The sequence below is a fragment of the Schistocerca cancellata genome, chromosome 5, assembly GCF_023864275.1.
Source record: "Schistocerca cancellata isolate TAMUIC-IGC-003103 chromosome 5, iqSchCanc2.1, whole genome shotgun sequence".
Taxonomy (NCBI): Eukaryota; Metazoa; Arthropoda; class Insecta; order Orthoptera; family Acrididae; genus Schistocerca; species Schistocerca cancellata.
Window position 1 is genome coordinate 163,006,702 of NC_064630.1, and position 1,153,433 is coordinate 164,160,134.

At 43.4% G+C, this 1,153,433-nt stretch overlaps 3 protein-coding genes, 1 non-coding gene and 5 pseudogenes across 7 annotated transcripts in view; 4 read left to right on the forward strand and 5 right to left on the reverse strand.

Annotated features, from left to right (window-relative positions):
- The window catches only part of LOC126187555 (40S ribosomal protein S23), a 3,890-nt gene extending 3,415 nt beyond the window's left edge, over window positions 1-475 (reverse strand). The window contains exons 1-2 of the mRNA XM_049928708.1: window positions 353-475; window positions 1-148 (exon numbers count right to left, since the gene is read on the reverse strand). The exon at window positions 1-148 is cut by the window's left edge and continues 12 nt beyond it. Of these exons, the coding sequence (XP_049784665.1) occupies window positions 1-148; window positions 353-356 (152 nt within the window). The 5' untranslated portion in view covers window positions 357-475. The remainder of the gene's footprint in view (window positions 149-352) is intronic.
- Window positions 476-100,994: 100,519 nt separating this feature from the next.
- On the reverse strand, window positions 100,995-261,615 carry LOC126187664 (xaa-Pro aminopeptidase 1). Of its 2 annotated transcripts, none has more exons than XM_049928890.1 (13): window positions 261,529-261,615; window positions 231,846-231,975; window positions 218,537-218,705; window positions 187,637-187,873; window positions 176,514-176,609; window positions 172,458-172,654; window positions 150,672-150,813; window positions 141,252-141,378; window positions 141,013-141,162; window positions 131,473-131,602; window positions 125,784-125,961; window positions 105,012-105,187; window positions 100,995-101,759 (listed from the first exon to the last, which is right to left on the reverse strand). In XM_049928890.1, the coding sequence occupies exons 2-13, from the start codon at window positions 231,960-231,962 to the stop codon at window positions 101,640-101,642; spliced, it is 1,839 nt and encodes a 612-aa protein (XP_049784847.1). In that variant the 5' UTR covers window positions 231,963-231,975; window positions 261,529-261,615; the 3' UTR covers window positions 100,995-101,639. The 2 variants fall into 2 exon arrangements, with proteins under 2 accessions (XP_049784847.1, XP_049784846.1); XM_049928889.1 differs by lacking the exon at window positions 261,529-261,615 and adding an exon at window positions 261,334-261,522.
- Trnat-ugu (transfer RNA threonine (anticodon UGU)) lies at window positions 221,570-221,644 on the reverse strand. Its single transcript has one exon. It is a non-coding gene; the product is annotated as a tRNA-Thr (tRNA).
- Window positions 261,616-309,060: 47,445 nt separating the features above from the next.
- LOC126188938 (protein TANC2) lies at window positions 309,061-881,142 on the reverse strand. Of its 3 annotated transcripts, none has more exons than XM_049930679.1 (25): window positions 880,974-881,142; window positions 371,328-371,507; window positions 366,791-366,927; window positions 363,497-363,623; window positions 357,891-358,025; window positions 357,477-357,599; window positions 353,474-353,737; window positions 351,932-352,069; window positions 351,731-351,838; window positions 351,221-351,469; window positions 349,880-350,004; window positions 349,394-349,513; window positions 342,173-342,462; window positions 341,694-341,952; window positions 340,696-340,902; window positions 339,822-340,172; window positions 339,460-339,618; window positions 338,670-338,930; window positions 335,868-336,026; window positions 332,565-332,733; window positions 328,715-328,896; window positions 326,930-327,099; window positions 315,088-315,283; window positions 314,806-314,906; window positions 309,061-309,755 (listed from the first exon to the last, which is right to left on the reverse strand). In XM_049930679.1, the coding sequence occupies exons 1-25, from the start codon at window positions 881,059-881,061 to the stop codon at window positions 309,542-309,544; spliced, it is 4,512 nt and encodes a 1,503-aa protein (XP_049786636.1). In that variant the 5' UTR covers window positions 881,062-881,142; the 3' UTR covers window positions 309,061-309,541. The 3 variants fall into 3 exon arrangements, with proteins under 3 accessions (XP_049786636.1, XP_049786637.1, XP_049786638.1); XM_049930680.1 differs by lacking the exon at window positions 880,974-881,142 and adding an exon at window positions 563,821-563,968; XM_049930681.1 differs by lacking the exon at window positions 357,477-357,599 and having other exon boundaries at window positions 880,974-881,141.
- Window positions 393,139-393,256, forward strand: LOC126189933 (5S ribosomal RNA; annotated as a pseudogene).
- On the forward strand, window positions 464,935-465,052 carry LOC126189290 (5S ribosomal RNA; annotated as a pseudogene).
- LOC126189237 (5S ribosomal RNA) lies at window positions 466,958-467,075 on the forward strand (annotated as a pseudogene).
- On the forward strand, window positions 524,647-524,764 carry LOC126189126 (5S ribosomal RNA; annotated as a pseudogene).
- On the reverse strand, window positions 615,613-615,730 carry LOC126189168 (5S ribosomal RNA; annotated as a pseudogene).
- Window positions 881,143-1,153,433: the final 272,291 nt, after the last annotated feature.

Below are 1,153,433 nucleotides of genomic sequence, written 5' to 3' on the forward strand. Positions count from 1 at the left end.
ACAATTCCTTTCGCGTGGGACGCACCACCAAATGGGTTGGCCTTCCATCTAGTACCAAGATGAGCTTTCTTATAATCGTTATCTGCCCACCTCTGTTCTCGCCTGTGATTTACATGCTTGCGAGCAGTACGAAGACCGCGTGGTTTACCTGCACGATAAATGTTAAATTATATACACGAAATCGGAAACAAACATAACTCCAACGAATACAGCCACGTGGTTGAATCAGTGGAACAATTACATCTGTTTTCCTCCAATCAAACAAGAAAATATTTTCCACGTCCATCAAAATTAATATAAAACACGTTTGCGTTGGGAAACAATATAAAAATAAAACATACACAATACGTACCCATTCTCTTAACTAGAACAGACCCACACCTCCGGAGGCAAGGAACTGAAAGATAGAAAATCAAAGAGAGTGCAAAACGCTACTTGGAACGCCTACCATCTTTGGTATAGTGCTACTACACCAAAGAGTTAACAACATTCCATGCACAAGACTGTGCACATCGTATTTGCACAGAAAGACTTATAGCGTGAGGACAGGAGGTTTGCACACATATACGTTGAGTGCAAACGTAAAATTTGGAGAGTTGATCAAAATTCCTCATAAGTAAACAGACAAATCGTACAGTGTGGACAGAAGACTGCCGCAAGCATGGTGCACAAAACGCGTTTGAGTCAATTATGGTTTAGTATAGTTTTCCTCATTCTTGGGTACACAGTAAAATCTAAAATGATTGATTCGCGTCAGTGCTTCAGGGTGCCTATTACTGAGTTTATTGAAATAATAGGACTCAGGCATGATTGTGAAAAGTTAGGACCAAGGAACACAGCAATCGAGATAAGAAAGTGGTTACTTATTATTCTTTAAAAGAGGATATAAGAGAAGTTGATACTACGACAAATGAAGAAACTTTAATTAAAAAAAAATCGTTGCAGGCTTAACCAAAATTATTACTCACTCGATGCTGTCTTTTGCCATAATCTTTCATGGTACTGTAGATAAAATAAAAGTATCTGCACTAGGGAACAGTCCAATCAAATTGCTGTGTTCAGTTGACAAAGTTAAAAAATGTTGACATCTCATTGCTGCATCATTAGCTCATCCGTTTAACGGTTCTTTTCAAACTGGACAAATCAAGAAAACTAAAAAGAACAAAGTAGCTAATTTCAGGCCCAATGCTCCATTATATATATTCTGAAATATCGTACAAAAGATTTTTGGAGGAAAGTAGCAGATTTCCTCGAAAAGTTTAGATTACTATCTATAGCACAACATGGTTTCAGGAAGGGCTGATCAACTGATACAGCAATTTTTTAACTTTTAAGTAAAATGCTTCAAAAACTACATGGAACATCAACGGAATATGTTTACATCTGTCTAACGTTTTTGATATCATAGACACACTAAACTATTGCTTACGCCTGACAACATCAAGAAATTTATCATGAGAATTAAAGGAAGATTCAACAACTGCAAAAATCAGGAGTAAGCAGATGAAAGCAATTATTGAAGTATGTAACCACAATTTAATATTATTCATCCCATGATGCCTTTAAATATGGAGCGCCAGAAGGCTCAGCACAATGACCTCTTCTATATCTATTGTACATTGAGACTGATCACCTCAACAAATTCTGTAACAGCTTGATTCAGTTTGAAGACAATGCTAGTGTGCTAGTTAATGGGAAAGAAATGGAAGGACTACAATCAAGTTATCTCATGGTTATTTCAAACTGTAAAACAATTAACAAGGTTCTGCAAAGGCAAGAAACTGCAACTGGCTATTCATATTCTACTCTTGCAATGAATGTAGCCATGTGGACGGTTAACAATGACACTTAAGAAAAACAGTGAATGTCACTCAATTACATTAAGAATGTAGATAGTGCCATCTTTAACCCTAAAGAAACATGTGAAGCATTGAATAACCATCACTGCAACACACAACCCAAATTGGTACAGCAACGCCCCCCCCCCTCCCCTCGATCAGACCACGCCTTCTTACTAGCTACATTTGCTTGATCCAGTCTCACTAGGTGAGTCTTATAAAACAAAAACCAAATTCTCATGTGGTATTGATGGCATATCTGATAATCTGTCCGGAGAAGTCTATCAAAACACTAACATGTGCATACTTTGCACATTCACACTCATATTAGATTTCATATTGGGGCATCTCAGATCAAAAACTATTCTGAATGTAGAGAACAGAACAGTGTAAGGCATGTGGGAGCTTTACATACACAAGTGACCAAAAACAAAGAGACAGAAAGATTCAGGGAAAGTAAAAAATCTTCAAGAATTTCCATGTAGCAAAATAATTAATTGATAAGTAAAATAAAATGAGTGTTCTTTCAGTGTTTTTACAGCAGTTCATTACTTATGAACATAAAATCAAAAAAGAAATACAGGTTCCAGTAACTGTGGTACAACAGCTGATCACTATGTTTTATTTCAAGAAATAATAACAATGAAAGTTTACTGAAGCATTTCCTTTGAGATGCTGATAATTTATGAATCACTAACTTTCATCTGAATGCAAACCCACCAAAATTTATGAGCCTTCAGTTATGTAAGCAACAAGCCATTCTCTAGAGATTGCATCAAAATGATACAGTATTTTTAATCATAGTTCAATGAATTGCTCAACATAGAAATTCAGAATACATGACGTCTATTTGTATAAAGACGTTACAATTATACAGTGAAATATGGATTAATCTGTCAATGATTCTAAAAACAATGATAAGGATTTTTCATCATAATAAAATGAAGAACAGCTCAAAATATACAGACAGAATATATAAAGTTTATTTGCATAAAACATTACAATCATACAGTGGATTATGAAATAATCTGTCAGACAGGGAATTCTATAAAATAATAGACTTCCTTTAGATCATCTGAGTTATTTGTACTCTTTAAATGTTCGCCACAACAGCAGTGCATTTAATGATATGACATTATCTGAATAATGAGTAATTATCTAAGCTTATGAAAAACATGACATCTGTAAAACTGACAGCAATGTTTTAATTAATTTAATATGAGCCTTTAGAAACAATCCTTTACACCACTTAGAAAGACAGTACCTAAAGTGCTATAACAAGTGCATTACAACATTTTTAGGACCTTTTCTTATCTTGCTGTAATTCAACACAAACAGCACATTGTATATTTAATGTAAGTGAATCATTAGCCATGACTCACTGCCAGAGGTGGGATTAAACAAACTGGGCCCATATTTCTTGCCCCACATACGAAAATGCTCTTTGTGAAATCAAATAAAGGTCACAGGTAGGGCCTTCAAACCTCTCATATCAATAAATATTGCAGCATAATCTGGTACTTCTGCACACTCAGCGCATTTTTTAAAGTGTTAGTATGAGTCTCAAACATACGTTCATAGTTTACAAATGTAGAATGTTTGTGTTTCAAATCAACATCATTATATCATGAGTAGAATAGTATAGTCAGTTGCATAGTTTCCTTTACTTTTGGGAATAGGAGAGTGATAGTAATAATGAGTTCATTGCCGAGTGGTCAATCTCAGCAAAACGTAGATCAGATGTAGAATGGTAGTTGGTTGTAGTTGTCTTGAATAGGCCAGCCGAAGGTTGATATCAGTAAAATGACCCTCAGGAAGGATCAGCAACATCTTGGAACAGCCCATCTAGTACATGAAACATTTGCAAATACATGAACACCACACAAAATCTGAATATACCTAAAAAATTAACATCATTAGTAGAGGCAGGGGTACCTCTTTTTACAAAGTCAATGTTATAACCAAATTAAACTCCAATTGGTCCAGGAGACCCAAGGGGGGGGGGACATATTAGTTTTTACCAGATCACTGCGTGCATTTCAATGACTCAACATTTCGGCTTTAGAGGATTAGTGCTCTTCTTTAATGCTAAAGTACCGGGTGATCAAAAAGTCAGTATAAATTTGAAAACTGAATAAATCATGGAATGATGTAGATGTTGTTGTTGTGGTCTTCAGTCCTGAGACTGGTCTGATGTAGCTCTCCATGCTTCTCTATCCTGTGCAAGCTTCTTCATCTCCCAGTACCTACTGTGCAACCTACATCCTTCTGAATCTGCTTAGTTTATTCATCTCTTGGTCTCCCTCTACGATTTTTACCCTCCACACTGCCCTCCAATACTAAACTGGTGATCCCTTGATGCCTCAGAACTACCAACCTATCCCTTCTTCTAGTCAAGTTGTGCCACAAACTTCTCTTCTCCCTAATCCTATTCAATACTTCCTCATTAGTTATGTGATCTACCCATCTAATCTTCAACATTCTTCTGTAGCACCACATTTCGAAAGCTTCTGTTCTCTTCTTGTCCAAACTATTTATCGTCCATGTTTCACTTCCATACATGGCTACACTACATACAAATACTTTCAGAAACGACTTCCTGACACTTAATCTATACTCGATGTTAACAAATCTCTCTTCTTCAGAAACGCTTTCCTTGCCATTTCCAGACTACATTTTATATCCTCTCTACTTCGACCATCATCAGTTATTTTGCTCCCGAAATAGCAAAACTCCTGTACTACTTTAAGTGTCTCATTTCCAAATCTAATTCCCTCAGCATCACCCGACTTAATTCGACTACATTCCATTATCCTCGATTTGCTTTTGTTGATGTTCATTTTATATCCACCTGTCAAGACACTACCCATTCTGTTCAACTGCTCTTCCAAGTCCTTTGCCGTCTCTGACAGAATTACAATGTCATCGGCGAACCTCAAAGTTTTTATTTCTTCTCCATACATTGTAATACCTACTCCGAATTTTTCTTTTGTTTCCTTTACTGCTTGCTCAATATAGAGATTGAATAACATCAGGGAGAGGCTACAACCCTATCTCACTCCCTTCCCAACCACTGCTTCCCTTTCATGCCCCTCGACTTTTATAACTGCCATCTGCTTTCTGTACAAATTGTAAATAGCTTTTCGCTCCCTGTATTTTACCCCTGCCACCTTTAGAATTTGAAAGAGAGTATTCCAGTCAACATTGTCAAAAGCTTTCTCTAAGTCTACAAATGCTAGGAACATAGGTTTGCCTTTCCTTAATCTGGCTTCTAAGATAAGTCGTAGGGTCAGTACTGCCTCACGTGTTCTGATATTTCTACGGAATCCAAACTGATCTTCCCCGAGGTCGACTTCTACCAGTGTTTCCATTCGTCTATAAAGAATTCATGTTAGTATTTTGCAGCCGTGACTTATTGAAGTGATAGTTCGGTAATTTTCACATCTGTCAACACCTGCTTTCTTTGGGACTGGAATTATTATATTCTTCTTGACATGTGAGGGTATTTCGCCTGTCTCATACATCTTGCTCACCAGATGGTAGAGTTTTGTCAGGACTGGCTCTCCCAAGGCTGTCAGTAGTTCTAATGGAATGTTGTCTACTCCCGGAGCTTTGTTGCGACTCAGGTCTTTCAGTGCTCTGTCAAACTCTTCCCGCAGTATCGTATCTCCCAATTCATCTTCATCTACATCCTCTTCCATTTCCATAATATTGTCCTCAAGTACATCGCCCTTGTATAGACCCTCTGTATATTCCTTCCACCTTTCTGCTTTCCCTTCTTTGCTTAGAACTGGGTTTCCATCTGAGCTCTTGATATTCATACAAGTGGTTCTCTTTTCTTCAAAGGTCTCTCTAATTTTCCTGTAGGCAGTATCTATCTTACCCCTAGTGAGATAAGCCTCTACATCCTTACATTTGTCCTCTAGCCATCCCTGCTTAGCCATTTTGCACTTTCTGTCGACCTCATTTTTGAGACGTTTGTATTCCATAATGTAGATAGAGAGGTACAAATTGATACACATGCTTGGAATGACATGGGGTTTTATTAGAACCCAAAAAATACAAACGTTCAAAAATGTCCGACATATGGCGCTTCATCTGATCAGAATAGCAATAATTAGCATAACAAAGTAAGACAAAGCAAAGATGATGTTATTTACAGGAAATGCTCAACATGATCACCAAAGCATGTCTGGAGTTATGGTGAGGCATTGGCGTTGGATGTTGTCTTTCAGCATCCCTAGAGATGTCGGTCGATCATGATAGACTTGCGCCTTCAGGTAACCCCAAAGCCAATAATCGCACGGACTGAGGTCTGGGAGACTTGGGAGGCCAAGCATGATGAAAGTGGCGGCTGAGCACACGATCATCACCAAACGATGCACGCATTAGATCTTTCACGCGTCTAGAAATATGGGGTGTTTTTTTTCAGTTCTAATAAAACCCCATGTCATTCCAAGCATGTGTGTCAATTTTTACGTCTCTATCTAAATTATTCTGTGGTTTATTAAGTTTTCAAATTTATACTGACTTTTTGATCACCCGGTATTTACATTCTACAAGAACTTACCTATGACATTTATACTACATAGTTTCTTTTATTATATCTGATATATCACAGAAGCATTATCAGCACAGATTCAGCAGTACTACAATACTGTCATGCTGTACGTAAGTAAAAAGAAATATACAACATTAACCATACTCGAATAACTTTATTTCTTAGCAGAGAAACAGAAAATATCAATCAGTGTTCAGAGCTGGTATTACATTTGTGATTCTCTTATATTATTTCATGTTATTCAAACTTATTCAAAGTTTTCCAGTCAGTTGAGCAATTATCACTAATTACAGTAAGTGTGATAAAGCATGAATAGGATTTGTGATCAACCTAAAAATATTAAAAAACATATAACAAACAAGTAAACAGTGAAGATTCCAAGAACTACTACAAATAAACTCAAACACCCATGAAAATACAACCAGAAGATATAAAGCCATCAGCGAGTCATGAAGTATGAAGGTTAAAGGGTATAAAAACAAAGCATGTTAAGGATATTAAACATTTGCAGAACTGTGTAAAAATGCACAGAACCAGCAAAAAGTGCATCTGGAACAAATAACTACCAGAACATTGGACTGTGGCTACTATATATCTGTGACAAAATGAAAAAAAATCATAACTAGAGTGATATCCTTCTTCAATCGCACACCAAGTTTAGTCAGTTTTGTACAATCACTGTACATATGAAGTTGGAAAGAAACTAAGAGATTCCCAAGGAGTTCATAGACCCTGGAGAAGCTAACAACAACATTATTTTGAAACTAGTAATGGATGTCTACAAAAGATGACTGAAAGAAGTGATAACCTTTGAAGGCGTCAGTAAATCTTATGAATACACCCATATCTCTTGCAATATTGGACATATAAACTTAGAATTTAATCCAAAATTAGTCAAAATTATAAAATAAATCTTCATAAGCATAAAATATGAAGTCAAGTCCAGGAGAACTATCAGAGCCATTAATGATTAAAACAGGGTGATGGTCTATCACCATTATACCTCAGCCGTTTGTAGCACTTAGTGAATAATACAACAAAAACGTTAAGAAAATACAAATTTGAAACATGAAATATCAAGCACTTAAATTGCTTGGGATTTACAGACTATTCACCATTACTTACTATTAATATAAAGTCCAGAGACAGAGAAAAAAATATAGCACAAAATCAGGCTCCCAGATATCACTGGAAAAGAATATAATGGTAAGAAAAACTAGTAAAATAAGAAACAGAGGTGAAAATAGTGAAGCAATTTGAATATCATATTTAGGAGAAATTATAACATACAACTTGAACAGAAAACCTGCTTGGCAAGAAAAAACCAATACAATATAATGGCTCAAAAACTACTATGGTCTATATTTAAAAATAATAGTAAAAAACACTCAAAACAATTATGACAATGCAGTGGCTCATCTACAGAACATACACAAGTTAAAATTTTTTAAAAGCCTTTCAGAGACTCAGAACCTCTAGATACCACTGCCAGACAGTATGCCTATAATTTAAATAGCTGAGCTGAAACCAGATACTTAAAGAGTTCCAGTATTACATTCTTTAACATTATTTGTTTCTTAAAGCAATTATTCAATATGGAAATACTTTAACTGATTGTTGTGTCTAAAACTTTTACTTCAATTTATATGCCTTAGCTGTTGATTATTCTGGGACAGCCCTTCATTCATCGTCCATAGCCTGTAGTTGGCTTTCTTCACATTGAGCTTCCATGTGTTGTTCATGACAGCGTATCCTAACATCCACATCAATGATACTATCTACAGAGGGAAAAAAATCCAAATGTATTGCAACCTCAGTAAAGTATGTTTTATGCTTCTGTCAGTCAAGGAACTGATGAGTATAAATATCTTATTGTCAGTGTACCTTGCTCTTTTTCACTCAATCCTAACATATGGCCTCATATTCTGCGGCCACGGTTCTGAGTCCAATAAAATATTTAAGCTCACAAATAAAGCTCCCTGGATAAAGTTATTTCTAAAGCAAAGAGGCTATTCTAAACAACTATTCCTAATACTAGGTATTCTTCCACTGCCATGCCATTTCATATTGGAGATACTAATTTTTACCAAGCTAAATATCAGCAACCTGAAGCAGAATCTGGACTATCACCAGTGCAACACTAGAGGGAAATACCTGCTGACACAGTTGCCCCATTCCACCAAATTATATGCTGATAGGGTAAAATGCATGTGGATTTAGCTTTATAATCATCTACCACTAATCATAAAAAACCACAATCCAGTATATTTTAAAATAAGGCTTAAATCGATATTATTAAAATACTGTTTTTATAACTTACATGAACATTTTGAATGCTATTTTTCTATGTAATATATCTGCACACTTATCTTTCTATACTATAATTTATCTTCAAAATGTAAATTTCAATAAGGCCTAACCAACTGTTAAAAGTTGCTCTACTTGTATGTACTTCTTATATTTATCTAGTAAATCTTAACTATTGTATAAATTACGTAATGCTTATCTGTACTTAATTTGATTTTAAATGTATCCACAAATTTTAATTTTAATTTGGCATTGTTGACCTTAATTTTCAACGACTTATGAATATACTAATACTGTATCCTGTAATCTATAATTATTATACAATTGTGTAAGTCTAGGTGTATTTGATTTTGTGTTATGTACTTTTTAAATGTTTAACAAGTATAATGATTTGTCCCATATCATGTACTCTCATCATCATCATTTTTGTGAGGCCTCATTCCTACAATAATGCAGGATCGGCATGGTTACTATTGACTTGGTAGTGTTAGTTGCAGAGGGTGGCCGGATGCCCTTCCTGCCATCACCCCAAACCCCATGCGATGGAATTAGTGTACTCCAGCTGTCTGCATCTAGTGTAAGCCATGGAATAGTGCGAACATGTTTCAAACGTCTGTGAGTCATGTAACTCAGGCGGAATGTGGGGACCAGCCAATATTCACCTAGTAGGATGTGGAAAACCACGTAAAAACCACATTCAGGCTGGCTGGCATACTGACCCTCGTCATTAATCCCCCGGGCAGATTCGATCCGGGGCCGGCGCACCTACCTGAGTCCAGGAAGCAGTGCAGTAGTGCTCTCAGCTACCCAGGTGAGTATATCATCTACTCTCTTTACACAAAATGATTCAGTGGATCAATAAAGAATGAATGTATGAAATTCTTAGACACTGAACATTAAACCTTCAGATTTGTAGTAGGGTTTTAAATACATTTGTTGCCATATGTTGGTGATGGCGCATCTGGTCCTGCATTTACATTTGTTCCTCTTTGCAATAAAGCTTTTGTCATCTCTGTTGTAGAAGTCAACTGCTGGTTCTTCAGCTGGTGCATCAACTTGTTCACCTGAGTGGATCAGATACTTAATACACTCAAAAGAATTACAAGTTAATGGTATATTAAGCTTATGACAGTTGTTGTCGTTATGGTCTTCAGTCCTGAGACTGGTTTGATGCAGCTCTCCATGCTACTCTATCCTGTGCAAGCTTCTTCATCTCCCAGTACCTACTGCAACCTACATCCTTCTGAATCTGCTTAGTGTATTCATCTCTTGGTCTCCCCCTATGATTTTTACCCTCCACGCTGCCCTTCAATACTAAATTGGTGATCCCTTGATGCCTCAGAACATGTCCTACCAACCGATCCCTTCTTCTGGTCAAGTTGTGCCACAAACTTCACTTCTCCCCAATCCTATTCAATACTTCTTATATTTATCTAGTAAATCTTAACTATTGTATTCAATACTTATGACAGTAGCGTTTACAAAATTATTATAAACGTAGTAAAACTCCAAGTTATCTTCCACGGAAAGTGTTTTGACTTAGGTCTTTCAGTGCTCTGTCAAACTCTTCACACGGTATCATATCTCCCACTTCATCCTCATCTACATCCTCTTCCATTTCCATAATATTGTCCTCAAGTACATCACACTTGTATAGACCCTCTATATACTCCTTCCACCTTTGTGCTTTCCCTTCTTTGCTTAGAACTGGGTTTCCATCTGAGCTCATGATATTCAAGTGGTTCTCTTTTCTCCAAAGATCTCTTTAACTTTCCCGCAGGCACTATCTATCTTACCCCTAGTCATATACCCCTCTACATCCTTACTTTTGTCCTCTAGCCATCCCTTCTTAGTCATTTTGCATTTGCTGTCGTTCTCATTCTTTAGACATTTGTAATCCTTTTTGCCTGCTCCATTTACTGATTTTTATTTTTCTCCTTTCATCAATTAAATTCAATGTTCCTTTTGTTACCCAAGGATTTCTACTAGCCCTCATCATTTTACCTACTTGATCCTCTGCTGCCTTTACTATTTCATCTCTCAAAGCTAACCATTCTTCTTCTACTGTATTTCTTTCCCCCATTCTTGTCAGTCGTTCACTAATGCTCTCCCTGAAACTCTCTGGTTCTGTCAGTTTATCTCGCTCCCATCTCCTTAAATTCCCACCTTTTTGCAGTTTCTTCGGTTTTAATCTACAGTTCATAACCAATAGATTGTGGTCAGAGTCCACATCTGTCCCTGGAAATGTCTTACAATGAAATGTCTTACAATGTAAAACCTGGTTCCTAAATCTCTGTCTTACCATTATATAATCTATCTGATACCTTTTACTATCTCCAGGATTCTTCCATGTATACAACCTTGTTTCATGATTCTTGAACCAAGTGTTAGCTATGATTAACCTATGCTCTGTGCAAAATTCTACCAAGCGGCTTCCTCTTTCATTTCTTACCCCCATTCCATATTCACCAACTACGTTTCCTTCTCTTCCTTTTCCTACTATCGAATTCCAGTCACCCATGACTATTAAATTTTCGTCTCCCTTCACTGTCTGAATAATTTATTTTATCTCGTCATACATTTCATCAATCTTTTCGTCATCTGTTGAGCTAGTTAGCATATAAACCTGTACTTCTGTGTTATGAGTGGGCTTTGAGTCTATCTTGGCAACAATAATGTGTTCACTATGCTGTTTGTAGTAGCTAACCTGCAATCCTATTTTTTTTTTTCATTATTAAACCTACTGCTGCGTTATCCCTACTTGATTTTGTATTTATAACCCTGTATTCACCTGACCACAAGTCTTGTTCCTCCTGCCACCGAACTTCACTAATTCCCTCTATATCTAACTTTAAGCTGTCCATTTCCCTTTTTAAATTTTCTAACCTCCCTGCCTGATTAAGGGATCTGATATTCCACACTCCAATATGCAGAACACCAGTTTTCTTTCTCCTGATAACGACGTCCTCCTGAGTAGTCCCAGCCCAGAGATGCAGATACCACTGGAATATTTTACCCAAGAGGACGCCAACATCTTTTAACCATGCAGTAAAGATCCATGCCCTCAGGAAAAATTACGGCTGTGTTTCCCCTAGCTTTCAGACTTTCACACTACCAGCACAGCAAGGCCGTTTTTGGTTAGTGTTACAAGGCCAGATCAGTCAGTCATTCAGACTGTTGCCCCTGCAACTACTAAAAATGCTGCTGCCCCTCTTCAGGAACCACATGTTTGTCTGGCCTCTCAACAGATACTCCTCAGTTGTTGTTGCACCTATGGTAAGACGATTTGTATCGCTGAGGCACGCAAGCCTCCCCACCAATGGCAAAGTCCATGGTTCATGGCGGCAGGCTTTTTCACTTAAAAAAGGTTATTTATTGAAAATAGCATCATCAGTCTATGTTCTTCTTTACACATAGCATAGGCATCGCCTCTGTGTAGTTAGTGTGAAACCTAAATCATTTCTTATGGAATAACACTCAAAGCAAAAAAAGCCAAGTTGTGGCGAAACACTTTGCAGTAAATCACGAAAAAATAAAGCAAAGACTAAGAAGATGCAAAAGCACTAAATTGTTTTTATTTATTTAATCATGCCAGTAGAATCAAACAGAATATGTATAACAACAAAAACATATTTTTTAAAACAATAAACTGTGTAGAGGAAACACACTATGGCTCACCGTCCACATGCCTTTATTGGCAAATACTTCATGAGAGGTACTGTTACAGTCTAACATAATCAGTCGCGACACTCACTGCTGTGAAAATTGTTACTGTCTGACAGTTGGACAACACTAGCGACCCTAGCGACGAGAAAGCAGCGGTAAGATTAACCTTCGTTTTTAATTATGTTTCTACTTAATTAACAAAATAGTTACTACATTTTTGTATTCTGAGAACTAGTAAGTTACCGATAGACATGAATGATACTGAAATAAATGTAAAAACAGCCAAATCTCACTGATTCAGTGCCATAAGCTACAACTTATTCATGAAGAAATAGTATGGACTTTTTCTTGCCACATTTATACTGTGGTTTATTTCAGTGTGTTAGTGAGATTTATTGTGCAGAAAACTCCCTTTCCATTTAGGTCAGCGGTGGGACGACTGGCATACAGACAAGGGATATTCTACTGAAATAGAAAATACCATTGTTTTTGGCATTACTTGGTACTTAGAAGGAAAAGAAAACCAGAATGGAAAAAAGAAAAAAGCCCTGTGTTTTACCTTGCAAATATTCCTTTCTACACTCCTGGAAATTGAAATAAGAACACTGTGAATTCATTGTCCCAGGAAGGGGAAACTTTATTGACACATTCCTGGGGTCAGATACATCACATGATCACACTGACAGAACCACAGGCACATAGACACAGGCAACAGAGCATGCACAATGTCGGCACTAGTACACTGTATATCCACCTTTCGCAGCAATGCAGGCTGCTATTCTTCCATGGAGACGATCGTAGAGATGCTGGATGTAGTCCTGTGGAATGGCTTGTCATGCCATTTCCACCTGGCGCCTCAGTTGGACCAGCGTTCGTGCTGGACGTGCAGACCGCGTGAGACGACACTTCATCCAGTCCCAAACATGCACAATGGGGGACAGATCCGGAGATCATGCTGGCCAGGGTAGTTGACTTACACCTTCTAGAGCACGTTGGGTGGCACGGGATACATGCGGACGTGCATTGTCCTGTTGGAACAACAAGTTCCCTTGCCGGTCTAGGAATGGTAGAACGATGGGTTCGATGACGGTTTGGATGTACCGTGCACTATTCAGTGTCCCCTCGACGATCACCAGTGGTGTACGGCCAGTGTAGGAGATCACTCCCCACACCATGATGCCGGGTGTTGGCCCTGTGTGCCTTGGTCGTATGCAGTCCTGATTGTGGCGCTCACCTGCACGGCGCCAAACACGCATACGACCATCATTGGCACCAAGGCAGAAGCGACTCTCATCGCTGAAGACGACACGTCTCCATTCGTCCCTCCATTCACGCCTGTCGCGACACCACTGGAGGCGGGCTGCACGATGTTGGGGCGTGAGCGGAAGACGGCCTAACGGTGTGCGGGACCGTAGCCCAGCTTCATGGAGACGGTTGCGAATGGTCCTCGCCGATACCCCAGGAGCAACAGTGTCCCTAATTTGCTGGGAAGTGGCGGTGTGGTCCCCTACGGCACTGCGTAGGATCCTACGGTCTTGGCGTGCATCCGTGCGTCGTTGCGGTCCGATCCCAGGTCGACGGGCACGTGCACCTTCCGCCGACCACTGGCGACAACATCGATGTACTGTGGAGACCTCACGCCCCACGTGTTGAGCAATTCGGCGGTACGTCCACCCGGCCTCCCGCATGCCCACTATACGCCCTCGCTCAAAGTCCTTCAACTGCACATACGGTTCACGTCCACGCTGTCGCGGCATGCTACCAGTGTTAAAGACTGCGATGGAGCTCTCGCAGTGTCCAGAGCAAGTATGGTGGGTCTGACACACCGGTGTCAATGTGTTCTTTTTTCCATTTCCAGGAGTGTATTTTCTATGTATATTTTTTCTTTAATAAATAAATGTCGACGTTTTGAAAAGTGTTGTATCAGTATTTAGCTGTTCATCACACTAACTTTGCCAAGACCATCCATCACAAATATGAATTTTGTTTTGTCTAGTAATAAACTGTATAATCCATATTTCCTTTAATTCTGACACTGTATATCGCCTTATTTGTGTAATCTAACTTTAACCGTTTTGCACTGGGCTAAGCACAGTGATGAGGTTGTGTTGATGTTCTGCCTAGTGTGGATACACCACGATTTGAATGTGATGTTGCCTTTAGTTACACTTACATCCAGCGTCAATCTGGTTTGAACACCAAAACAGGATCTATAACGGAATACCTTGAGCTGCATTTTCACAAAAAAAAAAGATAGTGTACCTATATCCCTCCATCACCACAGTGACTATACAACTTGCCTCTGGAAACTTGTTACTGTCCCTCATTTGGACGACCCTAGTGTCAAGAAAGCAGCTGTAAGATTAACCTACGTTTTTAGTTATGTTTCTACTTAATTAACGAAATAGTTACAATATTTTTGTATTCTGAGCACTAGTAAATTATCTATAGACATGAATGATACTGAAATAAATGTAAAAAGGGCGAAATCTCACTGATCCAGTGCCATGAGCTACAACTTATTTATGAAGAAATATTGTGGAATACGTCTATAATTTCAGCTTAATCCGCTGAAATAAGAGAATATAAACACACATATCATGCATGAAGAACATATATTTGTCTGCTATGACAGGCAATTTCTTAATACGTAACCATTCTGTATGGGATCTAACAATTTGCACATTCTTAGATTTTACTCGACTTTCCAATGCACAAATATTTCTGTAAAAGTAACTGCTTTTGCTTCTAAAGCAAATGTGCTGATTTTTGCCATTTGCGACACAGAAGCTGCCCACTTCATACTAGAATTGGTTTCTTCTGGTAACTTGGGAAATAGTTTTAATACTTATGACGTTTTATTGTCACATCTGTGTTATTTTCCCTTCCAATACAGCTGTGATGGTTTGTTTGGCACGATATATAACGTATATATTGCATTCTATACAAGTTTTCTACACTCCATATTCAGTGATTTGAGTGGAAGTTTTCAGTGAAGAAAACTACATGTTGTTGAGTAGATATACGATATCTTTGCGCAAAAAGTCTGGTATTCTACTGTTTATTAGCTATTTATCATTCTTAAAAGAAAATAATATTATTCTTTAAATAACTGTAGCTTACAAGAAAATCGAAAATAAATTTTTCTTCAAGGACCTTAGTTAACTAAAGAAAGACAAATGTTAGTCATTTCATAGTTATTGACGATTTTTATAGCACTACATACTATGCAAACAAATCAATATAAATTACAAATGAATATAAATTACTCATCCAGTTCCATATTCAGAAATGTAACTTACAGGCCGCCTGGAGCGCTGCTGTCACACTGTATAACAAAAATTAGCAGTAGTGTCACGACAGTGTATGTTTAGACTGTGGTGCTGTGGTTGCACTCCTCAATAAGATATACTTTGGATTTCTGTTGTTCCTGTTGTCGTGACTGTGGTAGCAAGTCCAGCAGGCGAATTAAAGCAGAAGTTATTTATATGTTTAGCTGCTGCGTTCACTGCAAATTTCGGGACTATTGCTATAATTTCTTTCTTTGAAAGTGAAAAGCTGCCCACTTCATACTCGTTATTTAGATAGCAGTATGTAGTATGAGAAGTACTTAGAAAACTCCCCCAATGCTAAATAAATGTGCTGGGTGTGTGAAGTGTATTTTAATTTGTGCTACAAGTTACGACTTTTGCTGTATTACCATTCTTTTAAAGTGAGAACCTGTCAACTACATTTTAGTTACTTACAGAATGGCATGTGTCACAAAAAGTACTTTAAAAAGGAGCGCTCTACTGCTAAATAAATGTGCTGGTTGCGTGAAGAATGTTCTAAATTGTGCGACAAAATGCTGCCATTAAAGCAAATTCTTTCCTTTGCTCATGAAAGTAACTGAAACAAGGAGAAACAATACCAGCAGGTACATGCCTGCACAATACCATAATATGTTTTGTCTGTATATTTTCTTTATTTGGAGACGTTTTGGCTGGAAAAGAAATTTCCTAAAAATAACTAATTTGTAAATTTTCTGGTATACTTCATAGGTGGCTGCTGCCACCTTTCAATTCTTTCACACATGGGTCAGTTCTCGTTATGTTTCTTGTTCTGACAATGAATGGTAGTTTGTTTTTACCAGTCAATCAACGTATTTTGAATATCTGCTCGTGCTTCCGTGTTACATGCTTAATTTGAAAATTACTGACAATTACAAGTAATAGCATGACAGGTATATTTTCGTCGTGTAGAGCTACTCGTACTTAATAAATACTCAAACAAGCACTGAAAATATACTTGAACTGTTTATTACTTGGTATTACAGCAAAAGAAGCACAGTTGCTACAGCTAACTTGTAAAACAACAAATACAGTAACCAAGGAACAGAATAACCATAAAAACTAAAGTTATAAGTCCAAAGAGTAGGCAAGAACACTATTCAGCGTTCCAGGCGGCGGTTTCAAACTTGGCGGTTTACGCCATTCATTTGTTGCCGTGCCGTCACTGAATTTGGGACACAACTGTATCTATGGATGGCGCGAACGGAACTAACGTGTGCGGACGCAGCAGTCGACGTGAGTAATGGTCGGTACAGGAGCCGCCTTGGTGAAAGCGGGGCATGGTGCGTCTTCTCTGAAAATGGCCGGGAAATGGACATGTCCGGAATGGGTGGTGCGTGTTGGTTCTGCATCGATGTGTTGTGGCGGCGGTGCCGGAAGTCGAGGTGTTGCATCTGTCAGGCGTTGAGCTCTTGACCATAAGGATGGTGATGCCTCCTTGAAAATGTAAGCTGGCTTCACTCTGCTGCTGGCCGGAGTGGCCGAGCGGTTCTAGGCGCTACAGTCTGGAACCGCGCGACCGCTATAGTCGCAGGTTCGAATCTTGCCTTGGGCATGGATGTGTGTGATGTCCTTAGGTTAGTTAGGTTTAAGTAGTTCTACATTCTAAGGGACTGATGACCTTAGAAGTTAAGTCTCATAGTGCTCAGAGCCATTTGAACCATTTTCACTCTGCTAATAGATATGGTGGCCTGTTTGACATTTACTATGATGAACATCGTGTGTGTCTCTGCACAGGACACAATGGACTCCAGTGTACGGTGGCTGCAGCAGTGGCTTGACGTAGTCTGTATGTAACGTAATGTGTGAACAGCTTTTGAGGTTGTGCAAAAAAGTTGTTGGACAATCATGCCTGGAGGCCTTTGTGGGTTTGATTTGGCTTACATGTTCCTGTAACTTGCAAAGGAACTGTGGATGGTCGTCCGTTTCTGACAGTAGGCCTGTGTCGACAAACTCCCCTGGTAGGCGCAGAATCTCACCAGAAACAAATTTAGGTGCCAAGGCCTGGTTTGTATGTGACTTGTAGACCCAGCAGGACTATGGGAAATGCAGACGTCCTAGATGTCCCATGGCACATTAGCGCAGCCTTCAGCACTTGGTTCAAAAATGGTTCAAATGGCTCTGAGCACTATGGGACGTAACATCTGAGGTCATCAGTCCCCTAGACTTAGAACTACGCAAACATGACTTACCTAAGGACATCACACACATCCATGCCCGAGACAGGATTCGAACCTGCAACCGTAGCGGTCACGCGGTTCCAGACTGGAGCGCCTAGGAACGCACGGCCACACCAGCCGGCTCAGCATTTGGTGCCAACGTTCAAGCATGCCATTGCTGGCTAGATGATAACTGGTCGTTTTGTGATGAACATAGCCACATAACTTTGCCAACTGTGTGAACAAATCTGAGTCGAACTGTCGGCCCCTGTCGATGGTGATATGGAGCGGACAGCAGAATCTCGACAGCCAGGTTGATGTGAAGGCGGTGGCTAGCGCTTCCCTGGAGATGTTGTCTGTAGGTACTGCTTCAGGCCATCACGTGTATCTGTCAATCATTGTGAATATGTACTGCTGTGCTGGCCATCCAATGGAGGAAACAGTCCTACCACATCAAGATGAAGATGGGCGAAGCATGAAGAAATGTCTGGGAACTCTCCTATTGGGGGATGAATGTGGCGAGAGATTTTGCAAATTTGGCAACGCTGTCAAGTTCTCGTCCATTTGCGGAAGTCTCTTTCTATCCCTGGCCACACGAACCTTTGAGACACTAGCTTGAATGTCGACCGGACTCCTGGGTGGCAAAGATTATGTAAGGACTCGAATACTGGCCTGCAAAATGCAACAGGCTCAAAAGGGCTTGATCTGCCATGTGACACTTCACAGTACAATTTCATGTTCTCGCCAGGAATGTCGACTTGCTGTAACTTGAGTGCTGCAGTGTCGTCATGCAATATGATGTGTAGCTTGGAGTCTTCTTGTTGCTCCCTGGCAAGCGCCATGATGTCCACAGGCTGCGAGACACTGGCCACTCTAAAGAGGCAGTCCGCAACCACATTAGTGATGCCTGATATGTGGTGGATGTCTGTACTAAACTGGCTAATAAATTCCTTTTGGCTGTATTGTCGTGGAGAGCAAGTGTTGCTGTTTTTCGTGAAGGCATATGTTAAAGGCTTGTGGCCAGTGTATATCACAAACTCTTGTGCCTCAACCTGTGGCCGAAAGTACTTGATTGGTTGATATATGGCTAAAAGTTCCTGATCATATGTGCTCCATCTTTGTTGTACAGGTGACAGCTTCTACGAGAAATACGCCAGCGGCTGCCAGGTATTGTCCACCCATTGTTGGAGGGCTGCACCAATGGCAAACTGATTGGCATCCACCACTAATGCCAGTGGAGCTTCGAACTTAGGGTGCGGCAGCAGTGCTGCTTGTTCTAGGCTCTTTTTGCTTATTTCGAAAGCTGCATTCATCTTTCCGGTCCACTGCACAGGAGAACTGCTCTTAACCTTGAGACAAGCCAGTGCTGCGTTCAATGGCGCCTGTTATTTAGCAGTGCGAGGTAAATGATGGCAGTAAAAACTGAGAATTCCTATGTATCTGCGTAGCTCTTTTATTGCAGATGGCTTGGGTAATTGCAATATGGCTTCAACCTTCTCAGTGAGTGGTAATGAGTCTGATGAAGATATTCGATGACCCAGGAAATCGAGTTGATGTTGGACAAACACACATTTAGCTGTGTTTAACTCCACGCCATACTTCTCTAAAAGCTCAAAAACTTCTCTCAGGTGCTGGCGATGTTGCTCCTTGGATGATGAATACACTAACACATCGTCCAGATGGGCAAAACAAAAGTTCAATCCATGCAAGATAGACTCGATGAACCTCTGCCAGATTTGAGCAGCATTACGCAGGCTGAAGATCATAAACTTGCTTTTATACAACTCAAATGGTGTAATAATAGAGGTCTTTGGAATGTCCTCTGTTGCCACGGGAATCTGGGTATACGCTTTTGCTGAATACAGTGTTTCCATGCAGTGCATGGCTATAGTCTTTTAGTAGTAGCACTGGGTAGCGATCAGGCATGGTCCATGAGTTGAGCACTCTGTAATCGCCACACGGGCGCCAGACTCCTCCCTTTTTGGATACTAAATGTAGTGCAGGTGACCATGGACTACTTGAGGGTCGGATGATACTTTCTCGTAACATAATGTCGAGTTGTGTTTTAGCAATGGCAATACATCCTGGAGCCAATCGTCTCGGCCAGCAAGACACAGGCGACCCGTCCGCAGTTTTTATGTGGTGGACCGTATCGTGCAAAACTTGCTGTGGCGCGCCTGGAGGCCTCGTTAAGGTCGGGAACTCATGCAGCAGCGAGTGATACTCTTCGTCTGCAACCTGTATAACCTTGATGTTTTATGTTCTGGCATCACGATGATACCCAGTGGTTGTAAGTCTGGAACATTGTCTATTAGGCGGGAATTCGCTACATCTGGGAGGAGCTGACAGTGAGCTAATAAATCAGCACCGATTATTGGCTGGCTCTGAGCACTATGGGACTCAACTGCTGAGGTCATTAGTCCCCTAGAACTTAGAGCTAGTTAAACCTAACTAACCTAAGGACATCACAAACATCCATGCCCGAGGCAGGATTCGAACCTGCGACCGTAGCGGTCTTGCGGTTCCAGACTGCAGCGCCTTTAACCGCACGGCCACTTCGGCCGGCACACCGATTATTGCTTTGGCCATGTATGCTACAGTGAAGTCCCATGTGAATTAACAGTGGAGCCCCAAATCAAATTCTTCAAGCTGCGTGCCATACGTCGCAATTGCTGAATTATTTGCGGCAGACAAGCTAAATGTAGTGGGTGGCCTGCAACAGTGCAGTGACGCTCTCGGCAGGATACTAAGGTCGGACCCTGTGTGTATTAAATACTTCTGGCCTGACACCCTGTCAGTAATGAATAGGCGACAGGATGTAGTTGAGCAGTCAGTGGCGCCTACGTCCAACTGCTGTATGCATTTGGGTAGGTACTGGGGCTAGTGCACCTTTTAGACTGCTCACCAAATCTTCTGTGGTACCAACAAGTGGTCGCACCAGCATCTGATACAGACTGAGTCGAGGAACGGCTCCTAGATAGTCTTCTATAGCGACTAGGACCTTCTTGTGACAACAGTGTGCCAATCTGTACGCTCAGTGCATCAATTTGGCGGACAGAGCATCGTAATCTGCGCGTGAAACGGGAAGGGCCACGGACGCACACTACCAGACATTGTCGCAGAATTAACCCGTTGGTCCGGAACAAAGGCATCTTGGATGCAGTCAGCCAGTTCCGCAACAGCGTCCAGGGGCATCTCTGTCTGCAATGCGACGATCGCCTTTACATGTGGTGGCAGATGGCTGCTTCATAGTGTATGCAGAAGATTGTCGGGCACTGTTCCGATGTCCACCTTGCTGCGGAGGTGACGCAGGTACTGAGACGGTTTTCTGTCACCTATATCTTCCTGAGTCAGCACTTGTCTGATATGGTATTCCTGCGATGCTGCAAATCTACGAATAAGCTCAGTCTTTAATCTTTCGTATGCATTCTTGGTTATTGGTGCCGTGATTATATCTTGAACTTCGGAAGCGTAGTGTTGCTCTAGCTGACTCACTATTAATGCAAACTTAGTCGCATCTGCTGTAATTCCGGAGTAGCAAAAGCTGGCCTCAACTTGCGCGAATCATAGAACTGGATTATGTGGCCAAAATGGCGGGAGGCGAACAGCTAGTCTCGATACTGCAGGCGATTCCATTCTGTAATCAATCTTGGCGCGGTACCGGTTTTCTCCGAGCGAATCGCTTCTGGTTCAAATGGTTCAAATGGCTCTGAGCACTATGGGACTTAACATCTTAGGTCATCAGTCCCCTAGAACTTAGAACTACTTAAACCAAACTAACCTAAGGACATCACACACATCCATGCCCGAGACAGGATTCGAACCTGCGACCGTAGCAGTCCCGCGGTTCCGGACTGCAGCGCCTAGAACCGCACGGCTACCGAGGCCGGCGAATCGCGTCTGGGTCACAACTGACGGGTATATTTTCGTCGTGTAGAGCTACCCGTACTTAATAAATATTCAAACACGCACTGAAAATATACTTGAACGGTTTATCATTTGGTATTACAGAAAAAGAAGCACAGTTGCTGTAGGTAACTTGTAAAGTAACAAAACCAGTAACCAAGGGACAGAATAAACATAAAAACAAAAGTCATAAACCCAAGGAGTAGGCAACAACATTATTAAGCGCTCCAAGCGGTGGATTCAAACTTGGTTGTTTACGCCATTCATTTGTTGCCGTGCAGTCACCAAATTCACGACGCAACTGTATCTATGGATGGCCGAACTGAACTAACGAGTGCGGACACAGCAGTCGACGTGAGTGTGCTACAAGCACATCTCGGAAATGTGTAGATGAATAACAAAATTCTTGCCGATGGCAGTACGTGATCACAGTGCTAATATACAATTTGGAACTTAGCCCTCTGTCATTTGCCTTCCGAAAACTTTATATGACGATAATTCATTATCTGATATTTAATATCAATAAATTGTCTCTTTTCTAGAGGTTGGCACTGTGGTAATGTGTTGGGAAAACATTTATTTATAGGACATAAATTACAACGTGGTTATAATACACTCCTGGAAATGGAAAAAAGAACACATTGACACCGGTGTGTCAGACCCACCATACTTGCTCCGGACACTGCGAGAGGGCTGTACAAGCAATGATCACACGCACGGCACAGCGGACACACCAGGAACCGCGGTGTTGGCCGTCGAATGGCGCTAGCTCACCACCACCTAAAGAGAAGGCCGCGGCGCGCTCTTGTGACGTCACGCAAAGCGGGCCAGGGTTGGCTTGGCGCTGCGCTTAAAGAAACGAGACGCACGGCCTGCAAATCTTTGTCAAACGGTTTTACAGAACCTATTCCGTAAAAAATAATTAATTTCTGAAATACTTTTAGCTTTATATGGCAGCTTCATGATGAAGTGCCAATCATTTCGATAATGGTCATAACTATTGTGGTATTTCACAGATAAGTATCAAATTTGAGAACGTTGACATAAAAAATAGGGGTCGCTATGAATTTGTGTTTGATGCACATTACACATTCTATTGCTGAGTATGAAATACAGATGAGGATTTGAAATTTTCGTAAAACTTTGGATTAATATCTGCTTCCAATCTCGAAAAAATTGAGCATCTGCAGCAACTTCACTTCCGATCGCAGCGCGCGGGAATGAAATATTCATAACGCCTGTCATATCTCGTAAACCGCTGGAGATAACGAAACGAGATCTTGGCAAATGATACCACGCAAAGAGGAGAGTACTTTGCCGAATGGTTAAAATAAGTAACTTTATCAATCGCGATATAGCAGAAACTATAGTTTATAATTCTTTTTTACCGGTAATGTAATTGCATAAGGCTTATCAATAGCCAGTGAAAACGTACGAGTGCGGGATGTAAATAATATTGCGATATACATGATAAAACAAGGTACATTTGTGGAAAATGCACTGTGATAAAGTACCTTCTTTCTGGGCCAGACAACTATTATTTACACTCACTTGAAAAATTCTGCACTAATACAGTGTATAATATTAAATTCCTCTGCCTTTAGTATCCTAAATAAGTATTGTGTAGCTATTTATAGAGCTCCCTCAGGAAAGCTGAGTACATTCCCCAAGCAAACAATCACTTTTAACTCACCTCACAAAAACAATTATGCGTTGTTATTGTAATGTAAATTTTCTTTCCTGTAAAAATAAGGCAGATTTTGAGCATAAGTCAACAGTGAAAATCTACAAACCTTCAGCAGACATTTGCAACAGTTGGAATGAGACAATGTGTCAAGCTAAAAACGTCAATAATAAATTTAGCCTATTTCTAGATTAATTTGTTCCATTGTTTGAAACATCGAAAAATAAAACAGATATGCTTCATACAGAGAGATCGCTTTTTAAACATGAAAACAGCAGTTTCAACATTCGTTAGCATTCATGCTAACTAATGCGAGAGTGAAAAACAACACCCACTCACAAATAGAGAATAAAACGTATCGGTAATGCGTAACAAAATACGAACTGCAGAGAAATTTAAACACGAATAAAAAGTAACATGAGCCACAAATTTATATTTCGTTTTCAAAATCAAAATAAAGCCACTTGATAACGAATACTAGGCCTATTTACTGCGAACTTTTGCTCACAATTTTAGTCAAATGTATCCAAAATGCAAGATATTCCACCAGAAAAAAATAATAATTGTACTAGGTATATAGCTTTTACATACCTTCGTGTGCTCAGTGGGTTGGAAATTGACCCGATGAATCGCTGAAAGACATTTCCAACGCAGATTCGCATCTTTTGGAAAGGAAAACAACATTACTTTCGGTCGAGTTCCGTAATTCCCACGACACCTTGGCACACAACACTTGTAAACCGTGTTCACAGTAGCTTCACTACACGTAAACACTGTAATCGCTAGTTTTAAGCACGAATATAGCACTCGATCCAACAAACGTGTAGATAAACAAACGCTTCGAAACACAATATGGTAGCCCGCTTGAAGTGACGTCACGGCCTGCTATGAATTTCGCGCCGCGGCCTTGTCTCTAGGTGGTGGTGGCTAGCTGCGCAGCATTTGTGCACCGCCGCCGTCAGTGTCAGCCAGTTTGCCGTGGCATACGGAGCTCCATCGCAGTCTTTAAGACTGGTAGCATGCCGCGACAGCGTGGACGTGAACCGTATGTGCAGTTGACGGACTTTGAGCGAGGGCGTATAGTGGGCATGCGGGAGGCCGGGTGGACGTACCGCCGAATTGCTCAACACGTGGGGCGTGAGGTCTCCACAGTACATCGATGTTGTCGCCAGTGGTCGGCGGAAGGTGCACGTGCCCGTCGACCTGGGATCGGACCGCAGCGACGCACGGATGCACGCCAAGACCGTAGGATCCTACGCAGTGCCGTAGGGGACCGCACCGCCACTTCCCAGCAAATTAGGGACGCTGTTGCTCCTGGGGTATCGGCGAGGACCATTCGCAACCGTCTCCATGAAGCTGGGCTACGGTCCCGCACACCGTTAGGCCGTCTTCCGCTCACGCCCCAACATCGTGCAGCCCGCCTCCAGTGGTGTCGCGACAGGCGTGAATGGAGGGACGAATGGAGACGTGTCGTCTTCAGCGATGAGAGTCGCTTCTGCCTTGGTGCCAATGATGGTCGTATGCGTGTTTGGCGCCGTGCAGGTGAGCGCCACAATCAGGACTGCATACGACCGAGGCACACAGGGCCAACACCCGGCATCATGGTGTGGGGAGCAATCTCCTACACTGGCCGTACACCACTGGTGATCGTCGAGGGGACACTGAATAGTGCACGGTACATCCAAACCATCATCGAACCCATCGTTCTACCATTCCTAGACCGGCAGGGGAACTTGCTGTTCCAACAGGACAATGCACGTCCGCAAGTATCCCGTGCCACCCAACGTGCTCTAGAAGGTGTAAGTCAACTACCCTGGCCAGCATGATCTCCGGATCTGTCCCCCAATGTGCATGTTTGGGACTGGATGAAGCGTCGTCTCACGCGGTCTGCACGTCCAGCACGAACGCTGGTCCAACTGAGGCGCCAGGTGGAAATGGCATGGCAAGCCGTTCCACAGGACTACATCCAGCATCTCTACGATCGTCTCCATGGGAGAATAGCAGCCTGCATTGCTGCGAAAGGTGGATATACACTGTACTAGTGCCGACATTGTGCATGCTCTGTTGCCTGTGTCTATGTGCCTGTGGTTCTGTCAGTGTGATCATGTGATGTATCTGACCCCAGGAATGTGTCAATAAAGTTTCCCCTTCCTGGGACAATGAATTCACGGTGTTCTTATTTCAATTTCCAGGAGTGTATAAAACACTCCAAATACGAGCTTGACTAAATCCAATATGGCCTCTGCGAGATGCTTCAGTCAATATATATCTTTGAAAGGAGCACAGCCACAGTACCTCTCGTAACGTATACGCAAATAAAGGAACTTTCGCTACTGTGTCAGCTGACACTAAAGCCAGGTTCATACACGTGACGAAAGTATCACCACAGCTATGATATACTGCAGTTGCATGTGTGAATTCACAGTTTAGTGGCGCAACTTAAGAAACGCAACTTTTGTCACGTCACAAAAAGTTCAGCTAGGTTGTACTGCCTGGTGGAAGTATTTCGAAACATGAGCATTTGTCACAGTTATCGTGGTGTAATTGAGACTGTATGTCGATTTAAGACTCAAAATCGCTATATTAAGAGAGCGTTGTGAAGAGCCCAATAGTCGTAAGTGTAAAATGTCCAGAAATTCAAATATCTGTGTGTCCTAAGTTTAAATCCACACCAGTTGGAGCCCACTTGCTACCGTAAATTTAGAACCCAAGAGCCCACATGTACAAGGGTTGGTCCAAAAGTAAGGTTCCCGAAGAGCTCCAGCCACACAGGAAGGTGCTAGGCAAAATCCATTGACACCACTGTGCATGGCAGTTCCCCCACTCTCGATTCCGTCCGGATGCTCTTCGCTGCGCCGTTCAGTATAGTCTCAGCAGCCGCCCGCGATGGAGCTGCCTATTGTTGATTCTGCCAAGTACGAAATTTGTTCTGCAATTCGGTTTTTGTGCGTGAAAGGGACTCCACCTGTGTATATTTATCGTCAGTTCACACAAGTGTATGGCGAAAATGGCGGGGGAGGTTAGTGCTTGTCAGAAGGATGTCCACGATGAAGAATGGAGTGGAAGACCTTCAGCTTTTGAGGCATTGATCAAGATGGACCAACGCAAAATGCTTCAAAACAGGAGGGTACCATCCGGGAACTTGTTGCTTGGATTCCTGGGAGTTCTTATGGTACAGTTGAAAGACCTTTGACGGAAAAATTGGGATATCACAAGTGTTGCGCTCAACGAGTACCATGGAGAAACGTCTTCACTGCACTTGCCAATTTCTCCAAAAGTGACAAGAAGATAAAGAAGGATTTTTGGGTTCCATTGTTACGGAAAACGAAATATGGGTGTTTCATTTCACTTTCGAAACGGAAGAAAAATCCAGACAATGGCGTCACTCAGGATCACCAGTCACAAAGAAGTTCAGACAAACTCCTTCTGCTGGAAAAGTCATGACCACTGTTTTGGTATCATAAGGGGATACTGGTGATTGATTTCATGCAACCTGGGATAACAATCAACTCAGATACTTATTGTGAAACACTACGAAAACTAAGGCAAGCTGTCCAGAACCGCCGGAGAGGACGACTGACAGAAGGTGTAACGTTAGTTCATGGTAAGGCCTGACCTCACGTCTGCTTCCCAACCCAGGAACTTCTGACAAACTTTGGTTGGACTTTCATGCCCCACCCACCTTACAGTCCGGACCTCACACCTAATGATTATCACTTGTTCCATGCCAACGCTTCCAGAGCGATGATGAAGTCAAAGAAGAGGTGAAACGCTCCCTCAATGGGTTAGCAGCGGAGTTCTAGGACATGGGGTTACAGAAGCTGGAACACCATCTAAAAAAAATGCATAGAAAACGGTGACAATTATGTAGAAAAATAGAGCTAAGTAAAAATTTATATGAGAATAAACAATGTTGTCATATTTTTAAAAATGAAGGGAACCTTACTCGTGGATCAAGCCTCATACTAAAGTGTCTAATGGTTAGATGTTTAAAAAAATCGACTTTTGGTAGTGTAAAATGGGGGGAAACTAAAAAAATTCACAAGTCCTAAGATTGAAATGGTAGAATATTTAAAAAATTCACTTGTGTAAGTTTAAAATGGGGTGAAACTCAAAAAACTCACAAGTCCAAATTTTAAAATGGCGAGAAATTCAAAAATCCACCTACCCTGAATTGAAATTGGCTGGAAGCCCACTCGTGCAACCTTCATGGTTGACAGAACTAGATCACTTTATTTAAAACTGTATGGCTCACTGGTGGTTTGTCAAATGATTATTATTGCTATGCATGTGTGTAGTAGGACAGAATAGGAATATGGGGAGATATGCACTTGTGTTTTATTTGTTTAAACGTTTGCCATTCACACCACTCAGCTTGCAGAATTCAGAAGGACTCTGCATCTGCCACTGTCATCAGTGTCAGAAAGATTACAGTGCACGGTGTTATGTCCTACCATTACACCACCATATTCGTAACTAAATATGAGTAGTAGTATGGTGAGGTCCCACTCACTATCCCCTCCAACACACCCAGGCCATGTGGTCCAGCATACCCAGCTGCTTTTGCCTGCATGGTACATATTGGAGTTCACAGGGTGTTTGTCTTGCTATGCCACAGCACGCAGGTTAGAATTTGGGCAGATGCCTATCGCTATGGGCAGAGGTGATGCTTTAAAACACACTTCTAAGGCTACACGAATTTACACTTAACCTCACTCTAATTTTAGAAATGAATAGCATCCTACTGTGCTAGAGGAATGCTGTGTTATGGTATTACATAGCTGACTCAGACTGCTTGGTTGTTTGCAGAGTGTAATTCAGTTTTCAGCCAGTAAACATTTGCTAAATAAAATATATTTATTTGACGATTCGATATCACAAGTAGTACAACATACGTTTTTCTCGACCAATTTCATTTTAGAAAATCCGACATTTGTTGTGGGACATCGAGGATAACTTCCGCTGCAGCCCCTATTGTTTTGTGAAGTTCCAATGGTGTCATCACTATACAGAGCCTTCAAAATGGCGTCTGTAACGGAGGAGCATTCTAAGCAAATAGCTGTCATTGAGTTTTGTAAATATTGATAGGTATTTGCAGAATGTCTGTGGAGACCTGGCAGTGTACAAAAGCACGCGTAAGTTGTTGGGCGAGGTGTCTGTCGTCGTTGCAACGATGTCATACCAACCTGTCCGATCTCTCGCATGCCGATTGCCCACCCACAGCTGTGACTCCCGTAATGTTGGAACATGCAGACACTGTCATTTGAGGTAACTGACAGATCACAATCGAACACCTCCCTGCTCAACTGGACGTTTTTGTTGGTAGTGCCAACCAGTGTCGTAGTGTGAGGGGAGACTTTGAGACTTAGTTTCCCTTTATTCGTGCATAAAAAAGATGCAATAGCAATTCATAACAAAAATATAAACAGCTTTGTACTAAGAGCACTAAATGTGCGAAGACATCAGTTTTGTAACCCGCGCCGCCGCACCCTGAGTATTGTTGTATCTGCCTACTTGAGACTCGACTACTCTCAGTCTCTGCCTCCCTTCCCTTACCTGGCTGTGTGCACCTGAGCGTTCTCGGCTCCCCTCCACTTCCCCTCTTCCACGAAGACCGGCGCGCTGCACTTGATAGCAGGCATCGAGACTAGTCTCTGCTGTTTCTATGCTGGCTTTTAACACGGAAGTGGACAGTCACACGATTTGTGTTCATAGTCATTCTTGGGTGATTTTAGTGCATATTTTCGTTGTGTCGCCAACATGAGTGAGCCATCAACTGTACACCTTATAGAATTTTTTATTATAAACGCCTTTTTCTACATTAACGTACGAAAAATAGTGCGAATTGAAGGACAAACGACCTACTCCTAGCCCGCATCTCGTGGTCGTGCGGTAGCATTCTCGCTTCCCACGCCCGGGTTCCCGGGTTCGATTCCCAGCGGGGTCAGGGATTTTCTCTGCCTCGTGATGGCTGGGTGTTGTGTGCTGTCCTTAGGTAAGTTAGGTTTAAGTAGTTCTAAGTTCTAGGGGACTGATGACCATCGATGTTAAGTCCCATAGTGCTCAGAGCCATTTGAACCATTTTTGACCTACTCCTATACTCAGTGTAGTTTTAAGTGAAGCCAAACAAAAACGCTCTTTTCAGACAGCCTGGTACGAAAAGTATGCTTGACTGACTGCGAATGCAGTTAATAACAGATTATATTGTTATATGTGTCTTCTGTTTGGTGGTGAAAAGGAATGATGCAATGAGGGCATTTGTACAATAAAGAACTTTGTCAGGAAAGCACAAAAACACCAGACATCAAAAAGTCACCTGCGGAACAAAGAATCATTTCAGTTATTGGGCAAAAGTAGAATTGAGCACGGCCTATCTGAAGCCGCAGGTCTGACAGCAATAAAATACAATGAACAAGTTGCATCCAGCAGGAGAGTATTGGCTCGTCTTATTCAGGTAATTGTATTTCTTTGTAAAGAAGAACTAGCCTTTCGCGGCCAACGAGAAGACGAATCCTCCAGCAACAAAGGTAACTATCTGGAATTGTTGGATGTGCTAGCTCAAGGAGAGCAGTTAATCCGAGACCATCTGTCATAATCCTCAACCTTTAAAGGAACGTCACCAGATATACAGCATGATGTAATAGAAATGATAACTCTGGCGGTTAATGAGAAAATAAAATCTGAAATTCAGAACTGCAATTTCATTTCGATTGAGGCTGATGAAACATTAGACGTATCATGTAAGAGTCAAATGAGTATAATATTCAGGTACTGTATTGCAGACAAAATTGAGGAAAGATTCGTTGGATTCTACGATGTTTCTGGAGATAAAACTGCTGAAGGTTTGTCAAACATTGTTCATGCAGTATTGAAAGAGTGGAATGTTTAAGTAAAAGTGGTTAGTCAAACATATGATGGCGTTTCAGTAATGGCGGGCAGAGAAAGAGGACTACAACAAATGGTGAAGCAGTTCTGTCCCTATGATTTGTTTCTTCATTGTTACGCACACCAACTGAATGTGGTACTGTTACATGCCTCCAAATTCATACGACAAGTACGCATGTTTGTAAGTGATCTTACTGCATTCCATTTGTTTTTCAGAAAATCATCAAAACGAACTGTATTGCTACTGAGACAGGATATAAACTACCACATGCAAGCAACACTCGCTGGAACTTTCGTTCCAGGGCAGTTTCAACATCTAGTCATTTCTCAGGACTATATAGTGTTTTTAATTATATATTTGATGATACAGACTCTCAGTGGGACCCAGAATCTTTGAGCTGTGCTTTGGTAATGAAACGACGGATGAATGATCCTACGTTTGTCTACTTGCTTTGCTTCTACAGACGGTGCTTTGTTTATGTTGATCATCTCTTTAATGTTATACAGTCAAAATCTGTCAGTATAACTGCTTGCCACGACGAAATAAGATCTGTTTTGAGAAACTTACGACAATTAAGAACGGAAACATTTGTTGTTGAATACATTAAATGCAGCTTGTGTTTGATTGGCAACTTATCGTTCTGTGACATTCAAAAGACATCTCTCAGGTCACTAACTTACGAGATACTGGATTTGCAAATTGTTCAGATATAAAGAAGGTTTCAAGACTTTCCCCAAATTCAGTTTGTTGAACTTTAGTACGAAAAGTGTTTCCCGAACTACCAAAAAAAATTCCCAAAGTTGAAACTGCTTCACTTATTAGAACAGTACCCTTTTTTCAAACAACAAGAAGTTGAAAATGAACTGTGTAACATATACACTGATGATAAAAAACACTTATCTCCAAGAATCCTCTTAAAGTACATTGTCAACAATGATTTAGATTCCGTTTATGAAGAAACAACGAAGTTCCTGCGCTTGGTTTTGACAGTACCTGCAACTACAGCAAGCAGAGAACGAAGCATGAGTACTCTTAAACGAGTGAAGAATTATTTAAGGAATTCAATGTCCAACATCTGGTTGTCGTGTTTGAGCACGTTAGCAATAGAAAAGTCACTACTTGGAGAGCTATCCAGTTATCAGATCTTTGTAGACCGAGTTATAGACTTATTCGTGGAAAGAAAAGACAGGCGCATTGCACTTGTGTACAAGAAAATGTAAGTGCTTCTTCTACAAATTTATCATCGTTTCTTGAACAAGTTAGTTATTATTATTATTATTATTATTATTATTTGTGGCGGTGGTAGTGGTAGTAGTAGTAGTAGTAGTAGTAGTAGTAGTTGTTGTTGTTGTTTTATTTGAAGCGTTTTGTGTCATTTGTTTAAATTTAAATTATTGTTTATTGTACTATTTTGTCTCCCTATAATAACTGCAGAGTCTCCCCAACTTTTCCAACCACGCTACGCCACTGGTGCCAACACACTCATCCACCAATTGGGGTACTCAAAGGAGTGCGCCCGCTGGGTTCCTCGCCGCTTAACTGTACACCATAACAAAGGACCATCTGTGTGGAATTACTTGGGCATTACAAAGCTGATTGTGACAATTCTCTGTCGAACATCATCACAGGCCATGAAACTTGGGGTAATCGCAACAAACTGCGAACAAAACGGCAATACATGGAGTAGCACTACACCATCTCTCTCCAAAAGAAAAAATTCAAGGCCACACCCTTCGCTGATAAAGGCGTGGTGACAGTCTTCTGGATCTCTGAAGGGATTATTCTGTTTGAGATCCTCCCTTATATTACAATGATCAACTCTGAAGTGTCTCATGCTACCGTCATGAAACTGAAGAAACGACTTCAGCTTGTCCACCACCACAAAAATGCAGATGAACATCTCCTTCTCTATGACAATACAAGCCTCACACAAGTCTGTGCACACAAGAGGAACTCACAAAACTTCATTGGCACGTTCTTCTTTATCGACCCTATAGCCTGGATCTTGCACTTTCCGATTTCCATCTGTCTGGCCCAATGAAGAATGCACTCCACGGGAAGCTGTAAGTGGACGGTAAGAGGCTATTGTAGCAGCAAGACGATGGCTCCAACGTCGACTGCTAGTGTGGTATCATGCAGGCAGCCAGGTCCTCCCACTAATATGGCGTAAAGTCGTCGCATTGGTGGAGATTATGTTGAAAAATAGGTTTTTGTAGCCAAAATAATAGGGAATAATATGGCGTATTGGAATCCTGAATAAAAACCGACCGCCTTTCAGAAAAAAGTGTTGAATTACGTATTGAGTGCCCCATGTATATTAGAGAGCTGTTAAATGCAGTATAGTTTTGCTTCTTTAACATAGTTTTGGCCACTTTTAAATGTCCTCATTCAAAAAAACCCACGAAAATTTTCAAACATAAAAGATTCTATTGGGATTTGTGATGGAGATAGGAAGAATTTTAATTTCATGCTTCTTATTTCCTGCATTGCTAAGACAATCAGCATCCCCATTCTGTAGCATCCAGTTTGGTAATATGTGATTCTTTAGCCTAGCACTTCCCACCCAGCTATCTCATACATGTCATGTGACCAGCAGCATCTCATAGCAGCTGCAGGAGAACAGACTCTAACCACTCTTCCAGAAGATACTCAGCAATTTTCGATGATACGTCTACAGCACTCACTGAAGCAGTTTGGAATGTGGGCACAAAGTAGCTATCATCTGCACCAGCTATTAATAAATGCAGCATCACAGTTTTCACAAATGTCAGTCACACGATTGATGTTATAGGTGCCACTGTTCTAGGGACTGAAGCGACCAGACTACAGTCTGATCCATGAACAATGATGGTTTGTGCAGCTTGAGACACAGGCAGGGATTGCATTTTTGACGGTTCCAAGCAATGGTTGCGCTAAGTGCATACATGTGTACTGTGCTTGAAGAAACCCTGTATACTGCAAATTACGTCTCTCACTTATTTTTGCAGAATTTAGCACTTACCACCACCATCAGTCATGACAGTTCGCAACAAATGGAATAAAAATCCACTAAATAACATGCTACAATCACATTTAATGCCCACATTGGCTACGACATTCACAGCAGAGAGCCGAGAACACTATGGAATGCTCATTGGCTGTCAGAGAATGCGTGACGTAGATGCACAGAACAAGCTGAAACTCGACCGCCAGTTTTTGAGATTCCAACTGTAGTGTCAGTGTGGTCATGGCACGCCACGTATTTAACTAACACAGATTTTGCTGCAGGTAGGCTTTGATGGGACAGAAAATTGTCAGTACTCGTGGAGAGCAACATAGCATTTGTTGTCAGGGCACACTTCCGTGGTGAATAAATGGCTAGTAAAGTCCACTCTTGAAACTACAAACGTTTTTCATAATCAAATTGATCGACTCCATGTCGGACTTCTGTTTGATGGCCAAGTGTGTTCTTAAGAAGCTTACATGGGAGAGTCATATGTTAAACTTCCAGGGCTGTTTCACGAACACACAAGATCTAATTTTCATCTATCTATTTGGACATGATAATGAAAGAATGTTGCACATCAGTCCTTTATGGTCATTGTTGATGATATTGCTACAAATCGTAGAATCCACCCTGTAATGAGTAGTATTTTCCAATAAGAGCTGTACGTTGTGAAGTCGAAGACCACTTCCATAGAGCTTATGACAAGCACTTGATGATGTACCTTTTGCATCTCTGAAAGTCTCAAGAATGGTGCTGCCTTCTGAGGTTGAACATCATGAGAACCTTTGAGCCATGGAGATACCTTTCACTGTAAGGAATATGAACAAAGGTACTTTACAGATAGTCATGTGGGTAGATCAGTGAGATTGTCTTGCTTAGAACAGTGGAAGCAATGAGATAGAAAGGTGCTGTTTGTGACTTCAGTCAGTGAATTACTTTTTACTTATCTCCATTTTCTCTTCTTGTTGTTGGCTGCAGTTATTGCATCTACGGGGAACATTCTTGTGACTGAAATTTTGATTTATAACATTGTGGTTTCCTGATGACTAAATAACTGATGAAGATTTGCCTGTACTATTCTTGAATTTTATTCTTTGTCACATTTTTCAGTACCACACCGTCTTTACAATTTCCAGTTCTATCACACCACAAATTACATTATTAGTCACACAATGAAAAACACGTCTGATTCCATCAGAGGCGTGCCCACCACTACTTACATTCTGTGGTACTTCCACTATTCCAAAGCGTTTACAAAGCAAAAGAGTTTACAAACTTTCTTGACAAAAGAAGAATGATCACCAAGATATAACATTATTTTATAAACGAATACAGAAACAAATTTAATAATTAGTGTTAGATTGTGCAATTAATAATAGAAATTTTAAGTGCGCCAGAAATTTTGTAATTTCAAGTATTTCTAAAAGAAGAATAATTTTAACCGTACTCACAGAGTGTAACAAATTTATTTCTTTTTATAAATTTTAGTCTGAAATTTAATAAATCTTATACAAAATCAAATGACATTCTTTCAGTCAAACATCTGAGAATGTTCACCTATACAAGAATCGATAGTATAAATGGTATTGATTATTTCTATTAAAAAAAGGCAATGTTAGAAAAGGGTGTCCCATTACAATATCCGCCTCATAAAATTTGGAAACAGTGAGTTTACAGTATTTTGTGCCTGGCTATAAGGTTTGCCAAACATTGCAAAATATTATGCCCAGGATTGCATAGGTGTATAGAAGTTCTGATACATACCATATTACAGAAAGTATAAGAAAAATATCTACTATACAAATCATAATCTATAGATATAGATATTGAGATATATTCAGATTTTCAGATCGATGGAACGTATTGTCACAAGGCAAATAATACAAGGTCAAACTACAACATTACACCACTAAACTACAGAAATAAATACAGAGACAATGTAAATTACTATAATTATAAATTGTAAGTTAACATCCATACTGTCAAACCTTCAGAAGAGAAGAGAAAAAGTTCAGAGCTTAAGTCTACGATGAGTGGGCCCAGTTGAAAAACTCACAACGATGGGTACAGACCAGAAGAATATACTCAATCATGAGTAGGAATATAATACAAAATCGATTAGTCACATAAACCAGAGTATTCAAGTATATGTTGACTCATAAAAAAACAAAATAATGGAAAAATATTAGGGCCTGAGTTTATGATGTGGAGACCGACCCATGAATCCAAACCACACCAGGTATAAACCAGCAAAAAATTTTGACGCAACAAAATGAATAAAGCTCATAATCATATCAATAAGCATGAGTCTGTCCACAACTCAAGTTCCAATCAGATACAGTATTGCAATATTCAGGATAAATACATGTAAAGAGTCATAGTTAGCTTTAAATGAAAACACAATCCAGTAGCTTGAGAACCAAAATCAGAGCATGAAAGCAGACAAGCATGCACCTTGTTATATTGTCCATACTAGTGAATGTCTTCCACACTATTTGCCAGTTGTCCATACCAACTAACCTACATACACAAAGACCTAGAAGATTCATTTACTAATGATTAAAAAAAATCATACTATTTAAAGTTAAATAATGTATTGGAAAGTCAGTCCCCCTACTTGAAAAAAAGTGCATTTATGCTGAATAACTATGTCTTAAGCAGTCTTGGCTAACAATTCTCAAATATCAATCACAACACAGATCCAGTCAACAAATGCTCGAGTACGTTACCAGGCACCCAAGATCTCTTGCAAGTTGATAGGTCCAGCAGGGTACAGCCATACAGCAGTGTGAGGAGTGCACCCGCCAACATTTTTCAGCTTCCTCCTTAGGGGTTCTCATCACACCCTCCAACGGATAGGTAACTTCCTGTCTAGTAATCACATAAAATCCCGAAACATTGTTTTGTGTACTAAATATGCATTTCAATACCTTCTTCACATCACACAAGATATGCTCTCCTTAGTCATTTATCAAAGGCGATTATTTGGGATTTATGTCAGGTGCAATTAAAAAGTGTTCACATATGAAACATTAGGAAACAAAGTTAAATGCAATAAAAAAATGGACTATGAAGGTATTACACACGGATATGCTCAGATACTATTCCAAATTTTTTTCTTTGCAGTACAAATTATGAATATTGTTCCATTTCAAAACTGTAAAAAGATCTACTCATTTAGTCTCATCTCATACATGTATCAAGTTCTAAAGCACAACTCTATCACAGAACACAACTATATAGTGTATCATAGATTTTTAACATAGTCAATAGATAAGACAGAACTTTAGGAATCACATCATCTCACATACTAAATTAATGACAAACAAAACACAATTATATGGTCTTAAAAATCTACAGATAGATTTAAACTCAGTCAATAGATAAGATAAAACTCTAGAAATCACATCATCTTACATACTAAATTCATGGCAATGAAAAAAGAACAAACAAACAAAAATTGGATATTTATGGATCATGTCTATATGCTCTCAGTTCAGTGATATTGTATAATCCAAACAACTTCTTAGATTGTGGATACTCAAGTCTGTATGCATTAGGATGTGGATTTTCAAGAATTTTGAATAGCCCAATATAAATATCAAAAAATTTCTTTATCTCAGATATCAACACTTAGATTTCTCTTTGGCTTTCACCATCATAAGATCTCCTACTTCAGATTTAGAAAATCTACCTTTACCATCATGTCTCTGCTTTCTCCTATCCCCCTGTTTTATCATCATCCTCCTAACATACTTTTCCCTCTCTTGTGGTGACAGAATTTTACATAGTGGAAACTCAACTTTTTCAGAAATAAACTTAGCTGGTCTGTGATTAAACATGATCTCAAATGGTGAAAAACCAGTTGAAGAATGTTGTAAGCTCTTCATACGATCCTCAAAATCACTGACATAATCTATCCAACTGCGATGATTCTTATTAAGTATGTTCTAAACAGTCTTCCAATCTCTCTCATATATCTTTCTGTAGGAATACCCACCCGAGGAAAATATGTGTTTTCAAATTTGGAGATGATTTGCTTACTGGTAGTTTTCTTTAGGGAAAACAACTTTATGAACTTCGAAAATGCATCAACCACCATTCTTAGCGTTAGGTAAGGGTCCATAAACAAACACAGACACAAGATCTAGGTTACTATCAGGCAGTATGTTTTGCATTTAGCCTCTACTTGTTTTTTTTTTTTTTTTTTTTTTTTTTTTGTCACAGTTGGCAATCTTCTTCTTGATTCTTCTTCTTATGTTATAAAAATAGATGTTTTCCTGGATCTTTTGTGTGCATTTGCTTGACCCACAATGACTAAGACTTTCATGTGTATAAGTAATTAAAGTATCAATACACTGTTCCGGCGAACATAATTTCCAATCCTCGGAGTCAGTCTTATGTCTCCTGAATAAAATACCTTATAATACTGTTCTGTCTTTTCTCCTCCTTTCTTACCCAATATGCTTTTAACCAATTTCCAGTTTTGATCATGATTTTGATACCTATGGATGTCTTTACAGATATTCAAGATCACTTTTTCCTCTTTCACACCTCTCTAGCACATTAAGTTTAAACTCTTTTTCTCCTTCTTCAAAGTTGTTGGATGATTCACTTCCTAAAGGTAGCCTAGACAAAGCATCAGCAACTACATTGTCTGTGCCCTTAATGCATCTGATTTCATAATTGAACTGCTGTAAAAACCAGGCCTATGAGTAATTCCTTTATGGTATAGCTTATACACCTGAAAAACTTCTCAATTACAATGTATGTCTTTTCATGTTTCTGCAATACTCTACTAGCAAATGCAAGAGATCTATGTTCAATAACACCATCAACTTCAACCTCCACCCAAACCAACATCACTACTGTTTGTCATAATACAAAAAGGAAGAGACAAATCTGGTCTGAACAATATCTGACTTTGACACAACTGTCCTTTGATCTCATTGAAAGCATCCTGACACTCCTGATTCCAGTCCCAGTCATCTTCAAAAGTTCACACAACCATGGAGCATTCAAAGTTTGGCTGCTACAAAATTTTCTATAAAATCCAATTAACCCAAAAAATGATTTAAGCTGTTTCTTGTTGTGAGGAGTAGGAAAATTAGCAATGGCATCAGGTTTCTCTTTATTGGGTACAATTCGTTTTTCCAATATAACATGTCCCAAAAATTTAACTTCTTCTACACCAGATTTACAGTTACCTATTTTCAAAGTCATGCCTCCTGATTCTAATTTTGAAAACACATCTCTTAACAGATCCAAATGTTGTTCCTAAGCCTTTTCAGTGACCAGAATGTCATCAACATATGCAATTAATTTTGAACTCACTTCACTTCCTACGACAGAACCCAGAGCTCTTATACAAAAATGCTACATACTTTTTAGAATTAATTTCAAGTGGGATCTGGTGAAATCCAGAAGTAAAATCGAAACTACTCATGTGTTTTACATTATCAAATTTGTATAACAGCTTGTCCATGCTCTCAGGATGGTCATTCTCTCTGATAAGAAATTTATTAAGCTGTCTAGAGTCCAAAACAATTCTCATTCCATCATTTCTCTCACTTACCACAACTAAAGGATTATTGTAACCACTCCTACTTCTTCGGGTGTTAATGACCATAGCAGTTTTGCGCCCTAAAAAAAAAACTCCTACTTCTCTCAATTACACCCCATGTTTCCATTTTCTGAATTCCTTTCTCTACATCTTTCCTTTTTGAAAATGGTATATTATATGGCTTGAGAAAGAAAGATTGATGATCTTTAAGGTAAGGTAAGCATTGATAGTCTTTCACCTTCCCTGGTTTTTCACTAAACACATTTCTAAACTCCAATAACAAATTCATAAGTTGTTCCTTTTGTATGTCATTAAGAATTGTAGCTTCCCGTACTTTAGAATCTACTACACTTTCAAAATCTTGATCCTCAGTCTCATAAAAATCTATATCTTCATCAAACACCTGATACTCACCTTGCGTCACAATGTTTTGCAAATAGTTACAAATTTTCCCACAGTTTAAAATACAGAAATTAGTTTTGTGTATTACTTTTAGATTCTCTCTATAAAAAAAAAAGCCAACCTCGGGTGTGCTACGTGCTGATTTGGTGAATGGCTGTTGAGGTAAAACAGTTTCTAGCTTCCAACCACTTGGGCACCTCTGCCCACAGTTGTATAAGGCTTCCTCAGGCATGCAGGGCTCTGCCTGGGTCGATGGTTGCTTCCATTGTGTCTCGTGTGATTCCAATGGAACTGTCTCATCAAACTACTCCTCCTATCGGGATGGGTGTACTGTCAGGCAGTACCTGCACCGACTCCTCATAGAGAGTTTCGGTTGGTCAATCCTTCCGAAAAGAAGTCTGAGAATCATAGTAACAGGGCATTCATGTGCCCCAACACTTAAATTGTAATCAAGTGAACAGGGGGAACCTTTGAGAAGATCTCCCCTTTCTATTTTCACAAGGCATTAGAAAGTATTGCTGGGTCTCTGAAAACTGTCAAACAACTTCGTAATGAAACACTTTTAGTTGAAACTGCTAATTCCAACCAAATATCTAAGCTTCTGGGATGTAAGGCCTTAGATGAATACCCAGTTGAGACTGAGTTGCATAACACCCTTAACTTTAGTAAGGGTGTGGTTACATGCTCCTATATAATGTAAGTGGACCCTGCAGAGTTATGTGAAGAATGGAAAAATATGGGTGTCATGGAAGTGCAGAATTATATGAAGAGAGTCAATGGCAAATTGGAAAAATTGGCAACATTTATTCTAACGTGTAGTACTTCAGAATTACTTGAACATAAACTTGCAGGCTATATCCGTCTTAAGGTTCGCTCGTTTCTTCCTAACCCAATGCGGTGCTACAAATGTCAAAGATTTGGCCATACCACTATGGGATGTAATGGGAAGGTTACGTGTGGCAATTGTGGAGGCTCAGCTCACAAGTCAGTCAATTCTGGTACACTTCTTCCGAAACGTGTAAACTGCTCTGGAGATCACCCAGTGTGGAGCAGAAAGTGTGAGGTTTACAACGTCACATACAGGAAGGGCGATACTACTGGAGACAGGGTGAAAGGTGGAGTGGTTATTTTCTTTGATGATGGATGCTAATCCTCTTCTGTCCCTCTTACCTTGACCATTGCTGTGAAAGTTCTCACACCCTTCAATATCACAGTATGTTCTTTGTACTTGCCCCTTAATGATGCTTTGGATGCAGACGCACTGGCAGAACTCTTCCGGGCACTCCAAGGCAAATTCCTCCTTGTGGGGGACTTCAATGCACGCAATGTGCTGTGGGGCTCAGCTACCACTTGTTCCGGGGTTGGAAGATCGAGCGACTCGACCATTCTGAGAATATCTGCCTTTTGAACATGGGTCAGATGATTCACTTTTCCACAGCTAAAGGGTATTTTTCAGCCATTGAGCTTTACTTTTGTTCTCCAGCTATTGCCGACTCAGTTCAGTGGGAAGTGGCCCCAGATTTACATTCTAGTACCCACTTCCCAGGGTGGATCCATATGCCAACTAGGACAGTGGCCAACAGGAGACCATGTAGATGGATGATACAAGGGTTCAGTACAGTCAACAGGCTATTTTTGAACAAAAGGATTGTGCACAGGAGGCGGTGACTCATATCACTTGTGAGATCCAATGGGCTGCTGCAGAGTCCATCCCCAGGTCTAGTAGCCACCTCAGATGAGAGCCTGTACCTTGGTGGAATGACAACTGTCGATTGGCAATCAGGGCCAGATGAACAGCTTTGTGGAACTTCAAACACTGTCCAACTACAGACAACCTTCATGCCTTCAGGTCTGCGAGAGCACATGCGAGGTGAGTGATAAAAGAACAGAAGAGGACTTCCTGGAGGGAATTCGCAATGTCCTTTAATCATCCCACTTCCACTGCACAAGTTTGGGAATCAATAAGACAGATTTCAGGCAAGGGTAGTACACATCCCCTTATGGCCTTGTCAAATAATGGGGTCTTGGTGTACACGCCAGAAAACATGGCTCAGGTTTTAGCTGAACACTTCTTTACTGTTACTACATCATCCAGACAAGCTCCCACTTTTAAGGCGTTCCGTAGGACTGCAGAGATGAGAAAGCTCAATTTCTTCTCACATAGTGAGAAGTCTATAACCTTCTGTTATCCATTTTGGAACTGGAACCAGTTTTGCTGCAGCCAGAGGCACTGCTCCAGAACCTGACGAGATCCATTATGCCATGCTTTGCCCTGAATCGAAAGGACATCTCCTCTCTTGTTTCAATCAGATGTGGTTTGATGGACAGTACCCCACAACTTGAAAGGAAGCAATATTAATTCCATTCTGGAAACCAGGTAAGGACCATAGCACCCCTAACAGTTATCGGAGTGTCGCCCTTACCAGTTGTATGGGTAATACTCTTGAACGCTTCGTAAACTGCCACCTTGTCTGGCTGCTCGAATCCTGAGGTCACCTGAGTCGCTGCCATTACAGTTTCAGGTGGTACCATTCCACCCTTGACAACAATTCTACTGGAGATGGTGATACGGGAGTCCTTACACCGAAACCATTTGTTTCGTGTGTTTTTTGACCTCGAAAATGCATGTGACACTACTTGGAGATATAACATCCTTCACCAACTTCATGAATGGGGACTAAGGGACGCCTGCCGCTTTTGATCTAATCCTTTCTCAAGGACCAGCACTTTCATTATCGCGTTGGCAAAGTCATGTCTGATTCCTATGTTCAGGAGAATGGGGTGCCCCAGGACAGTGTCCTCAGTGTCACATTGTTTGCCATCACTATATCAATGGCATTTCGTCTTCAGTCAGGAGCCCTGTCAAATGCTCTTTGTTTGTGGATGACTTTGCAATCTGCTACTCTTCCTCTGATCTTAAAACGACAATGAGACAGCTACAGCTGACCATTAAGAGACTGGAAACCTGGTCCTCGACAAATGGTTTTTGGTTCTCACCAGAGAAGACTACATGTGTCAATTTTAACCAAGCTCATCAGAGTTTTAACCAACCAGTGCTCACAGTGGGGGAGAATATTTTACATTTTCAAGACACTGTACACTTTTTGGGTTTATTATTGGACTCAAAATTAACTTAGCTCCAACACCTGAAAGACCTACAAACAAAGGGCTTCTACTCCCTGAATGTTTTGAAATGCCTCAGTGGAAAAACATGGTGAGCTGATAGGTCCCACCTCCTGCAGTTTTGTAGGGCATTTGTTTGATCACACTTAGATTATAGCAGCATGGTGTAGGATCAGCCCATCCTTCCTACTTCAGGATGTTAGATGCTATCCACCATGGGGGCATTCGGATATCAACTGGAGCCTTTTGGACCAGCCCAGTTCCGAGTCTGTGTGCATAGGCTGGTGAACCAACATTCTGGATTTGGTGATGTATCCTTTTGGCTTGACAGGCGCTGAAAGTTTCAGCATCACTTCAGTCATTGGCATTTAGTTCAATGGTCCAACCCACCTCTGAACAACTGTTCAGGAATTGGCCCCTAGTGATCAAGCCATTTGGTATACGTGTTCAAGGATCTGGATCTCTCAGGCATCAAAATACACACCCAGGGATGGAATGCATTGCCGCCTTGGTGTCTTCTGAGGCCCAAAGTGATTTTCAGCTTGACAATATACAAGTAAACTTTTACTCCAGATTTTATTTTTACAACTTTGTTTTCTTCTACTTTAAGTATGTACCACAGTTCTATCATTATTGATACAGAGGAGAATGTTCTCAATCATTCTGCTGTTTTCCCTGATAGGGTTTTTAAAGTGCATCTTTCAGAACAATTTACAAATTATGGCACTCTGATGGCACTGGAGAGGGTTCACAGACATCACCGTACAAGGTTTCTTGTCTGTTCCGACACTCTTAGTGCACTGCAAGCATTTCACAAAATCTATCCAGTAGACCCACTGATTCAGCTCGTCCATGACTCCTTACAGTGGCTCCAACACCATGGCAAGGAGGTGATCTTCTGCTGGGTAACTGGCCGCAGTGGGATACAGGGCAACAACAGGGCCGACAATGCCGCCAAGGAAGCATGTTGGGATAGTGCTGTCCATCAATGTCCCATCCCGCTGCATACTATCATCTCATTTTTGACAGATGCATCATGCGTCAGTGGGAGACTGAATGGTTGCAGGTGACAGACAACAAACTGCAGTCACTCAAATCAACCACAAAGGTTTGGCAGACTTCATGTCAGCCTCGCCACTGGAAGGAGGTTCTGCTAACCAGACTGCGCATCGGGCATGACCCTTTAACACATGGCTTCCTCCTCCAGCAGGAGGATCCACCACTCTGTGACGTTTGTGGCATGCCACTTTCAGTTCATCATGTTGTAGCTATGTGTGTCCTCTATACTGATATTAGAGCAACCCTCAGTCTCTCTGGAGATCTACCCACTATCCTCACAGATACTAATACCAGTGTGACACAGGTGGTGAAATTTTGTGAACTGTAAGGCCTCATCCCTAAATTGGTGGGAAAGGGTGGCAGACTTTAATACATTATAAACTGCTCTGCATGGGGGAGAGGGGGGGGGGGGGGGCACCCTTCGTCCCCACCTTCGAGATTTGCATGCTGACTTTTCATCAGGGCACTGATGACCATGATGTCGAGCACTCCCTCAACCCAAATCATCACATCATATCACAAACAATTCTTTAGAATTCCATCCAAAACAAGCCTCCACTTCCACTACCCAATCTATACTGAGAATTATATTTTCTTCCAGACTACGGATCACAAAGCATCCATGTTCAAAGGTTTTGCCTTCTATTTGAATGTTAAAAGTACCTGAGGTTTTACCAATTTGCTTTACTTACCTGTAGCTCCTCTTATCTTTACACCTAAAATGGGCATTTCCACAAAATTCTCACTATATTTAATCTTGACCCTAAATTGTTCAGATATACCACAAATTGGGCTACCTGTATCAATCAAACAGTTCCCTTCCCACTGATCAATTGTAATCTTAATCTTAATGTATGGACATCCAAAATCTGAATCATCATCTCTGTTATTAGACACTTCATGCAAAAGATCACTTTCAATTTCATCAAATGCTACCTCCACATTGTTTTTACAGGGTTTAACAAATTTACTAGTGTCATAGGATTACTTTGATTACTCATGTCAACAGGTAAAGATTGAATACACTGAATGGGTTCCATAGCACAACTAACATCATTTATTACAGAAGGAACACAAAATCTATTACTGTCAAAATTACATTTCCTACTTAGATCTTCTTTCACTTCATTCCACCAATTTGGATACAAATTTGGACTATCCACAGCTAACTTATTCCAGAATTATGTTTATCTACATTGTCATCAATTTGGTCCCAAACAAATTTCAAAAAGTTTTCACCTTTATTCTCTAGGCTTACAGATAACTCACTTTTACTGTTTGGATCATTACTGTGCATGACATTAATGAAAAACTGCTTTGACTGGACTGGTATTCCATGACTCTCACTTACATCATCATAAAGATCACTTACCTTATCTGTATTCACAAATAACTCTGAAATTTCGTTATTTTTAAACTCCACAAATACCTGATACTCATCATCATCAACAACAACATCATATTCTTTCAAAATTACTTCATCAACAATATCATTAACAACACAAGTCTCATCACTACCATTTGTCACACACCTCACCTACCTATATTAATTTGCAATAAGCTACCAGTGTCAGACTTACCAACCTCAGTCATTTTACTGCTCTCATTCACATCTACATCAAAAATAACATCTGATGTAGATCCAATCCAGTCATCATCTGTTTTACATACATCAATAACACTGTTTTCTGACCAACAGAAGAATCATTAGTTCACACTACATCAACATTCTCATTACTCTCACATTCTGATTTGTGATAGTATCTATATCATTGTAATTAAACACAGTATTCCAAAAATTTTGATCAAAACACAAACAAGAAATCATTCCAACTTCAGATACCTGTGCCACATTATTAATACTGTTGTTCTTGTACAAATACAACTCTAAATTGGGTGTCCTGTACTTGCTGTGTTTCCTTGCCACAAAACTGTGGACCTTCATTCAGGCAGACCGCCATTTCCCGAATAGTTGCCTCTATGATTATTTTTCCTACTAAGTTGCCCATAGTTATCCCTGTTATTCCTGTTCTGCTGATGTTCAAAGTTTCTGTCTCTGTTATCATTTTGACCCTGATAGAAGCTACCACTATCTCTGTTTCTGTAGTTTTTACCACTGTGATCTCTATCATTATGATTGTTATGGTACATGCTTCTTCTACTGCCCTGTCTAGCCCATCAACATATCATAAAAATTGTTCAAGGAAATCGTCAGGTCCGTGTACTAAATCCCACTGCTATCTCTCTGGTAATCTCCTTTTTAGAGCATCAGTCAATGTCATTTCGTCAAATGGTTTGTCAAGATGTGTTAATTTCCTAAGTTGATTCTTACAAAACTCTTTCAGGGTATCATCCCTATTCCTATAATTTGGACCATTCAGAAATTCACTTCTAATTCTTCCTTGTTCAGCTTCTGATCAAAATTTATTTAAAGAACTTTTTTTGAAACTATGATATGTTTCCCATTGACTTAAATTTAGATTTATCCAAAACAGAGATTAACCTTCAAGACATCTTTTAAAAAATTTAATCTTTTGACCATCACGCATGCCCGACACAAAACTATCTCTACAGTGGCGTAGAAAATCCACTGGATGTAAATTGTCTGATGGAAAACTTTTGATTGGAATGTTGGACCACGCAATACCATTGTTTGAATACAGATTGTTGTGAAAGCAATTTTCCTGAGCTACTGAAATTTTTTGAGCAAAAACATTTAAATTAGTTCGCATACTGTTTCCAACATTTAAAATTTTTTGATCTAAACTGCTAAAGTTCTGTTCCATTTTTTCCTCTATGGCCTTCTGTTGAACTCTGACATCATTAACATTCTTCTCCTGATTTGCAGATTGTGCAACTAACTTCTTCCAAAACAATAAATTTATTTTCTAATACATCAACTTTTTCATTCACACATCCATCTGACAACCCATTTTTTAGCTCCAAAACCTGGTCTCTAACTTGGTCTATTTGGTATTGTACTCTGTCCATTTTATCATTGTTTTTGGTTTGTATTTCCATTAACTGATCACTCATCATCATCATCATCATCATCATCATTTAAGACTGATTATGCCTTTCAGCGTTCAGTCTGGAGCATAGCCCCCTTTATATAATTCCTCCATGATCCCCTATTCAGTGCTAACACTGGTGCCTCTTCTGATGTTAAACCTATTACTTCAAAATCATTCTTAACCGAATCCAGGTACCTTCTCCTTGGTCTGCCCCGACTCCTCCTACCCTCTACTGCTGAACCCATGAGTCTCTTGGGTAACCTTGCTTCTCCCATGCGTGTAACATGACCCCACCATCTAAGCCTGTTCGCCCTGACTGCTACATCTATAGAGTTCATTCCCAGTTTTTCTTTGATTTCCTCATTGTGGACACCCTCCTGCCATTGTTCCCATCTACTAGTACCTGCAATCATCCTAGCTACTTTCATATCCGTAACCTCAACCTTGTTGATAAGGTAACCTGAATCCACCCAGCTTTCGCTCCCATACAACAAAGTTGGTCGAAAGATTGAACGGTGCACAGATAACTTAGTCTTGGTACTGACTTCCTTCTTGCAGAAGAGAGTAGATCGTAGCTGAGCGCTCACTGCATTAGCTTTGCTACACCTTGCTTCCAGTTCTTTCACTATGTTGCCATCCTGTGAGAATATGCATCCTAAGTACTTGAAACCGTCCACCTGTTCTAACTTTGTTCCTCCTATTTGGCACTCAATCCGTTTATATTTCTTTCCCACTGACATTACTTTCGTTTTGGAGATGCTAATCTTCATACCATAGTCCTTACATTTCTGATCTAGCTCTGAAATATTACTTTGCAAACTTTCAATCGAATCTGCCATCACAACTAAGTCATCCGCATATGCAAGACTGCTTATTTTGTGTTCACATATCTTAATCTCACCCAGCCAGTCTATTGTTTTCAATATATGATCCATAAATAATATGAACAACAGTGGAGACAGGTTGCATCCTTGTCTTACCCCTGAAACTACTCTGAACCATGAACTCAATTTACCGTCAACTCTAACTGCTGCCTGACTATCCATGTAAAGACCTTTAATTGCTTGCAAAAGTTTGCCTCCTATTCCATAATCTTGTAGAACAGACAATAACTTCCTCCTAGGAACCCGGTCGTATGCCTTTTCTAGATCTATAAAGCATAGATACAATTCCCTGTTCCACTCATAACACTTCTCCATTATTTGCCGTAAGCTAAAGATCTGGTCCTGACAACCTCTAAGAGGCCTAAACCCACACTGATTTTCATCCAATTGGTCCTCAACTAATACTCGCACTTTCCTTTCAACAATACCTGAGAAGATTTTACCCACAACGCTGATTAAAGAGATACCTCTGTAGTTGTTACAATCTTTTCTGTTTCCATGTTTAAAGATTGGTGTGATTACTGCTTTTGTCCAGTCTGATGGAACCTGTCCCGACTCCCAGGCCATTACAGTTATCCTGTGTAGCCATTTAAGACCTGACATTCCACTGTATTTGATGAGTTCCGACTTAATTTCATCCACCCCAGCCGCTTTATTGCACTGCAATCTACTGACCATTTTCTCCACTTCCTCAAATGTGATCCTATTTCCATCATCATTCCTATCCCATTCTACCTCGAAATCTGAAACATTACTGATCGCATTTTCACCTACATTGAGCAACTCTTCAAAATATTCCCTCCATCTGCCCAAGGCATCCACAGGATTCGCCAGCAGTTTTCCTAACCTGTCCAAAATACTTGTCATTTCCTTCTTACCTCCCTTTTGAAGACTGCTAATTACACTCCAGAATGGTTTTCCAGCAGCTTGACCCATAGTCTCCAACCTGTTTCCAAAGTCTTCCCACGATTTCTTCTTGGATGCTGCAATTATCTGTTTGGCTTTGTTTCTTTCTTCAACATAACTTTCTCTGTCTACCTGGGTTCTAGTATGCAGCCATTTTTGATACGCCTTCTTTTTCCTTTTACAGGCTGCCTTGACTGTATCATTCCACCAAGCTATTTGCTTCATCCTACTTTTACACACTACTGTTCCAAGACATTCTTTAGCCACTTCTAGTACTGTGTCCCTGTACCTCGTCCATTCCTTTTCCAATGACTGTAATTGACTACATTCAACTAACTGGTACCTTTCTGAGATCGCTGTTATGTACTTGTGCCTGATTTCTTTATCCTGTAGTTTCTCCACTCTTATCCTCCTACATATGGACCTGACCTCCTGCACTTTCGGCCTCACAATCCCAATTTCACTGCAGATTAAATAATGATCAGTGTCATCAAAGAATCCCCTGAATACACGCGTGTCCCTCACAGCCTTCCTGAATTCCTGATCTGTTATTATATAGTCAATGACAGATCTGGTTCCCCTGCCTTCCCAAGTATACCGGTGAATATTCTTATGTTTAAAAAAGGAGTTTGTGATTACTAAGCCCATACTGGCACAGAAATCCAAGAGTTGTTTCCCGTTCCTGTTGGCCTCCATATCCTCTCCAAATTTACCCATAACCTTTTCATACCCTTCTGTTCGATTTCCAATCCTGGCGTTAAAATCACCCATGAGCAGAACACTGTCCTTGTCCTTTACTCTAACAACTACATCACTGAGTGCCTCATAAAAACTATCCACCTTATCTTGATCTGTTCCTTCACAATGCGAATATACTGACACAATCCTAATTTTCTTGCTAGACACTGTCAAATCTATCCACATCAGTCGTTCGTTTACATACCTTATTGCAACTACGCTGGGTTCCATTTCTTTCCTGATGTAAAGCCCTACACCCCATTGTGCTATTCCTGCTTTGACTCCTGACAGGTAGACCTTGTATTCTCCCACTTCCTCTTCTTTCTCACCCCTTACCCGAATGTCACTAACAGCTAAAACGTCCAGCCCCATCTTACTTGCAGCCTCTGCCAGCTCTACCTTCTTCCCAGAGTAGCCCTCATTGATATTAATAGCTCCCCATCTCATTACCATTTGTTTGCCAAGTCGTATCTTAGGAGTCCCTGGTTTGTCAGTTAGAGGTGGGACTCCATCACCTCCAAAGGTCCGAGGCATTTTGCTCTGATTGTTGCCAGCATCATATTTAAAGTACCAGGGAAGCAGGTTGCTAGCCTTACTTGCCCCGAGTCCCATTGGGTTTTACCCCTAACGGCTGAGGGACTAACCGGTGGATTTGGTAGTCTTTGCCGTATGAGCACAAAGGTGACCACGACTCAGAATATGTCCGAGATGCCCAGCCTTATTCCAAAGTAACTGGTATCCCGACTGTCGGGACCACTTACTTGGCCACTCATACATTGCCCGTGGTTCATGAACTAGGACATGACTACAGGAACCCACACCATGAACCACTAACTGCACTAAATTTGCTATTGTTATCTATTTTAATTTCTGTTAATTGATCATTAACTGCACTCAATTTTGCCAAAATCAACTGCATAACATCAGTTTTAAATGTTTATTTGCTGACTACACTTTCACTTGGTTAAAACATGTCTAGGCTGTGTCCTACAATTTTCACTTTATGGGAACGGATCAGTAATCGTGATATAGAAAACTTAATTCAAATATATGTCGTAGCTCGTATATATTTACACTTGACACTGCCTCCATACAGAATGAAGTATAACAAAGAACTGACTAAAATAAAGCTAAGGGGTCAAGAAAAGGAGGTTGAAGAGGCTGCCTAACCGCATCATCATGCAGCATGACGTGGGAGCAGTCAGAGAGTGCGGTGGGAACATAAGTCTTGGGCAGTGAGTGACTGATGGGCAGGTGCAAACACATTTGTTGAAAATGTGTGTGCATCCGGCTAATGAAATCTGGTGAGGGGGGAAGATCCTCACTAACCTGGGGTAGAATAAGTTCCCCCCGTAGGACCGGATTCTCAGTGAAAACAAATTCGGATATAGTCCCCTGTAGGTCAGGTTTATAAGTCGAGCGTAGATCAAGTAGCACCCACGGGAGAGCTTCCAACCAGAGACAATTGTGGCATCGAAGGGCCGTCTCGAGGGTGCGGTACCATCTCTCCACCAACCCATTGCTTAGTGGGTGATAGGCAGTAGTGCGTATTTTTTTAATACCGCAGATATTGCAGAGGATGGTGAAAAGGGAGGATTCAAACTGTTGATCCTGATCAGTAGCGATAGTTGTCAGGCACCCGAATCGAGTGATCCGCAAGCCAATGAAAGCCTTGGCTACCGTCTCGGCAGTAATGTTAGGGAGAGGGACCCAATGAGACAAACGATCAATAGTTGATAAGATATATCTGTGGCTCTCCGAAGGAGGAAGAGGCCCATCAGATCAATATGCTGGTCGAAGAATCACACCACACCTCGTCAGAAACGCAAGGAAATTTAGCCTTTGTGAAAACAAGTGATGTTTGTGGGTCTCGTAGGAGAGCTTGAGAATCTTCGTCAGAAGATTTGAGGGGGCCCAGATCAGAAAGATCAATGATGTGGAAAACAGCATTGATCCACGAGAAGAAATCTGCAGTAACGTTATCTGCACCCTTGATGTAACGGATGTACATGGTGAATTGAGAAACCAGGTCAAAGTGGTGATAACGTCGAGGGGGTGGGTCCTCAGATGGGTTGCAGAACACTTCTGCCAGTGGTTTGTGATCGGTGAGGACAAAAAACTAATGTTCCTTGACGTTGGGGCGGAAATGTTTGATTGCCTTGTGAACAGCAAGGAGCTCTCTATCGAATGCACAATATTTTCTCTGAACCGTAGATAGTTTCTTGGAGAAGAAATGAAGGGGAGAAACAATGCTGCCCTTGCATTGTTGCAACACAGACCCCACCGTGATGTCACTGGCATCCGTAGTGATGAATAACTCAGCCGAGGGGTCGGGGTGGGCGAGTGTCACAGCGTGAGCTAAAGATGTCTTCAGAGCCTTGAAGGCCTCTAGCATTGGAGCAGTCCAAGAGATGGGTTTGATACCGGAAGTTTGTTTGCCTGGTAGCGCGTCCGTCAGGAGTGCCTGAACAGCAACGGCAGATGGCAGGTGGTGACGATAGTAACTGATCGTGCCGAGGAAATGGTGTAGCTCTTTGTAAGTAGCTGGGAGTGGCAGAGACGTGATAGCCTGCACACGAGATTGGTTAACGTCCTGGAGCCAAGTCTTCGGATGAGTAGGGTGTGACGATGCGTAGCCGTTAGTGTGAGTGGGGTAGGGTAGAACAAAAGTCACATATCTCTTACAGGAGCACTGCATGCACTTGTGTGGAGGGGGTGAGTGCATGCACAGCGCTGAGTGAAGGGGTACGGGCAGCAACTGTCTGCTGTTAACCTAGCACTGGACAATCGGCACGAGCGAGAGCAGCGCTGACATCGCACGTGGGGCCACAATGGCCGCTGGGCCATGTGGCCGGTGAGTGAGAGAGGGGTAATGTTTATCAACACGTGCGATAGCTGTCTGAGAGGTGGGCGTGGCCGCAATGCGTGCATGAATATCATTAGTAGCACTGTTTGAAACACACGGCCCTAATGAGGCGAGCACGATGGGGGGGTTGGAACGTCACATGCGAGTAAAGTTTGTGGACTCACCTGGTGAGAATTCGAGCTAGGCTCAGCTGAGCAATCTTGTTTAGGTGGCGGCGCCGTGGGCTGCAGTTGCAGAAGCAAGGTACGAGCCGTGACGAGCTTGCTGTAAGTGGATGCCATGCATTGTTTCAGCTTCTCGTTGTCATGGCGGAGTTGTGTTGCCCAGTCCTATTCTGACAGCAGATCAGTAATGCAGGTCACAATGTTGCCTGCGAGGGTGGAGCACTCACGTATGATATCATATGTTGTGATGGAAACAGAGTGTTGGAAATAGGTGCGGGTGCACAGTATGTGAGGCTTTATAGTATGGTGGAGCACTGAATCGTGTATGATGTTCGAAGATAGTTCATAATGAGACAAAAAATCCATACTGAGGATTGGTTCATCGATGTTGGCAATGTAGAACGTCCACGGAAAATGTAGAGACGGAGATGGGGTCACCATAACCTTTACTGAGCCTGAGGTAGGTAACGTCGACGTGTTGACAGCTCATAGAAGTGAATTTGTCTGTGAAGAAGTGGGTGGAGCCATCAAAAGAGGTATGATTGACACGTCAGCACCACTGTCGACCAGAAAAGCTAGACCTGATGCAATGTCAGTCACACAGAGACGACCACTCGGCCGGCTGGACAAGTGAACGGAGTGTAATCTAAGAGGACACCTGTTAGGTTCCCCACAGCACTCGGCATACCTTAGTTCCTGCGGTCGGCATTTGGGTGTTGGCATGGCAACCTACACTTCTTGGCATCGCCGATGAACACTTTGTGGTACCAGCAGAAAGGGTGAGCAGGGTGAGGAGGAGGTGGCAACTGCGACAGTGGGGATGCCTTGTCCTTGTTGATTTGTTCCAGTAAATAGACTGGTATGTAAGGTGTGTGGCCGATCCTGGAGTGCTCGGACAGCAGAGAGAGTGAGCCGACACTGCCAGGAGAAGTAGACAAGGTGACGGCAGAGCGAGCCCTGCCTCTGCTCACCAAAGGTTGGTATGTGGGGGCAGCTGTGCCAATGAACAGTGTGGAATGAACTGGCTGATGTTGCCACAGCAGCGAATACAACTGGTCAGCGATGCATAGGCAGGAGCCAATGGACTCACATGAGTGTGGTAACTGATGGATCCATAGATTGGTAGGTAGTTTGGCTGACCACACAGCCCATAGCATGGCATCAGGCATGGTATGCTCATTCATGAGCCATCAAAGGCAGCGCCAGAGTTGTGAGGGGGTGCGTTCCCCCAGGTGCTCCTTGTAGAGAATCTTGATTATTAACACTTCCGCTGCGGCATCGGTGCAAGCGCGCAACTCTCCAGTGCGGCCGGGCAACGCTCGAGTGCGGGCCGGTAACACTCCGAAAGTGCAGGTACCGCTCGTAACCGACGCTCCTAAGCACACCTGAGTTACAGGCTGACGTCAAGACCTTGTAAGATCTGTAGGGTCATGTTATATACTGACTTAATGATGACACCTTAGATGCATTACTTCAAATAAGCTTCGTCTGTATTGTGGTCTTGTTTTAAAGTCTCTTTGCTGTCTGACACCTATACGGGTCACACAGGCGTCATTCAGATGTTCATTAGCCGCCATTACGAACAATATACATTCGATAACTGATCACAGAAAACAAAAGTTTACACGCTATGATGCTAGCTTAGACACTGCAACTAGACTGAGTAATCCGATAGTGAGCGCGGACGCTTCTAAGCGTCAGCCGCACTGGCTCATGGCTTGTTGTGATGCTTATAAGCGTCAGCCACAGCGAAAGTGTTAACTCTTGTGGCGAGCAGGCAAGTCGTTCCATATAATCTTCTTTGCAGACTCGTATTTTGGTACAGGCAGTGGCGAAAGGAGCAGGTCACAAATCAAATCCAAGTGGTCATGGAGGTGTGTGACGAGGCAGAGAAACTTTGAGTTGTCGTCAGACACATGATGTAACTTGAACAGATGCTCAACGAGCATGAACCACAGTGCCAGGTTGTCCTCATATAAGGGCAGTAGCTTCGGCAGGCGGACAGGAGGGGATGATGATGGCAACTTTGGTGTCACCTGGGTTAGCAACTGAACTGAGGTTAAGACAGAGGCCGGCACAGTAGGCCCGGATTTAAACCAAGCAAGTGAATCCGTAGTAGCGGCAACTGGCATAATTGACTGTGTGTCATGAAAACGCTGCGCGGTGGGCACAAACGGTACAGTGGAAACGGGCGGACGGACAACACACGAGGGGGGCCCGGCAACTAGGCCATGAGTGATGAGTGCTGGATGAAAATGACCCAATTCCAGAACAGGGTGAGAGACCAGTGCAGCAGAAACAGGCGGGGCTGTGGGAGATGCAGGCGGTTGATCTACCGGAAACAGGGACCCCCACAAGTGAGGGGGAGGGTGGGGGGGGGTTGAGAACTATCCGATGCATAACATGCCTGTGGTGTGTGTGGCGGGCCACTGAGGTGAGGTAAGGGGTCCATGTTATGCGAAACACTGAATGGTGCGTGTAAATTAGACACAACTGGAGCACCACGTGCGTGGAATGGATCCGGAACAGTTTGTAGTAATGGCGGCATTGCACGCAGCCTGGCAGTAACTGATGTAGCGTGCCGGTGGGTGGCTAATGTTGGAATGGAGATCACTTTGTTCGTGAAACACTCGATTTAAAGAGACACAATTTGAAATATTGTTCAGTTCACATTTCACTGTCGAATGGGCATAATCCAGTGACGCGAAGCCTGAGTCTATTCTTCGCTCTAACGGCATAGTTGTCGACCGTTGAAAACTAATGAGGTTAGCACACGGTGTTGGTTGAGAACGTGAATCACTGTGCGGAAACGATGAATACACCGTTGGCGAAGAAACAACAAAACTCGGTGAGCGGAGTTGTGCTTCCACATCTTCGAACAAGGCATTGTTTGGCATGGTCACTGCGTAGTGCATATAACCTGTTGCATAAACACTGGTGCGGAAGATGCGAAACATGAACGAACTGCAGGGTCGCCACTATGGGAAAGGGATCGGTAATCGGGATATAGAAAACTAAATTCCCATATATGTCATTGCTCATATACATTTACACTTGACACTGTGTCCATACAGAATGAAGTATAACAAAGAACTTAATACAGTAAAGTTAAGATGGAGGCTCGACAGAGCACTTAGAGTTCACAGATATTAAGTTTCATGGTTGATCCAAACTATTGATGCCACAACTTCATCACTACTACCCTCATCTCTATTCATTTTCCTAACAATCACATGAGTATTTCACAAATAGTTTGTATTTATCTTTTTTCTTATTGATGTCCCTCGTTGTATTTGTAAAATCCTCTTTCAATTCATCCAGTCCATCATTGTGGATATTATCTCGTCACTGTTGATCCAACTTTGTTGGGCATCTCTCAGGTCTTCTTTTGTCGAGTGACTGAAGTTTATGTACATAATAACTGTAAATACACAAATAATTGCTCTTCTTCTGTAACAGACAAAACCTCGTTATCAGTCAACAGATCATGGCTGACGCCCACACTTGTAATCTTACCCTCCCACACATCACTATTAAAACTCTGTACAAGTTTTGAAAGCTTAGTGAGGCATAAGGTATACAAAAGAAAAACTTTTTACTAATCTTCATTTTCTCTTGTTGTTGTTGGCTGCAGTTATTGTGTCTAGGGGTACATTCTTGTGGCTGAAATTTTGATTTATAACATTGTATGTTCCTGATGGCTAAATAACTGATGAAGATTTGCTTGTATTATTCTTGAATTTTATTGTTTGTCACATTTTTCAATATCTCACTGTCTTTACAATTTCCACTTCTATCACATCACAAATTACATTATTAGTGACACAATCAAACACACGTCTGATTCCATCAGAGGCATGCCCACCACTACTTACATTCTGAGATTCTCACACTATTCCAAAGAGTTTACAAAGCAAAAGAGTTTACAAACTTTCTTGAAAAAATAAGAATGATCACCAAGAGATAACTTTATTTTATAAAAGCATCCAGAAATAAGTTTAATAATTAGCGTTAGATTTTGCAATTAATTCTAGGAATTTTAAGTGTGCCAGAAATTTCGTAATTTCAAATATTTCTAAAAGAAGAATAATGTTACCCATACACAGGGAGTGCAACAAATTAATTTCTTTTTATACATTTTAGTCTGAAATTTAATACATTGTATACAAAATAAAATCAAATGAAATTCTTTCAGTGAAACAGCTGAGAATGTGTTCATCTATACAAGAATCGCTAGTATAAATGGTATTGGTTATTTCTATAAAAAAAAAAAAAAAAAAATCTGTACCTACAAGTGATGTAAATAGTTTTAGTCATGGCAGAGTAGCCTCTGTATGGTGAAGTATTGTCCTGCTACATACTACATAGTTCAGTCACATTAATTTGACCACCGCCTATGTTCGATGTCAACATGCAATAACCACACACAGATGGCATGTGACAGCGCTAGTAGTGGAGGATATACAAAGTATGTTGGGGATGTGGAAAACAGTGTAGTCATTGTCATAATGTAGAAATGGAGCAATTTATCTGGTGTCCATATGGACATGATCATTGGCTTTTGGGTGAAGGATGGAAGCACTTACGTAACAGTTAAGTTCGTAAACTATTCACATGCCACTGAGCATGGCAAAATGGTCCTATCTGAAACCTGCACTGAGGCAACTGTGGTACATGACAGGCCATAGATAATAGGGGTTAATGATGGCTGTGGACTTGTTTCCGGGTGATAGATGTGCAACTGATGAGTAACTGATGAATCAGACGAACCAAGGGCTACTAACAGTGTCTCCTCAATGACCTTTCAGCAAATGTTGCTGCATAAGGGCCTCCACAGCAGGTGCCTGGTTTTTGCACCCATACTAACTGATGGAAAATGGCAACAAAGGCTGGAATTTGCACACCAATACCACAAGTGGATGCCCACTGAGTGGTGACAGATGGTCTTTGCAGATGAATCACATGTTATATGGTCCATTAGGCAGATGCCCTTTGGCATGTATGGCCTTGCAAGAATCGTGAAAGGGTCCAGGCCAGAGGAGAGTGCATTATGGTCTGGGGAACGTTTTCATGGCATCACCTGGATGATCTTGTCATTCTTGAAGGCACACTGTATCAACACAAGTATCCATCTATCCTTTGGTATCATGTCCAACCCTACAAGAAGTTTCTTTTTCCTCAGCATGATGGCATATACCAACAGGACAATGGAACACATCACACAGATTGTGCATGGTTTTAAGAGCACCAGGATGAGTTTACCATACTCCCCTGGTCACCAAACTCCCCAGATTTAAACCTGATCAGAAATCTGTGGGACCACCTCGATGGGACTGTTCACACCTTGGATCCTCAGCCAAGAAACCTAGTGCAGCTGGCCCTGGTACTAGAGTCAGCATGGCTTTACATCCCTCTCCGTACTCTCTAGAATCTCACTGGCAGTCTTCCTACCTGTCTGTGCTGCAAAAGGTGATTGTTCAGGCTGCTGACAGTTGGTCACATTAATGTCACTGGACCATGTGGATGAACAGAAATAAGTGTCATGGATTTGTGACTGAAAATAATTGATGGCACATATGTCTATTTGGAAGCACCACTGAAGACATGCAGATCAGTGGTACAAATCCATGGAGAGATGTTTTTCTCACAGAAAACCTTGACGTCTGAACACAGAGCCACCAGTGATGCATGTTCTTGAAACACAAAGTCTCTTTCCACATGGCCCAAAACTATTTCTGGAAATTTCATTCATCTCTGGAAACATAACCACCCATTAGCAGCTAACTGTCATCATATCCAAACATTATAGATGTGAGAGTAATTGCCATACATGTTGTTGAATGGAACCTTGGACATGTAAACCTTACATAAGGCTGAAGAAAATTTATAGTGAGGCCTGTAAAAAATAAATGGATGCTGCTTTTTTGTGGAAAAATCTGACTCAGTGTGTAGAACTACTGCCTTCATGACTTAAATGTGCTCAACATGACAGCATAGGATTATCAGTACATTAAGCATACTAGCTGATTGATGCTACTGTGGATTCTCCTTCTAAGTTTCCAAAGGTAAGTGGTGTAAAATGTTTGCACAATTCCTGTAAATTGCAGACATCAAGTAGCATCCCAGACATATTCTGATAAGACAAATTTGGTGGTGTTGTCAATGTGGGTCCATTAACAAGACTGCTACAGATTAATACACTCATCAGTGTGAGTTAGCATTTTGTCTCCAATGATTTTGATGTAGATGGTACACTAAACTCAAATTGCCCTTCCTTCGAAGAGAAAACAATCTAGCATTTAGTCAAAATTTGCAATTGTTAATTACTTTAAGTGATTCTTCATATAACTTGCAATGAAAGGCTAACTGTTCATATGAGTTGCTTGAAGCATGCCAGATGGGACAGAAAAATGGTGTAGTTCAGTTCTTTGTTGAACAGACTCTGTGTTGAAATTAGTGAATTTTGTCACAGTCATTGAATTTAGTGTCAAAATCAGAGAATGAATTGACGGAATTGTGTGTCAAAGTCAATGAATTTTTGTGTCAAATCTGCTCTCCCTATCGTTGAACCCATACGTTGACGAACCAAATATAGTTATTCACCTGGTTTTAAACTCTGCAAACAACATTTACAGCGCTATGTCACAGACCACTTACATAAAAGGATTCCTGCATCACTGTGTGTTTTGAGTTGTGCGTATGACATCAGACATTTCCACAAGGTTTCTAAATCATTTCTAACAAAAGCAGCTCAGAGTGATAAGAAATAGTTGCATCAGTCTGCTGGAGATGCATCTGTAAGCATGGTATAGACATAGGATGTTTCCACAGTATTTCTAAATCATTTCTGATGAAACCAGCCACAGTTCCTTCAACAAAGGCACTTGTGTGGGAAATCCATGCTGGCCAAGCTTGTGGCAATCTGATGGTGAGTGCAGGGAGATGAGCAGTGAAATGGCTGCACATGTGGTCTTGGAGAAACTACAAGTCAGATAGTTCGTGAGATTTCGAAATATTCCAATTGCAGTTGGACTTTAAATAATTATTTCCGACAAATTAGAGTTATGTGAGATCAGAGGGATTTTTATTTTATGAAGGCTACTCATAAATATTTTGGATGACATTCAGAATTTAAATATTTTATGTGAAGCACGTCATATTACATTTCAAAAGCTTCTGTTCTCTTCTTGTCTGGACTGTTTATTGTCTACATTCCACTTCCTTACAGGGTTGCACTCCAGACAAATATCTTCAGAAAATACTTCCTAATACTTAAGTCTATATTTGATGTTAACAAATTTTTCTTCTTCAGAAAGACTTTTCTTGCCATTGTTTTGCTTTTTTTGATGTTTATCTTTTCTACTCCTTTCAAAACACTGTTTGTTACATCCAGTTGCTCTTCCAAGTCCTTTGCTGTCTCTGACAGAACTACAATGTCATTGGCAAACTTCAAAGTTTTTATTTCTTCTCGCTAAACTTAAATTCCTTCACCAGTTTTTTCTTTGGTTTCCTTTGCTGCTTACTTAGCATACATCGGCGATAGGCTACAAACTTGTCTCACACCCTTCTCAACCACTGTATCTCTTTAATGCCCCTTTATTTTTATAACTTGTGTGGTTTCTATACAAGTTATATACAACTTTTCTCCATCTGCTCTCCCAGCCATTGTCAGCTTGCATGACTGGGGCTGCTAGTTCTCAATCAAGTAGCTCCTCAATTGGCCTCAAAGGGCTGAGTGCACCCTCACCAACAATGCTTAGCAGAGCAAAACAGTCACCCATCCAAGCATTAGCCAAGCCCAACAGTACTTAACTTCAGTGATCTGATGGAAACTGGTTTTACCACTGTGGCAAGGCCATTGGCAGATAACATCTCATGTATTTTGCTCCTGCTACCTTCAGATTTTCAAACAGTGCATTCCAGTCAACATTGTTAAAAGCTTTCTCCAAATCTACAAAATTTGTTAATGGAGACTTGCCTTTCCTTAACCTACATTCTAAAATAAGTCAAAGGGTCAGTATTGTCTTGTGTGTTTCTACATATCTCTGGGATCCAATCTGATCTCTCCTGAGGCCAGCTTCTACCAGGTTTTCTGTACTTCTTTAAATAATTCATGTTAGTATTTAGCATCAATGACTCATTAAACTTTAGGGCACGTGGGGTAGCTGCGTGGTCTGAGGCGCCTTGTCACAGTCTGCGTGGCTGCCCCTGTCGGAGGTTCGAGTCCTCCCTCGGGCATGGGTGTGTGTATTGCCCTTAGCATAAGTTAGTTTAAGTTAGATTAAGTAGTGTGTAAGCTTAGGGACTGATGACCTCAGCAGTTTGGTCCCGTAAGACCTTACCACAAATTTACAAATTTACTAAACTTTAGTTCAGTAATATTCACACCTGTCAGCACTTGCTTTCTTTGGAATTGGAATTATTACATTCTTCTTCATCTGTCTCATGCATCTTACATACCTGGTGTAATAGTTTAGTTATGAAGAATGCGGTCTATTCCAGGGGCCTTGTTTTGATTTAGGTCTTTCAGTGCCCTCTCAAATTCCTCTCTCAGTTTCATGTCTCCTGTCTCAACTTCATCTATGTCTTCTTCTCTTTCTATAATATTGCCTTCAAGTACATTTCTCTTGTATGTCCCTTCTATATACTCCTTTCACCTTTCAGCTTTCCCTTCTTTTCTTAGTATTGGTTTTCCATATAAGCTCTTGATATTCATACAACTGCTTTTCCTTTCTCCAAATATGTCTTCAGCTTTCCTATAGGTGGTATCTATTTTCCGCCTATGTATAGGAGTCATTCGTTTAGTCATTCCTGCTTAGCCATTCTGCATTTCTGTCAATCTCATTTTCTAGATATGTGAGTATTGCTGCACCTGCTTCAGCTGCTGGATTATACTATTTTCTCCTTTCATCAGTCAGATTCAGTATATCCTGTGATATCTAAGGATTTCAACTACGCCTTCTCTTTTTACCTATTTAATACTCTGCTGCATTCACTATTTCATCTCTCAAAGCTATCCATTCATCTTCTACTGTATTCCTTTCCCCTATTTCAGTCAGCTGTTGCCTGATGCTCCCTACCTCTCAACAGCCTCTGGTTCTTTCAACATATCCAAATCCCATCTCCTTAATGTCATACCTTTTTGCAATTTCATCAGTTTCAATCTACTGTTCATAATCAATAAATTATGGCTGGAGTCCACATTGGTCTCTGGAAATGTCTTCCAACTTCAAATCTGGTTCCAAAATCTCTGTGTTACCACTACATATTCAATCTGAAACATCCAGTGTCTCCAGGTCTCTTCTGAATGTACAATTTTCTTTGGTGATTCTCAGGCCAAGTGTTAGCAATGATTTAATTATGGTCTGTGCAAATCCTCTTTCATTCCCATTCCCCAGACCATATTCAGCTTCTATTTTCCCTTCATTTTCTTTTCCTAGTCATTCATCACAATTAAATTTTCCTGTAACTTAACTAACTGAATAATATCTTTTATCTTTTCACACATTTCTTCAGTCTCTTCATCATCTGTGTAGCCAATTGGCATACAAACTTGTTCAGCTATGGTGGGTGTTGGCTTTGTGTCTATATAATCCATTCACTATGCTGTTCGTATTTTGTTATTCATTATTAGATCTAATCCGGCATTACCCCTGTTTGATTTTGTATTGATAACCCTGTACTCAACTGACCAGGAGTCCTGTTTGTCCTGCCCCCATGCTTCACTTCTCACTTAAACTCTCTGGCCTAGTTTCTGAATAAAGGGAACTAACCTTCCATGCTCCAACCCATAGACTGCCAGTCTTGTTCTTCCTAATGATGATACACTCCTGAGTAGTCCCCAACCAGAGACCCCAGTAGGGGACTGGAATATTTTATCCAACAGGATGCCATCACATTTAACCATACAGTAGAGCTGCAGGCCCTTAGGAAAAATAACAGTTCTAGTTTTCCCTTGCTTCCAGCCATTTGCAGTACCAGCACAGCAAGACCAGTTAGTTGATGTTGCAAGGCCAGATCAGTCAATCATCTGGCCTGCCTGCCCCTCCAGCTACTGGTACCCCTCTTCTTAACATTATGCTGCAGATATTTTTCTAATGTCACAAACAAGAACAGAATAATTGTGCATCATGATTTTTTGCAATAACTGTTGAGTAAGTAGCTAGAGACATATTCACACAGGGCTGATACAGTCTCATCACTTCCTTCACAGACTCAAGGAACAGATTTGGTTCTTTATCTTTCAGTGTATCTACTAACATTATGGCGCTTTTAATGAATTATAATATTAGAATTTGAACAAAGCAAATAGGGGACAGTCGCAGCAAATCTGCTACAAGTATATACTGATGACATTGCATCAAGTCTTAGGAGATCATGCATTATTCAAGGGAAAACTTCATCAGCTGAATGCAACAAAAAGAGTGGGCAGGAACTCCGTAATGCATAAAGCAGTGTATGGAGCATTTTGTTATAATTTCACTTTAATATAGGGGCAGTGTGTTACAATTTTGCTTTGACATGGAGAATTTTATTAAAGTTTTTGCTTTAATATGGGGTAATTTGTTACAGTTTCTCTGCAACAGGGGCATTTTATTACAATTTTGCTGTAGCACATTGATGTATGGGCCAAGTGTCATGAAGTTGCCACTATGTGACTGATTAAGCTGGCACTGTCAGCAGAAGATGACAAATATTTTATACTGAAAAATGAAGTTATTACTCTAGCACAGAGACAGTACAGTGTTTATGTGACTTTGAAAGGTAGTTCAATGTGGGTAGTTGAAGGCATGGCAACACTCTTTTCCTGCCTACACAAATGAGTATTACTAGTGTACAGCGTGCTATTACATTGAAGTTTTATGCAGTTTTCATTGCATGACAGCATAAGTCAATCATCAACAAATGCACTTTAACTCAGAAGTTAGGTAAGTAGTAGTGCCATGTGGGGTCTTATAATGCTATACAACAAACAATGGAAAATCCAGGATGGAATACAGCAATATTGTGAAAAGAATAGTTGTTACTCACCATGCAAGGTCTATTCAAAAAATTCTGGAAAATTCGTAATTTCGCACCAGTGGTGTGTTAGAGTGAAATGCAGATGGTCTCCCTGCACATACACCTGTGTTTAATGTGTAACTGATGGAAGTTTCATTGTTGTATTTGTGTTAGTTATTGTGCAATGCTGTATTGAGTCGAACACAATGTCAAACAGTTTGCGAATTTTATGATGGCAGAGTTAGAGGTGTAACTTTTGCATTAAATTTTGCATGAAACTCAAGAAAACATTTACAGAGACACACGAAATGATGCAGAGAGCCTATGGTGATGAATGCTTAAGCCATACTCAGTGTTGTGAATGGTTCACACAGTTTAAAAATGGCTGGACAGAAGTTTAAGACGGTTGTTCAGAATGCCCATCGATGGCTACCGATGATGCTTGTGTCAGGAATGACAATGAAATTGTGACTGTCTGACAGATTTCAGTTGGATCAGGTCATGAACTCCTGACACAACATCTTGGAATGCATCGTGTTGCCATCAAGTTCATCTCATGGTTCATGAGTCAAGACCAGAAAGACCTTTGCTTTGTAATCTGTGAAGAGGTTTTGGATCACATGAGTGAGAGACCTGGCCCCTGTGTACCTTTCTTTATTTCCAAAGTTGAAAACCCTGTTGAAAGGACAAATATTTGCAATGATAGACAAGCTAAAAGAAAATTTGCAGATGGTGCTTCACGCAATCCAAGACTGATTCTGGAAGTGGAAATGGCATAGGGGGTTGTGTATAATTGTCGAGAAGAGTATTTCAAAGGAGACCATGCACAATAAGTAAAAGGTAAGTGTAGAAAAATTTTGTGGTCAAAGTTCAGAATTTTTTAAACAGATCTCATATAGCGGAGATGCTGAATCACAGATAGGCACAACAAAAAGACTGTCAGAAAATGCACTTTTGGCCAACATGGCCTTCATTAAAAATAGCAACATACACACACACTCATGCAAATGTAACTCACACATACATGACCACAGTATCTGGCTGCTGAGGCCAGACTGTGAGCAGCAGCACATGATGGGAGAGGAAACTGGTTGGTGGGGCTAAAGAGGTCACTGGGATGGGGAGGGAGAGGGATAGAATGGTAGGGGTGGAAGATGTTAAAGTACTGCTTTTGGGAGTGTACAGGAGCGAGGTTGAGAGAAGGTAGGGCAGCTAGGTGCAGCCAGGAGGTTAGCGGAGGGCTGGGGAGGGGGAGGGGGGCAGGTAGTGCAAAAGGAGGGTGCATTGGTGAAGTAGAGGGCTGTGTAGTGCTGGAATGGGAATAGGGAAGGTGTCTGATGTGTAAGGACAATGACTAATGAAGGCTGAGGCCAGGGGGGTTACGGGAACTTATGAGATATTGCAATGAGAGTTCCCACCTGCCAATTCAGAAAAGCTGGCGTTGCTGGGAAGGATCCAGATGGCATAAGCTCTAAGGCAGTCATTGAAATGAGGAACATCATGTTGGGTGGTATGCTCAGCAGCAAGGTGGTCTAGCTGTTTCTTGGCCGCAGTTTGACGGTGGCCATTCATGTGATCAGACAGCTTGTTGGTTCTCATGCCCACATACAATACAGCACAGTGGTTGCAGCCCTCTACTCCCCCAATGCACCCACTGGCTTTTTACTTCTCTCCTTTTCCACTACCTCCTACCCCCTCCCACACTTCATCTAACCTCCCACCTGATCCCTGTATGCTCCCACATGCAGTACTTTACCATTCTCCACCACTACCCTGCTACCCCTCCACTTCCCGCCACAGCCTCCTCCTTACTCCCCACCACCTGGCTGCGTCTCCCACCATGTGCTGCTGCTGGCAGTCTGGCCCCTGTAGCCAGAGAGTGTGGTCTTGTGTGTATGAGTTACATTTGCATGAGTGTGTGTTTGTGTATGTTGTCTATTTTTGATGAAAGCTCACTTTCTGACAGTCTTTTTGTTGTGCCTTTCTGTGGCTCAGCATCTCTGCTATATAATGAGTAGAAACTATCCTTTTCATAATGTTACACAACCATTTTTTAAGTATTTTGATGAGTAATATATGAAACTGTAACTGTATACATATATGGTCATGAAATAAAAGATCTTGGAGATAGATTTTCCAGTATAGATTCTTGCAGTTGAATCCAATAGTTGGCCATTATTGGACATAATGCTATCACATTCATGCGGTGGTTGGACGAGTCTACAACATATCTGGTTGTCAAGAGAATAGGATTCCCAGTGAGTTAGTTAGTTGAAATTCTAAGAAAAATAAGCATAGGCTATAGGGAAATATTGGTAATAAACAACATGTAGAAGAAACTGTACAGTATCATAAGAATGTAAGTTCAAGGGAGATGTGCTCAAACTGTGATATTCCAGGCAGTTGTTTCATCAGAACACTCATTTTATTGGCAGCCAGTTCTGCTTTGCATGGTATGGTCACAATGGTTTTCGATGCATCTTTGCTGATTTTACCCAGTATTCCCCTTGGTATAATATTGTCATAGTATCTCTGCCTTGACACCATCTCTCACAGACATGAACTTGGAGAATTTACCACATAGATAGCTGTTAAATGCACCTCACATATTTCCTTCTCTAACCTGATGGACCCTTCCCTAATTTTTCATAGCAATTGTAATGAGACAAACCGGGTATATCAACTGAATATTACAGTTCCACATATTAGTATACAACCTGATACCAAATGCCTCACATCTCTATATATTTTAATACACATGTTGCCACAAACTATCTACATCTACATCAACATCTATACTCTGCAGACCACCATGAGGTGAATAGCAGAGGGTACACCTCACTGTACCAGTTGCTAGGGTTTCTTTCCACTCCACTCATGTATGAAGCACAGAAAGAAAGATTGTTTGAATGCATCTGTGTGTGCAGTAATTATTCTATTCTTATCCTCATGATTCCTATGTAAACAATACATAGGGAAATGTAGCATATTCCTAGAGTTGTCGTTTAAAACTGATTCTTGAAACTTTGTTAATAGACTTTCTTCAGATAGTTTACATCCATCTTTAAGAGTCTTCCAGTTCAGTTCCTTCAGTATCTCTGTGACACTCACCCACAGATCAAACAAACCTGTGACCATTCATGCTGCCATTCAATACACCCTATCCCTGTTAGTCCTCTTTGGTGTGGGTCCCATACACTTGAACAATAGACTAGAACTGGTCACACAAGTGATTTGTAAGCAATCTCCTTGAACTTTCCCAGTATTCTACCAATAAGCCAATGTCTGCCACCTGCTTTACCCATGACTGAATCTATATATATGTGATCATTTCATTTCATATCCCTACAAAGTGTTACACCCAGGTATTTGTATGAGTTGGCCAATTCCTACAGTGACTCATTGATGCTATAGTCATAGGATATTGCATTTTTTCATTTTGTGAAGAACACAATTTTACTTTCTGAACATTTAAAGCAGCTGTAGCAGTTTGCCTACTTAGTTTCTTCGTTTGCTGTCCTCAGTGTCAGCGTACTGGCTGGAAAAAATAGGGGGTGGACATGCAGTACTGTCTTCTGTAAATGATGTAGCCAACAGATGCACAGTTGTGTTCCACAGTCTTTTTTTACTTTAACTTTTCACAACCCCCTCCCTCCCCCCCCGCCCCGCAGTTATATATGGCCAGTGCACTACTATTGTTACTGTTGAACATCTACGAGAAATAAAAGCCTAACCACAAAGTTCACAGTTCTTGAAGAATAGAAAAGTATGTTTCGAGCAGACACTGTCACTGTTTTAACAGATGGCCTAATTGTTTAACACTTATTACACTGTTAAGTTGTTGCATTGTTGTCATTTTAACCAACACAGGTTCATCATCTGAATCTCTGCCATGGACTGACTGACTCATAACCAAAAATCAGGCCCTTACATATCTTCACAATAATAGGTGGTGAAACTGCACATTGTTTGAAGTTTAATTTACAGAAATTACAATTAAAACTTAACTAATTAAATTAACTGAATACATTGAAAAATTCCATCTTTTAACAGTTTCTTCTACTACAACATTTAGGCCAAATTATTTGTTTAAATAGTGAAATTAACAAATATAGTTATGCAGACAATACTTTTGACAAAACTGTTAATTACTTTGGAATTAATTAAGAGCTGGCTTCGCTAACATGTTTTCAAATAGAGCCAAACAGATACTTTAAGATTCCTAGCATTTTGTCTTCCAGATGTTTACAATTAGTACAGAATTTGTATTTGTTTATACGTCAACAACAGTATTTAAGTTACAAAACAGTTACTGATTTTGCTCTATAATAAAAGATACTAACTAAGATTTAGTCAAAATAAATTAGAAAATCAATTACATACATAAAACTAAGCACAAAATTAGATCTGGTGTTATATTCTATAAAACTGAGGGCCAACCTTTCTCTTTTCTGAGAACGCAGATTATATTCATGTTTGTTAATGGTAATTAGTTAAAAGTGAAAAAATGAATTTTAAGGAGGCACATGGCAAAAAAAGAGGGGAAGTAAAAAATCTCCAAGCTTGTTTTGTCACACAGTCTTTGCAGCACTTTGAAATCTTATCAAGATCTGACTGAATATTTACGCAGCTTCTTTCAGGCAGTGCTTCATAACAGATAACTGCATCATCTACAAAACGTTGGAGGTTCCTAATAATATGGTCTGCAAAGTCATTGATATACAACACAAACAGCAAGTGTGTCGAATGAAAAAGAGCCCACAGTTGAACTAATTACGTTTATTTTAAACCTTGACCATGGTTTCTGCTATAATAATATAGCCTTCTTTAGAAGTCCTAAAAAGTGATCAAAATAACATATAGATCAGTAATACAATCTATACATGAACTTAAAAAATTACATACATGATAACATTTTACTTACATAAGCTTTTAAAAATGAAAAATGTCTTAGCCCAGCGGCTGCATCAAAATCAGTAAAATAAAATAACTTTAACAGACATAGGCCTGTTTTGATCATAAGTAAAATTACATATGGCACTGTATGTCCTCCACCACTACATCTGTTATACTAGGCGCACAGTCAACAATGTGCTATACCCTGTGCGCCATAGGTGGCGCTCACAACAGTGAGCTACATTGCACCGTTTATCAGGAAACTAGTTGATATCTATGATAAAATGTTAATAACAAGCCTACAAGTGAAACTGAAGGACCATATACTTATTAATATGACTGTCCAACAGTTAAAATGCTGTTGCATACAATCATTAAAGTGGCCAGACATTAACAAATTCATATAACAAAGTTTGCATCACTATTTAAAGCATCATTCAGAAACTGGGCTATTATATGCAAATATAACTCCAGCTTACATTATACACTCTAACGGCTTATAGGGCTAATTGTGTCAGCCGTCCTTAGTCGTTGTACATAGCCACACTACTAAATGATTGACAATAGTTCTACGAATAGCAGTCTAGTGCATAAGTGCGGTAACATGGGACAAGACAATGAAAGGCACATTAACATAACTGTCTCAACACAAACTACTGTTAACATAATAACAGCTCATGGCTTTACGACAATTTCCTACTGGGGTATTGTCCTAAAACAGTAGTTTATCTCAAATAATCATATAATAATATGGTACAATCAAATCACCACTAGTACCCATCTCCTATACCCAATATGGGCTGAAAACCTTGAAGGAACCTGGAACTTTTCAAATAACACTGATCATTCAGTAAATTCCTATAGTCACACATTTTGTGCTTATATATCTGCACCTCCTCAAGTAAATCTAATTTCATACCCTCGGCTTCTTTACACAATAGCTCGGTGTCAGTAACAGTTTGGAGCATATGTCCTAACTCAATGATGTGTTCGGCATACGTTGACCCATTCTTATTCATACCCATCCTCAACAGCATATTTTCTTTATATCTTATGGCTATAGGCCTACCTGCCTGCACTATGAAATCAGCCGGGCAATCATTACATTTCAATTTATAAACTCCTGATTGCAATAGCTTATTATAATTGTTATTGCTAAAACATACAAAATTCCATTTTATGCTATTGTTTTTGGAGCACACATTGAATTTTATACAATATGCTACCTAGAAATGGAATAGCTATAAATCTCTTATGTTCATGGACTGCGTCAATGTGGAAACTGTCTTTCTCGTTTTGCGCTCAATTATATCATCAAATATGTTGGGGCTATAACCATTATTACTGGCAATCTATTTTAGGGTACACAATTCTTTTTGAAATTTAGCCTGGGTAAGAGGTAAATTTACTGCTCTGTGTACACTCAAATTGAAAAAAGCCATTTTCTACGCCCAAAGATGTGACGACCCATTGGGAATGACGCAATCTGTAAATTTAGACTTTCAGTAAATATTAAACTATATCCCATCATTGACAACCAATAAAGTCAAATCCACGTAATTAATCTCTCTAGTACCATTGTGAATTTCATTTTTTCATGCATCAAATTGAAATGAGTATGTAACTGCTCCAGCTCCTTATGGGACCCATCTACCACAAACAACAAATCGTGAACATATCTTTAACATCCATAATGCTGTTGAAAAACCTGATTTCTTTTGAATTAATAAAAATGTTGCCCATAAGCCCAGCAAGCAGGCCATATGGTTGCTCATAAATCTTCCCATTAAATTCAAAATAATTACACTTCAGTGTTGTACATAGAAGCGTCATCATCTCAGTGGTTTCCTGCAGTGTTATTTTTTTATGATACCATAGGTTTTGTTCTATGATATCGAGTGTGATGTCAACTGGGACATTGGAATATAAATTAACTATGCTGAATAACACTAACTTAGTCATAGAAGAGCATGAGATAGTTTTAAGCCTCTCTACTAACTCCCAGGAGTTTTTTATCATGTAAACATGTTTGAATACATACATTTCCTTTAAATTATTTTGCAGAAAACCAGCTAATTTATGATGAGCACTATGGGAACTGTCGACAATTGGATGAATCAGATGGTCCTTTTTATGAACCGTAAATTGGCTACGTAACTTAGGTGGCTTCAGATTAATGTTGATTAATGTCTTCTTTTTGTATTCACCTATAAGGCATTTTGTGTTACTAAGAGCATCCCTGATGCCTTTTTGCAAACTATTCTTGGGGTCTACCTGGAATTGTACAATGTTACTCACATTGAAAAATTTCATGGTCTTGTCGATATACTCGTTAACATGTGCTGCAATAACTGAGTTTCCCTTGTCACCCTTGATGAGAATGGCCTCATGTTGCTTCAACTTCATATTAATGCACCTTATAATCCTATATTCTTCATTATTTTTGCTAACCGTCTTACGTTCTTTTTCTATTAATTTTGAATATTCATGTGCAATACGCACAGTTCCCATAGTGCTCATCATAAATTAGCTGGTTTCCTGCAAAATAAGTTAAAGGAAGTGTATGTGTTTGAACATGTTTACTTGATAAAATACTCCTTTTAGTTAGTAGAGAGACTTAAAACTATCTCATGCTCTTCTATGACTAAGTTAGTGTCATTCAACATAGTTAATTTATATTCCAATGCCCCAGTTGACATCACTCTCAATATCATAGAATAAAACCTATGGTATCATAAAAAAAATAACACCGCAGGAAACCACTGAGATGATGACACTTCTATGTATAACACTGAAGTACAATTAATTTGAATTTAATGGGAAGATTTATGAGCAACTGTATGGCGTGGCCATGGGCCGCCCGCTTGCTGGGATTATGGCCAACATTTTTATCAATTCAAAAGAAACCAGTTTTTTCAACAGCGTTATGGATGTTAAAGATAACATTAGATTCTACGCATGATATGTTGATGATTTGTTCTTTGCGGTAGATGGGTCCCGTAAGTGGCTGGAGCAGTTACACACTCATTTCAATTTGATGCATGAAAAAATGAAATTCACAATGGTACTAAAGAGACTAATTACTTGGATTTGACTTTATCGGTTGTCAATGATGGGATGGAGTTTAATATTTATCGAAAGCCTACGTTTACAGATTGCGTCATTGCCGACGGGTCGTCACATCCGTGGGTGCGGAAAATGGCTTTTTTCAATTTGAGTGTACACAGGGCAGTAAATTTACCTCATTCCCAGGCTAACTTTCGAAAAGAATTGTGTACCCTAAAATAGATTGCCAGTAATAATGGTTATAGCCCCAACACAGTTGATGATATAATTGAGCGCAAAACGAGAAAACAGTTTCCATGTTGATGCAGTCCGTGAGCAACAGGGATGAATTTAAGAGATTTATAGCTATTCCATTTCTAGGTAACATATTGTATAAAATTCAATGTGTGCTCCAAAAACAATGATTGCCCAGCTTATTACATAGGGCGGACAGGTAGATCTATAGGTATAAGATATAAAGAACATGTGCTGTCAAGGATGGGTAAGAATAAGAATGGGTCAACGTTTGCCGAACACATCACTGAAGAAGGACATAAGCCCAAACCTGTTAATGACACCAAGCTATTGTGTAAAGAATAATAAACAGTAAGGTCCCAACACACTTTTCTGGGGCACATATGAAGTTACTTCTACGTCTGATGATGGCTCTCCATCCAAGATAAGATGCCGTGTCCTCCCAACCAAAAAGTCCTCAATCCAGTAACAAATTTTACTTGATCCCCCATATGATTGTACTTTTGACAGTAAATGTAGGTGTGGTACTGAGTCAAATGCTTTTCAGAAATCAAGGAATACTGCATATATCTGGTAGCCTCGATCCGAAGCTTTCAGCATGTTATGTGAGAAAAGTGCATGCTGGGTTTCACATGGTCAAAGTTTCCATAATCCATGATGGCTGGCAAACTGAAGAGGTCTTTCTGTTCAAGATATCTTATGTTTGTTTGAGTTCAGAATGTGTTTTAAGATTCTATAACATATCAGTGTCAAGGATATTGGATGGTAGTTTTGTGGGTCGCTTCTACTACCGTTCTTGTAGACGGGTGACCTGTGCTTTCTTTAAAGAACTGGGCACGGTTTTTTGTTACACAGATCTATGAGAGATTATAGTTAGAAGAGGGGCTTATTCAGACACATATTCAGTATATGATCTGATAGGGATTCCATTGGGTCCTGGAGCTTTGTTTGGTTTTAATGATTTCAGCTGTTTCTCAACATCACTGACACCAATACTTGTTTTGCTCATCTTTTTGGTATGAGGATTAAATTGGGGCAATTTTCCTGGATTTTCCTTTGTAAAGGAACATTTGAAAATAGAGTTCAGAATTTCAGCTTTTGCTTTCCTTCCATCAGTTTCAGTTTGTCTCATTCGCTAGGGACTGAACACTAACTTTTGTGCTACTAACAGCTTTTATATATGACCAGAATTTCTTTGGGTTTTGTAAAATATCATTTGACAATAACCTCCTATGGTAGACACTGAAGGCATCAGGCATTGCTCTCTTGACAGCCAAGCATGTTTCATTCAGCATCTCTTTATCTATAACTCTACACTTTGTTCTACACCTATTATGCAGTAATCTCTGTTTCTAAAGAAATTTCTTTACAGGACTGTATACCATGGAGGTTCCCTCCCATTATGAATTGTTCTACTGGGTGTATAATTATGCATGCATGGTCAACTATTCTTTTAAGCTTAAGCCGTAATTCCTTTACATGCTCCTGCCTTGTGTTGAAAATTTTAAGTCCCTCATTGAGATATGATGCTATTGATTTTTTATCTAAAATCTCATTCTGGATCTCAGTCTGATTTTTTATCTAGTTTACTGAACATTTGTATCTTTCTGTTTGTTTTAGTTGTCCTTTGTACTTTGTTAATCATTGTTGCCAAAACTGTGTCATGGTCACTGATACCAGTCTTGATGTGAACATCCTCAAAGAGGTCAAATCTGTTTGTTGCCATTAGATCCAATATTTCCAACATAAGGGGATTCCTGTTCTAGGTAGTTTCCAGAGAAAGTGTTTAGTAATGTTTCACAGGGTCTCACCACCAAAAGAACTGTAATTTTCCCAATTAATTGTTGGATGATTAAAGTCTCCACTGATTGTTACAGTATGATTGGGGAACTTGCATACAAGTGAACTGAGGTATTAGTCTGGTGGGTGATAGAAGAATCCAATGGTCACCCCTGATACCAAGCCTTGCCGAAACAATCTCACATGTAGCTTCAATTTTTATCTCATTGGATCTCAGTTTCTCGTTTGCTGTGACAAATATACCACCTAAATTTCCCATTTCCCATTAGCCTATCCTTTTGATATACACTTAAATTTTCCCCAAAAATCTCACTGCTATTAATTCCAGGTTTCAATCAGCTTTCTGTATCTAGTGAGTTTCAGTGCCATGAGTGCTTCAAACTCTGGCCCTTTGTTGAGAATGCTTCAGCAATTTACCATTAGGATTTTAATACTCTCACCTGTGGGAGGCATTTCTTTCAATCTTACACTGATCCTTCTAGGTTTCCTACAGCTATTGTTACCTGGATTTGATGAAGAGTAGCCTGATCTAAAAAACCTCTGTGTGCACCCCATACACAGTCCAGTCAGCTACCTGAGTAGCAGCCTCTGATGTGTAGTGCACACCTGATCCAGTTAGGGCAACCCTAAAATTCTCAACCTTATGGCACAAGTCCAGGAAGTCACAGCCTAGCTTGTCACAGAACCTTCAAAGTCTCTGGTTCAGTACTTCCACTTGACACAGAAACAAACTCAGTTCCGAGGACAGTGCTGCAAATTGTGAGCTTTGATGAAACTCCATGTGTAAGGCCAGTCTTCTCAACTTACTCTGCCATTCACTGGAATGACCCAAATATGACCTCAGAGCCCAGATGACATGTATCACTTGTTCCAAGGTGCACCACAAGCTGCAGTTGGTTCCACTCTGTTCACTCAATGGCAGCTGGAATAACCTCTTCAGCATGTTGAATGAGACGCCCAGGCACACACACTAAGTGCACCTGGTGTCCTTTCCTCTCCCTTGCTGCACCATCATTCACTGTATGTTTGAACTGCCTATGATTGATAAACCACTACCCTTTTGCATTTGCCTCCTCATGATACCAAACAAAACAGCTTTTCCCAAAACAGATGAAGTGTGTCCCACTGGCTCAGTTTCAGTGACAGACTGCATCTCAAACAGGTTGGTTAGGAGGATCAGTACAATACCCTGAGTCCTCCTGGGTCCCCATCCACACTGTACAGGATGCCTAGATCTGCCACAACATGCCACTTGCAGTCAAGTGTACGAGTAATGACATATCCTGTACTTTCTGTAAAAGAGACAGGATCCATAGGAGAGGACAGTAATTGAGGTATCTCTGGTACTGGTATCACAGGTACATGATTATCAGGAGCTTTTTCACACACCAATTTGCAACAGGTGCCAATTGTTTGACAGTAGTCAGGACGAATTCCATCTTCTTACAAACATCAACCAACTCATCCCATGTTGAAGAACAGCATTCACAGTGGGGCTGCATTTTGGCTGGTGTGCAGTATATTAAGGGGACATTGTGTGTCCTATGCTGCCAATGTTAAATTATTGACTTTGAAACTTTTTAAGACATCAACTTACAATTTTCCATATTTATTGAATGTACCTTTCTAGGTACACTGAACTGGAATTACTAAAATTGTATTGTGGGGCATGTTATCTTTTTTTTCAAATGCTCAATTTTTTTACAGAATTTTGTAAATAAGTGAACATAATAACAAAACAACTCAGGATATTTTAATTATTCTAGTTCCATATGTGTTGAATCTCACACTTGGCATGCCTTGAAAATGTCTCTACCAGGTACTTTTTTTTAGGAAATGGATCATTTATTGCCAAAAACTTAGTTCAGAGATATTGAGGTTTAAATTTTTTTTATTACACTTCTTATAAAAACTTACATTTCTCTGTCTTTTATGCACTAGGATTGCCCTGGCTCATAGTCTATCTCTTCTTCAGTGTCATAACAGCCCAGTGCTTGCTCCCTCCTTTTCTTCCTTACTTCTTTTGTCATTTGCAGAGCAGCTAACTCTGCTTCATGTATACGAAGCTCATCCAGCCCCACAGTCCTTTAGCTGTGTTCTGTCCAAATCTTACCCCGTAACTTCTCCAGAATCTTAAGTCTTTCATAGTTCCCACCATTAAAAGTTATTACAGCATCAGACACTGCTAACTTTAGACCCATAAGGCCAACAAATACATTTTTAGGCACACGGCACCACACAACATTATTGAAGGACTCATTCACATTCTGGGTCTTCCCATGTAAACACTTCTTTAGTAGCTCAGGATTTGCCAAATCTCTGTAAATACGTTTGATTGCCTCCATTACTGCCAAAGGAAGAGAATGTTTAAGTGTAAATTCATGCAGGGTGCCAGAAAATTCTGCTTGCCTATATTTACACCAAGTGTTTGGTGGATGTGGACACAAAGCATGACATGGCTTTTCATTGGTTGATATTTGCTGAAAGAAAGTGCTCCACACAGCTCTTTTCATTTTCTCTAAATTTTCACAGTTATCTCTAATGGCCTTCCCATAATATTCTTGTAATTCATCAATTACTTTGTGTGTTAGTCTTCCAGCACATTTTATTGTCTTGCCATCAGACAGACAGTATCAGAAACAAAGGACTGACTTGTTTATTTGTAATGCCAACTTCTGAGACATAGCAGTAGGCACAAAACAAAGCAATTCAAAGCCTTCTAGACTGTGTAATTCCCAAGATATGACTGCTCAAGTGTGGCAGTATACGCGAAATTTGACAGTCACATGTCAACATTTAAAATATTATTTGAAGGTCTCACAGTTGTCTGGTTTTAATGTATTATATACCAAAATGTTCATGAAAGTCCAAAGTACATTACGGAGTAGAAAACAGAAATTGTCAAATTTCAATGAATTTCACGTACATTGTCCCCTTAAAAGGCAGTGAACAAACAACTTTACATTAAGCCCACTGATTATCTTTTAATCTGGTGAGATAAAAAGTTGCTAATCCCCCATAAAAATTGAAGCTATTACACAAATGTGATTTCTAGTAAGGCAACACAGAAACCTGTGGTAAAAATTACTAGTTTCCTAAAACATTTTTAGATTAATTATAGTTGTTAGCAAACTCGAAAACAGAACAAGATAAATGCAGATAATATATACAGCTGCTCCTCTTTAAAGGAAAATTATGTAACACAATATGTTAGTTAGAATATCTGCTACAGTAACCAAATCACAAATGTCGAGTTACCACAATTTGGTCATTTATTATGCAAAGGACAATGGTAGCCCCAAAAAATCCTCAAAAACGCACATTTATTTGCATTGGTATACAATGAAATTTGGGGGTGTTGTATTCTTTGGTGGAACTGTGAACCACAAACATTGATTTGCTATGAAACAGGTTACGTATCCAAATACTCATACCAATAGCTTAACAAAAATATAGTTTTGTAAGCATCTGAATATTCTTAGAAATAACCATTTTGCACTGCATGGTGGAATTCAATGTTATTAATACCTGTAAAGCCTTGAGTAGCCAATCAAGTAACAGAGAACTATTCCAAAAGTAATTTCTTGAAACAAATTGTAAACAAACAGCATATTACTGTAGTTTGAAAAACCTGTACATTAAAAAAATCTTAAAGATCATATCAAGCAATATATTTGGAACAACATCTGAATTACGAAGGAAATCATTTTTATACATTTTGTATTATAGGATCTGACTTAAAATACATTTTTGTTTGAAATCCAAGACAATCATTATTATGTGTTAGTTTGGTAATTTACTCCATGTAAAACCACAATAATAGAAACTTTTAATTACAAACTTACAAAATATATTGTAAATATATTTCATAATTTCATATTTTACCAAAATCTGTTCACATCACCCAAAAAAAAAAAAAAAAAAAAAAAAAAAAAAAAAAAACTGAATGAGGGCATCTGGAATTCACGAAACGTTATCCAAAAAAATTAATTTGTAATTAAAAATAAAATCAGTATTTTATATTTTGCATTATTGTATCAGATATAAAAGATTATTTTGCACAGTAAATTACAAAATCCACAATTATAATCACTATGTATCAATTTGGGAATTTATTTAATGTACAACTACTGCTGCAATAACTTTTGTAATTAACTTTTTTAATTGTGAGTCATGTATTAGGCAATTTCAATAATTACTGTTTAGGTTACTTGACTGTTGAGAAGATATATACAGGATGGGGGAAATAAAATTTACCCCTGAGGTATGCAAACATAAACTGCCTGCACTTACTGCAAGAATGGAATTCCACTCAAAAATTGGAGTATATATTGGCAAAGATGTCTGTAGGTGGAAGGTTACATCCATGAGTGCCACAGAACAAACAGATGGTCTGTAAGGGGGCAGGGGACTGGACTTGTGAAAAACTCAGACATTTTGTACATCAATAGTGGAGAAGACTCCAAAAATATGGACACTCTTGAAGTTGCAGTTGATAGCTGTCAACAAACACTACATTGCTCCTTCATTCATGCTACTGACCATACTGTTGAGCTAGAATGGTTCTCAGATGCAACTACAATAAATTTCTGTCATATCAAGGCATGCCTTTGTTGGAAATCGGAGTTAGCTAAAGAACAGTACTGTCATCTATCAACAATGTGTGTGGCCAAAGTAGTCCTCATGCAATAACTGCATAGGAGTTTTATCTCCTTTAACTTCCCCCCTGTTACAGAATTTGTACTGCTCTCCAAGAAAACACTTCAATGATAATCATTCCCTGACTCTTTGGGATGTTCTTGCACTTAATTTGCTAGCTAAAGTGCCCACGTGGCACCACAACTTTTCCTTTGAGTACTATAACATTATTAAATGCCTTCATTGAAAAGTACCTATAACAAATAGTTCGAAAGCTCACTCACCGAAATATTAGGCTGGTGCATAAGTTCACAGTGTTTTTGTTTTGCATGTTGGTATTCCGGTTGCTACAGGTTTAGTTATTGGTTTTCATATTTTTTGTTTCTTTGTAGTTCACTGTTGTTATTTAGGTTTACTAATTGCCATTTTGTGCTGCTGTCAGTGCTAGAAAATTGCGCGACAAGTGGAGAAATTGAAACATTTTCAACATAGTCTTCTGTCTGAGTTCAACAGAGGGGCAACAGCAGCAGAGGCAGCCAGAAGTGTTTGTGCCATTTATGGGGATAATGCTGTTAGACAAAGCATAGGAGAAACTGGTTTTCTCACTTTAAGGACTGTTTTGACATAAGTGCCAATGGCCTTGCTCTAGTGGTGACACCGGTTCCCATCATATCACTGAAGTTAAGTGCTCTCGGGCTTGGCTAGCACTCGGATGGGAGGTTGTCTGGATCTGTCAAGCACTGTTGGCAAGTGGGGTGCACTCAGCCCTTGTGAGGCCAACAGCTGCTTGATTGTGAAGTAGCAGCTCCAGTTATGAAAACTGACAACAGAGTGCTGACCACATACCCCTCCATATCCGCATCCAGTGATGACTGTCAGCTGAGTATGACATGGTGGTTGGTTGGTACCGATGGTCCATCTGAGACATGTTCAGATGGAGAGTTTAAATTTTGACATTAGTGATTTTCCATGTTCAGGAAGACCTTCATGGTTCGATGAAGATTGTTTGGATGAATTAATCCAGAATGATCCATATCATTGTACTTGAGAACTGGCAAATGTGTTGAACTGTGATAATTCCACCATAATGTGACATTTGCCTGCAATGGGGAAGGTTCAAAAATTGGATGTATGGATACTGCAAGCTCCAAGCCAAAATTATAAAAGTCAGTGGGTGGCCATATGTGCATATCTGCTTGCTCGTCATCAATTGGCTCATGAACAACAGTGAGCATTGCTGTCTTGCATCATTACTGGCGACGAGAACTGGTGTTTTTATCCCAACAACTCCCAGTACAAATGCCTGTGCACATTTACAAAAGATAATGTTATGCATGTGGTGGAACAGCAACAGTGTTGTGTACTATGAATTGCTTCTGGGATTTGTAACCATTACAGCTAATATTTATTGTCAACAACTGAGACATCTTACAGATGTAGTCCAAGAGTAAGGACTAGGAAGCTTGCACTAAGTGTTGCCACTCCTCGATAATGCTTGCCCATGTTCTGCTAGACTGACAAGAAACACTATACATAAGTTGAGTTGGGAAGTCATTCCTTACCCACCTTATTCAACTCATCTTGTGCCCTCAGATTTTCACCTTTTCTGCTCTCTATCAAACAATCTTCAAGAAGCTTCCCTTCCAGATGAAAATGCATTCTGAACATGGCTCAACAAGTTCTTTGGCTCAAAACCACAAATAACCCTCATACATGGGAGTTGTCCTTCATTTCCTTAATCCTCCTGGTCTGTTTCCACTAGCCCCCTCCTCTAGGACCCCAACCATGTAATCACATCCTCTTTCCTGCAATCTGTCTTTCCTCTCTTGTGTTCCCACCCCACAACCCCTCCCCAATCCACTTCTCCAGACCACTGCACCTCTACAGATGCTGTGTTGCATTATTATCCTATGCACCTGTTACCTCTCCCTGCTGCTTTCCTATCCCTTGCACCCTCTTGGCCCTCACAGCTCTCGCCATCCTTCCCCAACCCTCCCCCCTGCTCCCACCTCTTTTCTCCCCTTATCCACACCATCTGACATGAACCCTCAACCCAGTCAAGTTGCAGAACTGCAGTCCTGGCAGTATATTCAGCTGACACAATGTAGCTATACAGGTGTGTGTTTATGTGCTTATGTGTGTATGAGTACATATATTCTAGCCTGAGAAAGCATTTGTCCAAAGGGTAGCAAGGTTTCCAGTCTTGTTTATGTGCCTGTTGAGAACTCATCGCCTCTATTGTTTCGTGAGGTGCAACCTTTATTCCTAAATTATTTATGAAGACACCAATAAATGAAGTACATACAAGAATCACTAAAACAGAACACAGTGTACCATAGACACTGCAGACAGAAACTTTAAACATTGTTAAGTTTCTGTAATGTATTATTGTGCTGTGACTCCTCTACGTAAAAAGTATTTGATTTACATATTCAGAAAATGTAATTATGTGTAACATTCATAAATGTGGATATTGCAAGAGTATATTTCAACAAGTAAATACAGTGTACAAGGTGACCCAAGGTCACAAACATGAGTAATTTTTATTATTTTAATTTTACAAAGAGGCTGCATTTTTCATCCATCATATTTCAAGTGATGTGACAACAATCAAGTGGTTCATGCCATAATAGGCCAAATTATTGTCAGCAAAGGTACTTGCCAATCAAATCACATTTCAGGATCATCTGTCTTGTGGGACAGAAATCACTTGGAGCCACAACTGATAAATGTCTCTCTCCTCTTTTCTGATCTGCCAACTATAGATATGCTGAATGGCTTAGTTCCTTTAATTTAGCAACCTTCCCTTCTCCTCCAAGATGAGTTTGAGGCACTGAAGCTATCTTCTGTCATCCTCCTGCCAATCCATACCAGGTAATCTCCATGAGCAAATGAATTGATACAGTTTACTTTTCTAAATATGAGTAAATATATTAATTACAAGTCTATATAGCTTTCCAATCCTGATTACATCCTCGAGGGGTTGTACAAATTGTGTCAGAAATGGAATGCTTAATTTGCCCCATTTTTGGCTTTGAGGTGCCATATACAAATTAATAAGACATGAGCAGATGCTTGAAACCATTGTGCGGAGCTGTCCAGCTCTATGGCTCTATGCTGTGATGTGATGGATGTGTGCATAGTGCAATCAGTCTCAGCTGCCTTCTGCATTCTACCCAGAGCCACTGCCGCCACCACCACTGCAGATGTGCGAGTCCATCTGACATCGCCCATTATCTTTGCCACCTTCATACAAGGCCACATCATGGATATGATGACAGAGCACCATCCCTATGCTAGGCACCAGTGCTGTGTCACTGCCTGACTCTGCCATGCCATTTGTCAATCAACACATGTAATCTTTAAAAATAATTATCACAGTATAGATTGCAAGGCATATTCATTCAAAGATGATGAGTTCCGATCATCACATGATCATCTTCAGACCTACATCTATTATGATGGACAATGGCTGTGTATGGAGCATGAACTACTGAATGACGATGGTCAACAAGTAAATATGGTGAGCAGTTGACTATCATCATTCAGGAGTTCCTGCTCCATACACAGCCATTGTCTGTCAAAATGGTTGTAGGTCGAAGATGATCATGTGATGATTGAAACCGGTCATCTTTCAATAAATTTACCTTGCAATCTAGACTGTTGTAACTATTTTCAGATGATATAATCAGATCACTGATATCTCCAACAATGATTTCAAAAATAATCAACACATGATGTTGAAGACTTTTTGTTTGTTTTGATGTGTGTTATTTAAAGGGATGCCCACCACCGGGTTACAGGGACTGCTGAAGATGGATCAAGAAATGCAAGCAAGGTTAGATCAGATCTGGATGGTGAAGGAAGACCTGAAAAGGCACCTTAATGGGGCACTAATGAATGCAGTGCTGCAAAGCAGCACTGTGCCCACAGCTACTCTCGCTTTCCCATTTTCGAAGTTGCCACAGCTGGTTCCATCTCAGCCTGTAATTGATGTTGCAGTATGTTCACTGGTGACCACGTTCATGGGTAAACCAGGCAAAAATGGCTACACTTTCATGAAAAAGTTAACAGATGCAGGGAAACTGCCCACATGGGATGATGAAGTGTTGATAGGGGATGCTAATCTGAAGATGCAAGGACAGACTCATTCTTATGTAAATTCTGTGAAAGGGCTGAGAAATACCAAGGCATCTGACAGCCTTGCAAAAGAGCTATGGGACAGATATGGGAATAAGCAAAACGTAAGCTTCTATAGGGACAAACTTTGCATGCTACACAAAAATTCTGGAGAGGGTTTAGAGCACTTTGTTGACTTTTAACACTGTTACTGCAAGTTTGCGTCAAATACAATGCTCTATTGCAATCTAGCATTACCCTCTGGAAGGATTTTTTGAAGTTTGACCATGTGTTAACCTAATGGGCAGAGGGTATCGAACAGTATTTTCATTTCTATGGCAAGTAATAGAAAGGCTAACAGACTAAGTTTTGGAGATAATGAAAGTAATAAAATGCTTACAAATGAAATAATCAATGGTAATTAGGCATAATGCTTTGAAACATTAAGTTTAAAGAAAAATGAACATGGACTGCTAAGTGACTTTCGTTAATGCTCCTTTTAAATAGTGCAATGGATACACACAACTAACGAACGAACTAAGTAGTGTTTAGCAGTAGATAGCTTTTACATAAACCAGAAAACATACCATAAACATAAACCAGAAAACATACCAGAATACTTCACTCACAGCAATAAAAGTTACTATTGCAATCATTAATTGATTCAGTACTACTTCAACATTAAGATTTTACTAAAGATACACTGAACCAAAACTGGGCATGGAAAGAGTTCTGATTTCAGTTAACACATACATACCACAAATGAAATTAAATAATCCTACACCTATACTTGTTATGCCTTCATTATTAGCAATGTCACAGATTTCTTTTAATAGCAACAAAAAAACCAATTATCTTTCAATTTGAGAATAGATTACTGTGGGGACCCATAAACTGTTACTTTCTCTATGTGCAAACTCTGTAATTATTTCGGACACCAACTGCAATTTAATAACATTAAATCTTTAGCCCCACTTGCAGCAATTTCTGCTTTAATGTTTTAACACAAGTTAGTCAAATATTAAGCTCAACCAATTTCAGAAAATAGTTCATAATACTAATCAATGCACGTTACTTTTCACCATAGTCCAATATATGTGCCTTTCTTACCACCTGTGAGGCAGGTAGCTTGGATAACAACGTTCAGATATTTTAGCACTGAAATTTAGCACCTACAGTGCAACAACAAACCATTATTTTTCAGAAACAGGATGCTTGGTTATCTGTACGTTAAGAACAGGACCCTGCATTTGTTTGCAATTAGGCCAAATTTTAAGGTGCAAACACAGTTTTATGTCATTGGCATTATTATTGAAAAAAAAACACACACACACACACACACTCACATCAATATACTGGTCCAAACTGTTACACACATCTGAATTCCTGCAATTGGTGGAGCAGAGACGCAATAGTGGTGGCAAGCATGTGGTCCCATGCTCTTTGAGTTGGATGCTCTTTCTAAATTCTTCTTGACAACGTGTTTCCTTCATTTCAGAGCCATTCCATGATAACAAGAGCACCATACGCCAGTCAAAACCACATCCGAGGCAATTTCAACATAAATTGGCTTCCAAATGCCTCACTTGGTACCCGTGTTGTTAACAGTACAATGTCTAGCCACTGACAGCATAATGTGCTCTCTCTCTCTCTTGCTGCCCAGATTGACCTTTTCCCATGCGTCAAGCCCCTTCCGTAGTGGAAGGGGTTCCCTACGTCTTTTAAGTTACATCATACAATTTCCGGAAGTATGAACCAGTATTCAGATTACAAATTTTCTTTTATAAACATGAATAGTTTACAAAATTTCATTAATTTCAAACATCTTTAAAGTTTTTTTATTACCTATATTATACATATCAAATTTCCTTTCACAACTCAATGAACTTAATCAGTAAAGAACAACTACTTCATACTTACGCACACATAATTACATTGTATAAACTACTTACAATCAATACTGGTATTACAGACTGAATAAGGGCCATGTCATGTCGTACATATGTACTAGGCCAAATTAATGAAAGAAATGAGGTACTACTGAGTGAATCAGAAGCCCATTGTGTAGATGTATTCATTTGTAGGATTGACCCTCAGGTAGGTGCTCCACAGAGCACACTAAGAGAGGTTGTACAACTTGTGTTTCTATGAAGGAGTCCCAACATTTCATCCACTTTTCCAGGGTAAAGTCCACTAAATGCACATTCATTGGGGAAGTTCACTGCACATGTTGCAAACACCCAGGTCACAAGGCAGCTGAGCATTTAGCACCGGCATGTGCGTGTTGCGGAAATAGTGGACACGAGAAAGCAAATGATCAGTCTTTACTGAATCAATTGGTTGACCACACAGGTTACAGCCACGATCAAAGGAAATGTGAAAGGGACTGATTCTGCCACTGCTCCTAGTTCCCCTTCTGCAAAGCAAATCCAGTAAGAGGGGTAGGACCTGCTCAGGTGACAAACGTTACTATCCAAGATAAAATCAGTAGTAGCCAGTCTACCTTTATCAGTGATCAGGTGCACAAATAAGTGTTTTGTTCTTTAAATCTGCTCACAGGCGAGAATTAAAACTACCACTTTGTAGACTCGATGGATTGGGAAAAAGGTAATTTACCTAACAGGTTTTCAAAATGTGGAACTGCAAATAGATGGAAGTAACAACTAGTTCACAGTTGAAGTGGTATGGAAGCATGACCACAATTCTGATGACATTTTAGCCAACAATTCCCTGCTCCATTTCCAAGGCATAATTAACTTCTGAACATAAGAAATCTAAATTGGGGGACATGTCCACCATTTTGACTGTGTTCCCACTACAAAGACCCAAGCGAGTCCAGAATGAATGGTTAAGTCCTGACAACCCACTAAACCATGTAGCATAATGTTGAAGATAAACAAAACTCAGAAAATGTTGGTTGGTACCTGGAAAATCATTTAGATAGAGATCCATTAAAAGAAGTTTTATACAATAAACAGACACATGTGAAGTGCAGTTTATCTTGAATCAGTGTGACAGAAGAGGGTACATTTTTACCACTGACAATAGATAATTTTGGAAGCAGAGATATTAAAATTCCCTGCGGTACAATACTCACCACAGTGTATGAAGTAAATAGTGATGAGATACCAAGAAAATGAACAGGCTGAAAGAACTGTTTACATACACTCCACCTCATTAATGTCACATATAAAAGTAGAAACTGAAAAGAAACTTGAAGACCTGTGGAAGGTGGATCAGGAAGTACTGTATCCTGTTGTAGCTGAATTTGTGTTTGAAGAAAAGAAAAAGCTTCTGGCAACCTCCTTAACCTTCCATGAGATCCCTACAGGTGATGCTACACCTATAGCCAAGAAACAATATCACTTACTGTATCACTTGCAGCCTACAGTAGAGACAAATATTTTAGATTTGCTAGGAGCAGGATTACTAAAATTTTTTTTAATCCCATAGTGATAGTCCCAAAGAAAACCAATAATGGGGAAAATGCTTTCTGCATTTGTGTGGGCATGAGAGCAATAAATGTCATGGAATCAGATACTTATTCCCTACCAAAGACTGACAACATTTTGCATCTCCCTGGCAAATGCAAATTCTTCACAGCCTTAGATACACACTCTGGATACTATCGAAGTCCTATAGCTCTAAAAGATCAGGAAATGCAGCTTTTGTTGTCCCTCCCCCCCCCCCCCCCCCCTCCCCCAAAGACATTATGATTATACAAGCATGCCTTTTTGCCTTTGAAACACCACAGCTATGATTCAACATTTTGATGACGTACTTTTACGAGTTTTAAAGCTGACCATGTATCTAGTATACCTGTATGACATAACTATATTTTAAATTATGATGAGAGAACGTGCAGAATGACTGAGAAATATGCTAACTTGTTTTAGTGACACTAATCTAAATTTGAAATTAGAATAGTATAGTTTTGCACAATCACAAGTGCACCATCTAGGCCAGATAATTTCGGCAAATGGTGTAAGACCAGTTACACAGTTAGGATGCAATGAACAATATTCTAGTGCTGAGGAATGTTAAGGAATTGCAATAATTTCCCGGATTAACAACTTATTATTATTGCTTCGGGGTGAACTGTGCAACCACCACAAAACCCTCACAAAATTATTGGAGTAAGGAATTCCTTTTGTCTGGACAGTGGATTGCCAGAATGTTTGTTAAAATAAAAAAAAAAAAGTCTTACAAGGTCATCTGTCTTGGCTTATCCAGTTTTTGCGCTACCTTTCATCTTTTCGTGTGACGCTAGCAATGTAACCATTGGGTGCATTTTTTATCAAACTCTGAAGACGGTGAAAAAATGCCAAATAGTTATGCATAACATCAGCTGAATTAAGCTGAGAAAAGCTATAACACCACAGATACGGAACTTCTGACACTTGCTTTTGGCACTTATTACTTTCAGTATTACCTATACAGAGGATAGTGCACAAAAATTATGGATCATGCAGCTTTACAATGGCTTCTGGATTTAAAAGGTTCCAGCAGGAGACTTGTTAGATGGGCTTTAAACCACAGTGAATATGACTAGATAATCAGAGACAAGCCTGGTAAGCTGAATCAGAATGCAGGTATCTTAGGTAGGAAAATTAAGAGCCTATAAGTAGGCAATATGCTTACTGAGGAATTAAAAAAAAAAAGGATTCGATGCTGGGTGTAAGAAATAGGCTATCTCCCCAGATTTTATTAAGAGAGACTTTTTTATATAAGAAAACACCTCTTGAAAAAATGGACAGTAGTGCACCACTGTCACGATAGCATACAGTGTGTGTCATAATGGGAAAAATGCTGTGCAAGGGTGCATGACAGGCCATTATAGGTGGACGTAACAAAAGAAACATGTAGAAGAATACATTCAAAATTGTCTCGTGTGCATTAGGAGAGCACAAGGATGAAGACCAAATACAACTCTACAGACTTTGCCTGGGCAGCAGGACTTTCTGAAATCATAGCACTTGATATCGTCAGATCGCTCCCCATAATGGCCCAAATTAAGCCAAGGTCTTTCATCTATCATTGCCCATTTCTCTCACTATCTTATTATGACACAATTGAAGACATAACCACTGAGACAGTTATGAAAGCATTCATCACTCACTTTATACTATCATTTAGAAGTCTAGAGGCTATTATAAAAGACCAAGGGACAAACCCTATGTTCAGTCTTATAATACAGGTAGTAAATTGCTTAAAATAATGAAGTAGAGAACTATGCCGTTTCACCCAAGGGTAATGGCAGGGTTGAACACATTCAAAAATAGTTGTTAAAATAATGTCTTACTACTTCCTTTGAGGCTGTTTGTGGCTGCAAAATGCACTCCCCAATCAAGATCAAGAAGTTGCCACCTGCAATAAATTCCAGAAATGCGAAGCACATGGCTAAAAGATTAAAGCATAACAATGTAACTGTGACATGGGAGCAACAGATCCACAATCACAAGAATGCTAGGATACTGCTTTATCAACTAGAAGGTTACATGATGTTACAACAAACCGCCATGAAACTGGGCAGAACTAAGAAATTTACTTGCATCTGCGATGGACCATTTCAGATGTTGCATTTCATGTCACCTTTCAATGCCGAATTACAGTTCCCAGATCGGAAGATTATAGTTCATTTTAATCATGTCACCAAGTATAAAGGTAGCCAGTCAAGTATCTAGCGGAACTTGTGAAAAAACCATTTGCCACAAAAGCCAATGAGCACTAAAACTATTAAACAGCGACCAGCAAGTTCCCATCACTATCTTCATGTTCTGCCTCTCCATACAATTTAAATCTTACATGAGAGATGTTAGTCTTTTCTATGTCAAAATATTGTTTAGCCACATTGATGGTTCTGCTCTGTGTTTTCGTCCCATCAGACCCATGATTAAGTAGAATATTTTGCTTAAGTGTTGTGCTTTTGCCATGTTTGTAAAGTTGCGTCTGTGCCTTATAGGTTTTCAAGCATGTTAGTTTGATATTACTGCTGCCTGGGCAGAACTACTTGCACAATGGATTGTTGCTGTGAGCAATAGGCTCCTGTTGTGGACATCTGGCCTCTGCTAAATGATGCCAGCCATACAGCTGTTGTCTTTTCTCTGCTGCGCACCATTCTGTGCTGTAATGTGGTTGTTATACGTCAGTTTCACATGACTAGCAGGCGCCTGTCCTACTAATGCATCACTACTTTTGCATTTGTATGTTACATACCCCCGTTATTCCAAAATTAATCAATATGCCCTTTTCAGCCTACCGTATTTACTCGAATCTAAGCCGCACTCGAATCTAAGCCGCACCTGAAAAATGAGACTGGAAATAAAGGAAAAAAAAAATTCCCGAATCTAAGCCGCACCTGAAATTTGAGACTCGAAATTCAAGGGGAGAGAAAAGTTTTAAGCCGCACCTTCAAATCGAAACAAAGTTGGTCCATTGTAATATGAGACACGATTTAGGTCGAATGAATGACGATACAGCTACAGTAGTTGGGTTCGAGTTGTAAGCTTAGCAGTTAAGCTTTACCACGTAGCCATTGCTATGCGTCAGGCGCTCCATCCGTATTTATACAGGTACCATTCCTTTTTCACATGCTTCGTCTGGTTTGAGTCGATTGCTTATTTTGCTTTGATCTGATAAGTGCCGTTTTCTTTGTTATAGGTGTTTGCGTCACTCTAAGCTGAAAATGCATTACTGCATTGTGTCACGCATTGTTTGTCGCATTCTGATAGTGCGTGTTTATGGCCTGTCACGGCTCGCGGCATGGCTTGCTTTTGTGCGCGCTACCGCCGTGTACAATTTAAAAAAAAAAAAAAAAAAGAGGAATCGTCTCATTAGCGAAACAATGGCAAGAGACTGCTATTTGTTGTTACTTACACTGCTGCTTTCTTTGATAATGATCAACAAGAATCAAATAATAGACTGCGTATGATAGAACATGTTCTGAACGAGAGTTAGGCGAAAATTTTTCTCCGTTTGAAAATCTTTGCGGCCGCTTCTCTATTACATCACATTCTGCACAGAAATTAGTCATCTTAGATTTAAAAATCTAGTCACTTGCCGTGCTTCATTTCTGACTGTATCACTATTAGGCATAAGAATAATACGAATATAAACATGATACAATACGTATATTCTTCCGCGTTTGCTGTTGTCTCACTCTAGTTTCGTAGTTTATTAGGCAGACAGGATTTAAATGAGATAGCAGCAAACACGAAAGAATACATGGCAAAATGTTTATATTCGTATTATTCTTATGGTGAAGAGAATACTGTATATGATTCAAATTTCATCAGGTTCCTGTTAGCAACCATCTCTCCTCACAGATAGGAAAAAATTCAGAACGTAGAGTTGGCCATATTGACAAACATCCAAAACAGTCTTGCCAGTCAGTTTTTCGTAGTACACTGAAATTGTGCTACATTCGAAGATGAACAATACGGAATTTGTATTTACTTCGTTGGATTATGTATGAAAATGCAGTGGTTGAAACTCGCGGCAGAGAAAAAAAACTCGTCTCCCACTTTTTTTTTTAATTCATTTACTGACGCAGAGGTTTTGGCGCCAGTATTTATCTTTGTGCCTACAAAGCATGCCTGTGTAGCGCTACACTTATTTGACGGCAGAAGTTAGTTGTGGCGGCACGTACCAACATTTTTCATAACTTCCGCTATCTTTGCACTCGATTCTAAGCCGCAGGCGATTTTTTGGATTACGAAAACCAGAAAAAAAGTGCGGCTTAGATTCGAGTAAATATGGTAGTTTTGCTCTTATTTATTCCTATATATTTTATTGTCTGGTCCTAGTATTGAATGGTTTAGTCATATGCTTGCATTATTTTGTTATTTTGAGACACTGTCAGTACATAGAATTCATCGTTGTCTGGTGTAGCTAAGTTACGTTCAAAGTTTAAGAAATTTGAAAACTAGCATTACGAAAGCGCAGATCACAAGCCATTACTGTGGACAAGGCTGCTGTGTTGTTTTCAAGGAATATGCAGAAGTAAGACCTATTCTCCGCTGAACTGAACCACCTATTGTTCAACTGCCATTGAGTAAGTGCCACCCAGCACTGCTCCAATCACCCAGTCTCCATGTAGGCATGGGTGGCAATTCAGCATCTTTTGTAGACTTCATTTCTCCTTTGAATATCCTGAAGACAATTTCTCTCATTTATAACAAATTCGACTGATGCCCAACTGATAGTTGTATTAACGCACCATTCATTCCATCATATAAGAATCAGCTAGTTATACACTACCCTGTACATCATTCACTTTTTGGTTCCAATCAGAATTTCACTCTACACACATACCAAATAATGTTACATAATAGCAGACTACTATTCAAAACATTCCTTTGTGATATCCTGAGACCTCACTTTTGGTTCTCTGCACAATTGAAACAAACTTTGAATGCCACTATCAAATAATTCCTGATATTCATTATGAAATTTGTGTTCTCTCTCAATACGCATCCTGTCTCAACGTTTCTAGATGATACAGAGAATGCTGATTTGTTCACATCCTTGTATTAATTGATGGCACACGAGTAACAACAAGCCACTATATAGAGAACTGCCCCTATTATGGCATTCAGCCAGTGCGATATTTTACTTAAAGTAACTGTTCCTCCAGTGACTTGAGTCTGCTCACTATTCTGACATGGAGCATGACTATATATTGCTATTTCATGGGCACTCCAATGGTGAAGTCTTTTGGCCAAGTTTCAGTGCAAAAGTTGATGACAGTTATTTTTCTACTGTCACAAAATGTAAAACCACCAAGTATTGTTTTCTTTAATTAAAACTGCTTACTTCTACGATTGTTTCAAACAACAGTCTTTCATTATTGCACTTATTTGTTCATTTGATGTTTTATTGTCATGAATTATGTTTACAATATTTCTATTCAATTCATTCATTTCTATTCAACCCATCTTTTGAGATCACAAAAATTTGGGTCGAACCATCACCTTTCAGTAAACTATTTATTATTTGTTTATAAGGCACATCAACTTAGTGTGAATTGTCATGTTTTGTAGTAGTTGTTTTGTACTTGTGTTAGGCAAATGTATTTAATTTCATTTATCATCCTAATTATTTAGAAAGATTTAATCAAGTATATGACTAGGTGCTTGGTGCTTTCCACACATTAAGGTATTTTCCATATAAAACTTTTCTGTGGTCAATTTAATATTTACATCATCACTTAGAGGATGTAATTAGTGGTGCTAGCAAACTTGAAATAAATTTTACTTTCATTGCATCAGTCATCCCTGATTACAGTTAGATTACCTGCTGCACTTCAAAATTCTTTTCCATGACTACAATCAGTCTTATTGTCAGGTTGGCAACCAATTGGTACCAGCCTGGTGGTTACCCAGTCACTGTAAGGACAAGGGACACAGTGAACATGTCTTATTAATAAATAAATAAGTAAATAAATAAGTAAACAAATTCTGTCTGATAAGGAGGCTTTTCAGTGTCATGTGGCCCCTATGCTATAATGAATTATACTGCACCCATTACCTCCTCCAATAAGAGAAGTCAATCATTCAGTTCCTTTATTCATCATAGAAATCGACCTATAAACCTGTATTTATTGTTTTTATGTTATGTTCTGATCCTCATCATATGAGTTATTTTGGTTGTTTGAAGCACTTAAAGCTTTCTTTGAAACCCACGTCGGTTATCTCGGTAACGGAGCCACCATCACAGTCGTGTTGCCAACTTCAGTCACTGCATGATTATGTACTAACCCTACACACATTTCAAGATCTGAATTGTAAATGAAATTATAATACTGAGTTGTTAAATGAAAATCAAATAGTTACCACTAGATGTAAGCCCCTACCGAGATTTCTAAATTCACACATGGTGAATTCTTTCAGGGAGAGGAGAGGTGTACATGGTACCTCCAGGCCCCAAATGTAATTTTTATTATTTAAATTTTACAAAGAGGCTGACTTTTTCATCTGTTGGTCACATTTCAGCAACAACAATATACCACTTCATGCCAGTATAGGCGGAATCATCATCAGCAAAGTTGGCTTGCCAATCAAATCATGTCGCAGAACCATCTGCTTGGGTAATCAATTGCTCTCGAAGCTGTAACTGAAAAACTCACTCTCTCTCTCTCTCTCTCTCTCTCTCTCTCTCTCCCCTTCTCCCCCCTCCCACCCCCCTTTTCCTGGGCTGGCACCTTGGGCACACAGTACAAGCTGTAGTTCCTTTACTTTGGCGTTTTCCCTTCTCTTCTGATGTGGGTCTGGGACTACTGAAGTTATCTTCTCTAATTCCCTTGGAAATCCTCACCATTTAATCCCCATGAGGAAAGAACCGTATGGTTTCTTTTTTGAAACATGAATGCCATACATTAATTGCAAGCCCACAATGTTTTCCTATCACGACGACAACCCCAAGGAGGTGCACAATGGAAAATTCAGGTACCTATACAAGGATAAATTACTATTTGTTGAAGGGATGAGTACTTGCCAGTTTTTTTTATTCCTCTTCTTTTCAATAAGAATAAGTAGTTTTCAAAAGGAAACTGTACACCATCTTCTGCTTCTGCTATATTTCCCACTGCCTTTAGAAACATTGACGACATGATTGTAAAAATGATTACCTACATATACAGTTGAAGCAAATATCTGACAGTCAACAAAACTATATTTAAATGTACCCTTGATAAATTGTTGTAGTGTAGTGTGAAATTCCCCCCCCCCCCCCCCCCCCCATGAACCATGGACCTTGCCGTTGGTGGGGAGGCTTGCGTGCCTCAGCGATACAGATAGCAGTACCGTAGGTGCAACCACAACGGAGGGGTATCTATTGAGAGGCCAGACAAACGTGTGGTTCCTGAAGAGGGGCAGCAGCCTTTTCAGTAGTTGCAAGGGCAACAGTCTCGATGATTGACTGATCTGGCCTTGTAACAATAACCAAAACGGCCTTGCTGTGCTGGTACTGCGAACGGCTGAAAGCAAGGGGAAACTACAACCGTACTTTTTCCCGAGGGCATGCAGCTTTACTGTATGATTAAATGATGATGGCGTCCTCTTGGGTAAAATATTCTGGAGGTAAAATAGTCCCCCATTCGGATCTCCGGGCGGGGACTACTCAAGAGGATGTCGTTATCAGGAAAAGAAAACTGGCATTCTACGGATCGGAGCGTGGAATGTCAGATCCCTTAATCGGGCAGGTAGGTTAGAAAATTTAAAAAGGGAAATGGATAGGTTAAAGTTAGATATAGTGGGAATTAGTGAAGTTCGGTGGCAGGAGGAACAAGACTTCTGGTCAGGTGGCTACAGGGTTATAAACACAAAGTCAAATAGGGGTAATGCAGGAGTAGGTTTAATAATGAATAGGAAAATAGGAATGCGGGTAAGCTACTACAAACAGCATACTGAACGCATTATTGTGGCCAAGATAGATACGAAGCCCACACCAACTACAGTAGTACAAGTTTATATGCCAACTAGCTCTGCAGATGACGAAGAAATAGAAGAAATGTATGATGAAACAAAAGAAATTATTCAGATAGTGAAGGGGGACGAAAATTTAATAGTCATGGGTGGCTGGAATTCAAGTGTAGGAAAAGGGAGAGAAGGAAACGTAGTAGGTGAATATGGATTGGGGCTAAGAAATGAAAGAGGAAGCCGCCTGGTAGAATTTTCCACAGAGCACAACTTAATCATAGCTAACACTTGGTTTAAGAATCATGATAGAAGGTTGTATACATGGAAGAACCCTGGAGATACTAAAAGGTATCAGATAGATTATATAATGGCAAGACAGAGATTTAGGAACCAGGTTTTAAATTGTAAGACATTTCCAGGGGCAGATGTGGACTCTGACCACAATCTATTGGTTATGACCTGTAGATTAAAACTGAAGAAACTGCAAAAAGGTGGGAATTTAAGGAGATGGGACCTGGATAAACTGAAAGAACCAGCGGTTGTACAGAGTTTCAGGGAGAGCATAAGGGAACACTTGTCACAAATGGGGGAAAGAAATACAGTAGAAGAAGAATGGGTAGCTTTGAGGGATGAAGTAGTGAAGGCAGCAGAGGATCAAGTAGGTAAAAAGACGAAGGCTAGTAGAAATCCTTGGGTAACAGAAGAAATATTGAATTTAATTGATGAAAGGAGAAAATATAAAAATGCAGTAAATGAAGCAGGCAAAAAGGAATACAAACGTCTCAAAAATGAGATCGACAGGAAGTGCAAAATGGCTAAGCAGGGATGGCTAGAGAACAAATGTAAGGATGTAGAGGCTTATCTCACTAGGGGTAAGATAGATACTGCCTACAGGAAAATTAAAGAGACCTTTGGAGATAAGAGAACCACTTGTATGAACATCAAGAGCTCAGATGGAATCCCAGTTCTAAGCAAAGAAGGGAAAGCAGAAAGGTGGAAGGAGTATACAGAGGGTCTATACAAGGGCGATGTACTTGAGGACAATATTATGGAAATGGAAGAGGATGTAGATGAAGATGAAATGGGAGATATGATAATGCGTGAAGAGTTTGATAAAGCACTGAAAGACCTGAGTCGAAACAAGGCCCCCGGAGTAGACAACATTCCATTGGAACTACTGACGGCCTTGGGAGAGCCAGTCCTGACAAAACTCTACCATCTGGTGAGCAAGATGTATGAAACAGGCGAAATACCCTCAGACTTCAAGAAGAATATAATAATTCCAATCCCAAAGAAAGCAGGTGTTGACAGATGTGAAAATTACCGAACAATCAGTTTAATAAGCCACAGTTGCAAAATACTAACATGAATTCTTTACAGACGAATGGAAAAACTAGTAGAAGCCGACCTTAGGGAAGATCAGTTTGGATTCCGTATAAATACTGGAACACGTGAGGCAATACGGACCTTACGACTCATCTTAGAAGAAAGATTAAGGAAAGGCAAACCTACGTTTCTAGCATTTGTAGACTTAGAGAAAGCTTTTGACAATGTTGACTGGAATACTCTCTTTCAAATTCTAAGGGTGGCAGGGGTAAAATACAGGGAGCGAAAGGCTATTTACAATTTGTACAGAAACCAGATGGCAGTTATAAGAGTGGAGGGGCATGAAAGGGAAGCAGTGGTTGGGAAGGGAGTAAGACAGGGTTGTAGCCCCATGTTATTCAATCTGTATATTGAGCAAGCAGTAAAGGAAACAAAAGAAAAATTCGGAGTAGGTATTAAAATCCATGGAGAAGAAATAAAAACTTTGAGGTTCGCCGATGACATTGTAATTCTGTCAGAGACAGCAAAGGACTTGGAAGAGCAGTTGAACGGAATGGATGGTGTCTTGAAGGGAGGATATAAGATGAACATCAACAAAAGCAAAACGAAGATAATGGAATGTAGTCGAATTAAGTCGGGTGATGTTGAGGGTATTAGATTAGGAAATGAGACACTTAAAGTAGTAAAGGAGTTTTGCTATTTGGGGAGCAAAATAACTGATGATGGTCGAAGTAGAGAGGATATAAAATGTAGACTGGCAATGGCAAGGAAAGCGTTTCTGAAGAAGAGAAATTTGTTAACGTCGAGCATAAATTTATGTGTCAGGAAGTCATTTCTGAAAGTATTTGTATGGAGTGTAGCCATGTATGGAAGTGAAACATGGACGATAAATAGTTTGGACAAGAAGAGAATAGAAGCTTTCGAAATGTGGTGCTACAGAAGAATGCTGAAGATTAGATGGGTAGATCACATAACTAATGAGGAAGTATTGAATAGGATTGGGGAGAAGAGAAGTTTGTGGCACAACTTGACCAGAAGAAGGGATCGGTTGGTAGGACATGTTCTGAGACATCGAGGGATCACCAATTTAGTATTGGAGGGCAGCGTGGAGGGTAAAAATCGGAGGGGGAGACCAAGAGATGAATACACTAAGCAGATTCAGAAGGATGTAGGTTGCAGTAGGTACTAGGAGATGAAGAAGCTTGCACAGGATAGAATAGCATGGAGAGCTGCATCAGACCAGTCTCAGGACTGAGGACCACAACAACAACAAACAGTGTGAATTCTAGAGCCACTCGGCCTTCCACTGTCTCGAACTCATGATATTTTAGATCTGAGTGGGAAAAAGGAGCCCTATCTATTGCGCGTCACCTGTCGGTGTGTGCATGTTCGAGATTTATCTTGAGAAGACTGTAGACACAGTGGTCGAACGGCACCGACAAGTACTTGTCGGTCGGTCCATGGAAGTCGTAATGAAAGCGCACGGCAAAAACAAGGAACTTCTGTGTTATTCCATGCTGTTTTGTAACTGTGACTATTATTAGTGATGAAAGAACAGTTGACTGGAAGAAGATTTTTAGTGACTTAACGTGAACTTGCTAGAGGTAAGACGGGTGTATGATTTCTGTATAACAGAGTCGTGGTTAGCAAGCCAACTCTGTTGTATATATAACTGTGTTTCTAACATTTGGACACAAGGGGAGACTTACTTAACACTATTTATTCATGTGGAGAGTGAGATTTGTAAAAGTTTGTTGTTTAAATATACCTCATTAAGTGAAGCAAAAGAAACTGTGTATGTCTACTTATTTCTATAAGCAGAAAGAGCCTTGAGAAATTCCTGTTCCCAGAATATACTGCAGAGAAGTCGTCCAAAACGTTAGGCCATGGCGACCAGTGAAAAAGGACTCGAAAAACAGGATTTCTAAGACCAAAAATGAGAAAAGTGGATGTTGTATGTTGCCATAGCAACTAAATCAAACATGATAAAGAATTTGCTCTGAGACTTCGGGATATGCCTGAGTATTAAAAAGATAAAAAATTTGAATTGAGAAATAGTGAAGAAGATGCCAGCGTGTTTCTCTAGGAACAAATATGCCGAGACCACTTTGACTAATAAGATCTGGTGCGGGGAGTGGATAGCTCTCCCACACATCGAGGGGACGCAGATGCGGAAACCAACATCTGATGTCGCTGGCACCAATTGCTGTTCACTGGTGCCGATTACAGATCCGCACATTGACACAGCCCAAATTCTACGCCAGATGAGTGTAAAACAGAACTTTATTGTTTGAATACAATGTGGTATATACTGATGCATGAACTATATTAGTGTAGTTATTATACTTAATTTTTAAATGCTCACAAGGTCCAAAGCAGGTAAAAACATGAATAACGAACAGCAAGTTGGGAAAACTTCAGAACCAGTCACAGCTATGAGAGTTACAAAAGAAGGACCTGACTGGCCTGAGTTAGTAAATCTAATTAAAACTCAATTAAAAGTGACTAAGTGAAGAATTAGGCGTAATGAGTTCTTGATTAGATGATCAAAGTAAAACTTTAAATACTGAGTTAGATGACCCGAGTGAGCAGTCAAATGCTCAAAATGAAACTCTAGGGAAAGAAATTCTAGTTTAAATGCTCAGAGCGAAGTTCTAAATAACCAGAGTGAAACCTTGAATAGTCAAGCAACAAATCTAGGTTTGTTAAATGCCAAAGTTGACACAAAGAGCAAAGAAATTAGTAATCTACATGAAGGCGTGGATGTTTTAAAGACTGTATTTGACATCTTAAATAGTAAAGTAGAAAATTTGAAATTAGATTTAAAGAAGGAATTGACTGATTCTTTAAACGTTCATGTAAATCAAATGTTTACTGACTTCAATAACAAAAAAAGAAGGATATTTTTCAGAAGCTGACAAAAAGATTAGAATTGAATATTGAGGAGAAATGTAATAGTGTATAATTAGAGATTAATGAAAAGTTAGGATCATTGGAGGATGTAGGTAATGCTAAGTTTAATGCTGTAAAGAAGGGATGGTATACTTTAAAAAGAGCATTGATAAGCATAACGAATTAATGCCTGTAATTCAGTAGCAAATTACAGGTGTAAGTACACGAGTAGACAGTGTAGAAAGAAGCTTCAAAGAGAAGATAGTAAGCTCTGATATTATAAATGTATGTAGTTTGGAGGAACCATTTTAACAAATTATATATCGAGAAGTTACCGAGGGAATAACCTCCGGAAACATTTCAACTATTGCTTCTTCCAAAATTAATGATACCAGCAAGGTTATAGATGACTTGGGGGAAGAATTCAAACTTATCCAGGATAGAGTCGGATATAGAATAAATTCACCTAACGTGGTATTGACTAGTGAAGTGGTGAATGTTTTGCAGTGGGGAAGACTTTCAAAGCAGATTTAAAGAGAATTACTGGTTTGCCAGTGCACAGGATCCATGGGACCCGGGCAGCGTCATATATCCCCCAGGGATGTTAACATTCTGAGTTAATGGGCAGAGTGACGACCATCTGATCCTGAGTTGTTTTCAGTGTATCTTCCAAAATAGTTTTTCTGCACCAAACTCCTTGCAAATCAAACTATTCTGTCATCTATTTTGAAAATCTTAAACTATCCTGTAATCTTTACTTGGAAAACTGGATATGACAATAAAACCAATACCGATTTAGATGAAATAAACGGAATAAGAATATTATGTTTGCGAAAAATATAATGTGATGAACTGAATGACTATTATACCAGTATAATTTTCTAATTTGTATAGGATATTTTATACCTTTTATGAGATGTGATGTAAATGAGAGGGTTTGTATCAATTTTGAAAGGGATGGGTATTGTAAAGCATGATTTACACCAACCAATATGTCTTGGCTAACACAAGACACACATCACACCTTTCAGACAACCCTCGCAAACAAGTGCGACTGATTCTTCACCATTTGCCATTCCCATAAGGTTGCTAAGATTTCCTTTGGGGACTCTCACTTAAATACCTGCAAGGTAGGGATCCTGGGAACAGGGGTTGGGAAGGGTTTCCTGTCTTTCGGACTATCTTCTTTCTCTTCTTCTATCTTAACAACCATTTCTTTTTATTTCCTTTCTTACTTCTCATTAGAGGACCTATCTATTTTTTCCATCTTTCCATATTCACATACTTCTATTACAGAAGTCCTTCCTCCTTTCCGTAGTTTCCAATAACCTACATCTTATCTTCCGACAAGAAGGCCGAAGAATCACACTACATGAACACACATCTGCATACACACAACATTACATTTATACACAAACATTAAAATTACAGACTAGAAACCTGTGGCGATGTGAGAACTGCCAGATATTGTAGGGGAAAGAATGTGTGTACCTGGGGAAACATACAGCTTCTGTCACGATACTGTCCCCTTCTCCTAGGATCAGTACCTATATCTTGCATGTGGGTTGACCTTTGAGAACACTTCCACTTTCTGTTCTGGTACGTACACCCCTTCACAAAACATTCCTATTTTTCAGGCCACAGGTCATCTTATCTCCATGTAGGTACACCTGCCCTATTTACTTAGCAAAAGCCGGGTACACCCCCCTTATCCTTTCTGAGTAGGCCTCATAGTTCATGACCCTAGCATACATTTCTATGTATACTATAATTAAGTATTTTCTGGTAAAGCTACAAATCTATTTTACACTTCACATTCACTTTTATAATACATCATTTAGTCCCTGGAGTCCTCTACTTCTTAACTCCTGTACCCTTAGTATATGCTAGGTCTACCTATAATTCAAGTCTCACTATCCTCTTGTTCATCAATTTATCAGAGTATTTGCTACACTGACTTTTCTTAAATAAGCATCATGATTAACTCCAATCTTGCTTCCATTCTCTTTCATTACTTATGCCTCCTTATTACGTACACTCAATGTAGAATCATCATAGTTCTTGTATATACCAGAATGGAAAGGAGAAGTGCTCTCCAAGGTCAACCCACATGCAAGGTATAGGTACTGGTCCTGGGAGAAGGGGACAGTATCTTGACAGAAACCACACATTTTATAGGGATTATTCTGATAAGTTTGAATTCTATGCACAACTAGCATTATTACATTTTATGGAAGTTTACAAGTGTCAAAAAAACACTTTCATTTTGCCCAGAATTCCTCCAAACTACACAAAAATACTACAATTAGTACACACTTAGGAAAAGTAGCACAAAAGGTGAGAACAGAAAGTAAATTACTCATGCGTCAAACAACTGAAATTTACGACTGAAAAGAAATGTACACTGTTGAAATGTGGATTTTTTATTATGTGATATTAATGTACCTAATGATTGTGTAAAATATCGCGTGTTCGTTCTGAGGGGGGGGGGGGGGATATTTTAGATGTGAGTGGGAGAAAGGAACCCTATCTACTGTGCGTCACCTGTGTGTGTGTGTGTGTGTGTGTGTGTGTGTGTGTGTGTGCACGCGCGCATCGTGAGAAGACTGTAGCTATGGCGGTCTAACGGCACCAACAAGTACTTGTTGGTCGGTCCATGGAACTTGTAATGAAAGCGCACGGCAGAGCTAATGAACTTCTGTGTTATTCCGTGCTGTTTTGTAACTGTGACTATTGTTAGTGATGAAAGAACAATTCACTGGAAAAAGATTTTTGGTAACTTTTAACTTTAACTTGCTAGAGGCAAAGACAGGTGTATGATTTCTGTATAATAGAGTCATGGTTAGCAAGCCAACTCTGTTTTATATGTAACTGTATTTCTTATGTTTGGACACGCAAGGAGACTTTCATGTGAAGAGTGAGATTTGTAAAAGTCTGATCTTTAAATATACGTCATTTTGTGAAGCAAAAGAAACTGCGTACATTTACTTATTTCTATAAGTAGAAAGAGTCTTGAGAAATTTCTGTTCCCAGTAATAAACTACAGAGAATAAGAGAAAGGGAGTTTGCAGCAGCAGGCTAACCAGCTAGGAAAGTCGGCCGACCATCTAAAGTAAGTCATATTGTTAAAGAAGTTTAAGTTTGCACACATACTATACCACTTCAAGTTGCCCAAAACGTTAAATTATTAAAGAGAAATATATAGCTTTATCCATGCTGGTTCTTGTTTAACTATTTAATTCATGACTCAGGTTTAGGGAGTTGCTACACATTTTATGTTCTTTTATTCATTACAGTTGTTTCTTAGGTCATTTATATGTAATGGTTAATACAGTACTAGCTTCCAGCTCATCCTTTGATTACCTTCTTCCCCTTGGTATTGGTATATTCTGCACACTATTTGGAACAATGTGAGATACCAAAAGTTTCAATTTCATTAATTTTTTTTTTCAATTTCTTAGTTTTTCAACAACATGAAAACATGATCATCATTACGTATCTTATATTGAGTTGGATTTTTTTCAACTGGCCAAGTTTTAAATGTAGAAATAAATGAACAAAGACTATATTTTGTAAACTGAAATATTTATTATGAAAGAATATAATATGGTACAGACTCTACATGTAAAACAACTTCTAAAATTTTACTGATATGTACAATTGTTTTTGTGTGTTAATTGTTAAGTACAAAATTGCAAACTATGTACCAGTAATCAGTCTGTTACCGTTTCAAAATGCACATTAATTTTGTTTCTGCACCCATCATAATCACAGTTAAAGACTCAATATCCATTCATCATATAACTTTACTCAATATATGGCACAGTCAAATCATTTATTTTTGCTGAAAATATGATATGTATCATTTTTAAAAAGAACACTCTTATTAAAAATTACAAGAATATACCCAAATACGAGCTGTAAAAAGAATATGAATGGCATATATTACATTTTAAGTTCTTTGGGATTTCCATAGTTAAATAATGTATGAATAAAACACAGTTTGAAATTGCCTTTGCCAGTAAAATTATACCAAACATACTTTTCGTTAATATAAATGCAAGAGAAATGATCACACATTTTAACATTTATAAATGCGTAATACTTCTAGACAGCAATACAACCAAATGAGATATGCCACCATATCTGAACTGTAACCCTTTGGCTCAAGACAAAATTAATTGAAATGGAAGACAAAATTTGTAGCAATCAAACAATTGGTTCTGTTTCACGACAAAGCCATTCCCATGCTTCGTGGTGACCCATCTTCTTCAACAGGGGACCAACCTTTTCACGACACTGCTTATGGTAGTCATTTAGGTAGGCCACCTAGGACAAATTTAAAAATAAATATTCCTTATAAAATTAGGCATATTCCATATACATTTCCATTGCCTATAAATTCCTGTGTGTTTAAATAATTTTTCACAGGAAGTGTAAACTAATCTTGTAAAAAATTATTTTCTTATGTGGCTACTGCTTAGAAAAACTATTACTTCTCTCCATATTTCATGTAAATTTATTGCCCAATGGCATAACTTAGAAATACAATCTAAGACAAAGAAAATGACACACCATGTAGGAATTATCCTAATGGGGTGGAAATTGGTTGACAACATGTACATGCTCAAAGAAACAAATGATTACAATTTCAGAAAAATTTGATGATTTATTCAAGAGAAAGAGCTACAGAAACTGAGCAAATCAATAACACTTTGGTCCATCTCTGGTCCTTACGCAAGCAGCTATTCAGCTGGGCATTGATTAACACAGTTGTTGGATATACTACTGACATATCGTGCCTAATTCTGTCCAAAAGTTTGAGCTGGTTGGATGGCCCTGACCATAAAGCTCCAAACGTCCTCAACTGGGGAGAGATCTAGTGACCTTGCTGGCCAAGATAGTGTTTGTCAAACACGAAGACAAGCAGTAGAAACTCTCACCTTGTGTGGGAGGGCATTATCTTGCTAAAATGTAAGCCCAGGATGACTGGCAATGAAGGTAAAAAAAACTGGTTGTGAAATATTGTTGACATACCGCTGTGCTGTAAGGGCCCCGTGGATGACAACCAAAGACCTCCTGCTACGAAACGAAAAGGCAGCCCAGATCATCACACATGGTTGTCACGCCATATGGCAGACAACAGTCGGGTTGGCATCTCACGATTGTCTGGGACATCTCCAGAAACAACTTTGCTGGTGATCGAGGCTCCATTTGAAGTGGAACTCATCACTTAAGACAATTCTACTCAAGTAAGCAAGATTCCAGGCTGAAGACGTATCTGGAGCAACCCAGACAGCAACTTGACTGTCACCTGCCATACATCTTGACTACTAGGAGTGATGGCCCATGTTGCAGTACCTCTCATAGTAGGACCCCTTTGGTTGTCATCTGCAGCACCCATACAGCACAGCATTATGCTGACAATATTCTATGCCCTGTTTTGTTGCCCTCCATGGCTAGCTCACATTTCAACAAGATAATGCTCACCCACACACGGCGAGAGTTTCTACTGTTTGTTTTCATGCTTGCCAAACCTTACCTTAGCCACAAAGGTCACCAGATCTCTCCCCAACCGAGAACCTTTGGAGCATTATTGGCACCCCTCACCAACCAGCTTGCAATTTTGATGCACCAATTGGACAGAATTTTGCACAGTATCCATCAGGACAACATTCAACAACTATCAATCAATGCCACATCAAATAACTGCTTGCATAAGAGCCAGATGTTGACCAATGCATTATAGAGTTGCTCAATTTGTGAAGTTCTGGGTTGAATAAATCATAAATTTTTTCTGAAATTGTAATCCTTTGTTTGTCTCTTCATGTACATCATTTCTACCATTTTCCATCCCATTCAGTTTCCTTTATGGTGCACCATTGTGTTTTTTTGGTCCTAGAGTGTACTGTAGAGAACAGTTCAGGAATGCGAAATGTGAAATTTAATCGATGTGCTGTGACAATTGAAAATTTGTGCCAGACCAAGACTTGAACCCATATTTCATCACAACATATTCATTACATATGTGCTCCCAAAGTTGCTATTAGTGTATGTCCTGTGGGATGACCACTGGTAGTAGTGTCAGCAAATCATAGGTAGGAACATTAGTGATAATTAAAGTTTGAGGCTAGCCTGGAATCACGTTCAGATAGCCTAACAGTTAAAGCAACTGCTTGCAGAAATCAGGAAATCTGGTTTCAAGTCCCAAAATGGCATAAATTTTCAATTGTCAGAACATTTTCATACTCTACATTGTCAAAATATGTGGAAGTTTTCTTCAAGCAATTTCAGATGCAGGCACACATAATAAAGAAACTTGTTGAACATAAGAAATGTAAAAATACTTTAATAAAAAATGCAGAAGCAGAGCATAAATCACTTGCTTCAGCAAAATACCTAAAACTTTTCTCGATTTCAAACTCATTAAGTCATATCTTTACTGTAAGAAGTGTTGGTCTTCTGCAATTTATGCGCAGGTTCTTGCTGGGTATTGATCTCATTTTACATCACCATCCATCCATTTATTCATCCATTCATTCATTCATTCATTCATTCATCCATCCATCCACTGTTTTCTGTAGACTCTATCAAGAAGATTAACCTTCCAGGATGTGGACGGAGTCACAGTACATTAACATTAGGGGTAGACATTGTAGAAACTTTATATGGCTCTGAGCACTATGGGACTTAACTTCTATGGTCATCAGTCCCCTAGAACTTAGAACTACTTAAACCTAACTAACCTAAGGACATCACACACATCCATGCCCGAGGCAGGATTCGAACCTGCGACCGTAGCAGTCGTGCGGCTCCGGACTGAGCGCCTAGAACCGCTAGACCACCGCGGCCGGCAAACTTTATATATAAACAGTATTAATAATAAACTATCACTAAACTGCTTAATGCTATTCACACTTATCCCACATAAATTTAATTGAGTAAATTAGTAAGAAATCTATTTTGAAAAAAGCTTCTGCTTCCTCAGTTTTACTTTACAGCTTCTGTTTTCCTGCTACTAGTAGCTTAATATTTACTTGATTAAAGTGGTATTTTCCAAAGAAAATATTTTACCTCTATACATACTGACAATTCTACTTATAATATTGCCATGTAGCTAATACAACTTTTCAATCCGTGATTCTAGATATTGAGAAAATTTGTAGAAAGAGTGGCTAATAAGAGTTTTTGTTTTATATTACATGGGAGCTAGTTGAATATCTTAACACAAGAGTATGTAACTCCATTCTGAACTCTGGATAAGAAGGGGAAGTTTACGTGAAAATTTCTCTCTTGTAATGTGATTGTGTACATCACAGTACAATTGATATTAATCTTTATTTATTAACAGCAACAAAAATCATTAAGGAGGAAATCCATTAGGAAGTGAGTGTAAGACTCCTGAGATCCTTAAAATGTTTCTACAAGGTTTAAGATTATTTATCTGACAAAATAGTTTTACGGCACACTTCTGCTGAACAGCACTTCAGTTACCTGAAAGGGCGAACAGGCAAGCCGAATAAAATGTACTTATTAACATACTAAACCTTTCGTCTTAAAGTTTGAATAATAGTGACCTACCTCTTTATCAGTCAGCATTTCACGTACTAGCATTTTCGTCTGTATTGGGACTAAAGTTACTGTTTCAAATGTGAGGAATTTGTGATCTTTAAATTTATATGGCACATTTGCTGGAACTATTCTGCAAATATTCTCCAAGCGAATTCCAAATTTTCCATCTTCATAGAAACCTGGTTCTAGTGGAAGAAACAATACAAAGAGGTACAATTAACAACCACAAATGTAACACTGAATACAACAGAATATAAACTAACATAGAAATTGAAACGTAGAACTCGATACTTTATTTTCAAGCTACAAGAATCATTTTAACACAGTTATTGTACTGGTGCTAACAGCTATTTATTCCAGGCAACAAAGAATTCATGAAACAAGTGGACTGTTCTTGGATGACAATCAGTATTATATATTTCAGAAATAACTTCCCTTCAAACCCGAAACATTTTTTCTGCTAGAATTAATAGGCAACTGTACATCATACAGAAACATAGGTTTTACAGATATAAGAGTAAAAATATGACACAGGACAGAATGCACTATGCATTCCTAATGTCCTAAAAGTGAATGCACCCAACAATGGAGAAAGACAGAAAGATCCCAAATCCAAGTACAAACCAGATAAACTGAAGATCTGATGTGTAAAGCTAAATCAAACAATAGCAAATCCAAGATGGAATAAAGACAGTATTATGGAAAGGAGAGATTGCTACTCACCACGTAGTAGAAATGCCGAGTCTCAGACAGGAACAACAGTCTTTTTGTTGTGCCTGTATTTGACCGGACATTTCCACTATATGGTGAGTAGCAAATTCTAACATCTAAAGCTAATGTTTTGCTTTCTATTGTATGCCTGTCACTTTTTCACATTTCACATTGCTGATGAAGAAGACTATATGACTACTTCAACTCTGTTTGCTGGCACCATTTGCAGTCAGTTACATCAAAATTATGTTTCAATTACATTCATGTACCCCTTTGAGACTAAATTGTTACTCTCTACCCCAGTACTTCACAGGGCACTTCGGATTTCAGGCTGTTAAGCATTACACCTGAAACATGTTCATGATGAACTCATGGAATTAATCACAATTCATAAAAGCCTCCCATAACATATGTTTTAGCAAAATTGAAATGGAAAGAAAATTGGCAGCATACATCTCATTAAAAAGGGGTGACAATATTAGGAAAGCCTGTCTGCAGACTCTAAGGGACATTTCTACTGTAAGTAGGAATCTATCATTTTCCTAATGTTGTTGATATTCGAACTTGGAGTTTATATTGATTCGAAAAGTAGTAAAATTACTTACTTAGAATCTGAGGTTTCATCAAGCAAAGTGAGAGGTAATGTCAGGCAAAAATGAAAATATTTTAGGAGCACACGTACCTATATGACTAAGAATCCTTGCCCAAGGAAGAGACAGCATCACAGACTGGGACTGAAAATCATTTTATAGAAATAAATTCTCCCTACCAGTAAGCATTCTCATCCTGTATGGGTGTATAATATTTTAAGTGACTTTCCTACTTAATCTCCATATAATGTAATGCAGATGCCAGGATTAGATCTTGGAAAAGGAAATGAACAATATCCAACCACATTATCCTCAGTGATACATTAGAGCATTATACCTTATCAGCTTCCCCCTACTAGGAGTGTGGTATTTATGGGAGGTACATGGCACACTTCTAGTACCCGATTCAAGCACGACACCTAGCACGCAGCAGAGACAGAAATTCTGACCACACAGTAATTAACTCTTGAATTACAGGTTTCACCAATGGCAGCACTATGTGTGAAGGACAGAATGCCAGTGCCCCTATCAGCCACAGAGGTTTGTAGCAATGACAGCCATATCCACGTTGTCCTAAGAAGTATACATTGGTACTTCATCTTGTGAGGTGCCTTGCTAATGCACCTTCTCACAAGGGAACCTTCCCATCGCACCCCCTCAGATTTAGTTATAAGTTGGCACAGTGGATAGGCCTTGAAAAACGGAACACAGATCAATCAAGAAAACAGGAAGAAGTTGTGTGGAACTAAGAAAAAAATAAGCAAAATATACAAACTGAGTAGTCCATGCGCAAGATAGGCAACATCAAGGATAATTTCAGTTCAGGAGTGCCGTGGTCCCATGGTTAGCGTGAGCAGCTGCAGAAGGAGAGATCCTTGGTTCAAGTCTTCGCTCGAGTGAAAATTTTAATTTTTTATTATCAGACAATTATTATCTGTTCGTCCGTTATGTTTTCATCACTTTTTTGGGAGTGATTATCACATCCATAAGAAAACCAAAATCGGGCAAGGTAGAAGAATCTTTTTACCCATTCGCCAAGTGTACAAGTTAGGTGGGTCGACAACATATTACTGTCATGCCGTCACCAGTCTCGTATAGAATATATCAGACGTGTTTTCCTGTGGAGGAATCAGTTGACCTATGACCTTGCGATCATATGTTTTCAGTTCCCATTGGAGAGGCACGTCCTTTCGTCTACTAATCGCATGGTTTTGTGGTGCGGTCGCAAAACACAGACACTAAACTTATTATAGTGAACAGAGACGTCAATGAATGAATGGACAGATCACAACTTTGCGAAAATAATGAAAGCAATATTTTCACTGGAGGGAAGACTTGAACCAAGGACCTCTCCTTCCGCAGCTGCTCATGCTAACCACGAGACCACAGCACTCCTGAGCTAATACTATCCTTGATGTTGCCTATCTTGCACATGGACTACTCAGTTTGTATATTTTGCTTATTTTTTTCTTAGTTCCACACAACTTCTTCCCGTTTTCTCGATTGATCTGTGTTCCATTTTTCAAGGCCTATCCACTTTGCCAACTTATAACTAAATCTGAGGAGGGTGCGATGGGGAGGTTCTCTTGTCAGTGATTACGTAGTCAGCATAGTAGTCTTCATGAGCTCATCATGCCCTAAGTTGTCACTAATGCTGTAAGTTGTCACTATCTACAATACCCTGAAAGAGCTTCACTCTATTAGTGTAGCAACCTTTCATGAGCCCTTTCCAATACCATACATCAAACTTTTCTGCAACACACCGCAGAACACGTCCACCTCACCACCACCATCCCTTCTATCGCCCAAGTGCCAACCAGGAATGTGATGCCATCTTTCAGAGTAGAACATGCAGACAAGGAATGGATGCAACATTCAGCTGTCATTTTCCCTTGTACAGGGACACAAGCCATATGCACCCCGTATATTGTATCTGTGAACCTTAGTTTCTCTCATAGTTAACTATTACAGTCAATATCAGCAAGTCCACTTAGGAGCAGGCTATTTTTAAGTCATTTCAAAATTTATTTTTGTATAATATTTATTAAACTTTGTAGTTGAACAAAGCCTATTAAATTAATGTTGCAAGACATGGCAACTAGAAAAAGGTAGAAATGAACTCGTGTGAACTTGTAACCTCAACATTTAGGAATAAAATCTTTTAATGGTCCCCTGTGTTACAGTTGTTAATAGGACATTAACTATCACCACGGTGCCACAAGGCAATTCACAGAACCAGTGCATTGATTGCAAACATATACACCACAATATAGGCAATACAAACTGTGATTTTATCATGTTTCAGGACAACGGTAGATGCAAAATTGTGGAACAGTTATTGACACATTCCATCATCTTGCTGATTCAGCAGACGCTGCAGCAGTCTTAACACTTATGGCGAGAGATGGAGAGCTTCAAATAATTGCTGGCCCAGGAGATCACCACAGCTCACTCTCAGCCCAAACTCATTGACTGAATTATTTCCATCAGTTTTTATGGAATTCAAGCAAACATCTTAGTGGGAAACCAATTTTTTTTTGTCTGATCAGTATTTGAAGTATCCTGCTGAAAAGGTCATTTTTCCCTTCACGATATTACTTAACTGGATTATACTCAAAGGGAAAGCTGCCTCAGTGTTTTGAGCAAAAATGCCATGTAATAGCTGTGTGCTACATTTTTCTGAAAACTAAGAAAGGCAATCAATCCTACATTTAGCTGGCTACTGAGTTCAAGGCCTATAACATTTCAGACTGTGTAATGGATACTTCTATACTGAATCAGATAGTACAACACTGTGTGTCAACTTTTGCACTATATGTTTGTGTGCTCAAATGTGGCCATGTAAAACCCATACATTAAGTAATAATCAGTGGGCTACTATCTTTGACGCCTTTACAAACTAACTGCAACAATGTTTGTTTGTTTTTATTTTATGGCGCAAAAACAACTGGGGTCATACGCGCCCAAGTCAAAACTAGAGAACACAAAGACAGGGAGGAGTTAAAAATCCCAGTTGACATAAAATAAACACAGGGATGTGGAGAAAGAGCTACAAAAGACACAGTACAGAAACAGAGGTCCAAAACTAATAGTTAAATGGTCTTCACCATACTGCATTGATGGATAAAAAGTAAAATGTGGTCAACAGCCTGTGCATCATTTGCTAAAACGACTGGTAACTCAGACGGCAAGCCCAAGTGCAAACGTAAGCTGTTAAAAAATGGGCATTCCGCCAGGAATGCGGCGGACAGTTAAAACTTGGGTGCAATGTGTACAAAGTGGTGGGGCAGCACCACTAATCAAATGACGATGGCTAAAAAGGCAGTGCCCAATATGCAACCTAGTTAAAATGATTTCCTCCAGGTGGGAGGGCTGAGAGGAGATCGTCCAAGCCACTGGGAGAGGTTTAATAATCCGGAGCTTATTCCCATGAAGGGAGGGCCAATGGCGATGCCAAAGGGACACCACCTTCTGACATATGGCAACACAGCAATCACTGGAGGGAATACAGGAACTAGTGGGCTGAGGTACAAGGGCTGCAGTCTTGGCAGCAGCATCAGCAGCCTCATTTCCTGGTAGACCAACATGACCAGGAACCACATAAACATCACAGTTGCTCCACCAAGAGTGAGCAAGTGGCAGTTTTCCTGGACCCGTTACACTAATGGATGGGCGGTGTACAGTGCACATAGACTTTGAAGGGCACCAAGAGAGTCGAGGCAGAGGACACAACTGAAATGTCCGTGTCGCTGGATGTGCTCTGTGGCCTGATACAGGGTGAATAGCTCAGCTGTAAATACTGAACAGTGTGCTGGAAGCCGAAACTGAAAGACATGGATGCCAATGACAAAGACATACCCAACACCACGGGTCAGTCCGAGTGCCATCAGTGTACACAAATGTACTACTGCGAAGTTCCACTCGAAGGTTGTGAAACTGAAGGTGATAGAGAGAGGCTGGAGTAGTGTCCTTAGGAATGGAATGAAGAGCAAGGTTAACAGAGGCCACTTCACGAAGCAAAGGTGGTGAAGGGTTCACACCCACCAGGAAAGTTGCAGGTAGTGTGAAGTTAAGCTTCTGGAGCAAGTGATGAAAGTGGACTCCAGGAGGTAATAGAGAAGAGGGATGCGACCCATACTGGCAATGAAAGGCATCCCGAAGGAGGCGGCACAGGATGGGTTGCCACGCTTGGCAGACAAACGGCATACATACCTGCTGAGGAGAAAGCCACAGCGATAGGACAGGGGTAGTTCAGCAGTTTCAGCACACAGACTCTCAACTGGGCTAGTGTAAAATGCACCAGTGGCCGAACAGATGCCACGATGGTGGGTAGTGTTGAGATGGCATAAGAGATGGCATACGAGAGAGGGATGTGCAGACACACAAACAAATCGTCAATAGTCTAGTTTTGAACAGACAAGGGGCCAGTACAGACTGGAGGATTGTGGTTCGATCTGCACCCCAGGAAGTACCATTGAGGGCACACAGGACATTGAGGGACCGCATACAACAGGCTGCCAGGTACAACACATGGGATGACCAAGAGATTTTCCTATCTAGCATGAGCTCCAGGAATTTCATAGTTTCAACGAACAGAAGAGCAACAGGCCCATCATGCAAAGATGGTGGGAGAAACCAATTGCGCTGCCACAAATTGATACAGACGGTTTAGTCAGTGGAAAAATGAAAGCCACTGTCGATGCTCCAGGAGTAAAGACAATCAAGACATCACTGAAGATGCTGCTCTGTGAGACAGGTCCATAGAGAACTGCAATAGATGACAAAATTGTCAATGAAAAGGGAGCCAGAGATGCCCGGCGTGAGACAGGTCATTATAGGGTTAATGGCGAGAGCGAAGAGGACGACATTCAGGACGGAACTCTGAGGCACAACGGTTTCCTGGATAAAGGTGTCCAAAAAGGCAGAACCCATGTTGTTGTTGTTGTGGTCTTCAGTCCTGAGACTGGTTTGATGCAGCTCTCCATGCTACTCTATCCTGTGCAAGCTTCTTCATCTCCCAGTACCTACTGCAACCTACATCCTTCTGAATCTGCTTAGTGTATTCATCTCTTGGTCTCCCTCTACGATTTTTACCCTCCACGCTGCCCTCCAATGCTAAATTTGTGATCCCTCGATGCCTCAGAACATGTCCTACCAACCGATCCCTTCTTCTAGTCAAGTTGTGCCACAAACTTCTCTTCTCCCCAATCCTATTCAATACCTCCTCATTAGTTACGTGATCTACCCACCTTATCTTCAGCATTCTTCTGTAGCACCACATTTCAAAAGCTTCTATTCTCTTCTTGTCCAAACTATTTACCGTCCATGTTTCACTTCCATACATGGCTACACTCCATACAAATACTTTCAGAAATGACTTCCTGACACTTAAATCTATACTCGATGTTAACAAATTTCTCTTCTTCAGAAACGCTTTCCTTGCCATTGCCAGTCTACATTTTATATCCTCTCTACTTCGACCATCATCAGTTATTTTGCTCCCCAAATAGCAAAACTCCTTTACTACTTTAAGTGTCTCATTTCCTAATCTAATTCCCTCAGCATCACCCGACTTAATTTGACTACATTCCATTATCCTCGTTTTGCTTTTGTTGATGTTCATCTTATATCCTACTTTCAAGACACTGTCCATTCCATTCAACTGCTCTTCCAAGTCCTTTGCTGTCTCTGACAGAATTACAATGTCATCGGCGAACCTCAAAGTTTTTACTTCTTCTCCATGAATTTTAATACCTACTCCGAATTTTTCTTTTGTTTCCTTTACTGCTTGCTCAATATACAGATTGAATAACATCGGGGAGAGGCTACAACCCTGTCTCACTCCTTTCCCAACCACTGCTTCCCTTTCATGCCCCTCGACTCTTATAACTGCCATCTGGTTTCTGTACAAATTGTAAATAGCCTTTCGCTCCCTGTATTTTACCCCTGCCACCTTCAGAATTTGAAAGAGAGTATTCCAGTCAACATTGTCAAAAGCTTTCTCTAAGTCTACAAATGCTAGAAACGTAGGTTTGCCTTTTCTTAATCTTTCTTCCAAGATAAGTCGTAAGGTCAGTATTGCCTCACGTGTTCCAACATTTCTACGGAATCCAAACTGATCTTCCCCGAGGTCAGCTTCTACCAGTTTTTCCATTCGTCTGTAAAGAATTCGCGTTAGTATTTTGCAGCTGTGACTTATTACTCTGATAGTTCGGTAACTTTCACATCTGTCAACACCTGCTTTCTTTGGGATTGGAATTATTATATTCTTCTTAAAGTCTGAGGGTATTTCGCCTGTCTCATACATCGTGCTCACCAGATGGTAGAGTTTTGTCATGACTGGCTCTCCTGAGGCCATCAGTAGTTCTAATGGAATGTTGTCTACTCCCGGGGCCTTGTTTTGACTCAGGTCTTTCAGTGCTCTGTCAAACTCTTTACGCAGTATTGTATCTCCCATTTCATCTTCATCTACATCCTCTTCCATTTCCATACGTACCTCAAAAACTCAGTCTTTTAAAAATTCCTGAAGGAAACAGGGCAGGTGGCTATGAAAGTGCCACGTGTATAGAGTACAGAGGATACCAGTTCTCCAGCAGGTGTTGTAGGCCTTCTCCAAATTGAAAAAAATGGCCACAGTCTGGGATTTCCACAGAAAGCCATTCATGACAAGGGCGGACAAAGTAACGAGATGGTCAGCTGCAGAATGCCACACTCAAAATCCACATTGTGCAGTCATTAGTAAATTGTGAGACTCAAGCCACCATACCAGCTGAGCATGAATCATATGTCCCATCACCTTGAAAATGCAGCTGGTGAGAGAGACAGGGTAGTAGCTAGAAGAAAGGTTTTTGTCCTTACCAGGCTTAGGTATGGGTATGACAGTGGCTTCATGCCAACATCCGGGAAATGTGTCCTCTGCCCAGATATGGTTGTATGTATTAAGCAGAAAGTTCTTCCTGCAGGAAAAAGGTGTTGCAACACCTGAATGTGGACAGCATCTGACCCTGGGGTGGAGGATCGGGATGAACTGAGAGCATGATCTAGCTCCCTCATAGTAAAGGCGGCATTGTAGCACTCACGATTCTGAGAAAAGAAAGGTATCACCTGAGCCTCCTCCGTTCATTTCCGATGGAGGGAGGCAGGATGATAGTGGGAAGAGCTCAAAATTTCTGCAAAATGGTGGCCCAATGTGTTGGAGATAGCAATAGGGTCGACGACAACATCGTCTGCTACTTTCAGGCCAGAAATTGGCAAATGGATCTTCATCCCAGAGAGCCATCGGAGGTTGGCCCACACTACAGAGGATGGGGGTGGAACTGTTAAAAGAAGTAGTGAATCAAATTCAGCTAGCTTTTTTGCTATCCCGAAGAACGTGATGACACTTTGCACACATCTGTTTATAATGAATGCAGTTTGCCACTGAAGGATGACAGTTAAATACGGGGAGAGCACGTCTCCGCGTGCAAATTGCATCGCAGCATGCCTTAGTACACCAAGGGACTGGGGACACAGCGCGATAAACAGGAAGTGCGAGGAATGGAAAGTTCTGCAGCAGTAAGGACAGCGTTTGTGAGATATTCCACCTGGTAATCACAACTGGGGAATCTTGTTCTTCAAAGGTCACCACGGAGGAGTAAAGCTGCCAGTCAGCCTTAGTAAGCTGCCATTTGGGTGTGCACACAGGTGGGGTAGGAGTCAGCAAATGGATAGCACATGGGAAACATTCACTTGAGTAGGCTTCAGGCTCAAGACGATGTGCACACTGGGCAGTGCAGAAGGATCTGTCCAAATGAGAAAAGGTGTGCGAGGAGTTGGAAAGGAATGTGGGTGCTCCTGTTAAGGCAGAAAAGGTTGAGTTGATTAAGAAAATCAGCCAAGAGGGCACCTCGCTGACAGGTTCTGGGAGAACCCCAAAGGGAATGGTGCGCATTAAGGTCACTGAGTAGCAGAAATGGAGGCGGTAGCTGCCCAATAAGCTGAAGGAAGTCTGCCTTGGTGACATCGAACGACGGAGGGACATATGGTACAGTGGGAAAGAGTCATGTGAGGAAGGAAAAGGCGAACTGCAACAGCTTGAAGATGGGTAGCTAGGGAGATGTGTTGACTATGAATGTCATCCCGTATGAGCAGCATGATGCTCCCATGAGATGGAATGCCGACCTCAGGAGGAAGGTCACAACGAACTGGGAAGAAATGTGAAAGCTCAAAACGGCCACGAGAACACAATTTTATTTCCTGAAGGCACAGTAAAAGGAGACGCTGCAATTCTAAAAGCAGCCGTAAATCCTCTTTGTGGGACTGAAGGTCATGAACATTCCATTGGAGGAGAGTCATGATGAGGAAGAAATTAAGGGGTGGGGGGGGGGGGGGGGGCGCACCTCGGAGGTTGCTGAGTAACAGCCTGCGAAGACTCGCTGCTACAGGGCACAGAAGCACGAGGATCCTGCTCCACAAGGTCCACAGAAGCATTGGATTGCTTGTACTGTCAGTCTGTGGAGACCAACGCAGAAAAACAGTTGGTGGTGCACACTGGCGACATGGAGGCCGGCCGGGATTAGGTACCACGTGGCAACACTGTCTAAGAGAATCTTCAAGTCAGCGAAGGAGAAGACTGTTTGCCTTTGTTGGACTTCTTCACGCCTTTTCGGTTAGCAGAGGAATACTCAGGTGTTGGTTGGCTAGAGGGACGCAGGAAGTCTTCACGGGAGTACTACTACTATCCTTTCCGGCCTACTGGTTGGGTAGCTGGTGGCTTCACCATTTGAGGTGAAAGTTTGATGGCATTTTGCACAGCTGGATGGGGGGAGGTGGCAATGCTACCTTCACACTGGGTGATTTCACAACCTCAGAGCTGAATTTGAGGTCGCATGTCTGCGCGGCCATAGAGCAAGAGGTAACAAGAACAGAACTGTAAGTGCCAGATGGGAGAATGCAGCAACTGAGTGAGGCACTTTTTCATTTATACAGATCTCCTGGACAGCCCACTCATCAAGATACATGGGACAATCTTGAGCCAAGGCGGCATGGCCGCCATTGGAGTTGATACAGCAGGGAGAAGGAGGCGGACAATCACCCTCATGCGCATCCCTACCACAGGTTACACATTTGGCTGGGTGTCGACAAGACGTTCTAGTGTGGTTGAAACGATGACACTGGTAGCAGTGCATTGGATTTGGAATGTACAGTCGGACTGTGAAAACTTCATAGCATGCTTTGATCTTGGACAGAAGCACCACACTATCAAAGGTGAGAAAAGGAGAGCGGGTGGGCACTAAGGAGGAATCTTCCTTTTCCACCACCCGATGGACGGTAATGACACCCTGATCAGAAAGGTAAGATTGGATTTCGGCCATGGTCAGACTGTTGAGCAGCCTAGTGTAAATAACACCACAGTAAGAATTCAGAGTTCTATGGGCCTTGAGACGAACAGGATAGCCATGGAGAAGCGAGGCGGCAAGCAGTTGTTGTATCTGAGAATTACAAGTAGTCTCCAAAAGCAAAGTGCCATTCCATAAATGAGAGCAGGATTTCACAAGGCTGGCAATGGAATCAACACCTTTCTGAATAATAAACGGATTTACCATTACAAAGGACTGATAGTCTTCAGTACATGAAACCACGAGGAACCGTAATGCAGCTGGAATTGTCTCTGAATTGTTAGCCTCATTCCGTTTACGTTTCGTAGATGTTGACTGTGAAGATGATTGGCTCGTCGCGGGAAAATCCCCCATGATATCCAGCACCTCCAGTGGTGCGCTCTATGCAACTGGGGGCCTCCTTCACAAGGGGGCACACGCACCTTAGGTGATTGTTCACACCTCAGGTCAATCTCCCACATACCTGAGAGAGGGGCCAATTGGCAATTTGGGAAGGTATCAGCTCCCTGGGCTTGGCCTGCTGGCCTGTACCAGGGAGTATGTGCGAACTCTACCAGTCGACCCGGAGAATTATGCTTTACCCAGACACCTGTAACACGTCAGACGTGTGGACCAGCCGTCAGGAGCACACAGGGGGAGGGGGGAGGGGGGGGGGGGAAGAAGAACTTTTCTTTTTGGCGCAAAACTGCTATGGTCGTAAGCATCCATTCTGTGGCTTAGGGAAGGATAAAAAACCGAATGGGGAATCAGCAGCAATGGGAGCTAAACTCAAAAGGAGGGAAACTAAAAACAGAAGGAAACCTTAAAAAAACTACTACTGAAGGGGGGGGTTGTTTTCCTCAAAAAAGAGCTTCAAATGAGTGATGTCATCTCACTGACACTGATAAGCGCGTGTCATCTGCTAAAAGGGAAGATATATCAGGCGACAGCTGTAAACGGGCGCGCTGCGGATTAAAATAGGGGCACTACGTAAAAGGTGTCTCACCGTCCATGGTTGAAAGCAGTGGGGACAAAGCGGTGGAGGATCATCACTTAAAAGATGTCAATGGCTAAAAAGACAGTGCCCTATCCCAAGTCTAGTTAAAATTACCTCCTCCCGACGACGAGGTCAGGAGGAAGAGGTCAAAGCACAGGAAAGGGGATTCATGTCCCATAATTGGAAGTATAGACCAATGTGCGTGCCATAAGAGTAACATGACAACATAAAACACACCGCAGATCGGCTAAGGGAACCATACAAACAGTGTGCCGAGGAAGAGAGACTGCAGCCTTGGCCGCTACATTGGCTACCTGGTTTCCACAGATACCAACGTGCCTTGGGTTCCAGAGGAATGCCACAGACCCCCCCCCCCCCCCCCCCCAAGTCAAGGAAGTGGAGGCAATTAGAATTATGGACACTCGAGTGGGTATCAGCAACAGCGAACCATTCAAAGCATTGAGCTAGCTGAACAGTACCGACTGAAAGGTCCAACTAAATTTGATGTGGAGGCAGACAAAAATGTATGTTCCCCAGTGTTGAGGCAAACAAGATCTGCTTGGTGGAAGACGTCAATAATAGAGAGCCTCGCGGACAAGGACATGGAGATCTCCAAAGTGAGTGGTGGGCACTGAAGTCCCCAACCAGCAAATAGGGGGACGGGAGCTGACCAAGGACATGAAGGAGATCGGTTTTTTTCCATGTGTGTGGATGATGGAATGTATACGGTACAAAGAGAGATGGTGTATCCAGAAAGCGAAAGACGAACAGTGACAGCTTGGAAGGATATGTTTAAGGGGATTGAGTGATAATAGACAGTATTATGGAGAAGAATCATAAGTCCCGTGTGTGCCGGAGTGTTAGCAACAGAAGGGAGATCAAACCGGACTGATTGGGAATGGGGGAAAAAGCGATCATGGGGACGTAGCTTTGTTTCCTGAAGACAGAAGATGACCGGGGTGTAGGATCATACGAGGATTGACAATTCATCCCGACTGGCCCGAATCCAATGGATAAGTCACATAGGGTGGACAGAAAAGGGAAGAATCTCAACATGGTTGCTGTCAACTCAACAACTGCTGAGAGACAGCAGCCAACAGCATGGTATGGCATTCAGCCAAAGGCAGAAGATCCTGATCCATAGGTTGTTCAGGGGCAGCTCCTGCTGCCAGCGATTGGCCAGTTGATCGGCTGCCAGCAGTGCATCTTGGTGACATGGAAGACGGCCGAGAGCAGTTACCGCTGGGTGGTGCTGTAGATGAGACACACCATGACAGAGAAGGAGAGGAACTGTTTCTTAAGAGCCTTCTTGGAAGCAGGATGTTGAGATGGAGGATTCGATGGTTGTGAAGTCAGAGTATGTAAAAAATTTTCATGGGTCGGCTCCTTTTTGGAAGTCTGGGCATCCGATTTTGGGGCCATTGATTTAGCAGGAGCCGATAAAGGGTGAGCCTTAGAGTGAGCTGGTGATAGTGGGGAGGCTGAACGGGCGATCCGATAAGTGTGGCACTAAAGGCGAGATTGCAAGTATGCGTGGCTACCTCCTCAGTAGGCTGAGGAGATACAAGGTCAGTGCTGCTGGGGGCACAGTGGGCTTTCGACTGGCTAGTAACTTACAAACAACAAATGTAGACACCTTTTCCTTCACTCTGATTTCCTGAATAATTCGTTCAGCTTTGAAAATAGGGCACTCTCAGGAAGCAGCGTGGTCGCCCATACAGCTGATGCAATGAGGGGATGGAGGTGGACACTCATTCCTGCCACATGTAACAGATTTGGCTGGATTGGAACACGAATGGCTGGTATTATTAAACAAACTGAAATTATCTCATATTCCACTTTAATGTTTGATGGAAGTTGAACTCTGTCAAACGTCAGGAAGAGAGTATGGGTCGGTACCAAGTCCTTGTCAACCCTTTCCACGACTATGTACAGCCTTTATACCCTGGTCAGACAGGTAGTTTTGAAAGTCCTCGCTGGACAATCCGTTGATTGACCACGTATAAACCACCCCGTGTGGTGAATTTAAAGAGCGGTGTGCTTCCACCCGGACAAGGAAGGTGTGTAGCAGCATAGTTTGCAGCAATTTTTGTGCCTGGAGGGCACTGACTGTTTCTAACAACAAGGTGCCAATTCATAATCGGGAACAAGACTTTACAGGACCTGCAATTGTGTCAACACCTTTCTGAATAATGAAAGAGTGACTGTGGAGAAGTTTTTACCTATGTCAGACCGAGAAACAACTAGGAACCTTGGCACTGAATGAAGAATTGTCCGTGGCTGAGACTCATCTAGCTTTCTCTTGTGGGCAGAAGTTTTAGATGTAGAGGAAACCATTGCGAAAGTATCCCCCATGATTACTGGTGTCTCCAATGACATGCTCCTCCCTCATGGGGGCCCTTGCTGAGGGCACTCCTGCTTTAGGTGATTGTCCACACCTAAGGTAACACCTCCTGAGAAACGGACGGAGGGACCAATTGGCACGTTTGGAAGGTACCAGCTCGGGTAATCACCCCTCCCTGGGAATGGCCTTTGCCAGGGGATACATGTGTGTCCTACCTGTCTACCCAGGGCAAGGAATTACGCGTTACCCCATTACCGGCTATGTGTGGGGATGCGTGGGTCGGCCTTCAGACACACACAGGGAGGAAAGAAAGAGAAAGGAAGGAACAAAGAAAAGAAAAGAAAAGAAGAGAGGTCTCAAACGCCGCAGTGGAGAAGAGGGTAAAGAGAAGAAGCAAGGAAAAGAGAAGGGCAAAGGGAGGACAGAGACTTTCTAGCATAGAGAGCAAAGAAGAGAAGTGAAATGTGCCGCGAATACATAGAAAGATCCTTTATCATTTAGCTACAATTTAGCAGGTCAGCAACTGGAAGCAATTAATTCCATAAATTATCTGGGAGTAGGCATTAGGAGTGATTTAAAATGGAATGACCATATAAAATAAATTGTCTGTAAAGCAGATGCCAGACAGATTCATTGGAAAAATCCTAAGGAAATGCAGTCCGAAAACGAAGGAAGTAGGTTACAGAACACTTGTTCACCCACTGCTTGAATACTGCTCACGAGTGTGGGATCTGTACCAGATAGTGTTGATAGAAGAGATAGAGAAGATCCAATGGACAGCAGTGCGCTTCGTTACAGGATCATTTAGTAATTACGAAAGTGTTACAGAGATGACAGATAAACTCCAGTGGAAGACTCTGCAAGAGAGATGCTCAGTAGCTCAGTATGGGCTTTTGTTGAAGTTTCGAGAACATACCTTCACCGAGAAGTCAAGCAGTATATTGCTCCCTCCTACGTATATCTCACAAAGAGACCATGAAGATAAAATCAGAGAGATTGGAGCCCACACAGAGGCATACAGACAATCTTTCTTTCCACAAACAATACGAGACTGGAATAGAAGGGAGAACCGATAGAGGTACTCAAGGTACCCCCCACCAAACACTTTCAGGTGGCTTGTGGAGTATGAATGTAGATGTAGAACCAGGTCTTACAGTTACACGTGACCGTCTCCGGATGTAAGCACGAAACATACTCACAAAGAGAGGGAAAAGAGGAAGCAAAGAGGTGGGGTAAGGGGAGGGGGGAAGGATGGGGGATGGGGAAGGATGAGGAAAAGGAAGGTATGCAGCCTGGAAAGGAAAAAGAGCTGCACTAACTCAGGGTCCCGTGCTCGCCATGCATCCACAGAAGAGTTGTGGACCCCCTGGAGGTGGAACCTCAAATACTGTAGCGGAGGAAGGAGAGGAGAAGGGAAACAAAGAAAGGAAAAGGGAATGAGAAAGAGTGGCGAGTCTGTTCTTATGTCTGCGAGAGACAATGCGGAACATTCCCAATAACACCCCAGACATGCTCCCCAAGAGGGGGAAAAAGAATAGCAAGAGGATAGGCATGCAGCACGGAAGGGAAAAAATGCTGCAAAGGCTGGGGCCCTATGGTAGCCAAGCATGAACCCGCCAAAGAGTGGGAAGTCCCCCGGGGGGAAACAATGTTTGTGATATGTAGAGACCTAAAAATAATAGACTGTGGAGCAATTTAACTGTAGATAATACTTCATTTACTTCAACAATGACCACACTTGTGTAAATGCCGAAAAGCCATCTAAACTATTCATGAATATGAACTGATCCATAACCTGATGAAACATTTCGCTTGGAAATTTACATATTTATAAAAGGTCCTTACCTTTTGAAAATTTATAGCTCAGTGTTCGTAGATAAATTTAAAATTTAGGTTTATTATGTGAACTGTAGTGATGTTATGTTGTGCACAATATTATGGCTTACACAGCAGTGTGCATGAAGTTGATAATTATGGAGCAAGAACCTTAAGTAAATCCAGGGTACTGTTGAAATGGATAGCCAGCTTTTTCATTTATGACACCTGATTCCATTTTCTCCTTAACTGCAAAGCTGAGACTACAGGCCTGCAGAAGATAACTGCACAATATTGACATCTATGAAACCTTCAAGAACAAAGCTAAGTCACAAGATTTCCAGTAAAGACCACAGGCCACATAAAAAAATGCAAAGTTTGTTTGATAAAAACCAGGATGTGTCATATCACGTGAAGACATTATGATTAGACATAGTTTTATGTTGTGTACCTCCAAATAAATAACTTTGCTGAGAAGCACTAAAGCTTCTCAGTCTTCAGCTAAATGACATTCTGGAACAAGTTCACATGCATGAAGTTATTTAAAAAGCATATTGTGAAATGAATAACTCCTGATATGTAGCCCAAATTAAAACTGTGTGTCAACGTAACTGCATGGCAGGTTCTCTTCAAAAGGCTTCCTCAATATCGATGGGACATTAAACCCAATCCTCCTCCTTTCAAAAGGTTTCACATTTCAAAAAAGGGCAGAATTCTGTACACATCACTTGTCACACACAGAATAAGTGAATGTTGGACTCATAATGTACGTTGTGCAAAGTGTGGCAGGCTGGGCCATCTCACGTAAGTATGTCCTAACAAGAACAGAAAACACGTAAACGTGGCTGTACAAAGTCATCAACATTAGGGAAGACACTGTGACAAGACAAACCATCTGTTTATCACCCTGTGTATTCAAAGCCATTCAATTAAGTTCTTAGTAATTACAAGAGCATCAGTGACTCATCAATTCAGAAAATTACACTTTCTCACAGTGCCACTCCACTGATGGGTTTTGGTGCAGATGACCTTCAGGTTAACAGTTTGTTCACAACTGAAGCACAATATAAACTGGTCATGTATCCAATCACATTAATAATAGTGGATCAGCAAAGAGCTCTGGTCAGCCTCTTTGAGGCAAACATAGTTGGGGGCTCCAAACTGTCTGCCTCCTTACTGGACCGTACTACCCCACTATCAAATTATAAAACGACCATAGGGACTACTGATGGCTTTTTTGGTACAATATGGAAGAGGTAAGATGATTGCAACAATTGTCACTTTAATCCCTTCATTTCTGGGACCATGAAAATGGCATCTCTTCAGTACAATCCGTTTACAGGTGTGGTTACTGTTACTGCATTCTTAATTAACTTTACATAATGGTATATGAGTCTACACCTGCAGTTCTTTCCGATTGTAACACAATGAAAAATTTTCATCATATAGAGATGGGTGTCCATGGGTAATATGTCACTTTTCTTTCGGTAAGAGGTTTTCAAACTTTTTGAGTTAACAGCTCCCTTGACCTAACTATAAACAGCTGTGGCTCCTTTTGCACTTGACAGCATACTCCCAAATGTGGGGTAAATAAACTTCGGTTAAAAAAAACGAAAAGACTAGTTATTTCTTTTTTAACTATTGACATAACACATTTTAATCAACTTTTAATGTTTTTACATCTTATTCTTGCTACAAAATCAGTGGTAAGGCTGAGCTTGGTTCTTCCCCATCAGTTATTGTAATATCTGAACAAGATTGGAAACTGCAACTCACATCTGTTTCTCCTCATCCACTCATGATCTCTATTTTGTGTTGTTGACTGCCAATGCTGACAAATCTATCTCAAATAACTAGGATGTTACAAACTATCAAATGGATATTCCTGTTTCAAGCTCCAAAACTCTAGTAGTGATACAAACTTACTTCAATTTCAATGTGGAGTCTGAAAAAATATTGATAAACTGTTCTTGTCCTTCAGCGGCAAGTCTTGATAAAAGTTCTGTACTGAAAAAATCCTTTGGCATAGTTGTGCTGATCAACTTCTTCTGGAAAGTACTTCGGGAAGGAATCACTGGGTTTACTTAAATGATTCATGAACACAGACTTAACTTCTTCACTCAACTGAAAGTCAGTGTTTTCTAAAACTCTGAAGGGCATGGTAAATGTAATGTGTACCCTTATCATCCAGCTTTTTCTTTCACAATATTAGTTTCTTTCTGAAGGCTGAAATCTTGCCCGACATTACATTGAACGAATGCATTCAATGAATTAAGTTTTTTAACGACGTCACAAAGGTATGGCATACTCCAAACAATCACTGTCTATGAACTTCTTAGAACTTTGAATGTTTCTCATTAACAAAGTACCACTAAAGTTCGTTCCTGAGTTCATACACTCTTTTCGAGACACTATCATGTGAAAGTCAGTGAGAGTTATTGTCATACATTAGAGAATTATGTTCAACCTGCTTATCAACATACATTCATTGCAAACATCTCAACTCAAGTGGCAGAATCTTAATGATGTTTACAACTTTGATAACTGGTAGTCTGACATAATGGCCAGCTATACTATGACCCACCTGTACACATGTACACACAAATTTCCAATCCATGTTTTTCCTTTCATAAAAGAGTGTAGTATTTCAAAGTTTTTGCTTTTGTTCCAAGAGTTATTTTCCTACAGCAAAGAAGGTCTTCATGAAATCTGTAGTTATGTATGAACAGCATTTAACAAATTAGTTGGGAATCGTTTTAGTTGTCTGCAGTTTCAACCATCTGATCCATTAATGACATCAGCCATATTGAGTATTTGATGACTAACAATGTTGTCTGATAAAGGCACATTTGCTAGTAGTTCAGCATTTGACTCAGTTATCTAGTAAATACCATTTCCATAGAAGCTGGTAAAATAAGGTTTTTTGGTATGGTGTGAGGTGTCTGGTGCTTTGTTACATGGTAAACAATTTTATAAGATGAAAACACAGCCTTTGTGGGAATTGTAGGTTGTTTACTGAAAGTTGTTTTAAGTTGTGGGAAAAGCAGTCTCACAATCTGTTTGTCAAACTACCATTATTTGATTCCAAATGTAGTTTCATGTTATCAGAAAGTAGCCTTTGATACAAATGACACACTGCGGTCATTTTGTTGTGGTTGGCAAGAGAGCCAACACCGTGTTTCTAGAGGAGGTCGAAATGCACGCGTTTTAGCTCACGCAGGCTGGCGTGAGGTCTGGACCAGGACAAGGAAATTAGAATTTAGAAAAACGGACGTAGCTGGTGGAATACTTAACTTTAATCCATTAATGATGAACGTCGCTCTTGACGGAACATGATTCACAATATCAATAGTAACGGATAATGGCGCCTTGCTAGGTCATAGCAAATGACGTAGCTCAAGGCTATACTAAACTATCGTCTCGGCAAATGAGAACGTAAGTAGGCAGTGAACCATCGCTAACAAAATCAGCTGTACAACTGGGGCGAGTGCTAGGAAGTCTCTCTAGACCTGCCGTGTGGCGGCGCTTGATCTGCAATCACTGATAGTGGCGATACGCGGGTTCGACATATACTAACGGACCACGGCCGATTTAAAGGCTACCACCTAACAAGTGTGGTGTTAAAAGGCACTTTTCAATTTCAGTTGTAACCCATTTGTCTGTAATGTTTCAAATGAAACAAGAGGTTTCTGCTTTTAATATAACGTGAAAATTAATTGTCTAGGTAGTCTGGAATTTTCCCTGTAATCTGTTTGAGATAATGCTGAAATACTGCCAGAGCGCTAGCTACCCCAAACAGGAACCAGAGCTGTTGACATAAGCCACAGGAGACTAAGTGTTGCTTTAACTATTTGTCAAAATGGCAGCTGCAAATATCCCCCTGACAAGTTTGTCTTCAAATACCTTCAGCCTGCTGATTTTCAAAGGTTCGTTAACTCTACCCTGGTGGACACGAAAAGCCCAGCAAAGTTAATCCATAATAGATAGTCTTGGATACTGTGACCACCCTTTCAAAATGAGACAAGTTTCGGAGTCCCCAATACCAATTACCGCTGATTCAGATTCTATACAGAACACTTGTGATATCTAGTAACAAAGATGATGAGCAGTACATCAAGAAACTAAGAGAGATGGAAATTTTTACCAAACAGTAATGGAGTCACCAAATTACAGCCCTCACAAACAATAGTACTATGAGTGAGGACAGAGTAACAACATCAGCATCCTCAACAGCCCAACACTACATAACAACTCTGGCCTTGTCCACTTTATGCCAAGAAGTCCTTACAGTTACTTTATCTACAGGCTACTTTGCCAATGCTATTTTCTGACTGATTAAGTGCTGAGTTTGGCAGGCTGTCTGATCCCACTGTGCCCAGAGTCATCACCAAAGATGACATCCAGTTGGACATCCACTCTGCTAGTCATGCAGTTATTGTGAAAATTTTGCTTCAATGAGCCCTCAGCACTACTGGACATTGGACTTCCCCGTATTATATCATCAACGAGGTCTGCAAGTCCCTCTAGTCGTCACTGTCTCTTCTGCCACCCCCTCACCCTTTCTCCCACAAGGGTCAACCAGGAAAGTAACATCTTTTTACAGGGGATCGTGCTGATAATGGATATGGCATATGCTGTTGCCATTTTTCCTTTCACAGCAACACCATACCATGTACATTGTGTTTACATGGTCTTTGAACTTTTGTTATCCTTATGGATTAAGAAATGCTTTAGTTTGTTGCAGCAGTACTCTTCAACGCCAAAATACTTTTTAGTTCACTTGTAATTTTTATCTGTGATGTGACACAATAAGGCCCTGGAAATTATTGCAACAACATCTTTTCATTTCAAACTTTTCCCTCATTACTTAAAACTAATATAACATGACGTAGCATAGTTTTTTATTGCTGGAGAGGCAGCAAAATATACATCAATAAGTAAGAGGCAAGAGGTACCCAAGCTACTTACCATTCGATAGAAACATTCCCTCTTGCAAGCCTGGATCTTCAGGATAAATTCGCCAAGAGATGCCCATAGGTCCCTCATGAACATTGAGAAATGACCCAATACCGTGACCTGTTCCATGCAAATAGTCTAATCCAACATCCCACAGATATTTTCTCGCTAATGTATCCAAGCAGTTTCCCTAAAGAGTGAAATAAATATTGCTATTAGCACAAATCAACTTCATCAGTGTCAAACTGGTTTAGATTCACCAAAAGTTTGCTTATATTCTATGGCCATGTAATGATCTAGTATGAAAAACACAGGTTACAGCTACTTTTGCATGCACTTTCTTGGGTGTGCCTTGTGGTATGCTAACACTTCAATATAATTCTTACAGTTGTCACATTATGAGTGGAAGCATGTAACACAATTACTTGCTTGTGTCATGACTGGACAGGGAGGATGAGATTCATGTACAAGTTCACATACTTAATCGACATAAATATTTCTTTGACTGTCTCTATTACTGCAATGTAACACTGTCATGCCATACTCAAAGTGTTCCCAGAGTTGGTTGGGGTCCTTTATCTGGAGCCGAGTGGAGGGCCTCAACCAAAGACATTGTCGACTCTGACAGTCTTGGCTGCAGATTTATGGACCTGCATTATTGGGTGGGGATTTGTTGGACTCCTTAGACAGGTCAGGGATGCACTACGCAAATGAAGCAGCTACACAGGGAGTAGACTACTTATGGAGTGCAAATGGGCTGCTTCTTGGTTAGGCGGTAGTTTGAGTTGCTCTAATGAACACTCGCTAGTTAATAAGCAGGTAGCAAAGTGAGACCGCACTCAGAGTAAAGAGACTTAATGTCAAAATTTTATCAGTAAATTGCTGAAGTATTTGTAACAAAGTTCCTGAGTTTACTGCACTCTAGGAAAGTTCTCAAGCTTACATTACTCTTAGGACCAAGAGCTGGCTGAAACTGAAGCAGAAAAGCTCTGAAATATCTAGGGAGTCATGGAATGTATATATTGGAAAGGCAGATTAGATGCCACAGAAGGGGGAAGTGCTCAATGCAATCGACAAAAATATTGTCACTATTGAGGTCAAATTTGAGTGTGACAGTGATGTTATTGGGTCGTGTATAACACACTTAGGCGAAACTATGTTGATTGTTGGATGTTTTTACTGGCAACCCAGTTCCACTGTGACAGTTACAGAGTCACTCAATAAAAGTCTACAGTCAGTATTACATAAATACTGAGATCATGCAATACTAGTTGGGGACTACTTTAACCTACCAAATGTAGACTGGGACATCTGTGGATTCATTGGAGGGTGTACACAAAGACAGTCTCGCAAAATACTTCTGAACACTTTTCCGAAAACAGTCTCAAGCAGCTAATTCAGTAGCTCACATGCAATGATCTTGTAGCTACAAACAGGCCATACCTTATCGACAGTGTCAGTATACAGGTGGGGATTAGTGATCATGACATAGTGAATATGGTGGCAAAAGTTAATAAATCAGTCAAGAAGGCTAGGAGGGAGTTTCTGCAAGAAAGAGCAGGTAATCAGTTGCGAGCACTCACTCAGACAATGAAATGACATTACTTAGTTGCAGTAAGATAGGCACAGAGGAATCATGGGAAAAGTCTACACAGACTGTAAATCACAGTCCAAAAGAGAACACACAACTGACTACATGCAAAGTTTAGTGCATTTGTGAAAAGATCTATGCAAGAAGCATAGAATTACTACCACCTCATTCCTTAACACAAGATCTAGCTGAGAACCCGAGAAAATTCTGGTCCTATGTAAGATCACTAAGAGAATCTAAGGCTTCCATCCAGTCATTGGTTGACCAGTCCTGTTGGGGCAGTTGAAGGTAGAAAAACAAGGACGAAGTTTTAAACTTTGTGTTTAAGAAATCACTCATGCAGGAGACCCTCACAAACATACTTGTCATTTGACCATCAAGTAGAGTCCCATACAGATGACATAATAATAAGCATCCCTGCCATAGTCAAACAACTGAAAGAGTTGGAAACAAATCACCAGGTCCAGCTGAAATCCCAATTTGGTTTCACAAAGAGTACTCTACAGTATTGGCCCTTACTTAGCTTGCTTTTATAGTGAATCTCTTGCCCAAGATCAAGTCCCAAATGTCTGGAAGAAGACAAGTCATTTAAATTGGTTTGCTGTAGAATTCTTGAACATGTTCAGAGTTCCAATGTAATACATTTCCTTATGACCGAGAAGCTTATGTCCAAGAATCATCACAGTTTCAGAAAGCATCACTCAAGTGAAACTCAGCTTGCCTTTTTCTTACGATATACAGTGAATTATGGCTGAATAGCAACAAGCAGATTCCATATACTGTATTTCTGAAAAGCATTTGTCACTGTGCCCCACTGCAGACTTGATGAGGGTACGGGCATATGGAATAGGTTCCACGATATATGAGTGCTTCAAAGACTTCTTAAGTAATAGAACCCAGTATGTCATGTGCTTTTCTCGGCAGTAATTGTCCATCAGAGACAAGGGTACTGTCAGGCACTGCCACAGGGAAATGTGAAAGGACCGCCAGAGAGGGTGATCAGCAATCTGCGATTGTTTGGTTATTTGCTGATAATGCTGTGATGTAGTGGAAGGTGTCATTGTGTGACTGTAAGAGGATAAGAGATGACTAAGACAAAAGTTCTAGTTTGTCTGGTGAATGGCAGCTAGCTCTAAATGCAGAAAAATATAAGTTAATGTGAATGAGTAGGATACAAACCCTTTGGGCACAGCATTAGTAGTGTCCCACTTGACACAATCTAATTGTCTAAATACTTGAGCATAACACTGCACAGAGTTATGAAATGTAATTTGTATGTGAGGATTCTGGTAGGGAACGTGAATGGCTGACTTCAGTTTATTGGGAGAATTTTGGGAAAGTGTGGTTCATCTGTAAAGGAGACTGCATTACAGGACACTAGTGAGACATATTCTTGAGTACTGCTTGAATGTTTGGGATCTGCACCAGATTGGATTAAAAGAAGACAATGAAGCAATTCAGAGGTGGGCTGCTAGCTCTGTTACCAATAGGTTCAAACATCTTCTGGAGATGCTTCAGGAATTGAAAAGGGATTGCCTGGACAAAAAGGTGATGTTCTTTTCAAGGAACACTAATGAGAAAATTTAGAGAACCAGCATTTGAAGCTGACTGCAGAATGATTCTACCGCTTCCAATATATATTTCATGTAAGGACCACAAAGATATAAGAAATTAGGACTCATACAGAGGCATAAGGACAGTCATTTTTCCCTAGCACTATGTGTGAGTGTAAGAGGAAAGGAAATTGACTAGTAATGGTATGGAGTACCTTCTGTTATGCACTGTATGATGGTTTGTGGAATACGTATGTACATGAAGAAAATTAAAGTTTTACAAAAATGCAGTTTTAAAAACTCCACTAAAAGTAAAAATGTAGAAAAGTGCAGCACAGCATAATAACCCCTACTAAAAGTGTTAATGTACATTTTATCAGGAGACTCACAGAAGTATTATGAGTTTCAACAGTCATCCCAATTATCACACCTCTTTGCAGTAACATATGAAGAGAAACCATTGCCATGCTTCAACAGAATCCCAACATACAATTTCTGACAAAAATCAAGAAGAATCGTGTGGTTACTTTGTGCTTACTGAACAGTATAGATCATGAGATGGGACAACTGAGCACACTGTGTTAATAAATCTCACCAGCACAGACAGGTACCTGAATTCCACATTCCACCATTTCCAATCCAGAATATACCGTGTATCAAACATTGACCAGAGTACCCTTTGGATCTGCAATACAAATGACAGCTGACCTACACAAGCAATATCCCATATCTACTGTTGTGTCCAAAAGAACAGACACCACACATTAATATAATTGATTCACCTCGATGGGCAATGAATCCACTAGCTTCAGAGCGGATGCACAATTAAGTCTACCTCCTGCACAAATCTCAAATTAATGAGCATGAAGGACATTGATAGGGACTGTGGATAGGTGACACTAGGTGGAAATGTGGGTCAGATGAGAAGTGTGCCAAGACAGTCTGTGCAATTGTGATAAACATTGCATTTAGCTGCATCCATGTGGCGCATTGGTTAACACAACTGCCTAGTAGCAGGAGGTCCCTGGCTCGAATCCTGGTCTGGCATTCGTTTTCACTCGTCAATGCTGATTCTGCCTGCATACAGTCTTGATGCAGTTGATATCAACAGCTCTTCCTCTTCCTGGCCTCAACAGCTTCTCTCCCTTCCATTTCACTTGGTCATGACCTCCACCTCTCTGATGGCTCCACAATATGCATCAAGCCTACCAATGCCAACAATTCCTTCACTCTGACAGTGTCTAAAAAACCCTTCACAGTCACTCTTGTATATTCCACTAACAGTGCTCTGGTGTTGTACACTTCTATGTTGTCAATACCTATGCCACACATGTAAGTCAGATCCATGGGATAAACCCCTCCTCACACACAACCAACCCAGGATAGACTATCTGAACCACACTGTATACTACGGTTTAACTGCTTATACTATGGTTAAATTGCTTATCATCATTCAGTGAAATAAGGGAATATTCTCTCCAAAATACTGAAATATTCTTATGCAGCCCCTACATCATATCTCTTGTCTCTTGGATCATATACATGTAAAGACAAGTGCAACACCTTTTTTGTTGTCCACTCAGCATGTTCCACTCCAGTAATCACTGATATAAGCCCACCACACAAAATATGAGTCACCCCCTTAAAAGAACACACAAGTCACTATAGAGTGCTGCAGATGGTGTAAAATTGATACCAGGCAGTCATGTCACCCTCCGCTGCTGACTAAATGCATGTGTGTACCAGCCAGCTGTATGGCTAAGGCAGAAAGATGCTTCAACATGGAGACATGACAGAATGGCAAAAATAGAGCCTTAGTGTTTGAACATGACCATGACCACAACACAAATGAAGTTGTTCAATTTATTGGCATATTACTGTGGACTGTCCAATGTGCCTGCAACGAATGGTTACCACTCACAGTCACACATGGTGTAAGAAAAGTGAGCATAAAAACACTCTTACAACAGGGACCAGTTTCATGTCTTTTCCATGACAATTGATTTCCAATTTGCCAGGAACTGCTGGCCATCAGTAAATACAGCCACATGTCCACCAGTTTCTGAGTGAACATTTCAAAGGGCACTGCATGCAATGGACATTTGGAGTTAGGTACTTTGCAAAAGGCCATTGCTCACAGTGGCACATAAAGCAAAACATCTTCAGTGGGCCAAACAGCACAGGGGAAGGATGTAGCTGACTGGGAGCATGTAGTGTGGTCTGATGAGTTGTAATTTTGTCTTGTTTCAAATGATGCAATGTAATGAATGCACTATTGTATGTTGTGGCACTTGACCTGCACTGTGTGGAGGGTCTAGTTCAGGATGGCAATGGTTCTGTGATTTTTTTTTATTATTTTTTCTTCATACCATGAAATGGATATACTCATTCAGGTTACTGTGCACATGAATCATTATGTTTATTTTGAAATTCTCAGCAATCAAGAGTATACATCTTTACAAAAGTACACTGTGGACTATGCATGGTGAAAAGATCACTGAATTTTCTCCTGACCATTATATTATTTTAACTGATATTTTACTGACGTTTTAGTTACCTTTATTTTAGTTGGGAACACACTTGTCCCCATGAAAAACTGTCCCTTGAAAACACGAGTAAAACATTCCTTTTCAAACTGAGTAGGGGTTCCAAAATGAATTGTTCTAGTAACATCAGTAGTACCGTCCCTGAAAAAAGAAATGCAAATAAATACATAAAAATGTATCTTTATGTTGCTGACTCTTATTATGTAATCCAAAGCTAGTTTTAGTTAATTGCATTACACCATAACCACCCAAATTGAGTTCTTTGAAAGCAGCAGTTCAACATTTTCTCACAGAGAAGGAATAATCTGTCATATAATCAGAATTTGTGACAATGGCAATCCGGCAACAGCAAAATTTCTGGTCACAAGTTATGGGACTTACTTTATAGACACAGGGCTTAAAGCTATCCATTAAGGGTAGCATCTTTAACAACCAATCCAAAGGTCCTAGGTTCAACCTTAGCCACTGCCTAGATTTTGTATTAAAATTCAAACTGCCTCTAATGGTGGAAGAATGAGCAACAAATTCTGAAGAATTCTACTAGTTCCTCACTTTGATCTCTGGGTGAGGACAGCCTATGAAGTTATCAGGAAGAGATCGCATAAGGTATGAATCAGAGTGTGGAATGTTAGGAGACAATGACGTAAGGGAAAACTAAGAATCAGAAGAGAGAATGAACAGGACAAAGTTAGATTCAGAAGGGATAAGTGAAGTGAAATGGGAAGAAGACAGAATTCTGGTCAAATGACTAACATGATGATAACAGCAACATCGGTAAATGGTGTAAAGCTTTGGTTTGATCCCCACAGAAACATTTCCAACAAAGATAGGAGACCATGCTACAACAGCAATTGATAATTTATTTCTAAATCCAACTGTTTTTCATGAAATAGATATGGGCCTCATATGAATGGTTTATCAGATCACGATGGTCAAATTGCAGCAATAATGCCATCAACCAGATTGAATTAAGAATGGGAAGGTAACATTTTACATAATCGTAAATGGTACACACTACTCAGAGAATTTACAGGATGAAAAATAGAAAGAATATGATGAAGGGCACACAATAGATGCAACAATTAATTCTTTCCTAAAAATATTCTTACAGCATTATGAATTCTTTACTATGGGACAGGGAAAATTGCAGTAGAAGCCAAGAAAAAGGGGGTTCAAAGTACCTTTTGTTAAGAGGAGGAGAGGAGGAGATTAGTGTTTAACATCCCGTCGACAACGAGGTCATTAGAGACGGAGCGCAAGCTCGGGTGAGGAAAGGATGGGGAAGGAAATCGGCCGTGCCCTTTCACAGGAACCATCCCGGCATTTGCCTGAAGTGATTTAGGGAAATCACAGAAAACCTAAATCAGGATGGCCGGAGACGGGATTGAACCGTCGTCCTCCCGAATGCGAGTCCAGTGTGCTAACCACTGTGCCACCTTGACCTTTTGTCAAGAAGAGAGAGCTTTATTTAATGCCAGTGACTAACAAGTCAAGGCTTAAAAATGTCTTACAGGCAGTACTGCAAAATTCTTCACTGTCATCAAAAAGACAAAATTTCATGACAAAAACAAGGCCAGCTTGGTATTTTATTAGGAATAAAAAAATAAACCTGGAATGATATGCAGTTTCCTTAAATCATTGCCCACTACACTCAACGAATTCTTGCTGACAGCAATTCAAAACACAGGGAGACAAAATGAAAGCAAATTCATTTCATTCACTTAGACAAACAATGCATGCTCTACCAGCAACATCAGTTTTCCAATCAACTGTCAAAGAGATCATAAAAATCATGAAGTCAGTAAAATGCCATCTCTCTTCTGGTGATACTATTTCAACCTAAGTATCAGTCTTGTTCCGATTTTATAGTGCCCTCTTTGAATTACCTTCGTAATCTGTCAAGGTGAATATTCTAAAAGATTTATGTATACAATAGTAGGACTCATTTATAAGAATGAAGATGTTCAGTAAGTTATTTCTATTAACATTTCTGCATTCTTTTTTCTTATTTATTTTGTTTCAGGCTAACTTAGGACCACATCAAGATAACTATTTCTTTCTTCCTTCATCCTTCTACAAAACTTTCGTTTTCTCAGAATGAGGTGTTTTCACCTCATCTGACCACTTTGCTCCAGTTTTTCTGTTTTTCTTTGTGTCCTGTGCAATCTGCATTTTTTCTAAGTCCTTTTTTGTCTTGCCTTCCTATCCATTCCCTTTGTTTACATCATGTAGATGAAAGTGTGGATCTCCTTTGTTAATCTTTTTTAATTCTCTCTATATGTACATGGAGTGTAGCATGTGTTGCACCAATCTCATATGTTATTTTAGGGAAGAACAAGTGTATTTCCATACTTGGCCTCAAACTGTCATTTTTGTTCTCGACTGGAGTTAATATTTTTTGCAAGGTTATTCTTTCTTCTCTAACTCTTCGATGCCATTCTGCATCCAGATAAAAGCAACCTCTCGACTCTGGGGAATTCTAGTTTCACAACTGTATTACGCCTTAATTTAATATCTTCAGGAAGACATTTTTAATATACAGATTTCTCATTTTCATGTACACTCTTTCATTTTCTCAATGCAGATTTTAATTGTTTTTTTTTCACTTTTTATGCTTATATTTTTACCCAGATATTTAAAGCTGACTGTTTTGTTTTTGTTGCCATACTTTGTTTTTAAAATTCTTGCTGAATTACTTTCACTGATCACATATTCAGTCTTTTGAAAAGATATTTGCAGACTGCCTCTTCAGCTGTCTTTTTCTTCTGTAGTTCTAGTACTTGCTTTGCATTCTCTAGGTTCCATCTATTATTACAGATTGCCTGTAAAAGCCAAGCAATTTATTGGATCTTTCAATCTGCCACGTTTTATTTAGTTATTCACATTCTGTTTTTCTTCCCCTATTTTCCATTCATTTATAACCTTTCCAGAACACAATTTAATAATAAAGGTGACAAGAAGTCTCCTTGCTTGATTTCCGATGCAATCTGGAATGGACTGGATGTTGTCAAAAGAAATTTAATTTTAAATACTGTGTGTGTAAAATAGTGTTTAGTTATTTCCAGAGTTTTCCCATCTACTGCAAATTCCTTCACGGTTTCGAGGAGAGTGTCTGTCTATTGAATCATATGCCTTTAAAACCAATCTTTGATATTTTCATATATCTAATTTTTTGCTAATTGTAAATCATGCTTAATACTTTCCAATTTGTTTATTTAACGAATGACTTAATTTGTTCAGAGTGGCTTTCAATAAGATTTTGTATTCTAAGGGTGGAAACAAAATTACTCTGTAATTGTTGATAAGCATTGAGTCCCCATTTTTATGAAGTGGGCGAATTAAGGCAATCTTCCAGTTTTCTGGGATTGTTTTAGTGTTTCAGATCTTAAAAAGTTTTCCTCTTCTAATTTTTACATCTACACTTTTAAGTGAGAAAATGATGTTGAATAAAAAGTACATGTTGGTAACACAACATAAAAAGATTAAGGTAATCAAGCCGAATGAGAACGACAAACTCTCTGAGCGCGAAATAATGGTGCACTTAAAATGCGATGAAAAAAAAAAAAAAATTTTACGATACTTTTGGAAAAAGGATAAGATACAGGATGAACGGATTAAAGAAAACAGGCATATCAAAAGAAAGGCAAAGAAGATAGGAAATTAACAAGATAGTATGGGAATGGTTAGTAAGAGTACAAGCAAAAAACTTAACTTTGTCTGGACGCATATTGCAGTGTGAGGCTCCAAAAGTCGCTAAAGAGCTGGGAACTGTGGAGTTTAAGGTATCCACAGGATGGTGGGACAGTTTAAAAGCTAAGCACCTCCTCTTGTGGGATGCAGTGTGTGGGGAAGCTAAGGTTGTTGGTTGGTTTGTTGGTTTAAAAAAGGGGTGGAAGGGACCAAACTACTAGGTCACTGGTCCCTTGTTCCTAATAAAACAATGTCACAAGTGTGAGAATAAAACAGACAAGACCTATAACACAAAACAGAAAGAAAGTAAAGACCACAAGAACAAAGTAAAGGCATCTAGCACTAAAAGGAACAAAAGGAAAAGAAAACAGAGAAATGCAAGAAACAGAAGAGAGTAAAACAAGGAAGCAGATTACAGTGGCTGGCCGACCACGAAATAAAATAAAAAAGAAAAGCCAGCCAGCCACCCTGCAACACATTAAAACCTCCACCCTAAAAGCAATAGGGTGGAGGACATAGAGGGACAAAGGATGTGCACTAAAACTCATATTGAATGAGAAAACCCACCCTCACGGATGAAACGTAAAACCAAATCAGCCATGAGGTGTCTGCTAAAATCAATGATAAAGAGTCTGGCAATCGAAGATGAAGTCTCAGGGCAGCCAAAGAAGGACAGAGCAGAAGAATATGGGCCACTGTCAACAGGGCACTGCACCGACACTCAGGCAGGAGGCAGCTGTGGGTCACCCAGACACAAGCAATGCGGAGCCGGAAGAGAACCACGGAGCCTCTGCAAGAGGCCCTCATCGAGGACTTCCACACATTCATGGTCCCATTAATGGCTCACAGTTTGTTGTGTGTACTGAGATTTTGCCATTCCGCCTCCCAGAGCTGAAAAACCTTGCAGCGTAAAAACGAACGCAGGTCAGTTGCGGGAATGCCCATCTCCAGAAGTGGTTTCCATGTAGCCTGTTTGGCCAGCCTATCAGCAAGTTAATTTCCTGGGATTCCGATATGACCAGGGGTCCAGATGAACACCACTTAATGACTGAACCTTTCCAGGGTATTGATGGGTTCCTGGATGGACACTACAAAAGGATGACGAGGGTAGCACTGGTCGATAGTTTTCAGGCTGCTCAAGGAGTCAGTACATAAAAAGAAAAGACTCCGCAGAGCATGAACAGAGAAACTGAAGTGCACCAGAAACGGCCACCAGCTCCGCAGGGAATACACTGCATCCATTGGGTAAGGAATGCTGTTCAATATGGCTGCCGTGAACATAGGCAAAGCCAACGCGACCATCAGCCATCGAGCCATCGGTTTACATCACTTCAGAGCCTCGGAAAACGTGAAGAATCGAGAGGAAGTGACAGCGGAGAGCCACAGGGTTAACGGAGTCCTTAGGACCATGTGAAAGGTCCAGATGAAGCTGCGGCTGAGGTGTACATGAATGGACCACAAGTCGAGGTGGTGAAGAGAAGGACTCCAGCTCGCACTGAAGGGACCGCACGCGAACCGCAATCATTAGCCCTGACCTGGGTCGCCGATGCGGGAGATGGACAGCTGCGGGTGGGAAAAGGAGACAGTAATTTGGACGCTCAGGAGAACTACGAACATGTGCTACGTAACTGGCGTGCAGTTGTGCTCATCTGGTTTGCAATGGAGGGACCCCAGCCACCAGCAGTACACTGGTCACCGGACTCGTCCTAAAAGCTCCTGTCACTAGTTGAACCCCGCAGTGGTGCACAGGGTACAGTAAATGCAATGCTGAGGGCACTGCCGAACCACAAACCACACTCCCATAGTCAATTTGGGATTGGACAAGGGCTCTGTAGAGCCGCAGCAGCATAGAGCTATCTGCACCCCAATTTGTATTGCTCAGACAACAGAGGGCATTGACGTGCTGCCAGCACTTCGGCTTAAGCTGACAAAAATGAGGAAGCCAAGTCAATCAAGTGTCAAAAACCAGTCCTAAGAATCAATATGTCTCCACTACAGTGAGTGGATCATGAAGAAGATAAAGTTCTGGGTCCAGGTGAACGGTATGAGGCTGACAGAAGTGCATGGCGCACAACTTTGTGACTGAAAACTAGTAACCGCTATGAAGCCACTGTGTAATCTTATTATTAACAGTTACTTGGTGGAAACAGAAGCTGTGCGAAAAAGTAAAATGCAAACTATAATTTCTATAGTGAGGCAGACAACAGCAACGTACTTGCTAGAGTCAACTTTCACTTCTGATCAAGCTACGGATGTTCCGGGAAATTGCACTGGCGGAAGAATGTGCAAGGAAAGACTCACTGTAGTGCCATGTGGAAACATGTTATGGGCAATGGAGAAGCCACTGGTGATCAGAAAGGCGGCAAAACCATGTTGTTTCAAAAACATGACAGTTAGCTTCTAGTCACACGGTGGAGCAACAGACAGACATGGATGGTGAGTGGTCTTATGGAAGAATGGCTGAGCTCTTTCAGTGTCAAAACAAAAATACGAAATTACCAAATTTTCCTAGACAATGCGACCTACAATCCGAAAGTAAAGTTATCAAATGTGAAACCAACTGGATTCCTGCCCAGTTCAACCAACCTCCCATGGACCAAGGGGTTATTTACACATCCAAGTCACATTAGAAGCACATATTGAAGCAGTCTCTTATTTTCAGTGTTGAAGAAGCTAAAAGTGCACTTGCACAGTCAGTTTCTGTCTTGGATGCAGTAAAGTGGATTGGCTTGTCAGTATGGGAAATAAAGCCCAAAACGGTTACCAAGTGCTTCAACAAAGTGGGGTTTGGAGGTCAAGAACAAGACTTTTCTGATGGCCATCGAAACTCAAGAAAATGCAGCAGCAATTGCTGAATTATTAAAATACAAAACATTTCATGTAGTGCAAATGACTATATTCGAAGTGATGACTTTCTTTCAACTCAGTCCACTTTTACTTCAGCTACAGATTTAATCGAAATCTTCACCACAGAAGATGATCAGGAAGAAACAAAGGAAGAAAAAGAGGAGCAACATGATGCCCTTAGAAAAATTAATAGGCCTGAAGAAGCTATGCATAAACAATGTTATGCAATTTGCAGCACACACAAATTTTCCCAAGTTGTTGGAACTTTCAAAATAGTGTGCAGAAAAAATAATTTTGAACAGGAAATTCAAACATGTTTCCTTCCTTGACATGTGGCAAAAAGTGTGAAATTCAAAGCAAACAAATGAAGTAATAATATGTATATACGTATGGCAAACAAATTTGGAGTAAAAATGTAAAAATTCTGTATTATTTATCAGTTAGTGTAATAGTTTAGTGTTCTACTGTACAATGTACAGTAAATGAACATCTACTGTGCAAGAGTGTGAATACGTACATAATTGTAAGTTTATATCTAAAAACAAAGATGATGAGACTTACCAAACAAAAGTGCTGGCAGGTCAACAGACACACAAACAAACACAAACATACACACAAAATTCAAGCTTTCGCAACAAACAGTTGCTTCGTCAGGAAAGAGGGAAGGAGAGGGAAAGACGAAAGGATGTGGGTTTTAAGGGAGAGGGTAAGGAGTCTTTCCGCTCCCGGGATTGGAATGACTCCTTACCCTCTCCCTTAAAACCCACATCCTTTCGTCTTTCCCTCTCCTTCCCTCTTTCCTGACGAAGCAACTGTTTGTTGCTAAAGCTTGAATTTTGTGTGTATGTTTGTGTTTGTTTGTGTGTCTATCGACCTGTCAGTGCTTTTGTTTGGTAAGTCTCATCATCTTTGTTTTTAGATATATTTTTCCCACGTGGAATGTTTCCCTCTATTATATTCATATCATTAATTATAAGTTTATATTTTTGTGCATGATATCTGAAAATTTTATGTAGCCTAGTAAGTTGTATGTAATCCCGAAACCTGTCCAATCTGGAAAATTATTTTAGCCCCATGTGATTCGATTTTGAGCAAGTTTTACTATATTTGATAATTTGTTGTAGGAAAGATCTTGTAAAACTTAAATGATATAGGATTAAAGGAGACCACTCACTGAAAAGTGGAAGCATTGATTTGTCAATAGGCACATAGATGAGCTCATCAAAGGATAACACTGAAAGTTAGCAAGTTTTCTTTCTTTTATGTGTGGGTGCCTATCGACAACTCAACACTTTCGCTTAATGGTGAGTGGTCCTCTTTAATCTTAAATTGCAACTCAGAAAGCTGTTACAAGCTCAGCATGCCGAACTGTTTGCAAGTACCCAAGCAAATGTCAGTTCGTGTGACATTATCAAATCACTGCCTCAGATCGCAGTCACTCTGATGTTTCATGGAGCTTGTAGTGCAGAAGAGTTGGCACTGTTTTCTTCATTTAACACTAAGGCCCATCACCTCTTTTAATTTCAATATTACTATTTTTTGTTGAAGTTAATTCTGTTATTTTGAACTTCTATGGCTCCTCTTTGCATCTTAGCATTGTAATGATTAGATCTTGATAAAACCATAGCATCTGAGAAATGAATTTTTGGTGGATCCCGATCCTATTGCATGATCTGCCACTGCTGATTTGTGTGTGTTGCCTGGATGACAACTGCTCATTTTCCTTAAGGTGGATGTTAATGCTTCTCTTGGTGGTTTTTATGTACACTTGATTGCATGCGATCTTTATACTATTGCTGTGGCAAATGGCAGGTATAAGTTCTTTGCAATGTTCAAATATTTGTACACTTTCTTGTTGGTTCAACCACTGTGGCAATACCATGTCATCTGAGTGCTCTACTGATGCTATCTATTCTTGAAAGATCAAGTTCATCCCCCAAGGAATATGGCTCACAGATTCTTTTAAGCCAGTCCATCAATGTTTTGGTCACTTTCCTTTTCTACCTGGGATGGTGATTGGAATTTCTGTGAAAACATCTGTCTCTGTGAGTGGGCTTTCTGTAGACTTCGTGCCCCAAAGTTCCACCGGGTTTTGGAAGCACTTGTACATCCAAAAATTAAATTGGGCCTCCTTTCTCTTATCCATAGCTACTATCTGGCAGCTTTGAAGATAAAATACAATAGTCAATTTACTGAATATCAGAATTCTACATTGCTACGTTTGTCATGAAAATTGTGGTAAGAACAAACTGAGAGGTAGATATGGCATATCTTTACAACACACAGCACCCTGTTAATTGATATGCTCTGGAATTTCAAAGTATGTCCCTGAAGAGGTTTATTTCACTATAGTGAGAAAATTCCATAGCTGGAATCTTCTTCTGCAGAATCTACATCTCTTCAAATTTTCAAACTGTCCTTATCTTTTTCCCACAGGATTGACTAGTTTAAAAACCTACTTTGATTTCGTTTCATTTATTTCTTCTTTCTGTCAGCAATATATCTCATTTGTATATTAAAAATTCTCTCTCTTTCTTTTCTTACTACTGCCTCATTATTGTGCTTTGTTTGAGACAAACTACAACATTTCAAGCTATCAGTGTTCAATTGCTTTCTTATGGAAAACTGTTCATATATCAACGCATGTAACATTTTCTGTACACAAATATCACCAAAGAAAACACTATTACAGCATCTGCCACTTGTTAAATTACACACATGATAAAGCCAAAATATAGTTTTAACAAATATAACCACCATTGGTATGGAAAATAAAAATTTAATGATATTTAAGTGACTATACTGTGACTTAATTCTGTAGTAATACTTGAATTTGATCACTCAAAAGATAAGCAAGAACACGACGAGAATGAAAAGAATTTTAAGTATACAATTTTCAAAGACAAAGAGTCGGAAAACAATTATTTTTGTCACATAATCATTATGAAACTTCCTGGCAAGTCAAACAATTCTATAAAAAGGTGATCTATAATGAAGCTGAAGATTAACCTCACTTGTACTGTCCACCAGAATCACACAGGTACAGTTCATCAACAGTTAAGAGTCTGTCGCTTTCTGGTGAAGGTGTGTAGTGAATAATGGCTCCATTTGGACCAGACGATGAAATTGTTTCAAAACTTGGGCCAACAAAATTCTCTTGTTCCCTGAAAAAATAGATATCTAGTAATTATATTCACATATTATCAAAACAAAACAAAAAAAAAAAAAAAACTCTTCTGCTAGTGTGACATACCTTCTAAATTCTTCAAGTCTGCTAGCTCCAGACACTTCAGATACTGTGCCCTTCACTACCTCTTTCTCCAGCCATGCAAAATAGCAACAAAGTGCTGCAGCATCCCTTATGTGAGCATTAATCATACCTGCACAAGCAGCATCTCAAAATCAGAATCAAACAGGCTCATCAACCAGACAAACTTAAAGCACTATGACAAACAATAGATTTAGCTAACATTATTTTCAATACATTTTTTTAGATGATGTTTAGACAGTTCTCTCTTCACTAATTGGGCACATTTAACGGAGAATATTGATAATGTTAATTTACAAAGCTTTTTCTCCTCATGGAACATCCAAAGTACCATTCCATCAACATATAACCTCTACAAGAAACCTAACTACCATCTACAGTGCATGTTTGCCATTACCTTTGGTACAATCAATCTATTTCATCCATGGAGCACAGTAACATACAACAGAAAACAGCATTCACACTAGCTTTCTAGCACTACCTCTTTTTCCAGCAATAGTACACGCACACACGACCACCGAAATGCACACTCCCATGGCCACAGCAAGACTAACTGTTAGTTCTGCCTTGGCCACTGGAGTGAGTATCATAAATTCTCAGAAAAGTCTGAGACAGTTTACTTTTCCATAACAAAAATTTCAAAGTTTGGCTCCTCAAATTGATCCCATATGCCTTATTTGTCAAGCAGCCACATTACATTGAAAATATATGTTTCTTGGTCCACATTGGTACATGGTTTTGTAGTATATGCAATAACTTGTCAGTTTCTTGCTCTGCTTATCTCCCAGGATTCCATAGCTGCCACTTTCAGATTGACTCATTATGACACTGCCCCTTCTACCACGTCAGCTTGAAACTAATGGTAAATTAATTAATTTAACATCTGTAGTCTTTTACTTTTTTCCTTATGAGAAAAACACAACAGGTGCCATAACCATATTTCCCAGAAACTTTGTTCAGTGTGAAGGGGAGTCGAAATAAACAAACACATGTTTTGCTCATCTGTAGATACACGATGATTTCTGAGAAAACAATCATCCAAGTTTTTGACGTAATTTAGAGGTCAATAAACTCAGCTCACCTGGAGATACAGTGGCTAGCATCATGGCCTTTCACTTTTGCACCCCATGTTCGAAACCTGATAAATGCTTATATTTTATTTTTTTCATTTATCTACTCATGTCCGTATGTGATTACTATATGAATGTTTCTTATCAAGTTAGGGGATACAAGGGTGTTATATTAATTGTAAAATTACAACTGCGTTTCACAATAAGTGTGATACATTTATTATATAATGTATGTGTGTATCATATTTTCATGAGTTACTATCTATTTAAATTCTCAAATCAGTGTATTTCATTCTTATATCAATTCTTAATTCTTATATTGTATTTTCATGTTTATTCCTCAGGAAAATTTTGATATTGATGATTGTCAGGATGGCCAAATATAGGATTTAGAGGGGGGATTGAAAGGTTTTCCTGCTGACAAAACTAGTGACACTTTAGATAAGCTGTATGTCAATAAAGTAATTTCTGTATGTTCGTGGAGATGACAAGAATTACATTGGATTGTTCTACTGTTTTGTATTTTGTTAGAATTTGGCTCTTTGGTTGTAACAGGGTTTGTGGGAATCAGAACTGTTTTCCCTACATTAATTTGTGGATGGTTTGCAATTTTCTGTTCCTTTTCCACATTAATGGACTTAAAAACTAGGTCCCTCAAGCCACAAAGCAACTTGAATTGGCTTAGGCACTGTTCTTGAGGAGCAGATCGAACATACATAATCCAGTTTTATAAAGCTTTTGTGAGACCCAGGTTAGATGTTGATTGTACAATGTGAAGTTCTACGAGTCCTATGTATGTGAAGATATTGATCCTACTCACCATTACAGAATTAAGTTAACCACATGTAACTATAAGACTAGATCCATATCCAGTATCTGAGTTGTGGATTGCCAGCTGCCTCTTTCCATTTACATGGAGCTCCTAATGATGCATTAGTCATACATGTTCTTAGCTGTTCCTGAACCACTGACATTCCAGACCACTGTTCGCTCTGCTATAAATGAGTGAGCAGTGAAGCCATTTGTGATATACGAGGGGGGGCCCAAAAGACACCGGATTGTTGTCATAAAAAAATTATTGATGAACCTTTTTACAAAATTACTTCAGTCACCTTCAAAATACTCTCCATTACATGCGATGAACTTGTCAAGTCTCTTTTCCCACTGTTAGAAGCATGTTTGGAACTCTTAAAGTTTGATATTGTCCAATGCCCTTTTCAAAGCTGTTTTTGCCGCCTCCACATCATCATAACGCTTCCCTTTTAGCGTTTTTTTTTTCATTCATGGAAATAGAAAAAAGTCGCACGGGGCTAGGTCCAGTGAATACGGAACGTGGGGAACGACAGATCATCTCTGAGATGCCAAATAGTGGGTCACTCATAAGGCCATGTGTGCTGGAGCATTGTCATGATGCAGAAACCAGTCACCTGATTGCCAAAGTTCTGGGCATTTCCTCCTCATATCCTCTTGCAGACACCTTAAAACATCCAAGTAAAAGTGCTGGTTAACAATCTGGCCAGGGGGTACGAATTCCCGATGCACAATTCCACGAACATCAAAAAAGTCAATGACCATTGTCTTCACATTTGACTTCACTTGCCTTGCCGTTTTTTGGTCTGGGAGAGTTGGGAGTCCTCCACTGCTTGACGCTTGCTTGGTTTCTGGGTCATACCCGTAACACCAACTCTCATTCCCTGTAATGACTTTGTTCAAGAAGTTTGGATCATGTGCAATCTCTGTTTTCAAGTCCTGACACACATTCATGCGGATGGTTTTTTGCTCCTGTGTGAGAAGATGCGGAACAAATTTAACAGCAACATGTCTCACGTGCAAATTCTCACTCAAAATCCACTGGCACGAGCTCCAACCGATTCCTGTCTCTGCTGAAATTTGTTCGATCGTTTGGAGATGATCCTTGTTGATCTTTTGGCGGACCTTTTCAATGTTCTCCTCATTTCACGATGTTGAAGGGCGTCCAGAACGAGCTTGGTCTTCAACACACATCTCACCACGTTTAAAGCACCCAAACCACTCGAAAACCTGTGTGCGGCTCATAGCATCCTCCTGGAAAGCTTCCTGAAGCATTTTGTGTCTCCATTGCAGTTTTTTACAGCAGGAAACAAAATTTCACACACACTCTTTGTTCTTTTAAAGTTGCCGTAACGACTTCGCAGAGGTAACCCGCCAACAGTCAGAGAAACACAATACCACACTTGCACCTTCAGCTCTACAATGACGCCGTCTGCACATGTGTTTCATGAAGGTCTCTACTAACACCATCTAGCGTGAGAACCCTGCACTGCCTCAACAAGTGGCAGCGCCCTCTGAGTCTGGTTTCTTTTGGGTCCCCCCTCATATAAATAGCCTGGTGTAGAACAAATCTCAGTCCTAACACAAGGCTGGAGATGATTCCTACCCTGTTTACTGAAGAGGTTCACAGTTGTTCAAGATGTAGTGCAAAAATGAACAGTATTCCTTAATTCATTTTTAACATAATATTTTGCAAAAATTTTAAATGAATGCCACACTATTTATTTAAAAATATAATGTAATTCAACAATGGAAAATCCAGGATGGAAGGTAGCAACATTATGAAATGGATAGCTGCAACTCAGCATATGCTGAGTCACAGGTAGGCATAGTCTTTCTGATGTGCTTATCTGCGACTCAGTATCTCTGCTGTATAATGTAATTGAATAGATGAAAACATCTGCTCACCAAGTGGTGGCAAGAAAACACACATATAAAAGGTGTTAAAGTGTGCATGGTTTCACAGCCAGTGGCTCCTCCTCCTGGCAGAAAAGTTGAAGGGGAAGAAAGAGGTGTGAAGAAAAGTACTGGTGAGGTTTACGGAAAGTGGTAGCATTCAGAAAAGTCACTCAGAAGCCTAGATCAGAGGAGAACAACTATGTGGGATAAGAAGGAAAGACTGATTGTTTATGCTCTTATTTGTCATTCACAAGCAAACAGTACAAAACACAAACATGCTCAGCTTAACCAATGAGGAGAACACAGCAGGTGCCATAACCCAATTTCCCGAAACTTTGCTCAGTGGAAGAGGAGACAAAATAAGCAGACATGTCTCGGCTTACATGTAGATACTCGACTGTTTCTGAGAATACAATGGTCAAAGTTTTCGTGGCATTTTACATCCTCTGAGTGAGTAACTGCTTCATACAAAGTGGCCGCGTGGTGGCTAGCATCAGTGCTTTACACTTTTGTGCCCTGTGTTCGAAACCTGATTATTGTTTTTATTTTGTTTTTTGTTTATCTACCCATGTCCACAGAATGTTTTCCTGTGTATATAGAAATAACGTTGTCCTTGTTCATCCGCTAATAGTATGTCTGGTGCATGAATTGGCTAGAGTTGTGTAAATTCTGGCACATTTTCATAGTCCTAGTACCCTTATGGTTATCAGTTTGTCAGTCAATAAGGTATACAACAATTTTGTTTCATTTCCTCTTCAGTTCACTTAACAGTGTGATGTTCTCCCTCATGCAAAAGACTGATAAGTTCACATCGAAAAAATGTGTGCTGGGACACTGCAGATGAAACTGATAATCCAATTGCAACTTTTTTGTAGTGTAACTGCCCTGAATGTGTCATATATGAAATATACTTTTGGCTTTCGTCTCCCACATAAACATGGAAAAGTCCATTCTTGACATTAAAATGTTTCCTGGGTATCTCACTCCCTTGTTTCTTCTTTTGTTGACAGTTTCTGGATGTCTGCAGCACTTGTCTTCATACTGTTTTCTTCTTGCAAAACTTTCTTAAGTGCAACAATCATGAAATATTCCTTGTATCCATTCTTTGGAATTTCCATAGCATTGCACAAAATCACACATATTATCACAGCCAGAGCCACAGACTCTTGGTGATATTTGATGTGCGAGACAAACTAAGTGATGTAATGCTCTGTCAATTTAACTGGAAACATTAGTGGACCCAAATTAATTCTTTGCACTACCACAACTTTAAAACTGGTCAATATGAGGGTCACAAACCTTGCTTTGACCTGCGAAACACACTCCAAATTCAGTAATTTAAAGCCCTGTAGCAATCCAACTACTTTCTGAAAGATTCTAACAGCTGATCACTGGACTGGGATATGTACACTGCTTCAAGTTCCTGCACTGCCTCCAACTGGCTTCTAACAATTTCTGCCAATAATCTTCATATCACAACATTGCAAGTGTTGCGGATTAGCTAGCATGGACTTGTTCGGTAAAAAGAGCAACCTCAGAGCAGAGCATGGAGTCGTTAGCTAGCTTTTCTTTCTAAGTACCAAATAATGTCAAACACAACAGTATTTTACTCCTTTGAAAGGGCTCATTTTTTGCTATTAATTTTTTTTAATGTTTCATCAGTTCATGTTCATAAATATGCACAGTGTGGATTTTTCCTTGTAGATGTATTGTGAATCATCACCATCATCATCAATATGGTCATCGCATCTCCCAATTTAAATGTCTGAATCATTCTTACACTCTGAGTGCAGAAGGAAGAAAATTACAACTATTTCAGACATAAAAATAAGCTAAAATAACACATGTTAATCAAAAGGTATCATGATTATAAACTAATGCTAAGTTTATTCTGCATGCACTAAATGAGTATGAGAGTATTCTACAAATAAAAGAACGTTAATTATTGTTCTTCAACCAGTATCAGAGGTGAAAGCAAATACTTAATGCCAAGGTTTGTAATAATAAAACCTTTTTCTATTGTGATCAGCCATTACACTTCTGTAATGAGAACTCTATATCTTCTTAGCAAGTATAATTACTCTATTTCACATTAACCTCTGAATTTGTGTGCTAATTTGCACACTGAAATGTGTGGTACAGCAATAAAACATGAACTACATATGCAAACATTCATTTTGAGATGATTTTATTTAGAAAAATCTCACAAATCCATTCATATTTGCTTGAAAAATAAAAATATTTTGAGGATTTTACTGCGAGCAGTACACAGTTTCTTGTTTCTACTCTCTTTACTCACATGTTTGTTGGAGCTTAAGAGTTTATCGTAAACGGTGGAACAGTTCATGTTAGAAAATGTGGATATCATCATCATCAACAACAACAACAACAACAACAACAAAATTGCAGAAGACAACTCATGTTTAAGTATCAGCTGTACTGCAGAACCCAGCCAGACAGCATATGAACAACAAAATATTCAGTTAAGTACACAAAAAGCAGCACCACACCAGAGAGGGGAGGTGGGGGGGATGGAGGGAGGGGGGGAGAGGGAGAGGGGGGGGGGGAGAGAGAGAGAGAGAGAGAGAGAGAGAGAGAGAGAGAGAGAGAGAGAGTTATCTGAACGGGATGGAAATCTGTAGATGCGATGTACATATATGAGCAAACAAATGATCACAATTGCAGACAAATTATCACAATTGCAGACAAATAGGAAGATTCATTCAAGAGAAAGAGCTTCACAATTTGGGGAGTCAATAACATACTTGTCAATCTCTGGTCCTTATGCAAGCAGTTATTTGGCTTAGCACTGATAAGAGTTGTCAGATGTTTTCTTGATGGATATCATGCCAGATTCTATCTAGTTAGCAAGTTAGATCATCAAAATCCTGAGCTGGTTGGAGGGCCCTGCCTATAATGCTCCACACATTCTCAACTGGGGGGGAGATAGGGTGACCTTGCTGACCATTGTAGTGTTTGGCAAGCATGAAGACAAGCATCAGAAACTCACTCTGTAAGTGGGTGGGTGTTAGCTTTCTGAAATGCAAGCCCAGGATGGTTTGCCATGAAGGGCAACAAAAAGGGGTGTAAAATATCAAAGTTCTGCTGTATTGTAAGGGTGCCACTGATGACAAGGGGTCCTGTTATGCAATTAATAACACCTCAGATCATCACTCCTGATTATCAGGCCACATGGCAGGTGACAGGTTGGTACCCTAACATTATCCGGGGCATCTCCAGACATGTCTTCGTTGATCACCAGGACTCAGTTTGAAGTGGATTGTACTCCTGTCAATGGGACTCCTGGCTGAATATGCCCCACACCAAAAACAGGTTTGTTCGTGTACAGGGGTCAATGTAGTCAGTGCAAGGTGCACTGTGAGCTCAGGCCCCCTTTCCATGAGCTGCCTACTGATGGTCCTTGTGGCCAATGAAGCATCATTTGTATGGCAGATTGATGATAATTATGAATCTGGGGATCTGAGTGCCTCTCTGACTTTTGCTCAGTCCTAATGTTGTCATCTCACCAGGTCGACCGTTTCCTTCTTGAGGCTGCGTTCAGATATGGTTCACCCATTCCGGCGAACATCATTGAATAGTGGCATCACTGCTATTCAAATGTACTGATTCACCAATTACTCCAACTGGTTTCTTTGATCCCAACTACACATCCTCTACTACAAATGCTGACATCTGCTTAACATCTGCTTATATTGTCAACACACCCTATCTGTAAGGCACACTTACTGTGCAACTGAACACACAGAATGAAATTCGCAAACACTCTGTGCCCTGGTATTGACATATTTACTATACTTGCCAGCTGTCTGGTGAGACTGCACTGTGGCATCACACTTTTATCCACTGGCCATCAAAACTTACAGTTTTGCATTTTCCATCAATACCTGTACGAATACCAATTTGTTAACAATTTGCATAACTCCTTCATGGTGCATCTTTTTTCTTCCCTGTCTTAGACTGTATAACAATGGACTAACACCACCAAATAAATAAATAAAATATGAGTATGAATCAGTTGACCATACCATAAATCCCTTGTCAGCACTCTAATAGAACTCTGACTTGAGCAGAAAACACATAAGCTCATTAAACTGACACTCTCCAACACAACCTCTAAAGTAAAATTTATGGGGGAAATCTCAGAATGTTTTGAGATCGATGACCTTGCAGTTTTGACAGACAATGAACAACATGCACTATACTAAATAGAAACACTAAAGGAATGCGCAAATTTCTTTGGAGAAAACGGAATTTATGTGCACACTCTTAAACATACAGAATCTCACCACAAAATATGGACAGATAAACAGAGTTCCACATTTTAAATACCTGGGGGAAATTTTGGAACCAATTGGACTAGGAAAAAAATTCGAGCACAGAAACTGAAGAGAGCCTATGGTCCAACACACCAACTTCACAACAAAAAGTGCATGTCCATGCATGCAAAAATCAGGCACTACAGCTCTGTCATTAAATCTGAGGTGCTATACACAGCAGGAACCTTGTCACTCCATAACAAGATGCTACTACAAAATCTACAAACAGAAGAACGAGAAGATCATCAGGAAAATCTTTGGACCACGAAAAATTGAAGCTGGATATAGACTGCAAACCAACAAAACTACAGAGTAAATTTCAAATATTGCTGCTGACATTAGAAAAAGATGCCTTAAATTCTATGGACACATACACAGACTCCTTGAGTATAGACACACACACACACACCAGATACTCACAGCCACTGAAAATCTTAAAGGTACATCATGGGCCGAGCAAGTACAAAGAGACCTTACTGATGCTCAACTCACCATTCAGGACACTGCAGACTATAACATCTACAGAAGCAAAATAGACAAGTGGGAAGTCCAGCCGGAGACAAAAGCCAAAAAGACTGGTACAAAGTGGACAGATGAAAGAAAGAAAGAAAGAAAGAAAGCCATGAGCAAGAAAATGAAAGTCTAATGGAAAAACTGCAGGAAGAACTGTAGATGCTTCACATTATCCACAAAGGGTCTATTATGTGTATAGTAATAATAATAACGTAGTTGTGCAACATTACTGAATTGTTTCCTTTATTGTTACCTGAAGTCTAAGAAACCAAACCAGCCTGTTGATAGATAATGGCCAAACCGAAACTGCTATGCATACATTATTTTTGGTGCGTAAACAGAGACCAAGTTATGTATACAAATGTTTCCAAATAATACATACAGCTTTGTCAAATGGCATGAATACATGGTGAAGAGATTCACACCAAGTTATGTGTTGTGATTGGAGGAGTGCATGGCATAGATTTCAGCCATGTCAGACTGGCAGCAGACTATCTATGAAAGTCATTCTTGTTGATGATATATAATTAGTGCAGTTAAGAGCTTCATTCAGTTTCTTGGTTTATGCATAATAAGTGGTGTGTGTGTGTGTGTGTGTGTGTGTGTGTGTGTGTGTGTGTGTGTGTGTGATTTATCATCTCATTAATTCTACATACTTTCTCTTTGTCCGAGTAGACAACTAGACAAGAATTCCTCAAGCTGTACTATTTCAAACACAATATTATAAAACTGCAAGCACACAGGTAATGTGCAGACTAAATACAGTACGGAAGTACCTTGGATTTCAACATTATTCTTGATAGCTTTCATGAGTGCAATAGGTGTTGCTTCTGATACACGTTTCTTATCAGGAATAAGAGATGTGAGAGCATAACTTGCACCAGCACTTATCCAGACCTTTCCCTCCTGCTCTGAAATCTGAAAAAGAACCACTTAATGATCACTAAATATTTTAAGAAAAAACCTCATTACTGATAACTGAAGTCATTAATAATTAATATCTTAAACACACTATAAAATTAATTTTAATGAGTACATTTATTTTTATCAAAAATTTTTGCTGCCCTCTGCCCCTCCCACCTCTAACCCCCCACAACCACCCACCACGCTTAAATGATTGTATGTCCTCCTTGGATGAACCATACTGCATCATTTATTTCCAAGTTTATCAATCTCATCTTCATCACTGTCATTGTACCACCCATTTGTCATTTACTGTTAAATAAAGGCCTCCATCAGACTTGCTGAATCACTGTATTAAGCCATATACATTCACCACATGTTTTCTAATATCAGTTAGTCATTTTCCAGTATGTTGGCTCCTCTATCATTTCTTATCTCTTGCAATCCTACGGAGTACTTCATTGGCAGATTGTCCACCAGCCTGCCTGGCTATACATGCCGTCCACCTCACTTTCATTACATTTTGTTGTTTGTTGTGGTCTTCAGTCCGAAGACTGGTATGATGCAACTCTCCATGCTACTCTATCCAGTGCAAGCCTCTTCATTCTGAGTAAGTACTGCAACCTACATCCTTCTGAAGCTGCTTAGTATGTTCATCTCTTGGTCTTCCTCTACGATTTTTACCCTGCATGCTTCCCCCAATACTAAAATGGTGACCCGTTGAGGCTTCACAACGTGTCCTACAAACCGATCCCTTCTTCTAGTAATTGTGCCGCAAATTCCTCTTCTCCCCAATTATATTCAGTACCTCATCATTAGTTACGTGATCTACCCACCTAATCTTCAGCATTCTTCTGTAGCAACCACATTTCAATTCTCTTCTTGTCTTAATTATTTATCATCCATGTTTCACTTCCATACATGGCTACACTCCAAACAAGTACTTTCAGGAAAGCCTTCCTGACACTTTCCTTGCCTTCACCAGTCTATATTTTACATCCTCTCTACTTCAATCATTGTCAGTTATTTTATTGGCCAGGTAGCAAAACTCATCTACTAGTTTAATTGTCTCATTTCCTAAACTGATTCCCTCAGCATCACCTGATTTAATTTAACTACATCCCATTATCTTCATTTTTCTTTTGTTGCTGTTCATCTTATATCCTCCTTTCAGGATACTGTACATTCCGTTCAACTGCTCCTCCAAGTCCTTCACTGACAGAATTACAATGTCATCAGCAAAACTCAACATTTTTATTTCTTCTCCCTGGATTTTAATTCCTACTCCAAATTTTTGTTTGTTTGTTTGTTTGTTTGTTTGTTTGTTTGTTCCCTTTACTACTTGCTCAATATACAGATCTAATAACATCAGGGACAGGCTACAACGCTGTCTCAATCTGTTCTCAACCACTGCTTCCCTTCTGTGCCCCTCAACTCTTATAATTGCCATCTGGTTCCTGTACAAATTGTAAATAGCCTTTTGCTCCCTATATTTTACCCCTGCCCCTTCAGAAGTTGAAAGAGTATTCCAGCCAACATTGTCAAAAGCTTTCTCTAAGTCTATAAAAGCTATAAATGTAGGTTTGCCTTTCCTTAACATCTCTTCTAAGACAAGTTGTAGGGTCAGTATTGCCTCCTGTGTTCCTACAGAATCCAAACTGATCTTCCCCAGAGGTCAGCTTCTAACAGCTTTTCCACTCGTCTGTATAGAATTCGTGTTCATATTTTGCAACCATGACTTATTAAACTGATAGTTCAGTAATTCACACACCTGTCAGTACATGCTTTCTTTGGAATTTGAATTGTTATATTCTTCTATAAGTGTAAGGGTATTTCCCCTGTCTCATACATCTTGCACACCAGGTGTAAGAGTTATAGTCACAACAATTGAGTCTTCCATTTCAACTCATTCTCTTCTCAATATATTTGGATTCCTGTTTCTCCTCTTAATTCTAAACATCTATCTCTCCATTTCTCACTGAGAGATTCTCAGTTTTTTGCACTGCAAGACCATGTAACACTGCCATTTGTCCATTTCAGACACAACAAAGTTTGTTTTTGAGAACTATTTAGTTTACCACAAACACTCCAAGTCCACATTTACTCTTCTGCTAATTTCTTCTGCTCTATGTCCTATCAAAAAACCTCATCAACTTGTTTAATGACTTTGTCGTTAATTTTTACAATTCTGTTTTCAATGTACATTTTCTTAGCCTTATGAACCTCAATTTTCAAGCCTAATTTCACATCCTTTAAATCACTTTTTAATTTTACCAACAACAAGAGCAAACAGTTCTATGATGTCAGCAAAATGAAGGTGGTTCAGGTATATTCATTTAACATATATTTCTTTTTCACAGAAACCATCCTCTATGGCTTCTGAAGAAAGTTTTGGGCACATGGACTCTCTTTGACTGACTACTTTCATCTGTCAGGTACTCACTACGCTGATGATGTTTAAAGTAGACTGTGTATATTTTTTGGTGAACCAAAACAGGATGAAGCAATGCCTTGTTTCTAAAGAGCTCTTTGTATAGATTTTATGAAAACTGAGTCAAAAGTTCTAAAAATCTGTGAATCCCAGAGGATTCCTGTGCTCTGTTATGTAACTATTACAAAATATTCTGACACACAACATATCACACATTTCTTAATGTGTTCTCTGTTGAAATTTCTAAGTATAAGTTTCTAAGTATGGATCCATCCTCTCAGCTTCAAGCCCCTGTTATTAGTTACTGCATCACTCAAGGGGCACAAGACCTTGTTTTGGTTTTCAGTCTTTAGACTAGTTTGATGCCAGTTCCTATTTCTCCCTACCATAATTACACAAATAACCTACCTATACCCGGGCCGCTGAAACATTGCACTTGACGTTTGCGTATCAAGTTGGCAGAGTAACAAGTGAAGAACGATAGGCGCTAGGTGTTCAGCGTGGGGCACCAGCCAATCACAGCGCAGTGAGCACTGCTGTTATTCACGTGCTGTGACGTCAAAGTACCCGCGTTGCCGGCTTTGTTTAGTGAATGTGTATACAACGTGAATTGTATGTTGTTTACCGCGTGTTTTTGTTGTACTGTGTGCTATATCGTTGTGACTTTTGTTATGTTGTGAGTATACATACTTGGAAAATGCACCGAAAAGACTTCGTTCACCTAGTGACAATCCTTTGCATCGAGGGGTGCCGCTAAACAGCCACGCGCTGGAGTTACTACACACAACTCTTGAGTTTTACGAGCAGGAGAAAAACTATGTAAGCATTCATGGACAGCCATCAATTCCTGCCGACAAAGTGGTGGAACGTACGTTGAAAACTCTTGGTATTAGTGCTAGAACCGTAGTAAGTAAGGGAGTATTACTACAAAACTTGGAAGATACTGAAGTGAGCCGTAATGACTCCGAGCTGTCTGGATCAACCCCAGGAAAGAAGAAAAAGCGGCCTAGTCCTATCACAGATTCAGATTCTTTCCAGACTGATGCAATTCGTAGGCATGTTTATGCTTACTACAGCAGAAAAGAGTATCCGACTGTAGCTAAGTTATTAATCTCTTTAAAGAAAGTGAACTCTTGAGGGGTGGTAAAACATCACTAAAAATTGTGCTAAAAAACATGGGTTTCCGTTACAAAACACTAGATGGACACAAAGTACTGTTAGAGAGGGCACATATTGTTACCGCTCGTAGCATTTTCTTGCACAAAATTGTGGGCAGAGACATTCACTCCATAATTTGGCTAGACGAAACGTGGGTTAATGCCAGGGAAGCTGTCAGTAAATGTTGGACGGATATAACACCCAGCAGTAGTGGCCATCAGCCGACGGGAAGAGGAGCTAGATTAATTGTGGTCCATGAAGGCTCCTCCAGTGCTTTTGTCCCTGACAGTTTTTAGATCAAAAAAGACTGGTGATTACCATGAAGATATGGATCACACACGATTTGTTGAGTGGTTCAGGAACCTTTTAAAACAATTTCCTGTCCCTACAGCAATTGTAATGGACAATGCTCCATATCATTCGGTGATACAGAACAAAGCCCCAACCACAAATGATCAGAAAGAAGTTATGGTGCAGTGGTTACAGGCTCGAAATATTGCAGTGGATATGAGTATGACAAAGGTTCTACTATATTCTCTTGTTAAAGAAAATAAGCCTACGACACCTACATATGTAGTAGACAAAATTGCCAAGGAGCAAGGTCATACTGTAATAAGGCTGCCACCATATCACTGCCATTTCAACCCTATTGAGTTAATATCGAGTGACGTAAAAATGTATGTAAGGAACAACAACAAGTCCTTTACAATAACAGAGGTGGAAAAGCTGTTGCGTGAAGCTCTTGTGACTGTGGATGCAGCCTGATGGAGAAAAAAAGTAGAGCACGTCGAGAAGCTTATACGAGCAGCACAGACAATAGAAGGCATTATCAGTGGCCATGAACAATTAATGATTTGTCTTGCTGACGACGATGATGAAGACGGTTTTGGCGATGAATCAGGCAATAGTGACGATGGCGAGCTGGATGGAATTGCGCCATTATCGCTGTAAATTGGTGAGTGAAAAATTACTAATATTGGTTATTTATTGCAATCTCGGTTATTATTTATTTTGTAAACTACGTACATTATTGATTTTAAAGTACCAGTCGTCAGATGCTTGTTTTTTGTATTTCTTTGCTCCATTATCGAAAGGCTGCGCATTTTTATGCTTTTACATGCATTATTATACGGTTGTTTACTTCCTGTCATTGTAGTACAACTAAAAACGAGTTTTTATATACACTGTAATTGCTCAATCGCTTGCATTTACGAGACGGGACGGAAAACTGTATCGTCTGCTGTGTGTATAGAGGCTGCTGTTGCAACATTGCTATTACAGTATAGCCAACCTAACTAGACAAAAAGCGAACTGCCAAGTGCAATGTTTCGCCGGCGGGGGTATAGTACCCAATTAACCATTTGTGAATTTCCTGGATTTTTATAACAAATGTTCAATTAACTTGTTTTGATATGGGCTTCACATAGACCACTTTTTTCCCTACTCTTCCAAATCTCTTCAAGTAGCTCACCTTTTTTTTTAACATCTTTCTATAGCACTAAATTTCACACAACTTGATACCCTATTTTGATTTACAATCATCCCTAAAATGACTTACTCCAGACATACATTTTTATGGAAGATTCAACTATTTTAAAGCAAGCACAATATACCTGGTGCAAGTAATAGCACAAAATATCATGCCTGTCATCCATAAAATGCTATTATAATCTATTTAATATTGGTAATACTATTCCATCAATTATGAAACTTTAACTTTGGGAATCCATCAACTATCTTACTTACTGTTGAATATCTTACACACGTTTCTGACACAGCACACAATTTCTTTTGTACCTACTCACGAAACATATGTGGAAGAAGTATATGTACAGCTTTACCTGTCACTGTAAGGAACAATTATATCATCACTGGCATACACCAATGTGTTACACATGTTACTGTAGTACAAAAACCTATCTTTATAGAAGCATAAACACATGGTGCATAATGAATAAATGAAGGGATGCTTTAGGTTGTTGATTTATGTACAGGTTATACACGATTCTACGGGGGAGAACTAATTTTCGATATTCAAGCACAGAGTAACTGTGTATACACACTACCTCGACATATAATAAATAATCATGCATAAAACACAAAGCATCCATAACATGCACATAGAATCTATATTCCCTGTGATATAAACATGTCGAGTCTCAGTCAAGTACAACAAAGAGACTGCTAAACACTTGAGCTTTTGGTCAAAAGGCTGCCTCCTAGGCTGTTGTGTGCACGCACGCACACAGTCTACTGTCTCTTGCCACTGATGGAGTGGTAGGGTTAAGGAGACCGGGGCAGGGGGGGGGGGGGTAGGGGTGGAGAACGGTAAAGTGCTGTTTGTAGGAGTATGCAGGGACATGGTGGAGGAAAAGATAGGACAGCAAGATGCAGTGGAAATGTTGGGGAGGGGGGGGGGGGCGGGTTTGAAGGAGAGAATTAGAGGAGAGGAAGAAGAAAGAAGACAACCAGCAGGTGCTTTGGTGGAATGGAAAGCTATATAATGGTGAAGTGAGAACAGGGAGGGGTGAAGCACAGGCACTAACAAAGGCTGAGGCCATTGAGGACAGGAAGGTTATGGGAGCACAGACTTTACTGCAGGAAAAGTTTCCTCCTATGCAATTAAAAAAAAAGGTGGTGTTGGTAGGAAGGATCTAGATGGTGCAGGCTGTGAAGAAGTCATTGAACTGAAGAACATTTTGGTGGGCAGTATGCTCAGTAACTGGGTGGTCCAGCTGTCTCTTGACCACAGTTTATTGGTGGTCATTCATGCAATCAATAATCTAGTTGGTTGTCCTGCCCACATAGAATGCAACACAGTGGTTGTAATTTAGCTTGTAGATCACATGACTGCTTCTGATTGGATAGGTGATGCTTGTGACTGGACTGGGGTAGTTTGTGGTGGGAGAATGTATGGGACAGATCTTGCATCTAGGTCTATAACAGGGATGTGAGGAATGAGACAAGGAGTTGGAAGCATGTTTGGAAAAGAGCTGGATGAGGATATTGCACTGGCTCAGGGAGTGGCTGGTGAGAGGATAGTTGGCGCGATATTCCTAATTTCAAGGCACGACGAGATGTAGCAAAACCCTAGTGGAGAATGTGATATCCAATGTTCTAGTAACCCCTCTGGCCTCAACCTTCATTAATGCAAGTCCTTCACTTTCCTATCCCCTTCCACTGCTCCCACTCCAGCACTACACAACATTCTATTCCACCATCACATCCACAGAATTTTTTTCCCTCTTCTACTTCTCTCCTTTTTCACCCCCACCCCCACCCCTCGGGCTCCAGCTTTTTAAGCTCCTGCCTGCATCTACTCTGACTCCACCATGTCCCCAGCATGCTACCACAAGCAGCAGTTTACCATCCTCCACTCCTACCCTGCTAACCCTCCCCCTTCCCACCACAGCCTCCTCCTTACCACCCCCCCCCCCCCAAAAATCAGCTTCTCCCATCATGTGCAGCTGCTGGCAATGTGGCCTCAAGTGGTCAGAAACAGTGTTCTGTGGTCTGTGTGTGCAAGCTATACTATCATGACTGTGTGTGTTGTCTACTTTAGAAGGAGGCTTTTTGGCCAAAAGCTCACATGTTTATCAGTCTTTTTGTTGTGTGTGTGTGTGTGTGTGTGTGTGTGTGTGTGTGTGTGTGTGGAACTCAACATCTCCTCTATATGGTGAGTAGCAAAATTTATTTTTCATAATATTGTACCCAAGTAAAGCTTTACTAGACACATTTTGATTTGAACTGCCCCGTAAAATCCCTAAAATTACAACACATCCTATAAAAATATACCAACAGAAACAATTACTCATATTCCATGAGCTAATATCAGATTTTGATAATTATAATTATCACTGCTAAGGTTTTGTAACTGACTAATTATAGTACTCTACAAAAATACAGTACTCTACAAAAGACAGAAACTCACCTACAGCAAATCAATGCATGGAGAACAGAAACACATAACAGAAAACAACATTCTTACTACTCTTTGAACATTAGCTCTTTTTCTAGCAATAGTAGTAGTGCCATCGGTGGAGTGGCTTGCACGCCTTAGCAATACAGATAGCCATACCGCAGGTGCAACCACAACGGAGAGGTATCTGCTGAGAAGCCAGACAAATGTGTGGGTCCTGAGGAGGGGCAGCAGCCTTTTCAGTAACTGTGGGGCAACAGTCTGGATGATTGACTGATCTGGCCTTGTAACATCATTCAAAAAGGCTTTGCTGTGCTGGTAATGTGAACAGCTGAAAGGAACGGGAAACTACAGCCGTATTTTTTTCCAAGGCATGCAGGTCTATTGTATGGTTAAATGATGATGGCATCCTCTTCGGTAAATTATTCAGGAGGCAAAATAGTCTCCCATTTGGATCTTCGAGTGGGGACTACTCAGGAGGGATGTAATCATCAGGGGGAAACAAAACTGGCATTCTACAGATTGGAGTGTGGAATTTTAGATTCCTTAATCGGTCAGGTAGGTCAGAAAATTTAAAAACAGTAATGGAAAGGTTGATGTTGCATGCAGTAGGGATTAGTGAAGTTCAGTGGCAGGAGAACAGAACTTCTGGTCAGGTGAATACAGGATTATAAATACACACACAGTCAAATAGGGGTACCACAGGACTGGGTTTAGTAATGGATAACAAAACAGAAATGCGGGTAAGCAACTATGAACAGCATAGTGAATGCTTTATTGTAGTCAAAACAGACATGAAGCCCATGTCTACCACTGTAGTACAAGTTCATATGCAAACTAGCTCCATTGAAGATAAAGAGACAGAAGAAATGTATGACAAAATAAAAGAAATTATTCAGATAGTTAAAGGAGATGAAAATGTAATTGAGACGGGGGACTGGAATTCATAGTAGGAAAAGGAAAGTAAGGAAAAATAGAAGGTGCATATGGACTCGGGGAGAGGAATGAAAGACGAAGCCACCTGGTAGAGTTCTGCACAGAACATAACTTAATCATAGCTAACACTTCGTTTAAGAATCATGAAAGAAGGTTGTATACTTGGAAGAGGCCTGGAGACACTGGAAGGTTCCAATAGATTATATAATGGTAAGACATATTTAGGAACCAGGTTTTAAATTGTAAGACATTTCCATGGGCAGTTGTGGACTCTGACCACAATTTATTATTTTTGAACTGTAGATTAAAACTGAAGAAATTGCAAAAAGATAGGAAATTAATGAGATAGTACCTGGATAAGCTGAAAGAAGTACAGGTTGCCAAAAGTTTCAAAGTGATCATTAGACAATGATTGACTACTACAGGGGAAAGGAATACAGTAGAAGACAAATGGGTAGTTTTACAAGATGAAATAGTAAACGCAGCAGAGGATCAAATAGGTAAAAAGACAAGGCCTAGTGGAAATTCTTGGTTAACACAAGAGTTATTGAATTTAATTGATGAAAGGAAAAAATATAAAAATACAGCAAATGAAACAAGTGAATACAAATGTTTAAAAAGTGAGATTGACAGCAAGAGCAAAACAGTGAAGCAGGAACTGTTACAGGACAAATGTAATGATTTAGAAACATATTTCACTAGGGAAAAAGTAGATACTGCCTACAGGAAAATTAAAGAGGCCTTTGTGAAAAAGAGAAGCAGCTGTATGAACATCGTGAGCTCAGATGGAAAACCAGTCCTAAGCAAAGAAGGGGAAGCTGAAAGGTGGAAGGAGTACACAGAGGGTCCATACAAGGGAGATAAACTTGAAGATAATATTATATAAAGGTAAGTGGATGTAGATGGAGATGAAATGGAAGATATGATCCTGTGAGAAGAATTTGATGGGGCTCTCTAAGATCTAAGTCAAAACAAGGCTCCATTCTATCAGAACTACTGATGCTCTTGGGAGAGCCAGTCATGACAAAACTCTTCCCCTCCGACATCCAGAATAATGTTATAATTCCAAGTTAAAAAAAAGCAGTTGCTTGAACTATCAGTTTAATAAGTCATGGCTGCATGATACTAATACAAATTCTTTACAGATGAATGGAAAATCTGGTAGAATCTGACCTCTGAGAAGAACGGTTTGGATTCCCAGAGAAATTTAGGAACATGCGAGGCAACATCGACCCTACGACTTATCTTAGAAGACAGGTTGACTTAGAGAAAGCTTTTGAAATTGTTGACTGGAATACTCACTTTTAAATTATGAAGGTAACAGGAATACAATACAGGGAGCGAAAGGTTATTTACAACTTGTACAGAAACAAGATGGCAGTTATAAGAGTCAAGGGGCAAGAAAGGGATGCAGTGGTTGAGAAGGGAGTGTGAAACAGGGACAGGGTTGTAGCCTATCCCTAATGCTATTCATCCTGTACATTGAACAAACAGTAAAGGAAATTAAAAAAAAAAAAAGGAGTAAGAATTAAAGTTCAGGGAAAATAAATAAAAACTTTGAGGTTTTCTGATGACGATGTAATTCTGTCAGACACAGCAAAGGACTTAGGAGGGCAGATGAACAGAATGGACATTATCTTTATACAAGATGAACATCAACAAAAGCAAAACAAGGCTAATGCAATGCAGTCGAATTAATTCAGATGACACTAAGGGAATTATATTAGGAAATGAGACACGTAAAGTAGTAAGTGCGTTTTGCTATTTGGGCAGCAACAAAACAACTGATGATGGCCGAAGTAGAGAGGATATAAAATGTAGACTGGCAATGGCAAGAAAAGCCTTTCTGAAGAACAGAAATTTGATAACATCGAATACAGATTTAAGTGTTAGGAAGTCTTTTCTGAAAGTATATGTATGGAGTGTAGCCACATACGGAAGTGAAACATGGATGATAAACAGACAAACACAATAGAAGCTTTTGAAATATGGTGCTACAGAAGAATGTTGAGGATTAGATGGGTAAATCATGTAACTAATGAGGGGGTACTGAACAGAATTGGAACGACAAGAAATTTGTGGCACATCTTGACCAAAAGAAGGGAACGGTTGAATAGGACATGTGCTGAGACATCAAGGAAAGACCTGTTTTGTATTGGAGGCAAGTGAGGGAGGGGTAAAAAAATGTAGAGGGAGATCAAGAGATGAATACAGTAAGCAGATTCAGAAGGATGTAGGTTGCAGTACTTATTTGGAAATGAAGTGGCTTGCACAGGATAGAGCAGCATGGAGAGCTGCATCAAACCAGTCTTCGGACTGAAGACCACAACAACAACAGTACACACATTCTCACACACACAACCACACAGACACCCAAACACACTCTCCTGTGGCCATAGCAAGACTGTTTGGGTGTTTGTGTATGAATGTGTACTACTGCTAGAAAAAGAGCTAGTGCTCGGAATCTAGTGTGAATACTTTTCCGTTGTGTGTTTCTGTGCTTTATGGATCAATCCATTATAGGTGAGAGGCTGCCTGTCCTTATTTTACATATTGGACCATCCAAGAATTTCCTTTACTCTTATATAATATTTTGTAATGACATCTTATGTAAGTAGATGGCAATTTGTGTAGTATGCACAGCACACACTGTATGTACAGAATCAGATAGTCTCATGCATTTCTCCATTGTTATACAAATTGGCAGTTGATGACCACATTGACTGAAATTGGAAACGAAGTGTTAATAATTCAGCAGCTTCTGGTTTTGTAACATCCACTTGATATTTACAAGTTGTTGTGCACTACCTGTGTCGGCTATTATGAACTTATGGTCTTCATCACTGCAGAAGCCAGATGTGGGTACAGTGCAGTAGTCCTCCCATGCCAATGAAAATCTCTGTACATACTAAAACCATGGACAGTGCCTCACTCACCTTCATATGGGCAAGAACTTACCGATTTAGGCTCAACAGTTAAAGGCCCTTTCCAAATGCTTGGTTGGTTGGTTTGGGGGATGAAAGGGACCAGACTGCTACGGTCATCGGTCCCTTTTTCCAAATACAAAGAACACCCACAGAGAATAAAAACGAGGAACAGAATAGATCACAGAAGATACAGAACAAGAGAAACGGAGACAAGGACAAGACAAAACGAACTAAAACCACACAGAGTGTGATAGTGGTTGGCCGACCATAGAAATAAAAAAGGAAAAGCCAACCACTTAGGAACACATTAAAAGATCAGTTTAAAATCATAGGCCAAAGGCCAGAATCAACACAAAAAATAAAATAAATCAGAAACACTCAGATGAAAGAATAAAAACTCCTTGCCCTAATAAAACGTAAAACTAAGGCAGCCATAACAGGGTCATCAGATAAAACGGCAGGGAGCGTATCAGGCAGTGCAAATGTCTGCCTGACCACAGCTAAAAGGGGGCAGGCCAACAGAATGTGGGCCACCGTCAAAGCCGCCCCGCAGCGACATACAGGAGGGTCCTCCCGGCGCAGTAAATAACTGTGTGTTAGCCAGGAGTGGCCAATGCGGAGCCGACAAAGGACGACTGAGTCCCTGCGGTTGGCTCGCATGGAGGACCGCCACACAGTAGTCGTCTCCTTAATGGCACGGAGTTTATTGGGTGTAATCCGATCGCGCCATTCAACGTCCCAAAGCGCAAAAACTTTTCGGCGGAGGACTGCCCGCAAATCAGCCTCTGGGAGGCCAACATCCAGAGATGGTTTACTCGTGGCCTCTTTCGCCAGGCGGTCAGCATGTTCATTGCCCGGGATACCGACATGACCGGGGGTCCACACAAAGACCACAGAGCGGCCGCAACGCGCAAGAGTATGCAGGGACTCATGGATAGCCATCACCAGACGAGAACGAGGAAAACACTGGTCGAGAGCTCGTAAACCGCTCAGGGAATCGCTACAGATAACGAAGGACTCACCTGAGCATGAGCGGATATACTCTAGGGCTCGAAAGATGGCGACTAGCTCAGCAGTGTAAACGCTGCAGCCAGCCGCCAAGGACCGTTGTTCGGAATGATCCCCTAGAGTTAGCGCATACCCGACACGACCAGCAACCATCGAACCGTCGGTGTAAACAATTCCAGAGCCCTGATACGTGGCCAGGATGGAATAAAAGCGGCGGCGGAAGGCCTCTGGAGGGACCGAGTCCTTCGAGCCCTGTGCCAAGTCGAGCCGAAGGCAAGGGTGAGGGCGAGGAACACACCACGGGGGTGTACGCAGAGGCACCCGGAAAGGAGGTGGAACAGGGAAAAACGCAAGCCCGCAGAGAAGCTCCTTGACGTGTACGGCGATCGGACAACCCGACCGGGGCCGACGGTCTGGCAGGTGGACGACTGACTGCGGGAACAGGACACGATAATTTGGATGCCCGGGCAAGCTTAGAACATGGGCAGCATAAACGGCCAGCCAACGTTGGCGCCGGAACCGCAGTGGAGGTACACCTGCCTCCACTAGTACGCTGTCCACAGGGCTGGTGCGGAAAGCACCAGTGGCAAGGCGTATCCCGCTGTGGAGAATTGGGTCCAGCACCCGTAACGCAGATGGGGATGCTGAACCATAAGCCAGGCTCCCATAATCCAGACGGGACTGGATTAACGCCTGGTAGAGCCGCAACAGGGTAGAGCGGTCGGCACCCCAGCGGGTGTGGCTCAAGCATCTCAGAGCGTTGAGATGCCGCCAACACGTCTGTTTAAGTTGCCGGATATGAGGCAGCCAAGTCAACCGGGCATCGAAAACCACCCCCAAAAACCTGTGGGTCTCCACCACAGCAAGGAGTTCGTCGACAAGATAAAGCCGCGGCTTAGGATGGACTGTTCGGCGCCGGCAGAAATGCGTAACGCGGGTCTTGGCTGCCGAAAACTGAAACCCATGCGCTACAGCCCAAGACTGCGCCTTACGGATAGCGCCCTGTAGCTGACGTTCAACAGCTGCAATGCCAGTAGAGCTGTAATAAAGGCAGAAGTCGTCAGCATACAGGGAAGCAGAGACAGAATTTCCCACGGCCGCAGCGAGCCCGTTAATGGCTATTAAAAACAGGCAGACACTTAAAACAGAACCCTGTGGCACACCGTTCTCCTGGACGTGGGTGGAACTATAGGAGGCTGCGACTTGCACGCGGAAGGTACAATACGACAGGAAATTGCGGATAAAGATCGGCAGAGGGCCCCGAAGACCCCATCCATGAAGCGTAGAAAGGATGTGATGACGCCATGTCGTATCGTACGCCTTCCGCATGTCGAAAAAGACAGCGACCAGGTGCTGACGGCAGGCAAAGGCAGTACGGATGGCCGACTCCAGGCTCACCAGATTGTCGGCGGCGGAGTGGCCTTTCCGGAACCCACCCTGAGACGGAGCCAGAAGGCCCCGAGACTCCAGTACCCAATTCAAGCGCCGGCTCACCATCCGTTCGAGAAGCTTACAAAGAACGTTGGTGAGGCTAATGGGGCAGTAGCTGTCCACCTCCAGAGGGGTCTTTCCAGGTTTCAAAACGGGGATGACAACGCCTTCCCGCCATTGTGACGGAAACACCCCCTCGACCCAAAGACGGTTGTAAAGATCGAGAAGGCGCCGCTGGCAGTCCACTGAAAGGTGTTTCAGCATCTGACAGTGGATGCCATCTGGCCCAGGAGCGGTATCAGGGCAAGCAGCTAGGGCACTGCGAAATTCCCACTCACTGAATGGAGCATTGTAAGATTCTGGGTGGTTGGTGCGAAACGAAAGGCTCCGACGTTCCATCCACTCTTTAATGGAGCGGAAGGCCTGGGGGTAATTCGCAGAAGCGGAACTCGTAGCAAAATGCTCTGCTAAGCGATTGGCAATGACGTCGGAGTCAGTACAAACTGCTCCATTCAGTGAGAGCGCAGGGACGCTGGCAGGGGTCCGATAGCCGTAGACGCTTCGAATCTTGGCCCAGACCTGCGAAGGAGTGACATGGAGGCCAATGGTGGACACATACCGCTCCCAGCACTCCTTCTTGCCTTGGCAGATAAGGAGGCGGGGCCGCGCACGCAGCCGTTTGAAGGCGATAAGGTGGTCTAAGGAGGGATGTCGCTTGTGACGCTGGAGCGCCCGCCAGCGATCTTTAATCGCTTCAGCGATCTCAGGCGACCACCAAGGCACAGCCTTCCACCGAGGGGACCCAGAAGAACGGGGAATGGCAGATTCGGCGGCAGTAACGATGCCGGTGGTGACCGATTGAACCACCGCATCAATGTCGTCATTAGAGAGAGACTCAAGAGCGGCAGTGGAGGAGAACAAGTCCCAGTCAGCCTTATTCATAGCCCATCTGCTAGGGCGCCCAGAAGAGTGACGTTGTGGTAGTGACAGAAAGATCGGAAAGTGGTCACTACCACACAGGTCGTCATGCACACTCCATTGGACAGACGGTAAGAGGCTAGGGCTACATATTGAAAGGTCAATGGCGGAGTATGTGCCATGCGCCACACTGAAGTGTGTGAAGGCACCATCATTTAAAATCGAGAGATCGAGCTGCGACAATAACGATGGCGCCTCGACCTGTTGCCACTGACCCACCCCACAGAGGGTTATGGGCGTTGAAGTCGCCCAATAGCAATAAAGGTGGCGGCAATTGGGCTATCAGCGCAGCCAGGACATGCTGCGAGACATCACCATCCAGTGGAAGGTAAAGACTGCAGACGGTAACAGCCTGTGGCGTCCACACCCGAACAGCGACAGCCTCTAAAGGTGTGTGGAGAGGGACAGACTCGCTGTGCAGAGTGTGCAGGACATAGAGGCAGACGCCACCCGACACCCTTTCATATGCTGCCCGGTTCTTATAATAACCCCGATAGCCACGGAGGGCGGGGGTTCGCATTGCTGGAAACCAAGTTTCCTGAAGAGCAATGCAGAAGAAAGGGTGAAGGCTGATAAGTTGTTGGAGCTCAGCTAGATGGTGGAAAAAACCGCCGCAGTTCCACTGGAGGATGATATTGTCCATGGCTGAGAAAGGCGTGAAAGGACTGGGAAGGCAATTTACGCCGCTTGTTCACTCACTGCCACCGATTCAGTACCCGTACAAGAGGCATCCGTGGCGTCTGAGGGACCAGCGAGATCAAGGTCCTCAGCGGACGCTAGAATCTCTACTTCATCCTCAGACGCAGAGCGCGAAAGGTGCGGTGGGGTTGGTGCCACCGCAAGTTCTTTGGCCTTAGAGGTCTTTCTCTTGGACTCCTCTCCCTGAACCTTGGGTTGCACCGGCTGGGAAGGCTTCACCGATTCAGTCTCCGGGACAGAGGAGGATCGTGAAGCCCTATGCCCGGCCGCTGGTGAGAACTTATGCCACTGGCGGCCGTCATCCTTCCCGCTGGTGGAACCCTGGGAAGGGAGGGTCCCAAGGGAACTCTTACGGGCGAGAGTAGCCGAAGAAGTTAGACGCTTCTCCGGCTGAGAAGCGGGGACAGATGTCTCCGACGGGTGGGAGGAGGTTGCTCCTGAGGTAGGTGGTGCAGGAGCAACCGGTTGGGTAGAGCCCCCCACAGGCAAGGGGGCAGGAGGAGTCTTACTGCTTATCGAGCTGGCTGGAAGTCTCGAAACTGATGGGGCTAGCATAGTTGTCGTAGCAGCTGCATAAGAAGATGTCATTCTCACAGGATGGAGTCTGTCATATTTCCTTTTGGCCTCAGTATAGGTCAGCCGGTCCAGGGTCTTATATTCCATAATTTTGCGCTCTTTCTGAAAGACTTTGCAGTCAGGTGAGCAAGGTGAGTGGTGCTCCCCGCAGTTGACACAGATGGGAGGCGGGGCACATGGAGTATCGGGATGAGACGGGCGTCCGCAATCTCGACATGTGAGGCTGGAAGTGCAGCGGGAAGACATATGGCCGAACTTCCAGCACTTGAAGCACCGCATCGGGGGAGGAATGTAGGGCCTGACGTCACATCGGTAGACCATCACCTTGACCTTTTCCGGTAAAGTATCACCCTCGAAGGCCAAGATGAAGGCACCGGTAGCTATCTGATTTTCCTTCGGACCCCGATGAACGCGCCGGACGAAATGTACACCCCTGCACTCTAAGTTGGCGCGCAGCTCGTCATCAGACTGCAAAAGAAGGTCCTTATGGTAAATAACTCCCTGAACCATATTTAAACTCTTATGCAGCATGATCGTAACAGCAACATCCCCCAACTTGTCACAAGCAAGCAACCGTCGTGACTGGGCAGAGGATGCCGTTTGGATTAGGACCGATCCAGAGCGCATTTTTGACAAGCCCTCCACCTCCCCAAACTTGTCCTCTAAATGCTCGACGAAGAACTGAGGCTTTGTGGAGAGAAAAGACTCCCCATCAGCTCTCGCACAAACTAAGAATCGGGGCGAATAACTATTACCTCCATCCTGAGACTTACGCTCCTCCCACGGCGTGGCCAGAGAGGGGAACGTTTTCGGATCGTACTTTTCAGCATTAAATTGAGCCCGAGAACGCTTAGAGACTGCTGGCGGCTGGCCGCCAGCGAGAGATGATGTACCACACTTCATTGCGGGTCATCCGCCCTGATGCCACCTACTCCGACCAAGGGCCCTCCCCACGGGCGCCACCCAGCCGCAGCAATAGCCACCTGGCAGGATGTCCATTGCCGGGAGTCCTGATGCCCCAGGGAGACGGGCATCTACTCCTTGGCATACGTGGGGAGTTAACGGCGCAGGCATCAGTAGAGCGATCCCTGTGTTGTCAGGGGGCTACAACCAAGAGGGTACATGGCGGCCCCACCACAACGGACTGGCTACCGTGCTGGATCTTAGGTGCAAAACTGTCCAAGTTCGTCGTCGCAGTTAAAAGAAAAACTGCAGAGTGCAGCGTGGGAATCGCACCCAGGGACGTATCCTCGCCCAAGAGATGGAAAACGAGCGGGACACCATTGCAACGACGAAAAAGCCGGCTAAAGGTCTCAATGCACGACAGATACAGTGCACCACGTAAGGCGCCCTTCCCCAATTGGCTCGCTCTTCGGAATAATTTAAAAAGATGGAGGTCAAACCCGAGAGGGGACCATCACGTAAGGTCGAAACATGTGAGACTCCTTTTAGTCGCCTCTTACGACAGGCAGGAATACCGCGTGCCTATCTAACCCCCGAACCCGCAGGGGGGTTTCCAAATGGCTAAGAAAAGATGATAGTTAGCTACTTTGCAACACAGTGCGAGGCTTAAAGATTATACAGCCTGCGCACACTGCAACTCTGCAGCCTATGTGCATTCTGCACGAGTTTCGTGTGACTATGCAAGCTGTGTAGCAGGTTTATCATTAGGCCAGATAGGGTCAGTCATCTTCAACTTCCGCCAAGCTCTTCCTCAACTCTTAAGTGACACCAGGCAAATTGGGTACAGGCCTGCAGTTCTCTAGAACACACTACCCTCCCCATCTCTGCCATATGTTCATAATGGAACTCAAGCACCCACTGATCATACCAAAAGAGCACTTGCCACATTCCTCTCAGCAAGATCCACAGCTGGAACAACCAAACCACAACCTAAAATTAAAAATATTTTATCCCTGCTTTAGAGGCTTCAGGTGGATAACCTCTACAGTCGCATGATTGAGTTGAGGTGGTGGGTTGTCGTCAGGATGACTGGCGGAATCGCTGTCTTGGGAGTGTGCTGGTGATGGTGGGTGTGGCAGAGCTGATGCAACAGGTGGCCAGTGGCCTGTTTGACATGAACAGCTCAGCAGGACAGCTGATGTGTGGAGTCCGCAGCAGCACATCTACCATCTGGGAACGGGTCTGCAGCTCAAGCATGGTCTGCCGAAGTCATCACACCTTCGTGATAACTTGACAATTCTTGTAATGGAAGACAGTCCTTAGCAGTGATGTCTGCCCTTGCAAGTGGGGCTGTACAGCATCAGTATTCCCACCCAGAGATGGGTGGTTAAGCGGTTGCACTGGCTTGGTCTGGAGTGAGCCCGACGGTCGCCTACCAGTTAGAATGTGCCAGGTCCATCGTGGTGGACTTAGAACCAGCAGTAGGCCCATAGTTGGAGGAGGCCAAGTCTCATAGTGGCTGCTCACAAAATCTTGTCACCTTGTTGCTCATAGAAGGCCTCCCCTCATAGATGGTATTGCCAGAATGACATCCCTTTGCAGACTGATATCTCTTTGGCTAAAAATGATGGGTACTCATTTTGCTGAAACACTGCTTCTGACCATATACACCAAAACAAGCCCTTAGCTTGGAGGCGTAGTAACAAGCCTGTTCATACTGTAGTCGCTCTGTCTTTCTGCTGTATTGACATTATCAAGTTGCTGGTCCCTTGCTCAGGCACTATGTGGACATCAACTGGTAGCATTGCTGCATCTGATGTAGTGCTGTTTTGGTTGGCTCTGCACTTTCCGACTTCCATGGCCTTCTGCAACAGCTGTGGCATTGTCACTATTTTACTCAGTAGAGCCCAAAAATACTGACAGCACAACACTGCAGAGTATCATCCTCATAACACTATTCCTACAAAAACCTATAGCTCCAAGGGTCATACCCCTTTGAAAAATCTGGGTAGAATACCTGTTGCCTGTAGCTGCTTTCTTCTCTTATTACAGAGCTGTTTCTACAGCATGCTGTGTCCCATTATAAGCAGAGCTGTTTTTAAAAGAAGACGTGGTTTGTTAATTCTGCTGCATATGCTGGGCAATTTTCTATGTTGGTACTCTACGGCACCAACAGTCCACACAAATGAAGTCACCACAAACTATACACTGACAAGTATGGAGCATGTACATCAGTACAAAACTGTCAGTAACAACTGTTTCAAAGGCTATTTCACCTTCATTCTTATCACAACAACATTTGTAATTGCATATGTGGGGGCTGTCCCTCAAAGACATTGTACACACATGCAATCACCCTAGGCTCTGTCTCCAATAGTTCCTGTCCTCTATGTATCACTATTCCTTCCATTCTCCTCAAACTAGCTTTGACTACTCCATCACTATCTTTCTTTGATTATATCTCTGTCACTGTTATTACCACTCTTTTTACTCCCCTCATCAGCCCCAGCTGAAACCATTACTCCCCACTGCCACACCACACGACTCCACACAAATAGATAGAGAGAGAGAGAGAGATAGAGAGAGAGAGAGAGAGAGAGAGAGAGAGAGAGCGAGCAAGTGTGATATCTGATGTACAATTGTGCATAATTTTTAGTGGCATGTATGTCAGTCAAGTTTTCCTCTGTAAAGTAACAGTCTGTTCCCACATCTAACACAATTATTCAGTAAAGTAAAGCTACTAATTAAAAAATCAATAATATTACAAAAAGGATTGACTGCTACTCATTGTAAAGATGACTCGTTGAGTTGCAGACAGGCACAACGAAAAGACTGTTACACAGTATAGCTTTTGGCCAAAGCGCGCGCACACACACACACACACACACACACACACACACACACAGATTCACACCTCGTGCACACATGTCCCGCATGTGCGCGCGCGCACACACACACACACACACACACACACACACACACACAAAAGCAAGCACACCTCGTGCACACATGTCCACTACCACTGGCAGCTCTGATCGCAATGAGACTGTTGTGGGAATAGTTGTGGGGGGGGGGGGGGGGGGGATATCTGGTGGGGCATGCAGGGCTACACAGCGGCCTGACAAAACTGCCAGGAATGGTGCTGGGAAGTGGGGTGCAGGAAAAATTGGGAGCAGGAGAGGAGAGGAGAGGAGAGGAGAGGAGCAAGTAAGGGGCTGCTGGCGGTAGCAGTCATGTGCATAAGGTACACTTGTGTGTCTCTGTGTGTGTGTGTGTGTGTGTGTGTGTGTGTGTGTGTGTGTGTGTTTTCTTTTCTGAACAGGGCTTTAGCTGAAAGCTATAATGTGTAACAGTTTTTTCATTGTGCCTGTCTGCAACTCAATGGGTCATTTTTACAGTGATTAACGTTCTATCATATTGTTTATAGCTACTAAATAAACCTTTTCCCTAAAAATAATGCAAATAATAATGACAGAACAAATTAACTATATCACAGTTTTAGAATTACTCTTTCAGTTATACAAAAATGTGCTGTAAATACTTTGTTTGTATTTATTCATTTAACAAAGGAGACCATACAAAATTAATGCTAAGTCATTCAACAAGGAAATGGGTTACCTGTCCTGCAGGGAAAACAAGTTGTAAATATTCTTTACTTTAAAACTGTTTGCCTGACTAGACATAAATCCCGATATTTGCCTTTCTGAAATATTTGATCCAGTTTCACTGGAGAATAAATCAAATGCTTTGTATTTATTCAGCTAAAATTACCAATTTACAAGGTTAAGCACAGTGGGGAGAGTGAATTAGAATTCCTTTCCTAAGGAAAGATAGGGTAATAACAGTTTCTCCTTTGCTTCTAATACACACCATTCAGACATAATTGACCAACTATCTTTCACTCCACAGCAATAGTTAAATTAAAATGTTTGTTTTCATAAATGCTGTTATCTGGGCAACAAATATTTGATTGGCTGCACCACAGCTGTCAAAACTACAGTATTTCACTGTCCCTTTACATACAACCAGTTTCAGGCTTTACACTTATTCTCATGTACAGTACCAGAACAGGAGATGTGTTCAGTATTTCACAATTACGCACTTATCAGAGCAGCACACAAATATTACAAATTCATACAGGCGATGGAATGTGGCATTACACATATGACTTGGAAGCCAAGCAAAAGTGAAGTTGTGGAAAAAAGCTTCACCATCATTACAGAGGAAAACAAAACAAGTGAGGATCAACATGAAAATAATGTTGGTTTGTATTTCAACATGAAGGGAATAGTCTAAAAATTATGGCATTCACTGTGATGATCAAAAGCTATGCCAGACCATCTGGAACTACTTTAGGTCAGGAACTTCACATTTAGGCCACTCACATGATACAGGCCCATATGACCTTCCTGTTCTCTAGAATGAAAAGCAGCATAAAAGGGAATTTCCAGAACACACAACAGGTGAAACATTTTGTTAGACAAAAAACACAGTATTTATGAAAGCAAGCACTCCAACTTAACTTACGGTTCCATATAGATGATGGTTGGTCAGTTGATATGAGGCAATGTGTAGGAACGACACTCAGCAAGAGGAGAACCTGTCAGTACCACTCCTCTGCCCACAGGAAAGCAATTATCAATCTGTTGCACTTAATGATACACTCTAACAAAGCACAATAAATGATAAGTACCTGCTCAGTAAGTACATCCTGTATTTTTTCATATGGGTGGATCGTGATGCACAGATCTTCCTGGTTAAAATGTTGCCGCACAGATGGTGTCAGCTTACATTCATCCATGAAGAGGTGCACACTGTGCATCGTGACAAGAGCATACGAGAAGAACACTGGATTATATGCAATATCTGAGCCACGAAGATTTAACAGCCCTGTCAAAAAGAACAGAAACATGGATGTGAATGTTGATGACTTACTCAATGCTGCAAAAGTTACTAGGCACTAACATTACATAATTATGATGGAAACCTAAAAAAAGTGAAACCTAAAAATGGAAATTAATATTTAGGTACTAATCTTTTCCCAAAAATAATTATTTTTCACAATTTCCTATACTTCCATTTACCGTGAAGCAAGAACGTAACAAATTGGAAAAGAAAGAGAACAGTATTTTGAAAGCAATATGTCTTTCAGCCCTTGCACAGTCTGTACTGAAATATAATTTAATCAAACTGAATACCTGGAAAGCTGATGAAAGAAATCGCAAGACTGAAGATTAATTGTGTTAAAGTAGGTAACATCTCACATTTGATGAGATGGGAGCATTGTCAAAGCTAAAAAAAGACAGAAAATCTGCCACAAAAATGAATACAGAAAAGGGAAATTCCATAGAACAAAGGAGGATATGACAGGGAAGTAGCAAAGGGAAGATTATGAAGTTGTTTTTGTACCTACGGATCACTCTCAGTTGACTTCAAGGCTATGAATCTGACAACACAGACTATTGGGAGATCATGATCTCTTCCTAAGAATATGCTGCTTATATACTTCTTGAGAATGCAGTCTCTCCCTCTCCCTCATTCTCATTCTCCCCCCCCCCCTTTTCTCTCTCATTCTTTTTTCAAAAATGCCCTCCTCTGAGGGGCTGTGAGACAGTTAAAAGGTTGCTGGGCTTGACTCCATACAATATGGCATATTGCAAGCATTGTAAGGTCAGATTGCACATTATTTGACAATCCCTTAAACAAATGCTTACTGCAATAGAGAACCCCAAAAGCCATGGGAACTAGTACAGAGTGTCATACTAAACCGAGGTAGTGATAAAGACTTCACACTGGCAATGCTTTACAAGAGAGATTGCTTCCCAAAAAACTAAGAGTTAAGAGGACTGAAAGTACCCTAAATTAAAACAGTTATAGAGTGCATTGACAAGAATATTTTGATGTACTGCTTCCTTTCTCACTGCAAGCTAGATTGCTGTACCTTTTAGGAACTGCATTAATGTTTATAACAAAAGCTCCCACATCATTAGTTACACTATACATAATTCTTCACTTGACCAAGCAGAAACTTTCATTATTCAGGATTTTCGAAGAAGGAATAACATGCGTGACTTTTGTAGCACAAAGATGAGGGAAAGCTAAATAAATATGCTGGCAAGTGATGGCAACATTGTGTAATATGCACACAACTGGGCATGTTGTTTAGCATTTCTGCTAAATGATATTACTTAAGATTATGATTTTGAAGTCCACACACATTATAACAAGAATCAGTAATTATTATCCTCTGAGTGGATGTCACACTACAATCTGAAAGTCCAGGATTTGGTCTTGGTGGTTCTACGTATATTTTTCCCTCTCTGGTACTTGACCGAATTGAAATCCCACACTGCATTGTGTACATTAAAAATCTACCATTATAAATGCTAGGTGCCTACAAAGCTGGGCAGGTGTGCCACTTTTTGTGTCATGAGCCATGGTGTACAGAGACTACCTTTCAGGACAGCACAAAAATCATTTGTTGTACATCCGAAGATTTACAGCATTAACAAGACACATGGGGAAGAATAGATAAAAAGAGGCCACCAAGGTCTTTTGTTGTTTATCTTAATATCTATGGTTTGATCTTTATCATTGCTAAGATTTATAATAAAAAACACATGTAAAAGCAATTGGAGTCTAAAGTCATCTGCCAAGATCTTGTAGATAAGAAAGGAAAGAAGCACACACAATTTCAAGGTACACTTTTATCCGTTAAGGTTGAAAACTCCCCTACAGATGGATACTTGTACAACGATCTATGAGCTAGGCATCAGAAGGTAATGAAGTAATTGTATTAAATAGAACACTATGGCATTTAATTTTGTATCCAATGCAAAAATACGTTCACATAAACTATCGCACAACTGAGAATTTTGGATGTGAACTGCTTAAGAATGAGTTTTCAAGAGAACAGTGAATAGAAACTACATTCCACAAAATAAAGTGGAATTTTAAAAGTCTTTACATCACATAAAAACTGAATACTGTTTTCAATAGTCACAAGAGGAGGAGGAATATTTGGAAAAGGTCAGGAGATACCAGTATGAAAAAATTCCAGTTAGTTTACATCATGGCCACACAGATTTCAAGATCAGAAATGAGAACAGCGAGAAATTTATCAGAATTGGGACTCACAAAGTAGATGAAACTGAGAAATTCTGCTACGTAAACAACAAAATAACCCAAGATCAATGAAGCAATGACAAAGCAATCTAGCACTGTCAAAAAGGGCATTCCTGGTCAAAAAGTGTACTAGTACCAAAATTAGGCCTTAATTTGAGGAAGAAATTTCTGAGAATGTATGTTTGGAGCACAGAATTGTGTAGTAGTGAAACATGGACTGTGGGAAAACAAATGGAAGAGAATTGAAGCATTGAGATATGGTTCTACAGAGGAATGTTGAAAATAAAATGGACGGGTAAGGTAAGGAATGAGGTGGTTCTTCGCAGAATCGCTGATGAAAGGAACATGTGGAAAACACTAACAAGAAGAAGGGACCGGATGATGGGACGTCTGTAAAGACATCAGGAAATAACTTCCAAGGTACCGGCAAAAGCTGCAGAAGGTAAAAAATGTAGGGGAAGACAGATATAGGAAAAAATGTGGAGGAGGATTTTCACAGGCTGAAGTTAAGCTTAGTATATATTAATGAGGTGAAAAGAAAGAAATAACCACTTCTTTTAGGAAATACAATAACTACCACAACAAAATACAAGATGCCAAGTAAGTAGGCACAGTGGTTATGGCACTTTAATCATTTTTTTGAGGAACAGAATTCAAGTCTCCATCCAGCCTTCCAAACTCAGCCACTTCTGGGATTTCCTAAATCTATCAAGGCAAATGCCAGGATGGTTCCACTGAATTTCCTCACCAATCCTTGTCCCACCACACTTGAGCTCTGCCTTTGGTAACCACATGATCGACAGGATGTTCACCTAATCTTCCTTTCCTCGTGGCATAGTGTAATAGTTGTTGGCATGGTTTATAAGCAGGAAACTGGTAATACAATGAGCTCCCTTGAGAAACAGGCAAAAAATTATTGATATAAAAAATATAGTGGTGAACACCAATCTACAGATTTCCAACTGACATTGCAAGCTGATTAATTATAGGCTCTACGTGAGGAAATTTAGAAAGCAATAAAATATGAAGATCAGATTTATGAGCCAATGGGGAAACAACAGGAAAAGGAGGGAAATACAGCAATCTTATTGGAGAAACTGGGAAAGAGGAAATGAGTGAGAAAAAGAAAGGATTCTGTCACTTTCCAAGATCTTTCAGCTAGTTATTGCAAACATACTAAAAAAAAAAAAAAATCACAATGATGGAAGATATACCTGAAAAAAATCATTGTGCTGACAAAACTTAAGAAACCACACATTGCCAAAGAAAGCATATCAGGAAACAAACTATTAGTGATGAAAATAAATTTTAAAAAGGGAACAAATAAGAAGCTACAATTTCCCTAGATACTTACAATTAAATTTTGAATTTTTATTGTAATTTTGAGATGCTATTCACAATTTGTTTGTATCAGTTGCCAGAAACATTTTTTTCTACTCTGGAGTAAAGGAAGATCAGCCAGCAAAAAGAAAAAAACATTGAGTCATTGACAGGCATGCAGAAATAGCCTCCACTGTTCCTACATTATTTACATTCCAGCAGAACTTCACTACAAAATTAACTTAAAATAATCATTTCATTGTTTCATAAAAATGCATTAATATATCTGACCATTATTACTTACATGCTACTTCATCTAGGGCTGTCACAACTAATAACGTAGCACCTTTCTCTGCTAGCATTGTTCGCACTTCCTCCACCTTTGTTTTTGATGTCTTCCCTGAAAAAATTAGAGGCTGGTTTATTAATTATAATGGAAACAACGGATGGGGCATTAAGAAAATATCACAATCAGTAACATTATTACATTGTTGAGGTGAATGAGAAATAAACTTGAGACATTCAAAAATTGCTATCTACAAAAATAATGGGAGTCGGGATAATCCCTCAGTATATACTTGAGGAATTGAGTGGTCAACAGATGAATAAATAAGATTGAAAATAATGCTGCAGAAGATCCCTCGATTCCAAAACTTAGAGATGGCGACTTCATTTACTTTTATGTGTGTATATCAGCTGTAACTGTGCCTCCCAAAAATTAGAACTGACAAGCTCATCTGCCTTTTAGTGATGTTAATAGATTTCTACATGTAACTGTACTTTCTAAACAGTTCAAAAAGTAAAAATACGGAAAAATAAGGAAGGGCGACAGTTCACTTATAGTTGATGAATGTGTGATGGATAGACGCATAGCTCACACACACAACACACACACACACACACACACACACAACACACACACACACACACACAACACACACACACACACACACACACACGAGCACTCATGAAACTGCACTTGCCTGTAGCTGCAGCAACAATGACTGTTTATGTGCATTTCTTCAGCCTGACAATAGAGGAAGGGAGGGCAGAAGGGGGAAGGGAGTTAGGAAGGGTATGCAGAAACTCGACAGGAGTCAGATGTATGGGCTGGGTAGGTAATTGGAGATATGAAAAAGGTGGAGAAAGTGGCTCTGAATGCAAGATGATGCTGTTGTTTATTGTCTCGTAGAGTCATCAAAAGATCAAAACCAATTGCAAAAAAAAATTAAGACAAGATATCTGTATTGCGTGAAAATTGGTAATTGACCCTAAATAATGAAAGTGAGAGGTCATCCACATGAGTGCTAAAAAGAATCTGTTAAACTTCAGTTACATGATAAATCAATCAAATTTAAAGGCCATAAATTCAACTAAATACCTAGAAATTACAATTATGAACAACTTAAACTGGAAAGAAACAGAAAATGTGAGGAAGGCGAATCAAAGACTGCATTTTTTGGAGGAACTCTTAGAAGACTGAAGAGATCTTCTAAAGAGACTGCATGCACTACGCTTGTCTGTCCTCTTTCGCAGTACCGCTGCGTGTGTGGATCCTTGCCGGATAGAGGTAACGGAGTCCATCAAGAAAGTTCAAGAAGAGCAGCACGTTTAGTATTATTGAGAAATAGGGGGGGGGGGGGGGGGGGGGAGAGTGTCATGCACACAATACAGTACAGTGTGTTTCAAAATGAATACACGGCTTTTAAGAATTTGTAGCACATATTACATTCACCTTACAATTATAAATAATACATCAAATGAAAGAGAAACAAACAGTTTTTCTTACAAATATTCAGTGTGAACACCGATCACACATTGAGTCGATATGCGAGTTGTTCCAAAACCTTAAGAAAGTGTCAGGAGTAGCTCTCGCAATAACACTGTTTCTAAAGTCAGTTAGATCAGCTGGTATCGGAGACACATACATATGATCGCATCAGATCGTGTGTGAATGTGGTCATGGATAAAATGCTGTATCAACTGGCCCCTTGCACCCAATCCACCAGTCGGATACAACAAAATTTAACCAGTCACGTATTGAGTTATGCCAGTGAGGCGGCGCACCATCTTGCTCCCAAATACAGATGTGTTGTTCAGCTTCTCCCCATTGAGGCATGGGATATAGCTGTAGCACATCAAGATAAGAAACATCAGTTACAGTTGATTCACCGAAAAAGCAAGGCCCGTTAACTCCCCCGCGGGGATATTTGTTGGGGCTAAGTGTGAAAGACTGGCACTTGTTCAACATGTTTTTCAGTCACTCTTTGTCATTTCATACTCTACCCATTGCACACAGGTTCATGCCATCTTAGAGGGAGGGAAGGAGGGAGGGAGGGGCGAGGGAAGGAGGGAGGGGCGAGGGAAGGAGGGAGGGGCGAGGGAAGGAGGGAGGGGCGAGGGAAGGAGGGAGGGGCGAGGGAAGGAGGGAGGGGCGAGGGAAGGAGGGAGGGGCGAGGGAAGGAGGGAGGGCCAGGGAAGGAGGGAGGGGCGAGGGAAGGAGGGAGGGGCGAGGGAAGGAGGGAGGGGCGAGGGAAGGAGGGAGGGGCGCGGGAAGGAGGGAGGGGCGAGGGAAGGAGGGAGGGGCGAGGGAAGGAGGGAGGGGCGAGGGAAGGAGGGAGGGGCGAGGGAAGGAGGGAGGGGCGGAGGGAAGGAGGGAGGGGCGGAGGGAAGGAGGGAGGGGCGGGGGGAAGGAGGGAGGGGCGGAGGGAAGGAGGGAGGGGCGGAGGGAAGGAGGGAGGGGCGGAGGGAAGGAGGGAGGGGCGGAGGGAAGGAGGGAGGGGCGGAGGGAAGGAGGGAGGGCGGAGGGAAGGAGGGAGGGCGGAGGGAAGGAGGGAGGGGCGGAGGGAAGGAGGGAGGGGCGGAGGGAAGGAGGGAGGGGCGGAGGGAAGGAGGGAGGGGCGGAGGGAAGGAGGGAGGGAAGGAGGGAGGGGCGGAGGGAAGGGCGGAGGGAAGGAGGGAGGGAAGGAGGGAGGGGCGGAGGGAAGGAGGGAGAGGGGGGGAGAGAGAGAGGGAGAGAGAGAGAGAGAGAGAGAGAGAGAGTTCCTAGAAATTGTCATTGCCATCAGTAATATTTTCAGTTAGGAAATTGTCAGTTTTCTTTAATTAACAACCCAGACTCACCTACATCTACATGATTACTATGCAACCCACACTTAATTGCTTGGCAGAGGATTTTCCGAACCTCTTCCGACTATTTCTATAACACCCGACTCAAATAGCACACTGGAGAAATGAACACTTAACCTTTCCATGCAAGCCCCCGATTTCTCTTATTTTATTATGCTGGTCATTTTTCCCAATGAAGTTTTAAGATTTTGCACTGACAAGATTCACATCCTTGTCTCCCTCCATATGTCTTGTATAGGGAAAACTACTTTTACAGTTGCAAATCATTTCAGTGAATGAACTGTGTAGTGAAGAAAACACATCACCCTGAGATTCCTGTTCTGGCATACATACATGAGTTGCAGAAAAGAATGATGTTTACTGTTGGGCTGACAATATTCTCAAAGAAGTGTCTAAGCATAGTGCAAATATCATCTGCCCTTTCCAGGTGACACTTTCATCACACTTGTAAAATACTGAGGTTGAGTCTGACAATACGTGTGTTTTAAAAGAAGGTTTTATCAAACAAAAATCAAAAGAAGGTTTTATGTATGCAAGGCTTTTGGAGCTAGTGGCTCCTCCTCCTAGCAGGAGGGTTGAAGAGGAAGGAAAAGCAGTGAAGGAAAATGACTGCAGAGGTTTAGGGAAAGGAGTAAAGTTCAGAAAAATCACCCAGAACCCCGGGCCAGGGGAGACTTACCGAATGTGATGAGAAGGCAAGACTTTCCTTCTCATCCCATCTGGCAACTCTCCCCTGACCCTGGGTTCTAGATGACTTTTCCGAACTCTCCCCCTTTTCCTAAACCTTTCCAGTCCTTCTCCTTCACTCGTCTTCCTTCCCCTTAAATCCACATGCCCAAAGGAGGAGCTACTGGCTTCAAAAGCTTGAACAAGTAAAACCTGTTTTTAATGTGTGTGCTCTCTTGCCACTGCTTGGTGAGTAGAGTTTTTATCTAGTCAATTACACTATATTGTCAAAAATTGATTATTTTTGTTGTTAAATATGCGTGTATTGAAAGATATGAAACAGCTGACAACAATATTACAAGTAAAATGTGGTTATGTAATGAGTAGGCAGATTTTTTGAAAATCAATAGTAATTGCCTCAATTTCTTCATGTTTTCGGGATTCTTTATGACCACTTCTTTTGACTGAATAAAACTGCGTACACGTCTTTTCAAGGATATTCAAAAGAAGTAGCTATTTTTCTATGTTACAAGTATGGTTGGGATTGTTGTTAGTCTGATTGATTATAACATTTAAATAGCATTTATGGTCAATATTCTCACTATATATATATATATATATATATATATATATATATATATATATATATATATATATATATATATATATATATATATATATAATCAAAGCTTAAAAAATCACTAAATATCACGATCTGGTCACCTGATCGAAAACGCTCTGTTATTGGCTAATGCTCTGGTGACGTAACAGAGTAGGAGTTATACGAAGCTGTACTTGCCTTATAGGAGCATTAGCCAAAGTTACGAGGTATTTACATGCTTTTAATGCAAACAGCTTAGCTATTTAGTGATGGAAAATGCAATTAAAACTTTTAAGTTAACAACAGGAAGGAATTTTGTGAATGCTGATAGTTGAAGCCCTGCGAAAGTTGATGTGTTTATGCTCCACCCATTTAGAGCGGTGATATGTGCTATGTCGGACATTCTTTTCCCTGCTCCCTGCAACATCATTAAACTCGCTTAAAATTAACTAATTTTAAAACTTTTACAAATGGGTCTGTATGTTATAACTAGATTCTTGACTATCAGTCACGAACTACAACTCAAAGCACCAAAAAATTAGTCTTGGTAAAACATAGTGCTGATTTTCTGTGCTGTGTAGAAGGCACTCAGCAGTGACACAGAATATATCAGGCGTTCCACACCACAAAGGACAATGCATTTGACCATAGTAAAAGAGGGCATATGTTTGAATCCTGGAAGAGTCAAATATTTTTTAAAGTTCTACATGAAATACGGAAATAGCTTTAGCAAGAACTGATTGTAGAAGTTGTTCCGGTTGCGGGATATATTACATACAGCTATCATTAGTTTTAGTCTGAGAAATGGACAACAGAGGATAAATGCATTTACTTTGCGAACATACAAGTCACTTTTTTGGAAAGCATTGCTAGTGGTGAAGATATAACCATACGTCCACAGTACAACAAAACATAGGATGATGAAGTTATACAGAAAGATATAAAGCGTGTACAAAATGCAGGTGACACAAATGTAACAGCTCTGATGTTTGTGAGCATAAACTAAAGTTAGCGTCTGAAGCAGACTTACTTCACCTTTATGTAAGACGATGAAACTGCAACAGTTTCAATAAGGATTCTACCTAGACAGCAAGGAGATAACACAGTTTCTAATAAAGTAAAAAGTGTGTGGTCACATTAACTAGAAAATATCTTTTTGAAGGTGACGTGTGTAAACAGCAATTGCAAATTTAAGTGCATGTAAACAGCGAGGAAAACACAGTAATATTCTGTTTCTGATTGGTGTGGCAAAGTTTTATAATTGTTATTTGGTTTTCATATGAGAGGACTGTTGAGTTGTTCTACAAATAAGTTAAACTGTTCTTTTGGGTTAGATTCGAACCAGTGATCTAGGAACATCATCTTATGAAATTCAACGCTTTACCGCTCTAACAACAGAGCAACCAAATAATTGAGGTGCAGTTATGTAAAACAACAATTATCACTAGGAGTTTTAATTTTGTTAAATGACACTATCCTTCGTTGTAACAGTGGAAGACCATATCTCGAAGATAAGTTAATGTTAACTTCACAGTGAAACACATTTTTAATTAAGTTAGTGAACTTGTGTGTTGATGTGGTGGCAATATGCTGGTACAGTGCAACCACATTTCATTTCATGTATCTTCTCATTCTCTGGAACACCCAAAAACAACTTTTCAGGAGTTTTTGTAGATGTATTTTTACAGTGTGGTACTGCACATGATAAGCAACCCATTTTCTGGACAAAACAAGACATAACTCTGAATTAACATTATCACAGAAGGAGCAGCAAGCTAGCAAGCCAGTGACATCACATGACTAATGGAGTGCTTTAGCGAGCATTCAAATTATTTGAATTTCATTTCCATTTTTATACAGAAATTCAAGAGGAAAAAAAGCATGTTAGGAACATAAAATGACTTGATTAGTCATTTAAGACAAATGCCCTATCGAAGTTTCCATCAAAAGTGTCCTGGAAAGTTGTCAAAACAACAGTGTGCTCCTTGTTAGAATCATTGTACATTGTAGTTTGGCTTGAACTAGCTCTTCAGATAAGTACCTTGTTGACGTATCCTTTAAAGAATAGAGTGATCTGCATGGAGGGGAGCAAATGGACCTTGATCTTCCTTGCCTTCTGGCACACAGACTGATAATTCTTCATCGTTAGCCCCAACCGTTTCCCTGTTACAACTCGGGGACTATGATCTTCCATGCCTCAATCGTATCACATTTGCCTACTGTCTGTCATTAGCTACAGTTACCATGGTGGAAAAATGGACTTTGATTGTTCTTCCCCGTGGCCCTTGAATTGCAAAATGATTTGGACAAGATATCTGTATGATGCAAAAAGTAGCAATTGACTCTAAACAGTAAAAAGTGAGAGGTCATCCACATGAGTATTAAAAGGAATCTGGATATTTTCTGTTACAAGGAAAACACAAATTTAAAGGCTGTCATTTCAGCTAAGCAGGTAGGGACAACAATTACTACCAAGTTAAACTGGAACAATCACATGTAGTGGAGAAAGTAAACAAATGATTGCATTTCATTAACAGAACACTTAAGATGTTCAGATCTACTAAAAGGACAACCTACCTTGCACATGTCTGTTGTCTTCTGAAGTTCTGCTGTGCACTATCGGATCCTTACTGTATAGGAATGATGGACAACATCAAAACAATATTATGAGAATGAAAGCTGCCACTCACCACACAGCAAAGATGCTGAGTTGCAGACAGGCTCAACAAAAAAGAGACTCACTATCATAGTTTTTGGCCATTAAGGCCTTCATCAACAAACGCAAACAAATTTTCCATTGTTGGAAACATCAGAAAGTTCATAGAGCAGCTCATTTTATTTTATTGGGAAAAAAGGAAGTGTGTAATGAATATGATATGCAGTTGGGGTTGTAATCACTAAAACAAAAACATTTCTTGTTGCAATGAGATCTTTTCATGACATTTCAATCACCACTTTTCCCTCCAAATGAGAAAATATTTTGTTAACTCCTACCTTCATAGGGAGAAATGACCACCATAATAAACTAAGAGAAATCAGAGCTTGCACAAAAAGATTTAAGTGTGTATTTTTTCGGTGTGGTTTCAGAGTGGAGCATTACTGAAAAAGTCTGAAGTGATTTGGAGAACCCTCTGTAAAGAACTGAAGTGTGAGTAAGAGAGTGATCATGTAGACGTAAATGATAAATGAAACTGGGTTGTTAATTACAAAAAACTGATAATTTTCTAACTTAAAATATTACTGAGAGCAACAAAGATTTTCGAGTTTAGCTCATTTTGGATAGTTTTTAAGGATCTTTCTGTTGTTAACATTACTTTCTCATTAAATACCAAAAACATTTTTGGGGCAGTCGCATTCCAGAAGAAGCACTACTCTGCAGCGAAATTTGTCATGCATGTGTAATTATGAGGTTTGTACCAAAAGTAAGGTACCCAATGAGCTACAGCCTCGACGGAAGGTGCTAGGCTAAATCCGACGACAGTGATGTGCGCAGTGGTTCCCCCACTCTCGAGCCCACCCATCCGTGATTCGCTATGTCACTCAATGTTGGCTTGGCAGCCATCAAGATGGAAGCGTTGATCACTGCTCCTGCCAAGTGCGAGGTTTGAGCAGTAATCAGGTTTCTCCACACAGTGAAGTTACCGCTCGTGGAGATTCATTGGCAACTGACTAAGGTTTAAGGTGAAGAGAGCATGTCCGCTCAGCACATCCACAAATGGTGCAGGGCTCTTGCTGAGGGTCACACAGGGCTCTTGCTGAGGGTCACATGGAAGTTCACGATGATGAATGGAGTGGGAGACTACTGGTTTCTGATGTGATTGTCCAGAGGATCAATAATGAGCTGCTCAAAGATCGGAGGGTCACTGTCCGTGAACTTGTTGAACACATTCCTGAAGCTTCCCATGGCACAATTGAAAGAACTTTTTAACAGAAATGTTGGGTTATCGCAAGGTGTTGATCACTGGGTCCCCTGGACGCTGACTGGCGGACACAAGGAGCAATGTCTTGACTGTGCTCGCAAGTTTCTTCAACAATGTGACGAGGGAGGCAACAAGGAGAAGTTATTGGACTCTACTGTCACGGGAGATGACAAGTGGGTGTTCCATTACACCCCTCACACAAAACAACAATCTCATCAGTGGCGTCACTCCAGTTCACCGCCACCAAAGAAATTCAGACAAATGCAGTCAGCAGGAAAGGTTATAGTGACTGTGTTTTGGGATCGGAAGGGAGTACTCCTTATTGATTTCATGCGACCTGGGATGAATAAACTCAGACAGATATTGCGAAACATTGACCGAACTCCGGCAAGCAATCCAGAATCACCAGAGAGGATGACTGACGGGAGGGAGTAGTGCTGCTTCGCAACAATGCTCGACCCCACACCACTCGTCAAAAACAGGAGCTTTTGAAGAAATTTGGGTGGACTGTTATGCCCCATCCCCCGTACAGCCCAGACTTAGCCCTCCAGAGATTATCACCTCTTCCCGAAGCTAAAGGAACACTTAGGTGGCAAACGCTTCAAGAGCGACGGTGAAGTCCAAGCAGAGGTCACACACTTCCTCAACGGGTTGGCAGGAGACTTCTTCAACTTAGGAATACAAAAGCTGGAGCACACCGTCTTCTAAGGTGTGTCAAAAAAAAAAATAAAAAAATAAATAAATAAATAAAAAATAAATAAATAAAAAATAAATAAATAGAGACTATGTTGAAAAATAGACAAAAGTGTAAGTTTTTCAATGATGTATAAATTAATAACAATAAAGAATGTTTCTATTTGTAGAAAATATGGGAACTTACTTTTGGTACAACCCTATTATTAAACCTGTACGGAACAACAATCATAATTAATGGTGGCACAAAGGAAGATACACTGAGCTGAAGACAAGTGAAAATAATATAACTCCTACCTTCGTATTTCACACATTTCATATATCTTTTCTTCCAACTAAATAAACCATTAATTTTAAGATTTTCGTTTCTTAATTAATTCTACAAGTATTTTAAGTTGAAACGTTATTGCTCATTATTAAAAAGTAAGAAGTATCAGATAAGTTTCACATTCCGTACATGTAAAATTTCATATTGGGAAAATATGACCTGTCTCAGAAACAAGATGGCAGGTCATTTGTAAATGGCAGCATATAAAATAAAAAGAAAATTTTAAAAAAAAGTTTGAAAATGTTACACCTACATCCGCAAGGCACATGACAGTGTGTGGTGGAGGATAGCTCTAATTTCTCGAATTTTCTCATTATGGTCATTTTGCAAGACACATCTCTGAAAAAGTAATATGTTGTCCGATTCTTCCTGGAAAGTATTCTCTTGAATTTTCAATAATAAACCTCTCCTTGATGCACAATGCCTCTCTCGTAGCGCCTGCCTCTGGAGTTTGTTGAGCATCTCAATAATGCTCTCGCGCCCACTAAATGATCCTGTGACAAAAAGTGTCAAGTCTTCATTAGATCTTCTCTCTCTCTTCTATCAGTTCTTCCTGGTAAGAGTCCCAGATTGATGAACAATAATCAAGAACTGACCAAATAAGCACCTTGTAAGCCACTTCTTTAATGGATGAGTTCCATTTCCTTAAGATTCTTCCTCTGAATCTCAGTCTGGAATCTGCATTTCTTAGTATTTGTTTAATGTGGTCATTCCACATAAGGCTGCTCTGGATAGTTACTCCTAGATATTTTATGGCAGATATTGTTTTCAGCAGTTTGTCATCCAAAGTGTAGTTGTAAGTTGTACAATAGTGGATTTCTTTTCTTATGTATGCACAATATTTTACATTTATTTACATTCATGGTCAACTGCCAGAGGCTGCATCATTCATCAATCTTCTGTAGGTTATTCTAAAAATTGATACTGTCTTCTGGCATTGTCACTCTTTTACAGACAACTGTATCATCTGTGAACAGTTTTACGGTGCTTCTGATGCTTTCTGTACATTGTAAAAAGTAATGGTCCTATCAAACTTCCTTGGGGTATTGCATTAATTACCTTTACATCTGACAATTTTGCTCATTTAGAGCAATGTGTTTAGTTCTGTCTGCAAGGAAGCCTCTAATCCTGTCACAAATCTGGTCCAATAATTGGTAAGCTTGTATTTTTTTCACTTAACAGTAGGAGAGTGATAGTGTCACAGGCCTTCCTGAAGTCAAGGAATATGGCATCAAAGTGAGTGTCAGCATCTACAGTGCAACGTATCTCATGGAGGAACAAAGTGAGCTGAATTCTACAAGATCTCTATTTGCGAAATACACAATGACTTTTGTAGAGAAGATATGTTATGCTGTTCCCTTGTTATTTAACATTGAAATTAGCCAATCAATTCATCACATGAGCAAATTTAAGCAGCCTGCCAGGAACACTGTCACCAAATGCATTCTTCGTTTGGTTTCCTCAAATCAAACAAACATAGCTTCTGCTCACTTAGCTTAAATTTACTACTTCCGAAAAAGGCACATTTTAACTGGGAATGGTCATTTGAACAAGTGCACAAACCTACAAATGTCTGTTCGTTACTGCATTTTAGCACATGCTTGTGCTTGAATTTGCAGACACAATTACCCAACTGGCTAACTTCAATGATAAATAACTTGGAAACAGCACAATGTACCAAATTTTTTCTTAATTATTTCTCAGAATAACCTCCCCTGCAACAACCTTACAAGCTTTTCAGGCTGCTTCTGGCCACCCTGCATAAATATACATACTAGTAAATACATAGTTGATATGGATCTTTAGATGACGACCTCAAACAACCCCCTCCCCTTTTCCCTCAAATTTTTCTTCTTTTCTCCGATCCTGGCCGCCTCTTCTTCCAACGCTTAAAAAAAAAAAAAATCATTCTGTCATTCTGTTATTAATGCTTTTTGCTGTAGGTATTTCCCATGGTGACTTATTTGTCATTTTCAACTGTTGCAAATATCTGAATTCCTACAAACAATAATATCTGTTAATCATTAGAAAACAAATCTGTATCTCACAAGTACTGTTGGTTATTTACTGTGTCTGCAGAGTGCTGTTACCTGTGTACACAAGTGGTAAAGGTTCCACAGTGCCTTTAGGTGGAGCTGGTCGGTCGTCCCAGATGAGATCAATCAAATTGGTGGCAACAGGCACAAGGCTGTGACCTGCTGCCTCTAGCTGCGTCTGAAGTGGTTTCCATGCACTGTATGATATAAGTTTGGGATCAACTCCCACACGAGATCCTGCTGGCAGTGCCTTTGACAGCCATGCCCCTTGTGTTGGTGTTGTTGGTATTCCTAGAACAGATTAACTTATTTAATTTGTAAATACTAATAGAATTAGCTTGATTCAAGCAAAATTACACATACACACTGTATTTAATGCTTGAAGGAAAAGAAAGAAAAAACTGCATAATGTGTAGTATATGCAGTGCTGGGCACCTGCATACTCAACCATGCCTGTTCTGGCATGACACCTGCGACCTGTGGGTTACCGATCCTGGGCCCACAGGTGCTCCTCCTTCATAGAGATTTTATGTGCCTCACTAGTATATTGTACATTTGGAAGTGGTGCTATCATTACAAATATTATGTTTAAAGGCTGAATACTAGCAGGCGGCACCAGAGACCACTAGGATCATGCACACACAGTGCACATAGCAACTACAGTGGCACTGCTATCATGGACTAGCTTGCATCTACGGGTCCTTCTGAAGCAGAAGGAAGATTACCATTCCTGGACATCATGGTCAAAAGAAGAGCAGATGGCACCCTGGGCCACGGGGTATACAGGAAGAAAACGCACACCGACCTGTACTTGCAAGCGGATAGCTGCCACCACCCTGCACAGAGTAATGGGGTGCTAAATACACTGGCGAACAGGGCGCGCACCACCTCTTACACAGAGAGTCTGCCCCAAGACCTGGAACAACTCAAAACTGTATTCCTGAAAAATGAGTAGGCAGAATGGCAGATCAGGCGCGCTCTCCATCCCACCTCTACAGTACAGCATGTGGAGACGGAAGGAGTCACGGAGAAAGAGACAGCCACTGCCTATACACCGTATAACTGGCGCACTATCAGGGAGAATAGGACGAATATTGAGGAAACACCGAGTAGGAACTGTCTTTTGCCCACCAAATAAAACAGTGAGCATTATTGGGAAGTGTCAAAGACGATCTCAGTTTGCAGAAGGTCGGCATTTACCAGATACCGTGTCAATGTGCGAAGACTTATATCGGACAGACAGTGCGCACCATCGAAGATTGTTGCTGAGAACATCCGAGGCACACTCGACTTGGGTACCCCAACAAGTCGGCGATTGCAGAGCACTGTTTGTCCGAAAATCACGAAATGGACTACCAACATACCAGGGTTCTGGCACAGACATCTAAATACTGGGCAGTGTCGTTAGAGAGGCTATCGAAATTCGTACCAGGGGCGGATTCAACCGAGACTGCGGCTACAACCTCAGCAGGGCATGGGAACCTGCACTGAGTCTAATTAAAAAGACGCTCAGCAAAGGAAACGAATGGGCAACTAGGGCAGATGAGGCAATTACACCAACGCCACCACAGACGCCGATGCCAGCGTCTCACTGACAGCTGACGCATGGGTGCGGACTGTGGAGAGATCGCCTCGCGAGGGGAGGGGATTTAAGACAGGTGCCCACCATCAGGAGCTCAGTTCATCAGCGCACCTGACGACGGCGACATGTCTGATCGCTGAAATATTGTGCCCGTTGGACACTATGGACCAGCAGTACACCCGTGGACTGTTCAAGCAAGGACATAATTATTGAACTTGTAAACTTCACCACATGCAACAGCTGACATGTGAAGACTGATTGCACAATGGAGTATAGGGAGGCAATGCTGGATTGGCATGAAGACTGGACTCAAATTATTTAATAACATCTTCTGGAGTGAGAAGGCCATATTCCATGCGGGAGATTTTGTCATTCAACACAACTGCCATCATTGGGCAGAACAGTATTGTGGTAGTACAGTGGAGAAGATGCAGTCTCACCCAAAAGTGACCCATCTTTACATATACTACACTCCTCTCCCTGTAAAAAATTAGGGCCCCACCAGGAAAGAGTCTGGCAGCAGCAGGGTGGCTGCAGCAGACATGAGGTGCAATGGGTCATCATGCATGGAGGACAGTCAGGCCGTCATGGTGGGAGCTTGGAATAAAACTTCCAAAAGAGCTTCTCTGAAAGTACCGAACAAAACAGTTGGTGACCAGCTGGGGGTGGCCAGGGCCAGCAGCTGTCCAGAGCAGTGCAGGGTGATGACCTTTGGGACACTAGGGAAACAGTGGAATCACTGGTGGTGTGAGCAGGAAGTTATGACTGCAACAAATGTTATTGTGTCATTTATCCCGCTTGATGCAATGAACGCAGAACACTACCAGCAGATGCTTAAAAATTATGTTTGCCCTCAGTATCTGTGTGGGATAACAATGAACACATGTTTGTACAAGACAGTGCACCACATCACTTTGCAAATATTGTGTGTGCATTGTTGGATGAAATGTTTCCAGGACATTGCCTGGGAAGCAAGGACCTCATAAGTGGCCTGAAGAAAACTAGACCTGACACCATGCAACTTCTTTTGATGGCTGGGCAAAATGATCTACCGGACGAAACCTCACACACTGGAAGAACTGGAAGCATGGATTTGGGACATTATCCACAATATGCCACGCAACTTCATACAAAGGACTGTGGATTCTATACCCGGCTGTATGAGATGATTGGTTAACATCACACACACCTACATTGAAGTTTAAAGTATGCATCCACATTCTTGTACAACAATGTATGCATGATATTAATTTCAATAAATCAGCATTCTAAACGTAGAATTTATTTGCCTTTTTCAATGCCTAGTTACTTTTCAGACATCCAGAATGTGAAGGGTGTCAAGAGTCGAGCACATTTTCTCTATTATTTCAGCAGATATTTGCAATTTTATTTTTACCATTTGTAGATGGTATCACCCTATACAAATACAGCTCCTCGTATGATTTTACTAATGTACATGCAAGAAAGATAATGTCAATAAAAACTGATAAATGAAATATGAAATATACATATGACCTGATAAAATCTGCTATACAGTTTGTTAGAAGGCAGACACCATCATCCCAGGTAAACCATTTTTATTCATACAATCTTACTATCAAGGATATTTGTTGTGCTTCTCCTTTTTAATAAAAAATACAATGTTTGATCTTATCAACTCCGTTCCCACTTAATGCAAGCGTATAATGAATATATCATCTTTCTCACATTCCCAGTTGGACCATTGAGTACGCCAGCAATTTCTACAAATTATATTTCTTTTCCTTCAGAATTTGTGCTATGGATCTCTTGAACCCCAAAAGCAATAATGATACCAATATTCTTTTATCAGCAATATTACATTCTCTTCAGACCACTCCTTCACTCATGTGACCATGTCAACGCAAAATTACAAAAGATTGCAAATGAAAGCTTTCTGTACTGCTAGCGCCAAGGTGGAGAGGATGCAAACTTCCATTGATAATTCGCCATAAGAGCGACAGCCAACTGCTTTATCAAATAAGCATATAAAATTCCAGTTTAGACAAGATTTTGTTTGTAATGAGAAACAAATCAACATTATCAGTTAACAGAGGATGTTTTGGGAAATATGTGATGGACAGTATTTGTCTGCAGCAACTATATTTACAAATTGCAAAAACAAAATTGTAAATACTTGTCTCACCACCAGAGAAAATGTGCTTGGTGGCTTAAAAGACACACCTGCCACTCACATTTGAAAGAAGTAACAAACTGGGAATATGATCACTGCAGGCGTAGTACACAAACTGGATGTATGGATTGAAACAATGTAGATTTTTCTTTTCTCTTTTTACTTCTGAATTGTCCCACAATTATTTGATCTACTTATACTGCATAAAAAACAGACACCCCCCCAATGCCCACACTGGACTCAGTCAGTGAAGAATGTTGGGATCAGCAAGTGGCCTCTCATTACAGCCAGCAGGAGACATCACCCTGGGCAGAGTGTGGCGGTCATGTGAGGCAACGTCGTCAGCACTTCAGCAATATAAAGCTGACACAGGTCGCACTTGAGCAGTATCGTGCTGACTCAGGTCCCAATGCAGGGCAGTATGCAACACCTGGAGTAACCAGCCATGCCGATTGATATAAATGTGCAGTTCAGTGTGGGGTACATCACGACAAGAAGAATACAACTGTGGACCCCAAGACAGATTGCAGCAGCTCAGGTGGCAAAGTGTGCCTGCAAAGGTGATGAAATACAGCAACAATTTTCCCACATAGGTAATGATGGCTGCGTGGCTAGCTGGTCCAGGTACAAACTATGGACCCCCAGTACAGGTGGCCAGCAGTGGATGAAAGTAGTCAGAAGGTGGCCCATCAATTGGAAGACACACAGTCAGCAGCATTCAGACTTAGTGCAGACAGCAAAACCCGCAGCTCAAGCAGACAGTGTCTGGTGGTGACAGCAACTTGTTGACCCCATTTCTAGTCAGACTGGCACAGACCTTGCTAACCTTCAGTTTGCAGCTAACTCAGGCATATTCAAGTTTTACCTGTGCTGAGTGGGAAAATAACCTACACTTCAGCCACCTGTTCATTCTCTCTCTGTCCTATATCTCTATATCTAATGCGAAACATTGAAAATTTTGTAATAAAAATTAATCACCCAGTTGTTTAGGAACTCAGAAAAATCAATAATGAGTCACAATTATCTGTAAATTACAATATTATTATTATTATTATTATTATTATTATTATTTCTTTCCTTTCTCAGACTTGTCTGGTTAAAAATGGAAATTGACGCGGACCTTGATCAAGTGTGACTTCCTTTTAACTGTACGGTATATGTTACATTGCATTTAGGAACTTTCGGGTCATTGAACATGTATCAAGAATTACAGATTTCTGTAGCTGTATATATAAGTTTGGATGTAGCTGTACTGCGTTGATGTATTGGTGGATATTGTGTGGTATGACTCCTGTAGTTGATAGTATAATTGGTATAATGTCAACTTTATCCTGATGCCACATGTCCTTGACTTCCTCCGCCAGTTGGATGTATTTTTCAATTTTTTTCTCCTGTTTTCTTCTGTATATTTGTTGTATTGGGTATGGATATTGCAATTAGTTGTGTTAATTTCTTCTTTTTATTGGTGAGTATGATGTCAGGTTTGTTATGTGTTGTTGTTTTATCTGTTATAATGGTTCTGTTCCAGTATAATTTGTATTCATCATTCTCCAGTACATTTTGTGGTGCATACTTGTACGTGGGAACGTGTTCTTTTATTAGTTTATGTTGTATGGCAAGTTGTTGATGTATTATTTTTGCTACATTGTCATGTCTTCTGGGGTATTCTGTATTTGCTAGTATTGTACATACGTTTGTGATGTGATCTATTGTTTCTATTTGTTCTCTGCAAAGTCTGCATTTATCTGTTGTGGTATTGGGATCTTTAATAATATGCTTGCTGTAATATCTGGTGTTTATTGTTTGATCCTGTATTTGCAATCATGAATCTTTCCGTCTCACTGTATATATTGCCTTTTCTTAGCCATGTGTTGGATGCGTCTTGATCGATGTGTGGCTGTGTTAGATGATACGGGTGCTTGCCATGTAGTGTTTTCTTTTTCCAATTTACTTTCTTCGCGTCTGTTGATGTTATGTGATCTAAAGGGTTTAGAAGTGGTTATGAAATTGCAGTGGTGTAGCCGATGTATTTATATGAGTGATTGCTTGGTGTATTTTGCTTTTTGCTAGTTTCTGCTCATTCTAGAAAGAATTTTCTTAAATTGTCTACCTGTCCATAATGTAGGTTTTTTATGTCAATGAATCCCCTTCCTCCTTCCTTTCTGCTTAATGTGAATCTTTCTGTTGCTGAATGTATGTGATGTATTCTATATTTGAGGCATTGTGATCGTGTAAGTGTGTTGAGTGCTTCTAGGTCTGTGTTACTCCATTTCACTATTCCAAATGAGTAGGTCAATATTGGTATAGCATAAGTATTTATAGCTTTTGTCTTGTTTCTTGCTGTCAATTCTGTTTTCAATATTTTTGTTAGTCTTTGTCTATATTTTTCTTTTAGTTCTTCTTTAATATTTGTATTATCTATTCCTATTTTTTGTCTGTATCCTAGATATTTATAGGCTTCTGTTTTTTCCATCGCTTCTATGCAGTCGCTGTGGTTATCCAATATGTAATCTTCTTGTTTAGTGTGTTTTCCCTTGACTATGCTATTTTCTTACATTTATCTGTTCCAAAAGCCATATTTATATCATTGCTGAATACTTCTGTTATCTTTAGTAATTGGTTGAGTTGTTGATTTGTTGCAGCCAGTAGTTTTAGATCATCCATGTATAGCAAATGTGTGATTTTGTGTTGGTATGTTCCATTAATATTGTATCCATAATTTGTATTATTTAGCGTGTTGGATAGTGGGTTCAGAGCAAAGCAGAACCAGAAAGGACTTAATGAGTCTCCTTGGTATATTCCACTCGTAATCTGTATTGGCTGTGATGTGATATCATTTGAATTTGTTTGGATATTAAGTGTGGTTTTCCAATTTTTTATTACTATGTTTAGGAACTGTATCAATTTAGAATCTACTTTGTATATTTCCAATATTTGTAGTAACCATGAATGGAGTACACTATCAAAAGCTTTTTGGTAATCAATGTATGCGTAGTGTAGCAGCCTTTGTTTAGTTTTAGCTTGATATGTCACCTCTGAATCTATTATCAGTTGCTTTTTACATCCTTGTGCTCCTTTGCAACAGACTTTTTGTTCTTCATTTATAATTTTGTTCTGTGTTGTATGTGTCATTAATTTCTGTGTAATGACTGAAGTTAATATTTTGTATATTGTTGGTAGGCATGTTATGGGTCGATATTTAGCTGGGTTTGCTGTGTCTGCTTGATCTTTAGGTTTCAGATAAGTTATTCCATTTGTAAGTGTTTCAGGGAATGTGTATGGGTGTGCAATGTAACTGTTAAATAATGTCTGCTGGTGTCTGTATATGTGCGGATGCGCGAGTGTATACCTGTCCTTTTCTCCCCCTAAGGTAAATCTTTCCGCTCCCGGGATTGGAATGACTCCTTACCCTCTCCCTTAAAACCCACATCCTTTCGTCTTTCCCTCTCCTTCCCTCTTTCCTGACGAAGCGAAAGCTTGAATTTTGTGTGTGTGTTTGTGTTTGTTTGTGTGTCTATCAACATGCCAATGCTTTCGCTTGGTAAGTTACATCATCTTTGTTTTTAGATATGTTAAATAATTTAGTTAGATATGAATGTGTTGAGGTGAACTTCTTTAGCCAGAAATTTGCTATTTTATCTTTTCCAGGGGCTTTCCAATTATGAATAGAATTAATTGCTTGGGTGACTTCATGCTGCAAAATTATCACTTCAGGCATTTGTGGTATCATCTTGTATGAGTCTGTTTCTGCTTGTATCCACCGTGCATGCCTGTTATGTTGTACCGGGTTTGAACATATGTTGCTCCAGAAGTGTTCCCTGTCTGTTATGTTTGGTGGATTGTCTATTTTAATGTGTGTGTTATCTATTGTCTGGTAAATTTTCTTTTGGTTTGTGTTGAATGTTTGGTTTTGTTTCCTTCTATTTTCACTTTTTTTGTATCTTCTAAGTTGTTTGGCCAATGCTTGTAATTTCTGCTTCTTTTCATGTAATTGCTCTATCGCTTCTTGTTGTGAGATTTTACCTAACCTTTTTCGTTTTTTGTCTGATATTTCATTTCTTATAAATTGTGTTAGCTGTCCAATATCTTTTCTCAGTTTTTCTAATCTGATCTGTAGCCTGTGTTGCCATGCTGGTTTTGTGGGTTTCTTCTGTGTGTTGGTTGGTTCTGATCTCTGCCTAGTGTGTATATTTAGTGTAGCGAGTGCTTTATTATTATTATTATTATTATTATTATTATTATTATTATTATATTATTATATCTGAAAACAAAGATGATGTGACTTACCAAACGAAAGCACTGGCAGGTCGATAGACACACAAACAAACACAAACATACACACAAAATTCAAGCTTTCGTAACCAACGGTTGCTTCATCAGGAAAGAGGGAAGGAGAGGGAAAGACGAAAGGATTTGGGTTTTAAGGGAGAGGGTAAGGAGTCATTCCAATCCCGGGAGCGGAAAGACTTACCTTAGGGGAAAAAAGGACACGTATACAATCGCACACACACCCATATCCAACCGCACATACACAGACATAAGCAGACATTTGTAAAGGCAAAGAGTTTCGGCAGAGATGTCGGACATCCCTTAAAACCCACATCCTTTCGTCTTTCCCTCTCCTTCCCTCTTTCCTGATGAAGCAACCGTTGGTTACGATAGATTGAATTTTGTGTGTATGTTTGTGTGTATCGACCTGCCAGCGCTTTCGTTTGGTAAGTCACATCATCTTTGTTTTTAGATATATTTTTGCCACGTGGAATGTTTCCCTCTATTATATCCACATTATTATTATTATCTTTTTTTTCCTCAGACTTAAGTCTGGTTAAAAATGGAACGTGACGCGGACCTTGGTCAAGCGTGACTTCCTTGTAACTGTATGGTATATGTTATATTGCATTTAGGAACTTTCGGGTCATTGAACATGTATCAATAATTACAGATTTTTGTAGTTGTATATATATGTTTGGATGTAGCTGTATTGCATTGATGTACTGGTGGATATTGTGAGGTATGACTCCTGTAGTTGATAATATAATTGGTATAATGTTATTATTATTATTATTATTATTATTATTATTATTATTATTAACTAATGCAACAATGGAAACTCCAGGTAGGAATATCAACAATGCAGAAAAGATGGATTGCTACTTACTGTAAACCTGACACATTAAGTTGCAGACAGGCACAATTAAGAGACTTACACTTAAGCTTTCGGCCTCAGCCTGAGTCAGAAAAAGGTGTCATCGTGTGAATGAATGGTGTGCGTTTCTCTTTTTCTGATGAAGGCTCTGACCAAAATCTTATTTGAAAATGTCTTAATTGTGCCTGTCTACAACTTAACATGTCATCTTTATGGTAAGTAGCAATCTCTCTTTTCCTACATTGTTAATAACTATTGTATTTATATTAAAACCAAATTAAATCAAATGTGCTTTTGTTAACAGGCACCACCCAACACTTTACTGATCTTACAGTGTTTTTCTCTTCCTCATCATCGGCACTACTGCTACCCTTTCATACCTCATCGTCATTCACACACACTCCTCTCTCACCACCTCTCCTCCATTGATGTTTGTCATACACATATTTAGGCTTTTAATAGTTATTCTGAACTTGTTTAGCTCATTCCTAGGTATATTGTTTGTAACTATGTTCAGTAACTGGAATGTGCCAGCATTCCCAATTAGATGCATCATTTCACCTTGAGGGGTTCATGTCTCCTAGCTTCCACTTGGAGTGTGCATGTGAACATCATATGCTCAGCGGTTCGCGAAACACCACAGTCACAAAATGCTGACAGTTCCTTTCCTACTCTAATGTACGTATTGGGGGTGAGGGCTGTGTCCTGTCAAAGTGAACCATACCTCCGTTGGGAACAATATAGTTCATTTGTAGTCCCTTTCTGATGTTTGGAAGGAGACTATACCCAGTGTCCTGTATTTCCACTGTACCAGTCCCACTGCAATTCATGAATTTCCAGTTTTGGAGAGCTAACTTGTTAGTTATCCTGGAACCTGTAATTACTCATACTTCATCTACGAGGGTGGTTTAAAAAGTTCTTGGAATGGAATAGAAAAAAGTACTTACATCACTGAAACTTCTTTCATTTTTCAATGTAGCCTCCTTGTAGATTAATGCACTTGGCCCAACGATGTTCCAGGGCCTTGATCCAATTTCAAAAATGAGTTTTCTCCATGCCTGCAAAATAGTTGTCAACTCTGGCTCTCAATTCTTCGTTTGAAGTGAATCTTCATCCATCAAGAAAAATTTTCAGTTCTGGGAAGAGGTGGAAGTCTGACAGAGCCATATCAAGTGAATAAGGTCAATGTGGCACCAATATTCATACCTGAGTTTGTGTAATTTTGACATGCCAATGGCACATATGTACGGGCAGGCATCAAGAGTCGCAGCATCCATCCTACAGGTAATTTTTTTCATTTCTAATTCTTCAGTTAAAATGTGATATACCCTTTCAGATGACATCTGGCAAGCGTCAGCAATTTCACGCACTTTCAATTGGTGATCCTCTATGATCATTCTGTGCACTTCTGCAATGATTTCTGGAGTAGTGACACATCTGGCCGACCATTGCACAGATCATCATATAAGCTCTCCTGACCAAATTTAAATTCATTTGTACACTTGGCAACAGCTGAATATTAAGGAGCAGAATCCCCCAGTATATTCTGGAAATCGGCATGAATGTCCTTTGCTTTCATACCTTTCTTTATGAAGTACTTAATCACTGCTCAAATCTTGATTTTTCCCTCTTGGCAAATCACTACGTGGGAACAACAACAGAGCCACATCACCGTCACAACTCTCTTCCAAGAGCACTGATGTGGCATGTGTTTAGAGGCAACAGTCCAATGAATATCACGTGAACAACTCATTTCGCTAGCACTGACCTCTCATGGTGATTTCGAGAACTTTTAAAACCACCCTCGTAGGTTATCTCACCACAAGCAATATGCTGCAGCAAGATCTTGTAGTGTGATATCAGCAGGACATATTCCCAGAATGATGAGAAGAGCCTCTGCCAGTGTAGTACTATACTCTTCCATCATCATTAGGAGGACCCCTCACTGTGATGTCTTTGGGTGGCTGTGTCATACAACGTGGAGCCAGTGAGCCCAAGACTAAGTTCACAATGACAATCAGTATTGCAGTGTAGTACAATTTTACAGCCTCCAGGGCTTTATTGGCAGTTCCAGCACTGGCAATTCTGTGCACAATTTCAGTAGCCTTTAGGCATACTGTATCTACATGAATGGAGGAGTTTCTTCTGCCATCAAGGAAAAGTTCTGAATATCTGCATGCAGTGCATCTAGTAATTGGCTGTTATTTAACATAAAGGCTAGATTCCTCTTTAGCGACAATTTGCCCTTAAATAGAATGTGTGTAATTTTATTTGCAGCTATTGTTACTCTGTTGTTCATGCATCTTGCAAATGGTTTGCATTTTCTTTGAGCTTACATCTGTATTCTCCAGAGATCACAACCAAGATGTCATCAGCACACATCACAACTCTATTTGTTTCATTAGTCCAATCCAGCAGTTCCAGCAGTGGCTTGATTATTAGGTACCAAACATCTGCCCACATATCAAGCCTTGTGGACAGCCCTTTGCAATCTTTTTTATTAGCTTCTGCTGCCAAGCAGGTCGTTCAACTGTGCAACCCTTACAGTAGTCCACAATTTTGGGACCTGAAAACAACTTAGGCAATTTAACATCACAGGCCACCATAAATTGTCGAATGCACCTGCAATGCCAATGAATCAGCATGGTTTTAGAAAGCATCACTTGTGTGAAACTCAGCTTGCCCTTTTCTCACATGATACACTGCAAACTGTGGATGAAGAGGATAGACATATTGCATATTTCTAGATTTCCAAAAAGCATCTGACATGGTGCCCCATTGCAGGCTGTCAAAGGTATGGCATATGGAATAAGCTCACAGATGTGTGAACGGTTCAAAGACTCCTTAAGTAACAGAACCCAGTATGTTGTCCTTGACGGTGAGATCATCAGAGAGACGGGTATCATCAGGAGTGCCCCACGACAGTGCGATAGTACGCTGTTGTTCTATACATAAATGATCTGGTGGGCAGCAATCTGCTGTTGTTTGCTGACAATGCCATAGTGCACGGTAAGGTGTTGACATTGAGTGACTGTAGGAAGACAAGATGACAGACAAAAATTTCCAGTTGGTGCGATGAATGGCAGCTAGCCCTAAATGTGGAAAAATGTAAGTTAGTGTGTACGAATAGGAAGATAAAATCTGCCAGATACAGTATTGCTAGCATCCTGCTTGACACAGTCAAGTTGTTTAAATATCTGGGTGTAACACTGCAAAGCAATATGAGATGGAACTAACGCGTAAGAACTGTTGGTCGACTTTGCTTTATTTGGAGAATTTTAGGGAAGAGTAGTTCACCTGTAAAGGAAACCACGTATAGGACACTGGATCAACCTCTTCCTGAGTACTGCTAGAGTGTTTGGGAATCATACAGGTCACATCGAAGGAAGACACTGAACCAATTCAGGACGGGCTGCTAGATTCATTACTGGTAGGTTCGAAAAATACATAAGTGTTATGAAGATGCCTCCGGGAACTCAACTGGGAATCCCTGGAGGCAATGCAATGTTCTTTTTGAGAAACACAGATGAGAAAGTTAAGAGAACCAGCATTTGAAGCTGATTTGCAGAACAATTCTACTGCCACCAATGTACACTGTGTATAAGGACCAGAAAGATAAGATACAATAAATTAGGGCTCATATGGAGGCATATAGACAGTCATTTTTCCCTCGCTCTACTTTTACATGGAAAAGGAAAGGAAATGACTAGTAGCAGTACAGGGTTCCCTCCGTTACACACCGTACAGTAGCTTGTGGAGTATCTATGTAGATCTAGATAATTGCAGCACAGTATTTATTGTTTGACTGCCTATGATATGAAAACATTGGTTAAGGGTGTCATCTGTCGATCTATCTCTATGGAAACCAAACTGAAATGTGCCGAGAACCTGAAGTGCTCTGTGTTCTTGAAGACATTTGCAGAGTAGCTGCACCTTAACTTTTGCTAATGTATTTACTGGACATATAGATGTACAGCTCTTCGTTTCTGAGGGAGCTTTATTGAGGCCTTCTTTACGATAACTACACATACAGTTTTATGTCTTCAGTACCCTACCCTATCTCAATGCCTTGTTCAACAGATGTGTTAAGAATGGCACTATGACTGGGGCTACTTTTTGTATCTCTTAACAAATACCACCTCAACCTGGTGCCTTACCACATTTAAGCATGGCTACCACTATTGCTACTTCTTCCTGAGCAAACGGGAAGAGGACATCATTGTTAGTATATTTATAGTTCATCTGGTCATGGTGCATTGATTGATGGGTCTTGTCTGTATTTGGAGTCATCTGGAAAAAGGGCATTCAGTTGATATTTGCCAGAGTCCTTCCAGACATTTGTCACTGTTCTGTCATTCTTGAGAAGGGAGGACAGAATGGTGGAGGCCTTTAATTTGTCAGTTTGAAGATTGTTTGGCAGACCCCACAAGTCTTACTACACTTGTTCATTCGGAAACTGCTTCCAGTTCTTCTTAGTGTCTTGAATCTTGTCTCTATATATTTATTCCAGATGTCCATAATTATTTAGCCTTCTATCTCTTTCGCAACTCCCTACCGAGTGCTGATAATTCCTCCTCGCATTATGAACTTTTCTGCGCAACTCTGTCAGTTCCCTACTCGTAGGTGTCTTAGGACTAGTTCTATATTGTCATTTGCCTGTGCCCATGGCAGGAGCTCAGTAAAAGCACACACATGGAGATCTATGCTTGCAGGTAAATGGTCTAGACTGAAAGAAGCTGTATCAGCAATAAGTGTATTCCAATTGGTACTCTTCAAATCCCAGCCTTCTGGTTTCCTACCGGTTTCATTCTTTCTAAAGTTTTCAGTTACTCTTCTGATTTTTAAGGTTACGGCAGTACAATAAAAAGGATACACTGTTACTCATCATATAGTGAAGATGTTAAGTCACAGACAGGGAGAACAGAAAGACTGCTAAACAAGCAAGCTTTTGGCAAAAAGACATTCTGAACTAGACAACATACAAACACACAGTCACGTTCTCTCTCTCTCTCTCTCTCTCTCTCTCTCTCTCTCTCTCACACACACACACACACACACACACACACACACACACACAGAGAGAGAGAGAGAGAGAGAGAAGAGAGAGAGAGAGTCAAGGCCAGACTGTGTGCAACAGCACATCATGGGAGAAGCAATCTGGGTTCTTGGTGGTGTGAGTAAGTAGTAGGCTGGGGTGAAGGAGGCATAGTAGGGTGGGGGTGGAGGATGGTAAAGAGCTGCTCGTGGGAGCATACAGAGATGAGGAGGGCAGACAACTCTAGGTACAGTTGGGAGATTAGAAGGGTGGTGGTGGTGGAGGGGGTGAGGGGAGCATAAAAGGAAAGAAGTGAAAAGACTAAGTGCATTGGTGGAACAGAAGGCGGTGTAGTGCTGAAGTGGGGACATGGAAGGGGATAGGTGGGTGAAGGAGAGTGCCTAACAAAGGTTGAGGCCAGGAGGGTTACGGGAATATACGATATTGCAAGGAGAGTTCCCACGTCTGCAATTCAGAAATGCCGGTGTTGGCAGGAAGGATTCAGATGACACAGGCTGTGAAGCAGTCATTGAAATAAAGAAACCACTGTGTTGCACAGCATGCTCAGCAACTGGGTGATCCAGCTGTTTCTTGGTCATTGTTTGTTAGCGACCATTCATGCAGAGAGACAGCTTGTTGGTTGTCATGCCACGCAGAATGCAGCACAGTGGTTGCAGCTTAGCTTGTAAATCACATGACTGCTTTCACAGATAGCACTCCCTTTGATGGGATAGGTGATGCTTGTGCCCAGACTGGAGTAGATAGTGCTGGAGGATATATGAGACATGGAGTTGGAAGAAGGTGCTGTGTAGAGATGGATGAGGATATTGTGTAGATTTGGTGGGTGGTGGTATACAACTGTGGGAGAGATAGGAAGGATAGGGAGTAGGACATTCCTAATTTCAGGGCACGACAAGAGGTAATCAAAACCCTGGCACAGAATGTGATTCAGTTGCTCCACTCCACAGTAATACTGAGTCATGAGGGACATACCCCACTGTGGCTGGATGTTCGGATTTTAAGGGGTGGTGGGTGAGTAGAAAGATAAGGCATGGGAGATCAGATGGCCGTGGGTGGCTAGGCTGTATGATGGAGACTTTTTGGTATGGAATGGGTGACCAGAAGGGAGATTGTAGGTCTGGAACCCGTCGGGCATTGGCAAAGGTAGTGTTCAACCTCCTTCCTGGTCACCACGACTGACTACATCTTCACTCGCAATTAAATCTCCTTTGAAAACATCATCTACAAACAAATCCAGGTGTGGCAATGGGCACCTGCATGGCACCATCCTATTCCAACCTTTTCATGGGTCATCTAGAGGACTCCTTCCTAGCCTCCCAGAATCCCAAACTGCTTAGCTGGTTCAGATTCACTAATATCTTCGTGATCTGGACTGAGGGTGAGGACACCCAATCCACATTACTCCAGAACCTCAACACATTCTCCCCCATTCACTTCAGCTGATCCTCCTCAACCCAAAAGGCCACCTTTATTGGTGTTGACCACCTTAATGACAGCTACATCAGTACCTCTGTCCAGATCAAAACTACGAACCACCAGTAGTATTTTTACTTTGGCAGCTGCCAACCATTCCGTACCAAGGAGCCCTTCCACAAAGCCTAACCACCCATGGCTATAGCGTATGTAGTGACAAGCAGACCCTCTCTAAAATATACCAAGGGAATCATGAGGCCTTCACAGACTGAAATTATCTTCCTAAATGTCTACAGAAACAGATCTCCTGTGCCTTATCTCTCCATTTGCCAACCACCTGCCAAAGCCTTACCGTCCCGGCACAGAGGAGCATTCCCTTCATGACTCAATACCACCCAGGACTGGAGCAACTGAATCACATTCTCAGTCACGGTTTCAACTACCTCTTGTCATCCCCTAAAATGAGGAATATCCTACTCACTATCCTTCCCTGCCCCCCTCCCCCAGCGGTATTCTGCCACTGACCAAACCCACACAATACATACCCTCATCCATCCCTGCTCAGCCCCTGCTCCCAACCCCTTGCCTCATGGCCCATATCCCTGTAGTAAACCCAGATACAAGATCTGTCCATGCATCTTCCCATCATCACCACCACCAAGGCCAGTCCAGTCACAAGCATCACCTACCCTGTTAATGGCAGGGATACCTGTGAAAGCAGTCACGTGATCTAACAGGTAAGCTGCAACCAATGTGCTATGCTGAATGTGGGCATGACAATCAACAAGACTTCTGCTTGCAAGTACCCTCACTGAGAAGCTACAGCCAAGAAACACCTGGACCGCCTAATTGCTGAACATGCTGCCCAACATGGTATTCACTTCAATGACTGTTTCACAGCCTCTGCCATGTGGATCCTTCCTACCAACACTAGCTTTTCTGAATTGTGCAGCTGGGAACTCTTCCTGCAATAAACCCCATATTTCCATAACCCTCCTTGCCTCAGCCTTCCTTAATCACTGTCCTTCACTCAACTATCTCCTTCCCTGTTCCCACTCCAGCACTACACAGCATACACAGCCAATGCATCCATATCTTTTTACATCACCCCTTTTTGGCACCCCCCCCCCCCCCCCCCCGATCCACCCCACCTAACCTCCTGACTGCATCTAACTGCCCCGACCTCTCCTCACCTAATCCCTGTATGTTCCCACAAGCATCACTTTACCATCCCTCGATTTCATAATATTATCATTATTCAATCCTGGATTTTCCATGGTTTGATTTTGCTATGACAATACAGTCACTAGTGGTTATGTGTTGTTTAACCTCCCAAGATAAAATGTTATTAGCCACTGCCCGATTTTGCAGGGCAGTGTATATTGGTCTCTGCACCAGTACTATTTGCAAATTTGCTAGTCTACCCTTCTTTACTGACCACTTCAGGTCTAGGTCTTGGACCAACTCTTGCAGCATTACTCCCCATTAATTTGTCATTCTCCTAGGCCAAAGAACTGACTGTTTTCACCTCAGCCCCTATTACGTGATATTCATCAGACTGTACAGTATTGCAACTCTTGATTTGTCAAGTTACGGATCATTTACGTGGGTAGACTGCAGTTTTAGGCAGGTAATAAACACTTGCATTGAGGAATATACATCTCTACTGTTATAGCACACTCATCACATAACTGTGCGACTTAAGTAAAGATGATGCCTAACTGTTGTGGTCGTGAGTGTCAGTAAGTGCAGAAGTTTCCCATTCCTCACATATGGTTCCCAAACTAGCATGACACTGACAACCAATTCCACTAGGATCTTGGTAGGTTATAGGCCAGGTGCACTTTCGTTTATTTATCTGACCCATACACCAAATGTTTTGTCACAATCACAATGGTAGTCCCAGTTACAGTAGCCATGAAGTGAAAAGGTGGTTCTTAGATGTCAAAAGTAGTACCTTTCATTATCACACCACTGCCTTGCAACAACAGTTGTACCACACTCCTTAGTCAACCTTTCTGGCAACAACTACTTCAGCACAGCACAGCACAGCAGCTACTGTTTCCTTTTTTTTTTGTGGTTTTAGGGCGCACAACTTCAATGGTCATTAGCGCCCTGACTACTCTAAGAATGCACCGCGAGGCACAAGTTGACAACAACAACTAAAAGGGAAAACACGATAAAAGACAGACGGACAGGCATAGGATTAAAAAACAACATCATCAAATGTCCTTAGCGAGGGTTGTCAAATTGATAAAACAAAGAACACGAGCAGCTGCTCGTGGGTCATCCGCTAAAATGGCATCGAAAGTATTAGGCAGGTTAAGATCGAGGCGCAGTGTGTTAAGATCTGGACAGGACATTAAAATGTGTCTAACCGTCAGCAAGTGCCCACATGGGCAGAACGGCGCCGGCGCAGCCGTCAGCAGATGGCGATGGCTGAACCGGCAGTGTCCAATTCTTAACCGGGCTAAAACGACCTCCTCCCGCCGAGAAGGGCGTGAGGAGGACGTCCAAGCCACGGGAAGAGGTTTTAAGGCCCGAAGCTTGTTGTCGGTAAGTGCAGCCCAATCGGCATGCCACAGTGACACAATGCGCCGACAAATGACCCTGCTAAAATCAGACGAAGGGACACAACAAGAAGCTGTCCGAGGCTGGAGGACCGCAGCCTTTGCCGCGGCATCTGCAGCTTCGTTCCCAGGGATACCGACATGGCCAGGAACCCACATAAAGCTAACCGGAGAACCGACGTCCACCAGCTGCTGAAGAGAGCGTTGGATCCGGTGTACAAAAGGGTGAACCGGGTACGGATCACTGAGGCTCTGGATGGCGCTCAGGGAATCTGAGCAGATGACATAAGCAGAATGTCGGTGGCGGCAGATGTAAAGAACAGCCTGGTAGAGGGCAAAGAGCTCAGCTGTGAAGACCGAACAATGGCCATGGAGCCGGTATTTGAAACTTTGTGCCCCGACAATAAAGGAACACCCGACCCCGTCATTGGTCTTAGAGCCATCTGTATAAATGAAAGTCATGTTGATGAACTTCGAACGAAGTTCCAAAAAACGGGAGTGGTAGAGCGAACCGGGGGTGACCTCTTTTGGGAGCGACCTGAGGTCAAGGTGAACGCGGACCTGAGCCTGGAGCCAAGGTGGCGTGCGGCTCTCGCCCACTCGAAAGGTTGCAGCGAGTGAAAAATTAAGGTGTTGAAGGAGGCGACGAAAGCGAACTCCAGGTGGTAGCAGGGCAGAGACATACAACCCGTATTGACGGTCAAGAGAGTCGTCAAAAAAGGAACGATAAGATGGATGGTCGGGCATTGACAGTAGCCGACAGGCATACCGACAAAGCAGTATATCGCGCCGGTAGATGAGTGGCAATTCGCCAGCGTCAGCATGAAGACTCTCTACGGGACTGGTATAAAATGCTCCGATCGCAAGTCGTAAACCCCGATGTTGTATGGAGTTGAGGCGGCGTAAGATGGATGGCCGTGCAGAGGAGTATACGAAGCTCCCATAATCCAGCTTGGAGCGGACGATCGACCGATATAGACGAAGTAGGACGGTTCGATCCGCTCCCCACGACATACCACTGAGAACACGGAGGACATTTAAAGAACGGGTACAACGGGCGGCCAAATATGACACATGTGGAGACCAGCTAAGTTTCCTGTCAAAGGTAAGGCCTAAAAATTTGGTTGTCTCCACGATTGGGAGAGCAACGGGACCGAGTCGTAAGGACGGTGGGAGAAACTCTTTGTAGCGCCAGAAGTTAATACAGACCGTCTTCTCAGCAGAAAAACGGAAGCCATTGGCGACACTCCAGGAGTAAAGACGGTCAAGAGAACGCTGAAGACAGCGCTCCAGGACACGTGTACACTGCGCGCTGCAATAGATGGTAAAATCGTCCACAAAAAGGGAGCCTGATACATCAGCTGGGAGGCAACCCATTATTGGATTGATCGCGATGGCGAAGAGAGCGACGCTCAAAACTGAGCCCTGTGGCACCCCATTCTCCTGGCGAAAGGTGTCTGACAGGACAGAATCCACACGTACCCTGAACTGTCGATCCATTAAAAAGGAACGAATAAAAAGAGGGAGGCGACCGCGAAGGCCCCATGTATGCATGGTGCGGAGAATGCCCGCCCTCCAACAGGTGTCGTAAGCCTTCTCCAAATCAAAGAACACAGCCGCGGTCGGGCGCTTCCGCAAGAAGTTATTCATAATGAAGGTCGACAAGGTAACCAGATGGTCAACAGCAGAGCGGCGCCTACGAAATCCACATTGTACATTGGTAAGTAGGCGTCGAGACTCGAGCAGCCAAACCAATCGAGAGTTAACCATTCGCTCCATCACTTTACAGACACAGCTGGTAAGCGAGATAGGTCGATAACTGGAAGGCAAGTGCTTGTCCTTCCCCGGCTTAGGAATCGGGAGAACAATAGACTCGCGCCAGCATGCGGGAACATGTCCCTCAATCCAGATGCGATTGTATGTACGAAGAAGAAAACCTTTACCCGCAGGAGAAAGGTTCTTCAGCATCTGAATATGAATAGAATCAGGCTCTGGAGCGGAGGACCGTGATCGGCCAAGTGCGGTTTCGAGTTCCCGCATGGTGAATGAGGCATTATAACTTTCACAATTCGAGGAGCGGAAGTCAGGTGGCCTAGCCTCCTCTGCCTGTTTGCAGGGGAGGAAGGCAGGGTGGTAATGAGCGGAGCTCGAAACCTCTGCGAAAAAGCGGCCGAAGGCATTGGAGACAGCCTCAGGGGCCACAAGGACTTCATTCGCGACCTTCAAGCCAGAAACTGGGGAGTGGACCTTAGTGCCAGATAGCCGGCGCAGGCTACCCCAGACAACAGAAGAAGGAGTAAAACTGTTGAAGGTGCTTGTGAAAGCAGCCCAGCTGGCTTTCTTGCTTTCTTTAATAATACGATGACACTGAGCACGTAATCATTTATAATTAATACAATTCGCCACTGTAGGGTGGCGTTTAAAGGTGCGTAAAGCACGTCGAAGAGCACGTAAAGCGTCTCTACATGCTGCGGTCCACCAGGGGACCGGTACGCGACGTGGAGAAGAAGTAGGGTGAGGGATGGAATATTCAGCAGCAGCGAGAATGACTTCCGTGAGGTGTGCGACCTGACGATCGCAGCTTGTGAAGGTTTGATCCTGAAAGATCGCCCTGGAAGAGAAGAGCCCCCAGTCTGCCTTGGAGATGGTGCAACTAGAGGAGCACGGAGAGGGAGTATGCTGCAGGAGATGGATAACACACGGGAAGTGGTCGCTCGAATATGTATCAGCAAGAGCATACCACTCAAACCGGCGTGCAAGTTGGGGAGTACATATAGAGAGGTCTAAATGGGAATAGGTGTGAGATGTGTCCGAAAGAAAAGTAGGGGCGCCAGTATTGAGGCAGACAAGATTGAGCTGGTTGAAAAGGTCTGCTAACAAGGAGCCCCTCGGGCAGGATGCTGGAGAGCCCCAAAGGGGATGGTGGGCATTGAAGTCTCCAGTTAACAAAAATGGTGCAGGTAGCTGAGCAATAAGTTGCATCATGTCTGCCCTGGTAACGGCAGATGACGATGGAGTGTAAACGGTACAAAAGGAAAACGTAAAAGTGGGGAGAGTAATGCGGATGGCAACTGCCTGCAGGCTGGTGTGCAACGTGATGGGATCGTAGTAAACATCATCCCGGACCAGCAACATAACCCCTCCATGAGCTGGGATACCTACCACAGGGGGTAGGTCAAAACGCACAGAGGTGTAGTGTGCCAAGGCAATTTGATCGCATGGGCGTAGCTTCCTTTCCTGGAGGGCTACGACGAGCGGACGATGCAAGCGGAGCAGCAACTTCAAGTCCTCTTGGTTGGAGCGAATGCTGCGAATATTCCAGTGAATAAGTGCCATCGTAAGAAAAGGAAGATGAGAGAAGGGGTCACCTCGAAGGCCGCTTAGGGCCTGGCTTCGAGCGAGCACTGCCGCCGCTATCAGTAGGCGGACAGTCATCGTCCATGGGGTCTATAGGGTCATCGGCCATCTCGGGAGGATGGCCGGGAGGGGGAGCTTCCTCCGCCGGTGAACGGCCAGATGTACGGCTACCAGTGGTGCGGCCAGGCGAAACGGATGACGGCCTGGGGCGGCAACCGCTGGGTGGCGCAGGAGAAGAAATGCGCCGTGGCGGAGAAGGAGAACTGTGCTTCCTATGCGCCTTTTTGGAAGGACGTTTGGTGGAAGTACCGGTCGAAGGCTGGGAGGTCGAGGGACGGAGGAAGTCTGCACGGGATGGTTCCTTCTTGAAGGCCCATGCATCTGACTTCGGGGTCTTCGACTTAGCAGAAGCTGAGGAAGGGGCTGGTGTCTGTGGGGTAATGGGAGGAAGAGGAGACGTCGACCGCGCGATCTTAGCACTGGCCGAACGGACGACCGTGGTGCTGAAGGTCAGATCGCATGTCTGGGTTGCTACCTCCCGGGTAGTCCGAGGAGAGGCGAGGACAGTACTGTATTTCCCCGCTGGGAGCAGCGTGGGCTTCCTACTAGCCAATAGCTTGCGAGCAGCCGAGGTGGACACTTTTTCTTTGACCCGAATTTCTTGGATACAGCGTTCTTCCTTATAGACAGGACAGTCGCGGGAGGATGCGGCATGGTCACCCTGACAGTTCACACAACGAGGAGACGGAGGTGGACAGTCACCCTCATGGGCATCCCTGCCACAAGTGACACATTTAGCCGCATTGGAACAAGACTGTCGAGTGTGATTGAAACGCTGACATTGGTAGCAGCGCGTAGGTGTCGGGACATAGGGGCAAACAGAAATAACCTCGTAGCCCGCCTTGATGCGCGATGGCAGCTTAACACTATCTAAGGTCAAGAAAAGTGTCCGGGTCGGTACAAGGTCATTGTTGACCTTTTTCATGACCCGATGGACAGCCGTCACGCCCTGCTCAGCGAGGAAAGATTGAAGCTCCTCGTCAGTCAATCCGTCGAGGGAGCTAGTATAGACTACACCACGAGACGAATTCAAAGTTCGGTGGGCCTCCACCCGAACAGGGAACGTGTACAGGAGGGTGGCCCGAAGCAGTTTTTGTGCCTGAAAGGCACTCTCAGTTTCTAGTAATAAGGTGCCGTTACGCAACCTGGTACAAGATTTGACAGATCCGGCTATGGCATCTACGCCCTTCTGAATAACGAAAGGGTTGACAGAGGAAAAATCCTTTCCGTCCTCAGATCGAGAAACTACGAGGAACTGTGGGGCAGGCGGTAGTACTTTTGTCACTGTTGGCTGGTCATGTTTCCGTTTTTGGGTCGAAGTCGAGAGAGATGGAGTAGAATCCATTGCGGAGGAATCCCCTATGGTTGCCAGCGTCTCCGATGGCGCGCTCCTTCCTTGTGGGGACCCTCTCAGAGGGCACTCCCGCCTTAAGTGAATGTTTACACCTCAGGTCACACGTCCCGAGAAACAGACGGAGGGACCAATCGGCATGGTCAGAAGGTATCAGCTCAGGCAATCACCCCTCCCCGGGCCTGGCCTTTACCAGGGGGTACGCGCGTGCCTTACATGTCTACCCAGGGCGGGGACTTACGCGTTACCCCGTCACCGGCTACGCGTGCGAACGCGTGGGTCGGCCTTCAGGCACGCACAGGGAGGAAGGAAGAAGAGGAAAAAGAAGAGAGAGGGAGAAAGAGGACAGACTGTCTCAAACGCCAAGGCGGAGACCAGAGAAGCCAAGGAGAAGAAGGCAATGAGAAGGCAAGGAGAAGAAGGCAATGAGAAGGCAAGGAGAAGAAGGCAATGAGAAGGCAAGGAGAAGAAGGCAATGAGAAGGCAAGGAGAAAAAGGCAATGAGAAGGCAAGGAGAAAAAGGCAATGAGAAGGCAAGGAGAAAAAGGCAATGAGAAGGCAAGGAGAAAAAGGCAATGAGAAGGCAAGGAAAAAAGGCAATGAGAAGGCAAGGAAAAAAAGGCAATGAGAAGGCAAGGAAAAAAAGGCAATGAGAAGGCAAGGAGAAAAAGGCAATGAGAAGGCAAGGAGAAAAAGGCAATGAGAAGGCAAGGAAAAAAAGGCAATGAGAAGGCAAGGAGAAAAAGGCAATGAGAAGGCAAGGAGAAAAAGGCAATGAGAAGGCAATGAGAAAAAGGCAATGAGAAGGCAAGGAGAAGTCAAGGGAAAGAGTAAGGAAGACAGTGAGGTGGAGAAGAGCAAAGAAAGGAACCAACAAAAGGAAGGAAGAAACGAGAAGTGAAAAACCAAAAAGACCACGATTATAGGTCGTGGAACCGTCCGTCTCCAGACGCAGGCGCTAACTACCCCCGTGAGGGGGATGGACTCCTTTTAGTCACCTCTTACGACAGGCAGGAATACCTCGGGCCTATTCTAATCCCCGGACCCGCAGGGGGGACTGTTTCCTTGCTGAATTGCCAAAAGTATGCTCATCTGCAATCCCCTGCATTCGCCACAACCTCCCGTGCATTGCTCACATAAGATGACTCTTTGTTCCACTTTGGGGTCAATTCAAAATCACGGCTGTCTACAAAAAGGTCACACGACAACTCTGTTGTCGATAGTTACTCAGTCAACAACATTTTCGGTCTGCCACGGTTCCTTCCCAGGAGCTCAGTCTCCTGGTGTTTGGACACAGGCCCCATCTCTGCTGGGTAACGCCCAATCCAGTCTCCTTATGGATGACCGTTAAACTGTAACTATTACCTCCATGAAGTTGTGGTGGCTCAACCTGTAAAACTAACACTTTGACCACACCCCTGGTAGTGGCCAAGAAACCCAATGGCTTCTTCCAGCGATGCTGAGACTTGAAATCAACAATCGATGCCCAGGCACATGTGGAACCTTACCCCACATCATATCCAGAGGACCTCCTTGTCGGAAGTGAATATTTTTCTAAGGTAGATCTAGCAGACGCATGTTTGCAGATTCCCCGGAACGTGGGGTTTATTGCAGGAAGAGTTCCCGGCTACACAATTCAAAAAAGCTAGTGTCGGTAGGAAGGATCCAGATGGCAGAGGCTGTGAAACAGTCACTGAAGTGAATACCATGTTGGGCAGCATGTTCAGCAATTAAGCGGTCCAGGTGTTTCTTGGCCGTAGCTTGTCAGTGAGGGTACTTGCGAGCAGAAGTCTTGTTGATTGTCATGCCCACGTTCAACATAGCACATTGGTTGCAGCTTAGCTGATAGATCACGTGACTGCTTTCACAGGTATCCCTGCCATTAATGGGGTAGGTGATGCTTGTGACTACGCATCATGATTATTAACACTCTCTTCGGCTTATAAAAGTGTAAGTGCTTGCCTTTTGGGATCTTGTGTGCTCTGGCAATCTTCCAGAGATACCTGGAACACCCAATCATTTCATTATTGCTTTCACAAACAATCTTGATGACTTAACTGTCATTTGAGCTACATGTCAGGACCACCTGCACAACCTTTGCACCCGTCTTGCTACATTGCATGACAGGGCTGAAGTGCTGGTTACACAAAGGCCAATCTTTTCAGAAGCAAGCTGAGCACCTGGGACACTTGTTCAGCACAGAAGGGGTCCAGACCTCTGACCACAACATTGCAGCTATTGATACTTCTCTGCCTCAAAAACTTTAAGCTGCATGCTTTTTTGAGAAGGTGTATTATGATTCTAAGCTCCTCACACAACTGGCCCATTTTATACATCTGTTTAACCATTTGTGAAAGAACAGTGTTCAGTATAGTTGGACAGTTGCCTGTGAGTATGCTTTCACACAGCTGAAGCACTTGCACTTATCACATTGCCTTATATACTTCTCCACATCAGACCCTCTGTTTTGGCTGCAGGTGCTTCTCCGTGTGGCATTGGTACATTTCTGGTGTGTAGGAACAATGACAGTAATGAGCAACCAATTGCCTAGTGTTGAAAACGCTGACACTCACTCAAAAGAATTATTCACAGATAGGAAAAGAAGTCTAAGTGATTATTTTTGCAATTAAAAAATTCCATATTTACCTATTGGGAACTAAGTTTACACTCATTACAGACCACAAACCGCTGGTGGCACTCTTCGGGCCATGTTCCTGCCTTCCACAATGGGCAGCACAATGGCTCCATCATTGGGCACTTTCCCCTCAGCTTCTATACTGCTACCATTAAATACAGGCTCACAGCACAACACACAAGTGCTGACACACATTCTCACATTCCCAGTATTGTCACATTCTGGCCACAATAGTAAGTATATGAAACCTTCACAAAAAATGCATTTAATTACTCTCTCCCCTTCCCTCCAAGTGTATCATCCACATCCCACATCCTCAACTATACTCCTGAATAGACTCTAGTAACATCATCTGGAACACGTGAGGCAATACTGACCTTACGACTTATCTTAGAAGAAAGATTAAGGAAAGGCAAACCTACGTTTCTAGCATTTGTAGACTTAGAGAAAGCTTTTGACAATGTTGACTGGAATACTCTCTTTCAAATTCTAAAGGTGGCAGGGGTAAAATACAGGGAGCGAAAGGCTATTTACAATTTGTACAGAAGGCTATTTACAATTTGTACAGAAACCAGATGGCAGTTATAAGAGTCTAGGGACATGAAAGGGAGGCAGTGGTTGGGAAGGGAGTAAGGCAGGATTGTAGCCTCTCCCCGATGTTATTCAATCTGTATATTGAGCAAGCAGTAAAGGAAACAAAAGAAAAATTCGGGGTAGGTATTAAAATCCACGGAGAAGAAATAAAAACTTTGAGGTTCGCCGATGACATTGTAATTCTGTCAGAGACAGCAAAGGACTTGGAAGAGCAGTTGAACGAAATGGATGGTGTCTTGAAGGGAGGATATAAGATGAACATCAACAAAAACAAAACGAGAATAATGGAATGTAGTCGAATTAAGCCGGGTGATGTTGAGGGTATTAGATTAGGAAATGAGACACTTAAAGTAGTAAAGGAGTTTTGCTATTTGGGGAGCAAAATAACTGATGATGGTCGAAGTAGAGAGGATATAAAATGTAGACTGGCAATGGCAAGGAAAGCGTTTCTGAAGAAGAGAAATTTGTTAACATCGAGTATAGGTTTAAGTGTCAGGAAGTCATTTCTGAAAGTATTTGTATGGAGTGTAGCCATGTATGGAAGTGAAACATGGACGGTAAATAGTTTGGACAAGAAGAGAATAGAAGCTTTCAAAATGTGGTGCTACAGAAGAATGCTGAAGATTAGATGGGTAGATCACATAACTAATGAGGAAGTATTGAATAGGATTGGGGAGAAGAGAAGTTTGTGGCACAACTTGACCAGAAGAAGGGATCGGTTGGTAGGACATGTTCTGAGGCATCAAGGGATCACCAATTTAGTATTGGAGGGCAGCGTGGAGGGTAAAAATCGTAGGGGGAGACCAAGAGATGAATACACTAAGCAGATTCAGAAGGATGTAGGTTGCAGTAGGTACTGGGAGATGAAGAAGCTTGCACAGGATAGATTAGCATGGAGAGCTGCATCAAACCAGTCTCAGGACTGAAGACCACAGCAACAACAACAACATCATCTGATATTATTTATCATCTTAACAGCACACATACAGTTAAAAATAGAACATCCTAGTATACTCCCCTATTTCCATGGAATGCATATGGATTTTCACTTGAGATTTGCGCGAGTGCTTTTGATTTTCTATTCTTCTTCTTACCCCTCCCTCCCTCCTTAGGGAGGCAATGAACTCGGCACACGTTTAAACTGATGAAGGCTCCTTCTGGCAGAAACTGATACTGCCTGTCTAAAATTGATAGTATTTATATGAACTCAGTCCATCATTGTTTCTGAAACAGTAGCACTTCTCTCCTAAGTCACAACAGAACTGAGACACAAGGCATGGCCATTGGACAACTGTGAAATCACTGCCCCAGCCTTTTCGTTCTGCCAGCAACTTCACAGCCCCGACTGTGCCATGGAAATGTGGCAATTTCACCTTACAGATATGATTTCTGCGATATCAGCATAATGCACTTGGCCAAATGCTCCACAGTGTGCAGACGTGCGGAAGTGCTGCACATGTGCGCACGTGTGTGACAGCGAGTGATAGCGACATCTGTTATTAGACATATGTCCTAAATGAACGGCGACGACTCCACTTCCCTTTTTATGTGGTACAAGCAAGAGTGCAACATACCCAGTCTCGTTTACCCTTGGTGACCGTAACCTTAACAGAGGTACTGAGAAATGGCAGGTACTGTAGCAAAGGACAGGAGGTCTATGTCCTCAGTTGTTCAAAAATGACTGGGAACTGCAATTCTTTTTTGTAGTTGTTGGCAAAAACTCAGTGTTTGCTGTGCCGCCGAATAATAGGCAGCCAGTGTAAGTTTTCAATTGAAAGACACTACAATACGTATCACAAGGACGAGTGTAGTGTACTCAACAGTGAAGAATGGAAAGCAAAATTAAATGTCCTTAAGAAAATGGATGACACACAACTTGATTTTACTGTACGTCAAAGTAACTGATACTACTTGAGCTCTTAGTTTCTTATGTTACATTTATGTCTATTTTACTGTATGCTGTACAATGTACTGTTTTCAATTTTCCACAATGACAACCACACTAAATCTTCGCTGCGAGCAAGTTCTAAAATCGCATTAAGAATTGCACAATCTGGGAAACCCTTTTTCGAAGGGGAGTTTGTGAAAGGGTGTCTGATTAATGCTGCAGAACTTGTGTGTCCCATGAACATTAGCAGGTTTCAAGAAATCAGTCTATCCAAACAAACAGTGACAAGACGTATCAGTGTTATGGCCGGCGATGTGCACAGGCAGCTAATAAATAAGGCTAAAGACTTTGTTGCTTTCTCTGTTGCGCTCGATGAAGCGACAGATCTTACAGATACAGCCCAGGTTGTGATACACATACGAGGTGTCGATAACGCACTTTGTGTAACAGAGGACATTTTGGACTTAGTACCTTTGAAAGAGACTACTACAGGTGCGGACTTACTCCAAGCTGTCGAGCAAGCGACTGATGGTGTTGGTATGGACTGGAATCGGTTAGTCTCAGTGACTACAGTTGGAGCACCATCAATGCAAGGCCACCAGAGAGGGCTCATAGCATGGATGCGCAAAAAGCTAGGACACACAGACGAAACGTTGTATGGAATTCACTGCATTCTGCATCGAGAGGCACTTTGTACAAAATCAGTAACGTTAGCAAACGTCGTGCACATTGTTGTGCGTACTGTAAACTATCTGAAGACACGTGGGGTTACGCATCGCCAGTTTCGGCAGTTATTGGAGGAATTAGGAACGGAGTACAGCGACATACCTTACTATACCGAAGTACGCTGGGTCAGTCAAGGTAAAATGCTGAAAATATTTTTTTATTTACGTTTGGTCATAGTAACATTCTTACATGAGAAGAGAGAAAGTGAACCTATGTTGGAAGACCCTTGTTGGATATCAGCCTGCCTGTCAGTTTGCAAGGTGAAAATAATTTAATTTCTGACATGTTGGAAAAAGTAAATGACTTTGAAAGGAAGCTTGCACTTTGGGAGAGTCAGCTATTGACACAAAACACTGCACAATTCCCAACTCTTGGACTGGTCCATCAAAGTGCTAGATTTCAAGAATAAGTGTCAATAATTGTAAAAATTAAGGAACAATTTCGAGCACAATTTGCAGATGTTACGAGTTTGTCTCCTGTCATTCGCCTCTTTGCTCGACCTTTCTTGTCGTCAGTTGAAGATGCTCCGAATTATCTACAGATGGAACTGATCGACCTACAGTACAATACAAGACTGAAGGACAAGTTCTTTGCAGTGCAAAGTACAAAAGAATTCTATGAAAATTATTCACAACAAGAATTTCCACACCTGCACCGAGAAGTCGCGAGCGTTATGTCCATGTTTGGGACAAAATATGTTTGAGAGAGATTTTTCTTGGGGATGAAAATGAATAAATCAAGGTTTAGATCAAGCATAAGTGATGAAAATCTTCGAAACTGCTTGCGTTTGTCAATGAGCCATGCTTTTGTGCCCAATATTAACTATATCATTTCTCATGACCAGTGATAAACGTGTTTGGATTTATTCCTTTCATAATTAAAAATTATTGTTTACTAACTGTGCATTATTGCCTCATTCTGCTCCATATTACATTATTATCAGGAAAATTGGTCATTAAACCAATTGTTCAATTGTATGTTTACATTTAGGATTTCTCTCTCTTTTTTTTTTTTTTTCTCCTTCTTCTTCTTCTTTAATGTGTGAAGGGCTACACTCAGCTGAAGTCAATGAAACATAACATTCATCTAATTGTCGGTTATTATGCAGATTTCAGATGGAACTGATGAAAGATATAGCAATAATGGTATTGAAATAACAGGTGATCATTGAGAGGTCTGTGGTTATCATTCTGTTCAGAGGTCAGTGAGACAGAAATTGTGTGGGTGTAACTGAGGGCACCGAGGATTAGTTATAGGAAACCTTGCATTAGTTTAATGTTATTTGAAATCATGAATAAGGTTCCTTGGAATTCGCTAAGTGCTCTCTTTCTTAAATACTAGATCAAAAACATTACGCATATTTTCGTGCCGTCAGTCAAGCTGCCTTAATAAAAACCCACTGTTGTTAACTGTATTACCTGTCTTACTGGGTTAAACTGTCAACACAAAAGTAAATGTCTCAATGAGTAGACTGTGACAGTATTTTAAATGTTTAATACGCGAAATACCTTCCCATGGTTGGCCTGCAAGCTGTGGAAAGAGAACTAGAATGCGCCGGTACAGAGTATCCCAGCAAGTGGATAAAGCGACATCTGTGCGTAGAAACATGCACTACATGAACACTGACGGCTGCGGCATGCACGCTGTGACCCGGAAGTTGCACATGAGCAGGAGCACCGCACGCGTTCAGAATTTCTGGTCAGCCCTGGCTTACAGTGTCTTAAGCAAAAACACCTAACTGGCCTCTGTACTGCAGTTTCTTGTATCATTCTGCTGTAACATTTTCCACTAAGTCAATCAAGGCATTGTTCTGCTGGGACAGGTAAAGCTTTCTAATTACTGCCAATTATTAATAATCCCAACACAATGTGTATCTCTTACACTAAACTTCTTATCTGAACAATGAATATTTGAATGATTCTGAATAAAATGCCAGCACGAGTTGCAATTTTTGTTTTAAAAACCATGACTGGTTTCAGTCGCCCCCCCCCCCCCCCCCCCCCCCCCCCAAAGGACAATTTCACATCCTGGCACATACCACTGGATAATGGCCTTTGAGAGCAAAACTGGTTGTGGTCTCTAAGTCAAACAGAAAAGTGCTTGCATTTTATTCAAAATCAATACAACAGTTGAGGAATCCATATGCCAAACAAGCAAATTTTTAATGTGTTCATATCGTCCAGTTATCCAGTAAACATTGCTTATAAACAAATTACTCTCAGGATATCTTGGCTAATTCAATAATCTTAACATCCCACCTATGCCTCAAGTAAAGCGTAGTAGTTCACCTGTAATCTACCACCTAATTGTGTACATGATGGTTGTGATTATTTAATGTTATATCCTCAAATGGCAGTCACCACTCAAATTGTTAGCATCATACTTATGCTATTTTCAGCAATGTGACATGTCACTGTAGCATACCTTCCTTCATAAGTGTCCAGTTATCATCCATTTGCTTTGTCGCTTGGAGAAAATAACGTCCATCTGTCCACAAACAAGCCTGTGTTTCTGTAATAACAGCAGTCCCAGCAGATCCAGTAAACCCTGATATAAATGCTCTTCTTTTATCACATTCTGCAAGGTATTCACTCTGTAATAAAGAGTTAAACATGTATCAGCCTTAAAATCAAGGACAAAAAAATTCATTGTATATACTACACTAATTGCTTATATGAATCAAAGCTAAGATCAACACCACACTTTCAGGACAATTCATTCATTTCTGGAAGTTGGGTTAAGAAGGTGGAAGAGTACCACATGCCCCTGAATGACAAATGACAAGCTATTCAGAATCAAAAGCTCAAAGAATGCAAATACACATTGTAGAAGTATGAATTGTGCACTACAGAACAAAGGTACTTATCCACAATTGTCATTTACCAACGAAAAAACACAAAAGTGAAAAATGTCATTTTAACAGTAGTGCATGTGTCATACTTTCTCACTTGTATGTAAAAAGTTTTTAAATAAAAAAACTTTATACAGATTAGAATCTCGCAAGAAGGAAAAATCTTTGTTTTATATTTACAAGAAACTTTGCTAAAAGTCAGTCATTTTACATCAGCTACACAATCAAAACCTTTAGATGCACTCTTAATTTAATGCTTTCAGAGCTGTAGTCAATTTCCAATTTGTAAAGAACAATAAAGGCCATTACGCCAAGAGGCGGCTTAATTATGAGTTACTATGGAAGTGGGAGAGCTGAAGAATGGTATAAATGGGGCTGTCATCTCTTACTCGGTGATCACTCTTTTGTTAAATCATCTAACACACTGTTTTCCCACTCTTCCTGCAGTTCCTTTATTCCTGTGAGTATCAAGCCTCTGTGTGAGAAATAACATTGCTACAACTGAGAACATTCTGCAATTCCACCTCTACTATGTAGCTGGAATGCACGTCCAGTTTTTGAATGTATCAAGCTTGATGTCATGTACCTACCTCCACCAAATGTGTGCAATTTCTGAAGAAATTAATAAACTTCAGCATATCTACCATTAATAGCATTCCTGTACATACATAACACTACAATCATCCATTTTCATAAGCAGCTATGGAAATGAAAGTTTATTCTAGGAAAGTGATGTAGCACAGCTCTGACATGGCAGGTGGCACAGAGAATATAACTTAACAACTGGTTAGCATCACATCATAAATGCCACCAATATTCTGTGTATGCTGCAGTTGCAGATTTTTGTACAGGTTTCCCCTATCCTTGCTATCTGGTATATAAAACTAAAATCCTCGATTCCTAAGACACACATTACTCCACTGCTACACAGAAGATTGGTTGTTGATTGCAGGAACACAGGACTGGCAATGCTGGTCATCACTCAGCTCATTTACTGAAGTGCTCACAATTTGCACCACCAGGAGGTGCTTGTAGCTTACGGTAAGAGAACTACAGATGTACTGACCCTTTCCTTTGCTATGGCACAAAATAGCGAACTTTGAATAACTGCATAAAAATTATGACACCTTCCCTTCTAATGCAAGACAGCACAAAATGGAGGACTGTTAAGCAAAGCCCTAGTTTGGGGCACTGAACCATCTGGCATCAATGCACCAAAACAACACCCTAAGCTGCGAGGTTCTGTCACTGTGGTGACCACACACTAAGAAGTAAAAAGACTTAAGAAGGCAACGCTGCTTATTCAGGAACCTAATGGAGCAGGAGCAACTAGCCACTGAAGAGTGAAGTTGCGTAATATTACACCTCTGCCTAGGTGCCTTCAGACGCTGACTGAACACAACTAGCAGAGCAAATGAAGTCAACAGACAATGGAGACTGCTGGCAACAATGACCTGCTGCCCACCTGTGTGGGACTGCTGCTGTGAGAGGGGTACTGACCAGCAGACTCATTAACATCCCCCAAATCAGACACTCATTCTCAGTTTTGCTCAGCTTGCTCAGATTTTCTCAGATGGTCTCGAAGTGGGCACATCATGCTGAGGTAGGCTATCAGTGCCAGACTAATTCTGCTTTGAACAACATTTACGTTTGCAGTACATGATGACGCAGCCAGTCACCTACTCCGCACTCCAGAAGCTGCAGGCATCCGCTTGAACAGAGGATTTCATGCAGACGATCGGGTATCTTCACAATGCCAAATCACCTACTGGGTGATTTCCTCCTGAGGACATCCACCTCCCTGGTGGGGTGTGTGTTTAGATCTGGACTGGTAGTAGTTGTTGTCTTCCAGCCCTCATCTACCACCTTGTTGCTGACCAACATCCAGAGTGGCACATGCGTTTGACATCTAGCATGCTGTGGGCAAACATCTGAGTACCGTCCTCTCCTGCACAAGGCAGGTCTGCAGCCTGGTCGAGACTATCAGGCATTGGTGCACAGTCTTTGACAGCATCACCAGTTCTTCCGGCTACAGCAAATGATGCAGCTTGTGCACTGCTGCCCAGACATACTTTATGACCATGGCTCGCTGGACTCTGTAGTTCACAAAGTCATTCTTGGGTTGCTGCCCTATCCTCCAGCAGCGACCACGCCACTGTATCTATCATGAATAAAAGTCTGATTCAACCAGGGATGTTTTACCACAGTTCACTACTTGATTCTAGTCACCACAGCCCACAAGTCATGTCCTGGCAAAGGAGATGATATTACTTCCTGACCTTTGCACAACTGTTTCCTCCATCCCAGTAGGGGTCACATTCGTGATGTCTACCCTTTGATTCCAGAGATGTTCACTGTCTGAATGACGATCAAGTTGTAAGACAACTCAATAGGTATATTCAGTTCCCATAGATGACATGTCACAAGACTAGTTGATAGCCTTCCAAACTGAATATGAAGCTATATATGACGGTAGTATCTGTTCCCGAAAGAACAGTTACCGTGGATGACCATGCAGTTTCGCTAGAAATGAAATGATAATTAAATGGACACCCTAGCTGCAAACAGGCGTTGATGTACTTCATTGGGGACATGATGAAAATGTGTGCCCCGACCGGGACTCGAACCCGGGATCTCCTGCTTACATGGCAGATGCTCTATACATCTGAGCCACCGCGGGCACAGAGGATAGTGCGTCTGCAGGGACTTATCCCTTGCACACTCCCCGTGAGATCCAAATTCCCAACATGTCCCCACCACTACATTCGTAGTGCGCCTAATAGATGTTTGCCCTTCAACATGTCCCCAATGAAGTACATCAACGCCTGTTTGCAGCTAGGGTGTCCATTTAATTATCATTTCATGAATATGAAGCACTCATAATTCATCCGGGTAGAGATACAAAATATTAATTCTGATGTATCATGAACAATATTTTATTTAAAGTAAACCAGATCACCATTACACTTGCAAAACAATCCAAACATACAATGAAATAAGATAAGTAGAATAGTTACAGAGGCGGGTATATCACCAAAGCTTGATTGGTAAATAAGTGAAAATTTTGTTGGAACAAAACAGTCAGAGCATCGCACTGCAGCAAAGACAAATTCAGTCATAACACTGCTGGCAGCCAGTGCAAGAACTCTTGACAGCTCCAGTGACCAAATCAGCTGAGGATGTGTGTAGATGTCTGCCACTACACCAGCCCCCCCACTCCGAGAAGTGACACACCGCAAGAACAACATTGGGTACGACCTTTCTGCCATACATCCCCTGGGTGATGGAAAGAATTGGTCATATACTGTACAAACATGGCATAAAGATTATTTACAAACCAACCAAGAAGTTCAAAGAGTGTCTCAGATCGGCACAGGACAAAATGGACCCACTTGAAACATCAGAAATATACTGCATACCCTGTACATCTGGAAAAGTATACTTGGGAATGATTGAATGATCCATTAACACCAGGATCACCAAACATAATGACATTGCAAGTTGGGACAGGTGAAAACCAACTGTGGCAGAGCGCACACTGTGTGATACCGACCAAATATAAAAATTTGTCAACATGGAAGTACCTGCTGTGAAGAAGAGCTACAATACGTGCTTGTTCAGATAAGCCATAAAAAACCATAAAATGACAACTGCTTCAAAAAATAAAGAGGAATGTCTCAAACTAAATGGATCATGCACCGAACAAACATTGCAGGTAGCAAAGGGAGAACTACAGCAGTAATGAGCAAGGAAGAGCTCTCAGATGTTGGTGTGACAGCTACAGAACTCTACTCCAGTCCACCACTAGCAATGGCGAAACATCAGAAAAACTGTCAAACAAATGTCAGCCAAAGAACTTGAGACAGAAGCCAACAGGCAATCGGATTGGTCTGATCATGTTATTTCATGTTTTCAAATGTACCACATGATGATGACTATTTCTGTATGTCCTTCTAAGATATGCTATCTATATAAATTGCTTTGTCTTATTGTATTTATGTTCTTGTCTTTGAACTTAGCCGTACATTAACACTTTCTTCCGCTGACCCCTTCAATGACATATGGCAGTGTTAAGCTGCAACTGGGTGGGGGATGGGAGGGGGGGGGGGGGAGAAAAAAAAACAGTGCAGTTCACAAAAGAAAATAAATTATCACAGAAAAACACACCTGCCATCAAAAGTATTTGAATAAAGTGAAGACTAATGGATCTGAAACATTTTTTGAACATCCAAACAAATCACTATATCTGACACACACTTATTTCAACTTTTAGAAACATATGTGGCTAGATTCAAATTCTGAGTCCCATGAAGAGACAACAGCAACTTAGATAGGTATTTTGCAGACCTTACAGAATCTTATTTCAGGAGTGTATTCTATTTACCAGAAGAAGTGCATAACCTTAAAAATGCTCTAAACATGATTGCATTTAGACTTAAAAAAATAATCTTTCACTTACAAATGGACAAATTTTCTTCTCGTCCTTGTAGCGATGGTATGTGTTGTACACTGGTATTGTGAGGACTACATCTTCTGTAACTTCACAAACAACACTCTTTTCATTTTACTCACTGATTCAATACTCATGAGGTGCTATATCATTATATGAGTCTACCAGTTCATCCCTAGGATGCATCAGCATAAGGTGTCATGTCTCACAATGAATACTACCCCACACAGCACACAACATAACACTGAATACCAACATGCAAGACCTCACTTGGTATGCACCTTGAAGATGTGACTAAACACAGAGCTGCTTACCTGCCTGCTCCTGCAATGCCTATTTTACCGTAGTTGTCACCCCCGCCAACTGGTTTAACACTTACCACAAACACATACAGGAAGAAAAGTGAGACAAATGTATCACAAAGTTGAAACAACATAACCACACCATACTTTTAACAAGATGATTTCTGGTGGTCATTTCTTACATCTTTAGATTCTTCACCTACATAAAGCAATACCTGATACCAATCCTACCGCGTTCTCCTATTTTGATATGAAACTTCCTGGCAGATCAAAACTGATTGCCGGACTGAGACATGAACTCGAGAACTTTGCCTTTTGCGGGCAAGTGCTCTACCAACTGCCCTCCCCAAACATATGACATGTCCTTACAGTTTTACTTCCTTTGTACCAAGTCCTACCTTCCAAACTTCTCAGACACCCTCTTGCAAAACTTGAGGGTCTTGCACTTCTGGAAGAAAGGATATTGCAGAGACGTGGCTTAGCCACAGCCTCAATGATGTTTCCAGAATGAAATTTTCATTCTGCAGCGGACTGACGAGTTCATTTCAGTCAAGAATTTGGACATTTTGAAGAAGTTAAGCATAGTCTTAGATTTCTTAAATAAGGTTCCTTTACCTTTAGATTCAGTTACTTTTTACCCTAGTGCTGAAGAGGCTAAAAAATGTTAAGGTAAAATATTATGTTATCCTTTCTTCTAGGAGTTTAGTCCCAAAAGTTTTGCAGGAGAACTTCTGTGAAGTCTGTTAGGTAGGAGATGTCGTATTGATAGAAATAAAGCTTTGAGGATATGTCGTGACTCATGCTTGGGTAGCTCAGTCAGTAGAACACTTGCCTGCAGAAGGCAAAGGTCCTAAGGCCCTGAGTTTGCCTCTCAGTCCGGCACACAATTTTAATCTGCTAAGAAGTTTCATATCAATGCACACTCTGCTGCAGAGTGAAAGTTTCATGCTGGAGTATGATAACAGCCAAGCACATGTATACACAGTAATAAACAAAACGACATGACATGACAACTTCTCTGACACTATGGCATGGGTTCCTCATCTTCAGTTTCAACGAAATAGGTTTTAAAACTCTTCTTGAAACAAACGAAGACTAGGGGCCACGCATAAAGAAAAACAAAATTAAAAAGCTAATGACCACCCTATTGTACACACTAAGCACCACATAGTGTCCCATTAGATACATAATGGCAGCTCTGCCATGGCACCTCTACCAACCACCCAACCCCCCACCCCTTTCAAGAAATGGTTACTGCTGTATGAGGAACATTTCACAACTTATCAAAAATACCATCAGTCATACAATTCTCAATGTGAGTATTGATACAGATGCAATCATTTGGAAATAGGTGTCTTCTCAGGAAACTTGGTCAAAATTTGCACATTCTCTCTCCTTTCAGAAGCTCTGTATAGTACCGTGAGAACAAAATCTGTCTGACTTACAGTTTGCAGAACATGTTTGTGCCATGGGTAACGGGTTCATTTTAGACTATCATACTTCTAGTCTGCCTGTGAGCTTGGCAACATACATCATCTTACACTGTAACACCAGAACTTGAATGATGATGTAGAATGTGGCACATATTTTTGAAGCTCAAGGTGCTAAACACCATGACCATGTAGAAAACAGACAGCATTAATATTTTTTCTTAGTACACACAGGACAACCCCTCTAAATGAGAAATGCCCACTGACAATATCTGCTGCAACCATCCTCTGCACTTTGACGAGAGGGAACATTTTAACTTCGCAGATCCAGACACCAATAGCCCAGGCACAGCCTTAATAACCATCACACGGTCATTGCTAAGACAGTAATATCTTCCTTGCATCACATGTAGCTGCCTACATAGTGCCCTAGCGCACTCAATGCTGCTAAGCAGTAGCCAATTCAGTCCTTTGCTTCAAAATAGTAATTCAAACATCATACCAAGATATTAAAGATTTTCCAATGGAAGAGTGGAGATGCAGTATAAGTACCTGATCCACCATGGTATGAATGGAACAACCACCCAAGTGAAACAGTACATACGCTCAAGGACAACAGTGATAAAATTCAGAGAGATTAGAGTACATTTAGAAATAAGAGAATTTCCTATCCCGGAAGCAAATTTAGCCAGGATAGCTGAAGCAAAGAAGCTATCAGAAATAGATATAGATGGAGAATGCTTTCCTCAGCAAAAGAGCCCTATCTGTATCAGCTAATGATAAGAAAATAAGGAAGGAATTCTTGAAAGTGTGTGTCTGGAGCATAGCAGTATATGGAAGTCAAACATGAACGATCATAAATGCAGAAAAGAAACTAGAAAAATGAAATGTGGCATTACCAGAGAATAGTAAAAATTAAGTGGCAGGTAGGCCAATGGCCTTGCCACAGTGATAACACCACTTCCCGTCAGACCACTGAAGCTGAGTGCTGTCAGGCTGGGCTAGAACTTGGATATGTGACCATCTGGTCTGCAGAGTGCTGTTGGCAAGCAGGGTGCATTCAGCCCTTGTGAGGCCACTTGAGGAGCTACTTAACTGGGAAGTAGCAGCTCCAGTCACGAAAACTGACAATGACCGGAAGACCAGTGTGATGCCCACATGTCTCTCAACATCCACATCCAGTGCCGCCTGTGGGCTGAGGATGACACGGCAGTCTGTTGGTAACATTGGGCCTTCATAGCCTGTTCGAATGGAGTTTAGTTAAAGTGGCCTGATTGGCTATGAAATGAAGAGGTAAGAGAATGACCAAAGTAATATATCTGATCATGTGACTGTATTTTGTGTGTGCAAATAAAGTCATTTTAATTAGTAATAAGTGTAATGCATATATAAAGACCAAAAATCTCCTTAAATATTACACTTATTACTAATTAAAATGACTATTTGCACACACAATATATATCATTCCACGTGGGACAAATATGTCTAAAAACAAAGATGATGTAACTTACGAAACGAAAGCACTGGCACATTGATAGACACACAAATATACACACAAAATTCAAGCTTTCGCAACCAACGGTTGCTTCATCAGGAAAGAGGGAAGGAGAGGGAAAGATGAAAGGATGTGGGTTTTAAGGGAGAGGGTAAGGAGTCATACCAATCCCGGGAGTGGAAAGACTTACCTTAGGGGGAAAAAAAAGGATGCACGCATGCGCGCGCGCACACACACACACACACACACACACACACACACACACACACACAAGGCAAATAATGCAAATAAAACACAATTGTATGGAAATTTATTGATCACTGGACAGTGAAATTTATGCCTACTTGCACGTATTTGGAATGTGAAATTCAATCCATATTAAAATATATCTTCATGATCTGGACTCACAGTGAAGAAGAACTCCAGAATTTCCTCTCCAACCTCAACTCCTTTGGTTCCATCAGATTCACCTGGTCCTACTCCAAATCCCATGCCACTTTCCTTGACATTGACCTCCATCTGTCCAATGGCCAGATTCACACGTCCGTCCACATCAAACCCACCAACAAGCAGCAGTACCTCCATTATGACAGCTGCCATCCATTCCACATCAAATGGTCCCTTCCCTGCAGCCTAGGTCTTCATGGAAAACGAATCTGCTCCAGTCCGGAATCCCTGAACCATTACACCAACAACCTGAAAACACCTTTCGCATCCCCCAACTACCCTCCGGACCTGGTACAGAAACAAATTACCAGAGCCACTTCCTCATCCCCTCAAACCCAGAACCTCCCACAGAAGAACCCCAAAAGTGCCTCACTTGTGACAGGATACTTTCTGGGACTGGATCACTCTCTGAATGTGGCTCTCCAGCAGGGATACGACTTCCTCAAATCCTGCCCTGAAATGAGATACATCCTTCATGAAATCCTCCCCACTCCACCAAGACTGTGTTTCCACCGTCCACCTAACCTTCGTAACCTCTTGGTTCATCCCTATGAAATCCCCAAACCACCTTCCCTACCCTCAGGCTCCTACCCTTGTAACCGCCCCGGTGTAAAACATGTCCCATGCACCCTCCCACCACCACCTTCTCCAGTCCTGTAACCCGGAAGATCATGAAGATATATTTTAATATGGATTGAATTTCACATTCCAAATACGTGCAAGTAGGCATAAATTTCACTGTCCAGTGATCAATAAATTTCCATACAATTGTGTTTTATTTGCATTATTTGCCTTGTGACAATTTTCCACTTAATATGCTATATAACTTAAAAGTTGACTGTAATGTAAAGGGCATTAGTTTTATTAGTTGGCCCAGGTTTCCGTATTGTTTTTAAACTAACATGGACATGAAGTGTGTTAAGCTACTGCAGAAAAATTTTATGAGGCACAGTATAAATCCAAATATAAATGGAAAATGCAAACTGGCTGATAGCAGAATCTTTAAGAGAGACACTGCTACTCATGGGTGACTGCCTGCAGTCAATTAGTGAGGACAGTTCCTTTTTTAGGGTAAACTCTAATTTTATTAAGTTACTGGAGATTAGGTGTGGAGAAAGGTGGAGTTGCCTCTTATGATGGGATACAAATACAAAAACAGTGGTACCACAGATTTCGCAGTGATCAGCATTCTGAAGCTTGTGCCACAGAAGCAGATTTTCATGAGAAGGTAATAATAATACAATGTACTGTACATGAAAGCATATGAGAAGAGTAATTTAAAATAATTTATGAAATAACTTGATGGATTATTAAACTTCTGGCTGCAAAACAGAATGTGATAATATTTAGTGGAAATTTCAATTTAATTTTCACAAAGAATAGCTATTCTGCAGCTATGCTTATATCCCTCACTATTTTACATGATCAAGTTCCTCTTATGCACCAACACTGAGTTTCACAACATTTTTTTAGATGCACCAAGACTGCAAATTCATAATGTAATTCCCATAGTTAATGGTCTCTCACAACAGTATGGTTAACTGGTGATGTTTAATATCAAGGTGAACAACCCAAGTGAGAAGAATGAAAAAACTACAAAGGGATTGAAAAATGAACTGAGTAATTCAAGAGAAATCTGAGACTGGAAAAATGTCTACAGCACCACTGGTGTTAATGAAAGAAAGTATGCACTTTGTAACCTAGTCAAGGGCTACGTTGCACACTTATATTAAGAAAATAACTGGGGGAGGCAGATTAAGTGTTAAATCCCGCGTCACAAATGGAATCAGAACACTAAACAAGCATGGCAGGACACACATCACATTAAAGAATGCACTGTAAAATTATAGTCAAAATTGTCAAAGCGAGGAAATATATGCCATTTCAACAAAGAAATGAGCTCCTCTAGCAACAAGATAAGACAATTCTGTCTCACAATATTTGGTTTTCTCATGAGGGACAAATGAGTAGAGCATCTGCCACATTACCCAGGAATAATCCACTTAGTACTGGAAGTGCAGCATAGGGGAAAGACTACAAAACATATTATAGAGGTTGTTGGGTATAGTAATTAGCAGATGTACATCAAATTCACACATGCTATAAACGCAAAATGCTTTGAAAGTGTAAAAAATTGTTACTTCAACACTTCTTGGGCACAGAGCTTCATGTTTTCAGTCAATTTCAAAGTGCAATAAAATGCAAAATAGGTATATTTCGGGAAATTAGTATATTTCAAAGAAATTTATTACTTCAATGCTACAATATCTGAATGCACAGGTGCTAGCCTTGTACTGTTTTTAATATACTCCTGATTATATGTGAGATCACCGAATAAGGATGACAAAAGAGCAAAAATTATGCTAGATACAACATTCTGCTAATCTGTACAACATATATTTACGCACTAGCATGTTACAAAGGAGTTGATAAAATAAGGTACGTCTGTGATACTTTACGCCACTGAAAAGTAAACACTAAACCAAAGATGTTTTATTTATACCTGGACAGAATAATGAACAAATAAAAGTGAGGCAAAGTTGAGATACATAGTAGAAAAATCACCATCAACTGCTTTCAAAACTTTACTAGATGACTTCTAACAGTACGTTTCTTGCTTTGTTGTATGTGAAAGTATAGTATTGTAGAAGTTTTTTTTATTTGATGCTTACTAATTTTTCGGTTCACTTTTATTTGCTTCATTCCCTAACCAGACATAAATATAATACCCCCACACTAAACACAGAAATGTTTGTTAAGAGTGTGGCAAACATACGTCAGTCACTTCAACTTTGGAATTGTTGTTTCTTTCTGTCATTTGCTGTATTCTTTACTCTTATTTGTCAATTACTGAACAAGATTTTAAAAATCCAAGTAAAGCTATATTTTTTTTGTAAATATTTTGCCAGATAAATACGCCATCACTGGAATTATATACAGGTCGGGGAAGGGGGGGCGGGAGGGGGGGCGATGGGAGGTGGTGGGAAGCAACGTAAATGATAAATTTGAATTTCAAAATGCTAAGTTTTCAAAGTTTATTTGCTAATTTCACTTAATTCTAGTAGTAGTTAAAGACAAAAAGATTGGCATTTAATTAGAAAACATGGAAGCCAGCCTCAAACCAGTCAAAAAACTGATGACATTAAAAAAGTGGCTCTTAATTTCTCTTATGAACATAACAAAGAATAGGAATGGCAAATAATACTGTCAGTGGTTAACTTTTACAATATGCCATATAGTGGCTTGTGCCATAGAAATCTAGCTGCCCACAGCTTCTCAAGAAATAGTCATCACTTGCTTTCTTTCTTGTTCGAAGGATTATACGTAATTCTACATAAATAACCCCAAAACTTCTTCCTTGAAGCCTACAAATTGTACAAAACATTAACATCGATGGAAACATTTAAATCGAAGAAATAAATTCAGTAACAACATAGTTAAAGACTCTCCTTACCTTTTATATAACATGAATTATTTAAATTATGAAAGAAGAAAAGGTAACAACTTGCTATATATTTGAGGCTTCACACACACACACACACACACACACACACACACACACACACACACACCTGCATCGCCTCAGTCGACTGCAAAGTGCTGGCACTGCATCTCGACTATGGTGGGAGATTGAGTCAGGTGGAGCAGGAATTGAGAAAGGAGGTGAGTAGTGGGGAGGGGAGAATTGGGGAAGGGTGGCTAGTGCCCAGGAGGGAGAGACAGCAATTGCAAAGTATAGGACTGTGGCACTGGTGAACTAGTTCTGGTGCAAAGACAAGGGAGTTATGCACAGCACACAGTAATGAAGAGGATGGTTTGGAAGGGGAAGACAGAATGCAGGAAGATGGAGACACTATAGGAGGTGTGAATGCAAGATGATAAAGGTTAAAGTCATGGGATGAGGGCAGAGGTGGGTGTGAAGCAGGGGCTAGCAGTAGTCCTCTGAAGAAGGATTTGTCTAAAAGCTAGTAACATTCTGCTTTATTTATGAGCTTATAAGTGACTCCATGTCTCAACTTTATGATGAATTGTTATCTTTACTTCTTCCACTATTACTACTTATCATTATCACATGAGTTATTAAAGTTATTTATGAAAAATAATCTCTCTCCAGCAGTTAAGCTTCTTCAATTTACAGTCTCCTCTTTCTCCCTAATTTACAGTCTCCTCTTTCTCCCTATTTCTTTCTGCTCCACATTTTCCTTTATAGGATGTATTTATCAATTCTTTTACTCACCAGAGTGTTGTTTACACTGTCAATATTCCTTCAAGACAATCCTAAAAACTTAACTTTTGTATGTTTTTGTATTTTCATTTTACTTTTCAACAATAATAGCATTTCCCCTATCATCTTTAGATACTCTGTTAAACCATTCACCATTCCATACATTACCATGAAGTAAACTCAATGGGGTTAGTTATCATAAAAATGAAATTTCTATTTGTTCATTATTAAAGAGCCTTTAGAAGGGTTGTCGTGACTGCATTTCATTCATAAATGGAAATGTTGCTCAGTTAAGATTTTAATGTTCCCTTTTTGCATTCTCTGGCATGCTAAGTAACCATTTCTTTTTTATCAGTAAGTTCCTATCAACAAACTGTACTCTTAGTACCCAACTTTCAGTTTCATTACTTATCAGCATTAACACTACAGCTTCCTTTCAGCCATTGAATCTCTCTAGCTTTGCCCCTATGTCTATTTTTCACAGATGTATCTAATAGTACAATGTCATTAGTAAGCTCTTACAAGATACACACCTGATGGGCATCATCAGATGGGACGACATATCCCTGAATAGGCTCAGGAACATATTTCAGATTTTTAAAGAGACTCCTTAACTTCACTAGGTTGTTCACATGTTTCATATGAGCCATGTTCTGATCCCCACTGTAAATGGACAAAACAAATTATTAATATTTGGAAACAAGGAATTAAAAAAACATTATTCAATTATGTGAATCTTCATTTTAAAACATGTCACTCTTAGTACAGGTACTGTTTCATCATTAAAGTAGCGACATCAACATATTAATTTTCCTACAAACAACAGTTATTCTCAAAGAATGAAACTAAAAAAGAAATGAGATTTAACATTTACTGTCTCATTGAAGTCAAGGCCATTACAGATAGTATGGGTGTGGAGTTGAGAAGGGAAGCGATAGATGCAGCTTTTTTGAAGCAACCATTCTATATTAGATGTGGAATGATTTATGGAAACCATGAAGAATTTGAAGCAGAACAGCTATATGGAGATTAGAAATCCACTACTCCAGAATATGAATTCACTATGCAATGCTACTTTTGATGAGCCCCACACATTTTTGGATATTGTAACACACACCTATCATAGAAAAAGCACACATATCATATTTGTAAGACAACATTATAAAAGTTTATTTACTGAAACTGGTGTCAGTATGCATGGACTGTGATACCCTACGGCAAATATATTCCGGTCTGATTCATCTGCATCTTCAGCATGGTACTGATACAGTTGGGCCACCAGCAGTCTAGATAGCTTCGACAGGCTTTTCGGACTAAAAAAGGGGGGAGGGGGGCGGCAGCAATAAGTGTGGTATCTTAGGCACACAAGAGAGAGCCTTGTACAGGAATTTTCAGAAAATTTAAAATACTTATACCACCTACTCTGTGTACATCCTACAGGCAGTCATGTTAGTGAAACTAAATCCAGAACATAACCTGATGAACAGTAATGTACATAACTACAACAGACAGGCAACTGCAAACTTTCACAGAATTAAAAGTAATAAAAAGACTGCAGACTGTAGACCACACGCAATAGCAACAATTTTTTACACGAGACTACCATCTGATCTCAAGGTAGCTAAATTAATACCTTAAAGAATGAACTGGAGCATTTACTAATAGATAAATGCTATTATTCAATAGAAGATTTCAAATGTAAAGCCTCCTGGTAAAACTGTTAATGTATACAGACATAAGTTTGTTTTTGTAACAAAAAACTGATAATTTTGGATTGCCACTTTTTATGCCAAGGTATGCGTTTATATTTCAGTGGTAAGAGAAGTACAGTTAGTGCAACCTTGTCGTTCAGTGTATATGTGAACTACATCCATGATAATGTCTGAAAACTGATTTTTATATGGACAGCAATTCAATAAATACCAGTAAATAAGTTCAATATGCAAGGATCAGTCAAATGAAAACGAGACATGCAGAAAAAGTATGTAAACTTTTTATTATTTCAAAATAAATCACTATAACTGTTAACATACACTGAAGAGCCAAACAAACTATTACACGTGCCTAATATCGTGTAGGGACCCTGCGAGCATGCACAAGTGCCGCAACATGATGTGGCATGGACTCTACTAATGCCTGAAGTAGTGCTGGCGGGAACTGACACCATGAATACTGCAGGTTTGTCCATAAATCCATAAGAATAGAAGGGGAAGGAGATTACATTCGAGTTCATAGACATATCACGGCACTGCACTGAACAGATATTTGAATGTTGTGCAGGGGAATTATTGTTTATAGGTCCCCTAACCCTGGCTTCAGAGCATTTCTGTTCAAGCTAGAGAGGGTTCTTGATTGACTTTGTAGGAAGTACCAGAAATTAGTTATATGTGTGACTTCAATATAAATTTTGTATATGATGGTGCAAGAAAAAGGATTTTGGTAGATCTCACAAATTCATATGATGTGATGCAGACAGTGTTTTTTTCCCAACTAGGGTACAGAGGAACAGTAGCAGAGCCATAGGCAATATTTTTATTCATTCTTCATTACTAGATGGGCATTCTGTTAGTAAAAGGTTGAATGGCTTTTCAGACCTTGATGCACAAGTTTTAACACTAAAAGGCTTTAGTACTCAAACAAATGTCACATTTGATTACAAACTATGTAGGAAAGTTAATCCAACAGCAACAGAGTTTTTTAAACCTTGTCAAGGAACAAGAGTGGCAGGATGTTTATATTGCCAATAACATAGATGATAAATAGAAGGCTTTCCTTAACACATTTCTCATGCTCTTTGAGAGCTGCTTTCCATTAGAATGTTCTAAGCATGATACTAGCAGTAATAGGCAGCCTGGGTGGCTGACTAGTGGGATAAGGATATCATGTAGAACACAGTGGGAATTATATCAAAATTTTACAAGAACTCACAATCAAGCTACAGTAGCCCATTAGAAACAGTATTGTAAGGTGCTTAAAAAATGTTATCAGGAAGGCAAAGAGTATGTGGTATGCAAATAGAATAGCTAACTCACAGGATAAAATTAAAACCATATGGTCAGTTGTGAAGGAAGTGTATGGTCAGCAGCACAAGCTTGACAATATAACGTCAGTTCGTAGTAAAAATATTTCTGTTACTGATAAATCAGCTATATGTATAATATTTAACAATCATTTTCTAAGCATTGCTGGTGAATTAAATAAAAATTTAGTTTCTATAGGGGATCATAACTCTCTTGACAAATGCCTTTCCAAGATGATGTCTGAAACACTCCTCTGATACAGACAAGAGGGAGATTGAGTCAATAATTAAATCACTGAAGACTAAGGACACTCATGGTTATGATGGGGTGCCTACCAGAATATTAAAGTACTGTGCTGCACACGTTAGCGCTGTATTTAGCCATATTTGTAATTTTTTCGTTTAGGAATGGTCAGTTTCCTGCACGATTAAAATACTCAGTAGTAAAGCCGCTTTATAAAAAGGGAAAAGGGATAATGTAGATCATTTTAGATCTATTTCTAGGCCATCAGTGTTTACTAAAGTTAATGAAAAGGTTGAGTATGTAAGGATAATTGATCATTTTATATCACACCATTTACTATCAAATGTACAGTTCGGCTTTAGAAGTCATTTAACAACTGAAAATGCTATATTCTCTTCTCTCTCTCTGAGGTACTGGATGGGTTAAACAAAAGGTTTTGAATGCTAGGCATATTTTTTTGATTTAACTAAGGCATTTGATTGTGTTGATCACAAAGTAATGCTCCAGAAGTTGGACCATTACGGAATACAGGGAGTAGCTCACAATTGGTTCACCTCTTACTTTAGCAACAGACAGCAAAAGGTCATTATTCACAATGTTTATAACGGCTGTGATGTGGGGTCTGAGTGGGGTACGTCAAGTGGGGGTGTGCCCCAGGGATCAGTGTTGGGGTCACTCCTGTTCCTTATTTATATAAATGATATGCCCTCTAGTATTACGGGTAACGCTAAAAGATTTCTGCTTGCTGATGACACTAGCTTGGTAGTAAAGGATGTTGTGTGCAACATTAGCTCGGTTTCAAATAGTGCAAAACATGACCTAAGTTCATGGCTTGTAGAAAATAAACTAACGCTAAATCACAGTAAGACTCAGTTTTTACAGTTTCTAACACACAATTCAACAAAACCTGACATTTTAATTTCACAGAATAGGCATATGATAAGTAAAAAAAAAAGGTTCAAATGACTGAACACTATGAGACTTAACTTCTGAGGTCATCAGTCCCCTAGAACTTAGAACTAATTAAACCTAACTAACCTAAGGAAATCGCACACATCCATGCCCGAGGCAGGATTCGAACCTGCGACCATAGTGGTCGCGCGGTTCCAAACTGTAGCGCCTAGAACCGCTTGGCCACCCCGATTAGTGAAACTGAACAGTTCAAATTTCTACGTGTTCAGAGAGACAGTAAGCTGTTGTGGAAAGCCCACATTCAGGATCTTGTTCAGAGACTTAATGCTGCCATTTTTACTATTCGAACAGTATCTGAAATGAGTGATCGTTCGACACGAAAATTAGTTTACTTTGCTTATTTTCATTCACTTATGTCATATGGTATTACATTTTGGGGTAACTCTTCCCATTCTAAAAGGATATTTTTGGCTCAGAAATGGGTGGTTCAGGCAATAAGTGGTGTAAGTTCACAAACTTCCTGTCAACCCCTGTTCATGAGTCTGGATATTTTGACACTGGACTCTCAATATATATATTCCTTACTGTAAATTCTTGTTAACAATACTAGCTTATTACCAAGAATAAGCAGCTTTCACTCAGTTAACATTGGCAGAAATAAAACATGCATCGTGCAGGAAGATGTGTACTATATTGCTGCATCCATTTTCAATAAGCTACCACTCTAATTCAAAAATCTTAGCAGTAATCCATACGCTTTCAAATTGAAACTGAAGAGGTTCCTCATGGGTCACTCCTATTCTGTCGAGGAGTTGCCTGAAAAATTAAGGTGATTCTTGTTGTATAGTAAATTGTGTTTACTTAAACTTATGGACTGACTTTTTATGGGTTTATAAACATTTATTTTTGTCTGTTATTACTTTTATGTTGTAATTTCATGTACTGTCAAGTTCCATGACCTTGGAGATTTGCTCCTCAATTTGGACCTATGGAACTTGACATGTAAATAAAATAAAATAAAATCTCTTCTGAACAGCACGTTGCAAGGCATCCCAGAGACACTCAATAATGTTCATGTCTGGGGAGTTTGTTGGCCAGCAGAAGTGTTTAAACTCAGAAGAGTGTTCCTGGAGCCACTCTGCAGCAATTCTGGATGTGTGGGATATCATACTGTCCTGTTGGAATTGCCTGTTGGAATGCACAATGGACATGAATGGAGGCAGGTGATCAGACAGAATGTTTGCATAATGTGTCACCTGTCAGAGTCGTATATAGACGTATCAGTAGGCCCATATCACTCCAACTACACATGCCCCACACTGTTACAAAGCCTCTATGTTGATGATTAGATATTTTACGAGATTCCTGATATTCACAGTACACTTGTCAAGTGGTCATATGGGAAAATCCCCACTTCATCACTATCTTGGAAATGTTGAGCCCCATCACTCACGTGCCAACTATAACGTGTTCAAACTCACTTAAATCTTGATAACCTGCCATTGTAGCAGCAGTAACCAATCTAACAACTGTGCCACACACGTTGTCTTATATAAGCGTTGCCAACTGCAGCACCGTATTCTGCCTGTTTACATATCTCTGTATTTGAATACGCATGACTATATCAGTTTGTTTGGTGCTTCAGTGTACTCATCCCACTGAGGGACAAGACAGTCAATGTCTTCATGGTAAAACATTTGTCATTGCCAATGGAACCACGACTCTACCCAAGCAAGCATTTCTTTGTCTGAAGCATATCAATGGCCCCAAATGTCTTTCTTCAGAGCTCCAAAACTACGGACATTACATGGGGAGAGATCACCGCAGGCGAACACGACATATTATTCTTACTGCTCACTTTTATGCAATCAATATTTTTGTTCTAAGTGTTGAGTTGCCCCAGAAAATTATTCCTTGAGATACTGTTGAGTGACAATATGCAAAATATGTCAGGTGGTTGATTCGCTTGTTTTCAAATTAGCGCTTATAGGAAGAGTAAAAGTGGGTGAACCAAGCATATATTTTCATGTTGAAATTCGTTGGCTTCACCATTGCAGAAGCAAATTATCACATTCCAACATAACACATGCCTCATGCTTTGCTACAAGTCAATCTTTCAGCACTTCTAGTTCTTTCCGTTCACCAAAGAAATACAAAAATCAGTAAACAACATTAAAATTCATAACAACCAAATCAGTAAAAGTTATTCCACTACATTCCATGTCAAAACAAATCCTCCTAGTTGTGCAGTTGTTATGACCATCTGATTTACCATTAAGTGGTATTTCAAACACTCCTTGACAAGTTGAATAGTTAAACAAAATCTCTGTTGTGGGTAGACCAATGAGGCTGGATGCATAAGAAATGTTCTGTATGAAGTGTGTCTCACTATCTGTGAAGTCAAACAGGCATGAATCCAGTTATGTAAAAGGCCAACAAGTAGCCATGTTTTCAGGGAGAAAAAGTACCTTGTTTGTGAATGCACTGAAACATTTTACATCATGACAAGATGTCTCACGCAGCATCCATGTAACAGGTGAAAATCTAAACTAAATTAAACTTAACCTTTGGACATGCAACTACGTCAAATGTGTACCATGAACACCTTAATCTGGGTAAAACCAGTGCCGCCAAAATCAAGTAAAACTGCCAAAACAATATGGTGAGGAATTACTATTAGATAATTCTGATTATAGAAATAAACAGGCATGCCACAGTGCTATACACAATAATTCTGCAATTCAATGCTGGGCAGCAACGTGCCTTGCTAATTTTGGTATGAAAGCATCAGAAAATAAGCTTACTTTGCAGACTTCCATTCACATATGGCTTAATTTTCTGGGGACAATTCTTTACACAGAAACATTTTATTTATAACACAGAAGTGTGCTGCAAGGATACACTTCATGTAGGGAACTGCGTAAACAATTAAGCTTACTACCAATAGCTCCAATTACATTTATGAGGCATGTTCAAAAAATTTTGAAACATTCCTAATTTCACACCAATGGTGTATTGAAGCAAAATGCGGTTGGCATCCACGCACATGCCTGTGTTTAATGTGTAACTGCTGGAAGTTTCATTGTTGTGTGTGCTGTATTGAGCAGAACTCTGTGACGCACAGTTACCATATTTCAAGATGGCAGAGTTAGAAGAGCAACGCATCTCCATTAAATTTTGGGTGAAACTCAAGAAAACCTTTCCAGAGACACACCAAATGATGCATGAAGCCTATGGTGATGAGTGCTTAAGCCATACTCATTGTTACAAATGGTTCACACGGTTTAAAAGGGGCACACGGAAGTTAAAAATGACCCTTGTTCAGGACACGATTTGATGGCTACCGACAACGCTCATGTCAGGAATATCAACAAAATTGTGTGTGCCAATCGAAGATTGACTGTCCAAGAGAATGCAGAGGAATGTATCACTTCAACTGGATCATGTCATGAAATCCTGACACAGCCTCTTGGAATCCATCGTGTTCCACCAAGTTTGTCCCATGGTGCATTAGTCAAGACCAAAAAAGATCTTTGCCACACAATCTGCTGAAAAGCTTCTGAATCACGCAAATGAGAACGAGATGTTCCTTAAGAGAATCTTAACTGGTGATGAGATGTAAGTCTATGGATGTGATGTTGAGACCAAGGTTAAATCTTACAATGGACCAGAAAAGGTTTTCCAAGGCCAAAAAAAGCCTGTCAGGTCAGGTCAAATGTCAAAGCCATGCTGATAGTTTTCTTTGACTTTGAAGGATTAGTTCATCATGAATTCATGGCACAGGAAAAAACTGTTAATCAATGGTACTAGCAGGACGTGTTGCAACACCTGAGAGAAAATATGAGAAGGAAATGGCCTGAAAGGGAAAGGGAGATTTCATAGCTGTAGCATCACGATAACACACCTGCACATTCATCCCTGTTGGTGCGTGACTATTGCATAAAAAATTAAATCACTGTGCTCTCTCATCCTCCACACCTGGCTGTGGCCATGGACGTGTACATGAATGGACCTCGAGTATACCATGGTAAAGGCAAGGACTCCATTTCAGACAGATAAGATCAGACACTAACCACAATCTTAAGCCCTGAACTGGGTCTCCGGTGCGGGAGATGAACTGCCGTGGGTGCAAAAAGGAGACAGTAATTCAGATTCCCAGGAGAACTACAAATATGTGCTTTCCTTGTGCAGCGTCCTGGTGGAGGCCGTAATCCCTCCATTGAAGGTTGGGCGTGCACAACTGATCACCATTTACGTTGCCTCCAAGCTATTGAACAGTGCTACCCCTGCCATCCTTTGGCAGTGACCATCCAGGAGTCCATCTATGCCCTGGAACAGTCCAGTCGTACTGTGGTGTTCGTGTGGATCCCAGACCACGTTGGAATCTAAGGAAAAGGAACTTGCCGACAGGCTGGCCAAACAGGCTACACAGAAACCGCTCACTGTAGTGGAGACTTATTGATTCTTAGGACTGGTTTTCAACACCCTGATTGATGTGGTTTCCTCATCTTCGTCAGCTGAGGTGGAAGTGCTGGCAGCACCTCAATGCCCTCTGCTGCCTGAGCAACACCAATTGGGGTGCAGATCACTGTATGCTGCTGCAGCTCTACAGAGCCCTTGCTCAATCCCACCTTGACTACGGGAGTCTGGTTTATGGTTTGACAGCCCCCTCAGCATTGTGTTTACTCGACCCAGTGCACCACTATGGCATCTGACTGGCAACGGGAGCTTTTAGGACGAGTCCGGTGTACGCCTAGGCCAAAGCTTCACCGGGACCTTTGACATGAGCCTAAGGACTCAGTTAACCCCAAGGCTCTCTGCTGTCACTTCCTCTCGATCCTTGGCATGTACCGGGACCATGAAGTGGTTTACTCCGACGGCTCGATGGCTGATGGTGACGTTGGCTTTGTCATTACCACACAAGTCATTGTGGGCTCTACAGTGGACAGATGGGAAAAGCCCTAGGCTGCAGAGGGATAGATCAATGGCTGAGTAAATGTCATAAGCCACACTGAAATGTGTGAGGGCCCCAGTATTTAAGAGGCAGAGGTCAAGTTGTGACAGGAAAGTTTCAACATCTCTACCTCGGCCCGTAAGCACGGTGCCACCCCACAACTCTCCCAAAAGTAGGAAAGGTTTAGGGAGTTGATGAATCAGTGCAGCCAATTCGTTCAGGGTACTGCACCATCTGGAGGAAGATGTGTGTTGCAGACAGTTATTTCCCGCGTCATCTTCATCCTGACAGCCACAGCTTTAAGAGGGGTTAGAAGGGGCCCAGGTTCACTGCATACTGAGTTCAGGACAGACACAAACTCCACCTGACACTTTATTATAGTCGCTACGGTTCTTGTAATATACCATATAGCAGTGGAGGGCAAGGGCCCGCATTGCCGGGAACCAGGTTTGCTGGAGGGCAATGCAGAAAGCAGTTGCCTTAGCTCAGCCAGGTGGTGGAAAAAATGGCAGCAATTCCGCTGGAGGATGACGTTATCGTGAGGCTGGGAAGGCATGAAGCACCAAGGAGGCAGGTTACACCTCAGGGTCACCTGCTGCCACTGATGGAGTATTTGTATCCATTCCTATTGTGGATGATACATCTATGAATCCAGGTCCTCAGAAGATGCTAAGATCTCCGCCTCATCCTCAGGTGCAGAATTGGTAGGGAGTGGTGGTGTTGGGGCCACTGGAGGGTCCTTTTTCTTACAGACATCTTTGTTTGCTTGCCCTCTTGCTTCTCTTTAGGGTCTTGCTGGAAGGACTTCTCCGAAGTAGCTTCAGGCATGGAGGAAGACCGTCATCCACCAGCTTTTGGCTCCTTTAGCCACTGGCAAGTGTCCACTGTGGCATTAGTGGAAACCTTGGGAGAAAAGGTCCCAAGGGACCGTTTCCACAAAAGAGGAGCTGGAGAAGGCTGTTGCTTCTGCAGCTTGGGGGGGAGCAATGTCCCCTGGGTTAGTAGGTACTTTGGGAGCAACGGAAGGAGATTTTCCCCCTACCCCCTACCACCAAGGGGACGGATGTATTCTGGAGGCCCAGAGGGTCCACTGTTCGTGGTACAGAGTGGGGTACAACTGGTACTTGTGACGGTGATGGTAATGTAGCTGCAGCATATGTGGACATTGACCGAACAGAATGTAATTGTTCAAATTTGTTTAGCTTTTTGGTAAGTTAACCGGTCCAGAGTTTTATGATGATGATGATGTTTGGTTTGTGGGGCGCTCAACTGCGTGGTTATCAGCGCCCGTACAATTACCCAATCTTTGCTCAGTCCAATTGCGCCACTTTCCTGGATGATGATGAAATGATGAGGACAACACAAACACCCAGTCATCTCGAGGCAGGTGAACATCCCTGACCCCGCCGGGAATCGAACCCGGGACCCCGTGCTCGGGAAGCGAGAACGCTACCGCGAGACCACGAGCGGCGGACACCAGAGTTTTATACTCCATGATTTTCCACTCCTTTTGGAGTACTGTGCAGTCTGCAAGCAGGGGGAGTGCTGCTCTCCACAGCTGATACAAGTGGGAGGAGGCGCACGTGGAGTATCTGGATGCAGTAGACGTCCGCAGTCTCACCATGTGGCACTGGAAATGCAGCGGGAAAACCCATGGCCGAATTTCCAGCACTTAAAGCACTGTATGGGGGAGGAACGTATGGTTTAATGTCACAGAGGTAAACCATCACCTTGACCTTTCCAGGCAATGAATCACCCTCAAAGGCCAAGATGAAGGCACCGGTAGCAACACTGTTGCCTTTGGGTCCCTGTAAACGCACCGGATGAAATGAACACTCTCCCATTCTAGATTGGCATGGAGCTCATCATCATACTGCAAGAGGAGGTTGCGATGGAAAATAATCCCCTTGACCATGTTGAGGCTTTTATGGGGAGTGACTGAAACAGGAATATCACCCAGCTGGTCACAAGCAAGTAACGCCCGGGATTGGGCTGGGGATGCTGTCTGAATCAAGACTCCACTGCTTCTCATCTTGGACAGCACTGTCACTTCCCCAAACTTATCTTCAAGATATTAAACAAAAACTTGAGGCTTTCTAGGTAGAAAGGAGACCCATCCATTATGTTACAGACTAAATACCAAGGCGAATATGGCTCTCTTCTTTCTGTAGCCCTATGTTCCTCCCATGGTATAAGAAGGGAGGGAAACGATTCAGGGTCATATCTGTCAGCATTATACTCGATCTTGCCCTTCTAAGAGATTACTGGTGCCGTATGGTCACCAGCAAGAGATGCCTTGGTCCGCATCATTGCAGGTCATCCATCCTGACGCCACCCACTCCGATCAGGGGCTCTCCCATGGGTGCTACCCAGCCACCGCACGAGGCACCTGGCACCTGGCACGATGGCCATTGCTGGGAGTCCTGATGCCCCCGGAAGACAGGCATCTACTCCTCGGCATACGTGGGGAGTTTACTGTTCAGACACCAGCATTGCGATCCCTGTGTTGTCAGGGGGCTACCACCAAATGGGAACATGATGGCTCTACCACAATGGACTAGCAACATTGTTGGATATTGGGCGCAGAGAAATCCAATATCGTCATGGGGGCGAAAGAGGACAGGAGACAACGGAAGAAGATTACATGCCCCGGAAAGTGTCCTCGCCCAAATAGTTTAATTACAGATGGAGATGCAAAGCCATGACAAGAGGTTCAGGAGATCGAATCTAAGGGCACTACGGATAACTCATTCACCACGTAAGGCGCCCTTCCCCATATGGCCCACACTTCTGTAGAATTTGGAAAGTGGCAGGTCAAACCATAAAATGGGACCTGAACTTATAGGACCAAAAAGTGCGAGACTCCTTTTAGTCACCTCTTACGACGGCGCGGTAAAGATGAAGTGCAGGGAATGGAAAATTATGTGGCACTATGGATAACGTTTGTAAGGAATTCTACCTGCTCATCACAACTGAGGAAAAGTTGTTCATCAAACGTCACCATGGAGGAGTAAAGCCTCCAGTCAGTCTTAGAAAGCTGCCTTTTGGGTTTGCACAAAAGTGGGGTAGGAGTTAGCAAATGGATAGCACACGGGAAATGGTCACTGAAGTACATGTCAGAGAGAATGGACCACTCAAGATGATGTGCAAGCTGGGCAGTGCAGAACAAGAGGTCCAAATGTGAATAGGTGTGCGTGGAGTCTGTGTGGAATGAGGGTGCTCCAGTGTTAAGGCAGATGAGGTTGAGTTGCGAGATGGTCAGCCAAGAGGGCACTTCTCTGACGGGTTCTGGGAGAGTCCCAAAGAGAATGGGGCACATTAAAGTCATCAAGCAGCAAAAATAGGTGAGGGAGTTTCCAATAAGCTGGAGGAAGTCTGCCCTGGTGACACCAAATGAAGGAGGAATGTAAACAGTACAAAGGGAAAAGGTGAAGCGAGGAAGGAAAATGTGGACTGCTAAGTTTTGCGGCTGGGTTTTCAGGCAGGTGGTTTGACTGCGAATGTCATACTGGATGAGTGGTGTGACTCCCCCACAAGATGGAATTACGTCCTTGGAAGGAAGCTCAAAGTGAACTGGAACAAAATGCAAGAGGTCAAAGGGGTCGTGAGGATGTAATTTTGTTTCCTGCAATTCCAAGAGCAGCCGTAATTCCTCCTTGTTGGATCTAAGGCTGTGTATGTTCCATTAGAGGAGAGTCATGACAGGGAAAGTGGAGGACGAAAAAAATGAAGAGGCTGCCTAGTGCCGCCCTACAAAGACTCGCTGCTACAGGGTGCAGAGGCTGGATAATCCTGCTCCATGATATCTACAGAGGTGTCGGCATTCTACCTCGATCAGTTTGCTGCATCCAGGGCAGAAAAACGGTTGGCGGTGTACACTGGCAACACTGAGGTTGGTTGGGTGAGGTTGGTTGGTTGGTTGGTTTGGGGGGGATGAAAGGGACCAGGCTACGACGGTCATTGGTCCCTTTTTCCAAAAAAGTAAAACCACCCAAAGAGAATAAAAAACGAACAACAGGAAAGACGTCAGACGACACAGGACAAGAAATACCCCTACAGAGATCAGACGAAACAAATTAAAATCACACAGAGTGTGACAGTGGTTGGCCGACCATAGAGATAAAAAGGAAAAGCCAACCACCGAGAACACATTAAAAACTCAGCGTAAAATCGTAGGCCAATGGCCAGAATCAACACAAACGAACAGAACAAACACTCAGAGTAAATAATAAAAACCCCCTGCCCGAATAAAACGGAAAACTAAGTCAGCCATACCAGGGTCATCACATAAGAGGGCAGGGAGCGTATCAGGCAGCGCAAATGTCTGCCTGACCACAGCTAAAAGGGGGCAGGCCAACAAAATGTGGGCCACTGTCAAAGCCGCCCCGCAGCGACATACAGGAGGGTCCTCCCGGCGCAGTAAATAACTGTGTGTCAGGTGGGAGTGGCCAATGCGGAGCCGACAAAGGACGACAGAGTCCCTGCGGTTGGCTCGCAGGGATGACCGCCACACAGTCGTCGTCTCCTTGATGGCACGGAGTTTATTGGGCATGATCCGATTGCGCCATTCAGCGTCCCAAAGCGCAAAAACGTTTCGGCGGAGGACTGCCCGCAAATCAGTCTCTGGGAGGCCAACGTCCAGAGACTGTTTACTTGTGGCCTCTTTCGCCAGGCGGTCAACATGTTCATTGCCCGGGATACCGACATGACCGGGGGTCCACACAAAGACCACAGAGCGGCCGCAACGCGCTAGAGTATGCAGGGACTCATGGATAGCCATCACCAGACGAGAACGAGGAAAACACTGGTCGAGAGCTCGTAAACCGCTCAGGGAATCGCTACAGATAACGAAGGACTCACCTGAGCATGAGCGGATATACTCTAGGGCTCGAAAGATGGCGACTAGCTCAGCAGTGTAAACGCTGCAGCCAGCCGCCAAGGACCGTTGTTCGGAATGATCCCCTAGAGTTAGCGCATACCCGACATGACCAGCAACCATCGAACCGTCGGTGTAAACAATTCCAGAGCCCTGATACGTGGCCAGGATGGAATAAAAGCGGCGGCGGAAGGCCTCTGGAGGGACCGAGTCCTTCGAGCCCTGTGCCAAGTCGAGCCGAAGGCAAGGGCGAGGAACACACCACGGGGGTGTACGCAGAGGCGCCCGGAAAGGAGGTGGAACTGGGAAAAACCCAAGCCCGCAGAGAAGCTCCTTGATGCGTACGGCGATCGGACAACCCGACCGGGGCCGACGGTCTGGCAGATGGACGACTGACTGCGGGAACAGGACACGATAATTTGGATGCCCGGGCAAGCTAAAAACATGGGCAGCATAAGCGGCCAGCAAACGTTGGCGTCGGAACCGCAGTGGAGGTACACCTGCCTCCACTAGGACGCTGTCCACAGGGCTGGTGCGGAAAGCACCAGTGGCAAGGCGTATCCCGCTGTGGAGAATTGGGTCCAGCACCCGCAACGCAGATGGGGATGCTGAGCCATAAGCTAGGCATCCATAATCCAGGCGAGACTGGATTAATGCCTGGTAGAGCCGCAACAGGGTAGATCGGTCGGCGCCCCAGCGGGTGTGACTCAAACAACGCAGGGCGTTGAGATGCCGCCAACACGCTTGTTTAAGCTGCCGGATATGAGGCAGCCAAGTCAACCGGGCATCAAAAAGGACACCCAAAAACCTGTGGGTCTCCACCACAGCAAGAAGTTCGTCGGCAAGATAAAGCCGCGGCTCAGGATGGACCGTTCGGCGCCGGCAGAAATGCATAACGCGGGTCTTGGCAGCCGAAAACTGAAAACCACGCGCTACAGCCCAAGACTGCGCCTTGCGGACTACGCCCTGTAGCTGACGTTCAGCTGCTGCAATGCTAATAGAACTATAGTAAAGACAGAAGTCGTCAGCATACAGGGAAGCGGAGACAGAATTTCCTACTGCCGCAGCGAGACCGTTTATTGCAATTAAAAACAGGCAGACACTGAGGACAGAGCCCTGGGGTACCCCGTTCTCCTGGACGAGGGAGGAACTATATGAGGCCGCGACTTGCACGCGGAAGGTACGATACGACAGAAAATTTCTGATAAAGATCGGCAGAGGGCCCCGAAGACCCCATCCATGAAGCGTAGAAAGGATGTGATGACGCCATGTCGTATCGTACGCCTTCCGCATGTCGAAAAAGACAGCGACCAGGTGCTGACGGCGGGCAAAGGCTGTACGGATGGCCGACTCAAGGCTCACCAGATTGTCGGTGGCGGAGCGGCCTTTACGGAACCCACCCTGAGACGGAGCCAGAAGGCCCCGAGACTCCAGCACCCAATTTAAGCGCCGGCTCACCATCCGTTCAAGCAACTTGCAAAGAACGTTGGTGAGACTAATGGGACGGTAGCTGTCCACCTCCAGAGGGTTCTTTCCAGGTTTCAAAATGGGGATGACAATACTTTCCCGCCATTGCGACGGAAACTCACCCTCGACCCAGAGACGGTTGTAAAGGTCGAGGAGGCGTCGCTTGCAGTCCACTGAAAGGTGTTTCAGCATCTGACAGTGGACGCGATCTGGCCCGGGAGCGGTATCAGGGCAAGCGGCAAGGGCACTCTGAAATTCCCACTCACTGAATGGAGCGTTGTAGGGTTCAGAAGCGTTGGTGCGAAAAGAAAGGCTCCGACGTTCCATCCGCTCTTTAATGGAGCGGAAGGCCTGGGGGTAATTCGCAGAAGCGGAACTCATAGCAAAATGCTCTGCTAAGCGGTTTGCAATGACGTCGGAGTCAGTACAAACTGCTCCATTCAGTGAGAGCGCAGGGACGCTGGCAGGGGTCCGATAGCCGAAGACCCGTTGAATTTTGGCCCAGACCTGCGATGGAGTGACATGGAGTCGAATGGTGGACACATACCGCTCCCAGCACTCCTTCTTGCCTTGGCGGATAAGGAGGCGGGCCCGCGCACGCAGCCGTTTGAAGGCGATAAGGTGGTCCATGGAGGGATGTCGCTTGTGACGCTGGAGCGCCCGCCGGCGATCTTTAATCGCTTCAGCGATCTCAGGCGACCACCAAGGCACAGCCCTCCGCCGAGGGGACCCAGAAGAACGGGGAATGGCAGACTCGGCGGCAGTGACAATGCCGGCGGTGACCGATGTAACCACCGCATCAATGGCATCAGTTGAGAGAGGCTCAATAGCGGCAGTGGAGGAGAACAAGTCCCAGTCAGCCTTATTCATAGCCCATCTGCTAGGGCGCCCAGAAGAGTGACGCTGTGGTAGTGACAGAAAAATCGGAAAGTGGTCACTACCACACAGGTCGTCATGCACACTCCAGTGGACAGATGGGAAGAGGCTAGGGCTACAGATTGAAAGATCAATGGCGGAGTAGGTGCCATGCGCCACACTGAAGTGTGTGGAGGCACCATCATTCAAAATCGAGAGATCGAGCTGCGACAATAAATGCTCAACGGTGGCGCCTCGACCTGTTGCCACTGACCCACCCCACAGAGGGTTATGGGCGTTAAAGTCGCCCAGTAATAAGAAAGGTGGCGGCAATTGGGCTATCAGCGCAGCCAGGACATGCTGCGCGACATCACCCTCCGGTGGAAGGTAAAGACTGCAGACGGTAAGAGCCTGCGGCGTCCACACCCTAACAACGACAGCCTCTAAAGCTGTTTGTAGAGGGACAGACTCGCTGTGAAGAGAGTTAAGGACATAGATGCAGACGCCACCAGACACCCTTTCATAAGCTGCTCGGTTCTTATAATAACCCCGATAGCCACGGAGGGCGGGGGTGCGCATTGCTGGAAACCAAGTTTCCTGCAGAGCAATGCAGAGGAAAGGGTGAAGGCTGAGAAGTTGGCGGAGCTCAGCTAGATGGTGGAAGAAACCGCTGCAGTTCCACTGGAGGATGGTTTTGTCCATGGCTGAGAAAGGCGTGCCGGGACTGGGACGGCAGATTACGCCGCTGGGTCACCTGCTGCCTCCGATTGAGCACCCGTGCTAGTGCTATAGCTATTCACGGCGTCTGAGGGACCGGTGAGATCGAGGTCCTCAGCGGACGCCAGAATCTCCACCTCGTCCGCAGATGCAGAGCTAGAAGGTTGCGATGGGGTGGCTACCACTGCGCGTTCCTTGGGCTTAGAGCTGCTCTTCTTTGATTTCTCACGCTGCGCCTTGGGTTTAACTGGCTGGGAGGGCTTCACCGATTCAGTCTCCGGGACTGAGGAGGATCGGGAAGCCCTGCGACCTGCAGATTGTGGGCACTTACACCACTGTCGATCGTCAGCCTTCCCGCCGGTGGAGACCTGGGAAGGGAGGGACCCAAGGGACCCCTTGCGAGCGTGAGAAGCCGAAGAAGTTGGACACTTCTCCGGCTTAGAAGCGGGGACCGACGTCCCCGATGGGGGGGATGGTGTTGCTCCTGAGGTAGGTGGCACAGGAGCAATCCGGTGGGTAGAGCCCCCCACTGGCAAGGGGGCAGGAGGAGTTGTACCACTCGTCGATCCGGCCGGAAGGCGCGAAACTGATGGGGCTAGCACAGGTGTTGTAGCAGCGGCGTAGGAAGTTGTCATTCTCACTGGATGTAATCGGTCGTATTTCCGTTTGGCCTCAGTATAAGTCAGTCGGTCCAGGGTCTTATATTCCATGATTTTGCGCTCTTTCTGGAATATTCTGCAGTCTGTCGAGCAAGGTGAATGGTGCTCCCCGCAGTTGACGCAGATGGGAGGCGGGGCACATGGAGTATCGGGATGAGATGGGCGTCCGCAATCTCGACATGTGAGGCTGGAAGTGCAGCGGGAAGACATATGGCCGAACTTCCAGCACTTGAAGCACCGCATCGGGGGAGGGATATAGGGCTTGACGTCACATCGGTAGACCATCACCTTGACCTTTTCCGGTAACGTATCACCCTCGAAGGCCAAGATGAAGGCACCGGTAGCAACCTGATTGTCCCTCGGACCCCGATGAACGCGCCGGACGAAATGAACACCTCTACGTTCTAAGTTGGCGTGCAGCTCGTCATCAGACTGCAAAAGGAGGTCCCTATGGAAAATAACACCCTGGACCATATTTAAACTCTTATGGGGAGTAATAGTAACGTTAACATCCCCCAACTTGTCACAAGCAAGTAACCTGCGTGACTGGGCGGAGAATGCCGTTTGTATCAGTACTGAGCCAGAGCGCATTTTAGACAAGCCCTCCACCTCCCCAAACTTGTCCTCTAAATGCTCGACGAAGAACTGAGGCTTTGTGGAGAGAAAAGACTCCCCATCAGCTCTCGTGCAAACTAAGAATCGGGGCGAATAACTGTTACCTCCATCCTGGGACTTACGCTCTTCCCACGGCGTGGCCAGGGAGGGGAACGTTTTCGGATCGTACTTCTGAGCATTAAATTGAGCCCGAGAACGCTTAGAGACTGCTGGCGGCTGGCCGCCAGCGAGAGATGATGTACCACGCTTCATTGCGGGTCATCCGCCCTGATGCCACCTACTCCGACCAAGGGCCCTCCCCACGGGCGCCACCCAGCCACAGCAAAGGCCACCTGGCAGGATGGCCGTTGCCGGGAGTCCTGATACCCCAGGAGGATAGGCATCTACTCCTTGGCATACGTGGGGAGTTAACGGCGCAGGCATCAGTAGAGCGATCCCTGTGTTGTCAGGGGGCTACAACCAAGAGGGTACATGGCGGTCCCACCACAACGGACTGGCTACCGTGCTGGATCTTAGGTGCAAAACTGTCCAAGGTCGTCGTCGCAGTTAAAAGAAACACTGCAGAGGGCAGCGTGGTAATCGCACCCAGGGACGTATCCCCGCCCTAAAGATCGAAAACGAGCGGGACACCATTGCAACGACGTGAAAGCTGGCTAAAGGTCTAATTGCACGACGGATACAGTGCACCATGTAAGGCGCCCTTCCCCAATTGGCTCGCTCTTCGGAATAATTTAGAAAGATGGAGGTCAAACCCGAGAGGGGACCATCACATAAGGCCAAAACATGTGAGACTCCTTTTAGTCGCCTCTTACGACCGCAGGGGGGGGGTTGGGTGAGGGTATCACACTGTGACACCATTGAAAAGGCTCTCCAAGTCTGTGAAGGAAGAGATCGTTTGCCATTGTCTGATTTCTTGGAGCCTTTGCAGTTGGCAGAAGATGATTCAGATGTATGTTGGCTGGAGGAACGTAAAAAATTTTCGCAGAAATATTCCATCTGCCCTTTCCAGCCTGCTGGTTGTGTAGCAGGTGATTTCACCATGTGAGACGAAAATTTGATGACTTTTTGCACAGCTGGAGGAGGAGGAGATGGGATGCTACCACGACACGGGGTGATTTTACAACTGCGGTGCTGAATTTGAGGTTGCATATCTGCATGGCCATATCCTTCCTGGAGTGAGATGTAGCATGAATGGTGCTGTAAGTGACAGATGGAAAAACACAGGGTTTCTGACTAGCCGACAATTTGCGAGTGACAGGATAAGACACTTTTTGCTTCACCCAAATCTCCTGCACAGGCCACTCTTCAAGATACACAGGACACTCTCAGGAATAGGCTGCATGGTCACCATTGCAAGTGATACAGTGGAGAAAAGGAGGTACACAATCACCCTTGTGGGCATCCCTACCACAGGTTACACATTTGGCCGGATGTCGACAGGACATTTGAGTGTGGTTGTAACGATGACAATGGTAGCAGTGCATCGGGTCCAGAATGTATGGCCATACTGATAACTTCATAGCCTGCTTTAATTTTTGATGCAAGCACTACTCTATCAAATGTGAGAAAGAGAGAGAGAGAGAGAGAGAGAGAGAGAGAGAGAGAGAGAGAGAGTGTGTGTGTGTGTGTGTGTGTGTGTGTGTGTGTGTGTGTGGAGGGGGGGGGGGGGGGCACTAATAATGCAGCTATCATTTTCATCACTTGACGGACTGCAATGACAACCTGATCAGAGGTGTAAGTTTGGATTTCTGCCTCAATCAGATCACCGAGCAGACTAGTGTAAGTAAAACCACGAGAAGAATAGAGTACTTGACTGTTTTCTGGAAATTGTCTTAAATGATTAATTATGTCATTTTATGCTCCTAACACAATTTTTTCCTCTTGAATTTCAACATTCTTTTATAAAAATGGAAATGAAATTCAAATAATTTGAAAGCACATTAAAATGCCCCATTTGAGTCATGTGATGGCTGTGACGTCACTGGCTAGCTCGCCGCTCCCACGTCATAATGCTAATTCACAGTGATGCCTCGTTTAGGAGTTTACATTTCAGAAAATGGGTTACAAATGGTTTGCAGTACCATACTGTACAAATACATCTACAACAACTCCTGAAAAGTTGTTTTTGAGTGTTCTAGAGAATGAGAGGATGCATAGAATGTGGTAGCACTCTAATGGCAAATCGCCACCATGACGAGCACAAGTTCACTAACTTAATTAAAAACATGTTGCACTGTGAAGTTAACTTATCTTTGAGATATGCTCTCCCACTATTACAACTAAGGATAGTGTCATTCAATGAAATTAAACTCCTCACAAAAATCATTGTTTTGCATAACTACACCTCAATTATTTGGTAGCTCAGTTGTTAGACCAGTAAACTGTTAAACTTCATAAGACGATACCCATAGATCACTGGCTAGAATTTCATCCAAAGAACATTTTAACGGGTCGACAGAAGCGTCCGATCTCACGCGTCGGCTTTGACCCGTGACGTAAGGGTGTTGTGGTGTGCGACGTCATTACAGCGCGGAGTTTGGTTTGTGAGTGTGGCGTGTTTGTAGATGTCGTCGTGTTGTGGTTTGTTGTGCCCTCTGGTGGTATGTTCAGGGTTTTCGTTTGTTTGGTGTATTGAGCTCAGTTTGCTGTTGCTCAGTGGTGAGTGCTGCTTGCGTATTTTTGAAGCGGAATTTGTATCAGTGAGTTAACGGTTTTGTGTGAAGGTTAATGCAGTGATGATTGCTGTACGTCGGGTGGGTTTGTTATTAAGTGTAATCGGTTGTGGTTTTTTGTTCAGGAATGGATATGAAAGACAAGATCAATAGTTCTCGGTTGAGGGTTACGATGGGGGACACGGCTTTAGAGCTGATTAAGTTTCTACAGCTTTTTGGCTTAATTGCCGTGGTGGTGAAGTGCGGTGTGTGCCGTGAACCAATGAAATTGGTTAAAGTTCCAGCCTCTCAGACCAGGGACGGTTATATGTGGCGCTGTCGCAAAGATGACATATGGCGTTCCATAAGGCGCGGTACCTGGTTCGAGAAGTCTAGGTTGGGCATGCGTGTGATTGTGCTTGTTACATATTATTTTTGTTATAGATCCCCACAGAGTTTTTGCGCGCATGAGACTGGTGTGAGTGAGAGGAGCGTTTTAGATTGGTATTCCTTTTGTCGTGAAGTGTGTTCGGAATTTATTAAGTACAGGGGTAAGTTGGGGGGGCATGGGGTTGTTGTGGAGGTTAACGAGTCACAGTTTGGGAAAAGGAAGTATGGGAGGGGGAAGTCTGTGGGTGTGGGGGGCTGTTGTTCCGGGGGGTGGGGGTTCCGAATGTGTTTTTAGGGTTGTGGAAGGGAGGTCCAAGGCTGAATTAGTGGGGTTAACTGAGGAATATATAGAGCCGGGGTCCACAATAGTTTCTGATGCTTTTTCTTCTTATAGGGGGTTGGGTGAGAGGGGATTTAATCATTTAGTAGTGAACCATAGTTTAGAGTTGTTAGTTAGGGTGGTCTGGGTAGGTGGGTGGGTGGCTGTGGTTCAGGGTGGGGTGGGTGGTTTATTTTGTTGTATAGTGTTTGTTAAGGTGGGGGGGGGGGAGAGAGGGGGAGTGTGTTTTTGTTTTAGTTGTGGAGGATCTATTTTGTTGAAGTTTTTGTTGAGTTGTAGTGTGTGATTGAGATGTTTTTTATGTTGCATTTGGTTTTTGTTTGTCGGTTTTTTATTTTGTGGTCAGGGGAGGGGGAGGGGGTTGAGGTGTGGGTGGGTTGGGTTTTTCTTTTGGTTCAGTATTTTTTCGTTGGTTGTGTGTGTGTGTGTGTGTGTGTGTGTGTGTGTGTGTGTGTGTGTGTGTGAGAGATTGTGGTGGCCAATCTAGTTTGTGGGGCTGGAACTTCCTTGTAGTAAGTTCTCATTTTTTTTTGTTTTTGGTGTATGTGTTGTGTATTGGGGTATAGGGAAATGTTTCATTGAAATTTGTGGCTGTGAACGTTGGTATTGGTATTGGGAGATGTTTTTGAGTTACATAGGTCAAGGGTAGTGGTCGATCCTAATTTATGGGATTGGGAGCTGCTATTGAGCTATATAGTTGGAGGGAAGTGTTCAATCTCAATGTTTGGTGGAGTATGTTGGTTTTTGTATTGGGAGATGGGATCGGGAGTTGCTGTTGAGCTATATAGGTCAAGGGAAGTTTTCGATCCCAATTTATGGGATCGGGAGCTGCTGTAGATCTATGTAGGTCAAGGGAAGTGTCCGATTCCAGATAATAATGTGTTTTGTTGTATTTGGTGAGTTGCGATGTCGATTTTTTTCGTCATTTTGCATGGTTTTGTATGGGGGTGGGTGGCTAAATTTGTTTATATTTAGTTTCTCCCCACCTAAAACCCCCCAATTTCCCACACTTGTCCCATTAGAGTCATTAGGCTTTTTGTGAAACGTGTGTGCGCTTGTTCTTCGATGTATTTTCGTCTTTATGAAACGTATGCAACGATTTTATATCCGCCATATTGGAATTGTCGTTTATGGTCGTTTCGTCCATATTTGTGACGTCATGGGTCAAAGCCGACGGGTGGGATCGGACGCTTCCGATTTCCCATTTTAACTTATTTCTAAAACTACTCGACACTCCTCTCCTATAAAAAACAAATCATAATTACAGAACTTCACCATACCAATCAGAAACAGGATATTATTGTGTTTTTCTTGCTGTTTACATGCACTTACATTTGCAATTCTTCACACATGTCACATTCAAAAGGGTATTTTCTAGTTAATGAGGCCACAAGCTTTTCACTTTATTAAAAACAATGTTTCTATCTTTGCTCTGTCTAGCTAGGATCCTTATTTTTTAAACTTATGCAGTTTCATAATCCTATATAAAGATGAAGTAAGTCTGCTTCAGACACTAACAGACATCACAGTCCTTATGTTTTATCACCTCCATGTTGTACATGCTTTATATCTCTCCATGTAGCTTCATAGTCCTACACCTCATTGCACTGTGGATTTATGTTGATACCTTCACTACTAGCAATAGTTTCCAATATAGTTAATTGTTTATTTGCAAAGTAAATGCATTTATCCTTTGTTATCCATTTCTCAGACTAAGACTAATGTAAAGCCACATGTAATACATTCCACAACAGAAACAACTGCACAGTTGGCCGCAGAGCATGATCAGAATTATTGATACGAATATGGTTAGGTTTAGCGACGAAGCCCACTTTCATTTGGATCAGTTCATCAATAAGCAAAATTGGCACATTTGGGGCACTGAGAAGCCACATTTCATGATCGAGAAGTCCCTTTACCCTTAGCAAGTGACTATGTGTGTAATGTCCAGTCATAGAATAATCCGTGTGATATTCCTTGATAACAAGGTGACTGCCAAACAGTATGTGAAGGTTTTGGAAGATGATTTCATATGCATTATCCAAAGTAACCCAGATTTCATGATATGGTTCATGCGAGATGGAGCTCGACCCCATCGAAGCAGGAGAGAGTTTGTGTCCTGGAGGAGCACTCTGAAAACAGTCGCTCAGGAGGTCAGCAACAGCACCAATGTTCCAACACTTCAGCGGGTCATACAGAATTGCGCTGCTCGTCTGTGCCACATCACCACCAATGATAGCAGGCATATCAAACATGACATAATCTAAATTCACATATCTGTAGTGATGTTTGACTGTTGAATAAAGTTTGCACACACTTTTTTTTTATATAGTTAAATAATTGTCACTTTTGATATGACCCTTCCAGGATTCGGACTTCTGACCTATCTTTACAGTCAAATTCACTATCCGTTGTGTCACGGGATGTCTGATGAATGCAGTATATCTGTTGAGTGCCTTTGACACAGAAAATCAGCATTAAGTTGTACCAAGACTAATTTTGTTGTGCTTTGGGTCATAGCTCATGGCTGATAGTTGACAATCTGGTTACTACACAGATCCAGTTGCAAAAGTTCGACAAATCCTTAGTTTTGAGTGAGTTTAATGATGATGCAAGGAGCACGGTAAAGAATGTCCATCGTTGCACACATTGTCACTCTAAATGGGTGGAGCACAAATGCATCAACTTCCACTATCAGCATTCACAAAGTTCCTTTCTATCAATACTTAAAAGTTGTAATTGTGTTTTCAATCACTAAAAAGCTAAACTGTTTGCAGTAAAAGTACGTAAAAACCTCTTAACTTTGGTTAACGCCCCTATAACGCAGGTATAGCTTCATCTTAATCCTAGCCTGTGACGTCACCACAACATTAGCCAATACCAGAGTGTATTCAATCACATGACCAGATCTTTATCTTTAATGATTTTTAAGCTAATTACACAAAAATAACATTTTGTGACAATACTGACCATAAATGCTATTTAAATGTTAAAATCAATCAGAATAATAATAATAATAATAATAATAATAATTTGAACCACATATTTTTAACATAGGAAAACAGCTATTCAGCATTAGATGGGCCTCAACCAGAACAAGACAACCATGGAGGAGCAAAGCTGCAAGTAGCTGTTGTGCTTGAGAATCACTAGTAGTCTCCAAAAGCAAAGTGCCATTGCACAAACGACATCAGGATTTCATAGGGCCGGCAGTTGCATCAACACCTTACTGAATAATAAATGGATTAACCATAACAAAGGACCGACAGTCTTCAGTATGTGAAACCACAAGGAATCGAGGTGCGGCTGAGAGGATCTTTGAATCATTAGCCTCATTCCATTTACATTTAGTAGACATAGACTGAGAAGACAATGATTGGCTCATTGTGAGAAAATCCCTCACGTTTGCCAGCATATCCGATGGTGTGCTCCTTCCAACTGGTGGCCTCCTGAGGGGCGCTCACCCGCCTTAGGTGGTTGTTCACACCTCAGGTCACACCTCCCGAATACATGACAGACAAACCACCTGGCGGTTTGGGAAGGTAACAGCTCAGGCAATCACCCTTCCCTGCGCCTGGCCTGTACCAGGGGGTATGGGCAAACAAGCTGTCGACACAGTGCTGGGAATTATGCATTAACCAATCACATGTTATGTGTCAGAGGTGTGGGCTGGCCTTCAGGAGCGCACAGGGAGGAAGAAGAAAAACAGGAACCTCAAACACTGAAGTGGTGGAAGGATAGGAGAATGGGAATGAAAAAATAAAAAAAGAATGAAAAAAGTGGTGGAACTGTTCTGATGTCAGACTACTGAAAATGCAGAACACATTCCTGAAAATATCCCAGACATGTTCCCCAAGGGAAGGGAAAAAGAACAGCAAGAGGACAGACATGCAGCACGGAAGGGAAACGCTGCTGAAAGGCTGGGGCCTGTGGTAGCCAAGCACGATCTTGCCAAAGAGTAGAAAGTGCCCTCGGGGTGGGGGGTGGAGGGAAGTGTGGGTGGTAAAAATTATAGAGGGAGACCAAAAGATGTATGCGATAAGAAGATCCAGAAAGATGTATGTTGCAGTAGTTATTCAGAGATGAAGCAGCTCGCAAAAGATAGAGTAATATGGAGACCTGCATCAAACTAGTCTTCAGACTGAAGGCTAGAACAACATCTTTGGAATGAACAGCAACAGGTGCTTGGGGACATTTGACCACATAATGTATCACATTCCAAGAGGTTAGTGTGAGCAATATTCAGGCACTGATGTAGCTATAGTGAATAGGCTCTGACACTCATGTTAAACATTTGCTGGCATTTGTACTATTTTTCTATGTTTATGCTTGACAGAACATGTAGTTTAAATCTTATTCAAAAGACAGCAGGTGCAGGGGAGGGGAGGAGGCAGAAAAGGGGACACTAATCATTTTCTCATTCATAGCTAAATGAACTGTATTGCACTAGCAGTCATGAGCATTTGATAGTGAAACATATTTTCTGTATATGTTCTGTTTTAGGAAGAAATTGGGCTGCCATAACAGAACTTATTTCATTTTCCAGAGAAGTCACATTCTGGGACACCATAGACAGGCATATTTTCTCCCATGGTTCACTATCTGATCCACTACTTCAATTTGTTACTACCCTGTGCAGAATTCCTTCAGTAATGGACAGCTAGCATGGCTGTGATACCATAGTGCATGATTAAACTTTAGAATTCTGTCAACATTAAAAAAAAGTTCTTATAAATGCAGTACCAACTTCGATAATACACAGAGAGGAATCAGGTCAAATCCTTTTCAAGGGATGCCTCCTAAAACCCAAATATTTATGTACGGAGGACAATCTGAACCCCATTTCTACTGAATACAAGTCTAGTAGCAATCTTAAACTATGCACCGCATTGTTCAGTGTCCTCTATACCAGGTGCTTTTGAACAGATACAGGGATATGCATACAAAAAAGGGAAGAGACTTCTTTGCTGCCTAACATTTGTTGATCATATTTTCATTCTAAATGATTAGGTAATGTCTATCACAGGTGATTATCTCTTAAATTTCATAACAGGTGCCTGTTACCTGTGTGTGTATGTGGGGGGGGGGGGGGGGGGGGCACTCGCGAGTGTATACCTGTCCCTTTTTTCACCCCAAGGTAAGTCTTTCTGCTCCCGGGATTGGAATGACTCCTTACTCTCCCCCTTAAAACCCACATCCTTTCGTCTTTCCCTCTCCTTCCCTCTCTCCTGATAAAGCAACCGTGGGTTGCGAAAGTTTGAAATTTGTGTTTGTCATTGTTTCTATTAACGTACCAAGGCTTTCGTTTGGTAAGTTACAGAATCTTTGTTTTTAGATACATTTTTCCCACGTGGAATGTTTCCCTCTAATAAATATACCTTACTGTCATTTCTTGTTAATAATATTAGCTTATTCCCAATAATAAGCAGCTTTCACTCAGTTAATACTAGGCAGAAATCAAAAATAGTTCACTTTTAATTGTAACTGTATATAGATCCCCACTGGGTAATTTTTAAGTGTTTATGAGAAATCTGGATTCCTTACTGTGCTGTCTGTCAGACAGCATCAAGCAGTTAATAGTCTTTGATGACTTAAATTTTCTAAATGATTTTGATAGGAAAAATAATCTGGAACCTTATTTGGAGCCTGCAATTTGCTCTCAGTAATTAATAACCATTTACCCAGTAACAAATGCTCTCTCTGATCATGATGCACAGTTAGGATAACTAATATAGTGCCTTACAGTGTGGATACACCTCAGTGGAAGTCAGAATAATTAATGACTCCAGGCCAAATGGTTTTAAGAATAGTTTACAGAGATGATTTGTTATGGAATTTATAATGAACCAAATGGTAACAAAATTTAATATATTCCATGATAAATTTATATCATTATCTGAAAACAGCAATCCACATAAGGTAATAAGAAAGGACACTTATCAGCCTTGTATGAAACCATGGATCACTAGAAGGATTGAAGTATTTTGTGAAAGGAAAGGGAAGTTTATCTTTTGGCAAGAAGAAGTAGGGATCCTGCAGAAGCTGCACAGTATAAAATCATTCAAAGTTACTAAGAAAGAGTATAAAAAAAGGAATATACACATATCAGGAACCAGTAATTTCAGTGACTGACTTAAGGCTATATGGAATGTAGCAAAATGACAGACAGGACAACCAGCCACAGAACAGGATAATGCTGCTATTGAACTGAAGGGCTACTAATGATGAGTCACAGGTAGCAAATGTACTTTATAATCATTTCTTAAATACAGCAGAAAGCATAGGGACAAAGAGTCGAAGAGAAAAATCACAGCTGTATACTGAAAAAGTAACTAGTAAAATTCAATCATATAGATATATCAGCAACTTCTTTACAAATTAAGAAAATTATACACACACTCAAAAATAAAAGCTCATCTTGTTTCAATGGTTTTTCCAATGGAGTACTAAATGTCTGTTCCCACATAAGCAGCCCAGTCTTATCTGAAATGTGTTTTACATCACTTTAATCAAGGCATTTTTCCACAGACAAATGTACTGTTGTTAAACCACTCTTTGAGAAAGATAAAAGAGATGTCAATAACTACTGACCTCTTCCGCTGCTGTCATTTTCCAAAATTTTTGAGATGTATTCTAGAATAGTATATCATGTTGGCAACAATAACATCCTCAGCAAACCACAGTTTGGGTTCCAGGAGCATTGCTAAACTGACAACACCATTTAACTGTTCACTCAGCAGATTTTACAAGCATTAAATATTAACACAGCACCAGTCTATTTTCTGCGACCTGCTTAAGGCATTTGACTGTGTGAACAACAGTATTCTCCTAAATAAATTGAAGTTTTATGGGACAGATGGAATAGTCGACAAATGGATAATGTCATATCTAACCAGAGTAATGGAGAAAGTTGTACATAGTAATTCAACCAATACAGTCTGGGGACATAATTTTTACTGGGGAAAAAATCACACATGGCATTCTCAAAGACTCATTCTTAGGTCTATTATTATTCCTTATATGTGTAAATGATCTTCCATCTAATTAGTTCTTTTTGAAGAAGATGACACCTGTATAGTAATCAGCTCAATCATACATACCAAAACAGAAGAATGGCAAACAAAGTTCTTAAACATATCATTGACTGGTTTTCTGTGTATGGTCTTACCCTCAATTTTAAAAAGAGACATTGTATTCAGTTTGCACATCTAGGGGTACGTAATAAGTGTAGCACATGGGAAGGAAATAATAAATAGGGAGGAAACTTCAAAACTCTTGATCAGAATATAAACTGGAAAATAGCACATTCTAGAACTTCTAACACAATGTAGCTCAGCCACATTTACACTTAGAAGCATTGCAAATCTTGGGGAGACACAAATCAGTGAGCTAACGTATGCATTTTACATATTTTCATTCAATAATGTCATATGGAATAACGTTACGGGGTAACTCATCTTTAAGAAAGAAAGCCTTCATTGCACAAAAACATGCTCACCCATGATCATCTTGCAGACATGTGTTTAAGGAATTGGGCATTATGACTACTGCTTCACAGTATATTTAGTCCCTCATGAAGATGGTTGTAAATTACCCACTACATTTCAAAAGGGACAATAATGTACATAATTACAATATCTGAAGGGAAAATGACATTCAATACTCCACATTAAGGCTGTCTTTAGCACAAAAGGGGTGAACATTGCTGCAACAAAAATTTTTGATCACTTCCCCAGTTACAGTATATGAAATGTCAGACAGCAAAGTAAAATTTGAAAACAAACTGAGAAATTTCTCCTTGACAACTATCTCGTAGAAGAATTTCTACTACTGTAATTCGTAAAAGGTACTGTGCAGGACTTACTAACTCATAGCATCTGTCTACCATTCTGGGAAAAAGAAATGAGGAAAAAATTTAGCTATCTTTAGAATGTAACCGTATGTACCGATTAGATTGTGACGTGAATGTAAAACGACTTGTTCCACATCATTACAACCTATCGTGATAAATGAGCCAAGTAGCATTAAACTAACTAGCCTAACTAATCTACAACAGTTAGACACACACTGCTCTAGAGTTATCAGTCTAGCAGTCAATGGAATCTAAGATGTCAAAACGTCGCAGCACTTGATTGTGCCGTTATTTTTTATCTGGAAAAATAAAAGGTACTCTTTTCCCGAATTTGATTCTATATGACAATGACAAATCACTGCTTTTGAAATTCATGTTCTAAAAATTTTCTTAAACTACATGAGTAAGTTTTATGTTAGTACTGATCGAATTTGACATTTCAGGCCTGTCAGCGGTAAGTCTGTTTTTACCTTCCCATTTTTCTTGAGCTGATTTCAGTTGGGAGAAACAGTATAAATAATAAACCTTCTGCTACGCATGCACATGCACTGTACTTTGTAATCAGGTGGCGATAACTCCAAGATCAAAGACCATATTACATGGTAGTGTTCTTATCGTTTGTTATCCTAAGCTGTTCCAGATTACCCTTCAGTCGTATACATTACCATACACACGGCAAATTACCGGCAGCACTTCACGTGTTTCAACAATTCCGATCGATTACTATTAGGTATCGAATTTTACCTGCAGCTATCGATAGATGTATATCGCAAAGTTAACGTTATCGGAATGCAAAGCAACACGGAACACGGTGTTGTGTTGGAATGCCGTAAAGGCGTAAACAACTGAATGAGAAAGTGCTAAACTGGAATGTGTTTGTCGCTGTGCTCTGTGTGTCAGACATCTAAATATGCAACAGAAATGATTGTATTTCGACACATAACTTCACTGGCACGCAAAGCAAATGAACCTAACCACACATCCCGTTAACGTAGTGCACATGTAACTGGTTGCGCCTGATGATCGCAGTTATACTAATTTATATATGAGTAAAAATTGACTGAAGCAGTAGAAATTATTTCAATAAAATAACGCTGTAAGATGTTGTTAATTGCAGGGCTGGTGTAACAAACTTGCCTCAAAGAAATTCCAGTCGAAGCACCAAGAGAGCAATTACTTTACACAACCGACACCAAGGTGACAGAGTAATTATACGAAAATCACCATTCCACTAGTTGTCCTTGTGTAGTGTTGCTGTTGTCTTCAGTACGAACACTGATTTGAGGCAGCGCTCCATGCTAATCTAATCCGTGCAAACTTATTAATCTCCAAATAACTATGCAACCTTCATCCATCTGAACATGCCAAGTTTATTTTTGCCACAATTTGGTTCGGAACAACCCATTAGGTAAGCAGTCTTCCAATCCAATCTTCAGCATGCTTCTGTAACACCACATTTCAAAAGTTTCTATTAACTTGTCTGAACTACTTACCATCTACACGTCATTTCTGTACAAGGCTACACTCCAGAAAAATATTTTCATAAAAGTCTTCCTAACACTTAAATTTATATTTGATGTTATATTCTCTCTCATTCAGCCATCATCAGTTATTTTGCAGTCTAATAAATAGCAAAACTCATCAACTACTTTTATTTTCTCTCTTCCCAATAAAATTCCCTCAGCACAACCTGATGAGGTTTGTCCTATAACCTCTTCTCAGGATACTAGCCATTCCATCCAATTGCTCATCCAAATCCCTTGCTATCTCTGAAAGAATTATGATATCATCAGCAAACCTCAAAGTTTTTATTTCTTGTCCCTGAACTTTTAACTCCTCCTTCAAATTTTTGTTTAGTTTCCTTTATTGCTCAGTAAATGTGCATATTAAATAACATGGGGGACACACTACCACCGTGTCTCATTCCCTTTTTAAATATTGCTTCCCTTTCATGTGCTTCAACTCTATAACAGCAGTCTGGTTTTTATACAAACTGTACGTACCTTCTGCACCCTGAATTTTATCCCTGCTGCCCTTAGAATTTCAAAGAGTGTATTCCAGTCAAAATTGCCAAAATCTTTCTCTAAGTCTACAGATGCTGTAAATGTAGGTATGCCTTTCTTTGAATCTATCTGTAAGATAAGCTGTTGGATCAGTATTGATTTGTGTGTTCCTACATTTCTGCAGAACATAAACAGGTCTTTGCCAAGGTCATCTTCCCTACCAGTTTTTCCATTCTTCTATAAATAATTCATGTCAGTATTTTGCAACCACAACTTATTAAATTGATAGTTCCATAATATTCACACCTGTTAGCACCAGCTTTCTTTGGAAGTGGGGTTAGTACATTCTTCTTGAAGTCTGAGAGTATTTCACGTCTCATACATCTTGGCCCCCAGGTGGAATAGTTACACCAGATCTTGGGCTATTAGCAAGACAGCCTCCACCATCCAGTGCTGACCTCCAATGATCTAATGATATCCTTCTTTTGGCTGACATTGACTTGCAAATCTAGGCCTCAGACTAAGCATCACTATTAGGGCTCCATTACACACCTTCAGCTGAGTTACCAGCCTGGTGATATCTCCTCTTGTAATTCCTTAGATGGTTACTTGCTAAGTGCTATGTTTTCCTGTAACCTACCAAGCCTGTACAGTTACTTGACAGTTTTATTTCTTCCTCTAACTGTATCCAGAATAATATGGTTATAATAGAAGGAAACATTCCACATAGGAAAAATATACCTAAAAACAAAGATGATGTGACTTACCAAATGAAAGTGCTGGCAGGTCAACAGACACACAAATGATCACAAACATACACACAAAATTCAAGCTTTCGCAACAAACTGTTGCCTCATCAGGAAAGAAGGAAGGAGAGGGAAAGACGAAAGGATGTGGGTTTTAAGGGAGAGGGTAAGGAGTCATTCCAGTCCCGGGAACGGAAAGACTTACCTTAGGGGGAAAAAAGGACGGGTATACACTCGCACACACACACATATCCATCCACACATATACAGACACAAGCAGACATATTTAAAGATGTTCGTGACCAGACTGGAGTAGGTGGTAGTGGGAGGATGTATAGGACAGGTCTTGCATCTAGGTCTGTTACAGGGGTATGAGCCATGAGGTAAGGGTTTGGGAGCAGGGGTTGTGGAGAGATGGATGAGTATATTGTGTGGGTTTGGTGGACGGTGGAATACCACTGTGGGAGGGGTGGGAAGGATAGTGGACAGGACATTTCGGAGTTAATAAAATGTCTTCAACTTTCGCACAAGACAAAACTTCACGTGTGCTGGTGATTATTAGCATTATGAAACTCATATTAATGACCTGAACCATATGGAGCCTCCCACAGTGCCTTTACGGTTGAACAACAATGGCCCATGCCATACCACTCCATCATTCTGTTTCATCATTCATCTGCCAACGGACAATGAGATCAAGGTTTACATCACCTTTCAGTACCTTTGCATTCCAATTTTCCAAATCTGGTTCTGAGCATTGTAAAAAGCGATGTAAAAAAAAAAAAAACATGGAGTCCATAGTTGGTCTGTTTGCGAGACAGACTATGATGTCAAGGTCCGCAAGACAGACTGTGATGCATTCATATCCCAGCCACACCACACATCACAACTGATTTGCTTCCGGTCCAGCATCATTATTTGCATTTGCATCACCTGTGCCCAGCACCAAAACTCCATGGTTTTTTTTTTTTTACATCGCCTTGGCAAGTTCAGATACAGCTGCCTCCCAGTTCGAATGATGTCACAGTTGTGTCAGCCGTGTCGTGAACAACTGCAAGTCCGCATGAACTCCAAGAGATGTGGACCACACTGTTGGATAATAAATGGACCGTGCCTTCCTTCTTTATGGTGCCAGGACCTCACGTGCACTCTTACGTACATTTTTCACTGTTGTAGACATCTGACACTGGGAAAGTCGTACCTACTGTGTTGGCTCTGAAACTTCAGTCACATGCACGAAAATTATTCAAACACCTACTCAAGCTCTTTGCACATCACCACATAGCGCCATTGTCATCTGCACTGTGATGGGACTCACCTCATGACCATATGTTGGGCTGCATTTCCTGTCCATTTCGCACACTGAAGCATCCGTGCCTCCTGCATGTGTCACGCTGTGCCATGCCCATCTCGCAATGGTGCCTTACAATCAAACTACTGACAGCCATCATACCATACACCACTGTCTGGTGCCATGTTTTGTGCAGATTCTCCCACGACGTGGTTTGCCTTCAGTGAGTATTTGATGTCAGCCAGTGGCAATACTGGGCACAATGAGAAGTTCGCCACTCTCCTTAACCACCTCAGAGACACTGCAGATGTTATTAGTCACTTGCTTTTGGACATTCCAGCTTCTCACAAATATGAAACTGCCAACACAATTCTACTATAATGACTAATACACACACCTGAACAGCAGCTACATCTCGTGTCATCAACTACTATGGGCAACAGCACGCTGTCTTCACTCTGGCACTGCCTGTGAGTTCTAATTAACCCTATGCTCCTACCTGTTAGCATACTATGGACACTTTGTATCCTAAAACTGCCACAGAACATCCAGACAGCAATGCTAGCATGGGAGGAGGCACCACTGGAGTTTAAACTTTGACTTGCTGACAAAATGCAAGCACTATCACAACACTGCATCCTAATCAATAATCAACAGTGCTACGCTGCAGTCAATGCCCAATATGCCTGCACCAGAACTGATTTTTCCTGATCCCAGCCAAATTTCCCTGATATTCCAAGAAGCAGCTGTCCCCCCCCCCCCCCCCCCCCTCCCCTCTGATAGCCATGCCCCATCTCTGTGTATAAACAAAAGCCATGCCGACCAAGTGCATTGCCTGCTTCCATGCCAAGCACACAGCAACGTTCCACACTAGATTTGAGCAGGAGGCACTATGCTGCAGACAACCTTGCACCTACCCAAACTAGAACGGTGACCTGACATAGCACACCAGGTCACTCTTCATTAAAAAGACACCTCTGCACACCACCGCAAAACAGCACAAATACAGCATATCAATGGGCAGATGGTTCCCACTATTCGTCCATGACAGGCACCAGGATCCGTATTTCTTCATTGATACCAGGGCTGATGTGCGCACTTTACCATCTGCTCTCATGCCTACTACACAATTGCCATTGCCGCTTCAGCTGCATGTGGCCAATGACACTGTACTCACAGTTGCTGAAACTGCACACATCACGCTTGACCTCGGCACAGGTATGCAAATACCTTGGACACTCGTAGTGTCAGAGACAACTGTACCAGTCCTGCGAGGTGATTTCCTTCAGCACTACCAGCTATTGCTGGATTTAAATCATGCCCTCCTATTACGAAGGGATGGTCAGCAACTGATTTGTGTTGGGGTCAGTGATACATTACCTGCTGGCACTGTAACCCCATCGGTCATGCTGCTGCTGCTCGACACACCACTCGACCTGAAGCTACAAAGTGAAATACTTTTCAGCTGGTTACACTTAAAGGCAATTGAGTACTCGTCATTACATCATATCAATGGGCTCACAATCTTCACCAACGATCAACTATGGAGACGAATCGAGGACACCATGTCATCACTACATGCTGATTAACAGCATCTTGATGACCTATCTCATCTCGGCACCAATGACTGCTGTGCCACCGCTGCTAGAGACATTTCTCATGTTAGCGAAGGATCACAACCCCCACTTGAGTGCGCTCCTGAGACAATGCTGTGTGATGTTAACATAAATGATCAATCGTGTCGTGCCTCTCCTCCTGGATCCGCTTCATGCTCCCCCATTAGACTAAATACAATATGTGCCATGTGGGATTGTACCACATTACAACCACACCAGGTCCCCTTGTCCATCACTGTCTCTGTTGTCTAGCTCCCTGCAAACTTAAAGCAGCTAAGGCTGTGGTGGACGAACTTTTGTAAGCTGGCACTGACAGGCCATCAGATGGTCTTGGGCTTCCTCAATTGAACTAGTTCCTTAGAAGAATGGTACTTGGCATTTAGTTGGTGACTACTGCTTCCTCAATGCCCATACAATCATTGGCAGCTACCCTGTTCTGAACTTGCACGATTTTTCCCACGTCTTGGCCAGAGCAAAAATTTTCAGAGTCAGTTGCAAAACAGTATACCTGCAAATTCTTATGGCAAATGAAGACATGCCAAAAACTTGATAATCATGCCATTCAGTATCTCTGCATTTCTCTACATGTTGTATGAACTAAAATATGCAGCACAGACATGGCAAAGACTTACTGATAGTGCACTGTTCAATTTGCCTTTTATTATGCCTATCTAGATGATGTCATAATCTTCTTGCAAAACAAACCAGACCAGGACGATAATCTGTGTATTGTCCTCGACAAGCTTGCCTCGCATGGGGTCATGATAAACAGTGACAAGTGCCAACTTTGGTAACCCTATGTGACCTTTGTGGGACAATGCCTTAATTGTTTGCCACATCATTGGGCCAACCTTGCGTCACTGCCAATGCCAAGCAATGTCTGGGGTGCTTCCTACTCCTGTGAAAAGCTGCATTTGTTAAGAAATCAACTTAGAATGTGTTCAAAAATGTTCAAAAACCAACAGGGATATGTTTCAAAATCATACGAATAATTGATAGACCAACACGTCCTGGATGCCAGGCACTTTGTAAAACAGGGTTGATTTCTTCAAGAATATGAACTTAGTGTCCCCTAAAATTTCTGATGCTAGCAATCACGCAATCAGGGCTACTTTACAGCAAGAGATCGGTGGAATCACATAGTCGCTCATTTTTTCTCATGCTAAAGTACCAACTCCCAGAAAAAATCATCTACATTTGACCATGAACTACTAGCCATAAATAAAGCAGCTCGTCATTTTCAAGAAACAGTTGAGGGGAGACCCCTTACCATACATACGGATCATTGCCCATTGGCAGATACATTCTGCAACCTGTCAGCAGTTACTGCACCCAGGAGATTTCGTAGCACAGTTCACTATTGATGTGCAGTACCGGTACATTAGAGATGCTGATAATATTGTGGTGGACTATCTTTCCCATATTGCAGCTACCTCCTCCCAGCTAGACTATAATATAATTTCAGATGCATGAGTGACAGCTTTCCACATTTTGTTTAACAAATCAGACACTGGATTCCAGTTGCAACAATGCATGACACCTGTTGCAACCAAACAAGTTTGGTGTGACATTTCAAATGGACGGGTCTGACCAGTTGTCCCTCAGCCGTATTTCTGGACAATTTTTGACCTTCTCCACGACCTTGCACATCCAGGTGTGTGCCCTACTGTATGCCTCATCCTGTAATGGTTTGTCTGGCCTAACATTAAAAAGGGTTGTGCCATGTGGGACAAGACTTGCATTCCATGCCAGCAGGCAAAAACTGGCTCCCTCGAATAGCCCCCTTTCATATATTTCTGATCCAAAGGGGTGGTTCCAGCACGTCCACATTGACATTGTAGGACCACTTCCAGAATCATATGGTTACTATTACATTCTGTCAATGTTAGATTGCGTGACATGATGGGTGGAGGCCACACCCATTTCTGAAATATCAGCACAGACAGTGGCAAAAACTTTCATCAACAGTTGGATTGCCAGATTTGGCTGCCCAGCCTCCTTAACATCAGACCAGGGTTGGCGGTTTGAATTCCAACTGTTCAGTGACTTATGCCTGCTATGTGGATGCCACTAGTTCCACACAATATCTTGTCAGCCCCAGTCCAATGGCCTTATGGAACAGTGGCATTGAACAATGAAAGCTGCTCTGATGTGCCACTCAGAATTGTGGTTGAAGGTCCTTCGATGGGCTCTGCTGGGCATTTACACTGCACATAAAGGTGACCTCACTCTACCCGCTGAATTCGTAGCAAATGAAACAGTCCCCTCAGACCAGAACTTACCCCCATCCCATCACATCACACAAAGAAATTTTTTTTTTTTCATAAAGATCAGGCCACATATTCTCATGTTATGTTACATACAGATGCAGTGAAAAATACTCTACAACTGCCATTTACAGGACCACACCAAGTGTTGAAACACGATACAGACACTTTTGTTATCAAAATTGCTGGAAAACAAACAACAGTGTCGGTGAAGTGACTTAAACTGCTGTGGGCTTCAGTAGACCTGTCACAACAGACACTCCCCATCCCACTGCCTCCTACGCAACCTTTAGTTAATTTATAAGTGCATGTGTGTCTCCTTGATTTTCTGCCTGATGACATATCCATCACATTTCGCAATACTGTCCTCATGATTACTGCTACCCACATAGACAAGCAGTCAGGTGCAAACACTGTCACACACAGTTTTGTGGACACCACTCATGTCCCACCAGAAGTTGATATGGCAGCACTCACATCCCGTTATCCCGTTTTTCAGCAGATGGGACACTCACTGTCCCCGCCCCGGCTTACACTGCGACAGGCTCTGCAATGCATCCTGTGGATGCAACAGTGCAAGGCAACACTGCCAACATGCCTCCCTCTTCACATACTGCCACTGAGCCAGCAACAATTAAAGATGCCACTGAGACTACAGCGTTATCTGCTAACAGTGCCAGCACTGCCGACTTTGCACTTTGGATGTGCCCTGCACCCCTCGACCCGACCCCCCCTGCACACCTTGCTGACTACAATGTGTATTCCACTGCAATCCGCCATCACACAGCCCCGTACATCACTTCTGACAGATGATGCCCCCCCCCCCCTCCCCGCAGCCTCTCCTCGTGTGCTCCGCACTACGGAGGGGATCGGGGGGCAGGGTGGGGGAGATGTGAGGTGGAGGGTTTCTGTGGTCGTGTGACATCACTGATTCAGTAAAAGAAGTATTGTGCCCCATGAAGCAGAGAAGAGATAGTATGCCCTGTATGCTCAATAAACAGTATGGAAATCATATCTCTATGCTGTGCTACTAACTATTTTATTTAAGATTCATTCAACATCAACAATTCAACAAGTTTGTTGTTACCAGTCACTGTAATCAGTAACAGTGGCTGGTAACAGTGAACTTGTCATTTCATTCGATATCAATAACGGTCACAGCAAAGTCTAACCTAAAATGTGCACCTTTAAAGAAAATCAACAATTCAATTTTTATGATCTTATTGATGACAGAATGTACTCCTGAGTAACAGCCTTAGCCTGTGCCTGTATGGTAAAATACATTTCCTCACTTCAGCTTAAAGTGATTCTCTTTCTTTCTTCACAGCTCTGATAACCTGCTGAAATTCCATTTGCTATTATTCAGCTTACTTTCCCATTCCAGTAGACTAGCTTCAGTCCTAAGAATCCTGCAATTTATGGATCCTATACAGAGTGTGATAGAAGTTGTCAAGTATTTGTGAACTATGATATTTTGTTTCATCCACATTTCGTGTAGCAAGATGTAGATCTAGAATTACCTGAGTGTGCCAAGTGTTATGAATACACTGCCTGAGTCTGCTTGATCCACTTCTTTCAATATGCTTTAACCCTAGCTGATATACCTACATCCCAGGAACTTTTAAATAGCAATTGGCCTCCAACAGTTCTGTCAACTGTCCATTAGGCTGCCAGGCCTGAAAAATTTGGTGTGATGCATGTCCAGTGACAAATCTCAACAGAACAGCTCACAGGTGTTTTTGTTGAGGATGGACATCTACGTGACAGTTCATATGCTGAACATGTGGCAATGAAGGGCTACCCATTAATAGTTAGTATCAGTCAGTTAGTTGGTTTTAAACTGCAGAAAGTAACGCGATCTCTGTGGAAGATTGCAGGTTGCAGGCATCTGTTCTCCACAATGTCTGCAGTTAGAGTCAGATATGTTTTTGTGTCTGCTTGGGTTGCTGTCATACAGGGCTGTGGTGTGAATGGTTAAGAGAGTCCAGAGGGGGGGGGGGGGGGGGGGGGGGGGGGAGACATTGTGAGTCATGCTTTGTCTGTTACATCTACTGGGACCTGTCTAGCTTGGGAAGTCCAACCAGTGACTATCAGACGCTAATGTAGCTCTCAGCTTGAAATTTCTTTTTATTTTTTTATGTCATAAAACATGTGCCTCTATCCTGTTCCCTTCTTCTGTCAGTATTTATTATATGTTCTTTTCTTTGCCAGCTCTGTGGTGAACTTCCTCATTCATTACCTTACCAGTCCTCTTAATTTTCAACATCTCAGATCCTTCAATTCTCTTCTTTTCTGCTTTCCCTGCAGTCCATGATTCACTACCGTACAATGCCAAGCTCCAAACATACATCATTAGAAATTTCTTTCACAAATTGAGACTTGTGTTAGATACCAGCAGACTTCTTTTGGCAGAATGCCCTCTTTGCTTGTATTGATCTGGTTTTTATATCCTCCTTGTTTCATCTGTCATATGTTGTAATGCTTCCTAGGTAGCAGAATTCCTTAACTTCATCTGCTTCATGGTCACCAATTTTGATCATAGGTACATGGCAGGTAAATGTGAAGAAATCTTGGGTAACAGTAGAAGTCTTCAAATGTTCAATGGAAGAATGAAGTACAAAAAAGTTCAGGGAAATTCAGGAATACAATACTTAGGATTGAAATAAATGGGAAACGCAAAGAAGACAACCAAAAAGGCTATAGGAAAAATGTGAGAAAATAAAAAAAAGAACTGGTCATCAGAAGGATTGATTCAGCAAGTAGAAAAGTCAAAGTAGTCTGAAATTAAAAGCAAAGGCATCAACATGAAGAGTGCAATGGGAATTCTACTGTTAAGAGTGGAAGAGACAGTGGATAGCTGAAAAGAGTACAATGAAGACTTCTATGAGGGGGAAGGCATGATTGAGGAAGAACCAGGAGTTGATATAGAAGACATTGGGAATCCAGTGTTAATAGAGCTTTGGAAGACTAGTGTTCAAATGAGGTACAAGGGATAGATAACATTCCTTTGAAATTTCTGAAATTATTGGGGGTAGTGGCAAACAAATGGCTATTTAGGTTGATGGTAGAATCAATTAGCCAGGAGACATGCTGTCAGATTTTCAGAAAAATATCATCCACAAAACCCCACAGATACCAAGGGTATACAAATGTGAGAAGGATCGTGCACTCAGTGTAACAGCTCATGCAGCCTAATTGCTGACAAGGATGATTTACAGAAGAAAGGAAAAGAAAATTGTTAAGTGGTGATCAGGTTGGCTTTTGGAAAGATAAGAGAACCATAGAGGAGGTTCTGATGTTGTGTGTGAATGGAAGCAAGACTAATGAAAAATCAAGACAGTTTCATAGGATTTGTCAATCCAAAAAAAAGCATTTGACAATGTAAAATGGTGGAAGATGTTCAAAATTCTGAGAAAATTAGGAGTAAGATGGACGATATACAATATGTAGAAGAACCAAGAGGGAACAGTAAGAGTAGAAGGCCAAGAACAAAGTGCTTGGATTAAAAAGGGTATTTGGCGGGTATATTATCTTTTTTCCCGTACTGTTCAATACATACACTGTAGAAGCAGTGATGGAAATAAAAGAAAGGTTCACGAGTGGGTTAAAATTCAGGCTGAAAAGATATCAATGATGAGATCTGAGATTTGCTGATGACATTTCTATCCTCACTGAATGTGGAAAAAAATTACAGGACATGTTGAGTGGAATTAATAAAATTCAGAATATGGATTGAGAGTAAACTAAAGAAGACAAAAGTAATGAAGAATAGCAGAAATGAGACTAGTGATAAAATTAACATCAGAACTCGGGACAACAAATTAGGCAAAGTTAAGGATTATGCTAGCTTTAAAGCAAAATAAGACATGATGGAAAAAAACAAAGAGGCCTAAGAAGCAGATTAGTGCATGCAAAGAGGGCATTCCTGGCCAACAGAACTCCATTTGTATCAAATATTGGCCTCAACCTGAGGAATAGATTTCTGAGAATGTACATTTGGAGAACAGCTTTTTTGAGGAAATGAATCACTGACTGTGGGAAAAACAGTTGTTTTGAGTTTTCCATATGGTGCATCAGTCCTTCCAAGGACCATTTCTTTCCAAATTTGTTCACATTTTTCCTGTGGCAATTTTACCTTGCCTAACCTGCACTTCCTATTTATTTCATTCCTAGGTGACTTACATTGCTGTATTCCTGTCATTACTTGAACATTTTTGTGCTTCCTTCTTCCATTGACCAATTGATATATTTTTTATGTTACCCAAGGTTTCTTCACAGTTACATTCCTTGTACCTAAATTTATCTGTCAAACTTCTGTGACTGTGCTGTTTAGAGATCTCTAGTCCTCCTCAACTTAAATGCAAATTTTGGTTATTCAGTATCACAGAACCTGTAGTAACTCTGTTCACGTTTTACGTCGCACTTCACTTAGCGTAGACCGGGACTGTGTCCTAGGCATGCCCGATGTTAACTGACTGGGCAAGGCCCATGCTGCCTGAGTTGTTGTTGTTGTTCCGCCGGCAGAGGTCGCGTCCGAATTCTCACGGGTCCTCTGGTGGACAGGACTCTACTTGCGGCAACTACCATCCGTTACGCGCCGTGCTGATGTGTGCCTCCCGCGGTCTTTCTGGTGGCTACTGCACTCCTCATCCTTCGGGGGGTGAAGCCACTGTGATCCACTGCATCAGAAGGTGGAACGTCGGGCAGGAGCGATGACCTCCACATCCATTGGAAGGTTGGAGTCGAGGGGATCTGCCAACCCTCGAGCCGGAACCTTCGAATACGGCTGGAAGTGACCCACACGAAGAGGCCCCCGTCGTCCCACCACCGGAGCCCGGGACAAAACGGGCGTCAAGCTGTCGAACTCCAGATCTTGTTCCACCTCGGGAGGGGCAAGACCCAGTGGCGGGGACGATGGGGAAGGGACAACCACAGGTGAACCAGCCTCCTGAGAAACCGGACCTGCGAGGGGGGCCGGCTCTCGTCGGGGCATCTCTAACAATGGCGATGGTGGTGCTGGAGCTACTGGAGGCTGCCAAGGCTGAGAACCATCACAGTGCAGCGGAGTCCCAGCGGGGAGAGGTGGTAACGTCCCCTGAGAAACCAACATGGGTGCTGGCAATGGGGAAGCCGGTGTCCGAGAGGTCGGAGGGTGGGTGCCCAAACGTGGACGTAGCTGATTTTGATGACGACGTACCACCCGGTCCCCCGCCTGCGAGGTATAGAGCCGGCGGCCATTTCGGCACAGGACCACCACTGGTATCCAACGTGGATTGCGACCAAACCCACGTGCCCAGACCGACATACCCAGTGGAAAGCCAGGTACTCCATTTTATGAAGACTGGCGAGGACCAGGCCAGAGGAGGTGTAGCAGAGTCCTAGGTTGGCGCCCATGGAGGAGCTCTGTGGGGCTGCGTTCTCCCATTGGTGTGGTCCGGTATGCCGCCAGGAAAAACGTCAATGCCTCCTCCGCAGGAAATTCGTGCACATACTTTTTCATCTGCGTCTTAAATGTGCGCACCATGTGCTCAGCTTCCCCATTCGATTGTGGATGGAAGGGGGGAGAGCAAACGTGCCGAATACTGAAGCGCCTACAAAAATCCTGAAAGGTCTGCGAAATAAACTGCGGTCCATTGTCCGAGACCAGGGTGATTGGCAGACCTTCCACAGAAAATATTTTTGCTAGTGCCTGGATTGCAACTTCTGAAGTGGTTGAGGAGCAGCGAACCATATGGGAATCGGGAATAAGCATCAATGACAATGAGCCAAAAGCCATTGAGAAACGGGACCGCAAAATCGATGTGAACACGTTCCCACACTTGGGTTGCCGGCGGCCATGAAGAGAACGCCCATAAGCCGTTAACATCATTATTTGGCCCCGCCTCTCAGATTCCGGATAGGGCGGCCACCAAGTGCTCAATTTCTCTGTCAATACCAGGACAGTACACATGTCTGCGAGCCAAGGTTTTAGTATGGGAAACACCCCAGTGCCCCACATGTAATAACGTGAGGACCTCCCTTCGTAAACTTGCAGGAACAACCACGCGAGGAGCTGTATCATCGGTAGCCAGAGGGAGAACTCCTTCCAAGACCGAGAGGCGGTCTCATAGAATAAAATAATTACGAAGAGGGTCCGAGGCCTGGCCTGGAGGGCAGGATGACCACCCCTACTGAATGAGGCGAACTACTTGCCGGAGAACCGGGTCAGCTGCCGTTTCCCTGGCGCCTCGAGAACTAGTGATCGGGAAGCCATCAACCGCTTGGCAGGACGCCACATCCAAATGAAAACGCATAATCCCCTCTTGATTGAACTTAGGATCCGGGCCCACCGGAAGACGGGAAAGAGCGTCGGCGTTGGCATGCTGTCCGGTAGGGCGAAAATGAATGTCATAATGGTACTTAGAGAGGAACAAGGCCCAGCGCTGTAGTCTGTGGGCCGCCCTATCCGGAATCTGAGAGGTGGGGCCAAATAATGATGTTAACGGCTTATGGGCAGTGATTAACTGAAACTTCATGCCATACAGGAAAGGGTGAAACTTGGTAACAGCGTAGACAATGGCCAAAGCCTCTTTTTCCACCTGGGAGTAATGGGCCTGTGCAGGACTAAGAGTTTTAGACGCAAACGCCAGTGGTTGCTCGGAACCATCTGCATTGCGATGGGCCAGGACCGCCCCCCACCCCATACTGCGAAGCATCTGTAGCCAGGACCAATGGCTTATGGCGGTCAAAAGTAGCCAAACAAGGTGCTGATGTGAGGAGGCCCTCCAACGAGGTGAACGCTCGCTCGCATGCAGGCGACCAATCAAAAGGAACACCCTTGCGCAGAAGGCAGTACAGGGGGCGGGCTATGATGGAAGCCCTGGGAATGAACCGGTGGTAATAGGCTATCTTGCCTAAAAAAGCTTGTAACTCTTTCAGCGAAGCGGGCCGAGGAAGGTCGACGATACCTTGGACCAAACTTCCTAGTGGCTGGACGCCGTGCCGAGAGATGGTGTAGCCCACATACTCAATAGACGGTTGGAAGAAGTTTGACTTATGCAGGTTGCAACGCAAGCCCACAGACCTGAATTTGAGAAAGAGAGTGTGAAGGTTGTGCAAGTGTTCCTTCGTGCTGCGGCCTGTGACAATTATGTCATCCAGGTAATTAATACAATGAGGGATTGTCGACGTGACGTGCTCAAGATGGATTGTCGACGTGACGTGCTCAAGATAACGCTGGAATATCACCGGGGCACTGGATATTCCGAAGGCCAATCGCTGGTATTGGTAAAGGCCAAATGGGGTGTTGACAACCGCCAGACGTTTGGAGTCCTCATCAAGAGGTACCTGATGATAAGCCTCCGAAAGATTGATTTTCGAAAAATATTGGCCTCCCACCATGGCGGAGAACAATTCATCAGCACGGGGCAATGGATAGGTGTCCACCACCAATTGGGAATTAATGGTGTCCTTGAAATCGTCACAAAGACGTAATTTTCCTGAGGGCTTCCCGACAATAACGATAGGCGAAGCCCACTCACTAGAAGAAATGGGAAGAACGACCCCTAGGGCTGTCAGCCGGTCTAGCTCTTCCTTTACCTGAGGGCAGAGAGCCAAGGGGATCTGCCTCGAGCATAGAAAACGCGGGCAAGCCGACGCCTTCAACGTTAAGTGAGCTTCAAAATCTGAAACTCGCCCCAGGCCCTCCTCAAAGATATCTGGAAAGTCTGAAATCAAAGATTCCAATGATTGATAGGGAACGTCTTCGGAGACCAATTGTATGGTGTCAGCGATAGAAAAACCGAAAGCTTGAAAGGCATCCAGGCCAAAAAGGTTAGCGGAGCTCGCATCACTGACAACAATAAAAGTAATAGGCCGAGTGACTGATTTGTAAGTCACATTGGTAGTGAATTGACCCAGTAGGGGAATGAACTGTTTACCATAACCGCGTAGACGCCCGTAAACTGGCGCCAACGGGGGCGATCCAAGGTCGCAATAAGTTTGTGCATTCAACAAAGAAACTGCCGCGCCCGTATCTACTTGCAGTTGTAACTGGTGCGACCAAACCGACACCTCGATAAAGAGTTTGCGTGCCAATGCGTCGGGAGCCTGGCACAATGAAACTTCCTGAATGTCAATGTCCATGTCCCCTGTACCTGCTTCCTTCGATTCTTTTGAGGCTGAGCGGCAAACTTTAGCAATGTGACCTTTTTTATTACAGTTGTGACAAACGACTCAACGTTGGGGGCACTCTGACCGATCATGATGTATATAGCATGACACGCAGGACGGCAATAGAGGCTGGTGGCCGGAATTCTGTTTACACGCCGTGCGGGAGCGGCCATAATGGCCGGATTGTACCGCTCGCACGTCGTCCACCCCGGACACAGTGGATGTGGATGCGCCGCCCTGAACCGCCGCGACGTCGCACCATGCTTCCAGTTGTTGACCTGCGGCGTGGGAGACTTCATACGATTGAGCAATGGATAGGGCTTCCTCAAGGGAAGGGTCTTCTAACTGCAGCGCTCGTTGCCGGACCTCCCTATCAGGGGCCGAACGAACAATGGCGTCGCGTACCATAACGTGGGCATACAACTCTCGCAACAGCTCTGTGACAATATGACACTTGCGACTAAGACCATGCAGGGTAGCGGCCCACGCCCGGTAAGACTGATGGGGCTGTTTCTTGCATTGATAGAACTCGACCCTAGCCGCCACAACATGCGTGCGGCGGCTATAATATGAAGACAGCAATGAACAACAATGCGTCAAAAGACAAGGACGAGGGTTCCTGCAACGGCGCTAGCTGCCGCAAAACTTGATACAGCGAGGGAGATATCCAAGATAAGAAGAGAGCACGACATACCTTCGCATCGGCAACATGAAACGTCTGGAAATGCTGCTGAAGGTGATGTTCATATGCATCCCAATCCTCCGCCGTCTCGTCATACGGGGGAAAGGGAGGAGGGAATCTTTGGCGCTGGAGCAGACTGCATGGAGAGCAACGCCGGAAGCACTTGTTTCATGGTGGCCATGAGCTCCGTCTGCTGCTCAACCAAAACCCGCACTAAATCCTCCATGCCGTGGGTAAGCTGCGAAACCGGAACAATGGTGCAACACACGAAAGAATGACCCTACTCATCGCCAGTTGTGTAGTAACACTGTTCACGTTTTACGTCGCACTTCACTTAGTGTAGACCGGGACTGTGTTCTAGGCATGTCCGATGTTAACTGACTGGGCATGGCCCGTGCTGCCTGAGTTATTGTTGTTGTTCCGCCGGCAGAGGTCGCGTCCGAATTCTCGCGTGCTCTCTGGTGGACGGGACTCTACTTGCGGCAACTACTGTCCGTGATGTGCCGTGCCGATGTGTGCCTCCCGGGGTCTTTCTGGTGGCTACTCCAAAACCATCAGCCTTAGATGACTTCAAACATATTTTATTTCTTCTTGGTACTTCAGTATCTCATTTCCTCCCACCTAGATTCTTCCAGATGATTTTCCTCAGTATCTAACTTTTTTTCATGTTGATATTCCAGATGATACTCTTAAACTTCATGCTACTCTTCGTCATTACAAAATTGTGATCTGAGTCTGTCTGTCTCTGGGTGTATATTACAGTCCAATATCTGATTTTGGGATCTCTGTCTGACCATAATGTAATCAATGTCCCATGTCTACAGGCCTGTTCCAAGTATACCTTCTCCTCTCGTGGTTTTTGAATAGTGCATTAACTCTCAACCAATGTAATTTATTGCAGAACTCAATAGTCTTTCTCCTCTTTCATTTCTACCATGAGCGTATATTCTCTTATAACTGTGTCCTTTATTCCTTTACTATTACAGTGTTCAGTTACCCATAATTATTAGATTTTCATATCCCTTTACATACTGAATAGATACAATACCCTCACATACTTTCTCTACCTCTTCATCTTCTGCTTGTGATGTTGGAATCTCTGAACTATTATTTTTGGTGTTGGTTTGCTGTTAATTCTGATGAGAATAATCCTATCACAGTAATTCACTCCCTGCTTTACCTTCCTGCCCCTGTTACACCATTCCCTGCTGCTGCTGCTGCTGCTGATGATGATGATATCCTTTATTCATCTGACCACCAGAAAGCCTTATTTTCTTTCCATTTTGCTATATCTAGACTGAGATTTTGCCTTTCACTTTTCAGATTTTCGAACTTCCCTACCACATCCAGACTTCTGAAATTCCATGTTCTCACTTGTAGAATGTTAACCTTTTGTTGTAACTTTTTTTTTTAGTCATCAGTCTCCTGACTGGTTTCATGCAGGCCACCACAAATTCCTCTCCTGTGCCAACCTCTTCATCTCGGAGTAGCACTTGCAACCTACATCCTCAATTGTTTGCTGGATGTATTCCAGGCTTTGTCTTCCTCTACAACTTTTACCCTCTATAGCTCCCTCTAGTACCATGGAAGTTATTCCATGATGTCTTAATAGATGTCTTGCCAATCTTGTACCTCCTTCTTGTCAGTGTTTCTGATATATACCTTTCCTTGCCGATTCTCTAGAGAACCTTATCATGCCATCTAATTTTCAACATACTACTGTAACATGATATTTCAAATGCTTGTATTCTCTTCTGTTCCAGTCCATGTTTCACTACCATATATCGCTACACTTGAAACATACATTCTCTGAAATTTCTTCCGTAAATTAAGACCTATGTTTGATACTAGTAGACTTCTCTTGACCAGGAGTGCACTTTTGCCAGTGCTAGTCTGCTTTTAATGTTCTCCTTGCTCTGTCCATCACTGGTTGTTTTGCTGCCTTGGTAGCAGAATTCCTTAACTTTGTGACCATCAATCCTGATGTTATGTTTCTCGCTGTTCTCATTTCTGCTACTTCTTATTACATTCATCTTTCTTCGGATTTACTCTCAATCCATATTCTGTACTCACTAGGCTGTTCATTCAATTCAGCACATTCTTTAATTATACCTCACTTTCTCTGAGGAGAGCAGCATCATCATTGAATCTTATCATTGATATCCTTTCATTTCGAATTTTAATTCCAGTCTTGAACCTTTCTTTTATTTCCGTCATTGCTTATTTCATGTATAGATTGAACAGTAGGGATAAAAGACCACATCCCTGCCTTACATCCTTTTTAATCTGAGCACTTTGTTCTTGGTCTTCCAGTCTTATTATTCCTTCTTGGTTTTTGCACATATTGTGTATTACCTGTCTTTCCCTGTATCTTACCCCTATTTTTCTCAGAATTTCAAACATCTGAATGTGTCTTGGTTTTTTTTTTAGTCTTGCTTCAGTTATCAACTGCAATATCAGGATTGCCTCTCTGGTGCCTTTACCTTTCCTAAAGCCAAACTGATCATCATCTAACACATCCTCAATTTTCTTCCCATAGTTACGTACCTCCAAAGCAGCCTGCTCCTGAAGATTTGAATGGTGGACTAACCTGCAATATTTTGCCAATGGAGACTTCATTATGACACTTTAATTACAGGTCACATGTCCTATAGATATTCATTATACGTTTCTAATGCAGTGGTTTCCCTTGCATTGTGCATCCTCATGCCACTGATCATTGCTGATTCTTCTGCCTTTTGCACACAGTTTCCTACTCTAAGAGCTACAGGTTGCTCTTAAACTCTCTTGACTCCTCCACTCACTTTCACAATGCCAATTACATAACGAGTGTGACTCCATATACCAGAAGTCTTTGGCAGCATGCTCGTGAGTTTTATTCATAATTTAAGCAGTGGTTGGGATTGAACCTGGAAACCAGGATTTCTTTACTTGGAAATCATTCGATAGTGCCACCTGGTGGTGTTAGCATCTTGCAAAAAGTTATTTTGTCATATGAAATTCTTTGTACTTGCAAATCCAGTATAGCTTTTTTTGGTGTCCTGTAAGTGTCACCTAAAAATGTTGTGCACTTTTATGTAAAGTAGTGTAAAGTGTACTTGTGTTGGATGAAAGACAATTTTGAGTGTTGTTTATATGTCGCAAAGTATAAAAATGTGTCAAAGTATATAAATAAAGTCTCAAAATTTTGCTGATCTACAGAATTTACTTTATATAAGCAGCACACCCTGCTGTAACAAGGAAAAGAAGGGAACCAGCTGAAAAATGCTTCTGTCAGAGCACGAAAATGTAAGACTCTGACAGAAAAGTGGGGAACCAGTTGCCTCAATCCTCATTACACCTTCTTCACCAAAAATTTTGGGATGTGAACATATTCGTGAGTGAGAGAAAGGTATGAAGACAGTGACAGTGGGAGAGAAAGAGGAGAAGGAAATGCCAGTGGGAGAAAGACACCTGTAGACAGTGGTAGTGAGAATTACTTGCTGAGTATAAAGACTTCAGTACAATGGGAGACTCAGTAAAAGAATTTAGAATGTTCTGTATTAATAGAGTGCAAATATGTTCACAAGCCAAATCTTTGGTGAGGAAGGTTGAATGAGGATTGAGGTAGAGCATATCTGCCTTTTTTCTCCATCTCTGATCACCACACAGTACAGCTTCAGTTAGAGGCAAATGAGATGCCCTCTGTCACAAAATTTATGTAACTGTATGGCTAGGGTGCCCCCGTCGGGCAGGCCGTTCGCCGGGTGCCGATCTTTCAATTTGATGCCACTTCGGTGACCTGCAGTCGATGAGGATGATAGGATGATGATGAGGACAGCACAACACCCAGTCCCTGGGTGGAGAAAATTCACTGACCCAGCCGGGAATTGAACCCAGGCCCAGAGGACTGACAATCTGTCATGCTGACCATTCAGCTACTGGGGATGGACAGTCACTAAATGAAATTATATGTGAGCAATAGAGTTACGTATAACGATACCATCAACAGACTGAACTGCATGTTAGCACACATAACTTTTCCTGTAATGGTTTTGCTGCTGAGATCTACTCTTTTGATGCCACATGCCTAGTTGTAGCCACAGAAGTTAAACAAACAAAAAATATAAACGAAATATCTGGATAAATAATGTAATTACTGATGTATAAACAGTTTTAGAATAGGCAAAGACAAAACCTCTCTGGATAATATAATAATTATTGACCACAGTGGGATGGCCATAAAAAACCAAATTGCAATTACAAATACTTCCAATAACATTTTTCTTCTGTGGGGGAACCTATCAATGATAAATATAATAATAATCTGCAGCATAATTTTAAGGTTAATCCATCTGAGCATAGGATACATCTAGTCCCCAAAAATTGCAAAGAAATGATGAACATCATTAACTCTTTAAAATCTTCTAGTTCTGTAGGGCATGATGGCCTCAATATTAAAGTATTAAAAGTGTGTGAAAAAAAAAAAACGTCTCTGCACCTCTGTCTGCAGCTTTAAAGAAGGTAACAAATACAAAATTCAGAACTACTGACCAATCTCAATACTTCCTGTCTTTCCCAATATACTTGAAAAAGTCATTTATAACAGAATTATAACCTTTCTCAGCAAGCACAATCTAATGTTCGAAAATCAAAATGGATTCTTAAAATGTAAATCAGCCAGCACAGCAGCTGCTCAGTTAATGAAGGGGTAATAAGTGACATCAAGAGCAAGCAACATGGTGCAGGTATATATCTCAACCTTGAGAAAGCTTTTGACTGTGTGAACACTGTTACCCTATTAGATGAGCTGTGGAACATTGGCATCAGAGGCACAGCTGACCTGATAAAGTCTTACATGAGTAACCAAAAAGGCAACAGCCTTGCCGCAGTGGATACACCAGTTCCGGTGAGATCACCAAAGTTAGGCGCTGTCGGGCGTGGCCGGCACTTGGCTGGGTGACCATCCAGCCGCCATGTGCTGTTGCCATTTTTTGGGGTGCACTCAGCCTTGTGATGCCAATTGAGGAGCTACTCGACCGAATAGTAGCGGCTCCGGTCAAAGAAAACCATCATAACGACCGGGAGAGCGGTGTGCTGACCACATGCTTTTCTTTTCTTTTCTTTTCTTTTTTTTACCAAAAACATTTTGTACTGCTTAGAACTGAACATGATGTTAACAAATCAAAAATCACTAAAAATATTGAGCGCCTCATGGCTCAGTATTGGGTCGTCTTCTATTTTTGATTTATGTAAATAACGTAAAATATTGCACTCAGAGTTCCTAGAGGCCCATTTTAATAATGTGACAAGTGAAATTGTTCAATACCTTAATGAAAGCCACATAAATGTAAGCATCAGTACAACATACCTCATGGAGTCAACAACACTAGTTTTAATGACAAAATTAAGATATACATTGGCAATGAATTAGTAAAAAACGAGTTTAGTGTAAAATTCCTTGGTTTAACAATACAAAACAATCTAAAATGGGACTGACATGTTGACATTCTAGCATGTAAGTTGTCTAAGAATATATCTGCAGTTAATGTGATTAACAATTTCTGCAAAGACAGTATTGTCCTAAAGCCTGCATATCATGCTTTATTTTCCTCTCATCTGAAATATGGGATAGAAATTTGGGGAGGAAGAACCAAAGCAAATCTAAATAAGCTATTGCTACTTCAAAAAAGAGCTATCTGTGGAGCAAAATATAAGGAATCATGGCATGGCTTGTTTCCAAAAACTGGTGTGCTAATCCTAGTAAACAAGTACATTCTAAAAGCCATATTACATATTAAAAGACTGCAGCCCAAGGTTTGTTCTAATTTGCGTCAGCACAATACCAGAAATAAAGAAAATTTTTACATCAGAAGCCACAGGACAGTGCTCTATGAAAAGAATCCACATTACACAGGTTTAAAATTAGCCAATGCACTGCCCATTGCAGTTATGACCCTTCCCAAAATGAAGTTTAAATTTCAGCTAAAGAGATTCCTATTACAAAATTCCTTTTACACAGTATCATATTTACACGCAGAATAAGAATTGCTTTGAAAAAGTATATAAATATGTTAAGCAAATCATTTTACTTGTAATCTCATAATTTTGTTAATCACTGATGTAATCAGAAGAATGTACCGCATTATTGTGTTACATATCAAGAACTGTAACCTGTTTTTGTACATTTGCAATGAATCATTCAATGTTGAATAAAGTATTATTATTATTATTTCTTTCTTTTCTCAGATGTTATGTCTGGTCAAAAATGGAAAGTGACGCAGACCTTGATCAAGCGTGACTTCCTTTTAACTGTACGGTATATGTTATATTGCATTTAGGAACTTTCGGGTGATTGAACATGTATCAATAATTACAGATTTCTGTAGTTGTATACAGGGTGTTACAAAAAGGTAAGGCAAAACTTTCAGGAAACATTCCTCACACACAAAGAAGGAAAATATGTTATGTGGACATGTGTCCGGAAACGCTTACTTTCCATGTTAGAGCTCATTTTATTACTTCTCTTCAAATCACATTAATCATGGAATGGAAACACACAGCAACAGAACGTACCAGCATGACTTCAAACACTTTGTTACAGGAAATGTTCAAAATGTCCTCCGTTAGCGAGGATACATGCATCCACCCTCCGTTGCATGGAATCCCTGATGCGCTGATGCAGCCCTGGGGAATGGCGTATTGTATCACAGCCCTCCACAATACGAGCAAGAAGAGTCTCTACATTTGGTACTGGGGTGGCGTAGACAAGAACTTTCAAATGCCCCCATAAATGAAAGTCAAGAGGGTTGAGGTCAGGAGAGCGTGGAGGCCATGGAATTGGTCCACCTCTACCAATCCATCGGTCACCGAATCTGTTGTTGAGAAGCGTATGAACACTTCGACTGAAATGTGCAGGAGCTCCATCGTGCAAAAAGCACATGTTGTGTCGTACTTGTAAAGGCACATGTACTAGCAGCACAGGTAGAGTATCCCGTATGAAATCACGATAACGTGCTCCATTGAGCGTAGGTGGAAGAACGAAACTAAAATGAGCTCTAACAAGGAAATTAAGTGTTTCCGGACAAATGTCCACATAACATCTTTTCTTTATTTGTGTGTGAGGAATGTTTCCTGAAAGTTTGGACGTACCTTTTTGTAACACCCTGTGTATAAGTTTGGATGTAGCTGTATTGCATTGATGTACTGGTGGATATTGTGTAGTATGACTCCTGTAGTTGATAGTATAATTGGCATAATGTCAACTTTATCCTGATGCCACATGTCCTTCACTTCCTCAGCCAGTTGGATGTATTTTTCAATTTTTTCTCCTGTTTTCTTTTGTATATTTGTTGTATTGGGTATGGATATTTCGATTAGTTGTGTTAATTCCTTCTTTTTATTGGTGAGTATGATGTCAGGTTTGTTATGTGTTGTTGTTTTATCTGTTATAATGGTTCTGTTCCAGTATAATTTGTATTCATCATTCTCCAGTACATTTTGTGGTGCATACTTGTATGTGGGAACGTGTTGTTTTATAAGTTTATGTTGTAAGGCAAGCTGTTGATGTATTATTTTTACTACATTGTCATGTCTTCTGGGGTATTCTGTATTTGCTAGTCTTTATTGTACATCTGCTTGTGATGTGATCTGCTGTTTCTATTTGGTGTTTGCAAAGTCTGCATTTATCTGTTGTGGTATTTGGATCTTTAATAATATGCTTGCTGTAATATCTGGTGTTTATTGTTTGATCCTGTATTGCAATCATGAATCCTTCCATCTCACTATATATTGCCTTTTCTTAGCCATGTGTTGGATGTGTCTTGATCGATGTGTGGCTGTGTTAGATGATACGGGTGCTTGCCATGTAGTGTTTTCTTTTTCGAATTTACTTTCTTCATATCTGTTGATGTTATGTGATCTAAAGGGTTGTAGAAGTGGTTATGAAATTGCAGTGGTGTAGCCGATGTATTTATATGAGTGATTGCTTTGTGTATTTTGCTAGTTGCTGCTCATTCTAGAAAGAATTTTCTTAAATTGTCTACCTGTCCATAATGTAGGTTTTTTATGTCAATGAATCCCCTTCCTCCTTCCTTTCTGCCTAATGTGAATCTTTCTGTTGCTGAATGTATGTGATGTATTCTATATTTGTGGCATTGTGATTGCATAAGTGTATTGAGTGCTTCTAGGTCTGTGTTACTCCATTTCACTACTCCAAATGAGTAGATCAATATTGGTATAGCATAAGTATTTATAGCTTTTGTCTTGTTTCTTGCTGTCAATTCTGTTTTCAGTATTTTTGTTAGTCTTTGTCTATATTTTTCTTTTAGTTCTTCTTTAATATTTGTATTATCTATTCCTATTTTTTGTCTGAATCCTAGATATTTATAAGCATCTGTTTTTTCCATCACTTCTATGCAGTCGCTGTAGTTATCCAATATGTAATCTTCTTGTTTAGTGTGTTTTCCCTTGACTATGCTATTTTTCTTACATTTGTCTGTTCCAAACGCCATATTTATATCATTGCTTGAATACTTCTGTTATCTTTAGTAATTGGTTGAGTTGTTGATTTGTTGCTGCCAGTAGTTTTAGATCATCCATGTATAGCAAATGTGTGATTTTGTGTGGGTATGTTCCAGTAATATTGTATCCATAATTTGTATTATTTAGCATGTTGGATAGTGGGTTCAGAGCAAGGCAGAACCAGAAAGGACTTAATGAGTCTCCTTGGTATATTCCACTCTTAATCTGTATTGGCTGTGATGTGATATTATTTGAATTTGTTTGTATATTAAGTGTGGTTTTCCAATTTTTCATTACTATGCTTAGGAACTGTATCAATTTAGGATCTACTTTGTATATTTCCAATATTTGTAGTAACCATGAGTGGGGTACACTATCAAAAGCTTTTTGGTAATCAATGTATGCATAGTGTAGTGACCTTTGTTTAGTTTTAGCTTGATATGTCACCCCTGCATCTATTATCAGTTGCTCTTTGCATCCTCGTGCTCCTTTGCAACAGCCTTTTTGTTCTTCATTTATAATTTTGATCTGTGTTGTATGTGTTATTAATTTCTGTGTAATGACTGAAGTTTTATTATTATTCTTTCTTTTCGCAGATGTTATGTCTGGTCAAAAATAAAAGTGACGCGGACATTGATCAAGCTTGACTTCCTTTTAACTGTACGGTGTATGTTACATTGCATTTAGGAACTTTCGGGTTATTGAACATGTATCAATAATTACGGATTTCTGTAGTTGTATATATACGCTTTGGATGTAGCTGTATTGCATTGATGTACTGGTAGATATTGTGCGGTATGACTCCTGTAGTTGATAGTATAATCGGTATAATTTCAACTTTATCCTGATGCCACATGCCCTTGACTTCCTCAGCCAGTTGGATGTATTTTTCAATTTTTTCTCCTGTTTTCTTCTGTATATTTGTTGTATTGGGTATGGATATTTCGATTAGTTGTGTTACTTTCTTCTTTTTATTGAAATAAGAACACCGTGAATTCATTGTCCCAGGAAGGGGAAACTTTATTGACACATTCCTGGGGTCAGATACATCACATGATCACACTGACAGAACCACAGGCACATAGACACAGGCAACAGAGCATGCACAATGTCGGCACTAGTACAGTGTATATCCACGTTTCGCAGCAATGCAGGCTGCTATTCTCCCATGGAGACGATAGTAGAGATGCTGGATGTAGTCCTGTGGAACGGCTTGCCATGCCATTTCCACCTGGAGCCTCAGTTGGACCAGCGTTCGTGCTGGACGTGCAGACCGCGTGAGACGACGCTTCATCCAGTCCCAAACATGCTCAATGGGGGACAGATCCGGAGATCTTGCTGGCCAGGGTAGTTGACTTACACCTTCTAGAGCACGTTGGGTGGCACGGGATACATGCGGACGTGCATTGTCCTGTTGGAAAAGCAAGTTCCCTTGCCGGTCTAGGAATGGTAGAACGATGGGTTTGATGACGGTTTGGATGTACCGTGCACTATTCAGTGTCCCCTCGACGATCACCAGTGCTGTACGGCCAGTGTAGGAGATCGCTCCCCACACCATGATGCCGGGTGTTGGCCCTGTGTGCCTCGGTCGTATGCAGTCCTGATTGTGGCGCTCACCTGCACGGCACCAAACACACATACGACCATCATTGGCACCAAGGCAGAAGCGACTCTCATCGCTGAAGACGACACGTCTCCATTCGTCCCTCCATTCACGCCTGTCGCGACACCACTGGAGGCGGGCTGCACGATGTTGGGGCGTGAGCAGAAGACGGCCTAACGGTGTGCGGGACCGTAGCCCAGCTTCATGGAGACGGTTGTGAATGGTCCTCGCCGATTCCCCAGGAGCAACAGTGTCCCTAATTTGCTGGGAAGTGGCGGTGAGGTCCCCTACGGCACTGCGTAGGATCTTACGGTCTTGGCGTGCATCCGTGCGTCGCTGCGGTCCGGTCCCAGGTCGACGGGCACATGCACCTTCCGCCGACCACTGGCGACAACATCGATGTACTGTGGAGACCTCACGCCCCACGTGTTGAGCAATTCAGCGGTACGCCCACCCGGCCTCCCGCATGCCCACTATACGCCCTCACTCAAAGTCCGTCAACTGCACATACGGTTCACGTCCACGCTGTCACGGCATGCTACCAGTGTTAAAGACTGCGATGGAGCTCCGTATGCCACGGCAAACTGGCTGACACTGACGGCGGCGGTGCACAAATGCTGTGGAGCTAGCGCCATTCGACGGCCAACACCGCGGTTCCTGGTGTGTCCGCTGTGCCGTGCGTGTGATCATTGCTTGTACAGCCCTCTCGCAGTGTCCGGAGCAAGTATGGTGGGTCTGACACACCGGTGTCAATGTGTACTTTTTCCATTTCCAGGAGTGTATTTAGCATGTTGGATAGTGGGTTCAGAGCAAGACAGAACCAGAAAGGACTTAATGAGTCTCCTTGGTATATTCCACGCTTAATCTGTATTGGTTGTGGTGTGATATTATTAGAGTTTGTTTCGATATTAAGTGTGGTTTTCCAGTTTTTCATAACTCTGTTTAGGAACTGTATCAATTTAGGATCTACTTTGTGTATTTCCAATATCTGTAGTAACCATGAGTGGGGTACACTATCAAAAGCTTTTTGGTAATCAATGTATGTATAGTGTAGTGACCTTTGTTTAGTTTTAGCTTGATATGTCACCTCTGTATCTATTGTCAGTTGCTCTTTACATCCTCGTGCTTCTTTGCAGCAGCCTTTTTGTTCTTCATTTATAATTTTGTTCCGTGTTGTATGTGTCATTAATTTCTGTATAATGACTGAAGTTAATATTTTGTAGATTGTTGGTAGGCATGTTATGGGGCGATATTTAGCTGGGTTTGCTGTGTCTGCTTGATCTTTAGGTTTTAGATAGGTTATTCCATGTGTAAGTGTATCAGGGAATGTGTATGGGTCTGCAATGTAACTGTTAAATTATTTAGTTAGATGTGAATGTGTTGAGGTGAACTTCTTTAGCCAGAAATTTGCTATTTTATCATTTCCAGGGGCTTTCCAATTGTGCGTAGAATTAATTGCTCGGGTGACTTCATGTTGCAAAATTATCACTTCAGGCATTTGTGGTATCATCTTGTATGAGTCTGTTTCTGCTTGTATCCAACGTGCATGCCTGTTATGTTGTACCGGGTTTGACCATATGTTGCTCCAGAAGTGTTCCATGTCTGTTATGTTTGGTGGATTGTCTATTTTAATGTGTGTGTTATCTATTGTTTGGTAAAATCTCTTTTGGTTTGTGTTGAATGTTTGGTTTTGTTTCCTTCTATTTTCACTTTTTTTGTATCTTCTAAGTTGTTGTGGCCAATGCTTGTAATTTCTGCTTCTTTTCATCTAATTGCTCTATTGCGTCTTGTTGTGAGATTTTACCTAACCTTTTTCGTTTTTTGTCTGATATTTCATTTCTTATAAATTGTGTTAGCTGTCCGATGTCTTTTCTCAGTTTTTCTATTCTGATCTGTAGCCTGTGTTGCCATGCTGGTTTTGTGGGTTTCTTCTGTGTGTTGGTTGGTTCTGATCTCTGCCTAGTGTGTATATTTAGTGTAGTGAGTGCTCCTACATAAACCAGTAGTTGTAACTCTTCCATAGTTGTGTTTTCATTTATTTTGTTGTGTATGATTGTATTGATAGTTGTCATTGTTGTTTCGACTTGTGGGTTATTTGGTGGTCTATGCAAGAATGGTCTAATGTCTGTATTTGTGTCTTTGTATTCTATATATGTCAGCTGAAATTTTTCTTCTATATCTAACATGTGTGTCACTTCGTGTTCTATTTGTGCTTGTTCTGGTGGCTGTCTTAAGATGTCGTTTCCCTCTGATTGTGTAATTGATGCGTTTTGTTCTTTGTTTGTTTCCTCTGGGATGCTTGAGTCCGTTACTGTATTTTCTTCTTCTTCTGATTGCACATTATTTTGTTCTAGTATTTGTTGTACTTGTTGTTTGATGTTTTCTAATTCTGACTGGGGTATCCTGTTATTTTTGATTATTACACGGATCTGATCAGCTAGTCGTTGTTCTGTTAAAAATTTTAATTCCGGGTATCTGGTAATAAACGTTGTGTATACTTGTGATCTGTATCCAGTTGTATTGGTTCCTAGGTTTGTTGCTTGGTAGTAACAGAACATGAGGTGTCGATTAACTTCCATCTCATCCTCTGTCTTTGTTTTCCTTCTACGGTTGTTGCAGGAAGCATATCCTGCAAAACACTTCTATTTGGATTTAAATCATTTTCCAGTTGGCTAGCAGTGTCGTTACCATTGTGGGCGGGCATAGGGCTCAAGCGTCGTCCCCGACCATGACGGCGCTTGTCCGAGGCTTCTTTAGTTCTGTCCTGAACCAAGTAATCACACTAAAAGGGGGGTCAGCCCTATTAGTAGTTTGTTCTTTTCGTCGGCTTTTACGACTGGCAGAACATACCGGAGGCCTATTCTTTTCCCGGGCCTCCAAGGGAATTATTATTATTATTATTATTATTATTATTATTATTATTATTATTATTATTACTATTACTATTATTATTATAAGCAGTCCACTACTGGGAATAATTGGCAATTGTATTTAAACAGTTTTTTCTACACCTGGAACACAATCATACCATGGATTTAGAGTAAGTATAACAAGTAAAACATTTTGTCATTCAAGTGCGAAAACTGTAAGTAGCTCCTTAATACACTGTGGGAAGAGGGGTATTGGCGGTGTGGCAGCAGAATAGAGATACAGCGTAGAGAGAAATTTTCCACACTATTTATGAGGAAGCACATATACATAAAAAATGTAGGTTTTGCGAGTGCAGAGTATACTAATTCCCATTGCCTTGCTGGGCACAGATTCTCATTTGCAGAGGCCCTCTCCCCTAGTGCGAAGCAAGTAAGGAGAGGCTGCAGCAGGGCATCATCTGTCTGAAGTGATGTAGGCACCTGTGTGATGGTGGATGGGATGGAAGACACATCATAGTCAGCGAGGTGTGCTGGGGGCACAGGACATGCCCAAAGTGGCTGCATTAGCAGATACAGAAGTAGTCTTGATAGTGTCTTTAATTGTTGCTGGCTTGGCAGTGCCGTTTTAAGAGGGAGACATGTTGGCGGCATTTCCTTGCATTGTTGCATCCACATGAGGTGCTGTGGGGCCAGCAGCCATGTAAATCAGGGTGGTGAGTGTATCGTCTGCCGATAAACGGGAGGTGAGTCTGCCATGTCAAGCTGTGGTGGGACAGGAGTGGTGTGAACAAAAGCTGTGTGTGACAGTTCTTGCACCTGACCACCTGTCCATGTAAGTCGTAATAATGAGGTCAGTATCACATAACATGAGGATACGTCATCATCTTGAAAATCATGTAGATTCACAAGCACTTGGAAATTGACTAACAAACTGTTGGTTGTTTTTTAGCAATTTTGATATCAAAAGTGTTTTTATCGCATTTCACCATGCGGTATGAGCCTGCAAATGGTACTGTAGGGTGGGTTTCACTGCGTCTGTAGGTAGCATCAAATGAGAACACATGGCCATATCTTTATGAATAAAAATTTGATGTGTCATGTGATGGGAGGTGTTGGCACACAGAAGTTTTGTATATGTGTTTGTGCACATGCACAATTAAGTCTGGTGAGTCCTGGTCTGTGAGGACTGTTTCATGAGCTACGAATTCAGTGGATAGAGTGAGAGGCTTATTGTATAGTACCCTGGTGAGCAGTGCATCCAGGTCAGCTTTATGTACAGTGCGAATACCTGGGGGAAACCTGTGGAAGGGCCTTCACCCAATATTCCAAGTGGCACATTAGAGTAGCTTTCATCGTCCAATGCCACCATTACATGAGGTCATTGGCCTGGGTGTGGTAGGCGGTTGTGTGGAACCAGTGACATCCACATATATGGTATAAGTCATTGAACAGTTTGGATTCAAACTGCCAAACTCTGGTCTGATGTTAAGGAGGCCGGGCAGCCAAATCTGGTAATCCAGATGTTGTTGAAAGTTTTTCAAAAATGGTTCAAATGGCTCTAAGCACTATGGGACTTAACACCTGAGGTCATAAGTCCCCTAGACTTAGAACTAGTTAAACCTAACTAACTTAAGGACATCACACACATCCACGTTCGAGGCAGGATTCAAACCAAAATGTAGACTTTCACGGCCAGAAATATCATGTCCATTATAATTATCCGGGCTGTTATGCCATGGTCGGTTGATGAATTTTGTGGTGATTCCCAACGTTTCGTCTCCGACTGCGGGAGACATCTTCAAGGGGGTCTGTAGCTCGATGGAAGGTCCAACACACCCACTGGCTCGCTACTGACTGCCGCTAAATTCCGTGTCCGTGTTTTCCCGTGGCGCGGCGTGACGTCACGTGTTTTGAAAACGTCAGTGCAATTGGCCGCTGTCCGTCACCGTCGATCGCCGTTGCCATCACCCAGTAGTGGACGGGTGATACACATCTTCTTTAACACCGGCATCCATATACCGTTTAATTTGATGCCCTCCTCCTTTCGGTTGAAATTATTTGGGTGTTTAGCGATTTCAATTGCCTCCCTGTAGAGCCTTTCGTAATATCCGCTCGTGGCCGCTAGTACTTGCGTCTCCTCGAAACGAATACTGTGGTTCCCTGGCTGGAAAGCATGCTCCACAACAGCTGATCGTTCCGTTTCTCCTCTTCTACAATTTCCCTTGTGCTCTTCCAAACGTTTAGAAACAGTTCTTTTAGTGGTACCCACATAAACATCACCACAGCTTTATGGGATCCTATACACTCCAGCTTTTTCCAATGGTTTGCGAGCATCCTTTGCAGGCTTAAGGTATTCCTGTATCTTCCTGGTGGGCTTGTAAATTACGGTAATATTCCACTTCGTCAAGATCCTCCTTATTCTTTCTGTTATATTTTTAACAAATGGCAGGAAAACCTTAGATGTTGCAGTAGCCTGTACGTCAGTATGATTTCTGCCTGGCTGCCTCAACGCACGTTTTATTTCGGCGGACGAATATCCGTTCTTCATTAGTACATTGTGGAGATGTTCCATCTCAGCGTCGAGCAACTCAGGTTCACAAATATTTCTAGCTCTGTCCGCTAACGTCTTGATAACACCCCGTTTCTGTTTTGGGTGGTGGTTCGAATCCCGGTGCAAATAATGGTCCGTGTGCGTGGGTTTGCGGTACACTGAGTGGCCCAAACTATCATTTTCATTTCTAAAAACAAGCACATCGAGGAAATGTAATTTGCCGTCTACCTCCTCCTGAAGAAATCCGTATAGAAACAGTGAGAATATTAGCCAATGCAAAATCGCCGAAAAGTAATATAACTGTGGGTGAGAGAAGAACTTTAAAACTCCTTAATGACGACGATAGTATTTTGGTTCTTCCAGCTGAGAAAGGAAGCGCAACGGTGGTTATGGATGTGGCCGACAGAGAAAAATTACTGATCTACTGGATCCGCAAGCATATAGGAAACTGAGTAAGGACCCCACTAACAACGTTCTCAGAACTGTGTTGCGGTTAATAAAAAAGTCCTCCATTGAAGAGAGTGTACAGAAAGGTCTCTGCAATTTGGTTGCACTACCACCGAGGCTTTATGGATTGCCCAAAATTCATAAAGAAAATGTTCCGTTAAGACCGATACTAAGTGCCATTGGTTCGCCCACCTACTCGTTAGCCAAGTTTTTGACTATGCTGTTAAAACCACATGTGGGCCGTTCGGACTCTTATATAAAGAATTCGACACATTTCATCAGCAGATTGAATGGCATAGTGGTCCAGCCGGAGGACATATTGGTCAGCTTCGATGTGGTATCGCTGTTTACCATGGTTCCACTTAATGATGTATTGGAACAGCTGGATCGAATTTTTCCTGCCGATATTTTAGAACTGTTGAAGTGAGTGTAGAAGTGTTGTTTGACGACCACATACTTCAAGTGGAATGAACAGTTTTATGAGCAAACGGTTGGCGTTGCAATGGGAAGCCCCCTAAGTCCCGTAATTACATACTTCTTTATGGAGAAATTCGAAGAACAGGCCTTAGGTACTGCCAGCAAGAAACCAAATGTATGGTTCCGATACGTGGATGACACGTTTGTGCTGTGGAGACATGGCAGGTAGGAACTAAGCCGGTTCCACGAACATCTGAACAGTATAAACTCGAGAATTCAGTTTACAATGGAGGAGGAGGTAGACGGCAAATTACATTTCCTCAATGTGCTTGTTTTTAGAAACGAAAATGGTAGTTTGGGCCACTCAGTGTACCGCAAACCCACCCACACGGACCGTTATTTGCACCGAGATTCGAACCACCACCCAAAACAGAAACGGGGTGTTATCAAGACGTTAGCGGACAGAGCTAGAAATATTTGTGAACCTGAGTTGCTCGACGCTGAGATGGAACATCTCCACAATGCACTAATGAAGAATGGATATTCGTCCGCTGAAATAAAACGAGCGTTGAGGCAGCCAGGCAGAAATCATACTGACGTACAGGCTACTGCAAAATCTAAGGTTTTCGTGCCATTTGTTAAAAATGTAACGGAAAGAATAAGGAGGATCTTGATGAAGCGGAATATTACCGTAATTTACAAGCCCACCAGGAAGATACAGGAATACCTTAAGCCTGCAAAGGACGCTCGCAAACCATTGGAAAAAGCTGGAGTGTATAGGATCCCATGAAGCTGTGGTGATGTTTATGTGGGTACCACTAAAAGAACTGTTTCTAAACGTTTGGAAGAGCACAAGGGAAATTGTAGAAGAGGAGAAACGGAACGATCAGCTGTTGCGGAGCATGCTTTCCAGCCAGGGAACCACAATATTCGTTTCGAGGAGACGCAGGTACTAGCGGCCACGAGCGGATATTACGAAAGGCTCTACAGGGAGGCAATCGAAATCGCTAAACACCCAAATAATTTCAACCGAAAGGAGGAGGGCATCAAATTAAACGGTATATGGATGCCGGTGTTAAAGAATATGTGTATCACCCGTCCACTACTGGGTGATGGCAACGGCGATCAACGGCGACGGACAGCGGCTAATTGCACTGACGTTTTCAAAACACACGACGTCACGCCGCGGCACGGGAGCGCGCGGACACAGAATTTAGCGGCAGTCAGTAGCTAGCCAGTGGGTGTGTTGGACCTTCCATTGAGCTACGGACCCCCTTGAAGATGTCTCTCGCAGTCGGAGACGAAACGTTGGGAATCATCACAGAATTCATCAACCGACTACATCATAACAGCCCGGATAATTATAATGGACAGGATTCGAACCTGCGTCTGTCGCATGTGGTTCCAGACTGAAGTGCCTAGAACCACTCGAACACAGCAACCGGCTGAAAGTTTTTGCAACTGGCTCTGCTGATACATCAAAAATGGGTGTGGTCTCCACCCATTGTGTCACGCGACCTTTCATTGATAGAATGTAACAGTAACCATGCGAGTCAGGGAGTGATCCTACGATGTCAGTTTGGACATGCTGGGCATGGAATGCATGTCCTGGTCTACATGACACAATCCTTCTTATTGTTAGGCCAGACAAACTGTTCCATGATGAGGTGTACAGTAGGGTGCATGCCCAAATGTGCCAGTTTACAGAGAAGGTCAAAAATTGTCATGCAATACAGCTCTGGCACGATTGGTCAGACCTGTCCATTTGCAACAAGACATCAAACTTGTTTGGTCATGTTGGTTAGTGGGTGTTTTTAGGAACTAATTTAATTTGGGAGGTCCAAACACTGTCTGATGGCCTGACTATCCCAGCTCACAAAAGTTCGTCCATTGCAGCTTTAGCCACTTTAAGTTTGTGGGGAGCTTGACAACAGGGATGGTGATGGACAGGGGAACTTCATGCGGTTGTAATGTGGTGGACCGTACCACCCCGCATAGCACAGATTGTATGTGGTCTAATGGGGGAGCATGGAGTGAGTCCACGAAGTAGGGTGCGATGTGATTAACTGCCACTGTTAATGTCATATGACATTGTCTCAGGAGTGCACTCAAGTGGGGGTTGTGATGCTTCACTAAACTGAGAAGTGTCCATTGTAGTGGCACCATGGTAGTGATGTGTTGAGATGACAAAGGTAATCGAGATATAGTTGAGCTGCATGTAGTGATGTGTGTGCATCCATGATCTGTCTCCATAGTTGTCCATTGGTGAGGCACGTGACCTCATTGTCATGATGCATTGATGAGTACTCAGCTGCCTTTAAGTGTAGCTGGTTGGAAAGTGCTTCACTTTGTAGCTTCTGGTTGAGTGTTATATAGAGCAGTGGCAGCGTGACTTGAAGGCATGGCAGCATTGGCAGGTAGTGTATTGCTGAACACACCATGGATTGACTGATGGTCATCCCATCATAATAGGAAGGCATGATTTAAATCCAACAGTAGTTGGTAGTGCCAGAAGAAGTTGGCTCCCAGGACTGGTTCAACTGTCTCTGCATGTAGGAATTTCCAAGGTATTTGTGTATCTGTGCCAAGGTTGAGTGTGATGAGTACATTTCCATCAACTGTGTTTATAGTGTAATTATCCACGCACACTTGCAGCAGTGATGGCAACAGTTTAGTAGGCATGAGAGCAAATGGTAGAATGGTCACATTGGTCCCAATATCAATAAGGAAATATGTGTGCAGACACCTGTAATGGACTCTTACTCAGGGACCATCTGTCCATTGAAATGCTGCATTGGTGCTGTTTTGCTACAGTGTCTTGTTAATGAAGAGCGGCCTGGTGTGCCTACATCAGGTCACCATACTATTTTGGTAGGTGCAGGGTTGTGTGCAGCACTGTGCATCCTGCCCAAATCTGGTGTGAAACGAGCAATAACATTGTTGGGTGTTGGGCATGGTAGCAGGCGATGTTCTTGGTGGGCATGGCTTTTATTTATACACAGGGTTGGGATGGTGGCCAGCTGGAAGGGTGACAGTCTTGGCTGTTGCGGTAGGCATCTGTAATCCAACAGAGCCATGAAAGGCACTTGCTGTGGTAGAAACAGGGGGCACAGCCCAGTCTGGATTGGTGCAGCCATCATCAGGTGGTCTGGAGCTGAATGGAATGTCAGGGCAGCTCAGCCAGTATCATGCAAAATTGATTTCAATGCATCCTACCAGGCATTGACTGCAGTGTAGTGTTGTTGGTTGTTGATTAGAATGTGGTGTTGTGATAAGGCCTACATTCTGTCAGGAGGTCGATGTTTAAACTCCAGCGGTGTCTCCTAAAGTGCTAGCATCATTGTTTAGACGTTCTCTGGCAGTTTTAGGTGCCAAAGTGTCCATAGAATGGGGTCATGCAGGAGTGTTGGGTCAATGAGAGCTCGCAAATGGTGCCAGAGTGAAGACGGCATGCTATTTCTCAAAGTAGTTTCATTGATGATGAAATGTAGCTGCTCAGGCATGCATGTTAGTCACTGTAGCAGTAGTGTCTTGGCAGTTTCGTATTTTTGAGAAGCCAGAACAGACAAAAGCTAGTCACTAAGAAGGTCTGCACTGTCTCTGAGGTAGTTAAGAAGAGTGACAAAATTCTTGTCATCCCCAATGATGCCACTGCCTGACATCAAACACTCACTGAGGGCAAACCACAGAACAGGAGAATCTGTGTGGAACAGCAATATTTCGGACAGTGGTGAATGGTATGATGACCATCAGTGGTTTGATTGTAAGGCTCCAACATGAGAAGGGCATGGCACAGCATGGGAGACACAGGGCCAGCCAGGGTGGCCAAGCAGTTCTAGGCGCTACATTCTGGAACCGCGTGATCGCTACAGTCGCAGGTTCGAATCCTGCCTCGGGCATGGATGTGTGTGATGTCCTTAGGTTAGTTATGTTTAAGTAGTTCTAAGTTCTAGGGTACTGATGACCTCAGAAGTTAAGTCCCATAGTGCTCAGAACCATTTGTACCATTTATTTGGAGACACAGGAGCATCAATGTGTGAGGACGTGTAGGAAATGCGGCTTGACATAGGGTGGCACATGATGAGGCGGGCCATGTCGTGGTGCAGGTGGCATTGGTGTCATCCAGTAATGTGTGTAGAACACAGTTGGCTGTTCAAAGAGTGGCCACACATGTGAGTAAAGTTTCAGGGCATATGCGATAGGTACAACTTCCCAATGTCAGATGTCTGAGATGGCAGAAAATGCATGTGAGAGTGCATATGAGGTCCTGCCATCATAAAGAAGGAAGGAATAGTCCATTTATTATCCAAAGGCACTGTCAGTGTCCCATAGAGTTCGTGTGGATGTGCAATCATTCACAGTGCAGCTGATGCAGGAGTGATGTCACTCGAAGGGGGAGATAGCAATTGCTGACATTGCCAAGGTGAGTTCATGAAAAACACATTCTCAGAGTCCATTTTGATACTGGGAGCGGGTGATGCAAATGTGAAGCACATTGCTGGAGCAGAAGTGAGTTGGCTGTGGTGCCCAATGTGGATATGAGTGACATCATAATCTGTCTCACGGAACTTGTATTTAATTTCTATGGTCAGAACAGGATTTGGAAAATTAGATGCACAGGTACTGAAAGTTGATGCAAACCTTGTCCAGTGGTCCATTGGCAGATTGATGAAAAAACAGAATGATGGAGTGGTATGACAGGGGCCACTGTTGTTCAACCATAACGGCACTGTGGGAGACATCCGTGTTGTTCACATTGCTAATGCATGTGTCATTAAACTGATAATCATTAGCATTGGAATCTGTGATGTTTTGTCCAGTGCAAAAGTCAAAGGCGCTAAGATTAATATTTGTTATGGAGGTGGCAGCCATTGTTTATTGTGACACTCTGATGCACTTTTGTCTGGAATGCCAGGAATAGACTCATAGTGTCAAATCTGGAATGTTTATCATGAAGTACCTTGGTGAATTGGACACTCATCATGGTGCAGTTCACTGCTTGGCATTGGCAGCAAAGCGATGTTGGTCTGAAGATGTGGCGAAAATGAAGGCATTGTCACTATGTCATTTGGCACTCTAGTATCATTAAAGCCTTGGCGGATATTTAGCGATTTTGCACGCGGGACATTCGTGAGCACTTGTTGAGCGATGTTGTCGACATTGTTGAAGAAATGGTGAGGTTGCACCATTTGTAACAGCAGCATCCTCGATGATGTAACCAGCATGGTAGACTTTCTACTTAACAGCAAAATCACAGAGTGACACAGAAATTCTGGGTCACCGCTGTAGGAAGTGAGTAACTGACAGTGTGATAGCAGAATAGTGGCACACCACTGAGATACAATTTCTACACTGTTTATTAGTAACCACACATACATAACATGTGTAAGCTTTACAAGCATATAGAGCATACTAACTCCCACTGCCTCACAGAGCGGTGGTCCTCATTTACAGAGTCAGAGACGTTACACTGCCTCAACACCAATAATCACATCATTTATTCAAATTCATGTAATGTTTCCAGAATGAGATTTTCACTCTGCAGCGGAGTGTGCGCTGATATGAAACTTCCTGGCAGATTAAAACTGTGTGCCCGACCGAGACTCGAACTCGGGACCTTTGCCTTTCGCGGGCAAGTGCTCTACCAACTGAGCTACCGAAGCACGACTCACGCCCGGTACTCACAGCTTTACTTCTGCCAGTACCTCGTCTCCTACCTTCCAAACTTTACAGAAGCTCTCCTGCGAAGCTGTACCGGGCGTGAGTCGTGCTTCGGTAGCTCAGTTGGTAGAGCACTTGCCCGCGAAAGGCAAAGGTCCCGAGTTCGAGTCTCGGTCGGGCACACAGTTTTAATCTGCCAGGAAGTTTCGTATCAGCGCACACTCCGCTGCAGAGTGAAAATCTCATTCTGGAAACATCCCCTAGGCTGTGGCTAAGCCATGTCTCCGCAATATCCTTTCTTTCAGGAGTGCTAGTTCTGCAAGGTTCGCAGGAGAGCTTCTGTAAAGTTTGGAAGGTAGGAGACGAGGTACTGGCAGAAGTAAAGCTGTGAGTACCGGGCATGAGTCGTGCTTCAGTAGCTCAGTTGGTAGAGCACTTGCCCGCGAAAGGCAAAGGTCCCGAGTTCGAGTCTCGGTCGGGCACACAGTTTTAATCTGCCAGGAAGTTTCATATCAGCGCACACTCCGCTGCAGAGTGAAAATCTCATTCTGGAGATATCCCCTAGGCTGTGGCTAAGCCATGTCTCCGCAATATCCTTTCTTTCAGGAGTGCTAGTTCTGCAAGGTTCGCAGGAGAGCTTCTGTAAAGTTTGGAAGGTAGGAGACGAGGTACTGGCAGAAGTAAAGCTGTGAGTACCGGGCGTGAGTCGTGCTTCGGTAGCTCAGTTGGTAGAGCACTTGCCCGCGAAAGGCAAAGGTCCCGAGTTCGAGTCTCGGTCGGGCACACAGTTTTAATCTGCCAGGAAGTTTCATGTAATGTTATTTGTATCACATGCTATGACTTCAGTGTTACATAAGAGTAATGCTGAGGACTAATGAGAGCGCTTCAATAATTTTTACTTCTATTACAAGCTTCAATTTCTTAATTTTTCTTAGAGAACAAGGTTTTGGGGGCACTGAGACTGCAACATAAAATTGTATCCCCCAAATTTGTCATAAAAAAGAAAAATGCCCTGTTTCTGTGTAAATGGCATTGCAACTTGTTGTTTCTGCAGTTCCAGATAAAACTGTTGTGAACTTCGTACCAAATGTTCTCAGCAGTAAGGAAACATGCTGAAGTTCCTCGACTATCCATTATGACGCGCGCTTTACACTTGATGTAAGTGGGTATGCCACAAATTATGTCTCTCACTTGCTTGTGTAAAATATGTCACTTACCGCCATGACAACTCGCAACAAACTGAATAAAAATCCACTAAATAACTCACTGTAATCACATTAAATGGTCGCACTGCATACAAAATTCACAGCACAGCACTCAGAACTCTGCTGTATGCTCGTTGGCTATCATAGAATGCATTACTTGCATGGTTTGCAGAATGACCCTAAACTCGACTGCCATCCTTCGTTTTTGTTTTGAATGACCTTTCTTGTCATATACCTGAATATCCATCCACACATGTATGTGTGAATGGATATGTGTGTTTGTGCGAGTGTATACCCGTCCTTTTTTCCCCCTAAGGTAAGTCTGTCCGCTCCCGGGATTGGAATGACTCCTTACCCTCTCCCTTAAAACCCAAATCCTCTAGCCTTTCCCTCTCCTTCCTCTTTCCTGACAAGGCAACTGTTGGTTGCGAAAGCTAGAATTTTGTGTGTATGTTTGTGTTTGTTTGTGTGTCTATCGACGTGCCGGCGCTTTCGTTTGGTAAGTCACATCATCTTTGTTTTTAGATATATTTTTCCCACGTGGAATGGTCTTTTTATCTACTACCTCATACTAAATATTTATGTAATTTTACTGGTTTCAGTGACCACCATAGAAATCTATACAAAGGAAAAGTTAAAAATTATTTAAGGACTGCCAATAATGTACTCTATTTTTTTTAAATATCTGAGGGCTTCCAAATTCCTATCTGGTGTCTCTGGGTAACCCATAATAGAGTTTTGCATCAGAATATAAAACTTCTTTCCGGAACCTAAACAAGGATCCATATGCTATAAGGAAATTACTTTTACTTCTAATATGATGAATGTGAATTTCACAGTTCATTCCTTTTATTAACAAACATTATGATTACAGAATAAATGTATTGGCACGTAACTGTAGAATCCCCAGGTACCTGAAGACGCCTCTGTAACATGTTTGGTTATTAATTTAACATAAGAATCTCTTTTGTGTACTTCTGTAGAATAAACATTTTTTTTACCTTAGCTGCATTGCCTCAGAAGATTATAGCATAGTGCATCCCTTCGCTCCCAGCTTCAGGCAGTGTTGGCTTCAGTCACACAGCTTGAGGCTGTTGCCAATAGGCATCAATGTGGGGGTCCGGATGGGGGTTTGTTGGGGATGGCCAGCTCGTCCCACGCATCCCCCGATCGGACTACGACTGTGGCTGCCCAGGATACTGCCCACATTGAGGCTGACCCCTCACCTGTGGTAGAGTGGGAGGTCGTCTCGAGGTGTGGCAGGGGGCGAAAGACATTCCGGAGGGCTAAACGGAAGGCCTCTCCAGTTTGTCTGACGAACCGGTTTCAGGCTCTGTCTCATGCTGATACTGATCTTCGGCCGGACATGGCTGCTTGTCCTGTTCCAGAGGTTGCCCCTCAGTCTGCAAGATCTGGGCAGTCGCAGAGGGTGGGCTTACTGGTAGTTGGGAGCTCCAACGTCAGGCGCGTAATGGGGCCTCTTAAGGATATGGCAGCAAGAGAGGGGAAGAAAACCAATGTGCACTCCGTGTGCATACTGGGGGGAGTCATTCCAGATGTGGAAAGGGTCCTTCCGGATGCCATGAAGGGTACAGGGTGCACCCATCTGCAGGTGGTCGCTCATGTCGGCACCAATGATGTGTGTCGCTATGGATCGGAGGAAATCCTCTCTGGCTTCTGGCGGCTATCTGATTTGGTGAAGACTGCCAGTCTCGCTAGCGGGATGAAAGCAGAGCTCACCATCTGCAGCATCGTCGACAGGACTGACTGCGGACCTTTGGTACAGAGCCGATTGGAGGGTCTGAATCAGAGGCTGAGACGGTTCTGCACAGTGTGGGCTGCAGATTCCTCGACTTGCGGCATAGGGTGGTGGGGTTTCAGGTTCCGCTGGATAGGTCAGGAGTCCACTACATGCAGCAAGCGGCTACATGGGTAGCAGGGGTTGTGTGGCGTGGACTGGGCGGTTTTTTAGGTTAGATGGCCTCGGGCAAGTACAGAAAGGGCAACAGCCTCAAAGGGTGTGGGGCAAAGTCAGGACATGCGGGGACCAAGCAGCAATTGGTATTGTAATTGTAAACTGTCGAAGCTGCATTGGTAAAGTACCGGAACTTCAAGCACTGATAGAAAGCACCAAAGCTGAAATCATTATAGGTACAGAAAGCTGGCTGAAGCCAGAGATAAATTCTGCTGAAATTTTTACAAAGGCACAGACGGTGTTTAGAAAGGATAGATTGCATGCATCCGGTGGTGACGTGTTTGTCGCTGTTAGTAGTAGTTTATCCTGTAGTGAAGTAGAAGTAGATAGTTCCTGTGAATTATTATGGGTGGAGGTTACACTCAACAACCGAGCTAGGTTAATAATTGGCTCCTTTTACCGACCTCCTGACTCAGCAGCATTAGTGGCAGAACAACTGAGAGAAAATTTGGAATACATTTCACATAAGTTTTCTCAGCATGTTATAGTCTTAGGTGGAGATTTCAATTTACCAGATATAGACTGGGACACTCAGATGTTTCGGATGGGTGGTAGGGACAGAGCATCAAGTGACATTATACTGAGTGCACTATCCGAAAATTACCTTGAGCAATTAAACAGAGAACCAACTCATGGAGGATGACACGCGTAAAGCTGAAATACTAAACACCTTTTTCCAAAGCTGTTTCACAGAGGAAGACCGCATTGCAGTTCCTTCTCTAAATCCTCGCACAAACGAAAAAATGGCTGACATCGAAATAAGTGTCCAAGGAACAGAAAAGCAACTGGAATCACTCAACAGAGGAAAGTCCACTGGACCTGATGGGATACCAATTCGATTCTACACAGAGTATGCAAAAGAACTTGCCCCCCTTCTAACAGCCATGTACCGCAAGTCTCTAGGGGAACGGAAGGTTCCAAATGATTGGAAAAGAGCACAGGTAGTCCCAGTCTTCAAGAAGGGTCGTTGAGCAGATGCGCAGAACTATAGACCTATATCTCTGATGTTGATCTGTTGTAGAATTTTAGAACATGGTTTTTGCTCATTTATCATGTTGTTTTAGGAAACCCAGAATCTACTCTGTAGGAGTCAACATGGATTCCGGAAACAGCGATCGTGTGAGACCCAACTCGCTTTATTTGTTCATGAGACCCAGAAAATATTAGATACAGGCTCCCAGGTAGATGCCATTTTCCTTGACTTCTAGAAGGCATTCGATACAGTTCTGCACTGTCGCCTGATAAACAAAGTAAGAGCCTATGGAATATCAGACCAGCTGTGTGGCTGGATTGAAGAGTTTTTAGCAAACAGAACACAGCATATTGTTATCAATGGAGAGACGTCTACAGACGTTAAAGTAACCTCTGGCGTGCCACAGGGGAGTGTTATGGGACCATTGCTTTTCAATATATATCGTGGATGATGCTGTAGTATACAGAGAAGTTGCAGCATTAGAAAATTGTAGCGAAATGCAGGAAGATCTGCAGCAGATAGGCACTTGGTGCAGGGAGTGGCAACTGACCCTTAACATAGACAGATGTAATGTATTGCGAATACATAGAAAGAAGGATCCTTTATTGTACAATTATATGATAGCGGAACAAACACTGGTAGCAATTACTTCTGTAAAATATCTGGGAGTATGCGTACGAAACGATTTGAAGTGGAATGATCATATAAAATTAATTATTGGTAAGGCGGGTACCAGGTTGAGATTCATTGGGAGAGTCCTTGGAAAATGTAGTCCATCAACAAAGGAGGTGGCTTACAAAACACTCGTTCGACCTATACTTGAGTATTGCTCATCAGTGTGGGATCCGTACCAGATCGGGTTGACGGAGGAGATTGAGAAGATCCGAAGAAGAGTGGCGCGTTTTGTCACAGGGTTATTTGGTAACCGTGATAGCGTTACAGAGATGTTTAGCATACTCAAGTGGCAGAATCTGCAAGAGAGGTGCCCTACATCGCGGTGTAGCTTGCTCACCAGTTTTCGAGGGGGTGCGTTTTTGGATGAGGTATTGAATATATTGCTTCCCCCTACTTATATCTCCTGAGTAGATCACGAATGTAAAATTAGAGAGATTCGAGCGTGCACGGAGGCTTTCAGACAGTCGTTCTTCCCGCAAACCATACGTGACTGGAACAAGAAAGGGAGGTAATGACAGTGGCACGTAAAGTGCCCTCTGCCACACACCGTTGGGTGGCTTGCGGAGTATAAATGTAGATGTAGATGTAGAAGTAGATCATGTGTGAAGTTAGAACATGTATGTACTGTTCTGTCCTGAACTACACAGAATGGAGAGAGCTGGATCTGTAATTAGAAATTACTTGCTAATCTCCATTTTTTTATAAATGTGTGTTAGCTAACTGCCATATACTTTAATCTTTGAGGAAATACACTTTGGCACATCTGTTGGTTACAAAAGCCCCTCAAGAGGGACACTATCCAAGCAACACAGGATTTTAGTATGTTGTAGAATATATCTGACATTGTCAGAACAGGAGAAAGTGATCATAAGCAGATAGTCAATAGTAAAATTATAAAAATTTTGAAAACTTTTTAAAACAATCAGAATTTTGCTATATATTGTCTCAATTGCATTTAACATTAATAAATTGTTTACCAAGTGATGGATGACCAATTTTGGTGGTTTCACTACCATCCTCATATCACATGTAATATTATAAATGCCCTCACAGTGTACAAAACCATTGTACCATACATAACATTCTTATTTTAAATCTCCAAGTAAAATGTGCTATGTACAGCCATGTTATCTATGACAGTAACTGAAACACAAAGCCTGTACAGCACCATATTTTTTTTTCTTTTTTATACATTGAAGAGTCCATGTCATTATTTCTGTTACATACAGTAACTGTAAGCAGAGATTTGCCATGTAAGCTGTACTTGAGGTCAATGGTAAAACATAAAATATAAATTACTGTTGACTTAAAGTACAACTTACATGGCATATCACTGCTTGCAGCTACTGACTGGCACTACAAAGAATAAAAAATTTTCTACAGTGCTGTACAGGCTTCGTGTTTCAGTTAACGTTGTAGATAATGTGGCTGTACATATTTTGCTTTTTCCCCACATTTTCAGGTACTGTTAGGAAGGGCTCATTTACATCAGTGAGCAATGATTTGAATTTAAGATTATCAGTGGGGGTGGTTTGAATATAATTTGACTTACCTAGTTTGTGTGTCATGTCTAACAATGTCTTTACTTTGATCTTGAGGTTTTTTTTTGTGTCACTTTATGATTTTTATCTTTTGGGATCATGTAGTAAAGAGTTTTTCAGGGATGCCCCAAAACTCTGCACATGTGCAGAGCTCTTGCAGGTTTGTGGGTCTCTTGTGGCTGACTGCACACTTCCTCCACTACCATTCCAAACTGCCTGTGAGGGAAGATGGCCTAAACTATGAACTCACTGCATTGGATTGCTATGCAGTCACCAAGAAACAATGAATGGCTTGTTGCAACTTTGTTTTATATTATGCTGTATTAGAAAATTCAAACACCTGAATCTCTATACAACTATAATAATAAGGAGCAATATTAGACTGTTGCAGACTGTCAGTAAAAAAAAAAAAAAAAAAAAAAAAAAAAAAAAAAAAAAAAAAAAAAAAAAAGAGAGAGAGAGAGAGATAGAGAGAGAGAGAGAGAGAGAGAGAGCTGGGTTACTTCTTTCACATGTAGGTAGAATCAAATTTTATCGTCTAGAATTACTCTGCCAACATTCCAATGGGTACATTTCTCAACATTTGCCACAAATAAGAACAATTTTCAGTATTATTTCTGGTTCGCTGAATACATAATGAAATTTATTTGTGGCCCAAACTGTAAGCACACAGACAGGTACAAACAGTTCTCTGTTTTCCATGTCTCTCAGGTTTCTACATAAATGTGACATATTTAGGTTCGTAATGGGGGGGGGGGGGGGGGGGGATGGGGAAACCACTTTGATACATACAGTGATCAAAACATTGTTATCATTTTTGAAGTCCCATTATGGAGATTTGGAACTCGTCCAGAGGAAAATTTCCTAGTTCTTCTGGGAAGTTTTGACATAAAATAACTTGTCTTTAAAATGAGATGCATAAATTGCAGATCATTCAGCTCCATCTGCAAATGCACAGGGGTGCCTTCAAATGAGGTGGCAAAGGGTCAAATACAAATGTGAGACTGGTAGTATCATGAAAATGTTTAGGGAATTGTCATTCTAATTCTTTCAACATTGCAATGAACTAGTCAAAATTCACATTTTCCTTATCACCAGGGAGACTAGAGAAATGGGCATTGTTCTTTGTCAGAAGTTGTCCCAATCACAATGCAATTTTCTTATAAAGTGCTTACACTTTCCCCATAAAATAATAAGAAAGTTGATTTTCATGTTTCAATGGGCATTCAACTGTGCAGTTTAAGTCCACTAAAAATGTGAGGTCTTGGACCTTCGGATTATGGTTCCTGCTTTCCTTTGTCCATCAGAATTCAACAATATCAGTGTTAATCTAAAAAGTCATTTTAGGCCTGCCCCCTTGACTTCACCAATGTACTTTGCAGTAATATAGAACATCTGACGAGTCTCCTGTACATAAAATTCTGATTCTGATTCTCCAGACACTTAGTTCATTTCCATCAAAAAACGGTGGTGCAGTAATGCATGTGAATTCAGAAAATTTACTAGTATTATCATGTGCTCCATGTTTGCAAATTTAGCATGAAGTGCTTCGTGTTGTACAAATGAATGAAACCCATGCAAATTATCTATTGACCATTGTCATTTTTTGCACATTCAGCACTGAATAAGTCTTTAAATTCATTATATATGGTGTAAAGCCATCTATAGCAAATTTGGAATGCCTGGTGATTATACAACTGCATAATAGACGTTGAGAATTCTCGCCCTTCTCTTTGAAAAAGAACTGTGATTCTTGTTCATTTTTATAGGTCACTAGACTGCCTTTTTTTGAGTGTATGTCCCATTGCAACAGCCACTGGACCTTTGAACTTCCTTTATACCATGAGCAGAATGCCTGGGATAAACAGCACTGTCACCATGAACAGAAGAAAGTAATGCTGACTGAAAAATGTTGCACCAGATGCCTGAAGAAAGAGTAACATATTGCACTGTTAAATGAAACATCACACCATATCGAGCAGTTTTGAGAGGGATTGAGCATAAATCAGAAGGACCTAACAAAGCCAATACATATGGAGTAATGCCAAGACAGGGTGAGACCTGGACTGTACACATGCAGCACATTGTACACAAGTGCATGTTTGGGCACTACCTCTTTCTTTGTAACATATTTCCTTACCCAAGATGTTAGCAACTATTTCTCTCAGCTTTCACTGTGACTGTCCATGACACGCTGCAAAGGAAAACTGGATTCATAGTGTTGCAAGAATATTTTTAGGAAAGAATTAAATGTTTCAACTTATATGTGCCTTTCGTGAACTACTTCCCATTTTCCACCATTAATTTCCTTCCGGATATCACCACTAAGTCAGGTTTTAGAGTTCTGTAAAACTGCACTTTTCCCTTCTCAGCTAAACCTGGCTGATGCTTCACATATGGCCTAGGCTGAAGCTCTCAACAAACATGGATGCTTCCCAAGTTTTCTAGGTAAGCATATATAACATACAGGCTTTTGCTGAAGGGTTAAAGGGGAATGAAGAGGGGTGAAGAAAAAGGACTTGAGATATCTAGGAAAAGGGCTAGATTTCGGAAAAGTCACCCAGAACCACAGGTCAGGGGAGACTTAATGGACGGGATGAGAAGTATCCCCTGACCCATGTTTCTGGGTGACTACCGAAATCTACCCCTTTTCCTAGACCTCTACAGTCCTTTTCCTTCACCCCTCTTCCTTCCCCTTCATCCCTTCTGCCTGAAGAAGGAGCCTCTGGCTCCGAAAGCTTGCCTGATTATAACCTTCTTTTATGTATGTTCTGCCACTGCTTGGTGAGAAAATTTGTTACCTATCCAGTTACATTATATTGTCAAAAATTGACTGTTCTCATTGTTATATTAGGCTTTTGCTGTAATATGTCTGCAGTGGGATTTGAAACACAAAACGCATCCCAGGTCACTTGAAGTATTTGAATATTGGAGACAATTTGCAATTTCTCACCCCAATTTTGGTAGAGCTAAAGAGAACAGGAGATAGCAGGAAAGAAAATGAGTGAACAATAACAGAAATAAAACTCACCATTTTTATTTAAATGAAATCACTAATTTTCAGTTATTAACACCATCATATATTTTTCTGGCAAGATATCAATTTTAAGGTCCTTGAAACCAGACCGACTTTGTAACTACATACAGTTTAAAAATAATTCATTACATATTACAGAAGAAATATATTAGAAATGTAGGAATCAGCATTTGTTACATTTTAGTATAAAAGTACAGCTACACCAGCAGAAACAACTGATAACCTCTTACCAGACTTTTTACAATGAAATTACAAAGAATGTATACAATTGCATTGTCAGAGTCATAAAATAGATACAATTTATGATACTGTGGCAGAACAGCAAATGATTTAACTGCCAGCTCAGTCTTAACATCTCGAGATACTCGATCATCATGCAGCACAATTGTGCAGTATATATCCACCAAGCTCCCTGCTTGATGAGGTGCAACTGGGTGCCATAAAGAGAGAAAATTACACTCTCACTTAAACCCTTGTCTCTGGTTCATGAAGAGTATCAACAGATGTTGCAGTTCCTAATGTCAAGGAAGACAAGGGAGCTCCAGGGCATGCCCCAGTTGCTGCCATCTCTGTACGCAATTCCTCTCGTACTTTGCAAAGGATACGTCGAACATCACGATTCTGAGCTGGTGCCACACGTAGAGCATCCTGTACATCCTCTAATGCCTCATCAAGAAGCCTGAAACATAAATCCAAATTACTGTAGCAGCATGCACATTCCTTGAATCAGCTACAATACATATTATGAATTATTTATAAAATGGAAACTCGGAACACCACAACAATAATTGCAGGGCAATGTTCAGATAAGATACATGAAAAAAAAAAGAGGTTACCATTACTAGAGAAAGAAATTTAGCTTTCAGTGATAATTAGCAATGTGCTGCTATAGTCTCTACCCCATGTTCTGATCAATAAGGCTGATTTGAAAGTTAAGTGCCTCAGATCTTCCATTGCAATACAGTAATAATTCACTACTTTTTGTGTAAGAAAAGTAATAGCATGTCTTACCACATACAGTACAATAATTAAGTGAACTGGAAGAACTGAATTTGATCTAGAACATGGCTGTTAGCAGCAGCTGTGAGTAAGTTTCCAATAACAAAATTGTACAGCCAATCAGTTACCAATTTTTATTCACTTTTTGACATGACCCAGGTTTTGGTGCCACTAAGGGGATTTTCTTCATTTTGTAAAAGATTCTGTAAAAGATGTTACTTCCATCACAAGCTGAGGTACTCAAGTCTGTATGTGACTTGACTGCATCAGCTCATGATGGATGTAACATGTTTTGTGTAATATAATCCAAGTAACTTTTTGTTCTTTTGAAGTAGATACCTTTCATGGCATTAAAACCTTGGCCATGTCTAAAAATAAATTTAAAAATTGGCAACTGTTGGCTACATACTTTACTAATTGAAAAAGTCATAGTATGGTCAAAAAAGATTCTTTGAAATTCAAAAGGCATTCTGCAGTGAAAATGAGAGAAGGCAAAAACAGAAGATTGACAATGTTGAAATGGGGGGGAATGAGTCCCCAAGGAGCTCATTTCAAGGAACACACACCCTCCATCAGACATAAGCAAATGAGCTTAAGGGAATCCTCAATTTAGAAATGTTGTCCATGAATGTGTTTGTTTGCCACAGCTGAACTGCGCTCTGCTGTCAGACAATGGCTTCATATTTATTGTTAATATTACAGTAAAACTTGCTCAAAACAGAATCGAATGGGACTAAAATAATTTTCCAAATTGAACAAGTTTCCAGAGTACACAAAATTCACTAGGCTACATAAAATTTGTCAAGTATCATGCATGAAATTATAAATTTCTAATTATGCAGGTATTTATGTGCTTTCACTCCTGCACAGTAGATGTTCATTAACTGTATATTGTACAACAGAACACCAGACTACCACACTAACTGATAAATCATATGGCATGTCTATATTTTTATACTAACTTTAAAATTTTTAATGGTTATATGTACACAAATTTTATTCCTGTGTTTATTTGCTTTACTTTTCACCTTTTTCACCACATGTCATGGAAGAAAACCTGTTTGAATTTCCTGTTCAAAATTGTTTTTCTATGCAGTTTTTTGCACTATACAATTGTTCCAACAGCTTGGGAGACTTTGGGTGTGCTGAAAATTGCAACATTTATGCATGCAATAGATTCTTCAGGCATATTAATTTTTCTAGGGACATTATTTTCCTACCCTTTCCCTTCCTTCGTTTCTTCTTGTTCATCTTCTGTGTTGCAGATTTCTATTAAATCTGTTTCTGAAGTAAAATTGGGGTGAGCTGACAGAAAGTATCACTTTGAAAGTAGTCATCTGTACTATATGAAATGTTTCGCATTTTAATTAATTCAGCAACTGCTACTGCATTTTCTTGAACTTCAATGGGCACACAACAAGTTTTTGACCTCCAAACCCCACTTTACTAAAGTGCTTGGTAACTGTTTTGGGCTTTATTTCTCTTACTGCAAAGCCAATTCAGTACAGAAACAAATGCTCTTTCGGCTTCTTCAACACTAAGAATAACAGACTGCATCAATAATTGCCAATAATGGGATTTCATGTTTGTTCACATGATTTTCAGGAGACAGGTTGCATTGTCTAGGAAAATGAGAGGTTGGCAATTTCCTTTTTTCCATTTTGGCTCTGAAAGGGCTCAGCCATTCTTCTGTTAGACTGCCACGCGGGATTAGCCGAGCGGTCTAAGGCGCTGCAGTCATGGACTGTGTGGCTGGTCCCGGCAGATGTTCGAGTCTCCCTCGGGCATGGGTGTATGTGTTTGTCCTTAGGATAATTTAGGTTAAGTAGTGTGTAAGCTTAGGGACTGATGACCATAGCAGTTAAGTCCCATAAGATTTCACAGACATTTGAACATTTTCTTCTGTTAGACTACTCAACATCCACACCTTTTTATTGCTTTGCCATGCAACTTGAAGCTTACTGACATCTATGTTTCAGAAACAATGCAGTTTTCCCACCTTACCAATCACCAGTGGCTTCCCTGTTTCACTTAACATGATTCCACACAGAGTAAAGTCTTTCCTTACACATTTTTCTGCCAGTGCACTTTTCACTTCGAATTCCTAGATTTTGAAGGCACCAGGCAATAAAACAGTCCTGCTTCATTGACACTGAACACACATTTCAGGTCATCATTCACAATTAGGTTGTACAATACTGTCTTCCATTCTGTTGCTACACTTTCCTGCACACCCTTAGCCTCCCCACACATTTCATTCTGCATGATATTGCAGCCAGCTTTGAAAATATCCAGCCATCATGTGGATGCCTCTCAAACTCCATATTTCCAAGCTCTTCAGTGACTTTCAGAGCCTCACTCTGTAACATGGATCCAGACAAAAGTAAGTTTTTTGCCCACACACTTATGAACCATTCCCACACTATCTCATTAATTTCTTTATTTCCCGTCTTCTTTGACTTCCTTTTATTTTCTCATTCCCTTTCGTCCATTCATCTTGTATCTTATAGTTGCTTATTAAAGTATTGTAAATTTGTGTTTAAAAGTATTTGAAACAAAACATTATTTCACACAGAGAGTTTGTTTTTCTTGCTCACCTGAATTACCTTAATCATTTAATTTAGTGTTAGTGACCCGTACTTTTTATTTGACATCATTTTCTCACTTAATGTTCTACTAGTCAACTGAAACTGGCAGAAATAATGCAGGTAGTGCATTTCTTTAGAATTCTTGACCTTGCTGTGTAAACCACTGCTTAACGGAACAACATCCCCCTTTCACTGAGCGCAGCAGTAGTGATCATAGGTGCGCAAGAATGTTTCAGGACAAACCTGCTCACATCAATAATAATGGAAAATGAGAAATGCTGACTAACAGTGCGCCCACGAATGAACTATTTCCTTTGAAGTACCGACACTGAGCATAATTGTTCATTGTTGCACAGAGCAACATGGTTTGACGTCCAGTCCTGCATCACTGTGTTGCGCCGAACCTCTTTTCTTGGTTTTGTGCTGCTTAATAGCATTGTCATAGTTGTACAATCTTTGTGTTAAAAGTAGTATCCTCATAGGGTCATGAATAACTAATGTATACTGTAGTACTGTATAAGCTCTATTCTGCATTATACAATGAATTATTAATCTGCATTCTGTTTCTGTGTTAGGCACGTTACACTTTACACAAAAAATGGCAGATAAAAGTGTATTGAATGTTTTAGCACTGAAATACTTCTGCGGTTCGGATAGTTCTATGAATTATACATGGTCTGCTTTGATCAAGTTGTACCACACTAAATAATTTTCCATTACAGTATTTTCACTGGACATTGCAACTAAAGCTGACACAAAAAAGCAAATGTTTCAATTTACAGAACTGACTATAGAATGTACTGCTATTTAATCATAACTTTTACAAGGTGTACAACTTTGCTTCCGCCGTTTGCTGATAGGTGGCGACAACAGTAAGTAGCGGTCGAAAGAAACAGATCACAGACATCAGGCAGTTAGTTTGGACCTCAGTCAGCACAACCTCATTCAAACATTAGCCGATTTGTGTCTGCATCATAAAGTTGTACTTGATTGAAAATGTCAGTTTACAAGCCAAATCCTCATAATTTGCAGGAGGTCTTACTGTTTTGTTTCAATATGAAGAAAACAGCGGCCGAGTCTCATCGAATGCTCTCAAGTACGTATAGTAAGGACGCTGTTAGTGAAAGAACATGTCATAAGTGGTTTCAATGCTTCAAGAATGGTGATTTTAATGTTGTAGACTGGCATAGTGGTGGAAGAGAGAATGTTTTCGAAGATGCAGAATTGAAGACATTGCTGAGTGGAGCCTTACGTCAAACTCAAGAAGAATTGGCACAATTAGTGGGAGTGACACAGCAAGCCATTTCAAAACATGTCAAGGCTATGGGCATGATTCAGAAAGAAGTAACTTGGGGTCCTGTGTGAGCTGAAACCAAGAGACATTGAACGGCGTTTGTGTGTTTGTGAACAGTTACTTCAGAGGCAAAAACAGAAGGGATTTCTGCAATGCATTGTGACTGGGGACAAAAAATGGGTTCATTACGATAACCCTAAATGCAAAAAATCTTGGGGATATCCCGGTCATGCTTCCACGTTGAATATTCATGGATCCAAGATCATGCTCTGCATTTGGTGGGGCCAGCTAGGTGTCTTGTACTATGAGGTGTTAAAACCAAGTGAAACAATCACAGGTGCTCGTTATCAAATGCAATAAATGCATTTGAACAGAGCATTAAAAGACAAACGGCTGTACTACAGCGTGAGGCATGATAAAGTGATTTTGCAGCATGACAACGCTCGATCCCACGTTGCAAAAGAGGTCAAAATGAACTTGGAAACGTTAAAATGGGAAGTCCTATTCCACATGCCGTATTCTCCAGACATTGCTCCCTCTGACTATCACCTGCTTAGATCAATGGCATATGGCCTGGCTGACCAACACTTCTGATCTCATGAATAAGTCACAAATTGGATTGATTCATGGATTGCTTCAAAAGATGAGCAATTTTTTCGATGCGGGATTCATACATTGCCCGAAATATGGGAGAAATTAGTGGCCAGCAATGGAAAATACTTTGAATGATACATGTGCAACCAATTTGTTTCATTAAAGCCTCAAATGTTGGGGAAAAAACTGTGGAAGCAAAGTTGTACACCTTGTATATTCATTTACATATTTACAAAATGTAGTTTCCTGTTTACCTCAGTTCTATTCTGGCTTTGGCTCTGGCATAAAATGCTTCAAATGAGTCAGGTTTCATCTTCAAAACTTGGTTGGCTAGTTCTACTGCTTCAGTATTTTCCTAAAAATAAAATAAAAGTGACATTACATTACAAAAACAAATGCTTGAAGCAGAAATGAAAATAGTTTGTATTCACAAGTTACAGTAAAATGTTTAGGGACAGAGAAAGGTACAAATTTTTTATTGATTGCAGTACACAAACTATGAAAAAAATGTGTATGCTATAAAGTGTTTAACTTACATTCATTTTTCTTTTGCATCGTGACAGGTTGAGTAGAAAGTTTATCCGTAACTGTTCAAATGTGGCCATATGTTCTCCTAAATCCTCTGTGGGGAATTTCTTCAGTGCGTAATGATACCTATGAGCAGCTTCTTTCAGACGGTTCTTTCTATAAAGAACATTGCCATCTTCCAGCAATTTGTTCAACAAGATCAGCCTGAAAAAGAATAAGAATTATTATGGAACAGAACAATTCTACACAAGTTTTATATCCATATCATTTACCAGGCACATTACTTATTTAAAAACACATAAAGAAGTGCATATGCTAAACATCATACATTAAACTTTTGTAAATTGTGCTTTTAATGCTACATTAATAAAATTTTTATGTGACTACCAGATTCTTCAAAATTCATCCTGTTTAATGCGATGTTCAACTTACAGAAGATGCAAGATAGATACAAAGCTAATAAACATATTTTGTTTTGGCTTATCCAGAAGAGACAAGTGATGGTTAATAACTTCATCAGTATGTGCCCGTTACTGTGAGTTCACATGTGGTTCACAATTCAGAATAACTTGTATTGCACAGCAACAAAACTATTCATTCAGCAGGTAATGAACATTTCAAATGGATGATCGATAAGGAAAAGGATAAATAAAAAGCAGGAGGTACAAGCATTGGTGGCAAGTAACATTTGTTCCAAACCAGGGATCACAAGTGACACAAAGTATAGTAAAAGAAATGAAATAACAATAGGCTAAAGGTCAAGATTAAAATTTCATTGCCTTTTCTGAAAGACTTTTCTTCCAACACATACATTTTACCTGTTATTTTTTCTAGCCTTTCATCATGAAAGAGGTATTGATTAAAAGTTTTGAAAGCTAAAAATTCTCATATTTGTATCAATATATTTTGTATGCTTGTGCCAATCTAGGTAATTCTGTTAACTGTTGGTAAGCAGGCACTTCTCTTGTCTGTCTACATCTACATCCATACCCTACAACCACTTTAAAGAACATGGCAGAGGGTAATAACCATTGTACCACAGATTAGGGTTTCTTCCTGTATTACTTGCACATAAAGCATGGGAAAAATGTCTGTTTAAATTCCTCTGTGTCTGTCTTATTAGTCTAATTTTGTGTTTGCTATACTACAGAAGTTACAGGGCCACAGAATTTTCCCAGATTCTTCATTTAATATTGATTCTTGAAATTTGATAAGTAGGCTTTCACGGGGTAGCTGACATCTATTTTCAAGTCTGTGCTACATCAGTTTACTTCTAAATTTGCTGATTGCTCTCCATCCAGGAGAAAATGTTGCATCTTCCCTATAAAGAAATCCTGAATGCAGTCACTAACTTCATTTGGTGCTTAATATGAACATAGTTTTATTAATAACGACTGTTGTGTTACTGAGTCAAATGCTTTTCAGAAGTCAAAAATTGCTGCATCCATCTGGTTGTCTTGATCCAGGACTTCCAAGATGACATGCAAGAAAAGCGTGAGTTGAGTTTCACATGACTTATGTTTCTAGAATCCATACTAGTGGGCATGGAGGAGGATATTATGTTGGAAATATCTCATTACATTTGCTCAGAATACATTTTAAGATTTTGCACCAGATGGATGTCAATGACACTGCACAGTAGTTTTATGGAATTTTTTTTTTTTTTTTTTTTTTTTTTTTTTTTTTTTTTTTTTTGCTAAAACTCTTGAAGACAGGTGTAATCTGAATTTTCTTTCAACTTTTGGGTCTAGTTTTGTTTGTTTGAGGAATCTGTCATGGTTAATATGATGGAGGGCTAACTCATCCCCTTTTTAAGGGGGGAAGGACTAAATCCTCTCAAAATTATATACAGCAAGTGAAGAGGTTCCATCAGCCTCTGCAGCTTTGTTCAGTTTTTTACGATTTAAGCACTTTCTCAATGTCACTAGTTCCAATATCTACACTGGAGTGCCGAAGAAACTGGTATAGGCATGCGCATTCAAATACAGGGATATGTAAACAGGCAGAATACGCCATTGCGGTTGGAAATGCTTGTATAAGACAAGTGTCTGACGCAATTGTTGGATCGGTTACTGCTGCTAAATGGCAGGTTATCAAGATTTAAGTGAGTTTTAACATGGTGTTATACTCGGTGCATGAGCAACGGGACACAGCATCTCTGATGTAACAATGAAGTGGGGATTTTCCTGTACTGACAATTTCATGAGTGTACCATGAATATCAGGAATCCCGGTAAAACATAAAATCTCCGACATCACATTGGCCAGAAAAAGATCCTGCAAGAATGGGACCAACGATGACTGAAGAGAATCATTCAATGGGACAGAAGTGCAACCCTTCCGCAAACTGCTGCAGATTTCAATGCTGGGCCATGAACAAGCATCGGTATGTGAACAGTTCAATGAAACATCATCAATATGGGCTTTTGGAGCCAAATGCACACTTGTGTACCCTCAATGGCTGCAGGGCACAAAGCTTTACGCTTTGCCTGGGCCCATCAATACCGACTTTAGACTGTTGATGACTGGAAATATGTTGCCTGGTCAGACGAGTCTCTTTTCAAACTGTATCGAGCAGATGGACGTGTACAGGTATGGAACAACCTCATGAATCCTTGGACCCTGTACATCAGCAGGCAACTGTTCAAGCTGGTGGAGGCTCTGCAATGGTGTGGGGCGTGTGACAGACTTTGGAAATTCCAGCAGGACAATGCAACACTCCACACATCCAGAATTTCTATGAAGTGGCTCCAGGAAGACTCTTCTGAGTTTAAACACTTTCACTGGCCACCAAACTCCCCAGACATGAACATTATTGAGCATATCTGGGATTGCCTAGCAACGTGCTGTTCTGAAGGGATCTCAACCCCCACATACTCTTATGGATTTATGGACAGTCCTGCAAGATTCATGGTGTCAGTTCCCTCTAGCACTACTTCAGACATTAGTCGAGCCCATGCCACGTCATGTTGCGGCACTTCTCTGTGCTTGTGGGGGACCTACACACGATATTAGGCAGTTGTACCAGTTTCCTGGGCTCTTCAATGTATATCACTCATCCTTGCAGTATTCCAAGAATTAACTAGAGCATTATTCCTTTATCTTACTTTGTAAAGGAAATTTTTTTAAATGAAATTAAACATTTCCGGTTTTGCTCTGAAACCTTCAATTTTGTTTCTTTGTCATTCATGAGTGTCTGGACACTGTCCTATCCCCTGCTTTACTTATATATTGGAGCACACTCTGTTTCCTTAGCAGTTTTTTATAGAGACTGTTCACCATGGAGAATCATCATGAAATGTTCTACTACATACATATCGTTCATTGCTGTGATATCTGTAACCCAAGAGGGACTTTGTAGTATCACATTTTTTTATCATGTAGCACAAATGTTTATGCATAACCAAGCAAGTGATTTATATGGCCCAAAGACTCATTATGACTGCAAGAGACAGATTATCTCTGACTTGCAATATAAAGACTCTATGGATATAGTGTGGAACATTAAACATACAATGGAACTGTAATTAGCAGCATTGTTGTAAGCTGCCATCTTGAATATGGAACGAAATTTGATTAATTGCGGTAACATTTCATCTCATACAGGAGGATGATGTATACTGGAATATAGCTAGGAAAATCATTTATGGAAAATTAGAATTTCATGTACATTTAGTTCTTTGGTTATTTTAACTTCTGCCTTAGCTGTGGCTCGGAACAATATTTGGCATTTCATAACTTGTACGGAGCTTTGTATCCTGGGAAATCATTAGAGCCTGCATCACTGTCATTTATGCTCTATTTTCAAACATTAAATTCTGGACTTTATCGAAACTGATACACAACTTGGACACTGATTCCCATGCTGCAGAGTGAGTACATCATAGCACCTAAGATGGCTTCCCCATGGTGTACAATTGTGCCTCTGGTTAGTTTAAGAATTTTCAGAGTCAATGATTGCCAGAATTCTGCAAAGTGACAGATTTTATTCCAGGTTCTAACTTTGATGACAAGAGTCAGAGAGAGCATGATTATTAACTGTACCTTCTAATCATTTTGTTTTATAGACTTAAGGTTTCAAAATAATAACAAAATTTGTATCTGGAAGAGTGGGAGATAGTTGTGTAAAAATATTGGGGGAAGCAACTTCTCTTGCCCACTCGCCCAAACGTTTCCATTCATTCTGTCATAATAATTTAATTTAATTTTCAGAGGGGGAGGGAAGTTGAAACTTCTCATTTCCATCTTCTCAAGATGTCAATGTAGACATTAAACAAGAAGCTGTTACTCATGTCTATGTTCACCTATCGTTACTTTTGTTATGATGAGTGATGGATTAAACACATTGAGGATTGTATAAGCATTGTATTCTGACTTTTACACATGGCTGCACTCGCGTATCAGTAAAATGGAATGAAATATGTATGGCTTTAGTGCCCAGGAAACCCTGGTTGGGATGTTTGGGAGCTTGGTGCAAATCCTTTTATTTGACTCCATTTTGATGACATGCACATCAGTTGTGATAAAATGATGATGAGGAAAACAAACATCCACAAGTGAGCAGGAAAAACCCACTGATTCACTTGCATATCAGTTGTTTTTTTATAATAAATGATGAAGTGTAAGCAAGCTAGTAATTTAACAATACGTCTGCGTGTATAGTGGTGCAGACATGTATGTGTAACAAATGTATGCAGTGCTGGAATGTAGGTGCATAACGAACGTATTTCTATTATTTTGTTGTTTGGCAAACCTGAAAGCCTGCATTATATTTTCTAAATACATTTACATAATCCCTCGATTCATTACATTCATGCAGAAGAAGAGTTTTTAAGAGTTTCTCTGGCTCATATGGTAAGGGATGTGAGATTTTGCCACCTGAGCAACACATACCAACCATTTCTCCCTTCCATTTTAATGCGTTATGGTGCCTACAAAATTGGTTCAAATGGCTCTGAGCACTATGGGACTTAACATCTATGGTCATCAGTCCCCTAGAACTTAGAACTACTTAAACCTAACTAACCTAAGGACATCACACAACACCCAGTCATCACGAGGCAGAGAAAATCCCTGACCCCACCGGGAATCGAACCTTGGAACCCGGGCGTGGGAAGCGAGAATGCTACCGCACGACCACAAGCTGTGGACTATGGTGCCTACATTTTTTTATCCACCCCCTATAATAACTAATTCATGGTAAACATAGTCAGTTAATAGATCATAATCAAATGCAGCCTCACCAATAGCCTCCAAGTTCCACATGCAAAGGTATGATTCTCGGTTTTCATACAGTCTTTATTTAAATAACACCGCAATTGTGAGTCTTCAAGCGTCTTGGAAGCTGTAAGAGACATGTAACACTCAGCATCTAAAATGATGGGCTTGTGACTGTTCGAATGTCTCTATAGCTGTTAAAGCCACCTGATATTCTGTATCCAAGTTCCAGCAGACTTGAGCTCTCTTAGAACTATGCACTAAATAGGACTTTATGTTTGCATAGCTTATAGTAACAGTTTTAAATATGGTTCTCAAGCTTACTGTACAATTTTAATGTTGTATCTCCACCAAAACTCTCCATCTATGCTAGGTGGTGTAGGAATTCAATACCATAAATCACATGCACAGTCATGGAATAATCTACAGACACTAAGAGTCACCATTCATTGCCCCAGTGTTGTCTGCATACCACCCATGTTTACAGATGTAAATAATACTCAGAAAGATACAATTTTCTAAAGTAGTTATGACATGTACGTAAGCATCCTCCCTGACTTCCTGCATCCATTCATGTCCATTGTGCATTCTGACAGACTTGGGCAATTCCAGCAGGGCAATGCAACACCACAAACATCCAGAATTGCAAGAGAGTAGCTCCAGGAATACTCTTCTAGGTTTGAACACTTCCGCTGACTACCAAACTCCCCAGACACGAACATTATTGAGCATATCTGGGATGCCTTGCAGCGTGCTGTTCACAGGAGACCTCCACCGCCTCGTACTCTTACAGGTTTATGGACAGCCCAGCTCCCAAACATCCCAACCAGGGTTTCCTGGGCACTAAATCCATACATATTTCATTTCATTTTACTGATACGCGAGTGCAGCCATGTGTAAAAGTCAGAATACAATGCTTATATAATCCTCAATGTGTTTAATCCATAATTCCATGATAACATTGTAAATGCAAAAGTAACTCTGTCTGTTACGCTTTCATTAAACTGACATCCATTAAATTTGGCATGAGATAGCTTGAACCCTGATGTAGAAGACAGGCTACTTTACAGAGTGTGTATACAGGATTTTAATTTATTTGAAGAACATTATGCAAATTAAGGAAAAATATTTACTATTTGGAAAAGCTATTTACTCTTTCACTTTTGAACTTAATCATATTTGTTATAATATATGTTCTATGTAATAGGATTCAGTGTAATCAGCAGGAAAAAAAAGCTGACCTCAGCAGGAACTGAACGGGGCAATCTATCATCATTAAGTCTACTATGCTAACCACATGACCATAGCTATTAGCGCAAATGAATGTGCTGCAAAGAAATTATAAGTGACACCTGACACTCAGTGGCTTAAACTGATGGGTTTGTGACTGACATTAGTACGGAAGTATTGATTAAACATGAAGAGGATTATATAAGCATCATATTCATTGTGTTGAATCGTATTGTGTACAATAAACCAAATAATAAAATCATTTTCACAGATGTGATAAAGTGCAGAAGTCAAAGAGTAAATAGCTTTTTCAAAGAGTAATTATTGTTCCATATTTGGTGTTATATTCTTAAAATCAGTACATACTTTCTAAGGTAGTCTATGTTCTTCCTCAATGTTCAAGCTATCTCCATACCAAATTTTATCAAAATCTTTTCAGACAGAGTTACTTTCATATTTATAATATTAGTACGGACAGAAAGATAGATCAAACATATTGAAGATTGTATAAGCATTGTATTCATTATATTAAATTGTATTGTGTAAACCATAACAATCAATAAAAGCACTATCACAAGTATGATAAAGTTCAAAAGTCAAAGAATGAATAGCTTTTCCAAAGAGTAAATAATTTCTGTAATTCGCATAATATTCACAAATGAATATATCTTTTACTACACACTTTCTTAAGTAGCCTATTTCCATAGTAAATTTCATCCATGTCAGTTTAACAGTTTAGTGATGACAAGATAACAGACAAACACACTTTCATATTTATAAAACTTTAAATTATGATCCCTTTTTTTCCGTGAACCAATTTTGATGAAATAGCCTATGCATTGTCCCAACCTACGCTCAAGTCAAACATGAAAACCTCATGAAATTTATCTAATAGTTTTGGAAATTAGTGTTTTCAGACAGACAGACAAAATGGATTTACACTTTCTCAAAATGGGGTCCACGGACCCCTGAGGGTTCGTGGTAACTAGACAGGGGGTCTGCGATGCCTAAAACTTGAAATGTGCGGTAAGATAATGTAATTCACAGCTGTTACGCAAGAAGTATTTTTTCAGCTACTAAAAAGAAAGCAATTAGAAACTACACCTAAGTTTGTAAATTTAAATGTTTCCCTACTTTGCTAAATTTCTGCCCTGAAGCTGGTCAACCATTATATAGGACTACTTCAAGCAAGAGAAATTCTTTCTTTGTTGGGGAATTTTTTACAGGTTGGAAGACAGGCCTAAAGGCTCGAGTGAAACCTTTAGTATCAGGAATAGTGTACTCACTGCTTCATATATAGAGAAGCTTTAGCAGTAAGAAAAAATGCCTTTGGATTTGAAATGTGTTCTGGATGAAGTTACAGAACTTGTTAATTTCCTCACATTGTGGTCTCTAAACGCCTCTCTTTTCACAGTTTTATGTGAAGAAATTGGCAGTGAACACACTCAACTTTCTTACACAGTGAACTGCACTGTTTGTCAGAAGGGAAAGTTCTCTGTCACTTCCTTGAGCAGCATAATGAAGTGTGCTTGTTTCTTTTAGACAAGCAACATTGTTTTTCAAGCAAGAAATTGTTTGACTTAGACTGATAATGTAAAGCGGCCTGTCGGGGGTGGATATTTTCTTCTTTTTCAACAAATTTAACTTAGGCCTGCAAGGAAGACATGTTAATATTGTGCAACAATTAACAAACTGCAGCTGTGGGCAGTACAAGTACACAATAATAATGATTTATCATTTATGGTGCTCAGGGACTTGACTGATACTCCAGGTGAGAAATTTTCTGCTGAAGTGCAGAGCACTTGTAAGAGACTTGATATAATCAGCTGTAAGTTTTCGAGAATATCTCCCTAGCCCACAACCTGGTAATTGTTAGATTGAAGACCCTTTCACTAGTGGTGAAATCTCTCTGAAACAGGACAAGAACAGCTATTTGAACTACCCTGCAATACTTCATGGAAAAATGTTTTCAAGGAAAATGAACTTTGTAGCTTTTGGTTGCATGTGCGTTGTGAGTATTAAGATTTGTGTAAAAAGGCATTGCAACATTTGATGCCTTCTTCTACCACTTAGTTACTTGACCAGTCCTTTCCCACTCTTTGCAGTATTAAAACCTTAAAGCAAAATTGTCTTAATGTGGAATCAGACCTAATATTGATGGTGACAAAACTTATTCCAGATTTTACTGGAATTGTGGAAAAACACAAAGAATTTCATCACATTAGTGACTCCCACATTGTACAGCATTGTTTATCGAGTGGATTTCTTAAAAAAAGTAAGACACTGATTTCCAGTTACTGTAATTATTGTATGGTATTACTGTATTTTCTGTATTACTATATTGTCACCATATTAACTTACTGTATTTTCTATTGAAATTTTGTTCACTCAACAACAATCACATATCTTTAGAATAAATTACTAATCACATTATTTTTCTTTATATATTTGTGAGTAGCAATTCTAATTAACAAGTTTTTTTTTTCTTTTAATACCATGTGAACTTTCAGACTGCATTGCAAGGGGGTCCGCAGATCACTTTCCGAATAAGCAGGGGATCAGTGTTATTGGAAAGTATGAGAACCACTGTTACAGATGTTAGTGATAAACTGCCCTCTTCTCTGACTGCCTGATTCACAGCTATCATATCTGAAATTCTTGCATCTGTTCCAATCATCATTTTAGTGTCTGTGAACACATCTTTCAGGATGTTTATGATGTGTTTAAGATAAACTAGTTTCTCTAGTATGCTCCACTGTATTTGCCTATTTACGCAACTGAGGCATTTACAAAATCTATAAAGGCTTTATGCATTTTTATATGAAATTCATACCTTTTTCTGTGAATTGTTTTATAATGAGTACATGAATTGTGCATTATCTTCCCTTCCTCAAACCATTCTGTTCTTCTAAAAGGAGTGTTTCACATATAGCCTTTAGTCTCTTGCCAATCATTCTAGCATATATCTTACATGGTGTCTCTATCAAATTTATCCCTCTCTATTTATAACAGTTATTCAGTTTTCATTTATTTTTTTTTTTAAAAAAGGAGGGATGACTCTACTTCACAATGTGCTTGATATATGCTAATTCTTCCAGCACACATTAAACAGACAAAGCATTTTTAATTTTAGTGAAGTACCACCATGTTCTATGAGCTCAGCATTTAGCCCATTCTTCCTGGTCACCTTTCTATTTTTCATTCTTGCCACAACTTCATCAACTTCTTTATATGTCAAAAGATCACATTCATATTTGTGACATTCTCTACTGATTCTCCTGTTTTTCAATGTACCATAATCTCTCATAATATCTTTCCCTATATTTTCCTGTTATTGACTTTATATTGGCTGTATCCTTGTCTGTCTTATTAAGATGTTTCATTATTTTATATGCTAGTGTTTGCCTGCTGCGTACCGATCCTCAACATTACTAACAAACCTAGTGCTTAATCTTTAGCTTCACTTACAACTCTTTTTGCTATGTTTCACTTTGTATTACATTTATCTTCATTGCTATCCACTTTTGTTTGTAAATATAATACACATTATGAGCTTTCTTTTTCTTCTCTGGCTGATGCTATTTCGTTATTCAATATTCTCAGACCTCTCTTCTTCCTCAGCTTACACTTTTTACCAAGTGCTTCAAGTGCAGTAATGTGAATGAAACAGCTAATCCTTGCTCATGCTTTTTCAATATTTTCACTGGTTATTTGACTTTGGAAATAAGTGCTTAGCCTAATGCAATAAATACCCTAATTTCTTGATCTTGTAGTGAGTATGCAACAAATACCCTAATTTCTTGATCTTGTAGTGAGTATATTTTATACAGTTCTTCATTTTCTCTATTAATTTTATGAATCAGCCTTCCCTTCTCCATATAGTTAGTAAAGGAATTTCTGACACCAGCAGGAAATGATTGGGATTTATGTAGCTGCCATGAAACACCAAAATCCTGTATCAGTTTACTGAGTCTGCTATTGGTAATGCCATAAAATTTTACTGACCTCCACCACAAGCACTCCAACTTACGAATCTCTTTCTTTTTCAAAAGTATGCTAGCAACTGTTAGATTGTTGCTGGTTGCAAAATGTATTAGGTTTCCTTCATTGTTGTTGATAAGCCGTTCTCCTTTATGACCCATAACGTTCAGTGCTGGGTTATTTCCTATTCTTGTATTAAGGTCTCCCATTATGGTAATATGATCTGTGTTGTTAAACTTGTGCAGCTCTCTCTGAAAGATTTCATAAAGCCCTTCTGTTTCATCATCTTTTCCTTCCTGAGCCCATATAATCTTATAATTGTTAGATGACTTCTGTCTCCAGTAAATCTGTCTATAATCATTTTTTGACTTACATAAATATAACTTTATATTATTGAGCTTTATTTTCTATCTGCCACCACTGCCACTCCTTCCCCAGCTTGTTTATTTGTTTCAACACTGCTATATATCACTGTGCATCCTTCAAACTTTCTTTTACCCTTTAGGTTCTTCTTGGTTTGTTAGTGTGCACTTTCCTATCCTTAAGCATCTTAAACAGTTCTGTTTCCTTCATACCCAGACCTGTTACATCCCAAATTGCTAGCTTAAGACATCCCTTTATTCAAAAACTCTCACCCTTGTTATAGCTTGGTAGTTTCTGTCGAGATCCAACAGGGATCTGTTATTTCATTATCTCATCCCCTTTCTTTTCATTTGTTTTCTCTCTCTTTTTTACCTTTTCACTTCATTTCAACTCCCATGCTCACAACAGGCCCACTTGTTTGTTAATACTGTTACTTCCCTTCTTTGCCTTTCAAGACTATCATCTATATAGTTTGTCTTCATGTCCTTTGGCATATATGCTAGGTATATTTGCATCTTTCTTGAATCCAATTGAAGTGTCTCAGTTTGAAATAATATTTTTCTAATTTGTAGTACCTCATCTTCTACCACATATTCTGCTCACCATTTAAATTGCTTATCTCTACACAACATTAGGAGAATAACATCAATAGTTCATCAATTTAATAGATCTAGAAAGGGACACCATCTAGTTAGTGAGTTCCAATAAAGCCATGCCCCTCTACCTTCAACTAAAATGTAAATGGTTAACATCTCATCTTACAGTTACCACAACATCTACATCTCATCTTACAGTTACCATAACATCTATTCTTAACTATTTGAATAACTTATGAAACATATCTATTTTATTTACTCTGTTTTTAACACACTTTGACATTTATTTGTAGGATTTCTTAAAGCCTCATCAAGTATTAAATTATCATCAATACTTTTAGAGTGTGTGTGTGTGTGTGTGTGTGTGTGTGTGTGTGTGTGTGTGTTGTGTGTGTGTGTGTGTGTGTGTGTGTGTGTGTGTGTGTGTGTGTGTGTGTGAACAAAAGAAGCACAAAGTTACTTACAATATCTCTGGCTTGCCAGCTGCCATTGCCCATGTTGCTGGTCCCAGTTTTGCCCCCTTCCTCAGAAAACAGTGAACCACTTGTGTATTTCGACATCCAACTGCTCTATCCAATGGGCGCATTCCGTTGATGTCAACATGTTCTATTATTGCTCCTTTTTCCATCAACAGCTGCAACAGAGAATAGTTTATAATATAAGCAAATTTATCAAGTACAAAAGATAGAATTCTCATAAATAGCTTGGAGAGGGGCCAGCCAAAAAAGAGGATTCAACTGTAGAAGGCTGCCAGACTTTGTCATTCACAGTTCACTAAACATTCCTTGCAAATGACATTTACTCTCTGTCTTTCCACTCATTTCCAACGAATGATTTTTATTATTTATAAAAACTGATTCCTTCTTTCAAGTACTGCTTCTGGTAGAAAGACAGAAAATTAATTTACAGAAGCTGAAAATTTGACAATCATTTTCTTATCATCAGAATCATTTATATGACTATTTACCTGTTTCAAATAATGACAATATTAACCTAATTACTTTCATTTCAGCTTTTAATAAAAAAATTCAATAGACAGTGAGTGAGGAAGTAAGTGGCACTGGTTAAGACCAAAAGTGATAAAGGAAGACACACAGACAGAAAAGAAAAAGACATGATTACAGTTGCTAAGGGAATAGACAAATGGAGTACACAGACAAGGTATAAGTTTTTGCAGTGAGAGGGTAAATTGTAAACCGTCTTTTGCAAACCAGGACTCTTCTTGCATACTTCTTCATTCAGTTGGTTCAGATCTGCATAGTATTCCCCAGTTATAGTTCTACCCTTTGCAAAAAGAATCCCTTTTGCATGCCAAAAAACACCAACCATAACTTTCATGTTATATGAAATCAAGTCACCTTTTATTGATGCATAGCTGCAGCTCCCACTCATTGCTCGATTGCTGTTTTTATTTCTTGTGTGATATGAAAGACCCACATTACAGAACACTAAATCAGTTGGTTTCTTATTTTAAACGGTCAAGAAAACAATGAAGAATCTCTTTTTCACATAAAACATTCGCAAATGTAGCTCCCATCTTGTACAAATCTGTCTCATAGCTCATCAGAAATGGAAAATTTCTTGTTATACGCCTATGGCATTATCTGCTTCATCCACCTTCAATTATTAATTCTTACAATAACACATTTAGTGCTTTTTAACTGCAGTTTCATGAAGTGCTTCCTTTCAATCACCTTTAAGAGCACAAATTATTTTAGCCATCCGTTTCTCAATTTTGAGCATTGTTGCACAACATATGTCAACATTTCTTTGATTTCAATGCAACATCTGTACCAGGAAGAGAAATTTTCATCTTTTCCTCATAAATGTACCAATAGCATACAGTGTAAATTATTTCATGGTGGGTTTTATGTAGCACAAATCATCTGATGCAATGATATCAAGCAGATGTCTCACAGTATATATCAGGTATGACAAGAGCAGTTTTAGAGCCTGATAGATATTTGCAAAGGTTTTAAGATCTTGATGGGTTCTGTGGAATATGGAGGAAAAAAAAGTATTTGGATTAAAAGAAAGATGTTTACTTAGCAATCTTCCTTTCATGTTATACTCTGCTAATGGCTTATTAAATTATATATATGGCTGTTGATCAAACCCTTCTTCAATTCTTCATAAGATACTTTCACTTGGGTTCACTTTCAAAATCAAGAACCTAAACTGGTAACATTAAATGGACTAGTGGTAATAAAGAGAGAAATACTCAGAAATAATAATACATATTAACATACCTGAACAAGACCTGCACTTCCCTGGAAGGCAGCAAGATCAAGTGGTGTGCGTCCTGTCTTATCAGCATGGTTGACAGCAGCTCCTCGGTCTAGTAAGCATTGTGCTGCCTGTATTCTACCACGTAAGCATGCCCAACTTAGTGCAGTTAGGCCCTCACGGTCCTGCTTCAGGAGACAGGCACCTAGAAGACCAACGTAAACAAAACACTGAATGCTACACTACTTACATACTCATTCATTTATTAATTATGTTCTGTATATTCTATCATGAAGGAGAATCTTCAGGGATGTGGAACTATTAAAATATAGACTGAAAAGGAAATGAGATATCAGAAACTGATTATTCAATGAACTGTGGATGAAGCCCAACCAACAGGCATTACATGCATTGATCAAAAGTGATAGTGCATTGAGAACGGATAGTTTCTAGCTGAAATCTAGATCTGCCAATAAAATACTTAAAAAGGATGACTGATAGCTCAAATCGATTATTTGCAAGTCAATATAACAGTCGCTGAGTGCAACAGCCTTCTGAATGGAAGGCAACCTGATGAGAAACTGATTATGTACACTGTATTAATAATTGGTAACTGTTAAACTGCTGTAATACCCTGACATTAGAACAGACATTAATTCTGCTCGTTTCTTTTTTTGTCCTGTTTTGCATTCCATATATGAAAATATAAATTAAGGAACTATGTTACCGAACTCAAAACCCAATCATCATATTCATGTATTATTAACCATATCACATATTCCCAAAACATAAAGGTTGACCAAAATCTACCTTCGGATGAAATAATTCCAGGTACTGTTCACAGACAAACATAAACACTATCATATCTTTTGGTATTGATGAGATTGATGAAATGTATGATGAAATAAAAGAAATTATTCAGATAGTGAAGGGAGACAAAAATTTAATAGTCATGGGTGACTGGAATTCGACAGTAGGAAAACGAAGAGAAGGAAAATTAGTAGGTCAATATGGATTGGGAGTAAGAAATGAAAGAGTTAGCCACCTGGTAGAATTTTGCACAGAGCATAACTTAATCATAGCTAACACTTGGTTCAAGAATCATAAAAGAAGGTTGTATACATGGAAGAAACCTGGAGGTACTGGAAGGTGTCAAGATAGATTATATAAGACAGAGATTTAGGAACCAGGTTTTAAATTGTAAGACATTTCCAGGGGCAGATGTGGACTTGGAACACAATCTATTGGTTATTAACTGTAGATTAAAACTGAAGAAACTGCAAAAAGGTGGGAATTTAAGGAGATGGGACCTGGATAAACTGACTAAACCAGAGGTTGTACAGTGTTTCAGGGAGAGCATAAGGGAATGATTGACAGGAATGGGGGAAAGAAATAAAGTAGAAGAAGAATGGGTAGCTTTGAGGGATGAAGTAGTAAAGGCAGCAGAGGATCAAGTAGGTAAAAGGATGAGGGCTAATAGAAATCCTTGGGTAACAGTAGAAATACTGAATTTAATTGATGAAAGGAGGAAATACAAAAATGCAGTAAATGAAGCAGGCAAAAAGGAATACAAATGTCTCAAAAATGAGATTGACAGGAAGTGTAAAATGGCTAAGCAGGGATGGCTAGAGGACAAATGTAAGGATGTAGAGGCATATATCACTAGGGGTAAGATACATACTGCCTACAGGAAAATTAAAGAGACCTTTCTCTTTCTCCAAAGAGAACCACTTGTGCGAATATCAAGAGCTCAGATGGAAACCCAGTTCTAAGCAAAGAGGGGAAAGCAGAAAGGTGGAAGGAGTATATAGAGGGACTATACAAGGGCGATGTACTTGAGGAAATGGGAGATATGATACTGCGTGAAGAGTTTGACAGAGCACTGAAAGACCTAAGTCGAAACAAGGCCCTGGGAGTAGACAACATTCCATTAGAACTACTGACAGCCTTGGGAAAGTCAGGCCTAACAAAACTCTACCATCTAGTGAGCAAGATGTATGAGACAAGCTAAATACCCTCAGATGTCAAGAAGAATATAATAATTCCAATCCCAAAGAAAGCAGGTGTTGACAGTGAAAATTACCGAACTATCAGTTTAATAAGTTACGGGTGCAAAATACTAACAAGAATTCTTTACAGACAAATGGAAAAACTGGTAGAAGCCAACCTCAGGGAAGATCAGTTTGGATTCCATAAAAATATAGGAACATGTGAGGCAATACTGACCCTACAACTTATCTTAGAAGATAGATTAAGGAAAGGCAAACCTACATTTCTGGCATTTGTAGACTTAGAGAAAGCTTTTGAAAATGTTGACTAGAGTACTCTCTTTCAAATTCTGAAGGTGGAAGGGGTAAAATACAGAGACCGAAAGGCTATTTACAATTTGTACAGAAACCAGAAGGCAGTTATAAGAGTTGAGGGACATGAAAGGGAAGCAGTGGTTGGGAAGGGAGTGAGACAGGGTTGTAGCCTCTCCCCGATGTTATTCAATCTGTATATTGAGCAAGCAGTAAAGGAAACAAATGAAAAATTCAGAGTAGGTATTAAAATCCATGGAGAAGAAATAAAAACTTTGAGGTTTGCTGATGACATTGTAATTCTGTCAGAGACAGCAAAGGACCTAGAAGAGCAGTTGAACGGAATGGACAGCGTCTTGAAAGGAGGGTATAAGATTAACATCAACAAAAGCAAAATGACGATAATGGAATGTAGTCAAATTAAGTCAGGCGATGCTGAGGGAATTAGATTAGGAAATGAGACACTTAAAGTAGTAAAGGAGTTTTGCTATTTAGGGAGCAAAATAACTAATGATGGTCGAAGTAGAGAGGATATAAAATGTAGACTAGCAATGGCAAGGAAAGCATTTCTGAAGAAGAGAAATTTGTTAACATCAAGTATAGATTTAAGTGTTAGGAAGTCGTTTCTGAAAGTATTTGTATGGAGTGTAGCCATGTATGGAAGTGAAACATGGATGATAAATAGTTTGGGCAAGAAGAGAATAGAAGCTTTAGAAATGTGGTGCTACAGAAGAATGATGAAGATTAGATGGGTAGATCACATAACTAATGAGGAGGTATTGACTAGAATTGGCGAGAAGAGAAATTTGTGGCACAACTTGACTAAAAGAAGGGATTGGTAGGTAGGACATATTCTGAGGCATCAAGGGATCACCAATTTAGTACTGGAGGGCAGCGTGGAGGGTAAAAATCGTAGAGGGAGACCAAGAGATGAATACACTAAGCAGATTCAGAAGGATGTAGGTTGCAGTAGGTACTGGGAGATGAAGAAGCTTGCACAGGATAGAGTAACATGGAGAGCCGCATCAAACCAGTCTCTGGACTGAAGACCACAACAACAAAAACAACATCTTTTGGTACTGTTTATGTCCTTTGTCAGGGAGGAAAGAGGGATAAGCTGGGGAAAGATTGCAGAGGAAGGGCAGATCACTCAGAGTACCAGGTTAAGATGGCCTGATCTGTTGTTAAGAGACAAAAGGGAGGGGGGCAGAGGGGGGGAGGGGGGGGGACATCAGAGTAGGAGATCAAGGATAGTACATTGATAGTAGGGCTGGTTCAATTCTTACTTACTAATCCAAAAGTGAGGATTTTTTGCTATTTTTATGTATGTCTATCATCAGTACTTTGAATCTTACCACCTTCTGAAGATATCTATTGGCACCCCATTATGTTTCCTTGTAATTTTACAATTCTCTCAAATGAGCTTTCCGTTTGGCACAATTTTCAGAATGTATTACTATTGAGACTTCAGATTAAATTGTTCCAGCAACACAGGTTTATTTTTTGATGACTCATGCGAAAAACCATTGTTCATAATCAGAGAAGTGAAGTTTGGTAGCTTTTGTATTCATACCTCTGTCAAGAAGCAGTTCAATCAGACAAACATGACCCTCAGCAGCAGCAACCAGTAATGGTGTCCGGCCAGCAGGATCACACTGCTCCAGTGGTGCATGGTGCTGCAGCAAACGCTCAGCAACTGCCCAATGGCCCTCCTTCACTGCCACCAACAGTGGGCTAAGCTCCTGTTGAAAGTATCAAGTCAGAAAATGTCAACAAATGTTTTGTATGCAGTTCTCCTAAATGAAATGTAGAAATGATAAAGAATCACATAAAATAATAAAAACTTCACACAGAATACATATGAACGAAAAGAGGTAAAACTTGCATTGATAATTTTCATGTCTGGTCCATCTTTGCACAACAGCTAGATACAGAAGAATTTGTTCAGAAATTTTAATAAAAGATGAATGATGAAAACTATGATAGTGAAATGGGAAGATATGTCAGATTTTTATTGAGCTCTCCTATTCTTGAAATTGTATTCTTTACTTTAGCTTCCACAGAAGATGATAATTTTGCAAATATTAAATTAGATCAGTAATCATGCACCGTTACTTTTCTTACATGTCATATGATGCATTTCAGCTGCAAGATAAACACCAAACATTCACCAAGGAGTAACAGTAATTTATGTTTTAACTTGGTCATGTTAGTTAACACTTTGATGCTTAAGAGCCAAGTTTGTTCGGTAGCCTGACTGCCACAGTGCATTGCAAATTGAGAGTTTGCAGTCATGAATTACTTAGCGTGTCACTGGCACTTGGCTCCAGGTGATGAAACTACAAGTACATTAACATACCTATCTTTTATGAATCTTCATTGGTTTATATAATTTTATGGTAATGGAAAGTTCTAGCAGAATGTAAATAATTTAAGAGCAAAAGTATCAACTCACTGAATAAGAGAGGCATTTGTAATATTATATCGTTATTATCAAAAGAGAAACATGTTCCCCGCAATTTCCTTTTCTTTATCAATCTCCTTAATCATCAATAAGTCTTTTTTAACATGTAATCAGTCTGCAGCTTTATTCCCCTAGCTGCACATTTTCATAAACTGATCTCAATCCAATTACAGTCATTAATGTCTGCTCGAATGGGATGGGTAGATAACATAACTAATGAGAAGGTATTGAATAGAATTAGGGAGAAGAGAAATTTGTGGCACAAGTTGACTAAAAGAGCGGATTGGTTGGTAGGACATATTCTGAGGCATCAAGGGATCACCATTTTAGTATTGGAAGGCAGCTTGGAGGGCAAAAATCGTAGAGGGAGACCAAGAGATGAATACACTAAGCAGATTCAGAAGGATGTAGGTTGCAGTAGGTACTGGGAGATGAAGAAGCTTGCACAGGATAGAGTAGCATGGAGAGCTACATCAAACCAGTCTCTGGTCTGAAGACCACAACAACAACAAATGTCTGCTCTGCTCTGACAATCCCAGGCAATCTCAGGAAAGGATCAGTGATTTCTTTTTTCATTTGAATGAGCTGCTCAATCCAATTATTAACCTCAATTGTTTACAATATCATCTTAATAAACATAATATACTACAGTTACAGATTGCCACAGGGACCACTGACTCATAGTCTCAATGAACTGAATACTCCTTGTTCACTGTCACTGCCTATAACTACTGGCTAAAACTTAAAACAGCAAGAAAAGAGCACTCCTGAAAGCATCTACAATTTACTAATTTGTGTATAAACATTGTTTAGTTGAGTCCTTCTCATTCTGGGGTCTGAGGCCAGCCTGTCCCATCTTGTTTTGCAAATCTACCCTTCTTTTCTCCACGAGAAAGGAACTAATAGTTCTGTAAACTAGAAACACTCTTTTCATTTTAAAATGTGTTCCATCAGCAGTACTGGAATTTTGTCTCCTGGCCAGTGATTCTGCCACTGTGTATCTTATAGTTTTCCCAAATAAATATTCCTTTTGATATAATTTATTAATATTAGGCTTATAAAGCTAGAGGAAGAATTGTGATGAGGTACTATCACCGCAAAACTAACCAAAAAACGAAAGCACAAGGTGAATGTCTATCTAAAACACTTGCAGAATGTACCCCTACTGTATGAAATACTTAACTCATCAGCACTCTGTTATTTTTCTACACAGTTTCTTTCACACACAACTGTTAGTTGTGAAATCTCACTTTTAAGGCCTAAGATTTAATGTTTTGTGTCAAAAAGAAAATTAACTTGAGAAAGATATAAAACTGAAAATAAACTTTCCTTCAGGAGGCAAAACTCCACCCTGTCTAATCTCCCCCATCCTATCCCCCTTTTTCCTTGAAGCTTGAACTAATAGTTCTCCAACCTAAGATTCGATGTATATTTTTAAGTGACACATTGTCATTATTGATCTTCCTATAAGTATCACTTTGTTACAAGATTTGAACAGTTATTGAAGAAGATGATGTAGAAATAAACTTAACAAAAACTGAGGTAATGAAAATCAGCAGGGAAAATTTTAAAAAATGTAAGTTGTAATGGAAAAGTTATTAAAGAAGTAGTTGCTTTCAAATATCTAGGAGGTAAGTGAACCGAGGAAGGAAACATCGAGGAAGAAATTTCGGAGAGGATAGAAAATTGCCCAAGATTTTGTTATTGTATATCAGATGTGTTTAGGAGTTGTAAAATACCTGCCAAAGCAAAGATCATGATATACACATCATGTTATCTATCAGTTTTGATCTATGGATCAGAATGTTTTACCTGGACAAAGGCAGGTCTGAGAAGAATATAGGCAACAGAGATGCGCTTTTTACGAGGGATCCTGGGTAAGACGAGAAAGGCCAGGACAAGAAACATGTTTCAGATAAATCCCCTAAAAGAACTATGGAGAGAAATAGGCTGAAATAGTTTGGCCATGTTAAAATAATGGGAAAAGAAAGACTAGCAAGAAGAGCTTTGGAACTGCCAGAATCTAGAAGAAAACCAATTGAAAGACTAGGAACAAGATGGAGAAACTCGCTGAAGGATGATGTGAATTGAAGAGGATTGTAATGGTAGGAAATGCTGAATGATAGATGGGGAGAAAAGAGGTGACTGAAAGATGCTCTGTGAATGACCTGCATCAGGAGAAATGTTTCAGGAAAAGGAAGAAGATCCCACTGTCCAATCCAGATCTTGAAGCCATGACATAATGTATGTAAACAAAGTTTTCAGTTGTTTATTTTGACAACACAGTAAAGCACATATATTGTCCTAAATGACTCCCATTATTGATGATCTTAAAAAGTTATGTATATGTAGTTAACTTTGCTACAGTCAAGAGAGATAAAAATTTACATAAAAAATCAACTTTTTTTTTACCTTATTGTTAACTGCAGATATACTGGCACCTCTTGCTATAAGGACAGTGCACACAGAATGGCAGCCATTAGCTGCTGCTACTGTGAGAGCTGTCTCCCCAGTCAGTGAATCTGGAGTATCCGCATTTACTTCTGGCATGTCCAACAGGTTCTCTACAATCTGATAAAATACATAATGTTACATGACAAGAAACAAAATTACCCATGCAAGTAACTGATATCTTAATGTTTAGATGGCAGTATCTTAAAAGTGAGATAAAAATATGCAAATTATGCAGTCATTCTTCATATAATTTCCAATTTATTAAAATAGTTACAACAAATACTTGTGTGGAATCTACAGCAGAGAATAGTATTGCACAAAACTGACATCTCTGATTATCACTGCTTAACCCTTAACACGAAACATCGGTCTCTCAGCTTCATCATTCATTTTAAACATCAAGTGTGGTAGCACTGCAAACAACTGTGGTCTTTCTTTTTCAGTATCTTCTACTGAAACATGCCGCACATAAAGCAACATTCAACAATCAGCATGACTTTGTCAGTCTAGTAATAAAGTATATTATTAGAAGTGAGCATGAAACTGGGTGCCTGTCTGATCACATGTTTCGCATTACATGTCATAATTGGCAAAGGCCAATACACCACATGTTTCTAATTACTACATATTTGCTTTCAATTGCTGTTTCAGATTTCCTTATTTTATATCACTTTATTACATGTATGAATTTATGTTACTTTTTAGCTACAGCATGCAGTGACTTTGTAAGAGGAGTGAGATGTCTGCAGTTGAACCAAATTTTGAAGCTTGGATACAACAGCAGTTATATGATATAGGTGAAGGGTAAAGTGGGAATGATGACAACATTTTTTATGATTCTGACGCTGATTCTGTAGTAGCTGATGGTGACCATGAATCATAGGATGCTACTTTTGAAGAAAATGCTTTATTGGAAGGAGAGCCTGTTGAGACCAGTACCACAGGTAATTACTCACAGCAAACACAGTACTTTTGTGGCAAGGATAATTTCAAGTGGGGACATTCAGAGTCTGTTAGAGCAAGAACTCAAATATTGGAGAATTTAATGTATGACATGTTAGAGGCATACCAACGGACAGGATGGAAAAAAGGAAAACATGTATGAAGTATTCCGTAATATATATATTTGCGCATCAATTTCAATTCATTTTCTACAACCTTTCATTTATACTCAAGAATATGGTGACTGGTGTCAAACCACACACACACACGACAATATTAAAAGTCATGACTCATACTAAATGACTGCACATATGCATGTGGCGTTAACCAGTAAGAACGACATATCTCCACCATTGCAAGTTCTTTGACTATGTATCCTAATGGCCCATGCCATCTTGCTTGTTCAGCTGGCTGTACAATTTGTTGTAATGTGGACATCTGTATGAAATATACCAGTTCTTACAGAAATGAATGTTTCTTTGGGCTACAACCCAACAGAAATCCCACAGTGGTGACCCCGACATTCCTCGAGTTCTTGCCCTCTCTCTCTACCTGCTTCCCCCTACCCCTTCCCGTGGTTCTGCAAACTGATGTCCCAGCCATATGTGTGGAGGACGTCACCATCCTCATCGACGACAACCACAACTTCATCCTGCTGCAAGACAACTCGCCCCAACTGACTGGGGACCTGGTTCGTCAGTCGATCGCCACCTCCTGCACGTTCCCACATGGGGTTGATCACATGCTCCTTGGAGCTACGCTAACCCCCCTAGGGAGGATTACAGTTCAAATGCTGCCAGTTGATCATGCGGGGGACACACTTCCTCCCCACACCCCTCCATCCTCATGCACAGGCCGACGACGCCTCTGCCCACACCACCTACAGGAGTCCCACGTCAACCTCCAAGTGTGGTCCCTGTCACAACATCTTCCAGAGGTGGACATTCCCATCACATTACTGCCATCTCCTTCACCGCCGGACGCATCCCCCTTCCACTACACTCAAACCATGCTCCATACTGCAGATCAACACTTACTAAATTTGTAAGTGTTGTAAACTTAGTATAATTAATTTTATTTTGAATACTATCATAGGCATGTGACAATTATTTATTGGTACTCCTGTATTTCCTTTTGAATAGTTAGTTTATCTTGAGTCCTGTATTACACATCCTTAACATGTGAAACAAAAATGTTCTGTTAACTGAATGTGCTGTTGTTTAGCTGATATCTTATTTATGTAAGATATTTTTCAACTGTGTACAATCTGACACATTCCATATCATAAATATATTACTCATCCTTAACATGTGAAACACAATTTTCTGTTGATTGATTGTGCTGTTGTTTAGTCGATTTTTATTTACATTGTATCTTTTTATTGTATCTATACAAGTTATACTTGAACTATGTAGAATTTGACACGTTCCATATCCTTGTGATTCACTTGCTACCAGGATCTATGGAACATAAAATGCAATAAAAATAAATGAATAAAAAAATCAGCTTGGGAAGTCCCATTAGCTCTTGCAATTTCAATCTAAATTCAAAAGATTGTCTGACCACACTGGACCATGGTTTTCCTTGCTACTGTCTACCAATGGCCCTTGAAATATTTCAGTATGTGGCCCTACATAGTCACCATTTCTAATTTCCATGTGGAGGGTTAATCTGTATTTCAGTATGTGGCCCTACATAGTCATCATTTCTAATTTCCATGAGGAGGGTTAATCTGATTTGGTAAAACATGCTAGAACTGAGTAACCATGCCATCTCTGGTGGACAAAATGATATTACTCTTATAGTAAGAGTACTCACCTCAACATGCCCCTGAGCAGCAGCAGCTACAAGGGCTTGCTGTGCTGCTTCCCCTAGCGGGACTTCATCCCCACGACTGTGTAGAACCCAGTCACAAGACAGAAGATGTGAAACAATATCATGACAACCATGACGTGCAGCATGCACCAGAGGGCATCGTCCTGCAGTGTCAGCACGCCCTGGTCCTGCTCCTGCCGCAGTTAACAGCTGTACAACCTCCAGATGACCCCTTGTAGAAGCCAGAGAGAGTGCTGTTCTTCCCTAAGAGATAACAAGTTCTGTGTAAGTTCACAACAACTACATGGAAATCAAACTAGCACAACATGTATTACAGTCTTCTCACCAAAATGCCCTGTGGTATGTTTCAGAGTTCTTTGGAGAAAAGCTCTGCTGCTTTAAACCTGTTTTTCACCCCAATTGCAAATAATACAAAGTCTTGTATTCCCTAATGAGCTTCACATATAAATATTAATTTGTCTCTATAGTATGTTAAGTCCCATAGGGTGTTTGGAGTTCCTTTTTGACTACCAGAAACCAACAATATGTAACACTATACATTAAAACACATATTCTTTCTCTTTGGTGGTGACTGAAAGAGTGGAGTAAGGCATAGGTAGAGAATGACAAGTAATGGAAGTGAAATGAAACACAGATATTGAGACAGTAATCTGCAGGTGGATGGTGAAGGTGACTGGGGGAGGGGGGGGGGGGGGGGGGGAGGGGGGTCGAGGCTACAAAAATGCTGCATTATTATATCAAAATTGTATGCCATTTCCCATTGAAATATTACCTGACTATTTGTGAGATCAGGATCTGCACCAAATTCAAGAAGAAGACTGACCATTGAGATTGCACCCTCATGAGCATATAGACACAGAGCTGGTGCATTACCAAGGAATTCTGTCACATAGTTAGGGTCTGCACCCGCAAGAAGCAGCAGTCGTGATACCTGAAATGAACACAGTAAAATATTTCATTTAGATTACACAGCCTCTGTTTAGTTGAAAATTTAATTAGTATGCTGTTCCTTAATACTTTTTTTCTGAATAAAACTATAATTCTATGCATCTGTGTGAGTAGCCTATAATGATGCCACAGGAAGGCATAAGATGTTCTTGCCATAACAAAATAATTTCGATTTTCAGTTCTTACCTTTACATTTGGACTGTAGATATTGCGCATACAGCACAGAGCAGCTGAAACATCAGACGAGCTTACAGCCACCCAGTGTGCCTGGAGATCTCTTGATGAATAACGGTGCAATGTCATATTTTTATACAGGTGTGCCTTCAGCACATGATGGCCCAGTTCGAGTGTTTTTTCTGGATCTAATGGTGCCTGAACTCGTGACAGACGGAATGCAATTCCCGCATGCCCCATTCTAAGGTCAACCACAAACTTGGAGCTCTCACACTCATCACGGCGAACCAACCATTCCCGGAAAGAAGGATGGAAAAACATGTACGTGTTGTCCAGACGTTTCACCAGGAATCCTGATAACAACTGTGGAAATAATAAATAAGCATTATGCACTGTGATTGAATGTTTTGACTACTTATCAGGTTTTCACAAATCATTTAAGAAACATAACTAATTCTATTTAATTTGAGTGGGAATATGTAATTAAAATAGATCAGACAAACAAAGTGGGAAAGAAAACATTAAGGTTTCCAGAATAGCCCAAAAGTCCAAAAAAGGACAATTTTCATAGCTGTGATTCTTATTTTAGCTGGCGACAACTTAACTGGAATTTAAATGTATAAAGGCTTTCAATAATTTCGTATTATGAGTTTTATAGATGGACAGCCATACATGAGTCATCACATCCACAAATCTAAATCTTACACACAATTTATGTTCCAAAAAGTTCATATCCAATGTTAATTATGTACATGAATCACCTCTACAGTATTATTTCGACAATGAAAATGACACTATTGTAAAGAACTTAAACTAACAGCTATACACCAGAATATGATAATATGGTACATGACATTTTTGACTAATTTATTGTAAAATGAATTACCTTGAACCTCTGGTGGAACTCATCCCATGGCAGGAACTCTTCAGTGTAAAGTGCGTTAACAGAATAGTAAATCTCTAAAAGTGTCAGAGGATAAAGGGCAGCGAGGCATACACTAAGTATTGGAGCAACTTTCTCAAAAGACCGAAGCGTTGGGAAGCGAAGATTAAAATGCAACAAGAATATTTGTGCCAGGGATACCGGCAGCACCTGTAACAATAATTATGACATTTCATAAAATTACCATGCTGATTTTTATTTTCAAAAGCAACTCAAGTTAGTTAAATAACACAATAGAAGGATAAAGTTAAAATTCAAGTGACTAATAAGATTTTCAACAAGTAAACATCATTCAGTGTAGAGATAGCCCTAACCTCAAATTTTATAGTTTGCAAATTTTCTATTATTTTCCATTATCATATTATACACAAGTATACAAAAACTACCTAGTACTAGAGATGTCAAAAATATATAGCAGTGTTTATTTTTCTTGCTTTCTTTCCCCACTCCTTAAATTTATAAATTTACACCTAGCATCCTTTAGGATTCAAGATGAAACATGTTTTTGCTTCCCTCCAGTGGCTGTACCCATATTTTCATTTTCTTCCTCCTATTTCCAATTATCTCCTAACAAAGCAGAAGTAAGGGGCTGAAAGCTAAACAATGAATCAAAATTCCATTTTTTCTAATACACATAACAGTGCTCATTTTAACAACTGTGAATAACAATAATATAATACAGTAAATTAATGTTTAAACATATGGGATTCCCTCAAAGGACTAATTTCAACCAAAACATAATATGATGCTGCTGGCAACTTTCACAATTAACTCATTCTGAAACAATTGGCCAAGACACCATAATGTAATAATAAAAAGAAATCCATTAAGCAAGTATCTGGAGCTACGTTTTGTTTTTATATTCAATTGTGATTTTACATTCACATTAAAGAACTGTATATTGACACTATAGAAAGACTATAGTCAAGACCAGACATTACCTTATAGCCTGATGACTTCACAACCAAGTGGCCCCTCTCAAGCAGATCAAGTGTAAGTTTAGCAAAAAGAAAGGAACCACGACTCAAAGAGAGGAGGTGCTGAGCAAATCGGAACTGAGAGCCTCCTACACTACCACCATCAAGCTTTCCGGAAGTTGAAGCTACATTGCTCTGGATACTTGGACTGTTACTAAGTCGAAAGTTTATGTAATCCAGGAGATCTTTCTGCAAATTCTCATTCCTGTCAACTTTATCCAGGCTGAAATACAGAATAATGATATAATTTTTTAACAAAGTTCACAAAATCACACCTTAACCAATATCATTTCAAAATTTACTTTACATACGAAAGAAATTAAGCATTTCCTTTTATTAAAATTTGTTTAATCACAGTAAGTTTCATGGATCATAGTACAATAGAGATACAACAAACTACTTAACATGCAACACAACAATATTGACATAATAATGATACATACCTAATAACACGAAATGGCAATTGTGCTACAGCTTCTTGAAGCTGAGTGCGAACAGTCACAACCAACTTCAGCCACGGTGGGAAGTCAGCGCAACGACGTGCAAGAAAAGAAGCTAGAGTGTCGCCATGGTCTGGCCTGTGGTACTCAGCCTCACACAGTGCATCAACTAATACTAGGCAGCTCTCACCAGTGAGCTTTCCTGCACGACGTAAACACCCAAGTGGTTCAAGTACACCACGGCACAGGGCCACGTCTGGGTTTGCTATACATTCTTTCAGCGAAACTGCACCCTGTTTCACAAAAGAAAAGCTTTTACATACTTGTGCAATGTGTCTAGTTTTCTCAGAAGTTCAGTTAAACAGGGAAAAAAACTTTAATGTTAGAATTGAAAAAGTACATCCTATGTTACTTGGCATGAATAATCTTATATATGAACAATTAATAATTTTTATTTGTGTATTGACTCTTCATCTAGTCTGACACTACAATTATTCTTGAATTATTCTTGTAACATCCTCCTAAATGCTGCAGTTTGTTCACAACAAAACAACAGTAATAACATTAAGTGATAAAGTCACTTTATAGGCTATTTAAGATAGTTCATATTAAACATTTTTGCATGCTAATCATAAACAGATGAGCAGATCACAATAATAAGACATCTAGTTTAATAACCATAATGCATATACAATCCTTTTACACCACATGAACTGCCATTATCAACATAAAACATTTTCTTAGAACAGGAAGAGTTACCCAGAATAAACATTTTTGTCAATTTTTCAAATTTATTCTTGCTATCTGTTAGGAATTTTATATCAGTAGGTCAGGGACAAAATATTTCAATATGTGTTATTCACCTCTTTTTGACCTACATCTACATCTATATTTAAACTCTGCAAACCACCATGAGCTGCATGGCAGATGGTACGTCTCATTGTATCAGTTATCTGGTTTTCTTCATGTTCGATTTACATATGGAGTGTGGGAAGAATGATTGCTTGAAGGCTTCTATGTGTGTACCAAATTACCCTAATCTTATTCCCATGATCCCTATGTGAGCAATACATAGGGGGATGTAATATATTTCTCAGGATAATTTATGTCTAGCTTCAAGAGTCTTCCAGTTCAGTTCCTTCAGTGTCTCTGTGATGCTCTGCCATGGATCAAACAGACATGTGACCATTCGTGCTGCCCTTATCTGTACACATTCGACACCTCCTGTTAGTCCTATTTGGTACACTAGAGCAATATTCTAGAAATGGTTGCACAAGCAATTTGTAAGCAATCTTCTTGCAGACCAATTGCACTTCCCAAGTATTCTACTAATAAACCAAAGTCTGCCACGTGCTTTACCCACAACTGAGTCTATATGATCATTTCATTTCATATCCCTACAAAATGTTGCACCCAGTTATTTGTACGAGTTGGCTGATTCCAATGGTGACTCATTGATATTATAGTCATAGGATGCTACATTTTTTCATTTTGTAAAGTGCACAATCTTATATTTCTGAACATTTAAGGTAAGTTGTCAATCTTTGCACCACTTTGAAATCTTATCAAGATCTGACTGAATATTTATGCAGCTTCTTTCAGCCAACACTTCATCATAGATAACTGCTTCATCTGCAAAAAGTCGGAGGTTACTACTAATATTGTGCATCTTCATATTTTTGTGGTGCAAAGACTGATCCATAACATTTCAGGTGTGCAGCAGCCACATAAATTCGACTTCTTTTTTTAATATTTCGGCTGAATACCATCCAGCCATCTTCTGAAGATGGCTGGGCAGTATTTAGCCAAATATTAGAAGAAGAAGTCGAATTTATGTGGCTGCATGCCTAAAATGTTATGGAGCACTATTAATATTATCTGCAAAGTCATTGATATATGAGTATGACATGAACAGTAAGGGTCCCAACACACTTCCCTGGGGCATGCCTGAAGTTACTTCTACATCTGAAGATGATTGTCCATTCAAGACACTATGCTGCGTCCTCCCTACCTAAAAGTGCTCAGTCCAGTCATGAATTTTACTTGATACCCCATATGATCGTACTTTTGACAATAAGCGTACATTTACTACTGAGTCAAATGCTTTTCAGAAATCAAGAAATACTCCATCTACCTGACTGCCTTGATCCAAAGCTTTCAGTATGTCATGTGATAAAAGTGCGAGTTGGGTTTCACATGATCGATGTTTTCAGCAGCCTTGCTGATTGGCATTGGGAAGGATGTTCTAAGTTTCTGCAACAAATTGCTGTCAAGGATACTGGACAGTAGTTTTGTGAATCACCTCTATTACACTTCTTGTAGATGGGTGTGACTTGTGCTTTGTTCCGAAGAACTAGACATGGCTTTTTGTTTGAAGGATCTATGATGGACCATAGTTAGAAGAGGGGCTAACTTGGCTACCAATTCAGTATAGGATCTGATAGGATTTCCATCACATCTTGGAGCATTGTTCAATTTTAATGATTTCAGCTGTTTCTCAACACCACTTACACTAACACTTATTTCATTCTTCTTTTCAGTGGTATGAGGATAAAATTGGGGCCATTCTCCTGGATTTTCCTTTGTAAGGGAATATTTGAAAATTGTGTTTGTTGCAGTGTGGTTCCTTTCGTCCTTTACCTGCACCTACCTGTGAACTCATTGCTGCATATCGCCGGTAGGAAAGCTGAGCAGAAACTCACCATACTGCAACTCGCACCAGAGTGCATACAATTTACTGTTCTAAGAATCATGATAAAGGTCTTAATTTTGAATCAAAGGTGGACATCCTGGAAAAACTTCAGTATATTCTGAACCTTGATAATGTACACATTCACTGCCAAGCCCATGCTAATCTTAACACAGTCATGTATAAATCCTTTTGTTCACGTTACCAAGTTAATGCTAACATACTTCCACAAATCTGAACAGCTACTAAGCATGGATTGTTCTTAAATGAAAGTGTTCGCCACACTATTAAGTTTATCGGTGTCAAAAAAAAAAGCACTCAAGTTTTTAGTCATCGATCTGCTCAGTATGCGATGCAGAATTACTGCCTTTTTTTGTACACAAAATTACTTAAAAAATCCATACTTTCTAAAAAAAAAAAAAAAAAAAAAAAAACAAAACACTGGAATAAATATGCCTTCAAATTAAAACACTACTGAAGCATGTAGCACAACTAAAACTGACAAATTATAACTTCCTTCGAAGCTCATACTACACATGACTGTACCATTGAAAGGCTGGACTCCGACTACTTAGACTGCTGTAAGCATTCTCTGTCTCCAAGGGAAAAGATGCGTGAAGAGTACTCCATTCTGATTGGTCAGTTTTCTTTTAAGGCCAATAGAAAAACATTATTCTCCCGCATTAGTCCGCACTTTTCATATCTAACCAGCCAACAAATAACACACTTTCGAACTGTACTTTTTCCCAAAATAAATATTTAACATTCTGATATTTTTTTTATACTTTATGTTATCAACTATTTTCATTTGCTCTCAAATTAGCTTTCCTTTTACCATAAACTTATTTAACATATCATGATACAAAATTTCCTGTCATACAATGTTCATCAGTAGAACAATGATCTGCATATCTACTTTAGACCACATTCAAGCATCATTCAAACTACTAAAAGCATATACAAAAATTACACAAACATAAATAAACAAAAAAGCCTTCAAGAAATAAACAGAACAATTCACAAAAACATTATCTTGACCTTTTTCTTGAATGTCTCTGTGCACTACCATCCTCTAGCAGATGAATATTAGAACTACATACTCGACTGAACCCGCTTCAGATCATCTGTCACTGTGCATGCATGAGTCATTCTCCTGATAAACAGGCTCTAGACAGGAGCTATATAAGGTGCCATGCCTCAGAGTTAAGCATTTCAGCTTTTGCTTTGGTACCCTCATTTCATTTCTTGTCTTATTTGCTAGGGATTGGACACTCTTTGGAGCCACTAAAAGGCTTCACATGTAACCAGAATTTCTTTGAGTTTTGTGAAATGTTATTTGACGATATTCTGCTAGGTAGTCACTACAGGCCTCCTGTGTTGCTCTCTTGACAGCCAAATGCATCTCATTCAGCATCTCTTTATCTATAGTCCTACCCTTTGTTTTACACCTATTATGCAGTAATCTCTATTTCTTTAGAAGTTTCTTTACAGTCACTGTATACCATGGAGGTCCCTCCCTTTATGAACTGTTATAATGGGTACATATCTATCAATTATTCTTTTGAACTTGAGCGATAGATCCTCTACATGCTCCTGTCTTGTGCTGAAAGTTTCAAGTTCATCACTGAGGTGTAACACATTCCTTTTTTTATCTAGTTTACTGAACAGATACATCTTTATGCTTGTTTTAGTTGTCCTCTGTACTTTGGTTATCACTGTTGTCACAACACCATCATGGTCACCGATATCAGTTTCAATGTGCATATCCTCAAAGAGGTCAAGTCTCTTTGTAGCCATTAGATCAAATGTATTTTCATCATGAGTGCAATTCTTAACTATCTGTTTCTACGCAGTTTTCAGAGAAGGCATTCAGTAATGTTTCACAGGATGTCTTATCATGCCCACCACTAACAAAACTATAATTTTTCCAATTAATTGTCAGATGATTAAAGTCTCCACCAATGATTACAGTATTGTTGGGGAACTTACATACAAGTGAACTGAGGTGTTCTCTAAAGTTTTTGGTTACATCAGGAGATAAGAATGGAAGATGACAGAAGGATCCAGTTATTATTTTATGCCCACCCCTGATACTGAGTCTTGCTCAAACGATCTCACATGCAGCTTCAATTTCTATCTCGATGGATTTGAGTTTCATATCCACTGTGACAAATACACCACCTCCATTTCCCACTTGCCTATCCTTTCAATGTACAATCAAATTTACCCCAAAAATCTCATTGCCAGCAATTTTAGGTTTCAACCATCTTTCTGTAACTAGTTTTACATGAGCTTCACTGCTTTTCAGGAGCACTTCAAACTCTGACACTTTGTTGTGTATGCTTTGGCAGTTAACTATTAGGATTTTAATATTCTCAACTGTGGGAGGAATTTCTTTCATTCTTATACTGATACTTCTGGGTTTCCTACAGCTAGCATTATCTGGATTGGATTGAGAGTTGTCTAGTGTAAAAATGCCTTGTGTGCACCCCACACACAGTCAGCTACCTGAGTAGCAGCCTCTGAGTAGTAGCACACAATTTACTCACTTGGTGGTACCCTACAGTTCTCAACCCTGTGGCACAAGTCCAGTAAGTTGCAGCACAGCTTGTTAGAGAATCTTCAAAGTCTCTGGTTCAGTCCTTCCACTCTATACAGAACCAAAGGGCCACGATCAGTTCTGGGAACAACACTGCAAATTGTGAGCTTTGTTGAAACTCCATGTACAAGGCTGATCTCAACCTTTTCTGCCAGTCACTAGAATGACCCAAGTATGATCTCGGAGCCCAGCCAACAGCCATCATTTGCTCCAAAGTGTACCACAATCTGCAGTTGGTTGCACCTTGTTCTCTCAATGGCTGTTGGAATAGCCTCTTTGACACACTGAATGAGGCTCCCAGACACATACACTGAGTGCATCTGGTATCCTTTCCTATCCCTTGCTGTCTATTTTTATTTACATGTATACTGCATGTAGTCATCATGTAATGACTTGCAAACATCATATTATGTACAAGGTTAATATATACCATATTTGTGTACAAAGGTTTTGTACATCTCATATTTATCTATGTAGGTCAGTTCATATCATAATTTAAATAAAAATAAGTTTTTGACAAGGTATGGACTGTACATTTCTTCTGTGCTTATTTGCAAATTTTATACCTGCTGATAACTTACTATTTTTACTGTCAACCATGGGTTAATACATATCTGACAGCTAATTTTAGTGCTTTTTTTCACTGTTTGTAAAAAAAAAATGTATGTCCTATAATAGCTTTTAGATTTTGCTATCATGTATAATTTGGTTTCATAGTCTGGTGCAGATAATTCAAAAGATTAGAATTCTTTCAGTGAATACAGACATTTAGTTAGAAGAAAAGATACCGATTTTGTTTTAAATGCATCCCCAGTATGTTCACTTGTGGATTCTGGCAATTTGGTGGATCACCTTCCTAACCTAATTAATTAAGAGTGATAAAGGTTCATTTTTCTCTTCTAATATTGCAGTTATGGACACATTAATACTTTAAAAGTTTGATGGATTATTTACGAGAGATTTTGTGAGAGAATGTACATATTGTGAATGTGTTGGTAAATAGCGTAACTGATTTCATGGATATCAACAGGATTTTGTGGATAAGCATGCTTCACTGTACTGAAAACTTTATTTCTTAAAGATGAGTTACTTCAGGCCACAATTCCCTAGCACAGGACTGAAAGAAAATACACAAAATATATTAGTTCATTCTTTTGTTTCTCTTGGAGATTATGAAGTGTATGAAGTATAACTGCAGCTGAAGTGAGTTGTTTAAAATACTCTAGAATGTGTCTTTTTCAATTTTAATTTTTGTCTTTGGAAATTCTGTCTCAGTTATTACATCTTGACACATACTAAATGTATCATTGGTATTGTATCCTTTGATATATGGAACTGAAAATGCTGCCAGTGGAGCATTCACAAATTTCTTTGAAAATATTACTTCCAAGTTGTTCTGCTGCTGTACTGTGATTGATTAAAGTCATCTACAAAAAGAACTAATCCTGTTTGGTTTATATTAAATCACATATCATTTATATGAATGAGAAACACAAGTGACCTAAAACTAAATTTGTGCATATCCATTAATGGTGGCTGATACTTGTCAAACAATATGGAACTAATAAATGCAGTGGATTTTGTAATTTGGGGTTCATTCATCTCAGAAAGTAAAGAGGAAAGAGTTGCAGGAAGGAGACTATAAAATTCCTGTACCTCCCAACAATATTTAGATGCAGTTCTGAAAGTTAAGAGTCTCTTATTAGGCTTCATATGTGTGTATCAGTTTGCTGTTGCCTGCCACATAGACCTTATTTCTGTGTTTATAATGGTGTTTTATCATCTAGATGGATATTTAATCTATAAAAAGTGAATTAAAAGTCATTGATACTCTGCAGAAGTAACAATGTAATTTGTAAGATAAGACACTAGCAAAACCCTGACTTGTGTTATAAGTCATTGATAACTGCAAGAAGAGATAAAAAATGAAATTCACCTGTAGATGTGGTTCACTGAGAAGGTACTCTCTGTAAGCAGACAGTTGTGGGGCCTGACACAGCTGTGCAGCAAGAGAGTGGATAAAGTCTGGCACAAGACAGGTGTTGTTATTATCCGCCTTAAAGAGAAAGGCATTCAGAAATTAGTTGATCCATTAATGTTTACAAATTTGCAAAGACTAGCAGATAAATTATATACAAATCACCAAAACTTACTATTGATCTATAGTAGATGAAGCTGTATATAATAACTAACCTTAGAGGAAACACAAGTGTCAATAGCTCCTCTTATGGACAACAGATCAGAGTTTTCAGATGAAAATGTATATAAAGTGAATTTTGCATTTATTTGATCTTCACATTAATTATACTGAAGCAAATGATACAGTTGTGGCATAAAATAATGAATATAAATAAATAATGTTAATAAATACTGTATAAATAAACAAGACATATATGAGAACATACATAAATATTAATTATACCTGGCAAAAGTGATATGCAACAACATGGGATGCCAAGTGGCTAATCCTCTCTGAGACTAGATTTATTTGACAGTAGATGCTCTGAGAGCCCTGTGGCCTGTCTTTTCCATTGCAGACATATGGATCTGAAAACAAAGGAGGTTAATTATATTATACAGATTATAACATACAAATACTACCGAACTGCAAGTTCTCTCTCTCTCTCTCTCTCTCTCTCTCTCTCTCTCTCTCTCTCTCTCTCACACACACACACACACACACACACACACAGAGCCACTATTATATTTAGCACTAATTTCATCGTTTTTGCTCCATCTTGAGTTTCTCTGTGTCAAGAGTGACATAAAGAATGGTTCACACTTTTTTGCCTCTTTGCCAGAATTATCTATACACTCCTTCTTTTCACAGGTGCCAATCAATTTTTATCTTCTCTCTTCCTTCTTGTTCCACACTAGTCTCATCATAATCATTTATTTTCCTCATGTTAACTTTATACAGCATTTCCTCCATTCAGAACAGTGGCAGTGATGTCAAATGAATGGGATCAGTTTTCTTTGTTTACTACTCATTACCTCACTTACAAGGGCAAAAAAGCATCACCAATACAATGATGTTACATGAGTTATGTACCAGATATTTAATTCTGAATATAACAACAGAAATGTATGAAGAAACTGAGAATATCATAGATACAATGATAAAGTGGAAGATTACATATTATAAGCACTTGAAAAGAATGGATAACAAAAAGCTGACAAGAAAAAGATGCACAGGAAGAGAGAAGAGACTTGTACAGAAAAAAGAAGAGAACAGCAATGGCAAGAGTGAAGAAGTATTGGGGAAAAAAAGGAAAAGATTATGATGTCATAAGCCAGTTGTTCTACATCCTGGAGGATCTATTGGAATGAAAAGTACATATAGTTTAATCTAATATTGTTTCACTTGGTCCTGAGCTGGCCAAATTTGAAGCTAATAATGATGATAATGATAATAATAATAATGACAACAATGATAACAATAATAAGAAAGGAAGGAGGGAAGAAAGATTAACGTCTCACATTCCACGACAATGAGGTCATTAGAGACACATAAGAAAATAGAAACTAGTAAACACTAAACAATAAACCACAAGAATTCTACATTGCATACTTATTTTATGTATGGATTAAATTCTTAGAAAAATCAAGAAGATTTTCTTATTTATTAATGCAAATAAATAAGTTTTCTCCATTTTGCAGACAAATTTTGTATTTGTCTGCAATTTGGTAAGGCATTAAGTTAGACAACACATGAATCAAGAACCACCATTTTATAAGAGAACACAGAAAATTAATATATTACCTTGTTGGTAAGCTGGATCCCTTCGACGGCCAAAGCAGCTGTACTCTACAAGCTGCAAAATTAATGCTGTTTTCCCAGTACCTGGATTACCAGAAACTATGACACCAGGACTGCTAGAAGCCAAAGCATCTTCCATCTCACGAATCAACCAATGGCGACCAAGGAACAAGGGATCAGGTTCTTGTAATGGAACTTCAAAGAACAAAGGTTTCAGAGTTAACTGTGGTGTGCGATACTGTGCAAACCGAACTGAAATAAGAGAATAAGGTTCTTATGACACAAAATTGAAAATAACACTGCCATTATTATTAGTTGTATTTATCCTTATAGCAAGACAAATTTGAGTTTGCCATTTTTCCATACTAGTCTCCCCATCTCCAAAGTTACTACAATTGAAAAATGCTTCCCACATTTCGAGTTAATTTACTACAGTCTGGAAGCTCCTTCTTGTATTACGAATATGTTATAGTAACAATAAGAGCAAAAACTTAATTTTACAACCTTGCTTACCTTTAGGATCTATTGGACCTTTGACAGATCCTGTTCTGGCTGACCTACGTATGGAGGCTCGCCTGTTTTTGAACACATTCAGTTCTTCAACCTGGCCTGGCTGAGAGGCTGTAACAGATCAGTGTTGAACATAACCAACAATATTCAATATTAAAATATTTAGATCAATAGACTAAAACTTGGATCTCTGTTTCAACATACTTGTCACAGAATGCCTCCTACTGACAGGACTTGAGGAACAATTGCTCTGGCCAGAGACAGACATAAGTGAAGTAATACTGTCTGATGATGGGTCCTTCAGTGTCCTCGAATGGCTGTGGACATCTGCTTCTGAAGAACCTGCAATTATTTACGTTGTTTATAAAGTAGTTGCTTGCTTTGATACACACAATAATACTTGCTGAATCAGATGATGCATAAGGATGTCTGAAATTATGCCACTATTAAGAGTGTGTGTGTGTGTGTGTGTGTGTGTGTGTGTGTGTGTGTGTGTGTTTGTGTAAAGTCATTATGTCATTTGACTGTGATGGCCTCAGGGCTTGAAGTAACTGTGTGCATGATTGGTAACACATGCAATATTGTTGCATTTTATCACAGACAGCTTGTGGCAACCCAATGCAGGTGAGTCATTCATAAGTAAAATGAAACAATACTATATTAACAGATACATGACGCATGGAATGGGATGAAACCCTAATAACTGGTACAATTGTATGTAACCTCTGCCATGCACCTCAGGTGGTTTGCAGAGTATAGATGTAGATATAACTTCACTTCCACTTATCAGCTAATTTTATCCATGTAACAATGCTTCACTTGCGGTGAGGTAGCAGAAAGTTATTGTTGTACTTACTGTAATTGGTTACATGAACTAACTTACTTTATATTGCAGTCTGTTTATCTTTTAATCTACGTGAGTTAATGGAAAGTGTATTCATGTCTTTTATGTAAGTCCAATCAAGTTTTTGTATGTGGTCCTTAATGGTATTATGAGTGGCCTTTTATTTTAATAAACAACAACAAATACACCAGTGAAAATGATTTTTATGTTCTGATTTAACAAACAAATGGTATAATATTAGCTTATTAACTTTAAGAAGTTGCAATGACTAGGACAGACTACACAACTCAGGAACATTTATCACAACTCATCCAAGGGTCATCCAATGGCTAGACAGGTGGGAGAAAAAAGAACTAGTATGTGTTTACTTCGAAGAATATCCATTCTCATACTGGATCAGGAAACACTAAAAGAGACTATTAAAAAAATCAGTTACAGTGTGTGACAAATTCTACAACAACCGGTAGGTTATTTGTGAACCTAGTTAATTATTATTAAAAGAATTTCATTGATATTTTCTGTCACATATCCATGCAACATGAGAGGAAGATAGCTTACCTAGCAAGGCTACAAGTTTTATTTGAAATATCTATCCACTGCTCACAACTCTGGCTTTAATACTCATTATGGGACAAATTTCCTACAGTTGTGTAGTTTGTACTTTGACTTTGTACTGTCATTTCGAAATGATTCCTTCATTTCAAATATTATTTTAAAGTTTTCAGATCAATATAAGGGCAATGACACAAAGCGAACCATTATTTCATATGACTAAGTAACAAATAACTGAGGCAAAATACAACTTAAGAAATGATAAAATGCAGTTCTCTTGTAACACAGTAAAAGGCTCATTGCAAAGTTCTCATAGCCACAAAATAAATAATTTTATTTTCTTGACCTACCTGTCAAAGTTGACACTGGACTTGTGTTACTAGAGGCAAGGGTGTTGGCCTCTAGTGACGCAAGTGATGAAAAGGATGTGCTGGCACGGCCAGCTGAACTTGGACGGGACTGTGGCTGCGTGTGGCCGCTGGACTGTTGCGCACGTCGACGTGCACTTTCTCCCAGCAACAGGCCCAGTCGCACATACAGATCATTCTGTGATGAGGATGAAGCAGGGGGCTTCTTGCAGCTGGATACAGGACGCACAGTTCCACCCTCATCATCTGTGCAATAATTCAGCACAGTCAAACTCAGGAGCATTCAAAAAGTAAAACTTCAATCATCCAATATCTGTCAGAGACAATTTTTTTGGAAATTGTACACTAATACAAAAAGAAATGACACACCATGAATAAATTATCAGAATGTGATGTACTTGTACAAACAAACAAATGATTACAATTCCAGAAAAATTGGATGATTTATTCAAGAGAAAGAGATTCACAAATTGAGCAAGTCAATGTCGTGTTAGACCACATTATCACCCTTATGCAAGCATTTATGCAGCTTTGAATTGATTGATAGAGTTGTTGGATGTCCTCCTGAGGGACATCATGCCATATTCTGTCCAACTGTTGATTTAGATTGTCAAAAACCTGAGCTGGTTGGCGGGCCCTGCCCATGTCATTCCCAAAGTTCTCAATTGGGTAATGATTCAGTGATCTTGTTGGCCAATGTAGGGTTTGGCAAGCATGAAGAAAAGTAGTAGAAACTCTCACTGTGTGTGAGCAGACATTATCTTGCTGAAATGTAAGCCCAGAATGGCTTGCCATGAAGGGCAATGAAATAGGGTGTAGTATATCGTTGACATACTGCTGTACAGTAAGTGTGCTGTGGAGGGGTCCTGCTATGGAAAGAAGTGGCACCCCAGACCATTACTTTGAACTGTCAAACTGTATGGTGGGTGACAGTCAGATTGGTGTCCCACCAGTGTCCAGGGTGTCTTCAGTCAAGTCTTCGCTGGTCATCGGGATTCAGTTCATGTGAGACTCAGCACTGAAGACAATTCCATGCCAGTCGATGAGATTCCAGGCTGAAGACACTCCAGACAGCGGTGGGATACCATCCTGACTGTCGCCCACCATACAGTCTGACAACCAGAAGTGATGCTGGGGTGCCAATTCTTTTTGTAGCAGGACCCCTTCAGTTGCCATCTGCAGCACTCTTACAGCACAGCAGTACATGGACGATATTCTATCTCCCTTTTTGTTGCATCCAGAGTTTACATTTCAGCAAGATAATGTTCACACTACCTTGACCAGAAAGGTCACTGGATTTCTCCCCAACTGAGAATGTTTGGAGCACTGTGGGCATGGCCGTCCACCCATCACTGGATTTAGACGATCAGAGGCACCAATTTGACAGAATTTGGCATGATATACCTCAGAAGAACATCCAACAACAATATAAATCAATGCCAAGCTGAATGAATGCTTGCATAAGGGCCACAGGCAGACCAACATGTTACTGACTTGCTCGATTTGTGATGCTCTTTCTCTTCAATAAATCATCCAATTTTCCTGGAAGTGTAATCATTTGTTTGTCTGTACATGTACATCACATCTACCAATTTCAGTCCTATTCAGATGATTTCTTTGCGATACATCTTCCCCCCCCCCCCCTTAGAGTGTCTGTATGATAATTGGTCACTTTTTTACAGAAGTGAGTTACAATCCAAAAAGTTTTATTACAGAAGAATTTGTCTAGTAGGACCTTCCCAGAACTTAATCAAAAATATTTTATGATCATATTTAATGATGGCTTGATTCTATCATATCAGCAATGGTAAATTTTCATTTAAATACATCTACTTGCAGCAAGAACACTCCTTTACACAAATATGAGCCCAAGGAGACCACTTAAAATCAACTGATGAAGTAGTGCTGGATCTTTCATTTGTACGACATACTTGACCCCACTTCTGATATTAAGGGTATGGGTGTGTGGCACAAGTGGGGCAGTGTCAGGCGGAAAGATACAGTATCATTTTTGTATGCTAATTTTTCACATAAGTACTCATGATACTGCTGCTATTACATCTTCCAGGATTAAAAAATCATCCTATTCAATAAAATTAGCAAACTAATCCTGTTTTAGTTGTTATACTGTAATATAGAAATATTTCCAGTCCTGTTATGGCCAAAATTTAGCATATAAAACTTACTGTGTTAAACTGAGTAAAATGAGTAGGTAGAAGATCACAACAGAAGAAAAGTTTATCATCTGAAACTGATTACAGATATGACTGTAACTACAGAAATAAATAATGGCCTTGCTACAGTCCTTACTAAAAGCCTCAAGCTCTTCAATCAACTTCAGATTACATTTCATCAGTCTGCTTGAGATGCATGTAGGTGGGGGTTTTTAAATTAAAAAATTCTGCTCAATTCATGAATAAATATACTAGCAAGCTTATTTTATAAAATTTCCTATTGCCAAACAAATTAATTATTTTTACATCAAGGTACATTACAAAGTTATATAAATATATTTGCATTTCTTACACACACCACATGTAGTCCAACTACAAAAAAACTATGCTAATAATTGCAAGCCTGGTGAATTTGATTATCACAGCAGCAACTGGGTTAGTATAAGCAATTCTATTATTTCCTTGCGCACCACGAGGAACAGTTAGATTTATTAAACATGAAGACAATGTAGTAGAAAATACATCTTCAAATGTTAAATATCAGTCTGTCACATGCTTGTGCCACAATCCACAATTTAAGTACAATAATGCAACTGTGATGTTAATTATGTGCAACCAAAGTGAAATTTCATCTGTAACCAAACAGATGTTCTGAACACATAAAGGGGGGGGGGGGGGGGGGGGTGTTGTGAATCTTACAAAACTCCACACGGCTGTTCTTTAAAGACTACAGTGGAAAGAAAGTATCATATGACCTAAGAAGTATTGAAGGGGGAAAAATTGAAAATAATTGCTGCTATAAGTGATAGTCTCATTTATTTTGCAGAGAAAATAGATATGTGAAAAACAATTTGCTTTTCCATGTAGTACAAACACACAAATCTCATTGTCATTACTGTCATGAGACAACATTTTTATGAACGCAGGAGCTGGGTTCAATTTTGGGAATAAACACATGTTAATACGAACCACATAATTTCTTTCTTCAAACAACAAAACTGATTATACAATGAAGTCAGGTGATACATGATGGGCAAATGTCTGGACAAATAATTGTGTCATGATGTATACCACCCTCTTAAGAATGATTCAAAGATACAAGAAGCTCTCTTAATTTTGATAATAATAGAGGGAGGAAATTCCCACAGCCATTGAAAACAATGAGGATATGAAAACAATATTGTATTTTAAAAAATCCCAGTGTTAAAGCAGAGTGAAAGAGGCAACGCAAATACATAAACCAAAAGAGGGAAATGCAAATACATAAACAAAAAGAATGGGAAATATGGACACACCATCACCAATAAATTAATGGTAGGGGAATGAGGCTGAACATAGAAACTATAATAAATAGTCAGTCACTGCAAGCACAAGGATGGGAAGAGGCAAACAGAAGAGACAAAGCCAAGAGATATTGATTGTTACTGTACCCTGCAGTGTAAGAGGTGTATTTACATCTGCTTTATTTGTTCAATGTATTAATTTATCACAATGAACAATTTCTTCTTTTCTTGATGACCCACTGGCTATGAAGTTAACACAAAAACACTGAATTGAAGCAAACACATGGAATGGACATTCAAATGTATTGGCAACTAGTGCATCCAACCCCTCATAAATGACATTAGTATAACAATACACTAACAGAGTACTATATGGAACAAATAAATCTAACAACACAGCACACAAAAAACAACAAACTATTCAGTTTCATTCAAAACTTAGATATACAGATTAGCAGAGTACAAACAGATATATGCACAAATAACTGCAAGCAGGTTTGATTAAACAGACATGCAGTTCACAAGGACCTTGGATAGACTCAGCCAGCATATTGAGTCCAGCACTGCTCCCTCCAACAGACCACAGAGACTTAATCTTGTTGAAGACGTAGCTTGGCCAATACCGGCCTTCTGTTGACGCTGTCATACTTGCTAGAAGTGAAAATGGAACTTAGCTAATTTTTGAACTTCATAATAATTTTCTTAAGTGAGGCTCTGTAATGCTCCTTACAGTCATCAATAATATTTAGTGATTTCTGTGACAGTAATCAAAATGTCCCATATAAAATTAAAAGAATGTAGTAAGCATCAAACTTCTTTAGCTACTGCCATAAGTAAGCTATTTGTTTGGTGTTTCACTCTCTCTTTGTGTATCTTTCTTTCTCCTCTCTTCTGGTTGGCATGAGGTATCTCATGTGGTAATGTTAATGAAATTCAACTAACCTGAAAGTGCTGCACTATCTGGAGGATGGGGTGATCCACCAGGAGTTGTGCCACCTGTCCGCTGCCCCCAAGCACTACGCAAAGACTTTGGACTCAGAAAAAATCGTCTCCGGCTCTGTGGTGGTGTAGGACAGCCTAAAAAGTGTTGAGTTCTTCTTGAGTACTTACAAAAAAAGTATGCAGATCATCCAATATAAATGTTTCCCTGTGTCATAAATAACTCATTAAGATTGCACATGTGGTTTACTGTTAGGAACAGAAGCCATTTCTCCCAAAGACAACAGACTTTAAGGAGCATTATAGGTGAGGCAAAAAATGAGGGCCTGACATGATATGCCAGGCTCATTCATTCCAACACGTTAGAGTGATTTTTTACACAAAAATGCTAAACATGTTTGTTGAGTACTTTGCAAGGCAAATTTGCATTGCACTACTGTTACTGTCAGGTTTCGGAACAACTGAAATAAGCTGTCTGATGCAAGCATCTTGGGCTACCCTCAAATGGTGTCATTATACTAAACCACCACATGCAGCCCACATGGTCGCAAATAACACTAGCCATAGTTGCATGACTAGAGTGGCAGTGACTACTCATTTCACTTTACAGCCCTGACTTGGCATACACTGAATTTTGTCGTTCGCCATATATGAATTACTTGTTGATTGGTTTACATTTTCAAACTGACGCTGATGCTCAGACCAACAGGAGATGAGTGTTGGAAGAGGGCAGGATTCCAGAAATTTCTATAGCATTTGCTAATAAAATAATAAGGTCAAAAGCCTCAGGGTATGAAGAAAAGTTATACAGATAATATTACATGCAAAGTTTTCATGTACATATTACAAAATAAAAGTAGTACAAAATGGGAAACATATATTGCATGACAGTCACACCAGTTAAGTTAATGAGTCTGTCATAACTAAAGTCTTTTAAAAACATGATCTCTGAAATAAAACTACAGTAAAACAATAAGACACAACAGGTGTAGCAGGGATATGTACATAGTAGGATATATAGATAGCCAGTAGCAGACATGATAGCCAATAGCAGACATCTATGTAGACAAAATATAATGAAATAAAACCTATGGCTTCTGGCCATGTAGACTTGCTATACGTCCACTGTCTGATTGAAACACTATAGCCTGATTAAAACTACTCATTAGTTGACTCTCCATGTCTTGGAACTGATGTCTTATAACAGAGTTCTCAATGTCAGATGCAAACTTCCCATTATTGCCAACTATTTCCACAAAGTGTCAGTCCACTTGCAAAGTTCAAGGAAAGTATAACAGCTAATGCTTGGTACCCTGCAACCTATTTGGCTACCACTGATTGCAACAGACACATTCTATCCGACAAGTAATATTGATTAACTATGCCTTGGAACTAGATGTGTTCTCATTTGTCCAACAGAGAGTCGGGCTGCAAGCACTGATTTTAAAATTAGACATTTGCGGAGACTGCTGAAAGACAAATGGGTGCCAAGTACAATTAAGTGTCTTATGCTTTGAAAGGGAAGAACTAAAAGATTCAGAGGCTAATCTGTAAATGAGATGATTAAGTCATGAACTCAAGAGCTTAAAGAATCATAACAGTAGTTACCAGTAACAGTGTGGAAAATAATGGCAAGAAGTGGATAAATGATGGAAAAATGTATACTTAATAGAAGGGTGGGCTGAAAGGAGTAGCATACTGAATGAAAAGAGAGGAATAACATAGTGAAAGCTGCAAAAGATCATATCTAAAATAATGCTAGGAATGCGTGAAAGAACAACATAAATAGCATTGTGATATAAGGAACTGAATTAGTAGAGAAAGTTCAGTGTAAATCATATGAAAAGGAAATAGATTAGAATTAAACAGCAACAATGATGGGAAAGCATTATGACATAAAGAACTGGACTGTCAAATAGTAGAAATCTATTAACTGAAAAAAAGTACCACTCATAGAGGATGGCAAAGAGTGACAATATGAAAGATTCCAGAACCAGAAGTTCATTGATCAAGAAAGAAAGAAGACATATGCAGAGTAAACATAAATATTAAAGGCATAAATATAAAAATCATCCAGAAAGTAAGTGATATAAGAGGAAAAACATTACAGAAATATCTGAAAGAATCTATTATCCACAGTAATCCTGGACATGTTTGTCCCAAAAACAGCAATCATGAATCACAAACAAACACAGAAAAATGTATTCATCATCATTTCTCGTAATTTTGACAAAGAGGGCTTAAGAAATCTTTATTTAATCTGATATTTTCTATTTAGTACATTGGTGAAAGAAAGGGAAAAATGAAATGTGATAGGATGAGCAGCAGGCAGTATATTCATCATGCTTTCATTAAATAATGCCATTATGTGGGCTAGTGTAGGTATCAGCAGAATCAACTAGACATGGATGCATTCCTTTTGTTTCTGAAATGGTACATCATGTGACAACGATAAATGGATTCCCTTAGTGTAAGGTAAGATAAGGAGACATTTGGCTGTTTCCAGTGAAAATAGAGTCAGAGATTACTAATTTACAATTTTATGTTTATATAATACAGACATTCTGATCATGAGGTGATCTGCAGACTGTAATATTTGAAGAAATACTTCAGCATCAAGACTGCATTTAAATATTTATTTTGAACTGATGACTAGTTTCAATAGTAATTTTCTGTCATCTTTGGATCTCACCTTTTTCAAACTTATGTTGTATATTTCGAGAATGTTGAAAATTTAAATAGTTTGGAAATGCAATTTTTACCAGCAGGTACATCACCACAAATCAGCAAGTCATCAATAAAAATACTACTTACATTCATGTTGCCATGTAACTTCTGCTGATTACGGGTGTCCACACACATGCTTGTCTGGATCTGTACTCTCCAGCACCAGATGAGCATGGGTGTGGTGCATGTAATCAGTGAAAGTTGCAAACAACGTGATTGAAAATAGTATTTTTGTTAATGACATGCTGATTGGTTGCGATCTACTTCCACTTCCTAACTATTTAAATTCTCAATGTTTTCAAAATATATGGAATAATTTTGAAAAAGATGAGGGCTGGAGATGACAGCAAAGTACTGTTGAAACTAGTCATCAATTCAAAATAAATAGTTAAAGGTGATCTTGTCTCTGAAGTATTTCTTTAAATATTATAATTTTATTTTTCTATATTTTACTTTATTCATCTATCCACAGAAAATGAATATGGTTTGGATGTTGTCCACATGTACATACAAATTTATGGGAAACCATTTCAAGGAAAGGGAACATAGAAATACATAGATAAAAAGGCACAAACAAAAGAATACAAGTTTGTACAATACATAGTACTACAACTTTATATACATCTATGCTTACAGTATTACAAATGCAAAGTCTGTTTTCCACAGGGCTTTACTTTTGTCCTCACTAAGCAGCAAGTCCTTGTACACACTACAAAAATTCAGTAAAGATTTTACATTGCACAAGAGCTCTCTGTTAGATATGCAAATATAATAAGAAACTAGGAGCGAAACACAGTATTTTAAGTTTTGACTTAATATAAACATAATCAAAAAATATTTATTTGTTCTGCATTGACATTCACTGATTAGAAACACAGATTTTTTTTTTAAGTCTGCTACAAATTTGTTCTCATCTTCTAATTTTCTGATGTTGACTGGTCTGTTGTAAAGTTTTGACCACCTTGTTCTTTTTATTTGCTAAGGATGGAGTGTTGTTTTATTTCACATATTATAATTATGGAAGGTGGGTTTTCCCTAAAAACCTGGAAGGTAGGCCCTGAAATATAAAAAACATTTGTGTGTATGATATTTTAAGCCTTTTGAATATGGGTTTGCAGTGTTTCTGTGGACGCCTCTGTGTTATTCAGATAGCCCTCCTCTATGACAAAAAATTTGTTTTTGGTAGCAATTGCAAGAACTCCAAAATATTCCCTATATTGCAACAGACTGAAAATAGCCAAGATATGCCATCCTGGCACCCACTGAGGAACAAATAGTTGCAATAATTTTAAGATCAAAACAGAGTGAATTGAGTTTCTGCACAAGTTTTATTACATGGTCATTAAACTTCAACATGAATCCCAAGTAATTTTGTAGATGTTAATCTGTCTATGGCTTTGCAACCCCACTTCATGACTTGTTGTCCCAAACTTCATATACACTATGTGATCAAAAGTATCCGGACACCCCCAAAAACAAATGTTATTCATATTAGGTGCATTGTGCTGTCACCTACTGCCAGGTACTCCATATCAGCAACCTCAGTAGTCATTAGGTATCTTGAGAGAGCAGAATGGGGTGCTCTGTGGAACTCAAGGACTCAGTTGATTGGGTGTCACTTGTGTCATACGTCTGTACACAAGATTTCCACATTCCTAAACATCCCTGGGTCCATTGTTTATGATGTGATAGTGAAGTGGAAACATGAAGGGACACATACAGCACAAAAGCGTACAGGCTGACCTCGTCTGTTGAGTGACAGAGACCACCGGCAGTTGAAGAGGGTCGTAATGTGTAATAGACAGACATCTATCCAGACCATTACACAGGAACTCCAGACGGCATCAGGATCCACAACAAGTAATATGACAGTTATGTGGGAGGTGAGAAAACTTGGATTTGATGGTCGTGTGACTGCTCGTAAGCCACATATCATGCCGGTAAATGCCAAATGACATCTCGCTTGGTGTAAGGAGCATTAACATTGGACGACTGAACAGTGGAAAAACGTTGTGTGTAGTGACGAATCACGGTACACAATGTGGAAATCTGATGGCAGGATGTGGGTATGGTGAAAGCCTGTTGAATGTCATCTGACAGCCTGTGTAGGGCCAAGAGTAAAATTTGGAGGTGGTGGTGTTACGGTGTGGTCATGTTTTTCATGGATGGGGCTTGAATCCCTTGTTGTTCTGCATGGCACTATCACAGCACAGGCCTACATTGATGTTTTAAACACCTTCTTTCTTCCCACTGTTGAAGAGCGATTCGGGGATGGCGAGTGCATCTTTCAACACGATTGAGCACCTGTTCATAATGCACGGCCTGTGTTGGTGTGGTTACATGACAATAAGATCCCTGTAATGGACTGGCCTGCACAGAGTCCTGACCTGAATCCTATAGAACACCTTTGGAATGTTTTGGAACACTGACTTCATGCTAGGCCTCACTGAGAGACATCGATATCTCTCCTGACTACAGCACTCCGCTGCCATTCCCCAAGAAACCTTCCGGCACCTGACTGAACGTATGCCTGAGAGAATGGAAGCTGTCATCAAGGCTAAGGGTGGGCCAACACCATCTTGAATTCCAGCATTGCCGATACAGGGTGCCATGAACTTGTATGTCATTTTCAGCCAGGTGTCTGGATACTTTTTATCACATGGTGTAGTTTGTTTTATTTGCATTGAACCAAGAGCGAACATACTTTAGGACTTGATCAGTAGCTATTTGCAATACTTGCATTGGTGTACTTATTATCACGGTAGTAACATCTGCAAGTAGTATAGCATTGGCTGCACTATGTGAAGTGTGAATGTCATTTATGTATACAAACTAACAGTTGTCTCATTTACTCAAAAGAAGCAGCAAACTATGATACATACTTTGAGTCATGATGCCAGCACCATCTGCTGGTGTTGCTCCAGCCCGCCTTTGTGTAGGTCTGGATTTCGGAAGCCTACTAGGAGACGGCCAGTCCTGTGCTTGCTGCTGTTGTTGATGCTGCCGAGTCTGGAACAAGCCATATAATTCACAGTTATAAATTTAAGGAAAAACTACCAGAAGTAAAAATGATGATTTCAGTTGTGTTTAACAGACTTACATTATTTATCATGGAGTATAGTTCATATTTTTAGCACGATTTTTTAAAGCTACAACACACTGACATTTCTTTTAAAAATGTCTTTTTTTACTTACCTGGGAAACATTGACCATATGTTCAACATGGAGTCATATTACCCCAATGAAAATGGAAAAATTTGTCATGAAAGTTCACGCTGTGATTGAACTCTACCACATAGGGCTCACACACTAAAAGGGGGTAATCACAAATACAAATGTGTCTGTAGACTAGTGCACACAAAAACTACAGAAGGAATGAAGAGCATGATTGAGAGTTGCATATAATATAACTGAAACTGAGTAAACAGGATAACCAGTACAGGAGATGATTGAATCTGTAAGAAAGTGAATTAAGACTGCTCTGAGGAAAACTAGAAATCTTAACCATAATTGACTTGTCATTGTGGCTAAACCAGAAGTAACTGGTTTAAAATCTTAACTGCTAATCTTCAGAACTCAGCCAGCTCGGAGAAGAAAGATGGCAACATATGCTTCCAGATTTATTTATGCCAATGCCGTGGGTTCAATACCACACCTCCGCAGAGTGATTGTTAGTGCATAAGGCACTATTGATGTCTAGTTTAATGAATAATGATATTAAACTCAATTAACCCTCCCCCACCAAATGATTCTATTGAAGATAAGCAGGCTACATGCCTGCACATCATTTCACACTTATTCTTCCTCTCGACAATACAATGCACTTGAACTGATGACAGTTATCCACAATACACTTCACTAGTTGGTAAGAGAAACTGAATGGCAAGCCATTTCTCGAAGGAGTTCTTACATGACAGTAATGTGTTAAACTTAAGAATGAATGTGGCACTTTACATGACATAGTGTAATTGTTAGGTATTGAGCTTACATAATTAATGTTCAGAGGAGCTTGTGAGATAATTGTGATTGCCTCTACAGCAATATGAGCATATTATGTGCAGAAAAGCGAATTCAGTTCTAATAAAAATATGGACAGAAGAATGTGTGATAACCATAGATTTCATCTGAGTTAAATTATGAGGTGTAAAAATAAAATGTAATTAAAAGTAACGTGAATAAATAAATTGGAAATGCTAGAGGATGGGGAAGAAGCACATTTATGGCCAAGACTTGATGATGATGTCTAGGGATGTCGACAATGTCAGTAGCCACCTGGGGGGGGGGGTTGATACTTCAAGGAGAAAGTATCCAGGGAGGTAGAAGTAAGAACACTACAATCATATGAAAAGACAGAAAATGAGATAATATCATTCCAGATTAGTAATGGTGGTGATCAAAGAAGTTAACTCATTAAGAGGAGTAAGGAAGCCAGAAAATTTGAAACACAGCTCAATACCAAACCCAAGTGAATCTCTATTTTGTAAAAAAACAAATAAAAAAGTAAACCAAGAGGCCTAAGTCAGATACCTATGCATCTGTTAAAGAGAAGACAGTCCTACACAAGAAAATAATTTAACATATCTGTGAATGACAGTATTTCGAAAAGTGAGGTACAACAAATGCAAATGACAAACTGTCTTCTACAGGATGAATTCCACAGAAGCCAAGTCACTACTCTCATTTAACAATTACTACACCACTGAGCTGAACACCACAGAAGAATCACAATGGAATGTGAGATGATAACTTTGTCAAGGCATTAGGTTAGTGCATTAAAAACTGTGTGTTCAGCTGTCACCTGAGTACAAATGGAAAAAAAAGTCATTATGACAAATATGAAACAAGGTTAAAAAAGAATGATGCTATTTAGTACTTGTACTCTTTTCCAGGGTTAAAATGTAGTCTACTGCAATAAGTTCGAGAAAAAAGGTTCAGAAGTGGGATTGAAATTCTGGGTGACAGGATATCAGCAGTGATAAGATGCGTTGACGACATTATATTCCAAGTAAAAATGAGGAAAATGTGCAATGATGCTATTTAGTACTTGTACTCTTTTCCAGGGTTAAAATGTAGTCTACTGCAATAAGTTCGAGAAAAAAGGTTCAGAAGTGGGATTGAAATTCTGGGTGACAGGATATCAGCAGTGATGAGATGTGTTGACGATATTATATTCCAAGTAAAAATGAGGAAAATGTGCAAGACCTGTTGGAAGAACGATTGAGTGAGAACATATTAAGGATTGAGAGTGAACTGAAGTAGAATGAAAATATTGAGGAATCACAGAAATGAGTTTATCAATAAATTTAACATCAAAATTTGGGACTACATGGTCGACAACATGAAGAAATTCTGTTACTTTGGAAGAAAACTACATATTAGGAATAAATCAAGGACATAAGAAGCACACTATCACAGGCAAAGACAGTATTCCGCTATCACAGACAAAGACAGCATTCCTCACCAAAAAAACTTTGCTATAGTCTAAATGGCCAGAGAAGATCCCTGACAGTTTAAGTGGGTTTGGCATGGCTGCTTTGCTTGTCTCCCACAACCAGTCACTTAACACAACTTCTCTGTGGCATTGCTGCAAAGCTGTCAGGGATCTTCTGCCACATAATGTACAATCTCAAATGTAGGCCTTAACTTTAGGGGACTGCTGACCTAGTAGTTTGGCCTCTTTAATCGTCCAACCAGCCAACCTTAACTATAGAAAGAAATTTCTAAGAATGTACATCTGGAACATAGCATTCCATGGACATGGATCATGGGCTGTGAGAAAATTGGGAAAGAAGAGAGTAAAAGCATTTCAGACATAGAGTTACGGAAGGATTCTGAAAGTTAAGTATGCTGATAAAGTAAGAAAAGAGGAGGTATTCTGCAGAATCAGCCAGGAATGCAATATGTAGAAAATATTGACAAAAAGAAGGAACAGGATGAGAGAATATGCATTAAGACAGCAAGAAATAACTTCAATTTTACTAGAGGGAGTAATGGCAGCAAAAACTGTAGAAGATAGAGATTGGAATATATCCAACAAATATTTGAGGATTTTCTGTGTAATTGCTACTTAAAGATGAAGAGGTTGGCAGGCTGCGTCAAATCAGTCAGAAGAATGACTGGAAAAAAGTCTTAGTAAGTAGAAGGAATGCCAGCTGAAATGTTGTTATTGTGCTTACCTGCATGTAGGTAGTAAAGTGTCCATTGGTCTTGACCTGAGGCCTTGAGTGGGGAGTGGCATAAATACTGGACGGACTGGCATCTGTATCCACTCCCTGCTCCTCAGATAATGCCTTCTTGTTGCTTGGCTGCATTACTGGAAAATTACAGGATGGGGATATATCTCTCTTTCAAAGAACTGGACATGAGTTCATGGATACAGCTCAACACAAGTGATAAGAAGAACTAAAAAGTGACTGCATATAAAGATTACAATAAACTTATACCACTCATTCTTTGGTAAATCAAAAGAACAAAAGAAAAAAAAAGGCCAGAACGTTCAAGTCACATTCAAACATACTTCATCTGAACTTTAATTCTCCAGAAGCAACAAAACTAGATTTCTTGTTGCAGACTTTTAGGTAGAAGCACAGTTCTAACAACTGCATTGCAAAATATAATGGAACAATGTGATTATACATGGTAGAACATCACTTGATTAGACACACTTTTTGGTTACTGGATGACTCCTCGAAAACGTACATTGTTATTTTACAGCAAATTAAAGGTAATAAATATATCCCATTAGAGTGACATCTGGGTCAATTGGAATGTAAGTGACATGTGAATAATCATGGGTAAAGTTTTTTGATTGTTAAAATTTGCTGTAATTTTAACATCAAAAGTTCTGCACAAACTTTCTACACTTTTGCCACAGGGTTGAGAACTGTAGTGTGCCCTTAAATGGGTCAGAGATGCTCTACATATCAGACGTTGACTTAATTCTTGTGCTACTGGAAATATGATATAGGTTTTCGTGTCAGTGGCATTTAGAAATAATTGAAATCAGTAAAAGTTAATAAAACTCTGGACCCAGTGGAACTCATAATTATATGAGTAGAATTTGCATCTCAATTAGCCCCACTTTTAATCATAATAAACCATAGATCCATAGAACAACCTCCAAAATGTGTTTGACCCCACATCATACCACTTGCTAACAGATGTACCATGATATGAAAAATCAAATGAAATTTCTGAGACTGGATTGATGATTTCTTGGCAGGGGGGATACACAATGTTATCTAGGATGGAGAGTCACTGACAGATGTAGAACGAATTTCAAACATAGCTCGCCCGGCTAGCCGTGCGGTCTAATGCGCTGCTTCCCGAGTGGGTAGGCATGCCAGGAACCAGCACGAATCCACCCAGTGAATTAGTGTCGAGGTCCAGTGTGCCGACCAGCATGTGGATGGTCTTTAGGTGGTTTTCCATCTGCCACAGCAAATGAGGGCTGGTTCCCCTTATTTAGCCTCAGTTACACTATGTCGGTGATTGCTGCACGAACACAGTCTCCACATAAGCGTACACCATAATTACTCTACCACACAAACATTTGGGGTACTCTCATCTGGTATGAGTTGTTCCCGGAGGGGGGTGCGAGAGAGGGGGGTCTACTGGGGGCTGAACTGCACAATAACCCTGGGTTCGGTGTGGGGTGGCAGTGGGTGGGTGGACTGCTGTGGCCTGTTGTGGGGTTGTGAAGCACTGAGGCCTACAGCAGGACGAAGCCTCTCCATCGTTTCTAGGTCCCCGGTTCAATACACAATACACAACTTCAAACATGTCCCTGGAAAGTTTTTTGGGATCCTTGCTCTTCAGGGTGTATATTAACAACCTGAAAGACACCATTCACAGTAACCTCAGAGTTTTTGCTTCATCTATAATGCTTTATCTATAATGAGGTCTTTTCTTCTCTCTTTTCCCTAGCGCAAATCTCATCTACTATGGAGTCTGCTTTTTCAGGATTTGGCAAATTTAATTTCATTATTTAGCTTTCTGGCTGCATGCTCTTCCTGATACCCCAGTCACCAAGCTAACCTATGGTAGTGAAGTCGTGTGTACCATCTGTCTGTGAATCATGGAAACTTTGTTCTGTGTGTTATCGTGTTTTACTGTTTGTGTATTGCATTCTCCATGGTGGAATTTGGAGGCTAGACTACCCTTTGCCTTAACAAGTTTGGGAACCTGCCTAAAAACCACATTCAAGCTGGCTATTGTACCAGTCCATGCTCTTTAATCCACTGCCTGGATTCATTCCAGGTCTAGCTCACCTTCCTGTCTCACAGGCTAACATGATGCGCATTAAACTATATAAGCATATATTTATCTATAATGAAATACTACTTTACAAAAAAAAAAAAAAAAAAAAAAAAGCCGAATGTGTTTGTCCTATCAGATCTCACAAGGATTTCAAAGTGGTGCAGGGTTGGGAACTTGCATTAAATGACCAGAAATGTAAAATTCTGCTCTTCACAAAATACAGAGAAATAGTGTCCTACAACTACAATGTCAATGAACCATAACTGAAATCAGTCAATTTACAAAAATACATGAATGTAGCATTTTCTGGTGATACTGATTCATTCATCATGTTTCATAAATCCAATCAAGGAGAAACTTCAGGAATGTGGAATGAGTCAGAGTATAAATTAACAAAATGGAATGATCACATATGTATAATTACAGGTGCAACAAGTGGCAGATTTCTGTTCATTGGTAGGTTAATGGAGACAAAACATTTGTGCATCCCATTGTAAATATGACTGATAATTAAATCGAAATCCTTAGCTACCGACAGGTGTTGTTGATATACATCAATGGGGACAGCTGAAAATGTGTGCCCCAATCGGGATCTCCTGCTTACATGGCAGATGCTCTATCCATATTTTTTTTCATTTTGTTCATTATAGTTTGTTCTATTTGCTCGGGGCAGACGTTCTATGACGTCCGTTTAAATTCTTCATTGTTCCTTCACTCAGTATTTTTTATTGAAGAGGGCATCTAACCTTCTGACCGAGCACGCTGAGTTACCGCGCCGGCATACTCCATCTGAGCCACTGGGACCACAGAGGATAGTGCGACTGCAGGGACTTATCCCTTACACGCTTCCCGTGATACCCACATCCCCAACTGTCCACAACCTATGTTCGTAGTGTTCCTAATAGATATTTGCCAATTCACTCACTGCTTGCGCCAGACTAAGCTGACAAGTCGCGTAAAAGTTTGGGCAAAGCGTGTGCATTCGCACAGAAGAAGGTCAATGGCTGGGTAGCCTTTAACTACATGAAGATGGTATCTGTTCCCGAAAGAACAGACACCATTGATGACCGTGCAGCTTCTCTAGAATGAAATGATAATTAAATTGAAACCCCTAGCTGCCGACAGGTGTTGCTCACACACATCAATGGGGACAGCTGAAAATATGTGCCCCGGCACACATTTTCATTATGGTGACTCTGCACCTACGATTAGAACAGTTTATACGTGGTTTCAAAATTTTCAGATTGGCCATATGGGCACAAGTCATGCTGAACGTTCTGATGCCCTGTGGGGGTTAGGACTCCAGAAATCATTGATAAAAACCATGATATGGTGATGGATAACAAAAGAGTTAAGGTGCGTGAGATTGCTAGTGCTGTGGGCATCTCGAATGAATGGGTACATAATATTTTGCATAACTATTTGGACGTGAGAAAGCTATCCGCACAATGGGTTCCGCGATTGCTCATGCTTGAACAAAAACGAAATCGTGTGAAGTGTTGCAAGGATGGTTTGCAGCTGTTCAGGAAGAATCCGCAGGACTTTAAGTGTCGTTTCGTCACTATGGATGAAACATGAATACATTACTATACTCCTGAGACCAAAACACCATCTAAATAATGGGTTACCAAGGGAGAATCAGCACCAAAAAAGGTGAAGACCATTCCTTCGGCCGGAAAGGGTATGGCGGCTGTCTTTTGGGTTTCACAAGGGATAATCCTCGTCGACTATCTGAAAAAGGGTAAAAGTATTACAGGTGCATATTATTCATCGTTATTGGACCGTTTGAAAACCGAGTTGCAAGAAAAACGCCGGCGATTGGACCACAAAAAAGTCCTTTTTCATCACGACAATGCACCAGCACACACCTCAGCTGTTGTGGTCGCAAAATTAATGGAAATAGGATTCCAACTAGTTTCACATCCCCCCCTTTTCTCCAGACTTGGCTCCACGGGACTACTATTTGTTCCCCAATTTGAAGAAATGGCTGATGGGACAAAGATTTTATTCACACGAGGAGGTGACTGCAGCAACTAATAGCTAATTTGCAGACATGGACAATTGCTATTATTCGGAAGGGATCAATAAATTAGAACAATGTTGGACAAAGTGTATAAGTCTAAAAGGAGACTATGTCGAAAAATAAAAAAGGTTTACCCCAAACACGTAAGTAGTTTTTGTTTTAGCACGGACTTTTCAAACGCCCCTCGTATTTCCGGCAGTATTTCATCTCCTACTTTCCAAACGTTGATAGATGTTGAATGTAAACGGTGACGTGTCTAACTGTTCAGATGAGGAATTCGTTGCTGTAGTATAAATGCGAGCTTCCTCGCAGAGATTCGCGCGCGCTGGAAAGACAATGGCAACCATTCGTGACGGGAGAAGCGGTCTGCGCGGCCTCTAGAGAATACGGTAGGTTGCAGGTGGAGGAGCACTGGCGGCATTGACACTGACCTTCCTGGGCGGCGGCGCACAGCGGGCACGCCTCGTTCCGGAACATGCAGGAGTAGCAGCGCTCATGGCCGCAGTTGTCGATCAGCTTCCTCTTCTTGCCCTTGTCGAACGGCATGTTGCAGCTGGGGCACGTGCCTCCCGACGACTCGCTCTCTAGGAGCTTGCGGATCGCCGCGAGATCTGCAAAACCAAAACGGAACACCTGTTACCACCGTGACACCAGACGGTCGAGTTATCATGCACTGTCTCCGCTACAAACACAAAGTGTAAAAATGGATATCAAGCTGAATTCTCACTGTAGCTGAGGCCTTCACTTCCGTCTACAAATTTCAAAAATGCAGTTTTTGTTTACTCTAGGAAGCAGACATTAGGGAATATGTACGTTACACTTATTGAACTGTATACCGTAGTCAAGACCTGCGTGCCGTGACTGAAGCCGCACTGGATATCTTCAGGGGTGTATAGCTACATGACTGTCGGAACACAACCCTAAAGATGATCAGGTCAGATCCAGGCGAAACTTCAGCGATCGGGCTGCAAACTCGTTAGTACTCGGTCTACCAGCCCGGTAAGTATATTTACAATTTATACCGGGTGATCAAAAAGTCAGTATAAATTTGAAAACTTAATAAACCACGGAATAATGTAGATAGAGAGGTAAAAATTGACATACATGCTTGGAATGACATGGGGTTTTATTAGAACAAAAAAAAAAGTATTGCTAAACGCGTGAAAGATCTCTTGCGCGCGTCATTTGGTGATGATCGTGTGCTCAGCCGCCACTTTCGTCATGCTTGGCCTCCCAGGTCCCCAGACCTCAGTCCGTGCGATTATTGGCTTTGGGGTTACCTGAAGTCGCAAGTGTATCGTGATCGACCGACATCTCTAGGGATGCTGAAAGACAACATCCGCCGCCAATGCCACACCATAACTTCGGACATGCTTTACAGTGCTATTCACAACATTATTCCTCGACTACAGCTATTGTTGAGGAATGATGGTGGATATATTGAGCATTTCCTGTAAAGAACATCATCTTTGCTTTGTCTTACTATGTTATGCTAATTATCGCTATTCTGATCAGATGAAGCGTCATCTGTCGGAAATTTTTTGAATCTTTGTATTTTTTGGTTCTAATAAAACCCCATGTCATTCCAAGCATGTGTATCAATTTGTACCTCTCTATCTACATTATTCCGTGATTTATTCAGTTTTCAAATTCATACTGACTTTTTGATCACCCGGTACTAAACAAAACTCAAGCGACCTGGTACGGAAATTACACAAAGCTTTCAATATTTCTCAAATTAGTAGAAAGAGAACAGACGAAAACATCGTACTTAGTGACCGATGTTTTGTTACGTAATGAAAGAAAGGCTGGTTCTTAGATTCTAATCGGCTTAGATGGCGGATTAACGATCCAGTGGTTTGGTAAACCGCCACTCTCGAGTGTGGTTTTTTGGCGATTTTCGAAGCTTATTTAGGCGAAATGTTCGGGTGTTCCCCATCTTCTCCTCGCAAAATACGACACACAAACAGTTAAATTAGAGCAGGACATGAAACAAAGTTCACACGACTTACAGACAATTGGCGCAAGCGCTTCCCCTACCGTACGTTAACTATGCCGATAGGAACGGCATCCGGGCCACAGATCTAAATGAAAACAAATTTGAAAAACCATGAAAAATAGCGGACCCCGAGCGGAATCAGTGCTTGGAACGAGAGGGACGAAGAAAGACTCGCTCTTCTTCTTCGAACCTCGTACTACGAATGTTCAGGTACCCGATTTCAAAGAATAATTCCAAACTCTTTGACACAAACACACTGTTTATGCATATGCATACTGCTTTCAAAAAATTATGCTTTGTGCGAAACAACACGTTTTCTCTTGTTCCTTTGGTTAGTCATACATGTCTTGTCACCTTCTGTTGATCTCATTTATATTTCTAGAAACTATAACTTTTCCGTCGGCACAATACGTTTATTTCTGCATATTTTCATGTATCCTTTCCGTACAAGTATTACAAAATTTGGCTGGATTTCTTTTTTAAGCCTTAAATATTAACATGTGCGTCTATTCTGTTGTCAGTGGCCACCAGAAGCTGCATCATATTTGACCCAAACAAAGATGCAAAAGCTTCACACTCTAGTAAGACAGCCGGCCAGAGTGGCCGTGCGGTTCTAGGCGCTACAGTCTGGAACCGAGTGACCGCTACGGTCGCAGGTTCGAATCCTGCCTCAGGCATGGATGTGTGTGATGTCCTTAGGTTAGTTAGGTTTAATTAGTTCTACGTTCTAGGCGAAGTTAAGTCGCATAGTGCTCAGAGCCATTTGAACCATTTTTTTCTAGTAAGATTCCACTCTAGTAAGACAGATTCTTTCACTGAGGCAGTGCAATGGGACAGTAGAAACAAGCACCGCGACTGGCCAAGTTGACCAGCGTCGAAAGAATTTTCGTCTAGTATGTGTTGCGATCAATGTCACTGCTTACTTATTCAAGAAACTTCTCATTGACTTCGCGAGACTGGATGGAACCCATTACACATCTCGCATTACAGAAAGTCCGGGATGTTCCTGGTAAAATAGAACCCAGGATCCGCACAGAGTAACACAAGCTATACTGGCATGTGTTATATTTTTGTTCTATACTTGGTTCCTAAGTGGTGACTGTGCAAAAAATAATCATCCTTACCGCCTTGTCTCACTCGTGATAGCTACAGTAGCACTTCTCAGCCTTCGACTTGGCATATTTTAAGCCGCTGGCGATTTTGTTCCAAACAATCGCTGTTTCCTGTTTCGATTGTTAACAGGAGAGCGGTAAAATTCTAAAGACTCAAAGTTAAATTCACATTACGTTTTCAAACAGTTGCTTGTAGTTGTTACTGTACTCGTATTTCGTACATATTAATCTACATATTCAAATAGTGTCTGGAAAACGCCTGTTCATCCACCCGAACAAAAAACTAATTCTTTGTCGCGAAATAAATACTATAGAAAAGAACGTCCTTTAAGTGACACTGGTAATGGAAAGTAGCTGATGTTATCATGTATAGTTGTTTTTCGCCTTATTCATTGGTAAGAATATTTAACACTCCATATCGCATGATGGCCAAAAAAATACATTATTAACTGAGCAGGTTTATTCAATGCTATTCCCAAAGAGTACATGTATTGCATTGTTATGCTGAAAAAAAGCTTTTATCACTTAAAGAGTGAAGGAAACCAAAGAAAAAGTAAAAAGAAGTTATATTTTATTTTTACGAGCAAAAGTCTGTTGTGGAAGTGTCCTTCAGTCTCTCCAGAACCAGTATACAGACATTTATTCGAAGTGATGTAGGGAAACGAAGCATAAACCAAATCACTATAGTTGTACGTCGCTTCCCAAAGATGTATGACGTCGGGTCACTTATTTTGATTGCAAAATATTCGAACTTAGTGTGAAAAATTAAGCATTTGCGTGATCGCTGATTTCCTTTAAGATTGTTGTAGTTTGTGAGCACATACAGCCAAATTACAGTATAGATAACTTTTTCCTCAAGAAGTGTTATGCTTCGGTATATGAAAAGCTTGTGCTCGACAATGCTTTGAATGTCTTCCTTCCCGCCGTCGTACACCACTGTACATAACAAATCTATACACAGACGTTCAACTCTACGGCGATAATCATGGGGAACTAGAATAACAAAACCTGTAGCTCCTATATATTGTCGAACAGGTGCCTACCCTTCTAGTCCCTCATGTTGGTCAACACTAGTCGAAGCTGCCAGTCATGAAGGCAGGTGTATTTAGAAGCAGCTTGTACACTGGTAATAGAGTAATTTGCAAGTCCTGTGTTCATTACGCTCGTGCTGCTTGCGTTGACAACACCGACCACTTGTTTACTTATGCAAGTCGCGAACAAGTCACGGTGGTTAATTATCTGCCGACCGCGATGCTGTTTTCCAGAGAGTCATTCCAATTATTACCAATCTTCATTGCGCTATACACGCTCACCGCAAATAATAACTGCGATTTACTGTTTACAAATGCAACCTAAAGCCTAAACATGTTGGTTCCATGCGACATTGGCCCCTTGCGCTCGTTTGGTTGGAAAGACTGTTCTCGGTGCCTCGAACTATATAAGGATGCTCAGCAACAGCAGCAACAGATAAAACGTTTGCTTATTTTTTTCTGGAAATAGCGTAGATGTCAATCGATCCTTTCCTGTGTTTTGTTCTTGGTTTCGTTAAACATGTAACTGTCAGCTTACCTGAGAATTATCCTTCTGCTCGTGTTCATAAGCCAGCACGTAACGCAAAGTAGGAAAACGTAATAAACTGGTTTCTAACAGGATCATACAGACGAATGGAAAAAAAAATATATTCCTGACGACGACGACACACCTTCTTCTACTATCAAAAAGAACAACAACGACCGCTAAGAGCGTTTTATTCTTACTAATACCCTATATTTCAAAAAGATGAACATAGCTGGTGCGAAATACTTCGATGATCCCTATCGTTAACTGCTACATTTCATGCAAATGGTTCAAATAGCTATAAGCACTATGGGACTTAACATCTGGGGTCATCAGTCCCCTAGACTTAGAACTACTTAAACCTAACTAACCTAAGACATCACACACAACCATGCCCGAGGCAGGATTCGAACCTGCGACCGTAGCGGTCGCGCGTTTCCGGACTGAAGAGCCTAGAACCGCTCGGCCACGGCGGCCGGCACATTTCATGCAGACCTCATTATTTTAATCAGTCGTGTGTTCATGTCTTGTAGACCCATTTCTTGATGAATCAATGCTTTTGTTTTGTTTAATGTGGTGATTTAAAATAGGCACATAAGAAAAAAACTGCATCTGTACGAACACAATGATCTCCAAGATCGAGGAATGTCATCTTATCCTGACATGACACTGTTCCAGAAAATTATATGCCCTTTCAGAGTATGATGTCGAGCCATCCTGTAGAAACGGACGTCATGAAGTTGGTGAAGATTTTGCTACTTCTGCGTGATACTAAATAACTTTGTTTTTACAGTAAAGCTGTTACAAATAGTGCACGTCACGCGGTAAGCGTACGTGATGTTAGTGGCTGACACTGTAATATCATTGTGGAGTAGCGCAACATGCGAGATGCAAGTTTAACTAACCTAAGGACATCACACACATCTATGCCCGAGGCAGGAATCGAACCTGCGACCGCAGCGGTCGCGCGGTTCCAAACTGTAGCGCCTAGAACCTCTCGGCCACACAAAAACCTTTACAAAGACTTTAAAGGGGTAACATTAGTACATGCATTCAACAATCTACCAAAGGTATTAAATGTCATGTAGGTAATGTGGCAGATTTTAAAAGGGAATTAAAGAACTTTCTGTTGGCCAACTTCTCTATTCCACTGAAATCTTCACAGGATCGCTTAAATATGATGTTTCGGGTTATTTTGTAATTCTGTTGCAATACAACAGTCTTCCGCAATGTTAAGTCATTTCAGTGCGCTGCAGTTCAATGAAATCAAATGTTCAACTCCTTTCCAAGTCCCAGAGACCCGTGGCCAGGGTTCGATTCCCGACCGGCCGAATACTCCAGATGGGATATCCCAGCCAAAGATGCCATACGATCATTTTATTTCAACTCTGCAAGTCCCCTGAGTCCTGAGTGCTACCTTCGGGGACAGCCCGGATAGCCGCGCATCTTAGCACGACACATCCAGGATTCGGGGAAGCGCGCCGGCCCCGGATCGAAATCCGGCAGCAGATAAACGAAGAGGGCCAATGAGAATGTCGGCAAGCCAGGACGTAGTTTTTAAGCGACTTCCCACACCCGCCCAAGAGAATACAGGGCCGCTACCCACTTTGGTTACGCACTTAGCAAACATTACCCTTAACTCCTGTTTTGCAGTTGCGCCAATGGCATGTCGCTGCCGCGACGCAATTGACAAGTTCCCTTTTTAACGGCGACCTTCTGTATGTTTGCAGGGGGCTCGGTAGAGGATTCATGGAGACAGAATCGGGGTCGCATCTCTCCCAGTGTAGATTGGTCTCATTTTCTCCGGCGAGGGGTGGCGGTTAGCGCTGAAACAACCGATTTTCGGTTATATCAGGTTTTTTTTCCACGCCGGTTTCACCTGACTGTTAAAACCGGTCAAAATAACAGATTTATGAAATAATCGACTTCCTGTTATTTCCTATAATAAAAGTAGAAATCAAATGCAGATTAAAAAATTTGACTTCCTCAGTTTTAAGACACGTAAATCAAAATATTAAATTAAATACTCAAATAAAAGAAAACCTTGTCCGTCCATCGTTCGCTGCTATTCCCAGAAAGTGATAAATGGTTGACTGTAATACAAAATCACCGGAATTCTCGTATTGAATCTAATATTTTGAAACTCATGTTGTAAACGGGGGTCAAAAATGTTCAAAAGTGTGTGAAATCTTATGGGAATAGCCTGCTAATGTCATCAGTCCCTAAGCTTACACACTACTTAACCTAAATTATCCTGAGAACAAACACACACACCCATACCCGAGGGAGGACTCGAACCTCCGCCGGGAGCAGCCGCACAGTCCATGACTGCAGCGCCTTGGACCGCTAGGCTAACCAAATGGTTCAAATGGCTCTGAGCACTATGGGACTTAACATCTATGGTCATCAGTCCCCTAGAACTTAGAACTACTTAAACCTAACTAACCTAAGGACAGCACACAACACCCAGCCATCACGAGGCAGAGAAAATCCCTGACCCCGCCGGGAATCGTACTCGGGAACCCGGGCGTGGGAAGCGAGAACGCTACCGCACGACCACGAGATGCGGGCGCTAGGCTAACCCCGCGCGGTAAACGGGGATCATGTTCGTATTTGGGCGTTACGAATAGTCAGTGCTAAAGGGTGAAATTGTGGTTGAATAACTCTGTTTTTCGTGTTAAGTTGCCCGTTTTCACGGGCTACAAGCAGCTAAATGCATATTGCGCAGACACCGGCAACAAGTCAGCTACTTTCTGTTTTTATTGTGCATTATTAATGAACAGTTGTTAAGTTTTTAATTTGTTACTGTTACTATAAACTACTTCCTCGTTTATTATTTCAAAGAAATGACAGACAAATCTCATTCTTTTACAGCAAATGAAGCATTGTACTTCACTGTTACGCAGTGCTGTTTTTCTGGAGGAACGCTGGGGCACGCGTACCCCTAAACTTTTTCGTCGACAAAGTAACTTTTTTACGATGTTGAGAACTTGGAAGAGTGCCAAAGATTTATTTCACGGACGTAAATTTTTTATTTCATTTTTTGTGTTGATAATTGCAATACGAACGATACCAGTGCAGTTTTTGATGGGAAAATCGATGTCATTGACTGTTTCTAGCATTTCGAAGCTGGGGCAACCGTTCTCGACAACTGAATCGCTGGCAACCATTCGACAAGCATGTAGTGCCCTCGCCCGCTAATAGTGGGCGATGGTACTGCTAAACGGATATGCGTACGCTCAAATCGCATGCTTCACTTGAGGTGATGTAAACTGAAGTGTTGGATACCACATTCTCTTGCATGTTTGTGATTTTCTCGGTATCACTTGCTTCATTTGAGCTGTAAACTCAACTGAAGAGTCCGATACCATTTTTTTGGTAGTTCGACATGTTGATGACGCCATGGTTAAAAGCAGGCGGGTAGTATCCCATTCTTCATTTATAACTAATTTTCGCTGCATTATATCTCATGTCGGAGTACCCGCAAACTTTTTTTTTTTAGAAAAAAGGCGCTGCTGTTGCTTCAATTCGTAAAAATATCTCCTGACTAGGGTCGGTTGCATTCTGCAATATATCGGATGCCTGGCAACGAGAGCGGGAAATTACCGTAAATACCAGGTGGTTGCAATTCTTAACAGACTGCACGTACACGCGTACCTTATTCCAAGACGCATGACAACAGTAACATCATTGTCTGAGCAGTTCTGTACCAATTCTTGTGCAATGTGTTTGTTGTTCGGTTCTGTCGGCATTGCTATTAAAATAGCACCGATCACCCTCCCCATTTTCTGAAATTACACATTTCAAAATAACGCAAATTTTACTAATAAAAGTTACTTCTTTTTAAGAGAGGTTTATTTAAAAGCGAAAAATTTTAGCACTATTGCTACGGCTAACTTCGGTGTTTTTGCTCGGTTATTAACGAAAAATAAGAAAACCGCCTGTTACACTACTGGCCATTAAAATTGCTACACCATGAAGATGACGTGCTACAGACGCGAAATTTAACCGACAGGAAGTAGATGCTGTGATATGCAAATGATTAGCTTTTCAGAGCATTCACACAAGATTGGCGCCATTGGCGACACCTACAACGTGCTGACATGAGGGAAGTTTCCAACCGATTTCTCATACACAAACAGCAGTTGACCGGCGTTGCCTGGTGAAACGTTGTTATGATGCCTCGTGTAAGGAGGAGAAATGCGTACCATCACGTTTCCGGCTTTGATAAAGGTCGGATTGTAGCCTATCGCGATTGCGGTTTATCGTATCGCGACATTGCTACTCGAGTTGGTCGAGATCCAATGACTGTCAGCAGAATATGGAATCGGTGGGTTCAGGAGGGTAATACGGAACGCCGTGCTGGATCCCAACGGCCTCGTATCACTAGCAGTCGAGATGACAGGCATCTTATCCGCATGGCTGTAACGGATGGTGCAGCCACGTCTCGACCCCTGAGTCAACAGATGGGGACGTTTGCAAGACAACAACCATCTGCACGAACAGTTCGACGACGTTTGCAGCAGCTTGGGCTATCAGCTCGGAGCCCATGGCTGCGGTTACCCTTGACGCTGCATCACAGCCAGGAGCGCCTGCAATGGTGTACTCAACGACGAACCTGGGTGCGCGAATGGCAAAACGTCATTTTTTCGGATGAATCCAGGTTCTGTTTACAGTATCGTGATGGTCGCATCCGTGTTTGGCGACATCGCAGTGAACGCACATTGGAAGCGTGTATTCGTCATCGCCATACTGGCGTATCACCCGGCGCGATGATATGGGGTGCCATTGGTTACACGTCTCTGTCACCTCTTGTTCGCACTGACGACACTTTGAACAGTGGACCTTACATTTCAGATGTGTTACGACCCGTGGGTCTACCCTTCATTCGATCCCTGGAAAACCCTACATTTCAGAAGGATAATGCACGATCGCATGTTGCAGGTCCTGTACGGGCCTTTCTGGATACAGAAAATGTTCGACTGCAGCCCTGGCCAGCACATTCTCCAGATCTCTCACCAATTGAAAACGTCTGGTCAATGGTGGACGAGCAACTGGCTCGTCACAATACGCCAGTCACTACTCTTGATAAAGTGTGGTATCGTGTTGAAGCTGCATGGACAGCTGTACTTGTACACGCCATCCAAGCTCTTTTTGACTCAATGCCCAGGCGTATCAAGGCCGTTATTACGGCCAGAGGTGGTTGTTCTGGGTCCTGATATATTTGTCCAATGAATACTCGTTTATCACCTGCATTTCTTCTTGGTGAAGTAATTTTAATGGCCAGTAGTGCATAACCAAGATTACACAAATACCGGAAAATACGAGTTAATTGGAACTAAAATACAGGTAACGGTTTTAACCGGCCGGTTTTTCCCATCCCCAGGCTGCAGCGCAGTGGAGGCAGTACAGGGAGCTACGAGGAGACTGTCAGGTAGCGGCCGGGCGTCCGGCGCGCCAGTCCGGTCCATTACCATTGTAAAACACGGGCCAGACCGGGTGTCGTTTAACATGTAGATGAGTGAGGAGAGCGCTGCGCAGCTACAACTCTTTACAGTCGCAGAGGCGCCGTAAAACTACCGGCCAGTCGTTGGCCGCGTGTTATTCACACACGGCGGCCGCGGCGAGCTGAGGCGAGACGCCGGTGGCTTTGTCGTGTCGTCGCGGTTGTCACCGAGGCACGGAATGCCGGTTGCGGGCGCTCTCGCCGCCTGATTTACAAGCGTTTTGTGGCCTGCGACCGGCCCCGTTTGAGGGACATTTCTAGCCGCACGGTAGCACCAACAGTTGGCTTGAGATCAACGGCCTACGCGACTGGCATTGCGCATGTTTTCACAGGAAAGGTGTCTTGATTATGACCCCTTCCTATTTCTATTTCACTTTGGCTCTGTCTCTCCCTCTGTCTTGACGCTTTGTCCCCAAGGTTTCCGTTCGTCTTTCGTTGTAGTTTATGCCCTCTATGGCTCACTGTAGCATCCACCCGGATAGCGGCGCTTGTTAGCATACTGCTTCCGTAATTCGAGAATGAGCGCCTACTCGGGATCGAAACCGCCTGCGAATTTACGGCGAGGGTCTGTGTGCCGGCTATCCCAGATATACGAGGGGCTTTCAATAAGTAAAGAAACACTATTTTTCTCTGCCATTTCCGGTTTAAAAAACGCGGAATTTGTTGTGGGACATTGTGGAGTGTTCCCGAGTCAGCCCCATGTAGTTTCACGAAGTTCCAGTAGGTGGCAGCGCTATAGGTAGCTTTCAAAATATCTGTAACGAAGGCGCGTTCCAAGCAGAGAGCTGAGTTTCTTTTGGCGGAAAACCAGAGTACTGCAGATATTCAAAGCCGCTTGCAGAATGTCTACAGAGACTTGGCAGTGAACAAAAGCACGGTGAGTCATTGCGCGAGGCGTCTGTCATCATCGCAGCAAGGCCGCACAAACCTGTCCGATTTCCCGCGTGCCGGCCGGTCGCGCACATACGCGACTTTTGCATTGCTGGTTACGTGCGGACACTCATTTGAGGTGATCGACGGATCGCAATCAGACACCTCGCTGCTCAACTGGACGTCGTTGTTGGCAGTGCTGACACACTCGTCCACCAGCTGGGGTACTCCAAGTTGTGCCCCGGCTATGTTTCTCGCAGTCTACCAGAAAACCATAAAGGGCAACGAATGACCATTTATACGGCATTGCTTGCACATTACGAGGCTGATGTAACAATTTTCCGTCGAACATCGTTACTGTGGATGAAACATAGGTTCAATCACTTCCAACCCGAAACAAAACGGCAGTTGATGGAGTGGTGCCACGCCATCTCACCTTCTTCCGTCTTCCATCAAAATGGTTCAAATGGTTCTAAGCACTATGGGACTTAACATCTGAGGCCATCAGTCCCATAGACTTAAATGGTTCAAATGGCTCTGAGCACTATCGGACTTAACTTCTGAGGTCATCAGGCCCCTAGAACTTAGAACTACTTAAACCTAACTAACCTAAGGACATCACACACATCCATGCCCGAGGCAGGATTATAACCTGAGACCGTAGCGGTCGCGCGGTTCCAGACTGCAGCGCCTAGAACCACTCGGCCACCCCGGCCGGCTAGTTCCCTAGACTTAGAGCTACTTAAACCTAACTAACCTATCGATATCACACACATCCGAGCCCGAAGCAGGATTCGAACCTGCGACCGTAGCAGCAGCTTACTGCATTACTTACTGAACGTCCCTCTTAGTTTTTAGATGGTTTCCCACAAACGACTAGATGAACACAGGGCTGGTGATTAAGTCCCGTCTCATTTACACCAATCGCGAACGTTTAGAATACGTTCTCACGCGTTTACGTGGTAGAATGTCAGACACAGACAGCTGAAGCACACAATTTCGCCCTCGCGGTGGGGCCACCTTCAAGTTGGTGCACCCGCCTTGGAAAGCATTTCCGGCCGTATGACGTCGTTTGCCCCCTATGGCCTATCACGGAAGATTATGGTTCGGTACAAGATAAGATCACTAGGGAATGGAGGATCCGGTGTAATTCTGAGTTGGGTTAGATGTACAAAAGTCCAAATATTGCAGGCCTGGAGAGAACCGAACGGCTCGTACGGGCACCGTATGTCTCTCGGATGGATAAACGCCGTTGGCCTTTGAAATCCATGGCTTTTACTCCCCGCGGAAGACGACCACTACGCAGACCAAAAAAAAAAAAAAAAAAGGTTGAGAGTTGAAGATCAGAAGAACTTGCTGCAGATTGGCATAGAGAATGATTGGCGGCAAGAAGCAAGAAATCGAATCCAGTGGAAGAGGAGCCTTGTAGGTGAACGCGGTCTTCTGGGCCTGACCACGTAAAGTAAATATCTTCTCAGGGACTGTTTTTTGCATACTGTCCCCATTTAGCAAAATCGCCCTATACAGCTATTTCGCGTAACACTATAAGAAATTTAGATGATAGGTAATAATTAATGGTTTTGTTTTTCTCCATTCTAGTTCCAGGAAATAAAAAAAACATGATCCAGATGGGTCTGTTCATAAAATTCCACTTTATTTATCGAGAATTAAATTTACATATCTTCAGTTCACGTACCTTCTTGTCGGTGCTTTGAAGTATAATCCAGATGAAGCCGATTACAGTGAGAGAGATGTTTATTGGTGTAATTCCACTACACGACACTTCGGCGCTTACTTAACGGCCGGTACTCAGGTAGGTGACATCATGTTTCCAGCAAGCGGTAAATGCTGCTGGGAAAGCAACTCAGAGTAAAACTTTACAACTACTTTCTTTTGCTCCCGAGATTCCTGACGGTTAAAACTGTGAGGCTATCTCGTACCGAGGTAGTGGTAAATCTCAGTGTCCTGGTATCCACTATCAGAGCGCCGGCGTGTTGGAACGATAATAAATAACCACGGTTATCGTGGAAAGAAGCTAAAGACGCACTTACGTCTTAATGAACGGTTAACGGCTGGGCACTGTGCGCAACCCGTCATTATAGTTCCGCTTACGGTCTGCGTCCATACCGTATAGAGGCGGCTCGGCTATAGATCACGATAAAGACCACCCACCGACTGGCTGCCACGAGCAGGCGCTAATGTAATCTGGCCCAACGACCATGCACGCGCCCTCTATCAATTTGGCGTCTCCAATACCGGCAATCTTCCGCTGATCTTGCCCGGACGTGGCAGAATTTTCCAGTTTTTCACGTAATTGTCCGCTAATTTCGCGCGCATGTGCACTGGCCAACCAACAGTCCGCAGAATGACCTTCGGGCACAAGGACTGACGAGAAGTAAGTCTACCACAGCTTAATTTCCAATATTGGCGGTTTTCATCGGCTCAAATGTAATGCAATTGTATGCGAGCTCATTATTAATAAAAATTACAATAGCCCTGCGCTGAAAAACATGACCTCTCTGTCACAAATTGTATACACCTTCACTGAAGTTGCCGATAATTCGAATGACATTTGACTAGGAAGCATCTCGTAGCAAATCAGGTAAGGAAAGACTTTTTCTGCTTCAGAATTTACCGAGTAAGGCTTGGAGAGATGGTCACAAAATATTCTGCAGGCATGTCTTCGTTTAAATTACAGAACTCTAAGTCTTATTGTTAAAAGACATCCATTACATAGCACTGTTGCTGGCCGGAGTGGCCGCGCGGTTCTAGGCGCTACAGTCTGGTACCGCGCGACCGCTACGCTCGCAGGTTCAAATCCTGCCTCGGGCATGGATGTGTGTGATGTCCTTAGGTTAGTTAGGTTTAAGTAGTTCTAAGTTCTAGGGGACTGATGACCTCAGAAGTTAAATCCCAAAGTGCTCAGAGCCATTTGGACCATTTTGAACACAGCGCTGTTGTGACAAGACGTTATAACTGACGAAGGATCGAACCCCGAAGTTTAAGTTTGAACACCTGCCCAACGAGATTAGTTGTGTCAGATAAAGGAATCATTACAATCGTACAAATGCTGACTTTGACCAATATTAACTAGCACCAAGTCATCATTTGTAAAGACATCTGCAGCATTTTCTCCAACTGCAGTACAATGGAAGTACAGTGCACCGCGGAATGAGGATGACGATGATGATAATGATGATGATAACGTTGGTTTTAGTGCACTCAGCGGGATGGTTACCGGCGCCCTTGCAAAATATGAATGTAATATGCATGCAGTGCGACGAACAAAGTCCGCAGCTCGTGGTCGTGCGGTAGCGTTCTCGCTTCCCGCGCCCGGGTTCCCGGGTTCGATTCCCTGCAGGGTCAGGGATTTTCTCTGCCTCGTGATGACTGGGTGTTGTGTGATGTCCTTAGGTTAGTTAGGTTTAAGTAGTTCTAAGTTCTAGGGGACTGACGACCATAGATGTTAAGTCCCATAGTGCTCAGAGCCATTTGAACCATTTGACGAACAAAATCTTTCCTTGTAAGTAATCTTCCTGGGAAAATGTCCTATGGACACTTGTTAGAGAGTTCAAAGAATATCTGGGAGAGACACAATAGACAACAGTTGTTTATTAACATATTAAATGAGTAATAAAAAAACACAGTGACGGTTGGCTTGTCTGCACGTTCATGGCCTATAGTCACACTTTGATATTACTCCGAGGGGGTGGGCAAGGGGGGTGAGGGGAGAAAGTAGGTTTGGGGCTACAGCCCACTTCCCTCTAGAATTGCACCTATCTCTCTTAACCTTCAAAAAACTTTGCAACATAACTTTCAGACTTAACAGTCTCCAAATTTTCCTCATTCTTGTAGTTGTTATTACAATAGGTTAATAAAACACTTCCGTTTACTCTAGAGTTGTGGTGTACCGACTTGCTAGTACCGCCGGCCCCAAATCCCTCACTCAGATTACCTAAGTGGTGCAAGTTCAAAAATAAAAGTTGCGTGAGACAACTTATTATTCGGGATTGGGAGCTCCCTGCCCAAATGTTAGGAACACTTGGCACAAAAGAAGTAAGTTCTGCAAGGACTGTTCTCTCCATTACGGGAGGAAAGACGAGCAAAAAAAAAAATACGAGAACGAACGGTGAGGGATCAAAATCCTGTATTGAAAACTCTGATACTAGTATAACACAGCTAATGCAACTTTCCTTCTTGATTGCTTTTTTATATGTTAAAACTTTTGTTTTAACCTTTACGCCTTTTGGACTAAGTCATCATCAGAAGCATATTGCCGGCCGGTGTGGCCGAGCGGTTCTAGGCGCTTCAGTCTGGAACCGCGTTACCTCTACGGTCGCAGGTTCGAATCCTGCCTCGGGCATGGATGTGTGTGATGTCCTTAGGTTTGTTAGGTTTAAGTAGTTCTAAGTTCTAGGGGACTGATGACCTCCGATGTTGAGTCCCATAGTGCTCAGAGCCATTTGAACCATTTTTTTAGAAGCATATTAAAATGGCGTCAGATTCGCATGTACAACCGTACTATGAACTGCAAGAGCTTGAATCGGCCGCAGTCACGCTTCCGAGCTGCTTAATGCCACTGGAAGTACGAACTGAAGCAAGAATGGTAGTTTGCATTGTGGAGGTGCAATGTTGGAATAAGAGTACACAGTCTTTATTTGAAGGTTTAAGAGTACATTTGTTCTTGCCTCAGGTAACAGATTATCAATTTCCCGTTCCAACTATGCTACTTAATCACGCCAAAACAAGTATCTTCAGCCAATGAATGGTTGACGGTCCTGGAGTTAGAGCTTGGTTGTGGAAATGACAGCTTAACATTTGTCTGGGATAATTTTGATCCTATAAATACTGCGCAAACGGGTGATTTGGTCCAAGAGCTGCTGAAGTTTAACAGATATTTAGTTTGCTTCCTGCGCCCCACTCGCGATTGGTGTAGACGGTTAGTAAATAAGTTTTAATCATCGCCTGGACAAAACGAAGCTTCACACTTGAATTTTTGTTCTGTTGCAGGTACATATTTGAAGTCTTGGTACCCACTGAAATTCCCACACTACAGTGTCTTGGCACGTCATTAAGGGACCCAAAAGAAAACGACGCAACGCAATGATAAAGTAACGATGCGCAGCGCGATTTCGTTATGGATCCTCTGGCGGCATGCTACGGTACTGTTGTGCGGGAGTTTCAATGCGTCCTAAGACATGTACCTGCAAACAGAAAAGAAATTAATTATACTTTATTTTGCCGAGGCGATGATTAAACTACGTTACCACCACCCAGGTTGTACGAAATGCTGTCCACTCTGCTCTACACAGTCAGCTGCGGAAAGTTTATATGGATGCAGATTCAGACTTCCGAAAAGAATATCATCCACACAATCCCGAAGGTAGCAAGGGCAGATAAGTTAGAAAACTGTCATACAATCGGCTTACCAGTCCATGCGTCCAAGTCGGTTTCAAGAATAATATAAAAAAGAATGGAAAATAAAACTGAGCCTCTGTTAGATTACTAATGTTGTTGTCTTTGGAGAGGTAAAGGCATCGGAGAGGCAGTTCCGACGTTGCAGTTGATAATTGCAGTTGCAGTTGATAACGGAAGAAAGAATGACCAAAAATCAAGCCTCGTTCATAGGATTTGTGGGCCTGGAAATAACAATCGACAATGTAAATGACGCAAGATGTTCGAAATTCTGAGAAAAATAGCTGTATGAGAAGACGGGTAATATAGAATATGTACAAGAACAGAAGGGACACAATAATAATCGAAGATTAAGAACGAAGTGCTCGTATTAAAAAAGATATAAGGCAGGGATGTAACCTTTCGCCTCTACTTGTTCAACCCAAACGTTCAAATGTTCAAATGTGTGTTAAAACTTATGGTACTTAACTGCTAAGGTCATCAGTCCCTAGGCTTGCACACTACTTAACCTAAATTATCCAAAGGACAAACACACACACCCATGCCCGAGGGAGGACTCGGACCTCCGCCGCCAACCCAAACGTCAAAGAAGCAATGGCGGAAGCAAAAGAGAGGTTCAAGAGTGGAACTGAAATTCAACGTGAAAGGACATCAATGATAAAATTCGCTGATGACATTGATACCCTCAGTGAAAGTGAAGAAGAATTACAGGATCTGTTGAATAGAAAGCACAGTCCGATGAGCGCAAAATATGGATTGAGAGTAAATCGAAGAAAGATGAAAGTAATGAGGAGTAGCATAAATGAAATTAGCGATGAACGTATCAGCACTGGGGACCGCGAAGTAGACGAAACCAAGGAATTCTGCTACCTTGGAAAAGAAATAACCCATGGCGGACGACTCGAGGATGACGTAAAAAGAAGAATAGCACAGGCACATAGGGCTTTCCTGGACGAGAGAAGTCTGCTAATATCAAACATAGACTTTAATTTGCGGATAAAATTACTCAGAACGTACGTTTGAATCGTGGACTGTGGGAAAACGGAAAAGAAGAAAGTCGAAGCATTTGAGATGTGGCGCTATGCAAGGCGTCTTAGTGTTATTGGGTCACATTGAAACAGGTGATAGTAGGCCCACAACCGATTATATTGAGATGGGAACCAATAGCCGGAAATGCTTATTTATGATGTTATGGACATAAACAGCATACACGACACAACAACAACGTAGCACATAGCAATTGGTCAAAGCGACGTCCGCCAGTGTCAGTGCATGTAATGTAACGGGACATGCAGTTCTGCCGCACTCTTGCAAAGATCGCGGGTATCTGTTGTAAACTGGAAAAGGCAGCAGGTTATAAACAGCGTACACCCGCGACCAGTTTGTGTTGTTCACGGATGAGACCTCATTCATCCCTGATGGTATTTTCAACAGCCGCAACAGCCATGTCTGGAGCGAGGACAATCCCCCATGCCACCCACATCGATTGTCATCAACAACGATTCTCTGTAAAAGTATGGTCGGTCTTTGTCCAAGTTCACCTAAAACCTTATTTGCTGCCTCCCCGTTTGACTGGTCCACTTTACATGGTGCTTCTGCGAGATGTGCTGACGCTGTTCTAGGAGACTGTGCTCCTTGTTATCCGCGAAATGATGTCGTTTCAGCACGCTGGTCCATCAATCCACTTCGATGGTAATGTCCGCGAGCGCCTGAACAACACGTACCATCATCGTTAGATTGAAAAGGGAGGTCCTGTCCCATGGCCAGCGCGATTGCCAGATTCCTCTGGGGTTACGTCAAGACGTTGGTGTACGAAACTCTCGTAGAAATGGATGGAGACCTGCTTGCTAGGGTCCAAACTGTGCCAGTCTCTTGGTACAGCAGACACCAGGTATCTTTTAGAGAGTGCGGCTGAATTTCGTGGGCTGTTGCCATGCATGTATTGGGACTGGCAGTCGTCATTTTGAAAAATTACCATGACCTACGTTGTTGTTATGCGATGTACGCTGTGTATGTCTACAGCACAGTAAATATGCATTTCTGATCACTGGTTCCCTATCTGAATATGGAAATGAGCGTTTGGCGTCATTAGCCGGGAGGCCCCTTACGGGGCAGGTCCGGCCGCCTTGGTGCAGGTCTTCTTGCAGTCGACGCCACATTGGGCAACCTACGCGCCGGATGGGGATGAAATGATGATGAAGACAACACAACACCCAGTCCCTGAGCGGAGAAAGTCCCTGATCCAGCCGGGAATCGAACCCGGGCCCGGCAATCCGTCACTCTGACCACTCAGCTGTCGGGGCGGACTATCAGAATATAATCGGTCGTGGACCCGTTATCGCCGCGCGGGATTAGCCGAGCGGTCTTGGGCGGAGGTTGCAGTCCTCCCTCGGGCATGGGTGAGTGTGTTTGTCCTTAGGATAATTTAGGTTAAGTAGTGTGTAAACTTAGGGACTGATGACCTTAGCAGCTAAGTCCCATAAGATTTCACACACATTTGAACTATTTTCTTGGACCCGTTATCAATTGTTTCAACTTGACCCAAAAGGTCTGAAATTCCCTGTAGACGGTGGACAGATAAGGTAAGGCATCAGAAGTTCTCCCTGGAATCGGCGTGGAAAGGGAACTTAACTGAAAACATTGACAAGAAGAATGGACAGGATGACGGGGCATTTGAGATGTGGCGCTATGCAAGGAGTAAATTCCACGGTACTAGAAGGAGCTATAGAAGTTAAAAACTGTAAGGGAAAACTGTGACTGAAAGTTGAGAACATCGGGCGTACGTGATACCCTGAGGTGAAGAGGCTCACATGGGAGAGTACAAAAAATGGAAGGTAGCTGTCGCTCTTGATCCAGGAGATGTTGGTATTGACCTTAGTTCGGCTGTGATCGCTCGTGCGTGGGGACCGCTATGCTGACAGTAAGAAATCTGGGATCATGAACACGCAGCGAGAGAGAGGAGAGCGCGGTCAGAACAAGTGGCCGTGAGGCTGCTCAGTTCGCCGGTGATTGAAGGCAGGGCTGGCGGTGGCGACGCGTGACCGCGGGGGTACTGGAAAGCAGCCGGGCGCGTGGCCTTGATCCTCCGGTCGCAAACTGCCGCCCGTCCATCAGCGGCGGACGCCTCTACTGTGCGGCTGAACCGCGCGACCCGAGCAGCGCTGATGAAAGTCGGCGCCTGCGCCTGCGCCGGCGCTTGCGTCGTCCCACTTAGCAGCCAGGGCCGTCACGTAGCCGGCCTGGCGCCCCTTTCACCGCCACACCGGGACCATCTCAGTCACGCGCCTCCCAGCCGCGCTGCAGCCTCCGGAAGCTGCGGGACACGGCGAGCGGCAGCTTTGCCCCCTCCAGGGACCTACTCCACTACGCCGCCACTTCTGCTTCCATCTTTATTCACAATGGGAACCTGCACAGTCCCTTAAAGTACGTTTAGGTCGGCCATAAAAACTGCATGTTGCCAATACATCCCGAAAGTGTTGTCGGGCAACATTAGGACCACCGAACTGCAGCCAGATGTACAACAACATACTGACCACCGTTGCTCGACGATGTTTGCGGCAATACCGCTCCGGGCTAGAAGTGTTTGCGCGGGGCCACACCGTTGCTACAAAACGGACGAACACGAACTATCGGTTCTGAGTGCGTCTGTCCTGCTTTTAAATCACACAAGTAATAGAAAGAAGAACAAGAGGAACCGAACTTCGTGGATGCATTCATTCTTATGTAGACGAAACAGTTCAGATTCAGAAAATTTAACTCTTGAATTGATGTTCGATAAGAACCTGTTCCAGTATTTCACTAGAATCTCGAAAAAAGATTTCGAATATCTCGTCCAAGCAATTGACCCGAGAGTCGCTAAAACCAATACAAACATGAGAAGCTGTATACCAGTTACAATACGACTTGCGATCACACTTCGATTTTTAATCAATTATTCAAAGCGACAGTCACAATCGCATTATTTATTTTGCCGCCAGCCGGTTTCAACCCGCGATGAGGTCATCTTCAGGGCAATTTACACCATTTGGTCGCTCGTTGGAGTCGTCACCCTGCCTGTGCATGGTTGGTAATTATGCAGGCAGGGTGACGAATCCAGCGAGCGACCAAATGGTGTAAATTGCCCTGAAGATGACCCCATCGCGGGTTCTAACCGGTTGGCGGCAAAATAAATAATGCGATTGTGACTGTCATTTTGAGTAATTGATTATAAGTAAATTAATCGCTGTTTATCTTCATGCAACTATATTGTCTAAAAATCTTTGATTTTTAGCTACTGCTGATTCGTACAGAAGTATGATGTAGTTTTTAAAGTGCACTATCTTTCAGTACGACTTTTGGTACCAGAAGTAGGTACTGTGCAATGTTTTGGTAGAAAGATTTCATTAAAGGAAATTCGAAATAATAATACAGTTTTTATTTTATTTTTGTTCATCAGCACAGACCTGTCAATTCCTGCTTGAGGTATGTCTCGAGATAGTACGAAACTCATGGCATGGATGAAGAACCACTTCCGCTTCCATTCTTTTTAAGGAAATTTTTTGCCTCGAATCTGGTAGAGGTTCAAAGACTTGGGAATCTTTTGTACGCTTCGTCAAGCATGATTCCGAACTCGTCGGCAAACAGATTCCCATCCTTTTTCATATTGCGAGCCGGCCGTAGTGGCCGTGCGGTTCTAGGCGCTGCAGTCTGGAACCGAGCGACCGCTACGGTCGCAGGTTCGAATCCTGCCTCGGGCATGGATGTGTGTGATGTCCTTAGGTTAGTTAGGTTTAATTAGTTCTAAGTTCTAGGCGACTGATGACCTCAGAAGTTAAGTCGCATAGTGCTCAGAGCCCTTTTGAGCCATCATATTGCGATCTTTGTAGACCTTATTGTCGACGTCCGGTAGCACTGGTCGTAGATGAGTCATATTTATAAAAATTATAGTTTTCTAGTTTCTCCAATGCTTCATTGTCATACACAAGAAGCTCACGATAACGAACTACGAAACTAACACTATGTACGCGCAAACTTTCTAACAAAATCGGAACGATATTTTTTTCGCTCAGACACGTGACTGCAGCGCTGTCGGTAAGAGAAGTAGGAAACACGCGTGAGAGCACCCTTTGTAGACTGCACACAATCCCTTGGCAATATGTCGACAACTACCTGCAACATCAGCAATACTGCCCACCCACACCGCAACAGCCGTCTATTGCAGTCACATTGCAGCAGTCTTTACAGTAACGCTATTGCGTTCAAATATTTCCGTAAAATATGGACTATCTAAACATACATTTACGCATAGTCGACCATTTTCTGGAAACTATGGCACCAGTAACCAAATTTAGGCGCAACCAGACGTATTATACAAGGGAGAAACAAATCGATGCGCCGCGTGGCGACTTGCACGGTTAGCGCGGCTGCCCGTTTCGGAGGTTCGAGTCCGCCTTCGGGCATGGATGTGTGTGTTGTCCTTACGGTAAGTTAGTTTAAGTGACAGAAAATACAGCTTTGAGTTCTTTTTGGTGAATATACGTTAGAAGTGAATTTTTTCCATTGTGATGTATGGAGCTGTTGTTGAAATTATTACTACAGAATTTGGTGTTGTATTAAATGTAACCAAGCCTATAGAACCTACATCATTCACATTTTCGTCGGTAATCAGTTTAAATTGCGGTACTGTCTTCTTGAGCGCTCTAATTATGTAAGTTAATGCGCAAAACGTGTGCATTTTGTAGTGATGAGACTAACTCGCCGAATGTCACCTAGCGTACATATTAAAGAGCTACTTTTTCGTTTACGGCAACGGCCTTGCCGCAGTGGCTACACCGGTTCCCGTGAGATCACCGAAGTTAAGCGCTGTCGGGCGTGGTCGGCACTTGGATGGGTGACCATCCAGGCCGCCATGCGCTGTTGCCATTTTTCGGGGGTGCACTCAGCCTCGTGATGCCAATTGAGGAGCTACTCGATCGAATAGTAGCGGCTTCAGTCAAAAATACCGTCATACGACCGGGAGAGCGGTGTGCTGACCCCACGCCCCTCCCATCCGCATCCTCCACCGAAGATGACACGGCGGTCGGATGGTGCTTTTTCATTTATAATATGGAGTATAAATGTAGTGGTTGTTCAGTGGCTATTTAGTTGTATTTATTGCTTCTACATCTACACCTGTCTCCACATACATACTCCGCAAGCCACTAGACGGTGCATGGCGGAGGGTACCTTGTACCACAACTAGCTATTTCCTAACGTGTTCCACTCAAAGATACAGCGAGGAAAAAATAACAGTCTATAATGCCTCCATATGAACCCTAATTTCTCATATCTGATCTTCGTGTTGCTTAAGAGCCCCACCTCTGAACTGCTTCACCGTCTTCCTTCGATCCGACCGGGTGCGGATACCAAACACTCGAGCAGTACTCAAGAAAAGGTCGCACTGGCGTCCAATATGCAGTCTCCTTTATAGGTGAATCACCATTAACTTACATCCAGCGCATCTTCTGAATTGTTTGGTGTGTGTGTGTGTGTGTGTGTGTGTGTGTGTGTGGATGAGTAATACTGTTGGTCATACTTTTCCTTCCCCCAATTTTTAAACCATGAACTGCACAAAAGCTACTCTTACAACGCTGACTGTGGTTTTAAGACACTGTGCCACAAGCATCACAGCCACATAAACACAAAATCAGCAACTGCAAGCAACAGAAAATGTACATGGTTCGCAAACAGATGACATGGCAAATTTTTCCACCACCTCAGAAAACTCACTGCATGGCTTTAGATCAGATATTCTTCTCTTACTTGCGTACAGTATCAGTATCCATCGTGTGCGGATGGATTCCAAAAAGTGAAACAGCACCAAGAAAGAGCGAGATTTGACATATCCTTGATTTCTGAATACATACTTACAGTCTATTAAGTAAGATCGTGGTCGGGTTAATCAATAGAGAAACTTATTTGACAGCAAACTAAAACATATAGCTACCTCATATATGAACAAAAGAAAAGTGCAATTAGTATTAATAATAAGTCGCGTCACCCACAGCTTTGATAACTGCTTGGCACCTCCGAGGCATGTTCGAAACCAAATTTTCCGCGTATTCACGTGGAAGAGACCTCCAAATGCGTCGAATTTGCGTTGACAGCTGTTTCAAAGTGAAGATCTTTTGATATACCAGGTAAGACGATACATTTTCAGTAGGATTAGCGTCAGACGTCTGTGAGGGCTAATCCAGTACGTGCACGCTTTTCTCCTTTTTCCAATCGCTGCAAAATCTGCTGCGGCGCTCCGGATCATTGGCTTCCTGCAGAATCCTATCTTCATTTTTGTCGGTGAACCAACGTTTGGCAGTCGGCATCAAACATCTTTGATAAACGCGACGCGTAAGCTGCACTTATGTCTGTTCTTGTGTATCTGTCACGAATTCACAGTAAACTAATGCCTTATGGACAAGATTCCCTTTGTTGGGTTATGAAAAAACTAAGGTGATATCTAACTGCGTGTAAAGGCGACCACGCTCTTACCTTAACAGACAGTACGCTCGCAACACGCAGAGGATTTATTAAGAAATGGTTTGCGACGTTAAAAGAATTAGAAGCTTACGGTTGTATCCTCGTCGCTCATCTGGCAAAGAAAAACCATTTAAGCGGGCTGTTTTCTTAAGACGCGCCGCTTGCATACGGAAAGCCCCCTTTGTGACATCTGGTTTAACAACTTTTTAACGAATGTAAATCATCCATTCAGCGTCGCGTACCGACGAGATCAAAAACGACGAGTGGGCTACAAATTAGGAAGCTATTAGAGACAGTAATCCTGTGGCGGGTGGCGCGGACGGCCGGTAGTCCCGGGCAAATCAAATGAAGATGAAGTGCCCGGCGGGGCGTGGGCAGCGACCGGGGTAGCCAGTCGGGTTCTAATTTGATGTAATGTGTGGCGCCGGCAACCTGCCTTCGTGGGCGTTGTTACGCGCCCAACGCGGGACCTGTTGCCCGCTAACAAGCGCGCCGCCAGCTACTTCGCACTAACGCCCGGCTCAAACTCCGGGGACAGCGGCGGAGCGCAGCGTGCAGGAATGAAAGTGGATCAACACATCCCAGCACTACACTACTGGCCATTAAAATTGCTACACCAAGAAGCAATGCAGATGATAAACCGGTATTCATTGGACAAATATACAGAGTGTTACAAAAAGGTACGGCCAAACTTCCAGGAAACATTCCTCACACACAAATAAAGAAAAGATGTTATATGGACATGTGTCCGGAAACGCTTAATTTCCATTTTAGAGCTCATTTTAGTTTCGTAAGTATGTACTGTACTTCCTCGATTCACCGCCAGTTGGCCTAATTGAAGCAAGGTAATGTTGACTTCGGTGCTTGTGTTCACATGCGACTCATTGCTCTACAGTACTAGCATCAAGCACATCAGTACGTAGCATCAACAGGTGAGTGTTCATCGCGAACGTGGTTTTGCAGTCAGTGCAATGTTTACAAATGCGGAGTTGGCAGATGCCCATTTGATGTATGGATTGGCACGGGGCAATAGCCGTGGCGCGGTACGTTTGTATCGAGCCAGATTTCCAGAACGAAGGTGTCCCGACAGGAAGACGTTCGAAGCAATTGATCGGCGTCTTAGCGAGCACGGAACATTCCAGCCTATGACTCGCGACTGGGGAAGACCTAGAACGACGAGGACACCTGCAATGGACGAGTCAATTCTTCGTGCAGTTGACGATAACCCTAATGTCAGCGTCAGAGAAGTTGCTGCTGTACAAGGTAACGTTGACCCCGTCACTTTATGGAGACTGCTACGGGAAAACCAGTTGTTTCCGCACCATGTACAGCGTGTGCAGGCACTATCAGCAGCTGATTGGCCTCCACGGGTACACTTCTGCGAATGGTTCATCCAACAATGTGTCAATCCTCATTTCAGTGCAAATGTTCTCTTTACGGATGAGGCTTCATTCCAACGTGATCAAATTGTAAATTTTCACAATAAACATGTGTGGGATGACGAGAATCCGCTCGCAATTGTGCAATCACGTCATCAACACAGATTTTCTGTGAACGTTTGGGCAGGCATTGTTGGTAATGTCTTGATTGGGCCCCATGTTCTTCCACCTACGCTCAATGGAGCACGTTATCATGATTTCATACGGGATACTCTACCTGTGCTGCTAGAACATGTGCCTTTGCAAGTACGACACAACATGTGGTTCATGCACGATGGAGCTCCTGCACATTTCAGTCGAAGTGTTCGTACGTTTCTCAACAACAAATTCGGTGACCGATGGACTGGTAGAGGCGGACCAATTCCGTGGTCTCCACGCTCTCCTGACCTCAACCCTCTTGAGCATTTGAAAGCTCTTGCCTACGCAACCCCGGTACCAAATGTAGAGACTCTTCGTGCTCGTATTTTGGTCGGCTATGATACAATACGCCATCCTCCAGGGCTGCACCAGCGCATCAGGGATTTCATGCGACGGAGGGTGGATGCATGTATCCTCGCTAACGGAGGACATTTTGAACATTTCCTGTAACAAAGTGTTTGAAGTCACGCTGGTACGTTCTGTTGCTGTGTATTTCCATTCCATGATTAATGTGACTTGAAGAGAAGTAATAAAATGAGCTCTAACATGGAAAGTAAGCGTTTCCGGACACATGTCCACATAACATATTTTCTTTCTTTGTGCGTGAGGAATTCCTGAAAATTTGGCCGTACCTTTTTGTAACACCCTGTATTATACCAGAACTGACATGTGATTACATTTTCACGCAGTTTCGGTGCACAGATCCTGAGAAATCAGTACCCAGAACGGCCTTGATACGTCTGGGTATTGAGTCAAACACAGCTTGGTTCAAATGGCTCTGAGCACTATGCGACTTAACTTCTGAGGTAATCAGTCCCCTAGAACTTAGAACTAATTAAACATAACTAACCTAAGGACATCACACACATTCATGCCCAAGGCAGGATTAGAACCTGCGACCGTAGCGGTCACGCGGTTCCAGACCAAACAGAGCTTCGATGGCGTGTACAGGCACAGCTGCCCATGCAGCTTCAACACGACACCGCAGTTCATCAAGAGTAGTGACTGGAGTATTGTGACGAGCCAGTTGCTCGGCCACCATTGATCAGACGTTTTCAATTGGTGAGAGATCTGGAGAATGTGCTGGCCAGGGCAGCAGTCGAACATTTTCTGTATCCAGAAAGGACCGTACAGGACCTGCAACATGCGGTCGTGCATTATTCTGCTGAAATGTAGGGTTTCGCAGGGATCGAATGAAGGGTAGACCCACGGGTCGTAACACATCTGAACTGTAACGTCCACTGTTCAAAGTGCCGTCAATGCGAACAAGAGGTGACCGAGACGTGTAACCAATGGCACCCCGTACCATCGCGCCGGGTGATACGCCAGTATGGCGATGACGAATACAGACTTCCAACGTGCGTTCACCACGATGTCGCCAAACACGGATGCGACCATCATGATGCTGTAAACATAACCTGGATTCATCCGAAAAAATGACGTTTTGCCATTGGTGCACCCAGGTTCGTCGTTGAGTACACCATCGCAGGCGCTCCTGTCTGCGATGCAGCGTCAAGGGTAACCGCAGCCGCGGTCTCCCAGGTGATAGTCCATGCTGCTGCAAACGTCGTCGAACTGTTCGTGCAGATGGTTGTTGTTTTGAAAACATCCCCATCTGTTGACTCAGGGATCGAGACGTGGCTGCACGGTCCGTTACAGCGATGCGGATAAGATGCCTGTCATCTCGACTGCTAGTGATACGAGAACGTTGGGATCCAGCACGGCGTTCCGTATTACCCTCCTGAACCCACCGATTCCATACTCTGCTATCAGTCATTGAATCTCGACCAACGCGAGCAGCAATGTCGCGATACGATAAACCGCAATCGCGATATGCTACAATCCTACCTTTATCAAAGTCGGCAACGTGATGGTACGCATTTCTCCTCCTTACACGAGGCATCACAACAACGTTTCACCAGGCAAAGCCGGTCAACTGCTGTTTGTGCATGAGAAATCGGTTGGAAACTTTCCTCATGTCAGCACGTTGTAGGTGTCACCACCGGCTCCAACCTTGTGTGAATGCTCTGAAAAGCTAATTATTTGCATATCACAGCATCTTCTTCCTGTCGGTTACATTTCTCGTCTGTAGCAGGTCATCTTTGTGGTGTAGCAATTTTAATAGCCAGTAGTTTACAAAAAATTCAACAGCGCTGTCGTGTCCTATATCACCACAATCTTCTTTCTCAAGCTACCGAATACCGTGAAAAAATATCATTCCATTTATTTACATAAGTACCTCTTGCATACCTCAGGACATAATGAAATTACGAGTGTTAAATAAGCAGAAAGTTCTCGCCCATTTGAGGCCTGTCACGTGTCAGACACTGGTTTGGATATCTCGAACCGTTTAAGAAGGATTTGATGTGTGTCTGTTATATACGATACTGTGGTGTGTGTCTGTTATATAGGATACTGTGCAGCCAACCAGAATTTTAGTTCTCGTAATAATCTACGCTTTATATCGACAGGAATAAAAAAAAAATCTACACATATTTTGTGGCCGCCGCTACACTGAGCTCGGCAGCAGTAGAGCTAGCGAATTAGCGCATGACTCGTTTGACTTGGCACCTGTGTCGCTGTTGGAACTTGACAGAAATTGGCAGGGCGAACAAGGGTACAAATACAGAACAAACGCGCCTGCTATGCCAACCATGTTTGTTTGAGACTCTTGCCAGACCTCGTTTATTATATGGCAAGACTACATCAAAATATATGTGCTTGCTGTCTGGCAACGGGCGTGCTCCCGAGCATTCCGATGCCCGTTCCATACTCTGGCAAAGGCTGAAACAGCTCGTTAAGGTAGTCCAAGGCTGGTTTCCTTTCTGCTGCGAGGCGCTCTGGACAGCCGTATTTCGTGTAATGGCCCCAGTCGCGTGAGCCGGCGTCACAACCGTCCTACGCGCGCCGGACTCTATTAACAGCATTCCTTTCTGGCCGGTCTCACGAAGCATTATCTGCACACGCTTGTCAGTGTCAATTGAAGGCAACAGTGATAAATTTAGCGAAGACCGAAGTGGACTGCAAGAACTTTATTGTACTTCATTGTCATTTCAGAAACGTGGCTATGGTCAGTTTTATTACAAGACTGTGCTTGCGGTAAGGTTATGGAGTGAATGGAACGGAGAACTAGAACTATGTTCTCAATGACGCATAACTTATTCTAACTGGAATAACGACAGATTATCGTAACGAGGGTTATAGCTAATATAAATCTGTATGCTTTCGCGAACAGTGTCAGTTTGAATATAATCACTTCGGACATCAGGAAGCGTCATTGTACGACATTAAAACGACAAAAATGCAGACGTTCCGACTGACCTTGCAGCGGCTCTCTTCAGGACGATTAACTGCTCTGAAGAGGAGCGCTGCAAAGTCGGTCGAAACTTAGTTATTTTAGTATTTCATAAAGATACGGCCTAATACCCAAAATGGTTTTGTTCGAATAGGATTACAGCTGTTCGAGAATAGTAATACAGAGAGTAGGTGCAGCGTATTGTACATAATGTCTATTAGGCGACCCAGGCAAACCCACTTTTATATGGGTTGCTAATGATCCCGCTGTCATTATCACATGTAATTATATTTGAGGACCGGCCGCAGTGGCCAAGCGGTTCTAGGCGCTTCAGTCTGGAACCGCGTGACCACTACGGTCGCAGGTTCGAAGCCTGCCTCGGGCATGGATGTGTGTGATGTCCTTTGGTTAGTTAGGTTTAATTAGTCCTAAGTTCTAGGGGACTGATGACCTCAGATGTTAAGTCCCATAGTGCTCAGAGCCATTTGAACCATTTTGTACTTGAGGCTGGCTCAGTAAGTAAGGTAACATTAGCTCTCACGAGTGTATAAATTCCATGTTTAGAATCCAGATAGAAGAAACGAGCAAATACCGTCGGTTGGTGGAGTTATATACCGTAGTTTCAAGACGGCAGCATTGACGGATACATGACTAGTGATTGTTGTGTAAAATGTAATGAGCTTTTTGCATTTAAAGAAAATGTCCCCAGTTGTAATTCATCGCCATCTAGCGCAAGTTTACAGATCGAGTGTGATGTCACGAAAACAAGGTGTGGTCTTGGTGGCAGGAACCTGATAAAGACAGGATGTATGTGTTGAGCAAAAGTCTAAGGCGACTTTTTCTGAAAGCTTCCATATAATTTTATACACAATATGTTATATTTCAAGCAAAAATTTATGAGAAGGAATTACTTTATTTTCGATGTTACAATCGACAAGTACTAGCTCCGAATATACAGTTAAAATTATTTTTTTAGAAACATTTGAAATTAGGAATTATTTGGCACATTTATTCATGAAATAACAATCGAAACTAATGGAAATTCATTTGTTAAGAAAAATGGTAAACCCTTTGGAATATTGTTATTTCCGCGTGCCTGTGATGTGATCGGACGTATTTTTGTATTTTGGGCGAAAAATGATATTTCGGCTTTGTTAATGTGAAAATTCAAAAGAAAGACTGTAGGGTACACTAAAATGTGACAAAATATGTTAACGTAACAACAAAAATTTTGCAACAACAATCTTTAAATTTATGTAGATCAGTTCAGCCATGAGGACCTAAAATGTGAGAATTTCAGCTTCAAGAATTAGACCCCTAGGCAAGAATAACTGGAGCCAACTCTACATGAAAAGCTAAGTAAAATATAAAGTGTATCGTAATCATCATTCCTCTCCAATTTTTCATAAAAGACTTTGCTTATTGTGGACAATAACTAGAATTAGGAAGGAGGGGGGAGATTAGAGTATCTGATTTCAGCAGACCATGCAATGCTCTGCCACTGCACCAATGTCCAGTGCCGATGGTCAGATGCCCGTTTCAGCCATAGTTACCGATGTCATGGTGTTAACACTGGCTCATGCATGGGTCCGGCACTGTGTGTTCAGATACATCTGTACCTTGCCCAGCTTTAAAGTCTAATGTCAGTTCCGCCTGCCCTGTTTTAATAGTCTGCCCAGCCTACGACGTCTGACATCTGTAATGAGGAGTGGCCGACCATCGCCACGAAGTCTGCGCATGGTTTCATATTGATTTCGCCACGTCTTAAAAGACACCACAGCACTCCTCGAACACCCGACAAGTGGTGGGTGCAGTTTCCGAAAAGCTCTTGCCGAGCCGAGCCTCCGAGCCATCAGAATCTGCCCTCGGTCAAACTCAGATAGATCGCGCGTCTTTCCCATTCTACAGACGGACAGCACACTCACCGATACTACATGCACCGTACGTGTGTCTGATAGCAGTCATTCCTCGCCAGGTGACGCTGCTATCGCCTGGACGCTTTTATGTCGATAGTAGGTCGGTGGCTTCGACCATAAATACAGGGTTATTACAAATGATTGAAGTGATTTCAAAGCTCTACAATAACTTTATTATTCGAGATATTTTCACAATGCTTTGCACACACATACAAAAACTCAAAAAGTTTTTTTAGGCATTCACAAATGTTCGATATGTGCCCCTTTAGTGATTCGGCAGACATCAAGCCGATAATCAAGTTCCTACCACACTCGGCGCAGCATGTCCCCATCAATGAGTTCGAAAGCATTGTTGATGCGAACTCGCAGTTCTGGCACGTTTCTTGGTAGAGGAGGTTTAAACACTGAATCTTTCACATAACCCCACAGAAAGAAATCGCATGGGGTTAAGTCGGGAGAGCGTGGAGGCCATGACATGAATTGCTGATCGTGATCTCCACCACGACCGATCCATCGGTTTTCCAATCTCCTGTTTAAGAAATGCCGAACATCATGATGGAAGTGCGGTGGAGCACCATCCTGTTGAAAGATGAAGTCGGCGCTGTCGGTCTCCAGTTGTGGCATGAGCCAATTTTCCAGCATGTCCAGATACACGCGTGAAACTTGCCCGCACGCGTTCAACTGTTTCCTCGCTCACTGCAGGCCGACCCGTTGATTTCCCCTTACAGAGGCATCCAGAAGCTTTAAACTGCGCATATCATCGCCGAATGGAGTTAGCAGTTGGTGGATCTTTGTTGAACTTCGTCCTGAAGTGTCGTTGCACTGTTATGACTGACTGATATGAGTGCATTTCAAGCACGACATACGCTTTCTCGGCTCCTGTCGCCATTTTGTCTCACTGCGCTCTCGAGCGCTCTGGCGGCAGAAACCTGAAGTGCGGCTTCAGCCGAACAAAACTTTATGAGTTTTTCTACGTATCTGTAGTGTGTCGTGACCATATGTCAATGAATGGAGCTACAGTGAATTTATAAAATCGCTTCAATCATTTGTAATAGCCCTGTATAATAGACTGGCCCTGACGTCATTTCCGTGGCTCCAACATCTATGGGCTAAAGTCACGTGAATGTTGGCAAAACATGGTTGTTTCGTGTTGCGCTTATGGCTGTACTCAGCGTTTTGTCGGGGGAAATGGCATTACATTTCACGTGGAAGTGTTTCTATGATAGTGCAGATGCGTTTATTGAAATCTGCTGAAGTGATTTTTATATTTTTTTTACACTTAAAATAGAGTATCACGTAAATTAAAGTGTTGAAAGTGATGCCTATAAGGTCAGACTCATATTACATTTACGAAAGTATCTGTGATAATTCGGTTACAGAAGTAAGTATAATTGTTTCTCGTTCCTACTCATAGGTTCCCTAAGGATGAAAACCGAAGGCAGCTTTGGATACAGGCCCTGAAACGGAAAAACTTTAAGCCATCTGCACATACGCACCTTTGCTCGAAGCACTTCGAGGAGAAGTGTTTTGATAGGATAGTTATTATTAACAATGTATATTTGTAATTTATATTTACATTGTCTGTCATTTTTAAACCTAGGCTCCAAAATTATTTTCTGAAAGTTCAAAGTCTCACCTTTCATCTAAAATATAATTTTTTTAAACTGATAGATTAAACTTTTGTAAAAATAGTGGGAACTGAACCTTTGAAGAGCACCTAAAATTGATACTCTTAAATGGACCTGCTCCTAAAGTCGACAATTTTGGCACATAATTCCCATATCCCATTTTCTTTTATATGTGACTAGAGCTCAAAACGCGGCGAATCCAATGTTTAAAGTTTTGACACGAGCCCACTCTTACTGTTTAAAAGAATTTTAACGACATTTCACTTTAATTGATAGTATATAGTAATTTCGTCCCGCTGCCCACCAGAGTGGCGTTCGATGTATTTGTTAGATTCTGTAAATAGTACTGTGAACAAAGCCAGGTCAAATGTAGTTCTGGCATAGTTTTTCGCAAATAAAAAAGTAATTTTTGTTGGAAGCGTTTGGCAGTCAATTGAGAAATGTGGGTAAAATACGATACAAACATAGGATGGCAGACCGCTGATTTGAAATCCAGCCACGTTTTGCCAACAGTCACGTGGTTTATGTTGGAGCCACATCAGCCCTATAGCTTCTGCACAGCAAGGCCAGTCTACTGGTATCTATGGTCGAAGGTCAGTGGTCATAATGTTCTGGCTGGTCGGTGTAGGTTAGTGTTGCACGCTCCAGGGGAAACAGCGTCCAACGCTGGCCGTACAATTCTACATAGGCCACGGCCCGAGGTTCAAATGGTTCAAATAGCTCTGAGAACTATGGAACTTAACATCTGTGGTCATCAGACCCCTAGAGTTTAGAACTACTTAGACCTAACTAACCTAAGGACATCACACACATCCATGCCCGAGGCAGGATTCGAACCTGCGACCGTAGCGGTCACGCGGTTCCAGACTGAAGCGCCCAGAACCGCCCGGCTACACCGGCCTGCCACGGCCCGAGGCTGTTAGCGGCGACGGAGGTGACGCTTGCTTACCCTACTCCTTGTAGCTTCTCCTTCCTGCACCCATCTCTGAAACGGTTAAGGGAAATGTGAACAAATAATAACAGTGGGACGAGAAGTATTTCTGTATTACCTAGAACAACGTGCGGATGGTGTTCGCATAAATTAACAGTGAGCTGTGAGGCGTGGTGATGTCCTTCACTGGATTTGTGAGAATGAGAGGATTCATATGTTGGCAGACGAGTCGGTTGCCGCGAACTGAGCGTAAGCCTGGGTTACCCAACGTATGGCAATATTTGCGCTCAGACACCCAGCTCGAGCCGGAACGTGGACATGTCGCCTGATGGCACAGTAGAGCGACGTGTTCACATTAGTCACTGGCGCGAGTACAAGCAGAGGGGCGCGTCGCAAAAAAAGGTGAGTGCGCAAGAGGCCGCGCGAGGCGGATCGTAAAAGCCGACGGCGCTCGTTAAAAGTCTTATCGCCAGGCACCCTCGTCCTTCAGCGCGCAGACAGCTGCGGGCTCGGCACACCTACATGGCCACCTGAATGGCGCGAGTTGGCTTCTAGTGTCAGAACTAACACAGCCGGCCCGCACGACTCATTCATCATACATCCAATAGTGCTAATATAGTACGTATTACAGGAAGAACTACAATTAATGATGGAGATAATTGTGAAAGTGGGAAAAGAGTATGGAATGTGCTTTATCGTCCAAAGATCGCGGAGCCACGCCAAAGTCGGCAACGCGCTTCGATACCACAGTCATTATCGACGCTGCAATCCGCAACGACGAATCGGAGAGGCGCTCCTGAAGACACGCCCTCTCTCTCAGCACTGCAGCGCCATCGCACGGTGGTCCATATAGAGCCGAGCACGGCCTCACTCTGACCCAGTTCGTGACCTCCGATGAAGCAGTCAACATAATCTAGTGGGATGGTACTTTATTTTTGTTAATGATCAGCTTGTACTTCAAGAGAAGAGTTCGTAACTCGTACATCAAGTGATGGTTTACTGTTGAAAAACAGGTTTAAATATTCGACACATTGCTGTGTCAATGGATTGTATAAGGTTAAGATAATCTTTTTCTCATTTTCGTTATAAAGTGAACAGATATTTCATAGGCTGTCGACCAGCCATCTCCCAGAGCGACAAAAAAACCCAGAGTTACGACTGGACGACTGTAGTTTCGTCAGGTCATAACAGAATGAGAATAAATTTAGGAAATATCAGCGTGACAGCAGTCAGCAAACGTGATGGTTCTGTCAAAATACAGTGCGTATGTGTGTGTATGGAACCGGGGACCTAGAAACGACTTTGTCCCGCTGTAGCCCTCAGTGGTTCACAACACCGCAACAGGCGACAGCAGTCCACCCACCCCACCGCCGCCCCACACCGAACCCAGGGTTATTGTGCGGTTCGGCCCACAGTGGACCCCCCCCCCCCCCCTCGGAACGTCTCACACCAGACGAGTGTAACCCCAAATGTTTGCGTGGTAGAGTAACGGCTGTGTACGCGTACATGGAGACAGTGTCCGAGCAGCAATTGCCGACATAGTGTAACTGAGGCGAAATAAGGTTCAAATGGTTCAAATGGCTCTGAGCACTATGGCACTTAACATCTGAGGTCATCAGTCCCCTAGAACTCAGAACTACTTAAACCTAACTAGCCTAAGGACATCGCACACATTCATGCCCGAGGCAGGATTCAAACCTGCGACCGTAGCTATCGCGCGGTTCCAGACTGAAGCGCCTAGAACCGCTCGGCCACAACGGCCGGTGCGAAATAAGGGGAACCAGCCCGCATTCGCTGAGGCACATGGAAAACCGCCTAAAAACCGTCCACAGGCTGGCTGGCACACCACACCTCGACACTAATCCATCGGGCGGATTCGTGCCGGGGACCGGCACGTCCTCCCACTCGGGAAGCAGCGCGTTAGAACGAGCGGCTAGCCGAGCGGGCGCATACAGTGTACTTCATCCTCGTTCACACAAGGCCCTCTGAAGTACCAAATGGATAATCTGGTACATGGCAACCGGTTCGAGTTAAAGATTGCCTACGCAACAGCCTCCAGGGGCTACAAAAATTTTATTTTCAATGTGTTATATAATTATTGACTAAATTTAAAGAAAATAAAATGCTGCCATTACCTACTCATGAGAGCTATAATGGTGCTACAGAAGAATGCTGAATATTAGATGGGTAGATCACGTAACTGATGAGGAGGTACTGAATTGGGGAGAAGAGGAATTTGTGCCACAGCTTGGCGAGAAGAAGGGATCGTTTGGTAGGACACGTTCTGAGGCATCAAGGGATCACCAATTTAGTATTGGAGGGTAGCATGGGGGGTAAAACTCGTAGAGGGAGACCAAGAGATGAATACACTAAACAGATTCAGAAGGATGTATGTTGCAGTAGTTATCCGGAGATGAAGAGGCTTGCGCAGGATAGAGTAGCATGTGAGAGCTGCATCAAACCAGTCTCTGGACTGAAGACCACAACAACAACAACAAGAGCTATAAAGAAGCTGAACGTTTAACACAGTAAGACAAGTATTACAGTTAGAAAATTGAGGCAGTGTAACTCACCGCGCGCGGATACCCAGAAGATATTCATCAAGAATCTGAGAATGAGATCACCCTGTGACTTGTAACATATGTTACACATAAATTCAAACTTTCACGTAAGTTCTAAAGTTCTCCCTGGCAACCAATGCCCCCCCCCCCCCCCCCGTCCACCACCGACTCCCCAAATGATGAAAAAAAAAAAGTTTATCGCTCACTGCATTTTTGCTGTTCATCCAGTAAACCGTGGCATGGAGGCTGACGTTTAAATTTATTACTTCTTTACTACTAACTCCATTCGTGACTCAGTTTGCAGTCGTAATTCACATATACCACTGACTGTACCTGCAGAATTTTATCATTGTACGGCAGGGGTCTCCAGCTGCCACTAACTCGCACGCTCGCTAGGTTACAGGAATCACGGATATGTATCTGCCTTTTGCCAAAATTGCGAGAACATTCAGAAAATTTTATATTTCAACGGGATGGAGCAACATCGCATTCGCACCTGCATTTAAAAGCATTTCATAACAATGAGCTGCTTCACCAACGGATCAGCCATACGGACCTCCCATCGCACCACTGGCATACAAGATTGCCTGAACTCACGCTATGTGATTCGTTTTTGTAGGGCTTTGTGAAAGATTCCATCAATGTGTCCCACCCGCCACAACAGTACTACGTCACTGGTTAAAGCCGAGGAGTGGTATCGAAAGATCAAGTTGACCCAATGTGTCGTCCCTCTCAACCAACTACCTAACTGCTACGCCGCATAGCAACCGTTTTATTATTTGCAGTATGAGACATTACGTGCGTTAGAGCCTCATGACTGCAAAAAAGCGTGGGCTTTGCCCTTAGTACGATGTATTAAATAATATTACTAGAGCGCACAAAATGATGGTGACACGATTTAAATGTAATTAACAATGAAAATATGAACAAAATGGAGTCTATAGGCTTGGTTACGTTTGAGACAACACAAAGTTCTGCAGTAATTCCTTCGCGAATAGCTCTAAACATCATAATGTAACAAAAGTCAGTTCTGATTATTTGACAGAAGAAAACAGTCGAATTAAGTTCTCATTGCTCGTATTCACCTAATTTATTTCGCCTAGTGACTTTTTCGTTGCTTATGTCAAATAAAAACTTCGTGGACAGCGAATTTCATCCATTTCCTTCCATAATCAATGTTCAAATTGAGCTATGATTCCGTCGACGTAACGTTAAATGACGAAACTTTCTACTTTCTTTGACTTGTGAATAACTTTGTGTTTTTCTAAGTGGTGACCTGGTATTTATAGAGAACCAATCGACAAGATTAGCGAAAAAAGATTACATTTATATCTGATGATAGATCTCTAGTGAAGTTCATTATAGTGCCTACATCGTCAGCAAAAATATTTCTGCACCATATAAAAAATGTGGCTATAAAATAGCGGGCTATTGCAGTAAAACATTTTATTTAAAAAGTACATATTTAGTTACTATCACCCTCAATATATGTCCTTTCTCTAGCCCCACAACGTTCCATGAGAATTTTCCATTGATGGAGCTCCTTGATGACGCGGGTCGCTTTTTCTTTCACTCCTTCAGCGGACTGAAATCTTGTTCTTTTTAATGGTAACCTGACCATGGGAAATAGATAAGCCACATTGTGCTATGTCAGACGAGTAAAAGCATTGGGTTGCTGTACTACGTTAGAAACCTCGTAACTGACAAAGCAGTATGAGTCTGTGCATTCTCTTGGTGGAGAACCCATGACTTGGTCTTCCACAACTAGGTTCTTTAGGTTCTTTCTTTTCCTTATTTTCTCACGGAGTTGAGATGGAACCTCAAGGCAGTGATGTTAATTAGCAGTCTGACCTTCAGGAACCCAGTGAAGATACACAGTTCCATGAATATCGAAAAGAGCAATCATCGTCGCTCTGAATCTTGATTTACACATTCGAGCTTTTTTCACTCTCGGTGAAGCTGGATCCCTCCATTGCATGAGCTAGCGCTTAGTTTCTGGATCGTAAGTATAAAACCTTGTCACTCTTTCCAAGAAATTATGAACATTTTCAGTGGTATTCAAAGCGCCCGTGCAAACATTTTCACGAGCTTCTTCTTGTTCGATCGTGAAAATTTTCAGTAACGTGTCGCACACACTTTCCCCATGTTAAACTGGTTATGAGAAATTTGCCTTGTGCATTCTTTGTCAGTTGCTACAGTTTCTGGAATCGATCGAATACTCAATCAATGGTCACGCCGAAGTAGATTACCTACTTTTTCGATATTTTAATTCTTTTCTGTAGTTGAAGTGCGTTCTGGGCGTGAGTCGTTCTCAACGTTTGTCGGCCTTCTTGGAAACGCCTAAAACTACTCTAAAACTCGCTTATGTGATAACAGTCTTCGCGACACACTTCTTTTTAAAATAAAAGATAGGCTTCAGTGGCAGTTTTTCAAAGTTTCATATGGAACTTGACGACAATTCGCTGCTGTATTATTGACCTTACAAATTTTTCGTCAAAAGAAAACAACAGCTCTAAGACAAACGCAGGTCACGGCGACACTGATTTGTCTACAGAAACCAGATATGCCGCAGTCGCCTAACAAGGCTTCACACTTCATAGCTATTAGTCGTTCATCTTTGGCGCACGCGTACTTACTCTGCGATAGCATCAGTTCCGCCATTTTATAACCACACCTCGAATGATTACGAGTGCTGTTCGGAAAGTAATGTCCGATCGATCGCGAAATCAAAACCACATTGAAACTCAAAAAGTTTTTATTCGCAACAGTTACCTTCCAGCTACCCCTCTAATTAGTCGCCCCTCCGACTTAGACATTTCTCGTGGCGTTGTACAAACTTTCCAGTACCCTCGTCACAGAAAGCAGCCGCCTGTGCTTTCCGCCAATTCTCTACGCTGGTCTGGCTTTCGTTGTTTGTGCCAGAATGTTGTCTTCGTAGCCAGCGGTTCATGTGAGCACAGAAGAACAACGGAGGGAGCCAATTAAGAGCTGTATTGTGGGTGAACAAACACTTCCCATCGGAAACGCTGCAGGAGCGTCTTCGATGCCCCTGCAGAATGCGGTTGAAAATTGTCTTGAAGAAAGAAACGCATGACATTTGTGTTATGTGGACTGCATAGCTTCAGGCGAAATCTGTCACCAGATCCACATACTTGGCGGGAGACACTGTTGTTTTAGGACACTGGTTTCCATTTCGCGCCTCTGCGAATACGCCTCGTATTTTACAAGGATAGGACCGGCTCCCAATACTGAGTTCTAGGACTCATCATTAATTTCTCTGACCCATACTCAAAGAAAATGATAATAGCATTGAAACAGAGGATGACATGCGTAAAGCTGAAATACTAAACACCTTTTTCCAAAGCTGTTTCACAGAGGAAGACCGCACTGCAGTTCCTTCTCTAAATCCTCGCACAAACGAAAAAATGGCTGACATCGAAATAAGTGTCCAAGGAATAGAAAAGCAACTGGAATCACTCAACAGAGGAAAGTCCACTGGACCTGACGGGATACCAATTCGATTCTACACAGAGTATGCGAAAGAACTTGCCCCCCTTCCAACACCCGTGTACCGCAAGTCTCTAGAGGAACGGAAGGTTCCAAATGATTGGAAAAGAGCACAGGTAGTCCCAGTTTTCAAGAAGGGTCGTCGAGCAGATGTACAAAACTATAGGCCTATCTCTGACATCGATCTGTTGAAGAATTTTAGAATATGTTTTTTACTCGCGTATCATGTCTTTTCTGGAAACCGAGAATCTACTCTGTAGGGATCAACATGGATTCCGGAAACAGCGATCGTATGAGACCCAACTCGCTTTATTTGTTCATGAGACTCAGAAAATATTAGATACAGGCTCCCAGGTAGACGCCTTTTTCCTTGACTTCCGGAAGGCGTTCGATACAGTTCCGCACTGTCGCCTGATAAACGAAGTAAAAGCCTACGGAATATCAGACCAGCTGTGTGGCTGGATTGAAGAGTTTTTAGCAAACAGTAGACAGCATGTTGTTCTCAATGGACAGACGTCTAAAGACGTCAAAGTAACCTCTGACGTGCCACAGGGGAGTGTTATGAGACCATTGCTTTTCACAATATATATAAATGACCTAGTAGATAGTGTCGGAAGTTCCATGCGGCTTTTCGCGGATGATGCTGTAGTATACAGAGAAGTTGCAGCATTAGAAACTTGCAGCGAAATGCAGGAAGATCTGCAGCGGATAGGCACTTGGTGCAGGGAGTGGCAACTGACCCTCAACATAGACAAATGTAATGTATTGCGAATACACAGAAAGAAGGATCCTTTATTGTATGATTATATGATAGCAGAACAAACACTGGTAGCAGTGACTTCTGTAAAATGTCTAGGAGTATGCGTACGGAACGATTTGAAGTGGAATGATCACATAAAATTAATTGTTGGTAAGGCGGGTGCCATGTTGAGATTTATTGGGAGAGTCCTTAAAAAATGTAGTCCATCAACAAAGGAGGTGGCTTACAATACACTCGTTCGACCTATACTTGTGTATTGCTCGTCAGTGTGGGATCCGTAGCAGGTCGGATTGACGGAGGAGATAGAGAAGATCCAAAGAAGAGCGGCGCGTTTCGTCACAGGGTTATTTGGTAACCGTGATAGCGTTACGGAGATGTTTAGCCAACTCAAGTGGCAGACTCTGCAAGAGAGGCGCTCTGCATCGCGGTGTAGCTTGCTGTCCAGGTTTCGAGAGGGTGAGTTTCTGGATGAGGTATCGAATATATTGCTTCCCCCTACTTATACCTCCCGAGGAGATCACGAATGTAAACTTAGAGAGATTCGAGCTAACACGGAGGCTTTAAGCGACTGGAACATGAAAGGGAGGCAATGACAGTGGCACGTAAAGTGCCCTCCGCCACACATCGTTGGGTGGCTTGCGGAGTATAAATGTAGATGTAGATGTAAAACATTGACCACGCCGTGGTTCTTCATACGTGAGGGATAAGAGTCGCCCATAAAGAAATTAACAGTGCGGTTTAGAAGGTCCTTTATTAGTAATTTTTCTGACGGCCCGTGACTGTCGTTTACGAGAGAGACCGAGCAAGCAAGTCGTAGAGTCACGAGACAGGCAGGGAGGAGGGGGAGTATAAGCGTGGTCGACGAAAGAGGCAAGTGAGCGACTCGCCGGACTTCGCCCACGTGCTGCTTAACCGGCGTCGGCCTCCGCAGGAACAGGCCCGGTTCCCATTCACATTTCTGTGGGAAACTAAAAACGAAAAAGTAGGAGCTGCAGCACTCGCCGAGTGCGCGTGCGGTGCGAGCTGCGGCTTTTTCAGGCGACGGGCGCTGCAGGGCTAGCGCGTCACGCGCGGAATGTGACACCATCGTACGTTGAGCGGGGCAGATTAGCCGCGTATCGCGACGGGGCCGGTCGCACTTCGCAATTGCCCGCTTTAATAGATCCGGCCGGCCGGCGGACAGCAGGTTATCTGGAGCAGAGCCGAGGAATCCACTTAGCCAGTCCGGTCGGCCGATAGCACATTACGACGCCCGGGATCGCCGGTCGCCGTCCCCCAGCCGCAATTACACGTCGCGCGGCGCCAAGCACCCTCCGCCCATCACCGCCCCTTCTCCCTGCGCGCCAGTGCACGCGCGACCGGTTCCTTCACCGCCGCAGAGAGAAGCGTGCAGTGCGCTCACTCAGCATCCATTACCCGCGCTCGAGCATAAGGGGAAGGGGGGCGAAAAAATTAAAAAAATACAGAAGAGAGCGAGGTAGAGGGGCAAGAAGAAAGACGCCTGTTTTACGAGATTCCGGCTGGGCGCGGAATCCAGAAAAGCTATTTATATCTCGTCCACCGGTCGGGCGGCCGGTTACGAAATTGGGCGCTGCAGGTAGCTGCGAGCAGGTTCGTGACACTGCTGTCCGCTGTCGGAAGTGCCAGGTGGTCAGCTGGCGGTCCGGTCTCCCTGCTCGACAGATGCGCAGATGCGGCGTGACAGGAGGTCGCCGGTGCAACGCAACGGGCAACTGCTGGCCGCGTGTTTATCACCCTACACTTAAAAAAAAGTTCAAATGTGTGTGAAATCTTATGGGACTTAACTGCTAAGGTCATCAGCCCCTAAGCTTACACACTACTTAACCTAAAGTATCCTAAGGACAAACACACACACCCATGCCCGAGGGAGGACTCGAATCTCCGCCGGGACCAGCCGCACAGTCCATGACTGCAGCGCCTGGGACCGCTCGGCTAATCCCGCGCGGCTCACCCTACACTTGCGAGACCTTAGCACGACAGTTTGTCTACGCGTTCTCGCAAAGGCGGGCAGACATTAGAATCTAGACCAACGAACGAATATCAGCTGCATCGTTGGCCGAAATTTGCTTAGTATGTGCGGGAGGCAAATCGGAGCGATTGGCCTTGGTTAGTGTTCCGACTGCCGGTGTTAATATCAAAGTGTTCGCCGTGAATTGAGCTTGGAACTCACCTCCTAGTGTGGACGCCGGGTAGAATATTCGTTGGTTCAGTAGCGATTTGCTGTGTTGTCGAACGGGTAGATATTTATTGTGTCTAAAAATCTTAGAGTATTGATTGGAATACGGACGCAGCATTAAAGCTGATACTTTTACCGTGAATGGGAAAGTGTATGGGATGAACGAGAAGTTTATGGGACCCTACGAACTGCGATTGTAAAAACAAATTGAAAAGATTAGCCACTTGAAGGGAAAAAATTGAGCTGTTGGAAAATAATTTGCACTATGTGAAAAAGAAAATGGAATCTGAACGGATATTCTTCTACTCCAGGTACAGCTCTCCTAAAAGAGGTGTCATCTATGCAAATTTTAGGGCCTACATAATGCAATAACAACTCGAAATCTGTATTTCTCATTCCCAAGAAATTACGAAATAGCGCATATTCAAAACCAGTTTTAAGATCAGGCATTAATTTTGTCCCACCACACTGCTCTCTGCTTTTTAAAAGAGAAGTCGTCCATCAGCGTCGTTTCTTCCTCTACTTATTTTTCTCATAATCAGCTCCTTGCAGTAAAATAAATGCTGCACGTGTGACGGCTGCCGAATCCTCTTCTTCCCTCATGAGATCGGCCGGTGAAACTGTTCTCAAAACGCTACTTTCTAACAATAACAACATGGGAGCAACTTCAACAAGTTATCAGAGCCAACTGCGATTCCACGTGGTGGTATCACTCGGTCTCAACTCGGTTTGGTGAGGATGGCAGGCCGTACACCAATGCGTTGGCGACCAACGTTCGGCGGAATCCATTGGATAGTTGGTTCGTCTCCTCAGGGCTAGTGTGTATGCGCCTTACGAAGGTGTACTGCAACGTTAATGATCGTGCACAAATCACGGTTTCCTACCCGGAACTTTTCTGACGAAAGGATGGAAGACTGGGTTCAGCAGCACTTCGATGAAGATCACTAGAGGCGGAGTGCAAGCACAGATCTGAGAATGAAATCTAACGCGTCATTTAGAAAAGAACCGCTCCGGTATTCGAGGAAACCACGCAAACCTAAGACTTGATGGCTAGACGGGAATTAAAACTGCCGTCTTCAATTAGAGTCCAATGTTCAAACCATAAGGCCACCTCATCACTCTTGTTTGAAGAGATGTTGCCGCCCATGTTAGCTACTCGAACTATGTTCTTGATGCGCACGGAGAAAGGGAGAAGTCACGCGCCAAATGCGGTAGTTCCAGTCCGTATGTGTGATAGGATAGAAGGGAATTACTACTTGCTACAGTATTGTGTCTAGAACCAGGATTTCGTTCCGTTATAGGCTCTCTGCTGTCCTTAATCTAAACTCACGATCTTGACAGCCCTCACAGACTGTTTGCAGATGATGCCGTCATTTACCACTTAAGAAAGTTCTGAGGAAATCAAAACTAATTAAAAAATGATTTAGACAAAATGTGTGCATTGTGCGAAAAGTGGCAATTGACAGTGAACAATAAAAAGTGTGAGGTCCTCTATACGAGTATGGAGGTTCAACAAGTCTTGAATTCATATTACACGGTATATCATACAGATTTAAAGATTGTCGATTCAGCTAAATACCTAGGGATTACAATTATGAACAATTTAAATTGGAAACATGACTTACAAAATGTTGTGGGGAGGTGAACCAATTCTACGGTTTATTGGCAAAAAACTTGGTGTAACAGGTCTACTCAAGAGAATGTCTACATTCCGCTTGTTCGTCTTTCGGCGTACTGCTACGTCGTATGGGATCCTTAGCAAATGGGATTCACGGAGGACATTGAAATAGTTTAACGAAGAGCAGTTATTTCTCTATTATAGCGAAATAGGGGAGAGAGTGATAGGGATTTGATACCCAAGCTGGTATGGCAATCATTAAAACAAAGGCATTTTCGGTGCGACGACATCTTTTCACGATATTTAAGTCACCAACTTTCTTCCGAATACCAACATGTTTTGTTGATTCCCGCCTACATACGGGGAAATGATTATAGTGATAAAATAATGGGATATCAGAATTCATATGGAAAGCTCCACGTATTCATCAATCTCTGGTTTTTGGAAATGTAATTGAGAATTAGTTTGACAGTAATTACGCAGACACGCAGTTCATTATTTTGTTTATTCTCTGTGAAAGTGTGAAGAACGGAAATTATCTGTGATTCACAAAGTGGACTATAATTGTGCAGTTTATCGTATTCTGCTAATAAAAAACGGCTGGCCTCCCATTTAAACAAACGAATTAAAATTTTATTTATTTATACAAAACCAGTTCCTCGCCAACAGTCTATTTCAGTGCGAGATAACGGATTCATAACCCACGTGCTGTTTTCTGCGCAGGGGACAACCATTATAGAAAACTGCAGGTTGGTGAACATTATTCAGAACTAATGCATTCCACTCAGGGCGGTGGGAGCAACTAGGCAGCTCGCGTGTACTGCAATCTTATTATGAATGCGATCGGTGATATTTCATCTGTGGCAACACAGAGGAGATGCGAAGGAAGGAAATTTTCGAGGGAAGGGATTTCCCATACACACATTAATCCCTCTCGCACTATCTCTGTCTCTCTCTTTCACTTGCCGTAATCGAAAACATGTCCCACATGTAAATTTCTTTTAAACAGGTTCTTCGCATATAGATTGTCCACTGCCTAAAGTACAGCAACATAAAAAATGAAAAATTACTAAACGCAATTTGAAGACTATCGAACCAGACATGAAGTCAACAGGTAAAGAAAGATAAAGCTGTCATCAAGCTGAAGGTTGTTTTGAGCACCATAGGTGCGGGCCTGTCGGAGGTGGAATGACTTTTCCTTCCTAAGATATTTAAACTGTGTTACTCAGCCAGTTATAGGGAGATCTAGAAGTGCGTCCCCAACCACGATGCAACTTAATATTTCTCGCACAAAGAAATCGTTGACAGAGATGAAAGAACCGATAACTGACAAACGAAAGCCTAGAACTGAAGACTGAAAACAGACAGTTTGGAATTTACAGTCCGTCACTTGCCCAGTTTGCCAATGAGCTCCGCTTTAGAAAGCTTACACACTAGTAACCTGTAGTTGCATCAAACCTGTACAGAAAGAGGTATGCGCATCTTTGTTGCATACAGCTTTCATGTCGTTGTTGTTGTGGTCTTCAGTCCTGAGACTGGTTTGATGCAGCTCTCCATGCTACTCTATCCTGTGCAAGCTTCTTCATCTCCCAGTACCTACTGCAACCTACATCCTTCTGAATCTGCTTAGTGTATTCATCTCTTGGTCTCCCTCTACGATTTTTACCCTCCACGCTGCCCTCCAATGCTAAAATTGTGATCCCTCGATGCCTCAGAACATGTCCTACCAACCGATCCCTTCTTCTAGTCAAGTTGTGCCACAAACTTCTCTTCTCCCCAATCCTATTCAATACCTCCTCATTAGTTACGTGAGCTACCCACCTTATCTTCAGCATTCTTCTGTAGCACCACATTTCGAAAGCTTCTATTCTCTTCTTGTCCAAACTAGTTATCGTCCATGTCTCACTTCCATACATGGCTACACTCCATACAAATACTTTCAGAAACGACTTCCTGACACCTAAATCTATATTCGATGTTAACAAATTTCTCTTCTTGAGAAACGCTTTCCTTGCCATTGCCAGTCTACATTTTATATCCTCTCTACTTCGACCATCATCGGTTATTTTACTCCCTAAATAGCAAAACTCCTTTACTACTTTAAGTGTCTCATTTCCTAATCTAATTCTCTCAGCATCACCTGACTTAATTTGACTACATTCCATTATCCTCGTTTTGCTTTTGTTGATGTTCATCTTATATCCTTCTTTCAAGACACTGTCCATTCCGTTCAACTGCTCTTCCAAGTCCTTTGCTGTCTCTGACAGAATTACAATGTCATCGGCGAACCTCAAAGTTTTTACTTCTTCTCCATGAATTTTAATACCTACTCCGAATTTTTCTTTTGTTTCCTTTACTGCTTGCTCAATATACAGATTGAATAACATCGGGGAGAGGCTACAACCCTGTCTCACTCCTTTCCCAACCACTGCTTCCCTTTCATGCCCCTCGATTCTTATAACTGCCATCTGGTTTCTGTACAAATTGTAAATAGCCTTTTGCTCCCTGTATTTTACCCCTGCCACCTTCAGAATTTGAAAGAGAGTATTCCAGTCAACATTGTCAAAAGCTTTCTCTAAGTCTACAAATGCTAGAAACGTAGGTTTGCCTTTTCTTAATCTTTCTTCCAAGATAAGTCGTAAGGTCAGTATTGCCTCACGTGTTCCAACATTTCTACGGAATCCAAACTGATCTTCCCCGAGGTCGGCTTCTACCAGTTTTTCCATTCGTCTGTAAAGAATTCGCGTTAGTATTTTGCAGCTGTGACTTATTAAACTGATTGTTCGGTAATTTTCACATCTGTCAACACCTGCTTTCTTTGGGATTGGAATTATTATATTCTTCTTGAAGTCTGAGGGTATTTCGCCTGTCTCATACATCGTGCTCACCAGATGGTAGAGTTTTGTCATGACTGGCTCTCCCGAGGCCATCAGTAGTTCTAATGGAATGTTGTCTACTCCCGGGTAGCTTCATTATATACTGAATTACTTTTTTGGCCATACGAATACAGGGAGCTTTCCGTAGGACGTACCACACTCCATTAATTCAACGGGACGTGTCAAGATACAATGACCTCTCTGTAGATCTGGCATTAACTCCCAAGTGCCAATGTTCAGAGAATGGTTACGAGACCAGAAACGAAATTGAACGTCTGATATGTAGGACGGCAGAATGAGGCCGTCATTTTACAGCTCAGTTTACGAGGTGCTACGTGCTTGCAACGCAAATAGCTCAACGCAAACAAGTTTCTCGTTCACAGTATCCTACTACGCCCACTCCCGACTGCGTGCGGATGTGGCAATGATAATAATGTTATGTAGCAATACTGCTCTCTGTAGTCTCTTTTCAGTAGCTGGGACTGTCTGACAGCTACAGGGTAATAAATCACAGCCCAGTTCGCTGCGGAACGTCATTTGCGAAGAGCGCTGTCTGGAGCCTGCAGCCTCGAGAACACCAAGGATAAATAGGACGAAGAAGACTAGTGGCGGCAATAATGTATGCATGCATGAGGCTCGCGAAGAGACTCTCTGGATGCAATACAGCAGGTGACAGAGTAGTCTGTTCGCAGTCTGCCTGGTATGCTGTAGGGCAGCTGGCCGAGTGAGTTTAAGCGGAGATTTAACTGCGCTGTAGACTTTGCAAATTCCCCGACGTCGAACAAGATCTTTGCGTCAACTCTCGGGTGGCAACCTGCCCACTTCCCGTGCTACAGTGAACAAAAAGTATACGGTCTGACCAGATTACCTCTGCGTGTGGCTGGGATGCAGATCAGCCTACACACAAAATGTACATGATAAATAGTGATGCTAATCTAAATAATGTTAACACTCTGCATCGAAGGCACTAACCGTTGCTTGTTCGGTGCCGCTCGGCTCAAAGGTAGCTGGTTCGAATCCTGGCAACGGAAAAAATCATCGCTTGCATTTGGCCGATATCAGTAGAAAACTTGTGGCAAGGTCTGTTCCTAAGGACTTGAAAGTAGCACACGTCACACCAATATTCAAGAAAGGAAATAGGAGTAATCCATTCAATTACAGACCCATATCAAAAAAATGTTCAAATGTGTGTGAAATCTTATGGGACTTAACTGCTAAGGTCATCAGTCCCTAAGCTTACACACTACTTAACCTAAATTATCCCAAGGACAAACACAGACACCCATGCCCGAGGGAGGACTCGAACCTCCGCCGGGACTAGCCGCACAGTCCATGACTGCAGCGCCTGAGACAGCTCGGCTAATCCCGCGCGGCTAGACCCATATCACTGACCTCAATTTGCAGTAGGATTTTGGAGCATATACTGTAGTCGAACATTATGAATCACCTTGAAGAAAATGACTTATTGATACATAATCAACATGGATTCAGAAAACATCGTTCTTGTGCAACACAGCTAGCTCTTTATTTCCATGAAGTAATGAGTGCTGTCGACAAGGGATCTCAGATCGATTCTATATCCCTAGATTTCCAGAAGGTTCAAAAATGGTTCAAATGGCTCTGAGCACTATGGGACTTAACATCTATGGTCATCAGTCCCCTAGAACTCAGAACTACTTAAACCTAACCTAAGGACAGCACACAACACACAGCCATCACGAGGCAGAGAAAATCCCTGACCCCGCCGGGAATCGAACCCGGGAACCCGGGCGTGGGAAGCGAGAACGCTACCGCACGACCACGAGATGCGGGATTTTCCAGAAGGCTTTTGATATCGTTCCTCATAAGCGACTATTAATCAAATTGCGTGCTTATGGAGTATCGCCTCAGTTCTGTGACTGGATTCGTGATTTCCTCTCAGAGAGGTCACAGTTCGTAGTGATAGATGGTAAATCATCGAGTAGAACAGAAGTGATATCTGGCGTTCTGCAAGGTAGTGTCATAGGCCCTCTGCTGTTCCTGATTTACATAAATGATCTAGGTGATAATCTGAGCAGCCCCCTTAGATTGTTTGCAGATGACGCTGTAATTTACCGTCTACTAAAATCATCAGACGATCAATTCCAATTACAAAATGATCTAGAGAGAATTCCTGTATGCCGAGAAAAGTGGCAATTGGCACTAAACAAGGAAAAGTGCGAGGTCATCCACATGGGTACTAAAAGAGATCCGATAAATTTTGGGTATACGATAAATCGCACAAATCTAACGGTTGTCAATTCGACTAAATACCTAGTAATTATAATTACGAGCAACTTAAATAGGAATGGCCACATAGATAATATTGTGGGGGAGGCGAAACACAGACTGCGCTTTGTTGGCAGAACACTTAGAAGATGCGACAAACCCACTAAAGAGACAGCCTACATTACACTTGGCCGTCCTCTGCTGGAATATTGCTTACCAGGTAGGATTGACGGAGGACACCGAAAAAGTGCAAAGAAGGGCAGCTCGTTTCGCGTTACCGCGCAGTAGGGGTGAGAGTGTCACTGATATGATACGCGAGTTGGGGTGGCAGTCACTGAAACAAAGCCGGTTTTCTTTGCGGCGAGATCTATTTACGAAATTTCAATCACCAACATTCTCTTCCGAATGCGAAAATATTTTGTTGACACCCCCCTATGTAGGGAGAAATGATCATCATAATAAAATAAGAGAAATCAGAGCTCGAACGGAGAGATTTAGGTGTTCCTTTTTCCCACGCGCCATTCGAGAGTGGAATGGTAGAGTAGTATGAAAATGGTTCGATGAACCGTCTGCCAGGCACTTAAGTGTGAATTGCAGAGTAACCATGCAGATGTAGATATTTTTGGTTTATTTTCAAGTTACAAGTACGCAGTCCTGGCTCGCATTGGAATTCCCGCTCGAAATTATCGTAGCTCGCAGCTAGAGAAACCGAAACAAAATGGTGCAGCTCATTCATAAAGCACAGTATCGTGCGGTAATTCGTTTTCCCTGCTATTCAAGGGAAATAACTCTGTAACGAGCCACACTGAGTTAGAGGAACTGTACGGAAACAATGCACCATCATATTACACAGAGGTTAGTCGGCGCAGACATTTCCAGTGTGTTCACGTGGGGCGTTCAATAACTTACGCAACACTTTTTTTTTCGGGGCCAATTTCGGTTGAAAAAAATGTGGAATTTGATATGGGACATCGTGGAATATTCCCGCTTCAGTCCATATAGTTTCATCAAGTTCCGATAGGTGACAGCGTTGTACTTAGCCTTCAAAATGTCTGTAACGGATATGCGTTCCAGGCAGGGAGCTGTCACTGAGTTTCTTTAGGCGGAAAACCAGCAAGCATCGCAGATATTCATAGGCGTCTGTAGAATATCTACGGAGACCTGGCAGTGAACAAAAGCACGGTGAGTCGTTGGGAGAGGCGTCTGCCATCTTCGCAACAAAGTCGCATAAACCTGTCCGATTTCCCGCGTGTCGCCTGGCTGCACACAGTAGTCACTCCTTCGGTGCTGGAACGTGTGGACACTCTTATTTGAGGTGATCGACGGATCACAATTAAGCATCTCGCTGCACACCTGGACACCTCTGTAGATAGTGCTGACACTCTCTTCCACCAGTTGCAGTACCCAAAGGCGTGTGCCCTCTGGGAGCGTTGCCACTCTACAGAAGACCATAAAGAGCAACGAAGGAATTGCTTGCGCGTTACGAAGCTGGCCGTGACAATATTTTGTCGAACAGTACGTGGATGATAGAGCAGTTATTGAGACATTGGCTCCAACGTCGACCGGTAGAGTGGTACCATACGGGCATACACGCCCTCGCAGTACGATGGCGCAAGCCAGTCGCACTGAACGGAGTTTATTTTGAAAAATAGGATTTTGTAGCCAAAAGAGCGGGGAATAGTGTGGTATCCTGGAAGCCTTAATAAGACTAACCTGGGTTGAGAAAAAAATGTGTTGCTCTACTCATTGGATGCACCGCATACTAGCAGAAAATTAAACAAAAAACATGATCCACATGATGTGACTTCTGAAATTTTCCCGGCGTATTTCTTCTTCTAATAATTTCCGGGTATGCAGCCGGATCCCGTCGACATTCTGCCACGATATTTCGGCCCAGAGACGTCCGGCCATCATCAGGTGAGTACACAACTACTGAAGAGCCCAGGTGCAGTCGCGGTATTTATGCCGAATCTCGCGCATGTGAAATGTACTGGCATCCTACAGCGCATGCGTCAGGTGTTGACATGCGCAGCATAGCCGAGTTGTACGTGCTGCCCTCGGTGGTGGAAATAAAGGTTCATCTAGTCATTGAGTATCGAATGACACTGTCGATTCCGCTGTGATTGTATAATTTTAATAACAGGATTCCAATTTTTATCCAGCTGAAAGCCGTTGTCACGATTTATAAGATTATTGGCAAGACGTATTTCCACTGATTCCTTGATTACGGAATCCCAAAAACCGGAAACCGGGGATAAAATTTTTGTTACATTGTATTCCATTGAATGTCCCAAAGAAATACAGTGCTCTGCTACTGCCGATTTTGACGGTTGCCGCAGACGGGTGTATCTTTCATGTTCTATACATCGTTCATGGACAGTTCTTGTCGTCTGGCCAATATATGCAGCGCCACATTCACAGGGAATTTTGTAGACGCCTGCCTTCTTCAGTTGTAAATCGTCTTTAACGGATCCAACCAGGGCCCGGTTCTTTGCTGGTGGACGAAAGATAACCTTGATTTTATTTTTCTTCAGTAATCGGCCTATTTTCGACGACACATTCCCGGCGTATGGAAGGAACGCAGTTGATTTAAAGTCATCATCTGCGTCCTCAGTGCGTTGCTTCTTGTTATGATAGTTGCGCATGGCCTTCCTTATTTGGCGAGAAGTGTAGCCATTCTCTTTGAAAACCTTCTCCAAGTGTTCTAATTCTGCGTGGAGGTTTTCATCATCCGATATTATATGCGCTCGATGTATTAAGGTACTGAGAACACCGGCTGTTTGTGCTGGGTGATGGCAGCTTGACGCCTGGAGATACAGATCTGTGTGAGTCGCTTTCCTGTACACAGAATGTCCTAATGACCCATCATTTTTACGGCGTACTAGCACGTCTAGAAATGGTAAAGTGCCCTCTTTTTCAATCTCCATCGTAAATTTGATGTTCTCATGTAATGAGTTTAAGTGATGAAGGAATTTCTCCAGTTCCTGTCTGCCATGAGGCCATGCAGCAAAAGTATCATCTACGTACCGCCAGAAGACCGTAGGCTTTAAAACAGCAGACTCAAGTGCTTTCTCCTCAAAGTCCTCCATAAAGAGATTAGCTACCACAGGCGACAAAGGGCTCCCCATGGCGACGCCGTCTGTTTGTTCAAAGAATTCGTCATTGAATAAAAAGTACGTTGAGGAGAGTATATGTTCAAACAAGGCCGTCATTTCTGCACTGAATAAGTTACCAATAAGATGTAATGATTCCATTAAAGGCACTTTGGTAAAAAGTGAGACCACATCAAAGCTGACTAATAAATCCGAGCTGCTAAGCTTAACTTCCTTCAAGCGACTGACAAAATCCTCGGAATTACGTATATGGTGGCAACACTTACCCACATACGGCTTTAGTAACGAGGCCAGATATTTTGCTGTAGAATAGGTCGCAGCACCAATATTACTCACTATTAATCGTAGTGGGGCACCATCCTTGTGTATCTTCGGAAGACCGTAGAGTCTTGGTGGTACTGCATTGTGTGGTCTCAATCTCTTGATAACTTCTTCAGGTAGAGAACAGTCGTTCAAAAGGGTAGTAGTTTTCCTTGATATTCGGCTTGTTGGGTCCTTTTCAATTCTACGGTACGTAGAATCATTTAGCTGGCAATATATCTTCTCGTTGTAGGCTTCTCTTGTCAGAAGAACTGTGGCGTTACCCTTATCCGCAGGCAGTACGACTGTGCTAGTATCTTCTCTCAGGCTGCGGAGAGCAGCTCTTTCAGCTGGCGAGATGTTACTCCGTTGTGGCGCACATTTCAACAACGTTCGGCAAGATTCACGTCGAATTTCGTCTGCAGAATCCACAGGGAGACGTCTAATGGCTTCCTCAATGGAACTGATGAAATCCGTTAAAGGCAGTGAGGCAGGTGTAGGAGCGAAGTTTAAACCTTTTATATTATTTACATCTGAAGATTTCAGCAAGATGTTCTTCCCTTAGTTGGGACTGGATTGACGGCGTATCCTGGGCCAAAGCAGACTGGGCTCACAGGGACAGTACGAACAGACAAAGTGCGAAGTTTAGCCAACTCGTAACACGAAAACCGCAAGAAGCTATCTCTGGACGATCCGTGGTGAACCTCACGGAGAAATCTTTTGACGATGCGACGATGTCAGTGCTTGCAAAAGGTTTAAACTTCGCTCCTACACCTGCCTCACTGCCTTTAACGGATTTCATCAGTTCCATTGAGGAAGCCATTAGACGTCTCCCTGTGGATTCTGCAGACGAAATTCGACGTGAATCTTGCCGAACGTTGTTGAAATGTGCGCCACAACGGAGTAACATCTCGCCAGCTGAAAGAGCTGCTCTCCGCAGCCTGAGAGAAGATACTAGCACAGTCGTACTGCCTGCGGATAAGGGTAACGCCACAGTTCTTCTGACAAGAGAAGCCTACAACGAGAAGATATATTGCCAGCTAAATGATTCTACATACCGTAGAATTGAAAAGGACCCAACAAGCCGAATATCAAGGAAAACTACTACCCTTTTGAACGACTGTTCTCTACCTGAAGAAGTTATCAAGAGATTGAGACCACACAATGCAGTACCACCAAGACTCTACGGTCTTCCGAAGATACACAAGGATGGTGCCCCACTACGATTAATAGTGAGTAATATTGGTGCTGCGACCTATTCTACAGCAAAATATCTGGCCTCGTTACTAAAGCCGTATGTGGGTAAGTGTTGCCACCATATACGTAATTCCGAGGATTTTGTCAGTCGCTTGAAGGAAGTTAAGCTTAGCAGCTCGGATTTATTAGTCAGCTTTGATGTGGTCTCACTTTTTACCAAAGTGCCTTTAATGGAATCATTACATCTTATTGGTAACTTATTCAGTGCAGAAATGACGGCCTTGTTTGAACATATACTCTCCTCAACGTACTTTTTATTCAATGACGAATTCTTTGAACAAACAGACGGCGTCGCCATGGGGAGCCCTTTGTCGCCTGTGGTAGCTAATCTCTTTATGGAGGACTTTGAGGAGAAAGCACTTGAGTCTGCTGTTTTAAAGCCTACGGTCTTCTGGCGGTACGTAGATGATACTTTTGCTGCATGGCCTCATGGCAGACAGGAACTGGAGAAATTCCTTCATCACTTAAACTCATTACATGAGAACATCAAATTTACGATGGAGATTGAAAAAGAGGGCACTTTACCATTTCTAGACGTGCTAGTACGCCGTAAAAATGATGGGTCATTAGGACATTCTGTGTACAGGAAAGCGACTCACACAGATCTGTATCTCCAGGCGTCAAGCTGCCATCACCCAGCACAAACAGCCGGTGTTCTCAGTACCTTAATACATCGAGCGCATATAATATCGGATGATGAAAACCTCCACGCAGAATTAGAACACTTGGAGAAGGTTTTCAAAGAGAATGGCTACACTTCTCGCCAAATAAGGAAGGCCATGCGCAACTATCATAACAAGAAGCAACGCACTGAGGACGCAGATGATGACTTTAAATCAACTGCGTTCCTTCCATACGCCGGGAATGTGTCGTCGAAAATAGGCCGATTACTGAAGAAAAATAAAATCAAGGTTATCTTTCGTCCACCAGCAAAGAACCGGGCCCTGGTTGGATCCGTTAAAGACGATTTACAACTGAAGAAGGCAGGCGTCTACAAAATTCCCTGTGAATGTGGTGCTGCATATATTGGCCAGACGACAAGAACTGTCCATGAACGATGTATAGAACATGAAAGATACACCCGTCTGCGGCAACCGTCAAAATCGGCAGTAGCAGAGCACTGTATTTCTTTGGGACATTCAATGGAATACAATGTAACAAAAATTTTATCCCCGGTTTCCGGTTTTTGGGATTCCGTAATCAAGGAATCAGTGGAAATACGTCTTGCCAATAATCTTATAAATCGTGACAACGGCTTTCAGCTGGATAAAAATTGGAATCCTGTTATTAAAATTATACAATCACAGCGGAATCGACAGTGTCATTCGATACTCAATGACTAGATGAACCTTTATTTCCACCACCGAGGGCAGCACGTACAACTCGGCTATGCTGCGCATGTCAACACCTGACGCATGCGCTGTAGGATGCCAGTACATTTCACATGCGCGAGATTCGGCATAAATACCGCGACTGCACCTGGGCTCTTGTTACCCAGTGTGGCTTTCGGCCGTCCTTCTCTTCCGACGATCTTCTCCTTCACCTCACTCATCTCCTTTCCGAACAGCTCAATTCCCGTCGCTCCGCAATCTTCCTCTCTCTTGACCTCGAACGTGCATATGACCGCGTATGGCATTCCGGTCTCCTCTTCAAGCTCCAAACCTTCGCCCTTCCCATTAACTACGTTCGTCTGATCGGTTCCTTTCTCTCCCGCCGTCCTTCCCATGTCACCATCCATAACACTGATTCCTACACCTTTTTCCCCTCCGCCGGTGTGCCCCAAGGCTCCGTCCTCTCCCCCCTTCTGTACTTGTTGTACACGGCGGACATGCCGCCGCCGTCACCCCCCGTCCACCTTCTCCAGTTTGCCGATGACACCGCCTTCCTTGCCCTTGCCCCCACCCTGCAACGCTCCCAACACCTTCTCCAATCCCATCTTGACCGGTTCACCGCTTGGTGCAACCAGTGGTTGCTCAAGGTCAATCCTTCCAAAACCCAGGCGATCATTGTAGGCAAAACCACTCCCTCCTTCCGCCTCCTTGATTTCTATCTCACCGTTTATGGCCGTCCCATCGCTCTCACCCCCACCCTTAAGTACCTTGGCGTCACCCTCGACCGTCGCCTCTCCTGGACTCCCCATCTCCAGACAATCCAAGCCAAGGCACGTTCCCGACTCCGTCTCCTCAAGCTCCTTTCCGGCCGAACGTGGGGTCTGGACCCCTCCACCATCCTCCACACCTATAAGTCCCTCATCCGCCCTATCCTCTGTTACGCCCATCCCGCCTGGATCTCCGCCCCCCCTTCCTTTTATAAATCCCTCCAAATCCTTGAACGCCATGCTCTCCGCCTTGCCTATCGCATCCGTCTCCCTTCCCCCACGCGGATCCTGTATGACCTTATCCCCTTCCCCCACCTCCTCCTCTTCCTCGAAAGGATACGAATCCTATACACCTCCCGTAAACTCGATCCTCCTCACCCGCTCGTCTCCCCGATCCTCTCCCACCCCCGCCCGCTGCCGCGCCTGTACTCCCATGTCCCACCTGGTCTCCATCTCTCCACCCTCCATACCCTCTCCCAAGGTGGCTTCCGCCAGCTCCCCCTCCCTGATGGTGTCCTCCTCCCCTGCATCTACCCCTCCTATCAACTTTGATCCTTCCCCCCCCCTCCTGTGTCCTTTCCTTTCGGCACCCTCCCTCCCCCCCTTTCCCTTCCCTTCTCTTTCCTTTCCCCCTCCCTCCTACCCTCTCCTCCGGGCTTCCCCTCCCCCTTTCCTCCCTCCCCTCTCTCCTTTGCCCATGGCATCTCTGCTCTCCCCTCTCCCATCTCCCCTTCCTCCTCCTCCATCCCCCTCTTGGCAGGTCCCCGGACTCGTACACGCTCAGTGAACATTCGCGCGCCGGAGACCATCGCCACCAGTGTTAGTGTGTGTGCATCGTTTTGTGTTTCGTGCAGTCCCGACTCAACTGTTCACGTGTGGCGTCGCCGTTCTCCGTGTTTTGTGCGCCGTGTTTCCCAGTGTTAGTGTTTTTTCGTCCAACGTGAACGGCTTCTTGTCTCTTGTTTTTTTGTATCTCCATGTTTTTGCCCGCCGTCTTTTTTGTATATCACATCTGTATCATGTTTATTGTTCAACTAAAGGCTGAAGAGCAGCGAACTATGCTGCTGCCAGCCCACCTGTATAGGTGTTTAAATTACAATAAAGGAAAAAAAAAAAAAAAAAAAAACTGGGCTCTTCAGTAGTTGTGTACTCACCTGATGATGGCCGGACGTCTCTGGGCCGAAATATCGTGGCAGAATGTCGACGGGATCCGGCTGCATACCCGGAAATTATTAGAAGATGATCCACATGAGTTCCAAAAGAAATCCGTTGGAATTCGATTACTCGATAAATAGTACAATTCTAAAGGCTGTCAATTCAACTAAGTACATGGGTGTTAAAATTACGAACAACTTCAATTGGAAAGACCACATAGATAATATTGTGGGGAAGGCGAGCCAAAGGTTGCGTTTTATTGGCAGGACACTTAGAAGAAGCAACAAGTCCACTAAAGAGACAGCTTACACTACACTCGTTCTTCCTCTGTTAGAATATTGCTGCTCGGTGTGGGATCCTTGCCAGGCGGGATTGACAGAGGACATCGAAAGGGTGCAAAAAAGGGCAGCTCGTTTTGTATTATCATGTAATAGGGGAGAGAGTGTGGCAGATATGATACGCGAGTTGGGATGGAAGTCATTAAAGCAAAGACGTTTTTCGTCGCGGCGAGATCTATTTACGAAATTTCAGTCACCAATTTTCTCTTCCGAATGCGAAAATATTTTGTTGAGCCCAACGTACATAGGTAGGAATGATCATCAAAATAAAATAAGAGAAATCAGAGCTCGAACAGAAAGGTTTAGGTGTTCGTTTTTCCCGCGCGCTTTTCGGGAGTGGAATGGTAGAGAGATAGTATGATTGTGGTTCGATGGACCCTCTGCCAAGCACTTAAATGTGAATTGCAGAGTAATCATGTAGATGTAGATGTAGATGTAGATGAACAGTTCTAAAAATGACGTACATATAGGAGGCATGCGACGATTTTCAACAGCTGTTGAGCTTCTGCAGGCGTACTTGATAAATGATTTCCAAGGACCAAGGGATACACTCAATGTAACGGACATTAGAACCGAACAGGAAATAAATGAGACTTTGTTGCAAATTTGTAGTGTTATTCTCTGAACGGCGTTCATAAGATTTTATTATTTCTAGAGTAGCAGCAAGTCTGAAAGAACTTACGCAGCACGGACAAAAGGGCAACCGATGTACGCTCATCCTCTAGGTCCCCTATTCAACACCCATACTAGGAGGCACAAGAGACAGTAAAACCAACGCTACTCGTAAATGAACGCCCCGGAAACGTGCCGAGGGTGTCCTTGGCTTTCCGCTCCAGCGGCGGCCTGCGCAGCTCGTTTGCATGGCGTCCGTTTCGTCACCAGCTTCGCTCTCCTCTCACCACACGCTCGCATCTGTTTACTGCCAACATCCTGCTGCACCGTTACGGTTAGATGAATGGATGTCGGCGAAAGTGGCTGTGCATTCACGCTTATTCCTCGTATTGCTGTTATCGCACTGATGTGAAGATCAAGGTTTCTGCTTGTAGCTAGTTTATTTCAACCTTGCGATTGTCTTTGGAGAGCGTACTAACGCGATCGAGTGAGATGAAGTTTAACGTTAGCGGTTTGAATATATGAGGAGAAAAATATCGCGAAATAATGTTAGCTCGGATAGCTACTAAGCCCTTATTCGGGATTAATGTAAAATAAGATGCGGTGGTAACATAAGACAGTTGTATCGAACGTCATTCCGATATCAACTCTTATATTGCTTTCATGTCCTCATTTATCAGTTTTTTAATATACAATCCGTACACAGGGAGATTCAGCTATCCCTGCCGCTGTCGCTTTATGCAACCCGCAATATAATGGCTGACCCTCAATAACCATGCACGAGATTTTCGTATTCTCTCGCTTGCTACGCGCAGACTATTGGTGCTACAGAAAAAGATGAACTGGGCCTATTCTGTAGGAAATTTAATGTAATTAAATTTTGTACTGGAGGCCACAGTTTTCGAGTTATTCGAGAAAAACGTACAAAAGTGACCCAGAATGAGATTTTCACTCTGCAGCGGAGTGTGCGCTGATATGAAACTTCCTGGCAGATTAAAACTGTGTGCCGGACCGAGACTCGAACTCGGGACCTTTGCTTTTCGCGGGCAAGTGCTCTACCAACTGAGCTACCCAAGCACGACTCACGCCCCGTCCTAACAGCTTTCGTACAAAAGTGACTATCAAGCGCACCTCCAGCCCCACATTCATCCCTCACCAGCCAGGATTTCTAGTATGTTGTTTGTGGCGCACCATACTACCACTGTACAAAAATTCCGGACTATGCGAACTATTTCCAATATTCGACCTTTTTTTGTCTCCTTGGCTAGGCTCCTACGTCACCAGCATAGTCTGCTATCGCGTCAACATTATTGATTTAAGTGCTCTTGGGGATAATGGAAGCAAAACAATTCCCGTAAACATTACGCTAAAACTAATTACGTTGACAACTGAATCCAAACTTCACCCTTACAAGCACAGTAGTATCGTAGTCAGAAGGCCTGACGGATACAATGATGTACCTATTTATTTTATGCTGTTAAAATTCACACAATTTGTAGGTAAAATTAATAGAAACAATGTTACAATTTGTAGGTGCTCGAGAATAACATTGCGGGTTGCATGAATCGGCAGCGGTAGGGGCACCTGAATCACCGTTTATTATAGCGATCATTTTTTAAGATCATGTCACAATCGCCGTGCTTTTTTGTAAAAAAGAAATAATAATATAATAATAATAATAATAATGTCAGTCGGTAAACCGATACACTGAATTAGTATAATTAACCATCAATATAACTTTAATTTACATCAGACTTAATCTGAATCGTAAGACAGGTCGTAATTCTGACGTAGGGTTTGCTTGACGTCATTGGAATGACGTCACATGCCACTAGAACAAGCGGCAGCTTCAGGTAGAGGGGAGCACTTGGCACTTGGGCCGTTGTCGTGACAGTCTCGACACTATATCGACGAGACATCCTGACTGCTACAAATGTGCACATGTTTCCAACATGGCGCCATATCGTTTTTGCCTAGGGTGAAGGAGACGACAATGAGGTAGCGAGATATTTCTGTGCAACTATCTTGTATTATTGTTTATGTACAGAAAAATAATGAACAACTATATTCGAAGTTTTTGTTAGTTACTTGAAAGCTCAAAACATTACACGTGAAGCTGTGAACCGCTAACCATGGGCTAGATAATTATATATGTGCGTTTGGGAGTCTATGTTATTAGTAGGGGCTCGAATGAATGCCATTTAAAATAAACAGTCATAGGTAGATTTTTTTTTTTGAGTCATCGGTCTTCTGACTGATTTGATGCGGCCAGCCACAAATTCCTCTCTTGTGCCAACCTCTTCATCTCAGAGTAGCACTTGCAACACACGTCCTCAGTTATTTGCTGGATGTATTCCAATCTCTGTCTTCCTCTAAAGTTTTTACCCTCTACTGCTCCCTCTAGTAGCATGGAGGTTGTTCTGTCATGCCTTAACAAATGTCCTATCATACTGCCCCTTCTTCTTGTCAGTGTTTGCCATATATTTCTTTACTCGCCGATTCTGCGGAGAACCTCCTCATTGATTACCTTACCAGTCCACCTAATTCTCAACATTCTTCTGTAGCACCACATCTCATATGCTTCGATTCTCTTCTGTTTCGGTTGTCTCACAATCCATATTTCACTACCACATAATTCTGTGCTCCAAACATACATTCTCAGAAATTTCTTCCTCAACTTAAGGCCAATGTTCGATACTAGTATGCTTCCCTTGGCTAGGAATGCTCTTTTTACCATTTTCTTACTGCTACGACCGTCATTGGTTATTTTGCTACTAGGGAGCAGAATTCCTCAGCTTTATCTACTTCGTGATCACCAGTTCTGATGTTAAGTTTCTCGCTATTCTCATTTTCGCTACTTCTCATTACTTTTGTCTTTCTTCTATTTACTACAACGTTCTGTACTCATTAGACTGTTCATTCGATTCAGCAAATCCTGTAATTCTTCGTCACCTTCACTGAGGATAACTATGTCAACAGTGAATCTATCGCTGATATCCTTTTACCTTGACTTTTAATTCCAGCCTTGAACCTTCCTTTTATTTCCGACATTATTTGTTCAATTTATAGGTTGAAGAGGAGGGACGAAAGACTACACCCTGTCTTACACCCTTTTTAATCTGAACACTTCGTTCTTGGTACTCCACTCTTATTGTTCGCTCTTGGCTGTTGTACATATTGTACGTTACCCGTCTTTCCGTGTAGCTTACCTCCGATTCGAACATCTTGAACCACTGTCGACATATCCTATGAAAGTGTCTTAATTTTTCTTTAGTCTTTCTTCCGTTATCAACAGCGACGTCAGAATTACCTCTCTGGTGTCTCTGCCTTTGGTAAAGCCTCAGTAGGCGTGTACAAGACGAGCTGCAGCCCTGAATTTTTCTAAAAACCATGCAGCACGTGTCCAAAATACTGGAATATTTGCTGTTAACCCGACCGGCGAATTCTAAACGGGCCTGTCGCACCAGCTCGTTCTCGGCGTCAAATGCAGCCGTCGGCCCTCGTGCAGCCACTCACGCACAATCCTCATGCCCAACAGGCGTTAACGCGGCGTGGGTGGAGAGTACATCCATCAGACGCGCATGCGTCGGGCCCATGCGGGCAGCGCCTGGATCAGGCGCCGTAAATCCCACTCCCCACAGCGCTCGTGACTCAAACGCCCACGCAGCACGCACTCCATCACACGCACGCACGCATGTCGTTACTCTCACGCGGCCGGTATAGGCGGCCCCGTAATCCGGTAGCCGGCACACTCGGGGCCGTCCTATTCGTTATAAATGACACGCTGCAGGCCAGTAACAGATGTGTCGAAAGTCTCTTTCTTGCCCGGTGCTTGTCACAAGCGAAATCGTTAACCCACGAGGCACGTGTATTGATCTGAGGTCGAGCTCCGTGATAGTATTGTACCTGGTTCTTAAAAGTGGCTTTCACTTTTGCCCAAAACAGGTGACTACGAAAAACCGTAGCTTCCACGTAATACATGCTCTATTCGCCATAATTCCAGTACGACTCTCTCCTGCAGCCATCCGCCCCCTCCTCCCCCATAGAATACGCCCACCTCTACTCTCTCACGCTCTCCGATAATTCGTAAAGTAAGAGAAACGAGACCCTGAAAGCAGTAGGCGATTTTTTCCATCCGAATAGCAGAATAACTGACTGTAGCCGAAGAAGAGGGAAGGTAGAATGCTGGCTGCGAACACCAAGAAAAAAACATTTCTGAAGAAGAAAAAAAAATGGTTCAAATGGCTCTGAGCACTATGGGACTCAACATCTTAGGTCATAAGTCCCCTAGAACTTAGAACTACTTAAACCAAACTAACCTAAGGACATCACACACACCCATGCCCGAGACAGGATTCGAACCTGCGACCGTAGCAGTCCCGCGGTTCCAGACTGCAGCGCCAGAACCGCACGGCCACCGCGGCTTTCTGAAGAAGAGGAAGCTGTCAACATCGAATATAAATTTGAGTATCAGGAAGTCTTTTCTGAAAGCATTTGTCTTCCATGTATGGAAGTGAAACATGGACGATCAGTTCAGAAAACAAAATCTTTAAAATGTGGTGCTATGGAACAATGTTGAAGATTAAATGGGTAAATCGGACAATTAATGGAGAGGTACCGAGTAAAACTGAAGGAAAAGAAATTTACGGTACAATTTTACTAAAAGACGGGACAAGATGCTACGACACATCTTCAGACTTCATGAAATAATCAATTTGTAAATGGAGCGAAGTATGTTGTGTGGGAGGGGGAAGAAGAGGGGAGTAGCTGAGGAAAGGGGAGGGGGTAGGAATTGAATATAAAATCTTGACTGTAGGAACCAGATTCAGATGAATGTAGAGGCTTGCACAGAACAGACGGCACTTACAGCTGCATCAAACAGAAAAAATGGTTCAAATGGCACTATGGGACTTAGCATCTGAGGTCATCAATCCCCTAGAACTTAGAACTACTTAAACCTTTTTTGGGCAAAAGTGAGAACCACTTTCAAGAATCAGGTACAACACAATCATGAAGCTCGTTAAGACATCACACACATCCATGCCCGAGGCAGGATTCGAACCTGCAACCGTAGCGGTCGCGCGGTTCCAGACTGCAGCGCCTAGAACAGCTCGTCCACTGCGGCCGGCGCATCAAACAGATTGAAATTTTCACTCTGTAGCGGAGAGTGCGCTGATATTAAACTTCCTAGCAGATTAAAACTGTATGCCGGACCGAGACTCGAACTCGGGACCTTTGCCTTTCGCGGTCACGTGCTCTACCTGCGAAAGGCAAAGGTCCCGAGTTCGAGTCTCGGCCGGGCACATAGTTTTAATCTGCCAGGAAGTTAGCATCCAACAGGTTTTCGGACTGAAGAATGCAACAACAAGAGAGCGTAACTGCCCAACTATTGTTATTTAAGGCTGGACAGGGCCGTTTTGCTTATGAGAGAAAAAGAAAAAAAAAAGAATAAAAACAACCTACCGCTGTTTCATCACGGCGATACACTGCGTTCGTTGATATGTATACGGAAAAATAAAGCTGTCCTCAACCTTGTTTGACCCGAACACCATAGTGATTTACGAAGCCTTCTTCTGAAAGAAATTTTCACTCTGCAGCGGAGTTTGCGCTGATATGAAACTTCCTGGACGGTTAAAAATGTGTCGGACCGAGACTAGAACTCGGCCTGGTCAGAATATTACTTTGGCTTAACTTGCAAGAAATTGCAATTCAGAAAAAATGTAGTGTTATTTTAAAAGTATTATTTCTTTCGCTCATTTCCACTTTCTTTCGAAAAGTCAGTCTCACTGTGTTATTCTATTGAACAGTTTTTCCTTTCTTGTATTCCTTTACTCTGTTTCCTGTGTTTTGCCAGTTCTTGTGTCAGATGTGTCGTTGGTAGGATGTATACTCAGTCTGTGAATGGGCGACTTTTCGTGGCTGGAGTGTTCTCTGCAGCCGGTGGTCCTCCACTACCCTACAAAAGCACTCTCTGATTCATGTCTTCAGACGTGACCCTTTTACATCTTCCACTGTCGTAAGATTTCAAATGTCAGTCTCAAGAACTCCATACTAGACACATACTGTATTTCCTGAAACAATCGTCTGTCAATAACTGTTATATTACCTCTGAAATACTTTACTGTTAGAACATGCAGTAATCTGGCTGATGGTTACTGAAATTTCATTAAGCACCCGACGCCGAGGTGTTAAATACTCCTCCACACTCTATACGCCCTACGGAGTTAGGTGTCTGATAAGAATTTATAGGAAGAGTGTGACAAACATCACTCTAAATGGTGTGCATTGGGTGTACAGTCGTCTTCGACTGGGTTTGTCATCGAAATATTGTGCAAAATAGAAACAACAGCTCGGAAGTGCACACGTTAACCACACCGAGAAAACATTAGGGATGACGCATCACTCTTAACAGGTAATACTAGGAGAACACGACACCGTTTAGAGTGGACCACACCTGATTGCTCGTCCAGCGACCCTATCTAAGAGCATATCTCTGCGTCATCGCCAGGGCGAGTTCTTATGAAAGCCACTGCCGACGAATTCTCAGAAGTAATTCTGGCGTCGGACCGCCTTCTTATAAAGTCTCGGACTGACTCCGTGAAACATACCAAACGAGATCCATCACGCACTTTGAGGAATGCTGACAGGACTTTTTTGCCGTACCACAGTGATATCGTCGTCCGAAAACGCAGTGACGTATAATACGTCTCTTGAATCTTTAATTAGTAGCAATATCCCTTCGATGCCACTGGAATCAGGTCAGGAATGAGCCGGGCATCTCGTCCAGTCACGTAGCATAGGAATGTCAAAGAAACTGATCGACTGCAAAAACTTACCAAAAAAGGCACATATTTTGAAAAAAATCGGCCATATGCGAGTAGAACCTGAGGACTGAGGGTTCTGTACAAACTTAATTATGTATACAGACATGTCAACCACGCCGGGAATCTATAATCTCGACGAATTTTGCCTGTTATCGAAATTGATACTGGCAAGATGTCGGGCTGTGGAAATTCCAAGACTTTCGAGAATGTTTGATTTTAATTTTAAGCTTGGACAACAAATGACAAAAGAAAAATTTTTTTCGTGTAATTTAATTATAAATTAATATTTTTCTGATGTTTTTCCTTTACTTGTACTGTGAAATCTTGCTTCTTGCCAAATTTCATCATTTTAGGCCAACGGGAAGTTCTAATGGTTCAAATGGCTCTGAGCACTATGGGACTTAACTTCTGAGGTCATCAGTCCCCTAGAACTTAGAACTACTTAAACATAACTAACCTAAGGACATCACAAACATCCATGCCCGAGGCAGGATTCGAACCTGCGACCGTAGCGGTAGCGCGGTTCCAGACTGTAGTGCCTAGAACCGCTCGGCCACCCCGGTCGGCCCAACAAGAAGTACCCTACGGGGTTATGATGAGTGAGTTTGCGAATAATAAAATATGTGACATTAATGGCCGTATCTTCTGATTGTATTGACATAGAAGCTTCAGTTATTTATACAGCCAAGGGCCATAAATCTTTGTATGTGACATAAATTTCAACCTGATACGTCTACTCGTTCCTACGAAAATGGATTTTAACAAACAGACAAAAAGACAGACGGATAACAAAGTTATCTTATAAGATTGTGTGTGTGTGTGTGTGTGTATTTGTGGGTCGTGGGAGTATCGACAAATCGTCAAATTTCATATTCGAGACACGTCAGACCGTTACACATGGTACACTGGCGGATATAGGAAGAGCTCATTGTGCAGCACCAGTTGATATTTGCCAAACTTAGTGGAGACATTCATCACATAACAAGTAAATAAGCTTTCATTCCATTCGGAACTAATTTCAGTCATCAACCCTTAAAGAATCATACGACGTGACTGGTGCCATAAATCTACAATTAATCTTGTAATTCGTCCACACGCTACATCATCATCATCTCATTGCAGGGATTAGGTGTTGTAGCCACCTGTTACGATGTCTATCATCCAACCATTCATCCATCTCTTACGAGGCCAACGTAGTTCTCTCTTTCCAGTCGGCCGATAATTTATTATCTTTTCTGGCAATCTGTTTTCTGTCATTCTATCAACATAATCCTACCATTTAATTCTATTATATCCTATGCTGTTATTAACTGAACAGATTTTTAAATCTTACCTTATTTTTTCGTTCTTTATTTTATCTATTTTATTACAGCCTCTTACATATATTAACTTCATATCTGCTGCCTGTATACGTGAGTTTTCTTTTTTTGTTACAGTCTGTGATTCTAAGCCACATACAAGAGTAGGTACAGCCATAACTTAGTAGAATTTGTGTTTATTTTCTTGATTTTCTACCCAGTGTTCTTCCAGTTTTTCCGCAGATAGCGTGATATTTATTAACCTTATTCAAAATGGTTCAAATGGCTCTGAGCACTGTGGGACTTAACTACTGTGGTCATCAGTCCCCTAGAACTTAGAACTACTTAAACCTAACTAACCTCAGGACATCACACACATCCAAGCCCGAGGCAGGATTCGAACCTGCGAGCGTGGCGGTCGCGCGGTTCCAGATTGAAGCGCCTAGAACCGCTCGGCCACTCCGGCCGGTATTAACCTTATTCTCAATGTCTTTCTCATAGTTAAAACTAATATCATATCCTAGATAATCCAAGTGGGATATTTGTACTAAAATTTTCTTAGTTTTTATTATTTTCGATCTATGTGGGTTTTTTCCTTTGAAAGCCATTATCATCGTCTTATTTGCAGATATAGGTAATTAAAGTGGATTTTTTCCTTTGAAAGCCATTATCATCGTCTTCTTTGCAGGTAAGTTGTAATATATCGCGTTTTCGCTCAGTCTATATATTGCTCTTTGTAAATTGCCTCCTGTTTCCTGTAAAATTATCTGGTCATGACCACCCCCAGTAGCTGAGTGGTCAGCGCCACAGAATGTCAATCCTAAGGGCCCGGGTTTGATTCCCGGCTGGGTCGGAGATTTTCTCCGCTCTGGGACTGGGTGTTGTGTTGTCCTAATCATCATCATTTCATCCCCATCGACGTGCGAGTCACCGAAGTGGCGTCAAATCAAAGACTTGCACCCCGCGAACGGTCTACCCGACGGGAGGCCGTAGTCACACGATATCGTCGTCATCTGGTCATTAGCGTATAACAGAGTATTTAATAGTACGCTGGTTCCTATTTTAATTCATAAGCGTATTTCATCTTTCCACTTCATAACTAGGTTGTCAGTTTATAAATTAAATAAAGTGGGAGACAAACTGCAGTTTAGCCAAACACCTTGATTTTTAAAATTTCATTTGACATTTTCGAAGCTGAACTTATAATTATTCTTGTATTTACGTATAAACTCTTTATGGTAGTCTACTAATAAGCTGTTTAGGAAACCTATTTCCACTATTTTTCACCAAATGGGTCTGTTTACCTTATCAAAGGCTTTCTCACAATCAATAAATGGTAAATGCTTTTCTAAGTGAAATTCCCAGAGTTTTTCAATAATTTGTCTTCTTGTAGATATACTAGCATTACGCCAACGTCCCTTTCCGAAGCCCAATTGTTGTTCTGAAATTATGGCATCAGCTATATTTTTAATCTTCGATTAAGAATTTTTCCCTAAATTTTATATCCTTAATTTAGTCAACTTTTTCCTCTATAATTTCCTGTGTCTTTACCATTGCTTTTTTTTTTAATATATAAATACAAATAACTTTAGCTGTGTTACATTCTTCAAGTGTAAAACAATTCTTCAACACATAAAAAAATGGAGGAAGCAAAAATTCTAAAATGGTTCCTATGTTCATTAATTCAGCAGTAATGTCATCTAGGCCACTACCTTTCTATTTTTTGTTACATTTAAGACTTTTAATGCTTTTATACCTATTTAATCAACAGAGTTATTATTAGTTTTTATAGAATAACTTTTTCAAACATACAGTAACAATGTGGTTCCAGAGGAAGAAAACAGGCAGCTGTCTTTTGTAACGCATCTTAACTTAAACTCGGATTTTTGCCACATTCTTATATTTGCCACCGGAACAATCTTCACGGTGCACGTAAGTCTCACGCTGGCAGCACCTCTCTCCATCCATTCTTTCTCAGCCACTAAGATGGGGAACTGCTTGAATTTTTTGTCGCCTCGTGAAACCTGTTCTGATTAATACAGCGGCAGCGCATGGACCACCGAAACAACTATTCTTCTGCTTAGCAAAAGGTCCATTCTGGGGAATACGGGGTACCTGCAGAGGTATTGGAACAACTGTCTTGTCGAAAAGGAGGCTGGCAGTTTACCGCTTCACCAACGCACCGTGGTCCCCGGAAATCCACTTAGCGACCGACTTTTTTTTTCTATGGATAGTGGGGGAGCAGAGTAAATTAAACCGCAGGTGGACTGGTCTGCGCTGCCCACGGTGTCTTTGCCTTTCGCAATGCTGACATATCTTTACGACTCGGGCTTCGCGCAGTATTTCCGCGTCCCGGAGCCGTTGCACAGGGGAAAGTGATCTGGCGCTGCACGTGGGAGAGGCCGGTCCACGCACGTGTGGGAGCCGGCGAGCGAGCGCCCGCATGAATGGCCGCCCCTCCCCTCACCCCCTCCAGAGCGGCGGCCCCCTCCCCCTCCCCCGCCCCCACGGCGGCGTCGGCGTCACACCCAGCAGATGGAGGCCTGGTATTTCACGCCCGGCTTCCCCCGACACCTATCTATCGCTCCCGGTGTTTCTCCGACCCGCGCCTTATGTGGATATGTCAGGGGCACTGCTCTGACTCGGTCGCTCTCCGCCACGGCTCTTGCGCCAGTACTGCGTACTTGGCCCGAGCACGACACCGCGTACCGTCTCGCTGTGCGACCTTGCGCACGAAGAACTTTTTCATCCATTTTACTTTTTTTTTTCAAATTTTTGCGGATCATCCGAACCAAAGCTACACGGTAATCAACGAGTCAGTAAAATTTAGAGAATGCCGATTAGAAAATTTATTAAAAAAGAAGCTAAAGATTTAATAAAACACGGAAACGAATTATAAGAGAGTATACGAAGGCTTCATACATTAGAGAGAAAAGTTCTGAACTACTGCGAGTTCCTGTACAGAATACAAGGAGTGTGCCACAAGAAAACCTTTCAACTTAAGAGTTCAGTATTTTGCATTTATCACTCTTTTTAGAGTTCCTGGAAAAACGGAATCGTTACAGCATCGCTTTGTCGTCCATCTGTCAGCCTGTCTGTCTATTCAGCCCTCGTTTTCTCAGGAACTGGGAAATATGTCAAGTTCAAATTTATACTGGCGGTATAAAAATTTTAAGCTTCTCAGTCAGTGCAGTCAGAATTACGGCCTCTTAGGTCACATATTTTGAGATCGAAAACTCACTCAACAAAACCTATAAGGTACTTCCCATTAACGCAGAATTATGAAATTTGACAAGAAGCGAGAGTCCACAGTAAAAGTCAGGTAAAAATGTATGAAAATTGATAAATTGTAATTCTATCACATAATAAAATATTTTTTTTACCATTACAACATCCATCACCCGTCAAAAGCATTTAAAAAAAATGTTTTATTATATCTTTTATATCTACATATATAGACTAAAGTCCCTTGCTCACTATTTGTAGTATTGGTTAAAAACAGTCTTGATTGCAATTTTATTATTTTTATTTTTCAACGACGCGTTTCGCCTTATTTAGGCATCTTCAGGTTATGATAACCTGAAGATGCCTAAATCAGGCGAAACGCGTCGTTGACAAATAAAAAAACTAAAATTGCAACCAAGACTGTTTTTAACCAATACTGTTAAGTACAAGTTTGCTGTTATGTCACACGTGGACTGGAAGAATCCCTTGCTTACTTCTTTTTGTATGTTCGGGCTAGTCTGAGAAACTACTGTACAGATTTTGATACGGTCTTGGAATTCCGGGACCGATGTCTTGCCAGTATCTACATCGAAAACAGGCAAAAATCTAAATTTGCACGGAACCCTCAGCGCAAGATTTCTACACGCATATGGAAAAAAAAAACTGCTGCAAGCTTATGGAAATGAAACCAGCAGAACAGTGCACACGTTTCTGTACAATGCTTGAGGAAAAGTTATCCAAATATACATAGTTTTCCCCCTCTAGCGTTCACTGAATTAAGGTTGCACTTTCTCCTGAATGAACCTATATTCTTGTTCTTCCTTTTCCGGCACTATAGCCCTTGAAGGGCTCAGGGCTTGTCGAGCACCTGTCTCCTCCATTCATCTCTCGACATCGCCAGCCTTCTCCAGTTCCGCACTCCTAATCTACTCAGTTCTGTCTCAATATCATCCAGCCATCGTAATACTGATCTCCCCAATGAGTGGCTACCCTTTGGCTACGCAGTTAGCGCCTTCTTTGGTAATCGCACGTGCCACAACAGTGTAACCTCCGTGCGTTTACACCTGCGGTGATTGGTGTATTCCTGTGGTGTTCATACACTTCTGAATTCGTCCAAATGCTCCAAGCACCATTATCGCATACTGCCCCAGATATCTTCCGCAATACTTAACGCTCGCATGCATCAACGTCTCAGACCTTTACATACCAACAGGTTTTATAATTATTTTGTAAACTGTCGTCTTCAACCGCCTTGATATGTTGGAGATTCGCATCAGGTGAAGTCTATATTGTCAACAACAAATCCGACGATGGAATATATGTACAGGGACGGTAGGGTTAGAATTTCGACACACCTGAACATCGACCTGCACGAAGTTCGCAAACTGAAACCGCAGAGATGTCTGACCGCACTTTTCTGGGCTGTAAACATTCTTGACGAGTCTGGAGAAGTGCCCCAGAATATGAAACCGTACGAGATAACAGAATGGAAGTCAGCAAAGTAAACAAGCCATCGTGTTTCATTATCAGAGACAGGAGATTATTCTTACAGTGAGAACAGCAGCGTTTAGTATTTGTGCAAGATCTTGAACGCTATACCTTGTAATGGCACTTGAATTACATAACCACTACGGCACCTCATCTGAACCTCTCGATACCAGTAATATTCTACTGTGTTTCTGTAAAGTAGTTTACATATTTCTGAGACAACATTCAGATTTGATTTCATTAATGTAGAGGTACTTTGATACATTGATATGTTTATATTGCAATGATATTATTCTTATGTGTATTCTTTCTTTTGCCACTATGATCTTTGTCGTACTTGTAACTCTGATTTTTGGGCGCGTGAGCGATAGTTAGTTTTGTTAGAGAGTCGGACATTGAGAAAGTCTAGTCTTGGACGTCATGTTGGAAAGACGCATATTGTAGCCAGTTTATAAAATGTGAACTTTAACAGTGAGGAAGATGTTTTCAAGTATGTTTTTTATTGTGAAGTGATGTTTTGTGTGTTACGTGCTATCGCAACAAAAGCAATAAAAAAGAAGTGTAACTTAAATTCGGAGAGCTGATTATTTTTTTACATCGCCATTGTTAAACTTTGAAAGGTTTAATCTTCAAGAATGGTTTGTGAAGCGCATCTACAAAACTTTTGAATATAGCATAATAAAACCTAGGCCTCTTTGCATCCGAGCTTGGAATCATCACCACCTAGATTTTCGACGATTGAGCCATGACTTTATAACGAGACCAGCGTGGGAAACACGAAAAGATGAGTGCCTAGTTTATTCATTATTACATGAAATGACTTTATTAACTGTGCTCTAATGACACCTGCCACATAATAACTGTGTTGTTGCCCGAAAATGCAGTATTTAGCAGCGTGAGCAACAGCACAATCATTAAATTTTGACTTTTGTTGTGGTAGGGTTGTTAGAACCTTCTAGAAAGCTTTTCATCTATCCGCAGTCCTAAGTCTTTAAAATGGTCGACTTCACTGCCTGTCCGATTATCTCGGCTCAATATGATATCACTTTTACATAAGTTCCGAGTTAGAAAGTTTGATGATACCGACTAGCTGAATCATTTGCATTACGTTCCTCGTCGTTAACTGTAACACTTGTCTCACCTGGGAAGAGATAGTTTTGCTTATCTTGAGTTTTTTTTTTTTTTAGATGCAATTTTCGGGCGAGAGTCGGATGTCGTTGTGAAATTCCTGCAACGTTTCATGGGTCCGACTGACTGACATCTTCAGATGCGACGAACACACTGCTGAGATACAGAAAAGGTTTGAGTCATCTGTCATGTTTAGTGGAAAATCATTCATATTGATCAAGAAGAGCAACTGAACCAGACTGGAACAGCGTACGATTACGAGGAAGATGCCGATACGTTCTCGTCTGTCAAGTGATGTACATTTTTAGGAGCATCTAATACTGTGCAGAGGGCCGATCGAGGTTTGTTTACGTTCTGTTCTCAATGCGGAGTAAGTAAAGGTCAAATGGCGTTGTCGATTGTGAGAACCACTCTGACTCACCAGAGATCAAGGACGACGCAGAGCAGCCGCCAACCCTACTAACACCTTTGATCTTGCCTTCTCCTGTTGCTCTCCAGTTGTGCCTCAGTCTGATGAAGCAGAAACGAAGAACCTCAAGGGATTAACCGAAATGTCATTTTTATTTAGTTATTCCACCATTCTCCTACAGTCTGTTCTTTTTCTTATTCAATCTGGCTTTGTGCTCGGTCTCCAGTGATATCAATGTTGACGGAATCCCAAACTTCCGTTCCTTTTTTTTTCTTTTTCTTTGCGCGCAGTTGGACCTTCCCTTGGCGAAGTATTCGTCACCACGATCATCATCAAGCATTCAACACACTTCGCTGGATGATGACCTCTTTTAAAATTTTACATGCGTTATCGGAACAAAAGTATCCGGACACCTGTTTGTAAAGTGAAATTCTCCACTAGATGTCACGAGAGGCGGAACAGTCAGTATGAAAGGAAACGGGGAGTATTGTCAGCGGAGTAACAGCAGAATGGGTTGGTCAGGAGAGCTCAGTGACTTCGAAACTGGAGAATTCATTGGATGAGTGTCAATTACTATTCTTTTTCTTATTCAGTCTGGCCTTGTGCTCGGTCTCCAATGATTTCAATGTTGACGGAATCCCAACCTTCCGTGGAACAGGAAATTACCCATCCTCTGTATGCCATGAACCGCATCCGCAACGACTGAAGTCAAGGAAAAGTTTCCTTAGGACAACAAAGAAACTTAGAACCACTGCTGAAAAAGCTAGGTTACAGCTATGGAGAGCTACGACCTACCTTCCCCCCCGGTTGGAAAAGAGTTGTTGAAGCTTTACCTCCAGGAAACGACGGGAAATGGACAACTTTGAAGTCCCTGAATGGACTGAGATCCGGAGTTGGAAGATCAAAAGTTTACTTGGCAAGATCGGGGATACACTGATCCAAATGATATTCGGTGTGACTGTGGAGCAGAATAGGCTGTTAGGCACATGCTTCAGAATCGATTGTGCCCAGTCTCCTGTACAGAAGATTATCTTCAACAAGCAACAGAAAATGCACTGGAAGTGGCCAAGTTTTGGTCAGTAATTTAATCATAACTAGGTAAAATTTATGTACATGTACCTGTATGTTTCTGACACGAGAAAATATCCATTACGTACATTTCAATCCTACATATCCCCAAATAGACTGTTGGTGATGTGACTGTGAACTGAAAACGTGAAGGAACAAGTGCAGCTAAACCATGACAGGCAGATATCATGTGCTGTCTAGCACTGCACAGGGTGGTTGTAAAAAATTGCGTGAAATCGGCCGAGTGAATCACTCGTGAGTTCCAAAACGCTACCAGCAGTCCAGCTAGCACAACGACTGCGCTTAGGGAGTTAAAAACACTAGGGTACAATATTCGAGCAGCTCCTTATAAGCCACACATTTCTGTAGGCAAAGTTAAATGACGCTTGAGATTATGTAAAGGGCGATGCCACTGCACAGTGGATAACTGGAAACAAGTGATTTGGAGTGACGAATCACGCTATACCCCCTAGCTATCCGGTGGAGGGGTTTGGGTTTGACGAATGCCTCGAGAACGTCAGCTACCATCATTTGCCTACAGTGAAGCACGGAGGAGGTAGCGATACGATATGTGGGTGTTTTTCGTGGTTGGGGTGTGGTATCCTTATCATGCTTATGAAAACACTCCGTGTCATAAAGCAGCACCAGTGAGGCAATGGTTTGTGGACTGACTTGCCCAGAGTTCCGACCTGAACTCAGTGAAACACCATTGGGATGAACTAGAACGTCGACTTCGCTTTCTCTAGACGCAGGCAGACGGGGTTCGCAAATTCCGTCCTAGGCGTCAGGAAGGGCACGTGATCAGCAACTAACATTGCCAAAACACACCAAACTTCGCTGACCCCGTAGAGGAAAGTAAAAAGACAAGGAAGAAGAAGAAGAACAAGAAGAGGAGGACGAAGGAGAAGGAGAAGCGTATCTTACGAAGAAGTTTAGGAAACTTTAATCTCATTAGGAAAACTGATTCATGAATTTAACAAATCAAATCGATAAACAATGTTTTTCTGTCCAGACAAGAATATTGCACGTAAACTTTGGCAAACCAGATACCAAAGGAAGTGGCGCGATTAGGAGGAAACAGGAAGTATCAGGCTTTGAAAATTCATCCACCCGTCTTCATTTAGATTTTTGGTGTTTGTCTAAATATCGAATGTGAGGCCTATTAATTCACAAGGTCACAGCTGATTCGCCAGCTGTTTCTTACCTACCGGATAAGTGCTCCATGGCCACTGACCACATCGACTGGACATTCAGTTTGAGCTGTTCTTCGGAACCTTCTCGGACACCTACTAAAATGGTAGACAGAACTGGCATCGCGACTTGTCGGAGTACCGGTTAAGGAGACGCTCAGCTGTCGCGGAGAGTTTTAGGGAGATAAACAAACAAGGCCCCAGGCCGTAACGTCACAGCTGAGGCGGTGGGCGGGCGCGCGCCTGAGAAAGGTCTCCCCAGGAGCCGCCGGTGGGCTGACTCACCCAGACATGTCCAATAAACGTCACGGCGCGATTATACATTACACGCTCGCCTGCTTAGCATTCACTTCCTCCTGCAAAGTGCGGTGCATTATGCTAATAATTTGCCTTCACTCACGGCGTGCGCAGCACTCTATTCACGACCTTTCGGTTCGGGTCAGCATGCTAGGACCTCTAAACTCCTTCGATAACAGATCTACTGCCTTTAAATGCCTGCAGATACTGCCTCCCATTTCGACTTGGTAGACCAAGTGCCATTACTTTTCATCTGATCGAGATGATCTCATCTCTTCCTGGGAGAACTTCTACCTTGCAAACCTTTCTAAAGTCCACCTGGTTTTTGCGCTTTACTTTAAAAAATGGTTCAAATGGTTCTAAGCACTATGGGACTTAACTTCCGAGGTCATCAGTCCCATAGAACCTATAACTACTTAAACCTAACTAACATAAGGACATCACAAACATCCATGCCCGAGGCAGGATTCGAATCTGCGACCGTAGCGGCCGCGCGGTTCCAGTCTGTAGCGCCTAGAACCGCTAGGCAACGTCGGCCGGCCTTTACTTTCAGTTTGTAACTTTTTTTTTTGTTTTACTTGAATATCGCAGTATTGCACCACAGTGTTGACGCAATATTTTTCGTCTTCAACTTGAATAACTCCCAATTCCTGCCACACGACTTGGTTCAAATGGTTCTGAGCACTATGGGACTTAACGTCTGAGGTCATCAGTTCCCTAGAACAGAACTACTTAAACCTAACTAACCTAAGGACATCACATACATCCATGCCCGAGGCAGGATTCGAACCTGCGAGCGTAGCGGTCGTGCGGTTTCAGACTAAAGCGCCTAGAACCGCTCGGCCACACTTGCCGGCGCCACACGACTTGTTGGGGTTCAGATCTCCAACTGCTGTGAAATGTGTTCGGCCACGTGATGTATTCGGACATGCTCCAGCGACCGTTGCGGAGCTCTGATCTCGCCGATGGCTTCTTCGAGTCTTCAAAACGCTCGACAGAGAGAGAGTAAAACTATAAGTACCGTAGGTAGTAGATAGCAGCGTCGTTTCTATTGCCGTGTTTAGATGCTTATACTGTAAGGAACAGACAGCGCATAGTAGGGATCAGGTCCTGTCCAAATCTTAAAAAATGATTTGCCGGCCGGAGTGGCCGTGCGGTTCTAGGCGCTACAGTCTGGAGTCGAGCGACCGCTACGGTCGCGGGTTTGAATCCTGCCTCGGGCATGGATGTGTGCGATGTCGTTAGGTTAGTTAGGTTTAAGTAGTTCTACGTTCTAGGGGACTGATGACCTCAGATGTTAAGTCCCATAGTGCTTAGAGCCATTTGAACCATCTGGTGTTGGGAAAGTCGACAGTATCTGGTGTTGGGAAGGTAGGCAGTGTTTGGTATTGGAAAAGTCGACAATGTCTGCTGTCGGGAAACTCGACACTGTCTGATGTTGGGAAATTCGGCAGCGTCTGGAGTCGCGAAATTCTACAGTACCACGTATCAGGGTCTAGTGTTGAGAATGTCGACAGTATCTGGTGTTGGGAAAGTTGGTAGTGTTTGGTGTTGGAAAAGTCGACAGTGTCGGCGTTAGGAAAGTCGACAGTGTCCATTGTTGGATAAGTCGATAGTGTCTGGAGTCGGGGAAGTCCACAGTATTACATGTAGGGTAAGTCGGCAATGTCTAATATTGGGAACACCAGCAGTGGTTGGTGTTGTGAAAGCCGACAGTATACAGTATTGGGAAGGTCGAAGTGTTTGCTGCTGGACCTAATCGTCAAGCTGGGCCGAAGAACTAACCATAGCTTGGGACCCCCTCAAGCAGGTACATCACAATTTATGGCTTTTTATATTTGTCAGACAAACTAAAGCAGCTAATCATAGTGCGGGCTTTCCTTGTATAACTACAGCAGACTCTCTGACTTCCGTCTAACAGTGCAGTTGGCCTGAGCAGCTAGTCGTGACTTTCGGGTAGACCCACCGCCTGCGGCACGCTTAGGAAGAAGGCCCGGCCGGCCCCTCGAGAGCGCTGACGTGCGGCGCAGCGGGGCGCACGTCTCGTCTCGTCGGCGGCCACCTGCGCCCGCTGCGGCTGGCTGGGCCCGGCGGGGCGGCGGTGGCAGCGGCGGCCGTGTGGGCAGCGCGTGGGCCGCGGCGGCGGGTGGGCGGCGCAGGCGTGGGCTCGCGCGCAAGGACGCGGGGTCGCCGCCGCTGCCCGCGCTCTGCCCGGCACAGCGCGGCCCGGAGCAGGCGGCGGCGTTTCCGTTCCGCGCGTCTGCCGGCCGCCAGCCCGGGCTCCGCGTATGCAAATGCTGCCTTCCTTTGTTTCACTGGCCGCCTCCGCGCTGCACCGACCGCTCTGCCAGCGCTTTCTTCGAACACTCCCCTCTACCAACTGGCACGGTAGGGTCTCGAAGGAGGTGCCTCATCATTTGAACCTTATTGCCGGTTCCGCCTTTAAATATTTTTGGCACATTTCTCGTTGTTCGAGGCTCAGAAGTATCGAACCTAGACACTTCATTCCTATCTAAAAGGAACATACGTGTTTCACCGGAAAAAAGGCCTTACTTTAGTTCCTCCTCATTCCACTCGTTACGATGGAGGTGGGCTGTGGTCACAATGGACTCGTATTTGGGTGGACTGGGGCTCTCATCCTCGTCTGGCCATTTATATTTACACTACTGGCCATTAAAATTGCTGCACCACGAAGATGACTTGCTACAGACGCGAAATTTAACCGACAAGAAGAAGATGCTGTGATATGCAAATGATAAGCTTTTCAGAGCATTCACACAAGGTTGGCGCCGGTGGCGACACCTACAACGTGCTGACATGAGGAAAGTTTCCAACCGATTTCTCATACACAAACAGCAGTTGACCGGCGTCGCCTGGTGAAATGTTGTTGTGATGCCTCGTGTAAGGAGGGGAAATGCGTACCATCACGTTGCCGACTTTGATAAAGGTCGGATTGTAGCCTATCGCGATTGCGTTTTATCGTATCGCGACATTGCTGCTCGCGTCGGTCGAGATTCAATGACTGATAGCAGAGTATGGAATCGGTGGGTTCAGGAGGGTAATACGGAACGCCGTGCTGGATCTCAACAGCCACGTATCACTAGCAGTCTAGATGACAGGCATCTTATCCGCATCGCTGTAACGGATCGTGCAGCCACGTCTCGATCCCTGAGTCAACACATGGGGACGTTTGCAAGACAACAACCATCTGCACGAACAGTTCGACGACGTTTGCAGCAGCATGGACTATCACCTGGGAGACCACGGCTGCGGTTACCCTTGACGCTGCATCACAGACAGGAGCGCCTGCGATGGTGTACTCGAGGACGAACCTGGGTGCACGAATGGCAAAACGTCATTTTTTCGGATGAATCCAGGTTCTGTTTACAGCATCATGATGGTCGCGTGCGTGTTTGGCGACATCGCGGTGAACGCACATTGAAAACGTGTATTTGTCATCGCCATACTGGCGTATCACCCAGCGTGATTGTATAGGGTGCCATTGTGCCATTGGTTACACGTCTCGGTCACCTCTTGTTCGCATTGACGGCAGTTCGAACAGTGGACATTACATTTCAGATGTGTTACGACCCGTGACTCTACCCTTCATTCGATCCCTGCAAAACCCTACATTTCAGCAGGATAACGCACGACCGCATGTTGCAGGTCCCGTACGGGCCTTTCTGGATACAGAACATGTTCGACTGCTGCCCTGGCCAGCACATTCTCCAGATCTCTCACCAACTGAAAACGTCTGGTGAATGGTGGCCGAGCAGCTGGCTCGTCACAATAGGCCATTCACTACTCTTGTTGAACTGTGGTATCGTGTTGAAGCTGCATGTTTAGCTGTACCTGTACGCGCCATCCAAGCTCTGTTTGACTCAATGGCCAGGCGTATACAGGCCGTTATTACGGCCAGAGGTGGTTGTTCTGGGTACTGATTTCTCAGGATCTATGCACCGAAATTGCGTGAAAATGTAATCACATGTCAGTTCTAGTATAATATATTTGTCCAATGAATACCCGTTTATCATCTGCATTTCTTCTTGGTGTAACAATTTTAATGGCCAGTAGTATAGATTCTCTTAGAGTTCTCGGAATCTGTTAACTTAGTTAAAATTATGGGATTGGGTTCAGAATGTGTTTCTGTACATCTGTGCCAACAACAGAAAATTATTATTTTACTGACATCTTTATTATTATGTCTCATTTAGATTTATAAGAACCTTCAAGGTGTTGAAGACAAAGTGAAAGAGCATTCTGGAAACATAAGCTGCAAAAGATTTGGGTATAATGGTCGAATAGCTCCTCTTAATCCAAATATTTCTACGCAAAGCCACGCTTGAGATGGTTTAAAGTGCGACGCCACAGGGCAGTGGAAGAATGGAAACGAGTTGGCGTGATGAATCACGCTGTACCCTGTAGCAATCAAAATGGCTCTAAGCACTATAAGACTTATCTGAGGTCATCAGTCCCCTAGAACTTAGAAATACTTAAACCTAACTAACCTAAGGACATCACACACATCCATGCCCGAGGCAGGGTTCGAACCTGCGACCGTCGCAGCAGCGCGGTTCCGGACTGAAGCGCCTAGAACCGCTAGGCCGATCAGAAAAGAAATTATAATTGGTTTATCACAAACCTAGCGATCTGTTTCTCGTAACGGAAGCGCACGGGTGACCCTAAGTACTTGACACGTGAGCGAACCATTATTCGTCATATTTAACCAAAATTATCTCCTGTTGGAAACAGTGATAGTTTTGGAGTGGATGAAAATGTGATGTATTCTTACGATTGAACTCGCATAATGTATTCACCTAATTTCAGTACAAAAAAAAAAGTCTCCCGAATGTCGAAATTTCAGTAACATCGTCAGAAAATGCTTTTTCGTAAATTGTCGGTAATCGTCTTAATAATTTGCGTCTTAGAAAAGTAAAATCGAAACGTAGTACAGCTTTCCCAGAGCACCCCTATGCCAGTTCCATATTTGTGCATTGAACAGTTTGCCCGTTTGAACTGTTGGAAATTTGTGGTAAGTTCCTATGGAACCAAACTGCTGAGGTCATCGGTCCCTAGGCTTACACACTACTTAATCTAAGTGAAACTAACTTACGCTAAGGACAACACACACACACACACACACACACACACACACACACACACACACCCATGCCCGAGGGAAGACTCGTACCTCCTACGGGGGGAGCCGCGGGATGGAAGAGTTGAATGAAATGTGAGATCATGTGTGTGTTCTGTGCCGGACAGAGCAGGCGACGCACATCGAGAACCTCACCAAGGAGTGGGGGTAGTGCGGAAGAACTCCCTCGTCAGAGAACGTGCTTCGAGGTTTTTATTCATACGAAATTGAGGACTTTCTCAGAAAATGTTCTTTTGCTCGGAGAATGTTCTCTTTTTTAGTCATATGACCCATTGCTAGTAGAGGCTGGCTCACTTTGACTCAGCCGCCACCAGATACCATATCACGCTGTCTGAAGGTACAAAAAAAAAAAAAATAAAAAAAAGAAAATAAAAAAAATAAAAAGTAAAAAAATTAAAAAAAACAGAGTCAAAGTCTCGAACTCGAATATTCTAATACTAAATTCTATTCACTCCACCATCGCCCAAGATTGAATGAAGTTAATTGTCGTACACGTGATTGCAGCCTTGTCACATTACGTTTCTTTTATGCTTATTTTCCACCAAAAATATGAACCGAACGAAATTTTGTTACAGATATTTTTTACTATTTACACACAAGAAATCGTGCTGTGGCGTTCTCGCGCTAATTTTGGTTCACTCTGTATAGCTCATAATTGGAAACAACATATATTACCATCCCTAACTGGGTAGTATAAAAAATCCGTCACCACTTATTAAGCTTCCCCGAGGTGCGCTTAACAAAGCTCACTTGAGTGTTCAGAGACATAGAAACTCCCAATGTTTTGTAGTAGCCATCAGAAGCAATGGAGAGCTGTTGTCGTCGTTGTCCGTTGGGAGACAGCATCGAGTTGGTGGGAGATACTGTAGGTGGTACCGCAGGCTGACTGGCTATCGCGAAATCTGGCCAGCGATTGCGTCTGCTTCTAGGCCTAGGGGGATATCGTGTGAGGTCCGGAATGCATTGCTTAGGCGTCTACCTCCGCAGTCTTACTCACTCGCTGTGGCACTTCTGTTAGCTTCACGGGAGGCTGTACTCTGCCGGGAGAGAATACGTTCTTAATGTGCGCCCCTTGTCACACCGGTCATCACATAGCTCACTCGACGTAAGTATAAGAAATTCATGAGGACAAGTTTCTGACACTCGTGAAAATACCTCAGCCTTTAAGGGTCTGTAATCTAAAGTCAACTGCTCGGTCTGCTTCATTATTCGACAGATCTGCTGTTGCTTTCCGGATTTATTGTTGCTGTAAAAGCTGGTATTTTTACTGCACGTCTACAAAGGTAGGTGTCACTTCCGTGAGGCTTTTTTAAAATCATTCTTGTGACTGGTTTGATGCAACCCGCCAGAATTCCTCTCCTGTGCCAACCTCTTCATCTCACAGTAGCACTTGCAACCTGCGTTCTGAGTTACAGTATATGCCGGATGTTGAATGTATTCCAATCTCTGTCTTTCTCTTCAGTTTTAACCCTCTACAGTTCCCTCTGGTACCATGGAAGTTATTCGTGACGTCTTAACAGATGTCCTACCATCCTGTCCCTTCTACTTGTCAGCGTTTTCCGTATATTCCTTTCCTCGTCAATTCTGCGGAGAACTCCCACATTCCTTACCTTATCAATCCACCTAATTTTTAACATTCGTCTGTAGCACCATATTTCAAATGCCTGAATTCTCTTCTGTTGCGTTTTTCCCACAGTGGCTGATACTAGTAGACTTCTCTTGGCCACGAAAGCCCTTTTTGCTAATACTAGTTTACTTTTTATTTCCTGCTTACTCGGTCCATCATGAGTTACTTTGCTGCCTAGCTAGCAGAATCCCTTAACTTCGTCTACCTCATGATCCCCAAGTCTGTAGTTAAGTTTCTCGCTGTTCTCATAACTTCCGTTTTTTTTTTTTTTTCAATTTACTCTCAATCCATATTCTGAACTCATTAGACTGCTCATTTCACTCAACACATCCAACACTTCTTCTTCGCTTTCACTGAGGACAGCAATGCCATCAGCGAATCTTATCATCGATATCCTTTCACCTTCAATTTAACTCCCACTCTTGAACATTTCTCTTATTTCTGCCATTGCTTCTTCGATGTATAGACTGAACAGGAGGGGTGAAAGACTACTTTCCTGTCTTAAACCGGCCGGCCGGAGTGGCCGAGCGGTTCTAGGCGCTACAATCTGGAACCGCGCGACCGCTACGGTCGCAGGTTCGAATCCTGCCTCGGGCATGGATGTGTGTGATGTCCTTAGGTTAGTTAGGTTCAAGTAGTTCTAAGTTTTAGGTGACTGATGACCACAGCAGTTAAGTCTCATAGTGCTCAGAGCCATTTGAACCATTTGTCTTAAACCCTTCTTAAAATACAGAACTCGTATTTAGGAGATCTGTGGATCAATTCCCCTTCTGGCTATCCAAGTTTCCCCGACTTTCCAGAATCGCTTAAAGTGAATGCCAGCTTTCTAGCTTAGAAAAGGGTACGGACGTTTTCTTCTCTATTCGTCCCCATTTGGTGCTTCTGCTCCAACGATATTGTCGTCGACGGCACGGTTAGTCTTAATCTTTCTTCCTACTAATGATCTACTCGTCATTAAACAGTAATCTCCCTTCTACTTGTATTGTCAGCGCGACATTGAGTGAGATTGTATTCACGTTTAGCGTAACCATTGTTCGCAGCTTTTTGTTTTCCTTAACGTTTCTCAGTAGGGCAGCCGTCACGCCAGCTGCTAAGTTTGCGTTCGCAGAATCCAGGACAGCAAACACGAAGGCGCCGGCTCGAGGGACATTTGTCAATACACGGGAAAGCACGTCAAGGTGTGTGGGAAGTGGCACGGCGGAGCCCAGCCAGTGCTGTACGGGAAGTGCTTCACGGGGTAAGCGGCTGTCGTCGCGTCGACACACTGTGGAGAAAGGCGGCGCCGTGGGATGGCCCGTTTCCCGGTTGACGGCTGAAATGGAAGGGAACCGCAAACACTTGGAACCCGTTTGACATGTGGACATACAACAACTTGAGTAGGTTTGTGAGCGTGACGGGAGACGCCAGGTTTAGGCAATGGATTCGTGTTCGAATGGAGCGGGGATCAAATACCCGTTTTGCTACACCTGGTGTCTGGGGTTCACCAAGGGAGTGTTACAGACCCTCTGTTGTTCTTTACACTGTTTAAGAAACGACCTGAGCAGCCCTCTTAGATTTTTTGCATATCATGCTGTCGTTTACCGTCAAATAAACTCCTCAGAAGACCAATACGAATTATAAAATGATTTACACATGTCATCCACAGCCGGCCGGCGTGGCCGTGCGGTTCTAGGCGCTTCAGTCTGGAACCGCGTGACCGCTACGGTCGCAGGTTTGAATCCTGCCTCGGGCATGGATGTGTGTGATGTCTTTAGGTTAGTTAGGTTTAAGTTGTTCTAAGTTAAAGGGGACTGATGACCTCAGATGTTAAGTGCCATACTGCTCAGAGCCATTTGAACCATTTTGTCATCGTCCGCAGCTCGTGGTAGTGCGGTAGCGTTCTCGCTTCCCACGCCCGGGTTCCCGTGTTCGATTCCCGGCGGGGTCAGGGATTTTCTCTGCCTCGTGATGACTGGGTGTTGTGTGATGTCCTTAGGTTAGTTAGGTTTAAGTAGTTCTAAGTTCTAGGGGACCGATGATCATAGATGTTAAGTCCCATAGTGCTCAGAGCCAGCCATTTTGTCATTCACATAGTGCGAGAAGTAGCAACAGACCCTGATGAACAAAAAGTGTTAGGTTCTCCACGTGAGTACTAAAAAAATTCCATTAAATTTCAGCTACACTATAAATTATACAAATTTAAAATCTGTCAATTCAACTAAATACATAAGGTTTACAAAAAATGGTTCAAATGGCTCTGAGCACTATGGGACTTAACGTCTGTGGTTATCAGTCCCCTAGAACTTAGAACTATTTAAACCTAACTAACCTAAGGACATCACACACAACCATGCCCAAGGCAGGATTCGAACCTGCGACCGTAGCGGTCGCGTGGTTCCAGACTGTAGCGCCTAGAACTGCTCGGCCACCCCGGCCGGCCATATGGATGACAATTACGAACAATTTAGACTAGAACCATCATACAGAAAATGTTGCGGGGAAGGCGAACAAAAGACTGCGATTCACTGGTGGAACACTTAGAAGATGCAACAAATCTCTTAAATGGACTGCGTAAACAACGCTTATGGGGGTATTTCTGCGCGGTATGGGATGCTTACCAGATAGAATTGACGGAAGATACTCTTCAAAGTTCGAAGAAGGGCTGCTCGTTTCATCTCCTCCACCACCACCTCCTCCTGCTCCTCCTTCTCCTAATCCTCCTCCTTCTTCTTCTTTCATTCAGGTATTAGGCGAAGTAATCTGTTAGGGTAACCAATACTGCCGCGGTTTCCAACTCTTCTTCCTCGGCACTTATAATTTCTAAACTTTAGGAGTAGTTTGTCACACTCCATTCTTTCTAAGTGTTCGTTCCGTGTTCTTCTATAATCTAGGATTTTATCATTTAGACAAAAAAAAATAGTTCTCCTCTAATATCTTGATTCCTTAGTGCAACCATTAAGTCGTCTCAGGAATTTCATTTCTTGTGTTTGAATACTGCTTTCCTGCTTTTTACTAATCACCCAGGTCTCGCTTCCACAGAGCAGTGTGTGGAGTGCAACTGTTTTGTAGAATAAGTATCTTTCCTAGTTTTGTTTTTAAGGTTTCTGTTAGTTGTCCCATATACTCAGCTGAATGCCGCTGAGCAATTCTTTATTTTCATGGAATTTCGGATGCTGCGTCGGATAGGACGGGTGTCTTCGGCAAACTGCATAAGAAGTAATACAATGCGACGGCAGTTCATTTGTGAAGCTAAACACCGAGAAACAGCGAGAGGACCAGCATTGGATGTTACGGACAGGTAAGGACAGCAGCGCAGGGCACAGTGGGAAAAAAACTGCTTATGAGAGAAATGTGTATGGACAAACACCACGAGAACGGCCAACGAAACGGTGGCCAAACACACTGAATAAAAGATACGCGTATTGGAGACCTAGAGCCACAGAACTCAATGGACCGAAACAAGGGTCGCGTGTTGATTCACAAAGCTCGTATTAAGAATGTGGTGTCACCGCCAGACACCACACTTGCTAGGTGGTAGCTTTTAAATCGGCCGCGGTCCGCTAGTATACGACGGACCCGTGTGTCACCACTGTCAGTAATTGCAGACCGAGCGCCACCACACGGCAGGTCTAGAGAGACGTACTAGCACTCGTCCCAGTTGTACAGCCGACGTTGCTAGCCATGGTTCACTGAGAATTACGCTCTCATTTGCCGAGACGATAGTTAGCATAGCCTTCAGCTACAGTTGCTACGACCTAGCAAGGCGCCATTACCAGTATAGATATTGAGATTCTGTTAATGTATCATCAAGAGCGATGTTCTACAAATGTTGATTAAAGTTAAGTATTCCAGAAGCTACGTACTTTTCTTTATATCATTCATTACGTATCCTGTTTCAGACCTCACGCCAGCCTGCGTGAGCTTATAGCGTGCATTTCGGTCTCCTCAAACAAAACAGTGTTGGCACTTCTGCCGACACTTCAAAGAATATGAGGAACCCATCAACTTTCTTGGTTTTATATATATAGTATCTGTCGAATTATCTTTTTCTAGGTCCACTATCAAGTGATAAATAAGGACTATTTTATTGAGCTTTTGGGAACTTATTTTCTGTTTCTAGACGAAAGGAACATTTTGCAACTCTGATAAACTGTTAAAAGATAACATCCTCATTTATGTAGATCTCTAATGAGGTACAGAGTGTTGTGCAAAATGAACAGTTCATTGTAAAACGTATGGTTTTGGTGCCGCTGCTTGTGATAAACTACGCTCTTGGCAGTGATTGGTGTTCTGTTTCGAGCGTGACTGATCAACTCCCGAGGTCGCAGAATGTTTGACTCATGCGTCATCCAGGCGGGCCCACGTCTCTGGGCCAGAGTTGGAGCACGGCCTTGGAAGGCACGCGGGCGTCACGGCCGCGATGGAACCTGCCTGCCTGTCTGCTGGACACAACAGACACGCACGCACACACACACACACACACACACACACACACACACACACACACACACTGGCAGAGAGGCGGTAATTCTTGGCTTCCGACTTCACAAAGTGTGATTACATAAGCTGAGATTACATAAGAATTTTAATAATCGCAAGAATATCTTTTTATTGTCTTCTGTGTAGGTATCTTAAACCAACGCTATTATAGTGATGACTAAAAACAAACTGCAATGAAAAAGACATTAAACAATTCTTTTTTTTCCAATTTCACTCAACATTTCCAAATCGACTAAAAACGTCTTTAAGATTGTATACTTCTCTGATGATAACTACATTATTACAACAACTGGGAGGGGCAGTTTTGTTTCATCAGACCTTGCAATATACCAATGGTGAGCTTACCGCGATTAATGCAGTCGAGGAAGATATAGTTTGTGTCTCGCCCTTCACCACATGCTCGTGTGCAAGCTGTCCCAGATTTTTTGAAGGACCGATATTATTGTTTGTTACCCAATTCCCTGACTGTGGCTCTACTTCTGCGCAAATGTCCACTTATCAGTAGCCGTTTCCCTTAACGTCACAATGTAGCTTTACGCAGGAAAGGCTCTTAGGGTGATAACTGCTTCCGCTGTAAAAATGCTTCGGAGAATACACGCTGATTTGGTGTCTGCTAATATGATTTTTTTTTTTTTTTTTTTTTTTTTTTTTTTGTAAGCATAGCGAAGATATTGAACGATGATCGTCAGCTCTGCTGTAAGAGTTGTGATATCGGGTGGAAGCATAAGATTAAAATTCTTTAGCTTCGGACGATGGTTTTGGGTCATATTCGCATCTCATCTTTCGATATCAATGAGTTGCTGAGATCGGCAATGAGAAGATTTCTGTCAAAGCAGCGATGTAGACTAAATAAACTTGTTTTTACTAAAATCTTTATCGTGATCGTATGGTATCATCGTAGACTGTGGTGGCTACTTTAGTGTCATGGTAAAAGTCTCTAGTTCGGGAATTCGTTCTACGATTTTTGTTTTTGTTTTTTTGTTTTGCTGGCAGTTAACGTGTCTTTCACCTGTCGCAATCCCTCGAGCAGGTCGAAAAGTTGTTGAGCTGCACCGCGAATTCCACGTTAAACGAATGCCAGAACGGTCCTTTAAAAAACAATAATTTACTGCGCCTTCCACGTCCGTCGAGCTTGTGCTCCATCTTTGTTGATCTCGTCGCAGGTAAAACACTACTCTTTCTGTGTTGAAATTAAACAGTGGGATCCTCTCATAGTACCTGAGTGAGCCGACTCTCGTGTTAGTGGTATTTAAGTGCTCCGATATGATCAAGCCTGGAAATCCGATCAACATTTCGAACTGACCAGAAGAATCATTTACGAAAACCGCAGGAATCCCAAAATCACGATAATCGGACGAGGATTTCTGCTATGTTCACTTCGAAAGCCCCAGTTCGCTGTTTCGTCGAACGGCAGATTTCGTGTTGTGAGAAATTATTTAAGTGTTTTTAATTATTACTGTTTCCTTTATAGCGTCGATATGAACTTAGAAAAAGCAAGAGAGACATGTAATGATTGGACTGAGCTCAGAGAAGACGTTATAACGAAAGAAGTGGGCAGTATTTCTTTAAATTAACTCTATGAAGTTATTGATGTGTGCACGAGTATGTGGGTAGGGGGGGGGGGGGAGGGCGGAAGGTAAATGCTGACAGCCCTGTGTCATCCGCTTTGAGTCCATTAGGGCCAGAGGTGAGTCGTGACATCCTTGGTTTTTTTATTCGTCTATCTTTCCAGCTGCTGTCACAAGGATGAATGGAAAAAAACCGGAAAGGTAGTGGGACTCCCGCGCAAAGATGTCTGGCTGCGAGGGCATTTTTATGTCTAATTGAAATTTCTCTAGCGGTGATCGTGATTAATGCGGGCTGACGACAGGTAGCTTAGCTTTCTAGCAGTGCAACAACAAAAAGAGGTTTACGTCATTCCCCAGCCGAGCGAAATGGTACACAAGGACCCGCATATGGGACGATTTCAAATGCTGCCCTCGCGATTTCAGTTTTCTTTCGTGTCGCAGTGATTGCAGACGTATGCCGGAATGATATCTTCAGTTAGTACAAAGCCGATTTTTTTCGACAAACAAACTGAAGACGGGGTTAAACCCATACGGATAAGAGCAAAGGGAAACTAGAGTTTATGAACAATGGCAAATATTATGATTAAAGATATTCCTTAAGTTGTAAGTAGGACATTTTATATCCTACGTGGAATTTGAAAGCTGCATCGGGGTATCAATAAGAAAAGGGATTTCTAGCAAGAATGGTGTTCTGTATCACAACGTAAAACCAGTAAATAAAACTTACTTTCTGTCTCTCGTCCTTTAAAGCAAAAATCTCCATTAGACAGTCTAAAGGCCGTATCGGGTTTCTACGCATACGATTATAGCTTTATAGGTCATGATAGACGGTACTACATGCGTCAAGTATTGCAATTTTTCTTTTCCATTAATGGATGCATCTCGTGAAAAATTAATGCTTACATGTTTCCCCGTAGGCCGTTACTAGTGTAACTTCCTTTCTGTTGTCTCTATGGGTGCTAGACTTTGAGGCTGAAAAATAACATTTTTTATTTTTTAAACAGTATTTTAGCGAGGTTTTTAGAGTCATTTCTGTTTTCCCAGCAACTGTTGTGTTCTCGTTTTGTGTTTATCAGCCTATGCCATTCTTTGTATACGCTTTATGTATCCAACTATACTCTGTTCATAATAAGAATAAACCTTAAGTAAACGTTACACAATGTGTTCTTCCGCGTTTGCTTGAATCTCATTGGGTTTCGTTTCACGTGGAGCGGAAGCCAAGCTGTGTCCAGAAGTTAAGTACGATCATAAGGGTAAGTTTTATGCTGTATTACATGCACACATACTAAGCGATAATGCGGGACAACAGCTTTACCAGCGCATTAAAGTTGGACAGCACTGGTCAGCCAGCTGGTCCAACTAACCTGCGATGATGTGAGCAGTTACGGTTCAAACATAAAAAGAGATGAGCAAAGAATATAGCTTCGAATGTCATTTAATTTTTTAAGAGAATGAAATAATATTCGGCAAAACTGCAGCACTTCCTTACGCTTCTTAGTTGACCAGAAGCAAAGCACAAAATGCTCTCGTTCTCATCTAACGTAATATTCTAGTAACAAACAAGAATGATGAAAATTGTAGGCTAAACACAGGGTAATTTTAATTTCACCGTACTGTTGAATACTGCAGCCACTGAAGGTACTAATTACAGTCAGTCGTCTGGTGATCTCTTAGCTCCTTCCTTATCCGACTCCGAGATATACATTTCAGTTCTGGAACTGTCATACGTTGGTAACAAATCGACCAACAACAGAACCCACGAAGCCACCCAGGCGCCGCATTTTCTCCTCTTCTTTTATGACAGGCCGTTCTATATCCCGCCAGCGTTCGGCAGTGACATGTGAAAAAGCTGCGTGCGTTATTTGCAGTACGTCTGGCAGCTTGGCAATCTTGTTATTTCTCGGGCCAAAGCCCTTAAATTAGCTCCAGATCAGTTCGCTTGGGTTCATATTTAATGGTACAAGGGCAAATGTAAAAATGCAGCATTTGTATGATTTGCTTGATTCTGTGAAAACGATTGTTTTTTCTGCTTCTACGACACTTATTACACGGGTTCCTGTGAGCCTACATCTGCGGTATAAGACAATGGACATAGTCCAAATAAAGAGTATTTGGTTTTTGACTTCTGCACTAAAAAATTAAACTGTTATGTTTCCCTAATTTAAGTAACATTTATTAACAATGTTTCATAAAATATCGATAATTAAAAATTTATATCTGAAATGAAAACAGGAATTTCGCGTGAAATATGTAATTAGAAACACGAAGACGTGCATTATTTCTAAAAAATGCTGATGAATTTTACAATTACGAGATGTAAGTATTTCAAATTGAACGAAAAAACAAATCACTATTTCGAGACTTGAACCACCGATCTACAAACTACACAAGATTATCATTCTACTATGCTACCGATTCCTCTATACGTTTTTTTTCTTTTTTCTTTCTTTTTTTTCAATCAGAGTTTGTTTCTCAACTGCATCAAATGCAGTCCATCGGAAAACTTCAAAGACGATTTTTTCTGTAAATTTATGAAAATCATTGAGAACAACATATTTCTCGGCACTTTTAACCGCGTTCCAAACGCGTGTTTCACTACGAAACAGGAAGCAGCGTCAGCCATTTTCATACTGCGTATTAACGCGACAATCAAAGCACAACAGTACAGAGACTGTGACTGTACACGATTTTTGAGATAAAAACTACATAGCTAAAGGGTGATCAAGAAAAACTTTGATGGCTGTTAATACATTAGAATATCTTAAAGTTTCATTTAACGTAACTTAGTAATAATTTATCTAATACATAAATAGGACCTACTTCCACGAGCATAAATAACAACACCAGTGTACGTCTGCTACGGCTTCTGAGCTATCATGGCGTTTGTATTTATTTACATCAACTTTATTCCTATGATGAGCAGAGTGTAGCCCGACCTCACATGAACCTCACACATCTTTTCTGTGCTGGTAAAGCAAGTGTTGAAGGGAACGCGATTACGTGTGTCGTTCTTTCGACTGTAAGTAACATTTCAGAGAAAGGCAATATAAAAATGGCGCCAGTTGCTTGCATCCCTAAACCAGAGCTATTACTTCAGACATACTCAAACTAGCCCTCGGAACTGAAATCTAATTAGCACAGTTCTAGTGATTGTGTAAAATTTGGGGAAAAAGATTTCTCTCGAGCGAAATACCGGTAATCCACTGCATTAAAGATGAGGTACACTGTTGACTCAATATATTTCTTTGAAGTTTTCTTCTTTACAAAAGAAACAAGTTGAGAGCTTGGTGAAAGCATGGCTTCTGAATATACCACGCTCTGTAATACTATTTAAGGGCCGCTTTACTTATTTCTACAACTCTGCACCCCAACGGTCATTTATTTTAACTATTTCAGCTTTTAGTAACTAATTGCGTTCCCACGACGATTTAGATCGATGCAGCGAAATGAGGAAGCAAGAACTGACTGCACCACGCCGTACACGTATATTCTAGCCCACACGTTATTACTGTTGGTAATCTTGCGTCTGTGACAAACAATCAAAAATCAGTCTTTTTCTTCGGCAGCGCCCTACAGGTCCCAAATGATTCACGAATGACATTTACAAAGTGCCGAAAGCGCTTTTTTAATTTACGAGTAGTTTAAAATATACATTATTATCAGGTTGACATCAGGTCATATTATAAAAAATGCGTGTGTGTTTGTGTTTTTTTTTTTCATATTTCTTCCTAAACCACTGGAACGATTTCAACCAAACTTTGTACACATATCCCTTAGTGTCAGGTGACAGTCGCTGTCGGGGTAAGAACCACCTACCTATCATAGTTCAGAATACATGTCATAACCAGTGAGATACGTGAAAAGACTGTCGCACCATGAATGGCGTATAAATTTATTACTTCTGTGCTACTAACTCTACTGACAATAAAGTTCGTAGACTGTATCCATACATGCCGCTAAATGCACCTACAAAGTTATACCATGATACCACACATAGTTCACGAGATACGGTATCATAAACAACCAATATGGGTGCAAAATTGCCGCATTGTGCGTGACATTTAAATTTATTACTTCTTTGCTACTAATTCTATTCGCAACAAATTTTGCAGTCAGTATCCGCATATGCCTTTGAACGTACCTACAAAATTATATCATTGTATGACATATAGTTCTGGAGATATGAAGTCATAAACTCTGAGAAGCATGAAAAACTGCTGCATTGTGTATGAACTTGTAGTACATTTATTCTTTACTCCTACAGTCGAGTTACGGAAATCCCAGAGACCTGGCAGCTTTCAGCTGCGAAGCACAAACGGCTGTAGGTGAAAATAATAGCCTTCTACAGAGCTAAGATAGGTGTAGCCGCAGAGATGTTTGCAAAATCACGTTGCAGTCATGCGAAGCAGCTGTACTTATACATTTGTACATTATGCATAGTTCTTTGTACGACTGTTTCATAATTCCAGTCCGCAGCTCGCGGTCGTGCGGTAGCGTTCTCGCTTCCCACGCCCGGGGTCCCGGGTTCGATTCCCGGCGGGGTCAGGGATTTTCTCTGCCTCGTGATGACTGGGTGTTGTGTGCTGTCCTTAGGTTAGTTAGGTTTAAGTAGTTCTAAGTTCTAGGGGACTGATGACCATAGCTGTTAAGTCCCATAGTGCTCAGAGCCATTTGAACCATTTCATAATTCCAAAGGTGTTTTCACGAATACATGGAACCGAAACTTTTTCGGTATTACACTACAAACGTAGTTCTTTTTTCGCATCTAATAGAAAATTGAAAACATCCGGGGAATGCCGGGTTTGTCAGCTGGTAATAATATAAATATGGCATATAAACGCAGTTTTGACATCAGAAACAGAAGAAGACATAAGACGTGCCTGTCTGGAGGATCATAGCTCTACAAATACTTCACATGATCGATATCAAATGAGAAAACTGAAGTATTAGTAAAGCAGTGAAATTCAGTCCAATGCAGTTATATGTCGATTGCATGTCTGATGTCAAAGAATGTCCAATACATGTCATATTTCTAATTCGAAAAGTAATCATGACGATTTAACTATCGCGTCGAAGTGGTACACACTGAAATCGCCACTCCACACTACCACTGCATGCCCATAGATGAGCTAGAACAAAATGTCGCAGCCCACTGATGAAGTGGAGTATCGTTTGGTACCATGTTTTGTGGCAGTAGGGGAAACGTTGGAGCTTTGTCAGGACAATTCAGACGGCTAAAGAAGTTCTGTACAACGAATAGTCGTACCAACAACTGATGTATCATATGAGAGGGAGGCAGTAAGTAGGACAGAATGCTCCAAATGCTTGGGTGTCCGTACTGATGAAAACATTAACTGGGGGAAGCATGTTATTGAGCTTCTCAAACATTTAAGTACAGCTACTTTTGTTCTTCATATAACGGGTTGGTTCAAATGGCTCTGAGCACTATGGGACTTAACATCTGAGGTCATCAGTCCCCTAGGACTTAGAACTACTTAAACCTAACTAACCTAAGGACATCACACACATCCATGCCCGAGGCAGGATTCGATCCTGCGACTGTAGTGGTCGCACGGTTCCAAACTGAAGCGCCTAGAACTGCTCGGCCACACCGGCCGGCTATAACGGGTAATCTTGGAAACAAACTCTGAAACATTTTGAAAATTTCCATACAACAATGTCGTAGATGATAATTTTCTGGGGTAACTCATCACTTAGAAAGAAAGTACTGATTGCAAGAAAGCGTGCAGTAAGAATAATGTGTGGTGTTCACCCACGGGCGTCAATTAGACACCTCTTCAAGGTGTTGGGCATTTTAACTTCGCTATTTGTGATACTGAATTTCGTCATAAGCAATCCATCACAATTGGAGAAGAACAGAGATTTATATATATACCCACGAGACTACAGGGAAAAATGACTTTTATTATCCACTGTTAAAGCTGTCAGCTGCTGGGAGAGGAATTCAACATGAAGCAATGAAAAGTTTTGATCGTTTGCCGATTAACATAAAATGTCTGACAGGTAGCGAAGCAAGTTTTAAATATAATTTAAAATAACTTCTCCTGGACAACTCCTTAAAAACACTAGTTTTTAAGTGTGGTTGCATGAATAGGAAGAAAATGATGTGTTCATTAATGTTAGCACTAATAATGTATACATATTCTGTAAAGTGACTCGTTCCACGTCATTTCGATAAAAGAATCTTTCAGATGATCTATGGAACATGTAATTAACTAACTAACAAATTAACCAGCTAAACAATATGTTATCCGTATTACCGAACGATACTCCACTTCATCAGTGCGCTGCAACTTTTTGTTCTGGCTTACCTAACGTTATAGGCAACGGCCCTGACGCAGTGGATACACCGGTTCCCGTGAGATCACCGAAGTTAAGCGCTGTCGGGCGTGGTCGGCACTTGGATGGGTGACCATCCAGGCCGCCATGCGCTGTTGCCATTTTTCGGGGTGCACTCAGCCTCGTGATGCCAATTGAGGAGCTACTCGACCGAATAGTAGCGGATTCGGTCAAGAATACCATCATAACGACCGGGAGAGCGGTGTGCTGACCCCACGCCTCCGAGGATGACACGGCGGTCGGATAGTCCCGGTAGGCCACTCGTGGCCTGAAGACGGAGTGCTTTTACCTATCGTTATACTAAGTTGCCGAGAAGCAGCGATTTCAATGTGTACCACGACTGAAGACAGATACCTCCCAACAAAAAAATTAGCTACCTAACTGTGATTTTCCGACTTGACGATTCATATTTCACGAATATCCGTGTACTATGTTGATGATGATCTATAACTGAGAATAATTGTAAATAATCGGTTACAGATGCAGCAGCTTTTTACGGTTGGGAGATGCCACGGACAGAGTGCGTAACGTACTGTTCGCCGGCTGTTTTCTCCGCGAATGTCGCGGAGATGGCTCGAAGTACCTCGGCAAACATCCCATAACCGCCGGCGGACACGAAGCGTGTGACATCACCGCCGAGATTGCGTCGCACTCAACGGCCGCTGCGACCAACCGGCGAATCTCGGCCTGAGGACAAAAAGCACGCGTCTTCTTGTGTCGCCCGAGTCGGCTCGCCTCCCACGCATCCTGCTGGCTTGACACGCCACGTGGCGGGGCAGGGGACGATGCGGCCACGTCAACACTGAGTCCAGTAATGTCCCAGTAATACAGAAAGTATGTAACTCAGTAATACGGAATTTGTGCCACAAATGAAGTAGAAAGGACTATAAAAAAGACATTGTTCTACACTGTAGCGCAGTGTACACCACTACGGACGTCTGGGGCATTCTAACATAATGTGCCGAATCGGGAATCGAATTCAGTCCAGCGCCTTTCTCAGTGAGTGCTCTGAACATTGTGCCCTCGCAGTGTGCATCAAGGGCAGACTAAATGTCACTATTTTCTCTCCTGCCGAGGGAACGGGACGGCCTCTGTGGTTACATCTGAAGCGTACGACCATGTGAAACTGGATGTCGAAAAAGCAGTTGCACCACTGGAAGGCTCCTTTCTTCTTCTTCCACGCCGTATCTTCGCGGGGTCGACATGATAATTTATTGATTTGACAATGTTAGTGCTAGAGGGCGGATGCCCTTCCTGTCACGATCCCCTTCCTTCGGGAGGGAATCTGTGCACCCCATCTCTTTGTTTTTAGTGTTATCCCACGTGAAAGTGCGCTAACGTTTTATTACCAGTGATTAAAATTCTTCTGGGTATTATGCCGCGTCATTGCTAAAAACTAACAACAATAATAAACTAAAACCGACGTTTCGGCCGAATTGCAACGGCCTTCCTCAGGGCACGACTGGTTTTGCATGGGGATAGGTGCTTCTATTTATTACAGACTATCGATGTCTGGCGTCACTGTTGTAAGACTTTTAATTGGCCTTCTAATATGATTGGCTAGTCATGACGTAAGGAAAGATGGAAGGAAAGAGGCTATTCGTGGATGTCCATGTCGTCAACGATTGGTAGCTGTCCGCCACTTTCACTAATGATGATGAAATGATGCGGACAACACAAACACCCAGCTCCCGAGCGCAGGAAATCCCTGACCCGCCCGGGAATCGAACCCGGGACCCCGTGATCCAGAGACATGAACTCTTGAATATAATTTTAAAATTGTTCACAAAATTAACCTTTATTACCAAAGTATGCAACGAATACGAGAAGAAATTGTCAAACAGGAATCAATCAGTTATTTTAAAGAGGTGGTTTCACTTTGGAACCACTAGGACATACAGTTTTCAACCACTCATCATTTCATGTGACTTATTTGAAGGCAAATTCGCATTTTTCCTAGGCAGAATTCCACATATCGGAACTCCCATGAATTCATAATGCGCGAGGCCAACAGCCTTACCGCAGTGGTAATACCGGTTCTCATCAGATCACCGGAGTTAAGCGCTGTCGGGTTGGGCTAGCACTTGGATGGGTGACCATCCGGTCTGCCGCGCGCTGTTGGCAAGCAGCGTGCACTCAGCCCTTGTGAGGCAAAATGAGGAGCTACTTGATTGAGAAGTAGCGGCTTCGGTCTCGGAAACTGACGTACGGCCGGGAGAGCGATGTGCTGACCACATACCCCTCCATATCCGCATCCAGTGACGCCTATGGTCTGAGGATGACACGGCGGCCGGTCGGTACCCTTGGGCCTTCATGGCCTGTTCGGGAGGAGTTTAGTTTTAGTTTAGTTCATAATGCTTGAAACTAATGATAGCTGTAAACAACAAGGAAAAAAGGTACTAAAATTTAATAAATTTTGTATCAAAACTATATACTGTCCCAGTGGTTTCATTTCGAAACCACTCATAAAAGCTCTAGTAATATCTCAAATTTACGTTGCAATAGCATTGCACTTACTGTCAGTCTTAATGATCCCCTTAATTCGTAGAAGTAACTCAGTGCACCATTAGATGTCTCTGTATTGCAACACCATCGGTAGTTCCATACCAAAGGCACTGGCACTTCAAAAAAATCGTAGTAAACCGATGGTTTCAGGCATGGTACACATAGAATTAATCCGCCGGCCGGGCTAAATCCGGGTTGGTCGCACCTCCCCGAATCCAGGGAGCGGCATGCTAACGCGCACGGCTATCCGCGCGCGTTCACTGAAATACTTCTAAGGAAAGTTAATCTAACTACGAAAGATCCAGCTTACAAAAATCTCGTTCGACCGATTCTTGAGTACTGCCCGCGCTTCTGAGACCCTCACCAGACAAGACTAGTAGAGGAGACAGACATGGTTCGTTACTGGTCCGTTTAGTAAATGCGAGAGAGTTTTTGAGATGCTGCAAGGGTAGCATTGTGCATAAGACTGTGTTATTTCTGCAAACATACTTCTAAGGAGAATCAGACAGTACAATACTTCCTCCCACTCTCATCCCATAAAATGCCCACGACGGTAAAATCAGAAAAACTCTCGAATTCATACGCAGGCTTACCCACAGCCGTCGTAACCGCGCTTTATTCGCCGCTAATGGAACAGGGCCGCTACACATCCTAAGGAGCATACATGTGTGCGAGAAGAGGTTAGTAAGTAGCACACTCTCTGAGAAAGGCAGGGATTTGGATCTGAAAACCGATTTCACATTCAGTTTTAACCTGTCAAAATGTTCTGAGTGAAATATGCTATGAGTTGAGATTCAAGAGTTTTCAGTGTGGTCGATGAATGTCAAGCCGGGTTAATGAATCCAGTTTATGCTCAAAAAGATACAGTATTCGGATACAGGGCGCTAGACGGCAGCGAATCCTTCATACTGATGTCATAATTTCAACAGACCCGACACAAAAAACATCGCAGTATGGGAAGGTGAGATTCTCTAAACCGGCACTTTCCGTTTGCGCCGTGTGTCTCTGCTGTCAGGTCCGCGAAAAGCGATGACCACAGCTGCGTACGTTTACATTACGTAAATACCGCTGCAGCGTCGAGCGCTCAGGGACAATGGCTTCTTCTGCGGATATCAGGAACGGCACACACACACACACACACACACACACACACACACACAGGGGGGGGGAGCAGGGGGAATGAAGGAGGAGGGAGAGGAAGAAGAAGTGACAGTGAGAGTGAGAGAGAGAGAGAGAGAGTATTCAGTGAGTTGGTCATTGTTTTTTAGGTTTATAGCCCAGAGTATTCAGACTGTTATTAGACAGGTTTCGAAAAAGCAAAGGTAAACCCTGACACAGTATCAGCTACGGACAGTAACTTATTTGAGAACAATTTTGTTGAGCTCAACGATAGCAACACTACTTCATTCTACGGGAAGAAGCTTGAAATTTAAACTACACTGAAGTGCTAAAGAAACTGGAACAGGCATGCGTATTCAAATACATAGATATGTAAACAGACAGAATACGGCACTGCGGTTGGCAACACCTACATAAGACAACAAGTGTCAGGCACAGTTGTCAAATCGGTTACTGCTGTTACAGTGGCAGGTTATCAAAATTTAAATGAGTATGGACGTGGTGTTATAATCGGCACACAGGCGATGGGAACACAGCATCTCGGAGGTAGCGATGAAGTGGGATTTTTTTCGTACGACCATTTCACGAACGTACCACGAATATCAGGAATCCGGTAAAACATCAAATCTCGGACGTCGCTGCGGCCGGAAAAAGATCCTGCAAGAACGTGACCAACGACGATTGAAGAGAATCTGCAAATAGCTGCAGATTTCATCGCTGGACCACCAACAAGCGTCATCGTTAGGACCATTGAGGAAACATCATCGATATGGGTTTTCGGAGGCGAAGGCCCACTCGTGTACCCTTGATGACTGCACGAGACAAAGCTTTACGCCTTGCCTGGGTCCGTCAACACCGATATTGAACTGTTGATAACTGCAAACATGTTGCCTGGTCGGAGGAGTCTCGTTTCAAATTGTATCGAGTTGATGGACGTGTACGGATATGGAGACAACCTCATGAATCCATGGACCCTGAAAGTGAGCAGGGGACTGTTCAAGCTGGTTTGGAGCGTGTTGTAGCGATATGGGACTCCTGACGCGTGTAGATACGATTCTGACAGGTGAAACGTACGTAAGCATCCTGTCTGATCACATGCATCCATATATGTCCATTGTGCATTAAGACGGACTAGGGCCATTCCAGATGGACAACCCAACACCTCACACGTCCAGAATTGCTTGGGAGTGGCTCCAGACTCCCAAAATAACATCCTTTGAAGACATTTTTCAGTTTCGGAAAAGAAAAAAGTCGCAAGGACTGAGAGCAGCTGAACAGGGTGTTATGGAGAAACAGGAATGCCTTTTAAAGTCCAAAATTCTGTGATGTAAGTGGCAGTGTGACAGGGGTTGTCACGACGCAGCATCGACTTGTCTGCAGTGTCCGGTCTCATTCGATTCACCCTTTTCCTGAGCCTTTCAAGGACATCTTCGTAAAACGTTTGTTTGACAGTTTATTCAGGAGGAACGATGTCACAAGAGCAGGCACACGTTCGACGTTTATGTCGGTTTTTGACGTTGAAGGTCTCCCTGAGCAAGGTTCATCTTCAATGTGTTCTCGTCCACCCAAACATTATTTGTATCAGCGAAAAAGATGTGCTCGTGGTAAGGAATGCTCCCCATAGGCATGTTTCAACTTGTCAAAGGTAACACTCGCGGATTCATCTATTTTAACACAAAACCTGATGGCATAACTTTGCTCTAAATTCCGCTGTTCCATTTTCGTTAACACACACACACACACACACACACACACACACACACACAACTTCACTGATGGTGCTCTAAACAATCACGTGACTGCTGTACGGAGCTGAAACTCGGAATCAGCATCTGTAAGAGATGCTAGTCTAACAAAGTAGGAAAACACAGCGTCGCCAAATCGCTCGCAGTGTTGTTAATCTTATTACTTTTCTCACAAGACTCGAATGTCTGCTCAGCTGTCACCGTATATGATTTCCACTCGAAGACCCCAGGTTCGGTACCCCGACACTGTGAAGCACTCTTCTCCTGTTAGAGAACTGAGACGGGGTCCATTAAGAAATATGAGGACAAATAGGGACTTTTATTTACAAGCCCAATGCAAGACTGATTACGCGTGTAAGATGACGTCTCCAGGCGGATTATGGGATAAGGCTATCTGAAGACGACTGAGACGCCGAATCAGGTAATAGCTTCATAAATCATACGTGATCGTGACTGATAATAAAGTCAGAACTGGAAAGCTGCTCAGAGAAGTATCGTTCCCCAGTTGCAAAGCAGCCATTGATGGCCAGGAGTGTCGTATTATATCGAAATGTTCCTCCAGTACTGACATACAGTAACGCCTACAGCCAAAGAATGAAGCAGCACTGTAGACAGAATGGATTGCCCCCGGCTACTGATCGTGGCGTAAATAAGTTTAGACAATAAACAGCATAACAGGAAGTGGAGTGGTCCATCACACATCACACCCGTATATAGTGATATCGTTCATCCATGGCGCTCTTCCCTTGCTGTGGATCTCAATTTGAGTCACGAAACCGAAAATAAAAAGTAGTTTCTCATTTCAGGCTCATCAGGGCAGTGCGGCTTTACGAGCACTCAACGGGCCGCTGATGCAGAAAATGTTTCTGTTAGCCGTTCCTTAACAATACGGCCGACTTTATTAGCAGCACTGATGCACTAATTATCTGCGCTATGTTCCTCAACCTTGGTCCCAAAAGAAAACATCAACAAAAGATTGCCGTCAGAGTTTATGAAACGGAACGGGAAGCTGTGAGGCTAAAATTAGATTACTGAACAAGTTGATTCGACAGTACGTTTTAAAAGTTCGGGTTCTTTTGCTACGCTGCAGAGTAGAATTTTATCGTCTGCCGTCTCGTACTTTACATAGAAAATGAACAGCGTCCTCGTTTACCGTAGAAGGGGTACTAACGAACTTGCAGACTTTTTCAACAGCGCAACAAAAAGCCGCCAGCAACTAAAGCGGACACCGCCGTTGCACCTCTTACTCTCTTAATTACTTTCGAGGAAACTTGAGCAGTTGCGAAGGTCTTGACTTCTCTGCCCCCGTAGGCTGAATTCTTTCGTGAGACGCTTCTTGCGTCTGAGACGACTGCCGTTTATTCAATGTTCCCTATCTTTCTTTGTATCGCAGGCAACTTGCGCAACGCGGGTAAACTTCTGTTTTGCACTGCACGTCAGATTCTACGACGCGGTGGGAAGGTGCACAGTACGTGTCAAGCAAGTTGTCGACTTTACTAAGTTTTGAGTCATAAACATACACTGAAAAAGGCACTACGCTTCCATATCTTTTGTTCATATTTGTCATGCACCAGCGAGCATATAACGTTACACTAGAACGTTTATTTCAGTCAGTGGCCACGTAAAATGTTTACTAGCTACACCGGTTTCGACTGCCTAGTCATTATCAAAAACTAATAAATACCGGGTGATCAAAAAGTCAGTATAAACTTGAAAACCGAATAAATCACGGAATAATATAGATAGAGAGGTACAAATTGATACACATGCTTGGAATGACATGGGGTTTTATTAGAACCAAAAAAATATAAAAGTTCAAAAAATGTACGACACATGGCGCTTCATCTGATCAGAATAGCAATAATTAGCATAACAAAGTAAGACAAAGCAAAGATGATGTTCTTTACAGGAAATGCTCAAATGTCCACCATCATTCCTCAACAATAGCTGTAGTTGAGGAATAATGTTGTGAACAGCACTGTAAAGCATGTCCGGGATTATGGTGAGGCATTGGCGTCGGATTTTGTCTTTCAGCATCCCTAGAGATGTCGGTTGATCACGATACACTTGCGACTTCAGGTAACCCCAAAGCCAATAATCGCACGGACTGAGGTCTGGAGACCTGGGAGGCGAAGCATGACGAAAGTGGCAGCTGAGCACACGATCATTACCAAACGACGCGCGCAAGAGATCTTTCACGGGTCTAGCAATACATCGTTTTTTTTTCTAATAAAAACCCACGTCATTCCAAGCATGTGTGTCAATTTTTACCACTCTATCTACATTATTCCGTGGTTTATTAAGTTTTCAAATTTATACTGACTTTTTGATCAACCGGTATTTAATATTTCTTGACAGATGCATGGACGAAACCATGCTAGGAATAAACATTTCATTGATGCTCCTACTTTCGAACTTCAATGAAATGCTTTGTCACAGCCATCGGTCATGAAGTACGAGGGCCATTTGGAAAGTAAGGTCCCATCGGTCGTGAAATGGAAACCACAGTGAAAATGAAAAATGCTTTATTTTCAACAGTTTGCTACACCTTCCAGCTCTCTCTATATATAGTCGCCGCTCCAACGCAGTCATTTGACGTAGTTTTGTATCGAATTTCCAATACACTCGTCATACAAGGCAGCCACCTGTGCTTTCCACCACCTCTCTGTTCATAGCTAGCAGTTCATGTGAGCAGAAATGAACTTCAGAGAGACAAGTCCAAGCTACACGGTGGGTGATCAAATACTTCCCGTCGAAAACGCTGCAAGGGCGCCCTCATTGCCTACGGCCAAGAATTTTCATGAAGAAGGAAATTCATGACAGATACGTTATGTGGCGTAGCATGAAATCGGGCGTACCTCGAAGCGGGCATCCATACTTTGCGGGAGACACTATTGTTCTAGGCATCTTTGAATGCGCATTGTGTGCTCAGAACTGAAAAGAGAGATGTGACGCGAGCGACAGGCGTACTAGAGACACTGACAAACACATCCGTGCTAAGCTTCATCGGATTTTCTGTTGTTTCCATTTCGCTACATATCGGACCTTACTTTCCAAATAGCCCTCGTGACTATTATTGTTAATAATTACTCAGTCGAAACTTTGTAAGTGGGCCACTACATATAATTCTCTACATATAATTCTCTTGATTACTACTCAAAGACGATACCCCTAGACCGCACCTACACGGGAATGGTGCAGCCACTAAACGATTTACAGGGGATGGACAAAATATGGAAACACCAAAAACACAACGCGTTACTGATGTCTAAAAAGGAGGAGGAAAGAATAAACACCGCTGCTTTTTGGTTTTGAAGGGAATCCTACACCATTCCTCTCGCAAAATAATGGCATGTTCAGGCCACTATGATGGATAGCAATGACGCACCCTTCTTTCCAAAATAGACGTCGAAGGCTCAATAATACTGCGATCTGGTGACTGTGGTAGCCAAAAACCAATCCTGGACGATGCAAACTATGTGAATAGACCGGCCGCTGTGGCCGAGCGGTTCTAAGCGCTTCAGTCCGGAACCCCCTACTGCTATGGTTGCAGGTTCGAATCCTGCCTCGGGCATGGATGTGTGTGATGTCCTTAGGTTAGTTAGGTTTAGGTAGTTCTAAGTCTAGGGGACTTAGACGTTAAGTCCCATAGTGCTTGGAGCCATTTGGATTTTTTTGTGTGAATAGGGACCCTGCCGTCTTGGACCCCGCATGGAGAACAAACACTGAAGCATAGTATGGACCTGATCAGCCACAAGGGTCACATACTCCTTGGCAGTAAAGCGACCTCGCAGAATACCCATGGGACCCACGAAATACCACGGTATGGCTGCCCAAATCATCACCAACTCGATCAGAAGTTGGAAACAAATGACATTCTTGCACTGCTCTTTGCCCGTCGCGGACGTGACTGTTAATCAACTCGCCAGCACAAACTCTGGCGACATTACATCCGGCGCTGAACTTCAGCGTTCTCCGAAGTGGCAACAGCGCTTTCTCACCGCATGGCAGCTGTCTCTAATTGAATTGCTCATTAGTGGGCGTCTCTGCGCAATTCAATTATGTCTAATTATGCGACAGGATTGATGGTCCTTAACCGTAGCACTCGGTGTGCAGATGGGAATGCAGGTATCAGAGAGGTTACCCAGCGGTAATGCAGTAGCACAGCTGTTCTGTTATCCACATTGTGCGTTAATAACCTCGCCCGTAATGCCGCCGCCAGGAAATAATTGTTCGTAGGAGACGCTGTAATTTATCTGCAATGCAAGGTTGCGAAGCGCACAGGGAGTAGAAAACAACGAATAGACGGCGGATGATCTTCATCTGTTTCCAAAAATAACCACTGAGACACAATGCTGTTACATTCATTGCTTACTACATCAAAGCTCACTCTTTTCAGTCATTTCCACCAAGCGGCTGGTAACGACCGTTTGGGGAGGGAGTAGAGTGAGTGGCAGCGTCAACTAGGCGGCGGTGAATACAAACGAATGACACTGATAGACGAAAGAAACCCACATTTGTCTACTAAAGACGACACTGCCAAACCTCCTATGACAAGGACGTTGACAGCTGCTATGAGGTAACATTATTCCTATAAGGTGTAACTACTTACGTCAACAAAAAAACGAAGTATCAAATTGTGACCATTAGATTTGACCTTAAAATACTCAGTTCAGGGTAATCTGCCATTTTTATAATTCTGACCCTGTATAAGCGGAAATGTGAAGAGCTGTCATCGGAATAGGGAGAAAGGCATAAAAAAAGGAAGAAAAAAAAGAATGAAATGTTCCCGCCATCCTGTGGATAGACACCACCAGGCTCAGCTAGAAAGCTCATTGCTGGTTGTTAATACGAATGGTAACTGTAAAAATAACTGAAACAATGAATTCATATAACCATTAAAATGCTTAATGTCTATTTAACAGCTAGAGTAATGTGTCCTAAGAACCCATCACATAATCCCTTCAAACTAAATATCGATTTTCTGTAACTTTAAGGAGATACGCTGTTTTACAAAGGAACTGTGACCTGGTATTCCTGTAGCTTCCGATGTCCCGGTGCTCAGAGTCTTTGTTGAACTAGTCAAAGATGACGAGTATGACTGCAGTCTGCAGCTACCGACCACAGAGAGACTGCTACATCATCCACGCTACTGAAAGTTTTTCAGGCGCTGTGCCGGTTTCTTTCTCTGACTGTGAGATAACCATCGAGTCATCAAGAACTTTTTGTGTCTCATCTGTGGCCCCATTGTTGCAGATTAGATTAGATTAGATTAGTACTTGTTCCATAGATCATGAATACGACACTTCGTAATGATGTGGAACGTGTCAGGTTAATAAAAGGTGTCTACACAAGACATTACATTAGACAAAATATTACATAACACTCAATATTTTTAATTTATTTTTATTTTTTTGTAGGGGTTGGGAAATTACCCACTTACTATATCCAAAACTTCATCTAATGAGTAGAAGGAGTTGCCATTAAGAAATTATTTTAATTTCTTTTGAAATGCTATATAGCTAACTGTCAGACATTTGATGCTATTAGGTAACTTTTGTGGCAGCATAATTTAACCCCTTTTGAGCCAAAGTTAGATTTAACCTTGAGTAGTGAAAATCATCCTTTCTCCTAGTGTTGTAGCCATGTATACTGCATTACTTTTGAATTCGTTCGGATTATTAATAACACATTTCATAAGTGAATATATATATTGTGAGGCTACAGTGGAGATTTCTAGCTCTTTAAATAAGTGTCTGCATGATGATCTTGGATAAGCTCCAGCAATTATTCTGATTACACGCTTTTGTGCAAGAACACTCTTTTACTCAGTGATGAGTTACCTCAGAATATGATGCCATACGAAAGCAGAGAATGAAAGTAGGCTTGGCAAGCTAATTTACTCAGACGTATATCGCCAAAATTTGCAATGACCCTAATAGCATAAGTAGCTGAACTCAAACGTCTCAGCAGATCCTCAGTGTGTTTTTTCCAGTTCAACCCCTCATCAAAGCATACACCTAGAAATTTTGAATAATTTCAGAATGCCTCAGAAGTCTCACAGTGGCGCGATGCCCACATCCGACACAGCATAGTCACCAGAGTCATTAGGAGACACTTCTCCTGAAATATACATGAAGAACTCGGTACCCGAGGACTGACTCTGTCTCCTCAATAAAATAAAAACTGTTATTTGTCTGTTCTTTCGTAGGCTTTTGGCTAATGAGATCATCTCGAATGCCGCTACTTGGTCACGACTCATAAGGTAGGCTACTTCTGACAGCAGGTTCGTGCCTGTAACAGAAGAGGAATTACTTATGCACACATGACGAGCAAACAAAAATAGTCACACTACTCATTGCTAAGGAATGCTAGACTTTTCATGTCGTTCTAATTTCTTCCATCCAGAATTTTTTTAAAGAAGCTTCAGCATTCAACAATGTTGGGTGTTATGTCAGGCTGTAGCAAACACCAAAGTGTGGTATGCAAGGCTTTACTAATAGATACTGTGACGTATCGTTCCCAGCCGTGTCCTTGGGCTCATCCTGTGTCTACTGTGAACGCCAGAGCCGGTTTCCGGTAGACCTGGGAAGGTGGCCTTGTCCAACCTGACCTAGGTCAGGCTCTCCGTAATCCTTCTAAATAGGTTTGATCGGACCATACTTGACTGGCTTAAGGGATTGTGGCTTTCACGACGGCAGGTGTTTTCCAGCACCTTCTGGAAAGAATTGAGGAGTCCCAGCAGGACGAGGCACGTTCCAGAAAAGAGCTTCTAGCGAAAGCAAGAAATGGCCTTTGGAACATCTTCGTTATACTTCTGTGGTTGACTCACTGAAAGGCGTGGAAGTTAAAACAATTTGGCGCAGCGGTTTTGGAGCTCTATGTCAGGAATGTGCCGGCAGCTCTCGTGGAGCGTGGGAGCCAGTTATGTGCCCACTGTGGAGTGGGTGGCGCTTCACTAATTCAGATAGGTAGCCAACAGCGCTAGCGGGATGTAGGACGCACGCCCTGTACCCTCCGGGACGGAGTTGGTGCTTCTAAATTTATTTCTGAAGGGCGAGGGGCGTGAAATAAGTAATGCAACACATTTTTTTCTGTAAGCAGATTGGTTTTATTCAGGATCCCAATACACCATACTAATCCCCATTCTCTTGGCTACAGAACTCTAATTTTCAACATAATCTCCGTTCAGTGCCACGGTCTTACGCCACCGTCCTAGGAGAGCCTGTATGCGCGTATGGTACTACTTGACTGGTCGACGTTGGAGCCAATGTCTTGCTGCACCAGTAACATCCCTCCCTCCGTGGTGTGCATCCTTCGTTGGGCAAAACAGATGGAACTCGGAAGATGCGAGATCCGGGCTGTAGGATGGATGAGGAAGAACAGTCCAAAGAAGTTTTGTAAGCTCCTCTCGGGCGGGCAGAATTTAGTGACGTCTTGCGTTATCATCGAGAAGGAGAAATTCGTTTGCATCTTTGTGGCGACGAACACGTTGAAGTAGTTTCTTCAATTTCCTGAGGGTAGCACAAAACCTTCGAAGTTGATCGTAGCACTATGAAGGAGGAAATCACACAGAATAACCCCTTCAATGGCCCAGAACCCGTCACATGACTTTACCGGCTGAGTGTGTGCCTTTGAACTTTTTCTTGAGACTGCCGTTTTGTTTCTGCTTAGAAATGATGAACCCATGTTTCGTCGCCTTTGACGATGTTCGACAAAAGATTGTCACAATCAGCCTCGTGACGCGCAGCCAATTCCGCACAGATGGCCTTTCTTTCGGCGAGGAATCGAGTGGGTACATACCTTTGAGTACATCAACTGGTGACTAGTGTGTCAGCACTTCCAACAGAGACGTCCAGTTGAGCAGCGAGATGTTTGATCGTGATCCGTCTTTCACCTCGAATGAGTCCGCACGTTCCAACATTCCAGGAGTCAACAGCTGTGTGCCGCCGGCCGGCACGCGTGGGAGATCGGACAGATTTGCGAAGATGACAAACGCTTCGCCCAATGACTCACCGTGATTTTCCTCACTGCCAGGTGTCTGTACACATTCGGCAAGCGCCTATGAACATCAGCGATGCTCTGGTTTTCCACAAAAAGAAACCCAATGACAGCTCTTTGTTTGGGACACACCTTCGTGACAGACGTCGTTTAAAAACTACGTATAGCACTGCCACCTATAGGGACTTCAAGAAACTATAGGGGCTGAAGTGGGAATGTTCCACAATGTCCCACAATAAATGGTGCACTTTTTCAACCGTAACCGGCCGAGAAATAACTGTGTTGTTTTACTTATTTAACGCTCTCTGTAACTAGTCAGCCGTCTTTAGTGATCAACAAAGTTTTCCCAATACGGGAAGCCTCATAAACCCAAAGTACACTCCTGTGGGTGTGCGCAGAATTGTGACAGAACATTTCTGTTACTCTGGGGGGTTGGTGCAATTTAGTGAGCGAGCGTGATCGTAGGTATAAGCTTCAAATCAGTTGCTGAGCCATAGCTTTAGATTGTTGTTGTTGTGGTCTTCAGCTTTAGGTACTATGTGATAAAAAGGACGGTCTTGACACGGTCTGACTCAACAGTGGAAAGTCGAGAACTAGCGTCTTTCGTGTGGCATTTTTTCCCCTTGTTACTTTGAACTTACTTCCTGCTTCGTTTGGGAAGAGATTATCGGCAGCAACTGCTAAAAATCAGCTGGAGGCGGCGTAGTGACTGTTTGCTGTGTACCTGGTATTAGGAACGTAGTTAGATTGCAGAATCAGTTTTTCAGTCGGCATCGGAGGGTGCGAGCAATGCACACTTCTTGGCAGATCAAAACTATGCCGGGTCGGGACTCAAGCCTGGGATAGCCTTCAGCGGTCAAATGCTCTACCGACTGAGCTACCCGAGAACGATTCACGACCTGCTATCACAGCTTTACTTCCGCCAGTACCTCCTTTTCTACCTTTCAGACTAAACAAAAGGTCTCCTGTATACCTTATACCTTGCGGGACTAGCACACCTGGAATAAAACACATTATATTCCGGGGACGTGACTAACAAGACCACGCGGCAGTGGGAGTTTTGTAATTTTTTAGATTTATGGGTCGTGTGAAGTTCATAATTCAAATTTCAACTGGCGAAAGCAGTTCGATGGACGTAGCAAAAAATTTTTGAGAAAATCGACATTGAAGTTTTCTGAACATTATTGATACTCTACATTAAGAACAATTTTTCGTCAGGCGGCTGAACTGTGGTAGTGCTTGACACCTATGCGGGCGGCCCGGATTCGATTCTTGGACTACGCAAATTTTTATCAGAGCTTTTTTTTTCTGAAAAGCACAGTACATAAAAATGAAACAAAATTAATTCGTAAAGTTCTTGTTAAATTTAAACGGTCTATATCAACAGTATTTTACAAAAGATCGGTGACTAAGAATTTATATTCGCTATGGAAACTTTTTTAATGATATGTAATTAGAAATAAGAAAACGAACATTTTTCATAAAATAACAATTAGACATGGGTTAATTAGCATATATTTCCTGAATTTTATGTTTAAATGACATACTATTTTAATTAAACGAAAAAACGGAAAAGTAATGAACAAAATGACTCGAGCCAGCGATTACCAGTCTCGAGCGCTATATTTTTTTTTCATCTTATGTATTTTACGCTTCACTGAAAAGCTCGTAGAATATGCGCCTTTTTTTAAAAAAAAATTGCATTACCTGACAGTTGAACCCAGACCACCTGCATGGTAGGTAAGCACTTCACCCCATCTCACATCACTTCTCGAAAAATCGGACGTACCTTACGGTAGTACGGGGGGTGGGAAAACTTCACAGTGGACTAACTCGAGAAATTTAGCGTTGTATAGGATGGCTTTGGAGAACTGATATTTGAATTCTGAACTTCAAGTACTATAAACATAAAAAAATACCAAAATCCGATTGTTGTGTGGTCGCCTTGTATGCCACGGCCTGAACGGTTGCTCCCAGAACGAATGTCTTATTCTGCAGCGGAGTGTGCGCTGATTTGAAACTTCCTGGCAGATTAACACTGTGTGTCCGACTGGTACTCGGAGGCTCCAGTTTCCAGTCTCGGCAGTCTGTGAGTGGTACAGGAGTACTGACAATTTAAACTGTCTCGTGGGTGACAGCGAGACTGGAGATCCTTCTTTAGACTAATTTAATACCGGAGAAATGCAGGCGATGAATCCGGGTCCATCGATAAACGTTACCGAGTGTAAATCTACAAGCAGTAGGTCGGGTAATTTGTCTTGGTTGTCATCCATCGAACGGTTTTCCGAATTTGCTCAACATGTGTACTATCGTACTACATACTAGATGTGACCACTCTTCTTACTACGATGAATTTCTCAACCGTTTTTTTTTTAACTCGCGCATTGCGTTTAACAAGGAAACGTCGCCAACTTCAATTCACATTTTAAGGAGAAAGAAGCACACTTGCAAGATATCAGCCCCAGCAATCGACCCCGCTCAAGAAACTTGGCCATAATTCTGATTACGCAGTTATGACCTTTTCAAAATATAGCTTTGAAACTTTCCAGCGCACCGGTTGTTTGTCACTCGCTCCGCCCCACTGCAGCCGCTTAATGCTCGAGCGCGAAGTACTGTACAGTGAAGTGAATAACAGGTTTGTGAAACACTGCTGTGACATTGGTAACATACTTTGTTCATTATCTCTAAGTGCGCGGTTTCTAACATGTTGCGTTTTTCACAAATGCAATGTAAATGGATGAATGACTGAGTATGTCATTAAAGCGCTATTTAATCATTAACATAGTTGTTGTGCGTTATTTTGTTTCGGTTTTAAAACTGGAACTGTTGAAGTGAATTGCATCTCGAGGAGACGCGCTATTCACCAATGTGATTAACAGCCGGCCGCTGTGACCGAGCGGTTCTAGACGCTTCAGTCTGGAATTGCGCTGCTGCTACGGTCGCAGGTTCGAATCCTGCCTCGGGCATGGATGTGTGTGATGTCCTTAGGTTAGTTAGGTTTAAGTAGTTCTAAGTTCTAGTGGACTGAAGACCTCAGATGTTAAGTCCTATAGTGCTCAGAGCCGTTTGAACCAGCCATTGACATGGGGTTTTATTAGAACCAAAAAAAAAAAACAAAGTTCACAAAATGTCCGACAGATTTCTTGCGCGCGTCGTTTGGTGATGATCGTGTGCTCAGCCGCCACTTTCCTCATGCTTGGCCTCAAGGTCCCCAGACCTCAGTCCGTGCGATTATTGGCTTTGGGGTTACCTGAAGTCGCAAGTGTATCGTGATCGACCGACATCTCTAGGGATGCTGAAAGACAACATCCGACGCCAATGCCTCACCATAACTCCGGACATGCTTTACAGTGCTGTTCACAACATTATTCCTTGACTACAGCTATTGTTAAGGAATGATGGTGGACACATTGAGCATTTCCTGTAAAGAACATCATCTTTGCTTTGTCTTACTTTGTTATGCTAATTATTGCTCTTCTGATCAGATGAAGCGCCATCTGTCGGAAATTTTTTGAACTTTTATATTTTTTTGGTTCTAATAAAACCCCATGTCATTCCAAGCATGTGTGTCAATTTGTTCGTCTCTATCTACATTATTCCGTGATTTATTCAGTTTCCAAATTTATACTGACTTTTTGATCACCTGGTATATAGCTACAGAATGTCAGTACGTGAATATCGCTAAAATAAAATGAAACTTACATATGTGTGTGAGGTTGATATGTTACGTACTCATCTCACTTACTACACTGCGCAAGCAAAATTAAAGAACCACTTTTTCGAAACACCCGTAATTGTCTCCCACTACAACGAATAAGGTGGAAATTTGGGTCGAAGGTGCCTACAAACTTCCTCTGTGATGGTGCAAAAGCCTGGCTCGGCGACGTTTCAGACAGCAAAGAGTCGACACATGCGAAAACAGGTCACAGCTCAGAAGTTCATGTGAGCTGTAAGATGGGTTAGTGATGTCACCTTGGCACCAGATCCCACCATAGTTCTGCCCAACGCCACCGTGAAAGTGTCACACGATGAGAAGGTCATTACAGTCCCTCTCACCCACATTTCACCCCTTTTTTTGACGTCTCTGCGATGGAGGTCAGAACTGCGACACCTAGCGTTCAGACCAGGCGGTTCTCCAATGGGTGGCCCACGAAAAATTCATAAACTTTTATTTTTGGACCGGCCGTTGTGGCCGAGCGGTTCTAGGTGCTTCAGTCTGGACTCGCGCGACCGCTACGGTCGCAGGTTCGAATCCTGCCTTCGGCATGGATGTGTGTGATGTCCTTACCTTAGTTAGGTTTAAGTCGTTCTAAGTTCTAGGGGACTGATGACCTCAGATGTTAAGTTCCATAGTGCTCAGAGACATTTGAACCATTTCATATTTGGGACATCCATAACTGTACTGCAACATGTTCATGTAATCAGCCACAGTTGCAAAATACTTTTACTCACTGAAGTCTTACACGACAGAAGTTCCTATACACCACTACGGTTTCGGGTTCTTAGTCTCATTACCAGATGTATCTGAAATCTAAAGTAAAACAAAGGTTGTAACCTACTTCATAAAACAATTACGAAATTTTAAAAATTTAAAGTTCAGCATTTGGAAGTCGGATAAAATGATTGAGGGCATTTCAGACACGTCGTCGCTCAGAATCGACATTTAAAGGTCTCACTGATTGGCACGAAGGGTGACACTGAAACCACCTCTTTTCCTGGAGCGTCGACTGCCACACATTTCGAGATTGAAAACGACAATTCGCAGTGCGATGAGCAACAGGAAAATGTTCTTGACAACCTTTGACACTACTGACACCCTTGGGCACTTCAATCTTTCTCTAAAGACATTGTGGGACTGCATCCCCATTATGTGTAATCGCACCCCTTTGGAGTTAGACCTACCGCAGGTTTTGCTCTCGGTTACAGACTGGAATCGGTAGGGTCCGTTAAAAACCATTCAACGAAATCTGAACATGATCCAAAGCAGCAAAGGGTAGTTACACTTTTTCATCCCTCCTTGCCACGGTTCGCGCGGCTCCCCCCGTCGAAGGTTCGAGTCCTCCCTCGTGCATGGATGTGTGTGTTGTCCTTGGCGCAAGTTACTTTAAGTAGAGTAAGTAGTGTGTACGCCTAGGGACCGATGACCTCAGCAGTTTGGTCCCATAGGAACTTACCACAAATTTTCAATTTTTTCCTGTTTTCTGCCCTCCTGTAGTGTGATTAAAACTGCACAGGGTCTCTGTGAGATTCCCCCAGTTCGGAAACACCCTTGATAACACCCACACAACTCCATTCACCGCTTTAGAAATGTACAGGGTGACAATTATTGAGCTATATGAAATAAAATCGTCATAGCTTCTGAACGGTTTGCGTTAGAACGTTCAAACTGTACGGTTGGCCGCGGGGCATGATGGGAACTAGTATGCGCATGCGCACGTGTTGTTGTTGTCTGCCATGTGCACGTGAAAATGTGACGGTACAGCGTGCCCGAGCCTACAGCCTACTAGGCGAGCAATAACAGCGCAACTGCGGCTAAAAAGAAGTTTGGGACCGAGTTCAAGTGGAAGACAACCGGTCCCAAGTGTGCTAACAATCAAGAAGTTGATTCGCAAGTCTGAGAGAAAGGGGTAGCGTTCGTGATGACAGTGTTGGCAATGTAGGTCGTCCAAAAAGCGTGAAAACGCCTGAAAACATCGACAAGACACGCACTGTGTTTGAAACCAGCCCCAGGAGATCTATCAGACGAGCTGCACAACAGATGGGAATCAACCGGGACAGACTGCGACAAATTGTTGTTGAGGACTTGCATCTCTTCCCATACAAAACTCAAACCCATCAGCCATTAAGCCCCAGGGCCAAGGAATAGCGGTTGTATTTCGTGAACACCATTGTCCACAGAACTGACGAATACGACTGCTATGTGATTATGGTTCGGTTTAGCGACCAAGCCCACTTTCGTTTGGATGGGTTCGTCAATAAGCGAAATTGGCGCCTTTGGGGAACTGAGAAACCGCATTTCGCTATCGAGAAGTCTCTTCACCCTCAACGGGTGATGGTTCAAATGGCTCTGAGCACTATGGGACTCAACATCTTAGGTCATAAGTCCCCTAGAACTTAGAACTACTTAAACCTAACTAACCTAAGGACATCACACACACCCATGCCCGAGGCAGGATTCGAACCTGCGACCGTAGCAGTCCCGCGGTTCCGGACTGCAGCGCCAGAACCGCTAGACCACCGCGGCCGGCTCAACGGGTGACTGTGTGGTGTGCAATATCCAGTCACGGAATAATCGGTGCTATATTCCTCAATGACACGGTGACTACCGAACGGTACGTGAAGATTTTGGTAAATTATTTCATCCCCATTATCCTACGTGACCCTGATTTCGACAAGCCGTGGTTCATGCAAGACGGAGCTCGACCCCATCGAAGCAGAAAAGTGTTTTATGTCCTGGAGGAGCACTTTTGGGACCACATTCTGGCTCTAGAGTACCCAGAGGCCACTGACATGGGCCTCGATTGGCCGCCATATTCTCCGGATCTGGACACATACGACTCTTTTTTGTTGAGCTATGTTAAAGACGAGGTATACAGCAATACCCCCAAAACCACTGCTCAGCTGAAAGCAGCCATTCAGAAGGTCATCGACAGCATCGATGTTCCGACACTTCAGAGTGTCACGCAGAATTTCGCTATTCGCGTGCGCCATATCCTTGCCAATGATTAATGATGGCAAGCATATCAAACATGTCATAATCTAAATACGAATATCTGTAGTGACGTTTACATATTGAATAATGTGTGTGCACACCGTAGTTTGGAACCTAATTTACGTTTTTTTTCATATAATTTAATAATTGTCACCCTGTGCCTGTTAGAAAGAAACCAATAAAGCTCTAGCGGCTGAAAGTAGGCAAGGGATGTCGAAGCGGTTGCCTAACCCTCGGGTACTACAGCATCCGCCGCGCCCGGCTGATTGGGTGTCGATATTTCTAAAGGCACATTCTAACGTGCTCAACAAACGTGCGTGGAATGCACCGAGAGTGTTACCGAACTTCGTACTATCGAAATTGTGGCCCAAATTTTCGAGCGGGAACGATTGCTGGGACTGATATCATGCAAGTGTGCTTTTTTCTCTCTCCCTGAAACATGAGGTCAAGTTAGTGATGTTCCCTTGTCAGTGCGTAACATAATCGTGGGAAAGATGTGCAGAATCGGGAACCTGCTGGTCTTATGCTTCCCTTACGAGCGTGGGGTCTCGTGCGGTACAGCCAAAGCTCCGAGGGCGGACGAAAGATACGCTTCAATACTTGACGCTATGAACTCGCAGAATGTGAAGCAACACAGGAAGCTGATACCGCAGTTCCAGATGGTGTTCTACAGTAGCGTGCCTTGCGCGCCTCCCGCCCTTGCTGGGAGCGGGCCCGGAGCACGCGAGCGGGGCAGCGGCAGGGGCGTGGCCCGCCAGACAGCACCTGCCGCTCGCCAGCGCCGCCCACGCCTTCCGCCGCCCCAGACGGCCGGGCGCCCGCCGCCCACGGCCGCGCGTCTGCACGCACCGCGCCTGATTTACGTCACCACCTGTCGTTTTGGTCCACTTTTACTGCGCCGTCGGCTGCTCTCCGCAGATTACAAATGTTCACAAACCCGCTCCATATATCCAGGCTGAAGACTCAGCAGGAAATCGTTTACCAGTCTTGGGTAGCAAAACGCAGTCAGCGAGGTCTTAACTGACTGCCGTATAATTGAAGTCTAGCATGTAATAACGCATTATATCGTTCTTTAGCCACATATATACAAATTTCACGAACGTCAGATAAGATCCCCTCTCAAGACCTACATCAGCATATTTGCATACCCCGTAACGTGGAAAACCCTGTAAAACATAAACGACTCAAGAAGTCGAAGAAAGGTCTAACACACTGAGAGTACACACAGGATCAGATACGCTATCTGATCATTAGTACCCCTTTTGTAATACCGAATATACCATTAGATTTCGCGAGAGACCGACCAGCCAGTATACGAGGAGACAAGGAGAATGGTAGTTTCAGTAGAGAGTCGGTCAGGAGAGCTCAGCCACTTAGAACGTGGACTAGTCAGTGGATGTCATCTCAGTAACAAATCCATCATGTCATTTCAGCCTTCATAAATCCGCCCAAGTCGACTGTTGGTGAAACTGTCAAGTGGAAACGCGAAGGAACGATAACAGCTAAACCAATCCCTGGCAGACCTCATGTACTGATGGACAGGGACCGTCGAGTATTGCAGAGGGTAACTGCAAAAATCTCATGGACTCACTCGTGAGTTCCAAAGTGCTATCAGAAATCCAGGGAGTTAAAAAGTGTGGGGCGCAGTGACTGAACCACCTCTTCATTTCTGTAGTCAACGGTCAGCGACGATATGGGTGGTGTAAACAGTGACCCCACTGGACGATGGATAACTGGAAACGAGTGATTTGGAGTGATGAGAAGATGAGTCACGTTGTACCCTGTGGTAACCCTGCGGAAGAGTTTGTGTTTGGGCGAATGCCTCGAGAACGCTATATGCCATCATAAGTAGTGCCATTAGGAAAGTATGGAAGAGGTGATGTAACGGTATGGAGGTATTTTTCGCCGTTAGGGTTTGGTCGCCTTATTGGGTGGGCTTCAGAAAACACTAAATGCGGAAAAAATGAACATTTTGCAGCATGGTGTACTGCGCATAATAAAGGGAAAGCGCGGAGGTGATGATTGCCTGCCGGCCACGGTGGCCGAGCGGTTCTAGGATTCAGTCCGGAACCGCGCGACTGCTACGGTCGCAGGTTCGAATCCTGCCTCGGGCACGGATGTGTGTGATGTCCTTAGGTTAGTTAATTTTAAGTAGTTCTAAGTTCTAGGGGACTGATGACCTCAGATGTTAAGCCCCATAGTGCTCAGAGCCATTTGGACCATTTGATGATTGCCTGTGCCAACATGAGAATGGAGCCTTTCATAAAGCAGCGTCTATAAGGCAATGGTTTCTGGTCAACAACATTCTTGAAATGGAGTTGCCTGCCTAGAGTGCCCACTTTTACCCAGCAGAAGACCGCAACATCCAACATAACTATCGTTTTTGTTTAGGCCCTGGAGGAGAAGGGCAACGGCCTTGCCGCAGTGGCTACACCGGTCCCGTCAGATCACCGAAGTTAAGCGTTGTCGGGTGCGGCCGGCACTTGGACGGGTGACCAGCCGGGCCGTCATGCGCTGTTGCCGTTTTTCGTGGTGCACTCAGCCTCGCGATGCCAATTGAGGAGCTCCTCGACCGAATACTAGCGGCTCCGGTAGCAGAAAACCGTCGTAACGACCGGGAGAATGGTGTGCGGACCACACGCCCCTCCTATCCTCAATTGAGGATGACATGGCGGTCGAATGGTCCCAATGGGCCACTTGTGGCCTGAAGACGGAGTGCTGGAGGAGAAAGGGGCTCCATTTTCTTTCCAGATAATCAGACAGATCACTAAAAGTGTCCCAAGCAGTTCAAGCAGTCGAAATGGTAAATGGTGGACACATGTCATATTAATGTCCATTAATAGGTATCAGGAAACTTTCGTTCAGACAGTGTTTGCTGTATGCTTAATGCTAGTTTCTTAAAGAGCCAGGAGGCACAAGGTAACGGGCGTCTTTGAAAGCTATCTGGCTTCACAAGCTCTGTTTCCTATTCGCTTTTTAAGACTGGAAAAGCGGCTGCTAAAAGAAGCTTGAGGGAGGCTCTCAGACTGAAACAATATGTTGCACGTCTTACCTTAAAATTTGAAGCAAAGCATCTGCCGCAGTACTGATGTCTATCTGTGTTACAGGATGCATGGCTTATAATTCGGAGATGCATCCTGATTCATATGTGACAATGATAAATTTTAATAACTAATAACATTTTTATAAAATTGTGACTTCAGAAAGGTGTGTAGGCAGACCACAGGGCTCATTTTCTGCTATCAGGCATGTTTAATTGGAAAATCGTATGAAAGTATTTTTTATCAACACTGAATATATCTTACTTCAGCCTCAAAGAGGGAGACTTCGACATTTTGTGGACCGAGCAAGATGGAGCAACGGTTAAGACTTTCGCTGTTTGAGGTTCAAATAGTGATTCGACCAATATGATTTAGGTTGTCTGCCGTTTCCCAAATTGATTAAGGCGAATGCCGCGATGATTGTTTTGAAAATAATGCCGCCGATTTTCATCTCCATCAATGTTCTATCTCGGCTTGTGTTCCCTCATTGTCATAGACGGGATATTAGGTGCTAATCTCCCTTTATTTTTGTTTCGCGTTTGGGTTTTGATAGCGTATGCCTTCCAAAGTTTGTACATTGATATTGATGTAGAACATAGAAGTTGCTAGCTGGTCCTAACTGACGTGTGCTTAACATATGCAAACAGACGCTGCCGTTACGGTTTGACGAGTATCTAGAGAATAATTTCACGTTTTGCACCTCCTGTTGCATGAGTGCCAAAGTGGAACGAACAGTTTTGCGGCAAATACATTTGACATTAAGGGAAAGGGCGCATTGGAAGGACAAGTTTATGTGATGATTTTGCAGGAAGATTATATCAAAGTTTCTACAGAGTTTACAGAATCGACACCTCGAGACGATTAATAGATGTGTTAACTAAAATTGGTCCATTCAATTAAAGCGGTTCAGACAGTTATTCAAACTATTGTGTAATAGTGCCGTAAAGGGACAAGGATTTAGTCACAATTCCATCGTTGCTATCAAACAGGATGAGGATCTGAGGAACAAATTATTATGAGAGACAATTAATTTATCTCTAGAATTAATAAGTACAGTGTCCGGATATAATTATTCTAGATGCTCTGCAGCATCACAGGTATCAAACATGACAACCAAAAACTAAAATAGTGTTGAGAGACAAGGATTTGATTCAGGAACAGAAAAGAATCGAAACCCTTAAGAAGTGGTACTACAGATGGATACTAAACATTAGGTGAGCTGATAAGGCATGAGGATGTTCTGCGCAGAATCGGCGAGGAGAGGAATATATGGAAAACACTGACAAGGTTGGTTTGGGTTGTTTGGGGGGAGAGATCAAACAGCTAGGTCATCCGTCTCATTGGATTGGGGAAGGAAGACAGCGGTGCCCTTTCAAAGGAACCATCCCGGCATTTTCCTGCAGCGATTTAGGGAAATCACGGAAAACCTAAATCAGGATGGCCGTACGCGGGATCACAGACAAGAAAAAGGGAAATGATGATAGGGCGTCTGTTAAGACATCAGGGAATAACTTCGATGGTACTAGAGAGAGCTGTAGAGGAGGATAAAGACTGAGATACATGCAGCAAGTAAAAAATATATAGGAAGACTGAGATACATCCAACAAACAATTGAGGACGTAGCTTGCAAATTCTACTCGGAGATGAAGAGTTTGGCACAGGAGTGTAATTCGTGGCGGGCCGCATCAAACCAGTCACACACACACACACACACACACACACACACACACACACACACACAACTACAATTACTGAATCTATTTTCTCTGTCTAGAGGTCACGCTATTTTCTAGACACTCAGAGAAAGTAACACTGCTTGCTGTCCAGTGTACGGATTGCCGTCAGCTGCCTACCACCTGCCGCGCTTCTCCCTTAAGGCCCGTGAACTGTACAGTATATTCTTGTGCCCCAGTTGATTCTTGTGCCCCCACAGCCCAGGGGGTGCCGTCTTATATATATATATATATATATATATATATATATATATAGTCCTTTGTACTTATTACCGCCTGCTGTAAAAGGTATATGCGAGACAGGTGAGGAGATTGTCGCGGCCCCGCAGAGGGACGCCTTGTGGAAGACGCTGCGGCCACCGGTAAAAAGCGGCAGGAAACGCGTGTGCGTGGCTGCCGGGCTGCCCTGGGCGGCGACCAAACATGGCAGCGCCACGGCCATCCGGCCGGCCGCTCTGCGCCAGTGACCTCCAAGCGGCGACAGCCTCCGGACGGCTCCCACGGCTCCCCGAGAACTCGTCTTGCGATTCGCAACTACTCCCAAGCGTCCAAGTCTCTGCCGTTGCGTGACGTGGACGCCTGTCTACGAACTGCGGCCAGCGGTAGCAAGATGAAAAGATCCCCGCCCTGTTCTGAAAGTGTTTGTCCCCACCATTTATCTACTGGGTGACAATTATTGAAAAAAATGGTTCAAATGGCACTGAGCACTATGGGACTTAACATCTGTGGTCATCAGTCCCCTAGAACTTTTTTTTTGGTCATCAGTCTACTGACTGGTTTGATGCGGCCCGCCACTAATTCCTTTCCTGTGCTAACCTCTTCATCTCAGAGTAGCACTTGCAACCTACGTCCTCAATTATTTGCTTGACGTATTCAAAAAATGGTTCAAATGGCTCTGAGCACTATGGGACTCAACTGCTGTGGTCATAAGTCCCCTAGAACTTAGAACTACTTAAACCTAACTAACCTAAGGACAGCACACAACACCCAGCCATCACGAGGCAGAGAAAATCCCTGACCCCGCCGGGAATCGAACCCGGGAACCCGGGCGTGGGAAGCGAGGACGCTACCGCACGACCACGAGATGCGGGCGCTTGACGTATTCCAATCTCTGTCTTCCTCTACAGTTTTTGCCCTCTACCGCTCTCTCTAGTACCATGGAAGTCATTCCCTCATGCCTTAGCAGATGTCCTATCATCCTGTCCCGTCTCCTTATCAGTGTTTTCCACATATTCCTTTACTCTCCGATTCTGCGTAGAACCTCCTCATTCCTTACCTTATCAGTCCACCTAATGTTCAACATTCGTCTGTAGCACCACATCTCAAATGCTTCGATTCTCTTCTGTTCCGGTTTTCCCACAGTCCATGTTTCACTACCATACAATGCTGTACTCCAGACGTACATCCTCAGAAATTTCTTCCTCAAATTAAGGCCGGTATTTGATATTAGTAGACTTCTCGTGGCCAGAAATGCCTTTTTTGCCACAGCGAGTCTGCTTTTGAAGTCCTCCTTGCTCCGTCCGTCATTGGTTATTTTACTGCCTAGGTAGCAGAATTCCTTAATTTCATTGACTTCGTGACCATCAATCCCGATGTTAAGTTTCTCGCTGTTCTCATTTCTACTACTTCTCACTACCTTCGTCTTTCTCCGATTTACTCTCAAACCATACTGTGTACTCATTAGACTGTTCACTCCGTTCAGCAGATCATTTAATTCTTCTTCACTTTCACTCAGGATAGCAATGTCACCAGCGAATCGTATCATTGATATCCTTTCACCTTGTATTTTAATTCCACTCCTGAACCTTTCTTTTGTTTCCATCATTGCTTACTCGATGTGCAGATTGAAGAGTAGGGGTGAAAGGCTACAGACTTGTCTTACACCCTTCTTAATACGAGCACTTCGTTCTTGATCGTCCACTCTTATTATTCCCTCTTGGTTATTGTACATATTGTATATGACCCGTCTCTCCCTATAGCTTACCCCTACTTTTTTCAGAATCTCGAACAGCTTGCACCATTTTATACTGTCGAACGCTTTTTCCGGGTCGACAAATCATATGAAAGTGTCTTGATTTTTCTCTAGCCTTGCTTCCATTATTAGCCGTAACGTCAGAATTGTCTCTCTCGTCCCTTTATTTTTCCTAAAGCCAAACTGATCGTCACCTAGCGTATTCTTAATTTTCTTTTCCATTCTTCTGTATATTATTCTTGTAAGCAGCTTCGATGCATGAGCTGTTAAGCTGATTGTGCGATAATTCTCGCACTTGTCAGCTCTTGCCGTCTTCGGAATTGTGTGGATGATGCTTTTCCGAAAGTCAGATGGTATATCGCCAGACTCATATATTCTACACACCAACGTGAATAGTCGTTTTGTTGCCACTTCCCCCAATGATTTTAGAAATTCTGATGTAATGTTGTCTATCCCTTCTGCCTTATTTGACCATAAGTCCTCCAAAGCTCTTTTAAATTCCGATTCTAATACTGGATCCCCTATCTCCTCTAAATCGACTCCTCTTTCTTCTTCTATCACATCAGACAAATCTTCACCCTCATAGAGGCTTTCAATGTATTCTTTCCACCTATCTACTCTCTCCTCTGCATTTAACAGTGGAATTCCGTTGCACTCTTAATGTTACCACCGTTGCTTTTAATGTCATCAAAGGTTGTTTTGACTTTCGTGTATGCTGAGTCTGACCCTCCGACAATCATATCTTTTTCGATGTGTTCACATTTTTCCTGCAGCCATTTCGTCTTAGCTTCCCTGCACTTCCTATTTATTTCATTCCTCAGCGACTTGTATTTCTGTATTCCTGATTTTCCCGGAACATGTTTGTACTTCCTCCTTTCATCAATCAACTGAAGTATTTCTTCTGTTACCATGGTTTCTTCGCAGCTACCTTCTTTGTACTTATGTTTTCCTTCCCAACTTCTGTGATGGCCCTTTCTAGAGATGTCCATTCTTCTTCAACTGTACTGCCTACTGCGCTATTCCTTACTGCTGTATCTATAGCGTTAGAGAACTTCAAACGTCTCTCGTCATTCCTTAGTACTTCGTATCCCACTTCTTTACGTATTGAATCTTCCTGACTAATGTCTTGAACTTCAGCCTACTCTTCATCACTACTATATTGTGATCTGAGTCCATATCTGCTCCTGGGTACGCCTTACAATCCAGTATCTGATTTCGGAATCTCTGTCTGACCATGATGTAATCTAATTGAAATCTTCCCGTATCTCCCGGCCTTTTCCAAGTATACCTCCAAGTATATGTCCCAAGCCCATATTCTCATGTAACCTTTTCTTCTACTCCTTCCCCTACAACTGCATTCCAGTCGCACACGACTATTAGATTTTCGTCCCCCTTTACATACTGCATTACCCTTTCAATATCCTCATACACTTTCTCTATCTGTTCGTCTTCAGCTTGCGACGTCAGCATGTATACCTGAACTATCGTTGTCGGTGTTGGTCTGCTGTCGATTCTAATTAGAACAACCCGGTCACTGAACTGTTCACAGAAACACACCCTCTGCCCTACCTTCCTATTCATAACGAATCCTACACCTGTTATACCATTTTCTGCTACCGTTGATATTACCCGATACTCATCTGACCAGAAATCCTTGTCTTCCTTCCACTTCACTTCACTGACCCCTACTATATCTAGATTGAGCCTTTGCATTTCCCTTTTCAGATTTTCTAGTTTCCCTACCACGTTCAAGCTTCTGACATTCCACGCCCCGACTCGTAGAACGTTATCCTTTCGTTGATTATTCAATCTTTTTCTCATGGTAACCTCCCCCTTGGCAGTACCCTCCCGGAGATCCGAATGGGGGACTATTCCGGAATCTTTTGCCAATGGAGAGATCATCATGACACTTCTTCAATTACAGGCCACATGTCCTGTGGATACACGTTACGTGTCTTTAATGCAGTGGTTTCCATTGCCTTCTGCATCCTCATGTCGTTGATCATTGCTGATTCTTCCGCCTTTAGGGGCAATTTCCCACCGGTAGGACAAGAGAGTGCCCTGAACCTCTATCCGCTCCTCCGCCCTCTTTGACAAGGCCGTTGGCAGAATGAGGCTGACTTCTGTGGTGTGAGTATTTCATGTGTACCAAAGGAGTGCAGACAAATAGCTGCAAACAGACAAGTAATTAATTACGTGATTTATTTTTCTTTTTATGCCTAACCCAAGACCGCCCGGTTTAACGCACGGCTTTCCGGGCGGGAAGGAGCGCCGGTCCCCTGCATGAATCCGCCCGGCGGATTTGTGTCGAGGTCCGGTGAGCTGGCCAGTCTGTGTATGGTTTTTAGGCGGTTTTCCATCTGCCTCGGCGAATGCGGGCTGGTTCCCCTTATTCCGCCCCAGCTACACTATGTCGGCGATTTCTGCGCAAACAAGTTCTCCACGTACGCGTACACCACCATTACCTTACCACGCAAACAAAAGGGTTACACTCGTCTGGTGTTCCCTGGGGGGGTCCACCGGGAGTCGAACCGCACAGTAACCCTGGGTTCGGTGTGGTGCGGCGGAGGGGTGAAGTGGACTGCGGCAGTCGTCGTGGGGTTGCGGACCACTGCGGCTGCGGCGGGGACGGAGTCTCTCCGTCGTGTCTAGGTCCCCGGTTAACATAACGTAACATAACCTAACATAACATGCCTACCCCACGTTTAGTGTATAGCAGCATTGCTTTCCCGTTTCTATTCGAAAAGTCTATCATCATTTTAGCTCCATATATATATATGGAGCTAAAATTATGATAGACATTTGGAATATATATCCGGACACATGTTCGTACGACCTTTTTTCCTCCATTTCCAGTTAGGAATCAATCCCTGCAGCTTGTTTTATTAATGTTCACCCGGTATGTACAGTACCTGATTTGTAAATAAAGCCGGCCGGAGTGGCCGAGCGGTTAAAGGGGCTACGGTCTGGAACCGCACGACCGCTACGGTCGCAGGTTCGAATCCTGCCTCGGGCATGGATGTGTGTGATGTCCTTCGGTTAGTTAGGTTTAAGTAGTTCTAAGTTCTAGGGGACTTATGACCACAGCAGTTGAGTCCCATAGTGCTCAGAGCCATTTGAACCATTTTTTGTAAATAAAGAGGATCCGGTTCTGTGACCTTCCGGGGAGTGTCTTTATTATTTAAACATCTTCAAACGTTATTTTAAAATTTGCTTTTCGACAGAGGTACCATGCGTGATTTGCGTGGGTACGCCTTACTGGTACCTCTGACGAAAACAAAACGCTTAAGATAGTACAAGGATGTCACTAATTCCAATGACTAATCGACGATGACAGACGAGGGCGAATATTTTCGTCTATTCAAATGTATAAATACAGCCTTATATGTATTTATAGGTCAAATGTTTGAGCGAAGCGAAAACAAAAAAACTACAAACTGCATTTTCGTTCGAGCTTTCAAAACTTGTTTGTTTATATAGTAATTTAGCAGTCGTAGTATTATTATAGGTGGCACGGTTTTGCCTATGTTTGACTTTTGACACGAGAACATGCCTCATCGAAGCACTTGTAAGGTCTACAGTTTATAGCGGAATGCAAAACACTGAAACTTTCTGGCAGATTAAAACTGTGTTCCGGACCGAGTTCTCGAACTCGGGACCTTTGCCTTGCGCGGGCAAGTGCTCTACCAACTGAGCTACCAAAGCACGACTCAGGCCCCGTCCTCACAACTTTACTTCTGCCAGTACCTCGCCTCCTACCTTCCAAAATTTACGGAAGCTCTCCTGCGAACGTTGCAGAACTGGTAGAGCACTTGCTCGCGAAAGGCAAAGGTCCCGAGTTCGAATCTCGGTGCGGCACACAGTTTTAATCTGCCAGGAAGTTTCTTATCAGCGCACACTCCGCTGCAGAGTGAAAATCTCATTCTGGAGACAAAACACTGAGTTTTCACATACATTATCTCAGTTGGATGTTAACTACCAGGAAAATTCTCGGACCGTCCAAGAACCAACTTTGGACCATTTACACTCACGCAGACAACAATTAAAGTCGTTTTGCATTACGAAACGGCCGCCGGTGTGGCCGAGCGGTTCAAGGCGCCACAGTCTGGATCCACGCAACCGCTACGATCGCAGGTTCGAATCCTGCCTCGGCCATGGATGTGGGTGATGTCCTTAGGTTAGTTAGGTTTAAGTAGTTCTAAGTTCTAGGGGACTGATGACGTCAGAAGTAATGTCCAATAGTGCTCATAGCCATTACGAAACTATGGACAAGTTGGTTACATGGTAACTCTGTTCATATCTTGTTACCATTCGGTCCGGTCACTTTCCACGCGCGGAACTAAGAGTCCTGATTGCTCAAAGTCCTCGTTCTCGCCCACTAGTGCGAAACTAGAGCGCGCAACAGGACTCGCTGGCGACCTTGCGCCGTCCGCGCCTCGGCGGCTGCAGCAGGATAGGGGAGGAGAGAACAGCGACGCGTGTGTGTGTGCAGGGAGTCGCGAGGTCACGGCGACAGTGAAGGCGGTGTCGCTTGGCACGCTGCCCTGCCCGCTGCAGCGGCGCGACTTCCGCGACGCCGACACCACCGACGCTGACGTCAGCGCCGCATTCCCGCTGACGGCGGGGCCGAGCGACGCCTCGGAACGCTCCGCGCACCGCCCGCCGGCGGATCGACTCGCTCCGGCCTGCCTCCAGGCGATGTAAGCCTCGCAATATCTCCAGCTGTGGCCATGTTTCTTCAGGTCCGGAACACTGTTCTGCACCGTTGCACAGGAAACAGAATACAGGGCGAGTCAAAAGTCCTCGGACACCATCATAAGTTGGAAGATTAAAGGGGAAATTGAAATGTGATGATGGGAACATAGGTTTGACGTGGGGCCGCAACTTTTGGAGTAAATGTCATTCATGGCCGCCACCTTGAATCCGCCATTTTGGATTCAAGTCACTTTTTTTTTTTTTTTTTTTAATGGGAAGGGGGTGTATGACATACCAGATAACACTCGCTTGAGCTCTGGAATTCAGTGGTGTAATTTGTTTTTGTCTATCTTGTACAGTTTAGAGGTTATGAATGTTCAAAGTTGGGAAATTACCTTCATACCGACTGCTACAACACATGTTCTACGTGCTGTCCATCCTGTGCTATGGGGACATCTTAAGCAGATAGAGTACGCTGAAAGCATCCGTGATTTGAGACACCTGGAGGAACGCATACAACACGCCTGTGACCAAATTGCAGGAGACACTCTCCTCCGTGTGCCGTCAGAGTGGTTGCGGCGACTACAGTTGTGCATTGCACGGGATGGAGAACACGTAGAACATGTGTTGTAGCAGTCGGAATGAAGGTAATTTCCCAACTTTGAACATTACTAACCTCAAAAAAAAGATGGCTCTGAGCACTATGCGACTTAATTTCTGAGGTCATTAGTCGCCTAGAACTTAGAACTACTTAAACCTAACTAATCTAATGACATCACACACATCCATGCCCGAGGCAGGATTCGAACCTGCGACCGTAGCGGTCGCTCGGCTCCAGACTGTAGCGCCTAGAACCGCACGGCCGCGCCGGCCGTCAATAACCTCTAAACTGTACAAGACAGACAAAAACAAATTACATCACTAAATTCTAGAGCTCAAGCGAGTGTTATTTGATGTGTCATACACCCCCCTTTCCATCAAAAAAAAATAAATAAATAAATAAAAAAAAGGAGACTTGAATGCAAAATGGCGGATTTCAAGATGGTGACCATGAATGACATTCACTCCATAAGTTGCGGCCCCACATCAAACCTGTGTTCCCATCATCACATTTCAATTTTCCCTTTAATCTTCCAGCTTATGAAGGTGTCCAAGGACTTTTGACTCGCCCTATATTTGCATTCGGAATATCCGAAAAGATGTGCGATCAGGAGAAAGACTTCCTAGCATTGGGCGGCGTTGTACACCACAAGGTGTATAAATGGTGTATAAATGGCCGGCAGATTGACATTCCTAGTTACTTGGAGTGGTTCGGGGGTAATGGTGTGACTATTTGACATCCCTAGTACACAACAGATTGGCATAGTCAAATAATGTAACATGTAGAAGGTTTCATTCGCACCTTCCACTTATTAATACTTTGTTATTGAAAAAAAAGAAACAACGTAATGAGAACGTCACTCTTTTTCTCTCTTAGAATTAGTGTTGACCAACAGGTCGACTTCAGTTTATTGGAAGAATTTTAGGAAAGAGTGGTTCACCTGTAAAGGAGACCGCGTATATGACGCTTGTGTGACCTATTCTTGAGTACTGCTCGAGTATGAAGGGTCCGTCGTACCAGGTCGGACTGAAGGAAAACATCGAAGCAATTCAGAGGAGGGCTGCTAGATTTGTTAACAGTAGGTTCGAACAAAACGTGTTACGGAGATGCTTCGGGGACTCAAATGGGAATCCCTGGAGGGAAGGCGGCGTTCTTTTCGAGAAACACCATTAATAAAATTTAGAGAACCGGCATTTGAAGCTGACTGCCCAACGATTCTGCTCCCGCCAACATACATCGCGCGTAAGGACCACGAAGATAAGATATGAGAATTTAGGATCATAGTGAGGGGTATAGACAATCGTTTTTCCCTCGCCCTATTTGCAAGTGGAACAAGGGGGGGGGGGAGGAGAAATGACAAGTAGTGGTGGCTTGCGGAATATCTATGTTGGCGTATCAGGTAACAACTTCAAAAGTGGCTCTGAGCACTATGGGACTTAACATCTGAGGTCATCAGTCTCCTAGAACTTAGAACTACTTAAACCTAACTAACCTAAGGACATCACACACATCAATGCCCTTGGCAGGATTCGAACCTGCGACCGTAGCAGTCGCGCGGTTCCGGACTGAAGTGCCTAGAACCGCTCGGCTACCGTGGCCGGTCGTAACAACTTCAATTATTTTTCTTTCTGTATCGTTTCCTATTTTTCTCTTCCTTTCTTCTATCCATGTTGTTCTTAATTTCTTATTTCTTCTGTCTTGAAAGTGTTCTAACTTAAGTGTTTTGTTCTTAAAAAAGTTTATTTTTCTTGATTATTATTTTTTGATATTGCCTCTCATTTATGCAGTCAATGCTATTTGTGACTTCTATTTGTAAAAATACAGAAAACAGTTGTGTCGTTAGTCTCTGATACCCCCGGTTCACGCGCCTAAAGAAAATTAAGCTTCAGTTTGCCATTACCTCCGTTATTTTCTGTAAATTTTTGGTGTATCTCTTTCTCGTTTTCCAAATATAAACTCGTTTTCTTTGTATTGCACCCACTGTTTTTTAAATAATCTGTCTTTCTTTATTTTATTGTTGTTTACAGTGCTGTTAAGTGGAAGTATTTAATAGTGTTTGCAGAAACTGTTTACGACATTGACTACTACTTAGGACACTAAATATGTTGCTGTTTCCTAGATGATAGTACCCGTCCGCCTAACATTGGCCAGCGACGGGAACTCACCTCTTCAGGAAGCGCTAAGTGGTGGAATTACACAGATGTTCTATGTCTGTGTACGTAACGTTAAGTAGGACAGATACCACATTTGTAAAGTAAAAGTAGCTACTGTTTAGTGATCACCGCAGTCTCTTTGGAAGGGCCTTCCATGTAGCAACTAATGGAATAAAAAATGTTTGCAAACGGCGCAACTGTCAACAGGGAGATGACGTTGTTTTGGAAACTGTTACGAAGTGCAGAGAGAATAACAGAAATCACTGCGTGTTGTAGGCAGAGATGATATTCGGACACACTGCCCATCACACCTCCCTTGTTATCTACAGGGCGTGTAGCACGTCACTACCTATTTATAATGTGATAACTAATCATAAATGAAATGCGTACCAGTTTCATAAGTGAAATTGACTGATGGCTTATCGTTCGCTACTGTTTGTTGCAATTGAACAAAAGGACAGTACAATTGTACTGAAGGGGGATCAATCATAAGTGCTACCAGGTACGAAGCGTTGCAATCAGTTAAACAACTGCCACTGTACATTAATAAAGACTGCTTCGGAGACCTCGGCTGTTTTTGTTTTATGTTTATTTGCTATTCAGTGAGACTCTCTGATTTATTTTTTCTGGGACACCTTAAAAAAGAAGCGATAGGGAGACAACTGGCTATATCAAGGAAAATAAATTTTCGTGCATTCCATTGACCCGCCAGAAGGTGAGGATGTAAGCTACTAAAACGTCTCTTGAGAGAAAAGTGGCCGAAACAAATTGTTCTAACTTCTAGGGTTGCTCACCAGCCTCTCATGGAGAACTACTTAAACCTAACTAACCTAAGGACATCAAACACATCCATGTCCGAGGCAGGATTCGAATCTGCGACCGTAGCGTTCTATGTTAGAACAGTCAAAGATACGGCCATTTATGTCACATATTTTGATACTCGAAAAGTCATCCATGAACACGTTTATAACCGGCCGATGTGCCCGAGCGGCCTCGGGCATGGATGTGTGTGATATCCTTAGGTTAGTTCGGTATAAGTAGTTCTAGGTTCTAGGGGGCTGATGACCTCAGATGTTAAGTCCCATAGTGCTCAGAGCCATCTGAACCATTTTTTTCAACACGTATAGACTATTTCACGTTGACCTAGAATAACGAAATTTGGTGAGATGGTTGGTTTCGCAGTATAAGTAAAAGAAAGAATCCGAAAATCGTTAATTAGTAATTATATCACATACTAAAATATTTTTTATCATACGTTATCCGATTTCGAACTTAAAGTTACAACATTCTCGTAAGCCTAGGAAATCCCAGGAGCAACTTCTTGCCAGTCCCAATATCGACAACAGGCAAAAAATCATCGAGGTTTTCGACTCCCGGGATAGTTGAACTGTCTATATAAACACATAAGTTCATACTGAACCCTCAGCATGTGAGTCTTGTTCGCACCTGACCATTTCTTTCCTTTATTGGGCATACAGGCATTTCGAGAGGTGATGGTTTAGAGATCTGCAGCTTCGGTACAATTCATTTGAACGACGGTATTGCACAAGCAGAGCCTCTCGTAATAAACGCGTATATCGAAAGCTAAGGGCTGTAAAACCATTCCTTATTGCCTCTTCCCATCTGTCGCGGATATTTTTACTAGCGGCAGAGGTACCGGCACTACAGGCAGTCACGTCCCGGGCTGTGTACACGGAGCTGACGCGGCTGCGAAACAGCGCCGGATAACGCTTCGTCACGTATCAGCCAGTCATCCTCGGGCCGGTGCTATTAATTCTTCGGAGTAGTGAACAGCTGGACCACACGCCTCGCAACCGATGTCTAATATTAACCTCCCTCGTCTGACTCCAGGAAGACGTAATCCGGCGCGCCCGTTATTTGCACGTGGCTCTGTGATGGCCGTGGGAAGTTTAAGACCTTATAGCGCGGTCGCACGCACCAATCCCCTCATCCGCGGAGCAAACAGACTCGAGAAGAGATGTAAGCAGCACTCCACCCAAGGCGGCAAGTGGATACCCGCTGTGAAACCGTCTTCCTTTCTCAACAGCGAACGGTTAGCTGATTACATTTGGCCTGCATCTCGTGGTCGTGCGGTAGCGTTCTCGCTTCCCACGCCCGGGTTCCCGGGTTCGATTCCCGGCGGGGTCAGGGATTTTCTCTGCCTCGTGATGGCTGGGTGTTGTGTGCTGTCCTTAGGTTAGTTAGGTTTAAGTAGTTCTAAGTTCTAGGGGACTTATGACCACAGCAATTGAGTCCCATAGTGCTCAGAGCCATTTGAACCATTTTTGATTACATTTGCAACTGTAGTCCAGATGGGTGAGAAGACTTCTGGCTCATATTTGATCCACTGGCCTACTTACTAAGCTGGTCAGACACAGTGGTACAATAATCCAATCTATCGGGTATTTGTGTTTATCGAATAACTTTAGACACAAAAAAGATTGTGGTAAGACCTGAAGTAGTCAGTTAGGGAGACACGCGATCCGTAATATTTAACTATAAAGTAATTTGCCTTTATTGCCATATAAAGAAGCAGTCGCAAACCGGTTTCAGTTACTGAACAACCATCTACAGATCTATGATATGTGCCGAGTGAAGTTATGCAGTGGTCAGCACACTGGACTCGCATTCGGGAGGACGACTGTTCAAACCCGCGTCCGGCCATCCTGATTTAGGTTTTCCGTGATTCCCTGAATAGCTTCTGGCAAATGCCGGAATGGTTCCTTAGAAAGGGCACCGCCAATTTCCTTTCCATTCTTCACTAATCCGATGGGACCTAAGACCTCGCTGTTTCGTCCCCTCCCCCAAATCAACCAACCAACCAATCTATGAAACCTAAAGGAAAATGGTTATCAGTAAAGAAAATCAAGTTATTCAGAGCTCAGAAATAATACAAAATTAAGTCAGGATAATATATCGTATCTGGTAATACAACTCGTATCATAAAGCATGTTGTGAGAGCGTTTCAAACAGCAAGTTGTCAAGATGATCAAAACATGACCATTACACTACCGGGATGAAAGGCAGTCACCACAACGCTCGACGCTATGCTTCCCTGTGCGCCACCAGCAATGGATAGAGCTGTCTTTTATTTCGATACCGGCCGCTGTGGCCGAGCGGTTCTAGGCGCTTCAGTCCGGAACCGTGTGACTGCTACGGTCGAAGGTTCGAATCCTGCCTCAGGCACGGATGTGTGTGATGTCCTTAGGTTTAAGTCGTTCTACGTTCTAGGGGACTGATGACCTCTAGATGTTAAGTCCCATAGTGCTCAGAGCCATTTGAACCATTTTTTATTTCGATAATATCTATACAAGACTTTTTTTTAAGTAATTACCGTTTTGAAATAAGCTCGTTGAAGCTTTGCGGTCGTCTTATTACCCATACGTGGAAAGCATCTTAAAAAATCGGCTATCCACAAAGTTCATTACGATAGCTTTCGCTAGTATGAACGTGGAGGAGGAGATAAGTATTTAACGTACCGTCAACAATGTGATCAATGGGGGCGGAGCACAAGCTCCGATTAGGGAAGGATGGAGAAAGAAATCGACCATGCCCTTTCGAAGGAACTGTTCCGGCATTCGCCTGAAGCGATTTCGGAAAATCACGGGAAACATTGATGGCCGGGCAAGGGCCTGAATCGTCATCCTTCCAAATGCGAGTCCAGGGCGCTAAATAGTCCGCTACCCTGCTCGGTCTTCTACTTTAAGCTCTTTGCTGTCCAAATTTTGCTGGCTGGTACTAGCGACCAAAATAAGAAAAGTATGTCCAGTAAACTTTGGCTCTAAAGTGCATACCTTATGAGCTACGAGCACTTGTTCATCTTAGCTACTATGAAACTCATCTCTTCTACTGAACAAAATTGCATAACTATTAAGGCATCTGTTTTAGAGCCCAAGCTGACTTGACAAAAATTCAAATGGCTCTGAGCACTATGGGACTTAACATCTGAGGTCATCAGTCCCCTAGAACTTAGAACTACTTAAACCTAACCTAAGGACATCACACACATCCATGCCTGAGGCAGGATTCGAACCTGCGACCGTAGCGGCCGCGCGGTTCCAGACTGTAGCGCCTATAACCGCTCGGCCACTTCGGCCGGCCGCTGACGTGACAGTTTCTCCTTATTTTGAACCATACTGTAACCTCCCAAAATATGGAAAGCAAAGAGCGTGCAGTAGAAGAGATTTGTTTCACAGTATCGAAGATGAAGAAGCGCTCATAGCTCTTAAGATACCCGTTTTAGAGTCCATGTTTACTATACATTTTTGGTTCGAATGATCGTTCCTATCATACCCCTGAATATCGACCATTGCTACTGGGACATCCTGTCAATATTACGATCAAATACTGTTGCACTAAAGACTTAGTAAAGGCTACAAGTGAATGTGAAATAACTGAATAATGTGTCTATGAAAACGAACTGTTCTTTATGGAATGACGCAGTACAGTTCTATCAGTGCAGTATATTCTGCCGCAACTTAACTAAGAACAAATTTATCGCCTGCTGATGGAGCAAGAAACCTGGAACCGGTTGTAATGAATGTATATGGTACCAAAATGACTATCAACGGTCCATTATACACTGAAGCGCCAAAGATTCCCTGCGTATTGGAATACAGAGATTTGTAAACAGGCAGAATACGCCTATATAAGACAACAAGTCTCTGGCGCAGTAGTTAGATCGGTTACTGATGCTGGCTCTGAGCACTATGAGACTTAACAGCTATGGTCATCAGTCCCCTAGAACTTAGAACTACTTAAACCTAACTAACCTAAGGACAGCACACAACACCCAGCCATCACGAGGCAGAGAAAATCCCTGACCCCGCCGGGAATCGAACCCGGGAACCCGGGCGTGGGAAGCGAGAACGCTACCGCACGACCACGAGATGCGGGCGGTTACTGATGCTACAATGGCAGGTTATCAATACATAAGTAAGTCTGAACGTGGTGTTATAGTCGGCGCACGAACGATGGGACACAGCATCTCCGAGGCAGCGGTGAAGTGTTGTTTTCCCGTACGACCATTTCACGAGTGTACCGTGAATATCAGGAATCCGGTAAAACATCAAATCTCCGACTTCGCTACGGCCGGAATAAAGATCCTACAAGAACGGGACCAACGGCTACTGAAGAGAATTGTTCAACGTGACAGAACTGCAAATTGCTGCAGATTTCAGTGCTGGGCCATCAACAAGTGTCAGCGTGCCAACCATTCAACGAAACAGCTTCGATATGGGCTTTCGGAGCCGAAGGCCCACTCGTGTACCTTTGATGACTGCACGACACAAAGCTTTACGCCTCGCCTGGGCCCGTCAACACTGACATTGGGCTGTTGATGACTGGAAACATGTTGCCTAGTCAGACGAGTCTCGTTTCAAATTGTATAGAGGTGATGGACGTGTATGGGTATGGAGACAACCTCATAAAACCATGGACCCTAGATGTCAGCAGGAGACTCTTCAAGCTGGTAGAGGGTCTGAAATGGTGTGGGGCGTGTGCACTTGGAGTGATAGGGGAACCCTGATACGTCTAGATACGACTCTGACAGGTGACACGTGCATAAGCATCCTGTCTGATCACTTGCTTCCATTCATGTCTATTGTGCATTCCAGCAGGACAATGCGACAACCCACACGACCAAACAAATTGCTACAGAGTGGCTCCAGGGACACTCTTCTCAGTTTAAACACTTCCGCTGGCCACCAAACTCTCCAGACATGAAAATTGTGGAGCACATCTGGGATGCCTTGCAACGTGCTGTTCAGAAGAGATCTCCACCCCCTCGTGCTCTTACGGATTTATGGGGAGCCCTGCAGGATTCGTTGTGTCAGTTCCCTCCAGCACTACTTCAACCAACAGTCAAGTCTATACCACGTCGTGTTGAGGCACTTCTGCGTGCTCGCGGAGGCCCTACGCCATGTTCGGCAGGTGTACCAGTTTCTTTGGCTCTTCAGTGATTTTATTTATTTATATTTCATAGCCTCGGCTGCTGCCGAAACATAATAAGGTCACTTATATTGAAAGACGGACTGGCGCCAGTTCAAATGGCTCTGAGCACTATAGGACTTAACTTCTGAGGCCATCAGTCCCCTGGAACTTAGAACTACTTAAACCTAACTAACCTAAGGACATCACACACATCCATGGGCGAGGCAGGGTTCGAACCTGCGACCGTAGCGGTCCCGCGGTTCCAGACTGTAGCGCCTAGAATCGCTCGGCCACTCCGGCCGGCCTGGCGCCAGTGTTTTCATTCTTAGTTCAAAGCTACAGCTTTTTATAAAATTAAGGCACAAGGCACGTTTCTGCTGAAACGATGGACGCCTCCTCTGATGCGCGAGAGACGTCGCCAACCCGCGCGCGAGCTCCTGGCGTGGGGCAGTCAGCGCTTTATTTTCATGCAGCCAGCGCCTCGGGTCCATTCGTGGGTTTTAATGTGAGCACGGAGGAGTGGGCGGCGAGCGGAACCCGGACAGGACAGCGGAGCTGCGGCTGGTGGGTGTCTCGCACTTTACGACCTGTCCTCGCGGCGGCGGAACAAATCTCGCCTCCAGGCGACGACCAACTGGTCGCGCAACTCACACTGAGTCCAGCGGAAGGGCGTCGAACGGTAACTAATGGAAATGCTGCTCTGCCGTTCACATCCATTCAGTAATACTTTTTTTATTTCTTTGGAGTGGAATATACGAACATTTCGGAATAGTAGGGTAAGATATTTGTCATCCCCTTGAAGAAGCACATATATCGTTCTGAAGCGCTTCAAATGGTGTAGAATTGGTACCAGGCGGTCGTGTAAGTAGTGGCAGTGAAGCGCTGTATATATGCCAGGCAGTGTTATGGAATTCGTGCAGTAAGATGCTCCGACTAGGACATCAGACGGAATGGCAGGAAGAAGCTATCGTGTTTGGACATGCCCATGGTCACATAGTGAATGACGTTGCCCGATTTGTTGGCGAATAAACACCGACTGTCCAACGTGTCCTCGAGGGGCTTTCAATTAGTAACGCAACACCTTTTTATATCGGCCATTTTTGGATGAAAATATGCAGACAAGGCGGAGTATTCCCGCTCCAGTGTCTACAGTTCCAGCAAGTTCCGATAGGTGGCAGCGGTGTACGTAGCTTCAAAATATCTTCTATAACGGAGGCGCGCTCGAAGCACAGCAGTCACTGAGTTTCTTTTGGCGGAAAACCAGAACATCGCAGGTATCATAGGTGTTTGCAGAATGTGTCAGCAGATCAGGGAGTGAACAAAAGCACGGTGAGTCGTTGGCCGAGGCGTCTGTCATCATCGCAGCAAGGTCGCGCAAACATGTCCGATCTCCCGCTTACCGGCCGTTCGCACACAAAAATGGTTCAAATGGCTCTGAGCACTATGGGACTTAACAGCTGTGGTCATCAGTCCCCTAGAACTTAGAACTACTTAAACCTAACTAACCTAAGGACATCACACACATCCATGCCCGAGGCAGGATTCGAACCTGCGACCGTAGCAGTCGCGCGGTTCCGGACTGCGCGCCTAGAACCGCGAGACCACCGCGGCCGGCACGTTCGCACACAGTTGTAACTGCTGCAGTGTTAGAATGTGCGGACACTCTCATTCGAGGTGATCGATGGATCACAGTCAAACACCTCGCTGCTCAACTGGACGTCTCTCTTGGTTGCCCTGACACACGCGTTCACTTGTTGGAGTACTCAACATTGTGTGCCCACCCGGTTCCTCGCCGCCTAACAGAAGACCATAAAGTGCAACCAAGGACCATCTATGCAGAATTGCTTGCGCGTTACGAGGCTGATGTGACTATTTTTGTCAGACATCGTCACACGCGATGAAACAGGGATTCATCGCTTCGAACAGGAAACAAAATGGCAATCCATGAGGTGGCGCCACACTACCTCTCCGAAGAAAAAGTTCAAATCCACACCCTCGGCCGGTAAAGTCATGGCGATCGTCTTCTGTGACTCTGAAGGGGTTATCCTGTTCGACGTCCTCCCTCATGGCGCAAAGATCAACTCTGAAGTGTATTGTGCTATCCTAATGAAAGTGAAGAAACTACTTCAACGTGTTCGTCGTCACAAAAACGCAAACGAAGTTCTCCTTCCCCATGACAACGCTGGGCTTCGCACAATGCGCAACCGAGAGGAGCTCACAGTACTTCATTGGACTGTTTTTTCTCATCCACCCTACAGGGCGAACCTCGCACCTTCCGACTTCCATCCGTTTGGCGCAATGAAGGATGCACTCCGCGGGAAGCAGTACGTGGATGATGGGGAGGTTGCTGATGCAGCACGACGTTGGATCCGACGTCAACCAGTAGAGTGGTAGCACGCGGGCACGCAGGCCGCCCCGGGACGGTGGCTTAAGACCATCGCATTGAAAGGAGATTAAGTTTAAATGCACGGTTTTGTAGCCAAAAGGCTGGGGAATAATGTGGTACATTGCAATTCTGAACAAAAACCCGCCACGGTAGCCGAGAGCGCTACCATGCTGCTTCCTGGACTCGGGTAGGCGCGCCGGCCCCGGATCGAATCCGCCCGGCGTACTAACGACGAGGGCCGGTATGCCGGCCAGCCTAGATGTGGTTTTTAGGCGGTTTTCCACATCCCGCTAGGTGAATAACGGGCTGGTCCCCCAATTCCGCCTCAGTTACACCACTCACAGACATTTCAAAACGTTCGCACTATTTCATGACACTAGACGCAGACAGCAGGGGTACACTACTTCCATCCCAGGGGGTTTGGGGTGGCGGCAGGAAGGGCATCCGGCCACCCTCTGCAATTAACACTGCCAAATCCGCCATAACAAATCCGACCCCGCATTGGAGCGGGACAAAGGCCCGAGAAAGGAAGAAGGAAAGAAGGAAAGAAAGAAATTGCAATTCTGAACAAAACCAACCTGCTTCCAGAAAAAAAATACGTTGCATTGGTTATTGAACGCCCCTGTACAAGCAATTATGTGCTACTCGCAGTCATGTACACGGCAGTCGTAAGAAGATCTTTACCTCGTGACTGATAATCGATTTCGAATCCGACCAGAATTACTGTTGTCAATGAATGGAGGTCCATATTCAGCAGCTTCCGGGCTAAGGAAAGTGTATGAAATGGACTTTTGGAGTCTGGTACCTCGCAAAATTCCGCTGTTCGTTGAGGCACATACAGCTGCAGGTCTCCACTGGGCACAGCAACAGCTATACTGGGTAGTAGCTGACTGGACACGTGTATTGTGGTCTGACGAGTCACGATTTGGCCCCTTCTCAAAAATGGGGGTCGATTGCATCGAAGTTTAAGCCGCAATGTGTGGGGGGATGCATTTCAGGCCGGAGGTGATTCCTTTTTCGTACCATCATGCAGATTACTGCGAATGTGAAGCAGGATGTTTATTTCAGGTACGATAACCAGATATTATCCTACATCTTTACGACGAATATGCTGTGGACACATGCGTCCTCCAAGCTGACAATAGCCGTGTTCGCAGGCTACACACATACGTTGCCCTTTTGTCTCAGGCATCTTGTCTCACGTTGACTGGCTCACTAAATCACCCGATCTGAATATCGAAGAAAATGTCTGGGATTACCTGGACCAGTCGGTGAGGCGTAGAAATTAGTGGCCTCACATGGATATGACGTACATGAACAAAGTTGTAAACTTAAGTCCATCTTGCGATTACAGAGTGTCGTACTGCGGCTGATCGATGAATTGTAAAAACAGTATTCCAACAGTTGTTATTTTTATATGGTTGAAATGGCTCTGAGCACTATGGGACTTAACTTCTGAGGTCATTGGTCCCCTAGAACTTAGAACTAATTAAACCTAACGAACCTAAGGACATCACACACATCCATGCCCGAGGCAGGATTAGAACCTGCGACCGTAGCGGTCGCGTGGTTCCAGACTGAAGCGACTAGAACTGCTCGGCCACCACGGCCGGCTGTTATTTTTATAGCTTTTTATTTAGGTTACCAGTTTCGACTCCTCAATGGAGTTATCTTCAGGCCCTGTGACATGAACGACAAGAATCATTCAGTCGTACAAGTACACAACAGGGAACCAATATTTGCGTCTGGTTTCTGTGGAAGACTTTACGAGCATTGTGTGCTCTTCAGACAAGTAACAAAAACTGTTTTTTTGGGTCCTCTTTCTCGCGAAATTTAGGACATCAGCAAAGTTAGAGGCGGCGTACACGGTACTGGCTGTCTGGTGCGTGTGATTAATTTTTTCCGTTGTTCATAATTTCTAACCACACTTATCTATTCACTTACCAAAGCCAGCCCACCCTATTACTGGCATAGCTTAATGTAAACAACCTCTTCTGCAATGACACTATTTTTCTTCCTTAAAATCGAGTAAGTTTAAAAGTTCCGGTAAGATTCCCTGTTCCAGTCATTATACATTCACGATCTTTAGCCTAAGTCGCCGTGCTATAGTACTGTACGTTCGTATTCTCGTACAATTTCTGATGAGCATACATCTCGTCCAACGAAAGTTATGAAACAGGAATTTAAGGGATTTATATTCCTTGGGGTATGTGTATGTGTGTGTGTGTGTGTGTGTGTGTGTGTGTGTGTGTGTGTGTGTGTGTGTGTGTGTGAGAGAGAGAGAGAGAGAGAGAGAGAGAGAGAGAGAGAGAGAGAGAGAGAGAGAGAGAGAGAGAGGGGGGGGGGGGGGGGGGAAGAGTATGTAGGTTTTGGTACGAATCACCAACTTTCCACCTCCTATTCCAGTTGGCATCAGCTAAATACGGAATCAACGACTACGGATTTCTGAATGTCTCCGGTAGTCATCAGTGGTGACGCGAAATTCGTATCAACACTAGCCTCCCTTCCTTCTACTCTTCAAATCAAGCGGGATGATCTGCTGCCCGTACATGTAGTACTAACGCCGGTATTACACTATCAAATTCCTTTGACAAAAATTTGATCAAAGATGTGATCAAACATTCGTCAAATATATTTGAGAAGGATCTTTGACGTGGCACTAAAAATGGGTATTACATTGTCATCATATTTTTCGTCAAAGTTCAAGTTGGCTGACAACAACAACAACTTGCTACTAACCGCAGAAGTTGTATGTACCACAATTGCACTGTGTGCACAAGCGGAAGAGAAGCGGGGGGGGAGGGGGGGGGGGAGGGGGGGGGGGAAGGAAACGTACCTGGGTGAAGCCGTGGGTTTTACGACGACACGATAAAAGCATTCAACAAAACTTGTTACGTGAGCTTATAGTGGAGGACGTCAAGTCGTACATCAATTACTTAAGAATGGATGAGCATACATTTCTGTATGTGCTCAGTGAAGTGTATCCTCATATCACAAAGCACAGTACTCACTTTAGAACTGCCATATCTGCAGAACACAGGCTCACTGTAACACTCTGATTCCTTGCTACAGGAGAGAGGTTAGGTTAGGTTAGGTCAGGTCTCCAATCTTCTTAATCAATTTTTTTATTCATGGTGCCTCACGTTGTAAATTTATTAAATTTGTCGTTGTCGGCACACACCAATTGTATATACTGGCAATGGTTCAAATGGCTCTGAGCACTATGCGACTTAACTTCTGAGGTCATCAGTCGCCTAGAACTTAGAACTAATTAAACCTAACTAACCTAAGGACATCACCCACATCCATGCCCGAGGCAGTATTCGAACCTGCGATCTTAGCGGTCGCTCGGCTCCAGACTGTAGTGCCTAGAACTGCACGGCCACTCCGGCCGGCTATACTGGCAATGTTTATAAAAACACTTCAGATGACAGAACGCTACAGCGATGCTAGCGCTCCACGTGGTAAGATGTCACATTGCAGTGAACAGAAGACAAGCGACTTCTTTGCTCAAATCTACAGCGAGGCTCTAGATTTGATCAAATATTTGGCGACATTTGACAAAGTTCCCTATTACACCATCAAATTTCTTTGAGAAAGATATTTGACAAAGATATTGGACAAAGCTAAAGAAAATTCAGTACCTGGGACTAATACACGTTATTTTTCTATTTGTCTCTTTCTAACGCACTGGTTGACCTCACCGTTCTAGGCATTAGGAAACAGCGTAGTAACAGTCAGAATGTTAACTTCAGACAGCCGAATGTTAACTTCAGAGAGTCCTGTATGGCAAGCTTGATGTAGTCAGGGTGATAAATAAATGTTGGTGGGTTCTGTGTGACATCCAGGAACTTATGCATCACAGCGGGGGACATGGGGTGCTGGGAGTAGCATCCGCCGGCAAAGTAGCGGCGTGCACTTGCTAGGATGGCGATCGCATCGTCTGCTGTGCAAATACGGGAGGGTGATGGAGAGAGCCGGTATGGTGACCGTGAGAACGTAACGGACACCCGGCGGCAGGCTCCGTGGGAAACGCACGTGGGCAGCGGCCAGCGCTGGAAGACTCCACCAGCATCGCGCGCTAGGCCCGCCCGGTCCGGCCTCCGCGGATGGACACGGACCCGAGAGCGGAGGAAATCCGGGCGACCTCCATCAACGTGGAAACAGGTCTCATTCTGACCGCAATGTAGGGTTAGAATCTAAATGTCAAAAATAAACAAATTACAATATATGGTCAAAAGTTTCCAGACGTTGTTATCGAACGCAGTGTGCGTGACGTCAGTTTGGGCACCCGAGGACGTATGAGCTTAGCCATTGGCGTCAACATAATAGACGTTTTCTCTGTCAAAATTTGGAGAAGTCTGGGCCTGAGCACGAGAATGTCGCGATGTCTGGGCCTACAAGTTGGTCAGTCCGGCAGGCATATTCTGCGACAAATGTGTTAAGAATGGCTAGGTCCACTGTCTGAGATGCTACAGTAAAGCCGAGACGTCAGAGAAGACCTAAATGAAATCTTCGCTCTAGTAGGCCTGAGAAATTTACTGACAAAGATGACGACTTATGAAATGTACTACATTAAACTACTGACATCCGTATATCATGAAAAATCATTTGGTTGCGAGAGAAGAAGTAAATTATAGGAAACAACGTAAATTTACAGTGTGTTCCAAATATTTTATTAAAATAATTTAAATCCCGTATATGAATAAGGCAGTAAAAATTCAGAATCGACAAACTAATAGCAAGAACAAAGTTGTCGTAAATCTGGGAATAAAATAAAGTTGCCCAATATGGTCATTACCATTTGAGACACACATAGTCGTCGTCACGTAGAAGTAGAAAAGTCACTGTCAAATAACCATAAAATTGAGAATGTAATTTTAAATTCCATTTTATTTGTAGATGACCAGTGTTTGTGCAGCTATTCATAAGATGACCTGCGAGTAGCTACCGATAAGCTGGAAAATATAGTCAATATTTTAGCCTGAAAGATATCTGTAGGAAAAGCAAGGTTATGTGTTTCCAAGGGAACTCATATTTCAGGTCTAACATAGCTATAAATGGTTAAACTGTATAGGGACTAGTAATTTCAAAAACTTAGGATATGATCTGTCTTACTACGAGTGAACGGAGATCAACAATCAAACAAAAAAAAAATTTAAAAAAATGTGTGGTACAATTAACAGGACATTAAGGGGGAAATCCAGAAATTAACACCATTAAGTAATATAACGTGGTGCCAGCTTGAGTGTTAACATCAGCGGTAAAATCCCAGCGATGACGGCGTGGCTCCGAGGTGCGATTTTTCAGATGTGTCATAGTCAACAAACTCGTGGACAAAGAAAGAAATAATTATGTGCGAAAGGAACTGAGCATTTTTAAATGGAATAAACAATAAAAATGGAAAGAAAACATTTGAAAGAACGGATGATACCAGAATTTCAAAGGCCTTGTTGGAGTAAAACCAATAGCAGGAATAAAGAAGGAACGGGCAGGAGCTCTAATCCTTGACTATGAATGACGTGCTTCTCACGTATTGCAGAGAATTTTGTTGCAGCTGAGGGGTATGAGTGGCGTAGCGGTCCCTTGTGAAATGATTTCATTCGGTTTTCTTGATGACGACCGAGCGAGGGGGCGCAGTGGTTAGACACTGGACTCGCATTCGGGAGGATGACGGTTCAATCTCGCGTCCGGCCATCCTGATTTAGGTTTTCCGTGATTTCCCTAAATCACTCCAGGCAAATCCCGGGATGGTTCCTCTGAAAGGGCACGGCCGACTTCCATCCCCATCCTTTCCTAATTCGATGAGACCGATGACCACGCTGTCTGGTCTCCTTCCCCAAACAACCAAACCAAACCTTGATGACGCTGCTGCCAAAAAGGCGCTGAGCACAAGAATAAATGCGCGGTCTCGCATTGCGGCCATTCGTCTACGGCGCACAGGTGGAAGGGTTTGCGATGAGTCACAGCACATGACGTGGCACTCAGAAAAGTATGTGACGACGCGACATGTGTCTGGTGAAAGGCAATTACTCGAGATGTTGCGCTGACTGTAAAATTCTGTGAAGATCTGATACAACTTACCCCGGTTTGGTCTCAGGCCATTAGTGTTGGTAAACTGGAGACGTCGTTCTTCAGATACTCTTGCCACAATAGCCTGCACAGGTCGGTAAGGAGCCATCTCTCAAGTTCGAGACGTTGTTTGCCAGCTGACATTGGGATCTTAGTCACCAATGATGATCCCATAACGATGAATACTGGCGCGTATTAACAGTTGCTTTGTGATAAATGTAAACAATATACGTGACAGTGGAATGCGGCACTGTAGTGACGCCATCTGCTACAGAAAAGCTGCTCATTTATTGACGTCTCTGTTTTATTTGCATGCACATCTAGATAAGAGTGAGAAATTAGTGTCTCGTTAACATTTACGGTTCCTTGGACCACTGTGACTTAATTTTGTGCCCCCCGTTGGTCTGTATCTTTTCAATCCAATACGTCCTTAATTATAGAACTGACTTTTTTCTACAATTCTTTCCGAGTTTCATATTAACCAGACGTTAATTTGAAAATTTACCAACGCAAAATCAAAGTGATCGAATTTTCTAAGAATACAAGCATAGGAGTACAAAAGTTTACAGAAAGCAAAGGAACACACACACACACATACACACACACACACACACACACACACACACACACACACTCGCGCGCGCGCAAAAGAACACTGTGTCTCACGATCACTACACGATTCCTGCTGAACAGAAAGTGTCGCACTGCATAGTACTGTACCACTGGTGGAGCTGACGGATAAATGATTCATATGGTTTGATGGCACGACGAACCACCACGACTTCCTTTCCTGTGTCAACCTCAAAATGGCTCTGAGCACTATGGGACTTCACTTCTGAGGTCATCAGTCCCCTAGAACTTAGAACTACTTAAACCTAACTAACCTAAGGGCATCACACACATCCATGCCCGAGGCAGGATTCGAACCTGCGACCGTAGCGGTCGCACGGTTCCAGACTGTAGCGCCTAGAACCGCTCGGCCACTACGGCCGGCGTGCCAACCTCGCCTCAGAGCACACTCAACATCGTCAATTACTTGTTCCATGTATCGCAAGCTCTGTCTTCCCGTACAGTTTTTTTCGATCTACCACTCTCTCTAGTACCATGAACGTTATTACCTGACGTCGAATCATACTGCCCTTTTTCTTGTCAATGTTTTCCACTTCTTCACATTCACTAGCAATGTCATTAGCGATTCTTATCACTGATATCCTTTCACTTCGAATGTTAATCCCACTCTTGAAGTTTTCTTTAATTTCCGTCATTGTTTCTTCGAAATATAAATTGAACGGCAGGGGTGAATGACTGCATCCCTTTCTTACATCCTTTATAATTCGAGCACTTCGTTCTTGGTTTTCCATTCTTATTTTTATCTCTCGCTTCTCGTACATATTGTATATTATCCGCCTTACTCTACAACGTACACCTATTTTCCTGAGAAACCCCTGGCATACGTGGACAATATAAAAAAATGTTTCCGAAAGAGATACAGTAACACGAAAAAAATTTGTGGAACTGTTAGAAGTGTCAAATTACATAAGATGCACAAACGAAGAATTACGAGTGCAATCGCTAAGGACAGTTATATAAACGGGAGTTGCAGTAGCCGGTTATGGAAAAATCTTGTAGCCACGCAAACAGCAAATCCCTTTGTCGCATATGGAACGAAATGGAAAAATAGGTTACATTGCAAAGATGGTGCTTTACAAAACGGGATCCATGTTGCGCTGAGAAAAAATAGTAAGTTTACTTTTTCCAGTTATCATTCGTTCCACTGATTTGATGATTCCTTTAATCTCTCGCTGTCTTGTGTCGCTCTTTTCATCTCTACACATTTGCTACACCTAAAGTCCTCACTAATCTGTTTTATACATTCAAATCTTTGTGTATTCTACAATTTTCCTGTCTCTCTTGCTTACAGTGAAAGTCGTTCTAACTTGCCCATTTTAGGCAGTTTTCCATTGACTATTCCGAACTTATTCGTTCTCGTACTTCTAAATTTAATTTTTCTTTTGTCCACTCAATTTTTAACATCCTTTTCGAAATCATCATTCCAAATGTTTCTATTTGATTCTTCTCTGGTTTCCCATAATTCACATTACACTGCCACACTATTTTGTGATACGGACATAAAATTTTCGAAACTTTCTTCCCACACGTCCCGCCAATGCTTGAGAGCAGAAGAGGTGTTTTATTGAACAAGGCTGTTTTCGTCCATCCTAATCCGCTTTTGGTGTCTATCTTACGTGAACTATTTTGTATAATCTAGCGTCCTAGTACACTTCTTATACTGTTTCTTGCCCAGCTTTGTTAAATATGCTGCCATTCTCCTGTCTCTGTTCATCGCTGGCGCTTATGATTTGTTTGTCCCTAATTGTCAATCCTAAGTATTCTATTCATCATATACCATATTTACTCGTGGAATAGTGACAAAGCTGTCGAGAGTAAATATATTTAACTCTGAATGGCGTTGTAACTCCCTCGACTCTTTCTCTCAGGCGCGTGGCACGCCATTCACCAGTCTTCCTTCCCAAGGTCTCATCGGCTAGTCAGAGCGCTTAAATTACCAGCCATAAATGCCAGGAAGGTATGGAAAACAGCAGGAGCTTGCCAGGTGCCCCGAGAGGAATGTTCGAAGCAAGGTTGACGAGTTGACTATGACGATAGGCGCAAAGGAAAGAAGCGCCGAGGCCGCCTACTGAGGAAGGAGTCCAGAAACACAGAGATTGGGACTGATAGCTATTTTATCACCGTGTCCTTAAATGAGGCCGACAAGCACACACCGTTCAGTGGCCGTCTCTGTTCTGTACGAGTCGCATTCCGTAACTCACTGGCTTTTTCAGGCGACAGAGTGTGACCTTTTATTGTGAAACTGACTTTCCCTGCCTTTCATCAGCTACGTGGAGCAGTTTCTCTGGAAGCCGTCGTCAAAAAGGGGTGTGGCTGCCATTTCGTATTAGGATGTTATCTAAAACAAATCTATTTGAACGTTGCAGTCCTTGAATTGAGTTATGGCTCAATAAAGCATCGGACATACGAGGTAAATAAACATTATAGTAGCTGGAGATCTCTTATCATTCCACTGCAGTAACCTTGTAGGGTACAAGTTACTGCACTGCTCGAGATATGAGAATGTTTGTTAATAATACAGTGGCGAAAGAAAGAGCTGTAATATGCAGGTGCGCGTTGTAAATGCTATTAAATAAGTAGCAGCGTATGAACTTTTTGAAAAATACTGGGGCAATTATTTAACACCTAATTTAGTTTAAGAATGAAGCAAAACCAAAGCTTGCGTGGATAGCCGAGTGTTTTAAAACGGCGAGGTGTGCCGGCCCCGGATCGAATCCGCCTGGTGGTTTAACAACGTGTGTCGGTATAAAATTAGTAAAAACGAGTCATGATCGCACAGCTATTACGAATATATAACTGATGACTTAATAACAGTTGCTATGGAAACAGCATCCTCGTAATGCCATCTGTTCCCTTCAGAGATCGTTCTGGTTAAGCTATCACGTTGGCTCATTATGTAATGTTCATAAAACTGGTTTTAACGTTTACGGCGTCCATAGGATACAGAAATTCCTGCTTTTTTTTTTTTTAGCTGTTTACAGTTAATTTTATGTACATTTTTTTAAAAACTGACGTTCAAATCTTAACATATGACATGTAAATCACTTCCCATTGGCTGACATTGACGTCATGCGGCTCATGCGCGTCATCTTCCACTCTATTTAACCCGTGGCTGCTCAGCGATCAGCAGCAGAGCTTTGCGACTGGGGTCTGCGTAGCTTTTCCAACCGTCATCATCGTCAGCTGGATGAGTAAGGATAAATCATTTTAACGTATATTCTTTTTAATGTGCCGGCCGTGGTGGCCAAGCGGTTAAAGGCGCTACAGTCTGGAACCGCGCGGCCGCTACGGTCGCAGGTTCGAATCCTGCCTCGGGCATGGATGTGTGTGATGTCCTTAGGTTAGTTAGGTTTAAGTAGTTCTAAGTTCTAGGGGACTGATGACCTTAGAAGTTAAGTCCCATAGTGCTCAGAGCCATTTGAACCATTTTGAACCTTTTAATGTTTTCCGATTTCCCTATGTAAATCAGCACTTTTTTATCTTTACAGTGCATTATCTGAAGTTGGCCTACAAATAGAGGCTGAAACCGGTAAAATTGTGCGATCAAGACTGTTTTTTACTAATTTTACTTTAATAACAGATCCTGTTCCCAATAATATTATCTTATGAAGGTCGGTGTGCCGGCTGACAAGGATGTAATTTTTAGGTGGCCTTTCAAATCCTGTACGCAGCTCGTCGTCTCGCGGTAGCGTTCTCGCTTCCCGAGCACGGGGTCCCCGGTTCGATTCCCGGCGGGGTCAGAGATTTTCACCTGCCTCGAGATGAGTGAGTGTTGTGTCGTCTTCATCATCATCATTCATCCCCATTACGGTCGGAGGAAGCCAATGCCAAACAACCGCCGCTAGGACCTTGCCTAGTACAGCGGTGCGGGTCTCCCGCATCGTCCCCTACGCTCTGTCAAGAAGTGTGGGACTTCATCATCATCCCAAATCCTGCTAGATGAATATCGGACTAATATCCAAGTCCCACCTCAGTTCCATGATTCGCAAACATTTAGAAAACTTCCGCTCATTTTCATATGGATAACGCTACACGCAGAGTGTTTGGGGGTGCACTTATTCCGTCCCTGGGGTAACGGGATGACGACTGGGCGGACGTTCGGTCACTCCTAAAATTTCTCTTGGTCCATCATTGACAGGCGACGTCGGTTGGTAAAGGAATTATCAATGTCAATGAAAGCCACCAAAAGCCGTGAAACTTAAGATGTTATTTTATTTTATTTTGAGGCCACCAGTTTCAGGCCCCATAGCATGTCTCCAAATAACCGAAAATGTCATGTATAGCCATAAATCACTGGATGTCGTGAACTCAATAGTTATACCAGTGCTTCATTCGAACTGCTAAAGTTGTTATCAAGTCTTCGAATGAAGCACTAGTCTAACGATTCAATCCATGACATTTAGAGATTTATGGCTCTATACGACACATTTTCGCTTATTTGGAGAGATGCATATGGGGCCTGAAAACAGCGCAGTGAAATGCTGAAACTGGTTAAAATACCATCTTAAGTTACACGGCTGTTGGTGAATTTCATTGACATTGACAATTACTCCTTAAACCAGCCATGCCATATCCGTCAACAGCCATGCCTATCCGGCATAAATCTGCAAGAAAAAGAAGAAGAATGAAGTCAAAGAAATCCATTTGTACTATAGAAGGATGCTACAAATTGGAAACTGAGAAGCCATACAGGAAGATCAACGCGGCCGATGGAAACGTCATTGGATTTAGATGACAAAGACACTTGTGTAAAATACGTTTCACTTCTTCGGTGGCTCGTTGGAGCTAAAGATTTAATGTGAGATATTTATAAAATTTGTGACACGTAGTTTTTGAGTAATGCTGGCGTATGTGGAGTGTCTTGAATGAGAACTTAATGAAACGCACACGTTACTCATACGAATTTAAGTACCTTCTTTGATCACGTCGTTCTCAAGTTTTCTTTAAACTTGTAAAGAAACAGATAAAATAAGAAAAGTGTTTTATGGAATATACGAGGTAGTGAAGGGGATCTCACATGGAATTCAAACCCGCATACGACAAAATAGATTTAAGATTCCTCGTTTTACCTAAAACACTTCGAACGAACGCCTGCACGATATGTGGCAGCAGCCGATTCCTACTCCATTTTCTCCACTGAAGCGGCAAAGAAACTGGTATAGGCATACGTATTCAAATACAGAGATCTGTGAACATGCAGAATACGGCGCTGCCGTCGCCAATGCTTACTGCTACTACAATAGTAGGTTAACAAGATCTAATTGAGTTTCGATGTCGGCGCACAAGAGATGGGACACAGGATCTCCGAGGTAGAGATGAAGTGAGGATTTTCCCGTAGGACCACTTCATGAGTATATCGTGAATATCAGGAATCCAGTAAAACATAAAATCTGCGACATCGCTGCGGCCGGAAAAAGATGCTGCAAGAAAGGGACCAACGACGACTGAAGAGCATTGTTCAACGTAATAGAAGGGCAACCTTTCCGCAAATTGCTGCAGATTTCAATGCTGGACCATCAACAAGTGTCAGCGTGCGAATCATTCAACGAAACATCATCGATATTGGCTTTCGGAGCCGAATGCGCACGCATGTATCCTTGATGACTGCACGACACAAAGCTTTACGCCTCGCCTGGACCCGTCAACACCGACATTGCACTGTCGATGACTAGAAACATGTTGCCTGGTCGGACGAGTCTTGTTTCAAATTGTATCGAGCGGATGGACTTGTACGGGTATGGAGACAACGTCAAAAATCCATGGACCCTACATATCAGCATGGGAATGTTCAAGTTGAGCCGGCCGGAGTGGCCGAGAGGTTCTAGGCGCTACAGTTTGGAACCACGCGACCGCTACGGTCGCAGGTTCGAATCCTGCCTCGGGCATGGATGTGTGTGATGTCCTTAGGTTAGTTAGGTTTAAGTAGTTCTAAGTTCTAGGGGACTTACGACCTCAGCAGTTGAGTCGCATAGTGCTCAGAGCCATTTGAACCATTTGTTCAAGTTGGTGGAGTCTCTGTAATAGTGTGGGACATATTCAGTCGATACGTCGAGATACGACTCTGACAGGTGACACGTACGTAAGCATCCTGTCGGATCACCTGCATCCATTCATAACCATTGTGCATTCCGACGGACTTAGGCAATTACAGCCGAACAGTGTGACACCTCACATGTGCAAAATTGCTACAGAGTGGCTACAGGAACACTCTTCTCAGTTTACACTTCCGCTGGCCACCAAACTCCCCAGACATGAACATTATTGACCGTATCTGTAATGCCTTGCAACATGCTGTTCAGAAGAGATCTCCACCCCCTCGTACTCTTACGGATTTATGGGCAGCCCTGCAGGATTCATGGTGTCAGTTCCCTCCAGCATTACTTCAGAAATTAGTCGAGTCCATGCCATGTCGTGTTGCGGCACTTCTACGAGCTGACGGGGGCCCTACACTATATTAGTCAGGTGTACCAGTTTCTTTGGCTCTTTAGTGTATTTGTCCTTGCTGGAGCTCCGCTCCCAATGACCTCGACTTTGACTGGACGCTACATTCTGACCTTGGTGCCCTACTGAAAGGGAAACACAGACTTCTTTTTATTTTTAATTTCATTGTGGCGTTGCTTTGGCTGGCACATACAGCGTGAGGATGAGCTGTTGACGCCGCAGCCTAGCTGGGACTGCCAGTCTTGCCAAGTGCGGGCCGCGTCGCTGAGCAACGCGTGAAGACGAAGACGACTCGCCGTGACGCAACGGCGGCGCGGATCCGCCCGACACGCGACACCGCCTCTTGCGTCGGCTGCAAAGCGATACTTCCGCCGTCACCACACACGGCCTGTTTACAAAACCCTTTTTTCTGCCTCTACTCCTCTCCTTGTTGTCTCCTGCTGAAACGTGCTCAAATATTTGAGACATATAATCATTTTTGGAGTAATGGTTAGAATATTAGGAGGCCAATGCAGTGTGACTCTTTTAAGTAAACGCCACGTCTCGTAGGTAACATTTTTTTTTTAAAGACGACATGTTTATTACCTTTGACGTGCATCTTATGTTTCACTATTCACACACTCGACACGTTTCGTAACAATTCCGCTATCGTGAGTCACCCCGCCCAAAAGAAAAATACGAATAAAAAACGAATGTCAGATACTCTCGATTTACAAATATGCAGTTTTCGCCTATCGGTAACTTAAAAAAAAAACCAGTAGTTTGTAAGTAGGCTGTTTAGGTTTTTATGTTGGTAACGCCACGTAGCGCTCTATATGAAAATCACTGACTGTGCTGTGTGAAGTCTGTGGCTGGTTTCCATTGTTGGAGTATCCGCTATTGTAGTGTTGGGCAGTTGGATGTGAACAGCGCGTAGCGTTGCGCAGTTGGAGGTGAGCCGTCAGCAGTGGTGGATGTGGGGAGACAGTTGGTAGAATTTTAAGAGCGGACGATCTGGACGTGTGTCCGCCAGAAAGAGTAAATTTGTAATTCTGGATATCATGAACTGATATATATATATATATATATATATATATATATATATATATATATATATATATATATAATGACTTTTGAAGATTATTAAGGTAAATACATTGTTTGTTCTCTATCAAAATCTTTCATTTGCTGACTATGCCTATCAGTAGTTAGTGACTTCAGTAGTTTGAATCTTTTATTTAGCTGGCAGTAGTGGCGCTCGCTGTATTGCAGTAGTTCGAGTAACGAAGATTTTTGTGAGGTAAGTGATTCATGAAAGGTATAAGTTATTGTTAGTCAGGGACATTCTTTTGTAGGGATTTTTGAAAGTCAGATTGCGTTGCGCTAAAAATATTGTGTGTCAGTTTAGTGTTGATCAGAATAAGTAGAGAGAGAAATGTCTGAGTACGTTCGGTTTTGCTCAGCTGTTTGAAAATAAAATAACGTAAGGGGTTTACCAGCACAGCAAGGGGATCATCGAAGTTGTGTGATCACCTTGGGAACTACACATTTAAGATTGTGTGTATTTAAAATATGTCTTATTGGAACAGAACTATCAACATTGAAACTCTACAATATGTATGAGTACACACTCCTTTTCCGTTGCCTCTGGTCTTGACGATATTTTCTTGTTTCATGAATTGTAACATTATTATTATCAATGTCTAGCTACTTAGCACAACACTATAACAACAATGTTTTTCCTAATTTTAGTTACTGTTGGCAGCTACAGTACACATTTTCCTAAAAAAAACTGTACATTTCGTTAAAACATACATGTAGCTGCGGCTACCTGTGACGTCATGCTAGACAGTGTAATGTTTAGTTTGAGACTTCCAAAAGATCTGTGATCATTTGATTTCAGCAAATATGGCCAATTAGCAGTTGGCATTATGATGTTCAAGAAGTATGTGGTAGATCTATAGCTTATCGCTGTTGATATGTTGTATATGAGTAACAGTTGTAATAAATGCACATATTATTAACGAACACATTATAGCCTTTATAATTAGTGGAACTATTTTACGTAAAATTTCCAGAGATTTAATGTTGGCGGCTCCAGTAATAATGCATTTATAAGTAAGTGTGTTCTGAGATTGGCAGTTCCCAAGACGTCCGCATTCATTTGCAAACATAAATATATTACATGGAATTTAAGGTTTTCTAGGCGAATTTCACTGACGAAATCTTTTGGTTTTATCAGGTGTGGTGCTGTTAATAACGTTTAGACGAGTTCCCTACTCCTCATCTTTAGTCGAAGTCTCACTTGGGACATGATGCCACGACTCGGCTCATAACCCGAGAAGATTTTACCAACAAATAAGGTTTTTTTTTCCCACGCAAGTTTGCATTCGGAGAAGAGTGTCTGTTTACAACTCTAGAGTATCTGTACCTCATTTTTATTTTTTGTTTTGGAAAGGATGTCTGTTGTTAATAAAATGTTCATGTGTGTTACCAATAAACGACATGTAGCAGCTTAAAGACAATAAACATGTTGTCTTTAAAAAAAATCATGTTGTTGTTGTTGTTGTGGTCTTCAGTCCTGAGACTGGTTTGATGCAGCTCTCCATGCTACTCTATCCTGTGCAAGCTTCTTCATCTCCCAGTACCTACTGCAACCTACATCCTTCTGAATCTGCTTAGTGTATTCATCTCTTGGTCTCCCTCTACAATTTTTACCCTCCACGCTGCCCTCCAATGCTAAATTTGTGATCCCTTGATGCCTCAAAACATGTCCTACCAACCGATCCCTTCTTCTAGTCAAGTTGTGCCACAAACTTCTCTTCTCCCCAATCCTATTCAATACCTCCTCATTAGTTACGTGATCTACCCACCTTATCTTCAGCATTCTTCTGTCGCACTACATTTCGAAAGCTTCTATTCTCTTCTTGTCCATACTACTTATCGTCCATGTTTCACTTCCATACATGGCTACACTCCATACAAATACTTTCAGAAGCGACTTCCTGACACTTAAATCTATACTCGATGTTAACAAATTTCTCTTCTTCGGAAACGATTTCCTTGCCATTGCCAGTCTACATTTTATATCCTCTCTACTTCGACCATCATCAGTTATTTTACTCCCTAAATAGCAAAACTCCTTTACTACTTTAAGTGTCTCATTTCCTAATCTAATTCCCTCAGCATCACCCGACTTAATTCGACTACATTCCATTATCCTTGTTTTACTTTTGTTGATGTTCATCTTATATCCTCCTTTCAAGACACTGTCCATTCCATTCAACTGTTCTTCCAAGTCCTTTGCTGTCTCTGACAGAATTACAATGTCATCGGCGAACCTCAAAGTTTTTACTTCTTCTCCATGAATTTTAATACCTACTCCGAATTTTTCTTTTGTTTCCTTTACTGCTTGCTCAATATACAGATTGAATAACATAGGGGATAGGCTACAACCCTGTCTCACTCCTTTCCCAACCACTGCTTCCCTTTCATGCCCCTCGACTCTTATAACTGCCATCTGGTTTCTGTACAAATTGTAAATAGCCTTTCGCTCCCTGTATTTTACCCTTGCCACCTTTAGAATGTGGAAGAGAGTATTCCAGTCAACATTGTCAAAAGCTTTCTCTAAGTCTACAAATGCTAGAAACGTAGGTTTGCCTTTCCTTAATCTTTCTTCTAAGATAAGTCGTAAGGTTAGTATTGCCTCACGTGTTCCAACATTTCTACGGAATCCAAACTGATCTTCCCCGAGGTCCGCTTCTACCAGTTTTTCCATTCGTCTGTAAAGAATTCGCGTTAGTATTTTGCAGCTGTGACTTATTAAACTGATAGTTCGGTAATTTTCACATCTGTCAACACCTGTCATCCAGAAACAGAAATCTTTTGCTCAAGTAAAGTGGAATAAAACTTTCGAAATACAGAGAACACCAAGAACGAAGTACAGAGGCAGACTAAAAATTTACAATATCTGCAAAACACCAACGGCCTTGCCGCAGTGGTAACACCGGTTCCCGTCAGATCACCGAAGTTAAGCGCTGTCGGGCTGGGCTAGCACTTGGATGGGTGACCATCCGATCTGCTGAGCACTGTTGGCAAGCGAGGTGCACTCAGCCCTTGTGCGGCAAACTGAGGAGCTACTTGATTGAGAAGTAGCGGCTCCGGTCTCGGAAACTGACATACAGCCGGGAGAGCGGTGTGCTGACTACATGCAGTACGCTTGTTCGCCCACTGCTTGAATACTGCTCAGCAGTGTGGGATCCGTACCAGATAGGGTTGATACAAGACATAGAGAAGATCCAACGGAGAGCAGCGCGCTTCGTTACAGGATCATTTAGTAATCGCGAAAGCGTTACGGAGATGATAGATAAACTCCAGTGGAAGACTCTGCAGGAGAGACGCTCAGTAGCTCGGTACGGGCTTTTGTCAAAGTTTCGAGAACATACCTTCACCGAAGAGTCAAGCAGTATATTGCTCCCTCCTACGTATATCTCGCGAAGAGACCATGAGGATAAAATCAGAGAGATTAGAGCCCACACAGAGGCATACCGACAATCCTTCTTTCCACGAACAATACGAGACTGGAATAGAAGGGAGAACCGATAGAGGTACTGAAGGTACCCTCCGCCACACACCGTCAGGTGGCTTGCGGAGTATGGATGTAGATGTAGATGTAGATGTAGATGCCCCTCCATATCCAGTGAAGCCTATGGGCTGAGGATGACACGGCGGCCGGTCGGTACCGTTGTGCCTGTGCGGGAGGAGTTTAGTTTTTCTTTCTATGTACAAAACCCAAGTGGGAGTGCGACGCGAACATCTCGCAGTGTAAGGTTTTAGGACAGAGTGTTTCTTGTTACTGTACATTTCAGAGGAACTCATGACAAACTACTGTACACAGTTTGTGTATAGGAGAACGAAGCAAAGCCGAACTCAGCGAACAGGCATTGAGAAGAATATTGGGTCTTGATTAACACAAAGTAGGAAAGGAACCGTAAAATAAAGTATTTTGTCGTTTCGGAGCAACATTATAAAATGTGTGTGAAATCTTATGGGACTTAACTACTAAGGTCATCAGTCCCTAAGCTTACACACTACTTAACCTAAATTATCCAAAGGACAAACACACACGCCCATGCCCGAGGGAAGACTCGAACCTCCGCCGGGATCAGCCGCACAGTCCATGACTGCAGCGCCTCAGACCGCTCGGCTAATCCCATGCGGCGGAGCAACATTATACACTTTGCGGATGTACGGAAGACATCAGAAATTTGCAAAGAAAGGGTATTTTTCTTTCAACAGAAGAACTCTGCTCGTCTCAAATATTGACAAGGAATTGTGAAAAACGTTCCCGAATTTGGTTGTCTTGAAAAAAGTATTGTGAACATTTTAAGTTTCTGATCTGTCCCTTGTTTGTGAAATGTTTAATCAGGGAAAGGAATTGCGTACGTTTCGCCGATTTCGATGACATGACGCTTTTCTAAGCGAATTGGTGTCTTCTGCAACTGTTAAAATGCCATGTACATGAATCCACTAAGGCTCCAATCTTTTATCAAAAAATTAAATTTATTTGAGCATCACGAGTGTCTAGTTTCAGCCTTGGTAGTCCTTGTCAAGTGATACAAAGAAGCAAACACGTCAGTCGTTTGTATACCAAGTGAGGTGGCAGAGTGAATAACAGACTGGACTCGTATTCGGGAGGACTACGGTTCAAACCCACGTCCGGCCATACAGATTCAGGTTTTCCGTGATTTCCCTAAATCAGTACAGGCAAATGCCGGGATGGTTCCTTTAAAAGGAGGACGTCCGATTTCCTCCTCCATCTTTGACACAATCCTAGCTTGTGCTCTGTCTCTAATGACCTCGATGTCGACGGTACGCTAAACCCAATCTTCCTTCCTTACTTCAGTTGTTTATAATAACAAGCAGGACACGACATATTCTAAGGTTACGTGAGCCTCACTGCCCCCTTTTTTTTTAACTAATTTGTGCCTGATGTTATTCTGAGAAGCTCAGTAATGTATGTAAATACCGTAAATGTAAATTTGATTCAAAAAGTATTTGAAGTGAAGCGCAGCTGGACAGCAAGAAACTCTTTAGCGCACAATCCCCGCAACGATAGTAGTTGTGAATCTTTGAGTATGGACACCAATAAAAAAAAGACAATTGATTTATTTTAAAAAAAAGAGGACTGTTAATCCGTAGCTTGGGAAAGAGGACGTGTTGCTAGGGCGTCGCTCAGAACGTATTGTTACATTTAATGAAAATTGCTGTTTCAGTGATAAAACCGAGTAAAGTATGTGTAATAGTTGCCAAAAATGTATGTACACTAATTTTCTGGAATTGAAGAATAGGAATATCTTGCTTTTGGAGAAGAGGAGAATTTCATTGTCGTCGCCGGCTATCAATCGACAGAAGGTGTAAGTGTACAAAGTTCACTAAAATACAGGATAGGAAATGCATTCTCTATAGTTTTCATTCAATACGTAACAACCTATCATAATTTCTTAATTACAGTAATTGGATTATGTTCTTGTATTAGAGTATGGTGCTGAACTCTACTGACCAATTTTTATGCAGCAGGACGTGTAGTCTGAAGGAAGTTTGTGTGCTAAGCAATCTTCTTTAGTCACGAAAAGCAGACTGCTGTTTGATCTTATTTACTTACAATAGTGGTTGGTCCCTTAGGTATGAAAAGGTACGAAAACTTGGGCTCAAAGCTATCCGCAATACGGCCAAGTAACTAACAGAGTCCTATTTTAAACCTTAAAGACCAATAACTTCCTCCAAATTATAATACGTCACCAACTGGTGCAGAAGCTGATCATTCAAGGAGGCAGCAACCAAAATTCAGGTACCAGTTACGACTTAAAGTAAAAATCGCAATCAAAAATCGCGCTCTCTCTCTCTCTCTCTCTCCAAACACATATATAAATATTTATATTATTAAGATAAAAGTCATTTGATAATATGTTGAAGCTCGCATCGATGCAGGCAAATATCGCAGGAGTGACAGCTTTAATTTTCCTGTTAATGTGCAACGTCGATGTACATGAATACATAAGCGTAGTATGAAGACGTGATGCCAGCTGCCTTGTCAAGCAGCTGCAATGGAGCAATGGATTACCTTATGCATTGGGAATGAGTGTTCTGGAGAATGTCGCAACGCATATGACAAAGAGTCTGAGTGTGTACTGACTGTTATGGCTGTGCCTCGCCTTGAGGCATTGCACAGTTACATTTCGTTCGTTAGTCTCGTTGTAAGACTGTGGTTAGCAAGAAGAAGAACGTTGATTCCGCAGTCGACCCGCCTGTTAGGGAAACAACGCAACACGGTACGGTGGGGAGTGGCCTTCAAAAGCGGCGCTGAGCGGAGAACAAAGGTTAGAGGATAATTGTGGTAGCAGTGCAGTTGCGGAAATCAAAGGCTAGATCTGCGGAATGTGGGCCGTGCGCACGGCTGCAGTATCGTGAGCGTTCGCAGCCGCGGCTAGCGCACGAGTGTCCAAGGACGCGGGCTGGAGAACCCGGAGGAGACGCGCTGGAGCAACAGGTAGCGCCGGCTGCAGCAGACCGCTCACTGCGCGGTGCATCGAGGCGACGCGTCCCTGGCTGAATCAGCCGCGTCGTTATTTACTTTGTAACGTTCTCGAGACCTTCCATTCCCATGATACAACGCAAACTGAGTAGCCAGTTAGCGTCACTTTAGCGTCACCTCGACTTCTTTACGATGTGTACATTTGCACAATACGCATGGAAGACCAAGAAAGACTGTATTAATGTATAACTGTTTACGCTTAGAGTTCAACGTGTACATCAAAGTAGGAATAATAGAAACAAAAGGAAGTTTCGGAAGTGTATTAAAATTCGGGCCGGCCACCGCGCTTTAGTCCGGAACCGCGCTGCTGCTACGGTCGCAGGTTCGAATCCTGCCTCGGGCATGGATGTGTGTCATGTCCTTAGGTTAGTTAGGTTTAAGTAGTTCTAAGTCTAGGGGACTGATGACCTCAGATGTTAAGTTCCACTGTGCTTAGAGCCATTTGAGCCATTATTAAAATTCGGTGTGAAAGGTTATCAGTGATAAGATTCGCTGATGACATTCCTATCGTCACTGAATGTGACGATGCTTTTGGGGGAAATAGGCAGTCTAGGGAGCATAGGACATGCAATGAGAGAAAACCAAAGAAAGACGAGAATAACAAGTAGCGAAGATAAACTTCACACACGAAAAAACCTCACGTAGTACACGACGAAATGGAGGAAGTCATTAAATGTCTGAAGATGGTCATGTAAGTCGAAAATCGGTTAACACAATAAAAGTAATACTGTAGAACAAAAGCAAACTAGCGCTTTTCATATATTATAATGTTGGTCTACCGAGAACCGACGGAAGATTCAGTAACCTGAAGGAATTCTGCTATTTTGGAATCTTAACCACCAATGAGGGACGAACCGACCCACATTTGGAGGGTTCTGATTTAAACCGTCGCCCTCCTGTCTCTTACCACTACTTCACTTCCCACTTCATCAACCTCTGTCAACGGAAAACACTGACTGCAGGGTAAAAGATTCAAATCGCAAAACAGTGGAGCTACAACAGACCAATTAAAATTCAGGGCTAAGGACTTGATGTGTCCTGTACCTCGGTAGGAAGACAAATCATTGTGCGGTAATATGTTGTGCGTAGGTGGTGCCCACCGCGCGTACTTGTATAAGGCACGTTTCAATACCGCTAAGGGCCGCTCATAAGTAAATCTTTCCGGAATGAATATTCACTCTGCAACGGAGTGTGCGCTGATCTGCCACGAAGTTTCAAATAAATCATTAATTGCTATTGATTCGGACCATCTGATCATTTTCGCGTATCATAACAACCATCCTGCGTCATTGCCATCAACAGCAAACTGCGTTGTACAGTCACCAGCATAAGGCATTGATATAATTTATTAATCTTGGTACACTGTCCCAATAAACTTGCAGCCTTCTCCGTGTGGAGTGCTTTGTGCATGACATAGGCGTTGAGGTGAGTGATGCGGGATAGGTTTTGTTTTCTTTGATGCTACACTGAGAACGTTGCTATACAGGCCGTTGTAAATAGTTTTATAATTCCTGAAGATGATCAGATGATCGAAACCGAAAATAAACAAAGATTTATTTTTCAGCTGTTCTTGGTGGTTGTAAAGATGAGTTTTTTCCAAGGATTAAGACATGCTTGAGCCGGCCGTTGAGGACGAGCGGTTCTAGGCGCTTCAGTCCGGAACCGCGCTGCTGCTACGGCCGCAGGTTCGAATCCTGCCTCGGGCATGGAAGTGTGTGATGTCCTTAGGTTAGTTAGGTTTATGTAGTTCTAAGTCTAGGGGACTGATGATCTCAGATTTTAAGTCCCATAGTGCTCAGAGCCTCCCCCCCCCCCCCCTTTTGAAGACGTGCTTGGCTGGCAGAAAGCAGAAGTAGCGACGTATAGACACTGACCATCAGATCTTGCATCTACAATCTGTGCTCTCCACAACATTTTATGGTTGCAGGACACAACATACTGTTGACAATGAAATTTGGCTCACGAAAATGTCTTCTACCAACAGGACTCGAAGCAGGTTGCCTGCAGTGGAGCGACACAACGCAAGCGTGCTTCAGCGATCGCAGTCACACTGAAGCGGCAACACAAGGTGGATGTATAGGCAATGTCGAGACAGCATTTCGCCAGAGACAGCACACCTGGAAAGGTGCAGTTCCAGTTACAGCCTAGCAGAACCAGCCACTGTGGAACACCGGTACCCAGCTATCTGGGTGCCACCTCACTCGTCTGGTCCCTATGCAAAGTGCCGGACACACCCGCTGCTGCGCTCTCCCCCCATTTTACAGCCACTTACGAAATTCCTGCGTCGTAATTACTTGCAGTGGCTGCAGTGGTAACACGGGAACAAAAAAGGAGGCTCAGAGTCTCCCGCTTACAACCGCGTCTGCTACGAGCAGCTACCTGCGCCCTCCATCACGACGCAGGGTGACTTATCTTTCTTCATCCTGCACTGCACCTCAATATCTGAGAAGCTTCTGTGTACAAACTACCTGATCAAAAGCATCCGGACACCCCTATATGATGCGGAATTGACTCCCAGACGTCACAAGAGGCGGACCCGCCGTTATAAAAGGATATGTGGAGCATGTATGTTGCCGGAAGAGAAGCAGTAACAGGACAACAGATCGATCAGAAGAGCCAAGTAACAGCGAACGTGGACTAGTCACTGGATGTCGCCTGAGTAGCAAAACTATAAAAAAAATGGTTCAAATGGCTCTGAGCACTATGGGACTTAACTTCTAAGGTCATCAGTCCCCTAGAACTTAGAACTACTTAAACCTAACTAACCTAAGGACATCACACACATCCATGCCCGAGGCAGGATTCGAACCTGCGACCGTAGCGGTCACACGGTTCCAGACTGTAGCGCCTTTAACCGCTTGGCCACCCCGGCCGGCAAAACTATCACGAACACGAAATAGTAACAGGACAATGAATCGATCAGAAGAGCTAAGTGACAACGAACGTGGACTAGTTACTGGTGTTCCTGAGCAGCAAATTACTTACGAACACGAAATACGGATGTAACAACTTCAAGAGCCAAGATCGCTTATGATAATTTTTCACTACTGGCCATTAAAATTGCTACACCTAGAAGAAATGCAGATGATAAACGGGTATTCATTGGACAAATATATTATACTAGAACTGACTTGTGATTACATTTTCACGTAGTTTGGGTGCATAGATCCTGAGAAATCAGTACCCAGAACAACCACCTCTGGCCGTAATAACGGCCTTGATACACCTGGGCATTGAATCAGACAGAGCTTCGATGGCCTGTACAGGTACAGCTGCCCATGGAGCTTCAACACGATACCACAGTTCATCAAGAGTAGTGACTGGCGTATTGTGACGAGCCAGTTGCTCGGCCACCGTTGACCAGACTTTTCAATTGGTGAGGGATCTGGAGAATTTGCTGGCCAGGGCAGCAGTCGAACATTTTCTGTATCCAGAAAAGCCAGTAGAGGACCAGCAACATGCGGTCGTGCATTATCCTGCTGAAATGTAGGGTTTCGCAGGGATCGAATGAAGGGTAGAGCCACGGGTCGTAACACATCTGAAATGTAACGTCCACTGTTCAAAGTGCCATCAATGCGAACAAGAGGTGACCGAGACGTGTAACCAGTCGCACCCCATACCATCACGCCAGTATGGCGATGACGAATACACGCTTCCAATGTGTGTTCACCGCGATGTCGCCAAACACGGATGCGACCGTCATGATGCTGTAAACAGAACCTGGACTCATCCGAAAAAATGACGTTTTGCCATTCGTGCACACTGGTTCGTCGTTGAGTACACCATCGCAGGCGCTCCTGTCTGTGATGCAGCGTCAAGGGTAACCGCAGCCGTTGTCTCCTAGCTGATAGTCCATGCTGCTTGAAACGTCGTCGAACGGTTCGTGCAGATGGTTGTTGCCTTGCAAACGTCCCCATATGTTGATGCAGGGATCGAAACGTGGCTTCACGATCCATTACAGCCATGCGGATAAGATGCCTGTCATCTCGACTGCTAGTGATACGAGGCCGTTGGGATCCAGCACGGCGTTGAGTATTACCCTCCTGAACCCACCGATTCCATATTCTGCTAACAGTCATTGTATCTCGACCAACGCGAGTAGCAATGTCGCGATACGATAAACCGCAATCGCGATAGGCTACAATCCGACCTTTATCAAAGTCAGCAACGTGATGGTACGCATTTCTGCTCCTTACACGAGGCATCACAACAACGTTTCACCAAGCAACGCCGGTCAACTGCTGTTTGTGTATGAGAAATCTGTTGGAAACTTCCCTCATGTCAGCACGTCAACGGCGCCAACCTTGTGTGAAAGCTCTGAAAAGCTAATCATTTGCATATCACAGCATCTTTTTCCTGTCGGTTAAATTTCGCATCTGTAGGACGTCATCTTCGTGGTGTAGCAATTTTAATGGCCAGTAGTGTAGTTATGGTGTCCAGTTTCGGCAAATCTAAGGATCCATCATAGGATATTATGAACATAAACCTCAGCACGTAAGATCTGACGATGGCAACTCAGATTTGCGGAAACCGGTCATCATAACTGAAATTATAATTAGCGATTTTGTGAAGTTTTAATTTCAGTATCTCATGTTACTCTAAATCGACCCCTCTTGATGTCAAGCATATTCAAATTTGTCAGGGAGATTTCAACGCTTCTTAAGCTGCTCAAGTCGACCTTTGGTAATGTGATTGTTAATTGGAAACGACTACGTCTGAACCAAGACCAGACAGAACTCATGTACTGACGGACACAGACCATCGAGCACCGTGGAGGGAGATTATAAAAATAATCAGCGGAAGGATTCACTCTTGAGTACGAAAGCGTTATAAGCAGTCCAACTGCCATAAAGACTGTGCGCATGGGGTTGGAAAGAGTGGAGTACTGTGGTCGAGAACCTCCTCGTAAGTCACACATTTCTGTAATCACTGCTAAGCGACGGTTGAGGCGGTGTAAATAGTGACACCACTAGACAGTAGATGACTGGACACGAGTGCTGTGGCGTGATAAATCGCGATATACGCCACGATAACACAATGGAAGGGTATGGGTTTGGCGAATGCCTGGAGAACGTTACCTGCAACAATATACAGTATACAAGGGTTGCCCAGAAAGTAATGCACCGCATTTTTTTTCTCTGCTGAAAACAATGCTACGAATGCGAAACGCTACGTATGTATTATTTGAAGTCTCCAGAGTGACTCGCCAAGTTTCCGTCACTTCCGACAGGTAGCGAAGCTGCAGGATAGTTTCAAAACGGCGTCTGTAGAAGATGTAGGTTACAAGCAACGTGCCGTCATTGAATTTCTCATTGCAGAGAAAGAAACTGTGGAGAATATTCACAAATGCCTGTGCAAAGTCTGTGGAGCATTTGCTGTCGACAGAAGTACAGATAGTCGATGGGCACGGAGGGTTAGCTCATCAGAAGGCGGCTCGGCGGAGCTCCACGATTTGCAGCGGTCGGGGAGACCATCCACGGCTGTCACACTTGACATGTTGCAGCGAGCTGCTGATGTCATTCGCGAGGACAGTCGCACTACGACTAGGCAGTCGGCGCTGCATCAGTCAATCAGCAAAGGAAGTGTGCATGCAATTATACGCACTCTTGGATATTCAAAAGTGTGTGCAAATTTGTTCCCACGGTGTCTAACGGTGGATTACAAGAATGAGGTTTTCACTTTGCAGCGGAGTGTGCTCTGATATGAAACTTTCTGGCAGATTAAAACTGTGTGCCGGACCGAGACTCGAACTCGGGACCTTTGCCTTTCGCCGGCAAGTGCTCTACCATCTGAGCTACCGAAGCACGACTCGCGACCCGCCGTTACAGCTCCAATTTGCCAGTACCTCGTCCCCTACCTTCCAAACTTCACAGAAGCTTCACGGCTGGGATCCGCCAAGTCTGGGATTAGGGGGAGGGTGCACCTTATTACCCGATTCTGACACTCGCCGGACTTGACACAGAACTTAGTATTAGGTTAGATGTAGGATAAGCTGGGATAGCAACATTAGAGTAGTACTGCAGCGATCAACTATTCTGGGCCAGCCCCGTCTCAGGCGCATGCTCACCAGGATTAGCTCGGTGAGCACGGCCAGCTAATGTAGGTTTATAAACACCTCACCTGTAACGCTGCAGGTAGAGTAGAGTAGCATAAGTAGTAGACGTAGGTAAATACTGGTAACCTTAGGATTTAGCAGTAGTGCCAATAGTGAAAGAGTAATAGTACTACCATTCATAGAATAAAAAAGCTACAGTAGTAGTAATTGTATTAGTATGAAGTAGGGCCCACTAATGTATTAGGTGGTGGGTTGCTTGTGTATCATATATTGAAGAATAAATATATATATATATATATATATATATATATATATATATATATATATATATATTTTTAAGTAGATGTGGATGTAGAATATCGTCGAATGGAATTGCCAGTGATTGTGACCTAGTTCTGAAGTGCCACTGCAGTGCTGTAACTGATGCGAATAAAATTCAAGCACAACACAACTTCTCTCAGCGCCTTTCTTACTTACCGCAACGCTCTGGTGGAATAAATCGAAAAAAAAAATAGTGCAAACTTCGGCAATATTATGTCAAAATACGAGTACAAATGATACATATGTTTCTGCGTGTGAGTCGGTTGTAATAGCCGTCTGCTCTGCGCGACCCCTTTAGCTATACCGCGTATTACGCAGGTGCGGACCAGCTGGCTGCACCCCGCCTTGCATCGGCTGCACTGCTGCAGCTGCAACGGCGGCTGCAACTGATCCAAACACGCCGAGTCACGGCACGGCCGGCCGTCGCTGCCGCTGCCGCTGCAACGATAGCCGCCTGGCTTTTTCCCGCGCGGCCCCCTGCGGCCGGTGGCAAAGTCAATTAGCCGCTACACGAACAATTCCCAGAGCTATTTGACGTCCTGCCGGCGCGAATATGCGCTCGCTTTGTTCGACCTAACCATTCGTCTCTGTCGTAATTCCGTCGCTTCAGTACGGCCGTAACCAATCTCGTCGTGGTCCGTCGCGCTGGCGTGTCTCTCGATGTTGCTATTCTGTGCCCTGTCAGCCGATTTCCTTTCGCTGCCTGGCGTCTGGAGAACTTTGTGGTCATTCATCCGACGTTACGTTTTGCCAAAGCACAGCCATCAGTTTTTGCATCTCAAACTATAAACAGAAGTCGGTGACATCTTCCGTCGTAGTCCGACAAGTAATAACAACTACTCGTATTTCATCTATTGGAAATTGCGTTGCAAGTTCTGCAGCTGCTAATCTTGATATAAAAAAATATTGCAGCATCTTCGTCAATGACAAGATTTTTAGTGCTCATGGCGCTTTTATATTGGGGGTGGTCACCAAATTACGTTGCGTCTTGAATGTGCAACACATGCTGGCTATGTGCTACGTTCTGATGTGGAAAATCGGATATACCTTTCACTGTATATTACTTGACACAGTCAATTAGAAAAACTTGACTTGATCGCGTCACGCAAAACACAACTCTGTGATAACAATTTGTCCATTATATTTGGACTGTTGAGCTCCGTGGCCGTGGATAATGATATTTCACTGTAAAAATACAGCAACCAGCCACTTTTTAATGCGTTTTATTTATGCCAATATGCATTTCGGGTTTGCACCCATCTTCAGCTGGCAAATTACATGAATCTTCAGTTACTACAGTAGTACAATCTCGACAGCAGTTTGGATGCTGCAGCATGATTGGAATCGTTGCTTTTGCACAGGCCTGCTGCAGCATCCAAACTGCTGTCGAGATTGTACTACTGTAGTAACTGAAGATCCATGTAATTTGCCGGCTGAAGATGGGTGCAAACCCGAAATGCATATTGGCATAAATAAAACGCATTAAAAAGTGGCTGGTTGCTGTATTTTTACAGTGAAATAACAACTCTGTGAATATTTTCTACACAGAACCGTCTAGATCGTTTGTTAAAATTTCTTTATTTTTTACGAGGTTTTCGGCAACTGCTATCATCAATATCAAAAAGATAGACCTTATACAAGAAGGCCACAACTAAAATCGATACCTAGTTCTCACAGGCATTCGCTATAGTTTTCAGTACTGACACAGAACGTACTTTTGTTAGGTCTAAGATTTTTGATACCTGATGATGGCCCAACCGAAACCTCGAAGTAAATAAATAAATTTCAACAAGCGATCTGGACGGTTTTGTTCAGATAATATTCTCCACGATCGCGGACTTATGCAGGAAATTCGTCTCCTATATTAAAAACTATGTGAAAATCGGAATAAAATAATTTCACTTACAGGCACTATAAAACAGACATTACCAGTTTCTTACATAAACAAAGTCATTAGAAAAAACTCTCGAAGTCAGTCAATAGACATTACTTTCACTCTGTCTCTTACGGAAGCCCATTTCCTCGTAGCAACCAACGGCAGTAAGAGAGCTAGTGGCGTCAAGGTGAAACGCACCTGCATCGAGTGGGAAAGTTACGAACTCATATATCATGCCTCTGAAAGTTTTCTTTATGCGGATGGTGGAGTATGTATCAGTGGATTATATCTTGTTTTAGTTACTTCGACTGCAGGAGAACTTTGGCGAGGAGTGAATTTACCAAGAGGGTTGGAAACTGAAGTAATACAAAAGTTAACACAGGTAATGTGTCGAGTAGATGATCCTGAAGATTAAAACGTTATTGAACAAGTGACTGAATTCATGTACATACACAAGCAGATTGCGATGATCAGGTGCACGCTTATAAATTCACTGAGAAAATGTAGCGCTGTGTTCAATCATAAGGTCCCAATGCATAGGTCTGTAAAATTTCGTTGCGGATGTCAACAAAAATGTAAAATCTTCTGGGTCGTTGCGCTGCATCATAAACTCTACATTTCAGCCACAAAGTTTGTCTTCAGGAATACTTAAGATGAGGGAAACTTCCCATTGTGCCTCCGAAATCTGAGGGAGTAATTCTACAGACATTTTGAGAATGGCAAGGGAATGAATGAGTGACTGGGTAAGAATGATGAGATCATAGAGGCGTTTTTTTTTTTTTGAAGCCAACTGTCTTTCAACTGGTGTGATGTCGTGATCTATCTTTTCCTCTGTTGTGCTAATCTATTCGTATTTCCAAAACTACTACATCCGATACCCTGTATAACCTTTTCTGCATATTCCAGTCTTTGACTGCCAGCACTGTTTTTCTCCTCTAATACTCGTTCTAGCGCCATGTTTATTTCTGGATGTCCCACTAATCTGTCCCTTTTCCTGAAAAAGGTTTCCCTTGAGCTCCATTCTTCCTCTTCTCAGTGCTTCTTCATTTCGTATCAGTGCGCATACGACACCCTATGGAGATACTGCTGATCTTAATAACGCAGTGCTGTGGAAGCAGAGATAAGTAAATTACTGGCAAAGATTGCGAGCCTTAGCAGCCGGTGAAAGATACCTGCTTCTCGCGGCCGTCAGAGAACTGGCTGCTGATTTGCTAACGTTTGTGGCGTCATAAGGAAATCAGAAAGTATGTAACAGCTCCGCCTCGTGACTAGGCCTCTAAGAAGCTCTTAAGCTGTTCTCTTAGAGTCGTGTTTAACCACATATTCGGAAACCCCAACTTATTCGGAAATAAGCATCCAAACATTTGGGTCTTGCACCACTTCAAGCTGTACTCTTTTCTGTTCCTGCCTAAACACACCTTGGAAACAGCGGCATGTTCGGAAAGAAACATCCAAATACGAGGATCTGCTGAAAAGTAGTTCCTCCGAATTTTTTATGTGAAAATTCAAAGCTTTCTTAAATAAAGCGAACTTTATTAGCATTCTACATCTTTACTGTTCATGTCTGCATAATTATATCTCAACAGTCAGCCTGGCGACGAACGCATTTCTCGCAACGAGGGACCAGTTTGTTGATACTGTCACTGTAGAATGTTTGACTTTGTTGATGGAAGCACACCCTCACCTCTGCTTGCAACGCTTCATCACCATCAAAGCGCAGTCGAAGAAATTTTTTTAAGTTTTGGAAAAAGATGAAAATAGGTTTAGGCCAAGTAGAGACCGTATGAGCGTGATGGATGACAGTGAAGTCAAGGCGTCCCGATTGTTGCAGATGTCGCAGCGCTCGTGTGTGATCTGACATTTTCATGCTGAAGGAGAGGCTGCTCCATATGTGGACGAACTCTTCGAATTCTAAAGTCGATTGCAGCACACTTTTTCTGACGCAACCGACATAGCTACGTCATACACCGCCATGTTACACGCTACAACTCGGAGTCCTCTAGAGGCACAGAATTGCAACTTGCGTCAGTGAAGATGGGAAGGCGAACGAGTAATAAGCACGTAATAACACCTCAACTGATACTGATAACAGAATAAATAATTCTGAGGCATTACTTTTTAGCACGCCCTGGTTTCTTGTGACAAGCCACACTACGGCTGCCGTTGTTGCTCGTTACCTCGCTGTAATTTCATCTCTTTTTAATCAGATTGAAGTTATAAAATCGAGAAGACTCATTCCTGAGAGATTACGGCCTTATATGTACATAGCATCGAAAATTGCAGAACATATTTGCAGTACATTAATAAAAAAGTCTCAGAATATATTACAAATGCGACTATGTCAGCATAAAGTAGGATGCGAACATACATACATCGGCTCTGTGAATGAATGCCTCTTTTCATTACGTCAAGGTGAATTCACGCAACTACAAACATTACCTTTCTAACGATATCCTGACCGCTTTTTACTGTCGGTATGTCATTAACTGGCGTAATTAGAATAAATTATACCAAAAGTGACATGTTTGTCATAAATCTTCAATGGGCTGTTGCCTTGTAACTGTACACTGTCGTAACACTAGTCTTGTAAAACTAACGTAGGTTGCCGTAGGCTATCAATAGTAAGCGGAGACTACGGTAGTTTTCCTTGTAAATTTGGTCAGTTAAGACCGAACCTGCGTTTTATGCGTTGCATACCTATCGGGCTCTACCTCATAAAGATCGCTTTCTTGACATATGTGACAGCGTGATATGTGACAGTGTACTCTTGATAGAGTGCCCTAGAAATTGGAAGAGGTGTACCGTATAGAAGCTGAGTGAGGCCGTGTTAACCTACGGAACATTTTTGTTCTATGTAGTTAACTTCCTGTCTGTCACTTAAAACATACTGAAAGAGGTTTTATTCGAAAAATGTTGATTTATAATGTGAAACAGAGGTATGTTGTAGTAAAAATAACAAAATACAATTTATGATACAGATAAAATTGAAAATAAACCACTAAACACAAATATATCAAACATCGCTTCAATAATTCGTCGAGCTTACCTAAAACATGTTTTTCTTATACATACACAACTTTCACATTTATCGACAATAACAGGAAACTCTTGCCTTTGATCACGTTGAAAAACTTTCAATTGAGCATAAAATAACAACAATAATAATAGAGACTTTTTATGTGTTTGTTTGTAAAGTGTGCTTATATCAGAAGCAATCGCATTGCTTACACATAAAAGTGCATAAATTACGCGTCCAACTAATTTGATTAGTTATAAAATGCAATTTATTTTCTGTAAGGATATTAAACACACAAAGGACTAACACTGAATGATGTGCAAAACAAACAAGCAAAGAAACACAGAGAACACGTCGTTCCCCAGTTCCTCTCTTACACTGATCAGCCAGAAAATTATGACCACCTACTTACTATCGGTATAAACCCGTCCAGGCGACAGTAGTGTCATCTGGCGAGGAATGATTGCTCGTCAGTCAAACGCTCGGTGCATGTAGTATCAATGAGTGTGCTTTCCTTGTGTAGAATGGGGAAGACGCATGGTCTGTCTGAGTTGGACCGAGGGCAAACTGTGATGGCCCGGAAGGTCGGCACGAGCATTTCGGAAACTGCACGACTTGTCGAGTGTTCGAGGAGTCCTGTTGTATGTGTCTTCAACATCTAACGAAACCAACGTGAAACCACGTCCAGAGGTCGCAAGGCTGTGCGGTCACCCCTAATTACAGATGTAGGATGTCGTAGACTGGTGAGACTGGTAAAACAGGACAGGTGGTGAACTGTGGGAGGACTAACATCAGACTTTAATGCTGGGCGGAGTAAAAGTGTGTCTGAACACACAGTGCACCGAACACTCCTAACAATGGGCCTCCGCAGACGACGACCAATGCGTGTGCCCATGTTAACACCACGACGTCGATAACTACGGCTGAAATGGCCACGTGACCATCGGCACTGGCACTGGCAGTGGCAGAGTGCTGCTTGGTCTGATGAAATCCGATATCTACTTCCATCATGCCGATGGGAGGGCGCTAACCCGACTTCTTGCAGGGGAACAGCACCTTGACACCTGTATTGCAGGACGGGGACAAGCTGGCGGCGGTTCCTTTATGCCCTGGGGAACATTCACGTGGGCAACCATGGGTCCAGCGGAGCTCGAGCAAGGCACCATGGTGGCCAGGGAGTATCGTGCGCTGGATGCACACCACGTACACTCCTTCATGACGATCATGTTTCCCGACGGCAGTAGCGTATTTCAGCAAGATAATGCGCCATGTCACAAGTCCAGCAGTATGACGGAGTGGTGCGAGGAAGACAATGGCGAGTTCCGGTTGATGTGCAGGCCGCCAATCCCCCAGATGTGAACCTGATAGAACACATCCGGGATGTGACTGAATATGGCGTCAGAGTTCATTGCCCCCTTCCCGGAATTTCCGAGAATTTAGGTGATCTGTGTGTGCAGATGTCCCTTGCCGCAGTGGTAACAACGGTTCCCGTCAGATCACCGAAGTTAAGCGCTGTCGGGCTGGGCTAGCACTTGGATGGGTGACCATCCGGTCTGCCGAGCGCTGTTGGCAAGCGGGGTGCACTCAGCTCTTGTGAGGCAAACTGAGGAGCTACTTGATTGAGAAATAGCGGCTCCGGTCTCGGAAACTGACATACGGCCGGGAGAGCGGTGTGCTGACCACATGCCCCTCCATATCCGCATCCAGTGATGCCTGTGGGCTGAGGATGACACGGCGGCCAGTTAGTACCTTTGGGCCTTCATGGCCTGTGCTGGAGGAGTTTAGTTTAGTGTGTGCAGATGTGGTATCAGCGCCCTCCCAGCGGCCTACCAAGGCATCGTTGCTTCTCTGCCACGAAGCGTCACCACTGGTGGTGCCAAAGGTGGACATACCGGCTGTTAAGTCGGTGGTCATAATGTTTTGGCTGAATGTATTTTTGTTTCTTTCCCTACCAATGCTACCTGCAATTCTACCATGTGCTACGTCCTTTATGTACTGTACCAAAACTACCGAACCGTAGTTTTGGCAGAGCGCAGAACACTACATAACACACAGAACATGTTTTTTGCTCGCGTATCATGTCGTTTCTGGAAACCCACAGTCTACTCTGTAGGAATCAGCAGGGATTCCGGAAACAGCGATCGTGTGAGACCCAACTCGCTTTATTTGTTGATGAGACCCAGAAAATATTAGATACAAGCTCCCAGGTAGATGGCATTTTCGTTGACTTCCGGAAGATACAGTTCCGCACTGTCGCCTGATAAAAAAAGTAAGAGCCAACGGAATATCAGACCAACTGTGTGGCTGGATTGAAGAGTTTTTAGCAAACAGAACACAGCATGTTGTTCTCAATGGAGAGACGTCTACAGACGTTAAAGTAACCTCTGGCGTGCCACAGGGGAGTGTTACGGAACCATTGCTTTTCATAATATATATAAATGATCTAGTAGATAGAGTCGGAAGTTCCATGCGGCTTTTCGCGGATGATGCTGTAGTATACAGAGAAGTTGCAGCATTAGAAAATTGCAGCGAAATTCAGGAAGATCTGCAGCGGATAGGCACTTGGTGCAGGGAATGGCAACTGACCCTTAACATAGACAAATATAATGTATTGCGAATACATAGAAGGAAGGATCCTTTATTGTGTGATTACATGATAGCGGTACAAACACTGGTAGCAGTTACTTCTGTAAAATATCTGGGAGTATGCGTGCGGAACGATTTGAAGAGATCATATAAAATAAATTGTTGGTAAGACGGGTGCCAGGTTGAGATTCATTGGGAGAGTCCTTAGAAAATGTAGACCAAAACACTAGTTCGACCTATACTTGAGTATTGCTCACCACTGTGGGATCCGTACCAGGTCGGGTTGACAGAGGAGATAGAGAAGATCCAAAGAAGAGCGGCGCCTTTCGTCACAGGGTTATTTGGTAAGCGTGATAGCGTTGCAGAGACGTTTAGCAAACTCAAGTGGCAGACTCTGCAAGAGAGGCGCTCTGCATCGCGGTGTAGCTTGCTGTCCAGGTGTCGAGAGGGTGCGTTTCTTGATGAGGTGTCGAATATATTGCTTTCCGCTACTTATACCTCCCGAGTAGATCACGAATGTAAAATTAGAGAGATTCGAGCGCGCACGGAGGCTTTCCGGCAGTCGTTCTTCCCGCGAACCATACGCGACTGGAACAGGAAAGGGAGGTAATGACAGTGGCACGTAAAGTGCCCTCCGCCACACACCGGTGGGTGGCTTGCGGAGTATAAATGTAGATGTAGATGTATATGTAATACAAACACACTGAAACACGATGGAATTCAATACGGCTCCCGAATGCTATCCAGTTTCGCGGTCGCATCGGGTTGCAATACGGCGTCATGAACGTTAGCCAATCAGAAAACCCAGTTACCTGGTATCCTCGAGATTTAGTAGTTGCAGACAGCCCTTTCCCGTTTGGTGGCAGTTCCGTGCACTGGAGAGCGCTCCCGATACGCCCAGTAGCTGCCGCGCGTTCCCATCGGCGACCATAACGGCACAGCGGCGCCGCAGCTGCCGTTCCGACGCGGATCTGCGCTCGGCTAGCGCAGCGCCGCGTGTTGCGGTGCCGGTCAGCCCGCCAGAACAATGGACCGTAAACAGACGGCGGCTGGTACTGCGCGCGGGTCAGCGTCTCGTAAACAGAGCGTCTGATCGCCACGTCCCGTGACCTCACCCCCGTCTGTACCCGGGTCGTTTCTTCAGTTCATTTCGTACCTGCAGTCGAGGTCTGTCACGCGAGACGACGTCGCCCGTGTCAGGGAGGTCCTACATTCACCTTTACATCTACGTTTACACTCCTTCGTTCGGAGGTAGCCGAGGGACGTGTTTACGGCTCGTACGTGACTTTGTTGCAGGCTAAATAACACCGCTGCAGGACAAGCGCGGTTGCTGCATTCAAACTGAAATATATGTAGTATTTTACGACATCCTGGACACACACGTATGTGCAGCTGAGCAGACAGATTCCGTCTTCCTGGATTTCCGAGAAGAGTTTGACACTATCTCAAAGCGTCAACTGCTAACCGACCGTATCGAGTGTCTTCACAAGTGCATGATTTGCTTGAGAAATACTCTGCCTCGTGATGACTGGGTGTTGTGTGATGTCCTTAGGTCAGTTAGGTTTAAGTAGTTCTAAGTTCTAGGGGTCTGATGACCATAGATGTTAAGTCCCATAGTGCTCAGAGCCATTTGAACCATTTTTTTGCTTGAGAAATAAAGGGTGATTATAATTAAAGCTAAACTTCCAAACCGCTGTCGAAATAACGCCAGTCGTCGGAATGACGTTAAATTGCAACCGAATATTATCGGAGAAGGGGGAACACGTATGGCAGAAGAAATTGTTACAAAATGTAGCAATAGATGGCGCGGCACGCATCATAATTTAATAGTGGTCGACTACAAATGACAAATGAATCATACGACAATGCCTAAGCTGTACGTTTGAAAAAAAAAAAAAAAAAAACTGGTCAAATGGCTCTGAGCACTATGGGACTTAACATCTGAGGTCATCAGCCCCCAAGACATAACTACCTAAACCTAACTAACCCAATGACATCACACGCATCCAGGCCCGAGGCAGGATTCGAACCTGCGACCGTAGCAGCAGCGCGGTTCCGGACTGAAGAGCCTAGAGCCGCTCGTCCACAACGGCCGGCTGTACGTTTGACGTTAAATAAACTCTACTACTCACTGTGCATCGGTGTACAGGTGTGATACTGATTAGTTACGTAAGCCCATCCAGCACGGCAAGGTCATATCATATCGGATGGGAAATATCGGTTTTTAATTGTCCTGAGGCCAAAAACCGCATAAAAAGCATCAATCACATCGGTTTTTAACTGCCCTGAGGCCAAAAACCGCATAAAAAGCATCAATCAAAAATAAAATCGGATTACTAATTTTCGTGTGACTGGCGCAAAAAACGTTCAATATGCTGTCCATCGTTTTTTGCTACAAGCTAAAATCGAGAAACTGCATGTTCCACAACTGATCGATGTGTTTCCACGGTCACGTTCAGAATGTGTTGCGCAATGCGTGCCTTCGATGCAGCTAAGTTTGCAGTCGGAACACTGAACACTATATCTTTCAGATAGCCCCACAGCCAGAAGTCACGCGGATTAAGATCAGGTGATCGGGACGGCCAGGCTGTAGGGAAACGGCGGCTGATAATTCTAGCATTTCCGAAATGGCGCTTTTGAAGCTGCTTAACTGGATTTGCAATGTGCGGAGGTGCGCCATCATGCTTGCAAATGATCCCATCCACACATCCACGCCTGATGGAGAGCTGGAATGACGTATTTGCGCAAAAGACACTCATTGCGCTTACCAGTGACGGTACAGGTAACAGGACCGGAAGCACCTGACTCTTCGAAAAAATATGGCCCTGTATAAATCATGCCGTAAACTCGCACCAGGCAGTGACCTTTTCAGGATGAAGTGGTACTGGTTGATTTGCGTGTGTATTTTCCGTTGCCCACATTCGACAATTCTGTGTAATGACATCCTGTCAGATGGAAGTAGGCTTAGTCTGTCCACAAAATCTTCCACGGCCAATCATTGTCCACTTCCATGCGAGCAAGAAATTCTAAAGCAAAGGTCTCTCTTGCTGTCAGGTCAACAGGAAGCAACTCGTGCACATGGGTAATTCTGAATGCATAGCAAAGAAGGATGTTTCGTAGCATTTTACGCTCCGTGCTCGCGGTATGTCCAATGTTCGAACAAATCTCCGTGCACTACACGTTTACACACCACCACTCGTCTCCTCCTGCAATGCTGTGGTCACTGCTTCCATTGACGTCGAATCAATTCGTTTCCTTCCTCTACCAGGTTGTCAGAGGAACCGTCTTTTCGAATTTCCGAATCGTTTTCTCCAGACGCATGTCAGTCATCGGACCAACGCCTTTTTTCAAACCCTTCAGTATCCGGAACTTCTGCAGAGCGACGTGTGCACATTCATTCTTGTAATACAGCTTTACAAGCAGAACGCGATCCTCCATTGAGAGAGTCATGGCGAACGTCGCAGATGCGAAAGGAGGAAAAGCCGTATACCCGGCGTGTTTATACGAACTTCAATGGGTCGTGCACATGACAGGTGTTTACATTTACGTATTCTGACACATTCAGCGCCTTCTACTGATAACATTTCACACTATTTTTTCTTCTATCATACGTTTTCCCCCTTCTCCGATAATATTCGGTTGCAATTTGACGTCATTCTGACCAGTGGTGTTATTTCTACAGCGTTTTGAAAATTTAACTTTAATTAGCCTGTATTTGACTAAAAGAACCCTTTATACAGGGTGATTCCGTCATGATGTTCCAACGTCCAGGGACGATGGAGAAGGCTAAATGTATCAGTCTAAGGTAAGGCACCTGGTAGGAAACAACCGGGTCGAAAGTTGTAACCAAGAATAGCTCTGATACCTCTGACAGTGGAATGCGTGTACCGCTACTGTTGTTGCTAAGATTGTAGGGTAGGCAAATTTCAGAGGTGGTAGCATGGACCAAAACAAGAAAACAATGTCCGATAAAGATGGGCTCTTTGAAGAATTATGAGCCCTTGTTCGTCTTCAATAGTGTGAAACACATCAGTTTTGGCTTGCGTAAGGTATTCCCGATTTTTTATGCTGACAGAGAAGGAGACAGTGGCAGAGGGAAAGAGACGAAAAAGTAATAAAATTAATACTGGAAGGCTGTAGATAGTAGTTGTGGTACAGAAAGAGCAAGGGAGACAAAGGCAGTTTGGGAGAAAGAGAGGGACGCAGTAACAGTGGAACATAGTTGACAGTGACAGAACAGTGCTAGGAAGAGAGTGAAGGAGGCAGTATCGGCGAGAGAGGAATAAAGAGAAGAAGAAACTGGAAGTAGGTGGGAATCACTCGTTATGAGAGACAGAGTCTATGACAATGACAACGGGGACGAGAGAAGTAGTCACAGCGAGAAGAGACAGCTGTAGTGGGAATGAATGAGCAAGAGGGGAGACAGTTTCTGTGGCCCTTGCAGTCTACACAGGTGGACCGAACATTACCAACGCTTGCTGTACGTCTCACTGTGTACAAGTACACTTGCAGCAAGAACCAATACAAGAAAGCACCAACAGATTGTCGATCAATAGCAAAATAGCCTGAACTAGAACCATGTTGATATTTATTGAGGAGCGACGCTACGCGCAGGCTGGAAACGACAGTACCGTCGGCAGATGGCTGTAGGACGTAGAAATAACGAGAAACTAACTACTACGATGACTACATACAGACTTGAGCGCCTTCATAAACCACGGCCATGGAGCGACAGCAGGTCTCTTTTGAGACGAGCCCGCTACTGTGTCGATGCCGACTGGCAATCTTTCCCAGTATAGAGCGTGTAACACAGATATACCGAGAAGCTGTAGAGGATGTCTAGAGGAATAAAGTGAGGATAGGAAAATGCGTACCAATAGGCCATTCCTTCAGCAGCGAACATCAGCTGTACGAAAATACAGAATCGGCAAAGGAGTCAGCCATACAGCTCCTGTTTGCTGCCGGAGGGGTTGCCTAGCGGCAGGCGTTCCTTCCTGTAACTTCGACGTACTGTAGCGTCATTGGACGTTCAAATGGCTCTGAGCACTATGGGACTCAACATCTTAGGTCATAAGTCCCCTAGAACTTAGAACTACTTAAACCTAACTAACCTAAGGACATCACACACACCCATGCCCGAGGCAGGATTCGAACCTGCGACCGTAGCAGTCCCGCGGTTCCGGACGGCAGCGCCAGAACCGCTAGACCACCGCGGCCGGCCAGTTGGACGTTTTCAGACATGAGCTCTCTACAGACTGTCTACGAGCTCTGTAAGTTTATCATTTTATTGCCTTTTAATTTTATTTTTTTAAGTGTGACACATTCCTCTACGATGTAGTATTAGTACTAACTCTGCCCTGAAACTAGAGTTGCGCTCCATAAAAACTACGATTTAGTTGTTTTAGTACACGACATAAATGACGTAGTAAATGGTAGAATTAGCAGTAGTGTTGGCAGGCAAAGAAATCTAAATGAATGTGGAACAGTGAAACTGGGAGTCGATGACTTCTTTGCATTTTTGTTTGGCTGTTTGTTTTGCACAAAATTAGAACTGCTCATCACTTAACGTTAGTTCATTGCGTATTTTATATCCTTACAAAACTCAAATTGTATTTTACAAGTAATAAAAATGAGTTGATCGCGTAACTTCTGCGGTTTTAAGTAATCAAAGCGCAGTTTACATGCACAAACGTGAGCATCTACATATAATTATTACTGTTATTTTGTACCCAACAGAAGGTTCTTCGTCGTAATGAAACTGATACTATTGATAAATGCAAAAGTTGCTTCTAAGTAACAGACCCATGTTTTATATAAGTTCGACGAAGTATTGAAGCAATGTTTGATATATTTTTGTTTTGTGTTTTACTTTTTTTAGTTTTACGTTTTTGCTGAGTAAATAGCGCTTTCTAGCACTATAGAGTAAATCTGTATTGTTTTCTTTATTTTTACTACAACAGCCCTCTCTTTCACGTCACAAATCAACAATTTTAGAATAAAACCTGAATTAAACATTGACAATTCCAGTTTTCCTATAAATATTGTCTATTCTTAAACAACAGACAGAAATGTAACATGTAGAACAAAAATACTCATTAGGTTACTCAGCCCTTTACCGTATAAACTATGTGATCAAAAGTATCCGGATACCTGACTGAAAATGACTTGAAAGTTCGTGGCTCCCTCCATCTGTAATACTGGAATTCAATATGGCGTTGGCCCACCCTTAGTCTTGATGACAGCTTCCACTCTCGCAGGCATACGTCCAGTCAGGTGCTGGAAGGTTTCTGGGTAATGACAGCCCATTCTTCACGGAGTGCTGCACTGAGGAGAGGTATCGATGTCAGTCGGTAAGGCCTGGCACGAAGTCGGCGTTCCAAAACATCCCAAAGGTCTTCTATAGGATTCAGGTCAGGACTCTGTGCAGGTCACTCCATTACAGGGATTTTATTGTCGTGTAACCACTCCGCCACAGGGCCGTGCATTATGAACAGGTTCTCGATCGTGTTGAAAGGTGCAATCGCCATCCCTGAATTGCTGTTCAACAGTGGGGAGCAAGAATGTGCTTAAAACATCAGTGTAGGCCTGTGCTGTGATAATGCCACGCAAAACAACAGGTGGTGCAAGCCCACTCCAAGAAAAACACGACCATACTATAACACCACCGCCTCCGAATTTTACTGTTGGCACTACACACGTGGCAGATGACGTTCGCCGGGCATTCGCCATAACCACACCCTGCCATCGGATCGCTACATTGTGTACCGTGATTCGTTACTGCACACAACGTTTTATCCACTGTTCAATCGTCCAATGTTTACGCTCCTTACACCAAGCAAGGCATCGTTTGGCATTTACATCGTTTGGCATTTACGGGCGTGATATGTGGCTTATGAGCAGCCGCTTGACCATAAAATCCAAATTTTCTCACCTCCATCCTAACTGACGTAGTACCTCCAATGGATCCTGTTGCAGTTTGGAATTCCTGTGTGATGGTCTGGATAGATGTCTGCCTATTACAGATTACGACCTTTTTCAACTGTCGGCGGTCTCTGTCAGTCAACAGGCGAGGTCGGCCCGTATGCTTTTGTGCTGTACGTGTCACTTCAAGTTTCCACTTTAGTATAACATCGGAAACAGTGGACCTCCGCGGAGCGCCCCATTCTGCTCCCTCACAATGTCTAATGACTACCGTGGTCGCTGATATGGAGTACCTGACAGGAGGTGGCAGCACAATGCACGTAACATGAAAAAGTATGTTTTTGGGGGTGTCCGGGTACTTTTGATCATAGAGTGTATATCAAGGTTCATTTTCTAGACAGTTCACCGCTCCTGGCTTTTCCTAGTAGCTCTGGTCAGTTAAGGTCATACCTGCGTTACCTGTACATTGGGTGTGTTACTCACGTATCAGGCATTACCTCATAATGATCACAAGCGTGTCTTACATGATTCCCCTAAAAGCTACCTTGCCTACGTTTACTCATGAGCGTCTACAGTAGTTTTGGTTCAAATGAGTCTGAGCACTACGGGACTTAACTTCTGAGGTCATCAGTCCCCTAGAACTTAGAACTACGTAAACCTAACTAACCTAAGGACATTACACACATCCATGCCCGAGTCAGGATTCGAACCTGCAACTGCAGCGGTCTCGCGGTTCCAGACTGTAGCGCCCAGAACCGCTCGGCCACTACGGCCGGCTACAGTAGTTTTCAACCCTACCTGAAACCGGTATCTGTTGAGATATGGACCATTTTACTTCTCACGAGTGATGTTTAGTATTTGTTAGTGTATTTGAGACAGTACTTACAAGACATTGTGTAGTAAATTACAACAATATGTCTGCGTGGGCAGATGCAGATCCACGAAGCAATCGTGAACGTAAGGCATTAGCATCACTTCAGTATCAGTGTACGGGCAGGAACTGCCGATGTTACACTCATGAGTCCATCCATTTCACGGAACAGATTAAAACGTGCTGTGTGTGAACTGCTCTATTTAAGAGTTTTGTACGAGTACTGCTCTTATTCTGCCTTAATTTTGTTTGCATCCGTTTTTCGTACTTTCTCGCATTTAATGGAGAACTCCATGTTAGCACTTTTTGACAGTACTACTATTCAACTCCATTACTTATTGTCACGGAATAGGTATGTAATTCCTCTTTGAATGGTGTTGCTTCTTGCCACGCATTCCACAGTGGCTTGCAGAATATGGATGTAGATCCAGATGAGTCTGCTTTGTAAAACTGGTTACTAGTGCATTCTTCCTTCTAAATGATAAAAATGCGACAGGAGTTACGGAAATGTTATCACAAGTTATTAGCAGATGCTTCAAACACTACATTTTAGTAGTAATCAATGAAAATTTCGGCAGCCTCCACTAAATGCGTGAATATGGAAAACGGATGGGAACAAAAATACCGCAGAATACGAGCACTATACTTATAGTGCATTTAAATGGAGTTCACACACGGATTCGTAGGCAGTAACAAATAGACATGAGTCACAGGATACTATGCGATTGAACCAGTTTCTTTTTCGTATGAAAAACAAAATATTTACATTGCAATTCAAAGAGTGCAGTACACAGAAGAAGGTAGTAATCAGGAACATAATTTCCACTTGATAATAGCCAAACGGTCGAAATTGCAATGTTAGGCTCTTTAGGTAACTATACTTTAGGCCGGTATTACACTATCGAATTTCTTTGTCAAAGATTTGATCAAAGATGTGATCAAATATTCCGTCAAATATATTTGACAAAGATCTTTGACGTAGCGCTAGAAGGGGTATTTCACTGTCATCATATTTTTCGTCAAAGTTCAAGATGGCTGACAACAACAACTTTTTATTAACCGCAGCAGTTGCATGTACCACAATTGCTCTGTGTCCACATGCGGAAGAGAAGCGGGCGAAAAAAGGAAACACACCTGGGTGAAGCCGTGGGTTTTACGACGACACGATAAAAGCATACAACAAAACTTGTTATGTGAGCTTATAGTGGAGGACGTCAAGTCGTACATCAATTACTTAAGAATGGATGAGCATACAGTTCTGTATGTGCTCAATGAAGTGTATCCTCATATCACAGAGCACAATGTTCACTTAAGAACTGCTACATCTGCAGAAGACAGGCTCACTGTAACACTCTGATTCCTTGCTACAGGAGAGGGTTAGGTTAGGTCTCCAATCTTTGTAATTTATTTTTGTATTCAGCGTGCCTCACGTTGTAAAGCGCCTCATCAGCTTCATACATCTCTATTAATTTTGTAGTTGTCAGCACACACCAATTGTATTTACCGGCAATGTTTGTAAAAACACTACAGACGACAGAATGCAGCGATGCTAGCGCTCCATGTGGTAACATGTCACATTGCAGTGAACAGAAGACAAGCGACTTCTTTGATCAAATCTACAGCGAGGCCCTAGATTACACCATCAAATATCTTTGACAAAGATATTTGACAAAGAAATTTGATAGTGTAATACCGGCCTTACCACTAGGCGACCAGATACGCTCATAAAGTACAAATGAAAAATAGCATCTAGTACTCGTATTTCGCAAAGCAAGAATACAAAATATCGCTCCATATTTTCCCGAATTCGAAGTTCACTGCCAGGCCACACGGAGCGCTACTGTCGGTCTGTTGTTTCCGTATCGTAACATGGGCCTTGCACTCTGATATTTTCGCGTTCTGTGCAGTTACTGGCCTAACGAGCAGCAGTACGACTGCGCGTGCGCCGAGTTCGGATCAGCGTTCGGCAGTATTCGGTGCGGCTCGGTCGCCCTCGGGTGATTACACGGCCGACCGGTGGTAACGAGGAAGAGTCCCGCGTCCGCAATTATCCGTGCTGCAGGCAGCGGCGCCTCCAGACAGCCGTCTTCGTGTCTGGTCGCCGGCTGCCCGCGCGCCCCGCTTCGCTCGTCTGTCGGAGGCGCCAAACGGGACTCGCGGGCAATCATGCAAATGGCGAACGCCGCGGGGACGATTAAAAAACGCGCGTCCGAAAACAAGACGCCGGCCGAGTGAAAAAAAAAAGAAAACGAGGGAGAGAGAGAGAGAGATACATACAGGTCTTGCCGTGACGGCTGGAGCCGTATCACAAATTTTACAGCTCGCGCGCACTCTCGCAAGAGCTGGCCGTCTTTTTTTTTTTCTTCAGTGTGTACATATACCGTCCCGTATCGAGCTACTAAAAGCAAACGCTGTAAGCAACAGTCGATACAACATGCTTTACTTTTATGGTGCACTTAGTATTTCTTAATTACTTTTAACTTCTTGTTTTTTTTATTTTTTATTTTTGCACTCCCTTTCGTTACAAGGAATGGATATGGCAGCCGGTGAAGCCTACCTTGCGCGTTCCTTTGCGTTTGCAGTGCTGCTTTACGTGGGACGGCTGTTCCACTTACCTGAAACACAAAAAAAAAAAAATATTAAGAACATGTACTAGGAGGCACAACGTATCTCAGCGTCATGCAAAACTGATAAATATGATACGGAGTCGAGAAGCTGCTTGCATCCAAGCAGCAGGTACAAAAGAAATCCCACGTCGCAACCCGAAATGAGCTGCACATTTAACGCAGGATGTACTAGCGATCTGAAAAAAATCTCGGTCTGGTATGAACGACGCGCGACGGAGTTAAATGTTCGTGTCGTGGAAGAAGTTCAGAACACTGACTGTTACATAATTTTTTTTATTCTCTTGTCAGATCGTAATTATCCACGTTATATACTAGCGATTTAGCAGATAACATTAAGTGAGCAAACTCATTCTTTTTGCGGATGACATGCTTCATGGCACTAAAGAAATATTTCGTAAATGACTGATCGCAGAGAGCCCCATTAAAAAAAAAAAATGGCTCTGAGCACTACGGTACTTAACTTCTGAGGTCATCAGTCCCCTAGAACTTAGAACTACTTAAACCTAACTAACCTAAGGACATCACACACATCCATGCCCGAGGCAGGACTCGAACCTGCGACTGTAGCGGTCGCGCGGTTCCAGACTGTAGCGCCTAGAACCGCTAGGCCACCCCGGCCGGCCCCATTTACATTCAGTTAATATACAGTCCCGTTGTTCCACAGCGTCCATAATGCGTAAGCTTAACGAGCACCTCTCAATGCGCTTTTACTGCACTTCGTGCAATGTAGCAACGTATACTAATAACGGACCACACATGGAATCGATACGATACGATACTGCAGTGCCTCTGTTGTTAGCAAGAACGATGCAACGTCCCTTCGGACAAGCATCCGTTCAAAATGGTTCAAATGGCTCTGAGCACTATGGGACTCAACTTCTGAGGTCATTAGTCCCCTAGAACTTAGAACTAGTTAAACCTAACTAACTTAAGGACATCACACACATCCATGCCCGAGGCAGGATTCGAACCTGCGACCGTAGCGGTCTCGCGGTTCCAGACTGCAGCGCCTAGAACCGCACGGCCACTTCGGCCGGCCAAGCATCCATGTACGAAGGAATATTACCTTGTTTTTCTTAATGACACAGGCACTGCAGTATTGTATTTACCCACCGATAGCAGGCAGCGACTTCCATTTAAAATGTCGTGCCCTGTACGGGAATTACATAACGTGTGTATGAGTACATGTCGTGCGCAGGAATGATGACGTATGGAAGATTTAGTCTGGCCAAGTATCGTGCACGGATAGCCGAAGCGACTAGAGAGACCTCTCGCGTAAAGCGTTTAATCTGGGTTCGAGTCCTGGCCCGGCACAAATTTTCATTGTCCTCATTCCCCGATGGTTGTTGTATTCGGAACAGCAAATACATTTCATGTACAGATGCTACCAGTCAAATGGTTCAAATGGTTCTGAGCACTATGCGACTTAACTTCTGAGGTCATCAGTCGCCTAGAACTTAGAACTAATTAAACCTAACTATCCTAAGGACATCACACACATCCATGCCCGAGGCAGGATTCGAACCTGCGACCGTAGCGGTCACGCGGTTCCAGACTGAAGCGCCTTTAACCGCACGGCCACACCGGCCGGCTGCTACCAGTCATTCATGGATGTACCTGCTGGTGTATGGAGACATGGCATAGACTTCGTTGTAGGAAAGCACTATTGCAGCCTATACTATTCAAATGTGTAGGATTCCTACGAGGTAGGACTATGGATCATATTCAAAGACGGGCTACGCGAATGCCTACAGGAACGTTTGTCTCGCAGCGTTGTAGAACTTCAGCTCCTAGACTCCATAGAGAAAATAATTCCTCGAAAATAGCTACTTAGAGGATCCCCGTTTCAAGTTTTCGGTAAGAGAGTGCTGAATACTCTTCGGCTCCGTAAGTACGTACTACTACTGCACAGAACGGGAGATGTTTGTGCAACAGCACTCGCGGAGACACAAGCAATCGATCTTATCGTGTTGAACTTGTAAATGGAAAAGAAGTGTACCTTAACAACTTGTTTCATGGAAAGTGCTCCTAACAATGCACATTGCTAGGGTATGTATGCAGCTGTAAAGACACAACGGTGAAATGTGGCTGCTGGCATTTATGCTGACGACAGAGCAAAATTACTTCAGGCCGCAGCTAAATTGTGTCAGCCGCAGACTGCGTTGCGAAAAGCGTGTAGTCGTTGGTGCAGAATGATGGCGCTCTTGGCAATGTTCATTAATGGTGGTGTAGGTGGGAAGTAAGGCTAATGTTCAAAATCACGTAAACCTCGAAATCACTACAGACGGAATGCTAATTCAGATGGCAAGGATGTTAGAGCTAATCAGCCTGAACATACTGAACTTGGTATACCACCATTCAAATAAAATGACTTTCAGAGATTGCAGATAACCTGTGTTATTATGAAAGGAAAGGTAACTGCTCTTTTTCTGATAGCACCTCCTGAGCCGAGCCGGAAGCAGCCTGCATAATTACGTCCCGATTTTGCAGGCAGTCTAAATGTAAGAGCGGACACATACGCCATGTATTGCCCCAAATGTCAGCGTTCGACCACAGTGTGAATTAAATAATTAGGTACAGATGGTTTAATGTGATCAGTATATAACTCAGCTGTTTAGACGACATAATCCTTATTGCACAATCGCTCTGAACTTGAAACCGATCGTCACCAGGTTATGCACAGATCTGGAGACTGAACGCTACAGCCTGCTCTTAATAAGAGGCGAAAAATCCAAATAACATAATACGTATTAAATTAGCAATAATAACCCGATTAATACTGTGTAAGATGCAATGAGTTCTAAAACGCATGAAAAGCGGATTTACAATCCTAAGGTTAATAAATATTTTACATACTATCATCGATGGCTTGTTGCTTCAACTCTTTGGGCGCTGAGATGGTCGAAGCTGACCCACATGACTGATAAATCTGTATTTCAGAATGGGAATCAAACGCTGGTCTCTACCTTTTCACGACCAGCAAGGAACATTTTGAAGTATGTAGCAAGGAATGCTCGGATTGCTCCACTACCCGCGAAGGGCACACAACCGGTTTCGATTACCAGCTCCGCTCCAAATTTTAACCTCAGGACACAGGCTCCCACGTATTGTACTAGTTTCAATAAAAGTCTCAATTGTATATAATATCTCGTCACCCTGATGTGGCATTGGCAAAACTGTCTGAAATGTTGGAATATTTCACGCCTAGTCACACACCAAAAGGATTTTTCCTCAAAATATTTTAATGTAATGGGTGGATCAATGAGAGAGTAATGCGCAGAAACTTCCACAAGGGTGTGGTAATTTCAGGTGTATCGAAGACCGCGGGATCCACAGAGCTATCCACATTACGTTAGTATTACAAATTACTGACGATGTTAACTACAACTGCAGTGCAGCTTGACCATGGTAAAGAAAATTCTAACCACGTCTACGTAACAACCTCAATAATAAATTGCAAGTGGACATATCGCTGTAAATAGGAGTCAGAATGAATACAGTGACGGGGGCGAAGACATAGGGTACTAAAGTATGTCGCGAATATCACGCTTAATGTAGCTTCATTGAGAATAATTCGCAGACCTCGGACTTGTTAGACTTTTAAACGCATGGGGATGGTATCCATCACACTGGAATGTCTTTTACAGCTCTGAAATATCACCCTTTTTTAAACAAATAGATGTTTCGTTCGAGTACTAGAGATCTATATAATTTATAGGAACCCTTTAATAGTTGTCAAAAAAGTGCAATGGTAGACAAAGATACTTCATTCGGTTACCGTAGGTTTCTCTATTTGACAGTATGACAAACCTTCAATAACCTGTAATGCTGCTTAAGAACAAAATTATAGTTTTTGTTGTGAGAGATAAAAGGCTGTGAAATGTGACACATTCTGCAGGCTGGTACACAACTACTGTAGAAGCCGAAATAGAAAAAACGGCGCGGTAAACACCAGGAAAATTCATAACAGAGATTCCCTTTATCTCCACTGTGTTGTGTCCGTTGGAGAAGCTGTCAAAAGCTGCCATGAATGTGTACACACGTGACACTGCTTTCTCAGTACACGGTACGGCCTGTGTGCAGAAAGCTGCAGCTTCTGCTAGCATAAACTGTGCTTCTCTTCCACCACAATCTCTTGACGCTATCCCTCTCAAACTACTCCTCAAGATGCACCCACGGTAAATTGTTGGTTTCATCATGAAGAATAGTGTTTTCTATGGCTCTTTCCAATTAGGACAATCGAACGTCTGAATACATCTACATGGATACTCTGCAAATCACATTTAACTGCCTGGCAAAGGGTTCATCGAACCACCTTCACAGTTCTCTATTATTCCAATCTCGTATAGCGCGCGCAAAGAACGAACACCCACTTCTTTCCGTACCAGCTCTGATATCCCTTATTTTATCGTGGTGATCGTTTGTCCCTATGTAGGTCGGTGTCAACAAAATATTTTCGCATTCGGAGGGGAAAGTTGGTGATTGGGATTTCCTGAGAAGACTCCGTCGCTACGAGAAACGCCTTCTTTTAATGATGTCCAGCCCAAATCCTGTATCATTTCAGTGACACACTCTCCCATAGTTCGCGATAATACAAAACGTGCTGCCCTTCTTTGAACTTTTTCGATGTACTCCGTCAGTCCTATCTGGTAAGGGTTCCATACCGCGCAGCAGTATTCTAAAAGATGACGGACAATCGTAGTGTAGGCAGTCTCCTTAGTAGATCTGATAATTTTCTATGTGTCCTGCCAATAAAACGCAGTCTTTGGTTAGCCTTCCCCAACAACATTTTCTGTGTGTTCCTTCCAATTTAAGTTGTTCCTAACTGTAATTCCTAGGTATTTAGTTGAATTTACGGCCTTTATATTTGACTGATTTATCGTGTAACCGAAGTTTAACGGATTCCTTTTAGCACTAATGTGGATGACCTCACACTTTTCGTTATTTAGGGTCAACGGCCAACTTTCGCACCATTCAGAATAATTCTCGATACAAATGTATGTCTGATTCTTACGCGTATTATTGTAAGCCTAGGCGGCTTCTCTTGCTTCTGTCTGCGGGATTTTGAATCGAAGCAATAAAATTTTCACAGCTTCCTCTCCCACCTTCTCCTCTTCCTCCAAGACACACACACACACACACACACACACACACACACACACACACAAGCAACACACGTCCATGCAGTGTTATCGAGTCTGCTAAAAGAAACCAGAAGTAAACTCTCAACGAAATCTCAGCATGGCGCTGATGCAAGATGAACGTACAAAAAAGTTGTACCCTCAGATTGCTTGCCGCCCGTCTCTTCAGAATGCGGGATAGGTGCCTCAGCGGGAGGCCTCGGGGTATTAAAGAGCCTCTTCGGCTGTCCACACACAGCCTGAGTATTATGCGGCTTACGCGTTATTACTTTGTACGTACCGTACGTCCGACGTTAACGCACAATACGCCAACTACAACGAAACGCCTGTGTCTTCGCAGAGAATTCTTTCTGTGAAAGAGCAACTGAATACAACCGTTGACGTTCAACATCTGCTGTACAATGAAGCGTTAAACTTTGCTGTTGTTTGGTATTCTTAGGCAAGTATGAGAAACTCTTAATACTACTGGAATATGTTGCACTGTAAGGGTAGCATCCAACGTAGTGTTGCAGGAGTATTACTGTTCGTGACTACCTGGCTGATAACTTTTGTGGGTCGACCACTCTCTGGAAAGAGTGGGGTCGAATTAGGGAATATGCCAACAGTCATGTATTCATAGAGACCAACTGGACTGAACTGAAGAAAACTTGAAAACGTATTTTCTGTCAAGCCATTCTCAGCAGAGCTTGCAGCACATCGGCCTAGGTTTGCATACATTCGTTAGCGTTCCAATCCTTATGTCGCCACCAGCCTGAACTCACATCTACTTGGTTTTTGTCTGGACTAATGGTCATCATTGTCCAAAAAATAAATTAAAAATAGTTCCATTACACTGATTCTGGCCAAGGTTTTCGAAAGATTTCCCTTGATTGTAAGACAAATCCTGGAACTAGTAAACCTTTCCCATTTTTTACCAAATTGTAATCCCATCGGCCCCACTACCATCCCCATTGGTATTTGACTGAAAAGGACCGCGAGTCAGCACTTCGTCGCATCTCAAAGAGCGCGCCCTACTTCTTGGAAGAAAAAAAAAAAACAAGTTTGTGTGCAACCCTCTTGCAAGAGTATTTTAGACACTGCCTTGATATGTCTTTGGCTGTAAACCGTATTTCATGATCCAAGACACTTGCCATCTCCAAAGACGATGTTGCTCTGCTCATGCTAAGCCCTGATAGCAAGCCACGTTCTGTTTTATCCGCTTTGGCACAAGGAGTTACAGGTGCGTACCACGTGGACATATGCTTTTTCTTGATGGTATGGGTACTAATATATGTTATCCAGCACTGACGCATTGAATCAACAACTGGGCTTTTGCGCTGATGTCTTTCTATACTGATGCTACAACTGGGGGTACATTGTTAACCTCAGTGCCCAAATCGTCGTAGTCTTTGGCACATCCTTGACTCAGTGATATGTAAAATGTCTAATCATTGCGAGACTTTAGACGAATGGTACAAGTGCCTGGTTCCGATGATACTGCAGCGATCAAAGACACTGGCAGGTAGTGCCGTACCATCTTGTGCTCGTCTGTCACGCAGACGATAGGTACAACACTGATTTATCCCGTGGTCGTGAGTCATACAGAACTGTTTCCTTCACCGAGAGACCGAGTCAGTTATCTCCTGATATCCACTGGAAAACTCAGTGAGCCAGGTCAGGGGAACGATAAAAAATATTGCTTACTAGGAACAGTGTACTGCAATACCGAATGCAGCACAACATGGACTGAGAGTCAAACAGTAGGATTGCTATGAGAAATAAACCCACACAACAGGCAACACAGTACAATTGTGATTGTTAATATAACAACGATACCGGCGTCCACCGCTGAGTTCTGTAGTGGACGCAAGTACTATGTCAATCAAAATGTGGGTAAGTGGTTCGAGTCTTGCAATCAACATTATTTTGGTGTAGAAAGTATGACGTCATACAGTTTCTGATCACTAGCCTATGCGCCGATGTCCGCGCTCGGATCTTAGGTCTCTCCGCATTCTCTAACAGAATGATCTCATCTGAGACCATTAGTGGTGATCCTTCCGTCGAATGTGAAAATAAAATGCAGCGGCCACCGTCCCTTCTCGAACTATCCATAAGATATAACACCAGGCTGCGCCCTCTTCCTTCCCTTCCGTGGTCACAACGCGAGACGTCCCTACATGTAACACTTAAAGTGTGACAAGCTACTACTATTAAACAGTTACACGTAAGACATGACACGGTTAGCAACAGGACGAAGCGATTCTAATTCGACTCTTGTTATAATCAGTTTTCGATAAGGCAGTGTTCGTGTACTACCCATCCTATGCTTGTATTGTTCCTTTGCCAAGGTCGCGATCGAATACACGGAACATTCTATTCAAACCGAGTTTATGCTGCGTGTGGAGTAGCTTTGCTGTTGTCGGGGCTTTAAACACAAAATATCCTCGAAAGCTAGGTGGCTGTAGAATCGAGTACAATGTGTCATTGAGATACAGGAGATACTGGTATGAAACCGCGTGTTTTACCAAGAAACTGTAAAATTTTGCGGCAACAGCAAAGAATAGGCTAGTGCATTATTTCCACTCCACCGCCGAGTTGCACAGGAAAGGTAGGTACCCTTTCTCGCTAACAGACAGTTCCCATTGCGCAACTCCAACGAAGCTGCGCGACAGAGCTCGTCTTAGATAATCCTATCGATAATCTAGAGTAGCGCCAGCCACAGTTTTGACTCATGCTTGTCAGTTCATCTTACATAACGTGTAACGAAAATACACCACAGATAGCGGGTTATCCAGTTTGGGGAATCGGACTGCTAGCCAGAAAAATCATGCAGTATGGTGGACTGCTTACGTCATGTAATGTCTTTTCTGCATCGTTTTTATGGCATGGAAAAGGCTGAGGATCCTGCGTAGTTATTTATCAACACTAAGAGAAGATTTCGACAAGTCAAAAACAAGATAGGCCTCTTATGAAAGTTTGAACGTCACGCGGAAGACGATATTCATGAAGGGCAACATACATTTACAAGAGTCGGTGTGCGAGCTGTCACTTTTTGGTGTCACCCTCTTCGCCAAGAATCGTCACAGGAGACTATTATTGCCACTGTTTGCACCTCGCTGCTGACTTTATCGTTCTAATTACATAATCCACTTGGACAACTGAGGTAATAGAATCCTCTTATTACAGAAATATATAAGGAACTACTGGTCTCATTGTTAGTCGTGTAACCACAACAATCAGACTGCCTTCCTTGTTTAATGACACTGTCTTTTACACTACTTTCAACCAAGTAGATCACACCAGACATTGCAAGTTTTACCACATCTATGGTCAACGGAACGATAACGAATCAATGTGTTTGTTCCAAAATTCGAATCTTTCGAAGAGATAGATACCCCTGCAATGCAGCCGAGTAAGGAGTTAGTCCTAGGGATAGAAAATAAATAAGAAATTTTCTTACCTTCCCTTCTCATCAGACAAGTTAACTCCGGCAAAGAATTTGTGCATACTACGCCTAGGCACTGACTACCATTCACATTCCTCAAAGACCTTATGCAACCGTAAATCGTAAGACGAGATGGATAGCGCAGCAAATCCAAGGATACTTGCGTCAGCGGTGCGCGTGAACTTCAGACTTGTGAGCATAGAATGTATGTTCTCTTCTAGGAGCAGCGTAGCATCATTGTCGGCTGTATTACAGATACGCATCGCAATGCAGTGTACGGATTTCCGCGACTGTGTACATTACGGTCTCGTAACAGAGGCTGAACACTGCCAGGAAGCTTTGCAGTGTGCTAACAATTAATTTCCGCTGCACTTCTTTTGTCTGCACGGCGCCGGCAGCCAGTGGAAACGAGCAAGCGCGTATCTCCGGGAATCCCTTCCTGGTCTCTACAATAGTTACACGATACATACGTTAGTTTCTACCAGCTGTATCGCAAGAGGTGAAATAGTGGTTCGTCAGGCAAAAAGCGCCATAGCAAGCACTGTCAGTAACTGAAATCCTGAAAGTGCACGTTAATAAGTATTGCGACAGGCATCGTCCTATTTTTAACTTATCAGGACAGTCGTCTAGAATACGAGTAAAAGATATTATTGACATGTATCAGAGCGTACGAATTGCCTCTAAAATTCTTGTGTACATCAGTTCCACGACGAAAACAGCCGTACTGGTGGAACACGCCAGACAGGGAAGCTTTGTATAACTGAGTGGGCGAACGCATGCATCGTCTGCACGGGACGCGGCGACCGTTAACAGTTAACGTGAAGACAAACCGCTGCTGGTGGCGCATTATTTCCTTTTTTATTACTTATACGCCCAGCCAATGGATTGCAGTAAACACGGCATATCGAGCTTAAACCACTTAGCGTCTGACAATGGCGATGAGCATTAAACATGTTGCCATCAGCGCGATTAATATCTGATGATGCTCTTGTTAACAAAGTGAAATTAGTAATACAAAAGAGCAAATAACACGCGAACTTCGGCGTTTTATCATTACAGTAATTTTTTTATAACTGGATCCGGCAATGGCAGTGAGACGATACCACTTCCTGGACGATACGGTAAACGACATTTTGTGTAATGAAATCAATTTTAGACTTCAGGAAAAAGAGAATGTAAGCTCATGTAGTAATCACTAAGAATGCTGACAGAGACGGAGAGAGTTGGTGCAGTATTAGGAAAGAATGAGGATCCTAATCCTTAGAGCGTTACCCTACTATCGGTTTCTCATAATTTTCGAGATACACTTCAGGTGAATTTCAGAATGGTTTGATAACATCAAGACCTTTTATTTCTCTTTTTCCCTTTCGGGCAAGCTCGTCATCTGACTCTAGTAATGCCGACGTCGACGAGAAGCTATGTTCTTAACGGCCCATTCTTTACTCTGGAGTACTACCACAGAACAGTCAATAACTCTTATATTCAATTACACATCATTTCATATGGGTTACAGGAAAATCGGAACAGTAGCACACCATATCAAGAATTAGGCGACGAAGTTTCCTGTACAGTAACAGAAGATAAACAACAGACTGAGGTGGTAGGTAAGGGAATCCCTGCGCATAGACCTAAGAGAGTCATGACTTATGGTAGCCTCATAACTTGCACGAAAATAGTGTTAAAGAAATCGTCGTCTGAAACACTGTAGTAGTACGTTGGTCTGTTGTTACACAGCTTACTCCGATGCACGAAACAATCACAAGGTGCCATTCTGGTTTTAGCTCGCCCACCTGCTTCCTTAACCCTCCCCCCCTCTCAGTCTGTCTACCTCCCTCTAAAACAAACAAACACACACACACCCGGCCGCTGTGGCCGAGCGGTTCTATGCGCTTCAGTCCGGAACCACGCGGCTGCTACGGTCGCAGTTTCGAATCCTGCCTCGGGCATGGGTGTGTGGTGCCAGGTTAGTTAGGTTTAAGTAGTTCTAAGTCTAGGGGACTGATGAACTCAGATGTTAAGTCCCATAGTGCTTAGAGCCATGTGAACCATGTGAACACACACACACACACACACACACACACACACACACACACACCAAAAAGTCTAGATAAATGAGAACACACAGTACGGACGACAGGTAAGATATGAGATGAGATGAGATAGGCAGAAAAATAAAGCTTTATGCATGGCAGCCGTAATGGAGTCTAAACCCACGTCAGAGTGTTAATCATCCAGCCATCTCAATCTATTATTCACACACGCACTATAAACGCATGGCGGTCTCTGGAGAAGGCGAAATAAAAACACAAACAAACGCCTTGAATAAAGAGATACAGGTGGAATTTTGAATGGAAAGTAGAATTTCAGACCATCACTCACTGATAAATCTGGAGTACCGGTACAAAACGTTGTGCAGGTGTCAGTCCTAACTGATTTCACGAAAACGCTGGGCTACTGTGTTGAACGTATCCTTGCCCCTGCGCATTTGGCATTCCCGCCAGACAAGCCGTTCCCCGTTAAGGTCTCCCTTTCGATACCCGACAAGCCTAGTCGAATACGTGAGAAATAATCAATAACGGATGCACATGCACACAACGTGATCATGGGCGAGCGTAGTTAATTCTTGTTCCATATTCAGATAGTTGTTTTGCAGTTGATTATATGACTAACAACGGCACTTCACAGTTAACGACAGAATGTGGTGAGAGAGAGGTTCCGTACCGAGGACGCTGATGCTGAGCCCGGAGGCGGGCCGCCGCAGGGACGACGTGTTGCTCATGTCTCGGCGCACATATCCCGCCGCACACGCGCACCGCGCTCACGTACTCCACAAACACACACCACACACGAGATCACGCTCGTCCGCGCGTCGCCGCAGCACTGAGAGCGGCCGCGTCACTGCCTCCCTACCTGTCATACCGGCTCCGCCCACCTGCCGCCTGGGGTGCGCTCTCGCGGCACCGACCGCAACTAGCGCACGCGGGACCGAACAGGTAGCCGACGCAGCGGTGGCAGCTCAGCTAGCCGCCGGCTAAACTAAACACTCGCACCGCCATCTCCACGACTGCCGACTCGTGTCGACCGCTGTCTCCTCCGCCCGGAGCCCCCGAGGTTTACAAGCGCCGCTGGACCAAACGAACGACGAGGGAGGGCCATTTAACATGTGTAATAAGCTTTCCCAGCACTGATACACAGTCTAGCCGTGTTACTATACCCGTGCAAAGAGTGGTTGGGTAGGCTGGAGGTGACACATTGATCTTTTTGCAACCAAAGCACTGGAAGAGATGATTGACGGTAAAATCTTCTGGCAAACTTCTCCAGTACTCGATGTTTCGACCACTCCGATGGGGTCTTCTTCAAGGGTCTTAAGGGTCTTATGATGGCCCTTCTAACAATATCACCACTTGCAAAGTAGGTTAGAAATCAGATTAATAATGTTGCTCACGGAGCATATGTTCGCTTTATCGGGCAACAACAAAGTTATTGACTGTGGATGGTATCGTCAGAATGGAAATAATGAAGTCACTGTAAAAAAGTCATTAATTTTGGCACTTGTCTTGAATGGATTCCCACGTAGGTTTCGTAAAAGTTGTTATGGCTCATCTTGTTGATTCTAGCGTGATTCCACTTTGACTGCTAGAAGGTCTAGATCTGTATTTTAGCAATATTTGAAGACCTAACAAATGCGTTTTTCAGGAAATTCTTAATAATGTTCAGATGTTCAGATCTGTGTGAAATCTTATGGGACTTAACTGCTAAAGTCATCAGTCCCTAAGCTTACACACTACTTAACCTAAATTGTCCTAAGGACAAACACACACACCCATGCCCGAGGGAGGACTTGAACCTCCGCCGGGTCTTAATAATCAAACAATCCCAGATCAGAACAGTGGTATGGTAGAAATAATTTTTGACTTGGTGTTCGCGATCCACATTTTTATTAAACTTCTTGTAAATTCACTTATACTTCATCTTAACTGTCACATCATCAAGAAAACAGTTTTGTATCAGTCTTCATATATTTAATTTCCACTTTAACCAAACACAAAACTTGACTGTTCTTTTACAAAACGAAATAACAACTTAACTTCTGCAAAGTGAAACAAAGACTGCCCTGTGCGCATTCGCGCCAAAACGGTTACAAGTTAGTCAAAGATTATGACAGTCTCACAGAAATGAATACACACAAGAACCATATCACTGTAATATATCGATACATCGGAGTACCTATACATTAATAAAACCAAATGTGAATATTGTCACAAAAATATGTCTCTTACTTCGCAGAAAAGTAGTACGATATTACTTGTATCGAGAACTGGGGTTGGAGCGCCGTAATGGTCACGTAAATAAAGAACCATTACACCCTGAATGGCTGAACACCGGGGAACATCATAATACTCCTGAAGAAAATCCCAAGAGGCGTCCAAACGTCTGGTGCATTTTGAAGAGGAATATTAACTGCTACGACTACAGACTTACCAATATCATAATGACAAGTCAAGGCACTATGACCAACATACACCGCAAAATGAAGTGCTCGTGGCGTTACGGGCAGGTACTTGGGAAGGAAAATCTGTAAGCGAAGCAGAGACGAATGGGGAATCGTTGTTTGCTACTGTTCTGAGCATATACGGTGAAACCGCGAGTAGGTGACAAGGTGTTGGATGTCCACGCCTCATCACAGAATGTGAATATCGGAAGCAGGATAGTCGACGATCCATGACAGAACTGACGACAAACACCGATGCAACAACAAATGTTTCGGAACACACAATTCAGCGCACATTGCTCGACATTGGCGCCACAATAGGCGACCTCTACCTCATATCAAAGACATCACCAACTGCAATTGTATCGGACATGTCATAATTGAGATCAATGGAAACGTATCGCCTGGTAGAATGAATCACGCCTGACGGTCGTGTCCGGATACGCCGTCATCCTGGCGAGCCGATGCTCGAAACACGCACCACACCACGAAAGCGCAACGGCAGGAGCAACTACACTACTGGCCATTAAAATTGCTACACCAAGAAGAAATGCAGATGATAAACGGGTATTCCTTGGACAAATATATTATACTAGAACTGACATGTGATTACATTTTCACGCAATTTGGGTGCATAGATCCTGAGAAATCAGTACTCAGAACAACCACCTCTGGCCGTAATAACGGCCCTGATACGCCTGGGCATTGAGACAAACAGAGCTTGGATGGCGTGTACAGGTACAGCTGCCCATGCAGCTTCAACACGATACCACAGTTAATCAAGAGTAGTGACTGGCGTATTGTGATGAGCCAGTTGCTCGGCCACCATTGACCAGACTTTTTCAATTGGTGAGAGATCTGGAGAATGTGCTGGCCAGGGCAGCAGTCGAACATTTTCTGTATCCAGAAAGACCTGCAACATGCGGTCGTGCATTATCCTGCTGAAAAGTAGGGTTTCGCTGGGATCGAATGAAGGGTAGAGCGACTGGTCGTAACACATCTGAAATGTAACGTTCAGTGTTCAAAGTGCCATCAATACGAACAAGAGGTGACCGAGACGTGTAACCAATGGCACCCCATACCATCATGCCGGGTGATAGATAGGCCAGTATGGCGATGACGAATACACGCTTCCAATGTGCGTTCACCTCGATGTCGCCAAACACGGATGCGACCATCAGGATGCTGTAAACAGAACCTGGATTCATCCGAAAAACAGACGTTTTGCCATTCGTGCACCCAGGTTTGTCGTTGAGTACACCATCGCAGGCGCTCCTGTCTGTGATGCAGCGTCAAGGGTAACCGCACCCATGGTCTCCGAGCTGATGGTACATGCTGCTGCAAACGTCGTCGAACTGTTCGTGCAGATGGTTGTTGTCTTGCAAACGTCCCCATCTGTTGACTCAGGGATCGAAACGTGGCTGCACGATCCGTTACAGCCATGCGGATAAGATGCCTGTCAGCTCGACTGCTAGTAATACGAGGCCGTTGGGATCCAGCACGGCGTTCCGTATTATCCTCCTGAACCCACCGATTCCATATTCTGCTGACAGTCATTGGATCTCGACCAACGCGAGCAGCAATGTCGCGATACGATAAACCGCAATCGCGATAGGCTACAATCCGACCTTTATCAAAGTAGGAAACGTGATGGTACGCATTTCTCCTTCTTACACGAGGCCTCACAACAACGTTTCACCAGTCAACGCCGGTCAACTGCTGTTTGGGTATGAGAAATCAGTTGGAAACTTTCCTCATGTCAGCACGTTGTAAGTTTCGCCCCCGGTGCCAACCTTGTGTGAATGCTCTGAAAAGCTAATCATTTGCATATCACAGCATCTTCTTCCTGTCGGTTAAATTTGTCGTCTGTAGCACGTCATCTTCGTGGTGTAGCAATTTTAATGGCCAGTAGTGTATTACGCTATGCGGTACATTCACCTGGGCTTCCATTGGATTTGTCATACTGATTGAAGGCACAAAGCTGTAGACCTCCTTCATCCTTTCCATGTTTGACGTCTTCCTCGACGGCGATGGTGCTCCCAGCAGGACAACGGTCAACATCACAAGGCCAGAAGCGTGCTACAGTGATTTGGAGAATATTATGGTGAACTTGGTTCAAATGGTTCAAATGGCTCTGAGCACTATGGGACTTAACATCTGTGGTCATCAGTCCCCTAGAACGTAGAATTACTTAAACCTAACTAACCTTAGGTCATCACACACATCCATGCCCGAGACAGGATTCGAACCTGCGAACGTAGCGGTCACGCGGTTCCAGACTGAAGCGCCTAGAACCGCACGGCCGCTACGGCCGGCTATAGTGAACTGACGTTGATGTCTTTACCATCAAATTCACCTGATATGAACCTTGTGGAGCGCATTCAGAACACTAGCGCGCGGCAGCTCCATTCACACAAACCACCGGGAATTGTTTGACCTGTGAGTAGACAAGCCACATGCTTCCCGACACCTGCTAAGGACTTGTCAAATCCATACCACGCAGAATCTTTGTTGTAGTACGTTCGAAAGGTGGTCATAATGCTTTGGCTTCTCAGTGAAGATGTCTGGAGCCAGGTTGCCTCCACTGTATTCCCCTGATTTTATACCAGGAAGCACCACACGACACCATAAAGAGCAAGTAACAGTTACTGTCTGTACACGTCAACACCCATCCTAATTTCTCCTATTCTTATGATCGCTAAAGTACACTCCTGGAAATTGAAATAAGAACACCGTGAATTCATTGCCCCAGGAAGGGGAAACTTTATTGACACATTCCTGGGGTCAGATACATCACATGATCACACTGACAGAACCACAGGCACATAGACACAGGCAACAGAGCATGCACAATGTCGGCACTAGTACAGTGTATATCCACCTTTCGCAGCAATGCAGGCTGCTATTCTCCCATGGAGACGATCGTAGAGATGCTGGATGTAGTCCTGTGGAACGGCTTGCCATGCCATTTCCACCTGGCGCCTCAGTTGGACCAGCGTTCGTGCTGGACGTGCAGACCGCGTGAGACGACGCTTCATCCAGTCCCAAACATTCTCAATGGGGGACAGATCCGGAGATCTTGCTGGCCAGGGTAGTTGACTTACACCTTCTAGAGCACGTTGGGTGGCACGGGATACATGCGGACGTGAATTGTCCTGTTGGAACAGCAAGTTCCCTTGCCGGTCTAGGAATGGTAGAACGATGGGTTCGATGACGGTTTGGATGTACCGTGCACTATTCAGTGTCCCCTCGACGATCACCAGTGATGTACGGCCAGTGTAGGAGATCGCTCCCCACACCATGATGCCGGTTGTTGGCCCTGTGTGCCTCGGTCGTATGCAGTCCTGATTGTGACGCTCACCTGCACGGCGCCAAACATGCATACGACCATCATTGGCACCAAGGCAGAAGCGACTCTCATCGCTGAAGACGACACGTGTCCATTCGTCCCTCCATTCACGCCTGTCGCGACACCACTGGAGGCGGGCTGCACGTTGTTGGGGCGTGAGCGGAAGACGGCCTAACGGTGTGCGGGACCGTAGCCCAGCTTCATGGAGACGGTTGCGAATGGTCCTCGCCGATACCCCAGGAGCAACAGTGTCCCTAATTTGCTGGGAAGTGGCGGTGCGGTCCCCTACGGCACTGCGTAGGATCCTACGGTCTTGGCGTGCATCCGTGCGTCGCTGCGGTCCGGTCCCAGGTCGACGGGCACGTGCACCTTCCGCCGACCACTGGCGACAACATCGATGTACTGTGGAGACCTCACGCCCCACGTGTTGAGCAATTCGGCGGTACGTCCACCCGGCCTCCCGCATGCCCACTATACGCCCTCGCTCAAAGTCCGTCAACTGCACATACGGTTCACGTCCACGCTGTCGCGGCATGCTACCAGTGTTAAAGACTGCGATGGAGCTCCGTATGCCACGGAAAACTGGCTGACACTGACGGCGCCGGTGCACAAATGCTGCGCAGCTAGCGCCATTCGACGGCCAACACCGCGGTTCCTGGTGTGTCCGCTGTGCCGTGCGTGTGATCATTGCTTGTACAGCCCTCTCGCAGTGTCCGGAGCAAGTATGGTGGGTCTGACACACCGGTGTCAATGTGTTCTTTTTTCCATTTCCAGGAGTGTAGATACAAGGGTTGGCAAAATTATGGAAACACTGCGAGAAATGCTTACTTAAACACAAATCGATTTCTAGTCAAACCTGCATGTTGTGCTGTTGTATTTGACGATATAGCACCTGTACAATGTCCTCAGTACGTTGTAAGTGTCGGCTGTGGACACAACAGTGTTATGTGTAGCTTCGAGTGCATTAAATCTGGACTACGGAGCAATGAAATAAAGTCATCTGGTCGGATGAGTCTTATTTCACTGCTTCTAACTTCTAGGCGAGTTTACATCCCAAGAGAGCAACATGTCGGGTGTTAAGTGTTGATTTAGGCAATCTCATCGTGGTATTCCATGGGCATCCATGGTTGCTGTGCAAGGTCTCATTACTGCCACGTATTACGTGACCATTCTGGCTGATGAGGTCCATCCCACGGTACAATGTTTGTCACAAATGGTGATGCCGTATTCCACGACGACAGGTCCCCTTTTCACGCAACTAGCTTCGTCCAGGACTGGCTCTGTGAGTACGAGGATGAATTGTCGCACCTCCCCTGGCCACAAAAACCGCCAGATCTCAACACTATTAAATATCTGTGGTGTACGTTGGAGAGAAAGGTGCGTGGTCGCTGTTCACCTGTATCATTGTCACCACTCTGTTGCAGGAATAATGGTGGAAGATTCTCTTTAAAACCATACAGAATCTGTATTTATCCATTCCGAGGCGGATGGAAGTTGTTTTGAGAGCTGACGGGTTTCCTACTCTATTGGGCATGGTAATGTGTTTTTCCATATTTTTGTCCAACCCCTATGTACGACACAGGCAGCAGAATATAAGTATTCTTCAAACACCGCTTCCCTAAATTTGACTAACGAGGTTTCCCGGGGGCGCGGGATTAGCCGAGCGGTCTCAGGCGCTGCAGTCATGGACTGTGCGGCTGGTCCCGACGGAGGTTCGAGTCCTCCCTAGGGCATGGGTGTGGGTGTTTGTCCTTAGGATAATTTACGTTAAGTAGTGTGTAAGCTTAGGGACTTATGACCTTAGCAATTCAGTTCCATAAGGTTTCACACACATTTGAACCTTTTTTGAGGTTTCCCGAGAACAACGTCGCCTGTCTAATATTCTACCTTACACTTTCATATGTCCTATGCCGACACGTTACAGCCTCAGCAGCGCCATGCCTACGATCTTGCCTACTTGATCAATGCTTAAAACGTCGTAGTAGTCTTTTTGAACAGGTCGCACTTTCCCAGAGCCCTTTCAACAATTCTGAGTCTTCCGGTCGTTTTTCGTAATACTGATTTCACGTTTTATGCCATTCCATATCGCTTTTTACGAGGAGATAGTCACAAAGTTTTAGTTATCATGTCGATAAAATAAAATGCGAATTTGGTGAAAGTTGAAGAAAATCCTTGTTGATGCAAAAGGCTCCGATTTTGTGTACAACTTGATAGAAGATGATCGCCGTTTGACTTCCCGTGACACCCATTCTAGGGTTGTACACTCCATTTCGCAAGAATATCTAGCAATGAAAAATATGTTTTGTCAATGGATTCTGCACAGTTTGACCGCAGCTCAAAACCAGGCTGGTGTCAGCTGGTCCTAGGGAACGGTCAAAAAATTAAACTGTGGAAATGCAAAATCCGAATACAACATCACTGCAGGAGACGAAACGAGCCGAAAAATAAGCAGCAATCAGTCTGATGAAAAGAAACCAAGTAGTTCGTTCGCGAGCGCTTGCAAGAAAATCATGGCTTTTTCCCAAGTCATCGATGAGGTAACCGCACAGTTATTCACTACGACGATGCCAGTTGTAAGGCAACATAATTAATATCTGTTTTGTAGTTTCAAAACGCGTTCTTCTTGCTGAAATACAATATTTATTTACGTTCCAGACGCGTTTTGCCCTTTATTCTTTATCCCCACGATGCAAACCACAAATCGCGCCAAACAACTATGACAAAGGAACAGTGTGCGATTTTTGCTTTTACCAGTTGGGGGGATGTCTTAGGGGGTTAGTATAATTACATATGTTACTAGCTTGGACCGTGGCGTTACCCATGGTTAAACAGTTATTTATAAATAGATGTTAATGCCAAAACTCACTATTCACGCGTATGCACTATCAGAAAAGCCATTATAGGTGCATTATAGGTAAAGCTTATTTACAAAATCATCTACGTACAAGTATACTACGGGAATTCAAAATGTAAAGGCACATTTGTGAAAAGCTGTACTTATTCTGATGATAGAAAACTGAAACGTGCGTTATTTTTCTACGTAACCTCCCTGGACTTCAATGCAGTTTTCCCGACGTTTTACGAGTTTTTTTTTATTTCATCAGGAAACACGTTTTTCGGTTGAATCTTTAACCAATTTTGCACCGCAACAATGACGTATTCATCACATTCAAATCTTCTTCCCTATAGTGCTTCCGTTAAGGGTCCAACCATGTGAAAATCGCTTGGAGCCAGCACCTCGAATCTCAACTCCTTTATTGCGTCGGCTGTCCGTTTGGCAGAATGTGGGCGAGCGTTATCTTGTTGCAAGATGAGGCCTCTTCACAGTTTTCCACGACGTTTGGATCTGATGGCAGGTTTTAGTTTCGTATACAACACATCACATCCACCATACAATACAGACCTGGCTCTAAAGCCACGTTTACGCTGGGGCGACGTCTTGCAACGTTGTGGCATGCTACGGAAATGTGGTGTGCGTCATCTTGTAGCATGCTACAACAGGCAGCATCTTGCGACGTATGTTGCATGCGGCAGGTTAATTTATACCAAAGCAACAGAATTTGTGCCACACGTGTGTCGGTCTTGCAGTATAAAGGATGGTAAAGTATCGCAGCTGCGGCCTACTTGGTACTTGCACATGCAGCTAACAACGGAAATGAAAACCAAAGGAAAAGAAAACGATGGTAGAAGAGAAGAGTATTTAGAGAAGGTCCACGAAGTAGTATCCTAGGAACTAGAAGCAGACGATGGTGCGTTATTTAGTAATGTGTGCTTTCGTCCCAGGCGCGTTACTCCGCGACATACCGTTGCCAAAAGGTGGCCTAACGGTAAATGTTCGCACAGGTACCGGGCCGGTCACCACCCTGTGTCAGGGCCCGGCTGGGAATTTCAGCCCCCAGCTTACCCAACTCTGCGGTACGACTGCTGCGGTATGACTTTACACACTATTTCCCTCGCAAGCTCGCAAGTAAACGGATGACGCACCTTAGACGAAAGCAACAATGACAACATGAGAATGATGATTTAGTTCTAAATGTTTTGAAATGCTTAACTAGTACATAACACTTTTTCAAAATTAATAAGCAAACACATTAATAGTATTAATAGTAAGACTGTATTAAAAACTTTGAGAGTTCGGCTCCACAAATTTAAATTATATGTAAAGTTTTACTCCAGTGCGTGGGAAATAAACATCCCAGGTTGGGATGCATAAACTAAAACCAGAGGAAGGTATGGTCTGATGCAGAGGGGGGGAAATCCCCCCCATCCCCCCCTGCAAATCGCACACTGCAAAGGAAACATCGACTTAACGTCTCATGCTATTTACTCGATTTATTGTGTAAAAAAGCTCTATTTAACCCCTTATCAAACAAAAAATGCAAGGACAGCGATTTTCATCATCTCAAGAAGTTAGTCAAAACTCTCGAAACCATTTTTTGAAGCTAAGGACATGAGAGCGGAAAAAATTATTCCAGATTTGGTTAAAATGCCAGGAAAAATGGGTAAATTTTAAAGACGAATATTTCGAGAAAAAATAAAACGTTCAGTTTCTCCCAACGTGTTGTATGTCGAAATATCTTACAGGTGAACGACCGGATGCCAGTTTCCAACTCAGCATTTCAGTTCAGGTCACCAGCGCACCTGATAAAGGAGATGTGGTCGCCTGCCGAAATATTATGCTCATTGGACACTGTCATACGGCCGCTCATATGTGAACTATTTCGTCAAAAATAAAAACAATTTGTACGAAAAATTGTTTTTCTTTCAATATTTTTGTAGAAAATTATCTAATACCAGCCACCAATGCTTTTTAATCTTTTTATAATCAGAGGAGAAATGAATGTGTTAGGAAGATAACTCATGATGAACTGTTACGAGAGATGTTTGAAGGAGAAAAGATTGAAATGGAATGGATGCCTGAGACGAAAAATCATAGACCAAGGTGTTGGCGAATGGACAACAGACTATAAGTAGAGGAAGAAAGCATTGAGAACAGAGAAGACTGGGCCAGAATAGAGCCCAGAGACCTTGCTGTTGAAGGCAGACTGTTCAAGATGACTATGACAAACGTATCAATATCGATACCACACAACAAAATACTATCTCTTTGCGTGTTAGCAGTCATAATTGAGTAGCACATGTTTCTATGTCACGTGTTGACGATCCACTTCTGTTAATGAGGTCTCCCGGTAACGTATGAGTATTTGCTGTTCTTGCGAGCGCAGATAAAGGGTGCAGCAGTAAAAACGTCACGCCCACCAACGGAGCGCGGGCCATCAGTTCCCTGTGGTTATCTCTGAAATACGAGCAGCACATTACGCATAACGCCGAGTCCCGTAATAACGTGGCCCCAGCGAGCAGTAACACAGTTCGTCGTGGTCGCGACCGCCGGCGAGATCTCACTCATTCCTGAATAGTCTCAACCCGCCATACGTGCGTGTCATGCTGGCTGCGTTCTGCGATTCCCAGGGGCCTGTTGGCGAATTCGCACTGACACGGTTCTTACATTACGTTAGGTCAGTTCAGCCAATGGGTAGCGTGGAGAGACGTTTTAGGGATGCGGATAAAAGTCAAGAATGAATTTCTTTATTACGTTTTTGAACCTCGTGCCACACACTTGATTTTATTACTGTTTTTTTTCCCTTAACGAGCCCAGATAATTTTGAGTACGTTGCGCAGTTCACTCGTCAATTTAAGGTGACCAGAGAATAACACATACAATTTAAAGAAATGCGTTACTGTACGTAGTATGCCTAGTCTGTGTAATTTCAATTTTATTTAAGTGGAATTCAATGACATGGCTAAACACAGTGGAATATTTAAATGCGAGCATTTTAGATTAGCGTTGATATTGGCTGTTATGACTATCAGTTTGAAAATACAAATTACTGCAAGGAGTTACAATTATGGTTTTCCCAGAAGAAGTTCCGGAGGAATACATTTGCATCGTTGAACAGACTTAATTCAATTAATGAGGGATACATGATATGTATGGGCAGCCTGTGAAACTGCCTGGCAGAAGAAGACATGAAACTGAAATACGGTTCTCTCTAGGCCCTCAAATGGTCATGCTATTCTGACCCTTTGCATTTGCACTTATACGTTCCCAAGGCGACTGTCAGTCGTACTGTTTTGCAATGGAAGGAGGTGTTCTCGCCATGTTTGCACACACACAAATGAAACTGCGGTACCGTCTTCAGTCACCTCGCCGCCGGTGGATTTATGAAACGTCCCCTTAGAAAAATTATAAATGACTGCTTAAACTGAAACACAATATTTTTAGCGCAACGCAATCTGACTTTCAAAAATCGCTACAAAAGAATGGCACTGACTAACCCTTTCATGAATCACTTACCTCAAACAAATCTTCGTTTCTCTAACTACTGCAATACAGCGAGCGCCAATACTGCCAGCTAAATAAAAGATTCTAACTACTGAAGACACTAACTACTGATAGGCATAGTTAGCAAATGAAAGATTTTGATAAAGAACAAACAATGTATTTACCTTAATAGTGTTCAAAAGTCATAATATATATATATCAGTTCATGACATCCAGTCGTACAAATTTACTGTCTCTGATGGACACACGTCCAGATCATCCGCTCTCAAAACTCTCTCCCCACATCCACCACTGCTGGCGGCTCACCTCCAACTGCGCAACGCTACGCGCTGTTCACATCCAGCTGCCCAACACTACTATAGCAAACAACAATGCAAACCAGACACAGACTGCACATAGCACAGCCAGTGATTTTCATACAGAGTGCTACGTGGCGTTACCAACATAGAAACCTGAACAGCCTACTTACAGATTTAAAACTTAAACCTTCGTCCTTCAACCATTGGAATCGCTGAGTGCAATGCTAAGAGCAGAAGGAGGTGTTAATAGCTCTATTTCCCATAAGAAACTGTAGTCATTTGGGACAAAATAGGTCATATGATTAGGATACGGGATGTGTAGACGGAGGGGTGGTAATAAATTGGCCGTGGCAGTCTTTGAAGGAATCTGCCAGGTGAGATGGCGAAACTACGAAACACATGAATGATGGGGAACGGACGGGACTTTGAACGCAACTCCTCGCCGTAATGACCACCTTACTCGGTGAATATACTGGAAGACACAGTAGCATGTTCTTTCCGTCCCGTCATTGGAGCTTCCGTGTCGAAGTTCCGCCGCGGCTCTTAGCGGTTTGCTGCGCGCGAGATAACTTAGGCGGCTATTTTTATTGGTGGACACGAATTACCCCTCGGCGCTGTTACACCATTAAATCAGTCTAAAAATGGTCACCAGCCTCGCTTATACCAACGAGACAGAGTTAAAAATGTCACTACTCCTACATCTCTAATAAATGCCTTGTACCAATGTAAATACTTTCAGAGGGGTTTCGAGATCCGATCACTTGTCGTGAAGACGTAGCGTGATATGACACTACGTACATCTTCTGCAGCTGACTCCTAGCAGCTGCCACTGCTGACTTCCACATAAACAAAAACGGGAAAGAAGATAATAGTTCAAAGTCAACGGGTAAAAGACACACAGAAACACCACGCTTCACGCTTCTACAGAAACAAATGCAATGTACTGTTGATGGTGTCATGAGAGATACAGCAGCTGTATACGTTTTTAAAAATATTTATTGTAACAGCCTCAGCTGCAATTAGTCGCACATGATAACTAGTTTCGATCACTTAATAATCATCCTCAGATCTGATCAATCACGAGTTGTGAAATGTCAAATTTCTTACGACTGTTCTTTTTGAAGAAATCTGACTTCTCACAACTAGTGAATAATAAGATCTGAAGTTGATAATTAACTGGTTGAAACTAGTTATCTTGTTTGACTAATCGTCACTGAGACTGTTACAATATACACTCCTGGAAATTGAAATAAGAACACCGTGAATTCATTGTCCCAGGAAGGGGAAACTTTATTGACACATTCCTGGGGTCAGATACATCACATGATCACACTGACAGAACCACAGGCACATAGACACAGGCAACAGAGCATGCACAAGGTCGCCACTAGTACAGTGTATATCCACCTTTCGCAGCAATGCAGGCTGCTATTCTCCCATGGAGACGATCGTAGAGATGCTGGATGTAGTCCTGTGGAACGGCTTGCCATGCCATTTCCACCTGGCGCCTCAGTTGGACCAGCGTTCGTGCTGGACGTGCAGACCGCGTGAGACGACGCTTCATCCAGTCCCAAACATGCTCAATGGGGGACAGATCCGGAGATCTTGCTGGCCAGGGTAGTTGACTTACACCTTCTAGAGCACGTTGGGTGGCACGGGATACATGCGGACGTGCATTGTCCTGTTGGAACAGCAAGTTCCCTTGCCGGTCTAGGAATGGTAGAACGATGGGATCGATGACGGTTTGGATGTACCGTGCACTATTCAGTGTCCCCTCGACGATCACCAGTGGTGTACGGCCAGTGTAGGAGATCGCTCCCCACACCATGATGCCGGGTGTTGGCCCTGTGTGCCTCGGTCGTATGCAGTCCTGATTGTGGCGCTCACCTGCACGGCGCCAAACACGCATACGACCATCATTGGCACCAAGGCAGAAGCGACTCTCATCGCTGAAGACGACACGTCTCCATTCGTCCCTCCATTCACGCCTGTCGCGACACCACTGGAGGCGGGCTGCACGATGTTGGGGCGTGAGCGGAAGACGGCCTAACGGTGTGCGGGACCGTAGCCCAGCTTCATGGAGACGGTTGCGAATGGTCCTCGCCGATACCCCAGGAGCAACAGTGTCCCTAATTTGCTGGGAAGTGGCGGTGCGGTCCCCTACGGCACTGCGTAGGATCCTACGGTCTTGGCGTGCATCCGTGCGTCGCTGCGGTCCGGTCCCAGGTCCACTGGCGACAACATCGATGTACTGTGGAGACCTCACGCCCCACGTGTTGAGCAATTCGGCGGTACGTCCACCCGGCCTCCCGCATGCCCACTATACGCCCTCGCTCAAAGTCCGTCAACTGCACATACGGTTCACGTCCACGCTGTCGCGGCATGCTGCCAGTGTTGAAAACTGCGATGGAGCTCCGTATGCCACGGCAAACTGGCTGACACTGACGGCGGCGGTGCACAAATGCTGCGCAGCTAGCGCCATTCGACGGCCAACACCGCGGTTCCTGGTGTGTCCGCTGTGCCGTGCGTGTGATCATTGCTTGTACAGCCCTCTCGCAGTGTCCGGAGCAAGTGTGGTGGGTCTGACACACCGGTGTCAATGGGTTCTTTTTTCCATTTCCAGGAGTGTATGTTTAAAGCAACAAAAAGTAACGTATTACCCTCAAGTAAATTATGGAGTCAGTCACTTTTATAAAGCACCACTGCCAGCTTGTTAATGTCTCCATGCAGTGGTACGAGGCATCTTCCTAAAGAACACGCGAGCACTCACTAAACCGCCGAGAAAACCGGAAGGATTAGCAGAGTTCCTTGCCCGCACAAATGCACTTGCTGAAGAACTCATGAATCACTGATGAAGTTTCCTACTCATCGCCTCCACTCCCACATGGTCCACGGTGACCTTCTTACACTCCCGACTACTGCCCATCGACCTGATTTCATTAACCTGTCAAACCGCCCCACGAAATAGTTTCAGTATCCATGCCTCTGACAGTGTAGCTCAGCAGGGGTGATTTGTATGTTCTGAGACACCTCGCTGTCTTACCATAAATGTGACCTACTTTCACCTTTGGGCAATTGTCCTAGCTCACACACAGCTCCAATATCATAAGACAGTACAAGGTAATATGACATCGAAAGATTACCCAACTGCCAAGCCTTTTTCTTTGTCATAATGTTCTTGGTTAGGCCCGTCGCATGTGTAATTTTCATACGTGTGAACTGACTCAAGTGAAGTGATACGCTTAAAAAAATTATTTTTTAAAAACTTACCGCATTCTGATCTGCTTACATCATAAACAATGTTGGGTAGGGATGTAAATAAATTCTCTAGCCAACAATTCTACTTAATCGTAAGGAGGGGTAATATCTCAATATCTGCCTTGCAGTTGTGTGAGGGGATGTCAGTGTCTTGGGGGATGTGCAGGTGAAAGTGGGTATTGCGAAACTTCACGTCAACCGGTAGACATTTATGAAAATTACACAAGCTGAGAACTAAAAGTATGTTCTGCAATTCGGTAATCTTGTGACGACATATATTCTTGGACTATTTTATACGGTGATATTTTAGCTGATTACAACCTAGAACAACTGACGTAAGGTGAAAGTAGGTTAGTTTGTGCCAGAACATGCAACGCAGATATTTTCAATGCTCCTATTAACAGTATTCCTTAGCAAAGTTCCTCTTCCTGCCTACGATTTTCGAAAGTTTACTTTCAACAGCAAACGGAAAATATCATTTGATTTTAAGCGTAGGAGATCCTGACCCCTAACCTATTTAGGATTACAATAAGTGGTGTAAGAAGCCTCCGCCTACGGAGCACGGACACGCCCCCACAACTGCAACGCTCGCCTACATAACCAGAAAATGACTGATTGAATTCTGTGCCCGCACATGGGAACACAACTACGAACTCTTTTAAACTTCTCGCATTACTAATGCTATAAATTCGAAGGTGTGTTTGTCAGCTTTCACGACTAAACAGCTGAACTGATTTCGATGAAATTTGGTACGGATGTAGCTTCAAACTTCAGGAAGAACATAGGCTACTATTCCTAAGAGTCCGAAGTAGAGAGTGGGACATCTTTTTTTACACCAGTAAACATAAACCATGTTTGTTGTTGTTGTGGTCTTGAGTCCAGAGACTGGTTTGATCCAGCTCTCCATGCTACTCTATCCTGTGCAAGCCTCTTGATCTCCGAATAACTACTGCAACCTACATCCTTCTGAATCTGCTTAGTGTATTCATCTCTCGGCTTGTCTGTACGGTATTTACCCTCAACGCTTCCCTCCAATACGAAACTGGTGATTAGCGAAGGCCGCTGCTTCCTGAGGTTAATCCTCAGTTTCCGCCAGTGCTGCAGGTGTGGGATGTAGAGCCTACCGAATTTGCCCTTCCTTGTAACCTTTCCTCCGAAACGCGGTCTTCAGATGGTCCAATTCTTGTTGGAGACTGTCCCTGTCGGAGATGGTGTGAGCTCTGTGTACAAGAGTTTTGAGCACGCCATTCTTTTGTGCCGGGTAGTGGCAGCTATCCGCATGTAGGTACAAATCGATGTGCTTCTTCTTCCTATACACGCTGTGGCCCAAAGTGCCGTCAGCTCGTCTTCTAATCAAAACATCTAGGAAAGGGAGCATCCCCTGTCCGCCGCTCGTGGCCTCGCGGTAGCGTTCTCGCTTCCCGAGCACGGGGTCCCGGGTTCGATTCCCGGCGGGGTCAGGGATTTTCACCTGCCTCGAGATGACTGGGTGTTTGTGTTGTCCTCATCATTTCATCATCATCCAGGAAAGTGGCGAAATTGGACTGAGCAACGGTTGGGAAATTGTACGGGCGCTGATAACCACGCAGTTGAGCGCCCCACAAGCCAAACATCATCATCAAAGGGAGCATCCCATCCGTTTCGATCTCCAAGGTGAACTTAATATTCTCGTGTCTGGAGTTGAGATGTGTGAGGAAGTCTGCCAGTTTATCTCTTCCATGTGGCCAGATAACGAAGGTATCATCCACATATCTAAAGAAACAGATGGGTTCTAGATGTGCTGATTCTAGAGCTTCCTCCTCGAAATGTTCCATGTACATATTTGCGACAACGGGTGAGAGTGGACTCCCCATGGCTTCTCCTTCTGTCTGCTCGTAGTATTCACTGTAGTATACCTGGCGCCGGCCCACCGCCGGGCAGTACATCAGCGCACCTGATGATGGCAACGTGGTCGATTGCTGAAATATTGTGTCCTATGCACACTCATACCAGGTTGTTCACCCGAGATTTATTTCGTCATCACGAGGTATGGTTACCCGAAAGGCCAGACACTGAGGGCAGCTGACCTTATTGCATGTACAATAGTTTACTTATGTATGGTAGCTCTATTTACTCACCATCACTCATGACAAAGGCCGGCCGGGGTGGCCGAGCGGTTCTGGGCGCTACAGTCTGGAACCGCGCGACCGCTACGGTCGCAGGTTCGAATCCTGCCTCGGGCATGGTTGTATGTGATGTTCTTGGGTTAGTTAGGTTTAAGTAGTTCTAAGTTCTAGGGGACTGATGACCTCAGAAGTTAAGTCCCATAGTGCTCAGAGCCATTTGAACCAACTCATGACAAAACTACTGGCATGTGAGCGTAGCTGTGGGTAGCAGCTAGTTGTAAAATAAGTGTATGTCACGAAGGATCATTCACTCCTGACGACATATGCAAAAGTCTTAAGAAATCGCGTCTGTAACAAACGCCCATTAACTGCCTACCACACCTGCGACGGCCACAAGCAGATTCCTCGTTTTCGTGAACTCCAAGCCGCTGCACGAACATTGTTTCATCAACCAGACTAAGAAGCAGAAATGCAGGAATTTCCTGCACCCGCTTGTAGGTGCTCCTATCGGCCAAGGCTTCTTAAAAGTTCCTATCGTACGGGTGCTGGGGATTAAGTGCCGCGGTGGGGAAGCCGCTAGCCCATAAGCCAGCTTAGCAGGTGCCGACTGCAACCCACACAAGGATTACAGAAAGTCTGCCGCATCATCTCTGGACTGGAAAAAGGCACATTCCCCGAGTTGCTGGAAACTGGCTTTGGCGTCCACAATAGACAAAGGTAGAGCACATGGCAGCGACCAGGAATGATACGTTACAATTGAGCTGCAAGGCTCAGCGAACTGGTGATTTTGAGTACAAAGGCAGACGGGTGAAGGTAGCGCCACGCTCCAGCAGCTGCTGTAGGCGTGGAACAAAAGACGCGGCGCACAGCAGAGGACACAGAAAATGAGGCTGTTGCCGAGTGCAATTTGCGCAGTAGCTGCGCCCATCTCGCCGCTAGAACCCGCGGGAAAAAAGCTCGCGGCATTTGTCTGGCGGCGGAATGCTCCGAGCGCGCGCTGCGGCGGCTAGGAGAATTAGCGTTGTGACGGCGTGTCAGCGCCTAATGGCTCAGCCGCGCAGCGCTCTCGTGGGAAGCTATGAGCAGCGCCTTAGGGGCCGACAGAAGCCACCGACGTCTTCTGTGAACCACGCGCGTATATTTCGCTCGCATATTTTGCAAAGGAATTCCTGTTGTCACGGTCGTTGTACCTGCTGCTGAAATGCCGGCCAGCATCGCACGTATACTCCGCGCTCGACAAATAATTAAAGTAGATGGATTAAGTAGCAGATGTGCGGAAGAGGCGGATGGTAGGAGAGAGGTATTGGTGAACATACAGGTGTGAGTCGTGGCTGAAAGCTCTGTCGGTAACAGTAAGGTTCCACGTTCGGGTCTTGGTCCAGCACACAGTTTTAACCTCCTGGAAATTACCGCATACTCCCCCCTCTTCATTTCGCGTACTAGGCGAATTGTCTATTCAGTACTCCATCTTTCGTATGGTATTCCTACATTTCTTCTTCCAGTGCTTTTGTAAACTACTGAGAGACTTTGCCAGGAGTCCTTCTGCACTCACAAAGTTAGAACATATGAAAACAGCCGACCCCATAAGACGGAATAACAGCTAGGAAAGAGAGAGATATCCGGTTCCAATCTACATCTACATCTACATATATACTCCGCTAGCCACCAAGCGGTGTGTGGCGGAGGACACAATTCGCGCCAAAGTCATATTCCCCCCCCTCTGTTCCACTCGCGGATCGTGCGAGGGAAAAACGACTGCCTGAACGCCTCAGTACGAGCTCTTATTTCCCTTATCTTTGAATGATGATCATTACGCGATTTGAAAGTTGGTTGTAATAATATGTGCTCTACATCCTCGGTGAAGATTGGATTTCGGAATTTAGTGAGCAGCCCCTTCTGTTTAGCGCGTCACCTATCTGCAAGTGTCTCCCACTTCAAACTTTCTACGAGATTTGTAACGCTCTCGCGATGGCTAAATGTACCAGTCACGAATCTTGCCGCTCTGTTTTGGGTCTTCTCAATCTCTTGAATCAGACCCAACCGGTAAGGGTCCCACACAGACGAACAATACTCCAAGATTGGACGAACTAACATATTGTAAGCTATTTTCCTTGTTGAAGGACTGCATCGCTTCAGGATTCTACCAATAAACTGCAATCTATAGTTCGTCTTACCCGTTACTTGTGTAATCTGATTATTCCATTTGAGATCATTTCGAATAGTCACACCCAGATACTTGACTGATGTTACCGCTTCCAAAGACTGATCATTTATTTTGTACTCATACATTAACGGAGATTTTCGCCTTGTTATACGCAGTAGGTTACACTTACTAATATTGAGAGATAACTGCCTGTCATTACACCGCGCATTTATTTTCTGCAAATCCTCATTGATTTGTTCACAACTTTCTTGTGATACTACTTTCCTGTAGACTACAGCATCTTCGGCAAACAGTCTAAGGCCGCTGTCAACACCATCAACCAGATCGTTTATGTAAATCGCAAAAAGCAGAGGACCTATTACGCTGCCCTGGGGCACACCTGAAGTTACTCTTGTTTCTGTAGAAGATACCCCGTTCAGGACGACATACTGCTCCCTGTCTGTTAGAAAACTTTTTATCCAACAGCATATGTCATTGGACAGACCGTAAGCGCGCACTTTTTGTAGCAAGCGACATTGCGGAACTGAGTCGAACGCCTTTCGAAAGTCGAGAAATATGGCATCAACCTGAGAGCCGGTATCTAGAGCCTGTTGTTTATCATGCACATAGAGGGCCAGCTGTCTCTCGCATGACCGCTGTTTCCTAAAACCGTGCTGGTTTCTGCAGATGAGCTTCTCAGAGTCTAGAAAGGTCATTATGTCTGAACACAAAATATGTTCCATGATTCTACAACTAATCGATGTCAGTGAAATTAGCCGGTAATTATGTGCATCCGATTTTCTACCCTTTTTATAGATTGCTATGACCTGGGCCTTCATCGAGTCCCGTGGAACTTTCCGCCGTTCCAATGATCTCTGATAGATGACGGATAAGAATGGTGCTATATTTTTAGCACAGTCAACATAAAATCTGTGTTGCACAGATCGTCTTCACATCTAAAACTAGTGCTACAAAGCGCAATTCGTCCAGTAGAGTGAGAATTCAACAGAAAAAAAACTGAGGTCTCGAAATCCGAAAGTGTCAGGAAATTTTACTCAAAGGGGAAGAAAGGCACACTGTTCCATTTTAAAAATAGCTCGTCCACATAGTTTACGCAGTATTACTTTTAACACGTTCATGAGTGATGTACACAAAAAAGAGATCGTCATACACTTACAAACTTATGCCCAACGGGATACCCAAATTATAGGCATAATCCGAATCCGCGCTGCATTTTGCTGTCGTCGTCAGGGCGTAACAGAGAGCTATACTATACTAGACAGGTATAATGTGTGTGCTACTGCATTCCCTTACACGTCATCATCAAATGATGAGAGGGAATTTTGGCGTCTGCTGGCAGACCCAAGGAGAGATATCAGTATACGTAGCGCTGTAGCAACATAGGGTCACGTAAGGCTTCAGGTTTTCACAGCCGTTGTCATTGAAGGTAAAGTCTACGTTGTTAGGCCGCGTCATGTTCAATTTCTTCTTACACAGTCGACGTTTCGACCCATCTGCCCCAATCTGGTCGGTAGTGCAGATGAACAGCTAACCAGGAACACCAAAAGATTCCAGCAAAGGCATCGAAAAGTCGGTTGAGTAAGAGGGAATTGAACATGGCGCGGCCTAACAACCTAGATTTTACCTTCAAGACTGAATCGGTTAATACATCAGTACATCGTTAGTCTTATACAGATTACCTGCAAAAACGGACGAAATGTTCGAAAATTTTACTCGTTGCGTAAGTCCCCCATTTGAGAGACTTTCACTAAGTGCAACATTGATCACGGAATTATTTGAAGAGTGGGACGTAAATTGCCATATTTACAGAAACGCGTTTTTAGTGCTATTGTATTCCCAGTAGTCTCATGCATGTCCCTAGATTTGTTCCAGGCCTCAAATCATGGAGAAAATGTTTAAAATATTCATTTATAGAGGGTGTACAGTCTTTGTACCAAGCATTGCTTCGCTCAGGATTTGGAAGTGCCATTCCAATGCGTACAACTGACCTCTTTGATTTTAAGCTGTTGAAACAATGTTGTCAATGTAGGTGTGTAAGATTATCAAATGCAGTGTGATCAAAGTGTCTCGCATTCATCTACCTCAAATATCTATTAACAATTCTTACTCTGAAATAGAAGAATGGAAAAATGTCATTGTATTCAAAAGAGGAAAGACAATGGCAGATGTGTGCCACGCCATACTTCATCTAAAAGACCATGCACGTTTATCGTCTGCAAACGGCACTCGGAGTTTTGTTAGTTAGTTCTCAATAATTATTCGTTTTGTGATTTCCCTCATTGTTTTCTGCAGTGGCGAGGTTCGTCGGATAGCTATTGACTACTGAAATTAACGCTGCCTTCAATTTTCTCTAGGAAGCGACGACGGTAGAGCATAGTGTGGGCTCATTTTTCGCTTGTTGTGCATCCACTTACAGTACCTTGTATCGGTGTAGTGACGCTGAACGCAACAGCGAAAGTTTCATTTAATCAAGCTGTATTATAACATGTTACAAAGGCGCCTATAATTTTAAAAACCCCTGCTCCCCGCTCCGGTCGAAAGGCCAGCGTCCATTGCGTCATTTATTAGCGAATGAACCACTTTCGCCGGCTGCAACATTGCGTGCCGTGTCGCGTCACAAGGCGAGCCCGCCTTTCGCCTTTCGGTTTCTGTAAGACGTTGTCCCCGCTCGCAGACCGCAAGCGCTTTACGCTCGGCTAACCGCAGACCGCCCGCGGCCAAATCTTCCGTGCGGGCCCGTGAGCCTGCCGTGTTGCAACGCGCAAAAAATTAACAAGTTGCCTGAAAGCAGGGGGATGATTCATAGCCCTCTGATCGGAAAAGGCGCTCTCGAGGAAAGTCAGAGAATACAATCAGACACACTGCAAGACAGATAGGAAGGCGGAGCAAAATAAAACATAGTTCGCTCACTGGTGCATTGAATGCTGCAGGCAGGTATTTTCGTCTCTTTTTCCAAGTTTTACTTATGGTCGAAAGAAAGGTTGAAGACTGAAAAGACAGCTCACAGGCTGACGAAAAGAAAAAGGAAGATTAATTTGGCTCGCCGTCGACTTGGTCGTTACAAATGGACCACAGACTAAGTTGACCAGGATAAGTAAGGGAATGTCCGCGAGCTCTTTGAAGGATAAAGGAAGGCAGGGTTGATTGTGATCTAACAACCCGTCGACGACGGGTCACTGGAGGGCGGAGTACAGTCTCGAATTGAGGTCGGAGACAGAAAAGAACCGGTCCTTTTCGTAGGAGCCATTTCGGCATTTGCGTTAAATTACTGCGGAAAACCACAGAAATCCTAAATATGAAATGGCCGGATGTGGATATGAACCACCGACCCCCCGAATGCGGATATAGTGTTCCGACCACTGTCCCACCACGTCTCTGAAACAATTATTTCTAGTGTTCCTCTAAATTAATTAAAGACAGCATAGGGAAACATCACTCAGGATGGCCAGATGGAGGAAAGAATCTCGTTGACCCCAAACTAGTTCCTCAAAAACTGCGAAACTCCGTTCAGTATAATGTCAACAACTGAATGAGTGACAGCGGAGGTATCTACGTCTGGGTAGCAGATAACGTTTCTTATTGTGACGTAATGTCAACAGTGCCCCTGTGAATTATATCGTACAAAAATAGGTAACTTCCGTTAAAGACTCTGCCTAACGTATTTCAATCATGTAACAGGCAGCAGTTTGTAAAACAGTGAAGCGGTCTTTTCCGCTATTATTTTAAAGATCGGATAACAGCAGCCAGAATTCCACACGGTGAATAAAATCTTCTGCACCGGATGTTAGAGTAATTATATTAAACCCCCACTGCTGCTTTCGCATCAATATAGACGCATCTTCAGGTGACAGGCTTTTTAAACACTTACGCGACGGCAAAGTGATTTAATGATGGACTATCGTTTTTAGAGTACTATCTGTTTATATTTTGACTATGAACGATGAAACTTGGCTCCAAGTAATCACTTTGCCGCGCCATGGCTGTTTAAATAACTGATCACCTCTAGATGCATCTCTATTGATGTGAAACCGGCAGTGACTTTTTAACAAATTTATTTTAACAGCCAGCGTGGAACATTTTATTTATCTTCTCCCCTATTATTCAACCTATATCGCGAGGTAGCAACGAAGAAAATGAAAGACAGGTTATGAGATGTACAAATTCAAGGTGAAAAGAAATCAATACAATTCGCTAATGAACAAAGAATATGATTCAAAATTATACCAAAGAAAAGACGAAAATATTGAGAATAAGTACAAATGAGATTAGTGACAAAATTAGCATCAAAATTGAGGACCAAGTGGTAGATGAAGTGAAGGCATGCTGTTGCCTTGGTAGCAAAATAACGCGTAACGGAAGAAGTGAGGACGACAGAAGAAGAAGATTAGCACAGAAAAATAGGGCATTCCTCGCTAAAGGACATCAACTTGTATCAAGCATATGCCTTAATTTAAGGAAGAAATTTCTGAGAATGTCGATCTTGGGAGTACATCACTTGCATGTAAATGATTCATGCACTAGGAAAAACACGGAAGGGAAACCAATTGTGTGGGGTGTGGCGCTAGAGAAGGCTTCTGAAAAGTGGACTGATAAGAACTGATGAGGTTCTCAGAGAATCTACGAGGAGATGAATAAGTGGTAAACATTTACTGGAATGACAGCACGTGTTAAGAGATAGAAGACTTTCTACCGAATTTCGGAGCTAGCATGGTTTTTTTTTTTTTGCATCTTACTAACTGACAACTCTCTTTCTCCTCAGCTTGCATCGCTGGTGCTCATTTTTCCCTCTCTTCTCTGGCGGTGCTAAACACCTCCATGGCTGGTACAGGTTTTCAAAATATGAGTATTTTGTCCATTTTGGTCTTCGGCCCTGGTACGCTTATACTTCGTATTTGTACTTCCATGATTATTTCTGTGTTCCTTTTCCTGTCTCTTCCTGTATAATCTCTCTAAAAATCTGAAGGAGCCTTCGATAAGGCGACGTCGCTGGGTTGTCGATGCTAGATAATTAAACGTGTACGACTGAACATGTAAGATTATGAGAAGGAAACGATCAAGGTGTTGTTGAAGGAACATTTCCGCTATGAGCTGTTTGGAACAACGACACTAAGAAAACAAAGAACGAACACATAGGCGATACAGCAAAAAGCACATCTCGTTTTGTACGTTCATCTGAGAAGAATGGCAGAAGAAAAGCAGATTTCAGTATCGTGAAGTTGGGGCCCCTAGACTGAAAGACGAACTGGAAGAGCAGTAACAACTAGCACATGAAGCGTCAAACACAGTCCCCCACTCGAAAGAGAATTTTGACTTGATAGATTATGGAAATTGTGAACGCTAATGTAACCAGCTAAATGAAACAGAAACGCAGTCAATATTACCAGTCGGAAAATGGGAACCGGATCCCCATGGATCGATTACCTTGTCTTACCGCTCAGTTACTACGTTCGTCAGAGGATTTTTTTCCCTTTATTGTTATTTTAATACCTTGTACAAAAGGTAGGCCGGCAGTGGCCTATCGACGCCGCTCTTCGGCCACAGAAAACGATAAAACAGATAACATGTAGACAGATATATAGAAAATATGAATATGAAACAAAGGGTGACACACATAATGATAAAAACAAAGACGATCGAACTGAAGACATTGAATTGCATAAGCAAGTGCAAACGTACACGAAGGCACAATGAGTACACTGTCGAACGGTGGATGACGCTGAAGAGACACAATTGCACTGGAACGGAGAAACACTGCACAGAAAACACTGACGACGATCTTCGACGGACTGCACACACTATTGCACGAAAAAAAAAGGGGGGGAGCACAGGGATGCGACAGAGGAAGCACGATTATAATTTTAACGTCCCGTCGACTTCAAGGTCATCAGAGACGGCGCTCTCTCTTAGCTACAGGAGGATGAGAGGAGAAATCAACGTTGGCCTTACCACGAGGGGCATTCGATGCTTAATGCAACACATTTTTCTTTCTCGGGCAATTTCGGCTGAAAAAAATACGGAATTTTTTGTGGGACTTCGTGGAATAGTTTCATGAAGTTCCGACAGGTGGCGGCGCTATACATAGGCTCCAAAATGGCGTCTGTAACTGACTAGGGAACCTCCCCATCGCACCCCCGTCAGATTTAGTTATAAGTTGGCACAGTGGATAGGCTTTGAAAAACTGAACACAGATCAATCGAGAAAACAGGAAGAAGTTGTGTGGAACTATGAAAAAAATAAGCAAAATATGCAAACTGATTAGTCCATGCACAAGATAGGCAGCATCAAGGTTGGCGTTATCTCAGGAGCGCCGTGGTCCCGTGGTTAGCGTGAGCAGCTCCGGTACGAAAGGTGCTTGGTTCAAGTCGTCCCTCGAGCGAAAAGTTTAATTTTTTTTTATTTTCAGACAATTCATTTGTTGCACAAGAAAACCTAAATCGGGCAAGGTAGAAGAATCTTTTTACCCATTCGCCAAGTGTACAAGTTAGGTGGGTCGACAACATATTCCTGTCATGTGACGCACATGCCGTATAGTATATATCAGAAGTGTTTTCCTGTGGACGAATCGGTTGACCTGTGACCTTGCGATCAAATGTTTTCTGTTCCCATTGGAGAGGCACGTCCTTTCGTCTGCTAATCGCACGGTTTTGCGGTGCGGTCGCAAAACACAGACACTAAACTTATTACAGTGAACAGAGATGTCAATGAACGAACGGACAGATCATAACTTTGCGAAAATAAAGAAAGAAATCTTTTCACTCAAGGGAAGACTTGAACCAAGCACCTCTCGTTCTGCAGCTGCTCACGCTAACCACGGGACCACGGCGCTCCTGAGCTCATATTCTCCTTGATGCTGCCTATCTTGCACATGGACTACTCAGTTTGTATATTTTGCTTATTTTTTTCATAGTTCCACACAACTTCTTTCTGTTTTCTCGATTGATCTGTGTTCAGTTTTTCAAGGTCTATCCACTGTGCCAACTTATAACTATATCTGAGGGCGGTGTGATGGGGAGGTTCCCTTGTGAGGAACCAGAGAGCTGCCATTGAGTTTTTTCGGTGGGAAACCAGAGTATTGCAGATATTTATAAGCCCTTGCAGACTGTCTATGGAGACCTGACAGTGGACAAAAGCACCGGTAGGCGAGGCGTCTTTCATCATCGCAACAAGGTCGCGCAAACCTGAAGTGTATTGTGCTATTCTCTAGCAATAGATGAAACGACTTCATCGTGTTCGTCGTCATAAAAATGCAAATGAAGTTCTCCTCTTTCATGACAACGCAAAGCCTCACATAATTCTGCGCACAGAGAGGAGTTCACAAAAACTCATACGTCTTTGCTTCCTCATTCACCCTACAGCCAAGATCTCGCACCTTCCAATTGCTGTCTGTTTCGCCCAAAGAAGGATGCACTCTGCAGTACGCAGTACGTGGATGATGGGAAGATTACTGATGTAGTAAGACGTTGGTTGCGACATCGACCAGTAGAGTGGTACCATACGTGCACACAGGTCCCCCCCCCCCTCCCCCTATCCCCGTAAGAAGGCATAAAGTCGTCGCGTTGAACGAAGATTATGTTGAAAAATAGGATTTTTTAGCCAAAAGAGTGGAAAATAATTGGTGTACTGGAATCCGGAATGAAACCAATCTGCTTTCAGAAAAAAATTGTGTTGCCTCACTTCTTGAACGGCCGTCGTTCGAGGAGGCAGGATTTAGGGAAATCATAGAGTACCTGAATCTAGATGGCTGGACTGAAAATCTAACGAATCTCTCCCAATACGAGTCCAAGATCTTAACACCAATTTGTGTGGTCTGACTCAGTGATTAACCGTATAGATGGCAGTACTTACGAGGAATAACATGTGTCCAGCATAGTTTGTATCGTGTTTGTTTAGACACGAGGCGATGAGTGCTGCGTCATTGCAGAGCCTCAACCAAGAAGAAGGAAAAAAAAAAAAAACCATTGATTTTGAAGCCTATGTAATAAATGTGGCGAAGCTCCAAAAGAGGATATTTCTTTCGTTAGCTGTCCACAGGGCGCTCAGTTTTTTAACAGCGAGCAAAGACATACCTGTTGCGGCATATAAAGGGTGATTCCCAGCACGCGCCTCCATGAACGGGAAGTGGCATCAAAAAGTTGAAGAACGCGAGCGATAGGCGCAGCGGCGGGTCGGCCTTCACCTCCTGAATGAATCAGATCCACTTTAAATTCCATTCGGGAGCCCGCATACACAGAAAAAAACACAGAGGGTCTGTGTGCTGTGGCCGTCGTGTTTGCAGCGGTTCAGCGTCTCGCTGATAGCGCTATCAGAATACACAAAACGTCCCACTCGCTGATAGCCAGTAACTGCGGGGTGAGGAAAGCCAGCACGATGCTCTCGCCGCTCAAGGAAGCCAAGGAAGCATCTTCTCCTTCTATTTAAAGAATTAATTGCATTCCTGCCAGTTCAAGGATTGTTTTGTATTGTTTAACAGATCGAACCTCATTCACTCTTCTTTCTCCGCTACATCGACCTCCTCGTTCTTGGAGACCACTGATCAAACTACTTTCTTGACAAGTTCTCGGATATCACACTGAATAAGTGTCAAATTGGTACGATATTTCGATGTCAATCTGAGACTCGATCATCAGATGTTCTCGTGCAGAGCAGCACACCGGAATGGGCTCCAGTCTCACTTTCATGAGTTAAGTGTCTTACGTCAAGTATATTCACCATTCCACACGGAATTCAGCAGCTTGCCCTACAGGTAGCAGAGCGCGAATATGCGTAGACAGACAAATCCTCTGCGCTTTGGCAAATGCAGGTGACAATTTTTACTCTCCTTTCAAGTCTTTGTGTGAATCGGCTCAACTTTATACTTACATTTTAATAACTACCTTGAAAAGAGTGCAAACAGACTCTTAACATGCAGCAAAACAGAGTCGGTTCTGATTCCATACCAAAAACTGACTAAAACAATCAGAGAAAGGCAAGCTTTGGCCCAAAACAAAATTGCGCAATGACGAAATGGTGAAGTGAACAGATTTTACTTATTGAAGTGGGTTTCATACAAAGCTTAAATTTTATCGTTAGCTTATAAACATCTTTTGAATAGCAATTCTTGCAATGAAAGCTTGCAATTATATACTTACTTTTCTTTAAATAATTTTTGGTCGTCCGTCTATCAGTTAGGATATTTGAACACTACGGCTTACTGATGTGTGGCGCGAAGTGGCCAACAGAAAATCACAGCCCTATTGCTAGTTGCAGAGTTTGTGTAAAGGCGAGTTTCCGAGTTCGGATGTTGTACAAGTAGAAGTTTCACAGCTCGTATGACCCGCAGCTGTCCTCTCACTTGAAATCATGTGTGTGGAAGAGAACCAAAGACACAACGGTAGCATCAGTGCTGTATGGAGGATAGAGAAACAGTTAAAAACCTCAGAGTGAATTTCCACTGTGTATCAGAGCGTGCGCTGATATGATATTTCCCGTCAGATTAAAACTGTGTACCGGACTGGGACTCGAGCCCAGGGCCTTTGCCTTTCGCAGGCAAGTGGTCCCAACTGAGGTGCCCGAGCTCGACTCACGACCCGAGAGATGAGGTACTGGCGTGAGTCGTACGTGGGTGGCTCAGCAGGCAGAGCACTTGCATTCGAAAGGCGAAAGTCCCGGGTTTGAGTCCTGGCACAGCAAATAGTTTTAATCTGCCAGGAAGTTTCAAGTTAAAAGCTACTAAACAGCGAAAACGTATTGAGGACTGCTATGTGAAAGAACCAAGTAAATCAAATTTAAAAAATACTGTTCTTATAATGCGGACTCATGTAAGGGGGCTAGTGGTGTCAAACCAAAGATTTGGGACCAATCGTTAGTTGGTTCTCGGATTTTTTCCATCCTTTAGTGCTTCTTTTTCTGACGATAATATGCTAATGTAAGAAATCAACCATGGTTCTTAGTCCACGTTAAAACGAATCAGTGTATCTGGCTGGGTAAGTCATTTGTAAGTGGGAGCAAGGCGACGGTTGACCACCACCAACAGGTCATTCACATTAAAACGCTGCCGTTGTTTGAGGACGGCATTATATTTCTTTAGTAACGACTCAGGACATTCCTGTCGATACGTGTCCGAGGCACGTGCTGAGATGTATTTCTCGAGATTAAGACACCTCATGTATATGGCAGCTTTTGGGAATCATTTGAAAATGGGTGAAGATCAAAACTTAACCGGTCGTGATGTAACAATTAATTTTAATTTTGGAAGAAAAACTTACAGCCTAAACGGAAGCACGGCTTTGACCTTTCACACGTTCATAGAGGATGTGGAAACTAAAGTAAAGAAGTTGGCGGATCTAACTGCATTCCTCGGGTGCTATGAGTTGAACTCCAACCAGTTTCATTGAATCTCCGTAAATTCATCTTCTTCATAAAACCCAGATCGCGAGGATGTAAAACCACAGCTCACAGGACGCTACGAAAATGTGTATGCCAGGGTGCTGATATTAAATCTTTATAATTTCGAGGACAACCTTTGAAACAATATTAGACATGAGCAAAAAACCAAAAAAAGAGTTGCTTCGGTACAGTCAAATTATTAGGAGGGAAGGAAGATTAGAATATAACGTCCCGTCAAAGTGTAGGTCTTTAGAGGAAGAGGAAAAAATTAGCGTTTACGTCCCGTCGACAACGAGGACATTAGAGACGGAGCACAAGCTCGGATTAGGGAAAGATGGAATTTCAAACACTATACAGGGAGTTCAAGGAAGCAGAATTTGCGTTTTACGAACATTTTAGAAACTCAAAGCTCCAAGTTTTTTTTCATTTGTTGCGTGAAATTGCATCCAGAATTCCTAAAAGGAAAACAGTATTACGAGCTGTCATCACATCCTATGAAAAATTTGGTTTGTTTAAGTTTAGTTGCCGTCCAGGCGCAGATTTTTATGCAATAGTCATATCTCCCTCAATATCTTTCCCATCAAGATTTATAGACTTCCTTTACAACTATACTTGTCTTTTAATGGTTCAAGTGCCTTATTTGTACTGGAGTTAGCTGTGAAACCACATGAATATTGACCACTGATGCTTCCAAAATGGTTTCACACGTAATTCAGAGAGATACTAAACAATAAATAAGCCTGCCATAGACAAATGTTTAAACAAACAACTCTAATATATTACTGGATGTACGTTTGACAAAAAACGCGTTTTGTCACTTTTGCAGTGCCTGAAGGTTTCAGTCCATTTATTTATGAAACATTACAAATGCCTGACAACGTACAATTAAATTCAACTGCCTAATCAATCTGATTCTACCCACTGTACATTTTCGCTTTAAGTTGCAACGATATTTCAGTGCATTTCATTGTAAAATATTAAATACCATACTCATAGCAATAAAAATCTACCTTATAAATGAAGTACAGGGTAAGTAAATTGGTACTCCTGCCTCACTGCTTCAATTAATCTTTCGTCAATCATCACAAATTTACAAATTTTAACAAATGAAATAATGAAACGAAAAAATTTACAACAACAAATAACATAAATAACGAACAACAAGTAACTGATGCCAATCACGAAAACCACGATGAAATGAAATATGGGGAAGGACTCATAGCCGTGTATCGTGGATCTTCGGGGGTCACGTGGTTAACAACGGACGGATGTTGTCAGCCGTGAAAATTTTCTTCCCGAGAAATGTGGCATGATTGGACGGCCAGTGTGATGCCGATATTTGAAATGCATTGCAGAATGTTTTGACGTGACGTGACGTGGCTTGACGTGACGTGACGGTCAGTGTGAACTGGTCACAATCAACTAATCCACGAAACTTTGTATCTCCAAGAGTTTCCAGAATGGATGTTTTTCCAGCTTCCTTTTATTTCTCGAACGTTTCCTTGTCAGTCTACACAATAGTGTGTTTGTTTACGTTCAGAGCTGCAGCATTTCTGTCGATCACATTGTTAACAGAGAGAAGCGGGTCACTATTAAGCTCTTTAGTCTCAAGCTAGGCACGTAATGCGTAAACCTTTTCCCTCGAGTGGGCTCGTACAGCTATCCCCTAACCAAGAGAACGACTTGGAACTTTTCCCGCCGGCCGCGGTGGTCTCGTGGTTCTAGGCGCTCAGTTCGGAAACGCGCGACTGCTACGGTCGCAGGTTCGAATCCTGCCTCGGGCATGGATGTGTGTGATGTCCTTAGGTTAGTTAGGTTTAAGTAGTTCTAAGTTCTAGGGGACTGATGACCACAGATGTTAAGTCCCATAGTGCTCAGAGCCATTTGAACCATTTGAACTTTTCCACTCATATAACTTTCGACAAACTTATTTGTGAAATTGCTCAGTACCACGCAACAAATAACAGTAACGGTAAATAAAATAAGAACTTCTGCAACAGCAAAAAGAAACAATACGCCAAACAATAGGGTTTAAGGCTCGTACAGGATAGCAAGATGCCTGAAAGTGATATAGTGCAAGCGGTCTTGTGGTGATGGGTGAAAGTTTGGCAAAATTGGGTGTTTGCTGTAGCTACTGATATCGTGTTGTTGGCGGAATGCGGTCCGCTACTTTCGTGGTAGCTGTTAATCCTAAAGTAATTTAGAACAGGCTATAGGTTACAATTCCGCACGCGGTCACCTATATTGAAGTATGCGTCAGTTCCCCTTAATCGCTTAAGGCAAGTGCCATAAACGGCCGATTTCATTACCCAGTACGAGCTCGTGCTCTGTATCTAATGACCTCGTCGTCGACAGCATTCGGAACCTGAGGCATCACAGCTTATTTTTGTGTAAGAAGGAAGGGAAACGACACCCATGGCCGCGCCGGACCGGGCCGTCTCGCGGCTGCCACGTCGCCTGACGGCTTCCCCGCGGGGAGAGTCGTGTCACTGTGCTAGCGGTTTGTTCCCGGCGACCATTACCCCGCCTCCATAAAACGGCCGGCACTTGTTTATAGCGCACAACTGGGTCACTCGTGCATGAACGCCGCGCCGCGCCGCACCGCGGTTTCTTGCGGCTGTGCGGTCGCCGGATTACCGCACCACAGCAGTCTACGGTATACTGTAGTACACGAGCCGGCCTGGCACGCGTGGTCCGGAGAAAACCACCGAGACCGTCGCGAAAGAGCACTTCGTGCAGGAGACGCTCCCACCTGCGTGCATCAAGGAATGACGGACACACTGTGAAGAGATGGAAACTTTATAGCGACTTTGTCAGGAGGAAGGAAAGTTGCACTTAGCGTCCCTTGGACGTGGAAGTAATTAGAAGCAGAATTCTACCTTCAATTAAGAAAGGTGAAAGTCGTTTTTAGCCTGAAGGGATTTGAAGAAAAAATGAAAGAGAAAACAGTGAAATATTTTGTGAATTGTTTTGCCCAAAAAAAATAATAAATAAAACATATTAGACAAACATTTGACACGTCCCTGAATGATACCTGAAGTCATACAGCAAATGAGGTGTAGTTGTATACATCGAAATGATCAGCAACCAGTTGCATAAAACATATTTTATTTCCTTATCCGGTTTCAGGCACTTAGTTCCCTTCTTCAGAAGGTTATAACTATGGCATCATTTGCAAAAAAAATGGCTCTGAGCACTATGGGACTTAACATCTGAGGTCACTAGTCCCCTAGAACTTAGAACTGCTTAAACCTAACTAACCTAAGGACAGCATATACATCCATGCCCGAGGCAGGATTCGAACCTGCGACCGTAGCAGCAGCGCGGTTCCGGACTGAAGCGCCTAGAACCACTCGGCCACAGCGGCCGGCTACTCAACTTTGGAGTCAGTTAGGTTTTTCCTTAGGCGTTGCTGATTTTCTGATTTATGAACACGAGGGTGTGACGGTGAGTGGAAAGACATCACGAACCGCTGTATTCTCACAGGGATGGGTCGGCTACAGCTTTGCAAACTACGGACAGCAGTGCTGGGGCGCCTCTGTGCCGTGTTAGCGTGAACATCGCTCTGTTGTGCGTGCAGAGGCCAGCAGCGACGTAGGAAGAGAAGAAGAAGAAGAAGAAGAAGCAGAGAGGCTCGGCGGACACGAACTAGGCGGCCGGCGCTGGTACTGCAGACGCTATCGCGACCAGATCCAGAGCGAGCCTCGGGTCACCACACACGCGATGCCGTGTCGAGAGGGGCGGCGTCTTTCCGGGTACTTCGGGTCGTCGTACCCCCACAGAGGCTGCGTTGGCCGACCGCGTCGTCCTACGCTCCACCTGCCGCGTCCTTTTGTCTTCCTGTAGTGTTCACTGCATTCCTTCCCGTACAGTACGGGACTGAATCCTGGCTCACTGCTGCTTTTTGTCATCACCACCGTCCACTGAAACCAACGCCTTGTCGCTTCGCCTCTCACCATCTCCGTCAATTCGGTTGTTAACTGCCGCAGTTCATTTTACCGATAACATTTTGCGGTGTGGATTTCTTGCGCCTATTTATTTATATTCCTCCAAGTATTTTCTTTTGGTAGATGTTCTTTATGAAGTCGTTAAACCGAACTGGCTGGCTAATTAACGCAGTTTTCCTTTTCTGTACTCCGGTACTCAACCCCTTTTATCGTTTAACTCTTTTACTACTTGACTTTTTTTTTTTCAGCCCGTGCTGTTTTTATGTCTCTCCGTCACATCAACATCATTCCTTTCTAAGTTCGTCCTTTGCTGTGTCTCCAGTGAACACTCTTCACAGACGTTCTAAGTAAATTTATTGATAAATTTCTTCTTTACTTCTACAGTAAGGTGCTCTTCATCAGCAAAAAAAACCTTTATCAGTCAAGAAGTATTTCATCTTCACCAGTACTTTTGTTCTTACATCCATCACACTTCTAATATCTGTTATTGTCAGGCCTATGCAACCTAAGAGATGGAAATCTTTTACCCGCTTTCGAACTACATTCGCTTCCTTAATTTTTGTTCTCAAATTGTTCGCCAATTCAACATCGTTTTGTTTTTCTTCACATATACGGTCGCAGGTTCGATTCATGCCTCGGACATGGATGTGTGTGATGTCCTTAGATTACTTAGGTTTAAGTAGTTCTAAGTCTAGGGGACTGATGACCTCCGATGTTAAGTCCTATAGTGCTCAGAGCCATTTTTTCTTCACATATATTTCACCTTCTTTGCTAAACCTGCTAATATTACAATATCGTCAACAAATCTAATGCAATGTTCTTGTTTATCATTTCTTTTGATTTGTTTGTATTGCACTTAAATAGGACGGGAGGGTGTAGCGCAGCTGACGCTCTTTCATTTCCAGCTTCTTTCTTAAAGCCATTAACGACTAGCCCTGCATTTGGTTTTTGTGTGTGCTGAGAAGAAGTTATCTTTCCAGAGGTTACTAGTTTTGTCCAGATCTGTAAAGGGTTCCCTTCCAATCCCCTACAGTAATTTAAAATACACTCCTGGAAATTGAAATAAGAACACCGTGAATTCATTGTCCCAGGAAGGGGAAACTTTATTGACACATTCCTGGGGTCAGATACATCACACGATCACACTGACAGAACCACAGGCACATAGACACAGGCAACAGAGCATGCACAATGTCGGCACTAGTACAGTGTATATCCACCTTTCGCAGCAATGCAGGCTGCTATTCTCCCATGGAGACGATCGTAGAGATGCTGGATGTAGTCCTGTGGAACAGCTTGTCATGCCATTTCCACCTGGCGCCTCAGTTGGACCAGCGTTCGTGCTGGACGTGCAGACCGCGTGAGACGACGCTTCATCCAGTCCCAAACATGCTCAATGGGGGACACATCAGGAGATCTTGCTGGCCAGGGTAGTTGACTTACACCTTCTAGAGCACGTTGGGTGGCACGGGATACATGCGGACGTGCACTGCCCTGTTGGAACAGCAAGTTCCCTTGCCGGTCTAGGAATGGTAGAACGATGGGTTCGATGACGTTTTGGATGTACCGTGCACTATTCTGTGTCCCCTCGACGATCACCAGTGGTGTACGGCCAGTGTAGGAGATAGCTCCCCACACCATGATGCCCTGTGTGCCTCGGTCGTATGCAGTCCTGATTGTGGCGCTCACCTGCACGGCGCCAAACACGCATACGACCATCATTGGCACCAAGGCAGAAGCGACTCTCATCGCTGAAGACGACACGTCTCCATTTGTCCCTCCATTCACGCCTGTCGCGACACCACTGGAGGCGGGCTGCACGATGTTGGGGCGTGAGCGGAAGACGGCCTAACGGTGTGCGGGACCGTAGCCCAGCTTCATGGAGACGGTTGCGAATGGTCCTCGCCGGTAACCCAGGAGCAACAGTGTCCCTAATTTGCTGGGAAGTGGCGATGCGGTCCCCTACGGCACTGCGTAGGATCCTACGGTCTTGGCGTGCATCCGTGCGTCGCTGCGGTCCGGTCCCAGGTCGACGGGCACGTGCACCTTCCGCCGACCACTGGCGACAACATCGATGTACTGTGGAGACCTCACACCCCACGTGTTGAGCAATTCGGCGGTACGTCCACCCGGCCTCCCGCATGCCCACTATACGCCCTCGCTCAAAGTCCGTCAACTGCACATACGGTTCACGTCCACGCTGTCGCGGCATGCTACCAGTGTTAAAGACTGCGATGGAGCTCCGTATGCCACGGCAAACTGGCTGACACTGACGGCGGCGGTGCACAAATGCTGCGCAGCTAGCGCCATTCGACGGCCAACACCGCGGTTCCTAGTGTGTCCGCTGTGCCGTGCGTGTGATCATTGCTTGTACAGCCCTCTCGCAGTGTCCGGAGCAAGTATGGTGGGTCTGACACACCGGTGTCAATGTGTTCTTTTTTCCATTTCCAGGAGTGTATAATGATAGCTGCAATTAAAAATGACAACGCTATATCTAAAATACAAAGACATTCGCAATTAAGTGTCCTTCATCGATGTGGCAACCTATATCAGTAGCCTAGAGATCAATATTTGTGCAATGAAGTCCCCTTTCTCCTTGGCGCCACAATCCAGACACAGATCTAGGACGGGCGTGTCATGTGGTAATAGGGGCAGAAAGACAGAGCTTCGAAGCCTGAATTTTTTTATGGAGGCGCCGGATAAGTTCTACGCTTTGCCATCCTTCAAATTATGGTAGCATTTCGACTACAGACCTAAGGAGGAAATTGACCCCAAGATTTTACATTTTGTAAAATAATACAGATACGAGATTCTTGAAGGAACCGCTTTTTTTTAAAAATTACAGAATTTGGTTACTTTACACCGCTTACAATCTAAGACTGTGGTGGAATCTTCTTCTTCTTATTTTCCCAGAACTTCTTCATGCGTTGGCTGATGGCGAGCCTCCGTTCATTTGTTGTCGGATATGAAACTGAGGACCCGTTTGTATCGTATAACTGAAATAACTGTTACTTTCCAATGTCAAAATAAGAAGTACCGTGTCCAGGGGTAACTCTTGAAGGGTACACTGTATCAAGATTGTTTTTGATATTCTGATGATAGGCCATGCTAGAAATGTTCTGGTAAAGCTTTTATTCGGATTATTCACTTACCTGAAGCAGTCTTAAGGGCGTGCTCTGTGAATCCGTGAAGTTAAAAAAGATTTGGAAATACACACCAAACAAGCAGAAGAAGCAGCAGAAAGAGATACATTCAGAAGGAAATTATTAAAATTAGAATTCAAAGGCAGAAGGATTAGGAGAACACGTGGGAAGCGATCTGCAGAAATAAAAATGAGGCACTGCGAAAAGAAAGAATATTAGAAGAAAAGAGCTAATGACTAGAAACTGAAAATGCACGTGGCCCATACCTGTCCATAACAGTAGGGAAATAACGTACATTCCTCAGCGCAGCTTAACAATGGGGGTTGCTTCATATGGACGAGCCTTTCGACGACAAAATCGAAAAATACGAGTCGTAACCTCAGAGCTGCTCTCGTAAGGAGGCCGTGAGCGTCGAACAAAACGCAGAAGTGTGAACGGCGCCCATGAATGGTAAGAAGTTAACTGGTCGGGTGCCGGGCGAAGGTAATGTACGACCCCGTGCGTTTCCGTTTCAATTAACCCGTCGGCGGCGCGAGAGCTTTACGAGGGGCACATATCAGACGAACGGGCGCGCACGGCACGTTGCACAGCGGAGGGCGCCCAAAAAGGAACACACGCCGCTGCCGGCGGTGAGACAATGCGCGTGCAGTCCGCCACCTGCACTGTGGGGAAGGGACACACCTCAGGGTCCAAAGCTGTGAGCCCGGTACGTGGTGAGGGGTGGAATGGGGGACATTATGTCTGCCGAGGACGGCCGAGCGATGGAGAAGTGCGATTACCGCGATTCTATTACCCGCTCTGGCGGGCGAGCGGAAGCCGCATTATGAGGAGCGTAAATCACTCTGCAGCCGTTCACCTTTTCGTTAGCCTTTACTGGAGCGTGCGCGCTGGAAGACGCAGCCGCGACTCGCACTGGGCATCTGTTCCGCTCCCTGTCCCCTTATGCCGTTCTCACGCGGTACGTTTTCCTCAAAAGCACACCAAACGTACACTACTGGCCATTAAAATTGCTACACCAAGAAGAAATGCAGATGATAAACGGGTATTCATTGGACAAATATATTATACTAGAACTGACATGTGATTACATTTTCACGCAATTATGGTGCATAGATCCTGAGAAATCAGTACCCAGAACAACCACCTCTGGCCGTAATAACGGCCTTGATACGCCAGGGCATTGAGTCAAACAGAGCTTGGATGGCGTGTACAGGTACAGCTGCCCATGCAGCTTCAACACGATACCACAGTTTATCAAGAGTAGTGACTGGCGTATTATGACGAGCCAGTTGCTCGGCCACTACTGACCAGACGTTTTCAATTGGTGAGAGATCTGGAGAATGTGCTGGCCAGGGCAGCAGTCGAACATTTTCTGTATCCAGAGAGGCCCGTACAGGACCTGCAACATGCGGTCGTGCATGATCGCCCTGAAATGTAGGGTTTCGCAGAGATCGAATGAAGGGTCGTAAGACATCTGAAATGTAACGTCCACTGTTCAAAGTGCCGTCAATGTGAACAAGAGGTGACCGAGACGTGTAACCAATGGCACCCCATACCATCACGCCGGGTGATACGCCAGTATGGCGATGACGAATACACGCTTCCAATGTGCGTTCACCGCGATGTCACCAAACACGGATGCGACCATCATGATGCTGTAAACAGAACCTAGATTCATCCGAAAAAAATTACGTTTTGCCATTCGTGCACCCAGGTCCGGCGTTGAGTACACCTTCGCACGCGCTCCTGTCTGTGATGCAGCGTTAAGGGTAACCGCAGACAATCTCCGAGCTGATAGTCCATGCTGTGCTCTCTGCCGCCGTTGGATAAGCAGCTGCAGCAGCAAGTCGTATACTCCTAGCTCACTCATTTGTTACATAGTTTAATTCTTAATTTCTTTGCGTGTTTTTGGTACTTGCATTGTTTAATTCATAAATTTCGGGCGTATTATAGTATTTGAGAGTTGTAGCATCGCGTTTTAGTACCTGAATAGTGTAAATTCGCGTAGTCGTCTGTCAACTGTTTTTGTTTTGAACGGCCAGTGTCGGTTGGTCACAGTCAGTGTGCTCCCTGCCGCCGTTGGATAAGCAGCTGCAGCAGCAAGTCGTATACTCCTAGCTCACTCATTTGTTACATAGTTTAATTCTTAATTTCTTTGCGTGTTTTTGGTACTTGCATTGTTTAATTTATAAATTTCGGGCGTATTATAGTATTTGAGAGTTGTAGCATCACGTTTTAGTACTCGAATAGTGTTAAATCGCGTAGTCTCCTTCCGCCGCCGAGCAGTGTGTCAGCAGTGCACAAGTGGCAGCATTACTGCATTTACTAGGCAATCTTGTATTTTAATAACCGCTTCAATTTTGTGTCGTTTTGTTTGCGCTCTCTGTAGATTAGTTCAGACGTTCTTTGCACAGTTTTTAGCATGGATAGGGACTGCGACTGCTGTGTTCGGATGCAGGCTGAGTTGGCATCCCTTCGCTCCCAGCTTCAGGCAGTGTTGGCTTCGGTCACACAGCTTGAGGCTGTTGCCAATGGGCATCACTGTGGGGGTCCGGATGGGGGTTTGTCGGGGACGGCCAGCTCGTCCCACGCATCCCCCGATCGGACTACGACTGTGGTTGCCCGGGATACTGCCCGCATTGAGGCTGATCCCTCACCTGTGGTAGAGTGGGAGGTCGTCTCAAGGTGTGGCAGGGGGCGAAAGACATTCCGGAGGGCTGAACGGAAGGCCTCTCCAGTTTGTCTGACGAACCGGTTTCAGGCTCTGTCTCAGGCTGATACTGATCTTCAGCCTGACATGGCTGCTTGTCCTGTTCCAGAGGTTGCCCCTCAGTCTGCAAGATCCGGGCAGTCGCAGAGGGTGGGCTTACTGGTAGTTGGGAGCTCCAACGTCAGGCGCGTAATGGGGCCCCTTAGGGATATGGCAGCAAGGGAGGGGAAGAAAACCAAAGTGCACTCCGTGTGCATACCGGGGGGAGTCATTCCAGATGTGGAAAGGGTCCTTCCGGATGCCATGAAGGGTACAGGGTGCACCCATCTGCAGGTGGTCGCTCATGTCGGCACCAATGATGTGTGTCGCTATGGATCGGAGGAAATCCTCTCTGGCTTCCGGCGGCTATCTGATTTGGTGAAGACTGCCAGTCTCGCTAGCGGGATGAAAGCAGAGCTCACCATATGCAGCATCGTCGACAGGACTGACTGCGGACCTTTGGTACAGAGCCGAGTGGAGGGTCTGAATCAGAGGTTGAGACGGTTCTGCGACCATGTGGGCTGCAGATTCCTCGACTTGCGCCATAGGGTGGTGGGGTTTCGGGTTCCGATGGATAGGTCAGGAGTCCACTACACGCAACAAGCGGCTACACGGGTAGCAGGGGTTGTGTGGCGTGGGCTGGGCGGTTTTTTAGGTTAGATGGCCTCGGGCAAGTGCAGAAAGGGCAACAGCCTCAACGGGTGCGGGGCAAAGTCAGGACATGCGGGGACCAAGCAGCAATCGGTATTGTAATTGTAAACTGTCGAAGCTGCGTTGGTAAAGTACCGGAACTTCAAGCGCTGATAGAAAGCACCGAAGCTGAAATCGTTATAGGTACAGAAAGCTGGCTGAAGCCAGAGATAAATTCTGCCGAAATTTTTACAAAGGCACAGACGGTGTTTAGAAAGGATAGATTGCATGCAACCGGTGGCGGAGTGTTCGTCGCTGTTAGTAGTAGTTTATCCTGTAGTGAAGTAGAAGTGGATAGTTCCTGTGAATTATTATGGGTGGAGGTTACACTCAACAACCGAGCAAGGTTAATAATTGGCTCCTTTTACCGACCCCCCGACTCAGCAGCATTAGTGGCAGAACAACTGAGAGAAAATTTGGAATACATTTCACATAAATTTTCTCAGCATGTTATGGTCTTAGGTGGAGATTTCAATTTACCAGATATAGACTGGGACACTCAGATGTTTAGGACGGGTGGTAGGGACAGAGCATCGAGTGACATTATACTGAGTGCACTATCCGAAAATTACCTCGAGCAATTAAACAGAGAACCGACTCGTGGAGATAACATCTTGGACCTACTGATAACAAACAGACCCGAACTTTTCGACTCTGTAAGTGCAGAACAGGGAATCAGTGATCATAAGGCCGTTGCAGCATCCCTGAATATGGAAGTTAATAGGAATATAAAAAAAGGGAGGAAGGTTTATCTGTTTAGCAAGAGTAATAGAAGGCAGATTTCAGACTACCTAACAGATCAAAACGAAAATTTCTGTTCCGACACTGACAATGTTGAGTGTTTATGGAAAAAGTTCAAGGCAATCGTTAAATGCGTTTTAGACAGGTACGTGCCGAGCAAAACTGTGAGGGACGGGAAAAACCCACCGTGGTACAACAACAAAGTTAGGAAACTACTGCGAAAGCAAAGAGAGCTTCACTCCAAGTTTAAACGCAGCCAAAACCTCTCAGACAAACAGAAGCTAAACGATGTCAAAGTTAGCGTAAGGAGGGCTATGCGTGAAGCGTTCAGTGAATTCGAAAGTAAAATACTAGGTACCGACTTGACAGAAAATCCTAGGAAGTTCTGGTCTTACGTTAAATCAGTAAGTGGCTCGAAACATCATGTCCAGACACTCTGGGATGATGATGGCATTGAAACAGAGAATGACAAGCGTAAAGCTGAAATACTAAACACCTTTTTCCAAAGCTGTTTCACAGAGGAAGACCGCACTGCAGTTCCTTCTCTAAATCCTCGCACCAACGAAAAAATGGCTGACATTGAAATAAGTGTCCAAGGAATAGAAAAGCAACTGGAATCACTCAACAGAGGAAAGTCCACTGGACCTGATGGGATACCAATTCGATTCTACACAGAGTACGCGAAAGAACTTGCCCCCCTTCTAACAGCCGTGTACCGCAAGTCTCTAGAGGAACAGAAGGTTCCAAATGATTGGAAAAGAGCACAGGTAGTCCCAGTCTTCAAGAAGGGTCGTCGAGCAGATGCGCAAAACTATAGACCTATCTCTCTGACGTCGATCTGTTGTAGAATTTTAGAACATGTCTTTTGCTCGAGTATCATGTCGTTTTTGGAAACTCAGAATCTACTATGTAGGAATCAACATGGATTCCGGAAACAGCGATCGTGTGAAACCCAACTCGCATTATTTGTTCATGAAACCCAGAAAATATTAGATACAGGCTCCCAGGTAGATGCCATTTTCCTTGACTTCCGGAAGGCGTTCGATACAGTTCCGCACTGTCGTCTGATAAACAAAGTAAGAGCCTACGGAATATCAGACCAGCTGTGTGGCTGGATTGAAGAGTTTTTAGCAAACAGAACACAGCATGTTGTTCTCAATGGAGAGACATCTACAGACGTTAAAGTAACCTCTGGCGTGCCACAGGGGAGTGTTATGGGACCATTGCTTTTCACAATATATATAAATGACCTAGTAGATAGTGTCGGAAGTTCCATGCGGCTTTTCGCGGATGATGCTGTAGTATACAGAGAAGTTGCAGCATTAGAAAATTGTAGCGAAATGCAGGAAGATCTGCAGCGGATAGGCACTTGGTGCAGGGAGTGGCAACTGACCCTTAACATAGTCAAATGTAATGTATTGCGAATACATAGAAAGAAGGATCCTTTATTGTATGATTATATGATAGCGGAACAAACACTGGTAGCAGTTACTTCTGTAAAATATCTGGGAGTATGCGTGCGGAACGATTTGAAGTGGAATGATCATATAAAATTAATTGTTGGTAAGGCGGGTACCAGGTTGAGATTCATTGGGAGAGTCCTTAGAAAATGTAGTCCATCAACAAAGGAGGTGGCTTACAAAACACTCGTTCGACCTATACTTGAGTATTGCTCATCAGTGTGGGATCCGTACCAGATCGGGTTGACGGAGGAGATAGAGAAGATCCAAAGAAGAGCGGCGCGTTTCGTCACAGGGTTATTTGGTAACCGTGATAGCGTTACGGAGATGTTTAACAAACTCAAGTGGCAGACTCTGCAAGAGAGGCGCTCTGCATCGCGGTGTAGCTTGCTCGCCAGGTTTCGAGAGGGTGCGTTTCTGGATGAGGTATCGAATATATTGCTTCCCCCTACTTATACCTCCCGAGGAGATCACGAATGTAAAATTAGAGAGATTAGAGCGCGCACAGAGGCTTTCAGACAGTCGTTCTTCCCGCGAACCATACGCGACTGGAACAGGAAAGGGAGATAATGACAGTGGCACGTAAAGTGCCCTCCGCCACACACCGTTGGGTGGCTTGCGGAGTATAAATGTAGATGTAGATGTAGAAACGTCGTCGAACTGTTCGTGCAGATGGTTGTTGTCTTTGCAAAGGTCCCCACCTGTTGACTCGGGGATCGAGACGTGGCTGCACGATCCGTTACAGCCATGCGGATAAGATGCCTGTAATCTCGACAGCTAGTGATACGAGGCCGTTGGGATCCAGCACGGCGTTCCGTATTACCCTCGTGAATTCACCGATTTCATGTTCTGCTAACAGTCATTGGATCTTGACCAACGCGAGCAGTAATGTCGCGATACGATAAACCGCAATCGCGATAGGCTACAATCCGACCTTTATCAAAGGCGGAAACGTGATGGTACGCATTTCTCCTCCTTACACGAGACATCAAAACAACGTTTCACCAGCTGCTGTTTGTGTGTGAGAAATCGGTTGGAAACTTTCCTCATGTGAGCACGATGTAGGTGTCGCCACCGGCGCCAACCTTTTGTGAATGCTCTGAAAAGCTAATCATTTGCATATCACAGCATCTTCTTTCTGTCGGTTAAATTTCGCGTCTGTAGCACGTAATCTTCGTGGTGTAGCTATTTTAATGGCCAGTAGTGTAGTTTCCAACGAGGTTGTTGAAAGTTTTGAAGCGAACTGGTATATCACACGGAACGTGTTTTCGTCATCGTGATTGACGATTACTGCACTTCGCATTGTGCACCAGTTCTGCTCCACGACCCTTTGCCCTCCTCACAAAGGACGTGTCTCTCAACGTGAAAAACGCCAAACGCGGATGGTCGCAAACGCGGATGGTGTACGTTCTGATACGAGCTCGTTCATCTCACGAACTGTGCTCCTGATCGTGATTTGCGATCACAGCGCTTTCCAGCGGCAGTCGTCGGCCATACCTCGCGCCCGTATCACACAGCTTGTTTACCAAAATAGAAGTGCGTAAAACAGCTCTAATAGCGATCGTTGAAGATCAGCTGTTCAGTTACTTCCCTTTTGCTCCCGCCACTTTTTATACTTTCAGTGTTACATACACTGTGAAATAAAGTTTGTCACACCACTGGAGTTATTAACTCCGATCTAAAGCATTTTACTTTTTCAGATATGCGTGACAGTATATTGTCTCGACATGTTTGTTGTGATAATTGTTACTTTTAACATTATACAAACAATACTACTCCTTCACCGCATCTAAATGGCTCAAATGGCTCTGAGCACTATGGGGCTTAACATCTTAGGTCATCATCCCCTATAACTTAGAACTACTTAAACCTAACTTACCTAAAGACATCACACACATCCATGCCCGAGGCAGGATTCGAACTTGCGACTGTAGCGGTCGCGCGGTTCCAGACTGTAGTGCCTAGAACCGCTCGGCCACGACGGCCGGCTCACCGCATCTACTGAAGCACTCATTTGCTCCATTGTCCATACACTAGTTTTATCGTTCTGTCTGTGGTATACGGTGCTCTGAACTACGAGGAAATCGAGCAGTGATACAGACAACCATCTTGCAGTAAATGGAGCTTCGTTCTCTGGCACATTCACAACACCGAGCAAACTCATTCCTGAATGGAGACTACCATTATTTACACATATAATACGATAGTCCGGACTATATTTCTATTAAATTAATAATTTGTCATCTTTTAGAATATATGACGCTGAATTTGAAAAAAATGTTAAAAGCTGAATGCGAATGAGCAACTTTCCGTTTCAAAGTGAAAAAATCTCTATTCGCTACACACCAGCATTACCACTAAAAATTTTTTATTGTGCTCAGTGGATTACAACGTTGTACAAATGTTGATGTATAACTTGACCGTTATCAATAAATACTTCAAATTAAATTAAGCAAGCAATTAATTGACACATGTTATTTGAGTCTATGTCCTTGATCTTAGGATATTCTAAACACTTTAGCCTCCGAAGTGTCGATGTGTCATTACCTGACACTTAATTATAACAAATTATAACAAAAGCGATGGGTTTGTGATATACCTTCAACGCCCTGGTGCCTTCAAACGTTGTACTTTCACAGAAGGTACAGGTGGAAAGCGCCAAGTCGGCCGCTGTGGCCGGGCGGTTTAGGCGCTTCAGTTCGGAACCGCGCTACTGCTACGGTCGCAGATTTGAATCCTGCCTCGGGCATCGATGTCTCTGATGTCCTTAGGTTAGTTAGGTTTAAGTAGTTCTAAGTCTAGGGGACTGATGACCTCAGATGTAAAGTCCCATAGTGCCTAGAGCCATTTGAACCATTTGAAACCGCCAAATACGTAAAGCTTTAATCCAACGACACGTTCTTTTCCGTCTTTTTATTATAAAAAGAATCGTAGATTTTCGAGGGATTCTGAATGTGCCGGCGCTTTGAAATAGTATATATTATTAGTATGCAAGCTATAACACAAAAATTACTAAATACGGGTTTCATCTACTATCGATGTAATCCGGTACGGTGTTTCTTAAGTTGTGGTTGCGAGGTAGAGAACGATCTTGTCTCGCGGGATATTTTCACCTCCACGCGGCAAAAATCTAACGCCTCCGCTTCTGCCACTCCGGCTTTGAATGCTCTGTAACGTGATAATCCACACTGCAAAGTCACAAACCTCTTGCAGTTACACGTCCACGTTCGTTCTCACGGCCCGAGTGCAGGCAGCGTCTTTAGCGACTGACAGAGGTGCGCGCCAGTGTTGCCACTACCAGGACTACTGGCGATGGCTGTTCTCCGAGACGTAAATCAACGGAGGATGGGAGGAGCAGCCGCACACCCACCGACACAAAAACAAAATAAATGAAATTAAAAAAAAAACAACAATGAAATTTCCTCGGACGCCTCAGCAGCGAAAGGTAATGGGGGAGGAATCTCTCTTGCCTTCTGGTAAGAGGGCTCGAGATATTTTCTTCTTGCTAGCGACGCATTCGGAATGCAGTTGCAGAAAACGATTAGAGCTAACTACGGGTGTGCCTCACTGTAATTGTTCTCCGCGGAGTATACGTACGTCGAAATGGCTGCGTTTTTCCGTAACAAAGGAGAAGGCCGAGCAAGGAAAACAACTAAGCTGAATGCTTGGCACTATCACGACGTAACATTAAACTCTAATTAGAGAGCAAAATTAATGAACAGTAGTTTGAAGACAGCATTAACAGCAGTTCAGAACTGTGAGAAGGAGCAAACGGGGAGCAAAGTGTCTGCAAAATAAAGCAATTCATTAAGGTTAACGAAGCCTAAAATTTTTATAGTGAAAACATAAGTCAAAGTAAAATCGGTATGAAAGGTAACTTGACGTAAAAAAAGTCTGAAGTCCAACGGCTGGCTACTGGAAATAGGCCTAGTTAACTTGATTGAGGATAAAGGAATTTCTGGGAATCAGCTTAATAGAAATACGTATTGGTTTCTCTCTCTCTGTGTGTGTGTGTGTTTTAAGCATCCATATCTTGTGGCACATTTGCAACAAAAACATTTGTCTTTCGCGCACAGATCATTAACGACTTGACGGCTCCCTGGGTAAGAGCATATGTCACGGAAATCCAACGTTGCGATATGGACTACTGTGTAACGGTCAACATTCCGTTGAAGGCTGAAACTTTCATCGCTAAAAGAGTTCTTGCACTGTAGTTAAGCTATTTTTCTGTCTATGTCGTTCATTCCAGGACTGTTAGTCCAGCTAAGTATGCAGAAAGGTTTTTGTGTAAAGTTTGGAAAGCAGGAGAGCGGGTCGTAAGCCGTATCAGTGTAGGTCAGCTGGTAATAACAATAATGACTCTCATCAAGCTTAATGATTACTTCGCAATTACATATTCACCTATACTCGCAAAGGCAACGTTTGGCCATGGCAGGAGTATTTCATGTACCACCTTCATTTACTCACTGGCCTGTCCAGTTACAGTTCGTGTGTAGGAAGGACGAACGTTGTTAAGTGTCCATGTGAGATCGAATTTCTAATTTTACCTCCAGACCCACTTCACAAGACACAGAGAGTTAGAGGTTGATAAGTGATACCTGAATATATACCTACTTCAGTTTGTTACTTGTTTATTCTCTGAATCTAGCAGTCTTCCCGCAAACACATTGTACACTCCTGGAAATGGAAAAAAGAACACATTGACACCGGTGTGTCAGACCCACCATACTTGCTCCGGACACTGCGAGAGGGCTGTACAAGCAATGATCACACGCACGGCACAGCGGACACACCAGGAACCGCGGTGTTGGCCGTCGAATGGCGCTAGCTGCGCAGCATTTGTGCACCGCCGCCGTCAGTGTCAGCCAGTTTGCCGTGGCATACGGAGCTCCATCGCAGTCTTTAACACTGGTAGCATGCCGCGACAGCGTGGACGTGAACCGTATGTGCAGTTGACGGACTTTGAGCGAGGGCGTATAGTGGGCATGCGGGAGGCCGGGTGGACGTACCGCCGAATTGCTCAACACGTGGGGCGTGAGGTCTCCACAGTACATCGATGTTGTCGCCAGTGGTCGGCGGAAGGTGCACGTGTCCGTCGACCTGGGACCGGACCGCAGCGACGCACGGATGCACGCCAAGACCGTAGGATCCTACGCAGTGCCGTAGGGGACCGCACCGCCACTTCCCAGCAAATTAGGGACACTGTTGCTCCTGGGGTATCGGCGCAACCGTCTCCATGAAGCTGGGCTACGGTCCCGCACACCGTTAGGCCGTCTTCTGCTCACGCCCCAACATCGTGCAGCCCGCCTCCAGTGGTGTCGCGACAGGCGTGAATGGAGGGACGAATGGAGACGTGTCGTCTTCAGCGATGAGAGTCGCTTCTGCCTTGGTGCCAATGATGGTCGTATGCGTGTTTGGCGCCGTGCAGGTGAGCGCCACAATCAGGACTGCATACGACCGAGGCACACAGGGCCAACACCCGGCATCATGGTGTGGGGAGCGATCTCCTACACTGGCCGTACACCACTGGTGATCGTCGAGGGGACACTGAATAGTGCACGGTACATCCAAACCGTCATCGAACCCATCGTTCTACCATTCCTAGACCGGCAAGGGAACTTGCTGTTCCAACAGGACAATGCACGTCCGCATGTATCCCGTGCCACCCAACGTGCTCTAGAAGGTGTAAGTCAACTACTCTGGCCAGCAAGATCTCCGGATCTGTCCCCCATTGAGCATGTTTGGGATTGGATGAAGCGTCGTCTCACGCGGTCTGCACGTCCAGCACGAACGCTGGTCCAACTGAGGCGCCAGGTGGAAATGGCATGCCAAGCCGTTCCACAGGACTACATCCAGCATCTCTACGATCGTCTCCATGGGAGAATAGCAGCCTGCATTGCTGCGAAAGGTGGATATACACTGTACTAGTGCCGACATTGTGCATGCTCTGTTGCCTGTGTCTATGTGCCTGTGGTTCTGTCAGTGTGATCATGTGATGTATCTGACCCCAGGAATGTGTCAATAAAGTTTCCCCTTCCTGGGACAATGAATTCACGGTGTTCTTATTTCAATTTCCAGGAGTGTATAATTACCTACTTGAAGTTTTACACATGATCGTAACTGTGTCACGAAGTACACTATGCCTGTCGGTAAAGACTTCCCGTTTTGCGTCCACGTGTCCGTACTCCAATACCTAACCTGTTGCCTAGAGCAAAATAATCATTAAGGCTCGCTTGTACCTGGAGGTACTAACAAACCTAAAAACATACTACTTGTAAAAGCTGTAATTATTTCTGTGCGGATGAAGTAAATACTGACGTAGGGTTGTTCAGTATACTGTCCTCAGTCATCAGTAGAAATGTCTGCATTTATATCCCCAACTACCTGTATGGATAGAAGGAAACAATATGTTTATTGACTGTTGTCTGTTTGCTTGTTTGAACACCCTTCTCCGAAACTACGGGACGAATTTTATAGGGTTTTCGCAGGTAACTTGAGCATAGCTTGGGCACCGTATAGGCTTTATTTCATCAAAATCGAGCTATGATGAAGAAAGGTATCGTGATTTAAAGTTTTAACTAAAACCGTCGTATCTGCTTCTCTGTTTGAACATGCTAATCTCCATAGTTACAAGATGAATTTTCTAGGGATTTTCACAGGTAACATGAACACAGCTTGGGGCACAGTACAGACTTTATTTCATCAGTATCGCATCACGAAAAAAAAAAGGTATAGTAATTGAATGTACTATCCACACTAATATTATTGTAGGAATTGGGTAACGAACACGATGTTCATGATGCCGTAATGACTGTCAACGCTACCGATTCACATACACAATATTTATTTATACATGTTATACGGTCAGATACAACTTACACTTGGCGTCTCAGAACACACTGCCCAAGGTCCAGAGATACTGTTTTTTGCAGCGATATTCTTGGGGACGGAAGTCCGTAGAGGTTGTGTCTCCAAATTATAAATGCGAAAGTAACTGTGTTTCCTAAGTTTTCACGACCAACCTGCTGAACCAGTTTCGTTGAAACCTGGTATGGAGATACCCTGAACCGAGGGGATGAACATAAGCAACTTTAGGAACTGCGTAGCACAAGATAGTGACTGATTTGAAGAATATTACGCGAATTATGGAAAAATATTTACTCTGAAAAAGCTATTTACTCTTTGACTTTTCATCTTTATCCAACTGGCTGAAAATTTCTTTTAATAATTCTTTTAATTTGATTTGATTTTTGAACTGACTTGGTTGCAACTTCGCTGTTGTTTAGGTTTGGATGAATATATGCATTTCCAACTGCGAGATAAACCAAATATATCTGCCTGCGAATCAACATGAATTTAGAAATGTCTTTCTTACAAAGTGGAAACTGATTAAGTCCTGAACTTTACTACTAATCTCTTTATTTAAACAACGTGGTTCCTGGGTGATGACGATCTACCTACTAATGCTGTTCATGAAATGGTCCCTGTGCGTTGATAATTTTCGTAGCAAACTGATCCTGTAGTGAAAATATATTACCTTGTAATGTATTTGCTTGCCGCTCTATGTGCGCCAGTTGCAAATTTTTGCTAGCTAAAGTTGCTGAGAGCTTTGTGCAATGCTCCAGACAACAAGTACTCATCATTGAGTGAGACACTCCTTTAAATAAAAATGACTTGAATCGATGTTGTGGACAATGCTCTTAGGAGAAATATTTCTTTAACAAACCGTTTCTTAAATTATCTGATGTATTATTACTTGTATGCAATTCATATTAAAACACTCATTAACACTGAGAAAGGGCAACGTAGATACCAGACTCTTACTCTCACAAATGTTAGACAAATCGTTAATAAACATGAAAAGTAATACCTTACAGCGAAAATTACTCAGTCTTTAATGAAGAATCTGAAGTTCCCTGATGTGGATCTCTCATTCAACAATGAATCCTAACTATTCGCGATTGCAGTGCCAATAAAAACAAAAAAGATATGTAGTACCTTCATTCCTCTTCATACTCTTTTATTCTAAATCACTTCTCTTTTCCACAATATTCAAAACCAAATGGTTTTACTTAAACACAGATGTACTTAACTTTACGTCTACATTGCTACGAGTCCTCTGCTCGGCGTCTATCTCACTGCTGATATAACGACAGAATTCCCGCGCTCCTCGCTGCCAAGCAGCGATGACAAAAACAAGCACATCTTCGAGCGACACAGCTACTCTGACCAAAGACTACGCGCGAATAATAAGCGATTCAAAATTATCGCTTAGCGTCTGAGACATCCGAAGTATGTACAAATTCTAGGAATGTAACTAACAGATTCCCAATAGACCTGTTTCATGGTGAAAATGCTTTTATTGGTTGACGTGGGCCATGTGATTCGATTCAAAGCAATGAATAAAATGCTTATACACTCTTCATGAAGTTCTGAAGTGTCGGCAGAATTGCCAACACTGTTTTTAGAGGAGGCCGAAATGCACGCTATAAGCTCACGCAGGCTGGCGTGAGGTCTGAAACAGGATACGTAATGAATGCTATAAAGAAAAGTACGTAGCTTCTGGAATACTTAACTTTAATCCACATTTGTAGAACATTGCTCTTGATGATACAGAAGTATTATAGCAATTGAATACGGCGCCTTGCTAGGTCGTAGCAAATGTAGCTGAAGGCTATGCTAACTATCGTCTCGGCAAATGAGAGCGTAATTCTCAGTGAACCATGGCTAGCAACGTCGGCTGTACAACTGGGGCGAGTGCTAGTACGTCTCTCTAGACCTGCCGTGTGGTGGCGCTCGGTCTGCAATTACTGACAGTGGCAACACGCGGGTCCGTCGTATACTAGCGGACCACGGCCGATTTAAAAGCTACCACCTAGCAAGTGTGGTGTCTGGTGGTGACACCACAAGTTCAATCCATATTTTCAAACTACTTGTTGCATAATGTGCACATTGTATAACATATAGCTACTTCAATAGCACGAAGCGTAGCTGCGCTGCCCGTGCACCCATATACTGCGACACTGCGCATCCGGACGCATTGTGCGATGGCAGAGCTTGAAACAGAAGAGATTGGGGCGCCAGTTATGAGCTATGCTTACCCGAACAGGCAGACAGTTGAGGACAGCTGTTGTTCTTACACGCACTGTGGTTTACTCACTCACTACCCCTCCCAATAATAAAGCTTCTGATACGCAGTGCGGCTAACAGCTCTCCTCCCGAACAGGCCACGAAGGCCCAACGGTATCGACCGGCCGCCGTGTCATCCTCAGCTGATAGGCGTCACTGGATGCGGATACGGAGGGGCATGTGGTCAGCACACCGTATGTAAGTTTCCGAGACAGGAGCCACTACTTTTCAATCAAGTAGCTCCTCAGTCTGCCTCACAAGGGCTGAGTGCACTCTGCTTGCCAACAGTGCTCGGCAGACCAGATGGTCACCCATCCAAGTGCTAGCCGAGCCCGACAGCGCTTAACTTCTGTGATCTGACGGGAACCGGTGTTACCACTGCGGCAAGGCCGTTGGTGGCTAACAGCTAGTCTCGTAATATTTTTCAAAAAAATTGTTGTAGTGAAGCACATAATTTTCGCTGCGTTCCTCTTGAAAATGGCTAAATGGCCTAAATCGCTATAGCATATTTTATCAATAATTTCAACTCAAACTCTTTCAGATAAAAAGGTCTGTTCTTCAATTAGTTGGAGCTGTAAGGAGGATGGGAGACCGGGCAGCGGAGCGAGGGAGGGGTGGGGAGGGAGGGAGGGAGGAGGGAGGGAGGGAGGGAGGGAGAGGGAGGGAGGGAGGGAGAGGGAGAGGGAGAGAGAGAGAGAGAGAGAGAGAGAGAGAAAGAGAGAGAGTTAGGGCGAGGGGGAGAGGGGACAATATGTGCTACCTGTTACGGAACCAGACCACCAATTTATGTGTATAACACTAGTAGGAAATTTAGAGGCGAGAGTTTCCCATCTTAACGGCAACAGATGGAGCAGCAGCAGCTGGCGAGGCGTCGATTGGTGTCGCGTCGGACACGCTGGAGGAATCCGGACGGGCGTGGCGCAGTAGTCGTTCCCGTGAATGGCGTTTCCGTGTAAGCGAACGGCTCCATCCGCGCCGCGGTTAACGACGTCCGGATGGGACGCACAGTAGCAGTGCCGGGGCGACGCCGTCTGGAGGCCGCGCCCCGAAAACTACGGGCGGACACGCCCTGCGCGTCGTTTCCATCGCCTCACAAAGTAAACTGCGCCACGGGGGCCGGCGAGATAAAAAAAACGACGAGGGAAAAAAGTGACATGATATATCGGTTTTCATTTCCATATCGTGGACGTTACAGGTTGCTCACTCAATCTCAGATGCGACAAAAAAATAATAATAACCAGGGGGGGGGGGGGGGAAGAGGGGTGCATCTCCATCAGAAACAATAACGAAGGTGTGTCTGGGGGGAAGGATAGGAGAGGGGCGGAGGTGCGTGAGGAGTTGTAGGTGGCTGTAATTGGCGCCATGTGGGGCGCCTCCGGACCCTAGCAGGTAGTGGGTGGGAGGGGCCGGAGAGGGGAGGTTGGGTAGGATACGGAGCACGCCGCGGGGAGTCTCCGAATCGTGACGCCACCCTAGGCGCAGAGCTGCGTGGGAGGAAGCGGATGACGTGCCGAGGAGCGTGTAAAGATCGAGGGCGCATTTACACCCTCTCGTCGGCTACCATACAAGTCGGCAGCTGCGTCACGCTTGCCTAATTCAACAGGCAGGAAGTTCTCCACAACAGCTGGACGCTCGCTTTTTTCTACCCCGGAGAATATCTGTGTCTGCATCTACACTGAGGTGCCAAAAGTCATGGGATAGCGAGATAGCGATATCCACATACACAGATGGCGGTAGTGTCGCGCGTACAAAGTGTAAAAGAGCAATGCATAGACGGTGAAAGGTCTCTGCTGGATTCCTTTCATGTTAATTTCTTAAATCTGTTGTCATTTACGGCATAAATTCCTCTTCTAAATTTACTGTGGTGTTTCTGACTATCTGGAAGGAGACTGAGCAGTGAAACGTGTTACTTTTACACATAAACAAGAACGATCTGTCACACTACTACACTTTAAAACACAGTTTACATGTAATTCATGTTACACCGTCTCATACGGAACCTACATGCGCTTTCTTTTATATACTGTATATGATAAGATACTGTCATTCCCCTTCCCTTCTGTGTGAGAGGATGAATGAGCAAATGTATTTCTAGTTGCATGCTTGATGGTAGCAGACAAGCCTGTGTGCTAGAGAACAGTAGGACCAACGTCGGAACAGGTAGTTACGCTTTCTAAAAACAGAGAGGTTTCGATTCTTAGTATGGTCCTGTCCGTCCCTTGTCATGTTGGTACAGGAAGCTGCCTCTCTGGTCACTTCTGTTTGTATCTGTTAAGCACGCTCGGTAGGAGCCCAGGCCAGTCTGTCCGCGGCGAGCGTCTGAAGTGGTAAGATCTCTGGCTAAGCGCGTGTCTGCTAAGTCCGTAGGACAATGGATTTCTTAAGTTCAGCCTAACTGAAAATTTAATCACCTTTATTTCAGGTTTAGCTCTAAAATGTCTAATGTTATCTTAAATTGCAACGCAGTGTAATTCGAGTGTGAAGTTCAGAATATGTTCTGGTAGTTGCTTTGTCACTACTTTGTGAGTAGAGTGGAACCACGTGTTGATCAGTAACTAACTAAGATCATCAGTCTTAAATGCGAATGTGTGTGAGTTTATAACGTCTCGTCTTGACAATATTTTTCAATATAGCAACTTTTCTTTATGTTCAGCCCACGTGGGCTGTACTTTGTGAGACCAGTACCAAATGCTTATACAATTGTTTGACCCATCAGGTTAATAGTAAGACGATAGTAACCAGTTCGAGGTTTTTCTTTTGTAAATTGCTTTTCGATCTAATTTACTTTAATTATCAAAATTATTGTGGAGTTACACTCTTTGTGTAAACCAAGTTGACCACGTGAAGCATGTGGTGTAATCATCAAAGTAGCCCTCAGCTATTCTTGTCGGGAGGATTTCACAGAGAGTTAGTATGAATTTAGTATACCAGTGTGTGGTAATTTCATGACGGACATGATTGCGCTACGAACGTAACTTCTTTGGGTGAAAATTGAATCGGTTGGTTGTGGTTGATTTCCTATTGGATATGTTTCAACGCTCTTCGTGTGTTATTTTATGAATGCAGTGTTGTATGTAGTCTACCAATCTTGGCTCCCTATTTGATGTGTTCCGTAAGATTACAAACTCACATTTTCACAATCCTAAATAAGGCACCAGTATAGTTATGAATCAAGTTTGATATCCTGAAATTTTAACGGAAGAATGATCAATGTTAAAATAAATGTCCAAATGTAAACTGATTTATTTCTTTTTATTTAAATTGTCTTTTTATATACAGGGTGAGTCACCTAACATTACCGCTGGATGTATTTCGTAAACCACATCAAATACTGACGAATCGATTCCACAGACCGAACGTGAGGAGAGGGGCTAGTGTAATTGGTTAATAAAAACCATAAAAAAATGCACGGAAATATGTTTTTTAACACAAACCTACGTTTTTCTAAATGGAACCCCGTTAGTTTTGTTAGCACATCTGAACATACGAACAAATACGTAATCAGTGCCGTTTGTTGCATTGTAAAATGTTAATTACATCCGGAGATATTGTAACCTAAAGTTGACGCTTGAGTACCACTCCTCCCCTGTTCGATCGTGTGTATCGGAGAGCACCGAATTACGTAGGGATCCAAAGGGAACAGTGATGGATCTTACGTACAGAAGAGACTGGAACAGCACATTACGTCCACATGCTAACATCTTTTTATTGGTCTTTTTCACTGACGCACATGTACATTACCATGAGGGGTGAGGTACACGTACACACGTGGTTCCCGTTTCCAATTACGGAGTGGTATAGAGTGTGTCCCAACATGTCAGGCCAATAGATGTTCAATGTGGTGGCCATAATTTGCTGCACACAACTGCAATCTCTGGCGTAATGAATGTCGTACACGCCGCAGTACAAATGGCTCTGAGCACTATGCGACTTAACTTCTGAGGTCATCAGTCGCCTAGAACTTAGAACTAATTAAACCTAACTAACCTAAGGACATCACACACATCCATGCCCGAGGCAGGATTCGAACCTGCGACCGTAGCAGTCGCGCGGTTCCGGACTGAAGCGCCTAGAACCGCTCGGCCACCGAGGCCGGCTGCTGCAGTACATCTGGTGTAATGTCGCCGCAGGCTGCCACAATACGTTGTTTCATATCTTCTGGGGTTGTAGGCACATCACGGTACACATTCTCCTTTAACGTACCCCACAGAAAGAAGTCCAGAGGTGTAAGATCAGGAGAACGGGCTGGCCAATTTATGCGTCCTCCACGTCCTATGAAACGCCCGTCGAACATCCTGTCAAGGGTCAGCCTAGTGTTTATTGCGGAATGTGCAGGTGCACCATCATGCTGATACCACATACGTCGACGCGTTTCCAGTGGGACATTTTAGAGCAACGTTGGCACATCATTTTGTAGAAACGCGATGTATTTTGCAGCTGTTTGGGCCCCTGCAATGAAGTGAGGACCAATGAGGTGGTTGCCAATGATTCCGCACCATACATTTACAGTCCACGGTCACTGTCGCTCTACCTGTCTGAGCCAGCGAGGATTGTCCACGGACCAGTAATGCATGTTCCGTAGATTCACTGCCCCGTGGTTTGTGAAACCCGCTTCATCGGTAAAGAGGTAGAACTGCAACGCATTCTCTGTTAATGCCCATTGACAGAATTGCACTCGATGATTAAAGTCATCACCATGTAAATTACTGATGTAGCGACACATGAAACGGGTGAAAGTGGTGACGATGCAGTATGCGCATGACACTATTTTGACTCTGTCCACCGGCTCTCGCAATGCCCCGTGTACTTATGTGCGGGTTCATGGCAACAGCAGCTACCACACCAACTGCACCCGCTTCTCCTGTGACGGGCCTGTTACGGACCCGTTAGCGTGCTACGACCATACCTGTTGCATACAGTTGGCGGTAGATGTTTTGCAATGTGCGGCACGTTGGATGCTCTCTGTCCGGGTACCGTTCTGCATACACCCTGCAGGCTTGAGCTGCATTTCGTCAACACTCGCCATAGATGAGTATCATCTTCGCCTTTTCAGAGTTCGAATACACCATGGTCACAGTTCCTACAACACTACACTATCACAGACGTCTGGTAATATGGTGTACTACAGTTGGTCTGCGTGCGGAGACGAATGCAGAATAACAATAGCAGCAAGCGTTACATGCGGACACTGCGACAGCTAGACCAAATCACAACAGTGCACTACAGCCACACTCGCAAACACGGTCGCCATCGTAAACATGTCCCTGCAGATCCTGCTTGCCGACCGTGGCCCGTGTTTGTTACAACACGCAACTGAACGTCAGAGATTTCAAGCGTCAACTTTAGGTTACAATATCTCCGGATGTAATTAACATTTTAAAATGCAACAAACGGCACTGATTACGTATTTGTTTATATGTTCAGATGTGCTAACAAAACTAACCTGGTTCCATTTAAAAAAACGTAGGTTTGTGTTAAAAAATATACTTCCGTGCATTTTTGTATGGTTTGTATTAAACAATTACACTAGCCCCTCTACTCACGTTCGGTCTGTGGAATCGGTTCGTCAGTATTTGATTTGGTTTACGAAATATATCCAGCGGTAACGTTAGGTGACTCACCCTGTATATATCACCGGTTATCGTAAGATGAATACTAAAAGATTATAATTAATGTTAGTCTGGTTGGGAATTTGGTAAGCTATACTGGATACCTGGTGAAACAGTTGCGCAGTAATGCAAGGTTAACTTCCTCACATAGCTCACAACTTTTAACCCACTTTTATGGTCTTGAATATCAGCACCGCTTTCAGAACAAATTAATGCAACAACATTACAACGGAGCTGTCATTTGTACTCAGGTGATTCGTGAGGAAATGTTTCCGGGCTCGACAGGAATTAAGACACTCGGAATGGTAGTTGGAACTAGAGGCATGGGATATTCCATTTTCGAAATCGTTAGGTAATTCAGTATTCCGAGATCCACAGTGTCAACAGTGTGCCGAGAATACCAAATTTAAGGCATTATCCCTCACCAGGGACAGCGCGGTGGCCGACTACCTTCGCTTAACGACCGACAGCAGCGGCGTTTGCATAGAGTTGGCAGTACTGACAGACAAGCAACACGGCGCGGAATAACCGCAGAATTCAATATGGACTTACGACGAACGTATCTTTTAGGATAGTGCGGCGAAATTTAGCGTTAATGGGCTATGGCAGCAGACGACCGAAGCGAGTGCCTTTGAGAAGAGCACGACATCGCCTGCTGCGCTACTACTGCCATATTGGTTAGACCTGGAAAACCGTGGTCTCGTCAGATGAGACCTGATTTCAGTTGGCGAGAGCTGATGGCACGGTCTGAGTGCGGCGCAGATCCCACGAAGCCGCGCACCCAAGTCAACAAGGCACTCTGCAAGCTGGTGATGGCTCCATAACGCTGTAGGCTGTGTTTTTATGGAATGGACTGGGTCCTCTGGTCCAACTGAACTGATAATTGGCTGGAAATGGTTATGTTCTCCTAGATGGAGACCATCTGCAGGCATTCATGGACTTTATGTTCCCAAACAACGACGGAATTTTTGTGAATGGCAATGCATCGTGTTACCAGGTCGTAGTTGTTCGTGAAAGGTTTGAAGAACATTATGGACAACGCGAGCGAGTGATTTGGCCACCCAGATTGTCCGACGTGAGTTCCATCGCACATTTATACACTCCTGGAAATTGAAATAAGAACACCGTGAATTCATTGTCCCAGGAAGGGGAAACTTTATTGACACATTCCTGGGGTCAGATACATCACATGATCACACTGACAGAACCACAGGCACATAGACACAGGCAACAGAGCATGCACAATGTCGGCACTAGTGCAGTGTATATCCACCTTTCGCAGCAATGCAGGCTGCTATTCTCCCATGGAGACGATCGTAGAGATGCTGGATGTAGTCCTGTGGAACGGCTTGCCATGCCATTTCCACCTGGCGCCTCAGTTGGACCAGCGTTCGTGCTGGACGTGCAGACCGCGTGAGACGACGCTTCATCCAGTCCCAAACATGCTCAATGGGGGACAGATCCGGAGATCTTGCTGGCCAGAGTAGTTGACTTACACCTTCTAGAGCACGTTGGGTGGCACGGGATACATGCGGACGTGCATTGTCCTGTTGGAACAGCAAGTTCCCTTGCCAGTCTAGGAATGGTAGAACGATGGGATCGATGACGGTTTGGATGTACCGTGCACTATTCAGTGTCCCCTCGACGATCACCAGTGGTGTACGGCCAGTGTAGGAGATCGCTCCCCACACCATGATGCCGGGTGTTGGCCCTGTGTGCCTCGGTCGTATGCAGTCCTGATTGTGGCGCTCACCTGCACGGCGCCAAACACGCATACGACCATCATTGGCACCAAGGCAGAAGCGACTCTCATCGCTGAAGACGACACGTCTCCATTCGTCCCTCCATTCACGCCTGTCGCGACACCACTGGAGGCTGGCTGCACGATGTTGGGGCGTGAGCGGAAGACGGCCTAACGGTGTGCGGGACCGTAGCCCAGCTTCATGGAGACGGTTGCGAATGATCCTCGCCGATACCCCAGGAGCAACAGTGTCCCTAATTTGCTGGGAAGTGGCGGTGCGGTCCCCTACGGCACTGCGTAGGATCCTACGGTCTTGGCGTGCATCCGTGCGTCGCTGCGGTCCGGTCCCAGGTCGACGGGCACGTGCACCTTCCGCCGACCACTGGCGACAACATCGATGTACTGTGGAGACCTCACGCCCCACGTGTTGAGCAATTCGGCGGTACGTCCACCCGGCCTCCCGCATGCCCACTATATGCCCTCGCTCAAAGTCCGTCAACTGCACATACGGTTCATGTCCACGCTGTCGCGGCATGCTACCAGTGTTAAAGACTGCGATGGAGCTCCGTATGCCACGGCAAACTGGCTGACACTGACGGCGGCGGTGCACAAATGCTGCGCAGCTAGCGCCATTCGACGGCCAACACCGCGGTTCCTGGTGTGTCCGCTGTGCCGTGCGTGTGATCATTGCTTGTACAGCCCTCTCGCAGTGTCCGGAGCAAGTATGGTGGGTCTAACACACCGGTGTCAATGTGTTCTTTTTTCCATTTCCAGGAGTGTAGTTTCAAGAACCAGTTTAAGTGAAGAATCTAAATATATACACTTCTGTCCCCTACGAATCGTTAATTAGCGACCGCGAAGGCACGGCAGGACTATTATAACACGTGCAGAGGCATTTAATCAGTAATTTTTCTCGCGCTCCGCATGCTATCGTGACGGGAGGAACCCCAACATATTGTACAGTACTCAGTACCGTCTGTCGTGCACTTCACAGTGGTTTCCGTTGTACACTGAGGAGACAGATCTTATGGGATACCTTCTAATATCGTGTCGGACCTCCTTTTGACAGGTGTGGTGCAACAGCTCGTCATGGCATGGACTCAACAAGTCGCCATGCTGTCTCTATAGTCTTCCATTATTGCGAAAGTGTTGCCGGTGCAGAATTTTGTGCACGAGCTGACGCCTCTATTACGTTCTACACTCCTGGAAATGGAAAAAAGAACACATTGACACCGGTGTGTCAGACCCACCATACTTGCTCCGGACACTGCGAGAGGGCTGTACAAGCAATGATCACACGCACGGCACAGCGGACACACCAGGAACCGCGGTGTTGGCCGTCGAATGGCGCTAGCTGCGCAGCATTTGTGCACCGCCGCCGTCAGTGTCAGCCAGTTTGTCGTGGCATACGGAGCTCCATCGCAGTCTCTAACACTGGTAGCATGCCGCGACAGCGTGGACGTGAACCGTATGTGCAGTTGACGGACTTTGAGCGAGGGCGTATAGTGGGCATGCGAGAGGCCGGGTGGACGTACCGCCGAATTGCTCAACACGTGGGGCGTGAGGTCTCCACAGTACATCGATGTTGTCGCCAGTGGTCGGCGGAAGGTGCACGTGCCCGTCGACCTGGGACCGGACCGCGGCGACGCACGGATGCACGCCAAGACCGTAGGATCCTACGCAGTGCCGTAGGGGACCGCACCGCCACTTCCCAGCAAATTAGGGACACTGTTGCTCCTGGGGTATCGGCGAGGACCATTCGCAACCGTCTCCATGAAGCTGGGCTACGGTCCCGCACAACGTTAGGCCGTCTTCCGCTCACGCCCCAACATCGTGCAGCCCGCCTCCAGTGGTGTCGCGACAGGCATGAATGGAGGGACGAATGGAGACGTGTCGTCTTCAGCGATGAGAGTCGCTTCTGCCTTGGTGCCAATGATGGTCGTATGCGTGTTTGGCGCCGTGCAGGTGAGCGCCACAATCAGGACTGCATACGACCGAGGCACACAGGGCCAACACCCGGCATCATGGTGTGGGGAGCGATCTCCTACACTGGCCGTACACCACTGGTGATCGTCGAGGGGACACTGAATAGTGCACGGTACATCCAAACCGTCATCGAACCCATGGTTCTACCATTCCTAGACCGGCAAGGGAACTTGCTGTTCCAACAGGACAATGCACGTCCGCATGTATCCCGTGCCACCCAACGTGCTCTAGAAGGTGTAAGTCAACTACCCTGGCCAGCAAGATCTCCGGATCTGTCCCCCATTGAGCATGTTTGGGACTGGATGAAGCGTCGTCTCACGCGGTCTGCACGTCCAGCACGAACGCTGGTCCAACTGAGGCGCCAGGTGGAAATGGCATGGCAAGCCGTTCCACAGGACTACATCCAGCATCTCTACGATCGTCTCCATGGGAGAATAGCAGCCTGCATTGCTGCGAAAGGTGGATATACACTGTACTAGTGCCGACATTGTGCATGCTCTGTTGCCTGTGTCTATGTGCCTGTGGTTCTGTCAGTGTGATCATGTGATGTATCTGACCCCAGGAATGTGTCAATAAAGTTTCCCCTTCCTGGGACAATGAATTCACGGTGTTCTTATTTCAATTTCCAGGAGTGTATAAAGGCAGGTTTTCGTGGAATAATTGGCGTCTACCTTCTAGCATCTGCCTTGTCAGGTTTTTCGGCATTCCGCGACGCTCTTTCATGAGTCAAGCAAACCTGTTACAAACAGTGTTGCCTATTTTGGAATGCATCTAATATCCCCTGTTATCTACGTCCAAACAGAGCGAATCCCTGCGAAATACGTGCAAGAGGGTATCTTTTATTGTAGCAGATGTTAATTTTTCTTCCCATTCCATTCAGGAATGGTACGTGCGAAGTATAACTGCTTGTATGCCTCCGTGCGAGCTGTTATTTGCACGATTTCTTCTGGACGGATACATAGGAATGCATAAGAAAGATAAGTAAATCAGATGTAGTCTTTCGCCCCTGCTGGTCAATCGAAGAAATAATTACGGAGATAAAAGGAAGAGGCAAATGCGGGATTACAATTCAGAGTGAAAGGATATCAATGGTAAGATTCGCTGATGACATTGCTATCCTCAGTAAAAGTGAACAAGAATTACAGGATCTGTTGAATGGCATGTACAGTCTAATTGGTACAGAACATGGAATGAGAATAAATCGAAGAAAAACCAAAGTAATGAGAAGTAGCAGAAATGAGAACATCGAGAAACTTAACATCAGAATTGGCGATCACGAAGTAGATGAAGTTAAGGAATTCTGCTCCCCAGGCAGCAAAATAACCCATGATGGACGGAGCAAGGACGACAAAAAAAGTTGACTAGCACTGGCAGAAAGGGCATTTATGGCTAAGAGAAGTCTACCAGTATCAAACATACGCCTTTACTTGAAGAAGAAATTTCTCGGAATGCACCTTTGGAGCACAGCATTATATGGTAGTGAAATATGGATTGCGGGAAAAGCATCTGAGAATGGGTGCTACAGAAGGATATTGAAAATTAGGTACACTGATACATACACTGACAAGAAGAAGGGGCAAGATGATAGGACAATTGTTAAGACGTTAGGAACTAATTTTCATGATACTAGAGGTAGCTGTAGAGAGTAAAAACTGTGGAGGAAAAGGGAGACTGGAAAACATCCAGCAAAGAATTGAAGAGGTAGGTTGTGTGTAACTCTGAGATGAAGAGATTGGCACAGGAGAGGAATTCGTGGTGGACCGTGTCAAACCAGTCAGGAGATTGATAAGGCAAAAAAAATCTTATAGAAATACCTGGGAATATCAATAACAAGTATCGGAGAAACTGTGAGTAGGATGGGTCGGGTTGGGGCAGCAATGAAACATCTGAGTAGTATACTGTGGAGTGAAGTTGTGGCTAAGAGTATTAATACATAAAACAACAGAAGTTACGCCAAGGCTTGTCCGTGACTGGCTTACACGTTAGAAATATTTTTGTTAGTAGACACCGTCCTACAACACTTTATTTTCCTGTATTATTCGAACGCGTTTCAGTGCTCCATTTTCAAGGACTAAATTGACGTTTTCTGGGCGTTACATTTGTGACAGTGAATAACTGTTCGCTTACATTTCAAATTATTTCTGGCGCGTGTAACAGTTTTATCCATCGAGTTATTGAAAGAATTAAGGTTGAGATGCCCTTTAAGTATCTTTGCCTCTTTCCTTATGTTTAGTGGACAGCACTATTTCTTTTTAAAGATCAGGGACTAAGGCTTTCGTTCAGACTGAAGCGTTCTGATGTAATTTTAATTATTATATTCAGTTTTGCGAGACTGCAAGGACTGACCCCAGAGAATTCTAAGAATCTCTGAATGTTATATCGGTTTCACATTTTATGCACCACAATTTTATTTTATTTTATATTATGCCACGTGCTTTTGTAGCCGTAAATGGTTGAGTGCTCCATTATTAATACCAACTGCCGGAGTAGTAGACCTTTTTGATACACCCCTCTCATTATGCTTAGGGCCTAGCGTGATCTCAAAATCTGAAAATTTTGTTGCAGCTCAACTATTTTGTTGCAGTAAGTACTTCGCATCTTCATCATCGCTACTTTCGGGAGTCAGACGTGAAGCTTCGTCTTCGTTGGTCAACCAATCATGACAGCTCGCCTTGGATCTTTCAAGACTTCTTTTTCCGTGCGGTACATATTTCATAGCTTGGAGTGGCAATCGCTGTTCTGACATTTTTGCCGCGTTGTCCTTCCATTTAACTCAATTTCATCTGTTATACTGTTTCTTGGTTTAAGCGCTTTCTTAATTTTTGCATTTTTAAAATTTTATGAAATTTTGTACACCCTTAATTCCTGAATTTTTTTATTTTATGTAACTTTTTACATTCTTTAATAGCCTTTAGCACTCCCATTTGACTGAGGTGCAGGCGTATCTCCAATCCTACCTCGGATACCATATATTGGAAGTTACTAATACTTTGTCTAACTCAGCACTAAGTCAAGTTAGTACTTCGCAGCTGGCCGATGTGGACGAGCGGTTCTAGGCGCTTCATCCGGAACCGCGCTGCTGCTACGGTCGCTGGTTCGAATCCTGACTCGGGCATGGCAGTGTGTGATGTCCCTAGGTTAGTTAAGTTTAAGTAGTTCTAAGTCGATTGGACTGATGAACTCAGACGTTAAGTCCCATAGTGCTTAGAGCCATTTAGTACTTCGCATCTAGATTTGATTATTCAGCTTTTTGGCAGCGATGGACACGTTGGACGTTTAGTCTATCCCCGGACGCTTCAGAAAGAGAATAAGCCAGAAGGTATTCGAGCGCAACTATTGAGATAACTTTTTTCCTAAGTCTGACTGAGAGTAGTGATGGGAAAAACTGAGGAAGAACCAGCGAAAGCAGAACCGCGTCGGAATTCAAGAGCGCAGGGAGCCGGCAGGAGCGCACCAGTTTGCCCTTGGGAAGCTGGTTAAGGTCGGCGGCATCGCGTGCGTGTTGTGTTACCCGCGAAGCTCGCCGCGTCTGGCCCACAGAGAGAAGCCATTCATCTCGGCTCGTGACGCAGAACCTAAGGAAACACGAGTACAGGCCTCCTGAAAGACTTCTAGAGTTACTGCGGCGCCAGCGGCTCGAGCCCTTTCGCTGGCCGCGAGAACAACCGACCACGCCGCCAGGGGTACGGCGTCAGGTGCGCGTCGCGTGCTGCAGGTACCGTGTAACTGGCTTTGCGTCTCACGTAAAAAACGTGGAAACCCTGACGACACTAGAAGTAATGCAGGGTTTAACGCTTCGTAGGCTACAACGTCAATTAGAGACGGAAGAGTAATGTAGTTATAGCGAGGCCGTGAACAAAAAATTACAGTATTGACATCGAGTCAATACAGGGAAATAACGAAAACCTAAATTAAAATGATCGGCAACAATACACCATCTTACCGCACAGTGGTTAGCTGGCAGATACTCTTCGGAGGTGGTCAAACAAGCCTGAATGACGAAGAAGAAAGGAACCGGTTATCCCCACAAAAGTGGACGCCCTGGTGCATGTAGACTGGCGCATCAAACGGAGACGACAGCAGATAAATCAGTCATACCTACGTTTTCCGGATCGTGCACGTCATTTTGATCATGAAAGAGTTGGCCGCCAGCTAGTTTCCCAGATTTCTCACGCCCATTTAGGGTTACAAAATCACCCGGTTTATCCGGGTTCTACATCTACATCTACATCCATACTCCGCAAGCCACCTGACAGTGTGTGGCGGAGGGTACCTAGAGTACCTCTATCGGTTCTCCCTTATATTCCAGTGTCGTATTGTTCGTGGAAATAAGGATTGTCAGTATGCCTCTGTGTGGGCTCTAACCTATCTGATTTTATCTTCATGGTCTCTTCGCGAGATATACGTAGGAGGAAGCAATATACTGCTTGACTCCTCGGTGAAGGTATGTTCTCGCTGGCCGCGGTGGTCTAGCGGTTCTAGGCGCTTCAGTCTGGATCCGCGCGAACGCTACGGTCGCAGGTTCGAATTCTGCCTCGGGCATGGATGTGTGTGATGTCCTTAGGTTAGTTAGGTTTAAGTAGTTCTAAGTTCTATGGGACTGATGACCTCAGATGTTAAGTTCCATAGTGCTCAGAGCCATTTGAACCATTTTTGTATGTTCTCGAAACTTCAACAAAAGCCCTACCGAGCTCGGTACGGGCTTTTGTTGAAGTTTCGAGAACATACAAAAATGGTTCAAATGGCTCTGAGCACTATGGAACTTAACATCTGAGGTCATCAGTCCCCTAGAACTTAGAACTACTTAAACCTAACTAACCTAAGGACATCACACACATCCATGCCCGAGGCAGAATTCGAACCTGCGACCGTAGCATTCGCGCGGATCCAGACTGAAGCGCCTAGAACCGATCGGCCACACCGGCCGGCCTGACTGCAACACTACAAGGAATTTTTCTTGCGCTAGAACAAAATGTAAAGCCAATACTCAGCAATGTCGTAACCCCTGTGTACCCAGATCAGTTAAAAGTTCAGTTGGAAGGAGTTACTTTTCATAGTGTTACTACTGACGCAAGCAACCATGAAAATAATCGTTTTCTTGTAGTTATACAGTTCACGGGGGAGGGGGGGAGGGGGAGGTGGGGAGGAAGGAAGGTGTGCAGACTAAACGTACTGAAATGCAAAATCTTCCGAATGAAATGTCGGACAGTGTAGTCAAGTATAACCGGAAATACTTCAGAAACACAAAAGGGGTTGCATTTGGGGGTGATAATGTCAATGCCGTTTTTGGCGGTCTAGAACGATCTGGCTCCAACAACGTGTTCAGTAAAATGAAGAAAGGCTTAGGGGACAACATTTTAGGAAATGGCTGTTCATGCCATGTTATACATAATGCTGGCAGAAAAGCTTCAAACATTATGAAGATGAACGTGGAAGTTTTTGTGCAGTAACTATTCCCTCGTTTTTCAATTTATACTGTGAGAGCACACCTTGAGAATGGCTAATAGGTTGTCAGTCGAATTAACGGTATGCCAATTAATAATATACCTGGTGTACTCCCAAAACATGATGAGCTATTCAATCTATTGAGAAAACTTCGAAAAACACGTCATTGTCTTGTCTGTTTAAATAAATCTACCTGATGATGGAAAGATAATCCTGTGAAACGTGTTGTGAGAAGGTCGGTAAAAGTTGTTAGTTACAGTTATTGCGCCGGCCGTAGTGGTCGAGCGGTTCCAGGCGTTACAGTCTGGAACCGCGCGACCGCTACGGTCGCAGGTTCGAATCCTGCCTCGGGCGTGGATGTGTGTGATGTCCTTAGGTTAGTTAGGTTTAAGTAGTTCTAAGTTCTAGGGGACTGATGACCTCAGAAGTTAAGTCCCATAGTGCTCAGAGCCATTTGAGCCATTTGGACAGTTATTTTTACGTTTAATTGGCACATCATAATGTTATGTCATGTTCCCAAGTACTAACAAAGCAAATGATCCTGGAATGAGTACACCATCATTATGAACTTTAGGGAATCACAATATCTAGATCACTCAGTAACTTTTTATTTGTTACATTCTTTGGTCCTGTAATTCTGAAACGACGACATCATGCGAAGAATGCGAGAACCATTTCCTAAGATGCAGCATTTTTTAGGATTTTGTAGCAACTACACTCCTTGATCGCAAATTTAATGCTCTTTCGGCTCAAACGTGCAACATTCGCGCAGTTTTGCGAGATAAAAATCGCATTTCCGCTTCGGGGAGTCGACAGGCGGGGATACTAAACACACATGTTTCATATTCTGACATCATCAGGTCCCGTAATTAAGAAAATAAGTACTGTAAGATGATAATTAAAAGTATAGTCTATATATTACCGGCCAACACAAAAATGGTTCAAATGGCTCTGACAAGGGAACCTCCCCATCGCACCCCCCTCAGATTTAGTTATAAGTTGGCACAGTGGACAGGCCTTGAAAAACTGAACACAGATTAATCGAGAAAACAGGAAGAAGTTGTGTGGAAATATGAAAAAAAATAAGCAAAATATACAAACTGAGTAGTCCATGCGCAAGATAGGCAACATCAAGGACAGTGTGAGCTCAGGAGCGCCGTTGTCCCGTGGCAAGCGTGAGCAGCTGCGGAACGAGAGGTCCTTGGTTCAAGTCTTCCCTCGAGTGAGAAGTTTAATTTTTCATTTTCAGACAATTATTATCTGTCCGTCCGTCCGTCCGTCCGATACGATCACTTTTTTGGGAGTGATTATCACATCCACAAGAAAACCTAAATCAGGCAAGGGTGAAGAATCTTTTTACCCTTTCGCCAAGTGTACAAGTTAGGTGGGGCGACAACATATTCCTGTCATGTGACGCACATGCCGTCACCAGTGTCGTATGGAACATATCAGACGTGTTTTCCTGTGGAGGAATCGGTTGACCTATGACCTTGCGATCAACTGTTTTCGGTTCCCATTGGAGAGGCACGTCCTTTCGTCTACTAAACGCACGGTTTTGCGGTGCGGTCGCAAAACACAGACACTAAACTTATTACAGTGAACAGAGACGTCAATGAACGAACGGACAGATCATAACTTTGCGAAAATAAAGAAAGTAAACTTTTCACTCAAGGGAAGACTTGAACCAAGGACCTCTCTTTCCGCAGCTGCTGACGCTTACCACGGGACAACGGCGCTCCTGAGCTCACACTAACCTTGATGTTGCCTATCTTGCGCATGGACTACTCAGTTTGTATATTTTGCTTATTTTTTCCATAGTTCCACACAACTTCTTCCTGTTTTCTCGATTGATATGTGTTCAGTTTTTCAAGATCCATCCACTGTGCCAACTTATAACTAAATCTAAGGGGGTGTGCGGTGGGGAGGTTCCCTTGTGAACACTATGAGACTTAACTACTGAGGTCATCAGTCCCCTAGAAGTTAGAACTACTTAAACCTAACTACCTAAGGACACCACACACATCCATGCCCGAGGCAGGATTCGAACCTGCGACCGCAGAGGTCGCGTTGTTCCAGACTGTAGCGCCTGGAACCGCTCGGCCACCCCGGCCGGCCCGGCCAGCAGAGGGAAATCTCATCCGCCAGTTATAGAACGAAACCTAGATTGTTAAGTGTCAATACGCGGTTAAACCTGTGCCGAATTCAACTCTGCTCGAAATCTTACACAAATACAATCGCTAGACGAGACGTGACCGTACTGGGTAATATGTTGCTTTCGTAATTTACAGTACGTCCAGTCTTCAACTCTCCCTATCATTTTACATGCGTATCACAAAAAAAAAGTTTACCTGCTACGTGGATAGAGCACGTGACTGCCCCAGCTCTCCGAAGAAGTGGGGCTTTTCCCGTTAGACGCAGGTGTGTAGGCGTTGTCAGGGCAACAAAACGGCGGTTCAGCCTCCTGTGGTCTGTTGTCCGTTGTCAGGGGGAGCTCTCCCTGCCAGCTGCTAATCCAGCACATTCACCCCATCAGCACGTCTTCGCCGTGGCAACAACGGCGGACGGCCATTGTCAGGGAGACAATATCAGGGCACGCCATAAAGTTTTAATTATCATCTCGAAAGAAATAAAGCTGTGACCATGAACCTTGGAGACGGTATTGGTCCTTCTCCACATATTCACCCCCCGGCGACACACGTCTTTTGCATCGGTCTGTGTCTTGGCGGAGACCGTGGTTCGATAAGTCTGCATTCTGGCTGCTCGAAAGTCACCTCGTCTTGTGGAATCCTTGCGACGGAAAAATGTTTTTCAGTCGCAAGAAAGGTGAAGAAATCATTGGATGTCATGTCAGGAGAATACGGGAGGCGAGACAAAATTTTATATCCCAAAGACGCAGTACTTCGTATCTGTGACTGTGTTCTGCGCAGAATGTGATGAGGCGTTGTAAAAACATCCACACGGACAATTCCGAGTCACTTCTGTCAGAAGATTTCGGTCGTTTGCTTCTGTGACCGTTTGTCCCTGATGTACGTATCTGTTAGCATTATACCATGGCAGTCTCAAAAGAAACAGCCTTGCCCAACGATGGTTGGGTCTTCGCGTAACAAGGCAGTGGTGAATCCGAATGTTTCCATTTCACGCTCTGCTCCTTTTTCTTGGGTTCATAATGAGGTACTCAGTTATCGTTCATGGCGTTAGGAAGTTGAAGAAGTCATCTGAATTGGACTGACACAGCTGCAACGTTTCCCTCGTTGCCATGGTTCGGCGGTCTAATGGGCGTAGGTTTATAATATTTCCAAAAGAAAAAAACCGGGGATGAATCAGAAACAATATTTATGTGAACCACGATGGCATACTTGTTTACGAAAGCATATTTACGCCTCCTCGAACCTTCTTAAGTAACTCTTTCTTGGATGTAGTGTTATCATAGCACTGACAAGTGAGATCTTTCTAGTTCTAACTGGCAGTCAACGAATTCTTTAGACATTGTACAAAAAGTCGATTTATATTATCAGTGTAATGTATATTCAATAAGCAAAATGTGTTGTGCACGTGGACTGAAAAAAAAGATATTGCACGATTTTCGAATGTTCTGAATATTCATGTGCAGAACGATTGTTCTTGAAGTCACATCATCCATCAGATTCAGTTTTCTCTAAAAATGTTGATTGGTTTCCGATGTGAGCTGTTCACCTAGAAATACTTTTAGACGATTTACTTCATCAATCAGTTCACTGTCATCCACAAGATCATTTCCAGTTAATTCGCTGTATTAGCTCATCAATTTGCTAATGTAATCACTTTAAACAGAACGCAAAGCATCCATACCTTTTCTGAACACATGAACAAGCTGGTCGTTATCTAATTAAGAGATGATACCTCTTACATTTAAGGGAGCAAAGTAATTTTTAGCTCTGTCTTGCAGATTTGACACTGAATCATCCAGGACACTTCCATCACAGCCTTTCCCCTTCGATTCGCGATATTTGTTTGTGCAGGTAACAGGAGACACTATAAAGAAATCATAGGTATCCTTCAGATAGAGAATTTTGCAGGAAATGCCTAATTGTAAGGGGAATATTATTTTCAGGCATGAAGTAAGATTTACGAGCCTCGTACGTTTGCAAAATTCTTTCTTACTATGAGAAAGTATTATCTTATTTTCAGTTTCTACAAAACTACAGAATTCTACCAACGTAAAATCCGGTCTGAGGTGCAAGATTAATTTTGCATTATTTCAGTTCCACATGAGTAAACTATCAATATTTTACTGGCCCATAAATTTCGTTTGATACGAGTGACATTTTCTGCTGTGGCAGGGAAGAGAGGGGAACCAGTGGATAAATGCTCCTATCAAATATATTCGCACTTTTTTTTTCTTTTGCTGAGAGAGAAGGAAACAGTGGCAGTGGGGAAGACACGGAAAAGTAAATACTGGAAGATAATAGACTTTGGTTGTGGTATAGAAAGACCAAAGGAGACAGCGGAAGTGTGTGAGAGAGAGGGACACAGTGGCAGTGGAACATACTGTAGTTGACAACGACACAACAATGTTAGGAAAAGAGTGAAGGAGACTGTGTCAAAAGGAGAGAAATAAAGAGAAGGAGAAAGCGGAAATGGATCAGAGCGAATGATAATGAGAGCGTCTATGACAATGACGACTAGGAAGGTAAAGATAGTGAAACAACAGCAGTGGAAGGAGCGAATGAGATAGTAGTAGCAAGAGAGAGAGAGACAGGGAAACAGTGACAATGAGAGGATACAACACTAGGACTAGGACAGAACGAAGGAGACTGTGGCTGTGAGAGAGGGGAAAGTGACAGCTAGAGAGACACAGGGAGTAATGACATTGAGCTGGGCTGAATGAGTGAGAATGGATAAGTGGGAGTTGATGGGTATGAGGGACTTACGATGGGCCAGTGGGGATGAGTGACTTACAGTCAGCAGAGCTTGTGGGAATCGGAGGTGAGTTCCGTGTTAAAAAAAAGCGCGAATATATGCGCACACCAAAATTTTTAGGAAAATTTTTAGAGGTGCTGAGGGAGGTAGAATGAAGCACACGGTACCCCATTTTTCAGTCAGGAGTATATTCCTTTTTTTCTGCTCTAAAACGAGCATTTGTCGCTTCTCAGCGGTATTGTCGTATTATCATATTATCGTAATCTCTCATGGGGACGATTAATTTTTTCTCTGACGTGTTTATCTAGTAGACAGTGCCCGGGAAATAGGAACGAATATTAAAGTGCTATAGAACACACTAAATTTATTGAATATGTAACATTTTTTTACAAATACATTAAGTAACTTTTCCCATTTATGTATAAACAATCATGTCCTCAATATAACCATCCAAGGCCGCGCGGCAATGAGTAATACGTTCAAATGGCTCTGAGCACTATGGGACTTAACATCTGAGGTCATCAGTCACCTAGAACTTAGAACCACTTAAACCTAACTAACCTAAGGACATCACACACATCCATGCCCGAGGCAGGAGTCGCGATTCAGGAATGAAGCGCCTAGAACCGCTCGGCCTCCGCGGGCGGCAGTAATGCGTTCATTTGAAGTTCTTGATGACGAGTTGTCAACCATCTGGTGGAATGCCGTCAGTAACCCTTTACATTTAACCCTTCAATTGGTGTGTTGTTTGTGGTTTGTTGACGTACACTTTTGATTTCACAAATCCCCGCTAAAAAAAAAAGTCACTAGGCGTAAGACGCAAAGAGATAATTTTTTGAGAAAACTTTTCATTCAGCAGAGCAATCGTTTTACGGGATGTGTGATTCAGGGGGTGTGTGACATGTGGCACCACCTTGTTGAAACCAAAAATCGTCATCTTCATTAAAAAGAATGCATATTTCGGTAACGGTCTCCGTTCACATGACGGCGGCTCCCTCGCCGTTTTCAAAAATGTACAGGCCGATCACTCCTCCATCCACAGTACGCAGTTGTGCGTTATGGATGCATCTCGTCTTCCACAGTCACTTGCGGATTTTCGTTACCCCAAATCCTACAGTTCTCCTTACTGACGTACCCACTGAGACTGAAGTGCGCCTCTTCTGAGAAATTTATTCTTTTCGTGAAGTTCTCATCCTCCGCTTGTCGAGCCAAGAGTCACTGAGCAAATCGATGTCTCTTTCCGTGATCTGCAAGTTGAAACTTGTACGAATGCATTTTCAGATCTTTTGCAAGGATTTCGTGCAGTGAACTTGGTGATAAATTCAATTGTTGAGCCGGCCAGTGTGGCCGAGCGGTTCTAGGCGCTTCAGTCTGGAAACGCGCGACCGCCACGGTCGCAGGCTCGAATCCTGCCTCGGGCACGGATGTGTGTGATGTCCTTAGGTTAGTTAGGTTTAAGTAGTTCTAAGTTCTAGGAGACTGATGACCTCAGATGTTAAGTCCCATAGTGCTCAGAGCCATTTGAACCATTTGTCTGTTGTTGAGCCCGTCGGCGAACCTTTTCCTGCGACTTACGGTCACACTGTGACGCACGACAGCAATTATTTTCTTGTGTTCGAACAGAACGCGGTCGTCCTGTTTTCTTAAGGTTTGAAACAGAACCTGTGATCTCAAGCTTCCGGGCCAGCTTCCGAACTGATGATTCGGTTGGAGCACCATTACGTCCGAGTGCCACACGCAGTTCACGAACTGTTGACGCGGGACTTACACTGCTTTGTAATAACTTTTTATCGCTTGGATACGTTTCTCAGCTGCCACCTGCTCCATGACGAAAATACGAGGTGAGTCAAATGAAAACCTTAAATATTTTTTTAAATATTGTTTGTTGTGCAGAAGTGTTATAAAGCTGTATCACTTTACAACATAATCTCCCCCACGCTCAATGCAAGTCCTCCAGCGTTTACAAAGTGTATAAATTCCTTTAGAGAAAAATTCTTTTTGGTAGTTCGTGCAAACACTCACGCACTGCGTGGAGTACTTCTTCATCAGAACGGAACTTCTTTCCTCCCATCGCGTCTTTGAGTGGTCCAAAGATATGTAAATCACTTGGGGCAAGGTCTGGTGAATATGGTGGACGAGGAAGACACTCAAAATGCAGGTGTGTGATTGTTGCAACTGTTGTACGGGCAGTGTGGGGCCTTGCATTGTCATGTTGCAAAAGGACACCTGCTGACAGCAATCCACGTTGCTTTGATTTGATTGCAGGCCGCAGATGATTTTTTAGGAGATCTGTGTATGATGCACTGGTGACGGTGGTCCCTCTAGGCATGTAATGCTCCAAAATGATGCCCTTTTCGTCCCAAAAGAGAGTCAGCAGAACGTTCCCTGCTGATGGTTCTGTTCGAAACTTCTTTGGATTTGGTGATGAGGAATGGCGCCATTCCTCGCTCGCTCTCTTCGTTTCTGGTTGGTGGAAGTGAACCCAAGTTTCGTCCCTAGTAACGATTCTTGACAGGAAGCCATCACCTTCTCGTTCAAAGCTCCGAAGAAGTTCTTCACAAGGATCAACACGTCGTTCTCTCATCTCAGGAGTCAGCTGCCGTGGCACCCATCTTGCAGACACTTTGTGAAACCGGAGAACGTCATGCACAATGTGGTGTGCTGACCCATGGCTAATCTGTAAACGTGCTGCAATGCCATTCAGTGTCACTCGGCAATTTTCCTTCACTATGGCTTCAACTGCTGCAATGTTCTGTGGAGTCACAACTCGTTGTGCCTGACCTGGACGAGGAGCATCTTCCACTCAAGTCGCACCATTTGCGAAATTCCTACTCCATTCGTAGACTTGCTGCCGTGACAAACATGCATCACCGTAGTGAACCTTCATTCGTTGACGAATTTCAATAGGTTTCACACCTTCACTACGGAAAAACGGAATAACAGGACGCTGTTCTTCCCTGGTGCAAGGCGCAAGTGTGGCGGCCATCTTTATAGTGATACTGCGACGGTATGTGTGCATCAGCACTATGCTGCCACCTACAGGCCATTCTGCACGCTGTTTGTAGCAAGCTTACCAACTTAAAAAAAATGGTTCAAATGGCTCTGAGCACTATGGGACTTACCATCTGTGGTCATCAGTCCCATAGAACTTAGAACTACTTAAACCTAACCAACCTAAGGACATCACACACATCCCTGCGCGAGGCAGGATTCGAACATGCGACCGTAGCGGTCACGCGGTTCCAGAGTGAAGCGCCTAGAACCGCAGGGCCATACCTACCGGCTTTACCAACCTACAGAATAACGGCGCGAAATTTCGATTTGTTATTACAAATTTAAGATTTTCATCTGACTCACCCTCGCAAATATCAAACAACAATGCTCCCCACAGGAAAGCTATCAGACAACTAATGGGAAAGATCGCAGATAACAAACATGAAAAAACCACCACTGACAACCGTAATATGGCAAAATGGCGTAAAATTCAAATTCGTCCTTATTTCCCAGACACTCGTTATACTCTTGCACTTGTTGTCGTATGACGAATACAACGCAACTGTCAACCCAGAAAAAATGGAGGAAAGTCTTGACGAGGAGCGCGATGCAGTCACAACCGTATTCGGTAACATCACTGACGGATCGACGCATATGGAAAGTGCGTTGCTCGGACGAGAGCATAAAGGCGCCACCAGACAGGACAATGAAGCAAACGCGTCTGACCCCCTCACACCGCGTTAAGATTCGGCCGGGTCCCGGGCCAGCCGTGCGCCATGCGGGGGCTGGTCTTCGCCGTATTTGGCGGTACTTTATGGGCAGGCTGCGGGGGCCACAGCGGCGCGGAGGTGTGTCGCGAGGCGCCGACCAGCAAGAAGCTGAAGTGGACTTGCCGAGGTGCACGTGCATTGCTCAGAGGGCGAGGGAGGTGGGGGCGGGGGGATCAACCGACCCGCGGGCGGAGGAGGTTTTGTGCGCGGGCGCCAAACCGGAACGCGACGCCCCGACAAAGAGACGCCGCCGCAGAAGAAAGTCCCGGCCCGTAGCGCCGCGCAGACAGCGCCCGTGACTCAGCTTACGGGACCGCGTGTCTCTCTATTCTCCTGTGACCTACCGAAGGGAGTAACGCTGGCGATATGTGTGCCTGGTTTCAAGAAGACTGGAGCTTATCATTGGTATTAGAAGGCACTGCGCAGCACTTCAAGACAAGATCCCGTCGCAACTGCAGCGCCACGAAACCGAGTACATTTACACTGCAAAGCCAAAGGAACTGGCACACCTGCCTAATATCGTATAGGAGCACGCAGAAGTGCCGCAACACGACGTAGCATGAATTCCACTAACGTCTGAAGTAGTGCTGGGGGGGAACTCACACAATGAATCCTGCAGGACTGTCCATAAATCCGTAAAAGTACGACGGGATGGAGATCTCTTCTGCAGGACTGTCCATAAATCCGTAAGAGTACGACGGGGTGGGGATTTCTTCTGAACAGCACGTTGCAAGGCATCCCAGACGCGCTCAATAGTGTTCATGTCTGGTGAGTTTGGTGGCCAGTGCATGTGTTTAAACTTAGAAGAGTGCTCCTGGAGCAATTCTGGACGTGAGGAGTGTCGCATTGTACTGATGGAATTGCCCAAGTCGTTCGGAATGCACAACGAACATTAATGAATGCAGGTCATCAGACAAGATGCTTACGTACGTGTCACCTGTCAGAGTCGTAATTACACGTATCTGGGGACCCATTTTACTCCAACTGTACACGCCCCAAACCATTACAGAACCTCCACCGGCTTGAACAGTCCCCTGCTGACATGCAGGGTCCATAGATTCGTGAGGTTGTCTCAATACCCGTACACGTCCATCCTCCTGATACAATTTCAAATGAGACTTGTCCGACCAGGCAAGGTGTTTCCAGTTATCAACAGTCCAATGTCGGTGTTTACAGACCAAGATGAGGCATGAAGCTTTGTGTCTTGCAGTCATCAATGACACACGAGTGGGCCTTCGGCTCCCAAAACCCATATCGATACGTTTCTTCGAATGGTTCGCACGCTGACACTTGTTGATGACCCAGCATTGAAACCTGCAGCAATTTTCAGCAATTTGCGGAAGGGTTGCACATCTCTCATGTTGAACGATTCTCCTCAGTCGTCGCTGGTCTCGTTCTTGCAGGATCTTTTTCCGGCCGCAGCAATGTCGGAGATTTGATGTTTTACCGGATCCATGATATTTACGGTACACTCGTGAAACGATCGTACGGGAAAATCCCCACTTCATCGCTATCTCGGAGATGCTGTGTACCATCGCTCGTGCGCCGGCTTTAACACCACGTTCAGACTCACTTAAATCTTGATAAACGGCCATTGCAGCAGCAGTAACCGAGCTAACAACTGTGCCAGACACTTGTTGTCTTATATAGGTGTTGCACACCGCAGCGCTGTATTCTGTCTGTTCATATATCTCTGCATTTGAATACGCATGGCTATACCAGTTTCTTTGGCGTTTCAATGTAGTTTGTCAGAGTCTGAACAGACTCTTGTTTGACAGTGAACCTTCAATATTTAAATAACCAGTTAATTTTACATGACGCCCATTTCTCAGAATCAGCATGGAATGGTCTGCATTGTGAAGATTCCTGCGAAGTACTGCAGTATTTCTGCAAGTGACACTAGATTTCGTCCGAATGACAGGCCTCTACTGTTATGTGTTCATCATTGTATATAGCTTCCACTGGGAGATGTAAAGACAAATGCTGCACAAATTAAATTACACTCCGTCCACTGCGTGACTCGAATCTGGAACTCTTCGGTCACCGTCATTTCGCGTTAGCCTGCTCCAAAAACCGGACCGGAGATAGCACGTCTGGGAAGCTGCGTTTCAGGGAGCGCCACAGGGGCAAAGGGAGAAGAAAAATGCTCGTAAAGCGGACGGCTGTACCAGCAACAGAAAGAAAAGAAATTACTGGACAAAAAAGGAAGAGAGCGGACGGTGAAGAGCTGTGAGAAACGAGAGACACAAAGGACTTCGCCACCGCACATGTAATTACGTTTAGCCGCCCATAATAACAATAATAATAATAACAAAACAACAACAACAAAAGTAAGAAATACAGCGCAACTCCCGAAATTAGTCTTCTGACCAGTGCGTTTCAGCTGGTTTTTTTTTCGACGTTTCTGCGAAGCGGAGAAAGGATAGTGAGAGAAGAAGGCGACGATAATGGCGTTACCATTTCCAAATTAATGTCACCATAAAAGCATCAGAAACAAAAAAATGTTTTCTGTAATACATGTTATAACCTTCCCGTTATCCGCGGAAAAGTTTAGCCCGGGAGGAGTGGCAAAGTTTTTCATCAAACTAGTTGTCTGCGGTGAAGTACTCAGTCAGTCAGCGTTCATTTTTCACGTGATTTCCGTTGGACGTTTTATGTGAATGGCAAGCTAACTTTTACTTCGGTGTCGGAGGCGAAAATATGTAGATGATTATTACCATCACCGCAAATTAACAGAGCCGATGAATGATGAATCGTGCGGTTGACGGCCTTGCGCAAGCCATTCAGTAATTGGCGCTATTTGGGCTTCTTGCGTGACTGGCGTCTTAATTGTAATAAATTCGTGTAAGTGACTATAATGAGTGTATATATAGTGCAGTTTACTGTTTGAGTTGTTAATAATGTTGATGGTGATGATGGTGACGACGACGACGACGACGATGATGATGATGATAATGATGATGACGAAGAGGGAAAGGAGAGGGTAAAGTCCTGTGCGGGGTCAAATCCAACTTTTTCGGGGGAGTACTAAGGGGTTAGATGAGCCTAACATTTCTACCCCATGGATGAACTCGCACTGCTTGGTGGGCGCTGATGACCACGCTGTTTAGCGCCCGTAAACTTCAAACACACACACACACTCGTACTGCTTGGGCAGCGTTAGACAAGTATCAGCACTGTGAGGTTTAACCCCATACCTCCAATAGGAGTGAGGTGACGTGGGCAAAATCGTGTTTTTTCAGCCCCTGGCATTGAGGCTGGACTGAACAACGCTCAGATTGTGTAAGTAAACTACAAGCCTGCCAAAGCAACCTGCTCTGCATGGTAGCCTAAGTGGCAGTGGCAACAAACTGTTTCCTGGGCCCCAACATGTAGGCTGCCTAGCATGATAGATGTGTTGTATTGGAGTTGTGCCAGCCTGCTTAATGAACCTGCTTTACGTTGTAGGCCTATATGTCAGGGGCAAACGAATGATTTTCAAACCCTTGATGTGTCGCGTGCCCTGCATGACAGGTGTGTTGTGTGGGTAGTATTGGCTTGCTTCCCTGAACTGTATTGCAGGGGCTACATATGCCGATGTATATGGTTGGGGCAGGTTGAGATGGACAGAGGAGGAGATGGTAAGAGTTACGGGGAGGAGAAAATGGACAGACAGAGGGGAAGAGGGGAAACTGTATGGGGCACTGTAAAATAAATCTTCGCCACATTCTACATCTGCTGTGTGTAGTGCCCAAGATCACTAAAGCGCAAGTCTAAAACTGTAGTTCCTTTCGTGATAATCATGGCGACACTGTGATTCATCCTTGTGTTCGTTCCTGATATCGGATGAAACGGTAAATGCTGAGTTTTAAAACCTTTCATATGGAACACATGGCAAATTATGATTTAAACATCGAAATCAGCCAATGGAAACTCCTGTTGCTTGACGATCATACAATAGCACTCAGTATACCATATTCATCTAAACGCCCAACAAGCGACTACTAGGAGTCTCAGTATTTTCACCACTTTTTTAGACACAAAAATGTGTTAACAGTGGTTCAAATTGCAAAATGTCTTTAAAGCCATCTTGTCCGATTTAACTACCACTATATTGTAAGATGAGGACTTCAGTATTGATTGGTGACATATTCGTCAATAAAATTTCCTTATAAAGTGATATTGTAGTCAGTAATTTCGCTATGAAATTCAACATGTTAAAGTAAAATCTAAGTTGCATAACATAATTTGTTAACTAGTAAACCTAATGAAGAACGAAAAATACAATTACTAAACGAAATATAAATGTAAGCTTAAAAAGGAATTTTTAAAGTCTTCTGGCTGGTTTGATGTGAGCCGCCACGAATTCCTCCATGTGCCAACCTCTTCATCTCAGAGTAGCACTTGCAACCTACATTCTTCAATTACCTGCTGGATGTATTCCGATTTCTGTCTTCTTCTACCGTATTTACCATCTACGCTCCCTTGATTCTTCTTGGCTAGTCTCTTAAACTTCACCCTATTCTTCATTACTACTAAATTATGTATCCTCCTGGGTACGCTTTACAATACAGTTTCTGATTTTGGAACCTCTTCCTGACCATGATGTAATCTCCCTGAAATTTTCCCATATCTCCCGGCCTTTCCCAAGTACATGTCCTTCTCTTGTGATTCTTGAACAGAGTATTCGCTATTACTAACTGAAATTTATTGTAGAACTCAGTCTCTCTCTACCCTCATTACTAATACCAAGACCATATTCTCCAGTTCTCGCTGTAGCTTTTCATAAAACGAGAGGCGTATCTCGAAATGCTCAGAATCACTTCGCAGAAGGCGTGCATTCTAAAACCAGTCAGTTCGTGCTGTCTGTTGGCAGCTCCGCCTTGTGGTTGGCAGCATTGTTGTGTGGGAAGCCCCCTGTCTGCAGTTGATCTCCTTTAGCGGTTAACATCAGGACGTCGTGCGGCTTCTGACTAATGCTGAGGTAACTGTGTTGCGCAATCTGTGCCGTTTGCACTCAGTTGTCACCGTACACAGTATTTTCGCACAAAGTCGTGCGACAAACGTCGGAAATCTTCAGCTGTGGAGAAACCCAACTGTCAGGCGACATCACGAACATTTTACGACGTGAAAGTACGACATATTTATGTTGAAAAGCTAAACTTCTGCACGGCTGTTTCATTTTCCCCTTCTCTCTACCTAACACGCTAGGTATTTTTCTTCTTACTTTAATTTGCCTTTTATACGCGTTGAGACAGGTGTCCGATTGCGTAAGTATCATCTCTGATACTTTCGGTTTTGATAGTGCTATTCCTATGAGAAAATACGAAGCTGTCCCTGGGAATCTGTCTTAATCCCATACGTGACAGGATGAGCACATTTCATCTGAGAAACGGGCAAACCGGATCCACTGAACCTCATAAGAGTAGGTGTTATTCAAAGAAACATTTGGGTTGATCACGGATCTGCTTAATCCTGGTATGCCATTAGGAGGTCCTTTCATCACACATAAAAAAATCCTAAAAGTACGAGTAGGACTCGCGCAACAAGGATTCCGTACAAACTTGATTATGTGTACTTGTATCGCCTGTGCTCGAAATTCGACCAGTTGCGTCAGTGGACGTCAGCTGGGATAGCATATGTCATGTGTCTTAAAAGTGTCTGAAATTTTAGCCGCAGAACTGACCCGTGACAAATAATTGCATTGTAGCTTTCGAAATGTGGTGCTACAGAAGAATGCTGAGGATTAAACGGGTAGATCACATAGCTAATGAGGAGGTGCTGAATAGAATTGGGGAGAAGAGGAATTTGTGGCACAATTGAATAGAAGAAGGAATCGATTGATAGGACACGTTCTGAGACATCAAAGAATTACCAACTTAGTACTGGAGAGAAGCGTGGAGGGTAAAAATCGTAGAGGGAGACCAAGAGATGAATACACTAAGGAGATTCAGAAGGATGTAGGATTCAGTAGTTACTCGGAGATCATGAAGCTTGCACAGGATAGAATAGCATGGAGAGCTGTATCAAACCAGTCCCTGCACTGAAGACCACAACAACAACAGCTACGTGTCTTCTTGAAATAATTCTTTGATTTCTCTATAATTGTACTATCATTTGAAGAGAGTCTTTGATACACTGCGCTGAAAAATAAATTTTGTGTTGAAAATGGTTCATGGCTCTGAGCACTATGGGACTCAACTGCTGAGGTCATTAGTCCCCTAGAACTTAGAACTAGTTAAACCCAACTAATCTAAGGACATCACAAACATCCATGCCGGAGGCAGGATTCGAACCTGCGACCGTAGCGGTCTTGCGGTTCCAGACTGCAGCGCCTTTAACCGCACGGCCACTTCGGCCGGCAAATTTTGTGATATTGGTAGCAAATTAACTTTCCGCTTACGACGATTCAATGTCAACGCCGTTGTATAGCGTAAAGTCACTTCAGTCGCGAAATGATTTGTATCACGAAATCTGCACTGTAAATTCATCAAACCACAATAACAGTTCTCAAAGTTATTTGTATTTATGTTCAGCGCACATTTAACTGTATCTTTCAGAACGACAATATAATTATCGTTATCAACATCTCCATTATTCCTATTTCTTTCTCTACGCAACAATTGTGTGTCTATAGCTCTTCGTCTTTCAGTCCGACCAGTTAATATTCTTCTTCGAGGCATAGTCTAAAACAAACATAGTTTTCTCTTAATAAGAGAAATTGTATCTACTCAAAATGAAGATACTGAAAATTAGAAACACTCTAAATTATGTGGTGACGGCCATATTAAGTGAAAGATGACGCTAATAAACAACGTTTGTTGTCCCCGAAGGCTTCGTTACTACTTTGCGTTTTCTACTGTTGACAACACCAACGACGTAGCATGTTCGGCACTGTAGCTGTTCGGTATACGTGTGTTACTGCAAATGAACTGTCTGCAACGTTTAAAAATGAACGTCCCTAGAATGTAACTTCACGAATCGGTGTTACTTTCGTGCGTCGTTTCCACCGTAGTACCTGATCGTTAAGCGTGGTAGAAGTTGGAGCAATGTCACAGACAAAGGAAAACTTTTCTCATGTGTGTGTGTCTACTTCCTCTTCTAACGGCTACGTATACACACGATTTTTTTTCTTTTGTGCACATCTGCTGCGAAGTTCCTTTCGAACTGTGTAAGTTTCATTAGCCTCTTTACATAATTAATTTTCAGAATTGGTGCTTCAATTTTCGATGCTCACGTGCTAATGTTATGATCGCTAAATAAAGCAGATGCATTATCATTATGAAGGTCGTCATTGCTATTATTTATCCTACACAAAAAATTGTGTCTGTCTAGCTGTGCGTCTTTCACTCTGACCCGTCAGCATTCTCGTTCTAGGCATGCCTATATCAAATATAGTTCCGTCATAATAACGGAAGTCGGAAGCATTCAAAATGGAGCAATTAAAAATTAGGACCTTACTTCAAATTTTGTGGTAATGACAGCTAATGACCACACCGTTACTCTTATAGAAAAGTAATTGAAGTAACGACGCCAATATAAAACGTTATTTACAGACTTAGTTACTACGATATGTTGATTTTCACTGTTGACAACATTATCGACCTAGCAGTAGTCGCATTTTAGTTGCCCTATAGACATGTTTTACTGCAAATGAACCATGTAAACATGAAATCCCCTAGAATGCGATTTCACGAAATGTTGTTACTTTCATGTGTCACTGCTATCACAGAACATGATCGGTGTACAGGGCAGAGGTTGGTAGCTCTTAAATTTTCGATTTTCAGGCATTGGAGATTTTAATGCGTGATAGAGAATGTGACATCAGTGTTGTGAATGTGGAAGCTTCTACTTCCTTTTACCACTCTTATCGGCTACATACATACACACACACACACACACACACACACACAAAATGGATAGAGAATGTGACATCAGTGTTGTGAATGTGGAAGCTTCTACTTCCTTTTACCACTCTTAGCAGCTACACACACACACACACACACACACACACACACACACACACAATGGCTCAAATGGCTCTGAGCACTATGGGAATTAACTTCTGTGGTCATCAGTCCCCTAGAACTTAGAACTACTTAAACGTAACTAACCTAAGGACATCACACACATCCATGCCCGAGGCGGGATTCGAACCTGCGACCGTAGCGGTCGCGCGGTTCCAGACTGCAACGCCCAGAACCGCTTGGCCACACCGGCCGGCCTCACACACATACACACACACACACACACACACACACACACACACACACACACACACAAAACGGTATTTTTTCTTTGCGCACATGTATGGCAAAGTACCTTTCGAATTTTATATATCGTTGGCCTCCTTGTACAATTAATATTAAAAATCGGTACTTCAGTTATCGTGTTCAGATATTAATATTACGACAGGATAGATAATCGATCCCGGGAATCCATAATTTCGACGATTAATGCCTGTTATCGATAATGGCAAGATATTAAAGAATGTGAGTAAATAGCCGTATCATTTGACTGAATTTATGTGGAAGTTTAATTTTTTTACACCACCAAAGAACCGTGGACTTTAGTATGTGTTGTTAATTTCAACTTGATGCGTCTGCCCGTTCCTGAGAAAATTGGGTCTCAACAGTCAGACAGACAGATGGACGGACAAAAAAGAGATGCTATAAGGGTTCCGTTCTTACCGACTGAGTAGTGGTTATGACAAGAACCTTTCTTTGGCTTGCGTAAATGACCATCCCATTGCTGCCCTGAAATGATTTATCCCATTAAATATGGGAATTTGACCCAAAACTACTCTAGCTACCGTCAAACCATTTGTTTAGAATATAAACAGTTATGAGAGTTCGTCATTTCAAGTGTCGCGAAGACCATTTCTTGAGAAACCATTACCACTGGACAACTATAAATTGGAGGTAAGCTCTCGGAATTAATTGAGTCGTATATGAATGTGTTTAACCGTGGCTGGGTAAGTTAGTTGAAAAGCAGGAGGAAGGCAAGGGCATAGCAATAGGTGCGTGCCTAGTAGTGCACAGCAGAGTTCAAGACAACCTCCTTCAGCTAAACTCACATGAAAAATAAAATGTACTTATATTTCAGAAAGTACACTACTGGCCATTAAAATTGCTACACCATGAAGATGACGAGCTACAGACGCGAAATTTAACCAACATGAAGATGCTGTGATATGCAAATGATTAGCTTTTCAGAGCATTCACACAAGGTTGGCACCGGTGGCGACACCGACAACGTGCTGACATGAGGAAAGTTTCCAGTCGATTTCTCGTACACAAACAGCAGTTGACCGGCGTTGCCTGGTGCAACGTTGTTGTGATGCCTAGTGTAAGGAGGAGAAATGCGTACCATCACGTTCCCGACTTTGATAAAGGTCGGATTGTAGCCAATCGCGATTGCGGTTTATCGTATAGCGACACTGCTGCTCGCGTTGGTCGAGATCGAATGACTGTTAGCAGCATACGGAATCGGTGGGTTCAGGAGGGTAATATGGAACGCCGTGCTGGATCCCAACGGCCTCGTATCACTAGCAGTCGAGATGACAAGCTTCTTATCCGCATGGCTGTAACGGATCGTGCAACCACGTCTCGATCCCTGAGTCACCAGATGTGGACGTTTGCAAGACAGCAACCATCTGCACGAACAGTTCGACGACGTTTGCAGCAGCACTGACTATCAGCTCGGAGACCACGGCTGCGGTTACCCTAGACGCTGCATCACAGACAGGAGCGCCTGCGATGGTGTACTCAACGACGAACCTGGGTGCACGAAAGCCAAAATGTCATATTTTCGGATGAATCCGGGATCTGTTTACAGCATCATTATGGTCGCACCCGTGTTTGGCGACATCGCGGTGAACGCACATTGGAAGCGTGTATTCGTCATCGCCATACTGGCGTATCACCCGGCGTGATGGTATGGGGTGCCATTGATTACACGTCTCGGTCACCTCTTCTTCGCATTGACGGGACTTTGAACAGTGGACGTTACATTTCAGATGTGTTACGATCCGTGGCTCTACCCTTCATTCGATCCCTGCAAAACCCTACATTTCAGCAGGATAATGCACGACCGCATGTTGCAGGTTCTGTGCGGGCCTTTCTGGATACAGAAAACGTTCGACTGCTGCCCTGGCCAGCACATTCTCCAGATCCCTCACCAATTGAAAGCGTCTGGTCAACGGTGGCCGAGCAACTGGCTCGTCACAATACGCCACTCACTACTCTTGACGAACTGTGGTATCGTGTTGAAGCTGCATCGGCAGCTGTACCTGTACACGCCATCCAAGCTCTGTTTGACTCAATGCCCAGGCGTATCAAGGCCGTTATTATGGCCTGAAGTGGTTGTTCTGGTTACTGATTTCTCAAGAGCTATGCACCCAAATTGCGTGAAAATGTAATCACATGTCAGTTCTAGTATAATATATTTGTCCAATGAATGCCCGTTTACCATCTGCATTTCTTCTTGGTGTAGCAATTTTAATGGCCAGAAGTGTAGTAGCCGTCATTGCCTGCCCACAAAATGTAGTGTTGTTTCGAGGTGTGACAATATCGTCAGGGTTAAACATTTCTCTCAGTGGTATTGAAGGTGTACTCTTGTTTACAATTATATCGTTCTGGAAGAAAGAGTTGCTTTCGCGGATTTTGTAAGATTGTTTACATCAGCTCTTGCATTTGAGTTGGGTTCTAGCACACCTACCTCACACTACGCTACAAGGAAATTTCAAAGGAAGGCGTAAAATATTTTGGATTTTGTATGAGCTCCAGGAAGACGAATGGCAAAACAGTGTCACTCAGGACAGTTGGCGAGCGAAATTGTGTTCCGCGCCCTGTTTTGATGAATCACGTGATGCAAAGTGCGCCTACTCGGTGGCTGGCTGGCCCGTCCCGCTATATACGGCAGGTTGGCGGGTACCTGAGTCAGTTGGCCGGTGGGCTGCAGCGGCGGCTGGCGGTGACGGAAGAGGAACTGCCAGTCAGCGGTTACACTGGGGGGCAGGCAGGCCGTTGGGCGCTGACTCACGCCGCCTACAGGCTGAGTGCCGCGCGGGAAACTCGCGGCCGGACTTCGTTACAGCAACGGCCGAGCCAGAAACCGCTCTCTGTGGGAGATGGTCACGCGGAGACCATTAACTGTCGCCTACATTCTCTGACAATCGTGGTAACGTAGCTCAGTGTGGAAACTGAATTCTGTGAACACCCTCAAACAAAAAATTCAGGAATGTACTAAAGTGTCAAACATGCTGTTGTTAGACCCACTGATTAATAACAACGTTCGCAACGCTGTTGAGGTCGTGGAGGCACATGGCCCAGTTCCCGATAACGCTCCATGGTGCATTCTTTGTTCAATCACATATGTTAATGTCAGCTCATTGAACGTGTGATGAAACCGAAATGTGGTTAGTTACCGGTCATTCTAATGGCACTCGTGTGTGTGCAGAGCAGCTATCCCCAACAGACGACAGTTACTCTGTCGCGCAATACCCTACAAGCTGAAATGGAATGATGATATAAATTAATTGTTGGTAAGGCGGGTGCCAGGTTGAGATTCATTGGGAGAGTCCTTAGAAAATGTAGTCCATCAACAAAGGAGCTGGCTTACAAAACACTCTCATCAGTGTGGGATCCGTACCAGGCCGGGTTGACAGAGAAGATCCAAAGAAGAGCGGCGCGTTTCGTCACAGGGTTATTTGGTAAGCGTGATAACATTACGGAGATGTTTAGCAAACTCAAGTGGCAGACTCTGCAAGAGAGGCGCTCTGCATCGCGGTGTAGCTTGCTGTCCAGGTTTCGAGAGGGTGCGTTTCTGTATGAGGTATCGAATATGTTGCTTCCCCCTACTTATACCTCCCGAGGAGATCACGAGTGTAAAATTAGAGAGATTCCAGCGCGCACGCAGGCTTTCCGGCAATCGTTCTTCCCGCGAACCATACGCGACTGGAACAGGAAAGGAATGTAAAGTGCCCTCCGCCACACACCGTTGGGTGGCTTGCGGAGTATAAATGTAGATGTAGATGTTTGGGCTGCAGTCGATAACGAGACAGAGGAAGGTGAGGAGAAGGTCACTCTGGTAGCTTGTTTCTTGCATTTGCGAGTGCATCCACGAGGCGGTGAGAGACAAGCTTTAGCTTGCAGGTTCACGCCGCCAACGATTGGGAAATGGACATCAGTAGCGAAGAAAAAGCGACACTTCAGCGGTTTCTGCTGTGTTGGTAACAGTTCGTATTCAATGCGTAACACCCTCGTCTGTGATGTCTATTTGCCAGCCATCACTTACGCTTATCAAAGAACGTGATGATTCAATGAACATTTCCAAACAAACGGCGAGGAACTGGGGTGCACTGAATGACGTAATGTATTATGGATATTTTTCCGTATTTTGGGTCGTTACAATGTAACTATTAATAAAAAGGAAAACGAAACTTTTTTGATACTTATTTAGACGCAACTTCTTGTTAACAATTATATTACAAGGAAAACTTTTGGGAAAGAAAATCAACACTAACAAACTTCATGACCGCTTTACCATGCCTGTGGGATATGTAGATTAAAATTCCACCTTTATACGAGATTAGCGAAGAATGGTGAAGTTGGGTGTGTCTACCGTTATTGGAACTTTTCAAGTGGAGATCGCCAGCAAAATAGGGGACGGTTATCACCGTGTTTTAAATGTGAGCAAGATCAAATTAATGGCATACCGAAAGATTGCAGGGACCTTTGGCTGGAGTGCAATGACCGAAGAACGTGTAGCAACAAGAGTAGGCACTGGTCCTTCCAGAATTAGCTCGCCCAGGGTGACACTACTGTTCGACTGGTTTTGAAAAATAGAAGACAACACCTGAAATCCAGCCAGAGGATGCAGGCCCTGTGTCACCAAGAACAATCGGAAACTGATTACTGGAAACAGTGTTGAGATTTCGTGCGCCTTTACCGCGGACATCGTTCAACACAGAACAGAGAATTCAACGGGTCTGTTGACGAAATGGTGAGAGGTCAGAGGAAGCAGCGATTCTCGAGACCCCTGGGTCTCCCATTCCTGGATTCATTGTTTGCTGTGCTATTGGACTGATTCTGTACTGCGAGAAGAAAGGTTGAATGCGCGCCATCATGTGAAAAGAGTGGTAAACAGTTAACACAACGAGTTTTCACTCTGCAGTGGAGCGAGCGCTGATTTAAAACTTCCTGGTAGATTAAAACTGTGTGCCGGACCGGGAATCGAACCGGGGACCTTCGAATTTTGCAGAAAGTGGTCTACCGACTGACCTGTCCAAGCAGGACGCGCGACTCCACTTCACAGCGTTACATCTGCCAGTACCTTCAAAATTTCTCAGTTATTCTATCTCATCACTCTGGAAAGAATCCCCTCGACTGTGGCTAAGCCAGTTCTCCGCAACATCGTTTCATCCAGGAATGCTAGTCCCATAAGACATACAGGAGAAATTCTGAATGAAGGGAAGGTACTGTTGGAAGTGAAGGTGCGAGGGCAGATCGTGCATGAGTGGACCTTCTACAGCTCAGAATATAAAATAGTTTGTGGTAAACCAGTTTTTTATGTCCTTTAGGACGGCTATACAGAAATTGCATATTCAAGCAGGATAATCCAAGCCGCCGAACTGCATTTCGCACCATAAACGTCTTGAGAGAGGTATCGATTCTTGATTGGCCGTCCACTCTCCAGGTTTGTCATGCACAGACCACATTTGGGATGCTATAGGAACATGCCGTGCTTAATTTAAAAACGAAGTAAAAAAAAAGAGGTTCCGTTACTGTGACTTTCCGGGAAGGGGGTCGGGGGGTTAATTTGCACTTCTAAAACGTTATTTTAAAGCTTTTCTGCGCATTTTAAAAGTGTGAATACGACATTTGTACTGGTAAAAAATAAAACTCCTGTGTGCACCAACAATTAATTATTACATGTTGTATTAACCACCTTTAATATTGCTTTCTGTTTTTTTATGTTTTTTACTGAAGTAACTAATTACTTTATCCATCGTACACACGAACGAAAACTTCACACACTTTGAATTTGGAACGTTACTCGGGAGAACTGAGCAAGCACAACACAACAGTGACTTGACGCGCCTAACAGTGACTTCACACACCAAACAGAGTCGAATCGAAAAAAACTGACTGAACTGACATATGGCAGTATAGTGGAGCTAGAGCAGAGTGGTGGACGCATCAGGGACGGGGAAGAAGAGTCAGCTGACCACAGCCCTCTCTCACTGGTCGCCACTGCGTACCCCTATATAAACTACAGTCTAGTCCCGCACCGGTCTAGCGGTTCTGGCGCTGCAGTCCGGAACCGCGGGACTGCTACGGTCGCAGGTTCGAATCCTGCCTCGGGCATGGGTGTGTGATGTCCTTAGGTTAGTTAGGTTTAAGTAGCTCTAAGTTCTAGGGGACTTATGACCTAAGATGTTGAGTCCCGTAGTGTTCAGAGCCATTTGAACCATCTAGTCCCGCACCAAGCTGACATCGCTTCAACCGCCGACGTGCGGGGTAGCTCTTCGACCTAAGGCGTCTTGTCACGGTCCGTGCGGCTCAACCCGTCGGAGGTTCGAGACCTCCCTCGGGCATGGGTGTGTGTGTTGTCCATAGTGTAAGATAGATTAAGTAGTGTGTAGGCTTATGGACCGATGACCTCTGGAGTTTGGTCCAATAAGACCTTACCACAAATTTCCAATTTTGCTTCGACCGCCGCAAAAGTTGCATTGTACTCTTCTCATGTTCATGAACTAACATTGGGTGTGTTTTATACATGGCAACAAATTCCTCAATATTCAAGTAACAGAAACCAGTACGTTGTCCTCGATGGTGAGTGCTCATCGGAGGTGAGGGTATCATCTGGAGTGCCCCATGGAAGGGTGGTAGGTCAGCTGTTGTTTTCTATCTATATAAATGATCTTTTGGATAGGGTGGATAGCAATGTGCGGCTGTTTGCTGATGATGCTGTGGTGTACGGGAAGGTGTCGTCGTTGAGTGACTATAGGACGATATAAGATGACTTGGACAGGATTTGTGGTTGGTGTACAGAATGGCAGCTAACTCTAAATATAGATAAATGTAAATTAATGCAGATGAATAGGAAAAAGAATCCTGTAATGTTTGAATACTCCATTAGTAGTGTAGCGCTTGACACAGGCACGAAGATTAAATATTTGGGCGTAACATTGCAGAGCGATATGAAGTGGGACAGGCATGTAATGGCAGTTGTAGGGAAGGCGGATATCGTCTTCGGTTCATTGGTAGAATTTTGGGAAGATGTGGTTACTCTGTAAAGGAGACCGCTTATAAAACACTAATACGACCTATTCTTGAGTACTGCTCGAGCGTTTGGGATCCCTATCAGGTCGGATTGAGGGAGGACATAGAAGCAATTCAGAGGCGGGCTGCTAGATTTGTTACTGGTAGGTTTGATCATCACGCGAGTGTTACGGAAATGCTTCAGGAACTCGGGTGGGAGTCTCTAGAGGAAAGGCGGCGTTCTTTTCGTGAATCGCCATTGAAGAAATTTAGAAAACCAGCATTTGAGGCTGACTGCAGTACAATTTTACTGCCGCCAACTTACATTTCGCGGAAAGAGCGCAAAGATAAGACAAGAGAGATTAGGGCTCGTACAGAGGCATATATGTAGTCATTTTTCCCTCGTTCTGTTTGGCAGTGGAACAGGGGGAGAAGATGCTAGTTGTGGTACGAGGTACTCTCCGCCACGCACCGTATGGTGGATTGCGGAGTATGTATGTAGATGTAGACATTCGCAGGCTGTCTGCTTCGGTGCTACAACTAATTCAAGGAGGATTCGTGCTGTCGTGGGTCGCACTCTGGAGCGATGTTGTAGTACATGTTCTTAATGGATTGAAAGGTGGTAGTGGTAATTCCTATGGGACCAAACTGCTGAGCTCATCGGTTCCTAGGCTTACGCACTACTTAATCTAACTAACTTACGCTAAGAACAACACACCCACCCATGCCCCAGGGAGGACTCGAACGTCGGCCGGTCGGAGTGGCCGAGCGGTTCTATGCGCTTCAGTCTGGAACCGCGCGACCGCTACAGTCGCAGGTTCGAATCCTGCCTTGGGCATGGATGTGTGTGCTGTCCTTAGGTTAGTTAGGTTTAAGTAGTTCTAAGTTCCAGGGGACTGATGACCTCAGATGTTAAGTCCCATAGTGCTCAGAGCCATTTGAACCATTTGACTCGAACCTCCAATGGGGGGAGCCCCGCGAAGCGTGACAAGGCGCCGAGACCGCCCACGCGGCAATGGAGTGAAAGGTTAGTTGTTTAATATTCGTAACGTGTTGAACACGCCCACTACGTTAGATACGTGTCGGGCAGATGCTGCACGGTGTACGCGTGACTTTCGCTCTCTGGACATCGCTGCAGCTGCAGATCTATCGCTCAAACAAAGCGTCAGCGGAGTACCAGCTGGGAAAACACTTCGCGCCGCGGAGGTCTAAGCCGCCTGGCGATTGTTATTGGCGTGCCGTAACGGCGCAAAGTACACCTGTCCGCTGCGTGGTGCGTGGGAGCGGCGCTAAGACAGGTGTAGCGGCCGTGTAAAGAACGGAGCGCGGGCGCCCCTCCGCGCCGGCAGCCGGCGCTACGCGGGGCCGGCAGCCCGGCCGCGGCCGCCGCCTGCCTTATAAGGCCGTGACGCCGTCTGGCCGCTGCGCCGTAATTAATACAGGTCCTCACGCTCGGGGCCGCTTTTTCTGGCGGCAGAAGCCGCCGCGGCTCCTCAGGAAGTTATTATTCAGGTACCGTCCGGCCGAGTTCTGGCCGCCTCCACGAATGGAAGCGCTCCCGAGGCAATATGGAGGCAATAGCGCGTCGAGGAGCTGCGGAAACACGAGGGTTACTCGCTGCCCGGTGCTATTACATGTAAACGAGCATTTCGTAATACGTCTTATTGAATTACGATAAGTGGAAAATGCCCCCTCTTTATCCAATAACGCTCGCTACTATCTTAGAAGTGTTGATATTCTCACCGTATTCGTTCGCCACAACGTCCTCGGAATAAAAAAAATAAATTCTGGGTATAATCGTTCAAAAACACGAGATTCAAAACTGTTACACAAGGTCACTTCATATCTGTGGTGTGCGCACTGTAAGACCTTCAGTACACACACCATCAGATTATTTGACTTGTCGCTCTAACGAAGTAGGCGAGTGTCAGCAATATGTCTCGTGGTCTTATCGCGGCCTGTTTATCTTCTGCCGTTAGGTCAGACGATAGAAATGCCACAAGCACGCTTAGAGTAGCAGATTGACGGTGACCAACTTTAAACAGAACTTGATTAATTTTCACACACATTTATTAAAATAATAACAAGTATAAAAATTACTTAACTTGGTTCTGGATGCTATTTACAATTAATAATCTGAAGTTACTTTGGTATTGGTACGTTAATCTTATTCTCACATATATCTCTGATACTTGACAAAAGTGTCTATACATTTATCTTCATGGCTACGTACAGGAATATGGTAATCTCATTAGGCGCAGACAGAAACTTGACTATAGACTGGTACAGACAAATGTAGAACTCGTACAGACTGGTACAGACTAATGCAGACTTGTACAGACTGGTGCAGACAAATGCAGACTGACTAATTGGAGGTCTGTACACTCGTTATAATACCTCGCGCGTTCATGTATCACTGCGCGAGTTTGATCCGCGAGGAGAAAAGGTTCTACGTTAGCAGCAATCTCATTGGCTGCGTTACATATTAATACGCGGATCGGCGGAAGCAGAATTTGGTCCGTGTCTATGGCACCGCCATCTCGTAGTGCGGAGACGGACGAGCGCTGCGCCTGCACTGTTGTGCTTAGCGGGGCGCGCTCTAGTGGGAAAGTTGTGTACGCGCTGACTACGCGGAGCTATGTACACAACAATATCCACAGAAACAAACGAATTAAAAACAAAATGTCGTGTTTCGAGGGCCTCCCGTCGGGTAGACCGCTCGCCTGGTGCAAGTCTTTCGATTTGACGCCACTTCGGCGACTTGCGCGTCGATGGGGACGAAATGATGATGATTAGGACAATACAACACCCAGTCCCTGAGCGGAGAATATCTCCGACCCAGCCGGGAATCGAACCCGGACCCTTAGCATTGACAGTCTGTCGCGCTGACCACCTTTTTTTTCCTTTTTTTCCCCGTTGTTGATCGTTGTGTTTGGTCGTTGCGGACGTGACATGACATCCGTTCAAGTTCGTTTGTTGATCCTTCCACTGAGTTTTTTTTAATTACAGAGGTCAACCGGCTCTCTGACCGAACACGCTGAGCTACCGTGCCGGCACCACTCAGCTACCGGGGATGGACAACAAACGACTTGATTACACACTACCGAAACTCGTCGAGTATCTTTCACCGAGCGACATCTCCTGCACCTTCTTCCTTGTTACATATAGACTGATTTAAATTAATTAGTTGGCACCTGACGTTTAAGATCCAAAGCGCTCGTCTCTCTGTAGTGATAGAAGATCACTTTTAAGTCTCTACCACCTAAAATAATCACATGAAACATATGAAATTTGGTTATGGTATAGACCTCTGTGGTGTCTCTAAGCTTGCCAAATTTTTTTTCTTTTTTTTAAATTAGGGTCAGACTCACTTACATCTTTTTGAACTGGCTGAATTTTTTTGACCGGGAAACTGTTTTAAGGATATCATGTCATATATCCAAGCTCACTTTTCTTCTTTACTGATTACCAAACTACTGAGCTTGGCGAAGGATCTTTCTGAATTTGTGTTGCGCATTGCATCTGATACGTGTAAACTACGAAAGAATGCGGTTTTTTTGTAATTTAATTCGTAACATGAATGAAATTTAAACTCTACGTCTTCTACAAAAACCAAGTAAACATTCTGCTTGTTTGGTACATATCGGTATATATCGCTATAGTACCTCCCCCTTACGGCTCTTTTTTAACTACTTTCATCGCACGTTATAAACCACGCGAAACTACACGTTACAAGAATCTCATACTGCAACGGTTCACTAACAACTGATAGTTACAATGCTTTGCGCAGTGGAAATGACAGCACACTGAAAGCGGAGAAACGCAGACTCCAATTGGTGTGGTGAGAACACCCCAGCCCCCTCGCTGTCCATCCCAACTAGTTCCAACAAAAAAATGGTTCAAATGGCTCTGAGCACTATGGGACTTAACATCTATGGTCATCAGTCCCCTAGAACTTAGAACTACTTAAACCTAACTAACCTAAGGACAGCACACAACACCCAGCCATCACGAGGCAGAGAAAATCCCCGACCCCACCGGGAATCGAACCCGGGAACCCGAGCGTGGGAAGCGAGAACGCTACTAGTTCCAACAGGAGTGGCTCTGCGCACTATGGGACTTAACATCTGAGGTCATCAGTCCCCTAGAACTTAGAACTACTTAAACCTAACTAACCTAAGGACATCGCACACATCCATGCCCGAGGCAGGATTCGAACCTCCGACCATAGCGGTCTCGCGATTCCAGACCGTAGCGCCTAGAACCGCTCGGCCATCCTGGCCGGCCCCAACAGGAGTGTATTCCTATGCAAAATTGTTGGCGGGGCGGCCTTCTACAACTGGAACCACGGAAAAAGTCCGCTTCCGGCACTAATGACCACCATATCGCGCGTGCTTAGCGCTAACAACGATTGACAAACTCCTCTCTCGTCAAAGGAAACCTAAAGTCTATTGCACGATAGTCCTTAATACTTAAAACATAGCCCACAACAACTTCTGTTTTAGTAATATAGAAGCTGAAAATGAACTAGTTCCTTCGGACGTCAGGAACCTCTTTCTACTCTCCTCGAAGGTTCACCGGCCACTCCGTCATTCCTCAAGTTTCAAGCAAATCTAGGAGTTCACTCGGGATATATTATCGATGTACTTACTACCTGTAATCTCTCACGTTTCTCGGCGTGCATAGAGTCCCAGTCACAGTTCAGTTGGAGTCCAAACAGTGAGCAACACCTGAGGAAGTTACTGCAATACCGCGTAAAGAAGGTAGTACCCCGGCCGCAGAACCAAAAGCTAGTAAACCAATACAGAATATCTGCTACAAATGAAATGTTTTTATTAATAGGTTTTAGAATGTGTTTATTTGATCTTCAGGACTATATACGCAACACAATATACACACAAGTTTATATGAGAGCTGCCTCTTCAAGTAATATTTGACCATGGTACATGTACTGCATTGAAAGTGTAGTAACAGTGATAAACTGCTAGCGCGACGCGTTACACCTCAGTTTACCCTTTTAGTATCAACACTCTAACAACCAACCGATTTACACTTGTTATTGCCTCATCTGTCACGAACTGCCACCCACTGTACGATGATGTGTTCTTACAGAACTCCTTCCTACTACAAATTACCACCCAGTATTCTCAAAAATTCTCCGAGGTCATTAGAAAAAAAACCTTATACGATCTGCAAGACCGAAAAAGCTCTCGAACGAATACTTAGTGCATATTGGAAACCACTCCCCAGAGAGAAATATAACTGACTTAAGGTAAATTCATCTCAAGTGCCAATCGATACACCGATTGCTTCATGTACTACAGATAAACCACCGAAAAGTCTGCTACTCGTCGCAAGTCCATTGTCCAAGTAAAATCCGGTCACGTAATTTACTGCCATAAAAACACATCCTGAAATCCGAAGACAATACGTTACAGCTGAAACATTACGTGGAACACGAATTAAAAGCCTGAAGTATGTCTTTCTGTGAGCTGACTGGTTAAACACAGAGACTGAAAATAATTGAAGTTACCCACGCAAAACGCAATGTGCAGAGTGAGTGTGTTATAGGGTAAGAGACGTGCTGTAGGGAAACCACTGAGCTTAGCAATTTTACGTGTGCGCTACTTTTCTTGTTATTATGAGGTTGCCTTTAAAACCGCAGCACGGAAAGATCGTGTACTGGTGTGACAGGTAGGCGTAATAGATTTCCCGTGCGGTTTCTCCTGCTAGTCTAGGCGAATGAAAGAGCGGCTCTCAAGACTAAGCCAAATCGAAAGCACTGTGCGCCATATGTCTACTGAATCTCTATCGTGGAGATACCGAGCACACTGATATAAGTAGTGAGCCTCACGTTAGTGGCGGCCGATGAAACATAACACAGCTTCCAAAGCTACTAAAATCTGTGAAATTCTTCTTTGGCGTCGAACATCCTTTTCAAACAATAAGAATTCACATTAGACTTCATTGACGCGAAAACTAAAACTAAAATGATTTCAGAAACTAATGAAATAGAAAGGGGGAGTGATTCATACAGGATTCTCTCCTTCATATAACGCAAAACAAAATATACTTCCGTGTGTGTTTATCGTGATTTCACTACATTACACAGATGCACAACGCCTGTTGGTAACTGCGGAGCATCTAGCAATCGAATTAAAAAGTCTTCGCCATTAACTGAAGGGCTTATTTCAATAGTGGTACAAGTCCATTTTTGTTCATTGTGAGATACAGAGTCCTAAAGTTAAACGAGCGATGAAAAATCTGCAGTTGAGAAACCAGAAACACCCAAGCATATGGCTTCTTGCTAGAGATGAAACTTTCTTCCTGTTTGTTTGGATCATTAATTGCAGAGGCATTATAGGCAGAAAAGTGGAGGTAATAGACTTGACCACTATTGAAATAAGCCCATCAATTGTATGCCTACTGCTGCAGAACAACTAGAGGAAGATACGTTGTTTTAAAAGGGAAAATAAAGGAACCAGTTTCTGTGAACAGTTAAACTGAAAGTGGGCCACTGAAAGCGGCAGTCAGCTGCGTCAACTACACTCCTGGAAATTGAAATAAGAACACCGCGAATTCATTGTCCCAGGAAGGGGAAACTTTATTGACACATTCCTGGGGTCAGATACATCACATGATCACACTGACAGTACCACAGGCACATAGACACAGGCAACAGAGCATGCACAATGTCGGCACTAGTACAGTGTATATCCACCTTTCGCAGCAATGCAGGCTGCTATTCTCCCATGGAGACGATCGTAGAGATGCTGGATGTAGTCCTGTGGAACGGCTTGCCATGCCATTTCCACCTGGCGCCTCAGTTGGACCAGCGTTCGTGCTGGACGTGCAGACCGCGTGAGACGACGCTTCATCCAGTCCCAAACATGCTCAATGGGGGACAGATCCGGAGATCTTGCTGGCCAGGGTAGTTGACTTACACCTTCTAGAGCACGTTGGGTGGCACGGGATACATGCGGACGTGCATTGTCCTGTTGGAACAGCAAGTTCGCTTGCCGGTCTAGGAATGGTAGAACGATGGGTTCGATGACGGTTTGGATGTACCGTGCACTATTCAGTGTCCCCTCGACGATCACCAGTGGTGTACGGCCAGTGTAGGAGATCGCTCCCCACACCATGATGCCGGGTGTTGGCCCTGTGTGCCTCGGTCGTATGCAGTCCTGATTGTGGCGCTCACCTGCACGGCGCCAAACACGCATACGACCATCATTGGCACCAAGGCAGAAGCGACTCTCATCGCTGAAGACGACACGTCTCCATTCGTCCCTCCATTCACGCCTGTCGCGACACCACTGGAGGCGGGCTGCACGATGTTGGGGCGTGAGCGGAAGACGGCCTAACGGTGTGCGGGACCGTAGCCCAGCTTCATGGAGACGGTTGCGAATGGTCCTCGCCGATACCCCAGGAGCAACAGTGTCCCTAATTTGCTGGGAAGTGGCGGTGCGGTCCCCTACGGCACTGCGTAGGATCCTACGGTCTTGGCGTGCATCCGTGCGTCGCTGCGGTCCGGTCCCAGGTCGACGGGCACGTGCACCTTCCGCCGACCACTGGCGACAACATCGATGTACTGTGGAGACCTCACGCCCCACGTGTTGAGCAATTCGGCGGTACGTCCACCCGGCCTCCCGCATGCCCACTACACGCCCTCGCTCAAAGTCCGTCAACTGCACATACGGTTCACGTCCACGCTGTCGCGGCATGCTACCAGTGTTAAAGACTGCGATGGAGCTCCGTATGCCACGGCAAACTGGCTGACACTGACGGCGGCGGTGCACAAATGCTGCGCAGCTAGCGCCATTCGACGGCCAACACCGCGGTTCCTGGTGTGTCCGCTGTGCCGTGCGTGTGATCATTGCTTGTACAGCCCTCTCGCAGTGTCCGGAGCAAGTATGGTGGGTCTGACACACCGGTGTCAATGTGTTCTTTTTTCCATTTTCAGGAGTGTATTAATTACCGGAAGACACTGACTTTATTGCTTCCTGATTTCTCAAGGATGCTCTATCGCAGGCTGTATGTTTTCCTAGATGACACTCATTCGTGGGATAGGAACTTCCACAAGCGAAGTACAATGAAGAACTGCCAATTCTATTTCTACGTTCTGCACACAAGAAGAAGGTAATGCAAGCCATGTTAATACTTGGTTTCTTTCGTCTGTCATTCAGTGCTCGTAGGCACGGAAGAGAAATTGAAGCGCTCACGATAACACTCCTATTCTGTTTTCCAAACATAATCCCGTCAGGAAATTTGAATACTTTGTTAGTAAGGTATCTAAACACACATTCCAGGAAATTTTTCTTTGTAACCGTCTTTTGACTGGTTTGATGCAACCCTCCATGACTTCATCTGCTGTACCAACATCTTCATCTCATAGTAGCACCTTCACCCAACTTCCTCAATTATTTCTTGAATGTACTGAAATCTCAGTCTTCCCCTAAATGTTTCATCTGCTTCTCACTTTAGTGCCATGGTAGCAATTCCCAGATGTCTTAAGAAATGTCTCATTCTCCTGCGCCTTTATCTAGTCAGTGTTTTCCACACATTCCTAACATTGCTAACCTTTCTGCAGACAAACTCCTGACTTTTACCATCCTAACTAATTATTAACGTCTTTGTCTAGCACCATGCTGCAAACGCTTCGAATCTCTACATTTCCGTTTTCCCACACTCCATGATTCACTTCCTTACAATGCTGTCCTCCAAACACACTTTCTCAGAAATTTCTTCCTCAAATTAAAAGATATGTTTGATACATACTAACAGCACTTTTCTGAAATCAATTACGGGGTACTAAGCGAGGCAGTGCAGTGTAACAGGACACATGACCAATATTTGGCAAGATGGTGGTTCAAGTCTCCGTCCGGCTATCCAGATTTAGGTTTTCAGTGATTTCCCTAATTCGCTTAAAGCGAATACTGAGATGACTCCTTTGAAAGGGTTAAATGTTCCTTTCCACGTGGGAGATAGAAGGAATCCATTAAACTTCAGTTATACGATAAATCAATCAAATCTAAAAGCCTTAAATTCAACTAAATATCTAGGAATTACAATTACGAACGACTTAAATTGGAAAGAACACATAAAAAAATGCTGTGGAAAGGCATACCAAAGACTGCGTTTTACTGGCAGAACACATAGAAAATGTAAGAGATCTACTAAAGAGACTGCCTACAGTACGCTTGTCCGTCCTCTTTTGCAGTACTAGTGCGCGGTGTGGGACCCTTACCAGATAGGATTAACGGAGCACTTACAGAAAATTGAAAGAAGAGCAGTACTTCTTGTATTACCGCGAAATAGGGGAAAAAGTGTCACTGATATGATATGCGATTAGGTTTCGTTGCGGCGGAAGCTTTTCACGAAATTTCAATCACCAACTTTCTCCTCCGAATGCAAAAATATGTCGTTGACGCCCACATACATAGGTAGAAATGATAAAGAATTATTGTGAACGCGGTTCGATTGACCCTCTGCCACGCACTTAAGTGTGAATATTTACTATTAAAAACAGTTCAAAAAATGGTTCAAATGGCTCTGAGCACTATGGGACTTAGCATCTGAGGTCATCAGTCCCCTAGAACTTAGAACTACTTAAACCTAACTAACCTAAGGACATCACACACATCCATGCCCGAGGCAGGATTCGAACCTGCGACCGTAGCGGTCACGCGGTTCCAAACTGAAGCGCTTAGAACCGCACGGCCACACTGGCCGGCTTAAAAACAGCCTTGATTACAATTTATTTAGTACGATGACCGGTTTCGACCACTACTGTGGTCATCTTCAGATCAATGAGTAAGATTCTCCTTCGGCTAGAGAATAACTAGAGTAGAGTAGTAGGTTCTTACTCATTGGTCTGAAGATGACCACAGTAGTGGTCGAAACCGGTCACCGTACTAAATAAATTGTGATCAAGACTGTTTTTAATAGTAAGTATTTGTAACATATTGATCACTGTCACTCCCATAATGTATTCAAAAGTACTCAAGTGTGATTTGCAGAGTATCGATGTAGATGTACAGGGCGCGGCCCTTTCATTCAACCCTCTCCCCAAATATGAACGTGTGCTCCCTCTCTTATGTCCTAAACTTCAACGAGATGTTACACAGAAATCTTCCTTCGTTTTTGTTCTGGCTGCATGATGCACAGGGCACCAAACAAGACTTGAAGTCTAGCCACAGCGACTCCGGATATGGACCGTTATCGCTGAGCTATATAGGTTAGAGTGAGTACACGGCTCACCATTTCAGGAGCGCGTAAAAGTTAATGCTCCCATTGTGAGAGCCGCATAGTATCGCCCACAGCGCGAGCTGCATCGGCAGGTGCTGCACCGCCTCTGTCTGCCACCTCCGATGCAACAGGCGCACACTGAAATGCAGCAAACACTGTTCCGCTGCACCAGCTGTTATTTGCTTACTCGTAAGAGTCTTGAAAAATGTATTTTTTGAGGCCAAAGGTATGGTACTGTTATTGCTGAAAGAACAATAGGGAAAAGGGGGGCAACTGAAAGAAAACAAAATTAGAATTGTATATTAATACCTTCTGCTGCTGACGAGCATTGATATGTATCAACAGGGACAGGTGAAAATGTGTGCCCCGGCGGGGCTCGAACCTGGGATCTCATGCTTACATGGCAGATGCTCTATCCATCTTTTTTTCTTTTTTTGTATTGTCCGTTGTGTTTGGTCTGGGCAGACGCCACAGGACATCCATTCAAGGTGATTCCTTTACTTAATTTTTTATTACAGAGGGCGAACACACATTCTCACCTTATATGTCCACACACTACACTGGTAGTGTCCCTACCCAACACACTCATTCTCGCATTCGGGAGGACGACGGTTCAATCCCGTCTCCGGCCATCCTGATTTAGGTTTTCCGTGATTTCCCTAAATCGTTTCAGGCAAATGCCGGGATGGTTTCTTTGAAAGGGCGCGGCCGATTTCCTTCCCAATCCTTCCCTAACCCGAGCTTGCGCTCCGTCTCTAATGACCTCGTTGGCGACGGGACGTTAAACACTAACACACTCATTACTCGTGGAAGGCATTCTTAACAAGTGCTGTAACAGTTCGGGAAATATGTGTGCATCCGCACAGAAGAAGAAGGTCATGGCCGGTATTGCCAGAAAACATGTGAGCAGTTGCTGTAAACAACCGTTAAGGTTTTCTTACAATACTGAAGTACCTGTACGGGAAAGGAAAACTCTACACTCAAAATACACAAGAGATAACGAAAACAATATATTACACCGCACAATGTCTCGGTCGTGCTTGCACTTGTCGTGGGCAGAGGGTACTCTTGATGGTACAAAACTGAAGCCACAAAGACGCTATTTGGTCCGTGCTTTGCAGGACAGAAAACTCAGTCGCTTTGACACACATCGTACACACACACTGCAGTCTCGAGGATTCTGAACGTGAAAAAATGTATTATATAAATGCTCCGGCAATGATTTTAAGGTAGAATCATCGTACGTCCTAAACCAGAATAGGATCGAACAAGAGTAACTACACCGCTATCTTAAATTCATCATGAAATTAAACAATGGCAGTATTTGTTAAGTTCCATCAATATTTTTCTATTACGAATCGGTTTCCAGCTGATTAGGTCATCATGTGGTAATAACTGTGGTGTCACCGCCAGACAACACACTTGCTAGGTGGTAGCCTTTACATCGGCCGCGGTCCGCTAGTATACGACGGACCCGCGTGTCGCCACTGTCAGTGATTGCAGACCAAGCGCCGCCACACTGCAGGTCTAGAGAGACTTCCTAGCACTCGCCCCAGTTGTACAGCCTACTTTGCTAGAGATGGTTCACTGACAAATTACGCTCTCATTTGCCGAGACGATAGTTAGCATAGCCTTCAGCTACGTCATTTGCTACGACCTAGCAAGGCGCCATTATCATTTGCTATTTATCTTGTGATGCATGTACCGTCAGACCGATGTTCACCAATTATGAATTAAAGTTAAGTATTCCAGACGCTACGAACTATTTTTGCTACTATAAAGACCTTGTCCTGTTCCAGACCTCACGCCATCCTGCGTGAGCTTAAACGCATGCCCTTCGGCCTCCCGTCCTAGTGGATTGGCTGTCTTGCCAATCCACAACATAACTGACTAGCATACACTAGAAACAGTATGCTATAAAACCGGACCTTGGAAACTACGAATTACCAACACACATAACCTTTGATACTAAAATTAGGTAGCAAATTTTAAATGCTGTGCTAATAACTCGTGTATCAAACATGGTACGGTAGTTATTGGCTTAGTGCGGTACAAATACATGGAATATACGTTGCGAATAGTTGTCAGGGTACGAGAGACAATGTTTAGTACAAGTATCACTTTGGGTCAAATGCATACAAATTGACACAGACTTTTTTTATGAAGGCACAATTTACTACATATTATACATATTATGGTGGTAAACTAACAGCGGTGTAAGTATACGAGGGAGTTAAATTAGAATTTGCAGGATGAATAGTGCCAAAACAGTACAGATCGGGCACACATTATATCGAAGTATGCAGGTTGCGTGAATGTAGAACCAGGGAAATGTAGACACTATAATATAGTATAGATAACGAGAGACACAGATTATGTCAGTATAAATAAATGAAGCCCCAAACGAAGCACTGTATTTAACGTTTCCTAGCCAACGCAATGACCAAAGATTTAGGGTGTTGGTAATATATTTAGTTTCCAAATTTTGGTTTCTCGCACACAACTATCTCCTTTGGATGCCATTCAGTTGTTACCAGATGATGCCCTAATAAGGGAAAATTCGATTTGTAACATACAGTTAGTAGTGAAATAAAATACAGTTTGCATCCTTTTTAAACTTAAACGTGAAATTTTTTTCCACGAAGATGTGGCGGAAGAATCCGTTAGTAATCTGTAGTTTCTCCGCAAACTGTAAGCGGCTCAGACCAATTATGATCCAGTTATCTGCTAAGTTAATCGCATAAATGATGGATTGCATGGGCAAAGTCAGAACCTGATTGATTCCTCCAGATTTCAATATCTTCGGCCTCGGGAGACTCGCGAAGTGTCGTGATTGAACGAAAAGAAAATCGGAAGTGGGAAAAGATACAAGGAAGAGAATGGCTAAATGGTTCAAATGGCTCTGAGCACTATGGGACTTAACATCTGGGGTCATCAGTCCCCTAGAAGTTAGAACTACTTAAACCTAACTAACCTAAGGACATCACACACATCCATGCCCGAGGCAGGATTCGAACCTGCGACGTAGCAGTCGCGTGGTTCCCGACTGCGCGCCTAGAACCGCTAGACCACCGCGGCCGGCCAAGGAAGAGAATGCTGTCAAAATATCTACTTCTTATGACTGTGTTAACCTTCACTTTACGACCACTCTTATGGCAAGTGACATACGTTTTAAGCGTTGTATTTCTGCTGGGATTCTGCATTGCAGGTAAGGAGGCAAACCACGAAGAGAATACAGTTCTGATCTGTGGTTTTACCTATGACTACGATTTACACGTAGGCTAGGTTTCAAGTTCGTAGCTCCTTAAATGCCACGAAGTGGAGCTTACTCATCAGTACACCAGGACGTGCTCAGAACCACAATGCAAGCGCTTCCCACGATGAAGGATCTGCTGCATCGTGGACCGTTGTCACGTCTGTCCCACATGAGTTCATCGTCGCGTTTGGTAATATAACGCTGAACCGAAGAAACGCGTTTTCGACGAACTACTTTTGTATTTCTGTAGCGCGCAAAAATAAAAGTTAATTTTTATTTTCGTGGTACCCCATCATAAGTCTGAAATTCTGCGACTAACTTTCAGTGTGTGATTCCTTGGCGTAGCGATCTCTGTGACCGCTTCAGGCACGCGGAAGAAGTGAGAAATGGAGAGCGAGAGGCCTCGGGCTGGCGTGACCGGAAAACAGCCATCATTCGGCAACCGTTCTGCGAGCAAATTCTCTGGATTCTGTAACGGAGTCCGGAAGGTAAGACGATGTTTAAAACACTTCGCTAAATGACTAATGACAGTCTTTCTCATTCATGGTGTTGTTTTCGCACCATCGATGTAAATGCATGTTAGGATCTCATGCCTATTTTGTTTCTAAAGCAACGAGACTGTCAAAACGACGCTGGTACTTAACTTTCATTATCCACTCAACTTCAGTTTAAAAAAAAATTGCAATTGAGGATGAACTACACGCAGATTTGAACCGCGGTCCTCAAGAATATGAACGCAGTGTTAAGCAAAGTCATGAAAGAAGAGGAAAGGAGAGGAGAAGAGAGGACAGGGAATGATATGTGTCGAATCGAGACGTCGCGAGACAGAGGGCCGTACTCAACGCCATGCAGGCTCTGAACGGCCCCACGCGACTAGCGCTGGAGAGGACAAACATGTCGTTCGTTCGATTATTCAGGATCGTAATGCTATTTAGCTTCAGCCAGAAAATGGGCTTGTTTGTACCAAAGCAAACGTTCCCACGGACAGTGTGATTATGTGTGAAACACTACAAACTGTCAGTACAGCGATCATTGCTATAGTATCCTCTGATGCGGCAGCAAAGGGAGGCGCACTGAGAGTGGTGCCTCCGACTGAGCACTGGACACGTCTAATCCTAATCGTAAAGCGGAAGCGGAGCGATTTATCCGACGTCCGAAAGGTCATGATCATTGGCTTTCGGACCAAGTATGGAAGCATTTTCATAATGGGTAAGTTTGTAAATGTTCGCGTGCCGCCATGGTTAAAGTATACGAGCATGGCCAAATGGCGCTATCCAAAATCGGCGCGAAGGCAACAGTGGTGCACCACAGGGGTGAACGACGGCTGCGGAAATGTGTAGGGGCGAACAGACGAACAACTGTTGAGCAACTGACCGCCCAGATGAACCAAGGGACTTTCGTGTCTCCTATACGACTGTTGAGCGAACATTGCTGCTTGGGCCTCCGCAGCAGGCGAATGGTTCATGCACCCATATTGACTACTATTCATCGACGACGAAGGCTGGAATCTGCAACCCAGTGCATCAACTGGACGTCTACTGAATGGTGACAGTTGTCTTCTTCAGTGTAGTTTTGTGCGCCATCAGACAGATGGCGTGTATTGTGTGGAACTGCTGAAAGCAAATACGAAGGTAGCGTTGTGGTCTGTGGAATGCTTTAGCAGCACTTCATCGGGTGATCTCATCAGCCTAGGAGGCATAACGGCTGAACACAAGTATACATCTATCCTTGAGAACCATTTCTACCCCTACATGCAGTTCCTTTTGCCTCGGCACAATGGCATCTACCAGCAAGACAAAGCAACGCGTTACACAGCTTGCAGGGTACGGGAATGGTTCGAAGAGCTCCAGTATGAGTTTACTGTACTCCCCTGGCCTCCAGACTCCCGGGATTTAACCGAATCTAGAATCTGTGGGACCACCTCGACCGGGCTATTCGTGGATCCTCAACCGAGAAACCTACTGCAGCTGGCCACTGCACTGGAGTCGGTATGGCTGCAATTCCCTAACGGTACCTTCCAGAACCTCGCTGACCACTTTCCGCACGCCGGCCGCTGTGGCTGAGCGGTTCTAGGCACTTCAGTCTGGAACCTCGCGACCGCTACGGTCGCAGGTTCGAATCCTGCCTCGGGCATGGATGTGTGTGATGTCCTTAGGTTAGTTAGGTTTACGTAGTTCTAAGTTCTAGGGGACTGATGACCTCAGATTAAGTCCCATAGTACTCAGAGTCATTTGAACCATCTTTTCGCAAGTCTAACAGCTGCCTGCGCTGTACAAATGTGGCTATTCAGGCTTCTAACAGGTTGTCACATTAATATGACTGGACAGTATAATACACCTATGTGCAGATACTCTGAAGGGAACGCACGTTGAAGATTCCTTTTATCATCGTCATACAGGTCCAGCGAATGACGTGATGGTAAGAGGTGCCGCTCAGTATCGATACACGACATGATCATCTCTTTTCCACAAAGGCGGTAAGTTGACAGCAGGCCGTGCATTTACGTTGCGATGTTCTGTGACAGTGCTCACAGCTTCGAGATCTGTATGACGTTATCAGTTAACACGGTAACTCAAGAGTACATATTGCCCATCGTGTTCTGACCTGTCTCCGACTGCTGACCTAGCCACCACATTCTCCATATCTGTCACCCACTGGAAACATCTAGTCGTGAATTGCCACGAGACCGACACAGCAACACTCGCTAGCAACTACGATTGATGAACTTTGGCACAGAATTGTAGCAGAAGAAATGACGTACCTGCATCTGTCATCCGAGCTCAGTTCGACCCGATGTGCAGCTAGCTGAGAGCTGCAGTTGGTGTGACAGGTGACAACTATTCTATCGCTTCCGCCTTTGTCCTCCATTTTGCGCGAGGTTGGCGTGGTTAAACCGGATTTGGCATGTTAATGTGAAGGGGTGGCCGACCACCCTTCCTGCCGCCACCCTGTACCCCTCGGGACGGAATCAGAGTAACCCATCTGTCTGCGTCCAGTGTAAATCATGGAAAAGTGCGGATGTGGTGCAAATGTCTGTGAGTCGTGTAACTGAGGCGGGACGTGGGGACCAGCCCGGTATTCACCTAGAGGGATGTGGAAAACCGCCGAAAAACCACATCCAGGCTGGCCGGCACACCTGCCCTCGTCGTTAATCCGGCGGGCGGATTTGATCCGGGGCCGGCGTGCCTACCCGAGTCCAGGAAGCAACGCATTGGCACTATCGGCCAGTGTGCGATTTGTGCTTTTACCAGTGGGGGGGGGGGGGGGAGTCTTAGGGGGTTAGTATAATTACATATGTTACTAGCTTGGACCGTGGCGTTACCCATGGTTAAACAGTTATTTATAAATAGATGTTAATGCCGAAACTCACTATTCACGCGTATGCACTATCAGAAAAGCCATCCCTTGTTATATCTTTAAAAGTGCATTATAGGTAAAGCTTATTTACAAAATCATCTACGTACAGGTATACGACGGGAATTCAAAAAGTAAAGGCACATTTGTGAAAAGCTGTACTTATTCTGATGATAGAAAACTGAAACGTGCGTTATTTTTCTACGTAACCTCCCTGGACTTCAATGCAGTTTTCCCAACGTTTTACGAGTATTTTTTTTATTTCATCAGAAAATACGTTTTTCGGTTGAATCTTTAACCAATTTTGCACCGCAACAATGACGTTTTCATCACATTCAAATCATCTTCCCTATAGTGCTTACGTTAAGGGTCCAAACATGTGAAAATCGCTTGGAGCCAGCACCTCGAATCTCAACTCCTTTATTGCGTCGGCTGTCCGTTTGGCAGAATGTGGGCGAGCGTTATCTTGCTGCAGGATGACACCTCTTCACAGTTTTCCACAACGTTTGGATCTGATGGCAGGTTTTAGTTTCCTATACAACACATCACATCCACCATACAATACAGACCTGGCTCTAAAGCCACGTTTACGCTGGGGCGACGTCTTGCAACATTGTGGCATGCTACGGAAATGTGGTGTGCGTCATCTTGTAGCATGCTACAACAGGCAACATCTTGCTGCGTATGTCGCATGCGGCAGGTTAATTTATACCAAAGCAACAGAATTTGTGCCACACGTGTGTCGGTCTAGCAGTATAAAGGATGGTAAAGTATCGCAGCGGCGGCCTACTTGGTACTTGCACATGCAGCTAACAACGGAAATGAAAACCAAAGGAAAAGAAAACGATGGTAGAAGAGAAGAGTATTTAAAGAAGGTCCACGAAGTAGTATCCTAGGAACTAGAAGCAGACGATGGTGCGTTATTTAGTAATGTGTGGTTTCGTCCCAGGCGCGTTACTCCGCGCCATACCGTTGCCAAAAGGTGGCCTAACGGTAAATGTTCGCACAGGTACCGGGCCGGTCACCACCCTGTGTCAGGGCCCGGGGTGGGAATTTCAGCCCCCAGCTCACCCAACTCTGCGGTACGACTGCTGCGGTATGACTTGACACACTACTTCCCTCGCAAACCCGCAAGTAAACGGATGGCGCACCTTAGACGAAAGCAACAATGACAACATGAGAATGATGATTTAGTTCTAAATGTTTTGAAATGCTTAACTACTACATAACACTTTTTCAAAATTAATAAGCAAACACATTAATAGTAAGACTGTATTAAAAACTTTCAGAGTTCGGCTCCACAAATTTAAATTATATGTAAAGTTTTACTCCAGTGCGTGGGAAATAAACATCCCAGGTTGGGATGCATAAACTAAAACCAGAGGATGGGATGGTCTGATGCAGAGAGGGGGGGGGGGGGGGGGGGGAATCCCCCCCATACCCCCCTTCAAATCGCGCACTGCTCTCGGCTAACGACAGGTGAGAACTCTGTGAGCTAAATTTCGCACTCTGTATACCCCACACCACCTACAAGTTTAACCTTATTTTGTTTCTGCTATACCGTATATGCACAATAAGAAAACTTCCGTTATTTGCTATCCTTCCTGGTGTTAATTTTGTTGGCCTGTAGTGCACCTCGCTGCAGGTCATCAAGGAGACCAAGTTTCTCCGCGCCCCTCACAATAAGAGGTGGCGGCAGGTCACACCCGCTGTCCTTGCCCGCGACCGCAAGCGCATCTCTGTCCCGGCCGCTGCGCTGCGCTGCCTCCTGTTGCTCTCGCGGGCCGCCCCAGACTCAGTCCGCTCCGGTCCGCCCACACGCCGCAGCAGCGCGCCGCGTGTGACGTCACCGGCCGCTGCCTGCCTTATACAAACACGGCGGGCCTCTCGCCCCGGGCGGCTGAATCCAGCGACCAATTATTCCGCCTACACCGCCGGTTCCGTGTGCCCAGGAACGCCCAGCGAATAACGAGAATCAATACGAGCGCCCCGACCGCGCCGCGCTGCAACGCAAATAAGTCGAAGGCAAAAATAAAAGAAAGGAGGGGGGAAAAAATGACGAGCTGCACGTCAGTCACTGGGCTTAACGGTAACGCAGCTGGAGGAGGGGTCAGGCGGAGAGATGATAAATGTGCAGAGCGCTCAGGCGATAGAAATTATGCCAGCCTCTAAATCAAGGCGCGCAGCAAATAGAGGGAGATTATTTCGACGGAAATTTGCAACGCTAGTTTCTCTGCCTAATTATGACACTCTATATTGGCGCCACGGATGAGAAATGTGCTGGATTTTTCGAACTACTTTTGCAGGTAAGACAAACGTCGGAGAGGTTATTTGTGAAAGCGAGAGTTCTCTAACGACCAACAACACATCTCTACAGCATAGTCGACGAATACCACAGAAGTAATCTGCTGTGACCTCGTTGACAGAAAAAGGTTAACAGGACGAGCCGTGGACAAACTATGTTCTATCTAATAGTGCGACGTAATCTCTGTCTCCAACGAACCACGAAACGGATGGTTGTCCGATCTCAGTTTGGTAAGAATGAGAAAAGAACACAGCCGTGTCGTTGAAGGAACAATTCCAGTATTCAAGTGATTCAGGATAAAGTACAAAGGCTGAATGAAGCTGCATCCACTCAGCCCAACTAAGAGGAACGCTAGACGGTACCAATTACTGAAACCGCGTTTTCTTCATTGCAGTTCAAACACGATGACAGCTCATATACTGCACCGTAATCTCATTTAACTTGAAATGGTTCAAATGGCTCTGAGCACTATCGGATTTAACTTCTGAGGTCATCAGTCCACTAGATCTTAGAACTACTTGAACCTAACTAACCTAAGGACACCACACACATCCATGCCCGAGGCAGGATTCGAACCTTCGACCGAAGCGGTCGCGCGGTTCCAGACTGTAGCGCCTAGAACCGCTCGGTCACTCCGGCCGGCCTCATTTAAGTCTTCTAAATAATTATCACGAGAGCTTTCACTGTTCACATCATTTGTATGTTCCTGTTGACTCTTAGGCTGCCTTTGAGAATTTTTACGCAACTGGAAATCTCCCGCACCCATCTGAAACGACGGTGGCATAATAAATGAAACTGTAATTATAAATCATTTAAACTATGCCTCAGACTGGCCTCTGATGGGACGGTGTACGGCCCTGACAATTGACCACTAGAAGAAATTCCGAGTTTGCCTTGGCATCGTAATACACAGGCCAACGAACGGCCTACTGGTGGAAACAACCGAATAGCCATTTCACGTGCAATGTCTTTATTTCAATTCGAAACTGTTACTAAAACGAAAGCAGTTTACAGAAGATAAACTCTTAGCAAACCTTCGAAAGCCGCCGCACGATTTACTCGAAAACATGTCTAAAATGGCGCCCCATCTCATCCCTGGCGTGGCTTGCGACTGCAGTTCCTAAATTCACCAGAAGTAGATGTGCCCCGAGATTATGACGTCTTCAAGCTTCCAGTGCATCGTCTTTCATTTGAAAGCATCAATTGATCACCCTTTTTCCTCGGAGACACTTGCAATCTGTATTTCCTACTATATGAACAAGCGTCCTATTTCTGCGATGACTCTCTAAGCGAAGAAGGATGAAGAGGCACTGAGATAGTAACGACGAAAGGAAAGAAAAATTTCTACTTGCACCGGTCATCGCTATTCTAATAGCAGTTAAGATAGCCTCTCTACAGCGTTTCCAACGAACTTAATGACTAATAGAAGAGCCTACTACCAGATAACCGGATTCCAGATCAACGCTTGCTCTGCTGGAGCACAAGAAGTAATCACTCCACTGCCAACATCAACAGCTCTTGAAATTACTCTACAACCATCAACAGGAGGTCAGTCTCTACTGCATGAAGACACATTGCGGAACCAATGAAAACGAAATAGCAGGTAAAAAAACTATTTGTATGTATGACTGTGGAGCTGATATTTTTTTTGTAATACAGGTTACTGTGTAACTAAGAACGTGACCTAATAATTGGGGACACTACCCGAAACCGATAATCTTGCAATAAAAACGGCAGAGAGGCTGAAAAAAGTGTGTTTGTTTGTTTTTATTGCATCTACATCTATACCCCGCAAGTCATTTTGCAGTGTGTTGCAGACGGTATTTCTGATATCATTATCGTTTCACACACGCCTTTTCTGTTCATTCACGAATGATGCATCTGAAGAATGACTGTCAGTAAGCTTCCGTATTAACTTGAATTTTCCTGGTTTGCTAGTCGTGGTCACTCCGCGATATGTACGTGGGATAAAAAAATGCGTGACTCTTCTTTTTATGTAAACTCTCGTAAGTTTGACAGTAATCCTCTCCCTGATGCACAATATCTCTTGTAGACTCGGCCGCTAGAGTTTCATGAGCATCGTTGTAAATCTCACGATTACTAAAAGAACTCATGTTGAGCGTCTTTATGTCCTCAGTCTTAGCTAATAATGGTTCCAGACTGACGAGTAATATTCGCAAATCGGTCGAACGAATGTTTTTATAAGCCACCTAAGGACTCTTCCAGTGAATCCTATTCCAGTGAATCTCCTGTCACCTGTTTTCCTTACAAGTAGTTCTCAGCGGCTGTTCCATTTCAAATCGCAATTACACTTGTTATCCTTTCCTGTTCCTTTCCGCCTGTTTAAGCACAATACCTTATATTTGATTACACTGATGGTCAACCTTCAGCCCCTACACCGAGTATGCAAGGTAGATACAGTTTTAATGGCGCTAACCGTAAGAAATTTCGTCTGGTGGAAAACAAAAATAGAAAAAAAAAACAATATAGTCAAGTGGAACGCTAAGCGATGTTATTGATTGGTTGATTTAGGGGAAAGGACCAAACAACGAGGTCATAAGGTAGGACAGTGACAGATTGCGTCTTTGAGAAAGATAGCATCTCGAAGCAGCGCGGAAAACCCGATAAAGCTGCTATGTCAACTTAAGAACAGGCCGAAAGCGATTGAAGAAGTTTTTGTTTTGAAGCTGTAATTGATCAGAAGAATCAAGTCCCTATAATTGAAACTGTGCTTAAAAATTTTGAAATCCCACCAGCAAGTCCAATTTAAAACCCTTTCCTATGCGAAATAACCGTGTCTTGCATTTTAATAGGGGAGTGTACACACTGTATGGAATGCGCGGCACAGGTAGAACCACGAACGCTATCGCCTCCTTTACCCACTAAATGTTCTTTGAATCTAACTTCGACTGCTCTTCCTGTCTGCCCTATATATAGAAACAGGGACAATCACTACACTTCACAGATGCCAGAATGAGAAAATGGTTGTCAGTACTCTTTGAGGCGTGAATTAAACTTTTCCCAAGACTGTAGTTATTTGAAAACGAAATTTCACATTCATATTTCTTAATGAGAAGGCGGCGTATGAAATATTTCCTAGAAACGGTATGGAAAAGAAATTCCATTCCTCTTCATCTCCATTTTCCAGTTTGTAATCTCCTAGAGAAAAAATTTTTAAGCGGTTTTATTATCCAATATTTGGTCTACTAATGTCATTCGTAGCCGTTACTACTCTCTGTAGTTTTAATTAAAATTATTTCTCCCAGAAAATTATCCCGTTAGTTGACTGTTTGTGTGTATGATGTACGTCTGCCTTAGATTTTAAATGGATAATTTTACTGTTGCTAAGCCTTACGACTATGACATAGCATTTATACCGATAATTTTACTGTTGTCTTAGCCTTATGACTTCATTTCGCTTATATTTCCACCGTTCGCAATTTTTTCTTTTTCTTTTTGTTGCACATATAACTTCCAAGTACTGGTTGCAATATATCCTGTTTTTAAGTGTTATTACTTCTTCAGAGGAAGACAGGTTTGTATCCGTCGAAAACATAGGTAACGATTTGAATCAAGTTTTGACGTGCAACTGGTTTACATTTTGAGTACGGAAGACATATACACAGCCCGTCGCTACTACTCATTACTGTTATCGGTGGTTTATCGGATTGCATCACGGTTCAAGACGAATTGTTATTGTCAAAAACATTACTTCCATTGTCTATAACTCAACACCACGGAACAATCGACACACATTTTTGTATATCTCAATTACATTAGCGTCCAAAATTAAAGCAACAAACCGCTGTTTCGCTGTCCTCTGTGTAATACACGATATAATCATACAACCTGTAACCATATGTCCGTACTATCGCGTTCTGCATGGAAGATGGCATTCCGGTCAACGGACAACCATGCCAAATATGGTGACAGGCCACCTATGAAACGAGGTGGTGTTTGCTGGGTAGCCCCACATCCACAATCGCTATGTACAGACGGCGCAGTATTGCACGGAGAAGATGCCTACCAGACTCTCTGCGGTGGAGAGCTATAAGAAGAGAGGACCCGAGTTCGAGTCTCGGTCCGGCACACAGTTTTAATCTGCCAGGAAGTTTCATATCAGCGCACACTCCGCTGTAGAGTGAAAATTTTATTCTAGAAACAACCCCCAGGCTGTGTCTAAGCCATGTCTCCACAATATCCTTTCTTTCAGGAGTGCAAGTTCTGCAAGGTTCGCAGGAGAGCTTGCATGGGGGCTTTATTAAATATTAATGAAAATATTTTTAGTAGCTGTAAGTCCGATTACGCAAGTCTCGTAAACGATTGGCCCTGACTAGTTTTAGTACGCAATCTGACTGAATGTCAACAAAGAATGTAAGAAAATTTTCGTTATCACAGTTAATTAATTAAGTCCCCAGCAACTATAAAGCCTACGAAACCAACAAAGCACAAGTGTAGTTGTTCTGTATGTGGTAGTATGACTCAACGCACATCTGGCACGGTTCTTCTTCAACAAGACAAGAATTTTTAAATACCAATTATACTGACGTGATAAAAGAAAATTACAAATACTATAATTGTGCAAGAAAACCAAAATTACACTCTAATACAAGAACACAAGCCAGATGCTTTGTTGACTGAACCTGTAATGACACATTATTCAGGACACACAAATAATAAAACAACATAATATTTATTACCTTCATATATATTGACGAAAAGCACTCAGATCATTACAATATCTCCATTGGAATAACATCTGCTATCTCTCCCATCAAATAACTGCATAAAACATGGAACAAACACTCCCCACTATCACATCTCACTCCGACTTCACGACAAGCAGTGTCCACCACAACTTCTCGGCAAGAACTGCTTGCCGCTACGTCTCAATAATCACTGCCAGTGGAGGCGGCGGAACAATACTCTCTGGCGCGATCTCTGGCGCTGTGGCTCAGTGTAGCCACCTTTCAAGCTTCTGTAAAGTTTGGAAGGTAGGAGACGAGGTACGGGCAGAAGTAAAGCTGTGAGGACTGGGCGTGAGTCGTGCTTGGGTAGCTCAGTTGGTAGAGCACTTGCCCGCGAAAGGCAAAGGTCCCGAGTTCGAGTCTCGGTCCGGCACACAGTTGTAATCTGCCAGGAAGTTTCAATGGTGCTGTTGTTTCTCGGATGCGGCGACAGTTTATAGAGATCGAAACTGTGTCCCGAACACCAGGGCAGGGCCGACCACGTGTGATTTCAGAAGAGAGGACAGTTATTTGGCTGCAAGGGCACGACATGACCGCTGGTACCGCACGGCAACTGGTATGTGAACTTCCAACAACCACTGGACGTGTTGTATCGATGCAAACGCTGTGTTAAAATGGTTCAAATGGCTCTAAGCACAATGGGACTTAACATCTGAGATCGTCAGTCCCCTAGACTTACAAGGGAACCTCCCCATCGCACCCCCCTCAGATTAAACTTTTCACTCGAGGGCAGACTTGAACGAAGGACCTCTCGTTCCGCAGCTCCTCACGCTAACCACGGGACCACGGCGCTCCGGCGCTCACATTATCCTTGATGTTGCATATCCTGCACATGGATTACTCAGTTTGTATATTTTGCTTATTTTTTTCATAGTTCCACACAACTTCTTCCTGCTTTCTCGATTGATCTGTGTTCAGTGTTTCAAGGCCTATCCACTGTGCCAACTTATAACTAAATCTGAGGGGGGTGCGATGGGGAGGTTCCCTTGTTAGAACTACTTAAACCTAACCAACCTAAGGACATCACACACATCCATGCTGATGCAGGATTCGAACCTGCGCCGTAGCAGCAGTGCGGTTCCGGACTGAAGCACCTAGAACCGCTCGACCACAGCGGCCGGCTGCAAGCGCTGGGCAGAATGCTTCAGCAGAGTGGCCTTTATTGTCGGAGAGATGCTTTATGTCTACCTCTGACGCGTCTTCACAGAAGGAAACGATTAGAGCGAAGTCATCAATACGCCACCTGGACGCTCAAACAGTGAGCCTATGTTACTCTCACAGATGAGCTCCGATTTAGTCTGGACAGTGATTTTCGACGGATTCGCATCTGAAGGGAACGGGGAACAGGATTTCGGGGCCGAAACATTGTGCAAAGAGGCCGAGACCGAAGAGGATCCCAATTGGTGTGGGGAGGGATTGTGTTTACCACACGAGGCCCTCTTCATGAAACTGTACGGATGAATCGGCAAAGTTTAACTGTTGTGACGAGATGTTGGCACCTCATCTGTGGTTGTAGCGAGGTGCTGTGGGCCCAGGCGTCGTAGTGGACGATAATGCTCGACCTCATAGAGCACAGGTGGCTGATGTTTTCTTGGAAACGGAAGATATTGCACGCATGACGTGGCCTGCTCGCTCTCCCGACTTGAATCCCAAAGAGCAAGTCTGGGACGCACTAGGGAGACGGCTTGCATCACGTCATCATCCATCAACCACACTCCAAGACTTGCGAGCAGCTTTGCAGGAAGGATGGGCGTTACTGCCACAACATGAGACTGATGACATCATTCACAGAATACACCTCCGTTGTCAGGCTTGTATTGCTGCCAGAGGTGGTCACACCCCATACTGAGCAGATTAACCAGTTGTCTGAATGTGAGTGTAAATCCGTTTCATTGGAAAAACGAACATTTTTGTCTACCATTACGCATGTTCAAGTTGTTTGCGTTTTGTATTTTTTACATTGTTTCTATTTTACTTTCACTTGTTTATACTGTTTTGTGACAAAATAAACGCAAACTTGCAAAATTTCCTTTTGATGCTTCAATTTTGGACACCAGTGTATTAAGTGTACTTATTGTAAATAAAATTATTTATGAGTTATGTTTTGGCAGATGTCTGTTTGTGTTTACTGGTCACCCCAACTACCGACGGATCACATGTAAGTGATAGGTAATATAGGTAGCAGGTAATTTCAATCAGTACATGCCACGTTTAAGGGGAGACGGAAGGCAATTTTTATCCCTATTCTGCCAATGCTATTTTACCCTTTGAATAGGTGCACTTTTCAAAAGAACTGTGAGTAATAAAAATATCAAATTTTTACTGCATACATATAACATATATGCCTCAATTTACAAGCAAAATGAACATAATACCTCTTATGGTTTTGAAGAAAAAAAGTTTATTCTTTCACAAGTAAAATTTAACTTTTTTGTATATTAATTATTATAAAACAGATTCTGATTGTTTCGTGGTTCTCAATTTACTTGTAATAACTTATTACCATCTGCAGTACAAATTGACCAAATTTCATGTTTCTAACCTAAGTAGTTTTTCAAATAATGGTACCTCAAAGTAAATAAATGGAGTTTTGAGAAAAATCCATTTATAGTTTAATATTGCAATTCTAGTGTAGTTATTGATGAGAATTACTTACCACTAATATTTTCCTCCACCATACTGAGCATAATCTGAATCATACTGATCTTCTTTTCTTCTCTTGGTCCCTCTTATTTTCTGTCTGGCTTCTCTTGTGCATTTTAAATTAGCAGTATCTGCTTTGCGGATTCTTTATTTATCTATTTGCACCAAGAATTTGGAGTATGTCCACTAGATTTTATGCCCAATAATTCCATAACATCCAGTTTTCTAACTACACCATCGTAAAATAGCATCATAAACCCCAAATTTGAGGGCTGTAAGCTGAACGAATACCGTTTGTGGTAACCGGTTCCAAATGACAGAATTCACACATTCATTTAAATTTTGAGTTTTCCCATGAAGACATTTCTTCAACAAGGTATCTTTACGAAAGTCTCTAAATATGGGTTTAATTTCATTTCATTTAGTTAAATGGTGTGCGTTATCTCTGCATGGAGCAAAAGGGAAGGCGTGGCATTTAAATGCCAGATTGCACAGAGCGTCAGGAAAACCATCTCACGAAAAAATTTTCGTATTTATATAAAACAAAAACTGTTTCACGCAGGAAAGACGAGTCATTGCAAATATGCTAAAATCTAAAAATCGAATTTTTGAAGTCCACTTGCCTTCCGTCTCCCCTTAAGGGAATAAATTTATGCTTTCGTAACCTAGCGTATATTTCTCTGCAGAATTTCGACACCTAACCCCACTGGCACGAACAACACCAAAACTATCGTAGCAGTAGCGTATGTAATAAAATTCAGAGTTTTATTTACAGATGTAACCCGGTAACGCTGAAGTAAACATTGCTATGAATCGTGACTAAAGCAGCGAATTTTTTGTAGGAAAAGAACTATGAACTGTATTCGCGGGAAATAGTGGTGCAGATGGTGTCTCCATCTTACGACCACGCTACAGCCCCGGTGCCCCGTGACTCAGCCGGGCTTCGCACGGCGGCCCCCAGCGCGTGGGTCCGCCGCCATGGCGCCGCTCTGCCCTTACATGGCAGCTGCGGCAGCCGGGCGCTTTTTCACGTGCACGGCAGGCGGGCTGTCCCGACTCTTCTTGTAAACGTAGCTGCTGATCCACTTCTTCTGGCCACTGCCCCACGAGATTCTGCTTCTTTTTTTTTTTTTTAAAAAAAAAAAAAACGCTTAGTCTGCTGCGCTATGTAGACTTGCATTCCGCGTCCGCTGAACTGTGTCACTGCGGCGTCTTCTTGTCCTGCCTTACCACTCTGTGATCTATCTGTCCAGCGGAGGTTCGTGGAATCTGGCATTTAACAGCGCAGACACACGGCAAAAATGTAAAGTATTATAGGTCATTGTTCTTGAGGAGTAGCGTTCGTTTCTTTAGCCTGGCAGGAGACACTCGATCAGCATGGTAAAAACAGACGGACATTCCCGTAGTGGAGGGACAGAAACCTTCCGTCTGTCCTTTTTCTTTTAGCAATTAGAGAGGAAGATCTATTTCTGACAATGCTGATTCAGACAGTCACTCTTGACCGTATTAAATAAACCACGAAAACAGGTACAGCACGCAGCATTACTCTGCAGGGAAGTTTGTACCGACAGTGACTTAAGTAATAATGTTCTGCACTAGGGACTTTTTTCATGTAAGAAAAATCTTAAATTGCATAGTAACTTCATTATTATCGAAATCATAATGTAACAGGCTATACTGGACGAAAAGTCATCCACATACCGCTACAAAGGGCTGGCTTCGGATGTGTTCCAGACACTACGACAGAACCATCAACATGTGTTTATTTGCACCTGTTCAATGGTGATTATGAATACCATAATTTTAAGGTGTAATTGTTTATTAAACATTTAATAGCTGTGAAGAACGACGTCGTGGACGTAGTTGGCAAATAAATGGACATTTTAAGAATTTCAATGATAGAATATGTATGTGTTACTCAGCATCTTCTTGAATTTTATCAGATGCAAAAACGAAAAGAACACGATTTTGACCATACACATCGCGCAGATCACTACAAATCACGAGATAATTTAAACGTATTAATCTCGCTGTAAACAATTCGCGGAATGCAAGCATTGAGCTGTCTCACAGTCGAATGAAAGTCACGAAATGACGCGATTAAACTGTTAACAGAAATTACTCTCTTCAAAATGGAATTTGCATCACTGCCGCTGTCGGTTATCTTTCGCATCTGTCCTTTAATAGAGCGGTTCTAGGCGCTTCAGTCCGGAACCGGGCTGCTACGGTCGCAGGTTCGAATCCTGCCTCGGGCATGGATGTGTGTGATATCCTTAGGTCAGTTAGGTTTAAGTAGTTCTAAGTCTAGGGGACTGATGACCTAAGATGCAAAGTCCCATAGTGCTTAAAGCCATTTGAACCATTTTTGTCATTTAATAATGTCATTTTTTCCAATAAGCTAACTTCTTAACGTAAGTCCTTCATTTGTCTAGCCATGGTGTCCGTTGTTGCTGTATAATCACCGAATACATTTTAAATCCCTCTATGAAACTGCAAAAAATACATACTTATTTTACCACAAGCGTTTCGTTTTATTTTATTAAACCTCGCAAGTGCTTGAACTGACGTCTGTTTTCAGCTTGCATTCTCAAGTGTCCTACGACATTTGTCGTCAAGTTTTTGGTACTGGTCTTTTTGGCCTCTTTTCGTTTCACTGCCACCACGGCACATTTCCTGAAGTAACGCAAGACTAAATATTGTCCCTTTATTGCCCATAAATTATTTTTTACTCTTCTTTGACTAAACACGTTGATTTAAAAACCTTCGATAATCCAGCTGTTTACACAGTAGAAAAATCCAGTCTTTAAGAGTAGTACAATAAAACTGCACAGTTTTTCTTTATTCTGTAAACCTGTGTTAAGTTCCGGAGGATTTTCTTAGTGTAGACTGAGATATTTGCATATTACACTGAATGGCTGAAAGTAGTGGAACACAATGAGACACGTGTCGGTCGCCGGCCGCCGAACTCTATGCAGCCGTGTATAGATGGATTTCTGAGACCGCGTCCTAAATCCAAATTGGAGGCGATCTCTCACAGTAGATCGTCGATCGCCTCTTACGACTCTGTGGATCATCAATCTCTTGTGGTCGTTCTGTGCGGTGGTTTAGATGTATGGTTATTATGTGGTTAACATTCCTTCTGCAGTATCAAGACTTCGGTTGTAAACAACGCTGCCGGGCGCCGTGGCCGGGGGTTCTTGGCGCTTTCTGTCCGGAAACTCGCTGCTGCTACGGTCGTAGGTTCGAATTCTGCCTCGGGCATGGATGTGTGTGATGTCCTTAGGTTAGTTAGGTTTAAATAGTTATAAGTCTAGGGGACTGATGACCTAAGATGTTAAGTCCCATAGTGCTCAGAGCCATTTGAACCATTTTTGAACTTAACATCTGAGGTAATCAGTCCCCTAGAACTTAGAACTACTTGAACCTAACTAACCTAAAGACATCACACACATCCATGAATCACCGTAGCAGCAGCGCGGTTGCGGACTGAAGCGCATAGAACAGCTCGCCCATAGCGGCCGGCGCTAATAACTGCGATGGTCTGCGGCATCGGTGGACGATGTTTCTCGACACGAGTTCCTATCCTCAATTTGTTCCTCAGGATACCCTCTACAGCCTCTCGAAGTTTGTCACGCCATTTCTGGGACGCCCTTAACACTGTGCTAAGTCACGGATTAATTTTTGAGACGTTGTACATTATTACTGGAAAAACTGATAATGCGAATCTTACCTTCAGAGCTTTTAAATTTGTCTTTTTGAGAGGTTTCACAGCAATGTTTCGTCAACTCCCCTAGAAATGGTTCAAATGGCTCTGAGCACTATGGGACTCAACTGCTGTGGTCATCAGTCCCCTAGAACTTAGAACTACTTAAACCTAACTAACCTAAGGACATCACATACACCCATGCCCGAGGCAGGATTCGAACCTGCGACCGTAGCAACAGCGCGGCTCCGCACTGGAGCGCCTAGAACCGCACGGCCACCGAGGCCGGCACTCCCCTAGAAGGTAAGCAATTTAAGCAATGGCAAGTCAGTGTTAACCCATGTTCATTGCACTCAGTTTGCAAGTAAACAATGTTAAGTACCCTTTGAAGTACTTTTAAGAATAACATTTTGGATATAATTTACGATTTTTAAAATATGTCGTCCTCTAGAAATACTTTGAAAACAATGAATTACGTGAACAAAAAAAACTCACAATGGATGTACTGGCGATAGCTTTTTTACGCTATTCTATCGAAACTTTACTGTAAAGTTTCTCAAAACAATCAATCTCTCCCTGAGGACTGTTTATAGCCGAGGTTTTCATACCGCTGATCTATCCTACCCTCTTCCCGGGGACTGGGTGTTTGTGTTGTCCTATCATTCCATCATCATTCATGAAAGTGGCTAGATTGGATTGTGTACGGACTGGGAATGTGTACGGGCGCTGATGACCGCGCAGTTGAGCGCCCCACAAAACAATCATCATCATCTATCCTAGTCATTACTGACTTAGAAAACTGGAATCCTTGTGTTTCCTGTGACCCATCGGCATTCCATCCATTATCAACCCACGTTCAGAGTGGGTTATCTACAACCTGCCACCCACGTTCATTACACAACTGTCTGCAGCAGACTGCTCAGCTATGTTGTTTGGCCTCGCGCAGTATGTGCGTGCCAACATTCGGGCGTCACACGTGGCACATCTTCTAATGGGACAATTTTTCCTGTAACTCTTGGTCTTGAGTTTATAAGGACGTGATCATCTACTTTGCTGACAGTTAATATAATACGGCTATAGGCACAGATAAAGCTGCTAATGTTTCATACATCTAAAGCTGTGCAAGAAATTACATTCCATTCTCAATGTATTCTTCTCGCGAACTGACAGCACTTCATTATCATCTAAGAAAATTTTCCGAAGCGGGTTCCAAAGGAGAACTAAATGCTATAAGGACTCTACTTAAACGCGACCCTGAGTTAGATTAGAAACGTGCTATACACGGACAGGTACATCGGTAGAACAAAAGCCTATTGTCCCAAAAGAGAAAAAACTGCGACGTATTATTAAAGCCAGCAAACGCTGACTTAGTCTGTGGCTGGAATCCACTTGGTTTGAGGGGACACGCTTTCGCAGCCTCATCCGCCTCGGCGCATCACGGCGCTGTAGTTTCGCATATAAAGCACCCACTGTTCTTAGCCCTTTTGAGGTCTTGTTCCTTCACTGGCGGAGCTGTTCATTACTATTCATTACTGAGGAAGATGGTGTCTCATAAAGGCGTCGCGGACAGCCTTTAAATTGTTCTTATGAATGTAACAGGTTCCTCGAAAAGCACTCTGTCGTATCTCGCTTCGCGACGCAGCGCAGCGCAGCGCAGCTGTGCATCCTGGTACCGCGCGTTCCGCTCTCTTCGCTGGTTGACAGAGGCTGACGACCTCTTATTTAGGATGAACGAAGCGCGACCGCAACTCTGTTGCCGAGCAACGTTATGACCCACGCTCCACAAAGATGATCTAACACAGGGTCAAGACTCGGAAAGTAGTCCACTGGTGCTATACATCCACCTCTCTCTCTCTCTCTCTCTCTCTCTCTCTCTCTCTCTCTCTTTCCTTTCAAGGGGACTGCGTAGGGCCCGGGTTCGATTCGCGGCTGGGTCGGAGTTTTTCTCCGCTCAGGAACTGGGTGTTGTGTTGTCCTAATGATCATCATTTCATCCCCATCGACGCGCAAGTCGCCGAAGTGGCGTCAAATCGAAAGACTTGCATCCGCGAACGGACCCGACGGGAGGCCCTAGTCACACGACATTTACATTTATTTAGGGGACTGCGTGCTTAGGATGGATGTTCATAAAAAAATTTTAACAGGTAAGTTTAGGTTACTGGAATAATTTTGTGACGAACAATCTCAGTGTTTGACGCAACGCTATCTCCGAGCTTTTCAAGGAGGACAGAACATCAAGACTTTATTCGCAAACCTTGTAAGTTCCGAGGAGCGTAGACAGCCCCAGTTCTTTTTGAATATATCGAACCAAGGTTTTCCAGTTATAACTGTTCGCAAAGGTAATTTTGCTCTGCATTTAAATCATTATTTTGTATGCACCGAGGTACCTGAACAATTACACTCCTTTTAAATACACTCCTGGAAATTGAAATAAGAACACCGTGAATTCATTGTCCCAGGAAGGGGAAACTTTATTGACACATTCCTGGGGTCAGATACATCACATGATCACACTGACAGAACCACAGGCACATAGACACAGGCAACAGAGCATGCACAATGTCGGCACTAGTACAGTGTATATCCACCTTTCGCAGCAATGCAGGCTGCTATTCTCCCATGGAGACGATCGTAGAGATGCTGGATGTAGTCCTGTGGAACGGCTTGCCATGCCATTTCCACCTGGCGCCTCAGTTGGACCAGCGTTCGTGCTGGACGTGCAGACCGCGTGAGACGACGCTTCATCCAGTCCCAAACATGCTCAATGGGGGACAGATCCGGAGATCTTGCTGGCCAGGGTAGTTGACTTACACCTTCTAGAGCACGTTGGGTGGCACGGGATACATGCGTACGTTCATTGTCCTGTTGAAACAGCAAGTTCCCTTGCCGGTCTAGGAATGGTAGAACGATGGGTTCGATGACGGTTTGGATGTACCGTGCACTATTCAGTGTCCCCTCGACGATCACCAGTGGTGTACGGCCAGTGTAGGAGATCGCTCCCCACACCATGATGCCGGGTGTTGGCCCTGTGTGCCTCGGTCGTATGCAGTCCTGATTGTGGCGCTCACCTGCACGGCGCCAAACACGCATACGACCATCATTGGCACCAAGGCGGAAGCGACTCTCATCGCTGAAGACGACACGTCTCCATTCGTCCCTCCATTCACGCCTGTCGCGACACCACTGGAGGCGGGCTGCACGATGTTGGGGCGTGAGCGGAAGACGGCCTAACGGTGTGTGGGACCGTAGCCCAGCTTCATGGAGACGGTTGCGAATGGTCCTCGCCGATACCCCAGGAGCAACAGTGTCCCTAGTTTGCTGGGAAGTGGCGGTGCGGTCCCCTACGGCACTGCGTAGGATCCTACGGTCTTGGCGTGCATCCGTGCGTCGCTGCGGTCCGGTCCCAGGTCGACGGGCACGTGCACCTTCCGCCGACCACTGGCGACAACATCGATGTACTGTGGAGACCTCACGCCCCACGTGTTGAGCAATTCGGCGGTACGTCCACCCGGCCTCCCGCATGCCCACTATACGCCCTCGCTCAAAGTCCGTCAACTGCACATACGGTTCACGTCCACGCTGTCGCGGCATGCTACCAGTGTTAAAGACTGCGATGGAGCTCCGTATGCCACGGCAAACTGGCTGACACTGACGGCGGCGGTGCACAAATGCTGCGCAGCTAGCGCCATTCGACGGCCAACACCGCGGTTCCTGGTGTGTCCGCTGTGCCGTGCGTGTGATCATTGCTTGTACAGCCCTCTCGCAGTGTCCGGAGCAAGTATGGTGGGTCTGACACACCGGTGTCAATGTGTTCTTTTTTCCATTTCCAGGAGTGTAGAACTGTATACAATTTTAAAAGCACTCCATAGAGCTTCAAAAGAATGTGTTAATGTTCCTAAAGACACATCTTGTAAAGAAAGAGCTGAAGGTGATAAATACCGGGTGATCAAAAAGTCAGTATAAAATCACTTAGTGTCCCACATGTTAAACACAGTCTTTGGTTTGCGTTTCCCAGAAAATTTTCCATGTGATTGTTCCAGTCTTAGTTGTTCGTAATTGAAATGACTAAATTTGTGCGATATATCGTCTAATCTAAATTTAATGGATTCCTTTTTGTACTCATCTGGAGGACCTCACACTTTTTTATTGTTTAAGGCCAATTTCCGCTTTTTGAACTGTATAGACATCTTGTTTAAATCATTTTCAAACTGATATTGATCTTCCGATGACTTCATTAGACGTCAAACGACAGCATCATCTGCAGTTAATCTAAGAGGACTGCTGATATTGGCTCCAACATCATTTATAAAGGAGGGCATGCTGAAAACCAAAGTCTCCAATTTTTTTGTGAAAACTCTCAAGTTTTTTAAATAAAACAAACATTATTAACGTTATTAACATTCTTCATCTTTATTTTCCGTATCTATAGGCTTGTTTCTCGACATAGTCCTCCGACGACGAACACATTTCTCCCAACGAGAGACCAGTTTATTGATACCGTCACTGTAGAATGTTTGACTTCGCTGACGGAGCCACAACCTCACGTCTGCTGGCGCCACTTCATCACTATCAACGTGAAGACGACAAAGGCGTTCTTTAAGTTTTAGAAACAGATGAAAATCTGATTGGTCCAGGTCGCGACTGTGTAGAGAGTGATCCATACAGTGAACGCAAAGCGTCCGACTGTTGCAGATGTCGCAACGCTCGTGTGTGGTCTAGCATTGCCATGCCGAAGGAGGGGGTATCCCATGTGTGGACGATCTGAACGAATAGCAAACTCGATTACAGCACGCAGTTTCTGACGTACCGACATAGTTACGTTACATACTGCCACGTTAGACGGTACTTTTCAGAGCCCTCTAGCGGCAGAGAGCTGAAAATGTGTAGACATGAAGAATACAGATGTAGAATGTTAATAACGTTTGTTTTATTTAAGAAGCTTTAAGATTTTTCACATAAAAAATTCGGGGGCACTACTTTTCAGCCGGCCGCTGTGGCCGAGCGGTTCTAGACGCTTCAGTCCAGAACCGCGCTGCTGCTTCGGTCGCAGGTTCGAATCCTGCCTCGGGCATGGATGTGTATGATGTCCTTAGGTTAATTAGGTTTAAGTAGTTGTAAATCTAGGGGACTGATGACCTCGGATGTTAAGTTCCATAGTGCTTAGAGCCATTTGAACCGTTTGAACAACTTTTGAGCTCGCCCCTGTAGATTAGGAACAGCAGAGTGCCTATTAGACTTCCTTAGGGAATGCCTGGTATCACTTCTGTTTCACTGGACTGGACGACTTTTCGGTAGTTACTGCGAACTGACAGGAAATCATGAATCCGGTCGCACAACTGCGACGATAGTCTACAGGCAGGGAATTTGATTAGTAGCATTTGTATTAAGAAACGATCGGAGTTATTCACTGGTATTTTAACATACACCCTAAGATACAAAAATCATATCGCGAAGAAATTACCGAGATGTGGAGGACGTCGCCCCCGTTGTCGGGCCAATCTCTGGACACGCCTTCGCTGGTCATTGGGGCTAAGTTCGAAGCGGGACTCATCATCGAAGACAACTCTATGCCAGTCAATGAGATATCAGGCCGGAGATGTGTCTGAAGCGGTGGGATACCAGCTTAACTGCCGCCTGCAATACTGAACGACAGCCAGGAGTGATGATCTGGTGTGCCATTTCTTTTCATAGCAGGTCTCCTGTGGTTGTCATCTGCGGCACCCTTACAGTAATAGTGGTAAGTCGACAATGTTCGACGCTCCGTTTTGTTGCCTTCGTTGCAAACCATTCAGGGCTTACATTTCAGCAAGATATTGCCCGCCCGCACACTACTAGACTGTCTACTACTTCTCTTCGTGCTTGCCAAATCCTACATCGGCCATGAAGGTTGCCAGACCTCTCCCCAGTCGAGAATGTCAGGAGCATTATGTGCAGGGCCACTGTACACTACTTCTCTTTGTCCTTGCCAAATCCAACGTTCGCCAGCGAGGTTGCCAGACCTCTCCCCAGTCGAGAGCGTTAGGAGCATTACATGCAGGGCCACTGTCTGCTACTTCTCTTCATGCTTGCCAAATCCTACATTGGCCAGCAAGGTTGCCAGAGCTCTCCACAGTCGAGAACGTTAGGAGCATTACGTGCAGGGTCACTGTCTATTACTTCTCTCCGTGCTTGCCAAATCCTACATCGACCAGCTAGGTTGTCAGACCTCTCCCCAGTCGAGAACCTTAGGGGCCACTGTCTACTACTTCTCTTCATGCTTGGCAAATTCTAAGTTGGCCAGCAAGGTTGCCAGACCTCTCCCCAGTCGAGAACGTTAGGAGCATTACGTGCAGGGCCATCCAACCAGCTCGAGATTTTGGCGGTTTGACATGCCAATTGGACAGAACTTGGCACGATATCCGTCAGGAGGTCATCCAAAACTCCGCCATTCAGTACCAACCCGAATAACTGCTTGCAGAAGGGCCAGAGGTGGAGCAACGCACTATTGACTTGCCCACTTTGTGAAGCTCTCTTTCTTGAATAAATCATCCAAGTTTTCTGAAATTCTAATCATTTGTTTGTCTGTACATGTACATCATATTTACCGATTTCTGTCTAATTCGGATAATTCCTTCTTTTTTGTGTTAGAGGGTTTTCCGATTATTCTCTTCAAGGAATATCCCCCACTGTAGTAGATGGACTCCTAGAGAGCTAAAATTACAGGATGCGGCAGAGACTGGGACAAAACTAGATGAAGACTGATGAAAATCGAGTAGAGGTTCCAAAGTACCGTTAAATCTTACGAATCTAAATAAACGGACTAACTGCGCTAGTACGGCAATGCAGGGTATCATTTTACTTTGAGAAACGCTGACAATGTGCCGTTACGAAGCCGAGACGGACGCGTCTGGTGCTGTCGGCAGGAGGGCAGAGCGACAGAGGAGCAGAGAGGCAGACAGGCGGGAGCCGCGCGGCAAGAAGCTGCTGCTGCCCGTCCTCGTCGCGTCGCCTCCCGCCTGGGCCACTTTGCCCTTATAAGGGAGCGGCCGGTCGCATTGTGTGGCGCTGGACAGCCGCCCGCCTTATAAGACCGCCACGGCCACCGACGCCGCCGGGGGGATGTGCCGGCGTCCGGCCTACCGTGTCTGCGCTGCAAGTGGTCAGCGAGTATTCTGTTACACCTCCGTAAATACTCTCAGAGAGGCTCATTCCGTGGTTCAAAATGGTTCAAATGGCTCTGAGCACTATGGGACTTAACATCGGTGGTCATCAGTCCCCTAGAACTTAGAACTACTTAAACCTAACTAACCTAAGGACATCACACACATCCATGCCCGAGGCAGGATTCGAACCTGCGACCGTAGCGGTCACGCGGTTCCAGACTGAAGCGCCCAGACCCGCACGGCCACACCGGCCAGCCATTCCGTGGTCCAGTGGCGTAATGACGACTGTTGTTGTTGTTGCTGTCTTCAGTCCAGAGACTGGTTTGATGCAGCTCCCCATGCTACTCTATCCTGTGAAAGCTTCTTCATCTCCCAGTACCTACTGCAACCTACATCCTTCTGAATCTGCTTAGTGCATTCATCTCTTGGTCTCCCTCTACGATTTTTACCTTCCATGCTGCCCTCCAATACTAGACTGGTGATCCCTTGATGCCTCAGAACATGTCCTACAACCGATCCCTTCTTCTAGTCAAGTTGTGCCACAAATTTCTCTTCTCTCCAATTCTATTCATACCTCCTCATTAGTTATGTGATCTGCCCATATAATCTTCAGCATTCTTCTGTACCAACACATTTCGAAAGCTTCTATTCTCTTCTTGCCCAAACTATTTATTGTCCACGTTTCATTTCCATACATAGCTACACTCCATACAAATACTTTCAGCAACGACTTCCTGACACTTAAATCTATACCCGATGTTAACAAATTTCTCTTCTTCAGAAACGCTTTCCTTGCCATTGCCAGTCTACATTTTATATCCTCTCTGCTTCGACCATCATCAGTTTTTTGGTCCCCAAAAAGCAAAACTCCTTTACTACTTTAAGCGTCTCATTCCCTAATCTAATTCCCGGAGCACCACCCGATTTAATTCGACTACATTCCATTATCCTCGTTTTGCTTTTGTTGATGTTCATCTTATACCCTCGTTTCAAGACACTGTCCATTCCGTTCAGCTGCTCTACCAGGTCGTTTGCTGTCTCTGACAGAATTACAATGTCATCGGCGAATCTCAAAGTTTTTGTTTCTTCTCCATGGATTTTAATTCCTACTCCGAATTTTTCTTTTGTTTCCTTTACTGCTTGCTCAATATACAGAATGAATAACATTGGGGAGAGGCTACGACCCTGCCTCACTCCCTTCTCAACCACTGCTTCCCTTTCATGCCCCTCGACTCTTATAACTGCCATCTGGTTTCTATACAAATTGTAAAATAGCCTTTCGCTCCCTGTATTTTACCCCTGCCATCTTCAGAATTGGAAAGAGAGTATTCCAGCCAATATTGTCAAAGCTTATGACTACTCCGTAGTATTCAAAGGACCCATCATTTATAGTGGGCTTAACTACTCTGTCTGAATTTTCTCGTGTCGGGAAATCAGTAGGAGGCTGTGTTTTACTTGGTGTTAGGTCCAACTCAAAATGAACTCATTTTATAACTAAAACGTTTGAAGACCTGAAGATAACGGCAAAGTCTTTCGAAACTGGTTGTTTGTAAAGAAAGAAATTTTTATGGGCTCTTGGCTTTAGAAAGTGTTTACTGTTGCTAGTGTACTCAGGCTGTACTTCACTGTGTTAGATGCTGACGGGGCTGGACGCTTTTAGACTACTGTGCCTACCAGCGTCTTGGAAAGACGGAGACTCACGCGGCAAACACCACGAGAATTTTTTTCTGTCTTTAATCGTTTATTTTGACTCTGAGAATAGCTTGTGGACAAGATCATTATACTCTTTCTTTGTTTGTATGGTTATTCGTGGGCCATGTTTTCTTCCAGCTGGTATACAGGATTAGCTTAGTACTTGGCCGCTATTGTTTGTCCTTCGCACGGCAAGCAATAAGAAGAATCCTATTCTATTAACAATTACCGTTATGCACCCAACCAACATACATACAACCAGTCCCACAGTAGAATAAGTGAGACACCGAAATGCAATACTGACTGTAATAACAAAAGAAAGACACTCACTCTCCGGGTTGTTTCACACAGAAGGCCACAATAAATACTCGATGATTAAAAAACATCAACACAGGAGTAGTAACCCCAGATGCATAACTTACCACAAAGTTGTTGAAAGAGACATAAAAATAGGGTGTTAGTGACATAAGTGGAGATATTACTGTCACTGATGCCTTAATGTGTATCCGCTTTAGTGTGTCAGTTGTTTTTCTCTGTGCCGGCCGCGGTGGCCGTGCGGTTCTGGCGCTGCAGTCCGGAACCGCGGGACTGCTACGGTCGCAGGTTCGAATCCTGCCTCGGGCATGGGTGTGTGTGATGTCCTTAGGTTAGTTAGGTTTAAGTAATTCTAAGTTCTAGGGGACTTATGACCTAAGATGTTGAGTCCCATAGTGCTCAGAGCCATTTGAACCATTTTTTTTTGTTTTTCTCTGTGTCTAACAATCTTCCTGCAGACACGTCATAGAATTGACTACCTGATGTTTTCTGCACAGTCATAACTGCACCACTAAGTGGACTACGCCTTTCAGTACAGACTAACCGTTTTGCGTCCATGTGTCCACATTTAGACAGCTGGCCCGCTCCCACTTTGAGACACAAACCAACCTTCAAACGAAGGACTTATTAGCCTGCGAATGACGTAAATTTTAATGTAATACTGTTCAGTACACCGTCCTCAGTCACGCATAGAAATATCTGCGTTTATACCCTTTACACCATGTATACCTGAAACGAAAGAAGTACACACTAACAGACACAGAAATAGGAGCATCGTAAGACTGTCTTCGCTGCTACACGCGTCACCTGTCCTTATGAAAGAAACTACACGTCCTCTAAGCTTACAGAATAGTGGAGTACGGGCGAACATAATCTCTCAGCACAGATTTGCTACCGATTCGGTCAAGAGCATGTCCTACCCGTATTCATGAAAATATCATTGTAAGCACATGCTACAGCTCCGACGGTTTGTCGTTCGTCCGACAGTGATTGTAGAATACCCTGCATTTCCAGGTATCTCTTCGATCCTTTGAATGTAGACGTCGAAGGTATCAAAACGAGCATTACTAAAGGGGTAAATATAATTTACCCGAAATACCAAGAAGGACATTTTTTTACGTAGCTGGAGTCAAAAACAGCAAAACTGTTGTTAGTGTGTCTGCGCATCAAGACATAAAAAAGTTAACCTTTCGGGTAATATTGCAAATATTCATCACAGTTGAGTAATGCCAAGAAAGTTGCATACCCAGCCAGTGGATATGGGTCGTGTGGTGTTGGCAGGTATCCATGTCCGACATTTTTAAATTCTGTGGTGTACGAAAGCACGAAATTGTCCTTGTATCCCACTTGAAAACGGCTGAAGGCCAAAATTGCAATCGTATATTTTACAAATAGATAATTTAACCGAAATGGAGAGAATGATGCATTAAAATATTTTTTATGAATGTGGGCTCCACTCAAGGGGAAAAAATTTAAGAAGACCGAGCTTATTGGTCATCAGAGGCATTAAACTTGAGTATTGCCCTTGTACCATATGAAAGAGGGTGGAAGGTGGGAGGCAGGAATAGTACCTAACATATGGCTGAAGAAATATAAAGAAACCACAAAAAATTCAGAAGAGCGTGCCAGAACGAGAGTTTCAACTTTGCGCTGTCGGAGTACGATTGCGCCATATGGTCTATTGCACCATCACGACTAAGAATGACTAAGAAATCAGAAACTCCAGCTTCACAGACGAATTTAGTAACTTCGCAAACGATATTTAAAAAAATCCGATTGAAGCATTTGCATTCCGCAAAGGACGTGCAACCGCAATAGCTACTGAAATATTTAATTCGCTGGCGGCCACCGTATTTTGCGCTGGTCCAATGTACGTGCGAATCACGCCGAAGTTTCACTGGAATTTTTCTAAAGTAATCGAATACTGGTCGTGGAACGTGTTGCTTTGTTGCAGCATGGTTGACCGCCCACTTGCCGGAGAAGGAAGGCAATGCTAACGCTAGTCGGTGAGGCGAAAACCTGTTTGATATGCTCTTCTCCTCATCACAGCATAAATCAGTTCGGTTTCACTTGGACAGCGGTGATTCTGCGGCATTACTTCTGTCTTCAGAATAGGTTTTCGGGTGGACCAGTGGCAACGTTTTAGATTTTAAGAAGTTTAACGTTCACAGGTGCAGTGTTAGCTTGCCACCATAGAAATGCTTTAGATATAATCTTCCCATAGTCAGAAGATCGTAGATGAGTAGCACTTTCCACTGCGGCAAAGAACAATTATTCCCTCCCAGTGGAACTTACTGGAACGGTCATTTTCGTACAATACAAAGCGAGGAAGCGTCACAATGGAAACACATACTAATTAAGGCGTCAAAAACTGACACTTTATCATTGCACGCGAAATGGTATAACTTTCGTTTTGAATCGCTTCCACATCCGTTATATTTACAGTATTTGATTGACAGCAATTATTTTTTGTTCAAATCACAAAAGTTGGCAGTTTCGACGTAAATTCACATCATTTACGAGATGCATAAAACTTATTTTGAAAGGGGGATTGAAAACTTGGGTAGAACTATATAAAATATATAGGATCACAAGATAATTGTTCAAAAATAATTTATTCCATGTTGGCGGAAGGTACGGGAATATTAGGTTTCCATTATTGACGAAAATATTCTTTTCAGCCGCGCGGTCTTGGGCGCTTTGTCACGGTCCGCGCGGGTCCCCCCGTCAAATCCCCCCTCTGCCATGTATTGTCCTTACCGTACATTAGTTTAACTTAGATTAAGTAGTGCGTAAGCTTAGGGACCGATGACCTAAGTATTTGGCCCCGTATGACCTTACCACAAATTTCCAATTTCCAATTGTTCCTTTCACATTCACTAAACTTATTTGTGTTAGTTTAAGAAAGATAGCTTCAACTTCAGCTGGATAAATAGGATGCGTGAATCATTTGAGATCCGAAAAACAGTGCAATCTTATGCAAGCCCGGGCATATAATTCCGATCTGCGTGTATCAACTTTAACTGAAAGCGATGTAACTGTAAAATTGCAGGACAATCATGAGACAAACGGTCTGTATCTAGATTATCGACAGAATGACTAAACAAACTTACGGTACCCAGCTTCGAAAATTAGAAGTGATACATAAAGTATTATGAGACATGACCGGCAGGACTGTAAAATTGCTCCCTGACGAAGACGTTGTGGGAAATGTTATCATTATAAATAAACATTTGTCAGTCGGGATCGGCAGCACTATAAGATTGTTTACTGACGATGTTGTTGCGTACATGGAAGTATTGTCAGAAACACTTGGTGTAATAAGTGGCAGCCCTCTCTAAATGTGTATAGATGTAAGATAATGACTTCAACTAACAGGAAGAAGGCGACAGCATCCGATTACAAGATTAGTGGTGAATATCTTGAGCACTTCAAACTGTGTAAGTATTTGGGGTGAAAGGAAACGATCACATAAAATCAGTAATGGAAGGGGAGGGGCTTCTGCGAAAATGCAATGCACCTGTAAAGGTAATCGACACAAGACTGTGCTTAGGCTATTTCTAGAGTATTGTTACAATGTTTGTGCCCATATAAAGTAGGCTTGACAAAAAACATAGAACAAATCAAGGGGCGCGCTGTCAGGATCGTAAAAGATCGGTATAACCAATACGAAACCGAGCGAGGTGGCTCAGTGGTTAGCACACTGGACTCGCATTCGGGAGGACGACGGTTCAATCCCGCGTCCGGCCATCCTGATTTAGGTTTTCCGTGATTTCCCTAAATCACTCCAGGCAAATGCCGGGATGGTTCCTTTGAAAGGGCACGGCCGACTTCCTTGCCCATCCTTCCCTAATCCGATGAGACCGATGACCTCGCAGTTTGGTCTCTTCCCCCAAACAACCAACCAACCAACCAATACGAAAGTGTAGCAGAAATGCTTGGGAGCTTAGACTGAAATCCTTGGAAGGAAGAAGGCATACTTCTCGCGAAACCTTTTTTGATGAATTTAGACAGTTTGCATTCGGAAAAGGTTGTATGACGTTTCTGCTGCCGCCATTGTATATCTCACGTAGGGATTGTAAGAGTAAGATAAAGGAAGTTAAGGTGCGTACAGAGGCATACAGATATTCTTTTTTTTTTTTTTTTCTCGACGAAAACGGGAACTGGATCGGACAGAGAACCGGTAATATTGGTTCGATGTGCCCTCCACCATGCAATACAAAGTGACTTGCAGATAATGTATGCAGCCTAATGCGCATGTAGTACGGAAAAAAAAGATACGTTTCGCCAATAAATGATATCTGATCGTTACCCTTCGGTCTTCTTGTAAGGCCGTACCATTTTCAATGTCGCGCTTGAGAGACGGAGAGAGAGAGATACAGAGAGAGAGAGAGAGAGAGAGAGAGAGAGAGAGAGAGACTGGAATACCGAATGGCGGCCTGTGTGGGTGCGTGCGGCGCCCTTGAGCGGCGGGCCCCAACCGGCACCGTGTGACGTCACGGCCGCGTCACGACCTCTCGGTGATGTCCATTCATAGCGCACGGCCGGGCGACTCGACTCGGCTCGACTCGGCTGCGTGGGCGTGCGGCGAGGCCCGGCGCGGCGCGCGGACGCCATTCATGGCCCACGCACTGCCGCGGCCGACACCCATTGAGCATTGAGCACACCCATTGAGCCGCCACTGCGGTCCCATTTCCCCGCCGTCACTCGCGGCTCCCGCTTGTCGCCCCCTCTCTCTCATGCAGAGTGTTCAGGTATTCAGGCCGAGCGAAGGTGGCTGCGGCGGCTGTCAGCGTGGGAGTGCAGGCGTGGTGCGTAGACCAGATGCATCAGGCGGCGCGACCACCACTCCATCCGCGGGGTGGAGAGCAGCGGTTGACAAATCGGCACGGTGACACAGCGTTCCAGTTTGTAAATAGGCGCCCCGCGATGGTTCTCCGCAGGTACACATTTCATTCTCTGCCTCAAAACTGTTGCCTTTATTTCTGACTGGCTCGAGAATAGATCCATTCTCACCCCCCCCCCTCCCACCCCTCTATCACACCTTGTCCGCAGCTCGTGGTCTCGCGGTGGCGTTCTCGCTTCCCGAGCACGGGGTCCCGGGTTCGATTCCCGTCGGGGTCAGGGATTTTCTCTGCCTCGTGATGACTGGGTGTTGTGTGCTGTCCTTAGGTTAGTTAGGTTTAAGTAGTTCTAAGTTCTGAAGGACTGATGACCATAGATGTTAAGTCCCATAGTGCTCAGAGCCATTTTTTTCTATCTCACCCAAACAAATACCCCGAAGCGCCAAAGAAACTGGCGTAGGCATGCGCAATGAAATCGGAGATTTGTAAACAGGCAGAATACGGCGCTGTGGTCGGAAACGCCTATGTAAGTATATAAGACAACAAGTGTCTGGCGCATTTGTTAGATCGGTTACTGCTGCTACAATGACAGATTATCAAGATTTAAGTGAGTTTGAACGTGCTGTTATACTCGGCGCTCGAGGGATGGAACACAGCATCTTCGAGGTAGCGATGAAGTGGGGATTTTCCCGTATGACCATTTCACGATTATACCGTGCATATCAGGAATCCGGTAAAACATCAAATCTCAGACATCGCTGCGCCCGAAAAAGATCCTGCAAGAAAGGGACCAACGACGACTGAAGAGAATCGTTCAACGTTCCGCAAATTGCTGCAGATTTCAATGCTGGGCCATCAACAAGTTTCAGCGTGCCAACCATTCAACGAAACAGCATCGACATCTACTTTCGGAACCGAAGGCCCACTCGTGTACAGTTGACGACTGCACGACACAAAGCTTTACTCCTCACCTGGGCCTGTGAACACCGACATTGGACTGTTGATGCGCGGATGGTCGTATACGGGTACGGAGACAACTTCATGAATTCATGGACCCAGCATATCAGCATGGGACTGTTGAAGCTGGTGGAGGCTCTGTAATGGTGTGGGGCGGGTGCAGTTGGAGTGATATTGGAAACCTGATACGTCTAGATACGACTCTGACAGGTGACACGTACGTAAGCATCCGGTCTGGTCACCTGCATCTATTCATGTCCATTGTGCATTCCGACGGACTTGGGCAATTCCAGCAGGACAATGCGACAACCCACACGTCCAGAATTGCTATAGAGTGACTCCAGACACTCTTCTGAGTTTAAACACTTCCGCTGGCCATCAGATACGACCATTATTGAGCATATCTGGGATGCCTTGCAACGTGCTGTTCAGAAGAGATCTCCACCCCCTAGTATTCTTACCAATTTGTGGACAGCCCTGCACGATTCATGGTGTTAGTTCCTTCCAGCACTACTTCAGACATTAGTCGAGTCCATGCTACGTCGTGTTGCGACACTTCTGCGTACTTGCGCGGGCCCTACACGATATTAGGCAGGTGTACCAGTATCTTTGGCCCTTCAGTGTCAATTTACAAGTCTTTCCATCAGATGGGGTAAAGTTTGTAGATGCGGAATATTAGTCCACGAAATGTAATTCGCAGTCTTTAGCACGTACTTAGGGTATTCAGTGAACTGTCCCATTTACACTAGTTGCCAGTTTAATTTCAGCAGATGTGCAGATACACGTAAATTTAATCTCGCCTTTACTGTAGACCAGTGATCGTCAAACGTTTTTGTTCAAGAGCCAATAGTGATATTGTGTGGCGGCAGCTCGGGCTGCATTTATACCAATGTAATTATTAATTAGTAACATACGTAAATTAGAATCTCATATGAGCCAAAAATAGAGTAGCTCTAGTAAGGTCGTGATACGTTGGCCACCGGCTCCCGGGGACTAATCGTTAAAAGTCAGCACCATTCGGGACGCTCGTCCTCGACTGATCTGTTTCAGTAGTTGTGACACTGTAATTGCATAATGAAGTGTTGTCCTGTCGTTTGTGTGAGTGGATAATTAATTGATTAATAACAGCAATTATATTTCTAAGCGCTATGAAACATGAGACACGATCACAGATGTTTACTAAATGTTTTGAATGTCATTTTTGTTCTGTTTATCGCGTTGTATTACAACAGCCGTAATTTATTTTCATTTTCGTTGGTGCAAATAAAGGAAGGGTAAATGCATCAGTCTATAGTATGGGATCCTGATCCACCAACGACCGAGTTGAAAGTCGCTCTAGCGCCGTGCTACGGTACTGTGGCGTGCGGATTTCAATGTATATGATTGTAGACGTGTACCTGTAAGTGAGCACTAAATCAATTACACAGCTTCATTTTTTTGGAGGTGATAGTTAAAACTTTATTATTATCCCGCGCAATGTACAGTCGGACACTAACGCTTGTCATGATTATATGAAAGGCATATCGCTATAATTAACAGCCATCATCAGTATCTCTTATGATGTGGTAGGTAATGATGGAATTTATCGAAATTGTTATTCCAGCTCCTGTATTGTACTGTATGGAACTGGGGACCTAGAAACGACGGAGAGGCTTCGTCCCCGCCGTAGCCCTCAGTGGTCCACAACCCCACAACAGGATACAGCAGCCCACTCATCACACCGCCGCCCCACACCGAACCCTAGGTTATTACTGACAGAGCAGCACAAGAAAAATCGGGGCTCAGCAGCGCCGGCGAGTTTCTTGAGCGACTTGAACTGGAAGGTAAGGATGTTTTGAGCTCTACTGTGTCTAGAGATGAAACGTGCGTGGCTCACTAAACGCCTGAGACAAAAAGACAGTCGTCACAGTGCCATCACGCCCATCCTCTATCTGCCAAAAATTCAAAACCACAATTTCGGGTAAAAAAATCATAGCTTCAGTGTTTTGGGACCGACATAGCATCATGTTGGTCGAATTTCTGCTTCAGGAGGAGACTATTAATGCACATCGATGTTGTGAGACTTAAAAAAAAAAAAGAAAAAAACGTAAATGGAGCATTAAATGCTGCGGAGAGGAGTGTGCTTGTTGCTCAAAAGCGCCCAAACTCCCACACAGCCTTAGAGACCAATATGCTCTCGGATTCATTTGGTTGGGTTGTTTTGTAGAACCCCCGCCTTCCCCGAACTTGGCGCCTTCAGGTTATCATCTTTTCACCTCCTTGAAGGCACTCGTGAGTGGAATTAAATTTTCAACCGATTAGCAGGTGCAGAAAGGGGTTCTGGAGTGGGGGAAGGAGCTGGCGGGGGAGTTCTTCGAGGCGTGCATAAAGAAGCTTGTGCCATGCCTCACAACATGCATTAAATTGCGTGGAGATTACGTGCAAAAATAATCAAGGAGGAAGAAGGGCGGTCAGTAAGTTAAGCAACATTTTTTTCTCAGAAAGCAGGTTGGTTTTATTCAGGATTGCAATACACTGTGTTATTCCCACCGTTTTGGCTATAAAACTCTATTTTTCTGTCCAATGCGGCTGCCATACGTCACCTCACGGCCGGCCGTTGTGGCCTTGTGGTTCAAGGTGCTTCAGTCCGGAAACGCGCGACTGCTACGGTCGCAGGTTCGAATCCTGCCTCGGGCATGGATATGTGTGATGTCCTTAGGTTAGTTAGGTTTAAGTAGATCTAAACTCTAGGGGACTGATGACCTCGGATGTTAAATCCCATAGTGCTCAGAGCCATTTGAACCATTTTTGTCACCTCACTGGGAAGGCCTTTGTGCCTACATGGTACCACTCTACTGTTCGATATCTGAGCCAATATTCTGTTGAATCAGTACCTCCCCAACATCCACATACTGCTTCCAACGGAGCGCATCCTTCATTGGGCCAAACGGAAGTCGGAAGATGCGAGATCCGTGCTGTAGGATGGTTGAGGAAGAACAATCCAATGAAGTTTTGTGAGCTCGTCTCGTGTGCGCAGACTTGTCTTCGGCCTAGCGTTCTCGTAGAGAAGGAGTTCATCTCGAATCAGAGTGTCCGCACGTTCCTACATCGCAGGGGTCAGCTGCTTGCGGCCACACAGAGCGCGGTAGATCGGACATGTTTGCGCGACCTTGTTGCGATGATGACAGACGCCTGGCCCAACGACTCACCGTGCTTTTGTTCACGACTCACCGTGATTTTGTTCACTGCCAAGACTTCATAGATATTCTGCAAGCAACTACGAATATCTGAGATGATCTGGTTTTCTGTTACAAGAGACTCAATGACAAGTCTCTGCTTGGAATGCACCTCCGTTACGGACACCATTTTGAAGGCTGCGTATAGCAATGACAGCTATCGGAACTTCTTGAAACTACAGGGATGTGGCGGCAATATTCCACATTCATTATTTTCAACGAAAATTTGTCCAGAAAAACGATGTGTTGCATTACTTTTTTAATGTCCCTCATATATTAACAATATCATGTAATTTTTTTGAAAAAAACTTTTCCTAAATAAATATAAAAGTCTGCTTTACTTTCTGAAACCTTGCAAAAACGATACGACGCATCACTGAAGCCATACGAAGGTAGGGCGTTGTGCAAAGAGGAGGCGGAGAGTAAGAGATGGAGTGGTATATAGAGTGCTGTAGACTCTCGACCAAGGTGGATCGCCACCGCCGCTGCCCGAGACGGCGAGCAGGAGAGACTGTTGCCCCTGCACTTGCGCCGCCCGCGTCTGTAATGGGCAGCGTAGCCGTGAGTCAGGACCGCTCCTGGTACGGACTGCAGCCGCGGCGAAACCCGGCCGATCGTCGCGGCCGATTGTAAGAGAACAGAACAGGTTCCCGCCGTGGGGAGCATTTCCTTTCTCCGCCGGCTGCGCAGACGTCGCTGCCCGCGGCGCTACGGGTGGCCGCAGTCGCACACACACACTTGGCCACCCCCAGGCGGCGATGTCTGCGCCGCTAGTCCAACGTCCGAGCGGCGACAGCGATCGCTCCTATTTTCCGGCATTTCACTACGAAAGTGGCGAATACGGCAGTAAGACACTAATTATTCAGTTAATATGTTTGTGCTGCAGTTTTTCGCAGCAAGAAATAATCGTTTTATAACTTTTAAAACCAGCTGCAACACAATCGTAATGGAATACATTCCGATTAAATTAGGCAGTACTGAGGGAATTTCGTTACGAAATGACACAGTAGCAGCAGTAGTAGTAGTAGATAAGTTTTGCTATTTGAGCCGCAAAGTAACTGACAATGGAGAGGGTATAAAATGTAGACCGCTAATAGAAAGAAGAGCAGGGTATTTCTGAAAAACAGGAATCTGTTAAGAACTAATATTGATTTAAATGACGAAAGAGAAATTCCGACATCAGCTGCTATCAGGCATTGAAAATAATGATACCTTCAATGCGAATACTCTCTTCTTTTCGACCTCTTGTGGGAATCAAATGTTCAAATGTGTGTGGAATCTTATGGGACTTAACTGCTAAGGTCATCAGTCCCTAAGCTTACACAGTACTTAACCCAAATTATCCTAAGGACAAACACGCACTCCCATGCCCGAGGGAGGACTCGAACCTCCGCCGGGACCAGCCGCACAGTCCAACTTGTGGGAATCAGGTGAGACTGCGAGCGAGGAGGATAGTGAATGGACAGGAGACACTACATAAGTGGTGCGCGACACATGGAAATTTGAGCTTGACGAGAAGTGTGCTCGCATAGCCGAAGTGGTTAAGGCGACCGCTCGCGATAAGCGAAAATTCGGGTCCGGATCAAATTTTCACTTGTCAGCATTGGATTTATTTCAATGTCCGATTGCAGCCGATGTAGGAATTTCTCTTTGGTCATGTGTACACGAATGCAGCCGGCCTGTGTGGCCGAGCGGTTCTAGGCGTTTCAGTCTGGAACCGCGCGACCGCTACGGTCACAGGTTCGAATCCTGCCTTGGACATGGATGTGTGTGATGCGCTTAGGTTAGTTAGGTTTAAGTAGTTCTAAGTTCTCGGGGACTGATGACCTCAGATGTTAAGTCCCAAAGTGCTCAGAGCCATTTCAACCATTTCAACACGAATGTAGATCAAGAAAGGTGTCTGTTCTTTAGGACACACACCTTAATTTAAGTGTTACGAAACCTTTTCTGGAGTGTAGCCTTGTACTGAAGTGAAACGTGGGCTATGAACAGTTTAAATAACAATAAAGTAGAACCGTCTGGATGTGGCGAATAGAAGAATACTGAAGCTTAGATGGGTAAATCAAATAACTAATGAAGAGGTACTGAGTCGAATAGGGAAATACGAAATTTGTGGCATAGTTTTACTAAAAGAAGGAATTAGTTGATATGACATATCCTGAAGTACCAAGACGTTATAAATTTGGTAAGGGAGAGAAGTGAGGGAGGTGAAAGTTGCTTCGAATACAGTACGCTACTTCAAATGGATTTAAATTTCAGCAGTTATTCAGAGATGAAGACAACTGCGCTGGACTGACTAATGTGGAGTCTTCGGAATGAAGACCACAATAACAATTTCAAACTCCCACCACTTTAAAAGAGGACATGGTAGAAAGTGCCACATAACCCCATTTTCACCTTACACGTCCCTGATTTCCTTCAGATAACCTCTAAACAAAAATCCAATCCTCTGAACACCTAGAATCCGAAGCTCTTACCCACGCCCTGATAGATGAGGTAAAGACCAGAAAGAAAAAGGTGATTCGCGCTACATCAACGGTGTAATATAGCACATCCTACATCCTTACGCGAAACAAAGTCTGAAAAGTGCAAAACTAGAACATTTATTTAAACACTACTATACGAACTATTACGAAACAATAAATATCACATTTAAAAACAGAACTGTATTTAGTTCCTAGTCCATGCGAATATATCCAATTTTCGTCTCATACTGCGACTTCCTCTAAGGACTTTTCATTTGTTCGGACGATTTTTTTGTACATTTCGTTACATTACTTGACGTGAATGTTTGTGAGCTTCGGAATCAATCTGGAGCAGTCTTCATAGCTAAATGTTCGTACTTAGTCGAATTTACTTCCTCAGAGTGTTTTCATCTCAATTGACGATTCTCTTAAACCGTATTAAGCACAGCTTCCACGTTTTTAACCTTTTTTTCATTTTTGAGACAATAACCGATTTCTTTCGGTCTTCAAGGTATTCAGCATTGACGGAAGCGTACCACAACGAATTTCTGTAAAACCTTCTGTAAATGTGATCGTTTACCAAAAGTTCAACGAAGCAATTCGGTGTGGACTTCCAGGAAAATTCGCAAACAATCAACCAACGGAAGTCTCCATCAAGCAGTGAACGCTTTCGCTTTCGGTTGTCCTAACGATGCGGTGACATTTTTCAAAATAACTACTCGTTTGTAACGTTTTGTTCAGCTTAATAATGCTTGTGATGGATTGGGGCAGAAATGGTAAAAAAAAATATATTCAAATGTGTGTGAATTCTTAAGGGACCAAACTGCATAGGTCATCGGTTCCTAGGCTAACACACCACTTAAACTAAGTTAAAGTAACTTATACTAAGAACAACACACACACCCATGCCCGAGGGAGGACTCGAACCTCCGGCGGGGGTGGACGCGCAGCCCGTGACAGGACGCCTGAAACCGCGCGCCCAGAAATAGTCCAAAACATGGAATTAGGTGTTCACATCCTGTAGAAAATTTAGGGTAAAGTGTAGAGACAGACGACTAATGCTGCAAAACAAAGAGGGCGCAATCAGTGCGAAAGATCAAAATATACAAGTTTCTGCTAAGAGGCAGAGTCCCAACTTCATATCACTGATGTGCATTTTGTACTTTGAAGAATCGATGAACGAAGCGAAAGAAAATTTTTATGTTCGTGGGTTCGAAGACAGCATAGCCCATCCGGCTGGAAGAAAGAATGGAATGAACAGTATACTTAGCACATATGACTAAACGATAAACAAAGCTAAGAGAATGGAGAGTAGTATAAAGGAGAATGAACAGTGCCGTTACAAAACTGGGAACAACACAGTAGAGGTAGACGTGAAAGAAATCTCCCATCTAGGAAGGAAGCTTACATGGGATGGCCGAAGCAAGCACAGAAGTCGGTAGTAGAGTGGGATAGGCGAAGAAAATTTCCTCCAATAAAAGAGCTGTATTGATTTGGAAATGAAAGTGGGCATCTGAAGCACTGCACAGTATGAAAGTGAAATGTGGATCACTGGAAATCTGGAGAAGAAGAAAATGGAAGAATTTAAAATGTGATGCTACTGAAAATGGAAAAAAGGTGGAAAGACAGGGTACCATAAAGTATAGACGGGGAAAAGTGTCCGGGTTGCTCTTATCAGAAGAATGGGAACTTAGTAGGACACCTGCTAAGACAGCCATAAATAGTTAACCTGGGGTTGGGAGGTCTATTAGAAGTGGAAAATAGTAGCGGCAGGAAATGATTCGAATATGCAAAAGAGATTGTAGAGTATGTTGACTGTATCACTCAAGCAGAGATGAAAGAAATTGGCGTAAGAACTGAAAAGATGGACAGCAGTCTCTTTTCTTTCTTACTTTTTTTTTTAAAAGAAAGACGAAGTAATAATTCCAAAATGAATTTTCGCTTTGCAGCGGAGTGCGAAATGATTTGAACCTTCCTGGCAGATTAAAACTGTGTGCCAGACAAGGACTCGAACGTGGGACCCTTGCCCTACGCAAGCACGTGCTTCACCGACTGAGCTACCGGAGCTCGGCTCACGACCCTCCCTCACGGCTTTCCTCTCCCAGTATCACCTACCTTCCAAAATTCGCTGTCCTACCACATACTTTACCGGACACTTTTTTAACCTGCTAGCAAGTTTCTAAGTGGTAATTGGCTCCTATCCGCCTTCATAAAAATAACACTGCAGTGATTCTGTACCATGGAAAGGGGTACACATCCTCTCCTACTTGTTCAATCGTTTAATTTCTAATGGCTAAGGTCCGCAGTAATGCAGAGCTTTTTGAAATACATCATATTCGCCATCGATTGTAAAAATTATTTTTTTCCGCTAGTGCAGTTTCGGACTTAAAGTCATTATCAAAGTGGTATAATGCGAAAGGCTGTGTTTCAGCACATTTCAAACTTTAAAAATCGGCTCACATGTACATATGTTATATTCATATCTGAGCTTTCTAATAGTGTTAAAATTCTTAACGGAAGTCAAAATAAACCACTATGCTCGTACACGTTTACATTCGAATATTGACATAAGTGTTCTTGTCGATGAAATCAAGAAAAAAAATTATAACTGATTGTTCAGATATTTATAATCTTTTTTTCTCCTACTCAGTCATGTAACCGTCAGTGAAGCCACAAGTAATGTCTCAACCTGTCCGACAAGTAACAAACTTGTAATTATAACCTCAAAATTAAAATCCTAAACACCATGACTCAGTCGCCATGTACGAAAATTTGAGTCGTTACAGAAGTTTGGTGCCTGTACTACATGACGATGAAACTGTTGAGCTCAGTTTACTTCACATAGAACAATTATCATCTGTCATTTTCAACTATATTGTAAAACTTTTGATACCTCTCCTATAGGGTGTTTAGGTCACAAAATTCAAATTTCTTAGTGTCGTAGTTGCATTACCTGCTCCGACTGAACAGCAAGGTGCTTGTCATTGCAATACAGTGTCGTTGTTTTATCACGACGGGTCCAAACTGAATTAATAAAAAGTCATTCTCGACGTATTTACCGACGTTAAAGCAGATTAGCTGGCCTAGAAGGGCGGTTAGCATATTACGCCACACGCAGAATATCCTACTGATTCGTCGTTATTCGCTTTAAGATGCAAGAACTCGTTGTGATGACAAGCTACGTTCGGTAAGTACACAAAAAAGTATAATAGGGACCGTGCATTCTTAGCTCGACGTTAACGGTGCGGAAAATGCCACAATATTAGCGTTAACTACCACAGTTAGGTCACTGAAGTGTTGTGAAGGAAGGCATACTTTGCCAGTAATCTGAAAATATAACGTTCTTCACTAGGCGAATGACAGTAAACGCTCAACTGAAGGCAAAAAAAAAGAGGGGCGAAAGGAGGGAATGGGTTTGCAGGAGATAAATACGCCGAACGAGAATTATGTAGATGTGGAGGGACCGAAACAGGTTTCTGAAGCCTAGCATGGGGGTATTTCTCTCGATGCTGGCAGTTCTGTTACGATATTGAATGGTTTGGCATGTGTAGTCAGCGAGCATACTCCTTAATGAGGAACGGCTGAAGCGACAAGCCGAATATCTCTCCGAGACGTGTGCTGTGGCTTAATTACTGGCAAGTGCCGGGCGAAAAAAAGAGGCACAAGCCGCCGAGCTGATTTGCAGCCGCAGGTGAACGGTACGAAATTGTGTCCTGATTTGCTTAATCCCGCAGCCGGTTCGACAACTTCGGTTCGGCGCGGCGGCATAGTTAAAGAGCTGACCGGACCGATCGGTCGGGCTTGAATGAGCCCGCTTCCCCCTCCACTGCGCATGCGCACCCAGCATAAGCGCCGAACGCGACCGTCTCTCTACGCCCTCCCCCCCCCCCCAGCCTCACCCCTCACCATGCCATTATTCCTTTCTCATCCTGCACGCCGTCGTCACGTACATCTTAGGGTTTCCAAGTTGGAAGTCGGGCAGAAAGTAGCCGGCCTTCTTCGGCTGCAGCGGTGCCCGCTTCCTCATCTCGTGTCGAGATGCTCCATGGGCCGTCACAAGATCTCCTGTGGAAGTTGGGCTAACAACGCGCCGCCAAGGTACGAAGGATTTCCCTTTCAGCGATGGTGACGACAGAAGTATCTGGGGACACTAAATAGCATTAAGAATGTATCAAAGTGGGAATTAAAAGATGATGGTTACATTTTATGTGATTGTATTGAGGTGAAGGATATGGCACACACATGAAATAGAGTCCTATCGCCGGCCGTGGTGGCCAAGCGGTTAAAGGCACTACAGTCTGGAACAGCGCGACCGCTACGGTCGCAGGTTCGAATCCTGCCTCGGGCATGGATGTGTGTGATGTCCTTAGGTTAGTTAGGTTCTAATTATTTCTAAGTTCTAGGCGACTGATGACCTTAGAAGTTAAGTCGCATAGTGCTCAGAGCCATTTTTTTTAGAGTCCTATCAGTTTTAGTAGATGCACTCTCGAAGATCTATGACTGGGACACATCGCAGTGTTGACGTCGTCCAGTACTGGGCCGAAAATTTTAGAAGAGATGAGAAAGACCAGCGACCATGGCAGAAAGCTCTCCCGGACACGAAAATGTAAAGTAAATATTAAAAAGAGAATAGATGTGTCCGAAACGCGGAGCTAACGAAGGATTCAGAATATTTGAAGAATTCTGGGTATTTGATCGGAGTGAAAAATGTACTGCATCGAAGAGGGGAGATTTTTGCCTCAACTTGACTGAAAGAAGGGATAGAACACATCGTGGGATATAAAGAATAAGCTGAACTTAACTGTTTACTTCTTCCAGCTGCAGATTTCATCAGTATATACACCTAAACATTTGGAGTATTGTGCTCTATTTACTGACGATCCTCTCCTCGAGTGCTACATCAATTGGTGGTATGACATTATTTGTTGTACAGAACCGAATGTAGAGTGCTTTTTGAAAATTTAGAGAGAGTCAAATGGTTCAAATGGCTCTGAGCACTATAAGACTCAACATCTGAGGTCATCAGTCCCCTAGAACTTAGAATTACTTAAACCTAACTAACCTAAGGACATCACACACATCCATGCCCGAGGCAGGATTCGAACCTGCGACCGTAGCGGTCGTGCGGTTCCAGACTGAAGCGCCTAGAACCGCTCGGCCTAGAGAGAGTCCATTTTCAGATAACCACTTAATAATTGTTTGGAAAATATCATATACCAACTCTTATGTTGCTTTATCTCTAATGGGATTTATTTTAACACTAATACAGTCTGCAATAAGTACCAGTTTTGCATGTTGAATGTTAAGTGGAAGGACAGTCACATATATCAGGAATGGAGTGGACGCCAAACTGAGTGCTGCGGAACTCCCTTTGTGATTTTTCCCCAGTCACTAAAATTTTCTACCTTTCTGACATCGTCTGAATTATTCAGCACAACCTTTTCCATTCTGTTAAGTATGATTCAAATCAGCTGTGCTGTTTCACAGTTCAGATTAGCCTTATATCTCTGTTCAGTGTTTTTATTATTATTATTGTTTTTATTCTTGTGATGTGTCTTCGTCATCTGAAATATATATAGAAACAAAATTGCCTCAGAACAGTAAAAAAGTCAGGAAAGTCAGTAACTGAGAAGATACTGAGACACGGTTGCAACCTGTGCTCTACATTATTCAGTCCCTACTTTGAGCAAGCAGTAAACGAAGTCAAGGAGAAACTTGGAAAAGGAATTAAAGTTCAGCGACAAGAAATAAAAACTGGGCTGTTTCCCGATGATATTGTAGTTCCGTGATTGGCCGCAAAGGATTTAGGATAGAGCTCTAAAACAGAAATATCAACAAATGTCAGAAAGCGTTACTGAGTGCAGTGGGATTAAATCAGGTGATGCTGACAAAATTATAAGAAATGAGACACTGAAAGTAGTAGATGTATTTCAGGAGCAAAATAAATGACGAGTTCCGAAGTAGAGAGGATATTAAATGCAAACTGGCACTAGCAAGAAAATTCTTTCTAAAAGGAGAAATTTGCTAACATCGAATATAAATTAAAGCATTAGAAATTTTCTGTAAGTATTAGTCTGGATTGTATCCTTGTACGGAAGTGAAACTTGAATGATGAACGGCTCAGACAAGAAGAGAATAAAAGTGAAATGTGGTGCTGCAGAAGAATCTTGAAGATTAGACAGGAGTATTACGTAAGTACTGAAGTACTGAATCAAAGCAGAGAGAAAATAGATTTATGGCGCAACTCGAGTAAAAGAAGAGATCGACGCATCAAGGAATTGTGCAGTTTGGTAAGTGGGAGAAGTGTCTTGGGAGGTGGTGTGGAATAAAAATTGTAGGAGGAGACGAAAAAAAAAACAATGGTAAGTAGGTTGAAGAGGATCTAGTTAAGCAACGATGAAGAGGCTTGTGCAGGACAGACTAGCATCGAGAGCTGCGTTTAACCAGTATCCAGTCTGGGGAGCATCACAAGCATAACAACAACATTCATTCTATTGTTTTGATTAAACTGAAAATTTTGACAATAGCATGTAAATATATTCTGTTTTGATAGACTGAGTGAACATGTTGTAGTACGGGGTGTTTACATTCAGACGCTTTATTACGCTCGACAATCGTTTACGGTAAAACTGTATGAGAACGGATTTCACGCAGCATGTCTCCCTCTATCAGTGAAGACTGTGTGTGTGTGTGTGTGTGTGTGTGTGTGTGTGTGTGTGTGGCGGTGCAGAATGAAAGCAGGCGCCAGCTGCTATCTTATCGTCGCCGACAGCGTTCAGATCAAGACAAAACAATGCACTCGTCGCTTTCCAGCGTGCATCGTGTTTTGCAAGCACAGAGTGACTCAGTGTTCCTTGACATGCGAAAAATACGTGACGTGAGGCCTCACCGGCTGAATATTAATTGAAACCCGGTAGCACAATGCCAGTGTCCCCGTGTCTGGAACGTGTTCCGGTTGTCGGCGGTGCGACGAACCGGTTAGGGAGATTCGTTCCATCGACGGGCCGCCGTCGACAGGTGACGCATTTCGGATTTTTGGCCAGCGGGGACCACCGCGGCTCGTTGTCAGTGTGGGGGTGGGGGCGGGGGCGTTATCTGTGGAGGGGGCGGCGGCCCTTCCAGGAGACACGGTCTGCTGGCGGCCGGAAGCCGCCGCTGCCAGAAACACGGCGGTTCACGCGAACATCCGACAGCCCCCTATCTGCCGTCACTCCGTATCTGTCTCCCCCCCCTGATGGGAGCGTCTGCCGCTCAGTTTGGAAACGGCGCTACGGACCGCTCTGTCTGATCCACTGACGTTTCGGCAGTCCGTAACCGCTTAGTTCTCCCGCCTGTTCTGATAATATTCACGGCCCTGTGCGAATATGAAATGCTCTCTCCCGTTGCCAATCCTCTCCTGCTTTTTAAGGGTGAAAAAATAGCAATTTTCCTTACTTTTTTCCTGATAATTTTCTCGGCGTGTCATCGCAGGAATGCAAATGTCCAGATAATATTCATTGTTTATGTGCGAACATGGAGTATCTCTTCCCATCCCCCACCTTCTTTCATATAACGTTAAAACTACAGTGTTCATCCAGTGTTCCCACACTTTCAGGGTACCATAATGAGATTTTCACTCTGCTGCGGAGTTTGCGCTTATATGAAACTTCCAGGAGTGCTAGTTCTGCAAGTTTCGTAGGAGAGATTAAAAAAAATGTTCAAATGGCTCTGAGCACTATGGGATTCAACGTCTAAGGTCATCAGTCCCCTAAAACTTAGAACTACTTAAACCTAACTAATCTAAGGACACTACACACATCCATGCCCGAGGCAGGATTCGAACCTGCGACCGTAGCGGTTGCGCGGTTCCAGACTGAAGCGCCTAGAACCGGTCGGCCACACCAGCTGGCTAGGAGAGCTTCTGCCAAGTTGAGAACGTTATTTTGATAGTGATAAAGCGGTGCAAGCGTAGGTGAGGTCAAACATTCTACAGTGTTGGAATCAACAAACAGGTCTCTCTTTGGGAGAAACGTGTTTGTCGCCAGGGTGACTACGTTGAGAAATAAGTATGTAGGCATGAAGAATAAAGATGTGGAATGGTAATAACGTTTGTTTTATTTAAAAGACTTTAAGGTTTTTCATATTGAAGATTCGGAAGCATTACTTTTCAGCAAGCCCTCGAAGTCTGTTACATCGCGGGAGATACACATTAAGGTGAGCGTTAACAACGAAAGCTGGGACACACATATTAACGTAGGTGTGTTGTTAGAAAGCTTTGCAGTATTTTTTTCTTTTTACAAGAGTGTTGTGGTTCTGTGACTCATCGGCAAAGTGCCAGACTGCAGACTAAAATATTCGATGTTCGTGGTCCGGTTGTCCCTAGAATTTTGCCTCTTTTTCACCGCTGGCAACGATTTGCATATGCGAAAACATCCAAGCTGTACGTCCTCACTGAAACGTAGATCACTCTTTAACTGAAGGGATTATCAGTTCCAGGTGGGAGGCGCGCAAGGGGATTCATACCACATACAATAGAATCAAGTCTAGTAAGAGCATTGTAGTGTTCATACCACCCTTCGGTTTAATGACAGTTTTAACTTTTATTATTTATTAGAAACAGATAACGCAACTTTTCTGTAATTACTTCCATCAAATTAATTTGTCAGCTTACCATATTAGGACCACACTAAAATCGTATTCCCGCTCCTCCTCGCCTCCCCACCCTCTCTCCGCGCACATTCATCCCTCTGTTTATTGCACTCAGATCAGATACGAGAGTTATCATGCGCACAGGAATGCGGTGTTGGTATCTCGAAGCATGGAGAAGGACTGTCAGGGATGATGATTCACGGTATAAGATGGTACACGCCGATGGTAGGGTGTAAGTATGTAGAATACTACTTCTGGTGATGCATTCCATTGACCAACAGCACACGGCTCAGGCAGATATCGCGCGCGCGCGCGTGTGTGTGTGTGTGTGTGTGTGTGTGTGTGTGTGTGTGTGTGTGTGTGTGTTGAAACACGTATGTATTCATTACCAGCGATGGCGAGGCATGACAGAATCTCTGACCAGAGAGTTTTTTTATCGTTGCGAGTCTGCGCTTGACCGCGCGAGACGACAGTAGTAGTGTGTAGTGAGTCGGCAGGAACAGTAGCACGTAGCGAGTCGGCAGGAACAGTTGTATGTAGCGAGTCGGGAGAGATAGTAGTCAGTCGACAGTAGTAGCGAGTGGACGAGTGTACTGAGCGGGCGTCGGCAGGCGTCGGCGGCGTGCTCTTCCCGCGACTCTGGTCACGGTTCGGGACGATGTATATTGTTATAGAAGGTAATGAAGCAGCATTGCGCAAATATAATAATGTATGTTAATTGTAATTAATTTGTTCAAAAAATGCCCCAATAATAATTTTTTTATAAAGTAACTCTTTTAAAGAAAAACATTCATTTCAATTTAAAGAATACTTCCTATGCATTTCCTCCAAGAATCAAAATTAAATATAAGCCAACATTGCACGAAGCTGTGCCCAAAATTTTTTTAGGTAAGAGCAGATATAGATGCAGTTTTTTTTATTGGCATAAGGATCTTTTGCTCTTTTTTATTCTGAATACAGGGCCGAAGGTCAGCGCTGCTGCCCTTATAAAATTTATCAAGTTTAATTATTTCTGTTCAGATGTTACATTCATTCAGTTCATGGTTCATTATGTAATTAATATTATTGTGGGTTTATGATCAATCTTCGTTCGTTAATTTTGTAGGGAAGTTAACATTCTGGCACATTTTCATTATCATTGACTTTTTACTATTTTTTGCTGGGAGGTTACAGTGTGTGTGTGTGTGTGTGTGTGTGTGTGTGTGTGTGTGTGTGTGTGTGTGTGTCAGGGTGGAGAAGGACAAAGGATTACATAAGGTCTCTACTTCGTCTCACCGGCGATAAACACATGGAGCCTCTGTCCGATTATATGCGTCTATTTATCCTCCTGCAGCAAACTTTATCTTCTGCAAGGCAATACACCACACAATCACTCAAGAACTGAGCAAGGCCAAAATATTTCAATAAAAGCCTGGTTAATAAACCAAAAACGGTGAGAAAATATGTCGGCATCAAATACTGGACACCATTGTGGTATTTAAAATTTTCTTTAGACTTTCGTTTCGTAGAACGGGACGAAGGAAATCGTCTACGTGCAAATATTTTGCCTAATACTTCGAAATACACCCTACACTGAACACATGCCGGCACAAGCGGATTTACGGTCACAGTTTCTTCGTAGTACTGGTCTGCTGGGTTTTCGAGCAGCCTGTCACGTAGAGCAGGATAATGCTGGACGGGAAAAAGACTCAGGGACAGAAGAGGAACGAAAAGAAACGGCAGGTGAGGGAAGAACGGAAAAGACATACTGCCAAGGCGGCAGGCTGTTCGAAATGCGCGTTACGACGTCGCTGCCAAATCCAGTAGCGCACGCTCGTTTAGTATGCCCCGCCGAGTCGCCGCCAAATGGCCCACGCGTTAAACGGAAGACCGCCCTGCCCGTATAAGGCCGCATCTCGTTACCACGGCAAAACCACGCGGCAGACGGAGGGCAGCGCTTCTCGAACGCCAATCTTTTCTCCAGGTCCCCCCCAGGGACGCCTTGCGAGGTTAGCCATCATTTTCAAAACTCTGCGGGTTCTGTCACGTCCACAAATCACAGCCCGTTCAGCTAGTACGGGAGAAGAATTCTGAACCGCTAACGCCGGTCTCATACTTCACGAGACTCGCGGGAGGGGAACACTGCATGCGTTTTCGTAAAGATCCGGGTTCAAATCTCGTCCCTGACATTCCTTGACATCGGTAGCACTACAGGGGCACAACAGGTATTTTCATCAGTTCTTATGTTATCTTCCCTGAGCCAGTGTTCTTCCTTTGGGGTCGTAATTATACAGAGCAGTGGAGGATCCGAATTTGTAAGGTAAGGAAAAAATGACCAGGTCAGAACATTTCGTTTTTTTGGGGTTCCGAATCTCAGTAGGTAAAAACGGAACCCTTTTAAGGATCAATTATTCAAAAAACAGTCTTTATCGCATTTTTTATTATTATTATACCGCCAACCGGTTTCAACCCAACGTAGGCGGCATCTTCTGGGCGTTTACCTCATTGGTCGACTGCTGGTGGTGTCACTCCTGTCTGCATAACGGCAGGAAACTATAGACAGGAGTGACACCACCAGCAGTCGACCAATGGCGTAAACGCCCAGAAGATGCCGCCTACGTCGGGTTGAAACCGGTTGGCGTTATAATAATAATAATAATAAATGTGATTAAGACTGTTTTTTGAATAATTGATTAATCATAATAATCGCTGCTTCATCTCCACAACCATGTTGTCCAAACAACCTTTTAAGGATCACTGTGTTGTCCGTTTGTCTGTTAGTCCGTATATTAAAAACCCATTTTCGCCAGGAACCAGGTAGTCGTATCAAATTAAAAATTGTGTCACATACTAAGTAAGGTCTATGCGCTCTTGGCGGTGTAAAACACTTAGGCTTCTAAGTGAATGCAACCAAATGAGACTCCTATTTATGTCAAATATTTTGATTTTCACAAACTCTAAAATGGTTCAAATGGCTCTGAGCACTATGGGACTTAACATCCGAGGTCATCAGTCCACTACACTAAGAACTACTTAAACCTAACTAACCTAAGGACATCACACACATCCATGCCCGAGGCAGGATTCGAACCTGCGCAGTAGCGGTCGCGCGGTTCCAGACTGAAGCGCCTAGAACCGCTCGGCCACACCGGCCGGCTCACAAACTCCCTCATCAAAACTAACAGCCTACTTTGCCTTGTCCTAGAATTATGAAATTTGGCTAGAAGCCAGGTTTCACAGTACAAGTAAAGGAAAAACCTCCTGCAACTGTGAATTTGTTATTATATCACACGAAAAAAATATTTTTCCTTTTGTAATTTGTTATCCGACTGCCTGTCCATCCGTGTGTTAACGCTCTTTTTTCTCAGGAAAGCGTGGACATATCAAGTTTAAATTTATGTCACATACTAAGGCCTACGGCCCCTTGGCGGTGTAAAAAGTTCAAGCTTCCAAGCCAATGCACTGAAAAGATACGGCCATTTAAATCACACGTTTTATACTCGCAGACTCACTCATCAAAACCTCTAGGGTACTTGTCGTTGACCTAGTATCGTGATATATGGCAAGAAGCAAGGTTTCACAGTACAAGCGAAGGAAAAAATCCTAAAATGTTAATTTGTAATTATATCACCGAAAAAAAATATTTTTGTCATTTGTTATCCGACTGCCTGTCTGATCTTCTGTTAATACCGCTTTTTATCAGGAATAGCTAAATGTATATCATGCCTGTCTCGATACATATAACAGGCAAAAAAAGTTTACATTCTTGATTTTCGCGATGGATGAACTATTGATATACATAATTAAATTTGTACGGTATCCTCGGTGCGTGAGACATACTCCGGAACTATTGATATACATAATTAAATTTGTACGGTATCCTCGGTGCGTGAGACATACTCCGGATTTTTTTTTCTTTTTACTGTCTTAAGTCTGAATATGCATTACAGCGGGTCTCATATTTTGCAGCGTTCTCTCAAATATCCATGTTGCCTGACAGGTGTTCATGATAGGGATGTAGCTCCTGTCACACCAGCACTCTCCGCTTTATACACTTCGAAAAGAACAAATCACTGCCACGTCGGCGGTGCGTATTAATGGGAGATCTCACTCACGGCCCAACGCTATCTTCTCAATTTGTCGAGAATCTTATCTAATTCTCTGTGGTTTGAATGTCCCACTCCGCAGTGTATTTTTACCCACGGCAGTAAAGTACTGCCAGTTTGGATGCCACCTGTTGCTAAACTCTTCCCTACACATTCGTGTGGTCCTCCGATCACTACAACTTGCTGTCCCTTACTTTAAATACAAGCCTGCACGTTCCTGTAAGAGTAATGCTCCAAGTTCGATAATCAATTATGAACTATAATCATTGGTAAACTTCTACATCTACATCTACATCCATACTCCGCAAGCCACCTGACGGTGTGTGGCTGAGGGTACCCTGAGTACCTCTATCGGTTCTCCCTTCTATTCCAGTCTCGTATTGTTCGTGGAAAGAAGGATTGTCGGTATTCTTCTGTGTGCGCTCTAATCTCTCTGATTTTATCCTCATGGTCTCTTCGCGAGATATACGTAAGAGGGAGCAATATACTGCTTGACTCTTCGGTGAAGTTATGTTCTCGAAACTTTAACAAAAGCCCGTACCGAGCTACTGAGCGTCCTTCCTGCAGAGTCTTCCACTGGAGTTTATCTATCATCTCCGTAACGCTTTCGCGATTATTAAATGATCCTGTAACGAAGCGCGCTGCTCTCCGTTGGATCTTCTCTATCTCTTCTATCAACTCTATCTGGTACGGATCCCACACTGTTGAGCAGTATTCAAGCAGTGGGCGAACAAGCGTACTGTAACCTACTTCCTTTGTTTTCGGATTGCATTTCCTTAGGATTCTTCCAATGAATCTCAGTCTGGCATCAACTTTACCGACGATCAACTTTATATGATCATTCCATTTTAAATCACTCCTAATGCGTACTCCCACACAATTTATGGAATTAACTGCTTCCAGTTGCTGACCTGCTATTTTGTAGTTAAATGATAAGGGAACTATCTTTCTATGTATTCGCAGCACATTACACTTGTCTACATTGAGATTCAATTGTCATTCCCTGCACCATGCGTCTATTCGCTGCAGATCCTCCTGCATTTCAGTACAATTTTCCATTGTTACAACCTCTCGATACACCACAGCATCATCTGAAAAAAGCCTCAGTGAACTTCCGATCTCATCCACAAGGTCATTTATGTATATTGTGAATACTTCAGTATGGGCATTACGCAGATCATTCGGTGCTATCGTCGCGCAGCGATAGGTCCGCTGTCAGAGGGGTGAAGGGCAGTGGGACGGGAAAGTGGACCGAACGCATGCACGACACGAATAGTGGAGTCCTGGAGGAAAACATCAGCCGACTAATTGTTAGTCTACATGGTGGGCCAATGTCGATAGTTCAGGATGTAGCGTCGGCGCCAGCTGACGCCCCCCCCCCCCCCCCCTTCAGCTTTTCCGTGACTTACGGATATCACTGTTTTTCCAGGAGCGCCCTCAGCACCGATGCTTTAGGAAGATGGTTCTAGAATGAAATTTTCACTCTGCACCAGAGTTTTCGCTGATATGAAACTTCCTGGCAGATTGACACTGTGTGCCAGACCGAGACTCGAACTCGGGACCTTTGCCTTTCGCGGGCAAGTGCTCTACCAACTGAGCTACCTAAGCACGACTCACGACCCGCCCTCACTGCTTTTATTTCGCCAGTACCTCGTCTCCTACCTTCCAAACTTCGCAGAAGCTCTCCTGCATATCTTGAAGAACTAGCACTCTTGGAAGAAAGGATATTGCGGAGACATGGCTTAGCCACAGCCTGGGGGATGTTTCCAGAGTGAAATTTTCATTCTACAGCGGAGTGTGCGCTGATATGAAACTTCCTGGCAGATTAAAACTGTGTGCTGAACCGTTCTGCAAGGTATGCAGGAGAGCTTCTGCGAAGTTTGTAAGGTAGGAGACATGGTACTGGCGGAATTAAAGCTGTGAGGGCGGGTCGTGAGTCGTGCTTGGGTAGCTCAGTCGGTAGAGCACTTGCCCACGAAAGGCACACAGTTTCAATCTGCCAGGAAGTTTCAGGAAGATGGTTGTCATGAAATTTACAGCAATTTACAACAATGGGCTCACACACTTTGCTCATTTACTTCGTACTACACTAAATATTCTTTTCCGACCATTGGGTTCTTATTTCTAAATGCTAACTTTAGAGTCGCCTGCCACCTATTATCGGTACAATTTTGACGTTAAAAGCGTGGACATGCAGAGCAGACAGCCACAGACCAGAGACGAACGTTTCTAGGTTTACTACTTATTCATCGGTTGGTATTAAAGTGAGGCTAACGCTACAGTACTGCAGTATGGTCCTATAATGGGGTAAATACTTGTTTTACTCCATCCTGAAAGCCATTTATTGAGGAGCCTACAATTTGTTGTGGAATTTGAGCCACAGTAGAAGCCCAAGTTTCTTTTAATTTTCAGATACGTTAAGTGCTGCCAGAGCTGAAAGTCACAGTAATAAAATAAAAATACCTGGAGGCCTCTGAAAATCATCCCTACGCCTTCATCTTTCTGGACTAACATTTGCATTTGCTAAATATAAAGAAATCTGAAATCTATTAATCTGCCTTGTTTTACGTTCCAAATGTAAGCAGTGATAGGGCACATAAAAAGAGGAGGACATCTGTGCAGATAGAACTTGAGATTTTGTAGTTCTCAAGGACCAAGAGAATGGCAATAGTTCAGTTCACGAAGGGAAACGTGCACTTGAGTATTCTGCATTCATGCCGGTGAGACCAAACGTAATTCTTAGATAGAAAGCGAGAAACTAGTCACGTTGCCGACTAAAAGTCGTGACGGCAACACACCCGGCGTAACGTTTAGATATATTTCGTCTGGCCGAAGATTCTCATTTAAATTCAATGCTGATTGCTGTGTGCGCCAGTTCTAGCAACTCAACTCCGCATTGTATTCAGTCGGTTAGCTAGGTCGCCCGTTCTCTGCTGTTCGGAATAGCTTAGGTCGTTTTCTTCTCACATTAGTGTGACCAATGGAATATAGGTAAGTGGAGATAAATTGTTCTGTAAATCGAGACCGTATTTCTATTGCGTACTATCTAAAAAGGTGATACATTGCGAATACAATCTTCACTTCACGTAGAGGATGAGTTGTGCGTGGACTGCAAAATGCTGAGCGTTGTGGCTCTGTGGTAGCACACTGTATTCGCATTTGGGAGGAAGTTGATTCAAATCTTCGTCCGGCCATCCAGATTTAGCTTTTTGGTGGCTTCCTCAAAACGCTCGAAGTTAATACCCGCTCGTTACTGACGACCATTGTATTCCATTCTCCATCTCTTCCTAAAAGAAAGAGAAAAATAAATAAACAACAGAACCTCTTACGTAATAGTCTGTGGCATACCAGTTGTTGACTGCTTCCGGCTTATAGCTCAAAGCAAGTAGTCAGTGTTCAAATTAGTCGAAAGTACTAGCTAAGGTGTGTTGTGGTGTGACACGAGAGTATTGCTACATGATAAAGTCATGTCTCTAACGTCTACACTATTAACATGAATACTAGCAGGCTAAGTGCATCTACTGAGAAGTAATCTCATTCTATCACAACCTACTTTCAAGTAGTAGAAAACTATTAGTGCTGCTAATTGCACTGGAACATGATCCTGTGCTCTCAGGTAAATAAAGGCATGAAGCTAAGCAGCATGCCTTCTTTGACGGCTTCTTTAATCTTTACTTTCTTTTCAATTTGTTATTCTTCTCGGAAATAATGTGGTGCAAATATTTATCTTCCAGGCAATACACAGGGGAACCAAAATGGGATGGAAATGGAGAACAGTAACGATGAAATGTTTGTGCAAGATATGCATTTCAAAAGTGAAAGTTTGTTTCTTCTTTTTAATAATTATTTGTTTTGTAAAGCTGTTGCTTTGAAATATTCAGCAGTTTGTGCAATGGGATTTTCGTTAAAATAAAATATTGCGGGACTAATATTCCGCCTGTCTTCTACGTATGTTTTAGTAAAAACGCAAATCCTATTCGTGGGAACGTGATAGCAGAAGGGGAGAGTGAGGGTGAAAACCGTGTTCTTTTTTTTTTTTTTTTTTTTTTTTTTTTTTTTTTTTTTTTTCAGATAAACGGTATGTGAATTATGGCTACTGTGGAAAATAATTTTTATTTCCTTTGAGCTTCTATTTTCATCGTCCTACACTCTGAAAACTGTTGCGTGAAAACGGTGGTCCGCTGCTCCCGCGTAACGTATCAAGAGGCGGAGAACGTAAGATTGATGACGAAACTCTTTTTTTCTCGCATGATATCTAGAAACGAGTGTGCTCCCACTACCTTGTGCGTGATTTCTACTGTGAATGCCTTTTCAGCCACAACAGTCGTTTTTATTTTCAGAAAGACGACACCGTGTCCTGTAGAATACTGTACTACAATGAATGTGGGCGATGCTATTCTTTTTTGCTGAACACAGAAAATGCCTTTACTTTAGGTGTCTATCCATCCCTTTAAAAGCAGATGTGGAGTAAACCACAGACGATTTCAGAGATTTGTTTACTCATAGTCGTTTAACTACTTATTCAAAAATTATCGACAGATTTTATTGTTACAGGAAAAGAAAAACAGCTTGCGCAACCAAGCGGCACTGATTTCTACGGGCTTTCCAGCACGCCAACATTCTTTACCAACTGTGGCAGCAGATAAGTTATTTGTGAGGTCTTTCAGTTGGTTGCTATTTAAGTACACGTTTAACGTGCCTAGATGTCCAATCATTTCTGACAAAGCCCGCTCCGAACGCGGAGTTCTAGGAACTGGCGTTATGAATGCAGTGAAAGTTACGGCATGAAATATTTCCCTTCGCAACAGTCCAAGCGTAAACGGTGTTGCGGAACACTGTGACGCAAATCGCATGACTGGCTAGCGAAACGCCATATATATATATATATATATATATATATATATATATATATATATATATACTCCTGGAAATGGAAAAAAGAACACATTGACACCGGTGTGTCAGATCCACCATACTTGCTCCGGACACTGCGAGAGGGCTGTACAAGCAATGATCACACGCACGGCACAGCGGACACACCAGGAACCGCGGTGTTGGCCGTCGAATGGCGCTAGCTGCGCAGCATTTGTGCACCGCCGCCGTCAGTGTCAGCCAGTTTGCCGTGGCATACGGAGCTCCATCGCAGTCTTTAACACTGGTAGCATGCCGCGACAGCGTGGACGTGAACCGTATGTGCAGTTGACGGACTTTGAGCGAGGGCGTATAGTGGGCATGCGGGAGGCCGGGTGGACGTACCGCCGAATTGCTCAACACGTGGGGCGTGAGGTCTCCACAGTACATCGATGTTGTCGCCAGTGGTCGGCGGAAGGTGCACGTGCCCGTCGACCTGGGACCGGACCGCAGCGACGCACAGATGCTCGCCAAGACCGTAGGATCCTACGCAGTGCCGTAGGGGACCGCACCGCCACTTCCCAGCAAATTAGGGACACTGTTGCTCCTGGGGTATCGGCGCAACCGTCTCCATGAAGCTGGGCTACGGTCCCGCACACCGTTAGGCCGTCTTCCGCTCACGCCCCAACATCGTGCAGCCCGCCTCCAGTGGTGTCGCGACAGGCGTGAATGGAGGGACGAATGGAGACGTGTCGTCTTCAGCGATGAGAGTCGCTTCTGCCTTGGTGCCAATGATGGTCGTATGCGTGTTTGGCGCCGTGCAGGTGAGCGCCACAATCAGGACTGCATACGACCGAGGCACACAGGGCCAACACCCGGCATCATGGTGTGGGGATCGATCTCCTACACTGGCCGTACACCACTGGTGATCGTCGAGGGGACACTGAATAGTGCACGGTACATCCAAACCGTCATCGAACCCATCGTTCTACCATTCCTAGACCGGCAAGGGAACTTGCTGTTCCAACAGGACAATGCACGTCCGCATGTATCCCGTGCCACCCAACGTGCTCTAGAAGGTGTAAGTCAACTACCCTGGCCAGCAAGATCTCCGGATCTGTCCCCCATTGAGCATGTTTGGGACTGGATGAAGCGTCGTCTCACGCGGTCTGCACGTCCAGCACGAACGCTGGTCCAACTGAGGCGCCAGGTGGAAATGGCATGGCAAGCCGTTCCACAGGACTACATCCAGCATCTCTACGATCGTCTCCAAGGGAGAATAGCAGCCTGCATTGCTGCGAAAGGTGGATATACACTGTACTAGTGCCGACATTGTGCATGCACTGTTGCCTGTGTCTATATTTGGTTCTGTCAGTGTGATCATGTGATGTATCTGACCCCAGGAATGTGTCAATAAAGTTTCCCCTTCCTGGGACAATGAATTCACGGTGTTCTTATTTCAATTTCCAGGAGTGTATATATGAGTCACTTAGATGCAAAACTGTCCATGTCCACTTTTTACAAAAATTGAGTTGGCATCTCTGGATTGTAGAGCATGACATTTTACACATGCTTGAAATGCTATTTATGCTCAAAGCTCTCCATGTCCTACGGAAAAAGCTCACGGAAAAGTGCGGTTGGATTCAAAACTATCCATGTCCATCAGTAGGTTGGGTGCAAAACTTGCCTTGTCCCTTTTGACAAATCGCATTGAAGGCTGGGGTCATGTTACGGTAATGCAGGAAGAAAAGCTGTCGCGTGTATTTACCTGCAGCTCTCAACATTAGAAAGATGTGGCGACATTACAATTCCGTGGTTACTCCTGAAAAGCGCGTCACGCAAAATTTTTTTTAGGAACACATGTAATACAAAATTTAACATTGGATTTGGGTCTCCAAAAGCAGATGTTTGTTCCATGTGTCTCAGACTTTTGGAACAGATCAAAACTGAAAAGTGTGACGTTAAGAAAGCTCAACTTATGGGTCGAAAGAGACTTCATAACCTTAAAGCAAACAGTTTCTATTCACTGCTGAAGGAAAAGCAAGACAACCTTCTGACAATGTCCTTTGACTGCCAAAAGAATTTACCCTTGTCAAAAATACCTGATCAGAGTGTCTATTACAGTAGGCAATTATACCTATAAAATTTTGCCATTGTAGTAGGTTCCTCTAAATCAAAGTTAACCACTAATAATGTCTTCATGTACACTTGGCTTGAACATGAATGTAAGAAGGGGTCAAATGAAATATGTTCAACTATTTACCACCGTTTGTGCCATGCAGACATGAGCAACATACCAACTTTGAGATAAATTGCCGATGGATGCTCTGGGAAAAATAAGAACACAATAGTTGTCTCAATGCTGTGTCACTGGCTGTACAATCATGCGCCAGGAGTAAACAAAATATAAGTTATTTATCCCGTAACTGGACATTCATTCGTGCCTCCTGATAGAGTTTTTGGGCTCATCGAAAGGCAACTGCGGAAACGAGAAGTGATAGTTCAGCCATCGGAGTACCATACCATCTTGGAACAGTATGGGACCCTTCACATTCTAGGAAGAGACTGGAAGGTGGTTGACTGGAAAGGAGCCATTCAAAACATCACTAAACCCGCAGCATCATTCCCCTTCCAGATAACGAAAGTAAAAGGAGTGATCATTATCCGTGATTCTCAGAATGCTATAAAAGTCCAAGGGGAGCCTAATCATAATTCTGAAATCAACCTACCAGTGTCCGTATGCAAACGTGGGAAACACTTAGGACACACAAACTCGAGCTGCATTACGAACACGGGCGTTCCTATTAATGAAAAGAAACTGGAGGATGTTTCAAAACTCCTCGAGAAACACTATGGTGAGTCCTGGAGGGAACGTGAATCCCTGTAGTGGTACATGACATTACTAGTTTCTAGCGGGTCAAGGGCATCAGTTGAATCAGAATGCCTAGCAGGAGAAGATGATGACATTGTTCCAGATATGATGTATTAAGTGGATTGCAGTTTGTCAGTTGTTACACCATGTACCTTCAGAAATATTAAAAGAAATTAAAACTGAATACACAGTTTTATGTTCACCCCATATCCTCTCCTCATGTACAACTAGTCAGGTTCAAAACTGTCCATGTCCATTTCAGTTGCATGCAAAAGTGGCCATCTGCAAAGTCAGATGCAAAACTGTCCAAGTCCATTTTTATTTTGCTTATATCTTACATGCATTGAGTTCCTGATTTTTTTTCAATAGCCCAAATGGTTTTGTACTAATCCATACTTATGTTTACAACACACAGTGTAGGGCAGTGTGTATTTACCCAGTGAAAACAGTTTTTACACTTTTTCTCAAAACCGGTTATGGAGGACATGGACAGTTTTGCATCTAGGCGACTCATATATATATATATATATATATATATATATATATATATATATATATATATATTTTCTTTATGTTACCCGACGAGAAGCTTTGATTACCTTTGTTACCACTTACATCCAGTTCATATAAGCATATTTAACAAACTCGCCTAGACATGACCAGCAAAAACTATGCAAATGTTATGTAAAACTGTCGTACTACAAATGGAATGGAATGAAGTGACTTTTTCGAGACCTGTGAATCTTTTTTGGAATGTAGGTTTTAGTGTTGAGGGACCAGCTAACGTAAATAATATCCTTCATTAAAAAAAAAATAGAAGAAATCTGGAGTAATGAGTGTAAATATTGCTTTATGTGTTAGTTTCCAAATTTCTTTAGTTTTGATAAAAGCCGGCCGAAGTGGCCGTGCGGTTAAAGGCGCTGCAGCCTGGAACCGCAAGACCGCTACGGTCGCAGGTTCGAATCCTGCCTCGGGCATGGATGTTTGTGATGTCCTTAGGTTAGTTAGGTTTAACTAGTTCTAAGTTCTAGGGGACTAATGACCTCAGCAGTTGAGTCCCATAGTGCTCAGAGCCATTTGAACCATTTTTGATAAAAATTTGATACTCCTGGAGAAAATAGTGAAAACTGTACATTGTATATCCAACATGAACTGTTTTGAGTGTAATTTTATTGAACACTTAAGTAAATTTCCCCATTTCACCAGCAGGCTTGTATCTTGTCTATCGAATGCAGACGACAACAGTTCCGACTGATTATATGAACTGTAATCTCCATGATAAATGTGTAAGTAAAGCTGTCCTCGATTCAAAGGTTGATTTCAACACGGCAGCGCTTTGCTACGCTTGGTTCTATAAAAACGCCCTCAACTTCCTGAACTGACGTGTCGAATGAGTTATCGGTCTAATAAATGATCTCACATGAGAGGTTCTACCTGGCATCTCTTTACTTTAATACATCGTTACCAAAGGTGAGAGAGGCGTAAAGTATCAATAACAATCTATGATTGACAGACAATTTGATCCCGAACATTTGGATTTTTTGCATTTAAACACAATTATTAAAAAAATAAAATGATATAAAAAAATGGTACACAGTCATCTCTGTTGATCGGCCTCCCTTTTCTTTATGCTTCGTTGTGGCTTTTCAGATATTGTTATGGTTTCCTGGTGTCATTTCTACGTGCTTTCCTATTCTGATTACGATTCGTGTTATTCTTCGACATCACTATTTTTTGTCACGGATTTATTACTCTTGAGAAACTAACCATATGCTAACTACTAAACAACTATTCTGAATTCTTCTCGGATGGCATCGTCCAGATGGTGATATATTTCGACAAGCTGGTCAGCGTCCTGGCGTTAGGACTGGCTGAATATCACAAATATCGCACCATCACGGTGAATACCCTGGAAGTGTTCGAAAATAGAATATGCTGGGAAAATCTAAGATACTAAACAACATGTTATAAACCAACGCATTTTTAAAATGAGTTAGACAGTTACGATGGGCATTTGGCGGTCGGCCGTATGCACGAGAAAACACTATGTTCAGACATAAGTGAACAGAATCTAGCCATCTGAATATGAAGATGCGTGTTTTCGAAACGTGCCACAGCAATAGATTATAATAAACCAACGAGTACTTCTGTTGTTGTTTTACATTATGAAGAGTGCGAGGTAACTGTACACGCGAATAAACAAATATCGGTCTTATTTTTGTTGATGGTGTGATGTTCTAGCCGAGAAAAGACTGATTACGAGTGTACTCATGAAGTTTTTTTATCACCTTAATAAAATAAAGCTACGTTATTATGCTTTTGTTTATTTGTAGGTACACGTCTGAAGTGCTGGTACACATTAAAATCTCCACGCTGCTGCCGGTGTCGAAATAGCCCAGCCCACTGATAAAGAACAGTATTTGCGGCAACACGGGAAATGTTGCAGTTCCGTCAGGCCAATCCAGACGGATAAAGAAGTAATTTAGATCGGCGAGACACAGCTGCAACATTCCTGCTTAGGCGTTACCACACGATACACAACTCGATAATGGACCGGCTCTTCTAACAGCGTTCTACGGTACTGCGATGAGCGGCTTTCAGTGTGTACCAGGACTGCAAATACAAACTTATATAGGTAGCTTTATTTTTTTTCGAGCTATCTCTAATGCTTATTTATTGATACAGCTGCCCGTTCCGGTGCATTTTATTCATGCCGCAACGCCTTCAAAAAAACCCGCGCGTTGTTTTCATACTGTCTCTAGCTCACCACGCGCGAACTATTAGCCCCACATAAAAAATGAACAGGACCTTTTCGTGGAAAATTTGATATCGTTGAATTTTGTACTGGGATACATTTTCGCTGAAGCCCACAGTTTTAGAACTGTTCAAGAAAAACGCGTTTGGAGATTAGTTTGGTATGCTTTTCTCGAACAATTCGAAAACTATGGCCTCTGGCGAAAACGTATTCCAGCACAAAATTTAAGTGCATTAAATTTCCTGAAGATAAACACTTTCTGTTATTTGGGATGCATTTTAGAAATCGAGGGAAAATCAGAGTCAGAAATCAATTAAATAATTAGTAGCGGACGGAAGGTCATTGGGATGCTTAACTCATTGTTATGGAGCAGGAATGTAATGAGCAGAACTAAAAAATTAATATAAAAATCCATATTAGAGAGTGTGGTTCTGTATGGAACGGAGACCAGGACAATTAACACGAAGCACATTAAAAAATTACAAGCTCTAGAGATGGACTTCTGGAGAAGATCGGCAAGAATCTCCAGGAAAGGAAAGATAAGGAACACCGAAATAATAAGGAGAATGGAAATAAAAGAAAGAGTGTATGACGTAATAGATAGGAAGAAATTACAGTGGGCCGGCCGGAGTGGCCGAGCGGTTCTAGGCGCTTCAGTCTGGAACCGCGCGACCGCTACGGTCGCAGGTTCGAATCCTGCCTCGGGCATGGATGTGTGTGAGGTCCTTGGTTTAGTTAGGTTTAAGTAGTTCTAAGTTCTAGGGACTGATGACCTCAGAAGTTAAGTTCCATAATGCTCAGAGCCAAATTACAGTGGTACGGGCATGTACGACGAATGGAGTAAACCAGAATACCAAAATCGATACTGGAGTGGGAACCGGAGGGGAAAAGAAGAAGAAGACGACCTACGACCACCTGGCTCCAAAATGTACAGCACATAATGAGGAGAATGAGCGCAGAGGAAGAGGACACGCAAGATCGAAACACCTGGAGGAATATTTTGAAAATATAGTTTAAGAACGTTTATTGTTCGTATTGTAATTTCCGAGTAAATTATTATGTTGGAGATAAGCCTCTGTAATGAGGAAAAGCTGAAAATAATAATAAAAAAGTTCCTACAAAAGGTTTCTAGTCATTTTTTCTGTAGGACTAACAGTTTGGGTATAGTGAGCGAGAAAATACGAAAATTTTGCGCGTGGTATTTGAAGGAGTTACGGGTTGCATACAACCCAGCGGTAGGGGCAGCTGAATTACCATGCACGTTTCGGGTTTTCACCCATCTTCAGGTGTGTTACGCCAACTGAAGACGGGTGGAAAATCGAAACACATCTTGGCTTAAATAAGCACAGCGGCTGGTTGCTGCATTTTTTCAATTAAAAAGTAATGGTGGGACTGTACGGGTGAATATTTCATTTAGAGCGTTTTTAACGATTGTCAGGAGGTTCTAGTTGGGGAGAGATGGTCGCTCAGCCGACTTAACTATCGTGATTGTAACAATGAGCCGCAGTCACTGTGTCGGGCTTCCCTCTGGACGACGCCATGCAGCGCAGCCGGGCGGGAACTGGCAGCGGCTTGCGCAAAGCGGCGTCGCTGGGGCGGGCGGCTTTAGGCGGTCCGACTGACGCCTCGAATGTGGGTCAGCGATTCGCAGGCGAGGCGCGCAGCACCTGCCGCGTAGGCCACCCAGCCGACAGCGCAGGCGCCGGCGAGGCGGCGACGGGCCCGCTGGGCTGTAGGCGACCCTGGCCGGCTCTGCCGGTGGAGTGGGGCTCCCCAGCAATCTAATCTCGGGTCGCGCGGACCTCCCGACGCCGCCGTCCAGTTATTTGTGCACTGCACTGGATCCGTCTACTTGCTTCATCTCCAGCTGCAGTGGGACGAACTTGCAACGCCGTGCAAAAAGTAATTGGAACAATGCGCAGGTCTTTCTTGTCTTCAGGGAGGTCTAACAAAAAAAATGGTTCAAATGGCTCTGAGCACTATGGGACTTAACTTCTGAGGTCATCAGTCCCCTAGAACTTAGAACTACTTAAACCTAACTAACCTAAGGACATCACACACATCCATGCCCGAGGCAGGATTCGAACCTGCGACCGCAGCAGTCACGCCGTTCCAGACTGTATCGGCTAGAACCGCTCGGCCACTCCGGCCGGCGGAGGCAGAACAGAAGAACACAACTACAGCCCTATATCGCTGACGTCAGCGTGTCGCAGAATTGTGGCACGTATTCTACTCTCCAGTATTTCTGGAGACCGAAATCTGTAGCAATCAACTCGCATTTCGTGAACAACGATACTGTGAAACCTATTTCGCTCCGTTCGTTCAGGAAATTCAGAAGGCGGCTGGCACCCAGTTCATCTGATACAGATGCGCAATGTCACCTAACGAAAAAATGCAGAAGTTAAAGACCAGCTTCATAATTGTATGGAAGATTTCCTAGCAAACAGAACACACCACGTCATTTTTAACGAACTGACGTAGAAGTAACTTCTAGTGTACCCCAAGTGAGTATTGTAGGACCATTATTGCTGACAATATACAGGGTGGCCCATTGATCGTGACGGGGCCAAATATCCCACGAAATAAGCGTCAAACGAAAAACCTACAAGTAACGAAACCTGTCTAGCTTGAAGGAGCAAGCCAGATGGCGCTATGGTTGGCCCGCTAGATGACGCTGCCATGGGTCAAACGGATATCAACTGTTTTTTTTTTTTAAATAGCAATCCCCATTTTTTATTACACATTCGTGTAGTACGTAAATAAATATGAACTTTTTAGTTGGACCACTTTTTTCGCTTTGTGATTGATGGCTCTGTAATAGTCACAAATATATGGCTCACAATTTTAGACGAGCAGTTGGTAACACGTAGGTTTTTTAATTAAAATACAGAACGTAGGTACGTTTGAACACTTTATTTCGGTTGTTCCAATGTGATACATGTACCTTCGTGAACTTATCATTACCTGTAAATACCACATTAATGCAGTAAATACTCAAAATGATGTTTGTCAACCTCAATGCATTTGGCAATACGTGTAACGACATTCGTCTCAACAGCGAGTAGTTCGCCTTCCGTAATGTTTGCACATGCATTGACAATGCGCTGACGCATGTTGTCAGGCGTTGTCGGTGGATCACGATAGCAAACATCCTTCAACTTTCCCCATAGAAAGAAATCCCGAGACGTCAGATCCGGTGAACGTGCGGGCCATGGTATGGTCCTTCGTCGACCAATCCACCTGTCAAGAAATATACTATTCAATAAGGCTTCAACCGCACGCGAGCTATGTGCCGGACATCCATCACGTAGGAAGTACATCGCCATTCTGTCATGCGGTGAAACATCTTGTAGTAACATCGGTAGAACATTACGTAGGAAATCAGCATACATTGCACCATTTAGATTGCCATCGATAAAATGGGGGCCAGTTATCCTTCCTCCCATAATGCCGCACCATACATTAACCCACCAAGGTCGCTGATGTTCCACTTGTCGCAGCCATCGTGGATTTTCCGTTGCCCAATAGTGCATATTATGCCGGTTTACCTTACCGCTGTTGATGAATGACGCTTCGGCGCTAAATAGAACGCGTGCAAAAAATCTGTCATCGTCCCGTAATTTCTCTTGTGCCCAGTGGCAGAACTGTACACGACGTTCAAAGTCGTCGCCATGCAGTTCCTTGCGCATAGGAATATGGTAGGGGGGCAATCGATGTTGATGTAGCATTCTCAACACCGACGTTTTTGAGATTCCAGATACTCGCTCAATTTGTCTGTTACTGATGTGCGGGTTTGCCGCGACAGCAGCTAAAACACCTACTTGGGCATCATCATTTGTTGCAGGTCGTGGCTGACGTTTCACATGTGGCTGAACACTTCCTGTTTCCTTAAATACCGTAACTATCCGGCGAACTGTCCGGATACTTGGATGATGTCGTGCAGGATACCGCGCAGCATATATAGCACACGCCCGTTGGGCATTTCGATCACAATAGCCATATATCAACATCATATCGTTCTTTTCCGCAATTGGTAAACGGTCCATTTTAACACGGGTGGTGTATCACGAAGCAAATACCGTCCGCACTGGCGGAATGTTACGTGATACCACGTACTTATACGTTTGTGACTATTGCAGCGCCTTCTATCACAAAGCGAAAAAAGTGGTCCAACTAAAACATTCATATTTATTTACGTACTACACGAATATGTATTAAAAAATGGGGGTCCCTATTTAAAAAAAAAAAACGCAGTTGATATCCGTTTGACCTATGGCAGCGCCATCTAGCAAGCCAACCATAGCGCCATCTGGTTTCCCCCTTCAAGCTAGACGAGTTTCGTTCTTTGTAGTTTTTTCGTTTGATGCTTATTTCGTGAGATATTTGGTCCGGTCACTATCATGGACCACCCTGTATATACGACGTGTGGATATTAAGGTACAACATGTAAAAATATCTGCGCTTATCCCTGCTACGTCCTGTACAAATAGGCGGAAACATCTGTGATCGTATGACAATACGGTCACCGAATAATCACCAGAAGATGTCACATCCACCAAATATCTGGGAGTATGAGTAAAGAGCATAACGATCACATAAAATTAATCACAAGAAAGGCGGACACCAGACTGAGTTTATTTTCCATGGTAGGCCCTTAAGAGTGGTTTTGTGCATTACGGCGCTGTTTACGTTAAAATTCCGAGAATGTACGTTCGTAGAAGAGTCAACCGATCCACCTACATGCATCTCGTGAAGAGACCACGAGCTAAAATTGGATAGATTCGAGCCCACTCAGAGCCTTACCAAGAATCGTTCTTCCAGCGCACCATTCGCGAGTGCAACAGGGAAGGGGGGGGGGGGGGGGGGAACGGCGGCCCACAGAATGCAGATGTAGATGTACATGTAAAAAAAGCTTAAGATTATAAGTGCATGTGCTGCAACGGGAGATGAGGACAATATTTATCAGTCACAGAATTGAAGAACATCCACTTATAATGATAAAATCTTCGCCTTCCATATCTCTGATCATAAATAAGGTAACTGAGCGTTTATGAACATGGCTACCCTCAGCAGGTAGATATCACACTGTATATAAGTACTGAAGCAGTCATTAGACGCCATCGTACGATATATGGCGCCAGGCGACTCTCAAGGAAGATATAATATCGTATCTCCCAACGTGTGTTTATAGCGCACTATGCCACAGATCTAAACTCCTCTAAACTACAAACTTGTCTCTTTAAAGTCATACTGAAACCAGCAAAATATGTTCATATGAAACACTTGTTGTCTTGTCTTTGCAAGGAAATCTGATTGCAGTCCTAAAGGCCTTTCACGGAAAGCACATAACGGCCCACAACCGTCACCCAACTAGAACAAAATCAGATTCAAAAATACTAAAATCCAGCCACAGTTTACACCACAAATTTACAACAAAAAATGATTTCTGCATACAGAAGATAAAAGCAGAAGGAAAACAGATTATAAACGAACACAACCCAGTAATGTGGACAAAAATGTTAAGTTAATGACAACAACAGTCAGAAACATTTTAGGTCTAATTTTCGTTAGAAATTATATTACTTAAACAACGTTCACATTTCACACATTTGCTTAAAGAACACTCACTGAACATGGCACAAACGCGCTGAAACACGTTTAGGTATAAATGAAAAAAAAAAAGCAGTTGTTTGCATATCAAGTACACTTTACACACGAGGGCGACTCAAATGAAAAACTTAAATTTGTGATAACAATTAAAAATTTCGCACCATTATCCTGTAAGTTGGTAAGCGTGCTACAAACAGCGTGCAGAATGGCCTGTAGGTGGCAGCATCAGTACAAAAATGGCCGCCCCACTTGCAACTTGCACCATGGAAGAACAGCGTTCTGTTATTCGGTTTTTGTGTAGTGACTGTGTGAAACCTACTGAAATTTATCGACGAATGAAGGTCCAGTACGGTGATACATGTTTGTCACAGCAGCAAGTCTACGAATGGAGTAGGAAGTTCGCAAATGGTGTGATTCCAGTGGAAGATGCGCCTCGTCCAGGTCAGGCACAACGAGTTGTGACTCCAAAGAGCATTGCAGCAGTTGAAGCCGCCGAGTGACACTGAATGACATTGCAGCATGTTTACAGATTAGTAATGGGTCAGCACACCACATTGTGCATGGTGTGCTCCGGTTTCACAAAGTGTCTGCAAGATGGGTGCCACGGCAGCTGACTCCTGAAATGAGAGAACGACGTGTTGATGCTTGTGAAGAACTTCTTCGGCGTTTTGAACGAGAAGGTGATGGCTTCCTTGCAAGAATCGATACTGGGGACGAAACCTGGGTTCACTTCCACCAACCGGAAACGAAGAGAGCGAGCAAGGAATGGCGCCATTCCTCATCACCAAAACATTGCCCCAAGTGATTTCCGTATATCTGGACCACTCAAAGACGCAGTGGGAGGAAAGAAGTTCCGTTCTGATGAAGAGGTACGCCACGCGGTGCATGAGTGGTTGCGCGGGCTCACAAAAGAAATTTTTTTTTCCAAACGAATTTATGGACTTAGTAAGCGCTGGAGGACTTGCATTGAGCGTGGGGGAGATTATGTTGAAAAGTAATACAGCTTTGCACCACTTCTGCACAATAAGTAATATTTTTTTTAAAAATATTTAAGTTTTTCATTTGACTCACCCTCGTACATTAACAATAAATCGCATTTATGCTCCGTCTCAGTTGGCGTTTCTGCGACTCGCACCATCATTTTCAGGTGGAATATTTGTAAATATGTTTTAAGCTGCTGAAACAGAATGAAGAAAGCACTTTCTAAGGGGAAAGGGCACGCTTGTGTTTCTGTGAAACCGGACACCAGCTAAGAAAGTACGAAATGTGTGGACTGACTAGTTGGAGAGGTTAGGCTGGCGTTCCTGTCGGTGACAGGCAAATGTCACGAGTGCGCGCTTGCGCAGTGCGACCTCAGGCTTGAGATGTGCGTGTGTGTCAGCCGTGGCGGGACCCCGGGGGCGCTGGTAATGTCCGACGGCCGTGGCTTCGCGGAGGTCGTGCTGTCCTCTCACGCGAGCGGTCACAGCACGCACACGCGCGCTTTTATGCCAGCCTTCGTACGGACTTCCGTCCAGCGCGCTCACTTTCAATATTTCGAATAATACTGATAAATTTGTTTAGTTAACGAGTAGCCGCAGTGGTTGAGGCAACAGAGCCGTTGTTAAATCATCGTGCGGCTATGCTGATTTAAGTTTTTCGTACTTTCCTTAAACCAATTTCCTCCCCGTTCTTGCACTACTCAGCTACAGCTGCATCAATGTGACAGAAATCCTCGTCTTACTAGTATTTGTAACTGGTTCACACTAACTCTGCAGCTGTTATCTGCTCAACACCTTGCCTCCGCTACTTGCTGAAGACTCCGCAATCGGCAACAGACCTGTGATTTACTCTTGGTTACTCACTACAAAACGTCAATAAGCGATCTTGTAGAAGAGGAGCATTCTTAAACTAAAGAGTACTATCACATTTTTACGACAAAGATTCGGAAGGAAAGTAAATTATAACTAATCTTTTATTCACTAAATGGCAGAAAAATAACAGAGAAGTGCCGGCCGGAGTGGCCGAGTGGTTCTAGGCGCTTCAGTCTGGAACCGCACAACCGCAGGTTCGAATCCTGCCTCGGGCATGGATGCGTGTGATGTCCTTAGGTTAGTTAGGTTTAAGTAGTTCTAAGTTCAAGGGGACTGATGACCTCAGATGTTAAGTCCCATAGTGTTCAGAGCCATTTAAACCATTTTTAACAGAGAAGTCTTCAAAGGAATGAAAGTGTATAATAATGAGCTTCAACCTCTTTAGAGAATATTATTAAGCCAACGATAATATCTAACCTTTCTACGAAACACACTTCGATAAGGGCAATCTGTGACTTTAACCTGTCAGTCCACAAGGCGCTTACGTGTCTCCTGCCCAAGCGCTCTTCTACCTGAAGGGCAAGCTACGGAAATAGGGGTGGGAGAGGGGGGGGGGGATTAGTAGATTCCTCCTCGATCTTTTCTGAATTATAGAGTTCGCGTCCGCCCATTTGTGACATTTCACGCGTATTTTGATAAGAAAGTTCTCGTCTGGATTTGCCAGATGTCTACAGAGAGAACAACGAACCCTTAATGGAGTTAACCAAAGCCAGCAACTACCGTTCCTTTGAGGCAGAACAGCAGCTTTTGACTTTTTGGCTGTGCCTTACTGCCAACAGAGATCTTTTGTTGCGCTCTGTACTTTTGTTATTTTTATTATTGCTGTAAACTTTTATCATCACAAGTACTGAAAATGAACCTTAGTTCGGAACGTGTTCAGTGTGTGGATCGTGGTATAGCGACAAGTGTCTATGATTTAATTAAACGGTTGTTTTTAGAAAAGCCGTTCGCTTTTCAAAAATCAGTACATTATGCGTTTTATATGCAAAAAAGTTGATATATTTATTTATTTCAAGTTTCTGATACAGGTCACTTTTTATTTTATGCTTAATCTAACATAATGCAGGCCCTTATACATACATAAAGCTTCAGCACCAACAACAACCTAAGTAGGAAGCTAATTCACAATATAAAACCACCAGATACAAGTCTTGATGCACCTGACATTTACAAAATTACCTGCAGCCAATGTAATAAATATTATATCGGCCAAACAGGCAGAAATTTCAGAACCCGATTCAGAGAACATTTAGGCTGCTACAAGCTCGATAAATGTAACAAATCAGCGGTAGCAACTCACATTAAAGACACAGGCCACCCTTTGAAAATCGAAGACAACCTCAAAATTTTACATAAAATAGGAAAAAGTAAAAGAATGGATATCATGGAAGAAATGGAAATTTACATACATAACACAAAGCATGGAGATAACATTCTTAATGAAATAACCAAATTCAAAAACTCAGAATTCTTCAACAGTCTTAAGCCAGTTCTAACTCAATAGATTCAAGATATGTCAATGTAAATAATTGACTAAAAATCTGGCAGTGCCAAGAATATCGATACAACACATCGACAATCGATACATACTCACATGCTACAGTCCGCCATCTTGTGTTGTGTGTATAACATCGAAGCAATTTGTGCAGTGAATTACGTTGGCAATCAGTGACATAATTATAATGTGCAATAATGTAATGTCAATCAACTGCTCCGCCATTACACCAGTGATGCGAGTGAAGCAACAAGATTATGAAATTGTAAGTGATCAACTGTCATATAAAAGCCTTTCACACTATTTTATAACACATTACTGATGCAAATCTATCTGCATCCTATACAGGCTGTGATGTACGTAGTCAACCACAAAGAAGAAAACCAACAGAAGACATCACTGATTTCGATATCTATCCATACACTGCCCCCCTCCTTACCCCCAAATGCCACACCAGCAGCTACAGTAAAAAACAATTGACAAAGTGTTCTAGATTGATCTAGTTTAAGACTGTTTATTTTTAAGTATCATTTCTCTATGTATGTATGTATGTATGTATAAACGCCTGAAGATGAACAAAACATGTTCGAAACGCGTTGTATTATGTTAGATTAAGCATAAAATAAAAAGTGACTGGTAGCAGAAACTTGAAATAAATAATTATGCCACACAGTGACAAACATAGCCATTATGGCTGAAAATAAGTTGATATATGTTACGTACACTGGCGTTGAGACGAATTTTTTCGTCTGACAGTTTTGGTCTGTCGTAAATTTTGTCAAGACTGGTGCTAGATGATTTTTCATCCCGGAAGTGTTTTTCGTGTTATTGAAGTCTAAGGAATTTCCAGTTTTAAAAGCATTATCTAATCTGTACCAGCTTTGGACACAACGTTCTGCGTCCATACAGGGACTTAGTGACGTATCCTCGCAAAACTATGCCGACATTGGGTTGGCCCACAAACTGTTGAATAAACTCGAGGAACCCGTTAGGAGAAAGTGTTACATGACTGCTAAGGCATTTCAGAATCCAACAACAGCGGAAAGCGAGCCGGCGTTGACGCGACTGTTGATTCATCCTCTGTACTGATAGTAGTCACAAATCTCTCTTATCTCTTAGACGGTCTGTGTTCGCAGACCGACTGTAAGTGTTAGGCGACATAAGCAATGCTAATGATGCAATATTGGAGGAAATAGCAACGATTTTCTCTTCAAGCAGTAGCACCGTTTCGTTGGCATGATGCGCTGGTTTGTAAATGTGTTAAACTTGAGCTTCTCCCGGCTCTTAAAATGTTCAGACAACTTACAGGAGTGCAGCCGGGTGACGTTTTTCACAACCGACAATATTTCGATATGTGAACAACCCTGTCATTTACAAGGCACAAATGCAATGAAGGAACTTGCTCTGGAGTCGGAGGCATTGAAAATTGCGTGATTTTTTTAGATAAGTAGACTACACTTTTGTTGTTAGCCTCGTGATAGTAAGAATTTGAACAGTTATTTAGAACATATGATTCCAATCCATCCGAGTAATCGGTTCTGTCTGGAGTTGGACAAGGATGGTTGTCTTCCTTTGGTTCAAATGACTCTGAGCACTATGGGACTTAACATCTGAGGTCATCAGTCCCCTAGAACTTAGAACTACTTAAACCTAACTAACCTAAGGACATCACACACATCCATGCCCGAGGCAGGATTCGAACCTGCGACCGTAGCAGTCGCACGGTTCCGGACTGAAGCGCCTAGAACCACTCGGCCACTCTGGCCAGCTGTCCTCCTTTCCTAGATGTTGTTCGTAGGAGACCAGCTCACACTGATTTGTATCTTCATGCTGGAACCTACCACCATTCGCCACAGTACGAACACCTGCACTCATAGGGCTCACTTCATCTCAGACCCTGACAGAGTTTTCCACCTCATAGTTACCTTTCACCAAAATGGTTAACGGTAGTGAGCGATAGATCATGCGAGTACTGCGCTGTCGATCAGTTGTAAATCGAGCGCCACCTAAGTCTACGGCTTTTTTTCACTTAGGCAGATAGCATTTTCGACGGCATTGTTTTCTGCGGGAACACAGTGTGAAGTGTATTTTTCTACTGCCATCCACGATTAGGGCCCTTTTAGGGTCTGTTAAGGATGGTCTTGGTTTGAGTTAGTTGGGTGACTGCAGTACTCCATGTCGTTTGGCGTGTGTCACACATTGGTCAGACCATCAGGACCGTGGAGGAGAAGTATATAGAACATTAGCGTCACACACATTTACAAGAGCCGAACAAATCTGCTAACGCAGGACATTGCCTTGGTACCGGTGATCCTACGCAGTATAACAACATAGCGATTCTGCCGTCCACTTGTAGCTATTGGGAAAGTGTAAAGGAGCAGTTGGAATTAAATTAGCTAGTAACGTTATAAATAGAGCCGGAGGTTTCTGCTTAAATTCTGCGCGGAATCCTGCTCTCTCCCTGGTCACATAACAGAGGAATAGAGTTAATGCTACTCTCTCAGCCCTCTGTAATTATCATTCACTATCGATAACTTCTGACGTTGGCGTTGGTTGTGTTGTAAGTAGGCTGTTTTGGTTTTAACGTTGGTAACACCACGCAGCGCTCTGTATGAACATCACTGACTGTGCAGTTTGTGGCTGGTTTACATTGTTGAAATATTCGCTATTGTAGTGTTGGGCAGCTGGATGTGAACAGCGCGTAGCGTTGCGTAGTGGGAGGTGAGCCGCCAGCAGTGGTGGATGTGGGGACAGAGATAGCAGAATTTTGAGAGCGGACGATCTGGACGTGTGTCCATCAGAAAGAGTAAATTTGTAATACTAGATATGACTTTTGAATATTATTAAGGTAACTACATTGTTTGTTCTCTATCAAAATCTTTCATTTGCTAACTATGCCGATCAGTAGTTAGTGCCTTCAGTAGTTAGAATCTTTTATTTAGCTGGCAGTATTGGCGCTCGCTGTACTGCAGTAGTTTGAGTATCTAAGATTTTTGTGAGGTAATTGATTCATGAAAGGTATAGGTTATTGTTAGTCAGGGCCACTTTTGTAGAGATTATTGAAAGTCAGATTGCGTTGCGCTAAAAATATTGTGTGTCAGTTCAGTGAATGTCTGAGTACGTTCAGTTTTGCTCAGCTGTTTGAAAATCAAATAACTTAGAGGTTTTCCAGCACTGTCATTTTATAAAATTTTTCTAAGGGGATGTTTCATATTTCGACCCTTAGCCGTGGATACCTCACTGGGATCTTCTGATGTTTTCTTGTAGTTTGTGTAATTAGTGTAGCTATTGTTTATTGCTAGACCGTAATTGTAGATAGAATTTCCTTTGTAGTTGTAGTTTTTCATCGTTGTACAGTAAAACTGCTGTGGCATGCATGTAGATTTGCAGCGAGTATCTCGCAGCTGCGCTTGCAATTAACTAAATACCATTTTCAGTGCTATGTTAATGTGTTTTCGTATGTTTGCCCTTCAAATTGTGCTTTTTTTGTTACGTGTGAAATACGTGATAATTATGGCGTGTGAAAAACGTAACACTAGGCTCCAAAGTAAACTGAGAAATGATAGTGACGGCGAATGTAGCTTATCAGCACCACTGTGTAATGAATTAACAGATATTCAAAGCAGTAATTTGGTAATTGTGCAATGGAGCGGGCGGCAAATAATGGTGTAGACAGTGAAACAATAAGTGAACAGGGAAGCATTATCGATCGAAGGTCGGCAACAGCTCGCCTCAGGAATCCGAAATGACAGGACACAATCTTGCAAATACTGTAGATTCAGGTTTTGCGTCCTCACTGTTTTCTCAAGTAAGTCAAGACAAATTTTCTGCTTTTCAAAATGCGAATATTGTCGGTTCAAATGCACTGCCGAGTAGCACTGAGTAACATGTTTCAGACACCATTGCATTGTTATTACAATTAATGCAAGAAACGGGACAAAAGCTTCAAAAGTTAGACACAATGGAACAAAATCTTCGAAAGTTAGTCACAATGGAACAAAATCTTCAAAAGTTAGACACAATGGAACAACACCGCAGACTGCACACAGCACAGTGAGTGATTTATATACAGAGCGCTATGTGGTGTTACCAACATAAAAACCTAAACTTTCTACTTACAGTGTGATGGCGTTAGTTTTTTACTGTGCGTATGTGTTGTCTTTCTATACAGTGTGTTACAAAAAGGTACGGCCAAACTTTCAGGAAACATTCCTAACACACAAAGAAAGAAAATATGTTATGTCGGCATGTGTCCGGAAACGCTTATTTTCCATGTTAGAGCTCATTTTATTACTTCTCTTCAAATCACATTAATCATGGAATGGAAACACACAGCAACAGAACGTACCAGCGTCACTTCAAAGACTTTGTTACAGGAAATGTTCAAAATGTCCTCCGTTAGCGAGGATACATGCATCCACCCTCCGTCGCATGGAATCCCTGATGCGCTGATGCAGCCCTGCAGAATGGCGTATTGTATCACAGCCGTCCACAATACGAGCACGAAGAGTCTCTACATTTGGTACCGGGGTTGCGTAGACAAGAGCTTTCAAATGCCCCCATAAACGAAAGTTAAGAGGATTGAGGCCAGGAGAGCGTGGAGGCCATGGAATTGGTCCGCCTCTACCAATCCATCGGTCACCGAATCTGTTGTTGAGAAGCGTACGAACACTTCGACTGAAATGTGCAGGAGCTCCATCGTGCATGAACCACATGTTGTGTCGTACTTGTAAAGGCACATGTTCTAGCAGCACAGGTAGAGTATCCCGTATGAAATCATGATAACGTGCTCCATTAAGCGTAGGTGGAAGAACATGGGGCCCAATCAAGACATCACCAACAATGCCTACCCAAACATTCACAGAAAATCGGTGTTGATGACGTGATTACACAATTGCGTGCGGATTCTCGTCAGCCCACACATGTTGATTGTGAAAATTTACAATTTGATCACGTTGGAATGAAGCCTCATCCGTAAAGAGAACATCTGCACTGAAATGAGGATTGACACATTGTTGGATGAACCATTCGCAGAAGTGTACCCGTGGAGGCCAATCAGCTGCTGATAGTGCCTGCACACGCTGTACATGGTACGGAAACAACTGGTTCTCCCGTAGCACTCTCCATACAGTGACGTGGTCAACGTTACCTTGTACTGCAGCAACTTCTCTGACGCTGACATGGTTATCATCAACTGCACGAAGAATTGCCTCGTCCATTGCAGGTTTCCTCGTCGTTCTAGGTCTTCCCCAGTCGAGAGTCATAGGCTGGAATGTTCCGTTCTCCCTAAGACGCCGATCAATTGCTTCGAACGTCTTCCTGTCGGGACACCTTCGTTCTGGAAATGTGTCTCGATACAAACGTACCGCGCCACGGCTATTGCCCCGTGCTAATCCATACATCAAATGGGCATCTGCCAACTCCGCATTTGTAAACATTGCACTGCCTGCAAAATCACGTTCGTGATGAACACTAACCTGTTGATGCTACGTACTGATGTGCTTGATGCTAGAACTGTAGAGCAATGAGTCGCATGTCAACACAGGCCCCGAAGTCAACATTACCTTCATTCAATTGGGCCAACTGGCGGTGAATCGAGGAAATACAGTACATACTGACGAAACTAAAATGAGCTCTAACATGGAAATTAAGCATTTCCGGACACATGTCCACATCTTTTCTTTATTTGTGTGTGAGGAATGTTTCCTGAAAGTTTGGCCGTACCTTTTTGTAATACCCTGTATATGCCGTATGTTGGTTCCTGGTCGGTGGAGTCCCACCTACCGAGGGTTTAATTTCCTTGCACAGCGATGTCTCGACGAAGCTGTGTCTTGAAAATGACTGCGTGTTCAGCCGTCGAGGCATTGGCGGTTTTCGAAGACTTCATCCGGCTGCTTTTGCCAGTTGTTTGATCCGTAAATACTCGACAAGAGCCACGTGTAAAGTGACTGCGGTGTCACAAATCAGGGGGCTATCTGAAACTCATTCTGGATAGCAGAGGCTTGCGGCGTGACGGATATACAGCAGAGCAAAGCGGTCGGTTTTTGTGTCGGACGCGGCACGTAAGCAGAGCAGGGTAGTTGGGGGGGGGAGAAAGGGGGGGGCGGGAGGCGTGTCCCGGGACAGGTGCCTGTGGAATGCCGGAGCGGACAATAGGCGCGGAGCCAGGTAGCTGCAGCCAGGGTGTGGGAGCCGGCCCTCTTGTTCAGACACGCCGGCCAGATAGCCATCTCCACAAATCCTCACTCTGGCCGCTACCGCTTCATTTGGCTGACGCCACGGTCCACCTAGGAGAGAGGAGAGAGAGCAGAGCCTGTGCAGATTTATGTGGCACTCCCTGTGGGCCTTGTTAGCCGTCCCTGGCGCTTGTGCAAGGCAGTGTATTTCTGCATACTGCTGCGCCCTGCCCAGAAAGGCGTGCCGGAGGACAGCGGAGTCACGAACAAGTTGAAATCTCCATTTTCCTAATAGGCGTAGACGTGAGGTCAAGCGATCTATTCAGGAAGCTCTCCATTCCGCCATTTGTGGACAACATCGGAGATGTATGTTCACATTTCTTATTCATCTATGAAGCCAGCGCGTGACTTAATGATTCTGGAGGATCTCTTCTTTAAATACAATCACACTGGGCGTCAACAGAACAGGACCGTCAAATGGTGGAATATTCACACTAGACGGTGCATCAGCACAGTTCACTTAGCTCAGCACAGGACGATGAAAGTGAGGTTATTATAAGGGGAAATATACGGTAGTATCAGCAATAAGAAACTAGCAGTGGTTCATTATGGTCAACGCGGAATTCATAGCAGATGTCCCTGAAAAAGTTTGTTTGACAAACTGCTGATGTCTGAAACAGAGGCAAAGTGTCGTCGAAATACCTCGACATTTATTTGCTAGAGAAAATATAGACACACAAACGCTTGAGACAATATTTAAAGAATACATGGAGCCTTTTCTCATTATTGATTCCGATATTTTTTGTTTCTGAGTACCAGATACATTTACATGTGCCTTGAAACGTGTTTTGCATTGTGAATGATTTTCCCGGCTTGTACGAGGGGCACAGATCACGGACTGTCAGTAGGGCCAAATGACCTGTAGCTTTAGCTCGACAAACATTTTCAGTTACAATACGCACATTAGGCCGTAGCAGCAATAGTTAAATCACCATTCAAGGCGACAATAACGAACGTATCTGTCGTTTCACAAAGTATATTCGTTTAGGAAAGTCAGCTTGCACGGCGGGCAGAGATAGTGCACTACCGCCGTGGTCACGGTTATTGTCTACGATAATGCTGTATGCAAATTGTCCAGTTAATAAGCACTTTAAAGGAAATAAAATGGTAATTGTAATAAGATAATATGAAAAGGGAGTTACTTGATTAATAAGTTAGCTTCTTGAAACAATATGTTAAGCTGGGCATCCATGATGTCTTTTGCCTGTGATAGTTAAAAGTCTCTTTTGTGGTAGTAAGTTTTAGCGCAAAATCGGTTTTGCGTATCACAAACGGGTTAAAAACCTTTCCAAGATACCTCATTCATCTTTGTGCGATTAGGATGTGTTTACAGAAAGGGATGTTGTCTTGAGAAATAATGTGTGTGGTGCGTCGCGGATGGTTGCTGTTTCCACCAGAATCGTTGTATAATTTACACCTCAGTTAGAGGGTTCGACAACGGTCACAAAGGAAAATGTAAGGGAGTATTTGAGAAACACGTAGAACACCAATATTTCATAAAAGGTCAAAGACAACGAAATTAGGTCTTCTAGTCATTACAAAATAATATTGCGCACATTAGGTAGAAACATCTTTAAACAAGCCAGCATGATCTGATTTTGCGTGGAAGATACTGCGAACTCTTTCTAGTACATATATAAATCGTCGATTTCACCCAGCTGAATGTGTATTTAGCGCATCTTAAAATGGAACTACTTCTAATCGAACAAGAAGGCTCTATTTCGCTTGTCAAAATTAGAAATAAGGGTCTCTTACAGTAAGTAACTGGTTCTCAAAAAAAGCTTCAATATCACAGACTGTTCTACTTCGGCGTGTTTTCGTTCTGGTGTGGCATGGAAGAACGACAGGCGAAATTGCGTCATGTTGATAGGGGAATCCATTCGGAACTTTATATTGTTACTTCTTTCGGCTGTATGACGCTCGATATCCACTTTTAAAAATGACGTGAGCTAAATGATTACGTTCCTTCCGCTGCACGTAAGCTCACGGAAAGCTTGCGTAATGCAGGAAGTTGAGCATTACACTTGTTTGGCCGCCACAAGTCCCGCCCCCTACGTTCCCTGCATTCCAAAGCACGCATCGGCTATCATCTTATTTTAATTTTCATCAAGTAAGAGGCGAATTCTCCTCAAAACTGCATGTTAAAATGCTTTTTTCCTTGCTGAGTATGTCCTCTGTGTTATGACTGTGTAGTCTCTCTTTACTTTAGTAGCTGTGTTACTTAAAGAGATAATTACGAGATATACGAGCTAGAATAGCGTTAAGCTTGGGCACAATGTATTTTACAGTGGAATCATAAACGAACTCATTGTGTTTCTTCCCATAACATTTTTTTGAAATGTAGATCAGATCTTACTGTAAACTGATGCTTCAAAGTTTCAGCCACTATCACGAACCCTTGCATTAGGATGTGTGGTACGTACTGCAATAAAGGCCGCTTGCAAAGTGGCCAAAACGTTGGTAAGTAGTTTCACAACATGATTCAGTCTACAGCTCAAAAGAATTTTACGGTTACTGACTTCACCTGCGAAAGTCTTACGAACTTCCAGTATGTTTGTCAATCATTTTTGCCCCTCTTAAAATGCCAACTCGTTATCGAGTTATCGAACGACAAAACGAGCGATATTGTTGAATCGCCATGACACTGATGTATGAGAGAGAAGATGGCGTCAATACATGTACCATTTGTCCACGTTTTGATTTCCCATGCTTTCGCTTTGTTGATATAATTAACTTACACATGTTATTGGGGCGATCTCTATTTGTATATACATACATATATTTTGTGAATGCCAACCTGGCTCGATTTTAAGACAGTTATTCCAATAACTAGTTTCGACAGTTCGACAGAATCGTGGTGTCTTCTTCAGACTGACATTACGCTTTCCGTATATGTTCACATACACGTGGAGTTTTTTAATGCATTTAGGCTTTGTTCTCAATATGTCGACGACACAAGTATGTGAAAATACACGCAAAGTGTAATGCTAATCTGAAGATGACAGCACAATTCTGGAAACTGGAATAAAGGTCTTAAAATCAAGCGATCTTGGCTTTCACAAAAAATATTGATATAATTGACTTCGTCAGAGTCGGATGGAGATTCTAAAGAAAAGGATTAAGGTTTAACGTCCCATCGACGACCATATAATTAGAAAAAGAACACAAGTTTTGATAGAGAAAGGACAGGGAAGGAAACCACCGTGCTGTTTTCAAAGGAGTCACTGCGGTATTCGCCTTTAATCCATTTAGAACAGCCACAGAAACAAAGCTGGATATCGATGGCCCAAGAGAGAATTGAACCCTGGTCTTACCGAATGGAGTCCAGTGTTTTAACCACTGCGCCATTTCCCTAGACTTATAGTTGTGTTCATCTGTACGACGACTCTTTTTGAAAAGAGGAACCATCTGCGTATTCTTTTCCAAACACTAGAAACCCTTCGCTCCTTCAGCACCCTAAGGCATATTGCTGTCAGAAGAGGAGCAAGTTCATTGACATACACTTTGTGGAATCGTGTAGGTAGCCCATCAGATCCAGACGCCTTTCCCCGACTGAGCGCCTTTAGCAACTTTCTATCGCGCACTTATTCCCACATTATGCTGAACCACGTGCGACGTTCTTCCAGGAATCCGCCTGGAACAGCTCTGAACATGCTACTGTGCAGGTAAAGCGGCTCAGGCGCGGATCCAAGGCGGCAGAATAATGAAGGTCATGACTCCCTCAGCAAAAAATGCATAATTACTGTAATATCCAGCGTTGTAAAGAAATTATTGCGACTGTGTTAATATGTTGCACTTATTTTATCACTATGACTATTAAAATCCCAGACATCTGTGACATGTTAACTGTGGATGACTGTAAGTTGAGCTGCGAGAGGGCGTGGGGGCTGGTAGAGACAATGACATTCTGTGACCCCTCCCCTTTTCCACATAACAGAACCTTGGATCCCCGCCCGCTCCGGCAAAGGGTAGCGTCTTAGGAAGTGGAAATGGAGGGTAGCCCGCTGTAGTTTAAGGGCTTCCCCTTATACAGACTGCAGTTTGTGATGATCCGCTTACATCGGCCGTCTTTTTAAGTACTACACCAAAAACTCGCACGGGGTAAGAGTGTCAGAATGGGAAATTACATAGAAAGCTGAGAGGGGCTATCACTGTCCGGAAAAGGGGGATTTTTCAGGTTGTTACTATGAACTGAAAATTGTTGTAGAAAGACTAGAGTAATATATGTGCCGGCCGCGGTGGTCTAGCGGTTCTGGCGCTGCAGTCCGGAACCGCGGCACTGCTACGGTCGCAGGTTCGAATCCTGCCTCGGGCATGGGTGTGTGTGATGTCCTTAGGTTAGTTAGGTTTAAGTAGTTCTAAGTTCTAGGGGACTTATGACCTAAGATGTTGAGTCCCATAGTGCTCAGAGCCATTTTTTTAGTAATATATGAGCTGCTGCTACTGGTGGACGATGGGTGAACCGAGTATCTGGTACCTAACAGCGGGCAACCAACACGCGCCAAGGAATCCACCAGCGCAGCAAAAGGATTTTATAAAAGTTCTGTTCGTATCTGTATGAGCCCTGGTAAAGATCTGTACTGCCGCACGCGTGATATATTAAATGTAACTGTTGATTGTAAAGAATAGTTTATTGTTCTGAGTGGCGCTTAACTGTACGCATTGTGGAAAAATACAGTGACGTGAAATTTAATTTCTGCTGGAAGTGATTATTGTAGCTTTGGTCTGGAACGTTTACTCTGCTGAACGACAATGTTACTACACTGAAGCGCCATAGAAACTGGTATAGCCGTGCGTATTCAAGTACAGAGATATGCAAATAGGCAGAATACGGCACCGCGGTCGGCAGCGCCTGATTAAGACAACAAGTGTCTGGCGCAGACGTTAAATAGGTTACTGCTGCTACAATGGCAGGTTATAAAATGTTAAGTGAGTTTGACGTGGTGTTATAGTCGGCGCACGAGCGATGGCACACAGCATCTCCGAGATAGCGATGAAGTGGGGATTTTCCCGTTCGACCATTTCACGAGTGTACCATGAATATTAGGAATCCTTTAAAACATAAAATCCCCGACATCTCTGCGGACGGAAAAAGATCCTGCAAGAACGGGACCAAAAACGACTGAACAGAATCGTTCAACGTGACAGAAGTGCAACCCTTCCTCAAATTGCTGCAGATTTCAATGATGGGCCATCAGCAAGTGTCAGCGTGAGAACCATTCAAAAATCAAATGTTCAAATGTGTGTGAAATCTTATGGGACTTAACTGCTAAGGTCATCAGTCCCTAAGCTTACACACTACTGAACCTAAATTATCCTAAGGACAAACACACACACCCATACCCGAGGGAGGACTCGAACCTCCGCCGGGACCAGCCGCACAGTCCGTGACTGCAGCGCCTTAGACCGCTCGGCTAATCCCGCGCGGCGAGAACCATTCGACGAAACATCATCGATATGGGTTTTCGGAGCCGAAGGCCCACTCGTGTATCATTGATCACTGCAAGACACAAAGCTTTAGGCCTCCTCTTGGTCCGTCAACACCGACATTGGACTGTTGATGACTGGAAAATTGTTGCCTGGTTAGACGAGTCTCGTTTCAAATTGTATTGAGCGGACGGACGTGTACTGGTGTGGAGACAACCTCTTGAATCCATGGACTCTGCATGTCAGCAGAGGACTGTACAATGTTGTGGAGGTTCTGTCATGGTGTGGAGCGTGTGCAGTTGCTGTGATACGTCTCTGACAGGTGACACGTATGTAAGCATCCTGTCTGATCACCTGCGTCCTTTCATGTTCATTGCGCATTACGACGGACTTGGGGAATTCCAGCAGGACAATGCGACACCCCACACGTCCAGATTTGCTACAGAGTGGCTCCAGGAACACTCTTCCGAGTTTAAACACTTCCGCTGGCCACCAAACTCCACAGACATGACCATTATTGAGCATATCTGGGTTGCTTTGCAACGTGCTGCTCAGAAGATATCTCCACCCCCTCGTACTGTTACGGATTTCTGGACAGCACTGCAGGACTAATGGTGTCAATTCCCTCCAGCACTACTTCAGACACCGCCGTGGTGGCCGAGCGGTTCTAGTCACTACAGTCTGGAACCACGCGACCGCGGTGGTCGCAGGTTCGAATCCTGCCTCGGGCATGGATGTGTGTGATGTCCTTAAGCTAGCTAGGTTTAAGTAGTTCTAAGTTCTAGGGGACTGATGACCTTAGAAGTTAAGTTCCATAGTGCTCAGAGCCATTTGAACCAACTACTTCAAACATTAGTGCAGTCCATGCAACGTCGTGTTGCGGCACTTCTGCGTGCTCGCGGGGGCCCTACACTAGGTGTACCAGTTTCTTTGGTTCTACAGTGTATTTGATTTGACGGTTGGATTGATTAGAGTTGGTTTTGAATAGAGGATTGACGATATATTTTTGCAAATGATGCTTCATTCCTTCTGTGGGAGGGACTTGTTCTTAGAAAGCTTTGGCTTTACTCAACATTAGTAGTACACCCTCGGAGATTTCTGAGCAGTCTGACTAATTAGTAATTCAGGATGGGATTACTATCGTGAGGTAATAAAATATACAGGGATAACTGTACGGGCCTCACATTCGTGTGGCGTCTTCCTAGGCCGAGAACTTCTACTCGGTGGGCCTGTGTTGCTACCGGCCAATTGGATGGCAAGGCAGATTACCCCGAGGATAGTATGCGGCAGAAGAAAATAAGAAAACCTCCACAAGTTTTGTGATGCACGGACGGCGGTCGAGTTTGCTGCAGCAGCGACTGCGGATGTGGGACACGTTGGAAATGGCGTGTCGCAAGCGACTACAAACGCGGACCCCACGCGGCGGCCTCAACTGCGATATTTGTGTGCGAGGCCGGGACCTCCCTGGACCTGCGGCGACCTGCAGGCCTGTTGTGAGTCGGCCGCCGTGAACACTCCGGACACGTCCCTCACATGGTCACAGAGGGCAGCACTGTCCTACAGGTAGAAACGGGCACGCCGAATCGACAATGGGGCTTTGCAGAAAAGGGGGCGTGCTACTACTGTTTCCAACACCTCCCAAACTAAATTCCCAGAATTCTCGTGCCTTACTCAGAAGGTGATTCAAATATGAATTTGCTTGTTACTGTTGTCATAGTACCGGAAACAGAAAGTGTAATTGGATTTCCAGACACGAATCATCAAGAAATATGTACGAGGGTTATTCGGAAAGTAAGGTCCGATAGGTCGCGAAATGGAAACGACTGTGAAAATCTGATGAAGCTTTGCACAGATGCGTTGGCCAGTGTCTCTCGTATGCCCGTTGATTGCGTCACGTCGCTGTTTTCAGTTGTGAGCACGTAAAGATGCCTGGAACAGTGATATCTCCCGGCAAGTATGTGTGGCCCCTGTCAGGTTGCGGCTGATTTAATGCAACCCCACATAGTGTACATGTCATGCATTTCCTTCTTCATGGAAGTTCTCCGCCGCACACTGCTGGGGCAATGACGCCCCTGCAGTGTTTCCGATGTGAAGTCATCACGAGGCAGAAAAAATCCCTGACCCCGCCGGGTATCGAACCCGGGAACCCGGGCGTGGAAAGCGAGGACGCTACCACACGACCACGAGCTGCGGACTATTGGCTGTGTTCGATTAATTTTTTAGATATTCAGCTTGTTTCAGAAGTGATGGTCATTATTCAGGAATTTGACAGGAATGATCATTCGAAACAAATAAGTAAAGTAAACATGGGCTGTAAATTGCATACCTTAAGAGCTATGAACAATTCTTGATCTTGAATACTATGAAACAAATCTCTTCTACAGCCAGCTCTTAGTTTTCCATGTTCTGGGAAGTGGTAGTATGGACCAAAACAAGAAAAATATATCCAGTAAACACGTGCACTAAAATGCATACCTTAAAAGTTATAAACACATGTCCATTAGAAGAGTTGTGTTTCAAAGGAGCGAAGATGAACACGTGCTCATACCTCTTAAAATTGTAAACATTCTAAATTTCTCGTAAGATCTTATGGGACCAAACTGCTTGGGTCATTGGTTCCTAAGCTTATACACTAGTTAATCTAACTTAAACTAACATACGCTATGGACAACACACACTCGAACCTCCGACGGGGGAAGCCACGCGGGCCGTGGCGAGGCGCCATAGACCGCACGGCTACCCCGCGAAGCCATAGCTCTTAAGGTTTGCATTTTAAGTCACGTGTTAACTGGACACGTTTTTCTTGTTTTGTTCCATACGAACACGTCCGAAAATATGGAAAGCAAAGAGCTCGCAGTAGAAGAGACTTGTTTCACAGTATCGAAGATCAAGAATTGCTCATAGCTCTTAAGGTATGCGTTTTAGAGCCCATGTTTACTTGACTGTTTTGTTTCGAATGATCATTCCTGTCATATCCTTGACTACTGAAGATCACTTCTGAAACACCCCGTATAGATTCAAAAGTGACTTTCTTTTTACATACTGCTTTAGCGCAGCGAAACCGATCGTGAAGAAATCATCATCTAATAGCTAATAGCTGTTTTATTCTAGTTCAATTTACTATGACGGCTCTGGCTGCCCAAATTCTAAATCTGTGTGTAATTGAAGTGACGCTGAACTGATTTTTGTCCCGTGTGAACACACCAACGTTTGAAGGTGACGTCGTCTGTCGTCGCTTACCGCAGACTGCTAGTGTGACTCGGCCTCAAGTAATACGAACCCAAACAGAGCGCGGACTGGGAAGCGCGCAGTCTCCGTAGCAAGCCGGCGGCCAGGCAGGTAGGAGGAGGGAGGAAGAGGAATGCCGGCAGCGGCAGCAGCAGCAGCAGCAGGCGGCTCCACGGCTGAGTCATCGGCTGCGTCTCTGGGGCTGGGCCGGTGCTCTTTGTTGGAGGCTGCCCCGCCGCCAAGGTCACGCGGCCATCACCTCGGCAGCCGCAGCACGTGCACCGGCGCTCCGGACAGAGCGCCCGCTTCCGGCCCGCAACCTGTCGCTCACTGCACGCCAGCACAGGTGCTTCGCCCTTCTGTCGGCGCCACACGCTGCAGGTACAGGATTCAGCACGGGATCTTATACCCAAACCAGTGTCTAAACATTGTGAAGTTTTTGGAGAAGGAGAATCTCCTCTACAAAGATAAACACCGATCAGAGAGCAGTGATCTCGCCTCCACATCACCGATAAAGGCGCCCGAATTGATATCAGGTTTCTTGACTTCCCGGAGGAATTCGATACGGTACAGCACAGTCTTCGGTGAACGAAATACGTGCTTACTTTTTACAATACCTAAAAATGACGTACTGTTTAATGTCGGAAACTCTGTGATGCGGTTCGCAGACGACGATGTTGTCTACTGGAAGGATGCTATGGCAGAAGGTTAGCGAAATGCAGCAAGATTTGAGAAGGATCTGATTAATTGGAAGAACAACAGATTCCAGTCACCACCCCCCAGGATAGCCGATAGCGCTAACGCGCTGCTGTCTGGACTCGGGTACGCGCGCCGGCCCAGGATCGAATCCGCTCGGCGGATTAACGACGAGGGCCGGTGTGCCGGCCAGCCTGGATGTGGTTTTTAGGCGGTTTTCCACATCCCGCTAGGTGAATACCGGGCTGGTCCCCACGTTCCGCCTCAGATACACGCGTCGCAGACATTTGTAACACGTTCGCACTATTTCAAGATTTACACTAGATGCAGACAGCTGGGGTACACTGATTCCATCCCTGGGGGTGCGGGGTGGCGGCAGGAAGGGCATCCGGCCACCCCTAACACTAACCTTGCCAAATCCGTTCTAACCACGCCGACTCTGCGATCGCTGCGGGACTATGGCGTACGCGAAAGAAAGAACAGATTCCAGTCACCACTCATAAAATTTATTTGATTTACAATTTTATTCATCAATATTCATCAGAAGACAGAGTTTTTATACTGGGTGGTTTAGCTGCCCCTACCGATGGGTTTTATGCAACCCGCAGCGCCTTCAAATATGGTACCATGCGGAAGGTTTTCATATTCTTTTGCTAGTTACACGCAAACTATTGGTTCTACACAAAAAATGAACGGCACGTTTTTGTACGAAATTTAATGTAGTTAAATTTTGTACTGGGATATGTTTTCGCTAGTGGCTGTAGTTTTCGAATTATTCAAGAAAAATGTACAAAAATGACCTTAAAACGGGTTTTTTCTTGAATAATTAAAATACTGTGGTCTCCAGCGAAAATGTATCCCAGTACAAAATTTAATTACATTAAATTTGCTACGAAAGAAGTCCTGTTCATTTTTTTCTGCAGGACAATAGTTTGCATGTAGCATATGACAGATTATGGCATTCTGGGACACCGTTTTTGTAGCTGTTGTGGGCTGCATAAAGCTCATAGGCAGCGTTAGCTCAGTCACCCTGTATATATAGCAATACACATTGGCGTGCTGGATGAAAGTAGCTTTCGCTTTATTTGTCTGTCACTGCCAAGTAACACAACTCGATGAAACTTCGCGCAAGTTTCATCGACCTATGTTACTTGGCAGTGGCGCATCATGAAAGTAACTTTAGTTCTCAAGTTTTGCACGTTAGTGTAAATACAACAGCAAATTCAGCCCATTATCCTGCCGGTCGAGCAAAGTAGCGTTGAGAAAATTACTACCAGAACTCACAAAAAATACATTCATACGTGGATTAAATAATGCCATTTATTTTTTATAGCCACGAAGAAATGTTTTTCTTGTCAAAATGAATATGAACTGCTGTGCATGTTTGTTAAGTCTAATATAGATGGCACACAGGAAGAAGATTCCACAACTTGTAGCATTATGCATATCCGTCAGGAACTTCAGTCTGATAAATACAGCAAACAATATATTTGAAAGTTATTTTACGAAGGTATTATGTGGAAGGGACCTTGCGTATGGAATAACCAGTGAGTACCCCGTTTATCAACAGATAATGGGAAAATTCAGACGCCGATTAGCACAGTCACATCACACTAGTCTTTAAGTAGCAGTTGAGTACTAAATGCCAAACTTTGGATCCATTGTTGATTACATACATAAATATTTACAGTTCTTAACTGTCCTGACCCTGTCGGGGGTGGTATATCTGAGCGTCCCTTCGATTTCGAAACTGCTCTGCATAGCTACTTTCTAGGTGGGCTTTTACTTTAACGTTGACTTCGAACCCCACCGCACTTTTGTACATCGGTGCCAGAGGTGAAAAAAGCGCTGTGGCAGAAAAACAAACTCTAGTACTGGCTGAAGATTAGAATGTAGTTTTTTTTTCATTGGTGTTTTGATTAAAGGTAGTAGTACCGCAAAGTACCATCGAACAATTATCTGGCCAGGGATGCTGTACAACTTTGGTAGGAGTCCAAATCAGGCTTACGTTATGGTCCAGATTATTTTGACTTCAACAAATAATGTAACTGTCCTTCCCTGAATGACTTCATGCTTTCCTTCCATGGCGCTAGCATAAGTTCTCTGTCTCACAGTCAGTTTACTCTCACAGTTACTATACGTAGAACACTTTTCTGAAAACCATTTCCTTAAATTCCTTGGGGACGGAATGGATGACGCTACATCAGACCGTTGACAAAAAGTGAAGGCATCATGTCAAGATACTAGATGACCACAAAACAGTAATTTAAATAACGTGTTCCTAAGTGCATTACTCGAGATGCAGTTTTCCAAGAATATGTACAAAGGCTTCTAAATATGCTAATGAAAAACACAAGTATAGCCAAAATTACCTCGTAAAGGCAGCCAATGTGTACATTTGTACATCCATTAAGGGACAAGATGAATCGTCTGAGCAGAGGACGTCTAAAATTCAATTATTTTTCATTTATAAATTTCTAAATTTAAAAAATTGCGGGCAGCAGATCTAGAGCCATTACAGTGTGAGATGGTGAATAGTTTCTTTCATCTGCGTCGCACTCCTCGGAATTATTCGAATTACAGATTTTTCACGTTTCCGCTCACGATTATATCGCCTGGTACTTCAAAACTCTGCAGAAGAATAAAATAATAAACAAAAAAAATCTCTCTGTATGCTTATTTGCAGACAACGTATACATAATCCCAGCGCCTCGGTCGCAACTGCACTCCGTATTGATTTCCTTAAAATAACGTAGCCCGTGGCCGTACCTCTGTGATATATCATTCCACCGTGTAAGTGCTACCCCAACATACTTTCGTGGTCAACAACATGTTTGCCCGTTCTATTCCATGGTTCATAAAGCGCCTTCCCGCCGTTTCTCGACTATCGGTAACTTCAAAAAGAACAAAATTGGCGAGGAACATTGTACATGCACTTATGCCGCCCAACGGGACGTTGCATGCAAATTTCTTTGTCCTGTGACACAGCTCTCTGAGATGCGACGTGATGACCGTAATTCCCAGCTTAACAATACCTCTCGAGCAATCCAGTGGAACGTTTAAGCTCTATACCTACGTCCGAAACAATTTTGATTGATACGCACAGCGCATGCTTTGCAGTTCAGGTAGTAAAAAGCCCGGATGACATCAGAGCCATTCTTAACCTGTCTCAGACTTTCTTCAAGCAGAGCTGTTTCCTGGAGTAGCGCTTTTATTCCGCGAAACAGCTGAGTTTTCGTCTGTACGCATCTGATATGTTACACAACTATGCTTTTGTTCACTGAACTTATGTCTGCTACCCGTTTACAATTTAGTGATTCTTTTCTTCATATTTATGACATCCATTACATCGAGTTTATAAGAAACGGTCATAGAATTTCGTTCAATATCCTCTGAATTCATTTACTGTACAAGTTTTGTTTCATTCCGTTAGAATATATACGTCACATTCTGTTTATCCTTGATGATAAGTTGAACCAACACGATAGCTTTGACTTGTCTCACATACAACCTTTTTCAAGTCGTAGATGTTTTCGATCCTGTAGCTCTACATGTATTAGGATCGTTTGGATGCAGGTAATCTATCTCTGGAAAATGGATTTTTGGTGGTAAGTTGATGGTCCGGAGTCTGAAGTCGTCATTATATTTTCAAGAGAACCATAATTCCCTTTTCTGATTCCTCATACGATGGTAACATCGAACGTTAGCTGTAAAAGCGGCCGAAAGGCTGGAGTATTTTACAACATACAGGGTGTCGCAGTTGAAAGTAGCCCCTCCTCCCCCCCATTCAGTGCCAGTGTAGTATTTTGACTTCTGAAGTAGAGCGCCGGCCGGTGTGGCCGTGCGGTTCTAGGCGCTTCAGTCTGGAACCGCGTGATCGCTACGGTTGCAGGTTCGAATCCTGCCTCGGGGATGGATGTGTGTGATGTCCTTAGGTTAGTTAGGTTTAAGTAGTTCCCAGTGTAGGGGACATGAAGTCCTATAGTGCTTCGAGCCATTTTAACCAAGAGTAATAGCGCGTATAAAAGCTGGCTCATCTACTGATCTGTACGAAATGTAAAACGAGAAACAATTCCTTCAGTTCGCACACCAGAAGTTAATGCAGGCAATACCAGAAGAATTATTGAGAGCCCAAAGTAGTCCACACATAAATTGGCCCAACAGGTGCATGTAACTAGGAAGAGTTTCCAGCGGATATTGTCGCGGTTGTGTAACAAGTACCGGAGGCTGACAGTCAGAAACGTTTAGATTACTGCACGTGGCTCTTGAATAACATCGACGATGGTTCGTTAGACCCTTCCCATTACATCATCAGTATTGAAGAATGGTTTCATTTTTCGGGTCTTGTGAATTCACAGGACGCGAAGTACTAGGCAACGGAGGACCCTAGTATTGTGTGTCATCAACCACTCCATGATGAGGCGTTGGGTGCTCTGTAATAGGAACGCACATCATTGGAACGATATTTTTTGACGTTACCCTCAACACGATTGTATATATGGAAATTTTCGATACATTTTGTGCTCAACCAACTGAATATGAAATGCAATAGGTCTACCGCTTCTTCCAGCAAGGTTGGGCAACACACGACGTCTAAGGTATCCCTGCAACGAGTTCATGGTGTCTTCACTGAGGAACGACCTGTCAGAAAAATTTATGGCCATCACGTTTGCCGAATCTGGCAACATGTGATTTTTCCTGCGCGGACACTGGAAAAGTGAGGTCTATGAAAGAAATCCACACGCACTACAGGAACGGAAAGACAACATCAGCCCGGAAGTTGCCGCCATCGATAAACAAATTATGACGGCTGTGTCTGAACATGCTTAGACCTGCACAGCTGGTTCAAATGGTTCAAATGGCTCTGAGCACTATGGGACTTAACTGCTGAGGTCATCAGTCCCCTAGAACTTAGAACTACTTAAACCTAACTAACCTAAGGACATCACAAACATCCATGCCCGAGGCAGGATTCGAACCTGCGACCGTAGCGGTCGCGCGGTTCCCAACTGTAGCGCCTAGAACCGCTCGGCCACTCCGGCCGGCCTGCACAGCTGTCCGCATGTTGCAGAGGGTCACTTTCAACATCATCTATGAACGTATTTATTACTGTATTTTTCATTGTAAATTCACTTTGTTTCTGTAATTTCACTGCATTTCCTTTACACTTTCACGTCCTACTTTTATCTGCGCCACCCTGTATATGGACAGTGGTGTTGTGAGTTCGTGCTTGCCATTTTGAAATCTTGGTTCGGTCCCGTTTTGGGACTTGGGATGACGTCACTGTTCAAAGTCGCCGTATATTATCGAAGGCCTTCGTTTATCCAATATACTGCGTGTATGATAGTATCGAGGTTATCGGTCGACTTTCCAGCTGTCTTCACTTTGTGAGACAACTCCGGGAGCGTGTCCTCGGAGCAAGCTACCGGGCTGGCCGGCTACTTGCTCAACAAACAGGCTACACGAGACGCCGGCCGAGGACACGCGCTGCGCTTCCTCGCCCGGCACTCACGCAACGGCGGCCGGGCGGGTCGGCTTTCCAGTTCCAGCTCCAGCTCCAGCAGGTGGCAGACGCGCGCCAGCGCCTTATCTCGGCGCAGCTGACGGCCGCGACCAGCGCCGGTCGCCTGCCTCCAGACCCCGGGGACGGCGCGGCTCTGATTAGGCCTGGGAACAGCCCACACTCGTTAAGCGGCCGCTACCTGTCTTACCGATCCAGATAAGCGCACAGCTTCCGCCCGGAGAAAGCAGCCTCACGAGATCACCGCTACTCGTTAGTCCGTACATTTCTCTCTCTTTCTATCTTCGTTACGGCCAGTTACGTGTTTCATAAGGACCTGTATCTTCGCCTTGCACTAACGGTCACGTACTGTTGAGACCTGTTTGCTTGTGACGTAACACAGACTAGTCTTTCACTGGGTAAAAACTAATTATTAGTGACTGATTGAATATGAATATCAATTGCTTAATTAACTGTGCAGCCAACCAGTGCCACTTATGATAACATTACCTTGTAATAACATTAATAAGTGGACAGTTTTGAGCAACTTTCAATCAACATTACGTGTATGAAGAACAGCACTAATATACTGCTTAGGCCCTATCGTGACTGTTAGTGATATCAATTGAAACTATAAGTTTACTCTTACCGGTCGCAATTTATTTTATTTTGACACGGTATTTCAGAGATTTACACCTCCATCATCAGTGGCATCTATGGTAACTAATGAGACACGTACACTGAGGTGAAAAATGTCATGCGGTACCCCCTAAAACCATGTGGGACCTTCTTTTTGCCGGTCGGAGTGGCCGTGCGGTTCTAGGCGCTACAGTCTGGAGCCGAGCGACCGCTATGGTCGCAGGTTCGAGTCCTGCCTCGGGCATGGATGCGTGTGATGTCCTTAGGTTAGTTAGGTTTAATTAGTTCTAAGTTCTACGCGACTAATGGCCTCAGAAGTTAAGTCGCATAGTGCTCAGAGCCATTTGAACCATTTTGAACCTTCTTTTTCCCGATACAGTGCAGCAGTTCGATGTGTCGTTCACTCCACATCCAGAAATATTCAGTCGTCCTGTCCCTATAGCCATCTGTAATTGTAAAAGTGTTGCCGGTGTAGGATTTTGCGCACGAAATGATCTCTCGGTTACGGCCCATGTCAGGCGATTTGAGTGGCCAAATCATTCGCTCGACTTGTTCAGAATGTTTTTCAAACCAATTGCGAACAATTGTGGCCCTGTGACATGACTCATTGTCATCCATAAGTTCCACCGTTGTTTGGGAACATGAAGAGCATGTGGTCTCCAAGTGGGCAATGATCGGTTCAGTTGGTCCAGAGGAGCCGGTACATTCCATGTAAACACAGCCTACACCATCATGGAACCACCACAACCTCGTACAGTGTCTTGTCGTCTTGGTTCCTTAGCTTCGTGGCACACTCGAATCCTACTATCAGCTCTTACTAACTGAAATCGGAGCTCATCTCACCAGACCACGGTTTTCCAGTCGTCTAGGGTCCAACCGATAAGGTCACGAGCCCAGGAAAAGCGTTGCAGGCGATGTCGCGCTGTTTGCAAAGGCACTCACGTAGATCGTCTGCTGCTAAAGCCCATTGACGCCAAATTCCGCCACACTGTCCTAACGGATACGTTTCTCGTACGTTCCACGTTGATTTCTACGGTTATTTCACGCACTGTTGCTTTTCTGTTAATACTCACAACTCTACGGAAACGTCGCTGCTCTCGGTCGTTAAGTGAAGCCCGTCGGTCACTACGTTATCCGTGGTGAGAGGTAATGCCTGAAATGTGTTATTTTCAGCACACTCTTGACACAGTAGATCTTGGCATATTGAATTCGTTAACGATTTTCAAACTGAATCGTCCCGCGCGTCTAGCTCCAACTACCATTCCGCATTCAAAGTCTGTTAATTCCCGTCATGCGGCCGTAATCACGTCGAAAACCTTTTCAAATGAATCACCTGAGTACAAATGACAGCTCCGCCACCGCATTGCCCTTTTAAACTTTGTACAAGCGGTACTACCGCCGTCTGTACGTGTGGCTATCGCTGTCTCTCTGTCCTATGAGTTTCGTCATCTCAGTATATACCGGTGATCAAAAAGTCAGTATAAATTCGAAAACTTAATAAACCCCGGAATAATGTAGATAGAGAGGTAAAAATTGACACACATGCTTGGAATGACATGGGGTTTTATTAGAACAACAAAAAAAAAAATTCACAAAATGTCCGACAGATCTCTTGCGCGCGTCGTTTGATGATGATCGTGTGCTCAGCCGCCACTTTCGCCATGCTTGGCCTCCCAGGTTCCCAGACCTCAGTCCGTGCGATTATTGGCTTTGGGTTACCTGAAGTCGCAAGTGTATCGTGATCGACCGACATCTCTAGGGATGCTGAAAGACAACATCCGCCGCCAATGCCTCACCATAACTCCGGACATGCTTTACAGTGCTGTTCACAACATTATTCCTCGACTACAGCTATTGTTGAGGAATGATGGTGGACATATTGAGCATTTCCCGTAAAGAACATCATATTTGCTTTGCTTTACTTTGTTATGCTAATTATTGCTATTCTGATCAGCGCCATCTGTCGGACATTTTTTGAACTTTTGTATTTCTTTGGTTCTAATAAAACCCCATGTCATTCCAAGCATGTGTGTCAATTTGTACCTCTCTATCTACATTATTCCGTGATTTATTCAGTTTTCAAATTTATACTGATTTTTTGATCAGCCGGTATGTTTTTACGACTTTGGGGCAACTTGTGGCACTGGCGCCAGTGATCATAGGTTACGCCAAACTCGTCATAAATGTCTCATTTTTTTACATAAATCTAGGAGGTTTAAGCCTCTGAAACGCGATAATGGAAATAAAATAAATTGTGACAACTATATGAGAAAGGGAGAGGTAAGAGGAAGTTAGGTGTCTGGTTGCTGTAATCTTCTGTGTAAGAGTGAACCGTATTCTATACGCAGCCACGGGCTCAAAATGTCAGTTTCTGACAAAATAGTCTATGACAGATTTCCCCTTTCACCATAATCTCCTCGAGGCCGGCCGTGGTGACCGAGCGGTTCTAGGCGCTTCAGTCCGGAACCGCGCGTCTGCTACGGTCGCAGGTTTGAATCCTGCCTCGGGGATGGATGTGTGTGTTGTCCTTAGGTTGATTAGGTTTAAGTAGTTCTAAGTTCTAGGGGACTGATGACCTCAGATGTTAAGTCCCTTAGTGCTCAGAGCCATTTGAACCATATGAATCGCCTCTATTGCGAAACACTGGTCTTAGAGGACTGGGGATTCCACTTTTCTCGTGATCTCCGGTTCTTGAAAAGAGACCGTCCGCCACTTTGATCTTCGTCATTCATGGTCTTTTTACCATGCTGGAAGTGATCGCGCCACCTACCCACCATGTGGCTATGCTCATGAATTGTTTCCACACACTTCCACGACCTCAGCTTGCATTATTGCAGTGTTGTTTACTTTGAGCTACAAAGAACAGATTACCGTCCGATATTCCCAGGTCTTAATTACGGCTGGAACGGCGTTCAGGCACCTCGCAGGGAACTTTTTTTGAACTCGCTGGATCAGGTCGACACCGAAGATTTAAAACAGTACACGAATTTTAAATCGGAACATAATTATAAAAGTTGAGCTTCGTTCCTTAGTTATGATCTACACGTATCGGTGACCTTCGTGTCGACTGTCTTTTGTTTACGACTGTCAGCAACCTCTGAGATCTACGGTATAACCAAGATGAGTTAATCTCCGTCCGTGTTATAGACACACTGCTGTTTAAATGTGTTGCATATCTGTAATAATGAACATTAACTTAAATCAATCCAGTTGTAATAAACTCAAGTGTAGAACACAAGGGACATTTGAAGTATTCACTAGACATCTAACTCCCTGTCTTATGCCACATCGTGATTTGTTTTTCGTAACTCTTCGGAAAGTCGGAAGTGACTATGATCCCGATGGGCCAGGAATATCTTCACCGTCATTCTTCGCTAAATGCTTTGTTAATTAATACTGGACACACGTTTTCACAGAGCAGCTACTGTGCAAGTTTAGATTTGTGGTCAGGTGGGGCTTTACAGCTGTCAAACTTCAGCTGTGAAACTTCATTGTAGATGACCATCAGCTGTTTACTTTTAAGTTCAGCGTCACTGGTTTCGATGAGAGACCATTATCAAGCCGAAGCAATGCGTAACCAGCTTGTCACCGCGACATTTGAAGTGAACGAGTTCGATGTAGGTAGAAAAACATACCTTCTTGGAGATTCTTTACTGCAACACAATCTATATTTTCCTACCTACATCGAAGTTGTTCACTGCAAATGTTGTGGTGACAAGCTGGTTACGCTTTGCTTCGGCTTGACAATGGTCCACTGATCGAAACGGGCAGCACTGAACTTAAAAGTAAATAGTTGATGGCCATCTACAATGAAGTTTTGCAATTTACAGTGCAATTGTTTGAACATTGCAGCTTAGAACAGTTGAAAGCATGGTGTAATCGTAACGAAAGCTGCCGAGCAGAACAAGGAAGCATAAGTGATACTTATAGAGTGACAGACGGTAGCACCTGTTGTTTATGTTAAATTTTGGGATTTTATTGCTTTGGTTATAAGAAATTATGTTTTAAAAGCCTGAATTTCAGAACAGTATTTTATAAAAAAATGATTTCTCGACTGGAAGTGAAGAGGTTGGGGATCGAATCCCGGTCGGACGTTGGATTTTTTAAATCTGCGATTGAACCTAGTCTTCACTTCTCAGGTACTGGTATGTGAGTAGCTACCAGAATCGACATGTGGTTCGGATTCCACATTAAACAGTAGTCCCCCTTTCTCCGGTTGGATAAACAGGGTAGGATAGTGACACTCAAGTCGCCAAAGTAGCGTCCAATAGAAAGACTTGCACCAGGTGAGTGAGACAAACGAAATTATTACTATTGTAAGTTTTATCACAAGCATTTATGGACCGTGGGGAGTGGTGAGCGACTTTTGAGGTTGAAGAAGTGCGTTCCGGCATCTGAAATTTTGTAAATTAAGCAGTGAATACTCTGTTTTATCAATGTGTTGGGCAATTGTGTTTTGGCTCTTCCAACGGCTTGCTGCTGTACTATGGTACGGGGATTCCAATGAATTCCAGGACAGGTACTTGCAAAAAAATGGTTCAAATGGCTCTGAGCACTATGGGACTTAACATCTGAGGTCATCAGTCCCCTAGACTTAGAACTATCTAAACCTAACTAACCTAAGGACATCAGACACATCCATGCCCGAGGCAGGATTCGAACCTGCTACCGTAGCGGTCGCGCGGTTTCAGACTGAAGCGCCTAGAACCGCTCGGCCAGGTACTTGCAACCAAACGAAAACATTTTTTTCAACATTGGTAACTATAATATTTTATGATTGTTTCTCGTATTGTCTGGTCCTGCGAGAACAACAACGTTAGCAGCCGCACTGTGAAACGGCTCACAACAGAGGGGGCAGAACGCAATCTCGAACAAAGCTCCCCTGCAGCTTTCGTGGCAAAGGCATTGCTCAATTGTCCGCGCGGCAATCCATACGAGATTAGGGCACGACTGCAGTACAGCATCCTACATCGAAGAGGCGTGATTCAGCAACAAAGTAGGTCGTAGTTTTCATATCCCTCAGCCGGGGAGGCGGGCTGAGTAACGGAATGGAAAGCACGGAGCCGCGCCGAGCCGGGCCGCAGGCAATAAACAGAGTGAGAGGAGCCACGCGGGGAGGAGGAAGGAGTTGTGAAAGGCGAGGCGGCGGCTAAATGCTCGACTTGTACGCCTGCGAGCGATGTGATTGCAGCGGGCAAACAGGCCTTCTCACGACTGCTGCCACCTGCCGGCGCCGGGGGCAACTAAAGGTCAGACGGCTTTCGCGGCCAGCCAGCCGGCCGACCGGCCAACGCCTCGCACAGCCGGCGCTTTTAATTGATCCAGCATCTCCGGTGAACTTTCCGCCGTTGGCCAACGAGGCGCTGTGGGTCAGGGCCAGGACGGGCTCCCCGCTCTCGTGTGTCAGTCTGCCAGATGCATTGTTCCCCGCGGCGATAACCCGAGCAGAACCTGCAGACGGTATCGAACAGGTCATCAGGCGTCCGTGCAAGTGCATCGCTGCTCTGCTCTAATCGACACACTGGCACTTGCTAAACAAGCCTCAGCCCCCTATCAGTTTTAATCCTCTTCCGACCTTCGCGAGGTGAAAATGGAATGTGCGGCATCTCACACTCTCCTGTCACGGGTGAAGGTTGTTGGAATTCAAGGCGCCAGATTTTCATAGATGTCCGACACCACTGTGGGGTCCGTGGCGGTTACCGGCATGGCCAAATTTACGAGCAATGGCGCTCTAGGTCAGAGACTTTTCAAAGCCCCTCCACCTCTGGTTTTGACTCCACAGAATCTACACTGAAGATCCAAAGAAACTGTGACACCTACCTAATATTGTGTAGGGCCTTCGCGAGCACGCCGAAGTGCTGCAACACGACATGGCATGGACTCAACTAATGTCTGAAGTATTGCTGGAGGGAACTGACACCATGAATCCTCCATGACTGTCCATAAATCCGTAAGAGTACGAGAGGGTGGCGATCTCTTCTGAACAGCTCGTTGCAAGCCATCCCAGATATGCTCAATTTTGGTGACCAGCGGAAGTGTTCAAACTCAGCAGAGTGTTCCTGGAACCACTCACTCTGGTTGTCGCACTGTCCTGCTGGAATTGCCGAAGTCCGTCAGAGTGCACAATGGACATGAATCGATTCAGGTGATCAGACAGGATGCTTTCGTACGTGTCGCCTGTCAGAGTTGTATCTAGACGTATTAGGAGTCCCATGTCACTCCAACTGCACATGACTCACACCATTACAGAGTCTCCACCTGCTTGAACAGTCCCCTGCTGACACGCACGGTCCGTGGATTCATGAGATTGTCTCCATACCCGTAAACGTCCATCCGCTCGATACAATTTGAAACGAGACTCGTCCGACCAGGCAACATGTTTTCAGTCATCAACAGTCCAATGTCGGTGTTGACGAGCCCAGGCGAGGCGTAAGGCTCTGTGTCGTACAATCATCAAGTGTACACGAATGGGCCTTCGTATCCGAAAACCCATACCGATATCGTTTCGTTGAATGGTTTGCACGCTGACACTTGTCGATGGCCCAGCACTGAAATCTGCAGCAATTTGTGGAAGGATTGCCCTTCTGTTACGTTGAATGATTCTCTACAGTCGTCGCTGGTCCCGTTGTTGCAGGACCTTTTTCTGGCCGCAGCGATGTCGGAGATTCAGTGTCTTACCGGATGCCTGATAATCACGGTGCACTCGTTATGTCTGACCGAGCATCATTAATAACGCAACTCAGCGGGACATTCGTTGTTTCGTTTTCACTGCTAGCAACTATTATGACTCTCACTTGCACCTAAATGCGTCATTTGTTCTTCTTCCTCTAGACGCCATTCGCAACTTTTGTTGTCACCGGTTCTACCCTCTATTTTCTCTTTTCTAAATGTTGGAAACTCGCTGATACCGTCACAAGCTCTCGTCTTCAATACTTCAACACCCACAGCAATTTCGCTTTCACTCCTAACTTGCCGTGATTTTCCTAAATCGTTCCAGGCAAGAGCACGACCGATTTCCTTCGTCATGTCACCGTTTTCTGAGCTTGTGCTCCGTCAATAGTGAACGGGCTTTCTTTCTTCCTGACTGTTGAAGCCTAGAACCGCTCGGCCACCGCGGCCGGCTATACATTTATAGTTACTACGGTTATCCTTATCAGCCTTTTTAAAGAGAGATTTTAATTTGGCGTTTACTCGGTCGGCCGGTGTGGCCGAGCGGTTCTAGGCGATTCAGTCTGGAACCGAGCGACCGCTACGGTCGCAGGTTCGAATCCTGCCTCGGGCATGGATGTGTGTGATGTCCTTAGGTTAGTCAGGTTTAAGTAGTTCTACGTTCTAGGGGACTGATGACCTCAGATGTTAAGTCCCATAGTGCTCAGAGCCATCTGAACCATTTTGGCGTTTACTCAGTCTTTTGGTATCTTCTTATTTCAATATTCACTTTATAAAGGTGTCTTTTAGAGATGGAGCAAAAATCGACAATACCCTCTTCATAGGTTCTTACCATACACGACTGACTGATACCATCTAAAATCTAGTGCTTCATTGGTGCAGTTAACGCTGCCGCTTAGCTTGGTAATGAAAAAACACAGTCTGGATCAGTCACTATATTCGTTTATTTTGATAATCGCTTCCGACCAAGAACAGCTTGTACGGCTTCATGCTCAGTGCGCTGCCTTGTGTCACGGAAATGTCAGCCAGACCCGGATCGAACTCGCGCTGTGGATTAACTGATCTGCTACACCGAGCAGCTTGAATGTGATTTTTAGGTTGTTTTCCACGCTTGAATAGGCAAACGCTAGGTTGATCTCCAACCTCGGAAAGTACGACACACAAAGAGTTACAGTACGATAAGACTCGTAACAAAGTTTACACGATTCACAGACAGTTGAAACAAACGACTTCCTTCCCTTACGTTAGCTGATGGCTGTGGCGAGAGAAAGAGCATTCGAACACAAACTTAAAAGTAAAAATAAACTAGCCATATTATGGAAACGGTGGGCCCCGTACGACGGGGCAAACGCTATGAAAGGCTTTCGTTTATCGTTCACAAACATTAGTGGTATCCTACCACCTTTTTCAAAGAAAAATAGAGGAGAAATGCGAAGAGAGGCTGCGAAGTTTATTATACGATAGATCTTGTATTTGGACGTAACAGTAGCTATGTAAAGATTCATATAAACACAGGGTGTCCCAGGAGGAATGATCAATATTCAACGATCTAACAGAAACGATCATTCGAAGCAAAAAATACCGGAGTAAACATGGTCCCTAAAATGCTTACCTCAAGAGCTTTGAGCACTTCTGCATTTTCCATACCATGAAACAAATCTCTTCTTCTGCAACCTCTTTGCTTTCCATAATGGTTATGGTTTATGTTTCGATTTTCCAAAATTTTGTTAATTTCATAAATGTTTATTATCTTTTCTTCTTAAATGCAAGAAACGTGTGTATTTTAGAAAAATATTTCCGGATTTATGATACGTCTTAAAGTTATAACGTGTCATAACCTCTTCTCTGGCTTTCTAAATTCCTATCTTCTATTCATAAATCGTTGATTTTAATATATTCGCTTGTTAATTATTTTTAAGTGCACAGATATTTAAAGCTGTAATATTATTAATCCTTGTTAAAGATAAGAAATAACAAATAAGTTTCATATTCTGTACATGTACAATCTCGTACTGTGAAATTACGACCTGTCTTGGTAATGAGATGGCAGGTCATTTGTAAACAGCAGGAAATAAAATAAAAAAAATAGAATAAAATTATATTGTAACAAATAGGCCCTCGGTCACAAATATTTTGACTTAATATTTGTGACCGAGGGCTTATTTGTTAAAATATAATTCTGACACGGTCACTGAACCGTAGCAGCTATGTTCAAAGTTTTAAGAATAAAAATTTCCTTGTTTTGGGAGGAGATAGTATGGACCAAAACAAGAATTTTTGCCTGGTAAACATGGCCTCTAAAGTGCATAACTTAAGAACTATGAGCACTTGTTCAGTAGAAGAGATGTGTTTCATAATAGCGAAGATGAACAAGTGCTCATAAGTCTTAAGACCTGCTTATTAGAGCCCATGTTTACTGGACTTACTATTTTTCTTTTGGCCATATTGCCACCTCTAAAATTGTGGAAAGCAACGAGCCTGTAGTAGAACAGATTTGTTTCACGGTATCGAAGACACAGAAGTGCTCATAGCTCCTATGGGATGCTATTTAGGGTCCACGTGTGCTATACTACTTTTTGTTTCGAATGATCATTCCTGTACTACTCCTGAATATGGACCATTCTTCCTGGGACACCCTGAATTCAGCTGTAAAATAAAATGATTCTTGGAACATAATTATTTTGTTCTCCTCCGCACAAATTTGAATAAAGTCTCAACCTTTTAAACATTACTCCCATATTTGTCAGCAGCACGTAGTCGGTCGCGTGTTTCTCTCAGGAAAATGCTGGAGACGTACTACGTTAACAGCTTGAAATTTTAAAAAAAATAACAAAACGGAGGAGGTTTCATCCAAGAACGCAGCCACGAAAGACGTCTTACTCGAAATAGCTTCACCTAAAACTGTTTCTTGGTTGTGTTTTCAAATTTAAAACGGGCGTTACTTGTCGGGCACTGCTCGAAGCTAGTTGGTTCCGATAATGTTCTGTTCCGGAGGCGGTTGCTGGTGATCTCGGGTACTTACTCCACGAAGCAAGGGAGAGGTGTGAACTTTACGCGAACAATGCTCCCTGCGTCCGCTGGCCGGTGGACTAACCTCGATTGTTCGCGAGTTCCGGACGCGCCCTGCCCAGCTATTAGCAGGCTCGTTACGAAAGGAGCGTGCGAACGCGGGGCGCTGCGTGATTTATCAGCGGTTATCAGGGGCGCCCACGCCGAGCGTTTGTCTGCGGAGGCCGCTGCGTAAAATCTCTCGCTATTATCTGGAGCGATCGAGCGAGGGCCAATTGCCGGTTGCCGGCTCGGAGCTATTGGGAGCGAACTGTTCGCCGATCGGTAATTCCCACCAAGAACTCGGTCTCGATTTGATTTCGGCGTTCCCATCGTTCCAGTGCGATGTTAAAGCGGTGAGTTGGCCATTTGGTAATTTGAAGGCGGTCCTTTTTTGGAATTATACTGAGTGAGGAACGGAAAGGGGAATTCGTTTTAGAGCTCTGTATACGAAAATAATTAATGTCAAATTACTGACATGGTGGTCTGCAAGTAACAGAATAAAAACTCAGTCTCAATACTAATTTGTTTTCAAATCTGTAAACTGTAAAAAGAAAGTTATGGCAGTTATCATTACTACGAAGGGACGGCCCGCGAGTTACCGTTGTGATTTTTAAGAACTGCACAACAGACTTCTGGGAACAGCAGGAAACGCAGGAAAGGTTTTGGTTTCACACCTCATCAGATCCGGTGTCATTATAGCTGGACGCTGCCGCAGCTGCATCTGGAGGTACTCTGACTGTAGAATTCCTAAAGGAATGAAATGACTTGGGAAGGCCGTGGGAAACCTAAATCAGGTTGACCGGGCGGGGACTTCAATTCTACTACTCGATAAAATGAGCAAAATGCTTTAACCGTAGCAACCGTGCCATCTTCGTACCTCTTCAGTATTTACGATGCTATGTCACAAGCATTAATGAGTTATGTTTGGATTACTGAACAGATGAGCGCTAGTTTCGATAAATGGCGATCCAAATTTCTTTGAGTTCAGTCACCTCTCATTCATGTAAATAAATGGCAACTTCAAATAGGAAACATCGATGAACGATATGTCTGGAAAATTCGAAATGCGTCCACGATGAAAACATGTTACGATATGTGAGTCTGACTTCGCCCATATGAAAAAAAAAGCAAATACAGTTTAGTGTCCTTTTCTACTACCTAATGGAAATTCATCTCTAGCTAAAATGAAGAACGTTCTTCTGGCACCATTGGCTGGAAGACTGTTCGACGTTGTAGAGCAACCTTCTCATTGCGAGGTATCAGTACAGTCTCTTAAGTGAATCTGTTTCTTGTAGCTGACGATGCTCGGTGTTGTTTAGTATCCTGTGGTGTTTGTGTGTTTTGATGCCGCAGAGATGGAGAAAACACAGTTGATTACCAGTGCCCTTACAAAAATGTTCAAATGTGTGTGAATTCATAAGGGACCAAACTGCTTAGGGCAGCAGCCCCTAAACTAACTTATTCTAAGAACAACACACACATCCATGCCCGAGGGAGAACTATAACCTCCGGCGGGAGGGGCCGCGCATTCCGTGACATGACGCCTCAAACCGCGCGGACACTCGGCGCGGCAATGCCCTTACATAGTCTACGTCTGTCGAATGGCACCAAGAAGCCCGCCGATCTCAAACTTCCCCATCCGACGGGCGTATGATCACGAAAGTGTAACAGGCTAATGCTTTATGAGAAACAGCAAATAGAGACCAGTTGTTTAACCAAAGCCGATGCCACATAGGCTAGTAATCAGAATTTATGTGCCACAACGTACTCTTGTCACCCAAATTCCGATAGTTGAAATTTGATCCACTGCAAGGATTCAAAGAGGACTCTCACGCATCAAAGCAGCGGTGCTATCATTTTAAAGCGGTGTCGAACACTAAACTAACTACCAAACTGCCTCCACAAGAGCACAAACAAGTTTTCTTCCTGGATCTGTCACTCTTTCTAATCTACACTGCACGCTTTCACGGTCGGTATTTACGTCCTTCGTGTCAATGATTTTATGACCAATAGGCCGTGGTACGGAAGACAGGCCTACAGCATGCTACCTTGACTCGAGAGTCATAGGCGGAAGCAACTTCAGGCGCGCCCCCGAAAAGTGTGTTGGGATCAAAGGTTCAAATGGCTCTGAGCACTATGGGACTCAACTGCTGAGGTCATTAGTCCCCTAGAACTTAGAACTAGTTAAACCTAACTAACCTAAGGACATCACAAACAGCCATGCCCGAGGCAGGATTCGAACCTGCGACCGTGGCGGTCTTGCGGTTCCAGACTGCAGCGCCTTTAACCGCACGGCCACTTCGGCCGGCTTGTGTTGGGATCCTTGCGTTTCATGTTGCATATTAATGAAGGCTCTGAGCACTATGGGACTTAACATCCGTGGTCATCAGCCCCCTAGAACTTAGAACTACTTAAACCTAACTAACCTAAGGACATCACACACATCCATGCCCGAGGCAGGATTCGAACCTGCGACCGTAGCAGTCCCGCGGTTCCGGACTGAGCGCCCAGAACCGCTAGACCACCGCGACCGGCGCGTAGTAATGAGACATACAGACAATGTTCATAGCAAAGTCAAACTTTCGCAGATGATGCGGTTGTCTGTAATAAAGTACCGTCTGAAAAAGAAAAAACAACTGCGTAGACATTCAGTCGGATCTTGATAAGCTAGGAAAATAGTGCAAAGGCACTTCACAAAAAAGCCTATATTATCAACGAGTCACAACTGTAATTGAACGAGCGGTTCTAGGCGCTTCAGTCTGGAACCCCTGGACCGCTACGGTCGCAGGTTCGAATCCTGCCTCGGGCATGGATGTGTGTAATGTCTTTAGGTCAGTTAGGTTTAAGTACTTTTAAGTTCTAGGGGACTGATGACCTCACATGCTAAGTCCCATAGCGCTCAGAGCCATTTGAACCATTTGAACAACTTTAATTCGTCAACTCACACCAATACTTACTTGGCTATTACAGTTAGTGCAGATATACATTGGAACGGTCTCGTGGGCATAGTTGTCTTTCGGGCACGAGGAAAATACAGTCCTTCTACAAAGGAGATTGCTCATCCTAGAATGCTGATAAACTGTGTGGTATCCGACCAATTAGGCTCACAGGGGACACTGAACGTGTAAAAATGAGCACAGCGCAAATAGTCACAGGTTTGTTTGATCCATGGAATGAAATGAAATGATCGTATGGCATTATTGGCCGGGAGAGCTCGTCTGGGGTTGTTCAGCCGCAAGGAGCTAGTCTTTCTATTTGACCTCACTTCGGCGACTTGCACGTCGATGAAGATGAGATGAAATGATTAGGATAACACAAGCACACGGCCCCCGAACAGAGAAAATATCCAACCCATCAGGGAATCGAACCCGGGACCTCGCGATCTAGAGGCAGCGAAGCCAGCGGAGATGTGCAGAGTGTTGGACCCATGAGAGGACGTCGGGGAGATGCTGCAAAAAACTGAACTGACAGACGCCTGACGAAAGACGCAAACAACCCCGCTGAATCCTGTTTACAAACTCATAAGAACGAACTTTAAGTGAGGAATCTAGGGATATATTAGAACCCCCTAAGCATCGTTCCCGTAAAACTCGAAAAGATGAGATTAGACTACTTACAACTCCCACAGAGGCGTTTATGAAATTATTCACCCCGTGATGTATACGTGAATGGAACGGCAGGAAGCCCTAATAACTTGTACAGTGGGAAGTATCCTCTGCCATTCACTTCACAGTGGTTTGCAGAGTGTAGATGTAAATGTACGATTTTCCGTAGCTAGCGTTTCGCCACCTACTGCGGGAAGCGTTCTCAGTGGCTACAAAGACGCAGTTAGTTAATTTTCGAAGGTAAATTTGTATATTTAGCCGAAACTGCACTTTGAAAATTAATTACGTCTGTGTGGCATCCAAAGAAGTCTCCCGCAGTAGGGTACGCTAGGCGCAGGAAAATGCCTTAGGCTACGGCTCAATGTACGTAAAAGCAATGTCAAGAGAATAATATTTCCAGTGTTAGGTAATTAGACCGTGTGCGGCAAATGAGTTTTTCAGTTCTTTGACACCGGAGACTCATTTTTCTTCCCCTCTGTGTGGAGCCGAGCAACTGGCAGGTTTGCCTGTACGAATAAGCACGATAATACAATGGCGAAAGTGCGCTGGCCTACCGCTAATGATCGTTACGTACGTGTGTGCTCTCTTTGTCCGATAGCGGCGAACCGTGTCGCCCATTTGCATGGCGCAATTAGCACCGCTGCAGGGCAGTGCACAACAGCACACCACTGCCGCAACGGTTCGCATTTGCATTGCACTGCTCTCCACTTAAGCTACTAGTCACCGTCCGTCCCTCCGCAAGGAGTGCAGTTAGTTTCCAGCTTCCTGGCGCTACAGTGATGAGTGGGAAGTGCACGATTCCTGACCCAGGGTATCGCAGGTTTCATTCCTGCTGGAGATTTCCTCAGACGTAGTTAGCAGATATTCAAAGTCAGTTTCGGCTAGGTACACAAGTTTATCTTCGGAAATTGACTGTGTATTTATAGCAACTGAGGATGTGTCCCGCAGTAAGAGACCGATCATTATTGAATGGTCCGCAGCTCGTGGTCGTGCGGTAGCGTTCTCGCTTCCCTCGCCCGGGTTCCCGGGTTCGATTCCCGGCGGGGTCAGGGATTTTCTCTGCCTCGTGATGACTGGGTGTTGTGTGATGTCCTTAGGTTAGTTAGGTTTAAGTAGTTCTAAGTTATAGGGGACTGATGACCATAGATGTGAAGTCCCATAATGCTCAGAGCCATTTGAACCATTATTGAATGGATGCAGATCTGCGACAGATACGTCATTCATTTTCAATGAATTTCATCGAAGACGGAACCAAGCTGTCTCAAAACATATTAATTGTTTCCGACAGAAACTTTCACTCTGAAGCTAAGTATTCTCTGCAATCAAATGCTGGCAGACTGAACTTGTGTAAAGAACCTTTTTACTTTTAAGTTTTCCAAAGCGTTGACCATCCGAGGAATTCGAGAAAGCCTCGTGCCATGCAAAGTTATCAGTATCGGCTCGTCTCCAAGTTTTAATTTATCGGAAAATTGCTAACTGTTTGCCGATTACGTACAGCTCTGAAAAAAGAGAACTACAGCATCGGAAACCGAACCATGAACCTCTTACTGTGGCATATGGAGTCAAGCAGAGACAGACGATATGTAATTACTGTTGACATTTATAACAGGAATAGGATATAATCTGTTTACAATTTGCAATAAATAAATTGCACATCTATCTACATCAATGAATTAGAACCTTGAGAACATAAAGGTACTATTCATATAGACAGCATCTTCAGTAGGCGTGTGGTAATGTTACAAAATTTTTGTTTTTATAAGATTAATAGTTACAGATTTAAAATAGTTAGTAGCTACAGAGCAACTGAGAGGGTACTTACAATTAATCATCGTACAGAAAACTGAGCACCCATATTGTTTTTGTTTCATTTACACACTGTACTAAATATACATTTGCGCCTATCATTTAGCTCCTTCTGGCATGAAACAAAAACAATGGCAGATAACAGGATACCACTGAAAATTCTATTCAGATTGAAAACGAAACACAATTACGTTATCAATGATTTACTTCACTCAGCGCATAAACAGGCAGTTAATTTTCCGTAGATGCAGCAGGAAACAGCCACTTCACCGCATTCGTCGGTTGAATGTAATTGACCCACGCTACCTTGATTTCCTAGAAACTGGATAGCCAAAACAAGAAGAAAGATAAGATTTTAAAGATCAATTGATGATAGCACCTGTAGAAGCAGAGAACAGGATAAGATTGGAGAAAGACGTGATAGTAAATCTGACGTGTCCTTCTAAAAAAAAATCATCCCAATATTCGCCTTAAGAGATTCAGAGGAACCACTGCAAAGTCTAATCTGGACTGCCGTGATTTTAACCTGTTTCTTTAGAAATATTTTAACCACTACTCCGTTACGCTCAGTTTGAAGAACTGTAGAAACAGAGAACTGTCTTTTCCTCCTGCAGTATATATTGTTGTTAGTTTTAGATGGTATAGCTTTTGAAGCTAGGAAGCTTCGTCATAGAGCGCCTTGAAAGGACGCCTAAATCAACCGCTGCCCCGCAGAACTGTGGTGTCTCATACAAACCAGGTGTAAAATTCCCAATCTGCATGTGCCAAATTTACTTGCAAGCAACGTGACTGTTAAATTTCATTGTTATATCGCTTTCAAGTAAGTCTGGAACGTTCAGATCGATATTGTACACCCTTGATATGAGACAGCGCAGTTTCGTGGTTGCTGATTGATTCATACGTCGTAAAACCCAGTACGTTTTCCTGGACGGCGAGTGTTCATCGGAGACACATGTGCCGCTAGGAGTACTCCAAAGAAGTGTGATAGGACCGCTCTTTTATTTTATATACAAAAAATATCTGATGAATAAGGCGAACAGCAGTCTGCAACTATTTGCTGATGGCACTGTAGTATGTGGGGAAGTGTCATCTCTGACTGACTGTGGGAGGATACGGGATGATGATCTGTATAGACTTTCAATGTGATGTGACGAGTGCCAGCTCGCTCTAACGCAGTAACATGAAAGTAAATGCAGATGAATCGGTAAAACAATCATGTAATATTCAAACACAGTACTAATGGTGTGATGCTCGACACTGTCACGTCGATTAAATATCAAGGCGTAACGTTGCAAAGCAGCATGAAATGAAATAAGCACTAAGCTCGGCTGTAGGTATGAAACGTGGTCGACTTCCGTTTACTGGGAGAATTCTAGGACAGTGTAGTTCATCTATACAGAAGACCGCGTACAGAACGCATGTGTGAGCCACTCTTGAGAACTACTCTAATATACACATCAAAAAAAAGTTTTGTATCACCCCGGTTCCCAGAACTCCTGAAGATAGACGTTGACTGTGGATATTGTATCACAGACACAGTCCCTTTGACTGTTCAGAGATGTCTCTAAACCCGCCCAAAGACGTTAACAACCATGCATTAGCAGCGCCTATTAGACGGAAGGGGGACGACAGACGATCAGTTCCAGTCATTCCACCAGAAAGGAGGTACACGTCTCGCATTGTCTGTAGTTCAACCATGCCTAGACGGTCAATGCCGCGGTTCGATCGCGTCCGCATTGTTAAGTTGTGCCAGGAAGGGCTCTCAACAAGGGAAGTGTCTAGGCGTCTCTGAGTGAACCAAAGCGATGTTGTTCGGAAATGGAGGAGATACAGAGAGACAGGAACTGTCGATGACATGCCTCGCTCAGGCCGCCCAAGGGCTACTACTGCAGTGGATGACCGCTACCTACTGGATATGGCTAGGAGGAACCATGAGAGCAACGCCACCATGTTCAATAATGCTTTTCGTGCAGCCACAGGACGTCGTTTTACGACCCAAAACTGTGAGCAGTAGGCTGCATGACGCGGAACTTCACTCCCGACGTCCATGGCGAGGTCCGTCTTTGCAACTACGACACCATGCAGCGCAGTACAGATGGGCTCAGCAACATGCAGAATGGACCGCACAGGATTGGTATCACGTTCTCTTCACCGATCTGTTTCGCATATGTCTTCAACCAGACAATCGACGCAGACGTGTTTGGAGGCAATGCGGTCAGGCTGAACGCCTTACACACACTGTCGAACGAGTACAGCAGAGTGGAAGTTCCCTGGTGTGTTGGGGTGGCATTGTGTGGGGCCGACGTACGCCGCTGGTGGTCATGGAAGGCGCCTTAACGGCTGTAAGACACGTTAGTGCCATCCTCCGACCGATGTGCAACCATATCGGCAGCATATTAGCGAGGAATTAGTCTTCATGGACGACAATTCGCGCCCCCATTGTGCAAATCTTTTGAATGACTTCCTTCAAGACAACGACATCGCCCGACTAGAGTGGCCAGCATGTTCTCCAGACATGAACCCTATCGAACATGCCTGGGATAAATTGATAGGGGCTGTCACGACGAATACAGGCATGCATGCATCAAAGCCAGAGGACGTGCTACTCGGTATTAGAGGTACCGGTGTGTACAACAGTGTGGACCACCACCTATGAAGGTCTCGCTGTATGGTGGTACAAAATGCAATTTGTGGTTCTCATGAGCAATAAAAAGGGCGGAATGATGTTTATGTTAATCTCTATTCCAATTTTCTGTACAGGTTCCGGAACTCTCGGGAACGAGGCGATTCAAAACTTTTTTGATGTGTGTATTTCCGATCCTCATCAGGTCTGATTAAAGGAAGACATAGAAGCATTTTTGAGATGTGCTGCTATATTTGTTACCGGTAGGTTCGATAAACACACGAGTATTACGGAAATACTCCGTGAACCAAATTGGGAATCTCTGGGGGGGGGGGGGGGTAGGGAGAAGATTTTCTTTTCATGAGACACTACTGAGAAGGTTTGTAGAACCGCCATTTCCGACAGGCTTCAGAACGCTCCTACTGCCAGTAAAATATGTCTAATGTAATGTAACGGCCGCGAAGACAAAGTAAGAGAACCAGAGCTTGTACGGAGGCATATGGACAGTCGTTTTCCCCTCGCTTCATCAGCGAATAGAACAGAAAAGTGAATGATTAGCTGTGGTACAATGTACCCACCGCCATGTAGCCTGTGGTGGCTTGCGGAGTGATGATGAGGTCCCATACTCCGAGGAGCGTAGGGAACGATGCGGGAGACCCGCACCGCCGACTTGCGGAGTATGTATGTAGATACTGATATCATTGAACATAAAACTATCAGTACCTCTTATAAGAAACATAAATAAAAACAGCAGGAGGAAAAAAGGGATCAGCTGATGAACCTGCTCCTTTTATAAGGGGCGATCAAAAAGTTCCGGTTTAAGGGCGTTACTGCAGCGTTTATGCACCGTGTCGCGACTGCGATGAGGGTCTATAAGCATCGACATGTAGATCAGGGATTAGTGTTGGATTTGTGACTTTCTGACGTCCGTACGGTGAAAATAGAGACGTGAACTATGACGACGTTATCACCAAATGCGCCCAAAACACAACCAACGTGCTGTTATTCTTCTCTTGGCTGCCGAAGGACAAATAAAGGTTGACATCCGTCGGAGGATGAAGAATGTGCGTGGGGCAGCACGTCTGTCGAAAATCACCGTTGTGGCAGCGTGCGCCAAAGGGCGCTGCTCCATCATGACAACGCACGCAGGCATACCGCAAATGTCGTAAAACAGAAGTTACGCCAACTCAAGAGCGAGACACTCGAGCACCCACCCTATAATCCTGAACTCTCCCCATGCGATCATCGCGTCTTGGGTCCCTTCTTGTCGGACGGGGATGTGCAGCAGACGGTTATTGACTTCTTCACGCAACATGACACGTGTTTTGCCAAACGGGTATCTTCAGTCGATGGGATGTTTGCCTCAGTGCTCACGGCGCTGGACTGTACGGCCTTCAAACGGAAACTGTTTGTTCACCGCTTAAGTCAATATAGAAGAAAGAGTGAATATTCGTAAATGCAGGGGGATGGACGGCAAAAAGAAGTTTACAATTTAACGTCCCGTCGGTGACATGGAAACTGGAGATGACGGCAGGTTGGTTTGCCCGTGAAAGGGTCTGTTTTTGAGGAAGAGATGAATTAGCATTCTGGGGATTGGTTTTTTCATCCGGCTTCTCTCCTGTCTACGTGATGAGAAAGCGAGAACAAGTACGTTGTGCGTAAAGGCTGATAGCAGCTGGTAAACGAGGAGACGCTTTAAGAAGAACATGGCATCGCTCCACGCAGCAGATAATTAATGAGGCAGGGTAGAACGTCTGAATGCTAGAGGAAGAGCCGCCTCTTGGCAGGGTGGTGTACGGGGTACAGGCGAGGGGCTGGGGAGGGGGGGAGTGGAGCGGGGGTAGGGGGGGGGAGAGAGAGAGAGAGATAGGCACAGGTGCCGTTCACGGATTAAGAAGATTGGCAATTATGCTGTCTCGGATGGCTGTCGAAATGCAAAAAATAATATCCAGCAGATGACCAGCAAAAAGAAGGTGACGAGCCCCTAGCGGAGCAGCAGAAGACTCCGGATGACACGGCTCCGTCACTTATGAATAATTCACTGGCCGAGCTGGAGGTGGGCTAATGGCGAGCTCTGTGCGTCGGCTCCAGAGAGCATTCCGCCCAGAACAGAATTTTTGTAGCAAAACTGCTACTGATAAAGTTCTAATTATCACCTCGAAAAAACTAAGTCAGTTAATTAATTTTTTTTGTATCCTCTGCAGCCGCGGTACATATTGAAATTTCTAGCCGGCCGCTGTGGCCGAGCAGTTCTAGGCGCTTTAGTCCGGAACCGCGCTTCTGCTACGGTCGCAGGTTCGAATCCTGCCTCGGGCATGGATGAGTGTGATGTCCTTAGCTTAGTTAGGTTTAAGTAATTCCTCGTCTAGGGGACTGATGACCTCAAATGTTAAGTCCCATAGTGCTTAGAGCCATTTGAACAATTTCAAATTTCTAGGTCAGTATGGAACTAGAGCAGCCAAAATGTGGGTTGAGGGGAAGTCTCGAGAACGCCACCTGTGAACTAGGGATCCACAAGAATTTTTCCTTGGTCCATTGCTACACACACTGTACTCAGCAGACACACCGACGAAGCCCCGAGTATAGCTGGTCCCATAAGCAGAACCTAGAAGTTGCCAGCACGAGAGGAGAAGAAGACATCACTATAAAACACCACTAAGGGCAATAAAACTATAAGGACATAATTAATCCATTAGCCAGTTGGGTTTCAGAGTTCTACAGCCACATAATTACGACGCAGTTCACAGTTTTTTGCAAAGAGTGCACAGAACCACTTTCCGACTATTTCTGTACACTTCTGCTCTCGATTAGTATGCGGGGAAAAGGTTTATCACTCGAGCTCTGATTTCTCTACTTTTATCACGAGAAGTATTTTTCCCTCTGTACGTGGGAGTCAAAAAGTATGTTGGCTTTCGGAGGTAAGATTGATAGTTGAAATTCCTTGAAAAATCTAGCGGCTACGTAAAAACACTTTTATTTTAATGGTTACCACATCAACTCGCTTATCGTATCCATGTCACACTCGCTCCTATTTCGTGACAATACAATGCGCCCTGTATTTCTTTGAACTTCTAAGATGTCAGCTGTCAATCCTATCTGGTAAGGGTCTCAAACCGCGCAGCAGTAAACCTAAAGACGGACAAGCGTAATGTTTGCAGTCTCATCGCTCATCAGCATTTTCGTTGCACCTTCTAAGCGTTCTTCTTATAAAACGCAGTCTTTGGTCCACCTTCCAGACAGCATTTTTTATGGCATGGTTCCAGTTTAACATTGTCGAAACAGTAATCCCCAGACATTTAGTTTACTTGGCAATCTCTAAAGTTTCTGTGATTTATCGTGTAACCGTAATTTAAAGTTATTTGTAGTCCTCATGACGAGAACGAAAAAATGGTCCAAATGGCTCTGAGCACTATGGGACTTAACTTCTGAGGTCATCAGTCCCCTAGAACTTAGAACTACTTAAACCTAACTAACCTAAGGACATCACACACATCCATGCCCGAGGCAGGAGTCGAACCCGCGACCGTAGCGGTCGCACGGTTTCAGGCTGTAGCGCCTAGAACCGCTCTGCCACCCCGGCCGGCTGACAAGAACATCTCACTTTTAATTGTTCAAGGTCAATTGCTATGTTTCGCACCATGCACATACATTGTCTAAATCATTTTATGATTCTTGTTGGTCTACTAATGGCTTTACTAGATAGTAAACGAAAGCATCATCTGCAAACACTGAAAGGCGGCTGCTGAGATTGTCTCCTGAACCGTTTATGTTGAGTAAAAACAGCACAGAGCAACCGCAGATGAAATTTCTGTTTCACTACGTGACTTACAGCCAGTTACTACGGACAGTGACCTTTCTGACAAAAAGTCACGAGTTCAGTCGCACTCCATAAGCGCGCAAATTGATTACAAGTGATGTCCTTACGTTAGTTAGGTTTAAGTAGTTCTAAGTTCTAGGGGACTGGTGACCTTAGAAGTTAAGTCCCATAGTGCTCAGAGCCATTTGAATCATTTTTTTGTACAACCGTTATTCTGCTGTAATCGACCGAATAATACGACGCGAACGTAAACATTAGGCTACGCTACAGGTCAGTCTGTTCCCACAACGATTATTTGGAATTTACATTCGTTGGCAACTCACAACCAGATTAACACCTTTCAGCTTAACATAGACCTCGTGCTACGGTACAGGTCCGTCTGTCATCACAGTCAAATGGGATAATTCCAGCCGAAAGCCAGTCTGGAACTTACACATTTTAGCGCCTCGTGATGTTGGCGACATGCGTAGTACCCTATGCTTACTCCAGAGATATTGCTACTCTGAGATGGACTTGGGAGGTCCGTCTCGGTCGCTGCGTGTGGTCGGTGCAGTCTGCGGTCGCTCGGCTGCCACGCGCCGCGCCTCGCGACAGCGTTGTTCGCAGGTTCCCGGGGTGGGCTCTGTTTGCCAGCCTGACGCTAACTCTGTTCCCGCGTGTGTGTGCGAGATGGAAAAGCAAAAAATAAACACCGGGCGACTTCCGTGGGAGTGTGCTCAAACACACCCACAAAAGACCACACACACACATACACACACACACACACACACACACACACACAGAGAGAGAGAGAGAGAGAGAGAGAGAGAGAGAAACGCATAGGGCGCGCAGTGTGGCTCGTGAAGCGGCCGAGGGCGAGTCGGGAAACAAATACACGGAAGGAGCAGCCAAGCGCGCTGCGATACACGCTAAGAACCCAGAGAAAAACAAACGGCCACTCCGCGCTGTGTATCGACGATTGAGACAGAGGCGAGAGACCTGACAAGGAAGACGTATCGTGTCAAATCCCAAACAACTTATTCTTCCCCTCACCCCTTCCCCTGCTGTCTGGTGTGTTGACAAGGATTTCTATTCTTTCGCGATGGACACTTATTTCTTCTTTGTAGCAGTCTTTCCGACGAGTAACGCGAACAGCAGTCATTTAGTAACGTGAATCTAATTTACTGAAACGAAGAAACAGAATCGTAAATGAGTTCCGTTTCACTATTTTATGCCAAAGGCCTTGCTTTGCTATTCGGGCCTTAGACCATAATAATTCTCTGACGGTAACTCCAGCATTGGCAGAAGAAAAATTAGGCACAGGAACAAGCCTTAGACCGTTCTCTAGAGCTAATATAACGAAATCATCAATTACTTTAACAGTACCCTTGAAGGCCTGCAGTGTGATCGTAAATGAGTTGAATATAAAGGCGAAACTAATCATATACAGAGGATTAAAGTTTGTTTACTGCTTTACTTTATCCAGCCATATTGATTGGGGTTTTACATTCTTCTATCATCCCTGAATTTGGCAGGGTGTTTGTTACTGACGCCAAAGCCGACATGTTTCCTAACCTGTTACCAACCTTTCCTTAAAGGCGTACATTGTTACGTCATTTATTTATTATTAATATTATTTTTATCGTTATTTCAGTTTTGACATGTCATACTTCAATTTCATTATTCAGATTTTTTCCTTTTAAAAAATTACTATGATATGTTTCATCAATTTCGCATTGACAAATAAGTACCGAGAAGCTTAACTTTTTTACACCGTTAGGGCAGCATAGGCCTAAGTATTTGACATAATTTTCAACGTGGTAGCTCTACCGGTGCCTGAGAAAAACGGACGGACAGACAGACGAACAACAAATGGCAAAAAATATTTTTTTATGTGATATAATTAAAAATTAAAAATTTTAGGATTTATTTTTGTTTGTTAAAAATAGAAGTAAAAGCTTCAACAGACAAGATCGTTAATTATTATTTTATTTTTGATGATCGATTCCGGAAAATCTAACTTGTTACCATCGGACCTTATGCAACTTAGATTTGTCGAAACTGGTCATCATAACTAAAATTATAATTGGCGATATTGTCTGCTCAAGTTTTTACTTCGGTATTTCATATTACTCTAGATCGCTCCCATACTTGAGTGACGTCAATTATATCCAATTTTTACCTTTACTTGTACCGTGAAACTTTGATTCTAGACAAATTTCATTATTCCAAGTCAGCGGGAAGTATCCTGCACGTTCTGATGAATGAGTTTGTGGACATCAAAATGCCGTATCTTTTGGTTCCGTTGACTTAGTAGCTTAATTTTTATACACCTCCAAGGGACCGGAGACTTTAATATTTGTCATAAATTTGAAGTTATTAATTCTACCCGTTACTGACAAAAAGGGATCTTACCAGTCGCACAGATAGACGGAGAACAAAGTGATCCTATAAAGATTCCGTTTTTACACACTGAGATACGGAACGCTAAACTTAATAAATTAATCAAAGTTTTTTTGGCTGTTTTTCAACTGCGTCTTGGGCGAAGTTAGTAAAATTGCCTACTGTATGTAATACTGATTACAGTTTGATGGTATCTGCTTAAATTTTTACTTTAGCATTATGGTTAGAGGTTAAACTTCATCTTCAGGCAAGTATAACAACATAACCTTCAACCTAATTATACTAGTTATAATATTTAGGTTAGGTTTAAATTATTATAACGCCATCAGTTTAATAAATACTGAACAGGACACCGAAAATTTGTGACTAGGATCCGTAACTGCAAAAAACTATTTATTTATTTATTTTACTTGCTTCAGTGATGAAAGTTGCGCACCTCTATGAAACAGTAACTAGATAGGAGAATAGCGAGTTGCTGAACCTATTGTGGATATCTCCTGAATATGAACTATCTCTAACGACCTCCATGTCGGCATAGCATCAAACTTAACATCCTTCCCTCCCATCCTTCCTTCCTTGGTACGGGAATATACAGGTACACACAGAGTTTCTAACCTCAAATCAGATAGAAAATCTCTGACAGGGTGTAAGTAAAACACTAGTTCACATCTGTGGCAACAGTAGTAACTTATTTTTGCCGTGCAATCCACGATTTAGAGTGTAAAACGGCATGTGCTGCGTGCCTGATGAAGAAGGAAGATTCAGATTTAAGGTCCCGTCAACTACGCGATGTCAGCAACGCCGTAGCTTGCTCAACGTGAGTGAGTGAAGTAACTGGAGTCAGCCCTAGTGCGGCTAGAAGGATTCAGAGAATTGTGAAGTGGGCTACTCTGACTTCAGACAGAAGCTGTCTGCAGATACATTGCCTCACGCTTTGTACGGTAGTCCCTCTACCAGCAGGGAAACCCTTCAGTGGTGCATATCTGGAAGATGCAATTGGTTTTCGAAAAGCATAAATTCGTAAATGGTACCAGTCGGAATTGGTTTTCAAACCTCGATAATGGCACTGGATTCATAATCCGTAAGAGAAAGGTTCAAATCCGCAAATGACCATTATGACAACAGATTTTCTGGGATTTCGCTAAATCACTTTAGACAAACATTGGCACTGTTGCCTCGGGAGTGGGGGCATGTCTACTTCCCCAACCTCCCCCGGGTGTTGCGTCTCTAATGATCTTTCCATCTCCTTTTTTCTTACGAGACGTTTAAACTCCAACCTTCCTTTCATTTCTTTTCAGATATTGCCCTGGCACATTGAGGCTCTTTGCGGGAACAGCGACAAAATTCAATTAATCATCCAATTAGATAAGGCTTTGTCTATGTCAAATTTATCTGTCATCTGTCGAAGGTTTTACTGCTACCTGATAAGCCAGTTATGTGGCCACATTTACAGCTGTTTGACAAGTCCTATTAACTGTTCTTCTGAGAAGAGGACATAGGTGTGTACCGATTTTCATCGACACTTATCAAAAGCAGTTAATGCGTCCTCAATTTGACAGCGATATTGCCACAAGAGGATCCGTAATTTATTTAAGCAGAGTGGTATAAGAGTTTTGCAGTGGTAGCAGAACTTTCTGGTCCATCGGTCAGGTAGTGAAAACTTAAACGATTCAAAATGAAGACATCTTTCAATAACGCAGACTGCTGATATCAGCATAATTTTGATGTCCGATGTACAGTAAAAGAAAATAGTGCGTGCTTGTGCCACAGCACACTTAGGGCCTAGTTAAACACGAATAAATGAACCATTCTAGTTTTCCACAGAACAATTATATCGCTGGTTCAGGCTATGCAAGTCATTGACAGTAGGAGAAATTTCTGCCTGGTTGGGATGGCATTCTTTTTCATGTCGTAATTTAAGCGTCTGCTATCACGAATTACTTCTACTGCCATTTTCTAGTACAGTTGTCTTCTGCGAAGAAAACTCACAGCAAATTTTATGACGCTATCGCAAATGGCGATTTTATAGCTTTACTTCGGGTCCATACGAACGGGATGATGCAGTAACTTTCCCAGCCGTAACTGATCATAAACTTGTTTACTGCATATTTTAGAGTGCTATCTGCAACGTGGTTCAGAATTATTGCTGGCATACTTCTTTAGGTCGGTGAAATCTAAATTAAATGTCTGTGCTACTCTTGGTGTTACGACAGGCGGAATTTTGTAAACTATGCAGTATTTGTGCAACATTGCGTTCTGTCACTGTCAGCTGATCTAACATATTTGCGATACGAAACGTTTGTGAGGCCTTATAAATGCACATCTGCGTTGCGGAAGTTCACAAATTAATCCTGTTATGCATCCCGCTTGTTCATAGGCTGTGTTTAATGGTGTAACTGAACGCCTAGTAAACGTCCATCGTTATTTAAATCTGCATTTTTCTGCGTCCGGAATGAGCTAAGGACATGTCGTATTTAACCGCATCCTACTGTACACCACGAGGACGTTATCTCAACAAACGAACGTGCAACATGAAGAGGATTAGGGCAGTGACAATACTTACACACATGCGAAGCCCCGTTCCTACATTAAAACGCACATCATAAATCCCTTTTTTTGTGTTTTGTGTTCCTACCGCGAAGCGGAAACAGGCATCACGTTCCACAAACATCGTGTCCGCTGTTTATTTCTCGCACCCAGCTGCATCTGTCACTGCCATCCGCTGTTGCGACGACGTGGCTCAGAAAGCCTCTGCTACAGCGCCCTAGCTTGACCGGAAGCAATTAGAAACGTATGTGTTCTCTGTTGAAACCGATACGACACAGAAAAGCGTACAAGTGTAGAGCACAAAGACCACCATTTGACTGACCATCTTTCCTCAAGCAACTGTAGCTGTGGCGAATCGGGTCAGCGTGACAAATGTTGTGGCAAGGATGAAAAATGTAGCAATGTTAACTACAGCTTTAAAAGAAAATATTTTCATCACGTCATTACTTCCTCTTTTGTCTCTCATATAGCCTGTTTGGTAATAAGAGTGGAAGTCGTGAGACTTGAAAAAGTTTTCTGTTCATTTATACTGAATACAAACAAACTGAGTTACTCTAAGGAATAGCAGCGTAGATCTTAGATGGAGGTACATTCCTTTAGTTATGTTATATATTACCCAATCGCAGATAAGTTGTGACGGAATTTAAAAGGCAGTAGAACTTAAAGGTTCTGGTAATCACAGAGCCTAATTTGTGATAAGCATCTGATGACTGTGTAGACTATGAAGACGAAGTGATATGGTTACTGACTCTCTCAAATTAGAACAGCATTTGGTTTACATTAAGGACAGATACAGGCCAAAATAGCGAAAAAATCGAATTTTTGTAATTGCGCTATTTATTAGATTGATTCTTTAAGAATAACATCGCGACGTTTCATAACCGAATACTGGTTAGAAATATGTTTTAAAAAATTTTGCTTGGCCGTCTGCGCCTGCCACGGCCACTACTTCTAAGCAGTGATCTACATCTTCTCTATGCTAAAAATTTTATGTGCGTTAATTTTTCGTTCACACAATAGAAACGAACTGCAGATGAGTCTAGACGGCTGTGAGAAAGATTATCTTTGTTTGTTCCTTTGCTTGCAACATGGATTTTAGAAGCTGGGAAGCCACTGGGAGGTGTCTATAGACTGAGAGATGAGGAAATTCATACATTAAAAATATATTATGGAAAAGCGATAGGGATGCTTACATAGTGTGAAAACAATGAAGCAAGCCGTTCGGGCAATATTCTTTCCCAAACTCTCCGGAGATGATAATACTCAACAGTCCATTTGTGACATATCGTGGTACAAGTATCTTCAGGCAGAAGGCAGTGGAAAGCCATACACATACACACAAACATTTGCCACTTGCTGTTGTAAACCAACTTTCGAATACCTAGCCAAACCTGAACTTCTAAAAAAATATGTACATGGGAAAACACAGAATGCAAATGAGAGCTACACCACCTTACATGGATGCGCTGTCCAAAAGCAATATTTGTGTCCTCAGTTGTTGTGAAAATAGCTGCATGTGATTCCTGTCTAGTGTTCAGCAGTGGAAAAGTAGGTAGGACTAAGTGTCTGCAGCGACCTGGCTTCCATCCAGGTGCATTCACTCTGAAGGTACTCAGAAGCATCGATGATGTGCGACTCGACAGAGCTCAGGCAGCAGAAAGAAAAATGCAGAAGTTTTCTAGGCAAAGGGGTCAGGGGAAGAGATTACTCCAGGAAGACGAGGAACAGAATAAAGATTGTGCATGTGGACAGCTTTAGTCATTATTGTGAAAAATTGAAATGAATAATTTTAATGTGAACTGCCATAAACTGACCTTTTTGAGCTAGAACGTACCTTTCCGCAGGAACTATAAAAGCTAACACCCTGAAATTTGGAATAGTTTTTAAGAATTACTTACTGAATAATCCTGTGCAGCACTTTTTCGTTACCTCTTCTCTGGGAAAAATTCTCCTTTAAAATAAAATAAAAAATAGAGCGGTCCTGGGCAACACGAAACTGAAAAAAATAATTTCACACCATCTATGACCTTGAACGCAGATCTATTCAACAGTTTTATTGGCCTCTTGTGCAGTTGTAAACAAAATTCCAATTTCATTACTTGATTATATATATGGCTCTGAGCACTATGGGACTTAACATCTATGGTCATCAGTCCCCTAGAACTTAGAAATACTTAAACCTAACTAACCTAAGGACAGCACACAATACCCAGCCATCATGAAGCAGAGAAAATCCTTGACCCCGTCATTACTTGATTAGTTTACAAGAAAAGGTACATTATAGAAACAATGATAATTAAAAATTGAAATCCTTATAAAATGGATGTCGATGCCCACATTTAAACAAAAATTGTACAATATATCAAGCATTATGTTGTACACGATAGTATCAAGTTTTATTATTTGACCGGAGATACTTTTGGAGGTACATACGTTTAAGTACAAGAATACATTTTGCCCTACGTCTGTCCTTAAGCTTTTCACATTTGGGGCTTGCAGTTTTACTGTTAATTCTTGAATGGAAGAAGTTTTCAGCAGTTCCGATTCCCACACGGAGCAGGCTTCAGTTTTTACAGTTCGGAAAAAAAACGTACGTGATATCCGAGAAACACGTAGATCATAGGTTGGACAAAATATGGAAAATACCGTGACAAATGCATGCTTGGACTTAAAATATGCCGGCCGAGGTGGCCGAGCGGTCCTAGGCGGTACACTCTGGAACCGCGCGACCGCTACGCTCGCAGGTTCGAATCCTGCCTCGGGCGTGGATGTGTGTGATGTCCTTAGGTTAGTTACGTTTAAGTAGTTCTAAGTTCTAGGGGACTGATGACCTCGGATGTTAAGTCCCATAGTGCTCACAGCCATTTGAACCATTTGAACTTAACATATGCAGATGCTACTCAAGAATTCAGGTTGCGCTGTTGTATTTGTCCAAGAACGGCGTCTGAACAGTGCCCCCAATACTTTGCAAGGGCCGATCCTGGTCAGAAAAGTGTTCTGTGTAAGTGCATTACGTCGGAGCTTAGTGAATTCGAACAGGAGCAAATTCTTGGCACTCGTATGGCGGGTGCTTCTGTAACCAAGATAGCTGAAGTATTTGGTGTTTTCAAGAGGCACCATATCGAAGATTCTTACCGCATAGCCGGCCGCTGTGGCCGAGCGGTTAAAGGCGCTACAGTCTGGAACCGCACGACCGCTACGGTCGCAGGTTCGAATCCTGCCTCGGGCATGAATGTGTGTGATGTCCTTAGGTTAGTTAGGTTTAAGTAGTTCTAAGTTCTAGGGGACTTATGACCACAGCAGTTGAGTCCCATAGTGCTCAGAGCCATTTGAACCATCTTACCGCATACAAACCGGGAAAACATAATCCACAGATTCACAACGCAGACGAAACCGTGTGTTGGGTCATCCTGACAGACGCCCATTCGAGGGGATTATGGCGGAAAGGAAGAGAACAACGGTTGTCACTGCAGAGCTGAGTGCCGCACCTGCGATCCCTGTCAGAATCAAAAGCTGAGAATTGCGGGGCTAGCTGGCATTTCAAAACCACACATCAGTGATGCAGATTCCCGTAACAGGAAAATGGTGCCGTTGCCATAAAACATGGACTATAGAGCAATGGGCGAAAGTAATTTTGTCGGATGTGCCTTTTTTCACACTGTTTCCAACGTATCTGAGTTTACATCCTAAGAGTGGAACATGGCGGTGGTTCGGTGATGACCTGGGCAGCCACACTGATGGGCCCCCATGGTTATGCTTCAAGGTCGCATTACTCTCAAGCATTATGTGACCATTTTGACTGATTTTGACTGATTAGGTTCCCCGACGGTGACTCTGTGTTCCAAGATGACAGGGCCCCTATTCCCACAGCTCGCGTACTTCAGGACTGGTTTGGTGAGCACGAGGACGAACTGTCGCATGTCCCCTCGACACCACAGAGACCAGTTCTCAAGATTGTTGAGTCTTTGTGGTGTACTTTGGAGAGAAAGGTGCTTGATCGTTATCAAAATGGTTCAAATGGCTCTAAGCACTATGACATCTGAGGTCATCAGTCCCCTAGACTTAGAACTACTTTAAACCTAACTAACCTAAAGACATCACACACTTCCATGCCCGAGGCAGGATTCCAACCTGCTACCGTAGCAGCAGCGCAGTTCCGGACTGAAGCGCCTAGAACCACTCGGTCACAGCGGCCGGCTGATCGTTACCCACCTCCATAGGTGCTACCTGTACTTGCCTCCATTTTGTTGGAATTAATGACGTAAGAACCCTTGAAAACCATGCAGGACCTGCACTTATTCATTCAGAGACGACTGGAACCGGTTTTGAACCGCATTAGATAGGGTAATGTGTTGTGTTTCTGTTGTTTCCATATTTTTGTGAGCCCTCATTATGCGCTACAGAGCTGCGCGAGTAATAAGTTATTATTACAATCTATGGTGACTCCACCAGGAAAATTACAGCTGTGAGTTGGCACAATGGCAAGACATGGAGCTCGTATTCGGCAGTGTTCAATTCCCCGTCGGATGAACCAGATAATTTTTCCACTTTCCATGATTTTCCTAAAGTCGCTAAAAGCAAATGCGGTAATGGCTCCTTACCTATCCTCCAATGACCAGCTTGTGCTAAAGCGATAGTACGTCTTCCCTAATGACATCGTTCTTTACGTATCGTCTATCAGACTTTAGCTCGTCACAAGCTATATTTATGAGCTAAGAACTGCATCAGAACAAGTTTTTAGATGGTACCTCTTTCTTTTGGTAGTCAGTAAGAGGTCGTGTGATTGTCAACGTCGATTTTATAGACATATGTGTACAAATGTGTACGCTTACCGGGCGAAATATCGGAAGAAGAAGTGGTTACCATCCCAGACGCACACACGAAAGGTGATGGAATATTCTATCCGCCGGAAAAAAAAATCAAGAAACACATTTACAAGATAGCCCCGGGACCACAGTTCTGAAATCATTAACGCTATATAAAGAGATAGTATTGTAGATAGTTTCCTTAAATTATAGTCGGCCGCTGTGGCCGAGCGTTTCTAGGCGCTTCAGTCTGGAACCGAGTGACCGCTACGGTCGCAGGTCCGAATCCTGCCCCGGGCATGGATGTGTGTGATGTCCTTAGGTTAGTTAGGTTTAAGTAGTTCTAAATTCTAGGGGACTGATGATCTCAGATGTTAAGTCCCATAGTAGTCAGAGCCATTTGAACCTTAAATTATTTTCTGCATCTGCACAGAATCTTTTACTGCCAGGAAGGATGAAAATCATGTTGAGGTGATGAATCTCTCGCCACGGTCTCTCTGCTCATCATGGAGACTGCAATTGCGTCCAGTATAGATCGACTTGTTGGTCAGTAATGTTTTGGGATATAGCGTCTAATTGGGTAAACGGAGGAAACTGGGATACTCGAAAGTGGATTTGAATTTTGTTACTTCAAGAGTCGAGAAGAGAAATCACGACCCTACGAGATGCGAGTGTGGCAGAAGGTAGTGTAAGTGCGCCCGAATGTTTATGCGAAAGGGCCAAATATGGAATCCCGTCGGACTACAAAACGGGGAAACGAAACCAAGAACTTGACGAGCGGAATTCCGAGAGACGTCATAAAACGAGTCAGAACCGCTCTGTTTTGAGACAATCCAATTAAGCTCCACGGCCGAGCGAGTTCCAAATTAGCATGCGGACGGCGGCCCTCGGCCCAGCCGCCGGATAGTTCCGGAAGGGAGACTGCGGAGTCCGAGACGAGGTCCCAGATAAGCCGCCGGGGGCACGCATGCGTGTACGCACGCACGCACGCAGCCAGGCAGCCGGGCGAGCGCTCGCTCATCGCGAGGGCCCACGCGGCCTCACGCGCGCGCTCGTGCCGGGAATGCGAGCGGACTCCGTTGCGTTAGGCCCGCTGCCGACGAGATCTCCGTCGAGACGAAACCAGACGAGACAGGCTTAATGCGCGACGCGGCTGCTCTGGCCGGCCAGCCGGGGTTCCGCGTTGTGTTGTGGCTGCCGTGCCGCCGGGGGCGCCCGCCGCCGGCTGACACGCCGCACTGTTGCCAACTTCACGGGGCCAGCGCCCCGGCTCTGATGTACGGTGGTCTCGTGAGCTGGCCGCGTACGAGTCGTTGAGGGGAATCTGAACCAGGTAACGGTTACCACAAGTGCCGACGCGTGCAAAATGTTACCAGTATGCTAGAATGCAACGGCTTATGGTCATTTCACTTACAATTGCAGTAAACGTAACTAAATTATATACAGTATATTAATTTTACTTTTATACACTACTGGCCATTAAAATTGCTACACCAAGAAGAAATGCGGATGATAACGGGTATTAATTGGACAAATATATTATAATAGAACTGACATGTGATTACATTTTCACGCAATTTGGGTGCATAGATCCCGAGAAATCAGTACCCAGAACAACCACCTCTGGCCGTAATAACAGCCTTGATACGCCTGGGCATTGAGTCAAACAGAGTTTGGATGGCGTGTACAGGTACAGCTGCCCATGCAGCTTCAACACGATACCACAGTTCATCAAGAGTAGTGACTGGCGTATTGTGGCGAGACAGTTGTTTTGACACCATTTATCAGACGTTTTCAATTGGTGAGCGATCTGGAGAATGGGCTGGCCAGGTCATAAGTCGAACATTTTCTGTATCCAGAAGGCCCCATCAGGACCTGCAACATGCGGTCGTGCTTTATCCTGCTAAAATGTAGGATTTCGCAGGGATCGAATGGAGGGTAGAGCCACGGGTCGTAACACATCTGCAATGTAGCGTTCACAGTTCAAAGTGCCGTCAATGCGAACAAGAGATGATCGAGACGTGAAACCAATGGCACCCCATACCATCACGCCGGGTGATACACCAGTATGGCGATGACGAATACATGCTGCCAATGTGCGTTCACCACGATGTCGCCAAACACGGATGCGACCATCAGAACCTGAATTCATCCGAAAAAATGACGTTTTGCCATTCGTGCACCCATGTTCGTCGTTGAGTACACCATCCCTGGCGTTCCTCTCTGTGATGCAGCGTCAAAGATAACCGCAGCCATGGTCTTCGAGCTGAAAGTCCATGCTGCTGCAAACGTCGTCGAACTGTTCGTGCAGGTGGTTGTTGTCTTACGAACGTCCCCATCTGTTGACTCGGGGATCGAGACGTGGCTGCACGATCCGTTACAGACATGCGTATAAGATGCCTGTCATCTCGACTGCTGGTGATAGGAGGCCGTTGGGATCCAGTACGGCGTTCCGTATTACCCTCCTGAACCCACCGATTCCATATTCTGCTAACAGTAATTAGATCTCGACCAACGCGAGTGTCAATGTCGCGATACGATAAACCGCAATCGCGATAGGCTACAATCTTACCTTTATCAAAGTCCGAAACGTGATGGCAGGCATTTCTCCTCCTTAAACGAGGCATCACAACAACGTTTCACCAGGTGACGCCGGTCAACTGCTGTTAGTGTGTGAGAAATCGGTTGGAAACTTTCCCTACGTCAGCACGTTGTAGGTGTCGCCACCGGCGCCAACCTTGTGTGCATGCTCTGAAAAGCTAATCATTTGCATATCACAGCATCTACTTCCTGTCGGTTCAATTTTGCGTCTGTAGCGCGTCATCTTCGTGGTGTAGCAATTTTAATGGCCAGTAGTGTAAATTGAATTGTTAAAATTACTTAAATTTTATAATTGATAGTTCAACACGGCGAGAAATAAAATGAAATTACAATGGAATCAGTGGGAATCGAACCCGAGCCAATCAACTGGCAATCAGTGCACGTGACCACTTTTTTCCGAGGTGTCGTTGAAATTGTAGGTATTGGTATCTGTTTTGTTTTATTTTTTTCTGCAAGCAAGTGCTCTACCAACATTTTTTCTTTTTCTGTCAGTTTTCCTTTGAATTCTTTTTTAAATAAAGGACTTTCTTCATAAAACGAAAATATTTCTTGAAAATGTTAATAAGTGCACTTCTTCAACGCCACTTTTTAAAATTCTCTATATGGTTTTTGTCTTCTCTTGTTATTATTTTTTGGAGTTTGTCTCATCTCTTTCGGAATCTCCCAAGCTAGAGCTGAGTTTCAAGAGATCGCATCGTATAAAGTGCTCTACCGAGCACAACACCCCGCTCGGTACCTAAGAAGTCTACAGACGATTCCGAGTCACGAGATCGAAATATAGACACCTGTGGTCAGGCAGGGGGGCGCGGAAAAAGTATATCCCAGACAAGCGCCTCCCGAGTGTCACGTCCGGCAAACGAATTGGGCCCTTATGGCGCGGCGCCATGTCGGTCGCCGCGCCTAGTAAAGTCACGTATTTTGGAGGCCTTCGACCGTCAGCACTTCTTAGCGATATCGTTGCCGCAATGGCTAGACGGGATTCGATCTCAGAGGCTGTCAGACCTAATCCCACGGTTTCGCACCACCGGCCGCTCGGCCGAGTGCGTGAAGCAAATGCTCGTACCAAGCAGGATTACTGTCGCAACGAGACAGTACTGATTAGTAGGGAAAACTAACCTGTCTCACGACGGTCTAATTCCAGCTCACGACTAGGCCTTGGGAATCAGACGCGAACTGCTGCTCAAAAATTGCTCTTACTGTATGCGTTCTGTCCCGTGGACCCTCTCACTGCTCTAGACGAGTTGCTTCCACATCTTGGTGAATAAGAAAGTTTCGAGTCCAGAACTAGATTTTCACTCTGCAGCGGAGTGTGCGCTGATATGAAACTTCCTGGCAGATTAAAGCTATGTGCTGGACCGAGACTCCGCTGCAGAGTGAAAATCTCATTCTGGAAACATCCCCCAGTCTGTGGCTAAGCCACGTCTCCGCAATAGCCTTTCTTTCAGGTGTGCTAGTCTGCAGGGTTCGCAGGAGAGCTTCTGTAAAGTTTGGAAGGTAGGAGACGAGCTACTGGCAGAAGTACAGCTGTGGGGACGGGGCGTGAGCCGTGCTCGGGTAGCTCAGTTGGTAGAGCACTTGCCCGCGAAAGGCAAAGGTCCCGAGTTCGAGTCTCGGTCAGGCATACAGTTTTAATGTGCCAGGAACTTTCAAAGTTTCGGGTATTTGTCGTATTAAGTACGTGCTTCTTTGCATGCTATAAAAAAATTGTTTCGATATCTTGAACTGCTTATGAAACGTGTTGATTGTTATGAGCTGGCCGCGGTAGCCGAACGGTTCTAGGCGCTTCAGTCCAGAACCGCGCGACTGCTGCTGTCGCAGGTTCGAATCCTGCCTCGGGCATGGATGTGTGTGATGTCCTTAGGTTAGTTAGGTTTAAGTCGTTCTAAGTTCTAGGGGACTGATGACGTCAGATGTTAAGTCCCATAGTGCTCAGAGCCATTTGAACCATTTGATTGTTATGACCACACGAATACCGATATGCAGGGAGGAAATGGACGTGTCGCGGATTGACTATCTACTGTACATAAGAACAAGTAATTCGAGAAAGAAATGAGCTGTCGTTCTGCTCTTAATTTTAAATAAAATTTCGATGTTTTATCTACATCCCATACATAGTAATGTATGGGTGAAAATCAGCCATATCCAAAGTTAATGCGACACATTTTTACCTCTGCAAGCTCTGTAAAGTTTAGTGCAATGCTTTAATTAAACTGATGCAACACAGTAACTATGACGAATAACGAAAAGAAATTCAGTCCTTTATCAATCGAAGATATTTTCTGAAAATCAGACGATAAGTATTTCATAGTGGCTGGAATACTCTCCTCCCAGCACAGGTAGCAGCAGTAGCCGAGCACTACAGCAATAACAAAGCCGCTCTATGCATAGAATGCAGAAATTGTAATGAATAAAATAAAATGAAAACATATGACAGTAGCAGCAGGGCGGCCAACTGGCAGTCAGTGTGCATGGCCACTTGGCCACGGCTCCATTACATCCATAGCTCCTCACGAATCTCTCATACTCTACGCTTGTACAATACGTTTCACACAATTTCAGACCTGGTGCTGTGAGCAACGTAGCACTCATAGTACAGAAGGCATGGCGTCGCACCAGAGCATGCACAGTCGGAAACAGACAGCTGCATCCCTTCTCTGAGTTGATCGTAGTGCGGCTGACAGTCATTTCACCACTCGACACTGGTTCTAATTACCACGGACAGAGCTCTTCAAAACACGTTTTTGTCCATTTTATTTGCACACTAGCACACATTCAAGGTGAACTGGCGTAATTTTAATGTGATTTCCGGCTCACATTCGAAGAAATGGTTCAAATGGGTCTGAGTACTATGGGACCTAACATCTGAGGTCATCAGTCCGTTAGAACTTAGAACTACTTAAACCTAACTAACCTACGGCCACCACACACATCCTTGCCCGAGGCAGGATTCGAACCTTCGACGGTAGCGGTCGCGCGATTCCATACTGAAGCACATAGAACCGTTCGGCCACACCGGCCGGACACATTCGAAGAAAAATGTAATTTTAGTGTGATTTCCGGCTTGCATTCGAAGAAAAATGGCATGATTTCAGCGCGATATTACAGTGTGCTATAGCACATTAGTTGCCACTGGTAACCACCGCAGTATGTCCCCATTACAAAACATGTCTGCGTAGGCTTCTCCGGTCAGTGTCAGTTTGGAGTTGGGAGTTAGGTTGCATCATTACAAAATACTAAACTAACCTTTCAACTGTACAAAGTAGACTAGACTCCAAGTGGTGTACCCCGGGCAACGTAACTAAGTTACGGCTAAATAGTCTACAGATATAGGCTGCTGGACCTCTGGTGGCTGCAAATTACCTTAGGATATCCCAGCTGTTAGAGGATACACAGTAATGAAGCAAAACAGTTCTGCCAAGAACTACCTGACAAAGGACTTAGGGAATACCCTCCGGCTCTTACAGCTAAACATAGAGGGAACAAGCAGAGCAAAAAGTGAATATCTCACTCAAATATTGATTGAAAACAAGGTGGGCGTTGTTCTACTACAGGAAACCCACTGCTCAGACGAAACCCAACTTCATTCCAGGTGTAAGCTCCCTGGCTACACGTTAGCTGCTGCGACATACCATGCAAGTTACGGATCTGCAACATATATCAAGAATGATGTTGAAGAGGTAACAGATGTCCAAACAAAAACGGAAAATAACATCCATACCAGCAGGCTGAAAGTCTCCAACACAGAGATTGCGAACATCTATAAGCCCCCAGCACAACCATGGGTAAATGAAGCTGCTCAAAATATTCCACATCCAGGAATAGTAATTGGAGACTTCAACAGCCATAACACACAATGGGGCTACAGAACCACGAATGAAGATGGAGAGAAAGTATCAGAATGGGCTGAAATGGAACGCCTTTTCTTACTATTTGACGGGAAGGACAAAGGGACATTCCGCTCAGCTAGATGGGCTCAGGACTACACTCCCGATCTCTGTTTCGTTACCACTAACAACAAAGGATTACCCTTGCAGAGCAGCAGGAAGGTGCTCAGTGATTTTCCTAGAAGCCAACACCGACCTGTACTGGTGAAAATTGGACTCCAAATCCCAGTTGTGAAGTCTATACCAAAGCCACGATGGAACTTCCAAAGAGCCAAATGGGAAAAATTCTCTGAAGAGATGGATCATATTATTCAGTTTATTCCACCTAAAGTTAGGCACTACGACCGCTTTGTTAGACTAATTCATTCCATTGCCAGAAAACATATTCCAAGAGGCTACAGAGAGAACTACATTCCTGGATGGAGCCCTAGGTGTCAAGAATTGTATGACGAATTTAAAACGACTCGAGACACCAAGGTAGCAGATGAACTGATTTCGGCCCTAGCTTCAGCTAGGCAAAAGAAATGGATGGAACTAACTGAAAACCAATCTTTCCAACACTCGAGTAAGAAAGCTTGGAATTTATTAAGAAAGCTTGGCAGTGCCACAAAAGTTAATATCTTATCAGACAAAATAAATCCTAACAAAATAGCAGCCAGGATTGTTAATATAACAAGAACACTAAGCAACAACAACAAACAGAAAGCCAAAGAAATAAAACATGAGCTAAAGTCTAAAATGTCTCAAGCGCAGCGTTCCGAATTTGCACAGAAAATCTCTGCAGCCGAAGTTGTTTCAGCCCTAGTTACTCTGAAATCCGGTAAAGCGGCTGGTTGTGAAGGTATATACCCGGAGTTCCTTAAACATGCTGGCCAAGGTGCAGTGCAGTGGCTAACTGCACTGTTTAATGAAATTCTCGCAACAGGAAGACTGCCAAATCTTTTTAAGAAAACTAAAATAATTGCCATCCTGAAACCGTCAAAATCTGGTAACAATCCTGAAGACTATAGACCCATTGCACTTCTAAGTGTCTGCTATAAGCTGCTGGAGTGAGTACTCTATAATAGAATTGCACCAACTATCCTGAAACACATTCCTGTAGAACAGGCTGGCTTCAGACGAGACCGCAGTTGTAGCGATCAAGTGCTAGCGTTGGCAACATACATAGAGAAGTCCTTCGAAGACCTGAAGAAAACAATGGCTGTGTTTATTGACCTAACATCAGTATATGATACAGTGTGGCGGAAAGGCATGCTTCTTAAGTTCTTAAGAATAATTCCATGTAAAAGAATTGCACAACTACTCAATAACATGCTGTCCAACAGGAAATTCCAAGTTCACCTAAAAGGTCAAGTAAGCAAGGTATACAATTTAAATGACGGACTACCACAAGGATCAGTATTGGCCCCCCTACTTTTCAATTTATATGTCGCTGACTTGCCAGAAACGAAAGCAAGAACATTTATCTATGCTGATGACATAGCCTTGGTGACGCAGGCTAACGATTTTACAACTTCAGAAATGACTCTCACTCAGGATCTGCGAATTCTAGATGAATTTTTTAATGGATGGCGACTCAAAGTAAACAGAAATAAAACTGAATCCTCCACCTTCCATCTGAGTAATAGGCACGCTCGCTATAAACTGCAAATTTCCTTTAGAAATCAGTTGCTGTTATATAACCCATTCCCAAAATATCTCGGCGTGACCTTGGATCGTTCGCTAACATATAAAAAACACCTAACTGAAACAGCTTTAAAAATGAGAACCAGAAACAATATATTACACAAACTCTCCGGAACAAGCTGGGGAGCTAAGGCATCAGTACTCAAAACAACTGTCCTCTCACCTGTATACTCTGTTGGGGAATATTGCAGCCCAGTATGGCTGAACAGCGCTCATACAGCCATGGTAGACACGCAGCTGAATGTAGCCATGAGAAGCGTACCCGGGACAATAAAATCCACACCCACAGAATGGCTACCTGTTCTGTCTGATATTGCGCCACCGAAGTTACGACGTCAAGCAGCGTTGAGAAGGGAATGGGAGAAATGCTCCAAGAATCCCGAGTTACCGCTACACCAGGACTGTGATGCCACTCAAAGGCAACGTCTTAAGTCCAGGATAACCCTCCTGGAGACTTGGAAAAAGGCTTACTTCTGAAGGATTCCAACCAGAAACAGCATGTCGGGAAGAATGGTTCGCAGCCAATCCCGATTCTGCAGGTCTCATTGCTGATCCTACACGAGTCCCTCCTGGATTCCACTTACCTAGGAGGTCGTGGACCACCCTAAATCGCAAACGCACCAAGCATGGAAGATGCCAGGACTTGAAGCATAAGTGGGGAATCGCTGAAAGTGCCAAGTGTGACTGCGGACACCAGCGACAAACAATACACCACATAGTCACAGTGTGTCCCCTACGGAAATATGCTGGAACTCTGACCAGCATACATGAGGTCTCTGAGGAAGCAATCTCCTGGCTGGATACTTTAGATATTAACCTATAGTTTTTATTACAACTTGAAACTCTGTTTGTCACTATTACTGTTCATAAAAACCCCATTTTCTCTTTTACCTGTAACTCATCCTAGTGTTTTTATCCATATGTATATTATTGATTTATCGATCTAATCTAAGTCTTTTATTATCATAAATGAATGTAATCTATTTTATTTGTAGTATATGCATATAGTGCTACCAGTAACATCATTGCTGTTCAATTCAAGTAATGTATCCTTGATGCCAAACGAAATAATAAAAAAATTACAAAATACTAAACTAACCTTTCAACTGTCTTTACAGTGGTCCTTTTTAGGCAATTAAGCTGCTGACCTTAGATTCTGGTATGTCACTGGACAATTTAGTCACTGGAACACTGCAAGGAAGGTCTAAATGTCATCGTTGTGATTGCTTACGTGATTCGTACTAACGTGGTATAAAAATCCAAAAAAATTCAAACAGAAAACGCCTGAAGTTGTTTTTACATAGATTGTGCCTTGAGTAAACACAGTTTTTTTCTTCTTTTTTACCCAGATATGTTTCGCTGAACGAAACAGCATCAACAGCGGAGTTTTTATTCTCTTTCTACTAAATAACAGGAAACTTGCCCTTTATTATCCGTGCACTGAGAAATTTCAATTTTCAAGAGCTCGGATCAATCTGATGTTACTACGGTCAATTCACGACATATACCAGACTATATACGAAAATAACCCCTTTTAAGATCGACTGCCACACCTCCAACTGGTTACCCGCCGTTCCATCTTTAATCTTCAACCATCTTTCCTCCACTGACTCAACTGTGGACGGAACGTTAAACTCTAATGTCCCTTACTCAGTGAACTAGCAGCAGCAAAACCAGCTATCACAACCACTTGCAATACCTCATCCTCAGACAAGGGCGTTCTCCACTATGTGCACGCAAATATTAGCAGCTCTAGAACGAGATGCAAATTATGCTTAAGAAAATAAATGTTCTACGTCCGAGTCCACAGAAAAATACTCATCCTTGTTCCTAGCTGGATGCATCAGAGACGCCTCTAGATCCTAAAACAATGCACTGGGCTGACACAATGAGAAATACGTCTGCACGCAGACAATGCGCCATCTCATATTTCAGAGCCCGCATCATCCACGGCGCCGGTATTACGGCGACGTGTAGCTAACAACGGGCAACATACTGACTGAAAACTCAGTACGTGAATATTCACTTGCATTTAAAGGAACGGACAGTGCGTACACCTGTTGGAGGTAGTAACTTAGAATATCGAATAGAGCATTGTTGCGCTAGGCTGTGAAACATCGTCATTGCCACCGCGACATCCCTGACCGCTACGGTCGCAGGTTCGAATCCTGCCACGGGCATGAATATGTGTGACGTCCTTAGGTTTCTAAGTTAAGTCCCATAGTGCTCAGAGCCATTTGTACCATTTGAAGCCCAGGCAGTCTATGAACTCGACAGCAGCGGCTTAGGACTTGTATTATTTAACTTTTATTAGGAATTGTATATGTGGTGTCACCGCCAGATGCCACACTTGCTAGGTGGTAGCCTCTAAATCGGCCGCGGTCCGTTAGTATACGTCGGACCCGCGTGTCGCACTATCAGTGATTGCAGACCGAGCGCCGCCACACGGCAGGTCTAGTCTAGAGAGACTCCCTAGCACTCACCCCAGTTGTACAGCCGACTTTGCTAGGGATGGTTCAATGTCGACAGACGCTCTCAATTGAAGAGACGACAGTTTAGAATAGCCTTCAGCTAAGTCATTTGCTACGACCTAGCAAGGCGCCATATTCATTTACTATAATTACTTCAAGAATGTATTCTGAACAGATAATATTGTGAATCATGTACCGTCAAGAGCGACGTTCATCATTAATGGATTAAAGTTAGGTATCAAACTAATTACGTCCGCTTTCTGAATTCTCATCCCTTGTCATGTTCCAGACCTCACGTCAGTACAGGTCGTCCCTCCTCAAGCCAGCCTGCGTGAGCTAAAACGCATGCATTTCGGCCTCCACTCGTAACACGGTGTTGGCTCTTCTGCTAACACAAAAGTATATACTGAAGAGATTGTTTATGTTTCACGTCGCCCTTTGTTTGCGACATCTCACTGTACATTTCAAAGTATTGGGATTTCTCTTGCTGTAATAAAAAATACATTAATACGAATTGCTTGAATTGTTGTCTAGCAATCCGAGAAGCAGCTTTCCTATGCGCCCTATATTGGACGAGTGGGCAGTACACAACAGTTCGCCGGCCGTTGTGGCCGAGCGGTTCTAGGCGCTTCAGTCTGGAACCACGCGACCGCTACGGTCGCAGGTTCGAATCGTGCCCCGGGCATGGATGTGTGTGATGTCCTTAGGTTAGTTAGGTTTAAGTAGTCCTAAGTATAGGGGACTGATGACCTCAGATGTTAAGTCCCATAGTGCTCAGAGCCATTTGAACAACAGTTAGGCTATAAACAGCGGCGCGACATCAACAGTACTTCACAGTATGAAGTGCACATAGCAACAAATCTCGCAGCACCTGGAGAAAAGTACTGCATCTGTCTTCGATTGTGCGTAAAATACGTGTAAGTTGGATGTGTTTGGGTCGCCGTGTGCCTACCGGCTGGCCGTCTACGAGGGTGAGGAGATTTCCATCGCGGGCTGTGCGGTTGCGCAAGCAGGCGCGCTCGGCGTTAACTACTTTGCATTGCAGCGCGCGCGGCGGGATGCTTTACGAGCGCGCGCGCCGGCATTGTCTCGGCGGTTACCATTCCGCGCGCGGACGGCCGCGCCGTGGCTCATTCGGCAGCCACGGACGGCAGCAGCCGGCAGGCTTCACGCCATTGTGCGCCTGGCCCCGCCCTCGCAGAGGCCACGGCTAACGAGCCGCCCAGCCCCACGACAATAGGCTTTGAATTATCACCGCGTGATAGACGCCAGCACCGGGGGCCTCGGCCGCATTCCTCGGCCGGCAGACTGCACGAGGGTGCCCCCAGGCCGTTACCCTCCGCCGCGAGACACACTGATGCTCGCGTATCAAATCGGCGCATCTTACCAGTAGAGGCAACACTACATCGTCTGGGTATTCCACGTCACACAGCTGGCATGGGATACCGAGACGATCTGTGCCGTTCAACACCTGATGATCGTAGACGTTTTCATTATCTTTATTTGCCTGGATTCGAGAAGGTGCGCTGGCCCTTGATCGACACCGACCGACTGATTAACGACGGGGACCGGTGCCACTCTGGATGTGCTTTTAAGTCGATTTGCCACATCCGACTAGGGCAAGCCGCTTAACCTTGTAAGGCTTGAGACCTACTTCATACAGTTTAAACCACTTAGAGATCTACGGACTTACAATTCACAAAGGTTTAAGCACGAAACAGTAACGTAGCCAAAATGAACAATTTTAATTACAAAAATGGCTCTGAGCACTATGCGACTTAACATCTGAGGTCATCAGTCCCCTAGAACTTAGAACTACTTAAACCTAACTAACCAAAGGACATCACACACATCCATGCCCGAGGCAGGATTCGAACCTGCGATCGTTGCAGTCGCGCGGTTCCAGACCGTAGAGCCTAGAACCGCTCGGCCATCCCCGCCGGCATATGTGTTGTGAAAAGAGTTAGTAGTAAGGAAGAAATAAAGTAAAACGTCATGCTCCATGCTTATTCTCAAATATTGGCTGACTGAAAAAATGGTTCAAATGGCTCTGAGTACTATGGGACTTAACATCTGAGGTCATCAGTCCCCTAGAACTTAGAACTACTTAAACCTAACTAACCTAACGACATCACACACATCCATGCCCGGTTCAGGATTCGAACCTGCGACCGTAGCAGCAGCGCGGTTCTGGACTGAAGCGCCTAGAACCGCTTGTTGACAGCGGCCGGCCAAAATGAGTTGTCATGAGCAAACAACTCATATGAGAAGGACATACGACAGTGATGTCAGAGGCGAGATTACCATGGCAGATCGCGAAATGGAAACCACAAAGGAAGGAAGAAAAGAGAGAGTTAACCACCACGTGGATAGCGGCAAAGAAGAAATATAGGAGAAAATTTATGGGCGGATAGTCACAAGTGGGGAACGAAAATTAAATCTGATTTATAATCTTCCGTTACCAGAAAATATAAATGCATTGTAAAACCGTGAATAATTCATACAGGTTATAAAAGTGGGTGTATGTATGTATGTAAGTTACACATTTCCTCCTAAACCACTGGATGGATTGCAACCAAACTTGGTATACAGAATCACTGTGTGGGTTAGAACCGTCCACCTATCAAAGGGATAGGGGTGAGAGGAAAAGGCAGTGTAGCCCACGATGTCAGAATACCATAATTCAGTCAGCCGCCGCCAGGAGTGACAGAGCGGTTCTAGGCGCTACAGTCTGGAACCGCGCGACTGCTACGGTCGCAGGTTCGAATCCTGCCTTGGGCATGGGTGTGTGTGATGTCCTTAGGTTAGTTAGGTTTAAGTAGTTCTAAGTTCTAGGGGACTGATGACCTCAGAAGTTAAGTCCCATAGTGCTCAGAGCCATTTGAACCATTTTTTTACTCAGCCAATATTTGAGAATAAGCATGGAGCATGACGTTTTACTTTATTTCTTCTTTACTACTAACTCTTTTCACAACACATCTGCCGGCGGGGGTGGCCGAGCGGTTCTAGGCTCTACAGTCTGGAACCGCGCGACTGCTACGTTCGCAGGTTCGTATCCTGCCTCGGGTATGGGTGTGTGTGATGTCCTTTGGTTAGTTAGGTTTAAGTAGTTCTAAGTTCTAGGGGACTGATGACCTCAGACGTTAAGTCCGATAGTGCTCAGAGCCATTTGAAGCACAACACATTTCGCAGAGAGCAGGCACATATACCACTGCACGTACCTGCAGAATTGCTTCACTGAACAGCACATAGTTCACAAGATACGACGTCGTAAACATTGAGCTGCGAGATAATGAAACTGAAGGGCGCAATTAGCTAGAGATACAGGTGAAATATGTGTACAAATACCAGTGAAATATGTTAAATGTGTGTGAAATATGTGTGACATGTGCGTATGCGAACAAAGCTACGGATAAAAAGCTTATCATAAAACTCTCAAGCGATTTCTATTTTGGTACACACGTTAGTTACAGTCTGGAACGAAATACTGTGTGGGTAAGAACCACCAGCCTCCTATTGGGGTGAGTGTGATAATGTGGCGAGAGCAGTTAGGACGAGGTGATGGACAGATAGCAAAAGGAACCAGGAGATAGGTACAGATAGTAGGAAGAGAATATGGGCAGAGATAGTTGAGAGGAAAATGGGCAGAAAGAGGGGAGACGAGGAGATCTACATCTACATCGACATACATACTCCGCAATCCCCCATACGGTGCGTGGCAGAGTGTACCTCGTACCACAACTAGCATCTTCTCTCCCTGTTCCACACCCAAACAGAACGAGGGAAAAATGACTGCCTATATGCCTCTGTACGAGCCCTAATCTCTCTTATCTTATCTCTGTGGTCTTTCCGCGAAATGTTAAGTTGGCGGCAGTAAAATTGTACTGCAGTCAGCCTCAAATGCTCGTTCTCTAAATTTCCTCAGTAGCGATTCACGAAAAGAACGCTTCCTTTCCTCTAGAGTCTCCCACCCAAGTTCCTGAAGCATTTCCGTAACACTCGCGTGATGATCAAACCTACCAGTAACAAATCTAGCAGCCCGCCTCTGAATTGTCTATGTCCTCCCTCAATCCGACCTGATAGGGATCCCAAGCGCTCGAGCAGTATTCAAGAATAGGTCGTATTAGTGTTTTATAAGCGGTCTCCTTTACAGATGAACCACATCTCCCCAAAATTCTACCAATGAACCGAAGACGACTATCCGCCTTCCCCACAACTGCCATTGCTTGCTTGTCCCACTTCATATCGCTCTGCAATGTTACGCCCAAATATTTAATCGACGTGACTGTGTCAAGCGCTACACTACTAATGGAGTATTCAAACATTACAGGATTCTTTTTCCTATTCATCTGCATTAATTTACATTTATCTATATTTAGAGTTAGCTGCCATTATTTACACCAATCACGAATCCTGTCCAAGTCATCTTGTATCCTCCTACAGTCACTCAACGACGACACCTTCCCGTACGCCAGAGCACCATCAGCAAACAGCCGCACATTGCTATCCACCCTATCCAAAAGATCATTTATGTAGATAGAAAACAACAGCGGACCTACCACAATTCGCTGGGGCACACCAGATGATACCCTTGAAGGGTCTCTGTTGGATTCCTTTCATGTTAATTTCTTAAATCTGTTGTCATTTACGGCATAAATTCCACTTCTAAATTTACTGTGGTGTTTCTGAGTATCTGGGAGGAGACTGAGCAGTGAAACGTGTTACTTTTACACATAAACAAGAACGATCTGTCACACTACTACACTTTAAAACACAGTTTATATGTTATTCATGTCACACAGTCTCATACGGAACCTACATCCGCTTTCTTTTATATACTGTATATGATAAGATACTGTCATCCCCCTTCCCTTCCGTGTGAAAGGATGAATGAGCAAATGTATATCTAGTTGCATACTTGATGGCAGCAGACAAGCCTGTCCGCTACAGAACAGTAGGACCAACTTCGGAACAGGTAACTACGCTTTATAAAAGCAGTGAGGTTTCTATTCTTTGTATTGTCCTGTCCGTCCCTTGTCATGTTGGTATAGGAAGCTGCCTCTCTGGTCACTTCCGTTTGTATCTGTGAAGCACCCTCGGTAGGGGCCCACGGCAGTCTGTCCGCAGTGAGCGTCTGAAGTGGTAAGATCTCCAGCTAAGCGCGTGTCTGCTAAGTCCTTAGGACAATGGATTTCTTAAGTTCAGCTTATCTGAAAATTTAATCAACTTTATTTCAGGTTTAGATCTAAAATATCAAATGTTATCTTAAATTGCAACGCAGTGTAATTCGAGTGTGAAGTTCAGAATATCTTCCAGTAGTTGCTTTGTCACTACTTTGTGAGTAAAGTGGAACTCGTGTGGATGATCCGTAACTCTGACTAAGATCATCAATCTTAAATGCGAATGTGCGTGAGATTATGACGTCTCGTCTTGACAATATTTTTCAATATAGCAACTTTTCTTTATGTTCAACCCACGTGTGGTGTAATTTGTGAGACCAGTACCACGTGCTTATACAATTGTTTGACCCATCAGGTTAATAGTAAGACGATAGTAACCAGTTCGAGGTTTTTCTTTTGTCAATTGCTTTTCGATCTAATTTATTTTAATTATCAAAATTATTGTGGAGTTACACTCTTTGTGTAAACCAAGTTGACCACGTGAAGCATGTGGTGTAAGAATCAAAGTAGCCCTCAGCTATTTTTTTCGGGAGTATTTCACAGAGAGTTAGTATGAATTTAGTATACTAGTGTGTGGTAATTTCATGAAGGACAGGATTACGCTACGAACATAACTTCTTTGGGTGAAAATTGAATCGGTTGGTTGTGGTTAATTTCGTCTTGGATATGTTTCAACGTTGTTCGTGTGTTATTTTATGAATGCAGTGTTGTATGTAGTCTCCCAATCTAGGCTCCATATTTGATATGTTCCGTAAGATTACAAACTCACATTTTCACAATCCTAAATAAGGCACCAGTTTAGTTATGAATCAAGTTTAATATGCTGAAATTTTAACGGAACAATGATCAATGTTAAAATAAATGTCCAAATATAAACTGATTTATTTCTTTTTATTTAAATTGTCTTTATATATATATATATATATATATATATATATATATATATATATATATATATATATATATATATATTTATATATTTATTTATTTATTTATTTATTTATTATAATTAATGTTAGTCTGGTTGGGAATTTGGTAAGCTATATTGGATACCTGGTGAAACAATTGCTCAGCAATGCAAGGTTAACTTCCCCAGATAGCTCACAGCTTTTAACCCGCTTTTATTGTCTTGAATATCAGCACCGCTTTCAGAGCAAATTAATGCATCAACGTTACACCGTCACCTCCGATGAACACTCACCATCGATGACAACGTACTGGGTTCTATTACTTAAGGAAATGGACAGTGAATGGAAAGAGGAGGAGATGGAAGGAGACAGGGAAAGGAAGATGTAGGCAGAGAGATGGGGAACGAGAAGATGAACAATGGACAGAAATGAAGTGGGAGAAGATGAACAACAAGAGTGGAGGAGGAGACGGAATTAGAGGGAAGGGAGGTGAGAGGGACTGAGGAGAAGAAGCAGATTGACAGGAGGGGGAGGAGGAGTTGGACAGAGAGAGGGGAGGAATGATCAGGAAGTGAGGGTGGAAGGGGTGGGCACAGAGAGGCTGGTGGAGATGGACAGAGAGAGGGGGAGGATAAGATAGACTCCAGGTACTCAGCTAGTGGTAATAACAAAATGGAATGTAGCGGCAAAGGATGGAAAGCGATTCACACGCAGCGCCTCGCACGTCAGCGCTGCTCGGTAGCGACAAGTTTCCCGGCGTTGCAGCAGACGGCGGCTGCGGTAGTTTTTGCCGTGGTACCGGCAGCGGCCGTTCCCGCTCGTGCACGTGCACGCGCACGCTGTCCGGCCGGCTACTGCCGGAGCGTGCACGGCGGGGACGGGCCGGCGGGGCTTTCACCGCCGTGCACTCCCAGCTGTAGCGAGGGGGCGGAGCACATTTAAATGTGACGGCCTCTGCCTTAACTCGGCTCCTCTTGTCAGCCCGCAGCCGGCGCACCAGATAAATCGCGACTGGCGCGGCGGCCAGTTACATCGCAGCCGAGTGAAAGTTAATGGTGGCGTCTTCAGCGCCGAGTTTATTCCCAGCGGCCTTTGGCAATCCGGCATGACCCCTCTCCTAAGTGCTACACCAACTAACGTCTAGCAGGCGTTTCGCGTTATTAGTCATGACCTCAGTCTTCATATATTTCCGCAGCTTGTGTTGTGTCATGCGCGGTGCTGCGAAGCTAGCCGCTTAAGTACTACCTTCACAGCACGTCTCTTCGCGGTGGAAGCAGCAACCGGCTTTCCTGCCGCGTTTAAAGAAACCAATCCAAAGCTCCACAGTTAATTTCTCACTTTTCTCAAATGCGAGATCGAAAATCAACTAAGTAGGAATAAACGTAGATTCTGCAAATAACTGTCCTGTGAACGATCGCCCTCTTCGTCAACCCACAAGACCTAGCAGTGGATACTGGCACCTAGATTGACGCTGGGTTACTTGGCAGAGGAGCATTATTACGCAAAATGTGAATAACTTTAGCAAAAGCAAGCAGGTGATGGATGGTGTGAGGAGCTTGGGAGGAGGGGTGGGGAGGGTGGGAGGAAACAGTAGCTCATCGCAGTCAGCTTGTGGACAAACACACGAACTGTCTGTAGCTTTGTTGCAAGCGGTTCTGCGCCTTTCAAATGGTTCAAATGGCTCTGCCAGTTCTAAAAGTCCCAACATGTCCCTTGGTTGACTGAAGAACTCTCTGACAGCGGCGTAACGAAAGAAGAAGCTGGGATTATGTGACGCTCAAGTTTCAGTTACAGTATTTCTCGACACGTTTAAGGGGCAAAGGGAAACGATACCTTTGGAACCAGATGCAAGTTCGAATTGCAATATACTATATAAATTTTTAACGGTCTCGTCATCTTGTTGTGTAGGTTGTTAAGAATCCCAAGTGTATCCGGGACACTTTTCTATTCAGATAGCGCCAGAGCCATGCTCACAACCAGTAGGTTCGGTTATTAGCAATAGGACTACGGATACGCACACCTGTATCCCATCTTCCACTCATGCCACAGCATCGACGTGCACCGCTCTACTGGCGCCGTCAGAAGACCACCTAGAAGATGGAATGGAGCGCCGTGGTCTTCAGCGACGAAAGCAGATCCTACCTACAAGCAAGCGATGGTCGTTTACGCATACGATGTAGAGCAAGTGAACGCGGTCTTGTAGAGTACATTCGTCCACGAAATTTCGATTAAACGATAAGTCACACAAATCTGAAGGCTGTAAATTCAGCTAAATACTTAGGAGATACAATTACAAATAACGTAAAATTGGAACGATCACATAGATAATATTGTGGGCAGAGCAAACGAAAGACTGCGATCCATTGGCAGGACACTTAGAAGGTGCAACTGGTCTACTAAAGAGACTGCTTACACCACGCTTGTCCGCCCTATTCTGGATTATTGCAGTGCATGAGGCATCCGCATCAGGTGGAGCTGACGGATGACATCGAAAAAGTACAAAGAGGGCAGCTCGTTTTGTATTATCGCGAAATAAGGGAGATAGTGTCACAGACATGATACGTGAATTGGAGTGGAAATCATTAAAACAAAGGCGTTTTTCGTTGCGACGGAATCTTCTCATGAAATTTCAATCACCAGTTTTCTCCTTCGATTGCGAAGACATTCTGTTGGCACGCAGCTACATAGGGAGAAATGATCATCACGATAAAATAAGAACAATCAGTGCTCGCACAGAAAAATTTAAGTGCTCGTTTTTCCTGCGTGCCGTTCGATAGTGGAACGGTAGAGAGACAGCTTGAAGGTGGTTCATTGAACCCTCTGCCAGGCACTTTATTGTGAATAGCAGAGTAATCACGTAGATGTAGATGTAGATGTATAGACACTCGGCCGACCCCAGACCCACCTCAGTCCTTATGATCTGAGGTGCGATAAGCTACAACTCTCGTTCACCTTCGGTGTTTCTGGAGGAGACGCTAACCAGCGCTCGGTACGTGCAGAATGTTGCGAATACTGTGCAGAATGTTGTTAGACTCGGCCTTTTGCCATTCTTGCAACAGGAAGGTGATGTGCCGTTCCAACAGAATAACGCTCACCCACACATTGCCCGCAACACTCAATGTGGTCTGCAATACGTGCAGCAACTTTCTGGCGAGCAAGATCTCTGTACTTGTCTCAAATCCACCACGTATGGGATTTGTTGGGACGAGAAGCGATTCGTTCGACTCGTCGACCAACAACTCTTCCCGAACTACGTGAATAGGACGAGCAGGCGTAGCATAACGTATCGCAGGACAGTATTCGCCATCTGTACCATCGACTGGATGCCACACTCAGCCCCTGCATTGTCGCCTGTTGAGATACAGCACGTGCTGACGTGGGGTTCCTCAGGCACCACAGAACCGCTTGTGCTATTAATTTGTCAATATAATCATTTCATGTACTTCACATGCACTGTTGCAGCATTAAATCTTGAGTGAATGGGAAACTTCTAAAAGGGTGTACTATTTTTTTTCCGGCAGTGTATTCAAAGGACATTAATCTACGATTTTCATTCAGTTAAGGAGCTTTCGGACTTTGAAACAGTGTCCACGTGTGACGATTGCTTGGTGTGGAAGTCCGCTACGATCATATGTGGTGTACTGCTAGCTCTATATCACGCATATATGAACTTCGCTGACGAATCATTCGTGTCAAAACAGTTTTTTTTTCTTATTGTGAGACCACTATTAGCAAATTAAGTCCAGCATTATTTATTTAACTATTGTTCAATGTCGGTCATAAATACCTTTTATTTAGTTAGCCTATTTTTCAATTTTATTTTCATGTGGTTTTGTATTTTGCGGTTACTATCAGTAGCCGTAAAACTCAAAAAAAAAAAAAATCTGGCGACCCGCACCGGCTTCGGTTCAATAGTAATAAAAATCTACCAGAGGACGATTTGTCTGGCTTTAAGGTAATAAATTATACACACAAACCTTCTTCATTAATCAGTCTATCTTTTAGTCAAAACCGTATCAAAATGCTTACAGTACTTTCTGAGATTAGCGCTCACATGTAGTCAGGGAAACGCTACAGGGACTCTATAAAAATGGTTCAAATGGCTCTAAGCAGTATGGGATTTAACGTCCGAGGTCATCAGTCCCCTAGAACTACTTAAATCTAACTAACCTAAGGTCAGCACACACGTCGATGCCCGAGGCAGGATTCGAACCTGCGACCGTAGCAGTAGCCCGGTTCCGGACTGAAGCGGCTAGAACCACTCGGCCATAGCGGCTCAAATGGTTCAATTGGCTCTAAGCATTATCGGACTTAACAAATGGTTCAAATAGCTCTGAGCACTATGGGACTTAACGTTTGAGATCATCAGTCCCCTAGAACTTAGAACTACTTAAACCTAACTAACCTAAGGACATCACACACATGCATGCCCGAGACAGGATTCGAACCTCCGACCGTAGCAGCCTAGAACCGCTCGGCCACAGCTGCCGGCGCCACAGAGCCGGCGGGACTTTATAATGTGTATAGTTACTTTGGACACGCTTCGCTGCTCTCCGAAACGCTTTTCCCGTTCGGTTCCCACCTCCTCTGTCGTTGGGGATATGCGAGAGTTGTGTCGAATATATATTTGTGAAATGTAGGCGAGTGTAGTGGATGCTTGTATAGTGCAGTGTTATGTTTGTGTTGTATGACGATAATGAGAGAAGGGAGAGGGTGTAACCGAGTGCTGGCATATAGCCTACCCCTTTCGAATAGGATCGTCGGTGTCGCCGAGCTAAACGCCCCCTTCCGTCGGACGGACCACCATCAGCAGCGTCACATGTCCTCACTTAGCGAGACACTGTGGAGAGGTCTGTAACTCAATCCAGGGCACTGGTACCGCTCCTCCCCTCTTTGGCCAAACACTGACAGTGAAAATTTCATCCACCACCGGGATTCGAACCTGTTCACCTCCGAGTCGAGCACCACCGCACAGGCGTGCGTTAGCGACCTCGGTTACAGAGACGAATGCGCTTCGATAATTCTTTCTCAAAGTCATTAGTGCTTCCATTAGTCTGATACAGGTTTCTTTTCCTTCCTTAGCCATCTCTACTGGGCTGCACAAGTGATCTGCTTGTCTTAGTCTGTGGCTGCTATTTCCCTCTCTACTGCTCGTTACAGTACGAAGTAAACTTTTGCTAGATGCAGCAGCAGGTGTCAGGCTAACTTGTCCGTGTTTCTAGTAAGGGCGTTCCATATACACTCCTGGAAATGGAAAAAAGAACACATTGACACCGGTATGTCAGACCCACCATACTTGCTCCGGACACTGCGAGAGGGCTGTACAAGCAATGATCACACGCACGGCACAGCGGACACACCAGGAACCGCGATGTTGGCCGTCGAATGGCGCTAGCTGCGCAGCATTCGTGCACCGCCGCCGTCAGTGTCAGCCAGTTTGCCGTGGCATACGGAGCTCCATCGCAGTCTTTAACACTGGTAGCATGCCGCGACAGCGTGGACGTGAACCGTATGTGCAGTTGACGGACTTTGAGCGAGGGCGTATAGTGGGCATGCGGGAGGCCGGGTGGACGTACCGCCGAATTGCTCAACACGTGGGGCGTGAGGTCTCCACAGTACATCGATGTTGTCGCCAGTGGTCGGCGGAAGGTGCACGTGCCCGTCGACCTGGGACCGGACCGCAGCGACGCACGGATGCACGCCAAGACCGTAGGATCCTACGCAGTGCCGTAGGGGACCGCACCGCCACTTCCCAGCAAATTAGGGACACTGTTGCTCCTGGGGTATCGGCGAGGACCATTCGCAACCGTCTCCATGAAGCTGGGCTACGGTCCCGCACACCGTTAGGCCGTCTTCCGCTCACGCCCCAACATCGTGCAGCCCGCCTCCAGTGGTGTCGCGACAGGCGTGAATGGAGGGACGAATGGAGACGTGTCGTCTTCAGCGATGAGAGTCGCTTCTGCCTTGGTGCCAATGATGGTCGTATGCGTGTTTGGTGCTCTAGAAGTCAACTACCCTGGCCAGCAAGATCTCCGGATCTGTCCCCCATTGAGCATGTTTGGGACTGGATGAAGCGTCGTCTCACGCGGTCTGCACGTCCAGCACGAACGCTGGTCCAACTGAGGCGCCAGGTGGAAATGGCATGGCAAGCCGTTCCACAGGACTACATCCAGCATCTCTACGATCGTCTCCATGGGAGAATAGCAGCCTGCATTGCTGCGAAAGGTGGATATACACTGTACTAGTGCCGACATTGTGCATGCTCTGTTGCCTGTGTCTATGTGCCTGTGGTTCTGTCAGTGTGATCATGTGATGTATCTGACCCCAGGAATGTGTCAATAAAGTTTCCCCTTCCTGGGACAATGAATTCACGGTGTTCTTATATCAATTTCCAGGAGTGTACTTCGTTCTTCACCTATTCCTTTCAGTACTTCTTCGGTTCGCTCTTTGTCAAGGCCGTGTATCGATGTTATACGAACGACCGCGGAGTTGTTTTGCACCATTACGGTAGCCAGCTGCATCTGTCAGCGGTCCTTCTGTGGCGTCGCCTGTCGTCGCATCTCGCCCGGGGCGGCCCCGTGCTGGCGGCCGGCGCACTGGCAACAGGGCGCCTCGCCTCCTCCATGTAAGGTAGCGACGGACCCACCCGCCGCCGCGCTGACCTCTAAACCGGGACTCCCGCCGGTCGGCCGGCGCGGCTACTAAAATTACCCGGCCCGGATTAATTCCGGCAATAAGCGCGCGCCCGCGAGAAGAAGAGGCGGCCGCCGCGTAAGACAAATAACTGCCGCGCCGCAGTCATCTGGCCGCCGCTCTCTCCGGGATTGGGGCAGCCGGCGACTCTGGGATAAAACAAATTACGTAAGAGCGACAATTTGTGTCGGGTGACGGACGGGCGGCTAAATCACGTCGGCGTACACGCGGGTAATGGCCCGCGCCCTCGCCCCCACTGTGCAGCCGGGTCAGGGAGACGCGGTCCGTCCTAATGGCCACACGCGCCAGGAACCGCTGCGCTCCCCGGCAATGGGCGTCGCAGCAGACTGTCCGACGTGTGAAGCACAGCGCCACAACGCTCCTACGTCGAGCTACACGACGCAGCCTGTGAATGCCACGTACAGAAAACACAAATTGCTCAAATGTACAGTACTGTTTACGTTTCTCGCTGCAGCTACACAGCGCTCCTCCGTTGTACAAAGTATCCTGTGGATGCTCCGTGCAGGAAACAGGAACGGCTAAATGTGCTGTTCATAGATGGTCCAGTCAAATTAATGTGGCCAGGCCGATGTGGCCGAGCGGTTCTAGGCGCTTCAGTCTGGAACCAAGCGACCGCTACGGTCGCAGGTTCGAATCCTGGCTCGGGCATGGATGTGTGTGATGTCCTTAGTTACGTTTAAGTAGTTCTACGAGGGTGTGTCAAATGAAATGTTGTTGTTGTCTTCAGTCCTGAGACTGGTTTCATGCAGCTCTCCATGCTACTCTATCATGTGCAAGCTTCTAATTCTCCCAGTACTTACTGCAACCTACATCCTTCTAAATTGCTTACTGTATTCATCTCTTGGTCTCTCTCTACGATTTTTACCCTCCACGCTGCCCTCCAATGCTACATTTGTGATCCCTTGATGCCTCAGAACACGTCCTACCAACCGGTCCCTTCTTCTTGTCAAGTTGTGCCACAAACTCCTCTTCTCCCCAATTCTATTCAATACCTTCTCATCAGTTATGTGATCTACCCACCTAATCTGTAGTATTCTTCTGTAGCATCACATTTCGAAAGCTTCTATTCTCTTCTTGTCCGAACTATTTGTCGTCCATGTCTCACTTCCATACATCGCTACACTCCATACAAATACTTTCAGAAACGACTTCCTGACACATAAATCAATACTCGATGTTAACAAATTTCTCTTCTTCACAAATGCTTTCCTTGCCATTGTCAGTCTACATTTTATATTCTCTCTACTTCGACCATCATCAGTTATTTTGCTCTCCAAATAGCAAAACTCCTTTACTACTCTAAGTGTCCTATTTCCTAATCTAATTCCCGTAGCATCACGCGACTTAATTCGACTACATTCCATTATCCTGGTTTTGCTTTTGTAGACGTTCATCTTATATCCTCCTTTCAAGACACTGTCCATTCCGTTCAACTGCTGTCCCAAGTCCTCTGCTGCCTCTGACAGAATTACAATGTCATCGGCGAACCTCAAAGTTTTTATTTCTTCTCCATAGACTTTAATACCTACTCCGATTTTTTCTTTTGTTTCCTTTACTGCTTGCTCAATATACAGATTGAATAACATCGGGGACAGGCTACAACCCTGTCTCACTCCCTTCCCAACCACTGCTTCCCTTTCGTGCCCCTCGAATCTTATGACTGCCATCTAGTTTCTGTACAAATTGTAAATAGCCTTTCGCTCCCTGTATTTTACCCCTGCCACCTTTAGAATTTGAAAGAGAGTATTCCAGTCAACATTGTCAAAAGCTTTCTCTAAGTCCACAAATGCTAGAAATGTAGGTCTGCCTTTCCTTAATCTATTTTCTAAGATAAGTCGTATGGTCAGTATGCCTCACGTGTTCCAACATTTCTGCGGAATCCAAACTGATCTACGCCGAGGTCGGCTACTACCAGTTTTTCCATTCGTCTGTAAACAATTCGCGTTAGTGTTTTGCAGCTGTGACTTATTAGACTGATAGTTCGATAATTTTCGCACCTGTCAACACCTGCTTTCTTTGGGATTGGAATTATTATATTCTTCTTGAAGTCTGAGGGTATTTCGCCTGTCTCATATATCTTGCTCACCAGATGGTAGAGATTTGTCAGGACTGTCGTCAAATGAAAACCTTAAATATTTTTATAAATATTATTTATTGTGCAGAAGTGGTACAGAGCTGTATCACTTTTCAACATAATCTCCCAGAGGCGCAATGCGAGTCCTCCAGCGCTTAAGAAGTGCATACATTCCTTAAGAAAAAAATTATTTTGGTAGTCCGCGCAACCACTCAAGCACCGCGTGGTGTACCTCTTCATCAGAACTTAACTTCTTACCTCCCTTTGCGTCTTTGAGTGGTCCAAACATATGGAAATTACTTGCGGCAATGTCTGGTGAGTATGGTGTGTGAGGAATACACTCAAAATGCAGGTCTGTGATTATTGCAACTGTTGCACGGGCAGTGTGGGGCCCTGCATTGTTATGTTGCAAAAGGACACCTGCTGACAGCAATCTACGTCTTTTTGATTTGATTGCAGGCCGCAGATGATTTTTAAGGAGATCTGTGTATGATGCAATGGTGACAGTGGTCCCTCTAGCCATGTAATGCTCCAAAATGATGCCTTTTTCGCCACAATAGAGAGTCAGCATAGCCTTCCCTGCTGATGGCTCTGTTCGAAACTTCTTTGGTTTTGTTGATGAGGAATGGCGCCATTCCTTCCTCGCGCTCTTCTTTTCCGGTTGGTGGAAGTGAACCCAGGTTTAGTCCCAGTAGCGATTCTTCCAAGGAAGCATTCACCTTCTCGTTCAAAGCGCCGAATTTCTTCCCAAACATCAACACGTCGTTTTCTCATTTCAGGAGTCAGCTGCCGTGCCACCCATCTTGCAGTCATTTCGTGAAACTGGAGCACATCATGCACAATGTGGTGTGCTGACCCATGACTAATCTGTAAACATGGTGCAATGTCATTCAGTGCCACTCGGCGGTTTTCCTTCACTATGGCTTCAACTGCTGCAATGTTCTGTTGAGTCACAACTCGTTGTGCCTGACCTGCACGAGGAACATCTTCCACTGAAGCCGCACCATTTGCGAACTTCCTACTCCATTCGTAGACTTGTTGCTGTAACAAACATGTATCACCGTACTGGATCTTCAATCGTCGATAAATTTCAATAGGTTTCACACCTTCGCAAGTGGGGCGGCCATCTTTATACTGATACTGCGACGGTATGTGTACGTCTGCACTATGCTGCCACCTAGAGACCATTCCGCACGTTGTTTGTAGCACGCTTACGAACTTACAGGATAACGGCGCGAAATTTCGATTTATTACAAATTTAAGGTTATAATTTGACTCTCCTTCGTAAGTCCTAGGGGTCTGATGAGCTCAGATGTTAAGTCCCATAGCGCTCAGAGCCATTTGAACCAGATTGATGTGATCACCTGCCAAAAGCCTGAATAGCCGCCTTTTGCTGCGCGGACGTGCAAGAAGAGAGTCAGAGAGGTTCTGGAAACAACCGATATCGATATAGGGCCATGTCGACTCCAGTGTCGCGGCCAGTTACACTAGGCTTCTCGGTTGAGAACCTATGGCGCGGATAGCCGAGTCGAGGTGGACCCACGAACTCTCGACTGGGTTTAAATCCGGGGGGGGGGGGGGGGGGTCTGGTGGCCAAGGAACTACTGTAAACTCACCCTGGTGCTCTTTGAACCACGCACATCAACTGCGAGTATTGTTCTGCTGATAGCTGCCATCGTGCGCCGGCCGTTATGGCCGACGGTTCTGGGCGCTTCTGTGCAGAACCGTGCTGCTGCTACGGTCGCAGGTTCGAATTCACATTTGTTTTGTCAGTTACAAAGAGATATCCTGTTGACGTATCGGCTCCAACATTACTCGAAAAACGATGGAAGTGACGTGAAAGTTACGGACTAGTCTTGCATTCCAAAGAAGGTGGATTCAAATAACCCAATGATTTTTAGGAGGTCTGTCGTTTTGTCTCGCAGATAGCTATAGATCAGTATGCAGCTTTTTTAAAATCTGATTGTGGTCATGTCCAAAATGGTTGTTTTGATCAGACTTGGAATTGAAATTGTTATATTCGAAAACAGTTTAAAATAATACTTCAATTTATCAGGGCATTTTGAGTCCGAGGTATATACGCCTAACTCTATTTTTACTTTAAACAGATGTTGACTGTCCAGGTATGTAGACAGCTGGTAGTGAACGGTGTAAAGTTACATAAATGCTTAGTTTGAAGTATTAAGTAAAATCACCAAATGTGTAGTAGAAGCGTACTTTTTTCGTGCTACACATAAACGTATTCGTGTAAATTACTTTGGAATTAGTTCCACATTTATCAGTATGAACAGATTAGCAATAATAATGTCTTGTTTGTATACTTTTCTGGAACAATGTAGTTGTAATAGATTACGGTCCATCTGCAGAAATAATTACTGGAGTATCGTTTTACCATCTTGTGAGATGAAAGCTCTGGAATAAGAAAATTCTGTTAACTTAAAAAAAAAAAATACTCCATAGGAACTTCGTATTACACATACAGTTTGCAAGAAACGCCTAAATAAAAAAAAATTAAGAATACCACTTATCGAGATAAGTGTTGAAGCCAGGTTGAGATGGTTTGGTCATCGTCATCTCAAAAGAATGAATCCACAAAGAAAAGCTAGAATGTATCCTTAGAAAAAAATTCCGGTGGTAGAGACCAAGAGGATTGCCAAGGAAGAACAGGATGAATGAGTTTGGATATGATCTAGCCGAGCCAGGTCTCAATTTTCATCACGTAATGGATGTTCAAATGGCTCAAATGGCTCTGAGCACTATGGGACTTAACTTCTGAGGTCATCAGTCCCCTAGAACTTAGAACTACTTAAACGTAACTAACCTAAGGACATCACACACATCCATGCCCGAGGCAGGATTCGAACCTGCGACCGTAGCGGTCACGCGGTTCCAAATTGAAGTGCTTAGAACCTCACGGCTACACCGGCCGGCCGTTATGGATGTAGACAACGTACTTGAACAATGATGAGTGCTCATTCTTAGCACCCAGAAAACTGGAAGTGATCAAGAGAATAACGCTGATGATTATTATTATTTTCGTGACTGACTTAAAGAACGCGGTTTCTGCAATTCAGTTTCTGAGAAAAACGTTAATCTTCTGTTGAGAAAAGCCAGACTGCGGACAGAGGCTGACCTTCAAAACAATTCCACTTTGGCGCAGCCTTTTTGATGTCGCGCGAACTGGAAAATTGTACGATGAAACCTCTGGGGCGCGCGCACATTGTTCAGAGAGCTAGCGGCGTAGCGTTCCTTTTTTCTTATGACCAAAGGAATTCCTGGCTCTTTACGCGTAGACTGTTACTCGTTTTTCAACTGCACCACTCTTTGAAACAGAATAAGGAAATGCTGTTTCCACAAAATCATCAGTCACTTCAATATGTAGCTGTCCTAGTATTTTTACGTGCCTCTTTATTCTTTCTTTGACTAAGTCAGCACTAATGAATGTTGGTGTAAGTAACCTGTATGTATAGACATTTATAGCAATATTCCACCGCTGCATCAAGACAGAGGAGTGAAAACAATTTGGCTTCAATTTTTTTAAATAAGTTATCAAAATTTCTCCTTTTTGGAGAGAAAACTGCTTGAGAGGAAGACTGTAAGTCGTGAACGACTACCTTCATTTATCGCCAGGCCATCATAGCTAATGACTAAGAAATAGTAGATTATGCGGTCACGGAGTTGAGGAAATATGAGATACAGAACGTAGAGTGAATATGCATAAAAAAACTTCAGAATAAGTGGGAAAAGAGGGTCTGCAAGTTAGATTAAAGGCACTACAAAACGAAACAAATACAGCTCCTCAGAAAATGCAATAAAGGTAGATGAATATGCGGAAAGAGAGAATAGTGTGCTAAAGACATGCCGTCCCCATTCTCTCAACAAATTATATCGTCACCAGATGATGCAGAAGCAAATGGTAGTGTATGTTTTTAAAGATGTCCGATTATCATTACCACCTTTATGCAATACTGACTTTTTAGCATTAACGATAACAGTTACGGGGCCAGCCGTCACCAACCCTGCTATTTTCCAGCTACGACCTGTGGCTATAAAAACCTCAACATTCCGGCGAGAAATGGTCTGATGGCACCACAAATAAACTTGCGCCATAGTATTAAATTTATTGTTGTTTTCTTGTCGGTTATGTAACGCTGCCTACCTCTTCACACCTATTTTACCAAATTTGTAGCGTTACACAGGATTAAAAAAAAAGCGTGACTTCACGACCCCACGTGAGGGTACGCAGCGGGATTGAAGAATGTCTCTAGTAGATTCTGCAGTTGATACTGGTCCTTGAATCTCTGTAACTAGGCTTTCACGGAATAGTTCACGTCTATCTTAAAAGTCTGTCAGTTCAGTTTTTCTGCATTTCGTGACACTCTCCCGTGTGTAAAACAAACTTGTGACCGATCATGCAGTCCTTCTTTGTACACGTTCAGTATCCCCTGTTAGTCCTATATGGAATGGGTTCCATGCATTTAAACAATATTCTGAAATGGTACGCGCAAGTGATTTGTAAGCACTCTTCTTTGCAGTGATTACTTAGGTTTTGACTGCGTATTAACTTAAAATGTTCTCGTCGGGTCCGGAATCGGATCAATCCTGTTGACACAGTACGTATTTCGGCTGTCCATCCTGGCAGGCATCTTCACGTCAGAACTTTGTTTGCTAAATCTCGCCGGAACATTGTGAATGACTGATAATGCTGTCACAGGATACACCGTGTTTTCATTTTGTGAAGTGCATGATTTACATTTCTGTACGATTAACATTCTGAGTTTCCGGTCTGGAAGGAGCGCCTGGTCCCCGGAACGAATCCACCCGGCGGATTTCTGTCGAGGTCCGGTGAACCAGCCAGTCTGTGAATGGTTCTTATGCGGTTTTCCATCTGCCTCGGCGAATGCGGGCTGGTTCCCCTTATTCCGCCTCCGTTACACTATATCGGCGATTGCTGCGCAAACAAGTTCTACCACGCAAACATAGGGTTACACTCGTCTGGTGTGAGACGTTCCCTGGGGGAGTCCACGGGGGCCGAACTGCACAATAACCCTGGGTTCTGTGTAGGGCGGTGGAGGGGTGAAGTGGAGTGCGGTAGTCGTCGTGGGGTTGTGGACTACTGCGGCTGCGGCGGGGACGGAGTCTCTTCGTCGTTTCTAGGTCCCCGGTTAACATACAATACAATACAATACAATACAACCCTCTGAGTGCCAATGGTTTCTGACTGAAACCACTATTTTATTTATTTTGAAGTATTAGTGTGTTTTGTATGTATCTGCCGATGCTGTTGCAAGACAGCTATATATAATGGTCCACTGGAGTACTCATACATTGTAGCAATCAATTACAGCTTTCAAAGCAACAGTCGGCGCTTAGATTGTGCTGTGTGGTCGTACGAGATCGTGACATGTCTTTTTCTGAGTAGTGGATCGTACTGAGGAGTTCATGGGCAGTGAAAGTAAATATATCTAAAGTTATTGTAACGTAAATTTGTACTACTGCTTTTATGAGTGGTTTCAAATAAAATGAAACCACTGTGGGCCGGCCGGTGTGGCCGAGCGGTTCTAGGCGCTTAAGTCTGGGAACGCGCGACCGCTATGGTCGCAGGTTCGAATCCTGCCTCAGGCACGGATGTGTGTGATATCCTTAGGTTATTTAGGTTTAAGTAGTTCTAAGTTCTAGGGGACTGATGACCTCAGATGTTAAGTCCCATAGTGCTGAGAGCCATTTGAACCATTTGAAACCACTGTGGTAGTAGGTACCTTTGGTATAAATTTAATAAATTTTAGGCCAATTTTGCTTGTTATTTAGGACTATAATTTGTTTTAGGCATCATGAGTTCATGCAAGTTTCGATTATGTGGGATTATGTCTAGCAACAATGCGAAATTACTTTCAAATATCTCTCATGAAATGATTGCTGTTTGGAAACTGTCTATCTCTGTTATTCCAAAGTGAAGCAATTTCGTTAAACCAATTTATTGTTACCTTTTGTTCGTTGCTTACGACGACAATAAAGATCAATTTTGTGAAATTTTTCATGACTGTATTCCAAAGCGAAACCACCTCCTTAAAACAACTGATTGTTTATGCTTATCCATTACGGATATTTTAGAACTGTGACTGTCTACTGAATGTAAATAATTTATACAGAACTGCAACCAGTCACTTTTTTGAATAATCATGTTTTATTCCATGAACCGGTTTTCGAACCTTTTCAAGTTCATCTTCAGATGGTTTCAGGGAAGTTACATCATTATTGCTAGCATAATGCTGGGTGCTGGCTTGCGACAGTATAGGCGGCGTTTTTTGGTTGGTGTCCATCTGTCTGCCTCCATTTTGGTGCCGAGTTGTTATATCACTACACACACACTTCCACACAAACTATATTAATTTACTCTATGACAGCGAGACTTTTCCAGCAACACTTTTCTTCTCCTATTTGTTGCTTTCTGTGATGGCGAAGGACAATTTTGTGAAAACATTTTGAATTAAAACATTTTTCACATTACAGAGGCTCATATGATTAAAGTAAGCGGCCAGTATTCAAACCAATTCGAAATCATGATCAGTTTTTTTTCAGACAGTACTTCGTTACAGGTAACGGCATCATCTTCACACGTAACTGCTGCATTACAAGTGGAACACCGAGCAGCGTTGGTTGCGGAGGAGCCGCCGCCTTTTGCAGGTCCAGTCCACGCGTCGCCGGCGCCAGCAACCTGTTGAGCAAGGCGGGCACGAGCGAGATGGCTATCACGCGGCGCCCTCTGTTGCAACGGCGGCTGCGGCGCTGGCGCTGGCTGTGGCGCCGGCGCACAGTGCGGGTGTCGCAGCGGTGACGTCATCCGTCAGCTGCCGCCGCCGTGCCGCCGCTGCGAGTCGCTGGCTGACCCGCGCGGAACCGGGTCGTCGCCCATATGCGGAGGCCGGCCACTGATTGCCTTCGACTGGCAAGCGCCGTCGACTTGTTTTGTGATTTGCATCTGGGATCTCGCCTGACACTTACTCATGGCTGCATACCAGTTGCTTCTCGTGACGGGTTGTAAATGTTTTGTATCCAATTTCGTTAGTAGGCACTGACTAGCGTACGAAATTCCCCTCACCGATTTGATTCATATTGATAGCATGTGTAGGGCACGACTTCGATTTCAACATACGTTACAGATACAACTCTCAACCATTTTCGAGAAAATCGAATTTGAAGATTTTACGCTTACTTATACACTGAAGGTTTAATAAGTCACAGCTGCAAAATACTAACGCGAATTCTTTACAGACGATTATAAAAACTGGTAGAAGCCGACCTCGGGGAAGATCAGTTAGGATTCCGTAGAAACATTGGAGCACCTGACGCAATACTGACCATACGACTTACTTAGAAGAAAGATTACGGAAAGGCAGACCTACGTTTCTAGCATTTGTACTCAGAGAAAGATTCTGACAATGTGGACTGCAATACTCTGTTTCAAATTGTGAAGGTGGCAGGGGTAAAATACAAGGAACGAAAGGCTGTTTACAATTTGTACAGAAACCAGATGGCAGTTATAAGAGTCGATGGGCATGAAAGGGAAGCAGTGGTTGGGAAGGGAGTGAGACAGTGTTGTAGCCTATCCCCGATGTTATTCAATCTGTATATTGAGCAAGCAGTAAAGGAAACAAAAGAAAAATTCGGAGTAGAAATTAAAATTCATCGAGAAGAAATAAAAACTTTGCGGTGTGGCGATGACATCGTAATTCTGTGAGAGACGGCACAGGAACTGGAAGAGCAATTGAACGGGATGGACAGTGTCTTGAAAGGAGGATATAAGATGAACATCAACAAAAGCAAAACGAGGATAATGGAATGTAGTCGAATTAAGTCGGGTGATGCTGAGGGAATTAGATTAGGAAATGAGACACTTAAATTAGTAAACGAGTTTTGCTATTTGGGGAGCAAAATAACTGATGATGGTCGAAGTAGAGAGGATATAAAATGTAGACTGGCAACGGCAAAGAAAGCGTTTCTGAAGAAGAGATAGATTTGAGTGTCAGGAAGTCGTTTCTAAAAGTATTTGTATGGAGTGTAGCCATGTATGGAAGTGAAACATGAACGATAAATAGTTTAGACAAGAAGAGAGTAGAAGCTTTCGAATTGTGGTGCTAGAGAAGACTACTGAAGATTAGATGGGTAGATCACATAACAAATGAGGAGGTATTGAACGGAAATGGGGAGAAGAGGAGTTTGTGGCACAACTTGATTAGAAGAAGGGATCGGTTGGTAGGACATTTTCTGAGGCATCAAGGGATCACCAATTTAGTATTGGAGGGCAGCGTGGAGGGTAAAAATCGTAGAGGGATACCAAGAAATGAATACACTAAGCAGATTCAGAAGGATGTAGGTTGCAGTAGGTACTGGGAGATGGAGAAGCTTGCACAGGATAGAGTAACTTGGAGAGCTGCATCAAACCAGTCTCAGGACTGAAGATCACAACAACAACAATACGCTGAAGCGGCAAAGAAACTGGTATAGCCATGCTTAGTCAAATACAGAGATGGGAAACTATAATTAGTGCCGCATACAGCTCTCGTAATGAACGCCGAATCTTTACACGTGCATGGCTTTTTTTCAATGTCTCTATTGCAAAATAAACTTCAGTTACAATCGTGAGCGGTTCTCGATCATCACAGAATTAAGCAGCTTACTATACATATCTGTTCTTAGAATTACGCGGGAATGAAACAAAAAAAAAAACGAAATTAGCTCCAAAGAACTCACACTTAACGAAACAAAGCGCTTACTCGCTTTGGTACTAGCGACCATATGAAGTGTGTAGGCACGCGTAAAATGTCCAAGCCCGACTTTATGGAAAGCAGTTGAGAGTTACGTTTTGCTGTTTACGTATGTTGAAGTTCTGTTCGTGCTCTACACAGCCTGTCAGTAGGAATCAGATCGGTGAGGGGAAGTTCGTGTGGTCCCCTAGTGAGCATTGTCGTGCTGAGAATGCTTGGTTTTTGAATTCAGGCGTGTAGCCGCTGGGGGCTGGTAGAGACAGTCAAAATTGCGATGATTGCCGTTACCTGGAATATTAATGACTATAAAATATGAGATTGATGTATTTAAGTAGGGCAGATGTGAAGAGGAGAATGGTATTAAGTTGTAGGGTAGTCGGAAAATGGTCATTAGGAGTTATTAAAGAAGTAAGGTGGTGATTTAAACTGACTCAAGTGTTTAAAATTAGTAATCGCATTTAATCGATAAGAAACAGTGGTTGTCACACAAGATTTTTTTTTGTAAATTTTTGTGCTTTCCACAGGGAACAATGCGGAATGACACTGGCCATAATGAAATTGTTAACAATATTTACCAGTCAGAGTGTAAGCTGAAATGCTAGTCCAATAAACAGTGACTATAATTAAGTATTTTGTTCGTTTTGCAATACTGAATATGAATGTATATATGTCTATCAAACCGAAACGAGTGGAAATTAATAATAATCTTGCTGTATTAAAATCGAGCAGGGCATGGGATGGGATCGCACATGCTCACAGCTGTTAACCTTCATGTGTCTACCTGTTTGTGAGTCTTGCCTCTCTCTCTCTCTCTCTCTCTCTCTCTACCTACCTACCTATCTATCTGGCTATCTATCTATCTATCTCTCATGTAAATAGATAAATACATTCAGGTTGCCTTTATTAAACTTGCGAACGCTATTATCTAATGAAATGTAGAGAGGAGTTGGAGTGCGACATGCTGTTGAGCTTTCCGAATTTCGGCAAAGAACAGCGTATCCGTTCCTAACGCACAGCATAAGAACAAATTTTGTTCTTCACGTCCTGCCGATACTAAAGTCATTAGAGACGGAAAGGCTGACAATATAAAATATTTACTAGACAGACAGAAGTGCTCGCTTTAAAAAGCACGTAAGACAGGGATGTAGTCCTTATCTGGCGCTGTACAATAGCGCTTACTGACTTCCGAAAGGATCTTATTCAGTATCATAAGTACGCTTATTATGGAAACAACGATTACATGGCGTATGGAGCGAGATTTGTGACTCGGTGAAGTATTTTTTGTACGGAGGACACAGCATGTCAACCTTGATGGAGCGTCTGCAACAGAGGTAGAAGTAACTCCAGACGCTCCTCGAAAAGGTGTGTAAGGCATTCTTGTTTCCCGTCTTGTACATTAATGACTCTGCAGAATATATTAACAGTAACCTCTAATTTATCCCAAAAGTTATTTATAGTTATGAGTTTTCAAAAAAGGTGCGTAAATATTCAACCAGAATTTCATGATATTTCAAAGTAGATTGGTAAGATGATTTCACAAACATTAGGTGGTTCACAGGCAACGCTGGGATGTGTCACTTCGAAAGATTTTCCCTCGTAGTAAGTCTTCAAAGTGTTCTCGGGTTTGCTGCCGGCCTCTAAAATCAGTTCACTACATTTTAACTTACATATTATGTTATCTTAAATACTATCTTCTGCTTGAAAAATAATTACTGTACAGCGACAGATTTTGATAAGTTTACCATCGTACACTGGAATGAAAGCCTGTAAAGGGCACGGGTAGAATATACCAACTCAAATTCGGCTACTGCAGTAATGGAGTCCAATGGGTAATCAAATCTTATCATATCAATACGATATCATATTACGATATCATTTGTTCACGAATCTACTCTGTATTATTTCACTTGGCTTGATATATAACGTTTCTATCGCTACAACGATTATTCGCGTTCTAAAGATGACCGGTAACAATGTGAAATAACTTGGGAATTGTGTCGGCGAATAAAAATTCTGAAAACTTGATGGTAGTCTCTATTACGACATTATTACTTTGGAGAAATATCTTGAATGACATTACAAATTAACATCTAAGAAATTGCGACAGGAATGAAAATTTGAAATTTGTCGGACATCACCCTATTGCATAAACAGAAAAAAGACATTACCATTTCGAGAAACAAAAAACAAAAACCCAAAAAAAGAATAGGAAGTCACTAAAGTGCACTAGAAGTACCTGTCAATTACGCCACAGAATGAGGGTAACAGCATATTGCCTGCAGCACTATATTCTCAAGAACTCGTTGCATAATCGAACACGCCAACACACGAACGGGACTCACCTGAAAAAAAGAGAAAGAAAGGTTATTACAAATGGGGAATGACGTGTAACGCACAAGTCTAGCCTTTATCAAGCAGGCAGACACTTATCTTCAAAGAGTACTGTAAAAGGAAAGGAAGAGCTAATCTCCTGAGTAAAACAAATAAAATGTGTTTATAGCGGTTAATTGGGAAATGGATAAACAGGCGTTGCAGCTAATTGGGGCAAACAAGGGGGGAAAAAAGGGTCTGTCATGAGCAGTATCTGCCATGCACTTTGCTCTCGCTTGCCATCGTCTTCATCGGTGACCGCTAATAGTTGCGGTGGAGATAGTTTTCGCGGAAGACCAGACCACACGTTAAAACAACAAAGATACTGTGTGTACATATTTCTACTTATTTTGGAATTACAGTCTCTTCAATTTTTTTAAATGACATCATGTTCGCCACTGAAAACCACTTGAAACTTAAAAGTCGAAAATGCAACTGTGGCAGTTGTAATAAATAATGCCTCAATGGCTCAACATGATGTAATTTAAAAATGGGAACATACGATAGGTTCTTGTTTGACAGGAAAGGGGTCTAGGATGCAGTCCATTAAAACTAAATATAAAAATGAAATTGAAGCATTTCTTTACTGATTTTGCTCAAATTTTAGCAAAAGAATGTAGCTTCGACGTTGAGACAGCAATGTAATCGGATTGACATCGCTATACCACGCTAATCTACGTTTGTTTCTGTACTTAGCAAGGTACAGTACGAAGTAGGGAGGAGGCTGCATAGAATACTTATCATTTTTCCTCAGGAAAACTCAAGGTTAAAACACAAGTGCTGCACACATTTTTGTTTTTGTTGCAATTCCTTTGAGTGGCGTCTCCCTTACAGATCTTTCTTAGGCCTACTTTCTCATGCCTCCATACGTACATAAGTCAACATTCTCCATGATCTGTTCCCGGCAATGTTTTAAATTTGATAATGTCTCACTTCAAGGAAATGAATGTCGTAAAAGTTTGGGTTGCGATAATTCCCTTGTCTGTCCTGTTTCTGACAAGTTTTAATCGACAGATACGGCATTAAGTATTGGATGTCTTAACTACTTAATCTAACGTAGATCCTTCGAACAAAAAACTCTTGCACAGTAGTTGAAAGAAAGCACAGGTCACACCCGTCTACTGAAAGGGTAGCAAAAGCGTTTCAAAAACTATCGTCCAGTCTCATCTTACAACATTTTCAGAAATCAGACGTAGTGAGGTATCTCAAAAAGAATTATCTTCTCCATGCCAACCAGCAAGTATTGCGAATCACGAGGGTGCACTACCCTCCTCTAATTCTCATGCCAAGTAATGTTGCATGTGTCCTAATCCCATACTATATTTGTTTCCAGGCAGAAGTCCAAGCTTGGTTGCACTGCTTCAGGTGTTTCACAGCTATGGGGAAAGACACACACATAAACTTCAACATAATTCCTTAGCACAACATTTCAGACGTTTAAGGTTTTTTCATTTTTACCACTAACCATATTTCGAATCTGAACACTGCTGCTCTTCAGAAGATTTCATGATAATTCCCGGTATCAGCGGAATTTTTCTCCTTGGTTGTGAACTTCTCAAGTCTCCTTTGTTATTACCTTGCATAGTCTCGCTTCCCAGGAAGTAAGTCTCCTTAAGTGCTTTTACTGATTTACGTTCGCGAGCCTGTGTCAATCTGAATAAACTCATTTGGGATGTTAGGCAGAGTCATTATAAAACACTAAAACAACTATACAACCAACGTTTCGACAGCCCGCGCAGCGGCCCTCCTCGGTTGTATATTTGTTTTAGTATTTTATGAAGACGCTGCCGGCCGGTGTGGCCGTGCGGTTCTAGGCGCTACAGTCCCGAACCGCGTGACCGCTACGGTCGCAGGTTCGAATCCTGCCTCGGGCATGGACGTGTGTGATGTCCTTAGGTTAGTTAGGTTTAAGTAGTTCTAAGTTCTAGGGGACTGATGACCTCAGATGTTAAGTCCCATAGTGCTCAGAGCCATTTGAACCATTTATGAAGACGCTGCCTAACACACTCGAGGCTCTGATTCAAATTCGTATGTGTACTGAGTTTCCGCCAGTCTCAACGGTTAGTATATCATTGTGATGCCAGCGGTAGGAGGCTGCGCGTCGGATGCTGGACTGGGTGAAACTCTTGAGCCACATGATGCAAGAGCAGCGGAGTGTGTAGTGAGTCACGTGTGAGGTGTCCGGCTCACGTACGTATTCTGATGAGCGATTGGGAAACTCTGACTGAACGGCGAAGGCACGCCGCTGATTCACTTGTTAGTCCGATGGCGTGCCAACTTGTCTTCGTGAGCCAAAGCATAAACCAGGCGCCTCCAGCGCTGCGTGCTGCTGCCACTTCGCACACCGCGACAGGCTCTGCGAGCTGGTAGCAGCTTCCGAAAGGATTTCTTTGGATGCAAAAGTGAAAGGGCGGTTCCAAGACACTGTTAGTTGGGGAGTTGATTAACGCAGGGCTTCATAAAATATACACTACTGACCATTAAAATTGCTACACCACGAAGATGACGTGCTACAGACACGAAATTTAATCGACAGGAAGAAGATGCTGTGATATGCAAATCATTAGCTTTTCAGAGCATTCACACAAGGTTGGCGCCGGTGGCGATACCTACAATGTGCTGACATGAGGAAAGTTTCCAACCGATTTCTCATACACAAACAGCAGTTCACCGGCGTTGCCTCGTGTAAGGAGGAGAAATGCGTACCATCACGTTTCCGCCTTTGATAAAGGTCGGAGTGTAGCCTACCGCGATTGCGGTTTATCGTATCGCGACATTGCTGCTCGCGTTGGTCGAGATCCAATGACTGTTAACAGAATATGGAATCGGTGGGTTCAGGAGGGTAATACGGAACGCCGTGCTGGATCCCAACGGCCTCGTATCACTAGCAGTCGAGATGACAGGCATCTTATCCGCATGACTGTAACTGATCGTGCAGCTACGTCTCGATCCCTGAGTCAACAGAGGGGACGTTTGCAAGACAAAAACCATCTCCACGAACAGTTCGATGACGTTTGCAGCAGCATGGAGTAACAGCTCGGAGACCATAGCTGCGGTTACCCTTGACGCTGCATCACAGACGGGAGCGCCTACGATGGTGTAATCAACGACGAACCTGGGTGCACGAATGGCAGAACGTTATTTTTTCGGATGAATCCAGGTTCTATTTACGGCATCATGATGGTCGCATGCGTGTTTGGCGACATCGCGGTGAACGCTCGTTGGAAGCGTGTATTCGTCATTGCCATGCTGGCTTATCACCCGGCGTGATGGTATGGGGTGCCATTAGTTACACGTCTCGGTCGCCTCTTGTTCGCATTGACGGCACTTTGAACGGATGTGTTACGACCCGTGGTTATACCCTCCATTCGATCCCTGCGAAACTCTACATTTCAGCAGCATAATGCACGACCGCATGTTGCAGGTCCTGCACGGGCCTTTCTGGATATAGAAAATGTTCGACTGCTGCCCTGGCGAGCACATTCTCCACATCTCTCACCATTTGAAAACGTCTGGTCAATGGTGGCCGAGCAACTGGCTCGTCACAATATGCCAGTCACTACTCTTGATGAACCGTGGTATCCTGTTGAAGCTGCAAGCCACGCCATCCAAGGTCTGTTTGACTCAATGCCCAGGCGTATCAAGGCCGTTATTACGGCCAGTGGTGGTTGTTCTGTGTACTGATTTTTCAGGATCTGTGCACCCAAATTGCATGAAAATATAATCACGTGTGAGTTATTGTATAATATATTTGTCCAATGAATACCCGTAGTGTATGTCCAGGGGACAAGCAAAATAATGTGAAAACCTGTACTTATTTGGGTATGGTTTATTAATAAGGGGTGGGACCTCCATTTGCCCGTATCAGAGCTGTGATTCTTCTTAGAATACCGGCATATAATGACTGTAGAGTCTCCAATGGAATGTTGTGCCACTCCTCGATCAGCACCTCTCCTAATTCCTGTAGTGACGAGGGAGGCGGAAATCTGCTCCAGAGTCTGCGCTCCAATATCGCCCACAAGGGTTCGATAATGTTCAAATCAGGGGAACTCTGCTGGCCAGGGAAGACACCGCAGTTTAGTAGCATGGACCTCATACCACGATTGTACTGTGCTGGCTGTGAGAATGGGTGCATTATCGTCCTCAAATATAACATCGTTGCTGGGAACAACATTTCAATCATGGGGTACAACTGATCACCTAAAATGTTCACATAATCTTTGGCTGTAACACGGTCTTTGAGAGTAATGACGGGACCAGCAGAATACCATGATATGGCTGCCCGCACCATTACACTTCCCTCCACGCTTAACCGTTGGAATCAAGCTATCCTGATTATAGGCTTCTTTTGGCGTTCTGCAGACGTAAACCCGGCCCGATGTTGGAAATAACGAAAACGTTTACTCGTCGGACCGTACGACGTGTTTCCACTAATCAGTGATCAGCCGTCCAGGATCTATGCTCCTGACACCATGTTTTACGCTTCTTTGCGTTGGTTGTCGTCACTAATGGTTTCGGTATAGCAGCTCGTCCTTGAATATTCGCTTTATGGAGTTCTCAGCGGACAGTGTCCATAGATGCGGGGTCTCGAAGATGGCTGTTGAGCTCTGCAGTCACTTTAGCTTTCGTAGTTTGTGTTGTGTTAGCGTAAGATGATCTCTATCATTTAGTTTTGATTTGCGCCCGCTATTAGGTTTACACGATGATGTCTTTCCATATTTTGTGTAGACTCTCATGACTGTTGAAGCAGCTAGTGTCGAAACATTCTTGGTCACTGATGCTCCAGCTAATTGGGCTCCGACAATGTTCCCTCTTTGGAGCTGTCGTAGGTCTTTCATTCCACGTCGACCTCGGCCTCTGAATGCAAATGCGAAGTGTGCACCACTCGTAAACAACCAGCACTGATGCCTAGTCCGTATTGAACACGCACAGTCCAGTGCGGCTCGTGCCTTACCTGCGTTGGCGATCGTCAAACACAACCATCCCATTACTACAACGGTTCACATTATTTTGCTTATCACCTGTATTTGTGTCACGACTTATTCCCCTGTGCGAACCTCTTCATCTCAGAGTCCTCACTTAATTGTCGGAGATATTCCAATCTCTGTCTTCCCATACTGGTTTTACTCTCTATAGCTCCGTCCAATACCAAGGAAGTTATTACTTGATGTCTTAACACATACAACGTGCTGTGTCTTTAGGCTCTTTTCAACATATTCCTGTCCTAGCCGATTCTGTGGAGAACTTCCTCGCTACGTTTCAGCATTCTTCTACAATATCACATCTCAAACGCTTCGATTTTCATTTTTTTCTGGAAAACCAAAAACCGGCTTCATGATAAGTAATAAAATCTGAATTGCACCGATCTCTCTAATGTTTCAGTACACGCCGCTAGACTTGTACTCGAGACATCTCCACTGTACTGACCGTATTTTCTGTTGAGGGAAAAAAAAAAGCAAACTCCTACACGTTTCTTCCTGCCTGTGCATAAGGAAGAAATTGGACTAGAACAGGTAGTCCCATAGGCATATGTTCAACTGACCTATCTGTGAATCAGTTATTTGGCAACAGCTGAAAATCGTTGGTTGTTACTTCAAAGCCGCTTCCTGTGAGAAGCTCTGGCAGCGTTCCGATTGCGCTGCTCTACTTTTCGAGTGTATTTTATCCACCTTGGGACGGATCCGCAAAGCTTTGCCGTGTTAACTGCACAATGTACAGTGTTCAAAAGCTATAGGGTTAAAATTATAGGCTACAGATGGTAGACTGCGGTAAATCAAGTACTTTTAGGCACAGAACTAATAGTCGGAAATAATAATTCAGTTATTTATTGATACAGGCAACGGCCTTGCCGCAGTGGATACACCGGTTCCCGTGAGATCATCGAAGTTAAGCGCTGTCAGTCATGGCCGGCACTTGGACGGGTGACCATCCAGCCGCCATGCCCTGTTGCCATCTTTCGGGGTGTAGTCAGCCTCGTGATGCCAATTGAGGAGCTACTCGACCGAATAGTAGCGGCTTCGGTCAAGAATACCATCATCACGACCGGGAGAGCGGTGTGCTGACCCCATGCCCCTCCTATCCGCATCCTCCTCTGAGGATGACACGGCGGTCGGATGGTCCCGTTAGTCCCCTGGTGGCCTGACGACGGAGTGCTATTTATTGATACAAATGGGAGTAGAATTTGTAATGAACTGGAAGGTAGGGCAGAGAGTGAGCTACTGCGAAGAGTTTGGTGACAGGATTACTCTCATCATAGTCGACGGCAAGCCAATGCTAACAATAGTCGACGTATACATACCTATGTCACAAGCAGAGGAAGAAGAAATAGAGAATATGAGGGCATTGATAAGGTAACGAAAGAACACGGGTTCGGTAGTAGGAATGAGGATAGATTTCTACTAGTAACAGCAAACAAACAGTCCAAGAACCACAAGGGAAAATGCCTGGAGACACTGGATGAAACCAGCTCTATATCATAGTGAGATCGAAACTGGATATCGGATTGTAGGGCGTAACCAGGAGCAGACATTCTATGAGATGACAATTTAGGTACTGCTACAAGAAATTCCTGGCTGTTTTGTGCTATCATACGAGCAGCAGCAGGAGTTGCCGGGCGCCTTTCTGCGGTTGCTGGCGCCAGCAGACACTGCACAGCACACTCTCGGCGGCCGCGCCAGCGACGCCACAAAAAAACCGACGCGGTGGCGCTGACGAGCGCAACAGGTGGTCCCCGCTAGGCGCGCTGCGTTGCGCTGCGCTCGCTGCCTTTTAAAATCGAGCTGGCCGCAGCTGGCATTTGCCGGCCCGCGGAGCCATCTCGCGGGGCTCGGCTTATGTTGTGGCTTCTGTAGCGTTGAGGCCTGTGTTGCTACTTCATTAAAATCCTGCTGGGCTTACGACCACGTTCTCATATAAAGAACTCAGAATACTAGCGTAGTAAAATAACCGACGTTTTTGGCTTTCCTCTGGTCGCAGACTGATTTCAAAATGGTGCAAATGGCTCTGAGCACTATGGGACTTAACTGCTGTGGTCATCAGTCCCCTAGAACTTAGAACTTCTTAAACCTAACTAACCTAAGGACATCACACACATCCATGCCCGAGGCAGGATTCGAACCTGCGACCGTAGCGGTCACGCGGTTCCAGACTGTAGCGCCTAGAACCGCACGGCCACTCCGGCCGGCAGACTGATTTCATTCGAGGTGGATACTCTCCCTTCGTCTCCTGCGATGTTGTAAGACCACTGACGTCAAATTCTAAGATTTTCTAGAGCCTACGATATCATGGTCGCAGGACATAGAGAGAACATGCGGAAGAGAGTTACAGAATTTAAAAATTTTGTCATAACTGGGAGGCACTGTGAATTGACGGTAAGCAGTAACCTGAACACAGAAGTTACCTGACTCTCAAAGTAGGAAGGCAGGTTTGAGAAACGTTCCATCTTCCTAACATAGTAGCTTCCATGATGACACATGATGATAGGGACGTCAGACGGTAAAGACTGAGGAGGAATATAAATATTTTTTGTGTTCTCCTTTTTAGTGGTCCGTACCTCAATCGGTAAAAACGGAACCCTTGTAGGATCACTTCGTTGCCCGTCTGTCTAACTGTCAGTCCAATTTTGTATGCGTCGCCATCTTCCGCAGCAAGCACAGAAATACTTGTTTTATAAACACAAACACGAGCACAAACAAAGACTTAAACATCATAAACAGAAGTTGGTTTTGAACAAATGCTTGGTTAGGTTGGCAATATGTAGGTAAACAAACCAAAGAGGAGAAAACACAGAATGAATTACAACGTTTACGTTGTTAAAAGCGCAGTGTTCCAACAAATAGCTATACCTAGTGGCAAAAGAATAATAGTACACCGCACGAAAAAAGGAGGAGGAACATGGTAAGCAGTGTGAAAAAGTTCGGAGTACAAAATTGTGGTTATGTTTCGGAAATGAAGCAGTAGTGCGACCTCCGCACCAGATGAGAGGAAACGCAGATCACAGCAAACTGTAAGTAATTACTTATTTACATAAGAAAACGCGACGTGAACTTATGATAATCTAAAAATAACAAAACTGTATCGTTATAGATCCCACTGAAGACACCTTAGGGCAAGAAAAAGGCGCAACGCGCTTGGGAAAAATAAGTGAAGTTCAGCAAGAAAAGGAGGTTTTATGCACAAAACAAGTATCTCCTTTTCCTCACGGACGGGAGTTGCAATATACGTCACACACAAAGGTCTACGATCCCTGGACGGTATAAAAAATTTGAGGTTCTAAGTCACTGCAGTCGAAAGATACGGCCATTTATGTCACATATTTTGATCAAACTCACTCATCAAAAGCTGTAGGATACCTCCCGTTGACCTAGAATCATGAAATTTGGAAGAAACAACAGTACACGCAAAAAAAAAAAAAAAAAAAAAAAAAATCAGAAAACTGTTAATCTGCAACCACGCCACACCACAAAACATGTTTTTTTTTTCATTTGTTGTCCGACTTCAAACTTAAAACATTCTCGAAGGGCTTGCAATTCCCGGGAGCGGTATTGTACCAGTATCAACGTTGATAACAGGCAAAAAACATCGAAATTCTCGATTCCCGAGATGGATGACCTGTCAGTACACATCATTAAGATCATACCGAACCTTCAGAGCGGGAGTCTTACTAGCATTTGGCCAGTTTTTTCCCCTATCCTTTTTGTTTTCACTCTCGACTGTACTTATTGATACTAAATTTACACGCTGTCGAGTTGAGTGCCAAATGACTCGACGCTCTTTTACTTTACAACGACGCAGGAATCGATCCACATCCGTAATATCAACGACAAACACAACGTACAGCTGATGACGTGTATTCGGGATTGTAGTTAAATGAAAGAAAATTTTGTCACGCCGTCTATCAGCATGTGACAAAGAATACGGATTAAGTTCGATAAGCGGTTCTACCAGTGCTGATGTGTTGTCGCGGGGAAGATGACACAGGTGTGTTAGCGTCAATGCCGAACTCTAACATGACATGACTGGAGCAAGTTACGTGACGAACAATCCTCTGCAAGTGTCGTAATCTTGGAGAGGTCAGCTATTTGGGAAAGGCAATGGGCTGTCTAAGTTAGCATACTTAGCTACTCTGCAGTTGTTAGGCGGAGGGTTCGTAGACAGTTTCTCGACAGTTCCACTATCATACAGCACGCGCGAAAATCTCGTAAATATTTCTGTGTGATCTCTGTTTTCTCCTATTTTTATTAGGATGGTCGAAAAACATCTTTGTTTTAATAACTGTCAGTCCAACTCGCCTGTCATATCCGTATGACTGTCTCACCTATTTCGCTATAATAATAAGGTGAGGATCTCAAACCGAGCAGCAACAGTCCAGAAGAAGACGGTCTAGGATACTGTGTGCAGTTTCCATAGCAGATCTGTGTATGTGTCTGGCTTTCTGTCAATAACACACAGCTTTCGGTTCACCGTGCACACAAGATTTGCTTTGTGTTGGTTCCAATTTAAGTTTCTCGTAATTCAAATCCCTGGGTATCTGGTTCAATCGACAACCTTTACATCTGTGTTATTTGTCGTGTAATCGGAGTTAATCGAATTTTTTTAGTATTCGTGTGCACGATCTCACATTTTTTAAGTTTGAGATCACTTGCCAATTTTCGCATCATTCAGATATCTTGTCTAATCATTTTACAGCTCCCTTTGATCTTCTCATGCGTTTAGTAGTAAAGATGAGAGTTGGATAAGAATCATGCCTAAACAGACGACATGACGAGATCGTAGAGAGAATCGTTTAAGATTTTGTTATATGGAGAAGACTACTAATAAATTCGGATACGTGCGAATAGGACTCGAGCGCCAAGGTTTCGTACGAACTTAATCAAGTGTACAAATACTTCAGCCATTTCGAGAATTGATAGTGTCGACGATTTTTGCCTGTTTCGTTATTGACACTGGCAAGATATTAAAATAATGTCACATAAATAGCTGCATCTTTTGAACGCATTTACGTGGTAAGTTAAATCTTTTACGCCGCCACGCCACGCGAAATAAAAGTCGACTTGATGCGTCCACCCGTTTTTGACTAACAGTTATCGTAACAGAGGACAGACATACTGTCAGAGTACATATGACTAAAAAATTTTCGTGTGATATAATTATAAAGACAATTTTCTGTTTTTTTCTTCTTTGGCTGTAGTGTATAACTTTGTTTCCTGCCAGATTCCATGGTTCTAGGTAAACGAGAAGTACCCTAGAGGTTTTGATGAGTGAGTTTGTGTATATCAAAATGTGTAAAATAACTCAGCGTATCTTTTGGCTGCACTGACTTGGAAACTTAATATTTTTAGACCGCCAAGTGACATAAATTTAAACTTGATACGTTCGCCCATTCCTGAGCAAAACGGGGTTTTAACAGATATCGGATAACAAAAGACACATAGAACATTCTTTTCGCTTGATGTAATAACAGATTAACAATTTTCATTCGGATTTTTTCCCTTACTTGTACGGTGAAACACTGCCTGTTGCCAAATTTCATGATTATAGGCCAACGGAATGTATCCTGTAGGTTTTGATGAGAGAGTTTACGAGTGTCAAAATATGTGACATAATGGGCGTATCTTTTGACTTCATTGATATTGAAGCTTAAGTGTGTTACACCACAAAAGAACCGTAGACCTCCGTATGTGAGCTGGCCGGAGAGGCCGCGGGGTTCTAGGCGCTACAGTCTGGAACCGCGCGACCTCTACGGTCGCAGGTTCGAATCCTGCCTCGGCCATGGATGTGTGTGATGTCCTTAGGTCAGTTAGGTATAAGTGGTTCTAAGTTCTAGGGCACTGATGACCTCAGCAGTTAAGTCCCATAGTGCTCAGAGCCATTTGATCCATTTGAACCTCCATATGTGACACAAATTTCAACTTAATATGTCTACCTGTTCCCGAGAAAAAGAGTTTTCAAAAGTCATACAGACAAATAGAAGGAGAGGCGGACAACTAAATGGTCCTACAAAGGTTCCGTTTTTATCGATTGAGGTTGTTGTTGTTGTTGTGGTCTTCAGTCCTGAGACTTTGATGGAGCTCTCCATGCTACTCTATCCTGTGCAAGCTTTTTCATCTCGCAGAACCTACTGCAGCCTACATCCTTCTGAATCTGCTTAGTATATTCATCTCTTGGTCTCTCTCTATGATTTTTACCCTCCATGCTGCCCTCCAGTACTAAATTGGTGATCCCTTGATACCTCAGAACATGTCTTACCAACCGATCCCTTCTTCTAGTCAAGTTGTGCCACAAACTCCTCCCCTATTCTATTCAATACCTCCTCATTAGTTATGTGATCTACCCATCTAATCTTCAGCATTCTTCTGTAGCACCACATTTCGAAAGCTTCTATTCTCTTCTTGTCTAAACTATTTATCGTCCATGTTTCACTTCCATACATGGCTACACTCCATACAAATACTTTCAGAAACGACTTCCTGACACTTAAATCAATACTCTTCAGAAACGCTTTCCTTGCCATTGCCAGTCTACATTTTATATGCCCTCTACATCGACCATTATCAGTTATTTTGCTCCCCAAACAGCATAACTCCTTTACCATTTTAAGTGCCTCATTTCCTAACGTAATTCCCTCAGCATCACCCGACTTAATTCGACTACATTCCATTATCCTCGTTTTGCTTTTGTTGATGTTCATCTTATACCCTCCTTTCAAGACACTGTCCATTCCGTTCAACTGCTCATCCAAGTCCTTTGCTGTCTCATCGATTGAGGTACGGAATCGTAAAAGTGAACTTCACCCTGTGGGAGTGAAATTACTGCAACTTTCTTATGACAGAAATTGCTAATGATTACGATATCCAGGGAGTTAGCGCTCGTTAGATTTCATCACGACTAAATGATCAAACGCGATACATCAGAGAACAGAATGGAAATGCAGTTTGGATTCGTCTTTTAGCAAGGATCATGCACTGGTGTATGCGGTTGAGATATTTAAATCAGTTGCACGCAGTTGCAACCGGTCTTGAGTTATCTGGTTCGAATGTTGCTGTTGCTAGTAAAATAATTTTAGCGACTGCAGTATGTTCGGGACAGGTAGAGTGGTGGTGGTGAACAGGTCCCGATCGTTGTTGTTGGGACAGACAGTTAACACAAATAGTCGTCAACGTGCAGCGAACGCCCGTCTCGCCGTTTTTAGCGGTGACTTTGGACGTTTGGCTCGCGCGTTAGCGTCTTTCGGGTTGGCAAGCGTACGACGGACCGTCCATCAGTTCCAGCGAAAACCGGTAATTGGTTGGGAGGGTGCGGGCCCGCGCTGCGCTAACAAGGCGCTAACCGGGGGCGACGCCGCCCCTGGCGCCTGTGAGGTGGGCGGCGGCGTAGGAGGAGGAGGCGGAAGCGGCAGGCGGCGGCGGTTGTCTCTCGTCGTAGGGGCACCAGCAGCGGAACGGTACTGTGCCCTTGACATGGCGGTTATAGCTGAAACGACCGGCTTTCCATTACATCGTTTTTTCAACGTAAGTTTAACCTGACTGTTGTTACCGCTCAAAATAACCGGTTTCTGGAACAGATTTTCGGTTTTTTATTCCGATTATCTCCTACAGTAAACGCAGAAATCGAACAAAGACTGAAAAATTTTGACTCCCTCAGTTTCAACACACGCAGAATCAAAATATTAAATCAAGCAGGCAAATAAAAAAGATTAAAACTGTGTGCCGAACCGAGACTCGAACTCGGGACCTTTGCCTTTCGCGGGCAATTGCTCTACCAACTGAGCGACCCAAGCGACCCGTCCTCACAGCTCTACTTCTGCCAGTACCTCGTCTCCTACCTTCCAGAATTTACAGAAGCTCTCCTGCGAACCTTGCAGAACTAGCACTCCTGAAAGAAAGGATATTGCGGAGACATGGCTTAGCCACAAAGGTCCCGAGTTCGAGTCTCGGTCCGGCACACAGTTTTAATCTGCCAGGAAGTTTCACATCAGCGCACACTCCGCTGCAGAGTGAAAATCTCATTCCGGAAATAAAAAAGGAATTGTCCATCAACCGCTCGCTGCTCTTCCCGAAAAGTGGTTGAATATTACAAAATATCACTGATATTCACCTACTGATTCTGATTTTTTAAAAACTCTGCTTAAAAAATCACGTTGTAATCGAGTATCATACCACTATTTGGGAATTCCGAACAGTCAGTGCTAAAGCGTGAAAATTGAGGACGTAGAACTCTATTATTCATGTTCATTTGTCCCTTTTCAAATGCTACAAGCAGATGAAGGCGTATTACGTAGACACAGTTAATAGATTGGCTACTTTCTATTTTTCTCCTTACATTTTGTCAGAAGTTCGTTGTTGCTCTTCCTATTCTAAATCTTTTAAAGCAAATGGGGCATTGTACTTCACTGATACGGCACTTCGCAAAATACGAGTGTTTCCAGAATACGGATGGGATTTAACTGCTGAGGTCATCAGTCTCCTAGAACTTAGAACTACTTAGAACTACTTAAACCTAATAAACCTAAGGACATTACACGCACCAATGCCCAAGGCAGGATTCGAACCTGCCACCGTAGCGGTCGCGTAGTTCCATACTGTAGCGCCTAGAACCGCTCGGCCACTCCGGCCGGCTACAGTGATATGATCGGAGACTTTTTATCTAATACTTGACGTTCAGATCATCACATCACAATTTTCTGTTCAAATAGTCTTTAAAAACGGCGTTCCATGTGTCTTTTTTCTGTGTGTTATTATTTATAAATTTTGCGAAACCTACACTGAGTGTAAAATTGGACTGTCGTCTGAGACCGGTCTGATTCCAGTAGCAGTTCTCTCCTCAGGGCGCAGTGCTAATTAGTGAAGTTGCACAACAAATTTTGGACAACGCGATCTGGTGTATGGGGCCCTAAGCACCCTATCCCGAGTAGGGCCTCTTTGATACCTCTCTAAACCTTTACTATCACGGATTTCTGAGTATGAAAGGAAAATCTTAAATTTCAGCATTCAGAATTTATTTCATATGCAACTTTGGAATTTGCAAGAATTGAGCATTTACGATTCGCAATCTCATCTCATTTAATGTATGCCAGTTCACATTCACAATCACCGTTACTGGCTAGCAAGGGTCGGAGACCAGTAGGGATACCACTCAAGGTATGAAGCGGTCATATCATAGAGACGCGCGAAGTCGTGCGCTAGGTAAGCTGTGATTGCACGGCAAGTAATTCACAGCAAATCAAAATAACTCTGCTATCGTGGCACAACTACAAATATGAAGGCTGCTACTTCTGTTCGAACGAATCAATCATTGCGCCTATGGCTATCTGCCCTTGGCTTGCTGCTGCAGCACTTATTCTTACGATGCGTTTACACATGTGCACCTTGCGGTTCGTTGCCGTGCGGTTGTAGCTTGCGCCCACTGTGAATACAGGTATACTCGCAAGCAAATTTTGAGAAAGGGGCATGCAGCTACACACATGCCTCTGCTTGCACGGCAACGAGCCGCACCTTTATTCTGAGCTGTGCTGGCCCCCCTTCACTGCTGCTTGTGTGTGCCGCCCGCAGATGTCTTACGCCACCGTTGAGACGTTGCATGCCCGCCCTCTTCCATGTACCGCGTCCCAATCATAATAGTCAGCTCTTCTCCGCGTACCGGTTCCAATCTTACTACTGTCCTTTCTGTTCCGAGTCCCCTGCCCGAATTGTAATCTCTCTAAAAAGCACACTCGTCCGCGCCGGTTCCCATTCTAGCGCCTCCTGTAGATTCTTGTCAGAAAAGTCACAGTTCTTAGTAATCGACGAAAAGTCACGTAGTAAAACAGAAGTAAGGCGGTGTTCGGGGCTCCTGCTTTCCTACTCTACACAAAAGACTTGGGGGATAATCTGAGTAACCCCTCTTCAATTGTTTGCAAATGATGCAATCATTTGGAGTTTAGTAAAGTCATCAAAAATCAAAACCAATTGCAAAATAATTCGCATAAGATACCTGTATGGTGCTAAAACCATCAATTGACTCTAAATAATGAAAAGTGTGAAGTCACCCAAGTGAGTACTAAAAGAAATGTGTATAATTTCGGTTATACGAGAGATCACACAAACCCAAAGGTTGTAAGTTCAGCTAAATATCTAGGTATTACAATTACGAACAACTTAAATTGGAACGATCACTTAGAAAATCTTGCGGACAAGGCATCTTAGAAGATGGAACAGGTCTATTGTAGAGACTGCCTACGTTACCCCTTGTTCGGCCGTTTCTTGAGTGTTGATGCGCGGCTTTGAACCTGTATTAGGTATGATAAAAGGGAGACATCGAAAAAGTTCAAAGAAGCTCATTTTCTACTGTATCAGAATAGGGTAGAGAGCCTCACAGATATAAAAAGCGAGTTGAGGTGGCAACCATGAAAACAAAGGCGCTTTTCTCTGTGGCGATGTCTTTTCACGAGATTTCAAGCACCAGTTTTCTCCTCTGAATGCGAAAATATTTTGCTGATGCCAGCCTGCTTGGGGAGAAATGATCATTGTAATAAAGTAAGAGAAATTAGGATTTGTGCGGAGAGATTTGAATGTTCGCTTTTACTGCGTGCTGTTTGAGACTGGAACGGTAGGGAAATAGTGTGACAGCAGTTCGATGAACACTTTGACAGGCATTTGAGTATGACTTAAAGGATAGTCATGAAGATATTAATGTAAATGTAGATGTAGACAGCTCTTTAAAGCGTTGAGATTTCCCACAGTCTCAGAGTACATTTACACCCTTCATCACTTTGCTGTCAACAATTAATCACAGTTGAAAACAACAGCAGTATTCATAATTCTATTACTAGAGTGCAGACTGTTGCTGAAAGCCAAAATAAAGAATAAAAACAAAATGTGTGATGTTTCGATGGCGGCAGACCGAGAAGTAGCTGGTTATAATCTTGAATCTTGGACCTACCTTTATCATCTGCAAATGTCTGTAAAGCAGAGGACGGGTGGTGATGTATGGCTTCTGATCAACGCACTGTTCACTAATGTCCTAGCACAAATCCTAAACCGCTCTGTAGTGTATCGTGAGCGGAGGGTGCGTTGATGATTATCAGTTCGTGGAATGGAGACGGTAAGCTCGCCACCACCGTTGTTGATATTCAAGACGAGTAGGATACCTGCCGGAAACGGATTTCATGCTGTCCCTTCTTTCTCACTTCATAATCAACGGCACAGGCACAACTTCACAGTATTCACGCAGTCGCCACGGTCGCTTACACAAAACTTGTTACGCACAAAGCGCAACGCTCATGGTTCGCAAAGGATAGGTGCCTGATGATTAACGAATAAAGCCAATTTCTGGAATTTGTGGTGTCGAACCTCTTCCCATCCAACAACGTTGTACGATGTTATACTACTTTACTCAGTCAACAAAGAATTAAGAAACTGACGCTATGAAGGCTATTATACTTTAATGGTTTGATCCTTGTCGTACTTTCTTTCGCGAGGATATTAATCCGTCTTGGTCTGCCTGCATATAAATACTGCGCATCAGTCACTGTCCGGTACAGTGGTTAGTACGCACTTATTGTGCTATAATTATTCACTTCTCTTCCCGTTAAATTTGTAAATGTGTGTGTGTGTGAAATCTTATGGAACTTAACTGCTAAGGTCATCAGCCCCTAAGCTTACACACTACTTAACCTAAATTATCGTAAGGACAAACACACACACCAGTGCCCGATGGAGGACTCGAACCTCCGCCGGGACCAGCCTCACAGCCCATGACTGCAGCGCCCCAGACCGTTCGGCTAATCCCGCGCGGCTAAATTTGTAAGTGGAGCGTGGAAAAATGATTAACACTATGCCACCTAACGGGCTATAATCTTAATAAGTTCATTCTTAATGTCGTTATGCGTGATATACGATGTGGTGTTAATTGCACGGTGTTAAGGGTACAGAGATTGTACAGGATCAAACAGTGACACGTCCGTGTGTCTCGGGATTCACCCTCGAATGTGTACGCACGCATTTTTGACGTGCTACAAAAAGCTATCATCCCATTCCCCGTCCTTGGATTAACATGCTACTCAAAAGCAAACGCTATTCCTTCCTCCCAACATAACAGAATACGGTATCGATACAGCTACATCTACATGGATACTCTGGCAGAGGGTTCATCGAACCAACTTCACAGTAATTCTCTATTATTCCACCCTCGAACAGCGCGCGAAGAAATGAACGCCTGTATCTTTTCGCGCCTGCTCTGATTTCCCTCATTTTATTATGATTATCGTTTTACTCTAAGTAGGTCGGCGTCAACAAAACATTTTCGCATTCGGAGGAGGAACTTGGTGACTGAAATTTCGTGAGAAGACCTCGCCGCAACGAGAAACGGCTTTTTTAAAATAATGTCCACCTCAAATCCTGTATCACGTCCGTGCCACTCTCTGCTCTATTTCTCACTTTACGATGCATGGCGGAGGGTACTTCATACCGTTTACTACTCTAATTGCTTACAGAGCGAGGCAAAAGGCCTTAGCTTTCTTATTCCCATGGCTAATAGGCGAGATGTACGATGGAGACAGCAGATTTGTTGCAGTCTTTCTCGACTACTGGTCTAAATTTACCAAACAGCCTTCCGGTAGAACAACGACGACTTGATTCCAGTGATTCCCGCTGAAGTTCCCTGGGCATCTCTTGTCATACTTTCATTGCATGTCTGCTGCCATGGTACCACAGGAACTCCAAACGCTGGAACAGTAGCGTAGAAGTGGTTGCGTTAGCGTCTCGTATGCAATTTACGGATGCACAGCACTTCCCCGAATTACCCACCAAATCTACGTGTTTTATTTGCCTTCCCTGCAAATCATTTTACTTATTCGTCCCATTTCATGTCGCTTGTTTGCGTTACCTCCAAATATGCAAATGTTGTGAGGAGCTCCAAAAATTTGCAACTAACCTTATAGTGTGATACGATACGTCCTTTCTTTTGGTTGTGACTACAGTTTTTCATTTGTCCAAATTTAAATAAACCTGCCGTTCGTTACATCAACTATCAGTTCTGACCAACTCGTTCTTTGTTTTCTTACGACCCTTCAGTGATGGGAGAAACTTCATGCCAAAATACAGCTTCTCTTTAGAACAACAATGGAACAAAGTGTGGAGAGGCATCCACGTGACAAGAAGAATTACCATAGCATCAACATCATACCATTTACCCCGTGTGAGCAAGATGAAGTAGATCTAAATCACATTTTCTTTGACTACATACGAAGAACACGTCAAAAATCATCATTTACGGAGATCAGTCATTTCAATATATAAGACATTTGATACTGTTAATACAGACAGCCTACAGTTTTTTGATTATACAATTGCAGACACTTTTTTGTCATCACTCTTTACGATTTCCTATCCCGCGTCTATCTCTTTGCTTCAGGATAACACTAACGCTCAATGCCCTCAAATATTTGTTATATATATTAGAATCATTGCCTTTCCCAACAAGTTTTGTCCCCAGTGGCTCCCTCTACTATCATGAAAGTTATATCTTATCGCCCTTTCCCAGCTTAACTAGAAGCATTCCTTTCCTCGTCGATTCTGCGGAGAACATTGTCTTTCTTACCAGTCCTCTAAATTTTCAGGAACCTCCTTCGACACCGCATCTCAATTTTTTCGATTCTTTTGTTTGGCAGATATATCTGGAACTAAGTAATCCAGATATACAGGGTGTTCAAAAAGTATCTCCGCAGTGCCGTATGATTGTTAGCCGCGCGTGCCGTATGCCGCGGTGAATATACCGAAATGAAACTCAGTGAAATACAAGTTATTAATTTATTGAATATTCATTTTTACTTACAAATTTTCACATTAAATGTTGAACGTGTCCCCCCACCCCTGTTGTCGAATACACAGTTGACTTCATCTAATCATGTTTCCAAACACAAGTTGTAACATTTCTTCTGTAACAGAACCAGTGAAAGTGGATATTGCAGTTTTCAATTCATCGATGTATTTTGGACGGCTTTTATGACAGTTACTTTCACTGCACCCTAGAAGAAAAAGTCAGGTGGTGTTAGGTCAGGCGATCGTGGAGGTCAAAGTTCTTGTGAAATTATACGATCACCAAAAACACCAGCAAGCAGTGACATTGAAACGCGAGCTGTATGCGCGGTTGCAGCATCTTGTTGAAAGTAACCGTTCAGTATTTCACTTAACACAAGTTCTCCTGTGAATGGGTACAGAATATCACTACAGTATCGTTGTGCGTTTATTATTTCGTTCAAAAATATGAGATCCACAATCCGACGTCTAGAAATTGCAATCCAAACTCCTATTTTCACAGAATGAAGTGGTTCCTCACGAATACACAAAGGATTTGCAGTACTCTACATAAGAGAATCTTGCAAGTTCATGTACCCGGACAAATGAAACCACGCCTCATCATAAAAAACGTTTCATTAAGAATATTCCTTTCATGTTGTTGATCGAAATTTTTGAATCATTGACAATAATGCAAAAAATGGCTCTGAGCACTATGGGACTTAACTGCTGAGGTCAACAGTCCCCTAGAACTTAGAACTACTTAAACCTAACTAACCTAAGGACATCACACACATCCATGCCCGAGGCAGGATTCGAACCTGCGACCGTATACGGTCGCGCGGTTCCAGACTGAAGCGCCTAGAACCGCTCGGTCACTCCAGCCGGCGACAATAATGCAGTCTCTTGCCATGATCAGTATTTTTCAGTTCTTGCACGACTGTCACTTTGCATGGGAAAAGTTCTAATTTTTTTTCTTTAGAGCTGTGTGGGCCGTTCCGACACTAACATCGATTTCCTGGGCGAGTTTTCTTACTGACTTGTTCGAACTCATGGATATTTTATCGGAAAAATCGAGCAGTTTATCCTCAGACAAAACGCTAGGACGACCACTTCTCGGTGTATCTGTCACTGAACCCGTTCTTCGAAATTTGTTAGTCGAATCTCGCACAGTATCCCGATGTGGGAGTGTTGTTCCCGGGAAAACTGAATTAAATGTTTGACGCACTGAAACTGTGTATTTACCGACAGCTTTGAACACTTGTTCGATTAAAAACACACGTCCTTCAATGGTTAGCATTTTAACAGTGGCAAAAGCGAAACAAACGAACAAAGGAACTAAACCTAAACGTTCTCGTCAACACGTAACGACACGCACCAACGATACTACTGACGCTGGCTGAGATAAACGAAACAGTGGAATGTTGGGAGAGTCCACTTGAAGGGAAGTAACCCAGGCAGGCGAACAATCATACGGCACGCATGGCTAACAGTCATACGGACTTTTTGAACACACCGTATTTGGAATTAAGTAGTCCAAAATTTTATCAGTATCTACGAAACGTAAAGGTGCAGGCTATAGCGACAGTCGAAGTAACTGAACAAGTTATTGAGAAGTAATACGTCGTGTTTGAAAGGGTGATAGGAAAGGCGGCCAGCGCTCTGTAAACGCGATCCGCGAGGTGGTGTGATCCACACCGCGGCATACGGCGACCGCCACCTGCCGCTTACAAGGGGAGGAAACCCTATCCCTCCACCTTGGCACATGGCTAGGGGGGCGTCAGCTGCCGCCGCGCAAGTTGCGTGTCATGAAGTAAAACCTACGATGCGCTTCTCGAGACCCGAGAGCAAAAAAATGTACTAGTGGACGTAGGAATACTCTTGCGCGTATCGTTGTCTTTCTACTGACGGATATTGTTCGCGGTTAAAAGCTGCTAATGCGCTGCTAGAGTAGTATAAGCAAAAGACTCCTTCACATTTTTACCCTCCACAGGCATCATGACTCTGGCAGACCACATGACAACCAAAATATGAATATTGTATAAAGGAGACGACTTCAGAACACAGTCGGTTCCTCGTCCTGAAGAGGATTTCCCAAACTCGGTCGAAAGATTTCATAGTACTTCGTTACATAAATGGAATTTATTCAAATAGGTACTGTCTGCAGAAACTTGCGCACTTCTATAAGAAGTGGATTTGCGTGAACAAAGAAGGCTTTCTTCAACGAAAAGAGCTCTACTTATGTCAAATATTTACATTCAGTATAGAAAGAATTTTCTGCATAAGTAGACTGATCCAAAACAATGCACAAAGAGAAGTTGCAGAACATGAAAATGGACCTTTTTAAATAAACTGCTCCAAAAAGATCCCTCGTGACTTACATAGTTTACTTCTTGCTGATCCGAAACTTTCAGTCGTGAACGAGACAATGTTGATTTGGTTTAAGCTGTACGGTTTTCCAAGAGGATCATCCGAAGCTTAGACGGATTTCACGTTATCGCTTCACGAAAGGAGGAATTATCAGCAATGGAAGTTGCTCGCCGCATCGGCGTACACCACAGCGATGTCATTCAAACTTTCAACAGCTATCGACCGAGCGAGGTGGCGCAGTGGTTAGCACACTGGACTCGCATTCGGGAGGACGACGGTTCAATCCCGTCTCCGGCCATCCTGATTTCGGTTTTCCGTGATTTCCCTAAACCGCTTCAGGCAAATGCCGGGATGGTTCCTTTGAAAGGGCACGGCCGATTTCCTTCCCCATCCTTCCCTCCCCTGAGCTTGCGCTCCGTCTTTAATGACCTCGTTGTCGACGGGAAGTTAAACACTAATATCCTCCTTTTTATCCTCAACAGCTATCGTAAGACAGACATTAAAGATCTGCTTCGTAGTGGTCGAGTTCAGTTTCTTAACACAGCGTCAAGTCTATGTTTTGGTACCTTTCCCTGTGCGGCTGGTCCCGGCGGAGGTTCGAGTCCTGCCTCGGGCACGGGTGTGTGTGTTTGTCCTTAGGATAATTTAGGTTAAGTAATGTGTAAACTTAGGGACTGATGACCTTAGGAGTTAAGTCTCACAAGGTTTCACACACATTTGGACATTTGGTACCTTTCCCTAGAACCCTTAATCCGTTTCGAATGGGTTCTTTACCGATTAGTTTGCAAATCTGCATGATGATTGGCGAGAAACATGAAACCTTTGATCAAGATCGCGTTTCCATATGAACTGTCTTAAAATGAATGGAACACAACGATGACATCTTGCTGGTAGATAATACTTCACGCCATATAGTTCCGAGTGTCCGCAGGTGGATGGAACAGAGTGATCCGCTCTTGAAAATTGCTTTCATCCGCATAGGACGATATCGTCTCCAAACGGGATGCAATTTTTCAGCTTGGTATGGTTCTTTTCAAGTGTCCGAAAATGACTGGAAGGCTACGATGCGATATTTGAGCTAGATAATTCTTTTCACATGGATAGAAAGGTCCGAAAACGGGTGGAAAACCATGGTAAATTCTTTTAGTTCACATTGACCCGCACGTAACGACTTCTTCGCTGGAAAGCTTTCAGCTAGATAATGTAGCTCCACAAACTTTTAAAGATCTCCGCTAATGACCTGAAGTGCGCAGTACACTATGGTAATTAATGCGCACCCGAATATAACGATGTCTTCTCCGGTAAGGCCAGGGTCTCGCAAATGGTTAGAAGTGTCAGCAAATGGCGTGAAATCCTCGTATACCAGCATATAACTATGCCTTCGCTGGAAGTACTGGAAGTACAGGCACTTTCATCTAAGTAATGCACCTTTCCAGACAAATAGTGGTTCTTCAAACGGTCGGGAGAGCACATTAAACAGTTCGAAATACAGTGTCCGGTAAAAAGACCTCCCGTATTTGGAAAGGCAGCTGTGTGAGTTGTGGTGGGGATACAGATGTGGACGGTGTATGGATCGATAGCGGTATACCTGCCGTTTTCAGTAAGGTCGGTATTTCTTTGTCAAAGTTGATATGTCAAATATTTATGTCAAAGAAATTTGATGGTGTAGTAGAGAACTTTGTCAAATACACTATGTATCCGAGCGCTGTTCTGTAAGCTAGAATAACTGTCTCCTGTAGCCAGAAATTACTGTGAGTCTGTCTTCTGCGGATATAGCAGTTCTTAAGTGAGTATTGTGCTTTGTGATATGACGAGACACTACATTGAGCAAATACTGAAATGTCATCCATTCTTAAGTAATTTATATACGACTTGACGTCCTCCACTAGAAGCTCACATAACAACTTTTGTTGAATGCTTTTATCGTCTTGTCGTAAAATCCACGGCTTCTCCCAGGTACGTTACTTTTTTTTCCTCCGCTTCTCTTCCAAGTGCGCACACGGTTCCGTCGTGGTACATGCAGCTACTGCGCACAATAAGTTGTTGTTGGCAGCCATCTTGAACCCTGTCGAAAAATATAATGACAGTGTAATACCCCTTTTTAGCGCCACGTCAAATATCTTTCTCAAACAAATGGTTTAAATGGCTCTAAGCACTGTGGGATTAACATCTCAGGTCACCAGTCCCCTAGGACTTAGAAATACTTAAACCTAACTAACCTAAGGACATCACACACATCTATGCCCGAGGCAGGATTCGAACCTGCGACTGTAGCAGCAGCGCGGTTCCGGATTGAAGCGCCTAGAAACACTCGGCCACAGAGGCCGGCTTCTTTGTCAAACAAATTTGACGAACATTTGATCATATCTTTGATCAAATCTTTGTCAAAGAAGTATGATAGTGCAATACCGGCCTAACCGCAATGGCTTGGCTATATGTGCACCCGCTTTTGTTGTGGAGGAGTATATTCATAATGGTGTTTCTGTGATTACCACTCACCGAGCACTTCGCATTCGGTCCGAACTTGGCCGACTTGACTCTGTTCCTGATAGAGGAACTGTTCGAGTTTGGGTATGGAACATTAAAACAAAAGGTTCTGCTCTGTAAAGAAAGTCTACTGGTGACCTCGGACTGTAACACCGCCAGAAAACGTGGCGCGTGTGAGTGCGCCCATCCAGTAGTCTCCAAAGCGTTCAGCACTTAAACATACAGCTGCCCGGAGATTGTCTGACAGGAATGTACGAAGTATGCTGCATAGAGATCTTTACAAGCACCCATACAAAAGATGGTTAGCAAGAATTAAGTGATGGAGATCTTGAAACCCGCAGAGCTGTGTGTGAGGAAATTCTTCAAAGCATTCCCCCTGGAATTGTTTCCATTTCTACTGACGAGGCCCAGTTTCACTTATCAGGTACTGTAAATAAATGAAGTTTCCGCTATTGAGCAGAGAAAACCATCAGGAACTTCAGCAGCGACCACTTCAAAGCCATCGTACGACAATTCATTGCGACGTTGACGAATTTGGTGACGGAATCTGTATTTTTCGAAGAGGAAGGCGTAATGGTCACGATTAATTCAAAAAATGCTTCAAATTGCTCTAAGTACTATGGTACAACCTCTGAGGTCATCAACCCCTAGACATAGAACTAGTTAAACCTAACTAACCTGAGGACATCACACACATCCATGCCCGAGGTAAGATTCGAACCTGCGACCGTAGCAGCAGCGCGGTTCCGGCTGAAGCGCCTAGACCCGCTCGGCTACAGCGGCCGGCACGGTTAATTCAAATCACTACTGTCACTTGATAGAGACCTTTCTCCGACCTTTATTAAACCAGCTTGTTGGCGACCGTGAAGAGGGAGAAGTCTGGTTTTCAACAAGACGGAGCCACAGCTCACACTTCCAAGCACTCGCGAGAAATTTTAAAAGAGTTGTCTCCTAGACACCTTCTCTCTTCACGAGAAGACATCGCCGTGCCAAGTAACCGATTTACCACCTAGTAATGTTTTTCGCTGGGGGGCACAAACCTGTAAGAACTTATGGAGGCAATCATTCAGGAAGTGGCTGCCATTCCATTGGAAATGGCACGAAGAATTATACACAAATCCCAGGGAAGGCCTCGTCAGTGAGTAAACAATGGAGTAAGCCATTTACTGGACATAATTTTTAAAACAGGTAATGTAAACTGGCGTAATATTTGTTGTTCACAAACAAACGTATTTTCTTTGTATCTTTGTTTGTAACTACTTCACAAAGAATGGGGCGTCTTTTTGTCTGACACTGTACTTGCCTAATCACGAAACTGCAAGTGTAATATCCCAATCGCTCGCACTTGATGTTCTTTTCAGGAAACAAAAATTCCACAGCCATAATTTTTACTTCTTTCTCCCTCTGCTACTAGCTTCAGGGTCACAGAACCACTCTAAATAGCACGTCCTTCATCTATTAGCCACTCTGTGATGCTACAACCTGGCATCATTTCTGCATAAAGTTCGACTAAAGTATCCAAGTACTGTAGGCAGGGATGATACCACGTTTCAGAAAGGCATCTTGGCTAATTTAAACAAGAATGAGCGCTTCAGAATGAGGTTGTGATGCAAAAATTAGTTTAAAAAAATGTTCAAATGTGTGTGAAATCTTATGGGACTTAACTGCTAAGGTCACCAGTCCCTAAGCTTACACACTACTTAACTTAAATTATCCTAAGGACAAACACACACACACACCCATGCCCGAGGCAGGATTCGAACCTGCGAGCGTAGCGGTCGCACGGTTTCAGACTGAAGCGTTTAGAACCACCCGCCCACATCAGCCGGCATTCCAAATCTAATTGCAATTCGTCTAACTTGTGTGTAAACTGCAAACGGCGATTACAAGTGGGCCGAGGAAACTGTTCATCTCATCCATGAAGCGTATGATTGTGGCGAAAGCCAGAGCCGGACAAATCCAGTCATTGAATTCAGGAGAGACTGGTTAGCCGCGGGGAAGACCAGTTCTCGGAGGACGCGCTGTTTGTGTCTTCAGAGAGCGACGCGAACGGAAGGAGGGCGAGGGAACGGGGCCAGTCGCAGATCCGGCGGAAGGCAGCCATGCAAATGACCCGAAGACGGCGGCGCAGGTGGAGGCGGCAGGTAGGAAGTGCGCTCCGCCGGTCGCCGCGACAAGACGTCTCCGCGGGCAATTAGCTGCTCTTCTCTGCTGTCGAGAGGGCAGTATACCTGCCCGGCTATTTACACGGCCCCCTCGACTACCTGCTTCGGCGGATTCGCTCGAGTGGGCGGCCTTTCCCTTTGTCGGCAAAGTAAACGGGAATAACGGCGAGGATTTACGGCGCTGGCGTGGGAGAAATTTAGCCCCCCACCCCTCCCCGCCGTAGTCACCTGGCGTCGTTAACTACGAGCACAGTAAGCGCATTTCGTGTGCGTTTGCTGTTCACTGCTCTTTCTGTGATTTTTTTCCAGCTATGTCAGCCCGATGTGCTGTACATTGCGCCCAATGAAATTTGGACCCTCAAAAATACAGGAAGTTCGGAAGATTGGGGGTGAAGTACTGGCGGAAGGAAAGCTGTGAAGACGGGTCGTGAGTCGAGCTCGTGTAGATCACTTGCCCGTGAAAGTCAAAGGTCCCGGGTTCGAGGAAGTTTCATATCTGAACACACTCAGCTGTAGAGCGAAAAATTAACTCTAGAAAAAACTTAATGTCAATATTTTTACAATCGTCCTTTAAAAGGCATATAAAGTGAAATATAGTACCCAAAGATCAGAATTATGCACTTATATACGTGACAATATCTGTACACAGCCTATCCTCCACTTGTAGCGCTGTATGCGTGCGTGTTCTAAATTTGTCTCAAAAACGTAGAATCGATCTACTTTATAAATGTGAGTGCATACCATCGTCATTTCTGCTAAGTGGAAGACGTGTGACCGCTATAAAACAGTAAGAAATACTTTACCTATTAAAACAGACAACTTTTTAAGGTGGCAATGCATAGCATGATTTTTCGCTTTAGAACAGAGCGTGTACCGTAAAGTGGGGTGACTTTGAACGGCGAGGTGACTTTGAACAGCAATTTAGCGTCTTTTTAAAATAAATGCTGTACTCTAGTGTGTAAGTATGTGACTAAGGCCAGAGTCGTTATATATCTCCAATAATCGATACTTTCAGATGATATGACAGTCAATATGAAATAACATTGTATATCAACGCGAGAAAATAATTTTCTGAAAATGTAAGTTCCTTTATAACCGCAGAAACATTTGCCTATTATTAGAAGCATTTTTGAGTTTAGAATTTGAAACGAGTTTTTTTGGGCAGGGTTAGCACTTGACTGACCGTTTACAGGAAGCATAAAATGTTAAATTTATTCTTTGGTGACGTAAAAAAATAAAATGTGAAGGCTTGCCTTTCAAGGGGTGACTTTGAAGAGCGCCTTCCTTATTCTTTGACACATCAGCTCTATGGAAAACATGTTTTAGTGAAGCTTCCTTCAAAGAAAAGTGTAAAATAGTATTGGACATGTTATCACTGATGATGAAATTACACTTCTGAGGAAATGGAATTCCAAGGTGGAATGAGATGAAGTTTTTCTGTGTGGCCTAATGTTCCCAATGTGTCAGATTTGAAGGAAGATGACATTTGTAGGATTCTACCTGATTCTAAGGTAGACAGGAGGGGAAGGCTTCATTTTGAGTTTAAATTTGATGTTATGACATCTTGTAGAGTGGACACACATTCGTGGCCACTTCCTTTCCTGTTGAGTGCTCTCAGATGTAATTCTTATAACGCGATAACTTTCTTTCCCTTTCCTTTATTAAAGTCATACAGACTGTTCTGAAAAGATCTGTTTTTAAATAGTTTTCTTATTTCATAACTAGCTCAGCACACATTTCCATTATCAGCAAAATTAAGCCGTAATCATACGAACTGTTTCAGGTGATTAAAGAAAACTCATAAAAATATTCAAATTTTTCTAAATAAGTTACTTTCAAAGCTATATTTATATACAAAATATCATGCTGTTTCATATGATATGGGTGTCATTTAACATTACTCCCACAGAATAGTCAAATGTTTCCTTGGTCAAAGTGATCGCGAACCATGGGGTGAAATTGAACAGTGAAAAATTTTTAAAAAATAAAGAAAGCTTGGGTGATGAAAATGTATATAATATGCTTTTTCATATTCAGCAACAGCTCTTGCAACTTCCCAAAAAGTTTCATGTCAATATCTTCAGAAGTTTCTGTTTAATTTACAAAAATGAATTTAAAATGTTCAAAGTCACCCCGGTTTACGGTATCATAAAAAAAGGGAAAGCATGAATTCAACGCTAAAACAGCTAGCAATATGCGTATGTAAGAGGGCATATCGCCGAACTTTATATCCAAAACTGATGACACTCTTCTTCCGACAGCAGAATGTTTACGCTGCTGGTCATTTGCATGACTGCTGGGAAAGAGCGACATAGCATTTCACTGCGGAATGTAAGCGTTTCCGTTGGGTGACCACTCTCGGGTGTGTAAGTAGGCTATGATTCAGTGAATCGTAGTTCCCAGGAGTTACAGGCACAGATTTCACAGAATTATGAATAGGTGCAAATTTCACTAGACGCAGTTTTCATTTATCCATACTAAGTACCCTCCGTCTTCCGTTTACCTGGTACATAAGTAGATGTAACTGTATTGCTTTGGTAGAATCATGTTTGTGCTCGTGCAGCGTAACTGGCACGCCTCTAGGCTCTTCTGAGCATCTGCGAGTAATTAGTGTATCTTATCTAGGAGACGCAACGAGGCGCCAGTCAGCAGTTGCAACACGCGGGATTAACAGAAAACGACCACCCACAACGCCAGCACAGATTAAGCTGCAACCGACTGGCGCGGAAACGGCGTCACCTGCCTTAATAATGACTGGCGCCTGAGAGCTTTCATCAGAGGCCCCAAAGAGGTAGCAAGCACAGTGCGGCATTACGAGACACTTTGCGCTATCCGGAAGACAATATAAAATGATACGTCACAACAGGTAGTGACATCACTACGTGTTCCTTCGCACGAACTTGCTTAGCAATTTATATAATGATTCGTGGTGTTCGATTGGCAGAGTTGTACAAGTTGATTAAGACACATGATTCATATTCGTAAGGAAAAGGAATTAAAATCTTCATTTGGCCATCTAAATTTCTGGCGGTCGGAAACCTATAGCACTTTAGACAATACCAAGAAGCTTTCTTCGAAAATGTGGTGGCTGCCTTCCTTCTCCATATACAGGGTGTCCCCGGAGGAATGGATATGAAAGGAACGACCATTCGATGCAAAATAGCACAGTAAACATGGGTTCTAAAATGCATACTTTAAGAGCTATGAACACTTCTCCATCTTAGACAATGTGAAACAAATCTCTTTTGCAGCAATCGCTTTGCATCCATATTTGGGAGTTGGTATTATAGACCAAAACAAGGAAAAAAATTCCAGTAAACACGGGTTCTAGGGCGCGTATCTTACGAGCTGTGAGCACTTGTTCACTTTCTCCACTTTGAAACACAGTTCCTCCACCAAAAAATTGCTCATAGTTATGGTTGCTGTACATTTTTTTCTTCTTTTGGTCCATATTAGCATCTCTCAAAATATGGAACGCAAAGGATTTGCAGCAGAAGATGAAGAAGTGATTATAGCTTGAAAGTATTCTTTTTTTTTTGGGCCATGCTTAATAGACTTTTTTACTTTGAATGCTCTTTCCTGTCATATCCCTGAATATTGATAATACCTCCTGAGACATCTTGTATGTGCTCAATTGACCTTTCTGTGCATCCTCGAATTACCGAGCTGTTGACGAAGCGGTAAAACAAAACGTCTCTTCAACTATAAACGTAGATTTCATTGCACTGTAGTGCGTTTATGGCGATACAAACTATGTAGTTCGTACGCGAAACAAGCAAATAATACAACAATGTATGCATCAAAAATTGTTTTTAAGATTGTACATGTTACATAAATACAGAATTCTCGATATTATTTGTACGTTGGACACGTATATCGGTCTAAGGCGCTGCAGTCATGGACTGCGCGGCTGATCCCGGCGGAGGTTCGAGTCCTCCCTCGGGCATGGGTGTGTGTGTTTGTCCTTAGGATAATTTAGGTTAATTAGTGTGTAAGCTTAGGGACTGATGACCTTAGCAGTTAAGTCCCATAAGATTTCACACATATTTGAACATTTTTTTGACACGTATATCGTTGATGTTGTAAGGAGGAAAAAAAGCCATATAGCCCTGTTGGCTGACAGACCCATAAGAGTAGCCTAACTGGAAAGGTCTCCATTGTTTGCACAGTATGCCAACTTCTTTCGCGAACTGTGGAATCTGTAACTAAGCTACCATGATGATTGCGAGTGGTGTGTCGTAGCGTTGTGTTTGTGTCGTGAATGACATTTTGTGTGGGAGAAGGGAGACAGTGGAACTCGATATTGGTTCACAATTTACTCCTGCTGACTACCACGAGAACTGCCGATCTCAGCGTTCCCATCCGCCGGACGAACCAACACAGACAGTTCAGCAGTTTTGACATGCTCTAACTCCAAGTGACACTGGCATAAAACCCCAAGCCCAGGAACTTACTGCATCTCGTCTTCTCTCCTTGCTGGCGAAATACTGGTGATGAAAATTTCTTCTACGTTCATAATTCGAACCACCAACCACAGAGTCAAGGACCACTGTACAAGTGTGCTTTAGGTGCATAATTTGATGACTCATTCAATAACGAGTAAGAGAATGAAAACTTTCTTTGATCTATACGCAAGTGTCCCATTTTGATACTAAGATATTCTACTCATCAGACCCTCAGAAGTAATAGCTGCCGTTTGAGATTTCAGCCAATTTTGGAACGTAGTTCTTTTTAACTCCACCTATCCTTCGAGGTGCAACAGTATCCTCGAGGTACACGTTTTGTTTATGACGAGAGTTCTTTATCCAGAACAATGTGATATATCTGGGAAGACAGTCTACATGCTCTTATTTTCGTTGTCAGTAGACAATTTGGTTCGATGGTTAATGTCCTTCTGAAATCTAGCAACACAGATTCTGCATGTATGATTTTCAAGCTAGCGTGCGTAAAAAACGTGGGCTTTTACGTCCCAGCAAAGAAGCACATTTCATAAGAATAAAACTGTAGTCCTTCCTAACGGTGCTCGTCATTATTTAATGGCAACTGTTTCAGAAAACGCTTGAAATGGTTTTTAGTACGAGTAAAACTGGAATTGAACGCAAGTAATGGTTGTTGCATCTTTTAACAGCGTACTGCCTCGGTTGGCATGTGTACGACGGCATTATTAGTGAGAACTTGAGGAGATAATCGGGCTCTGGCGCTGTACTTGGTTCAGACAGGTAATAACGTGTCATCTCTGACACCATTGATTACAGTGATCAGCGAGCAGAGCCCTTTTCCCACACGGTGTCCTGCCGTTAATCGCCACTTGAAGTGCAAATTGTACGTTTAACCCCGTGTCATTATGCAGATACTCTTCCTAGAAACAAGTCTAGGTTACAACTAGACGTCTTGACCTTTTCAGCTTTCTCTGCTGACTTTTTGAAGGCAGTATGTGTGGCATCAGGAATTAGTTTAAAGGTAGAGGACTGCGTTTGTCGCTAGAAGTGTCTAGGAAGCCCTAATCATTGCTGCAAAGTAGATGGTTCATGAATGCCAGGTGTGCACATTGGCGCTTTACGTAAATTACAATCTAGAGACCCATATTAGGGGTTGAATACTTATGTCGTCTGGCTAAAAATTTGGTTCAAACCTGACTTGGTCATTTTGACGATCGGCGTTCAGTGTCTATTTTCACTATTTGTTTTTTTCTTCAGGTGCGGAGTCTACTGGTCAGAATCGGAAGAAGTGAGAAGTCTTCGAGTGAATTGTGCACATGCCAAGCTTCGTGAACGAACAGTACGGCGCGACGTTGCAACATTGCCGTAGCAGTTGAATTTTGCATGGCGGTTCCTAACGTCGTATTTGAGCATTCTAAAAATGGATGATATCGCAGGCATTGCCGACAACCATGCCTTGGAGGAAACAAAGATCACGACTTACGACCGGGAACAACAAAACACAATTAACTATTTCACAAGCTGTATGAACTGCATAATGGGGGAGACTACTTCTCTTTTCTTAGTGGCAGTACACTCCACCACTTTCCACTATCTCCGAAAGGGAAGAGGAAAATGTGAACAAATTACTCTTTCCCCAAGGAACTCCTTAGTTCATCTCGCAACGTTATGTGGAAATAATTTCAAATTATTGAAGTCTCCGGACTGACTGTTAGGAAACGAAACTGTGACCTCTGTTACTACAGTCAACAATACTAAAAGATAGGCAAGAAATAAAAGATCTATCAGAAAGTTTCATCAACACGGTCACATTGTTCACTGTCAGTACTGTTGCCTACATGAATATATTGTCGCTACGTACAGGCTCAGTAACACACTGTGAAGAGCAAGGTAAAGGGCATACAACCATCAAAACACGGAGAATAATTTGGGTTTATCACTTAATTTACTGAATTTCTGCCCTCTTTTTCAATGCAGGTAAATCTAAGGTAATGCCCGCAACGAAGAAAACCCCATAGTACCCAAGTACATGGTCAAACATAAACGTTTCGAGCTAAATATGTGGTGAGAAATACTGCGAAGCGATACGTAATGAGACGAACACTTGAAATCAGAAATAGGAAATTGTTTGAAGGACACCATATTCGCCGTTGACTGCAGAATTAATTTATTTAACAATTGCAGTTTCGGCCTTTGGGTCATTTTTCAAGTGGTACTGAAAAAGATTTTGCTTCAGCACGTGCCCGACTTTAAAATCTTCCGATATGAGTCAGCAAAACATTTTGCACTTCCATTTGAAAATGGCCCAAAGGCCGAAATCGCATTTGTGAAATAAATAATTTCTACAGGCAGAGGCGAATATGGTGTCCTTTAAGAAATTCTACATAACAACAAACCGCGACCATGAGAAGTTAATCGGAATTAGGAGATGCGAAAGCAAGACTTGGGAGGGTCCTGAAGATGTTTGGTATATATTTAAATGCCGGCCGCGGTGGCCGTGCGGTTCTGGCGCTGCAGTCCGCAACCGCGGGACTGCTACGGTCGCAGGTTCGAATCCTGCCTCGGGCATGGGTGTGTGTGATGTCCTTAGGTTAGTTAGGTTTAAGTAGTTCTAAGTTCTAGAAGACTTATGACCTAAGACGTTGAGTCCCATAGTGCTCAGAGCCATTTGAACCATTTATATATTTAAAGGAAACAGTATACAAGGAACTAGTGTGTCTAACCTTGGAATGCTGCTTCAGTGTGTGTGTCTGCTGGATAAGAATTCCATACACTGCTAGAATCGTAGCAGGTTGGTATACCACGCACGAAACTTAATTGGGGATATTTGGAAGAAAGTCGAAGTTCTTGCGGCAAAACTTCATCGGTTAAATTAAGAGAAGAGGTGTTCCGAAAAGACTGTTTGGTAATTTGACAGCTTTTCATCTTGTATCGCTTGTAGAGATCATGAGAATAAGATAAGGGTTTTCAATGTGAGAATCGAAGAACATATTACCGAATGAAGTGGAGCAGTGGTTAGCACACTGGAGGATGACGCTTCAAACCGCGTCCGGCCATCCAGAATTAGGTTTTCCATGATTTCGCTAAATCGCTCCAGGCAAGTGGCAGGACGATTTCTTTGAAAGGGCACGGTCGGTTTTGTTCTCCATCCTTGCCACGAACCGAGCTTATGTTCCGTCGCTAATGACGTTGACGTCGACGGGGCGTTATGCCGTCTTCCTTCCTTCCTTTGGAAGAACATATCCTTTTTTTATCACTCTATACGTGAATGGAGTAAGACATCTAGTCTCTAATATTAGTGGGAACGGTCATCCGACAGTCACTGCGGAGCATGTGTATGTAGGTGCAGACGTAGAAGCAGTCTGTATTGGTGATCCGAACAAGTAGCGTAGGAACTCAGCGTCCGCTTGCGCAATCGGCTGGATCCATTAATCACCAACACTTTCTGAAGGAAAGTATAGTAATGAGGAACGGAAATGATTTGTCTAGATATAATGTTCTCTACGTTATGAGCAATCAACGGGCAAAAAAATGTGCTCTCGAGCAGCAAGAGGCGGTGATCGTTCGGAGAAAGGTTCTTGTTTACGCTAGCCGGACGCTTGTGGCCTTTCTGGAGAAAGCGTGAACGGCTCTGCCCCGGCAACGAACACGAAAGTGGTCGGCGATAACAGGGACGAAAAACAAATGACACGGGAAAAGAAAGCAACAAAAATGAAATATGACGGAAGCCCGGAGCTGGAAGCCACAAATGGACGGCAATCTGGGCTGTAAATTTTCCTCGTTTCTCAGGCGCTGGACGTGCGCGCGGCTTAGAGGTTTCTCGCTCCCAGCAAAAACTGAACGGCTGACAATATTCACGCTCAATCTGTGGCGGGAGCACTTTACAGTTCTACGCGCGTCTTGTATCAGTGGATGAAATTACCTTTTTCTTTTTATCACTGTGCATCGTTCACTTTGTAACTGCCTCCCCTTTTACTTCCCCCTCTTACTCTAAATGACCGTGAAGCTTAAATGAAATACAAAAATAACTGTTACAATGCACTTTTGTTTATCTGTCACTGTGGGTTTCGCAAAATCATACTTCATCAAGCAGATTTATTTAAAACTATCTTTTTGTCCGCGGCTTCGCCTGCTTACATATACATCTCTCTCTCTCTCTCTCTCTCTCTCTCTCTCTCTCTCTAGCCGCGCGGGATTAGCCGTGCGGTCTTAGGCGCTGCAGTCATGGACTGTGCGGCTGATCCCGGCGGAGGTTCGAGTCCTCCCTCGGGCATGGGTGTAGTGTGTGTTTGTCCTTAGGATAATTTAGGTTAAGTAGCGTGTAAGCTTAGGGACTGATGACCTTAGCAGTTAAGTCCCATAAGATTTCATACACAATTCTCTCTCTCTCTCTCTTACACACACACACACACACACACACACGCACACACACACACAGACACACACACCTAAGAGTCGTCTGGAGCATTCCCGCTGATGTTTCGGCAGATATTTGCAATTTCGTTCTTGCACTGTGCAACTCGAGTCAGCCCAGGCTAGTACTGCTCATCACGTGTTTCATGCTAAACCCCGTGTCGACGGAAAGTATCGGTTTCTTATCTGATTGCTCACGAAATGATTTTTAAAGCAGAAATGTACGTGTCCCAAATTAGTCTAGTGTGATATTCGTTTTTTGTACATCTACATCTGCATCCATACTCCGACGGCCACCTGACGGTGTGTGGCGGAGGGTACTTTGAGTACCTCTATCCGTTCTCCCTTCTATTCCAGTCTTGTATTGTTCGTGGAAAGAAAGATTGTCGGTATGCCTCTGTGTGGGCTCTAATCTCTCTGATTTTATCCTCGTGGTCTCTTCGCGAGATATACTTAGGAGGGAGCAATATACTGCTTGACTCCTCGGTGAAGGTATGTTCTCGAAACTTCAACAAAAGCCCGTAACGAGCTAATGAGCGCCTGTCCTGCAGAGTCTTCCACTGGAATTTATCTATCATATCCGTAATGCTTTCGCGATTACTAAATGATCCTGTAATGAAGCGCGCTGCTCTCTGTTGGATCTTCTCTATTTCTTCTATCAACCATATATGGTACGGATCCCACACCGGTGAGCAGTATTCAAGCAGTAGGCGAACAAGTGTACTGTAACCTACTTCCTTTGTTTTCGGACTGCATTTCCTAAGGATTCTTCCAATGAATCTCAGTCTGGCATCTGCTTTACCGACGATTAATTTTATATGGTCATTCCATTTTAAATCACTCATAACGCATACTCCCAGATAATTTATGGAATTAACTACTTCCAATTGCTATACTGTAGCTATATTGTAGCTAAATGATAAAGGATCTTTCTTTCTATGTATTCGCAGCACATTACACTTGTCTACATTGAGATACAATTACCATTCCCTTCACCATGCTTCAATTCGTTGCAGATTCTCCTGCATTTCAGTACAATTTTCCATCGTTACAACTTCTCGATATACTACAGCATCATCCGCAAAAAGCCTCAGTGAACTTCCGATGTTATCCACAAGGTCATTTGTGTATACTGTGAATAGCAATGGTCCTACGACACTCCCCTGAGGCACACCTGAAATCACTCTTACTTCGGAAGACTTCTCTCCACTGATAACGACATTTCGATATGTGTTACCAGAGACAGTAAAACGTGAAGGATACGCAGTACTCCAGCAGCCACTGATCAGCGCTGCTACATGGCGGTGAGGAGTCAGCGTGTGGCAGCGCTGTGCTGTCGCTATTTGGGTACTGGTTATCCTCCGCGTATTACTGCCGTTGTTGATACATACCGATACACCGAATATCGCACTAGACTAATCTAGGACGGCTCTATCGAATAGACATGTGAAATTCCGCCTTGAAAATCATATTGTTTGTAATGGGGAAACAAACTGATGCCTTCCGTCGACAATGGGCTTCGCTTGAAAGACGTATAGAGCAGCACTATTTTGGGCTGACTCGAGCTGCGCGGTGCAAGAACGAAATTGCAAATATCTGCCGAAACCCCAGAGAATATGCGCCTGGCGAGTGAAAACTGTCTGGAGCTCCGTTGTTTTACACCGTGCGACTCCAGGGAGAACGTCAAATGTAATTCAGATACTCAGCCGTAGGGCGTAATCTCTGGCTCGCATTATTGGGTCGCATGGTTAACGTAACATACGTGGTTCATATGCGTGATTATTGGACATGTGCAGCATTATCTACCAGTCAGATACAAAAACTATCGCTGCGATTGGGCACCGATTGAAATCAATGGGGAAAGTTGAAAATTTGTGCCACTCCGGGACTCGAACTAGGTCTTCCACTTACTAGGCATATACTCTGATCACTAAGCCATACGGACACAATGGTCCTCACCAACTGCATGGACTCCCCTACCACACCTCCCGCCAGTCCCAAACTATCAACTTATCCCTACACTACGAATGCAGTGCCACTTGCCCATTATGCCCATTACTCGCGCCATTTTGCCGATTCCCGTAAGGGTTAGAGCCTGATGTACATCTGCACTGAAAAGACCACTGGCCGTCCTCGCCTTAATTATATGTATGTGGTGTCAGTTCTTTCGAACATGTCCGAAAGAACAGACACGATTTTGATCCAGCAGCCATTATAAATTAAGCCACAAAGGAATTAGAAACGTTGTCATTGATTGAAATCAATGGGGAAAGTTGAAAATTTGTGCCGGACCCGGATTCGAACCCAGCTTACTGGGCAGATGCTCTGACCACTAAGCCATCCGGACACAGTGGTCATAGCAAGTGCACGTACTACCCTAGCATACCTCCCGTTAAACCGAAATTCTCAACTTATTCACGCATTGCTAACGTAGTGCCCGTTGCCCATTATGCCTGTATTTCCTTTGTGACTTAATTCATAGTAGCGGCCGAATCAAAATCGGACGTGTCCAAAAGAACAGAAACCTTATATACTTGCCTACCACTGTTCACAAGTTGCATCATACTAAACCAAACATGTAACGGATTTACCGACTCGGAAATACAGCCTGTCACCACTAATAGTCCCAGCGGTTGTCAGAAAATGACTTGTGGGAACCGTCTATGTTGCGTTAAGTCGACGGAGGTACAGTTCTTCGAAGCATGTATTAGGAACGTAATCACCTAAATGGTTACAGTTATTTGTGTATGTCTATTGATACAACAGTGGCGGCTGGGCCTAATCCAAAACGACTAAAACGTCAGCTGTGCAAACGTCTCATCCTGTACGCCAGATAGAAACAACTTTTCAGAGCCATTTCTTGGTCAAAATACGACACCTAATGGGCTACTTGTAGTTTTGTGCGGTCCAGTAGCAGAATATCTTTTTCGTTACTTTTCTAATTAGTAGTTGTACTGTCATTTAATAGATATAGCTACGTGCCTGTTTCTTTAGCTACCACGCAGGTGTGTTTCTGGGATAGTGAGTGTGCATTTTAAGGCAAAATATGAACAAAACATGTTGACTTCAAATGAGAACATTTTAGCTTAGGCTTTACCGTGAGTCTTTCTGATATAGATTGAAACAACAAGTTTACTGTCACGTCATAACGTCCCGGTCGTATGGTGGGGTTGCCATAGAAAATGTAGCATATCCTCACTACATGAGATTTTGTGCGGTGGTTTGAAATTTAACTCGGGACATTGCGCAAAGCCTGAAAGAACATGATGTTTGTATTTTTCTTGCCCTTGTCAACAAAGTAATAGCGTTAAAATTTTCACTTTCGAATTCGAACGGTCAAGCTTCGAGTCAGGTGTCAACGCACAACGACTGAGAAGATGATCTCGGCTAAAGAGGTAGATATTTACAATAAATATTAATATCTCGAGCGCAGTCTATTGTAACGGCTATTCGAATCTTCAGTATAAAAGAAAATGACGTTATCCTGCAAATGAATTACAAAAGTGATAAAGTCATGATTTCCGTGATCGAAATTTCTTTCGGTACATAAAACTAAAGCGTAAGTAGTCATCGTCTGTAAGTCCGTTTTGAACAACAAGGTGGATTACCATTCGACGAACTGTATGACGACCAAAAATACGGTGTCGGATAAAAGTAATTAATGTGTAACCTACTTTAATTTGACATTGTATAGAGTAAGCATAATACAATACTTTGATGCTTCAAATACCTACAAGGTTAACATGTCGCAGAAAACAGCGCTGTGAGAACTAAGCACAATGACGATGCTGGAACAGGGGAAGTGGTATAGCAGAGAAATTCGACGGGATTACTGATAAGAGCGAGAGTTGCTGAATCGACCTCTATACACCGAGATAACGAGTTGCGTTCTCGGTCTGCTGTTTTGTACGCACACGCTGCAGACGCACACTTCGAGCTGATTTGGCCCTCTGGAAAATATCCGCACTTTTTTAAATCACTTTGAGTATCTACACTGTTCAAAAGAATTGGGTACACGTGTATCAACGTCTGGTATGTGAAATCTATTGTCATACAGGCGACAATTGTGGTCTTAGCATGTGGTTTGAGATCTTCGCTTTCAGCGTAGGCAACAATTAAAATCATTCTCCATCTATTGGCTGTGTTATGCATGACAGTGTCAGTAGGAGCACAGATGACAGTTGTCAGTTGTGGACGTTGTATTCAACCAAGCACATGAAATTCAAAATCTTAATTTAGCGCAAGCTGCAAGTGTGGTCTGTTTGACCGAAAACGGATGGACTTTCGGTTGTGGTGTTGTACAAGCCAATACCTTCCCATGTGTCATCCGTAGGTTGTAGATACACTGCAGGGAGACGGTTTATTACATAAGGCGAGCTGGAAAAGGTCGCCGACGCATTACAACACCACGTGAAGACCGATATCCGGCCACCTCAACGATGCGGCGTCGTACGGATACTGCCAGAACACTGCCACTATAGCCGCTGTGTTCGATCAGACTGTAAGGAACGAGTTACGAGCAAGGATCTTACGACCCAGACGTCCTGTCTCACTACCCCGTTTGACACGACAACATCTTGCAGCTCGTGTTCAGTTCTGCCATTCCCATGTCAACTGGCAACTTCGTCACTGGCGATACGTGTTATTCACGAACGATTCCAGATATCTTCTGATGGAAGGAGATGGCCGCGTTCGTGTGCGGAGACCCGTGGTGAGTCGTATCTGCCAAATGTTTTCCACGAAATCGACAGATTTCCAAATTCTATGATGTTGTGGAGGCGCTTTCGTGTTGACAGCCACACAGACGTTATCGTGCATGTCGTCTTACAGCCAGGCATTAGAACGAACAGATACGTTGGATCATGTGGTGGCTGCTGCAAAAGGTGGTGACCCTGAATTCCTTCTAACGCCGGGGACCATGGGGCGGGCGTCCGTAGGGATTTCTTGCGACGCCTGGACACTGAAATACTGGAATGGCCGGCGGTAAGACCCAACCTAAACTCCACTGCGTACATGTGGGACAAGTCTGACAGACGTGTTCGTGGTCACCCTGTTCCACCACAGATTCTCCGAGAACTCTCATGGTCTTTCACTGAATAATGGGAACGGATACCACAGGGTGACCTCCGCAGACGTGTCGGACCTTTTAGTTCTTTTTATGTATGGGATGGAGGATGCAATAATTTTTTGTTGTATACTTAATTTGTGAAAGATAAAGGTATAATTTGGTAACATACCCGATCTTCAATTATTGCTCAGTGGAGTATGGCAGAGGCCCAAAGTCACGTTCCCCTAACTCTTTTGAGCAATGTTTTGCTATGCCTTTAGTGCCAAATTGTCCTTTATTGCTGTCTAACAGCCAAGTACCGTTTTACTAGCACATATTTGCCGCTACCAGAACACAAAAAAATGGTTCAAATGGCTCTGAGCACTATGGGACTTAACATCTGAGGTCATCAGTCACCTAGAACGTAGAACTACTTAAACCTAACTAACCTAAGGATATCACACACATCAATGCCCGAGGCAGGATTCGAACCTGTGACCGTAGCGGTCGCGCGGCTCCAGACTTCAGCGCCTAGAACCGCTCGGCCACACGAAACACATATCATGACAACAGTACCTCAGCAGGGCTACAGTAAACTCTCCTCCCGAACAGGCCATGAAGGCCCAACGGTACCGACCGGCCGCCGTGTCATCCTCAGCCCACAGGCGTCACTGTATGCGGAGATGGAGGGGTATGTGGTCAGCACACCGCTCTCCCGGCCGTATGTCAGTTTCCAAGACCGGAGCCGCTTCTTCTCAATCAAGTAGCTCAGTTTGCCTCACAAGGGCTGAGTGCACCCCAGTTGCCAACAGCACTCGGCAGACCGGATGGTCACCCATCCAAGTGCTAGCCCAGCCTGAGAGCGCTGAACCTCGGTGATCTGACGGGAACTGGTGTTACCACTTCGGCAAGGCCGTTGGCAGGGCTACAATTAAGTGTTTTCTAAAATCTGCTTTTGACTAATTTTTGTACTGCATTTGGAGTAAAGGGTGCACAGACTTGATTATTACGTGAGGTTAGTATAGCACAATTCATCTCCAGTAAAATTACGATTGTTTTCCCTGTTATTTTGACGAGCAGACATCATCCTTCAGTAGATATCAGTCTTTTGACGCTTTTCTCCAATTCTTACAGTTCCGTTCTTGCTACACCGCGGGAGGTACCTATTTTAGCCATGGTTTTGACGTACTTTTCCAATGGTACACTTTTTATTTTTCTTGCAACTCCAGGGCGCTTGTCTTATCTTCACAGATAACACCTAGCGCCACCGAGAGAAATTTTGGAAATTTGTGGTAAGGTCTTATGGGACCAAACTGCTGAGGTCATCGGTTCCTAAGCTTACCCGCTACTTAATCTAACTTTAACTTACGCTAAGGACAACACACACCTCCGACGGGGGGAGCCGCCACCGAGAGGAGTGTTTTTTGCAAAGCAGGGAGAAGACGACGAAGCCGTACAATTTCTTCTTTTAAAGTTGTTCCTGTGGGTTGGTGACTATATAGGCGGAAGTCCCCAACTGCAGATGTGCTTCTGGTTGTAACTTGCCGATGGATTAAAGTTGTATACTGGGCCAGGACCCAGTATGGTACCGTTGGCGTTCGCAGTCAATATTCGTATGAAGACGCCTTGTTTTGCTCATTAACAGAGTATTCTCTGCGAGGTACATTTGTGGCGAGGTGAAATTCTGTACCGGATAGAGACTCCTTATTCGAGCCTTTCGTGAACCGTGCCCTACCAACAGCATTGTCTTTTCTCTATTTATTTATTTATTTTTAATACAGGGCATCTGTCCTCCCCTTACAGTCCACCTTATGTTCGGTATTATTCACCTCCACTGACACAAGCTCTAGTCTTCCAAGAAATCTTTCTCACAAAGTTTGCCAGAGAACTCCATTTTCCAAGAAGTAAGTCATCTTGGAGCAAGGAACTTCGTGTTTCCGAATCTAGACAAAACAAAAATCGTTAGGAAGGTCTTTGGAAAGAAAAAAAAAGGTTCAAATGGCTCTAAGCACTAAGGGACTTAACATCTGAGGTTATCAGACGACGGTTCAATAACTCGTCCGGCCATCCTGATTTAGGTTTTTCGTGATTTCCCTAAATCGCTCCAGGAAAATGCCGGGATGGCTCTTTTGAAAGGGCACTTCCGGCTTCGTTCCCCGTCCTTCCCTAATCCGATGAGACCGACGACCTCGCTGTTTGGTCTCTTCCCCCGCACAACCCAACCCATACCTACCATCAGCTCTCACCAAATGAAATCGGGACCCATCTGACCAGGCCACGGCTTTCCAGTCGTCTAGGGTCCAACCGATTAGGTCACGAGCTCAGGAGAGGCGCTGCAGGGATTCGCATCAGTCGTCTGCTGCCGTAGCCTATTAAAACCACACTTCGCTGCTCTGGTCTAACGAATACGTTAATCGTGCGCCCCACATGGATTTCTGCGTTTATTTCGCGCTGTGCTGCTTCTCTGTTAGCACTCCAACGGATTCCATACGTGAAGGACTCTAGATAGCAGGGATGACCACTTTAAAATATCACAGATTTTTCATCACTGTCTTAGAACAATTTTATTAGTGTCCTACACGGTCGCAAACGCCGCTGCTCTCGTTGGTTAAGTAAATGCCGTCGGTCACTGCATTGTCCGTGGTAGGCCGGCCGCGGTGGTATAGCGGTTCTAGGCGCTCAGACCGGAACCGCGCGACTGCTACGGTCGCAGGTTCGAATCCTGCCTCGGGCATGGATGTGTGTGATGTCCTTAGGTTAGTTAGGTTTAAGTAGTTCTAACTTCTAGGGGACTGATGACCACAGATGTTAAGTCCCATAGTGCTCAGAGCCATTTGAACCATTTTTGTCCGTGGTAAGAGGTAATGACTGAAATGTGCTATTCTCGGCACGCTCTTGATACTGTGGATCTCGGAGTATTGAATTCCCTGCCAATTTCCGAAATGGAATGTTTCATGCGTCTAGCTGCAACTGCCATTCCGCATTCAAAGTGTGCTACTTCCAGTCGCGTGGCCATAATAATGTCGGTAACCTTTTCATATGAATCACCTGACTACGAATGACAGCTACGTTGTGTACGCGATACTACAGCCATCTGTAAAGTCTTATTGCTATTTGACGACTTTTGTCGCCTCAGTGTGTAGTGTTCATTAGTAAGGTGACCGACTCTCTGGATCCGCTTACGATCGTCCACACAGTTTTAATCTGAGGTAAGTGTTCATCCACATCTACATCTACATTTATACTCCGCAAGCCACCCAACGGTGTGTGGCGGAGGGCACTTTACGTGCCACTGTCATTACCTACCTTTTCTGTTCCAGTCGCGTATGGTTCGCGGGAAGAACGACTGTCTGAAAGCCTCCGTGCGCGCTCTAATCTCTCTAATTTTACATTCGTGATCTCCTCGGGAGGTATAAGTAGGGGGAAGCAATATATTCGATACCTCATGCAGAAACGCACCCTCTTGAAACCTGGCGAGCAAGCTACACCGCGATGCAGAGCGCCTCTCTTGCAGAGTCTGCCACTTGAGTTGGCTAAACATCTCCGTAACGCTATCACGGTTACCAAATAACCCTGTGACGAAACGCGCCGCTCTTCTTTGGATCTTCTCTATATCCTCCGTCAACCCGATCTGGTACGGATCCCACACTGATGAGCAATACTCAAGTATAGGTCGAACGAGTGTTTTGTTAAGCCACGTCCTTTGTTGATGGACTACATTTTCTAAGGACCCTCCCAATGAATCTCAACCTGGTACCCGCCTTACCAACAATTAATTTTATATGATCATTCCACTTCAAATCGTTCCGCACGCATTCTCCCAGATATTTTACAGAAGTAACTGCTACCAGTGTTTGTTCCGCTATCATATGATCATACAATATCCTTCTTTTTATGTATTCGCAATACATTACATTTGTCTATGTTAAGGGTCAGTTGCCACTCCCTGCACCAAGTGCCTATCCGCTGCAGATCTTCCTGCATTTCGCTACAATTTTATAATGCTGCAACTTTCCTGTATACTACAGCATCATCCGCGAAAAGCCGCATGGAACTTCCGACACTATCTACTAGGTCATTTATATATATTGTGAAAAGCAATGGTCCCATAACTCAATACTTGTACCAGTCAAGCAGGACTCGTGACCAGGCACGAAACGTCACTCGGTCAACACTTCACTTGTTTTTCCTACTGGATACATTCCTTGCTGTGGTGGTAATCCTAGGAGAATGGCCAAGGCGGAAACGGCTTAGGCGCAGCCTATGGAGTGCTTCCGAAATGAATCAGAAGCGAAGTGCCCACTTTTAATGAAACTTCCTGACGGATTAATAGTGTCCGTCAACCCTGCCCCCGTGAAGACAGTGTTAAGCTGGCATTACAGCGTCCACGACGCTGCTGGGCGATACACTCAAGATTCACCTCAAAAGTCTTCGTGTTGTTAACTGATGTATTCTAATTCTTCCTGTGTAACCCTCCATAGGCTTCAGAAACCACGTTAGGCCCTGTCAGGAGTTATAACAGCCCCATCAGCGTTATCTCTTAGGCTATCAAGTCTCAGCTGTCATCTCGACCGACTGGTACAGGAAATGTATTGAGCTGCAGGAGCGGTCCGTAATGCCTGGAGGAGGTGCTGGAAGGTGCAAGTGGGCGCTCTGAATGGAGCCGGCACGTAAAGTGAATGAGGCGGGCGCGATGAGCGACGCGCCGTAGCTGGCGCAGCAGTAGCCGCCGGCGGGCGGAGTCCGTGGCCGCAGAGTCAACGCCCGCTGCCGCTGCCCGCTACACCACAGGCCGGCCGGCTCTCGGTGCTCGGTGGAGCACGCTGCACAGCGCGCACTGGCGCCTGGCTGCGCTGCGCGGGCAGTTGCAGGCGCGAGAGTTTTACGGTACCCGTATGCGCAGAGGAGACTTCCAGTACCACCTAGGGTTGCCCTTTACCAAGACTACGACTCTTAGTCTTGGTTGGTTAATTCGGGGGAGGGGGGGTCAAAGAACGAGGTCGTCGATCCCATCGGATTAGGGAAGTATGGGGAAGGAAGTCGGCCGTGCCTTTTCAAAAGAACCATCCCAGCATTTGCCTGGTTAGGGAAATCACGGAAAACCTAGATCAGGATGGCCGGACGCCGGTATGAACCGTCGCCCTCCCGAATGCGAGTCCAGTGTGCTAACCACTGCGCTACCTCGCTAGGTAGTGGTTTTGGTACAGTACATAAATGTCGCAGGAAATGCCAGCATTACCGGTAGCATTGGCAGGGAAAGAAACATAAATGAATATTTGAGAGAGAAACTGTGAGCCGACGACTTATTTTTGTTCGTTTTGCACGAAAATTAGAGCTGCGCATCGTTCAGTGTTAGGCCATTACGTATTTTAAAATCTTACAAAATATAAATTGCGTTTTTTAAGTAAGAAGAATCACTTTAAATGCGATCATTTTACGTTAGGCTTTACCGTGACTGTTATTGACATTAAATGAAACAACAAGTTTATTGTTACCAGCCACCGTTTTATTTATCTCCACTACGCGTTTCAAAGGTTTAAACCTCCATCATCAGGTGGATTTACATTAGTTAGTATGACATTTGTGTGTGTGTTCAAAAAATGGTTCAAATGGCTCTGAGCACTATGGGACTTAACTGCTGAGGTCATCAGTCCCCTAGAACTTAGAACTACTTAAATCTAACTAACCTAAAGACATCACACACATCCCTGCCCGAGGCAGGATTCCAACCTGCGACCGTAGCGGTCGCGCGGTTTCAGACTGTAGCGCCTAGAACCGCTCAGCCACGGCCGGCTGTGTGTGTATGTGTGTGTGTGTGTGTGTGTGTGTGTGTGTGTTGTGTTACGATTTTTTGGAGGAATTTGTGGCACTGTCTAATGGAGAAACAAGACACTATTTCAGAACATGGTTTTGGGTTTCTTCTGACAAAAAATTAAACTTATATCTAACGGTAAACATAAAATAAGTAAAATAGAGTACCTCCAGTGGTCACAGGTTCGTTTCGCTGTCATAACGCAACACATGTATACTGTCATATTCTTAAACAAATATGGCGCCTGGAAACTGCTGGGTGCAAGGTTCGTATAGGAGCAGAGAAGACATTATCGCAAAGTACAAAGAATTAGCTGGTCATGACACCTCGGCGCTTTTGTGTAACCAAAGCAATCACTTTTGATGCAAATGCAGTTTACATGCACAATCACATCAAAATTTGCATAATTATTATTTTGTGCACAGGAAACTGTTGTTGTTGGTAAGTGTGAAAGTTGTTTAGCAATAACAGAAACATGTTTTATGTAAGGTCGACGAGGTGTTGAAGCGATGATTGACACGTTCTTTGCGGTTGTTTTAAGTTTATCTGTTTTTTTTTTTGTTGAGGAAATTGCGTTTTCTATTACTATATGATAAATTTTTTTTATTTTTTCTAAAACAGCACTCTCTTTCACGTCAGAAATCAACAATTTTCGAATAAAAGCTCGATTAAAGATTGATATTTTCAGTTTTGCTACAATAGTCTCAATGCTTAAGTAACAGACAGTTGGATAACTATGTGGAACAAAACTGTTCCGTAGGCTACGTGGCCCTTTATATATCCTCGCTCAGTTTCTAGACGGTTCACCTCTTCGTTTTTCTAGGGAACCTAGTAACACTCTGATCGCATACGCAACCGAAGTGATCAAAATGAGGTACGCCCAATAAATATGCAACACACATAACGTACAGGTAACGCGTTTCAGTCTTAAGTGACCAAGGCTACTAGGAAAACTACTGCGGTGTCCGCTTACTAATGGTAGCTTACCGTAATTTTACAACTCTATTACTGCCACATATCAATGAACGGAAGAGAACACCACGAGCATGGGTCATTTCATAACGCAGACCAGTAGTATACGGGGTATCATCGAATTCCACCGATAAATTTTCGCAAGTTTTTAAGGATATTTTCTGAATATTTCGGTAAAAGGGATCCATGGTATCTGGGGATCAATAACAAATAAAGCAATTACGAATTTTTTTTTCGTTTGCTGCTCCAATTACCTTTGTCTCTGTCAAAATACGTTCTCAACAGTGATAAAATCTGTAATATCTAATTACCAAAACATAGGTTACCCAACTCTCCTTTGCAAAGGTACTGTGATGTTGTTGACATCGCTGCGAGAACAGCCTAACATGCTGCTGCCCTTTCATCACCTATTCACGAGTTGCGTATCGACCAGTTCTTCTTCAGTAAACCGATCCAGCTGCTATTGCTGTGAGCATAAAAAAAACGAACACCACAAAAAAAGAAAAACAACGGAGACAGTACGGAGCAGTATTGAATGCAACCTGAGAGCGAAGAGTAAACTGGATGGTACTTTTATCAGTAAATATCGTACGGGGATAGAACAACTTTATTTCCAAATCACACAAACAGCACATATCAATGCTATTTGCACTGATGTGCAGATATTTCCAGTGCAACAAAGATACAAGGATAGACGGACGTAATAAATCAAACACAATGTAATTACTCTGTAACAAGTCACCGGACACCATAAGTCTCTTGTGCTAAAACACTCAGCAAATATTCCTGACTAACGTGCGGAATTTTTATCGGTGAAGTTCACACAGATTTAAAAAACGACAAATGTCGCTTTAATACAAAACGTGCTGAACGGGCAACATTATCCGCCAGCGTAACCGCGAATGTTAAGCGATCTCTTCAGTAACGGGGGGATATGCTGGCCTCGGATTCAATCCGACCAGCGAATTAACGACTAGGTGTTTTTAGATGGTTTCCCACGTCGCAGTAGGTGAGTACCGGCATGGTTTCCATGTTCCGCCTCAGATACACGCTATGCAAACATTTAATACACTTTCTCACGGAATTTACTCTATGCTCAGACAGACTGGGTACACTACTTCTGTCCTCGGGTGTGAATAGGAGACTGATATCCTTAGCTGTTCGATCTCCTTAAATACTTAACCAGCATCAGCAGGCAACCTTATCTGTGTAGCGAGCAAGACGCCTGTGACGAAGGAAATGACAAAATTCCAGGAGTAACTGCGAATATTATTACTGAAACCGAGTAACCGTTTATCAGTTTTACAGAAAGATTTTTCCTTTCTGAGCAGAAACGAATCTTAAATCTCTTAGCAAATTCATCACACGAAGTACACCACAGAAGAGACACAACAAATATTAATTAAACTATAATATTAGTGGTTCATTGCACCGATAGTTATGATGTTCGCGAATCTTACGCGAGTTAAAAAAGAGGAAGAAAAACAGAAGAGAAAGAAAAACATAATGCGCTTCGGCACGTCTGCTTTACTAGTACTGACGTATACAGTGTAACCAAGGAGGAATGCTCGCTGTTCATGAATGAGAGGAATAATAATTCGAAGAAAAATAGTCTCTAAAATGCATAGCTTATGAGTTATGAGCACTTGTTTATCTTCGCTAACGTGAAGCACATCTCTCTACCGAACAAGTGCTCACAGCTTTTAAGGTATGCATTTTAGAACCCTTGTTTACCTGACTTTTCTTCTTCGAATGATTGTTTCCGTCATATCGCTGAATACTGACCATTCCAGCTGAGCCATCCTGTATAGGAAGTAATGATCAAGTGAAGTCGAAAATTGATGCAGTCAAAAAATTCACCGATCGTATAGAAATCTCCCGTATACTGTATTTTGTTCATGTTGTTAAGGCTGCAGAGTGTGTCTGGCAATCTATTGCTCTTGATGAAGTGACTGATGACACTTAATGGAACTGTTTCTATTACATCTCTTTAGAGCAAAATACGCAAAATCGTAGAGATATTTGTAAACTAGGGTAGGAATAAGGCAATGCATCTGATCACAATAATTTTGGCACTTTTCTCTCGCCGACAAAATCAGGATGATGAAAATCGTTGTCAGCAACGAGAATCCAACTGATTACCTCCTGATGGAATGATAATGGAACTTAGAGATAGCGGTTTAAAGGAGGCAGAAAGAATGTGACAACATACAGCTAAATACTAAAAAACGAATAAATAACCCGATACGCGTGAAAGCAAATGGGAATCCTCCTTGGAGGAACTGTCCTAGACTCAACAGAAAAATCTGAAAATTGAAATTTAGATGTCGAGGTAGGGATTGGAAGCCGGTTTCCCGACGTACATCTCTGCCAATATGCTACCTCATTGATCGGTGGCAAATTGGAAGAAGGAAGGAAGATTAGGCTTTAACGTCCCGTCGACATTGAGGTCATTAGAGACGGAGGTGAAGCCCACAATGTTTTAAGGATAGAGAAGGAAATCGGCCATATCATTTCAAAGTAACCATCCAGGCTTTTTGCCCGGAATGATCTAGCGAAATCACGGTTCAAATGGCTCTGAGCACTATGGGACTTAACAACTGAGGTCATCAGTCCCCACCGAGCGAGGTGGCGCAGTGGTTAGCACACTGGACTAGCATTCGGGAGGACGACGGTTCATTCCCGTCTCCGGCCATCCTGATTTAGGTTTTCCGTGATTTCCCTAAATCGCTTCAGGCAAATGCCGGGATGGTTCCTTTGAAAGGGCACGGCCGATTTCCTTCTTCATCCTTCCCTCACCCGAGCTTGCACTCCGTCTCTAATGACCTCGATGTCGCGGGACGTTAAACACTAATATCCTCCTCCCTCTTTATCATCAGTCCCCTATAACTTAGAACTACTTAAACCTAACTAGCCTAAGGACATCACACACATCCATGCCCGAGGCAGGATACGAACCTTCGACCGTAGCAGCAGCACGGTTCCGGACTGAAGAATGGTAGGATGCAGGTGTGAACCGTCATCCTCCCCAGTGCAGTATGCTAATCACTGTGGCACCACGTTCGGTGACAGACTGCAGTGAGGATGTGATGTCCTTCAGAAACATAAACAATAGCTTTCTCAGCCTACTCGACAAACGCAATTCTTCCCCTGACACGGTACAAATGCTTACGCGGAAATGGACGGGAAGCTGTGGAGCTAGTACAGACGTCCCGAGGGGAAGGTCGCAACCCCTTCCTCGCTCGACCAGTTGTTTCGCCTGTTACGGAACGCTTTCTCCAAAAGCGGGTACAATGGAGAAAGCAGTCGGGGAACCGGTGGCCGCCCGAAGCCGCCACTTGTACCGATGATGATTGATACCGGCCGTGGGCTGGCGTAACCAGAGCGTAAACAGCGGGAGGGCCCGAGAGAGCTGCGAAGATGCGAAGTTGCCGCAGCCTCCAGGGAGGCAAAGTAGTTTCTAAACCGCGAACTGTAACCTCAGTCAAAATGTCTCGGCTTCAAATTAGTTGCAAGCAAATCATAAATGTTACTTAATTGAAACGCTCAGCTGCCGACAGGTGTTGTTGATATACCTACATGGGGACAGCTGAAAATGTGTGCCCCAACCGGGACTCGGACCCGAGATCTCCTGCTTACATGGGAGACGCGTTATCCTTCTGAGCCACCGAGGACAGAGATGAACAGCGCGACTGCAGGGACTTATCCCTTGCGCGCTTCCTGTGAGACCCACATTCCCAACTGTCCACAATCTACATACGTGATGTTCCTAATAGATATTTGACCATCCACTCATTACTCGCGCCAACTAAGGTGACGATTCCCGTAAGAGTTCGGGCAACCTGTGCGCATTCGCACAGACGAAGGTCAATGGGCCACACATTTTCAGCTCTCCCCATCGAGGTATATCAACAACACTCGTCGGCAGCTGAGGGTTTTAATTAATTATCATTTATTCTAGAGAATGCACGGTCATCAATGGTATCTGTTCATTCGAGCACAGTTACTATCTTCATAAATAATAAATGTGTTTCTCACCAGATGCTTCAGATCAAGAAGTCTTTGCTTCAAAGTTGAGGAATGCCGTCTAAGTTGATCATTAACTACATCAATAGTCCGCAAGTCACCTGTCGGTAAGTGACGGAGAGTATTTCCGGTACCACTACGTGATTCACTCTTCCCTGTTCAATTCGGGAATGGGGCGTGGGAAGAACGAGAGTCGGTAAGCCTCTGTATTAGCTCTGATTACTCGAGTTATCTCGTCGTGGTCATTTCGTGAGACGTATGTAGGCGGAAGTAATATGCTGTCAGACTCTTCCCGGAAAGGAGGCTCTCGAAATTTCTATAGTATGCCTCTCCATGATGCACAACACCTCTCATGTAGCGTCTGCCATTGGAGTTTGTTGAGTAGCTCTGTAACGCTCTCGCGCCGACAAAACGGTCCAGTGACGAAACACGCCGCTCTTCTTTGGATCTTCTCTATCTCTTTATTAGTCCTACCTCGTTATTTTCATACACTGATGAACAGTACTCAAGAATCGTTCGAGCAAGCGCATTGCAAGCCACCTCTCTAGTGGGTGAATTACATTTACTTAAAATCTTTCTATGAATCTCAGTCTGGCATCTACTTTTCCTACTATTCGATTTATGCGGTCATTTCACTTAACTGCCATTGTTAAAGGTTCACCATGCACTGCTGGATACGTCAGTCCGCCACCAGCAATGGAGGGTAAATCTTTGACAATGCCATTCAACTGTGTTGACGAAACATCAAGAAAGTCACAAACGCCGGCCAAAGCTGCCGTGACCAACAATCTTATGCATAAAGTGCGATAAATTCGAAAAATAAGAAGTAGAAAATGCATGTATAGTTAAAATTCATTTGTTCCTTTACTGTAGCGTATACCATAATAATTGCGGCTTGAACTGATGTGACGAAGCAGATTTTGAAAATTGTGATTAAGCAAAGAAACGGTAACAAGTTTCTACTGATGTTGCAAGCGGCAAAGTGGACCGCCCACAGAAGGAGTGAAATTTGAAGCAAAAACGCTTGGCACTGTGAACGCCTTGAGAACCAACATCACCGGTACTCAATCTGTCTCAGTGCGAAATGTCACACGTGAACATCGATGCGTATGTGGGCGTGGCTACAGATTAGCCGATGTTTACATTCCCGGGTGCCCTGGTGTTCTGTTTGAAACAACCAGCGCTGGGCGACATAGCATCCGCGTTTTCTCAAGGCTGTAGCGCTTTAGCACACTAGCGGCTGTCCTCGCTACAAAAAGCGAAGCTGTCAAGTTTTTCAGAACACAGCTACTCTTATGGTGTTAGGTTAGCATACTTCCGAAATTACCTGTCGACCTCGAGATACGTCAGATGTATGTTGCTCTGAAGTCACGAACGTACTTGAGAAAGGCTGTCGTTTGTCTCCTGTTTCGTTTGGTGTGCCGTCTCTTACCACAGCATTCTCGCCAAAGGCAGAACTGGTAATTGTTGCACGTAGCTTTGTTTAGATTACTATTCTATCCCTTGCCTGGAGTTGTTTAGGATGAACACAGTTATTCTGTCATAGCAGCTGTGATGGGATCTGAACAACACGACGTGTCTCAGTCCATATTTTCAAGGTTGCTTTCTAGGAGCTATTCTGGTACTTAACGTGACTTAAACTTGTAACAGCGTTTTGTATATGCTAAACTGAACGCGCATTAATTAGCTTGGATCGGAGACAGTAAACAAAATTATGTGTAGTACAGCTCTCCACTGCAAAATTCATCTTCGGTTTGTTGAGTATTAGACTTTATTTCTATGTTCCACATGCAAGTAGAGAGATTCGTCTCTCTATTTGTTTTAACCAAACAAATTACTGCGCCCAATTTTATTTGTGATATAAAGCTATTTAACAGCCATTGTATTCCTTACGGTACAAGTAGGTGCACTCTTATGTGTGACAAAAGGATGCCAATACGTATCCCAAGTGCCGAAGTATTGGTTGATAACTCAGCGAGTATTTCAACGAAACATTCTCCAGAACTTCGATGCTACATCTGAGTGGGTTTGTAATAGGAATGTGTGTGTGTGCTAAACTAGTCTGTGCCTGACGCTGCCACGAAAATTCCTCCCCTTCAACTTTGAAACTGCATCACGCAGGCCACTGCTCGACTTGTATTGCGGCGAGAAACAGACAGGAAGCGTGTCACGGCAAGGGGATTTTGTTTCGTCTACTCTGACTTTTCGCCATATCGACCAAGGAACTAGACAGCACTTTAGAAAGTCATTCTGACTGTCATTTTGTTCACGACAGAGTAAAAGACTTCGTGACAGTCAGTCTCATGGTATTACGATCAAAGGAGGTGTACCGTATTGGGGGTGAGACGGAATATCTGCTGGTTCCAGCCAAAAACCAAGCTATAGACCACAGTTTAAAGTAGTGAGAGAATTGTCTTTATACTCCATAACAAAATAATTTTGTTCTTTATAGGAACGAACAGATGCACTGACTCACTACTAGAATTATGTTCTGCACACATCTTTACATCTGTCTTGTGCAGATATGAAGACACAGTGAAGCTTTTCAAAATTAATGAATACTGAAAATCACCGTGTCAGGCAACGAGAACCGTAATGATTCACTTGCGAAACTCATCGAAGTGGGCGGTGCCACATATTAAGAGCGACACACTAGCACCATAAGAAAGTAAACTGTTTCCAGAATGAAATTTTCACTCTGCAGCGGAGTGTGCACTGGTATGAAACTTCCTGGCAGATTAAAACTGTGTGCCGGACCGAGACTCGAACTCGGGACCTTTGCCTTTCGCGGGCAAGTAGAGCACTTGCCTGCGAAATGCAAAGGTCCCGAGTTCGAGTCTCGGGCAAGTAGAGCATTTGCCCGCAAAAGGCAAAGGTTGCCAATTCGTGTCTCGGTCCGAAACAAAGTAAACTGTGTTGGCAAGTGTTGAGAAAAGTACATATTAAAACAACTATCACAATAGTATTCAGTAAATGCTGCTCTTGTAAAGCAGAGAAATGGCGATAAGATGTCGCCAGGAGAATAGCTGTGGTCGAAGTTCGACCATTTTCCGCCAGGGGATGCCTTATATGTCAATTGTCAACCGCCAGGCACTGTTACCTGCAAAATCAGTTGGATGAATGTTAGAATCGTTCATAAAACCGCCGTAGGTTTCAGTTCTTTCACCATCCGCCAGAATGAGACGCTGCTCATTCTCCTATCATCATCGTCTGTTGCCTCTGACACTAAACACATGACAAGCGTATTCCTGTTTTAGCCTGCTCGGCTAATTGTTTACCTGACACTGTACACAAATTTACCACCTCCCTCACAGGTTAGCGGTTAGCCACATCGTTTAATGTACGCTGATGAAGCTGTAAATCACCCACAAACGTTGCTAAGGACACTTTTAACATGCTTGTCTGAAATCTCCGATGACGATAACGTTTAAAATACAGTACATTTTAAGATCTGTTTTGGAATCATGGGTATCAACAGACAACGGGACGAACATCAGTTACTCAGAAGCATGGAGTTGTGTTAAAACTGGATGTTGACCACGGTCGCCAACTTAAAAGTATCGTTTTGGGCGGCAAACGCATGTACACGCACAGTGGTGGCAACTCCACGAGGCTGTAGGATGCCGGCCGGCAGCGCAGTAGCGTCCTCCGCGGCTCCGCCTCCAGCTGGCCGCTTCCCGCCGCCGGTTGCTCGGGGCGCTGCGCCGTGCGTCGTTTGTGTACTCACCGGCTTCAGTGGACGCCCAGAAGGCGGCTTCGGCGTCCTCCTCTTCGGCGGTGGGCCCGCCGGGCAGCGCCTGCCTCTCAGACGGCATGACACCTGCCGGAGCTCTCACTGGCGCGCGATCACTAGGCCGTGCCACATGGCCGGCAAGCAGACGCCTCGCACTCGCGACCACACACTACGACACCCACGCCACGACTGCGCCGCTCCAGTCGGCCGCCCTGCCTGTAGACGACGCCGCCGGGCCGAGCTCTGCCGAGGGGGACCGACGCGAGCCGAGTTGTGGGCCCCGGTGCCCGGAGCCGAGGAGACCTACTTCGGCGTCTTGGGAGTAGGGAGGAGGCATCACCGCGCCACCATTCACCAAAACAGTTATCCGCGGCGTTCCCGCTGCCGACCGCTTTGCCCGCCTGCTCTTGCGTGGGAGCCACCACCATTCATGACCGCTCGCTCTCACGACTTCGTATCTCGGTAGTGCGTGAAGTCGAACCCCTGCGCTGTCAAGCAACTGCAGTTGCTCCTCCAATAGTTATGCACGACCTACTATAACCGGTATCCATGGCGGTGTGTAACACGGTTACCTTGGTGACTGAGACCTGAACGACAATATGACGAAGGAGAGAGACCTACTGCATCTACGGAAATTGTACAAATTAGTACGAATACCGACAGCTCCCACGAATTTTCCAAATGATTCTATTCCCGCCTGCGCTATCGAGCAGAATGGGCCATAGAGCATTTTCAGGTACCTAAATACATTTTTTGGCTGTGTGGTCATCAAAATGTAGGATGGCAAATGTTGCCTCTTTCACGTGTTATATGCAAGGTTACAGGCATGGTATACAGACAGCACGAGAAGAGACCAACATGACAACATTTTAAATGGCTCTAAGTACTATGGGACTTAAAATCTGAGGTCAGCAGTCCCCTAGACTTAGAACTACTTAAACCTAACTAACCTAAGGACATCACACACATCCATGTCCGAGGCAGAATTCGAACCTGCGACCGTAGGACAACATTTATCATCGCACAGTTCATGGTCATATAGTTAAAAAAAAAGAGTAGGTACGTTCAAACGGCATAAGGTTGAAACCAAATGATGACAAGATGGAAACATTTAAAAAACAAGATTTTTGTTGTTGTGGTCTTCAGTCCAGAGACTGGTTTGGTGCCGCTCTTCATGCTACTCTATCCTGTGCAAGGTTTTTCATCTCCCAGTACCTACTGTAACCTACATCCTTCTGAATCTGTTTAGTGTATTCGTCTCTTGGTCTCCTTCTGCGATTTTTACCCTCCACGCCGCCCTACAATACTAAATTGGTGATCCCTTGATGCCTCAGAATATGCCCTACCAACTGATCCCTTCTTCTAGTCAAGTTGTGCCACAAATTTCTCTTCTCTCCAATTCTATTCAATACCCCTTCATTAGTTAGGGTTAGTTAAGTTTAAGTAGTTCTAAGTTATAGGGGACTGATGACCACAGATGTTAAGTCCCATAGTGCTCAGAGCCATTTTAACCATTAATTATGTGATCTACCCATCTAATCTTCAGCATTCTTCTGTAGCACCATATTTCGAAAGCTTCTATTCTCTTCTTGTCTAAACTATTTATCGTGCATGTTTCACTTCCATACATGGCTACACTCCATACAAATACTTTCAGAAACGGCTTCCTGTATTATTTCATCGTATGGCTAGGGCCCCCCGTTTGGCAGACCGTTCGCCAGGTGCCGGTCTTTCAATTTGACGCCAATTCGGTGACCTGCAGTCGATGAGGATGATAGGATGATGATGAGGACAACACAACACCCAGTCCCTGCCCGGAGAAAATTCCCCGACCCAGCCGGGAATCGAATCCGGTCCCAGAGGATTGACAATGCGTCACGCTGACCATTCAGCTACCGGGCTCGGACATGAAACACGGTAATACGGTGATAATCTAGAACCTTCCATGGCAGCTCAAATAGCCTGAAGTTTCTTGGAAAGATAGCACATAAAAATGTAGTGTGCAATGGAATTTCACAAGTGTATCACGTATCGCAAAGAAACCACTACAGTTACTTAAGAGAAGCTGATTCAAGACAGCGACGAAAAGGTGATGGTCACAGAACTTCGATTGATCGAAATGATCGTCTTTAGCGTCCAAAAAGATTTTCCAGTACATTGTATTGGAATGTACAGGGTTATTACAAATGATTGAAGCGATTTCACAGCTCTACAATAACTTTATTATTTGAGATATTTTCACAATGCTTTGCACACACATACAAAAACTCAAAAAGTTTTTTCAGGCATTCACAAATGTTCGATATGTGCCCCTTTAGTGATTCGGCAGACATCAAGCCGATAATCAAGTTCCTCCCACACTCGGCGCAGCATGTCCCCATCAATGAGTTCGAAAGCATCGTTGATGCGAGCTAGCAGTTCTGGCACGTTTCATGGTAGAGGAGGTTTAAACACTGAATCTTTCACATAACCCCACAGAAAGAAATCGCACGGGGTTAAGTCGGGAGAGCGTGGAGGCCATGACATGAATTGCTGATCGTGATCTCCACCACGACCGATCCATCGGTTTTCCAATCTCCTGTTTAAGAAATGCCGAACATCGTGATGGAAGTGCGGTGGAGCACCATCCTGTTGAAAGATGAAGTCGGCGCTGTCGGTCTTCAGTTGTGGCACGAGCCAAATTTCCAGCATGTCCAGATACACGTGTCCTGTAATGTTTTTTTTTTTTCGCAGAAGAAAAAGGGGCCGTAAACTTTAAACCGTGAGATTGCACAAAACACGTTAACTTTTGGTGAATTGCGAATTTGCTGCACGAATGCGTGAGGATTCTCTACCGCCCAGATTCGCACATTGTGTCTGTTCACTTCACCATTAAGAAAAAAATGTTGCTTCATCACTGAAAACAAGTTTCGCACTGAACGCATCCTCTTCCATGAGCTGTTGCAACCGCGCCGAAAATTCAAAGCGTTTGACTTTGTCATCGGGTGTCAGGGCTTATAGCAATTGTAAACGGTAAGGCTTCTGCTTTTCCAAACCGTCGGCTGTGGTCCGTTGAGCTCCCTGCTTGCTTTATTCGTCGACTTCCGCGGGCTACGCGTGAAACTTGCCCGCACGCGTTCAACCGTTTCTTCGCTCACTGCAGGCCGACCCGTTGATTTCCCCTTACAGAGGCATCCAGAAGCTTTAAACTGCGCTTACCATCGCCGAATGGAGTTAGCAGTTGGTGGATCTTTGTTGAACGTCGTCCTGAAGTGTCGCTGCACTGTTATGACTGACTGATGTGAGTGCATTTCAAGCACGACATACGCTTTCTCGGCTCCTGTCGCCATTTTGTCTCACTGCGCTCTCGAGCGCTCTGGCGTCAGAAACCTGAAGTGCGGCTTCAGCCGAACAAAACTTTATGAGTTTTTCTACGTATCTGTAGTGTGTCGTGACAATATGTCAATGGATGGAGCTACAGTGAATTTATGAAATCGCTTCAATCATTTGTAATAGCCCTGTATACTGAAGATATAGCTACACTTACACCTTCCCATACTAAGGTGACAAAAGTCATAGCATACCTCCTAATATCGTTACGTGGGATGGATTCAACAAGTCGTTGGAAGTCTTCCGCAGAAATACCGAGCCGTGTTGCCTCTGTAGCTGTCCGTAATTGCGAAAGTGTTGATGGTGTAGGATTTTCTACATGAGCTGACCTCTCGATTACTTCCCATAAATGTGCGACGGGACTCGTGTAGGGCGATCTGTATGGCCAAATCATTCGCTCGAATTGTCCAGAATGTTCTTCAAACAAACGAACAACTGTGGCTCGGTGATAAGACATCGTTGTTTGGAAACATGAATTCCTGAATGACTGCAGATAGTCTCGAAGCAACCGAACATAACCATTTCCAGTCAATGGTCGGTTCAGTTGGAACAGAGAACCGACTTAATTCCATGCAAACACAGTCCACACCATTGTGGAGCCACCACCTACTTGCAAACAGCCTTGTTGACAGCTTGGGTCCATGTATCCGCGGGGTTTGGGGACTCGTCCGGCGAGGCCCCGGTTTTCCAGTCGTCCAGGGTCCAAACGATGTGGTCACGAGCCCAAGAGAGGCGCTGCAGGCGATGACGTCTGCTGCCATAGCCAATTGACGCCACATTTCGCTGCACTGTCGTGCGGCCCGCTCTAATTTCTGCGGTTATTTCACGCAGTGTTGCTTATCTGATAGTACTGGGAATTCAAACCAAATACACTTTTCTCAGTCGTTAAGCTAAGGCACTGCGTTGTCCGTGGTGAGAGGTAATACCTGAGGTTTGTTATTCTCACACACTTTTGACACTATGGATTTAGCGAATGTGGTGTCACCGCCAGACACCACACTTGCTAGGTGGTAGCCTTTAAATCGGCCGCGGTCCGCTAGTATACGTCGGACCCGCGTGCCGCCACTGTCAGTGATGGCAGACCGAGCGCCGCCACACGGCAGGTCTAGAGACGGATCCTAGCACTCGTCCCAGTTGTACAGCCGACTTTGCTAGCGAAGCTACACTGACAAATACGCTCTCATTTGCCGAGACGATAGTTAGCATAGCCTTCAGCTACGTCATTTGCTACGACCTAGCAAGGCGCCATTACCAGTGTATATTGAGATTGCACTTATATATCATCAAGAGCGATGTACAACAATCATGGATTAAAGTTAAGTATTCCAGAAGTTATGTACTATTTATGGCTACTATAATTCCTTGTCATTTTCCAGACCTCACGCCAGCCTGCGTGAGCTTTAACGCGTGCATTTCGGCCTCCTCTAACTATACGTTGTTGGCTCTTCTGCCAACACATCAGGGAAATTGAATTCCCTAAACGATTTCTTGAAATGGAATGTCCCATGCGTCTTTCTCCAACTACCATTCCCTGTTAAAAGTCTGTCAATTCCCGTCGTGCGTCCATAATCACATCGGAAACTTTTTCACCTGAATCACCTGAGTAAAATGGTTCAAATGGCTCTGAGCACTATGGGACTTAACATCTGAGGTCTTCGGTCCCCTAGAACTTAGAACTACTTAAACCTAACTAACCTAAGGACATCACACACATCCATGCCCGAGGCAGGATTCGAACCTGCGACCGTACCAGTCGCGCTGTTCCAGACTGAAGCGCCTAGAACCGCTCGGCCACACCTGCCGGCACGCTTTCCATCGACGCTGGGCGTAGCTTGAAGGAAGTGATAAATAGCGTTTACTTGGGCTGCAAATAGTCTCCAAGCAACCGAACATAACCATTTCCAGTCAGTGGTCGGTTCAGTTGGAACAGAGAACCGACTTAATTCCATGTAAACACAGTCCACACCATTATGGAGCCACCACCTACTTGCAAACAGCCTTGTTGACAGCTTGGGTCCATGTATCCGCGGGGATACATGGCGCAAAAAAGAAACGGTAAATATCATTCATAAATCGCATTTGAATGGCTCATATGTCTGCAGGAAGCATTTTCGATAGATCCTTAAGATCGCGAATAACTCTTTTAATTTTGGAATCTAACTACATGTATTTTGTGGCACAGTCCTTCGCCTCCATGTTCTTCCTCCGAGGAATGCAAGTGCAGAAATTGTGGAGAGCTGTTGTAGTATTTGGAAAGTAGGAGAGAGCCGATAGAGCATCTCGTGTATAGTCAGCGTACCAGGATAGCTCAGCTGGCAAGAGCAGTGTCTATGAGAGGCAGGAAAGAATAAAGTTTTGGTTCGCCACCAAATTTTAATTTTTACCGAAGTTTTATTACAGAGTGTCTTCCACTGTGATGTAAAGATTTTATTCTGAGATATGAAAATGAGCGCATGTGCCATCCCATCAAGAGAGAACATACCATTCGTTTTAGATTATATAGAAGTTCGCAGTGGTAGCTGAAGCCGTCTTGTGGTTACGATCAAAGGTCGGAGTTTAGAAAGTAAAAATAAATGTTCGAGAGAGGAGGGGGAGTCGAACCCGCGTCGCCTGGACTGCAGAGAAAGGCGCGAGGCCGCCGGCAGCCGGCAGCCGCGTCACCCCGTACAGTTTGGGCCTCTCTCCTCGCATGCCTACACGCCTCTTCAGCTGTTGCGTCACTTTGCGCGCCTGATTCACAACGAGAGCGAGAGCGCGCGCGCGCCAACAGGTAACAGCTCGCTGTCGCCTACACACTGTTCCAACTTAGGGCGCGTCTGATACTTGGCGCACAAACTTTGCTGAGGTCGTATACTGACAAGGACAGGGGTAGAATGCGGTGCTTGCTCCCCGGTTCTGCACGGGAAGGAAGGAATGCAACAGCCCTCACGCGTGCAACAATGCTGTCAAACCGTCAATGAATTTATCGTCTGGGGGTGCCTAGTAACGTACTGCCAATACTAGAAATCTTGACGAGCATCGTCCATTCAGACGTTCAGTATTTCATGAACCACCCACATGAGGTTAGTGTGCACTGTTTATGTTTTCAGTTCCTCTTTGTGCATATTATGGTATGAAGAAAAATGGTTCAAATGACTCTGAGCACTATGGGACTTTACTGCTACGTACATCAGTCCCCTAGAACTTATAACTACTTACACCTAACTAACCTAAGGACATCACACACATCCATGCCCGAGGCAGGATTCGAACCTGCGACCGTAGCGGTCGCTCGGTTCCAGACTGTAGCGTCTAGAACCGCTCGTGCTATGAAGAATTTTAGGATGGTCCACGGAGGATTTTCTATCACACTGCTTATGTTTGTTAGTTTGAAAATATAGTACAGACTGGAAAATTACATAGCAGTTCGGGAAAAGTGCTTCCACTCCTAAAAATGTCATATATCTGCAGAGCCAGTAAGAGGTCAGGAAAATGCTTGTCAGTTTGACCAAATCCAAATTATTTCCGTACAAAACTAAAAAGAAAAAAGTTTTCGTTAATAGCCTGAACATATAATTGCTAGACATATGCCACCACTCTCATCAACGTATTTTGTTTCTCTATTTCATCTCCTATAAACATTAATACATTGCTGTGCTATGCAGGAATGATCGAAAAATGAAACATTCGGGTCCAAGATACTGATTTGTCTGTGAATTAACATGTGATCAGACGATCCAATTTTTTTCAATCATTCTCGGAACCGTTTTCTCTTTTTTACTGTTTTCTGTTGCTTGTAAGCCATTTGCTTTTCTCAGTCTTCTGACTGATTTGATGCGGCCCGCCAAGAATTTCTCTCCTGTGCCAACCTCTTCATCTCAGAGTAACACTTTCAACTTAGGTCCCCGATTATTTGCTGGATATATTCCAGTCTCTGTCTTTTTCTACAGTTTCTACCCTCTGCAGCTCCCTCTAGTACCATGGAAGTCATACCCTGATGTCTTAACAAATGCCTTATCATCTTGTCTCTTCTGCGTGTCAGTGTTTTCCACAATTCCTTTCCTCTCCGATTCTTCGCAGAACCTCTTCATTCCTTACCTTATCAGTCCACCTAATTTTCGACATTACACTGTAGCACCACATCTCAAATGCTTCGATTCTCTTCTGATTCGATTTCTCGCAGTCCATATTTCACTGCCATACAATACTGTGCTCCAAATATATGTTCTCAGAAATTTCTTCCTCAAATTAAAGCTTGTGTTTGATACTACCAGTTTTCTGATGGCCAGGAATGCCCTTTTTGCCATTCAGAGTCTGCTTTTGATGTCCTCCTTGCTCCTTCCCATATTGGTTATTTTACTGCCTAGGCAGTAGCATAGCTTAACTTCGCCTACGTTGTGACCATTAATACTGATGTTACGTTTCTCGCTGTTCTCATTTCCGCTACTTCTCTTTACTTTCGTCTTTCTTCGATTTTCTCTCAATCCATATTCTGCATCCATTAGGCTGTTCATTCCATTCGGCAGATCATGTAATTCTTATTGATTTTCACTCAGGATACCAATGTCATAAGCGAATTCTGTAACTGATATCCTTTCATCTCGAATTTTAATTCCACTCTTGAACCTTCCTATTATTCCCATCATTGCTTCTTCTATGTACAGATTGCACAGTAGGGGTGAAAGACTACATCCTTGTCTTACGCCCTTTTTAATCTGAGCAATTCATTTTTGGTCGTCCACTCTTATTATTCTTTCTTAGCTCTCGTACATATTCCATATTAACCATCCCTCCCTATAGCTTACACCTACTTTTCTCGGAATTGCGAGGATCTTGCACCATTATACATTGTCAAACGCTATTTACTGGTCGACAAATTCTATGAAAGTGTCTTGATTTTTCTTTAGTCTTGCTTCCATTATCAACCGCAACATCGGAATTGCCTCTCTGGACCTTCACCTTTCCTAAAACCAAATTGATCATCATCTAACACATTCTCAATTTTCTTTTCAGTTTTTATGCAGATCATTCTTGTCATCAGTTTGGATGCATCAGCTGTGAAGCGGAATGTGCGATAACTCTCGCAGTTGTCAGCTCTTGCAATCTTTGGAATTATGTGGATTATTTTATTCCAGAAGCCAGATGGTATATCGCCAAATTCATACACTCTACACACCAACAAGAACAGTCGCTTTCTTGGCACTTTTAGAAGTTCTGGTGGATGGTACCTGTCCCTACTGTCTTATTACTTAGGCCTTCCAAAGCTCTTTTAAATTCTGATTCTAATATTGGATCCCCTATTACTTCTAAGTCTAGTCCTGTCTCTTCTTCTGTTACATTAGACAAATATTCCTCCTCATAGAGGGTTTCAGTGTACTCTTTCCACCTATCCGCTATCTCCTCTGCATTTAACAGAGGAATTCCCGTTGCACTCTTAGTGTTACCGCCCTTACTTTTAATTTCACTTTCTTTTGGGTATCCGATCTCTTAACCTTGTAAAACCATGTTGTTAACTGATAATTTTTGTCAGTATTACTGAATAGCTGGAGTCGCTTCAATATAGTGAAGGTTCAACAAATTAATGTTGTCAATAAATATTGAAGTGTGCTGTCCCCTTATGAAGCACTCCAGCATCCGATTTAGCGAAACCATGTATAAAATTTCTGCAGGCTGGACGACAGAGATTTGTGCTTCCCTGTTTCATTCCGTTTTTTGAAGAACCGCACCACCTCCATCGGTATGTGCCTCGTGAGTCAACCGATCAGTATAACGTGCGTTTGGCAAGCCTTTGCACCGCATTATGAATGGAGGCTCTTGCAGTACGGAAAAAGGAAAGAAAGTTGCACTGTAATTCGCAAGCAGCTTGAGGATTACTAAAACAAGTACGGCTTACGTACGATTCCACATGTTGAGCGCAAGTGCCCCGCCCGTTTCGCGCAGCCTGCCTTCGGCACGGCACTTCGCGTGCAGAAATGAGGTGCTTGCCCGTATTTACGAGCTGGTTTCCGCCCCGCGGTACTCGCGTGGCTGGCTATCTTGCAATATATTGGATGTACACGATGCAGCGTTCGCGCAGTCCTGCCAGAAGAGGCAATTCTCAGGTAACTTCCAAACACCATTTCTATGCTAATACAGAGGGTATCTCAAACTTCGACGCTATTTGTACAGTATCTCGTTAAAGAAGTGCGAGTATAACTCGTGTCAATCGCTTCTCTTCCGCGTTCACGTGAACGGACCATTCTTTTTTTATGTGGTGCTTAGTGGTCTATCGTGCCAGTGTGCTTACGTGCTTTGGCTGTCCTAACAAGTGGAACCCGCCTCACATTCAGCTCTGCTCGTAGCGGTGTTATGCGTGTTGTGTTGGGATTTCTAGCGATCAGCCAGAATGTGCTGTCGAATGTAGCAATTCGGAGCTACAAATGTCAGTGCGGCACCGTAATCGAGTCCGTCGGGGTCGTTCCGGCGTGAAGCCAACAGCCGAGGAAGCAGGTAACCGTCTGGGGCTTACGTTGCGACACGAGCGCGCGATTCACCGAGATGCCAAGGACTCGACGCGCGGGAAAAATTTCTTCACACTTGAGCAGATAAGCTAAGAGGCAATTTATGTCGATCTACATGACTGCGGTGGCCACAAGCAAGCCAGGAATGCACCCCTTTTAGCATTCCTTAATTTTCAACTTACCTATCTTGTTTTCTTCCTTCCTATTAGGATTCTGACAATTTCACTCTTCATGCCTTTACTGTACGAGGAACGTTTGAAAAGTCCGTGCAAAAATAAAAACTACTTACGTGTTGGGGGTAAACATTTTTTTTTCGACATAGCCTCCTTTTTGACTTATACACTTTGCCCAACGCTGTTCTAATTGGTTGATCCCTTCCGAATAATAGCAATTGTCGAAGTCTGAAAAATAGCTATTGGCTGCTGCAATCACCTCCTCGTTTGAATAAAATCTTTGTCCCGCCAGCCATTTCTTAAAAAATAATAGTCCGAGGGAGCCAAGTTTGGAGAACAAGGGGGATGTGAAACGAGTTGGAATCTAATTTCCATTAATTTTGCGACCACAACTGCTGAGGTGTGTGATGGTGCATTGTCGTGATGGAAAATGACTTTTTTTTGCGTTTCAATCGCCGGCGTTTTTCTTGCAGCTCGGTTTTCAAACGGTACAATAACTATCAATAATATGCACCTGCAATAGTTTTACCTTTTTCCAGATAGTCGGTGAGGATTATCCCTTGCGAATCCCAAAAGACAGTCGCCATAACCTTTCTGGCCGAAGGAATGGTCTTCGCCTTTTTTGGTGTTGATTCTCCCTTGGTAACCCATTGTTTAGATTGTTGTTTGGTCTCAGGAGTGTAGTAATGTATCCATGTTTCATCCACATTGACGAAACGACGCTTAAAGTCTTGCGGATTCTTCCTGAACAGCTGCAAAGCATACTTGCAACTCTTCACACGATTCCGTTATTGGTCAAGTGTGGGCAATAGCGGAACCCATCTTGCGGATAGCTTTCTCATGTCCAAATGTTTATGTAAAATATTACGTACCCGTTCATTCGAGATGCCCACAGCACTAGAAATCTCACACACCTTAACTCCTCTGTCATCCATCACCATATTGTGCATTTTATCAATTATTTCTGGTGTCGTAACCTCCACAGGGCGTCCAGAACGTCCAGCATCACTTGTGCCCATATGGCCACTCCGAAAATTTTGAAACAACTTATAAACAGTTCTAGTCGAAGGTGCAGAGTTACCATAATGTTTATCAAGCTTCTATTTAGTCTCCTGAGGCGTTTTGCCTTTCATATAGTAATGTTTAATCACTATACTAAATTCTTTTTCGTCCATATTTTGACAATCACTCGACTTTCTTGATTCACACGAATGCCAGACACAAAGAAATAGACCAATATGTCTGAAACTTGGTGTGCGTTCTTTCCAAAGATGCTACTAACTAAACATACGCGCTGGTGGTGCAATCTCTCGGACTTTGCACGGACTTTTCAAACGCCCCTCGTACACACTCTTTGACTATAATGTACCCTGTCTCGGCTTTTCCTTCCTTTTTAATTTAAGAGAAGACTTCATTCTTGGTTATGAGCAACTGGTTCTACTGATCCATCCACCATGTCCATGCAGTCATTACGTATTTCGTTTTACTGATGTTGGTCAGCTTATCTTACCTTGAGCGACATACCAAAATTAGACGCCACCTTAGTTCTAAAAATCTCACTTCAACTACCTTTATAAATAACTTGCAACAATTTTTTATAGCAAAGATCGCATTCAGAAACGTTTTTTATTGGCCGGTTCCGACACATAAGACCGTCATATTCGTTCTTCTAAAACTAATTTGGTTGTTAGTCATGTTTCATTGTGCGTTCATTACTCATGTCATATTAACATTTTAGTGGAGAGCGTATTGTAAATTTCACACAGGTTTGTTGAAAATAAAATTACAAACAGGTTTGTCACAAGTAAAAATATACAGATCTGAGACGCATTTTGTTGAACTTCTCATGTCTACATATGCAGCGCTCGTCTGATGCTTGTCAGTTGTTAAAATCCACAATACTTAGTAACAATGCACATTTATGCCAATGTTTACATTTACGTGACGAGTGAAGCTCATCTTGTAACCGTCTCGCTCGAAATCACGATATGTATTTCGAGTAAGAAGGTTCTAAGATATACTTCTCTCGACACATAAATGTAAACAGTGGCATAAATGTGCAGTTCTACTATATGTTGTGGATTTCAACAACTGGCAAACGTCAAAGGTGTGGTACATGTTTGGACATGCCGAGTTCGACGAAACGCATTTTAGTTGTGTATATTTTTACTGTCTGTAATTTTATTTTCGGCAAACCTGTATGGAATATGCACTATTGGGCAATTGGAAATTTGTGGTAAGTTCCTATGGGACCAAACTGCTGAGGTCATCGGTCCCTAGACTTACATACTACTTAATCTAACTTAAACTAACTTACGCTAAGGACAAGACACACACCCATGCCCGAGGGAGGACTCGAACCTCCGACGGGGGGGAGTCGCGCAAACCATGTCAAGACGCCTCTAGACCGCGCGGCTACGCTCTGTTCTCCCTGCTGAAATATTAAGATGGCATGAGTAATGAACTCACAATAGAACATGACGTAAAAAAAAATAACTCCAAAGATCTGAAGATGGCCATCTTACTTGTAGGAACCGTTCAACAAAAAAATTTTTGAACGCGATCTTGGCTATAAAAGTACTCTTTAAAGTACGTACAGGTCGCTCCATCTCGTTTCTCTTTATGAGAAACTTCAATCAAATAACTTTCAATTCAATTTTGGGTCGGATCATCCAAGATTATGAACGATTTTAAAAATCTCACAATGATCGTCATCACCCATCAGTATATGAGGCAACATTTTTTACAGCATTAGTGATCATTTGTCGCTCCCTGAGCACCACAATATACTATTTTTTTTCTCTCGTATATCTTGGGCCCATCCACATGTCACCAAAGTTGTTTTTACTACACTGCAGAAAGTTTCGCTGGGAACCCCTGACGCATCCACCATAAAGTCCCGATCTCTCCCTAAACGATATCCACGCTTTTGGAGCCCTGCAGAAAGACATTAATCGCTGTGGATTTGCTTCGAACGAAGAGGTGAACTCCTGGGAAGCATCACGGTTCTGTAGGCAACCGACTGACCGTCTTGTCTCACAGTGAGATAAATCTGTTACCAGTAATGGCGGTTATTTTTTAAATAATAAACAGTTTCCTGCCCCTTATAATAATGTTACATCCCTGGCAGATAATACTTATCATTGTCGCTAATCAGCAACTTATATCACTTCTCGGCTACTTATTTCATTTGCATGGTTTGGACAGAGTGAATTAGCCCAAGCTGGTTGATCAACTCCAATGACCTAGTTGACCTTTTTTGTATCACTTAGCACCTTAATTCTTCTTTTATAAGTTTCAGTGTAAAACGTATATCTCTTTTATTTTACAATAGTTTACGAGTTATGTAAATAATCCACGTCCGCTACCTTGATGGAAATTCTTACAGAGACGAAAAAGTGCGGTTGTCCATTTACGTCTCAGAGGAGAGTTCCTTGTTAATTTTCAGATTACGGCAGGGACTTCCCTTGCGGTTATTTATCCTGGTGGGTCTTACATCCACCTGTTTTGCTACGCTAGCAATTAGCAAGAAACAAGTTTGCCGTGCGGGGCTATAAGTTCAGTTGGAGTACTGACTATACTGACTATGTCGTAAAAGAGATGACCTCAGTTTCCTGCTTCCCACTCCAAGTCCCTATTATGTACTCAGGTTTAAGAATGGGATTTTCTGAGTTTATGTCTTTTTAAAGACTACTGATGACGTTTCAAAAATTATGAGCTAGACGCTCCTGCTTCTGGAGTAAAGCGTAGTGTTGGCGTTTGCTAATTGACTGAACCTTTTCATTAAGTTGACTGCAAACGTAAGCTACCGTAATAGCAGTAACTACACAAATGTCGCTTTAGATGGAAGCCGTTCCAGTCAATAGAGTTAAGCAACCTATTTCTTAATGACAATGGGCGTCTCATGAACGGTGGCTGTGTCTCAGCGTCGATTAAAAGGCGTTAAAGGACATGTGGTCAGTCGCGAGGCCGATGGTGAACCTACAGTTCTCAACTACATGCGATCAAGACGCCACTTTCTTACTTTCGCTTGTGAAACACTGCCATTCCTGTTATAAAGTCTGCTGCCCAAATATTATCGCGTATATGTAGGTCAGCGACTCCACGCAGCAGTTTAGATGGATTTGTCTGAAATTACATCTACACAGTAATTTAATGATGTTCTGTTTGATATTCTGCCGAGTTGTTGGTAAGTTTTTATATCTACATCTACATGGATACTCTGCAAATTACATTTAAGTGCCTGGCAGAGGGTTCATCGAACCACCTTCACGATTCTCTATTATTCCAATCTTGTATAGCGTGCGGAAAGAATGAACACCTATATCTTTCCGTACGAGCTCTGATTTCCCTTATTTTATCTTGGTAATCGTTCCTCCCTATGTAAGTCGGTGTCAAAAAAATATTTTCGCATTCGGAGGAGGAAGTTGGTAATTGGAATTTCGTGAGAAGATTCCGTCGCAACGAAGAACGCCTTTCCTTTAATGATGTCCAGCCCAAATCCTGTATCATTTCTGTGACATCCTCTCCCATATTTCGCAATAATACAAAACGTGCTGCCTTTCTTTGAACTTTTTCGATGTACTCAGTCAGTCCTATTCTAAAAGTGGATGGACAAGCGTAGTGTAGGCAGTCTCCTTAGTAGGTCTGTTACATTTTCTAAGTGTCCTGCCAATAAAACGCAGTCTTTGGTTAGCCTTCCCCATAACATTTTCTGTGTGTTCCTTCCAATTTAAACTGTTCGTAATTGTAATACCTAGGTATTTAGATGAATTTACGGCTTTTAGATTAGACTGATTAATCGTGTAACCGAAGTTTAATGCGTTCCTTTTGGCACTCATGTGGATGACCTCACACTTCTCGTTATTTAGGGTTAACTGCCAATTTTCGCACCATTCTGATATATTCTCTAAATCGTTTTGCAGTTTGTTTTGACCTTCTGATGACTTTATTACTCGATAAACGCAGCGTCATCTGCAAACAACCGAAGACGGCCGCTCAGATTGTCTCCCAATCGTTTATATATACATATATATATAAGGAACAGCAAAGGGCCTATAACAGTACCTTGGGGAACGCCTGAAATACATATTTCAACACTCAACCCAGTCGTATTCTTCAGATACTACAAATCGTGTTGTTACTACATATTCTCGAACAATGTCACTTGGAACAACAACAAACACAATCTCAAAACAATTATTTTCAGGTCAAGTACCATCGTCAGTTCATTTCCTGGAGCAGAGTCGTCAAGCCCAATTACCCAAGCAAATGTGTCACGTAGAAGGGGCGTTCAAAGAGTAATGCAACACTTTTTCCTTGGCCAACTTCTGTTGAAAAAAATGCGGAATTTGTTGCCGGACATCGTGGAAAATTCCCTAATAGTTTCAGGGAGTACTGACAGTTGGCGGCGCTAGACACAGCCTTCAAAATAGCGTCTGTAATTGAGGCGGGTTCCAAGCAGAGAGCTATCATTGAGTGTATTTTGGCGGAAAACCACAGCATCACAGATATTCATAGGCGCTTCCAAAATGTCTATGGAGACCTGGCAGTGAACAAAAACACAGCGAGTCGTTGGGCTAGGTGTCTGTCATCTTCGCGACAAGTTTGCGCAAACGTGTCCGATGTGTCGCGTGCCGGCCAGCCGAGCACAGCTGTGACTCCCACAATGCTGGAACGTGCGGACACTCTCATTCGAGGTACTCGACGGATCACATGCAAACACCTTGCTGCACACCTGGGCGCGGGGCCGACCGCGACAGTATTTTGTCGAACATCGTCACAAGGGATGAAACAATGTTTTCTCACTTCGAACCAGAAACAGATCGGCAATCAATGGAGCGACATCATACCACCTCTCCTCCGAAGAAAAGTTCAAAGCCGCACCCTAAGCTGGCTAAGGCATGGTAACGGTCTTTTGGGACTCTGCTATATATAGCGCTACCCTGAGGAAATTGCAGAAACGAATTCAGCGTGTGCGTCCCCACTAAAATGAAAAAGAACTTCTTCTCCATGACAGCGCATGGCCCCACACAAGTCTGCGTACCCAAGGAGAGCTCACAACTTCACCGGATTATCGTTCCCCACCCATCCAACAGCACATATCTCGCACCTACCGACCTCCATCTGTTTGGCCCAATGAAGGATGCACTGTCCGCAGCTCGTGGTCTTGCTGTAGCGTTCTCGCATCCCGCGCACGGGTTAGGTTAGCGTTAGGTTAGGTTAGTGTTGTTTAACGTCCCGTCGACAACGAGGTCATTAGAGACGGAGCGCAAGCTCGGGTTAGGGAAGGATGGGGAAGGATATCGGCCGTGCCCTTTCAAAGGAACCATCCCGGCATTTGCCTGAAACGATTTAGGGAAATCACGGAAAACCTAAATCAGGATGGCTGGAGACGGGATTGAACCGTCGTCCTCCCGAATGCGAGTCCAGTGTGCTAACCACTGCGCCACCTCGCTCGGTCCGCGCACGGGGTCCCGGGTTCGATTCTCGGTGAGGTCAGGTATTATCTCTGCCTCGTGATGACTGGGTGTTCCGTGTCTTCCATCATCGTTGACTCGCAAGTCACCGAAGTGGCGTCAACTAAAAAGGACTTGCAATACGGCGGCCGAAATTCCCCGCATGGGGCCTCCCGGCCAACAGTGCCATACGATCATTTTATTTCAAGGATGCACTCCGCGGGAAACAGCTAGTACGTGGATGACGGGGAGATTATTGATGCAGCAAGACGCTGGCTCTGACGTCGACCAGTAGGGTGGAACCATGCGGACACAGAGGTCCTCCCGGTCGCTCATGTTGAAAAATATGGTTTTGTAGCCAAAAGAGTGGGGAATAATGTGGTGTATTTGAATCTTGAACAAAAGCAACCTGCTTAAAGAAAAACTTGTAAGTATGCTATTTAGGTTTTTATGTTGGTAACGCCACGTAGCGTTCTGTATCACGGACTGTGCTGTGTGCAGCCTGTGGCTGGTTGGACTCATTGTTGGAATACTCGCTTGTGTATTGTTGGGCAGTTGGATGTGAACAGCGCGTAGCGCTGTGCAGTTGGAGGTGCGCCGTCAGCAGCGATGGATGTGGAGAGAGAGAGATGCCAGAATTTTGAGAGGCTAACCGGACGATCTGGACCTGTGTCCGCCAGAAAAGGGAAATTTGTAAAGATGGATATATATATATATATATATATATATATATATATATATATATATGATGACTTTTGAAGATTATTAAGGTAAATACATTGTTTGTTCTCTATCAAAATATTTCTTTTGCTAAGTATGCCTATCAGTAGTTAGTGTCTTCAGTAGTTAGAATCTTTTATTTAGCTGGCAGTATTGTTGCTCGCTATATTGCAGTAGTTCGAGTAACGAAGATTTTTGTGAGGTAAGGTATAGGTTATTGTTAGTCAGGACCATTCTTTTGTAGGGATTACTGAAAGTCAGATTGCGTTGCGCTAAAAATATTGTGTGTCAGTTTAGTGATGATCAGAATAAGCAAAGAGGAAACTGTTTGAGTACGTTGAGTTTTACTCAGCTGTCTTTGCATCAAATAACATAGAAGTTTACCAGCACAGTAATTCATAAATTTTTCTAAGGGGACGTTTCAAACTTACTGAACACCCTTCGTATAAGGGCGATCAAAATGTTTTCATTCGACGGCGGTTTAATCTAGAGTCGGAATTCCAATCATGCAGAATCGCGGTGAGCAATGAGGCAATCATCCCATCGACGCAAGAGATTGAAGACACCCGTTTGGCGCAACACCGTGTCCTGCTGCAACACCGTATCCGAAATTGCCTGCTGCACGTCCTTGTCTGACAGGAATCGTTGGCCCTTCAATGCCTTTTTTAAGGGACTGACGACGTGAGAATCTAATGGTGAGGGCGGGTGCTCCAGGGTTTCCCGCTTGAGTCGGCGTAATACCTGAGTTACGAGATTTGCGATATGAGAATATGGATTGTCATGAAGAATCTGCACCCCATAGAGTACCATTCTACAACGGTGGTTTTCGGCGGACATGTTTGCACATACGTATTCTTCATTCTCCGATGGATGCCTACCGATGTTAGTCTTTCGGCAGCCTAGAAAAGAATAAAAGCACGTTGGTTCTGTTTGGGCGCATTTGGTAACAACGTCGCCATAGTTGGCGTATCCGCTTTTATCGCACGCACGTCTGAAGTGCACGGATATCAGAAAAATCGCTTGCCTGCATGTCGGTGCTCACATACCTGCATCGGAGTCGCCTAAGTTGCATGTACGACGCAACAACAACCGTTATTTATACACTACTGGCCATTAACATTGGTACACAATTGGACAAATATATTACACTAGATCTGACATGTGATTACATTTTCACGCAATTTGGGTGCATTGATCCTGAGAAACCAGTACCCAGAACAACCACCTCTGGCCGTAATAACGGCCTTGATACGCCTGGGCATTGAGTCAAACAGCGCTTGGATGGCGCGTACAGGTACAGCTGCCCATGTAGCTTCAACACGATACCACAGTTCATCAAGAATAGTGACTGACGCATTGTGACGAGCCAGTTGCTCGGCCACCATTGACCAGACGTTTTCAATTGGTGAAGAATGTGCTGGCCAGGGCAGAAGTCGAACATTTTCTGTATCCAGAAAGGCCCGTACAGGACCTGCAACATGCGGTCGTGCATTATCCTGCTGAAATGTAGGGTTTCGCAGGGATCGAATGGAGGGTAGAGCCACGGGTCGTAACACATCTGAAATGTAACGTGCACTGTTCAAAGTGCCGTCAGTGCGAACAAGAGGTGACCGAGACGTGTAACCAGTGGCACCCCATACCATCACGCCGGGTGATACGCCAGTATGGCGATGACGAATACACTCGTCCAATATGCGCTCACCGCAATGTCGCCAAACACGGATGCGACCCTCATGATGCTGTAAACAGAACCTGGATTCATTCGAAAAAATGACATTTTTCCATTCGTACACTCAGGTTCGTCGCTGAGTACACCATCGCATGCGCTCCTGTCTGTGATGCAGCGTCAAGGGTAACCGCAACCATGGTCTCCGAGTCCATGCTGCCGCAAACGTCGTCGAACTGTTCGTGCAGATGGCTGTTGTCTTGCAAACGTTCCCGTCTGTTGACTCTGGGATCGAGACGGGGCTACACGATCCGGTACAGCCACGCGGATAATATGCCTGTCATCTCGACTGCTAGTGATACGAGGCCGTTGGGATCCAGCACGGCGTTACGTATTACCGTGCTGAACTCACCGATTCCATATTCTTCTAACAGTTTCACCAGGCAACGCCGGTCAACTGCTGTTTGTGTATGAGAAATAGGTTGGAAACTTTCCTCATGTCAGCACGTTGTGGGTGTCGCCACTGGCGCCAACCTCGTGTGAATGCTCTGAAAAGCTAATCATTTGCATATCACAGCATCTTCTTCCTGTCGGTTAAATTTCGCGTCTGTAGCACGTAATCTTCGTGGTGTAGCAATTTTAATGGCCAGTAGTGTACTATTCACGCTCAATTGCTTTTGAGCTCCGACCGGAATATGGAGTAATAATGGCTTGGCGCCGGTATTTACAGCCGTGTTCGACCCCCAGCAACCGATCCACCTTTTGATGCTCATTTACTGTACATTTGTCTTTCGCAGCTTGCTCTGAGAGAATTTGCTTTTCACAGAATAGCAGTACAGGATCCTATGGTCGTGAGGGCTGCCGGTTAACTCCGCCATTTCACGAGCTGCAAGGCCAGGATGTGGGCATTTTCATTTATCACATCCTGTGCTTTGCTAACGTCCATCTACGTAGCTGAGTGGTCAGCGCTATTGACTACCAAGCAGAGGACCCGCGTTCGATTCCCTATACTGCCACGGACTTTTCCACGGTGGGAGAACTGGAAGGCGTGTAGCCAGCTAAGGAGCTACCTGAGCGAGTAGTGGCGGCTCCACGTCACGAACACTGACAACGGCCGGGAGAGCTGTGTGCTGACGCCACGCCCCCCCCCCCCCCCCCCCATACGGCATCCTGTGACTCCACTGGCAGAACTTGACGCGGCGGTCCGTAGGTCCCGACGGGGCCGCCAGCGCCTGTGGACGGAGTTTACGTTTACGAACCTACTAATAGCACTCTTCTGCGAAGTGCTGCTTCGTACTTCAAGTTTCCAACAGGTGCTGGGAAACACCAGCCTCATGGGAAAGTAACTAGCCCTTATGCTGGCCTAGAAGGCTGCGTCCACAACTCACATATGATTATGGAGACTGGACAAAGCACCGTTTCCGCAAATGCGAGAACCCGGCTCTGGAGTTCTCAACAGCCGAGAGAAGAGCACCACGGGGTGGCCAAGAATGGTATGTTACAAGAATTTATTCTCATTTACTTGCGAGGTGCCGGGGCTAGCAGTGTATTTAACACTAAATTCTTCTAGAATCTACATGTGTAAATGATGCTCTAAGCCCCCCTATTCTAACTCCGACTTTTTGCTGTTGCACATGGATTAAAAAGATACACGAACTGACTGTAACAAATCCTGCAAGTGGAGTAGAAAAAGAGTTTGGCACCTGCAATAATTTAAATTGATAAATAAGTTAAATAAAGGAAGGTTTCATTAAAGTAGTGAGAAATGATAGGGTTGCTCTACCGATTAACAGAATGAAAGTTCTGTCCAAAATAACAATATGATTTATTAAGACTAAACACAAAATAATAAACAGAAACACATGAAACATTTACAATACATCAAATTGGCACAATTGGATACTCAAACAAACGCTATGAAGGTGAAGTTGTCCCTAAACTAGATTGTGAGGTTTAAGACGAAGTGGTACGTGGAGCCAATTCCTTGCCACTCAAATCTTAAGAGAGACACACAGCTATCCCAACATTAATTGCTGCAAGACAAAACAAAGTTAGAAAAAGACGAACAGGCGCGCTCTGCTGAGCTCTGATTATCACCTAGGAAAATCTCTATCTGCCGGTGCTGCGGACATACATTACCAAACTGTCTTCTTAACTGCCAGAACACGATCTGGCGTACCGGAGGCGATGGCTGGTTGCTTCGACGTCCTCGACCGAAAGGCGAGAGCCGACTACCCCGAGCACCCGTACAGGCCGAACACACAACATTCCCGGCCCCACGACAGTGGCCGTGGTTAAACGTTCCAATCAGCAACTCGAAAACCGGCGGAAAATTCCACTCTATTGCCGGAGCACTACCATTCCACCAATGGAGATTCTTGGCGCCAATTTCTGCGCTGATTTTGCTACGTCATGGAGCTATGCCCTGAGCAAGCCAATCACAGTTACTATTTTGCAGAAAGCGCGGGAATTTTCCCGCCACAACTGCCTGGGTACACAAGTCATTCCCACGCCTCGCTGGTAGCCCGCCAGAAAGTGTTTTCGCTATGTTTCTGCGAAGTAACGGAACCTCTAGCCCAGCCGCTACTTCAGACCCCTCCGGGCGTGTCTTTTGACAATGTCGGCGTCTGCAAAGCATTCACTCGACTTCCTCACACCCGTCGGCTTAACCCTTTCCAGATCAGCAGAGCCCGCCTGTCACCGGACCACCTGGGTGACGAGAGACGCTGCGTGGGAAGTCCGCGTGTGATGGAATAGCGACTTTTCACTGCATGCAATTAGAGAGGAAAATCGTAAGATAGAAATATGAGAGGGGGCTCATGCCACCTCTCATATTCTCATTTACTTTCACAGAAATGAAATGAAATGATCGAATATCATTATCGTCGCTGAGTTGGGATAGCTATGATGATGATGGTGATGGGTCTCAGTGGTGTACAGACGACGAGTAGGCCACTTACTGCAATGCTTTCAATTTTTTTCCCCTTCTCTTTGTTTCATATAGTGGCAGCATTACAGATCAAGCATAAATTTTAGCACGTTACCTTACGTTTCTCAATACATTTCTTCGATTCTTACTTCGTGATGCTTTTTTTCATTGTAGGAGAAATAATCGTCGAAGCTGGCGTAGCAGATCCTTGTTACACAGGGTGAATATTAATAAAACCGACAAATTACAGGGACGGATTCCTTACTGAAATAGAGGAAAAAAGGTCGGCCGCGCGGGATTAGCCTAGCGGTCTGTGGCGCTGCAGTCATGGATTGTGCGGCCGATCCCGGCGGAGGTTCGAGTCCTCCCTTAGGCATGGGTGTGTGTGTTTGTCCTTAGGATAATTTAGGTTAAGTAGTGTGTAAGCTCAGGCACTGATGACCTTAGCAGTTAAGTCCCATTAGATTTCACACACATTTGAACATTTTGAACATTTTTGAAAAAAAGGTCCTATAAACATGTATCCGGAAATGGACGGTTTTCGTACAACGACAACAAATCGTTCCGGAGCACAGCACAGAGCTGCATCGCATCAACGTCACAACAGATGTTCAAAGTGGCATCCATGGGAAGCAGTTCTGGTAAAGGTTGCTTCGTCGGTAATGACAAAAATCCCATAACTGTGACGGTGTAGTGCTAAGCCACCGACAAAATCCGTCCTTGCACTCATTGCAGGTGACAGGGATAGTAGCGGTTGTCATGCAGGATAAACATTATCGTACTTTGGCTTACAGTATGTTGGCGAGCCACTTGCCTCGAGCTTGTACTAAGGTTTGCCCGTAGAATCTGGTCCTGCAAATCTGATGGACGCACAGTCCACGGCCGCCTTGCATGTTCGTCTGTCTGAAAGGTTCCATGATCATCACAAGTGCCCAAAAAAAGGGTTTGAAATGTTGTATGTTGTGGTCGGTGTCTGTGATTGCAATTGCTTCGGTATAACCGTGCTGCCTCTCGACCGTTTCCACCTATTTGGCCTACACAAACAACATCTCGGCTTGTTCCCGACATGAATAATTGACCTTTCTGCTGCTTACAGTGCGCTGCGTCAATCACACAGCGTACAACACACAAGGAACACACGGCACGTGGTCCGAGGAACTTTCATTCGTCTACCGTGGCAACGATGCATTTCCGGACACATGTTTACAGGACCTATTTTCCTCCATTTCGAGTCAGGATTCCGTCCCTGGAGTTTGTCGGTTTTATTAATGTTCACCTTCCTCCCCCCCTCCCCCACCCCCCATGAACCATGGACCTTGCCGTTGGTGGGGAGGCTTGAGTGCCTCAGTCACACAGATAGCCGTATCTTAGGTGCAACCACAACGGAGGGTATGTGTTGAGAGGCCAGACAAACGCGTGGTTCCTTTTCAGTAGTCGCATGGGCGTCTGGATGAATGACAGATTTGGCCTTGTAACGTTAATCAAAGCGGCCTCGCTGTGCTGGTACTGCGAACGGCTGAAACCAAGGGGAAACTACAGCCGTAATTTTTCCCGAGAGCATGCTGCTTTACTGTATGGTTAAAATACTCCGGAGGTAAAATGTTCCCGATTCGGATCGCCGGGCGGGGACCTAAGGAGGACGTCGTTATCAGGAGAAACAAAACTGGCGTTCTAGGGACCGTAGCGTGGAATTTAAGATCCCGTAATCTGGCAGGTAGGTTAGAAAATTTAAAAAGGGAAATGTATAGGTTTAAGTTAGATATAGTGGGAATTAGCAAAGTTCGGTGGCAGGAGGAACAAGACTTCTGGTCAGGTGAATACAGGGTTATAAATACAAAATCAAATAGGGGTAATCCAGGAGTAGGTTCAATAATAAATAAAAAAAATAGGAGCACGGGTCAGCTACTACGAACACCATAGTGAACGCATTATTGTAGCCAAGACAGACACGAAACCCAATCCTACCACAGTAGTACACGTTCATATGCCAACTAGCTTTGCAGATGACGAAGAGATTGAAGAAATGTATGATGCGATAAAAGAAATTATTCAGATAATTAAGGGAGACGAAAATTTAATACTCTTGGGGGATTGGAATTAGATAGTAGGAAAAGGAAAAGAAGGAAAAGTAGTAGGTGAATATGGACTGGGGGGGGGGGGGGGGAGTAAGGAATGAAAGAGCAAGCCTCCTGGTAGAATTTTGCACTGAGCGTAACTTAATCACAGCTGACACTTGGTTTAAGATCATGAAAAAAACTGTGTACGTGGAAGAGGCATGGAGACACTGGGAGGTTTCAGATAGATTGTGTAATGGTAAGACAGAGATTTAGGAACTAGGTTTTAAATTGTAAGACGTTTCCAGGGGCAGATGTGGACTCTAATCACAATCTGTTGATTATAAACTGTAGATTAAAACTGAAGAAACTGAAAACTGAGAGAATCAGAGGTTGCAGAGAGATTCAGAGAGAGCATTAGGGAACGATTGACAGGAACAGGGGAAAGAAATACAGTAGTTTTGAGAGATGAAATAGTGAAAGCAGCAGAGGATCAAGTAGGTAAAAAGACGAGAGCTAGTAGAAATCCTTGGGTAAGAGAAGAGATATTGAATTTAATTGATGAAAGGAGAAAATATAAAAATGCAATAAATGAAGCAGGCAAAAAGGAGATCTACAGGAAGTGCAAAATGGTTAAGCAGGGATGAACAGAGGACAAATGTAAGGATGTAGAGGCATATATCACTAGGGGTAAGATATGCCTAGAGGAAAGTTAAAGAGAATTTGAGAAAAGAGAACCACTTGCATGAATATCAAGAGCTGAGATGGAAAACCAGTTCTAAGCAAAGAAGGGAAAGTAGGAAGGTGGAAGGAGTATATAGAGGGTCTATACAAGGGCGATGTACTTGAGGGCAATATTAAGGAAATGGAAAAGGACGTAAGTGAAGATGAAATGGGAGATATGATACTGCATGAGAATTTGACAGACTGTTGAAAGACCTAAGTCGAAACAAGGCCCCGGTAGTAGACAACATTCCATTTGAACTACTGACACCCTTGAGAGAGCCAGCCCTGGTAAAACTCTACAAATAACTCATAACGGTCGAAGTAAAGAGGATATAAAATGTAGACTGGCAATGGCAAGGAAAGCGTTTCTGAAGAAATTTGTTAACATCGAGTGTAGATTTAAGTGCCAGGAAATATTTTCTGAAAGTATTTGTATAGAGTGTAGCCCTGTGTGAAAGTGAAACATGGACGATAAATAGTTTAGACAAGAAGAGAATAGAAGCTTTCGAAATGTGGTGCTACAGAAGAATGCTGAAGATTAGGTGGGTAGATCACGTAACTAATGAGGAGGTACTGAATAGAATTGAGGAGGAGTTTGTTGATAGGACATGTTCTGAGGCATCAAGGGATCGCCAATTTAGTAGCATTGGAGGGCAGCGTGAAGGGTAAAAGTCGTAGAGGGAGACCAAGAGATGAAAACACTAAGCAGATTCAGAAGGATGTAGGTTGCAGTAGGTATTTGGAGATGAATAAGGTTGAACAGGATAGAGTAGCATGGAGAGCTGCATCAAACCAGTCTCTGAACTGAAGACCCTAACAACAACAAAAACAACAGAACTGCATGGTCAGCAATCTTGAGCAGTTGACAGATTTGTAACCATCTTTCCAACAGAATACTGTGGCGATGGTTCTTTTTTCAGTTCTGCTTCACTCTTCTTGCCTACTTTAATGTCTATATTTTTTCTGCTAATATACAGGATGATTACGTGATGATGTTAGAAAATTTAAGGGATGATGGAGAAGGGTCAATGTGTGAACTTTAGTTAAGGGAAACGATCGAGTCGAAAGTTGGGCTCTAAGCGAAAGTCGTTCTGATTCCTCTGACAGTGCAGCACATGTACCGGTGGTGGTGTCGTTAAGATTACAGGGTAGGTAATTTTCAGAAGTTGTAATATGAATGCAAACAAGAAAAAAAGTCCGGTAAACATGGCTTCTAAAATGCATACTTTAAGAGCAATGGGCACTTGCTCAGTAGAGGAGTTGTGTTTCACAGTAGAGAAGATGAGCAAGTACTAATAGTTCCTAAGGCGTGAATTTTAGAGCCCTTGTTTACCAGGCATTTTTTTCTTGTTGTGGTCCATATTAGCACCCCTGAAAATTGCTTAACCTACAATTTTAGCAATAGCCGTACCGGTACATGTATTCCACAGTCAGAGGAATCACAACGATTTTCGCTTACAACTTTCTGCTATGTCGTTTGTGGACTGGGGTTCTTTACCTCAATTTAATATATTGAGCCTTCTTCATCATCTCTGGAAGTTGGTACCATCTTCAAGGAATCACCCTGCAGCTTTACAATATAGCTGCAGATGTTTAATGTTGTACAGGGCGAGTCAGGAGATGAGGTACACGTTCTGAGGTTGATGTTATTAGTGATTCTGAACAAAGTCCGTCATATGAAAATATGTCCTGCTCTTAACTAATTAAAACAATGGGGAACAGGACAAATGTAGATGACAGTAAATGAAACACTGTAACTCATGTTTTGTTTCATTGTGTATATTTACCCACAAATTATGTTCAAAAACTGCATGGTCAATTGCAGTGCGTTTTGCAGCTCTTGTAGACAGTTCCTGTGTTGCTGACAAAAGTTTTTTTCGTAGGGTGCTTCACTTGAGCAGATGCTTGTAAAATACGAGCGAGAAATGCTTCTTTGTGTCCACCGTGCGCTCTTTGATTTCGCTCTTAAGCCAACCCCTCATACGGTAATCTAATGGAGTAGGATTGAGTGACCTCGGTGGCCAAGAAATGACTTCAGGGCGAACGATCCAACCACCAGGGTACGTTTCCTGTGTCGCTGTCATCCGATCTCACTCCATTAGATTACTGTTGTTGTGTTGACTTAAGAGCGAACTCAACAAGCGCAGCGTGGGCAGGAAGAAGATTCTCGCTTGTGTTTTACATACGTATGTTCAAGTAAAGGACTGTAAGAATGAGCTTATATCAGCAACACAGCAGCTGGCTACAAGAGCTGCAAAATGCATTGCAGCTGACGGTGGACTTTTTGACCGTCTTCTCTGAGGAAATGTACACAATTAACAAAACATTAGATCACAATGTTTCATTTACTATCAATCATTAGTCCTGTTCCCCACTGTTTTCATTAATTTCCTCGGAAACTGTTAAGAACAGGACATATGTTCATACGACGTTTTTTGTTCATAATCACTAATACTATCACCCCTCAAAGAACGTACCTTTGCTGCTGACTAACCCTGTGTATTTCATGTGATACTGAGAGAAAATATAGAAAGTAGAGAATGTAACAAGTGACTACAATCGCGGAGTCATTTTAAGTGTAATAAATAAATACATAAAAATAAACTCGCCATCTATATCGGACTGCCCACACCATATGAATACTGACAGCTAGCGTTCCCCATATGCTCCTGTATACCTGACACACTTTTGCCTTTCAATCTCCTGATTAATTGTTTTATAAACATGAATTAAAGCAAGACCACACTACTCACTCGACTCCACCATCGTCCCCCTAGGTAAATTCCCAACGTAACTATCTTGCAGAAACCAAAGATTTTTGGAGGTATGTTCCATCTTTGCAGCTATATGAAAGGCACATTATTTTCCGTGCGGATTTCGCTTCTTTGATTTACGAAGTTTTGTCTTTGGTGATTTTCAACGCTAGTCCATGTTTGTGGTTCTGGTTCCAACACTCACCCTTTTTTCACCCACATTTATTACCGCGCATTACTCGCATATTTCATTGTGTGTTGAACGAGTGTGTATTTACAGTATGTAGTGATGCCAACTGATTTGACTTTTCACTGTGTGTTGAACGTATATGGGTGTTTACCGCATGTAGTGTTGCCAACTGGACAGCTGGCAAGTGAAGTGTTGCAATAAATGTGGGTGAAAAAACGACGGAAGTTGGCCATCTAGAGTATGGGGACCACACATATGGACTGGCAACATTGGGAATCGCCACCGAAGATGCTTCATAGATAAAAAAATCGAAATGCTTACGGGAAAAAAAAGCTGCCTTTCATTTACACTGAAGAGCAAAAGAAACTGGTGCACATACCTAATATGATGTAGGGCTCCTGCGAGCACGCAGAAGTGCCGCCACACGACGTGGCAACGACTTGATTAATGTCTGAATTGTGCTGGAGGGAACTGACACCATGAATCCTGCAGGGCTGTCCTTAAATCCGTAAAAGTATGTGGGGAGGGGAGAGGTGGAGATCTCTTCTGCAACAGCACGTTGCAAGGAATCCCAGATACGCTCAATACTGTTCATAGGAATTTGGTGGGAAGTGTATAAACTCAGAAGAGTGTTCCTGGAGCCACTCTGTAGCAATTCTGGACGTGTGGGGTGTTGCATTGTCCTGCTGGAACTGACGAAGTCCGTCGGAATGCACAATAGATGTGAATGGATGCAGATGACCAGCCAGGATGCTTATGTACACGTCAGCTGTCAGAGACGTAGGTAGACGTATCAGGGGTCTCATATGACTCCAACTGCACACGCCTCACATCATTACGGAGCCTCCAGCAGCTTGAACAGTCCCCTGCTGTCAGGCAGGTTCCATGGAGTCATGAGGGTATTTCATATCCGTACACGTCTCTCCGCTCGATACAATTTTAAACGAGACTCATCCGAGCAGGCAACATGTATCCAGTCACCAACAGTCCATTGTTGGTGTTGGCGGACTCAGGCGAGAAGTAAAGCTTTGAGTCGTGCAGTTATCAAGGGTACACGAGTGGGCCTTCCGCCCCGAGAGCCCATGTCGATGATGTTGCGTTGAATGGATCTCGCGCTGACACTTGTTGATGGCCCAGCACTGAAATCTGCAGCAATTTGTGGAAGGGTTGCACTTCTGTCACGCTGAACGATTCTCTTCAGTCGTCGTCGGTCCCGTTCTTGTAGGATCTTTTTCCGGCCACGGCGATGTCGGAGATTTGATGTTTTACCGGATTCCTGATATTCACGGTACACTCGTGAAATGGTCGTACGGGAAAATCCCCACTTCATCGCTACCTCGGAAATGCTGTGGACCCCCAACAAGTCCGCCGACTATAACATCACGTTCAAACTCACTTACATCTTGATAACCAGCCATTGTAGCAGCAGTAACCGTTCTAACAACTGCGCCAGACACTTGTTGTCTTAAATAGGCCATGCCGACCGTAGCGCCGTTTTCTACCAGTTTACATGTCTCTGTATTTGAATACGCGGGCCTATACCAGTTTCTTTGGCGCTTCAGTGAAGATGCAAAGACGGAATACACGGCGATGCTTTTTAAAGCAACTGGTGAACGACGGAAAACAGAAAAAAAATGACAACATAAATATTACTTTTCAAATGAACAGCAAAGCTTTTGCAGCTAGCGACCAACAGCGTTTCGATTTCTGGTAATAGCCTCGAAGTTCCCGGAACGAGGTTGCATACCTACTCCTCGTACCGCAGAATTATCGCTTTTTGCATTCGCTAGGATCTCGTATTTAGAGCGTATGTAACCCCACCTTCTGGTTCCGCCAGGTCGTTGTGCAGTACACGTAGGTTGTAACGACACTAAATAAAAATCTCTCCCAGATGCTAATCTCCAGTCGTCGGTGCTGGCGCACGTGCAAAAGGCCAGTCTCCGGGAGCCCCGGACAAGTGGTGAATGGCGAGCAGCGGCACCTGCGCGGGAGCGGCGGGTTAAGCTGCGACCCAGATCCGGCGCGGCCGCCACGCCCCCACACAACGCGGGGTCCGGACTTTCTCCAGCTGCCACCGCCTGCGTACGGCACGCCCAGCCGGCCGGCCTGCCGAGGTGTGGCGCCCGTCAAGTGCGCTCTCGCGGCAAGTTCAGAGGGCGGGACCTCACCCGAGGCTACCAGCGCCCTCACCAGCCACTGAAACGGCACACTCCTCTCGCCCACCTCGACGAACTCACGCGTGCCTCGATGGCCGGGTCCACAATATATACATCAATAACGTTCGCTTCTCAGTAGTTACACTACTGGCCATTAAAATTGCTAGACCAAGAAGAAATGCAGATGATAAACGGGTATTCATTGGACAGATATATTATACTAGATTTGGGTGCATAGATCCTGAGAAATCAGTACCCAGAACAACCACTTCTGGCCGTAATAACAACCTTGATACGCCTGGGCATTGAGTCAAACAGAGCTTGGATAGCGTGTACAGGTACAGCTGCCCACGCAGCTTCAACACGATACCACAGTTCATCAAGAGTAGTGACTTGCGCATTGTGACGAGCCAGTTGCTCGGCCAGCATTGACCAGACGTTTTCAATTGGTGAGAGATCTGGAGAATGTGCTGGCCAGGGCAGCAGTCGAACATTTTCTGTATCCAGAAAGGTCTGTACAGGACCTGCAACATGCGGTCGTGCATTATCCTGCTGAAATGTAGGGTTTCGCAGGGATCGAATGAAGGGTAGAGCCACGGGTCGTAACATATCTGAAATGTAACGTCCACTGTTCAAAGTGCCCTCAGTGCGAACAAGAGGTGACCGAGACGTGTAACCGATGGCACCCCATACCATCACGCCGGGTGATACGCCAGTATGGCGATGATGAATTCACGCTTCCAGTGTGCGTTCACCGCGATGTTGCCAAACACGGATGCGACCATCATGATGCTGTACACAGAACCTGGATTCATCGGAAAAACTGACGTTTTGCCATTTGTGCACCCAGATTCGTCGTTGAGTACACCATCGCAGGCGCTCCTGTCTGTGATGCAGCGTCAAGGGTAACCGCAGCTATGGTCTCCGAGCTGACAGTCCATGCTGCTGCAAACGTCGTCGAACTGTTCGTGATACGATGCCTTTGGGATCCAGCAGGGCGTTCCGCATTACCCTCCTGAACCCACCGATTCCATATTCTACTAACAGTCACTGGATCTCGACCAACGCGAGCAGCAATGTCGCGATACGATAAACCGCAGTCGCGATAGGCTACAATCCGACCTTCATCAAAGTCGGAAACGTGACGGTACGCATTTCTCCTCCTTACACGAGGCATCACAACAACGTTTCACCAGGTAACGCCCGTCAACTGCTGTTTGTGTATGAGAAATCGGTTGGAAACTTTCCTCATGTCAGCACGTTGTAGGTGTCTCCACCGGCGCCAACTTTGTGTGAATGCTCTGAAAAGCTAATCATTTGCATATCACAGCATCTTCTTCTTGTCGGTTAAATTTCGCGTCTGTAGCACATCATCTTCGTGGTGTAGCAATTTAATGGCCAGTAGTGAACCTTTTCTCTGGCGTCTCAATCCACATTTGCAACACCAGTAAAGCCACAACTGAATTTTACTTTTTTTTCGTAAACAGTACAGTTGTACGAATAAATCATTAAATTTGTAAGTCATTTTGTGGTTTGTAAGGTACCAAATTCAGTACACAGAACTGCAGCGATAATGGCTCTAACTCTGCTAAAGCCAGTGTCGGACTGAGACTGGATTTCAGGAATAGTTGCATAATCTTATGCTGCTATATCTCTGTGCCAGTGTCTATCAGTTTTAGAGGCTGGGATGACCCATGACTAGATGTTTTCCATGAGTAAGAGAGCAGGAAAACATGCTGGCTAGTAGAACATGCTCTGCATCGAGGTGGATAAGGACAGCATGAAGTCCTCCGTTATCTTGTTGGAAGACCGCATCACCGAGGCCTCGAAGGTAGAGTGTAGCCATTGGCCTTAACACATAAGAAACCTACTGCTACTGTCCGAAATGTAAAATGTAAACTTTTCCGGCCGGGACTGTCACAATTAATAAAATGTTTCGGACTATTATGCCATAGTCGAATGGATTTTGCATTTAAGCCCAACGTTCCGTTCCCATCTGCGGAGTACATTTTCAAGGTGGATCGTAGATTCTCTGAGCGTCCGATTCACTCCCTGAAAAAAGCGGAACATCGCTGTAATCTACAGACCCACTAGGGAGTTAAAAGATCATCCACAAACTGCTGAAAAAAGTAGAAATTTGTAGTATTTTTTCAGTTGTGGGGAGGTGTACATGGGCACTACAAAAAGGAAGGTGAAAGACCGAGGGGAAGAGCACAGAGGCAATGGCAGAAAGGGGGTGAGTGAGAGATCAGTTGTTGTGGAACAAGCTTAGCAGCCAGGAGACCGCCACGTTCATTTTGAAAAGACTCGCGTACTGGCAGCCACAATCAGATACCATGAAAGACTATGCAGAGAGACCATAGAGATTGTAAAACACCCCAGGAATTTCAATGGGAAGGAGGAGAGTGTGAAATTGAATGACATTTGGATCCTGGTGCTGAGGAAGATGTGTACCTACCTTCCACGATAGGGTGATAGCAACACCGGATGACGGCAGCCGACAAGGGCAGTTGCGCTCGGGTATTCAAAGCATGTGATGTCACGCTATTGCGCGGAAGCACGGGTAAACATAATTTTGTTGCAGTCAATAGCGACCCACGGTGTGAACAGGACACTCAAAGAAGCTACGATCCACCTTGAAAATGTCTCCTACAGATGGGGACGAAACATTGAGTATAAATGTGAAATCCATTCGACCACCTCATAAAGGCCCGGGACATTTTATTAATTGCGCTGTTCAATTTACCGTCTACCAAAAGCAGAGGTGATCGTGTTGTGCACAGAAAGATACTCTACTACGGACGGTTCTGGACCTGTACTACTGACGAATACAATATGGGAACGTTAGTTCTCCTCAGAGCCTCGCAGTACTGGCACTCCCTTGAAAAGAGACTTGGTGTCTCTACTTTACCCAATGTTATCGCTGGGCGCATCCTGCCGGCGCACCTCTCTTTGTTTCTGTAGCAGGAAAAGTCGTCGTGCTGACAGAAAATGGGTCTCGACATGTCATCGCATCCTTCCATGAGTGAAAAACCTAAATAATTTGCATCAAGCCCGATTACTAATTTTATTTTAGTAATAAAATTTCTGCATTGTGTGTGACATCAGTTCGCTGCACGAAGTTCTATGTACAATAACTCAAAGGCCAAACAAACAGGAATCGCATCAAGGAGTCATGGTGGAGCAAATACTGTATGAACTATTGCACGATAATGTCAAGTGAAGGCAGATGCAGGTTTAAATTGTCTCCTGGTCTGGGTCTGGAACCCAGAACCTTGCCATTCTGGGACTATGCTTTTAACGAACGAGGTTTTTTTTATTATTACTAACGTTGTTTATTGTGTTGTAATACCCTCAACCGGCCGATATGGCCGAGCGATTCTAGGCGCTTCAGTCCGGAACCGCGCGACGGCTACGGTCGCAGGTTCGAATCCTGCCTCGGGCATGGATGTGTGTGATGTTCTTAGGTTAGTTAGGTTTAAGTAGTTCTAAGTTCTAGGGGACTGATGACCTAAGATGTTAAGTCCCATAGTGCTCAGAGCCATTTGAACCAATACCCCGACTCTTCCTGATACAACCCTCCTATCTTGGGAACATCGCAGAAACTCTCCTACATAACTTGATCCTTTATTGTATGATTACAAAATTGCAGAACAATCTCCGGAACCAATTACTTTTATAAAATATCTGGGCGTAAGAGCAAGGAGCGATTTGAAGTGGAACGACCACATAAGGTTAACCGCGAATAAGGCAGACACCAGACTGAGATCCATTGGAAAAATTGTCAGGAAAGGTAGTCCATCAACAAAGGAAGTAGCTTACAAAACATTCCTCCAATCAGTACTTGAATATTGCTCATCAGTATGGGATCCGTACCACATAGAACTGAAAGAGGAAATAGAGAAGATCCAAAGAAGAGCAGCACGTTTCGTTACAGGTTCATTTACTAAGCACGAAAGTGTCACAGAGCGCTCAGCCATCTCCAGTGGCAGGCGCTGAAAGACAGGCGTTCTACATCACGGCAGGGTCTAACGTTCTGAGAGCGTATACGCCGAGATGAGTCAAACAATACGAATATATCGTGAAAAGAAGATGCAGAGAAAAATCAGAGATATTCGAGGCTTACCAACAATTGTTCTTCTCACGAACTATGCGTAGGGAAGTGACACTGGTACACAAAATACCCTCACCACGCACCGTAAGGCGACTTGCGGAGTATAGATGTAGATGTAGATGCATACTTTGCGTAACTTCTGCCAGTACCTCGTCTCCTACCTTCCAACCTTTACAGAAGCCTTCCTGCTTCTGTAAAGTTTGGAAGGTAGGAGACGAAGTACTGGCAGAAGTAAAACTGTGAGGACGGGGTGTGAGTCGTGCTTGGGTAGCTCAGGTGGTAGTGCACTTGCCCGCGAAAGGCAAAGGTCCCGAGTTCGAGTCTCGGTCCTGCACACAGTTTTAATCTGCCAGAAAGTTTCAAGCAAATGTCCTTACTGACTGACTCATCACCGACCAAGCCAAACCGCTAAGGATAGACACCTGCAATTTAGAGAATTTTATACTGTAAGCGTTGTTTAGGAAGGGATTTTTCGAAATTCCACTCAAAGCGGGGTGAAATAGGGGATGAAAAGTTTTTTGAAAATATGCCGCTAATAGGGGTATTTTGAAGATAGACCTACAAATTGGTATTTGGTTACTTGACCTCGTACTTTCCTGAGAAAAAAAAAAGAGATAGATACCAACCCCAGTAACCGATTACCGCGAAATTCAGGCCATTATGCAGATTCTGCGTATGTATGGCCCTCTCAATTTTAAACATTCGCGCGCGCAGGTTGTTTGTTACTCGCCCTGCTTCACTGCGGCCGCATTATGCCCGAAAGCGAAGTACTGTGCAACGAAGTGACAACAGCGAGTTCCCCCAAAACTTGAAATGTGAAGAGCTAGGGAAGTGGAGCAGCGGATATTAGTATGAAATGGAATCCATGTAGTGTAACTCTTACAAGCGTTCTGCAATTTAATAGTGTCAGCCTTACATATCAAAGAAATTAGCGTGCATCGATGATATTCAAAATTAAATGACGCTACACTACTCGTTGAAAAACCCATTCGTTTCCACTGTTATTATGACTCGCAATATAAAAATGTTCAAAGCAAAGGGATCTTTGACACCAGCTACACGTTAGAGATCGCGCACTTTGACATAACGAACATAGCACTTCACCACCGTCGAAACAGTATTTCACTGGGTGCTCACAGTGATCTGGCCGGTTACTGGTGTGGCCGCTTCGATACTAGGCGTTCTGGACGACTTACTTAAAAACTGATGCGCTTAACTGCCTGGGAAGAAGAAGCTTCTTCTTTCCTCTGACCGAAGTTTACATCGACACCCAGAAGTGGTACCGAGTTGGTAAACCTCCTGACAAAACTCTTGAACACGCGGAAGCCTAATACGCCTAGCGGTTGGCAATACTTTGTGCCACCTGGTGGTACTGTCAATACGGAAACGACGGTGTCTTCTACCCCCTGTCCTTCCTGCACTGACAAATTCTTGTGACCACAAAACGAGTGAACTATTAAAACTGATTCGAATGATTTCATAAAACACCTCTTCTCGCCACTTCTGTAAGTGTTTCTTGTCCACTCTGCCAGAAGATGAGGCGACAGCTACAATATTGTCCGCGTGAAACAAATTTTATTTTATATGCGGCACAAACGATCTGGTCGGCTCTTTTAAAGAAATAGACAAAGGTGACTGCAAGTGTCCATCTGCAACTATAACATGGTTCAAATGGCTGCCCACATCTCGTGGTCGTGCGGTAGCGTTCTCGCTTCCCACGCCCGGGTTCCCGGGTTCGATTCCCGGCGGGGTCAGGGATTTTCTCTGCCTCGTGATGGCTGGGTGTTGTGTGCTGTCCTTAGGTTAGTTAGGTTTAAGTAGTTCTAAGTTCTAGGGGACTGATGACCATAGCTGTTAAGTCCCATAGTGCTCAGAGCCATTTGAACCATTTCAAATGGCTCTGAGCACTATGGGACTTAACTGCTGAGGTTATCAGTCCCCTAGAAATTAGAACTACTTAAACCTAACTAACCTAAGGACATCACACACATACATTCCCAAGGCAGGATTCTAACCTGCGACCGTAGCAGTCGTTCGGTTCCAGACTGTAGCGCCAAGAACCGCTCGGCCACACCGGCCGGCTCTGCAATTATCGTCGACATTATTGTGTAGCTATGAGTCGCGTTACTGATGGACTGCAAAACTGTGACGACATCTTTTATCTCTTTTTTCGCAAGAATTTGACCTGATTCTAAATTAAGTCCACTCTGAAACATATTGTAAATACTTCGTTTACCGAACGCCTCCATAACAACCCTGGTGTCGGGGACGAATTTTTCGCACGGAATAATTACGACTGTTTCGTTACGGAGCCTTTCTGTTGATGTACTAAAGGTTATATCTCGTAAGACAATACCATATTTCTTCCTGAAGGCGTAAACCTATCCAGTGGATGCCTTGAAATTATTTAGGCCCACTGCTGTAACTCTTAACGTCATGATCTTATCGTTGTATGCATTGTTAAATTTATCTAAACAGACTGTACTTGCTTGTGCAAGCTTTTGGCAATGCGCACCACTGTTTCTAACGTATTTATTCAAAACATACAACAAATTTTTTAGTTTTAATAATATAAAGCTCTTCTTGATGGTCTTGATAGAGAGATTCCCCTCCTTTCCACTTATCCAGAAGGCAATGGCCCGCTATATATATTTCTCTGTTACGGACACGGGAAAGGTGATGTTCGACGATTTTACATCGCCAAAGGAGCCTTTACCATCACTGACGTCCTCGGTTGTACACCCCAGCCTCCTTGAAGCAACGAAAGTTTTCGATGAATGTGAAGGTGAAGAAATGGGAGCTTCATTACCGCCGTAGTCATCCTCTTGTACAAATGCATCGAAAGTCAACCCACTGTGTTCTTCTATATCTAGCACGTCTTCATCCGTGTAATTGTATACGATATTTGCAGCGAAGTTGAAAGATAAGCATAAGGAAAGCGTCACGTGCTTTCGTTAAAATGTGAAAGCCGTGTGGCTAGGGCCTCCCGTCTGGTAGACCGTTCGCCTAGTGCAAGTCTTTCGAGTTGACGCCACTTCGGCGACTTGCGTGTCGATGGGGATAAAATGATGATGATAAGTGTGGTGTCACCGCCAGACACCATACTTGCTAGGTGGAAGCCTTTAAATCGGCCGCGGTCCGTTAGTATACGTCGGACCCGCGTGTCGCCACTCAGTAATTGCAGACCGAGCGCCGCCACACGGCAGGTCTAGTCTAGAAAGAGTCCCTAGCACTCGCCCAGTTGTACAGCCGACTTTGCTAGCGTTGGTTCACTATCTACATATGCTCCCATTTGCAGAGACGACAATTTAGCATAGACTTCAGCTACGTCATTTCCTACGACCTAGCAAGGCGCCATATTCAGTTACTATAAGAACTATCTTCAAGAATGTATTCTGAACAGATAATATTGTGATTGATGCACCGTCAAGAGCGACGTTCATCATTAATGGATTAAAGTTAAGTATCAAACTAATTATGTCCGTTTTCTGAATTCTCATTCCTTGTCATGTTCCAGACCTCACGTCAGTATAGTTCTTCCCTCTTCACGCCACCCTGCGTGAGCTAAAACGCGTGCATTTCGGCCTCCACTCGTAACACGGTGTTGGCTCTTCTGCTAACACACAAATAAGGACAACACAACAACCAGTGCCTGAGCGGAGAGAAAATCTCCGACCCAGCAGTGAATCGAACCCAGGCCGTTAGGTACGACTTTCCGTCGCGCTTTTCCACTCAGCTATCAGGGGTGGACACGTGCTTTCGTTTACCGTGTTGAACTGACGTTCCATACCACTCCTGGACGCGCCCCACGACAGCTTGTGGTTTCACCGAATCACGAACACAAACCTCTTGCCGAAATCCGCGCACAATACTCCGCTTTGGGGCATTATGCCGCCGCAGTGAAGCGGGCCGCGCGACAAACAACCCGAGCGCGTGAATGTTTAAAGCTGCACGTTGAGGAGGCCACACCTGCGTAGTGCCTGCATAATGCCCCGAATTTGCGCGTGACATCGATTGCTAGGGTTGTTATCTAGCTCATGTGTTTTTTCTCAAGAATATACGAGATCGAGTTGATGAAGTTCCATGTCAGTGAGAAATAAAGAAATACGTGTTTCAGCGTATTTGAAAATTTAATCCCTATTGCGGTGTAACAGTGGGTGAAAGCATTTTGGAAAACATATCATTACTAAAGAACTGTTAAAGTATTTTAAAAGCCACATCTATGAAAACAGGAATTCGACTTCTCGGCTTCAAGTAAAAGCGTACGTGTTTCATTGTTTTTGAATAATCAACCCCCCCCCTCCCCCACCCCGGGGGGGGGGGCGAAATAAGGAAGGAAATGTTTTACGAAACTATTTCATTACGAAAGCATTTTTAATATCAAGCGTAAATCTATGAAAATTTGAATTTGACTTTTCGGTTAGAAATAATAAAAACTACATATTTCTCTCTTTTTGGAAATCCAGCCCCTAAGGGAGTGACTACAGCATGAAAAATTTTAAGAAAATAATTCGTTATATTAAGAAAATTTAATTCTTTATGTATGAAAATTGCCATTTCACTTCTAGGCATGGAAATATCTTCACAAGAACGCAAAAGTCGTGAGTAACAAAAACCTTGGACTCTACGTACCAGAATCGCTTGCTTGTCAGAAGTATATCTGGAAAATACCATGTCTCTGTTGCCTTGATTTGCGTGAAAAGTTGGCATTTCTGAACAATATAAAAATGCGATTAAAGAAAAAATGTGCACACTATGCAGTCTATGCAATCGAAGCAGTGGGGGCTAAGTTAGTTATGTATAACCATGACACTGAAAAGACAATAACACAAAATAACAGTGAAGACATACAGGGTGATTATACCGTGGTTCCCTGACTACAGAAATTTATTTATAAGGATCTATGCTAGAAACAGCTACGGGGTTTATTGCATGTAATAGTTTATTAGGTTTTTTACGAATACACTTCTACATGTGCTCTGAGAGCATCTGATTTCTTTTCTCTCTGCTTTGTTGCACTAGAAAGCGCAATGTGTTATCTGATTTCATGGAACTTGGTCGCCTACTACAGTTCAGCAACATCACAGAAATGCGTAATGTCGGGATCCGCCCGGTATGAAGTGTAAAAGGATGGTATGACTATTAGCGTTGATGACAAGACAAGAAGCGGTGGATACGGAGTGAGCGAAGACGCTGTTGGTACCGTGCGTACAGCATTTCAATGCAGCTCGCAGAAATCGATGCGCCTTATTTCCAGCATATGTTGAAGTGTGCCCATGCAAAGATTTTATGAGTTATCATTTGCAACAAACCGCATAGCTGTATCTACCATCGTTCTTTTGAAGTAAACTTTTGTAAACAGTGAAAGACTTAATGCTCACCGTATAGTTCCAGTTGATGAGTTTTTACACGTAAGATAGATGAAGAAAACGGCAGGATGGACAGGAAAAGAAATAAACAGAAGAGTGGTTATCGTAAATTAAATAGATTTTCGAAGCGAAGCTTCTAATGCGCCTTTAACGCGAAGGCTATAATCTGTGTATATTACCAGTTTTGACTTGTGGCAGTTCAATGCGAGATCCATCCGAAAGGTGAGAGTTGCTTTGCTAGCAACAGAGACAAGTACATTGAGAGTTACTAGGACAGATAGGAAAGCAAATGTATGAATCAGGAAATAGACTGGGCCTGAACACATTATTTTTGGTCTAATAAAAAAGGAAATGGTGACTGGCGGAACACATAACCAGGCGAATGGCGTAGTAGTTGGATGTAGGAAGTTGTTTGACGGATTACAAGAGATGAGGGAAGGGTATTGTAGGTGAGTAACTGGCATCAGAAAATATGCAGGAGAAGCATGGCTGAGTGCCACAAAGAACGTAATGCATGAAAATATTAAAGGAGGCTTTTCAGAGATGTGGATGCCAAATGGCTGCTGCAGTTAAGGATGATGGCGAGCAGATAACACATACTTGTCCTGAAGTCGACGTTGCCTTTCTTCAGCACTGTGCTGTACTTCGCATGGCACTATTGGAGATATGCCTTTCTCCGATCATCACGATGACTTGCCCAGCTTGTTGTAAAGAGGACCTACAGATCTACAGCTTAACATGGAACCGCAAGGAGAAAGAAGCGACAAATGAAAAGAAGATCCTATGTGTGACTGTGCTTTGACCTTTGGATTTGTAGCTTGACACTTACATACTTGTGGAAGTAGAAATAACAGACATAGAGGTTGTGGCTGGCACGGATCCATCCGGATAGCCTCATCCGTGTTCTGCAATAAACTGGTGGAAAAGATTTAGATTACACATGTAGAGAACGCGATCACTTAGCAAGTTTGACACTTCATATTTATTCCCAGGGTGACAACCAACAGCTAAAATAGGCTTCACCTTCTTTTTTAAATTTAGGGCGGTACGATAGTTCCCTACGTTTATCTTTAAAATATCAGTTCAATAAATGAATTTTTAATTATCTCCTTTGGATACTATATAGGCCTAGTACATTGGATGAAAGAGACCTTGTGATCATTTGTAGCGTAGCCTGTAATTATTCCTGAAAGGGCAAGGACGTAAACACTCTATCGAGAGTAACAACGAAAAACTTCCGTGCTCAATAGAGTTACTCAAGAGGGAATGCATATTTCAAGAGCGTCGTGTCATGTGATGGATTGGAGAGCATTTGCTGTACGTATATGCTGCAGCGTGCGTGCTACATACGCAGTGACAGTCAGTTCCGACTGTACCTGCGAGTGACAAATTACCATATTACGCAACGTTGTTAGTAACTGTGTAATACTTTCGATAGCAATTTTCGCCCGACAGTTCTGTGGAAACTGAAAAATATTAAAAGAACATTAGAAATGAATAGTAAAAATACAGGGAGCAAAAGGCTATTTAAAATTTGTACAGAACCCAGATGGCAGTTATAAGACTCGAGGGGCATGAAAGGCAAACAGTGGTTGGGAAGGGAGTGAGACAGGGTTGTAGCCTATCCCCGATGTTATTCAATCTCTATATTGAGCAAGCAGTGAAGGAAACAAAAGAAAAATTCGGAGTAGGTATTAAAATCCATGGAGAAGAAATAAAAACTTTGAGGTTCGCCGATGACATTGTAATTCTATCAGAGACAGCAAAGGACTAGGAAGAGCAGTTAAACGGAGGATATAAGATGAACATCAACAAAAGGAAAACGAGGATAATGGAATGTAGTCGAATTAAATCGGGTGACGCTGAGGGAATTAGATTAGGAAATGAGACACTCAAAGTAGTAAAGGAGTTTTGTTATTTGGGGAGCAAAATAACCGATAATGGTCGAAGTAGAGAGGATATAAAATGTAGACTGGCAATGGGAAGGAAAGCGTTTCTGAAGAAGGGAAATTTGTTAACATCGATTATAGATTTAAGTGTCAGGAAGTCGTTTCTGAAAGTATTTGTATGGAGTGTAGCCACGTATGGAAGTGAAACATGGACGATAAATAGTTTGGACAAGAAGAGAGTAGAATCTTTCGAAATGTGGTGCTACAGAAGAATGCTGAAGATTAGATGGGTAGATCATATAACTAATGAGGTGGGATTGAACAGAATTGGAGAGAAGAGAAATTTGTGGCACAACTTGACTAGAAGAAGGGATCGGTTGGTAGGACATGTTCTGAGGCATCAAGGGATCACCAGTTTAGTATTGGAGGGCAGCGTGGAAGGTAAAAATCGTAGAGAGAGACCAAGAGATGAATACACTAAGCAGATTCACAAGGATGTAGGTTGCATTAGGTACTGGGAGATGAAGAAGCTTGCACAGGATAGAGTAGCATGGAGAGCTGCATCAAAAATGGTTCAAATGGCTCTGAGCACTATGGGATTTAACTTCTGAGATCATCAGTCCCCTAGAACTTAGAACTACTTAAACCTAACTAACCTAAGGACATCACACACATCCATGCCCGAGGCAGGATTCGAACCTGCGACCGTAGCGGTCGCGCGGTTCCAGAGTGTAGCGCCTAGAGGTGCATCAAACCAGTCTCTGAACTGACGACCACAACAACAACAACAACAACAACGGTAAAAATGAATAGAAAGATGTACTTATTTTTTGCTGATTATCTCCAAGGCGGAAGCTTTACTTAATTTAACAATCAGGGAATGTAACAGCCCTTTACTTACATACCATAGTCATCTGCTGTGTATAATAAAGCAAAACTATTTACCTATATCGTAAGTCTCTACTGCTCAATAATAGGGAGCATGTACGACGTGTGTTCAATAAGTAAATCTATTTCTCGGCTACTTTTGGTTGAAAAAATACGGAATTCGTTTTGGGATATCGTGCAATATTCCTACTTCAGCCCCTACAGTTTCATGAAGTTACGGTAAGTGGCGGCGCTATACGCAGCGTAACGGATGTGCATTCCGAGCAGAGTGGACGGCCGTAGTGGCCGAGGGGTTCTAGGCGCTACAGTCTGGAGCCCCGCGACCACTACGGTCATAGGTTCGAATCCTGCCTCGGGCATGGATGTGTGTGCTGTCCTTAGGTTAGTTAGGTTTAAGTAGTTCTAAGTTCTAGAGGACTGATGATCACAGATGTTAGGTCCCATAGTGCTCAGAGTCATTTGAACATTTTGAACAGAGTGCTGTCAATAAGTTTCTTTTGGCGGGAAACGAGAGCATCACAGATATTCAAACGCACTTGCTGAATGTCTGCGGAGATCTGGCGGTGAACAAAAGCACGGTGAGTTGCTGCGCGAGGCGTCCATCACCATCGCAACAAGGTACCACAAACCTCTCCGGTCTCCCGCATGCTGGCCGGCCGCATTCCTACAATGTAGGAACGTGCGGACACTCTCACCTGAGGTGATGGACGGCCGCAGTCAGACACCTCGCTGCTCAATTGGACGTCTCTGTTGGTAGTGCTGACACTCGTCCGCCAGTAGGGAAACTCGAAGGTGTGTATCCGGTGGGTTCCATGCCGCCTAACAAAAGACCAAAATGAGCAACGAAGGACCATCCCAATGAAGGACGCACTCCGCGGGAAGTAGTGCGTGGATGAGGGGGAGGTTATTGATACAGCAAGACGTTGGCTCTGACGTCACCAGTAATACCATGTGGACATACAGGCCCTTCCAGTAAGTTGGTACAAGGTTGCCGCATTGAAGGAGATTATGTTGACAAATAGGGTTCTGTAGACAGAAGAGTGGGGAATAATACGGTGTATTGGAATTCTGAATAAACCCAACCAGCTTTCAGAAAAAAAAAGTGTTGCGTTAGCTACTGAATGGCCCTCGTACTACGAGGTGTATTCAAGTTCTAAGGCCTCCGATTTTTTTTTCTAATTAACTACTCATCCGAAATCGATGAAACTGGCGTTACTTCTCGACGTAATCGCCCTGCAGACGTACACATTTTTCACAACGCTGACGCCATGATTCCATGGCAGCGGCGAAGGCTTCTTTAGGAGTCTGTTTTGACCACTGGAAAATCGCTGAGGCAATAGCAGCACGGTTGGTGAATGTGCGGCCACGGAGAGTGTCTTTCATTGTTGGAAAAAGCCAAAAGTCACTGGGAGCCAGGTCAGGTGAGTAGGGAGCATGAGGAATCACTTCAAAGTTGTTATCACGAAGAAACTGTTGCGTAACATTAGCTCGATGTGCGGGTGCGTTGTCTTGGTGAAACAGCACACGCGCAGCCCTTCCCGGACGTTTTTGTTGCAGTGCAGGAAGGAATTTGTTCTTCAAAACATTTTCGTAGGATGCACCTGTTACCGTAGTGCCCTTTGGAACGCAATGGGTAAGGATTACGCCCTCGCTGTCCCAGAACATGGACACCATCATTTTTTCAGCACTGGCGGTTACCCGAAATTTTTTTGGTGGCTGTGAATCTGTGTGCTTCCATTGAGCTGACTGGCGCTTTGTTTCTGGATTGAAAAATGGCATCCACGTCTCATCCATTGTCACAACCGACGAAAAGAAAGTCCCATTCATGCTGTTGTTGCGCGTCAACATTGCTTGGCAACATGCCACAACACGGGCAGCCATGTGGTCGTCCGTCAGCATTCGTGGCACCCACCTGGATGACACTTTTCCCATTTTCAGGTCGTCATGCAGGATTGTGTGCACAGAACCCACAGAAATGCCAACTCTGGAGGCGATCCGTTCAACAGTCATTCGGCGATCCCCCAAAACAATTCTCTCCACTTTCTCGATCATGTCGTCAGACCGGCTTGTGCGAGCCCGAGGTTGTTTCGGTTTGTTGTCACACGATGTTCTGCCTTCATTTTACTGTCGCACCCACGAACGCACTTTCGACACATCCATAACTCCATCACCACATGTCTCCTTCAACTGCCAATGATTTTCAATTGGTTTCACACCACGCAAATTCAGAAAACGAATGATTGCACGCTGTTCAAGTAAGGAAAACGTCGCCATTTTAAGTATTTAAAACAGTTCTCATTCTCGCCGCTGGCGGTAAAATTCCATCTGGCGTACGGTGCTGCCATCTCTGGGACATATTGACAATGAAGGCGGCCTCATTTTAAAACAATGCTCATGTTTCTATCTCTTTCCAGTCCGGAGAAAAAAAATCGGAGGCCTTAGAACTTGAATGCACCTCGTATTTCTGAGATATTACATGAAGCAGGACGTAATATCACTGACGTCGTACATGCCCCCTGTTTTCGAGCAACAGAGATTTTCAATGTTGGTCAGAAGTTTTGCTTTGCTACAGTTAGCAGACGATTATCGTACGTCGAGCATTAGAAATGCGCTGATATAAATGTTAATTCATTTGTATATACGGAGGGTCCTTAAACCTCGTTCTTAAGCTAAGCTGTGGGCCTCGCCCCATATGCTTATACAGATCACTTTATGTGCTACCCACATAGTGGTGCGTAAGAGCCAACCCAGATATCGCAACGGCGCGCCCCGAGGAGGCGTTGGCAGGTTTCCGGTGCGACAGAGGTGCAGGCGACAGGTGCTGTGACGTCACATTAACGGCTGCTCTGTATTAGGAGCGGGCGGGTAACAGACGGCCCACATCCTGCCGCGGGGCCTACGCTTCGACGCTCGCCAGCCCAACGGAAAACACTTTCGCTACATTTTCAGGCAGATGCTGGTGCTAGGTAGCCCGGCATTTCACTCGTTAGCCCTTCCTCATTTGGCTAAGTCTTACCGCATTTCCACGGAATAACATATAAATCTATATACATACTCCGCACGCCACTATACAGTACATGGCTGCGTGTGTCGTACCAGTACCTATTAATGATTTAGTTTTACTTCCTCGTATTGAGTGAGGGAAAATGACTGTCTCTGTACATGCCTTAATCTCTGTTATTGTACCGGGTGATCAAAAAGTCAGTATAAATTTGGAAACTTAATAAACCACGGAATAATGTAGATAGAGAGGTAAAAATTGACACACATGCTTGGAATGACGTGGGGTTATATTAGACCCACCCCACATTGTTGACGCGTGAAAAATCTCTTGCGCGCGTCGTTTGGTGATGATCGTGTGCTCAGCCGCCACTTTCGTCATGCTTGGCCTCCCAGGTCCCCAGACCTCACTCCGTGCGACTATTGGCTTTGGGGTTACCTGAAGTCGCAAGTGCATCGTGATCGACCGACACCCCTAGGGATGTTGAAAGACAACATCCGACGCCAATGCCTCACCATAACTCCGGACATGCTTTACAGTGCTGTTCACAACATTATTCCTCGACACCAGCTATTGTTGAGGAATGATGGTGGACATATTGAGCATTTCCTGTAAAGAACATCATATTTGCTCTGTCTTAATTTGTTATGCTAATTATTGCTATTCGGATCAGATGTAGCGCCATCTGTCGGACATTTTTTGAACTTTTGTATTTCTTTGGTTCTAATAAAACCCCATGTCATTCCAAGTATGTGTGTCAATATTTACCTCTCTATCTACATTATTCCGTGATTTATTCAGCTTTCAAATTTATACTGACTTTTTGATCACCCGGTATTTTCATGAGCCCTACGTGCTATGTACGAGAGTGATAACATAATGATTGCGCCATCATCTACTTACAAAGTTTCTCTAAATTTATCAAGCGTGGTTTTGCGAGAGCTGCATCGTCTTACCTCCACGAATTCCCATTTAAGTTCCCCGAGCATTCCTGTTAGTTTTTCGTACGGACTAAACTGATCGGTAACAAATCTTGCAGCGTGTCTCTGATTTCGTTTGATGTGTATTATCAAGCCTACTTCATAAGGACGCCAAACACTGCTACAATACTCTACAAACCAACGCACTAGCCCCTTGTGTGTGATTTCGTTTACGATTTATCGTGTTTTGCCTGAATCCTTCCAAGAAATTTTTTTCGTCTCCCTTTCCTAATACTTATTTTATGTGATCGTCCCATTTGTTTATCGCTTATTGGTATTACCCCTAAATACCTACGTGAATTCATGGTGTCTCTTCTTTCGGACATATGCGGAAGAACAGATACTAGCAGGTTCTTTTGTATCCCGTCTGGTAGGCGGCGTGTGGGTCTGCTCCTGAAAACAGAAGGCTAGGCCGAATGTAGGAAGCCAGGAGGTGCAGGTGAGGTAGAACACTTGGTACTGCAATTAGGTTATAGCTCTTCTACTTAACTTTGCGTACAGATGAGCACGTACGTGCGAAGCCGTTCATCCATCAAATCTAACAGCGGCTAGAAGATACAAAGGCAAAATCTGTAGTGACTCGCCCACTATGAAATAGAAACAATGTTGTTTGGTCGTCTCCTCGGAATCAAATGGGCAGAATCTGGAGCGGCGCTCGAAGAGCTACACAGCGCCGGCTAGAGGACGCTGTCGTCGGTGTCGGTGTCGTAGTGCCAACCTAAAAACTTGCACCTACGCCGTGGCATCGTAGCTATCGATACCACAGGTCCCACAGCTGTAATAGATATTATGGGAACTGAAGGGAGAAAGAGAGAAGGAAAGAGATATGTCCGAAAGAACAAACGCCACGCGGGATCCACAGCTGTGATACGTACTATTTAAATTGAAGGAGGGACAAGGAAAGAAAAGGGACATGTCTGAAAGATCTGACACCACGCATCTGTATAACTGATTCGCCTGTATGGACAACGAATCACAATTTTCAGTGCAGATGAACGTTTACGTTAGACCTCCAACGGAAATTAAAATTTTTGTACATCCATAGTTGAAATGGAGGACAGTGGGACGTCAGCTGATGTAAATTTATATTAAAAAAATGAAGAAATTCCTCCAGCTGTGTTTAAGGAGTCGATTTTATTTTGGCAACTAGTTTCAACGTTGTAACAACGTCATCTTGAGGCTCATACACTTGTTGGCGTCAACTGCGTGCGGCTGATACCAGAAGTCAGTGGTGAGATACGTCACGGAGCACGTCCGTATCTCACCACTGACTTCTTGTATCAGCCGCACGCAGTTGACGCCAACAAGTGTATGGAACTGAAGATGACGTTGTTACAACGTTGAAACTAGTTGCCAAAATAAAATCGACACGTTAAATACAGCTGGAGGAATTTCTTCATTTTTAATAGAAATTAAAATTAGCGAGCACGGAGGGGACTGCAGATAGGTGGCGCTAGGTGGGAATGTGTCTCGGCCTGTGAGAGTGCCGAGATATTCCGCGCATGTGCGATAAACACAGTGTTCAGGTGGCCCAGTATTTAACGCAAATGCATTGAAAGCAGGACATCCTGGGTTCGAGTCCCAATCTTGCACACTTTCATCACTTGTCCTCGCTGATTCCGCACGAAGTCCCGATGCAGCTGACATCATTAGTTCCTTTCCTTTCCCCTTTCAATTTACATGATAACCTAAATACCTATACGATGTGACGTACTCAAGAAGTTCATAATTGCACTTGTAATCGGATATTTTTTGCTTCCTTTGTTTGTCTTAAACGTCATCTTACATTTAAAAGGGAACTGTTATTCGTTACAACGAATGGAAATTTTGTCCAGCTTTCTGCAATTCCTTATGGTTGTCCAACGACGGTACTTTACCATATTCTCAGTGAACATTTGTTAAATTGTTTACGTATAGGATGCTATTAGAGGTCCTAAAAATGGCACTGAGCACTATGGGACTTAACTGTTGAGGTCATCAGTCCCCTAGAACTTAGAACTACTTAAACCTAACCAACCTAAGGACATCACATACATCCATGCCCGAGGCAGGATTCGAACCTGCGACCGTAGCGGTCACGCGGTTCCAGGCTGAAGCGCCTAGAACCGCACGGCCACAACGGCCGGCTAGAGGTCCTATTGCTCTTCGCTGGGACACATCTCAAGTAGTGGCCGTCCATAATCAAGTACCGGGTTCTGTTGTTGTTGTGGTCTTCAGCACGAAGACTGGTATGAGGCAGCTCACCACCCTACTCTATCCTGTGGAAGCCTCTTTGTCTCCCAATTACTACTGCATTCTGCATCCATTTAAACTTGCCTACTGTATTCTATAATTTTTGCCCCCACCCCCTTCTCACCCGCACGTGCACGCACGCACGCACGCACATACACACACACACACACACACACACACACACACACACACACGCGCGCGCGCGCTTGCCTCCATTACTAAAGTGATGTTTCCTTCATGTCTCAGAATGTGTTCCTATCAACCGACCCTTTCATTTAGTCAAGTAATGCCATAAATTTCTTTTATCTCCACTTTTATTCAATACTTCATCTGATCTTCAACATTCTTCTTCAAAAGCTTGTTCTCTTTTCGTCTAACTGCTCATCGTCCACATTTCACTTCTTTACAAGGCTAAAGCAATAATGTCTATGAATCATTAAAATTTTTGGATTAACGGTCAAGATATCTCCATCACAACTCCATGGAAGCATCAGTTCACAAAGTAATAACAACTGTTATGCTTTAACAGTTATCATTAAATTCATTCAGTTGTGAACTATATGATACTATGTGATCAGCAGCAAATTAATATAACGTGGGAAACAACGGTACTTTCTATAGTTGCGACTTTCCTGCCGGTTATGTAATTCACCGTTTTATATCCGATCATGATTAAGTACAGGACGCTTGATTTCCTTGACATGGTAAAAGTTGCCCATTATTACTTATAGTGTTCGTCGTCGACGTAAGCAGTTTTCCACAGTTCAGTTTGTGCGCATATGCGACCCCCGACTTGTTCCACGTCCCATCGAGTTATGATTGGAGCTACGAAACATGGTATGATTATAATTCGAAAAAAATCGTGGGATGCTTGAATGAAACTGAGCTTTATGGTTTTAAATATAAAGGAAATTATTCTCTATGAGTATGTAAAACAATATTATAACGATAAAAGCATCAAATAAAGGAGAAACAGAGTAGCTGCTGAACATGACTGTTATAGTGGGACCTTGTGGGCACTGTGTTTTTAAGACTGGCTGTAATTTAGGTAATAATCTTTCGTGTTATGCGTTTTCACAACTGTTGGGATGGGGTTTTTAGGTAAAGTGTACGCTAGGAAAATGGTCAGAGACAATCTAGTGTCAGTGGCACAACGGGTCTGGTTATGTCAGAGCGTGACGAAGGCCGTAGTGTTAAAACTTTACGAGCCTGGAAAAGAAGAAAATCTCTATATTCGCTGCGGAAACAAAAAAAAGACGACCTGTTACGGAACATGAACTGAATGAAAAAGCAAGAAAACGCAAATTTTGTACAGCTCTCCGTTCCTTTCAGTTGAAAGAGATATAAGATAAATTAAACTAAAATTACAAAATAATAGGACAAAAATAAAAACTGTGTAGGGGGACGCAGTAGATGGAAATGTGCCGGGCACTGAGCAAACAAGAGAACAGCGTACGTCATATTGTAAAATGATGCGATAAATACCCAACGTAAGGTAAAGTTTGGAAACGTAGGCAACGTATAGAACAAGAGAGATTTTTCTTTTTGTTACGTAAATAATGGGAACTTAACAGAGATATCGGTTATTTTCTATTATGTAAGAAATCTCCATGGCAGTTATCGAAGAATAACCTTCGTGCCGAAATATCTGCTACAACGTAAGTAATACAACGTTGCATAATGCAGCCACGTCAGGTATTCACGTGGTGGGTCAGTGTTAGGCTCGGATCTACCGGCGGCGACCATCAAAGAGACGTTGTGCAACCGCAAGCTGATTATTGTGATGTTATCATGAGAAAATATCGACGGCTTTTAACTCGATAACCTTTCTGTGTACGGGCGCCGCTGCAAAAATTATCAGCGAGATGCCGTGTCTCCCTTGTTTAGAAAGTCTAGTGTCAGAAGCATAACAAGGAAGCAGATTATGTGTTTCGTGAGTACACATGTGTGTGTTCTAATGCGCTATGTGTTGGAAACCGTCACACGTTGTGTCTGTTCAGGTAACAGCACGTTACGGAACTGGCAGTTGAACTAATCTTCCTAATTCCGGACCTCTTCACAAAGACAACTTACATTTTACTAGTATGGAGGAAGGACCTACGTTCGGAAATTTACAGCTTTAGCTTAAAACCTGTGCACAAGTGACACGTCACCAAAGATACAATTCTGTTTTTGTCGGACTGAGCAGCTAGTTTCATGATAAGCTCTCTTCGAGCTTCAACGTATGGCTTTGTTTAACGTTGAAACGTCGGTTCCAGTGATGGATCGAACTCGAGAACCGTAAGTGTACTGCTTCTTATACAAAAAAAAAAAAACTTTTTGAAGACGAGAGGCCGAGCGGTTCTAGGCGCTATAGTCTGGAACCGCGCGGCCGCTACGGTCGCAGGTTCGAGTCCTGCCTCGCGCATGGGTGTGTGATGTACTAAGGTTAGTTAGGTTTAAGTAGTTCTAAGTTCTAGGGGACTGATGACCTCAGAAGTTAAGTCCCATAGTGCTCAGAGCCATAGACCATAGATACAAGACGAGCGAGTGCAGTGCTTGCTTGTTCTTTTATCTGAGTTCTCGATGAAACCCATCACTTAGTTTGGTCACAGTGCACGACAATAATGCCGTCACAGTGTGAACAAGAGGTTCAGGTGTGCACCTGAATATATTTATTCTTAGCGGCTCGAATAACCGTCGAAAAGATGTAGGACAATGTAAAGGATCTTCGAATCTAAGTCAAGCCTGAGACTACAGGTATGAATTTGCTCTAATGACTGACAAAAATCACAATAAAAACTAAGAAAGAACGAAGTTGTCTAAGACTCAGATCAACTTAGAAAATAATGCTTACGCTGTGGGGAGGTAAAAAAAAAATAAAAATAAAAAAAAGCTGTGTGTGGAGAGGACGACTCAGTGCTGCTGCCAGTGTGGCAAATGAGAATATTGTTTGTTAAAAACGGGAGAATCCTGCTGTAACTTCCCATGCCCTGGAATACAAATCACACCTTAACAAATAAGAGGTTGGTACTGGGATGTAGCAGTGTCGTACTGATTGGTCGGTTAATTCACGCCAAACACAGTTCCAATGGGGTACACCAAATTTTGGAGTGAAACCGACGGACCTTCTCATGCTGGGCTCCCTTGCTGGGGTCTCGGTATCTTATCCTTTGACAACCGATCAGAATTGGCAAAAACGTCATGCTTGATTATTTTATGGGGATGGCAGTGACAGCATGCCACCCTCCGACCAAGGCTTAGAGAGGCGCCAGATCTACTGACAAAAGCTGGTCGCAGCCGTAGTTCAACGCTTCGTAATGAGGTTCACTGACGGCCTCCAGCTAACAAAGAGATCCCAGACACTACAGTAGATACACCAGGTGAATACCTTCCCAGTGAGAAAAAACAGCTATACTTTCCTCGCAGCAAATGAGCACAGTACACTAAAAAATAATTAACCACGAAATTGCGCCAGATTAATCAATATGATGCGACGATATGCGACAGTAATGTTACAATGTCTCAACCTTCTCGTGTAATGTAAGGCGAAGAGCGGTAACTTGCTATACAGGGTGTTACAAAAGGTACGGCCAAACTTTCAGGAAACATTCCTCACACGCAAAGAAAGAAAATATGTTATGTGGACATGTGTCCAGAAACGCTTACTTTCAATGTTAGAGCTCATTTTATTACTTCTCTTCAAATCACATTAATCATGGAATGGAAACACACAGCAACAGAACGTACCAGCGTGACTTCAAACACTTTGTTACAGGAAATGTTCAAAATGTCCTCCGTTAGCGAGGATACATGCATCCACCCTCCGTCGCATGGAATCCCTGATGCGCTGATGCAGCCCTGGAAAATGGCGTACTGTACCACAGCCGAACACAATACGAGCACGAAGAGTCCCTACATATGGTAACGGGGTTGCGTAGACAAGAGCTTTAAAATGCCCCCATAAATGAAAGTCAAGAGGGTTGAGGTCAGGAGAGCGTGGAGGCCATGGAATTGGTCCGCCTCTACCAATCCATCGGTCACCGAATCTGTTGTTGAGAAGCGTACGAACACTTCGACTGAAATGTGCAGGAGCTCCATCGTGCATGAACCACATGTTGTGTCGTACTTGTAAAGGCACATGTTCTAGCAGCACAGGTAGAGTATCCCGTATGAAATCATGATAACGTGCTCCATTGAGCGTATGTGGAAGAACATGGGGCCCAGTCAAGACATCACCAACAATGCCTGCCCAAACGTTCACAGCAAATCTGTGTTGATGACGTGATTGCACAATTGCGTGCGGATTCTTGTCAGTCCACATATGTTGATTGTGAAAATTTACAATTTGATCACGTTGGAATGAAGCCTCATCCGTAAAGAGAACATTTGCACTGAAATGAGGATTGACACATTGTTGGATGAACCATTCGCAGAAGTGTACCCGTGGAGGCCAATCAGCTGCTGATAGTGCCTGCACACGCTGTACACGGTACGGAAACAACTGGTTTTCCCGTAGCACTGTCCATACAGTGACGTGGTCAACGTTACCTTGTACAGCAGCAACTTCTCTGACGCTGACATTAGGGTTATAGTCAACTGCACGAAGAATTGCCTCGTCCATTGCAGGTGTCCTAGTCGTTCTAGGTCTTCCCCAGCCGCGAGTCATAGGCTGGAATGTTCCGTGCTCCCTAAGACGCCGATCAATTGCTTCGAACGTCTTCCTGTCGAGACACCTTCGTTCTGGAAACCCGTCTCGATACAAACGTACCGCGCCACGGCTATTGCCCCGTGCTAATCCATACATCAAATGGGCATCTGCCAACTTCGCATTTGTAAACATTGCACTGACTGCAAAACCACGTTCGTGATGAACACTAACATGTTGATGCTACGTACTGATGTACTTGATGCTAGTACTGTAGAGCAATGAGTCGCATGTCAACACAAGCACCGAAGTCAACATTACCTTCCTTCAATTGGGCCAACTGGCGGTGAATCGAGGAAGTACAGTATATACTGACGAAACTAAAATGAGCTCTAAGATGGAAATTAAGCGCTTCCGGACACATGTCCACATAACATCTTTTCTTTATTTGTGTGTGAGGAATGTTTCCCGAAAGTTTGGCCGTGCCTTTTTGTAACACCCTGTATACGTAGATGAACAAGACGCGGTAAAAATCCACGCAATGAATAACCGGTCATTTATTTGATACAATAGCCAGCATGGATTTAAAAATGTATGCATTTTTCTACTCCCATTTAAATTAATTGTGCCGGCCGCGGTGGTCTAGCGGTTCTGGCGCTGCAGTCCGGAACCGCGGGACTGCTACGGTCGCAGGTTCGAATCCTGCCTCGGGCATGGGTGTGTGTGATGTCCTTAGGTTAGTTAGGTTTAAGTAGTTCTAAGTTCTAGGCGACTTATGACCTAAGATGTTGAGTGCCATAGTGCTCAGAGCCAACCATAAATTAATTGTACAGTGTTATCCAATGCCTTTTTCAAGTACATAGTAAGAAAACAAATAAAAAACGAATATACATAGAACATATAATTCATGTTTGATTCCATGGGAATGATTGCGGCCCACGGCCGTGATGAAATCCGGAACAGAAAGGTCAGCACCGATCGTAATGTCGTCTGCCGGCCGGAGTGGCCGTGCGGTTCTAGGCGCTACAGTCTGGAGGATGTTACAGAGCAGGCATCGCTGTCTGTGGTGATTAACAGTCTATTAAGAACCATGTCCAACTTTTTTGATGTCCAGCGGACCATCACGAATTGCGGTGACTTCAGTGTGACTATTGTTTTTCAATAAAAGTGTGTTTCTATTCGTCTCATCTCGTATTTCTTTCAGTTACCTTCTGTATTATACTGCAACTATTTCCTATGCATGGTTCATGTTCCATCGAACTGTATCACTGACAATGATGCAGAATGCGAAAGTCACTTTCGTCCTTAACTTTTGCGTACCAGTGTACTGTTGGAAATACATGTACGTCTGTTGCCATTAACTACCAGGTACGTCCCACTGCCGTATGTTATCCACGCGACGTCGTGACGAACTGCAGCGCAGGACGACGTTCGGGAGGTCCAGATAAGAATCCGGACGTTGCGCCAGTGAACGCGTTGACTCACACGCCGCCTCCTGTCGCGGTGAGTGCCGCCGCCTGTTATGGCGGGGCACGCTGGCGGAAATGCCTCCGTGCTCGTGCAGCCGTTGCTGTACTTTGTCTACCGCTGAGCACAGTCTATTTACGGCAGAATACTCAGAAGGACAACTTCCAACTATACTCGTTCTGTTCTCTCTCGACGGCGGTCTCTTTTGAAGAGCGTAATTCTTCCACTACCGAGGATGGAGAGAAAACAATTACATCGCGCCACGTGGCGCAGTGGACTCGTAATCCTGGAGGTGAGGGATTCAAATCTTCGCTCGGACAACTCGCTCTGCATTACTGACAGACTTTGGTTTTTTACAGGACGACCGACAACCTCTCACCGTTTCTCCGGATCATCGCAGATGGTTTCCTTTCATTTCTTGTGAAGTCAATCCTGGAACAAATCCAGCGTGAAACAATGACCTCAGGCACTACCCCTAGAAAAACTGAAACAAAGGAAACACTATCTGATTTTTTTTTTCCAGTGATCAATCTTCTCACTGGTTTGTTGCCACCCGCCACGAATTCCTCTCCTCTGCCAGCCTCTTCATCTCAAAGTAGCACTTGCAACCTACGTCCTCAATTATTTGCTGGATGTATTCCAATATCTGTCTTCCTATACAGTTTTTAGCCTCTAGAGCTTCTCTATCGCCATGGAAGTTATTCCCTAATGTCTTACCAGATGTCCTACCATGCTATCACTTCTTATTGTCAGCGTTAATAGTGGATATTAATATGGAACGTGTCCACCCTTCCAATTAATGAAGCTAGTACTTTGCTGGGGATACTTCTAATGAAAGGTATTGTAACGTTCTTTCTTTAAAAAGTGTAACGTTCTTTAAAAGTTATCGAAATACTTAAATGGAGGCCTGAGCTGGGAATGCATATAAAACTGGAGTTATCATGTCACGTGTTGTAACTGCTAGTGGTGTGCTTATTCTGTGCCATTGTTAGAAAAACATTATAGGAACTGATTGGCGGATGCAACTCCCAATAGCAAGAAACAAAAACAGTCACTGCAAAATACATTCAGCCCCTTACGTACTGAATCCTCTGGCTCTGTTCAAAATTGGTAACTTTGGTCTCTGTGCATAAAACAAATAAATAAAATTGTCTCACCTCTTAAGAAGCAACGGTGGATCGCGTTATATTCTGCTCTCTGATGAAGAAGAGTAAAACATACTAGCTACAGGCTCAGCGGCGTGCAATGATGGCCGTAGTACTTTGAAGTATACACGGAATTCTTTTGGTTGAAAACATTCCAGAAAAATTGAATGTGTTTAAGAAAAATAAAAAAATGACCTGGACAGGGAGGCCGTAGTGATTTGGGTGAATTACTAACACTAGCTTTTTCAATTGTGACGTTGTATTCGAAGTTAGGTTTGGCTTTTAAAAACATCTGAGAAATGAAATTAGAATCCTCACAAAAATTACATCCTTTTTCCTATATGAAAAGCTATCTTTGCTGACGTAGTCACAAACAATGAGATTTGTACAGCAAGTGTTATATAAAATCAGTAAAAAGGATAAAGACAAATCATCAAATTACATATACCTGTGTTAACAAATCTTAGAGACATTGCAAAAGGAAAATATCTAACTAGCCTATACATCAAATCTATTTACGTACAATCTGGGGTTACTCAACACAGAACTCACTGTTATCAATTATCACCCAACTCATTTACACTAACGCGCTGGCAAAAGGAAAGTAATAAAAAATTAACTTCTTTACCGTAACTGCTAGAAGACTTCTGCTTCCGCATTTATACTTCCAAAAATACACGTACTCGTAAAGCTTCTTAGTAATATCAGTCTAGTAATCCTTTTCCGTCACAGTTACATTTACATTTCGTCATTCCACTTTACATTCCATTATAAAATCACTCGTCATTTTTAACTGCCTGTTTTAGGTGCGGTGTAACACAAAATATTGGTATGAGAAAGTTCTTACATTATAATTTAAAACTTGGTTGCTGTACAGAGCACACCACAAAAATTGCCTGCTGCATCCTCTTTCGCTTACTGACTGATACACAATCATTGTTGTGCGCCAAGCGCTCTCTTACTCCAACACTACACTCTCACACCAGAAGCAGTATCTTTGGCTCTGCGTTCGTGAAAAGTCAGCGATCCGCTTTATAGTGCCCATCAGAGATATACATCGTTTACAACATAATAGCTTCATTTTAGTTTACATTACTATGATTACAATATCCGGGTATCACATGTAAGTGTACCTCAGAAGAATTTTTGGGTCTGTGGAGAAACGCAGTCCATTTTTCCTCAAGAGCGAAAACCAGAGATGGCAATGACTTTGGACGCTGGAGTCCGGAGTTAAGTCGACGTTCTAACTCACTCGACGTATGTTCCACTGGACTGACGTCGGGTATCTGGGCAGGGTAGTCCATTACAGGAATATTATCGTCTACAAAGCATTGCCTTACATACATATTCTGCTTTATGCACCATGGTGCATTGCCGTGCTGATACAATCATCGTCAGCTGTACGTAGTACAGAACGCTGCAGCACGTGTTCATATTCTTCAGCATTTAGTGTCTTCTGTTTGCTGAGACGCAGTAAACAGGGCCACGCCATAAACACGAAAAACATCCCCATATCGCAACACAACCACCTCCGCACTTCACTGTTGACGCTACACGTCATGACAGGTAAAGTTCTCCAGTCGCTCGCCAAAGGCAAACTCTTCCATGGACTGCCACAGCAGACAGTGAGCTTCGTCAGTGTAAATCACTCGTTTCCAGTTATCCATTGCCACGTCGCTATAACATCCACGATATATATATTTTTTTATTACGAGTGGAATATGAACGTGTGGATAATATTCATTCAATTATGTAATTATTTCTTAAAAAGATGATAATTATGTAAAACAGAGACAATATTTGTCTCACATTCTTTGTTAATCTATGTCATTCTTTTCTTTTGTTTTGTACCCTTTCCTCGTCTTCTTCTGATGTACATCGCAAGACGCGAATCGATTTGTTAAATGAAAAACATTTAATGTAAAATTATTGAACTTTTATGTTCATTTGCTGGTAAAACAAATAGAGCCAAATGCGTTAAAACGATTTATGATTAATTATTGAAAATTCACTTCCTCTTTTAATTATAATTTTGTATTAATTGTTTTATCACAGCTGCAAGAAGCGCAGCCATTGTCAGTTGCGATTATATAGCAACTTCGCCTGTACTTCTAGTTGAAAATAGCATGGGTTTGTGTTAAACGAATTTGAAAAATAATTTAATAATTTCTTTTTATTGATAGCATCAGTTTAAATGATTTATTGGGAAAAGGAAAATCTTAATTAAAAAAGAAATCCTCTATCTTTTGTTGGCCGCCATCTTAACTTTTATTACAGCGGCAAATTTAAATTACTTGAAACTGCAAACTTTCAATATTCCGATGTGTAAGAAATAAATGTGCACCGGTGGTACTGAACTCTATTTATAAAAGAAAAAAATTAATCGAATCAAACTGCATTTTCTAAGAACAGTGCTGATGGTATTTATTGTTGAACAAGATTTCATTGCTGATGTATGTGGCCAAAATTAAACTACGCACGAATCACGGAGAAAAATATTTTTGGTAGCATACGTCAGTGTTGTGTGCGGGTGGTATTCTGTGGTTCAATTGCTAAGAATAATTAAATCCATCGAAGACAAAAATTATAAAAGCTCTGATGTACGATATGTAATTTTAGTGACATGAACACAGCTTACAGTCAACATTATTACACTACGTCAGGTGGAATTCTTGTGCCATTTGAACAAAATAATTATCCGGGAGAAGTTGTAGTTTGAATAATGCATTATACATGTGTATAATATTGTCAGTATCTTTTACAAAAACAAATCAAGGCAACTGCTAAAAAAATAGAGTGAATTCAAACCGCAGAATACCACAGAGTATCGTATCATCCATATTCATTGCATTTGTCGATGTTGATGATACACAGAAACCGCCACATCGCGTCGGTCTTTACACCATCTGAAGCGTCGCTTAGCGCCGGCAACAGAAATGTATAGCTGCTGCTCGAACATAGTACCCCGTTCTTTTTAATTTTCTTCGCAAATTGTGCCAGCTGGGCTTTTGGAATTCGCGAGTGATTCCTTCTGTTGATTTCAGGCAATTTTTTACAAACACCCTCCATACTGCTCGACGACCCATGTCCTTCAGTGCCTGAGGTCTGCCTGTTCTTGGCTTAGCTGTTGTTGTTCCTTCACGTCTCCACTTCACAGCTACGTAATCAACAGCTGACGTGACCAGCGTCAGAAGCATTGTACATCCATGACAGATATGTTTCTCAGGTGACATCCATCGAACAGTCTACGCTCGAAGTGACTGACCTCTCCTGACAGACCCATTCTGCAGTTACTGACACCAAAAGACTCCTCGCCTCCCATCATACTGTCGGCGTGCGCCTCTTGTGACATTTAGTGATCAGTTCCGCATTACACAGAGGTGTCTGAAAAATGACTTTTCACTTGAAAATGAAACTATAGCCGAAATTGTCCAATGGTGGTATAACCAGAATTATTGTTAGCAATCTCGTCGGAGAGAAATTCGTCCGGATGTATGTCCTTCCTGAATGAAATTTTAACTCTGCGGTGGAGAGCGCCCTGATATGAAACTTCCTGGGACATTAAAACTGTCTGCCGGACCCAGACTCGTGCCTTTCGCAAGAAAGTACTCTACCAACTGAGCTACCCAAGCACGCCTCACGAGTCCCCCTCACAGCTCTACTTGCGCCAGTACCTCGTCTCCAAACTTCGCAGACGTTCTCCCTCGCAACTTTCCGAACGAGCACTCCTGTTTGCCATTTTCTCTGCATCTCTCTTCTTACAAGAAAATGCGTGAGGTTTTTCGGTGTCGTTTCACTACTGGGAACATGTTCGACGTAAATTGCTTTGTCTCATTGTACTGTACTCGCTTGTAAATCGTCAAAGGAAAGAAACTTTGGCGAACAGAATGGAAATGAGCGTTTGGCGTCAGTGGCTGGGAGGCCCCTTGCGGGGCAGGTCCGGCCACCTTGGTGCAGGTCTTATTACATTCGATGCCACATTGGGCGACCTGATGGGGATGAAATGATGATGAAGACAACACAACACCCAATCCCTGAGCGGAGAAAATCCCCGACCCAGCCGGGAATCGAACCCAGGCCCGTAGGTCGGCAATCCGTCACGCTGACCACTCAGCTATCGCGGCGGACGGCGAACAGAATAACCCGAAAGGAAGCGAAGGAGCAAAACTAACTGGATGATGAGGTAAAGAACATGAAACTGTTGGAGTCATAAGAAATATCAGATATTACAATTAAGAATTGTGTATGGCTCTAAGCACTATGGGACTTAACATCTGAGCTCATCAGTCCCCTAGACTTAGAACTACTTAAACCTAAATAACCTAAGGACATCACACACATCCATGCCCGAGGCAGGATTCGAACCTGCGACCGTAGTAGCAGCGTGGTTCCGGACTGAAGCACCTAGAACCGCTCGGCCACATCGGCCGGCAAGAATTGTATATATATATATATATATATATATATATATATATATATATGTTGTTGTTTTCATTAATTCGATGAGATCCATACAAAGAAGAATGTTTTATAACAAACGGATTCTGTGAAGAAAAAAACCAGGAGAGAAGGGACTTTGAAAAACGGAGAGAGTGATAACATCAAGAACATGAAACTCTTGAAATGAAAAAAAAAAAAAAAGAAAATCAGACACTGAAGTTAAGAATTTTATACATGTCGTAACTTTCCCTAATTTAACCTGGTGTATGCAAGGAAGAACAGAACAATGCAGAGAGAAGCGAATTTGCAAAACGAATCGGGTGACAGTGTCAAGAAGTTGAAACTGTTGAAATCATCAGTACAGTCAGATACTGTAACTGATAATTTTCTTAATTCAATACGAAGAATAGGAAGAAAAAGGAATCACAGATCGACTTGTACTGTGTAAAGGTGGCGTTTCCCAAAGCACGTAAAAGAAGACAGAGACACTCCAAGAAACGTTGAAAGGAAGTCACGGAAAACCAAAAAGAAAAAGAATCCCGACGGTTCATCAGCATCACAGATGGACCAACAAACGAATAAACAAGCAAGCGTCGTCAAAATACGCCTGGTGTAAACTATCTGAAGAGGCAGGAAGAAAAATAAAGTCAGTAGAATCGAAAGGAGTCGCTCAGGACAAAAGAACAGGCAAAGGTCAACAGAGAAGGAATGCGGCCTTGAAATACCATTTCTGTGCCAGACGTGGGACGAATCTGCTGACGAAAGCGGGAGGCAGCCGACTGGCCGAACAGGACTGCCGCGTTTGGCCAAACGAGCTGCAAGCCGGTACGTGCCTAGAGAGCCGCAGTGGACAGAGGCCATTCGTGGCGACTAATCCAGCCCGCCCGATCGCTTAGTGGGCACGGCAGCCGTCTGATCCACCGGCCCGACACAGTTGGTAACGAGAACACGATGTGGTCTTCCATTGTCTCGGCAGCTCTGTGCAGGCAGTACACAACTTAGATCTCGTGGGGTATTTAGGGATTCAAGTAGTACACCCGCCATTGCATAGCAATTAACTGTTCTAAGCGTTTCACGCAATGCACTATAGAAAAAAAAGGAAGATTAAGCTTGAACATCCGGTCATTAGGTCATTATGTCATTAGAGACGGAGCACTGGCCGGGGATGGCTAACGAAATCGTGCATATCCTTTTCAAGCGAACCATGGCGACACTTGCCTTGAATGAGTTAGGAAAAGCACAGAAAATCTAGGGACGCTGCGCGGAGATTTGAGCTGTCGTCCTCCGAATGCGAGTCCACGTTCAGCGTCTCACTACAGCTTGCTCGGTGCAAACACCACAAGCCCTGTTCTGGAGAACTTATACAGATACGACAAATCTAGAAACCTTCTTCAAAATACTTACAACTTCGCGGATACCACTTGTTATGTGAGGCACTTTTTTGTTTATTTACAATTTATTCCCAAAAAACTAATGAAAAAATGGCATTAAAACTGTCTTGTCACTATAACTGCTATCACTGGCAAAACACTGATTTCAAGCAGAATGTAGTTCTGCACTGGGGCCACTGCTTGCACCTTCTCTGATGTGTTCCATTCTCCTAGGTTTAATGGGTTATGCCTATACGACACAACGAACGACATATTAAGATATAAATTGCTGCACATACGTGAAAGTTTAAAGGAATTATGCTCGTGGCTGGCGCCTCCCGTCGGTTGACCTGTCGACTGGTGCAAGTCTTTTTAGCTGATGCCACTTCGGCGAATTGCTTGTCAATGAGAATGAAATAACGATGAGGATAATGCAACACAGTCCCCGAGCGGAGGAAATCTCCGACGTGGCAGGAAACTGAACCCGGGCGCATTGCATGGCATTCTGCCACGCTGGCCACTTTTTTCTTTTTTTTTTCTTTTGCTATGGTAGACCTGTCTCTTCATCTAACTAACTGTAATCGCCAGAAGTAAAAGAAGCGAAAATGAAATCTACCCCTACTTGGCACCCTACCTAAAAAAATAAATGAACTATTCCTCTTCAGGCGTTGCCCCTAATTATTCTCAAAAATTCTCCGAAGGCAATAGGCTCCACTGGTATATAATTTATTTTTCTTTCTTTCTTTATCTTTAATTACACGATTATAATTTGTAAATGAGTACAAATGAAAATGTTATAGAACATAATGTTACAATAAAAATGCGATTCAAAGAATAAACTACACTCCTGGAAATTGAAATAAGAACACCGTGAATTCATTGTCCCAGGAAGGGGAAACTTTATTGACACATTCCTGGGGTCAGATACATCACATGATCACAGTGACAGAACCACAGGCACATAGACACAGGCAACAGAGCATGCACAATGTCGGCACTAGTACAGTGTATATCCACCTTTCGCAGCAATGCAGGCTGCTATTCTCCCATGGAGACGATCGTAGAGATGCTGGATGTAGTCCTGTGGAACGGCTTGCCATGCCATTTCCACCTGGCGCCTCAGTTGGACCATCGTTCGTGCTGGACGTGCAGACCGCGTGAGACGACGCTTCATCCAGTCCCAAACATGCTCAATGGGGGACAGATCCGGAGATCTTGCTGGCCAGGGTAGTTGACTTACACCTTCTAGAGCACGTTAAGTGGCACGGGATACATGCGGACGTGCATTGTCCTGTTGGAACAGCAAGTTCCCTTGCCGGTCTAGGAATGGTAGAACGATGGGTTCGATGACGGTTTGGATGTACCGTTCACTATTCAGTGTCCCCTCGACGATCACCAGTGGTGTACGGCCAGTGTAGGAGATCGCTCCCCACACCATGATGCCGGGTGTTGGCCCTGTGTGCTTCGGTCGTATGCAGTCCTGATTGTGGCGCTCACCTGCACGGCGCCAAACACGCATACGACCATCATTGGTACCAAGGCAGAAGCGACTCTCATCGCTGAAGACGACACGTCTCCATTCGTCCCTCCATTCACGCCTGTCGCGACACCACTGGAGGCGGGCTGCACGATGTTGGGGCGTGAGCGGAAGACGGCCTAACGGTGTGCGGGACCGTAGCCCAGCTACATGGAGACGGTTGCGAATGGTCCTCGCCGATACCCCAGGAGCAACAGTGTCCCTAATTTGCTGGGAAGTGGCGGTGCGGTCCCCTACGGCACTGCGTAGGATCCTACGGTCTTGGCGTGCATCCGTGCGTCGCTGCGGTCCGGTCCCAGGTCGACGGGCACGTGCACCTTCCGCCGACCACTGGCGACAACATCGATGTACTGTGGAGACCTCACGCCCCACGTGTTGAGCAATTCGGCGGTACGTCCACCCGGCCTCCCGCATGCCCACTATACGCCCTCGCTCAAAGTCCGTCAACTGCACATACGGTTCACGTCCACGCTGTCGCGGCATGCTACCAGTGTTAAAGACTGCGATGGAGCTCCGTATGCCACGGCAAACTGGCTGACACTGACGGCGGCGGTGCACAAATGCTGCGCAGCTAGCGCCATTCGACGGCCAACACCGCGGTTCCTGGTGTGTCCGCTGTGCCGTGCGTGTGATCATTGCTTGTACAGCCCTCTCGCAGTGTCCGGAGCAAGTATGGTGGGTCTGACACACCGGTGTCAATGTGTTCTTTTTTCCATTTCCAGGAGTGTAGTTTTGCATATTGCTTACCACTCGGCTATAGAGGTGAACAGCTGAAAGATGAAATGAACGCTACCCAAACAACAAAGACTACACTTTCCTCTTATTGTGCATCAGCATCTCACTGCAAGTAGCTGCGTTTTCTTAACATGTCGCTACTAATACGCCACATCAACTAATGCATCCACATCAACCCACATACTCCGCAAGCCACCAACGGTAGATCGCGGAGGGTACCGTCTACCACTACTAGCCATTTCCTTTACTGTCGAACTCGCAAATAGAGCGAGGGAAAAGCGGCTGTCTACATGCTTCCGTACGAATCCTAATTTCTCTTATCTTCGTGGTACTTGCGTGAAATGCATGTTGGCGGCAGTAGAATCGTTCTGCAGTCAGCTACAAATGCTGGTCCTGTCAGCTGTGTTTCGGGAAAAGAACGTTGCCTTCCCTCCAGTGATTCCCATTTGAGTCCACGACGTATGTCCGAAATACTTGGCTGTTGACCTAACTTACCGTCAACAAATCTAGCAGCCCGTCTCCAAATTACTTCGATGTCGTCCTCTAATCCGACCAGGTGGTGATCCTAATCGTTGGAGCAGCACTCAAGTACGGGGCGCACTAGAGTTCTACACGCGGCCTCCTTTACAGATCAACCACAAATTCCAAAAATCATCCAATAAACCAAAGTCGACCATTTCCCAGTGCTGTTATTATGTGCTCGTTACATTTGATATCGCATTGCAACGTTATGTCGAGCTATTTGGTCGACGTGGCTATGTCAAGCGCAACACGACTAATTCTGCGATCAAACATTATGGCTTTGTTTTTCCTAATATCCCCATTAACTTATATTTTTCCACATTCAGAAAAAGCTGCCATCCATCACACCAACTAAAAATTTTGTCTAAGTCATCTTGTTCTCTCTTAAGTTCCTCAACGATGACACCTTCCCGTAGACAATAGCATCATCCGCAAGCAGCCGCAGTTGGCTGTTCACCCTGTCCGTCATATAATTTATATTATAGAAAATATATATATAAAGAAAATAAGAGCGGTCCTATCATGTTACCCTGGGACTTTCTTGATGATACTCTTGTCTCCGATGAACACAGCGACAAAGAAAATGTACTGGATTCTGTTACTTAAGAAGTCTTCCAGCCTCTCGTGTATCTGTGAATCTAGTCCGTATGCTCCTAACTTCGGTAAGAGTCTAGAGGTGGACACTATGTCAAACGATTTCCTAAGCGAATTTTAGACATGTACATTCCAACGTTAGATGACGATCACTTTGGCTTTAGGTAAGGTAAATGCACCAGAGAGCCAGTTCTGACCTTGCGGCTGATAATGGAAGAAAGACTGAGGAAAAATCAAAACTCATTCTTAGGATTTGTCGACGTGGAAAAAGGCGCTCGACAATGTAAAACGGTGCAGGAGGTTCGATATTTTTAGGAAAGTAGGGGTAACCTATAGAGAAAAACAAGTGATATACAATCTGTACAAGACCCAAGAGGGTGCAATAAGACTGGATGACAAAGAACGAAGCAAATTTGGAAATTTGTAGTAAGATCTTATGGGACCAAACTGCTGAGGTCATCGGTCCTTAAGCTTACGCAGTGCAGTATGATTGTTAGCCGCGCGTGCCGTATGCCGCAGTGAATATCCCGAAATAAAACTCAGTGAAATACAAGTTATTAATTTATTGAATATTCATTTTTACTTACAAGTTTTCACATTAAATGTTGAAAGTGTCCCACCAGTTGCTGGATACACAATTCAATTCGTCTAATCATGTTTCCAAACACAAGCTGTAACATTACTTCTCTAACAGAAGCAGTGAAACTGGATATTGCAGTTTTCAATTCATCGATGGATTTTGGACCGTTTTTATAGACACTTGCTTTTGCTGCACTCCAGAAGAAAAAGTCAGGTAGTGTTAGGTCATGCGATCGTGGAGGCCAAAGTCCTTGTGAAATTATGCGATCACCCAAGACATCAGCAAGCAGTGACATTAAAACGCGTACTGTATGCGCGGTTGCACCATCTTATTGAAAATAACCGTTCAGTATTTCACTTAACACAAGTTCTCCTGTGAATGGGTACAGAATATCCCTGCAGTATCGTTGTGCGTTTATTGTTTCGTTGAAAAATCTGAGACCCACAATCTGGCGTCTAGAAATTGCAATCCAGACTCCTATTTTCACTGAATGAAGTGGTCCGTCATGAATACACAATGGATTTGCAGTACTCCACATACAAGAATTTTGCGAGTTCATGTACCCGGATAAATGAAACCACGCCTCATTAAAATGGTTCAAATGACTACTTGAACCTAACTAACCTAAAGACATCACACACATCCATGCCCGAGGCAGGATTCGAACCTTCGACCGTAGCAGCCGCGTGGTTCCGGACTGAAGCTCGTAGAACCGCTCGGCCACAGCGGCCGGCGTCAAACGACAGCCAGTCCCTGTGATGCAAAGTGCATTCAGAGCGACCGCCATCGGGCTTCGCCTTCTTAGGTACTAATCTCATGAGGTATCGCTCACCTCCTTCCTGGAAATGTGAGAAACCGTGTCCAACCTCTGGCAGTCACACTATTGTCTCTCTTCAGCTGGTTGTTCTATTTTATTGTATTTTGTCTTTCTGTATATACTGTGAACTGTCATCGGACCCCCACAGCACGTTATATTCGTTTACCAACACTGGTCTGAGTATTCAGTTGTTCACCACAACTTGTATGTCTTTCACTTACCTCGTTCGTGTTTTGATTGTAATTTTCAGCCCAGACTAGGGCACAGAAGCAGTCATGGACGAACACTTCGGTAGTAAACTGACACTGTCGCTGGGTCAACACGATGAAACCGAGCCCCATGTTCAACAATTTGTACTGAACGGACTGCTCCAAAACACTTGGGCCTGCATCAGCATTGTACTCTGTCGTCACATCTGTCGCAGGTCTCCGCCTATGTTTTACTTCATTTATTTTCGCAGAACGGGCAAGTCTCTGACCTTCACGTTCTGTGATGAACCTCGAGCATCCAATAGCTTGTCGCGTAACCCTGGTTTCATCGTTCTTCCGTTCTTTTCCAAAGCAGCACGCAATCGGTTCACCAGCTTCGCCGTTTCCGTGATTCTCGTTCGCGAGTATCAGGTCAAACAATCTGCCATTTGTCAAAGTCGTTTAGGGGATGTCTATTATTTACGTGAGCTCAAAACGAGGGGGGGGGGGGGTGGTCAGTTTGTCAAAATCTCATTTAAAAATGGGGGGAGGGGGTACTAAAAATCTCACGTTAACTTCTTAATTCAGAGAATAAACATTATTACAGCGGATATCGTTTTTTGTGCTATTGATCCCGAGCATAGGCAATATTAAAATGCCCACCAGTCTTTATGGCCTCTCTGAACTAAATGTAAATGTCGTGTGACTAGGGCCTCCCGTCGGATAGACCATTCGCCGGGTGCAAGTCTTTCTCTTTGACGCCACTTCGGCGACCTGCGTGTCGATGGGGATGAAATGATGATGATTAGGACAACACAACACCCAGTCCCTAAGCGGAGAAAATGTCCGACCCCGGGCCCTGTGGATTAACATTCTGTCGCGCTGACCACTCAGCTACCGGGGGCGGACCTCTCTGAACTGAAATGAATGCTTTACACGTGTCCATGCCCGGGATACCCCGGTCTGTAACAAGTGCAGCGCAAGTGTCAGACCTCATTCGGGGAGTCCAGTGACGCGCCGGTCGAAATCACTGCTTGTCAGTCAGTGATTCAGTCGTGATATTTTGCAACGCATATAAGGCCGACATTATTGTGTTCACCGTTAATTAGTATCTAAGCTGTGTATCTGGGAATGGGAAATCGTTCGCACCATTCCTGCTTCGGCAATCTCCTACTATATATCCCAAACATCGAAACATGCTGGCTATTCCCAAATGCCATACGATTACTACTGCCCATAGCTTTTGATGAATGATCAAACTATCCGTAAAAGATGCTGTGAGACTTGTGACATCCACTTCGCGTGTGAAGCTGTAAAACACAGTTCACTACCCAGCGAACATCTGTGGTCAGGGTTCGACCAACGAGTCTGGTCAACAGTCGGGCGGGGGTGCTGTGGGCCTTGGAAGACAGGCTGGAGTGGCTGCACGAGGAGGCTGTAGATACGTCTAAAGACTGTTTTCCTGTACTACGAAAACACGTGGATGTTATGTGTCCAATCACTCCACTAGAGGATGCACTTGAATGCCCAAGCAGTGAGTAAACAATTAGGGAAAGTAAGTGTCGCAGCCTATTCTATATTTGCTTATTAGAGAAAGTTATAAGCAAAAACCACGGTATGTAGATGGCCACTGAGCAGTTTTCAAGGCAGTTAACTTAATTAAACTGGTTATGTGCACCTTAAACGTAATTATTATTTTCACCCCTAAGTACACAGAAAAAATTGTGGCACATAAAAGATATGATTTAGGTATTTTTACTGGTGTAAAGTAAAAATGGACATAAAATTAAATTCAATTATTTAAAATTTTTGTGTAACCTCACGTTAGCGGTAGGGGCAGTACTGCGAGGTGCCGGGGGTAGCAGTGTATTTAACACTAAATTCTTCTAGAATCTACATATGTAAATGATGCTCTAAGCCCCCCCCCCCCATTCTAACTCCGACTTTTGCTGTTGCACAAGGATTTAAAAAAATACGCGAACTGACTCTAATCGACCCTGCCAGTGGAGTAGAAGAGAGTTTGGCACCTGCAATAATTTAATTTGATAAATAAGTTAAATAAACGAAGGTTTCATTAACATAGTGAGGAATGATAGGGTTGCTCTACCAATTAACAGAATGAAAGTTCTGTCCAAAATAACAATATGATTTATTAAGACTAAACACAAAATAATAAACAAAAACACATGAAACATTTACAATACATCAAATTGGCTCAAATTGGATACTCAAACAAACGCTGTGAATGTGAAGTTGTCCCTAAACTAGATTGTGAGGGAGGATTATGACGAAGTGGTATGTGGAGCCAATTCCTTGCAACTCAAATCTTAAGAGAAAACACAGAGCCAACCCAACATTAATTGCTGCTACCCAAGACAGAACAAAGTTAGAAAAAGACGAACAGGCGCGCTCTGCTGAGCTCTGATTATCACCTAGGAAAATCCCCGTCTGCCGGTGCTGCGGACATACCTTACCAATCTGTCTTCTTAACTGCAAGAACACGATTTGGCGTACCGGAGGCGATGGCTGGTTGCTTCGACGTCCTCGACCGAAAGGCGAGAGCCGACTACCCCGAGCACCCGTACAGGCCGAACACACAACATTCCCGCCCCCACGACAGTGGCCGTGGTTAAACGTTCCAATCAGCAACTCGAAAACCGGCGGAAAATTCCACTCTATTGCCGGAGCACTACCATTCCACCAATAGAGATTCTTGGCGCCAATTTCTGCGCTGATTTTGCTACGTCACGGAGCTATGCCCTGAGCAAGCCAATCACAGTTACGATTTTGCAGAAAGCGCGGGAATTTTCCCGCCACAACTGCCTGGGTACACAAGTCATTCCCACGCCTCGCTGGTAGCCCGCCAGAAAGTGTTTTCGCTAAGTTTCTGCGAAGTAACAGAACCTCTAGCCCAGCCACTACTTCAGACCCCTCCAGGCGTGTCTTTTGATAATGTCGGCGTCTGCAAAGCATTCACTCGACTTCCTCACACCCGTCGGCTTAACCCTTCCCAGATCAGCAGTGCCCGCCTGTCACCGGACCACCCGGATGACGAGAGACACTGCGTGGGAAGTCCGCGTGTGAAGGAATAGCGACTTTTCACTGCATGCAATTAGAGAGGAAAATCGTAAGATAGAAAATGAGAGGGGGCTCATGCCACCTCTCAGTACCATATCTCACCAAATCTCAGCAAGGGGGAAGGGGGTTCCAAATTAAAAAAAAAAAAAGGAACCTCACGTCATTAATGGACTTCCCGGTACGTTAGTGGCTTTCCCCATTTGCGGACCTTATCTCGCTAAAATGATTCCTCATTCGTCTCTGCTCAAGTTACAGAACTCCCTCGCTGCGTCACTTGCTTGTAACGCAACCAGCACCCAATTTTTTGGTGGGTAGTGGTCACGCTTTTCAATAATAAAAACAGTGCTATCATCGTTAGTCGACTCTTGTTTATCGCCATCAGAAAGTTTACAGATACTGGGCTATCACTGTTAATATATCGTATGATTTGCGTATTTTTTTCGAGAGAGCCATCTGAACTCCTTTACACAAATGATGAGGGAAGACGGCGCGAAGAATCTCGAAATTATTAGAATTAGCAGTCTCGATCCTCTCGTCCGCAGTAAAGACTTTATAATCGATATGAATCCACTAAAACAACATACCGACTTGAGCAGTCGTATTCGGGAAAAAATGTACGAGCGCAACGGTGGGAGCATGAGAAAATCGATCGGTGGACTCGTGGCGCAGCGCAGTGAAAAAGCAGCCCCGCCAGCCAGGGGACCGGTCCGTCGCTGCCTTCTTTCCCGCTTTCCGCCTCCTTTGAAACGCGCCACAATGGGTCGAGCGTGGCCCTCACAAAGAGCTCGCGGCATTAGTATGATCGCTGCGCGGCTATGCAGGCAAAAACCGCCGCTGCCCAACGCGCATGCGCAGAAGAGCCTCCGTCGGCAGCAATTAAAGCGCAGGCGCGGGTTCCCACGGCGAGCTAGGCTGCCGAGCTGGTCCGCTGCAGGCGCCTTCCGCCGTACAACACTGGCACCACCTGTTGTTTGCTCGCCACGGGAGGGCGAGAGGCAATCTCAGATTATAAGACAGCAACAGATGAGTGGGGAGCTTCTGTCGAAGCGAGCAGTGTCATATGGATGCTGATTGCAGACCACGTCATGCGCGCGCTTTTAACTGTCGCGAATGTTCCAAAGAACGACCGAAGTAACGGATTTCTTGTCTAAGAACGTACCCAGGACATCAAGACCTCGGCTGGGGGTGGAATTTTCTTGGGATTTGGGAGAGAGGGGTGAGGGGGTGGGAGCTGAATGACGAAACAATTTCGAGATTTCACGTTAAATGCTCTACGTTCACTTACTGCTATACTCCCTTTGTCATTAACATGGAAGTAAACATTGGAGTACGCTTTCCTCCGCGTTTGTTGCTACCACGTTGAAATCTCCTTTCCCCGGAGTATGAATCAGTGCAGTGACGTACGATTATTATGGTAGGTTTGTGATGCATCCTCGCAGCGCTTTTCACGAAATCGTCTCGGTGTCGTAACACAGACTTGCAGGCTTGCCAGAAGTACTGGCAGTACAGTTTACTGATGGAGCTTTTTCCTCTTGTTTACATGTTCACAAGTCCACGCTTTAGTCCCCATTCTTAGTGGAAGCTGATTCGAAAAAATGTGGTTGACATTCATCTTTCGTGATTTCTCTCCTAAAGATGTAACACATCTTCTCTAATTTATACTTATACACACATATATCGAGAAAGGTGCGTGTGGAGCCAGATTTTTTTGAACTTCAGCTTCCGCTAAGAAACCGGGAAAAAAGAGACGTTCAGAACATATAAACAAGAAGGAAAAATACTGTAAGAAAACTGTACGTCAAACTTACAAGGAAAAACAGTTTTGAATCTATAAACAACAAAATGTAGAAACATATGTATACGCCGGCCGGGGTGGCAGAGCGGTTGTAGGCGCTACAGTCTGGAACCGCGCGACCGCTACGGTCGCAGTTTCGAATCCTGCCTCGGGCATGGATGTGTGTGATGTCCTTAGGTTAGTTAGGTTTAAGTAGTTCTAAGTTCTACGGGACTGATGACTTCAGCAGTTAAGTCCCATAGTGCTCAGAGCCAAACATATGTATACGATATTTCAGAATGGCCACAGAAGATGCTTTGTAAACAACACCGAAATGCGTCTGGTGAAAAACACTCTTAAACTGCGGTAAGCCTAAGAAAAAAAAATTACATGATGTATGTTTTATGTGTGTGTTGGTGTCTCTCTTCATATGCGATCTTGCTGTCTGGTGAAGCTACTCTTCTTCGCTCACCACTTAGAAACCCTGTCTGTACAACACACAAATTGCAAGCACACATCTTTTTACAGAGTTGTTACGTTTGCTTTATTCTCTATTGCCAACTGCAGAATGTATGTGCGTGACGCATATTCAACGGTCAACTGCTTAGTACCTCCGCTCTGACGTAGAGGAGGCGATGGGAACTTTAAGGGGCCATCACACGCTCAATATTTATTGGGCAATACTGAGTACTGCGCAAAATATTGAACATCTGAAAAGCAGTGTTAATGGTTTGCGCAATATATTGAAGTACGCAGAGCATTAAAAACATTGTCGTTTGCTCAATATACTGTGCAATATATTGTACCGTGTGAGGGTAGCATTGCGCAACGCACGGCAGTTCCTGCCGAGACCAAAGAAATTTAATCCGCTCCGAACGAATTTCCGCAAAGAACTAAAAAAAGTAAATGAGAAAATGTCAATGGGTGTGCTGGGGGATGTGTATTAAAGTATTACGTGGGACATCGAGAAATGAAATTCCAGACTGTCTAGAAAATTCCAGATATTTTGTTGTCCACAGGAAACTAAAAGTCATGGTGTTATGAAAGTAAGCAGAATTGTTTATTTCCCTTGTAGCAGTTTGCAGAATTGACTAATTGTGTTCATTGAGCATAGATGTTTTTTTTCTTTTTTCTTGTAATAGTTTTCATACCAAAGACAAGATCATGTAAGCTTTCAATCAGTAAGTAGTAAATGAGTGTTTTATTTCTTTTGCGACAGTTGCTACAACAGAGAAATATATCGAGAATAGCACATGAACGCGATAAATTACACACTTCACTTGCTTAATTTGTAATTAGTTGTTGTTTTAGTTTACGATTCTGTGCTTCAATGAACGAGCTCCTGGTTCAGTGAAATGTTCACTGGAAGCTTTTAAGACTTATTTCGCCCGTTCTGGATAATTTGTGCTTCTCTTTTACAAGGCAAGCAACTCAATTAAAATATATGTGAGTTCCACATCGGCGAGCGCCGGTATTTTCGATACGAAAACAGAATTCTGATGCGACCCAGGCATAAATATTGTGCAATAATAGAGTGCCGTCATTGGTCTCGCACCTTCGCATAATACATTGACAGAATATAATTGTGCAAGAAATACTGAAAGTGGGGGGGATTACAGACCATATGCAGCAACTGGGATGCACATGCCAGCAAAGTGTAATGGCAAAACCTGTGGTGTGAACCGTGGCTGACTGTAGAAGACAGCCAGTTTTGCTTTCCTCATCAGACCCACCGAGAATCACTGTGCTTCGTTCCGTTCTCTGCGTGTTTGGCAAAGTTGTCTCAGCTGTTTAGCTTGCCGCTGGAGTGCAAGACCGTTAGGCTCCTTATCGTTTGTACTGTATAGTGTAACCATGTTCAACAGTAGTGTCTTATATCAAGTTGTTGAAGTTCGTGAAGGAACGTATCAAGGATTAGACAGAGGATTTGTATCCCCATCAATTCATAGTCATTAAACCAGCAATAACCATTCTCATATGAGCAGCAAAAGAATAGGCAATCAAAGACTTTAAATGAACCTGACGGAAGCAAATGAATCTGACAATAATACCACCAGACAATCCTAAAGATAATCAAAAATAATTAAACTTTGTGTTTCGGGAAACAGTAGTCACTGCAAATTGTTGGGCGCATGCTGGAGGACATTCAGCTGGATAATAGAGGAACCGTTGGTTATTATGGAAGACACCATGAAAGCTTCGGACTAGATCAATGTAACTGTTGTCCACTACCATTCCTCCAAGGCTGATGACAACGAGCGATGTTTAAAGGCACTAGACCCGCATTATCAAGTAGCAGTGTTCAGTTCTCCAGTCAATCTGATTTAAGATGTCCGTGGTTTTCCTAAACCGCTTAAGATGAAAGCCAACATAGATACGCTCTGAGGACACCTTAAATCAAATTGACTGAATGACCTTCTTAACGATGGGTCGTTTAACCTTTCTTATTGGCTTAATTCGTAAGGTTATATTTTTATATTTTCCAAAAGAATATTTGTCCACGACCCAAGATCAAGACCGCGTTCTACTGCTTTAATATGCATTATGAATTCAAGTTGATGTTCTGGACCACAAATTTTCAAAATGACATGCCCTAGAGACACTTTGTGCCCCCCTCCCCCTCATTTTCCTCGATTGTCGATCTCCCCATTTTTTATTCACGCTCATCGCTTATTACACTGATTACTGAGCTCAACACAACGCTATACTGAAACTAGTAGACCCGGCAATGCTTCACAATTGCTAAAGACGTATGGGAATTATATAAATTGTCTGATCTCCATCAACCCACCTCTCTATTTCCATCTTCTCCTCCTTCTTCTCTCTCTTTATCCGACGCCTCCTCACCCACTCTCTGTCCATCTCCTCCTCCTCCCCCTATCTTTCTCCTCCCTCCTCCTTTACTCTCTCTACGTCCACCCCCTTCTCCGCCCTCTCTGTGCATTTCCTTTCCCACCTTCTTCCCTGTCGCTGACCTTGAGCCTTACTTATTGTTACAGAAAACGAAAGCTTGATTGGGAATTGAAATCGCTTAAAATAAATCGGTGGGGATGATCGGTGTAAGGGTGTGAGATACCTCTCTAGCTGCTAGATCTGTGAGGATTGTAGCTTGAATGGCAATACTTCGCATAGTTTTAATTAGACTGGCGCTCTACCAAAACTACAGTTCAGTAGTTTTGGTACACTACATAAATGGCGCATTAAATTGTAAGGTCACCACAAATGTTGGTAGAACTGGTAGGGACGAAAACATAAATGAATGTGTAGGAGAGAAACAGGGAGTCGACAAATTCTCTCTCCCATTCTTCTCTTTATTTCACAGAATTAGAACCATGCATGATTCAGTGTTAGTCCAAGGTGTTTTGCACCCTTACAGAATGTAAATTGGATTTTAGAATTGATAAAAACTTCTGTAGTTTTATGCAACCAAAGCAATTACTTTTGATACAAATACAGTTTACTTGCACAAACACAAAAAATGTAGGTCTATGTATAGTTATTGTTGTTATTTTGAACTCAGCAGAACGTTTTTAATCGTGATCGAAGTCAAGAGTTTCCTTTTGTTATTGACAAATGCGAAAGTTGTTTATGAATAACATAAATATGTTTTATGTACGTTCGACGAAGTTCAGGGTGTCCACAATGAGACTCCAACATTTTAATATCCTATATCTTTCTCATTTCAGATGGTGGACCTGTGAATCCTGGAGGGGCAGACAGAGCAAGCAACTCAACAAGTTTGTGGTGTGCAAATTTGATACGCCAAGTGGCCGTAGTGGAGCTGCAATCAATTGTTTTAGCAAAATGGAGGATATGAAGGAGCGTGCACAAGTGGTCAGGTGGTATTCAGAGACAAAATCAGCGACCCAAGTGCAAAGAAACTTTCGTCGAGTTTACAACAAAGCGCCCCCGCCGTTCAAGACTATAAAGAAGTGGTGTGATCAGTTTTTAGCTACTGGGAGTGTTGCGAAAGAGCATGGTGACGGTAAGCCTGGGATCAGCGAACATCATGTGGGACAAGTGCGGCGGTCATTCGAACAAAGCCCACAGAAGTCAGTGCGACAGGCAGCACGAGTACTTCGTATGAAACGTTCTACAGTGCAGAAAGTGCTTCATCAGTAATTACGTTTGTACGCATATAAAGTGCAGGTTGTGCAAGAAATCAAGCCTGATGATCGACCAAAGAGAGAAGAATTTGCGTGTGTCATGTTAGATCGCATTGCCGCGGACGAGACATTTTTATCACCCGTGATGTTTACTGACGAGGCAACCTTTCACGTGTCAGGGGCTGTCAATTATCGCAATGTGCGCATCTGGGGGTCCGAAAATCCACATGCACCGAGGGAACACATGCGCGACAGTCCGAAAGTTAATGTGTGGTGTGGTTTGATGATAAATCGCATTGCTGGCCAGTTTTTTTTTCAGGAGCCGACTGTGGATGGAGCCATCTACCTGGAAATGTTGGAACAATTTGCCGTGCCACAGATAACAGACCTGTAGCCAAATCTGATGTTTCAACAGGACGGTGCACCACCCCACTGGAGCCTTGATGTCCGAAAATTTTTAAATGACACATTCCGACAACGATGGATTGGCCGTGGAGGTCCAATTCCTTGGCCGCCACGTTCTCCCGACATAACCCCCCTAGATTTTTTCTTGTGGGGTTATGTGAAAGACCGGGTATACGCTACACCAATAAAGGACCTGCAAGACTTGAAACAGCGCATAAAAATAGTCATCAACTCTGTCACAGAACGGATGCTCCGCAACACATGGCACGAAATCGATTATAGACTTGATACTCTTCGCGATACCCGTGGCGCCCATGTTCAAGTGTACTGAACCGTCCACCTGTGTATGAAAACTTGATGAGCTGCTGTATGATTTCCCTGTATTTGTTCGTCAAAAAATTGTGTTCCGTCTCAGATTTTATGAGTTCAAATGTTGGAGTCTCATTGTGGACTCCCTGTATTGAAGGCACTTTTGGTATATTTTTGTTTTGCAATTTTTTTTATTTAATCTTTTTGTTGAGGAGATTGCGTTTTCTAGAGCTGTACAATAAATTCATAATATTTTCTTTATTTCTACTACAACATCCCTCCGTTTCCCATTATAAATGAACAATTTAAAAAAATACCTGAATTATTCATTGATAATTTTAATTTTGCTATAAATACTGTTTATTCTTAAGAGGCAGACAGGGGGATAACTAAGTAGAAAAAAAATGTTCTGTAGATTACGCGGCCCTTTATATGTCCTCACGCAGTTCCTAGACGGTTCGCAGCTTCCGGTTTTAGGGGTATTAGTGAGACGCATTCATAAAGGAATCGATCGTTATGAGGTAACGCCCGATCGGTATGCAACACACCCAACATAAAGATAACGCGGGTACGACCTTAACTGACCAAAGTTACTAAGAAAACTACTGAAGTCTGTGCTTACTTATGGTACGGTAGCCGACGCTCCTTTTACAACCCTTGTTTTATTCTGCGAACGGGTGGGATTACGAAGTTTCGGACAATTCAGATTCCTCAGAAGTATTCTGATCGTAAACCAGTAGGCATAAATTTAACTTTCTTTTAAAACCAACTCCGAGGAGGAAAAGAAAACAACGCATAGCTGTGTATACAACTTTTGTTAAAATATATTAGGAGAAGGAATATATATTATGGGAAGAACAATTTGCCTATGGTTTAAACTCCCTGCTGTCATAGTTAAAACTGACTACGAGAAAGAAAACGAAACAGCACATTTTCACAACACAACATTTTCTTCATCGGAGAAAATCTGTACATTGTTGCAGCCAATGACTGTCTGAATGTTTTTTAGAACATCGAGCAAAAATTTCGAGATTTTTGCCAACAACCTTTAACTATTACATACTGTACATATATTAATACATTATATATACTGAAAAGTAAATAGCCTATGTCCGTCCAAATGTTTATTAGATTATTGTGTAAAAATATGAGGTATGGCGGTCAAGAACTTCTAACAATATTTCCTCTTTATATATTTTATATATCATTATATGAAACATACACTCCTGGAAATTGAAATAAGAATACCGTGAATTCATTGTCCCAGGAAGGGGAAACTTTATTGACACATTCCTGGGGTCACATACATCACATGATCACACTGACAGAACCACAGGCACATAGACACAGGCAACAGAGCATGCACAATGTCGGCACTAGTACAGTGTATATCCACCTTTCGCAGCAATGCAGGCTGCTATTCTCCCATGGACACGATCGTAGAGATGCTGGATGTAGTCCTGTGGAACGGCTTGCCATGCCATTTCCACCTGGCGCCTCAGTTGGACCAGCGTTCGTGCTGGACGTGCAGACCGCGTGAGACGACGCTTCATCCAGTCCCAAACATGCTCAATGGGGGACAGATCCGGAGATCTTGCTGGCCAGAGTAGTTGACTTATACCTTCTAGAGCACGTTGGGTGGCACGGGATACAAGCGGACGTGCATTGTCCTGTTGGAACAGCAAGTTCCCTTGCCGGTCTAGGAATGGTAGAACGATGGGTTCGATGACGGTTTGGATGTACCGTGCACTATTCAGTGTCCCCTCGACGATCACCAGTGGTGTACGGCCAGTGTAGAAGATCGCTCCCCACCATGATGCCGGGTGTTGGCCCTGTGTGCCTCGGTCGTATGCAGTCCTGATTGTGGCGCTCACCTGCACGGCGCCAAACACGCATACGACCATCATTGGCACCAAGGCAGAAGTGACTCTCATCGCTGAAGACGACACGTCTCCATTCGTCCCTCCATTCACGCCTGTCGCGACACCACTGGAGGCGGGCTGCACGATGTTGGGGCGTGAGCGGAAGACGGCCTAACGGTGTGCGGGACCGTAGCCCAGCTTCATGGAGACGGTTGCGAATGGTCCTCGCCGATACCCTAGGAGCAACAGTGTCCCTAATTTGCTGGTAAGTGGCGGTGCGGTCCCCTACGGCATTACGTAGGATCCTACGGTCTTGGCGTGCATCCGTGCGTCGCTGCGGTCTGGTCCCAGGTCGACGGGCACGTGCACCTTCCGCCGACCACTGGCGACAACATCGATGTACTGTGGAGACCTCACGCCCCATGTGGTGAGCAATTCGGCGGTACGTCCACCCGGCCTCCCGCATGCCCACTATACGCCCTCGCTCAAAGTCCGTCAACTGCACATACGGTTCACGTCCACGCTGTCGCGGCATGCTACCAGTGTTAAAGACTGCGATGGAGCTCCGTATGCCACGGCAAACTGGCTGACACTGACGGCGGCGGTGCACAAATACTGCGCAGCTAGCGCCATTCGACGGCCAACACCGCGGTTCCTGGTGTGTCCGCTGTGCCGTGCGTGTGATCATTGCTTGTACAGCCCTCTCGCAGTGTCCGGAGCAAGTATGGTGGGTCTGACACACCGGTGTCAATGTGTTCTTTTTTCCATTTCCAGGAGTGTATATACTAAAAATGAGTGACCTATGTCCGTCAAAACGGTTATTACAGTATCGTTTAAAAATATGAAGTAAGGCCACGATTTTTGCTACCGACGTTTCCCTATATATATATATATATATATATATATATATATATATATATATATATATATGTCCGAACGTTAATTAGAATAAAGTGTAAAAATCTTATGTAAATCTATCAAGAACTTTCCGAGATTTTTTCTAACAACTTTAATCATCTACTCTTTTTTATGTTGTAATACAGATATAGAGAAAAGGTAAACAGTTCAATAGCGCTTTTTTTACGATACGATTCCAAACCTGTGACAACAAACACTGAGTCCAACTGATTGCGCCGGCCGGTGTGGCCGTGCGGTTCTAAGCGCGTCAGTTTGGAACCGCGTGACCGCTACGGTCGCAGGTTCGAATCCTGCCTCGGGCATGGATGTGTGTGATGTCCTTAGGTTAGTTAGGTTTAAGTAGTTCTAAGTTCTAGGGGACTGATGACCTCAGTAGTTAAGTCCCATAGTGCTCAGAGCCAGCCAACTGATTGCAACAGTGACGCGAATCCTTTCGCTGTTACAGTTGCGATCAATATAAAGCCGTTACAAACAGAAAGAACAAACACAAAATATACTCTTTGCACTGTAATTGTGTTGGCATAGTCAGAGTGGCAACATTTAGTAGTCGAATACAAGAAACGTCTCAGTACCAGGTCGAGGTAGCTCTCAAGGAATTTTTACTGAACGATCCGAATCGGATTTCCTTTCTCATCCTTCCGTTCCATTTTAATATTAATGCACTCCAGTCCGTTCCCTTTTTCTTCTTGTTCTTCTCCAATCTCCCTCTTCCCGTTTTATTCTACCCTTTTTAATTTTTTTCGCTTCCTGTTACGCTTCTGCTATTAGATGCTGTTGTGAGCTTACGCATCAACTTTTCGTAATGCCTGAGAATTGCGTGACCTATGCGCGAACAGCTGGCGCTGTTTACCTCCGAACAAGCACGGCGGACTTGCACACTACGTCCCACAACGAGTTACAGCTTTTTTGCACGCCAAAGGTGGTCCAACACGCTAGGAAGTGCGCGGTTGTGTGTATCTGAACATCGTATATTGCACACGAGATGACGCTAATTATTATAAATGTCACGCAGAAAGTGCTGGGCATATTAATTTTGCACTGCTATAGTATATGCTGCGTAGGCTCGTTACTTGTGGCAGTCTTCCTCGAAAAGAAATGGAATGTATGATCAATAATAAAGGAGCTGACAGAAAAACAATCTTTATGCTACATGTAGTAGCTTTCTTTTTGTTTTCGAATATAGGGATCATTACGTTCTGGCGTGAGCCTTTTCTCTTCAACAGTGACGGCATAAAATTAGGTGTCACATTTAAGTCAGTGTAAATGCGCATACTACACTGTGCAGTCACATAAGTGTGACCACCTGTCAAAAGCCAGAATAACCACCTTTTGCAGTGCGTCCTGCTGCGAGACGAGCAGGGAGAGAGTCATAGTGGCACGCGGACATTTTACAAACTTAGCCGACAGGGATGTGGAGCCATATCGACTCCAGCGCCTTGGTCACTTGCGCTAGATTTTTATCGGCTGAGAATCCATAACGCGAACAGTACGATCGAGGTGGTCCCATAAATTCTCGACTGCATTTAAATCCGGGGAGTATGATAAAAGCAACCTGGTGCTTTTCGAACCACGCATGTACGCTGCCAACAGTGTGATGCGTTGCATTGTCCTGGTGATAGATGCCATCGTGCTGAGAAAAAACGAACTGCATGTATCTACATCTACATGAATACTCTGTAAATCACATTTAAGTGCCTGGCAGAGGGTTCATCGAACCACCTTCACAATTCTCTATTATTCCAATCTCGTGTAGCGTGCGGAAAAAACGAACACCTATATCTTTCCGTACGGGCTCTGATTTCCGTTACTTTATCGTGGTGATCGTTCCTCCCTATGTATGTCGGTGTCAACAAAATATTTTCGCATTCGGAAGAGAAAGCTGATGATTAGAATTTCGTGAGAAGATTCAGTCGCAGCGAAAAGCGCCTTTGTTTTAATTATGTCCAGCCCATATCCTGTATCATTTCTGTGACTCTCTCCCCCATATTTCGGGATAATACAAAACGTGCTGCCATTCTTTGAACTTTCTCGATGTACTCCGTCAGTCCTATCTGATAAGGATTCCACACTATTCAGCAGTATTCTAAAAGCGGACGGACAAGCGTAGTGTAGGCAGTCTCCATAGTAGATCTGTTACTTTTTCTAAGTGTCCCGCCAATAAAACGCAGTCATTGATTAGCCTTTCCCACAACGTTCTCTATGTGTTCCTTCCAATTTAAGTTGTTCGTAATTGTAATACCTAGGTGTTTAGTTGAATTTACGGCTTTTAGATTAGACTGATTTATCGTAACACCGAAGTTTAACGAATTCCTTTTAGCACTCAAGTGGATGACCTCACACTTTTCGTTATTTAGGGTCAACTGCCAATTTTCGCACCATTCAGATATCTTTTCTAAATCGTTTTGCAACTTGTTTTGATCTTCTGATGGCTTTATTAGTTGATAAACGACAGCGTCATCTGCAAACAACGTAATACGGCTGCTCATATTGTCTCCCAAATCGTTTATATAGATAAGGAACAGCAAAAGGCCTATAACACTACCTTGGAGAACGCCAGAAATCAATTCTGTTTTACTCGATGACTTTCCTCCAGTTACTACGAACTGTGACCTCTCTGACAGGAAATCACAAATACAGTCACCTAACTGAGACGATATTCCATAAGCACGCAATTTCACTACAAGCATTTTGCGTGGTACAGTGTCAAAAGCCTCCCGGAAATCCAAAAATACGGAATCGATCTGAAATCGCTTGTCAATAGCACTCAACACTTCATGTGAATAAAGAGGTAATTGTGTTTCACAGGAACGATATTTTCTAAACCCATGTTGACTGTGTGTCAATAGACCATTTTCTTTGAGGTAATTCATAATGTTTGAACACAATATATGTTCCAAATCCTGCTGCATATCGACGTTAACGATATGGGCCTGTAATTTAGTGGATTACTCCTACTACTTGTCTTGAATATTGGTGTGACCTGTGCAACTTTCCAATCTTTAGGTACGGATCTTTCGTCAAGCGAACGGTTGTGCATAACTGTTAAGTATGGAGCTAATGCATCAGCATACTCCGAAAGGAACCTAATTGGTATACAGCCTGGACCAGAAGACTTGCTTTTATTAAGTGATTTAAGTTGCTTCAGTACTTCGAGGATATTTACTTCTACGTTACTCATGTTGGCAGCTGTTCTCGATTCGAATTCTGGAATATTTACTTCGTCTTCTTTTGTGAAGGCATTTCGGAAGGCTCTGTTTAGTAACTCTGCTTTTGCAGTAGTCTTCGATAAATCTCCATTGCTATCGCCCAGAGAAGGAATTGATTGTTTCTTGCTACTAACATACTTCACATACACCCAGAATCTCTTTGGATTTTCTGCCAGGTTTCGAGACAAAATTTCGTTCCACAACTGTTATAGACATATCGCATTGAAGTTCGCGCTAAATTTCGAGCTTCTGTAAAAGATCGCCAATCTTGGGGATTTTTCGTCTGTTTAACTTTGGCAGGAGTGTAAATGGTTCCCAATCGTAGATGGATACCTTTACTGATCCACTGTGCTTTCTAGAATGACGAGATCACACAGAGAATGCCAAAAAAGCATTTCCCATACCGTAATACTCCCTCTTCCGGCTTGGAAACTTCCGCCGATTGTTCCAGCGTCTGATTCCAGGAGCTTCACGCCGTACACGCCAACACCTGTCGCCACTCAGCGGACGTTTGTTTGCGATAGTGACGTGCAAAGTTCAGCCTTCGTCGCCGATGAAGACTAGTCAGCATGGGTGCGTGTACCAGACGTCTGCTGCGGAGGCCCATACACGGTTCTCTGAAAGTCGTTGAGAAGACACTGTTGGTAGCCCCCTGGTTCATCCGGACAGTCAGTTGCTCAACAGTTGCATGTCTATTCGCCTGTGCACATCTCTGCAGCCGTTGTTCACTCCTGCCATCTATGGCCCATGGTACTCCATACTTGTTTTGGTGCCTGTTCTGGACAGGGCCATTTCGTTGTAAACGCCATGCTTTAACTATAGCGACATGTGAACACTTTTTTCAAATCACGCGTTTCGGAAATGTTTACACCCTCAGCCCGAAAGGCAATGATCATGCCCTTTTTGGACGTCAGATAAAACGCTCAGTTATCGCGTCAGGACAACGACAGCGCTGGTTTCTGCGTCCCCCATGACACGCCGTATACGCCCTCCACTTTTAGTGCTGCCATCTGTCGCTGACATGCGGCGATGCTCACATTAATCTGACCGGACCGTGTAGGAGGAGTGCGAGGGAACGACACTGCGGACAAAGGCGTGCTCTTGACTGGGAAATCAGATTTACATAAGGCGGCCAGGCAGAGGTTTCGCGCCGCCTGTTAGTGTGAGCGGACTGCAGGCTGTCCCCGAATCTCCCATATGTGGAGGCGCCAGCGCCGTACCCGGCGAACTTCCTGGCCCTTAATAAGGCGCCGGAGCGCGGCGCAAATCCTTCACACGATCGAGGCCGCTGCTCGCGGTCCTTTGATCTCACGTACTGTGTAATCGGGTCGGCATCCCGGCCATCTCTTGTTTAGAGTTCGGCTCGTTTGCGTCCAATCTGACGCTGTCGAGAAGGGGGAAAATTACACTGTTAGTTTGTGTTATGCTTCCTCTGGCTCTCTCTGTGCACCGCTTTGGCGCGAAGCTCTGGCCCACCCGTGTGCTCCCGTATAAAGAGCTCCTTTACTGTCGAGACGGAGTCCGCACAAAGGTGGTGTATCGAGAGGTTGTAACAATGGAAAATTGTACTGAAATGCAGGAGGATCTGCAGCGAATTGACGCATGGTGCAGGGAATGGCAACTGAATCTCAATGTAGACAAGTGTAATGTGCTGCGAATACACAGAAAGATAGATCCTTTATCATTTAGCTACAAAATAGCAGGTCAGCAACTGGAAGCAGTTAATACCATAAATTATCTGGGAGTACGCATTAGGAGTGATTTAAAATGGAATGATCATATAATGTTGATCGTCGGTAAAGCAGATGCCAGACTGAGATTCATTGGAAGAATCCTAAGGAAATGCAATCCGAAAACAAAGGAAGTAGGTTACAGTACGCTTGTTCGCCCACTGCTTGAATACTGCTCAGCAGTGTGGGATCCGTACCAGATAGGGTTGATACAAGACATAGAGAAGATCCAACGGAGAGCAGCGCGCTTCGTTACAGGATCATTTAGTAATCGCGAAAGCGTTACGGAGATGATAGATAAACTCCAGTGGAAGACTCTGCAGGAGAGACGCTCAGTAGCTCGGTACGGGCTTTTGTCAAAGTTTCGAGAACATACCTTCACCGAAGAGTCAAGCACTATATTGGTCCCACCTACGTATATCTCGCGAAGAGACCATGAGGATAAAATCAGAGAGATTAGAGCCCACACAGAGGCATACCGACAATCCTTCTTTCCACGAACAATACGAGACTGGAATAGAAGGGAGAACCGATAGAGGTACTGAAGGTACCCTCCGCCACACACCGTCAGGTGGCTTGCGGAGTATGGATGTAGATGTAGATGTAGATGTAGATGTAGATCATACGGCCGTCTGCTAGGTCTGGGTATCTTTGGCGCGTACTCTGCGCTGGCTATTTTTATTAGTGTATGGAATGAACAGGTAAGTGTGCATGTACATAAGTAGGAACCTAGCAGCCCAAAGACTGGTTTATCAAAATTACAGAGCTACACTACTCTTCTATAATGGTCGCCAGGAGTACGGCTTTCATAAGTAAAAAAGTCAGCTGTTTACTATTTGATTCTTGGTCATCTTTCAATCACTAAAACCTAATACAGATTTTATTATACAGGATAGTCAGAAACAGTCTGAAAAGCTTGTAGGGATGTTGCAGGGGATGTTGTGCTGAGAAATAATCGTCTATACAAAAACCAAGTAAAGACAGAGAAAGTATGAAATTGACTTCGCTAACTATAAACCGTCGCAGAAAAGTTGGCCGCTCTCATTACACAGTGGCAAAAAATATTGCACTTAATATGGATGACGAAATGCATATATATTTATTTCAATTGACATGCATATATATACACACATTAATTCCAAAAACACTCCCGAGATTATAAAAACCATACATCACTAAAAAGACACAGGTAACAATATAAGGTTGTTTCTAGTAGAGTTTAAAAATCTTGTGCTGCTTCTAGTATGATAGATTCATCCTTAATCTATTTTTGTAAATCGCCACTAATAACACAACGCAGACTGTCCAGTCAAAAATTTTTGTGAAAATAAGGTTGCTTTAGCGACCTCGGTTGGAGCTGTGGGTACGTCGCGGTGCTAAAGTCTCTCTGTTAGTGACTGAATACTGCCGTACCTCACAGGACTCTCAGGGTTCTCAGCTTCCCATTCCGACTAATGCGAAAAAAGAGTCAAGGAAAACTAACTTTCTCGCTCCTACCGAGTATGACACTAAATCTCACCGAGTAATGAACGTTTCACATCATTATTATGGACAAGAAAGAGCGCGCTATTGTCCCGCTGGGCGATCTGTTCTTGTTATAGCAATAAAGCAACGTACGTTACAAAACAATCTGAATCGGTTATTAAGTGTAAATAATTACAGGTAATCATGTGATAACGCGTCACTAATGAATAAATCTCGCGAAGCACACTAGCAGAAAGTCCATTTAGAAGAACTAATTCACACTATGGAACACGTCATTTAAGAGCCGTTCCTTGTTCTGTTGCCAGGAAGTGCTTAGAAAAACAACGAAAACTTAAAGTGCATAGTGAAAGGCGTGAACATAAATTGGACAAAGAGTACTGTAGAGTACAGGCCTTGTAGCACATTCTTAGTTTAAAAACAAGCGTACGCAAGAAAATTCATAATAATTCTCCCAACACACAGACACACACACACACACACACACACACACACACACACACACACACACATATACACACACACGAGCGCACACACAAGCACACATACACACACACACACACACACACATATATGGATTCGTACGAGTGGGTGCTATAAACAGTGCCGATAGCGAAAACACTGGTGCGCAGGGTACGAAACGTGGATTGTAATTTGAACCAGTTTTTCTTCGACTGCCGTCCACTTCAAAGCAACAACTGCCGAAGGTCTTGCTAAACTTTTTAGAGATCCAGACGGCTTGAAAGTTGCTGGCAAACCGGCTTTACCGATCACGTCATCGCCGGCTGTTCTTAGTCCCCTGTACGTGGCTCACGGTGGTTTCGTGAAACGCCAAATTCTTGGAGACGCAGAGTACATCCATTAGTTTTGCTCTTGAGTGTCGTCTGCTTATGTTTGAGACAACAATGCATAAGGCTGACTGCTGAATATCCATCTGTTCCACCAGTATTTATCCTACAAAACACTATTTGAACGGTACGTTTATTTTATCCACCGGAATTAAGTTTTTTCTGTAGAAAGCTAAGCTGTAGCGAAGTCATTGGGGTTCATCGTAGCGGCTGGAAAAAAGCGCAGGTGATTCCCGTTTCCGAGTGGAATTGTACGACAGATGCACACAATTATAGACCTATTTCGCTGACGTCACTCTGTTGTACAAAAATAGAACATGTTTTACGCTCGAGAATAATGGCCATTCTGGAGATCGAAAATCTCCTCTATAAAAATCAACGTGGATTCCGCAAACAGAGATCTTTGGAAACTCAGCTCGATCTGATTCCCCGTGAGATCCACAGTGCCGTAGACAACGACGCTCAGGTTGATGCCGTGTTCCTTAAGGAAGGCCTTTGATATTGTCCCGCAATGCTGTTTAGTGGGGAAAAAAAAAAACGAGCTTATCGAGTATCGGCCCAGATTTGCGACTGGTTTCAAGACTTCCTGAAGACAGGACTCAATACGTCGCTCTTAATGGAACAAAATCGACAAATGTAAAGGTAATTTCCGGAGCACCCCAAGGAAGTGTTATAGGACCGTTACTGTTTACAATATATATAAATAACCTAGTGGAAACTGTCGGATGCTCTTTAAGACTATTCGCAGATGATGCGATTGTCTGTAACAAAATAGCAACGCCAGAAGACAAAGCAGCATTGCAGAATGACCTGAAAAGGACTGATGAATGGTGCAGGCTCTGATAATTGACCCAGAACGTAAATAAATGTAACACGCTGCGCTTACACAGATAACAAAGCTAGTGCTGTACAACTGCACTGTTGATGACAAACTGCTGGAAACAGTATCTACCGTAAAATATCTTGGTGAAACTATCCAGAGCGACGTTAAGTGGAATGACCACATAAAACCAATAGCAGGAAAAGCTGATGCCAGACTCAGATTCATAGGAAAAATCTTAAGGGAATGTAAATCATGCAGGGAAAAGTGGCTAATAAGGCGCTTTTTTTAACGATTCTTTTCTTCAGCAGTATGGGACTCCTTAGTACGTAGGACTGGTAGAATAGCCGGAGAAGATCCAACGGAGATGGACACGTTTCCTCACGGGATCGCTTAGTCGGCGCGAATCCGTTACCGAGATGCTCAACAAACTCCATTGGCAGACGTTACAAGAGAGGCGCTGTACGTCACGGAGAGGCTTACTATTGATATTTCGATGGAGCACTATTCGGGAATAGTCGGACAACATATTAATTTCTTCCAAATACATTTCCAGAGAAAATTTGGGAAATTTGAGAAATTACAATCAAAACAGAAAACTCGATCGCGAGTGGAACAGCGAAGGGGCAATCATTTATTGGTACCAGAAGTATCCTCCACCACACATCATTAGGTGGCTTCCGGAGTACGATGTAGAGGTAGATATCGAATTTCTTGCTAGATCGAGGGTATATGGGACCAGGATGTAGTTGTCTGAATAGTCCACTTCACCGACACGTCTCTCAACAATACTGCCGTAGAGGAGAACAACAAGAATAGCTGTACCTTTTATTTAGGCACATACACATTCTATGACATAGTCATCAACACTTTCGGCCTACAATGGCTGTCTTCAGGTGCTATTCGTCATTGGCGGCATTTGGTGAACAAAATGTTCATTCCACGCGTTGTCACACTAGAGTTTGTTCACCAAATGCTGCGCATGACCAATAGCATCTGAAGATGATCATTGTAAGCCAAAACCGGTTATGATTGTGTCACAGAATCTGATTACGTTTGAAATAAAAGTAAGTTCACAATAAGTCGGTCACTGATCTCTTTGGACCTAATGTCGTGTTTCTAAGAACTGCTGTTTCCTGCTCACATACTGACAAACGTGAAGAAAAGGTCTTGTTGTCTTGTTCAATATGGAACCACTTCTGGTTGTGCATTTGTAGAAAAGAACGATGCCTGTGAGCTAGACTGTGGTCATAACCGATTCCTTGTAGCACTCAGGATACACATTATTAGCTATGTCAGTTACTCGCCTCATCGACTTACCCTCCTATCCGTTGAAACTACTCTCAACAACATTTTCTCTGAGGTGATGGTATTGCACTGAAGCTCCAAAGAGATCGGTATAGGCATGCGTATTCAAATACAGAGATATGTAAACAGGCAGAATAAGTTGCTGCGGTCGGCAATGCCTATATAAGAAAACATGTATTTGGCACAGTTGTTGCATCGGTTCCTGCTGCAACAATGGCAGGTTATCGAGACTCAAGTGAGTTGAACGTGGTGTTATGGTCGGCACACGAGCGATGGGACACAGCATCTACGAGTTAGCGATGAAGTGGGGATTATCCCGTACGACCATTTCACGAGTGTACCGTGAATATCAGGAATCCGGTAAAACATAAAATCTCCGACATCGCGCGGCCGGAAAAACATCCTGCAAAAACGGGACCAACGACCACTGAACAGAATCGTTCAACGTGACAGAAGCGCAGCCCTTCCGCAAATTGCTGCAGATATCAATGCTTGACCATCAATAACTGCCAGTGTGCGAACCATTGGCTTTCGGAGCTGAGACCCCACTCGTGTACCCTCGGTGACTGCACGACACAAAGCTTTACTCCCGCCTGGGCCCGTCAGCACGGACACTGGACTGTTGATGACTGGAGACGTGTTGCCTGGTAGGACGAGTCTCGTTTCGAATTGTATCGAGCGGATGGATGTTTACCGGTATGGGGACAACCTCACGAATCCATGGACTCTGCATGTCAGCAGGGGACTGTTCAAGCTGGTGGAGGCTCTGTAATGGTGTGGGGCTTGTGCAGTTGGAGTGATATGAGACCCCTGATGCGTCTAGATAGGACTCTGACAGGCGACACGTGCGTCAGCAACCTGCCTGATCGTGTCCATTTTGCATTCCGACGAACTTGAGGAATTCCGGCAGGACAATGCGACACTCCACAAGTCCAGAATTGCTACAGAGTGGCTACAGGAAGGCAGACATGAACATTATTGAGCAGACTTCGGACACTTGCAACGTGCTGTTCAGAAGAGATCTCCATCCCCCCTCCCCCACCCCCCACCCTCCGCCGTACTCTTACGGATTTATGGACATTCCTGCAGCATTCCGTTCCCTCCAGCACTACTTCAGACACGTCGTGTTGTGGCACTTCTGCGTGATCGCGGGGGCCCTACACGATGTTAGGCAGGTGTACCAGTTTCTTTGGCTCTTCAGTGTAAGTTGGTATGGTCTTTACCAGTAGTTTCCTGAAATTTTCCAAAAGGCGCGAGACAGCAGTGTCTCTGTTGCACTATTGTAGGAGGTATATGGTTCTCTTACGATCATAACAGTACGATTTCGTCCACATCTACTGTAATCCCATTTCATACCTCTTCACAGTATGAGTAGTAGATACTTCACCAATTTAACGTACTCCAGATGTTCGCTACCACTCTTGTTCAAATGTGTGTGAATTCCGAAGGGACCAAACTGCTGAGGTCATCGATGGTTCAAGTGGCTCTGAGCACTATGGGACTTACCTTCTGTGGTCATCACTCCCCTAGAACGTAGAACTACTTAAACCTAACTAACCTAAGGACATCACACACATCCATGCCCGAGGCAGGATTCGAACCTGTGACCGTAGCAGCCCCGCGGTTCCGGACTGCGCGCCTAGAACCACTAGACCACCGCGGCCGGCGCTGAGGTCATCGGTCCCTAGACTTACACACTACTTAAACTTACTTATGATAAGAACAACACACACATCCATGCTCGAGGGAGGACTCGAACCTCCGGCGGGAAGGGCAGCACAATCCGTGACATGGTGCCTCAAACTGCAAGGCCACTCCGCGCGGCTACCAATCTTGTAATCAGGTACTACAGGGCTCTTTGTTATAGACATTATCTGCCATTTATTACACAAACTGGAAATTTTGCCCAAGTCTTTCTTCATTTCCTTATGTTTGGCCAACGACGATTCTTTTCTTCAGACAGTAGCATCGTCAGCAGACAATCTGATGGTGCTGCAAAACCTACCTGATAAGTCGTTTGTAAACAATGATAACATTAGAGATACCACTACGCGTTCTTGGGACACACCGTTAAGTTATTTCCGTTAATGTTGTACACTCACCACCCACTGTAACGTATAGGACGCTGTTACATAGGTGACATTGCCTCTTGTCATTCCGAACCTCCTGAGATGACATGCTTTAAAGGAACATACACTGAGATGGACACGTGCGAGAGGAAACATTGTGCATTGTGCTCCGGACCAGTACTCGAACCAGAATTCATGTCTTTCGCAGACAGAGCGCTACCAGTTGCTCCATCCGAACAGGACTCATGGACTGCGAACTTCGCCACATGCTGCAGCTCGGAGGCTGTCCGTGAGGTTTGAACTAACTCCGTATTTGGCAGCACTTTACCCACGAAAGACAGGGATCAGGGTTCGAGTCAGGGTCCGAACGAGGTGTAAACTAACCACAAACGTTCTTCATACGTTTTTTCGGAGAAAGTTTAGAGAAGAAGCTCTTTTTTTTTCACCAGCCCACCGTAAGTTACAGTAGTGGTATTGGTGCTTAAACCGTTTCCGCGACATTGTTCCACTCTCCATACCATTGTCCGAGAACTGTTGCTGGAGAAGAATCATTACGTAACTTTCCCAATTTTGGTTTACGTTCAGTGTCATTTCAGTGCTATCCATTCTAGACTGTTCGACCTTTTAGCCGTAGAACGTTGACTAAATCTGTGCTTGTTCCATACTAGATTGGTAAAGGATTTGTATAATGTGAAAAGGTTGCCCTATTTTAAGACGTGCCCTGTATGAAGCCCGAATATTGCTGCTAAATGTGGTTATGACGCCAGTATAAACAAACTTTCTGAGCTGTTATTACAGAGAAGTATGTAGTGGCGGCAGCGTGTTACGAGTTAACCGACATTGAACGTGGGCCGAAAATTGCTGAAAGACGCACAGGTCAGAGCATTTTGGAGGTTACCTAAGGATTCTGGTTACCGAGATCACTATGTGATCAAAAGTATCCGGACACCCCCAAAAAAGATACGTTTTTCATATTAGGTGCATTGTGCTACCACCTAATGCCAGGTACTCCATGTCAGCGACCTCAGTAGTCATTGGACATCGAGAGAGATCAGAAAGGGCGCTCCGTGAAACTCACGGACGTTGAACGTGGTCGGATGATTGGGTGTGACTTGTGTCATACGTCTGTACGCGAGATTTCCACACTCCTAAACATCCCTACGTCCACTGTGTGCGATGTCATAGTGAAGAGGAAGCGTGAAAGGACACGTACAGCACAAAAGCCAACAGGCCGACATCGTCTGTTGACTGACAGAGACTGCCGACAGTTGAAGAGGGTCGTGGCTCTGAGCACTATGGGACTTAACATCTGTGGTCATCAGTCCCCTAGAACTTAGAACTACTTAAACCTAACTAACCTAAGGACATCACACACATCCATGCCCGAGGCAGGATTCGAACTTGCGACCGTAGCAGTCGCGCGGTTCCGGACTGCGCGCCTAGAACCGCTAGACCACCGCGGAAGAGGGTCGTAATGCGTAATAGGCAGACATCTATCCTGACCATTACACAGGAATTTCAAACTGCATCAGCATCCAATGCAAGTACTAATACAGTTAGGCGGGAGATGAGATAACTTGGTCTTCATGGTCTAGCGGGTGCTCTAAGCCACACATCACGCCAGTCAACGCCAAACGACGCCTCGCTTGGTGTAAGGAGCGTAAACATTGGACGGGTTGAACACTGGGAAAACGTTGTGTGGAGTGACGAATCACGGTACAGAATGTGGCGATCCGATGGCAGGGTGTGGGTATGGCGAAGGCTCGGTGAACGTCATCTGCCAAGATGTGTATTGCCAACAGTAAAATTCGGAGGCGGGGGGGTTTTGGTATGGTCGTGTTTTTCATGGCCAAGGTTTGCACACCTTGTTGTTTTGCGTGGCACTATCACAGCACAGGCCTACACTGATGTTTTAAGCACCTTCTTGCTTCCCATTGTCGAAGAGCAATTCGTGGACGGCGATTGCATCTTTCAAAACGATCGAACACCTGTTCATAATACACGGCCTGTAGCGGAGTGGTTACACGACAATAACATCCCTGTAATGGACTGGCCTGCACAGAGTCCTGACCTGAATCCTATAGAACACTTTTGGGATGTTTTGGAACGCCGACTTGGTGCCAGGCCTCACCGAACGACACAGATACCTCAGTGGAGCACTCCGTGAAGAATGGGCTGCCATTCCCCAAAAAACCTTCCAGCACCTGGTTGTACATGCCTGATTGATGCCTGCGAGAGTGGAAGCTGTCATCAAGGCTAACAGTGGGCCAACACCATACTGAATTCCAGAATTAGCGAACTTGTAAGTCATTTTCAGGTAGGTGTCCTTATACTTTTGATCACATAGTGTATATCCTCAGTACCTTAGTGACAATGTTTCAAGACTCATAAACCGCCAGCAGTGCGCCCAGAAATGTTTAGCGAACGGATATCACGTAAAGAATTACGGAGCGAACGACGGTATGGTATGGGATCACTGTCTGTCTGAATGTGGGCTCTTAGGAACGCACTTCTAAAATGACTGTATGGGGACAAATCCACCGCATAGGCTTCAGCAGCCGACGACGGATATTACATCCAGTACCGTCTCATGAAGTTTGTCGTTGGGTGTATTGTTCGCATGCTAAGGCTATTTAACTTACGGCTGCCAAAACAGGGAGACACTATTTTAAATTTCGTGCCATTTAGTCAGTCGTGCCATTTAGTGAGTTAATTGTTAAAAACTGTCCGTTTTCGTCGATTTTTAACGCTCTGCTGTTTTCATCGTGGTACTCCTAACGAGCAGCAGTGATTGCGAAATGGCGGCTCCGGTCTCGTAAACTGGCATACGGCCGGGAGAGCATTGTGCTGACCACATGCCCCTCCATATCCGCATCCAGTAATAGCTGTGGGCTGAAGATGACACAGCGGCCAGTCGGTATCTTTGGTCCTTCATGGCCCCTTCGGGCGGAGTTTAGTTTAGTTTTTTAACGAGCAGCACTAGCTTCAAAAATGGCTCTGAGCACTATGGGACTTAACTTCTGAGGTCATCAGTTCCCTAGAACTTAGAACTACTTAAACCTAACTAACCTAAAGACATCACATACATCCATGCCCGAGGCAGGATTCGAACCTGCGACCGTAGCTGTCGCGCGGTTCCAGACTGTAGCGCCTAGAACCGCACGGCCACACCGGCCGGCAGCTGCATAATATTCTTTCTTTGTGTGTTCCTCATTTTCTCTCTTCCTTTTCTTGCTCCTCTGTGCTATTCTGGCCTCTTTAGTTGCCACAAGAACCCATTTTACTTGGGTTGTTTTGTATTGGCTTCGTTTACAAAGCCTGTGACTGTTGGCACAGGCTTTGTTGATCGAAGAGCTACCACTCCTGAATAATAAGAGATCCCATCAGTTCTTGTCGTATGTAATGTTCCCTAATAAAAAAGCAAACTGTTTCACAACGACAAACCAGCTCCACCGACTCCATGTGACTCCCTTATAGCACATCTCTTCCCGCCAGGCGAAAAACAGAGATACTACAGTTATAAGCAAAGAATCCTGTTGGGAGAACATCCGAAACTATTATAAGCAAAGAGCTTAAGCGTTTACATAGTTGGCTACGAAAGTGTTCAAATTTACTTTACAAAAGTTTTTGCGTAACTGTTACTAAAGTTACTGAAATATTGTTGTAAATAGCATTATGAAATTAACATATTTCTGATTTTTGATTAATTGCAAAATTTTTCAATTTATACCAAACGAGGGCAGTAGTTGAAAAAGTATATCGCCTACGTAAGAGTCTATTTGTACAAAGTTATTATTTTTATAAATGAAGAGACCGATACGCTCTGGTGTTAAAGACTTCATTGAATGTAAAAATGGACGTCTCACTCGACATGTGGTAACCAACTCCTGAGATTCCTCGAACACTTTCGTAAAAATGACAAATTAAAATACCTCCCAGAATTAACTTACCTGATCCTAGGGTGCCAAACAGATAGGTTCGCAGGAGAGCTTCTGTAAAGTTTGGAAGGTAGGAGACGAGATACTGGCAGAAGTAAAGCTGTGAGGACCGGGCGTGAGTCGTGCTTCGGTAGCTCAGATGGTAGAGCACTTGCCCGCGAAAGGCAAAGGTCCCGAGTTCGAGTCTCGGTCGGGCACACAGTTTTAATCTGCCAGGAAGTTTCAGCTAGTAGCAGTCCGCAGTAAGGTTTTATTGTTTTATCTCGAACGGTGAATACGGAGTGAGGGAGCGCTGCTATAATATACCGGATCCTTCATCGAGAGGAGTGGAATTTCAATAGCCTTCGGGCCATTCATGAGTTGACATCCCTTGAGTTCCACAGATCACGTCAAAAGAACGCCGAGACGATTCCTAAATAACGCAACGATCGTTTCTCTGTCCCTCCTTTGTCCAGTCGTCTTGTACTGATTCCAATTATCACCATGTCGATGGAAACTTGTGCTATTTTTCTTTTAAAACTATGATTTGTCCTCCTTTGACAGTTAAATTACTGTGCGTGCGAGGACTAGAACGTCCACCATTTGTTAGAGAAAATTGTCTGGCTGTGGTTTACAACACAGTTATTGCAGCAGGTGCCATTACGCATGCAGTCGTACAGCAAACCGCGATTGTGGTGACAGAACAGCACTCCTTGCTCATTTCAGTTGTAAACGTATTATCCCCGTTGAGACAGCTCGCAGGCAAAAGAACGTCAGCGCGTAACAGCAGTCCTAATTCCAAAGAGAAAGGTAGAGCCTCACTGAACAAAACTCGGTAAACCGCTTAAAGCTGCATGGCGCTATGTAGCGTGCCTTGCATTTATTGGACCTGTTGCACTGGTAGGCGCAATCTTTACAGCAACGAGTGAATTGTCGCTTAAGTGCATAGTTCCTTGTCTGTCTGTATCTTTGGACATAGCTTTTGTATCTACACGCTTGCTCATAAATTAAGGATAATGCTGATACATGGTGAAACAACGCTCTGGTGGGCGGTTTGCGGGTTTAAAACACCTCGGGGTATGACCATACGGTGCAATTGACGTGCGGTCGTCGCATGGTGGCGCTGGCAGCAGTCCACATACGCAGAGGTGTGTTGGTGCATGTCACAGTACGGTGCAGCGAGTAAGTATGCAGGCGTTTTTCAGACGTGACTGTGTGTTGAAAATGGCTTAAAGAATACATGATGACGTTATGAGGGGTAGAATACTTGGGCGACTGGAGGCTGGTCAAACACAGCAAGTCGTAGCACGGGCCCTCCGTGTGCCACAAAGTGTGATCTCAAGATTATGGCAACGATTCCAGCAGACAGGAAACGTGTCCATGTGCTACAGTACGGGACGTCCACAGTGTACAACACCACAAGAAGACCGATATCTCACCATCATTGCCCACAGACGGTCACGGAGTACTGCAGGTAGCCTTGCTCGAGACCTTACCGCAGCCATTGGAACAGTTGTCTCCAGACACACAGTCTACAGACGACTGAACAGACATGGTTTATTCGCTCGGGTACCTGCAAGGTGCTTCCCACTGACCCCTGGTCACAGGAGAGCCCGTAGAGCCTGTTGTCAAGATCACAGTACATAGTCATAGGAACAGTGGTCCCAGATTATGTTCACGGACGAGTCCAGGTATAGTCTGAACAGTGATTCTCGCCGGGTTTTCATCTGGCGTGAACCAGGAACCAGATACCAACCCTTAATGTTCTTGAAAGGGACCTGTATGGTTTGACGGTGTGGAGTGGGATTATGATTGGTGTACATACATTCCTGCATGTCTTTGACAGAGGAACTGTAACAAGTCAGGTGTATCGGGACGTCATTTTGCACCAGTATGTCCGCCTTTTCAGTGGTGCAGTGGGTCCCACCTTCCTCCTGATAGATGATAACGCACGCTCCCACAGTGCTGCCAGCTTGAAGGAGTACCTTGAAACAGAAGATATCAGGCGAAGGGCGTAGCCTGCCTGTTCTCCAGACCTAAACCCCAACGAGCGCATCTGGGATGCTCTCGGTCGACGTATCGCTGCTCGTCTTCAAACCCCTACGACGCTTCAGGAGCTCCGACAGGCACTGGTGCAAGAATGGGAGGCTATATCCTTGCAGCTGCTCGACCACCTGATCCAGAGTATGCCAACCCGTTGTGCGGCCTGTGCACGTGTGCATGGCGATCATATCCCATATTGATGTCAGGGTACATGCGCAGGAAACAGTGGCGTTTTGTAGCACATGTGTTTCGGGACGGTTTTCTCAACTTATCACCAACAGCGTGGACTTACAGACCTGTGTCGTGTGTGTTCCCTATGTGTCTATGCTATTAGCGCCAGTTGTGTGGCACCGCATTCTGCAGTTATCCTTAATTTATGAGCATGAGTGTATATCAGCGTCCTCATCTTTAGATCAGCGTCCTCATCTTTCATACTTAGGCGAACATATGGTGTGCGTCGCAGGGTGGAATGTGTTTTAGAAATACTGTAGTTAGTGAAACCGCCTTTGCTACAAAGGCGCAGATACAGTACTGAAGTGCCGGACGCGGTGGTCGTGCGGTTCTAGGAGCTCCAGTCCGGAGCCGCGCTGCAGCTACGGTCGCAGGTTCGAATCCTGCCTCGGGCATGGGTGTGTGTGATGTCCTTAGGTTAGTTAGGTTTAAGTAGTTCTAAGTTCTAGGGGACTGATGACCATAACAGTTGAGTCCCATAGTGCTCAGAGCCAGTACTGAAGTGAAATTGTTACACAATGTTGAACTGAAGCCGTCTCACAAGGAAACATCAGCACCTTGACCTCTTATTTTAAGGACAAAAAGCACACAGGCAAAATGTCAGCCCCGCAATCTATCCTGCGCGAAAATTTGGGACATATTTCTGATACTACGCAATTATGACCTTCTGAAAGTACAGCTTGTAAATTTTCGTGCGCACCGTTTGCTTGTCACACGCTTCGCTCCACTTCAGCCTCCTAATGCCAGAGCGCGAAGTACTAAAAATTGGAGTGATAGCCAGAGACCTCCTATTTTCGGGATATTTATGATTAGGGAAGATGAATAGGGAGGTGGACGCATCTGTCCAACGTGTTTTGAAATCTAAAATACTCAAAAAATGGTTCAAATGGCTCTAAGCACTATGGGACTTAACATCTGCGGTCATCAGTCTCCTACACTTAGAACTACATAAATCTAACTAACCTAAGGACATCACACACATCCATGCCCGAGGCAGGATTCGTACCTGCGACCGTAGCAGCAGCGCGGTTCCGGACTGAAGCGCCTAGAACCGGTCAGCCACAGCTGACGACACTAAAATACTAAGTAATATGAGTACGTAATATCTCAAACTCACGCACATATGCGTTCAATATTATTTTAACAATATTCTTGCATTGAAATTCTGAAGCTAAATATATGCCTCAAAATCAGAATGAAAAAAGCTATGCAATCGGAGAATTATTAAGAAATGAAGTAAATTATTTTCCTTTCACAACTCAATCATGACACTTACGTTGAAGGATGGCGTATTTTCTTCAAATGAACTACACTTTAACACTGCCAGCTTTAAAATCCAAACGAAAAAAACGCACAACAGCTACGTCTATAATTAAATAGCGCTACGCTACTTCTTTAATGACACACTCATTCGTTTCATTCATTTACACAGCATCTGTGAACTGCAACGTAAAGATGTTCAGAGCAAAATCTCTGGCACCATCTATAAATTAGCAACCGAACGCTTTGATACAATGGACGAGGCATATTATCAATATCAAAATAGTATTTCACAAACCTCTTACTCGCTCCACTGTACTTTGCGCTCGGGTATTAGGCGGCTGAGTGGGGCGGAGCGAGTGACAAACAAACGTGCGTGCGAAAGTTAAAAAGTTCTACTTTCGGAAGGTCATAACTGCGCACCAACAGAATTATGGGCCAAATTTTCACGCGGGTCGACTGCTGAGGCTGATATCTTGCTAGTGTGCTTTTTCCTCCTTAAAATGTAAGATCAAGTTGGTGATGTTTCCTTGTCAGTTCTCCCAGTTATGTTATGTTAGAGGGAAACGTAAGCGATTTCGCTAAAATTTTCAGCCTCAAGCATGTTTACAACCTCATTATATAGACAAATTTCGTCTTAAATTTAGGAACTGGAAGCCCCTGTATGAAAATAAGTTCGCACGGAAGAAGAATAAGAAGGTTGTTTGCAGATGATGCTGTCGTTTATCGACCAGTAAAGTCATCAGAAGATCAAAACAAACTACAAAAAGATTTAGAAAAAATATCTGTATGGTGTAAAACTAGCAATTTACCCTAAGTAAGTGTGAGGTCATGTACATGAGTGCTAAAAGGAATCCGTTAAACTTCGATTACACGATAAATCAGACAAATCTAAAGGTCGTAAATCCAATACCTAGGAATTACAATTACGCACAACTTAAATTGGAAGGAATACACAGAAAATGTTATGGGGAAGGCTAACCAAAGATTGCCTTTTATTGGCAGGACACTTAAAAAATATAGCAGCCTACTAAAGAGACTGCCTACACTACGCTTGTCCGTCCTCTTTTAGAATACTGCTGTCCGATGTGGTATCCGCACCAGATAGGACGGACGGAGTACATCGAGTATGTCCAAAGACGAGTAGCACGTTTTGTATCATCGCGAAATAGGGGAGAGAGTGTCACTGACATGATACAGTATTTGGGGTCAACATCGTTAAAACAAGGGCGTTTTTCGTTGCGGCGGAATCTTCTCATGAAATTTCAATCACCAACTTCCTCCTCCGAATGCGAAAATATTTTGTTGACGCCGGCCTACATAGGGAGAAACGATCATAATAATAAAATAAGGGAAATCAGAGCTCGCACGGAAAGATACAGGTGTTCGTTTTTTCCGCGCACTGTACGAGATTGGAATAATAGAGAATTATTGTGAAGGTTGTTCGATGAACCCTCTGCCAGGCACTTAAATGTGATTCGCAGAGTGTCCATGGAGACGTAGAAGCAGAAGAAAAAAAGACTTCATATTCAGACGCAAGCAACACACGGAATATTGCGGCCTGAAGTCTTAGAATCTCACCATGGCGATAAAATATTTTAATTACGATAGGTAGTTGCGGTACAAAACCTGCTGTGAACTGTGTTAAATGTCTCAAAATTTACAGTCCACTGCCAATCATTGCACCACATCGATATCTTGTCGGGATTTGATTCTACATTCTTGTCGTTTCGACATGGTGGATCATCAGGAAAACATTTATTATTAGAACCGTTATTGTTCTCTAACACCTTAACACTCGAATGTGGAACTAATCACGCAGAAGGGGAAACATACAGAGCCTAACTTTCGTGACTAGGATTTTATTACGCAGAAAGATAGTTTCTTTTTTATTTTCTTTAGTCATCAGTCTTCTTACTAGTTTGATGCGGCCCGCCTTGAATTCCTCTCCTGTGCCAATCTTTTCATGCCAGAGTAGCAATTGCAACGCGCATTCTCAATTGTTTTCTGGATGTATTGCAGCCTCAATATGTCTTCTTCGACAGTTTCTACGCTCTGCGGTACCGTGAAAGATATTCCCTGATGTCTTATCAGCTGTCCTATCATCCTGTCCCTTCTTTTTCTGTGTTTACCACATATCCTTTCCTCGCCGATTCTACAGACAACCTACTCATTCCTTACCTTATCAGTCTACCTAATGTTCAACATTCTGCTGTAGCACCACAACTAAAATGCTTCAGATCTCTTCTATTTCGGTTTTTCCACAGTGGATGTTTCACCACCAAACAGAGCTGTGGTCCAAACGAACATTTCTTCCTCAAATTAAGGTCTTTGTCTGATACTGGTATACTTCTCTTGAAGAGGAATGCCCTTTTGGCCAGTGGCAGTCTTCATTTTACACTACTGGGCATTAAAATTGCTACACCTAGAAGAAATGCAGATGATAAACGGGTATTCATTGCACAAATATATTATACTAGAACTGATATGTGATTACATTTTCACGCGATTTGGGTGCATAGATCCTGAGAAATCAGTACCCAGATCAACCACATCTGGCCGCAATAACGACCTTGATACGCCTGGGCATTGAGTCAAACAGAGGTTGGATGGCGTGTACGGTACAGCTGCCCATGCAACTTCAACACGATACCACAGTTCATCAAGAGTAGTGACTAGTGACTGGCGTATTGTGACGAGCCAGATGCTCGGCCACCATTGACCAGACGTTTTCAATTGGTGAGAGATCTGGAGAATGTGCTAACTAGGGCAGCAGTCGAACATTTTCTGTATACAGAAAGCCCCGTACAGGACCTGCAACATGCGGCCGTGCATTATGCTACTGAAATGTAGGGTTTCGCAGGGATCTAATGAAGGGTAGAGCCACGGGTCGTAACACATCTGAAATGTAACGTCCACTGTTCAAAGTGCCGTCAATACGAACACGAGGTGACTGAGACGTGTAACCAATGGCACGCCATACCATCACGCCAGGTGATACGCCAGTATGGCGATGACGAGTACAAGCTTCCAATGTGCGTTCACCGCGATGTCGCCAGACACGGATGCGACCATCACGATGCTGTAAACAGAACCTGGATTCATCCGAAAAAATGACGTTTTGCCATTCGTGCACCCAGGTTCGTCGTTGAGTACACCATCGCAGGCGCTCCTGTCTGTGATGCAGCGTCAAGGGTAACCGCAGCCATGGTCTACGAGCTGATAGTCCATGCTGCTGCAAACATCGTCGAACTGTTCGTGCTGATGGTTGTTGTCTTGCAGACGTCCCCATCTGTTGACTCAAGGATCGAGACGTGGCTGCAAGATCCGTTAGAGCCATGCTAGTGATACGGGGCCTTTGGGATCCAGCACGGCGTTCCGTATTACCCTCCTGAACCCACCGATTCCATATTCTGCTAACAGTCATTGGTTCTCGACCAACGCGAGCAGCAATGTCGCGATACGATAAACCGCAATAGCGATAGGCTACAATCCGACCTTTATCAAAGTCGGAAACGTGATGGTACGCGTTTCTCCTGCTTACACGAGGCATCACAACAACGTTTCACCAGGCAACACCGGTCAATTGCTGTTTGTGTATGAGAAATCGGTTGGAAACTTTCCTCATGTCAGCAAGTTGTCGGTGTCGCCATCGGCGCCAACCTTGTGTGAATGCTCTGAAAAGCTAATCATTTGCTTATCACAGCATCTTCTTCCTGTCGGTTAAATTTCGCGTCTGTAGCATGTCATCTTCGTGATGTAGCAATTTAATGACCAGTAGTGTATGTTCTTGCTCCGTCCATCAGGGACTATTTTGCAGCCTAGTACCAGAATTCTGTGATTTGATGTTCTTCCTGAGCCCATTTCTGGTGTTAAATTTCTCGCTGCCTAATTTCTACACTTCTCATTACTCGAGTTACTCTGAATTTTTATTCGGTACTCATTAGACTGTTCATTCCATTCAACAAATCCTGTAATTCTTCTTCAGTGAGGTTGTTACAGCCTAAATGTTAGTGCATTGCCCACATATGTAGCCCTGATCTTGGTAAAAAAAAAAAAAAAAAAAACCAAAAACAAAAAAAAACAGGTGTTGTCTTTTCGTGGAGTGAATAAACCCACGAAAATTTTAACTTCTAAGCTTTAATGGCATGGTATGGAGTTGAATAGGTTTATGGGTATGTTCCTGATAGGGTTTCATCCCTAAATTACAGTTTTTTGCCTCTTACAGTATAAATAATGGCGTCTGCTTTGAGATACGACATTACATGACCAGCTATCGTACTATTTCGTGGAAAAGTAGGCCTACACTTATTTGGAATAGCTCAGCACAAAGGAATGTGTGACATAAGTGTGTCGCGTCAGTCCCACGACGTTCGATTTGCTTGACATTACTTCACTGACTACTGCGAAAACTCAGAAACAGGGCGTAGCACAGGAAGATGGAGCACCGTGTGCCTGCTTATCGCGGCGACGGCAACCGATAACCGGATTCTGAGTGCTGTGGCTTCTTCGAACTGTATAAACGCAGGGACCACTTGACTGGTGTTCGAATACCTTTTCCTAGAGGCTGTTTTCTGGAAACTAATCAGTTATTGTCGTTCTCGTACGTTCTGTATTTCAAAATACCCACCGTTCTACACTTTTGTTACTGAGGGAAATTAAGGTTATAGAGACGAGTTTTAATTTCTTTTATTTTCGAGTTTACTTTTCTTGGAAAGTGGGTATTGTTCACGAAGCATTGTTCACGAAGCTTTTGTGAGTAATATTGCACTGGACATAAAGTATACACGAAATACGAGTAGTAGTAGAGTTTCATTAGCAAAATTTAGTACTGCTGCTACTGTAGTTGCAACATGACGAAGGCAAACGGTTATCCGGACGAACACAGTGCAATGTAGCACGAGGCCCTTAATTCCTATATTTCTTGGTAATATGAAATGTATCAATCTTCAAGCTTGCTGGATGAAAATATTGGTTTAAGAAACCAATGGTCTCCGATGGTTCGTTACAGAGTAATAACAAAATTATGATTCATTCATTTCGTTACCTCAATTACCCTGGTTTCTGTGTAACCTGCAACAAGAGGTCGCTTTCTTCTTTTCTGAGATGGAAGGATTCAGTTACTCATAGGCCAGGAGCTATGGTCAATAATCAGGGATATGTAAGCGACGATAATCTGAAGCAAAAAACTTCATATGGACATATTCCCTATCCCGAATGCTTTCCAGGATAGAACACATTTAATGTACACTGTTATTTATTTTTAGTATTCTTGGATACATTGTCAGTTAGTAAACATTACAAAATGTGTTTTCCAAACTAGCAACCAAAAACAAATTTGTCTGTGTGGCCATTATCCTTAGCAAGCACAGAAATATTAGTTTTGTGAATAAAACACGCCTTTTTACTTTAAGGCATTTTCAGTGTAATTTAGAAAGATACAGCTATGTTTTGTTTTTTATATATTTTTTTACGAAAATAAGTAATCATTTATGTAAAAAATAAGATGTGAACTGTTTTATAATCTACAAGTAGCGCAAATCAAAACACTACTGTCTCATTCTAGATACCACTGAAGATGCGAAACGCATCTGGAACAAATAAAATACACTGCAGCGAGAAAAATGTGTTTTTATTTACAACACGAATACCAATAAAAACTTACGAATTTTTAACAAATTCGCGTCTAAGCATCACCGTATACGTCACATAATAATTGTTCCTGCACAGGCTGTTGACGCAATGTGCTGAAAACTCTGGTCAGCATCTGCTATCAAGAATTCGACATATCAGGAAGCACCGACAGCATTCTTCCACAGAATCAGGAGCACAGCCGCTGCAGAAGTCGCAAACATTCATCATATATGTGTATTCTTCATTGGAGTAGGTATACGGCATTTCAACCATCGCGTGTACAAACAAAGTTAATCAAAGTTAACCTATGCTTCTCTCTGATACATTGTTAGTCCCTCGCACAACTTCACTCACAACACACCGTGGACGACTGCGCGTTCAACGGACTAGTTTAATGTCAAAGAAACATTTCGATCAAAGAGATAGTTTGGGCTGCACTGATAAACCAAAGAGACTGGTTCGGTAAGAGACATATGTGCCCTCCACAACAAATATACATTAAATCTGTTCTAACTTGGAAACCATTCATAACAGGGCATACGGTCATATGAAGTTTTGTGCTTCAAATGAGAATTCCTGTCATATCGCTGAATATTGACTATTCCTACGGGGAGACCTTGCATACAGATCTAAAAGTACTGTGATAGGGTTGCCGTCATTGTGGGAACAGCTGAGTAGAACGTAGTTGCGGCGCTCCGCCACACTGTTCAGTGAACCCATACACGATGTGCATTTCGCCCATCTCTTCTTAAGTAAACATAAGCGTGCCATTACGTGTCGCGGTTAACGCTCAATTGTCACTTATCAGAAAAACTAACCTGAGACAGAGCCGAGCTGTACAGAACGCAACCTCAAGCAGAGTGGTCACTACTGTTATCAACAGCCGGTGCTGTGACTCAACAGGACAAGTTAAGCTCCGTGAGGCTATTTGCAGATGACACGGTTGTCTACAAGAAAGTAGCAACATCAGAAGACTCGTACGTACTCCAGGAAGACCTGCAGAGGATTAATGCATGGTGCGACAGCTGGCAGCTTTCCCTAAACGTAGATAAATGTAATATAATGCGCATACATAGGGGCAGAAATCCATTCCAGTACGATTATGCCATAGGTGGTAAATCATTGGAAGCGGTAACGACCGTAAAATACTTAGGAGTTACTATCCGGAGCGATCTGAAGTGGAATGATCACATAAAACAAATAGTGGGAAAAGCAGGCGCCAGGTTGAGATTCATAGGAAGAATTCTAAGAAAATGTGACTCATCGACGAAAGAAGTAGCTTACAAAACGCTTGTTCGTCCGATTCTTGAGTATTGCTCATCAGTATGGGACCCTTACCAGGTTGGATTAATAGAAGAGATAGACATGATCCAGCGAAAAGCAGCGCGATTCGTCATGGGGACATTTAGTCAGCGCGAGAGCGTTACGGAGATGCTGAACAAGCTCCAGTGGCGGACACTTCAAGAAAGGCGTTACGCAATACGGAGAGGTTTATTATCGAAATTACGAGAGAGCACATTCCGGGAAGAGATGGGCAACATATTACTACCGCCCACATATATCTCGCGTAATGATCACAACGAAAAGATCCGAGAAATTAGAGCAAATACGGAGACTTACAAGCAGTCGTTCTTCCCACGCACAATTCGTGAATGGAACAGGGAAGGGGGGATCAGATAGTGGTACAATAAGTACCCTCCGCCACACACCGTAAGGTGGCTCGCGGAGTATAGATGTAGATGTAGTAGATGTTCCGAACAAGACACCCAGCGTGAACCATCGACATTTGCACTGTCGTGCAGATATTTTCAGAGCAATACAGACACAAAGATAAATCAAACTAAATGCGATTATTACGTAAGCAGCTACTGGAACAGACAGGTCGCTTAATACCAAAATACCGTGAACCACCCGCAAAATTTTGTCGGTAGTTCGGTTTCAATTATTTAGTGAAATGTAGTGGTCCAATCGCATTACCTTGCGGTGCGTCACACTCTAACTTTGTTTCTGTTGGCGTCTCCGCTTTAAAATCGACATACTGAGTTCTCTTTACTAAAACGTCTGTCCAATAGTGTATCTTGATAATAGGTGACATATCGCCATGAAAGATTGTGCAACTGTATATTTTTAAGAATATTTATTTTGACAGTCTCTGTTGAAAATTGTCAGAGATGGTAACTTGGCTCCATCACTTAATGATCGTCTTCGAATCTATAAATAAAAATGAAAGATTAAACAGGTACTTGTCAAAGTTTTATTGTTATTTATAGGTCTGAAGAGAACCATTAAGAGATCGCATCTATTTATTATTTGTGACAGTTTGGAACTATGTTTGTTAAAATAAATACATAATCCAGTCAAATTTATGGGACCACCTGTCAAAAGCCTGGGCAACCATCTTTTGCGTCGCGCGACGTGTAGGAAGCGACTCAGTGAGGTTTTGGAAGGTGATGTGGAGGCAACCGACTCCAGTGCTTTGGCAAGCTGCTCTAGGTTTCTCCATTGAGTATGGTTGTCGACACAAGTCCGATCGAGATGTTACCACAGATTCTCCACTGTGTTTAAATCCATGTGAGTTTTGTGGCCTGGGGAGTACGGTGAACTCATCCTGGTGCATTTCCAGCAACGCACGTGCACTGCGAGCTATGTGACACGTTGCACTGTCCTGCTGGTAGATGCCATCGTGCCGATTGGAATGATCTCAAGGTCAGCTGCATACTTGTGTTGACCGATTGTACCTACCAGAATAATTATATCTCCCAGGGAATGCCACGGAAACTTTCCCCAGTCCATAACACTCCCTCCTCCGACCTGGACCCTCCCAGCGATTGTTGCACAGTGCTTGCTTTCAAACTGTTCACACCGTGCACGCGGAAGGCCATCTGTCCGATGGGGCATAAAAAGTGATTAACCTGAAAACGCCTCCTGTCGCTACACGGTGGACGTCCATTTCAGTTCGTCGCCAAAAACATTAGCATGGATGCTTCAACCAGGTGCTTGCTGCGAAAGTCCATACGCAACACCGTTTGGTCGTTGAGGAGACATAGTCGTTAGTCCCTTGGGTCATCTAGGCGATCAGTTGCTCACAGATGTACTCCGCAGCCGTCGTTGACCTCGATAATCTACAGCCCGTGGTGCTCCACAGTTGCCTCGGCACCGGTTCTGGATACCGCCAGTTTTCCATATATTTTAACCACCGCGGCATACGAACGTTTACAAACTTAGCCGTTTCGGAAATGCTTGCACCTTTGGCCGAAAGCCAATCATAATGCCCTTTTGGACGTCAAATAAATCGCTCCGTTTTTGCAACTCGGCAACCTCCCCCGCCTCCGCCCCCCCCCCCCCCGACATACATGCTATATGTACCCTCCACTGCTAGTGCTGCCAGCTGCCGTCTGTAAGTGGTTACTGTACGTTGACGTCAAACATATGTTGTGGTCACATTAATGTAATTCTAATAGTATATATGTTCATACATTCTTATGCCTCTGGTTTGTTTACAAGGCGAAGGTGCGGTTTTATATCGAATGCTTTGTAAAACAAAAATGGTATCTACGTAATCATCTTGATGTTGAAGCTCTTTTGTCTGTGTTTGCTTTAATAATAACATATGTTTTTGAGTGGGGTCCGCCTTTAGCAAACACTATTTTTGGTTTTTGTCCCTGACATGGTTCACTGCAGTTGCAGCATCGTCAGTGTCTTTTTTTTTTATATGGCTTCTTACCCCATGGTGTGGTTTCCCTGCTGTATTACGTTTTTATAGTGCCTGTTTTTCTTTACAGTTTGTCACCTGCAAGGTTTCTTTTTTCATCTTCTTCATTGCCAGGTTCAGTGTTTTGAGTTGTTTCTGTTTATCAGCTGTCTGAGAGACACTGACAGTGACAACTCAAAACACTGAACTTGGCAATGAAGAAGATGACGAAAAAAGAAACCTTGCAGGTGACAAACTGTAAAGAAAAACAGGCACTATAAAAACGCAATACAGCAGGGAAACCACACCATGGGGTAAGAAGCCATATAAAAAAAAAAGACACTGACGATGCTGCAACTGCAGTGAGCCGTGTCAGGGACAAAAACAAAATAGTGTTTGCTAAAGGCGGACCCCAATCAAAAACATATGTTATGGTATTTACGTGCGGCCTGCTATCTACTGCCTCTGGATCTCACACATGGACAAAAGAAAATGTGTGATGTACGTGGTCTGCATTCAGTGTACGATACTTCTTAGCCGTCTTGCGTGAACTGCACTAGAGCCATGGATGCCCACGTGTATGTTCCCCAGAGTCGGCCGCCGTGGCCGAGCGGTTCTAGGCGCTTCAGTCCGGAACCGCGCTGCTGCTACGGTCGCAGGTTCGAATCGTGCCTCGGGCATGGCTGTGTGTGCTGTCCTTAGGTTAGTTACGTTTAAGTAGTTCTAAGATATAGGGGACTGATGACCTCAGATGTTAAGTCCCATAGTGCTTAGAGCCATTTGAACCATTTTTTGTTCCCCAGAGAAAAATGGAGCCGCCGTGCCTTGTGTATGTCCCATAGTACAAGTGACGAGGAGCTGTTCTCCTGGAAGACGACGGATTCGCGCCCTCACATCGGCATAATGATTCATCAGATATCGCGATTCATCAGACCATGCAACGCTCTGCCACTGCGCCAATGTCCAGTGCTTATGGTCACGTGCACATTTCAGTCGTAGTTGTCCATGTCGTGGTGTTAACATTGGCACATGAATGGTTTGTTGGATGCGGAGGCCCATCGTTAGGACTGTTCGGTGCACTGCGTGTTCTACCATAGACCAGCATTAAAATCTGATGCTAGTTCCACCACAGTTCGCCGCCTGTCCTGTTTTACCAGCCCGCCCAACCAACGACGTCCGGCATGTGTAATGAGGAGTGGCTGCCCAACCCCACGACGTCTGGAAGTGTCACATTGGTTTCGCCATATGTTGAAGACATTCACCACAGCACTCCTCGAACACCCAATAAGTCGTGCAGTTTCTGAGATGCCCGTGCCGATCCTCCAGGCCATCACAATCCGCCCTCGGTGAAACTCAGACAGATCGCGCGCCATTGTACATATGGACAGCACGCTCCCGGATACTACATGCACCGTGCATGTGTCTGACTAGCAGTCGTTCGTCGCCGGGTGACCCTGCTATCGCCGGGACATGTTTATATCGACAGCAGGTCGGTAGCCATAACGTTCTGGTTCATCAGTGTATGTTCCATCATTCTACAAGAATTTGACGTCAGTGTCGTAGGTATTGCCATTCTTTTTATAGAATAAACTACCTGTGCCTATTTCCAGTCACCTGGTACGTACCGTTGTTCCAAAGAGCAGGGCGACCCTAATCTCGTGTGTGAACAACGGGAGAAGGAACAGGACGTCTGGATGTAAATTTCAATCTCACTTCTCTTGAAGGCATGCCCAGCGTCTGGGGCACTGTGCCACTCGCCTGATGCTAAGAGACATACTAAGTGGCGTTGAACCACCAAAAGCTGCTGTCGTATAATGCAAATGGTTCAAATGGCTCTGAGCACTATGGGACTTAACACCTGTGGTCATCAGTCCCCTAGAACTTAGAACTACTTAAACCTAACTAACCTAAGGACACCACATACATCCATGCCCGAGGCAGGATTCGAACCTGCGACCGTAGCAGTCGCGCGGTTCCGGACTGAACCCCTAGAACCGCGAGACCACCGCGGCCGGCCGTATAATGCATTACATATGTAACCACTTTCAGTCGTACAGAACACGTACGAAAATATTATAGCTCAGTGTTTGTGTTTAGAAATACACTCCTGGAAATGGAAAAAAGAACACATTGACACCGGTGTGTCAGACCCACCATACTTGCTCCGGACACTGCGAGAGGGCTGTACAAGCAATGATCACACGCACGGCACAGCGGACACACCAGGAACCGCGGTGTTGGCCGTCGAATGGCGCTAGCTGCGCAGCATTTGTGCACCGCCGCCGTCAGTGTCAGCCAGTTTGCCGTGGCATACGGAGCTCCATCGCAGTCTTTAACACTGGTAGCATGCCGCGACAGCGTGGACGTGAACCGTATGTGCAGTTGACGGACTTTGAGCGAGGGCGTATAGTGGGCATGCGGGAGGCCGGGTGGACGTACCGCCGAATTGCTCAACACGTGGGGCGTGAGGTCTCCACAGTACATCGATGTTGTCGCCAGTGGTCGGCGGAAGGTGCACGTGCCCGTCGACCTGGGACCGGACCGCAGCGACGCACGGATGCACGCCAAGACCGTAGGATCCTACGCAGTGCCGTAGGGGACCGCACCGCCACTTCCCAGCAAATTAGAGACACTGTTGCTCCTGGGGTATCGGCGAGGACCATTCGCAACCGTCTCCATGAAGCTGGGCTACGGTCCCGCACACCGTTAGGCCGTCTTCCGCTCACGCCCCAACATCGTGCAGCCCGCCTCCAGTGGTGTCGCGACAGGCGTGAATGGAGGGACGAATGGAGACGTGTCGTCTTCAGCGATGAGAGTCGCTTCTGCCTTGGTGCCAATGATGGTCGTATGCGTGTTTGGCGCCGTGCAGGTGAGCGCCACAATCAGGACTGCATACGACCGAGGCACACAGGGCCAACACCCGGAATCATGGTGTGGGGAGCGATCTCCTACACTGGCCGTACACCACTGGTGATCGTCGAGGGGACACTGAATAGTGCATGGTACATCCAAACCGTCATCGAACCCATCGTTCTACTATTCCTAGAACGGCAAGGGAACTTGCTGTTCCAACAGGACAATGCACGTCCGCATGTATCCCGTGCCACCCAACGTGCTCTAGAAGGTGTAAGTCAACTACCCTGGCCAGCAAGATCTCCGGATCTGTCCCCCATTGAGCATGTTTGGGACTGGATGAAGCGTCGTCTCACGCGGTCTGCACGTCCAGCACGAACGCTGGTCCAACTGAGGCGCCAGGTGGAAATGGCATGGCAAGCCGTTCCACAGGACTACATCCAGCATCTCTACGATCGTCTCCATGGGAGAATAGCAGCCTGCAATGCTGCGAAAGGTGGATATACACTGTACTAGTGCCGACATTGTGCATGATCTGTTGCCTGTGTCTATGTGCCTGTGGTTCTGTCAGTGTGATCATGTGATGTATCTGACCCCAGGAATGTGTCAATAAAGTTTCCCCTTCCTGGGACAATGAATTCACGGTGTTCTTATTTCAATTTCCAGGAGTGTAGTTGCAACCATGATGCCCAAAATAAAAAAAAGGAAGAAAGCTGATTTGTTACGATTGAAACTGGTTACACAACAGCTGTTGGTGGTTTAGTATGTGCTTGAATACGAACAAAACTATGGAGCATCTTCTGCTGAAACTATATGCATGGAAGTGGTGTTATTATTGTTAATATTAATATTAATATTATTACAACTGCAGTCCACCGAAATGTAATTTCTTCTCTCTATTGACGGATGCTGTAGGGAAGATGAGGTATGGAACGATGATAAAGGAAACAGGTTAAATATGTACAGTGTAACGCATAAAGTAAATGAGTATAGAGACTTGAAGTGACCATCTACCCTGTACGTCGCCGAATCGGCTCTCTGTGAAAGCATAATCATTCCGGCCTAATGGCTGGAGATACCCTGGCTGACGAAGACCCTTGCGTCATGGAGCAGGTTGTTTAGCATACCCGTCAATGATAAGTCTGCAGGAATGAAAACCTTGGTGACAAATGCAGCAGGACGACTCACGTAGGACACGCGAGTTCGGAATATTCCCGCGTATTGTCTAACGTAACGACTCGGCTTTGTCGACCTAAACTCAGGTGTGTACAGGATAACGAGCTTGTACTGTACAGTTGGTTTGGTAGCATATGGTTCAAGTGGTTCAAATGGCTCTGAGCACTTTGGGACTTAACTTCTGAGGTCATCAGCCCCCTAGAACATAGAACTACTTAAACCTAACTAACCTAAGGACATGACACACATCCATGCCCGAGGCAGGATTCGAACCTGACTGAAGCGCCTAGAACCGCTCGGCCACAACGGCCGGCTTGGTAGCATATATAAACACAGTTACCTGGTTCCAGAATGAGATTTTCACTCTGCAGCGGAGTGTGCGCTGATATGAAACTTCCTGGCAGATTAAAACTGTGTGCCCGACCGAGACTCGAACTCGGGACCTTTGCCTTTCGCGGGCAAGTGCTCTACCATGTGAGCTACCGAAGCACGACTCACGCCCGGTACCCACAGCTTTACTTCTGCCAGTACCTCGTCTCCTACCTTCCAAACTTTACAGAAGCTCTCCTTCGGTAGCTCAGATGGTAGAGCACTTGCCCGCGAAAGGCAAAGGTCCTGAGTTCGAGTCTCGGTCGGGCACACAGTTTTAATCTGCCAGGAAGTTTCACAGTTACCTGGTATTAAGCAGTGGACGCCTCTATCCATTGTTCATTGTTTCCAAAAGGTCAGTGGTTGCTGAATTTGGGCCTAAATACATTTCAGGCTCGACCCTACTCATCTAAAGATTTCTCCCTTGTTCCTTACTTATGTGGCATGCGCAAAAGATTGCACTGTGCAACGACATTGTCGTATATGAACAGAGACTACTGAATTATCTCACTAAAATGGCTTTAATTCTATTAATCTTACAAATAACAAGCATATACTTCGTACAAGAAAAATCGATACAGAATGCAAACCAAGCAAAAAGAGGAAGAGAGGACGGGGGCATAGGGGTGACATGGTGGTTGGAGGCTGGAGGAAGTTGAGCCTGTTGTTTCTAGGAACGCTCGAATAGTTGCATATAACCTTTGGAGAAGAAAATATCGCGTTGTTTCCACTTGTTACATATGTAAAATCGGTAAGCGGATCTAAATCCCCTATTCAGTCACTCGTTGACCACGATGGCACCGAAACAGAGGACGACCGAAGAAAGGCAGAAATACTGAATTCAGTGTTCCGAAACTGTTTCACTGCGGAAAATCGTAACACGGTCCCTGACTTCAGCCGTCGCACGGACGCCAAAATGGAAAATATTGAAATAAACGATATCGGAATTGAAAAACAACTGCTATCACTTAGTAGCGGAAAAGCATCCGGACCAGACGAGATACCCTTAAGATTCTACAGTGATTATGCTAAAGAACTTGCCCCCTTTCTATCAGCAATTTATCGTAGATCGCTGGAAGAACGTAAAGTACCTAGCGACTGGAAGAAAGCGCAGGTCGTTCCCATTTTCAAGAAGGGTCATAAATCAGATGCGAATAATTATAGGCCTATTTCGCTTACGTCAATCTGTTGTAGAATAATGGAACATGTTTTGTGTTCTCGTATTATGACGTTCTTAGATAATACAAATCTCCTTCATCATAACCAACATGGATTCCGCAAACAGAGATCATGTGAAACTCAGCTCGCCCTATTTGCCCAAGAAATTCACAGTGCCGTAGACACTGGCGAGCAGATTGATGCCGTATTCCTGGACTTCAGGAAGGCATTTGATACGGTTCCGCACTTACGTTTAATGAAAAAAATACGAGCTTACGGAATATCGGACCAGGTTTGTGATTGGATTCAGGATTTCCTAGAAGAAAGAACACAACATGTCATTCTTAACGGTTCAAAATCTGCAGATGTAGAGGTAATTTCGGGAGTACCGCAAGGAAGCGTGATAGGACCTTTATTGTTTACAATATACATAAATGACTTAGTTGACAACATCGGTAGCTCCGTGAGGCTATTTGCAGATGACACGGTTGTCTACAAGAAAGTAGCAACATCAGAAGACTCGTACGTACTCCAGGAAGACCTGCAGAGGATTAATGCATGGTGCGACAGCTGGCAGCTTTCCCTAAACGTAGATAAATGTAATATAATGCGCATACATAGGGGCAGAAATCCATTCCAGTACGATTATGCCATAGGTGGTAAATCATTGGAAGCGGTAACGACCGTAAAATACTTAGGAGTTACTATCCGGAGCGATCTGAAGTGGAATGATCACATAAAACAAATAGTGGGAAAAGCAGGCGCCAGGTTGAGATTCATAGGAAGAATTCTAAGAAAATGTGACTCATCGACGAAAGAAGTAGCTTACAAAACGCTTGTTCGTCCGATTCTTGAGTATTGCTCATCAGTATGGGACCCTTACCAGGTTGGATTAATAGAAGAGATAGACATGATCCAGCGAAAAGCAGCGCGATTCGTCATGGGGACATTTAGTCAGCGCGAGAGCGTTACGGAGATGCTGAACAAGCTCCAGTGGCGGACACTTCAAGAAAGGCGTTACGCAATACGGAGAGGTTTATTATCGAAATTACGAGAGAGCACATTCCGGGAAGAGATGGGCAACATATTACTACCGCCCACATATATCTCGCGTAATGATCACAACGAAAAGATCCGAGAAATTAGAGCAAATACGGAGACTTACAAGCAGTCGTTCTTCCCACGCACAATTCGTGAATGGAACAGGGAAGGGGGGATCAGATAGTGGTACAATAAGTACCCTCCGCCACACACCGTAAGGTGGCTCGCGGAGTATAGATGTAGATGTAGATGACGTCATGCTAGAATAAGTGATGACAGAATGCTAATGTGAACCGCGCTGTATGGCTCCTGGAAATAGCGCGGCCCTTTTCCTAATCAACATAATGAGCACAGATGCACTGAATTGAATTTCAAATTTTCATCACAACTGAAACGTAATACGTAGAAAAATGAAGCACTCTAGAAATCGTGAATATGAAATAGCTTCCAAGAATGGACGCGTCTTATGCCGCCTGTACACGAAGTTTTCTGGCCTTTTTCTGGAAATGTGCTCAGCCGTTTTGTTCAGTAACACTATGAAGATGATGTCTCACTGTAAAATACTAGTACAAAGAAAAGTGAAACTTATTAAATGATTCAAATGGCTCTGAGCACTATGCGACTTAACTTCTGAGGTCATCAGTTGCCTAGAACTTAGAACTAATTGAAGCTAACTAACCTAAGGACATCACACACATCCATGCCCGAGACAGGATTCGAACCTGTGATCGTAGCAGTCCCGCGGTTCCGGACTGCGTGCCTTGAACCACTAGACCACCGCGGCCGGCGAAAATTATTACCAATTTTTCTTGTGGCCAAAAAGCCATGCCTTACAGTACTCCGTTGTATCGCAAGGAGTTTGCTTCCTGTTTGGACTTGCGAACGCCTGTACAGCAAGTGTGCTCGCGCCGTTGGATCATTCATCGGAGAGCTGGTGTTTGTAAACAGCGAGGCTCTGATTAGCCATGATGAGTGCCACGTGTTCCCCTTCTGTGTTATGCCTGCTACAGTGACAGACTGCAAGCGGCCCTTCACGAATGTCAGCATCTGCGAATTTGTTTGTGTTACTTGCTTGCATTGTATCCCAGACTAGAAGGAGGGGTGTTTTTTCCCCACTTCGTACAGGACTTTGTGAATGACGTACAAATGTTATCGAGCGTTCTAGAAGCGAGGACAGTGTTTTAAAGGGATTAAACTGTTTGAAATCTTGTAACTGTGGTTGCAGCATTAAAGCTTGGACTCTATTAAGGAACATATGCAAGTATCGGAGCACACGTAAAATATTAATTATTTACTAGTTTACGCTGGATATGTGAATGTACTGAAGTTGTTCAAGACCTGCCATTTTTATTGAAAAATCAGACATAGCTTCTTTTCGTTTCTGTGACGTTAAAAATAAGGGATGTCTGTTCTGAAATGTTTCGTTATAGAGTTTGTTATGGAGAACAATGGCTATTCTGTTACCACTTTTGCTTTATTCAGCAGTATTTATTGTCTTAACTTATCTATTTTGAACCAACTATCGCTTCATATTCAAACACTTTGAGTTGAATTACCCAGTATTACATTTTTCACACTAGAGGACGATGGAGTACATTAACAGGATATACCTGATGTTGTATATCTTACCGATCACAGTGCTGTAATGCCTGAAGATGAAGCCGGAGTTGCTTCGAAATAGATAGAAAATAAAAAATAAACACAGCTAACTGGAAGAAAAGTGATGAGAAAATAGGTTTATTCTCAATAATAAGATGTAGTCTCTTCATCAAAACGTTATGAGAAGTAAATATAGCTAGTTTTTTAGTTAAAACTCTCTTGTTTAGCTCTCGTGTACTACTTGGAAGTGTATTAATGGTTCCAACATGAGCTACAAAGTGCAGTCTTTTAGACGGTTTTTAACGGTTTGGACCTCCTGCCACCGAAGCGTATAAAATGTAACTACCATTTTATTATTATTTTTATTATTATTTTGAAGTACCAGTGCCTTTCGCATGGAACCACCGATGTTATTGTAAGGCAGACACAGCTAGTGGTACACTCAAGTACCTCTACGAATGCAGTGCATTGTGGCAGTCACAGTGTTCAAAGCAACAGTCGGTGCGCAGATGGTGCTACGTGGTTGTAGAACATTCTGACATTTGATTTATTTTATAGTGATCACACTGAGGCGATCAATGACAGTGAAAATAAGTTATTATAACATAAATTTAAGTTTGTAATACTGGCTTTATTAGCGGTCTGGAAGTGAAATCACTGGAACAGCATGTACTATGGATGTAAATTTATTATATTTTAGGACCATTTTTGCTTGTTATGTAGGGCTGTAATTTGTTTTGGTTATTATAAGTTCATGTAAGTTTCGAGATGTGGGATTGTATCTAGGGAAAATGGGAAATTACGATCAAATGTGTCACATGAAATGTGGGTGGTTGAGTACTGTATGTCCCAGCGTTTCCAAAGCGAGACTACCTCCTTAAAACAATTGAGTGTTTACTTTTGCCTATTTATTCTTGTACTCGATGCATACTATGATAATACATGTTAATTTTCTGAAGAATTTTAAAATTATATTCAATAGTAAGACTGTTGTTGTTGTGGTCTTCAGTCCTGAGACTGGTTTGATGCAGCTCTCCATGCTACTCTATCCTGTGCAAGCTTCTTCATCTCCCAGTACCTACTGCAACCTACATCCTTCTGAATCTGCTTACTGTATTCATCTCTTGGTCTCCCCCTACGATTTTTACCCTCCGCGCTGCCCTCCAGTACTAAATTGGTGATCCCTTGATGCCTCAGAACATGTTCTACCAACCGATCCCTTCTTCTGGTCAATGTGCCACAAACTTCTCTTCTCCCCAATCCTATTCAATACTTCCTCATTAGTTATGTGATCTACCCATCTAATCTTCAGCATTTTTCTGTAGCACCACATTTCGAAAGCTTCTGTTCTCTTCTTGTCCAAACTATTTACCGTCCATGTTTCACTTCCATACATGGCTACACTCAATACAAATACTTCCAGAAAAGACTTCCTGACGCTTATATCTATACTCGATGTAAACAAATTTCTCTTCTTCAGAAACGCTTTCCTTGCCATTGCCAGTCTACATTTTATATCCTCTCTACTTCGACCATCATCAGTTATTTTGCTCCCCAAATAGCAAAACTCCTTTACTACTTTAAGTGTCTCATTTCCTAATCTAATACCCTCAACATCACCCGACTTAATTCGACTACATTCCATTATCCTCGTTTTGCTTTTGTTGATGTTCATCTTATATCCTCCCTTCAAGACACCATCCATTCCGTTCAACTGCTCTTCCAAGTCCTTTGCTGTCTCCGACAGAATTACAATGTCATCGGCGAACCTCAAAGTTTTTATTTCTTCTCCATGGATTTTAATACCTACTCCAAATTTTTCTTTTGTTTCCTTTACTGCTTGCTCAATATACAGATTGAATAACATCGGGGAGAGGCTACAACCCTGTCTTACTCCCTTCTTAACCACTGCTTCCCTTTCATGTCCCTCGACTCTTATAACTGCCATCTGGTTTCTGTACAAATTGTAAATAGCCTTTCGCTCCCTGTATTTTACCCCTGCCACCTTTAGAATTTGAAAGAGAGTATTCCAGTCAACATTGTCAAAAGCTTTCTCTAAGTCTACAAATGCTAGAAACGTAGGTTTACCTTTCCTTAATCTTTCTTCTAAGATAAGTCGTAAGGTCAGTATTGCCTCACGTGTTCCAATATTTCTACGGAATCCAAACTGATCTTCCCCGAGGTCGGCTTCTACTAGTTTTTCCATTCGTCTGTAAAGAATTCGTGTTAGTATTTTGCAGCTGTGGCTTATTAAACTGATTGTTCGGTAATTTTCACATATGTCAACACCTGCTTTCTTTGGGATTGGAATTATTATATTCTTCTTGAAGTCTGAGGGTATTTCGCCTGTTTCATACATCTTGCTCACCAGATGGTAGAGTTTTGTCAGGACTGGCTCTCCCAAGGCCGTCAGTAGTTCCAATGGAATGTTGTCTACTCCGGGGGCCTTGTTTCGACTCAGGTCTTTCAGTGCTCTGTCAAACTCTTCACGCAGTATCGTATCTCCCATTTTATCTTCATCTACATCCTCTTCCATTTCCATAATATTGTCCTCAAGTGCATAGTAAGACTACCTCCTGAAAATAACTAATTCTTTAGTTTGTGCTAATGTCTTCTTATTCGTTGGTTATTATGATGATAAATTTGAATTTTGAGAATAATTTTAAAATTAATTTTTTGTCATTGGAGGTATGAATTAAACAACGCCTTCAGTCACAACTTTTTCGTGTTTTATTAACTACGCGATGCATTTCGGACCCGGTGGGTCCATCGTCAGGTGTATTTTGTCTTGATAAATGTTTTATTTCTTCTCTTGAATGAGGTGCAATGCATATTCCTGTCACGAAAAGGTTTAACGTTACGTTTTGAATTTCGTAAGTCGAACGCGGAAAATATGTGCAAAATAGTGGATTGTAATATTGTTGGAACTCAGAAGGGTTAAGAGGCGTTTTTAATACAACAGAATAGCATCAACCTCTGACCATTATTGATAAGCATGTCTTCACGTCAGTTAAAAGTTTCGCTTTGTATTAAATGATTTTGAAAAATTATTATGACTTTGTCGTTGATAAGATTTTCTCCAGTGATATCTTTGCTAATTAAATAAGCGAAAGAGTTCAATTTCCGAAAAAAAAACTTTTAAACTCTATCTTCACATTGAAGTGGTTGAACTATGTACTTTTATGATGGTGCGGCTGTGAAAAATGCCAAAGTTTGTTACTGAGGAATGATTAACTGTTTTGTAACGTACCAGGCCTGTTATAATTCCACAAAGAATATTTGTTTTACAAGGTCAGCCACTGAAGAAGTCGACGCGTATAATGAAGATATATTTACGGCAATTCGTTATTAAACGAGACGAGCATACTATTTTTGCTTAACTTTAGTTGATATTTGGAAAGGTGAGTCTCTGTTACGCCTGCGTTAATTCCAGTTATCAGTCAGTATGAGCTCCTCGGTGACATGACGCTAAACACTGTGACGTTTGAAGAAGTTGTTAAATTAGGAAATTAAAGATGTAGTCAGCAGATGGCTAAATCGAGACATTTTGACAAATCAGTTGTGGGTTTTTAATACATTTCTGTGCTATATAATACGGCCTGTGAAAACTACGTGTGATACAGTTGTGTAATATCGATGTGAACAAATGCAGCACAGAGTCAACCGATAGGCTGAAACCAGAAACAGGTGTTCGACGTCGCTCTGCAATTACATACATATGCAAAACTATCTTTGTACTTCTTAATTGTGGAGAGAAGAGAACGGGACTATTTTATTACATAAGGAGTCCCCTGTTACATGGATACCTATAATGTTTCATAAAGAGCTCAAGATATAAAAAAAAACAGATTTTCGGTAAATCATTGTACGCATAAGGAATGAGATTAGTGTATGATTAAACTTCTATACCCGCCTACGTATTGGAGAAACCGCAACTTTTTCTATTAAAAACTGAACTGTGCGCTATTTTAAATTACATTGTAGCTCGTGATAGGCGAAGCACAGAGAAATAACACAGATATACACATAGCAAAACATTTCACAAAGGCAGTGAAGAAATATTTTAAATTTGATGTCTCAATGCTTCAGCTTCATCATGATGCTCACATTGTATAAATGTGTGTGCCGGCAAATTGATCATAGATTCAGTATATTTTCTTGTCTTGTTCGTAAGACAGTTAACTTCATACGAACTGTAGAGTGCCATTCAAGAAAGTACGTAATTTTATACACAAAAGCAGGTAATTTTCAAGAAGCGTTGCTTATCGAACATGAGGGCTCCGTGCGACATATATCAAACGACGAAATACGTCGAACGCACGTCTCTCGTCGCGGGAGATAGGGAAAGTGTTTAGTACGTTGGCAAGGGAACATTATGTAACGTTTAGCGTTGTGAATAGGAATTGTAAGTAGGCTGTTTAGATTTTTTTATAGGTAACGCCACGTAGCGCTCTGTATGAAAATCACTGACTGTGCTGTGTGCAGTCTGTGGCTGGTTTGCATTGTCGTTTGCTATTGTAGTGTTGGGCAGCTGGATGTGAACAACGCGTAGCGTTGCGCATTTATTTTTCAAGATTTTTGAATTACAAAGAAAGTTTTCCGTGATACATTTAATTCCATTGCTGTAATCTGTAACACCTGAGGGTTTTTGTTGTTGTGGTCTTCAGTCCTGAGACTGGTTTGATGCAGCTCTCATGCTACTCTATCCTGTGCAAGCTTCTTCATCTCCCAGTACCTACTGCAACCTACATCCTTCTGAATCTGCTTAGTGTATTCATCTCTTGGTCTCCCCCTACGATTTTTACCCTCCACGCTGCCCTCCAATACTAAATTGGTGATCCCTTGATGCCTCAGAACATGTCCTACCAACCGATCCCTTCTTCTGGTCAAGTTGTGCCACAAACTTCTCTTCTCCCCAATCCTATTCAATACTTCCTCATTAGTTACGTGATCTATCCATCTAATCTTCAGCATTCTTCTGTAGCACCACATTTCGAAAGCTTCTATTCTCTTCTTGCCCAAACTATTTACCGTCCATGTTTCACTTCCATACATGGCTACACTCCATACAAATACTTTCAGAAATGACTTCCTGACACTTAAATCTATACTCGATGTTAACAAATTTCTCTTCTTCAGAAATGCTTTCCTTGCCATTGCCAGTCTGAGGGTATAATTACATTAATCCTCAGGGTGGTACACGCCTGCTTTGTGTACCATGTGTTTGGCAAACACAAGGAGCCAGAATAATGAGTAGTGGTTAGGGACTCTGATTTGTGAAAAAGGATGTTGGAAACCAAGAATCGTACTTTAAGAGTTATGAAATGTGTGTAAATACGTGAATGTATCACAATGCCGACGAATAGTTTTTTGGACGCTGTTATATTTATAGGATTTTGTTGCTACAGAATTGCAACGCAAATTCTCGACCTGTGAAATTTTTATATCAGACTGTCACTGTAGTGAAAACTGGTGTCGTAAATATTTCGGTAAGAAAGTTAAGTGACCTTCACGTAATGCACTATAAGCATCCAGCTGCGCGACAGTCACCTGGAAAAAAGCCATTGGTGTGTGCCTTTCAGAGGCACAGGTGGAGACAAAAAAAGAGGCCATTATCCTCGCTATTGACATTTCTTTGACGAGAGCACCGCAAATACGACACGCTCAAACTTGAAAATATGTGATTACACTGTGGAACTCTTAATTTATGATGTTTACTAAAATGCCTAATGAAATGATGAGAAACATTTTACATCTATTGTCTTTCTAGTTGAGAGATTTTTTTGCCTTTGGAGACGCCATCTGCATAGTGAATGAGTTTCATATGTTGATTTTATATGTATATTTGCGCATTTCGTTTAATATCTAGTTTCTAGCTGCACTGCAGCATTGGTTCAAATAAAATTTAATAGCTGTACTAATATAAATATTTTCTGTCTACAGACCCAGTAAATAATAATTTTATGATATACTTCCAAAAAAACGAGGGATCATAAATAGACATTTCCCTTCACAGGCATTGCATAAATAATTTTTTTACGATTTGGTAACTTGTCTGCTAGAGTAAGTTCTCGTGATGCATCACTCTAGTGTTGAGATATGACATAGGTATTAAACATGGCCATTTTTACTGTAATATTTTTTCTCCTTGAGCTTTGTCATGTTTAGATATAGGTCATAGCATTTGCTGCTGTTGTTTGCCAGCCATAGTTCTACTGAATTTTACATTGTATTAAGCTAGTTTTACTACTGATTTATGTTTCTTGTTGCTGCTCATTGCCTCATATTAGTTGTATTTGCTCTGCTAAATTCTATAACACTGCTTGCTTTGCAAATCTGCATTTTTTTTTGTGCTGCTGCATTGCCTCGTCCCTTAGTTTATGCATCTGGGCTCAGTAGATTAAAGTTAGCTTAAGATGGGGTAGGCTATATGAGAGAACGAGTTGTGATGAATTTTAAGAAATGCATTGAGAAGCTATAAGAAAATGGTTTGGCCAAAAAAGAATTTTGAAAGAGGATATGAACAAAAAAGTAGGGTTTAGGGACAACACGTTTAGGTAGGATTTTCTTGGAAATAAATGATGAGGTAAGATAATGGAAAATAAACAATGAGGTAAGAAATATGTGAACATATAAATACAGAAAGCATGCTTGGATAGGATTTTCTTGGTGGAAACAAATATTGAAATAAGACGAAAGATCTATGGAATGAAGTTTTGGGTTGGACTGCAGTACCAAATGTTACACTGAAAACAAACCCTGCCCTTTCCTCTTGAGTTATTCTGCTATGTGTTTGTGTACTCTTGTATATTTGTGTTTTTCCTGTCTTTATGTGATTAGCTGATATGAGTTATGTTGTGGAACTTTTCTAATAATGTGTTATTTTCTTTGTAAAGTTGTTTAGACATTATTTATTCTGTTTTGTTTCAATGCTCATATGTGAAATTAATGTTTCCAAAACTATTCTCATTATTTTATATATTTGCTTATGTCATAATTCCTGTAACACTGATGTATATGTTTATTTCGATTCTTTTTTAAAGCCCATACTACTACAAATGTTATCTGTATTGTTATGTTCTTTAATGATGTATTTTGTACCTTTGTTATAGTATTTTCATGTTATAAAATTGTAATTGACACCAGTTCATCAAATTAAGTAACATGTAAGCATTCATTTCAGTGCACACATTTCTGTTGGTCATAATATATGCACAGTATGTGAGAAGTTGGGACTGTTAATGCTTGCACGTGTGTTAATAATTCAGCAACGGACTGGTTAACAGCATTGCTGGTTCTAAGGACAATTCCAAAAACTTGGTATGTGCACAAGTGGTGGTTATGGACTTGCTATATTGTCCGCAAGACTCTTCGATGGTGATTGTGCACCTGTACAGTCACAACAGATGGTTGCTGGCCGTCTCTACAAGGACTACAGTGGGTCTGCATCTTTGATGGCCCACCAATACCATTATTTCTACAAGGACTGCAGTGTGTCTGCACCTCTGGTGGCCCACCAATACCGTAATCTCTAACAGGACTACCGTGGTCTGCTCTGTGATGACCTACCTACCAATTTTCTTCAAAACTTCGACTGACTCTGCTGTGGGTTTGCTGTGTTGTGGCCCATTACCTGTCTGCATGTCAAGAGTCAGCACTGTCTTTCCGTTGGAAGGACAACACTACTTCTGCAAGACTTCATGTAAATCCACTACTTCTGTGTGCCGTTTCTTTTACTGCTCAGACTTTGAGAAAAACACTGCAATTTTACTGTGATGAATGATCAGGACTGTCTTTACGGACTGTGAGAAAATTTTAGCGTTTGACAAACATTATATCAATATGTGTGTGCATTTGATTTCTTTGTTATTGTAATTATGAAATTTTTTTTCAAATCTTTATTGGCCACTGCCCAAAACAATTTGCAAAATTTTTTGTGGGGAGCATGGGGGCTATTTATGTAGGCTGTTTAGGTTTTTTTATTGGTAACGCCACATAGCGCTCTGTATGACAATCACTGGCTGTGCTGTGTGCAGTCTGTGGCTGGTTTGCCTTGTTGTTTGCTATTGTAGTGTTGGGCAGCTAGATGTGAACAGCGCGTAGCGTTGCGCAGTTGGAGGTGAGCCGCCAGCAGTGGTGGATGTGGGGAGTGAGGGAGTGAGATGGCGGAGTTTTGAGAGCGGATGATATGGACAGAGACAATAAATTTGTAAGACTGGATGTCATGAACTGCTATATATATTATGACTTTTGAACACTGTTAAGGTAAATACATTGTTTGTTCTCTATCAAAATCTTTCATTTGCTAACTATGCCTATCAGTAGTTAGTGTCTTCAGTAGTTTGAATCTTTTATTTAGCTGGCAGTAGTGGCGCTCGCTGTATTGCAGTAGCTTGAGTAACGAAGATTTTTGTGAGGTAAGTGACTTGTGAAAGGTATAGGTTAATGTTAGTCAGGGCCATTCTTTTGTAGGGATTTTTGAAAGTCAGATTGCGTTCCGCTAAAAATATTCGCTGTCAGTTTAGTGTTGATCAGAATAGGTAGAAAGCGAAATGTCTGAGTACGTTCCGTTCTGCTCACTGTTTGAAAATCAAATAACGTAAGGGATTTACCAGCACAGTAATTCATTAAATTTTTCTAAGGGGACGTTACAGAATGAGTGAAGTCGTTGAAGTCTCCATTCCCTATAGTTTTCCCAAGCGAAACTTAATTCCTCAATTATGTAGTGTGCAATCTTGTATGGCTTTCTGTTGGGAATATGGATCGCTGCCAAATGACAGTTTCAGGATTCTGTGTACTGTCATGGAGATAGATGTCTGATACTTCGTAAGGAAGGCGCCGATGTTGATTTCCCATTTCAGTTTTACTGCACGCTTTGTCAGAAAAGGACATCAATAAGGAAAGACGTATGGTTCTACAACTGTAAGTTGACCGTTGAAAAGAACAATAGTTTAGTCTCATTTTGGATAAGGGATTATACCCCATAAGCGACCACTACCGAAACTGAGCTATGGATAACTAACGTTTGTGACTTCGACGGGTTCTTTCGAGAAGTCTGTTATGTGATAGTCACGAATGACAACGTTCCTGGCCATGGACGAACCGTATATAGCCACTCGGAAACAAGAATGGACGAACACTTAAAACAGAAATTGAACACATACGGATCTTCGGAGATACTGAAAGGGAATCCTGGAAGTGCTACATAGTGCAAGTATACTCGAGGGGCAAGAAAACTTTAGTGTGCAGAAAGCACTTCATCTTACCAGGGACCAAAGTTGTAACAGACGGCTTTGAATCCTACAATTCCTTGAGGAAAGAAGGATTCCAACATGACTTTGTAAATCCTTCTCTGAACTTTCTCTTTTAGGGTTATCCACCTGCCAACACACAGAATACAGAGCGCCTGTGTAAGTGTGTCAAATCCTCGATTAAAAGAAAGCGCCGACCGGGAGGCAGGGATGAATTGTACCTGTTGCAATACGTGTACTTCCATAATTTGCGGTTGTCTGGGAAAATTCAGCCTTCTGAGACTCTCCCATTATTCTTTAGAGAAATCTCTAGAGTGCACTAGAGTTTCGGGAAACGAGGATAGCTTCCGGCGGCATACACAACCTGTAGAATAGTTCTTGAAGAAGTCCTCGCTGTCGAGTAAAGTAAGTGAAATTACTAGTCTTCTTTGTAATTAATGTTAACTTAGTAAACGTTCGTCTTTTGTCGTCGGTCTAGTCACCACAGTAAACAGTATCCATATTTGCCGCCACGAGAGTCGCGTGTTCGATACATATCATCTGCAGCCCTCGCGTTCGATAGGAAATGCTTCTTGGACATTAAGCCTAGTTTACACGACGACATTTGGTTGCGCCACTCGTTGCGTGGAATGAGTTGCAGGAAAATGGTTTGATGTTTGACTGTAGACACGGTGAAACCAGTATATACTTCAGTTTCATCGTTTTGTGGGTTCCTGAATCGTGCCTGAAATGAAAGTTATGGCAGCTGCACGTCGCACGAGTTGTGATGGAGTTAAAGCTTGTTGCGTGGAAACGCTGTATAAGAAAAAAATAAGAAACATGTTTCGATGCGTGACTGGATGAAGAAAAGACGTCGGATCGATTGCTCAGCGTCCTTGCTGAAATAATTTGCAATGGAAGACCCAAGAAATTCTTTTAATTATCTTAGAATGTCCCCAGAACTGTTAACGTTTCTTCTGAATAGAGTTAATTATGCGATAAGGAATTTAGATATTGTAATGCATGAAGCACTGTCGCCAGAACTGAAGTTACATATCACATTGCATGCATTACAATCGAGAACACTCGTCATGCTATAAGATGTGGTTTCAGTTGGTGATGACGCTTTTTCATTAACACCAATAATTATTAACATTAACACTAACAATTATTAATATTGATAGCAGTAATTATTGGAAGCAGGCCTCATTAAGAAGAGAATGGTTTGCAAACTTCTCACTTGAAGATATATCTGTACAGTGGCAATATTTCAAAATTCGAACGTATGTAAATGGGGAGCACTGCTGCGACATTTTAAGTAGATGAATATTGAATAAAGAATATAGCTTCTTGATTTGCGTAGCCTTCCCTCCTGTCAACAATATTCCTTAAAAAAAAGGAGTGGGCAACTTTAACGATGGGATTTTAGTCTTGTAAACAAGAGCATTTCTACAGCTAGAATTACATTTGCTTTTTTATTCCAGTCTCTGATCACAAATGAATTCTTTAGACGATTACCGGTTTCAGTCTGTAATGACCATCTTCAGATCTAAAATATATAAATATATTCATCTAATGAGCAGTGTGTCTTTTAACATAAAACAGCAATATGTATCACAATATACTGTCATACACCATGGAAATGTACAGATAAAATATGGTATAACGTACCTTTTTTACACCACGTCCTAAAGTGATACGGCCATGATGGCACCGTCAAAACATATAAGTATAATCAGCATAGCATCGTCACACAGATTTAAAATATGGTGTAGAATAGGCCACATCGTCCACATAGTGATTATTTCCAACTAGCTACTGAGGTACAGTAGCATCCAGAAACCTGTTTGCCTACGCCCTCCCTAGATGTCGCTATTGTGGGCTTGCTTATTTGTAGTCATCATTTACGCAAAAACGTAATCTGATAAAAGCACATTAGATGAAATGCATTAAAATTGATGACTATCATAGAAACTAATTGTGATACATTAAAAGATGAATGCAGTTATCCATGTAAAATTATTAAAAGAAAATATATGAAGAGTATAGGTCCGACCCTTTTTACATTTGCTTGTATTTTTCTTAATTCAGTTGTATATGTGCTCCCAATTAATAAATTTTGCCCTGCAGCTCAGATATTTTCAAACTATCTATGTTCTGATCGCACTTGAAGGTCTCAGGAGCAGCAATAGGTTACTTATTTTTGTAATCAGCTTCACTGAAAATCCACGAACACCTATGCAAAGCATATGTATCCAAAAAGCGAACATTATTCTCCGTTCCCCACTTCATATTTCAGTTTGTCTACAGTCTACGAACACATTTAACATCAATACCCATGCAACTAGCGTCGCCAAAGTTGGAACACGCCCTAAATGTTTAGTTTCACCGACGAGTTGCGCAAACGGACGGCGTGGATGCGCAGTGGCTGGTAGGGCAGTTGACTGAGCCTAGTGTCGTCGCGTAAACTAGGTTTACCCCCCCCCCCCCCCCCAAAAAAATGGAATTTTTCGTATTGGGATTCATCGAAAACTTTGTTTCTTTGTGTTAAACTGTTTGGAATTTCACGTTATGTTGTGGACTTACCACATTCTGAGGTTTCTTAGGTAGTATACAGTGTGTTAACTGTAAGACGGCTGAGTTGTGAGGGGAGTGCGGGGAGAGGAGGAAGCAAGCATTGGCTGGCGAGGAGGAGAGCCGTTGGTGGGGGGGGGGGGGGGGGACAAGGCACGCCTACTAGTTGCAGTGCTGGCGCTACAAATTACGCGTCATGCTCTTACATGAAAGCAGACGAAAGGCTTGGAAGTAAAACTCGCTTTAAATGTTGTTCGTAAACGAAACTGAAATCCTCATGTACATTAAAATCTATATAAATAAAAACGAATGTATGTATGTTTCTCTACTATGCGCTCACAAACCATTCATCCGATTGCAATGAAACTTTGGTGAACTGTTCTCCGAACTGGAAGCAGTGTTCGCAGGCTCGGCACAATCTTCCGCACTGAATAAAATTCCGCTATCGTGAGGCGAATGACACGCTGGTTGAAATCGTCGATCATTAATTCGATTTCTCCACTTCTTTTCCTAAGTTAAAAGAGAGAAAGATTTTTAAGAAAATGCCTTCTGCACTGCATGTATTTTTTTGAATTTGGAAATGTACTGTAAATATGAATGTGTTTCGAAATAATACAGTAACCAGTGGTGTTTCCATACAAAGCAATACGGTAGCAAGGAAAAATGAAATATAAGATAATTCGGACGAAATAGGGGGCTCCTTCAAAGTAATCGCGAACAAAATATCTGAAATGGAAACTCACCTTTTCTTGCCAGGCGTTTGTGGTGATACGCCAGGATGATTCTTGGAAAACTGTTTGAATCTCCCAATGCTACGCATGCTTTGTCCTGTGTATGTAGCAGCTCTCACTGAAGATTTGTAAATGGGGTGAAGCAATTTTTTCTGCTCCCTTCCCCTTTCGCAGCATTCAATCACACGCAATATAATTTTGCGAGCATCGCTACGTAATACTGGTTTCCTTCTAACCGTGGGCCTACCGGTAGGAGTTGTCGACGACTCCCGAGATGGGCCAGCAACTGCCTCTTCACTCATTTTTATAATGTTTAGCGCAACTGCACAACAAAAACACGCAGAACAGTACAGCGCAAAACAATAACGAAGCAGACGACAATAGCTTCCTTGTACAACACAGTCAGCTACGTAATGTTGGCAGCAGTCGAAACTGCGTGCTGTAACGTTCCGTGGCAGCACACACTCTATTAATCAAATCAAATGACATTTGATTGTACTATGTACGCTATGAAGCAATTCGTATGTACTGTAATTGTTTAACAAAAAAATATTATTTAATTTTGTATAAAGGACATTCGTTATTATTGTAATATTTTCGGTAATAATATTCTCGATGTATTTATTATTGTAATATTTCTATACTCATAATGTAATTACGAAATATGTCAATATCTGCGAAAAGAAAAATGTAAAAAACAGCCACAGAGGGGAGTAATGTTGTAAGATTGGAAAGAGACATTAACGGTCGGCAGTGGTATAAATAGGAATACATAATGTGCATTGTTTGTCGTCTTCCTCGAGAGCTGAGAGAGGGAGAGGAACCTGTGACGTAGCATTTTATGAATGAGTAGACTTCTTTTGTATCTATCTTTAGCCGCCATTAGAGGAGAAATTACAAACTAATGTAAGTTGAATTATTGTTGTGGTCTAAATACATTATAATTTATCAAAATTGTGTATTACTAATGTAAATTAGCTTGCCCATGTCATCTATAATATTTCTTTAAAGAATTTTCAGCATTTTTAGCAATTATCGCTGGTGTTGCTGGGCTGTGCCGCGACCGAACGATTTGCAGCGGCGGCACATTTAAGAAATTGTTCCGCTAAGAAAAATTAACCAAACCCGTAAATCGGGAGCAGATAAAATTAGCAGTGAATTACGAAAATATTTTTCTTTTACAGCAATCCTGAGACTGACGGAATTTATTACTGGTTCCACATTTGTGCATTCATAGGCGGATAGTTAACGTTGAAGTTTAACAATCTGTTGGTTCTTTCAATTTCTAAAGCAAATAACTTAAACGTATAGTGAAGTGTGTTTTATCAATGATAATTAAACGTTGAGGTCGGCTTGGCAATATTTAACCATTTTCTGCTAACAGAGACAGTGTTGTGTTCCATAGCTAACGCCGGGAAAGAATTCAGTAAATCAGAATGAGATTTTCACTCTGCAGCGGAGTGTGCGCTGATATGAAACTTCCTGGCAGATTAAAACTGTGTGCCCGACCGAGACTCGAACTCGGGATCAAATTCAGTAAATATTTAAAAAAACCACTGCATTTAGAAAATGTTTGCCAAGGCCGAAATACGTAAAAAATTTAATTTACACAATCTTCAAGTAAATGTTCTTAATCAGTTAATATGAATTTATCAGCATGAGAGGGTTGACTAAGGCTCACGTAATTTTAAATGTGCTTAATTCTGTCTAAATGAATTTTTATTACCACACGTAAATAAGGGGTTCTACAACAAAGTTCGTACTGAAAGAAAAAAAAAATAACAAAAATATATAAAGCAACATTTTCAATCCCCTAACATAATCAAATCAATATTCATTTTATTTATTTATTTATTTTTTAATTTCATTAAAGTGCCTACCGAAGCCTCCCGACGTTTACAGACTTCTACCGGTTCAGGCCTAGGGAGAGGTCTGCCATCTAAAAGTTTACACACTGTAGATCGTTTGGCCATTTCGACAAAACACGAGGGGACGCTGCGGTTGTGTGATGGAAAGCTTCGGTAACAATCGCCGGTTTTAATAATTGTTTTATTACGTATAGTATGTTGAAATTTGTCTTAGAGGGTGCATGAATCCCCTTTTTTTTCATTCAAAATGCTCGTCTACGTAGACAGACGTTAGCTATGTTAGTGAAGAGGGACTAGTACAGACCTGACAGCCGGCCTTCGGCGATATCCAGCTCACTGACCAGAGCAGAGAGCAGACGTGCCGCCCGCTCAGTACTCCGCGCGTCTTCGGCCGACATGTAGGCTTAAAAGCGAGCGCTGTTGTTAAACACACGCCACCGCACTGAGCCGACACCGCGAGCGCGGTCACCGTTCACACCGGTCGCAACAGCGTGTACGCTTCTACTGCAGGTCACAGCGATAGCGTCTGCGATCGCAAGCGCATGCGCGCGCCTGTTTGCGAAGAGTGCGCGTGGGCCGGACGGCAAGCTGCCCACTGGCGTCTCGAGTCTTGTTGATAAGACCGGCGGCGTCATCCCGGCCATGCCCCGCAGGGTCAGATGCAGCGCCGCTGTTGGACGTCGCGAATATCTCCGAGGCGTATCGTGGCGCTGTTTGATGACAGCTCTGGCGACAGCCGGAACAAGCCGTCGGCTCGTATCAAAGGGAACACGACGCCATCCAAGGCCTCCCTGGCGCCAAACAGCTATCTCACCTCGCCTCTTATCTAGACGTCGCCGGTGACTTCATCGATACCAGGGAAAAAAATTATGTGAGCTTGTGACGTCTTCGTTTGTATTTAGATTTAACTCGCTATCACTCTCATAACGATGGAGGCTATCTTAGCCTAGCGGCTTTGTTACGGTACCCAGCCGCGCACTTCACTGCAGTCTTCTCACCTTTGTTATTGTTTTATGTTACGGTTTTCCGCCTATGAGTGTCGTATTCACTGCACTTACACTGAAGTGAGAAAAGTTATGGAAATTTGTGGAAAGGTCTTATGGAACCAAACTGCTGAGGTCATCGGTCCCTAAGCTTACTCGCTACTTAATTTAATTCAAACTAACTTCCGCTAAGGACAACACACACACCCATGCCCGAGGGAGGACTCGGATCTCTGACGGGGGGAGCCGCGCGGGCCGTGACAAGGCAACGCCGCGCGGCAGGAAAGTTGGCGATGCCCACATATACAGACTGCGGTAGTATCATATATACAAGGTATAAAAGGGCTGTGCATTGCCGGGGCTGCCACTTCTTCTCAGGCGATTCATATGATCAGGTGTCCGAAGTGATTATGGCCGTACGACGGAGAGTTAACAAATTTTGAACACGGATTGATAGTTGGAGCTAGACGCATGGGACATTTCAGTTCCGAAATCGTTAGGGAATTTAATGTTCAGAGATCCACAGCCAAGAAAACAAAATTTCAGAGATTATCTCTCACCGAGCACAACGCAGTGGCCAACAGCCTTCGCGTTCAAATCAAATGGCTTTGAGCACTATGGGACTTAACTTCTGAGCTCATCAGCCCCCTAGACTTAGAACTACTTAAACCTAACGACATCACACACATCCATGCTCGAGGCAGGACTCGAACCTGCGACCGTAGCAGCCGGTTCCGGACTGAAGCGCCTAGAACCGCTCGGCCACCCCGGCCGGCCAGCCTTCACATAACGATCGAGAGCAGCGGCGTTTGCGTAGAGTTGCCAGTGCCAACAGACAAGCAACACTGTGAAATAACCGCAGAAATCAACGCGGAACGTACGACGAACGTGTCCGTTAGAACAGTGTGGCGAAGTTTCTTTGGGCTACGGCGGCAGACGAACAATGCGAGTGTCTTTGCTAACAACACCAACTCGCCTGTAGCACCTCTCCTGGGCACGGTTGAACCCTAGACGACTGGAAAACTGTGGTTCAAAATGGTTCAAATGGCTCTGAGCACTATGGGACTCAACTGCTGTGGTCATCAGTCCCCTAGAACTTAGAACTACTTAAACCTAACTAACCTAAGGACATCACACACACCCATGCCCGAGACAGGATTCGAACCTGCGACCGCAGCAGCAGCGAGGCTCCGGACTGGAGCGGCCGGCGAAAACTGTGACCCGGTCCTCTGATTCCCGATTTCAGCTGGTAAGAGCGACGGTAGGTTTCGAATGTTGGCGTAGACGCCACGAAGCCCTGGACCCAGGTTGTCAATAACGCACTGTGCAAGCTGCTGGTGGCTCCACAGTGGTGTTGGCTGTGTTTACATGGAATGGGCTGCGTCGCCTGGTCCAACTGAACTGATAATTCACTGGAAATTGTTGTCTTCGGCTCCTTGGAGAGCATTTGCAACCATTCACGAAATTCATGTTCCCAAACAACGATGCGCCATGTCACTGGGACACAATTGCACGCGACTGGTTTGAAGAACATCCTGTACAATTCGAACGGGTGATCTGGGCATCCAGATCGCCAAACATGAATCCCACCGAACATTTATGGGGCATAATCAAGAGCTCAATTTGTGCTCAAAATTCTGCACCAGCAACACTTTCGCAATTGTGGTCGGCTCTGGAGGGAACATACCTCAATATTTCTGCCGCGGACTTCCAGCGACTTGTTGAGTCCATGTCAAGTAGAGGCAAAAGGAGGTCGCACACGATGTTAGGACGTATCGCACGTCTTTTGGCACCAGAGTGTGTAAACTGGCTCTTCAGATGGCGGTCAACGGCTGATTATATCTAGGATGCCATTGAAAGCCAGATATATAATAACAGCCACCGAAAACAGCGTACACTATCGAATAAAATAATGTATTTATAGGCGAAACAAACCTGCTCATGTTGGCTAAAACGGGCGTGTTTCTGAAGAACCATTTCCGTGAAACAGGAAAAGCAGACCGTCTAAAATAATATATTTCGTTGTCCTATATATTGTGGGTGAAAGAGTGGTAGTATTTTACTATGACTCAGTAACCAGCTAACGACGTAACAATATCCAAGAGAGCTAAAAAAAAGGTAACAAGATGTCTATGTTCCACAATACACACCTTCCTTTTACTTACTTTCCTACCTTTTATTCCGTGTCTTCACAGGGTCAGCTGGTTAACGTCAGGATTTAGCAATATTGGTGATCGATGGTGGCTAGATCCCCTTCCTGTCGCCACGTTACCCCCACCCTGGACGGAATTTGTTTACCCCACCTGTGTGCGTCTAGTGTTGTTACATGCGAAAGTGTGCGAATGATTTCTAAATGTTTGCGGATTACGTAACTGAGGTGGTAGGTGGGTACCAGGCCGCTATTCACCTAGTCGGATGTGGGAAGCCGTCTAAAAACCACATCCATATTGGCAGACACACATGCGCTCGTCGTGAATCTGCCGGGAGGATTCGATCTGGGGCCGACGCATCTCCCAGAATGGCGGAAGTGGCGCAGCTATCAATGTGAGTCTTTCACAGTACACACTATTAATCCATAAGAAGAAGTGAGGTGGTCTCCCACAGAATCCTAGAGGAAAGGATTAGAGGAAGAGACAGACTGATGGAACATGTGTTAAGACCTGAGGGAATGACTCCCATGGCACTAGAGGGAGCCGTACATATAGGGGGAGACAGAGTTTGGAATAAATTCAGCAAGTAATCGAGGGCGTTGAGTGTAGGTGCTGTATAGGAACTTCAGAAAACGAGTCCTATGTCGTCCAATGGTAAGCGCTTCTAGACAGTTCAGTCTGGAACCGCGCTGCTGCTACGGTCGCAGGTTCGAATCCTGCCTCGGGCATGGATGTGTGTGATGTCCTTAGGTCAGTTAGGTTTCAGCAGTTCTAAGTCTAGGGGACTGATGACCTGAGATGTTAAGTCCCATAGTGCTTAGAGCCATTTTTTAACCAACGCTAAGACCATTGCACAACAAGAGAGGCGCATCGCAAGAAGAGAGAACATGTTTCTTGTTTATTGCAGCCACAGTCCTGATACGGTATATATCATGGACACTGGAAACGCACTGTGAAGATAAAGTACGCGGGACAGTACGATTATTGCTGGCAAAACATCTAAATTGGACACAGACTAATCGTGAAATTCTGGCGATTTACGGGCCAAATTCACAGTCGCCCACATCCGTAGTGGAATGGTGCCCACAATTCGACCAAGAGCGCACAGAAGCGGATGTTGCCGATCGGGAAGTCCAGATCGTGCACAATGGAATTTCCACCTTTTCGGCAAGCTAAAAGAACACGTCTGCCAGGAAAGAGATTGTTCGTGATGAGGACGTTCACGCAGCTGTTCTCGAATGGCCCCGTGATCGAATAGTGGATTTCTGTCACCGAGGAAGCGAACTGTTGGTAGGATATTCCGAACTTGATCACTGTGTTGCAAAATAATGTCATTTATCTCTCTCATTTCGAAGTGAAGCATAGAATTCAATAAAAGTTACTCGGTCTGCCGTAATAATGTGTATCTTATTTTTTTGAAGTTTCCTCATACTTTGAGGGAAAGACGTTGGTGCAGGAGAGAAGGTAGTTGCGTACTGAACTAAACCAGACGGAAGACTGATGAAAAAACAAGTCCCTTACTCTTCGCCATTCGGTTCGCCTACTAAAACTGGCGATACGATATTGTAGTGTCTGTGTTGTTAAGAAGAACGAAGCAAAATCGGATTTATCCGCCGATACCAGGCAGCAGTTAAAATGTCCTCCCCTGTATAGGAATTACATCTTGTGTATACGAGTACAGGTTATGACGCTGAAATTGTGACGCAGAAATGACGAGATGTGAAAGTTTCGGTCTGGCCGTGAGTCTTGCACCGATAGCCAAAGCGGGTAAGACGATCGTTCGCGTAAAGCGGGAAATCCGGGGTCGAGTCCCGGTCCGGCACAAGTTTTCATTCTCATCGTGCCCTTAGACAGACGATGGTTGTTCGCATTCGCAACTGCGAATACATTTCATGTATGCTAGAACAGAGGTTAAGTTGCCTGTTATCTCCTTAAGAAAATCAACTTGGAGCACGCGAGAAAATGCGTTTTAATGACCAGTGGCACTGTGACAATAGTTACCCCTTGGCGATGGTGGCTCCCTTCTGGATACAAATAATGGCATAGATCCATTACAGGACTACTGGCCTGGTGGTAGAATTTTCGATGTGCAAGTTGATCTACGCTTCTTAGTCTGTCTAGGAATTAATATTCGTGGAACGAGAAGGCGAACTATTTGTTGAATCATTGATGTCCCAGCCTACTACGAAGGAATCAAGCATCTACATTTATATAGAGCGGAAAAATAAAACGTACACTGAAAATATTCCGTGCACCTTGAAGTAGACAAAACAACTTACATCTTCTGTCCTCAGCGCAAATATGTAAGTTGGGTTGCCTGTCTTAAGGTGCACGAAATATTTTCAGTGTCAGTTTCATTTTGTCCTCCATTTAATCTGCAAACCACATTACGGTGTGAGGCTGGAGGTATTTCCAGTATTGCTATCATTTTTCCGTTCCCTGTTCCACGTGTGAATGTTGGAAGAACGACCGTTGATAAGTGTCCGTATAATCCCGAATTTATCTGATTTTTTCGAGATGTACAGCGTGAACGAGAACTCTACCGACAAACTTTCGGAGGAGGTAGTATGGACCAAAATAAGAAAGAAAAACTATTAAGCATGAGCTTTAAAATGCATACTTATTCGTCTTATATATTGTGAAACATATCTCTTTGCGTTCCATATTTTGGAAGGAGGTTGCATGTACCAAAAGAAGAAAAAATGTCCAGTAAATATGACCTCTGAAGAGCTATGAGCACTTGTTCAACACAAGAGATGTGTTTCACAGTTGCGAAGATATGAAGATATGCCTTGTTGTGTAGGTATTTTTCAGATTCAGATGGTTCAAATGGCTCTAAGCACTAGGGACATCTGAGGTCATCAGTCCCCTAGACTTAGAACTACATAAACCTTACTAACCCAAGGACATCACACACATCCATTCCCGAGGCAGGATTCGAGCCTGCGACCGTAGCAGCAGCGCGGTTCCGGACTGAAGCGCCTAGAACCGCCCGGCCACAGCAGCTGGCAGTATTTGTCCTTGTGTTGGTCCATACTACAGGGTGCGGCACGTAAAACCAGCCTGTCGTATGCAACGATAATATTCCTGTGCGCGCGTCAATAATAATGAAAAATGAGAAAGTTCGGATAACGACTATAGCATTATCACACACTCACACTAACTCGGCTTCACACAACGAGGCCTTTTTCTCAACTGGTTTCGACAAGTTTCACTGGCTGCAGCTGCAGCTGTCTTACACAACAACAAAGTTCCACGCTGTGCGGTACATCAGAGGAAATGGTTCGCTCGTGCGCGACTGTTTTGAATTTGTTTAAGGAGTAGGTTTCAGGACGTTCTGTCCAGCAAGAAGTACCGATTGATTGCAAAATGGCGGCGTACAGGATAGTTTCAGAATGCTCCCAGGAGCAGACCATCACCTGGCTGCACACGTGAATTAAAGAGACAGGTGCAGGAGATAATGACAAGAAGTATACCTGGAGATTGCGTCAACAGGTTCATGTGAGTGAGAGAAGTAGCAGACGTGTTTTAAGGGGACTGAAGTTAAAACCGTACCGGATAAGTGTTGTGCAAGAACTGAAAGAGTGTGAACTGCAGAAGAGAGTGCATCTCTGTTCATGTCTGTTGAGAAATGTTGCCAGTGGTGTCCTGAACCAACTGAGGCTCATCATGAGTGAGGAGGCGTGATTCCACCTGTCTGGGTGCAAAAATTCCCAAAAAAAAACCGGTATTGGTCGACATAAAATCCATAGGCTATCCACCAGGTACCCTTGCCTGACGAGTAGATGGGTGTTTGGTGTGCCATTTCCACCACAGGCGTTATGGGACCGTTGTTCATTGAGGCGACAGTGAACAGTGACGTGTATTTGGGAATCCTGGATAAGTTTTATTCAAACTTGAGAGGAGAGGAGTGTCACTTACGTTACTTTCAGCAAGGCGGTATAACATGGCGTACATCAGATGCGCCACCAGACTTGTCCACTTGTGACTTTTATTTGTGGAGGTTGTTAAAGGGAAGAGTATACGAAACAAATCCACACACAATTGAAGACCACGAGACCAGGATCTGGGATGTTATCAATAGCATCACAACACAAGAACTGAAAAGGGTATCTGTGAATCTGCTCAAGTGAGCTCACAAGTGTGCTAAAGTGGACGGACGACATTTTGAGCACCTACTGTATATTCAGTATATAAAATTTCATTCTGTGTTCATGTGTTACGGGCCGGATTTACGTACCGCATCCTGTACCACCTTTGAAAGTTTGTCGGCGGAGTTCTGGTTGACGCTGCATGTGAAAGGATGTATTAAACTGCGCCACTGAAAAGCAATGATCAATAAACTCGCAACATGAAGTTTACTAATATGGGCGAATGGTATTTCTTTAATATTTTTCTAATGAGTGTCAAAAATTAAATGGTAAAGTTTATGTGATGTTTTAAAAATTGATTAAAAATAGTCTTGACGGCAATAAAATTTCTGTTTGCAATGGTAATCGGCTTTGGTCAGAAAGTGACAATCTTCAGACCATTTACACTGAAATACAAATATAGAACGGATTTAGAGGGAAGTCTGATATTAATAGCAACATATAAAATACATGATATACAACCAAAATTAAAAGAAGAAATTATACCTTTGAAGAAAGGCTGTGGCAGCGAACGGAGCAGGTATCGTGGCTCCACGAATGTCAGCTGCTGAGGAGAGCAACGTAGCTGTTGCTTAAATACACGACTGGTGTTCAAAACATACAGACTTGCGGGCAGCCATGTAGAAACGCATGTGATGTCCTACGGCATTTTTCCAGCATCTATCGCTGGAGCTGGATAAAAATCTCTGCACTGCGTTTGCGCTTACTGAACGATCCCGTGACGGAAGGGGCGGCTCCTTATTGGGTCTCCTCTGTCTTCTGTATTACTTCTATCTGGTAAAATTATCAGAGTGGCAAGCAAAGGTACAGATTCTGTCCAAAGAAAGGCTTACTAACGTTGGTGAATTACATTTCTTTAGTATCATTTTAGTAAGTCCCAGTCTGGTACCTGTCTTTCCTAAAACTAGTTTTTCACTTTTAAGCCCTCCGTTACACTTAGACCTAAGCGTATGACTCTTTACAGTAACACTGCAAATTATGTAACCTAACAGTAACGTGTCTTTCCTCCTGATTAAGCGCAATCCAATACATTTTTATACACTGAGAACCAATAAGCGTCCTTACATCAAACGCCGACCCTCTGCTGATCTTCCAGCTTGGAGCTACAATTTTCCTACGCATATAATCCACGAACAGCCTCAAAGAACCTCCGACGATGTACGAGTTCTCTTGCAACTGATCATTCAAACGGTGACAGCCCTGTAACATGCCTTTAGGATAAACCCAACATTTACGTCGGCACTCTGAGAATCATTGTCTGTTTCTCCATGTAACAGATTCCCAGGAGGCTAAAAGTGATTCGAGCTTCTTACTTGAAATACGATGCTTGAAGTTTTTCCAGTTAAGATCGACGTGAGAATGCTACCTGCTAAAAGTCATTAATCCATTCACACTACTGGTCCGATATTTCGTAAGCTCAAATTTTATTCACTAGGCGACAGTGCGGCACTCTATCGAATTCCGTCTGGATTAAATGAACAAACACAGCTCCCTAGTCATTAAAATTGGGGAACACGTAATAGATCGCGAAATTGTAGGGGAAGGCAGAGCTTGGTCATTTCTTATTCACTATTTTATTCTTAGCGTACCACCAAAGTTCGTCAGACATTAATCATTATAGGAATTAGGCGTTAATTAACACAGTGGAATCATGTGATAGGAAACACGATCATGAAACCTCCTAGATTCGAAACTTCGTCCTTACTGTAATCACGTTTCTAATAATAAGTTCGCAGCTAACAGGAAGAGTACGCCACCGAGGACAAGCGTGATGTAAATTAAAAGACGATGTTATATTATAAATACTGTAATCGAATGTCATCGCAGTCGTTTACAGTGCAGAACGTGCTTTGTTACAGTGTAACTAACGAATCAAGATCTGAAGATAGATCGTATCTGCCGAAATCGTATGACCACTTCCATCTCTTCACAGTCCTCATCGAAGTCTTGAACGTATTAGCTGAAAGTAGTTGCGTCTGGACATTCTTTGGTGGAAGTGCAGAGCCTTTGTAGACACGCCATCTGTCGTACTGCGGTGAAGCCAGCTCTGTCTTCAGTATCAGGCAACGGAGTTAACCGTTTTAGATTAGATTAGCTAGCGTCTAACAAAAAGAATGTTCTCCCTCTCTCTTTCCGTGAACAGACTATATGGGCATGCGTTCATGTTTCTGACTGCCAAAGTTACCACCAATCCTCTGTGCCTTTCTTAACCTTCCACAGCCCGATTTCATATTTATGTGAATATCAGTATATCCCTATGTACATTATTGATCATAAATTAAGGATAATTGCAGAAAGTGATGCCATACAACGTGGCACTACACAAAACTGGCGCTAATAGCATAGGCACATAGGGAACACACACGACGCAGATGTGTAAAGTCCACGGTATTGCTGATAAATTGCTGAGAAAACCGTCCCGAAACACATGTGTTACAAAACGCCATTGCTTACTGCACATGTACCCAGACATAAATATGGGATATGATCAACATGCACACGTCCACAGGCCGCACAACGGGTTTGCATCCTCTGGATCAGGTGGTCGAGCAGCTGCTGGGATATAGCCTCCCATTATTGCACTAGTGCCTGTCGGAGCTCCTAAGTGTCATAGGGGTTTGAAGACGTGCAGCGATACGTCGACCGAGAGCATCCCAGACGTGCTCGATGGGTTGTAGGTCTGGAGAACAGGCAGGCCACTCCATTCGCCTGATATCTTCTGTTTCAAGACCTCCTCCACGAACGCAGCTCGGTGGGGCCGTGCGTTATCATCCATCAGGAGGAAGGTGGGACCCACTGCACCCCTGAAAAGGCGGACATACTCATGCAAAATGACGTCCCGATACACCTGACCTGTTACAGTTCCTCTGTCAAAGACATGCAGGGGTGTACGTGCACCAATCATAATCCCATCCCACACAATCAAACCACGACCTCCATGCAGGTCTCTTTCAATGACATTAAGGGGTTGGTATCTGGTTCCTGGTTCACGCCAAATGAAAACCCGGCGTGAATCACTGTTCAGACTATACCTGGACTCGTCCGTGAACATAACCTGGGACCACGGTTCCAATGACCATGTACTGTGTTCTTGACACCAGGCTTTACAAGCTCTCCTGTGACCAGGGGTCAGTGGAATGCACCTTGCAGGTCTCCGGGCGAATAAACCTTGTCTGCTCAGTCGTCTGGAGACTGTGTATCTGAAGCCAACTGTTCCAGTGGCTGCGGTAAGGTCCCGAGCAAGGCTACCTGCAGTACTCCATGGCCGGGTGCGGGCACTGATGGTGAGATATCGGTCTCCTTGTGGTGTTTTAGACTGTGGATGTCCCGTACTGTTGCACCTGGACACGTTTCCTGTCTGCTGGAATGCACCTTGCAGGTCTCCGGGCGAATAAACCTTGTCTGCTCAGTCGTCTGGAGACTGTGTATCTGAAGCCAACTGCTCCAGTGGCTGCGGTAAGGTCCCGAGCAAGGCTACCTGCAGTACTCCATGGCCGGGTGCGGGCACTGATGGTGAGATATCGGTCTCCTTGTGGTGTTTCAGACTGTGGATGTCCCGTACTGTCGCACCTGGACACGTTTCCTGTCTGCTGGAATCGTGATCTTGAGATCACACTTTGTGGCACACGGAGGGCCCGTGCTACGACCTGGTGTGTTTTACTAGCTTCCAGTCGCTCTAGTATTCTACCCATCATAACGTTATCAATGTGTGTTCTTTGAGTCATTTTCAACACACAGTCACACAGTCTGCACACTTACTCGCTGCACCGTACTGTGACATGCACCAACACACCTCTATGTATGTGGACTGCTGCCAGCGCCACCGTGCGACGACCGCAGGTCAAATGCACAGCATGGTCATACCCCGAGGTGGTTTAAACCCGCAAACCGCACACCAGAGCGTTGTTTCACCATGTATCAGCATTATCCTTGGTTTATAAGCATATGCGAGCCACTGTACAGTGCATGGTGGAAGGCACTTTGTGCCAGCAGTAACCTCATCCTGAAGCTTTGTGATATATGACAGGTGGAAGGAAGAGCAGGATTTAACATGAGGGCGACGACGAGATGACTAGAGACAGAGCTCAACGTTTGACTAGGGAGGAAGGAGTTGGTTGTTTCCGAAAGAACCATCCAGGCATTCACATTAATCGATTTAAGAGAATCATGGAAAACCTAAACGCCGGCCGGAGTGGCCGTGCGGTTCTAGGCGCTACAGTCTGGAGCCGAGCGACCGCTACGGTCCCAGATTCGAATCCTGCCTTGGGCATGGATGTGTGTGATGTCCTTAGGTTAGTTAGGTTTAATTAGTTCTAAGTTTTAGGCGACTGATGACCTCAGAAGTTAAGTCGCATAGTGCTCAGAGCCATTTGAACCATTTTTTGAAAACCTAAATATAGATGGCTCGACACACGATTTTTTACTCACTTGTCCACTATACTAATCAGTGCGCCAACTGCCTCGGTACAATGTGTGATACAGGTAGCAGGACTCTTGCACTGTCTACCTCTAATATAAGTCCTGTAGTTCTTCTCAGCAAGTTACTACGATAAAAACGTTTTCTTAGTTCCAAACATTCCCACTTGTTCCCCGAGCACTTTCGTTACACTTTCGTATTGACTATAGCGATCCACTCCAAGAACAGCAGCGCACCTCTGAATTCCGCCAACGTCTGCTGCAAGACCTATTTGCTATGAACTCCTAACACTGTAGTAGTGAAGTAGGTCGTAGTGGGCTCTTGTATGGTGTTTGTTTAACACATGAATCTCACGTTCATGGCAGCTGTAAGGGGTCCGTAGGCCCTTACTATAAGTTTGCACTCGGCACAGGTCGATAGGGCGAACAATCGATTGTGTCGTGTTGCGAGAGCGAGTGTGGAGTTGAGCCAGTCCCATGTTGCGGGTAGAGGTGTGTGGAGGCCAGTTGTTGTAATGCAAGGCTTTAACGACAAAGGGAGTTGCCATCGCCGTGGTTTAACCCCTTTGTACTAGAATAATATCGGGAAGGTGAAGAAGTATTGTTACGAAAGTGATTAGTGATATCCTAGTGCCGATATTTTGGTTTCGCGTCTACCGCGCCGGCATCTCTTTGGATTGCAGTGATGGATTGCAGTGATGGATTAACGTGTGACGATAATGAAAAATGAAGTCTGTGCTGAGATTAGCCGTAATTAGATATGTATGACGAAGGCAGTGGCTGTCTCCTCCTTTTTGTGTTTTTGAGACGAATATAGGTTCGTAATTAGTGAAACTGTGTTGGTGTTTTTCTTGTTACCAGAGATTTCATTATTACAGCATTTGAGAAGGACGAACTGGAAAGTAGCAACTTCCGTAGCAGTCAATTCCGACTGCCAGCCCCATTAGGTACACGGTCACATTAATAATAATTATTGGGCTGCTATTCGATCAGATCAGGACGGGACGAAATGATCGGAGGTTTTACACAGCCCACCAACAAATCTAAATATTCAGTTTACTTTCTCTATTAAGGATGTCACGTGTATTTCATATCATCTGGTGATATTAGCCACAGATATTTAAACAGAGAGACTCTAGACGATTACCAATAAAATTGCAGTAGGACACTTTGGGGTACTGAATTAATTGTTCGCAGTGTTCTAGTACGTTTATCGCTAACAGAAAACAGTTGTTATACAGTTTGTCGGATTCGTCATATTACATTCGCTCTTCTTGGAAACTGTTTATTCACGTCACACACATCCGCGTCGTCATCAGTTCTCTCATCCTTACTTCGACGCTTCCTTGAATTCGACCTATACGATTTCCTTTACAGATGAATCACACTTTCCTAAAAATTCTCCCAGTAAACTGAACTCGATCATTACCCTTCCCTACTGCAGTCCTTACAAGCTCGTTCCATTTCATACAGTTTTACAGTTAACGCCTAGATATTTAATAGTGTGAGTTTGTCAATCAGCACACTACTAATACTGTGTTCGAAAATTACCGGTTTGTTTTTCCCACTCATTTGCATTAACTTACATATTTCTACGAGGGTCACTCCAAAAGAAATGCACACTATTTTTTTTTAAATCCATCTTTTATTCTACATGTCCGCCCCCGGTAGCTGATTGGTCAGCGCGACGGAATGTCAATCCTAAGGGCCCGGGTTCAATTCCCGGCTGGGTCGGAGATTTTCTCCGCTCAGGGACTGGGTGTTGTGTTGTCCTAATCATCATCATTTCATCCCCATCGACGCGCAAGTCGCCGAAGTGGCGTCAAATCGAAAGACTTGCACCAGGCGAACTGTCTACCCGACGGGAGGCCGTCGTCACACGACATCATCATCATCATTCTACATGTTTGAAAGTTTTACAGTGTGAAGATACATCCTTTAGGAACAATATTTTCATTTAACCACATAATTTCCATCCCTCTCAACTGCCTTACACCATCTTGGAACCAGCGCCTGTATACCCGCACGGTAAAATTCTGGACCAACCTGTTGGAGCCACTGTTTGGCAGCGTGCACAAGGGAGTCATAATCTGCAAACCTTGTTCCACGAAGAGAGCCTTTAATTTTCCCAAAGAGGTGATAGTCACACGGAGCCATGTCAGGACTGTAAGGCGGGTGTTTCAGTGTTGTCCATCCGAGTTTTGTGATCGCTTCCATGGTTTTTTGACTGACATGAGGCCGTGCATTGTCGTGCAACAGCGAAACATCCTGCTTTTGCCGATGTGGTCGAACACGACGCAGTCGAGCTTGAAGTTTCTTCAGTGTCGTCACATATGCATAAGAATTTATGGTGGTTCCACTTCGCATGATGTCCACAAGCAAGAATCCTTCGGAATCGAAAAACACCGTAGCCATAACTTTTCCAGTAGGAGGGATGGTTTTGAATTTTTTTTTCTTGGATGAATTTGCATGATGCCACTCCATTGATTGCCTCTTCGTCTCTGGTGAAAAATGATGGAGCCATGTTTCATCACCTGTCACAATTCTTCCAAGAAATTCATCTCCGCCATTCTCATACTGTTCCAAAAGTTCGCTGCATACCGTTTTTCTTGTTTCTTTGTGAGCAACTGTCAACAACCTGGGAACTCATCTGGCACAAACCTTTTCTAACGCCCACATTTTCAGTATTCTGCAAACACTTCCTTCCCCTATCCCAACTTAACGCGACAATTCGTTCAGTGTGATGCGTCTGTCAGCAGTCACCAATTCGTTAACTCTGCACATTGTCTGGAGTGTGTGCAGTACGAGGCCCGCCGCTGTAGCATTTCCATACATCTTTTTCAACCTCTTGTGGATGTTTCCCACTGTCTCGTTTTCACAGCACAGGAATTCTATGACAGCACGTTGCTTCTGACGAACGTCAAGTGTAGCAGCCATCTTGAAGACATGCTGTGACTGCACCACTCACGGGAACAGGTTGAACTAAGTTTGAAAACTAGCGGGAAGGATGTATCTACACACTGTAAAACTTTGACACATGCAGAATGAAAACTGTATTTTGACAAAACTGGTGTGCATTTCTTTTGGAGTGACCCTCGTACAATTAGAGCTAGTGGCCATTTATCAAAGTAGCAAGAAATTTGATGTAAGTCATCTAGCATCCTCCTACAGTCATTCAAAGACGACATCTTCCCGTACACCACAGTATCATCACTATATACAAAGAAGTCAACTGCGCTTTTTCGCAGTCACTTGGGAACTTCGCGCTGGGCGAGAGATTCGCGATAAATGCAAGGGGCCAGTGCGCTAGAGTACTCTTTGTAAAACCAAATTAGTATTCCACCATGACGTGACGGGCTTTTTAACATCAAACATTTCAGTTGTTTGTCTACGCCAGGGATGCTTGTTATTATGTCCTCCATACAGGAGTCTGTGTGCGACAGTAAAACGATGGTATGCTTGTACAATTCCCCTGCGTGAACGATTTCTTAAATGCGAAATTTAAAACGTCGGCCGTCCTTTTACATTCTTCTACTGCCATACCAGACTGACCAACGAATTACTAGATAGGAGCTTTAGACACGATTAGCGATTTTACGTAGCACTAGAATTTTCGCGGGTTCTCGGCAAGTACTTTTCTAAGGCAGGACGGTAGTAGTTGTAAGATTCGCGCATCAATCTTTTTACAGATACACGAATTTATGTGAACTTTTGCCTGTCATCATCTGCGCGTTCTCTTTTGAACGGCGAATGTAGCAGTCTTTGCTTCCGCACCAGTTTCCGGATTTCACTGTTAAATCACGGTGGGTCTATTCTGTCCTTAATTCACTTACACGACACATACATCTCCAGGCCCCCATTTATAATCCGTTTAAACTTTGGGCATAATTACTCTACGTCCATAATACTGGAACTAAATGATGTCAATTCAGCATCTAAGTGGGATGCCAACAACTGCTTATCTGCTCTTTCTTCTATCCTTTGTGTTTGTTTATTTTTTGGTTTTCACTCAGTATCTTTGTAGGTTGAGCGGGCTGCCAGCGTTCTGATGCACTACGGTGTTAGGTCCTTTTCAGACAAATACTGGTCAAGTTGATAGTGGAGCAGAGGAAGGCTAATTGGGAAAATTTGGAATGTGACTTCCAGATCGGTCATGTGCCATGTAGCCAACATGTCAAATACTGGGGCATTGGAACTATTTTTAATTTAATTCTGGGACAATATGTTCCAAGGAAAACACGAAAACTTGGTGTGCTTGTAAGGGTATTTGTATATATCTCATGGAAACCATCTTATTCTAATTACAAGCGGTAAGGTTCTACGTTAGTCATTCTCTTACGATGTTCCAGAAGATAATATTGAGAATCTGTTAGATAAAGTTCACTTTGGCTTTGAGGAAGGTGAAGGCACCGAACAGGCAGTTCTCACTTTACGTTTGATATGGAAGCGAGACTGAAGAAAAGTCAAGACACGTACATAGGATTTGTCGATCTAGAAAAAGCTTCGATGTTGTGAAGTGGTGCAAGGTCTTCGACATTCTGAGAAAAATAGGTGTAAGCTACGGAGAAAGATTGGTGATTCATAACATGGACAAGAAACAAGGGCGAACAATGAGACTGGAATATCAAGAACGAAGTGCTCGGATTAAAAATGGTGTAAGACAGGGATGCAGTCTTTCGTCCCTACTGTTCAACCTATGCAAAGAAGAATCAATGACGGAAATGATTCAAGAGTGGGATTAAAATTCATGGTGAAAGGATATCAGTGATATTATTAGCTGATAACATTGCTATCTTCAGTTAAAAGGGAATTAGTATTACAGTGTCTATTAAAGAGAAAGAACTTCTAATAAGCGAAGAATATATGTTGAGAGTAAACCGAAAGAAGACAAAAGTAGCGAGAAGTAGCAGAAATGAGGACAGCGAAAATCTCAACATCAAAATCTCTGGTCACGAGTTAGACGAAGTTAAGGAGTTCTGCTACCTTGGAAGCAAAATAGCTCTTGACGGACGAAGCAAGGAAGGCGTAGAAAGCAGTCTAGCACAGGCAATGGGGACACTCCTGGCCAAGAGAAGTCTACTGGTGTCAAACGTAGGCCTCAATTTGAGGAACAAGTTTCTAAGAATGTACGTTTGGAGCACAGCGTTGTACGGTAGTGAATCATGGACATTGAGAAAATCGGAAGAGGAGAGAATCGAAGCATTTGAGATGCCATGCTGCTGAAAAATATTGAAAATTAGATGTTCTGGTAAGGTAAGAAATGAACAGGATCTCCGCAAAATCGGCAAGGAGAGGAATACGAGGGATGTTTGAAAAGTCCGTGCAGAGTTCGAGAGATGGCACCACCGGCGCGTATCGAGGCCATGTTTAGTCAGTAGCATCTTTGGAAATAACGCACACCAAATTTCAGCCATATTGGTCTATTTCTTCGTGTTTGGCATTCGTGTGAATCAAGGAAGTCGAGTGATTGTCAAAAAAAGGATGAAAAAGAATTTCGTGTGGTGATTAAACATTACTTTATGAAAGGCGAAACGCCTCAGGAGACTAAAGAGAAACTTGATAAACATTAGAACAGTTTATAAGTGGTATCAAAATTTTCGGAGTCGCCATATGGGCACAAGTGATGCTGAACGTTCTGGACTCCCTGTGGAAGTTACGACTCCAGGAATCATTGATAAAATTCATGATATGGTGATGGATGACACAAGAGTGAAGGTGCGTGAGATTGCTAGTGCTGTGGGCATCTCCAATGAACAGGTACATATTTTGCATAAAGATCTGGACGTAAGAAAGCTATCCGCAAAATGGGTTCCACGATTGCTCACGCTTGACCAAAAACGGAATCGTGTGAAGTGTTGCAAGGATGGTTTTCAGCTGTTCAGGAAGAATCCGGAGGACTTTAAGCGTTGTGTCGTCACTGTGGATGAAACATGGATACATTATTATACTCCTGAGACCAAAAAACAATCTAAACAATGGGTTACCAAGGGAGAATCTGCACCAAAAAAGTCGAAGACCATTCCTTCGGCAGAAAGGTTACGGCGACTGTCTTTTGAGATTTGCAAGGGATAATCCTCATCGACTATCTGGAAAAGGGTAAAACTATTACAGTTGCAAATTATTCATCGTTATTGGACAGGTTGAAAATCGAGCTGCAGGAAAAACGCCGGCGATTGGACCGCAAAAAAGTCCTTTTTCATCACGATAGTGCACCAGCACACACCTCAGCAGTTGTGGTCGCAAAATTAATGGAAATTGGATTCCAACTCGTTTCACATTCCGCCTATTCTCCAGACTTGGCTCCCCCGGACTACTATTTGTTCCACAATTTGAAGAAATGGCTGGCGGGACAGAGATTTTATTCAAACGAGAAGGTGATTGCAGCAGCCAATAGCTATTTTGCAGACTTAGACAATTGCTATTATTCGGAAGGGATCAACAAATTGGAACAGCGTTGGATGAAGTGTATCAGTCTAAAAGGAGACTATGTCGAAAAATAAAAAAGGTTTACCCCAAACAGGTAAGTAGTTTTTATTTTTGCACGGACTTTTCAAACGCCCCTCTTATATGGAAAATACTAGCAAGAAGAGGAGACGGGATGATAGGACATCACCTAAGACCCCAGGGAATTATTTGCATGGTACTAGAGGGGGCTGTAGAGCGTAAAGACTGCAAAGAAAGACAGAGATTGGAATAAATTCAGCAAATAATTGAGGAGGTAAGGTGAAAGTATTCATACTATGTCTGCAAATGGAAGCACATCAGTCTTCTCGGCGGCAGTTGTGACGTCTCCTCTCCGCCGCCTGCTGGTGTTGTCGACGCCGTGGAGCTGTTACTGCTACAGCTTGGTCGGTGGAGTCGAGACGCGATGAACGATGACGGATGTCTCCGTCGGTTAACGGGAGACAAGATCTGAACAATCTCTTAAGAAATCGTTCCTCGCGTAATGATTGAAGTTTGATTGCGAGTCCGTACAGTTTCCTTATTAATGCGAACTGCACACTCTGATTGTGTCTTATGGTTTGAAGTTGAATTATTACGTGCCCGGTTAACATTTTAGTGCAGTAATTGATGAATCTTCCCTCATGAGCATCGTCCACATCACCAAAAGCGAGGAAAAAGTTCAATTGCAGATCGTATTGGTCGTTGTTTGTTCGTTGCTAAGTAAAATTGTTCGCTCTATATGACGCGAGATCCACAGATATTCTTTAACAATGTCTTAATTATCTTGTGTCGTAATATTATGTATGGCCAAACCTTCCTTGTGACAATGAACAGTCCAGGAATTTGCTCCCAAGTTAAATGGCCACAGTTCATTAACTTTTGATGAACAATTACCAAATATTCATAGAATGATGGAGGCGACACGTTGAATTTCCACTTTTGATGAACAATTTTATTGTTTCTTTTCGCTAAATACTGTATAAACATCACACCCCACGCACACACGGTTAATTAGCACTGCCAGTTTCAAGTATCGTGACAATTACGACAGCTTTGACCCTCGGCGTAATTGCATCTTCTTCATATATTCGTGTCAATGTCTCCTACTCGAGAGTAAACGTGCATTATATTCTTTTGAAACTTTGTGCATTCCTTTCTATAAGTTCACTTGTATGAATGTTGAGTCCAATATTGCCTACTTACGTTAATAAAGTCCAACAACTCGGTATACACAGTCAGCATACTATCTCGGTTCAAGTCTCTAGTCTGAATATCAGTTCACAAAATCCGTGCGTCTACGTCACGCAACAACGACTCTTGAATGTAAAACAATCTCGTCGCGCTCCGTTCGCTCAACTATGGTAAGAGCTGCTCTCATATGACTTGATAGCACGATAGCTAGCAAGCGACTTTCTCTTTCCGTGAATGACTATTGTAGACGCATTGAATTTCTTCGTTGCGTTTACAACTCTCTTGCACATAAAAGTTATCTCTGACCGACATTTCTTTGGACTTAACTTTCATGGTATTAATTTGCAATTATTACTTAGATGTCTGGCAAATAACTAAATATGACCTTTCATTCTGCTTCCTTTCTACCAAAACACACTCTGTAATGCTTAATGTTGGTGTTTATCAAGACTTTCTGGTGTTATATCATCGCCAAAGTTGTCGTACCTGTCAGGATAACTTTCCCCTACTTTACATCATGATGGTCTTTCCTAATTGGGTTTTGGGGTTCATTAGGGTGTTACACAGTGTCTCTCGCTACACTAACTACTAACTGCTACACTCTGAGGAAGAAATTTGAAATTGCTGCAAGAAAACAAAACTTTCTTAAGTTTCTTGGTATTGGTGCGAAGTACCATAATATTATTTCAAAAAATGTGACTGTGGCATCCCTGTTATACCGCTTCCGTGATTTGTAATAAGCTTGTTCCTCCCGGTAGTCCACTCGGTGCAGCGAGTTTATTTTTAGCTGCCTGCCTCTGCATTATTTGTACACGGTGAAACGGAATGAGGGAGAAGGCTTCCTGTACCTCTAATTTCTCTTGGAGATTTATATTACCCCCAGCAACAGAAAAGCTCTTCATGCCGCCTGTAGTGTTCTAGTCACGCCCGAAGAGGAATGCGGACCTGAGCGCGGCGGTTTCCATTAACCTGCCAGGTGAGGGAGGGTGGGGGGGGGGGGGGGGAGGGAGGAGGGAAGGGGGAGAGGGGTGAAGAGTGACGATGTACATTGAATACATACGAGGAGAGCGCGACCGTAGCATTAGGACAATATGGTTACGCTTGCTGCATTAACAAGTCAGTGGGTGTATTCTAAACGCGACTTGGAATACCTTCGACTATTATATTCAATAACTTCCGCAAACTAAAGTTTTCGTAAGTTTTAACGAACGAAACGCTTTAATCGAGCATTTGAATTAGTATCCGAAGTTGCACAAAGAACTTCAGGGATATCTGTTGACGAACATTTCTTTTTTGAGAGGCGCAGTATTCAATTGTAGAAAGCCAATACAGTCAAGACAGAGTAAAATAATATTTATTACTCTGTTGTGTGTTTCAGGTACCATAAAAACACCGTATGAGAGAATAAGGCGCTGAAGGACGAACAGACGTAGTTATTTCTCCCGTGCTCCACTGTACCAGTACTAGGAAATGGAAGTGAAACAAGGATACGAATTGTTCCCAGCCACATATTTTATAGCGACTTGCAGAATATTTGCTTGGTTGCAAATCAATGATGAACGCTATCAGCAAACCTAGAATTATATTTCCTGATAGCTCATCTGAAAACAGCCAAAACATGCTGTCACATAAACTATTTGATCAAAAGTATCCGGACACCAATTAATGGATATTAATAAGAGGTGTCTCCACCATTAGTTTTTATGACAGCTTGAACCCTGATGGGCACACGTTCAAATGGTCCAAATGGCTCTAAGCACTATGGGATTTAACATCTTAGGTCATCAGACTTAGACCTACTTAAACCTAACTAACCTAAGTACATCACACACATCCATGCCCGAGGCAGGATTCGAACCAGCGACCGTAGCAGCAGCGCAGTTCCGGACTAGAACCGCTCCGCCATAACGGCCGGCTGCACACTTTCGGCTAAGTGTCTGAGTGTCTGTAAAAAAATGACAGGCCATGTGGTCTGGAGCGAAGTCCACATTCTAAGTCATTCCAAAAGCGTTCCATTGGGTTCAGGTCGGGAAACTGGGCAGGCTGCTCCACTTCGGGAATGTTATGTTCACAAACAATTGCCTCACATACACAATGTGATCAAAAGTATCCAGACACCCCCAAAAGCATAAGTTTTTCATATTAGGTGCATTGTGCTGCCACCTACCGACAGGTACTCCTTATCAGTGACATCAGTAGCCATTAGACATCGCGAGAGAGCAGAATGGGGCGCCCAGCGGCACTCATGGACTTCGAACGTGCTCAGGTGATTGGGGGTCACTTGTGTCATACGTCTGTACGCGAGATTTCCAGACCCCTAAACATCCCTAGGTCCTAACATCAGGATCCACTGCAAGTACTATGAAAGCTAGATGGGGGGTGAGAAAACTTGGATTTCATGGTTGTGCGGCTGCTCATAATCCACAAAGCACGCTGGTAAATGGCAAACGACGCCTTGCTTGGTGTAAGAAGCGTAAACACTGGACGATTGAACATTGGAATAAGGTTGCGTGGAGTAACGAATCACGGTACAGAATGTGGCAATCCGATGGCAGGGTATAGGTATTGCGAATAGCCGGTGAAAGTCATCTGCCGGCGTGTGTAGTGCCAACAGTAAAATTTGGAGGCGGTGGTGTTATGGTGTGGTCTTGTTTTTCATGGAGGGGTCTTGCGGTCCTCGTTGTTTTGCGTGGCACTATGACAGCACAGCTGCCCGGTTCTAGGCGCTACAGTCCGGAACCGCGCTGCTGCTACGGTCGCAGGTTCGAATCCTGCCTCGGGCATGGATGTGTGTGATGTCATTAGGTTAGTTAGTTTTATGTAGTTGTAAGTCTAGGGGACTGATGACCTCAGATGTTAAGTCCCATAGTCCTTAGAGCCGTTTGAGCCAATCACAGCACAGGCCTACACTGATGTTTTAAGCACTTTCTTGCTTCCCACTGTTGAAGAGCAATTCGGGGATGGCAACTGCATTTTTCAACACGAACGAGCACCTGTTCATAATGCACGGCCTTTGGCGGAGTGATTACACGACAATAACATCGCTGTAATGGAGTGGCCTGCACAGAGTCCTGACCTGAATCCTACAGAACACCTTTGGGATGCTTTGACCGCCGACTTCGTGCCAGGCCTCACCGACCGACGTCGATACTTCTCCCCGATGCAGTATTCCGTGAAGAACGGGCTGCCATTCCCCAAGAAACTTTCCAGCAACTGATGGTGAGACGTCTACAGACGTTAAAGTAATTTCTGGCGTGCCACAAGGAAGTTTTATGGGACCATTGCTTTTCACAATATATATAAATGACTTAGTAGATAGTGTCGGAAGTTCCATGCGGCTTTTCGTGGATGATGCTGTAATATACAGAAAGTTGCAGCATTAGAAAATTGTAGCGAAATGCAGGAAGATCTGCAGCGGATAGGCACTTGGTGCAGGGAGTGGCAACTGACCCTTAACAAAGACAAATGTAATGTATTGCGAATACATAGAAAGAAGGATCCTTAATTGTATGATTATATGATAGCAGAACAAACACTGGTAGCAGTTACTTCTGTAAAATATCTGGGAGTATGCGTGCGGAACGATTTGAAGTGGAATGATCATATAAAATTAATTGTTGGTAAGGCGGGTACCAGGTTGAGATTCATTGGGAGAGTCCTAAGAAAATGTAGTCCATCAACAAAGGAGGTGGCTTACAAAACACTCGTTCGACTTATACTTGAGTATTGCGCATCAGTGTGGGATCCGTACCAGATCGGGTTGACGGAGGAGATAGAGAAGATCCAAAGAAGAGCGGCGCGTTTCGTCACAGGGTTATTTGGTAACCGTGATAGCGTTACGGAGATGTTTAACAAACTCAAGTGGCAGACTCTGCAAGAGAGGCGCTCTGCATCGCGGTGTAGCTTGCTCGCCAGGTTTCGAGAGGGTGCGTTTCTGGATGAGGCATCGAATATATTGCTTCCCCCTACTTATACCTCCCGAGGAGATCACGAATGTAAAATTAGAGAGATTCGAGCGCGCACGGAGGCTTTCAGACAGTCGTTCTTCCCGCGAACCATACGCGACTGGAACAGGAAAGGGAGGTAATTACAGTGGCACGTAAAGTGCCCTCCGCCACACACCGTTGGGTGGCTTGCGGAGTATAAATGTAGATGTAGATGAATGTAGATGTAGATTGAACGTGTGCCTGCGAGAGTGAAAGTTGTCATAAAGCCTAAAGGTGGGCCAACACCATACTGTATTCCAGCATTACCGATTGAGGGCGCCACGAACTTGTAAGTCATTTTCAGCGAGGTGTCCGGATACTTTTGGTCACATAGTGTATCTTGCTTTATGACAGGGTTCATGGTTCAAAATGGTTCAAATGGCTCTGAGCAGTATGGGACTTAACATTTGAGGTCATCAGTCCCCTAGAACTCAGAACTACTTAAATCTAACTAACCTAAGGACATCACACACATCCATGCCCGAAGCAGGATTCAAACCTGCGACCGTAGCGGTCGCGCGGTTCCAGACTTAAGCGCCTAGAACTGCTCGGCCACACCGTCCGGCGTTGCACTGTCATGCTGATACAATCAGTCAGTGTATTCCTACTGTTCCACTACTTTACACAACACACAATGCTGTAAGATGTGATCATACATTTCCGCATTTTGCGCTTCCTTAATCGCAATAAAGGGACCAATCCTACCACGAAAAACACTCCCATACTGTAACACCACCTCCTCTGTGCACCACTGGTAGCGCTACAAATGAAGGCAAGCACCGTTCTCGAGCAAAAAAACATTTCCATCAGACTGCCACAGGATATAAGGGATTCATCACTGAATATCACTCGCTTTCAGCCATCCACTGTCCAGTGGCGTCGCTGTATGCACCACCTCAAGCCTCGCTTTGCATTGATTGCAGAGGATTGAGTGCTGTATGAGGAGCTATTCGGCCGTTGTATCCCGCTCTTTTTATTTCCCTAAGAATAGCCACTGTGCTAGATGAACTGCTGGTGGCACTTTGGAACTCAGGAGTGATTCGTCCCGCTGATTCCATAAGACATTTTATAGCCACCCTCCACAATGTTGGACAGGCCCTGTCCGCCAGTATCTGAGGTCTGCCTGGTACTGATTTAGCGGTGGCTGTTCCTTCGAGTTTCGACTTCACAATGACATCACAAACAGGCGACTTGGGCTGCTTCAGAGGGATCAAAGTCCCTGATGGATTTGTTACTCTTGTGATTCGTAATCACTAGTCCTCGTTCGAAGTCACTGAATTCCCCTGGACGACCCATTCTGTTATTACTGCTTTTCTACTGTCAACAATACGCTCCCCGCATCCTTTTATACTGACGTGTCCTCATGATATCTAGTGGCCAATTCCGCTTTACTTATTGGTGTCCCGACACTTTTGATCAGACAGTGGATTCGTGCAAAAGCAGGAAAGATTCAGCACTTTACATTTAATTCTTGAAAACTGAATTTTTCTTGCAAACAAACCCATTGAGCCGGTACGGCTCGCTATTTAAACTGTTTTTTGTTTGTTTTTAAAATCAACAGCTTTCTCAGTACTCGCCGCGATGTCTATATCGAGATCGGATTGGAGTATCTGGTCGCCGTATAACTTTGGCGAGTTCGCTTCCCGCGCGCCGTGAGGAGACAGAACGAGGTAGAAGAGGGTTGCGGTGAGTTAGCTCTGGACTGTGCTTGAGGAGCGAAGTCAGTGTCGGAGCCGCGCGGGATTAGCCGAGCGGTCTGAGGCGCTGCAGTCATGCACTGTGCGGCTGGTCCCGGCGGAGGTTCGAGTCCTCCCTCGGGCATGGGTGTGTGTGTTTGTCCTTAGGATAATTTAGGTTAAGTAGTGTGTAAGCTTAGGGACTGATGACCTTAGCAGTTAAGTCCCATAAGATTTCACACACATTTGAACATTCAGTGTCGGAGGGCAAGGCTGCTTGGTCGCTGGGCCCCGCGGAAGCAGTCTGTTGGGGACGGAACGCCGTGGGCTCGAAGATCCTACTGCGGAGAGCCGGTGTTGTCCTGATGGCGGTCATCGTGTCGTCATTCAAGGGCTGAAAAGTGATTTTTTGGTTTTACCCTTGGATTCCGACGAAGAATTACGGCAAGTTTGGTGTATGAGGTGAACATAAGAGTTCTGAAAAGGTGCACGTTGGTGGCGCGTATATCAGACTTGTGAGTGGTGTAAGCCCTGCATCGGTACTGCAGTCTCAGAGCGCTGCTTGGGAGGAGAGCGTTGATATCGGCATTGTCATCTATTTAGCTGCTTTAAAGTAAATGACTGTTTTGCATCGAAGGTGGGGCCAAGCGAGGGACCGAATCATTGCTTGTCTTATTAAGAAACCTAAGTCGGTTCCTAGCATATTAAACTATATTATCTACAGTTATAACGAGTAATTTGACACTCTGGTCGAGTCCACGAGTGAACTTTGGAGGTACTATTAAGTGTCTGTAGTAATGGAAAGATTGACTGTGGAGCTTTTCTGTCGGACGCTTATCAATCGTGTTAATTGCAGTTCACTTCTTACGGTATTTTACGGTTATACTTGTCGTGGCGAAATCGCCGATAGTATTTCCATAATTTAGCTTGGGAAATCATTCTATAGTTCGGTGTGGCCCTCCCAAGAGTTTAAAGCAGAATGCTTTAATCGAAGAACTCGAATGTACATAGGGAAAGATATTCGAATATTCTACCGAAAACTTTCTTTCGATATCGCCGTTTTCCGGTGTAGAAAAGCAATAATGAAAACTGAGTGAACCATGTTCAAAAATGTTCAAATGTGTGTGAAATCTTATGGGACTTAACTGCTAAGGTCATCAGTCCCTAAGCTTACACACTACTTAACCTAAATCATCCTAAGGACGAACACAAACACCCATGCCCGAGGGAGGACTCGAACCTCCACAGGGACCAGCCGCCCAGTCCATGACTGCAGCGCCTAAGACCGCTCGGCTAATCCCGGGCGGCAGTGAACCATGCTTCACTCTCTGTTGTCTGCTGAAAGGGTCATAAAATAACAGCGTAGAGATTATTGCGAATTAATGTGCTTATATTGACGTTGAGCTGGCTATATCTACGATGGTTCATTGTAAATGGATCAGGAAGAAGGAAGGAAAAAAAAAAAAAAGTAAAAAATGATTTTGCGTCACAGACTTGTAGATTATTTGTTTAGTTGCAAAGTAATGATGCAAAAAGTTAACCCTCCTTGTCTACGTTTCCTGCTAACATTTCACCTTTTCCCGAATCCTAAATTCGTTCAGCATAAACGAATGAAGCGCTCCCTCTCAGCTGATTGTGATGTACATTACATTTAAATACATCACATTGGCTTTCGACGTCGAAGAGATTTTTAACTTTCCTTTGCAACTAGCATTTACACGGAAGAGAATCTCGCATTGCATTTTGAGATAATGATGTACGACACTCTTTTTCGGATTGCAAATTGTAATAAATTACTTAGGTCTTTTTCATTTCAGTCACCTAATAGCAGATAGTCCTTTTAATTTCAGATTGTGATTCATTTCTTACCCCATTTCACGTCTGCCTTGTTAGCTGACACAACGTCCCATTCTTGTTTGTTTACCAACATAATTTTGGTGGCTGTACAGTTTCTACAGCCGACGATAAGGCGAGACACAGGGACGGAAGAAGGCTATACCACACGTGCCTTATCCCTCGATTGATCTGGAAAAGAAATCTTGGACCATTTCTTATGAATTACTTTCCCTGCATACACTTTCTCCAATAAAAAGCTCTGATTAAAGGACGGCCAGTACCTTACTTTCTTGAGCATTATACATATCTAGTGGGTCATCTTAAACCCGTTCCGTGGTCGAAGAGATACATGCATCACATTTTAATAAGTCTTGTGAAGGAACTATAATACATAAAACGGGTGACATGGCCCCGCAGGCGTTAGCTGCGGTAGATACCGGGGAAAACATTAGACAACGCCTGAAGGCCAATATCTTGAATACATGGAAGTTGTTGGGAGTACGGGCAGACACCGTTTCTCTAATGAGAGATTTTTTTACCTTTAAAATTTTACAACTTAATTAACTTGATTTTAAAATAGTAAGTGAACATTCGTTGTCATGAACAGAGAGATCCTCAATATAGTCTCTTAATGAAAGTTCCTGAAGCATTATTTAACCAATAGTCTCTTGAATAATAACAGATCAAAGAACAACTCTCAGTGCCAATTTACAACGCTTAAAACTCGAAACCCCTCTTGAAACAAAGACAAAAATACAAATTGCATAATGCACGGTTAAATGGTTCAAATGTCTCTGAGCACTATGGCACTTAACATCTAAGGTCATCAGTCCCCTAGACTTAGGACTACTTAAACCTAACTAACCTGAGGACATCACACACATCCATGCCCGAGTCAGGATTCGAACCTGCGACCGTAGCAGCAGCGCGGTTCCGGACTGAAGCGCCTAGAACCACTCGGCCACAGAGTCCGGCTCAAGATTAAATAAAAAGATTCTAACGTCACATGGCAATACCAAAATTTTCCTAGATGTCACCAGTGATCTGTAAAGGCAATAAAATATTGATCATAAAATTTTTATTAAAACAACAACTTAAATGCAATAAATCCGATTACTATCAACGTGCTCTATGATGCGCACTATGTCACAAAATATTTTCCTTCCTTTTAGACTCTTTACACCATAAACCTCCCTACATGTGATGCATACGACATCCAACGAATTATAACAAATAATCAAGCATAGATGCTATAATTAACCAGGTATGCAAATCTTTTCCTTTAAAAATAAAGCAAAAAAAAAAAAACACAAAAATCAACTGTTAAGCTCAGCGGTTACATCCGTTAAAAAAATAATATACAATACATATCCTCTGATTTCGGCGTGTTCATGCGCTGTTGTGCACCGTGCTGTCCTTCAGGATCAATTGCGGTACGGGATGAATTTTTTATGTACAAAACGTTAAGGGGGCATAACCCACTTACACAAATTGCATACTGGGATTATATGTCGATGTGGAGGCGACTCGCAAATCTTAAAACGGGCGAGGGAGTAGATGCGGTACTACTTAATCCTTCGACTATACCGCACCGCACTAAACAGCAGTACGGTGGGTAGATAAGACACAAATAAACAACTGTTGCATGGCAATCTCAGAAAAGGGTGTAATAACTTTGGAGGCGAACGAAATGGTTGTGGCAGACGTAGATGAATATTTCGCAGATTTTCCAGAAAGACTCCATTGGAAATACGTTGCACCAAGTGTGAAAATGAGTGTATTTTTGACCTAAAAAAGAATGGTATTTCACTAACAGGCGTAGCACTTACCATCTAGCCTTTGAGGTAATGTTGGTAATAGGGAGAAAGGAACATCCCGCCTGGTTAGCAGCATGCACTACCGAGCCACTTCCAGGATTCAGGGATCGAACCCGTACGGCGGATTAGCGACGAGTGATGGTGTGCTGGCCAGCCTGGAAGTGCCTTTCAGGTGGTTTCCCACATCCGATAAGATGAATAGCCGGGTGATATCCCTGACACAGTTAAATGATTCTCAAACATTACGAAAACGTTCACATTCTTTTAAATGGGATAACGCTAGACGTAGACAGATGGGGTATACACAAAGATGGTGTGTGTGAATTCTAAGGGACCAAACTGCTTAGGTCATCGCTCCCTAGACTTACACACTACTTAAACTAACATATACTAACAACAACACACACAGGGAGAACTCGAACCTCCGGCGGGAGGGTCCGCGCAGTCCGTGACAAGACGCCTCAAACCGTGCGGCCACTTTGCGTGGCTATACACACTCGTCGCGACAAGTGGGGAGGGGTGACAGGAATGGCATCCAGCTACCATCTCCCACTAACATTGCCACTTCCATTGAAAGGTGGCTACTGTTTCCAGTTAGTCACATATCACCCATAAGTAGAGGTGGAATGGAGTAGATGCTAATGACATGTAGAACGGGACAACTGCACTTAGAGTCGTAAGGTCGGATGTTTCAGAGATTGCAAAGCAGTACTATCTGTCTATATCTTGAACAATAACTGCATGGCTGCTCTTGCAAATAATTTATTTAACGACCGGTTTCGTGGCCTAGAAGCCACATCGTCAAGTTAAATCTGTTTAAGTACAAAAAGCGTTAGCTGCAATTATGGTCGAATTGTAGCTATCTAACATTCTGCGTGGTGTCTGTTTGTTCTATATCGTGTCTCCCTACCACTTTCGCACAACGACGCTCTGAGCGTGTTTTTTAGGGAATTGACTAGTTTGAACTTGGGACCTGTTGCTGGTAAGGAGACGTCAGACCACACATGACATGTAGAATTCAGAAGATTTCAGTGAGACTGTTGTTGTTGTTGTGGTCTTCAGTCCCGAGACTGGTTTGATGCAGCTCTCCATGTTACTCTATCCTGTGCCAGCTTCTTCATCTCCCAGTACCTACTGCAACCTACATCCTTCTGAATCTGCTTAGTGTATTCATCTCTTGGTCTCCCCCTACGATTTTTACCCTCCACGCTGCCCTCCAATACTAAATTGGTGATCCCTTGATGCCTCAGAACATGTCCTACCAACCGATCCCTTCTTCTGGTCAAGTTGTGCCACAAACTTCTCTTCTCCCCAATCCTATTCAATACTTCCTCATTAGTTATGTGATCCACCCATCTAATCTTCAGCATTCTTCTGTAGCACCACATTTCGAAAGCTTCTATTCTCTTCTTGTCCAAACTATTTACCGTCCATGTTTCACTTCCATACATGGCTACACTCCATACAAATACTTTCAGAAATGACTTCCTGACACTTAAATCTATACCCGATGTTAACAAATTCCTTTTCTTCAGAAACGCTTTCCTTGCCATTGCCAGTCTACATTTTATATCCTCTCTACTTCGACCATCATCAGTTATTTTGCTCCCCAAATAGCAAAACTCCTTTACTACTTTAAGTGTCTTATTTCCTAATCTAATACCCTCAACATCACCCGACTAGCGATGATATAACCAAATACTTGGGATCTGGAGAGAGCAGTGTACAGACGATCGGCTATGATGGAGGGACCGCTCGAGTTGCTACACTTCGACGTCAACCAGTGCAGCTCCACTATAAGATTACTTTGCTGCACCAACGTGCCAGGGATAGAAAGACACAATTATTTGTTCGTTTGGATGGAAACGGTGGCCTCCGGTATGATCGCTCTGCCCAATTAGTAGAATTGTTTTCATTTGCTGTCAAGTTCTCACGGTGTTGTCACTGCGTACTTGCCATATAAGTTTTCACAATTCTGTAATCATGATAGGGAATCATCATAAACAAACTGATACCCTCGCTCGTCTCTGGGCCTTACCAGCGTGATAATTATTAATGTGACCTGCCATGTACTGCCAGAAACGCGATTGTGAATAATGCATGTTCAATCCTTACAAGTTTTAATGTTGCTTCTGAAATAAATTCTGAATCTATTATATCCTGAGACTTTGCTGCTTTCATAGCCAGTAAACCCCACGCCATAAAAAAATGATAATAGAAGATTCCGTGAGACCGCACTCAGGATACAGTTCCTAGGGCTCCTTAGACCAGATCACGTTATCAAAATTATGTTGCGTAACTTTATTAACAAAATTCTGTTGCGTAACTTTATTAATTAGCACTGGCTCCTGAGGGTCGATCTGTTACCGTAATTAGATCGGTCAGATCAGGTAGGTGCCAAAGGGGGGGGGGGAGGAGGGTGTCTCGCACATCCTGTGAAGACAGGTGACAAGGCGAGGAAAAAGAAGAAGAATAGTATGTTAAAGGCAGGTTATTTTGCATGCCTGTGATATATAAGCGGCCTCATAGCGAAGACCTGATATCCTGTTAACTTTTTTTCGAGCATGTCAGTCAGTTCAGAGCTACTGACCTCTTCTGCAACACACTTTTCCATTGCTGTGTAAGTCATCCACATTCAGGGCTTAATTTCTGCCCGAGCGCGCTGTCACCGGAGATTTAAAACAGTACACGCATATTAAATCGCAAAGTAACTGTATTTGCCGCTATGCCGGCACCACGATTGGTGATCAACATAATGGGAAGGGCAGGGGCGTTGAATAAGGCCCTGTGTAACTAGACTAACATGTTAGTTAATGAAACACATCACTTAGGAAATTTTAAGGCCACAGGAGATTCATGGTGAGCTTTCCTAAAACCTAGGAATACAACTGTGCACTCGAAACTTCCTCTTCGCCAAGTAGCTAAATTGGGACTGTTTGAATGTTGCGACTGGCAGCAGTTGAAAACATGACGTCATACACACGAAGACTACAGTAATGTTCCCCAAGTGTTAGCGGATTTCGTGACTGCGTGTTTTCGTGCAGTAGCGCTGAGACGATTTTATCGCTGCTTAATAGACACTGCTATTACAATAAAATCTCTCTGTAATAACATTATCTATCTTAATTTAAATGAACCCGACCGGCAACGTTTTGTTCTCTCTCTTCGTGTTCAGCCATTGTCCGGTACGTTCGCAATAATCTGTGTTACGCAGGGGTTCTGTTTTTCTTGTACTCATTTTGCGTAATAATAATTATTTAATTTCATTGTGTTTATCATTAAGACTAATCACACCGTTTTTCCTCTGCTTTTTTCATGAATTAGATAAGTAAATGTGGCTTACTTTGTGTGGGTATGTCTATTGGTGAATGACTGCATATTAACGGCACCAATCAGTGTAATGCGTTTGGTTTGTTTTCAAAATAGAACCTGCGTCTGAAAATGATTCAAATGGCTCTGACCACTATGGGACTTAATATCTGAGGTCATCAGTCCCCTAGAACTTAGAATACTTAAACCTAACTAACCTAAGGATATCACACACATCCATGCCCGGTAGAGAAGCCTAGCTAAAAAAAAGTATCAATCATTACCTATGATGGTGGTAATTGTATAACAGTTTCAATATTAAAAAAAAACTATTTTTACATGGTTTTTCAAGTACGAATTTTCTTGATTTAATTGACGACTCATTTAGCCAAAGATAATTTTAATTTGATTCAGATTTGCATTCGAGTTCAAACATTTTAAAAGCCAGAATACTATGAAAAATGAATTAAAATAATAATAATAATAATAAAACCACCACCATACTACCGATATGTATCGAGCAGACGTAGGGAGCAACGTGACACTGCTAAGAGGAAAGACGGAGCAACTGTTGTTTATATTAAATTCGGTGGTTTTATTGTTTTGAGTATAAGAAATTATGTTTTAAAAACCTGAATTTCAGAACAGTATTTTATAAAAAATGATTGCTCGTTGTAAGTTACGTCACTAGTTTTCAAACTGCTTAGTTTAAGTCAACAATTTTTAACAATGAAGTTGATGTAAATGCAGAGTTGTTGTTACTTAACTGTTCCTTAAGACTAGGGCTAAGAGATTACGAGGCATTGTGGAATTATGATATCTTTAATGTGGTTAATGCTTCTTATATTAATATGTTAATATGGCGTATATAAAACGACGTACATATCAGAACATAAGTGCGAAAGCACCAACCAGGTGGAAAGTATGTGGATACTCAGACAGAAAAAGTAAAACTACAAGCGTCCGTTGCGCGCGAGTACGAAGAGAGACGCGCAAAATAAAATATTACGAGAACGTCAGCTTGAATCAGCAGCTACGCCATAGAACACGCTAAGCTTCATTAATAACCTGTCATTAGCGAGACATCACAGCGTCAGGGACGGTAATGGAATACCATCTGCGCCTATAAATGCCATTAAGCATCAAACGCCACGCTCGAGGCCATCGGGCTGGTGGAAGCGGGGGGTTGGGGGAAGGGGGGAGGGGAATCCCTCCTCGAGGCGCAGAACGAAAACCGACAGTAAACACCGCCGTTTATTTATGAAATTTCCGCACGTATTTCATTTCGGCTACTGTGCACATGCTAGCCAGCAGCTCTCAATTACTCCCGCGCACAGGCAGGGAAGAGAGAGAGAGAGAGCGAGCGGAGGGGGAAGGAGGGGAGGTGGAAGAAGGAAAGCGTCTAGTAATGGTCGACGTCGAGAGCGAGCGCGATTAATCGCAGCGAGCAGCGTCGACCCGCGGGGTAATCGACCGCGAGCAGGCGGCCAGTCCAGTCGCTCGTCCTGGCCGGCCGGCTAATTACGCAAGTTAAAGACGCGATTATTCTTGCCGGCGAGGAGCAGGCGGCGGCGGGGGCGCTCGCGGACGAGTAGCGGCACCCGGCCCCGATGAATTATCTCGTTCGCGCAGAGTCGCTCCGCCCGCGTCGCGCCGCCGTAGAGACACATTTAGCATTACAAATGGCGGCCGTGAAGGGTGCCCTCCTCCGCCCGCCCCCCTCTCCATCCCCACCCCCCGGTCACTGCCCACTGTGCGAGGCTCACTGATCGATTCCCAGATTAGATTATGCGGGGCGGATTCTCCGAGCTCCGCCCGCTCACCTCAATCGAAACCTGCTGCGGTTTCGGTCCGAATAAAATCGATTGCCTCTTTTGTAACTGTTCTCGGTATCGTTCCTCCGAGTAGGCCCTTGCATCTTATTCCGGCATCTAGACCACTCGTATCTTTTGTAACGCAAATGACTTTTTTGCACAAATACATAACTGCCGGCCTTTTGAATAGTTGGTCTTCCGCAGCTTGCTGCTCTATAGTCTCCACAACTTTCTACGAGTTTACGGCGAGTGACATTCCACAACTAAAACTATTATTCGTCTGGTATGTTCTCTGATACTGTTGACACACGACGTAGTTGCATACAGGAAAGCCGGCCGGAGTGGCCGAGCGGTTCTAGGCGCTTCAGTCTGGAACCGCCCGACAGCTACGGTCGCAGGTTCGAAGCCTGCCTCGGGCATGGATGTGTGTGATGTCCTTAGGTTAGTTAGGTTTAATTAGTTCTAAGTTCTAGGGGACTGATGACCTCAGATATTAAGTCCCATAGTGCTCAGAGCCATTTGAATCATTTTTGTATACAGGAAAGCTAGGTCGTGAGAAAAATATTCTAAATTCAAGTCAAGGGGTACTACTTTTCTCCGGCGTAGTGCAGTGGCATAGACTCAACAAGTTGTTGCAAGTCGCCTGCAGAAATATTGAGCCATGCTGCCTCTATAAACGTCCATAATTGCGGAAGTCTTCTCTGTGGAGAGTGTTGTGCACGAACTGACATCTCACATATGGTTCAAATGGCTCTGAGCACTATGGAACTTAACATCTGAGGTCAGCAGTCTCCTAGAACGTAGAACTACTTAAACCTAACTAGCCTAAGGACATCACACACATCCATGCCCGCGGCAGGATTCAAACCTCCGCCCGTAGCGGTCACGCGGTTCCAGACTGAAGCGCCTAGAACCGCTGGGCAGTATTCATGTCGGGCGATCCGGTTGGCCACATGTTCTTCAAACCATTCGCGAACAGTTGTGGCTCAGTGACATAGCGCATTTTCATCCATAAAAATTCCATCCTTGTTTGGGAACATGAAGTTCATGAGCGACTGTAAAATTAGACGAACATAACCATTTCCAGTCAATGATCGTTTCAGACAGACAAAAGGACCCGGTGTATTCCATGTAAGCACAGCCTATCCCATTACAGAGCCACCACCACCTTGCAAAGTGCCTTGTTGGTTTCTTGGGGTCTCCGCCGCAGCCGAACCCTACCATCAGCTCCTACCAACTGAAATCTGGACCCGTCTGACCAGGCCACGGTTTTCCAGTCGGGGATCCAGGAGTTGCGCTGCAGGCGATGTCGCGCTGTTGGCAAAGGCACTCGCTTCGGTCGTTTGCTGCCGTAGCCCATTAGCGCAAAATTTCGCCTCATTGTTTTAACGGATATGTTTACAGTATGTCACACATTGATTTCTGCGGTTATATCACGCAATGTTGATTGTCTGTTAGCACTGACAACTCTACGCAAGCGCCGCTGCTCTCGGTCGTTAAGTGAAGACCGTCGGCCACTGCGTTGCCCTTGGTGAGGAGTGTGCCCAAAATTTCGTATTCTCGGCACACTCTTGACCCTATCTATCTCGGACTATTGAATTACCTAACGATTTCCGAAATGGAATGTCCCTTGCATCTAGATCCGACTACAATTCCGCGTTTAAAGTCTGTTAATTGCCGTCGCGCGGCCATAATCACGTTGGAAACGTTTTCACATAAATCACCTGAGTACAAATGACAGCACCGCCAATGCACCGCCTTTTTATACGTTGTATACGCGATACACATCTGTTAATGTGTTCGCTTCCTCATGACTGGCTGTACTTTTGTACATATTACTGACTCGCCACATTATTCAAGAATGCATTTTGCTATGTCTAATTCATAAAGAATGTTTCTGCAGCTGCCTCTCTGCTTTCATAGTTGACAGTAGGTAGACAGTAATCGGACAACGCCAAAGCTGTTGACGGACAATAATATACGTGTGCAAAGAGAAAAGTGTAGTGGTGTCAATGTTGTTTTGATATACGACTCTAGAAGGATGGGTTATGCTTCTGAATATAAGATTTTGATTACATATCTAGATTGTATTGTATTGTATGTGAATCGGGGGCCTAGAAACGACGGAGAGACTCCGTCCCAACAGCAGCCGCAGTGGTCCACAACCCCACGACGACAACCGAGCCACTCTTGCAGGGATATTGTCCGGTTCGGCCCCCAGTGGAACCCCCACCCCCCCACCCCCCCAGGGAACGCCTCACACCAGACAAGTTTGCGTGGTAGAGTAATGGCGGTGTACGCGTACGCGGAGAACTTGTTTGCACAGCAATCGCAGACATAGTGTAGCTGAGGCCGAGGCAGATGGAAAACCACCTAAAAACCATCCACAGACTGGCCGGCACACCGGACCTCGACACAAGTGCGGGGACCAGGCGCTCCTTCCCAGTACGGAAAGCCGTGCGTTAGACTGCACGGCTAACAGTGCGGGCCATATCTAGATAATCAAGACAAACTTTTTTCCATGTTGCTTTACCTACATTTATCACACCTGTTTTTAAATGACTCATCGATATCATTGTACAAACTGATCTAAGAGCGAATAAATATTATTATTATGACTGTAGACATGGGATTTGAGTTCACTATGCTGGATTTCTTATTTTACCACTAGTCGAACGATTAAGAAGCGTCTGAGACTGCTTGATGTATCGGCAGATAATTCGTGCAGATCTCAGTAAAGCGGCTTTTTGTAGTTGGCACATGGATATTTTATCAGTGCCAATAGTTTCCAAGTGCCCAGTAAAATCGTCTGCCACTGCTTCCAGTATGCTGAGAACCAAGGGACTATTTTCATTAATTACATCAAGTCGCTGTAGCTCGCTTTCAAACTCCTCGTATTTGGCAGGTTTTTCAAGTTGTTTCTTTTCATTCTGCAATCAACTCACATTGCAATGTTAATGATCTACACTTCTTTTTCCTCCACAGTTGTGATGTATTCTGTATAGTATGCCAGCTTTAGTCTGGAACCGCGACACTGCTACGGTCGCAGGTTCGAATCCTGTCTCCGGGATGGATGTGTGTGATGTCCTTAGGGTAGTTAGGTTTAAGTAGTTCTAAGTTCTAGGGGACTGATGACCTCAGTTGTTAAGTCAAGTCCCATAGTGCTCAGAGCCATTTGAACCATTTTATTCCAGTATTAAACGTGTCGGAAGTCCTACAATAAGTTGTCATGTTTGTTTCCGGAAGTTTTTTTCCGGCCTGTGGTGTAATTAGTTCCTTGCCACCAGCAAACGGCAATTTTGGCATAATTTCCAGTGAATCATTCGTCTCACCTCATACTACCTCTTGTTATACTCAGTCTTAATGAACTTTTTTGCTACGGGTCAAAGATGATCAACTGAGTCCTCATCTTCTTTGCGTAATCTACATTTTCAGTTTGCTGCTTTCTCGATTCTGCCTTTGACAGCCTTTGTTCTGATGGCTTGTTCGTTTGCAATAATCTTTGCACTGCCCTATCGCCTGCACTTCTGGGTAAATACAGCACGTCGACATCACTGTGAAGATAGATTACATGGTGAATTGTCATGAATTTTCTTGTTTTCCTGTCCAGATTATGCAGTTATATGAAACTGATTGTTATTATGATTATTACGAAGTGCAGCAACACGCAGATGTCATTAGCGTTTGGTGCAAATAGTGACAGTTAGTTCGTCAACATCAATAAATATAATCCGGTGCACAAAAAGAGGCTAGAAAGATCCGATATCGTTTGATTAGACGATAACCGACCAGTCACTGGAGTGAATCTGAACAATCCAGTGTCTACGAGTATACAGGGTGTACGTTAGAACTGGAGATAACTAAATATCTCGAAAACGACGCATCTTACGAAGAAAATGTTGTAGATGAAAAATTAATTGAAAAGTTAATATCACTAAAGGGTCTCATTCGTGGTAGGTGGCGCTGTAATCACCAAAGATCAAGTGCGCCCGTTTTTGCGGTTGAGACCGATGTATTTGATTCTACATTTCATTTACGATGTAATTGTAAACCTTTGTGTTCTAATGGTTGATATTGATATTCGCACGTTACTTGGGTGATGCAAATGTGATTGTAAAGTATAAATAATATGGCTACACATTGACATTTCTGGCAAATAAGCTACCTGTGTGATAACGTGGTTTTCTCTTCCCTACGTTATTGATTGTGGTGTGTCCACAAACCATCGTAAGGCTTGATTTCGGTGGCTGCCCTCGAACCCTGCCATCAAGGTGACTGGTTATAGGATGTGTTTCCACTCAACCGCCGTAACTTTCGCGGTGGCCGCTATGGGGCTACCGGTGGTAGGCGGAATACAAGCCACAACTATCATAATCAGGTAAAATGTCCATGAAGTGATGAGGACAGGCACGCCTGCCGCGGATACTCACCGAAATCCAGCACTCCAATGGTGAGAGGCAAGGAGACCCACTGAAATCAAACACCCCAACGGTGAGAGCGGACTCATCGAAATCAAGCATCGCGATGGGAACAGAAAACTGATACAAACACGTCGTTGTTCCTGGATCACGCTGAACGTTGTTTTTAACCAGATACCTAAACGATTAACCATACTGTACCATAAATCAAATTTGCAACACTAAAAGAAATTTCGGACATAAATGTCAACCATTAGAACACAAAGGTTTGCATTTATATCCTAAATGAAATGTAGAATCAAATGCTTCGGTTCTTAACTGCAAGAACACGCACACTTGATATTTGTCGAGTACACCACGAATGTAATAGAGTGATTTGAGTAAACCGTACGTATTTTTTGACGTAGAATCCGAATATTTAATGAAAATACGAAGTTGAGACTGCCCTTCCAAAAGCGGTGGTTAGGGGGTGGCTAGTTGTAGTACAGTTATTTTTTTTCGATGCGTCGTTTTCGAAAGATTTAACTGTCTCAAGTTAAAACACTTATTCTGTATATGCGACCACGCAAACGTAGCCATGGAGAAAGCAGGTAATAGATGAAAGTACTATAAGGAAGTGTAATTTACCCCCGATGCTACTTACAAAACCCCGTCCGGCAATGATTGATTATTGGCTCTCACCTAAGCCCGTTTGAACCTTATTAGTGCGGTCAAGATTTGGTTTCCCTCTACAATTTTACGGAAGAGATGCGGAGGATACATACACTAAAAAAATTCACATCCGTCGCGTGTGTGATTAGTTCGAGAGAGTGCAAGGAAAAAGTTGTGAGGCCCACTCTAAAAAATCCGAGAGTCAACATTTCAACATGTTCCAGTACTCAAGGGTTAAATTGGAGACGTTCTGTATAAGTAGCATTGTTATGCTGCTTTCCTTTGTGCTTCACAAACCCTACCTTGGCCAGAAAGTTCGTCAAATCTCTCACCAATTGAGAAAGTTTGGAGTACTATGGGGGTGGCCCACCAACCAGCTCGGGTTTTGACGACCTAACACGCCAGTTAGAAAGAATTTGGCACGATATCCCTCAGGAAGACATCCAGCAGCTCTATGAACAAATGCCAAGTCGAATAATAACTTGCAGAAGGGCCAGAGGTGGACCAACACTTTACTCACTCACCCAGTTTGGGAAACTCCTTTTCGTTAAAAGATAAACCATTTTCTCCGAAATGGTAATCATTTGTTTGTTCATCTGTCTGTACATGTACATCAGATTTACCGATTTCTGTCCCATGTGGCCTTTTTTTAGTAGGACAGCTGTCGCTGTCAATTAAAACTTTTCCGAGTATGTCACTGCGAGGTCATGCTTCATCGCTAGCGTTTCAGTCACTGTTCCTAGAGGCCTTCACCATACAGAATTCTGTCCAGAAACGGAGAGTGACTGAGGGAAGGCCGAAAACCTGTATTTAGTCTCCTGAAACTGTTTTACGGGAGGAGGCTATACTATGGTGCCTCATTCCAATCGTAAAAAAATGCCGAAATGAGGATTCTAGATTAGTGGCCGTGCAATAGATATTCAACCATATCGCTTAATTTGAACTTGATGATGTAACTGTACAATTCTATATAATAATGTGAAGCATTTTGCCGTGTTTCTAGCAGTGCTTCAGATACAGTGTTATGGTCAGATATGGTGGAAAACACTGCTGAGACAGCAACGGGCAAATTCCATTGTATTGGACAAAGCTGCATAAGCCAAGAAATACGGGGTAAGATAGAAATTAAGAAACTGGAGTAAATGAAATAAACTGGGTGAAGATGCAGCTCTGAACAGGCACTGGAGAGAAATTTGTGGTGGAAGAGATAAAACTTCCCTCCCCCCCCCCCCCAACCCCGCCGCCCTCGAAAGAAAAGTAAAAGAGATACTGAATGGGCTTCTAACGTCTCCTTTGTTTTTTTCTTCTGAAAACTCGACGTTTCCACTTCAGTACTGGAATATTCTTCGGAAATCGTCTGTGTGTATTTTTCGTTTCTGATACATGTGGATCATTTAGTACAGCACGTGTAGATCATTTAATACAAATGTTCGTAATGGATTCGATCATGAATCATTATACTACGACACAGGAAAACTTGAGTCAAATATGCAGACATGTTAGTTTACACATGGTCTTAATTAGTACAGAACAAGTGGTCAGCTGTGGTCTTGTTGAAGGAACCATCCCAGAACATATCTGCATTGATTTAGGAATACCTTGGAGAACCTAAATCAGGGTAGCCAGAGAGAGCATGAACACTCATTAGTAGGGAGACGAGGCTGGCGTGAGCGCATTTTGTTAGCGCGACTTGCCTACATCAGGTGCAGTTATGCACTCAAGGGGCAAACCTATTGGTCTTCTTTGATTGACAGGTACTTAACCTATTGTTCTGCAAAAAAGGATCCTTCCTTTTCATTGACATGCACTTAATCTATTGTTCTCCCCCCCCCCCCCTTCACACTCCCCCCACCCCCAGGAAACCTCCCCCTACGTTGCTACAGGTACACTTTCAGGTCTGAGCTATAGGAATAGCCCCTCTCTCTTATCAGTTTGATGGACTGCATAATTAAATTGAATAATTAATTAACCTCTGCCCCCACTTGTGAACCTCATCTCCCACTACCCTACGTCTCGGAAACTGGCGGGAAAAAGACTCAGTTGATCGGTCATTTGGAGGGAATTCGATTGCAGAGTATGCAATATTGTTTAAACAATTTATACAATGTATGGAATATTGTTTAATTATCTATGGTAGTGTATGGAATATAGTTTATTTATTTAGTTAAAGAATTTGTCTGTAAAATGATTTCAGCGTATGGAATATTGTTTAAACAATTTACGCAATGTGTGGAATATTGTTTACTTAAACAATTTAGGGGATTCAAGGCAGTGTATGGAATATAGTTTATTTATTTATTTTACGAATTTTTCAGGAAATCGATCATCGTCCCCGTCACCCTATCCTGCCCCCCTCGCCCCCTCCCCTCCCCTACCTGGAAACTGTAGGCTCTGCGGTGGAGAGGAAGGATCTCACGAAGGGAAAGTCAGGGGTATATTGTTTTTTATTAAAAAACTCAGTTTGTAGGGCTTGGATTTCTCTTTCTCATCATTATCTGAACTTCGGAAAGATGCAGGTTTTGTGAGAAGTAATTACATGCATCATATTTCTTTTGCATTCCGATTGTGCAAGGAGTACCTTAATGAAACACACATCACACGTAATTACACAGTTAAAAATCTTTCGATCGCGGAGCATGCACCGCCCGCCGTCCCCTGTTACCGGTTCACAGAGAACGCCACCGCACACGCTCCCAGGAGTTGGGATGCACTGGCGGCCACCATGAGGTGACGACGCGGCCGTCAGCTGCCGAACCAAGAGCAGGTGTCGGTTCAGGTCTCGCAAGGATGAAGCAGTAGCATCCCTTTCATACTTGACACACGAGAAATTTCTGTCGAAATACGTGTTCACCTAGGCACCGTTGCTAGCGCGATGATGCAGAGCTGTGGGTCTAGCGCTATAGCAAACTGTTCCAATGCTTTCCAGAATAGTTCAGGGTGCATTGTTCCTAGCGATCCTAACGGGACATGCGAGATGCGTCAGCCGCACGCATATGTTTAACTGCCCAGCGAGGCTGACACATTGCTACGAGATGTGTGTGTAGCTTGAACCACGTCTTGTCGAAATCAGGGTCACTTTGGATAAAGGGGATGAAATCATCCTTCAAAACGTTCACATACTGTTCGGTAGTCACCGTGCCATCAAAGAATATCACACCAATTATTCCATGACTGGACATTGCACACCATACAGGCACTCATTGAGGGTGAAGAGACTTTTCGATCGCGAAATTCAGACTCTCAGTTCCCCAAAGGCGCAAATTTTGCTTATTGACGAACCTATCCAATTGAAAGTGTGCTTCGTCGCTAGACTAAACCATATTCACATCAAAGTCCTGTTCGGCAATCCTGTGGACAATAATGTTGGCGTAACATAACCGCTTTTCCTTTCCCCTGGGAATTAGTGGCCGATGCATTTGAATTTTATATGAGAAGAGTCACAGGACTTCAAAAACAATTTGCCACACAGTCTCCTGGTTGATTCCCACCAATTGTGCAACTCGTCTGGTCGATTTCATGGGGCTGGTTTGAAACACAGCGCGTGTCTTCTCGATGTTTCCAGGCCTTTTCATTCTTTTTCGACGACAGACATTGGCAACACTACAGTCACGAACACTACCCGTTCTCTCAAACTTGCGAATCAAATTATTGATTTTTAGCACACTTGGACGGTTATCTTCAGCTTGAACTCTGTCGCAAACTTCTTTTGAACCGCAGTTGGCCTGTTATTGCTCGCATAGTAGGCCTTCACAAACGCTATACGCTGTACCGTAACGTTTTCACGTGTAAATGGCAGACAAAAACATGGTGCGGGCGCATGCGCATACTAATATCCATCATGCCCCGCGACCATCCGTGCCGTTTGAAGTTCTAATGCAAACCGTTCAGGACGATTTTATTTCATATACTTCAAAAATTGTCACCCTGTATGTCTCTAAATACTTGGAACAAGTTACCTTAAAAATTGCAAACTGCTCTTGCCTGCGGGCCGTACGTAACGCGAGAGAAGAACTATAGAACTATAGAAATGCCGAAGAGAAAGTAATAATTTACTAAACAATTAGGAAACATTGTGGGACACCTCACATTACATTCTGGAGTAGAAGTCATGAGTAGTTCGGTAGTAACAAATTCTGAGAGCCAGCGATTAAATAAAGCAAACTGTTATTGTATTGGCTGTGAACAAATGAAACTGCGTAATGCAATGTGGCAGTTATTCAACACCATAAATAAATTACTCGTACTCTCAAATTAAATGAAATGCTCTCTCTAGACACTCTGCGTTAGTTAGCCAGTTCACAGAACTTCTTCCAATGATTTAAATGGAAACATCCAAACATTTGTCAGTATGAAACTATGCAAGGTGATACCCACAGATAGTGGAGTCGGCAGGACTTAGATACCTATTTCTAGCACTTTTAAGGGGCTGATCTAAATCAATGAGAAAATACAACTAGACCCTATTCTAAATTGTTCTCGAATGTAGCTTGTAAATTTTCGAGTTCTGAGTAGAATCGGATATGCGGCATAAGTATGGATATCGTTGCAGAATCCAGTATTTGCTGCCGCTTGTTTCCGTATGGTAACGGAAGGATAAAAACGTTGTTAATAACACCTCTGAAAATGTATATCTTATCCTAAAAGCACATTTTTCTGTAAAATTCCTCAAACGTCTACTAAATAAAACAAACAAACAACGTCCGAACACATCTTGAAGGCCCAACGGTACCGATCGGCTGCCATGTCATCCTCAGCCCACAGGCGTTACCAGATGAGGATACGGAAGATCATGTGCACAGCACATCCTTCTACCGACCGTTCTCAGTCTTCGTGACCAGAGCCTGTATTTCTCAGTCAAGGAGCTCCTCAATTGCCGCGCGGGATTAGCCGAGCGGTCTTAGGTGCTGCAGTCGTGGACTGTGCGGCTGGTACTGCCGGAGGTTCGAGTCCTCCCTCGGGCATGGGTGTGTGTGTTTATCCTTAGGATAATTTAGGTTACGTAGTGTGTAAGCTTAGGGACTAATGACCTTAGAAGTTAAGTCCCATAAGATTTCACACACATTTGAACATTTTTTTAGCTCCTCAATTGGCCTCACAAGGTGTGAGTGCACCCCGCTTGCCAACAGAACTCGGTATATCTGGATGGTGACCCATCGAAGTACTAGAAAAGTCCGACAGCTCTTAACAGCGGTGATCTGAGGGGGACCGGTGTCACCACTGCGGCAACGCCGTTGGCCGTTAGAAAAGTAACAACGATCTGACCATCCCCTGTGTGGTACCAGCGACTTCACAACTTCGTTTTCTTGCATCCATAGCAGGATTACAATAACTGAATTTAAGTGGTGCCAGAGATGGAATCTGGCAGTACACTCGACTGTTGCAAATATCGAATTTAGGAGACATGCAAAGTTATACAAGGAGACGTTAAAAAGTGGACAGTAGCTGCTATTGCCTGATGAAGAGGTGTAAACGAAAACTGCTTGTGGAATTATGATCTTCTGTTATTTTTTGATAAGCAAACGGAAGTTGCAATAACATTTTGCAAAATACGCTACTGGCCATTAAAATTGCTACACCACGAAGATGACGTGCTACAGACGCGAAATTTAACCGACAGGAAGAAGATGCTGTGATATGCAAATGATTAGCGATTCAGAGCATGCACACAAGGTTGGCGCCGGTGGCGACACCTACAACGTGCTGATATGAGGAACGTTTCCAACCAACTTCTCACACACACACAGCAGTTGACCGGCGTTGCCTGGTGAAATATTGTTGTGATGCCTCGTGTAAGGAGGAGAAATGCGTACCATCACGTTTCCGACTTTGATAAAGGTCGGATTGTAGCCTATCGCGATTGCGGTTTATCGTCGAGCGACATAGCTGCTCGCGTTGGTCGAGATCCAATGACTGTTAGCAGAATATGGAATCGGTGGGTTCAGGAGGGTAATACGGAACACCGTGCTGGATTCCAACATCCTCGTATCACTAGCAGTCGTGATGACAGGCATCTTATCCGCATGGCTGTAACGGATCGTGCAGCCACGTCTCGATCCATGAGTCAACAGATGGGGACGTTTGCAAGACAACAACCATCTGCACGAACAGTTCGACGACGTTTGCACCAGCATGAACTATCAACTCGGAGACCATGGCTGCGGTTACCCTTGACGCTGCATCACAGACAGGAGCGCCTGCGATGGTGTACTCAACGACGAACCTGGGTGCACGAATGGCAAAACGTCATTTTTTCGGATGAATCCAGGTTTCGTTTACAGCGTCTTGATGGTCGCATCCGTGTTTGGTGACATCGCGGTGAACGCACATTGGAAACTTGTATTCGTCATCGCTATACTGGCGTATCATCCGGCGTGATGGTATGGGGTGCCATTGGTTACACGTCTCGGTCACCTCTTGTTCGCATTGACGGCACTTTGAAGAGTGGACGCTACATTTCAGAAGTGTTAGGACCCGAGGCTCCACCCTTCATTCGATCCCTGCGAAACCCAACATTTCAGCAGGATAATGCACAACCGCATGTTGCAGGTCCAGTACAAGCCTTTCTGGATACTGAAAATGTTCGACTGCTGCCCTGGCCAGCACATTCTCCAGATCTCTCACCAATTGACCAATGGTGGACGAGCAACTGGCTCGTCACAATACGCCAGTCAGTACTCTTGATGGACTGTGGTATCGTGTTGAAGCCGCATGGGCAGCTGTACCTGTACACGCCATCCAAGCTGTGTTTGACTGAATGCCCAGGCGTATCAAGGCCGTTATTACGGCCAGAGGTGGTTGTTCTAGGTAGTGATTTCTCATTATCTATGCACCAAACTTGCGTGAAAATGTAATCAGATGTCAGTTCTAGTATAATACATTTGTCCAATGAATACCCGTTTATCATCTGCATTTCTAATTGGTGTAGCAATTTTAATGGCCAGTAGTGTAACTCTTTGAAGTTGGCCGCAAACAAAAATGTATCACATGTTTCTTTGTATTGTAATTTTCGACATATTCATCTTTTAAAATTCAAAGATGATTTTGTTGCACCAAGAAAAACTCATCCGAATCTACACAACGAATGCAAACAGCAAATGTTGAGATAGTTACTGATATGCTTTGTGTTCTGCAAAGAGCGAATGAGTCAACGGGGTTACACGAATGATTGATTTATCGAGGTAGTATATCTTTCTCATGTAAGGTAATCGGACACTAGCATTTGAACACACTACTGATACGCACGTGAAAAGGTTGTCGAGGAGCAAGATTGTTGCGATATGCTAATGGCGGCAGAGAGCTTTGACACCCAGTCACTGACGTTCGCATATATTTGCTCGTCTAGAGTGTACTCAATCTGACATGAAGAATGAGAAACAAACAACTGTCTGCGACCTGTTCTACACAGCACTTCTTGGTAATGGGCTGCGAGAGTAATTCTAGTTAATTATCTCCCGCGTCTGTTGCGGGAGGACTTACAGAAATAACTAGCTGACTCTAACGCAGAAAAAAAATGTGGTTGTGAAGCACATTCACAACATACGCGGAATGATTTTCGTTTATTTTCTCTGTGGCCTCGTTTGATTTTGAAACTGATGTCCGTTTAAAATGTCGAGAATCCTCGGCAACTGTCTTTTAACGTCTTTCAACCTGTTTTATGCAGTCCTCCATCTTTTCCCATGTTCGTTAAATTTTGCTCCAACTGGAACCTTGTGCTAATATTTTCGTTTCTTCCCACCTGCGACAAGTTCACAGTTCCTGGCTGAAGTGCTGATATCCAGTTAACATGTCCCTTTCTGCACATATTTCCTCACCTATTCTATTTACTACTTCTTCCCTTAGCCGGCCGCTGTGATCGAGCGGTTCTAGGCGGCTTCAGGCCGGAGCCGCGCTGCTGCTACGGTCGCAGGTTCGAATCCTGTCTCGGGCATGGATGTGTGTTATGTCCTTAGGTTAGTTAAGTTTAAGTAGTTCTCAGTCTAGGGGTCTGATGATCTCAGATGTTAAGTCCCATAGTTCTTAGAGCCATTTTGAACTTCTTCCCTTGGTGCTTCATCTCTCCACTTAATTTTTAATGTTCTTCGGTGGAAACAAATTTCAAACGCTTCCATTTTTTTATTCTCGAGACTATCAGTGGTCCAGATTTTTCTTACATTCTGTGCTTCAGACATACACTTTCGAAATTTTTTTCCTCATTTCCATAGGAGCATTGGTTACGACTTGGACACCTTTATAGATGGAAACTTTCTTCACCTGTGACAATCTATTTCTGACATTTTCTTGACTTCAGTCTAGCTTCCTAGACAGGGATTTCTTCTTCTAATTATACTTCCTTTTATTTTTTACGTATTGCATGTTATTATTCTTCTTTCTACTTCTCATGTGACTTATTCATTTGTCATGTTTGTTCTTATGGCGCAGTCTGTTCTAATTAGACTGTCCATTACTTTCAACAGCTCTTCCAAGGCTTCCTTCCATCCAACCAGAAAGTGTATGTCGTTCGCAAACCTTGGCAATCTGGCTATATTCACGTACTGCAAATGGGGGCGACTGCGCAATGGTTCCGATTTCATGTTAAATCATATCACGGTACCATCCTCACATCCGTTGTTACGTGTCTCTTAACGAATAAGGTACTTGAGTCTTAGTGTAAGGGTACCATTAACGATACGCCTACTAATAAGCGATAAGAGCTACCGACTTCCAGTGACTACTGTATCCGTCGCCTTCTAGAAGGTTCCAGACGGTAGTTCCGCACCAACGGTCGGGTTGTCCCCTATTAGACTATTCGCGGCTGGAAGATGGAGAGGCATCAATGGACTACAAGTGGCCGAAGGTGTTGGTCCTGCGACGGCCCAGAAGACATACCAAAGACTTACCTCGCAAATAGTCTTTTGGCTTTGAAGTAAAACGGAGTTCGTGACTGCTTTATTTAAGAGGTCAGCAAGTCCTGCATTTTTTAAAAAACAAAACCATGCTGCTGGATGGTTGGATCCGTCTAAGGACTCTACTTTCGAACATAACAGTAATGATTTTTGTCAACTGGGTATTTTCCTACCATTTCTTATAGAAATTTTTATGGTGTTTTATCACTGTCGTGACAAGGCCTTGCCGTAGTGGGTTGCAAAGGTTCCCACCAGATCACCGAAGTTAAGCGACGTTGCGTTCGGCAAGCGTTTGGATGGGTGACCGTCCGTGTTCAAAATGGTTCAAATGGCTCTAAGCAGTATGGGACGTAACATTTGATGTGATCAGTCCCCTAGACTTAGAACTGCTTAAACTTAACTAACCTAAGGACATCACACACAGCCATGCCCGAGGCAGGATTCGAACCTGCAACCGTAGCAGCAGCGCGGTTCCGGACTGAAGCGCCTAGAACCGCTCGGCCACAGCGTGTCTGCCGAGCGCTGTTGGTGAGCTGTGTGCACTCATCCCTTGTGAGGCCAATTGCGGAGCTACTTGATTGAGAAGTAGCGGCTCTCGTCAGGAAGACACAGAGGCCGGGAGAGCGGTGTGCTTACTACACGCCCCTCCATGTCCGTATCCAGCGACGACTATGGGCTGTGGACGACATCGTCGTCGGTCGGTAGTTTTGGGCCTTAAAGGCCTGTTCGGAGTTATCACTGCCGTGAATCCTAGAGATTGCACAGGCTCAAGGCCCCATTTACCTAGTCTCACAGCTGTACACGTAGTGCGCATACTGTTCACGATATGAGGGCGTTCTGAAAAGTAGTGCCTCAGATCTTTTTATGCGAAAACTCTTACTGGTTTTTAAATAAAACAAATGTTATCAACATTCTAGTATTTGTTTTTCAACATAGACATCATGGCTACGAACACATTTCTCCCAGCGAGAGATCAGTTGTTGGTACCGTCCCTGTAGAATGTTTGACTTAGTTGACGGAGCAACAACCTCACGTTTGCTTGTCCTGCCTCATCAATACGAAAGAGAAGTCCTCGAAGGTGTTCTTTAAGTTTTGGAAACAGATTAAAATCGGATGGGGCCAAGTCGGGACTGTACGGAGTATGATCGATGACAGTGACAGTGCAGGACGTCGGATTATTGCAGAGGTCGCAGCGTCCGTGCATGGTCTGGCATTGGCATGCTGAACAATAGGATGCTCCTTGTATGCACGAACACTTCGAATTTGAAACTCACGCTGTTTCTCAAGCACCAGCAATACACTCCAGTCGTATTAATGTGAACACCGCCAATGTTCGACCCCAACGTGCAGTAACCATTCACAGACAACAGGTGGCAGCACTAGCAGTGGAGGGTATATGAAGCTCGTCGTGTGGAGGGGAACGAGAAACAGCGCAGTCCTTGTAACGCGGGGGCGAAGCTACACTCCTGGAAATGGAAAAAAGAACACATTGACACCGGTGTGTCAGACCCACCATACTTGCTCCGGACACTGCGAGAGGGCTGTACAAGCAATGATCACACACACGGCACAGCGGACACACCAGGAACCGCGGTGTTGGCCGTCGAATGGCGCTAGCTGCGCAGCATTTGTGCACCGCCGCCGTCAGTGTCAGCCAGTTTGCCGTGGCATACGGAGCTCCATCGCAGTCTTTAACACTGGTAGCATGCCGCGACAGCGTGGACGTGAACCGTATGTGCAGTTGACGGACTTTGAGCGAGGGCGTATAGTGGGCATGCGGGAGGCCGGGTGGACGTACCGCCGAATTGCTCAACACGTGGGGCGTGAGGTCTCCACAGTACATCGATGTTGTCGCCAGTGGTCGGCGGAAGGTGCACGTGCCCGTCGACCTGGGACCGGACCGCAGCGACGCACGGATGCACGCCAAGACCGTAGGATCCTACGCAGTGCCGTAGGGGACCGCACCGCCACTTCCCAGCAAATTAGGGACACTGTTGCTCCTGGGGTATCGGCGAGGACCATTCGCAACCGTCTCCATGAAGCTGGGCTACGGTCCCGCACACCGTTAGGCCGTCTTCCGCTCACGCCCCAACATCGTGCAGCCCGCCTCCAGTGGTGTCGCGACAGGCGTGAATGGAGGGACGAATGGAGACGTGTCGTCTTCAGCGATGAGAGTCGCTTCTACCTTGGTGCCAATGATGGTCGTATGCGTGTTTGGCGCCGTGCAGGTGAGCGCCACAATCAGGACTGCATACGACCGAGGCACACAGGGCCAACACCCGGCATCATGGTGTGGGGAGCGATCTCCTACACTGGCCGTACACCACTGGTGATCGTCGAGGGGACACTGAATAGTGCACGGTACATCCAAACCGTCCTCGAACCCATCGTTCTACCATTCCTAGACCGGCAAGGGAACTTGCTGTTCCAACAGGACAATGCACGTCCGCATGTATCCCGTGCCACCCAACGTGCTCTAGAAGGTGTAAGTCAACTACCCTGGCCAGCAAGATCTCCGGATCTGGCCCCCATTGAGCATGTTTGGGACTGGATGAAGCGTCGTCTCACGCGGTCTGCACGTCCAGCACGAACGCTGGTCCAACTGAGGTGCCAGGTGGAAATGGCATGGCAAGCCGTTCCACAGGACTACATCCAGCATCTCTACGATCGTCTCCATGGGAGAATAGCAGCCTGCATTGCTGCGAAAGGTGGATATACACTGTACTAGTGCCGACATTGTGCATGCTCTGTTGCCTGTGTCTATGTGCCTGTGGTTCTGTCAGTGTGATCATGTGATGTATCTGACCCCAGGAATGTGTCAATAAAGTTTCCCCTTCCTGGGACAATGAATTCACGGTGTTCTTATTTCAATTTCCAGGAATGTATTTATCTGACTTTCAAAAGCGCATAATTATTGCCTCTCGGGCCAAGGATGGAACCATTTCCGAAACGGCTTTCTAAACTATTCGCATGTCGCTATGGTTACATGCCATGCATGGCAAAATGGCGCTCTCTAAAACCGACGCTGATGCAACTGTGGTGCACCACGGACCATAGATGACAGGGGTGAACGACTGCTGCGGGCATTTGTAAGGCCGAATAGACGTGCAACTGTTGAGTAATTGACCGCCCAGGTGAACCAAGAGGCTACCAACACTGTTTCCTCAACGACCGCTGAGTGAACATTGCTCCATGCGGGCCTGCGCAGCAGGCGCATGGTTCATGCTTACGGCTGTTCATCGGCGACGAAGGCTGGAGTTTGCACACCAGTACCGAAATTGTGCATCCACTGAGGGGCGAAAGGTGGGCTTTCCAGATGAATCTCGTTATATGCTCCACCGGACAGATGGTCATTGGCGTGTAAGGCGTGAAATGTCTGAAAGTAGACGTTCGAGGCTGGAGGGAGTGTTACGGCTTTGAGAAGCTTTTCGAGGCATTCCCTGGGTGCTCTCGTCCTTCTGGAAGGCACAATGCATCTATCCCTACATGCAGTTTCTTTTTTCTCAGCACGGTGGTATCTTCCATCGGGACAGCTCGCAGTGTCGTGCGTGGTTCGAAGAGCGGCAGAATCTCCTGGCCGCCAACCACCCCGCGCCCCTCACCCTCCCCCCACCCCGGATTAAAGCCCAATCGAGGATCTGCAGGACGAGCTTGAGCGGACTGTTCACGCCATGGATCCTCAACCAAGAAAGCTAACGGAGCTGGCTACGGCACTTGAGTTGGCATGACACATTATACCCGTCGGCACGTTCCAGAACCTCATTGCCTCTCTTCATGCACGTCCGAGCCACAAAAGACGGTTATTCAGACTTTTGACTGGTGGTCACATTAATGAAACACCAACTGCGACGTAGTCGTGTATACGAACAGTGATCCAATACTGTGAAATGTTTTTTTTTTTTAATTCCAGTCTTTGATCACAATATCAATTCTTTAGACAATGACCGGTTTCAGTCCGTAACGACCATCCTCAGATCTACAATACACAAATATATACACCTCGTGAGCACTGTGTCTTTCAACATAATACAGCAATACGTATCACAATATACTATCATACAACCAGAGAAATGTACAGATAAAATGCAGTGAAACGTACCTTTTTTACACTATAAGGCCATAATGACATCGTCGAAACACATAAATATAATCAGCACAGCATCGTCACATAGATCTAAAATAGGGTGTAGAATAGTCCATATTTCCCACACAGTCATTATTGCAACTGGCTACTGAAGTGTATAGTAGCTACCAGAAATCTGTTTGCCCACATCCTCCCTAGATGTCGCTGCTGTGGGCTTAGATGTAGTCATCATTTACCAAAGAAACATAATCTGATAAAAACACATTAGGTAAAATATATGTAGCAGACTTTTAAATATTGATAACTATCATAGAAACCAATTGTGACACATGAAAAGACGAATACAGTTACACATATAAAATTATTAAAAGGTACGACCCTTTTATGGTGTTAATATGTTGTGTAAACTTCTGTGGGGGACATATCACGCTGTATGTAAAGCCCTCTAGTGGTTAAGTTCTTACTATCGGTGAGCGCCTCGGCCGACCCAACAGAGGGCGCTGATCATTGATCTATATTTTTTGAGCTGTCATATAGACATTTTATCTTTCATAGGCAATTTATAGGTTGCTATAGGCAGTGTATTACGTATATTAATGGTTGACCGTAAATTGACCATAAGACGGTCGTACCTATTCTCTTCATATATTTCCTTTTAATAATTTTATATGGGTAACTGTATTCGTCTTTTCATGTATCACAATTGGTTTATATGATAGTTATCAATATTTAAAAGTCTGCTACATATATTTTACCTAACGTGTTTTTATCAGATTATGTTTCTTGCGTTAACAATGACAACATCGAAGCCCACAGTATCAACATCTAGGGAGGATGTAGGCAAACAGATTTCTGATAGCTACTGTACTTCAGTAGCCAGTTGCAATAATGACTGTGTAGACGATGTGGCCTATTCTACACCTTATTTTGATCTGTCTGACGATGCTGTCCTGATTATATTTATATGTTTTGACGATGCCATTATGTCCTTATCACTTTAGGACATGGTGCAAAAAAAGTACGTTTTACCGTATTTTATCTGTACATTTCCCTGGTTGTATGACAGTATACATATTCTGATACGTATTGCTGTATTATGGTGAAAGACACACTGCTCACTACGTGTATATATTTGTATATTGTAGATTTGAGGATGGTCATTACGGACTGAAACCGGTCATCGTCTAAAGAATTCATATTGTGACCAAAGACTGGAATAAAAAACATCTGATATTAATGTAACTGGGCCGTGTAGTTTTACGTTAACACCGCCATGTTACACTCAACAGTTCGGAGCCTCCTAGCGGCAGAGTGCTGCAAATATATTGACATGAACAATAAACATGTAGAATGTTAATAACGATAGTTTTATTAATTTCTTTTTAAATAAGAGTTTTTATGTAAAAATCCCGAGACATTACTTTTCAGCACGCCCTCGTACAATTTGCTTCTCTACTGCTGTATACCTGCTGTACGTACATCTGTCAGTGTTGCACAGACAGGATATCACAGATCAGCAAAGAATCAGGGAAACCAGTAAATGCTACTATGCATGCGAACTATCTTTAGCAGTCTTAGCGAAAATCGAGGGGGTGTCGTTGCTCCCAAGGCAAGCATGCGTACAGTTATGATCGTTTACGTGCTCATGAAAATAATACTGATGTTAAGATAATTAAAGCTAATACAGGGTATTACGGAAATAACTCGCAGTATGGAACACAGTATTCTCCTTTGTGATTTTTTTGAAAAGAAAAAAAAATTCTTTCAGGTTGATTAAACTGACATTGCTAAGACATACTGGCGTTCGCCATTCAAGCAATAACATGTAGTAGTCATAAGGCACATTTTTGAGCTTCAATTGATATTTATTACTCGCAGAATTGACATAAAATTTAGCAGTAATACTCTCGCTAGCCGCCGTTTTGGATACAGGAAAAGAATGCAGCTAGGCGAGCACGGGCGTTACACCTTCTTCCATGTAATAAAACATTCACAAACCGTTTCTGTTGCTACTGCCCGCCTCTGTAATGAACTACTCTACGTACAGCTCAGTGTCCTGTTGCATTTAAGAAATAGCTAAAGCAATTCCTTTCGCTGTGGAGCAAAATAAGATTTTACGTACTTCTTTGTCAGCTGTGGAAAAAAGGACAGCAATCAATCGCGAAATCAGACTTTTTGTTACAGCAGATCTAGATTTCAGCTGTTACATAGTCGTCTTCAGTACTAAAAATTACAAAACGGGGGAATCAGGAACAAAGATAAGATAGTTAACAGCGTATTGTAGGTGAATACATAAACACCACACTGTTACGCACCATATAACAACAGGTGACATTAGTCCAAAGTGTCACGTTGCAAACAATACTGGTTGATGTAGAGCATACAGGAGTCTTAACACGAAATGAAGCGGTTGGTTACATAGTTGAACAGGAGATAATGTGACATCAGAGACGTGGTGTGCCCTCTAATGAGGCACAGGTGAACTGTTAAATAATGATGAAAATATATAATGTGAAAAATTAAAAATGTACTGAACTACAAAACCACAAGTAATGGTTAAAACATAGAAAACAAGGCACATGTGACTCAACAATAGTAAGTACGGGATTGTATGTAATGTATTTTTGCACTAAAAACTAATGGAAGAAGTTACATTTAGTTTCACACAACAGCGAAAATTACAATGTCAAAATAATGAACCAAAATAATTAAACTATAAACAAATGAAAATATCAAATAAAATTTGATATGTTGTCTCTGAGCATAAACTAAAATCATACATGTCGTACAAATACATTAGTGGGTTATCTAGGCTTACAGTATAAGCATGTGGAATAAAGCAGCAATACAACGACGTCACATTTCCTTCCTGTTCAACTACGTAAGCAAAGGCTTCAGTTATGTTAGATTCCTGTGTGATCTACATCAACCAATATCGTTTACTAAGTTACACTTAAGACTAATTTCACTTGCTGTTATATGGTATGTAATTGTGTGGTGCTTATGTCTCCTGTGAATTGGCGGAGCTGTCACTGATATTCAGACGATTCATGTTATTATGGCCGCACGACGGTATTAACGCCGGCCGGAGTGGCCGAGCGGTTCTAGGCGCTACAGTTTGGAACTGCGCGAGCGCTACGGTCGCAGGTTTGAATCCTGCCCTGGGCATGGATGTGTGTGATGTCCTTAGGTTAGTTAGGTTTAAGTAGTTCTAAGTTCTAGGGGACTGATGACCTCAGCTGTTAAGTCTCATAGTGCTCAGAGCCATTTGAACCATTTGAACGGTATTAACAGATTCTGAACGCGGAATTGTAGTTAGATTAAAACTTAAATAAATGGTATAATGAGGGCTGTTTGGGGATAACGCACATAAAATATCCAAAATTAACCAACTACATGATCCAGGTCATCACCGTAATGGATACTATATGTAAAAAATGTGTTTCAGCAGACAAGAAAGGTACGGTAGACGTCACCTGCCTAGGTCTCTTCAGCGTGCTCAGAGCCACAGAGAGCCTGTGCCTACTTACAAGCACCATTGGACAGAGAAGGCCAGCCAGCATCATGAGCGTCAGGATCCAGCGGCGGCAACCTGCAGATGGATGACTCATCGGGCAACGGTAAACAAGCCATTAGTGCGGCGAATCGATTAGGGAGAGCGATGGGATGCGAAGCGGGCGACCCCTGCAGGCCGGGCCCGGCTGACGTCTCTATCTGGCGGCGCCCTGATGTATCGCTCTCATTACGTCGCCGCATGACCGACGGCCGGCGCTCGTAAAGATGGCCGCCGCCTCCGACAGCAGGCATCCCGCGGCCGCGGCCGCGACACCGGCGCAGATGCCAGATTACACGGCCGCTCTGCGCTCTCCGCCGCCCGCTGCACTCGCTGAACGGCGCTCCGCCAGTCCGCTGGCCGCTTCGCAAGCCGGCCGCCTGTAGGAACGAGCAGCGAGGCCGCTGGTTCGCCGCTCGTGTGACTGGGAGGGTTCTGAGCTGCTGTGCGTGACTTTACCAGTGTCGAATTTGGACTACCGTTAGGGTTGCCAGGTCCAAAAACATTAAAGCCGGACTCGGCGTTGTATTTATCCTGACATTTTGCCCGAAGAGCTGGACGACCTATTTTAAATACACTGACGGAAAACAACGCAACACAAAAAAGAATTGTAGAGTAATGAAATTCCATGAATACATTTGTCTAGGTAACATAACCCATAAAGCCATTGCAAGTGCGAATTGTTAGGACATTAATAACAGTTGTAACCGCCAAAGTGTTGAATGCAAACATGTAGACGTGCCAGGTGTCAGTTTGTGGGATGGAGTTGCATGCCTCTTGCGCTTGATCGGTCAATACAGGAATGGTGTCCATACGTGCTACACTACTGGCCATTAAAATTGCTACACCACAAAGATGACGTGTTACAGACGCGAAATTTAACCGACAGGAAGAAGATGCTGTGACATGCAAACGATTAGCTTTTCAGAGCATTCACACAAGGCTGGCGCCGGTGGTGACACCTACGACGTGCAGACATGAGGAAAGTTTCCAACCGATTTCTCATACGCAAACAGCAGTTGACCGGCGTTGCCTGGTGAAACTTTGTTGTGATGCATCGTGCAAGGAGGAGAAATGCGTACCATCACGTTTCAGACTTTGATAAAGGTCGGATTGTAACCTATCGCGATTCCGGTTTATCGTATCGCGACATTACTTGGTTCAAATGGTTCAAATGGCTCTGAGCATTATGGGACTTAACTGCTGTGGTCATCAGTCCCCTAGAACTTAGAACTACTTAAACCTAACTAACCTAAGGACATCACAACATCCATGCCCGAGGCAGGATACGAACCTACGACCGTAGCGGTCGTGCGGTTCCAGACTGTAGCGCCTAGAAAAGCGCGGCCACTCCGGCCGGCTGCGACATTGCTGCTCGCGTTGGTCGAGATCCAATGACTGTTAGCAGAATATGGCATAGGTGGGTTCAGGAGGGTAATACGGAACGCCGTGCTGGATCCAAACGGCGTCGTATCACTAGCAGTCGTGATGACAGGCATCTTATCTGCATGGCTGTAACGGCTCGTGCAGCAACGTCTCGATCCCTGAGCCAACAGATGGGGACGTTTGCAAGACAACAACCATCGGCACGAACAGTTCGACGACGTTTGCAGCAGCATGGACTATGAGCACGGAGACCACGGCTGCAGTTACCCTTGACGCTGCATCACAGACAGGAGCGCCTGCGATGGAGTACTCAACGACGAACCTGGCTGCGCGAATGGCAAAACGTCATTTTTGCGGATGAATCCAGGTTCTGTTTACAGCATCATGATGGTCGCATCCGTGTTTGGCGACATTGCGGTGAACGCACATTGGAAGCGTGTATTCCTCATCGCCATACTGGCGTATCACGCGGCGTGATGGTATGGGGTGCCATTGGTTACACGTCTCGGTCACCTCTTGTTCGCATTGACGGCACTTTGAAGAGTGGACGTTACATTTCAGATGTGTTACGAACCGTGGCTCTACCCTTCATTCGATCCCTGCGAAACCCTACATTTCAGCAGGATAATGCACAACCGCATGTTGCAGGTCCTGTACAGGCCTTTCTGGATACAGAAAATGTTCGACTGCTGCCCTAGCCAGCACGTTCTCCAGATCTCTCACTAATTGAAAACGTCTCGTCAATGGCGACCGAACAACTGGCTCGTCACAATACGCCAGTCACTACTCTTGATGAACTGTGGTATCGTGTTGAAGCTGCATGGGCAGCTGTACCTGTACACGCCATCCAACCTCTGGTTGACTCAATGCCCAGACGTATCAAGGCCGTTATTACAGCCAGAGATGGTTGTTCTGGGTACTGATTTCTCAGGATCTATGCACCCAAATTGCGTGAAAATGTAATCACATGTCAGTTCTAGTACAATATATTTGTCCAATGAATACCCGTTTATCATCTGCATTTCTTCTTGGTGTAGCAATTTTAATGGCCAGTAGTGTAGGTTGGAGACTGACCTGATTATCGAGCAGGCCAAGGCAACATGTCTACACTCTGTAGAGCATATTGGGTTGCAACAGGGGTACGTGGGCAGCACGGCAAACACTCCCGAGAATGCTGTTCATAGATGGTAAAAAAAGGCTCTGAGCACTATGGGACTTAACTTCTGAGGTCATCAGTCCCCTAGAACTTAGAACTACTTAAACCTAACTAACCTAAGGACATCATACACATCCATGCCCGAGGCAGGATTCGAACCTGCGACCGTAGCGGTCGCGCGGTTCCAGACTGTAGCGCCCAGAACCATCATAGATGGTAGCTCTACAGGTTGAATCACCAGACTGATGTACTAACTTGCAGTCAGAGAGCGTAGGATAATCACGAAAGTGCACCTGCTTTCATACGAAATTCACCCCACAACAAAGCTCTAGGCGTAGGTTCATTGTGTCTAGGGCACAGACAGGCAACTCTAATGACCCCCTTTTAACCAACATACGGCCATCACTGGCACCGAGGTAGAACCAGCTTTCACCTGAAAACACAAGAGATCTCCTCCCTGCCCTCTAGTGAGCTTTCGATTGACATCCTGAAGCCGCAGATGGCGGTGATTTGGAGCTCAGTGGAATGCACACTAAAGGGAATCCGGCTCGGACTGTCCTTGAAGTAACAGATTTGCAACAGTTCGTTGTGTCGCTGTGGAACCAACTGCTGCTCAAATTACTGTTGCAGATGCAGTACAGCGTGCCAGAGCCATGGGCCGAACACGATGGTCTCTCCTCTCGGCAATGCCACGTGGCCGTCTGGAGCTCGGTCTTCTTGAGACCTCATATTCTCGTGACCACCGATGCCACAGTGGCTACAATCCTGTCAAGTCTTTCTGCAATATCGCAGAAGGAACATCCAGCTTCTCGTAGCCCTATTACACGACCCAATTCAAACTCAGTGAAATTTTGATAACAGCGTCTTTGTCGCCTTAAAGTCATTCTTGACTAACATAAACTCGGCGCGTCCAGTCTTAAAGACAACTGACGGTCACGACCGTTATTGTGTGTGTTTAAAGTAAACTTGACTTGCTTTCTCATAGTGGCAGTTCTAGCGCCACTCTTACGCGACTGGCGCGAAATTTATTAGACATCAGCTTTCGACGTAGAAACAGCCTACCAACTTTCGTTTATGTCGCACAACTCCGTATTCCGATTCTTTTCCGTCAGTACAGACACCGAATCAGTTCGGTATATGTTGCCGTTCGGTGATAATCAATTATAACCAGTTTTTCGCAAGATTAATCTTAAACGGGCTTAATATAAACAAAACAATCAGTAAATAGCCTTAAAATTTAGCAATTATGATAGCAACTAGGTGCCCAACCTTATTAATTGCTTAGTCTACTTCCTAAGGTAATTACATCTCAGAGTAAACTAAAAATTCTCCGTCAAACAAAATAAGCATTTATCTGTTTTTCTGGGACAGAAAACGAAAATATATTCAATAACTTTCGTCATTTCAATTATACGTATAAAGAAGAACAGCAATCTGTAGTTAAATACTAATATTTGTCACTTGAACTCACTTTATCAAGAATATTACGTTTCTTGGAAATGACTCTGAGGAAATTGTGACACGAGAGTTTTAAATTACACACACAACGTGTTTGTGATAGTGTCAGCTTGCCATTTATTACGTTCCTGTTTCCATCGACCGTTTGTGAAAGGGAATATCATTTTGAAGTTGGCATTATGACCTGGAATTGCAAAGTAATATTGTGCCTATTTCATTATTTCCGAATAAAATTCCTCATTATGGTATGATTTGAAATAAGCTGTCCACTTTTCATGTGTCGAAAGCTTTCTAAACGCATAATCTCTCTTTTACCCCATGAATTTCATGAAGCTTTGATACTGATCGAAGAATTTATTGTCATCCAACTTAACCTACTTCCTGCTGCTTGTCCCCGGCTTGTAACATCACCTAATGTCAACCACTGAATGAGCTTTAATTGAATACTAAATTCACAAATCTAGCGTTTTGTCTTTGGCAGTTATGTGCATATTAGTCATATTCGCTTTAAATTCCTTCTCTTTTCCACGTCTTTCTGATAATTCCTTTAAAATTCGGAGAACCTTAATTGGGCATTTACGACATTAGCTTGGAACAAGCCTTAGCTGTGCGTCCTAGAAAGCCTACCAAAAGCCGGACAGCCTGGATTTGCTTATATTTGGCCGGACAATTGGCAAGCCTACCTACCGGTAACTAAGCAAAAGTGACACAGACATAGTAAAAGAGAATTACATGACTACTACGTGGGGCAGTCATAAAATTTTAGTTATCACGTCGAAGAAATAAAGTTATGTGATTAATTTTTTGTTGCTTTGAAAGTACGTATGTGTAGCCTTGGTACACAATGAAATCCCTATTTCACAGTAGTGTAGCACGCGGCTGAAAAAAGAGCCAAAACAAAATCGTGCAGATCTTTGATCAAAGGCAGTATCTTGTGCTAGTTGGTTTTCCGCATATGAAAGAGAAGAACGCTGCAACCGTCCGATCCGAGTTGATAGAACTGTACGGCAAGAATGCTCCATCAGATGACACACATCATGTGTGGTCAAACAAATCTGAATGGCGAAGAAGTTACAGACCGTCTCTCAATGAAGAACCGAAAATCGTAAGAGAGTTGGTGGCCCCGGTATTCGAAGACGGGCGCATCAGAATATAGGTGATAGTGGAAAAAGAGAAAATCAGTCATCGATCAGTTTTCATAATCGTGGACGACATTCTGAACATGACGAATCGAGGCAGCAGGGAAAATTATACAGCCTTCTCATGCCAATCCAGAGGACTTCTTTAGATGCCTGATCACCATAGACGAGTGTCGGACTTATTACTTACCAGTCCGAGACAAGGAGCAAAGCACACGGTGGAAACATATGGATGCATCACCTCGAAAAGGGGAAAGACCTAACTTCATCGGCAAGGAGATGCTGAATGGTTTTATGGTTCCGTATCTCATTCAGTAGAAACAGAAACCTTATAGCATCACTTTGTTGTTTCTCTCTCTCTCTCTCTCTCTCTCTCTCTCTCTCTCTCTGAGTGTTCAAAACCGTTTTTCTCAGGAACGGGTAGACGTATGAAGTTGAAATATATGTCACACGTTAAAAGATCTACGATCACTTAGCGACTGAAAAAAGTGAAGCTTCTAAGTCAGAGCAATGAAAAGACACGGCCATTTGTGCCACATCCTTTGATGCTCGCAAATTCACTTATAATATTCATGGTGGTATGTTCCGTCTATGAAACTAACTGAAAGTTTGTTTATTGCCATATGCGGTTTGCTTATTTTATTTGTGGAGCATCTTCAGGGGCCTGTAATACATGTTTATTTTTACACATATAAGAAATGTATTATGTAGTAGTTACAGTATGTTACTATGTTACATTTTGTCATATCTTTCTCTTTTCTTGCAGATTAGAATTAACTTTCGTAGCACAAATTTCGTGAGGTGAAATTATCGTTCGGTGTCGATTTCCAGTGCTGTTAGCCCATTTGTGTGTCCTGGAGATGTATTCATTAGCCCCATGGCCCAGCCGGCCGATTTCATCCACAATTGTTACAACACATCACTTGCACTTTTCAGTTTGTGAGCAGCATGTGTATGTTTACAGCGTGTAGTGTTGCTAACTGTCGCTGTGTGTTTATCTTTCGTCTTTTGTGTTGTGAATGTGTGATTTGATATTTTTCATTTGTTGTATGTTTGTGTGTGTGTGTGTGTGTGTGTGTGTGTGTGTGTGTGGGTGGGTGGGTGGGTGTGCGAGCGTATTGTGTAATATGTTATTCTTTGTGAGAGCTTGTTTTTTTTTAAATGGATATTTGTGTGTGAGAGAGAGAGAGAGAGAGAGAGAGAGAGAGAGAGAGAGAGAGAAAAGAGGATAGAAGTGGAAGATTCATTAATTATTTACTCTGCTTATATTTCAGATTTCTGTTTGTTATTGTTCCAGGGGCTAACATGATCAGAGAGTTGTTCCTTATACCGATTTGGTCATTAAATACTTATTTATTCTAATAAACTGTAGGGTACATGCCGTTGACGTAGAATCATGAAATTTGCACATTACAACCAAAGGAAAAATCCGAAAATTGTGAATTTATTTTATTTATATTTTATGACCTACAGTGATCCACTTCAATCAGTATGATGATTTAGGTTCTTCTATTTTTAGTTGGCCCAATACTTTTTCATTCTTTCAGAGCATGCTGTTCTCTCCTCACCCGAAATCACTCTTCCCATTCTCTGTTTGTTAATTTTTATTGGTAGTGTGATATGTTTGTCCTGAAGTATCCTGAGCGCGTCTGTCTTGCCTCTAAAATCCTGCATCATTATCATCTGTACTTTCATCATGTCCTCCTTGATTTCCGCGACCCATCTAATGCCGCTCTTACTATTCAAAAATGGTTCAATTGGCTCTGAGCACTATGAGACTTAACATCTGAGGTCATCAGTCCCCTAGAAGTTAGAACTACTTAAACCTACCTAATCTAAGGACATCACACACATCCATGCCCGAGGCAGGATTCGAACCTGTGACCGTAGCGGTCACGCGGTTCCAGACTGAAGCGCCTAGAACCGTACGGCCACAACGGCCGGCGCTCTTACTATTCCATAATTTCTTGATTATTCTCCTGCAAATTCTATTTTCTGTTGTTCTCATCAAATGTCCTAGGAAAGAGATCCGTTTCTTTTTAATTGTAATTGTCACTGGTTCTATTTCTTTATAAACTGCTTCATTTGAAGCTATCCGCCAAACTCCGTATTTTTGGTATTTTTATTTATATATGTTTCGACTATCTTGTTTTCTATTTTCGACAGTCTGTCTATTCCTACAGTGTTGGTTGTATTAAATATAAGTTCGCTAGCATACGTTTATTTGCGGCATTTTTTGTTATATCTGTTCTTGGTAACATCCTTCGTTTTTATCAATTTCTTTTCTACTCTGCCATGATGGTTTCTCATTCAAGATGTATGTTATTATTTCTCACAAGTATTTAAACTTTTCAAGAATTTACATGTCGTGTTCTCCAATTCTAATTTTGTTTGGCGGTTCCGTTAGCATTACGTATTAATATTTTTTCGAAAGATATTTTAAGGCCCATACTCTGGGCTAATTCCTGTAATGATTGTATCTGTTGTTTGATGTCTTGAATGTTATTTGTTGAGTTGATAGTCTCCTACCGAGCGCCTCCCCAGGTGGCGGAAAGGGGATGCTCACCAGATATGGTGGGTATCGGGGAAATAAAATACCCAGGGTGGACCAGAACTACGTAGTACCAGGTGCACGACGGTTCCATATGTCAGTGGCGGTACCCCAACAGCGTCTGTTGCTCATGTTAGGGGCGGATGATTAATATCCTCTGTGGCTAACAAAAATGGTTCAAATGACTCTGAGCACTATGGTACTTAACATCTGTGGTCATCAGTCCCCTAGAACTTAGAACTACTTAAACCTAACTAACCTAAGGACATCACATACATCCATGCCCGAGGCAGGATTCGAACCTGCGATCGTAGCGGTCACGCGGCTCCAGACTGAAGCGCCTAGAACCGCACGGCCACACCGGCCGGCTGTGGCTAACAACCATACTTGTAACACGGAGCTTGCTCCACTCGAGGTTGATGGCCTCTGACAGTCAAACGCGGAAAGGTCTTAGAGAAAAAATTCCACGGTCCAACCAAGTAGCGAAGGAGAATGCTGCATCGGAATCGGTGGGTAGCCAGCTAGAAGACAGAAATGAATCGGAGTGTTTGAATTTGTAATTAAGTGACAGTAAAAACTTTTTTCCCCTGTGTGTCTGCCCAGCCGTGTCTTAAGACTCCCTTTTCTGAGGATGAGGTGGACGTATAAAATTGAAATTTATGTCACATCCTATGGTCTGTAGTTACCTGGCGGTGTAATAGAAGTAAGGTTCTAAGTCAATGGAACCAAAAGATAGGGAAATTTATGTCATATATTTTAATGCTCGCAAATTCACCCATCAAAACGTACAGGGTCGTTGACCTACAATAACGAAATTTGGCAAGAAGAAATGTTTCACAACGCAAGTAAGGAAAAAAACATGAACATTGTTAATTAGTAATTATATCACACGAAAAATTTATTGAAATGACAATTTTTTTTTTTTTTTTTTTGAGTTTGGTCGTTGCGGACGTTACATGACATCCGTCTTTTTTTTCATTTTGTTCGATATAGTTCGTTGCGTTTGGTCTGGGCGGACGTTACAAGACATTCGTTCAAGTTGATCATTGATTCTTTGACTCAGTTTTTTTATTACAAACAGTACGCAGCCCTCTGACCGAACACGCTGAGCTACCGTGCCGGCTCTATCTGAGCCATCGAGTGCACAGAGGATAGTGCGGCTGCAGCGATTTATCCCTTGCACGCTTACCGTGAGACCCACATTACCATCTTAGTGTCCACACGCTACATTCGTAGTGCCCCTGCCCATTCCACTCGTTACTCGTGGCAGACAATCTGACCGGGTCCCATAAGAGTTCGGGCAATGCGTGTGCATTCGCACAGAAGAAGAAGGTCAATGGCCGGTTAACCTTAACTACATGGAGATGGTATGTGTTCTTTTGCACATGTCCGAAAGAACAGATACCATCTCCATAAAAAAATTTATTGTCATTTGTTATCCAACTGCCTGTCTGTCCCTCCATCTGTAAAGATCCTTTTTTCTCAGAAACGGGTAGACGTATCAAAATGAAATTTATACCACATACTGAGGTCTATAGCCCTTCGGTGGTGAAAAAATGTTCAGCTTCTGAGTTAATGCAGTCAAAAGATACGGCCATTTATGTGACACATTTTGATACTCTCAAACTCACTGATATAAAGCTGTAGGGTACTTCCCCTTGAGGTAGCATCATGAAATTTAGAAAGAAGAAAGGCTTCACAGTATACGTAAAGGAAAAAAATCTAAGAATTCCTAATCTGTAATTATATCACACGAAAAATGTTTTTCTTTTAGTCCTTGTTATCCGAATTCGAACTTGAAATAAAAAATATTCTCGAAAGTCTTAGTCTCTGCGATCGACATCTTGCCAGTATCACTATCAATAACAGGTAAATATCGTCTAAATCGTCGATTCCCGGAATGTATTAACTGTCTACATACAGAATTAAGTCTGTACGGAAGCCTCAATGCGTTAGTCGTACTCGCACCTGGACAGTTTTTTCGGACTATCAAGGTGTGGTGCTAATACATTATGAGGCAAACTTTCACAATAACATACTACTGAAACCTCCTGATAAGGTTACGGAAGGCTGTGAAGACGAATCGTTCCTGGAAGCTGTCCAAGCGTGTGGTCTTCTTCCGCGACAATGACCCAGCTCAGAGTGCACTGGACTCAGTCGCACATGCTACTTCTTTGGGCTATCAGATATTGCCTCCTTGCCTCCCCGCCCCTTCTACCTTCACTCAGCCATCCCTCCCCGAATTCACCTAACATACCACACAGTAAGTTCTTCATCTTTCCTTCGATGAAGAAATCATTGCTTGGCAAGGATTTCCAGAATGAGGACGAGGTGATTATCGGAGTGGGACGTATCCTGGAAGTCCACGATGTGGACTAGTACAAACAAGATCTCTGCCAAATAAATAAACCATCGTTGGGAAAAACGAGTATCGTACGACTGACATGAGGATCTGAAGATGTCAAGTGATAGTCAAAACAGGTCAGCCTTGCACAGATGAAATTGATGGTGTCTAGTAACTGAATAGACAATGATCCATTACATGGACTTCAGTGTAAAATTCTGTACTCCGGTAACAGAGTGCCTGCTATTTGAATGTATGTTCCTGATGTTATGTGTCGACAGAAGTGCCGACACAGTGTTATTTTGAAGGGGCCGAATAGGCACGCTATAAGCTCACCCAGAATATCGTGAAGTCTGAAACAGGATGCTCAATGAATGCTAATAAGAAAAGTACGTTGCTTTGGGAATACTTAACTTTAATCCATCCTTTTGGTATACATCGTTTATGGTGAATACAAGTAAGACTCTCTCCAGATATGGTTAACTGCGCCTTGCTAGGTCGTAGCTATGGACTTAGCTGAAGGCTATTCTAACTGTCTCTCGGCAAATGAGAGGAAGGCTTCGTACGTCTAGTCGCTAGCAATGTCGTCCGTACAACTGGGGCGAGTGCTAGTCCGCCTCTCTAGACCTGCCATGTGGTGGCGCTAGGTCTGCAAGTACTGACAGTGGCGACACGCGGGTCCGACATGTACTAATGGACCGCGGCCGATTTAAGCTACCACCTAGCAAGTGTGGTGTCTGGCGGTGACACCACACCTGACACTCTTGGTTCAGTGTTTCTTGCGCAAAGTCTTACTGACTGAACGAGTTCGGTTCAAAGACCCTCGCAAATAGTTTCTTCGAGGACAAAAGAATAACCCTTGTCTTAATATCTACATCCCTTAAGCAATGACACACGGTATGGCACAGAGGAAACAAAGTGAAAATATCACGTTACTCTCTCTCTGTCACGAGGGGCGTTCAGTAAGTAATGAAACACTTTTTTTTCTCTGGTGTTGGCTGAAAAAGTGTGAAATTTGCTGTGGGACATCTTGGAATATTTTCGCTTAAGTTCTTGTAGTTCCATGAAGTTCCAATAGATGGCGGCGTTATACGTAGCCTACGAAACGGTGTCTGTAACGTAGGTGCGTTCCAAGCAGAGAGCTGTCCTGAGTTTCTTTTGGCGGGAAACCAGAGCATCGCAGATATTCATAGGCGCTTGCAGAATTTCCCCGGAGACGTGGAAGTGAACAAAACGGCGAGTCGCTGGGCGAGGCGTCTTGTCATCATAGCAACAAGATCGCGCAAACCTCTCCCATCTCCCGCGTGCCAGCCGGTCGCACGAAGCTGTGACTCGTGCAATGTTGAAACGTGTGGACACTCTCATTCTAGGTGCTCGACGGATCACAATCAGATACTTCGCTGCTCAACTAGACGTCTCTGTTCGTAGTGCCGACACATGTCTGCGCACCAGAGAGCTACTCATAACTTCGTTGGGCTGTTCTTCCTCATCAACCCTACAGCCCACATCCCAGATCTTGCGACTTCCATCTGTTTGGCCCAATGAAAGATGCACTTTTCGGGAAGCAGTATTTAGATGATAGGAAGATTACTGAAGCAGCGCAACGTTGGCTCCGATGTCGGGCAGTAGAGTGGTAGCACTCGGGCATTCTGGCCCTCTCAGTAAAGTGGCGTAAGGCCGTTTCAATGAACGGAGATTATGAAAACTAGTGTTTTGTAGCCAAACCAGTGAGGAATAATGGAATCGTGAATAAAACCTACTTGGTTTCAGAAAAAAAATTGTTGCATGACTTACTGAACGTCCGTCGTATAACCCAGGATGTCGCATGGCAAGAATGATTATCAATACGTTTTTGTGTGTCAGAATTTCTTCAGTTTTAACGTAATAATTTTTCTTTGAAATGCGGTCTAGATAGCACAAACGCGGTCTAGATAGCACAAATCACATTTATTAGTGATCGATGTCAGTCGAAAGACGGACCATCTTCGGACCGTACTCAAAAGCTGATGTGTGGAGGCGGATCCATGGAGCAGGAACTACAGGAGCCTCCAAATGCTTTCAACTGCTTCTGCAGTTCCTTCTCCATGGATCCCTCTCGACAAATCGTCTTCGGGGTAGGGTCTGAAGATGGTCCGCCGGCCGGGGTGGCCGAGCGGTTCTAGGCGCTACAGTCTGGAACCGCGCTACCGCTACGGTCGCAGGTTCGAATCCTGCCTCGGGCATGGATGTGTGTGATGTCCTTAGGTTAGTTAGGTTTAAGTAGTTCTAAGTTCTAGGGGACTGATGACCTCAGAAGTTAAGTCCCATAGTGCTCAGAGCCATTTGAAGATGGTCCGTCTTTGAACTGAAACTGGTCACCAACAAATGTAATTTGTGCGATCTAGACCGTTTTCAAAATACAACTGTGAAAATCGATTGCTGCTTATTTCAAAATGTGTTCGAAAAGATTTTGTTTAATAGTTTTTTCCTGGGGGGGGGGGGGGGGGGAATCAGTTTTTTGACTGGTCTCACGCGGCCCGCCACGATTTGCTCTCCAGCGCCAGCCTCACCACCTCATAGTAGCACTTTTACCCAACGTGATGACTTATTTGTTGAATGTATTCCAATCTCTCTCTTCTTCATCTGTATCTACACCTACATCCACATGATCACTCCGAAATTCGCAATTAAGAGGCTGGCAGAACCACTTCCATGCTATTTCTCTACTGTTTTACCGAGCGAGGTGGCGCAGTGGTTAGCACACTGGACTCGCATTCGGGAGGACGACGGTTCAATCCCGTCTCCGGCCATCCTGATTTAGGTTTTCCGTAATTTCCCTAAATCGCTTCAGGCAAATGCCGGGATGGTTCCTTTGAAAGGGCACGGCCGATTTCCTTCCCCATCCTTCCCTCACCCGAGCTTCCGCTCCGACTCTAATGACCTCGTTGTCGACGAGACGTTAAACACTAATCTCCTCCTCCTCTTCCTCTACTGTTTCACTCTCGAACAGCGCTCGGGGAAAACGAACACTTAAATCTTTGCGTGCAAGCTCTGATTTCTCTTATTTTATTATGATGATCATTTCTTCCTATATAGGTTGGCGCCTATAAAATATCGTCACACTCTGACGAGAAAGTTCGTGACTGAAATTTCATGGGAAGATCGTGCGGCAACGAAAAACGCCAATTCACGTATCATATCTGTGGCACTCTCTCCCCTATGTCGTGATAATATATAACTAACTGCCCTTCTTTAAACTTTTTCGATTTCATCCGTCAGTGCTACCTCGTGCGGAATCCAACTGGACAACACTCCAGAAGAGGGAGGATAAATGTAGTAAAGTAGTCTCTTTCGTAGACCTATTGCATTTCCTAAGTTTTCTGCCAATAAATTTCAGCCTTTGGTTTTCTTTCCCCACGACATTAACTATGTGATCGTTCCAATTTAAGTTATTCGTAATTTTAATCCCAAGGTATTTAGTTCAATTTACTGCCTTTAGATGTGAGCGATTTATCGCGTGGCCGAAATTTAAAGGATGCCTTCTAGTACTCATGTGGATGACTTAAAACTTCTTATTTACAGTCACTTTTCGCACCATACAGATATCTAGTCTAAATCATCATCAAATGCTTTTGGCCATATTATCACTTTAGAAGACAGCACAAGACAGCGTCATTTGCAAACAATCTAAGAGAGATGCTCAAATTGTCTCATAAGTCGTTTATGTAGATCACGAATAGTAGGGGGCCTATAACACTCCCTTGGGGAACGTCAGACTGTTCTTCTCGCTGCATTTTCGTCAGTTACTACGAACCGTGGCCTTTCTGACAGGAAATCACGGAATCAGTCGCGCAATTGAGACGATATTCCATAGGCACACGATTTAATTACAAGTCGGTTATGTGCAACCGTGTCAAAAGATTTCTGGAATCTAAAAATTTGGAATCAATTTGACGTCCACTGTCGATAGCACTCTTTACTTAGTGGGCATTAAGAGCTAGCTGTGTACCATAAGAACGATATTTTTTGAATCATGTTGGCTGCTTGTTAATAAATCGTTTTCTTCGAAGTACTTCATAATTTTCGAACACACTGTATGTTCCAAAATCCTACTGCAAATCGACGTTAGTGATATGGGTATGTAATTCAGCGGATTACTCCTATTTTATTTCTTGTGTATTGGTGTAACTTGTGCAACTTTCCAGTCTTTAGGTACGGATCTTCCGACGGGTAAACTGTTGTATATTATAGCTAAGTATGAAAGTATTGTATCAGCATACTCTATGAGGAACCTGACTTACTACAATCTGGACTAGATTTTAAGGGCTTTAAGTGATTTAAACTGCTTCGCTAGACCGATGATATCTACATCTCTATATTGCTCATGTTTGGCTCTCGATTAGAATTCTGGAATAACTGCTTCGTCTTCTTTGGTGAAAGTATTTCGGAAAACCGTATTTAGTAGCTCTGCTTTAGTGGCATTGTCATCAGTAAAGTCACCATTGTTACTGCGCAGTTGAACTATTGACTGCATCTTGTCAGAATCTCTTTGGGATTTCCGTCAGATATCGAGACAGAGTTTCGTTATGGAAACGGTTAAAAGTATCTCGCCCTTGAAGTTCGCGCTAAATTTTGCGCTTCTATAAAATGTTGGAAATTTGGGTGTTTTGCGTTCTTTTAAATTTGGAATGCTATTTTCGTTGTTCTGCAACAAGTATTCTGAACGTTTTTGTGTACCATGGGGGATCAGTACAACCTCTTCTTTCTTTATTTGGTGTGTACATTTTTAAATTACTGTCGATAGTATTTCCCTGAATTTAAACCAATTCTCTGAACTTAAATAACACCCTAGTCTGCGCTTACATAGACTGGAAAGAGTGGAGACTGTGTCTTAGGAAAGCGTGAAGCGAATTTTCATCTGCTTTTTTATGTAGATGTATTCTGCGTTGATGTTTGGTGGCTTTGGACGTTACGGTATTCAATCTCGCTGCAACAGCCTTGCGGTCACTAATCCCTGTATCCGTCGTGATGCTCCCTATTTGCTTAGCATTATTTGTTGCGAAGAGGTCATGTATGTTTTCGCAACCATTTACAATCCGAGTGGCCCCGTGAACTAAGTTTACACATAATTTTGAGAAAGCATTCAGGACGATTTTGAACGACTTGTAGGCCTACCACCGACTTTAAAAACATATTTTCGACAACATATCGCGCATAGATAGAATTTACCACCAACTATAATTGTACCAGTGGAATACCCATTTAAAATGAGACTCAAGTTTTCTTTGAATTGTTCAGCAACTGTATCATCTGAGTTGTGGTAGAGGAAGGGTGGGGGATGTTGGGAGGGGGGGGAGGGGGAGGTAAATGGTTCAAATGGCTCTGAGCACTATGGGACTCAACTGCTGAGGTCATTAGTCCCCTAGAACTTAGAACTAGTTAAACCTAACTAACCTAAGGACATCACAAACATCCACGCCCGAGGCAGGATTCGAACCTGCGACCGTAGCGGTCTTGCGGTTCCAGACTGCAGCGCCTTTAACCGCACGGCCACTTCGGCCGGCAGGAGGTAAAAATACCCAATTATTTATTTATTCCGGTTGACAAGTATAAGCTCTACCCATAATGATTCACAGGCACTACCTACTTTAATTTCACTGCACGGTAAACCACTTCGACAGGAATAAACACTCCACCGTCAACTGTATTTAATCCACCCTTTCTACTTCCACAGCTCCCTCTAGTTCCATGGAAGTTATTCCCTAGAGTCTCAGCACATGTTCCATCGTCCTGTTCCTTATTCTTCTCTTTGTTCTCAATAGGCTCCTATCTTAGCCGATCTGTTAAGAACCTCCTCATTCGTTACCTTATCAGTCCTAATTTTTAACGTTCTTCTGCATCACCACACCCATTCTGTCCTTTTCCTGTTTTCCCACTTCCACTTCCACTTCCACTTCCCACTTCCCACTTCCCACTTTCCACTTCCATAGAATGACGTGCTCCAAAACTACATTCTCAGAAATTTTTTTCTTAATTTAAGGTCGATAATTGATACCAGTAAACTTCTTCTGGTCAGGAATGCTGCCCTCGCACGTGCCAGTCTACTTCTTATGTCTTCCTTTCTTCGTCCGTCATGGTTGTTTTTTTTCCGAGGTAGCAGAAGTCCGTCATTTCATCTACTTCTTGGTCACGAATTTTGATGTTAAGCTTTTCGCTAATCTTATTTCTGCTACTCCTCATTATTTTCGTCTTTTCGCAGTGTACAGTCATCCAATATTCTGTACTCACTAGATCATTCCATTCAACATGTCCTTTAATTCTTCTTCGCTTGCTATGTGATTAGCAAAGTCACCAGCGAATCTTATCACTGATATACTTTCATCCGGGATTTTGATTCTACTCTTCAATTTTACTTTTATTTCCGCCATTGCTTCTTCGCAGTGTATATTGAACACTAGTGGCGAAAGACTGAATCCCTGCGTTACAGTCTTTTTAATCCAAGCACTGCATTATTGGGCTTTCATTCTTATTCTTTCCTTTTGATTCTTGTAATATTGCATGTCACGTGTATTTACGTACAGCTTACTCCTTTCTTACCGATATTTAAAACATCTTGTGCCATTTGATACCGTCGGACGATTTTTCTTGGTCACAAATCCTATGAGCGTGTTGATTTTTCTCAAGTCCTATCAGGCACAATGGCAGAACTGCATCCCTGTCGCCTTTATCTTACAGAAAACTAAACCGATCGTCATGTCTCAGATCGTCAATTTTGAATTTGCTTTTCCACTCTTGTGTATACTGTTCTTGTCGGCAACTTGGATGCGTGAGTTTTCGTACTTTGGATAGCCGTTCGGTTGCCACTTCCCCTAACGATTTTAGAAATTCTGAAAATAAACTTTATTTATTGTTTTCCGCTTTATTTATCCGTCTAAATAAATGTTATCGTCGTAAACGTAGTTCCTATGAGATATTGTAAGTTTACGCAAGCGTCTTTTCCAATAACGGCAACACATTAGGAAATTAATCTTTGGGATAACTTTTAGCTGCCTCAGCGATGAGATTTTAATCTCATCTGTGCCTGTAAAATAACAAAAAAATGGTTCAAATGGCTCTGAGCACTATGGGACTTAACTCCTCAGGTCATCAGTCGCCTAAAACTTAGAACTACTTAAACCTAACTAACCTAAGGACATCACATACATCCATGCCCGTGGCAGGATTCGAACCTGCGACCGTAGCGACTGTAGCGCCTAGAACCGCTCGGCCACCTCGGCCAGCTGTAAAATAACAGCTCTTCATGGTTTTCTTTATTTTTAGGAAAAGAATAAGGTCATATTTGGCCAAGTCTGGCGAATAAGGTTGCTGAGATATCGTTTCAGTGTTGTTTTTGGTCAAAAATACACGAACAGGCAGAGAATTGTGAGCAGGTGCACTATCGCGGTGCAAAATCTTTGAAGTGCTTCGTCACATATCTGGGTGTTTTTTTCGGACTGCTTCACGAAAGTGGCCTTAAACTCCTTATTGAAAGAAATAGTGGCAAGAACTCATTGTTAAGTAGCCCATTAAAATTCGTTGAGCGTTTTCAGCCTTGGCAATCCATAATGCATCCGCTGTGACGATTGAGCCTTAGTTTCATCATACCCGCAAACCCATGCTTATTCACCTGTTATGACACGTTTTAGTAGTTCAGTGTCGTTTTTGACTTCATCTAACGAGTCCCGAGCAACGTGTATTCACCACTGTGTTTGTTCGGAATTCAGCAGTTTGGGAATAAGCTTTCAAAAATGGTTCAAATGGCTCTGAGCACTATGGGACTCAACATCTTAGGTCATAAGTCCCCTAGAACTTAGAACTACTTAAACCTAACTAACCTAAGGAGATCACACACACACCCATGCCCGAGGCAGGATTCGAACCTGCGACCGTAGCAGTCCCGCGGTTCCGGACTGCAGCGCCAGAACCGCTAGACCACCGCGGCCGGCAAGAAGCTTTGTTATCACACATTTCATACCCAAAATAGCCGAACAAAAAACATCTTAGCGAGCAAGTCGACATGGCGGCATCGTCAGCGACTTGTGCTTGATCTGCCGATGGTTCTTAGTGATTTCTTTCACGTTCTCCAAGATTTCATGACGGCATGCAGGGGTGCCCACGGCGCTCGTCAGGTTCAGCGTCTTTACAGTCTTTCGAAACGCTTATACCACTAGTAAACAGTAGGTTTACTCATGACACAGTCACCAAAAACAATATTTAACTTTTATATGACTTTGCTGCACTTCATCCTGTTCTTGGAAAAAAATTACTAGAAATTCGCTGATGCATGTTTTTACAGAATTAAATTATCAACGATACTACCGAAACAAGTGTTACCATTATGACAGCTGACAGGAGACCAAAATAAATCCGATATGTGTAACACTAAACAGTTACTTTTCAAACATGTTTATCAACACAACAACGAAAACATCGCGAGAATTGGATTAACACAACACGCTAAATTACAAAGATCCCGTTACTATCTGAACACACCTCGTACGAACATAAGCTGATATTTTGTACTTTGCGTACTTGAAGGAAAAATGATAAGATTTCTCTTAATATTTTAGACCTGGTGAGGACATAGCTATTATTTGTAACGATTTAAGTTCACGTGCAAGGCTGTATCTTGTATGATCCGAGACGTCCACGAGTTGTTTATGTCACGGAGTACGGACAAATGGACGCAGAGCACTGTAATCAATTTGCAGAAAGCACCGTACAGCGGAAGACGAATGTTACGTGGTCGTGAACGAGACATCGCCACGGCTAACGCCGACGTGAGCCGCATTCCGCAAGCTCGCTCGTTTATTGACAACTCTGACAGGAAGTACCCAGGGACTAGTTTTTCCGCAATGACAGAAGCAGGCTGCGGGAAGAACGAAGAGTCTGTGGCACTCAGGTACACTAACAAGCCATTAACACTGATACGTTATCTTTTTAATGAAGATGCTTTCCGCTAATATCCTCAGACAAATATCTCACACCGGGCCACATCCAGGTTTCCTTTGCGGAAGTTAGGCTCCAGTATGGTCTTTAGCAATAAAGTGTACAACGGTTCCTCAGGATGTAGAACATGGCACTAACTCTACGACTGTCACCTCACTAGAGATAATGAGTTCTTCCCATTTACTGAGGCCTGTTATGACTCGGAAAAGATTTGAAAGCTCTCTCTTATAATGAGGCACAATTCCAAAAAGCTTACGTCCACCAGGATACTGCGTGATATCGGGGGAAAACCACACAAGCTTAGAGAATTACTACATTACTATACAACATACCAAATACAGGAATATCAGAAATCAAATACAAAATTTCGCAATTATACTGCATTTAGTTATCAAAGCCGGCCGGAGAGGCCGAGCGGTTCTAGGCGCTACAGTCTGGAACCGCGCGACCGCTACGGTAGCAGGTTCGAATCCTGCCTCGGGCATGGATGTGTGTGATGTCCTTAGTTAGGTATAAGTAGTTTTAAGTTCTAGGGGACTGATGACCTCAGAAGTTAAGTCCCATAGTGCTCAGAGCCATTTGAACCATTCTATCAAATTGTCAACAAATACGAGCACAAAAGAAAAAACACAACCGCAACCGAAAGGAGACGGTTCGAAGAGATAGACGCTACAAATTAATCATGTATACAGCCTCCGACCCCACGGAGACAAAAAAGCTCCAAAAGAAGTAGAAAGCTTACTCTCGGAATTCTCTTATGAAGACTGATATGTGAAAGTAAACAATTATTTAAAAAGTTTTTCTATTGTGGCGCAGTTGTGTAAAATGCTATAATGAATGGCCTAAAAGCTTGTAAAAAAAGGTGGGTAGGTGTCAGTCGACAACTCCAAAGGTCCGCCGTCTCTAATGACCACGATGTCGACGGGACGTTAAACCCTAATCTTCTTTCCTTCATCTACGTACCGAGCGAGGTGGCGCAGTGGTTAGCACACTGGACTCGCATTCGGGAGGACGACGATTCAATCCCGTCTCCAGCCATCCTGATTTAGGTTTTCCGTGATTTCCCTAAATCGTTTCAGGCAAATGCCGGGATGGTACCTTTGAAAGGGCACTGCCGATTTCCTTCCCAGTCCTTCCCTAACCCGAGCTTGCGCTACGTCTCTAATGACCTCGTTGTGGACGGGACGTTAAACACTAACCACCACCACTACCACATTCATCTACGTCTATATCTATATAGATCCTCTGCAAGCCATCATACGGTGCGTGGCGGAGGGTACCCTACACCAGCATTAGCCATTGCCTTTCCTGTTCCACTCGTAAATACAGCGAGGCAAAAACGACTATCTATATGACTCCGCGTGAATCCTAATTTTTCCTGGCTTATCTCCGTGATCCTTAGGCGAAACGTATGTCGGAGTCTACAGAATCGTTGTACAGGCAGCTTCAAATGCCGGTTCAGTAAATTTTCTCGGTAGTGTTCCTCGAAGAGAACGGAATCTTCCCTCCAGGGAAGTACCTCCGTAATACTTACTTGTTGTTCGAACCTACCGGTAACAAATCTAGCAGCCTTCCTCCGAACTGCTTCGATGTCTTCCTTTAATCCGAGCTGGTGCGGATCTGAAACACTCGAGCAGTACTCACGAACAGGTCGCACCAGCGTCCTATCTGCGATCTCTTTTACAGATGAACCACACTTTCCCATAGTTCTACCAATAAGCCGAAGTCGACTATTCGCCTTCCTTATCACAATCCAAACATGCCCGATACTGTGACGTGACTGTGTCTGGCACGACACTACTAATGCTGTACCCTAATATTACGAATTTGTTTTTCCCAGCCGGCCAGAGTGGCCGAGCGGTTCTAGGCGCTGCAGTCTGGAACCACGCGACCGCTACGGTCGCAGGTTGGAATCCTGCCTCGGGCGTGGATGTGTGTGACGTCCTTAGGTTAGTTAGGTTTAAGTAGTTCGTTCTAGGGGACTGATGACCTCAGAAGTTAAGTCCCATAGTGCTCAGAGCCATTTGAACCATTTTGTTTTTCCTACTCATCCGCATTAACTTACGTATTTATAATTTAGAGCTAGGTGCAATTCATCATACCAGCTAGAAATGTTGTCTAAGTCGTCTTGTATTCTCCTACAGTCATTCAACTTCGACACTTTCACGTACGCCACAGCATCATCAGCAAACAAACCGCAGTTTGCTACCTACCCTGTCTGCCAGATCATTTATGTATGTAGAAAATAATAGCTGTCTTATCACACTTCCCTGGGGCATTGCTAACGACACTGATGAATACTCGCTGTGGAGGACAAGGTACTGAGTTATGTTACGTAAGAAGTGTTCGAGCCACTATCATATCTACGAACGTATTCCATATTCTCGTACCTTCGTTAACGGTCAGCAGTGGGTCAGCGTTTTCCAAAGGTCCGTGATTCAACCACCGTCAGCCCAAAGACTTTTACATTTAACATTACTTTTACCTCAGGCATGATTTGTTAGTGTGAACCGTGCCATAGTTTGCGGTCCAACGTCAGCTGATTGATTAAATCAGTTGAAAAATCGTTGTAAAGTAAAGGCATTCCACTTGCGGCACTGCTCTGCGAGCAGCTTCACTTATCATAACAGCACAAATACCAATTCGAATTAAGACGAACTTGCAGATCTCACATTGTTGACGCCCGAAAGATTATCAGTTCATAGCAAGCACGTAGCGATCGCTTTCTCATACTGACAGGGAAAGGTCTAACTTACTGAATGTCGTGAACGAGCAGAATGTTTTTATATGCAATGGAAGCTTTACAGGGTATTCGGTACTCCCTGTATCCGTCTTGACTTTGGGTGACTGGGAAAATAAATAGTTGTTTTATTGCTACCCCTGCTTTGAAACTGACGAAAAACATTATTGTACGAAAGGACGTTGACCGACACTTGCCAGTGAATTATCGGACGACGACTTGGAGTAGCGAGTTGCACACCGCAGCGCTTTGTTGGCACAATCACCTACATCACCTACAACAGTGTCTTGCTCAATAGTATCATATTATAATGATTGTGGGACATATAGCAGATCACGCAGGAGGAATGTAGTTTTCTCTTCTAAGCAACTGCAGGCTTCATTAATGATACGTTCGTTCCGATGCGACGATGCCTCGACTTGCCGTACCTGGAGCTTACTTGCGTCGGGGGTAGGGGGTGGGGGACAGCTCTGCATGGGCCTATTTGAAGACGGTGCGCACGCGCGGTAAAGGTGGTGGGTTTGGAAGGACTTCGACCACGGAGTCTCCTGGTAGCGGCGAACACGTTAATATAGCCAGTCCCCAGTGCCGAATATCAGCTTGGAAAATGCGGCAGGTTTTTCAGCTTGGAGTTGATTAGGTGACTGGCAGTCACATGTAAATTCTTCTGTTCTTACGTTGAGTTCCCAAGTACTGGTCTGAAACATTTCCGTGTGGTGGATGCGGGCTCTAGTACTGTCCCACAAGTAGTTCACCGAGGTGTACCTGGTATGAGGTCATTGTGGCAGTCGTTATCATCATATAACGGAAGTTAATGGCGAGTTTCCCTCTGTTGAGCTGCATCTGAAATGGGCTTAGTTCTACCAAAGCGAGTGAGCATACGACTTGCGGGGATGTTAATAGTGGCAATGCTGGATTAGTTGCCACATCACTTACGTGTGTACGCAAATTGGTTCTGCGTTTGATGCTTAGAAATAAGGTGCCATCTATTGTGGTACAGTATGTTAAATTTAAAAGCTCGTTTTATTTACGATTCCAGAGGGAGTGCCAACAGTAGCCTGTGCGCTCCTGTGATTTAGTTTGATCTGTAAATATTGCACACGTGGGTGTGTTCTTGCCGCAGACTTTATTCTGTTTTGAAGAGGACGAAGTCGCCGTTAACTGCGGTACAGCTTTTTTTTTTAAAAAAATTGTGGTGTTATTTGTGAACATGAGTTGTCACTGGGATAGAGTTTATTTAACGACGCCAGATAAGAGTAGATCCTCCAAATGTGATATCCTAGGTATTAGCTGGTAAAATGAGTGCGATTAGGCCAAAGGCCACGTAGTGAACGAGTTACTAGAACAATGACATGATAAATTCTTTTATGCTGTTGATTTGTGGAGCAGGTGCAACTCTGGTACCTTCGCTTAAAATATATGTAATTTGTTTAAGGTGTTATGACATGTATTGTGTTGTTGCTTTTTTTGTCTGTTTTAGAGCTTTAAAACCTTATAGTTTCGTTACACCTGTCTAAAACTGGTGGGAAAGCATGACGAAATTGTGGTTAATGTAAATAATTCTTGTACTAACTTCTGAATAAAGTTACTCAGGATAATTCTTTAACTTCGTTAATTGGCTACTGGCCTGCTATTTTGGTATTGTAATTAGGTTGTGGGTTGTAATTTAACTCATGTCACTGGAATTCTGTCGATAACCAGTTTTGTACTAATTTAACGCTGAGGCACAAATATCCTTTTAGGGGAAAAATTTTGATGTTTCAAGTGTCTGATTTACTTATTAGTGATTTTAAACAATTCACTAATTACCTTGTGAGCGTTTAATAGTCAAGGGTGCTCTGGTTACAAGCGTGTGCCTTACGAAAACTTGCTCGCGTGAAATAAATTGTGAAATTTTATTTTGCTGAGTGTGAGCTTGGAAGCTCACCACTCCTGTATCCCCGCATCTTTACCATTTCAGGTTGAAACCTCATCCTGAAGCGAATAATGGATCACTTGTGATTTTAGCAGGGAGGAGCTCCAGCACACTTTGCTACTCAGGTGCGTGAGGTCTTTGATGAACAGTTTCGAAGACCCTGAAATGGGCATGGGTCACCAGCATGAAATGACCACGGCAAAGGTCAAATATTAGCACGACAGAAAACGCATTTCTGGGAATAATCAAGTGCCAAGTGACTAAACGTCGGCACAAGACTAATGTAGTGTTGAGGAAGAATAGTTGCTGAAATGCTTCTTATATGATGACCTCAAGAATGACATGAAAACGCATATATCTCCATGTAAGGCACGACGGAGCACATGCAAATCCGCTGGGTACGTTGTTCAATAAACAGGAGGCGTTCAATAAGTAATGCAACACTTTTTTCCTCCGCCAGTTACGGTTGAAAAACGCGTAATTTGGTGTGGGTCATCGTGGAATGTACCCGCTTCAGACCCTGTTGTTTCATGAAGCTCGGATAGGTAGCCGTGCTGTACGCAGCCTTCAAAATGGCGTCTGTAACGCAGCTGCGTTCCAAGCAGAAAGCTGGCACTGAGTTTCTTTTGGCGGGAAACCAGAGCATCGCAGATTTGCATAGGCGCCTGCAGAATGTATACGGAGACCTGGCAGGTGTGACGGGGCGGTTAAATAATTATGAAGAGCGGTTGCAGAGAGTTCACATGAGAATGTGCATATACAAATGTTGGTTAAAATGTTATTGCAAATTTTGACTTTCACGTAAGTCTCAGGGGATGATTTCTAAACTTGGTGTATTAGTGCACTTCCACACCCGCGCATTTGTTATAGTTTTTTGAATTCATTATTCACTCAGATACAAGTACAGTTTATGCTAGGGAGCAACAATAAGGCGATTATTATATTAAAATCAGTTTTTCACGACACAGTTCAATCACTATTTATTGGCCTTGTCCTTTTCTTTCACACAATGAAATTATCACTGGTCGATAGTTTACAATTTTACTTTAATAATAATTTGACTCCGAGTCCGCAATAGCAGTAATGTAGGCTGCTATAATCGAAAGTTATTCAATCAATTCGAACAGATCAACAAGTACCACTGTCCTCTTTGTTCTAACAGTTTTGGCGCGATATCACAGTTCATGTTCACTTACGACGATGTATACCTCGTAAATTGCTCTCACACAAATAATCGTAGCACTTCCATTTCACCAAAGATATGCTTCCACACTTCCACTATTGAACAATACTCTTTGTCGAAATAAATCGGCGAGAAAAAGAATTCTCAAACGACCACATGGGCCACCCTCAAGTGGGGCTCGCTCGCCACCCACCCTCCAAAACGACTGACCAACGACTGACCCCTGGCCAAGATGGCCGCTCGCTTATATAGGCTCGGACGTCAACCCCCTGGTTATGCAAGTACCAATCTCATCAGTTAAGGTTACAAATTTTGATACATACATCCCTCGACAGAAATAAGTACACCATCGGAACCGCGCTCAAAAGTACATCCTATTTACTCTGTTACATTAATTTCTAGGATTATTCTATCGCCCATAAATCAAGTTTTAGTTTTTGCAAAATTTCGCCACTTAGCGCAAATTTGTTTGTTGACATCTGTGCTGCAAAAGTTTTAACATAGAACTGCATATATCTATAATAACGAATTAATTATGGGCGATAAATCTTAATAACAATGGCTAAATTGTTCAAATGGCTCTGAGCACTATGGGACTTAACATCTGAGGTCATCAGTCCCCTAGAACTTAGAACTACTTAAACCTAACTAACCTAAGGACATCACACACATCCATCCCCGAAGCAGGATTCGAACCTGCGACCGTAGCCGTCGCGCGTATCCAGACTGTAGCGCCTAGAACCGCTCGGCCACCAGCGGCCGGCGTTAATAATCATTTGCAAACAATGACAACTATTGCAAATTAAGTGTATAGTATAACTTAACTAGTTTAAAATAAGTGTGATGCCACTCAAAATAATATATAGTGCCGTTCTTTACGTCATGAATTTTCTATTGAATTTTATAAACAATTTTCCCTCAAACTACTTTTATTGCTCTTTCGGCATTATTATTATTGAATCTTAACATATGACTATGGCACTCGATCCGCTATGACGAAACGTTTTTAATGAGTGCTCGCTCATCCCTGTAAGTTGTTATTTACTATTTTTATTGATCTTTCAATATTCATGATATTAACCGATTTTGGGGTTACTATAACTTTTGCGTCTCGTGACTTGAAATGAAGATCGCTCTTTCAGAAGGTGCATATTGCTGACTACAATCCACTGCCACATCGCTCTTCCCCATAAGTTACATAGTTTTCGCGCAATGCGCGAAAAACCAAACAATGCCCCAAGCGCCACGCGCTCCCGCGAATCACGCACCATGTAGCGCGCTCGCTCTCCACAAAGCAATCCTTGCATCCTAGAAATATTAATCCAGTAATGGGGGTTTGTACCGTCACACAGGGAACAATGAGTCGCTGAGCGAGGCGTCTGTCATCATCGCAACAAGGCCACGCTGACCTGTCCGATCTCAGCGTTCCACCCGGCTGCACACATCTGTGGCTCCTCCAGTGTTGGAACGTTCGGACACTCTCATTCTAGGTGCTATACGGATCACAGTCGAACACATCGTTGCTCAGCTGTACGTCTCCGTTGGCAGTGTAGAGACACTCGTCTACCAGCTAGGGTACTCGGATGTGTGGGCCCAAAGGGTTCCTCGCCGCCTAACAGAAGACTATACGAGGTGCATTCAAGTTCTAAGGCCTCCGATTTTTTTTCTAATTAACTACTCACCCGGAATCGATGAAACTGGCGTTACTTCTCGACGTAATCGCGCTGCAGACGTACACATTTTTCACAACTCTGACGCCATGATTCCATGGCAGCGGCAAAGGCTTCTTTAGGAGTCTGTTTTGACCGCTGGAAAATCGCTGAGGCAATAGCAGCACGGCTGGTGAATGTGCGGCCACGGAGAGTGTCTTTCATTGTTGGAAAAAGCCAAGAGTCACTAGGAGCCAGGTCAGGTGAGTAGGGAACATGAGGAATCACTTCAAAGTTGTTATCACGAAGAAACTGTTGCGTAACGTTAGCTCGATATGCGGGTGCGTTGTCTTGGTGAAACAGCACACGCGCAGCCCTTCCCGGACGTTTTTGTTGCAGTGCAGGAAGGAATTTGTTCTTCAAAACATTTTCGTAGGATGCACCTGTTACCGTAGCTCCCTTTGGAACGCAATGGGTAAGGATTACGCCCTCACTGTCCCAGAACATGGACACCATCATTTTTTCAGCACTGGCGGTTACCCGAAATTTTTTTGGTGGCGGTGAATCTGTGTGCTTCCATTGAGCTGACTGGCGCTTTGTTTCTGGATTGAAAAATGGCATCCACGTCTCATCCATTGTCACAACCGACGAAAAGAAAGTCCCATTCATGCTGTCGTTGCGCATCAACATTGCTTGGCAACATGCCACACGGGCAGCTGTGTGGTCGTCCGTCAGTATTCGTGGCACCCACCTGGATGACACTTTTCGCATTTTCAGGTCGTCATGCAGGATTGTGTGCACAGAACCCACAGAAATGCCAACTCTGGAGGCGATCTGTTCAACAGTCATTCGGCGATCCCCCAAAACAATTCTCTCCACTTTCTCGATCATGTCGTCAGACCGGCTTGTGCGAGCCCGAGGTTGTTTCGGTTTGTTGTCACACGATGTTCTGCCTTCATTAAACTGTCGCACCCACGAAAGCACTTTCGACACATCCATAACTCCATCACCACATGTCTGCTTCAACTGTCGATGAATTTCAATTGGTTTCACACCACGCAAATTCAGAAAACGAATGATTGCACGCTGGTCAAGTAAGGAAAACTTCTCCATTTTAAGTATTTAAAACAGTTCTCATTCTCGCCGCTGGCGGTAAAATTCCATCTGCCGTACGGTGCTGCCATCTCTGGGACGTATTTACAATGAACCCGACCTCATTTTAAAACAATGCGCATGTTTCTATCTCTTTCCAGTCCGGAGAAAAAAAATCGGAGGCCTTAGAACTTGAATGCACCTCGTAAAGAGCATATGTTTGGGCCAATGAAGGATGCACTCCGTGGGAAGGTGTGTGTGGATGACGGGGAATTATTGACACAACAAGATGTTGGCTCCAACGTCGACTAGCAGACCCATGTGGGCATATAGGCCTCCCAGCAAGGTGCAGTAAGGCCGTCACATTGAACGGAGGTTATGTTAAAATATAGTGTTCTGTAACCAGAAGAGTGGGTAATAGTATGGTGTACTGGAATCCTGAATAAAACCAATCTTACGAATGAACCACACACAAGATTGGTGTAATATTCTATAACATTCTTCGTTACACGAAAGCGTTTCCGGCTGTCTCGCCATCATTAGGAACAAGGGTAAATATGTGTCGCAGTGAAGTTTTGCTAGATGAAAAATTTCAAACTAGTGCATCTACACAGTATCTCCATTTCCAGAGATGAAAAATATTAATGTTAGAATTTGGAATAAACATGAGGGATTATTTCAGTGTAAATGCGACGTAAGATTATTTAACTAAGGCTAAAATATGTGACACATTAAACAATACACTATAGACAAATTACAAGAATTGCACAAAGAAGACAAAAACTGAACAGTAAACTTCTGTGACACATTCCAAAAATGTGGGTGAACAAAATAATCTTGTCTTTAATAGGTCCTAAACTGCAAACAGATAAGATATGATAGCGATATTAAGCAGGTGAGTGAAGCAGCTTTGATTGGACGAAGTAACTTTGCTTTATGTTTTTTTTTTTTTTTAAACAGCGAGTGAAGTTTTAGTAAATGTAATAAAGGAAATGGGGCATATGAGCAAGAGGGGTAATTTATAGCATGGCCTGGATGGGGTTGTGAGTAGTATCTGCAGTTAAGAAGCGGCGAGTTAGGGAAATGTGCTGGTCATTCAGTACTAAGCTTGGGTCGATGGACATGCGTTTATTAATGAGCAGACACAGTTTCCTTACTCTCTCTTCTAATTGCAGATGCTACTCGTTATCCCATCCAGGTCATGTCATAAATTACCCTTCTTACTTACATGCCGCATTTCCTTTATTTCAGGTACTATAATTTCTCTCGACATATATTAATCTTTTTGATTTGCAAGCTCTCGTATTTTTTTCTGTGTTTGCAGTTACAATCATGGGACGTAGATTCCGCCTTTTATGCAATAACACTGTTTTTTCTGTTATTATCCAAACATGTTTCGGCACTTCTGTGCCATCATCAGTATGTTTTGTTTATTGAAAACGTTATTTTACATTACATGATTTTTCAATACCATGTGTATGGAGTCTTGCACTGACAGCTTGTCATGTTTTGTTATGACTCATACTTCTTTTTGTGTGTTCTGAGAGCACTGCACACATATATTAATGTACTTTGTGTAATTTCGGTTTTACAAAAACATTTTCATTTCGCAAAGGGCGGTGAGCACTCCTGCAAAACCATATAATGTAAAACCACTTCTCAATTAACAAAGCCTACTGATGATGGCACAGAGGTGCCGGAACACGTTTCGGTAACAAGAGAAAAAGCAGTGTTTTTGCATAAAAGGCGGAATCTATATTTCTAATTAATTCTCTTCTCACGTTAAAAAAAAAATTTTATTGTGTGAAATTACAACTGCTTCACTTACTTGCTTAATACAGTATCACTATTGTATCTTATCTGTTTGTAATTTAGGACCTGTTAAAGACAGGATTATTTTGTTCTGCCACATCTTTGGAATATGTCATCGAAGTTTATTATCCAACTATTTTCTTCCAAGTACAACTGTTGTAATTTGTCTATAGTTCATTTGTTAATGTCACATATTTCATCCTAGTTAAACAATCTAACATCTCATTTACTCTGAAATAATCTCTTGTTTTATTCCTAATTCTAACACTAACATTTTTTATCTCTGGAAATTTAGATACCGTGTAGATGCACTACTTTAAAATTTTTGATCTGACAAAATTTCACTGCACCACACACTTACCTTTGTACCTGATGATGGCGCAACAGTCGGAAACCAGTTCGTGTAACAGATAATATATACTGTAGAATATTACGCCAGTGTTGTGTTTGTTTCATTCATAATGTATCAGGTATTCTGCCAAGAACCGATAGAACAGTCAATCAATGCAAACCCAACCTTCTTCCAGAAAACAATGTGTAGCATTACTTATTGAACGCCTCCCGTGAAACATTTTTTGACCTAGGAGTAGGAGGACTTGTGGGGAAAGAAATGGTTCAAATGGCTCTGAGCACTATGGGACTTAACTTCTGAGGTCATCAGTCCCCTAGAACTTAGAACTACTTAAACCTAACTAACCTAAGGACATCACACACATCCATGCCCGACGCAGGATTCGAACCTGCGACCGTAGCAGTCGCGCGGTTCCAGACTGTAGCGCCTAGAACCGATCGGCCACTCGAGCCGGCTCTTGTGGGAAACATCTTGCTATTCAGCTAAACAAATTATCAGTAACGAAGCTCTGTGTTGGTACTTAGCTACCAGTCCGAGCGGCAGCGATAATTATCAAGTTGGCGAGGAGTAGGTGGACACTGACGCGAAGAAGCTAACCGCCTTCCGAGATCGTTAAGTGCTTCCTGGCGCCTCCCACAGATTTCCGCGGTACCGTTACGCACAAGGCTTCTGTAATAATTATAGCGAGCTACGTCTGCAAAACGGGCCACTTAAAGAGTGCAGCAGGAGGCCTGCTCGTAAACAGCGCGTGGGAACCCGGCCCCACTTAATGACTGAGAACCAACTTCCAGTGAGAGAGAGAGAGAACTGCTCCAGCTGCTAACGGCCACCACGTTCTCCGATCTTCTTCGTTGATAGCTATTAGACCATTGTTCCAGAGTACAGTGGCCAAACAGCTCATTGCCTGCTCCGCAAAGCCCTTGTCTTTTGTCTCACGCAAATACTGCGTTCGCTTGTCTTCATGGCTACGTTCGAAAACTGCGTTATATTAATAAGGTGAGGCGTTAGTTAACTATTTCAAATCTGTCTTTGCAACTGCTGTAAAGCTATAATCTTTTAAAGATCAAGAAACAATCCGGAGGGGAAAGCAGCCAGACAAATTGCTTCGAATGTTTGGCCGAAACACTGTGACATTTACGCCCCACGTCAGCTCACATTTTATTAGATGTCGTGAAACAGTATAATTACGCCACGCTGCTGTAAGCCAGCACGAAGCGTGAGAACTAAGATGCAAGTAGGAACCGTGTGGTACTGGAGAGTGTAGAAAAGTCTGGTTATTAATATTAACTGTTAAAATGTTTACACACGACTCCAACTAGACTGCCTGTGTTATTCGCACTGACTGCTACATAAATATAATTTCAGTAACTCCAAAATCAAGCTCACTTTCATATAATGTTGGTAATGTTGTCAGCCATTGCGCGACTAAACCCACCAATAACACCTGTGCAGGCAGAGGCGAAATACTGAAGTTAGCTTCTCAGTCAGTCTACAAGATGTTTCAGAAAAACACATTTACAAACGGCCATGGAACATCGGGCACCCAACAAGGATAAGTAATCACACAGAAAGGGTGGCGGGGGATGGGGGGGGGGGGGCAGGGAGGGTCGCAAACGCTACGAGAGGGCGCTATGGTCACGAGAGGACGTTGCTACACAAACACGGGCGGAATCCGCTGAGACCGTCGCCATTCACGCCTTGGAAGCGTTGGCCAGCTACACGTACCGCGAAATGGCTGAGATGCATCTGATTTATGGCGCAGCCAGCTGCAGTGGACGAGAAACCGTGCGATCGTATCGTGCGCAAAATTCCGATAGAAAGGTGCCTTGCCGCACGTTATTCGCCACCCAACATCGCCGATTGTGCGAAACCGGCTCGTTCCATGTGCACAAGATCCGGCCGCCAACGAACAACACGGACGGTTGCGGCGGAAGAAAGCGTTCACGAAAGGGTGCACCGTACGCCGTCAACAACTACACTAGATGTATCCCGTACCATTGGTATCCCCCAACCCTCCGCCTGGTGCATTGTACAAGACGCATGGCTGCATCCGTTACATTTCCAACGCCCCCAGGCATTGCAGCCGGGGCACTACGACAAGCACATGGGATTTGCGCAGTGGTTTGTGCAGGAACCCGCTGCAAACCTCACAGGTAGAATCCTCTTCACCGATGAGGCTGCGTTCTCACCCAATGGTGTGATGAACGTTCACAACCTGCATACGTGGGCGAATGTGAACCCACATGTTAACAAGTACGTTTGCACCACGACGCAAATTTACCCTTAACATGTAGGCTGGCATTGTCAGAAACTCTTTGATTGGGCCGTATATTCTCCCGGACCGTCTTGATGGTCATACGTATCTCGGATTCCTACGGAAGATTTTGCCGGACATGATGAATGATGCTCCCGGCCTCTGGATTGGTCACAGTGGGCCAGTGGCATGGACATCACAATCACCCGACCTGTCCCCAATCGATTTTTCCTGTAAGGGGTATCGGAAGGGCCTTTCGTACGAAACACTTGTTACATCGGCTGAGAACCTATTGGGCAGGATTGTTGCGGCAATGTTACACCAAGAAGAAATGCAGATGATAAACGGGTATTCACTGGACAAATATATTATACTAGAACTGACAAGTGATTACATTTTCACGCAATTTGGGTGCATAGATCCTGAGAAATCAGTACCCAGAACAACCACCTCTGGCCGTAATAACAGCCTTGATACGCCTGGGCATTGAGTCAAACAGAGCCTAGATGGCATGCACAGGTACAGCTGACCATGCAGCTTCAATACGATACCAGAGTAGTGACTGTCGTATTGTGACGAGCCAGTTGCTCGCCCACCATTGACCAGACGTTTTCAATTGGTGAGAGATCTGGAGAATGTGCTGGTCAGGGCAGCAGTCGAACATTTTCTGTATCCAGAAAGGCCCGTACAGGACCTGCAACATGCGGTCGTGCATTATCCTGCTGAGATATAGGGTTTCGCAGGGATCGAATGAAGGGTAGAGCCACGGGTCGTAACACATCTGAAATGTAACGTCCACTGTTCAAAGTGCCGTCAATGCGTACAAGAGGTGACCGAGACGTGTAACCAATGGCACCCGTACCATCACGCCGGGTGATCCGCCAGAATGGCGATGCGCAATACACGCTTTCAATGTGCGTTCACCGCGATGTCGCCAAACACGGATGCGATCATTATGATGCTGTAATCAGAACCTGGATTCATCCGAAAAAATGACGTTTTGCCATTCGTGCACCCATGTTCGTCATTGAGTACACGATCGCAGGCGCTCCTGTCTTTGTTGTAGCGTCAAGGGTAACCGCAGCCATGGTCTCCGAGCTGATAGTCCATGCTCCTGCAAACTTCGTCGAACTGTTCGTGCAGACGGTTGTTGTCTTGCAAACGTCCCCATCTGTTGACTCAGGGATCGAGACATGGCTGCACGATCCGTTATGGCCATGCGGATAAGATGCTTGTCATCTCGACTGCTAGTGATACGAGGCCGTTGGGATCCAGCACAGCGTTCCGTGTTACCCTCCTAAACCCTTCGATTCCATATTCTGCTAACAGTCATTGGATCTCGACCAAAGCGAGCAGTAATGTCGCGATACGATTAACTGCAATCCGACCTTTACCAAAGTCGGAAACGTGATGGTACGTATTTCTCCTCCTTACACGAGGCATCACAACAACGTTTCACCAGGCAACGCCGGTCAACTGCTATTTGTGTATGAGAAATCGGTTGGAAACTTTCCTCATGTCAGTACGTTGTAGGTGTCGCCAGCGGCGCCAACCCTGTGTGAATGCTCTGAAAAGCTAATCATTTTCATGTCACAGCATCTTCTCCCTTTCGGTCAAATTTCGCGACTGTAGCACGTGACCTTCGTGGTGTAGCAATTTTAATGGGCAGTAGTGTATTTCATATACATACTGTTTATGTTTCACGTAAATTTAACATATTTGACATATATTTGTACAGATATTTCATCCGTATCTCTAGCGAATTTCGCCCTGCAGTTTCATATGAGTTCTGGAGAAACTGTCTGCGTCTCCGGTATTTTAGGCCATACGACTCAGGACGTTGAATGCATCTGCAGTATTGAGCCGTGTGGCATGCACTTAAGCCAGGAAAAGTGCTGGTAAAATTATTTTCAGGCTGCAGTGCTTATTCTCACGAGATGGTTGACACCCTGCATGACAGATATAATGAACAGTGGCGGTTAACACATATTTCTTATTTATTATTTTTTTGAATCGTCAGTCTTCTGGAGCGGCTCGCCACATCCACGAATTTCTCTCCTGTGCGAACTTCTTCATCTCAGAGTGACACTTGCGCCGTACTTCCTCAATTATTTGCTGGATGCATTCCAATCTCTGAAATTTATCTACCGGGTCCTGAGTTATGCTTCTATGTCATGCTTTTTCACCCCAACGCTCAGCCATAGAGATGCTAGCGCTGACTTACTGCCGCAGCACATTTTTCCAGACAGCAACTGATTCGCGTGCCAGCTTTGGTAGTTATTCCTTCAGGCGTTACAGAAATATGCTGATATGTCACTAGTCACTGTCTCCGCAACCTTCCCCCCCCCCCCCTTTCTCTCCCCGGCCCCACTCTCCTACCGCCAATTAAACAGCTGAAACGTCATCGTGATTGTTAACGGTCTAGCGACCCCGAAAACTATGGAGTTGACACTTCTCGTCGGTCATAACATACGTTCTTACACGTGACTTCTTTTCTTAACTACCCTTCCCCACTGGTGTGTTTGGTGTATATTAATTCCACAATATTTTTATACAAAAATTAGTCATGTATCTAAAAATTTAGATTGAAATTGCTCCGGATGTCACCTTTTCACGCTCACTCCTATGGGTGGAAGGTGGTTGTTGATCCTACAGAAACCTTCACGGGCTCAACAACTTACCAAAATTTCATCGTAATCGGGCGAATGGTACAGGAATGCATAGAACACTAACAAACAAACATTCGCTTTTATGTACTATATCAGATAACAAGGCTTTATCAGGCGTAAATGTTTGCAAGCAACGCCTTTCAACGAACGCTAAAAATAAAGATGGAATCCATTGCTATAAGTTAATATCGTAGTACAGATAAATACAAAATCCGAAATCTGTATAACAGTTGTGAATAATTCGAGCTACGCTGTGTAGCCATGCGGTCTGGGGCGCCTTGTCACAGTTCGCGCAGCTTCCCCTCGTCTGAGGTTCGAGTCCTCCCAATGTCATGGGTGTGTGTTGTCCTCAATGTAAGTTAGTTTCAGTTAGATTAAGTAGTGTGTAAGCTTAATGATCGATGACCTCAGCAGTTTGGTCCCATAGAACCTTACCACAAATTTCCTAATTAAAAAAAAATTAATAATTCGAAGTAACATCCATCTTTGCGATACTGTCGATATTCCACGCCTACGACTTCACAACGTACATATCGATCTTGTTCTTAATTCAGGTTCTGCCGGTAGGTGCGGTGATTAGGTCTTCTTCTGGAATGATGTCCTAGCTTTCCAGCTCTGACCACCATTCTCCAGCCGGTATTTCTTATTGCCAGCAATTGAAATCTCAGTTCTTAGCAACGTCTTGCGGCATTTGCGATCCACGTAATTCTAAAACGAAAATCTACCTGATATTTCAAGAAGACTTCCCTGGCACTACAATACTGAACATTATGCTTAATTAAATGTAATCGTAATACGAATGACGTCGCAGGATCTCTTTACATTGCATTGTTAATATACGAGGTGCCTTCAAGTTCTAAGGCCTCCGGACTGGAAAGAGATAGAAACATACGCATTGTTTTAAAATGAGGCCGCGTTCATTGTCAATACGTCGTAGAGATGGCAGCACCAAACGGCAGATGGAATTTTACCACCAGCGGCGAGAATGAGAACTGTTTTAAATACTTAAAATGGCGACGTTTTCCTTACTTGAACAGCGTGCAATCATTCGTTTTCTGAATTTGCGTGGTGTGAAACCAATTGAAATTCATCGACAGTCGAAGGAGACATGTGGTGATGGAGTTATGGATGTGTCGAAAGTGCGTTCGTGGGTGCGACAGTTTAATGAAGGCAGAACATCGTGTGACAACAAACCGAAACAACCTCGGGCTCGCACAAGCTGGTCTGACGACATGATCGAGAAAGTGGAGAGAATTGTTTTGGGGGATCGCCGAATGACTGTTGAACAGGTCGCCTCCAGAGTTGGCATTTCTGTGGGTTCTGTGCACACAATCCTGCATGACGACCTGAAAATGCGAAAAGTGTCATCCAGGTGGGTGCCACGAATGCTGACAGACTACCACATCGCTGCCCATGTGGCATGTTGCCGAGCAATGTTGACGCGCAAAGACAGCCTGAATGGGACTTTCTTTTCGTCGGTTGTGACAATGGATGAGACGTGGATGCCATTTTTCAATCCAGAAACAAAGCGCCAGTCAGCTCAATGGAAGCACACAGATTCACCGCCACCAAAAAAATTTCGCGTAACCGCCAGTGACGAAAAAATGATGGTGTCCACGTTATGAGACAGCGAGGGCGTAATCCTTACCCATTGCGTCACAAGGGACACTACAGTAACAGGTGCATCCTACGAAAATGTTTTGAAGAACAAATTCCTTCCTGCACTGCAACAAAAACGTCCGGGAATGGCTGCGCGTGTGCTGTTTCACTAAGACAACGCACCCGCACATCGAGCTAACGTTATGCAACAGTTTCTTCCTGATAACAACTTTGAAGTGATTCCTCATGTTCCCTACTCACCTGACCTGGCTCCTAGTGACTTTTGGCTTTTTCCAACAATGAAAGACACTCTCCGTGGCCGCACATTCACCAGCCGTGCTGCTATTGCCTCAGTGATTTTCCAGTGGTCAAAACAGACTCCTAAAGAAGCCTTCGCCGCTGCCATGGAATCATGGCGTCAGCGTTGTGAAAAATGTGTACGTATGCAGGGTGATTACATCGAGAAGTAACGCCAGTTTCATCGATTTCGGGTGAGTAGTTAATTAGAAAAAAAATCGGAGGCCTTAGAACTTGAATGCACCTCGTACTAGTTTCTGCAATGCGAGAACGTGCAGAACTTTAATATGTTGTTATTCTTTATCTAAGTGATAATTAAAATTAAATTTTAAATGATGTGCTCGCTATCGGCTATACTGTTTATCATAACTGCTGCGAAAAATTTTGGAAATTTGTGGTAAGTTCCTATGGGGCCAAACTGCAGAGGTTATCGGTCCCTAGGCTTACACACTGTTTAATCGAACTTAAACTAACTTACGCTAAAGACAACACATACGCTCATGGCCGAAGGAGGACTCGAACGTCCGACTGGGGGAGCAGTGCTTAACTGCTGCGATTACAATTTCGACTTTAAAAGTAATTTTCAAGTGATTAACGTGCTCAAAACATCGTAGCGGTTGACGTAAATAATTAGGTTTTAAGAATGTCAGCCTGTATGACACAAGCCAGCATTCGTTTCATACACCACTTATATGAAACAGAGAGAAATAAATCTTGTGTAACTGGATTCGTGGTTTCTATACATGTTAAGACAGTTTGACGAGACTTATTTACTTCTGTTATACACCGATGCCGTATCTGACGACTGCTGGCATGAGACATATAAGCTTCTATCCTCTTTACTTACTTTATTATTGTTGACAACTACGGTGTTTTCAGTACCTTAATCACTAGAAAATGACATAAAGTCGAAACTGTAGTCGCAGAAATTATAATAAATAAAACCGTCGATGGCGAGCATGATGTCAGTTAAAAAAAACTCAACCTGACCGTTACATCAAAACAAATACAACTGAGATAAAAATGAGTGTTTTCCTCGTGAGGGTTTGCGTGTGCGTGCCTGTGAGTGTGTGTGTGTGTGTGTGTGTGTGTGTGTGTGTGTGTGTGTGTGTGTGTGTTGTGTGTGTGCATGCGTGCATATACGCGCGCTTCTTCTGCCTGATGTTGAACTATGATCATCAAATTGGCCGGAAAGTCTTTTCAGACGTTACTTAAACATGTGTTTGAAACTTATAAAACATTTAGAAATTTGTCTTGTCGATATGTTAAGGTACGAGAAATCGAAACATGTCGCTCGGCAAGTGTTAGCTTGCGAAGTGGCAAGTATTTGCCGCATGGATAGCAATCATAAGTTATTTCTCTATCGTGTTGGATATCCTGCGGTATTTTTACTGGAAATTGTATTTTTTATTCGATAGCTTTTGGAAGGAAGAGTATATTAACACGGTGTTCATTAACGCCTATAGCGGAGCTTTTCGCTTAAAGAGGCGACAAAAATTCCAAATCTGGCGAATGACGCTGCTGATTCAACCAGGATTAAACCACGATACCTGAAGTTTCGTACTGTGGTGTTTGGGACATTTGAGAGTCACGTTTAAAATACCCTGCTGTTAGGTAAAAAGGTGATATGTCTCACTTCTTTTGCATAATCTCCCGAATGAGGTTAAGATAATAGTCGCAACAGTAAAACCAACATAGTGGTTTCAAAATCTCATGGCCAGAAGAGTTACAAGTATTACCTTTACAGGAAAGTATTTGCCATTTCGTACTTCATCAATTACCGAAAGGCTTGTTCCTATATCTTGAACCATTTATGAAAGTACAGAGGTGCTCACGTTATGTCGAACTTCTCATGTGATAGAAAGTCGTTTTCTGTAGGTCAGGCCATGTTGTTACTTTTTCATAGCTTCGACGAATCAATAAACATTTATGAATGCTGCAATAACCGTTTTGTAGTTTGTTTATTAAATATTTTCCTGTCATTCTTCCGCGCTATAAATACTCGAAGGGTACTAGAAGAACTGTAGCAAAACATAGTGTGGTAGTCTCATTGCAATTGCTGATAATGTGAAGCAGGTGAATGCAAATTTCTGTTAGTTCAATGGACGTAATTACGGTCTCTGAGCTGAAATATCTCCGTATAATTAGGACAACTCCTACATTAGCGCGGAACACATTTACTTTTTGCGAGACACCGTGTTTCAGGGTACTTCATCTTTATCTTTAGACTGCACGTCAGTTTCCATTACGCGTATCACTTTGTCTTTTTCTCCCTGCCAATTATAACACCACGGGAGCTTATTTGCATTTTGGATTAAAGCTCTCGGTAGCAGGGCACCGCAGGCGCACTCAGCCTTAATCTGCAGTCTCATGTGAGCACAAGTCCTTTGAAGTAGGAGCACCGTCGCCACGAGATGCAAAAATGAGTCAAAGTGATCTCATTACGGCTGGTCGGGCGCGCGCCTCTGGCTAGTGGGTCGTTAAACCGGCGCATGGGGGCGCCAGGACGGGCTGCCGGGGGCTTTTACCCCAGTGCAGTGTGTGTCGCGACGGAACGATAGGCTACGGGTGGTGGGGTGGTACAGTTACCGGCCACCTCAATAGGCTGCAACATCCTGAACTAAAGTACTCTTACTTACAGAGTTAAAAGTGGAAGGACGAGATCTAACGTCTCGGTTTACAGCGAAGTTATTAGTAAAGGGTCTAGTGCAGAGCTAGTCAGTCTGGTCTCTACTGCGCACTATTGAGCGCTCCAGCTTTCAAGATGGGCGGAGGCGGTGTGAGCGTGTGTGGATGCTATCCTGTCATTCTGCACAACGGATTAATCTGAGATGTACCCTTTACCCTGTGGCTCCTGCACTACTACAGAAGTCAGACAGACGCTCCTAACATTCTAAAGAGAAATGCCTGAAAAACTTTCAGCAATAAATATCTTCTGGAGTCGTCCGCTGTAAGGAAATGACACAAAAATTTCACAAAATTTCTTACGTAACTAGTGGGATACTTGGGTACTGGAGTAGTGCTAGTTAGTGTAAGAAAACATGAAACTAACGAAAATTATTATTTAATTTGCTACAATTCTGAGAAATCACAACCTTCAGTTATGAACTGAACAAGTTATTTCTGGGTTCTTTTCGGAATGTGAAGTTACCTCTCAAGGATAGGATTCGCTAATGAAATTTCTATGCGAAGTTTAAGATTGTTATTGACTTGGCAGAATGGCTGAGAGCCGCGCCTACTCAACTTGAATAATTATCCGCTAAAATGTTGCTAGGTACGGTCGAGGCTGTCGTGTGGGAAATGCAGTGAAGTGCACTGTTGTGGAGGAAATATGGGGCTTGCAATAGCTGTAGCGCACAATACCGTAAGCTGCGATGACTGCTGTCTGCGCAGCTCGCTGCTGACAAATAAGATAACTCTCGTTCTCTCTGGATTGACCTTCGCCAATCAAGCTCTCCCTATGCCGTGATGTAGTCAAGGACTCCTATTCGCCCCTAGTCTAACTATTGCTGTGGTACACCGGTCAGATAACCAGTCCACTGTGATGCCACTCAAAATTCGCTCGCAGGCGTTTAACTATAAGTGTGGCGACCTACACAGTGAACAATGCTTAATCACAAGAACTCAATATAGAGTCGCACTCTGATTCGCTATCGACAGAGGTGCTCTCCCAGTGAAGTACTGAGGAGAGACTTGTTCCTCGCTCTTTGAGTACACATACGAGCGCGCACACTCTGGTTACGTGTTCCCGTTCCAAGAGCGACAACGGAACGGCCCCTCTCCACGCCAGACGTGAAGGGGTATATTTTTCGGTCTCTTCCATTACTGCTTCAGCTCAAGGCATTGCTCTTCTAAAACGGGAGAATGACGTTTCGTTTAAGGCGACCGATCCAGAAATCTGTAGCATTGGAGTTTGGCGTTTGCTGTCTCCCTGTGAAAATCTCTGAAACTGCGTGCTATATTTGTGAAGAATGCGTGGGCTGGGCGCTTCCACACAATGTAGCGGAATTTGCTTTTAAGCCGAACACGGGGTCGTTCTTCCTTTCACTGGGGCAAACGCTGTCTGCCGCACAGGCAGTCGAGGTTGACTCCTCAGAAGGGACCGGCGTCCCGTTGTGCGGTTTGCGTCTTCCGAACTAAAAGCCCCTGCGACCATCGTGTCTGGAATATATGTGTGTACGCCACCTCAAGTATTTCAACCACGGTGCGCTTACTTGTTATTTGCATATCTTTTACATGAATTCATACAACATTGACTTTATCTTATCGAGTTTGGGTTCGAATGAAGCGTCTTGATGTGGGGAATACGATTGTGAGGTGTGAATATGTAAGCAATGAAGGTCAGGCAACTACGACCTCTTATAGCGGTTGGGGTTTACTGTTTCATACAATTTTGACATGAAGTACGCTACGCAACAGAATTAAAGCTGTATGTATGCATTGTTTCGAGCCGATATGGATTAATAAAATTTTCTCGGGCTGTAGAGCAACGCCAGACGGAACACGAGAGGTACTTACGCCTACGCTATCCAGAAAAATCAGCCGTGGCAGAACTCGCCGTAGAAAATGGACACCGAATTCTATTCGACGAAACATCTGTCGTTATGAGGACGAAGGGATTTTGGGACAGCGTCATAAAAGAAGCCATTGAAATAAAAACCTGTGAAAACACCATCAACAAGGACGGCGGTTTGCAGCTCAGCACAGCCTGGGACCCGGCCATCGCGAGGTTAAAACGGGCGCGACGGACGCGGGATGAAAACATTACCGTGTATGGCGAGGAAGAGAGCACTAGTGACGTTACATCCAGCAGTGCGGCTTTGTAACGACACGGCCACGGCGACACGGCAGTCAGTATTACCACTTGGCAGTGACTGAGGAGAGCTCGGTCGAAAGCCTGTGGGATTTTAACCACCTGGCGTGGCTAGAAGCCCGAGAAAATTTTATTAAAGAATTAAAGTTCTTTCGAAATCCCACAACTCCCACCCTTTGCGACGCTTAAGCTGGGAATTTGGCTCAAAGCTACCTGCAACATTTCTCGGTAGTGGTACAACAGCGTAGCACCCTAGGACGCCAACCTCGAGTTAGAGGACGCTTCAAACAGCAAGGTGGCGAAACGGCCATGTTTCATGTGAGATGCAAGATGAGTTGATGACGTCACATTATCACCAAATTTCACCGCAATTCTGCCCAACGCCACAGTGGAAGTTTCACATGATCGGAAGGTCTTCACACCCCCACTTATCCACATTTCACCCCTTCTTTTGAATTCTCTGACATGGAAGACAAAACCGCGACACTCACCCTTTAAAGACCGAGGTTTTCCTATGAGAGGCCAAGAAAAGCATTAAGGAAACATCGCCGCTCACAGTTGGCACGAAAAGGCACAGAATTTCGCATAAACGGCGTCACAACCTTTGACACTGCTAACATCCTCGGGCGTTTCAGCCCTTCTCTAAGGATATTGTGGGGTAGCATCCCCGTCGAATGTGATCATACCCGTTTGGACCACAGCGTGACAACAATTTTTGATCTCGTGTAAAAGTTGAACCGTTAGGGGACCTTCCAAAAACCACTTGACGAAATTCGAATGTGATCCGAAGCAGCTAAGGGTGTTTATGCTTTTTCAGCGCTCCTGTCTTGTGTCCTCCTGTCATGATCGTGGGGGTTGCGACATTGACACATATGTGAATAAAACGGCAAAGTGTCCCTCTAAGACCCACAGTACGGCAAAATCCTCGGTGATACCCGCCCAAGTTTATTAAGAAATTTAAAAATGTACCTCTACAGACAGACCCTTTGACGAAGTCCTTGGCGCCTGCAGACCAGCAACCTATTCGGCACTCTCCGATTCCAGGTAGCCTACTGTCAGACGCAAAAGCAGCAGCGTAGGGAAGAAAGAGAAGCAGCGTAGCCTGCCTGCAGGTTCCTGGTATTCTCGTCATAGGTTCTGTCTCCAGAGGTCTTTGCCGTTTTATCCACGCATGTGTCAGTGTTACACCACACTGTGATCACAGGAAGACGCGAAATATGAGGGACGGAAAAGAATAAACACCGTTTGCTGCACTGGATCCCGTTCAAATTTCGTTGAACGGTGTTGAGCGATTGCTAGTGGTTCCAATCACGACACGAGAGTAAAAACTATGGTCACATTGAGCTCCAAAGGGGTCAGATCACGTTTAATGGTGATATATCGTCATAGTGACCTTTGATGACCGTCCGAGGGTGTTAGCAGTGTCAAAGGTTGTCAAGAACGTCATCCTGATGCTCATCAAACTGCGGAATGTCGTTTTCGACAGCGAAATGTATGGGAATTAACGACCCGGGGAAAGGGGTGGTTTCGTTGAGGTGCTTTATGTCACCTCCTGTGGCTTTTTCGAGCCGTTATTCAACCTGGTGCGTCTGTGGAATGATTGTCTCAGTTCTCACGGCGATTTTGCCTGATTGGCATACCGATTCCACGGCCTTCGAACGGAAATCTTTTGATTGCCCCTTACATTATTAAACGCTTTAACCTACTGTAACTCTGCTTTATCTATAATACTATATGAAGACATGAAGACAAGACGTTGTTTAAGGCTGTTATCGAAAATCCCGAAAGATATATGTCCAGTTTTGTTCAAATTTTTACGGGATACTCTAATTAATATTCACATGGACATAGGCTACATATTTCTGTAATATATACAGGGAGAGTCACGAAGATATGCAAATATTTTAATATGTTATTCTGCAAATAACTAAAGAAAAAAGTTCATATAAACATATGTCCGCAAATGTTTAGTTAAATAAAAGATTTTGCCTGAAATTTAGCAACTTCGCCAATATGAAGCCATCGTAAAACTGTAAGAGGTTCAAGTAAAGCACGATTTCCATTTATTTTGTTGTTATTAGTCTGGTGAATCTAATAAAACATGTCCTAGACGTGTACCTGCAGTAGTTTCCCAGAACATCCAGAGAAGCAAAGATTAGTATACAAGTAAATTTGTTTACGTTCCTTTAAGAGTGTAGAAAAGCTTACGTCATTTTTGACAACCGTTAGTGAGTTATTTCAGTCGATTCCTAGCCTTGAAACGTGTTAGTTTTCTGTATTGCTCAGTGAAGTAACATAATAACAACAGTGTATTTAACTGAAGCCACATATTACTGTTGTAGTTTGCAGATTGTTTATGAAATTTGGATGCCTTTCAAATATACTACAGAGGAATACGCCGATATGGTGTTTATTTATGGCAAATGTGATGGTAATGCTACGGCTACAGTTAACGAATATGGCGTACATTATCCAACTCGGAGGATTCCGAATGCACGAACCTTTAGTGGAGTATTTCGAATGTTACGGGAGACAGGTTGTCTAAAAATGGTTCAAATGGCTCTGAGCGCTATGGGACTTAACTTCTGAGGTCATCAGTCCCCCAGAACTTAGAACTACTTAAACCTGACTAACATAAGGACATCACACACATCCATGCCCGAGGCAGGATTCGAACCTGCGACCGTAGCGGTCGCGTGGTTCCAAACTGTAGCGCCTAGAACCGCTCGGACACACTAGCCGGCCAGGTTATCTACCTAGCGTTCATAATCAGTACGAGCGCTCGATACGAGAAGACGATGGTGAGGATATTATGGATGCTGTTCAAAGTAGCCCGGGTACCAATACACTAGTACGCATTTCACAATCTAAGGTATGGCGTAAACTGAAATACAATAATCTGTATCCTTACCACAAACAAAAAGTGCATCATTTACATCCCGGAGATCCTGCCCTTCGCTTGGAGTTGTGCAACTGATTAAATACTAATCGGCAGTTACACAAATACATTTTATTTACTGATGAGGCACAGTTTACTCGAGATGGTATACGCAATTTACATAACGAGCACGAATGGTCTGAAGCAAACCCACATGCAACAGTACAACGCAATTTCCAGCAGCGATTTAGCATTAATGTGTGGTGCGGTATAATCAACACACACTTTATTGGACCATTCATTTTCCCAGGACGCCTAACTGGCGAGACGTACTTGCAATTTCTTCAAGATAAATGCCCCGCTTGCCCGAAGATGTTCCACTTTCTAGGCGATTGCAAATGTATTTTCAACATGACGGCCTGCCTTCACATTTCACCAACGCCGTTACTACACATTTAAATTAACAATCTCCCCAGAAATGGATTGGTTGTGGTGTTACACGTCTGTGGCCACCAAGGTCGCCTGATTTAACACCAATGGATTTTTGTGTGTGGGGATGCATTGAAGACATAGTTTATGAGGACAAAGTCGATACACATGAGGCAGTACTTGCCCGCATTAGGAATGCGATAGACGAAATTAAGAACAACCCTGTGAAACTGAAACGAGCAACAAAATTTATTCATACACGTGCAGCTAAACGCATTGAATTCGGTGGAGACATTTTTGAACATTTATTGTGAATGTATAGTGAAATTGTATGTACACTGTACAACTTCCTTAACACTGAGCTTTGTTGTTTCGGGTTTAACATAAATTCACGTGTGCTGTGGTATTAATAGAAGCAGATTATCTGACACATTCATGAAGTTTCAGTTAACGTTATTACCATCTTTTTCCAAAATTAAATTCCTGCAACTTCTGTTGAAAACTTTGTGCAATTGACTGGAATTTAAAAAAAAAAAATTAGGCCAAGTAGTAAAAAAATTAAAAATTACGAAATTACTTCTTTGCTTCTCTGGATGTTTTGGAAAACTACTGCAGATAGCCGTCTGGGACAATTTTTATTAGATTACTTTAACCTAGTACAGTTTTGCGATGCCCTGATATTAGCGAAGTTACTAAATTTCAGGCAAAATCTTTTATTAACAGTAACTCCGTAACTAAAAATTTGCGGACCCATGTTTATATGAAATTTTTCTTTAGTTTTACTTGCAGAATAACACATTAAAATATTTGCATATCTTCGTGAATCAGCCTGTATATTGGGGATAGTTGTTAGCGAAAACCTCAAAACGTTCTTGACCAATTTACCTCAAATTTTTACACGATACTCTCATAAACTTTCAGATGGATATAGGCTATTTTTTAAACAACAATGCATAGATTTTCTGTTAAAACCGACTGTGAGAAAGAAAATAATGCCCCATGCTGTCTTGTGGAAATGTGGGTTTCGTTTCCTTTCTCGCTCTCAGTTTTAAATATCATTGCAGGGCATGTAAAGCATTAGGTAGATTGCTTCTCGTGTCCTTTTAAACAAAACTAGTATATACAACAATGTGCTGCCACGGTTTCTGCTCGTAGCCTTTTTAACAGAAAAAGGGAGTTAGCAAAACTAGCTACAAGACCACTAGCTGCTGACTGGACGTGATTGTACACTACTGCTGGCTGTGTGGGCGAAGGGTTCGGGACGCTTAATATACAATGATACTAGTAGCCTGCTTCACACACTACAACGACATTGATGACTGGAATGCAAGACTCAGTTTATCTCAGAGCGAACGAATAAATAGTGTGCAACCTCAATTAAGGAACTGTTAGCCTCGGGCAGGCCGAAGTGGCCGTGCGGTTCTAGGCGCTGCAGTCTGGAACCGCGAGATCGCTACGGTCGCAGGTTCGAATCCTGCCTCGGGCATGGATGTGTGTGATGTCCTTAGGTTAGTTAGGTTTAACTAGTTCTAAGTTCTAGGGGACTAATGACCTCAGCAGTTGAGTCCCATAGTGCTCAGAGCCATTTGAACCATTTTGTTAGCCTCGTGCGGTTTTTTTACGACTTATGTGTGTGTACTGTTGACCCCGATCTTTATTGCACGGTGATTGAGACAAGGTCTGCCGGTCCGCTGGAAGAACCTGTCGCGCACCGATAGAAGTCATACCTACGACTTGTCGGCTTGTGATTAGAATACTACTACGGAATCTCAGTCGTGCGGAATTTATTAATCCTAACCTTTTGGAGATTGAAATTAGGAAACAGCGCCATTGAAGCTACTGTCTTCACAGATCTAACATCAGGAGTGTTCTCTCAAACTCCATATTTTAGTCGACTTCAGCTCCAAATCGAGGTTTCGTTGGCTGTAACAATAAATAATGCCCAAAGTCAGCGAGAGGGGGGAAGAAATGTACAGGGAGGGGAGGGGGGCGTAAACATAGAGAGGGGGAAGGAGCAGACGAACAGAGAGAAGATAAGGTGGAGGTAGAGACTGAGGGGGAGGAGTTAATGGACAGAGAGAGGGGAGAGAAGGACACGGACAGAAAGAGGGAGGGGGAGAAGAAAGTCAAGGCGTATATCCAGTACACATAAATATTTAGTAATTGCGAAGTATTGTCGGATTCAATAATAAATTTTATAACGTAAAGTTACTTCCCTACTTCGTAAATCACAATTACTGTGCTAGAAAATTTTACTAATAACAGCGACACAAAAGTGGGCAGTAAGTAAAAAGGGTTGACTACCCTTGGACTAGTGACTTCGAGATCTAACGAGTCGTATACAGTAGCATCATTACAAAAGGGGCCACCGAAAAACTGTGTCAAACAAAATCGATCGCAGCCTTATTGAATGAAGCATCCCGGCATTTGCCTGCAGCGATTTTATCCAAACCAAAGAAAAATTACATTGCTGCCCGTGAAAGCTGCATTATGAAAGCGGCATGCAACAAATGTCTGGCTGGCGTCAAACATACCAAATGCTATGATGTACAAATGATTAACATTTAAGTGCAACAGTACAAAGCAGGTAGGCTATAAGTAAAACTTACATAGCGAGTTTTCCAGTCAGAAACCGCATTTGAATGTTATATGGTTGTTAGAAGATGCATCACTTAATTGGCTCAAAAGTGTACCAACACGTATCGGAATTCTACAGTAGTAGGCTCGTCGCTTATTGAGACTACAGTTTAGTGATCGACTATATTGCTGCTCACGTTGGTCGGAATCCTATGACTGTGTTGCGAATATGGAATCTACTCAATGCCATGTGAGATCACAGACGGTCTTACGTGACCAGTGCCCGAGAGGGCAGACTTGTTGTTCGCTCGGTCATGCAGAATCGCACAGTCGCGTTACGTACCATGAGTCAGGAAATACCGGGTCACCCGTAAGTCCGTTAACATTTGAAAATGCACAAATTCACGGAATAACGTAAGAAGTGAAGTAAAACGACACACATGGCTGAAACCGGATTTTCTTGAAACCACGAACGAGTTCAAAAACCAGTCAAAGGATGGCGCTGGACAGCAATACGTCAGTGAAGCCGCATGAGAATCGTGTATAAAATCTGTAGTGGGACAGAGAATTAGATACGCCGGCAAACGTGGTATGTTGACTTTAACAGAAAAGGCACTGTCAGTGAAGACTTGCTACCAGAATGGAAAATCTGTTGCTGCAGGTTTACGAACCTACCGACATAAGAACCTATCGACATAAGAAGGGTAATCGAACGGGTAAAGTTCCTGTCAGCAGTGTCGCTGTGAAGAAAATGATCACGAAGTTCGAAGTCACGAGTTCTTTAGACGTTCGGTCCCTTAGTGGGTGACGACACAAGTGCTGCTGCTACACGGACAGTGCAGGAAGAAATGGAGACTTTAGCAGATTGATCTTCCCACGCTGAAATCGGCGCTCGTGATGTCGCACGGCGCACCGGGATTCCAACCCACTACTGTTTGGAGAGCACTAAGGCATACCCTCCAATGCCATCCTTAAAAAATTCAGCGTCACCATGAACTGTTAGCCAATGATTTTGTGATGCTGGGAGCATTTGCAGTGTGGACACTTAATAAAAAAAAAGGGAGAGATGACGATTGGTTGTCTAACATGCTGTGGATCGACAAAGCCCTTTTCACACTCCGAAGATCTGTTAGCACCCGCAGCTGCTATCTGTTGTGGAAACGCGATTGCATGACGAGAGAGACAGGATATGGTGTGAATTTACGACATCAGTCGTGATCTGAACCTTTGTCTTCGAGGAAATGCAGGGTGCTACTTTTCAAACTGACAGTGCGTCGGGTGCGAGATACGCCTTTGTTTCGCAGAATCGCATCATCTCTAGTGTGGCTGATAAACACCTGCTGGAAGGTAAGACTTCTATGCGGGATGGCCCTCCTCCCTAGATGCAGGGAAGATCTCTTGCACACATCGTTTGGTGAGAATGGCATGCTGAGCCACCACTTCCGAAAGCCTGGCCTCCCAGGTACCCAGACCTCATTGGGGATGCTAAAAGACAACATTCAACGACAATTTCTCACCGTATCTACTGATATGCTGTATAGCGCTGTTCACCAAATTACCCCTCGACCAAGGGTATTGTTGATGAATGACGGTCGACATGTTGAGCATTTATTATAAAGAACATTATCTTCACCAAAAGTCAATTTTTATGGTAATTATTGCCGTTGTATCACATGAAGCGCTATTTGTTGCTCAAGTTGTGCACCTTCTTTGACTTCAGTAAAACCACATGACATTCCTAGCATATGTGTCAATTTTTATCTCTCTACCGACATCATTCCGTGAAGTACTATATTTTCAAATGTTTTGTGTCACTCTGTAGACTTATTTGCAGCAAGACAAATATCCACACAGAGAGTGCGACGACGTGTGTAGCACCATCGGCTGTCAGGACGGGGACCATTGTTGCGGCTTCCCTCGACGCGGCAGCAGAGAGATGAGCGCAATAGTGCACCCAGTGACAACAATGGACACGAGAGTGGCACAGCGTCGTCTTTCCAGATGAATACCAGCTCCGCGTACATCACGATGGACGTATCGTGTATGGACATCTGAAGAGAACGAACGTTGCCAGATTTCATTTCTCATCATCATGGGGCCCAGCACTTGGTGTGATTGCACGGTGTGCCACTGGGTAAACCGGCCGGCCAGAGTGGCCGAGTGGTTCTAGGCGTTACAGTCTGGAACCGCGCGACCGCTGCGGTCGCAGGTTCGAATCCTGCCTCGGGCACGGGTGTGTGTGATGTCCTTAGGTTAGTTAGGTTTAAGTAGTTCTAAGTTCTGGGGCACTGATGACCTCAGCAGTTAAGTCGCATAGTGCTCAGAGCCATTTGAAAGATTTTTTTGGGTAAACAACACGATCTCCTCTGATTCGTGCAGCTGGTAATCCGAATAGCAGGCCACTGGCTAAACAACACGATCACCTCTGATTCGTGTAGCTGGTATTTCGAATAGCAGGCCCCTGGGTAAACAACACGATCACCTCTGATTCGTGTAGCTGATGATTCGAATAGCACTTGCTGTATTCCTGACCTTTTAAGGCTGGTAGCTGTGCCCTATCTTCGAGGTTTTCGTGACGTTGCCTTTCAAGGAGATAGCGCAAGACCATATGTTGTCCTAACTGTCCTGATCTACCTCGACACAGAGCGAATTCTACTCTTAGCCAAGCCAGAACGTTCTGCACATCTCTCGCCCAATGAAAACATCTGATGATTGGCTGCCGAGTCTGTCACGCCACCACCCACCAGCCACTACTACTGATAACCTCTGACACGAAGCTGAAGCAGCGTGGTACGACGTTCATCTGTCATTCTAGCTCAATTCAACTCGATGCCCAGCTGGCAAGGAGCCGTTGTTGCTCTCACTGGTGACAGAATTGTGTACCAACCTTCGCCACCAGTGTACCTCAAAATCACCTACAAATCTGTCGCTTGAATTCCCGCGCATGCCTTTCGCTGGAGCGCGGCGCTAGTTGCAGATGCGACCACATTCTAACATAACCGTCTCTCTCTCTTTTTTTTTCTTTGTTAACCACAACGATTGCAGCGCGCCAAGCGGCCAGGAAGTTACATTGTTGAGTTCGGCGAAGTCTTACGAAAACGAAAGCGAATCATAATTGTTTATATTGGTCTGTAGAATTGTTTTTACAAAAGGGAGCATCTGTAGCACAATAAACTGCAGCAAAAACAAGAAGACACAAATTTTGTCTTTTTTAAGTTCCTATAGATTAAGGAAAAGCTACCTACGTTTCTAGCATTTGTAGACTTAGAGAAAGCTTTTGACAATGTTGACTCGAATACACTCTTTCGAATTCTGAAGGTGGCAGGGGTAAAATACAAGGAGCGAAACGCTATTTACAATTTGTACAGAAACCAGATGGCAGTTATAAGAGTCGAGGGGCATGAAAGGGAATCAGTGGTTGGGAAGGGAGTGAGACAGGGTTGTAGCCTCTCCCAGATGTTTTTCAATCTGTATATTGAGCAAGCAGTGAAGGAAACAAAAGAAAAATGCGGAGTTGGAATTAAAATCCATGGAGAAGAAATAAAAACTTTGAAGTTCGGCGACGACATTGTAATTCTGTCAGAGACAGCGAAGGTCCTGGAAGAGCAGCTGAACGGAATGGACAGTGTCTTGAAAGGAGGATATAAGATGAACATCAACAAAAGCAAAACGAGGATAATGGACCGTAGTCGAATTAAATCAGGTGATGCTGAAGGAATTAGATTAGGAAATGAGACACTGAAAGTAGTAAATTAGTTTTACTATTTGGGGTCAAAATAACTGATGATGGTCGAAGTAGAGAGGATATAAAATGTAGACTGTCAATGGCAAGGAAAGCATTTCTGAAGAAGAGAAATTTGTTAACATCGAATATTGATTTAAATATCAGGAACTCTTTTATGAAAGTATTTGTATGGAGTGTAGCCATGTATGAAAGTTAAAAGTGGACGATAAATAGTTTAGACAAGAAGAGAATAGAAGCTTTCGAAATGTGGTGCTATAGAAGAATGCTGAAGATAACATGGGTAGATCACATAGCTAATGAGGAGGTACTGAATAGAACTGGGGAAAAGAGAAATTTGTGGCACAACCTGACTAGAAGCAGGGAGCGGTTGGTAGGACATAATCTGAGGCATCAAGGGATCAACAATTTAGTATCGGAGGGCAGCGTGGAGGGTAAAAATCGTAAAGGGAGACCAAGAGATGAATACACTAAACAGATTCAGAAGGATGTAGGTTGCAGTAGGTACTGGGAGATGAAGAAGCTTGCGCAGGATAGAGTATCATGGAGAGCTGCATCAAACCAGTCTCTGAACTGAAGACTACAACAACGACAAGGTTTCCTAACGGCCCTAGGGCGTATGAGCCGCTGCATTACAGAACAGTTTATTTATCTTGTAACCTACAGATATTTTCTGGAGAATGTCACGTTCTTTAAGAGCGACGAAACTGCTAGTAAACAGCTGAAGACCTGACCTTTTGCAGAAAATGTGCTGTATATCTACTCGGAAACGTTAAGTTTTCTTCACTGCACTTCCAGTAAAATCAGGAAACATGTGTGGAATGCAATACTGACATCATTTAACGTAGCAGATAAACTACTACAACTGCAGCTGAAGAAAAACCACAAGATTGAAAGGGGTGAGTTCTCTAAGATTGTTGATGTTGCTTCTAGCTTGATGACCAAGTCATTAAACTGCTCCCGACTGTTAATTAGAATTAAGAAACTAGTGTCTGTTTTATTAGAATATGTGGAAAGCCATTTGTATCGTTTTATCATAATTGTGTGAGCTCATCTGTAGGTAATATTTACTGGTGATATTTGCGATTCGAAACGTTGTAATAAAGAAAGTTTCAGTATTATTTTTTAAATAAATGTTTCTTGGATATTGGAATTGCAATGAATGTTATGGGTCTCAAAAGAATGTGTCACACCCATCGAACCTAGCCAATGCACTTACTAGAACTGTTACAAAAGTTAATGACATATTCATTCTGCAAATTCCGGCATTTTTTATCCTTCGTGGTGCCTCAATTTTTACAGCCTGCAGTGTATACCTTGTTGTTGATTAGAATCCGGTTCTCCCGAATACTAATCCCACCGCTAGAGTTTGGCCGAAATACTGAGAACGTGTAGAACTCCATAGTTCTCTTCTAGGTATGAAGAAGGAAGAGAATATACATCCGACAAAGCTGTAACTTGTACGACTCCAGACATGAAATGGACGTATGGCATTTTTGGCCCGGAGATATGGGATCTTCGGCCGCTTGGTGCAAATCTTTTTATTTTGCGTCATTTCGGTGATTTGCACGTTGATGACGATGAAATGATCGTAAGGACAATACAAAAACCCAGTCTCGAGCGGAGAAAATCCTCGCCCAGCCCGGGAATCGAATCTGGGGCGTCGTGATCGAGAGTTAGCAACGCTAGCTACAAGACCACTAGCTGCTGACTGCAGGGGACTGTCCACTATGGCTGATTGTGTGGTGGAAGAGATCGGGACACTCAATATGCAATGATCCTAGTACCCTGCTTCACACACTACAAATACGTAGATGACTGGAATGCAAAGACTCAGTTTATCCCAGCGCGGACAAATAACTAGTATGCAACGTTAGTTAAGCAACCGTTAGTATCATGCGGTTATTTCACGACTGATGTGTGTGTATTGCCGACCCCGACCTTTATTGCACGGTGATGGAGACAAGGTCTGCCGGTCCGCTGGAAGAACCTGTCGCGCACCGATAGAAGCCGGTGTAATCCAACTCAAGTTGTGTGTGAATGCAGTCGCTCCACGCAGTATTTTGGCTCTCAGCCAGTCGAGAAAGCATCTGCTTTGTTTCACTTTCGACAGAAATAAAACTGGAGTTGTGCCCAGAAGTGCATGACCCCTACTACAAACTGCTTCAGTCCTTCAGGTTTAGAGGCATCTTTAGAAAAGAATTTAGAACTAAAAAAAAAAAAAAAAAAAAAAAAGAAAAGGAAAGAAAAGAAAACGCGCGACTGCTACGGTCGCAGGTTCGAATCCTGCCTCGGGCATGGATGTGTGTGATGTCCTTAGGTTAGTTAGCTTTAAGTAGTTCTAAGTTCTAGGGGACTGATGACCATAGATGTTAAGTCCCATAGTGCTCAGAGCCATTTGAACCATTCGAAAAGAAAAGAAAAGAAAAGAAAAGAAAAGAAAAGAGGAAAGATGTTTCACCAGGAAAGCTGTCTCGCATGCCCATGTAAGGGCTTCAGCAACTGCAACTGTAAGTGCAAAGTTGCTGCTAGTCGGGAACAGAGTGGTAAGAGAGAGATTTGACACTCGACAGGACTAGGGTTCAGCTCACCGTCCTCTTTCCCCGATGTAGGTTTTCCTTGGTTTGGTTTCTGTAAACTGATTAAAGTGAATGCCGGGATAGTTCCTTTGTCCATTGTAAGCTTGTGCTGCGTCTCTAATGATCGTGTCGTCGACCGACTGTCTTAGTAGACCACATCGTTACGTTTCTTTTAGAACCAAGTAATTATTTTCTAAACATTATTCCCGGGGGTAGCGTAATTGTGACCGCCTCACCGTTGTTGAGCGGCGACACACTCACATAACCACGTGGGGCAGTAGTAAAATGGGAATGAGTGTCATTCACAACCCATAAAGCAATACAGATTGTGACTTACCGTGGTTTCTCTATCCATTTTATATGGTTGCCTTACATTCCTTAATCAAAACACAGGATTTTTGTCTACCTCCTTGTCACTATAATTATTGCTCCATCGCTGTTTTTCCTCGTATTGAAGACGTATTCGACAAACTTTCTTGTTTCCTACACAGCAGAAAAAGTAAGGTTATAGATTTGATATAAAAAGAGCGATTTTAACATGGTAATAAGTGAAATTTACGTGTAGTACTTGAGTTTTACTGTGATTAATCTACAATAACTTACCGCTTGTTTCACGTCTGGAAATGACTTGTTAATGTGTAAAATACGAAGCTGCACTGTGGCTTGGACAGTGCATTAAACTCTAGGTTCGCCGAAAACAGAGAGGGAGGTGGGGGGGTGGGGAGAGGGGAGGAAATTCAAACAACAGAAAGAGGGAGTCACACCACCTCTAATAAGGCCATTCAGTAAAGCGCGTAGGTGTTCAAAGTAGCCTTCGAAGACAGGACAGCTTTATCTTACCTTACGATTAATCGATAACGGAAAATTTATATATTACGATAATGTTGGCAAAACAGTGTGTGTTATTTGCTCAAGCTCATCTTGGACACATTGAAATGAGCCTAATCACATTTGTTAGGCTTCACCTTCACAGAATTCGCCTTTCTACTACGTATCTGGATAGCTCAGAAGGTAAGAGAATTGTTCGAGAAAGCAACGGAGGCCGGGTCGAGAATTCAGATTAAGTGTTAGGAAGTTATATAACACGAAAAATTCCACGGAACAGCAGAAAATTCGTTCTGTAAAGATTTCTTTTATCTCGATGTATTGTTAAAATCTCTCTTGCCTTGCTCCATGGAAAGGAAAATTCATTTTACTGAGTCGTCCACCGTTTTGACGTTCAGTACACCGAGATTCTCACTTATGCTATTCCTTATCGCTTTCATCTTTGACTTATGCTTCTCTGAAGTACGGTGTCAAGTAAGCAGTTATTCTACATCTTTCTTGATTTCGGCAAGATTAGTTGCATCGTATGCAAACCGCAACATCAGTAGCTATTTTTTTTTTTTTATTAAGGCACTTCCCAACTCGCTTCTTCAAACTACAACATAAATAGCAGTAGCGAGAGTGAAACACTAGCTTACAACGTCCTAAAAATAAACTTGTTTCATCAGCCTGTCCATATCGTGAGTTTTAATTAGCACACAGAGTACATCTGAATCAGTTACGTTACGATAGTTACGCACCTTCATTGCCACAAGCTTTCACTAAAATGCAGACTCGGATCCGTAACGAATGTCGTTAATGTACTCTTGCTGACTGGTTGATTGGTTTATTTGGGGGAGGGGACCAAACAGCGAGGTGATCGGTCCCATCGGATTAGGGAAGCATGGGGAAGGAAGTCGGCCGTGCCCTTCAAAGGAACCATTCCGGCATTCGTTCGAAGCAGTCCATGGTGTCAACACTGCGCCACCTTGCTTGGTAATGTGTTCTTGTGTGGCTCAACTCCGACCTTTATCTTGTGTAAGCCGTCTTCTGAATATTCTGATGTGACCCGCCGGTAATTTCCTCTACTGTGCCAAACTCATCATCCCACAGTAGCACTTATGTCCTCAATTATTTATTGGATGTGTTGGATTCTCTGTCTTCTCCTTGAAATTTTATCTGCTAGGGCTACCTGTAATATCATGGAAGCTATTCCTTAATTACTTTACACATGTCCTATTGTCCTGTCTCTTCCTCTTGTCAGACTTTTCCACATGCTCTTCCCCTCAACGATTTTGCGGAGATACACCTCGTTTCTTATCAGTCGATATAATTTTCAACTTCCGTCTACAACACCACATCTCAAACGCTTCGATTTTCTTATTTTCCGGTTTTCCCATAATCCATGATTCACTTCAATACAAATTTTAGCTCCAGAGGAACGTTCTCAGAAATTTCTTCCTCAAATTAAGGCGAATATTCGATAGCAGTAGACTTCTTTCGGCCAGGAACGACCTCTTTGTCTGTACAAGCCACTTTTTATGTTATTCTTGCTTTTTATATCATGTGTTATTTTCGTTCCAAGGCAGTAGAATTCCACTATGTGGATCCCCAATTTTCATTTATCTGTAACATCATTTCTGCAATTCCTCATTATTTTATCCTTCTTCTTTTTCCTCTCTACCCATAATCTATGTTCAGCGGCCAGTTCATTCAGTTTAATAGGTCCTGCAGTTCCTTCTCACTTTCACTGAAGATCATCATTGATATCTTCCACCTTCGGTTTTTACGCTCTCCAAAAATCTTTCTTTTCACTCCGTCACTGCTCCTTCGATGTATGGATTTGCAGTAGGGGCGAAATACAACATCCCTGTCTACGTTATCGGTCTTCTATTCTTATTTTTCCATATTTATTCTTGTACTTTTTGTATATTACCAGCCTTTTTCTACAGCTTGCACCTATTTTCCTTAGAATTTTTAACTTATCTTGTAGGGCTTATTTTCTACATATACAAACATTATGAACGTGTCTTGGTTACTCTTAAGTCTTGCTTCCAGTATCAAGCGTAGAGTCAAAATTATTCCTCTGGTGCATTTACTATTTCTAAAGCTAAACCGATTGTCTATCAGATCCTTAATTTTCATTTCCATTCTTCCATACATCAATCTTATCACTAACTTCGATGCATTAGCTGTTAACTTGATAGGGCGATATATGTAATCGGTTCAAAATCTGCTAGTGAAAAAATTTCATTTCCTGGCAAGAGGAGGAAAGGTGGTGACATGAAGTTAGTGATCACCACTCTGAGGCAACGTTGTGGACTAAATTCAGAACTTTCCCGCAGTGTATCACAGAAAGAGAAAATGTGGCACTCGTGATGGTGATACCGTCCGTTGGACGGGAACATTTAATTCGGCGCCCCCTCTGTGTCTGCGCTATCATGTAAAAAAAAATCAGGAGATTAGTGGTGAACGTCTTGAGCGCATCGCAGTGTTTAAGTATTTAGGTAAGAAACAACGTGAAATGTGGCGATCACGTATAATCGGTATTGGGGAAAGGGAATGTAAGTCTCAAATTTTTTGGAAGAGTTGCGGGAAAACCTCGGTATTTGTAAAGGAAGTCGTGTACAAGACGTTAGTACGACTTCATCTGGAATACTGTTCCAGTGTTTGGAGTCCTTGTCAAGTGGGATGAAAACAGAGTTCGAATCAATTCAGGGGCGTGCTGCTAGTATAGTAACAGTTCGGTACACCTATACGAAAGTCTAATGGAAATGCTCGGGGAACTAACAGGGAAATTTTGAAGAAAAATTGTTCTCTCGACACAATGTTAGGTAAAATTTGGAGAACGTGAATTCAAAGAAAACAGTGCTCGCACAGTCATGTATCTAGCGTAGGGACACTGAGACTCTGTAAGACCAGGGTACGTACAAAGACTTATAAACTGCCACATTCCCTCGCTCAACATGTGAATGGAGAAGATCGGAAAATAGAAAATGTTGGTACGAAGCACCCTCCGCCTTACACTATGCAGTGACTTGCGAGTTATATAAGCGTAGTTGGTACTATTCGACTGGAGTCGACTGTATGCCGATATGGTCTTCATCCTCTCCTTACTCTCACTAATCATCATCATCATCATCGTCGTCATCAACACCATCTTCTTCTTCTTCTTCTTCTTTTTCTTCTTCTTCTTCAGTTAGAGAAACACGACACCGAAACATTCACGTGCATTCAACAGTAATATTTTAGACACGACTGTCACACTGCCCTAAGGAAAGGTGCCGTTTTACTCGTCGAAAGAAAGCGTTTCTGGCTAGGCGCCTAAAGCATCTCTTTGTAGTCTACTTGCCAACAATGCCACATGACATTGTTTCTGCTAAAGTATACATATTGCTGCAAAACAAAAAAATTGGTAGCGAAACAAACTTTAGATTGGATCAGAACGTTCTCAGCTATGTCCTTTCACTGAGGAGTGACATGCGAACAGCCGGCCGGGGTGGCCAAGCGGTTCTGGGCGCTTCAGTCTGGAACCGCGCGACCGCTACGGTCGCAGGTTCGAATCCTGCCTCGGGCATGGATGTGAGTGATGTCCTTAGGTTACTTAGGTTCAACTGGTTCTAAGTTCTAGGGGACTGATGACCTCAGAAGTTAAGTCCCGTAGTGCTCAGAGGAATTTGACATGCGAACAAGGAATGCAGGGAACCTATTATGAGAGCAACAGAGTGATACTAGCTATCAGTTGGATCTTGACACGCGTTCGGACGGCTCAGTTGATAGAGAAATGCCCACGAACAGCTCAGGTTCATACCGAATCTGAGTTCAGAATATTTAATTAGTCAGGAAGTTTCATATACACACATAAAAAAAGTTTTGCATCACCTCAGTTCCGACAGTTCAGGAACCTGTACAGAAAATTGGAATAGAGACCAACATAAAAATTATTTCTGCCCTTTTTATTGCTCATGAAAACCACACATTGTATGTTGTACCACAATACAGCGAGATCTTCAGAGGTGGTGGTCCAGATTGCTGTACACACCGGTACCTCTAAACCCAGTAGCACATCGTCTTGCACTGACTCATGCCTATATTCGTCGTGGCATCTATCCACAAGTTCATCAAGGAGCTATTGGTCCAGATTGTCCCACTCGTCAATGGCGATTCGGCATAGATCCCTCAGAGTGGTTGGTGGGTCATGTCGCCCATAAACATCTCAATCTGTCTCAAGCATGTTCTATAGGGTTCGTGTCTGCAGAACATGCTGGCTACTGTAGTCGAGCGATGTCGTTATCCTAAAGGGAGTGATTCACAAGATGTGCACGATGGGGGCGCGAATTGTCGTCCATGAAGACGAATGCCTCGCCAATATGCTGCCGATATGGTTGCACTGGCGGTCGGAGGATGGCATTCACGTACCGTACAGCCGTTACGGGGCCTTCCATGACCACCAGCATCGTACGTCGGTCACACATAAGGCTACGCCAAAACAGCAGGGAAGCTCCACCTTGCTGCATTCGCTGGACGGTGTATCTAAGGCGTTCAGCCTGACCGGGCTGCCTCCAAACATGTGTCCGACGATTGTCTGGTAGAAGGCATATGCAACACTCATCGATGAAGAGAACGTGATGCTAATCCTGAGCGATTCATTCGGCATGTTGTTGGGCCCATCTGTACCGCGCTACATGGTGTCGTGCTTGCAAAGATGGACCCCGCCATGGACGTCGGGAGTGAAGTTGCGCATCTTGCAGCCTATTATGCACAGTTTGAGTCGTAACACGACGTCCTGTGGCTGCACGAAAAGCATTATTTAACATGGGGGCGTTGCTGTCAGTGTTCCTCCGAGCCATAATCCGTAGGTGGCGGTAATCCACTGCAGTAGCAGCCCTAGGGCGGCCTGAGCGAGACATGTCATCGACAGTTCCTGTCTCTCTGTATCTCGTCCATGTCCGAACAACATCGCTTTGGTTCACTCCCAGACGCCTGGATACTTCCCTTGTTGAGAGCCCTTCCTGACACAAAGTAACAATGCGGACGCGATTGAGCCGCGGTATTGACCCTCTAGGCGTGGTTGAACTACAGACAACACGAGCTGTGTACCTCCTTCCTGGTGGAATGACTGGAACTGATCGGCTGTCTGACCCCCTTTGTCTAATAGGCACTGCTCATGCATGGTTTTTTAACGTCTTTGGGAGGGTTTAGTGACATCTCTGAACGGTCAAAGGGACTGTGTCTGTCATACAATATCCACAGTCAAAATCTGTCTTCAGGAGGTCTGGGAACTGGGGTGATGCAATACATATAGTCGTCTGACTTCTTATCAAATCTGAACCTGCGAATACACATTCATATACAAATCAGAGCGGTGTATTCACTCAAGTTCTCCGAACAAACTATGTATTAGTCTCTCTGCGATTGCTTGGTATTAACCTAGAAGGGAACCCCTTTTTATCTGCTTGGCTGTTAAAGAGCTACTCCACGAACAAATCGTGATTTCATCTTCCGATCGCGGTCTGCTATTATTTTATAAAGGGAGTTATATTAACGTATCAGAACACTTATTTCGCTATATTCAGCACCACACCGAAATTTTTATCAGATTATTTCCGAATGTCATTCACAATTTTTAATTTACTATTCTATTTGTTTCATCTCTGTACAAATGCTACAGTCAGTTCCCTCAGTAAGCTTTCGTAGGATATTTGTCATCTGCCACGATTTCCTTTCCCTCGACTGCTAATTTGGTTGGTGTGAGTCATGTGTTTCATACCAATGTTGCAAGACACTGGCAGATTTATTTCTTCGCAAATTTTACTAGCTTTTCATTTTGTGCTCGACAATTTTCCTTTGCGAATCACGAATGTTGAGTATTAAGAGTAACTCATTGGTTACATTCCTTCTCCACAGCGTAACTTTCACATATACTTGATAATAGCCTTATATAAAAGTCGAAACGGGTCGTGTGCACTTAATAAAGGTCTGATTATGCAACTAGAGTGGGTTTTCGTTAACAGTTACATTAGCCAGCATACAAGCGTACCTTAGTAACGGGTGAAAAAATTTTCGCTTCACACCATGAACACATTTGGATTCCATCAACTGCACACATCAATTAAAATGCGTTTCCACGTTAGCAAAAGAAGTAAAATCTATTCATACTGAACATGGAACAGAACGTCAAAACATTCCACATCGCCTTGCAAATGCCGGTACGCACGCGGGCCGGCAATGAAAGGGAAAAGAATCGCCAGGAAGAAAATTTTGACGGTGACGCTTGTGGAACAGTGCCGTCGTCATAAATCAAGTTATTGTCTCCACAACCGCGGATGTTACAGTAGTGCATGTTGCACTTCTACGACTTATTAAGCCTTATTTGATTGATTCATGTTTTCGTGACACTGAGAACTTCGATATTTTATCTACGAGAATTCTTCCACGCACAGAGATCATTCGTCCGGAAGCAGAAGGTGATTATGTTTCACGATAACTGGACAGAGAAAAATCATGAACAGGAACATATATAGGTGAGACAATTTTCATTACAAAAAGACAGGAGTCAAGTGCAGTTTGTACAGCGTTTGGTAATAATAAAACAAGAGTAGAAATCTGGAGTAAAATACAATCTTTACAGTATTTGGTACTAATAATATAACATGCAGTGGATAAAGAAAGAGATGCTACTTATTGTTGCCTGAATACTGTCTGATGTTTTTCTATGTATATATTTTATAGAATAGATAATTGTTGATTTCTTTGAAATGTTTGTAAGACACTTTTCTCCTCTTTTACTTCACAATACCGTTGAAAATTTGCCCTACGAGCTTTGTCAATATCAAGAACACCTGTTAAGAATTATGCTTTGTCCCCCAGTGAAATCTACTGATGTGATCGTACTTTAATTCCGAAATTATAAATCGAATTTTTATTTCATTTATCGTTTCTCATAACCTCATGGCCACCACGTACTGGAATACGTAAAGTGACATCGTTTTGACGTGTCGCCTTGCGTGAACACACATTCATTTGGCCTCTACGTTCCTTCGCGTTCCATTTACGTGCACTGTCAATGGATATTTACAGGAATAACACGGTATAGATAATACTCGTGCAGCTACACCACCATTCAGTTAATTAGAGTGGCACGTTAATAGTAGCACAGTAACAATTCTGACGGGAAAATCATAGTGGTAATTCCGTGGCGCAGATATAGACATTCGTTACAACGCATCAGGTAGAGGATCGTTGTGAAATGATACAATACTTCTGAGCAATTTTCGTCCGCAAGTGTTGCACGCCATCCCGCAGATGACTCTCCGTGCCATTAAAAGACCCACAGCGTACGGCAAGACGCGTTTCGACACCGTGTGTGCTCCGCCGCGGCCGCGCACTCGCGGCGCGTTTCTTCCGCTCGCCTGTGATTCATTCCGCTTTCTGGCGCCGCCGACGCCACAGTTTCACCCGGAGAACGGAACGTTTCGCGATTGGACACGCAGTCCACGCAGGAAAGCACGGCATTCTTGGGAGGCAGTGCCCCCTTCCCCCTCTCTCTCTCTCTCTCTCTCCCTAGCAGCAGGAAACGTACGCACCGGTCACAATGCCAGCACGCCAGCCAGCCACACACTGCACTACACTGTGGCGGCGTCGACACGGTGGGCGTCGACTCGGCGCACGCCTCCAGTGTATCCGTTCCGCTCTGCTTAGCGCCGCTTTTACGAACCATTGTTACGCCGTGACATGTCGGCATTTCATAGCCGACTCAATAATAATGAAAAAAACGCCGCCCTAATGGAGGCGTTATTATTTGGATGCCCAGGGCAGCCGTCGTATTACAAAGGCGGCGGCCAGGTGGCCGGGTTCTCGCCTTAAAAGTTTTGCAATGCGACGCAATAGGGACGGCGTCTCGCGTTGCATCTGTTGTGTGGAATGCAGGGCTGTACCGAAGGGGTGGCGCCAAAACCGGCCGAAAAAGAAAACAAGAAAGAAAGACAGTTTAAGAATCTAAAATTTTGTGGAACATGGTTTCAGGAAAACCAGGGATCTACACTGAAGAGCCAAAGAAACTGGTACTCCTGCCTAATATCGTGTAGGGCCCCTGCGAGCATGCAGAAGTACCGCAACAGGACGTGGCATGGACTCGACTGATGTCTGAAGTAGGGCTGGAGGGTATTGACACCATGAATCCTACAGGGGGGGTCCATAAATCCGTAAGAATATGAGGGGTTGGAGGTCTCTTCTGAACAGCACCTTACAAGGCATCCCGGATATTCTCATTAATACTCATGTGTGGGGAGTGTGGAAGTGTTTAATATCAGGAGAGTGTTACTGGAGGCACTCTATAGCAACTCTGGACGTGCGGGGTGTCGCATTGTCCTTCTGGAATTGCCAAAGCCCGTCGGAATGCACAATGGACATAAATGGATGCAGGTGATCAGACAGGATAATTACGTACGTGTCACCTGTCAGAGTCGTATCTAGACGTATCAGGGATACCATATCACTCCAATTGCACGCGCCCCACACCATTACAGAACCTCCACCAGTTAGAACACTCGAAACAAATTGAAACGATACAATTTGAGACGAGACTCCATGTTTCCAGTCATCAACAGTCCTACGTCGGTGTTTACGACACCAGGCTAGGCGTAAAGCTTTGTGTCGAGCAGTCAGAAAGGGTACACGATGGTGTTTCGTTGAATGATTCGCACGCTGACACTTGTTGATGGCCCATCACTGAAACCTGCAGCAACTCAACTCGCGGAGGGGTTGCACTTACGTCACTTTGAATGATTCTCTTCAGTCATCGTTGGTCCCGTCCTTGCAGGATCTTTTTCCGGCCGCAGCGATGTCGGTGGTTTGATGTTTTACCGGACTCCTCATATTCACGGTACACTCGTGAAATGATCGTACGGGAAAATCCCCATTTCATCGCTACCTCGGAGATGCTGTATCCCATCGCTCGTGCGCCGACTATAAAACCACGTTCAAACTCACTTACATCTTGATAATCTGCCATTGTACCAGCAGTAACCGACCTAACAATTGCGCCAGACACTTGTTGTCTTGCATAGGCGTTGCTGACCGAAGCGCCATGTTCCTCCTGTTCTGTGTTTGAATACCCATACCTATAGCAGTTTTTTGGCGCTTCAGTCTGTTAATATTATGACTTATTTAACAAGCACAGTAGTGATCGCATTTAAGTTATTTTTATTTTTAGATGACCTGTTTCGACCTTCTAAGAGACCATCCTCAATCCGTACATTCCTTGTTGACACTGAGCTACACTAACCGAAACAAGCAAAAGTCTATACCATACGAGGGTCGATACAAGCGTCGGTAACAACGGCGGTACTGTACTCTACGCTGTTATTAAAATAAGAGGTTGTGCCTAATAAGCACTCAACCACGCAAGAAACAACAAAAATAAACTAGTAACTACACAAATAACTGAAAATAAGTCGCTCTTGTTTGAAGCTCGTAAAAATATATAACAAATTAACGGTGTAACTGGGTAACTGGGTGTGTGAAATCTTATGGGACTTAACTGCTAAGGTCATCAGTCCCTAAGCTTACACACTACTTAACCTAAATTATCCTAAGGACAAACACACACACCCATGACCGAGGGAGGACTCGAACCTCCGCCGGAACCAATTAACGGTGTACTCGCCTTATTAGCAGCAGGAGCTCTGTCACTGACGGTCTAACCCACAATCTAACTGACACAGCTACATTTCCTTAATATTCTTCATAGGAATCTTAGTCTGGTATCTGCTATTCCAACTAGTTTTTTTATGTGGTCATTCCACTTAAGGTCGGACTGGATAGTTACTCCCAGATATTTTACGGCAGATACTGTATCCAGCGGTTTGTCATCAATAGTGTAGCTATACAGTAATGGATTTCTTTTCCTACGAACGCGCAATATGTTACATTTATTTACGTTCAGGGCCAACCGCAAGAGATTTTACCATTCATCAGTTCTATGTAGGTCATCCTGCAAATATATACTATATTCTGGCGTTGCAACTTTGTTACAGACAACCGCGCCATCTGCGAACAGCCTTAGAGAGCATCTGACGCTTTCTACTAGATCATTTATACGTATTTTACATTCACAGCTGTATAACAGTCTTCTCGAGATATTGCTGTATATTACTATGTTCGGCTACATGCATCCACGGTGTTCTTGAATATTTTCTCACATCATGTACCCACCTTTCATCAATAAGTCATGTCGATGTTTTCTTATCAGTGGGAATCCAGCAGAGAACTTTCTTGTCTCATCTAACAACATTTCATCTGAATATACGTTCCGTGCACACCTCCAATTCGTGCACGTTACTTTCAACTGCTTCTTACACTGTAGTTTGTTGGTTTTTTTTTCCTTATTCGCTTAATAATTCCCAACAAGCATCTTTCCATTACTTGCGGAGCAACGTTCAGTTTTGAATGGATTTCGCTTAGGTCCATAGAAAACTAGGAAGGACGCTAGCGTCTGTCTCGTCGACCGTCTGACAGCTACAAAAGGGACATATTACCCTCATTAATAGCTTTTGAAGACATCTAAGTGGGTTACAAAAGAAGCTCTTTTTTATTGTATAGACTCGGTATAATGATACCTGAAAAAATAAATAACTCATACATTAGACATCCACATGAATACTAAAAAGAATCCACAACATTTCGGTTACACGATAAACCACACAAATCTAAAGGCTGTAAGTTCAGCTAAATATTTAGCAACTGCAATTACGAATAACGTAAATTGAATGGATCACGTAGATGATATTACGAGGAAAGCAAACCAGAGATTGTGATTTATTGGCTGAACACTTAGAAAATGCAACGGATCTACGAAGGAGACTGCTTATTATTATGCTCGTCCGCCCCCTTATGGAGTATTGCTGTGTAGTGTGGGATCCGCATCAGTCGGGACTGACGGAAGACGTAAAAATTCAGAGAAAGGCAGCCCGTTTCGTGTTATCGCGAAATGGAAATGAAAGTACGGCATCGTTGGCTGGGAGGCTCCATCCTGGGAAGTTCGGCCGCCAAATGCAGTCTTATTTCAGCCGACGCCACATTGGGAGACTTGCGCGTCCGTGATGAGGATGAAATGATGACGACGACAACACAAACCCTGTCCCAGTCGGAGAAAATTTCCAACCCGGCCGGGAATCGAACCCGGGCCCTCTTGCATGGGAGGAGAGCACGTTACCACCCATCTAAGCAGGCGGACGTTATCGCGACAAAAGGGACAGACTGCCACGCATGTGATATGAGAATTGAGGCGGAAATCATTAAAATAAATGCATTTATCGTTGCGGCAGGTTCGTCTCATGAAATTTCAATCACAAACTTTCTCCTCAGGCTGTGAATATATTTTGTTGGCGCTCACCTACATAGGAAGAAATGACCACCATAATAAAATAAGAGATATCAGAGCTCTCCTGGGAAGATTTATTTTTCCGCGTGAGAGTTTCGAGAGAGGAACGGTAGAGAAATAGCTTGAAGGTTGTTTGATGAACCCTCTGGCTCAAATAGCTCTGAGCACTATGTGACTTAACATCTGAGGTCATCAGTCCCCTAGAACTTAGAACTACTTAAAGCTAACTAAGCTAGGGACATCACACACACCCATGCCCGAGGCAGGATTCGAACCTGCGAACCTGCGGTAGCGCCGTTCCAGACTGAAGCGCCTAGAACCGCTCGGCCACACCGGCCGGCGATGAACCCTTTGCGTCGCGCGTAATCATGAACTGCAGAGTAATAATATAGATGTAAAAGTGCATGTAAGAAACGGAGCCTACACTACATTCCACGGTATGTACACTGTTGTGCAGGGTGTACCTCCAAAAAATCGTTATGTGCATTTTCTCTAGTGTTTTGCAAGATATCAGCAATTCCGTTTTCGCAATGTGTCGCTGGAGTCATCCTAAACAAATGCTGGTCGTCACGCCTTCACGCGACGCCCAGTGTTGACGGAAAGCGTCGGTTTGTTTCCCGTTATGTGCCCATTCCATAGAGCGGTGTTCTTTTTATCGATACGTACCGCATGGCTATAATTAAAGTGCAGCTGCTCATGCAGGTCCAGTGTGGGCTGTAGTTATCGTATCCCAGCGAAACCTGGTAGATATGTTAATGCGATAATGTGGAAGCGATTTACGCTGGAAAGAAATACTTCCAATTTTGGCCACCAGATGCCAGTCTGTCACTGTACAGCAACTCGTCAACGTCTCCGGTGTTCCTATTGAGCAAACTGTGTAGCCGACGGCTAATAATAAAGTCAACGTTATGCCGTTCTCACTTGTTTGACCTTTTCTTCCCCTGTACAGTTCCTAATCGATTACTCTCGTAAACGTTTATACGCGTCTTTCTTGCGTTCACAGCGCCAGAGGGGCACCAGGTGGCCAACTTGGTACTAATTTTTTCCAGCGTTGATCGGTTCCGCATAAACATATTAGAGTATCTACAAAGCTTCGCTGCCAAGCGATGATTACAGCCCCCACTGGACCTCTATGGGTAGCTGTACCTTAATTATAACTACCTGGTACTATACGAGAAATGCTGTTACGTTGTATTTGAACTGATGCCATGTAATTTTTCGAAAATTTTGCTATGCGCAAAGGTACATCTGAAGATGGGTTGTGGCAGCCCCGGAATCGATTATTAGAGAAATTATAAATCATCCTTGCAACCTGAGACTACTCTTTTTATAATTGCTAATCAGATACGGTTCTGTTCCCACCATCCACTACAATAGGTAGTTAAGATATACAGTGATGTAATGTGTGCCGATTTTCGGCACGATTGTGTTCCGGCCGCGAGTGTTAAGGTCGACATTGGCCTCACCAGAGATACTGGGGCGCCGAGTTGGCAGCGAGTGGCGCTCTGGCGACGAGGAGAGGAGGGGTGGAGAGTACCGAGCGAGAGGGACAAAACGGCAGAGTGTTGCAATCAGGATGGTCCGAATTGTGCTTTAGTAATTTTGGCACTCTGTGGTGAACGAACTGATGGTGAAACCGAGACGCTTGGGAATTCAACGCTGCTGTGGAAGGCTATGCCGTGGGCTCTGGAGTTGTATGGACGCAATTTACTGCGAGCTGTGGCCGATGTCGTTAGTGGGTGTTTTGCCAAGGCAGATAAACAAGACTGCGTGGGCCCAACCTGAACACGCTGTGCTGTAGCATGTTCTCCCACAATAAGGATGCCATGATATTGGAGAAGAAAGCAGTGGAATACGGTACGTGTATTAACCTTCAGTGACTTCTGCGGTGTTAGTTTACTTAACTGTGTAGAGATTGAGCAGTAACTATCACTTTTCAATGAAATTTACGACTGTGTAAAAGTTTGGCCAATGCCGGATGGGCGTTGTCATAAAGTTATTATATTTCTTATTTGTGAACATAATTTTCTGTTATTAGGATAACTCATTGGACAGATTTGAAATTGTCAATTCTGCGCTGTAGTTCAGCGGTTTATAAATACTGGAATTTGACAAATATGCTAACTGTGAGTTTTGGATATATTATTATATCTGCGTGTTAAATGGAAGTGAATTTTGAAGATTGTAAGGTACCTTTCTACCGTTACGATTCTGTAAGTTTTTATTTGGAACTGATGTTGTTTGCTACTGTTATTGGTTGAGAAGTTATTACCCGATTAATCAAACGAACAGTTATTTAACCAGCCATTCTATGAAGTGTTTCAAGACTTGTTTTTCAGTGAACTGTTATTAATAAATTACGTAAATCAGTAATGTTGTGTAAGCAGTTATTGGAAACACCCATCTCCATTATCCAGTCAACCATGGCCAGTTGGACTTGGGTACTGATGTAACATTATGGGCTCTAGAAGCTATTTTTTAAGTTGTGGCAACGCTAATCCGCTTGTTTGTTGTTCTTGTTGAAGTGTCTAGTCGCCCCTAAATTAAATACTAATTGCGGACGCTCTGCTACCAATGTGCGGAATTAATGTGAACTACAGCGCAGAAGTGACAATTTCCAATCAGTCAAATGAGTAATCCTGATAACAGAAAATTATGTTCACAAATAAGACATATAATAACTTTATGACAACGCCTATCCGGCGTTGGTCACACTTTTACACAGTCGTAAATTTCGTTTAAAAATGACAGTTACTGCTCAATCTCCACACAGTTAAGTAAACTAATACCGCAGTAGTCACTGTAGGTTAATACACGTACCGTATTCCACTGCTTTCTTCTCCAATATCATGACATCCTTATTGTGGGCGAACATGCTACAGCACAGCGTGTTCAGGTTGCGCCCGCGCTGTCTTGTTTACCTGCAGTGGCAAAACACCCACAAACAACATCGGCCACAGCTCGCAGTAAACTGCGTCCATACAACTGCAGAGCCCACGGCTTATCGTTCCGCAGTAGCGCTGAATTCCCGTGCGTCTCGGTTCCACCATCAGTTCACTACCACAGAGTGCCTCAATTATTAAGGCACATTTCGGACCATCCGGACCCCAACACTCTGCTGCTCAGTCCCTCTCGCTCGGTACTCTCCACCCCTCCTCTCCTCGTCGCTAGAGAGCCACTCGCCGCCAACTCGGCGCCCCAGTATCTCTGGCGAGGCCAATATCGACCTTAACACTCGCGGCCGGAACACAATCGTGCCGAAAATCGGCACAAAAGTTGCATGTACAATCAGTATTATATGTGGATACATTCAATTGTAAGTAATCAATAAATGAAATTGTCATGGCTGAGGCTGTAGTTTTGCTGCACGAACAACAAAAATGTAGTAGGCGATAAACATTATTCCTTTACTTATCTTGTAGGAGATTTTAGTGAGGATAATTTTCGAAAATGTTTGTTACAAGTTGCTAAGTCTGTCAATCTCATATACTAGACGAATATAGCCTGGATAATTTGCACGCCGTGATTTAGGCTGCCTAAAGACCATTACTTAGTTTCTAATGTTAATACTGGTCTTCCGGTGTTAAACCTGTAACGTAACGTCATTACTCTTAACGAGTAGGTAATGAATAGATTATGACAGCATTTCAAATTTTTAAATTGTTGCCCCTAGAATCCGTTAGATAGTCAATTTACAGCTGCAATCGGATGACGGTTCTAGCCGTTTGATAATGCACATTGCCAGAAGCCGCAACGATGCTGACACTGTGGTCGCTATGTGCCTCCAACAGCACAGCATTCCGGAAAGCCCGCCTGATGGAGATGCAGCGGCGGCAGCGGACGCGGTCATCAGCGGCAAGTGGCGTAGCGTGGCTGCCCACAGTTTCGGACAATGGGGCCAACGCAAGTCGCTGAGCGGCCACGCCGGACGTTGTGATTGCTGCTACTGCTCTGCACAGGACACGGCCGCACTTGAGCCACTTAACTCGCGGCGGTCGGGGTCAAAGCACGGCGTTTCCTAGTTGATTCATTCCGGCGACACCCACAAGCTATGTTTACGTTGAACGTGGCACGCTTTATTGGAGGGCATGGTGAGGCGTTATGACGGCAACATGACGTGATTTCGATGTGTCAGTGAAACACTGTCTTTTACGTAAAATTATCATTTCTCGACTTGGTTCCGTTTTGGTGTATAACACTTCGTGCAAAGTTTTTTCCAACGAGTACACTACTGGCCATTAAAATGCTACACCAAGAAGAAATGCACATGATAAACGGGTATTCATTGGACAAATATATTATTCTAGACCTGACGCAATTTGGGTGCATAGATGCTGAGAAATCAGTACCCAGAACAACCACCTCTGGCCGTAATAACGACCTTGATACGCCTGGGCATTGAGTCAAACAGAGCTTGGATGGATTGTACAGGTACAGCTGCCCATGCAGCTTCAACACGATACCACAGTTCATCAAGAGTAGTGACTGGCGTATTGTGACGAGCCAGTTGCTCGCCCACCATTGACCAGACGTTCTCAATTGGTGAGAGATCTGGAGAGTGTGCTGATCAGGACAGCAGTCGAACATTTTCTGTATCCAGAAAGGCCCGTACAGGACCTGCAACATGCGGTCGTGCATAATCCTGCTGAAATGTAGGGTTCCGCAGGGATCGAATGAAGGGTAGAGCCACGAATCGTAACACATCTGAAATGTAACGTCCACTGTTCAAAGTGCCTTCAATGCCAACAAGAGGAGACCGAAACGTGTAACCAATGGCACCCCATACCAACACGCCAGTAAGGCGACGACGAATACACGCTTCCAATGTGCATTCACCGCGATGTCGCCAAACACGGATGGGAAAGGTTGACCCAATTGAAGATGTGTCTTGTTTTACACACAAATATTGTGGCTAGCTGCTGCGTAAGGTGCGAGCGTTAACTCGATATCTGAGTAGTCTATTGGACAAAGGTGTGTAGTTGGTATGGCAGCAGGTCGCGATGTAAGAGACTTTGAAAATGAGACAGTAATCGGTTCCAACGCATGGTTCATAGCATATAGGAGATTACACTAGAATTCGGGATTCCGACGTCAGCAGAGTCTAGAGTGCATCTTCAGTGTCACAAGCAATGCTTCCACGTGCGTTAAGTCACCACACAGGGGAAGCAACCACGTAAACAACTTGCAAGTGGCGCCAAAGTAAACTTTTAGTTTAGATGGGTAAGTTAACATTAACCTCAAGCTTCTACAGGGTGGACCATTGATAGTGACCGGGCCAAATATCTATCGAAATAAGTATCAAACGAAAAAACTACAAAGAACGAAACTCGTCTATCCTGAAGAGGGAAACCAGATGGCGCTATGGTTGGCCCACTAGATGGCGCTGCCATAGGTGAAACGAATATCAACTGCGTTTTTTTAGATAGGATCCTCCATTTTTTATTACCTATTCGTGTAGTACGTAAAGAAATATGAATGTTTTGGTTGGACCACTTTTTTCGCTTTGTGATAGATGGCGCTGTAATAGTCACAAACGTATAAGTGCGTGGTATCACGTAACATTCCTCCAGTGCGGACGGTATTTGCTTCGTGATACATTACCCGTGTTAAAATGGACCGTTTATCAACTGCCTAAAAGGTCGATATCGTGTTGATGTATGGCTATTGTGATCGGAATACCCAACGGGCGTGTGCTGTGTATGCTGCTCGGTATCCTGGACAGCCGGCCGCGGTGGTCTAGCGGTTCTGGCGCTGCAGTCCGGAACCGCGGGACTACTACGGTCGCAGGTTCGAATCCTGCCTCGGGCATGGGTGTGTGTGATGTCCTTAGGTTAGTTAGGTTTAAGTAGTTCTAAGTTCTAGGGGACTGATGACCTATAGTGCTCAGAGCCATTTGAACCATTTTTTTTTTTTTTTGGAGTCTCATAAACGTCGGTGTCGAGAATGCTACATCAACATCGATTGCACCCGTACCATATTTCTATGCACCAGGAATTGCAGGGCGACGACTTTGAACATCGTGTACAGTTTGCCACTGGGCACAAGAGAAGTTACGGGACGATGACAGATTTTTTGCAGTCGTTCCATTTAGCGACGAAGCGTCATTCACCAACAGCGGTAACGTAAATGGGCATAATATGCACTATTTCGTGATCAATCGTAACTTACTTTCTGGATAGCCCTCGTATTATGTAGCCACGGATTTGGCGACAGTGTTATGTTCATCCCGCGCCTGCTGAGTAAACCTGCTGCGGTCAGCAACGGGGCAGCGGCTGTGCGAGGCGAGACGCGGTGGCAGCCGGCGGGCGTCGACCCGCGTGCGCTACGGCTACGCGCCGTGCGTTCCGCGTGACTGCGCGGCCGGCGCCGCGCCCCGCCTTATAACGGGGCGAGGCTCGGGGCAGGTGCCCCGCCAACCAAAACACGACACGCCCCGGCCGATTCTCGCAGGCCGTGCAGGTGGAAGCCCAATTCGCGTCTCGGGCCGGGCCTACACACTTGTTCATTCACATCCGCAGGAGCGAACGATTTGTGGGAGCAGAGCAGAGAGCGAAGGGGATTAAGAGCGAGAAATCCGGTACGAATTTTCACTCCGCATCGGAGTGTGCGCTGGACCGAAATTCCGCAGCAATTCAAAACTGCGATCGTGTACGTCTTTCGCGTCGGCCGTCTATGGGATCCACACCTCTGGTTCAAGTCTATTTTGCTCGAATCAGCTTTGGAGCTCCAAAGACTGAGCATTTCTTTGAGGAGCTGAGGCTCATCTTGGTGAGGGCAACCGACTTGGCCTCTCGACTGTCACCGAATCAAGTGTCGTGAGGCTAAGCCCCGAAGAGGTCGATCTTTAGGATGAATGTATAGTTCGACAGTCTCTCTTCGCCTGCACGGTACGTGTATCTGGAGTAGTGGCGACAGCAGTCGAGCTAGTGGACGGCAAAGCGGCTGTGGCGGTCAACATGAGACTGGGTAAGCGCACCTGTTGACTTGGTGGTGGGTCTGAGTCCTTTTATTGTTGATACATTCCACTCCTGTGAGTCAACCACCTCCGATGACACAGGGCGGCTGTTAAGCAAGTAAAGGACTCTGTCTGCGAAGTCTGATTTCGTAGGTTTTCGCGACAGCTGAGTGCTTATACGACTGCAATGCTCTGGGCAAAAATTGGTTCAAATGGCTCTCTGAGCACTATGGGACTTAACATTGAGGTCATCAGTCCCCTAGAACTTAGAACTACTGAAACATAATTAAGGACATCACACACATCCATGCCCGAGGCAGGATTCGAACCTGCGACCGTAGCGGTCGTGCGGTTCCAGACTGAAGCGCCTAGAACCGCCCGGCCACACCGCCCGGCGTTCTGGGCAATTAGGTGGTCTAAACTAGTGCACGTCACACACTTGTGGGGCTGGCTATAGTACATAATCACAGCTTTGCAACCATTTACTATCAAGTAGAAGGGTATGTTCTTTTTCAAATCAATCCGCGCAACTCTTACACCTCTAATGAGCGAATCAGCTACCCCTACTGTTCGGTTTCATGCAACCCGCAAAGTCTTCCAATATTACAAGCAAGAATTTCGTAGCCTCACGTTCCCTTCGTGCAAACTATCAGTCCGACAGAAAAAAAACAAAAAAAAAATAAACGAACTGGACAATTTCGTAAGAAATTTAATGTAGTGAAACTTCGTCCTGGGATTTCGCAGGAAGCCCCCGTTTCCGAATTATTCAAGAAAACTGTACAAAACCAATCTCCAAAAATGTGTTTTCTTGAATAACTCAAAAACTGTGGTTTCCCGCAAAAAACGTATTGTAATCCAAAAATTAACTGCGTCAAATTTGCTACCAAAAGGTCCTGGTCATTTTATTTACAGGACTAAGAATTTGCGCACAGCGAGCGAGAGAATATGGAAACGTTGCACGTGATATTTGAAGGCACTGAGGGCTGTATAAAAAATACTTCAAATGGAACTAAGCACTATGGGACTTAACATCAGAGGTCATCAGTCCCGTAGAACTTAGAACTACTTAAACCTAACTAACCTAAGGACAGCACACACATCCATGCCCGAGGCAGGATTCGAAAAATGGCTCTGAGCACTATGGGATTTAACTGCTGTGGTCATCAGTCCCCTAGAACTTAGAACTACTTAAACCAAACTAACCTAAGGACAGCACACACGTCCATGCCCGAGGCAGGATTCGAACCTGCGAACGTAGCGGTCACGCGGTTCCAGACTGTAGCGCCTAGAACCGCTCGGCCACTCTGGCCGGCTACAGGATTCGAACCTGCGACCGTAGCAGCAGCGCGGTTCCAGACTGAAGCGCCTAGAACCGCTCGGCCACAGTGGCCGGCGAGGGATGCATAAAACACAGCAGTAAGGGCAGCTGAATTGTTTCTCTGTGGACCATTTCTCCTGTTGTAGTTGCAGAAAATTTGAGAGGGAGCTACAGCCTATTTTATAACCTCGATGGGCGTTTGAAAGGGCTAGTTGAATACCTTTATAGTGCACAGTCCCATACAGGCTTAAGTAACAAATACTTTCTACATGTCTCTTTGTGGAAGCAGGAAAAATCAGTGGTGCAATCAAAGTGTCCAACCACTCGTGCACATACGTCAGCGTTATCTGCGTTCACGTAAATCGCGTTGGCGCGTTGGCGAGAGAGTAGTACGGAAACCTGGACTGTTACGACCAACCAGCTATCAGTGGTACCAATATGGGGCGCTCATGGCCATACGGCAAACCGAATCTGGTCGTACGTCTCCTGGACGTCTGTCTGCGTGGTGTCGTTGTCGTTACTCACAGTCTGTGGAAGAAACATGTCCGGCTGCGAGCCACACTGGTCTCAGGCTGAGCGTTGTTTTTACTCCGACGCTGCTCGAGAGCGCCTCGCACCCGTTCCGCGCGGTGGCCGGCAGTAGATTGTGCAACCCAAACACGACTCACAACCGGGACTGTCGCTTATCCGCAGTCACTTTACTTCACCTACATCTGTATATACACTACTGGCCATTAAAATTGCTACATCAAGAAGAAATGCAGATCATAAACGGGTATTCATTGGACAAATATATTATACTAGAACTGACATGTGAATGCATTTTCACGCAGTTTGGGTGCATAGATTCTGAGAAATCAGTACCCAGAACAACCACCTCTGGCCGCAAGAACGGCCTTGATACGCCTGGGCATTGAGTCAAACAGACTTTGGATGGCTGCCCATGCAGCTGCCCATGCAGCTTCAACACGATACCACAGTTCATCAAGAGTAGTGACTGGCGTATTGTGACGAGGCAGTTGCTCGGCCACCATTGACCGGACGTTTTCAGTTGGTGAGAGATCTGGAGAATGTGCTGGACAGGGCAGCAGTCGAAAATTTTCTGTATCCAGAAAGGCCCGTACAGGACCTGCAACATGCGGACGTGCATTATTCTGCTGAAATGTAGGGTTTCGCAGGGATCGAATGAAGGGTAGAGCCAAGGGTCGCAACACATCTGAAATGCAGCGTCCACTGTTCGAAGTGCCGTCAATGCGAACAACAGGTGACCGAGACGTGTAACCAATGGCACCCCATACCATCACTCTGGGTGATACGCCAGTATGGCGATGACGAATACACGCTTCCAGTGCGCGTTCACCACGATGCCACCAAACACGGATGCGACCATCATGATGCAGTAAACAGAACCTGGATTCGTCGAAAAAAATGACTTTTTGCCATTCGCGCACCCATGTTCGTCGTTGAGTACACCATCACAGGCGCTCCTGTCTGTAATGCAGCGTCACTGATAGTCCATGCTGCTGCAAACGTCGTCGAACTATTCGTGCAGATGGTTGTTGTCTTGCAAACGTCCCCATCTGTTGACTCAGGGATCGAGACGTGGCTGCAAGATCCGTTACAGCCTTGCGGATAAGATGCCTGTCATCTCGACTGCTAGTGATACGAGGCCGTTGGGATCCAGCACGGCGTTCCGTATTACCCTCCTGAACCCACCGATTCCATATTCTGCTAACAGTCATTGGATCTCGACCAACGCGTGCAGCAATGTCGCGATACGATAAACCGCAATCGCGATAGGCTATAATCCGACCTTTATCAAAGTCGGAAACATGATGGTACGCATTTCTCCTCCTTACACGAGGCATCACAACAATATTTCACCAGGTAACGGCAGTCAACTGCTGTTTGTGTATGAGAAATCGGTTGGAAACTTTCCTCATGTAGCACGCTGCAGGTGTCGCCACCGGTGCCAACCTTTCGTGAATGCTCTGAAAAGCTAATCATTTGCATATCACAGCATCTTCTTCCTGTCGGTTAAATTTCGCGTCTGTAGCACGTCATCTTCGCGGTGTAGCAAGTTTAATGGCCAGTAGTGTACATACATACTCCGCAACCCAGCGTGTGATGCATGGCGGGGGAGGGTACGCTGTACCACCACTAGTCACTTCCCTCTCGGTTGCACTCACAAACGGAGGAAAAAGCTACTATCTACACCGACAGATAAAAAAATCGCGAAATCAAAAATCATTGATGTAGAGTAAGTAAAGAAATTTCGGAAATACATTTGTGTAGGTAACATGTTTAACTGATTAACACTGCAAGAACACAGGTTAATGTAAGCGCGAGAAAAGCATTGCAAATGTGAAATGCTGGTACATTAATAACTGATGTAACCGCCAGAACTTTGAATAATAGCATGGAAACGTGAAAGCATTGTGTTGCACAGATGGCGGATGTCTGGTTGCGGATGCAGTTCCATGCCGGTAGCACTTGGTCGGGCGGTATAATAAAATTTAGCGTTGTTTGTAGATTACGCCGGAGCTATCGTTCGTAGATGTACCATGTGTGCTCGATTTCAGACAATTTGTTGTTTGAGCGCGCCACGGCAACATGTCGACACTCTGTAGTGCATGTTGCGTTACGACAGCGGTATGTGGGCGAGTGTTATCCTGTTGGAAAACACCACCTGGAATGTTTTTCATGAGTGACAGCAGTTCGAATCACCAGATTGACGTACAAATTTGCAGTCAGGGTGTGTGAGATAACCAGACCCTAGACCTTAACTCCGTATATTTGTCCAGTGTGTCTACACCGTAATTGGTTGCAGGCGCTCAACTGGCCTGCTCCTAATCAATATACGGCCATCACTGATACCGAGGCAGAACCAGCTGTCATCAGAAAACACAGCAGACCTCCACCCTGCCCTCCAATATGCTCTCGCTTGACATCACTGAAGTCGTAAATGGCGCTGGTTTGGGGTAAGTGGAATGCACACTACGGGGCGCCTGCCTCGGGGCTGTCCTTGAATTAACCGATTTGTAACAGTTCTTTGTGTCACTGTGGCGCCAACCGCTGCTCAGATTGCCGCTGCACATGCAGTTCGATGCGCCAGAGCCACATGCAGAACACGACAGTCTTGCACCTCTAGGAAGTGCCACGTGGCCTTGCGTACCCGGTCTTCTTGCGACCGTACTTTCTCGTGACCATCCATGCTAGCAGTCATTTACAGTGTCTACATTACCTCCAAGTCCTTCTGTAGTATCGCAGCTTTTCGTTGCCCTATTACGCGACCTCGTTCAAACTCTGTGAGATGTTGATAATGGCGTCATCTCGCCTTAAAGGCGTTCTTGACTAACATCATTTCACCACGTCTAATCTCAAAAGTAACTAACGCTCACGACCGTTACAGAACGTATTTAAATAAAATCTTATTTGCATCCCCAGTGTGGCGCTACTAGCGCCACTATTATGCGACTGGAGTGAACGTTGAAGAGATGTCATCTTTCAGACGTAGAAACACACCTACCAACTTTCGTTTACGTCTCACAACTCCCGCTTGGCATCGCGATACGTTTTTCCGTCATTATATACGCCTCCGTACGAGTTCTAATATCACGTACCTCATCTTCGTGGTCCTTACGCAAAATATATATTGCCGGCTGTAGAATCGTTTTGCAGTCAGCTTAAGTTGTCAGATTTCTCATTAACGTTTCTCGAAAAAATTTTCAGATGTGTGTGAAATCTTATGGGACTTAACTGCTAAGGTCATCAGTCCCTAAGCTTACACACTACTTAACCTAAATTATCCTAAGGACAAACACACACATCCATGCCCGAGGGAGAACTCGAACTTCCGTCGGTTCAAAAAATGGCTCTGAGCACTATGGGACTTAACATCTATGGTCATCAGTCCCCTAGAACTTAGAACTACTTAAACCTAACTAACCTAAGGACATCACACAACACCCAGTCATCACGAGGCAGAGAAAATCCCTGACCCCGCCGGGAATCGAACCCGGGAACCCGGGCGCGGGAAGCGAGAACGCTACCGCACGACCACGAGCTGCGGACAACCTCCGTCGGGACCAGCCGCACAGTCCATGACTGCAGCGCCTGAGACCGCTCGGCTAATCCCACGCGGCTAATGTTCCTCAAAAGAACATCTCCTTTTCTTCAGGGATCCTCATATGAGTTCACGTAATACCTAAATGTTCGAACCTATCGGTAATAAATCTAGCAGCCCACCTCTGAACTGCTTGAATGACTTATTTTAATGCTACGGTCGCAGGTTCGAATCCTGCCTCGGGCATGGGTGTGTGTACTGTCCTTAGGTTAGTTAGGTTTAAGTAGTTCTACGTTCTAGGGGACTTATGACCTAAGATGTTGAGTCCCATAGTGTTCAGAGCCATTTGAACCATTTGAACTTACTTTAATCCGATCTGGTGCGGATCCCAAACACGAGATCAGTAGACAAGAAGATGTTACAGTATTGTCCGATGTGCAGTCTCCTTTACTACACTTTCCTAAGATTCTCCAATAACCCTAAATAAATAATTCCTAAAAATCTCCCAACAACCCTAGCGTACCACAATCCTCACATTCGCGTTCCATTTCAAATCGCTTTTTAGAGTCACGCCCAGATATCTAAACGATGTGACTGTGTCAAATGACGCTCTACTAATTCTGTATTCGAACACTGAGATTTTATTTTTCCTACTCACACCCATTAACTTACATTTTTCTACATTTAGAACTAGCTGCCATTGATCACACCAACTAGAAATTTTGTCTGTCACCTTGTATCCTTCTCTAGCAATCACCATTTTTTTGTTTAATAATTAGAGTGTAATGATAATTTCGATGCAAATGATACTCGGGGCATAACCGCGCGTTTAAACAGAGCCAACTTAAGTCAGATAGCAACTCATGGTCGACTAAGACTACCAACAGATATTTTTCAATATATCGATAATTTTACAATAAATCCCCATACGTTGCAAAGGCGTTAGTTCGATGTCTCCTGAGGGACTGGTGAAAATGATTGCAGCATTCGAAAGACAGGTTCTTTTGAAGTGCTGTGTGACAGACGGAGGAAAGCAGTTGATCAGACGTCTGTCGAGGATGTGGCCACAGCACTACAGTGGGGGGGGGGCAGCAGTGGTGTGCAAACATGCAATGCACAGGGAATTGCCCTAGACATGCCTGCTAGCGCGGTGCGTAAAATCATACGAAACATCCTGAATTGCTAATCATACAAAGTCACCTAAGTTCAAAAATGGCTCTAAGCACTATGGGACTTCTGAGGTCATCAGTCCCCTAGAACTTAGAACTACTTAAACCTAACTAACCTAAGGACATCACACACATTCGTGCCCGAGGCAGGATTCGAACCTGCGACTGTAGCGGTCGCGGGGTTCCAGACTGAAGCACCTAGAACCGCTCGGCCACTCCGGCCGGCCACCTAAGTTCATGAGTTATTTTGTGCTGGTCCATCAGCAAGACAAACGTTCACTCTGGAATATCTTGATCGCGTGGAAGTGGACAATGAAAGGCCATGAAACATTCTATGGACATACGAAGCCCATTTCTATCTCCAACGACTTGTTAGTACGCAGAACTGCAGAATATGGGCAACGGAAAATTCTCACGCACATCCACTGGTACTACTTTATTCTGTAAACGTGATTGTTTGGTGCTGGTTGACGGTCTCATTTATCATAGGGACGTATTTTTTTTGAGCTGGTGAGTCCTACGGGCCCTCTTACCTGCAGCGTCGCTGGTAATCGCTATGAGAGTCTTTTGCACACCAGCGCCATTCCAGTCCTTCAAAAGCGTGGACGTCTGAGTAGGACCATTTCTATGAAAGACAGCAATCCTTCGCACGTTGCACAGCCAGTGAAGCGGCAGTAGGAATGGTGTAATGTGCTACTCAAACCATAATTGTCGTATTGCGACTCGTGTGTCATCTGTAGCCGACCCCATTTATGTTAAGAATCTTACAGTCCCATCTATTAGTCAAATTTTCGTTAATTTTATTTTGTTCCACGACGTTTCCCCCTGCGTCAATAATACGCTGTTCAGATTTGACGTCGTTCTGAGCAATGGTTCTCTTTCTACAGTGTTTTAAAACTGTAACTTTAATTATGGACACAATTACGTGGAGTATCTACTGTTTGACTGGGAAGCCAAGTTCCATGCACGTTATTAGAGCAGAAAAAGAGAGCTGTGTTTTATGTGCAGACAATATCACAATTTATTCAGAGGCAGAGGTTGACATGCCAAAAAGGAATTCACATTGTAAAGAAAATAGATGAAGACTACGACTATACTCACAAACAAAATTAAAAGAATAGCTTTTATGGGAAGGGACACCATAAGAACATAAATAGTGAATAATTCTGTAGTAAAACGAGCAGTCACTTTAACTATCTGGGATGCTACGTAACATACATACGAGTATGGCAAAGAATAGACAATATAGTAGCAAAATGTGGAAACATATGTGAAACAATAGACATACAAAGTTTTACAAAGAAATAGCCGTCCCCACACTACTTTGCTGAAATGAGTCGTGGATCAGAAACTACAAGAAAGTTAAGATCTAGGCAGCTGAAGTGAGATTTGTAGCAGTGCAGACAGATTAAAAGTAGCGAAATTAGGAAGGTATTAAACATATTGAACGTAAGAAACAGTACTGAAGACAAAAGAAGAAAATGGAGTGAACATATCGACAGAATAAACTACGGCAGACAGCGGTACGAATTCACAAATTATAGTCCATAGTCTGAAGAAGTCTGGAAAGACCAAGGAAGAAATGATAACCATTACAGGCAAAATACTTGAAATGCAGAAGGTCATGAATAAATTCATGTTTGCTCTACGTCTCTTACGTTCTCAATGTCGACGGCGAGATGCTACGTCCAAAAGTTCCTTATTTCCTCCCTTAAGTTCTATTCTCACTGTTTGTCCTCGTAAAGAATAGTGCAAAGTGAAATTATCTCATCCGAAAGAGAGATAGCGTTTATACAGGGTGTTTCAAAAATGACCGGTATATTTGAAACGGTAATAAAAACTAAACGAGCAGCGATATAAATACACCGTTTGTTGCAATATGCTTGGGACAACAGTACATTTTCAGGCAGACAAACTTTCGAAATTACAGTAGTTACAATTGTCAACAACAGATGGCGCTGCGGTCTGGGAAACTCTATAGTACGATATTTTCCACATATCCACCATGCGTAGCAATAATATGGCGTAGTCTCTGAATGAAATTACCCGAAACCTTTGACAACGTGTCTGGCGGAATGGCTTCACATGCAGATGAGATGTACTGCTTCAGCTGTTCAATTGTTTCTGGATTCTGGCGGTACACCTGGTCTTTCAAGTGTCCCCACAGAAAGAAGTCACAGGGGTTCATGTCTGGCGAATAGGGAGGCCAACCCACGCCGCCTCCTGTATGTTTCGGATAGCCCAAAGCAATCACACGATCATCGAAATATTCATTCAGGAAATTAAAGACGTCGGCCGTGCGATGTGGCCGGGCACCATCTTGCATAAACCACGAGGTGTTCGCAGTGTCGTCTAAGGCAGTTTGTACCGTCACAAATTCACGAAGAATGTCCAGATAGCGTGATGCAGTAATCGTTTCGGATCTGAAAATGGGCCAATGATTCCTTTGGAAGAAATGGCGGCCCAGACCAGTACTTTTTGAGGATGCAGGGACGATGGGACTGCAACATGGGGCTTTTCGGTTCCCCATATGCGCCAGTTCTGTTTATTGACGAAGCCGTCCAGGTAAAAATAAGCTTCGTCAGTAAACCAAATGCTGCCCACATGCATATCGCCGTCATCAATCCTGTGCACTATATCGTTAGCGAATGTCTCTCGTGCAGCAATGGTAGCGGCGCTGAGGGGTTGCCGCGTTTGAATTTTGTATGGATAGAGGTGTAAACTCTGGCGCATGAGACGATACGTGGACGTTGGCGTCATTTGGACCGCAGCTGCAACACGGCGAACGGAAACCCGAGGCCGCTGTTGGATCACCTGCTGCACTAGCTGCACGTTGCCCTCTGTGGTTACCGTACGCGGTCGCCCTACCTTTCCAGCACGTTCATCCATCACGTTCCCAGTCCGTTGAAATTTTTCAAACAGATCCTTTATTGTATCGCTTTTCTGTCCTCTGGTTACATTAAACCTCCGTTGAAAACTTCGTCTTGTTGCAACAACACTGTGTTCTAGGCGGTGGAATTCCAACACCAGAAAAATCCTCTGTTCTAAGGAATAAACCATGTTGTCCACAGCACACTTGCACGTTGTGAAGAGCACACGCTTACAGCAGAAAGACGACGTACAGAATGGCGCACCCACAGACTGCGCTGTCTTCTATATCTTTCACATCACTTGCAGCGCCATCTGTTGTTGAAAATTGTAACTACTGTAATTTCGAAAGTTTGTCCGCCTGAAAATGTACTGTTGTCCCAAGCATATTGCAACAAACGGTGTATTTCTATCGCTGCTCGTTTAGTTTTTATTGCCGTTTCAAATATACCGGTCATTTTTGAAACACCCTGTATGAATGATGTTTTGGTGTGGTTATATTGGCGCATGCAACAACGCAAGTCAAGTGTCAACTTGATTACGGAAATGTTTTGTTTCGAAGAATTTTCTAGAAAGTCTTATGTGTTTCGTTCATTTGGATAAGTTGGAATATGAGAAGTAATGCGGTGCTGCATACTCGTATATGACAGATTAACTACGAGGGTTGGAACTTCAATAGTGGCAACTATTTATTTAGAGCTCGTACAAAATAGATACGTATTTCAAAGTTTTACTGACCTTCAAAGTAGTCACCAGCATTGTGTATAACCCGTTGCGAGAGATGTGGAAGTCGTAGGATACTCTTAGCAGTGCCAGTTGTGTTGACAGTTCGAGCGGCGCGGTCTAATGCCCGACGTATTTGTAGCATTTCTGAAGCGAATGCCGTGAAGTGTTTCCTTCAGTTTAGAGATCGAGTTGAACTCACGAGGGCTTAAGTCAGGGGAATGCATTAGGTGGTATAGCACTTAGCAGCCCCATCAGTCAAACAAATCAGTAGCAGCTAGCACTGTACGTGCTTGAGCACTGTCCTGCAAAATGATGGTCAAGTTCTAAAGAAAGTGTCATCACTTCTGCCTCTATTCTGTTCATTTTTGGAACACAACCAACGACCAGCTTAGAGACAGAAGTGATGATACTTTCTGCAGGACCTGACAATCATTTTGCATGACAATGCTCAAGCACGTACAGTGCAAGCTGTCGCTGATTTGTTTGACTGATGGGGCTGCTAAGTGCTATACCACATACTGCACTCCCCTGACTTAAGCCCTCGTAAGTTCAACTCGATTTCTAAACTGAAGGAAACACTTTACGGCATTCTTTTCTGAACTGCTACAAATTCGTCGGGCAATAGATCCCGCCGCTCGAACTGTCAACACAACTGGCACTGATAAGAGTATCCTACGACTTCCTCATCGCTGGCAGCGGGTTATACAGAATGCTGGTGACTACTTTGAAGGTCGGTAAAACTTTGAAACACGTACTTATTTTGTACGGGCTGTAAATATATAGTTTGCCACTATTAAAGTTACAACCCTCGTAAAAGAGAACTATATACCAGATGGATGTAACGTTTATTGAATGCCGGTAAAAATCAAGTAATAAAATTGATTATTCAGCAATCTTTTGTAAGCTCATATTCTACTGTAGGTGGTGTCATTTGACGCCAGAAGCCAGGTAACAATGAAAGGACTGGCTGAAAGAGGAAGAAAAAGGAAGCGATTTCATTTGCCTGAATGGATGTTCAATGCTTTCCAACACGCGAAAGGTCCTCTTTCAGTACGTTCCAAAGGTGACAAATGCTACATAAATATTCTAGACCAAAGCGATGAAAACAAATCATATTACTCCTATCCAAAAAGCCGTTTTGTCGACTGAAAAAAATCAACGATGTAACGAATTGTTGGAACGTGAGCTTGTCTCCCGTCTCTGATGAATTTGTCGTCTCGACGGGCCTTCAAACTCTAATCTTCATCCTTCTTCCTTTCCCAAAGCGTAGGCTCCACAGGTGTCCAGCTGTAGCATAAAATCTGCATGGAATGCGTTATGCCACAAGTCAGACCGCTGCTCATAATGCAACGACCAACACTGCAAACTCTACCTTGCTCCAGACATACGAGCAGGGATTGTGGAAACGGAGTCCTTCCTCTATTCGTTAGCAGAAGTTACCGACCAGCGCTGCAAAGAGACAAGGATACTACTATTCATTAAATAACTCGCGTCGGCAGAAGTCGCTTTGATTCTCGATAAAGCCCTGTGAGCAGCGGACGATCCTTGTCGGCAGGCTGCTCTACAAATAACAAACCGGCCCCGCTACGCACCTACGAGCGCGCGCGCGGGTAGTCCGCGGCGTTAAGTCTGGGGGAGCCGGCGGCCCAGAGCGGAGGCCGGGCAGACAGATTCACGGGCTGCGGCGCGCCGGCGCGGCTATCTGCGCTCGCCGCCATTGGCACGTCAGCGACGCGAGTTTACTGCCGGCGTAAAGCGCCGAGTCGCCGCTGACGGCGCGCGGCTCCCGCTGCCCGGGACTGCGTAAAGAACCGATCGGGGTCGCAGCCTTCCCCCACATAATAAACTTCGCCTGTTGCTCGTCTCCTGCGGGCCATGCCGGACTTGCGAACAATCTCTTGGCAGGTAACTGACGCCGTACCGCGGAGTATAGCGAGGACCACTGAAGATGAACGGGTAAAATCCAGTGGCGAGGTCCCCAGATCTGAATCCAATAATGTATTAGGTCTACAACTTTACTTTCGCCGTTTTTCTCAAAGTTCCAAAAAGTTTACGATTCAACGTATAGGCCATCGCTGGCTACTACTTTCCCCCATCTTTCGGGAAGCATGCGAATGCCACAGTGGTATGGATGGAGATGGACAGAGAGAGGGGAAAGGAGGAGATGGACAGAGTAAGGAAAAATTAGTTCAAATGGCTCTAAGCACTATGGGACTTAATATCCGAGGTCATCAGTCTCCTAGGCTTAGATCTACTTAAACGTAACTTACCTCAGGACATAACACACATCCATGCCCGGGACAGGATTCGAACCTGCGACCGAAACAGCAGCGCGGTTCAGGACTGAAGCGCTTAGAACCACTCGGCCACAGCGGACGGCGAGAAAGGAAAGGAGAGATGAACAGAGAGAGGAGCTAGGAGGAAATGGAATTAACGATTCAGTGTGTTGGCCATCGCTGGCCACTACTTTCCTCCATCTTTCGGGAAGCATGCGAATCCCACAGTGGGAGAGATGGAGATGGACAGATAGAGGGGAAAGGAAGAGATGGACAGAGAAAGGAAAAAATGGTTCAAATGGCTCTAAGCACTATGGGATTTAATATCCGGGGTCATCAGTCCCCTAGGCTTAAAACTACTTAAACGTAACTGACCTCAGGACATAACACACATCCATGCCCGGGACAGGATTCGAACCTGCGACCGTAGCAGCAGCGCGGTTCCGGACTGAAGCGCCTAGAACCGCTCGGCCACAGCGGTCGGCGAGAAAGGAAAGGAGAGATGAACAGAGAGAGGAGCTAGGAGGAAATGGACAGCGAGAGGGGAAAGGAGAAGATGGAGAGGGGGATGAGGAGATGGACTGAGAGAGGTTGGAAGAGGAATGGACAGAGATAGAGGGAAGAAGATGTGGACAGGGACAAGGGAGAGGAGTAGATGGACAGAGAAAGCAAAGAGAATGAAATGGACAGAGGCAGGGACGAGGAAGAGGTGGGCAGAGAGAGGAAGGAGGAGGAAGTGGGCGAGAGAGGTGGAAGGATGAGATGCACTAGCAGAAGATTAGATCAAATATGTACCTGGGCAACACCGGAAACTCAAGTACTACTATATAAATGTTCTAGACCAACAAATCATCTTATTCCTCTTTTGTTGACAAAAAACTCAGGGATATATCGAATTATTGGAACGTGAGCTTGTCCTCCGTCTCTAAAGACTTCGTCGGCCTTCAAGCCCTAACCTTCATTGCTTCTTCCTTTGTAGATTTAACAGATGCTTTTTTGACCTAAAAAAATTACACAGAATGTTCAAATGTGTGTGAAATCTTATGGGACTTAAGGTCATCAGTCCCTAAGCTTACACACTACTTAACCTAAATTATCCTACGGACAAACACACACACCCATGCCCGAGGGAGGACTCGAACCTCCGCCGGGACCAGCCGCACAGCCCATGACTGCAGCGCCTAAGACCGCTCGGATAATCCCGCGCGGCGTCGGTTTTTACAAATGGTACTACGTACCTGTAAGTTACTTATCAATATCGTGGGTTCTTCCTTACAGAAAGATTCAAAATTTTAGCTGTTGTTTACCGTATTACATTAAGTGGCCAAAGTCATTGGAGCCCTCAAAATTGCAAAAGCATGTCGAACGGTGGACTCTACGCGGTTCTAGGCGCTGCAGTCCGGAACCGCGGGTCTGCTACGGTCGCAGGTTCGAATCCTGCCTCGGGCATGGATGTGTGTGATGTCCTTAGGTTAGTTAGGTTTAAGTAGTTCTAAGTTCTAGGGGACTGATGTCCTAAGATGTTAAGTCCCATAGTCCTCAGAGCCATTTGAACCACTCTACGCGGTTCGTTCACGATAGATATTTATGCACCATCTTGCAGTGCTACCAACAAATGTTCTTTTGCCCTTGGTGCTGCGTACGTTGAGCTTATACGGATATTAGCAACAAACCATGTTTTATGCTCGACTGGGTAGGGTCGGGTATCTGGGTGAGCCAAGCCATTGTTATGAATTCAATGAAATGTTCATCACCTGCTTGCAACCAAAGAATTGTCACTTGTTATGCTATCCTGTTGATTCAGGGCACATCGATCAGGGTGTTCTGTTGCCAGAAAGGTATACAGATGGTATGCAAGGATACGCACGTAACGTCCATCTGTCTTTGGTCTCTGCGGTCGGACAATGGGTCTTATTTGTGACCATGTGAGCACAGCACAGATCATAACTGAACCATCTCCTGCCTGTATTTAGCCTTGCTGACATGCTGCATCCATAAATCTATGAGACAATGCCACATTCTCAAGCATTTATCAGCTCGATGCAACTAAACCAGGGTTTCACCTCAGCATTTCTAACGGCGCCACTATTCCATGGTCCACAGATAGTGTTCGCAAGCCTTTTGTCAGTGTTTGGTCTCTTTGTCAACTCGAAGCCTATGCGACGCATTTGCTCACGTACGGTTCTGGTAGAAAAAAATAATGAGTTCTAGACGCTCCACGCTCAAATCGGCGGAGACCTGACCAGACGTGTACAGTTTCTCCTTCTAGCTTGCCTGTCCCTATCTCCGCCGCAACCGTTAAAGCAAACACAAGAGTCCATGTATATTGAAGCACAGTGGTTAAAACAGGCCAACTTGGTTTTCCGCAAACCTGGCGAGTTTCACGGGCCACGTTCGGCCTGCTACAACTGACAATAGTCTAAATCTGGCCAGCAGTTTCCTCACTCCACAAAGACTTACTGCCTGACACGCATGTGGAGATGTGTACT

Bases quoted from the DNA above. Each gene is read 5' to 3' on its own strand.
- LOC126188938 (XM_049930679.1), bottom strand. From the start codon at position 881,061: ATGCCGTCTGAGAGGCAGGCGCTGCCCGGCGGGCCCACCGCCGAAGAG. The intron at 350,005-351,220 runs GTAATATATTAA...CTTTGTTTTCAG, and splicing joins GGATCCAGCTTACCAACAAG to ATCCATATGTCTGCAATGGA. The intron at 340,173-340,695 runs GTAATTCATTTT...TTATTTCCACAG, and splicing joins AGTTCCACCAGAGGTTCAAG to TTGTTATCAGGATTCCTGGT.
- LOC126187664 (XM_049928889.1), bottom strand. The intron at 141,379-150,671 runs GTACTTCCGTAC...CTGCTTGTGCAG, and splicing joins GAATAATGTTGAAATCCAAG to GTATGATTAATGCTCACATA. The intron at 101,760-105,011 runs GTAGGTCACTAT...AATTTGTCCTAG, and splicing joins AAATGCTGACTGATAAAGAG to GTGGCCTACCTAAATGACTA.